Consider the following 1,149,966-nt stretch of genomic DNA (forward strand, 5'->3'; position numbering starts at 1 on the left):
CAGCAATAATTAAAAATTAAAAGCCAACAAGACAGCAGTTTAAAAATGGAAGGAGTGAGTAAAACAATTAGCAGAGATGAGGCAACAGGGCAGGCACCGTACAAATGGAGCTGATCACAAAGCACTAATGACATTGGGAAACCTAATTTTTACGGTGTCAGGCCTGTGTGATGAAGCACTGGGCCGGCTCCCTGGAACCAGCCTCGTGCTGTCTGAGATCGGTGGCACTTGGTCTCCCTCCCCACGCCTCCGAGGAGCCCGACCGGGGAAGCCAGGGGGCAGAGGGCACTGGCTGGTGGGGACGCTAGGAGGCAGGGAGGCCCAGGGACAGTGCTGGGGCCAGGGCCGCGAGTCTGGGAAACCGAGGCACGAACTGGGGGGGTGGACATCGGTGGTGGCAGATATCACCCCCTGGGTGGCGAAGTCACAGTCCTCCCCAGCACGCACCGGTTGCCGCGGAGACCAGGCGACCCTCCTGGCAGAGGGAGGCTGAGTCAGTTTGAGTAATGGCGGAGAACGCTGCCGCTGATGGGGAAAAATACATCTTCATAACAGGGTGAACCTTTTGGAAAATGGAATAAGTAAAATAATTGAGAGAAAGAAAATTGAGTTTTTATTGCTTTTTAAGTGTTTAAGTGGAGGTTTCATTTAGGGAAATTATCGTTGCTTTTATTTTTAGCCACCCGGTGGGGTAGGGCGGGGCCTGGGAGAGCTTTGATTCTGGCGGGGCCTGGGTTTCCTACCCCTCGTCCTACGGGCCCCCAGGGGAAGCTCCTCTCCCCCGGAGAGGAGAAAGCCAAGGCTCCTTCTGGATCCTGCCTTGCCTCCTGGGGTTTCTTGGGTCCTGCCATCAGGCTGCCCACCTCACCCCACCTCTTGTTCATTTCCTGACCGTGTTGGAATATCTCCCTTTACCCCCTCAGCTCTCGCTGCACAGTCTGGGAGGAGCTGCCCCCTCCTCCCCCCGCTGAGTCTCTGGATGCCTCGCTTTTAATTTCTTGGCTCCTCCTGACTGGTCCTGTGTCTCCTGTCCTCAGCCCTTGTTGAGACTCTCATCTGCTCCATCCCTGGTGGAGGAGTGGGGAGGGACTTAGTCTTTGGACCTGATGCCCAGAGGGTGCTTGTCGAACCTCTCTGATGCCCTCTGCTGAGCCTAGGGCTCCGCAGCCTCATCCAACGTCTTCTCATCCACATTTGCTCCCCTGTCGCCCCGTGGAAATGGCTCAGGGCAAGGCCACCAGGCAGATTGCACACAGTGGATGAGGGGGCCTGCCTCTCCAGACCCCACTGCCCAGGGGGTATAGCTCAGCGGCAGAGCATTTGACTGCAGACCCCACTGCCCTCGCCTTGCCCCGTGTCTGTCTGTTACTTGGGGTTCCATCTCTGGGATTGGTCTCTCCAAGGCTCCAGTCTTCCTAGGATCTTCCAGATTCTCTCCTGAGCCCCAAACAGAAGCCTTGCTGGCTGGTCTTCTTCACTCTTCACCAGACCCACCATCCCTTCTTGTTCAGTTCAACTACCCATTGGTTTGGTCCACAGACCCCCGTAGCTCTTGCCAAGATGGCAGCTCCAGCAGCTCCCTGGTCTCCTGTCTCCATCCTTGGGCTCCCTGCCCTGGCAGCTTCTTTCAATTCCTCAATAGTGTCAAGATTTTTTCAACCCCAGAGCCTTTGCTCATGTTATTCTCTCCGCTAAGAAAACGTTCCCCCCTCACTTGGCCTGGCCAAGCACAGGGGGGTACTCTCACCCTTTAGGTCATGAATTCGGAGGCAGAAACTATGACTCGTGTTACTGTAGTAACAAAATGGAATTTATTGGCACAAGTAACTGAAAAGTCCAGATCTATGAGCTTTGGGTGTGGCTAGATATAAGGGCTCAAACATTATTATCAGGACACAGCCTCTCTATCTTGTACTTCTCTGAATATGAACTCCATGTTCCTCCAGGACCTCCCAGTCCTGCCCCCTCAGAATACCTCATTCCTGTACCCCCAGCAGAAGCCTCAGTGTCAAGTTGGTCACCTTCCCATCCCTGAAAGTCACTATGGTCCTGAAGCTGGAGGAAGCTAAATGGCCAGGCCTACGCCAACGCAAGGAGATAGGGGGAGGACATGTGCTTGTCTCCAACCCATGGAGAGAGAATGATGGGGTCAGGGAGTCCCCGGGGATCCCGGGAGTGAGCACCTGATCAGGCTTGGCCTCTGCTGGGCCTATGCCCTGCCGTAACTTCCCTTTCCTTGATTCATTCCTCAGGGGGTGATTCTTTTCCTGTCTGGCCCCCTCTAGGTTGTGAGCTCAGAGGCAGGAACCAGGCTGTCTTGTTCACCACAGGATCCCCAGTGCCTATGATTGAGGGGGAGGCCCCTCATGTTACAGATGGGGAAACTGAGGCAGCAGCCCGGCTAAGATCACACATTGCATGTTCGTGCTAAGGTGCCCTGTGCTCTGTTCCTCATGTCATCTCCGTTACCCTTCTACCAACCCCTCTTCCTGCCCTCCTCCCAGCCCTCCCACAGCCATCTCCCCCCTCCCAAGCCACCCCCATTCCCACACGTGCCCCCAGCTGTCTGCCTGTCTGTCTACTCATCTCTCCTAAACTCCTCCCATGGTGTCCACATTGTGATCTCTACTTCTTCAGTCCCAAGGCTGCCATATGCAGCTCCAAGGCCTTGGCGGTCCCCTGCTGATTCTGACATGCACACAGCAGCCCCTCACCGGCCTGTGGGTTGTTAGCGACTGCTTTCCACTTCACACAACTTCCTCCCCTCCCCACTTGGCTCCACTGCCTCAGCCCCTTCAGAAGTGTCTTCTTCCAGCTGTCCCTGGGTCATGCCCGTCCCAGGGCTCTGTCCCCGTGGTTGGTCTCATACCTTCTCTCCAAACCCATCCTTGCCTGTGGCCTCCCTCATTCTCATCCTTGGGCCCTAACACACATGTTGTTCTTCTGGGTCCTGACCTCTGATTCAAGTTACTCCGTGAGATACCTCCTCTGCTGAGCTCAGGATCGATGCCCAGACATGCTGCTCCCACCCACAACCAGGCCATCCCTCCTCCCAGCCCTGCACCTCCTACAGAGCCTCTGGCTTGGACAATCCAGCCTCCAGATGGGCCTTCCCATCCCACCTCCGTTCAAAACCATTCCCAGCTCCCTATTGCCCTCGTGACCAGCCTAAGCTCCTCCCTCCCACTCCCACCACGCTGAATGTTCCAACCCACCCACATGCCCTGACCCTGGCCCCTGGTCCCCACAGACGCAGTGCCACACGGAGGGTGTGCTCATTGGCCCTCTGCCCATGCCCCTGCTCTCTCCAATGCCTGAGTGCTTCCCCTTCCTGTCTTCTCCCGATACCCACTCCTTTCCCTGGTTAACTGCTCCTATCCTACCTTAGCTCAGAGATCACCCACTTGAAGGAGACTTCTGTGCCCCCTTCCCTGAGCCAGCCTCCTGTCTTGTCTTCTCCACTGCTGTAGGATGTTTACCCGCATTTGCACTGACTCCTCTCGGTGTTTGCCTTTGCCAAACCCCGAGCCTGGTGCTTAGTGGGTGCTCAGTGCACATCATTGAATGAATGAATGAATGAATGAATGAGTGAGTGAATGACTTTCCAGTACTAGGTGCTTTCGCACATGGGGCCAGTTCTCCTGTGTGCAAGATGTGGTCAGTCAAAGGGGCCTCCCAGGGCACCCTTGGCAGAGCCCAAGACCAGCACTGCCAACAGAACAGGTCCTAAAACATCCTGCAAGCTGGGTAATATGTGTGTATTCTTACCGCTGTCCCCTGCCCCACCAGGAGCGGACCCCTGAACAGCTGAGAGGGCACAAGCTCGTCCTCCGCCCACCTTGTGTCTCCTTTCCATCCTTCTTATTCTCTCTGCCACCACCCAGACCCGTTCTGGTCCCTTTGGTCAGTGACCTTGGTCATAGCTCCTTTCCCCTCCCCTTGGCTTCTGCTCTCTTCCCCAGGGTGCATTCCGTAGCTGTCTCTGGCAGCACCACCCCACCCCCCCTTGCCCTGCTGGCCCCCATTCCTTCCCTGTGCTGCCTCTGTCTTCAGCAGCCCTGCCCTCCCTTTGCTGAGTACAGTGGCTTTCCTCTGAGAAGTTAAGTTGAATTGATCTTCTGTTTAATTGCCTGATGTGTTCATTGCCCACGTGGCCTACTGGCAGAGGTGGCTGAGGTGGTGGGCAGGCAGAGATCTGGGACGTCGCGGTGCCTGAGTGGGCACCTGCCTGTCCACCTGGGAGCACTACAGCACAGATGTGCCTCCCAGAGAGGCCAGGGCAGCAGCAGAGGAGTGCACACACCCACCCACCCATGCGTTCATGGACACACACAACACACACGCGCGTGCGCGCGCGCACACACACACACACACACACAGAGGCATATTGTGCTTCCAGCTGCAGCCAACAGCTGTTATCGCTGTCTCTCCTGGGCCTGGCATTCAAGGCCTCCATGATCAAGCCGCAACAGACCACACCAGCCACACCTCCTCAAGGTATCCCGGGACACACTGGGGGCATTTCATCTCTGTCCATCAGTCTGTCTGTGTGTCTGTCACTCTGGGGGCTCCACACTGCAGGCACTTCTCTCTGAGCCTGACAAGTGGGCAGGGCTGGGCCAGGCCTCCCGCTCACACACAATCTCCCCTCCTCTCTCAAATCAGCATTGGGCAGCACCTGGACTCTTCCCAGCCCTGAGCTGAGTCCAAGCTCTGGGGAAGGAGAAGGGGCGACCAGGAAGACATCCTGGAGGAGGCAGAAGTCAGGGGATGAGCCCTCCCTGAGCACCTGCTATGTGAGGAGCTTTCACACCGGTATGGCTATTGTGTTTGGTTCTGGTCACAATCCCAGCCTTCCTGTCCCCTGCCTGCACACCCTCCGTGTCCCCCCCTTCCCCTTCCAACAAGCAGCGAGCTTCCTGGGGAGTGCCCTTCCCAAGTCACACGGCCCTGCTTCTCCCTGTCCAGCATTCCTTGGCTGTTTTTGCAAGGCCAAGGATAAATCCCAGTTGCATCTGCTCTTTGGGCCAAGCAGGAACCCCAGGGTGGGGGTTGGGTGTGGGCTCCATTGTCCCTTCTGCTCACTGCTAACCTAGGTTCATCTTGCCACGTCCCGCCATGATACTCTCTGGTCTTGCCTCCAATGGGCAATGTCCACATGCCAGGCAACCCCTGAGTCCTCACAGGCCCTGTGGCAGAGGTGTGCCTCATGACCCCATTGTATACATGGGGAAAGTGAGTCATGGAGAGTTTAAGTGACTTGCTGGGGAGCTCACAGGTAGGAAGTGGCAGAGGCAGGACCTGACCCTGGGTCAAGTCATCATGGGGCTGGCTGGTATCCAACTCCTTCGACACCTTCTAGACAGGAAGATTAAAGCCCTGCAGCCAAGAGAAAGAAAGATACGGGGGGTCCCATGCACTGCAGCATGCATGGTATTCGATGCATGGTATTCTTTCCAAAGGACAAAGCTTCCTCCTGAGAATTTCCTGAGGATTGGATTCCAGATTTTTTTTTAAAGATTTTATTTATTTATTTGACAGAGAGAGAGAGACAGCGCGAGAGGGAACATGAGCAGGAGGAGTGGGAGAGGGAGAAGCAGGCTTCCCGCGGAGCAGGGAGCCCGATGCGGGGCTCGATCCCAAGACCCCCCCGGGATCAGGACCTGAGCCGAAGGCAGACGCTTAACGACTGAGCCACCCAGGTTTCCAGATCACAGGGAGTATGTCTAGGCTTCTTGGGGGTGGGACGCAAACCCTCCCGGGCCCCAGCTCACAAATGTATCCTGTGCCCTCTTACCTCCTCAGCCCCCAGGGCATCTCCTTTGTGGGGTGCCATTAGCTGTTCCTCCCCTTTGAAGGGAAGTGACCAAAGGGGTCTTTGTCCAGCAGCTGCCCTGGAAGACTGACCTTGGATGAGCAAGTACAGTGACCACAGTCCAACTCCCCCCCCCCCCCCCCCCCCCCCCCCCCCCCCCGTCGGTTGTTCCCTAACTCCTTTCTCTCCCTGAGGGCGGAAGGACGTGGAGGGGAGAGGAGGCGGAGGGGAGGAGGCTGGCAGGGAGGGAGGGGGGAGGGAGGAGGAAGGTGACGAGCGGAGAGGAAGCGGGAAGGGGAGGGAGGGGAGGAGGAGGCACCACCTGACCTGCAGGGAGGCCGAGGGAGGGGAAGGCTGGCCACAGGGGAGCCAGCCGTGGCTGCAGGAGATAGATAAGGTTGGGGAGAAAGACGTGGCTGATGGGAGCGCAGGGATTAGGGGCTCCAAGGGCCTGTCCTGAGCCTGTGGGTGGAAATTCAAGAAGAAGGGAGGCTGCCGTATGAGAAGGGATGAGAGAAAAGAGAGATCTTACTTCAGCGGGCCCTGTGCCCTTGGGGAGCAATGAGAAAAGCCCCCCACCCCATCATCTGTGCTGCCCAGTGAGCTGTCCAAGCAGCTCAGACCTCTGGACCTGGGCCCTCGCCAGAGGCACAGGGCAGGCTGGAAGATCCCCTGAGCTCAGAACCCTCACCTGTAGGGTAGGAAAAGTTATCCCTTCTTCCCCTGGGTTCTTTGGCTTGCCTAATAATTAAATTGACATAAGACCAATTAACAGGAGAAAAACATTTCATTTCATATGTATAGGAGCTCATAAAGTGTGAGACTCAAAGAAGTGACCAAAGCAGGCAGCTTTTATACCTTTTGGACAAAGAAATAATAAATTTGTGAAGAATTGACAAGACAAAGAAGTTTGGGCCAGGGGTAGGAAGTTGGTGAAGAAGTAACAAGTTGTGTTTATGCAGTCTTCTTGGCCCTGAATTCCCCATCTCTGGTGATAAGGATGTCTCTCTACCCCCTGATACAGGGAGGGTACCCTTCACATGGGAGATTTATTTCCTGCTTTCAGGGGGACAGAGGAGGGTCAGAGTGTCCTTCTTGCACCAACTGCTTCTTAAGTAACTTTAATTCAAGAAATTGGTATGCCAAAATGCCATGTTTCAGGGTGGCCTGCCCTGAACCCTATCACAATCAAAGAAGACAACTCATGGCTATGGCCCATCCACCACATGCCAGCCTGGCGTGCTCACACCCTGGCAGGCATGGGTGCCAGCCATGGAGGCAACAGGGACTATCCCTGCCCCAGTGGAGCTTAGCTCCCCTTTACACATGTGTCCTTTGCAACCGTGTCCTTACTGATGGCCACGCACAGTCTCTTGGATTCCCATACTCTGCTTGGAGCCTGTGGCCCCTCATCTGGGGCAGGGGGAGAAAAACCCATACCAGTCGGGCTGGGGCCCAGGACTAGGTGGGGTAAGAGCCCTGGGTGGCACGCTGTCATTCCCAGAGCTAGATTCTGAGGACATTCTTCCTCACCTCCTGAGGCAGGATGAAGCAGGCCCCTTGTGGAGGCCTATGGGCCCCTGGGGTTCCAAGCCAGAGGAGCCCAGCCCTGAGGCTCCCTGAGTTTGCACTGGTCATAAGGCTGGGCCTGGCAACCGGGTCCTTCCTGGCCAGGGGACACAGCTCAGTGTGGGTGAGGCTGGGACCCCTGCCTTGTTCACTGTGCTGTGCCCAGCACCCAACACATGTGGGCATGTGGTGGGCACTCAACAGATGTCTGGAGTGGATGAATCTTGAGCTCTTAGAAACTGGGTTTCCCTGGGGGCTTGGTGGGAAGGGTTTCCTTCTCCAGGCCCCTGCAAAACTGTGCAGGGACCTACCTGTGTGGCCTCCTCCGTGGGGGAGTCCAGCTGATGAGACTGGGAGTTAGGGAAGTGCTGCCCAGTGTCAGCCCCAAGGGGGAGATATAGGACCTGTTGGCTGAGGGCCTGGCTGCTGGGAGCAGCTGATGGAGATAAATGGTTCCTGTCTGGATGGGGGTCAGGGCTGGGTAAGGTGGCCTTGGGCCCGACAGATGACTGAGGGCTGGGCCAGGAAGCTGGGGAGGCCTCCTGCAGGAGATCTGCCCATGCAGCAGGGCCCCGGCTGTCCACAGCCTGCCTAGGCCACCTCCGCTGGGGGCTGAAGGCCTGGGGGAGGGGAGAGGCTGGCTCCACCCTGTCACAGGTGTGGAAGCTGAGGCCTTGCTGGGCCCACAACTGCCCAGTGGGCCAAGCCCCTGTCCAGGCAGGAAGTGGCAGGTTTTCCTGGACATATATGTCAAGTAGACCAAGACCCTCCTCACAAAGACCTCGGGGCGAGGGCTGGGCTGCTAGAGGGCCTGGCCCCAGGCCCCATTTGTTTGTTCATTCATTTACCTATTCATTTCTTCTCATGCCTGCCCCTGGTGTCCTTTCTGGCCTGCTCTAAACCCTTCTCCACCCAGTGAGGCCAGGCCCTGCCCTCCCCTGGCATCTTCTGCCACATGGGCCTCTTGGCTATTTGCTCAAAGAAACCTCTAGACCTTTGCTTTTGCTGTTGTCATTTTCTCCATCTGGAGCCATCCTGCCCCAGGTGCACGCGTGGCCAGCAACTCTTGATATTTAGATGTTAGCCCAGTGCTTCTGGTGCCTTCCCCTCCTGGAGCACCCATCTGAAGCTCCCCCTCCACTTTTTAGTTCCATACAGTCCTGTTTTGTCTCCTTCAGAGCCTAAAAGTACCTTGTTTATTGGTTTGTCTGTTTATTGGTTTGTCTGTTTATCATCTGTCTTTCCCAGGCATTGGGGAACCCAAAGGAGCCATCACCTCACCAGGCCCTTCCTAGGAGCCAAGGCCTCAGCTGCTTTCCCTACTGGTCCATGAGTGGACCTTAAGCTTCTATGTGGGACCCTCAGACCCCTAGACCTTTGCTTTTGTTGTTGTCATTTTCCCCATCTGGAACCCTCTTGCCCCAGGTGTCCTGCCTGGATTAGGCCCCTTGGCTGGGGCGCAGAGACGGTGCATGTGGAGAATGGCACCAAGTCTGAGCGCCTCCTCATCCAACATGATAGAGATAAACGAGAGGCGTCTGGAGCTGGAGTGGATGACAAGGAAGCTGGTGCAGCCTGAGTGATGCAGGGCTTGGGGAGGGGGACAAGGCAGTGGAGGATGAGATGCTGGGAGAATCCATAAACCCTCCAGGACACCATCCCTCATCCTTTAGTGGAGAGAAGGGAGATGTGCTGGGGCTGGGGGAGGGGGCAGGGAGTGGTTCCTGGGCCCAGCTCAGCCTCAGCCCATGGATAAGGCAATACCGGAGCCTTTAATGCCAGCCTGGTGCTGAATTCTGGATGGGAGACCAAGCGGGGGGCAGCGGGACCTTGTCCAACAGTCCTGCTCCTCTCCCCACCCACCCCCACCCTTTTCCTTCTTCCACCTTCCCAGGGTCCTAGGGCTCCGGGAAATATGCTCTCTGGCTACTGGCTGGGAATCAGTGGGCGTGGTCAGGGCATGGCTGTGGGTGTCTCAGGTAGCAAGCTCCTGAGGCCCACCCCAGGAGCCCCCAGTCTCTGTTCCCCACACCCAGCTACTGCTCCACAAGCCCCTACAGGAGTGGTGCTGAGAGAAGATTCAGGGCCACAGGCCCCTCATTCCTCTGAAATGGAAGGAGATCCTGTGCCTTGAAGATGTGACCCCATCTTGCCTCAGCTTATTGGAGGTCCAGGGCCACCAGATAACCTCAGGTTCTCTTTGGAGGTCAAGTCTACAGCTCCAAAGAGAACGGAGGGAACAAGGCACACTGTGGCTTCCACTGCTGCCACCAAGTGGCCGAAAGAGGTAAAACACTTGCTATTCCAATTTCCAGAAGGAGATGGAGGGAGGGACACTCCTCAAGGTTGGGGGCAGAGGCACAGGGGGTAAGATATGCACTCCTTCTCCCACCCCTCACTAGCATCCTGGCTGGAACCCAGGCCTTCACTTGTCTTGGGGCTCAGAGCAACCCCCGGTGCCATCAGACACGTACCACTAGAACTTCCCAGAATGCCTTCCAAGGAGATCTGGCATCAGAGATGGCCCATCCGGCCTCCACTGTGTTAAGGGAGGACAAGGGGCCAGAGTGACATCCAGGATCACAGCTAATGGGTCTTGGTGGCAGAGAAGAGGGGCAGGAATAGGAGCCTAGAGGGAGGAGGGAGAAAGAGGAGCAGAGAGAAGGGGCAGCGGGGAGGTGGGTGCAGCCCAGCCAAGTCCTGCCTGTCTTCCTTGCCCTACTCTCCAAGGCAGCTGGTTCTCTCTTTGCAGGACCTACAGTGAGTCCCATGAGGCTCTCTTCAGCACCCTGCAGTCCCTCACTTGTGTTGTAATAGTCTCCTTCCCTGCTCCAGAACTGGGGGGACTTGCTCAGCACCCTTAGGCCTTGGCCAACTGGCCCCTCGAAGGGTCATCAGGAAGGAACAGATTTCCCTTCCTGCTGTCCCTTAATTTCCCACCACTCTGCCTGCATCAAGGTTATGTCAAGGTCACAAAACTGACTGAAGGAATTAATGGTGTGACAGGCAAAGTTAAAACTGGGTACCTAAAATGACTGTTTCTGGAGTCCGAGCAAAAATCAAATGCAGCCCCTAATGTGGGCTTCCCTCTTTTCTTAAAAGGGCTTCCCCTTTTCTTAACCTCCAAGGGATATATCCCACCTTGCCACCCTGTCCTACTGGGGCTCTTCTCCTGACACTGTTTGCCCCTGTCCACCCACCAGCCCACAGGACATGCTATTTCCCCAGTGGCACATTTCCCAAGTCTCAGTAACTCATTAAGATTAACCTCCAAGAAGAGATGGTGCTGAAATCACTGGGTGACAATTTGAGGGGAAAACTAACTTGGATCCCTACTTCACACCTTAAAACAAACACCAATTCTAGCTGGATCAAAGCTGGAGGAACCAGAAATGAAGAACACATTTCCAGAAGAAAACAAGGAGATTTTTGCATAGTTTTAATTTGATATGACTTTTTCTAAGTACGACCACCACAACAACAAACTCCAGAAAAGTCACAAGAGAAAAAAAAAATGGGTACATTTGACTACATAAAAATCAAACATTTCCACATGAAAAAAATACAAGTTTAAAGACAAACAACAAACTGAGGAAAAAGTCACAAACTTCTATAATATATGAAGAGCTCCTATAATCTCGAAGGAAAGGATCAGCAATCCCACTGAAAAATGGGCAAAGAAGATGAACATACAGTTCACACAAAAGGGAATCCAAAAGACTCAACCACTGAAACCAAGCTCAACTTCATTCCCCTGAGAGAAATGCAAATTAAATAGGCAAAGCTGGGAAAGGTCACTTTGGCAGTTCACATTTTGGGAGAGCATGGGGGAGGCAGAAACTTGTAGGTGCTTCCTAGCGTGGAATTTGTATAACCTCCATGAAAGCAACTTGGCAATATCTATCCAAATTAAAAATGCACAGATCCGCTGACCTAGCACTGCCCACTTCTAGGAATTTGTCCTACAGATGCACTCACACACATGTGAAATTGTACCCCAGGATGTTCACTGTGTGATGTCTCTAAGAGTAATCGGTTGGAAACAGCCCGCCCTAAGGAGCCTGGCTGAGCGGATAGGGAGCATCCTCGTCCTACAGACACCACAACTGTTAGCTGTAGGCGTGGAAGAACAAGGTGTGGTATGTTACAGGATGCTAACCTCAGGCTTTTGTTTTGTTTGTTTTTTTCCAGTGTTCTGGAACACTGCAGTACCCTCCAGACCTCTCAGCCCCTGTCTTTCCTGCCCGGTCCGACGAAGTTGAGGTTTGCTGGGGTCTACTACCTGGCTGCGCCCACTGGTTTAGGGTCTGACCAATGAGAGCCCACCAGGAATTTAGCAGGAGGGAGGGGGAGGTCGTGTTTATTCCCTTGGTCCCTCCCAGGCCACCATCCTCCTTTTGATTTTTCTAAACAGAAATGTGGTCACATCCCTCCCTGTTCACACTCTGTGGCTCCCCGTCGCTCTCTGGATGGGAGCCAATCCCCACCTCTGACCATAAGGCCCCACATGGCCTTTGAGGGTCTGTTCCTGCTGGCTGCCCGTTCTCTGTACCTCCAAAACTCTCCCGGGCTCCTGGTCTCAGCATAGTTCCCTCTGCCTGAAATACTCCTTCCTACCTGAGGGGACAGCCTCAAAGGACCTCCTTGTCTTCTTCTGGCTGCTGTGCTCCTGCCCTCACGGTGTCAGCCCCCACTGTAGTGCCCGCTGCTAGGCTGGGCTCTGCCAGGAGGCTGAAAGCAGGGGCGCGGTTCCCTGAGCCCCACCAGTGCTCCTTGGAGTCTGGCCAAATGGACAGAGGTTCTGCAAGGCTCTTGGCCTCTGAAACCCTTCCAAGTCCGAGTTCTGTTGCGGGCCCAGCTCTGGTCCTTCCAGACTTTGGAAAGAAAGTGCCCTGCTTGACTCACCTATGGGAGGCTGGACCAAAAGAGTCCAGGGAGGACCGAGGGTACTGGAGACCAAGACTCAGGGGAGAGCCCTGGTAGGACAGCCTGTCTTACCAGCCTGTCAGGACAGGGTAAGGAAGAGGGCTGTGTGCAAACCAGAAGCCATGTTTTTAAAAATAACTCTGCTGTCGGGGCGCCTGGGTGGCTCAGTCATTAAGCGTCTGCCTTCGGCTCAGGTCATGATCCCAGGGTCCTGGGATCGAGCCCCGCATCGGGCTCCCTGCTCCGCGGGAAGCCTGCTTCTCCCTCTCCCACTCCCCCTGCTTGTGTTCCCTCTCTCGCTGTCTCTCTCTCCGTCAAATAAATAAAAATCAAATGTTTAAAAAATAAATAAATAACTCTGCTGTCAGCAGTGGTGAAACAATATAATAAATATGAGAAATAATTCTCGTTAACATGTAATGAGCTGCCTTATTAATGTGTTAAACTTGTAAGAAATGCTTAAGTGTTTAATTGGCACCTAATGAGGGTGCCAATTAGGAATCATTATACATTTCTTTAAAAAATTCTAATTGGCAGGGGGCCATTTCAATCAATGCCATGGGGCTGGCTCCAAAGGGACTCCATCCTGGTCCCCATAGGGACCCCACTGGAGCTCACGGCAAGGGCAGGGCCCCCTGTGTTGGACTTGCCCCAGACCCCGCCAAGCACCGCAACTCAGTGGCTCCTGGGCACCGAATCCTACTGCTGATTAAAGCCCACCTGACACGGTGCCTCTGTCAGGAAGCCATCTCGTTCCTCCAGCCAGATGGGGGGAGTTGGTCTGTCTGGAGGCTTCGAGAGGCTGGGAGCTCATTGAGGACCAGGACTGTGGCTCTCCACCAGTGCCCAGCTCACAGGATCTCTGTATCCCTTACTCAGCCCTCCCAGAAGCCCAGAGCAGGAGGCTAAGCGAAGGCTGAGCTGGGGGGAGGGGCTGCCACGGGATAGTGAGCTCTGTGTAACTGGAAACAGTCAGACTGAGAAGCAGTGCTAAAGAGCATCCTGGAGCACCCCCAGGGCATCCCCAGAGGCGGAATCTGGGCCTCTCTCTTTCTCAGCTAAATCCCATCTTGGCCACCTTTACAAGCAGCCCCTCTGTGCCTGGCAGGGTCCAGGGGAGGGCAGGTGATGGATTCAAAGTGGATTCCATCCTCCTGCCTTCAGAGCTCAGCCCCCCTTCCCAGGAAAGTAAAGCCAAGCAGATCTATATTCCAGGCCAGGCCAGCGGAAGAGAATCGTCTTGAGCAGCCAGAGTGTGATTAATTACCAAATTAATTACCAAATTAATCACTCGGGTAATTGCCAGAGAGCTGGGAGGAGGGCAGGGAGGGAGGCTGCTGCCCACCAGGGGCAAGGTCCAGCCAGGGGCAGGGTGGGGCATAACCCCAGCCCAGGCATGGGGCCGGAGGACTGAGGGCTGTCGACGGTCTGAGCAGATGGCTTAGGCAGGGGAGGCAGCAGGCCGAGGGCCTTGGGGGCCAGACTGGAGGGCTCCAGAGTTCAGTGGAAGCCTTGCTGTCCTGTGAATGGAGGATGGAAGGGCCATGGGGGCAGTGTGGCAATAGGCATGGCTGGGAGCCCGGTTGGGGTGGCTGGGAGGCCCAGGGAAGATGACCAGGTGGTCTGAGTGGGCATACTTGTAAGACTTGGGTGGGAGGATGTACCTGGTCTTGGGGGCTACTGGTGTTGAGGGAGGGCCCCAGTTTCTGGCCTGGGGACTGGGAAGGCAGTTGGCATTCCGGAGCTGGAGAGAGAGCATGGTGGAACAGAGGCCAGCCCCTCCCCTGCAGCCTGCAGATGCCCAGGCCTCCTGGGCTCTGAGCACATCTGTGGCTCTTGTATTGGGAGTGACTGGGGAGTGGCCAAGCAGCCTGTGTCATCCTCTGGTTTTCAGGACCTGTCAGGAACTGGAGGGATTGCACCTGTCCCAGTGGAAAAACACTCGAGGTGGCCGCTTGGAGCCAGGTCAGAGGGCTCTCTGGCCCCGGAGCTCAGGCTCTGCCCTACTTGCTTGCCCTAGCTGCTCCCACTTGTTGCTCCCAGGCCAGATCCCAGAGGCTGAGCTGTGTTCCCAGGAGGCCCCAAGTCAGGTCAGGTTCGGAGAAGGGGAGCTAGGTGGGGCCATATGCACTGTGGGCAGAGGCAACGTTAGAACTTGGGCGACTCAGGAGGGTTTGGAGGGCAAGACCTTAGGAGGTGTAACCTGTACCAGTTGGACCTGTGGACCCCAGGGCTGCTGGAAGCCTGAGCCTATATGTGACTCCTCCCTCTCCTGCAAAGGCCCTGTACCCCGTCCCCCGCCCCCAGGGTCACCCTTCAGATCCTCAGTGTGTTATTTATTTACCTAGTGTTTCCTGTGTGTCAGGCACTGTTCGAGGCCCTCTACAAATATGAACTCTGAATTTTATCAAGTAGGGAGGGCCAGCCCCGCTTTACAGATGAGGAAACTGAGGCAAGAGGTTCAGAGACTTGTCTGGAGTTGCATAGTGGTTGAACTGGGATTCAGAGTGGCTTGTTCATGCAGCAAAGGGCATTCAGGTGAGTCTGGTTGTCCCGGGGTCCCTGGGCCGGGGTCTCTGGGACCCCTGGTGGCAATGCCCATGGAGGAAGGCAGAGCAGACTCGCCACGAGTCATCGCTCCTCTTGTCGGCTGGAAGAGGATCCGGGGCCAGTGGTACAACCAGCCCCTCCTCAGAGTCAGTCCGCCTGCTACCCTTGACCGCCAGTAATCACATTGCGGGAGCTGCTTGTTTCCTGCTCTCTGCCTTGTTGGAGATGATGTATGGGGCGGAGATGGCACAGCTCCTGCCCTCCCCAGCCATACAGCTTGGCTGCTGAAGGCAGCAAACGCCCCATCTCATGTGTTCACTCATGGGGATACTGGAGCTAAAAGGAGAGGTCCTCTCAGTGTATACCCAGGCATCTGCCCCAGGCTCGGACCGGAACGGATCCTGCCATGAGGGATGCAGGAATGAACCAGATCCATTCAGAGGTTGGCCACAGAGTTGGGCTCAAACCCTGTGTGACCTAAGACAAGTCACTCAACCTTACTGAAACTCAGTCACAGGCGGGACAGCTGATAGATCTCATGAGTTCAGGGGGAAAAAAGCCTCCATGGTGCGGGGGGGAAGGGAGAGACATTTATCCTCTTTCCTGATGGGCACCGCAAGGAGCTAGGATTTGAGGTCAGGACAGGACCGGCATTTATAGTGAAGGCCGGGATAGGCACAGGTGGCAATGAGAAAGTTCCAGTAGGGAGTGATCTGCTGATCTGTGCACTTGGGCCATGACCACCAGAGGGCATGTCCCCCAGCTTCACCTCTGCCCAGCCTCCAGCCAGTTGAACCTGCCAGCGGGCCAGCCCTGTCAGGGACCCGGGAAGGCTGGCTCTGTTTCCTCCCTATGGAGCACTCCTGGTGAAGGTGGGGGGCCCAGGCTCTCTGCCACCCTCAGTGCTTGGCACAGATCCCTGCTGTCCCCAAATATCCACAGGAATGCAACATGGAATGGTGAGGCCTTGGGGTTCAGTTTTTATTCCCTGCTGGGCAAAGCTGACCAGATCCTGGGGTGGGGCCCACAGCTTAGACCCCTAAGCCCAAGATGGGTGGGGCTTCTGGGGGTCTGCGCTCTGGGAAGAATCATCTTTCATAATAAAAGTGCAAATAACCACATACATTTATTGAAGACTCTCCATGTGCTTTTTATATGTTAACTCAATTTCATTCCTTATGAGGCAAGAACCACTTATCAATCCTCCATTCATTAAATAGCCCTGAGCACCTACTATGCACAGGGCTCATTCTGGAGGCTCAGGCCACAGCCGTGAACCGTTTCCTTGACCCAGCAGCAGTCCAGACCAGTCCCTGGCAGGGAGGAAGTTCACAGCTTCAGTGCACCAGCCATCCAGAGTCCTGAAAAATGCCTCAAGGCCAAATTTCACTCAGAGCACAGCCCCCCCCACCCCCCCACCCCCTCCGACCTCCACCTGCCGCCCCCCCCCCCGCACCCCATAATCTGGGCCTGCACCGCCACCTGGTGGTCACATTGGGGAAGGGCTCCGAACTGAGCGCACTTGTCTCCCGGAAGGAGATGGTGCTGGCCCACGCACTCAGGCCTGGGAAGGTCACCACTTGGGGGTGGGAACAGTCCCTCCGGAGGCAGTGAAGATGGGTGTGGCCGGTCTGGGGGAGGCATTCAGCAGCACCACTGTCTGGGCGGTTCTCGCAGAGCAGTGTCTGATGGAGCTACTCTCGTACCAGCGCCAGCGCGAGGACAAGGGGATTACTCTGTAGAGGGGCAGGCGGTGTGGGCATGACATGTAGGCCTGGCCCGGCACAGTGTGGGCCCTCCATGCGTGCGGGGACACCTGCTGAGCTCCCCATCCCTAGTGCCCTGGCTGTGAGGAAGCCCATTGTGCCTCACACCTTGCCCAGGCTGAAACATCCTCCACTCCTGTGTCCAAGCCCGGGGCGAGGTCCAGCACAGAGAAAGCCTTGCATTGCCATGCCCCCAGTCAGAAGGGATGCTCTTCCGAATTCTCCTGTCACCCGACCTGCATCTTTGTCACTCCCTGGGGAGGGGGTTGTTGTTGCTATCAGGGTCACTGTTCTGGCGTACACATCAGGTGGGACTTTCCCAGGGCCAGCCCCTTCCGGGTGCCTCTCAGCTCCGGAGTCCAGCAGAAGGCCTGGAAGGGGACTTGGGAAGCAGTTGAAGGGAATGAGTGAGGGGCAAGAGGAGGGGCAGCTCTGTCTTCAGAGAACATTCTTTATTTCTTTGGGAGTGTTGGGTGGGAGCTCTGGGGTTGGCCATCTGGGGTCAAATCCAGGCCCTGCATCATGCTGAGCAAGCCTACTGTTCTGTGCCTCAGTTTCCCCATCTGTAATATGAGGGCACACATGGGGCCCGGGCTCTGGGGCTGCTGGGGGATTATATGGGTTCTGATTCTGCCTGTGAGTGTCCCAGGTGGTTCACACACACACAGACTCTGGGTCGGGCCCACCCGCAGGGACTTACAGCGGGAGTCCTGCCCTCCTCCTTTGCCCAAGTCTTCACTTATTGAGTGTCACCTTATTGACCCGTCATCGAGCTGCTGCTAAGTCCCTTAAGTCTCTCATAATCTGGTGTTCTCAGCCTTCTCTGCATGAGGAGCATCTCCGTAAGCTCCGGCTAGGGCACAGGCCCTCACTCTCGCTGCATGGCCTCCTGTGGCCTCCAGGCTGCAGGCAGGGTAGTGGGGGTGCGGTGGGGATCAGTGCCTGCCTGCTGGGCCCTGACCAAGAGGGGCCTCAGCAGCCGGGCCGGGACGAGGATGAGGTGAGTGAGGCACCCGGGGCACAAACTGAGGGAGGCGCTCACACTCAGGTTGTGCCATGTCAGCCCCCGAGAGAGTGGCTGCTTACATTTGCAACCCTAGGCCCCCACTCACCTCAGCCTAGCCCTGGACTGTCCGATGAACCCCTGATGTGGGGCTTGCAGTGTGAGGGCGGCTCTCCACACCAAATGGGGGAGAGGCTGAGTGTAGGAGAGGGATTCAAGGATGGGGCCTGAGGAGAACTGGGGCTGGTGGTGGTGAGCACCAGACACATGACTTGGCTGAGGGGTGTGGGGGTGGGGCGGCAGGAAGGCCCCTTGCAGTGCCTGTGACCACCAGCAGGTTGCAGCACGGGCTGGCTTTGGAGGCTAGGAAGCAGATTGGGGACCCAAGTGGGCAGTGCCTTCAGGGTGCCCTGTCAGGCCCCAACACCCTCCTGTTCTTATGATTTGTCTGAGACTCCTTTCTGGAATGGCATAGGAGAAGAGCCAGGACCCTGGCTCTGAGCCTGATAATCTCAGTCTCTGGGCGCTGATCTCTTCCTCTGTAAGACGAATGACAGTCGGGTCTCGCAATGGACACTTGGAATAAAGTGAGATTGTGTAGGATCATGCCCATCAGGGGTAACTGTTACGAAGACCAGGTTCTGGCCATTGTCGGGCTGTGGATACCTGTGAGCTGAATGGCAGTCCTGCCGGCACGGGGAAGTCTGACCCGGCCCTCCCTCCATGAGTGATCCACTGTGTCGGGCCCGTGGCGTGAGCTCCATAGATCACACGTCGTTATTATTTATTATTACTGTTATTATTAGTGGCATTGTTGTTACCCCGAGCTCTTTTATCTCTTGCTGTACCCCAGGAAGTAGAGCTGACTGCCCCTCCTAACCCAGGCCTCCAGGCCTCCCAAGGAAATGTACTAAGGGCTGGGTGGATTGCTAATGGCCAGGGCGAACACATCCTTCCTCCCCTGTTCAACCAGTAGCTAGAGGACAGGAGGCCCGTCAGCTCCAACGGCTAGGACGTCTGCCATTGTCCCCTCTCTACATGCTCCCAGGCCAGACCCCGGGGTGCAGCTGCGTATAGGAGAAGTTGAGGGGATTGGCTGGGCCTCACCCAGGAGACACTGGGGAAGCCCCAGCAAGTGGGCACATCAATCAGGAAGACAGGAGCGGGAGTAGTGTGAGAGACTGGGAGACCGGGCCTCCTTGACAGTGCCCTGTGAGGCCTGGGCGGCCCCGGGGGGGGGGGGGAGATGCTGGCCCCTGGCGACCATGTATCAGGAGAACAGAGGACTGGTGGACAAGGTCATGGGTCCTCCACCGCAATACTACACATATACATGGACATGGGACCAGGATCCAGGCCGCCACGAAGCCTCAGAAGGGATCCAGTCCTAGCCCTCGCCTAAGAAAGCTGGGCTGAATCTGGGGCCCTGTCCCTGGGATGCCCATTTGTAAGAGGTGTGGGGACATGCCCTGCCTCCTGCCAGGCTGAAGGACCAGGAAGGTGGAGGCTTGGAGGACCTTGCCCACCTCCCCACCCTCCCACCCCGTGGGTGCAGACAATGTTTTGCCCAGGCTGTACCAAGTTCAAACCCAGGCCCTGATGTGCCCTGCACCGACTGTACATGGAGCCCTGGGCTGCTTTCCCCTCATGGCTCAGTTGCAAGGTCCTCACTGATGAAATGGGAGTGAGACAGCCCACTTTCCCCAGCCATGGTGGGCATTAGACATGATGCATGTTGGTCCCTAGCCAGAGCCACTCTGGGCCTCCCTCCTTCCCCTGACCCCCAGCCCACACAGGAATCCCAGGCCTACCACCTTCATGGATCCATCCAGGCACCCAGAGAGTTACCTCTCAAACAGAACCCTGAGACAGAAAGGGACCCTCCAAAGCTGAGGGGACATCCTGCCCAGGGTGGGCGGTCTCTGCCCCAGAGTGCATTTCTCCGGCCAGGGGCTAGGAAAAGGAATCCCCTTCCCAGACAGGTCTCAGCCCCATCTGCCCCTCTGTTCCTCACCCAGACACCCTCCTGGCCTGAGTGAGCCTCTAGCTGCCAGGGTTCCACTGTGGTGGAGGAGACTACCCCTACTCCTTGCCCCTCCCCCTGCACGCTTGCTGACCTTCCTCTGGCTCCCGCGGGTGTGTGGAGGTGGTCTCCCCCAGGGAGAACACACACCTGCCCTGAGCTTCCATGTGCAGAATCCAAGCAACCAGGGTGACGAGTGGGGGTGGGGGCCACTGCCAAGGGGCTTTGAGGTGGGGGCAAGGGAGGAGCTGAGGGCAGCCCCAGGTGCAGGTGGGATGGCATCCCAGCCTCACCCCTCTCGGCCTTACCTGAGGGTCTCCATGCTCTCCCCTTCCCCTTCTCCCTGCACCTTCTGCTTACATACTTCTTGTTCATTTCTCAGCATCGCTGGCCTTTCAAGAGCCATAGATGGCCCTGCACACCCAGAGATAGCCCTGCCCGCAGCTGTCCCCTGTCCCGAGCCCGCAGAGGCCAGCAGGATGGGGACGCCAGACCAGCAGCTCCTGCGGTTCCTTCGGATACCCTCAGCCAAGACCCTCCACACTGAGGACTGCTGAGGGGTGATGCCGGACAGGATGGGCTGGGGTCACCTGCCCTCGGCCTTTGACTGCTCCCCAGGCACACCTGGACCTTGTCCCTGTCTTCTTTTGCATAAAGACGCAGCTATAAAGACACAGACATGCAATGCGTGCATATATACACATCGCACACGCACACATTCATCCTTCGCTCCTGTTTGACACCTGCCTCCTCCCATCTCAAATGGAGATGCAGATACCAACCAATGGAGCTGGTTCACTGACAGGACCAGAGTGCTGGACTCAGTAATATTTCTGGAAGGAATCCACCACAAGGTCAGACTGCTCTACTGGAGTTTCTGGGCTCGCCTCCACGAGAACTTTCCTTTACATTCTGCAGGTGTTCCTGGCGTCTGCCTGCCGCCAGGCAACGGAATTACTGTATCCGCTTTGGCTGGAAGTTGACACTTCACTTCATTAAACTAGATGGCTTCCTCTGAAGGCATCCATCCACGTCCTCCCTCACAGCACCCACTGCAAGCTGCTGTAGCTTCTGCCCCGAAGCCCTGGTTGCTATTCATGAATAGGGGTTTCGCTGATGGATGTGTGTGTGTCCCGAAGGGGCGTTTCCCAAGGGCCTCCATTAGCAGCCGATTTCAGGAGCAGTAAGCATGGGCAGGTGACTGTCTCACTCTACTCTGTCTGCCTGGCTGAGGGCAGTGAGGGGCGTTCTGGTCAGCCTGCCAGGCCCACGGTCACAAGGACATGTCAACTGGATCCTTTCACCCCGATATCTATTGATCCCATGCTCTGTGGAAGACCTGGGAACTGGCGGGGAGTTCAGTTCTTCTCCAGGGCTGGGAAAGAGAGCTAGCAAGCAAGAGGTGGGGAGGAGGGAAGAGGAGGTGTCTGTGAGGGGACAGGGATGAGGCAGTGGCCCCGTCACCCACAGAAAGTTGCCCTGTCCACCACCTAGCCATGCCCACCCGTGGGAAAGGGGCACGAGGCGGGCAGCCCGAGAGAATGGGGATGGGGTCCTTCTGGAGCCTCCACCCTGGCCCTAGTCCCTAGCTGCTAGCCTTACTCTGCAGGTCCCATTTTTTTAGGGTCCCTCAGACATTGGGTCTTCTGTAGCTCCCACATTCTTAGATTGAGGGGTTACCCAATAGGATGGGGGAACAGAGCCCACCCATCCCTTCTCCTCTCACCCCATGGTCCTTAGGAATCCTTCTGTTAGTCTGCTGGGGGAGGGACGCCCCTCTGCAAGACCAAGCAGACTGACAGGCCGGCAGTCTGACCCCAGTGTGGGCCTTTACTGAAGGCCCTGCCCCATAACCCTGGCTTCCAGCCCAGCCCTCCACCCTGGAACTGGGGCGCTCACCCCGTCTTTGTTTCCTATGCTGGCCTGAAGGCTCAGCCCTTTAGGAGAAGATCTGCATGTCACTTAGAGTCCTGGTTTGTGGGATTTCCTGTACTATAAATTGGGCAGCCCTGAGAGAACCAGGACAGTTGTTCACCTCAAATCCTTCTGAACCCCGTAGGTGGTTTCCACACAAATAACCTTAGCGCTTCCCACCCCCACCTATCCCCTGCACCCTTGTGCTCCGGGAAAGACCACATTATTTTGTTCCCTTTTCTTCCACACCCAGTTCCTATGGATCCTGAGGCACCCCACCTCCCCCTGGACCTTGGGGCTCAAGCCCTCTCCCTCCTCAGGCCCCACAAGGTCCTGTCCACTTGGCTTTTCCACCCCGGGTGATGGCAGGCATTGTGATCCCATTCCACAGTTGAGACACGAGGCCCCAGAGCAGCCTGAACTCAGGGCCCGAGGCATTTCATCAGATAGATCGAGGAAAACCAGCCGGGCTGCCCGCTCATTGCTGGGATCCAAGTGACTGTTCCCAGGCCCCCCACAGCCCCTAACCCATCCTGTCCCTCCTGGGGTTTCACACCCCAAGTGTCACAGGCTCACACTCTCTTCGCGTAAACATCTTAATTACATCTTTAATGCTCTCACATGGAGGTGCCAAGTTCCGTTACAGCATCTGTGCGTCCCAAATCACCCGCAGCCCTCCAGTTGGTTCAAGTGCTAATGTATTTAGAGCATCGAGAGGAGGGAATACATCCCAAATCTTCCCCACATGGGTCTCCTAGCCCCTCCCCTCCTGACATGTGGTATTTGCCTGACAGAAGGTATGTGCTGCCACCCCCGTGTCCCCTTCCAACCAGCAGAGGACAGCGACGGCGGGGAGGCTGGGCACGGGGGCGGGGGGCATGCTTCTCTGCATGCTCGTGTGTGCATGCACGTCCAGAGGAGAAGGCTGCCCAGCTCTTGGGGTCTGGCTTGGTCCCATGCCTTGTCCAGATGCCCCAGACTGGTAGAAGAATTCCTGAGGGGTGTCCGGTGGGTGGACAATGGGTGGGTGGGCTGTGCTATCAAAAATTAGGTCTGTTTCCCATGGGGCCATCCCCACCCTCGTTTCAGGCACAGTTGGAATGTCCCCAGATAGCCCACAGCCTGGGACCACTGCCCTCAGACCAGCAGCCTTTCCTACAACCCTATATCCCCCATATACACCAGGACAGGGAACCGTTTGCAGAAGCCGGTTCCCTGGCTTGTAGAGCCCAGTGAGGAGATGTGGTGGGCAGCAGGACCTTCACCTTGGCTTCCCTCTCCTTTTAGTCCTTGAACACTGAAGGCAGAGACAGTGGCCTATCCTGGTGCCCCTGCACACGTCAAGGGGTGGGGTGGACTTGGAGGGTGGAGCCCATGCAGAGGGTCTCCATCCTACCCTGTGCCAGGACAGGGACATATGCCTGCACGTGAACACATTCATGCACCTGCCTGGGGCCCTCTACACTATTCCCCCACCTCCCAGCTAGTGGCTGGCTGCCAGGGAGGGTGGCTGGGTGGCCTCGTGGACCCTCCAAAATACAGATGGGCCCCAGGTAGGAGCAGCCCTCTTCCTGGCATCCTCGCCCACCAGGCAGCTCTAGTCCATCCCTGGGCTTCTCCCAGGTGCCACCACATCCTGTCCCCAAGACCTGGTTGATTGCCCCTTCCTACTCCAGAGGAGGCTGCAGATTCCAAAGACATGTCTCTCCCTGACAAAGGGGAACCCCTCCCTACTCTCCTCCCCTGCCCCCTCCCATCCCATGTCTCCCCCCACTTCCTCCACATTAGAGGAGCAGACCGTGATGTGACAGGTCTGGGCAGGACACAAGGAAGCCAGCAGTGGCTCTCAACTTTCCTGATACGAAGGATGCCCTCTGTGCCAGGGCCCTCAGATCAGGAGACCTCAGTAGCCAGATGTCTAGCCTGGCCAGGGCCCTCTCTTAGAGCCTAGAGAGTCAGCAGGTGGATCCTTGAAACAGCTGGGCCCCAGCAGGGCAGGTCCTGAGAGTGGGTCTTAACAATCAAGCTCAAGGGGCACGATGGCAGATGTCTTCATCAGAGGTCCGGGCCGGTCCTCGGGCCACTCACGCATGGATGGCATTGGCTACATCTGTGAACACCAGCCGGCTGGGCCTCTGCAGTGGGCCCTGAGAAGGGAGCGTGGTCTGCAGAGATACAGTCAAGGGCATTAGGGACCTCGACCAAGGCCACGTACTCTCTGGCCCAGTCACTTCCACCCTTGCTTCCTGGTTTGCCTGTTTGCGCTTGGCACCAGCTATGCCTTCTGCTTGGAATGCCCCCCTTGCAAGCTCAGCCTGGAACTACCATCTGGCTCTGATGACTCCTCCCCGCCCCCCAGCCGTCACCAGCTTGCCAGCACGCGCTTACCCTGTGTGCCTAGAGGCTGGATGAACGATGCAGGCACTCCTCTCTCCCAGCAGAAGGGGGCTCACCTCTGCACCCCCCAGCCCTAGCACTGGGGCTGGACCAAGGGAGGTGCCCAGGAAACAACTGTCGAATTGTCAGTCGTCCCATGGGCTGGGTGGACCAAGGTTTTCAGCCTGATTTCCCAAATACCCCGAGTGGGGATGTATCCTGGTCAGTTGCCACAGAACTGGTGGCAAAACCAGGGGTTCTCTGGACTCCCAGTGTGGACTCTTCCTGAGTCCGGTCTCCTAATTCTGCCTCTGGCAGGGCCAGATGCCCCCAGCAACCTGTGGGGCCAAGGCAAGGAGAAATGCAAAGGGGTTCCATGGGTCAGGGAGAGACCAGGCCTCCTCATGGTGCTCTGGCCCTCGGGGATTTGGGGGGCTGGTGGCAACTGGCCACTGGCTCTGGCCCGGTGACCACACAGGTACCCAACCCTTTGGATGTAAGAGGCAAGTTTGGCTAGGGTCGCCATCCGCCCGGGGTCTGTCAGTTACTAGGACCCATGAACCTACTCAGAGGTGCCACTCTTCCAGAATCTGACCCCCACCACAACCGGCTCAGGAAACATGGGCCCTCAGGGGGGCAAAGGCACCAGGCTCTTAGCCCCCAACAATCTCTCCCATCAGCCCTCTCCTGCTTTCCTAGCCAAGCCATAGGGGCACAAAGGGCAAGAATTAGAATTTTCACTTGCAGACGAGAAAGCAGGGGCTCAGAGAGGCCAAGGGGGCTGCCAAGATCATGAAGCTAGCAGGGGCAAACCAGCTGGATCCCAGGGCTGCCCTGGCCTTGTGCAGTCAGTTTGTGGGTGGCCATGGAGAAATTCTACCAGTTTCTAAACAAACCTGACAAAACCTATGTACCTGAGAGCTGCCACCCAACCACGTGGCGGGAGCTGGAAAGCTGCATGAGAAGGGAGGGAGGGTGGGGGTGGCAAAGTCCTGACCAGGCTGCTGGGGGAGCCCGTTAGTGCCCACCTTGCCCTGCGCGGCCTGCACAGAGGCGGCAGCCTGCATGGAGGCGGCGTCGCGCCCGTGTTCCAGCAGCTCCTGCTCCAGCTCATCTTGCTCCTCTGTAGGGTCGAAGCTGTACATGGGCATGAGCTGGTGGCGGAGCTTCTCCAGCCTGCGGGTGGGGGCAGAGGCTGCTGGGGGCACGGCAGGCCCTTCCCCTCCCGCCAGCCCTCCAGGCCCTGCTCACTAAGCGCCTAAGTCCTAGCACACAGCTATGCTGGGGGAGGCCCCCCTCCCCCCCCCCCCCGGCTCAGATTTCCCCTGGGATTAAATGAAAGACATTTTTTGTACTTGTATACCACCTCCACCCTTCAGATGGATAGTTACCCACTCCCGGGACCAGATGGGGCCATGGCCCACACAGGCATCATCTGTGGGATCCATGGGGACTGCCTAGGCCAGGCCCTTGTGTGATCCACAGCCTCTGGGGGCCAGGCAGGGGCGGGGAGTCAGTGACCTGGAGCTCGGGGCAGTGGAGCAAAAGTGGCTCAGCACTCCCCAAGGGCAAGTCGTCAACCCCAGCCTTCAGTGGGCAGAAGAGGAACTGGCTCTCTGACAACGGAGAGGGGCCCCGACGGTTGTGGGACTCTCTTTTCCCACCCACGGCCCCTGGAGTCCAGCCCAACACTGCCAACAGGCTGCAGTTTTGGGTGGCAACTGGGGAGTTACCTTTTCTTCTTCCTGATGTACAAAACCTGCAAGAGAAGGAGCAGTGTCAGATGGCTGGGCAAGGAGTCCCTGATTAACCAGCAGTTCCTTGGGACAAGGGACAAGCTGAGGCCGATGAACAGGAGAACTGTGGGTCCCCAAGACCTCTGGGATTCCCTCCCAGGGACACACACATCCTGCATTTGTGCTTCCTTTTAATGTGTACCAGATGCTGACGGTGCCTGGGCTATGAAGTGGGGAGCAGGCCTGCGTTCTCTCTGCCAATACAGACTGCAGCTCCAGCCACTCAGCACCCGCCTTGGACTCTTCAAGAGGGAGGGGAAGATTTCAGTGCCCCCCTTCCTCTCAACACCCCCCAGGCTTGGAGCCATGTATGGGAAAAAAGAACAGGGGACAGTAGTGGCCAGACTCTGCAGGGCAGTGCTTGAGGCAAGACTCTGGGCTTCTGGGGTTTCCATGGGAGGCTGATAGCCTTCAGTGGACAGGGGCTGGGGAGGAGAGCCCGAGTCCCTGGACAGCAGCCCAGACTAAATGGCAGAACCCAGATGCTGGAGGAAGGTAGGAAGGCCGCTGGGTCCTAACCTCCACTGTACAGACTTGAAGATAAAGGCCTAGGCAACCTGAGGAAACATACAAGACCCAAGTGCTCTGGGCTGGAGCAGGACATCCCTGTACAAAGCACTGAGAGATGGGGGAAGAAGGGGCTGACCACTAGGGCAGGGACTCCAGGGACCCCTGCCACCATCTGGCTGTTGCCTAAACTGGTAGTTTCTGGCCACCAGGAGCATGACCACTTCTGCCTGGGGGAAAGCCATGTCCCTAGACTCTGTCCCTAACTCTCTGTGGCTCTCTCACACCCTTTGTGCCTCATTCGCAGCTTGAATCTGGTTTGGTTTCCAGCCTGGCCCAGAGTTCCTCCTGCTGCTTGTTTCTTGGGAAACCCCAAAGGCCTGAAAAGAAACTGAGGTGTCCCTTGTTCTCCATCCCCTCCAGGAGGTCACACGTGGATGATACCCTTGCTCTCCTGTGGGCAGGATGCTGGAGGAGCTCCAGGTCTCAGACCCAGCCCCTACCTGCCCTGAACCGGCAGCTCCAGCCCCAGCACCCTGTCTCCCTCTACTCCCTGCCCTGTGGCCCTGTCCTAGAGAGGGATCTTCACAAGAGGCCAGAGCCTTTATCCAATCTCCAGTCTTGCCCCTGCTGTTCTCTCTGCCCCAGCTACCAACAGCACCTTCCCACATACCTTCCTTTCCAAATCTTCCCTACGGCTCACCATCCAGCTGCAGTCCTAACTCCTCCAGGAAGCCCACCCATACAACTCGGTCTCCGTGAGGCACACAGCCTGGCACTGATTTGCTCCTCCGGGTACCCAGCATGGCCCTGTTGTGGCCTGGCACGATGGCCTGGCACGATGGGGAGCCCTCAGGGAGCATCTCTGGACCTGTCCCCGAATGCCCAGGAGCTGTTTCCTGCCCTCCACTGCCTTCATCCCATAATTCTCCTACCTCTCTGGTTTGGGCAAGAAGGCCCTCTACCCTGGCCCTCTGAACGTTCCTCCAGAATGAAGCATCATGGAGTCCTCCTAAGTTCCTGGGACATAATCTCTGGCCTAGAGTTGCAAGGGCAGATTCCAGACCCCACTTTTTCCCTGAGGTAAGGCTGTTTGGGTTTGCTTCACTGCCACATGGGTGGCATGGGGAAACACTGGCGCTCCGCCTCGCCCCCGCCCCAGGAGGCCGCTCGCTCTGTGTGGTGCATCCTGGCCCTGCTTGCTGGCCAGCACTTGTTCGCTGACGGCGATCCGGAGCCTACAGGGCCCATATGGCAACCTTGGCTGGACAGCAGCTCCAGCCGGGTCATGGATGGACCATCCACAGCCCTATTTGCCAGAACAATGTGGTCCTGAACCTAAGGCTGGCCATCAGAGCCTGTGAGGGGCGGTGGCCAGGATGCCACCATTGTCAGGCTCCCTGGGGGACCTCAGGTGCACCTCCCCCCTTCCTTGTCTGAGCCAGCACCATCTCCAGCAGTCCCTCAGTGACATTTTGAGTGTCGTGTAGCAGATTAGGGGGAGGGCCCATATCTGCAGGGACAGACACCAGATCTGGAAACATCATATCCCCTATCAGGGGACACCTTCAGTCTTCACCCCAGCTCACCTCCGTTCAGAGGTCTGCCCAAGTCTGCCCCTTCTTGTGGTACTGGGGCCAGGCCTCCACCTGGGGCCAGGTCTCAGCTCTAATCTTGCCTCCTCAGTTTGTCCCTGACCACCTAGCCTAGAAAGTCTTCCTGCCCAATTCTCCAACTCAGTCCCTCCGGGCTTCCCTTGGCATCGTTGGCTTTATCGATCTCCTGTTCCCCGTAAGAACCGCCAGGCAGGCCTCAGTCTCCTTAGTCCCTGGGGACCTGAAGGTTCGGTCCAGGGCAGGGGCTTGGGAAATACCTGGCAAGTGAATGAAGGCTGCCAGCAGCCTGCCATGCCCGGAGCAGCCCACCCGCACTGTGGCCTGTGATCTATTCCGATCGCCTTCTAGCCTCTACTCTCACTCATCCCTCCCCGCCCTTGCCTCACTGTCCTGCCTGCTGTGCCCAGAAACTCCTGTCTGCCTCCAAACTTTCGCCCGTCAGGACCCTCCACCTGGAACGCCCTCCACCCCAACTCCTCCGTGGCCCTCATGGCCCAGTTCAAGATGCCATGTAGCCTCAGAACCCCCTCTGGTTCTTCCGGTTGGAGGCAGCGCCTCTGGTCTCCAGTGGACACATCCCTGGAGCAGGGGAAGACTGTGCTATCATTAACAGGCATTTGTCTTCTGATGAGAGTGTCCCCCCACCCCTCCAACCGACAGCCACCTGGGTCAGCCCCAGCCTACCAGCTCTTACCATGGCCACAGCCAGGCCAATCACCGTGATGATCCCAAAGGACAGAAGCATTGTGCCCACACCAGCTGTACCACCAGCCACATCAGGGATTCTGGTGTCATTAAAGCTGGTGGCTTCTGTGCTGAGGGTGGTGGTCTCAGAGGCTGGCCCCTCTGTGGCAGGCTCCAGGTCAGGCTCAGAGGTGGGTGGGCGGCTGCTGAGCCAGCCCCTGGCAGGCAGGATCCTGGAGTCCATGCTGATGCTGAGAGGGCCCTGGCTGAGAGACTGCCCGTGGTCAGTCAACCTGCCAACTCGCTCCTGACATGGGTAGTACCCCAGCCTGTGGCCCCTGCTATACTTCCAGGTTGCCACCTCCCAGGAGAAAGGGAGCTCTCCGGTCCCCTGGGTGCTGGAAGAGAAAGAAGGAAAAACACGAGGCTTAGGACAGGACTCAGTGGTGAGATCAAGTACCCCTAAGTTCTGAAGGTACTGGGGAAATAAAAGTTTGAGGGCAAGGGCAAGTTCAGGGGACATTAGGACATGTGCTTTACTTAAGTACAGTTCCCATGTAGATTTAGGAAGGTGAAAATGCCCCTTCTTTGAGAGTATGATAACATAGTGATCATACTTGGAAGATATGAAAGGTAGTCGGGAGGTTAGAAAGAAAAAGTCTCTCCCCTACATAATACCCACCCTTCCGCTCCCCTACTCCCCACATTTCCCACGCCCTCACTCCCTGCTCCCCATATCCCTCAACTCCTGCTTGGGGGAAAAAAAAAACACCGCAGCGTTTTCCTTTCCTGGAGGGAAACACTTGCCCAAGAGTCAGATGACCCTAGGCATGTCACTCCACCTCTCTGGTTCTCAGTTCCTCTGAGTCTAAGACCAAGATTAAAAACAAACAAACAAACAAACAAACAAATACCCCACCTCCCTCACAGCCTCACAGGGTTATAAGGTCACTGAAATGTCAGAATGAACTGGTCCCTAGAAAAGACTTAGCTCAGAGTAACCCCTACCCACAGTAAGCACCCAGTGTATCGACTTCCCCCCCCGCCCCCGGCCAACACACTTGGGAAAGGGGGAGCCACAGGAGCCCCTTGACCTAGCCCGCTGTGTGATCCAGGCTGTGTTTGCAGGGGATGGGGGCCGGGGGGTGGATGACAGGTGTGGAGAGACCAGAAGACGGGAAGGGGAGAGAGCCTAAAGTCAGGTCCCCTGGTAGGGCTTCTCTGCAGGCTCTTAGGGTCACTGGACCCCCATAGGGGAGCTAGGGGCTGCCAGGGACAAGGAAGGTGCGCAGGGAGCATGGAGCTCCCACTCTGAGGTGCTTCTCCTCTCCCCTCCTCCTCTCTTGGGAACAGAGAATAAGAGATGTGGGGAGACCAGGGTGTGGCTTACCTCCTCCCAGGCCAGAGGCTCTGGGTAGGGCAAAGTGGGAAGGGGTCCCAGCCACGCTGCAGAAGGGTGGGCCTAGGGAGAGGGGGGTACACAGCTCATGGCTGCACACATACATCCCTGTGCTAGCTCATGGGTGTATGTGGGGTGCCTTCCTGTGCAGGTGCATGGGTGTGTGTGAGGTGTGTACACACTTATGATGGCTCCTTAGGAAGGGGCAAGGTTGGCAGAGGGATATGGGTGCTCATCCCTCTCTGCCCTCTCTCTCTCCAGGTAGGCTGAACACGTCAGCAATTCCAGGTTCTTTCTTGGCTCTGCCTCTGACCCCAGACATGACCTTGGGCCAGACCCTTAACTCTTGCTCTGGGCTTTGTTTACTCCTCGGTCCAAAGCAGAGAAAAGGCCCTGCTCATCACTCTCTGGTACTGCCTGAGGGTCCAAAGGGCAAGAGAAGGAAACGGCTGAGATGGGTTGGCACCGCGACCTCCGAGAACCCGCATACCATTCTCTACCAGGTTCCTCAGTCCTCCCTGCTCCAATCCCCATCCCCGCCTCTGCGACTCGGTGATTCCTCCATTCTTGCACAGAAGCTGCGACCTCAGCACTTACTTAATCCTCTCTGGGGCGCCGAGCTCAGCCGGAGAGGCTAGGGGTGGTGGCGATCGGCAGAAGGCCAGGGCCGGGGGCAGCGGGTCCGGGCCCAGGTCCGCCCTCCCAGTGCGCCCGGAGCCGCGGGCTGGGCCCGCTACAGCGCACCGCCCGCAGCCGCGAGAGCCGGCTCAGCCAGCCGGGGCTGGGACAGGCCGGGCCTGGACCCACCGCGGGGGTGGGGCCGAGGCGAGTAGCCCCGCCGGTCCCCCACGCTCCAGCGCCTCGCCTCCCTGCCGGCTCCGCGCCCCCGGCTCCCGATTGGCTGTCAGGCCCACAGCCTGCCCGACACTGGCCCGCTCGCCTGTCGCTGGATCTGGCTCCGCCCCCAGCAGGAGCCGGACACAGGGTCTCGGTTCGTGGAGACCACCCCTCACTACCCGTGGTCTACGCCGAAGTCGGGTACAGGGTCGTGGGTGGCCAAGCCCTTCCTGCACCAGAACTCGGGCGGAGCTCCACCTCCGCCGAGATAGATTCGTGCTCCCAAAACGGAGGCGGACGCTGGAGGCTCCGGGAGAGCCCTGGACTGGGAGTCCTTGGACCTGCGTTAACTCTGGCTCGCCGCTTTACTGCTTTGTGACCTAGAGCGAGATGTTTCCCCTCCCTGGAGCTCGGCTTCCTGCTCAGATGGGCTCTACTGAGAGGGTTCTTGGTGAACTACACCCAACCTGGGTTAGAAATGGGGTAGCTCAGTCCAGAGAAGTTGGGAGCTGTTGGTATTATTATTGGAGAGGTATTATTATTGGGCGGTCTGACACAGGCAAGGCTACATATACCCCTCACAATAGCCTCCATCTACGGCGCGATCGTCCCAGGGGAGGGGCCTTCAGATACCTTGTAATCCTTGGGTTCTCAAAGGATCTTACGAAGATCACCCCGAGAAGCTTTTGTTACAAATGCAGATCCCCGAGGCTCCCCTCCCCCCCACCCCCCACCCCCCCGTCTGGGACCGAGTCCGGGGAAACTGCATGTTTATTAGTTAACAGTGATCTAGTTAACAATAGATTCTGGTGGGGGAGGGCGTCGGCAGGCCACACTTTGTGGGACATTGCCATGAATTTTGTAGAAGGAGAAGCTGAGGCCCACAGAGTGAGCTGGCAACACTCAGGATTCGAACACAAGTCTCCTGTGTCCAGTTTCGAGTCCCCTGCTCCAAACCCTAAAACCCGGGAGCAAAAGGGTCAAGAGCGGCCCCGGGTTCCAGTGGCCACCTGGCCCCCAGCGCGACTCGGGCCACTTCCTCGGCCAAGTCCTGGACACCGGATCCCACCCTCAAATTGCTACCCGCCCCCAACACTGGAATCCGTCCACGTGCTGCTTGGCCGGCCTTGAGGCTACGCTCGACCACGCCCCTGGATCTCGCGCCCCAGTTCTCAAACCCGGAGCTGGCTGGCGACACGCCCCCGCTCGGACTGACAACACACCACCGCGGCCGGGTACCCAAAAGCCAGGTCCGCGTAGTCCTCGCGGGCTGGAGCCATGTCCCTTCCGTGACCTTCTGGAAGAATCGAGGGCCCTGGCCCCCAGGGAGCAACCTCCCACACATCTATGCACTCTCCCACCCGTGGGGCTGCAGGCGTAGCCCGCGTGGCTTTCATAGCCTACCCAGCAGTCCGCTGGAACCCAGGAGCCCTAGGAACCCTGGAGCTGGGGGGTTGCTGGATCCGCCCGAGCCCTTTCTCAGACGCACCGACCCCGGAAGCGGGGCGTCCGAGGGAGGGCACCGCGAGTCATGCACATCCGGGAGCCGAGCCCCGGCAGTTTCTGCCGCCAGGAGGGCGGGCGGGGTAACCCTTCAGGCAGGTATGCCTTAGAAATGGGAACCGGGACGGGGGCCCCTGGACTGCAATACCCTTGGGACCCCCCCCCCCCCACCCCGCGTTATGTAGATGAGGAAACAGGCTCGGGGAGAGGCGACCTCGCCTGGGTCATTAACGATGCCTTGCAGAGCTGACAGGGAAGCGGCATCCCTGACTTCGGGCCTCGGCTCCTCCTGGGGCAACGCTCAAGTGGTCAGAGCCGCCTCTGGAGTCCGGAGGACCTGGGGTTGTGTCCTGCCTGGGGCAGTTCTAGCTAGGTGATCTTAGGCAAGTCGCTTTCTCACTTGGAGCCTCCTTTTCCTCCCAGCTTGTTTTTGAAGATGTGACACCTAGCAGGTGCTCAGTACATGCTAGTTTGGACCTTGGTCCGTGCGAAGGGAAAGGGAGCCACTGATTTTAAACCTTCTGGTAAACCTTGTTTGTGACATCTTAAATATAAAGTTAACAAAAATTGTCAATTTTTTTTTAACCTGGGAATTTATGCTGATGTTTAGGCTTATGGGTCAAGTGGGGGTGGGGACGGAGAGTTTTAGCATACATATCAGTCACAATACAAGCAAAATGTCAAAAGCAAGGCCCCCCAAGCAAAGGCAGCCTCCTCTGTCTTGTATATTAGTTAAGAGCATGTAACACTGAGTCCCTTCTGTGTGTTGAGCCGGCTCTCAGGCCCTTGGTATTCATTGTCTAACGTACTGCTTGCAATGGAGTTGGTGTTATTTTCCCCATTTCATGGAGGAGGACACTGGAACTTAGAAATGATGATTTTCCCAAGGTCACACACACTAGGTGGAACAGATCTGTTCAACCCTCAAGCCTGGGTCCGGATGCATCGCCAGGGACTGAGCTCTGGCTTCAGCCCACTTCAGCTAAAAACGTGAAGAAAACATAACTGGTCAGGACAAGAAGAATCAAATAGGTGGGTGAAGGTCTAATGGAGTTAAGGAGGTAGCAGAGCAAGAGCATGCCCTCTCTCAGGCAGCAGGTCAGAGGGGAGTGGGTCACATTAGGCTCAACTGTTCTTCTGGTTCTCCTTCCTCTCCCAGGGTGGCAGTCACATCTGGACCAAAGCCACCTGGAGGAGTCAGAGCCTGTGACCATCTCCACCTGGTTGGAGCCAGTGATCATCTTCAGCAGCTGATATCACAAGGAAGACTTAGGGACCTGGGAGCACTCAGGAGAGTCTTTCCTGGAGACATGGAGCTTGGGGGCCGAATGCTCTGGGCCCTCCTGTCTGGCCCTGGGAGGAGGGGAGGCACCAGGGGCTGGGCCTTCAGCTCATGGCAACCCCATCTGCCTCTGGCTGGGCCACTGAATGCCACAGAGGTGGTCAGCCACTGGACTGCAGTCTTTGAGAAGAGGGGCATCCCTGAGGCCCAGGCATCCAGTGAGTACATCGTGGCTCATGTCCTTGGAGCCAAAACAGTTAAGTGCAGAGTTGTCAAGAGGGCAGAAGAGGGGGGAGGGAGGACCCTGGGGAAGAACATCTGGGCTTTTCTGCCCCACTGAGAGTGCTGAGAGTGATGGGAATTTTCTGAAGGAATGTCTTAGGTAGATACTTATTCATTCATCCAATGAACTATTACAGTGTGTGTCAGACGGTAGGGGTCCAGGGATGACCAAGGTGGCCAATGTTGGGCCCACAGGCATTGTCCACATAAACCTGGGTCAGGCCCCTAGATTGGGGAGCCAGCTGCTCACATTCTCTGTGGGGCAGTTTCAGAGCCTGAGACCAGTACTTTGGACCCAGCCCCTGACCTCTTGGCAGCTACAGTGCATCCAGGAGCTGAGTAGCCGCCGATTGCAAAGGTGAGCACCCATGGGCCAGACGTGAGGGCTCTGTGTGGGGAACAGGTGTCTGGTTTCCCCCAGCCCAACTAATTCATCGTCAGGAAGGAAGAAAGTATCCAACGACTGGGGAGGTACTGGTATGGAGTATTGATGAGAGGGGGATCATGCGAATGGAAAGGAAAAAGGGAGGGGGGAAAGGCCTTGGCTTGGCGCAGAGTCCTGGGGCACAGGAGGCATGACCCGACCTGACATTTTTGGTATCCCACAAGTGGTATCTCTCAACCCAGTCATGGTCCTGTTGGTCCAGGCTCTGGCACTGATCACCCAGCTGCCCCCTCTGCAGGATGCCTTTGCAGTACATCCTCGGGGAGTGGGACTTTCAAGGACTCAGTCTGAAGATGGCCCCCCCAGTGTTCATCCCTCGCCCGGAAACAGAGGTAGGTGTGCCAGTAGGACAGGGCAGGATGGAGTTGAGGGTGGTGTTTAGGGCACCTGTCTTGCCCCGGACTTCCTCCAGGGGGTGCTGGGACCCCATGATTGTGGTTCTCAGAGGCCTTGCTCTTCCATACTGGTGTGTCCTGGTTGGCTGGGTAGGTGGGGCCAAGAGTGCAGGGGTCTCCTGCTGGCCTCCTTGACTGTCCTCATATCTCAGGCCACTGCCCCAGTACGCAGGCCTGGCCTACCCAATCCATGGTGGGAAAATGCCCTCCTCCTCCTCAGGAGGCATGGGTGAAGTGGATAGGGTTCCAGCTGGACACCCTGAGGCCTGGTACAGCTATGTGACCTCAGGTAAGTCACTGTCCTCTCTGGACCCAGATGATAAGAGGGTTGGGCCTTCGGACTAGGGAGGCTGTGGAAGGAATCTGTGACTTGGCAGTCCTCCTAGATCTACTGTCTGGTCAGGTAATCCCCTCCTGTCCCTCAAATTACTAGGACTAGGGATTGTGTGGCCCTAGCATGCTGTCCCTGGGTGAGGCACCCTTATTCTGGGAGAGATGCTTTCTGTGGCCCTTCTTGGGCTTCCCCCTAACCTTATAAGGAGTGACAGAGAGCAGAGCAGGTGAATGGTGAGTGACAGAGAGCAGAGCAGGTGAATGGAGCCGTGTGTGGGCTGATGGGCAAGCTAGAGGGCACCAGGTTCTGAGGAGGGGTGTTTCTCGAAAGGTACCCAGGCATACAACCATTCCTGGGAAAGATCAGCCTTCATTCACCTGCCCAAAAAGGGACCCAGAGCCCCTCCTCACTTTCCTAGCCTGTCTCGCCCAGCCGAGAAACCCTCTGACCACATGCACTTCCACATCATGTGGTTGAGAAGCCAGGTCCTTGCCTTACAGCCCAGCGTTGGGAGGGACAGTAGGGAATCTGAGAACTTCCTGAAGTCACAAGGCTGCCAAGGGGAGGAGAATGGGGGCAGCGTTCAGACTTCCTGACTCTGGGTCAGGGCCCCAAACCTCCCGTGGGGCTACCCCATCTGGGATTGGACGAGCTGGGATGGGGTGCAGAGATCCAGAGCAGGATGTGGCCTGCCACCTGTAGCCTCTTGGGAGGCTACTGTGTGTCTTCCCCAAGCCTGTGACCTCTGGCTGGGAGGTCACTCACTGTCTCCTGAGGCTGCCAAGGGTCAGGGCATGGGAGGGAAGCAACCAGGATGACCTTTGAATCCCCTCAGGGCTGACCCGGCACCAGCCATGCGCTCCAGGGTTCTGAACGTTGGATGTGGACTTCTGGCTCCCATGTGGGGCCTCCCCCGCCATTCTTGTGTGGGTCTGGGCCAGGAGAGCAGCTCTGCTGCAAGGAGGAGGGGGAGGGAAGATGGAGGGGGAGGCTGTGGTTGGGAGGCCAGGTCCTCACCTCACTGTACAGACATTTCTGAGAACTTGCCAGGTTTGCCCCAATGTGAAGCCGCACTGGGGGGTGCTTTACCAAGAACTTGAGAGGACGTGGCCTGTGGCAGGGAGTAGGGAGAATGGGGGCAGGGAAGAGATCATGGTGCCTCTGTTCTTTCCATCCACCGAAGGGCAGTTTCTGATGACAGGGGCAGAAGTCAGAAATGCGAAGCTGTAGGTGGCATGTGGCCCGATGAGTTGGGCTTTCCCTGTGGGCGGGAAGGTGGCTCAGCCCTTAGCCTGGCAGTGTGTACAGTGGGAAACCCAAGGCTGGGAGTGTGAACCATTCTTATCCAGCCTGGCGAGGTGAGGCTCTGTGGGGTGTAGGAGGCTCAATGCCTTGTCTGTGATTGGCTTGAGGGAGGCAATGCCACCCTCCTCGGGCTGCCCATGCAGAGCATCCTAATGGAGGGTGCTCACAGCACTCAGGTCCTGCTGAGGCCTGGGCCGACCTTTTGAGGGGGTATAGGGTCCTTCTGAGACAGTGGCTCCAGCAGAGCCAAAAGCTCCCTGTTCCCCACATTCCCTCCTATCCCTATCCCATCATGGTTTTGGATTTTTCCCTTATTCACCTGGAGGAGGTGCCCTGGGTCTGTGACCACTTGGCTTTCAGCCTTCCCTAAACATTGTTTTGTTTTAAAGATTTTATTTATTTATTTGAGACATAGAGAGCATGAGAGGGAAGAGGGTCAGAGGGAGAAGCAGGCTCCCTGCTGAGCAGGGAGCCCGAGGCGGGACTTGATCCCAGGACTCCAGGATCATGACCTGAGCCGAAGGCAGTCGCTTAACCAACTGAGCCACCCAGGCGCCCTCAGCCTTCCCTAAAGAGCCACCAATTTCAGACTGATGGAGGCTGGAGGATCTTCACTTGGTGAAGAGGAGAGTTTTTGGACTTTTGTGGGTGGTCTCTACCCTTAGACCCCAGGTGGTCCCATAGCCAAGATGATCCTCTGGAGTGTAACAGAGGGCACTGGTGGCAGTGGGCACCCAGTCTCTCAGCTTCACATGCTGCCCGGGGTGGCTGTTCATGTGTGTGGTATGTGTCTCTCAGGTCAAGGGTGTCTTTGTGAGGAGGCTGGCCAAGAGGTCATTCTCCAACCAGAGTAGGTCTATCTGTGGCCAGGAAACCAGGAAATGCTCACACCCCTGACAAGTCTCAGCTCTCCTACCAGCCACTCATACATGGCCTCAGCACTGAGACCACAGTCTCCTCCACAGCCCTAGGCTGCTTGCACTATGTCAGTCCCAACACTGAGGGCCCAGATTGCTGCAAGCACCCTTAAATTCTCCAGTAGTGCCTGGTACAGGCCTGGTGGGAGCAGGTGGGGGGAATAGAAAGCGTCGGACCCACTGGCCAAGTTCTACCTGCCTTGGACTTGCTACCCTGGGGACAGGTGAGCTCTCTGCTCTGGGGATTGGGGGGCCTGGAAGGATGAAATGCCTTTTGGGACTTAGCACTGAGGAGCTTAAGTGAAAAATGGGTCTGAGCGATCTGGAGCCACTGAGCCTGACTGTTGACGTTGGAGATATGGGGGGACCTGGTGGGGGATCTGAGACTCAGGGTGGCTTCCCACAACCACTGAGAGCTTGCCAAGCCCTTGGGAAGTAGCCAAGAGGCCCCCTGAGGGTCAGACCTTGCCTCTGGGACACACTGTGATGGGTTGGATCCCTGGTCTTCCCATCATGGAGCCTTCAGTCTGGTGGGAGAGGCAAACCGCATCCTAGACTTGAGACTCAATGGTGAGGAAAGCCATGAGAGAGAGCCTGGCAGGGAGTGAGGAAGCCTTTCCAGAGGAGGTGGATCTCTTTATAGATGAGGGAAGCACCCACTTGCTGATCCCTCTGCCCATTCCCTGAGCCAGCCCTGCCTGGGATCCCGGAGTCCCAAGTAGAGCGACCTCTCCTAAGGGCTGGCTGCCTTTGAGAATGAAGCACACTGCCCTTCCCCAGCTCCATGCCTGGCTACTTGGGCCCTCACTCCACTGCTCATTAGAAACAGTTGGCTTCTGGGCGGCAGCAGCCCTCCACCCTCACCTCTACCCTCTGTTGGCTTCCATGCACAGTCTCTGCAGGTGGCAGAGGGTGGACAAGACTTGAAAGCCTATTGTTTCCAAAGTGACACTGTCTAGAAGTGTCCCCTGGCCCCTGAGACAGGTGTGGTGCAGTCAGGCATCTCCTGTCACATTGTGCCCACTTAACCTGCGCCCTGTGTATACCATAGTCCCTTTGGATATGGGGCTCAGGCAGGACTGTCTTCTCCCTACTGTGCCCCACCCCCAGGGAATTCCCTGTCCTTTTGGTCTAGAAACCTCCCTGGGGGTGTCCTAAGTCCAGCTCTGTGAAGAAGCTGGGAACAATCCGGCTCCTGGTAATTAGCAATTGTGAGCTGTAAGTTGGGCTCCAGGAGGGGACTTGGCTTCCTCAATGGCTGGTTGTGAGGATCCAACAGATTAATGGAGGGAAAGCTCTGGAAGCAGGGCCAGTCACAGAGGAAGTGGCCAGGGACCATCAGGTATGGTTCTTAGCATTGCCATGAGCACAAGATGGGAGGCTGTCTGTAAAGGGCCTCGCTGGGGTTTATTGAACACTTACCGTATACTGGGAATGGGATCCATGTTTCATGAGTGTGGTTCTGTTTAATCCCCCTGCCACCCGATGAGTTTGGTTATCCTCAGTTGCTCAGTTTTACAGATGGGGAATCTGAGGCATGGAGAGGCAGAGTGATCTACCCACGGCCTGACATGAATATCAGTCTGGCTTTAGCCACCCCTCTACCTTCACACAGGGCCTAACCATGCTTGGGCCTCTGTACCAAGACCCCCAGGGGGGCCAGGTTGGCACTGACTCTGATTCGGACCCCTCTGCCTCACAGGAGCTGGTTGAATGGGTGCTGGAGGAGGTGGCCCAGAGTCCCTGTACAGTGGGAGCCCAAGGTGGCCCCCTCATCCTGGAGGTGGGCTGCGGATCGGGAGCCATTGCCCTCAGCCTGCTGAGTCAGCTTCCCCAGGTGAGCCCCCTCTGCATCCCTGTGACCCCCCCATGTAGGCTGGGACTGCCACTCACTGCCCCTCCCACTGATCCCCCCCCCCCATCTCTGCTAGAAGCACTTGGTGGGAGGTGGCCAGACATGGGAGGACAGGGCTGCCCCCAGCCCGTCATGGTCACAGCCCTCATCCCCTTTTGTCTGGCCAGACCCTGGCTACAAAGAGGGGACAGCTGTTGGGTATTTCCCTCCTCTCTGGTAGGGGGATGGAGGGGAGCTCTGGTATCCAGGCCTGGCTTCTCTGGGCACCCTGCCTCCTATGTGCCCTTCGTTTGTTCTTGGGGCAGAGCCGAGTCATTGCCGTGGATAAAGGAGAAGCTGCCATCTGCCTGACCCAGGAGAATGCTCAAAGGTAGGTGGACAGGGGTAAAAAGGGCCAGGATTGGGGAAGTCCAGCTTTGGGGCCTCTTCTCAATCCCTAGTTACCTTACTCACTGATGTCTGCTTTCCACTCCTAAGAAAGGGGAGGTGGGGTGGGGCGGCCTGGCATGGATCCCACAGGGTTATGAAGGACGGTGGGCACCAGAGACCTGTCAGTCCAAGAAGGGTTTATTCTCGTAGTCCTGGTAGCCATGGGTAGGAGTCTCCGCTGTGCTCACCTCACTTCCCATCTCTCCAGGCTTCGGTTGCTGGACAGAATTCGGATTGTCCCCCTCGATGTGACCTTAGGTATCTTCCCTACTGGCCTTCCCTGGGGGGGTGGATCCTGGGCACTGGTGCTGCTTGGTGGATGGGCACTCTGCAGAAATGGAAGGAGGGCTTTCCCACCATTCACTTATACATGCCCGTGCGCACGTGTACACACACACGTACACATATGGGGGATCTCAGACCAATCCCTGCTCAGGACAGGCAAGTCCCTGTTGCCTTGTGGGCTGACCTGACCCGTGCAGGGACCGGCCACAGGGTCTTTCTTACTTTCTGAACCCCCCCATAACTAATGAGTTTTTAACTAGGTCTTGCTTGTTGTTGAGAGATAAGCAGAAGCTCAAGAGAAAGCCTTTAGGACCGAAATACTTTAATACTTTAGCTCCTGCCTACCCTGCCCCTGTGTCTGGCCCGGACACGGTACAGCTCAGCCACACCTTTGCAGAGTGTCCTTGGGTTCTGGCTCTGGTTCTGGCTGCATTACATATCCACAGGATCTTTGAGCCTCATACGTGCCATCCCTAGAGTGTGGTACACCTGGTGTAGCACACGGCATCTGGACGGAACCAGGAAACAGAGTTGCCAGGGATTGACTGACTGAAACCAGGCACGCCCTCCATACACTCAGTCCATATTGGCTAGGAGGCAGTGTATGGCAGGGCCAGTGGGGCTGCAGAGGACAGAGGCTCTTGCTTTGCCCAAGCAATCAGAGAGGCCTTCCTGAAGGTGGCACTTGTACTGAGTTTTGCTTATTGAGGAGGTTTTTTTTTTTTTTAAAGATTTATTTATTTATTTTGAGAGAGTGAGAATGAGAGAGAGAGAGAGAGTACATAAGAGGGGGGAGGGTTAGAGGGAGAAGCAGGTTCCTCGCCGAGCAGGGAGCCCGATGTGGGACTCGATCCCGGGACTCCAGGATCATGACCTGAGCCGAAGGCAGTCGCTTAACCAACTGAGCCACCCAGGCGCCCTATTGAGGAGGTTTCTGACGGGAAGAAGAGAGGGCAAGGATATTCTAGGGGAAGAGCTGCCATGTCAGAGTGTACATGCTCCTGACCAGTCTGCTGGCTGGGGACCCTGGGCACTAATCTGCAAGCCTGGGTTATCAGGTCCAGAGATAGGCCCAGGGTGTGGCTTGGGGAGAGGGACTACCCAAGGGACATGGTGGCAGGTAGAGCTACCATCCATTCTCTGCTTTGTGTTCCCTTTGACTGTAGAGGGGAGCTGGGCGCACCTCCTGCCCTGGGGCCCCATGGACCTGGTCGTCAGCAACCCTCCCTACATCTTCCACCAAGACATGGAGCAGCTGGCCCCTGAGATCCGCAGGTGCAGGGTGTGGTGGGAGGGAGGCTGGGCCTGAGAGGGCCTGGTAGGATGTGTCTGCCCTGGGGGACTACACCATTGGGAGGTACAGGGAGGGAGAAGGGACTGAAAGGGGCAGCGATGCTGAAAGAAAGGCTCATTCTGGAGCCCACAGACCTACTTGGTACAGCTTCTGCCTTCCCACTGAAGACCACTGGATAATCACAGAACCTCTCTGAGCCTCATTTCTGACCTTTGAAAGGGGAGTGGTAGACCTTTGCAGGGCCATGGGGAGGACCTAGCAATGAATGACTCATGTATCAGATGTGGTCTAGAATACATAGAAGGTGCTCAGATGGGTACATCATTTTATTTTATTTTATTTTATTTTTTTAAAGATTTTATTTATTTATTTGAGAGAGAGAGAATGAGAGATAGCACAAGAGGGAAGAGGGTCAGAGGGAGAAGCAGACTCCTTGCTGAGCAGGGAGCCCGATGTGGGACTCGATCCCAGGACTCCAGGATCATGACCTGGGCCGAAGGCAGTCGGTTAACCAACTGAGCCACCCAGGCGCCCCGGATACATCATTTTACAGGAGATTGAGGCCCGGAGAGGAAAGATGTCTGGTCCAAGGTCATGTGGGGGCTTAGCAGGAAAGCTGGGACTAAGACCCTACTCCAGGCTTTGCACTGAACCGTCCTGTTCTCAAACGGTCTGAGAACCAGGGGTGGCCCAGAAGTCCTTGGACAGGCAGTGGTAATGTGGGTCAGGGTGCTGGCTCCCCTTTTCTAGGTTTTCAGGAGTGTTCTGGGCCAGCTCCAGGCCTCCCCAGACCAAGCATAGGAGCAGCCTTATTGTGGGGAGACCCTCATGCCCTGCTATCAGTCAGTGGGATTCACTGAGCAGCCCAGCACTGCCTGGTGGGGTGCTACCTGTAGGAGGTAAGAGAATCAGAGCTGCTATTTGGGGGCCCTCTCTTCTGGGCCCTCAGATTTTCTGAGGCTGAGAGTGTAAGTTCCACAGGGCCCCTTTGTGGAGGGCCCTGCTCTTCTCTTCCACACTTTTCAGAGGCTCTCACCTTCCTCTGTTTCCCCTTCAGCTACGAAGACCCACTAGCCTTGGATGGTGGGGAGGAGGGCATGGACATCATTACCCACATCTTGGCCCTGGCACCTTGGCTCCTGAAGGACTCTGGGTATGGATAGGGCAGGTCTCCTGGGTCTGTCCCAGTGTGTACTGGGCCTACCCTAATAGTCATTCTTACCCCACCCCTCCCAGTCCAGGCAGCGCAGAAGTGCACGTCCCAACCCTGCCTGGTTGAGCTGACCCATCTCTCCCCCATGTAGGAGCATTTTCTTAGAAGTGGACCCAAGACACCCAGAGCTTGTTGGCAGCTGGCTTCAGAGCCGGCCTAACCTGTCCCTTGGTCTCGTGGCTGTGCGCAGGGACTTCTGTGGGAGGTGAGCTCTGCCCACCCCCACCACCACACTGGTCTTTCTACCCAGGCTGTCCGCAGCTCCGGCTGTGGGGCTGCAGGGAGAGTGCGCCGTTCCCACCCTGCGCATCCCCTGGGACCAGGCAGGAATCAGCCTCTTGCCCCTGTCTCCTTAGGCCCCGGTTCCTGCACATCCGGAGGTCTGGGCGACAGCGTGGCTGCCCCGCGGATGCCTGGCCAGGGCCTCAGGCTGCCAGAGTGCCTGGCTGATCGTTCTTCCTGGAGAGCCACTTGGAGGGAGGTGATGGTACCTTCCACAACCCAGATGCTTATGACATTTCCCACGGTTCTGCCATTCTACATTTCTTTACGTTCTAGGAGCCTTGGGGGTAGAAGCAAGGGTGGGGATATTTTTCCTGGGGTGGCACAGAACAGGGGCATCCATAGTTTGGCCCAGAGCTGAGCAGACCCAGGTTCCCGGTCTGGTTCCATCCCATCAGCATTGCCAAGGGCAGGTTGCTCAATGTCTCTGTGGGTGGAATTGCCTTGGGGATGTTGGGAGATAGGGCCAATAAAGTGTCGAGAGATCAACAAGTAGTGATCTAATGTTTTGTTACTGTGATTTGTGGGCCGCCTGACCCCTTGTCCCCAGGCAGTGCTGGGGGTAAGAGCTTCCTCCTGCCCCAGCAGGGCTGGCCATCAGTCTCCCACCTAATGGGGGTGTGGGAACACGGCGTGGAAAAAGGCACATGGGTGCCCCTCCTGGGCCTTAGATGCCAGGGGCCTTGGCACTGCGCAGCTCACTCCTGGGGGTTGACTTAGCCCTCCACTGCCCTGGGTGTGCTCCCACACACTTCCCTGACTGGGCCTAGGCTCTGAGCACAGGAATGTCGTCTGAGCTTCAGCTCAGAGATGGCTGCCTGCTTGCTGGAGGGCAGTGGGCTGAGGGCCTGCACTGTTCTGGTATCACACATCCACGTTTATTTAACGGAAGGCTTGTGTCAGTGAGGAGTGAGCAGGGTTTATGTTTACTTTTTATTACCGTAGCTTTTGGTTAAAACATTCCTTCCAATTGATCTTGGAGTTTCCAAGACAATCACCCCTCTGTCCCTGGTTGGGGCTAGGGAGAGCGAGAAGCCCAGAAGAGCGGGCACCTGGTTGTGACCTCCACCCCCGCTCTGGTCTGTGCAGATGTGTGGCCTCCTGGAGGCCTAGAAGCCCAGCCCTCCTGCCCACAGCAGCAGGAAACCTCCAAGTTGGCAGGTGCTGATGTGACCCTGCATCAGGTTGGGTCCTGAGGAACATGGCAGACCGAGCTGGCTCACCCCACTGGCACTTTCTTTTTCTTGTTTTTTTGTTTTGTTTTGTTTTTTGCCTTTTTAAAAATTATTAATGTATAACTTATTATTTATTTCAGGGGTACAGGTCTGTGATTCATCAGTCTTACACAATTCACAGCACTCACCATAGCACATACCCTCCCCAGTGCCCATCACCCAGACACCTCATCCCTCCCAGCCCCCTCCACTCCAGCAACCCTCAGTTTGTTTCCCAAGATTCAGAGTCTCTTATGGTTTGTCTCCCTCTCTGGTTTCGTCTTGTTTCATTCTCCCCTCCCTTCCCCTATGATCCTCTGTCTTGTTTCTCAAGTTCCTCATATCACCCCCTGGCACTTTCAAGGGCCTGATCTGGTGGTGCGGTGGCCAGAGGCAGTGTGGTCTAGTGGGCGGCATCCTCTGCTGGGGCCAGGCTGCTGGGTTCCAGGGCTGTGTCTCCACTGGCACCTCAGGCAGCTCCTTTGTCTCCTGGTTCCAAGGGCAGCGCAAGGTAGCAGCTTCCTTTGACTCTCAGTCAGCCAGGCGGCATGGGTAGCTGACATCGGAATGCTCACTCTCCTGGCAGGCACTCCCCAAGAGAAGGGGGGCCTCACACCCCGTGGTGGGAGCTAGCCAAGTGGAGATGGGAAATAAGGTCCCTGCCTTTGGGGGTCTACACTGCTGGGGTCATACCTGGCCTGACTGACCCCCCCACACACACACTGTGGCTGGGGGGGTCACATGTGCCTTAGCAGGGGCCACACAGTGGCTCCCAGGGCTCCAGTATCCTGCCCCTTGCCCAGCCCCAGCTGCATGGACTCCTTTGAGGAGGAGCAGGAACTCCCTGTCATGGCTATCTGGAAGGAACCTGGGAGGGTGCTATAGGGCAGAGTCAGAGTGAGGCTCCTGGCTTTCGGAGCCCCTTGTGCTCTCAGACCTCTGCCTGCGTACGGCCTTACTGGTATTGCCCTTTTCCTCCTGCCCGTGCCCTTTGGCTCTTGCTGTCTTTGGCAGCATCTCCGGGCAACTGCCCTGAGCCAGCAGTCTGTTGCCCCTTGTCCCCCAGCCTGGGCCACACCTCAGCCAGTGCTGGCTTCCCTGATGGTCTCACTCTCCTGGCCTCAGACCCATCACTGAGGAAAGGTCTTGGCAAACATGTGGATATGGCACCTTAAGGTAACATCATGAGGACAGTAACAGTGTAGGGACAGCTGGGGTCACTGAAGTGGGAGCCACTTTTGGGGACAACCCTTCCCAGAAAACCGTGAGGCCCCTCCTGTCCCTCCTCACAGGGCTTGAATGCTCTGAGGTCCAGGCTACAATAGCCAATGGCTCTGCCTGGAGAAAGCCAGGCTCACCTGCCCTGTCTTCCCACCTTCCTGGGGCCAGAGCAAGAGATGAGTTACCCCCTCTAGCATGTGTCACGGAGCTGATGGTAGAGTCCAGGCTCTTCAGGCCCCTGAGGTCTTGAGGGATGTGTCTATTGCCCACCCAGCCTCCTTTAGCCAAGCCCTAAGCCTGGGCAGGGGGCGTAAGAGTTCTTGACTGATGTACTCTGAAAGCAACTCCATCCCCTCTGCTGACAGCTGAGGAAACTGAGGCTTTACCTCACAGCTGGATGCTTGTTCTAGCTGCCCATGGGCTTCTCCATGGGGGGCCCATCTAGCTGCTCTATTGAAATGTGCCCCCCAAACCCTTTTCCAGCACCCGCCTGTAGCTGGACCCTGGGCCATTAACTGCTGCCAATCCATGCCCTAAACCCTTGGCTGTCTCCTCATGACACGAGTGTGGTCGCTGTATCCTACAGAGTTCAGGTCTGAAGAGCTGGGGGAGGATGGCTCTGGGAAAGGCCCTGCAGACCCTTTCAAAGGCCCGTCAATGCGCTGAGTAAGCTTCCCTCAACAGCGGGTTCCACTGCTAACAGGCTTTGAGAACTGCTTTAACCTTTTCAGGCCAGCATGTCCTTCCCTGTCCGCTTTTGGATTCTTTAGTCTGCTGCCCTGGACCGCAGCCTCCCTGCAGAATTCTCCATTCCCTAAACACAACTCCTTCCCTTTACCCAGGCAGTGCCTTTCATCAGGAGTGCCTTGCCCACCCCCGCCAGTCCAAATGATCCCCTCCTTCAGGCTGTAACACAGATGCTGCCTCCTCCAGAACGCCTGCCCTGACCTCTCTATTCTCGCCGCCAGCCCCTAGCCAACACCAGTGACATTCTGCCCCAAACCTCCCTCATCTCTCCGGGGCCCCATGGTCAGTAATATCCACTAATAAACCAGCAACGTATGTGTTTTCTAGAATGAAGCTGGGACTTCCTGTGCGGCTCACGTCTGATCTGACTGCAGCTTTTGCATACTTTGGCCAGTAGGGAGAAGAAGCCATGAGGGCCCGGCCGAGCTAGGCAGCTGTCCCAGTTGAACCATGGCTGCTAATGGGCTCAAGTGCACCTGATCTGTGCGCAGCAGCTGCGCCAGGAGTACAGGCTGTCCTTGGCGGCAGCAGGGGCAGGCGCCAGGTTTCCTGGAGCTCTGGGCTCCAGCCAGCCCCCAGCCAGAGTCTTGGCCGGAATAACGGCCTGATCCCTTGTCACTAATAGAGGCCTGATCCTCAGTCCTGGATCAGCCCTCTGGACGGAGCTGGGGACCGGCAAAGCAACCCTACCCCTCCTGTGGCAGATGGAAAAATGGCCCCAAAGATGCCTGTGTCCTAAATGCCCCAACCCTGTGAATGTGTAACCTTACATGGCAAAAGGAATTTTGTGGGTGTGATTAAGTCAAGGATCTTGAGATGGAAAGATTAGCCTGGATTATTCAAATGGGCTCAGTTGTAATCAACAAGTGTCCTTAGAAGAGGGGGGCCGGACTGTCAGAGGAGATGCGAGGGAAGCAGACGTCACAGGCAGCTGGGGGGAAAGGGCCATGAGCCAAGGAATGCAGACAGCCACTAGACACTGGCAAGGGCGAGGAAATGGATTCTACCCTAGAGCCTCAAGAAAGAACAGAATCCTGCCAATACCTTGATTTTCACCTAGTAAAGCTAATTTGGATTTCTGACCTCCAGAACTGTAAGATAATAAGTTTGTGTTGTTTGAAGCCACCAGATTTGCGGTAATATGTTATAGCAGCGATAGGAAACTACTACAGATGGTAGTACCTGAAGTGAAGTGCTGCTCTAACAGATACCTAAAAGTGGAAGTGGCTTTGGCAATGGGCAGGAGCTGGAGGGATTTTGAGGTGCATGATATTCAAAGCCTTGAATACCTCTGCTTTGAGAGCTGGGGTGGCTGCAGTGCCTGGGGTGGGGGGTGGGGAGCCCTGCTCCATCTGGAGACCTAAGCTGTCCAGGCCCCCCCATCCACAGGTCTCACATGTGGTAGAGAGCTGGCCCTTGCAGCGAAAAGGCTAGAAGAGTGCTCAGGGTGGGCCCTGGAGAGGCTGAACTGGCACCAGGGGCGGCTGGGGAATGGGACTGCGAACAAGGGAGGGAAAGCAAGGCTGGTGTCCACAGCCCATCTGCGGTGGCCTTCGGAGAGGATCGCAGAGACTGGATCTGAGCCTGGTCTTGGCCCCCGGGGAGTCACGTGGCTGGCCCAGCACCTCTTGAGTATGTGAACTCTCTGGGTTGCAGATACCATATCTGTGAAATGGGTACAGCAGTCCTTTACTTCAAGCTGATGGACCTGACCCCTCCATGTAAGCTGTGGAGGGTTCGGCTTCTTCCAGCCACCAGCCAGTGCTTAGCTCCTGCTACAGGCCTGGCCTGGGCTCTGTGGCTCAGTAGAATTAAGTCGTTCCTGGGATTTTCAGCCTGTGGTTCCCAAAGCTGAAGTGACAGAGTCCTTGACCCTGTCCCTGTCCAGGCTAGGACCAAGATTCCACTACAGATGAAGGGGGCTCGGGCTCTGCTGCAGGGAGAGCTACTGGGAGGCCAGACATGGGCTGGTGTGCCTCATGGCAGGTCTGAGAATGTGGATTCTCTGGATATACTTTGGACGAAGCCCAGAGGGGCCTGATCGTAATAGATGGGGTGGATTGTAGCAAGACTCATGTCTACTCCCTGATTCTCCCTCTTTCTATTTTTTTTTAAAGATATTTTTTATTTATTTGATGACAGAGAGCACAGGTAGGCAGAGGGGCAGGCAGAGGGAAAGGGAGAAGCAGGCTTTCTGCTAAGCAGGGAGCCTGATGCGGGGCTTGATCCCAGGACCCTGGGATCATGACCTGAGCCGGAGGCAGTCACTTAACTGACTGAGCCACCCAGGCGCCCCCTCCCTCTTTCTAAACAGAAGGAAGGAGGTTACTCAGGGTCGCATAGCACTTGCCTCCTGACTCCTGGTGCAGTGCTCTCGGCCTCCATTGCTGCCAAGGGCCTGTGGTCATTTGCTTGGGTGGTGTGACTCTTTCATATGACTCTTCAGGTAGCTCCTAAGGTAGCTCCTCATGGTAGCTTAACCATTGTTGAGCGACTGGATGGAGGAGGGGGTGGCCAGGACCACAACGGGCCCGTGACTCTGATTGGAGCCTGGGGTGCCTGGAGCCACCATAAACTGGGGAGTGGGGAAGTGGGGATAGTCAGCTTAAGAGTGTGGGATGCCATCAGGACATCTCAGAGGCAGCGTCGGGCAATGGGCAGGCATCGGGAGATCCAGGTGCGACCAGTGGGGGCAGAGGTCAGAGACAGCCCTTGAAGTGAAATTGGGAAGACCACTCTCCCACGCCTGAACACGGCCAGCAACAGTAACCGGGCATCTCCACGCGCCAGCTCGGGCCAGGTGCTGCACACCCTGGCATAAATCCTGTCTGCATATCAGGAATGGCGGCCTTGGCCGCTAGACAGGTGAAGAGACTAAGGCTTAAGTGGCCCAACGTCACACAACCAGGAAGTGGCCCATGGTGGGGTTTGAACCTAGTCCTCTGATGTCCCAGCTGGGGGCCAGGGGTGGGGGTGGGTGGGGGGAGGCGGTGAGCAGGCCCCGGAGGCTGACTACAGCCCAGGGCCTCAATTCCCAGAGAGGCTTCAATACCTGCAGGTGGGGGAGCGGCAGGGCTCACCGGGGCCTCCAGGCAAAGGGGAAAGTGGTGAATCATCCAGAAGCACCAGGTGTAGAGCAAGCTGCCTTCCCTCCCAGGTGCACAGCTTTCGTGCTAAGCAGGAGAGGAACCAGGCAAGGGGTCCTGCAGGCAGGGCAGGGGAAGGCAGTGAGAGTAGCTGCTACTGAAAGGAGACCGACGTCCTCCAGCTGTGGGGTGGGACTGACAGACCTCGGACTCTGCTTCTCGGCTGATAGGCAGGTGAGGAAAGTGAGTCCCATCTCAGCATGAGGCGGATGAAGCCTGCTGTGGCAGGCAAGGCGTTTTAGATCCCCAGGCCTGGGGGGTTCTGGAAAGAGGCGCCAGGTGGATGTGACTACCACCCTTCTTGAAGGTGTTCCACAGCTCAAGAACTGACTATATGTCCCTCTCTCCGCCTGCACAGAAGTCCGCCTTCTCTTCCTCGTTCTGCCCAGCCACTTAGAGCCATGGGGCTTGTTCTTTCAAACCAAGTTCAGGGGGGAACTCAAAAATGTATTTTTACAAAGATAAAAAGTAGTATCTTAAACATAAATTTATTACTATTATTATTATTAAAAGATTTATTTATTTATTTGACAGCACACAAGCAGGGGGAGCAGCAGAGGGAGAGGGAGAAGCAGACTCCCCACTGAGCAGGGAGCCTGATGCAGGGCTCGATCCCAGGCCCCTGGGATCATGACCTGAGCCAAAGGCAGATGCTTAACGACTGAGCCACCCAGGCGCCCCAAACATAAATTTATTTTTAAAGTTCACATTCTCAACATCTCCTTAGCATTAAGTCCATCAAGAATAGCAGTGGGGGTGCCTGGGTGGCTCAGTCGATCCTGGGATCGAATCCCACGTTGGGCTCCCTGCTCGGTGGGAGGCCTGCTTCTCCCTCTCCCTCTGCCTGCTGCTCCCCTGCTTGCTCTCTCTCTCTCAAATAAATAAAATCTTAAAAAAACAAAAACAAAAACCCAGCAGTGAACACACGTTTGAACTGGGGGCTAGGATAGAAACCACCATCTTATGTCAGCCTCAGAGATTAGTTTCTCTCTGTGTTTGATTTCAGTGACACAGGACCAAGTGACCCCCGACTGTCACAGATAAGTGGTTACAAGTGGTGGCAGTGTTTCTGAAGGCCACCTCTCTGTCTCTTTCATTCACAGGGACAGCAGGAGAAGCCTTATTTCAAGCTCAGCACAAACACAGTTCTCTGGACACGTGTCATAATTTGGTGGTGTGCCCGTTTGAGTCTGTGTGTGGTTTTTTATTTTATTTTTTAAAAAGATTTTATTTGAATTTGTCAGAGAGAGCGAGTACAAGCAGGGGGCGTGGCAGGCAGAGGGAGAAGCAGGCTCCCAGCTGAGCAGGGAGCCCGATGCGGGACTCGATCTCATGACCTGAGCTGAAGGCAGACGCTTAACTGACTGAGCCACCGGGGGATCCTGTGTGTGGTTTTTTAAATTGGGCTCTTTATAATAACTAAAAATATGAAAAGAACAGAGAGGGAAAGCAAGAGGAAGAAGAAGAAAGGAGGAAAGGGAAGGGATGGGGGAGGGAACTCACGGGGCTCTTTTGGGTTCTTGGTGACGGCAGCCTCCGCCTCTGCCTCTCCCGGGAAGCCCGCCCTGGCTGGCCTACCCCTACACATCCTAGAGACTCCCAGAGCCTTCTTTCACCCAGCATCTGTCTCAGCAAGTGAATCTGGGCCACATGCCCCTGAGAAGTCTCAGGAATCCACAATCCCCTCTTGGCTCCAGTGTGGGTCTTCTAGGTACTCAGTCCCTGGTTCTGGGGCCGGGAAGAAGGCTCCAAGCAGGGGACAGGGACTAGGGGCTTCCCTGGGTCCTACAGTGGTGTCTCCAGGGGTGAGAGGACTGGGGAACCCAGTGCCCCTGAAAGCCTGAGGTTTCTGTAGTTCCGGGTACCTTCATTTCTGGGAACATGCTATGCTTTGGAAAGAGAGAAATGAGAAGCAAAACCCTAGGGCCCAGCACCACCCCCCCTTCCTGCCTTCCTTCCGCTGAGTCACAGCCAAGAGCCCAATACCTCAGCCTCCTCTTGGGGCCACTTGGGTGGGGTGGAATTCAGGGTCATGTGAGGATGCAGCATCTGGAACAAGTCCTCTTTTCCTGCCAATATCCTCTGTGAGGTTACTGAGGGCTGAGGCTACCTCCCAAGCTTGGGGAAGGGGTGACTGAGGTCCTTATCTGTCCTGACTCCCCTCCCATTGCCAGGCCCATTGTTCACCTGTAAGCACTGAGCACCAACTGTAAACCAAGCCATGGGGTGGGGTGGTTTAGGTGGGCCCTGTCAATGAGTAACTTGTGGACTTGGACAGGGACTCCTCCTGACAGGCCCCCAGTGCATGGCTGGGTCCTTAGGTTTTCTCTGGTCAGTAATGGGGAACCATGGGAGCCTTTAGGCTTTGGGGGAACCAGGCCACATTACACACATCATAGAGACCTGCACACCCTTAGGCAGGGACCCGTGTGCACATGCATATGCATAGGTGCGGGACTTGAGCGCTTTGCTCCATGTCCATGATCACAGGGGTCCATGCAGGGCCTCCCATGGTTGGGGGAGTTCTAGGCTCTGGGACCCAGGTCAGGACCTTGTGTGTGTGGGGGGGTGGGTGTCACCCTGTCTTGGAGGTCCAACCACTGTCTCTGAGTCATGGGAGCCCATGGGAGCTTGAGTACTGTGCCCCCATTTCACTGGAAAGAAAGCTGAAGTCCAGAGAGGGCCCATGCCTCAGCCAGGATCACATAGCAAGTTAGGGGAGATCTGGGAGGGGAGGGAGCCAGACCTGGGTGCCTTGCCCACATCCCTAACCTCTTTGACCTGGCACTTGGGGCTTGACACCCCCTGACAACCACACTGCATTAAACTCTGGGAGATGAGATCGGTGATTCTCCCAGCAAACGCACCAGAGGACCAATCCCAGGGTATCCCCGCTTTATGGACCATTGCCGGGGGTTTCCCAAACACCATGTCTCTGGTTGGGCTGTCCTAGATTCTTAGAATGCTCTCTCTTTCTGCCTCTCCCTCTCCCTCTCTAGTCCCTGAATGAAATCCAGACTTCCATATTCTAGTTAAATGCTTCCTCCACCTTCTCTGACCCCATGGAAGGTTCCCCTGTCTCTGGATTCCCCTGAGTTCTCTGTCTCTCCCCTTACTTCCACCTCCTGTTCACCCACCTAACTAAACATAAAATTGACTAGAGGCCTAGGCTGGCAGTGGAGGGTGTTTGAGGCAGAGACAGTGGGAGCCACACCCAGGTCAGCCCAGCCCTTCAGACTTTGCCCCTGGCGGGGATGGGCCTGGAGCTAGGACGGGGAAACTGCATCACCTGCCCCCAGCTCCACTCCTTCTCTGAAGGCCCAGCAAGGCCCTGTGTGTCCTCTGAGGGAGGAGAAGACTGTCGGCTGACAGAGCAAGCCTGGGGCACTGCACTCGAGGCAAGATGGGCCCCTCCGAGTTTGCCATTCCGGGTTGTGTTTATTCCTCCGCAGCCAGAGCGCCCCTCCGCACCCGGAGCGCCCCTCCGCGGTGGGCTAGGCCTGTGCCTGTGTTTGGCCAGATGAAGGGTGGGGGCTGACGACGGGTACAGAGCCCTCAGGTATGGTGGGTGCTGTTCTTCCGTTAAATGGCCCCGGACCAAGTTCTCTGCTCCTTCGCAGAGCTCTTCCCTTCCACTTGGTCTCGGGAAGGGGACAGAGGGGCTGCCTTTGCCCCACGAGGCTGCCGGCCCCATCGCCACCAGGCCATGTCCTCGCTCCTCTTCACCCCTAAGAGCTAAGAACTCTGTCCAGGGCGACAGCGGGTGGCTTTGCTGTGTCTCCGGGAATGGACCCAGCTGGCCCAGCCTCTGGAACGGCTAACTTGCGTCCAGCCTCTCGTGCAGAGGGGCCAGTGCAGGGGAGGACATCAGGATCTTGCCTGTGCACCTGGCTCGGGGCCCTGGAGAAAGTTTGGTGGCTCCTGGGGGGCAGGGGGGTAAACCTCACAGTCAAGAGGAAGGTGGTTTTCAGTTTCTCACGCCTCATTTCCTCCCCTGGCTCTCGGAGGCCCATGCCCCTCATGAAAAGTTAGCTTTGCTGCTTATCTATTATACAGTGTTCGTTGTTATTTATTATACAAGGGGATAGCCTAACTGGTTCTTGCTGATGCATGGGAAAGCTGTTAATTTCTGTATATTCTGTATATTTCTTATAACTGGCCACTTCTTGGTTTCTCTTAGATCTGTTGTTTGTTGCTTCTCTTGGATTTTTTTAAATTAAATTTTAGTTAGTTAAACATACAATGAGATATTGGTTTCTGGAGTAGAATTCAGTGATTCATCACTTACATACTACAACCCCCAGTGCTCATCCCAACAAGTGCCCTCCTTAATGCCCATCCCCCATCTAGCCCATCCCCCGCCCACCTCCCCTCCAGCAACCTTCAGTTTGTTCTTGTCGTTAAGAGTCTCTTATGGTTTATTTCCCTCTCTCCCTCTTTTCTTTTCCTCCTTCCCATATGTTCATCTGTTTTCTTTCTTAAATTCCACATGAGTGAGATCATAGGGTAGCATCTCTTTGATTTTCTACATTGATGTTTTACTACTGAAAATAATGACATATTTGCCTTTTCCTTTCTAATATTTATAGCTCTTATTTATTTTCCTTGTCTTTTGGCTTGGCTAACATCTTCAGTATAATATTGAAAAATAATGATGGCTAGAGCACTTGTATCTTGTTTCCCACACATGGAGTGATGCCTCTGGTGCCTCTCTATCAAGTGTACCCGCTTTGATATTGGAGAGAGAGACAGTCTTTCTCTAGTTAAGGATGGCTCCATCTACTCCTGGCTGACTCCGCTTTGCTCATTTATTTTATTTTATTAATTTTTTTAAAAGATTTTATTTATTTATTTGACAGAGAGAGACACAGCGAGAGAGGGAACACAAGCAGGGCGAGTGGGAGAGGGAGAAGCAAGCTTCCCGCGGAGCAAGGAGCCCGATGTGGGACTCGATCCCAGGACCCTGGGATCATGACCTGAGCCGAAGGCAGACGCTGAACGACTGAGCCACCCAGGCGCCCCTATTTTATTATTTTTTTTAAAGATTTTATTTATTTGACACACAGAGAGAGAGTACAAGCAAGGGGAGTGGGAGAGGGAGAAGCAGGCCCCCCGCCAAGCAGGGAGCCCGATGCGGGGCTCGATCCCAGGACCCCGGGATCATGACCTGAGCCGAAGGCAAATGCCTAACCGACTGAGCCACCCGGGTGCCCCTATTTTATTAATTTTTAAAGAAGATTCTATTTATTTATGAGAGAGAGAGAGAGGGAGAATGGGCAGGGAGAGAGGGAGAAGCAGACTCCCTGTTGAGCAAGGAGCCCGATGCGGGGCTCGATCCCAGGACCCTGAGATCATGACCTGAGCCAAAGGCAGACGCTTAACCGACTGAGCCACCCAGGCGCCCCTGCTCACTTATTTTAGAAGCTTCTTTACTTGCATCATTTGTGTAACAAACCTTCAGTGAATGTTTGCTGATGTCAGGCCTACCCTTGGTACCAGAGGATGAAGGAAACATTGACACAGATGCTGTCCATAGGGAGCTCACGGCCTAGTGGAGGATAGAGGCAAGTAAACAGGCCCTTGTCCTTGGGCCACATGACATGGCACTTGACAGCAGTCTGCTCAGCACCATGTGGGGCACTGGGGATGGCCAGTATTCAGATGAGGCCCTGCTCCCTTGGAGCCCCCGGTGGAGTCAGATCCTCTCCCACTGCAGTTCCCACACAGTAGCTGCCATGCTCAGCCCGAGGCCTTCTCTGATGCACAGGGCAGCTTGGTAAGTGGCTGAAAGCCCATCCCCTGGAGCAGCCCTAAGCCAGGGAAGGTGGGCATCGGCTACACACCCCCGCTTCCCCACTCCTTGGGTGGGGCAACAGTGAGGTGTGTTCTACTCCATCTCTCGGCTGAGGACTGTGCCTCAGTGGCCCACAGAGGGAACCCACTCATTAACACACCTGGCTAAGTAAGTATCCTTTCCTTTCCTGGCTCACCTCCCCTCTCCTTTACATCAGGAACTGGGAAGGCTCTGAGATTTTGCCCAACTCGCAGGCTAACAAGTTAGCCCCTTATATTCCTAAGGCTGCTGGCAGAAGGCACTAGACTCGTGGTTCGGAAATAAGGATCAGTTTGTTACAGTAACAGCAGGATCAGCATTTTCTTGCACCACTTCCTTGAACCCCAGTTCCCGCAGGGTGACCCAGGAAGCGCCAGATGGTGCCTGCACGTGCAGTGGGTTTGCATTACAGGAGAGGAGCCCTGGGGTCAGGGGCCTGAATGTTTTATAATAGGCTGCCAGCAAACTTGCCAACCTCGGACTCAGAGGGAGCTACAGCCTTTGCTGTGCTGGACAAGAAAGAAATCTGCCTTTTTCCCTAGAGGGAGATACTATCTCTGTTTTCTAAGGCTGTTTGGTATAATAATCACCCTTGAAAAGATTGTTTGGACAAGGGAGTCATTGCCTCTAAAGGCAAGGATACAGAAATGGGAGAGAACCATGGAGAATTGTCTCCCAACGCTCTACTGGTGAGTCTTTTTAAAGTAGGCTCCATGCGCAGTGTGGTGTCCAATGCAGGGCTTGAACTCATGACCCTGAGATCAAGACCTGAGCTGAGCCGGGGTTGAACGCTGAACCAACTGAGCCACCCAGGCGCCCCCCTACTGGTGATTCTTGGCATCACCTCCCAAATAAGCTACTTGTATTTGGATCCTTGTCTTAGGGCCTATTTCTGGGGGAAACTCTCTCCCCCCCTACCAGCTCTGGCAGGGAGATGACACTAAAAGGGCATTAATGATTTCTGACGTGACTCTCCTTTCCCCAGACTGACCTGCCCTGCAAATAATTCAGGGGAGCACATGAAGGAAGAAGAGGTTGCCTCACCCAGAATCAATACTGTCATGACCCTGAGGGAGGTGTTCTAAAGGGCTCTTAGGGTTTCTTTTTTCATGTTTAAATATTTAACATTTAGGGTGGTTGCCTCTGTGACATAGACATTGGACTTTTCTTTTTTTCCAGAGCATTCCAATACCATGTATTGGGTATTGTGCCCGGTCACTTACCGTTCTTTTCTCATCTGCCTCGGGCCTGTCATTTAGAGTGTATCACAAACACACAAATGATCGATTCACAATAAGTGGACTAAGACACATGGGCATCACCGACCCTGGGGATTTGATACTCAGCACTGACGCAGTGTGAGACAGACCCAAACACCAAACATCCACTCGTGGTGACACCATTTGGGCCCCGGGGAAGCGCAGGAAAGTTGTGACCCTGCCTCAGAGTTCACAGAAGATGTGAATGTGAATTGGGAAGGTTTACTTCTATAAAAATAGTTAACAGTGCATAAAAGTTTCAAAAAGTTAAATAAAGTTTTAGTTTTAAATCTTTTTAATTTACATGTTGACATTAGTTCACTGTAACTTACAATGTATATTTTGCCTTTTAATTTTATTAATTTTGATTATTGTTAAAAGAGCTTTGTGGAGTATATTTTAAATACTTTTCAGTTTTATTTATTTATTTATTTATTTATTTATTTATTTAGAGAGGGGCTGTGGGGAGGGGCAGAGGGAGAGAGAGAGAATCTTAACGGGGAGCCTGATGCAGGGCTCGATCTCACGACCCTGAGATCATGACCCGAGCTGAAATCAAGAGTCAGATGCTTAACTGACTGAGCCACCCAGGTGCGCCAATACTTTTCAATTTTTAAATATATTTAACTTAATTTATATTTTTGTGCTCTTTGAATATAATATTTCACTTTAAATCATTACTGCCAATAGGATAGTAATTATATGAAAAATCTTGATTATGATAACATAGCCAATAGTTTTACTGGAATAAAACAAGAACAGTGAATGTTACAGAACATAACACTTTATGAACTCGGTATGTCTTTATTTTCTTACTCATCTCATACCACAGTACACTTTGGACATGAGCAATAATCACGAACTCAATCATCTTTGATATCTGACTTTCTGATATTTTATGTGACTTCCAGACATAGAAAAACTACAGATTTATAGATTTTGTATTGTTATGAAAGTTTCTTTGCTGAATAGGAGGATAGAACATATTTTATTAGCAGTCCATAACTTGATTTATGACGTAATATTTAGATTCTGGGGGCACCTGAGTGGCTCAGTCGGTTTGCCTTCGGCTGCCTTCGGCTCAGGTCATGATCCCAGGGTCCTGGGATCGAGCCCTGCATCGGGCTCCTGGCTCTCTCTCTCCTTTTTGCCGCTCCCCCTGCTCAGGCTCTCTCTCTCTCTCTGTATCTCTGTGTCTCAAATGAATAAATAAAATCTTAAAAAAATATTTAGATTTGGGGTGCCTGGGTGGCTCAGTCGTTAAGCGTCTGCCTTCGGCTCAGGTCATGGTCCCAGGGTCCTGGGATCAAGCCCCGCATTGGGCTCTCTGCTCAGCAGGAAGCCTGCTTCTCCCTCTCCCACTCCCCCTGCTTGCGTTCCCTCTCTCGTTGTGTCTCTCTCTGTCAAATAAATAAATAAAATCTTAAAAAAAAATATGTAGAGGGCGCCTGGGTGGCTCAGTCAGTTAGGCGACTGCCTTCGGCTCAGGTCATGATCCTGGAGTCCCGGGATCGAGTCCCACATCGGGCTCCCTGCTCAGCAAGGAGCCTGCTTCTCCCTCTAACCCTCCCCCCTCTCATGTACTCTCTCTCTCTCTCTCTCATTCTCACTCTCTCAAAATAAATAAATCTTAAAAAAAAAATGTAGATTCTGTAATGTGGGACTCCATGTGTCCTTTTGCCCAGAGCACTACGAGCGTCAGGCCTGAGCTCCGGTGGGAAAAGCAGACGTGTCTATGGGTACTTCTTGATGCAATGAGGGCCAGCGAAAGTGCGCTGCTGGGGCTCGTGTCTCCGTGGGCTCCTGTTAAGGGGGAGCGGAGGGGTGGGGTAGGACTAGGGAGGAAACCCCAAGGAGAAAGGAAATCACCAGATCTACACGTTTACTCCTTACCATGATAAAGGTGAGTGATAACATCGCCCCCACTTTACAGAGGGTGGCTCAGAGAGGGTTCGTGACTGGCTCAAGTCACGCAGGTTGCCTGGCTCTGAAACCACCTACAGCAGGTGTATCCCCCCTGCACCCGTGTCCCCCTGCAAACCCAGTAGGTGCCAGCCAGCAGCTCTTCCCACTCAGGATGGGTGGGCTCCAGGTCCAGGTCTCTCATGGCAGCTTCTTCCCAGCCAGCTTGACCTGGGTGCAGGTGCCAGGGCCTCTGGCTGGTGGAGCACGCAGCCTTTCCCCCACCGCAGGCTTCCCCCCACTGCAGCCTTCCCCCCCACCGCCAGCTGCGTCAGGTAGCCTGAGAGTCAGGTCGCCTGAGAACCGGCACTCCCAAGCGCAAGCACAGTGATGAACTGGGTCCCTAGGCTGCCCCGCCATCCTCCTGCAGGGGTCAAAGGACCTCTCTGTCACAGCCCTGCCTCACAGCCCCAGGCACTGAACCTCAGGACTTCTCAATTCCACTTACTGGCCCTGGAGGATGGGTTGGGGGCCCCCTTCTCTGTGATGCGTTGGGGGTGGGTGGTAGCAGGCTTGGGGCTGTGCTCAGTGAGAGGCAAAGAGTGACTTGAGGGCATGAGGGGAGAGGCAAGTCCTTGCCCCCTGTCCAGTCTTGGCTAGGGAGGGTTCTCCATTCTTCTGAAGGCAAACATATCTTGAGTGGTCAGAAGGCTGCCCCAAGGCCACACAGCCGGAGAGGGAGGCCCTTACTTGCCTACTGCGCCGATCCTGACCTGCCCTCAATCCCCCCTCAGCCAGACTTCCAGGCTTCTGCTCTGACGGTGCTGACCCTGGGACCCCGTATTGGGAACACTGAGCCACACCCGCAAAGTGTAGCTGGACCCCAACCCTGCCCCAGACCCGGGTCATAGTCCCCAGGGCCTTCCTGGGGGCCCTATAGCATCTCCTCTCCATTACCCAGGCAGGGAAACTGAGGCTCCAACAGGCTGGATGTGTGCTGAAGGCTGCACAACTGGGCATTGGGCTGGGACGACTCTGCGTGGCCTGACGCTAAAAGCTGAGGCCTGTACCCCAACAGTGGGACAGGGATCTGAGGGAAAGGCCTGTACGAACGACAGGAGTGCTGGCCAGAGGCTGTCTGTCCCTCAGGAAGGGGAACTCTGCGAACCAGGCCTGGCCCCGCTGACCCCACCTTGCTCTCCCTCCTACCCCCCTTAGCCCTTCCCAGCCTGGCTGTACATCCCACCCTCCCCTGTGTGCCCACACTGCACGCTGCCCCACTCCCCCCCCGCCCCATGCACCCCCCTCTCCCCCGACTGTTTCTGGTTGTCCACTCTGTACCTATTCCTGGGCTGGACGCTGGGCACCGCAGAAGCTGTGCCAGAACTGGGCCTCTCCTGGGGCCCAGCAGACTTAATGCTGAGATGGCAGAGTCTCAGGAGGCACCTGCAGTCAGGTAGGGCTTCCTGGAGGCAAGGACCAAGCAGAGGCCTCAGCACCCCCTCCCCCTCCCCGAGGTCATTGCCTGTCCTCTGAGCGTCTCTCCCTGGAGTGGCCCTCAGGTTCCAGGAAGTGTCCTCTCACCCTGCAGTGCTGATTCCAAGAACTACAGCTCCTGGCAGTGCTTGCTCAGGATCCTTTCCTAGAACACAGGCCTCGCCCCGCCCAGGCTGCTGGAGTCTCATTGGGCAGCTGGTGGAGGTAGTGGAGGAGGGGGGACCCTGGGAGGAGCCTCGGTAGGAACCAGACGCTGGGAGGGGGCGCCCAGGCTGCCAGCCCGGACGGGATGGAGGCCAGGAGGTCAGTGAGTGTGAAGGCACTTTGACCCCAGTTCACTGTGAGGGGGCAAGTCCAGTGAGTTCAGCTCAGAGCCTCCCCGCACACCCCAGAGCCTCGCTCCTTGGGCCCAGAAATTTGGCTGGCTGCTGCACATCCACACTCCATCTCCCTCTGCCCCCCCCCCCACAAGACCGGCACCCCAAGGTCCCACCCCCTGGACGAAATGCAAGGGCCTTACTCTGGCCTCAGGGCAGGCCTTCATCAGTGACTTCCAGAAGGACAGGCTGGGGACAAGCGTGGCAGGTTCTGAGCAGGGAGAGGGGAATGGGGCGGTCAGGCTTGGGGCCCTTGGAAGGATGTGACATCTATATTATTAATCCTGTTATAATGTCACCTAGCCTGGTTAGGACAGAGGAAGTCACCCCACCCCATACCTCAGCGAGTCAGGTCAGGCTGGTGGAGGTCTGGGGTGACAGGCTCGGATTCATGGGCGAGGACAGGGCCTAACTTCCCTCAAGGTCACTGGGCCTCTCCTCTGGGGCGAGTCCTCCACCCCCACCACCTCTGAGCTGGCAGCGCGCCTGCCTGCCTGCCCGCCTGGGACCTGCCAGATCACGTTGAGCAACCAGTTCCTGAGAAGCGTTGAAGGCTGTTTGGTTTAAAATTAACTCCCCCGCTCCTCCCTCCCCTGCCTGTGGGCCTCCTCTGAGTTCTTGGAAGAGGCGCTCTGCTCTTTCTTCCTGGGAAGAGGCCTCCAGCCACAGCTGCTCCGATTCTGGTGAAAACACCTCACCCTGGGTGGGGGTGGGGGTGCCTGCACCATGCCTTCTCTGCCCTCTGAAAGGCCCAGGGGTCCTCCTGGAGCCCAGCATGCCCTGGTTCACCCACTGAGACCCAGGGGAGAAAGGGGGTGATTGTCAAGGTGCTGATAGGGGTGCTACTGCCCCCAAAGCCCACAGCTACCAATCAGGGACCCGCTGGCCCCGAGTGAAGAGGTAAAGGGCTATAGAGACCCACCTTGGGCATCTCTGGGGTAGGGAGATCACGCACGCTGGCAGCAAACCCAGGACTTTGGGTACGCCTGGGTGGCTCAGTTGTTAAGCGTCTGTCTTCGGCTCAGGTCATGATCCCAGGGTCCTGGGAACGAGCCCCCGCATCGGGCTTCCTGCTCCGCGGGGAGTCTGCTTCTCCCGCTCTCTCTGCCCCTTTCCCCACTCATGCTTGCTAGCTCTCTCTCTCATAAATAAATAAAGTCTTAAAAAAAAAACCAACCCAGGACTTTGGCTACTTTGAGACATAAAGAGAGATAAACCAACATGCGCAGGGTCACCCAGCTTTGCTGGCCAGGCTGACAATAATGATGCCCAGGGGCAGCCCCCACAGGCACTCACATCCGGGCCAGAGTGCTCTCTGTGAGGAGGTCCTTGTCTCTTACCCACACTCCTCTAACTGCCCTGGGAACCCACCTTCTTTTCAATAGACCTTCATCTTCTAGTGTCTCCTTGGGCTCCATGTCTCTGGGGCTTTGGAGAAAAGGTTTCCTGAGAACCTGCTCTCCTAATAGCTCCTCCTGCCATGGCCATCAACGCAAAAGAGCTGAGAAAAACAAAGGAATGTTGGCCAAGTGGAAAGGTCAACACACACACACACACACACACACACACACACACACACACACACACACACACACAAGCTCATAGTGATGTTGCTAGAGGTGGGACTGGTGGGGGTAGGGTAGGGATCAGTGAAGTGCTCTTTGGGAGGAGGCTGAGGGCCTAGAGGCCCTTTCTAGAATAAAGTTTTGGCCCAGCCCAGACTATGAGTAAAAATTCTCACCTCTGATGGAGGAGGAGCCCAGCTCTGCTGAGGAAGAGCCCAATCTGGTTCACTGATGCTGTGTGAAGGGAGAGTCCTTGGAATAGGGTTCTGCCTGGGGAGTGTTTGCTGGGCACCACTCCCCTTCCGGCAATACCGCCCCAGGGTGGGGCTCGCTAGTGCGGACTGTGGTGGAACAGTCCTAGAGGACTGCCCGGAGGAGTCGTGGCAGTCCCAAGTTCCATCGACCCTCAGAGACCACTTCTAGCACTCTGCGCCCTGCCTGCTTCAGCCAGGCCAGGGTCATTGAAGCAACTATCTTTCCATTAAGCATAAAGCTTTGGCCACACCAAAAAGGCTCCCCCTGCTCCGGGCCTACCTCATCTCCTCTGGCTCATAGGTGAGCATCATTCCACTCACTCCACATTACCCCAAAGCCAGACCCAGCCATTCTCCAACCACCCTGGGGCACAGGCACTACCATTATTTCTGTTAGATGGGGACACTAAGGCTCCGGGAAGAAAAGTCCAGGTCTGGACGAGTCTGAGGCGCCATGAACCAGGCTTTTCAAGTTGCCAGCTAGCAGGCAGCTGACTCCAGTTCAAGAGTTCTAGGGGGAAGGGGACAAGTCCTGGCGTGGGACTCAGAACCCTGGGCTCCAAGCCCATACCCTACTGCCTCTCGGTGACTATGGACAAGCAACTTTGCCTCTCTAGGTTTCAGGCTTGCATCTTTGAAATGGGGCAGACCCAGAGGCACCTGCCCAGCTCACCTCTGTCCCCTGTAGCTCACCTCTGAGGGCACAGACCACTGAGGGCCGGGAGAGGAATAGGCTTGAAGGAGACCACCCCCAGGGTCTGGGGCAAGCGTAGCCAATGGCCTAATCTTCACTGTTGCTGTGAGAGAAGTTGCTAGAAGGTAGAGCTGGCCACACCTCCACCCTAGCCCATGCAGAGACCAGATCAAGGGGTCTGTTCACCAAGGACCAGAATCCCAGGTCATTGGCAACTGACGCCTGAGGGTGGAGGGTTGGGCTTAGAGGGCAGAGCTAATGGGGAGAGGGCCCACTTCTAGCTCCAGGCGGTCCCAGCCCAGCTCCCCTGCAGCCCCCATGGGGACCTCAGCAGACATTGACCCCCAGCCCTCCTCTCAAAAAAAGACAAAAACGATGGACAGGGAATAGTTACAATGACAGCTGTAGCAGCTCTCCTCAGCATCACCACATAAATCCTTCAGTGCTCCCCATGTCCTCTCTGAGGGAGGCCCTGTCACTCTCCTCACTTCACAGCCAGGCATCTTCTCAGGGTTAGTGAGGTTGAAGGAGACTCCTCAGAACCAAGTGCACGGCCCACAATCCAAACTGGAGCGCCAGGGGGGCGGTCGGAGTAAGACCGGGGTGGGGTCCTGTCGGCCAGGGCCTCTTCTTCTTGAGTCTCAGGTGTGGGAGACTCAGCCTGCTGGGCAAGGGCAGCTAGGCAGACCTCTCGGGCGGCTGGCTGCCTGGCCTGCCTAAGCTGGGGAGCAAGGCCCACACCGTGCAGTCGGGGTGGTGAGGACTCACTCACCGTGAGAGGTTGTGGAGTTTCTGGCAAAGCTCGAACCTGCTTTATATTAAAACTGGTCTAACAGGTTGGTGTGAAGGGACTGCCCAGGCCTGCACAGGTTCCACATCTCCTGGAGGAAGATGGCCTTTGCGAGGTCCCCAGAATCCTCCTGCTTTCTTGGTCGGGACTTATTTCAAGCGTCTGCCCTTACGCTTCACGGTGGGCCGCTGTGCAGGCTGGGAGCGTTCCTGCCTGAGAGTGCAAGCTGCCCAGCTCTGCCCCCAGCCCGATGCAGACTCGTGTTCGGCCTTGGCCCAGCGAGATTTACTCAGCTGGCAGATTAAAAGCTGAGCCCGGGTATAGGGGCACCGATGATCCTAGGGGTGTCAGGACGCTTGGTGATCGTGGGAGAAACGTCCTAGTAAGACCTCACTAACGAGAGAAATCTGGATGGTCTGGTGGTATCTCTGTACCAAGTTCATTCCAGAAGGCTAGTATGAGTCTGGGGAGGGATACCACGTGGGAGCATTCTCCAAACCCACCTCCCCGTGGCCTGGCGGAATCCTCCAGGGCCCGGCCTCCAGCCCCTGCCCCTGCTGCCTCCTCCAGAAAGTTCTCCTGACCCCACTGGGTGAGCACTCAGGGACATAGGGGGATAAACCCAGCATCTAAGATCAATTTGCCGGAAAGCTGCCAACCCCAGCTGCCTGTTCTTTTTTTTTTTTTTAAGATTTATTTATTTATTTATTTATTTGAGAGAGAGAATGCGATAGAGAGAGAGAACATGAGAGGGGGGAGGGTCAGAGGGAGAAGCAGACTCCCTGCCGAGCAGGGAGCCCGATGCGGGACTGGATCCCGGGACTCCAGGATCATGACCTGAGCCGAAGGCAGTCGCTTAACCAACTGAGCCACCCAGGCGCCCCCCAGCTGCCTGTTCTTGCCAGCTCATGTAGCAGCCCAGGGGCAGGGGGCCGTTGGGACCCCTCAAGGTAAGCTCTGCTCTGTGCCTCACTTCCCCAGCTAGTGCCTTGCCCCCTCTGGGCCTCAGTTTCCTCCTCCGTGGAGTATGGGTCATATTTAGGTCTATTCCCACAGTTGTGGTGAGCACCGCGTGAGGTGCAAAGCCCTCGTCCATTGCCAGCACCTGGCGGGCACCCTGAGTCACCCCCCCCCCAAGACAATGAAGTTTGTGGGCCTCCTGCTACAGCAGCTTTCTGTCCAGGCCGTGGCACGAAGTGGGGAACACCCTGCCTTTGGCCCCTCTGTGTCCACTACTCACCCATTGGGTGACTCCGATCTGGAGGTGGGGCAGACAGAAGAGTCACAAAGGGGCTGAGATCCAGGCTGCAGCAATGAGGAATAGCAGATATCCCTGGCAGGGTCATGGTGACCTGGAGGAGGCATGCTGTCGGGCCCTGCAGCCAGCAACAGAGAGGGTGCCAGGCTGGGCACCTGGGCCTGGGCACTAGTCCCAGTAAAGTCAGCCTTCACTCACCTCTTATTCACTCTCATCCAGTATCAGCTCTATTCTTTGCTAGAACTATCTCCATGCCCACAAATTTCTGTGCCTCCACAGTTCTGGCTTTTTATCCCTTCCTGCTTCCTCCTTGTCATCAGTATACCACTCCTCACACCTTTCTGCTCAGTCTTCCAGCATTTGTCTCTTCTAATCATCTAATGCCCAAGAAAACTGGGAAGGTTAGAACTATTTCTAAAATAAGTGTTAGAAGGCTATAAATGAGTTTCAGAGGCGCTTTCCTGTGAGTTATTCAAGTGAAAGTGCAGAAAACTTCAGGACACAGTGGAATTTCAGGTACAGAAGTGTTACAAAGTCAGACCATCAGATGATGGAGAGTATTTTCATTTTAATCGCTCTTCCATCTACTTCTGGGGTATAGGGCCCTGAGAGGAGAGGGGTCCCCCCAACCCCAACTAGCCTGTGCCAGAACTCTTCCAGGTCCCACCTCAGGCCAGACCCTGCCAGCTTCTTGGCCACCATCCCCAGCTCCACTGTTCTGCCCCACTGCCCAGATGACCCTTCCCCATGCCTCCTTGTGGTCATGCCCTGGTACCTTTGCACTCCCTATACCTTTTTCTGGAATGATTGGCCCCGACTTCTCTGTTGGCCTCATCTCAAAAGACACTGCCTCCAGGAGTGGGTGTCCCCATAGCACCCTTCCCCCAGGATCCTCCACTTTGTCTTTAATTGACATCTCCTGTTTATACATGTCTCAGGTCGGGTGCTCCGTTGCCACCACCCCCAGCTGGCAGAGGCCTGGGCAGTGACCCTGCAGGCAGTCCTGCTGGCCTTCACCTCCTGCCTCCCGTTCCTCCAAGGGGAACAAGAGCTAGCAAGAGAGGAAGCCTGCTCCCTGTTCCCCTCCAACTTTTAGTGGGTCCCCTAGTAGGGCCTGCTCAGCCGTATAAGATCGCTGGGCCCCAGCTGACCCAGGTGTAAAGTGGGGGATAATAATAATATCAAACGGGACAAACTGTATAAGAACTCAAAAGAGGACCCACTGAGGGCTCCTTAAATGAAAAGTACAATTTTATTGTCGATACAGAAAATGTCAGTAGAAGAAAAAAAGACTACCGAACTGGGTTTTGCCTGTTATAATAATAATAATTTTATAAAGTCTTATCAGATACGTATTCCTTCCCCTCTCATGTGCAGGCGCCTTCCTGGGCAGGAAGTGGGCCCAGCAGACCCGGGCCCAGCCAGACCAGCCCTGCGCAGGTAGGGCTCTGCCCTGTGAGGGGGTGAGCGGCGGGCTCTGCTGGGCACTGACACCTTGGCTCCATTTTCTTGTCCATTTACCCACCCTCCCAAAGCAGGGCTGGGGGCAGAAGAGGGGGGACACATTCACAGGTGGGTGGGTCAGCGCCAGGATATCCAGAACTGCCTTGGGTCCAGCAACAGGTCTCAGGATGGGGCTCTCCACAAGGAAGAACCAGAGAAGCTGGGGCAGAGCTGGGGTCTCCAGAGCACTCAGGGCTCAGGGCAGAGAGGTAGGGCTGGCTCACCTTGAGACCAACCCAAGGAGAATAAATAAATAAATACTGTATAACTTTGCCATCCCCCAGCCTGGTCTGTTCCCCCATCGGGGGACGGTCACTGCCAACCTCAGTTCCTCTGGCTGCTATCCCCCTGAGACAGGGTGGCTGGAAGGAGGGGGCCTGCCCCACCCTGTGGACTGAGAAACCAGGGCCGGCAAAGTCTACACAGTTCAGGAGGCCATAGCGGGCAAGTGGGGTCCTGGGCCCAGGCCACAGAGTGAGACAAGGTCCTGCCTGTCTCCCTCTCTTCTGACCCATGGCTCACCACAACGAGCCACAAGGGAGCTGGGGGGGGGGGTTGACTTCCCAGCTGTGGGACACTTTTCCCTGCCCCTCACCCCCCAGCCTTTGCTCCTGCTGGCTCTTCCTGGTCCGGCCGCTCAGGGGCACGTAGTCACCGGGCTGACCGGAGGAGGGACAGCGGGAGCCCAAGTCCAGCTGGGGCCACTGTCCCCTCCGGGGTACGGCTGGGTGAGGCTAGGCAGACGCTCAGGCGCGTCAGAGCTGGAAGGGGTACTGTCGGAGGTAGTCGGCCATGCGCCGGGGCAGCGGCAGGCAGTCCACGTCAGCCGCCAGGCGGTTGATGACCAGGCGGCACAGGTGCTGCAGGCTGCGGGCGCTGCTTCGGCGCACGAACGGCTGCACCAGCTTCAGGTGCACGGCCGTGACTGCCGGCGCGGGTAGCGCCGGGTCTCCGGGCACGTCTTCCTTGGGGGTAGGCGGGGCTGGGGTAGGTGCAGGGTCAGGGCTGTCACTTCGGCTGTCGGCGGTACAGGAGGCCACATAGTGCTGCACCAGGCTGACCACGTCGGGGAAGGCTAGGATGCGCGGCCTGGATAGGCAGTTGGAGTCCAGGCGGAAGCTGGAGTCGGCGTACTCGATGCGCACGTTGGTGGGGCCTCGGGTGGTCTTGACGGACAGTGTGAATAGGTAGCTGGGGTGGGTGCTGTCTCGGACGAGGAATGTGCCCTCTGGCATCTTCTGCAGGTGTTGCCGGGCCTCGCTGGCCGTGATGGAACCCCAATACCAGCCTAGGCAAGTGGAGAGGGAGCCGAGAGACTGGTCACAGGGGAATTCGGCTGGGGGGCGCAACATAGGGCTGGGCAGGGCAGGACTCTGCCTCCCCCTTTACGCTTCCATGAGGGAGCACTGCACCTCCCCCATCAGACTCTCCTGGGCAGGGCCACATCTCTCAGATCAGACTCAACGGACAGAGCTAAGTTTTTCCCACCGGACTTCCCAGAACAAGGCCTGCTTCCCTCCTCAAACTCACCAGATTCCCGGAGGTAAGAGAAGGTCTTGGCTATGCACAGCAGATCCTCCTCAGGGTCCAGCACCTTGGGTTCACTCTCTGGCTGGGCTGGGGTCTCCTCTGCAACCTCCTCCAGAAAGGCCCCGGCAGGCAAAGGCTGCATAGCTGGTTCGGGCAGCTCCAGGGACTGGGCCCACAGGGGCCGCTGCCCGATCCGCTCCACAGCCAACAGAGAACAAGGTCTAGAAGACAGTGGATGGGCAGTGAGTGGAGGCCCTGTGCTCTCCCTATTTCCAGAGACCCCCTGTGCCCTGGACCGGCTACGTGACCTCTGGCCAGTCCATCTCGGTTTCCCTCTCCGCCCACTCGTGGGCTCAATGAGGTCAGCATACCACCTCCCAGCTGTCACCACAAAAGCCTCCTTGATGGCTTCCCCCAGGTGATTCTCTTTTGAAAGAGGCTTCTCCACCCTCCTGCATTTATTGAATAGGAATTAATCTCTCTATTGTGCACCAACCAAAAACACAGGTCATTCTCTATAGGCATTTCTAGCTCAGGATGGGCAACTGGTGTCCCCGCCATTGGTAGGATCCAGTGCAAAGAAGCCTCCCACTGGTGCCCTGTGGGCTGAGGGGGGGCCGATTAGATGGCACTGGTCCCACCTGAGCCATGGCCTGGGCCTTCATGGGGTGCTCCAGAGAGGCCCCCAAATTATGGTAGGATGCCTGAGGTCACATGCTACCTCCCCATGGATAGGAGTATCTGTCGGAGGGACCTAGGTCCACACTGGCCAGGGCTGAGAGGCTGGACCAATCTCCCCAAACAGGTCAGACTCCCATCCTGTTTTCTCCTCCTCCCAGCTGGGAGTCTGGGGTGGACACTGACCTCTAAAGGCCCTGGCAAGTCCCACCTCCCACAAACATAAGCTCCCCCCAAAGGGCAGGGTACTCACTCCACATTCCAGATCCCACCCTGGCAAGCCAGCCCTACTAGGCTTTATGATCTTATGCGAACGTTGTGTTCAGTTTCTCCACCCCCTAATGAGGGATGCTACCAGTCCAGATCCTGCGGGGTTTGGCTATACCATATTCTCAGGTGGCTAGAGTTGGGTTGCTGAGCCAGCCCCAATCTGAGCAGTAGCCTTTCTCTAGGGGAAGGTCACCCAGCATGGTGATCCTGGGGCTTCCCGGGAGTGAGGGGCATGGGCCCTGGATCTCAAGGAAGAGACTGCTGGTCCTTCCTCAATCTCAAGGAAGAGACTGCTGGTCCTTCCTCACTCCTCAGGAAATACATCCTCAGGCCTCAGTTCTGGGTCTGGTCCCCTGCTGGGCCTCAGGACACGAAGATAACAAAACCATGGGCCTTGCCTTCAAGGAGAACTTATAACCCAAAGTCATAAAAGCAAAGGGTGTCATGGGGGGTCAAGGTCTGCCTGTTCCTGAGCTGAGTCTGTGAGGCCAAAGGGAGGAGGAGGGGGAAGGCACTCCCTCCAGGCAGAGCTGACAGCACAGGTTAACAGTGCCAGGGATTTCTTAGGAGGCGGGAAGAGGTGGACAGAAGCCTTGGTGGGACGCAGGCAGACGAGCCAGATCTCACAGTGTAGGTTATAGGTGAGCATTAGAAGATTTTAACAAACCCGGAGAAGGGGTCACAAGACCCTGGTCCACCATAGTCTGTGTACTGCTTCTCCACAGCCACTCTGGGTGCATTACGGGTGCTCTGGAATCCTACTGGGGGAACCAGAGGCCAAGCTCTAAGCAACCAGCTGGTGGCCTGCCTGCTGGGTCCCCGAGTTCAGCTCAGGCTAGCCACCAGGCCAGTGCCTCCAGTGTGGCCACGTCCAGACAGCTTAGCAGGACACTTGTGGGTGTGGGCACCTCTAGGGTCAACATGGTGTCTTGGTGTGTGAAACAGCCGTACTGGTCTCTGCAAGCTCCTGGCCAGTGACCGTGTACCTGAGGAGGGGTGTGTCCACAGCTGTCATCGTCATGGCAGGGGCCATGGCTGGTGTGTTCCAGGTGTGGGTGGCCTGTACGTGTGTGTACCTGTTGTGGAGCCCCGCCTGTGAGTCCTGACTGGGGACACATGCCAGGGGAGCATACTCAGCCCTGAGGGTGGGCCCCTCAAGCAAAGCCGGCAGCTGAAACCTACATTTGGGAATCTCTGCTCCCTACCCCAGGAGGGCACCAGCTGGGTTGTGGCTGTGTATGTGGAGGTCTTAAAAATCTTGCTCCCTGACACCGCACACTGGCCCTGAGGTCCCAAGGGGCCTTCGTCTGGAACAAAGTAAAAGGAGAATGTGGGACCCCAGAATTGGGGGAGGGGTCCTGAGGACAAGGGTGTGGGGGTGTTCGGGAGTCCCAAAATTCAGAGGAGGGAGATGCTGGAGACAATCAGGGAAAAGTATAGTAGCATGGTCTTCCTAGGTTGCCTCCCTGGAAACAGGGCGGCTCAGGGCAAGGGGCACTTCAGCTTTGCCCCACCTTCCACCCTTCTTCACTTGGTACTATGCCAGTTCTGATAACAACAGCCACTGGGCCACCCAGCTCTCCCTGGGTGTGGACACTCACTCATCTCTCCTTTCTCTCTCCCTGGAGCTTTCTGAGTTCCTGTCAGATCAGTCTGGAGAACATCAGACCTATTGGTTGAAGGGGGATGCTGAGGCGGAAGGAATGTACCAAGAATGCTCAGCTGAGGCCAAGACTCTGTCTTATCAGCCCCCACCCCACCCCCGTCTTTGGGGAAAGTTGGAGAAGGGAGGCAGGAGCCAAGTCCTCACAACAGGATCCCAGACTGGGCCGAGAGGAGGGGTGACGCAATTGTGGGGGTACCACACACAAAATCAGGCCAAACTCAGGCTCTTCCAACAGCTGCTGGTCAGCAGGTGACAACCTGGCGGGGGGGGGGGGGTGCCATGGATCTCAGGCTGGCTTCCCAAGAAAAGCCTAATTGTTAGCCTGTGGCAGAACAGCGGATGATGGGACAGAGAGGGGCAGGGGCTAACCCAAGGTCATCAGTAGGCCCTGCGGCCTGCAGGCTACGGTAGAGAGCTCTGGGGCCAGAGGGGGTCTGGGCAGGTGAGCCACGTCTTGGAGTAGGCGCTTCGCGGGCGTTCAACTGCTCCAGCCAGAACCCAGGGTTAGGCTACCCCGTGTTCCTCCCGTCGCCAGCCGACCCCCAGTGTCACTACCCACAGTGAGAACAGAGGTAGTGACGGTGTTGACACCGCTCCCTGTCGTCACCGCGAGGTCCTTCCGCACTCGGTCATCTCCGACCCGTCAAGCCCTCTCACGGGCCCGCAGCGAGCACGAGGCGGTACGCTCCCGGAATGCCGGCCGCAGAGGCCGGGCGGGGGCGGCGAGCCGCGCTTACCCCTGAACGCAGAGGACCATGTCCCGGCAGCGGCAGCAGCAGCTCCGGAGCTGGGGCTCGGCAGGACGGCGGCGGCGGCTGGAGGGAGCCTGTGGGCGCAGGTCTCGTTCGCAGGGGAGGCTCCCTGGGCGCTCGGGCGGCGGGCTGGGACTGAGAGGCGACCGCGCGGGCGGGCCGGGAGGGAGCGGGGGGCGGGCCGGGAGGGCGGGGCGAGCCGCCTAATCTTTTGTCCTCTGTGTCCCAGCCCTTCCCGGAAGCGACGTCTTCCTAGAACCGCCGGCTGTGCTGCCGGGCCTGGGAGGGGCGTGGGCGTGGGCGCCGGCTCCCGAGTGTAGCGCTGAGGGCTGCTAAAGCCAACACCTTTGACAGATTTCCAAGAACTTTCCAGGAAAATGGGGCGGGGTCCCGCTCGCCGACCAATCGCAGCTCAGGAGGCGGAGTCGAGTGGCCGGGGCGGGCCAATTGCAGCTTTGGGATCGTAAGCTGAGGAGCGAGCCGGGTTGAACGTGACCTAGAGACCAGTGGTGGAAGACCCGGTTGGAGGAGGCCAGGGAGGGGCAGGGGTTCTACCCGCCCGAGCCCAGACTACTTTTGGGCATTCTGTTTCGTTGGGGACAGTCCCCTTTGTCTCTCTGCAGAACTCATGGCTGCGCAAGGGCAGGGTCACGGGCCTGTCCGCCCAGCTAGCGACTCCCCCAAAGCGGTCTGTCCGGTGCGCAAGCGCTCCCTGTGGGCCGCGTTTGGATCCCCGGACTCTGTGTGGGGTGGTGGGGAAGTCGGTGGCATCGGGTGGGGTTTGGAGAAGGACGTGGGAGGAGGGGAGGAGTGCAGAGGGGGGCCTCAGATCCGAACAGGTCCGCGGGGGTCAAGGATCCACCACAGCTAAAAGGATCCAGGCGAGAATGTTTTCTCTGAAAGAGTTGAGAGAGAAGGCACATCCCAATCTTGGGATGCGGCAGGTGTGGCGACCTCATTATCCATTTGATGGCTGGGGCAATGGGAGACCCCATCATGGGGCACCTATGTAGGGTGCAGTCTCTTCAGTAGAAACTGTCTACCGCCCCATTACTGTGAAGACAAAGGGGCCTCATAACTGCCAAGCAACAGAATTAAGATTTGAAGCTGGGTCCCTATGGGGCCAAATCCCAAGCTCTCTATCCCAGGACTACCTCTTCCCTTCACTGAACACTTTGGATGTGCCGTGTACTATCAGTGATTTCCAGCCTCATTCGTTGTCTAACCACTATATAATGTGTCCTCTTTACAGGTGAGGAGATGGAGGGACAGAGAAGTGAGAATGTACCCTAGATCTCACAGCTGGCAAATGGTGAGTTGGTGCTTGGACGCCAGCGCCCCCCCCCCCCCCCCGGGTTCCTTGACCTAACAACTCCTAGGTGTCCGTCAAGATCCAGCTTTAAGGTCCACAGTGAAGCTTCCCTGCCGCCAGGCCAGTCAGTGTCAGAGGGTTTTGCCCTCCAACCACCTTTGGTGACTTTGACAGAGTAATGCACCTCACCTGTGTGCATGGTCTATGGTGTGCCCCTGTTTTGCCCCAGGTGTTGTGGGTCCCTCTGGCCATCTCATTATCACCTCTCCTGCTCTGGCTGCTCCCTACCCACCCCTGCTCTGAGTGCTGGGCCCACAGTGCCACCCAGTGGCAATTCCTCTCATGGTTTCACTCGACACATTTCCTTATTCTCTCCAGGATAAGCCCTCCCCACACTCCAGGGATTGGCCTTGCTGCAGGATCTCCCTGCTCCTCCCCACCAGGAATAGTCGCAAGATGGGTCAGTCACAATAATACACAGCGGTGCCTTCCTCAAAGTCTGGTTCATCTGGTCTCTCTGGTCTCATCATTTGCAGCCTTTCCTCTCCCAGAAGAAGAGTCTACATATGTACGTGCGTGTGTGTGCGTGTGTGTGTGTGTGTGTGTGTGTGTGTGTGTAGGGGCTATATTCAGTCCTTTACACTGCCCCCCCCCGCCTCGCCTGATGCGTGCGCGTGCACACACACACTCACTGGACCCCTTCCTCACTGTAAGCTATTCCAAAGGCCTCAGCCCTCAGCCCCTTGGACAAATAGCTATCATGGAGGGCTGTGTGGCAAAGTCTGACACCATGAACCCATCCCTGCCCTGGCCCAGCTATCCCAAACAGTGAATTCTCCCATCAGTGTGCAAGTGGTTGCTGGAAAATGAGCAGCATTCTGAGTCTCTTGGGTTGAATGAACAGTTGCAAAACATCTGTCTATGATGGACCTACGAGGGAAATATGTGTGCTTGTGTAAGCATTGGCATTGGTGGTGGAGACTGCAAAGGGACAGGCGTCGCCATTGCTTACTTCTTACATTTCCCTATGGTTTGAATTTATTATAATAGGCAAGTTTTACTTATGCAATTAAAATTTGAATTAAAAAGAGATCAGTTTAAAAATATAATTTTAGGGGTGCCTGGGTGGCTCAGTCAGTTAAGCATCTGCCTTCGGCTCAGGTCATGATCCCAGGGTCCTGGGATCGAGTCCCACATCAGGCTCCCTGCTCAGCGGGGAGTCTGCTTCTCCCTCTACTTCTCCCCCCTGCTCGTGATCTCTCTCTCTCTCATGCTCTCTTTCTCAAATAAGTAAATAAAATCTTAAAAAAATACAGTTATAAAATGTTTAGAACAATTGTAATTTGATTCTGTTTTTAGAAAATAAGATAACAACTGCAGCATATACTGAGATAATTTGGCTGGGACAAGGAGCCAGGCCCCCCCCCCCCCCCCCCCCGCCAGCTGCCCAGCACTCTGCTTGTGAGTGGGACCCTGCTTGTCCAGAATGAGATCTTGCTCAGTTTTGGTTTCACCTGGCCCAAACCAGTCACCTCCAGAGGCAGGATCCTTCTCCAGTCTCCAAGCTGTGAAAGCTTCCAGATCACAGGGCTTCTTCCAAGTCTCTGAGATCTTGGATCAGATTCTCAGGTGGGGCTCTGGGACTGAGGTTCTGGGTCCTGCTGGGCATAAATGTCTGTATGCGTGTGGTGCACGTGCAAGCCCATGTATCTGGGCACATGTGCAAGTCTGCACTTGTGCATGTGTGTGCATCTGTGAACACGTGTAAGAGCATATTTGTACAAGTGGAGGTAGGAAGGGGGGCTGGGAGGCACAGGAGAGGAGGGTATCGTTCAAGGGTGAGATCGGGGCCCTGGAGTTGTTCTTTGGGGGTTGGGATGGAGACCCTGCCATGAGAGCTACTGATCTCAGGCAGGCTGCTTGATCTCTCAGGGCGTGTCTGTCCTGTAGGCTATGTGGGGTGGGTACAGCCCTGCCTCTTCTGGTCCCAGTGAGGTCATGGAGTGCCCCGGTAGAACACCCACTCAGTATCTGGTCCGAAAGAAGGGTTTAGTCAGTTGAGGCCATCATCAGGGTCTCTGCTTCACCAAACCCTGCTAGCTTTAAGGTTGTCTCAAGGAGACAGGGCAGAGCCCTGGGTCCTTTCCTCTGGCTCTACGCCTGCACACACCGAGTACCAGCTCTCCTGGGAGTGCTGGTCTGAAGAGCCTTGGACCTGCAGCCCAGGAATCCACGTGCATCCACATGCGTGCGTGCGTGTGTGCGTGTGTGTGTGTGTGTGTGTTGGAGTATGGGGAGGTGGGCGGGAGGATATCTGGGCCCGATCCCAAAGCCAGAAGAAGGGCTCAGAGAACCTGGTGGGACTGAGGCCTCAGTGCCTGCAGTCCTACAAGTGGCCTGTAGATGGCAGAAGAGGCCCGCGCAGGGACCCTAACCCAAGCCTCTCCTTCCCAGTCCCAAGTGAACCACCACATTCCAGTCCCTCAGCCTGAGGGTTGAGGAGTGGGCGGGGTGTGCAGGAGTAATGCAGATTTGTCACAGGAGAGAGCAACACCCCCTGCGGCTCTATACAAGTTGTTTCCTCTCCGGGGGCCTCAGTTTCCTCATCTGTGAAATAAGAGTTGTTTAACAGCCTGTGATGGGAAAACTGGTTCAAAATACCTAAGATCGTCTAAGATGGGCTCAGAATAGAGACCTAAAAGTGGAAGGGAACACCACATCGTTAATATAGAGTATATGGAGTGGGAGGAGGAGACTTTTTAAACAGGGCACCAAAAGCCCAAAGTAGAAGATGAAAAGTTAATGGATCTGACAAAATGGGAATTTAGGATATCTGGTCTAAGGACGCTGTATCCCAAGGGAAAAAAGCCACGGATATGAGCAGGAGATGCACAGAAGGTGAGAGACACCCAGAGCCCCCAGGAATTGGAAAGAGGCGAATCACAACGAAATGCCATTTCACTTGGCCTGATGGCAAAAATTAAGACTTTAGGTAGGCTGGCGGTGGGACACCACTAAGGAAGTAGCAAGCCTTACAAGCCTTGCTGGAGGGCCGTCTGCAGAGTGCAGGGAAAACGCCCGACTCAAGTGGCTTCCTGAGGCTCCGAGAGAAGCTAGACTTCCTGCACTGTCACTTCCTAGGTCGCTGGTAAACTCCGGGGCTCACACAGCCCTCGAGGGTGTCCCGAGCGCCTAGGTTTCCGCCCCCTTCGAGAAGCCACGCCCCCTATTCTGTCCCGGCGCCCGGGCGGGGCCACCCAGGGCCTCCCTCCCCGCCCTGTCCTGCCAGGGCTCGCCTGGCCCTTTAAGGCCGACCGAGCCCGGCCCCAAGTCCAGGACTCACGGGGGATGGGGGGTGGGGGGGAAAAGGGGAGCGGTCACGTGGGTCGCCGCCGGCGCGACTCGGCTCTAGGAGCTCCCGCCGCGGGTTCCCGGGGCCCCGGTCCTTGCCCCTCGCCGGCGCCAGCCAGGTACCCTGTTGTCAGGGACGCTCTTGCCAGGTACGCCCTCATAGGGCTCGCTCCACCTCCTGCTCCCAGAACTCGCGGCCTCTCGGCGCCCAGTCCCTTCCGCTCTTGACAGGAGTCGGGCAGGACTCGCTAGTGCCGGGCTTCGCGACCACCGCCCCCCCCCCCCTCCTCGCCTCCCGTCCGTACTCTCAGACCGTTCGCTTCCCACTCCCGGCCCTGTCTGCTGCCGGCCGCCCAACCAGGCTCAGGGGCTCCGGGCTGCGGTGTATTGGAAGAGTCTGAGCGGAACTCATTCTTCCCTTCTCCTCCAGGTGGCCCTGGACGCGCCAGGCTGGGGTCGCCTCTGAGCGCCCCGCGGGGGCCATGGATGGCGAGACAGCAGAGGAGCAGGGGGGCAATATGCCCCCGCAAGGTGCACCCTGCGGACCCGGCTCAGCCGGCGCTCCTGCCCTCGGGGGGCGGCGGGAGCCCAAGAAGTATGCAGTGACCGATGACTACCAGTTGTCCAAGCAGGTGCTGGGCCTGGGTGTGAACGGCAAGGTGCTGGAGTGCTTCCACAGGCGCACTGGGCAGAAATGTGCCCTGAAGGTCAGTGACCCCTCACTGCTCCGTGGGTGACCTGGAGGGCCCAACAGCAGAGGCCTGTGGGTGCACTGTGTACCCAGGACCCCTGCTAAGCTTCTTATGATCAGTATCTCCTTTCCTTCTTCTACTCCCCTGTAAGGTCAGGCTCCTGGTACTCCTCGCTTTACAGATGGGGAAAACAAGGCTTAGCCTAGCTAAGCTCTCTCTCCCGGAGAGCTAGGAGGTGGAGTCAGTATGAGTAGAGTCTGCTGGACCCGGAAACAGGGAAGGAGTGGTTCCTGACTCGGGTTATGGCTGGGCCTATGTGTTCCCTCCAAAGGGGGGGGGTGCTCTCACTCAGTTTGGTTGTTCCTTCCACGAGAAGCTCTTCTTTTTTTCCATGAGAAGCTCTTCTGACTGGAATGGATCTGAGTTTCCCTCTACCTGAGGCTGAGTCCCCACCGAGGCTTGGGGTGGGGCTGCGTTGTCTTGTGGCCCCTGACTGCCTGGGCTGGAGTGCTGGGTGGGAGCCTCCCAGGGCTGGCTGGTGGGCAAGGATGGTGCCCATCACACCTGTGAGCAAGAGGTTGCTGATGGGCTCCAGCTGAGTCACCGGCCCTATGTCGTAAAGGGCAGGTCCTGCTCCAAGCCTGACTCACCCTGGTTCCTGGGCAGAGGGCGGGCCAACCATCTATCTGTGTCACACCATAGGCTCCCTGGAGGCCAAGAACTCACTGATATAGGTGGAATCCAGGGAGTTCTGGGGGTGGCTGATCTAGCCACATAGTTCTGGCTTAAGTCATTTAGTTCTGGGCCCAGGACCCTGCCCCATACCCAGAATGCCTTGAATCTGTTGTCACTGGGAACTTCACTCAACTGCAGTTTGTGCCAGTGGCCACCTGGACGGGTAGATCATGGCAAGGAAAGTTAGAATACAGCATAGGATCTCATTTTACAGACATTGCAATTATGAGCCTGAGTGCAGAGTTCTGTGGACGTGGCTCTAATCTCTGGCCTGCATTTGCCAGCTCCGTGACCTTGGACTAGGTCCTGGACTCTGGAAATCAGGTTTCTGCCTCTGTTCAGGGGGAAAGATAAGGAGTTGATGTGAACTTGGAATGAGATGATGCCTGTAGAGTAATTGGTACAGGGCCTGATGCAGGCCTGGAGAGGTTACAGGAATTATTTAGGGCACAGTGTCTGCAAGTATCTGAACAGGGACCTGGGTCCAACTCCCTGCGTCTTTCCTAGGGGCACGAGGGCTGATATGATGTGTCTGGAGGAGGCTCAGGGCTGGGCTGGTGAGGCTGAATCTCAGGCACAGCTTCTTCACCGACCAACCTAGCAGTGGAATGGGGTTGGGGGGGGGCTTCTCTGAGTCCTTCAGGAGAAAATGGCTCTTCTCAGGAGGGAGTCTCTGCCCCTTCGCTCAGCACCACCTTAGCACTCTCACCTACACTGGGGTAAGGGGCAGTCTGGGTAGATAGACAAGGGGCCAAGTGAAGCCAGAAAACCTCTTCTTGATACCAAGGCTTTGGCCCTGTGGACCAGGGCTGAGCTCTGACCAGCCCTTGTGGTGTTCCAGATGCTGTGAGCAAGGCAGGGATGGAGTGGGAGGCCAGAGATCTTGGGCCCAGGCAGCACCAGCTTTAGGCAGGCCTGGGTCTAGGCCCTTCTCCATAGATGCTATGTCTGACAAATGACTTGGGGGAACTTCTGACTGTAACAGTTTCTAAAACACCTCCTCTTGAATCTGGGGCCTCAGTGCTTTCTTTGTTCCAGACTGGGAACTAAGACAGGCCTAGAACAAATTCCCCTGCTATGCCCCCTTAGGCTTTATGGGTGAGTGTGGCTAGGGCTACTGCCTCGGGACCTTCAGGAGCTGGCCCTAGGAGGACATGGATTAGATGTGGCTCCCACTCCAACACCTTTCTTGTCTTGCCCCCAGTCTCCCTCTGGTCTAGTGGGCGAGTCTGGAAGTTTTCTACCATCCGGCAGGTCTTTACCATCTTCCAAGATGGCGCCAGCACTGCTTCTGAAACATCATTTCTGAACTGTGAGTGGTGGCCCCAGCCTTGATGAGGAGAGTGGCATTTTTCTGCTTACCTTCTGCTCCCTGCCGTCTCTGCCCTTCTTGATAGTACAGGCCTAGGGCCCCGGCCTCTCTCCCGGCTTGTCCTCTCGGCGCAGTTGCTCCAGATGGCAGAGAGTGCTCAGCCTGAAGGCCGCTGTATCAGGCGCTCCTAAAACAGGAAGCGCTGTGGTCAGTGTCCCTGTAGCTGTTACTATTCCCTGGGGGCCCTGGAGGGAGGGCTCCTCCCCGGGGAGCTGAGCCTCTTCCCCTCAGCCCCTGACCACTGTTGTGGTCCATTTTGGCTTCGCTCCCACTCAGTGGCTCCTTCCCAAGGCCACTTCCGCTGCCGGTGCCATCCTTCCGCTCTCCATTCCTAAGCATGTGCTGCAGTCCCCTTGGCAGGACCTAGAGGGGACTGCCTGCCGGGTATGGGGGGCAGGGGGCCGCCTCCTACCGACATCTTGTGCCCCCTCCTAAGCCTCACTGATGAATTGGTACCCCTCAGTTTTACTCCTAGCTGGGCACAGCCTTGCATATCTGCCCCCCCCATCAGTCACCCCACCACATCCGAGACGCAACCCCTCCATCCTTATCACATATATGAAAACTGTGACTTGGAGTCAGTGGTCAGAAATCGTGTAGCTTGATTGGGATGACAGATTGTAGCAGAGGCCAGGGTCTCCTCCCCTCCCAACTTCCCGCCCAGCCCACTTGTGGTCCCCTGCCTGTTGGCAGGCAGGAGTGACCATGACACTTAGATAAATAAGCACGATGAAAGGTTTTGAGAGGACAGAGGGGTTCTGCGTGCGGGGAAAGGGGGGTCTTCTTTCCTGCCCCTGCTGTCCGGGCTCTGGGGCTTGGGGCCCTCCTCTCTGACCACTGGAGTATGTCGGAGGCCCCTGGGGCTCCCCGTGCCCTCCTCTCCTCCTCTTCATCAGACAGAGTGGAGTGGTGGGGTGCTGGAGCCGCAGGCCGGGGAGTTCCCCACATGGCTCCCTGGGTGGGGCCGGCCTGTTGAAGCTGGTGCTGCGGAGCTGGATTTGAGGTTGGGTGCGGCTGCCAGGCAGGCCAGGTACTTTCTCATTTAGCAGCTGCCGCCCCCTCACCTGCCATCTCCGGACCGGTCAGATCAGCCTTGGCAGGGCCATCTGTTACCGAGTCAACCAATCAGGAAGCGGGTGGAGGGGCTGGTAGCCCTGTCCAATGGAGGCCCCCAGTAGGGGTTTCACTGTACCCAGCCTCCTCCCCGGGCTGCCCCTCTCCTCGAAGGAAAGAATCGTTGGAGCTCGTGTGCTTCCAAGCCGGTGGAAGCTTCAGAACTGTCAGGGGTGGGCAACTGGCTGTTTAAACAAAGAGCCTAGGAAGGGCATCAAACCCTAAAGAATGCAAGTAGTGGGGTTTGGGGCAGAGATCAGTTGTTTTGAGCTGCTTCACACCTGCCCAGCTGGCCTTGCTCACAGGTTTAGAAGCTGTGCTCGAAGCCTACACCTCTGCTGGGGATCCCCTCTGCTGGGAGTGCCAGAATCTTCCCATCCTATCCACGAGCTGCTGCTGTCTCTCCAGGCTTCAGGCCTTGGTGCTGTGGATTCTAATATTCTCATAGACGGCTAGCAGTTTTCCAGACTGTTCTGTCTGGCAGGCCCCGTCCCCAGTGCATGATACATGTTCTCTTACCTAATTCCTGTGGTTCCCATTTTATGGGTAATGTCGCTGATATTCAGTAAGGTGAACGACTTGCCCACAATGCACAGCGGAAGAGTGGCAGGGCTGTGATGTGAGCCTATGCAGTTTGATGCCAGAGTCTTCGCATTTAAGTCACCCCACGCCTCATGCTAGTTTCTGGGGACATGGGAGGGTCTCTAAGACTTGGCCCCTGGAAGTGTGCTGGCATCTTTGGCTCCACTGGGAGCCCAGGTGGTGGTGTTCATAGTTGTCTCTCTCTGCTCAGCTCTCCTCACTGTGCAAGACCCTGCTTGTGAGGGGACCAGTGGTCCCACAGGCCAGCACACAAGGGCCACGATGGCTGTGGGGCTGTCTCAGAGAGGTTGTGTGGTTCATCTCAAGCCTGGTGAGTCTCAGACAAGCCCAGCCCAGCAGAGCCCAGACTGCCACAGGCAGGAAGTGAGGTTGGTGAGTGGGCGAGAAGAAACTGTGTCTGGGCTGGGCGCGCCAGGGGAGACTTCCTGAGAGAGACTGCCAGCTTTAATCCAGGCCTCTGGTCTGAGAAGGATGTGGACGACAGAGGAGGGCACAGGATGTGTGGGATGGCCTGCCTGGTTTGCACCACTCAGCACCTGCTGCAGAGTACCATTTCCCCACTCCCAGCCGTGGGTCCTGGCAGGATGCGGCTGATCTCAGCGGGGCAGGCGTCCAGGCCCTGACAGATGCTGGGAGCCATAGAGGGTCTATGAGGACTCTGTGGAAGGAGAGGCTTTTACATAGGGCCCTTGAAAAAAGGTCAGCGACACCCCCCCCTCATTCTCCCACAACTCAGATTCATACTGCGCCCCCAGGGACCTCTGCCTGTCCTTGGTGTCCTCTCTCACTAAGTGGGCAGAAATCCTCCCTCCTTCCCCCAGAGCTTTCTTTCCTAACATCACCAGAACCCGCGTGGAGCACTGTTGCTTAGGGTGCTCTAGAGGCTCCTGGTCACCTGGACTGTCCTTTAGTTCAGGCCCTGTGGGAAGCGCCTGGTCTCTGTGACAACAGAGGTCTGTTATGTCTCTGCTGAGGTTTGCACTTGGGGAAGCTATTTCCCTACTTGGATCCCTCATCTTTTTCTCCAAGGGCCTCCTTGGGATATCATCACGGGACACCCCGGTGAGGGGGCAGCAGGTGGAGCACCTGGCTTTGCAGTCCCCTCACCTCCTTTGGTTCCAACCTGGTGACTGGCTGCTGGGTGTCCAAAGGTGGTGATCACCAGGCAAGAGTTGAAGACAGCGGCAATCCCTAGGTGTGGTAAGAGTGTGCTCCCAGCCCTCCTGTGTGTGTGGGTCTCCTGCTCTCGGGGCAGTAAGAATATGGCTCCCATCAGCCCCTGTGTTTTTCCCGGGAGAATTTTGGTTCTGCTGGCCTTGCTCCTGTCTATTTGAGATCTTACGTGTTCCCACGTGAGAGGCTGCCTGAGTGCATTTTGTTGGTGGCATGTTATTGGCCTTTAGGAGGATTCCCTTGGGCTCATCGTGCCCCTGGGGAAGCCAGCCCCTTGTGGGGTGAGAAGGAATAGTGTGAAAGGAATTTTGGGTCCTGGACTCCTCCCTACCCTCCCACCCTTTTGGAACTAAGTGGATTAGCCCTGTGTAATTGTGAATAAAATCCTGCTGCTGGGAACCTTTGGGGGGGGGTGGTTTGCTTCGAGCAGGAGAACAAGAGGAGACTGCTGTTTGGGGGAACAAGAAGCCTCAGGAGGCCTTTCCAGCGCTGGACAGGCCAGAGATGCTGAGAATATTGATTTTGCGTTTTTTTTTGTTTTGTTTTGTTTTGTTTTGTTTTTGTTGTTTTTTTTTTTGTGGGTTTTGTGTTAGGATTGCCTTTTTCTTTAGACTAGGGCTTTTGTCCTTGCTGCTTTCTCTCTGTGGTACTTTCTGTTCTCCTTAGCTCCTTGTCGCTTTCATTTCTTCTTTCCCCTCTCTGTTTCCCTTGATGTTACTTAGTTCCTCCCCTCTCTGGCCTTGCTACTCTCTGTCTCAGGAATTTCAGGCTTAATGGGCCTCTTCTCTGCAGCCCACAGGCTAAGGGCAGGCAGCGGGCAGATGGGGGCTGGTCAGGTGCTGGGGATTCATGCGAGTCACCCTGAAGGGCTCACCCTGAAGTCTCCCCCCACCAGGGTAGGGTGGGGTTAGGACAGGAAGGAGAAGCATCTGTACCCATGCCACTCACAATGTCCCCTCCTTGCTGCTGGCCTTGACCAGGTGCTGGTGGCCTTGGCAGCCAGAGAAGTGGCGTCAGGAACATTTGGGCCAAGCTTGTAACCCGAGGAGTCCCCTGTGGAGTGTAGGAAGTCAGCGTCGGCAGGGGCCTCCGCTGTTGGTTCTCCTTTTATGGCTCAATGGTCTGGGACTTTTGCTCTGGACAACAGTGTGAGATCAGGAGCACTGTGACTCCCAAGGATTCTCTGGCTGAGGCTGAGGAGAGAAGGGGCTGGGGTCAGAGCCAGAGCCTCAGAGCCAGTGGGAGGAACTTGTGGAGGGACTGGGAAGGCTTGGACATGAGGTGCAACCTCCCTCTACTCTAGGGGACAAAACTGCACGTGAGCTGCCGCGCACTTGCCGGGACGAGCACCCCAGAGCACCTGCCTGTCTAGCCTGCACTCTGCACCTGACCCCGTCACCTGTGACACTTGAGGCTGTTTTCAAGGGTGTGATGGGCCAGGGCCTGGACCTGCCACACTCATCACCCCATTCCTAAGGGTTCAGCCTCCAACAAGGGACTCACAACTTGTTCTGTAGATGTTCCCCCAACATAAACAAGCCCTCTTCTCAGGGTGTGGCAGAGGGACAGGCAGGTAGCCTCCATGCTCTCTGGCAGGCAGTGGCACATGGGGCAGAGGTTGGGGGTGGAGGGCGGGGATAAGAGCACCCATTTATCCCTTGAGTGCTTCCTACGTGCTGCACCCAGACACAGAAACATCTAAGAATGGATGTATCACCCCCGTGTCACGGATGCAGAGGCTGAGATTCAGGAAGGTGAAGTAACTCACTCGAAGTCTCAGAGTAGGGACATGCCCTGGCTGGGCTAGAACCCTTGGCCTTTCTGGCGGCCAAGTTGTGGCTCTCAGCTATCTTTGGGGATCAGGAGCCAGACCTCTCTCCCAGGCCACAGTCTACCCATCTATAAGATGAAGGGCTGGGCGCTCTGCTTGACAAGAGCCCCCCTTCTCGCTGTGCAGACCTTTTTAGTGGGCAGTGATTATGGGCATTGCTAGGGAAGCAGGCAGGTAAATAGTGGTGCAAATAGACGGGCAGTGTGGAGACTGGCTAGAGGGGGCCCCAAGATGCCTCTCCTAAGCTAGCTGGTAAGTGGTGTTGCCAGGGGGACGGTCAGCCGTGTGACTCCACGAGCAAGGTCTGTGTTCAGCTACGGACAGGAGCTCTGGGGTTATGACTTAGGTTGGAAGACCCCTTTCCACTGTACTCCATTGCCCAGTTAAAGCCTGCAGTCAGGCTGAGCCTGTCCCAGGGCGCATCTTTACCCTAGGAAGGCCTGAGAGAGTGGGGATGAGTCACTGTTGCCCATTGCTATGGCAGGAGCATCCCTCAGTGGGGCCAGGCCACTACCCTGGCCTCTCCGAGGACTTCCCTTTCCTCACGGCTATGGCTCCATGGCATGATCAAAGACCGGGACATTTTCCCAGGAGTTGGAACACTCAGAGCCCTCTAGCAGAAGAGGAGCAGGAGAGGGAGAGCGACCAGGGGCCAGTGGAGGTTGGAAGCTCCTCTGGGAGGAGCCTGAGTGGGGCCATGGCGGCCTGTGCTCACCCAAGCCTGTGTGGGGAGCTGCAGGGACATGGATGAAGCCAAGGGAAATGGGAGAGATGCTAGGAGATATGATGTTGGCTGTTGGCTTCAGAAAGAGCAGGTCTGAGGGGTGGGGAGTCAGAAGGTTCCCTAGGGTCTCGGCACTATGCCTCTGGGAGTAGTCCAGTCTGTCTCCCCTCTCCCCCCCCCGCCCCCAGCACACACATTTATTCCTTTGTTATCTTTGTGACACCTCCTCCAGGGGACAGAGACCAGCCATCGCTCTTCTCAGAGCTAGAGGGTGTTGGGTCTCCTGTCTCTACGGCTGGCCGGGGGCACGAGCTGCTGGGTGCCTCAGCAGGGGTCCCCCGGGCATGGCCTCACTTGCCCCGGTCGCCCCCTGCTTAGGGAAGGTAGCCACTGCCCTCTGTAGCCCCACTGGCTATGTGGGCATCCCTGTGGCACAACTGACCACTTGGGAGCACAGACTGTGGCTGGGCTGGGGGTCTCTTCACGAGGAGGGACCATTAAAGGGACCTTGCTTCTGAGATGAGAATAAAACACTTGCGTTTGCTGAAATTTTCCACTCTTAGGATGAAAATGTCCTATTTTTACACTGTCATAGGAGAAATAGAACTAGGGTAATGTCTCACCGATAACATAGCTGATTTTGACAGGAAAAATGCTTTTTTCCCCTAAGAAGTTTAAAGGAGGGTAATAGAACCTAGACCCTCTGCGGAGGCGCTCTGGGGCCTCACAAGGCACCTGAGTGGCCTCTCCTCAAGCCCCTCTCAGAAGTCTCTGGGTGGGGTGCTGGGATCTGGTACCTGCCTCAGGCAAAGGGAGTTCTTGTCCTGCCACTTACTCCGGGTATAATCTCTGAGAGAGAGAGAGAGAGGATGTTGTAGCTCTCTCTGGGCCTCTTTCCCCTCCTGTGAAGTAGATGCTGGTAGTCACAGACCTGCCTGTCCTGTCTCCATTGCCATGTGTGAGGAGACTACACATCCATTTCCACAGACGGGGAGCTGGAGCTCAGAGAGGTTAAGGGATTGGCCCAGAGTCACCACACGCTTTGCAGAAAGAGACATTGCTCCAAAGGATGCACGGTGGCAGTTGCGGCGTCTAAAGGTGGCTGCCGCCTGAGAGAGTGAAGTTGTGCCCCTCCCCTAGTCTGAGAGCCGGGCTGCTTCCCTGGCTGGGGTCCCCAGGTCTCCACCTTGCTGCCTCACCCGACCCCTGGCCCCCTCCCCTGAGGTCAGCCATCTCATCCTCTCCCCACCCTGGAGGGTCTGTCCCTTCCCCACTGGGCCTTTCACAGCAAAGCAGGGTCCATAGACTCTTGATTCTTAGTCCATTTTTGCAAAGCCATGTCCAGTCCTGCCCCTCGCAAGACCATTTCCTGTGACCTGCTGGTTTGCAGGGGGTCTTTTTCCCCTTGATCCCAGAGGCTGCACCTGGATTTCCCCAAGTTCTGCAGGTGAAGAGTATGGGGCCACTTCAGGGCAGACCCAGGGGAATCCTGGAGCCAAGCAAACCTCAAGGCCCATTTCCACTCAGTAGGTACTTGGCACTGTGCTAATCTGAGCTCTCTCTGTGTTCTCATTCCGTCCTCATGGCCACCAGGGACCATGCGTACTGTCACTGTTCCCATTTTCCAGTTGGGACCAGTGAGGCTCAGAGAGGCTACATGGCCTGCTCAAAGCTAGGGGCAAGTGGAAGATGGCAGTCCACGTCTGTCTGCCCTGGAGTCCCGTGCCCACAGCTGGTCCTTCATAGTATATGGTCTCCGGGGGCACGGGGACCCCTGGGCCTGCCCCAGCTAGCACTTACGTTCCTGCTGTCCCTCTCCCTCCCTGCCTTGGAGCCCAGCTCAACTCCCTCTTTCTGGAAGCATTCTTCCCCTCTCCTACCCGTCTCCAGCCATCTCCCTCCCCAGACCTGGCACTTCTGCCTTTGTTTCCAGGTCATCTGTGGCTGGTGGGAAACAGGTAAACTGAGGCTATCAAAATTTAGCAAATGGAAGGAGTCTTGTGATCCTGAGACTTAACCATTTCCAAACGTGCGTTGGATCTCCTACAGGCTCAGAGCCTCAGCCATTCTCTCCTCTCCCGGGACTGTGGTGGGAGGCGCCCAGCCTATCAGCGGTCCTACCCTCCCTCCTGCACTCCACCCCCTGCCATCAGGTGCTCTGGCCTTGGCCTGGAAGGGGGTTGTTGTTTGGGGGCTCCTCTTCTTCCTGGGCTCCCTTGGCTGGGCTTCCCCGTCTTGTCTGCTCTGCCAGGTTCTGGCTCTAGAAAGAAAAGAAGAGGGAGAGAAGGAGCCAGGACCAGTTCCCTAGGGCTTACATCCTCATCAAGCACTCTGATTGGCAGTAAATCATCCATAGACCCCCAAATCCTTGGGGACAGAGTGCCCACAGCTGCATTCCTGGCCCCAGCTCTGGGCCTAGCCCTCAGGCAGAGCCAGTAAACGTTGGCAGAAGTGGGGGAGGGATCTATAAAATGGGCAGGCCTCCCTGGGCATGAGGGATGAATCTTGGTTCCCCAAAGACTCCCGGATGCAGAGGTGGCCATGTGTGAGCCGTGAGACCCCGAGAAGCCACAAAACCTCCCTGAGCCTCAGTCTCCTGGGCCACTGTTATGATAGCCACCAAGTGGCAGAGCCTTGTCTAGATCCCGAGGTGTGGGGCCAAACCCCACATACAAAAGGAGCAAAGCAGCCGTCGGCATGGTCCCCACTGCCTAGAAGCCAACAGATGGGTTCAAGTCCTGACTCTCACTGCCCCACTGTGTGACTTTGGACAAGTCACTTAACCTCTCGGAGTCACAGTTTCCCCACAGTTAAAAGGATGATACTGGTTCTTCTCAGGATCTGGTGAACACTGAATGAGGTGGTGTCTGTGATCAGATGCCATGGCCAACACACCACTGCCTGAGCACCAGGGAGAGATAGCTGTCAGGAAGGGGTGGCTAAAATGGATCTGACGCTCTCAGTCCCTGAGCACCCAGCTGGGGCCTGGGCATTTGGGGTCAGTGGTGTCATGTGAGCTGACCTCCCTGGAACTTAGCCTCTGAGGAGGAGAGGTGAATGGAAAGGGAGAGCCAGAGGCCAGGACACAGCCAGAACGTAATGAAGTGAGGTCTGGTCTGGCATGAGGCCAGCTAATCCATAGCTGCAGAATTGGTTCCATTAGCGCCTTTAATGAGCTACAAAAGCTGAGGAAATGAGTGTATGTGGGAATAGTGGCACATGTCTGAGGCTCTAAATCGAAACTGTGGCGAAAAAGTGAGACTTGACACTGTCAGCAGCTCTCTAAATAGCACCGGCTCCCTCGGGTGGGCTTGGCGGGGGGCACAGCCTTGGCTTTATGAGAAGACACTGAGGCCAGAAGGCCTGAATCCTGAACTTGAGGTCAATCTATACCGTCCCATCCCTGAGGCTGTGGCCTCGGCCCTGAGGGGATGGAGCAGCTCGTGAGGATCAGGGGCTGGCCAGGGCCAGGGTGAAGTGTGCTGGAAGCCCTCACTGGTGCTAGCTGCACAAGGCAGGAGTGGTCTCAACAGCTGGCTATAAAATGAATTTAGCTATTCCAGTGGTGTGTCTCTCATAAAAGCAGAGCTCTGTCTAATGGGAAAAATAATCCTAAATAATCAGAACTGGGAGCCAGAAGGGACCTTAGACATGGCTGAGTTGAATGCTCTTGTCAAGGAGGGAGTGTGGTAGGTTCAAAGTGCTTTTTCTTACCCATGACCTCTCTCTGTGGAGAATAGAGGTTTCCCACAACGAACAAAATGGGAGTTGAAGACCTGTATTTTCCTATACCATTCCATTCAGTTCTGCTGCCCGAGCGTTTGGCGCTGAATGGGTGCACCACGATGCAATCCATAGCCCAGAAATGCCGCTCTTCAGTGTTCTGGTCTGCCCTTGCCTGAGGCTGGGATGAGGCTCCCAAGTGGGAGAAGGGGTGTTGTGGGGGTACAGACCGGTCCTTCTGCCTCTCTCTTCTCTGTACTCTGGCACAGGACAAAGCTGCAATCCCCAGAAAGTAGAGGGTCTGGCGATGTCACCTCAGGCTCCCGGTGGTTGTGCCAGGCTACCATGCCACACGCCGGCCTCAATTTTTAGGAGGGAATTTATATCAGATAAGTTCTTGCGAATCTTTCTGTATCTTGCAAAATTATTATTGAAGGTGTTGTCAGAATGTTATACTTTTCCCCCATGGAAGGTCTGATGTTAAATTCCTTTAAGAATTTGGTCTTAAGGGGCTCCTGGGTGGCTCAGCCGGTTAAGTGGTTAAGCGTCTGTATTCGGCTGAGGTCACGATCCCAGGGTGCGGGGATCGAGTTCTGCATCCAGCTCCTTGCTCAGTGGGGAACCTGCTTCTACCTCTCCCTCTGCCTCCCCGCCCCCGCCCGCCGCTTGTGTTCTCTCTCTCAAATAAATAAATAAATAAATAAATAAAATCTTAAAAAAAAAAAAAGAATTTGGTCTTGGAAAAAGTTCAATGAATGTCTCTGCTTCTCTTCATGGGGTGATAATAGCAGCAGAACCTATCTGGTTTCCTTCTTTGCCAAGACTCTCTGGAAGCTCAGAATTAAAAGATGTCCTCAATTATAGTTACGAGCTTACATGGGTTTCTGGTACATTTTATTTTTCTCTGTATTCTAAAAAGAATCTGACGTTTTTTGTTTTAGTCATGCTTTCAGGGTTATAAAATGCCTGAACTCCTGTTGTCAATGAGTAGAGCAGTGGAAATGATGAGACTTAGAGTGGCTCATTGGGCAGTGAGAGCACCTGGATGCCTGGCCTCCAGGAGGTTCTCTTTGCTGTAAGGATGATGTCTCTCAGGCTGTGGGTTGTCATGAAATCCGGAGTAGATATTTCTTAATTTGTTAGTGCCTCACTGATGGGAGAGATTGCAAGCCAGCTCTCTTCCCCCGGAAGGAGTGGGTGTTCCCACAGCGGCCACAGAGCAGCTTGGCCTGGGCTGTAGGTTAATTGGCTGGGAGTATGGAGGTTGGGTGAGGGGAGGCTTCCTGTCCAGGCTGGTGGCCTGGGGGACTCCTGTGTGTGAGACAGATGGGGAGACTGTGAACACTTTTTACTTGAGAAGAGCCCGGCCCCGGGGTTAGCTGGAGGTGGACACTAGATACATGGGTGAGCATAAGGGCCTGGGTAGGTGGCCCTTCTGGGGCTGGGAGGTGGCTGGAGTAGGGTGTTGGGGGCTTGTCCCAAAGTTGTCTCCTCACAGAGCCGCCACAGACATCCCAGTTCCGTGTGATGCTCTAGGAAAGCAGATGGAGTTCTTTCACACTGGGCAATGTGAGGTGATGCAGCAGACAGGGCCTCAGTGGGAGAGGAGGTCTGGGTGGAGGGGTCAGGGCTTGGGCAAAGCGGTCACAGGGTGAGTAGTGGCAGCAAGACCCCCAGTCTTCCTTGGGCACCTCTCTGTGCCCAGTACTCTGGTAGGCACCGGAGAGAGAGAAAATATTGGATGAATGAATGGACAGATGGATGGGTCCCACTCTCTGGGGGTTCAGAGTCACTGTTGCAGGGGTAGGAGACACGCATGCCCATGGCCCCCACCCCCATGCTCCCTATACCCATGCATCCCCAGGACACACCCCTATACCTGCCTGTATCCATGTTCCCGTGCCCCCCACCCCCTGCACACCCACACCTGTGCACACGTTCATTCCAGAGCAGGTCTCCCGAGGCCTGTAGCGGTAGTTTTGGTTGGTGCCACCCCATCCTCTCATTTCCCCTCAGGGAGGGGTTGTCTGGACACTCTCTTAAAAGTCCCTTCTTCTCCTTGTTCAGTCTTGCCACACTCCGGCTTGGTGGCCCCAGGGCTGTGACTTCATCCTCCTGAACCTCTCTTTCCTCAGTCTGTAGACTGGGGTTGCCGGCCCCACCCGGCTTGCCTCACAGGGCAGCGCCAGCATTCCCATGACATGAGGGGGGAGACTGTTTTGTAAACTGCAGTCCAATGTTGCTCTCGCTTTCCCCGCTCCTGGGCTGGGGAGCTCCTCCGCCCACATGTGAAGCCTGTCCTTGGGTGGGACAGGATGCGGCATGCAGGGAGGGAGGGCGCCCGGCTAGTCCTGGGCCTCCCATTCTGCCTGGTGCTGCTGGGGGCGGAGCACATGGGCCCCTCGGCCTCATCCTTTGTCGGGGTCCACCAGGGGCGTTGGCAGGGGTCTTGGCCATTCGGCTGTAGGCTCTAGGGGCAGCTTGGAGAATTTGTCAAAGGAGAGTGAGGGAGAAGGGAGAGGTTGAACTGGCTTCGTCAAAGCCTGAGGCTAGAGCAGTGTCGTTTGTTCAAGGAAATGTCATCTCAGATTCGATGTTCATCTAACTTCACTGGGGGCCCACACCTCAAGTACAGCCAGGAGCCCCTCCCTTGGGAGAAAGCCAGGGTTCTGCCTCACGGGTGTGTGGGTACCTGCTGGGCGCTTGATGGAGCTGCCCAGGAGCCATCACAGACCCTCAGCTTTGGTGGAGCCCTAGGGGGCCCAGGGGACATGGGGTGGGAGTGAGGTTAGGGTGGGGTCTGCCAAATTGGCAGAAGGCCATGCCATCCTCTTTTCTTCCCAGCCGTGACTGGGAACCAGGTGGCACCCATTGGGTTCGGGCATTTGGATATGGGTCTGTGGAGCCTCAGGGACTGCTCCATGGGGGCGGTGATGTGGGAGGGGGGCTGCAGTAGTTACTTTGCAAGGAGCCCCTGACCAGAGGTTTCTGTTCCTCCAATCTAGCTCAAGCGCTGTAGCTCAACATTAGGGAAACAGAGGCCCAGAGAGGCAAAGGAGCCACCGAAGGTCACACTGAGAGTAAGGGTAGAACCCGAGCCTCCTATCTCCTAGCCCTGTGCTCATTTCCATGCCTGGGAAAATGGAGCTCTTGCTTGGGGACATCTTTTATGAAGTGTTGTGTGGACTCATGTACCCGTGTGAATTGCCATTTATAGCAATGGCCTTGTGGGCTGCAGCAGTCAGGATGGGCTCCTTGGGAGAGGAGGTACAGTCTGGTTCACCAGGGAGGGTGGGTGAGGTGGAGTGGGGAGCCAGTTTGGCCAGGTTGTCACGTCTCTCGTTGTTGAGCCTTCCTAGGTCTTCCTCAATTTAATCTTATTCTGTCCTCATGATGGGTTGTGAGTGTTTCTTCCTCTTAACCCCACTTCATGGATTTGTTCCATAAATCTACAAATATTACATCAGCCAGTGCTCTGTACCAGGCCCAGTACTGGGACCCAGGGATGACCAGGCAGGCTGGCGGTGCCCATTGCCCTTCCTTTACCTCTCTGGGCCTCTGTTTCCCTCCAGCCTGGCTGGGGCACCAGCCATGTAGTCTGGGACCAGTTAGTTCCCCTTGCTGTGCCTCCATTTCTCAGCTAAGGAACGGGGATAATGAAGCCCCTTGCTCCTAATATTTGTAAAGTGCTCAGAACAGAGCCAAGCACGTTGAAAGTGCCATACTTATATGTGTGTGTTTGTTTAAAGAGTTATCAAAGGAACACGCTAATTGTAGGTTGTGAGCCAGCGGGGCACAGGAGGGAGGTAAAAAGGGCGATGACGCGGGAGCTCGCTGGGAAGCTGGAAGTGTTTCTGTCTTGCTGGGAGTGTGGGTCATGGGGGCATGTGCAGCTGGTCAAAACTCATTGAGCTGCGCTCTTGAGACCTGTGCATTTTACTGTATGTGAGGTGTACCTCAACCAACAACACACACACACACATATATATAAAGAAAAGTTGAAGGGAGAATGAGGGATCCTTGAGGTCCTCTTCAGTCAGGGTGGTCAGGGAGGGCTTCTGAGAGGAGGTGATATTGGGGGGACTCCTGGAAGAGGAGAAGGCTCTGGCTATAGGGAAGGCAGATGAGGAAACTGAGGCTTAGGAGGTTTGGGGCCACACTCAGGGCCAAGCTGAGGGATCAAGAATGACAGCCCAGGAGGTTTCTTTGCAGCTGGGCCTGGGCTCTGGCCCCTGTGATCTCCCCTGCAGGGAGGCCAGTAGGGGCATTTACTGTGTTTTCTGGGGGCAGCCCTCTCCCCACTCCTGTGCCTGGTCTTAGGGTCTTGGCGCTCAGAAAAGGACTATTTTAATCCATGTAGGAAATGGGTTCCTAAATATGGACTAAGTCGGGTGGGGGGCATTGGGAGGTTCCAGCTCAGGGCAGCTCCACCTGCTTCTCCACCTCAGCAGAGACAGGGCGCAGGCCCAGGCCATAAGGCCCTTGGGCCCCTCCTTGGTCGTACACTCCCCTCCTCCTCTCCCTCCCACACCTTCCTCCTAGCACCATGCCCACCCTCCCACCCTTTGTTTGTTCAGGAGCCCAGTGTTTTCTGTCCGCCCTAGCCAGGAACCTGCAGGCCAACCTGCCCTGGTTTGCCCTAAAGCTGCTTTCAGCCTGGTGGGAGATATAGAGGCAAAAACCCTAGAGGGGAGGTGCCGGGAGGTCTTTCCAGAGGAGAAGACATCTGAACTGAGCCCAGAAACTTCCTCAAAAGGAGGGAGTTGACCCAATGGAGAAGGAGAATGGCAAGAGTGTCCGTGGCATAGGCAGAGTGTGGGCTGTTCGGGTCAGCAAGTATGTCATTCCGACCAGAACGGGAAGGGCCGGGGGCAAGGGATAGCAGGCAATGAGAGGAAGACAAGCCTGAAGGCCAGGGGAGGAGGTGGCCATTATTTGGAGGAATGGGGGTGGGGATGTAAAAAGTGGGGCCAAGGATAGGTGGGGCTGGGGACCCCACTGGGAGGTTTCCCGCTATGTACTTGGGAGTTTTTGAGAGGAAAGAGAGGACTCGGGGGCAGGGGTGAGATGCCAGAAGCAGGGCAGAGTGAGGAGGGGATCCAGGAGCCAGCCTGGAGACCCCTGCAGGATGCTGTCAAGTCAGGCCAGACTGGGGAGGAGATGGCAGGGGGCAGGGAGAGGTGTAGGGAGGCCATGCAGAAAACGGTGCAGAAGAGACAGAGCAAGGAGGGAGGATGGTGCATCTTGGGTCCTGTGGCTAAAGACCGGGGGACCCCTGGCTAGAGTCACCTCAACACAGTGGGGGTGAGCTGGTGTGGTGAGTGGGGGTGACTGAGCCCCTGCCCCCAGCACTGTGAGCAAGAAGCTGGTGCTCAGGAGCTGTGTGGGCACGGAGCTGAGGACGTTCTGGGAGGCAAGGGCAGCATGAGCAAGGGACTCATGGTTTCCAGGCTGGGAGTCTGTCCACAGCAGCCTCTATGCACACCCCCATCCTGGACTGCTTAATGGAGCAGGGACCCCAAAACTGGTGGAGGGACTTGCCCGGCTTCTTGCACCCCCAGGCTAGGGTCAAGGTGTGCAGCTCCAGAGATGGAGGAACAGCCATGGGGCAGCAGATGCGAGAACCTACTGACTTCCCCCGTGCCTCAGTCTGCCTCTGCCTAGAGAGCTTGGTCCCAGAGTCTGCCCCACCCAGCGTCCTGGCAGAGGGAAAACCATCCTGCAGATGAGGAGACCAAGGCCAGGAATGGCCCCGGGTCCTGTGGGGGCTGAGCAAGACGAAGCTGCTCTTGAGCCCCAGGCTTGAGTTCTGACTCTGGTCCTCAACCCTGATCAACTAGAAAGCAAACGGGGTGGGGTCTCAGGTGAGCAGTCCTGTGGGAGGATGGCTTGTCCTGCTGTTCGCATTCTGGACCACCTCACCCTGCATGCTGACTTCTCCTCCCCTACACCTCCTCCTCTGAGCAGGACCACTCCGGGGCCTTGCTCGTTACTGGTGGTTGGCCTTCTGGTTGGCGGCCATAGCCTAGGGCTGAGTTAACCTGGGCAGGGATCCTGATGCCCGCCCACCCGCTGCGTGCCTTGCTGTGATGCATCCTGTGGGGATGGCTCTGTTATGACTCCATTTTACGGAGTTGTGGGCTGTGGCTTGGAGCTGTGAATGTTCACCCCTGAGGTCATACTGAGTCACTGGAAGAATTCAGCCCCAAACCCAGGCCTCACCTGACCAGGCTGTCACCTCCTTCAGCTAGGGTCCCTCCTGCCCCCAGACTCTACCTCTGGGTCTACAACTCTTGTGCCATCCCATTGGAAAAATGCAGTTCCAGGGATGTGTGGCCCCTGGCCTGGGGTCTCACATCTGATGTGTGATTTGTCTACAAAGCCCACGCAACTGCCACTCGACTTGCAGCCCCCAAGAAGGGAGGCAGGGCTTCTGTAAGCGGCCTCTGAGCCTTTCCAAGCTGTCAGCCACCTCCCAGGGCTTTCTTGTGGTCATTGGACCACAAGTCAGAGAGACCTGGATTTGAATCCTTATTCTGCCCTTCATAAGCTGGGCGAGTTGGGCAGGTCACAGGCCTCTCTGAGCTTACATATTCTTGTCTGTCACGTGAGGGCAGTGACATGAGTGGGGAGCTGCTGGGGAAGTGGGCTGTGTGCCTGACGCTCTCTGTGCCTACCTGCCCTCAGCTCCTGTACGACAGCCCCAAGGCCCGGCAGGAGGTGGACCACCACTGGCAGACCTCAGGGGGCCCTCACATTGTGCGCATCCTGGACGTGTATGAAAACATGCACCACGGCAAGCGCTGTCTCCTCATCGTCATGGAGTGGTATGCTGGCCCACCCCGCGTCAGGGCCTCACCGGTACTCCTGTGGCCCCCAGGCTCCCACCCTTCTTTAGGGGCCCTCTCTGCTCTCAAGATAGCAGCTGCGGGAGACACCCCAGTCCCTGAGGAGTAATGGAGGGGCAGTTGCAGGCCTTGCCCATGGAGCTGTGCAGCTGGCCACAAGGCCATTCCGTCCGTGTGGGAAGGGAACTCCAGGGGCTCCAGTATGGCCTCCGTGGATGTGCTCTCACTCTGTGAGGAGGGGCTGGAAGAGGGGTCGGAGAAGGCAGCCAAGCCCTGAGTGTGTGATGCTGGGCAAGGCCCTGCTCCTCTCTGTGCCTCAGTCTCCCCCGCTGAACAAGAGAGGATGGGACAGTGTCCATACCCCAAGGACTTCTATGAATTCATAACACCTTGTCAGAGATGGACTGTCCCTGACCTTGAGATGGAGGCTTCAAAGCCTCCTACCTTGGGAGGAGCAGGACACACACTGTCACCTCCACCTTCTCCTTCCTACCTGGGTTTGGGCTCCCGTGGTCCCAGGAGACCACAGGGTAATCCAGGAGCCAGCAGCCTCTTCTACCTTGGGCTTCTCCCAACAGCACTGTGGCTCAGCTCTAGCCTTCCTCAGATGCTGGGTCTCGTGTCTGGACCTCGAGCTCCTCCCCATCCACCTTTAAGCAGCCTTCATCCTATAGGTTAGCAGCCCTTGAGTCAGATGTGAGGTTCAGATCCTGGCTCTACCACCCACCAGCTGTGTGATTTTGGGTAGCTCTTAACCTCTCGGAACTTCTGTAACTGCCATGTAAGAAGTGGAGGAAGATGTTAACGTGCTATTCGCTCTGTACCTGACTCCGTTCTTAGGGCTCCATGCGTACCGCTTACTTAATTTGCACAACTCTGTGAGGCTGGTGCTCTAAATCCCGTTTTACAAAGGAGGAAGCTGAGGCGCAGAGAGGTAAAGGGACCAGGCCAGGATCACATAGCGCTGTAGGTGTTCAGAAAACAGGGGTGATGATGATGACAATTGACATCTCCTCCCTTATTTGAGGGAACTGAGACTTGGATGAGGGTTGGGCTGCGCAAGGCTCAGCCAGGTGGGGGTAGCCCCCGTGGGAATACAAAGGCCCCCCCCCTCCCCCCCTCGATGATCTGAGGACCTGAGCCTACCCTAGTTCTAAGAGTCCAGGTCAACCCACCCAAGCTGATGGCCTCCTACGCACCAGGTTCTGCAGGGCACAGGGAGGCTGCCCGTAACCGTTTCCCAGGGGCAGAGTGGCCGGGCCTAAGCTCTGGGCCCATGATTCAGGCCAGGGGCAGGCTGACACCTGATTCAGGGGGCCCTGCTTCTAGTTACTTTCTCTTCTAGCATGGAAGGTGGTGAGCTCTTCAGCCGGATTCAGGAGCGTGGCGACCAGGCTTTCACCGAGAGAGGTAGGTGTGTGCAGCAGGACCAGAGGGGGCATTCAGACTGAGACGGGCCGCACAGAGTTGCTGTGTGATGCTGGGCAAGGCCCTGCTCCTCTCTGTGCCTCAGTCTCCCCCACTGCACAAGAGAGGATGGGACAGAGTGTTCATACCCCAAGGACTTCTATGAGTTCATAACACCTTGTCAGAGATGGACTGTCCATGGCCTTGGGATGGAGGCTTCAAAGCCTCTTGATACCAACCAGCACTTGAGCTGGGAAGAGGTGGTCCAGGCCTGAGGAAAGAGGTCCAGGTGGGCTGGGACATCCCCAGAGGAAATCAGGATGACTGGGGTGGGGGTATAGGATGGGTCCTGGGTAGCAGGACTGCTCTCACCATCTTGTGCTGTTCCAGGGGGGATGATCGGGTGGAAGCCCCAGGCTGCCCGACCTTGGCCTGGCAACACTGGCCCTTCCTCTGTCTCTGTCTGCAGAAGCTGCAGAGATCATGCGGGATATCGGCACTGCCATCCAGTTCCTGCACAGCCAGAACATCGCCCACCGAGATGTCAAGGTGAGGCTCAAGGTTAGGGGACCAGAGAAGGGAGTACACAACCCCCAGTGGCTCCCAGCACCCACTAGATGGAGGCAAGCTTCCTGATTGGCATTCAAGGCCTCTGTCCCCTAGCCCAGACTGCTCTTCTCAGCCACTTTTCCCATGGTTCCAGCATACTTACCCTGCCCTAGCCAGACGGGTCTCCTTGTTTCTTTCAAACACTGTGTAATCCCAATAGGCTTTAGAACAACTGTGGGCCTACCTCAAGTCAGTAGGCCCTGACAAGCATCTTGTTTAATCCTCACATAACCCCGTGGGCCCGGCGCCATTACCCATTCTACAGATGAGGAAAGCAAGTCTCAGAGAGATTGTGTCTTGCCTAAGCCTGCGCAGATGCCACACCGGTATTCATTCATTCATTCTTTCAGCGAGGATTTTTTTTTATTTTAAAGATTTATTTATTTTTTTGAGAGAGAGAGGGTGAGGGGGTGGGCAGAGGGAGACAAACCTTCAAGCAGATGCCCCGCTGAGCACGGAGCCATCCCAGGAGCCTGAGATCATAGCCTGAGCTGCAATCAAGAGTCAAAGGCTCAACCGACTGAGCCACCCAGGCACCCCCAGTGCCAGCATTTTCAGGGAAAGAAGTCGTTAGCTGGGAGACGAGGGGGAACGAGCAGAGGTAGTTCCAGTTCCTGGGCCTGCTGGCCCTTTCAGTGGATGGGCTTCAGACATGTTCTGGAGGCTCAGCTCTCCAAATGTCCTGCCTAGGGAGGGCTGGGTCCTAGAGGTCATCTGGACCAGATGGGGAAAATGTGAACCGTGTGAGGCAGCCCCACATACAGACGCATGTATGTGTCAGCCACCATCAGAGCAGAATCTGCGAGTCCTTAGCCCGCTGCCCCAGGCCTAGAGCGTTACCCTGAGGCCTGTTTCATCCTGAGACTGGGCCGAGAGTTGCTGAGGGCCCAGCTGCGGCATCAGGTTCCTCCTCTGGCTGAGTACCAGCAGCCCGTTTATCCCTTGATTCTGGATGCACGTGGAGCCACGACAGACTCACCTTCTGAACCCTTGCTTTATTTTGGCCCTGCCTTTTTTTCCCCAAGGAGAGAACAGTCTTCTGTAGAGGTGACTCCCTTGTGTAGACTAAATGTGCTTTCCTGTTTTCACCCCAGTCCAAGGTCAGGTCATCTCAAACCGCACCAGAGAAAAGGCTTTCACTGGCCCCAAACTGGAACTCCATCCAACACCCTGTCCTTCTGCCCCAGCTTTGCGTGAGGGTCCCCCCTTTCCTACAGGCCCTAGGTCCTACCCATTCATTAAAAACCAGCTTCAGGGCTGCCTCCTCCTTGCAGACCTCCTTACTGTCCTCTCCCCTTAGGCCTCTCTGTGCTTTGCAACCAGGAAGAACTGCCTCTGTGCAGCTTCTGGGGCCTAAGGGGCAGGGGCCTTCTCCCTGAATGGCCTCAGGCGGGCTGCCCCACTGCCTTGTTCCGGTTTGGGTACCAGACAAGTGCTTGGCAACATGAGCTGCCTACTTTGCCTGGAACCCTCATTTTGGTATTTCATGGCAGCATCACCAACTCAGGCTCCGCAGTTCCTACCCCTGGGTTCTCTGTGGCACTTGGCTCTTCTCAGCTTTGGCTGAACACCTGCCTCTGTTTCCCTTCTGCTAAAGGAGGCATCACCTCCCAGCCACCTTGGTCTTCTCCATATCTGACCCACATTGTTGGTGACCAAGGCCCAGGTCTTTTTAATGAGATGGAGCTGGCTCCTCCTGAATTGATTGGGGTGAAGGAAGTCTGCCTGAAGATCATCTTGGGAACTCTTCCCCCACCTGGTGCCTAGCTTCAGACCAATGCTTTATCTTCCTGGCCCAGCCTGAAAACCTGCTCTACACGTCCAAGGAGAAAGATGCAGTACTCAAGCTCACCGACTTCGGCTTTGCCAAGGAGACCACCCAAAATGCCCTGCAGACACCCTGCTACACTCCCTATTACGTGGGTGAGTCCTTGGGACGTGGTTTGTACGTCCCTACCTCCGCTGGACCCTCTTGCCGTGTGGGGCAGCCCGTGGGTTGCAGAAGCCAAAGGGTTAAAGCCCAGTAAGGAGGGAGGGAGGGATCCTGTCTTCGTGGAGGCGGTGACGTGGGGGGCCGGAGGCTGCAAAAAATATTCTCCCAAACTTCAGCTTCTGCTTTTGAAAATAGATCCAGGAAAATTCTGGCTGTGGCCTGTGAGCTGAATGACATCACAGCAGCTCTAAATATATATGTGATAAAAGGCTGCCACCAGCTTGGGACGGAGCCCAACCGCGGTTGTTTTTCTCCAGTTTTTATCTTTCTGGGATTCATATTCAGAAAGTAGGCAGGCCTTTCCTATTGCATTAGAAGGATACAGGGCACCAGCCCCTTGTCTTCAGGGAGAGGGTCCCTTAGGCCAGGGCAGGGATAGGCCTTGGGGGTGTCACATACCCATCCATGCTTTCTTCCTTGGAGAAGCTCCTTGCTCCCTTGTGAGCAGGTAGCCCAGATCTGGAAAAGCCCCTGCTGAAGGCGCTCCTTATCCAGGAGGGGTGATGACTCGCACTACAGAGGGTCTTTCCCCTCAGGGGAGACCTTCCAGGAGAACTGCTTAAGGAGTGGGGAGCCCCCGAGACAGCCGAAATGGTATCCTGTTTACCAGGACGTGTTTTGCAGTATTTTGGCTTAGAAATCCTCTGGCCTACCCATCTCATTGCACAGGTGGGAAGAGCAAGGCCCCATGGGATGGTCGCCAAGCTGAAAGCAGAAACCAGAGCCCTGCCCTGGCCCCTCCTTGCCCGTGGGCTAGGCTGTGCGTTCAGGGGGACAAGGGACACAGGGCTGCTGCGGGGAGGAGGCCCTCTTGCCTATGGCAGGACCCCACCAAATCCCAGACTGGCCTTTTCTCCCTTTCCTCCCTCAACAAAGGCCGATATCGGCCCAAAGAAGCTAGGAGGCTGTCATTCCTTACAGCCCAGCCTAAAAGTGGGTTTATTTTTTCTGGGAGCTGTTTTTCCTCCCCCAACTTCACACACATGCTGCCTTCCCAGAAGGTGCCAGACACCAGTCTGCTTTGCCCCGCCCCTCAACCCAGGCACCTGCTCCCCACCTTGCTCAGGCTTCAGGCTCCTGTCTGGGCCCCAAGACCCTTGGGGCTGAGAGCCCTCCTGTGCCCTCTGTCCTGGTAGCTCCTGAGGTCTTGGGTCCAGAGAAGTACGACAAATCATGTGACATGTGGTCCCTGGGCGTCATCATGTACATCCTGTGAGTACCACCACCTCTGCCTCCGTCGCCACCGGCCCCTGGTGCCCTCAGTACCACCGTCGCCACCGCCCCCTGGTGCCCTCGGTACCACTTCTGCCTCCTCTCCCCCAACCCTTGGTGAGGGACTTGAGTGGGTCATTCTCCATGCAGGCTGGGGACACCCCTCTTTCAGGGTGCCTGAAGGTCTCTCCTTGCCAAGGGCAGATGGCATTCCCAGGATGAGCCCAGAGTCCAGAGGGCTGGTCTTCTTGCCAAGGTGGCTACCTTGGTGGCTGTCTGTCTTCCCAGTCAGGGATGCGGGGAGGAGAATGGGTCCACCCTGGCACTGTCCTCACTCCTGTGCTGAATGCCCTCCACTCTCTCCCAGCCTGTGTGGCTTCCCGCCCTTCTACTCCAACACGGGCCAGGCCATCTCCCCAGGGATGAAGAGGCGGATCCGCCTAGGCCAGTATGGCTTCCCCAATCCTGAGTGGTCAGAGGTTTCTGAAGATGGTGAGTGAACCTCTCTGCCCCAGCTTGTTCCACCGGACCCCATTAGCCTTCATTCTGGGAGATACCACGTTGGTGTCAAAGCAACCTGTGTTCAAATCCTGGGTGCGTGACATCCCACATCCCATCTCCCTGCTAGGGACCCTAGGCAAGTCACCCAAACTTTCTGAACCTCAGTTTCTATATCTGCTAAATGGGCTCAAAACTTGCCTCCTCAAAACATCCTCTAACTCGTACCCCTTCTTAGTATTTTCCCTTTGGGGACCACAGACAAATTTGCCCTGTACCCATTCTCCATGGCTGCTTAACGAGTTACCCCCAAACACGTGGTGGCTTAAAATAAGAAACAGTTGTTAGCTCACTGTTTCTGTGGGTTAGGAATTTGGGAGCTCATGCAGACCTGGGGCGACTGGCTCTGAGGAACTCTGCAGCCTCCCCACTCCCCTGTCTTCCCCAGCCAAGCAGCTGATCCGCCTCCTACTGAAGACAGACCCCACAGAGAGGCTGACCATCACACAGTTCATGAACCATCCCTGGATCAACGTGAGTGCCTCCTCGTCCTGTGGTGGGCAGTGGCAAGCTGGAGGGGGGGCCGTGGGCAGGAGGGTGGTGGCTCCAGAGGCCCTTGTGCAGGCCACAGATATGCAGCAGGACCTCGCCGAGAGCCTGACTTTGCCCCTGCTCCAGTCAGGCTCCTTCACCTCCCTGAGCCTTGCTTCCCATATCTGAGACCAGGAGAGAGGGTGGGGCTGGGGAGCCAGTGCCATCTCCGGTGCTTGTTCTAATCCAAGGGTTTGGGGCTCCTTCCAGCAATCAACGGTGGTGCCGCAGACCCCACTCCACACAGCCCGCGTGCTGCAGGAGGATAGAGACCGCTGGGATGAGGTCAAGGTGGGTGGACGCTGTTGCTGTCTCAGTCTCCCAGGATTTTGGGAAAAGGGACTCCAGGGTGGTGGCTACCAAGAGCCTGGGTCATCATCCCCTCCCCCGGGGCGAGAGCCCGGGGTGTCACAGACTGCACCAGGGGTCCAGCTGGGGCACCCAGAGCACTGGGCCACGCTACTGCATTCAGGGTGGTGCTCCTGGCTCACTGGGACTTGGGGCCGGGGGCTCAGTGAAGGAAGGGGCTTTGGCATAACCCCCCTTACAATCTACATTGGGGAGGGTGGTCAGTCTGGTTTCAGCATAGGGGACAGCAGCTCAGAGCCCCAGGGCACCCCAGGCACAATCTTCAGGCTTTAGTGCCCTGTGTGCCCCACAGGTTGGTGTCCCCTGCAGGCCTGTGGTCCTTAGCAGGTGACGTTGGTCCAGGTCCCTGTCCTACTTACCCTTGGTGTGGTCACAGGGAGTCACTGCACTTTCTGTGCCTTGGTGGATAAGCTCAGTGTCCACCACAAAGCGCTGCAGTGTGGATTAGGGGACACAAGGGGATGGCCCAGTGCTGGGCATGCAGTGGGTGCTCAGGCAGCAGAAGCTGTTGCCACCCTCGTTGACATTAGTAAGGGGCTGGAGGCAGGAGGGTGATGGCTCTTGAGGCCAGTACATCCTGACCTCCACGGACATCTGTCACCAGGAGGAGATGACCAGTGCCCTGGCAACCATGCGTGTGGACTACGACCAGGTGCAGATCAAGGACCTGAAGACCTCTAACAACCGACTGCTCAACAAGCGGAGAAAGAAGCAGGCAGGCGGCTCCTCAGGCTCACAGGGCTGCAACAACCAGTAGCGCACCGGGCCTTGGATGAGGGCCTTGGATGAGGGCCTTGGATGGGCCCGGCCGCGCAGCCTGGGGACAGACAGGAGCGTGCTGACGCCCCGGGTCATTGTTTTTAACAAAAGGATCATTTTGTTGTGTTTTATTTTGTCACTTAGAACTTCAGGATGGGCGACCATGACTCCAAACCTCCTTAGAGAGGACCCAGGGCCCCGGAGTTAGGGAGCCACCTGCCACAGCTGCAGCGCCTTTGGCCAGAGCGGCCTGAGTGAGATGTAGCTCTGCTGGGCACGCTGGGGCATGGCTTTAGACTTCTAGGCCACCGGCAGTTGTGGCGGGCTTCCCTCCTCCCTTGGAGACACCCCCCCTGTAGGGTGGGCAGATGGGCCTGGCCTTGGGAAAGGCATCTGGCCATTGGTTGCCATGGTGACCAGGGACCGGCTTGCTGTCTGTGAATGCTGAGTGAGAGAGCAAGGGAGGGAGAAGGGGCAATGGGGGTCTGCTTCTGCGTCCTTGGGGAGGCTGGTCTCCTTCACACTGCTCCACCCTCTCAGGCTCCCTCCCTTTGGTCTCCCGAGGCCCATGGTCAGTTTGCCTGCCTCGCTGGGTGGTCCAGCCCTATCTTGCTGCAACCCCGTCCCACAGGGCCCCTGGAGCACCCTCCCTGCAGAGTCCCTGGGCCTAGTGATGCTGTTACTACCCGTTACCCAAAGAGTGGCCTCTCATCTCAGGGGAGGGTGGGAGGTATTTTTAACCCTTTTCTACTTCGGAAAATGTCACTGTGACGAAAGCCAGTACACTTCTCCTGCCCCTACCCACTCACTGGTTCCCAGGCAGGAAAGCTTCTCTGTACCGGTTCGCCCTCCACCTTGTCCTGGTTGATGGCAGGGGCTGCCTCCTCATGTACTTTTGTGAGAGTGGATGGCTGGGGGCAGGACCCAGGGGCTCCCCATTAATCAGGGATCTCTTTCTACGCTCTGGGTCAGACCCAAGGCAGTGGAGGGCTGCTGAGTGATGCTTAGAAGGTCTGGTTCTGGGTCCCAGCTTTGGCCTGAGTTGGAACAGAGAGGATCCCTTCCTTGCCGGTCCAAGCTTACCCAGTCCCACGGCTGCCCAGGGTAGCCTCAGGGTTCTCAGTGCCTGATATGGGCCTGACAAGTGCCTGACACCCAGCCTGGTTCCTGACCTCTCTCTCGCTGGCTGGGAAACCCGAGCCCACGTCAGATAGGAAAACACTGCTGGGTTTTACATGTAGATAGTAATAAACACCATTTTGGCATTTCCTCCTGGTTCCTGGGTTTCTCTGTCTACACGAGTGGACAAAAGTGGCCCAAGGGCAGCTGCTCACACCCACCAGTGATCCCCCTTTAGGCCTAGTAAGCATGCGGGCTGGCTCCAGGGCCACTGTGGCTTCGCCGGGCATGGAAAGGTCAGAGAAGCAGACGCATGGCAGCTTCCTCATGCCACCAGCTATGGGGCGCCCCGCGCACCGTGTGTGTGACACCCACCCCCGGGCCCCGCGTGCGCCAGCGTCTGCCCACAGCGGCCACCCCCAGCTGCATGCCAGCCTGCTGAAGGGCGGGCGGAGAGCCTGCTGCAGCGCTGAGCTATTTTCAGAAGCTGCCAGATTTCATTTGGCAGAGAGAATGTCGGGGAGGGGAGGGGGCGGGACGCTGGAGACTGTCTTTTGACTATTCCGGCAGTAGAGCACCCTCAGCCCTCGGAAGCCCCTGCGGGCAGCCTCGAGGCAGGGCCCTGACTGTGGCATATTCCCTCAGCTCCTATCTTGAAACCTCCCAGTTTCCCAAGAGCTCAACTGGCACCCGCAGCTCTCCCTCCACCTCCTGTCCCCTCAAGGCGTGGGGGAAGGGGTGGAGATGGTAGAAGGCAGGGAGAAGGCCAGCACTCCTGAGATGCGGGCTGCTTCCTAGCTTGGCGACCTTGGACAAGTCCCCCAGGTTTCCCACCTCAATTTCCTCAACTGCGATGGGGCGGTAGTGCCCACCCTGGGGAGTCATCTGGGGGATCCAGGCAGAGGATGCATGTGAAGTGCCTAGCAAGGTGCCTGGTGCATGGCTCGTGCCCAGGACCCATTTGCCACCCCAGCATCCTTAGCCATCAGGAAGGAGAGAGGTACCTGAAGTTGCTAGAGGGAAAAGCAACCCTGCCCAGATCTATCTCTGGGACTTTCCACCCCCCAAAGTCAGGCATTTGCCACCCATGGGGTTTTACTCCCAAGGGCTTGCTCTCCAGAGCAGCATCACCTGGGTTTCCTGAACCTTGGGCAAAGCCTTGGGCTTCAAGGAGGGTGGCCTACCCTTCTGAAGGGGCCCTGGGCTCCCCAGATGAATTCTGGGGACCTCGTGGAGCCTGTGGTTCAGACCAACCCTTGCCATGTACTCTGCCCAGTGCAATACTGGCCAGATGCAAAGGCAGATTGTCTAGCCACAGAGCTGCAGACAGACTCCCTTGCTGGACCCTGAGCAGCCACGGCGCTTGAGTCCCCACGCTGGGTGCAAGGAAAGCATCAGTGAAAGCTGCACGCAGGGCTCTCACCTAAACTCCGGGAGAAGGACAAAACAGCACACAAATGCTACAATCTCAGGCTCGAAATGGTCTGTGGAGGAAGGGCGTGGCTTAAGAAGGAGGTGTCACGGGACTTTTAAGCCAAAGAGGGAACTGATGCAGCCCAGTGGCTGGGGAGGGTGTCTGATAGTTTATAGGACTGAAGACAGAACTGCAGGGACCTGGATCAGGGCCTTGGGGACAGAAGGACTCTACACCCCTCAGCTCTGCCTGTCTGTGCTTCTCCCTGGGGCTGATCTTGATCTTCTGTCCGTACAGCCTTCTCACATCCGGGACCGCAGCTTCCGCAGTTCCATCAGGGAGGCATCTGCCAGGGGCCTACACTCCAGGCCCAGGGAGGGATTCTAATTGGCCATACTTGGCCCATCGCTGTTGTGGGGAAGGGGGAGTGGCTAGGTTGGTGGGGGTGCAGCAGAGGGAGTTAGCAAAGGAGAGGGTTGGAAGGATTGCCCCCATATCTGCCATGTCTGCTCGGCCACTTCCAAGAGCTGAAGAGACGTGGGGTCCCCTGATCTCTGGCATCAGGCATGCTCTCATAGGCCAGGGCAAGGAGGCTGGGTGCCTGGCCAAGTCACACTCTTTGGGCCTCAGTGTGGCTATCTGTGAAATAGGAGCAAACCCCTGACAATCAGCTGGAATTAAGCTGTGTGGCCACTTGTTCTCATCAGCCTGTTCACAGGCATTTACTTGGCCACCATGCTGGCGTCCTGGAAGTTTTCAATAAAGAATCCATGAGAGGTGTATTCACATGTGTGCACGAGTGAGTGCACGTGTGTGTGTGTGTGTTTGTGTGTGACATTGCTTCCCAGTGCTTCCCAGGGATGCTCCCCTGACCCAGCTGACAGCAGAGTTCTCTGTCTTGCAAACCTGGTGCTGGCTGGCTTCCAGCAGCCTAGCTCATTGCTATTCCACACCAGCCCCTCTCTGCCCTCGATTCAGCCCTTCCACCGCAGCGCCAGAATTGAGCCTGGAATGCAGGCTGCCGCAACCTCTGCAGGGGGCTCAGTGCTCCCAGGCCTGCTGGAAACTCTCTCTCTCTCTGGGAGGTGTGGGGAGGGGCCATAGGCCCTGGGATAGCCATCTCTAGACCTGACTTCCTTGGGCTGAGCCTTTGCATCTCTAGTGGGTCCTTGCAGCTGCCTTTAAACCCAGCAGGGTAAAATTATTCCCTTTGTCCTACTGGGCATCCAACATATTAACCCCTTGGAATCAAAGGCAGGAAAGGGTCTGGAAAGTCCACCTCCCTCCCTGCGGGTGGGGTGGGGTGGGATTATTTAGCTTAGAGCCAGGATACCTGAGCTTTGGTTTACATGAGGATTTGGGCAAAACTGTTCCACTTTTTGAGGTTCCCCATCCTCATCAGTAAAATGAGACATTGATCAAGCAGGGCCAGATCCTTCCGGCACCCTGGGCAGACATGCTGCCACCAGTGGAAGGTTTTCTTGCCCCTTAAATGGGAGTAATCCTCACAAGGGTGGGCAAGGCTGTGGAAAAGGGGAGGGGGCAGCCAAGTCCAAAGGCCATGGTCAGCAATGTTGCCCAAGTGTCTGCTAGGCGACATGCCAAGGTGCCAAGACTCTGCCAGTCCTGCCCTTTCTCTGTTTCCCATGACCAGGAGAAAGCAGCCGGAGGCTCAGGGAACCAGTTTCCCAGGGCTCAGAGCATTTGGTCAAGGCAGGTTAATTGGGGTGTGGGGCCACCTGCTGGTCACCCGAGTGAGCATTCAGTAGATGCCTACTGTGTACCAGAGCCTGAGGGAACCATGGTCCCGCCTGGGTGGCGGGGGAGGCCATGACATCGCGATGAACAGCTACTGTTTATTAAGTGCCTACTGTGTGCCAGGACGGTGCTGGGACTTTACATGGACCATCTCAGTCCTCACAGTCCCATCTTACAGATGGAGAAACTGAGGCCCAGGCTCTCAGCCACTGTCCTCTCTGCTGGAGAAGGTCAGAGGAAGAATGGTCAGAATGCTACTTTTGGCTGGGGACGAACATGGAAGGATTACCAGAACGCGGTGACGTGTGAATTTGAAGGGCAAGTCAGATTTGGAAAGACAAAGATTTAGGGCAAAGGCGTTCCAGCTGGCAGGTAGAGGGGGAGGCAAAGCAAGGAGGCAGGAATGGGCTCGACCTGTGTGAGAAACAAGAGAACAAGTAGGTTTAATGGGTGAGAGGCAGCCATGGCAAGGAGATCTCTCAGTTTTTCATGCCGTCTCCTACAGGAAGGCAGAGTGGGGACCCCAGGGGTGAGGCAGTGGGCAGCTGATAGCCTCTCTCTCTTAGCGTTCCCAGGGCACTCTCGTGTCTTCCCCCCTCCCTGCATCCATATGCGCCTCCCCTAGAGATACACCCCATGTTTGATGCTAGTTTGTCAACCTGTCCACCTCCTTTTGCTGCCGTGGCACTTCCAGGTGGCTCCCGTGTTGCTTGTCAGGGGCCAGATCTTTTCACACCTACTCCCCAGGTCTTTAGGATGTGGTAGAAGAGTCCTAGGGCCCTCTACCCCTGCTTCCAACAGAGCTATTTTGTGTATTGGAGTTTCTTCCGAGATTTGAACAAGAGTTTATATGCTTAAAAAATTTTATGGACCATTGAACTAGACACGTAACAAACAATATTTATATCACATCCTGCAGGGAGGCATTATGATCCCATTTTACAGATTGGAAACCAAGGTTCAGAGTGGCTGAATGTCTTGCCGAGGTCCATGACTGGGCTCTGACGTGGCAAACGGACTTCAAGATTGTCCTTTCTCCACTGTCCCTGCCCTCAGAGCGTCCAGACTCCACGGGGACAGGCAGCAAGCCGCTGCCTGCACTGTCTGGTGGGCTGCAACCAGGTGCTGAGGGGAATCAGAGGTGACTGGTGATCATGGCTCTTGGAGACAGGCTTACTTTCCTCTTTCTTGTGGGGAGTTCAGAGAAAATTAGGACAAAGAGGAAGTGATGGGGATGAGGAGGCATTGGGCAGCCTACCTTATCCCCAAATACCTGCTCCTGTGGCAGGGGCATTGTGGATAAATCCACCTCCCCTCCCCGCCCCGCCACCCCAGCCTTCATCTGTGTTCACAGCAAGCCGATCAACTCTCAGACCTGGCCAGGATTCTCTGTGTAGGAACTCGGTGAGTTCTTCAGCTGCCCCATGGAGCAGCCCCATGTGGAGACCCTCCCCAGTACCTTCACTTCCAGCTGATGAGACTTTGACTCATGGGCCGTGTCTCCCCATCTGGGCTGCGGGGGCTGCATGGAAGGTCTCAGGGCCCACCAAGAAGAGGTAAGGTGGGTGAGAGGGCTGGGCTTCCCAGCTCTGGGCTCAGCCTTCCAGTCACATTTTGAGCCCATGTTTTGAGCACCTAGAGTGTGCCAGGAATGTCTCATACAAGATCTCCTTTACATTTCTTTCCTTCCAATAGCCCTCCTAGGCCGAGGTTATGCCCAGCTTGCAGACAAAGTCACTGAGGCTTGAGCAGATTTGGAAAGACAAAGATTTAGGGCAAGGGCGTGCGCTCTACCAGGATAGAGTGCACAGGTTCCTATATGTGGTATGTGGCAGGGCCAGGTCTGAACCTGGAAGTATGGGGCTCTATAGTCCCCTCCCTAAGAGGAACGCTATCTCTGTCCAAAGAGTCCCAACCCCCGCTGACCACTTCCCTGACCTGGCCTGACTGCTGGTGCCACAAACCTACCCCCTCTCTCCCCTGGTCTTCTCTGCCCCCGCTGCCAGAGGAAGGGCTCTTGGGGGTGACCTCCCATGCCTTCTAACCCCTGAACCTGGAAAGGGAACGCCAGTCCCCTCTCAGGATGGTTTAAGGTCAGGGCACCTCCCTGAGGATGAGAGAGAAGTTGGGCCGCGTCACGCAGCCTGGGGTCTCCTCCCAGCTCTGTTCGGTGACCTTGGACAACTCCCTTAATTTCTCTGAACCCATCTCCTCATTACAACATGTGGACAAGTGACACCTGTCCCCTGGACTGTGAGACTGTGAAAGGGGAGGCACAGAGCTCTGTAGAGCTCTCAGCATGTGTCAGGTCCTGAGAAATGTCCTCACACGAGAGACTGTGGGGTCTGATGTTGTCTGGGAAAGTGTTGAGTTTCAAGCTAAAAGCCTTTAGAAAGCAGGCTGTCTTGCTGGGAGAAGCTGCAGTCAGAGTCTGATTGAGCTGCCCACCTGCCCTTGGGGCCTCTCTCTGTCTCTGAAGGTTCCTGTCAGACCAGGGCCTAGTGGATTGTGCAGAGGGACTGGCCCGGGCTGTCAGGGGAGACAGGTGAGGCAGAGGAGGCTCTGAGCAATAGCAACCAGGCAAGTCCAGAGAACTCCTCCTCATGGGGTCATGAAGGGGCCCTGTGGGAAACAACACTGGTCACTACACCAGCCAGATGAGGGGATGAGCTGACTCAGAGTGTCTAATGTGGGCAAGCCTCTCTGGGCTATTGGGAGGGGCATGCTAAGCAGTTGGAACTCCTTCTTTAGTGATACACCTCATAGCCAAAGTGGGGTGACAGACATAGAGAAGAAGGTCAGGGAAGGTCTCTGAGAAGGGGACACTCAGCTGAGGATGAATGACAAGGAGTTGGTTGTAAGAAGAGGAGGAGGAAAGGCATCCCAAAAAGAGAGAATAGCAAGTGCAAAGGCCCTGGGGCTCAAAAGACTTTCAAGTATCTGAGGAGCAAAAATGACCACAATGTGCCGAGAGAGTGCTGGTCTAGTTCAGCCTCCCTTAGACACAAGTGGATGTGTGGGCAGCCTTATGGAGCACCAGGAAATAGAAATTTTGGAGGTGTCTTTCTCCAGGCTCTGCCACTGACCATCCAGAATAGGGTCTGGCACAGGGCTCAGGACAGCTTAGACAGATCTGAATCAGCCCTCCCTGGGCCCTTGACTCTATAAATAGAACATCAGCTCTTGAGACAGCTTTAACATCTAATCGTTGGCAATAAATTGAGTCCGCTAAAGTGTGGATATAGAGCTTGCTGGGGCTGTTAACATCAGCAAAGCCAGTGGCCGTGTCTGTTTCCACACAGAGAAGATGCAGTAAGATATAATTTCTCTCTGGAGGCAGATGCTACAGAGATAGGGTGCAGCTCCTGGGCCCAGGAGACAGGGCTCGATTCCTGTTAATGAGCTCCTGTAACTGGGATTCACTCTTATTGGAGTTATGTGACTGCTCAGGTGGGAGATCCTGGGGTGGGGGGTGTGCAGAGATTCTCAGCAATAGTCGCTCACCATAATCTCAGCCAGGGGAAGAAAATGCCCTCCTCTCTCCAGACCATGAGTGAGTGCAGGCCGCCAGCCTGGGCTGGGAGCAATGCCAAGGGCTGAGGGTACCCCAAGGTATTCTTCCCAGGACAGGCACCCCACCTCCCACGCCTGCCCTTTAGGGCTTGACCCTGGAAGATTTTCTTCTTTCTGTTGCTCTTGAGGTCAGGTGGGTTTTCTCAGTTAATTCTGTGGAATAAATCCTGCCCACCTGAAGCTGGGAGGGCTGCCTGGAGGAGACAAAGGTGGAGTGGGTAGAAGGAGGTTTAGAAGAAGGGCAGGCAGCCAGGTTCTGTCCTCTGGGAAGGAGGAGGTCCAGAGGTCAGCTGGCTCATCCAATGCCACACAGAAGTTAGTAGTGAAGCTGTGAACAAAGGAAGGCTCCCTGGAAATGGCCATAAAGTTGGGGGTGTGGAGGAGAGCATCAGGATGGGAGGGGCCTAGAAGAGCTTGTGGGTTCCAGCTTCAGGGCTTCTCAGAGTCCGGTTATCTGGAGGGCAGGTGGTGCCTCTTCTCCTTGTGCCCTCCTGGATGGGCTAAACCCAGCCCTCCAAGGATGGAAGTGGATCCAGGGCCAGTGAAAGTCAACACAGATGTGGTTCAGACATGGTTTGGAGAGAAGTTTTAGGTTAGATCCAAGAAGGTCAGAGCTGGAAAGTGCCTTACTGTACTTAATTCCCATTTTATAAATGAGAAAGTTGAGGCTCACAGGACAGCCTCTCAGCCTAGACTGCTACCCCCACACTTCTACCCCCGCCTGTCCACTGGTTTGCCCAGGGGCCCTTCCCTGGCCTCAGAGGTCTCTCTCTCTCGGCCCTCTGGGCTCTCACCTCCTGCAGAGCTCTTTTCCCCTTTCACTTGCTCCTAAATAGGACTTTGTCAGCGACTTGCTTGGGGCTTCCATGGCTCTTACTTAGGCTTCCCTTCCAGGGGCCTTCAGGTGAGGGGAGTGTCAGTGCTTGGCACTGGGAGCAGGGGTACGGGGCTGGCTATGCCAGGGGCATGCAGAGAGGGGCAGGTATGCAGGGAGACTGGTCCTGGGGGCACCAGGTTGCTCCGGCCTAGGATCCTGGAGGCCTAAAGGGGTGGGGGGGGGGCTTCTTTGAGTCTGAGACCTCTGGCTCCTGGGCTGGCTGCTGACGTCCCCCTCTCTGCCGCTCCCAGGACTGGGACTGCCTGAAGGCTGGGCATGTAAGCGATAGCCTAGCTGTGCCTTGAGAACGGAGAGAGTTGCAGCTATGGAAATGTTGGAAGCTGTGGCCTATTTGATCTGGAGTCCTGGCTTTGGGGCTGAAGGTGGGACTGCTCCCTGCAGGCTCCTTCAAGGTGGAGGCTCCAGAGAAGAGAACCTGCCTCAGCCTGGATGGCACCTACATTTATGACTAGCTCCTTGAGTGACCCCACTACTCAGCTTGGTTTGGAGACCTTGACCCCAACTGGCCGCCCCTAGTGCTCTCTCACTGGCCAGTTGTTGCCAGCACCAAGGGCCACCATCATGTTCCCCACTGCTCAAGAGGCCCTTGGGATTCTCTCTGCATCTGGGCAAGAGACCCCCGATGTGGACCACATCCTTGAGGTGGATGGGGGTGGGGGTGAGGGGAAAGCCTCCCCTCTTGCCCTCTCCCCCAAAGTATCTTCCAAAGCTTCCAGACTTCTCCCCGTGGATGTCACAGGGCTAGGTCCGCCACTGCCTATTCCAGGTTCTGCAGGAGGTTGAAGGCCAACCCCTCACAGACTGGCCACTGCTCTTTCCTGCTATAGAGAAGGGGTTTGGTGTCAGGAAACACCTGGAGCTTGTGGCTAGCTGCCGTGTGTGATCTTGGGCAAGACTCTTTCCCTCTCTGGAATCTTAGTTTTCTTGCCCATAAAATGGCCACAAGGATGCTCAGGGTTCTTGAGAGGATTCGATGTCAGAACGTAGGAGAAAACACCCTAATCACAGAGTCTGCTGCTCCAAGAGTTGAGATAGTCCAACTCAACTGGACGGACCTGGGCGCTCTGGACTCTTTCTAGTGTGGGGAGGAGAGAAGGGTCTGGAGGGGAGGCGGCAACTGATCTGACAAGAGGGCCAGGGCAGCTAGGAATCCAGAGGCCCCTATGCCTTGTTAAGGGTTCTGCAGTGCAGACACTGAAGGTGATGTGCCATTTACCCAGAAGGGCTTCTAACAGCCAAAGCTTGGGGTCCAGGGAGCCAGGAGAAAACAGTGTTGGGAGCCAGCCTGGAGGAAGGAGAGAGTAGAGGGAGGGAGCAGGAGATGGATTCCTCTTCTCCAAAGACTACATGTGAACCTGAGTTCTCCCTCAGGCATTGGGTGTTGGAGAGTCAGTCTCCCACCTCTGCCCACAGGACCAGTTGACAGGGATGACAAAGTTTCAGATTGGTGAGGGCCAAGGACCACCTCCAAAGCACAAGACAAACCCTAAGAGTACCAGCTGGTTCTAGGCCCAAGGAGGGAAAGACTTCGGCCCCAGGATACAGCCCACTACCTGGCAGTCTTGGTCCATCTCCTAGAGCACAGATCCATACCCACTCCTGCTCTCCAAGGTCAAATTTTCTTTTAAAAGATTTTGTTTATTTATTTGTCAGAGAGAGAGCAAGTGAGAGAGAGCGAGCGAGAGAGCACACAAGCAGGGGGAGATGGTGGGCAGAGGGAGAAGCAGGCTCCCTGCTAAGCAGGGAGCCTGATCCAGGGCTTGATCCCAGCACCCTGGGATCATGAACTGAGCTGAAGGCAGCCGTTTAACCGACTGAGCCACCTAGGTGTCCCCAAGGTCAGATTTCTGAGCCCAGAAGTCAAGACCTGGGTTGGCCTGATGAATGAAGGCAGTCAAATACATGCTCTGTGTTCCCAGGCCTGATGTATCTAACCCTCCAGAGCACATCTGAGGTGGAGCTATGGAAACGTCCACACCTCAGTTCCCATGAGGAGTAGCATTGGGTCTGTGATGGGCTCTAAGAACAGTCCATAGGTTTGTCAGTTGGCCACTGCTATGGTTAAACAAGTCGTTTCCAAAGTTTGTTTCTGCATTATAATTTATATAAAGTAAAATCTTAAGTGTAAAGGTAAATCATTTTATTTTATTTTAAAATATGTATTTATTAAAATATTTATTATATTAATTTTAATAATATTTTTAAGGACATACACATTTTTTCCTATTTTTCCAAGAGGTTTACTTTTTAAAAAATAATTTTCAAAAATCTGAGTATAGTTGGGGATCCTGGGTGGCTCAGTTGGTTAAGTGTCCGACTCTTGATTTCAGCTCAGGTCATGATCTCAGGGTCATGATGTCGGGCTTGTGTTAGGCATGGAGCCTGCTTAAGATTCTTTCTCCCCCACTCCCTCTGCCTCTCACTGCCTTCCCCTTCGCTCTCTAAAAAAAAAAAAAAAAAAAAAAAAAAAAAAAATTGCATATAGTTGACATACAATGTCACATTAGTTTCAGGTGTACAACATAGTGATTCAGCTTCTATGTACATTATGCTGTGCTCGCCACAAGTGTCGTCACGGTCGGTCACCGTACAACGCTGTTACAGTACCATTGACTATACCCCCTATGCTGTGCCTTTTATTCCTGTCACTTACTTATTCCATAAGAGGAAGCCTGTATCTCCCACTCCCCTCCACCAATTTTGCCCATCCTCCCATCCCCCTTGTCTCTGGCAACCGTCAGTTTCTTCTCTGGATTTATAGGTCTGATTTGGCTAAGTTAGATCATTTTAATCTAATGCATATACTCACGTTACCAGGATCCCAGTCAGGATATAGGAGATTTCCATCACCTCAGAAAGTGCCCCCAAACCCCCCATCACAGACGTTGATCTGATTTCTATCACCATATATAAGTGTTGCCTATTCTAGAAGTTTCATATAAGTTATACAAGTAGGTAAGCATGTAGCTTTTTGTGTCTAGTGCCTTTTGCTTCTTTTCAAGATGTATCCATGTTGTTGCAATTAGTAGTTCTTTCCTTTTTCTTATTGAGTAATAATACATTTTATGAATATACCACAATTTGATGGTTATTGGGCTGTTCCAGTTTTTGGCTATTATGAAAAAGGCAGCTATGAACATTCACGCAGAAGTCTTTATGTGGACATATGCTTGCATTTCTTTTGGGTAAGTATTTAGGACTGAAATGGCTCGTCAATACCTGGAGGTGAAATTTCTGGACATACATTAAGGATATATTTAACTTTTTAAGAAACGCCAGATTTCCAAAGTGGTTGTATCCTTTTATGTTCCCACCAGCAACTTATGAGACTTCTGATTGCTCTACATCCTCATTGACATCTGGTGTTATCAGTCCTTTTTACCTTAGCTCTTCTGATGGTGCATAGTATTTCATTGTGGTTTTTCATTGTATTTCACTATAGTTTTAGTTTGCATTTCTCTAATGGTTAACGATGGTGGGGACTTTTTCGTGTGACTATTGGCCATTTGTAAATCTGTTCAAGTCTCTAGACTATTTTCAAACATTGGATTGTTTGCCTTTTTATTATTGAGTTATGGGAGTTCTTTATATACTCTGGATACACATCCATTGTTATAGATATGTGATGGAAGTGTTTGGCTTATCTATTTGTTTTCTTATCCACTTGTTTTCTTAATGGGTGCTTTTGATGAGCAGGAGTTTTTAGTTTTTAGTTTTTTTGAAGTTCAGTATTTATGATTAGTGCTTTTTTTAATCTTTAAATTTTTTATTGTTATGTTAATCACCGTACATTACATCATTAATTTGTGATGTAGTGTTCCATGATTCATTGTTTGTGCATAACACCCAGTGCTCCATGCAGAACGTGCCCTTTTTAATACCCATCACCAGGCTAACCCATCCCCCCGCCCCCCTCCCCTCTAGAAGCCTCAGTTTGTTTTTCAGAGTCCATATGATTAGTGCTTTTTATGTCCTCTCTAAGAAATCTTTACTTACCCCAAGGTCATGAACATCCTTTTATGTTTTTCCCCCCATAATCTGTATAATTTTAGCTTTTACATTTGGGGCCATGATTCACTCGCCATTGACTTTTTGAATGTGGAAGGAGCTTAGGATTGAGGTTTATGTTTTTCTTGAAGAAAAATAAACATTTCTTTCCCTGTTGAATTGCTATGGCACTCTTTCAAAAACCACTTGACTATATACGTGTGGGTCTAGTTCTGGACTCTGTTCTCTTCTGTTGATCACCTGGTTGTCTACATATCTGCCAATACCATATGGTCTCGATTACATTCAATCCATGAACATGGCATATCTTTCTATTAAGTCTTTTTAATTTTTTCTCAGCAGTATTTTATTGTTTGCACATCTTGCATTACATTAACTGCTCATCTTTTTAGTTTTTGGATGTTATTGTAAGTAGAATTTAAAAAATTTTAAATTTCCCAATAGTTTATTACTAGTTTATGAAAATACAATTGATTTTTTTATGTTAATCTTGTATTCGGTGACATTGCTAAATTTATGTATTAGCTCTAGTAGTTTTCTACATTCACAATAATGTTATCTGTGAATAAAGACAGCTTTTCGGGTGCCTGGGTGGCTCAGTTGGTTAAGCGACTGCCTTCAGCTCAGGTCATGATCCTGGAGTCCCGGGATCGAGTCCCGCATCGGGTTCCCTGCTTGGCAGGGAGTCTGCTTTTCCCTCTGACCCTCCCTTCTCTCATGTGCTCTCTCTCTCAAATAAATAAATAAAATATTTAAAAAAAAATAAAGACAGCTTTTCTTGTTCCTTTCCAATCTTTATGCCTTTATATTTCTTGCCTGTACACTGACTGGGACTTCTAATACAATGTAGAATAGCAGTAGTGAGAGCAGAGTAGAGGCTTTGTTTCTTGGGAGGCCATTCTTTTGACGGGAGGAATGACATGCTGTGATTTACACTTAAAAAAAAAAATTCCTCTGGCTGCCTGGGAAGAATTGTAGGGGCAAAAGTGGAAGCAGGGAGACCAACAAAAGGCTGCAGAGTTTTGAGTGAGAAAGGGAGTGGTTTGGCCTGGGATGGTAGGAGATCTGGAATATATTTGGAGTTGGAGTCATAGAACTCACTATAGAATGTATGGGGCTAGGGGAGGGAGGAGAAGGGTGCCAAGGATGATTGCTAGTGTTGCCAGGAGCTGTTGGGGTGATGGAGGTGTTGTCTCTTGAGATGAGGAGACTTTGGGGTATGCAGCTTTGGCCACCTTCATTTCAAGGTACTATTAAGACATGCCAGGTGTCAGGAGAGCAGCCTGAGTGATGGAGGTTGGGGCAAGGTATTGGGAGACAACGTGACTTAGATGGAATCCAAAGCCACAAAACCAGACAAGAAAAGAGAGAATGTGGAGGGGGATGGAAAAGGAGACTTAATCCTGGGGCAGAGGCCCCGGAGACTTGAAGGAGCCAGGAACATAGACTGAGAGGGAACTGTAAGGTAGGAGGAAAACCAAGCGTATAGTTTTTTGGAAGTCTTTTGAAGCCAGTGTTCCAAGAAAGGGATGGTTACTGTATTGGATGCTGCTAAGCAGGAAAGCGGGATAAGGACAGAGAGACAACCAACAGATTGTCCATCACGGACATCCTTGGTAGCCTTAACACAGGCATTTCAGTGGAGTGATAGAGCTTGAAGCCCAGCTGGAGAGGTGGGAGCTATAGGTAGGGCAGTGGAGACGTTGAGCTTAGTGAAGGGGAGTGGCAGCCTTTCTCCAAGCATCCAGTAGGAAGCCTTGCAGAGCTCTAGGTGTCTGCTAAGAGACCAAAGCCCTCACTGGCTGTGGGGAAAAAGAAAAATGGGCCCTGTGCTCTGGAAGTCAGGGGCTGCGCCAGCCAGTGTGGATGTGTAGACAAGACACCCTGGGGAGGGAGGAGAGGTTGAAACAAACTTTGGAATCCATGCCCAGTGCTGTCCCTGGCTCTCTATAATGGAAGTCCAGCTTCAAGAACTCCTCCGTGCTCGGGCGTCTGGGTGGCTCAGTTGGTTAAGCGACTGCCTTCGGTTCAGGTCGTGATCCTGGAGTCCTGGGATCGAGTCCCACATCAGGCTCCCTGCTCAGCGGGGGGTCTGCTTCTCCCTCTGACCCTCCTCCCTCTCATGCTCTCTGTCTCCCATTCTCTCTCTCTCTCTCTCTCAAATAAATAAATAAAATCTTAAAAAAAAAAGAACTCCTCCATGCTCATCACCAAGAGGAAATGAGCTCCAAGGAGGGTGGGAGGTGGACCCTAGGGCGCAGGGTACCAGAGTGCCCTGTGGTCCATTTCCATGTCCTGCCTGTGTGTGTTGTCTCCTGAGAAAGCTGCCAGCTCTGTACAGGTAAGTTTGTCCTAAAAGCAACACATACTCTGAGGAATTGCAGAAAAGAGGGAAAGGTTTACTTTTCGGTATATTTTACTTTGGTTTGTTTCCACATGCAATTGTTCTTGCATAATTCTAACTATGCTGTGAACAGAGTTTTGGGCATGATTATTTTTCACTGAATGTTATATAATAGGCATTCTCCATGTGGATAAATGACTTTCATTGTTGTTATTGGCTGCATAAAATTGCAGGGAGTAATGCCCCATGTTCAGTGAATTCATCCCCTACTAGTTAGTGGTCATTTGGGTTGCTTCCTATATATATATATATAATATATACAGACTATATATATACAATATATGCAGTGAATATCTATGTGGATGGAGCTTTCCCTCGATCCATTTTCTTTGTTTTGGTTTTATTTATTTATTTAAATTATTTTTTAAAAAATATTTTATTTATTTATTTGACAGAGAGAGAGCGAGCGAGCACAAGCAGGGGGAGAAGCATGCAGAGGCAGAGGGAGAAGCAGGCTCCCCGCTGAGTAGGGAGTCTGACATGAGACTCGATCCCAGGACCCTGGGATCATGACCTGAGCTGAAGGCAGATCCTTAACCGACAGAGCCACCCAGGCGCCCCTATTTATTCATTTTTATTTAGATTTAATTATTTAACACCAGTATATTATTAGTTTCAGAGGTAGAGTTCAGTGATTCATCAGTTGCATATAACATGCAGTGTTCATTACATCACATGCCCCCCTTAATGCCCATCACCCAGCCACCCCATCCTCCCACCCACCTCCCCTCCAGCAACCCTCAGTTTGTTTCCTGTAGTTAAGATTCTCTTATGATTTGTCTCCCTCTCTGATTTTGTCTTGTTTTATTTTTCCCTCCCTTCCCCTATGATCCCCTGTTTTCTTTCTTAAATTCCACGTATGAAATCATATGGTATTTGTCTTTCTCTGATTGACTTATTTCGCTTAGCATAATACCCTGTAGTTCCATCCACGTCATTGCAAATGGTAAGATTTCATTTTCTGATGGCTGAGTAATATTCCATTGTGTGTGTGTGTGTGTGTGTGTGTGTGTGTACACACCACATCTTTATTCATTCATCTGTCGATGGACATCTGGGCTTTTTCCGTATTTTGGCTCTTTATTTTGTGGGTTTGTGATATCCACTTGCCTTATTGCTGCTGAGGGGGGTCAACTAGACCCACCCCACTGGGAGGCACCACATGAGGCAGCTTACTCTCATATACCTAACTGCCTGCACACTGTCATTTTTTTTTTTTTTCTTTTTATTCGATGGACCAATGAAGAGGTCTTGTGGTTTCATTCTGTCTTTCTTTGATGGTTAGGGAAGATGCTCATTTTCCCATTTGTTCATTTACTTGTTCTATTTCTCTTCGCTGGGGGAGCAGATCCTATCAAGTGACCCACACTGTACCTTTCCCAGTGTGGCTCTCCCAGGGGCTTGACAGGCCCCGTCAGGGCTTTCCTCACCCATGGCAGTGATCCACGGTCAAACCTTTGTGTCTTCCTGTACTGCCTCCCCCTCACCAGCTAGCCAGTTTTCATGGTCACATTCTTCCTCCTGAAGGCCTCTTGAGGTCTCTGCTGCCTGGTTTTCAGTGCCACTTCCCCAGATTAGGCCCAGATCCCAACATCAGGGACCCATGGGACAGTCACAGTAGCCTTTCAGCCTGCTCTGTACTTTCTCCTCTAAGCCATCCTCAACTCTGCCCCTAGTTACTTTCCCTGGACCTGGCAGAGCCCTTAGGTAACATGCCTTGACCGACTGACCAATCTAGTCTCTACTGACTGCTAGGAATTCTGTCATCTGCCTCCACCCACCTGCCACCTCTCCCAGAGAAATCTCAGGCTCTGGTCACACTGGCCTCATCATTGCTTTCCCCATGTCTTTGCTACTTCGTCTCTCTGTGCCTTCGTTCATGAGAACTCCAGCCAGAGTGCCCCCTTTACTCCTGAGCCATGTTCAGCCAGACTTAGTCCTCAGAGACCTTGCCTCCTCAGCCAAGCCGTCCTGGATTTTTCCTGTCCACTTGGCCTCCCTGCCTCTGAACATCCAAGCATTCATAGTCTACGGGGGCTCCCTGAGAGGGCCCTCAATAAATTGTCCCCTTCTCCCATCCCACTTCTGAATAAGTTGAGAAATAAAATGCAGATGGAGGCTAAAGCATCACCTTCTTCACTGATGAAGGCTGGGGGGAGAAAGCAGCTTAGTGTGAGGCCGGTTGGACTTGTGAACTGAACCCAAGATGAAGCTGACCTCCTCCCTTCCCCTCCCCCTCCCCAGTGTCACTGCTCTGGGTGAGTGAGACCCAGGTATCACAGCCAGTGGAGACCAGCACGTGGAAACGAGCATTAGGAGTGAGAAGTCCACCCCTTCCCCACAGTCCGTGCCCCAGGGAGAAGTGCTAAATCCTGTCTTATTATTTAGTCACTTTCTGTGGGTTTCGTTGCTTCTACTCCACTGTGAGTTCCTTAAGTCTAAGGCCTGTATGGCTTCTGATCCTCACAGTGCCTTCAAGTGGGTGAAGAGAACTGGCTCTTAGCAAGTCCGTCTTTCCTCATGTGAACCCACTCCAGGGAGGTCTGCATTTCTGTTTGGGGGGCTTCATTTCTCCACTGATGCTGGCCTCAGTAGGTGGAGATCCCACGGGCGTAGGCAGCCGTGTAGCCACCACCATTCACTCAGGCTTCGATCAAGAGGGTAACAAGCCCTTTCCTTCCATGGGGGTGTTGGGTGTGGAGACACGATTACTCCTGGTGCTCTTGTACTAGGAATGAGAAGAGAACCAAACGAGCAGTTGGGGTGCTACAGACTTGCTTCGCTTAACTCACAATTGTGCTGAGTCTACTTTGGGCCTTTCTTAGACTGACTGATGAATGATTGGATCATCCAAGGCCTGGGGGATTAATTATTTTTGGCCGGGTAGGGGGTTCCATGGACAGAACCAGGTCACAAACTCCACTACTCCACTGGCTGCTGCTTTCTAGAGGAATCTGAGCCCTCACACAATTCGGAGCCCACCTGGTAATGCCTGGATCCCAGAGCTGTGGGTGCACACACATCATTGCACCATGTAGAGTTAGAAAAAGATTTCTCTAAAAATAACCACCGAGGAATATTTAATTTGATAGCAAGACTGTGACTAATGCATGAAACAGAGAGAGTCTGTGTGACAAGACACAGTACAATAATGGGGAAAAATTCATGTTTGACCTTTAAACCAGTGCAAAACGAAACGGATCTAAGCCTCGGCAGCTGAGGACCCTGGACTCTAGGGAAAGTGGCTATGAGCCGGGAATGTGATGGTCATGGAGGAAAAGAGAGGGGAATAGGTGGCTTTCAAGAGTGTTGCATCCTGGAAATAGATCAGGGAAATCAATACCTTTTGGTGTTAGATAGAGAGAAGGGGCTGGTGCTGAGCTAAGCGCTGGCTGGTGAGAGGCGGACGCGGGAGGCCAGCCCAGCTGGATGGGGGTGACTGAATCATAGGCTGGCTCCAAGGAGAAGCAGATTCCACAAAGACAAGGAGACCCAGCAGTTCCGGGGAGCGATTGGAGCTGGTGGGGTGGGGAGTGGGGTCCCAATGTTGAGCGAACACTTACCCTGTGCGAGGCTCTGTGTTGAGAGCTTCACAGGCATTCTCTTCCTAAACGTTCCTGACACGGAAGCTATTGTTCCCACTTGACAGAGGGCTCAGAGAGGTTAAGCTACTTGCCTGGGATCACCCGGTTGGGAAGTGTCTGGAGCTGGATGTGAACCCAGAGCCTTCAAGCTCTATTTGCTGCTACTAGGTCACTTAAACTTGAAATGGCCCACGAGTGACCGGCTGGGATTGGGGCAGGCTGAGTGTCGGTTGTGGTTTCAGCTGGGCCACATAGTGACGGGTTCTCATGGAAAATTGCCATGGATCCTGGCATGACAGGTTTCTGGACTGTGATCCTTACCCCGATCTTTCCGTAATTCATGACCGCATATGATAGACTCAGCTCCATCAACCTCAGTGCTAACTGGAGGAGAAAATAGTCTCCATTGCTTAGAGTTGCTCTTCTTCAGTGTCAATGGGAGTCCTGTTCCAGCTGTGCCTGGATGGGGGTCCTGCAGGTTCTGAGTACACAGCCAGGGTGTGTTCTCAGAAGAGAGTTCTTTGAGGATTTCTTTTTCTTGCATCCTCTACTATACAAATGTTCCTGATGGAAGAGATCAGCCCTGATTGGATTCAGGGCCAGTTGTTTCTTGGCATGCTTGGTGATGTTCTTTCTCTAGAAACCGTAGCATGGACAGGGCTGGACGTGACAAGCAAGGTGTTGATATTGCAGCTGAGGAAGGGGGCAGAGACCCTTCTAGACTTTGGAGAGTTGGCTTCTCTTCCCCTCTGAGCCTCAGAGATGAGGGCTGAGCCTATGCTCAGGTGTGCCATCAGGAGAATCAAGGAAGGATTGGCTTGAACAGGGGAGGGAATTCTGGCATGGTCCTGGGTGAGAAGTGGTTCTGTGCCACCTTTGTTGGGTGCTCCAAGGATTGGGGGGTGTGCGCTGGTGCCTTTGAGCCCAGCACACAAGGGGATGGGCCTTTGCTTCTGTTGTTCTCCCATTAAGCCCAGGATCTCCTTGAGGATCCTGGTCTTAGGGCCTGGTCTTACTCACATCTCTCATCTCTGCTTCTGACCCAAGGCCTGGCAACGGTTGGTGTCCCAAGATCACGGGACCCAGCAGGGCCCCAGGACCTGGCCTGCTTTCCACACCAGCCACGTCTTTCCCCAATCTCCACTTGCTTGCTCACTTATCACATCCTGGTCACACTGGCCTTTCCATTCCTCAGAAACATCAAGCTCCTTCCTCACCCGATCTACCTCCCCAAATGCTGCTCCCTTTGCCTAGAGCACTTTCCTTCTTTACTTGGCTGATTTGTCTGCATTGTCAGGTTCCAGTATAAACACCATTTCCTCCAGGAAGTCCTCCCTGATTTACCAAACTAGGTCAGGCCCCTTGGCGGATGCTCCCTTTGTATACTGTACTCTTTTGTTCTAGTACTTATGTCTCCAATTAGAGATGTGCTTGTGTGATAATTGGTTCAGTTCCTCTTCCCCCAACTAGGTGGTAAGCTCCATGATGGGAAAAACTGTGAACATCTACTCTGGACCTGGTCCATAACAGGTCCTCAATAAATATTTGCTGAATGAAAGGTCAAAATTTCCCACACTTCAGGGTGAAAAGTGTGAGGAGCTGGTGGGAATGAAGGTTCCCTTTCTAGCCCCAGCCCCATAGCAATTCAGAGATAAGGTAGGTGGTGCTACACCAAACAAACAGGTTTTGGTTTGCACTTAACTCAAGTGAATTAGTGAAGGCATTGCAATTGGTTGCTTTTTATGTGTAGAGAAATTACCTCTGTCCTGATTTGCAATATCCGTGCTATTTTGGGCTGTTTTTCTGTTTTGGGCCTATTTGTATTGGAGCAATAATTTCACCATTTGGCTACCCAGAGGCCCAATTAATATTACAAATATGGTCCCATAAAATTCACTTCTTGACATTAGAACGTTTTCTTGCTAATTACTCTCCAAGGTTTTTAATTTCAATTCCTCCTTGGTGACTGAGTGCAGAAATTCAAGGGCACAGTTATTTCCCCCAAAGGGAGAGGAGAACTGAGTAATGCCAAATTTCTATCTACTTGCCCTTCCTTCCTGGAGGGGGGAGGGGAGCGTAATTTGTTTTTTGTTTTTCATACTTTCTCCTCCCTCTTTCCTGGCCAGAAACAAACAACAAACAAATAAAACCCGTTGTGTAAAAATGATATGCATTTCTGGAAAAATAAATAAAAGCACTCATTTGCTAATGTATTCATTCAAGCAATATTTACTGAGCACCTACTATGTGTCAAATCCTGTGTGCAAGGCACTAAGAACACCAGAAAGAACACAGCATGGTCTTGTCTCCAGGTAGCTCAGGGTCTTGAGTGGGCAGGGAATCTGAGGAGCCTGTGACATATCCAGGGCTGCTTCTTACGGTGGGGCTTGATAGCCACAGCCCATGCAGAAGTGCACATCAGGGAGGTTTTGGTCATTTCTCATTTGAAAGACCTGGGTTAACCGCAAGGAATCTGCATTTTAATAATATTTTGAATGGGTTGATAAAATAGGAACAGATGGTTAAAGTTTGTCATTTTAGGGAAAATAATGAAATATTGCACTGCTTAATCTGTCTCTTTTTCACACTCTTCCCTATCCCCTCCCCACCACGAAGATACTCAGATGCAGCAAAATTTAAAGCAAAATACTAATAATATCTTCTTAGTCACTTAGGTCTCTTACCTGAAAGGACCCTAACTTTGTCAGCCAGCTCTGTGTTAGCCTACTCTGTTAGCCCTTTGCTCCAATGTTGACTCCTGAGAGGAGGTTTCCAAAAAGGTGTTGCTTTGGGGGAACATAAGGGGTGCAGGTGAAGTGAGACTAGCTTCTGCATCTCTCTGCCATGAAGAAAACTAGCTTTGTAGATGCTTTGTTAACCAGAGCAGACTCACTCCTAGAGGATGCCAGCGGGGCAGAGGTGAGTGGGGTAGCAAGTGTTTCTGAGCCTCCTATCCATCTGCCCCTGGGCTGCATATGGGCATAAGCCCTCTAGCTGCAGGCACTGCCTGATGAAGAGAAGGCAGAATGTCACCACCATCACCTGTACTCTTAGATTTGCCTCTCTAGCCACTGCAGTTCTCTGAAATTTTCCCACCATTCTGCTTGGACAGAGTATCAGATGAGATCAACCACTGGGGGAGGGAGGTGGAGTGCTGCTCTGGCGCCGAGCACTGTGCGCCACTTGCCTACCACTCACTGACTTCAGTAGCCAGAGCCTCCAGGATGCTCCTGGATAAACATCATCTTTGTGGCCACACATTGTTTTATGAGCTGAGTCATCAGACTGGCTGACTCCTTAAATGCTGCTATCTGATTCTCCAGGCAGCAGAAAAAACAGGAGAAGATACGAAGTGTAGCTCATTGAGCTTTGTAGAGAGGGCTGGTCTCATTGGCCAAAAGTGATGGGGGGATTTATCATGATGGAGTTTGCTTATGTTAAAAAATTGTTGATTAACTTCCATTTGAGTGAAAAAGACGATGCTGTCTGCATTTCTTGTATGTTATATATAAAATCTGTTTGGTTATGGGTTATTTTTCATAGCCACCAGTCTTAAAGAACATCCTGCTGAAAACTTGATTCCTTCCTCAGTCAGCAAGTTGCAATTTATCATCTGAGGTAATGAGTTCAGTCCAAAAGTAATAGTGACATGTTAAGTCAAACTGTTTGCAGGGGAGACGAACCATGAGAGACGATGGACTCTGAAAAACAAACTGAGGGTTCTAGAGGGGAGGGGGGTGGGGGGATGGGTTAGCCTGGTGATGGGTATTAAAGAGGGCACATTCTGCGTGGAGCACTGGGTGTTATGCACAAACAATGAATCATGGAACACTACATCAAAAACTAATGATGTAATGTATGGTGATTAACATAACAATAAAAAATTTAAAAAAAAGAAAGAAAACTGTTTGCAGCCTTGTTTCTTAGATAAGAAACCATGTTTATCTTTTACATAGCTACTCAGTAAGATATCTCAATGAATTTTTAATTAAAGCCAATGTGCCTGTATCAAGGAAATTTACTCTTATTCATTCAAGTTTCTGAATTTGGAGACTTGTGACTTGCTGAAGTAAATTTCTCAGTTCTCTTTATAATGTATTGCATTATGGTCTCAGGAAACATACAGGTAGTTCATTCACCCAAGAGTATATGTTGACTTCCTGTTAGGTGGTAGGCATTATGTTAGTCTCTGTGTGGGGTAAAAATAAACGAAAAGCAATCTTTGCCACTGAAGAAGGAAACAGATGTTTGTCAACGTGCAAGGCAGACACATTTGATCTCTTGGAGGAAGGTGGGATGAGCCGGTGCTACAGGAAAGGTCCTCATGGGAGAGCAAAATCCCCTTCAGCAAAGGGCAGTTGGGGAAGCTTTCCTGGGGAGAGCGGCCCTTGGAGGGTGAGGAAGGTCCATGAGTTTCGAGAGGGGAGTACATGGGTTCAGGGATACTGTATGCAAAGGCCCAGCCACAGTCAGGGAAGGGCAGCTGCTCCTATCTGGAGTTGGGATGGCCCTGGGGACTTCTGGGAGAACAGTTTCTGGGAGGTGACAGGGTCAGAAACCAGAACTTCTGAGAGTCAAATGAAATTGCTTTGAAATAATCTGGAGTGGATGATTCTCTTTCAAAGACAGAGAGAGAGAGAGGACGGCGGATGAGGGTACCGACAGGGCAGATGTTCCTGGGACCACATAAGGAGCCTGTGGAGCAGAACTGGGTGAAAATGGAGTGCAGGTAGCAACAATGGTGTAGTGAGTTCCTGGGGATCCTGAGAAGGAGCAGATGGTGAAGGTGGGTGGTGGTGAAAATATAAGGAAGTGGATGAAGAAGAGGGGAGGGCAGGGCACTGAGGGGCCTGACTTTCAGAGGCAAGCTGAAGGTTGGCTCACATGCTGGGAGGGGTGTGTATGTGTGGGGTGAGAGTGGTCTGAGAGCATGAGGAAGGACTCAGAGCAGATGCTGTGGCTATAGGAAAGCAGGTGGATATCCCTGCTGAAGGCCGGTTCTCCATGATGTGCTCTATGCTCTTTGCTTCAAGAAAACAATCTAAATTTAGTACAAAGAGAAAGACTGTAGAGTCTGGGACTTATCAGATGTCCTTCTTCTCACCTTGGCCCCTTTTCTTTTCTCTTTTTCAGTTCGGATTAATGCATTCCCGTCTCTGAGCTGCGGTGTGTAGTTGTTGATTGGGACTGTCTTCATCCGGGGAAGCTGTCACCTAAGATGAATTCAGACTGGGAACAAGAGAGTAAACTTTGGGAAAACCAGTCCTTAGGCTCTGAGCCAGTGATCATGTAGATCAGCCAATGGGGAGGAACTAAGAGATGAAATAAGAGCTTTAAGGTTGTTTAGAAGGTCTGTATAACTTAACTTGGCCCACTTACTTGCTAGATAGCTCCCTGGAGAAAGCTATGTGGGAATGTGGCTTCATTCTATCATGACATTCCACAGTGGTACTGGGCAGGGGTCCTCCTGGAACAGTTAGCTACATAAATAAGGATACCTCTTTTATTATGTTCTTGGACTCCTCCAACCCCTCAGTGTATCTAACTGTTGAGAAACTCGATTATTTACAGAATATTTTCCCAGGACAGGAGTGGGCGGCCTTCATTGCTGGGAGTCTGTAGGTCAGGAGTTGGAAGTCTGCGGCAACAATCCAGGTGAGCTTAGTTAGGCCTGGGAGGAGGAAATAATCATAAAGGGCATTATGAAAAAAGAAGCAACAGGATCTGTTTATTACCAAGATATTCTTGTATTAGTCTTGCTTCCTACTCTATAGGTGTGTGTCAGGTGTTAGGCAAGGTGCTGAGGGACCAGAAAGATAACTTTAGCCTGGAGCTTTTCTTTTGGGAGCTGACAGTCTTATGGGAGAAATAAGGCACAAATACACACAACTGGAATACTAGTCAAAAGAGGGAAGGATCCAGTCTGCTAGCTGTAGGATCAGGGAAGCTTTCCTGGAAGTTAGGCACTGATCTGGGCTTTAAGAGCAGGGGTGTTCAAGAGTGATACTGAGGGATGATGACACCAGGGTTTTGGCTTGGAAGTGCTGGTAACAGAGATGGATGGATCTGCTGGGATTAGTGCTGGGAACACAATGTGGTCCAGATGTAGGTGGAAAGGAGAAGTCCTGCAGTTGCCAGGATTATCCCGGTCTTTGGCGAATGGTTGACCTAGAGTCACAAGGTGATATTTGCAGAAGTAAGAGGGAACAGACTTTGTGGGGGAGGAAAGGGGAAAAGTTTTGGGACCGAGCCAGAAACTCTGAATAGCCTGAGCCTGTAAGGCAGAGACTTAGGGGCAGCAGAGGCGGTGCCCAGGGCAGGATTCAGACCCCAAACATTTACCGCATAGGCCAACTCAGCGACACTAGAACCAAGAAGGCGGCAGGATTTCGGCCTAGAAGGCATCCCAGAGATCAAGAGCGAGGGGCCTGAGTATGCTCCACCTTGTTCTTCCGCGGCGACTCCACCTTTCGGGTCTGGCGATAAGCAAGGTGGTTCCAGGGACCTTTCCGGCGAACGGCCGTGAGACCACGCTGTGGGTGACACTGGGATGGGTCCGAAGACAGTAGCCTTCCCTCTCTTTTCGGCCCTCCGCTCTCCGACAGGGGCCCCGCGGCAATCTCGGTGTGCCTGGCAGGAGGCACCGGACGCGCAAGCCTCTAGCGGCCTGGGGCTTCCCACCTGCCCAGCCCGCCTCTTCCAGCGCTTGCGGCCGCCAAGGGCGGGGGTCCGCGGAGGAGCCAGGCCTGGCCCCCGCGGGGCCGTCCAATCACCTCTCGCGGATTTCCCTCCGCTGGCGCGCGGCGGCGGCGCGTGGGCTCGCGCGCGGGCTCGGGCGGCGCGAGCCCGGGCAGCGCGAGCCCCCGCGCGCCGGGGAGTGGCGCATGCGCGGCCGTCCTGCGAGCCCGCTGAGGCGAGCCGAACCGCGGCGGCGCCGGGAGCCGAGCGGCGGAGCTGTGAGGGACTGAGCGGCGGCGCGGGAGCAGCGGCGACGGACAGGTGGAGAGCCCTTGGCTGCGCCGCCCGGGACTGCTGGGCCGCCCGCGGAGCTTCGCGGTCCGGACGTGGCGGCGGCAGCGGCATCCCGGACGGCCTGTGAGGGATGCGCCGCCCACTGCCCCGCGCCGCCTGACCGCCCCCGCTTCGGCTTGCGGTGCGCCACAGCCGGGCCCGCGGCCGTCCCCGCCGCGCTGTCGCCCGGCCGCCGGGCCCGCGGGGCCGCGCCCGGCCCGGCCATGTGGACCCCCACGGAGGAGGAGAAATACGGCGTAGGTAGGTGAGGCTCCGGCCTGGCCGCAGCGGGGGTCCCGGGGACGCGCCCGTGCTCTCGGCCCCGTGGCGGCCCCGCCTCGATTCGTTCCCGCGCGCCTCCGCCCCTGCCCGCAGGCTGCGCGGCCTCGGCGCGGGGCGAGCGCGGGGCGAGCTCGGGGCGAGCGCGGGGCGGGGGCGGCGCGGGCGGGGCGCGGGCGTGGGGGTGGGAGCGGGTCTTGGGGCGTGGGGAGGGCAGCAGGGGGCGCTGGTGGCGCGGCCTCGGCAGGTACGGCCCGCGGGAGGGGCGGGTAGGGTGGGCTGGGCCCCTGTGGCTGCGCGAGGTTTCTGGCGTGGGGCACGGGGCAGTTTTACCCAAGAAGCCAAATCATGAGAGTCTTGTTTTCTCCGCTCCCAAATCTCAATTTTAATGAGTTTCCGCACCTGAGTTGAGGAGCCCGATGACTATTTATTTTTGGTCTGGAACCTTTCAAATAAAAGGACAAAAAAACGTTGACATCATTTTTCTCCAGTTCAAAATTTTGCAGACATTTGACTGCAAATGTTTGATCTGTTTTAATCTGTTTTGCCTTCAGTATTAGAAATAATTACCTTACAATGGGAAGTGTTTTTGAACATGTCTCAGTGTTAAGTTTAGTATGTATTATGGTAACAGTTTTGTTAAAAAAAAACAAAACAAAACACCAACCAAACCTGTTTTCATGAGACCATCATTTCTCTTAGAATCCTCTTTTTATCCGTTATAAGTGTTAAGCTCCTGAAGCTAAATAATTCTTGTAACATTAAACTTCTGTAAAAAGAATATTCGATAATTTAAGGGATTGAATGTTAGTTTTCCTTTTATAATGTTAGTGTTTTGTGGCAATAACGTGATAAAAGAGTTCAGCTACATTGCATTATTGTAAGTCATCTCTCATCTTGTTGGGTTAAAAACAGATTTAAAATGTTGAGTGTATGGGTTCCTCTCCCTCCCAAGCTTGTAATGGAAAACTATAGATGGGGAAACTGTCTAAACATAGACTTTTATTTTCCTTTTTTAACTGCAGTTCAATCAAGATTTAGCTCACAATTTACTACGAAATAACTTTTTAAACTGGCAGTAGTAACAAACATTTAGGAATACCATCAGGCAAGTTATCATGTGAAAATTGAATTTATTTAAATTTAAGGACCTGCAGAGAGATCTTCTGTGCTGGTAGAAAATCCTGTTTTGAAAGGTAACTTTCTGGAGTTTTTTTATTTTATTTATTTTTTATTTATTATTATTTTTTTTATTAGCTGTGCTATAATGGCACGATTCCATACTAGGATGGAAGTGAAAAAAGGATCCCTAGTACTTGAGTCTCTGTTGAGAAGGAGTTAGGAAATGATGCAAAGAGCTGGGATTCACCTCTGGGGACATTTTACCCTTTTTCTTGGAGCGTTCTCTAAATACTAAATAGATTTCATGATATGAAGAGTTGATGGTTTATCTTCTCCATAACTTGCTTTCAGGGCTGCTGAAGTAGAATAACAGATAATTGATGTGAAAGTGGTCAACTGTTCAGTGGCACCTAAGTGATAATTCCTTCTGGGGAAGAGCCCTTGAGTAGGGAATTAGCTGAATTCTGAGTCCTGGCTTCTCTTTTCTGGTGTTGTGGGCAAGTTATTTAACATCATTTTCTTAATGTGTAAATTGGGGGTAATATTTACCTACAGGGTTGTGAAAATCAAAGGAGAGCCTACCAAGTGCTTAAAAAATGTTAATTTCTTCTTTTCCCTCCAGTACTTAAAGTAATAGTAACATTAGGTACTTCCTCTGATGTGTTAGTTCTTAGAAGGAGGCAATGCAAGGTAATCAAGATAGGCATATGTGAATCTCAAAGCACTAGGATTTGGTGTGTGATTTAATCAGGAAGATGGAATGAAGTTCTTGCATTCTTAGGACTGTGAGTTTAGCTTTAGAAAAATGGTTATTTCCCGGGAGGGGCACTGCATTGGGCACAGGGCAGGACCTGAGTGCTTGGTAAATGAGAGAGACAGTTATTCTGATATTAACAGCTGTGATTTAGTGTAATTTAGATGCCTTTTCTGCCAAACAAGGCATCTCTTTTCCTGTTTCTCTTACAGCTCTCTTCTGTCCCTTCCTCAGTTATGATCTGAAAGATTGTTCAGAACTCAGGGTACATCTCTTTCCATAAACATGTTAGGGCTACACCCCTAGGCCTTTTGTTTAATAAAATCCAGTTCAGCCTATAAGTAGCTTAAATGTTGTACTTACAATAAGAAAAACAGTGAATAAAAAATAGTATGCCAGCTGCATTATTTAATTGCTAGCTTGAAAATCTATTATCATTATTCCTATGAGAAAATATTTTGAGTTTCATCTTTGATTTTTATGACCAACTTGGAACACAGGTTTCTCTCTCTGCTTGCTAATCCATAATCCTTATAGCAGGGAGGGAAAACTTGTACCTACTTCCTACCAATTTGGAGAAACTGCTTGGATGTTAGTGAGGGAAGGAGTCCTCTGTTGCAGCTGTGCAAAGGAGTTTTTTTTTTCCTACCTCAGCTGTTCATCTGTATTTGACATTGGTAAGGTGTTTGAGATCCTGTAGAAATACCTTACTAGCTTTTAATTTTTTTAAATATAGGAATTCTGTACAGTGTTTTCAAATTATTTGATTTATCCACTTCGAACTAGGTGATATCTGAGCTTTTGTTTTCCTTTTTATTTATTTTGTTGTTAGTTTTTAAAGATTTTATTTGTTTATTTGAGAGAGAGAGAGAGCAAGCGAGAGAGCAAGAGAGCATGAGCCAGGTGAGGGGTAGAGGGAGAGGGAGAAACAGACTCCCTGCTGAGCAGGGAGCCCAGTGTGGGACTCGATCCCAGGACCCTGAGATCATGATCTGAGCTGAAGGCAGACGCTTAACTGAGCCACCCAGGCGCCCTATTTTTATTATTTTTTAATTAACATATAATGTGTTATTTTTTTCAGGGGTACAGGTCTGTGAGTCATCAGTCTTACACAATTCACAGCACTCACCATAGCATATACCCTCCCCAATGTCCATCACCCAGCCACCCCATCCCTTCCACCCCCCTCCACTCCAGCAACCCTCAGTTTTGTTTCCTGAGATTCAGAGTCTCTTATGGTTTGTCTCCCTCTCTGGTTTCGTCTTGTTTCATTTTTTCCTCCCTTCCCCTATGATCCTGTCTTGTTTCTCAAATTCCTCATATAAGTGAGATCATATGATACTTGTCTTTCTCTGATTGACTTATTTCGCTTTGAGCTTCCATTTTCATTGTAATCTGTGGTTGACTTTAGGTGAAGTGGAGGAAACTGTCCTTTTCTGAGGTTTAGTCATGGGCCAGTCAGTGTGCTGCTAGGGATTCTCACTTAGGTTGCACCATGTAGATTCCTAGAGCAGTTCTAATATAATCGTCATCATACTGATGAAGAAACTGGATCTTAGAAGTTGTTAGTGCTTTTTTGCCCTTCAACAATTGAATATTCCCCTTAATTTTCTTCCTCGCAATGGGCAATATTTTGTGATATAGTTGACTCTCTTGCTGTTCTTCTCTAGTATTAAAGGGACTTTTTTTTTTTTTTTGAGCTGAACTTGTTAGCTCAAGTTCTGATTCCTTATGTCTCTTTCCCTCTGAGGTTCTCTGCTCTCCTTCTGTTGCCATGAATGCTTGCAAAGCCCTGCATCTTTCCATTCTTTATTTTACCTTTCCAAGGTGCATTATGTGAGAACAATCCAACTATTTTTGTGAAACAGTCTTTTCCCATATTGATGGTGCCCAAACTACCAAATATGGAAACCAAAGACCAAGAAAATACTTTTCTCATCCTTTAACCGCAGAAGCAGTAGCAGCAGCAGCAGCAAACACCAATAACAAATAAAACAAGAATGTTTATAATTAATTTCTAAAATAGAATAGCAGCAAAAGTTTGAGTACATATATACTAGTTTGGCATTTTAGAAGTGGAAGCTTGCCTCAGGTCATCATCTTATTTATTCTGCTGTCATAAGGTAAAAATTTTTTAAATTTAAATTTTATTTATTATTATTTTTAAAGATTTTATTTATTTATTTGAGAGAGAGAGAATGAGAGATAGAGAGCACGAGAGGGAAGAGGGTCAGAGGGAGAAGCAGACTCCCTGCCAAGCAGGGAGCCCGATGTGGGACTCTATCCCGGGACTCCAGGATCATGACCTGAGCCGAAGGCAGTTGCTCAACCAACTGAGCCACCCAGGCGCCCTATTATTATTATTTTTTAAAGATTTATTTATTTGACAGAGACACAGGAGAAGAGGGAACACAAGCAGGGGGAGTGGGAGAGGGAGAAGCAGGTTTCCTGCGGAGCAGGGAGCCTGATGTGGGACTTGATCCCAGCACCCTGGGATCATGACCTGAGCTGAAGGCAGACGCTTAACCAACTGAGCCACCCAGGCGCCCCTAAAATTTTTTTTAAAATAACTCAGGGCATTTGTTGCTGATTTTCTAATATACACTTAGTAAACCATGACAATTTTTCCTTATTACTAACCAGAATACCTTATATTTTAGTTTTGTAATGTTTTGTTTATTTATTTGTTTAATTAAAAGGTTTATGTTATATTTATTTTTATCTAATTTAAAGAGTAATTCATATTTTCTGCCTTACTTTTACCAGAATTTCTTTTGCTTGATTTTCCCCAGGTAGGAAATAAAAAGCATTAAAAAAAAAAAAAAAGCCCTGAGTCCTTAAAAGAAATTTACCTTGTAGAGATTCTGTGGTGCAGAGGCAGCTGAAGGTGGGGAGGGAATAGGTTGATGAAACCCAGTTGGAAAGAACCAGTGATCACAAAATTTCAGTAAACCTGTTGGTGAATAGGCTACAACTCACTGAAATAGTGTGAAGGCAGTGGGCTTTTTAGTTACTTGTTCCACGAGGGAATCCCAGTCTTTGAAGCCTCCAAAAGGGCCCCATACCTCTCAGAGGTAAAGACATCCACTAGGGTAGAGAAGATGTCATATACCAAAGACTTTATTTTGTCCTGAAAAGTGAGGATGTGCTTGATGTTTAATGATTGGGTTTTAGTGTTTACAGGGAACGGCCAAATCATGATTCTACTTGAACCTTACACAATAATATTACCTCTCCCCTCATTTTAAAACTGATGAGAAAGAAACTTTAGTTGAGAGAAGTTAGGTGACTGATAGAAGGAACTTAAGCCAGTTAGTGCTGAGTTGAGATTTGAACCTAGGATTTTGGGATTCTAAGCCACAGCTTCTTTTATTATATCATGTTGCTTCTGAAAGGAATTTGTCAGTAGTGTATGTCTTTTAAGACATTCTCTACAGACTTTTTTTTTTTTTTTAAGATTTTATTTATTCATTTGAGACACAGAGATAGAGAGAGCATGGGCAGGGAGAGAAGCAGAGGGAGAGGGAGAAGCAGGCTCCCCACTGAGCCAGGAGCCTGATGTGGGGCTTGATCCCAGGCCCCTGGGATCATGACCTGGGCCAGAGGCAGACGCTTAACCATCTGAGCCACCCAGGCGCCCTCTCTACAGACTTTTCAATTTAAATTGGATAGTTATACTTAAGGAATTTTATTTCTCTATTAAACATTTATATAAGACTACATGGTATTTATTGTTCTGCTTCTAATTGTAATGAGGTACATTGGTAATGAGTACACATTCAGGGCATGATGAGTCAGAAGGCAGGGTTTTTTTTTTTTATGTTCAGTTAGCCAACATATAGTACATCATTAGGTTTTGATGTAGTGTTCAATGATTCATCAGTTGCGTATAACACCCAGTGCTCAGCACAACAGAAGGCAGGTTTTTAAACAGCCCTGTAGAGTCTTTTGGTTGTATTGCCTTTTCTTTAGACACTGTTAGTTGAGAGGAAAGAGTTGAATTTAACAAATATTTATTGAGTGCCTTCTCAAACCAAGAGGTCTTTGTTTTGATCTGTCATTCTGTAAAGCAAACAGGAAATAACCAACAGGAAATTACCAACATTTTTAATAGAAAAGTCATTATGCAACTACACAAGTAGTCTATTCAAATGTTACAGTTCATTTTACCATGCAGTGTTATAAGAGAATGTGCTTTAGAAACATTAAACTAAATTATAAACATGACACCTTTTTCTGTCTAACATTTTTAGACACATTTGAAAGCATAACAGTCTCAAAATAATAGTCATTGAGGTTGAAAGTACTTTATATCATATTTTTACATTGGTGCTAAATTTTAATTTTTTAGTAGTTTGTATTTTAAATCTTTTTTTTGAAATTGTTTTTTTATTCTTGATGATAAGAATGATCTGAAATTGGGCGCCTGGGTGGCTCAGTTTGTTAAGCAACTGCCTTTGGCCCAGGTCATGATCCTGGAGTCCCGGGATCGAGTCCCACGTTCGGCTCCCTGCTCAGCGGGTAGTCTGCTTCTCCCTCTGACCCTCTTCCCTCTCGTGCTGTCTGGCTCTCATTCTCTCTCTTTCAAATAAATAAATAAAATCTTTTTTTAAAAAAAAGAATGATCTGAAATTATTCCCAATGTGTAAGCATTACTGCATATGCCATATTAGGGTTTTAATTCCAATGTTATGCTTTTACTCTAATGAACAAACCTGTTTATGATTATGTTCTCGATTCTTGCATAACCCCTCTTGACAGATTTTGTATGGAAAAGCAAGATTTTTTTCACATAAAGCCTCTAGGAACTTAAAACATTTTTCATAAACACACTGCCAAATGATGTTAGCTGTGGTCCAGGTACTTGCAGTTGATTTGCTATATCACACATTAGGATACTCTAGTAGAGATAATTACCATGTTGGGAAATGTCTTTCAAAGCTTCCTGTTTTCCTACTTTTCTGCAATGGAATAAAATCCCAACCTCCTGCTTCCATCTGTTTCCCCTTCTCTCTTAAAAACTCCTTCATGAGCTCTTACTCATTGGTGAGTGAGAACCAAAATTGATGGAATAATTAGTGTATGATGAATGCAGAATTTTATATTATAGACTTAGTATCATACCTCAGACAGATGTGCATTTGGCCTTTATTCAGATATATCTAGTGACAGTGCCTTCAGTGCCTTGTTTAAACAGTTATGATTTGAACATTCTTCCTTATTTAATAGACTCCCTGTAATTTCTTATAAGTCCATGTTCTGTGCCTACATTTAAATAATTTGCATCATAGCCCTTCAGTAATTCATAGCACTTTAGAACTGTAAAGGATCTTAAAGATACATGGTTTAAGACTCTAAAACTAAGTTAAGTCTAGTTGGAATAGCTAACATTCATTAAGTGTTTACTATGTGCCCAGCACTTACATATTATGGCTCAAATTTGCTTTTTTCAGCCTCATTTGCAGACCTACTTGTACTTTACACTTTAGCCAAACTGAACTTCCCAAAGTCTTTCAGTCTCGAATTAATTATACCAGTGCTGCCATGTGCCAGAACTATTTGTCACCCATTAAACACTTCTTGTTATTTACTGCATCATGTCTTGTTCATGTTATTCCTTTTACATAGGGTCCTTTTTCTTCTCCATGTCTCAGATTTTTTCCTGCCTAGTGAGGCTCCTTTCATATATCTTTGTAAATCTTTTTCTAGACCCTTGACCCTCTCTTTCTTCAACCAGATTTTATTCTTTTAAATTCATGAAACTTTGTACCTTGCAGTGGTATATTTATTATGTCCTCTTCCACTAGACTAATGTCTTTCCAACTTTTGAATGTGCTCTACAATAAGAAATACATTTAAAATTGCTATCTCTTTTGCGTGTGTATCTACACATACACAGATATATGTACATGTATATGAAAAAGTTAAACAAAAGTTTGATGATATAGGACTGTGTACTTTGTACAGTGTACTCAGATATTTTCTATTCATTTCTACTTCATTAAGAAATATTGGTGTAAACTCACTCAGTGGATTTTGTGACCCATTGGATGAAAAAACACTGCTTTAGGCTATAAACTCTTAAAAGTAGGGATTATGCCATATTTATATTTATATTTTTGGCAGACATAACTCAGTGCCAGGCATGTAGAAGGTTTTATATATATTTGTAGCATTGAATTGGATGTTTTAAATTAATGTGGCACAAAGCCTGATCTTTGGCGACTTGGCTACCATTTCACACTAGTTATTCATATTGAAGTTATAGTAATTAAACTCTAGGTTTTATTTTACGTGAACTGAAGTCAAGCTAGAGCTTTTCAATCCTGAACTTCTATGATTGATAATAAACATAAATTTAAAATATTAGTTTCATTTAAAAAAGATTTTATATTTATTTCCACTACATTTCATCAGGGGGGAGCATATTTGATTTGCCCCTGTTGGTTCTAAGTTGGTAGGGGGCTTGATGTATTTGGCTCAGCAGTAGAACCTGTCAAATCTTTTTGAAACTTGAGTTTTTGATCCCACGTACTATCTTTTCTTTGAACCTTTATCTACACAATTGATAAACTTGTCTTCTTTTTCCAAGTGGCTGATAAAAGTGTTGAACAGAATCAGAAAAAATTTTATCATCTAGTGGGAAGTATCTAGTTTACATACAAATAGATTTTGCTATGTTGTGTTTTGAAGACAAATTATCTGGATGACTACTGAACATTTTATGAAATTGACAGCTGTTGCCACCTTTGTGAACCTGATGGCGTTTGGGGTTAGGGTGGTCTTTATAGCCAAGGAAGAAAGATGTTGCTAAGAGGTCTGTGTGGCTGAACGTTTAAGTGTGGGGGACAAGGAAATTTTAGCATTAGAAAGATGTTAAGTCCATTTTCATCTTTTGTATGAAATTTCACGTACATTTCACGTACAGGAGAAAGGGTGGTACTAAACTTTCCTTGAGTTTTGTTTTTGACATTGTCTTCACATTTCCTACTCTAGATAAGGCTGGACAACTCAACTCACCTTTTCCAGACAGGCTTAGAACTTCCCTACCTTTGTCACTTCACTTAGGTTCTTATAATATGATGAATGCAATGATTACCTTTCCTGCCGGGGGAATGCCAACTTACAAAGCTTGAATTTCATCTCTTTGATGCTTTCCCCAGCTCTGCTGGATATAAATAAGTGCTGCTGCTTGCTCCTGCAGCAGTTGGTACCAACCTCTGGTATGGCACTTATCCCTTTAGATGCTTAATTTTATCTCTTTGCCTCAGGGAATTGAGTTTCTCCAGGACAAGGAATTTTATCTTCATGTTTGTAACCCCGGGACCTAGCACATAGTGAGTGATCAATAAATGCTTAATTAGGAGTCCAGTCTAGTGAAGAGTTTTATTTTGCTTTGTTAATCCTGGTAGTATTTTATTTTATTTAATTAATTGATTAATTTATTTAAATAAAGATTTTTTATTTGACAGAGAGAGACACAGTGAGAGAGGGAACACAAGCAGGGGGAGCGGGAGGGGGAGAAGCAGGCCTCCCGCTGAGAGGGAACCCGATGTGGGGCTCGATCCCAGGACCCTGGGATCATGACCTGAGCCGAAGGCAGACACCCAACGACTGAGCCACCCAGGCACCCCTTTATTTATTTATTTTTAAAGATTTTATTTATTTGAGAGAGAGGGAATGAGAGAGAGAGCACATGAGAGTGGGGAGGGTCAGAGAGAGAAGCAGACTCCCTGCCGAGCAGGGAGCCCGATGCGGGACTCGGTCCAGGGACTCCAGGATCATAACCTGAGCCGAAGGCAGTTGCTTAACCAACTGAGCCACCCAGGTGCCCAATCCTGGTAGTATTTTAAACGTCAGGCTGTAAATCTAATAATATTTAGTTGTTAGAAATTTGTGCTTTCGTGAATACACATCTCCCCCCCCCTCCCCGCCCCCAGCCTATTTCTTGAGCCTGTTAGGAAGGTTTACCCTGAGTTCAAATAACTGACTTTGGGTGGCAGCTTTAGAATTCCAGTGTGAATCCATTTCACCTTGAGTTTCACAGTTATCACAACAATGATTCAGAAATCTTGTAGCAGGTAATTGGGATGTAGTTTGAAATTACCCCAACAATTCTTCTTTCGTTTGACACCTTTGGGGAAGCTATGTTTTGGATGAATGACTTTTCCAGAGAACTCAAGGTTAAACCTTTAAAAGCACCAAGAAAAGATTTTGTCTTTTTTTTTGTTGTTGTTGGAATTTTTTCTAAAGTATAATGTATTCTTTCCTGTATTGTGAATTCAGTATGTGGAATACATTCAAGCTTTCTCTTTTTCTGTGTAACATTTTCCTTTTGATTACATAAGATATATATTCATTAGAGAAATGTCAGTAAATATAGAAAAATATACAAAAAAGAACATAAGGGTGATATCTTACTTTTGTAACCCATATATGCCTCCTCTCAACCTATTAGTATATCTTTCTGTTTTTTTTTCTTTGTACACATTCAAATAGGCATTTAGGGGTGTCTGGGTGGCTCAGTCGATTAAGCATCTGACTCTTTTTTTTTTAATTTTATTATGTTAGTCACCATAAAATACGTCATTAGTTTTTGATGTAGTGATCCACGATCCATTGTTTTCGTATAACACCCAGTGCTCCATGCAATACATGCCCTCCTTAATACCCATCACCAGGCTAACCCTTCCCCCCACCCCCCTCCCCTCTAAAACCCTGTTTGTTTCTCAGAGTCCATAGTCTCTCATGGTTCATCTGTCCCTCCGATATCCCTCCCTTCATTTTTCCCTTCCTTCTCCTAATGTCCTCCATACTATTCCACAAATAAGTGAAACCATATGATAATTGACTTTCTCTGCTTGACTTATTTCACTTAGCATAATCTCCTCCAGGCCCATCCATGTTGATGTAAAAGTTGAGTATTCATCCTTTCTGATGGCCGAGTAATATTTCATTGTATATATGGATCACATCTTCTTTATCCATTCATCTGTTGAAGGGCATCTCGGCTCTTTCCACAGTTTGGCTATTGCAGAAATAGCTGCTATGAACATTGGGGTGCATATGGCCCTTCTTTTCATGAGGACAGCAGGGTACTGGCACAAAAACAGACATATAGACCAGTGGAACAAAATAGAGAACCCAGATATGGATCCTCAACTCTATGGTCAAATAATCTTTGACAAAGCAGGAAAAAACATGCAATGGAAAAAAGACAGTCTCTTCAATAAATGGTGCTGGGAAAATTGGACATCCACATGCAGAAGAATGAAACTCGACCATTCTCTAACACCATACCCAAAGATAAACTCAAAATGGATGAAAGACCTCAATGTGAGACAGGAATCCATCAAAATCCTAGAGGAGAACATAGGCAGTAACTTCTTTGACATCGCCCACAGCATCTGACTCTTGATACCAGCTCAGGTCTTGATCTCAGGGTTGTGAGTTTGCATCCTGCATTGGGCTCCGTGCTGGGCATGGAGTGTACTTAAAAAAAATAATATTAAGTAGGCATTTAAAATAAATTTAAGGCCATACTGTATGTATTATCTTGTAATCTTTTATTTTTAAAATCTGTTATGCTATGAACCTTTTTTAAAGTTTAATTTTGTTATGTTAGTCACCATACAGTACATCATTAATTTTTGATGTAGTGATCCATGATTCATTGTTTTCGTATAACACCCAGTGCTCCATGCAATACGTGCCCTCCTTAATACCCATCACTGGGCTGGATTGTTCATTGTTTTGATGACTGCTGTTCCATAATATGGACATACTATAGTTTACCTACTGCTTCTAAACAATTGGTTGTTTGAAATTAACTATTGCCAGGACAGTGAAGGTTATCATTTCTCTGCACCCTTGTCAGCTTAGGACATTATTTCCTTCACAGATTTGCATTTTTCAAAAATTCAAAATTGATATATGCTTGAGAGGAATAAATCTTTAAGCATTACAAAAATAAAGTGTTTCCTACTGCCAGTTCGATTTCTTGGGCATCAATTGTTTAACTGAACTTTCTGACTATTGGATATTATTAATAGAAACAGGTGATTATAATGTTAATACAGTGATACTTGTTTGCTTCCTTGTTGAAATCCCTAATTCTATTTAGTGATTCTCTTGTTTTCTCTTTTTCTCATCCAGCTGTGATGCTGTTAGAGAATTTGGGGTGGAATATGTGGGACTCTGACTCACTATTGATGACCTGAAAAATTCTTTTTTTTATTTCTGTTATTTCTATCTCTGTACATTTCTTTTCTTGGTACCTACTTTGAGTATCCTTTTCTTTCTCCTGTTTGTTAGCCACTCATTGCTGTTTTGCTTCTCTCTCCAGCCATACACTTGCAAGCTAGACCTGAATTGAATTTATTCAAGGGAAATTGAGTAATCAACCATGTGAAGAACTAAAGTGTGTCCTTTCCTCTCCTTTGGAGTGAGATTCAGTGCCTTTTTGATAGATTCAGTTCTTTTAAAAGAACTTTCTGACTCATGGTCAAGGCTGGGTTCTGTATGAAGGCCTGTCTTTGGAACAGAGGCAGTGCTCTGAGTGATAGAACCTGATGCAAATTTAGTCTGTGCAGAGGGCACTTTCCCTTGTGGATGGGTACATGTAGATAGGACATGATCTGGTACTGCTGCAACCTTTTTGTTATGAGGAGAGCTAGGAAGGTGGGGGTTTTGTTTTACTTTTCGGTATGGGAAAGGGAAAGAACCTTTGAGAAGAAAATCTTTTGATACCTTTTATGGTTTATGTAATTTATTTATTTTAGAGAGCGAGAGCACACAGAGGTGTGGGACAGAGGGAGAGACTACTCACTGAGCACAGAGCCTGACCCAGGGCTTGATCTCATGATCCTGAGCTCACGATTCTCAGCTGAAACCAAGATTTGGACACTTAACTGACTGAGCCACCTAGGCACCCCTGATACATTTAAACATATTGAAATATTTAAGTTCTAATGAGACTGTGGTATATGACTATTAAGTAATGATACTGTGTTTGTCCCACAAAGCACTCATTGTTTTTATTGATTTGCTTTCTCAGATGCTGTAGCAGGTTTCTGTGTTAGTAGTGATCTGTTTTAATTGGTCACTTCTTTACTTCAGTATTTAAGAACCATTTTTATTGTGGAAAAATACATAATTTACTCATTTTAATTGTACAACTCAGTGACAGTACATTTAAAAATGTACATTTAAATTGTTGTATAATCATCACTACTATTTACTTCCAGAAATTTTTGATCATTCCAAACAAACTCTATACCTCTCCCTGCAGCTCCTGGAAACCTCTATTGTACTTTTTGTTTCCATAAATATGACTATTCTAGAAACTTAGGTAAATGTAATCATACAGTATTTGGCCTTTTGTTTCTGGCTTATGTTACTTACAGCATAATGTTTTCAAGGTTCATCCATGATGTAGCATGTATCAGACTTTCATTTCTTTTTATGACTGAATAATATTCCATTGTATGTATATATGACATTTGCTTATCTGTTCCTCTTACGGTGTACACTGGGTTGTTTCCACCTTTTGACTCTTGTTAGTAAAGCTGCTATATGCACACTGGTGTGCAAGTATCAGTTTTAGTCCTTATTTTCACTTCTCTTGGGTATATACCTAGGATTGGAATTGCTGGATCGAATAGTAATTCTATATTTAGCTTTTTGAGAAATTGCCAAATCATTTTCCCTACTGGCTGTACCATTCATTTTACATTACTAGCGGCAGTGTGTGAGGGTTCCACATCTTCACGAACATTTCTTATTTTCCTTTTTTGATAATAGCCATCTTAAGTGGATATGAAGTGGTATCTCATTGTGGTTTTGATTTGCATTTCCTTAATGATTAGTGATGTCAAACATCTTTTCACGTGCTCATTGACCATCTGTAGATCTTCTTTGGAGAAATATTCCATTGTATGTATATATTACATTTTGCTTATTCATTGTTTTTGGACACTTGGGTTGTTTCTATCTTTTGGCTATTACGAATAATGCTGCAGTGAACATTTGGCATATGAATATCTGACTCCCTGTTTCCACATCCTTTGGATATATAGCTAGAAGTAGAATTATTTATCATATGGTAATTCTGTTTAGTTTTTTAAGGAACCACTATAGTTTTTTTTAAGATTTTATTTGACAGAGAAAAAGAGAGAGAGAGGGAGCACAAGCAGGGGGAATGGCGGAGGGAGAAGCAGGCTCCCCACTGAGCAGGGAGCCCGATGAGGGACTCAATCCCAGGACCCTGAGATCATGACCTGAGCCAAAGACAGATGCTTAACTGACTGAGCCACCCAGTTGCCCCTATACTTTTTTTTTTTTTTTTAAAGTTTTATTCCAGAGAGAGAGAGAGTGAGTGCTGGGGGTGGGGGCCAGGAGGGGCAGAGGAAGAGAGAGAGAGAGAACCTCAAGCAGACATCTCTGTGAGCACGGAGCCCAATGCAGGGTTCGATCCCCGGACCCTGATACCATGACCTGAGCCGAAATGAAGAGTTGGACGCCCAACTGACTGAGTCACCCAGGCTCCCCCACTATACTGTTTTTCATAGTGCCTTCATTATTTTACATTCCCACCAGCAATGTGCAAGGATTCCAGTTTCTCTAACTCCTTGCCAGTATGTTACTTTCTGTTTTTTAAAAACATGTCTTTATAATAGCTATCCAGATGGGTGTGGAGTGAGATATCATTGTGGTTTTGATTTGCATTTCCCTAATAATTATGTTGAACATCTTTTTATGTGATTATTGGCTTTTTATGTGATTATTGTATTATTACGTACACTCTAGCATTCTGGTGTTTTTATTTTTATGTAATAATTTCTTAAAACCGTTCAAGACAGAGAACTATTTAATTTTTTTGAAGAAAGTTGGAAAGGTCACTCCTCCCCAGGACTGTGGCTGGGAAGAGTCGGGCCCAGCAGCTCAGCATCCAGAAGCAGCACCCCCCCCGCCCCCGGGGCTGGCTAAGCATGTGGCAGCATGTACAAACAGGCAGCTCGGAGTCACCTGCAGTCTCTCCCCCAGGGATGGAGCCCAAACCCCCCTCCCTCTCCTTCACTCACCTCCCTGCTGCTGTTGCGACGAGGCTGTTCCGTACTCTCTATGGTGGTGTATATTGGGGTGGGGGGAACAGAGTGTGGAGGATGCTGATGGCCTTCATTTCTCAGCCAGCCTGACCTTTGAGAAAAAAAAAAGTGCCCTTGTATGTTTTCTTTGGACAAATGTCTATTCAAGTACTTCGTCCATTTTTTTTCTTTTTCAAGTTTTTATTTAAATTCCAGTTAGGTAACATACAGTATAATATTAGTACCAGGCATAGAATTTAATGATTTGTCACTTACATACAACACCCAGTGCTCATCACAACAAGTGCTCTTCTTAATACCCATTACCTATTTAACCCATTCCTCTGTCCACCCTCCCTCCAGTAACCCTCAGTTTGGTCTGTATAGTTAAGAGTCTGTTTCCTGGTTTGCTCTCTTCCACCCCCCCACCCCGCCATGTTCATCTGTTTTGTTTCTTAAATCCCACATATGAGTGAAATCATATGGTATTTGTCTTTCTTTGACTGACTTATTTCACTTAACCATGGGACTCTCTAGCTCTGTCCATGTCATTGCAAATGGGAAGATTTCATTCTTTTTTATTACTTTGCCCATTTTAAAATAGATCTCTTGTTGTTGTTGTAGTTCTTTATATTTTCTGGGTGTTAATCCTTTATCAGATACATGGTTTGCAAATGTTTTCTCCCATTTCATGGTTTACCTTTTCACTCTTTTATAGTGTCCTTTGATACACAAATTTTCTAATTTTGACAGAGTTAATTTATCTGTTTTCTTTTGCTGTCTGTGCTTTTGGTGTCATATCAAAAAAAAAAAACAAAAAACAAAAACATGGCCAAATCCATCATGAGTCTTTCCCCATGTTTTCTTCTAAGAGTTATATAATAGTTTTAGCTTTTACATGTAGATCTTTGATCCATTTTGAGTTAATTTTTATATAGGTTGTAATGTAGGGGTCCAACTTCATTTTTTGGTATGTGGATATCCAGTTTTCCCAGCACTGTTTGTCGAAGAGTCCTTTCCCATCAAAAGATCTTAGCATCTTTGTTTGAAAATCATTTGACTGTATATGTGTTTATTTCTGGGCTCTCTAGTCCATTGGTGTATATGTGTCTTTATGCCACTACCACACTGTCTTGATTATTGTAGCTTTGTTTTTTTTTCTCTCTTTTTTAAAAATTTTATTATGTTTGTAGTAGGTTTTGAAATCAGGAAGTGAGTTCTCCAACTTTGTTTTTTCTCAAGATTGTTTTGGCTATTTGGAATTCCTTGAGATTCTGTGTGAACTTCTAGGATGAATTTTTCTATTTCTGCAAAAAATATTATTGGGATTTTGATAGGGATTGCTTTGAATTTGTAGATTGCTTTGGGTAGTATTGTCATCTTAACAATATTAAGTCTTCCAGTCAATATCTGTGGATGTCTTTATGTTTATTTTGACTCTCTTTAACTTCAACAGTGTCTTGTAATTTTCAGTGTACAACCCTTTCACCTTTTTGATTAAATTTATACTTATTTTATTTTCAGTGATGCTTTTGTAAATGGAATTTTTTCTTAATTTTGTTTTTGTATTGTTCATTGTTAGTGTGTAATAATGCAACTGATTTTTGCATGTTAATTTTATATACTGCAACTTCTTAGTTCATCTGTTAACTCTGATTTTGGTGGCGGGGGTGGGGGGCGGGCGGCGTCTAGATTCTATAAGGTTGTCTACATATAAGAGCTTATCATTTGCAAAGAGAGACAATTTTACTTCTTCTTTTCCAATTTGGATGCTTTTTGTTTGTTTGTTTTTTTGCCTAATTGCTCTGGCTGGAACTTCTAGCCCTGTGTGGAATAGGTGAAAGCAGGAATTTTTGTCCTGTTCCTTATCTGAGGGGAAGAGCTTTCAGTATTTCATCACTGAGTATGATGCTAGCTGTGCATTTTTCTTATTTGTTATTTTTTTTCTTTAGCTGAAAATTAATTTCCATTTCACTTAGTTCGTGCTACTACTTGTTAGGGGCCCTGCCTTGCATGTTGTTTTAATCTGTGAAAGTATGTATCACCTGCATCTGGGCATTTGATTGATCGATTCCTTCCTCTCAGAATTCATGTCTCATTTTGCTGGTAGTTCTGTGCCCTTCCTCAATCCTGATTCTTTCTTACCATATTAGTTAATACGGTAAAGATACTAAAAACTTACTTATATAATTTTAAAGAATAATATATTTTTAAATAATTTATTTTATTTTTTAAACAATAATTTGAAATTACACAAGTTAACATGCAGTTATTGTTGGAAAAATAAAAATAGAAGGATGGGTAAAACACATTTATTTAGCCCAGATCTTACAACCTAGAGATAGTGATATTATGGTTACCTTCAGGCCCTTTTAATCAAATGAAAATGATTTGAAAGTTGAATTTGAAGATAAGTTATTTAAAGTCAGTCTGATCTTCTTGAATCAACACATGAGTGGTTCTTGGGGGCCTGGGTGGTGCAGTTGGTTAAGTGTCAGACTCTTGGTTTCGGCTCAGGTGGTGATTTTGGGGTCGTGGGATTGTACAAAGTAAATAGTGGAATAATAATTTCAAACACTTATGTAGTATTTCCTTTGTAGTAGGTACTATTGTAAGTACTTTACATGCATTAACTCTTTAATCTTCACTGTAATTCCATGAAGTACATATTATTATTATCCCTGTTTTTAAAGATGAGGAAACTGGGACACAGGAAGGTTAAGCACCTTGCCTAAAGTTATACAACCAATAAGTGATAGAGCTAAGATTCAGACCCAGGCATTGGACTTATTTCGCTTAGCATAATACCCTCTAGTTCCATCCACATCGTTGCAAATGGCAAGATTTCGTTTTTTTTTTTTTTTTTTTTTTTTTGATGGCTGCATAATATTCCATTGTAGGTACATACCAGATCTTCTTTACCCATTCATCTGTTGATGGACATGTAGGTTCTTTTCATAGTTTGGCTGTTGTGGACATTGCTGCTATAAACATCGGGGTGCATGTACCCCTTTGGATCACTACATTTGTATCTTTGGGGTAAATACCCAGTAGTGTAATTGCTGGGTTGTAAGGTAGCTCTATTTTCAACTTTTTGGGGAACCTCCTTACTTTTTTACAGAGTGGCTACACCAGCTTGCATTCCCACCAACAGTGTAGGAGGGTTCCCCTTTCTCCGCATCCTCGCCAACATCTGTCGTTTCCTGACTTGTTAATTTTAACCATTTTGACTGGTGTGAGGTGGTATCTCAGTGAGGTTTTGATTTGTATTTCCCTGATGCCGAGTGATCTTGAGCACTTTTTCATGTGTCTTTTGGCCATTTGGATGTCGTCTTTGCAGAAATGTCTATTCCTGTCTTCTGCCCATTTCTTGATTGGATCATTTGTTTTTTGGGTGTTGAGTTTGATAAGTTCTTTATAGATTTTAGATACTAGTCCTTTATCTCATATGTCATTTGCCAATGTCTTCTCCCATTCTGTCAGTTGTCTTTTGGTTTTGTGGACTGTTTCCTTTGCTGTGCAAAAGCTTTTTATCTTGATGAAGTCCCAATAGTTCATTTTTGCCCTTGCTTCCCTTGCCTTTGGCGATGTGTCTAGGAGGAAGTTGCTGCGGCTGAGGTCAAAGAGGTTGCTGCCTATGTTCTCCTCTAGGATTTTGATGGGTTCCTGTCTCACATTTAGGTCTTTCATCCGTTTTGAGTCTATTTTTGTGTGTGGTGTAAGGAAATGGTCCAATTTCATTCTTCTGCATGTGGCTGTCCAATTTTCTCAACACCATGTGTTGAAGAGACTGTCTTTTCTCCATTGGACATTCTTTCCTGCTTTGTTGAAGATTAGTTGACCATAGAGTTTAGTGTCCATTTCTGGGCTCTCTATTCCGTTCCATTGATTGATGTGTCTGTTTTTGTGCCAGTACCATACTCTCTTTATGCTTACAGCTTTGTAAAAGAGCTTGAAGTCTGGAATTGTGATGCCACCATTTTTGTTTTTCTTTTTCAACATTCCTGTGGCTATTCGGGGTCTTTTCTGGTTCCATACAAATTTTAGAATTATTTGTTCCATTAATTTGAAAAAATGTTGATGGTATTTTTATAGTGGTTGCATTAAATGTGTAGATTGCTGTAGGTAGCATAGACATTTTCACAATATTTGTTCTTCCAATCCATGTACATGGAACATTTTTACATTTCTTTGTGTTTTAATATCTTTCATGAGTATTCTGTAGTTTTCTGAGTACAAATTCTTTGCCTCTTTGGTTAGATTTACTCCTAGGTATCTTATGGTTTTGGGTGTCGTTGTAAATGTGATCGACTCCTTAATTTCTCTTTCTTCTGGCTCAGTGGTGGTGTATAGGAATGCCACTGATTTCTGTGCATTGATTTTATATCCTGCCACTTTACTGAATTCCTGTATGTTTTCTGGCAGTTTTGGGGTGGAGTCTTTTGGGTTTTCCATATAAAGTGTCATATCGTCTGCAAAGAGTGAGAGTTTGACTTCTTCTTCACCAATGTGGATGCCTTTTATTTCTTTTTGTTGTCTGCTGAGGCTAGGACTTCTAATACTATGTTGAATAGCAGTGGTGATAGTGGACATCCCTCTGCTGTGTTCCTGACCTGAGGGGAAAAGCTCTCAGTTTTTCCTGAGAATGATAATCTCAGTGGGTTATCTCACTGAGAATGATAATCACTGTGGGTTTTTCATAGATGGCTTTTATGATATTGAGGTATATACCCTCTATGCCTATATTCTGAAGAGTTTTGATCAAGAAAGGATGCTGTACTTTGTCAAATGCTTTTTTCCTGCATCTATTGAGAGGATCATATGATTCTTGTTCTTTCTTTTGTTAATGTATTGTATCACGTTGATTGATTTGCGGATGTTGAACCAACCTTGCAGCCCAGGGATACATCCCAGTTGGTCGTGGTGAATAATTCTTTTAATGTACTGTTGGATCCTATTGGCTAGTATTTTAGTGAGAATTTTTGCATCCATGTTCATCAAGGATATTGGTCTGTCATTCTCCTTTTTAATGGGGTCTTTGGTTTAGGGATCAAGGTAATGGTGGCCTCATAAAACGAGTTTGGAAGTTTTCCTTCCATTTCTATTTTTTGGAACAGTTTCAGAAGAATAGGTATTAATTCTTCTTGAAATGTTTGGTAGAATTCCCCTGGGAAGCCATCTGGCCCTGGGCTTTTGTTTCTTGGGAGATTTTTGATGACTGCTTCAATTTCCTTTTTCTTGTTCTTTCTTTTATTAATGTATTATTAATGCTTTAATTTTCTTGCTGGTTATGGGTTTGTTCAGGTTTTCTATTTCTTCCTGGTTCAGTTTTGATAGTTTACACTTCTCTAGGAATGTATACATTTCTTCCAGATTGTCTAATTTGCTGGCATATAGTTGCTCATAATACGTTCTTATAATTGTTTGTATTTCCTTGGTGTTAGTTATGATCTGTCTTTCATTCATGATTTTATTTATTTGGGGTCATTTCTCTTTTCTTTTTGATAAGTCTGGCCCGGGGTTTATCAATCTTATTAATTCTTTCAAAGAATGAGCTCCTAGTTTCGTTGATCTGTCCAGTAGTTGTTTTGGTTTCTATTTCATTGATTTTTGCTCTGATCTTTATTATTTCTCTTCTCCTGCTGGGTTTAGGCTTTATTTGCTGTTCTTTCTCCAGCTCCTTTAGGTGTAGGGTTAGGTTGTGTATTTGAGACCTATCTTGTCTTGAGAAAGTCTTGTATTGCTAATCACTTTTCTCTTAGGACTGCCTTTGCTGCATCCCAAAGATTTTGAACAGTTGTGTTTTTTTATTTTCATTTGTTTCCATGAATTTTTTTAATTCTTCTTTAATTTCCTGGTCGACCCATTCATTCTGTAGTAGGATGTCCTTTAGTCTCCATGTATTTGAGTTCTTTCTGACTTTCCTCTAGTGATTGAGTTCTAGGTTCAAAGCATTGTGGTCTGAAAATATGCAGAGAATGATCCGTATCTTTTGGTCTCAGTTGAGACCTGATTTGTGACCTAGGATGTGATCTATACTGGAGAATGTTCCATGGACACTAGAGAAGAATGTGTATTCTGTTGCTTTGGGATGGAATGTTCTGAATATATCTGTGAAGTCCATTTGGTCCAGTGTGTCATTTAAAGCCTTTATTTCCTTGTTGATCTTCTGCATAGATGATCTGTCCATTGCACTGAGGGCGGTGTTCAAGTCCCCCACTATTATTGTATTGTTGTCGATGTGTTTCTTTGCTTTTGTTAAGTGGGCTTATATAATTGGCTGCTCCCATGTTTGGGGCATAGATATTTACAAATGTTAGATCTTCTTGTTGGATAGACCCTTTAAATAGGATATAGTGTCTTTCCTTATGTCTTATTATAGTCTTTGGTTTAAAATCTAATTGGTCTGATATAGGGATTGCCACCCCACTTTCTTTTGATGTCCATTAGCATGGTAAATGGTTTTTCCATCCCCTCACTTTCAATCTGGAGGTGTCTTTGGGTCTAAAATGAAACAGCATATCGATGGGTCTTGTTTTTTTTATCCAGTCTGATATCCTGTGTCTTTTGATTGTGGCATTTGGCCCATTTACATTCAGGGTAACTATTGAAAGATATGAATTTAGAGTCATTGTATTGTTGTAAGGTGACTGTTAGTGTCTATTGTCTCTCTTCCTTTCTGATCTGTTACTTTTAGGCTCTCTCTTTGTTAGAGGACCCCTTTCAATATTTCCTGTAGGGCTGGGTTGGTGTTCGCAAATTTTTAGTTTTTGTTTGTCCTGGAAGCTTTTTATCTCTCCTATTTTCAATGACAGCTTAGCTGGATATAGTATTCTTGACTGCATATTTTTTTCCTCTAGTGCTCCGAATATATCATGCCAGTCCTTTGAGGCCTGCTGGGTCTCTGTGGATAGGTCTGCTGCCAGTCTAATGTTTCTACCATTGTAGGTTACAGACCTCTTGTCCCGAGCTGCCTTCACGATTTTCTCTTTATCTGAGACCTGTAAGTTTTACTATTAGATGTTGGGGTGTTGATCTATTTTTTTTATTTTGAGGGGGGTTCTCTGTGCCTTCTGGATTTTGATGCCTGTTTCCTTCCCCAAATTAGGGAAGTTCTCTGCTATAATTTGCTCCAGTATACCTTCTCCCCCCCCTTCTTCTTCTGGGATCCCAATTATTCTAATATTGTTTCATCTTACGGTATCTCTTATCTCTCAGATTCTGTCCCCGTTATCCAGTAGCTGTTTATCTCTCTTTTTCTCAGCTTCTTTATTCTCCATCGTTTGGTCTTCTGTATCACTAATTCTCTCTTCTGCCTCACTTATCGTAGCAGTTAGAGCCTCCATTTTTTATTGCACCTCATCAATAGCCTTTTTGATTTCAATTGGTTAGATTTCAGTTCTTTTATTTCTCCAGAAAGGGATTTTCTAGTATATTCCATGCTTTTTTCAAACCCGGCTAGTATGTTTATAATCATCAGTTTGAACTCTAGTTCTGACATCTTACTAACGTCTGTATTGATTAGGTCCCTGGCAGCCGGTACTGTCTTTTGTTCTTTTTTTTTTCAGGTGAGTTTTTCTATTTTGTCATTTTGTTCTGAGGACAACAGATGAACGAGAGAACAAAATGCTAATAGGGTAACAAGGACCCCCCCCAAAAATACACAATTCCAGAAGGTGGTTGCTTTTCTGTTCATAGAGTTGCTGCTATTCTTTTCTTCAATCTCCTGTTGAGTTTGTAGGTGTTCAGAATGGTTTGATACTTATCTAGCCGAATTCCAGGGACCAGATGAAATTTAGGTCTCCTAGTTCTCCGCCATCTTGCTCCTCCTCCTTTTTCTTTTTTTAAATATCATTATGTACTCATTGTTATTTATTTATTCCATATGACATAATCAGTCATTCTGATTGTAATTCTCAAATTGTTCTAATGCTTTTAAAGTTCTCCTGTGAGGATTTCTTCTAACTGTATAGACACCTGCTTTCATCTTTGTTTTGATTATTGACTGTATTTGGTCTTAGGTTCTAAAGTCTGTGCAGCATTACCTTAATCCCCAAACCAGGCAAAGACCCCATCAAAAAGAAGAATTTCAGACCGATATCCCTGATGAATATGGATTCCAAAATCCTCAACAAAATCCTAGCTAATAGGATCCAACAATACACTAAAAGGATCATCCACCATGACCAAGTGGGATTTATCCCCGGGATGCAAGCGTGGTTCAACATTTGCAAATCAATCAATGTGATAGAACACATTAATAAGAGGAGAGAGAAGAACCATATGGTCCTCTCAATTGATGCAGAAAAAGCATGTGACAAAATACAGCATCCTTTCCTGATTAAAACTCTTCAGAGTATAGGGATAGAGGGAATATTCCTCAAGTTCATAAAATCCATCTACAAAAAACCCACGGCGAATATCATCCTCCGTGGGGAAAGCTGAGAGCCTTTCCCTTAAGATCAGGAACACTCTCGCCACTGTTGTTCAACATAGTACTAGAAGTTCTAGCAACAGCAGTCAGACAACAAAAAGAAATAAAAGGTATTCAAATTGGCAAAGAAGAAGTCAAACTCTCTTTTCGCAGATGACATGATGCTTTATGTGGAAAACCCAAAAGACTCCACCCCCAAATTACTAGAACTCATACAGCAATTCAGTAATGTGGCAGAATACAAATTAATGCACAGAAATCAGTTGCTTTCTTATACACTAACAACGTAACTGTAGAACGAGAAATTAGAGATACGATTCCATTTACAATAGCACCAAAAACCATAAGATACCTCAGAATAAACCTAACCGAAGAGGTAAAGGATCTATACACTAGCAACTAGAGTGGGTGGGGGAGATGGGTTAGCCCAGTGATGGGTATTAAGGCGGGCACGTATTGCATAGAGCACTGGGTGTTAGACACAAACAATGAATCATGGATCACTACATCAAAAATAATGATGTACTGTATGGTGACTAACATAATAAAAAAATTAAAAAAGTCTTATGTATGTCCCAGCTTGTTTCTCAGAGTCCACAGTCCCTCATGGTTCGTCTCCCTCTCCGATTCCCCCCCCTTCATTTTTCCCTTCCTTCTAATGTCCTCCATGCTATTCCTTATGTTCCACAAATAAGTGAAACAATATGCTAATTGACTTCTCTGGTTGACTTATTTCCCTTAGCATAATCTCCTCCAGTCCCATCCATGTTGATGTAAAAGTTGGGTATTCATCCTTTCTGATGGCTGAGTGATATTCCATTGTATATATGGACCACATCTTTATCCATTTATCTGTTGAAGGGCATATCTGATCTTTCCACAGTTTGGCTATTGTGGACATTGCTGCTATGAACATTGGGCTGCATATGGCCCTTCTTTTCACTACATCTGTGTCCTTGGGGTAAATACCCAGGAGTGCAATTGCTGGGTCATAGGGTAGCTCTATTTTTTAATTTTTTCAGGCACCTCCACACTGTTTTCCAAAGTGGCTGTACCAAGTTGCATTCCCAACCACAGTGTAAGAGGGTTCCCCTTTCTCCACAACCTCTCCAACATTTGTTGTTTCTTTCCCTGTCCATTTTTGCCATTCTAACTGGTGTAAGGTGGTATCTTAATGTGGTTTTGATTTGAATTTCCTTGATGGGTAATGATGATGAACATTTTTTCATGTGTCTGTTAGCCATTTGTATGTCTTCTTCAGAGAAGTGTCTTTTCATATCTTCTGCGCATTTTTTGACTTGATTGTTTTTTGGGTGTTGAGTTTGAGAAGTTCTTTTTTTTTTTTTTTTTTTAAAGATTTTATTTATTTATTTGACAGAGAGGACACAGTGAGAGAGGGAACACAAGCAGAGGGAGTGGGAGAGGGAGAAGCAGGCTTCCCGCCAAGCAGGGAGTCCAATCGGGGCTCAATCCCAGGACTCTGGGATCATGACCTGAGCCGAAGGCAGACGCTCAATGACTGAGCCACCCAGGCGCCCCGAGAAGTTCTTTATAGATCTTGCATACCAGCCCTTTATCCGTAGTGTCATTTGCAAATATCTTCTCCCATTCTGTTGGTTGTCTCTCTGTTTTGTTGACTGTTTCCTTTGCTGTGCAGAAGCTTTTTTTTTTTATTTTTAAAGATTTTATTTATTTGAGAGAGAGAACGAGATAGCATGAGAGGGGGAAGGGTCAGAGGGAGAAGCAGACTCCCTGCTGAGCAGGGAGCCCAATGTGGGACTTGATCCCGGGACTCCAGGATCATGACCTGAGCCGAAGGCAGTCGCTTAACCAACTGAGCCACCCAGGTACCCCTGTGCAAAAGCTTTTTATCTTGATAACGTCCCAAAAGTTCATTTTTGCTTTTGTTTCACTAGCTTTTGGAGATGTATCTTTTTTTTTTATGTTATGTTAATCACCATACATTATATCATTAGTTTTTGATGTAGTGTTCCATGATTCATTGTTTGCATATAACACACAGTGCTCCATGCAGAATGTGCCCTCTTTAATACCCATCACCAGGCTAACCCATCCTCCCACCCCCTCCCCTCTAGAACCCTCAGTTTGTTTTTCAGAGTCCATAGTCTCTCATGGTTCGTCTTCGGAGATGTATCTTGAAAGAAGTTGCTGTGGCTGATGTCCAAGAGGTTATGGCCTGTGTTCTCCTCTAGGATTTTGATGGATTCCTGTCTCACATTGAGGTCTTTCATCCATTTTGAGTTTATCTTTGGGTATGGTGTTAGAGAATGGTCGAGTTTCATTCTTCTGCGTGTGGATGTCCGATTTTCCCAGCACCATTTATTGAAGAGACTGTCTTTTTTCCATTGCATGTTTTTTCCTGCTTTGTCAAAGATTATTTGACCATAGAGTTGAAGGTCCACATCTGGGTTCTCTCTTCTGTTCCATTGGTCTATATGTCTGTTTTTGTGCCAGTACCATGCTGTCTTGGTGATCACAGCTTTATAATGCAGCTTGAAATCGGGCAACATGATGCCCTCAGCTTTGTTTTTCTTTTTCAACATTTCCTTGGCGATGCGGGGTCTTTCCTGATTCTGTACAAATTTTAGGATTGTTTGTTCCAGCACTTTGAAAAATGTCATTGGAATTTTGATCGGGATGGCATTGAAGGTATAGATTGCTCTGGATAGCATAGACATTTTAACAATGTTTATTCTTCCGATCAATGAGCGTGGAATATTTTTCCATCTTTTTGTGTCTTCTTCAATTTCTTTCATGAGTATTCTGTAGTTCCTAGAGTATAGATCCTTTACCTCTTTGGTTAGGTTTATTCTGAGGTATCTTACGGTTTTTAGTGCTATTGTAAATGGAATCATATCTCTAATTTCTCTTTCTCCAGTTGCGTTGTTAGTGTATAAGAAAGCAACTGATTTCTGTGCATTAATTTGTATCCTGCCACATTACTGAATTGCTGTATGAGTTCTAGTAATTTGGGGGTGGAGTCTTTTGGGTTTTCCACATAAAGTATCATGTCATCTGTGAAAAGAGAGTTTGACTTCTTTGCCAATTTGAATACCTTTTATTTCTTTTTGTTGTCTGATTGCTGTTACTAGGACTTCTAGTACTATGTTGAACAATAGTGGCGAGAGTGTTCCTGATCTTAAGGGAAAGGCTCTCAGCTTTCCCCACAGAGGATGATATTCGCCGTGGGTTTTTTGTAGATGGATTTTATGAACTTGAGGAATATTCCCTCTATCCCTATACTCTGAAGAGTTTTAATCAGGAAAGGATGCTGTATTTTGTCACATGCTTTTTCTGCATCAATTGAGAGGACCATATGGTTCTTCTCTCTCCTCTTATTAATGTGTTCTATCACATTGATTGATTTGCGAATGTTGAACCACGCTTGCATCCCGGGGATAAATCCCACTTGGTCATGGTGGATGATCCTTTTAGTGTATTGTTGGATCCTATTAGCTAGGATTTTGTTGAGGATTTTGGAATCTATATTCATCAGGGATATCGGTCTGAAATTCTTCTTTTTGATGGGGTCTTTGCCTGGTTTGGGGATTAAGGTAATGCTGGCCTCATAGAATGAGTTTGGAAGTTTTCCTTCTGTTTCCATTTTTTGAAACAGTTTCAGTAGAATAGGTATTATTTCTATTTGAATGTTTGGTAGAATTCCCCAGGGAATCCATCAGGCCCTGGACTCTTGTTTTTTGGGAGGTTTTTGATCACTGCTTCAGTCTTGTTACTGGTTATTGCCCTATTCAGGTTGTCAATTTCTTCCTGTGTCAGTCTTGGCAGCTTATAGGTTTCCAGGACGACCTCCATTTCATCCCGATTGCTCAGTTTATTCGCATATAGTTGTTGATGATAATTTCTAATAATTGTCCTTGGTTTTAGTCATGATCTCTCCCCTTTCATTCATAATTTTATTAATTTGGGTCCTTTCTCTTTTCTTTTGGATAAGTTTCGCCAGTGGTTTATCGATCTTATTAATTCTTTCAAACAACCAACTTCTAGTTTCGTTTATCTGATCTACTGTGTTTCTGGTTTCTAATTCATTGATCTCTGCTCTAATCTTAATTATTTCTCTTCTAATTTGTGGCTTAGGCATCGTTTGTTGCTTTTTCTCTAGTTCTTTAAGGTGTAGAGTTAGTTGGTGAAATCGGAATTTTTCTGTTTTTTTTTTTTTTTTTTTTTTTTTTTTGCGTGAGGCTTGGATGGCCATGTATTTCCCCCTTAGGACCGCCTTTGCAGTATCCCATAGATTTTGGACTGACGTATTTTCGTTCTCATTGATTTCCATGAATTTTTTAAGTTCTTCTTTGATTTCCTGGTTGACCCAAACATTCTTGAGCATGTCTTCTGCCCATTTCTCAACTGGATTATTTGTTTTTTGGGTGTCAAGTTTAATAAGTCCTTTATATATTTTGGATACTAACCGTTTATCAGGTATGTCATTTGTAAATATCTTGTCCCATTCTGTAGGTTGCCTTTTAGTTTTGTTGATTGAATTTCTTTTGCTCTGTAGAAGCTATTTGCGAGAGAGCACGAGAGTGAGCAGGGAGAGAGGGAGAGAGAATCTCAAGCAGACCCTCTGCTGAGCACGGAGCCTGACATAAGGCTCAGTCTCACGACCCTGAGATCATGACCAGAGCTGAAATCAAGAGTCAGACACTCAAGGGACTGAGCCATCCAGGTGCCCTGCAGAGCTGTTTATTTTGATGAAGTTCCAATAGTTTATTTTTGCTTTTGTTTCCCTTCCTGCATGAGACATATCTAGAAAGAAGTTGCTATGACTGATGTCAAAGAGGTTACTGCTTGTGTTCTCTATGATTTTAATGATTTCCTGTCTCCCATTTAGGTTTTTAATCCATTTTTAATTTAGTTTGTGTATGGTGTAAGCAAGTAGTGTGGTTTCATTCTTCTGAATGTTGCTGTCCAGTTTTCTCAACACTATTTGTTGAAGAGACTGTCTTTTTTCCATTGGATATTCTTTTCTGTGTTGTTGAAGGTTAATTGACCGTATCATTGTGGTTTCCTTTTTGGGTTTTCTATTCTGTTCCATTGATTTCTGTGTCTCTTTTTGTGCCAGTACCATACTGTCTTGATGACTACAGCTTTGTAATAGAGCTTGAAGTCTGGAATCATGATGCCTCCAGCTTTGCTTTTCTTTTTGAAGGTTGATTTGGCTATTCAGGGTGGTTTTTTGTGGTTCCATACAAATTTTAGTATTGTTTGTTCTAGCTCTATGAAAAATGTTGATGGTATTTTGATAGGGACTGCATGAAATGTGTAGATTGCTTTGGGTTATAGAGACATTTTAACAATATCTGTTCTAATCCATGAGCCTGGAATGTCTTTCCATTTCTTTCTGTCATCTTCAATTTCTTTCATCAGTGTTTTTGGAGTACAACTCTCTCATCTCTTTAGTTAGGTTTATTTGTATCTTACTGTTTTTGGTGCAATTGTAAATGGGATTGATTCCCTAATTTTTCTTTCTGTTGCTTCATTTTTTGTGTATAGAAATGCAGTGGATTTCCATATATTGATTTTGTATTTTGTGATGTTACTGAATTCATTTATCACTTCTAGTAGTTTTTTTTTGGTAGAGTCTTTAGGGTTCTCTACGTAAAGTATCATGTCATCTGTAAATTGTGAAAGTTTTCCTTCTTCCTTGCTGATTTGGATGCCTTTTGTTCCTTTTTCTTTTCTGATTGCTGTGCCTAGGACTTTCAGTATTGTGTTGAATAAAAGTGGTGAGAGTGGACATCCTTGTGTTGTTTCTGACTTTAGGGGAAAAGCTCTGTTTTCCCCTGTTGACTATAATGCTAGCTATGAGTTTTTTTTTTTTTTTTTAAGTGGCCTTTATTATGTTGAAGTATGTTCCTTCTAAACCTACTTTGTAGAGGGTTTTTTTTTTTTTTTTTAATCATGAATGGATGTTGTACTTTGTCAAATGCTATTTCTGCATCGGTTGAAATGATACTTTTCTTTTATTATAAATGACTTTTATGCTTCCTCTTGTTGATGGGGTATATGATGATTGATTTGCAAATATTGAACCATCCTTACATCCCTGGCATGAATGTGTGTGTGGTGAATGATTTTTTAAATATATTGTTGGGTTCCCCTTGCTAGTATTTTGTTGAGAATTTTTGTATCTGTGCTTATCAGAGATACTGGCCTGTAGTGTTCTTACTTGCTTTTGGTAGCAGGGTAATGTGGCCTAGAATGAATTTGGAAGCTTTCCTTCCTCTTCTATTTCTTTGAATGGTTTGAGAGGAATAGGTATTAACTTTTTTAAATGTTTGATAGAATTCACTTTGTGAAGTGATCTGAAAGGGCACTTGCACCCCAATGTTTACTGCAGCACTGTCCACAATACCCAAACTATGGAAAGAGTCCAGATGTTCATCGACAGATGAATGGATAAAGAAGATAAAATGTATATGTATATATTATATATATATAATGCCATCAAAAAAAAAAAGAAAAAGAAAGAAATCTTGTCATTTGCAATGAGAAATCTTATTGTTTGAAACAATGTGAGTGGAACTACAGGGTATTATGCTAAGTGAAATAAGTCAATCAGAGAGACAGTTATATGATTTCACTCATGTGGAATTTAAGAAACAAAACAGGATCATAGGGGAAGGGAGGGAAAAATAAAATAAGACAAAATCGGGAGAGGGAAACAAGCCACAAGAGGCTCTTAACTATAGGAAACAAACTGAGGGTTGCAGGAGGTGGGGTGGGGGGGATGGGGTAACTGGGTGATGGGCATTAAGGAGGGCACATGATGTAATGAGCACTGGATTTTAAATACAACTGGTAAATCGCTGAACTCTGCCTCTGAAACTAGTAATGCACTATGTGTTAATTAATTGGATTTTTTCAAAATTTAAATTCAGTTAGTTAAGGTATAGTACATCATTAGTTTTTGATATAATGTTCAGTGATGCATTCGTTGAGTATAACACCCAGTGCTTATCGTATCACATGCCCTCTTTAATGCCCATCACCGAGTTACAGCATCTACCCATCCACCTCCCTTTCTGCAACCCTCAGTTTGTTTGAATTTATTTATTTATTTTTAAAGATTTTATTTATTTATTTGACAGAGAGAGACAGCGTGAGAGGGAACACAAGCAGGGGGACTGGAAGAGGGAGAAGCAGACTTCCCGTGGAGCAGGGAGCTCGATGTGGGGCTTGATCCCAGGACCAGGAGGGATCATGACCTGAGCCGAAGGCAGATGCTTAATGACTGAGCCACCCAGACACCCCTGTTTGAATTTAAATAAAATACGGTTTTTTTGAAAAAGAATTCACTTGTGAAGCTATTGGTCCTTGACTTTTGTTTGTTGGAATTTTTTGTTTTGTTTATTTTTAATTTTTTAATTTTTTTTATTATGTTAGTCACCATACAGTACTTCATTAGTTCCCGATGTAGTGCTCCATGATTCATCATTTGTGCACAACACCCAGTGCTCCTTGCAATATGTGCCCTCCTTAATACCCATCACTGGGCTAACCCATCCCTCCACCTCCCTCCCCTCTGAAACTCTGAGTTTGTTTCTCAGAGTCCATAGTCTCTCATGGTTCATCTCCCCCTCTGATTTCCCCCCCTTCATTTTTCCCTTCCTTTTCCTAATGTCCTTCATTCTATTTCTTATGTTCCACATACAAGTGAAACCACATAGTTGTCTTTCTCTGCTTGAGTTATTTCATTTAGCATAATCTCCTTCAGTCCCATCCATGTTGATGTAAAAGTTGGGTATTCATCCTTTCTGATGGCTGAGTAATATTCCATTGTATGTATGGACCACATCTTCTTTATCTTTATGAAGGTCATCTTGGCTCCTTCACAGTTTGGCTATTGTGGACATTGCTGCTATGAACATTGGGGTGCATATGACCATTCTTTTCTTTACATCTGTGTCTTTGAGGTAAATACCCAGTAGTGCAATTGCTGGGTCACAGGGTAGCTCTATTTTTAATTTTTTGAGGCACCTCCACACTGTTTTCCAAAGTGGCTGTACCAACTTGCATTCCTACCAACAGTATGAGAGGGTTCCCCTTTCTCCACAACCTCTCCAACATTTTTTGTTTTTTGCCTTGTCAATTTTTGCCATTCCAACTGGTGTAAGGTGGTATCTCAATGTGGTTTTGATTTGAATTTCCCTGATGGCTAATGTTTGTTGGAATTTTTTGATCACTACTTCAATTTCATTGCTGGTAATAGGTCCGTTCAAATTTTCTATTTCTTCCTCATTCAGTTTTGGGAGGTTATATGTTTCTAGGAATTTATCCATTTCTTCTAGATTGTTCAGTTTGTTGGCATGTAAGTTTTCATAATTGTCTCATAATCCTTTGTATTTCTTTGGTGTTGGTTATTCTCCATTTTCATTTTTGATTTTGTTTGTCTTTTTTTTCTCTCTCTCTTTTGATACATCTAGCTGAAGGTTTATCAATTCTTACAATGATTTGAAAGCCCCTTGGAACTTTGGCTCCTGCTTACCTCTCCAGCTTCATTCTTTGTCACCGATTTATTAATCTGCTGTGTTGAACCTTTAAATTGTTTAAAAATTGCACCGTTTTCTCCAGCCTCTGGATCTTGGAGATTTGACCCTGCTGTATTTCTCTAACTACATAACTGCAAGCCTCACTCTCTTTAATTGTATTTAACCAGTCTACCATGTTAGTTTCTGACACTTTTTCTTTTTTGCTTTTTGTGCATGCTGTTCTAACACTTAATTTTTTCACCCATTTTTGTCTTATTCATATTAATCCTTGAGTTTTCAGCTTAAGTTTCCTCATAGAGGCCTGCCTTGTCCCTAGACCACGTTTGAGTACTCTGCTGTGTGCACCCATTGTACCTTTTATGTACTTAACATAGCACTGGACAGATTTTATAGGGATTGCTGGTTTTTCTTCTCCACTGAAATGTGAGCTCTGAAAGCCTAGCATCCAGGTCTGTCTTTTTCACTACTGTATCCTCTGCACCTGGCGTCTTGCCAGACATATGGGAAATGCTCAGTGTATATTATTGAAAGTTGACCAGTGAATGATATAATTAACTTTGCTTGTGTAGGTCAGGAATGTTTCAAAGAGAAGGAAATGCATGGGTTGAGGTTGCAAAATGAATAGAAGTTTTCAGGAGATTGGCATGAGAATGATGAGAGAAAGGGCATTTTGGAGAACACCATTTACAAAAAACACTATATAAAAAAGCTTGAAGTATAATGGAGCTGATTGCTCATAGTTCCAACCATGTCGGGTACAAATTTGAGGAATTGTTGAAAGATGAAGAGATCAGGTCATTGAAGGCCTGATACACTATATTCATTTATTGGTATTGGGAACCATTCATGTTGAGGGAATTTTACCATTTACTCAACTCTTACTATGTCATAGGATTTTTCTTAAAATATATTATCTCAGTGCTTAAAACAGTTTTCTTTTTGGCAACTGAATTTCATCTGAGCTGAGTAAAAGTTGCTGTCTTATTTATCCCGAAATACTTGGTGTTTATAATTATATCCTAAGCAAGATCATACTCTTTGAAGTCATGTTTTGTGTATTGCGCTTCTCTATATCCCACAGGGAGTTTAGATCAGTGTTGCTATAGTTTTATCTCTTCCTCTGGTTTTCGTATAGTCTTAGTATTTCTTTTAAAATGCCTCCCAGCTAGGCACAGCATACAAGATGTATCATGATCATTTATGTCAGAGTAGAATAGAACTTTTACTGTGTGTGTTCTCTGCCCTGAGTTCTTTGTTAATGAAGTTGACAATGACATTGACGTTTTTTGGGGTAGGCATTTCATGTTGTTTGTTTCTCTTAAATCACCAAATCTAACCAAGCTTTTCACATGAAATACTTTTTTTTTTTTTTTTTTAATTAGGTAAGTTCTATACCCAACATGGGGCTTGAACTCAAGATCCCAAGATCAGGAGTCACATGCTCTATCAACTGAGCCAGCCAGCCGCCCCGAAGTACTTTTAAGATCTTTTGTATTTAAGTGATCTTTTGGAGCCTAAATTACGGATTTCCATCTTTATTCCTACTCAACTTCATTCTGTTGGTTTTAGTCCTGAATTCTAACTTATTTGTCTGTTTGGATATCTTTTAATTCATGTATTTGAATAGCTAATAGTCAGATGGCTTAAAAGTCCCAAGATAAAAAAAGCTACACCACCTAGTTCTTCACCTTTTTCACAGTTGTTCCATACATATTCTCCTGGAGTTTCTGTATGCATAGACAGAACAAGCAAATATTAATGTGTATTCTTATTTTTAATTATTTTTTAGCACTAAAAATTATACTTATTGTACTCCCTGTTCAGCACTCTTCCTCCTCCTACTTAATATTTCTCAGAGATATTTCTATATAGTCCATAGAGAGCTTCCTTATATTAGCATCTGCATAGTATTCTAGTAAATGGTTATGCCACAGTCCAATAACTGGTCCTTTTTTAATGGATGTTTGAACTATTTATATTTTTCACTAATCATTGTTGCAGTGAATTACCTTGAATATACTTGTCAACCTTTATTTACACTTGGCATGTGTATCTCTAGGATAAGATCAGAGATGTTAGAGATGTTGGATATATGGGTATGTGCATTTGCCCTTCGTTGGTGCTTTAAATTTTTTTTCTATATAGATCTTGCATATTTTCTAAGTTTTTTCCTATTTATTTACCCTTTTGTTTGCTGCTGTAAATGAGATCTTTTAGATTGTTATATTTCTATTGATTCCATATGTTGATTTATATTTGTGTGTATATATGCATATGGATACAATCTTACTCTTTTTATTTTTTTAGTTTATTTTGTTGGTCTTCTGAGTATGTAAAACTAGTTACAGGATAGATTATTTTTTCTTTTTTCAAACTTAATTTTAGGGGTGCCTGGGTGGCTCAGTTGGTTAAACAGGTGCTTTCGGCTCAGTCATGATCCCAAAGTCCTGGGGATCGAGCCCTGCGTCAGTCTCCTTGCTCAGCAGGGAGCCTCCTTCTCCCTCTCCCTCTGCCTGTGTGCCATTCCCTCTGCTTGTGCTGTCTCTCTCACTGTCTCTCTGTGTCAAATAAATAAATACAATCTTTAAAAAAATAAACAATGGATCGTGGATCACCACATCAAAAACTAATGACGTATGGTGACTAACATAATAAAATAAAATTAAAAAAATAAACTTAATTTTATTTTATTTAAATTCAATTAATGTATAGTGCGTTATTAGTTTCAGAGGTGGAGTTCAGTGATTCATCTGTTGTATTTAAAATCCGGTGCTCATTATATCATGTGCCCTCCTTAATGCCCATCGCCCAGTTACCCCATCCCCCCCCAGCAACCCTCAGTTTCCTATAGTTAAGAGTATCTTACGGTTTGTCTCCCTCTCTGATTTTGTCTTATTGGATTTTTCCCTTCCTTCCCCTATGATCCTCTGTTTTGTTTATTAAATTCCACATATGAGTGAAATCATGTAATTGTCTTTCTCTGATTGACTTATTTCACTTAGCATAATACCCTGTAGTTCCATCCATGTCGTTGCAAATGATAAGATTTCATTCTTTTTGATGGCTGAGTAATATTCCACTGTATATATATATACCACATCTTCTTTATCTATTTATCTGTCTATGGACATCTGGGCTCTTTCCATTGTTTGGCTTTTGTGGCTATTGCTGCGATAAACATTGGAATGCAGATTCCCCTTCGGATCACTACGTTTGTATCTGTTGGGTAAATACCTAGTAGTGCAATTGCTGGGTAATAGGGTAGCTCTATTTTTAACTTTTTGAGGAACCTTCAATAGTGTTTTCCAGAGTGACTGTACCACCTTGCATTCCCACCAGCAGTGTACGAGGGTTCCCCTTTCTCCGCATCCTTGCCAACATTTGATGTTTCCTGACTTGTTAATTTTAGCCATTCTGACTGCTCTGAGGTGGTATTTCACTGTGGTTTTAATTTTTATTTCCCTGATGCTGAGTGATGTTGAGCATTTTTTCATGTGTTTGTTGGTAAGTTGTGTATCATCTTTGGAGAAATGTCTGTTCATGTTTTCTGCCCATTCCTTGCCTGGATTATTTGTTTTTTTGGGTGTTGAGTTTAATAAGTTCTTTATAGATTTTGGATACTAGCCCTTTGTCTGATAAGACATTTGCAAATATCTTCTCCCATTCTGTAGGTTGCCTTTTAGTTTTGTCACCTGTTTCCTTTGCTGTGCAAAAGCTTTTTATCTTGTTGAAGTCCCAATAGTTCATTTTTGCTTTTGTTTCCCTTGCCTTTGTAGACATGTTTAACAAGAAGTTGCTGTGGTCGAGGTCAAAGAGGTTGCTGCCTGTGTTCTCCTCTAGGATTTTCATGCATTCCTGTCTCACATTTAGGTCTTTCAGTCATTATGAGTGTATTTTTGTGTATGGTGTAAGGAAATGGTCCAGTTTCATTCCTCTGCATGTGGCTGTCCAATTTTTCCAACACCATTTGTTGAAGAGACTGTCTTTTTTCCATTGGATGTTCTTTCCTGCTTTGTTGAAGATTAGTCGACCATGGAGTTGAGGGTCCATTTCTGGATTCTCTGTTGTGTTCCATTGATCTATGTGTCTGTTTTTGTGCCAGTACCATACTGTCTTGATGATTACAGCTTTGTAATAGAGCTTGAAATCTGGAATTGTGATGTCACCAGGTTTGGTTTTCTTTTACAGCATTCTTCTGGCTATTTGGGGTCTTTTCTGGTTCCATACAAATTTTAGGATTATTTTTTCCAGCTCTGTGAAAAATGTTGATGGTATTTTGTTAGGGATTGCATTGACAGTGTAGATTGCTTTGGGTAGCATAGACATTTTAACAGTATTTGTTCTTCCAATCCATGAGCATGGAATGTTTTTCCATTTCTTTGTGTTTTCTTCAATTTCTTTTGTAAGTGTTCTATAGTTTTCAGGGTATGGATCCTTTACCTCTTTGGTTAGGTTTATTCCTAGGTGTCTTACGGTTTTTGGTGCAATGGTAAATGGGATCGATTCCTTGATTTCTCTTACTTCTGTCTCGTTGTTAGTGTATGGGAATGCAGCTGACTTCTGTGCATTGATTTTATATCCTGCCACTTTGCTGAATTCCTGTGTGAGTTCTAGCAATTTTTGGGTGGAGTCTTTTGGGTTCTCAATATAGAGTGTCATGTCATCTGCAAAGAGTGAGACTTTGATTACTTCTTTGCCGACGTGGATGCTTTTTTGTTGTTGTCTGATTGCTGAGGCTAGGACTTCCAGTACTCTGTTGAAAACAGTGGTGAGAGTGGACATCCCTGTCATGTTCCTGACCTTAGGGGAACAGCTCTCAGTTTTTCCCCATTGAGGATGATATTAGCTGTGGGTTTTTCATACGTGGCTTTTAAGATACTGAGGTATGTTCCATCTATCCCTACACCGTGGAGAGTTTTACTCAAGAAATGATGCTGTATTTTGTCAAATGCTTTTTCTGCATCTCTTGAGAGGGTCATATGGTTCTTGTCCTTTCTCTTATTAATTGATTGGTTTGTGGATGTTGAACCACCTTTGCAGCCCAGGAATGAATCCCACTTGATCGTGGTGAATAATCCTTCTAATGTAATGTTGGATCCTACTGGCTAGTATCTTGGTGAGAATTTTGGCATCCAAGTTCATCAGGGATATTGGTCTGTAGTTATCCTTTTTGGTGGCGTCTTTGTCTGGTTATGAGATCAAGGTAATGCCTCACAGAATGAGTTTGGTAGTTTTCCTTCCATTTCTGTTTTTTGGAACAGCTTCAAAAGAATAGGTATTCTTCTTTAAATGTTTGGTAGAATTCTGCTGGGAGGCCATCTGGCCCTGGACTCTAGTTTGTTGGGAGATTTTTGATTACTGCTTCAATTTCTTTTTCTGGTTATGGGTCTGTTCAGGTTTTCTGTCCTTCCTGTTTCAGTTTTGGTCATTTATATGTTTCTAGGAATGCATCCATTTCTTCCAGACTGTTTGATTTTGGGGGCATATATTGCTCATAATATTCTCTTATAATCGTATTTCTTAGGTGTTGGTTGTGATCTGCCCTCTCTCATTCGTGATTTTATTTATTTGGGTCCTTTCTCTTTTCTTTTTGGTAAGCCTGGCAAGGGGTTTATCGATCCTATTAATTCTTTCAGAGAACCAGCTCCTGGTTATGTTTATCTGTTCTACTGTTCTTTTGGTTTCTATTTCATTGATTTCTGCTCTAATCTTAATTATTTCCCTTTTTCTGCTGGTTTTAGATTTTATTTGCTGTTCTTTCTCCAACTCCTTTAGGTGTAGGATTAGGTTGTGTACCTGAGACTTCTTGTTTCTTGTGAAAAGCCTGTGTTGCTATATACTTCCCTCTTAGGACCACCTTTCCTACATCCTAATGATTCTGAACTGTTGTGTTTTCATTTTCATTTGTTTTGAGGAATTCTCAAAAATTTTTCTTTAATTTCCTGGTTGACCCATTCATTCTTTAGTAGGATGCTATTTAACCTCCATGTATTTGTAGTCCTTCCGAATTTTCTCTTGCGATTGAGTTCAAGTTTTAAAGTACTGTGGTCTGAAAATATGCAGGGAATAATCCCAGTCTTTTGGTACCAGCTGAGACCCGATTTGTGACCCAGTATGTGCTCTATTCTGGAGAATGTTCCGTGTGCACTCATGAAGAATGTGTATTCTGTTGCTTCAGGATGAAATGCTCTGAATATATCTGTGAAGTCCATCTGGTCCAGTGTGTCTTTCAGAGCCCTTGTTTTCTTGTTGATCTTCTGCTTAGATGATCTGTCCATTGCTGTGAGTGGGGTGTTAAAGTCCTGCTGTTGTTGTACTGTTATCATTGTGTTTCTTCAGTTTTGTTATTACTTGGTGTATATAATTGGCTGCTCCCATGTTAGGGGCATAAATATTTACAGTTGTTAGATCTTGTTGGATAGAACCTTTTATTATGACATAGCGCCCTTCTTCATCTCTTACTGCAGTCTTTGGTTTAAAATCTAGTTTGTCTAATGTAAGGATTGCTACCCCAGGTTTCTTTTGATGTGCATTAGCATGGTAAATTGTTCTCTACCCCCTCACTTGAAGTCTGGAGGTGTCTTTGGGTCTACAACGAGTCTCTTGTAGAGAGCATATTAATAGGTCTTTTTTTTTTTTTTAATCCAATCTGATGCTCTGTGTCCTCTGATTGGAGCCTTTAGTCCCTTTTACATTCAGAGTAACTACTGAAGGATTTGAATTTAGTGCCATTGTATTACCTGTAAAGTTGCTGTTTCCTTAGATTGTCTCTGTTCCTTTCTGTTCTTTGTTATTTTTGGGCTCTTTCTTTGTTCAGAGGATGCCCTTTAATATTTCTTGCAGGGATGGTTTAGTGATCAGAGATTCCTTTAGTTTCTCTTTTCCTGGAAACTCTTTATTTCTCCTTCTGTTCTGAATAACAGCCTTTCTGTATAAGGTATTCTTACTGCATATTTTTCTCATTTAGTACCTTGACTATATCATGGCAGTCCTGATCTGTGTTCTGCCAGTCTTATGTTTCTGCCTTTTAGGTTAAGGACCACTTGTTCTGCACTGCTTTCAGAATTTTCTCTTTTAAGTCTGAAATTTACAAGCTTCACTATTAAAAGCTGAGGTGTTGACCTATTTTTATTGATATGGGGGTGTGTGTTCTCTGTGCCTCCTGGACTTGAATGCCTCTTTCCTTCCCCAGATTAGGGAAGTTCTCAGCTATAATTTGTTCAGGTAATCTTTCTACCTCCCTTTTTTCTCTCCTCCTCTTTTGGGATGACTGTTCTTTTAATATTATTTTACTTTATGGTATTGCCAATTTCTCATCCTCCCTTCGTGATCCAGTAATTATTATTCTCCATCATTTTGTCTTCTATATCACTGACTCTCTTTGCTGCCTCATTTACCCTAGCAGTTAGAGCCTCGATTTTTTCCTGCATCTCAATAATAACCTTTTTAATTTTGGCCTGATTAGATTTTAGTTTTTTTTTTTTTTTTCTGTAAGGGATTTTTAAAAAATTTTTAAGAAGAAAGTCTCTGAGTACTTACCTTTTCTTTGTTAAATAAATAACCTTATATTTTTTTCTTGATTTGTGTAGTCTAAATGATAAACTTTGGATCCCAGATGGAAGCAATCAGCAGATAACCTATCTCTCACCTTTCCCTTCCAGTTGTTGTTTTGTCATTTTACATTGCCAGGGCACGTAAAATTTATATTCTGTCACTTTCATTTCCACATTTGTTTTATCCTTATTTCTGCTGTTAAATATATTTAATATTTATTGTCAATTCTTTTTGTGAAGTTTCCTCAAATCTTCATCCTTTTATAGTTTCCTCATGAAAGGATCATGGACTATATATGCCTTGAATTTTGGATTGTTTAGAACATATTTGTAACTTTTGTATTTTGACTTCATGCTTTAAGAATACCTTTGTGGGATAGAACATACTTTACTTACACTTTCTTTCCTCCAGTTTCTTTAAAATGTTTCTCTAGTATCTTTCAGTGTTGACTTACTATCGAGAAATATGAGGCTAGTGTGATTTTAACCCCATTTTTTTCCTTTTTAAAGTTTTTAAAACTTCACTAAAATTTCTGGGCTACGTCTTATGTTGAGCATTCTGTATCGCTGTTTTGGCACAAAGTGTGTCCTTTAAATATCTCTCTTAAAATCTTTTTCACCCTCCCACAGGAAAACCTTCCCAAATTATATCTTTATAATTATATTCCTGAATTACATCTTTGTTTTGAGTTTAGGAATATCATTTAGGCACATATTGGATTCCTTTTGCCATTTCTCTAGGTATAATTTTCTGTTTAATTCCGTTTCAAATTTGTGGGTTGATGTTTTTAATCAGTTTTAGAAAAATGTCAGACATTATCTTTGTGAATATTCTTTCCTATTTTTTTCTGTCTTTTAAAGGGTACTAGTCTGTTTTTTAGGTCTTTTGTGTAAGTTCCACATGTCTGTTATATCCTTATTGTTTTTCCCCATTCTTTTCCTACCTGTGTTTCAGTTTAGGTATTTTCTTTTGATCTATTTTCTGTTTTATTTATTTATTAATTTATTTTTTAAAGATTTTATTTATTTATTTGACAGAGAGAGACATAGCGAGAGAGGGAACACAAGCAGGGGGAGTGGGAGAGGGAGAAGCAGGCTTCCTGCGGAGCAGGGAGCCTGATGCGGGGCTTGATCCCAGGACCCTGGGTTCATGACCTGAGCCGAAGGCAGATGCTTAATGACTGAGCCACCCAGGCACCCCTGTTTTATTTTTTAAAAAGTTTTTAATAAGGTTTTTAGTTTGGAGTGATTTTAGGTTTACAGAGAAGTTGCATAGGTGGTGCAGAGGGCTCTTGTACCCGTTACTCAATTTCCCCTGAAGCCAGCTTCTCAGGTTTCCATAGTGCTTTTGTCCAAACCATGTAAGCAGCGTTGGTCCATTGACTGATGCAGGGCTCTTTTCCCTGGGCGTCCCTCTCAGGCCCAGCCTGGCCAGGCCCTACCTCACATGTAGCAGTTCTTCTGAGGCTGCTCTGGGCTGTGAGAGTGTATCTGTGAGCCTCATTCAGGGTCTAATGTAAGGCTAGGTTTTGGGCTTTCAGGGGGAAGACCACAGAGGTAACTGCCCTTATCACATCATAGCAGGGGAAATTTTGTAGTTTTAAATGCTTATATTGGAAGGAAAGAAAGATTTTTTTTCTTTTCAAGTTTTTACTTAAATTCCAGTTAGGTAACAATACAGTGTAATATTAGTTTTAGGTGTAGAATTCAGTGATTCATCACTTATATACAACACCCAGTGCTCATCACAGCAGGTACCCTTAATTCATGTCATCTGTTTAACCACCCCTCCCACCTACCTCCCCTCCAGCAATCGTCAGTTTGTTCCCTATAGTTAAGAATCTGTTTCTTAGGGGCGCCTGGGTGGCTCAGTCAGTTGAGTGTCTGCCTTCGGCTCAGGTCATGATCCAGGGTCCTCGGATCGAGCCCCACGTGGGGAGTCTGCCCCTCCCCCGTGCTCGTGCACACGCTCTCTCTAATAAATAAATAAAATCTTGAAAAGAATCTATTTCTTGGTTTGCCTCTTTTTACCCCATGTTCATTTGTCGTCTTTTTTTTTTAAGATTTATTATTTATTTTAGAGAGAGAGCTCATGTGCAAGCATGTGGAGAGGGGAAGAGGGAGAAGAAGAGAGAGTCTCAAGCCGACTCTGCCCTGAGCACAGAGCCCGATGCAAGTCTTGATCCCACAAACCTGAGATCATGACCTGAGCTGAAACCAAGAGTTGGATGCTTAACTGACTATGCCACCCAGGCACCCCTTTTTGTTTTGTTTCTTAAATTCTACATTTGAGTGAAATCATATGGTATTTATCTTTCTCTGACTAACTTATTTCACTTAGCATAATACTCTGCCTCCATCCATGTCACTGCAAATGGCAAGATTTCATTCTTTTTGATGGTTGAGTAATATTTTATCACACACGTACACACCCCCCACATCTTCTTTATTCCTTTATCAGTTGATGGATGTTTGGGCTCTTTCTATAATTTGGCTATTGTTGATAATGCTGCTATAAACATCAGGGTGCATGTTTCCTTCAAATTAGTATTTTTGTATCTTTTGGGTAAATACCTAATAGTGCAATTGCTAGGTCATAGGGTCGTTCTATTTTTAACTTTTTGAGGAACCTTCAAACTGTTTTCCAGAGTGGCTGGAAGGAAAGAAAGATTTAAAGTGGACGACCCAAGCTACCTACTGGAGAAACTAGAAAAACAATAGGAAATTAAAATAGAATGAAAGAAATAAAAAATATGAGAGCAGAAATCAATTAAGTAGAAAATGGATGGAGACTAGAGAAATCTAGTAAAAGTAAAAGTGATTTTTTGAAAGGATTATTAAAAATGATAAATCTTTAATAAGACTGAATTAAAAAATAGAATATATTCATAGTGAAAGAGGGGGAATTAGGGAATTTTATGAATCATCTTAAATTCCTTAAAAGGCACATTTGAACAAAATTGACATAGGAAATAGAAAATCAGAGTGATAAATACATTAAATAAATTGAATTTCTTTTTTTTAAAGATTTTATTTATTTGAGAGACAGAGCAGAGTGAGAGAGTACAAGCAGGGTGGGGAAGGGCAGAGAGAGAGGGAGAAGCAGACTCCCCCACCGAGCAGGAAGCCCAATGAGGGGCTCAGTCCCCGGACCCTGGGATCATGACCTGAGCTGAAGACAGACGCTTAACTGACTGAGCCACCCAGGTGCCCTGTGAATTTCTAATAAAAGAATTTTCTCACAAAGAATCAAGTCCCAAATGGTTTGACATGTGAATTCCATGAAACATACTTTTAGAAAGCAAAAGAGGATGAAACATTTCCTAACTCATTAGGAAGCCAGTGTAACCTTGATCTAAAAACCTAACAAGGAAATTAAAAGAAAATTGTAGACCAATATTTCCTATGCTTATAGATGTAAAAACTCTTAGTATAAACAAATATTTAATTTATATAAATGTATGTAACCTATAAACTTTACATAATATTGGATTTATCAATCTAATAAAAGGCACATATGAAGAACCCACATCTAATGTTATGCTTAATAATGAATCATAGAATGTTTTTCTTCAAACTTCTGGAACAAAATAAGGACACCTGCCTTTACAGTTCTATTTAACATTGTTTTGGGAGCTTTGTTAGTTCCACAAATCAGGATTAGAAGGACAAGTATGCCTTGGAGATCTTGCAGGTTTGGTTTGAAGACCACTGCAATAAAGTGAATATCACAATAAAGTGAGTCAAATGAAGTTTTGGTTTCCCAGTGCGTGTAAAAGTTATGTTTACACTGTACTGTAGGCTATTAAGTGTGCAGTAGCATTATGTCTATGAAACAGTGTATACACCTTAAGTCAGAGAAAGACAAATAGCATATGATTTTACTTGTATGTGGAATTTAAGAAACAAACTGATAAAAGGGAAAAAAAAGAGAGAAAGGCACACCAAGAAAGAGTCTTAACTTTAGAAAACAAACTGAGGGTTACCAGATGGGAGGTGGGTGGGGGAATGGGTTAAATAGGTGATGGGGATTAAGGAGTACACTTGTTGTGATGATCACCTGGTGTTGTGTTGGAGGTGTTGAACCACTGTATTGTACACCTGAAACTAATTATTACATCGTATGTTAACTAACTGGAATTGTAATAAAAACTTAAAAAGAAGAGTATTTAGAGTCCCCCCTCCCCCATGAAGAGTGTCTGACTCTTCATTTTGGCTCAGATCATGATCTCAGGGTTGTGAGATTGAGCCCTGTGTTGGGCTCCGTGCTCAGCAGGGAGTCTGCTTGAGATTCTCTCTCTTCCTCTCCCCTTCTCCCCCTGCCCCCTGCTCGCTCTCGCTCTCTCTCTCTCTCCCTCAAATAAGTCTTACAAAAATGCTATCATCTGAGCTTTCATCAAATTACAGTATTTTTGCTGGTGGAGGGTTTTGTCTTATTAACAGCTGCTGACTGATTAGCGTGGTGGTTGTTGAAGGTTGAGGTGGCTGTGGCAATTCTTTAAATAACACAACAGTGAAGTTTGCTACATCAATTGACTCTTCCTTTTACAATGATTTACTCTGTAGCATGTGATGCTGTTTTATAGCATTTTAACCACAGTAGAACTTCTTCCAAAATTGGAGTCAGTCCTTTTAAACTCTGCTGCTGCTTTATCAATTAGGTTGATGTAATATTCTAAATCCTTTGTTGTCATTTCAACAGTCTTCACAGCATTGTCACCAGGAGTAGATTCCATCTCAAGAAACCAGTTTCTTTGTTCATCCATAAGAAGAAACTCCTTATCTGTTCAAGTGTTTTTTATTTTTATTTTTTTATTTTTTTTATCTGTTCGAGTTTTATCATGAAATTGCAGCAATTCAATCACATCTTCTGGCACTTAACTAATTCTGGTTCTCTTGCTACTTATACCACATCTATTGTTACTTTCTCCACGAAAGTAGTGAATCCTTCGAAGTCATCCATGAGGGTTGAAATCAGCTGCTTCCAAACTCCTGTTCATATTGATATTTTGACCTCTTCCTATGAATCGTGAAAGTTCTTAACGTCATCTAGAATTGTGAATCCTTTCCAGAAGGTTTTCAATTTACTGTGTCCAGATAAAGGAGTCACTATCTATGGCAGCTATAACCTTACAAATTTGTATTTCTTTTTTGCCTCAAGAAGTGACATTTACTCAAAAAAATGACATGTCCATCCCTTGGCTTGCTTCTCTCCCCCTTCCTTGTCCTCTTCAGCCCCCCATGGACTGAACCCTGGGTAGGGCTAGGTAGCAGGGTAGCCCCTCAGATGAGGTCAGCAACACTGAGGGGCATCTCCTCAGTGGAGGTGTTTTAGATGGTCTCAATGTCTTGAAGAGGCCTCTTGTCTTCTTCTGTCACCATGTTAATAGCCATACCCTTACGGCACAATTGTCCACCATGACTGATTCTGTGGATGTAGTTTTCCCTGTTGGTGGGAAGGTCATAATTGTTGACTAAAGAAACCTGCTGCACATCAGTGCCTCTGGCCAGCAAATCTGTGATCAGTAGAGTGACTCCCTCGTGATAACATCTCATTCCTTTTGGTCCATATCTCGGTGCATGGTGGACGTGGTGAAGTCTTGGGGCTGTATCTTTTCAGTGAGCCAATCAACCTTCCTTTGGGTATTGATGAATATGACTGCCTGCATGATGGTAAGGGTTGCATACAAGTCATACAGTGTGTCCAGCTTCCACTCTTCTTGTTCCACATTCATGTAGAACTGGTGGATACCCTCCAGGGTCAACACTTCCTTCTTGACCAGAATCCAAATGGTATTCCTCATGAACTTCTTGTCACCTCAAGCATGTTGGAAGGCATTGTAGCTCACAGCAAAACTACCTGGGTATTGCTACTGAGCTTTTGGAATATGTCATAGATTTGGTCCTTGAATCTGTGGCTTAACATTTCATCAGCTTGTCTAGTACAAACATCTTGATGTCTTTGGGAGATAGTTATCTCTGGTTAAGCATATCAAACATGTGACCTGGGGTACCCAGAATGATATGGGGAACTTCCATCTGCAGCTTACACACCTCAGCATGTACATTGGTCCCCTGAATGCAGGCATGGCAAGAGGCACCCATGTAATCTCCTAATGCCATGACTACTTTTTGTATTTGCTGAGCCAACTCTCTAGTGGGTGCCAGGACCAAAGCCTATGTAGCCTTTAGATCCGACTTAATCTCTTACAGGATCGATATGGCAAAAGTGGCTGTTTTTCCAGTCCCAGATTGGGCTTGAGCAATCACATCATAACCCTAATACAAGGAAAAATGGCTTGCTGCTGGATAGCAGAAGGCTTCTCAAAACGATACGAATAGAGGCCATGGAAAGGGACTCAGAAAGGTTCACATCATCAAAGCTGTCAATAGTTTCATTCCAGTTACTCTCAGTGACACCTTTGGGCTCCATCTCATTGGGACCGTTGTGTCTGGATGGGGAATCTTGACCTGGCAGATATGATCTTTAGAAACTAGACAAAACATATTTCTTAAACAATAAGACTTGACAGTTGAAATCACTCCACAAACCATGGGCTGAAATGGATGTGTTAGCAGGCATGAAAACAACATTAATCTTATTGTATATCAAAGCTCTTGGGTGACCAGGTGCATTGTCAGTGAGCATTAATATTTTGAGAGGAACTTTTTTCTGAATGGTAGGTCTTAACCGTGGCCTTAAAACATTTAGTAAACCATGTTGTAAACTGAAGTGCTGTCATTTAGGCTTTGTTATTCCATTTATAGACACAGGCAGAGTAGAGTTAGCATAATTTTTAAGGGCCCTAGAATTTTCATAATGGTAAGTGAGCATTGGCTTCACCTTAAAGTCACTAGCTACATTAGCCCTTAACAAGAGAGTTAGTGTGTCCTTTGAAGCCAGGCATTGACTTCTTTCTACCTATGAAAATTTTAGATGCATCTTCCAATATATAAGGCCTTTTTGTTTACATAGAAAATCTGTTGTTTAGTGTAGCCATCTTCATTAACTATCTTAGTTAGATCTTCTGGATAACTTGCCGCAGCTTCTATCAATACTTGCTGCTTCTCCTTGTACTTCTGTATTAGGGAGATCTCTTCTTTCCTTAAACCTCATGAACTCACCTCTGCTAGCTTCAAACTTTTCTTCTGTAGCTTCCTCATCCCTCCCGTCTTTGTAGAATTGAAGAGAGTAAGGGCCTTGCTCTGTATTAGGTTTTGGCTTAAAGGAATGTTGTGGCTGGTTTGATCTTTTATCCGGCATATATCATCCATATCAGCAATAAGACTGTTTTGCTGTCTTATAATTTGTGCATTCACTGGAGTGGTACTTCTGATTTCCTTCAAGAACATTTCCCTTGAGTTCACAACTTGGCTAAGTGTCTGATGCAAGAGGCCTAGCTTTTGGCTAGGCATTTTGCCTTCTTCACTAAGCTTAATCATTTCTAGCTTTTGTTTTTGTTTTTTTAAAAGATTTTATTTATTTATTTGACAGAGAGAGACAGTACAAGCAGGGGGAGCAGCAGAGGGAGAGGGAGAAGCAGGCTCCCCACCAAGCAGGGAACCTGATGTGGGGCTCAGTCCCAGGACCCTGGGATCATGACCTGAGCCGAAAGCAGACACTTAACCGACTGACCCGCCCAGGGGCCCCCATTTCTGGCTTTTGATTTAAAGTGAGAGACATGTATCTTGAAAGAAGTTGCTGTGGTCAATGTCCAAGAGGTTACTGCCTATGTTCTCCTCTAGGATTTTGATGGATTCCTGTCTCACATTGAGGTCTTTCATCCATTTTGAGTTTATCTTTGGGTATGGTGTTAGAGAATGGTCAAGTTTCATTCTTCTGCATGTGGATGTCCAATTTTCCCAGCACCATTTATTGAAGAGACTGTCTTTTTTCCATTGCATGTTTTTTCCTGCTTTGTCAAAGATTATTTGACCACAGAGTTGAGGGTCCATCTCCAAAAGCTAGTGAAACAAAAGCAAAAATGAACTTTTGGGACTTCATTAAGATAAAAAGCTTCTGCACAGCAAAGGAAACAGTCAACAAAACAAAGAGACAACCCACAGAATGGGAGAAGATATTTGCAAATGACATTACAGATAAAGGGCTAGTATCCAAGATCTATAAAGAACTTCTCAAACTCAACACCCAAAAAACAAATAAGTCAAAAAATGGGCAGAAGGTATGAAAAGACACTTCTGTGAAGAAGACATACAAATGACTAACAGACAACATGAAAAAATGTTCATCATCATTAGCCATCAGGGAAATTCAAATCAAAACCACATTGAGATACCATCTTATACCAGTTAGAATGGCAAAAATGGACAGGGAAAGAAACAACAAATGTTGGAGAGGTTGTGGAGAAAGGGGACCCTCTTACACTGTTGGTGGGAATGCAAGTTGGTACAGCCACTTTGGAAAACAGTGTGGAGGTGCCTGAAAAAAATTAAAAATAGAGCTACCCTATGACCCAGCAATTGCACTCCTGGATATTTACCCCAAGGACACAGATGTAGTTAAAAGAAGGGGCATATGCGCCCCAGTGTTCATAGCAGCAATGTCTGCAATAGCCAAACTGTGGAAAGAGATGAGATGCCCTTCAACAGACAAATGGATAAAGATGTGGTCCATATATACAATGGAATATCACTCAGCCATCAGAAAGGATGAATACCCAACTTTTACATCAACATGGATGGGACTGGAGGAGATTATGCTAAGTGAAATAAGTCAAGCAGAGAAAGTCAACTATCATATGGTTTCACTTACTTGTGGAACATAAGGAATAGCGTGGAGGACATTAGGAGAAGGAAGGGAAAAATGAAGGCAGGGGGGAATCGGAGGGAGAGATGAACCATGAGAGACTATGGACTCTGAGAAACAAACAGGGTTTTAGAGGGGAGGAGGGAGGGGGGATTGGTTAGCCTGGTGATGGTATTTAGGAGGGCACGTACTGCATGGAGCACTGGGTGTTATACAAAAACAATGGATTGTGGATCACCACATCACAAACTAATGTATGGTGACTAACATAACATAATAAAATTAAAAAAAATAAAGTGAGAGACCTGAGTTTTCCTTTCAGTTGAATATTTAAAGGCCATTTAGGGCTAGTAATTATCCTAATTTCAATATTTTTGTGTCTCAGGGAATAGGCCTGAGGAGAAGAAAAGAGAGGAATGGCTGGTTGGTAGAGCAGTCAGAACACACACATAACATTTATTGAAGTTTACCTGTCTTTTATAGGCACAGTTCATGGAACCCAAAACAGTTACAATAGTAACATCAAAGATTACTGATTACACTAATAATGATGAAAAAGTTTAAAATATTGCATAAATTACCAAGATGTGACGTAGAGACTTGAATTGAGCTAATGCTGTTGCAGAAATGGTACTGACAGACTTGGCTTGAGGCAGGATTGTCACAAAGCTTCAATTTGTAAAAAATGCAAAATCTGTGAACACAGTAAAGCAAAGTGCAATAAAATGAGGTATGCCTATAGCAAAGGTAAATACCAGAAGTAAAGAAGTAAACCCTCGACTTCTAGATGACCATGATTATGTACATAGAAAATTGTAAATAATCTAAAAAGAGAATTAATTATGGAGTTTAGCAGGGTCTCAGAACAAGGCCAATATAAATAAAATGAGTTGTATATTTTTGTTTTTATAATGAACAGTTTGTGAAATTATAGAACATGCTTACAATAACATCAAAAACATTGACCACCTAGGGATAAATACAACAAAATTTGTAGGATATGTAGGAGCTCTGTTTTGAAAATAAGAAAACATTGCTGAGAAATTAAAGATCTAAATAAGTTGAGACATAGTATGTTCATAGGCTGGAAGACTTCATATTATTATCCCAATCAATATCTAGCAGACTTTTTTTTGCAGAATTTGATAAGCTAAAATTTATATAGATCTAGAACAGTCAAAACCGTTTTTAAAAATAGTGTTGGAGAGTGTATGCAGTCTGATTCCACAACTTCTTTTGAAGCTATAGTAAGCAAGGCATTATGGCATTGTGCAAAGATAGGCATTTAGATCAGTGGAACAAAACAGAGACCATATATACATAAGCCAGTTATTTATTTGTACATGGATTTGTGTGTACATTATTTATGTGTACATGGATTTATGTAATGGGGATTTTTGACAAAGAGACCATGTGATTCAGTGAATAATGAATGAACAATCTTTTAATCAAATGGTGCCAGAAGAACTTGATACTCATATGGAAAAAATTAGTCTTGACTTTTCCTCCACACCATACACAAAAACTAATTTGAAATGATTCATAGACTGAAAAATCCCCTTTTTTGCATTTCTGAGTCACTCTATTTTAGATGTGTTTTCTTTTTATATAAAGCACGTAGTTGGGTCTTGCTGTATGTATCAGACTGAAAATGTTTGTCTTTTAATGGATGAATAAAGCCCATTCACATTTATAGGTATGACTTAATTTTGGTCTCGACCCTGCTGTACTTTTTAAAAAATAATTACTATGTGAATTATATTTGTTATCTTTGTTATAGTGTGATGTTCTCTCCATCTTTTTGTGCCTTTTTTTCAATCTTGTGGATATTTAGCAACACTTATGTTTTTTATCCTAGTAATACTTTTTTTCAAATGCCCTTAATATCCTGTGTTACTATATGGTTTGCTATTTTCCAGTATTATCCTTTGTCCCTCACCTATTATACAATGAACAATAAGCTAATTTCACTTTTCTTCCTTTTCTCCCTTTCTTTAATATTTAGTTGCATTGTCATCAAAACGTATAACTTTTATATATTTACTCTCTCCTCTGACTCTTTTTATTATTAGATCTATAATTAAATATATTAGTTTTACAGTCATTTCCTTTATAGTTTTTTCTCCAGTCATCTTTTGGTTGGATGAGTCTTATTTAGTAGTTTGCTCAAGAAGGAGACATGGGTATAAAGTTCTCTGAATTCTTGAATGCTCAAAATTTCAAAAAATGTCTTGGTACTTGAAGGACAGCTTGATTCATACTTTATTTCTTATGGTTTCTTGAAAATGCTGCTTAATTGTTACCTTATTTTTAAGAATTCTGATGTTAGTGTAGTTTTCTTGTGTTATTAACTGATTTGTTTGTTTTTGATGCGTTGAGGAGTTTTTTCTTTATCTTTAAAAGTCTAGTAGCTTTTTTAGGACATGTGTCAGAGTTTTTCATTGTGGGTCAGTTTCCCAGGTGCCTGATGAACAATGTCAATATGTAGATTCAGTTTTTATTTTATTTTAAGAAATCTTTCTCAAATTATAGTTTTAATTTTTAGACTCTTTCCAGTGTTTTGCTTTTAGTTTTTAGGAATTCCATTTAAACTTCCAAGTTTAAAATCTTGACTTGTTTTCCATTTCCTTTTTTTAAAAAGATTTACTTATTTATTTATTTGAGAGAGAGAGAGAGCGCGCACAGAGGGAGAGTGAGAGGGCGAAGCAGACTCCCTGCTGAGCAGGGAGCCTGATGTGGGGCTCGATCCCAGGACTCTGGGATCCTGACCTGAGCCGAAGGCAGATGCTTAACACCTGAGCCACCCAGGTGCCCCCTGTTTTCCATTTCAAGTGCTCTCTCTTTCACTTCTTAATCTCACTCATATTCTCGTTTCCTTGTTTTTCTTCAGAGTACCTTATGAAGTTTTCATTCAAATCTGGTCTTCATTTCCGATATGATTTTGGCTTTTCTTCTATTCTTCTTGGATTTTTACCAACTCTTGTTTCTTTCCTTCTTGTCTTCTGGTCCATTTTTGTTTTTATTTTTCAAATTTATAATTCAAGTTTTTTTTTTTTTTTTTTTTTTTATCCCCATATATTAGATGCTACAAGTGTGTAGTAGTGAGTTTTCTTTTGCTCCATAGTTGGTTTTTTGGGGCAGGGGGAATGGGAGTTAAGACTTTTTTTAGTTGAAGTGTTTGAGCCTTTTCTTTTTCCTTATAGTAATTTCATATAGATGAAGAATATTTCTGCTTTTGCATTTCACGAGCATGGCTGGTTTTTGGCATAGTTTATAAGATTCCTGGTTCAGAAGTAATGTCTTATGCTGTAGCATAGTATGGTCTCTTTACTGGTTGTCTTTTGAATGGGTGTTGGTGGTGAAGGCTGTATGTCTTTTGACTTTTTTGTCTTTCTTTTTTTAAGTTTCTTTTTTCAGGACCCTAAATTTCCCCCTCTATTTTTTGTCCCTTCACTGTACCATTTAAAAAGATTGCCTCTCCATTATCCCCTGAATAAATCTCTTCCTAAGACTGCTCTTTTGAGTTCCATGTCCACATTTAAGCACTTTCTTTAAGTTTGCACTGATCTACCACAGCTCTTTTTCAGTATTTTCCCCCTTGGGATGGATTTTCTCTTTCTGGAGCTAATTTTTGTTCAATCTTAGTTCATCTGTTTTCCTCCCTTTTTTCCCCTGTGGCTCACCCCCACCACCTCTGTTTGATCTCTACATAGGGCTGGAGTGAGAATTCTAAAAACATCTCTGCTGGGAATTGGTATTTTTTTGTTCTACTTACAGGTAATTTGAAATTTGTAGTATTCTGTGTCTTCTAGTTGTGTTGACAACATGGAATTTTTGTGATTTTACTTCGTTTCCTTTTTGGTTTGTAGAGTTTGGGAGGATGTGTTGTAATTTGGATTTATGTAACTGCCATTACCTTCGCTACCCCAGAACTAAAAAATGGAAGCTAAATGACAGATTTGAAGGTTTTATAAACCTCAAAACAATATAAGAAGCAGTAATTATTATTACAGTTGCTACTGCTGTGTACCAAATGTTTATAATTATAAAAGCATTCAGATTGCAGTGGTGTTCAGTTGGTTATCCTTCTGCATTGTTGTCGTTTGAAAACTGCTTACTGCCCTGAATATACACTCTTGATTTCACAGTATGCCCTAGAACTCTTCTATGTAATGGGATCCTATTCTTGTCTTTCCCAAATAATATTGTAAACTATTTTCAAGTTACACATCTGATAAGAGGGTAATATCTAAAATATGTAGAGAACTCATACAACTCAATAAAAAATAATCTGATTTAAAAATGGCCAGAGGAACTAAATAGACATTTTCCAAAGAACTTCTACAAATGATCAAGAGGTACATGAAAAAGGTACTCAACATCAATAATTATCAGAGAAATGGAAATCAAAACTACAATGAAATATCACCTCACACCTGTTAGAATGGTCATCAGTAGGGGCGCCTGGCTGGCTCAGTCAGTGGAGCGTGTCTCTTGATCTCAGGGTTGTGAGTTCAAGTCCCATGGTAGGTGTAGAGATTACTTAAAATCTTAAAAAAAATGATCATCATCAAAAAGGCAAGAGATGGGGCGCCTGGGTGGCTCAGTCATTAAGCGTCTGCCTTCGGCTCAGGTCATGATCCCAGGGTCCTGGGATCAAGCCCTGCATCAGGCTCTCTGCTCTGCGGGAAGCCTGCTTCTCCCTCTCCCACTCCCCCTGCTTGTGTTCCCTCTCTCGCTGTGTCTCTGTCAAATAAATAAATAAAATCTTTAAAAAAAAAGGCAAGAGATAAGTGTTAATGAGGATGTGGAGAAAAGGAAACTCTGGTACACTGTTAGTGGGAATGTAAGTTGGTGCAAGAACTGTGGAAAATAGTATGGAGGTTCTTAAAAAAATTGAAAATAGAACTACCATATGATCCAGCGATTCCACTTATGGGTATATACGTGGAGGAAATGAAATCACTGTCACGAAGAGGTATCTTCATTCTCAAGTTCATTACAGCATTATTTATGATAGCTGAGACATGGAAACTATTCTAAGTTTCCATCAACAAATGAATGGATAAAAAAATGTGTTATATGTACAATGGAATATTCAGCTATAAAAAAGAAGGAAATCGATGAACCATGAGAGATTATGGACTTTGAGAAACAAACAGGGTTTTAGAGGGGAGGGGGAGGGGGGATTGGTTAGCCCAGTGATGGTATTAAGGAGGGCATGTACTGCATGGAGCACTGGGTGTTATACGAAAACAATGGATCGTGGATCATCACATCAAAAACTAATGATGTATTGTATGGTGACTAACATAACATAATAAAATTAAAAAAAAAAAGAAGGAAATTTTGCCATTTGCAACACGGGTAGGCCTTGAGGGCATTATGCTAAATGAAATAAGTCACACAGATAAAGAAGAATACTGTATGATCTCTAAAAAAAACCAAGTTCATAGAAACAGAACAGATTGGAGGTTGCTAGAGGCAGGGGATGGGGAATGAGGAAAATGGGTGAAGATGGTTAAAAGGTACAAACTTCATGTTATAAGAAAAATAAGTTCTGGAGATATAATGGGCAGCATGGTGACTATAGTAACAGTACTGTGTTGTATATTTAAAAGTTGTTAAGAGAGTAAATCTTAAAAGTTCTTACCACAAGAAAAAAAATTGTAACTGTGTGAGATGATGGATAGTAACTGAACTTACTGTGATAATCATTTATTTTTTATGTATGTAATCATTAATTGTACAGCTTAAATTAGTATAAATTTATAGTCCGTTATATCTCAGTAACATTGGAAAAAAGATTAGAAAAACTAAAATACGGTTCTGTGAAATATTGACATAAACAAGGCAGAAAAGGAGAAACAGAAGAACAAAAAACAGGGGAGGTAAATAGAAAAATAACAAGGGGCGCCTGGGTGGCTCAGTTGGTTAGGCGACTGCCTTCGGCTCAGGTCATGGTCCTGGCGTCCCGGGATCGAGTCCCGCATCGGGCTCCCTGCTCAGTGGGGAGTCTGCTTCTCCCTTTGACCCTCTCCCCTCTCATGTGCTTGCTCTCTCTCATTCTCTCTCTCAAATAAATAAAAATCTTTAAAAAAATAGAAAAATAACAAAGGAACAATCCCAAACTCAGTTATATCAAAAATCGTATTAAATGTTAGTGCACTAAATATTCCAGTTAAAAGGAGGAATGAATTTTAAAAACAAGACCCAACCATCTATGAATGGACTTATATGTCTATAGACTATAGACTTACATGTCTATAAACAAAACTCACTTTAAATATATAAGTGGTGAAAGCAAATGGATGGAAAAAGATATACCTTGATAGCAGGAAGTATAAGGTATGGAGTGACTGTATTAATATCATAGAAATGATTTCAGGATAGAAAGCATTAACAGATAATGAACATTTTGTAATGATTAAGGGCCAATTCATCAGTTTCTCCTTTCAGTTGCAATTGACATAACTAAAAAAGAAATCAGTAAAAACATAGATCTGGACATTATCAACTTACCTTGACATTGATATTTATAGGACACTATACTCAACAACAGAATGCAGATTCAAATGCACATAGTGTGTTTACCAGGACATATCCTATGTTGGAATTTAAAACAATATATAATAAATTCAGAAAGATTGAAGTCACAGAGTATGTTTTCTGACAACAGAATCAAGTTAGGTATCAGTAACAACTGGGAAAATCTCAAACATTTGGAAATTAAAACTCTTTTCAATAATCCATGATCAAAATTGAAATCATAAGTGATATTAGGAAATATTTGGAACTGAATGATAAATACAAAATATCAAAATGTGTGAGTTGCAGCCAAACCCAAAACTAGCAGGTAACGTATAGCTTTAAATGCCTATATTAGCAAACAAGAGATCTAAAATCAGTGATCTACAAAAAAAAAAAAATGATCTGAGTTCCCATCTTAGGTAATTAGAAAAAGGTAGAGTAAATTAAGTCCAGTGTAAGTAAAAGAATAAAGATAGGAGCATAAATCAGTAAAATGAAAACAGAAAAATAATACAGGAAATCAATGGAAATAAAAGCTTATATACTGAAAAGAGAAGGACACTAAGCTGACAGACTGATTTAGAAAAAAGAGTGGAGATACTGATTACCAATATGAAGAAAAAAAGAGAGTGTATCACTACAGATCCCACAGACATTAAAAGGATAATAAGGGAATATTATACATTTTATACCTTGAACTTTGCAACCTAGGTGAAATGGAAGATTCTTGGAACTATACAAATTAATAGAAGTTATTCAAGGAATAATAGGAAACTATGATAGCCCTATATCCACTAAAGAAATGGAATTTGTAATTAAAAACTGTGTCACAAAGAAAACTCAGGCCTTGATGGTTTCACTGACAAATTATATAAAACATTTAGGTAGAAATGATACCAACCCTAACAACCTGTTTCAGAAAATAGAGGAGAGAACAGTTCCCAGTTTATTATTTGAATTGATATTACCCTAACAAAATCAAACATATTACAAAACAAGACAACTACAGAACAAAATTCATCATAAACATTGACATAAAAATCTTTAATAGAGTTTTAGCAAACTGAATGCAAAGGTACATGAAAATGATAATACATCATAAGCATTTAGGGTTTATCCTGACTTATGTTGAGCTACTATAATTAAGACGTGCGGTATTGGCATAACTATTGACATATAGATCAATGAAATTGGATAGAATCCAGAAGTAAACAACTGATGAATCACTAAATTCTACCTCTGAAACTAAAAAGAAAAAAAAAAGTAGACCCATACTTACATGCTCAATTGATTTTGATAAATATGCTAAGGCAGGTCAGTGGGAGAATGGACAGTGTTTTCAACAAAGGGTATGGGAACAGCTGGATTTCTGTATGAAAAATAAGATCCTCAGCCTTTTTCTTAGGGCAAAATTAACTTGAGATGTGTCAGAGACTTAAGAGCTAAAACTATTAAATTTCTAGAAGAAAATGAAGAAGAATATCTTTGTGGCTTTAGGTTGGACAGAGATTTCTTAAATAGGACACAAAAGGCACAAACTATAAAAGGAAAAATTTTGATGAAATGCACTTAATCAAAATTTTAAAAATTTGCTTTGCTGAAGACACAGTGGAGAAAGCTAAAAGGCAGTCATAGTCCTGGATAAATTATTTGCTAACCATTTATATGGCAGATGACTTGTAATCTCAAAACTCAGTAATAGGGTTTGTAGTAGGAAAAACAAAAAACAAAAATCTCAGTAACAACACAACAAAAGAATGGGCAAAAGACTTGAACAGTCTTCACAAAAGAAGACATACGAGTGGTCAATGAACTGAGCTGTTGGCTCATATGTGTCCCACATCTGCATCACCCAGTTGTCAGTTTGGCATTGGGTGAATAAACAAAGTGTGGTGTATCCACAGAATAAAATACTATTTAACAGTTAAGAGGAATGAACTGTTGATACATGCAACAACTTCAGTGAGTTTCAGGGGGGTTATGTTGAATGAAAGAAGTCAAAGTGGTTACATACTATATGACTCGATTTTTATGGCATTCTCTAAAAGGCAAAACTATAGTGATGGAAGACACATCACCAATTGCCATGGGTAGAGATGGGGGGGAAGGAGTGACTTGAAAGAGATAGCATAAGGGAGTTTTTTTGGGGTGATTGAACTGTTCTGAATATAGTTTGTGGTGATAACACAAATCTATGCATGTGCTAAGATTCATAGAACTATATACTGAGAAAGAAAAAGTTTCAAATTGTAATTTAAAAAATAAATAATGTAAGTCTAAGATTCACCAGTGTTGTGCGTAGCTCTAATATATTGGACTTCATTAATCCATCTTTCTGTCAGTTCATATTTATTTATTTTTTTCTCTTTTGTTATTAAGAACAGTGCTGCTTTGAACCTTCTTGTGTTGCCTCCTGGCGTACATGTTTATTTTTCTTAGGGTATGTGATTAGGAGAGGAGTTGCTGAATTAAGACATACGCATAGACCAATCTGAGAAGATAATGCCAAATTGTTTTCCAAAGTGCTTTCGGTTTACATTTTTCTCTATAGCCTTTAAACAATTTACATGTCTGAAGAGGTCTTCATTTTATCCTAACTCTTTATTAATAGTTTAGTTAGGTATAGAATGCTAAGTTAGAAATTATTTTCCTTCAGCATTTTTAAGGCATTGTCCATTGTTTTCTGGTGTGCAGTTTAGTATTAAGAAGTCTATGACTCCTGATCTTTTGGGTATGATCTATTTTTCCTATTTGGAAGCTTATTAATAGAACCATAATTCTGCTCCCAGGGTTCTGGGATTTCACATGTTCACAAATTTCACAGTATGTTTTTTAGGGTGGGTTTATTTTTGTCCAATATGTTGGGTCCTTGGGGGCCCTTTTTATTAACTATAAATGAATAGCATGAGAATGCCCGAAGGGTAAAAAGCCTAGGATACCAGAATTCTGAGCTAAGGTTGGAAGTTTTTTCTGTATATGTTCGTATAATCCTCCTTTTTTTTGTTACGCATCCTCACTCCTCAGATGAGCCAGGTGTCACCCAATCTTGGTAAACATCCATTCACTCTTTTGGAGAATAAACTTTCCAGTGGAGGAAAGGGGATACACTGAGATGTGGATTGGAGGAGGTGAATCTAATGATCTAAATGCTATCTAGAAATTTTAAATCAATCTTTTCTTATTTTAGCATCTCTCTTGAACTCCTTCCTCCTTCCCGCCACTTCCAGAGTTACGCGTTATTGCCAGTTCTTGAGCTTGTTAAGAATTTTGAGGTGTAAATTGGGTTGGTTCTTTTTACTCTTGGTGTGGGTTTGATTTTTCTCAGACTTGCCCATCTGTTTTTCAGCTTTTAAAATTATTTAGGTTTTGTTTCCTTTCCCATTTTCTTCATCCTGTGGGTTACAGGACTAAAAATAATTTTTTTTCTTAACTATGATTTTAGTTAGATTTTAGGAGGGAGTGAAATTGGATGCTTTTATTTGGCTAGCTTCCTTTGCAATTTAAATTTAAAAATTTTATGACCTAAGTATTTGTTGGAGCAGAAGAAAATGATGATTTCTAAACTTTTACATCCTAACAAACCCAGTAATTCATCAAGGAATTACTTCTTAGGTATTGGGATACTAATTATCAGTGGAGTATAGGGTGTGAAGAAGTTTTTCCCATAAAGAACCAGAAGTCCTATTTTCTTGAATGCTTGACCCAGGAATTTATGATCGAGTGCTATATTCTTGCAAGGTTTTTAGAAATCAGTGACTGTTTTCCATGGATGTCAGTGAACTTAGGTGCATGTTTCTCAAGGAATGGCCACAGCTTTCATCAAATTCTCAGGCAAGTTTCTCTGCTTGAGGCATGAAGTTAGGTTTTAAAGTGAAGTGACTTAGGGGTTTTCTTCTGTTTTCTATCATAGGTAAAGATTAGATCCACCCTTTGAATCCCAGCATTTTGTCAGTGTTGGCCTTTTATGCCGTCAATTACAGTGGAGGGACTGTTTCCAAATCACAATGGAAAATTGTAGGGTGTTTTTTTCTGCCTTAAATAAAGTATTACTTTATTTTTATTACTTATTTTCAGTTTATCTCTAATGAGCCTCATTTGTATTAATTTTCTAGGTTTGTGAGTTTGCATCCGTGGCCTTAAACTATCATATTTCAGATCTCAGTGTATGGTTGCAAGGTTTTTTAAAAAAATCATATTTTTTGTACTTCCAGGCAGAAACAATTCCTTATAATTATGCTACTGCATAATGACAGTTTTCCAGCTCAATAAACATCATATTGAGATTGTGTGCTATAATTATTCTACTAGCTTTTGGAGTTATGCTCTTTCACCTAAGTTTCTGGGGTTTTATTTAGATTTAGGTGTAGTGTATTTTTAAATAGTCCAGTTGAGTAATTTTCTCTAATATTCATCTCTTGCAGTTTTTTGTATCATCTTGCTCTCTTGTTTTCTCATTGACCTATAATGGGGAATGGTATAACTGTCCTTTAGACAGAACAGATATATACCAGGGAATTGAACAAAACTAAAATTTTTTTGTTAGGTGGAGACAGTTTACCATGTATCTTTCCCTTCTTAATTGTTTTTATTTTATTTTTAGACCAGCTGTTGTTTCATTGCTCCTCCATTCCCACCTGTCCTTTTCACATTAGTGACTGTGTCTTTGGTATTGTTCCTTTAAACATTTCTACTTTTAAAAAATTGAACCAACCCATTCCTTAACACTTCATTTTATTTTTCATCTTAACATGTACTTGACCATGTGATGTACCATGTAGTTTTGATTTTTTTGTAACCTGTTTATTCCCAGAATGTTTTAGCTCCACAAGTGTAAGGGTTTTTATATCATTTGTTGACTGCTATATCCCCAGAGCCTACAGTGGTGCCTGACATAATAAATACTTGTTGAATGGATCTCTTACCCATTCGTATGCTTCTCTTCTTCAAAAGAAGTATGAAGAAAAAGGTCTTAATTACTACCCAGTCCTGGATTTGAATCCTGGTTTGACTTCTTACTAGTTTTGTGACCTGAGGTTGGCTGATTGAACAATTTGTTACCTTTTCCCTTCTCTATAAGACTTGGCAACTGAAACTTGTTGGATTTAAAGTGAGCCATTCCAGTTCACCTTGACTGCTTAAAAAAAACTACTTAATCAAATTCTAATTGACATACAATAAGTTGCCCCTATTTAAAGTGTACAGTTTGCTAAATTTTGACATATATATTCTTTTGAATCCATTATTATAATTACCCCCAAGAGTTTCTTTAATGCCACTCTTTCATCCCTTCTTTCCCTTCTTGTCCCTTTTCTCATCTTCAAACAACCACTGATCTGCTTTTTGTCACTGTACATTAGTTTGCATTTTGTAAAATTTTATAGAAATCAGTCATACTACATGTACTCTTCTTTTGCCTGCTTCTTTTCATTTAGCCTAGTTATTTTGAGATTAATCTATGCTGTTGCATGTATCAATAGTCATTCCTTGCTTAATAGTATTCCATTGTATGGACATACCACAGTTGTTTATCCATTCATCTGTTGATGGATATGTGGGTTGTTTCCAGTTTTTTGATATTACTATCTGTAAGCTACAGTGAACACCCATGTGTAGGTCTTGGAATGCTTTTTCATTTCCTCTTGGGGAAATACCTAGGAGTGGATGGCTGGATTATGTGGTAAATGTGGTTTAACTTTTTTTTAGAAACTGCCACACTTTTTCCCCCCCCAAAATGATAGTACCATTTTATAATCACGCCAGCAGTACATGAGAATACCAGTTCTTCCACATCCTTGTCAGTATGGTCAGTCTTTTTAATGCTAGCCATCTGTAGATGAGTAACAGTATCTCATTGTGGCTTTAGTTTGCATTTACCTAGTGACTAATGATGTTGAGGATCCTTTTATGTGCCATCTGTTTACCTTCTTTGGAATGAATTTCAAATCTTTTTGCCCATTTAAATTAGGCTATTTTCTTGTTGTTGGGCTCTTTTAGTTGTCATTGTTTTTGAAGTTTTAGAATCACTTATTTAAGCCATGCTTTTTGTGATCTTAAAATTTTATGCCCCATATTTGGTTTTTTTTTTTTTTAAAGATTTTTATTTATTTATTGAGAGAGAGAGAGAGAATGGTAGAGAGCATGAGAGAGAAGAAGGTCAGAGGGAGAGACAGACTCCCTGCTGAGCAGGGAGCCCGATGTGGGACTCGATCCCGGGACTCCAGGATCATGACCTGAGCCGAAGGCAGTCGCTTAACCAACTGAGCCACCCAGGCACCCTGGTTTTTTTTTTTAACAATAGCTTTTAAAAATTATGGTAAAGCTAGCAGGTTGGGCATCGGTTCTGGTGCCTGTACTTGGGGAGGAGTAGGAGTGGATTTCAGATTTCTAGCATCGGCCTTTCTTCCTCCTCTTCTTCATTATTTTGACTGTTGGGAAGTGGGGGTCAGGTCAGGTGTGTTAAATTTTTGTCTATCTTGGACTGGTGGAGCAAGATGGCGGAGGAGTAGGAGACCTGGATTTCGTCTGATCCCAGGAATTCAGCTGGATAGGGATCAAACCATTCTGAACACCTATGAACTCAATAGGAGATCAAAGAAAAGAATAGCAACAACTCTGAACAGAAAAGCGACCACTTTCTGGAAGGTAGGACATGCGGAGAAGTGAATCCGAGGTGATATTCGGGAGGATAGATGGCGGGGGAGAGGGCCTCTGTCGGCAGCTTCTGGCAAGTGATAGAGCCACGGAGCACAAAATTGGAACTTTTAGAAGTCCGCTCTGCTGAGGGACGTCGCTCCAGTGGCTAAGCGGGGGGTGGAACCCTCATGGGACAGTGTGGTCTGAGGACCCTCAGGGTCACAGAAAGACTGGGGGTGCCTGAGTGCAGCAGAGCTCCCAGGTATCAGAGCAGGGAAGCTGGCTGCAGAGTGCCCATGGAACATTCTGCAGAATACATCACATCCTAGGTCACAAATCAGGTCTCAACCGGTACCAAAGGACCGGGATCATTCCCTGCATATTTTCAGACCACAATGCTTTGAAACTAGAACTCAGTCACTAGAGGAAAGTCGGAAAGAACTCAAATACATGGAGGCTAAAGAGCATCCTACTAAAGAATGAATGAGTCAACCAGGAAACTAAAGAAGAATTAAAAAAATTCATGGAAACCAATGAAAATGAAAACACAACTGTTCAAAATCTTTGGGATGCAGCAAAAGCAGTCCTAAGAGGAAAGTATATAGCAATACAAGCCTTTCTCAAGAAACGAGAAAGGTCTCAAATACACAACCTAACCCTACACCTAAAGGAGCTGGATAGAGAACAGCAAATAAAGCCTAAACCCAGCAGGAGAAGAGAAATAATAAAGATCAGAGCAGAAATCAATGAAATAGAAACCAAAAGAACAGTAGAACAGATCAACAAAACAAGGAGCTGGTTCTTTGAAAGAATTAACAAGATTGATAAACCCCTGACCAGACTTATCAAAAAGAAAAGAGAAATGACCCAAATCAACAAAATCATGAATGAAAGAGGAGCGATCACAACCAACACCAAAGAAATACAAACAATTATAAGAATATATTATGAGCAACTATATGTGAGCATATTAGACAATCTGGAAGAAATGGATGCATTTCTAGAGATGTATCAACTACCAAAACTGAACCAGGAAGAAATGGAAAACCTGAACAGACCCATAACCAGCAAGGAGATTGAAGCAGTCATCAAAAATCTCCCAACAAACAAAAGCCCAGGGCCAGATGGCTTCCCAGGGGAATTCTACCAAACATTTCAAGAAGAATTAATACCTATTCTTCTGAAACTGTTCCAAAAAATAGAAATGGAAGGAAAACTTCCAAACTCGTTTTATGAGGCCACCATTACCTTGATCCCTAAACCAGACAAAGACCCCATAAAAAGAATTATAGACCAATATCCTTGATGAACACAGTGGCAAAAATTCTCACCAAAATACTAGCCAGTAGGATCCAACAGTACATTAAAAGGATTATTCACCACGACCAAGTGGGATTTATCCCTGGGATGCAAGGTTGGTTCAACATCCGCCAATCAATCAATGTGATACGATACATTAATAAAAGAAAGAACAAGAACCATAGGATCCTCTCAATAGATGCAGAAAAAGCATTTGACAAAGTACAGCATCCTTTCTTGATCAAAACTCTTCAGAGTATAGGCATAGAGGGTACATACCTTAATATCATAAAAGCCATCTATGAAAAACCAACAGCGAATATCATTCTCAATGGGGAAAAACTGAGAGCTTTCCCCCTAAGGTCAGGAATACAGCAGGGATGTCCACTGTCACCACTGCTCTTCAACATAGTATTAGAAGTCCTAGCCACAGCAATCAGACAACAAAAAGAAATAAAAGGCATCCGAATCGGCAAAGAAGAAGTCAAACTCTCACTGTTTGCAGATGATATGATATTTTATGTGGAAAACCCAAAAGACTCCACCCCAAAACTGCTAGAACTCATACAGGAATTCAGTAAAGTGCCAGGATATAAAATCAATGCACAGAAATCAGTGGCATTGTTATACACCAACAACAAGACAGAAGAAAGAGAAATTAAGAAGTCGATCCCATTTACAATTGTACCCAAAACCATAAGCTACCTAGGAATAAATCTAACCAAAGAGGCAAAGAATCTGTACTCAGAAAACTATAAAATACTCATGAGCGAAATTGAGGAAGACATAAAGAAATGGAAAAACATTCCATGCCCATGGATTGGAAGAACAAACATCGTGAAGATGTCAATGCTACCTAGAGCAATCTACACAGTCAGTGCAATTCCCATCAAAATACCATCACCTTTTTTCAAAGAAATGGAACAAATAATCCTAAAATTTGTATGGAACCAGAGAAGACCTCAAATAGACAGAGGAATGTTGAAAAAGAAAAGCAAAGCTGGTGGCATCACAATTCCAGACTTCCAGCTCTATTACAAAGCTGTCATCATTAAGACAGTATGGTCCTGGCACAAAAACAGACACATAGATCAATGGAACAGAATAGAGAGCCCAGAAATGGACCCTCAACTCTGTGGCCAACTAATCTTCAACAAAGCAGGAAAGAATGTCCAATGGAGAAAAGACAGTCTCTTCAACACATGGTGTTGGGAAAATTGGACAGCCACATGCAGAAGAATGAACCTGGGCCATTTCCTTACACCACACACAAAAAATAGACTCCAGATGGTTGAAAGACCTAAATGTGAGACAGGAGTCCATCAACATCCCAAAGGAGAATACAGGCAGCAACCTCTTTGACCTCAGTCGCAGCAGGTTTTTCCTAGACACATTCCCAAAGGCAAGGGAAGTAAGGGCAAAAATGAACTATTGGGACCTCATCAAGATAAAAAGCTTTTGCACAGCAAAAGAAACAGTCCACAAAACCAAAAGACAGCCGACAGAATGGGAGAAGATATTTGCAAATGACATATCAGATAAAGGGCTAGTATCCAAAATCTGTAAAGAACTGCTTAAACTCAACACCCAAAGAACAGATGATCCAATCAAGAAATGGGCAGAATACATGAACAGACATTTTTACAAAGAAGACATCCAAACAGCCAACAGACACATGAAAAAGTGCTCAACATTGCTTGGCATCAGGGAGATCCAAATCAAAACCTCAATGAGATACCACCTCACACCAGTCAGAATGGCTAAAATTAACAAGTCAGGAAATGACATGTTGGCGGGGTTGTGGAGAAAGGGGAACCCTCCTACACTGTTGGTGGGAATGCAAGCTGGTGCAGCCACTCTGGAAAACAGTATGGAGGTTCTTCGAAAAGTTGAAAATAGAGCTACCATATGATCCAGCAATTGCACTACTGGGTATTTACCCTAAAATAGAGATGTAGGGATCTGAAGTGGTACGTGCACTCCGATGTTTATAGCAGCAATGTCCACAATAGCCAAACTGTGGAAAGAGCCAAGATGTCCATTGACAGATGAATGGATAAAGAAGATGTGGTATATATATACAATGGAATATTATGCAGCCATGAAAAAGAATGAAATCTTGCCATTTGCAACGACTTGGATGGAACTGGAGGGTATTATGCTGAACAAAATAAGTCAATCAGAGAAAGACATGTATCATATGACCTCACTGATGCGAGGAGTTCTTAATCTCAGGAAACAAACTGAGGGTTGCTGGGGTGGTGGGAGGTAGGTGGGATGGGGTGACTGGGTGATAGACACTGGGGAGGGTATGTGCTGTGGTGAGCACTGTGAAGTGTGCAAGACTGTTGAATCATAGATCTGTACCTCTGAAGCAAATAATACATTATATGTTAAAAAAAAGAAGATAGCAGGAGGTGAAGAATGAAGTGGGGGAAATCGGAGGGGGAGACGAACCATGAGAGACTATGGACTCTGAAAAAGAAACTGAGGGTTCTAGAGGGGTGGGGGGTGGGAGGATGGGTTAGCCTGGTAATGGGTATTAAAGAGGGCACGTTCTGCATGGAGCACTGGGTGTTATATGCAAATAATGAATCATGGAACACTACCTCAAAAACTAATGATGTAATGTTTGGTGATTAACATAAACAAAATAAAAATTATGGTAAAATATATATAACATAAAATTTACCATTTTAACTCCATTTTTTCCTTTTTTCTTTTTTAAAATTTCATTTAAATTCAGTTAACATATAGTGTATTCGTTTCAGAGGTAGAGTTCAGTGATTCATCAGTTGCATATAATACCCAGTGTTCATTACATCATATGCCCTCCTTAATGTCCATCCTCAGTTACTCCATCCCCCATCCACCTCCCCTCCAGCAACCCTCAGTTTGTTTCCTATAGTTAAGAAACTATGGTTTGTCTTCCTTTCTGATTTCATCTTATTTTATTTTTCTCTCCCTTACCCTATGATCCTGTTTTCTTTATAAATTCCATATATGAGTGAAATCACATGGTGTTTGTTTTTCTCTGATTGACTTATTTTGCTTAGCATAATACCCTTCATTTCCATCCATGTTGTTGCAAATGGTAAGATTTCTTTTTTGTTGTTGGCTGATTAATATTCCATTATATATATATACATATATATATGTATACACACACACACACACACACACACACACACACACACACACACCCCACATCTTCTTTATCCATTTATTAATCGATGGACATCTGGGCTCTTTCCATTGTTTGGTTGTTGCGGACATTGCTGCTATAAACATTTGGGGTGCAGATCCCCTTGGATCACTATGTTTGTATCTGTTGGGTAAATACCTAGTAGTCCAATTGCTGGGTCATAGGGTAGCTCTATTTTTAATTTTTTGAGGAACATTGATACTGTTTTCCATTTTTTTTAAAGATTTTATTTATTTGAGAGAGAGAATGAGACATAGCACGAGAGGGAAGAGGGTCAGAGGGAGAGGCAGACTCCCCGCTGAGCAGGGAGCCTGATGTGGGACTCGATCCCGGGACTCCAGGATGACGACCTGAGCTGAAGGCAGTCGCCCAACCAACTGAGCCACCCAGGCGCCCTGTTTTCCATTTTTTGAGTATATTCACAATGTTGTATAACCATTACCATTTTCTGTTTCCAGAACTTTTCCTAATCTCAAACAAGAACTGAGCTCTTTAGACAGTAGCTCCTCATTCCACTCTCCCCCTATCTAGATTATTTTATGTAAGTGGAATCGTGTAACACTTGTCCTTTTGTGTTTGGCTTATTCCACTTAGCATAATGTTTTTTTTCAGGGTTCATCCACTTGTATCATGTAGTAGTACTTAATTACTTTTTATGGCCAACAGTATTTCTGTGTGTGTGTGTGTGTGTGTGTGTGTTGTGTATGTGTGACATTTTGTTTATTCACTAATCTGTTGAAGGACACTTAGATTTTTTCCATCTTTTGGCTGTTGTGAATAAGGCTGCTATGAACATTGATTATGACTATCTGAGTCCCTGTTTTCAGTTTTTTTTTTTTTTGTTATATATGTAGGAGTGAAATTCTTGGATCATATGGTAATTCTATGTTTAACTTTTTGAGGAACCACCAAACTATTTCTCATAGCACCTGCATCATTTTACGTTCTCACCAGCAATGCACAATGGTTCCAATTTCTCCACATCCTTGCTAACACTTACTATTTTCTGTTTTTTAAAAGAAAACAGTAGCCATCCTAGTGGGTGTAAAGTGGTATCTTGCAGGTTTCATTTGCATTTTCCTAATGACTAATGACATTGAACATCTTTTCGTGTGTTTATGGCCATTTGTGAAATGTCTGTTAAAGGCCTTTGCCTGTCTTTGAGTTGGGTATATTTTTTATCTTTACTTTTTTGAGTTGTAGGACTTCTTATATATTCTCCATATTAAAGACATGATTTACAGATATTTTCTACCATTCTGTGGACTCTCTTTTCACTCTCTTAACAGTGTCCCTTGGACAAAAGCTTTTAATTCTGATGAAGTCCAGTTTATTTATTTTCTTTTGTTGGATCTTTGGGTGTCATATCTGAGAAATCATTGCCAAATCTGTCACAGATATTTGCCCCCATGTTTTCTTCTATGAGTTTGATAGTTTTAGCTTTTATATTTTGGTCTTTGGTCCATTTTGAGTTAATTTTTGTATATGGTGTAAGGTTAGGCTCCAACTTCATTTTTTTGCATGTGGATATTGTTTTACATCTGGCACCATTTCCTGAAGTCTTTTTTCCCTGTTTGATGATCTTGACACTCTTGTTAAAATCTTTTGACTACACACACACACACTCTCTCTCTCTCTCTATATATATATATATGTTTGCTAATTGAACATAATAAAAAGTAAAAAAATCTATTGACTGTATTTGTCAGCATTCATTTCTGACTTTTAATTATATTCCACTGAATCTATATGTCTGTCCTTATGTGAGGATTATATTGTTTTTTTCTTTTTTTAAGATTTTCCTTTTGATTTTTAAGTAATCTCTGCACCCAACGTGGGGCTCAAACTCTTGACTCTGAGATCAAGAGTCATATGCTCTTCCAAATGAGCCAACCAGGCGCCTCACATATTGTTTTGATTACTGTAGTTTTGTAGTAAGTTTTGAAACTAGAACATGTGAGTCATACAACTTTTTTTTTTAAGATTTATGTATTATATATATATAGAGAGAGCACATGTGAACATTGAGCAGGGGGAGGGGCAGAGGGAGTGGGAAAAGAATCTCAAGCAGACTCCCCAGTGAGCTCAGAGCCTGATTTGGGTCTTGATCCTACAACCCCAAGGTCATGACCTGAGCTGAAATCAAGAGTCAGATGCTTAACTGACTGAGCCACCCAGGCGCCCCAAACCTTGTTCTTAAGATTGTTTTGGGTATATGGGGTCTTGAGATTCCATATGAATTTTAGGGTGGGTTTTGCTATTTCTGCAAATAATACTCTTGGGATTTTCGTAGGGATTGCATTGGATCTGTAGATGCTTTGGGTGGTATTGTCATCTTAGCTGTTCTGTCAGTCATGAACATAGGATATGTTTCCATTTATTTAGATTTTTAATTTCTTTCAGCATTGTTTTGTAGTTTTCAGCATACAAGTCTCATGCCTCTTTAGTTAAATTTATTTCTAAATATTTTATTCTTTTTGATGCTGTTGTAAATGGAATTGGGTCACAACCAAGGCATGTGATTGTGCAGTGTTCCTTTAGGGATCTGTCAGACCATCTATAATGTGTAATACTGAATTTTTGGAGGACAAGATCCACACTGCCTTCTCTGGCAGTGGGGCAGCTGCTCTAGGAAAGTGGGCTGCTATTCTCATTGCTGGACAGGGGCTGAGGAATGGGCTGTGATAGCTGATTTGCATATGTTTTTCTACTACCCAGGATCAGCAACATTTCCCTTCATCCCTTCATAGTGAGCACTCCTCTGGTTGTTGTAAGTGTCCAGTTAGGTTCCAGAGTTCCAAGATAGTTGATTCTAGTAATTTTTTCCAGTATACAGTTCTTATAGTCGAGGGACCAACTCATAGAGCTTCCTACTCTGCCATTGTGTGTGATACCACTCTCGTTGGATTTTAAAGTTTTAGAGTTTTAAAAAAATGTATTTGGGACATAAGTCCTTTATCAGATATATGCTTTGTAAGGGTTTTCTTCCACTCTGAGTCTTGTCTTTTCATTCTCTTAAAAGTGTCTTTCAAGGGGCAAAAGTTTTTAAATTTTGATGATGTCCAGTTTATCAATTTGTGCTTTTATGGAATTATGCTTTCAGTGTCTTATTGAAGAAATTTCTGCCTAACCCAAGGTCACAATGCTTTTCTCTGATGTCTTCTGGAAGTTTTATAGTGTTAGGTTTATATTTAGGTCTATTATCCATTTCAAGTTTTTTTTTTTAAAAGAATTTATTTATTTGACAGAGATAGCGAGAGCAGGAACACAAGCAGGGGCAGTGGGAGAGGGAGAAGCAGGCTTCCTGCTGAGCAGGGAGCCCAGTGCAGGGCTCAATCCCAGGACCCTGGGATCGTGACCTGAGCCGAAGGCAGATGCTTAACAACTGTGCCACCCAGGCGCCCCTCAAGTTGTTGTTTAATTTTTTAAAATACGGTGCAAGGTATGGACCTAAGCTCATTTTTTTTCCCCATATGGATATCCAGTTATTTTGGCACCATTTGTTGAATAGACGATCTTTTTTTTTTATTATGTTCAATTAGCCAACATATAGTATGTCATTAGGTTTTGATACAGTGTTCAATGATTCATTAGTTCAGTATAACACCCAGTGCTCATCATATCATGTGCCCTCTTTGATGCCCATCACCCAGTTACCCCGTTCCCCCACCCACCTCCCTTTCTACAACCCTCAGTTTCCCGGTGTTAAGAGTCTCATGGTTTGTCTCCCTCTCTAATTTCTTCCCATTTAGTATTCCCCCCCCACCCCTGTTGTGCTCTGCACTATCCCTTATGTTCCACATCTGAATGAAACCATATGATAATTGTGTTTCTCTGATTGACTTATTTCACTTAGGATAATACCCTCCAGTTCCACCCATGTCAATGTAAATGGTAGATTTTCATCTTTTCTGATGGCTGAGTAATATTCCATTGTATATATGAACCACATCATCTTTATCCATTCATCTGTTGAAGGACATCTTGGCTCCTTTGCTGTTGTGGACTTTGCTGCTATGAATATTGGGGTGCATGTGCCTCTTCTTTTCACTACAGCTGTATCTTTGGGGTAAATACCTAGTAGTGCAATATAGAAATGGAAGGAAAACTTCCAAACTCATTCTATGAGGCCAGCATTACCGTGATCCCAAAACCAGACAAAGACCCCATCAAAAAGGAGAATTACAGACCAATATCCCTGATGAACATGGATGCCAAAATACTCAACAAGATCTTAGCCAATAGGATCCAACAGTACATTGAAAGCACTCTTCACCAGGACCAGGTGGGATTTTTTTCCTGGTTTGCAAGGAGGTTTCAACATTCGCAAATCAATCAGCGTGATAGAGCTCATTAATAAAAGACACAAGAACCATATAATTCTCTCAACTGATACAGAAAAAGCATTTGATAAAATGCAGCATCCTTTCTTGATTAAAACTCTTCAAAGTATAGGGATAGAGGGAACATACCTCAATATCATAAAAACCATCTCTGAAAAGCCCACAGTGAATATCATTCTCAATGGGGAAAAACTGAGAGCTTTTCCCTTAAGGTCAGGAATATGACAGGGATGCCCACTGTCACCACTACTGTTCAGCATAGTACTAGAAGTCTTAGCTTCAGCAATCAGATAACAAAAAGAAATAAAAAAGCATTCAAACTGGAAAAGAAGTCAAACATTCTCTCTTCCCAGATGACATGATACTTTATGTGGAAAACCCAAAAGGCTTTACCCCCAAATTACTAGAAGTCATACAGCAATTAGGCTTTCCTTTTTACACTGCATTTTGTGTCTTTTTAAGAAAAGCAGCTGCCTTTATATGTGTGGGTTTATTTCTGGACTCTATTCTGTTACACCGATCTGTTAGTCTATCTTTACATTAATACCATACTGTTTGGATTATTGTAGCTTTATAATAATTATTGATATAAGGTAGTGTTATTCTTGTTAACTGCTTTCTTTTTTATTGTTGTTTTGGCTATTCTATGTCCTTTCATTTCTATATAATTTAAAATATTGGTTTGTCAGTTTCTACAAAAAACTGGGATTTTGATTGAGATTGCATTGAATCTCTAGATCAATTGAGAAAATATTGTCATTTTAACAGTATGAAGTCTTTCAGCCAATGAACAGAGCATATCTCTCCATTTATTTAGGTTTTCTTTAATTTCTCTCAGAAATATTTTAGTTTTCACTGTACATATTTTTCCCCACCTATTTTGTCACATTTACTCCTATATGTATTATATATTTTGATGTTATTTTAAATGGTATTATTTTTTCAAAATATCCTTTTCTGTTTTCTGCTAGTATATGGAAATGTGATTGATTTTTGTATAGTGATCTTATAATGTGTAACCATACTAAACTCACTTACTAGTTCTAGTTACTTATTTGGTAGATTCCATTTGATTTTCTAGTAGATTATCCTATCATCTGCAAATAGAGTTTTACTTCTTCCTTTCCAATTTTGATGCGTTTTATTTCTATTTCTTTTTTTTTTATTATGTTCAGTTAGTCAACATATAGTATATCATTAGCTTTTGATGCAGTGTTCAACGATTCGTTAGTTGTGTATAACACCCAGTCCTCATCACCACACATGCCCTTCTTAATACCCATCATCCAGTTACCCCATCCTACCCCTCCCTTCTGTAACCCTCAGTTTGTTTCCTGGAGTCCAGAGTCTCTCATGGTTTGTCTCCCTCTCTGATTTTTATTTTTTTTTCTTGCCTGGCTGTGCTGGCTAGAATCTTAAGTACAATCTTGAAGGTGGTGAGAGTGGGCATCCTTTTTTCCCCCCCGATCTTAGAGAGAAAGGATTCAGTCTTGTAAAGTTGACTTCTGAAAATTAAACTAGTTATCACAGTAAATGTCAGCAGCCATTGTGGGGGAAAGCCAAGAGATTATGTAGAATGCCAAAGAGTTTGGAATGATCTCTGTAGGGAGCAAAGACTGCTGTGTGGTCACAACTGGGAAAGGAATGAATAAAGCCCCTATAGGTATAGCTTTAAATAGTCTTCCCTTACTCCATGGGGTACCTGGGCAGCATAGTCAGTTAAACATCTGACTCTTGGTTTTGGCTCAGGTTGTGATCTTAGGATCATGAAATCGAGCCCTGAGTCGGGCTCCCAGTGTGGTGTCTGCTTGAGAGTATCTCTCCCTTTCCCTCTGCCCCTGTCGTACCCCAATCCCCCTGCACCCTCACCCCCCACGCTTGCTCTCTCTTTCTCTGTCAAATAAATCTTAAATAATCTTCCCTTTCTCCAAATATCTAATTAAATATTACTCTGTTTCCATAGCTTAGGACAATTTAACATTTAATGTTTGCATAGCTGTAGACGATATGCTTTTTGTCACTTACGTTTTGCTGGAAGTACATTTCTAGTATGGTATGGCACAGGGGAATGGGAATAGGGAAGGAAAAATTATATTTAGGGCAAAGGGAAGTTGAAAGAAAAGTAAAATCTATAGTTTTCTTCTCTACCTGGTCTTTTAAATACTTTTAGTTTATTAGTAACTGTGTTTGTTTGGTTTAAGGGTGTAGTGGGTTATTAAGGATAGATAGTTTCATGAATCAATCTATAGTCAATATTCCTTTCCACACTTGTTTTTATACCTATTTTTCTCAGTCCTGTCAGTGGACATCATCTTTGATTACCTTTACCTTTCAGGATTAAGCATGACTTATAGAAAAATTCTATCATAAGTGCTCCGTATCACCCAGTAGCTATTCTAAAAAGAAAGGAAGGGATACCAGCCCTTTGTCTGTAGTGTCATTTGCAAATATCTTCTCCCATTCTGTGGGTTACCTCTTTGTTTTGTTGACTGTTTCCTTTGCTGTGCAGAAGCTTTTTATCTTGATGAAGTCCCAAAGTTCATTTTTGCTTTTGTTTCACTAGACTTTGGAGACTTGGCTTGAGACAATGGTCTCTCTGGAGACCATTTATTGAAGAGGAGACTGTCTTTTTTCCATTATATGTTTTTTCCTGCTTTGTCGAAGATTATTTGACCATAGAGTTGAGGGTCCATATCTGGGCTCTCTTTCTATTCCATTGGTCTGTGTGTCTGTTTTTGTGCCAGTACCATGCTGTCTTGTTGATCACAGCTTTGTAATATAGCTTAAAATCAGGCAATATGATGCCCTCAGCTTTCTTTTTCTTTTTCAACATTTCCTTGGTGATTTGGGGTCTCTTCTGATTCCATACAAATTTTAGGATTGTTTGTTCCAGCACTTTGAAAAATGTCATTGGTATTTTCATCAGGATGGTGTTGAAGATATAGATTGCTCTGGGTAGCATAGACATTTTAACAATGTTTATTCTTCCAATCCATGAGCATGGAATGTTTTTCCATCTTTTTGTGTCTTCTTCAATTTCTTTCATGAGTGTTCTGTAGTTCCTAGATTATAGATCCTTTACCTCTTTGGTTAGGTTTATTCTGAGGTATCTCATGGTTTTTGGTGGTATTGTAAATGGACTCTATTCTCTAATTTCTCTTTCTACAGTTACATTGTTAGTGTATAAAAAAGCAACTGATTTTTGTGCATTGATTTTGTATCCTGCCACATTACTAAATTGCTGTATGAGTTCTAGTAATTTGGGGATGGCGTCTTTTGGGTTTTCCATATAAAGTATCATGTCATCTGTGAAGAGAGTTTGATTTCTTCTTTGCCAATTTGAATACCTTTTATTTCTTTTTGTTGTCTGATTGCTGTTGCTAGAACTTCTAGTACTATGTTGAACGATAGTTTTGCCCAGTTTCCTCCTAGCCCTTAAGGAATATACAGTCTACTTTTTATTTTATTTTGCAGTGCTTCACTTGCTTTGCATGAGGTAGTGCTAAAGTAATAGTTATCATTTGGGAAAAAGGTGTGGATTACTTTGGCATTATTCATGGCCAGTTGTTTTGCCCCTTAAACCAGATTTTCTTTGCTATCCATGTCCTCCCAGGGTGTGTCCCTCCCTCATCCCATTGAAGGAATGCAAATTAACTTCATTATGGACCCAAACAAAACTTAGTTAAGAGGACGGTTTTCTAAGAAATCATGTATTGCCAAGCCAAACAAATTATTTTTGTTTGAACTATTTTTTTCTTCTTCTTATCTTTGGTATAGATAATACAGAAATGACTGTTATTGGGATTGCTTCTCATTTAATGTAATCGTCCTAGGATTAACTAAATAGCAATGCAGTAATGCTTGAAATGCAAACTCTTTTGATATTTTTTTGACCTAGAAGTAAGAAATATAGTATAAAATATGTAAGAGACTGATAATGTTTTTGTGAGTTTCTAAAGTATTACTAAGGTGATAATGTGGTACATAGTCTGTGTTAAAGCTATTTTTAAGGGGAAAAAATACCTTCAGGTGATTTTTTTTCATATGTCTTTCAACCTATAATGTGCTTGTTGCAAGGGCTTAAGAATAGTTGACTTTTTTTTTTAAAGATTTTTATTTATTTACTTGAGAGAGAGAGAGAGCATAAGCAGGGGGATGGGCAGAGAGAGAGGCAGACTCCCTGCTGAGTGTCATCCTCAGCATGATGTGGAGTTCGATCCCAGGACCCTGAGATTGTGACCTGAACTGAAGGCAGATGCCCAGCTGACTGAGCCACCCAGGTGCTACAAGTTGACTTTTTATAATCAGTTTTATTATAATGAATACATAGGTATTACTGTTTATGTAAATAAATGTTAAGTGAAATTGATAGTTTTTCCTCCCTCCTATATTTGGTGTTACTTTTGTCACAAATTTTACTTTTCAGAATACTACAAATACACAACACGTTGGTCCTTTTTTTGTTTCAGACTAGGAGTTGGCAAATTTTTACTCTAAAGGACCAGATAGTAAAATATTTTAAATTTTACAGGCCAAGTGGCAAAATTGAAGTATATTATGTAGGTATACTTATTCAACAAAAAAGGAAATAAATTTCCACGTATTTTTTATTGATGAAATTGAAAATATAAAAATAATTGAGCACAACTTTTTTTGGTAATCTATATCTAATGAGAAGAATAGAGTTATTTTTTGGATTAATTAATTGTCTTTTAATGTTTATGTTCCCTATAATCAAAATCAGTCACAAATCAAATCTTTATTAATACTGATCTGTAATGAGGATTTTATGTTTTTCATCTTTATAAATACTTTTTCAGACAGGTATTGCCAATACTGATGTTTGTATATATTTTAATTTGAGAGTATTCATCACTTGGAAGGCATTTATGGAATTTATTAGCATCTTCTCTTGTTATTTGCCATTTAGCATGTAATCACATTGCAGATTAAAGTACTTCCAACTGATGGTTAGGTGGAAGTTCCTCAGTTGCACCGTTATATGGATTTTGAAATATGGAAATTTCCTCTGCAGTTACGTTGAAGTTTAAAAAATCTACAGGAACTGTATTTTGAACACAAAAATGTGTGGGATCCAAATTTGAGTTAGAATGGAGATACTTTTTCTTTTTTTAACTTTTGAAAGTATGAAAAGTTTATAAAGCAGCTTAACATTAGTTGTGATTTGAATTGGCATCAGAGTATCTTTAATATAGGTGTAAGTTTCACAAGTTTGATTTTCAGTTGAATTAAGAAACATTATCAAGACTGAATCAAAAACTAATTTCCAGAGCCATTTATTGTTTAATTCACTACATCAAATCTAATGATATATTGTATGGTGACTATGTAACATAATAAAATAGAATAAAATAAAAAAAAATAGTGGATGAAGGAAGGGGCACCTGGCTGACTCAGTCAGTGGAGCATGTGACTCTTGATCTTGGGGTTGTGAGTTTGAGCCCCATGTTGGTTGTAGAGATTACTTAAAAATAAGATGTTTAAAAAAATAATGGATGAGGGAAGTTTTCAGTTACAGCTTGAAGTGCAATAAAATTGCAATAAAACTTTACTACTAAGCCCTCTTGCTGCTGTGCACTTGATCCAGTCAGGATACTTGCCTTCTGTTTTTCATAAAAATTCATGGAAGTGAAGATGCTCAAGTCCATGAGAGCAAATGAAGTTCTTTGTCAACTATTGGCAGGCTAACACATGAAAGAGTCATATAATTTTTGCAGAGTACTTGCTGATGAATCATACAATGAATAACCATAGATTTTAAACATCTTACATTTTTACAAGCTTTCTAAATTGGCCCAACTGTGTTATTTTCTGTCCATGTATATTTTCACTGCCTTTAATCATAATACATCTTAGTAGCTTCCACTTTAGATGGTACTGAGTTAGTGTTGTCTCAGCTTGTTCAGTCACTTCAGACCTGGAATTGACTTCTTGACTATAACGGAGCAGTATCAGTAACATTTGTTAAGTCAAGGAAAACCACTTGCATTTCTTTGCCTTTTAAAAAAGGTACTAAAAACTAATGATGTACTATACCCGGGCTAACTGAATTTAAATAAAAAGGTACACAGTTCAGGGTTTTAATGTATTTAGAAGGTTGCATAACCATCAACACTATCTAATTCCAGAATATTTTCATCACTCGATAAAGAATCCCTATACCCAACGACAGTCACTCTATGTTCCTCTCCAAGGATATGGCAGTTACTAATCTACTTTCTGTGTCCATGGATTTACCTATTCTGGACATTTTATATGAGTAGAATCATAAAATATGTGGCCTTTTGTGTCTAACTTCTTTAGCTTAGCATAGGTTTTCAAAGTTCATCCATGTAGTAGTATGTATCAGTACTGAATTCTTTTTATGGATGATAATATTCCATTGTATGGATATACCACGTTATTTATCCAGTCATCCATTTGATGGATATATGGATTGTTTCCACTTCTTGGCTATTACAAATTGTGTTACGAGCCTTTGTAGATAACTTTTTGTGTGAGCATATGTTTTCAGTTCTCTTGGGGTATATATGTAGGAGTGGAAATGTTGTATCATATGATAATTATATGTTTAAATTTTTGAGGAACTGCCAAACGATTTTTTACAGCAGCTGTACCATTTTACATTTCTACCAGCAATATATCCCTACAGTTTTATTGTCAATCTTTTTGATTATAGCCATCTTAATGGGTGTGAAATGGCATCTCATGGTTTTGATTAGCATTTCGCTAGTGACTAATGTTGAGCATTTTCATGTTTTATTGGCCACTTGTATATCTTCTTTAGAGAAATATCCATTCAGATCCTCTTTCCATTTTTAATTTTTTTATTGTTGTAAAAGTTCTTTTATATATTCTGTTTGCAAATCCTTTGTAAGATATATTATTTGCAATTATTTTCTCCTATTCCCTGGATTTTCTTTTTCACTTTCTTGATGGTGTCCTTTGCAGCACAGAAGTTTTTAAGTTTGATGAAGTTCAATTTATTCTTTTTTTTGTTTATGGTTTTGGTGTCATAATATAAGGAAGCACTAATTTAAGGTCATAAAGATTTACTCATATTTTTTTTAAGAATTGCATAGTTTAGCTTTTATATTGTCTTTGATCCAGTTTGAGGTAAAATTCACATATATTGAATTAGTTGTACAGTTTTGCCTAAAGTCTTACACATTGTCAAACACTTTTCTGTCTTTCCAGAATATTCTTTTTGTGCTACCTGATCGGTCCATGTTTCTCTGGAGACAACTGGTGTTTTGATTTTATTTATCTTAATTTAGCCTGTTCTAGATCTTTTAGTAAATAGAACTATGTAGTATGTACACTTTTGCATCTAACTTCTTTTGTTCGGCATAATGATTGTGATATTCATCCAATGTGTTATTTGTATCAGTGGATCTTTATTTTTTACATCTAAGTGATACTGTATTTTTGAATATTGCATATTTTATCTATACTTATTTTGATGAACAGCTGGGTTGTTTCCATTTCTGGCTATTGTGAATAAAGCTGCTGTGAACATTTTTATAGAAGTTATTTGTTTGTTTTGAATCACTCTGATGAGGGATTTATCACTTTTTTTGGCATCTTTTTTCACTAAAGTGTAGTTGACACACAATGTTACATTAGTTTTAGGTGAACAACATGGCTAGTGATCCAACAACTCTGTAGGGTATGCTATACTCATCACAAGGATAGTTACTGTCACCATATAAAATTACTGTAGTACCATTGACTAATATTCCCTATACTGTACCTTTCATTCCTGTAACCTATTCATTCCATAACTAGAAGCCTGTACATTCTACTTCCCTTCACCCATTTTATCCATTTCCTCAACCCTTGGTAATCAGTTGTTCTCTGCATTAATAGGTCTGTTTCTGCCTTTTTTGGTCCGTTTTGTTTTTTAGATTCCACACAGAAGTGAAATAATACGGTATTTGACTTTTTCTTTCTGACTTATCTCACTTAGCATAATACCCTCTAGGTCCATCCGTATTGTCATGAATGGCAAGATTTCATTCTTTTTTATAAGTAAAATTGGATTATACACACACACACACACACACACACACACACACCCCACATCTTCTTTGTCCATTCATCTACTGATAGACACTTAGGTTGCTTCCATACCTTGGCTATTGTAAATAATGCTACAATAAACATAGGGGAGCATATATCTTTTTGAATTAGTGTTCTCATTTTCCTTGCATAAATACTTAGTAGTGGAATCCTGGGTCCTATGGCACTTCTATTTTTAGTTTTATGAAGGGCCTCCATACTATTTTCTATAGTGGTTGCACCAATTTACAGTCCCATCAACAGTGCATGAGAGTCCCTTTTCTCCACATCCTCCCAACACTTGTTATTTCTTGTTGTTTTGATGCCACTCAAAGAACTGATTTTAGATTATAAGACTTGATATATGGTAGTAGAAGTCTTTTAAGATTGACAAGGCTATTCTTGTTTCTTTGTATTCTTACATAAATTTTGAAATCAAATTATCATTTTCCTAAAAAGAGGGGTTAAATTAAAAAATTTTTTTAAATTCCAGTATAATAACTTACAGTGTTACATTATTTTCAGTTGTACAATATACTGATTTAACTATTCTATACATTACTCAGTGCTCATCATGGTAAGCGTACTCTTAAATCGCCTTCTCCTACTTCACCCATCCCCCTACCCAACTCCTCCCCTCTGGCAACTACCAGTTCTCTATTTTTAAGAGTTTGTTCTTTTTTGTCTTTTTGTCTTTTGTTTTGTTTTGTTTTTTAAATTCCACATATGATTGAAATCATACGGTATTTATCTTTCTTGACTTATTTCACTTAGCATTATACCTTTTAGATCAATCCATGTTGTTGCAAATGGCAAGATTTCATTTTTTATGGTCAAGTAGTATTCCATTGTGTGTATGTATATATACAGACATACTATATATAGATATATACACACACACACATACATATATATATATACACACGGATATATATACATACACACTACCTCTTCTTCATCCATCTATGGATTGACAATTGGGTTGCTTCCTTATCTTGGTAATTGTAAATAATGTTGCAATAAATATGGAATTCTGACTGGTATTATAGATTTTCTCTGTTGTACATTTGCTTTTTATTTCATGAATTTCTGTTTACATTTTTATTATGGGGACTTTGTTTTTCAAAGTATAATCATATTTACTTGGTGATTCTTTATAAAACTGTCTGTTTATATTAGATAAGAAGACTCCAGTGTTAATTTCTTCTTAAATAATTGAGACATATTTGCCCAGAAAGGACGGGTGAACACAAGTCATGCTGAGGGAAAGAGACTCTGTTTACAGAAGCATTTTCATACATATACTACTCAGGAATAATTTTGCCAAAATATACTTCAGTATACTGAGCTACTTTATGTTACTACTCAAAATATAGATTAAGTTGAAAGGGGCTTACATATTTGAAAGATGAATTAGTGAAGAAGGGAAAGTATATATTTAAGAAAATTTAGTGTTTGATTTCAATGACACTGACCTTGCTTCAGTATTTAAAAATGCTAATTGATGTGTTTACCTTTGTTTTCCTAGTGATATGCAGCTTTCGAGGATCTGTCCCTCAAGGGTTGGTCTTGGAAATAGGAGAAACAGTCCAGATTCTTGAAAAATGTGAAGGTAAGTATGGACCCATACAGTACACAAACAGTGATAATTTTGGGTAGTATTATATACATTTATTTTGTAGTGATAGATTATAAGCACTCATTTTGAAAGCATAATTAACCACATTATGATATATTGTTATAAAATCCTTCCTGATTTATATTTATCATAAATGTATGTGTTATTTTGGTTCTAATCTAATAGGAACAATTAAAGAACTCATTGTTGGCCCTCAGAATGTAATTTTTACACAAAATATGGTAAATGATTAATTTTGATTTTACAATTAAATAGATAATCTTCCACCCATGCTTAGCTGCATTTGAATAGAATTGAATTGTAATTAGTTCATTTGCATGTTTCTGTTTGATTGGCTGGATGTGATCAGTTATAATTAAAACAAGGCAGTAAATAATGCTCAAGTGAAGTTTGGCTTGACTACTAGCCTCCTCTGTGATGTATATGGGTAGTTCTGTGGTAACATTTATGCATTATTGAAAAATGTAACATTTTTTAAAATCATGCACTTGGGGCTCCTGGGTGGTGCAGTTGGTGAGGCATCTGACTCTTGGTTTCAGTTCAGGTTGTGATCTCAGGGTTGTGGGATTGAGTCCCACATCAGGCTCTAGGCTCAGGACAGAATCTGCTTAAGATTCTCCCCACGGAGTACGGCTGGAGACCAGGGAGACAGGAGTGACTGCTTTTCTCTGAGGGCTCACTGAGGAGTAGGGCCCTGAGTTCTCGGCTCCTCCAGGACCAGAGGTTGGGAGGCTGCCATATTCATTCTTGTCCTCCAAAGCTGTACGGAAAGCTTTCAGGGGACAAAAGCTACTGAGAGCAAACCCAAGCAGATTACTTAGCCTGGCCCCTGGCAAGGGTGGTACAGATCCACGTCAGGCAAAGACATTTGAGAATCACTGCAACAGACCCCTCCCCCAGAAGATCAGCAAGAACATCCAGCCAAGACAAAGTTTACCAATCAATTAGAACGGCAAAACCCCACAGCTAGGGGAATACAGCACATAGAATTCATGGCTTTTTCCCCCATGATTCTGTAGTCTTTCAAAGTTAATTTTTTTTTTTATTTTTTAAAGATTTTATTTGTTTTTTGAGAGAGAGAGACAGCAAGAGAGGGAACACAAGCAGGGGGAGTGGGAGAAGGAGAAGCAGGCTTCCCACCCAGCAGGGAGCCCGATGCAGGGCTCGATCCCAGGACCCTGGGATCATGACCTGAGCCGAAGGCAGACGCTTAACAACTGAGCCACCCAGGCATCCCTCAAAGTTAATTTTTAAAAAATTTTCTTTATTTTTCTTTTTCTATTTTTTAGTTGAATTTTTCTTCTTCCCTTTTTCAAAAAACATCTTATCAATTTCTTTGTTAAAAATCTTTTTTAATTTTCATTTTTAGTCATATTTTATCCCTTCATTGAATTAAACCTTACTTTTTGTGTATATATAAATTTTTCTTTCTTTAAAATTTTGGGATACAGTTTCTTCTAACAGACCAAAATATACCTTAAATCTAGTGTATGATGTTTTCCTAGTCTCCCGCCTGATCACATTCTCTCCTTTTTAAAAATTTTTTTCATTCTTTTTTCAAACAACTTATCAATTCTTTTTTTAAAAGCTTATTTAATTTTCATCTTTATAGTCATATTCCAACCCTTAATTGTATTTACCCTTATTTTTGTATGTATTTAAGCTTTTCATTCTTTAAAATTTTGGGAGACAGTTTCTTCTAACAGACCAAAATATACTCAAATTCTAGTGTGTGGCTCTGTTCTATTCACCAGCCTGATCAAATTCTTTTTTTGTTAATTGACCTTTCTTTTCCCCCCGGTTTCGAATCCCTTCTGATTTGCTTAGTGTATATTGTTCTGGGGTCATTGTTACCCTGTTAGCATTTTGTTGTCTCATTCATCTATTCGCCTCTAGACAAAATGACAAGATGGAAAAACTACCTAAAAAAAAGAACAAGAGGCAGCACCGACTGCCAGGGACCTAATCAATACAGACATTAGTAAGATGTCAGAACTAGAGTTCAGAATGATGATTATAAATATACTAGCTGGGCTTGAAAAAAGCATAGAAGATACTAGAGAATCCCGTTCTGGAGAAATAAAAGAACTGAAATCTAACCGAGTTGAAATCAGAAAGGCTATTAATGAGGTGCAATAAAAAATGGAGGCTCTAACTGCTAGGATAAATGAGGCAGAAGAGAGAATTAGTGATACAGAAGACCAAATGATGGAGAATAAGAAGCTGAGAAAAAGAGAGATAACTACTGGGTCACGAAGGCAGCATTTTAGAGATAAGTGATACCATAGAGCGAAACAATATTAGAATAGTTGGGATCCCAGAAGAAGAAGAAAGAGAGAGGGGGCAGAAGGTATATTGGAGCAAATAACAGCAGAGAACTTCCCTAATTTGGGAAGGAAACAGGTATCAAAATCCAGGAGGCACAGAGAACCCCCTTAAAAATCAATAAAATTAGGTCAACACCCCAACATCTAATAGTAAAACTCACAGGTCTCAGAGACAAAGAGAAAATCCTGAAAACAGCTCGGGAAAAGAGTTCTGTAACCTACCTGATAGAAACATTAGATTGGTAGCAGACCTATCCACAGAGACCTGGCAGGCCAGAAAGGACTGGCATGATATATTCAGAGCACTAAATGAGAAAAATTCAACCAAGAATACTGTATCCAGTTAGGCTGTCACTGAAAATAGAAGGAGAGATAAAAAGCTTCCAGGACAAATAAAAACTAAAAGAATTTGTGAACATCAAACCAGCCCTACAAGAAATATTGAAAGGGGTCCTTTAAGCAAAGAAGGAGCCTAAAAGTAACATAGACCAGAAAGGCACAGAGACAATATACAGTTAACAGTCACCTTACAGGCAGTACAATGGCACTAAATTCATATCTTTCAATAATTACCCTAAATGTAAATGGGCTAAATGCCCCAATCAAAAGACACAGGCTATCAGATTGGATTAAAAAAACAAGACCCATCAATGTGCTGTCTGCAAGAGACTCATTTTAGACCCAAAGACACCTCCAAATTGAAAGTGAGGGGGTGGAAAACATTTACCATGCCAATGGACATCAAAAGAAAGTGGGGTGGCAATCCTTATATCAGACCAATTAGATTTTAAACCAAAGACTGTAATAAGAGATGAGGAAGGACACTACATCCTACTTAAAGGGTCTATCCAACAAGAAGATCTAACAGTTGTAAATATCTATGCTCCTAACATGGGAGCAGCTAATTATATATAAGCCAATTAATAACAAATCAAAGAAACACATCGACAACAATACAAAAATAGTGGGAGACTTTAACACCCCCCTCACTGAAATGGACAGATCATCTAAGCAGAAGATCAACAAAGAAATAAAGACTTTAAATGACACACTGGACCAAATGGACTTCACAGATACATTCAGAACATTCCATCCCAAAGCAACAGAATACAAATTCTTCTCTAGTGTCCATGGAACATTCTCCAAAATAGATCACATCCTGGGTCCCAAATCAGATCTCAACTGGTACCAAAGGATTGGGATCAGTCCCTGCATATTTTCGGTCCACAGTGCTTTGAACCTAGAACTCAATCATAAGAGGAAAGTTGGAAAGAACTCAAATACATGGAGGTTAAAGAGTATCCTACTAAGAATGAATGGGTCAACCAGGAAATTAAAGAAGAATTAAAAAAATTCATGGAAACCAATGAAAATGAAAACACAACTGTTCAAAATTTTGGGATGCAGCAAAGGTGGTCCTAAGAGGAAAGTATATAGTAATACAAACCTTTCTGAAGAAACAAGAAAGGTCTCAAATACACAACCTAACCCTACACCTAAAGGAGCTGGAGAAAGATCAGCAAATAAAGCCTAAATCCAGCAGGAAAAGAGAAATAATAAAGATCAGAGCAGAAATCAATGAAATAGAACCCCCCCCCCAAAAAAAAAAACAGGACAGATCAATGAAACTAGGAGCTCGTTCTCTGGAAGAATTAAGATTGATATGCCCTGGCCAGACTTATCAGAAAGAAAAGAGAAATGACCCAAAATAAATAAAATCGTGATTGAAAGAGGAGATATTATAACCAACACCAAAGAAATACAAACAATTACAAGAACATATTATGAGCAACTACATGCCTGCAAATTAGACAATCTGGAAGAAATGGATGCATTCCTAGAGATGTATCAACTACCAAAACTGAACCAGGAAGAAATAGAAAACCTGAACAGACCCGTAACCAGCAAGGAAATTGAAGAAGTAATCAAAAATATCCCAACAAATGGGAGCCCAGGGCCATATGGCTTCCCAGGGGAATTCTACCAAACATTTAAAGAAGAATTAATACCTATTCTTCTGAAGCTGTTCCAAAAAACAGAAATGGAAGGAAAACTTCCAAACTTGTTTTATGAGGCCACTATTACCTTGATCCCAAAACCCAAGACACCACTAAAAAGGAGAATTATAGACCAGTATCCCTGATGAACATGGATGCAAAAATTCTGACTAAAATACTAGCCAATAGGATCCAATGGTACATTAAAAGGATTATTCACCAGGACCAAGTGGGATGTATTCCTGGGCTGCAAGGTTGGTTCAACATCCGCAAATCAATCAATGTGAAACAATACATTAATAAAAGAAAGAAGAAGAACCATATGATTCTCTCAGTAGATGTAGAAAAAAGCATTTGATAGAGTACAGCATTTGACAAAGTACAGCATCCTTCCTTGATCGAAACTCTTTAGAGTATAGGGATAGAGGGTTCATACCTCAGTATCATAAAAGCCATCTAGGAAAAACCCACAGTGAATATCATTCTCATTCCCGTAAGGTCAGGAACACAGCAGGGATGTCCACTATCACCACTGCTGTTCAACATAGTACTAGAAGTCCTAGTCTCAGCAATCAGACAACAAAAAGAAATAAAAGGCATCTGAATTGGCAAAGAAGAAGTCAAACTCTTACTCTTTGCAGATGATATGACACTTTATGTGGAAAAAGACTCCACCCCAAAACTGCTAGAACTCATACAGGAATTTAGTAAAGTGTCAGGATATAAAATCAGTGCACAGAAATCAGTGGCATTTCTATACACCACCACCAAGACAGAAGAAATAGAAATTAAGGAGTCGATCCCATTTACAATGGCACCCAAAACCATAAGCTACCTAGGAATAAATCTAACCAAAGAGGCAAAGTATCTGTACTCAGAAAACTATAATACTCATGCAAAAAATTGAGGAAGACACAAAGAAATGGAAAAACGTTCCCTGCTCATGGATTGGAAGAACAAATACTGTGAAAATGTCTATGCTACCTAGAGCAATCTACACATTTAATGCAACCCCTATAAAAATATCATCAACATTTTTCAAATTAATGGTACAAATAATCCCAAAATTTGTATGGAACCAGAAGAGACCCCGAATAGCCAGAGGACTGTTGAAAAAGAAAACCAAGCTGGTGCCATCACAATTCCAGACTTCAGGCTCTATTATAAAGCTGTCATCATCAAGACAGTATAGTAGTGGCACAAAAACAGACACATAAATCAATGAAACAGAGTGGGGAGCCCAGAAATGGACCCTCAACTCTATGGCCAATCTTCAACAAAGCAGGAAAGAATGTCCAATGGAGAAAAGACAGTCTCTTCAACAGATGGTGTTGGGAAAATTGGATAGCCACATGCAGAATGAAACTGGGCCATTTTCTTACACCACACACACAAATAGACTCAAAACGGATGAAAGACCTAAATGTGAGACTGGAATCCATCAGAATCCTTGAGGAGAACACAGGCAACAACGTCATCGATCTCAGCCGCAGCAACTTCTTCCTAGACAGATCGCCAAAGGCAAGGGAAGCGAGGGCAAAAATGAACTATAGGGACTTCATCAAGATAAAAAGCTTTTTGCACAGCAAAGGAAATAGTCAACAAAACCAAAAGACAACTGACAGAATGGGAGAAGATATTTGCAAATGACATATCAGATAAAGGGCTAGTATCCAAAATTTATAAAGAACTTATGAAACTGAACACCCACAGAACAGTTAATCCAATCAAGAAATGGGCAGAACACATGAACAAACATTTCTGCAAAGAAGACATTCACATGGCCAACAGACATGTTAAAAAGTGCTCAACATCACTCGGCATCAGGGAAATCCAAATCAAAACCTCAATGAGATACCACCTCACACCACTCAGAATGGCTAAAATTACCAGTCAGGAAATGATAGATTTTGGCGAGGATGCAGAGAAAGGGGAACCATTCCTACACTGTTGGTGGGAATGCAAGGTGATGCAGCCACTCTGGAAAACAGTATAGAGGTTCCTCAAAAAGTTGAAAATAAAGCTACCGTACAACCCAGCAATTGCACTACTGGGTATTTACCCCAAAGATACAAATGTAGTGATCTGAAGGGGCACCTGCATCCCAGTGTTTATAGCAGCAATGTCCAGAATAGCCAAGTATGGAAAGAGCCTAGATGTTCACTAACAGATGAACAGATAACGATGTGGTGTATATATATATACAATGGAATATTATGCTTCCATCAAAAAAAATGAAATCTTGCCATTTGCAATGACGTGGATGGAACTAGAGTGTGTTATGCTAAGCGAAAGAAGTCAATCAGAGAAAGATAAATATCATATGATCTCATAGATATGAGGATTTTGAGAAATAAGACAGGGGATCATAGGGGAAGGGAGGGAAAAATGAAAAAAGACGTAACCAGAGAGGGAGACAAACCATAAGATACTCTTAATCTCAGGAACCAAACTGAGGGTTGCTGGAGTGGAGGGGGGTGGGAGGGATGGGGTGGCTGGGTGATGGTCATTGGGGAGGGTATGTACTATGGTGGGCACTGTTAATTGTTTAAGACTGATGAATCACAGACCTGTACCCCTGAAACAAATAATATATGTTTAAAAAAATAAAAACTCTCTCTCCCTCTCCCTTTTCCCCTCCCCTGTCTCTAAAATAAATAAATAAATCTTTAAAAAAATCATGCACTCAGATCAAGATATATGGAAAAAATAAAGTTGGAGAAATCACATAAAATCAGAGTATTGACAAAAGCAAAATTGATACCATGGGTAAGAACCTGGGCATCCTAGGCTGGCAGTTCAAATTACATAATAGAATGGAAATGTTGCTATGTGGGCATGGAGACAATGCCACGTAAATGGAGCTCTGATCCACTTTCCTACTCTTAAGATGGATATGGAAGTAAGTGTTAACCTACCATGACCCAGGAATTATGTAAGTTTGGGAGTGTACTTTTCTGGAAAGGGAGCTCTAGTGCAGCACTCATTCAGTATTTTCTTAAAACAGAAATGTAAATCAATACCCCTTCAGGATAAAAATTTTTAGCAAAATAATAGAGGGGAATTCTCTTTATCTGGTAAAGGATACCTGCTAAAAAGCCTACAGCAAATATCATTATCCAATTGTAAAATATTGAAAAATTTCCCACTGAGATCTAAAAACGAGACAAGAAGACCTGCTATAATCGTGTGTATTAAACATTATACTGGCAGTACTAGGTAGTGTGGTAAGAAAAATAAAATACATAGGGGTGCCTGGGTGGCTCTGTCATTAAGCGTCTGCCTTCGGCTCAGGTCATGATCCCAGGGTCCTGGGATTGAGCCACGCATTGGGCTCCCTGCTCCACGGGAAGCCTGCTTCTCCTTCTCCCACTCCCCCTGCTAGTGTTCCCTCTCTCACTGTGTCTCTCTCTGTCAAATAAATAAATAAAATCTTAAAAAAAATACGTAAATAATGGAAATATAAGATTGAAACTATCATTTGTACATGATATAATTGTATATGTAGAACATCCAATAGATTCTATAAAAAATAACTGGGAATAAATATGAGAACTTAAAAATATGATGGCTACAATATCAATATTTTAAATATATATTACTTTGTATTTGCAACTAAGAACTAGAAAATGAATTAAAGAAACAATGCTATTTATATAGTATCACAAACAATAAATGCCTAGAAGCAAAACTAATAAAAATGTAAGACACGTACATTAAAATCTATAAAAACATTGTTGATAAAAATTAAGGAAAATCTAAATAAATGGAAAGATATACCATGTTTATAAATTGAAAGACTCGCTGTCTTAAGATGTCCGTTCTTCCCCTATTGATCTTGGTTTAATGCAATCCAATAAAAATCCATCAGGTTTTTTTTCTTTTTTTTGGTATGGATATTGAACAGCCGATTCCAACATTTATATGAAAAAGCAAAAGGTTACAGATAGCCAAGACAATCATGAAGAAGGAAACAAAGTAGAAAATTTATGCTACCAGATATGAAGATTTATTATAAATGAAGACATTGTGGTTTTGGGGCAAAGACGGAATAATGAAACAGAATAGAGAGTCCAGAAACAGACCATCATGTATATCATGTATATCATCCAGTGATATATGAAAAAGGTAAAAATTGCAGTGCACTGGGGAAATGATATCCTTTGCAAGAGGTGATACTGGGCCACCTGGAATAAAAAATGATAGTCTATTCAATAAATGGTATTGTGTCAATATCAAAAGCAACGAATATTGACCTCTACCTCATAGTATTTGCCCCAAACACAGTTCCAGATGGATGCTACCTAAATGTGAAATGTAAAACCATAATGTACCTTGAAGGAAATATAGGAAAATATTTTTCTTGACCTTGGGGTAGACGAAGATTCTTCTTGACCTTGGGGAAGACAAAAGCACTAACCATAAAGGAAAACATTGGTAAGTTGTACTTTATTAAAATGAAGATCTGTTCAGAAGACATTAAGGAGAGAAAAAAGGCAAGTCACAGAGAGAGATACTTGATGAAGGACTTGTATTTAGAGTATATAAAGAACTATTACAAATCAAAAATAAGATATTCCAGTAGAATAATGAGCAGAAGGCTTGATTAGGCTCTTCACAAAACATATATTCCAGTGGCTCATAAACGTTCAGAAGGGTGTTTAATTTCGTTTAGCAGGGAAATACAAATTAAAACTACAGTGTGATAACACAACACAGCCACTGGAATGACTAAAATTCAAAACAGTGGCAATACCAAGTGCTGGTAAGGATGTAGAACAACTGTTACTTTCAAACACTGCTGGTGGGAGAGGAAATGGGATAACCAGTTTAGAAAAGTGTTTGGCACTATTAACTAAAGTTGAATGTACATGTATCTGATGATCCAGCAAATCTACTCATAGGTATGAATCCAACAGTAAAATACATGTATAAGATGTTAGTAAAAGCTTTATTCATAATTGCACAAACCAAACTGGAGAAGAAACACATGTTCATCAACAGTAAATAAATTATGGTATATTCATACAATTGAATGTGACACAGAAAGGAAAATGAATGAATTACTACATACAATAATACAGATGATTATCACAGATCTCTCTTGACAGAAGTCAGATGTAAGAGTTCATGCTGTTATGGTCCTGTGCACATAAAGTACCAAATCAGGTAAAACTAATAACTGGTGATATTTATCAGAATAGTGGTTAAATAACCACTCTTCTATCTGGCTTCTTTTGCTAAGATTGTGTCTGTGATACTGTTGTATGTAGTAACAATCCATTTTCCTTTCTGTAGCACATTCAATTTAAGGGTGTGTGTGTTAGTGACTGAAAGAGACAGAAGTGGCATTTGGGATGCTGTTAATATTTTACTTATTTGAGTGGTGGTTGGGGGAAGGGTTAGCCCAGTGATGGGTATTAAGGAGGGCACGTATTGCTTGAAGCACAGGGTGTTATAAGAAAACAATGAATCTTGGATCACTACATAAAAGACTAACGATGTATGGTGACATAACATAATAGAATAAAACTTAAAAAAAGTTACCTATCAATAAAGAATTTAAAAAATAAAAGGACTTGGTAAAAAATTTTATGAAAAGTGTAGAGATGCTACAACATGGTTGCATCTAAAAAATATGTTGAACAAAAGAGCCAGGTATGAAAGATTACATTGTATATGATTCAACTTATATGAAATTCAAGAATAAGCAATACTACAAATCCTTGATGATAGAAGACGACAGCATGGTGGTTGCCTGGGAGAGTATTGGCTGGAAAGAGGCATGAAGGAGCTTTGAGGATGATTGAAGAGTTCTATGTCTTGATGAAATCCAGGTTACATGGGTGTTACACGTGTCAAAGCTTATAGAATGCTAAATTCACAATCTGTGCATGTCATTGTATGTAAATTATGCATCAGTGAGGTGGATTAATGTTAAAAAAGACAAAAGCCAACTTGGAATTTTTTTTGAAATATAAATTACAAAGATAATAGAGAACTTTTATAAATCAATAAAAATAAACAACAGGTAAATAGAAAAATGAGCAGGGGCTCCTGGGTGGCTCAGTCAGTCAAGCATCTGCCTTCAGCTCAGGTCATGGTCCCAGGGTCCTGGGATGGAGCCCTGCATTGGGCTTCCTGCTCAGTGGGGAGCCTGCTTCTCCCTCTCCCTCTGCCTGCTGCTCTGCCTACTTGTGCTCTCTCTCTCTGTCATATAAATAAATAAAATCTTTAGAAAAAAAGAAAAATGGACAAAAATATGACTATGGACTTCACAGAAATGCTCAATCTTTTCAGCAAAGAATAGCAAGTTAAAATCAGAGTGATGAACAAGTCCACATATATTAGTTTGAGAAGGCTAAAATGTCTGACATATCCAAATGTTGGCCCAGATATGTTTCAGTGGGAATGCTTATACACTGGGAGTATCTTGTGATGTTAGATGTGCATATCCTGTGATTTAGCAGTTTAACTCCTAAATTTATACTTTAGAGAAGTGTTTTTAAAGCTATCCTCATCAATCATTAGTGGGTTACAAATTCCATTTAGTGCTCACTATCAGCATTAATAAAAAATGTCAAGAGTGTGTTGCTGTATCAGTTACAATCCATTTATAGCAATAATTTGAATAGGGAATATTTAATATAAATGTTAACTGATAAAAAGGAATTACTAAAAGGGGTTAAAAACATTCAAAGGGTATAGAAGTAGCGGGTGTAAAAGTCAACAACTATTGAGGAAGAGCCAGCAAGCAAGGAACCAAGAATTTAAAAGAGCACTCTCTGCCTCAAGGCAAATATTCAGATCCTTTTGGAAAAGGGCATGGCTGCCCTAGGAACGTGTAGACTGTAAGTGGTGAAGAAACTTGCCCGAGGGCATGGAGGGCCTCCAACATGCCAGTCACCTGGCTAGGGTGCTGACAGTAACATAGCAGTGCATCAGAACCAAGAAGGGGAAGCTCCTTCTTTCGGCTATGGCCTTGCAGTTGTCCCATTAGTACCCTTTATTGACAAAGCTTAATGCTGGGTGAGTTGTCAAAGAAGAAATGTTGATATGGTCTATATTAGTTTGGGATTACCAGGAAAACAGAACCAGTAAGAGATACATTAAGTCTATGTATATATTTATTACAAGAAATTGATTTACATGATATGGAGTCTAAGAAGTCCCAAGATCTGCAGTTGGCAAGCTAGAGACCTAAGAGAGCCAATGTTCTAGTCAGATTCAGAAGGCCTGAGAACCAGGAGAGCTGATGGTGTAAGTTCCAGTCTGAGTCCAAGCCTGAAGGCAGGAGAAGGCCAGTGTCCTCGCTTGAAAATTGGCAGAGAAAGTGAAATCTCTCTTACTCCACCTATTTGTTGTATTCAAGCATTCAGTAAATTGGATAAGGCCCACTCATGTTGGGGAAGACAATATGCTTTACTCAGTTTACCAATAAAAAATGTCAATATGATCCAGAAAGTCTCACATACACACCCAGAAAAATATTTAACAAATATCTGGGCACTGGGTGACCCAGTCAGGTTGAACCATAAGATTAACCATCATAGGGCTCAATTCCATTATTAAAAAACAGGATAGAGAAGGGTAGATTTGGTGCTGAGGGGTAGTCAATTGGTAACTGGCACAATTGCATGTAGCATCATTAAGTTTTTTACTTCATGAGATTTGCTTCGATTTTATGTATATGGGATTGTGATATAAAATCTATTTCTAAATCTGGGCCATGCTAAAAAAATATTTGTATTGATCTGGAGAAACTTTTGCATATGTACACATGAAGACACCTACAGCATTGTGTATGGTAGCAAAAAATTGATAACATCCTAAATGTCTACCAACAAGAGAATGTTAGCGAAATAAATTATGGGATCTAATGTACAACATGTGATTATAGTTAATAATACTGTATTACATACTTTAAAGTTGCTAGGAGTAGATCTCAAATGTCACTTACAAAAAAGAAATGGTAATTATGTGACCTGATGGAAGTGTTAGCTAGTTGCCCTATGGAGGTAATAATTTTGCAGTATGTAAGTGTATCAAATCAAAGTATCAAAAGTGTAATGTACACCTTAAACTTATACACTGTTATATGTCAATTACAGCTCAATAAAGCTGGAAAAGTGTAAAAAAATAATAAAGAACACATGAAAAATAACATGCTTGTATTTCTATTAATCTTTTCCATTTTTTAAAAAGGTTTTATTTGACAGAGTGTGAGAGAGCACAAGCAGGGGGAGTGGCAGGCAGAGGAAGAGGGAGAAGCAGGCTCCCCACTGAGCAGGGAGCCCGATGCAGGGCTCCATCCCAGGACCCTGGGCTCATGACCTGAGCCGGAGGCAGGCTCTCTCAACTGACTGAGCCATCCACGTGCCCCAGTTTTTTCTTTCTTTAAAGTTATTTGAGAGAGACAGAGCAAGAACACGAGCAGTGGGGAGGATCAGAGGGAGAGTGAGAAGCAGACTTCCCATTGAGCAGGGAGCCTGACTCAAGGACTTCCCATTGAGCAGGGAGCCTGACTCAAGGCTCAATCCCAGGACCTGAGCCAAAGGTAGATGCTTAACCAACTGAGCCACCCAGGTGCCCCTAATTTTTTCCGTTTTATTCTTATGTATTTACTCTGCAACAGAAGATAAGACTTTAGCTCTGTTATCCTTTCCCATCCCAAACAATACACAAACATGCTTCTTACTTCTTCCAATATACTTAGCATCCTTGTTAATTAAATTGGTATTTGTTTTTTATTACTATGATTAATTCATGGCTGATCTATATGGTATATTATTATATCTTGTATTACCATTTGTTTCTCTGGAATTAATATTTGACATATATTTAAAAATATATATAATTTATATATACATATATCACCTATTCTTGGTTCATTCATCCACTGATGGACACCTAGGTTGTTTCTTTGTCTTGGCTATTGTGAATAATGCAGCAGTGAACATGGGAAAAGAGATATCTAGTTTTAAGTTTTTGAGGAACTTCCATACTGTTTTCCTTAGTGGCTGTACCAATTTACATTCCCATTAACAGTGCACCAGGGCTCCCTTTTCTCCACATCCTTGTCAGCATTTGTTATCTCTTGTCTTTTTGATGATAGCCATCCTAACAGGTGTGAGATAATATCTTACTGTGGTTTTGACTTAAAATTTAGATTTAGAATTTTTATTTAGAAATTATTTTGTGAGAGCAGTCAGGCGGCCTCAGACTATTACTTGATTTTGGTTTGTTGGTTAACATCATTTTCCCTGTCATAAATAATGTCAGAATCTAATTGTTTTAAGAGCCTAGGTAGGTACTCTGTTTTCATTACATCCCAAGTCAGGAATTCCACTTAAATTCCTGGGCTCATGCTTATAAATGAAAGTGTGTAAGAAAATTCTCTGGCTTCATTATTGAGACAGTGTTTATTGCTTATGACATATGCTTTGTGCTGGAAGACTCATGTCAGTTATCCACATTGCGTCTGTTTGCTGATTTGTTGTCTGTATAGTTCTCTGAAGCCATCTTATTCATGCCCTGTTTTACTATCTCGATTCATGATCCATAGTCTGCTTTGACTTTGGGTTTTGTAAGTATTTGTGCTGTAGATTTCTCACTCAGTTCCAGCTTCCATTTTACCTTGAACATTTCTGTCTTCTATCCCCTTTCTCATGATCTTAGTCTGATTTGACTTAGTCTGATTTGACTTAGTCTGATTTGCTGCCTATTCCTGTGCTGTCCTTAGCTCTAAAATTGATTCTGGCTTTTCTGTAAGAACATTTCCACAACTCTATGGTCAACTAATCTTTGACAAATCAGGAAAAAATATCCAATGGAAAAAAGCCTCTTCAGTAAGTGGTACTGGGAAAATTAGACAGCTACATATAGAAGAACGAAACTGGACCATTCCCTTACACCATACACAAAGATAAACTCAAAATGGATGAAAGACCTTGATGTGAGACTGGAATCCATCAAAATTGTAGAGAAGAACATAGTAACCTCTTCGACATCAGGCACAGTGACTTCTTTCAAGACACGTCTCCAAAGATAAGTGAAACAAAAGCAAAAATGAACTTTTGGGACTTCATCAAGATAAAAAGCTTCTGCACAGCAAAGGAAACAGTCAACAAAATTAAGAGGCAGTCCACAGAATGGGAGAAGGTATTTGCAAATGACATTACAGATAAAGGGCTGGTATCCAAGATATATAAAGAACTTTTCAAACTCAACACTAAAAAACAACCCAGTCAAATGGGTGGAAGATATGAACAGACACTTCTCCAAAGAAGACATAAAAATGGCTAACAGACACATGAAAATATGCTCAATATCACTAGCCATCAGGGAAATAAAAATCAAAACCACAATGAGATACCACCATAGCCCCCAGTTAGAATAGCTAAAATTAACAAGACAGGGGACAGTAAATGTTGGGGAGGATGTGGAGAAAGGGGAACCCTCTTGCACTGTTGGTGGGAATGCAAGCTGGTACAGCCATTCTGGAAAACAGTATGGAGGTTCCTCACTGCCACTTTCTAATGGCATTTAAAAACTTAAGTTTTTGGATACTAACCCTTTATCAGTATGTCATTTGCAAGTATCTTCTTCCATTCCATAGGTTGCCTTTTAGTTTTGTTGATTGTTTCCTTCGCTGTGCAGAAAATTTTTATCTTGATAAAGTCTCAATAGTTCATTTTTTTGTTTTCCCCTGCCTTAAGAGACATGTCTAGTAAGAAGTTGCTAGGGCTTAGGTCAAAGGGGTTGCTGCCTGTGTTTTCGTTTAGGATTTTGATGGCTTCCTGTCTCACATTTAAGTCTTTCATCCATTTTGAATTTATTTTTGTGTATAGTGTAAGAAAGTCGTCCAGTTTCATTCTGCATGTTGCTGTCCACTTATCAAATCAACACCCAGAAAATAAATAATCCAATTAAGAAATGGACAGAAGACATGAAAGACAACTTTCCAAAGAAGGCATACAGATGACTAAAAGACACATGAAAAGGTGCTCAACATCACTCATCAGGGAAGTACAAATCAAAACTATGATGAGATACCACCTCACACCTGTTCAGAATGGCTGATGCAGAGAAAGGGGAACCCTTTTACATTGTTGGTGGGAATGCCAGCGGTGTAGCCACTCTGGAAAAGTATGGAGTTTCCTCAAAAAGTTAAGAATAGAATTACCTATGACCCAACAATTGCACTATTAGGTATTTACCCAGAGGATAAACAAATATACCCTGATGTTGATAGCAGCATTATCAACAATAGCCAAATTATGGGAAAGAGCCCAAATGTCCATCAACTGATGAATGGATAAAGAAGTGTTATCTATATATGGTCAAATATTACTTAACAAAAAGAATGAAATCTTGCCATTTGTAATGATGTGGATGGAGCTAGAGAGTATAATGCTAAGAGAAATGAATTACAGAAAGACAAATACCATATGATTTCACTCATATGTGGAATTTAAGAAACAAAAGAGATGAACAAAGGGTAAAGAAAGGGAGGTAAACCATAAAAGACTCTTAACTATAGAGAAAAAACTGAGGGTTGCTCGAGGGGAGGTGGGTGGGGGGATGGGTTAAATGGGTGATGGGTATTAAGGAGGGCATTTGTGATGAGCACTGGGTATTATATGTAAGTGATATATCATTAAATTCTACTCCTGAAACCAATATTGCTAAATGTTAACTAACTAGAATTTAAATAAAAACTTGAAAAAAAAATAAAGGCTGATTTTTTAAATTTATTTGACAGCACAAGCAGTGGGAGCAGCAGAGGGAGAGGGAGAAGCAGACTCCCCGCTGAGCAAGGAGCCTGATGCAGGGCTTGATCCCAGGACCCTGGGATCATGACCTGAGCCGAAGGCAGATGCTTAACTGACTGAGCCACTCAGGCGCCCCAAAAGCTTATGTTTTAATGAGACTTTATGGATAGGAAAATTTGCCTCTTATAAGAAGGTTAAAAGTATAAAAAGATTTTATTTCTGTTCACCTTAAGAAATAATTTATGTATGAAAATTGTCATAGAATTTCAAATCACAGTACTTATCGTACATTTATATAATATAGCTCTAAACACTTAACCCTGTTACTTTTAAATGACTTTGGCAGATTTTTCATTATGTTTGCAACTTAAGTTAATGTTTAAAAGTAAATAAGACTTTCATAAGACTCATTTGCTCTCTGCCTACCATGTTCTAGGCAATAGTGGTAGATATTATACATTTATTATTTCAGCTGATGCTCAAAATGACCTTTGAAACATCCCAAGCATGTATAGTAGGAATAGCTGGGAACCAACCTTATTAATACTGCAGATCCTCAAAACACATAGGAATTACAGCACCAGGTACTTTTGGAAATGAGGATGAAATTATATAGATCTTCTCCCTTACTTCATCTCATTTGGTGGCAGCTCCTCCCTCAACCTGGTAGAAGTTTTTTTTTTTTTTTTTAAGATTTATTTATTAGAGCATGCATGCAGTGGGGGAGGGAAAAGGGAGAGGAGGAGAGAGTACGAAGCAGACTCGGTGTTAAGCATAGAGCTGGATGCGGGGCTAGATCTTACGACCCTGAGATCATGACCTGAAATGAAGCCAAAGTCAGTTGCACCATCCTAGTAGAAGTTTTGAGGCTTATTTTTGATGGAGGTTAAATAAAGCATCTGTGGATTGGGAGACTTCATGCACAGTTCCATAGGAGATAGGCTTTGTATTGAAAACTGGGGATTAAGTGACAACATGCCTACTGAATACTGAATATAGAAACTTCTAGTCATCTCCCACTTGGCTCTTGAAATCCTGGCAGCCAGACCTTTACCGTCCAAAACAGATTAGAGGACTCTTTCCGGACAGTCTGAATAGGGCAAGATGAGGGACTTAAAGATGTTGATTGTGCCAGTTATTGACTTACTGTCTCTGGGTTTTGAACCCGCCCTTCTTATCCCTTTATTATGATGCTAGAGCTGGAGATTTTGCATACCACGTTTCTTCTTTGCCAGCTGAATCTTTGTTAGGTTCTGCCAATAAAGAGGCACTGTAGGAAGACTACTTGCCTGGAGGATGAAGAAGGGACTTCGTTCTTCCTGTTTTTATTTTATCCCTGTAGAAAACTGCTCTGCAGGCAGTTGGTCCCTACAGTATTTTCCATGGCAAGCAGCAGTCTTGGTTTTGGTGAGTGGCCTCCAGAAATTCTCACTGTAGCAGTGAATATCATATTTCTGCAGTAGCCCACCATTTCATCAGAGATCAGTATCTTAGGTTTTTGGAATCCCTTTTATAAGTTACTAAGCTTTTTTTCTTGTTTACTTTTCACTTAGCTTTAAAGGTTGCAATATCTTTTCATAGTTGCTACCTTGGTTATATCTTAAGAGTTCCCTTTTACATTTTAGTCATTTATTATCTTTTACCTATTTAATGATTTTTTTAATAATAAATGTTTTCCTGTTTGAAAGATTGGTTTTTGTCTCCTGACTAGACCCCAGTTGATACCCTGCTATCAGGATTTTCACAACAAATGGTAGCCAGATCTCCAAACAGTGAATCATAAGGTCAGCAAGATTCACCCATGCGTTTAGAGATTCCAGTTAACTTTTTTTTTCCTTTCTTTTAAATATGAGCAGACAACCAATGATACCAGGTATTTGAGGATGCTCTAATATGAAAGATGGCTCTTCTTCCCCCCCCCCAAAAAAGAAACTCATGGGAAAGAGACTACATAGGGTGGAGAAAGCTTAGAAAACAATCCTTATGAATAATTTCTTCAGAGATAAAGACATTGCATCCTTGAAACTAGAATAGGACGCTATTAAAAGGGAACATTAGACAACAGAAAGGAGTTCTTGGAAATTAAAAACATGATAGCAGGAATGAAAAATCTCAGTAGAAGGGTTGGAAGATAAAGTTGAGGAAATTTCCCAGAAAGTAGAACAAAAATACAAGTCATGGAAAATTGGAAAATATAAGACAATTCAAGGTCAGCTTCAAGAGGTCCATCATTTGGTGGAGGTTCAGAAACAGAGGAAAGAAACTGGAGAACAGAAATCAGCTATGAAATAACTCAGGAAAATTTTCCAGAATGGAAGGACATGGCTTTCCATATTGAAAGGACCCAGCAAGTACCTAACAAAAATGAATGAAAATAGACCCATACCATTGTGAAATTTCAGAATATTGCGACCAAGAAGAGTCAGCCAACATTCAAAGATAGAAAAGAGTATGGTATATACAAAGGACTAGACTTTAACTATGGAAGACAGTGGAGTGGTGTCTTCAAAATGTTGATGGAAAATGATTTATAACCTAGAATTTATCATTCAGCCAAACTATGAATTGAATATGAGAGTATACTAAATATATTTTCTGACATGAAAATTGTCAGTTGTCCTCCTATATAACTTTACTCATGAAGCTATGAGGGGATGTATTCCTGTAGAATAAAGCAATAAGTTAAAAGAATGGAAAGATATGGGATTCAAGAATCAGGAGAAACCAGCACAGGATAGACTCTTAAAGGTAATCCCCAGGATTGTTACACGAAAAAAAGCATGGATCACTACATCAAAAACTAATGATGTATTGTATGGTGACGAACATAACATTAAACAAAAAGGTAATTCCCAGGATGAATATAAAGGGTGATAGGATGACAAGTGAATACCAGATATAGAAAGTAATCAGGATAAATTAGAGCTGTGTGACTTAAGACAGAGACAGACCTATTGAAGGCTGTTTTACCATCTTCCTTCCTGCCATTATACTGCTTTTTAAAATCTGAGGACAGAATGACCAGTTGAGCTTGCCCAAGAATTTTACATGTACTTGACTTGTTTTTGACAAAGTTCCTACTCTGCTCCATACTCTGCTGCCTGTACAGCTGAGAATACTCATTCTACCACAGTAAGTCTGTGGGTAGAGTGCAAGGAGTAATCTGAAGAGTGTGTGAAAAAGAAGTGGCATCTAGAGGGGAAATACGTAAGTAGGAGGAAGGTACCCTTTGGAGATATGGCAGTGAAGAGCTATCTAGTAGTGGCAGGAGCTTTAGAGTTACTTCTGTTGTAATATAGAATTTTTCACTGCATAAATGTAGTTTGAAGTCCATAGTATTCTCTGACGGTAATGTTGAAGGCATTGATTTTATATGGCTTGATAAAGCTTTATACCCTCTATATGGCTTTATACCCTCTTTTTTGATCTTTTATATGTCTTTTTGGAGGCTATGTAGATTCAATGCCTGCCATTATTCTAGGGCCATGTGGAAATCAACCATTCTTTTAACTTTCATGTATTCTTATGTTTAAGTATGTGTGTGGTATATAAATAGCATGTAGTGGGGGGTTTATTTTTATTTATTCTGACAGTCTGGATTATTTAGTCTTTATGTAGTTGGTTTAATTATTTATTTAGTTAGGTTTAAGGCTATCACCTTGGTCTTTGTGCCTTATTGCATTTCTTGACTTATCCTTTCTTGCATGCCTTATTAACCTATTTTGATTATTCTAGGTATTTTCCTCTATTAGCTTGTTGGCTTTAAAGTATTTTATTTGTAGTGGTCACTCTAGAGTTTATTTTTTATTTAAATTTTGTTAGTTTACATACAGTACAATATTGGTTTCTGGAATATAATTCAGTGATTCATCACTTACTTACAAAATCCAGTGCTCATCACAAGTACCCTCTTTAATACCCATCACCCATCTGGCCCATGCCCCACCCACTTCCCTCCAGCAATCCTCAGTTTGTTCTCTGTTGTTAAGAGTCACTTATGGCTTCTTTTCCTCTCTCCTTTTTTGTTTCCCCATTCCCATATGTTCATCTGTTTTGTTTCTTAAATTCCACATATGAGTGAGATCATATGGTATTTGTCTTTGATTGACTTATTTCACTTAGCATAATACACTCTACCTTCATCCACATCATCGCAAATGGCAAGATTTCATTCTTTTTGATGGTTGAGTAATATTCCATTGTGTATAGATACCACATATTTTCAGTCGATGGACATTTGAGGTCTCTCCATAGTTTGGCTATTGTTGATAATGCTGATATAAACATAGGGGTCATGTACCCTTTGAATCTGGATTTTTGTATCGTCTGGGTAAATACCTAATAATGCAATGGCTGGATCATATGGTAGTTCTATTTTTAACTTTCTGAGGAACTTCCAAAATGTACTCCAGAGTGTCTGCACCAGTTTGCTTCCCATCAACAGTGCAAGGGCATTTCCCTTTCTCTTCATCCTTGCCAACACTTGTTGTTTCTTGTGTTGCTAATTTTAGGCATTGTGACAGGTGGGAGGTGGTATCTCATCATAGTTGTGATTTGTAGTTCCCTGATGATGAGTGATGTTGAGCATCTTTTCTTTTTAAATTTAATTTAATTTTAAATCAATTAATTAACATATATTATTAGTTTCAGAGGTGCAGTTTAGGGACTCATCAGTTGCATATAATCACCTAGTGCTCCTTAATGCCCATCACCCAGTTACCCCATTACCCTTCTCATCTCCCCTCCTGCAACCCTCAGATTGTTTCCTATAGTTAAGTGTCCCTTATGGTTTGCATCCCTCTATGATTCTGTCTTATTTTATTTTTCCCTGCCTTCCCTTACGTTCATCTGTTTCTTTTTTTTTAAGATTTTATTTATTTGAGAAAGAGAGCACAAGCAGGGACAGCGGCAGAGGGAGAGGGAGAAGCAGACTCCCTGCACTGAGCAGGGAGCCATTTATGGGGCTTGATCCCAGGACCCTGGGATCATGACCTGAGCCAAAGGCAGATGCTTAACCAACTGAGCCACCCCACCATCTGTTTTATTTCTTAAATTCCACGTGAAGTAAAATCATATGATAATTGTCTTTCTCTGACTGACTTATTTCTCTTAAAATAATACCCTCTAATTCCATCAATGTCATTGCAAATGGTAAGATTTCATTCATTTTGATGGCTGAATAATATTTCATTGTATATATATATACACCACATCATCTTTATCTTTTCATCTGTTGATGGACATCTGGGATTTTTCCATAGTTTGGCTATTGTGGACATGGCTGCAATAAACATTAGGGTACAGATGCCCCTTTGAATCACTGTTTGTATCCAGTGGGTAAATACCCAGCAGTGCAATTGCTGGGTCATAGGGTAACTCCATTTTTAACTTTTTGAGAAACTTCCCTACTGTTTTCCAGAGTGGCTGTACCAGGTTGCATTCCCACCAGCAGAGTAAGAGGGCTCCCCTGTCTCCACATCCTCTCCAAAATTTGTTGTTTCCTGCCTTGTTAATTTTAGCCATTCTGACTGATGTGAGGTGGTATCTCACTGTGGTTTTGATTTGTATTTCCCTGATGCCCAGTGGTGTTGAGCATTTTTTCATGTGTCTGCAATTTGTGTATCTTTGGAAAAATGTCTGTTCATGTTTTCTGCCCATTCCTTGCCTGGATTATTTGTTTTTAGGGTGTTGAGTTTAGTAAGTTCTTTATAGATTTTGGATACTAGCCCTTTGTCTGATAAGACATTTGCAGATATCTTCTCCCATTCTGTAGGTTGTCTTTTAGTTTTGTCACCTGTTTCCTTTGCTGTGCAAAAGCTTTTTATCTTGATGAAGTCCCAATAGTTCATTTTTGCTTTTGTTTCCCTTGCCTTTGTAGACATGTTTAACAAGAAGTTGCTGTGGTCGAGGTCAAAGAGGTTGCTGCCTGTGTTCTCCTCTAGGATTTTCATGCATTCCTGTCTCACATTTAGGTCTTTCAGTCATTATGAGTGTATTTTTGTGTATGGTGTAAGGAAATGGTCCAGTTTCATTCCTCTGCATGTGGCTGTCCAATTTTTCCAACACCATTTGTTGAAGAGACTGTCTTTTTTCCATTGGATGTTCTTTCCTGCTTTGTTGAAGATTAGTCGACCATGGAGTTGAGGGTCCATTTCTGGATTCTCTGTTGTGTTCCATTGATCTATGTGTCTGTTTTTGTGCCAGTACCATACTGTCTTGATGATTACAGCTTTGTAATAGAGCTTGAAATCTGGAATTGTGATGTCACCAGGTTTGGTTTTCTTTTACAGCATTCTTCTGGCTATTTGGGGTCTTTTCTGGTTCCATACAAATTTTAGGATTATTTTTTCCAGCTCTGTGAAAAATGTTGATGGTATTTTGTTAGGGATTGCATTGACAGTGTAGATTGCTTTGGGTAGCATAGACATTTTAACAGTATTTGTTCTTCCAATCCATGAGCATGGAATGTTTTTCCATTTCTTTGTGTTTTCTTCAATTTCTTTTGTAAGTGTTCTATAGTTTTCAGGGTATGGATCCTTTACCTCTTTGGTTAGGTTTATTCCTAGGTGTCTTACGGTTTTTGGTGCAATGGTAAATGGGATCGATTCCTTGATTTCTCTTACTTCTGTCTCGTTGTTAGTGTATGGGAATGCAGCTGACTTCTGTGCATTGATTTTATATCCTGCCACTTTGCTGAATTCCTGTGTGAGTTCTAGCAATTTTTGGGTGGAGTCTTTTGGGTTCTCAATATAGAGTGTCATGTCATCTGCAAAGAGTGAGACTTTGATTACTTCTTTGCCGACGTGGATGCTTTTTTGTTGTTGTCTGATTGCTGAGGCTAGGACTTCCAGTACTCTGTTGAAAACAGTGGTGAGAGTGGACATCCCTGTCATGTTCCTGACCTTAGGGGAACAGCTCTCAGTTTTTCCCCATTGAGGATGATATTAGCTGTGGGTTTTTCATACGTGGCTTTTAAGATACTGAGGTATGTTCCATCTATCCCTACACCGTGGAGAGTTTTACTCAAGAAATGATGCTGTATTTTGTCAAATGCTTTTTCTGCATCTCTTGAGAGGGTCATATGGTTCTTGTCCTTTCTCTTATTAATTGATTGGTTTGTGGATGTTGAACCACCTTTGCAGCCCAGGAATGAATCCCACTTGATCGTGGTGAATAATCCTTCTAATGTAATGTTGGATCCTACTGGCTAGTATCTTGGTGAGAATTTTGGCATCCAAGTTCATCAGGGATATTGGTCTGTAGTTATCCTTTTTGGTGGCGTCTTTGTCTGGTTATGAGATCAAGGTAATGCCTCACAGAATGAGTTTGGTAGTTTTCCTTCCATTTCTGTTTTTTGGAACAGCTTCAAAAGAATAGGTATTCTTCTTTAAATGTTTGGTAGAATTCTGCTGGGAGGCCATCTGGCCCTGGACTCTAGTTTGTTGGGAGATTTTTGATTACTGCTTCAATTTCTTTTTCTGGTTATGGGTCTGTTCAGGTTTTCTGTCCTTCCTGTTTCAGTTTTGGTCATTTATATGTTTCTAGGAATGCATCCATTTCTTCCAGACTGTTTGATTTTGGGGGCATATATTGCTCATAATATTCTCTTATAATCGTATTTCTTAGGTGTTGGTTGTGATCTGCCCTCTCTCATTCGTGATTTTATTTATTTGGGTCCTTTCTCTTTTCTTTTTGGTAAGCCTGGCAAGGGGTTTATCGATCCTATTAATTCTTTCAGAGAACCAGCTCCTGGTTATGTTTATCTGTTCTACTGTTCTTTTGGTTTCTATTTCATTGATTTCTGCTCTAATCTTAATTATTTCCCTTTTTCTGCTGGTTTTAGATTTTATTTGCTGTTCTTTCTCCAACTCCTTTAGGTGTAGGATTAGGTTGTGTACCTGAGACTTCTTGTTTCTTGTGAAAAGCCTGTGTTGCTATATACTTCCCTCTTAGGACCACCTTTCCTACATCCTAATGATTCTGAACTGTTGTGTTTTCATTTTCATTTGTTTTGAGGAATTCTCAAAAATTCTTCTTTAATTTCCTGGTTGACCCATTCATTCTTTAGTAGGATGCTATTTAACCTCCATGTATTTGTAGTCCTTCCGAATTTTCTCTTGCGATTGAGTTCAAGTTTTAAAGTACTGTGGTCTGAAAATATGCAGGGAATAATCCCAGTCTTTTGGTACCAGCTGAGACCCGATTTGTGACCCAGTATGTGCTCTATTCTGGAGAATGTTCCGTGTGCACTCATGAAGAATGTGTATTCTGTTGCTTCAGGATGAAATGCTCTGAATATATCTGTGAAGTCCATCTGGTCCAGTGTGTCTTTCAGAGCCCTTGTTTTCTTGTTGATCTTCTGCTTAGATGATCTGTCCATTGCTGTGAGTGGGGTGTTAAAGTCCTGCTGTTGTTGTACTGTTATCATTGTGTTTCTTCAGTTTTGTTATTACTTGGTGTATATAATTGGCTGCTCCATGTTAGGGGCATAAATATTTACAGTTGTTAGATCTTGTTGGATAGAACCTTTTATTATGACATAGCGCCCTTCTTCATCTCTTACTGCAGTCTTTGGTTTAAAATCTAGTTTGTCTAATGTAAGGATTGCTACCCCAGGTTTCTTTTGATGTGCATTAGCATGGTAAATTGTTCTCTACCCCCTCACTTGAAGTCTGGAGGTGTCTGGGTCTACAACGAGTCTCTTGTAGAGAGCATATTAATAGGTCTTTTTTTTTTTTTTAATCCAATCTGATGCTCTGTGTCCTTTGATTGGAGCATTTAGTCCCTTTTACATTCAGAGTAACTACTGAAAGATATGAATTTAGTGCCATTATATTACCTGTAAAGTCACTGTTTCTGTAGGCTGTCTGTGTTCCTTTCTGTTCTTTGTTACTTTTGGGCTCTCTCTTTGTTCAATGGATGCCCTATAATATTTCTTGCAGGAGTGGTTTAGTGATCAGAGATCCTTTAGTTTCTCTTTTCCTGGAAACTCTTTATCTCTCCTTCTATTCTGAGTAACAGCCTTACTGGATAAAGTATTCTTAGTGCATAGTTTTCTCATTCAGCACCTTGAATATATCATGACAGTGCTTTCTGGCCTGCCAGGTCTCTGCGGACAGATCTTCTGCCAGCCATGTGTTTCTGCCCTTGTAGGTTAAGGACCTCTTGTCCCGCACTGCTTTCAGGATTTTCTCTTTATCTCTGAAATTTGCAGGCTTCACTCTTATATGTCGATTATTGATTATGGGGGTGTGTGTGCTTCCTGGACTTGAATGCCTGTTTCCTTCCCTAGATTAGGGAAGTTCTCAGTTATAATTTGTTCAGATAAACCTTCTGCCCCTTTTTTCCCTCCTCTTCCTCTGGGACCCCATTATTCTATTATTATTCGCTTTATGGTATTGCTGATCTCTTGAATCCTTCTTTTGTGATCCAGTAGTTGTTTGTCTTTTTGTCAGCTTCCTTATTCTGTCATTTTGTCTTCTATATCACTAAATCTCTCTTCTTCCTCATTTATCATGGCAGAGCCTCCATTTTTATTGCCTCTCAGTAATAGCCTTTTTGATTTTCGCCTGATTAGATTTTTGTTATTTCTCTAGTATGGGATTCTCTAGTGTCTTCTATGCTTTTTCAAGCCCAGCCAGTATCTTTATAATCGTTTTGAATTCTAATTCCAGCATCTTATTTCTTTCCATATTGATTAAATCTCTGGCAGTGAGTACTGCCGCCTGTTCTTTCTTTTCCATCTTGTCATTATGTCCAGAAAAAAATAGATGAAAGAGAGAGAAAATACAAAAATAGCAGGAACAACACATGAAAAATACAAACAAAACAAATCAGCAGAAAAAAGAAACAAAAAGAAGAAAAACTCAAACAAGAAGTAAAACAGACCAAAACAATAAGTTGGATATTGGGTGTATTTTGGTCTGTTTGTTGTTAGAAGAAACTAGATCCCAAAACAGGAATGAAAGAAAAACTTTATGTATATACAAAAATAAAATTGAACACAGTGAAAGGAAAGAAAAAATGAAAAAAAAATGCATATAGCATAATATAAAAACAAAAATGAAAAAACTTAAAAGATTTTATAAAATAAGAAAATAGCTGAAAAGGAAAAAAAATACAACTGAAAGACTAAAGAATAAGAAAAAAAGAATACCAGGATGGTATATATTGTTTTCCCCAAGAGCTGAAGTTTTGTAGTTCTCTATGATAAACTTGGTGTTAGCCTGATGGTCCTGCTGGTCTTCTGGGGGAGGGGCCTGTTGTGCTGATTTTCAGGTGTCTTTTTGCTCAGGTGGCACTGAACCCCCCTTGTCAGGGTCTGGGCTCAGTGTAAGCGGCTCTGGATTGCACTCTGTGGCTCTGTTTTCTCTTGGAAGGTTTTCAGCCCTGATTCGGGGATGAAAATGGTGTGCCTCTATCTCTAGTCTAGCTGAATGTTCACGCCCCCCACTTTTCAGTGTGTGCTCACAGAAAAGCAGTCAATCACTCTTGTCTCCCTGGTTTCCATCCAAATTCTGTGTTCACCCAGCCTGTGACCAGGCTTTTTTATCTCAGGCATATGACCCTGTTTCAAGTCTCCAAACTTTACAGACTCCTGCAGTGGAGACTGGCGCTGTTCCTCCCAGGAGGGGGGGGGGCACACTTCTGCCTTTTGCTGGGCCCCTGCTTGGAGAGTGGTCACCTGGTTGTGCAGAGTTTGGGGGTTTATGACAACACCAAGCTGAAAGCTGGCATCTAGACTTACTGTTTGCAGCTCCGATGCTTGGGAACTCTTCCATACTCAGGCACCCCAATTTTTTTTTGACCCTGGGGATCTTGAGACTATGCTGTCCCACCAGGGATTCCACCCCACTTCACCCCCTGAGCACCTTTCAGGCAGGGGTGTTCCCCACCAGAACAGAGTTCTAAAAGTTACAATTTTGTGCTTGACTGCTTATAACCCTTTCTGGTAGCCGGCTTACAGAGGCTCCCTCCCCCCACAGTTTATCTTCTAGATACATGGCCTGGGATTCACTTCTCTGCATCTCCAATCTTGCAAAAAGTGGTTGATTTTCCATTTGTAGAAGTGCAGCAAATCTTTTCTGAGATCTCTGGTTGACTTGGCAGGTGTTCAGAATGATTTGATAACTATCTAGCTGAATTCCAGAGACCAGATGAAATTAATGCCATCTTAACTCCTCCTTGCAGCTCAAGTCCTGATCTCAGGATTGTGATGGAACCCTGTCTCCATGCTGAGCGTAGAGTCTGCTAACACTTTTCTCTCCCTTTGCCCCTCCCAGCCTTGATCTCTCTCTCTCTTTCTCTCACTTTCTCGTACTGCTCATCTCCAGGCCGTGAGCCCTGGGTGGGGCATTGCTCTCTTGTGGTGGGTGGTTTTCGGTCGTGTTCCCACCGGGTGGTCTCCCCAGCATCTTTTTATGTGTGTGTTAGCCATCTGGATGTATTATTTGGAAAAGTTTCTATTCATGTCTTCTGCCCATATCTTAACTGGATCATTTGTTTTATGGGTGTTGAGTTTGGTAAGTTCTTTATAGATTTTTGATATTAACCCTTTATCTGATATGTCTTTTGCAAATATCTTCTCCCATTCCATAGGTTGCCTTTTAGTTTTGTTTCCTTTGCTGTGCAGAAGCTTTTTATCTTTATGAGGTCCCAGTAGTTCATTTTTGCTTTTGTTTCCCTTGCCTCCCAGTGACGTGTCTAATAAGTTACTACGGCGGAGGTCAAAGAGGTTTCTGTCTATGTTCTCATCTAGGATTTTGATGTTTTCCTGTCTCACATTTAGGTCTTTCATCCATTTTGAATTTATTTTTGTGTATGGTATAAGAAAGTGGTTTGGTTTCATTCTTCTGCATTTTGCTGTGCAGTTTTCCCAACACCATTTGTTGAAGAACCCTTTTTTCCATTGGATATTTCTTGCTTTTCTACCCTAGAGTTTAAAATATGCATTCTTGATTTATTAGGGTCTATGTTAAATGTGTACTTTTTCTACTTCCAGCAACACATGAACTTTGCAGTGATTTAATTGCATTTACCTGTTTCTTACCTTTTGTTACTACTCTTGTCATATATCTTACTTGTATCTATATTCACTTGTTTGTCCACATTTTTGGCTTTTCTAATGCTTTTCCTTACTTTCTTGTTTTTCGTGGTTCAACCTGGGATCATTTTCTTCTTACTGCAAGTACTCCTTTTAGTAGTGTTTCTTTTAGTGCAGGTTTGCTACACATTCATTCAGCTTGTTTATGTGTGTCTGTTTTTAATTTGTCATCATTTTTGAAAGATGTTTTCCCTGGATATAGATTTCAAGGTTGGTGAATATGTTCTTTTAACATTTTAATGATTTTACTCATTAATTTTTGATTTCTGTAGTTTCTGTTGAAAAGTTACTGTGCGTGTTTTATTGTTCCCCTAAAGGTAATGTGGCTCTGCTCAGTTCTTTAGCCTCCTGGATGTTGCTTTCTTCTGGGCTGTTTTGAGCCTTTCCCTGCATCCCTGTTTAGGATTTGGGCAGTCCTAAGAGTGGAGATTGTATTGGTAGCTCTCAATGTTAACCTTTTTCTGCTTATCTCAGTGGGACTATCATTTTTTGCTGGGATCCTCTCATGGAAAGTCAGGTGAATGAGGATCTCATTTTGATGTTCCCTTTTCTATGGGATTATAGTACCTCGAGTCTTATCTATGATAGTTGCTCTCCAGTGCTCTTACACAGTTGTTTCATGTAGTCATTCAGGTTTATATTTGTTCAATGCAAATGGTTTGTCAGGGCTAAAACCAGAAGTTTGTAAATGTATTTTATATATTTTTGAATTCTAAAAGTTTTAAAACTTCTTAATCAATGGCAGTATTATTGAAATTTGTTTGTGGCTCTCCAAAGTGATTAATTTTAAGGGAAAAAGAACTCATTTGGAAGTAAAAGACCTCATTTTTTAATGTGCATTTTAATTGCCAATTGTTATCTTTTATACTTACTGCAGATGAATGAAGATTGAAAATAGCACTAAGTTATGCAAATAAGTGGACTAGATCGTTCTTTAACAGTTTTCAGTGAAAATACTGGCAAAATCATTTTGAATGTTAGACCTTTTGAATAATTTTGTTTCTCTGTTTGGGGGCTGAATTTTCTATATAAGTTTATACAAGTGTTTGGCACTTTCTTTCTTGCCTATTACATAATTGGAAAAGGATGAAAAATTGTGTGAGCTGTGCATATTTTTATTGATGTACAAAACAAAAAAATCAGTATTTTTAGATAATTACAGATTTTGGTTTTGGCCCTTGATTTTATAGTTGGTTACTTAAATGATTTCTAAGGTTGATCTACATGGAAGTCTGCCCTTCATAGTGAACCATGACTTTTCACTAAACTATTTTATTTTATTTTTATTTTTTAAAGATTTTATTTATTTATTTGACAGAGAGAGCCAGCGAGAGAGGGAACACAAGCAGGGGGAGTGGGAGAGGGAGAAGCAGGCTTCCCGCGGAGCAGGGAGCCCGATGCGAGGCTCGATCCCAGGACTCTGGGATCATGACCTGAGCCGAAGGCAGACACTTAATGACTGAGCCACCCAGGCACCCCTAAACTATTTTAAATCATGATATGGAATAGAAGAGAAGTTGTGGTTGTCATCTACCTGTCTCTATTTCCTGTGCTACTGCTCTCCCACGATAGTGGGTGGGTGTAAATAAATTTGCATTTGTTTTCCTTTTGTCAGTGAAGAATATGTTACACCTTTGAAATAAAAAGTTTGGAACTTCTTGTTGAGTGGTACTTTCTGCTGAACTGCATTGGTGCTTTTGATCTGACTTGATTGGTTTGTACCCAGAATCTTTGTAAAGGACTGCTGATTGTTGACTGTCACATGGCCTGATCTATATAGAGGCTTCATTCTTTTGCATTAACACTGCTGACACTGTTCCGCAGCCTCTCTGCCAGTAGCCATTGTAGTGGTACTGTTGGCTCTTTTTGATAGTATAGCCTCACTTACATTGGGTAACTGGTAAGGACAATTCACGACCTAAATAATAATGCATATTTAACAAAGCAGTATTCAGCAGTGTTTGAGATTATAAATGTGAAAATACCTAGCACAGAGCATGATGCAGGGACAGGTGACCACTACTTTTCTTTTTAAAGGGAGTGTTTTCCCCAGCACTTTATTTATTTAAAAGTAAACTCTATCCCCAACATGGGACTTGAACTCATGACTCTGAGATCAAGAGTTGCATGCTCTACCGACTGAGCCAGACAGGTGCCCTGACCATTACTTTTTGCCTGTATGTTTAAGTAATTGTGACTTTCAGATGAATACATAATAAATATATAAATATCCATGTATATATATTTATACTCAAGACCCAGAATGTTTTTCTAAATAGCCTTCCCTATTAATTAATTTGTATTTCCCTTACTTTTTGTTATTCTAACCTAATGGGATTAAATTTTTTTAACAAGTTTCCTTTAAAAAAATCAGAGTGAAGAGGAGCTAAGATGGTGGAGTAGTAAGGGGACCCTGAGCTTGACTTGTCCCTCAAACACAGCTAGATCAACATCAAATTATTTTGAACAACTAGGAAATTGATCTGAGGATTATGAAAACAATCTGCACAATTGGAGGGAGAGAACGTGGCACGTGCGAGGTTTAGAGATGCGAATTGGGGGAGAGAAAAGCCCCAGTGCTGTGAAGGGAGGGAATGCTTCTCCCCAAAAGAAATCAGGGAGAGAGGGAGAGAGCAGGAGAGAGAACAGTGTGTAGGGTCACCCCCCCCCCCCCCCCCCCGCCTTGTACAAATCTACTGATTGTAGAGTGCTCCAAAGCTTCAGCTTCAATTCTGGTGGAAATAGGAATAAGCTTTCTTTTTTTATCTTTTATTTTTTATTTTATTTTATTATTCATTTTTTCTTTGGAGTTAGTAACTGCTTATAGTTTTTTGTTCGTTTGTAGGTTTGTTTCCTTTTTTTTTTTCTTCCTTTTTTCCTTCTTTTTCTTTGGAATCAGGCTTATAGTGTTTGTGTTTTTTTTTGGTTCCTTTTCCTTTCCCTTTTCTTGGATCAGGCTTTCCCCCCATTTTTATCAGGCTTTTATCAAAACACACCTAGTTAAAGTTCCACACACTCCCCACTGCAAGGAAGGAGGAACTCTGTGGAGGACTGATCTGTGGGAAAGAGCAGCCAAAGTACAACAGCAGAGTGCACACAGCATACACTAGAAACACTTCCTGAAGCGCCAGGTCGTAGACAGTGTATGACCCCTTCTTAATATAGTATTACTCTGGAGCAGGAAACATAACAAGCTTTCATAATACACAAAAGACAGAAACCTAGACATAATGACAAAATGGAAGAATTCTCCCTAAAAGAAAGATCAAGAAGAAATCACAGCCAGGGATTTGCTCAAAACGGATATAAGCAATATATCTGAACAAGAATTTAGAACAGCAGTGATAAGAATACTAGCTGGGCTTAAAAGAAGCATAGAAGACAGAAACCCTAGCTGCAGAGATAAAAAGACCTAAAAACTAGGTCAAAATAAAAAATGCTATAACAGATGAAAAATCCACTGGATGTAATCACAGGATAGAAGAAGCAGAGGATTGAATAGGTGATATAGAAGATAAAATTATAGAAAATAATGAAGCTGAAAAGAACAAAGAAAGCTATTAGATCACAAATATAGACTTAGGGAACTCAGCAATTCCACAAAGCACGACTATATCTGTATCATAGGAGTACCAGGAGAAGAGCAGGAAAAAGTTTTATTTGAACAAATTATAGCTGAGAAATTCCCTAATCTGGGGAAGGAAACAGGCATTAAAGTCCAAGAGGCACAGAGAACTCCCCTCAAAATCAACAAAAACAGGTCAACACCAAGACATCATGGTGAAACTTGCAAAATACAAAGAAAAAGAGAATTCTGAAAGCACCTAGGAACAGAATGTCCTTAACCTACAATGGTGGACACACAAGGTTAGCAGAAGATCTGTCCACAGAAATTGGCAGGCCAGAAGAAAGCGGCGTGATACATTCAACATACTGAATAGGAAAATTGTGCAGCCAAGAATACAATATCTAGCAGGACTGTCATTCAGAATAGAAGGAGAGAGAAAGAGTTTCCAAGACAAGCAAAAACTAAAGGAGTTTGTGAACACTAAACTAGCTCTTCAAGAAATATTGAAGGGGACCCACTGAGTGGGAAAGAGACCAAAAGCAACAAGACTAGGAACAGAGACAATCTACAGGAACAACGACTTTATAGGTAATACAATGACACTAAATTCATATCTTTCAGTTAAGTACTCTGAATGTAAATGGGCTAAATGCTCCAATCAGCAGACATAGGGTATCAGAATGGATAAAAAAAATAAGACTCATCAATATGCTCCTTTCAAGAGAGACTCATTTTAGACCCAGAGACACCTCCAGATTGAAAGTGAGGGAGTGGAGAACCATGTATCATGCTAATGGACATCAAAAGTGAGCTGGGGTAGCAATCCTTATATCAGACAAACTAGATTTTAAACCAAAGACTCTAATAAGGGATGAAGAAGGGCACTATGTCATAAGAAAGGGGTCTATCCAACAAGAAGATCTAACAATTATAAATACTTATTTATGCCCCCAATTTGGGAGCAGCCAAATATATAAATCAATAAATAACAAACTTAAACTCATGGATAATAATAAAATGGTAGTAGGAGACTTAACACCCCACTCACAGCAGTGTCAGATCATCTAAGTAGAAGATCAAGAAGGAAACAGTGGGTTTGAATGACACACTGGAACAGATGGGCTTCACAGATATATTCAGAACATTTCATCCTAGAGTAACAGAATACACATTCTTTTCAAGTGCCCATGGAACATTCTCCAAAATAGATCAATACTGGGTCATAAATCAGGCCTCAACCAGTAAAAAAAGATGGAGATCATATCATGCATATTTTCAGAACATAATGCTAGGAAGTCAACCACAAGAAAAAATTTGGAAAGACCACAAATACATGGAGTTTAAAGAATATCCTACAAAAGAATGAATGGGTTAACCGGGAAATTAAGAAATAAAAAAATACATGGAAGGAAATGAAAATGAAAACACGACAGTCCAGGGACACAGCAAAGGGGGTCATAAAGGGAAGTATATATTATTACAAGCCTTCCTCAAAAAGCAAAAAAATTTCAAATACAGAGCCTAGGGTGCCTGGGTGGCTCATTCAGTTAAGCGTCTGCCATAGGCTTAGGTCATGATCCCAGGGTCCTGGGATCGAGCCCCACATCGGCTTCCCTGCTCGTCGTGAAGCCTGCTTCTCCCTCTCCCTCTGCCTGCCACTTCCACTGCTTGTGCTCTCTCTCTCTCAAAGTCTTAAAAAAAAAAAAAAAAACAGCCTAATCTTACATCCAAAGGAGCTGGAGAAAGAACAGCAAATGAAATCTAAAACCAGCAGAAAAAGGGAAATAACTAAGATTAGAGCAGAAATAAATAATATAGAAATTAAAAAAAACCCAGTAGAACAGATCAACGGAATCTGGAGCTGGTTCTTTGAAAGAATTAATAGATTGATAAACCCTTAGCCAAACTTACCAAGAAGAAAAGAGAAAGGACCCAAATAAAATCACGAATGAAAGAGGGGAGATCACAACCAACACCTAAGAAATACAATTATAAGAGAATATTATGAGCAATTATAAGCTACCATACAACCAAGCAACTGCACTACTGGGTATTTACCCCAAAGGTACAGATGTAGTGAAAAGAAGGGGCATGTGCACTACAATGTTCATAGCAGCCATGTCCATGACAGCCAAACTGTGAAAAGAGCTGAGATGTCCTTCAACAGATGAATGGATAAAGATGTGGTTCATATATGCAATGGAATATTACTCAGCCATCAGAAAGGATGACTAACCACCATTTGCATCAACATTAATGGAACTGGAGGGTATTATGCTAAGTGAAATAAGTCAATCAGAGAAAGACAATTATATGGTTTCACTCGTATGTAGAACATAAGGAATAGCTCAGAGGATCATAGGGACAGGGAGGAAAAACTGAATGGGAAGAAATCTGGGAAGGAGACAAACCATGAGAGACTCTTGACTTTGGGAAACAAACAGGGTTGTGGAAAGAGAGATGAGTGGGGGGGTGGGGTAACAGGGTGGTGGGCATTACGGAGGGCATGCGATGTGATGAACATTGGGTGTTATATGCAACTAATGAATCATTGAACATTACATTAAATCTAATGATGTATTATATATTGGCTAATTGGATTTAAATAAAAAAAATACAGAGACTCCACCAAAAAGGAGAATTACAGACCAATATCCTTCAGGAACATGGATGCCAAAATTCCCACCAAGATACTAGCCAGGAGGATCCAACAGTACATTTAAAGCATTATTTACTACGACCAAGTGGGATTCATTCTTGGGTTGCAAAGGTGGTTCAACATCCACAAATCAATCTGAGCTCTAGGGGTGGTTCAGTATCAACATGATACACGAAATCAATCAACATGATATACCACATTAATAAAAGAAAGGATAAGAACTATATGATCCTTTCAATAGATGAAGAAAAAGCATTTGACAAAATACAGTATCTTTTCTTGATAAAATTCCTCCACAATGTAAGGATAGAGGAAATATATTTCAACATCATAAAGGCCATATATGAAAGACCCACAGCTAATATCATCCTCAATGGGGAAAACCTGAGAGCTTTCCCGTAAGGTCAGGCAGGTGGCAGGGATGTCCACTCTCACCACTGTTGTTCAACAGAGTACTGGATGTCCTAGCCTCAGCAATCAGGCAACAAAAAGAAAAAGCATCCAGATTGGTAAAGAAGAAGTCAAATTTTCACTCTTTGCAGATCACCTGACCCTCTATATAGAAAACCTACAACTCTCCACCCCAAAATTGCTAGAACTCATACAGGAATTCAGCAAAGTGGCAGGATATAAAATCAATGCACAGAAGTCAGTTGCATTTCTGTACACTAACAATGAAACAAGAAAGAGAAATCAAGGGAATCAATCCCATTTACAATTGCACCAAAAACCATAAGATACCTAGGAATAAACCTAACCAAAGAGGTAAAGGATCTGTTCTCTGAAAACTATAGAACACTAATGAAAGAAGTTGAAGACACAAAGAAACGGAAAAACATTCCATGCTCACGGAATATAGGAACAGATGTTGTTAAAATGTCTATACTACTCAAAACAATTGACACATTCAGTAAAATCATGTCAAAATAACACCAGCATTTTTCACAGAACTAGAGCAAACAATCCTAAAATTGTGTGGTACCAGAAAAGACCCCGCATAGAGAGGAATGTTGAAAAATAAACCAGGGGTACCTGGGTGGCTCAGATGGGTAAGCGTCTGCCTTCGGCTCCAGTCATGATCTCCCAGTCCTGGGATAGAGCCCCACGTTGGGCTCCCGGCTTGGCGGGGGGTTTGCTTCTCCCTCTCCCTCTGCCTTTCTCTCTGCTTGTGCTCTCTCTGTCTCTCTCTGTCTCTCAAAGTGAGTAAATAAAATCTTTAAAAAAAAAAAAAAAGGAAAGAAAAAAACCAAAGCAGGAGGCATCACAGTGCCAGACTTCAAGCTGTATTACAAAGCTGTAATCATCAAGACAGTATAGTACTGGCACAAAAACAGGTCAATGAAACAGAATAGAAAGACCCTCACCTCTATGTTCAACTAATTTTTGACAAAGCAGGAAAGAACATCCAGTGGAGAAAGACAGTCTCTTCAACAAATGGTGTTGGGAAAATTGGACAGCTACATGCAGAGGGATGAAACTGGACCATTTTCTTACATCATACACAGAAATACATTCAAAATTATATGAGGGCGCCTGGGTGGCTCAGTTGGTTGAGCGACTGCCTTCGGCTCAGGTCATGATCCTGGAGTCCCGGGATCGAGTCCCACATCGGGCTCCCTGCTCAGCGGGGAGTCTGCTTCTCCCTCTGACCCTCTTCCCTCTCGTGCTCTCTGTCTCTCATTCCCTCTCTCTCAAATAAATAAATAAAATTTTTAAAAAAAATTATATGAAAACAATGGATCGTGGATCACCACATCAAAAACTAATGATGTATGGTGACTAAGATAACAATAAAATTTAAAACAACAAAACAAAAAAAATGGATGAAAGACTTAAATGTTAAGACAGGAATCCATCAAAACCTTAGACGCGAACACAAGCAGCAGCCTCTTTGACCTCGACAGCAACAACTGGCCAAACACGTCTTCAGAGGCAAGGGAAACAAAAGCCAAAATGAACTATTGGGACTTCCATCAAGATAAAAAGCTTTTGCAGATCAAAGGAAACAATCAACCAAACTAAAAGGCAACCTATGGAATGGGAGAAGATATTTGCAAATGTCTTAGACAAAGGGTTAGTATCCAAAATCTATAAAGAACTTATCATACTCAACACCCAGAAAACAAATAATCCAGTCAAGAAATGGGCAGAAGACATGAACAGACATTTTTCCAAAGAAGACATCCAAATGGCCAACAGACATGAAAAAATGTTCAGTCAGTATCACTTGGCATCAGGGAAATACAAATGAAAACCACAATGAAATACTCACAGCAGTCAGAATGGGTAAAATTAACAAGTCAGGAAACAGAAGATGTTGGCAATGATGTGGAGAATGGGGAACCCTCTTACCCTGTTGGTGGGAATGCAGGCTGGTGCAGCCACTCTGGAAAACAGTAGGGAGGTTCCTCAAAAAGTTAAATATAGAACTACCCTATGACCCAGGAATTGCACTCCTAGGTATTTACCCAAAGAATACAAAAATAGTGAATCGAAGGGGCACATGAATCCAAATGTTTACAGCAGCACTATCAACAATAGCCACATTCTGGAAAGAGCCCAAATATCCATCGACTGAGGAATGGATAAGAAAGATTTGATACATATATATAATGGAATATTACTCAGCCATTAGAAAGAATGAAATCTTACCATTTGTAACAATGTGGATAGAACTGGAATGTATTATACTCAGCAAAATAAGTCAGAGAAAGACAACTATCATATATTTCACTCATGTGGAATTTTAGAAACAAAACATGAATATAGGGGAAAGGAAGGAAAAATAAGATAAAAACAGGGAGGTAAATCGTAAGAGACTCTTAACTATAGAGAATAAACTGGGGGTTGCTAGAAGGGAGGAGTGTGAATGGATGTCCCAAATGGGTGATGGGCATTAAGGAGAGCACTTGTAATGAGCACTGGGTGTTTCATGTAAGTGATGAGTCACTAAATTCTACTGAAACCAATACTATACTATGTATTAAATAACTTGAATTTAAATTAAAAAATCAGTTTGACTTTTTTTATATACAGAAAGTGTTTGGCATGACCAATCATGGTAGGTATAATCCAGAGTTGAGTTGACGAATGTATGTTCTTACACCTATGCCAGGTCATTCACACAGTAAGTACTTACTGAGCACTTACTTAGTGATAATAAGGACAGATACACACTAGTCTGCTACTCTCTGACTTCTGTAACAATTATCTAGTATTCTCAATTTCTTCTATTTCTTTGTACCTTATTTACCCTTTAAACAGTATAATGCTTTTGAGTTCTGTCATCTTTGAATGTATAGTGAATCCTTAGCTGCCTCTCTTTTTTTAAATTTAAATTAAATTAGCCAACATATAGTACATCATTAGTTTTTGATGGAGTGTTCAATGTGAGGGTGGTCTGGCTGCGACTTCTGTCACCCCATTGATCACGATGGTTGATTTGACTAATCTGGCTGGCTAGTCCCTTTCCTCCCTCACCACTCCATGTGCCTCTGTCCTGAAGCTGCGTGCTCAGTCCTTCTAAGAGGACGATCTTCCCTGATAGAGGAGGACTGTTCTTCGTTCTTAGGTCAAGTATATACGAGTGTCTGTGTTCCCCTCCTAGAACCTCCAAACAAGCTCTCGAGGTCCACTTGCTGTCTTTCTAAAATTTATAATTTGCTTCTTGCTCTTCAATATTATGTGGTTATACTTTTTAAAAACCTATTTTTTTATATATGTTTTCATCTTCTTTGTGGACTAATTGCTTAAGTAGAATACACTTTGAATAACTCTTAAATTCTAAAATCCCTAATGATGTCAGTATGAAATAGGATTTAGCACTACATCTCAGCTAGAAATTTAGTTTTACTTATTACCTTAATTTTTAATCACATATTATAAAATGACATTTTTTTAGAGCTTAGGCTTATATTTTTTAATGTAGAATTTTTAGATATACATTAATAAATTTTCTAATTTCATTAGTGTATACTTCTAAAATTTATTTTAGGTAATATTACCATTTTTAGTAAATGTAATCAATGATGTTTAAGTTGATGAAATGCATATGTGTCATTTTTTCAGTCATCTCCACTAGGATTATGTCTGGGTGAAAGAAGTTTACATAGCATGGGACTGTTTCTATGTTAAATGAGGCCAAGACTTGAGAAATATGAACTCTATAAGCAAACTTTTTTATTAGGTATTTGTGCCACAGTATCACTATATGCTTTCACCAGGTTGCTAAAATCCAGTATAATTTTTCAGGGTTCAGTTAATATCCTAGATCTTTTGGTTTTACTGTTATTTTTGCACGGTACTTTTCTATTTGTCATTTTCTATCTTGTTTTGTGAACCTTTTATAAGGAATTTTTTGAAAGTGAGATTATGATTTGCATTGATTTTTTTAAAGGTTTTTTTATTATATTAATCACCATACATTGCATCATTAGTTTTTGATGTAGTGTTCCATGACTCATTGTTTGTGTATAACACCCAGTGCTCCATGCAGAACATGCCCTCTTTAATACCCATCACCAGGGTAACCCATCCTCCCACCCCTCTCCCCTCTAGAACCCTCAGTTTGTTTTTCAGAGTCCATCGTCTCTCATGGTGTTTTTTTAAGTGAGATTACAATCTGCATTTTATTTTGTTTACTTGGTGCTAGTTCTTTTCCTGACTCTTCAGTAGAGGACGTTTTTCAGTAGCGATTCTTATTTCTTGTATCGATGACTTTGATGTTACAAAGAATTTTTGTAAACCTAGCTTAGAGGAAACTTCGTTTGGCTTTTCATGAAAAACTATACACCTAGTGATAAACTATACAGACTAAGAAAATAAGCTTATTCTCTTAGGTGAGTCTGTTTTAGGATATTAAATCAAAAGACACATTTTGGTTTATTTTAGCTCTCATATTCCTAATTTACTTTCTACATCTGGTTGATTTTGGTAGAAGTCTTTAAGACTGCCAGTAGATGGAAAGCTCTAGATAGTATTTTGTATGAAGGTGAATTATGATTAAAAGTCTGTTGAAAGCTGTAAGCGTGAGAGATGGCTTTTTAATAAGATTGTGGCTAAAATCAAATTTGTCAGGTAAATAGGCTCTATTAATGATCAATTATGGACAGATTATATGGTGAAAAAAATCATTCTTATTTTGTTAGAAGAGTTATTCACTAAAAAAAAAAAAAAAGAATTATTCACTTTCCATGGGTGTGGAGGCTCTTATACTCATTTACTCCAGTTTTATGTTCCATGATTGTAGTTTCTGTTGCAAGTGGTAAATCTTCTTTATAAGAGTGTATCAACATTTTGCTGGTTAGAAAAGAAGATGTGAATGTTAGTTCATGCACTAATTTGAACTTTTTTTAGATGGGTAAGAGTATTTTAAAAAAAATTTACATTCCTAGTTTTCCAAAAATGAGTTAAGAGATCTGTTTAGGAGTTTGTATTTTTGGACCCCTAATGTTTCTTAGAATGAATACCATTCATATTAAGAAAGTTTAGGCTGCAGTTATTTTATTTCATAAATCCAGTCTCCTCTGTAAAGTCTCCACTTGAAGTGTTATTTAGTGTATGAGTTAGTTTAGGGTTAAAGTTTTAGTGTATGTTATTCCTCTGTCACACCCTGCTCACCCCATAACTGAGTTATTACAATGTGTCAGACATTGTGCAAGGCATTTTACATATATCAATGCTAATTTTATCAGTGAACTTGCCAGGTAGGTATTATCACCCCGTATGTTACAGATTCATTCATTCTTTCATTCACCAAATATTTGAGTGCCTAATGGAGGTGAAGTACTCTTTTAGCTCCTGGCACTCAGCTATAAAAGAATAAAGCAAAGTCCTTGTTCTCATTGAGAAGATTAAGGAAGGGTAAAACAGGAAGTAGCAGATAGAGTGTGTGCACTTGGGTGGGGTGGGGGGCTTCTATGTATTTATATAGGATAATCAGGGAAGGTCTTTCTGAGAAGATAACATTTGGGCAGAGAACACATGGAGGTAAGGAAGCGATCCTGTGGTTTTCTGGGAGAAGAGCAGTGCAGGCATATGTGCAAAAAGTATAAAGGCCTGAAGTGGCAGCTTGCTTAGTGAGTTGAAGGAATTGCAGGGAGACTGGTGTGGCTGCAGTAGAAGGCTTGGTTGGGGAGGAGCAGGGAGAGTAGTGGGAGATGAGATCAACAGAGCCTGTAGTAAGGACTTTGGAATTTACTTTGAGATGGGATGACATTAGACAGTTTGAGCAGAGGAATAACTGTGGCTTAAAGAGTTATAGTTTGCTTCTGGAATTTGAAGATAATACCCAAACTTTTCCCAGTATTTCTTGCATTGGAAAGTTTCATCATCAGACATTTGGGTGAAGTGAAGAATTCTATGTTTCTCACAATATTCCTGTGAGTAACGTCCCTAGCTTAGAAGTTAGAGTTGCAACCAGTTATTGAGGAAGGGAAAACCTGGTGTTTCTGGAGGCAACACTTGTTTAGCATTTCTTGGAATTCAATCATGATATTATGACTCAAAGATATACATGATAATTGATTCCCTGAAGGGAACAGTCTTTGTAGTAAATTATAATTTTGAATGTTGTAATAATGCCTTCCTTTCCTCATTCCATTTTCCATAAAAATTGAGATCTGAAAATGTTAGAGGATAAAAATATGTCTGAATCTTAAGTTCCTAATAGTGATCAAACCCCCATCACATGTGGACTTAATATGGGAAAGATTCCAGTATACTCTCCAAATAAGTGCATCTTATGACAGTGAAATTGATGAGGTCTCAGGCAGTATGACCAATAGGGTTTCACTTTGTGCCCCAGCATTGTGAAATCCTAGTAAGTCAAAGATCAATGAGGAAAATGGAAGGAGAGATTTTTAGCTACAAAGGTAGATTGTCCAGGGTTCTTGTAATAGAAAACCAGACATTTAAAAGATGCTTTATTGTGCTAGCTAATTAAAAACATCTCTTTCCTTCTTAATGATTTTGGAAATATTTGAGTGGTTTTTTGATTCTTTATCTGTGAAGTTATGAACTTTTGTTCTGTATGTAAAAGACCTAAAAGGAATGAATTCTCTATCTTCTTCCTTCTCTCTTTTCTTCTTATCCTTTCTTCACTCTCTTCAGTTCTAAATCTTGCATGGAATGAGCACATTTAGTAAAATTTGTAGCAGAAATGTGGTTTTAAGAAATGAAGGGAGGGGGAGCCGGAGGGGGAGATGAACCATGAGAGACTATGCACTCCGAGAAACAAACTGAGGGTTCTAGAGGGGAGGGGCCTGGGGGGAATGGGTTAGCCTGGTGATGGGTATTAAGGAGGGCACGTACTGTATGGAGCCCTGGGTGTTATACACAAACAATGAATCATGGAACACGACATCAAAAACTAATGATGTACTGTATGGTGACTAACATAACATAATAAAATAAAATTAAATTTAAAAAAATAAGAAAATGTGATACTTGAAATTCATTGAGCAAAGTCCTCATGACCCTCACAATGGTGGCATCCCATGGAGGTGATAATGTGTTTTTGAAGCTGCTTAGTACTCTACAAAACTGATCTGTCTTCCTCTTCTCTGTCCCCTGACCTCCCACTGAGAAGCAAGAGTTTATATTGCATTCTTTTCTTTTCTTTTCTTTTTTATATTGTATTCTAATATAAAAAAAGTTAATAAGGAAATAACTTCTGATAAGCAATATTTTGAGAATTCACTGGGTGAGAAATTACCTTCTTAAACATGTTATCTGATTAAGTGTTTACATGAAATCTTGAGGTGGTGCTTCATCCTAATTATTCTCTCATTATCATTTTATAAAAACATAAAAAAATAAGTGACATAGTCATTTGTATCAAAACATGTTATATTGAAACATATGGATTACATGGTGCCTTAATAGTTTTTTGTTGAGTAGTACAGGGGAGATTCAGATGTTAACTAAATGGCATTGCAGTCAGCTCAAAAATGACCTTTCAAAAGATTTAACAAAGATATCTTCAAGGATTTATGAAATATGAGAAAGTATGGAAGGGTGACCAGTACTTTGATATTGTGTATAATATATTTAAGGCAACAGAGCATTCCTGTAAATGTTTCCTAGTGCATATATACAGGAAATTCTCTAAGGACATAATTCTCAAAGTTTTCAGACCCAGTGCTGGCCTGCCTTCTTTCCCTTTAAAATAGGTTTATTGAGATAAAATTCACCCTTTAAGGATGTACAATTCACTGTTTTTCTAGTATAGAGTTGTGCAAGTATCACCATGGACTAATTTTAGAATATTTTTATAACCTGAGAAAGAAACCCCACTCCTATTAGTAAACACTCCCCATAATTTTCTATCCCCAGCCCCTGGCAACCACTAATCTATTTTCTCTATCTGTGGATTTGCCTATTCTGGACATTTCATATAAATGTAATTATTTAATTAATGTCTTGCTTCTTTTACTTAGCACAGTGTTCAAGCTTCATCCATGTTGAAGTATGTATCAGAACTTGATTTCTTTTTGGGCGCCTGGGTGGCTCAGTCGGTTAAGCATCTGCCTTCGGCTCAGGTCATGGTCCTGGGGTCCTTGGATCAAGTCCCATGTCAGTCTCTCTCCTCAGCGGGGAGCCTGCTTCTCCCTCTCCCTCTGCTGCTCCCCTTACTTGTGCTCTCTCTCTGTCAAATAAATAAATAAAATCTTAAAAAAAAAGAACTTGATTTCTTTTTATTTTTAAGTAGTATTCCATTGTAGGCATATACCATATTTTATTTATCCGTTCATCAGTTTACAGACATTTGGGTTGTTTTCACCTTTTGGCTGTTGTGAATAGTGCTGCTGTGAACATTTGTGTGCAGATAGTTGTTTGAATACCTGTTTAAAAATTTTTTTGTTATATACTTAAGGGGAATTGTTGGGTCATATGGTAGTTCTATCTTTAACATTTTTAAAAAATTTATTATGTTATGTTAATCACCATACATTACTTCATTAGTTTTTGATGTAGTGTTCCATGATTCATTGTTTACGTATAACACCCAGTGCTACATTCAATACGAGCCCTCTTTAATACCCATGACCAGGCTAACCCATCCCCCCACCCTTCTCCTCTAGAACCCTCAGTTTGTTTCTCAGAGTCCATAGTCTCTCATGGTTCGTCCCCCCTCCAATTTCCCACCCTTCATTTTTCTCTTCCTACTGTCTTCTTTTTTATTTTTTAACATATAATATTTGTTTCAGAAGTACAGGTCTGTGATTCAACAGTCTTACACAGTTAACAGTGCTCACCATAGCACATACCCTCCCTACTGTCTGTCACCCAGCCACCCCATCCCTCCCACCCCCCACCACTCCAGCAACCCTCAGTTTGTTTCCTGAGATTAAGAATTCCTCATATCAGTGAGGTCATATGATACATGTCTTTCTCTGATTGACTTATTTCGCTCAGCATAATACCCTCCAGTTCCATCCATGTCGTTGCAAATTTCATTCCTTTTGATGGCTGCATAATATTCCATTGTATATATATATATACCACATCTTCTCTGTGTATTCATCTGTCAATGGATATCTTGCTCTTTCCACAGTTTGACTATTGTGACATTGCTGCTATAAACATTGGGGTGCACATACCCCTTCAGATCCCTACATTTGTATCTTTGGGGTAAATACCCAGTAGTGCAATTGCTGGGTCATAGGGCAGCTCTATTCTCAACTTTTTAAGGAACCTCCATACTGTTTTCCAGAGTAGCTGCACCAACTTGCATTCCCACCAACAGTGTAAGAGGGTTCCCCTTTCTCCGCATCCCCACCAACATCTTTCGTTTCCTGACTTATTAATTTTAGCCATTCTTACTGGTGTGAGGTGGTATCTCATTGAGGTTTTGATTTGGATTTCCCTGATGTTGAGTGATGCTGAACACTTTTTCAGTGTCTGTTGGCCATTTGGATGTCTTCTTTGGAAAAATGTCTGTTCATGTCTTCTGCCCATTTCCTGATTGGATCATTTGTTCTTTGGGTGTTGAGTTTGATAAGTTCTTTATAGATTTTGGATACTAGCCCTTTATCTGGTATGTCATTTGCAAATATCTTCTCCCATTGTGTTGGTTGCCTTTTGGTTTTGTTGACTGTTTCTTTTGCTGTGCAAAAGCTTTTTATCTTGATGAGATCCCAATAGTTCATTTTTCCTCTTGCTTCCCTTGCCTTTGGCGACGTTTTCTAGGAAGAAGTTGCTGCGGCTGAGGTCAAAGAGGTTGCTTCCTGTGTTCTCCTTTAGGATTTTGATAGACTTCTGTCTCACATTTAGGTCTTTCAACCATTTGGAGTCTATTTTTGTGTGTGGTGTAAGGAAATGGTCCAGTTTCATTCTTCTGCATGTGGCTGTCCAATTTTCCCAAAACCATTTGTTGAAGAGACTGTCTTTTCCATTGGACATTCTTTCCTGCTTTGTCAAAGATGAGTTGACCATAGAGTTGAGGGTCCATTTCTGGGCTCTCTATTCTGTTCTATTGATCTATGTGTCTGTTTTTGTGCCAGTACCATACTGTCTTGATGATGACAGCTTTGTATAGAGCTTGAAGTCGGGAATTGTGATGCCGCCAGCTTTGCCTTTCTTTTTCAACATTCCTCTGCTTTTAGAGGTCTTTTCTGGTTCCATACAAATTTTAGGATTATTTGTTCCATTTGTTTGAGAAAAGTTGATGGTATTTTGATGGGAATTGCATGAAATATGTAGATTGCTCTAGATAGCCTTGACATCTTCACAATATTTATTCTTCCAATCCATGAACATGGAACGTTTTTTCATTTCCTTGTGTCTTTTACATTTCTTTCACGAGTATTTTATAGTTTTCTGAGTACAGTTTCTTTGCCTCTTTGGTTAGATTTATTCCTAGGTATCTTATGGATTTGGGTGCAACTGTAAATGGGATCGAATCCTTAATTTCTTTCTTCTGTCTTGTTGTTTGTGTATAGGAACGCCACTGATTTCTGTGCATTGATTTTATATCCTGCCACTTTACTGAATTCCTGTATGAGTTCTAGCAGTTTTGGTGTGGAGTCTTTTGGGTTTTCCACATAAAGTATCATATCATCTGCAAAGAGTGAGAGTTTGACTTCTTTGCCAATTTGGATGCCTTTTATTTCTTTTTGATGTTTGATTGCTGTGGGTAAGGACTTCTTTTTTTTTTTTTTTTGAAGACCGAAATATCTTTATTACATCTTTATTATTGGTAAAGGTATATTTTGGGGCAAGCAAACTTTTTTTTTCTACTTTAGATTTTTTTTGTTATGTTAATCACCATACATTACATCATTAGTCTTTGATGTAGTGTTCCATGATTCATTGTTTGTGCATAACACCCAGTGCTCCACACAGAACGTGCCCTCTTTAATACCCATCACCAGGCTAACCCATCCTCCCACCGCCCCTCCCCTCTAGAACCCTGTTTGTTTTTCAGAGTCCATTGTCTCTCATGGTTCATCTCCCCCTCCGATTTACTCCCCTCCATTTTCCCCTCCTGCTATCTTCTTCTTCTGTTTTTTTTTTTCTTAACATATATTGCATTATTTGTTTCAGAGGTACAGATCTGTGATTCAACAGTCTTGCACAATTCACAGCGCTCACCATAGCACATACCCTCCGCAATGTCCTTCACCCAGCCACCCCGTCCCTCTCACCCCCCCACCACTCCAGCAACCCTCAGTTTGTTTCCTGAGATTAAGAATTCCTCATATCAGTGAGGTCATATGATACATGTCTTTCTCTGATTGACTTATTTCGCTCAGCATAACACCCTCCAGTTCCTTCCACGTCGTTGCAAATGGCAAGATCTCATTCCTTTTGATGGCTGCATAATATTCCACTGTGTATATATACCACATCTTCTTTATCCATTCATCTGTCGGTGGACATCTTGGCTCTTTCAACAGTTTGGTTATTGTGGACATTGCTGCTATAAACATTGGGGTGCAAGTACCCCTCCGGATCCCTACATTTGTATCTTTGTGGTAAATACCCAGTAGTGCAATTGCTGGATCGTATGGTAGCTCTATTTTCAACTTTTTGAGGAACTTCATGTTTTCCAGAGTGGTTGCACCAGCTTGCATTCCCACCAACAGTGTAGGAGGGTTCCCCTTTCTCCACATCCCCGGCAACATCTGTCATTTCCTGACTTGTTAATTTTAGCCATTCTGACTGGTGTGAGGTGGTATCTCATTGAAGTTTGGATTTGGATTTCCCTGATGCCGAGCGATGTGGAGCACTTTTTTATGTGTCTTTTGGCTATTTGGATGTCTTCTTTGGAAAAATGTCTGTTCATGTCTTCTGCCCATTTCCTGATTGGATCCTTTGTTCTTTGGGTGTTGAGTTTGGTAAGTTCTTTATAGATTTTGGATACTAGCCCTTTATCTGATATGTCATTTGCAAATATTTTCTCCCATTCTGTCGGTTGTCTTTTGGTTTTGTGGACTGTTTCTTTTGCTGTGCAAAAGCTTTTTATCTTGATGAAATCCCAATAGTTCATTTTTCCTCTTGCTTCCCTTGCTTTTGGCGATGTTTCTAGGAAGAAGTTGCTGCGGCTGAGGTCGAAGAGGTTGCTGCCTGTGTTCTCCTTTAGGATTTTGATGGACTCCTGTCTCACGTTTAGGTCTTTCAACCATTTGGAGTCTATTTTTGTGTGTGGTGTAAGGAAATGGCCCAGTTTCATTCTTCTGCATGTGGCTGTCCAATTTTCCCAGTACCATTTGTTGAAGAGACTGTCTTTTTTCCATTGGACATTCTTTCCTGCTTTGTCAAAGATGAGTTGACCATAGAGTTGAGGGTCCATTTCTGGGCTCTCTATTCTGTTCCATTGATCTATGTGTCTGTTTTTGTGCCAGTACCATACTGTCTTGATGATGACAGCTTTGTAATAGAACTGGAAGTCTGGAATTGTGATGCCGCCAGCTTTGCTTTTCTTTTTCAACATACCTCTGGCTATTCGGGGTCTCTTCTGGTTCCATACAAATTTTAGGATTATTTGCTCCATTTCTTTGGAAAAAGAGGATGGTATTTTGATGGGTATTGCATTGAATGTGTAGATTGCTCTAGGTAGCATTGACATCTTTACAAGGTTTGTTCTTCCAATCCATGAGCGTGGAACGTTTTTCCATTTCTTTGTGTCTTCCTCAATTTCTTTCATGAGTATTCTATAGTTTTCTGAATACAGATTCTTTGCCTCTTTGGTTAGATTTATTCCTAGGTAGCTTATGGTTTTGGTTGCAATTGTAAATGGGATTGACTCCTTGATTTGTCTCTCTTCTGTCTTGTTGTTGGTGTATAGGAATGCCACTGATTTCTGTACATTGATTTTATATCCTGCCACTTTACTGAATTCCTGTATGAGTTCTAGCAGTTTGGGGGTGGAATCTTTTGGGTTTTCCACATAAAGTATCATATCATCTGCAAAGAGTGAGAGTTTGACGTCCTCCTTGCTGATTTGGATGCCTTTGATTTCTTTTTGTTGTCTGATTGCTGTGGCTAGGACTTCAAATACTATGTTGAATAGCAGTGGTGAGAGTGGACATCCCTGCCGCGTTCCTGACCTTAGGGGGAAAGCTCTCAGCTTTTCCCCATTGAGAATGATATTCGCTGTGGGTTTTTCACAGATGCCTTTATGATATTGAGGTATGTAGCCTCTATCCCTATACTCTGAAGAGTTTTGATCAAGAAAGGATGCTGTACTTTGTCAAATACTTTTTCTTCTTCTTTTGAGAGGATCCTATGGTTCTTGTTCTTTCTTTTATTAATGTATTGTATTACATTGATTGATTTGTGGATGTTGAACCAACCTTGTAGCCCAGGGATAAATCCCGCTTTGTCGCGGTGAATAATCCTTTTAATGTACTGTTGGATCCTATTGGCTGCTATTTTGGTGAGAATTTTTGCATCCATGTTCATCAGGGATGTTGGTCTGTAATGCTCCTTTTTGATGAGGTCTTTGTCTGTTTTGGGATCAAGGTAATGTGGCCTCATAAAACGAATTTGGAAGTTTTCCTTCCATTTCTGTTTTTTGGTACAGTTTTGGAAGAATAGGTATTAATTCTTCTTAAATGTTTGGTAGAATTCCCCTGGGAAGCCATCTGGTTCTGGGCTTTTGTTTGTTGGGAGATTTTTGATTTCTGCTTCAATTTCCTTAGTTGTTATAGGTATGTTCAGGTTTTCTATTGTTTGGGTTCAGTGTTGGCAGTTGATACATCTCTAGGAATGCATCCATTTCTTCCAGATTATCTAAATTGCTGGCATATTTTTGCTCATAATATGTTCTTATAATTGTTTGTATTTCTTTGGTGTTAGTTACGATCTCTCTTTTGTTCATGACTTTATTTCTTTGGGTCATTTCTCTTTTTGATAAGTCTGGCCAGGGCTTTATCAAAAAATCTTATTAATTTTTTCAAAGAACCAGCTCCTAGTTTCGTTGATCTGTTCTACTGTTCTTTTGGTTTCTATTTCATTGATTTCTGCTCTGATCTTTATTATTTCTCTCCTCCTGCTGGGTTTAGGCTTTATTTGCTGTTCTTTCTCCAGCTCCTTTAGGTGTAGGGTTAGGTTGTGTATTTGAGACCTCTCTTGTTTCTTGAGAAAGGCTTGTATTGCTATATAGTTTTCTATTAGGACTGCCTTTGGTGCATCGCAAAGATTTTGAACAGTTGTGTTTTCATTTTCATTTCTTTCCATGAATTTTTAAAATTCTTTAATTTCCTGGTTGACCCATTCATTGTTTAGTAGGATGCTCTTTAGCCTCCATGTATTTGAGTTCTTTCCGACTTTCCTCTTGTGATTGAGTTCTAGTTTCAAAGCATTGTGGTCTGAAAATATGCAGGGAATGATCCCAATATTTTGGTACCAGTTGAGACCTGATTTGTGACCTAGGATGTGATGTATTCTGGAGAATGTTCCATGGGCACTAGTGAAGAATGTGTATTTTGTTGCTTTGGGATGGAATGTTCTGAATATATCTGTGAAGTCCATTTGGTCCAGTGTGTCACTTAAAGTCTTTATTTCCTTGTTGATCTTTTGCTTAGATGATATGTCCATTTTAGTGAGGGGGGTGTTAAAGTCCCCTACTGTTACTGTGTTGTTGTCGATGTGCTTCTTTGCTTTTTTTATTAATTGGCTTATATAATTGGCTACTTCCATGTTAGGGTCATAGATATTTACAATTGTTAGATCTTCTTGTTGGGTAGACCCTTTAAGTAGGATATAGTGTCCTTCCTCCTCTCTTATTATAGTCTTTCGTTTAAAATCTAATTTGTCTGATACAAGGATTGCCACCCCTCTTTTCTTTTGATGTCCATTAGCATGGTAAATGGTTTTCCACTCCCTCACTTTTCAATCTGGAGGTGTCTTTGGGACTAAAATAAATCTCTTGCTGCCAGCATATGAATTGGTCTTGTTTTTTATCCATTATGATACCCTGTGTCTTTTGATTGGGGCATTTAGTCCTTGCATTCAGGGTAACTATTGAAAGATAGGAATTTGGTGCCATTGTATTGCGTGTAAGGCGACTGTTAGTGTTTATTGTCTGTGTTCTTTTCTGGTCTCTTTTACTTTTATGCTCTTTCTTTGCTTAGAGGACCTCTCTAATATTTCTTGGAGTGCTGGTTTGTTGTTTGCAAATTCCTTTAGTTTTTGTTTGTCCTGGAATCTTTTTATCTCTCATATTTTCATTGACAACCTAGCTGGATATAGTATTCTTGGCTGCATATTTTTCTCATTTAGTGTTCTGAATGTATCATGCCAGTTCTTTCTGGCCTGCCAGGTCTCTGGGTAGGTCTGTTGCCAGTGTAATGTTTCTACCGTTGTAGGTTACAGATCTCTTGTCCCAAGCTGTTTTCAGGATTTTCTTTTTGTCTTTGAGACTTGTAAGTTTTATTATAAGATGTCAGGGTGTTGATCTATTTTGATTGATTTTGAGGGGGGTTCTCTGTGCCTCCTGGATTTTGATGCCTATTTCCTTCCCCAAATTAGGGAAGTTCTCTGCTGTAATTTTCTCCCATATACCTTCTGCCCCTTTCTCTCTTTCTTCTTCTTCTGGGATACCGATTATTCTAATATTGTTTCATCCTATGGTTTCCCTTCTCTCTCAAATTCTCCCTTCGTGATCCAGTAGTTGTTTATCTCTCTTTTTCTCAGCTTCTTTATTCTCCATCATTTGGTCTTCTATATCACTAATTCTCTCTTCTGCCTTATTTATCCTAGCAGTTAGAGCCTCCATTTTTTATTGCACCTCATCGATAGCCTTTTTGATTTCGATTTGGTTAGATTTCAGTTCTTTTATTTCTCCAGAAAGGGTTTCTCTTATATCTTCCATGCTTTTTTCAAGCCCAGCTAGTACCTTTAAAATTGTCATTCTGAACTCTAGTTCCTACATCTAATGTCCATATTGTTTAGGTTCCTGGCAGTCGGTATTGCCTCTTGTTCTTTTTTTTTGAGGTGATTTTTTCTGTCTTGTCATTTTGTCAAGAGGACAATAGATGAACGATAGAAGAAAATGCTAACAGGGTAACAATGACCCCAGAAAAATATACACTAAACAAATCAGAAGAGACCTGGCACTGGGGGAAAAGTAAGGGAAAGAAAAAAAAGGAGAAAGAAGATAAAAAAACCAAAAATTATGATCAAGTATGAACACGCTGGTGCATTGATCAGTGCCACACAGTAGATTTTGGGCATATTTTGGTCTTGTAGAAGAAAGTGCCTCCCAAAATTTTAAAGAAAGAAAAACTTATATATGTACAAAAATAAGGGTAAGTATGATGAAGGGATGGCTTATGACTGTAAAATGAAATTTAAAAAAGGTTTTATAAAAGGAATTGATAAGTTGCTTGAAAAGAGAAAGAAGAGGATTTTTTAAAAAAGGAGAGAATGTGATCAGGCAGGATAGTAGAACAAAGCCATACATTAGAGATTTAGGTATATTTTGGTCTGTTAGAAGAAACTGTATTCCAAAATTTTAAAGAGGGAACAACTTATTTATATACCAAAAATAAGGTTAAGTACTGTGAAGGTTTAGAATATGAGTGTAAAAATTAAAAATAAAAAAAAATTTTTTTTAAAAAAAGGGATAGATAAGATGTTGGTTGAAAAAGGGAAAAAATTCAAAAGAAAAAAAATTAAAAAAATTAACTTTGAAAGACTAAAGAATCATGGGAAAAAAGCCATGAATTTTATGTGCTGTATTTCCCTAGTGCTGGAGTTCTGCCATTCTCATTGATTGGTAATCTTGGTCTTGGCTGGCTGTTCTTGCTTATCTTTTGGGGTGGGGCCTTTTGTAGTGGTTCTCAAATGTCTTTGCTGGAGGCGGAATTGTTCCGCCCTTGCTGGGGGCTGGGCTAGGTAATCTGCTAGGGGTTGCGTGGGAGCTTTTGTTCCCTGCAAGCTTTCTGTACAGCTTTGGAGGATGGGAAAGAAAATGGCGGCCTCCCAGTCTCCACCCCATAGGAGCTGAGAACTTGGGGTCCCATTCCTCAGTGAGCCCCGAGAGAAAAGCAGTGAATCACTCCTGTCTCCCTGGTCTCCGGTGGCACTCTGTGCTCACCCAGCCTGTGACCGAGCGTTTCTGTCTCTGGCACCTGACCCCGTTTGGGGTGTCCACACCCAGCTGGTTCCTGTGGTGAGTTTCCGCGTCACTCCTTCCAGCGGAGGAAGGGGAGTCTCCCTGGATCTGCAGCTTTTTGGGTCCCTGCTAGAAGAGCAGTGGCCTGACTGTGCTGCGGATCACAGTTTATGTAACCCCAAGCTGAGAGCCCACTCCTCGGCTCCATCTTTGCAGCTGGCTTCCCTGCTCCAATACCTGGTAGCTCTGCTGCACTCAGGCATCCTGGTCTTTCTGTGACCCCGAGGGTCATGAGACCACACTGTCACAGTGAGAGTTCCACCCCCTGCTTAGCCACTGGAGTGACGTCCCTCAGCGGAGCTGACTTCCAAAAGTTCCGATTTTGTGTTCCTCTGCTGTATCACTTGCTGGTAGCGGTTGACAGAGGCTCCCTCCCCCTGCAGTTATCTTCTCGAATATCGCCTTGGATTCACTTTTCTGCACGTCCTACCTTTCAGAAAGTGGTCGCTCTTCTGTTCAGAGTTGCTTGTATTCTTTTCTTTGATCTCCTGTTGAATTAGTAGGTGTTCAGAATGGTTTGATCCCTATCCAGCTGAATTCCTGGGAGCAGATGAAATTTAGGTTTCCTACTCCTCCGGCATCTTGCCTATCTTTAACATTTTGAGGAACTAGCAACATGTTTTCTAAAGTGGCTGCACCATTTAACAAACCTGTCAGAAATGTACAAGCGTTCCGATGTCTCCATATCTTTGTTAATACTTGATACTGTCTGTGTTTGTCATTGCACCCATTTCGTTGGGGGAGAAATGGTATCTCACTAGGTTTTGATTTTCATTTGTGTAATGACTAATGATGTTGAATTTCCTTTCATGTTTTGTATCTTCTCTGGAAAAAATGTTTAAGTAAGTTATCTTTTCATGTAGTTATAAGAGTTCTTTATATATTCTGGATACTGGTCTCTTATCAGGTATATGATTTGTAAATATTTTTGCCCATTCTGTGAGTTGTATTTTAATTTTTTTGATGTCTTTTTAGGAACAAGCTTTTAATTTTGATGAATTCTATTTTTAATTTTTGGAGGCACCTCCACGCTGTTTTCCAAAGTGGCTGTACCAACTTGCATTCTCACCAACAGTTAAGAGGGTTCCCCTTTCTCCACATCCTCTCCAACATTTGTTTCTTGCCTTGTCAATTTTTGCCATTCTAACTGGTGTAAGGTGGTATCTCAGTGTGGTTTTGATTTGAATTTCCCTGATGGCTAATGATGATGAACATTTTTTCATGGGTCTTTTAGCCATTTGTATGTCTTCTTTGGAGTAGTGTCTGTTCATATCTTCTGCCTGTTTTTTGACTTATTTGGTTTTTGGGTGTTGAGTTTGAGAAATTAAAAATAGAGCCACCCTATGACCCAGCAATTGCAGTCGTGGGTATTTATCCCAAAGACACAGATGTAGTGAAAAGAAGGGCCATATGCACCCCAATGTTTATAGCAGTAATGTCTGCAATAGCAAAACTGTGGAAAGAGCCGAGATGCCCTTCAACAGATGAATGGATAGAGAAGATGTTGTCCACATACACAGTGGAATATTACTCAGCCATCAGAAAGGATGAATACCCAACGTTTATATCACCTGTGGTTGCGACTGGAGGAGATTATGCTAAGTGAAATAAGTCAAGCAGAGAAAGTCAGTTATCATATGGTTTCACTTATTTGTGGTACATAAGGAATAGCATAGAGGACATTAGGAGAAAGAAGGGAAAAATGAAGGGGGGAATCGGAGAGATGAACCATGAGAGACTATGGACTCTGAGAAACAAACTGAGCGTTTTAGAGGGGAGGGGTGTGGGGGGAAGTGTTAACCCGGTGATGGGTATTAAGGAGGGCACGTACTGCATGGAGCACTGGGTGTTACACGAAAATAATGAATCGTGGATCACTACATCAAGAACTAATGATGTATTGTATGGTGACTAACATAATAAAATTTAAAAACATTTTTGATGAAGTCAAATTTATTTTTTCTGTTGTTGCTTGTGCATGAAAGCAGTGTTTAACTCAAGGTCATGAAGATCTATAGTTGTGTTTTCTTCTATGAATCTTTGCATTTTGAAAATATAAATATTTTTAATGTCTTTGGCAACTCAGACCCCCCACAGATGTCCAAAAATTTCTCGAAAATGCAGTAATATCCCCAATTCAATGCTACTCTCTAAGGGATAATATACAGAAGTAGAATTTCAGTGTCATTCAATATGCATATAATAAATACTGCATTGTTTTTGAAAGTGCGGACCATTTATTATCACCCTCACTAGCAATACCTGATTGCTCTACATTCTCTTGCCAACAGCTGCTATTTTAGAATTTAAAATAAAAATTCTAACGAATGTGATAGATGTGAAATGTTATCCTGTTGTCTGTGTGTATGTGTGTGTGTTTGTTTTAGTTGGTTATTGGTGTATAACTTATGTGCAGTAAATGTCACCCTTTTTGGAGTACATTTCTATGAATTTTGATAAATGTATAATCTTGTAACTATCACCACTGTTAGGATACAGAACATTTTTGTCACCCCCAAATGTAACATCAGGCTCTTTGTAGTCAACCTTCCTTCTTAATCCCCTTCCCCCAGCCCTGGCAACCACTGATTTATTTTCTGTCCCTCTAGTTTTGTGTTTTCTAGAATGTTAAATGAATTATACATCATATAGCTTGTTGTGTCTGGCTTTTTTTTTTTTGCACTTAGCGTAATGCATTCATATTCATTCATATTGTATGTATCTGTGGCTTGTTTTTTTCTGAGTAGTATTTCCTCATATAGATTTAAGCCACATTTTAGTTATCCATGTAGCAGGTGATAGACATTTGAGTTGCTTTATTTTTGAAATTATGAATAAAGTTGTTATAAACATTGTGTATAGATTTTAGTATGGACTTTTTTCCTTTTGGGTAAATACGTAGAGGTGCAATTGGTGGATTATATAGTAAGTGTATTAAAAAATGGGCTTCATTTTTTTAGAGTAGTTTTAGGCTCCCAGCAAAACTGCCCAGAAAATATAGAGAATTCCCATATATCCCCTACCTCCACACATACACAGCCTCCCCCACTATCAAGATCCACACCAGAGTGGGTACATTTGTTAAAATCAGTGAACCTATGTTGGCATATCATTGTCACCCCAAATCCAAAGTTTACGTCAGGGTTCGCTGTTGGTGTTGTACATTCTGTTGGTTTGGATAAATGTATAATGACATATATCCACCATTATAGTATCATACAGAATAGTTTCACTGTCCTAAAAATTCTCTCCACCTATTTATGCTTCCCTTCCTGCATCCGTTGGCAACCACTGATCTTTTTACTGCCTCCATGGGGGTTTTGCCTTTTATAGGATGTCATATAGCTGGAATCATAAAGTATATGACCTTTTCAGATTGGACTTTCTCATTTAATAATATGCAGTTTAAGTCCCTCCATGTTTTTTTTTTTTTTTTTTTTTTTTTGTGGCTTGCTGGCTTATTTCTTTTTATCGCTAAATAATATACTAGTGTCTGAATGTACCATAGTTTATTTATCCATTTACCTGAAGGATATTTTGGTTGCTTTCACATCTTGGCAGTTATGAATAAAGCTGCTATAAATATGCAGGTGCAGGTTTTGTGTGGACATAAATGTTCAGTTCATTTGAGTAAATACCAAAGAGTCAGACTTGTGAATCATATGGTAAGAGTATTTGTAAGAAACTGCCAAACCACCTTACAAAATGGCTGTACCATTTTGGATTCCCACCAGCAATGAATGAGAGTTTTTGTTGCTCCACATCCTTATCAGCATTTGGTGTTGTCAGTGTTTTGGTTTTTTGCCATTATGGTAGATACGTAGCGGTATCTTATTGTTGTTTAATTTGTAATTCTTTTTTTTTTTTAAATTATGTTAGTCACCAGACAGTACTTCATTAGTTTTTGATGTAATGTTCCATGATTCATTGTTGCATATAATGTGTAGTGCTCATTGCAATACATGCCCTCCTTAATACCCAACACTGGGCTAAGCCATCCTCCCACCCTTCTCCCCTCTGAAACCCTCAGTATGTTTCCTGGAGTCCATATTCTCTCATGGTTCGTCTCCCTCTCCAATTTCCGCCCCTTCATTTTTCCCTTCCTTCTAATGTCCTCCATGCTTTTCCTTATGTTCCACATATAAGTGAAACCATGCTTGACTTATTTCATTTAGCATAATCCCCTTCAGTTCCATCCGTGTCGATGCAAATGATGCATTCATCCTTTCTGATGGTTGAGTAATATTCCATTGTATATAGGAACCACATGTTCTTTATCCATTCCTCTTTTGAAGGGCATCTCAGCTCTTTCCACAGTTTCGCTATTGTAGACATTGCAGCTATGGACATTGGGGTGCATGTACCCCTTCTTTTCACTACATCTGTATCTTTGGGGTAAATACCTAGTAGCACAATTGCTGGGTCATAGGGTAGTTCTCTTTTTAACATCTTGAGGAGCTTTCTATACTGTTTTCCAAAGTGTTTGTATCAACTTGCATTCCCACTAACTGTGTAAGAGGTTTCCCCTTTCTCCACAACCTCTCCAACATTTGTTGTTTACTGCCTTCTTAGAATTTTTGCATTCTAACTGGTGTAAGGTGGTATCTCATTGTGGTTTTGATTTTAATTTCTCTGATGGCTAATGATGTTGAGCATTTTTTCATGTGTCTGTTAGCCATTTGTATGTCTTCTGCGAAGTGTCTGTTCTTGTCTTCTGCCCACTTTTTTGACTGGATTATTTGTTTTTTGAGTATTGAGTTTGAGAAGTTCTTTATAGATCTTGGATACCGGCCTGTTATCTATAGTGTAATTTGCAAATATCTTTTCCCATTTTGTGGGTTGCCTCTTTGTTTTGTTGAGTGTTTCCTTTGCTGTGCAGAAGCTTTTTATCTTGATGATGTCCAAAAAATTCATTTTCGCTTTTGTTTCTCTTGCCTTTGAAGATGTGTCTTTTTTTTTTAAGATTTTATTTATTTATTTGAGAAAGAATGAGAGATAGCACGAGAGGGAAGAGGGTCAGAGGGAGAAGCAGACTCCCTGCTGAGCAGGGAGCCCGATGCGGGACTCGATCCCGGGACTCCAGGACCATGACCTGAGCCGAAGGCAGTCGCCTAACCAACTGAGCCACCAGAAGTTGCTGTGGCTGATGTTGAAGAGGTTACTGCCTATGTTCTCCTGTAGGATTTTGATAATTTGTAATTCTTGAATTACATTTGATGTTGAACGTCTTTTCATATGCTTTTTTGCCATCTGTATGTCTTCTTTAATGGGCTGTCTGTTCAGGTCTTTTGCTCATTTTTTTGATTGAACTATTTTTGAGTTTTAAGAGTTCTTTGTATATTTTAGGTAACAGTCTTATATGAGATATGTATTTTATAAATATTTTCTCCTGGTGTGTGGTTTGTCTTCTAATTCTCTTGACAGTATTTTTTTTTGCAGAGCACTGGTTTTAATTTTAATGAAGTCTAGCTTATTGATTATTTCTGTGTCTAGATTTATTTTTTTTATGTCGATGTCAAGTTGTCCCAGCAGCATTTGTTGCAAAGACTGCCTTTTCTCTATTGTATCATCTTTGCTCCTTTGTTAAAAATTAGTTGACTGTATTTATGTGTGTTTACTTCTGTGCTCTCTATTCTGTTTTGTTGATCTGTTTGTTCTTTCTCTAATACTGCACTGTCTTGATTACTATAGGTTTATAATAGTAAGTTTTGAAGTCAGGTAGTGTGATCTTCCATTTTTGTTATTCTCCTTCAATATTATGTTGCCTATTCTAGGTCTTTTACCTTTCCATATAAACTTTAGACTCAGTCCGTCAATATCCAAAAAACAGCTTGCTGAGATTTTTATTGGCAGTAGGTTGTCTTTTCATGCTGTTGATTGTGTCTCTTGATGCACTGAATTTTTAAATTTTGATGTAGTCCAGTTTATCTATTTTTACTTTACCATCTTTTGGTGTCATGTCCAAGAAATCATTTTCAAGTTTACATCATGAAGATTTTCAGTGTTATCTTCTAAGAGTTTTGTGACTCTTAGAAAAGCAAAATTTTAAAACTTTTATGAAGATTACATTATTAATTCTTTTATAGAGTTTTCCTAAGAAATCCTTGTTTAACCCAAGGTCACAAAAATGTTCTTCTCTTGTTTCTGTACCAGTTTTACACTTTTACATTTTTTAAAAAGATTTTATTTATTTATTTGACAGAGACACAGCGAGAGAGGGAACACAAGGAGGGGTTGGGGAGAGGGAGAACCAGGCTTCCCATTGAGCAGGGAGCCCAATGCGGGGCTTGATCCCAGGATGCCGGGATCATTACCTGAGCCAAAGGCAGATGCTTAACGACTGAGCCACCCAGGTGCCCCTACAATTTTACATTTAACTCTATGACAGTTGTGTTTATAATATAAGGTATGGCTTGAGGTTTTTGTTTGTTTTGGTATATGTATATCCAATTGTTTCAGCACCATTTGTTGAAAAGACTGTTATTTCTGTTTGCATCTTTTTTGAAATCAGTTGTTCATTTACTTGTGGATTTTTTCCTGGATTTTCCAATGTATTGGTAACATTTTTTATTCCTTTTCAAAATTATTTTAACTATTCTAGTAATCAGTTGCTTAAATTTTAGAAAGAACTTAATACCTACCAGAATTTTTGATAGGATTTTCATTGGCATTACACTGAATCTATAGACCAATTAGGGATAATTGACATCTTAATATTACAGAGTTTTGCAATTCATAAACATGGTAAACCTCTTCATTTATCTTGGTCTTTTTGATTTCCCGTATTCTGTCCTCTTCAGGGGATATTAGTTTTCTGGTTTTCATCACTAATACGGGGTTTTTGGTTTTCAAGTCTGACACAAGGCTTGCAGGGAGGGAGATGGGATAGGGCAAGTTAAAAAGCTCTTTTTTCTCACCAAGATTCAGATTTTTTGAATAAATACTGTTTGGATTATTTCAGGTCTTTTGTTTACTTCCAGAGTTCTATAGAATTTGATTTTGACAGTTTTTGCCAGGATTCTTACTGCTTTTATTGAAGAGAGCCTTTTTGGAGATCCTTTTCTGCCATTCCTGCTGATACCATTTTCTATTCTGTTTGTTAAGCTATTATAACATGTCACATTTGATAAATCACTTTTTCTTTTTAATAAATGAAGATATTGAAACTCTCACGGTGTAAATTAAGTTATTCAAATTTATTATCTCAGCTGTTATACTAAACATAAACAGGATATTTCTTCTTTTATTGGTTGTTACGATTTCAGGAAAGTTGATTTTTTTCCTTATAGCTTTGTTGCAAGATTTAAAGGTTAATACATAGAGGCCTCATAAAACGAGTTTGGAAGTTTTCCTTCCATTTCTATTTTTTGGAACAGTTTCAGGAGAATAGGTATTAATTCTTCTTTAAATGTTTGGTAGAATTCCCCTGGGAAGCCATATGGCCCTGGGCTCTTGTTTGTTGGGAGATTTTTGATGACTGCTTCAATTTCCTTAGTGGTTATAGGTCTGTTCAGTTTTTCTATTTCTTCCTGGTTCAGTTTTGGTAGTTGATACATCTCTAGGAATACATCCATTTCTTCTGGATTATATAATTTGCTGGCATAGAGTTGCTCATAATATGTTCTTATAATTGTTTGTATTTCTTTGGTGTTGGTTATGATCTCTCCTCTTTCATTCATGATTTTATTTATTTGGGTCATTTCTCTTTTCTTTTTGATAAGCCTGGCCAGGGATTTATCAATCTTGTCAATTCTTTCAAAGAACCAGCTCCTAGAATATTATGCAGCCATCAAAAGGAATGAAATCTTGCCATTTGCAACAACATGGATGGAACTGGAGGGTATTATGCTGAGTGAAATAAGTCAATCAGAGAAAGACATGTATCATATGATCTCACTGATATGAGGAATTCTTAATCTCAGGAAACAAACTGAGGGTTGCTGGAGTGTTGGGGGGTGAGAGGGATGGGGTGGCTGGGTGATAGACATTAGAGAGGGTATGTGCTATGATGAGCACTGCGAATTGCATAAGACTGTTGAATCACAGACCTGTACCTCTGAAACAAATAATACATTACATGTTAAAAAAAAAAAAAGATAGCAGGAGGGGAGGAATGAAGGGGGGGAAATCAGAGGGGGAGACGAACCACGAGAGATGATGGACTCTGAGAAACAAACTGAGGTTTCTAGAGGGGAGGGAGGTGGGGGGATGGGTTAGTCTGGTGATGGGTATTAAAGAGGGCACGTTCTGCATGGAGCACTGGGTGTTATGCACAAACAATGAATCATGGAACACTACATCAAAAACTAATGATGTATGGTGATTAACATAGCATAATAAAAAAAAAGTTAGTACAAAGAACAACCTCTCAATTCCAGTACATGGAATTAAGAACAGTAAGATCTCAATTATTACTAGCTATTATCAGTCATCTCCTTTTCTTCATCATCCTCCTTTCAATACAGCTCATTGGAACTTTTTCCTCTTAAACCCAAACAGAGAAACTATTATAAAACTCTAAAAATAATAGATTGGAATTGAGAAAAGTTGGTAATGAAATTTCCTTTCTCTGAAAACTGTTTTTATTGTGTAATTGAAACTTAGATTATTATTGCTGTGTATGAATGCTGAGAGGGAATAAGTGAATCACAGAGGTCAATTTTAGCATCTGGAAAGCCAAGAAATGAGAGTAGTTTAGTTTTGTACATGGGACACTGAATGAGACCAGGAAACAGGAGGTCTGGGCTCTAGCCTCTAACTTCAACCAAAAAAGCTGTATGATTTTGGCATTTTTCTGCCCCTAACAATTTCATCTGTGAATTTTCTTAGAGTTGAATTACACGTCCTCTGAGGTCTTTTTTAATTTTTTGGGCTTTATTCAGTTGAAAGTTGTACCTTTTGAAGAAAATTGGAAATGTATTTACTGTAAGACTCTTCCTTTTAGAGTAAACTACTATTAATAAAGGCACAACTAGTGTGCCTTTACTAGAAAGTTTTGCATTAATTTTTTCCCTAAAATACTCACATTATGTTTTTTATAGGAAATAACAACAATATGAATTTAATATCATTTGTTTTGCTTTGTTTTAGGTTGGTACAGAGGAGTTTCAACAAAGAAGCCAAATGTAAAGGTAATGAAAAGTTTATTGTTACCTTTCCTAATGTAGGAAGTTACCTGTATGTTTATTTGATATAAAAATAATTATTACTTGTCTGTCTTTTAATCTTTTACAATAGCCACACTCATTCTTTCTTTACAGAGCTGTGTCAGACCCTGCTCTGTGTCAGCAGGATTAAAATGCTTTAAAAAAAATTTTTTTTGTTAATCACCATACATTACATCATTAGTTCTTGATGTAGTGTTCCATGATTCACTGTTTGTGCATAACACCCAGTGCTCCACGCAGAATGTGCCCTCTTTAATACCCATCACCAGGCTAACCCATCCCCCCACCCCCTCCCCTCTAGAACCCTCAGTTTGTTTTTCAAAGTCCATCATCTCTCATGGTCCGTCTCCCCCTCTGACTTACTCCCCTTCATTCTTCCCCTCTGCTATCTTCTTCTTTTTCTTTTTTCTTAACATATGTTGCATAAAATGCTTTTTTTAAAGGACAGAAAATGCATGTATGATCATAGCTACAAAGCTTATTTTGAAAAAGCCTATTTAGGATATTTAATATTTTTTCCTTCAAATATTTGAGAAAAAGTAAATTAACCTCACAACCAACACCGAAGAAATACAAACAATTGTAAGAGAATATTGTGAACAATTACATGCCAACAAATTGGGCAATTTGGAAGAAATGGCTAAATTCCTAGAAACATATAAAGTACCAAAACTGAAACAGGATGAAATAGAAAACCTGAACAGACCCATAACAAGCAAAGAAATTGAAGCAGTAATCAAAAATCTCCCAACAAATAAGAATCTAGGGCTGGATGGCTTCCCAGGGGAATTCTACCAAACATTTAAAGAAGAATTAATACCTGTTCTGAAGCTTTTCCAAAAAATAGAAATGGCAGAAAAACTTCTAAACTCATTCTGTGAGGCCAGCCTTACCTTGATCCCATAACCAGACAAAGACCCCATTAAAAATGAGAATTACAGACCAGTATCCCTGATGAACATGGATGGAGATATTCTTACCAAGGGGATGCCTGGGTGACTTAGTCCATTAAGCATCTGCCTTGGGTTCAGGTCATGATCCCAGGGTCCTGGGATTGAATCCCACATCGGGCTCCTTGCTCAGCATGGAGTCTGCTTCTCCCCCTGGCTGCTCTGCCTGCTGCTCTCCCTGCTTTTGCACTCACACTCTCCCTCTCTATGACAAATAAATAAAATCTTAAAAAATATTCTTACCAAGATACTAGCTAATAGGATCCAACAGTACATTAAAAGGATTATTCACCTCGACCAAGTGGTATTCATTCCTGGGTGGCAGGAGTGGTTCAATATCCGCATACCAATCAACATCATACATCACATTAATAAAAGAAAGGGTGAGAACTATATGATCCCCTCAACAGATGCAGAAAAGCATTAGATAAAATACAGCATCATTTCTTGATAAAAATCTTCCACAATGTAAGGATAGAGGGAGTATACCTCAACATCATAAAGGCCATATATGAAAGACCCACAGCTAATATCATCCTCAATGGGGAAAAACTGAGAGCTTTTCCCCTAAGGTCAGGTACATGACAGGGATGTTCACTCTCACCACCATTGTTCAGTATAGTGCTGGAAGTCCTAGCCTCAGCAATCAGACAACAAAAAGAACTAAAAAGCCTCTGGATTGGTAAAGAAGTTGAACTTTCACTCTTTTCAGATGACATGATACTCTATGTAGAAAACCCAAACACTGCACTCAAAAATTGCTAGAACTCATACAGGAATTCAGCAAAGTGGCAGGATATAAAATCAATGGACAGAAGTCTGTTGCATTTCTATACACCAATAATGGAGCAACAGAAAGAGAAATCAAGGAATCGATCCTGTTTACAGTTGTACCAAAAACCATGATACCTAAGAATAAACCTAACTAAAGAGGTAAAAGGTCTGTACTCTGGAAACTATAGAACACTTTTGAAAGAAATTGAGGAAGACATAAAAAAATGGAAAAACCTTCCATGCTCATGGATTGGAAGAAAAAATACTGTTAAAATATCTATACTACCCAAAGCAGTCTACACATTCATTGCAATCCCTATCAAAATAGCACCAGCATTTTTCACAGAGCTGGAAGAAACAATTCTAAAATTTGTGTGGAATCAGAAAATACCCTGAAAAGCCAAAGTAATGTTGGAAAAGAAAACCAAAGCTAGAGGCATCACAATTCTGGACTTCAAGCTGTATTACAAAGCTGTAATCATCAAAACAGTATGGTACTGGCACAGAAACAGACACATAGATCAATGGAACAGAATAGAAAACCCAAAAATGGACCCTTACCTCTATGGTTAACTAATTTTCAACAAAGTAGGAAAGAACATCCAATGGAAAAAAGACAATCTCTTTAACAAATGGTTTTGGGAAAGTTGGACAGCCACATGCAGAAGAATGAAACTGGAACACTTTCTTACACCATACACAAAATGAAATAAAAAATGGATGAAAAATATAAATGTGAGACAGGAAAGACTAAATGTGAGACAGGAATCCATCAAAATCCTAGAGGAAAACACAGGCAGCGACCTCTTTGACCTCAGCCTCAGCAATTTCTTGCTAGACACATCTCCAGAGGCAAGGGAAACAAAAGCAAAAATGAACTATTGGGACTTCATCAGGATAAAAAGCTGCTGCACAGCAAAGGAAACAATCAATAAAAGTGAAAGGCAACCTGTGGAATGGGAGAAGATATTTGCAAATGACATATCAGATAAAGGGCTAGTATCCAAAATCTATAAAGAACTTATCAAACTCAACACCCAAAAAACAAAAAATCCCATCAAGAAATGGGCAGAAGACATGACCAGACATTTCTCCAAAGAAGGCATACAGATGGCTGACATATGAAAATATGCTGTATATCACTTGGCATCAGGGAAACACAAATCAAAATCATAAGACCAATGATGTACTATACCTTGGCTAATTGAATTAAAAAAAAAAACAACACAATGAGATACCACCTCACAGCAGTCAGAATAGCTAAAATTAACAAGTCAGGAAACAGAAGATGTTGGTGACAATGCGGAGAATGGAAAACCCTCTTTACACTGTTGGTGCGAATGCAAACTGGTGCAGCCATTCTGGAAGACAGTATGGAGGTTCCTCAAAAAGTTGAAATTAGAGCTACCGTTCGATCCAGCAATTGCACTACTGGGTATTTACCACAAAGATACAAATGTAGGGACCCGAAGGGGTACGTGTACCCCAATGTTTATAGCAGCAATGTCCACCATAGCCAAACTGTGGAAAGAGCCAAGATGCCCATCGACAGATGAATGGATAAAGAAGATGTGGTATGTATACACAATGGAATATTATGCAGCCATCAAAAGGAATGAGATCTTGCCATTTGCAACGACGTGGATGGAACTGGAGGGTGTTATGCTGAGTGAAATAAGTCAATCAGAGAAAGACATGTATCACATGACCTCACTGATATGAGGAATTCTTAATCTCAGGAAAGAAACTGAGTGTTACTGGAGTGGTTGGGGGTGGGAGGGATGGGGTGGCTGGGTGATAGACATTGGGGAGGGTATGTGCTACGGTGAGCGCTGTGAATTGTGCAAGACTGTTGAATCACAGATCTGTACTTCTGAAACAAATAACGCAACATATTTTAAGAAAAAAGAAAAAGAAGAAGATAACAGGAGAGGAAGAAAAGGGGAGTATGTCAGAGGGGGAGACGAACCATGAGAGATGGTGGACCAGATCTGAAAAACAAACTGAGGGTTCTAGAGGGGAGGGGGGTAGGGGGATGGGTTAGCCCGGTGATGGGTATTGAGGAGGGCACGTTCTGCATGGAGCACTGGGTGTTATGAACAAACAATGAATCATGGAACACTGCACCAAAAACTAATGATGTAATATATGGTGATTAACATAACAATAAAAAAATAAAAAAAAAAGTTAAAAATAGAGCTACCCTATGACCCAGCAATTGTACTACTAGGTATTTACCCAGAGGATACAAAAATAGTGACTCAAAGGAACACATGCACCCCAGTGTTTATAGCAACAATGTCCACAGTAGCCAAACTGTGGAAAGAGCCCAGAGTGGATAAAGGAGATGTAGTGTGTATAAATGGAAAAAACTTTTATTATGTACAGTTAGCCACTGTATGTATAGTACATAGTTTTTGATGTAGTGTTCAGTGATTTGTTAGTTAAGTAAAATACAAAAATGGAAAAACTTTCAAATAATTTTCAATTAGATGTCCTTGATGACAATATTCTTGTTAAAATATGAACTTAAACAAGACTTTTTATGAACTAGATTTTATATATTGTTACCAATTAGTATTAATTTGATCAAAAAATGTATTTTAAATGGCAGATATAATACATTTAGGAACATTTTTCTCCAGTTATGCATTTGCAAAAACTTCTTTCTACCTACTCTTTCATATAATTAATATTATCAGCTTTTATTATATTTTTTCTGTAGCTTAATATTAAATATATAATGCTTTTTTCTTATACAGAAAAATATTGAAATTATTATGTACTATTTTCATTAAAAAAGAAAATTTTTCGGAGTTCTAACTAATTTTGCCAGTAGAATCATTCAGTTTGTTAGTTTATAAGGTAATGACTATAAGAAGGCAGCATCTTCAAATTTTAATTCCTTCCAGCCAGGACTTCTCATCCTTGGCATTGTTCACATCTTGGGCCAGATAATTCTTCATTGTGGGGGGTTGTCTTGTGCATTTTAAGATGTTTAGCAGCATATATGACCTCTACTCAGTCAATGTCAGTAACATTTCCCCCCCTCAAATTGTGGCAATGAAAAATGTCTGCAGACATTGCCAAAGTCCCCCCTCCCCTACCGCTCCCAGGGGTGGGGTGGTGGTGGTGGTGGTGGTAAAATTGCCCCTGATTGAAAACCACTGCTCATAGGTAATTTTTTAAAAAGATTATATTTATTTATTTGAGAGAGAGAGAACAAGCTGGGTAGGGGGGGAGAGGGGCAGAGTGAGAGGGAGAAGCAGATTCCTCACTGAGCAACGAGCCCAATGTTGGACTTGATCCCAGGACCCTGAGATCATGACCTGAGCTGAAGGCAGACACTCAACCAACTGAGCCACCCAGGTGCCCCAGTCAGAGTTCTGTCTTAGAGTGAAGAAGAGGTGCTCAGAATCTCATACCTATTTTCTAAATTCCTTTTCCTACAACAAAGGTGTTTAGAGACTATGGGAGAGGCCACTTTGTAATTAATCTTAGCAGTGATTTCATAAGCTAATCAAAATGAAAAAAACCAAATTAAACTAATCTTAAGTGTTTGAGCTCATTTTATCTGATCAGACTCCTTTAATTTCTTTACTTTTGACTAATGTGGTACTTCTGAGATTGTGTATTTTGGTAATACCAACTTCATTTTAGAATCTTAGATTATTGTACATTTATTAATAATATATCTGTATACCTTTTAATAGCTTGCATTTGTATTATTTTTTGTACTGATATTCTTAAACTTTAAAAATTTAGCAGATGGGAATAACAATTTCATTTACTGTGGCAATGATATTTTGTGGAACCATGGTGAAAATTCTTTAGTGTTTGTAAAATATAATCAGTTAGTGATTCCACGCACTTAAAGTGATAAAAAAAAGCATTTCTATGTCTTTTATTTGTCTTAATATTATAGTCACAATAAGTAAAAATTTCAGGAGGTTTTTCATAGCTGTTAGTGGTTAAAGAAAATTAAAAGGTGACTTATTACTATGTCTTGAGTTGTGTATGACTTATACTAAAAATAAAACTTGAAATAGCCCAAATAAAATAATATCTGAAGTAGATAGCAAATATAGTGTTCAGAAATCTTCATAAGTGGTAAAACATTTCTTTCTATAAAACAGTTTTAAAAAGTCTCAAAGCTTAATTGTTTTGTTCTCTATGAATACTCTAATAAGATGTTACATTCTTAAGGGAAAAGTGGGATGATTATAAAATACCCTTTCAGTTATATATTTTTGTGACCACATACTAAAGTTGTACGTTTAAGAGAGGGATATTACGTAGGAAAAATATACTACTCAGTTTTATTCTCAATGATCTTAAGGATGATAGGTTTTTGTATTTTGCATTTTTTGAAGACTTTATTTTTACAGAATACACTATAGTGTAGAACTTATTTTGGCTGTATAATTTTAGAAATCAGAAGTTTTTGAGACAATATTATCTTCTGGTGAAACATCATGTTACATAGTTGTTAGGCTTGCCATAATACTAGCTTTCTTAAGAATATACATAAAGAAGGAATAAGAGAGTAAGGTAAGATTAAGAAAAGGACAACAGATATTTGACAATAATTTTGTGTTTTTTTTTATAAAACATATGCTCAAGAGGAAAAGAATGACATTCAAGAGAGTTTATATTTCCCCTTTTGTAGTTTCAGGATCAGTGTTTATGTAATTACTGTCAACTGGATACCTAGAATTCTGCCAGATAACTACAGGGCCTTATAGAATGTTTTACATTGCAAAAGTAGAGGTATAGAGGCATGAAATTGCAAGAAATGTTCAAAGAATGTTAGATAGTCCAAACTGGCTAGGGTATAGTACAGGAAAGTGATGGACGGTAAGGCAGGAAAGGGAGGTTGGATCCATATTTGAAGACTCTTATATACCAAAGAATATAAGCAATGCTAAAGAATTTGGATTTCGTCTCTCTAGCAACAGGAAAACTGCCATTTAACAGAGGGATGGATCTACTGTTGCCATACAACATAATTATTATTATTTTTTTAATAGATGTACTTATTTATTTGAGAGAGAGGAGAGAGAGAACAAGTGAGCGAGTAGGGAGGGAGGGGCAGAAGTGGGGAGAGAGAGAGAGAGGAGAGAGAGAATCTCAAGCAGAACCCCTCACTGAGCGTGAAGCCCGACGCAGGCCTCAATCTTACGATCCTGAGATCATGATCTGAGCAGAAATTAAGTCAGACTCTTGATGTGCTCTTAATCCACTGAGCCACCCAGGCACCCACATGCAGCATAATTATAAAACAAAGTTTTGCCATCAGGGAAGTGCAAATCAAAACCACAATGAGATACCACCTTACACCTGTTCGAATCATGGAACATTACATCAAAAACTAATGATGAGTACTCTATGGTGACTAAATAACATAATAAAAAAATTATAAAAAAATAAGTGAAAAAGGAATAACAAATGTTGTGGGGGTTGTGGAGAAAGGGGAACCCTCTTACACTGCTGGTGGGAATGCAAGCTGGTACAGCCACTCTGGAAAACAGTATGAAGGTTCCTCCAGATGTTAAAAACAGAGCTACTCTATGACCCAGCAATTGCACTACTGGGTATTTACTCCAAAGGTACAGATGTAGTGAAAAGAAGGGGCACATGCACCCCGATGTTCATAGGAGCATTGTCCACAATAGCCAAACTGTGGAAGGAGCCAAGATGTCCTTCAACAGATGAATGGATAAAGAAGATGTGGTTCATATATACAATGGAAGGATGAATACCTACCATTTGCATCGACATGGAGGAAACTGGAGGGTATTACACTAAGTGAAATAAGTCAAGCAGAGAAAGACAATTATCATATGGTTTCACTCATATGTGGAATATAAGGAATAGTGCAGAGGACCATAGGGGAAGAGAGGGAAAACTGAATGGGAAGAAATCAGAGAGGGAGACAAACATTGAGAGACTCTGGACTCCAGGAAATAAATTGAGGGTTGCAGAAAGGAGGGATTGGGGGGATGGGGTAACTGGGTGATGGGCATTAAGGAGGGCATGTGATCTGATGAGCACTGGGTGTTATACACAACTAATGAATCATTGAACACTACATCAAAAACTAATGATGTACTACTATATGTTGGCTAATAGAACTTAATAAAAAAAGGAAAAAATATAAAATAGAGTTTATTGGAGAAGCAGTAAGCACCTGTTAAAGATATATATTGAAGTGTTTATGGATGAATTCTAAAATTGCTCTGAAATACTGTAGTAGGTAAAAATGTGTATGTGTGGATTAATAAATCAAGACTGGCAAAATGTTAATAATCATTAAAGGTGAATGGTAGGTTCATGTAGGCTCAGCACATTCTAATTCTGTATGTGTTTGAAATGGGGATAACATTATTACTTATTTCATAGAATTGTTACAAGGAATCAATGATCTTACATGAAGCTCTTAACACAGTGCTTAGCACATGATAACTGCACAATAAATATTTGCTTCTGTTGCTATAACAGCTACTGCTATGATAGCATAGGGCTTGCAAATGAGACTTTAAAGACTTGACAACACCTTGGAGGACGGAAAAAGAGGAACTAGTACAAAGAGACTGAGAAATAGGGGTGAGAGTTGGCTAAGGAGAAGAGAGGTGTTTTGTTGTTTTTTTTTTTTTTAAAGGGTAATTAATGATTTCACGTACTGTGGAGTAGTCTAGTAGAAGGGGTACTGAGTAGGGGCTATTATGTTTAGCAATTAGAAGGCCATTGGTGACTTTTAAGGGAATCTGATTTAATAGCATGATAGTGGCAGAAAGCCAGAATCTAGTGAGTAGATTATGGGTGAAAGGAAGAAAGTAGATACAGATTCTAAAGAATGTAAATTTGTTGGTTTGGGGAGTAGAAAACTCTTATGAACGTTTTGAATTTGATTTATGTAAAATTCTAGGAAATGCTAATAATTTATAATGCCTTAAGTTTAGCAGTTCCCTGCCAATAGTGTTGAAGAGATGGATGGATTACAAGAAGATATGAGAAAACTTTTGGGGATGGTGCAAATTTCTTTATTTTAATTGTGCCCATGATTTCACTGTAAATATATGCCAAAAGGCACCAAATTCTACACTGTTAGTATTTGCAGTTTATGGTATATCAGCTATACCTCAGTTAAGTTGTTAAAAAAACAAATGGCTTTTATATCAAACGCTGAAGTTGTGATTTTATATTTATTCTGAAAGTTATTTCACTTTCTCAATTTACTTTCTAGTTTTAGTGGTTAATTTTGATACAGACTTGGTCAAATATCAAGTAATACTGAGACCTTTCTAACAATTTTTTAATTTTTTTTAAAAGATTTTATTTTATTTATTTTTATTTATTTGACAGAGAGAGAGAGACAGCAAGAGAGGGAACACAAGCAGGGCGAGTGGGAGAGGGAGAAGCAGACTTCCCGCTGAGTAGGAAGCCTGATGCGGTGCTCGATCCCAGGACCATGACCTGAGCCAAAGGCAGACACTTAACGACTAAGCCATCCAGGCGCCCCTAACAATTTTTTTTTAAATGAAGGAAAACTGTAGTTGTCATCAATAGTTCTCCTAACTGAAAACTTTTTTAAAGGTGACTTTTATCATTGTTACTCAGCATTGGAATTTTGTGTTTGTGATTTGGAATTTATCTAACAGCCACATGCTAAGTGTCCTTCATTGATGGGCCTTATTATTAGTGTGTTTGTATTATTGTAGGTGGGTAGAAAGTGGTAGATGTTGAAAAGAATGAAGGCTAGGTGATATTTTGTGCCGGGCTTACTCATTGTGTTTGGAAGTCTTCAAGACCACCCCTAGGTTTAAAGATTTGCTATGAGGACCCACAGGATTCATTATATAGTTGCACTCAAAGCTATGAATTACTACAGTGAAGAATACAAATCAAAATCAGCAAAGGGAAAAGATGCATGGGCTAAAGTCTGGAGAAATCAGGCACAAGGTTCCAAGAGTCTTTTCCCAATGGAGTCACACAGGACAAACCTAATTCCCCCACCAACACTTGGACAACACGTGTGAAATGTTGCCAACCAGAGAAGCTTGTTTGAGACCTGGTGCCCAGAGTTTTTATTGGGCACTGGTCACATAAACAGCCTCTACCTAGCATATAATAAAATTCCACACTCCCAGAAGGAAAGCAGGTGTTCATCATAAACTATATGGTTTGTGCAAAATAGTTTAGGCACAGTGAGCAATTCTTCTCAGTTAGTGGTGAGAACCCTCCCCAAATTTAAGTTTAAAATAGGTATACGTGTTTCATTTGGCCCACGTTTTCAGCAACTCTTTCCATTTTTAGTCTTTTAAATTTTAGCCATTCATATGGATGGGGTAGCAGTATCTTGTTATGATCTTAATTTTATTTCCCTGATGACTAAAGAGGTTGAACGCCTTTTCAAATGTTTACTGACCTTTCACCTCATTTTTCTGTGTAGTGTCTTTTCATGTCTCTCACTTATATTTTACTGTTTTTTAAATTGAATTATATGAATTCTTTATTCTGGATATAAGTCTTTGTAAATACACTCTTTTAGTCTGTGGCTTGCCTTTTTATTTTCTTAATATTATGTTCTGAAGAGTAGATTTTAATTTTGAGGAAGTCTAATTTGTCATTTAAGATTTTTTTGTTATGGTAGAGCTAATGTTCTATCGTTAGTATTATTGTCTAATTCATTTTCTGTCAGTTGAGTTAGTTGTGTTTTGCAGGAAATTTGTCTGTTTCATTCGTTTTTTATTTTTGTTATTATTCAAGCTATTTATTATTATTATTATTTTTAAAGATTTTATTTATTTATTTGAGAGAGAGAGAATGAGAGCCAGAGAGCACGAGAGGGAAGAGGGTCAGAGGGAGAAGCAGACTCCGAGCAGGGAGCCCGATGTGGGACTCGATCCTGGGACTCCAGGATCATGACCTGAGCTGAAGGCAGTCCCTTAACCAACTGAGCCACCCAGGCGCCCTATTTATTATTTTTTAATGTCTTTAAGATATTTAGTGGTAATCCCTCCTTCATTCCAAATTTTAGGAATTTATGCCCTTTTTCTTGATCAAATCTATGTAAATTTTTGTTTTGTTGGTCTTTAAAAAAAGTTAACTTTTGACTTTAAACATTTCTCTTTGTCCATTATTTCAAAGCTCTTTTTTAAAAATTTAAATTCAATTAGCCAAGGTGTAGTACATCTTTAGTTTTTGATACAATGTTTAGTGATTCATCTGTTCAGTATAACAAAGCTCTCTGCTTTTTATTATCCTAGTCATTTTATTTATACTGGTTATTCACTTTTATTTTTAAAAGATTTTCATTGGATATACAATTCTAGGTTTACATTTAAATATGTCAGTCCATTGTCTTCTGGCTTTACAGTATTTCTGATGTAAAGTATTCTTCTGTTTCTTGTACTATAGTTACTTAAAATTTTTATTTTGTTTTTTCATTTCTGGATGCTTTTATGATTTTCTGTTTATCATTGTTTTTTGGCAGTTTGCTTATGAGGTGCTTTGGTGTTGTGTGTGTCTGTGTTTTATCCAAATTTATATCATGGTGCTGACAAATCTGTGGGTTTATGTTTTTCATCATTAAGAAATTAAAAAGGGGAGCCCTCTTACACTGTTGGTGGGAATGCAAACTGGTGCAGCCACTCTGGAAAATAGTATGGAGGTTCCTCAAAAAGTTAAAAATAGAACTGCCCTATGACCTAGCAATTGAACTACTAAGTATTTACCCAAAGAGTATGAAAATACTAATTCAAAGGGGCACATGCACCCTGATGTTTATAGCAGCATTATCAACAATAGCCAAGTTATGGAAACAGCGCAGATGTCCATCGACTGATGAATGGATAAAGATGATATGGTATATACATACAATGGACTATTACGCAGTCATCAGAAAGAATGAAATCTTTCCGTTTGTAACGACATGGATGTAGCTAGAGAGTATTATGCTAAGCAAAATAAATCAGTCAGAGAAAGAGAAATACTGTATGATTTCACTCATAGGTGGAATTTAAGAAACAAAACAGATGAACATGGGGGGGAAAAAGAGAGGCAAACCGGAAAACAGACTCTTAACCATAAAGAACAAACTGAGGGTTGCTGGAGAGGAGGTGGGTTAAATGTGTGATGGGTATTAAGGAGGGTGCACTTGTGATGAGCACTAGACGTTGTATGTAAGTGATGAACCACTGAATTCTACACCTGAAACTAATATTACACTGTATGTTAACTAACTGGAATTTAAATAAAAACTTGAAATAATTTAGAAATTAAAAAAATAATGTAGACATTTTTTGCTATGATTTCCTCAAATACTTCTTTGCTACTTTGTTTTTTTGGTATTCCAGTTACACATATGTTATGCTGTCTTATAATACTTCACAGTTTTTTTTTTTTACTGATGTTTTATTTTATTATTCAGCCTTTCCCTCAGCTCTCTTCTTCTTTTTTAAATTTTTTATTGTTATGTTAATCACCATACATCATTAGTTTTTGATGTAGTGTTCCATGATTCATTCTTTGTGCATAACACCCAGTGCTCCACGCAGAACGTGCCCTCTTTAATACCCATCACCAGGCTAACGCATCCTCCCAACCCCCTCCGGAGGCCTCTAGAACCCTCAGTTTGTTTTTCAGAGTCTATCGTCTCTCATGGTTCATCTCCCCCTTCGACTTACTCCCCTTCATTCTTCCCTTCCTGCTATCTTCTTCTTCTTTTTTTTTCTTAACATATATTGCATTATTTGTTTCAGAAGTACTGATCTGTGATTCAACAGTCTTGCACAATTCACAGCGCTGACGATAGCACATACCCTCCCCAATGTCTGTCACCCAGCCACCCCATCCCTCCCACCCCCCACCACTCCAGCAACCCTCAGTTTGTTTCCCGAGGTTAAAAATTCCTCATATCAGCGAGGTCATATGATACACGTCTTTCTCTGATTGACTTATTTCACTCAGCATAACACCCTCCAGTTCCATCCATGTCCTTGCAAATGGCAAGATCTCATTCCTTTTGATGGCTGCATAATATTCCATTGTGTATATATACCAGATCTTCTTTATCCATTCATCTGTTGATGGACATCTTGGCTCTTTCCACAGTTTGGCTGTTGTGGACATTGCTGCTATAAACATCGGGGTGCATGTACCCCTTCAGATCCCTACATTTGTATCTTTGGGGTAAATACCCAGTAGTGCAATTGCTGGGTCGTATGGTAGCTCTCTTTTCAACTGTTTGAGGAACCTCCATACTGTTTTCCAGAGTAGTTGCACCAGCTTGCATTCCCACCAACAGTGTAGGAGGGTTCCCCTTTCTCCACATCCCCGCCAACATCTGTCGTTTCCTGAGTCGTTAATTCTAGCCATTCTGACTGGTGTGAGGTGGTATCTCATTGAGGTTTTGATTTGGGTTTCCCTGATGCCGAGTGATGTTGAGCACTTTTTCATGTGTCTGTTGGCCATTTAGATGTCTTCTTTGGAAAAATGTCTGTTCATGTGTTCTGCCCAATTCTTGATTGGATCCTTTGTTCTTTGGGTGTTGAGTTTGGTAAGTTCTTTATAGATTTTGGATACTAGCCCTTTATCTGATATGTCATTTGCAAATATTTTCTCCCATGCTGTCGGTCGTCTTTTGGTTTTGTGGACTGTTTCTTTTGCTGTGCAAAAGCTTTTTATCTTGATGAAATCCCAATAGTTCATTTTTGCCCTGGCTTCCCTTGCCTTTGGCGATGTTTCTAGGAAGAAGTTGCTGTGGCTGAGGTCGAAGAGGTTGCTGCCTGTGTTCTCCTTTAGGATTTTGATGGACTCCTGTCTCACGTTTAGGTCTTTCAACCATTTAGAGTCTGTTTTTGTGTGTGGTGTAAGGAAATGGTCCAGTTTCATTCTTCTGCATGTGGCTGTCCAATTTTCCCAACACCATTTGTTGAAGAGACTCTCTTTATTCCACTGGACATTCTTTCCTGCTTTGTCAAAGATGAGTTGACCATAGAGTTGAGGGTCCATTTCTGGGCTCTCTATTCTGTTCCATTGATGTATGTGTCTGTTTTTGTGCCAGTACCATACTGTCTTAATGATGACAGCTTTGTATTAGAGCTGGAAGTCAGGAATTGTGATGCCGCCAGCTTTGCTTTTCTTTTTCAATATTCCTCTGGCTATTCGGGGTCTCTTCTGGTTCCAAACATATTTTAGGATTATTTGTTCCATTTCTTTGAAAAAAGTGGATGGTATTTTGATGGGGATGGCATTGAATGTGTAGATTGCTCTAGGTAGCATTGACATCTTCACAAGGTTTGTTCTTCCAATCCATGAGCGTGGAACGTTTTTCCATTTCTTTGTGTCTTCTTCAGTTTCTTTCATGAGTATTTTATAGTTTTCGGAGTACAGGTCCTTTGCCTCTTTGGTTAAATTTATTCCTAGGTATCTTATGGTTTTGTGTGCAATTGTAAATGGGATCGACTCCTTGATTTGTCTCTCTTCTGTCTTGTTGTTGGTGTATAGGAATGCCACTGATTTCTGTGCATTGATTTTATATCCTGCCACTTTACTGAATTCCTGTATGAGTTCTAGCAGTTTTGGGGTGGAGTCTTTTGAGTTTTCCACATACAGTATCATATCATCTGCAAAGAGTGAGAGTTTGACTTCCTCTTTGCCGATTTGGATGCCTTTGATTTCTTTCTGTTGTGTGATTGCTGTGGCTAGGACTTCTAATACTATGTTGAATAGCAGTGGTGAGAGTGGACATCCCTGCCGTGTTCCTGACCTTAGGGGAAAAGCTCTCAGCTTTTCCCCATTGAGAATGATATTCGCTGTAGGTTTTTCATAGATGGCTTTTATGATATTGAGGTATGTAGCCTCTATCCCTATACTCTGAAGAGTTTTGATCAAGAAAGGATGCTGTACTTTGTCAAATGCTTTTTCTGCATCTATTGAGAGGATTATATGACTCTTGTTCTTTCTTTTGTTAATGTATTGTATCACGTTGATTGATTTGCGGATGTTGAACCAGCCTTGCAGCCCAGGGATAAATCCCACTTGATCATGGTGAATAATCCTTTTAATGTGCTGTTGGATCCTATTCGCTAGTATTTTGGTGAGAATTTTTGCATCCATGTTCATCAAGGATATTGGTCTGTCATTCTCCTTTATGATGGGGTCTTTGTCTGGTTTTGGGATCAAGGTAATGGTGGCCTCATAAAATGAGTTTGGAAGTTTTCCTTCCATTGCTATTTTTTGGAACAGTTTCAGGAGAATAAGTATTAATTCTTCTTTAAATGTTTGGTAGAATTCCCCTGGGAAGCCGTCTGGCCCTGGGCTTTTGTTTGTTGGGAGATTTTTGATGACTGCTTCAATTTCCTTAGTGGTTATAGGTCTGTTCAGGTTTTCTATTTCTTCCTGGTTCAGTTTTGGTAGTTGATACATCTCTAGGAATGCACCCATTTCTTCCAGGTTATCTAATTTGCTGGCATAGAGTTGCTCATAATATGTTCCTATAACTGTTGGTATTTCTTTGGTGTTGGTTGTGATCTCTCCTCTTTCATTCATGATTTTGTTGATTTGGGTCATTTCTCTTTTCTTTTTGATAAGTATGGCCAGCGGTTTATCAATCTTGTTAATTCTTTCAAAGAACCAGCTCCGAGTTTCGTTGATGTGTTCTACTGTTCTTTTGGTTTCTATTTCATTGATTTCTGCTCTGATCTTTATTATTTCTCTTCTCCTGCTGGGTTTAGGCTTTATTTGCTGTTCTTTCTCTAGCTCCTTTAGGTGTGGTGTTAGGTTGTGTATTTGAGACCTTTCTTGTTTCTTGAGAAAGGCTTGTATTGCTATATACTTTCCTCTTAGGATGCCTTTGCTGCATCCCAAAGATTTTGAACAGTTGTGTTTTCATTTTCATTGGATTCCATGAATTTTTTAAATTCTTCTTTAATTTCCTGGTTGACCCATTCATTCTTCAGTAGGATGCTCTTTAGCCTCCATGTATTTGAGTGCTTTCCGACTTTCCTCTTGTGATTGAGTTCTAGTTTCAAAGCATTGTGGTCTGAAAATATGCAAGGAATAATCCCAGTCTTTTGGTATGGGTTGAGACCTGATTTGTGACCTAGGATGTGATGTATTCTGGAGAATGTTCCATGGGCACTAGAGAAGAATGTGTATTCCGTTGCTTTGGGATGGAATGTTCTGAATATCTCTGTGAAGGCCATTTGGTCCAGGGTGTCATTTAAAGTTTTTATTTCCTTGTTGATCTTCTGCTTAGATGATCTGTCCATTTCAGTCAGGGGGCTGTTAAAGTCCCCCACTATTATTGTATTGTTGTCAATGTGTTTCTTTGCTTTTGTTATTAATTGCCTTATAAAAGTGGCTCCTCCCATGTTAGGGTCATAGATATTTACAAATGTTAGATCTTCTTGTTGGATAGACCCTTTAAGTAAGATATAGTGTCCTTCTTCATCTCTTATTACAGTCTTTGTTTTAAAATGTAATTTGTCTGATATAAGAATTGCCACCCCAGCTTTCTTTTGGTGTCCATTAGCATGGTAAATGGTTTTCCACCCCCTCACTTTCAATCTGGGGGTGTCTTTGGGTCTAAAATGAGTCTCTTGCAGACAACATATGGATGGGTCTTGTTTTTCAATCCAGTCTGATAGCCTGTGTGTTTTGATTGGGGCACTGAGCCCATTTACATTCAGGGTAACTTTTGAAAGATATGAATTTAGTGCCATTGTATTGCCTGTAAGGTGACTGTTAGTGTGTATTGTCTGTGTTTCTTTCTGATCTATGCTGCTTTTAGGCTGTCTCTTTGCTTAGAGGACCCCTTTCAATATTTCTTGGAGGTCTGGTTTCGTTTTTGCAAATTCCTTTAGTTTTTGTTTGTCCTGGAAGCTTTTTATCTCTCCTTCTATTTTCAATGACAGCCTAGCTGGATATAGTATTCTTGGCTGCATGTTTTTCTCATTTAGTGGTGTAAAGATATCATGCCAGTCCTTTCTGGCCTGCCAGGTCTCTGTGGATAGGTCTGTTGCCAGTGTAATGTTTCTACCATTGTAGGTTACATATCTCTTCTCCCGAGCTGCTTTCAGGATTTTCTCTTTGTCCCTGAGACTCGTAAGTTTTACTAATAGATGTCGGTGTGTTGACCTATTTTTATTGATTTTGAGAGGGGTTCTCTGTGCCTCCTGGATTTTGATGCCTGTTTCCTTCCCCACATTAGGGAAGTTCTCTGCTATAATTTGCTCCAATATGCCTTCTGCCCCTCTCTCTCTTTCTTCTTCTTCTGGGATCCCAATTATTCTAATGTTGTTCCGTGTTATCGTATCGCTTCTCTCTCGAATTCTGCCCTCGTGATCCTGTAGTTGTTTATCTCTCTTTTTCTCAGCCTCTTTATTTTCCATCATTTGGTCTTCTATATCGCTGATTCTCTCTTCCGCCTCATTTATCCTAGCAGTTAGTGCCCCCATTTTTGATTGCACCTCATCAATAGCCTTTTTGATTTCGACTTGGTTAGATTTTAGTTCTTTTATTTCTCCAGAAAGGGTTTCTCTAATAACTTCCATGCTTTTTTCAAGCCCAGCTAGTATCTTTAAAGTTATGATTCTGAACTCTAGGTCCAACATTGTACTAATGTCCGTATTGAGTAGGTCCCTGGCAGACGGTACTACCTCTTGTTCTTTTTCCTGAGGTGATTTTTTTTGTCTTGTCATGTTGTCCAGAGGAGAACAGATAAATGAGAGAACAAAATGCTAACAGATTAACAACGTCCCCAGCAAATATACTCTATACAAATCAGAAAAGACCTGAAACCAGGGGAAAAGAAAGGGAAAGAAAGAAAAAAGAAAGAGAAAAAAAAGAAAAAGAAAAAGATAAAAACAAACAAAAACAGAACAAAACAAAAAAACCCAGAATATGATCAAATATGATCAGGCTAGTGCATAGATCAGTGCCACACACTAGATTTTGGGTGTATTTTGATACGTTTGAAGAAAGTGCCTCCTAAAATTTTAAAGGAAGAAAGACTTACATATGTACAAAATAAGGGTTGATAAATGAAGGGATGGAAGATGACTGTAAAGATGAAATTTATAAAAGGTTTTATAAACGGAATTGATAAGAAGTTGTTTGAAAGAAGAAAGAAGATTTAAAAAAAAAAAGAAAAAAAATGGGAGAGACTGATCAGGCAGGATACTAGAACAAAGCCATACACTAGTGATTTAGGATATTTTTTGATCTGTTAGAATAAAGTGTATATCAAAATTTTTAACAGAGAGGAACTTATATATATATGCCAAAAATAAGGGTAACTACTATGAAGGGATAAAATATGACTCTAAAAATGAAAAATAAAAAATGTTTTTTTTAAAAAAGGGATCGATAAGATGGTTGAAAAAGGGAAAAGGAAAAATTCAAAAAAACAAAAAACAAAAACAGTTAAAAAAATTAACTTTGAAAAACTAATGAATCATGGTAAAAAAAAGCCATGAATTCTATGTGCAGTGTTCCCCTAGCGCTGGAGTTCTCCCGTTCTCCTTGATCGGTAAGCTTGTTCTTGGGTTGCTGGCTGTTCGTGCTGATCTTCTTGGGGAGGGGCCTGTTACCGTGGTTCCCAAACGTCTTTGGCCGGAGGCAGAATTGCCCCGCCCTTGTTGGTCCGGGCTAAGCAAGCTGGTCGGGTTTGCTCTCAGGACCTTTTGTTCCCTGTAAGCTCTCGGCACAGCTTTGGAGGACCAGGGTCAAAATGGTGGCCTCCCACTCTCTGCCTGGAGGAGCTGAGAACTTGGGGCCCTGCTCCTCAGTGCGCCCCCAGAGAAAAGCAGTCAATCACTCCTGTCTCCCCGGTCTCCGGCCGCACTCCGCGCTCCTCCGGCCTGTGACCGAGCGTTTCTATCTCTGGCACCCGACCCTGTGTGGAGTCTCCAAGCCCAGCAGATCCCTGCGGTGCACTCCCGCGTGGCTCCTCCTGGGGGGAGGGAAGGGAGTCTCCTCGGCTCTGTTGCTTGTTGGGTCCCTGCTGGAGGAGCAGTGGCCCGACTGGGCCACGGATCACAGTTTATGGCAACCCTGAGCTGTGAGCCTGCGCCTCGGCTCCGTCTCTGCAGCCGGCTTCCCTGCTCCAATACCTGGGAGCTCTGCTGCACTCAGGCACCCCCGGTCTTTCTGTGACCCCGAGGGTCCTGAGTCCACACTGTTCCGGGAGGTTTCCACCTCCCGCTTAGCCACTGGAGTGACGTCCCTCAGTGGAACCGACTTCTAAAAGTTCCGATTTTGTGCTCCGCGGCTCTATCATTTGCCAGAAGCGGCCAACGGAGGCCCCCTCCCCCGCCGTCTATCCTCTCGAATATCGCCTTGGATTTACTTCTCCGCACGTCCTACCTTCTGGTAAGTGGTCGCTTCTCTGTTCAGAGTTGTTGCTACTCTCTTCTTCGATCTTCTGTTGAGTTCGTAGGTGTTCACAATAGTTTGATCCCTATTCAGCTGAATTCCTGAGACCAGACGAAATCCAGGGCTCCTACTCCTCCCTCAGCTCTCTTCTTTTATTTGGATAGTTTTAATACTAGGTCTTCAAGTGTGCTACTCTTTTTTTTACAAGTATTTAATCTGCCATTAAACACCTTGAATGAGCATTTTCATTTAGATGTGTTTTTCAGTTCTTTTATTTCCATTTTGTTCCATTTTATATATTTATTGCATTTTCATTATGTTCATGTTTTCTTTTAAATTTTTGAGCAGATTTAAATAGCTGTTTTAAACTTCTTTTCTGTGAGTTCCCATTGTGTATCATTTTTGTTCTGTTTTTATTGATGGCTTATATTTTCTCATACCCAATAGTTTTGTTTTGTTTTGTTTTCTAGAATTTTGAAGTTATATTGTTGAATTTTTTTAAAAGATTTTATTTATTTATTTGACAGAGACACAGCGAGAGAGGGAATACAAGCAGAGGGAGTGGGAGAGGGAGAAGGAGGCTTCCCACCAAGCAGGGAGCCCGATGCGGGGCTCGATCCCAGGACCTGGAATCATGACCTGAGCCGAAGGCAGACGCTTAACGACTGAGCCACCCAGGCGCTCCTATTGTTGAATTTCTTGATTTGAATTTTGTCATCTTCCTTTAAAGAAAGCTTAATTCGTGGTTTTTTGTTTTTTTTGTTTTTTTTTTTTTAAGTAAGCCCTGCACCCAATGTGGGGCTCAAACTTGTGACCCTGAGATCAGGAGTTACATGTTCTACCGGCTGAACCAGCCAGGTGCCCCTAAAAGTTTAATTCATTTTTGCAGACAATTAATTTACTTGTAATTCATCTTGAACCTTAAGGTTTGTTAGAGTATGTTTAGAGTAACCTTTACTCTAGGATTCTTTGACCTTACCCTTAACATGCCATCTTACTGAGTCTTTATTGAAAGACACATGTGTTCACTGAGTTGTTTCCACTCTGTTGGATTAGAATTTAAATGTGTACAAATTTTATGTTTGCTCCAGGAATTGTTTACCTTAAAGCTGCCCGTTGCCCGTTAGTTGCTCTTTCCCTGGCCTTGTAGAGTCTTACTCTGTGCAATTACAGCTTAGTTTTCAGGCAAAGCTCAAGGAGATCTCTATGAGGAATCCTTTAATTCTTGGTCTTCATGATTCCCTTCTGTTATGTTGCACAAAATCCAGCCCTCCCACACTTCTTTTACTAATGTTTGACAGTGTTTTGCTCTTTGCTGTCCCTTTCTGATCTATAAAGGCCTCTAGACAAAAAGTGTTGGAAAATTATGACTCACTTCATTTGTTTCCCTTCTCCTAGTGATCACACATTCCTGTGCTGCTGATTGTCCAGTGTCTGAAAATAGTTGCTTCACATATTTTGTTAAGTTTTTTTAGTTGTTTTTGACAGATGACAGATCATGGTTTTCTTTGTTATACTTTATATTTTTGAGATAATTAAGGAGTTATATGCAGTTAGATACCTTAAAGTCCTCCATTGATAATATTTTGTAAAACTGTAGTACAGTATCAAAACCAGAATAGTGACATTAATGTAATCAAGAGGCAGAACATTTCCATCACCACAAGGATCTCTCATGTTGCCCTTTTATAGCCATACCCATGTCCCTCTACCTCTACCTGGTAATCTCTGGCAACCAGTAATCAGTTCTCTGTTTTTTATAATTTTTTCATTTAAAAATGTATGTAGGTGGAACCATACAGTATGCAGCATTTTAGAATTGGAAATTTTCCCTCAGTGTAACTCTGTAGAGATTTACCTATGTTTTTGTATATATTAATAGTTATTCCTTTTTAATTTTGAGTTATATTTAATGGTATGGATGTACCACTATTTAACATTTCACATTTTGAAGGTTATCAGAGTTGTTTCCAGTTTTTTACTATTAAAAGAGAGCTGTTATAAACATATGTATAGGTTTTTATAGTTTTGTGAACAAAAGTTCATATTTTTCTGGGTTAAATACCCAGGCATGCACTTGGTGGCTTACATGGTAGTTGCAGATTTAGTTTTTTAAAAAACTGCCAAACCATTTTCTAGACAGGTGGTGCCATTTTACATTTTCACCTGCAGTGTATGAGAAATCTAGGTTCTTTGCGTTCTTGCCAGCATTTGATTTTGTCACTATTTTCTATTTTAGTCATTCTGATAGGTGTAGTGGTATCTCACTGTAGTTTTTTTTTTTATTGTAGTTAATTTGCATTTCCCTAACGGCTAATGATGTTGAACCACCTATCTTTTCACATGGTTATTTGCCATCTATATCTACTCTTCACGCCTTTTACCCATTTTCTAACTGGACTTTCTGTTTTTAACTGTTGTGTTTTGAAGTTCTTTATTCTGGATACTAGTTTTATATCAGATGTGTAGTTTGAAAAATTTTCCCTCCATCTGTAGCTTTTCCTTTTATGCTCTTGACAGAGTCTTTCATAGAGAACGTTTTAAATTTTGGGCGAAGTCTGACTTATCAGTGTTTTCTTTCATGGATTGTGCATTTGGTATAATGTAAACTTTAAGAGTTCTTCGTTTACCCCTAGTCTCCTGTGTAGAAGATTTCCTTTTATATTTTTTATAAAGTTATGAAGTTTTATGTGATCTATCTGAAGTTAATTTTTAGAGCAGGTTTGATAGGTTGACTTATCTATCTGTGACTGATTTTGGTATCAGGGTTATTGTTTTGCTTTTGGATGTCCAATTGCTCCAGATTCATTTGTTGAAAAGGTTATTTTTCCCCTATGAAATTGCTATTGTAAAATATTTAGGTATGTTTGTGAGGTCTAATTCTGATTTCTGTTCTCTTCCATTGATCTGTTTTTCTGTCCCTCTGCCAGTACTGCTCAGTCTTGATTTCTGTAGTTATATAACAAGTCTTAAAATGAGATAGATTGGTGGAAGGAGCAAGATGGCAGAGGAGTAGGAGAACTAAATTTCATCTGGTCCCAAGAATTCAGCTAGATAGGTATCAAACCATTCTGAACACCTACAAACTCAACAGGAGATTGAAGAAAAGAATAGCAGCAACTCTATGAACAGAAAAGCAACCACTTTCTGGAAGGTAGGACATGCGGAAAAGTGAATCCGAGGTGATATTTGGGAAGATAGACTGCGGGAGGAGGGAGCCTCTGTCACCTGGCTACCAGCAAGTGATAGAGCAACAGAGCACAAAATTCGAACTTATGGAAGCCTGCTCCGCTGAGGGACGTCGCTCCAGTGTCTAAGCAGGGGGTGGAACCCTTGCTGGGACAGTGTGGTCTCAGGACCCTTGGGGTCACAGAAAGACCAAGGGGTGCCTGAGTGTGGCAGAGCTCCCAGGTATCAGAGCACGGAAGCAGGCTGCAAAGATGGAGCAAACGAGTGGGCTGTCAGCTCGTTGTTGCCATAAATTGTGATCCACGACACAGTTGGGCCACTACTCTTCTTTGAGCAGAGACCCAACAAGTGGCATATCCAGGGAGACTCCCCTTCCTCCCTGGGGAGGAGAGGCACGGAAGCCCACCGCAGGAATTCTGCTGGGTTTGGAGGCTCCAGACGGGGTCATGTGCTAGAGATAGAAATGCTTGGTCACAGCCCAGGTGAGCATGGAATGTGGCCGGAGACCAGGGGGACAGGAGTAATTGACTGCTTTTCTCTGGGGGCTCACTGAGGAGTGGGGCCCTGAGTTCTTGGCTCCTCCAGGGCCAGAGATTGGGAGGCCGTCATTTTCATTTAAATACTCCAAAGCTATATGGAAAGCTTTAAGGGAACAAAAGTTACTGAGAACAAATCTGAGCAGATTACTTATCCTGGCCCCTGCAAGGGCGGTGCAGTTCCACCCAGGGCAAAGACATTTGCAAATCACTCAAACAGGCCCCTCCCCCAGAAGATCAGCAAGAACATCCAGCCAAGACCAAGTTTACCTATCAATCAATGAGAACTGCAGAACTCCAGCACTAGGGGAATACAGTACATAGAATTCAAGGCTTTTTCCCCCATGATTCTTTAGTCTTTCAAAGTTAATTTTTTAAATTTTCTTTTTCTGTTTTCTTTTGAATTTTTTTTTCCTGTTTTCAACCAACATCTTATCAATTCCTTTTTTTTTTTAAAGATTTTATTTATTTATTCATGAGAGACAGAGAGAGAGAGAGAGGCAGAGGGAGAAGCAGGCTCTCAAGGAGCAGGGAGCCCGATGCGGGACTCGATCCCAGGACCCTGGGATCATGACCTGAGCCGAAGGAAGATACTTAACCATCTGAGCCACCCAGGCACCCTTATCAATCCCTTTTTTAAAAATCTTTTTTAATTTTCATTTTTAGAGTCACATTCTCTGACTTCATTGTAGTTAACCTTGTTTTTTGTATACATATATGTTTTTCTCTATTTAAAATTTTGGGATACAGTTTCTTCTAACAGACTAAAATATACTCTAAATCTCTAGTGTATGGCTTTGTTCTAGTCTCCCGCCTGATCACATTCTCTCCTTTTCTTCTTTTAAAATTTTCTTCTTTTTTTCTTCAACCAACGTTTATCAATTCCCTTTTTAAAATCTTTTAAAATTTTCATCTTTACAGTCATATTCCATCCCTTTATTGTATTTGTCCTGATTTTTGTATATATATAAGTCTTTCTTTAAAATTTTGGGAGGCAGTTTCTTCTAACAGACCAAAATACACCCAAAATCTAGTGTGTGGCTCTGTTCTCTTCACCAGCCTGATCATATTCTTTTTTTTTTTTTAATTTCCCTTTCTTTTCCCCCCAGTTTCGGGTCTCTTCTGATTTGCTTAGTGTATGTTTTTTGGGGTCGTTACCCTGTTAGCATTTTGTTGTCTCATTCATCTATTCTCCTCTGGACAAAATGACAAGATGGAAAGACTCACCTAAAAAAAAGAACATGAGGCAGCACCGACTGCCAGGGACCTAATCAATACAGACATTAGTAAGATGTCAGAACTAGAGTTCAGAATGATGATTATAAAGATACTAGCTGGGCTTGAAAAAAGCATAGAAGACACTAGAGAATCCCTTTCTGGAGAAATAAAAGAACTGAAATCTAGCCAAGTTGAAATCAAAAAGGCTATTAATGAGGTGCAATAAAAAATGGAGGCTCTAACTGCTAGGATAAATGAGGCAGAAGAGAGAATTAGTGATACAGAAGACCAAATGATGGAGAAAAAAGAAGCTGAGAAAAAGAGATAACTACTGGATCATGAGGGCAGAATTTGAGAGATAAGTGATACCATAAAGCGAAACATTAGAATAGTTGGGATCCCAGGAGAAGAAGAAAGAGAGAGGGGGACAGAAGGTATATGGAGCAAATTATAGCAGAGAACTTCCCCAATTTTGGGAAGGAAACAGGCATCAAAATCCAGGAGGCACAGAGAACCCCCCTCAAAATCAATAAAAATAGGTCAACAGCCTGACATCTAATAGTAAAATTTACAAGTCTCAGAGACAGAGAAAATCCTGAAAGCAGCTTGGGACAAGAGGTCTGTAACCTACAACAGTAGAAACATTAGATTGGCAGCAGACCTGTCCACGGAGACCCGGCAGGCCAGAAAGGACTGGCATGATATATTCAGAGCACTAGAGGACAAAAAATATGCAGCCAAGGATACTATATCCAGCTAGGCTGTCATTGAAAATAGGAGAGAGAAAAAGCTTCCAGGACAAAGAAAAACTAAAAGAATTTGCGAACACCAACCCAGCCCTCCAAGAAATATTGAAAGGGGTCCTCTAACAAAGACAAAGCCTAAAAGTAACAGACCAGAAAGGAACAGAGACAATATACAGTAACAGTCAACTTACAGGAAATACAGTGGCTGTAAATTCATATCTTTCAATAGTTACCCTAAATTTGAATGGGCTAAATGCCCCAATCAAAAGACACAGGGTATCAGATTGGACAAAAAAACAAGACCCATCGACATGCTGTCTGCAAGTGACTCATTTTAAGACCCAAAGACACCTCCAGATTGAAAGTAAGGGAGTGGAAAACCATTTACCATGCCAATGGACATCAAAAGAAAGCTGGGGTGGCAACCCTTATATAAGACAAATTAGGTTATAAACCAAAGACTATAATAAGAGATGAGGAAGGACACTACATCCTATTTAAAGGGTCTATCCAACAAGAAGATCTAACATTTGTAAATATCTTTGCCCCTAACATGGGAGCAGTCAATTATACAAGCCAATTAATAACAAAATCAAAGAAACATATAGACAATACAGTAATAGTGGGGGACTTTAACACCCCCCTCACTGCAATGGACAGATCATCTAAGCAGAAGATCAACAAGGAAATAAAGGCTTTAAATGACACACTGGACCAAGTGGACTTCACAGATATATTCAGAACATTCCATCCCAAAGCAACGGAATACACATTCTTCTCTAGTGTCCATGGAACATTCTCCAGAATAGATCACACCCTAGGCCAAATCAGGTCTCAGCCGGTACCAAAGGATTGGGATCATTCCCTGCATATTTTCGGACCACAATGCTTTGAACCTAGAACTCAATCATAAGAGGAAGGTTGGAAAGAACTCAAATACATGGAGCTAAAGAGTTTCCTACTAAAAAATGAATGGGTCAACCAGGAAATTAAAGAAGAATTAAAAAAATTCATGGAAAGAGATGAAAATGAAAACACAACTGTTCAAAATCTTTGGGATGCAGCAAAGGCAGACCTAAGAGGGAAGTATATAGCAATACAAGCATTTCTCAAGAAACAAGAAAGGTCTCAAATACAAAACCTAACCCCACACCTAAAGGAGCTGGAGAAGGAACAGCAAATAAAGCCTAAACCCAGCAGGAGAAGAGAAATAATAAAGATCAGAGCAGAAATCAATGAAATAGAAACCAAAAGAACAGTAGAACACATCAATGAAACTAGGAGCTGGTTCTTTGAAAGAATTAACAAGATTGATAAACCGCTGGCCATACTTATCAAAAAGAAAAGAGAAATGACCCAGATCAACAAAATCATGAATGAAAGAGGAGAGATCACAACCAACACCAAAGAAATACCAACAGTTATAGGAACATATTATGAGCAACTCTATGCCAGCAAATTAGATAACCTGGAAGAAATGGGTGCATTCCTAGAGATGTATCAACTACCAAAACTGAACCAGGAAGAAATAGAAAACCTGAACAGACCTATAACCACTAAGGAAATTGAAGCAGTCATCAAAAATCTCCCAACAAACAAAAGCCCAGGGCCAGACGGCTTCCCAGGGGAATTCTACCAAACATTTAAAGAAGAATTAATACCTGTTATTCCAAAACTGTTTCAAAAAACAGAAATGGAAGGAAAACTTCCAAACTCATTTTATGAGGCCGGCATTACCTTGATCACAACAACCAAAGACCCCACTAAAAAGGAGAATTAAAGACCAATACCCCTGATGGACATGGATACAAAAATTCTCACCAAAATACTGCCAATAAGATCCAACAGTACATTAAAAGGATTATTCACCACGATCAAGTGGGATTTATCCCTGGGCTGCAGGGTTGGTTCAAAATCCACAAATCAATCAGTGTGATACAATACATTAATAAAAGAAAGAACAGGAACCATAGGATCCTCTCAATAGATGCAGAAAAAGCATTTGACAAAGTACAGCATCCTTTCTTGATCAAAACTCTGAGTGTAGGATAGAGGGTACATACCTCAATATCATAAAAGCCATCTATGAAAAACCTACAGCGAATATCATTCTCAATGGGGAAAAACTGAGAGCTTTCCCCCTAAGGTCAGGAACGCGGCAGGGATGTCCATTATCACCACTGGTATTCAATGTAGTACTAGAAGTCCTAGCCTCAGCAATCAGACATCAAAAAGTAATAAAAGGCATCCACATCGGCAAAGAAGAAGTCATACTCTCACTGTATGCAGATGATATGACACTTTATGTGGAAAACCCAAAGACTCCACCCCCAAACTGCTAGAACTCATACAGGAATTCAGTAAAGTGGCAGGATATAAAATCAATGCACAGAAATTAGTTGCATTCCTATACACCAAAACGAGACAGAAGAAAGAAAAATTAAGGATTCAATCCCTTTTACAATTGCACCCAAAACCATAAGCTACCTAGGAATAAATCTAACCAAAGAGGCAAAGAATCTGTATTCAGAAAACTATAGAATACTCATGAAAGAAATTGTGGAAGACACAAAGAAATGGAAAAATGTTCCATGGTCATGGGTTGGAAGAAAAAATTTTGTGAAAATGTCTATGCTCCCTAGACCAATCTACACTTTTAAAGCAACCCCTATCAAAATACCTTCAACATTTTTCAAATTAATGGAACAAATAATCCTAAAATTTGTATGGAACCAGAAAAGATTCTGAATAGCCAGGGGAATGTTGAAAAAGAAAAGCAAAGCCGGTGGCATCACAATTCTGGACTTCTAGCTGAATTACAAAGCTGTCATCATCAAGACAGTATGGTAGTGGCACAAAAACAGACACATAGATCAGTGGAACAGAATAGAGAGCCCAGAAATGGACCGTCAACTCTATGGTCAGCTAATCTTCAACCTAGCAGGGAAGAATGTCCAGTGGAAAAAAGACAGTCTCTTCAACAGATGGTGTTGGGAAAATTGGACAGCCACATGCAGAAGAATGAAACTGGACCATTTCCTTACACCACACACAAAAATAGACTCAAAATGGATGAAAGACCTAAATGTGAGAAAGGAATCCATCAAAATCCTAGAGGAGAACACAGTAAGCAACCTCTTTGATCTCAGCCGCAGCATGTTCTTCCTAGAAACACTGCCAAAGGCAAGGGAAGGAAGGGTAAAAATGAACTATTGGGACGTCATCAAGATAAAAAGCTCTTGCACAGCAAAGGAAACGGTCAACAAAATCAAAGACAGCCGAGAGAATGGGAGAAGATATTTGCAAATGACATCAGATAAAGGGCTAGTATCCAAAATTTATAAAGAACTTATCAAACTCAACACCCAGAGAACAACTAATCCAATCAAGAAATGGGTAGAAGACATGAACACATATTTCTGCAAAGAAGACATCCAAATGGCCAACAGGCACATGGGAAAGTACTCAACATCACTCAGCATCAGGGAAATACAAATCAAAACCTCAATGAGATACCACCTTACTCCAGTCAGAATGGGTAAAACGAACAAGTCAGGAAACAACAGATACTGGCGAGGATGTGAGAAAGGGGAATCCTCTTATCCTGTTGGTGGGAATGAAAACTGCTACAGCCACTCTGGAACACAGTGTGTAGGTTCCTCAAAAAGTTGAAAATAGAGCTACCTTACAACCCAGCAATTGCATTACTAGGTATTTACCCCAAAGATACAAATGTAGTGATTGGAGGGAGAAGGGGAGTTGCTCCCTGGTGTTTATAGCAGCAGTGTCCACAATAGCCAAACGATGGAAAGAGCCAAGATGTCCATCAACAGATGAATGGATAAAGAAGATGTGGTGTACACACACACACACACACACACACACACACACACACACACACACACACACACACACACACTGGAATACTATACAGCCATTAAAAAAACGAAATCTTGCCATTGGCAGTGATGTGGATGGAACTAGAGGGTATTATGCTAAGTGAAATAAGTCAATCAGAGAAAGACAGTTTCATATGATCGCACGGATATGAAAAATTTGAGAAACAAGACAAGATCATAGGAGAAGTGGGGAAAAATGAAACAAGACGAAACCAGAGAGGGAGTCAAAGTATAGGAGACCCTTAATCTCAGGAAACAAACTGAGGGTTGCTGGAGCCGAGGGGGGTTGGAGGGATGGGGTGGCTGGGTGATGGACATTGGGGAGGGTATGTGCTATGGTGAGTGCTGTGAGTTGTGTAAAACTGATGAATCTCAGACTTGTAACCTGTACCCCTGAAACAAATAATACATTATATGTTAATTTAAAAAAATTAAAGAGGGCACTTTTGATGAGAAAAAAAGATTGTATAAAATTGGTGTTAATGGCTCAATAACTCTTTGGAAGAATTTTTCAATGAAGTCATCTGTGCTTGGTGATCTCTTTATCAAGAGTCTTTTAATTAAAATTTTAATTTCTTTGAAAAAAATCAGATTGATTTTTTCCTCACTTTACTCTTTTTAAAAAGGATTTATTTCTTTTCGAGAGAGAGAGAGAGAGCACAGCTGGAGAGGCAGAGGGAGAGAGAGAGAATCTTAAGCTGACTCCATGCTGATTTCTGAGCCTGACATGGGGATTGATCCCATGACCCTGAAATCACAATCTGAACTGAAACCAAGAGTGAGACACTTAACTGATTGCGCCACGAGGCACACGCCCTCATACTTTATTCTATTTAAAAATTCTTTTAGCTACTCTTGTTTCCCTCTTTTCCATATAAATTTTAGAATAATCTTAAGTATATGTAAAAGATCTTGCTAGGATTTTATAATGATCATATTAATAAACGTGTATCAGTTTGGGGAAAACTGACATGCTGTGAGTCTTCAGGTTTCTATGCACAAAAATCTTTGATTTGTCAGTGTTTTTGACTTTTCCGTATACAAGTTATGTACTTTTTTTGTTAGATTTACACCTAAATATATACTATTTTTGAGAGATTATATATGGTATTGTATTTTTATTTTCAGTGTGCATAGATTCATTGCTAGTATATAGAAATACAATTGATTTGTGTATGTTTATTTGTATCCTGTGACCTTGTTGAACTCTCTTACTGGTTGTAGTCTTTTTTTTTTTTTAAGCTGCCCTTGAGATTTTCTACATTGATAACCATGTCATTTGTAATTAGGGTCATTTTTATTTCTTCATTTCTGAACTGTATGCCTTTTGTTTCCTTTTTTAAATTAGTGCCTTATTGCACTGGCTAGAACTTCCAGCACTATGGTGAATATGAGTGGTGAAAGTGGACTTCTTTGCTTTACTCCTGATCTTAGGGGAAAGTGTTCATTGTTTCACCATTAAGTATAATGCTTCTTTGTAAGTGCTTTTCATCAAATTAGGAAGTTCTCTTCTGTTCCTAGTGTTGATTTTACTGAACTTTTTCATATTGAGGTATAGTTGACAAATAAGTTTTATATGTCTAATGTGTTCAATGTGGTAATTTGATATATGTATACTTTGTGAAATTATTACCACATCCAGGTTAATTCAAACATCTGTTACCTCACATTTTTTTCTGTTAAAAATGCATAAGATGTATTCTCCTAACAAGTTTCTAGTACACAACCCAGTTTTATTAATAATAGTCAATATGCAATACATCAGAACCTCAGAGCTTATTCATTAGCTTATGTAAATTTCTTATTCAGCTTATAACTGAAAGGTTGTACCCTTTGACCACCATGTTTACAACCCCCGCACACTCCCAGGTCCTGGTAGCAACCATTCTACTCTCTGTGTGAGTTTGATGTTCATTTACTTATTGATTTATAGGTTCCATACACAAGTGAAATCATAGAGTATTTGTCTTTCTATGTCTGGCTAATTTCACTTAGCATAATGTTCTCCCATTTTATCTATGTTGCAAATGGCAGGATTTCCTTCTTTCCATTGGCTGAATAATAATCCATTGTGTGTGTATGTGTGTGTATCATATCATCTTTATCTGTTCATACATTGATAGACACTTAGGTTGTTTTCATGTCTTGGCTATTGTGAATAATGCTGTAATGAATGTGGGAGTGCAGCTATCTCTTAGAGACGTGATTGAGTTTATAGTTAAGATTATATCTTGTATACGTGTATATGTGTGTGTGTGTGTGTGTGTGTGTGTGTATCCTGAGTTGGATTCCTTGATCATATGGTAGTTCTATTTTTAATTTTTTGAGGAACCTAAATAGTGTTTTACACAATGGTTTACCAGTTTATATGCCACCAATAGTGTATAGGGTTTCCTTTTTCCACATCTTCACCAAAACTTATTTTTTGTTTTTTGATAATAGCCATTCTAACAAATGTGAGGTGATATGTCATTGTTTTGGTTTGTATTTCCCTGATGATTAGTGATGTTGAACACCTTTTTATCTGTCTTTTGGCCGTTTGTATGTCTTTGGAGAATGTTTATTCAGTTCCTTTGTCCATTTTTAAGTGAGGTGGTTTTTTGCTTCTGAGTTGTAGGAGTTATAGGAGATGTCAGATATATGCTTTGCAGATACTTTTCTTTAATTCCATATGTTGCCTTTTCATTTTGTTGAGTTTCCTTTGTTGTATAGTGGCTTTTTAGTTTGATGTAATCCTAATTATCTATTTTAGGTTTTGTTGTTTATGCTTTTGATGTTATATCCAAAAAATCATTGCCAAGTCCAATGTCAGGTAGAATTTTCCTGTGTTTTCTTCTAGGATTTTTATGGTTTTGGGTCTTATATTTAAATCTTTAATCTGTTTTCAGTTGATTTTTGAGTATGGTGTCAGGGTAAATATTTATTCTTTTCCATGTATATATCTAGTTATCTTAATTCCATTTATTAAAGAAACTATCATTTCCCCATTGTCTGTGCTTGGCACCTTTGTGATAAATTAATTGGCCATATATTTATGGGTTTATTTCTGGGGTCTCTATTCTGTTCCACAGATTTATGTGTCTGTTTTTATGCCAGTGCCTTACTATGTTGATTACCATAGCTTTGTAATATAGTTTGAAGTCAGGAAGTGTGATGCCTCCAGCTTTGTTCTTCTTTCTCAAGATTGCTTTAGCTCTTCAGGGTCTTTTGTGGTTCCAGTGAATTTTAGGATTGTTTCCTTTATTTTTGTGAAAAGTGTCATGGGAATTTTGGTAGGTGCTGCATTGAATCTGTAGATGGTTTTGTGTAGTATGGACATTTTAAGGATAGTAATTCTTCTAATCCATGAACATGGAATATTTTTCCATTTATTTGTGTCTTCAATTTATTTTGTCTGTGTCTTGCAGGTTTTGGTGTACAGATCTTTCACCTACTTGGTTAAATTAATCCTAAGTATTTTTTTCTTTTTGATGGTATTGTAAAAAGATTGTTTTGTTAATTTCTGTATCTAACAGTTCGTTGTTAGTTTAAGAAATGTTTCTCCCTAATGACTTCCACAACCCCTAAAAATCTTCTCTAACCCTAACGCATTTCCCTTTCTGGACTATGAGCCCAATTAAGTAATCCAAACCCTGTAGCATTCCTTCCTCCCTGTTTCTCAATAAAAGATCTTTATCTGTGAAAAAAAAAAAAGAAAACCCATTTTTTGTATATTGATTTTGTATCTTGCAACTTTAAGAGGTTTATCAGTTCTGAAAATCATTTGGTGGAGGCTTTATGGTTTTCTTTTTTTTTAAAGATTCTATTTATTTATTAGAGCGAGAGCATGCACACGAGAGAGAGTGAGAGAGAGAGAGAAAGAGCAGGATCAGGGGGATAGGTAGAAGCAGACTTCCCGCCAAACAGAGAACCTGATGTGGGACTTGATCCCAGGGCCTTGGGATCATGACCTGAGCTGAAGGCAGATGCTTAACTGATTGAGCCACCCAGGCACCCCTGTGGTTTTCTGTATATAAGATCATGTCATATGCAAAACAATTTTAACTTCTTCCTTTCCAATTTGGATGTCTTTATTTCTTTTCTTGCCTAGTTGCTCTGGCTAGGACTTCTATTTGAATAGAAGGGGTGAGAGTTGGCATCCTTATTTTCTTACTGATCTTAGAGGTAAAGCTTTCACTGAGTATGATGGCCTTTATTATGTTTAACTACATTCTATCTATACCTGACTTGTTGAGAGTTTTTATTGTAGGTTGTTGAATTTTGTCAAATATTTTTTCTACATTTATTGCGATGATCATATGATTTTATCCTTCATTCTGCTAATATGTGTATCACACTGATTTTTTTATGTTGAACTATCCGTGCATTTGATAGATAAATCCCGCTTAATAACAGTGTATGATTCTTTTAATGTTCTATTGAATTTGGTTTGCTAGTATTTCACTGAGAACTTTTTTGCATCTGTATTCCTCAGGATACTGGCCTTTTTCTTTATCTTTTTTTTCTTTTCTCTTGTTTTCTTTTCTTTTCTTGTAGTCTCCTTGTCTGGCTTTGGAATCAAGGTAATGCTGACTTTGTAAAATGAGTTTGGAAGTGTTCCTTCTTCTTCAGTTTTTTGGAAGACCCTGAGAATGATTTTTCTTTAAGTCATTGGTAGAATCCATCAGTGAAACCATGTGTTTTTGAGAGGTTTTAAGTTTCTGATTTAATTTTCTTAGTCATAATTAGTTTGTTCAGATTTACTACTTATGATTCTGTCTTGTCAGGTATATGTTTCTAGGAATCTTTCCATTTCTTTTAGGTTAACCAATTTGTTGGTATATAATTCTTCATAGTAGTCTCTTATGATCCTTTGTATTTTTGTGGTATCAGTTGTAGTGCCTCCTCTTTCATTTTTTATTTTATTTATTTGATTCTTTCTCTTATTTTATTAGTCTGGCTAAAGGTTTTTAAATTTTGCTTATCTTTTCAAATAGCTAATTCTTAATTTCATTGATCTTTTTTATTGTTTTCTAGCATCTATTTCATTTATTTCCCTTAATCTTTATATATCCTTCCTTCTGCTAATTTTGGGCTTACCTCATTATTTTTACAGTTCCTTCAGGTATAAAGTTAGGTTCTTCTTTTGCTTTTTTTTCTTATAGGCATTTATCACCATAAATTTCCATCTTAGAGCTGTTTTTTTCTGCATCCTGTAAGTTTTGTGTGTTGTGTTTCCATTTCCATTTGTTTTGAATTATTTTTTTTTAACTTCTCTTTTGATTTCTTCTTTGGCCAATTGGTCGTTCAGGAATGTGTTGTTTAATTTCCACATATTTGTGAATTTTATAGCTTTCTTCCTGTTATTGATTTCTAGCTTCATATCATTTTGGTTAGAAAAGATAATTGGTATGATATCAGTTTCCTTGAGTTTAAGACTTGTTTTGTTGCCTCACATTTTATCTACCCTGAAAATAATCTGTGTGTGTTTGAAAAGAATGTGTATTATGTGGTTATTGGATGGAATATTCTCTATATGTCTGTCAGCTCCATTTTGTCTAAAGTATAATTTAAGTCTAATAATTTTTTAATTAATTTTCTGGATATATCCATTGTTGAAAGGGGGTATTGAAATCCCTTGCTGCTTTTTTTCTTTTTTGTATTGTTGTCTATTTCTCCCTTCAGATGTGTTGTTATTTGTTTAATATATTTAGATGTTCTGGGGTTTGTTTTGTTTTGTTTTGTTTTAGATTTTATTTATTTATTTGACACAGAGAGAGAGAAAGAGCACAAGTAGGTAGAGCAGCAGGCAGAGGGAGAGGGAGAAGCAGGCTCTCCGCCGAGCAGGGAGCCTGATGTGGGGCTCGATCCCAGGACCCTGGGATCATGACCTGAGCCGAAGGCAGTCACTTAACCAACTGAACCACCCCGGCGCCCTAGATGTTCTGTTTTTTTGGGTGTGTATATACTTCCAATTGTTTTATTCTCATGATGAGTTAACCCCTTTGTCATTATATAATCATCTTCCTTGACTCTTTTTTGTGACTTGAAATCTAATTTGTAATGATGTAAGTATAGCTAACTCGGCTCTCTTTTGCTTTACATTTGCAGGGAATGTATATTGTTTCTTTCCTTTGAGCCCAAGTTTATCCTTAAAGTGAAGTGAGTTTCTTGTAGACAGCATGCAGTTGGGTTACATTTTTTAGTTCATTCAGCAACTGTATGCCTTTTGGTTGGAGAATTTAACCTATTTACATTTCATTATTAGTAGGTGAGGACTTACTAATATTATCTTGTTAATTGTTTTCTGGTTCTTTTTTAGTTCCTTTGTCTTTTCCTTTTTCTCTTGTGTTCATTTGTGAATTGATAATTTTCCAAAATGGTATGGTTTGATTTCCTTCTCTTTACCTGTTGAGTATCTGTTGAAGGTTTTTTTTTTTTTTGTGGTTGCTGTGAGGCTTACATAACACTTTTTAACAGTCTGTTTTATGCTGATAATATTTGGATTTCAATCCCATATAAAAATTATACCCTTTCACTCCTACCCACATTTTACATTTTTGATGTTGCAGTTTACATCTTCTTATATTGTATGTTCTTTAAGGAATTATTGTAGCTACAGTTATTTTTAATACTTTTGTTCTTCACTGTTTACTAGAATCAATTGATTAACATGCTGCCATATTACAGTTTTGGAGAAGTCACAATTTAAATATAAACTTACCTTTACAAGTGTGTTTTATATTTTTATTATATGTTTTTTATGTTACTAATTAGTGTCTTTTCATTTTAGCATGAAGAATTTCTTTCAGCATTTCTTATAAGGCACGTTTAGTTGTGATGAGCTCTCTCAGCTTTTGTTTGTCTTGGAAACTTTTTATCTCTTTATTTTTGAAGGACGTCTTTGCCGGGTGAAGTATTCTTAGTTGGCAATTTTTTTCTTTCAGTACTTTGAATGTATCATCCCACTCTCTCCTGGCCTGCAAGGTTTCTGCTGAATTCTGCTGATAGCCTTATGGGGGTTACCTTGTAAGTTACAAACTTTTTTTCTCTTGTTGCTTTTGAAATTCTCTTTGTCTTTGATTTTAGTCAGTTTTATTATAATTTGTCTTTGAAGTAATCTTTTTTTTGATGAATGTTTTTGGGGACCTGGCTTCGTGAACTTGGATATTCACATCTCTTCCCAGATTTGGGAACTTTTCAGCTGTTATTTCTTTAAATCAGATTTTTGTCCTTTTTTTTCCTCCTTCCTCCTTCTGGAACTGCCGTAATACATAGATTGTGTCCCTTGATGGTATCCCATAATTCACATAGAATTTCTCTACTCTTTTTCATCCATTTTTCTTTGTTCTCTTCTGGCTAGATAATTTCAAAGTTCCTGTCTTTAATCTTGCTGATTCTTTCTTCTGCTGATCAAGTCTGCTTTTGGTACTCTATTTAACATTTTTCATTTAATTCATTGTAGTCTTCAGCTCCAGAATTTCTGTTTTCTTTTTATGATTTCTATGTATGTGTGAAACTTCTCATTTTGTTTGTGTATTGTTTTCATGATTTTGTTTAATGGTCTTTCTGGGTTTTCTTATAACTTCTTGAGCTTTTAAAAAACAACTACTTTGAATCATTTATTGGGCAAATCACAGATCTGTTTCTTTGGGCTTGGTTACTAGAAAAAATTGTATTCCTTTGGTGGTATCACAGTTCCTTTATTTTTCATGTTCTTGAAATCTTCTATTGTTTTTTTGCATTTGAGGAAGCAATCACTTCCTCCATTTTTACTTACTGTCTTTGGTAGAGGAATAACTTATGTCAGCCATGCTGGGTATTCTGAGGTTATCTTAGACCTTTCCTTTGGATGCACCTGCTCCACACTTCTTGTTCCTTTTTGGAATGGAATCCTTAAGATTGTATGCTTTCTTTCAATCCCACAAAATCAGTCCAATTGCTAACAGTCTCTTGTTTGCTTTACCTAAAGCAGTGCTGAATGCTCAAGTTTCTGTGCTTTCTCCCAGTCCCAGAGTTGGGTGGCTTTCTGCATGTGCTCAGTAACCATCTGCAAAGGGTATATTTGTCATTGCACAAGGAGCTGGCCATGGAGTTGAGGAGTAGCTGGGGGAGGTGTGCAGTTTTTTGGGGGTGCCTGTGGGCCATTTGAGAAGATTTGCAGGTAAGGTGTCCCCATTGGCTCATGGACAGGCTTCTTGATGGAGTCCATAAAGTGATTATTAGGATCCTTTAATGTCTTTTGAGAGTCCTGGCTGCTCTCCTTCTGTCCCCTTCTTACCCTCCAGTTGTGTAGTACACTTCAGTATTCTGGATGAGGTCAGAAAGAAGTGGGCCTCTTCAGCAGCATCCCACAAAGCTGGGGAAAGCCTGGTGGTCAGATGCTCTCACTTTCCACCATGGAGAAATCACAGGTCAAGGAGGTCTCTCTTGGCACTGAGATGGGCTCCTTTGTGGGAGGGATAATGCAGGTAAAGTGAAATTGTTCTTCTTACCCTCTTCAGGGCATCCAGTCTCAGATTTTTTTTTTTTTTTCTCCAACATTGTGCTGGAATTTTTCAACTGGACTCCTGAACTTCCACAAGGTCATTCTTGTCTGTGGTTGATTATTAAAATCAGTTTTCTTTGGTGGGGAAAATGATACAAAACTCCTACTCTTCCATTTTGCTTATATTACCTCTCTGTGATTTTGTTTATTTTTTTTCCCGAGAATCTTATTTTAGTCATGAATTGGTGTTGAGGTTTGTCATATGCATGAATACGATATGTTTTTTCATCATTAGATTTAATATGGTAGATTACATTGATTGATTTTTGAATTTGAGATGTCTTGCATCCTAAAATAAACCTCGTGGTGCATAAATCTTCTTATATATTGCTGAATTCTACTTGATAACATTTTGTTAAGGATTTTTACATCTATATTCATGAGGGATATTAGTCTGTAGTTTTCTTTTTTTATACTGTCTTTGATTTTGGTATTAGAGTAATACTGGTTTCATAAAGTGAATTGAGAAATTTTTTTTCCTCTTATTTTATGGTAGTGATTGTGTAGTAATAGTGTTCATTCTTCAATCATTTGATAGAATGAAGCAGTGAAGACATCTGGGTCTGAAGATTTTTTTTCCTTAGGAGTTTTAAAATATGAATTCAATTTCCTTAATGGTCACAGGGCTATTCAAGCTATTCAAATTATAGTTGATCCTTGAATAACATGGGTTTGACCTGCGTGGGTCCACTTCTGTGCAGATTTGTGATAGTACTACAAATTTATTTTCTCTTCCTTATGATTTTTTAAATATTTTTTCTCTAGCTTTACTTTATTGTAAGAACAGACTATATAATACATATAACATTCAATATAGGTGTTAATTGACTGTTTATGTTATCAATAAGGTTTCTGGTCAACAGTAGGCTATTAGTAGTTAAGTTTTTGAGAATTCAGAAGTTAATCATGGGTTTTTGACTGTATGGGGGGATTGGTACCCCTAGCCCTGTATTGTTCAAGAATCAACTGTATACATTTTGTATTGGCTGAGTTATGGTAGTTTGTATTTTATTTTATTTATTTTTAAATTTAATTTAATTTTATTATGTTATGTTAGTCACCATACAGTACATCATTACTTTTTGATGTAGTGATCCACGATTCATTGTTTTCGTATAACACCCAGTGCTCCATGCAGTACGTGCCCTCCTTAGTAGCCATCACCAGGCTATGGAACTGGTCAATTTCATGTGTTTCATCTATTTATTTGCATAGAGCTTTTGAAATATTCCTTTAATGTCCTTTTAATGAATGTGTAATATCCTGTTTCATTCCTGATATTGATAAATTGTGTCTTATCTGTTTTTTCCTTTGTTAATCTTGGTAGAAATTAGTTCTGTTTTTTAAAAAAAGATTTTATTTATTTGACAGAGAGAGAACACAAGCAGGGGGAGTGGCAGAGGGAGAGGGAGAAGCAGACTCCCTGCTAAGCAGGGAGCCTGACTTGGGGCTTCATCCCAGGACCCTGGGATCATGACCTGAGCTGAAGGCAGACACTTAACTGACTGAGCCACCCAGGCACCCCTAGTCAGTTATACTGATCTTTCCAAAGACCAGCTTTATATTTCCTCTGTTGTTTTTCTTGTTTTAAATTTTGTTGATTTCTCCTCTTTTTGTTCTTTCTGCTTGCTTTGGTTTTATTTTGCTCTTCTAATTTCTTAAGAGAGAGCTTAGATTACTGATTTGTAATTTCCCTTTTTATTTTATTTTTAAAGTTTAAAAAAAATTTTATTTATTTTTTTTAAGTAGGCTCCATGCCCAACATGGGGCTTGAACTCACAACCCTAAGATCAAGAGTCGCATGCTCTATTGACTGAGCCAGGTGGCCCATGCAGTTTTCCTTTTTAATAACATACGCATCTGTCTTTCTCTGACTGGCTTATTTCACTTAAGCATAATACACTCTAATTCCATCCATGTTGTTGCAAATGGCAAGATTTCATTCTTTTTGATGGCTGAGTAACATACCATTATATATATACATACACCACATCTTTTTTTTTTTTTGAAGATTTTATTAGAGAATGTGCGTGCATGCATATGAGGGGGGGAAGGAAAGGGACATTTGGGAAGGGGAGGGACAAGCAGACTCCATACTGAGTATGGAGGATGATGCAGGGCTTCATCTCACGACCCTGAGATTATGACCTGAGCCAAAACCAAGAGTCGGATGCTTAAGCTTAACCAGCTGAGCTACCCAGGTGCCCTCACATCTTTATCTGTTTCTAGCTGGTGAACATTTGGGCTCTTTCCCTAATTTGGCTATTGTTCATAATGCTGCATAAACATTAGGGTGTATGTATCCCTTTGAATCAGTAGTTTTGTATCCTTTGGGTAATTACCTAGTTAGTGCAACTACTGGATGGTAGGGTAGTTCTATTTTTAACTTTTTGAGGAACTTCCATACTGTTTTGCAGAGTGGCTGCACCAGTTTGCATTCCCAACAACAGTGTAAGAGGATTCCCCTTTCTCTATATCCATGCCAACATCTGTTGTTTTCTGTGTTGTTAATTTTAGCCATTCTGACTCATATGTGGAATTTAAGAAACAAAACTGATGAACATAGGATAAAGGAAAAAAAAAGAGAGGGAGGCAAACCATAAGAGACTTGGAACTATAGAGAACAAACTGAGGGTTGATGAGGGGAGGTAGGCAGGGGATGGGCTAAATGGTTGATGGGTATCAAGGAGGGGTGATGAGCACTGGGTGTTATATGTAAGTGAGGAATCACTAAATTATTCTCCTGAAACCAATATTACACTATATGTTAACTAACTAGAATTTAAATGAAAACTTGAAACAATAAAAAATAATATATGCATTTAATGCCAGTAATTTCCCTTTCAGCATTTCTTTGCCTGTGTCCTCGAGTTTTGATATATTGTATTGTCATTTTAATTCAGTTCAGTGTAATTTTTTTATTTACTCTAAAAAGTCCTCTTTGTTGCATGGATTATTTAGAAATATGTTGTTTTATATCCAAGCATTTGCAGATTTTTCTTATGTTATTTTTGTGTGATTGATTTCCAGTTCGATTTCACTGTGGTTAAGAAAACATTCTGTTTATGATTTTGATTGTTTTAAATTTGACATTTGTGGTTTTGCCCAGGATATGATTTATCTTGGTATATGTCCTGTGGGCCCTTGAAAAGAATGTGTATCTTCTTTTGTTGAGTGCAGTGTTCTGTATTCACAGAACTAGATCACTAGATCCTATTGGTGGATGGTGTGGTTGAGTTCTTTATCATTGCTCTTTTTCTGTTTAGTTGTTCTGTAAGTCTCTAATTGTGAATTTATTTTTATTTGTCTATTTTTATTTCTGTGAGTTTCACTTCAACATATTCTGTTGTTTAGTGCATATACATTTATGATTGCTATGTTTTCTTGGTGGTTGACTTTGTGTCATTATATAATGTCCCTTTTTGTATCTGATAATTTTCTTTGTTCTGGAGTCTACTTTATCTAATACTAACTCTTACTTTCTTTCCATTAATTTTTGCATAACCTGTTTTTTCACGCTTTTATTTCTTATTTGCCTATGTCATTATTTTTGTAATGAGTTTTTTTTTTTTTCCAAAACAAAACAAAACAAAACTTTATTTACAATTGAAAACTTAAACAGAAAATCCTGGGTTCTTAATCTATGACATTTCCAAGGTCTCTAGATCAAAAAGGGCCACAGCAGGCGGGGAAGCAAACACAGGGGTCAGTCCGGATTATCTTACTCAAGAGCGTCACCCAGAGCAAGGGAAGGCCTGATCAGTCTTGCCCTGGACTATATCTCCCCACACTGTGAGATCACCACAGGCAGCTTGGGCTTACTGTTGGGGCCTGTGGGAACATTCTCAATCTTTTGCATCACTAGAAGTCCATCAATGATTTTTCCAAACACTATGTGCTTGGCACTATGTGCCAATCACATTTAGAACAGGTGATGAAGAACTGGCAGCCATTTGTACTGGGACCACTGTTTGCCATGGAAAGCAGGCCTGGAGCTGAGTGTCTAAGTTTAAATTTTTCATCTGCAAATGGTCCCCAGTAAATACTGGCAACTCCAGTACCATCTCCATTAACAAAATCCCCACCCTGGATCATGAAATCCTTTATGACCCTGTGGAAGGTGCTCCCTTTGTATCCTGTCAGAACCCCATCTTTTCTGAATTCTCCAGTGCAGAACTGCCTAAAATTCTCTGCTGTCTTAGGCATAACATACACAAAGAACTCGATCTTCATCTGGCCCACTTCCTGGCCACCAATGCTGACATCAAAGAACACCACGGGATTGACAGGGCTTAGATCTGCCACTGCCATGGCTCCGACCCAGAAGCAGAAGCTGTAACGAGTTTTTTTTTTAAAGATTTATTTATTTGAGAGAGAGTGTGAATGCAGAGGGGAGGTGCAGAGGGAGAGAGAGAGAATTTCAAGCAGACTCCCTGCTAAGCGTGGAGCCTGACACTAAGATCATGACCTGAACCAAATCAAGAATCGGACACTTAACCGACTGAGCCACCCAGGTACCCCTCCGTGTTGACTTTTAGTACATTCATAGTGCTTTACAACCATTACCACTATCCAATTCCAAAATCTTTTCATCACCCCAAACATGAAACCTTACACCTATTCCCCTATCCCCCAGCCCTTGACAACTACTGTCTGTGTGGATTTGCCTATTCTGGATATTTCATATAAGTGAAATCACGTAATATGTGACCTTTTGTGACTGTCTTCTTTTACTCAGTATAATGTTTTCAAGATTCATTTTTGATGTGGCATGTATCAGTACTTAACTGCTTTTCTGGCTGAATTGAATGGACATACCACAGACATACCACATATGTTTGTCCACTTGTCAGTTGATGGAGACGTGAGTTTTTTCCACCTTTGGCCATTGTGAGTAGTGATGCTGGTTCTCTCTGATTTTAGTGAAAAATTCACTGTCATTTAAATATTTTTTTTTCACTAGAGGTAAGGTATTGTTTTCTCTTGTTACACTACTTTTAAGATTTTTTTTTTTTTTTTTGCCTGTAGTATTTAGAAATGTAATTGTGTTGTGTCTTGATATGTGTTTGTTTTGGATTATCCTGTTTGGGGTTTGCTTAGCTTCTTCAGTATGTTGGCTTGTCTTTTGCCAAATTTGGGAAGTTTTCTGTCATTTTTTTAATTTTAAATTTTATTAGACTTTATTTTTTAGAACACTTTTAGGTTTACAGAAAAGTTGTACAAAAAGTACAAGGAGCCTCTCCCAGTTTCTTCTCCTATTCACATTCTACATTAGTGTGGTATGTTTGTTATATTGGTGAACCAATATTTATGTACTATTAATATTATTTATAGTTTACATTAGGGTACACTCTTTGTGTTGTATAGTTTTATGGTTTTGACAAATGCATAATGTTATGTATCTATCATTGCAGTGTCAAGAATAATTTCATTGCCCTAAAAATACCCCATTCTCCACCTATTTATTCCTTTCCTCATTCTCTTAGACTCTTGGCAACCACTGATCTTTTTACTGCCTCTTAAAGAATGCCATTTAGTTGCAATCATATAGATTATAGCCTTTTCAGATTGGCTTCTTTCACTCAGCAACATGCAGTTAAGATTCCTCCATGTCTTTTCGTGGCTTGATGGCTCATTTCTTTTTTTTTTTTAAAGATTTTATTTTTTTTAAAGTAATCTCTGTACCCATGTGGAGCTTGAACCCACAGCCCTGAGATCAAGAGTCACACACTCTACCGAGGGAGCCAGCCAGGCACCCTGGCAGCTCATTTCTTTTTATTCCTGAATAATATTCTATTGTCTGGATGGACTATAGGTTGTTTATTCATTCATCTACTGAGGGACATCTTGGTTGCTTCCAAGTTTTGGCATTTACAGATAAAGCAATTATAAAAACATTTGTGTGCAGGTTTTGTGTGGACATAAGTTTTCAGCTCACTTGGTAATTACCAAGGAGTGCAATTGCTAGGTTGTATGGTAAGAGTATGTTAGTTTTATAAGAAACTGCCAGACTCTCTTCCAATGTGGCTGTACCATTTTGCATTCTCACCAGTAATGGATGAGAGTTCTGTTGCTCCATATTCTCACTAGGATTTATCCTATTAATGTACATTCTAAGCCTTGCCCTTGCGTTTTTCTTCTCCTCCCAGGACTTGATGACAAGAATGTTAGATATTTTGTTGTTGTTGCCATAGTCATATAGGCCCCTGAGTCTCTATTCATTTTTTTTCAGTCTATTTTCTCTTTATTGTTTAGTCTCTCAACACTTCTGACATAAAAAATGTGGAGTTTTCCACACCAACAACCCATTCTACAACTGTCTGGATACCCACTGTTAGACCTCACATGTTAAGGGCTCAGTCCCACAAGACCACCTTCACTTCAGATGCCAGTCTCAAGTCCTGGACTTCTTATACTTCTGATCAACCAGTTATAAATTGAGGGTTCCCATGTCCCCTTCTCATGTTTGATAATTTGCTAGAACAGCTCACAGAACTCAGGAAAACAACTTAATTACTATTATCAGTTTATCATAAAGGATCCAACTTAGGAACAGCCAAATAGAAAAGATGCTTAGGGCAAGGTATATGGACCAGGACATGGAGTTTCTATGGCCTTTTTTGGCATTTCAACCTCACAGCAACTTCGTGTTCATTACCCTGGAAGCTCTCCAAACCCCATTGTTTGTTTTTATGGGAGTTACATTATGAAGGCATGATTTATTAAATCATTGGCCCTTGGTGATTAACTCATTCTCTAGCCCTTCTCCCCTCCCTGGGGTTGGAGAGTGGAGCTGAAAGTTCCAACCCTCTAATCACATGGTTCTCCTGGCATTTCCCATTCTGAAGCTGTCTGGGGGTCCACCAAGGGTCAATTCATTAGCATAAACCCCAGTACAGTTGAAAGTGGCTTATCATGAATAACAAAGTTGATGGTTTTCCTATTCTTCTTATCCAGAAATCCCAAGAGTTTTAGAAACTCCTGTGTCAGGGATTTGGGGATGAAGAAATATATATTACTGTATCACAATATTACAGTCAGTGTGTGTCATTTAAAATTTTTCTGATTTATGGCTTACTGCTTCTTTCCTCTGTCCCCTCCATTCTACTGTTGACCCCATCCAGCATCTTCTGTTTCTTTGTTGAAACATTTTGTTTCTTTGCTGAGACTCTCTTTTCTTTATCTTGTTTCACACACATTTGTAATTACTCACTGAAACATTTTTATGATGGCTCCTTTAAAATATGTCAGATAATTCTAACATCTTTATTTTCTTGGTGTTGGCATGTATTGTTTTTTTTTCCCATTCAATTTAATATCTTCCTGGTTCTTGGTATGACAAGACCTCGACCTTTGGGTATTATGTTACGAGATACTGCTTTTATTTAAACCTTTTGTTTTATCTGGCTTTTGTGACAGTGCTGCTGTAGGGGAAGGACAGGATTTGCCTCATTACTGCCAAGTGGGGAATGAGGCCCATGTTTCCCACTCAGCCTCTGTTGACACTGAATGGTGCAGGCTCCTTGTTCCTGTTGAATAGGTGTAGGAATTCTAGCTTTCTAGTAGTCTTCCACTGATTATTCACTGGCTGGAAAGCATTGTAGAGCCTTCTGCTGTTCCCCATGTGGCCTTTGATACCACCAGGAGGAGGGTGGTGGCCTTGTTACTGCTGAACAATGGTGAAAGCCCCCACTCTCTCCTAGGCCTCTTCAGACACCATAGGGGAGTGATGGAGTTGTCTCATTAATGCTGGTTAGGGGTAGAAGTTTAGGTAGTCTCCACTGCCACTCAGTGGTGGTGGTTTGTTATTGCCCACTTGGGTAGAAAGTCTTGACTCCCAAGTTGGCCTTCTCAGCCACTATACCAGTGCAAGTTTTGAATGTGTTAATTATAGTCCAATGAAGATGAAAATCCAATCTCTCCAGTTAGCCTTGCTTGTGTGGGTGAGAGTTGGACCATAGCTTTTTTTTTTCCTTTCTTTTTTGGTGATGTTTGGAAGCAATATAGTGGTTATTACTAAGGTGTTTTCTTTGTTGACAGGCTGACTCTTTCCTGGTTCTTAAGCTAGAGAGAACAGTCTTTTTTTGTCTGTGCCTTTTGGTGTTTCTTGGTTTCTAGCCTTTTCAGCTTCAAATAGTAGATGTATAAGGTAAAAGAAAATCTAGGGAATTCACCACTGTGTTCTTTCTTGCATCTCAGGGTCCCTAGTTGGTCTGCCTTTTTCTCTCTACCTTTCAGAATCTTCCTATTTTTTAAAAATATATTTATTTCTAGAGTTTTTCTTATATATGATATATATCTATGCTTTATGATGATGTGTGTGTGAAATATATATGTATATATATATATACTTATGTAAATATTACATATATGTCCACAGTTTTTCATTGTACTTAGCAGAAAGAATAGTGAAAAGTATGTCTCATTCATCTTCCTGGAAGCATATGCTAATCGTATGCCTTTTTAACTCTTTACTATTCTTCCTTTATAGATAATGGGTTGTCATCATTTAGTTTTGATTGCATGCAGTTGTGTGTTTTATTCTATTTTAAGTCCATATTTTCCTGTATTAGGATTCCCCATTGGCATAGGTTATCTTTTATTATGGGCCAGTATATAAAATGTATTACTGGTATACTTGATGTCAGCATCATGGTGCCATAAGATGTCCCTAGTTTTTGTTCTCACTCTCAAAAACAAATATTCTGTATCCATCCACAAACAAAAGTGTTTTGGGGGACCTGTAGCATTCTGCATCATACAACAAGGGTCCCAGGAGAAGTCTCATCTACCTGTGCATTGGGTAATAGGCAGACGGATCTCAGTCCCAGCTGTGTACCCTGAAGTGACCCTTTTGTCATTTTGGAGCTTCTGAAGACAACCATACTTGGGTGAGAGAACCTTTGTGGATGTCTAGGTTTCTATAGGTGAAGACCCAGCACTTTGTTGGAGCAGAAAGTAAGAGTTTGGATACATTGGAGTGGGTAATAGGAACAATTTCACTTTACCTGCATCAACTTTACCAGAGGGTAGCATTGATAAAGGCCAGAGGAAATCTTTTTAGGCCCGTAATTTCTCCTGTGAGGGCAAGAGAGAGCATGTGAGTGAGCATCCAGCTTCTCCAGCTCTGCAGATGCTGCCAGAGAGGCTCATTTCTGTCTTGCCCTCTCCAGAGTACTAAATTGGGAGTTCCATGACTGAGAGGTAGAAAGAGTTTGGGAAAATGGCACATAGGATTTTTTGGTGGCAATAAAGAGACACAGAACCTACTGTACAGCAGACTCTATTAAGAAGCCCACCCATTAACTGCTGGGAAAGCCCCACCCATGGATTCCCCCACTGGCCTATTAGCATCCCAGTTTTGTGTGCCTCACACTACTCCCTACCCCCCATGCTGTAGCTGGCTCACTGTGCATACTCATTAAGGTGGTGGCAAGAGCAAGCTTTGGAAGACTGTTCATGAATACACATGGAAAACAGGCAGAATCTGCAGTCCAGAGACCACAAACTTGAGTTATAGTGCTACCTTTGGGAAGACACAAGAGAGGCTGTCAGCACTAGCCTGGTGCATTGTAGAATCAATAGAAGGCATTCATGCTGAAGAATTCTGCCACAAAAGTGAGCAAGAAACATGGAGCAGGTTCATGGAAGGTTGAGAAATTTGCAGAATCTCTAAGAGGAACATGGAAGGTATTTCTACCTTGATGGCAATTAGTAAAGACTGGAGGAGGTGACTGCTACTTCAGATGTGAAGACCATAACACAAGACTCCAAGAAACATGAAAAACCAAGGAAGCTAATTGAATTTAAATAAAAAAAAAAAAGAAAAAGCAAGAAAACATATGACACCAAAGGACCACAATAATCTTCTAGTAACTGAATCCAAAGACATGGAGATCTACAATTTATCTGATAAAGAATTCAAAAAAGCTGTTTTAAGGAAGTTTAATGAGCTGAAAAGAAAATACTGAAAGACAGTTCAGTGAAATCAGGAAAACAGTACATTAACAATATTAAAAAATTTATCAAAGAGTTAGAAATAATGAAAAAGGACCAAACAAATTCTGGAGTTGAAGCATTCAATGAATGAAATGGAAAAAAAAAAAAATGCAGTAGAGCACATCAACAATAGGCTTGATCAAGCAGAAGAAAGAATCAGTGAAATCAAAGACAGGAACTTTGAAATTTTACAGTCAGAGGAAACCTGACTGGAAAAGAAGAAAAAAATGAGGAAGAGTGAAGAAAGCCTTCATGATAGGTGGACCAGTTTGTGAATCATTGGAGTTCTAAAAGGAGAAGATAGGGAAAAAGGGGCAGGAAGCCTATTTAAAGAAATAACGGCTAAGAACTTTCCAAGTCTAGGGAGAAATTTGGACATCCAAGTTCATAGTGTTCGTAGGTCACCAGACAAACTGAACATGAAGAGATCCCTTCAAGACACATTATAATAAAATTATCAAAGTCACAGACAAGGAAAGATTTTAAAAGCAGCAAGAGAATCAAAGTTTGTAACTTACAAGGTAGCCCCCCTCCTCCATTAGACTGTCAGTGTATTTCTCAGCAAAAATATTATAGGCCATAAAAGAGTAGGATAATATATTCCAAGTGGTGAAAGGAAAAAAAAAACCCACCAACCAAAAATACTTTACCTAGCAGAGCTGTTCTTCAGAAATGAAGGAGAGATATAAACTTTCCCAGCTAAATCTGAGGGAATTTACCTCTAGACCTGCCTTACAAAATGCTAAAAGGAGTTCTTCAAGCTGAAATGAAAGGACACTAATTTAGGAACATGAAAATATAAAACACACTGATAAAGGTAATTGTATAGTCAGATTTAGAATACTCTAATACTACAATATGATGGTATATTAACTCTAGTATTAAAAGATGAGAGTATTAAAAATAGCTATAATAACTTTAAAATATAAAATACAAATACGGGTAAATTGTGACATCAAAAACAAAGCAGGGAAGAGTAAAAGGGTAGAGTTTTTGTATGTGATCAAAGTTAAGTTGTTATCAGTATAAAATAAACTGTTATAAGATGTGTTGTGTAAAACCATGGTAACCACAAAGCAAAAATCTACAGCAGAATCATGGAAGATGAAAGATATTGGAATCAAAGCATACCACTGGAAAATCATCAGTTCACAAAGGAAGGCAGCAAGAGATGAAAGGAACAAGGCAAGTATAAAAGAACTGGAAACAGTAAGATAGCATTAGTAAGTCTTTTTTTTTTTTTTAAAGATTTTATTTATTTGAGAGAGAGAACATGAGAAGGGGGGAGGGTCAGAGGGAGAAGCAGACTCCCTGCTGAGCGGGGAGCCTGATGCGGGGCTCGATCCCGGGACTCCAGGATCATGGCCTGAGCCGAAGGCAGTCGCTTAACCAACTGAGCCACCCAGGCACCCCAACATTAGTAAGTCTTTACCTATCAGTCATTACTTTAAATGTGAATGGATTGAATTTTCTAATCAACAGGCCTAATGTGGCTGGATTGGTTAAAAAACAAGGCTCAACTAATTGCATGCCACCCATAAGAGACTTACTCCAGTTTTAAGGGTACATGTAGGTTGAAAGTAAAGGGATAGAAAAAAATATTTCATGCAAGTGGAAACCAAAGGAGAGCACAAGTAGCTATACTTACACTGGGTAAAATAGGCTTTAAGACAAAAACCATAACTAGAGATGAAGAAAGTCATTTATATAATGATAAAGGGATCAACTCATCCAGAAGATCTAACAGTCATTCATAAAGGTGCATCAGAAACTGATATATTAATATATAATAGATATATTAAACACAGGTTTGAAGGGAGAATTAGATAATACACCAGTAGTGGGAGACTTCAGTAGATAATCTGGAGAGAAAACAAAGGAACATTGGACTTGAACTGTACTTTAGACCAATGAACCTCACAGATATAGATAGAACATTTTTATCTGGAGAGAAAATCAACAAAGAAGCATTGGACTTGAACTGTACTTTAGACCAAATGAACCTCACAGACATAGAACATTTTATCCACCAGCAGCAGGATATACATTCTTCTAAACTGAAGGTGGAACCTTCTTCAGAATAGATCCTATGACAGGTCACATAGCAAGGCTTAGCAAATTTAAGAAGATTGAAATTATACCATGTATCTTTTCAGACTACAGTGTATGAAAGTAGAAATCAATAATGGGAAGAAAACTGGAAAATTCACAAATATGTGCAGTAAGTTAACAGTTCTGAACAACCAGTGAGTCTTAAAAAAAATCACAAAGGAAATAAAAAAATACGCCTACAATATGAAAAAAGTAAGATGTCAAATAAACAATCTAACTTTACATCTCAAGGAACTAGAAAAAGAAGAAAAAACTATGCTCAAATTTAGCAGAAGGAAATAATGAAGATCAGAGTGGAAAAAGTGAAATAGAGACCAGAAAACTATGAGAAGATAACGAAACTAAGAACTGGTTTTTTTTCTAAAGATAAACAAAATTGACAAACCCTTAGCTAGATGAAAGGAAAAAAAGAAAAGACTCAAATAAAATGAGACATGAAATAGGAAACATTAAAAATGATATCACAGAAATAGAAAGGATTATAAGATAATGTTATGAACAATTAATGCCAACAAATTGGATAACCTAGGGGAAATGGATGAATTCCTAGAAACACATAACCTACCAAGGATAAATCAGGAAAAAATAAAATGTTAATTATCCAAATAGTGAGTAAGGAGATGGCATGAGCAACCAAAATCTTCTAACAAAGAAGAGTCCAGGACCTGAAGACTTTACTGGTGAATTCTACCAAACTTTAAAAAGTCAGTACCACAGCAGCTCCTTTCAAGATACATCTCCAAAAGCTAGTGAAACAAAATGAACTTTTGGGACTTCATCAAGATAAAAAGCTTCTGCACAGCAAAAGAAACAGTCAACAAAACAAAGAGGCAACCCACAGAATGGGAGAAGATATTTGCAAATGACAGTACAGACAAAGGGCTGGTATCCAAGATCTATAAAGAACTTCTCAAACTCAACACCCAAAAAACAAATAATCATGTCAAAAATGGGCAGAAGACATGAACAGACACTTCTCTGAAGAAGACATACAAATGGCTAACAGGACACATGAAAAAATGTTCATCATCATTAGCCATCAGGGAAATTCAAATCAAAACCACATTGAGATACCACCTTACACCAGTTAGAATGGCAAAAATTGACAAGACAAGAAACAACAAATGTTGGAGAGGTTGTGGAGAAAGGGGAACCCTCTTACACTGTTGGTGGGAATGCAAGTTGGTACAGCCACTTTGGAAAACAGTGTGGAGGTCCTGAAAAAATTAAAAATAGAGCTACCGTATGACCCAGCAATTGCACTCCTGGGTATTTACCCCAAGGACACAGATGTAGTGAAAAGAAGGGCCTTATGCATCCCAATGTTCATAGCAGCAATGTCCACAATAGCCAAACTGTGGAAAGAGCCGAGATGCCCTTCAACCGACGAATGGATAAGATGTGGTCCATATATACAATGGAATATTACTCAGCCATCAGAAAGGATGAATACCCAACTTTTGCATCGACATGGATGGGACTGGAGGAGATTATGCTAAGTGAAATAAGTCAAGCAGAGAAAGTCAATTATCATATGGTTTCGCTTATTTGTGGAACATAAGGAATAGCACGGAGGACATTAGGAGAAGGAAGGGAAAAATGAAGGGGGGGAATCGGAGGGAGAGATGAACCATGAGAGACTATGGACTCTGAGAAACTGAGGGTTTTAGAGGAGAGGGGGATCAGGGGAAGGGTTAGCCCAGTGATGGGTATCAAGGAGGGCACGTACTACATGGAGCACTGGGTATTATACGAAAACAATGAATCGTGGATCACCACATCAAAAACTAATGATGGTGACTAACATAACATAAAATTAAATTAAAAAAAAAAGTCAGTACCAGTTCTCAAACTCTTCCAGAAAATTGAAGAGGAGGGAACACTTCCAGACTCATTTAATGATGCTGGTAATACCCTGATACCCAAGCCAGGTAAGGACACTAAAGGAAAAGAAAACCAAAGGCAATATCTCTGATGAATACAGATGTAAAAATTCTCAACAAAATATTAGCAACCCAAATTTAACAGCACTTTTAAAGGATCATATGCCATGATTAAGTGGAGTTGATCCAAGGGACGAAAGGACGGTTCAACATTATCAAAATAATAAATTTAATACACCTCATTGATAGAGTGAAAGACAAAAATCGTATAATCATTTCAGTAGATGCAGAAAAAGCATTTGACAAAATGTAACATCCTTTCATGAATAAAACTTAGCAAATTGGGTTTAGAAGTAACATACCTCAACATAATAAAGGCCATGATATGACAAGCCCCACAGCTAACATCATACTCAATGGTAAAAGGCCGAAAGCTTTTTCTCTAAGATGAGCAGCAAGACAAGGGTGCTCACTCTCACCACTTCTATTAAACAGAATACTGGAAGTCCTAGCCAGAACAAGCAGGTAAGACAAGGAAACAAAAGGTATCCAAATAAGAAAGGAAGAAGTAAAATTGTATGTGCTTGCAGATGGTATGATATATGTAGAAAATCCTAAAGACTCCACCAAAAAGCTGTTAAAACTAATGAAAAATTCAGTAAAGTTGCAGGATACAAAATTAACACAAAGAATTTGGTTGTGTTTCTGTTCACTAACAGTGAAATATCTGAAAAAAGAAAGGCAACAGTCTATTCAAAATAGCATTGAAAGCAAGCAGAAACTTAGGAATAAACTTAAGCAAGGAGGTAAAAAGATCTACACACTGAAAACTGTAAAATGCATTACTGTAGTCCAGCTGCTGATGGTCTTGTCTGGTATAGATTTATTATTAGCAGTGTAGAGGCCAGAAAGTATAAAAAAATTTAGGCCATTTGTGCTTTATTTGAAGGGAGTTTCAAAACATCAGGAAAATGAATGAAGCACTGATTGGAAAACTTAATTGTTTTTAAAAACAATTCATTTTTTATCCCTTAGGAATCGAAATCAAATTATGACAAATATCAAAATGGAAACTCTAATGAAAGAGTAAAAGAAGAAATGTTTATAGAAACTTCCAAATTGATTCATTCTTGTGAATATAAATGTGAGCCAGAGTCTGAGAATTGTTTCTCCAGCTCAGAACTGGATAACATAGGTGATACTAGCTGGTTAGGTGACGTTGGTTTTATAGATGCATGCCAAGCTCTGTACATAAGTCTATATCCTGAGAGTGATTAGATGGAATATTTCCAATCTGTAACTTAAAAAATCTTTTTGATAGTTGCTTAAGATCACAGTTTTCCCCTGAGGATAGACTCTGAGTGCAAATGACAATGAAATTCCTATCTAATGTATGTAGTTTGTGCAACTTTGCATTCTTAATATGCAAAGTGGTTGCTACATTAAGATATCAACTGTATTGGGTTTTTTTAAAGATTTTATTTATTTGAGAGAGAGAGAGAGAGCATAAGCAGGGGAGCGGCAGGCAGAGGGTGAGGGAGAAACAGGCTTCCTGTTCAGCAGGGAGCCAGATGTGGGGCTCTATCCCAGGACCCGGGGTCATGACCTGAGCCGAAGGCAGACACTTAACTGACTGAGCCACACAGGTGCCCCTATCTACTGTATTGTTGATAGAGTATTTCCATCCTGAAATCTGGCTTCTATTTTAGCATATATGAGATGTTAATCACAAATTTCCTTTTCTAATGGGAAATCTTTTCTCTTTTACAGGGGATCTTTCCTGCAAATTACATTCACTTGAAAAAGGCAATTGTCAGTAATAGGGGGTGAGTAGTTGGTCTTACTATATTTATAATTTTTATAGGTTGCAGAGGAAGGATTTTTTCTTTTTGGCTTGTAGTATAAAATATGCTATTAATATGTTTTCCTGCCAAAAATAAATTTGCTTTATCAATTTATCATATATCATATATAATTCTGAGGATACAACTATTTCTTAAAATACTGACAACTTAAATCAGTTTTCTTGTATACTGGAAAGGTAACCTGGTTTGAATTTTATAAAAACAATTATGCATGCTGCATGGTTTTTACAGTTATTTACATTTTGAGAATAGTTTCTGATAGGATAACAAGTGCAATCTCTGATAGAAAAGAGACAAGACGTAAATATATCAAAATGTTAACATTTGTTATTTTTGCATATTCAGATTATGAGTGATTTTTAGAAATTCTTTACTGTCATGCCCTAATTTTAAAAGTAATACATATATATTATTAGAAAATTGTGATTTTATTTTTCAAAATTTATCATTTTAAAATATAAAATACTATATGATAGCTTTTGGTACTAGAAATAATGTTTTTGAGCAGAGGTTGAGAAAGCATCAGAGTTTAGTTAGGGTTGAGTCAGGAAAAGAGAAACTTATGAGTCACTTTATAAGCTAGAATTTAATGTAGGGAATTGTTTACACACATTTGGAAAAATGACAGAAAAAAAAGAGGATATACCAGTATAACCCAAAATAATAACTGCAGAAAGAAATCTATACTGTAATGGCTGGGGAAACAAAAGATAATGGGTTGGGGGTACCAGAACTCGGGAACTTGGAAGATGGATCTTGAGACACTGGAGATCAAATTCTGAGGAGACGACATCACATGGCTGCTGCTGGTATGTATGAAGAAGGGCAGTGAGGCTGTTTCTGGGAATGCCAAAAGCAACTGGAGGCTGGAACCAATTTTTCTTTGGTGGAACGGTTTACAGGAACAGCAGGAAACACTTTTTATTTCCTTTTCCCCAGTATTTTCTAGTGCCCCCCACCACACAAAGGGGCTTGTGAGGCAAAGTTGGCAAATCTCAGCCTCAGAGTTGGTGCTTAGAAGGGTGGATTTACAGATGAGAGGTATTAGTAAATTACTGGTATGCCTTCTAAGATAAAATTTGTTACTGAGGCATAGTAAGATTATAACTAAGAAGATTCTGATATGAATGCATGACCAGCATATTTTTTATTGTTTCCCTTCTTCTTTTATAAAATACCAGACACAAGGATATAGAGACAGGAAACTTGAAAATCCTTTTAGTGAACCTTTGCAACATATAATCTACTACCTCAAATTCATAGGTAAGGACTAGCCAAAAACATCAAGATTGGCTAGAAGTTGTGTGGAAAAAGGAAAAGGGAGTGTCTAGACCAGGATCAGGAAGGCATATATTTCTGAAAGTACTAATAAAATACATTTTCTGAATGTGAATGGCTTACCTCTAAACATAAAAATAATACCCCTAATTTATAACACTTAGTTTAACAATGGGACTGATGAGAACTGAAATGTGGCAGAAACTACATGGAGGTGAGATGAGAAAAGGAGATAGAATATTTAGGGATCAAGAAATAGAGTGCCTCAGAAAATGCCAGCAAAATCATATATTTCTGATAACAAGGGACTCATCCTAAATCCAGGAACAATGTTCCCATTTATAATAGTTGTAAAGTAAATTGGGGACCACTTTGCTAGCAGAAAAATCCATACCTAGATTCAGTTTGTTTCAGGAAGGCAAAGGAGATACAGCTTAAAGAATTATACAGAGCAGCCATATTTGTTGGAAACACTCTTTCTCCAAGGAAGCAGAGAAACCGTCTTTTGGATGTACATCTTAGAAAGCTACAAGGAATCAATTTAGTATACAAACCTCCAGCAGTTTGATGGTCCAGAATAATATTTCTAAAATCTTAAGAAAGTATTTTAGAAAAACTGTTTTCAAGTGTTGAAGAGCAGTCAATGTAGGAGGATGTTTTTTCCCCAAGTTTTTACTTAAATTCCAGTTAGTTAATGTACAGTGTAATATTAGTTTCAGGTGCACAATTTAGTGACTCAACACTTCCATACAACACCCAGTGCTTACCGCAAGGTGCACTCATTAATCCCCATCATCTATTTCACCCACCTTTCCACCCCTACCCTACCCTCGGCAATCAGTTTGTTCTCTATAGTTAAGAGTCTGTTTCTTGGTTTGCCTCTTTCTCTCTCTCTCTCTCTCTCTCTTTCTCTCTCTGTCTTCAGATGTAGGGAGGATCTTGAGGAACTTTGATTTTTAAAGGAAGGGGGGAATGCATATGGGAACTTTGGCTTTTTTTCCCACAGAGCATTTTTCAGTTTGCTGTGATGTGGTGCAGCAAGCAGATCCCAAACAGAAAGTGGTAGTCTTTCAGGGATGAGGAAACAGACATTGGAGTTTGGAACTCTCGGGAAGACTAATAAGAAGTAAGAGATTAAAACCCAGAGAGTAGAGAACCTCAGAAAATGGACCTTAATCTGCTTACAAATTTCCCCTAAGTAATTGAATGAGTTTTAGCTTCTTTTGGGCTGTGTAAGACTCAAGGAATCTTAGTAGAAGAGTACAACTAGCAAACTGAGTAGACTTTACCAGCCACCTGTTATTGGTGAGAAAAATATTAGAGTTCAAGGACTGGGAAGTTATAGGGGCCTTGGTAAAATATTTGGGCCTTCTGTTAAGATCCTTAAAAGAACATACCCTATATGTAGGGCCATGCCCTTGGATAAAGGACTAAACCAAAGGTATGTGGGCAAAAGTGAAATAGTCCATTCCTAACAAAGTATAAACCTCTGAAAACACAAGGGGTGTTAGAAGAACAAATAAAAACACTGAATACTGTCATCCAGAAATAGCAACTATAGTGGGTCAGTGTATTTCCCTTTTCTTAATGCATGGTATTTTTACTCTGTTCCCTGTTAGAAGTTGATTCTCCTTTATCCTTTTCCCCCCACTCTTATAAATATTACCTTGATGATATATCTCTTTTTAGCATCTTTTTTCCTCCTTAATTTCTATGACAATTCTTGTTTCCATTCTTCCTCTTGGGCCCCACTTTGTTATTCTTCTCAGACTCCTATTCCGAGCCCTTAAATACTATTAATTTATGAGCTTTATCTCTAATCCTTTACATGCAAAGTGTGCCTCTCTTGCTCAGGTATAGTAAGGCAGATGGTTTGACTACAGTGTGTGGAGGTGAGGTCAGTAAAAGCAGAGGAGTCCAGAGTGGCAGCAAGGTGATAAATATTGTATAGGCCTTGTAGGCCATGTCAAGACTGTTACCTTTTATTGAATGAGCCAGGGAGCCATTAAAACTTTCAGAAAGAGAAGGGACATGTTTTATTTAATTTTAAAAGTGTTATTCTAGGCTCTTTGTCGAGACTAGAACTATAGTGGGGCAAGGTCAGAAGCAGGGAGACTTGGTAGAATATGCCATTCACTGAAATGTGGAAGTTTGGGAAGGAATATGTTTTGGGGAGGGAATCAAACGATTCAATTTTGTACATGTTAAATTTGAAATGACTCTTAGATTGTCAAGTGGAGATGTCAAGTAATCAGTTGACTATATGAATGTGGAGTTCTGGGGAGAGTTTGGAGCTTCAGGCATAGATTTGGAAGTCATCAACATCCAAATGATATTTAAAGCTACAGAGCTGGATAAGAACAGAAAAGGAATTACTATAGATAAAGAAGAAGTGAGGTGCAGACAGAATACTGGGGAACTGTAGTGTTTAAAGATAAGATGAAGAGGAGAATCAGTGAAAAGAATCTGAAAAGTTGTGACCAGGGAGGTAGGTAGGTAATGAGAAAGCAGTATCTTGGAGACCAATCAAAGAAAATATTTAGAGGATAGACTAATCAAATATGTCTGGTGTTGTTGAAGTTGAGTAAGATTGAAGATCTTGTAGAGTGGTAAGAGTGAAAGCCTGATAAGAAGAGATTTGAGAGAGAATGAAAAAAGAGGAAGTAGATAACAGTAAAGACTCAAGTTATAGCCCTTAAACCATAACTGAATGGCAGATGGGAACATACTTAGTTTGGGGATAATTTTTCTGTGTAGTCCTTTTAAAAAAATCATCTGGGGCATCTGGGTGGCTCAGTCGGTTAAGTGTCTGACTCTTGATTTCAGCTCAGGTCATGATTTCAGGGTCGTGAGATTGAGCTCCACATTGAGCTCCTCACTCAGTGGGCAGTTTGCTTGAGACTCTCTCTCTCTGCCCCTCCCCCTGCTCACTCTCTCTCTCACATAAATAAATCTTTAAAAAAATCATCTGATTCGAAATAAGTCAGTTAGAGAAAGACAAATACCGTATGATTTCACTCATGTAGAATTTAAGAAACAAAACAGATGAACAAAGGGTAAGGGAAGGAAAAATAAAATAAAAACAGAGAGGGAAGCAAACCATAAGAGACTCAACTTTAGAGAACAAACTGAGAGTTGCTGGAGGGGGTGTATGTGGGTGATGGGCATTAAGGAGGGCACTTTCTGTGATGAGCACTGGTTGTTATATGTAAGTGCTGAATCACTAAATTCTACTCCTGAAACCAGTACTACACTGTATGTTAACTAACTTGAATTTAAATTTAAAAAAATCATCTGATTCTTCTTATCTAATTTTTTATTTTGAAAAATTTTAAATCTATAGACAGGTTACAAGAATAATATAAGTAACACTTATATCCATTCCCCTAGATTTACCAGTTACCAACATTTTACCATATTGAGCTCATTTTCTTCCCCCAGCCCTGCTTTTAACATAAATGAAGCAGAGGAGACGAACCATGAGAGATGATGGACTCTGAAAAACAAACTGAGGGTTCTAGGGGGAGGGGCGTGGGAGGATAGGTTAGCCTGGTGATGGATATTAAAGAGGGCACGTTCTGCATGGAGCACTGGGTGTTATACACTAACAATGAATCATGGAACACTACATCAAAAACTAATGATGTAATGTATGGTAATTAACATAACAATAAAAACCCAATGATTATCAAAAGCAAAAAAAAAATAAGTTTTAGACATTCTGAGACTTCACTGTTAAATATTTGAGTGTCTTCTAAGAAAAAGGACATCCTTTAACATAATCACAATATAATTATTATACTCAAGAAATTTAACATGATACAAATAGTACTTATAAAATAGCTAGTTCATATTCAAATATCCCTAATTTTCCCAAGAATGTCCTTTATAGCTGTTTTTGTCTGTTTGCTTTTTTTGGTGGGGGATCCAATCAAGAATTAAGTATTGTCAGGCTTCCAGTTACAGATTGAATAAATCATGGGAAATAAAGGTACAGTGTAAAGAATGTAGTCAGTGATACTGTAAAAGTGTTGTATGGTGACAGAACTTGTGGTGAACGCAGCATAATATATAGAGATGTTGAATCACTATGTTTTACACCCAAAACTAATGTAACATTCTGTGTCAACTATACTCAAATAAAAATTTTTTTTAAAAAGCTTCATTATTGTTATAGAAATGCAACAGATTTCTGTACATTGATTTTGTATCCTGCAATTTGATTGAATTCGTGTATCAGTTCTAGCAGTTTTTTTGGTGGAGTCTTGGGTTTTCTACATAGAGTATCATGTCATCTGCAAAGAGTGAAAGTTTGACTTCTTCCTTGCCAGTTTGGATGCCATTTATTTCTTTTTGTTGTCTGATTGCTGAGGCTAGAACTTCTAGTACTCTGTTAAACAACAGTAGTGAGACGACATCTCTTTCATGTTCCTGACCTTAGGGGAAAAGCTCTCAGTTTTTCCCCCATTGAAGATGATATTAGCTGTGGGTTTTTCGTCTGTGGCCTTCATTTTGTTGAGGTATGTTCCCTCTAAACCTACTCTCTTGAGGATCTTTATCACGAATGTATGTTGTACTTCGTCAAATGCTTTTTCTGCATTTATTGAGAAGATCATGTGATTCTTATCCTTTCTTTTATTAATGTGGTGTATCACCTTGATTGATTTGCAAATATTGAACCACCCTTGCAACCCAGGAATAAATCCCACTTGATTGTGGTGAATGATTTTTTAATGTACTGTTGAACGCTATTTGCTAGTATTTTGTTGAGAATTTTTACATCCATGTTCATCAGGGATGTTGGCCTCTAGTTGTCTTTTTTAATGGGGTCTTTGTCTGGTTTTGGAATCAGGGTAATGCTGGCCTCATGGAATGAGTTTGGAAGTTTTCCTTCCATTTCTATTTTTTGGAACAGTTTCAGAAGAATAGGTATTAACTCTTCTTAAGGAATAGCACAGAGGATCATAGGGAAAGGGAGGGAGAACTGAATGGGAAGAAATCAGAGAGGGAGACAAACCATGAGAGACTCTTGATTTGGGGAAAAAAACTGAGGGTTGTGGAAAGGGAGGTGGGTGGGGCGACGGAGTAACAGGGTGATGGGTATTAAGGAGGGCACGTGATGTGATGAGCACTGGGTGTTATATGCAACTAATGAATCATTGAACATTACATCAAAAACTAAATGTCTTAGCAGTCTACAGGAACAAAGCATTTCTATCAACCTAGCTTCCAGAAGGAAATGTAGATAAAATAAAATGTCCTTATAACCTGCAGCCCATTGACAGATACTTGAAGTGGGAAGAATGTAATGTTCTTCCAGGAAGCTCCCGACTACATTCATGTTAATGCCTTGCTAGAGGGAAAAACAACCTTTACTTGACAATGGCAAGGCCTCCGGTATCCTGTGAATCTTTAAAATGAAAAGCGTTTTGAAAACCTCCCTTTTCCTTACCTCCTCCACCCCATAGTATATAATCAGCCACCCTTCACAACCCTGATGCAGCAGCTCTTTCTGCCCATGGGTCCTCATGCTTTAATAAACCACCATTTTGCACCAAACAAAAAACTAATGATGTATTATATGTTGGCTAATTGAATTTAAGTTAAAAAAATAAATGATTATAAGCTTTCAGTGTAAATGGGTTCTGTGACTAAGTGGAAATTGATAGTTGTGCTGGTTCCTTGAGAAATTGTCTTCTGGGTATAGGATTCACTTTTGTTATGGGATTGTTTCTTAGACCATTTAGGAGAGGATAGTTAGGGTAAGATTATTAATAAAGCACATGTTTTACACACACACAAAAAAATGGTTGGTTGAATTCCCCTGTGAAGCCATCTGGCCCTGGACTTTTGTTTGTTGGGAGATTTTTGATTACTGATTCGATTTCTTTTCTGGTTATTGGTCTGTTCAAGTTTTGGTAGTTTATATGTTTCTAGGAATTTATCCATTTCTTCCAGAGTGTCTGATTTGTTGGCATGTAATTTTTCATAATATTTTCTTATAATTGTTTGTATTTCTGTGGTGTTGGTTGTGATTTCTCCTCTCTCACATGTGATTTTATTTATTTAGGTCCTTTCTCTTTTTGATAAGTATGTTCTTTTTTCCTTTTATGATATTTATATGGTTGAAGTGCCCATGTACTTGGTTTGCAAAATGTCCCTCAATTTGTATTTGTCTAAATGTTTTCTCCTGGTTAGATTCAAGATTTTGGATTGCAATACTACGTGGATGGTGTTGTGAGTTAAAACATGCATATTTCTCCTGCATGTTGTACCAGTGCTTGATAAGATTAGAAAGACTGGGACTTGGGGCTCTACCTTAGTAAGTACTAGGCAGGAGCAAGGGCCTTTCAATCAGAGAACGTGCATTGTGTTTCTGTCATGTGCCTTCTTCATTGTATCCTGCCATACCTGTGAGAAAGATGACCCTGTGCTCTTGATGCTTCTTAAGGTTATCATCTGCTTCTTGGAAAACTTGTAGCATTTGTGCTGAAGTACTTTTTGTTTTTTATGTGGTTGACAGGGCATGAAATTACTTGACTAGGCTATCTGTGGAAATTTTCTTCTGGGGACTTTTATATTTTTCATGTTTTTCAGTTAGCTTTTAAAATTTTTCTTGGGAAAAAAAAAAAGGGCGCCTGGGTGGCTCAGTTGGTTAAGGAACTGCCTTCGGCTCAGGTCATGATCCTGGAGTCCTGGGATCGAGTCCCGCATTGGGCTCCCTGCTGAGCAGGGAGTCTGCTTCTCCCTCTGACCCTCTTCCCTCTCGTGCTCTCTCTCATTCTCTCTCTCTCAAATAAATAAATAAAATCTTTAAAAAAAATAAAATTTTTCTTGACATCTGGGTTTTCTCATTCTTAAAATGATTCAAGTAGAGTCATCACTTTTTGTAAAGTTTCATTGAAAAAATATACATTTGTAGGGGCGCCTGGGTGGCTCAGTCGTTAAGCATATGCCTTTGGCTCAGGTCATGATCCCAGGGTCTTGGGATCGAGCCCTGCATCGGGCTCCCTGCTGGGCGGGAAAGCCTGCTCCTCCCTCTCACACTCCCCCTGCTTGTGTTCCCTGTCTTGCTGTGTCTCTCTGTCCAATAAATAAATAAAATCTTGGGGTGGCTCAGTTGGTTAAGTGACTGCCTTTGGCTCAGGTTGTGATCCCGGGGTCCTGGAATCGAGCCCTGCATCGGGCTCCCTGCTTGGCGGGAAGCCTGCTTCTCCCTCTCCCACTCCCCCTGCTTGTGTTCCCTCTCTCGCTGTCTCCCTTTCTCTCTCTGTCAAATAAATAAATAAAATCTTTAAAAAAAATTATAAAAAAATCTTTAAAAAAATGTACATTTGTAGTAAATTTGAAGATTTCAGGGCTGATAAGAAAAAGGATATGACTATGAGATGCGAGTAACACATTATGAGCTTTATTTAGGTAGAGCTTTGACAGGTTAAGGTAAGTCCCTCACAGCTGGAGACCTCCCAGAAACAGCAGTGCAGGGCCATGCCTATAACAGGAAGAGGACACAGGAACCCTTGGGAGAGAAGGGATTTTTGTGTCTAGATTATATTATTCATCTGACCTCAATTTTTTTTTTTATATTGTTAGCCAACACATAGTAGTACATCATTAGTTTTTGATGTAGTGTTCAGCGATTCATTAGTTGCATATAACACTCAGTGCTCATCACAACCTGTGCCCTCCTTAATACCCATCACCCGGTTACCCCATCCCCCCGCCTCCCTTTTACAACCCTCAGTTTGTTTCCCAGGGTCCAGAGTCTCTCATGGTTTGTCTACCTCTCTGATTTCTTCCCATTCAGTTTTCCCTCCCTTCCCCTGTGGTCCTCTGCACTATTCCTTGTGTTCCACATATGAGAGAAACCATATGATAATTGTCTTTCTCTGCTTGACTTATGAGATTATGTTCCTCATCTGAAAGATGGGAAATCTCTGGGCCAGAGAGCACCATAGAATAGCAGCAGTTTATGGTCTTCTATAGTACCAGGGTTTGTCTAACCTGTGGGTAGCAGGTATTGAGTGCAGCTTCATTAATGTAAAATGGCAGGCTCTAAATGGCTAAAAATATGCTTATTTGGGTTATATTAAAAGCAGTTGGATGTATAAAATTTTGGCACTGGTGAGCTCTGAGCTAATGGTGCTCCCTGACCGTGAAGAAGTAAATAACATAAGGCCCAATATACAGAAGGTCACTTTTGCACATTTATATAACACCATTACTTTATGAAGCACTTATATTTTTTATTTTTAAATTGAGGAAAATTAGGATCATGATTTAAATTAGGAATAGCCAACTTCTGTAGTTTTAGAAGTTGTCAGTTTTACTGGTCACTAACCAAATTTCAGTTTAATTGAAAAATAATTGGATGATGGGCATTAAGGAGGGCACTTGATGAATGAGCACTGGGTGTTATATGCAACTGATGAATCACTAAATTCTACCTCTGAAACTAATAAAAAAGAGAGAAAGAAAAGAAAGAAAAATATATCTAGGGTCAAATTATAATGGACTAAATGTATTTTAGGAGGGAGGCACCAGGTATTACAGATAGATCAGTGACATACTCCTCTTACGTTCTGACATACTCCTCTTACGTTCTGTTCAAGGAATTATTTGCATTTTATTATTTTTTGGATATTGCCTCTCTACTCTGATTTAATGAACCTGGTTTCAAAGTGGGGTGAGTGTGTGTGGGAGGATACACATAGGAGCATACATGTGCGTTGTAAGGAACACATGGGGCGCCTGGGTGGCTCAGTCGTTAAGCGTCTGCCTTCGGCTCAGGTCATGGTCCCAGGGTCCTGGGATCAAGCCCCACATCGGGCTCCCTGCTCCGCGGGAAGCCTGCTTCTCCCTCTCCCACTCCTCCTGCTTGTGTTCCCTTTCTCGCTTTGTCTCTCTGTCAAATAAATAAACAAAATCTTTAAAAATAAATAAATAAAATAAAAAAATGTTTAAAAAAAAAGAACAGCATCAATTTAAGTACTAGTTAATGTGTAACATTTCTTTTCTCTGGCACTTTTTGTTTGTTTTTGTTTTTCTTTCTTTTTTTCCCAAAGATTTTTATTTACTTGAGAGAGAGAGAGAGCGAGAGAGCACAAGGACAAGCAGGGGGAAGCAGACAGGGTGAGGGAGAAACAGGCTCCTCGCTGAGCAGGGAGCCAGATGTGGGGCTCCATCCCAGGACCTGAGATCATGACCTGAGCCAAAGGCAGATGCTTAACCAACTGAGCCACCCTAGATGTCCCCTCTCTGGCACTTTTATTTTTATTTGTGTATTTGCTGAATTAACTTCTGTCTTCATTAGAAATGAACAGCAAAACTGATTTTTAAAGAAATTCCTTCTTGCAGCAACTTCTAAATGTTCCACTTTCCCTCTTTACTAATTTTCATCAGCTTACAACTTCTTGAACTCATTACTTTGTTTTTTTCACAGCAAAATTTCTCCAGAGTGGCTGTGCAACAACGCTTATTGAATATTATTAAGTAGTATATTTGGTACATTATGTTCATTTTTACTTCTTTATGTTTTTGATTTTTAAAAACACATATATATAATTCTGTAATGAAACTTATTTATACTATTGGAGTAAAACAGGCAAAGCCTACTAACTTGCTGATAGGAAAAACCATAACTTGTAAATGTTTCCTCAATATTTAAGGTAGAGAGAAATGTATGTGTATACACATACTATAGAACTGTATTAAATTCTGAATTAAAATTCATATTTTCTTTGCTCAGATTAAGATAATTATTTAAGTCCCTATTTAAGTATCTCTTTTGTTAGTAGCATTTTGCCTTATAAATATTCAGGAGTATGAAAGTAAATTTAATGTTTGAGAAGTGCTTCAACTGAACAGATGGTTTTTGAATATTTAAGAAAGAATGTGGTGCTTGATAAGAGTCATGCATTTACCATGACTAAGTCAGTCCAGTGCAATGGATATAATGTGTTTTGGTTTCTGCAAAGCATATGACAGTCTCCCATAACATACCTATGGATATATAGGTAAGATGCTAACAAAATTAAATGAATTTTTTAAAAAGATTTTATTTATTTATTTGAGAGAGAGACAGAGATAGAGCACGAGCAGGGAGGAGAGGGAGGAGCCTCAGACTTGCTCTGCTTATAGTTGTATGGATTTCTATTGCATGTGTTCTAGGAACCTTGTCATTATCATCACCACAGCTGGTTGGGGATCTGGGGGCTTGAAATGGATAGATAGATGAGAAGAGGGAATAGGAAGGGAATCCGTAACAATGCTCACGAAAGAAATATTAGAAGAATTATTGACAATCAGCTGCCAAAGAACAATGTGAAGGACTTGAGCATCTCAAGGGCTATGGGGTAGAGTTGTGCCTTGTACAGCATTAGGCGGCTGAGACAGAAGGACAAGCTTATGTCCTATCTTGTCACGGCATGATATGGAATGAAAAGTAGGGACTTTCTATGATTATACTTTCTTGCTTAAATTACCTCAGTGCCTTCTAACTGCTCTCCTCCTTCTACCTGTGTCTCCTTACAGTTTATTCTCAACATAGCTGCCAGAGTAATTTTTAAAAAATGGAAGTTAGATCATGTCACTCCTGTGTTTAAAACTTTCCAATGGCTTCACTCCTTCTACTCTCCTTGTTTCTCATTTGGCTTCAATTACATTGGCTTCCTTGCTTTTATTCAAACATATCAGCTATGCTCCTGCCTTAAGGTGTTTGTTCATGCTCTTTCCTATGCTTGGAGTACTATGCCTGACTAAAACTCTGTCACTTCCTTCAGGTCTTTCCTCAAATCTCAATGAGACATAGCCTGACTACCATATTTAATTCTGCCTCCTCCAGCCCCCTCACCATCTTAAAAACTGAATGCTTCCATAGAACTGCTGCCTCTGGAAACTGACTGTAGCTGCCACCAAGTTGGTTTCTTTGTAGTCTCTGCTGCTTTGGGTAATTGGTTTCCCTTTCTAAGTCTGGTGTAGATGGAGCTCAGGTTATAAGCCTGTGCCATAGTCATAGAGAGGCTGAGAAATCAAGTATCTATTATTTTCTGCTTGTATAGTGGAAGGCAACTCTGTCTCTACATTTGGGGTTTTTATCAAACAAAGAAGGGGTTTACAATGCTGGAGCTAAGGAAAAGAAAATCACAATTTTCTATAACACTGCCATTCTTTTCTCCTGGGAATCCTGTTATGAGTAGGTTGGAATTCTTTCACTTCTCCCTCATGTCTCTTAAGTACTCATTCATACTTTGGGTTACTTTTTTGCTCTGACCTACATTCTAGAGTGATTTTTTCATCACTACCTTGCTACTAATTTTCTCTTGAGTTTTGTCCAGCATGTATCCTTTCTGTTGAGGTTTGTTTTTTCCCACTGCTATTATTTTTTGACATCATAAGAATTGTGGTAAAATATTCATAACATAAAATTTAACATTTTAACCATTTTTAAGAGTATAATCCAGTGGCATTAAGTATATTCATAGTGTTGTGCAACCGTCATGAGTATTCAACTCTGGAATTTTTCATCATCCCAAACTGAGACTTTGTACCTCTTAAACAGGTAACTCCCCATCTCCCCTTCCTTCAGCCCCTGGGAACTTTCTTCTTTCTATCTCTATGAATTTTCCTATTCTACGTACCTCATGTAAATGGAATCATGCAGTATTTGCCCTTTTGTGTCTGGCTTAGTTTACTTAGCATAGTATTTTCAAAGCTCATCCATGTTGTAGCATGTACCAAAATTTCATTTATTTTAGGGCGCCTGGGTGGCACAGTTGGTTGAGTGTCTGCCTCTGGCTCAGGTCATGATCCCAGGGTCCTTGGGATTGAGTCTCGCATCAGGCTCCCTGCTCTGCGGGGAGCCTGCTTCTCCCTCTGCCTCTCTCTCTCTCATGAATAAATAAAATCTTTTTTAAAAATTTCATTTATTTTAAATATTGAATCATATTCCCTTATATATACATATTACATTTCATTATTCAGCCATCAATGGATACTTTGTTCATAATACTTTTCTTTTGGAAAATTTCTAGTTGGTTCTTCTGCATATTTATTGGCTCCTGTTTTATTTGTGTTTGCTTGTGTTTCATACTTTTCCTTTTTTAAATGGAAGTTACTCATTTCTCTAAACATTATAAACATATAAAAATGTTTGTCAGACGTTTATAAAATTCTGAAAAGATTTTTTAATATTATTTTTAAACCTTGACCATTATATTTACATATGTTTTAGAATTTTTGTTTTTTGAAGTGAGAGATTTTGTTTTTCTCTTCCTTCTCTTCCTCTGAGCACATCTGTCTAGTGCTTATGCAGTTACTTCTGCCTGCTCCCAAGGCCCCAGTGTAGAACCAAGTCCTACAGCAGCATTTTAGATTTCCTTAGGCAGAGCTATGCTGGGGCCAAGGCAGATCCTGACCTTAGGCTGAGTGGAGGAGGGGACTGCTTTAGGCCCAATCTGCTTAGCCCTAGAGCTTGCTAAAAGCCATAGTTCCAAGTGAGGTTCAGTAGCAGTTTTTTCTACTTGGCCTGTGGAACAATGTGTTTGTAATAATACTGTATCTGAACTTTAGTAGGAGTTTTTAGGATATGGTGTATTATGATCCAAGAAAAATAAGTCAGTTTTAGTTTCAACTTAGATTAAATTGAGGTGAGTACAAACCTTACAATTTTAAAATAGTAACATTGTAAATTTCCCATAGATCTCCCTATTTGAAATAGCTGAACATGTAATAGATGAAACTTTCTACTTTATTCCACACATCATTTCTGTTAATCTTTTTTTAAAATTTTATTTTATTATGTAAATCACCATACATCACATCATTAGTTTTTGATGTAGTGTTCCATGATTCATTGTTTGCGTATAACACCCAGTGCTACATTCACTACGTGCCCTCTTTAATGGAGGTGATGCCCTCCATCACCAGGCTAACCCATCCCCCCAACTCCCTCCCATTTAGAACTCTCAGTTTGTTTCTCAGAGTCCATAGTCTCTCATGGTTTGTCTCCCCCTCCGATTTCCGTTCCCCTTCATTTTTCCCTTCCTGATACCTTCTTATTCTTTTTTTAAAAAATATATAATGTATTATTTGTTTCAGAGGTACAGGTCTGTGATTCAACAATCTTACACAATTCACAGCACTCACCGTAGCACATACCCTCCCCAATGTCTGTCACCCAGCCGCTCATCCCTCCCACCCCTCACCACTCCAGCAGCCCTCAGTTCGTTTCCTGAGATTAAGAATTCCTCATATCAGTGAGGTCATATGATACATGTCTTTCTCTGTTTGACTTATTTCGCTCAGCATAACACCCTCCAGTTCCATCCATGTCGTTGCAAATGGCAAGATTTCATTCTTATAGATGGCTGCATAATATTCCATTGTATATATATACCACTTCTTCTTTATCCATTCATCTGTTGATGGACATCTTGGCTCTTTCCACAGTTTGGCTATTGTGGACATTGCTGCTATAAATATCGGGGTGCACATACCCCTTTGAGTCAATACATTTATATCTGTGGGGTAAATACCCAGTAGTGCAATTGCTGGATCGTATAGTAGCTCTCTTTTCAACTTTTTGAGGAACCTCCATACAGTTTTCCAGAGTGGCTGCACCAGCTTGCATTCCCACCAACAGTGTAGGAGGGTTCCCCTTTCTCCGCCAACATCTGTCATTTCCTGACTTGCTAATTTTAGCCATTCTGACTGATGTGAGGGTGGTATCTCATTGAGGTTTTGATTGGATTTCCCTGATGCTGAGTGATGCTGATCACTTTTTCATGTGTCTGTTGGCCATTTGGATGTCTTCTTTGGAAAAATGTCTGTTCATGGATCATTTGTTCTTTGGGTGTTCAGTTTAAGAAGTTCTTTATAGATTTTGGATACTAGCCCTTTATCTGATATGTCATTTGCAAATATCTTCTCCCATTCTCTCAGTTGTCTTTTGGTTTTGTTGACTCTTTCTTTTGCTGTGCAAAAGCTTTTTATCTTGATGAAGTCCCAATTGTTCATTTTTGCCCTTGCTTCCCTTGCCTTTGGCAATGTTTCTAGGAAGAAGTTGCTGCAGCTGAGGTCGAAGAGGTTGCTGCCTGTGTTCTCCTTTAGGATTTTGATGGACTCCTGTCTCACATTTAGGTCTTTCAGCCATTTGGAGTCTATTTTTGTGTGTGGTGTAAGGAAATGGCCCAGTTTCATTCTTCTGCATGTGGCTGTCCAATTTTCCCAACACCATTTGTTGAAGAGACTGTCTTTTTTCCATTGGACATTCTTTCCTGCTTTGTCAAAGATTAATCGACCATAGAGTTGAGGGTCCGTTTCTGGGCTGTCTGTTCTGTTCCATTGATCTATGTGTCTGTTTTTGTGCCAGTACCATACTGTCTTGATGACAGCTTTGTAATAGAGCTGGAAGTCCGGAATTGTGATGCCACCAGCTTTGATTTTCTTTTCCAACATTCCTCTGGCTATTCGGGGTCTCTTCTGGTTCCATACAAATTTTAGGATTATTTGCTCCATTTCTTTGAAAAAAGTGGATGGTATTTTGATGGGGATTGCATTGAATGTGTAGATTCCTCTAGGTAGCATTGACATCTTCACAGTATTTGTTCTTCCAATCCATGAGCATGGAACATTTTTCCATTTCTTTGTGTCTTCCTCAATATCTTTCATGAGTATTCTATAGTTTTCTGAGGACATATTCTTTGCCTCTTTGGTTAGATTTATTCCTAGGTATCTTATGGTTTTGGGTGTCATTGTAAATGGGATCGACTTCTTAATTTTTCTTTCTTCTGTCATGTTGGTGTATAGGAAGGCCACTGATTTCTGTGCATTGATTTTATATCCTGCCACTTTACTGAATTCCTGTATGAGTTCTAGCAGTTTTGGGGTGGAGTCTTTTGGGTTTTTCCACATAAAGTATCATATCATCTGCAAACAGTGAGAGTTTGACCTGTTCTTTGCCAATTCGGATGCCTTTTGTTTCTTTTTGATGTCTGATTGCTGTGGCTAGGACTTCTAATACTATGTTGAATAGCAGTGATGATAGTGGACATCCCTGCTGCATTCCTGACCTTAGGGGGAAAGCTCTCAGTTTTTCCCCATTGAGAATGATATTCGTTGTGGGTCTTTCATAGATGGCTTTTATGATATTGAGATGTATACCCTCTATTCCTATACTCTGAAGAGTTTTGATCAAGAAAGGATGCTGTACTTTTTCAGATACTTTTTCTGCATCTATTGAGAGGATCCTATGGTTCTTGTTCTTTCTTTTATTAATGTATTCTATCACGTTGATGTGTGGATGTTGAACCAACCTTGCATCCCAGGGATAAATCCCACTTGGTCGTGGTGAATAATCCTTTTATTTGTTTATTTATTTATTTATTTTTTAAAAAGATTTTATTTATTCATTTGAGACACAGAGATAGAGATAGAGAGAGAGAGAGCAGGAGCAGGGGGAGAGGCAGAGGGAGAAGGAGAAGTCGGCTCCCTGCTGAGCCAGGAGCCTGATGTGGGGCTCGATCCCAGGACCCTGGGACCATGACCTGAGCCGAAGGCAGACGCTTGACCATCTGAGCCACCCGGGCGCCCCGTGAATAATCCTTTTAATGTACTTTTGGATCCTATTGGTTAGTATTTTGGTGAGAATTTTTGCATCCATGTTCATCAAGAATATTGGTCTGTAATTCTCCTTTTTGATGGGGTCTTTGGTTTAGGATCAAGGTAATGGTGGCCTCATAAAACGAGTTTGGAAGTTTTCCTTCCATTTCTGTTTTTTGGAACAATTTCTGAAAAACAGGTATTAATTCTTCTTTAAATGTTTGGTAGAATTCCCCTGGGAAGCCGTCTGGCCCTGGCCTTTTGTTTGTTGGGAGATTTTTGATGACTGCTTCAATTTCCTTAGTGGTTATAGGTCTGTTCAGGTTTTCTATTTCTTCCTGGTTCAGTTTTGGTAGTTGATACATCTCTAGGAATGCATCCTTTTCTTCCAGGTTATCTAATTTGCTGGCATGTAGTTGCTCATAATATGTTCTTATAATTGTTTGTGTTTCTTTGGTGTTTCATTCTCTTTCATTCATGACTTTATTTATTTGGGTCATTTTTCTTTTTGATAAGTCTGGCCAGGGCTTTATCAAAAAATCTTACTAATTCTTCCAAAGAACCAGCTCCTAGTTTTGTTGATCTGTTCTACTGTTCTTTTGGTTTCTATTTCATTGATTTCTGCTCTGATCTTTATTATTTCTCTTCCCCTGCTGAGTTTAGGCTTTATTTGCTGTTTTTTCTCCAGCTCCTTTAGGTGTAGGGTTAGGTTGTGTATTTGAGACCTTTCTCGTTTCTTGAGAAAGGCTTGTATTGCTATATACTTTCCTCTTGGGACTGCCTTTGCTGCATCCCAAAGATTTTGAACAGTGGTGTTTTCATTTTCATTGGTTTCCATGAATATTTTTAATTCTTCTTTAATTTCCTGGTTGACCCATTCATTCTTTAGTAGGATGCTCTTTAGCCTCCATGTATTTGAGTTCTTTCTGACTTTCCTCTTGTGATTGAGTTCTAGTTTCAAAGCATTGTGGTTTCAAAATATGCAGGGAATGATCCCAGTCTTTTGGTACCGGTGAGACCTGATATGTGACCTAGGATGTGATGTATTCTGGAGAATGTTCCATGGGCACTAGAGAAGAATGTGTATTCTGTTGCTTTGGGATGGAATGTTCTTAATATATCTGTGAAGTCCATTTGGTCCAGTGTTTCATTTAAAGTCTTTATTTCCTTGTTGATCTTTTGCTTAGATAATTTGTCCATTTCAGTGAGGGGGGTGTTAAAGTCTCCCGCTCCTATTGTATTGTTGTCGATGTGTTTCTTTGCTTTTGTTATTAATTGGTTTACATAATTGGCTGCTCCCATGTTAGGGGCATAGATATTTACAATTGTTAGATATTCTTGTTGGGTAGACCCTTTAAGTAGGATGTAGTGTCCTTCTTCATCTCTTATTACAGTCTTTGGTTTAAAATCTACCTTGTCTGATATAAGGATTGCCACCCCAGCTTTCTTTTGGTGTCCATTAGCATGGTAAATTGTTTTCTACCCCCTCACTTTCAATCTGGGGGTGTCTTTGTCTATAATGAGTCTCTTGCAGACAGCATATCGATGGGTCCTTTTTTTTAAATCCAATCTGATAGCCTGTGTCATTTGATTGGGCCTTTAGCCCATTTACATTCAGGGTAACTATTGAAAGATATGAATTTAGTGTCATTGTGTTGCCTGTAAAATGACTGTTACTATATATTGTCTGTGTTCCTTACTGGTCTGTGTTGCTTTTAGGCTCTCTTTGTGCTTAGAGGACCTCTTTCAATATTTCTTGTGGGACTGGTTTCATGTTTACAAATTCCTTTAGTTTTTGTTTGTCCTGGAAGCTTTTTCTTTCTCCTTCTATTTTCAATGACAGCCTAGCTGGATATAGTATTCTTGGCTGCATATTTTTCTCATTTTGTGCTCTGAATATATCATGCCAGTCCTTTCTGGCCTGCCAGGTCTCTGTGGATAGGTCTGTTGCCAATCTAATGTTTCTACCATTGTAGGTTACAATCTCTTGTCCCAAGCTGCTTTCAGGATTTTCTCTTTGTCTTGAGACTCGTAAGTTTTACTGTTAGATGTTGGGGTGTTGACCTATTTTTATTGATTTTGAGGGGGGTTCTCTGTGCCTCCTGGATTTTGATGCCTGTTTCCTTCCCCAAATTAGGGAAGTTCTCTGGTATAATTTGCTCCAATATACCTTCTGCCCCCCTCTCTCTTTCTTCTTCTTCTGGGATCCCAATTATTCTAATGTTGTTTCGTCTTATCGTATCGCTTATATCTCGAATTCTGCCCTCGTGATCCTGTAGTTGTTTCTCTCTCCTTTTCTCAGCTTCTTTATTTTCCATCATTTGGTCTTCCATATCACTAATTCTCTCTTCTGCCTCATTTATCCTAGCAGTTAGAGCCTCCATTTTTGATTGCACCTCATTAATAGCCTTTTTGATTTTGACTTGGTTAGATTTTAGTTTTTATTTCTCCAGAAAGCATTTCTCTAATAACTTCCACACTTTTTTCAAGCCCAGCTAGTATCTTTAAAGTCGTCATTCTGAACTCTAGTTCCAACATCTTAGTGATGTCTGTATTGATTAGGCCCCTGGCAGTCGGTACTGCCTCTTTTTCTTGTTTTTTTTTTTAAATTTTTAAAAGATTTTTATTTATTTATTTGAGAGAGAGAGAGAATGAGAGAGAGAGAGCACGAGAGGGAAGAGGGTCAGAGGGAGAAGCAGACTCCCCGCTCAGCAGGGAGCCCAATGCGGGACTTGATCCCAGGACTCCAGGATCATGACCTGAGCCGAAGGCAGTGGCTTAACCCACTGAGCCACCCAGGCGCCCTCTTGTTCTTGTTTTTGAGGTGATTTTTTCCGTCTTGTCATTTTGTCCAGAGGACAACAGATGAATGAGAGAGCAAAATGCTAACAGGGTAACAACCCCAGAAAAATATACACTAAACAATCTGAAGAGACCTATAACCGGGGGGAAAGAAAGAAAAAAGAAAAAGGTAAAAAAAAACAAAAACAAAAAACAAAAGGAAAGCAAAAAAACCCAGAATATGATCAAATATGATCAGGCTGGTGCATAGATCAGTGCCACACCCTAGATTTTGGTCGTATTTTCGTCTGTTAGAAGAAACTGCCCCCCAAAATTTTAAAGAAAGAGAAATGTATATATGTACAGAAATAAGGGTAAATACAATGAAGGGATGGAATATGACTGTAAAGATGAAAATATAAAAGATTTTATAAAAGGAATTGATACGTTAATAAGTTGGTTGAAAAAGAAGAGGATTAAAAAAAAGGGGTGAGGGAGAGAATGTGATCAGGAAGGAGACTAGAACAAAGCCATACACTAGAGAATTAGGGTATATTTTGGTCTGTTAGAAGAAACTGTATCCCAAAATTTTAAATAGAGCAACTTATATACATATACGAAATTACGGTTAGCTAATATGAAGGGATAGAATATGACTCTAAAAATGAAAAATAAAAAAGATTATTTAAGAAAGGAATTGATAAGATGTTCTTTGAAAAAGGGAAATAGAAAAATTTAAAAGAAAATTGAATTAACTTTGAAAGAGTAAATCATGGGAAAAAAGTTATGAATTCTACGTGCATTGTTCCCCTAGTGCTGGAGTTCTGCCATTCTCATTCATCGGTAAACTTGGTCTTGGCTGGCTGTTCTTGCTGATCTTCTGGGGGAGGGGCCTGTCGCAGTGGTTCTCAAATGTGTTTGCCAGAGGCCAATCTCCCCGCCCGTGCTGGGGGGCCTGGTAGGTAATCTGTTCGGGTTTGTTCTTGGGAGCTTTTGTTCCCTGCAAGCTTTCCATACAGCTTGGGGGAGGAGACTAAAAATGGTGGCCTCCCAGTCTCCGACCCGGAGGAGCCGAGAACTCAGGGCCCCACTCCTCAGTGCACCCCCAGAGAAAAGCAATCACTCACTCCCGTCTCCCTGGTGTCCAGCCACACTTCGTGCTCACCCGGCCTGTGACCAAGCGTTTCTATCTCTGGCACCCGACCCTGTGTGGAGGCTTCAAACCCAGCAGATCCCTGCAGTGTGCTCCTGTGCTGTTCCGATCCTGGGAGAAATGGCAGTCTCCCCGGTCTGCTGCTTGTTGGGTCCCCGCTGGAAGAGCAGGGGCCTGACTGTGCTGCGGATCACGGTTTATGGCAACCCCGAGCTGAGAGCCCGCTCCTCGCCTCCGTCTCTGCAGCTGGCTTCCCTGGTCCGATACCTGGGAGCTCTGCTGCACTCAGGCATCCCCAGTGTTTCTGTGACCCCGAGGGTCCTGAGGCCACACTGTCCTGTGAGGGTTCCACCCCCTGCTTAGGCACTGGAGCAATGTCCCTCAGCGGAGCCAACTTCTCAAAGTTCTGATTTTGTGCTTCGCTGCTCTATCACTTGCCAGAAGCGGCTGAGGGAGGCCCCGTCCCCCGCCGTCTATCCTCCCGAATATCACCTCAGTTTCACTTCTCTGCACGTCCTTCCTTCCAGAAGGGTCGCTTTTCTGTTCAGAGTTGTTGCTATTCTTTTCTTTGATCTCCTGTTGAGTTCGTAGGTGTTCAGAATGGTTTGATCCCTATCCAGCTGAATTCTTGGGCCCAGACAAAATCCAGGTCTCCTACTCCTCTGACATCTTGCTTCTCCCGCCTCATTTCTCTGTTAATCTTACTAAAACACAGCACTCTTAAAACATCTCCCATGTCTGTTTTCATAGGGTTGAATTTAAATCTTTTAGCCTTGCCCTGACAACACTTTCTATCTTTTCAGTTTCCCATGTGTCCCCAGCATGAATTCTCTTTAATGTTTTGCTCATTATTTTCTCTGTCCCTTTTTTCATAGCTTATTAGAGCCAACAGGGCCCTCTCTCCACCTCCTTGTCTTTCAAACCTGAACTTTTTTTAGGAACATCACTTCCTTCATGAAGCTTTATCTGATCATCAGTTAAGAGTGAACTTTTTCCCTCAGAGCTACACTAGAACTTAGAGTTGATGTCACACAGCACCTATTTGTGCTTTCCATTTAAGTTTTGTTATTAAGTTTGTGACCTCCCTGATTGTTTTTATAAATCTCCTAATTATCTTTGTGGCACCCTTAATACATGATATATAAAAATAATTTCAGAAATTAATGTTTATACTAGTTCTCCAGTAGTTTGAGGAAATAAAGGATGTCTTTTCATTCAATTCAGTTTTGTCTGGTAGATCATGAAGACTTCTTTTTCAGATCTGGCATTTGCCATTGGCTTACTCTCCATCTGAGAAGTTCAATTATGACTTTTTTTTTAATTAAACCATTCATTTCAAAACCATTATAGTAGTATTTGAAATAGTTGGTAAAGTTCAGTCTAAGAATTACTACCTTGGATGTTCTTGGCACAAGGAAAAAAGTGTATCACATTTTACTCTTAACAAGCCCTTAATGAAAGCTTTTATTTCATTTTATTTATTTTTTTTTAAAGATTTTATTTATTTATTTGAGAGAGAGAGAATGAAAGATTGAGAGCATATGAGGGGGGGAGGGTCAGAGGGAGAAGGCGACTTCCTGCTGAGCAGGGAGCCCGATGCGGGACTCAATCCCGGGATTCCAGGATCATGACCTGAGCTGAAGGCAGTCGCTTAACCAACTGAGCCACCCAGGTGCCCCGAAAGCTTTTATTTTAAACAGTTTATAAATTTGATGAATATGGATAGTGCTCTGACATCAGTCCAAGAAGATTCTTTTCATTTGCTGGAATAAAGCACACAAAATAAAACAATAAAGTCATAAAACACCATCAAGTAACATTTGTTCATTGACAATCAATGCCCTGAGTCATCTTTGAATACAGTGGTGTTTTGTCAGCTATCTTCCTATGTAAAGACATAATGCATAATGCTAATTTTGTGAAACATACTTTCTTTTGCTATTCCCAAGTGGTTGATTGTGGCTAACAAATAAAAATTATGGGTTCCAATCACTTTAGCATATCAGTATATAAAATTTTTAGTCCAGAGAACATTTCATTATCCCTTACAATTGGCATAGACATTGTAAAAATATTATAAAATCATGCCCATACTTTGAACAACTTTTCAATAACTTTTCATTCATTTACTTGAGTTAAGATCTGGAATGTTTAGTATCATTTGAAAAGGCCTGGTGAGAGCTGGCGTCAGCATTACCAACCTTTTTAAAGTTTTTTTTTAAATAAAGATTTTATTTATTTGAGAGACAGAGAATGAGAGAGAGCGAGCACATGAGAGAGGAAAGGGTTAGAGGGCAAAGCGGACTCACTGCCAAGTAGGGAGCCTGATGCGGGACTTGATCCAGTGACTCCAGGATCATGACCTGAGCCGAAGGCAGTTGCTTAACCAACTGAGCCACCCAGGCGCCCTAAAGTTCTTGTTTATGTGAAATTCTTTCCCATTTCAGTGGCTTCCTGTATGCTGTTTCCTCTGCAGGTGGCACCATACCTGTTTCTCTTCCTACACACTTTTCCTGTCATGAAGTTTTTTCATCTTTTGGCCTTAACACTTCTTTAGAGATTTCGCTGATCCTTTTCTTTCAAAATCATGTCCCCCAGCTAAAATCACTGATTGTACACTTTAATTTCCTGCTTAGATTCATCACTGTTCATATCTGTATGTTGTGATTATTTGTCTGTTGATTCTCTATTCAGAGCAAGAGCTCTCTGAAGATAGGGAGCCTGTCCACTTTTGTTCACTGATAAATCCTTGGCAATTTAGCACAGGGAATGGCACCATAGTGGATGCTACTTATGAAGTAAACTGAGGGAATCCCAATACCTTTCTGATCCTTACCAGGATCAGAATTCCTCTACCAGACCCAGAATTCTGCTACTAACACAATTTTCTAAGAAAGCACAATACCAGTATAAGGGATAGTTTATAAAATGTTTCAAAAACCATTGTCTGGGTCCCCTTCCCTCCATTTCCATCAGGTCTTTTATACCAAGAGCATAAGCTAATTTGTATTACTAGTAAATGTTAAAGGACACAAATAATTTAAAAAATTAATTTAAGCAAGACATGGGCAATATATGGTCTTTCTTTAAAGAAAAAAATGCTCAAAAACAGTCTTTAAAAAAGTCTTTTTTAAAGTCAGTATTTCTTTTTTTTTTAAGATTTTATTTATTTGAGAGAGAGAGAATGAGAGATAGCACGAGAGGGAAGAGGGTCAGAGGGAGAAGCAGACTCCCTGCTGAGCAGGCAGCCCGATGTGGGACTCGATCCCTGAGCCGAAGGCAGTCGCTTAACCAACTGAGCCACCCAGGCGCCCAAAAAGTCAGTATTTCTGAAAGTAAAATTGAGGACTTACATAGCAAAACTCAGGTGTTTTTTTCATTAATTTAGGTCATTTACACTATTGCACTATATTATGGCAAAAGAATCTTCAGTCAGTTGGATGTAGCTCTCCTTTGTATTTGCATGAATTTAAAATTTGAGTTACACACATTGAAAAGGTCAGTAGATAGCATTCTGGTATTTTATCAAAGATAATGTGGCTGTTTGTTGTGGCTCTGGTTCTAGGCAGTATGAAACTGTGGTTCCACTTGAAGATTCTATTGTGACTGAGGTTACAGCAACTCTACAAGAATGGGCCAGTCTGTGGAAACAACTCTATGTGGTAAGTATTGATAATTAGCTTACTAGATCTTTAAAGTTCCATTAGAAAAGTGAAAAAAAATTATCTTACATATGCCAATTACAAATTTTTAGATTTCTGAATATTTGCAACTTTGTTCCTAATATTAACTGAAATATGGTATGCTGAGTGTTGTTCAACCTGAAGAGAACACATTATTTGTATGCCTCCAGTTCCATAACATCAGGGGTTTTAGCCGTCTTACTCACTGCTGTAGCCCTAGAAGCTTTCATAAAACAGGTGTGTCCTGAATGAATGAACAAACTTAAGAGTTTAATTGTGAACCTAAAGGTGGGTAAAGGCCAAGAAGTTATATCAAGTTTCTTAAAGCTACTAAGCTTATAGTATATGCCATATATGACATGTTTCACTAAGTCCACAATTAATAAAAAGATTAATAAAAACCCAATCCATATCCTCTGGAAACTTAGAGAGTAGAGAGAGATAGGACACAAAAAAATCTGGCTGAAGTAAGTGACAAGGTTTGGGTTCTGTTATTTCATCAAGATGGAATAAGCACATTCTGTTATACTCCTCTTACTAATTATAACAAAATCCTGGACAAAACCCATAAATAATCTACCAGAAAACTCTGAAAGTAAAGGAAAAGAAGGTGGACTGACTAGGGACATTTGAACTCAAGGATTGAGTGAGTTCCCTGATGGTTGTTTTTTCTTGCCTCCCATACTTGGCCTGGGCTTCTCTCTAGAGAAGCCCACCACCTGGAAATACTAATGGATGCACACAAAACGCACCAAAGAAAACCTTTTCTTTTTAGCCAAGGGATGGCTCAGAAGACAGAAACCTTCTTTTTCCTTCATATCGGACAGGTAATGTGCAGAGGTTGTAACAAGGTTTGAGTGAGATACATGTTATACAATGGTGTGAACACCATATCATCACGCTTATGAACTACAAAAGGATCAAGACAGAAACCTTTTAACCTATCCTTTATGTTTGCTAGAGAACATTGCAATAAAAGCTGCACTCCCTTGTACCCTCCCAAACAGGCATTACAATAGTGGAATTGGTGACCAGAACTCTCATCTTACACACCCACTCTTCCCCACACCTGCAATAACAAGGTGTCCTTCTCCAGTGGAGCCTTAGACCAAACTCTGACTTCTATCCCTCCCCACTACAGTAATGAGGCAATGAGGCAGTGCCTCTCTTCAGTGGGGCCCTGCAGGAGGATTCTGACTGCAACTTCATCAGCACTTGCAAGGTGGCACCTTCCCCAGCAGAGCCTATGGTGGGACTCTGGATTTCACAACTACCCAGTGTTAACAAGGTGATGCCCTTATTTTGCAGAGTTTTGTGGGCAAAACTCTGACTTCCTCCTGTGCTCTGAAGTAAGGAAGAAGCATCCCTCCACAGAGGAGCCTGTGGTTAGAACTCTTGATTTCCACTTCCCTTGTAATAATGAGTGGGTCCGTCTCCAACTGAGCCTGTAGGCAGGACTGACTCTCACCCTCTCCCCATTAATGAGACAGTGCCCCTCTCTAGTACACGATGTGAACAGTACCCTGTTTTTCATCCTTGCCCTGCTGAAATGAGGCAGTGCTTCTCCCCACCCAAATCCATGCTGAGTATAAGTGAAGTGGAGTTCTGCTATCTAGGTAACACACTAATGGGGGAAACCAGAAGAGCACTGGAAAGACTTGATATACTAAATTGACATTTAAATCACAGCCCACAAAAGTAAGCCTAGGTTTGCCTTTTTAACTTAAGCAGATTGATCACCTGCTACAACAGAAGATTTAAATAGGAATCAGAATGTCATAGGATAATACTTAAAATGTCCGGTGTACAGACCAAATTTACTTCACATATGAAAAATCAGGAAAATCTCAAATTTAATAAGGTAAGATAATCAATAGATGCCAACTTTGAAATGATACAGATGTTGGAATCATCAGCAAGGATCTTAAAGCTGTTTTTGTAAAATTGTTCCACCAAATGAAAACATAGGAAACTGCAGCAATAGAAGTAGAAAACATAAAGAATCAAATGAAAATTTTAGAACTGAAAAATATAGTAACCAAAATTTAAAAATAACTGGGTAGGCTCAATAGCAGAACGGAAAGAACAGAGGAAGGAATTAGTGAATTTAAAGATGGATCAATAGAAATTATCCAATCTGAATAACGGAGAGAAACTACATGGAAAAGTAAGCTTTGCCTAGGAGACCCGTGGGACAATAACAAAAGATCTAACATTTAGGCATTAGAGTACTAGATGGAAAGGATAGAATGTGGACCTAAAAAATTTTTGAAGAAATAATGGCTTAAAATTCCCAAATTTGGGGGCACCTGGGTGGCTCGGTTAGATGAGCGGCTGCCTTAGGCTCAGGTCATGATCCTGCAGTCCTGGGATTGAGTCCCACGTTGGGCTCCCAGCTCAGTGGGGAGCCTGCTTCTCCCTCTGACCCTCTCCTCTCTTATGCTGTTTCTCACTTTCTCTATCTCTCTCAAATAAATAAATAAAATCTTTAAAAAAAAATTCCCCAAATTTGCAAAAGACATAAGTCTACAGACTCAAGAAGCTGAGTGAACTCCAAACAGGATAAACCTAAAGAAATCCGTACACAAATTATTGTTAAACTTCTGAAAATTAAAGCAAAAGAAAAAATCTTTATATGCACTGTTGTATTTTTGTATTTAAAATACATATATATGTATATTAAAATTTTTATATATTTTTAAATTCCAAATTAATATACAGTATTAGATTATTTTCAGGTGTATAAGATAGTGATGCAACAATTCTATACATTACTCAGTGCTTATCATGAGTACACTCTTTTTTTCATGTTTTAAAAAAATTTCTTTAAATTTTACTCAACTAACATAGAGTGCAATATTGGTTTCTGGAGTAGAATTCATCACTTACATACAACACCTAGTGCTCATCATGACAAGTGCCCTCTTTAATACCCATCACCCATCTAGCCCATCTCCCACCTCCCTCCCTCCATTAACTCTCATTTTGTTCTCTGTCATTAAGAGTCTCTTATGGCTTGTTTCCCTCTCTCCTTTTTTTCCTTTCCCCCTTCCTATATGTCCATCTGTTTTCTTTCTTAAATTCCACATATGAGTGAGATCATATGGTATTTGTCTTTCTCTGACTAACATACTTCGCTTAACATAATACACTCTAGCTCCATCCATGTCATTGCAAATGGCAATATTTCATTCTTTTTGATGGCTGAGTAATATTCCATTATATATATGTGTGTGTGTGTGTGTGTGTGTGTGTGTGTATGTCTGTGTGTGTCTGGGTTGTGTGTATGTACACACACATATACACCGTATCTCCTTTATCAGTTCATCAGTCGATGGACATGTGGGCTCTCTCCATAGTGTGGCTGTTGTTGATAGTGCTGCTGTAAACATCAGAGTGTATGTACCCCTCTGAATCAGTATTTTTGTATCCTTTGGGTAAATACCTAGTAGTGCAATTGCTGGATCATAGGGTACTTCTATTTTTAACTTTTTAAGGAACCTCCAAACTGTTCTCCAGAGTGGTTGTACCAGTTTGCATTCCCACCAACAGTGCAAGAAGGTTCCCCTTTCTCTGCAGCCTTGCCAACACCTATTGTTTCTTATGTTGTTAATTTTAGCCATTCTGACAGTGTGAGGTGGTATCTTATTGTGGTTTCGATTTGTATTTCCTTGATGATGAGTGATGTTGAGCCTCTTTTCATGTGTCTGTTGGCCATCTGGATGTCTTCTTTGGAAAAGTGTCTAGATAAGTGCACTCTTAATCCCCTTCACCTATTTGACCCATCCCCCTACTCACTAAAGAAAAAATCTTGAAAGGGAAATGGCACATTACCATTAGGGAAATGGCAGTTTGAATGACAGCAAATTTCTCATAAGAAACTATGGAAGACACAAGAAGGTGGCCGAACATTTTTTGACCCCTGAAAGAAAAAACCTGATGATACCTCAGATTTTTATATCCAGGAGAAATATACTTCAGGAATGAAGGAGAAATAAAGATAAAGGAAAGCTAAGAAAATTTGTTGCCAGCAGATTGGTTCTAAAATAGTAATTGTAAAGGAAGTTCATCAGACACAAAGGAAGAGATAATGAAAAAGATACTTGGAACATAGGAGTGAAGAAAGTAAAGGAAGGGATAAATTCTCTTTAGTTTTTAAAATTGTCTTTGAGGATACAAAGCAAAAATTATAACACTGATATAGTTCTCAATGTATATAGAAGTTATATTTAAGAAAGATGTATCTAAAGTGGTAAGGGAAAGGGACATAAATTATAGTAAGGTATCTGCATTCTATTTCAAGTGGTAAGATGTTCATACTAGTAGACTAATAATAATTTATGTATATTATTATAGTAAGGTATCTGCATTCTATTTCAAGTGGTAAGATGTTCATACTAGTAGACTAATAATAATTTATGTATATTATAATCTCTATAGCGATCATTAAAAACATTGCACAAAGCAATATAATAAAAATACTATAAATAAACCAAATTGGAATACTAAAAATGTTCAAGTAACCTTATAAGAAATTAAGAAAGGGAAAACGGAGGAAGGTGAAACAGGGAACAAATACTAAAATGGTGGATGTAAATCCTAACATATGAATAATAAAAAGATAGAAATTGGCAGAGTTGATAAATAAAAAGGACTTAACTGTGTGGTGTCTGTAAGAAACTCACTTCATATATAATAACACAGGAGGTAAAAAGAAAAATATATACCATGCAAATACTAATCAAAAGAAAGCTTGAATAGCTATATTAAAAAGAGATTATTATATTAATTATGGATTATTTCTTCCTTAAATAAATAAAAATAAAAATAATTGTGTTACTATAAGTGGGGTGCCTGGGTGGTTCAGTTGGTTAAATGTTCGACTCTTGATTTCAGCTCAGGTAATGATCTCAGGGTTGTGAGATTGAGCCCTGCATCGAGCTCCATGCAGGGAGTCTGCTTGAGATTCTCTCTCTCCCTCTCCTTCTGCCCCTCTCCCATGCTTGTACATGTTTTGTCTCTCTCTAATAGATAAACAGAATCTTTAAAAAATTATATTAGTATAAGAAAAAAATTGACATCAGAATAAAGAAAACAACCAGAGACAAAGGGACATCACAAAATGGTAAGAAGATCAATTCCCCAGAAGACATAACAATTTTAAATATGCATGCACCAAAAAACAGCTGCAAAATAAGTGGAGTAAAACCCGAAAGGACTGAATAGAGAAAATGGGGAAATCATCTGTTATATTTGGGGATTTATAACCCTTACCCCTAGTAATTGATTACAACCACTTGACAAAAGTCAGCATGGATAGTTAAGAACAGAACAATGCCGTCAACATCAGGATCTAATTGAAAGTTTTAGAATGTTTCATCCAGTTAAATTAGAATACAGATTTTTTTCAAGCATACATGGAACATTCACCAAGACTGACAATATCTTGGGTCATAGAAAAACTGACAAATTTGCAATAACTCATGTCATACAAAGGATATCTTGACAATAACGGAAACAAACTGGAAATCAATAACAGAAAGACAACAGGAAAATATTGAAGCACTTAGAAATTAACACACTGTGAATTGTGCAAGACTGTTGAATCACAGATCTGTACCTATGAAACAAATAATACAATATATGTTAAAAAAAAAAAGATAGCAGGAGGGGAATAATGAAGGGGGGCAAATTGGAGGGGGAGACGAACCATGAGAGATGATGGACTCTACAAAACAAACAGGGTTCTGGAGGGGAGGAGTATGGGAGGATGGGTTAGCCTGGTGATGGGTATTAAAGAGGGCACGTTCTGCATGGAGCACTGGGTGTTATGCACTAACAATGAATCATGGAACACTACACCAAAAACTAATGATGTAATGTATGGTGATTAGCATAACAATAAAAATTTTAAAAAAATTAACACTTAAATAATCCATGGATCAAAGAGGAAGTCTCAAGAAATAAAAAATATGTTGAATGTAAATGAAAACTTAATGTATTAAAATGTGTGGGATGCAGGGGCGCCTGAGTGGCTCAGTTGGTTAAGCGACTGCCTTTGGCTCAGGTCATGATCCTGGAGTCCCAGGATTGAGTCCTGCATCGGGCTCCCTGCTCAGCAGAGAGTCTGCTTCTCCCTCTGACCTTCCCCCCTCCCATGTGCTCTCTCTCTCTCATTCTCTCTCTCTCAAATAAATAAAATCTTCTAAAAAAAAAAAATAAAATGTGTGGGATGCATTTAAAGCAGTGCTGAGGGGACATTTATAACATTAAGTGCATATAATAGAAAAAAAACATGATGTCAAATCAATAATTTCAGCTCCTACTTCAAGAATCTAAAAAAAAGATAAACCCAAGTAAGCAGAATGCAGGAAAAAATAGAGCAGAAATTAATGAGATTAAAAATAGAAAAATGAGAGAAAAAAATCAAACCAAAAGCCGGTTTTTAAAAATATCAATTAAAATTAATGAACATCTACCAAGACTGACAAAGAAAATGAGAGAAAATAATAATTACCGATATACTGGGACTAAAGAAAGAGACTCACTGTAGATGCCACAGACATTAAATGGGTAATAAAAGAATACTATCATATGTAAGTGAGAATATCTACATGAATAAAACAAATCCTTGAAAATCACAAAATCACCAAAATTCACCCAAGATAAAATTGGTAATCTTAATATCCAACAGCTATTAAAGTAAATTTATGAAAGTCCTTTCAAAAAAGAAATGACTAGGCCCAGACGGTTCCACTGGTAAATTCTACCAACAGTCTAAAGAAGAAAAACCAAGAGATCATATCATTGTCAGAAAAAGCATTTGAGAAAATCCAACACTCTTTCATGATAAAAACTCTCAGCAAGGGGCGCCTGGGTGGCTCAGTTGTTAAGCATCTGCCTTCGGCTCAGGTCATGATCCCAGGGTCCTGGGATCGAGCCCTGCACTGGGCTCCCTGCTATGCAGGAAACCTGCTTCTCCCTCTCCCACTCCCCCTGCTTGTGTTCCCTCTCTCACTGTGTCTCTCTCTGTCAAATAAATAAATCTTAAAAAAAAAAACCTCTTAGCAAACTAGGAATAAAGGGGGCTTTTTCACCCTGAGAAAGGGCATTTATGAAAACCTACAGCGAATGTCATACTTAATGGTGACTGTCTGCTTTGGGGAGCAAGGTTGAGGATGTCTGCTTTTAACAGGTTTATTCAGGTTAGTACTGGAAGACTTAACCAGTGCAGTAAGGCAAAAAAAAAGGAAGAAGGGACATACAGAATGAAGAGAAAAAGCTGGTCCTATTTGCAGACCAGACCTATTTGCAGAAAATACAAATCAAAACTACAGTGAAATATCACCTCACACCAGTCAGAATTGGCTACATAGGAAATCCCAAAGAATCTACAACAAAACCCACTAGAGTGTACAAAAGATACTCCTAAAACATTTAAGTTTGCAGTTATAGGATAGCAACTCAAAATACTCTTTCTTTTAGTCAATTAATTAATTATATTGCCATATATTAGCAATGAATAATTGGAAACCAAATTTTTAAAACAATACTATTTGATTAAAGACCTAAATATGAGACATGAAACCATAAAAATCCTAGAGAAGAACACAGGCAATAACCTCTTTGACATTGGCCATAGCAACTTCTTTCTAGATACGTCTCCTGAGACAAGGGAAACAAAAGCAAAAATAAAGTATTGAGATTTCATCAAAATGAAAAGCTTCTGCACAGCAAAGGAAACAATCAACAAAAGGCAACCTATGGATTGGGAGAAGATATTTGCAAATTGCATATCTGGTAAAGGATTAGTATCCAACATATATAAAAACTTAAAAATCAACACCCCAAAAATGAATAACACAATTAAAAGATGAGCAGAAGACATGAATAGACATTTTTCTAAAGAAGACATATAGATGGCCGACAGACACACAAAGAGATGCTCAAAACCCATCACCAGGAAAATACAAGTCAAAACTACAGTGAAATATCACCTCACACCAGTCAGAATGGCTAAAATCAACAACACAAGAAACAAGGATGCAGAGAAAGGGGAAGCCTCGTGCACTCTTGGTAGGAACGCAAGCTAGTGCAGCCACTCTGCAAAATAGTATGGAGGTGCCTCAAAAAGTTAAAAATAGAAGTACCCTATGATCCAGCAATTACAGTACTAGGTATTTACCCAAAGGATACAAAAATACTGATTCAAAGGGGTATATGCACCCTGATGTTTATAGCAGCACTATCAACAATAGCCAAACTATGGAGAGAGCCCAAATGTCCATTGACTGATGAATGGATAAAGAAGATGTGGTATCTACATACAATGGAATATTACTCAGCAATCAGAAAAATGAAATCTTGCCATTTGCAATGACATGGATGGAGCTAGAAAGTATTATACTAAGCAAAATAAGAGAAAGACAAATACCATATGATTTCATTCATATGTGGAATTTAAGAAACAAAGCTATAGAGAACAAACTGATGGTTACTGGATGGGAGGTGGGTTGGGGGAATGAGTTAAATAGGTGATGGGGATTAAGCAGTGCACTTGTGATGAGCACCAGGTGTTGTATGGAAGGGCTGAATCACTAAATTCTACACCTGAAACCAATATTACACTATATGTTAACCTAAATTTAAATAAAAACTTGAAAAAAAATAATGGTGTTTTAAACAAAATACACATTTATTTCTTTTTCAAGTGAGCACAGGCATTCTGGATTTGGTATGGTGGCTCTACAGTCAAAGACTCAGGATCAGTAATGTTCTGAATAAATTAGAGCTGCTATTTGATGCAATATCTTAGAACATTTAAAATTTGAAAAAATCTTTCAGGTGTGCTTTGAGGCCAGTATACTCACTGATTTTCTAGAGACATGGAAAAACTTGAAAGTGGGAGGCTTGTGTTGGAAAGAGGACAACTGCAAACAATATTTTTTAAAATATTTTATACCTAAAGTTTGAAATTGTCATGGTAATTTTTAAATTTACCTTCTGATGAATGGAATGTTGGAATGTTGCCTTTCTTTGCCATTTTAACAAATTGCAGTGTTACTGGTTAATTCTTTTAAAAGTATTGTTGGGACGCCTGGGTGGCTAAGTCGGTTAAATGACTGCCTTCGCCTCAGGTCATGATTGAGTCCCGAGAGGCAGGCTCCCTGCTCAGAGGGGAGTCTGCTTCTCCCTCTGCCTGCTTGTACCCCTGTTTGTGCTTGCTCTCTCTTTGACAAATAAAAAAAATTTTTTAAAAATATAAAAGTATTGTTAATATGATAAGTGTCAAATGATTGTTATTCTATTATGAATGTAGGAGGTCAGTCATGTAGCCAGTGAAATTCAAAACAAATGAATACACATCTTCAAATAACTCTTTCTACTGGGAGAGAATAAAAGTTTGTTATATTACTAAAATCAATAAGAGAGCTAAACATTATCCTTTTGTTTTTCCTACTTAATTTCAAGCCATATAGTTCTTCTTAATCTAACTTTACTAAGAGCAAAGTAACTACCTGGCTGTCCTCTGAGAAAGAGTATACTTAAGAACCAGAATGAATCGAGGTTAACTTTTAAAGTCTAATTTATCTGATGCTGAAAACAAAAGAAAAATAAAAGACGAGTAAGCTGAGAAACAAGTCTCAACATATTTAACATCTTTTTGTATATAGAGTACATAAAAATCAATAGGAAAACCAGTAAGAATACCAGTAGATAATCAGCAAAGATACAGACAAGCCATTCACAAAACAATACATTAAGGAAATACCCAGTCTCACTAGTAAGAGATGTAAATTAAATGAGTGACATAATGAGATAACCCTAACCATTCCCAGATATTCTCCTTCAAATTAACAGGCAAGAAAGTGAAATTTATTTTTATTTTTATTTTTTTAATATATTCAGTTAGTCAACATATAGTACATCATTAGGTTTCAATGTAGCATTCAACTATTCATTAGTTGTGTATAACACCCAGTGCTTATCACAACACGTGCCCTCCTCAATACTCATCACCCAGTTACCCCATCCCCCCATTCCCCTCCCTTCTGTAACTCTCAGTTTGTTTCCTGGGGTCCAGAGTCTTTTATGATTTGTCTCCCTCTCTGATCTTTTCCCATTCTGTTTTCCCTCCCTTCCCCTGTGGTCCTCCGCGGTATTCCTTATGTTCCACATATGAGAGAAACCATATGATTGTCTTTCTCTGCTTGACTTTCTTCACTTAGCATAATCCCCTCCAGTTCCATTAAGAAAAAAAAAAAAAGGAAGTGAAAATACTTGCTGGTGGATATCAAGTTTTAATTAAGCACATCTGAAAAATAATTTAGTAAAAGCCTTAAAATTCTTCAGACTTTTAAGTAATAAAAGTAATTCTAATTCTGGGAATTTGTTTTAAGATAATAATGTTAAATATGAGAATGGAGTGACTATTTCATAAATATTTACATGGAAGTAGTATTTGCAGTAGCAAAAATAAATTTACTTATTCAAATGTGCCAGCTGTTGTCCAGTTAAGATATAGATGTGTTAGTGCTTACATTAAATAGTATATTATATACTATTATTTAATATAATATATATATTAATGCTTACATTACATAGTATATTATATATTATATAATAAAGTGAATTTATGTAGAAATTATAAAGTATAATCTCACCTGCATTATGAAAATATATTTGGAAAACACACAAAGAAAATGCACCATAATTTTAATGAAGATTAATTGAGGGGCCAAGATGTTAGATTCTTTTTCTGGTCAATTTTAAAAATTTTGAATTGTTATTATATATTAGTATTAGGAAAAATAAAACTTTTGTTGAAATAAATAATGATATCGTGAAATACTACTACCAGTGTTAAGTGAAAAAGATAACATATACAAGAGATTAAGGTAGGAGATTATACTAGTTAATTTGCTGTGTTTAGTTTTTATCACAGTATCAGCAAGTATATATTAAATTGTAGAGAAAGGGCTTTGGACATGGTCTTAAATCTGAGCCTTTCATCTTCTATGTTAGGCTTCTTATTAAATCGTAGATTTATATTACCCATTTATACACAAAAATTATTTCAGAGAGTTGTTAGAGATGAAATAAAATTGCATATAAAGCTTCAAGCACTAAATCAGTGTTGATTATATTATCTTGTTTTTGATATGAATTATATGTCTCTCCAGGTATACATAATTGACATATATTTTCTGATATAGGTGATATTTAGAATGATAGGAGTTTCATCACTTAAGAAGCTTCTCTCTGTAGAGAAATAAATAGACTCAATGAAATGGACTTCATTTGTGTAATGAGGTATAATGGAGTGCTTGGATAAGAGTATGTATACCTGAGCCAGGATAGAAAAACCTCCATCCTTCTGAGGCAGTTAAAACCTTAATTTCTCATTCCAGTAACCTTATTTTGATATGAAAACCATCATTTATGGAAAATGGTGACATCATTACTCATTCCTGTCAAAAACATGATTGTGAAATTTTAAATATTTATGCTACAAGTACTTTTTGGGTTTTTTAAACAAAAGCACATTAGAAATCACACATGGGGTCGCCTGGGTGTCAGTTGGTTAGGTGTCTGCTCAGTTGGTTAGGTGTCAGTTGGTCATGATCCCAGGGTCCTGGGATGGAGCCCCACATGGGCTCTCTGCTCAGTGGGGAGTCTGCTTCTTCCTGTCCCTCTGTGCGTGCTTGCTCTCTCTCTCAAAAATAAAAAAAAAATCTTAGAAAGAAATCATACACAGAGGTATCTTTCTCTTTTTGCCAAGATAAAAATTGAAGTCAATTATTAATAAAACTAGAAAATAAATATATTAGAGTTATCTTTATTCTTCATTTTTAGAGTTATCACAGCAATGGAAAAAAGAAAAATTTCCAACAACTAAGAAATCTTCATCAAAAAACTATATATAGTTGTTTCATTTTCTTTATTTAAATTTATTTATTTATTTATTTTACTATGTTATGTTAGTCACCATATAGTACATTATTTATTAGTTTTTGATGTAGTGTTCCATGATTCATTATTTGCATATAACACCCAGTGCTCAATTAGCCAAGGTATAGTACATCATTAGTGTTTGATATAATGTTCAGTGATTCATTAGTTCAGTATAATACCCAGTGCTCATCATATCACGTGCCCTCTTTAATGCCCATCACCCAGTTACCCCATCCCCCCACCCACCTCCCTTTTCACAACCCTCAGTTTGTTTTCCAGAGTCAAAGTCTCATATGGTTTGTCTCCCTCTCTGATTTCTTCCCATTCAGTATTCCCCCCCTACCTTATTGTGCTCTGCGCTATCCCTTATGTCCCACATCTGAGTGAAACCATATGATAATTGTGTTTCTCTGATTGACTTATTTCACTGGCATAATACTCTCCAGTTCCACCCATGTTGATGTCAATGGTAGGTATTCATCCTTTCTGATGGCTGAGTAATATTCCATCGTGTATATGGACCACATCTTTTTTATCCATTTGTCTGTTGACGTGCATCCCAGCTGTTTCCACAGTTTGGCTATTGTGGACCTTGCTGCTATGAACATTGGGGTGCATGTGCTCCTTCTTTTCACTACACCTTTATCTTTGGGGTAAATACCCAGTAATGCAATTGCTGGGTCATAGGGTAGTTCCATTTTTAACATCCTGAGGAACCTCCATACTGTTTTCCGGAGTGGCTGTACCAGTTTGCATTCCCACCAGCAGTGTAAGAAGGTTCCCCTTTCTCCACATCCTCGCCAACATTTGTTGTTCCCTGTCTTGTTCTATGAGTGGGTTTAACAACCAATTATACTTTCTGTTAAGGTGACACTATAGGGGTGCCTGTCTGGCTCAGTATAGCATGTGACTCTTGATCTTAGGGTTGTGAGTTCAAGGCTTATGTTGGGCACAGAGCCTACTTAAAAAAAAAAAGACACTATGAATTAAATATAAAATGATGTGTATTTGCATTAATTTTGGATTATGAATTTTCCCTCAAGTGTATAACTGCAGCATTTTATAATTGTAGCTAAATTGTTTTAGTCATTTATTTGTACTATTTTAGGATGACATGATATTAGAATTTTTGCTTTCACATTAAAAACTCACATTTATTTGAGTATCTGTAATGAAGTTTACCCTGTAGTTTACTTTTCCTTTTTGATAGAATATACCTTAACACAGCAATATTTTCATGTTATAGGAAGATACTAACACACATTTCTAATAGAACATAGAGATTAAAGATATGCTTTATAACAGTTCTACTTTGTATTGAATAAGAGGTTTTTAAATTTTTTTCAGGAATCCCTAAGAAATGAACATTTCCTAGATTCTATTAGAAATAAGGCACAGCTCTCTAAATTCTGCTGTATAATGTCTTTCTAATCTTTGGAAGATTAAATTTGTAAATTGAAGGTGGCATGTCATGTTGGGGTCCATGTAAAGAACAGAAGATATAAAATCCATTTTTATGGTCATCCTAAGAACATTGATTTGCCAGGTTTACAAACATACATTGGTTTGCTTACATCATCATATCTTTTGGGTCCAGTGAGAGGAATTCAGCAGAGAAACATTTTATAGTGACTAAGTACATGGGCTCTGGAGCGATACTCCCTGAGTTCAAATTCTGATGCTACAACTTGGTAGCTGTGTGATTTTGTGCCTCTTAGTTTTTTCCTAGGAGATAATACTGGTGTCTACCTCCTAGGGTTGTCATGTCGCTTAAATGGTATGAAAGTTTAGAATGGTACCTGGCACATTTTTAAATGCTTGATTAAATGCTTACTCATTATTTCATTTTTGTTGTTATTTAATAGGAATGATATTTACTGTTGTAGGAGTCTGTTCCTAAAGCAAGTCTTCTATCTTCTTTAGTCCTACATTTTTACAAAGATATGCTAGCCTCCATCCCACCTTATCCTAAAAATACTAATCTTTAGAAGCGCAAGCTCTTTCTCTTGCTGCCTATTCAAATATATTTTGTACATAACAAAGTGATAGTTTTAAAAGATTTTCTTTCCAAGTATATTCTGTAAATCAGTGCTTTAATGACTTTTAAGGCTGGTATTTTCAATTGAAGATAACTTTTAGTATATTTTATTATAGCTAGGTTTATAATCTAAGATAATATTTTGGCAGGCATCCTTGTGGCTATCCAGTATCTCCATTCCTCTTTTTCCTTATTAAAAGAGCCCCAAACAGTTTAGATTTGCAGTGTGTACAGCTAAAGTACCTACCTTTTTAGACTCCCTTGAAGCTAGGAGAGATGGTGTGATGAATTTCTGGTCATGAGCTATAAGCAGAAGTTTCTACAAAGTGGTTTCTGGAAAAGCCATTGTAAATCTTATAACAAGTGAATTTACTACATCGTTATATGCTGGAGCTGCCATCTTATTACTAGGAGATGGCATTTATGAGGTTAAAAATCACCTTCCAAGGATTGCAGAACACAAAAATAGAAGATATCTAAGATATTGCTGACACTGTACAATCACTGTAAAAGCCGTAGACTACTTTGGAATTTTTTGTTATGTGAAAAACTAATTCTCTATTTGGTTAAATCCTTTTATCAGGTTTATAAAATGCAGACAAACACAAATCTAATTGATTTATGAGGTATCACTGAAGGAAGAGTGAATTGACTCACTATATGACTGATTACCACTACTTTTAATTCACTAGTTTTATTTGTTTTTCTGTAAAACAGTGGACCTGCCTTCATTATTGTCTGTATCTGTTGAAATGGAAAGAAAAATATTTTTAAATTGTTTATATACAAATGCATATTTTAAATTTACTTTTTCTTTTAGATTTAAATTTCACTGACGAGTATTTTAATCTTATAATACATAGCTTTTATAGCAGACATATTCAACTTACATTTGTTTGGAAAAGTTATAGACTCCATGAAGACATGATAACTAAAGGAAAGATAACCTAAGTAGTAGATATTATTTCATTTTATTTTATATTGCCTTTTTTAATTGGCTAAATTTTCTTTGTGAAGTGCATTTTCATTTCAGTGTTCTTTTTGAAAGTATTTGCAAAAGAAAAGATAAATTAGGTTCCTAGATTACTTTTATATCATCATTGGGGAATAATTGTAATAAAATAATATAACATCAGGATAGTTGTATGGAAACAGAATGTTAAAATTGGACTATTTCTGCCTTACATACACTTACATCCTATTTTAAGGCCCAGGACTGCTCCCACTACCACCCACATGCAAGATATGCTAAGAAACTGTGAAACATGTTTGGTTAGCAGTAGGTCAATTTAATGAAATATGTGTAACATTTGTCTACTAAAAACTACAAAATATTACTGAAAGATTAAAGAAGACCTAAATAAATGGAGCAAGATGTCATGCTCGAGGAGTGGGAAACTCAATTTTGTTAAGATGTCCATTCACTCCAAAATTAATACATGCATCAACACAGTAAGTAAGAAGCAGAATTTCAGTGGGCATATTTTGGCAGAAATTGATTATGTTTATTCTACAATATATATATGGAAACATAAATGGCTGGAGTATCCAAAGAAAACTTGAGGGAGAACCAAGTTGGAGGTCTTTGTATATGTGATTTCAAGACTAACTATGAAGTATAGTAATCAAGACAAAAGGTATTGACAAAAGGATAGGCATATACATCAGTGGAATAGAGACAATAACTGACCAGACAGATATAGTCAATTAATTTTTTTCATTATTTATATATTTAAAATGAAGATTGTGTATAATTTAAGGAGTGCAACGTGATGATCCAATACATACATAGTTGGTGAAATAAGTACTAGAGGCAACCTCATTAACATGTCACCTCTTCACATAGTTACCATTCTTTGTGTGTGATGACTGTCCCTGAAATGTATTCTCTCAGTATATTTTTAGTCATCAGTGCAGTGTTATTAAGTATAGTCATCATGCCTGTATATTAGATCTCTGGATTATTCATCCTATGTAACTGCAACTTTGTACCCTTTCAGCAACATCTTCCATTTCGTCAGCCTTTGATACCACTGATCTACTCTCTGCTTCTGTAAATTATTCTTTTTTTAGATTCTGTATATGTTATATAAAAGTATATTTTAAAAATATTTTGGGGAGCCTGGGTGGCTCAGTCGTTGGGCATCTGCCTTTGGCTCATGTCATGATCCCAGGGTCCTGGAATCAAGTACTGCATCGGGCTCTCTGCTCAGCCTGCTTCTCCCTCTCCCACTCCCCTGCTTGTGTTCCTTCTCTCGCTGTCTCTCTCTCTCAAATAAATAAATAAAATCTTAAAAAAATATGTGGGTGTGTATATTATAATATCTATGTAATCCTAAATGATATACGCTTATACAGGTGTTTATATGGTAAAATTACTGTGTACAAACTTTTCTACAACTCCCTTTTATTTTATCTCTTAATGGTATGTTTTCACATTTATTCATGTTGTATTTTTTGTTATATTAGTAGTTATTCATTTCATGATTATATAGTATTCCATATGATTATGCCATATTTATCCATTCCACTGTTGGTTGACATTAAGGTTAATTCCTTTTTTTTTTTTCCCATGTTCAGGAGTGAGACTGGTCTATAATTTTCCTTTCTCCAGTGGACTTGGTCTGGTTTTGGTATCAAGATCATACTGACATCATAAAATGAATTGGAGAGTTTTCTCTCTTTTTAGTTTCTAAAAATTTTTATGTAATATTGTGATTACCTGTTTCTTGAATATTTGATAGAACTACCTTTAGGATAGTGTTTTCTTCATGAGATGATTTTTTAAATTACTGATTCTATTTCTCTAATGATTTCTGAATCATTCAGGATTCTTGGGGTTATTTTTGATAATTTCTTTGTTCTTGGAATTTTTCTATCTCACTTAAGTTTTTAAAAAATTTTTTATTGTTATGTTAATCACCATACATTACATCATTAGTTTTTGATGTAGTGTTCCATGATTCATTGTCTGTGTATAACACCCACTGCTCCATGCAGAATGTGCCCTCTTTAATACCCATCACCAGGCTAACCCATCCTACCACCCCCTCCTCTCTAGAAACCTGTTTGTTTTTCAGAGTCAATCGTCTCTCATGGTTCGTCTCCCCCTGATTTCCCCCCCTTCATTCTTCCCCTGCTGATATCTTCTTCTTTTTCTTTTTTCTTAACATATATTGCATTATTTGTTTCAGAGGTACAGATCTGTGATTCAACAGTCTTGCACAATTCATAGCGCTCACCATAGCACAAACCCTCCCCAATGTCTATCACCCAGCCACCCCATCTCTCTCACCACCCCCACTCCAGCAACCCTCAGTTCCTTTCCTGAGATTAAGAATTCCTCATATCAGTGAGGTCATATGATATATGTCTTTCTCTGATTGAATTCGTTCAGCATAACACCCTCCAGTTCATCCACGTCATTGCAAATGGCAAGATCTCATTCCTTTTGATGGCTGCATAATATTCCATTGTGTATATATACCACATCTTCTTTATCCATTCATCTGTCAATGGACATCTTGCTCTTCCCACAGTTTGGCTATTGTGGACATTACTGCTATAAACATCGGGGTGCAGGTACCCCTTCGGATGCCTACATTTGTATCTTTGGGATAAATACCCAGTAGTGCAATTGCTGGATTGTATGGTAGCTCTATTTTCAACTGTTTGAGGAACCTGCATACTGTTTTCCAGAGTGGTTGCACCAGCTTGCATTCCCACCAACAGAAAAGGAGGATTCCCCTTTCTTCGCATCCCTGCCAACATCCGTCATTTCCTGACTTAATTTTAGCCATTCTGACTGGTGTGAGGTGGTATCTCATTGAGGTTTTGATTTGGATTTCCCTGATGCCGAGCGATGTTGAGCACTTTCTCATATGTCTGTTGTCCATTTGGATGTCTTTTTTGGAAAAATGTCTGTTCATGTCTTCTGCCAATTTCTTGATTGGAACATTTGTTCTTTGGGTGTTGAGTTTGATAAGTTCTTTATAGATTTTGGATACTAGCCCTTTATCTGATATGTCATTTGCAAATATATTCTCCCATTCTGTCGGTTGTCTTTTGGTTTTGTGGACTGTTTCTTTTGCTGTGCAAAAGCTTTTTATCTTGTTGAAGTCCCAGTAATTCATTTTTGCCCTTGCTTCCCTTGCCTTTGGTAATTTTTCGAGGAAGAAGTTGGTGCAGCTGAGGTCGAAGAGGTTGCTGCCTGTGTTCTCCTTTAGGATTTTGATGGACTCCTGTCTCACATTTAGGTCTTTCAACCATTTTGAGTCTATTTCTGTGTGTGGTATAAGGAAATGGTCCAGTTTCATTCTTCTGCATGTGGCTGTCCAATTTTCCCAAGACCATCTGTTGAAAAGACTGCCTTTTTTCCATGGGACATTCTTTCCTGCTTTGTCAAAGATTAGTTGATTGTAGAGATGAGGGTCCATTTCTGGGCTGTCTATTCTGTTCCATTGATCTATGTGTCTGTTTTTGTGCCAGTACCATACTGTCTTGATGATGACAGCTTTGTAATAGAGCTGGAAGTCCGGAATTGTGATGCTGCCAGCTTTGCTTTTCTTTTCCAACATTCCTCTGGCTTTTCGGGGTCTTTTCTGGTTCCATATAAATTTTAGGATTATTTGTTCCATTTCTTTGAAAAAAGTGGATGATATTTTGATGGAGATTGCATTGAATGTGTAGATTGCTCTAGGTAGCATTGACATCTTCACGATGTTTGTTCTTCCAATCCATGAGCATGGAACGTTTTTCCATTTCTTTGTGTCTTCCTCAATTTCGTTCATGAGTATTTTATAGTTTTCTGAGTACAGATTCTTTGCCTCTTTGGCTAGATTTATTCCTAGGTATCTTATGGTTTTGGGTGCCATTGTAAATGGGATCGACTCCTTAACTTCTCTTTCTTCTGTCTTGTTGGTATATAGGAATGCCACTGATTTCTGTGCATTGATTTTATATCCTGCCACTTTACTGAATTCCTGTATGAGTTCTAGCAGTTTTGGGGTGGAGTCTTTTGGGTTTTCCACATAAAGTATCATATCATCTGCAAACAGTGAGAGTTTGACTTCTTTGCCAATTTGGATGCCTTTTATTTCATTTTGTTGTCTGATTGCTATGGCTAGGGCTTCTGGTACTATGTTGAATAGCAGTGATGATAGTGGACATCCCTGCCGCATTCCTGACCTTAGGGGAAAAGCTCTTAGCTTTTCCCCATTGAGAATGATAATCGTTGTAGGTTTTTTATATGTGGCTTTTATGATATTGAGGTATGTATCCTCTATTCCTATACTCTGAAGAGTTTTGTTCAAGAAAGGATGCTGTACTTTGTCAAATGCTTTTTCTGCATCTATTGAGAGGATCCTATGGTTCTTGTTCTTTCTTTTATTAAGGTATTGTATCACGTTGATTGGTTTGCGCATGTTGAACCAACCTTGCGGCCCAGTGATAAATCCCACTTGGTCATGGTGAATAATCCTTTTAATTTACTGTTGGATCCTATTGGCTAGTATTTTGGTGAGAATATTTGCATCCATGTTCATCAAGGATATTGGTCTGTAATTCTCCTTTTTGATGGGGTCTTTGTCTGGTTTTGGGATCAAGGTAATGGTGGCTCCATAAAACGAGTTTGGAAGTTTTCCTTCCATTACTATTTTTTGGATCAGTGTCCTTCCTCATCTCTTATTACCATCTTTGGTTTGAAATCTAATTTGTTGATAGAAGTATTGCCACCCCAGCTTTCTTTTAGTGTCCATTAGCATGGTAAATGGTTTTCTACCCCCTCACTTTCAATCTGTGGGTGTCTTTGGGTCTAAAATGAGTCTCTTGCAGACAGCATATTGATGGATCTTGTTTTCTTATCCAATCTTATAGCCTGTGTCTTTTGATTGGGGCATTTAGCCCATTTACATTGAGGGTAACTATTGAAAGATAGGAATTTAGTACCATTGTATTGCCTGTAAGGTGACTGTTACTGTATATTGTCTCTGTTCCTTTCTGGTCTATGTTGCTTTTCGGTTCTCTCTTTGCTTAGAGGACCCCTTTCAATATTTCTTGGAGGGCTGGTTTTATGTTTGCAAATTCCTTTAGGTTTTGTTTGTCCTGGAAGCTTTTTCTCTCTCCTTCTATTTTCAATGACAGCCTAGCTGGATATAGTATTCTTGGCTGCATATTTTTCTCATTTTGTGCTCTGAATATATCATGCCAATCCTTTCTGGCCTGCCAGGTCTCTGTGGATAGGTCTGTTGCCAATCTAATTTTTCTACCATTGTACATTACAGCTCTCTTCTCCCGAGCTGCTTTCAGGATTTTCTCTTTGTCTTGAGACTCGTAAGTTTTACTATTAGATGTTGGGGTGTTGACCTATTTTTATTGATTTTGAGGGGGGTTCTCTGTGCCTCCTGGATTTTGATGCCTGTTTCCTTCTCCAAATTAGGGAAGTTTTCTGCTATAATTTGCTCCAGTATACCTTATGCCCCCCCCCCCTTCTTCCGGGATCCCAATTATTCTAATGTTGTTTTGTCTTATGGTATCGCTTATCTCTCGAATTCTGCTCTCATGATCCAGTGGTTGTTTATCTCTCTTTTTCTCAGCTTCTTTATTTTCCATCATTTGGTCTTCCATATCACTGATTCTCTCTTCTGCCTCATTTATCTCAGCAGTTAGAGCCTCCATTTTTTATTGTACTTCATTAATAGCCTTTTTGATTTCGACTTGGTCAGATTTTAGTTCTTTTATTTCTTCAGAAAGGGTTTCTCTAATAACTTCCACACTTTTTTCAAGCCCAGCTAGTATCTTTAAAATCATGATTCTGAACTCTAGGTCCGACATTGTACTAATGTCCATATTGAGTAGGTCCCTGGCAGTCGGTACTACCTCTTGTTCTTTTTGTTGCGGTGATTTTTTCCATCTTGTCATTTTGTCCAGAGGAGAATAGATGAATGAGAGAACTAAGTGCTCGGTAACAGCATCCCCAGAAAATATACTCTAAACAAATCAGTAAAGACCTGAAACTGAGGGAAAAGAAAGGGAGAGGAAGAAAAACGAAAAAGAAAAAGATAAAAACAAAATTGAACAAAACAAAAAATAAACAGAATATGATCAAATATGATCAGGCTGGTGCATAGGTCAGTGCCACACACTAGATTTTGGGTGTATTTTTGGTTTGTCAGTAGAAAGTGCCTCCCAAAATTTTAAAGAAAGAAAAATTATATATGTACAAAATAAGCATTGATACCATGAAGGGATGGAATATGACTGTAAAGATGAAAATTATAAAAAATTTTATAAAAGGAATTGATAAGTTCTTTGAAAAAAGAAAGAAGAGGATTTAAAAAAAAGAAAAAAGGGAGAGAATGTGATCATGCTTGAGACCAGAACAAATCCATACACTAGAGACTTAGGGTATATTTTGATCTGTTAGAAGAAACTGTATCTCAAAATTTTAAAGAGAGAACAACTTATATATATATATATGCCAAAAATAAGGGTAACTACTATGAAGGGATAGAATATGACTCTAAAAATGAGAAATAAAAAAAATTTTTTTAAAAGGATTGATAAGACTTTGGTTCATAAAGGGAAAAAATAAAATTAAAAAAAAAGTTTAAAAAAATTAACTTTGAAAAAAGTAAAGAATCATGGTAAAAAAGCCATGAATTCTATGTGCAGTATTCCCCTAGCGCTGGAGTTCAGCTGTTCTCATTGATCAGTAAACTTGGTCTTGGCTGGCTGTTCTTGCTGATCTTCTGGGGGAAGGGCATGTTGCCGAGGTTCCCAAATGTCTTTGCTACAGGCGGAATTGCCCCGCCCTTGCCGGACTGGGCTAAGTAATCTGCTTGGGTTTGCTCTCAGGAGCTTTTGTTCCCGGCAAGCTTTCCATACAGCTTTGGAGTGCAAGAGTGAAGACGGCGGCCTCCCAATCTCCGCCCTGGAGAAACTGAGAACTTGGGGCCCCACTCCTCGGTGAGCCCCCAGAGAAAAGCAGTCAGTCACTCCCGTCTCCCTGGTCTCCAGCCACACTCCGTGCTCACCCAGCCTATGACTGAGCGTTTCTATCTCTGGTAACCCTCCGTGTGGAGCCTCCGAACCCAACAGATCCCTGCGGAGTGCTCCCGCACTGCTCCTCCCCAGGGAGGAAGGGGAGTCTCCCCAGATCTGCCACTTGTTGGGTCCCTGCTGGAGGAGCAGTGGCCCGATTGTGCCGTGGATCACAGTTTATGGCAACCTCGAGCTGAGAGTCTGCGCCTTGGCTCCATCTTTGCTGCCAGCTTCCCCGTTCCAATACCTGGGAGCTCTGCCACACTCACGCACCCCCGGTCTTTCTGTGACCCTGAGGGTCCTGAGACCACACTGTCCCACGAGGGTTCCACCCCCCGCTTAGCCACTGGAACGACGTCCCTCAGCAGAGTCGACTTCTTAAAGTTCCCATCTTGTGCTCCGCTGCTCTATCACTTGCCAGTTGCGGCCGATGGAGGCCCCCTCCCCCAAGGTCTATCCTTCTGAATATTGGCTCGGATTCACTTCTCCGAACATCCTACCTTCCAGAAAGTGGTCGCCTTTCTGTTCAGATAGTTGTTGGTATTCTTTTCTTCGATCTCCTGTTGAGTTTGTAGGTGTTCAGAATGGTTTGATCCCTATTTCCTGAGACCAGACGAAATCCAGGTCTCCTACTCCTCTGCCATCTTGCTCCAACCCTCACTTAAGTTTTTAATGGTAAAGACATAAATTGCCTTTTTCAATAGTTACTTCCTGTTTTCGTTTAATGTTCTTTATTTTTGCCACTTTATTCATCTCACTCAGACTTGCCAGAGGTTTGTCTATTTAATTTTTAAATTTTAATTTAGAAATTTTTTTTAAGATACATTTATTTGAGAGGAAGAGAGAGAGTGTGAGTGTGGGGAGGGGCAGAGGGAGAGGAGAATCCTAAGCAGACTCCCCGCTGAGCTTGGAGCCTGACTGTGTCCTGATCTCATGACCCTCAGATCATGACCTGAACCAAAATCAAGAGTTGGATGCTCAGTTGAGCCACTCAGGAGCCACTCTATTTTAGTAACCTTTTCAGGTAATACCTTTTGGTTTTGCTAACCCTCAATTATAGTCTTATTTTCAATTTATTTAATTTGTGTTCTTGTTTTTATTTCTTTCCAACATCTTTTTATGGGTTTAACCAGTTTTTCTTTTTCCAACTTATAAGTTGGACACATAGGTCATTTTTTAAAAAATTCTTTCCTTCTACTTGTCTAGCCTGCTATTTAACAAACCAAGAGTTCTTTGATTATATTTGTCAGTTCTAGAAATTCTTTGGTTACTTTTTAGAAGTATTTATGTATCTATGTATGTATGTATTTATTTGACAGAGAGAGACACAGCGAGAGAGGGAACACAAGCAGGGGGAATGAGAGAGGGAGAAGCAGGCTTCCCGCGGAGCAAGAAGCCTGATGCGGGGCTTGATCCCTGGACCCTGGGATCATGACCTGAGCCAAAGGCAGACGCTTAACTGACTGAGCCACCCAGGTGCCCCAGTTTTTAGAAGTTTTAATTTTAATTCCAGTTAACATACACTGTTGTATTAGTTTCTGGTGTACAATATAGTAATTCAACATTTCCATAAATCACCCTGTGCTCATCACAAGTGCACTCCTTAATCCCCATCACCTGTTTAACCTATCCACTCCACCTACTTCTCCTCTGGTAACCATTTTGTTCTCTATAGTTGAGTCTGATGGCTAAAATCAGCAACAGCAGAACAACAGATGTTGGTGAGGATGTGGAGAAAAAGGAGCACTTGTGCATTGTTGGTGGGAATGCAAACTAGTATGGCCATTGTGGAAAACAGTATGGAGGTTCCTCAGAAAGTTAAAAATAGAACTATCTGTGATTTAGCAATTCCAATGCTAGGTATTCACCCAAAGAATACAAGAACAGTAATTCAAAAGAGAATACATGCACCCTGATGTTTATAGCAACATTATTTGCAATAGCAAAGATATGGAAGCAGCACAAGCGTCCATTGATTGATGAATGGATAAAGAAGATGTGGTGTGTGTGTGTGTATGTGTAAATATACGTATATATGTATATACATACACATACATATAGTGGAATATTACTCAGACATAAAAAAGAATGAAATCTTGCCATTTATGACATGGATAGAGTAGAGGGTATTGTGCTAAGTGAAATAAGTCAGCAGAGAAAGACAAATACCTATGATTTCACTCATATGTGGAATTTAAGAAATAAAACAAGCAAAAGGAAAATAATGAGAGACAAATCAAGAATTCTTTGGTTATTTTTTAAGTCTGCCTGGTTAATTTTTACAGCCTTTTCTTCTTGGTATTTACTGTACCCATTTATTTCTTTAAACATATTGTAGATGGCCACTTAATATTCTTTGTATGATCATTTCAGTCTGCAGTTTTTGTTGTTCTGATTAAGTTGTCTTTTTATTTGCTGACTCTTGCTCATATTTGCTTGTTTAATCCTGGTTTTGGTGTTTTTTTAATTTTGAGCTAATGTTCTTTGGGGCTGTAACTCTAGGAATTCTTTAAAGCTAGGGTTAAAACATTTGTCAGAAAATTTGCATTTGTTTTTGCCAGGTTCTTGGGGTATTACCTATCTGGAAACATGCTAAAATTTAGATTGAGGTTTCTTGGTAGGAATTGCATTAAATGTGTAGATTGTTTTGGGTAGTATAGACATTTTTACAATATTTTTTTCTTCCAGTTGATGACCATGGAATGTTTTCCATTTCTTTCTGTCCTCTTCCATTTCTTTCATCAGTGTTTTATAGTTTTTAGAATACAAATCTTTTACCTCTTTGGTTAGGTTTATTCCTGGGTGTCTTATGGTTTTTGGTTTGCTGTAGTGATTAAGACAGTATGATACTGGTACAAAAATGGACACATGGATCAATGGAACAGAATAGAAAACCCAGAAAGGAAGCAGACTATATGGTCAATTAATCTTTGGCAAAGCAGGAAAAAGTATCCAGTGGGAAAAAGTCTTTTCAACAAATGTTGTTCAGAAAACTGGGCAGCAACATGCAAAATTAAAGCTGACCATTTTCTTACACCTTACACAAACTAAATTCAAAATGAATAAAAGACCTAAATGTGAGACAGGAAACCATTAAAATTCTAGAGGAGAACACAGGCAGTAACCTCTTTGACATCAGCCATAGCAACTTCTTTCTAGGTGTGTCTCCTTTGGCAAGGGAAACAACAGCAAAAATAAACTATTGAGACTTCATCAAAAGAAAAACTTTTGTACGGAGAAGGAAACAATCAACAAAGCTAAAAGGCAACCCTTGGAATGCAAGAATATATTTGCAAGTGACATACCTGATAAAGGGTTAGTATCCAAAATATATAAAGAACTTATAAAACTGAAGACCTAGAAAACAAATAATCCAGTTAAAAAATGGGCAGAAGACATGAATAGACATTTTTTCCAAAACTGATGGCCAACAGACACATGAAAGATGCTCAACCACCCTGATCACAGGGAAATGCAAATCAAAACTGCAGTGAGATATCATCTCACACCAGTCAGAATGGTTACTATTAACAACACAAGAAACAGCAAGTGTTGGTGAGGATGCAGAGAAAGGGGAACCCTCTTTCACTCTTGGTAGGAATGCAAGCTGGTGTGGCCACTCTGCAAAACAGTATGGAGGTTCCTTAAATAGTTAAAAATAGAACTACCCTATGATCTAGCAATTGCACTACTGTATTTACCCAAAGAATGTAAAAATACTAATTCAAAGAGATACATGCACACTGATGTTGATAACATTATCAACAAGAGTCAAATTATGGAAACAGCCCAAGTGGCCATTGACTGAAGAATGGATAAAGAAGATGTGGTATACACACACACACACACACACACACACACACACACACACACACACACACACACACACTCTGGAATATTAGCCATTAAAAAAAATGAAATCTTGCTATGTGCAATGACATGGATGGAGCTAAAGTGTATTATGCTAAGTGAAATAAGTCAGTCAGAGAAAGGCAAATACCATATGATTTCATTCATATGCAGAATTTAAGAAACAAAACAGATGAACATAGGAGAAAAAAGAGAGGCAAACCGTAAAACAGACTCTTAACTGTAGAGAACACACTGATGTTTACCAAAAGGGAGTTGGGTGGGGGGATGGATGAAGTAGGTGAAGGGGATTAAGGAGTGCACTTGCTGTGATGAGCACTGGTTGTTGTATGGAAGTGTTGAATCACTGTATTGTACACCATAATATTACACTGTATGTTAACTAACTGGAATTTAAATAAAAACTTGAAAAAATTTAGATTGGGCTTTCTTAAACTATAACAGTAGAGTGGATTCCCTCCTCAGACCCATGGGAGTGCTCATTTGCAGTTAGTATTCCTTCTTGTGCCTCATTCCATCCATAGCCAAGGCTGAGACCCATACCTTGTCCTGTGTCTCTCTCTGCATAGTGGGATTTTATTTCCTAATTTATTCACTGAGGGTATCTGCCTTCTAGAATCCTAGCCTTCCAGGGTTTAATCCCACCTCCCACCTAGTTCTGGCCTAAAGATACTTGGCTAAAACCCAGAGATTGGCTGGTGCCCCCAGGGTAAGTGCAGATGCAATGACAAATTCCCTGTATTTTGATGTTATAATAGTTTCTGGCTTTACTTTCTTACCCACTCAGCCATATATTAGATGTTTTGCTTTCATTTTGATGTTATTTATTATAGGTTTTATGTGAAGGGTTATCTCTATCTGATTTGTGATAGTCCTACATTTTAGAGTAAGTGTTCTATGCTTCTGAAAGCTGTTCCTTCTTTAAAACAGCTCTCCCCATGGGTCCTCTTCCCTTAACAAAAACTGACCAACATTTATTGATGGTCTCTATGGATTCAGTGCTGTTTATACATTTATAACCATTTTCTACTCATAGCAGCCTTGTAAGATGGCATTAACATTCTCACTTTATACTCTGGTAAATCGCACAGCTAGGAAGTTACCTAAGGTGACTTGGTAACACACTACCTCCCTTTTTCTTCCTCTCCCAGATTTTACTAGGTAGGATTTGATGGGTGGACAAATCTGAGGTGTTCTTTTTGCCTCAAACCTTGTCTCTAACCAAATCCCAGAAAGATTCACTGTATTTTTACATTGCAAAAGTAATCTTCATTACTTCTCCATATTTGACTTCATGTGAGTTCACAAATAAAAAACCAGTATCTTCTTCCAATATGAATTCTTTATGAACTACATAATGGCTTTTACTTTTTTAAAAAAATTTATTTATTATGTTATGTTAATTACCATACATTACATCATTAGTTTTTGATGTAGTGTTCCATGATTCATTGTTTGCATATAACACCCAGTGCTGCATGCAGAACGTGCCCTCTTTAATACCCATCACCAGGCTAACCCATCCCCCCACCTCCCTCCCCTCTAGAACCCTCAGTTTGATTTTCAGAGTCCCTAGTCTCTCATGGTTTATCTCCCCCTCTGATTTCCCCCCCTTCATTCTTCCCCTCCTGCTATCATCTTCTTCTTCTTCTTCTTTTTTTTTTTTTAACATATAATGTATTATTATTTCAGAGGTACAGGTCTGTGATTCATCAGTCTTACACAATCCACAGCGGTCACCATAGCACATACCCTCCCCAGTGTCTATCACTCAGCCACCCCATCCCTCCCACCCCCACCACTCCAGCAACCCTCAGTTTGTTTCAAAGCACGCTTTCAATAGGAATGCACTTAATATTTCAGGCAAACATTGGTGGATTGGCTGGGAAGCTTGAGTTCTCTCAGAGGCAGCCCCAATGGGGTCGCATGTCCTCTTTGCAGAGCATTGGGTGGGCACGTTACACCCAAGGACATTCTTTCAATGGGGCATAACCACCTCTGAAGCTTGCTTTGTAAATTTGAGTTACAACAGCATCATATTTAAAAAGCTTAAAATATTACAATACTTTCTTAATTCCTGGGAAATGTTTTTACCTGACAGGAGCTGAAAGTGATTATTTCAGGTATGAAATGTTCAGTAAGGATCAAAAACTTGGAGGAACACAGCAGTTTTAGCGCTGGTTCAAAGGGTATAAATCTTTGTTTTTTCTCAAAAGACTAAATTGGGGCTAAGAAATTCTGTTATTATTGTTCATAGAAAAGAGTATTTCCAAGAAAGCAGATGTCTGCTTTTCTCAAAATTCTCTCCTAGAGAAGGACCCATTTAAAAAAAATAACCCTCTTTTAGAAGCTGCATATATTTTCTTGCTGTTATCCTTACTACCAGCTCTAAATGATGACTCTGATGTATGTGTGCTGTTAGCTTCTCCATGCCCTCTGAGGATGATGACACTTGTGCTGCAAATTATCATTTCAAATCAGTATTTACTCATTTGTGGGACTTCACCCAACCCACAGCTGAGCCTGCCTTGACTGTATTCTGACTTTTTTACTGAGGACAGCTGCATATTTCCTATGCACTACTTTTTTTTTTTTTTAAGCTCATCAGTTCATCAGCCACTCTTCTATTTGCATTTTGTTCAGAATTTAAAAAAATATTTTTAAAAAGCAGAACATGATTATATTTCAATATACAACTTCTGTACAACCAAAAGGTAAAACATCACAGTAAAATGTTGGTGCGAAATGTAGTATTTCATTTGCAATGTATGGCAAATGGTTAACATCCTTAGTCATAAAGATCTCTTAGAAACCAGTAACAAAGATGCTAATATTTAAAAATAACAATAACAGATTGCCTTTTATAGAAGATGTTTTAGGGAAATATGTGAAAATAGGAAAAAGTCCATGATTGGAGAGATTCCAATAAAAAATAAGAAATTTTAGTACCCATGCACTAGCTGTAACAAGAGTGTATTGGTGCATACAGATATTTTAAGAATCACAAATTGTCAAAGGCAGATTCCCTGAGTCTTCAGTATAACTTCTTAGATAATTAGATTCTCTCTTTACCTTTATGAGTCAGAATTGGGTTTAATTTATTTTGGCTATTTGTGATATGAAACTGAATAAAAACAACTAGCCTAGTATTGATTTTGTGAAATACAGGTTGAATTTTGATATGATTATGCTGCCATATATTTGGTTGGTATGTTGCAGCTTGAGTGCTTGGCATCCATTTTTCCATTTTATCTTTACTACCTTCCAGAAGTCAGGCAAGGGGGATTGCTTTCCACCCCCCGCCTTTTTTTTTTTTTTTTGATTAAATTTATTTGAGAGAGAGAGAGAATGAGAGAGAAAGCACATGAGATGGGGGGAGGGTCAGAGGGAGAAGCAGACTCCCTGCCGAGCAGGGAGCCTGATGCGGGACTCGATCCAGGGACTCCAGGATCATGACCTGAGCCAAAGGCAGTCGCTTAACCAACTGAGCCACCCAGGTGCCCCCCCGCCTTTGTTTTATAGATAAGGAAACTGAGAATTAGAAAATTAAGAATATCATAAGCAAGCAGAAGGAGATAAATTTTGCCTAGAGAGTAGGCAAAATGGAACTAGAATCTAGGTATCCTGCTTTGACTCCAAGTTTTCCATGCTAAGAGGTTTAGAGTCAATTAAATTGAGCAAATTCACAGTACTTGTTAACCATTAATTGTAAAGATTTTAAAATTAACAAGTTGGTATTTTATATTAATTTTTCATTGTAACATCTGGATAATGCTAATAAATGGACAAATTATAATATTGTACTAAGCCCTTTTCCTTAATATTTATATATTTGTTTCAAATGTTTAAAACTTCAAGAAAATTTTGATCCATAATGTTACAAATAAATAGCTATTGTTTAAATATGGAAAAAGAACCTTTCTGCCAACAGAGAAAAAAATATTTGTAGCTAGATATTGATACTCAGATTAATTTGGATTCAAATTGAAACTTTTTTTTTATTCAGTTAGCCAACATACAGTACATCATTAGTTTTTGATGTAGTGTTCCATTATTCCTTAGTTGCGTATAACACCCAGTGCTCATCACGTCATGTGCCCTCCTTAACACCCAACACCCGGTTACCCCATTCCCCGCCCCCCTCCCTTCTGTAACCCTCATTTTGTTTCCCAGAGTCTAGAGTCTCTCATGGTGAAACTTAATATAAAATAACTTTCTCTTAAAAACTGACATTTAATGAGCATTAGGTTTCATTTCTAATTATTCCTTTAGCCTCTGTAATCTAAAATCACCTAGTTGGTGTTTCAACTCTTGGATGATTTTAGGATTGCCTTATTCTGAAAATAACTCTGCTAATATGTCAGAACCAAATGCTGGGACACTTTTCCATTGGGTGTTACTAAAAACAGAGCGTGGGCTTCTTTTTATCTCCTCATTTTGAGCACTTCCATAGCAACACATTGTTAAAGTAGACCAATGTATTTCAGGAAGGTTTTTTTGTGTGTGTTTGTTTGTTTGTTTTAAGACAGCATTTCTGTTTCCCAAATCTGTGGCACTCAGGTAAATATTTTAAGAAATGCTTCCATTGTTGAACACCAAACAGAATATCAGAATACACCAGATGGATACTTTCAAGTTTACATCCAGAAACCTTCTGATACACGACAGATTGTTTGTATTATTCCCTAAATATCTTTATTAAATTTTAAATATTGTATTAAAACATGCAACTGAGCAATGTGTGAGGATAATTCTGGTTCTTTTCATTTGTTTTTTTACTTCATTAGGTAAATTTAGAAGGAAGGATTTCTAATATACTTACTACTAACATAACCACATTTTCACTCTATAACTTCCTCACTTTGTTCTCTTTTTGTCTCTCCGAAAGCTTATTTGCAACTTAATTTTTTTTTCTTTTGGTTTGTTTTCTGTTTTTATTTTATTGCCTCTTGGGTTTTTTTTTTTTTCTTTTCTGTAGATTGTTCTTTTTCTCTCCTACCCTGCAGCCATCATATATTTTCTCACCTGTAGCAAGTCTTCCTTTGATATTACTTTCGCTTCTCCTCTTTCTATCCAGTCCCACTCCTGTCATCTGAAAATTCATCCTCTCTGGTAAGATTTAGTTTGTTTCTTCCTCTAACTATTCATGTCACTCTTCTTTTATTACGTTATTCCTCTACTCCTAAGCTCTCCTTGACTAGGTTGTCTTCTGTGGGAAGAATAGTGGCACATTAATTTTTTCTATATACACTGCCTCTGCTCATTCAGACTTGTGGTTTCACAAAAATGATGATTCTCAAGGTGTGATGAACCAGATCACTCTACTAAACAGCATCCCTTTATTTCCAGCTGCCTATTGGCTTGCTAGTCATATCTGCCCAGATGTACAATGGGTAGCTCAAGACCAACATGTCCATTCCAGCCTCTGGGCTCTCATCTTTTTTGTGTCGTCAGGCTCTTGTGAGGATCTACTATGATAATACATGTGTAAGTCTCAGATAATCATTGTTCAGGGTACACTTGTAGAAGGGTATGTGATTAATGGTGGGCAGTGCTGAGCGTCATACATGTTTGACATTCTTGTCAGAGGAAAACAGTAATTCATGTATTCAGTCGTTCAATGAATATTGAATGTTCAATACACTTCAATGTATTGTTCATTGTTCGGTACATTACAGTGTGCCCCACCTTGCTGCTAGGGATTCAGCAGTTAATAGAAAAGATAAAGTCCCTGCCCTTTCAGAGCTCACTTTCTAGAGTGGGAAACAGATAATGAACAAACAAGAAATGTATTTAATATGTTCTGAGATACAGGGTGTTTCATATTTCTGATTTATATCAAATTGGCAAGCATCTTTTAAGATAGTTTTGTAATTTACATAACTTAAAGGTCATGCATTTTATGTATACACTTAGATGATTTTTAGTAAATTTACCGACTAGTGCAAACATCACCATATACAGCTTTAGAATATTTCCATTACTCCAAAAAGGTCCCTCATGTCCATTTGCAATCAATCCACACTCCCACAAGGCCCCACCTGACCATTTGTCCGCTTTCATTCTCTGTAGATTTGCCCTTTGTGGGCATTTCATTTAAATGGAGTGATGTAATATATAGTCTTTTGTATCTGGCTTATTTTACTTAGCATAAATGTTTTGGGGGTTTATCCATGTTGTAGCATGTATCAATAGTTCATTCCTTTTTATCCTGGACTGTATCCCATTCTATGTGTATGTATTTGGGGGGGGCTGGGTACAGTATACTTTATTGATGGTACATGACAAGGTAGGGCTTCCCAAGCCCCCCTGCTTCTTCAGGGGGTCTGGGATGGAATCTATGTGTATGGATTTTGTTATCCATTCAGTAGTAGGTAGACATTTGGATTGTTTGTATTTTTTGGTTATTATGAATAATACTGCTATGGACATTTGTTTACAAGTCTCTGTGTGGACATGTTTTCATTTGAGGTGGGGGTAGATACTTAAGAATAGAATCTCTGGGTCACAGGGTAAATTTGTGTTTAACTTTTTAAGAAACTGCCAAACTTTTCCACAGTGTCTGTACCATTTTCCATTATTACCAGCAGTGTGTGAGGGTTTCATCTTCTCTGTATTTCTGGCAACACCTGTTACTCTCTGCCTTTTTTAAATCATAGCCATTCTGGTGGGTGAGAAATAGTATCTTATTGTAGGGTTTTTTGTACTGTTTTTTAAAAATTTGAGTATAGTTGACACAAAATGTTACATTAGTTTCAGTTGTACAATATAGTGATTCAACTTCTGTATACATTTTGCTATGCTCACCACAAGTGTAGCTACCATCTGTCACTATACATATAATGCTATTACACTCCCGTTGACTATATTCCCTATGCTGTACCTTTTATTTCTGTGATTCATTCCATAACTGGAAAACTTTATCTCCCACTCCCCTTCCCCTATTTTGCCCATCCTCCCACCCCCTCCCCGCTGACAACAATCAGTTTGTTCTCTTTACAGATTTGTTCTGCTGTTTATTATTTATATATTTTTTTAGTTTTTTTTTAAGATTTTATTTATTTGAGAGAGAGCATGAGTGAGCTTGAGTGGGGGAAAGGGCAGAGGGAGAGGGAGAAGCAGACTACCTGCTGAGCAGGGAGCCCAACCAGGGCTTGATCCCAGGACCCTGAGATCATGAGCTGAGATGAAGGCAGCCGCATAACAGACTGAGACACACAGGTGCCCCTGTTTTTTAGATTCTATATATAAGTGAAATTATATGTTATTTGTATTTCTCTGTCTGACTTATTTCACTTAACACAACACCCTCTAGGTCCATATATGTTGTTGCAAATGGCATATTTTGTAGTTGTGATGTACATTTCCCTAATGGCTAATACTGTTTGGCATCTTTTCAAATGATATATGAATGGCCACATTCAAATATCTTCTTTGGTAAAATGTCCATTCAGATCTTTAGCTCAGTTTTTATTGGGTTATCTGCCATCTTATTGATTTTTTTTTAATTTTTTATTGTTATGTTAATCACCATATATTACATCATTAGTTTTTGATGTAGTACTCCATGATTCATTGTTTGTGCATAACCCAGTGCTCTATGCAGAATGTGCCCTCCTTAATACCCATCACCAGGCTAACCCATCCCCCCACCCCCCTCCCCTCTAGAACCCTCAGTTTGTTTTTCAGTCCATAGTCTCTCATGGTTTATGTCCCCCTCCGACTTACTCCCCTTCATTCTTCCCCTCCTGCTATCTTCTCCTTCTTTTTTTTCTTAACATATATTGCATTATTTGTTTCAGAAGTACATATCTGTGATTCAACAGTCTAGCACAATTCACAGCGCTCACCATAGCACATACCCTCCCCAGTGTCTATCACCCAGCCACCCCATCCCTCCCACCCCCCACCACTCCAGCAACAACACTCAGTTTGTTTCCTGAGATTAAGAATTCCTCATATCAGTGAGGTCATATGATACATGTCTTTCTCTGATTGACTTATTTCACTCAGCATAACACCCTCAAGTTCCATCCACATCGTTGCAAATGGCAAGATCTGATTCCTTTTGATGGCTGCATAATATTCCATTGTGTGTGTGTGTGTGTGTGTGTGTGTGTGTGTGTGTGTGTGTGTGTGTGTATACCACATCTTCTTTATCCATTCATCTGTCAATGGACATCTTGGCTCTTTCCACAGTTTGGGTATTATGGACATTGATGCTATAAACATTGGGGTGCACGTACCCCTTTGGATCCCTACATTTGTATCTTTGTGGTAAATACCCAGTAGTGCAATTGCTGGATCGTATGGTAGCTCTATTTTCAACTGTTTGAGGAACCTCCATACTGTTTTCCAGAGTGGTTGCACCAGCTTGCATTCCCACAAACAGTGTAGGAGGGTTCCCCTTTCTCCACATCCCCGCCAACATCTGTCGTTTCCTGACTTGTTAATTTTCGCCACTCTTACTGGTGTGAGGTGGTATCTCAGTGAGGTTTTGATTTGGATTTCCCTGATGCCGAGCGATGTTGAGCACTTTTTCATGTGTCTGTTGGCCATTTGGATGTCTTCTTTGGAAAAATGTCTGTTCATGTGTTCTGCCCAATTCTTGATTGGATCCTTTGTTCTTTGGGTGTTGAGTTTGATAAGTTCTTTATAGATTTTGGATACTAGACCTTTATCTGATATGTCATTTGCAAATATTTTCTCCCATTCTGTCGGTTGTCTTTTGGTTTTGTGGACTGTTTCTTTTGCTGTGCAAAAGCTTTTTATCTTGATGAAATCCCAGTAGTTCAGTTTTGCCCTCACTTCCCTTTCCTTTGGTGATGTTTGTAGGAAGAAGTTGCTGCGGCTGAGGTGGAAGAGGTTGCTGCCTGTGTTCTCCTTTAGGATTTTGATGGACTCCTGTCTCACGTTTAGGTCTTTCAACCATTTGGAGTCTATTTTTGTGTGTGGTATAAAGAAATGGTCCAGTTTCATTCTTCTGCATGTGGCTGTCCAATTTTCCCAACACCATTTGTTGAAGAGACTGTCTTTTTTCCATTGGACATTCTTTCCTGCTTTGTCAAAGATGAGTTGACCATAGAGTTGAGGGTCCATTTCTGGGCTGTCTGTTCTGTTCCATTGATCTATGTGTCTGTTTTTGTGCCAGCACCATACTGTCTTGGTGATGACAGCTTTGTAATAGAGCTGGAAGTCTGGAATTGTGATGCCGCCAGCTTTGCTTTTCTTTTTCAACATTCCTCTGGCTATTCGGGGTCTCTTCTGGTTCCATACAAATTTTAGGATTATTTGCTCCATTTCTTTGAAAAAAGTGGATGGTGTTTTGATGGGGATGGCATTGAATGTGTAGATTGCTCTAGGTAGCATTGACATCTTCACAATGTTTGTTCTTACAATCCATGACCATGGAACGTTTTTCTATTTCTTTGTGTCTTCTTCAATTTCTTTCATGAGTATTTTATAGTTTTCTGAGTACAGATCTTTTCGCTCTTTGGTTAAATTTATTCCTAGGTATCTTATGATTTTGTGTGCAGTTGTAAATGGGATTGACTCCTTGATTTGTCTTGTTAGTGTATAGGAATGCCACTGATTTCTGTGCATTGATTTTATATCCTGCCACTTTACTGAACTCCTGTATGAGTTCTAGCAGTTTTGGGGTGGAGTCTTTTGGGTTTTCCACATACAATATAATATCATCTGCAAAGAGTGAGAGTTTCACGTCCTCCTTGCTGATTTGGATGCCTTTGATTTCTTTTTGTTGTCTGATTGCTGTGGCTAGGACTTCTAATACTATGTTGAATAGCAGTGGTGATAGTGGACATCCCTGCTGCATTCCTGACCTTAGGGGGAAAGCTCTCAGCTTTTCCTCATTGAGAATGATATTCGCTGTAGGTTTTTCATAGATGGCTTTTATGATATTGAGGTATGTACCCTCTATCCCTATACTCTGAAGAGTTTTGATCAAGAAAGGATGCTGTACTTTGTCAAATGCTTTTTCTGCATCTATTGAGAGGATCCTATGATTCTTGTTCTTTCTTTTGTTAATGTATTGTATCACATTGATTGATTTGTGGTTGTTGAACCAACCTTGCATCCCAGGGATAAATCCCACTTGGTCATGGTGAATAATCCTTTTAATTTACTGTTGGATCCTATTGGCTAGTATTTTGGTGAGAATTTTTGCATCCATGTTCATCAAGGATATTGGTCTGTCATTCTCCTTTTTGATGGGGTCTTTGTCTGGTTTTGGGATCAAGGTAATGGTGGCCTCATAAAACGAGTTTGGAAGTTTTCCTTCCATTTCTATTTTTTGGAAGAGTTTCAGGAGAATAGGTATTAATTCTTCTTTAAATGTTTGATAGAATTCCTCTGGGAAGCCATCTGGCCCTGGGCTTTGTTTGTTGGGAGATTTTTGATGATTGCTCAATTTCCTTAGTGGTTATAGGTCTGTTCAGGTTTTCTATTTCTTCCTGGTTCAATTTTGGTAGTTGATATATCTCTAGGAATGCACCCATTTCTTCCAGGTTATCTAATTTGCTGGCATAGAGTTGCTCATAACATGTTCTTACAGTTGTTTGTATTTCTTTGGTGTTGGTTGTGATCTCTCCTCTTTCATTCATGATTTTGTTGATTTGGGTCATTTCTCTTTTCTTTTTGATAAGTCTGGCCAGGGGTTTATCAATCTTATTAATTCTTTCAAAGAACCAGCTCCTAGTTTCGTTGATCTGTTCTACTGTTCTTTTGGTTTCTATTTCATTGATTTCTGCTCTGATCTTTATTATTTCTCTTCTCCTGCTGGGTTTAGGCTTTATTTGCTGTTTTTTCTCCAGCTCCTTTAGGTGTAGGGTTAGGTTTTGTATTTGAGACCTTTCTCGTTTCTTGAGAAAGGCTTGTATTGCTATATACTTTCCGCTCAGGACTGCCTTTTCTGCATCCCAAAGATTTTGAACAGTTGTGTTTTCATTTTCATTGGATTCCATGAATTTTTTAAATTCTTCTTTAATTTAAAAGAAGGATTAAATTAAAGGATGCTCTTTAGCCTCCATGTATTTGAGTTCTTTCCGACTTTCCTCTTGTGATTGAGTTCTAGTTTCAAAGCATTGTGGTCTGAAAATATGCAGGAATAATCCCAATTTTTTGGTACCAGTTGAGACCTTTTTTGTGACCTAGGATGTGATCAATTCTGGAGAATGTTCCATGGACACTAGAGAAGAATGTGTTCCGTTGCTTTGGGATGGAATGTTCTGAATATGTCCGTGAAGTCCATTTGGTCCAGTGTTTCATTTAAAGTCTTTATTTCCTTGTTGATATTTGGCTTACATGTTCTGTCCATTTCAGTCGGGGGGGGGTGTTAAAGTCCCCCACTATTAATGTATTGTTGTCAATGTGTTTCTTTGCTTTTGTTATTAATTGCCTTATATAATTGTCTGCTCCCATGTTAGGGGCATAGATATTTATAATTGTTAGATCTTCTTGTTGGATAGACCCTTTAAGTAGGATATAGTGTCCTTCCTCATCTCTTATTACAGTCTTTGTTTTAAAATCTAATTTGTCTGATATAGGATTGCCACCCCAGCTTTCTTTTGGTGTCCATTAGCATGGTAAATGGTTTTCCACCCCCTCACTTTCAATCTGGGGGTGTCTTTGTGTCAAAAATGAGTCTCTTGCAGACAGCATATGGATGGGTCTTGTTTTTTAATCCAATCTGATAGCCTGTGTTTTTTGATTGGGGCATTGAGCCCATTTACATTCAGGTAACTATTGAAAGGTATGAATTTAGTGCCATTGTATTGCCTGTAAGGTGACTGTTACTGTATATTGTCTGTGTTTCTTTCTGATCTATGCTGCTTTTAGGCTCTCTTTTTGCTTAGAGGACCTCTTTCAATATTTCTGGTAGGGCTGGTTTTGTGTTTGCAAATTCCTTTACTTTTTATTTGTCCTGGAAGCTTTTTATCTCTCCTTCTATTTTCAGTGATAGCCTAGCTGGATATAGTATTCTTGGCTGCATATTTTTCTCGTTTAGTGCTCTGAAGATACCATGCCAGTCCTTTCTGGCCTGCCAGGTCTCTGTGGATAGGTCTGTTGCCAATCTAATATTTCTACCATTGTAGGTTACATATCTCTTCTCCCGAGCTGCTTTCAGGATTTTCTCTTTGTCCCCGAGACTCGTAAGTTTTACTATTAGATGTTGGGGTGTTGACCTATTTTTATTGATTTTGGGAGGGGTTCTCTGTGCCTCCTGGATTTTGATGCCTGTTTCCTTCCCCACATTAGGGAAGTTCTCTGCTATAATTTGCTCCAATATGCCTTCTGCCCCTCTCTCTCTTTCTTCTTCTTCTGGGATCCCAATTATTCTAATGTTGTTCCATGTTATCGTATCGCTTCTCTCTCGAATTCTGCCCTCGTGATCCTGTAGTTTTTTATCTCTCTTTTTCTCAGCCTCTTTATTTTCCATCATTTGGTCTTCTCTATCGCTGATTCTGTCTTCTGCCTCCTTTATCCTAGCAGTTAGTGCCCCTATTTTTGAATGCACCTCATCAATAGCCTTTTTGATTTCAACTTGGTTAGATTTTAGTTCTTTTATTTCTCCAGAAAGGGTTTCTCTAATAACTTTCACGCTTTTTTCAAGCCCAGCTAGTATCTTTAAAGTCATGATTCTGAACTCTAGGTCCGACATCGTACTAATGTCAGTATTGAGTAGGTCCCTGGCAGATGGTACCATCTCTTGTTCTTTTTGCTGAGGTAATTTTTTTTCGTCTTGTCATGTTGCCCAGAGGAGAATAGATGAATGAGACAACAGAATGCTAACAGGTTAACAACGTCTCCAGCAAGTATACTCTATACAAATCAGAAAAGACCTGAAACCAGGGGACAAGAAAGGGAAAGAAAAAAGAGGAAAAAAAGGAAAGAAAAAGATAAAAACAAACAAAAACAGAACAAAGCAAAAAAAAACAATATCAAATATGATCAGGCTAGTGCATAGATCAGTGCCACACACTAGCTTTTGGGTATACTTTGGTCTGTTAGAAGAAAGTGCCTGCTAAAATTTTAAAGGAAGAAAGACTTATATATGTACAAAATAAGGGTTGATACAATGAAGGGATGGAAGATGACTGTAAAGATGAAAATTGTAAGAGATTTTATAAAATGAATTGATAAGAAGTTGTTTTTTAAAAAGAAAGAAGATTGAAAAAGAAAAAGAAAAAAGAAATAAAAGAAAAAAAAGGGAGAGAATGTGATCAGGCAGGAGACTAGAACAAAGCCATACACTAGTGATTTAGGGTATATTTTGATCTGTTAGAAGAAATTGTATCTCAAAATTTTAAAGAGAGAACAACTTATATATATATGCAAAAAATAAGGGTAACTACTATGAAGGGATAAAAATATGACTCTAAAAATGAAAAATAAAAAGTTTTTTTTTAAAAAAAGGGATTGATAAGGTGTTGTTTGAAAAAGGGAAAAAGAAAAATTAAAAAAAAAAGTTAAAAAAATTAACTTTGAAAAACTAATGAATTATGGTAAAAAAGCCATGAATTCTATGTGCAGTATTCCCCTAGCACTGGAGTTCTCCCCTTCTCCTTGATCGGTAAACTTGGTCTTGGCTTGCTGGCTGTTCATGCTGATCTTCTGGGGGAGGGGCCTGTTTCTGTGGTTTCCAAATGTCTTTGCCGGCGGCAGAATTGCACCCCCCTTGTCGGTCCGGGCTAAGCAAGCTGCTCGGGTTTGCTCTCAGGAGCTTTTGTTCCCTGCAGGCTCTCGGTACAGCTTTGGAGGACCAGGGTGAAAATGGTGGCCTCCCAGTCTCCGCCTGGAGAAGCTGAGAACTCGGGTCCCCACTCCTCAGTGTGCCCCCAGAGAAAAGCAGTCACTCCCATCTCCCCGGTCTCTGACCGCACTCCGTGCTCACCCGGCCTGTGATCGGGTGTTTCTATGTCTGGCACCCGACCCCATGTGGAGTCTCCAAACCCAGCAGATCCCTGCGGTGCGCTTCCATGCCGCTCCTTTCGGGGGAGGAAGGGGAGTCTCCTCAGCTCTTCCACTTGTTGGGTCCCTGCTGGAGGAGCAGTGGCCCGACTGGGCCACAGATTATGGTTTATGGCAACCCCGAGCTGAGAGCCCGCGCCTCGGCTCTGTCTCTGCAGCCGGCTTCCCCGCTCTGATACCTGGGAGCTCTGCCGCACTCAGGCACCGCCGGTCTTTCTGTGACCCTGAGGGTCCTGAGACCACACTGTCCTGCGAGGGTTCCACTCCCCGCTTAGCCACTGGAGCGACGTCCCTCAGCGGAGCAGGCTTCTAAAAGTTCCGATTTTGTGCTCCGCGGCTCTATCACTTATCAGAAGCAGCCGACGGAGGCCACCTCCCCCGCCGTCTATCCTCCTGAATATTGCCTCGGATTCACTTCTCTGCATGTCCTACCTTCCAGAAAGTGGTCGCTTTTCTGTTCAGAGTGTTGTTACTATTCTTATCTTCGATCTTCTGTTGAGTTCGTAGGTGTTCAGAATGGTTTGATCCCTATTCAGCTGAATTCCTGAGACCAGACGAAATCCACGTCTCCTACTCCTCCACCATCTTGCTCCGCCCCCCTCCAGTACATGCCCTTCTTAATACCCATCACCAGGCTAACCCATCCCTCCACCCCCATCCCCTCTAGAACCCTCAGTTTGTTTCTCAGAGTCCATAGTCTCTCATGGTTCATCTCTCCCTCCAATTTTCCCCCCTTCATTTTTCCCTTCCTTCTCCTAATGTCCTCCATGCTATTCCTTATGTTCCACAAATAAATGAAACCATGTGATTATTGGCTTTCTCTGCTTGACTTATTTCACTTAGCATAATCTCCTCCAGTCCCATCTATGTTGATGTAGAAGTTGGGTATTCATCATTTCTGATGGCTGAGTAATATTCCATTGTATATATGGACCACATCTTCTTTATCCATTGATCTATTGAAGGGCATTTCAGCTCTTTCCACAGTTTGGCTATTGCAGACATTGCTGCTATGAACTTTCGGGTGCATATGGCCCATCTTTTCACTACATCTGTGTCTTTGTGGTAAATACCCAGGAGTACAATTGTTGGGTCATAGGGTAGCTCTATTTTTAATTTTTTGAAGCACCTCCACACTATTTTCCAAAGTGACTGTACCAACTTGCATTCCCACCAACAGTGTAAGAGGGTTCGCCTTTCTCCACAACCTCTCCAACATTTATTGTTCCTTGCCCTGTCAATTTTTGTCATTCTAACTGGTGTAAGGTGGTATCTCAGTGTGGTTTTGATTTGAATTTCCCTGATGGCTAATGATGATGAACATTTTTTCATCTGTCTGTTAGCCATTTGTATGTCTTCTTTGGAGAAGTGTCTGTTCATGTCTTCTGCTCATTTCTTGACTGGATTATTTGTTTTTTGGGTGTTGAATTTGAGAAGTTCTTTATAGATCTTGGAAATCAGCGCTTTGTCTGTAGTGCCATTTGCAAATATCTTCTCCCATGCTGTGGGTTGCCTCTTTGTTTTGTTGACTGTTTCCTTTGCTGTGCAGAAGCTTTTTATCTTGATGAAGTCCCAAAAGTTCATTTTTGCTTTTGTTTCACTAGCTTTTGGAGATGTATCTTGAAAGAAGTTGCTGTGGCCGATGTCAAAGAGGTTACTGCCTTTGTTCTCCTCTAGGATTTTGATGGATTCCTGTCTCACATTGAGGTCTTTCATCCATTTTGAGTTTATCTTTGTGTATGGTGTTAGAGAATGGTCGAGTTTCATTCTTCTGCATGTGGATGTCCAATTTTCCCAGCACCATTTATTGAAGAGGCTGTCTTTTTTCCATTGCATATTGTTTCCTGCTTTGTCGAAGATTATTTGACCATAGAGTTGAGGGTCCATATCTGGGTTCTCTATTGTGTTCCATTGGTCTATATGTCTGTTTTTGTGCCAGTACCATGCTGTTTTCATGATCAGAGCTTTGTAATATAGCTTGAAATTGGGCAATGTGATGCCCCCAGCTTTTTCTTTTTCAACATTTCCTTGGCGATTTGGGGTCTTTTCTGATTCCATACAAATTTTAGGATTGTTTGTTACAGCACTTTGAAAAATGTCATTGGAACTTTGATCGGGATGGCATTGAATGTATAGATTGTTCTGGGTAGCATAGACATTTTAACAATGTTTATTCTTCCGATCCATGTGCACAGAATGTTTTTCCATCTTTTTGTGTCTTCTTCAATTTCTTTCATGAGTGATTCCAAGTATATGATATTTTGAAAAAGGCAAAACTATGGAGACAGTAAAAAAAGATCATTGGTGGTTAGAGGTTTGGGGGAAGGGAGAGATGAATAGGCAGAGCACAGAGGATTTAAGACAGTGAAACTACTCTGACACTATAATGATGGATACATGTCATTATGCATTTATTCAAACCCCATAGAACATACAACACCAAGAGTGAACCCTGATGTAAACTGTGGACTTTGAAAGATAACGATGTATAAATGTAGGTCCATAAGTTGTAATGAATGTAGCACTCCAGTGGGGGCTTGGATACTGGGGGATGCTATGCATGTGGAGGAAGGTAATACATGGGAAATCTCTACCTTCCTCTTAATTTTGCTGTGAAGCTAAAACTGTTATTAAAAAGTCTTTATTTTAAAAACTATGCAAGTGTGGAATTACAATCTAAATCAAAACCCAACTATATTTTGTCCATTCGTTCCTCCGTATCATAAACCCCTTTAATAGTCTTTGATTTTGTCTGTGACATATATCTTCAAGAATGACAAATTCCATATTCAACTGTGAAGATGAGTTTGGCTATTATAAATGCCATGTTCAATATGTAAATGTGACTAATTCACACACACATCCTACTCTGTCCCCACCCAACTGCACAATGATATGATCTTTGTACAGTCTTTCTTAGGCTGGTTCTCATTCTTACTAGAATATCTTTTGGGATTTCAAAATGAACCTATTACAGTTTGCATTGTCTTTCTGAATGTTTTCAATAATTAAGTTCTTTTGGGTTTTCTCTCTTGACATTATGCTAGATCTGTTCTTTCTGCCTTACATTTGGCATGTTTTATATTTTAAAAGAATCGCATTAAAAATCTTTATGAGAGCAGATTAAATTGCATAGCATAAAAACAGTATACATTTACATTGAACTCTGTGTGTCCAATCTAAGCTCAGGCTTATTTCTTACAAGAAAGGGTGTTATAGAAGGATCCTAAAGTTTTTCAAGCATAGTACTTTGATTTGTGGGAAAAATATCATTTATAGAAACAACACATTGTGCAATCCTAAAAGTGCTGGAGCCTGGAAACTCATTGCTTAGCAACCACATACTAACTGTTTTTCTAGGCAACATTCTCCAATTTCCAGTCTTTTTTTTTTTTAAGTATAGTTAATACACAATGTTGCATTAGTTTAAGGTGTACAACATAGTAATTGAACAACTCTATACCTTATGCCCTGCTCACCACAAGTGTCACTACTCTCTGTCACCATGCAACTCTATTAAAATAGCATCTATTCCTTATGCATTGCCTTTTATTTCCATGATTTATCCATTCTATAACTGGAAGCCTATTGTATCTCCTTCACCCTTCACCCATTTTGCCTCTCCCCCCAGCCTTCTTCCCTCTGGCAACCATCAGTTTGCTCTCTGTTTTTATAGTTCTGATTCTGCTTTTTGTTTATTCTCCAGTCCGTTTTGAATGACTTGGTGTTTCATCTTTTTCAGCCATAGACATTTTAATGTTTTAGCAAGGATTGTTTCTTTTTGTGATTACCTCTCATAAAGGTCGTATGTCAAAGGATGTATGCATTCCTAATTGCTTTTGTTTCCTTATAGTCTCTTTATCACAATACTGATTTTCTGCTACTGAACACACATTGGTGGGATTGATATATTGAATCCATAACAAGTGTGTCTTTATTATTTCCTTCCAAGATTTTATTTAAATTTATTTAAAAGTACATTTGATAGATAAGAAGATCACTGGATGGTAGGAACATAGTAGGAAGTGTTTCAACTTAGAGAAAGTGAGCAGAGTCTCAGAATGTCAGGCCTTGTTCTTAGGAATAAGACCAAGATGGTGTGTCAATTTATTTAGCTATTTGTTCTCTCATTAAAGTATTGTCAGTCTCCTGTTTTCAAGAGTGTACGCAGGTTGTTGAGACAACGCCTAATGTCTCTTAACAGTGGTAGTTAGTTTTGGACATCAATTCCAATATAAGTATCTTTAAAAGGAATTTATTTTAATAACGTTGCTAAAGTTACCAGAAATGTAAAGGGCAATCAAAATTTCTTATATACAACTCAAGGAAGGCAGTTTTGTATAGGTGAAGTTTGAGAAGTGGGCATATAAAAATATCAGCCTGAAACTTAGTTTACGTTGCTGACTACATCTATGTTAGCCATCCCAAGTATAAACAGTTAAAAAAAAAAAAAAGCAGGGGAAGGATTATTGTAGCTTTTAATACCTTCTTCACTTGAAGATACAGTTTCTTCTTTTTTACATTCTCAAGAGAGCTCTGTGTTTTCTGTCCTTTGGTGATTGTATCATTATGCCTTTTCTTCTTTAAGAATGAGTAGACTCTAGTAGACACTAGGCTGGTTAGCTAGTAGACCAGGAGCTCAACCTAAAACTTTCACGCAACTAGCTGGCAAACGTATCGTGAAAGAGGTAGACTGTGGCTGGCATCTGTGTAGACCTGGGGGACCTTCAGCCAATTTTTGCCACACTCACATTTGTATATACAGACTCACAGACATTTATGCCCAAAATGTTAGTTTGCTTAACTTTTCCACATTTTGCCATTGTCGTAGTCTATAAATGAAAGTGTTATTTGGCTATTTTTTCTGCATCACAGCAGTTGTCTTTTCTAAAACAAACAAATAAACACAACTCCATGTTTTAAGAAAGATTGTATAACAGAATGATTTTAAAGTTCCTGGAAGAATTTTGGCCAGAATCAAAAGCAGTACTAAATAACAACCATTGATGGTATTTTTCTAAGTTCCAATAGCAAGACGTTTATGTAGGCATTTCACTAAAAAGGAAGTACAAACTGCCAATAAATATATGAAAACATGCCCAACCATACATAGAAGTAAATGCAAATTAAGAGGAGATATGAACGTTACTTATCAGATTGACAAACCTAAAAAGATTGACAATACCCAGTGTTTGATGTTGTTATAGCCATTTTGGAGTGCAATTTGACAATATCTATCAATCTGTAAAATGTGCACACCCTTCTACAAAGCCGTTCCACTTCTAAGACTATGGCATGGATAAGCCTTCCTCAGTCACTAAGATATCAGTAGAAGAAAATCTGTGGCATCATCTTTGTTAATTGTAGAAGACAGGAATAACCAAAAAGTCTTCAGGAGGGACTAGTTAAAAGAATTACAGTGTATTCATTTGTTTGATAAAGTTAAAATAAAATTCTCATATGCCCTCTTAGGAAGTTTTCCTCCCAGTCTTTTTTTTTTTTTTCCCCAAATCTGTAATTCCATTAAGGGTGCCGGGCACGTGATGTGATGAGCACTGAGTGTTATACTGAACTGATGAATCATTGAACATTTTATCAAAAACTGATGATGTACTATAACTTGGCTAATTAAATTTAAATTAAAAAATAAATCTGTAATTCCTTTTTCTTCTTCATTCTTTAAGATGTAGATAATGTTTCAGTAACCCCATTATTTCTGTCTTTGTAATTTATCTTGAGTCTCTCAATTTCTGTCCATCTCTGCTTCTTTTCTTACTGATTTGATTTCGGGGCAGGGGGAGGAATATGTATATAACTCTGGCCTAAGTTTTAAAAGAGAAGAAAAGAGGAAGTGGGATGTGAGTGGCATTTTTATTTTCTTTTCCCTTTGTTCCTGTCTCCACACTACAGGAACCATAATCTCTTTAAAATGCATGTGGGATCATTGTGTCCCTTCACTGGTCAGCCTTTCAATGGTTCCCATTGCATTTAGAATACATGCCAACCCTGGCCATGATCCCTGCCTGCATCTCTGTTTCCCTGTCCCATTTTCCAAAGCGCCAAACGGTTTCCCACCTGAGATCTTTGCTTTTGCTTGTTCTTCTGCATGGAATGTTCATCCCCAGGCTCTTTGCTTTCTGACTCTTCCTTATTCTTTGATTTCTACTTAAATGTCACTTGCTCTGAGAGGCTTTCCCTAGCAGTTGACAGAAGTAGATTCTCTGGTTATTTGTTATCACACTACCATGTGGATTACCTTCAGTGACTTCTTCTGTTTATAATTAAGCTTTCATTGTTTCCCCCACTAATCTGAAAATTCCCTGAAGATAAGCACCTATTTATCTTTGTATATGTCACCTGACAGTGTACCTATGTGTACACATATGTTCGTTCATTTTCCTAATAAATACTCATTAGGCCTAACATAAAAATACACAGTATCTGTTAAATAAATGAATGAATGTATTTCTGTTGAACTTAACAAACATTATGACTTTTTTTACTTAAAAAATTTTTTTCCAAGTTTTTATTTAAATTCCAGCTAGTTAACGTACAGTGCAATATTAGTTTCAGGTATAGAATTTAGTGACTCATCACTTACAAACAGAATAGAAAGCACAGAAATGATCTCATAGCTATGTGGGCAATTAACCTTTGACAAAGCAGGAAAGAATATGCAATGGAAAAGACAATATCTTCAACAAATGATGTTGGGAAAACTGGGCAGTAACATGCAAAAGAATGAAACTAGACCACTTTCTTACACCATATACAAAAATAAACTTTAAATGGACTACAGACCTAAATGTGAGCAGGAAACCATTAAAATCCCAGAGGATTTTTATTTGTCCAATTTCTTCTTTGTTCTCTTTTCCTTCTTTTGTTTTTTGCCTTCTTTTGAATTAATCAAGTATTTTTAGGATTCCATTTCAACTCCGTTATTGGTTTATAAGCTATCATTGTTTATTTTGTTATTTTAGGGTTTGCTTAAGAGTTTATAGTATACATTTTTAACTTATTACAGGCTACATTCATGCAGCATTATACCACTTCACATATAGTGAAATAACTTTACAATAGTATACTTCCATTTCTTCTCTCCTGGGGACAAATAAAAACCAAATAGAAAGATAACAGACTTACACCTAACCTAACCAAGGGTTAAATGTAAATGATCCAAACACTCCAATTAAAGGGCAGAGATTGTCAGGCTGGATTAAAATGTACTGCTAACAAGAAACACACTTTGAATATAAAAACACAAAGAGTTTAAAAATGAAAGGATGGTGGGGCGCTTGGGTGGCTCAGTCGTTGGGCCTCTGCCTTTAGCTCAGGTCGTGATCCCAGGGTCCTGGGACTGAGCCCCACATCCAGCTCTCTGCTTGGCAGGAAGCCTGCTTCTCTCTCTCCCACTCCCCCTGCTTGTGTTCCCTCTCTCGCTGTATCTCTCTCTGTCAAATAAATAAAATCTTAAAAAAAAAAATCACAGAGGAGAACACAGGCAGTAACCTCGTTGACATGGTCCATAGCAACTTCTTACTAGATATTTCTCTTGAGGCAAGGGAAACAAAAGCAGAAATAAAATGTTGGGACTTCATCAAAATACAAAGCTTCTGCACAGCGAGGGGAAACAATCAAAACTAAAAGTCAACCTTTGGAATGGAAGAATATATTTACAAATGACATATCTGATATTTTGGGTACTAACCCTTTAGTTAGTTTAGATATGTAGTTAGATTTTTTAGTTTATTATTATTTAGTTAGATATTAGTAGTTGGATACTAAAGGGTTAGTATCCAAAATATATAAAGAACTTATAAAACTGAACATTATGCCTTCTTTGTAAACAAGGGATTACTGAAATTTAATACACAAAGTAATAAAACAGAAGTTAGTTTAAAAATCTTTATTTTAGGGGCACCTGGGTAGCTCAGTCAGTTAAGCGTCTGCCTTCGGCTCAGGTCATGATCCCAGGGTCCTGGGATCGAGCCCCAAGTCAGGCTCCCTGCTCAGCGGAGAGCCTGCTTCTTCCTCTCCCTCTGCCTGCCTCTCTGCCTACTTGTGCTCTCTATCTCTCTGTCAAATAAATAAATAAAATCTTTTAAAAAATATTTTATAAACAAAAAACTATCATCAGATAAGAAATAGATTTAAATGCTAATCCTGGAGTTTGTTTAAATACATTAGATATATTTTTTCTTTTGGACATTGTTTTGGTTAATTTCAAACCTTGAAACAGTCATTCCAAAATGTTGGCTTGGAATCTTATCAATAATTGTACTTAAGTAATGTTCATCTGATTTTTTTTGAGGTGGGGAAAGGGCAGAGGGAGAGGGTGAGAGAGAGAATGTCAAGCAGGCTCCATGCCCAGAGTGAAACCCCACTTGGGGCCCTATCTCATGACCCTGAGATCATGACCTGAGCCAAAATCAAGTCACACTCAACAGAGTGAGCCATTCAGGGGCCCCTCATTTAATTTTTACTGAATTTTAAGTTCATATAACCAACAGTAAGGTCTCTTTAAGAATTAAAAAATAGAAGATTGCAGCTTTTTGTGGTATAGCATTTATTGCTATCAATTAAGCAAATATTACTAAAAAATTTTTCTGCTGAAAAATCCACAGATATACCAGAAAATGACAACCCAAATTGAAAATCTATGTTCAATATCAGTTACATATAAATACAGATAACAGTTGGTTAACTTGTCACTTTTTCAACTCAGTTGAATTTCTAGAGAGGTGGCAAAGGCCTGTATCCTTTTTAAAAATTATTTAAAAGTTTATTGAGATATAACTCCATATACCCCAAAGTCACCCTGTTATTTTATTTTTTAATTTTTAAATTCTGTTATTATTTTTTTAACATACAATGTTATTTTAGCTTCAGGTATCAACAACTATACTTTACTCAGTGCTCATCACAATAAGTGTACTCTTAATCCCCTTCCCCATTTCACTTATTTCCCTTCCCTACCTCTCCTCTGGTAACCATTAGTTTGTTTTCTGTATTTGATTCTATTTTTTTGTTTGTCTCTTTTTTCTTTGTTCATTTGTTTTGTTTCTTAAGTTCCATATGTGTGTGGAATCATATGGTATTTGTCTTTCTCTGACTGACTTATTGCACTTAGCATTATACCCTCTAAATCTATCCATGTCATTGCAAATGGCAAAATCTCTTTTATCTTTTTTATGGCTGAGTAATACACACCCACCCCATATTTCCTTTATCCATTCATCTATCAATGATGTTTGGATTGCTTCCATAATTTGGCTGTTGTAAATAATGCTGCAATAAACAGAGGTGCATATGTGTTTTTGAATTAGTGTTTTCATTTATTTTTTTTGGTAAATACCCAGTAGTAGAGTTACTAGATCATGTGGTAATTCTATCTAACTTTTTGAGGAACCTCCCTTCTGTTTTCCACAGTGGCTGCACCACTTTGCTTTACCACCATCAGTGCACTAAGGTTCCTTTTTCTCCACATCCTCAAAAACACTTGTTTCTCTGGTTGTTGATTTTAGCCATTCTGACAGGTGTGCGGTGATCTCTCATTGTCATTTTGATTTGCATTTCCCTGGTGATAAGCGAAGTTGAGCATCTCTTCATGTGTCTGTTGGCCATCCATGTGTCTTCTTTGGATAAATATCTGTTCATGTCTTCTGCCCATTTTTAATTGGATTATTTGGGGGTTTTGGTGTGAGTTGTGTTAAGATATTTACATATTTGGATACTAACCCTTTATTGAATCTGTCATTTGTAAATATCTTCTCCTATTCAGTAGGTTGTATTTTAGTTTTGTTGGTTGTTTATTTGCTGTGCAGAAGCTTTTTTTAAAAAATTTTTTATTGTTATGTTAATCACCATATATTACATCATTTGTTTTGGTGTAGTGTTCCATGATTCATTGTTTGTTCATAACACCCAGTGCTCCATGCAGAATGTACCCTCTTTAATACCCATCACCAGGCTAACCCATCCCCCTACCCTCCTCCCCTCTAGAACCCTCAGTTTGTTTTTCAGAGTCCATCATCTCTCCTGGTTCGTCTCCCCCTCTGACTTACTCCCCTTCATTCTTCCTCTCCGTGCAGAAGCTTTTTATTTTGATATTGTTCCAATAGTTTATTTTTGCTTTCCTTGCCTCAGGAGATATATCTAGAAAAATGTAGTTATGGCTGATATCAGAGAAATTACTGCTTGTGTTCTCTTCTAGGATTTTAAGGGTCTCACATTTAGGTCTTCAAATCCATTTTGAGTTTATTTTTGTATATGGTGTGAGAAAGTGGTCCAGTTTCACTTTTTTGCATGTTGCTGTCCAGTTTTCCCAACACAATTTGTTGAAGAGATCCTTACTCCCATTACATATTCTTGCTTCCTTTGTTATAGATTAACTGACCACATAAGCATAAATTTATTTCTGTCCTCTCTATTCTGTTCCATTGACCCATGTGTCTGTTTTTGTGACAGTACCATACTGTTTTGATTACTACAACTTTGCATATCTTGAAATCTGGGTTTGTGATACCTCCAGTTTGTTGTTCTTTTTCAAGATTGCTTTGGCTATTCGGGGTCTTTTGTGGTTCCATACAAATTTTAGGATTATTTGTTCTAGTTCTGTGAAAAATGCTGTTGGTAGTTTGATACGGATTGCATTAAATCTGTTGATTGCTTTGGGTAGTATAGACATTTCAACAATATTTGTTCTTCCAATCCGTGAGTGTGGGTATGTTTCTGTTTGTGTCATCTTCAGTTTCTTTCATCAGTGTTTTTAGTTTTCAGAGTACAGGCTTTTCACTTCCTTGGTTAAGTTTATTCCTAGGTATTTTATTATTTTTGGTGTGGTTATAAATGGGATTGTTTTCTTAATTTCTCTTTATGCTACTCCATCATTGGTGTATAGAAGTGCAGCATATTTCTGTATATTGATTTTGTATCCTGTGACCTTACTGAATTTATCAATTTTAGTAGTTTTTTGATAGAGTCTTTGGAGGTCTCTATTTATAGTATCATGTCATTCATATATAGTGAAGGTTTTACTTCTTCATTACCAACTTGGATGCCTTTCATTTCTTTTTGGTCTAATTGCTGTGGCTAGGACTTCCAGTACTATATTGAATAAAAGTGGTGAGAGTGGACATTTTTGTCTTGTTCCTGATCTTAGGGGAAAAGCTCTCAGTTTTTCCCCATTGAGTATGATGTTAGCTGTGGGTTTTTCATATAAGGTCTTTATTATGTTGAGGTGTGTTCTCTCTAAACCTACTTTGTTGAGGATTTTAATCATGAATTGTACTTTCTCAAATGCTTTTCTGTATCTGTTGAAATGATCCTATTGTTTTTTCCTTACTCTTGTTGATGTGGTGTATGACATTGATGGAGTTGTGAATATTGAACCACTCTTGCATCTTGGGAATAAATCCCATTTGGTTATGGTGAATGATTTTTTTAACATATTGTTGGATTCAGTTTGCTAATATTTTGTTGAAGGTCTTTGTGTCTGTGTTCATTAGAGATATTGGCCTGTAGTTCTCTTTTTTTTTTGTAGTGTCTTTATCTGGCTTTGGTATCAGGGTAGTGCTGGCCTTCTAGAATGAATTTGGAAACTTTCCTTCTTTTTCTGTTTTTTGAATAGTTTGAGAAGAGGTGTTAACTCTTCTTTAAATGTTTGGCACAATTCACCTATGAAGCCATGTGGTCCTGAACTTTTGTTTGTTGGGAGTTTTTTGGTTATTGATTCAGTTTCATTGCTGGTAATTGGTCTGTTCAAATTTTCAATTTCTTCCTGATTAAGTTTTGGGAGGTTATATGTTTCTAGGAGTTTATCCATTTCTTCTAGATTGCTCAATTTGTTGTTATATAATTTTTCATAATATTCTCTTATAATTTCTGTGGTTTCGGTTGTTTCTTCTCTTTCATTCCTGATTTTATTTGAGTTCTGTCTGTTCTTTTTGTTGAGTCTGGATAAAGGTTTATCAATTTTGTTGATCTTTTCAAAGAAACAGCTCCTGGGTTCATTGATCTATTCTATTGGGGGTTTTTTAGTTTCTGTTTTATTTATTTCTTTTTTTTAATTATTTTTTTTTCTTTTCAAGTTTTTATTTAAATTCTAGCTAGTTAACATATATAGTAAAATTGGTTTCAGAATTAGAATTTAGTGATTTATCACTTACATATAACACCTAGTGCTCTTCACAGCAAGTGTCCTCCTTAATACCCATTACCCTTTTAGCCTCCCAGCCACCTTCCTCCATTTACCCTCAGTTTGTTCTCTGTAGTTAAGAGTTTCTTACGGTTTGCTTCCCTTGCTTTTTTTTTTTCTTCTCTTCTCATATGTTCATCTGTTTCTTTTTCTTTCTTTCTTTTTTTTTTTTTTGGTCTCTGATAAGACATTTACTTGTTATGTAGTAGCATTTCTTTTTGTTTGTTTATTTTTGAGGAACAATTTTAAAAAAAATTTTATTATGTTATGTTAATCACCATACATTACATCATTAGTTTTTGATGTAATGTTCCATGATTCATTGTTTGCGTATAACACCCAGTACTCCATTCAATATGTGCCCTCTTTAATTCCCATCACCAGGCTAACCCATCCCCCTACCCCATCTGTTTCTGATAAAGGGTTAGTATCCAAAATCTATAAAAAGTTATCAAATTGAACATCCAAAATATAAATAATCCAGTTAAGAAATGGGCAGAAGACATGAACAGACATTTTTCTGAAGAAGACAAGCAGATGGCTAACAGACACATGAAAAGATGCTCAACATCACTCATCATCAGGGAAATACAAATCAAAACCATGATAAGATACCACCTCACACCTGTCAGAATGGCCAAAATTAACAACTCAGGAAACAACAGGTGTTGATGAGGATGCAGAGGAAGTGGAACCCTCTTACACTGTTGGGAATACAAACTGGTGCAGCCACTCTGGAAAACAATATGGAGGTTCCTCAAAAAGTTAAAAATAGAACTACCCTATGACTCAGCAATTGCACTAGGTATTTACCCAGAGGATAAAAAAATACAGATTCAGAGGGGTACATGCATCCTGATGTTTATAGCCGCACTATCAATAATAGCCAAACTATGGAAAGAACCCATATGTCCATTGACTGATGAATGGATAAAGAAACTGTGGTAATATATATGCAATCAATGGAATATTACTCCACCACCAAAAAGAATGATATCTTGCCATTTTCAACAACATGGATGGAGCCAGAGAGTATTATTTAAGCAAAATAAGTCCATCAGGGAAAGACAAATACCATATGATTTCACTCATATGTGGAATTTCGAAAACAAAACAGATGAACTATTTCATTTATTATTTTTTTATTTCATTTATTTCTGCTCTCATCTATTATTTCCTTCCTTCTACTGGTTTGGGGTTTTGCTTATTCTTTTTCTAGCTCCTTTAGGTGTAAGGTTAGGTTGTTTACTTGAAACTTTTCTTACTTCTTGAGGTAAGCCTGTATTGCTATAAACTTCCCTATCAGAACAGCTTTTGCTGCATCCTCAAGATTTTGAACTGTTGTGTTTTCATTTTCATTTGTCTTCGTGTATTTTTTAATTTCCTCTTTGATTTCTCTATTGACTCATACATTGTTTAGTAGCATATCATTTAACCTCCATGTGTTTGTGGTCTTTCCAGATTTTTTCCTGTGGTTGATTTCTAGTTTTATAGGATAAGAACAGAGGTATGGTGTGACTTCAGTCTTTTTTAATTTATTTAGACTTGTTTTGTGGCCTAACGTGATATGTTCTGGAAAACGTTCCATGTACTTGAAAGAATGTGTATTCCACATTTTTTAGGATGGAATGTTTTGAATATATCTGTTAGATCCATCTCTAATGTGTCATTCAAAGTCACTGTTCCTTGTTGATTTTCTATTTGGATGATCTATCCATTGGTGTAAGTGGGGTATTAAAGTCCCCTACTATTATTGTATTACATTGATTATTTCTTTTATGATTGTTATTGGCTGTATTTGGGTGCTCCCATGTTGGATGCATAAAGATCTACAATCGTTATATGTTCTTGTTGGATTGTTCCCTGTATGATTATTTAGTAACCTTCTCCTTTTCTTGTTACAGTCTTAGTTTTAAAGTCTATTTTGTCTGATATAAATATTGCTACCCTGGCTTTCTTTTTACTTCATTTGCATGATAAACGCTTTCCATCCTTTCACTTTAAATCTGTATGTGTCTTTAAGTCTAAATGAGTCTCTTGTAGGCAGAATATATATAAGTCTTGCTTTTTTTTTATCCATTCTGTCACCCTGTATTTTTTGATTGGAGTGTTTAGACCATTTACATTCAAAGTAATTATTGATAAGTATGTATTTATTACAATTTTGTTCCTTGTTTTATGGTTGTTTTGTAGTTTTTCTCTGTTCCTTTTTTCTTTGTTCTCTCGTGTTTTGCTGGCTCTCTTTAGTGATATACTTAGAGTCCTTTCTATTTTGTGCATATCTCATATCTATTCCTGTTTTTTTCCCCCATTTTTCAAATGAATTTTTAATATAACTTTAAGGTCACATAGATATATTTTAGCATATTAAATAAATAGTTTAGTAATTATTTTTATGTTATTTATTTTTTATTATGTTAATCACCATTTAGTACATCATTAGTTTTTTTTCAGCAATAAAAACACACAATTTATTGATACACGCAACAACAAATAATTCAAAATAATAATGCTGACTGAAAGAAGCTAAATCAAAAAATGCTGCATGATTCTATTTATATGAAATATTCTAGAAAATACAAACTGATTTATACTGATGGAAAGTCGGAATGTAAGACAGGGGAAAAAAACAAACTTGGTAAATGATACATATACATTCATTTCCTTGATTGTGTTAAAGATTTTATGGAAGTACACATATGCCACCCAAATTGTATATTTTCAATATATATGCTTTATTATACCTCGGTGAAAAACACATGTAAATAAATAATTCCAGAACTCTGAGAACTTAAAATATTTTATCTTTTGTGTGTGTGTGTGTGTGTGTGTTTTATTATCTTATGTTAATCACCCTACATTACATCATTAGTTTTTGATGTAGTGTTCCATGATTCATTGCTTGCGTATAACACCCAGTGCTCCATGCAGTATGTGCCCTCTTTAATACCTGTCACCAGGCTAACCCATCCCCCCACGCCCCTCCCCTCTGGAACCCTCAGTTAGTTTCTCAGAGTCCATAGTTCTCATGGTTTGTCTACCCTCTAATTTCCCCCCCTTTATTTTTCCCTACCTGCTATCTCCTTTTTTTTTTTTTGTTTAACGTATAATGTATTATTTGTTTCAGAAGTACAGGTCTGTGATTCAACAGTATTACAGAATTCACAGTGCTCACCATAGCACATGCCCTCTGCAATGTCTGTCACCCAGCCACCCCATCCCTTCCACCCCCCACCACTCCAGCAACCCTCAGTTTGTTTCCTGATTAAGAATTCCTCCTATCAGTGAGGTCATATGATACATGTCTTTCTCTGATTGACTTATTTCACTCAGCCTGACACCCTCCAGTTCCATCCACGTCGTTGTAAATGGCAAGATCTCATTCCTTTTGATGGCTGCATAATATTCCATTGTATATATATATACCACCTCTTCTTTATCCATTCATCTGTCGATGGACATCTTGGCTCTTTCCACAGTTTGGCTATTGTGGACATTGCTGCTATAAACATTGGGGTGCACATTCCCCTTCGGGTCCCTACATTTGTATCTTTGTGGTAAATACCCAGTAGTGCAATTGCTGGATCATATGGTAGCTCTATTTTCAAGTTTTTGAGGAACTTCCATACTGTTTTCCAGAGTGGTTGCACCAGCCTGCATTCCCACCATGTAGGAGGGTTCCCCTTTCTCCGCATCCCCGCCAACATCTGTCGTTTCCTGACTTGTTAATCTTAGCCATTCTGACTGGTGTGAGGTGGTATCTCAGTGAGGTTTTGATTTGGATTTCCCTGATGCCGAGCAATGTTGAGCACTTTTTCATTTGGATGTCTTCTTTGGAAAAATGTCTGTTCATGTCTTCTGCCCATTTCTTGATTAGATCATTTGTTCTTTGGGTGTTGAGTTTGATAAGTTCTTTATAGATTTTGGATACTAGCCCTTTATCTGATATGTCATTTGCAAATATTTTCTCCCATTCTGTCGGTTGTCTTTTGGTTTTGTTGACTTTCTTTTGCTGTGCAAAAGTTTTTTATCTTGATGAAGTCTCAATAGTTCATTTTTGTCCTTGCTTCCGTTGCCTTTGGCGATGTTTCTAGGAAGAAGTTGCTGTGGCTGAGGTCGAAGTGGTTGCTGCCTGTGTTCTCCTTTAGGATTTTGATGGACTCCTGTCTCACATTTAGGTCTTTCAACCATTTTGAGTCTATTTTTTGTGTGTGGTGTAAGGAAAGGGTCCAGTTTCATTCTTCTGCATATGGCTGTCCAATTTTCCCAACACCATTTGTTGAAGAGACTGTCTTTTTTCCATTGGACCTTCTTTCCTGCTTTGTCGAAGATTAGTTAACCATAGAGTTGGGGGTCCATTTCTGGGCTGTCTATTCTGTTCCATTGATCTATGTGTCTGTTTTTGTGCCAGTACCATACTGTCTTGATGATGACAACTTTGTAATAGAGCTGGAAGTCTGGAATTGTGATGCCGCCAGCTTTGCTTTTCTTTTTCAACATTCCTCTGGCTATTCGGGGTCTTTTCTGGCTCCATACAAATTTTAGGATTATTTGCTCCATTTCTTTGAAAAAAGTGGATGGTATTTTGATGGGGTTTGCACTGAATGTGTAGATTGCTCTAGGTAGCGTTGACATCTTCACAATGTTTGTTCTTCCAATCCATGAGCATGGAATGTTTTTCCATTTCTTTGTGTCTTCCTCAATTTCGTTCATGAGTATTTTATAGTTTTCTGAGTACAGATTCTTTGCCTCTTTGGTTAGATTTATTCCTAGGTATATTATGGATTTGGGTACAATTGTAAATGGGATCGACTCCTTAATTTCTCTTTCTTCTGTCTTGGTGGTGGTGTATAGGAAGGCCACTGATTTCTGTGCATTGATTTTATAAACTGCCACTTTACTGAATTCCTGTATGAGTTCTAGCAGTTTTGGGGTGGAGTCTTTTGGGTTTTCCACATAAAGTATCATATCATCTGCAAAGAGTGAGAGTTTGACTTCTTCTTTGCTGATTCAGATGCCATTTATTTCTTTTTGTTGTCTGATTGCTGTGACTAGGACTTCTAGTACTGTGTTGAATAGCAGTGGTGATAGTGGACATCCCTGCTGCGTTCCTGACCTTAGGGGGAAAGTTCTCAGTTTTTCCCCATTGAGAATTATATTCGCTATGGGTTTTTCATAGATGCCTTTATGATATTAAGATATGTACCCTCTATCCCTATACTCTGAAGAGTTTTGATCAAGAAAGGATGCTTTACTTTGTCAAATGTTTTTTTCTGCATCTATTGAGAGGATCCTATGGTTCTTGTTCTTTTTTTTTTTTTTTAAGATTTTATTTATTTATTTGACAGAGAGAGACACAGTGAAAGAAGGAACACAAGCAGGGGGAGTGGGAGAGGGAGAAGCAGGCTCCCTGCTGAGCAGGGATCTCGATGCGGGGCTCAATCCCAGGACACTGGGATCATGACCTGAGCCGAAGGCAGACGCTTAACAACTGAACCACCCAGGCACCCTGTTCTTTCTTTTATTAATGTATTGTATCATGTTGATTGATTTGTGGATGTTGAACCAACCTTTCAGCCCAGGGATAAATCCCACTTGGTCGTGGTGGATAATCCTTTTAATGTACTGTTGGATCCTATTGGCTGGTATCTTGGTGAGAATTTTTGCATCCATGTTCATCAAAGATACTGGTCTGTAATTCTCCTTTTTATGGGGTCTTTGGTTTTGGGATCCAGGTACTGGTGGCCTCATAAAACGAGTTTGGAAGTTTTCCTTCCATTTCTGTTTTTTGGAACAGTTTCAGGAGAATAGTTATTAATTCTTCTTTAAATGTTTGGTAGAATTCCCCTGGGAAGCCATCTGGCCCTGGGCTTTTGTATGTTGGGAGATTTTTGATGACTGCTTCAATTTCCTTGCTGGTTATGGGTCTGTTCAGGTTTTCTATTTCTTCCTGGTTCAGTTTTGGTAGTTGATACATCTCTAGGAATGCATCCATTTCTTCCAGATTGTCTAATTTGCTGGCATGTAGTTACTCATAATATGTTCTTATAATTGTTTGTATTTCTTTGGTGTTGGTTGTGATCTCTCCTCTTTCATTCATGATTTTATTTATTTGGGTCATTTTTGGTTTTGATAAGTCTGGCCAGGGCTTTATCAATCTTGTTAATTCTTTCCAAGAAGCTGCTCCTAGTTTCGTTGATCTGTTCTACTATTCTTTTGGTTTTTATTTCATTGATTTCTGCTCTGACCTTTATTATTTATCTTCTCCTGCTGGGTATAGGCTTTATTTGCTGTTTTTTCTCCAGCTCCTTTAGGTGTAGGGTTAGGTTGTGTATTTGAGACCTTTCTCATTTCTTGAGAAAGGCTTGTATTGCTATATACTTTCTTCTTAGGACCACCTTTGCTGCATAACAAAGATTTTTGAACAGTTGTGTTTTCATTTTCATTTGTTTCCATGAATTTTTTAAATTCTTCTTTAATTTCCTGGTTGACTCATTCTTTAGTAGGATGCTCTTTAGCCTCCATGTATTTGAGTTCTTTCCGACTTTCCTCTTGTGATTGAGTTCTAGTTTCAAAGCACTGTGGTCTGAAAATATGCAGGGAATGTTCCCTATCTTTTGGTACCAGTTGAGACCTGATTTGTGACCTAGGATGTGATGTATTCTGGAAAATGTTCCATGGGCACTAGAGAAGAATGTGTATTCTGTTGCTTTGGGATGGAATGTTCTTAATATATCTGTGAAGTCCATTTGTTCCAGTGTGTCATTTAAGGTCTTTATTTTATTGTTGATCTTTTGCTTAGACAGATCATCATTAGTTTGATGCAGTGTTCCATGATTCATTGTTTGTGTATAACACCCAGTGCTCCATGCAATGCATGTACTCCTTAATACCCATCGCTGGGCTAACCCATCCCCCCACCCCCTACCCTCTAAAATCCTCAGTTTGTTTCTCAGAGTCCATAGGTCTCTCATGTTTCGTCTCCCCCTCTGATTCCCCACCCCCCTTCATTTTTCCCTTCCCTCTGCTTATGTCCTCCATTCTATTCCTTATGTTCCACAAAGAAGTGAAACCATATGATAATTGACTTTCTCTGCTTGACTTATGTCACTTAGCATAATCTCCTCCAGTCCCATCCATATTGATGCAAAAGTTGGGTATGTATCCTTTCTGATGTATATATGAACTATATCTTCTTTATCCATTGTCTGTTGAAGGGCATCTCAGCTCTTTCCTGTTTGGGTATTGTGGACATTGCTGCTATGAATATTGTGGTGCATGTGGCCCTTCTTTTCACTACATCTGTATCTTTGGGGTAAATGCCCTGTAGTGCAATTGCTGGGTCAAAAGGTAGCCCTATTTTAACTTTTTGAGGCACCTCCACACTGTTTTCCAATGTGGCTGTATCAAGTTGCATTCCCACCAACAATGTTAGAGGGTTCTCCTTTCTCCACCACCTCTCCAATATTTGTTGTTTCTTACCTTGTCAGTTTTTTAAGCCGTATCAGTTTTTCAGGCCTATATATTTTTAATGTTTCATATTTCAATTGAGAACAGTGCCTTGTAGAGATGGAGTTAATCTGACTTTATATGTTCTTCATTACTTCATTTAAGAGTGATGACTTTCTTTATAGGTCACTCTGTCTTATCCTTCATGTCTCTGCTGATATTATAGACTCAGCCACAGTCTCCTGGTCACCATATTTAAAATTATAAATGTTCTCTCTCACACTCTTTATTTCCCAATCCTGCTTTTTCTCTGTAGTATCACCTCCACGATACTATATATTCTACTCATGTAATATTTTTTTTCTTTATACTGTAATGGAAGCTTCATGAAAGAAGGGATTTTAAAAAAAATTTTGTTTTGTGCATTGCTGTAACCCCAGTATCTAAAATGGTGCCTGGCACATTGTGGGTCCTTAGTAAATATTTGATTAGGTAGTGAATACCTTTGTTGTCAGAATTTCCCGGAGAAGCATCTATTTTGAATCTGTTAATTAAAAATCCTGTAAAATTGCTGATATTTGAATATTCGGACCTAGTAAAATGGCAGTTTCTTATTCAACCTAGTAAAATAACTGGTAATTTGGCTATCCACATGAAATATGACTAAGTAAGAATTTTTCTAAGACAACTTACACAGTTTATTTATTGTAAATAACAATTGCATGATACTGTTATATAGATGCACTCTTGATATGAGTGATTTTGAGATTTTTAAGATCACTATTAATAGGATTCTTGTTTTTTGTTACTTAAAATTTTTTTCTCATTTCTTCCACACACAATATAAGGAATATATTGAAATTGTAACAGGTGCATTCTACCTTTTCAACTGCCATTGCTTAGGGACACTGTTGCTAACTGAATCTCAGGGGTACTTCTGAGTGATAATTGGTAGACTGGGTCTTAACTCCTTGTCAATACTTGCTGAAGAATGAATGTTCAAGAAGTACACTTGACCCTTGAACAATGTAGGGGCTAGGGATGCTGACTCCCTGCACAGTGGAAAATTCATGTATAACTTTTACTTCCTAAAAACTTTACTACTATCAGTCTATTGTTGACTGGAAGTCTTAACCAGTAACATAAACTGGTGATTAACTTATATTTTATGTGTTGTATGTATTATATACTGCGTTCTTACAATAATGTAAGCTAGAGAAAAGAAAATGTTATTAAGAAAATCATGAGGAAGAGAAAATACATTTACTGTACTGTATCAGAAAAAAAAACAAACCCGTGTATAAGTGGACCTGTGCAGTTCATGCCCATGTTGTTCAAGAGTCAGCTGCAGTCACAGAGTAAATTGAGTCTAACAGAAACCAAAGCTGTCCTCTCCACTCAGTATTGAGGAAGGGGGCCTGCAGGGTGCTCTTTTTGAGAGGCTTCTGTGATGACAGGCCCAGAGCACTCAAAAAGATGGCTCCTTGCACTTCCACTGCCATCATCCAAAAGACAAACCAGCTGTCTCTCTGGAACCCAGTCCAGGACCTGCAGTCTTGCTCTACATTTCAGTTTCTTACTTCCAGTATTTTCAAAAGGAAAAAAAAAAAAAAGCCCATGGTCTGAAGGGGATTTTTCTGCTGCCTTAAATGATGACAGTTTAGGGGAAGAAATACTAGAACTACATGAACATTTTGTTATTCTGTGGCAATAATAGTACTGATTGGGGGATCCTGCAGAAAATCTAGCTTATTTGATAGCCTTATCTATGTCTCACATTCTTCAGTATTCACCTACTCATTGTATGTGCATTTTGCTGACTGAAGTGTAAAAATGTGAGGAATTAAGAGTACTGAGTATTCTATATCTGGATATATAAAATACAATTATGTGAGAGTCTTGCTTCATGGGTTTCTCTTTTTCTGCCTCCCCCCTTAAATGTCTTTAGCCATGTTTTCTTGTCCATATGTATAATATCCTTGGGTGTTCTCATACATACCCACTATAGTCACATACTAAATTTCTATAGCTCCATCCTGGACTTCTGCCATGAATTTCTGACTTGTGTAGCCAACTGTTCACTATACTTCTCTACTAAATTCCATAGATACTTCAACTCAACATGTTTAAAACAGCTCCTCCAGTGCTCCCCAGTACAGTCCCCTCAAACACCTCATGAAGAAACATGGGAATCCTCATTGACTCCTCCCTTTTCTTCGCCGCCTTTGAATGATCATGTTTCATCAATTGTTTCCTAAATACTTCCCAAATATATCACTTCCTCTCTAGCTGTAACTCCACAGACCTTCACCATTTCTTTTTTTTTCTTTTTTTTTTTAAAGATTTTATTTATTTATTTGAGAGGGAGAGAATGAGAGATAGAGAGCATGAGAGGGAAGAGGGTCAGAGGGAGAAGCAGACTCCCCGCCGAGCAGGGAGCCCAATGCAGGACTTGATCCCGGGACTCCAGAATCATGACCTGAGCCAAAGGCAGTCGCTTAACCAACTGAGCCACCCAGGCACCCAGACCTTCACCATTTCTTAACCTAGACTTCCTACCTAGTTTTATTGTCCAAGACTCATTCTCTCTTGCATTCTCCATCTCCCTCATCACTTGTATCCAACATTCTTCACACTACTTCCAGAGTCACTTCCTAAATCATAAGTATGATCATAGTATTTCTGATTAAATGCCTCAGTGGCTTGCTTTCATGTACAGAATGCAGCCCAGGCTCTGTAACGTGGTATACAAGGTGTTTTGAGATTTAGCTCTCCTTAGTATTTTCCTATTTCCCCATAAACAGCCAGTGCTCCAAACCATTCTGGAAGATTCCAGTTCCTGGAGGGTGCTAGTTCTTCCACACCTCTAGTATCTTTTTCTCCATCCAGTTGATCTCTGCTCCAACATACCCACTTCTGAGAAACCTTCCCAGGGTTCAGTGCCCAGCTCCCATAGCTGCCTTTCTTAAATAGCACTCATTTTAGTATATCCTAACTTTCTGTTCATTCGTCAGGCCTTGTCACCAACCCTTCTGGACTTTGAGCTTCTTAAAGTCAAGGACTTTTTTTCATCTCTTTACAGTGTTTACCATGGGGTTTGGCACATAATAGGTGTTTGGTAAATGTGTGACTTAATGGATGGGCATAATGAAAAAGCAATAGATGAAGTCACATGAGCTCTCTGCCGAACAGTTTATTTACCACTACATGGAGATGTTAGTATTATCTCACAGTGCTGCTGTAATGGTTCTGTGTATTAGGGAACTCATTTGAGCTCTGGGTCTTACCCCTGCTGCATCCAAGCAGCGACCCTGGGTGAGTCATTTAGCCCTTCCAAACCTCTCATTCTTCATCTGTCAAGTGGAGGAGAGTACAACAATATCTGCCTTCCAGGTTTGTGGTGAAAATTATAAGAGATGTGTTTTGCAAGAACTTAGCAGTATCTGAAATGTAATTCAGGAACTTTGTATATTTTCCTTACTTCATGTTCCCTATTATTTAATTGCTACTTTCTTTCTCTGTTTTAACATTTGCTCTTGGGAATGCCAAAATCTTTCATTTTCAGTACATGCAAGTACTTTAAGAAATTACAGATTCTTTTCAGGAAAGGTATCATCTCTCCTTCATCTCTACCTTTTATAGACCCTTTTGAAACTTTTTTTTTCTGCAAGGGAATATTTTACTTTATCCCCATAAAGCTTATGATTCTTTTATACCACTTTATACCATAGTTATTTCTCTGGGCTTACAGTATTTGTGTGCTTTTTTAAAAATTTTATTTTATTATATTAATCACCATACATTACATCTTTAGTTTTTGATGTAGTGTTCCATGATTCATTGTTTGCGTATAACACCCAGTGCTCCATTCAATACATGCCCTCTTTAATACCCATTACCAGGCTAACCCATCCCTCTACCCCTCTCCCCTCTAGAACCCTCAGTTTGTTTCTCAGAGTCCATAGTTTCTCGTGGTTCATCTCCCCCTCCAATTTCCTCCCCCTTCATTTTTCCCTTCCTACTATCTTCTTCTTCTTCTTTTTTAACATATATTGTATTATTTGTTTCAGAGGTACATGTCTGTGATTCAGCAGCCTTACACAATTCACAGCGCTCCCCATAGCACATACCCTCCCCAGTGTCTATCACCCAGCCATCCCATCCCTATTTGTGTGCTTTTAAAGGCTGGGCCCATTTCAAGGCTTACATTCTCCAAATTAAAAATGGAAGTGTTTTGAAAATTGGATTGTGATGATGCCTGCCCAACTCTAAAAATTTACTTTTAAAAATCATCGAAATGTATGCTTAAGAAAGAGTTTGCCTTTACTCTTTACAGTCATAAATTTACCTTTACCTAAGCCACACAGAGATACATTCTAGGGGTTAGTTTTTTCAACTTGATCTTCTGCACTTTGTTCTGTCTAAACTGGCACTCTGTCCTCCTTTTGAACAGAGGACATATGGCATATATAATTCAGCAATTGATTCTTTTAGGGCATTTGTTTCCTTAGCAGTCATACCAACTACTTTCTAAACTTTTCCACCAAACTCCTGCTGCTCAGGAGTGAATTCCAAATGGTCTGTTTGGGAAGACTTAAAAGAGACTCTAACTTGCATCATCTATTTGTCAGTCTCCTTCTGTAAAAAGAAATTATTCTAGTAACTTTATTCCTTTGAGGGACTTGATAATTTACAAAACCCAGATAATTTTTGAAGGTGGAGGTATGAATAGGAGAGAGACAGTAGTCCCTTCTCATGAATATCTTAAATATCCCAAGAAATGACAGTACTTTAATTTCCCAAATACCCCTATTATCTAAGACGGTGAAAGAAATATAAATAGAATAGAGCCTTTCCAGAAAGACTGGATAATGATGATTTGGAATTAAATTGGGTGGACTGTGAGTTCATAGGTCAATTCACATCTGTTTCTCAGGATTATGTCGTACATTTCCATGAAAGTATTAAAGGCTTTTGCAAAAATGTTGCAATATAATGATTGCAAGATGGAATGGAATTGCTGGGTTATTACCTATAAAGTAGGCAGTGTCCAACTTTAAAAGACACTGCCAAACAGCTTTCTAAATAGAGCAATTTACTTTCCTAGCAGCAATGTATGACAATTCAGTTGTTTCATGTCTTTTTTTCCATCAAAACTCTTAGCTTTGTCAGTCTTTTTAATTTTAGCCATTCTGTTAATCATGTATCAGTATTTCATTGTGATTTTATTTATTTATTTATTTTTTGTTTGCTTATTCGTTTTCCTACTGAAGTTGAATGTTTCTTCATCAGATAACTAACTGGCCATTTCAATTTTGTAAAGTTCTGTTGTTTTTTTTTAATTTTCTGTTAAATTAAAAATGTTTTTATTGGAGCGCCTGAGTGGTTCAGTTGGTTAAGCATTGGGCTCTTGATTTCAGCTCAGGTCACGATCTTGGGGTTGTGGGATCGAGCCCCCAGTTGGGCTCTGCGCAAGGTGCAGAGCCTTCTTCAGATTCTCTCTCTCCCTCTCCTTGTGCCCCTACCCCCTTCATGCTTGTGCTCTCTCTCTCTCTTACCCTCTCTAAAACAAATTTTTTTATTGATTTATAGACCTTTTTATTTATCCTGCATAGGAATCCTTTGTCGTATATATTGTTAGAAATATATTACCCTACACTGCAGCCTGTATTTTTAATCTCTCTCTTTTTTTAAGATTTTATTTATTTATTTGACAGAGAGAAACACAGTGAGAGAGGGAACACAAGCAGGGGGAATGGGAGAGGGAGAAGCAGGCTTCCCCTGGAGCAGGGAGCCCGATGTGGGGCTCGATCCCAGGTCTCTGGGATCATGACCTGAGCCGAAGGCAGACACTTAACGACTGAGCCACCCAGGCACCTGTATTTTTAATCTCTTAATGTTGTTTTTTAATGAACAGAAATTCTTCGCTTCAGCATAGCTAATTTATCAGTCTTTTCCTTTATACTTAGCACTTTTTGTGTCCTATTTAAGAAATTATTGTCTAACAGAAATTCATGACTATGTTATAATCTTGAAGCTTTACTGTGTACTTTTACTTTCATGTTTAAATCTTTGTATCTGGAATTGAATTTTGGTCATGGAAATATGAGGTCAGTTGATCAGGTGACCCAGCACTGCATATCAAAAAGAAAATTTTCTCATTATATCGCAGTGTTACCTTTGCCACAAATCTCATGACCATATATGTTTGAGTCTGTTTATAGATTCTGTTTTATCCTTTTTTTTTTTTTTAAAGATTTATTTATTTATTTGAGAGAGCGAGAATGAGAGAGAGAGTACATGAGAGGGGAGGAGGGTCAGAGGGAGAAGCAGGCTCCCCGCTGAGCAGGGAGCCCGATGCGGGACTCGATCCCGGGACTCCAGGATCATGACCTGAGCCGAAGGCAGTCGCCCAACCAACTGAGCCACCCTATTGGTTTATTTATTTATTCTTCTACCAATACAGCATGTCTTAATTAATGTGGACTTACAAGTCTTGGTATCTGCTCGTATAAATTCTCCAGAGTCTTTAAGATTTAAGGAATATTTACTTATTTATTTATTCATTCATTTATTTTTATTACGTTCAGTTAGCCAACAAATACTACGTCATTAGTTTTTGATGCAGTGTTTAAGGAATATTTAAAAGATTTTCTTGGCTATTGTTGGCCCTTGACATTTCTGCCTAAATTTTAAAATGAGCATTTCTTAGATTTAAAGAAATGTTAAATTTACTCTTTTCCCCCCTCATTAAATTCCTTCTGTGATTTTGATTGGGATTGTATTTGAACTTGTAGATCGTTTCTGGGAGAACTGACATTTTAACAGTATTAGATTTTCCAATTAATGAACATGGTCTATACCTCTTTCATTTATGTCTTTAATTTTTCTCAGCAATGTTTTGTAGTTTTCACTTTAGAGGTCTACCTACAGTTCATTAGCTTTATCCTTAGAAATATGTGTATTGTTCCTATTATAAGTTAAAAAATTTTTTCTCTTTAAATTTTTATTGTTATGTTAATCACCATATATTACATCATTAGTTTTTGATGTAGTGTTCCATGATTTATTGTTTGTGCATAACACCTAGTGCTCCACGCAGAACGTGTCCTCTTTAATACCCATCACCAAGCTAACCCATCCCCCCACCCCCTCCCCTCTAGAACCCTCAGTTTGTTTTTCAGAGTCCATCGTCTCTCATGGTTCGTCTCCCCCTCCAGTTTCCCCCCCTTCATTCTTCCCCTCCTGCTATCTACTTCTTTTTTTTTTCTTAACATATATTGCATTATTTGTTTCAGAGGTACAGATCTGTGATTCAACAGTCTTGCACACTTCACAGCGCTCACCATAACACATACCCTCCCCAATGTCTATCACCCAGCCACCCCATCCCTCCCATCCCACCCCCATTCCAGCAACCCTCAATTTGTTTCCTGAGATAAAGAATTCCTCATATCAATGAGGTCATATGATACATGTCTTTCTCTGATTGACTTATTTCACTCAGCATAACACCCTCCAGTTCCATCCATGTTGTTGCAAATGGCAAGATCTCTTTCCTTTTGATGGCTGTATAGTATTCCATTATATATATATATATATATATATATATATATATATATACGCACCACATCTTCTTTATCCATTCGTCTGTCGATGGACATCTCGGCTCTTTCCACAGTTTGGCTATTGTGGACATTGCTGCTATAAACATTGGGGTGCACATTCCCCTTCGGATCCCTACATTTGTATCTTTGGGGTAAATACCCAGTAGTGCAATTGCTGGGTCATATGGTAGCTCTATTTTCAACTTTTTGAGGAACTTCCATACTGTTTTCCAGAGAGTTCAGAGAGTTGTTGCTATTCTTTTCTTGAATCTCCTGTTGAGTTCGTAGGTGTTCAGAATGGTTTGATCCCTATCCAGCTGAATTCCTGAGAGCAGACGAAATCCAGGTCTCCTACTCCTCCACCATCTTCTGGGTTACTTTTTTATTTAAATACTTTCTAGAAGACATACAAATGGAGAAAAGATACATAAAAAGATGCTCAATATCATTAATCATCAGGGAAGTGCAAATCCAAATTGCAATGATTACTGGGTGTTATACAAAAACAATGAATCATGGAACACTGCATCAAAAACTAATGATGTACTGTATGATGACTAAGATAACATAATAAAATTAAATTAAATTAAAATTTAAGTAATTGCAATGAGATATCACCTCACACCTGTCAGAATGTCTAAATCAAAATGACAAGAAATAACAAGTGTTGGGGAGGATGTGGAGAAAAAGGAACCCTTGTGCACTGTTAGTGGGAATGTAAATCGGTACAGCCACCATGGAGAACAGTATGTACTTTCCTCAAAAAATTAAAAATAGAAATGCCATATGATCCAATAATTCCACTGCTGGGTAGAAAACAAAACAAACAAAACAGTAATTTTATTTAGAAAACAAAAACACTAATTCAAAAAGATGTACACATCCTGTGTTTATTGCAGCATTATTTACAATAGTCAAGATATGGAAGCAACCTAGTGTCCATGAATAGACAGATGGATAAGGAAGATGTGTACACACACACACACACTCGTGTGTGCACACACACACATACAGGAATATTACAAAGCCCCTGTGACCCCCCTTCCTGCTGAAATCACCATTATCTGACTTTTGTGATAATCATTTCCTTCTTCTTTTTCTCTGTGATTTTCTGTGTGAGGAGTTTGTGAGCTTTTCATTCATTTCTTCATTCTAAAATAATTATCATTTATTACATGTCATACATTGTTATGGGTTCTAGAGATGCACCTGTAAGTGAAATAGACACAATACCTACCTTAATGAACTTTACAGCCTAGTTATAGGACTTCCATTTTGTGTTGAATTTTATTAAAATACTTCTCAATCTGTAAAAAGATTTATTGAGTAGCATCATACCTATAGACCATTAATATTTTCTTTTTGTCTCATTATCTTAGTCATTTATCAAACATTGTGTACTTAAAAGAACTGTTTTATGCCTTAGAAAGTAGCAGTGAGCCAAAAGTGACAAAAGTCCCAGCCCTTATAAACATGTTAGTAAGGGAATCTGATTTTCTTTCTTGAAGACAACTTACAGATAAGGAATGAATCCCCCAGCTCTTTCAACTTATTTTAGCATCATCAGAGGAATCAGTTGTACGAGTGTTAAGCTAAATCATTATCTGCTATGGTCTAAATGTTTATGTCCTCCCCAAATTCATATGTTGAAAATCTTAACATTTGATATGATGGTATTAGGAAGTGGGGCCTGTGGGAGGTGCTTAGGTCATGAGGGTAGAGCCCTATGAATGGACTTAATATTCTTATAAAAGCACGTATAAAAGAGACCCCAGTGAGCTCCCTAGACCCTTCTACCATGTGAAGACGCAGTCTGCAATTCGGAAGAAGGCCTTTACCAAAACCTAACCAAGCTGTCACCCTGACCTTGAATTTCCAGCCTCCAGAACTGTAAGAAATAGATTTCTATTCTATATAAGCCTTCCAATCTATGATATTTTATTATAGCAGCCCAAAAGGCTAAGACATTATCTTATCATGTAAACAAACAAACAAACAAAAAAACCCCACTGCCTTTTTATTATTCTTTCTTCTCCCTAACCATTGATGACCTTGGTAAAAGCAACAGTATTGTACCAACTATATTAAGTCAGTCATTTCTAAGACTGAATATACAGAAAGGAAATTGGTCTAGGTAAAGTGAAAAATTAACTGTAAGAATTCTAAAGAGAAGTAGTGTTGGGTTTTTTTTTTTAGATTTTATTTAAATTTAAGTTTGTTGACATAGAGTGTATTATTAGTTTCAGGGATAGAACCCAGTGATTCATCAGTTGCATATAACACCCAGTGTTCATTATATCATGTGCCCTCCCCAATGCCCATCACCCAGTTACCCCATCCCCCCACCCACCCCCCTTCCAGCAACCCTCAGTTTGTTTTCTTAACTATAGTCTCTAATGGTTTGCCTCCCTCTCTATTTTTTGTTTTATTTTTCCTCCCCTTCCCCTGTGTTCATCTGTTTTGTTTCTTAAATTCCACATATGAGTAAAATCATATGCTATTTGTTTTTCTCTGACTTATTTTGCTTAGCATAATACACTGTAGTTCCATTCATCACATCTTCTTTATCCATTCATCAGTTAATGGACATCTGGCTCTTTACATATTTTGGCTATTGTGGACATTGCTGCTATAAACATTGGGGTGCATGTGCCCCTTCGAATCACTATTTTTGTATCCTTTGGGTAAGTGCAATTGCTGGGTTGTAGGGTAGTTCTATTTTTAGCTTTTTGAGAAACTCCATACTGTTTACCAGAGTGGCTGCACCAGTTTGCATTCCCACCAACAGTGTAAGAGGGTTCCCCTTTCTCCACATCTTTGCCAACATCTTTTGTTTTCTGAGTTATTAATTTAGGCATTCTGACCAGTGTGAGGTGGTATCTTTGTGGTGTAGTGTTCTTTTTAACATGGGAAAGAAGCATAGCTTAGCATAGATCTCTTGAACTTTTGTTTCTCTTAACAAATATCTGAGCAGAGCTAAGAAGTTGGGCACATGTTGATTCATTGTTAATTATAGGGTATGGTGATAACAGGTTTGGGTATTAGTCATGCTCTCCTAGTGTTTGACAATAGCTCTTAATGCAAGAAGAAAAGGATTTTTTTTAAGAGAATTAAGAGGATTTCCAGTACTATTTCGTTGTATATGTTATTTCCTTGGATTTGAGACTTGAAATAGCTTTACCCGGATATAATTCCAAAATAGACTTTTGTTTATTCTCCTTTGTATTTGAAAGTGATACTTGCTGATGAATTAAACTTACTTTTTATAGTCATAACATGACATGGTTTCTTTTTTCTAAGATGCAAGTAGATTGATTCTGTCATTAAAATAAGGACCGATACTGACAGTAATTCAAAGCTTATTTTTATCTGTTGTATTGTTCCTTACCTGATAGCAGTGTTGTTAAGGTGACAACTTCATGCCATTTAATATCATTTCTTCCTACTGAATTCCTGGTCCCAAAGTATTTTAAACTTTCAACTAAAGGGTAACTCTGATTTTCTGCTCATGATCCTTGAACACATAAAGCTGCTATAAATTTAACAAATGCTAATCAGAGTCAAAGGTCCCATAAAAAATATATACCGAGGATTAAGAGAAAAGGCTTGAACTGGGGAGGAATTCATTGCATCAAGTTAGTCCGTGACTCTAGGGAATGTCAGTAAGAGGCAATTTAGAGGCTGGGTCTTACTTCAATGCTGGATCTGGCCTGTAAAGCGGTAAAAGAAGGTAAAAATGAGGTTATCATTCCCAAGAACTTTTGAAATAAGAAAGTAAGTTTTCCCTCTGAGGGTTAATGACAAAACCGATATATAATTCTTCATAGCATACTTGCAATTACCTTAGAAAAATAATGCAGCCTACCAGACTTTTTAGAAACCAGTATGAATTTATCTAAAGAAAAATTGTTCGCCAGAAGAGTGATTTTTAAATGATAGAAACTTAGGGAAAAAAGGAATATCACAGAGTCGAATATTAGTACTCCCCATCCAGATACTTGATAGGGAAAAGGGAATTCTGTTAGGCTGGCCCTACCCCTTCCATTCTTGGGGCACATTTCATCTGGTAAGTTGGGGTGTATATGCTATGGGTTGGCAAGGTTCCAGGATCCGGGCAGGAGAGAACTGATTTTTCAGGAGTCAGCTATAAAATAAAGTAGAATTTAAGATTTGAGCCAGAGATAGGTAAAAAGCCAGGTACTACAGGAGAAACTAATTGTTCAGAATAATCAGAACCAATGGAAATTTCATGAGGCCCAGTCTACTGAAGAAGATAGGCATTTATACAGCAGAGAGAGATCTGGTTTCATTACATTGTGGAGATGTATGCATGAGACCATCAGACTATCCTTTGAATATCCAAATAACACATTTCCCATTGTTAGAGTCCATTCTAGGTATGCAGCCTTCTGATGTTTTGACTGTTTATGTATAGTGTTGCTAAGGCCAATGCTAACATCAGGCTCTCTTAATGTTTCTCATTGTAGAGTGATAATTTGACATATTGTTTTGTTTATTATATTTTCTTTTGAACTTCAGGTGAGGTTTGAGATATTCAAGCTTACTGGTTTATGGCACACTACTGTCATCTGTCACTTAAGGCTCCTCCCTTGTTTGTTTATATATGTTTTCCTATTATTCTCTATCTTTACTCCTCTTCTCCCACCACTACTACTGTGAGCAATTAACATATGTTCTTAAATATGTTATTGTTCCCCCAAAATTTTATGTGTTTTTAATTTTGCATAAGTTATTGAAATTTGTATTTCCCCAAAGAATATAATGTTGCTTTGTGTACATTTAGATTATTATTTCTTTTATTTCACTAATTTTTTTATTTTGAAAAATGCAGTTATTTTTTATAAAAACAGGATGTATGTTAAAATGTGTTTGTATTTATTAATTTTTAGTAATAGGGTTTTTAAATTTCTCCTTTTTTTTTTAAGATTTTATTTATTTTAGAGACAAAGAATGAGCGCATGAGCAGGGAGAGGGGTAGGGATGGGGGGAGAAGGAGAGAGAGAGAATCTGCGGTGTACTCCATGTAAAGCCCTGATCTGAGGCTGCTGACAGGAGCCTGGATCTCACAGCCTGGAGATCATGGCCTCAGCCAAAATCAGGAGTGGGCCACTTAACTGACTGAGCCACCCAGGTGCTCCTTAAATTTCTCCTTTTAATTCTAACATGGTAACTATTGCTTGAAAAAATTATTATTATTATTATTATTATTTGTCTTTGGTTTATTTCACTTAGCATAATATGCTGCAGGTTCATCCATGTTGTCACAATGGCAATATTTCCTTTTCTTAGATTATTATTTCTTGCTTTTGCTCCTAGTTTGCCTCCAACTTCCTGATGCTACAAATAGTTCTGTAATAAACATCCTATAAAAGTTTCCTCAAGGACCTGTGTCAGAGTTTCTCTGGGATATCACTGCGAGTAAGGTTGCTGCATTGTAGTATATATGCCTATTTTTTCCAGATTTATTGAGGTATAATTGGCAAATAAAATTGTATATATTTCAAGTGTACAAGATGATCTGATATAAATATACATTGTGAAATGTTTTGCCACAGTCAAGTTAATTGACACATCCATTCTATCACATAGTTACTTTTTTTCTGTGTGTATGGTAAGAATCCCTAATCTGGCTTAGCAAATTTTAAGTATACAATAAATACAGTATTACCAACTATAGGCATCATGCTGTATATTAGATATCTAGAACTTACTCAGCTTATAAGGAAGTTTGGGCCCTATGACCAACATCTCTTCATGTCCCCAACCCATCCCACCAAGCAATGATTGTTCAATTCTTTGTTTTTGAGACTGACTTTTTAAAATATAATATGTAAGAACTTTTTTTTTCAATTTAAATTCAAGTTAGTTAACATATAGTGTAGTATTGGTTTCAGGAGTAGAATTTAATGATTCATCACTTACATATAACACCCAGTGCTCATCCCAAAAAGTACCCGCTGTAATACCCATCACCCATTTAGCCCATCCTCCCACCCACCTCCCCTCCAGCAACCCTGGTTGTTTTCTTAACTATAGAGTCTCTTATGGTTTGCCTCCCTATTTTTGTCTTATTTTTCCTTCCCTTCCCCTGTGTTCATCTATTTTGTTTCTTAAATTCCACATATGAATGAAATCATATGCTATTTGTCTTTCTCTGACTACTTACTTTGCTTAGCATAATACACTCTGTTCCATTTATGTTGTTGTAAATGGCAAGATTACATTCTTTTTGATGGCTGAGAAATAATTCCAATGTATATATACATCTTCTTTATCCATTTATCAGTCAATGGACATTTGAGCTCTTTCCATAATTTGGCTATTGTGGATAGTACTGCTATAAATATTGGGGTGTATGTGACCCTTCGAATCAGCACTTTTGTACCCTTTGGATAAATACCTAGTAGTGCAATTGCTGGGTCATAGGGTGGTTTTATTTTTAACTTTTTGAGGAACCTCTGTATTGTTTTCCAGGGTGGCTGTACCAGTTTGCATTCCCACCAACAGTGCAAAGGGGTTCCCCTTTCTCCACATCCTTGCCAAGATCTGTTGTTTTCTGAGTTGTTAATTTTAGCCATTCTGACTGGTGTGAGGTGGTATCTTACTGTATTTCCCTGATGCTGAGTGATGTTGAGTATTTTTTCATGTGTCTGTTAGCCATTTGTATGTCTTTGGAGAAATGTCTGTTCATGTCTTTTTCCCATTTCTTAACTGGATTATTTATTTTGGGGGTGTTGATTTTGATGAATATGGATGTAAAAGTTCTCAACAATATACTAGCTAATTGAATCCAACAGTGCATTAAAAGGATTATTCACCATGATCAAGTGGGATTTATTCCTGGGCTTCAGGGGTGGTTCAATATCCATAAAACAATTAACATGGTGCATCACATTAATAAGAGAAAGGATAAGAACCATATGATCCTCTCAATAGATGCAGAAAAAAGCATTTGACAAAATACAGCATCTTTTCTTGATAAAAACCCTTAAGAAAGTAGGGATAGAAGGAACATACCTCAACATCATAAAGGCCATATATGAAAGACCTACAGCTAATATCCTCAGTGGGGAAAAACTGAGAGCTTTTCCCCTAAGTTCAGGAACACGACAGGGATGTCCACTCTCACCACTGTTGTTCAACAGAGTACTGGAAGTCCTAGCCTCAGCAATCAGACAACTAAAGGAATAAAGGCATCCAAATTGGCAAGGAAGAAGTCAAACTTTCACTCTTCACAGGCAACATGATACTCTATGTAGAAAACCTGAAAGACTTCATCAAAAAATTGCTAGAACTGATACATGAATTCAGTAAAGTCATAGGTTATAAAATCAATGTACAGAAATCTGTTGCATTTCTATACACCAATAATGAAGCAGCAGAAAGAGAAATCAATGAATTGATTTCATTTGCAATTACACCAAAAACCATAAGTTACCTAGGAATAAACCTAACCAAAGAGGTAAAAGATCTTTATGCTGAAAACTATAGACCACTTATGAAAGAAATTGAGGAAGACACAAAGAAATGGAAAAACATTCTATGCTCATGGATTGGAAGAACAAATATTGTTAAAATGTCCATACTACCCAAAGCAGTCTACACATTCAGTGCAATCCCTATCAAAATAACACCAGCATTTTTCACAGAGCTAGAAAAAAGAATCCTAAAATTTGTATGGAACCAGAAAAGACCATGAATAACCAAAGAAATGTTGAAAAAGCAAAGCAAAGCAGGAGGCATCACTATCCCAGACTTCAAGAGGTATTACAAATCTGTAATCATTAAGACATTATGGTATTGGCATAAAAACAGACATATAGATTGATGTAACAGTATAGAGAACCTAGAAATAAACCCATAACTATATGGTCAACTAATCTTCAACAAAGCAGGAAAGAATGTCCAATGGAAAAAAGACAGTCTCTTCAACAAATTGTGTTGGGAAAACTGGACAGCCACATAAAGACGAATGAAACTGGACCATTTTCTTACACCATACACAAAAATAAATTCAAAATGGATGAAAGACCTAAATGTAAGACAGGAAACTATCAAAATCCTAGAGGAGAACACAGGGAGCAACCTCTTTGACCTCAACCACAGCAACATCGTACTTAGACACATCTCCGGAGGCAAGGGAAACAAAAGCAAAAATGAACTATTGGGACCTCATCAAAATAAAAAGCTTCTGCACAGCAAAGGAAACAGTCACTAAAACTAAAAGGCAACCTACGGAATGGGAGAAGATATTTGCAAGTGACATACCAGATAAAGGACTAGTATCCAGAATCTATAATATATAAAAACTTTATATATTTATATAAGAACCTTACACTAAAATATACTGCATATAATGATATACAATTTATGTACACTATGTCAGAACCCTATATAAGACCCTTACATCAGAATACATTTAGTATTCCCCTTCTGATTTTTCTATTATTGTTGTACATTTCACTTCTGTTTTTTGTTGTTTTGTTTTAGAGCTTTATTGAGGTATGATTGACAAATAAAACTAAGATATTTAAAGTGATATTTGACATCGTAATAGCAGATCCCCCCTACCTTTCCAAGGAGTGTCTCAGAAAAACATCAGCTTATTATTTTCTTGGTAGATTGAAAAGTTATAACCTCCTCCCCTCCCCTGCAAAGTGGGGCTCTCCCTGGCCTAATTTTCAAAATAAAGAATATAACATCTCAAAAAAAATTACCACAAAGTGACAATTGATAATTTTTAAAAAGTTTATTATAATTGACACCCAGTGTTACATTAGTTTCAGGTGTACAACATAGTAATTTAACTTCTCTATGCATTATGCTCTGCCTGCCACAGGTGTAGGTGACCATCTGTCACCATACAATGCTATTACAATATCATTGACCATATTCCTTATGCTGTGCTTTCTATTCCCACAACTTATTCATTTCCTAACTGGAAGGCTGTATCTCTTAACCCATTTTTCCCATCCTTCTGGCAGCCATCAGTTTGTTCTCTGTATTTATAGCTCTGATTCTACTTTTTGTTTATTCATTTGTTTTATTTTTTAGATTCCACATGGAGTGAAACTGTATGTTATTTGTCTTTCTCAGTCTGACCTATTTCACTTAACATAATACTCTCTAGGTCCATTCATGTTATTACAATGGCAAGATCTCATCCATATTTATGGCTTTATAATAGTCCTGTCTCTGTGTGTGTGTTTGTGTGTATGTATACACTCCATCTTCCTTATCCATTTGTCTATCCTTGGTAATTTAGGTTGTTTCCATCTCTTGGCTATTGTAAATAATGTTGCAATAAACACAGGGTGCATATATCTCTTTGAATTACTGCTTTCACTTTTTGAACTTCTTTTATTTAAATTCAATTAGTTAACATACAGTGTATCATTAGTTTCATATGTAGAGTTCAGTAATTCATCAGTTGCATATAACACCCAGTGCTCATTACATCATGTGCCCTCCTTAATGTCCATCACCTAGTTACCCCACCCCCCCACCCATCTCCCCTCCAGCAACCCTCAGTTTTTTTTCCTATATTAAGACAATCACAAAACAAGACAACCTACTGAGTGGGAGAAGATATTTGCAAATGAGGTTTCTGATAAGGGGTTATTTTCCAAAATATATAAAGAACTTACACAACTCAACACTCAAAAACCAAATAATCCTATTAAAAAATGGACATAAAACATGAACAAACATTTTTCCAAAGAAGACATACAGAATGCCAACAGACACATGAAAAGATGCTCAATATCACTGATCATCAGGGAAATACAAATCAAAATCACAATGAGATATCACCACACATGTCAGAGTGGCTAACATGAAAAAGACAAGAAATAACAAATATTGGCAGGGATATAAAGGGGAAACCTCCTGCACTGTTGGTGAGAATGTAAATTGGTGCAGTCATTGTGGAAAACAGTATGGAGATTCCTTAAAAAATTAAAAATAAAAATATATGAACCAAATTCCACTACTGGGTCTTTACCCAAAGAATATGAAAACACTCATTCAAAAAAGATATGTGCACCCCTATGTTTATAGCAGCATTATTTTTTTTAAGATTTTATTTATTTGAGAAAGAGCACAAGCAGGAGGGAGAGGCAGAGGGAGAAGCAGATTCTCCTGCTGAGCAGAGAGCCCAATGTGGGCTTGATCCCAGGACGCTGGGATCATGACCTGAGCGGAAGACAGTCTTTTAACCGACTGAGCCCGCCCAGGCTTCCCATATAGCAGCATTATTTACAATAGCCAAGATACGGAAGCAACCCAAGTGTTCATTGACTGATGAATGGATAAAGAAGATGTGTGTGTATATGTTTATATATATTTGTATAAGTATATATTCATATTCAAATATATATTTATATTATGTTTATACATACATATAATGGAATATTACTCAGCCATAACAAAGAATGAAATCTTGCCATTTGCAACAACATGGATGGATCTAGAAAGCATTATGCTAAGTGAAATAAGTCAGAGAAAGAGCAAGGTTCGGTAGTAGGAAGGCAGGAGATTGGATAGATTTCAGTGTTTTTAATGGTTATAAACTTGAAAGGTAAATGGTAAAGGGTGGGATGGGATGGGGGGTGGTGAGTAGTTGTGTTTTTTGTTTAAAGTTTCCAGCTATTTTGTTTGTTTCAGTAGGTAAGACAGAGTCATTTAAAAGGGCTAGAGCAGACAAGGGTAAGATTTAGCACAACACAATCCCTTTATGCCCTTGGGATTATGGCCTAATGTGAAAATATTGTTTGTGATGCATCTCTAGATAACTGAATGCAAATGTGCACTTTTTGCCTTTTCCCTTTCTTGCTGCAGCAAAGGTTGAGTCATATCCTGAAAGCTTGGATGGCAGGGTAGCTGCTATCATTCCTGCCCAGTATATACTGTCACTGGAGTGTGAAAGCTGTGAATGAACAGAAACTATGCTGTAGTCAAGAGACAAGGCTTTCTCTAGGGCATTCTTCTGCTGTGGAATGTCTCCTTTCTCAACCACTCTGGGAATGAAATATATAAATGGTCTAGCTTTTTTGTTGATTCTGACAGGGGATCACTGCACTATTTCAGGTTTGATTGGTTTTATTTGTTAATATTTAAAGTAATAAACAGCAATGAAGGCTGGATTGAGACTCAGCTTAATTTTGTGACCCAGAGCAATCCACTTGGGGTAGAGGGTATAGGAGGACCTTTTATGGGAGGGGTTATTTAATTTCATCGTTTAAAAAAAATCAAAGATATATGTATATATGGGTTTTTAAATCATGTATTAAAGACAACTGGGCTTTTAATGAAAAATAGTAGTTCTTGGCTGTCTCTCCACATTCCTGATACCCACTGCACACACATTTTATCCAGTTCTTTTAGCTATTTCTTCTGATAGTTCATATATCTAAATAATATTCTTTTAATGTATATCTTGATTTTTTTTCTATTTTAGGCATCATTTCATGATCTCCTAGTATAGAAGATGAGAAATTAGGCTCTGAAAGTTCTTCTCCATATGTATATACTCTTCCCTCCTCCAATACTTACTAGTTATATTACCATTTTGCTGTTGTTGAATCAAAATGCAATTGCTACTATGCCTGTATAACTACTTTCACATCTGAGCCACACAGTGAACTAAGGTGACATTTCCTTTCTAGTTTGGTTTTTTGTAGTTAATAATTGTCTCTCTTTTCATTTGTTTTGTTTCCTGTTTTCTAAGTCTTAACCTTCTGACAGAAATGAAAATCTCCTTTGAATATGTTCAGACACTTTAGGTATTTTACCAGTTTAATTTTTTCTCAGTGATATCTTATCTGGAACCCTCCAACCTCCTGTGTTAATCTGGCCTTAGAATTTTCTTTGCCCCTTCCCTAGGTCCCTCTGTCTCCTGGATTAAGTCAATGTCATCTTAATTTTTGATTTACTTTTTAATTTGATGAATCACTGTCTGCATAGCTTCCTGAGTAAAGTATATGGAGAATTTTTTTTTGAGATTTTGCATATTTGAAATGCCTTTGCCCTTAGTTTGGTTGATAGTTTGGCTTGATATAAAATTCTTGGTTACAAACAAACTACAGAAGTTTTAAAAGCATTCCTTCATTATTTTTTAGCTTCCAGTGTTGTTGTTGACAGTGTTGTTGTTGACATGTCCAGTGTCATTCTAGTTCCTGACTCTTTCATTGACAAGTTGTTTTCTGTGAAAGATTTTAGGATCATCTCTTTGTTCTCAGTGTTCTTTAATTTTACAATAATGTGTCTGAATTAGATCTTTTTTCCTTGATTATGCTGACTACTCAGTGAGTTCTGTCATCATAGAAATTCATTTCCTTCAGTCCTGGGACATGTATTAGTTCCTTCCCATCTGTTTCCATAGTTCTCTCTTCCTATAATTTTTTTATTAGAATTGGATATCCTGGAATGATTCACGAATTTTCTTGTATTTTCTCCCTTACTTATTTATTGTATTACTTTTTTTGTTCTATTTTCTGGAAGAATTCCTCAACTTTCTGTTCTATCACTTTTATGGAATGTTGCCTTACATTACATCGATCTTATCTTTAATTTCAAAAAGGTCTTTTGGGCTCTAGATCTTTTTCTCCTTTTCTGTTATATCCGCTTCTTATTTCATGGATGTACTGTAATCTCTGTGCTCTCTGAAAATACTAATTATTGCTTTTTTGAAATTTTCTTTTACTTCTGGCATTGTTTCTGTTTCTCCAATTTCCATTTTTCTGATTGTTTTGGTCTCTTTACTTCCTGTTGGAGGTTTACTTCATTATGTGTTATTGTTTTCTATTGATATTTAAGAATGAGGCATTAAAGTGTTGCCAGAAAGCTCTGTGAATGGGGCTAGTATTTACTAACCAGTGGACATTACTATAAAAGTTATTAGAAGAGGAACTGACTTTTTATGGAAGAAGGAGAGCAACTGTTAGTATTTCTGGGTCTTTTTCCCTAGGCTGAATTTTCCCAGTGAGGAATCTTGCCTACTCCTTCCTAGAAAGGTATAAGCCCGGCTGTCAGCATTTTGGGAGCTTATTGTGGGAAGGGCACCAGGGATCCCATTGTTTACTACATAATCTTTGACTTAATTTCCCTATGTTGAACATCATCAGCTCTGTTTGGTGCCCTCCAACATACAGACCTTGTTTTAACCTCTGTGGAGAGTAAACTATCACATGGAAAAATGTATCCAGGGGAGAAAGCCTGGCAGAATAGAGTTAGGGATAATGACCTGAAGGTCTTACAGACTTTTTTTAAATAGAAAAAAATAGACTCTATTTAATTTTTTTACTTTAGAAAACTCTATTTTGTCTTTTTATTGGTTTTTTAAGTTTTTATTAAAATTCCAGATAGTTAACATACAGTGTAATCTTAGTTTCAGTGTACAATTTAGTGATTCAGCACTTTCATACAACACCGGGTGCTTATCACAGCAAGTGCACACCTTAATCCCCATCACCTGTTTCACCCACTGCCCCCCACCTCCTCTATGATAACCATCAGTTTATTCTCTATAGTTAAGAGTCTTACAGACTTTTAAAAGACTTATAACCAGTACTATTTCCATTCCCCAGGTACATACTTCAGACCCACCACACACACACACACACACACACACACACACACACACACACACACACACACACACACACCTTCAGGGTTTCCTTATACCTCCAATCCCTGAGTCTTTCTGTATAGATAATAGACTTGATTCTTATTGATTTCCCTCCAATCCTCCTACCCTCCCCAACTGTATTCCCCCTCCTTGTCCCCAGACCTCAGTTTTCAGTCTTTTATTTTCTGCCAAGTTGCCTGCTTTCCAGCTTTTATCTTTAGCACTTGGAGGAAGGGATAATTATACATGGGGAGGATTGGGGCTGGTTTCTTAGTGGTCTCTGTATGTAAGAAGAAGATACCTCTTCCCCTCCTGCTTTAACATATTTATACATATTTAACATATTAAATGCTGTCTTTAAGTAGAGGTTTGTTCTGTTCTGTCTTGTGTAGAAGGGCTACCTGTGAGCCTGGGAATGGCTGAGCTGTCCACAGCCCACTGTCAGGTAAATTCACCCTGTTCGGCATTGTGAAGAGATGCCCTGGACATCAGCAACTGCCATCTCTATTTTTGGTATCACTAATATTTTCTTTACCTTTCAGTTGACTTTGCTCCCTTCTTATCAAGATTCTTATCTGCTCTGAGGAAAGATTATGATCAGCTTATTTAAACTGAAGTAGAAAGAATTTTTTAAAGTCTTAGCTCTCCTGCAAATACTTGTGTTATGAAAGAAGATTGACACTACAAAGGGTGTTATTTTGGTTATCATCAAGTCTGTGAGGGAGGATATGTTTGGGTTGAGAATGGAATGAGAAAGATACCCTGGCCCCTCAGAGGTGGAGGAATAAACATGTATGCCAGGCAAATAGATTGTATTAGATACATACCCATTGCAGCCACTCTGGAAAACAGTATGGAGGTTCTTCAAAAAGTTGAAAATAGAGCTACCATATGATCCAGCAATTGCACTACTGGGTATTTACCCCAAAGATACAAATGTAGGGATCCGAAGGGGTATGTGCACCCCAATGTTTATAGCAGCAATGTCCACAATAGCCAAACTGTGGAAAGAGCCAAGATGTCCATCGACAGATGAATGGATAAAGAAGATGTGGTATATATACACAATGGAATATTATGCAGCCATCAAAAAGAATGAGATCTTACCATTTGCAACAACGTGGATGGAACTGGAGGGTGTTATGCTGAGTGAAATAAGTCAATCAGAGAAAGACATGTATCATATGACCTCACTGATAGGAGGAATTCTTAATCTCAGGAAACAAACGGAGGGTTGCTGGAGTGGTGGGGGGTGGGAGAGATGAGATGGCTGGGTGATAGACATTGGGAAGGGTATGTGCTATGGTGAGCGCTGTGAATTGTGCTAGACTGTTGAATCACAGACCTGTACCTCTGAAGCAAATAATACATTATATGTTAAAAAAAAAAAAAAAGATAGCAGGAGGGGAAGAATGAAGGGGGGAAATTGGAGGGGAAGATGAACCATGAGAGACTATGGACTCTGAAAAACAAACTGAGGGTTCTAGAGGGGAGGGTGGTGGGAGGATGGGTTAGCTGGGTGGTGGGTATTAAAGAGGGCACGTTCTGCATGGAGCACTGGGTGTTACATGCAAACAATGAATCATGGAACACTACATCAAAAACTAATGATGTAATGAATGGTGATTAACATTACATTAAAAAAAAGAAGAAGCAGGTGGTGGGGAGGGAAGCTTTTGCCAGGCTCTTGTTGGCAAGCAATGGAAATAAAATGGCAGTGACCCCTGGATGACGCCATTTGGGGAAACTAAAAAAAAAAAAAGATACATCCCCATATTTGTGAACAGTTTAAAAAGAATTTCCACATTGCTGCTTTGCATTTTCATTTCTTGCAGATATGTACTTGAAGATCATTATGAAATAGCTTGGATTTAGATACTCTTTTGTTTCACAGAAATTTCTCTTTTGAACTCAGTTTCAAGCTTTGGCCAACTATGTTGTGGAACAACTGAAAATGACAGTCTAAATTCCTGGGCTTAAAGATATTTTTGGCAGAAGTGTCATTGGGGTTGCAAGTACTGTTATTTTAGATATTTTTATATTATACTGGGATGAGTTCTAGAGCTCTGATGTATAATGCAAATAGAATAGGATTAGAGGTTACTTCATGATAAGAGACTTTATTTAACAGCAGTAAAAAAAATACTGGAGTTGTTTTTTTTTTTAGGATTTCTTATTTATTTATTTGAGAGGGAGAATGAGTGAGAGAGAGAGCAGGAGTGGGGAGAGAGGCAGAGGAAGAGGGAGACGCAGACTCCCTGCTGAGCAGGGAGCCCTATGCAGGGTTCGATCCCAGGACCCTGGGATCATGGCCTGAGCCAAAGGCAGACACTTAACGACTGAGCCACCCAGGCAGCCCCAAAATATTGGAGTTTTAAAAATTTATTTTATTCAAGTATAATTCAAATACAATGTTATAATAGTTTCAGAAGTTTGAATAAACTCGTTTTTTTTTTAAAGATTTTATTTGTTTATTTGATGGAGACACAGCGAGAGAGGGAACACAAGCAGGAGGAGTGGGAGAGGGAGAAACAGTCCTCCCGAGGAGCAGGGAGCCCGATGCAGGGTTCGATCCCAGGACCCCGGGATCATGACCCGAGCCAAAGGCAGATGCTTAACCGTCTGAGCCACCCAGGTGTCCCTAAACACAAGTTCTTTTTTTTTTTTTTTAAGATTTTTTATTTTTTATTTGACAGAGAAAGAGTACAAGCAGGGGGAGCGGCAGGCAGAGGGAGAGGGAGAAGCAGGCTCCCTGCTCAGCAGGGAGCCCGATGGATCCCAGGACCCCGGGACCATGACCTGAGCCGAAGGCAGATGCTTAATCATCTGAGCCACCCAGGAGCCCCCCTAAACTCAAGTTCTTAATAATTAGTTTGTTTTCAAGCAATAAAGTGAGAAAATAAGCCATCTCCCTATATATAAATAAAAGGATGTTCAAAATTAAGAAGTACGGTAAAACGGAAAGAAGTAAAACAAAACAGAAAGAGATTGGGAATCTGCTCTTAACAACTTGAGCTTTAGATGTATTGTTTAACTTCCATTAAATTGGTCTGGACTCTGGGAAACAAACTGAGGGTTACAGATGGGAGGGGGGTGGGGGATAGGGTAACAGGGTGATGGGTATTAAGGAGGGCACATGTTGTGATGAGCACTTGGTGTTATACACAATTAATGAATCGTTGAACACTACATCAAAAACTAATGCTGGCTGTATCATATGATCTCACTGATACAAGGAATTCTCTAATCTCAGGAAACAAACTGAGGGTTGCTGGAGTGGTGGGGGGTGGGAGGGATGGGGTGGCTGGGTGATGGACATTGGGGAGGGTGTGTGCTATGGTGAGTGCTGTGAATTGTGTAAGACTGTTGAATCACAGACCTGTACCTCTGAAACAAGTAATTCGTTATATTAAAAAAAAAAAAAAAAAGAAGAAGATAGTATGAAGGGAAAAATGAAGGGGGGGAATTGGAGGGGAAGATGAACCATGAGAGACTATGTACTCTGAGAAACAAACTGAGGGTTCTAGAGGGGAGGGGCGTGGGGGGATGGGTTAGCCTGATGATGGGTATTAAAGAGGGCACATATTGAATGGAGCACTGGTTGTTATGCGCAAACAATGAATCATGGAACACTACATCAAAAACTAATGATGTAATGTATGGTGATTAACATAACATAATAAAATAAAAAAATAATGCTGGCTGAACATAATAAAAAAAATTAAAAATTGGTTTTTACCTAAAGCTTTTAGTACTCATGGCAGGATACTTGTGCTTTTTGAGGATAGTAGTACTTTTGATGTAATTTTTAAATTTGATATTTATAATCTTTCATTAGCATCTATTAACCAGTCGTTGTGCATGTGTAGTTTTTAAAATAAAGCTAGCATCCTTGGTGATGGGCACTCAACAGCTTTGGTCCTTTGCTAACTGAGAAGCATCACTGCAGCACAGCCTTTCTACATTGGGTTACAAGCAGTTTAGTAAAAATAATTCTAAAATCAGGAGTATTAAGGGGAGCCTGGGTTGCTCAGTTGGTTAAGCATCTTGCCTTCGGCTCAGATTATGATCTCCGGGTCCTGGGATTGAGCCCCTTGTTGTGTCGGGCTCCCTGCTCAGTGGGGAGTCTGCTTCTCTCTCTCCCCTCTTACTTGTGCTTTCTCTCTCTCTCTCAAATGAATAAATAAAATCTTTAAAAAAATAAAATAAAATCAGGAGTATTAAAACTCACATTTTTTTTTCTGCCCAGTTCCAGGGATTCTTTCACAGTGGTGAGACAAATTCTGCTTGGCATGTGGTTGCAGAGTAGTTTAATTATTCTAAATTTATAGTTTCTGCTGACTGTTCAATATACTTCCCAAATATTCTGCAACTGTTCTTGACAAATATTAGACTATAGATCTTTTGGAGAGGCTGAGCATGTTGCTAAGATGGCCTATAGATTTCTTTTTCTTTTGATTTTTTTTTTAATTTTCCTGCTTTTATTTTAGCCTTAACAGGAACTAGGGATGATTGGGAAGGAAAGCTAAACCTTACCACCAACCTAATTGTACTGTTATTTTAATCTACCTAGGAGCAGGACTCTCAGTAGAATAGGATTGTTCAGCCTGAGGGGGGCATTCACCTGTCCTGTGGTGTCAAGTGATTCTAGGTCAGTTGTGTGCTCTGCGGCCAGTCACTCCAGATTGCTCACCTTGGGTGGTGAGTGTCTTTTGGTAGCAAATCCAAGAGTGCAGTGTGGTGTCATAGTGGTGCTGGTGGAGCAGCCTCTAGTGCTAGGGCCTCTGCTCAAAGAGGTCGTTAGGTTGGACTGGAGAAAGAAATTAGCACCATAGCACCAAATTGATTGTAATAATAGTTCTACTTTCTAATTATGTGATCCATTTCATTCTTAGTGCAGGAATAGCATTCCCAGCTTCATATAATTAGAAATAATAACTGATTTTTCTATTTGGAAAAAATACTGTACAGTTTTCCCAATTATCTACATAACAAACTACCCCAAACCTTAATGCCTTACAACACCTATTTATTATATTTCATTCTTCTCTGGATAGAGTGAGCACAGTTGGGTAGATTTCACATAGGGTTTCTCATTCTGTTGCAGTCAGATTTGTGTAGGAGCTGTAGTCCCCTGAAGGTTCTACTAGGCTGGGTATAGCAGCTAAGATGGCTCACTCATAAAGCTGGGACTGCTTACTGGAGTGTCTCCTTGTGGGCTCTCCATGCAGCTTGGGCTTTTCACAGCATGACAGCTGGATTCTGAGAGTGAAACTCCTAGAAGGAACATGTATTCCAAGAGGCAGGAGGCTGAAGCTGCCAGACAAGTGAAGGGCTGCTTCTAGAACTAGCTTTAGCTCCCTGCTCTTGTGTTTGATAGGTTAGAGCAGTCTCAGGGTCTCCCCAGATTCGAAAGTGTGAAGAAACAGATTCGATCTCATACTGGAGGAGTGTGAGGGTCACATTTGTGCAAAATAGTACTTGGGAGTTATTGTAGTCATCTTCGGGCAGTACAATCTGTTAGAAACTCTTGATCAATAAATGACTGTTTAATATTTTAAAAGACTATATTAGTATATTCTGGCATCGATACTATATATGTGTGCATGTATATGTTACATAAATATTTTGTATATATGTGCATGTGTGTATATATTTGTGCATAGATATACATGCACACACATACATATATGTACATACATACTTGATATTTCGGTATCAATATACATCATTACACTTTGCTTAAAAAATACACATAACCACACTTAAGTGTATACAAATCTCAAAACCATCTGACAATTGAACTACCTATCTCCTGCTGAGATTGTGTTACCCCTCCCTATGAAACTGTTTTACATCTTCTCTATTCTCAAATCTTGAACACCCTCTCCCACCCTATTCACTCTCAGCAGATGACCTTGCTTCTTATTTCCTTGAGAATAAGGCACCCAGAGGAAGAATTTAGTTCTCCTGTCACCAAATCTCCCAAATGCGTGTGTCATTATCTGAGTTCTTTGTGTTTCCTCTGTGATAATATATAGAATATCCAGCCTAAACGGGGCCTCCCTTTTGACCTGGGACCCATCTCTTCTTGGCTACTGAAGGACTTAACACCTGCATCATCAAATTTTTTTTCTTTACTAAATCATTCCCTTCAGCATAAAAATAGCCTGAAATTTCGTATCATTAAAAAAAAAACAACCCTCCCCTGATTGTACAACACTGTTCTACTACCTCATTTCTCTGCTTCCAATTACTGAAAATTCTAAAAAAGAGCTGTCTGTACTCTGTTCCCATTCTCTTCTCTCCCATTACTGCCCTTAGAGAAGTCAGTGATGGCTACCACAATTCCAGATGCAGTTGCTAACTCTCAGTCTATGTTTTAATTTAACCTCTCAATGCATTTGACAGTCTTCCTTAAAACCTTATATTCAATACACTCCTGCTTTTCCTGTCATCTCACTGCTTTTTCCTTCTTAGTTCCCTGTGCTAGATACTATCCTGGCCTCTAAATGTTGGAACTCAGTGTCAAACCTAGCATGTCCAAATTGAACCTTGTCCTTTCTCCAGACATGTTCCCCAGGCCAGGAAAAAAGAGTAATCCTTGACTCCATTCATATCCCACATCTAATCCATCAGCAGATCCCAACAGCTCTATGGATAAAACATGTCTAATCTCCAAGTCCTAAAAGTTTTACCTTACTATTCTTAGCTTTCTCTTATCAACTGTCATCCTGTGGATTGTTGTAATAAAAAGCCTCCTGACTGGAACCCCTGCTTTCCTCTTTGCTTTTTCATGGTTTACTTTCACTCAGAGTGATGCTTTCAAGCTTTAAGTCCTATCATGTCACTCTTCTGCTCCCTATCTCCAGTGGCTTCCTCTCTTGCTTGGAATAAAAGCCAAACCCTTTCACATGGCTTACACAAGAGCCCTGCCTAATCTGGTCCCTGTTGCCTCTCTGACTGGATCACCACCACTTTCTCCCTTGTTCACTTTGCTGCAGGTGCACTGACATCTCTGTTCTCCATGAACATGCTAAGTCCACTTCCACAGCAGGGCATTTGTTCTTGCTGTTTCTTATGCCTCTAAAACTTCCCCAGTTTTTTTTCAAGTTTTCATTTAAATTCCAGTTAGTTAACAGTGTAATAAACTATCCCTGTTTTCCCAAATGCTGTCACCTTATTTCATTCAGGTTCCTACTTAAAGTTCTGCTTCCAAAGAAGTCTTTCCCTCACCACCCTACCTGAAGCAGTACCTTCCCCTACGCCCCAGCCAACCCACCACTGACCAGCTACTGACCCCACTCTGCTTTAATTTTCTTTTTAGAACTTATCACCACCATTATGTATTTGTCTCTGGTCTATCTCTGCTCTCTAGAATGAAACATGAATGTAGGGACTTTGGATCACAACAGAGTAATAGCACTCATCAGGTGCTCCGTAAGCATTTGTAAATCAAGTGAATGAATAAATGCTTATGTGTGTATGCAATAGATCACTGTGTGTGGTTTGATGGGAAAATAACTTTCTATTTTAAACTTAGACAGGTGGCCCTGTTTTATCAAAAAGAAATGCATGTGCTGGAAGCAAAGACCACATTGCCTTTATTGCTTACCTTAAGATCTCAATTTTCCAGATGATATAATTTGCTTAGGCCTTGTTACTTGAACTGGCAAGAATTTGTGAGTTCTGCCCTTCTGCCAGCATTGTGTGCCATCAAGGTACTTAACTTTTTTTCGTATGATCATCAAGTGAAGAAAGGACCGCATTCTATTTGAAATGTCATTAGAGTGTATGATTCCTAAGGTCTTCTACTTAAAAATAATTTCTCTATGAGATGGACCTTTAAAGGTCTCATGCTCTATTAGATGATTTCTAAGTAGCATGATGTCCTGAACATTTTAATCATAAGATCACTGCCACCTAAGAATATTAGCTGATTCTGCTAGTTTGTAATTTGCTTTATTATTAATTTTATTTATAGTTACTTTAATTAAGCTTATTTTGGCAAGGGTCTTTTTAGGGGAAATTCCAGATAGAGGCTTTCCTAACCCTATGGTACAGGTTGGTCTGACCTTAAAGAGCGTTCTTTATAGATAAGTTACATTCCAAGACTTTTAATTATCATATAAAATCATGCTTTTCTATAACAGAAACAGAAACCTAAATATTTCTAAACCAAGATTGTACTTGTGAGCAAATAAGACTTTAGTTTTTAAATCTATATTCTTAAGTAAATCTTTTTCCTCAAGCATCTATTGTCATGGCATTTATATTTTTTACCTGTAAGGTTGAAACCCCTGTAATGTCCATAATTAAGTTCATTAAGATGTTTCCACTTAACTCTTATAAAGGTGATAACTTTTTATTAAACTGAAAAGAGTAGAAATCTATGACACTAGGGACGCATATTGTTTACAAAAGCTAATTAAAACTAGATGAGGCCTGGAAACCTGGAGTGAATGTTAACTACAGAGACTGGCTTTTTATTGAAACCTTAGTTCCTTCAAAGTAGGGCAAGTGATTCTCTCACTGCCCTCCCCAACTTGAGTATCCCTCCTAGAGAAACCAGGGATGTTACATACGTAGGAACTTCTGACAGAGGAAACAGCTCTCTAGGCTCCTGTTTAACATTCTGTTCTAAGTTTAGTAACTCTGATTTACTGGAAAATGAATTGTCCCAAATGGAGTAGAGATAAATGGTACTTTGCATGATCCACATCAATTATATTACTTGTTAGATGTCATTATATAGAGATTTTTAGACAGTAGAAACTAAGGACTTTAAGATTCTTAAATATGCTCCTCTTTATATTGCCTTTTTTTAGAGGTTTAGAGAAACGAACACTTTTCATAGTTTAACTATTTCTTTTTCTTTTTTCATTCTCTTTCCATATCCCTTTTCCATTTCACCCAACACCAAAAATGCCCTTTCAGAAACACAAAGTAGATCTTTTCTACAAGCTACGCCATGTGATGAATGAACTTATTGACCTTCGAAGGCAGCTACTGTCTGGTCACCTTACTCAGGATCAGGTGCGGGAGGTTAAGCGGCATATCACCGTGCGCCTGGACTGGGGTAATGAGTAAGTATGAATATCATTTGGGCATTTCAGTTACATTTATGTTAACTCAATTCTTACAGAGTTTGTACCTGATCAAAGCTTCTCTTTAGTGATGAAAAGACATTGTTATATTCTCCACTAAATTTTGATCATTTTTACTATGAGTACTTGTTTCTTTTAGTTTAGCAAAGGACATTCACTGGCTCTACACACTGAAACTCTCTCAGTCTTTATTTTCACTTCTGGAAAATTAAATAATTGGACTGCATTATCGTCTGAGGTCTCTTCCAGCTCAAAATCCTTGATTCTAGATCTCAGTAATCAGAGTATACTTCTGTTTCATCTTTTTGTATCTTTATTTTTTCATGTGAATTCTGTGTCTTTTACATTTTATAGCCATACAATTAATCTGAGTAAGCATATACTACAAATGAGACCTGTCTACATCTGTAATTCAGAATATTCTTAACTAATTTGTCATTAAAAAATAGTCCTGCATTTATGCAGTAAGTATGATTATTTGCTGTTTTCATAGTATTCTAACTTTGGCATAGGAAGCTAGAGTAGATAGTATTCAAATTTTATTTCTTCCTAGACATAATAATTGATATAATTCTCAAGTGATTTTGTCTCATTATCTTAAAATCAAGTCCATTGAACTGTGAAGTGACCAGGTTGCTTCCTATTAAAGATACATATCACCTTAAATATATTTTAGTACAAGTCTTTAGCTCCTCTCCCTCTCAAGACATCATTGAAATGATAAAAATAAAAAGAATGCTAGGGGGCTCAGCAATAAATGGGATATACGAAATCATTTCTAGAAGCTGGAAAGTGTATAGAGTACTTAGAGATGGAGGAAGAAACTTTAGCTAATGAAAGAGCTGTTCTGTCCTGCAATTTGCAGAATCATGGAGGATAGGAGTGTGCCTTGGTACTTAAAAAGGAGGGATCGCTTAAAAGTATATAAAAGGACTAACCCACTGCCTGGAGTAGAAAGACTGGCAGCCAGGTGTTTGTTTCCCCTTCAGATAAACAAATACAATGACAGACTGTCTGGGGGGAATTGGGCAACAAGAGTGTGCGCTGGTACCTTACTGCAAAGCTCTCCATATTGTGCCATTTAAGGGTTCCAAAGTGTAATTACCAGATCCCTTCCACTTACTGCAAAGAGAAGCTTGCTAGTCACATGCAAAAACTCCCCGCTCTTCTAGTGCCTTTTAAATTGTGATGGACAATTCAGTATCACCAGGTATTTAAAAAAATCCTTCAACAGAGAAGAGAGATCAGGATAAACAAAAATACTTTGACCCCCAGGAAATAAGCTGGCCCAAGAGACAACTAGAGATTAGTAAAAAACTTCTAAAAAAAAAAAAAAAACCCTCTGTGCATCCTCAAAGAGAATCAAGACCCATTATGTAGAATAAAATACTCTGAAAAAGTAATGGAGAATGAGATTTCTGAAATAAAACATTCAAGATGAGAGCAGTAAGAAATTTTATGTTATCTCTGGGAAAATAAAACAGAAAGATGGGAAAGTTGAAGAAAGAAGAACAATACAGAGGTTCAATCCAGGGGGTCTAACATCAGATATTATAATTTCCAGAAAAAGAACAAAGGCAATGAAGAGGAAATTCTAAAGAAATGATAGAATTTCCCAGAGCCAAAGAGCCAGGAGTCTTAGATTGAAAGAGCCCACAAAATACCTAGTATAATGAATAGGGGGGAAAACCCACAGTAAAGCACTTTAAGATATTTTGGTATTGCAGAGATGAAGAGAAGATCCTAAAAGGTTTTCAGGCTGGAAAACAAGTCTTCTTACAAAAGAATAAGAATCACACCAACCTCAAAAGTTTTATTGGTAACACTGGATGCTAGAATATAGTGAATTAATATCTTCCAAAATTCTGTAGGGAAATGGTTTGCCAGCCAGAATTTTATAAACAGCCAAACTATCTAATCAAGTGGAAGGGCCAGCCAAAGCCATTTTAAAGTATTCATGGATGTGGAAGTTACCTTTGATGGCCTATTTCTTAAGAAGGGGCTTGAGAATGTGTTCTTGCAAAAGTGGAAGAGCAAATCAAGAAAGAGGAAACACAGAACCTGATCTCAATCCAACCCAGAGTGGATCCTGTTCATCCGTAGAAAAGAAAAAAAAAATACAACCCTAAATTAGCTATATGTGACCTTTTGAAGTGAAAGCATCCTATCCTTGTTTGTTTCATTAAATTACACCCTTTCTTGACTGTCAGTAGGGTTGCTTGGCACACACCACAGACTCCTTCTATGATATAATGTGGCTTCAGGTGTACCATAGATCAGATAGTGTTCTCTAAATCTAACTTTGGGCAATAAAAATCTGGCAAAGTACTGGATGTTAGCTCACAGCATAGCTACTGATTCTGTCTCCTCAGCCCCAAACAGTACTATATTATAAAATGGTATTATTCCGTTTATTTAATAAACTAATGATAGCAATAATTGCAAAAATTACATTTCTTATGTGTCAAGCAAATTGTAAACTTGAGCTGATGACACTAAGTTGTATAGAAGTCATTATGTTACAGTTTAGCTGCAGTTGTGCATACCAGTAAATGAAGAAGAGAAATATTCAAGAAATATCAATACCTCTTTGTAATAAAACTTAGGGAACAGACCAATCAGATTTTGCAATCAAATCTGAAAACTTAAAGATGATGGCTTGGAAATGAATTCAAATTATATTTGAAAAAGGGAAAGACCATTACAAATACCTGTCAAGTAAATTGCAGAGTTATCCCACCTTCATTAATAACTTTTTCTCAGCAAAGTGTATATGTGTGTTGAGGGGGAGTATTTATATGTCCATTTTAATAAACATAAAAATCAGGAGTGTAGTTCCATCCCCTTCCCTCTTTCCCTTCTCCCTCCCCTCTACCTCCTCTCCCAGCTTCTCTCATTTTCCCTCTTTTCTCTCCCCCACTCCACTTCTTTCCTCCCCCGCTCTTCCTCTTCTTTCCATTTTTCCCTTTACCCCCAGTGGAAAATATAAAAACTTGAATGAGAACTTTGTACATCTATCATTATTAAAGAAAAAAGGCCTATTTCCCCCAGAATCAATAGGACTGTTCTCTCTGGTTCTCACTTGAACTAACACTTCAAAAAATTTTCCTTCTTACTTTGAAGAAGAGATGGTTTACTGTAGAAGTAAAGCCACTTCGTACATTAGGTTATGTAAAGGAGACTTGTTCCACACGGTAGCTGAGCACTGATTACCGTATCCATTGTTCCTGTTTTATGCCCTGAGCATTCCATGCTGCTTCTCCCACCACACTTTTTTAAGGGCCATAAAATACTGAAGCTTTGCATACGTTGGCATGTGGGAGATGCACAATCAGTGTTTGTGGAATGTATTTTTATGTTTTAATTGATATAAGTAAATATTAATCGAATATAATTTTAAACTTTTATGTTTTCTTTTTTTATTATGTTAATCACCATACATTACATCATTAATTTTTGATGTAGCGTTCCATGATTCATTGTTTGCGTATAACACCCAGTGCTCCATTCAGTATATGCCCTCTTTAATACCCATCACCAGGCTAACCCATCCCCCTACCCCTCTCCCCTCTAGAACCCTCAGTTTGTTTCTCAGAGTCCATAGTCTCTTGGGTTCATCTCCCTCTCTGATTTCCCCCCCTTCAATTTTCCTTCCTACTGTCTTCTTCTTCTTCTTCTTTTTTTTTAACATACGATGTATTATTTGTTTCAGAGGTACAGGTCTGTGATTCAACAGTCTTACACAATTCACAACGCTCACCATAGCACATACCCTCCCCAATCTATCACCCAGCCAACCCATCCCTCCCACCTGCCACCACTCCAGCAACCCTCAGTTTGTTTCCTGAGATTAAGAATTCCTCATATCAGTGAGATCATGTGATACATGTCGTTTTCTGATTGACTTATTTTGCTCAGCATAATACCCTCCAGTTCCATCCACGTTGTTGCAAATTTCATTCCTTTTGATGGCTGCATAATATTCCATTGTATATATGTACAACATCTTCTTTATCCATTCATCTGTCAATGGACATCTTTGCTCTTTCCATGTTTGGCTGTTGTGGACATTGCTGCTATAAACATCAGGGTGCATGTACCACTTTGGATCACTACATTTGTATCTTTGGGGTAAATACCCAGTAGTGCATTTGCTGGGTCATAGGGCAGCTCTATTCTCAACTTTTTGAAGAACCTCCATACTGTTTTCCAGAGTGGCCGCACCAGCTTGCATTCCCACCAACAGTGTAGGAAGGTTCCCTTTTCTCTGCCTCCCCACCAACATCTGTCATTTCCTGACTTGTTAATTTTAGCCATTCTGACTGGTGTGAGGTGGTATCTCACTGAGGTTTTGATTTGGAGTTTCCCTGATGCCAAGTGATGTTGAGCACTTTTTCATGTGTCTGTTGGCCATTTGGATGTCTTCTTTGGAAAAATGTCTGTTCATGTGTTCTGCCCATTTCTTGATTGGATCATTTGTTCTTTGGGTGTTGAGTTTGATAAATTCTTTATAGATTTTGGATACTAGCCCTTTATCTGGTATGTCATTTGCAAATATCTTCTCCCATTCTGTTGGTTGTCTTTTGGTTTTGTTCACTGTTTCTTTTGCTGTGCAAAAGCTTTTTATCTTGATGAAGTCCCAGTAGTTCATTTTTGCCCTTGCTTCCCTTGCCTTTGGCAATGTTTCTAGGAAGAAGTTGCTGCGGCTGAGGTCGAAGAGGTTGCTGCCTGTGTTCTCCTTTAGGATTTTGATGGACTCCTGTCTCACATTTAGGTCTTTCATCCATTTTCAGTCTATTTTTGTGTGTGGTGTTAGGAAATGGTCCAGTTTCATTCTTCTGCATGTGGCTGTCCAATTTTCCCAACACCATTTGTTGAAGAGACTGTCTTTTTTCCATTGGACATTCTTTCCTGCTTTGGTGAAGATTAGTTGACCATAGAGTTGAGGGTCCATTTCTGGGCTCTCTATTCTGTTCTATTGATCTGTGTGTCTGTTTTTGTGCCAGTACCATACTGTCTTGATGATGACAGCTTTGTAATAGAGCTGGAAGTCTGGAATTGTGATGCCACCAGCTTTGCTTTTTTTTTTTTTTTTTTTTTGTCAACATTCCTCTGGCTATTCGGGTTCTTTTCTGCTTTCATACAAATTTTAGGATTATTTGCTCCATTTCTTTGAAAAAAGTGGATGGTATTTTGATAGGGATTGCATTAAATGTGTAGATTGCTCTAGGTAGTATTGACATCTTCACAATATTTGTTCTTCCAATCCATGAGCATGGAACGTTTTTACATTTCTTTGTGTCTTCTTCAATTTCTTTCATGAGTAGTCTATAGTTTTCTGAGTACAGATTCTTTGCCTCTTTGGTTGGATTTATTCCTAGGTATCTTATGGTTTTGGGTGCAATTGTAAGTGGGATTGACTCCTTAATTTCTCTTTCTTCTGTCTTGTTGTTGGTGTATAGGAATGCCATTGATTTCTGTGCATTGATTTTATATCCTGCCACTTTATGAATTCCTGTATGAGTTCTAGCAGTTTTAGGGTAGAGTTTTTTGGGTTTTCCACATAGTGTCATATCATCTGCAAAGAGTGAGAGTTTAACTTCTTTGCTGATTCGGATGCTTTTTCTTTCTTTTTGTTGTCTGATTGCTGTGGCTAGGACTTCTAATACTATGTTGAAAAGCAGTGGTGATAGTGGACATCCCTGCCACGTTCCTGACCTTAGGGGAAAGCTCTCACTTTTTCCCCATTGAGAATGATATTTGCTATGGGTTTTTCATAGGTGGCTTTTATGATATTGAGGTATGTACCCTCTATCCCTATACTCTGAAGAGTTTTGATCAAGAAAGGATGCTGTACTTTGTCAAATGCTTTTTCTGCATCTATTGAGAGGATCCTATGATTCTTGTTCTTTCTTTTGTTAATGTATTGTATCATGTTGATTGATTTGCGGATGTTGAACCAACCTTGCAGCTCAGGGATAAATCCTACTTTGTCGTGGTGAATAATCCTTTTAATGTACTGTTGGATCCTATTGGCTAGTATTTTGGTGAGAATTTTTGCATCCATGTACATCAAGGATATTGGTCTGTAATTCTCCTTTTTGATAGGGTCTTTGTCTGGTTTTGGGATCAAGGTGATGGTGGCCTCGTAAAACGAGTTTGGAAGTTTTCCTTCCATTTCTATTTTTTGGAACAGTTTCAGGAGAATAGGTATTAATTCTTCTTTAAATGGTAGAATTCCCCTGGGAAGCCATCTGGCCCTGGACTGTTGTTTGTTGGGAGATTTTTGATGACTGCTTCAATTTCCTTAGTGGTTATACTCTGTTCAGGTTTTCTTTTTCTTCCTGGTTCAGTTTTGGTAATTTATACATCCCTAGGAATGCATCCATTTCTTCCAGATTACCTAATTTGCTGGCATATAGTTGTTCATAATTTGTTCTTATAATTGTTTGTATTTCTTTGGTGTTGGTTGTGATCTCTCCTCTTTCATTCATGATTTTTTTATTTGGTTCCTTTCTCTGTTCTTTTTGATAAGTCTGGCCAGGGGTTTATCAATCTTATTAATTTTATCAAAGAACAAGCTCCTAGTTTCGTTGATCTGGTCTACTGTTGTTCTGGTTTCTATTTCATTGATTTCTGTTCTGATCTTTATTATTTCTCTTCTCCTGCTGGGTTTAGGCTTTATTTGCTGTTCTTTCTCCAGCTCCTTTAGGTGTAGGGTTAGGTTGTGTATTTGAGACCTTTCTTGTTTCTTGAGAAAGGCTTGTATTGCTATATACTTTCCTCTCGGGACTGCCTTTGCTGCATCCCCAAGATTTTAACAGTTGTGTTTTCATTTTCATTGGTTTCCATGAATTTTTTTAATTCTTCTTTAATTTCCTGGTTGACCTATTCATTCTTTAGTAGGATACTCTTTAGCCTCCATGTATTTGAGTTCTTTCTGACTTTCCTCTTGTGATTGAGTTCTAGTTTCAAAGCATTGTGGTCTGAAAATATTCAGGGAATGATCCCAGTCTTTTGGTACAGGTTGAGACCTGATTTGTGACCTAGAATGTGATGTATTCTGGAGAATGTTCCATGGGCACTAGAGAAGAATGTGTATTCTGTTGCTTTGGGATGGAATGTTCTTAATATATCTGTGAAGTCCATTTGGTCCAGTGTGTCATTTAAGGTCTTTCTTTCCTTGTTGATCTTTTGCTTAGATGATCTGTCCATTTGTGAGAGGGGTGTTAAAGTCCCCCACTATTATTGTATTGTTGTCAATGTGTTTCTTTGCTTTTGTTATTAATTGCCTTATAGAATTGGCTCCTGCCATGTTAGGGGCGTAGATATTTACAATTGTTAGATCTTCTTGTTGGGTAGACCCTTTAAGTAGGATATAGTGTCCTTCCTCATCTCTTATTACACTCTTTGGTTTAAAATCTAATTTGTCTGATAGAAGTATTGCCACCCCAGCTTTCTTTTGGTGTCCATTAGCATGGTAAATGGTTTTCCACACCCTCACTTTCAATCTGGGGGTGTCTTTGTGTCAAAAATGAGTCTCTTGCAGACAGCATATCGATGGGTCTTATTTTTTTTATCCAATCTGACACCCTGTGTCTTTTTATTGGGGCATTTAGCCCATTTACATTCAGGGTAACTACTGAAAGATGAATTTAGTGCCATTGTATTGCCTGTAAGGTGACTGTTACTGTATATTGTCTCTGTTCCTATCTGGTCTATGTTACTTTTAGGCTCTCTCTTTGCGTAGAGGACCCCTTTCAATATTTCCTGTAGGGCTGGTTTCGTTTTTGCGAATTCCTTTAGTTTTGGTTGTCCTGGAAGCTTTTTATCTCTCCTTCTATTTTCAATGACAGCCTAGCTAATTATAGTATTCTTGGCTGCATATTTTTCTCGTTTTGTGCTCTGAATATATCATGCCAGTCCTTTCTGGCCTGCCAGGTCTCTGTGGATAGGTCTGTTGCCAATCTAATGTTTGTGCCATTGTAGGTTATGGATCTCTTGTCCCGAGCTGCTTTCTGGATTTTCTCTTTGTCTCTGAGACTTGTAAGTTTTACTATTAGATGTTGGGGTGTTGACCTATTTTTATTGATTTTGAGGGCAGTAGTCTGTGCTTCCTGGATTTTGATGCCTGTTTCCTTCCCCAAATTAAGGAAGTTCTCCACTATAATTTGCTCCAATATACCTTCTGCCCCTCTCTCTCTTTTTTCTTCTGGGATCCCAATTATTCTAATATTGTTTCATCTTATGGTATCATGTCTCTCTCGAATTCAGCCCTCATGATCCAGTAGTTGTTTATCTCTCTTTTTTCTCAGTGTCCTTATTTTCCAACATTTGGTCTTCTATATCACTAATTCTCTCTTCTGCCTCATTTATCCTAGCAGTTAGCACCCCCATTTTTGATTGCACCTCATTAATAGCCTTTTTGATTTTGACTTGGTTAGATTTTAGTTCTTTTATTTCTCCAGAAAGGGTTTCTCTAATAACTTCCATGCTTTTTTCAAGCCCAGCTAGTATCTTTAAAATCATCATTCTGAACTCTAGTTCTGACATCTCACTAATGTCTGTATTGATTAGGTCCCTGGCAGTCGGTACTGCCTCTTGTTCTTTTTTTTTTTTTGAAGTGATTTTTTCCATCTTGTCATTTTGTCCAGAGGACAAGAGATGAAAGAGAGAACAAAATGCTAACAGGGCAACAATGACCCCAGAAAAATATACACAAACAAAGCCTAAGAGACCTGAAACTGGAAGAAACAAAAGGGAAAGAAAGAAAAAATAAAAAATAAAAAATAAATATTATCAAATATGATCAGGCTGGTGCATAGATCAGTGCCATACACTAGATTTGGGGTGTACTTTGGTCTTTTAGAAGAAAGTGCCTCCCAAAAATTTAAAGAAAGAAAAACTACATATGTACAAAAATAAGGGTAAATACGATGAAGGGATGGAATATGACTGTACAGATGAAAATTATAAAAGATTTTATAAAATGAATTGATAAGAAGGTGGTTGAAAAAAGAAAGAAGAGGAATTTTTTAAAAAAGAGAGAGAATGTGATCAGGCAGGAGACTAGAACGAAGCCATACACTAGAGAATTAGGGTATATTTTGGTCTGTTAGAAGAAACTGTATCCCAAAATTTTAAAGAGAGAACAACATATATATATATATATACACACACACACACATATATATACATATATACCAAAAGTAAGGTTAACTACTATGAAGGTATAGAACATGACTCTAAAATGAAAAATAAAAAAAAGATTTTTTAAAACAGGGATTGATAAGATGTCGGTTGAAAAAAGGGAAAAGAAAAAGAAAAAAAAATTTTTTTAATTTTTAAAATTAACTTTGAAAGACTAAAGAATCAGGGGGAAAAGAGCCATGAATTCTATGTGCTGTATTCCCCTAGTGCTGGCGTTCCGCCGTTCTCATTGATTAGTAAACTTGGTCTTGGCTGGTTGTTCTTGCTGATCTTCTGGGGGAGGGGCCTGTTGCCGTGGTTTGCAAATGTGTTTGCTGGAGGCGGAATCGCCCTGTCCTTGCGGGCCCGGGCTAAGTAATCTGCTCGGGTTTGCTCTCAGGAGCTTTTGTTCTCTGCAAGCTTTCCGCACCCCTTTGGAGGACAGGAAAGAAAATGGTGGCCTTCCAGTCTCCCCCCGGAGGAGCTGAGAACTTGGGGCCCCACTCCTCAGTGAGCCCCCACAGAAAAGCAGTCAGTCATTCCCGTCTCCCCGGTCTCCAGCCACACTCCGTGCTCACCCGGCCTGTGACCGAGCATTTCTATCTCTGGCACACGACCTGGTGTGGAGTCTCCAAACCCAGCAGATCCCTGCAGTGCGCTCCCGCACCTCTCCTCCGGGGGGAGGAAGGGGAGTCTCCCCGGATCTGCCTCTTGTTGGGTCCCTGCTGGAGCAGCAGTGGCCCAACTGGGCCGCGGATCAACGGTTTATGGCAACCCCGCGCTGAGAGCCCGCGCCTCGGCTCCGTCTCTGCAGCCAGCTTCCCTGCTCCGATACCTGGGAGCTCTGCTGCACTCAGGCATCCCCGGTCTTTCTGTGACCCTTAGGGTCCTGAGACCACACTCTCCCGCGAGGGTTCCACCCCCCGCTTAGCCACTGGAGGGACGTCCCTCAGCGGAGTCAACTTCTAACTTTTGTGCTCAGCTGCTCTATCACTTGACAGTAGTGGCTAACGGAGGCTCCCTGCCCCCGCCATCTATCTTCCTGAGTATCACCTCAGATTCACTTCTCCACATGTCCTACCGTCCAAAAAGTTGTCAACTTTCTGTTCAGGGAGTTGCTGGTACTCTTTTCTTCAATCTCCTGTTGAGTTCGTAGGTGTTCAGAATGGTTTGATCCCTATCTAGCTGAATTCCTGGGACCAGACGAAATTTAGGTCTCCTACTCCTCTGCCATCTTGCTCCTCCCCCCACTGTGTAATAAGCCCTTGCACAGACATCATAGCTCTGCCTTGTCAAAACCTGTTTCAGAAGTTATTAATAACAGTTATTATTGAGTACATCTAGTTATATCACTGTGGCAAGTGCATGGTCTAACGTGCATTTTTTAAAGATTTATTTATTATTAGAGAGGGAGTGCATGTGCAAGTTGGGGCAGGGGGAGAGAAGCCTCAAGCCTCTTCCCCATGGAGCGTGATGTGGGGCTCCCAGAACCCATGTGATAATGACCTGAGCTGAAGCCAGAAGTCAGATGCTTCACACACTGAGCCACCCAGGTGCCCCTAACATATGCATTGTTATAATGAAATTCTATTATGCTCTTCCAAGACAAGAGCTCTGTTTTACCTGATGAGGACACTGAGACTCCAAAGTACTTTTTCCAGTGTTGCATAGTGAGTGGTAGTACTGGTTTTTATACCCAGAACTGATCCCAAAGCCCATATACTTTATGCAGGACCTTACCATCTCTCTGAGTATTTTTAAGTATGAGTCTTAAAACCAAGCAAATTATTGCCAGTATTTCTAGTCTATGGGTTATTTGATCTTTGTTCTATTCTCCTAGTGTGAACACTGTATGTCCCATAGTATATATCTGATTTAACATTGACTTAGAACTTTCAAAGATAGAAAGTAAACTGGTATTATATACTCTTTTATTTAGAGTTTAAATTAAGTGCAGCATTCCACATCTACATAACAACAATTTTTATTTTGTTTCCTGAGATTAAGAATTCTTATTTATTTGGCAAAAAGAATTGAAGATCCCAGAATTAAATTTATATGGCTTATACTTGTTGGCCTGTTTGCATATATGTATACTCATTCCATAAGTAAAAATTACTAAAATTATATCGTGTAAAAATTGGCACTTAAAATGTTGTGTTCTTACATTTTTAGAAACTGAAATACAGGAAGGGCATAAAACAAAGTTGTGCTCAACTGAACTAGCCGTTATCTCTGCATAAGTCTCATATTCAAAGAAAAAGTCAGTTAATTACATCCTATCCAATGGAATTTTAAAATAATTTATCTAGCAATATAATTTCAATGTGTTAATATTTTCAACACCCTCCATAAAAATGTTGCTAAAAGTTTCTTCTCATTCTAATCTCATCGCTACTATAGCATACCTAAGTTAAACTCCTGTTAACCCAGGACCCACAGGTTAATTGATCTTTGCCTTAGAAAAATATCTAGGTAAGAAATGCTTTATTCATAGAATAATTTGTAAGATTTTTGTACTTCTTCTTTAGGATGAAAGTACAGATATGAATATGGTGTAAGCATTTTACAAACTTTTGTTGAATTAGAATGATGTTTCTGTAGATTATCAAATGAAATAATGCATATATTTTTATACTGAAGTCTCTACATTTAAGACAAATCACCAATAAATATATAATTTCTAGTTCTTATATTGTCTTTCTCTCCCTCTATCATAGTCTCTCTACTCCTCCTCTGTTTTTTACCCTCTCCCTCAGATTTTCATATATCCTAACCCACCCATGTCCCTTTCTTCACCCAGTTTATATCCTTCACCAAGGGAATTGTTTTTAGAGGAAGCAGCACAAGCAGAAGTTTGGGCTGTAGTATGCAGAAAATACCACCACCCCCTTCTTCACGCCAACGAATTTCCTCTGAGTAGATTTTTAGCTAGGATTCAGAAGGGTTTATGGCTCAGTACTTTCCCTTTAAGGATGTGGTGATATTTTCCAGCTTCAGGACGCCTGAAATTAGCAGAAGTTTCCAAAAACTTCTTAGAGTTACTCTGAAACAGGGTGTTGTGCCCATCAATTAGTACCTTGCTATATCCAAGAAGTCTGAGATAACGATATTTAAAGTGTGCATGTGTCAAAAATCCTTCCATGAAGTTATGTTCAGATGAGTAAATCTCTCTCTTACTCACTCTTTGTGCATCTGTTTTGCTCATCATCATATCTTGCACTTAGCACAATGTCTGCACTTAGTAGGCACTATGTGAATGTGAATCTACCTAATAAAATAGATTTGTTCTTATGACTGGTGGCCCCTCATTCACCAATCTGTATTTGTTTCCTTCTGGATTGATATATTTGCACAAAATCATCCCTCAAACTATTATGACTGAATTGATTACAGTCCCTTATTAGTATTTAACTTTAATGGTTCTTAGTAGAAAGATAGCAGGTATGGTGGAAATACCATCGGCTCAGAGTAAGACAGACATAGTTTGAGACAAGCCCACCTCTGCCCCCTTCATAGTCCACTTCATTAACCTCTCTGGACTTTAGTTTCCTCAATTATAAAATGGATCTAATACATCTACATCTCATATTGCTTAAAGATGATATATATAAAATGCCTATCCCAAGTAAATGTTCAGTAAAGGGTAGCTCTTATTATTTATGTCTTATATTATTATATAAGTATAAACAAACTATGCTTTCATTAGTGTAGTTATTATCTATATGCTCTTTTTACTGTAAGTATTAGAAAAAGCCAGTACATAAGGCAAATCTTTTGTTTGTTTAAATTCAATTAGCCAACATATAGTACATCATTAGTTTTTGGTGTAGTGTTCAATGATTCATTTGGTGCACACAGGAAATCTTAGTATCTCTAGCCTTTCTCAGCCAATTTGGGGGGAAAACTGAGTCCTGATAACTTAAAATATCCATTGTTAATAATTAATTAACTTCGCATTATTTTCTATGTTCTGTGGTTCAGATGAGGAATGACAGAAGAAAAAAATGACAAGACAAAAAAAATGACAGAAGAAAAAATGACAATGGAAAATAGAATAGAATATAGAACATTCTAAAGAAATGTAAAATTCAAAGAATTTGATATAGAGATTCAGGGCCTCTTTTTAAAGAGGTGCCCATGAAAGAACGTAGGACCAGGAGTATCTCTTATTCACTGCTGTGTCCCTAAGTTCGGCATGAACCTAGCACAGAGTAGGTGCTAATAAATATTTATTGAATTATTGGAGTGAATGAGTGAGTGATCAATGGCAGGTGGTGAGACAACACTAAATGTTTTTGTGAAGACTGTTCACCTAAATAATTAGTAAGACCATTTTTGAAAAAGCAGCTCTATACTACATCTGTATATAGATATGCATAGATGTATATCTCCTGCTTGTGTTCATCTGCTCAAGAGTCTCTTTCAGACACTGTATCTCTTTGAACCCAGTCCTTGTACTTTAGGCCGTATTTTGGTTAATGATGTAACACATAATTATGATAATTATAACAGCAGTGGTAGTTTACAATTCCAGACAGTGTGCTAAATGCTTTCACAGCCTGTGATAGTAGAGAGGACAGTGTGCCCTGGAGGAAGAGCCGAAGTGCAAATCAGGCAGTCTGACACTAGAGCCCATGCTCCTCAGTACTCTGCTGTCCTGCCTCCCTGTGCTGGGAAGTCAGAGAAAAGACTAGATTAATCACTCTCTGCACCTGCTGTTCACTGTTCTTAGAGTAAACCACAGGGAGAAATAGCCAGAAACCTCTTTTCCAGAATGAAATTTGTAGTGAATGTGTGTGGCTTCTCACTGTACAGCATCTCTGCCTTTTTCCAGTGAGGCCAGTCCTCCAAGTTAGCTTTTGAAAACTACTCTTCCTCCTTTGAGGACTATCTCAGTAGAAGGAACTCAGTCTTCATTTTATCAGATCACCCATTAATAATTTTATTTCCTAAGATAATGACATCAAGAAACTAAAGGTACTGTGCTCTACTGACTTCTAGGAGACAGAAAACACTGCTCCCAGATGAATATGAACATTTGCTTGACTCAAAACTGCTGTATTCCCTGTATCCAGGACCACTGGTGGGAAATAATAGGTCCTCAGAGAGTACCTGTGGGGTGAGTGGATGGGTGTATGCGTGGGTAGATGAATGGACAAGCAAGCTAAGGGTGTCACAGTGCTAAGACAGAGTTTGCATAAATGCCAGTCTAGACAGCCCATCGCTGTGTGTGGTGCACAACCACAAAGCACATGAGCTCAATCCCAGCCCTATTGACTTAGGTCCACTGGGATTTTTTTCTAATGCTGTTGTTTTGAAAGTATCTGTTTTGATTGGAATATTCACACAGTCCTTTTTGTTACTTGTAATAGTTAAACTATTATATATTTTATGAGAACTAATGGTTAAAGAATATTTATGGAATTTGATTCTTCATTGTTGTATTTTAGAAAGTTTCAGTAGCTGACTCTTGAAAATTGGAAAGTGTTTTTTAGTGATCAAATGTATGATTTAATTTCCCTAATATAAATACTGAAGTCATTTTTTTTTACCTTTCCACTGTTTTTCTACATGCATATAGAAGTATTTTAAATACTTTGAGGTCATACCTGCAAAATTATCTTTATGATGTAAATTGCTTTTTATGACAAGAGAGGTAGAAAGGATGTGCTTCATCTTTCTTTTGCTTTCTGTGATGCTGCTGCCTTTACATGCAGTAAGTGCAGGAAGCCAGAGACCTTACATTATATTAGAGAAATTAAGAATAACTAATATGAAGTGACTAAATGCAGTATTTTTTTGATATAAGAAGACAGGATCCCAGTGGTAGAAAAATTAAATCTCTTATCAACTTAAGTACATTAACTTCAATAATCAGATTCAATAGCATGGTTTTGCCATTAAACAGTAAACTATCATAGTTAAGGCCAACAGTGTATTACTGATTTCATCATGCAAAACTGAGTACCAAAAGTTATTTCTTCTTTAAAAAGTCATGTTTTTCTCTCTCTCTCTCCCGTTTTTTTTTAAAGAAAGAGAGAGCACAAGCATGGGGAGAGGGGCAGAGGGAGAGGGAGAGAGAATCCTAAGTAGGCTCGATGCCCAGCCCAGAGCCCAACATGGGCCTAGATCTCACAACCCTCAGATCATGACCTGAGCCAAAATCAAGGGTTGGATGCTTGACCAATGAGCCACCCAGGCACCCTATAAAAAGTCATGTTTTTGTATTAAAGGATGATGTAAGTTATATAATAGAAGAACTTGAGTTTTTATCTTTTAGTAGAAAAACAGGTTTTTCCTTTTTTCTTGCCTGCTAAAAAGTACCAATTTGAATTTTGATTCTTAATCGTGGTTATCATATTAACCTATGCGATTAGTATGTTTGCTTCTACCTTTTTCATATAAGTTTGATTTTCTATTTTTGTTTTAGCAATCTTATTGCAACTTCTTTAACCTCTTCATATCTGTTCCTATAAATAGGTTATAAATTATAAATAAAACAAATGCATTTTGGATGTACACATGGTTTTTTTAATTTATTTTTTCACATGGTTTTTGGTTTTGGGGTTTTTTTTTTTAGATTTTTATTTATTTATTGACAGACAGCGAGAGAGGGAACACAAGCAGGGGGAGTGGGAGAGGGAGAAGCAGGCCTCCTGCTGAGCAGGGAGCCTGACGCGGGGCCTGATCCCAGGACCCTGGGACCATGACCTGAACTGATGATGGAGCCACCCAGGCGCCTCTCACATGGTTTTATTTTTATTTTTTTTAAAGATTTTATTTATTTATTAGAGAGAGAGAATGATATAGAGAGAGAGAGCATGAGAAGGGGGAGGGTCCGAGGGAGAAGCAGACTCAGGGCTGAGCAGGGAGCCCGATGCGGGACTCGATCCTGGGACTCCAGGATCATGACCTGAGCCGAAGGCAGTCGCTTAACCAACTGAGCCACCCAGGCGCCCCATCACATGGTTTTATTTTAAATGAGTGGCAGTTTTATGCACAGAAAGAGCCTACAGAATTAGTTTTGCTAGTATTTTTTAACAGTGGTTCGTAGTCTAGTTGAAGAGAAAAAAATACATACTTCTCCTTTCATTGTCTATGGAATACTTTTGCCAGATACAGTAATTTATAACCCTTGTGTTGGAGTATAGGGTGGTCATAGAGCAGCTCTGAAACCCTGATGAGAGTTATAGACCCTCTCAGAAAAAATTCATACATGAACACACACACATACTGTTGAAAGCAATTTCGGGGTCCACAACCCCCTAACTCCATTTGACTCCAGATTTAGAGAGTGAGAAAAGACCTAACATTTACTGAACATAAATTATGTGCTGTATTTGAATGCAGGAGTTCTCGCTGTCTGAAGTTATTTACACTGCCTCATACTGCCTGCCGTATTTAATCAATCATTAATCACCATCTCTTATTCTTCCCTCCGAAAGTTATATCAGATCTTCCAAATACCTGGAGTATTTTTAGGAGTAGTACTCCTTGATTAAACTTTCATATAAAGTTTCTTAACATATTGGCTAATCATTGGAGAGTCAAAAATTGACAATTGTAGAACTTTTGATGTTTTACACAAATGAACATTTCCAGTTAGAATAAAGAATGTTATTAGCTTCCTTTTGTCTGTGAATTTAAGGAAGGACAGAGCATCTAAGATTTCTTTTTAGAAGTAAAAGCCTTGATCATCACCTGTGAGAGAAGAAAACAAGGAATTTAAAATGTATGGGGGAATAATAACCTTGTGTGCTGGCAATACAAATAAACACACATGGGTGAACTGAAAAAAAAAGTTTTGAGGTAAAACAAACAAACATTGGCTAATGTGTGGTAAAGTCTTTACTATAACCAATGCCAGTATTAATTAAATTGAAAATGAGATAAAAACTCAATTAAAACATACATTTTTTTTAGTTCACTATCTTTTGGAGGGTGATTTTTTATGTCTTTGAATTACAAATCTACTTGGACCCTGAATAATTTTTTCATCCTAATGAAAGTAATGCATGACTGAGCCTTGAGCATACTTGTAGGATTGGGAGGAAGAGAAAAATAAAACATGACTTATTAATAATCTATAGAAAATACATACTTAATGAACTCAAGCAGTCTCTTATAGACATGATACTGAATGAATTCTTTTTACCATCACAAAGGGGAACTGTTTGGTGATTAAAATTGTCAGTCTTAAAATCCCCAGCCTCATTTATTTACCTTAAGGTGAGCACAATTACGTGTTACTGGATAAAAGCATGTCCCTACTGGGGTAGTGTCTCAATCTCTGTCCGCAAGGTCATGGCAATTATGAGCTTCTGGGTACATAAAGAGAGATGAGTAATCTGAGGACATGGCATGCTGAGTGTGTTCTTTCTGTTTACTAGGCATTTGGGCCTGGACTTGGTGCCCCGAAAGGACTTTGAAGTAGTGGATTCAGACCAGATTAGTGTCTCAGATCTCTATAAAATGGTAAGAAATCTAACACAGGGTAAGTTTGTTCCTGCACACCTCATTTTTTCTCCTCTATTTTCCCTAGTTACATTATGAAACAATATTGCTAAAGTTGTTCTTTTGTCTTTGTCCCATTGTATGTAAGGGGTCTTCCTTATTCTGACACTACATACCACCTTTGCTTTCTAAATGGAATTACTGTGTAAGGCTGTACCATAATATCAGGGGTCATTTATCTATTGGTTTTAGTGGTGAATGGAGCTCCTTCAGCCTGCAGCAGTTACCAAAATTCTCTCTCTCCCCACCTCTTAAAAAGAGAAGGTAGTTGAAGCTGTAAAGAGCCAATTTATTGGTTAATGTAATGATTAAACCTGGAAATAATGTACCAGTATTTCTAAGAGAGACCTGATACATCCTTAGCTGTCTATTGGCTGTTATTTTTTTAAATTTTATTTTATTTTATTATGTTAATCACCATACAGTACATCATTAGTTTCTGATGTAGTGTTCCATGATTCATTGTTTTCATATAACACCCAGTGCTGTTATTAATATGTTTTGAATTAATTAATGACCAAGATTACATTTTACAGGCTGAATGAGAAGTAACTAAAAGAAAGGTAAAAAATTTTGAGGTAAAACAAACAAACATCAGAAACCTCAGGTGACTATTAAGCTTAGACTAAGGGACTGGGTAAAACTTCGAGGAGTTATGTATTTGAGAATTAATTTTTGGTGAGAATTACAGGTTTTAGAAAGAATTATAAGTTTCTCTTTAAGAAAAATGTAATTTTTATAAGGAACTTCAAAGTTACGAAGTATGTTGCCTGGTTGAGGATCTTTGGAAATTTGCCTAAATAATATACAAGTAATATATCAATTGCTTATGTATATTTGCTAGTGTACAAAAGCATTTGTGTATAGTTACCCTAACTATGTGATAAGCATAGGATGTAGAGATTAAAGATGAACAAGACTTATCCCTTCCCTCAAGAATATCACCATCTGGAGTATTGGATCTTAACCCTTTCTGGGTCATGAATATCAGATAGAATTTCTTCCTAGGACAGCGCAAGTATGGTTTTGCATACAAAGTTTTACACTCAATTTTAGGGAATTGACAGTTCCTTCTGATGATTGTCCATGAAGTCTATACATGGCCCCCATGTTTAGAAACTATTCTAGTGGGATCAAATAGACCACAAGCAAACAATTGGAATATATGTGCTGCATATACACTGATGTTGTTAGAGGGAGTGACTGATTACTTGGGGCTGGAAAAATAATCAATGAAAGCTTCCAGTGGCAATAATACTGAAGGTGAGCCTTGAGGGGTGGACAGGGGTTCACCTAGAGGACAAACAAGGAGAGACATTCCAAAATGGCATAACAGCATAGGGAAGTGGTAGTTCCAGGAAACTATAAGATATTTGGTAACTTTGGCATGTAAGTATGCATGAGTGATTGGGATAGTAAGGTGCAGAAGGAGGCAAGGGTCAGATCATGAAGAGTTTTGTAAGCCCCAAATTGCACTCTCTCCAGTACTCTGATGTAACCATGGGAGTATCATGACTGGATATGGATATGGGTGTTTTGTTTTTTTTTTTTAAGAGAGGGAGAGAAAGAGAATCTCAAGCAGGCTCCATGCCCAGCATGGAGCCCAATTCGGGGCTCAGTCTCACAACCCTGAGATCATGACCTGAGCTAAAATCAGAGTCGGACACATAACTGACAGAGCCCCCCAGGCGCCCCCGGATATGGGTTTTAAATGCTGTCTCTGCCTATAGAAAATGTAAAATGCAGAAGACTGGAATCAGGGAGGAAGGAGACCACAGAAGTGATTTGGGCAATAAATAATGGCTAGACAGCAATAAGAATGAAGAAATGCAGTAGAGAATGTAGATGTTAGTAAATAAAAATCAATTTGATGATCAATTAGATGTGGAAAGTGAAGGGTGATTGAGAGGTTGAGGCTAAGAACTTCCCTCACAATGGTGGCTTAGAGGATTCTATTTTTGGTGAGGATTTTGCATTTTATTTAAAGCCTATGAAGGTATTTGAGCAGGGGAATCACATGATCTGTCTTTCATTTTAAAAGGATCCCTCCGGCTGATGTGCACAGAAGGACTGGAGTGGGGCAAAAATGGAAGCAGGGAGCAGTCATTCAAGCAAAAAGATTTTAATTTTCAGTATTTGGGCTAGAGTTGGAGCAAAGGAAGTAGTAAGAAATTGTTGGATTATGAATATGTGTTGGAGATAAATCCATTCGGAGTTGTTGATAGATTGATTTTGCATGTGTGTACAAAAAAGATTGTATGTGTGTACATATGATTTGGTATGTGTGTACAAAGAAGACTGACTCCTGTGTTTTGATCTTCCCAATTTTGACCTTGTAAAAGTAGAATAGGAAACATTTTGGCAGAAGTAGGTTTGGGAATACAGCAGTGGGGATCAATATATTGGTCTGGTTTTTCCTTTCAAGTTTGAGATGCCTTTTAAACTGCCAAATTGAGATGTTAGAAGTCTGGACCTCAGAAGTGAAGTTCAGATATAACAATTTTAAAGTCATCAAAGTATATGTGGTGTTTAAAGCTGTTGGATGAGATGACCACTCCTTTTCCCCGACCTCCATACAGTGAAACCCAGTGTTCAGTAGATCCTACACAGCACTTCCAAACAGCCAAGCATCAATAAACATTGGAGGAAACCTCCCATAAAAGTTAGAGACCAGAACAAACACATGTGAAAGGAACTTGGAAGAAACAGACAAGTCAATGGAAGAAAATGATGGTTGTTGTCCGCAAAGAGAAATGAGGAAATGACAAGGAGGAAGAGTGGAGCAATCTAAGAAGAAATCAAAGGAGTTCTAGAAAATTACAAATGAGATAACAGGTAAACTTGATATAAAGATTAGAAAATAGGGTGACAACAACAAAAAATTATCAATAGGAGAGAAATGTTAGAGGTTTGATGCAAGAGGTCCAATATCCAGATAATGGAGTTTCAGAGGAGAGAACAGAGAAAAAGAAAGAAAATTACTGAAGAAATCTTATTAAAAATTTTCCAGGGTGGTGATATCACCAAGATGGTGGAATAGGAGTTTTCCATCCTCTGTCCCCCATGAAGATCAACAATTATGAAAAATAGCTCTGGGAGAGCTCAGAAGAAAGCTATCACTTAAGAAGCTTCAGTAAGACAGTAGAACAGAACCTCAGAATAACTATACAAAAAGGGTAGGAAGAACAGTTTCATTTTGCTGCGTCATTCCATACCCCAGGCTGGCACTGCTCAGCACCAAGAAAGAACTGGCTTAAAAGAGTTCCCCTCTCAGGAAAAAGGAGAGGAGGATGAGTAACCAGCTTATCCAGCCTTTCAGGCCACTGTATAAGAGGACCCACTTCAGTTTTACCCCACCCAGAGACTGGCAGAGGTGAGACATCTAGAGATATGTAGGAACAAGGAAAAGGGCAGGGGCTACCTGTATCAGCCATGCAGTGAGAGTTACCATGGTTCCCACTGGCCTGCTCTGCATAGGATCCCAGCGGCCTTCACTGCCGAGGACTTCAGCTACCCTTATAGATGCTGCAAACCCCTGCAGCTTTCATCACTGAGGACCTTGTCATGGACCCCAATAAACTGCTCACAGAGGACTCCAGCATCTTCCACCTTTGAAGAAACCAGTGGCCAGCGAATCTGCCACAGAACCCCTGCATATTTTTTCACCAAGTTTTTCACCCCACAGGTATTTGCATTCACAGATTCCAGCCCCCTGAGCACCTCCTGCTCTCTCCCCCCACTTCCTGGGGCATGAAATATGCAGCAGCCAGCCCCTGCCTCTGTGGCTATACACATGTAACATACCAGCCTAGACTCCCATGGCTGACCCCCATGGTTGTGCATATGTTCACGCCTAGCCCCGGTAGCTGTATACCTGCACACTGCTAGCCTGACTTCTGTCACTGGCCTCCACTGCCGTGCATGCTCCCATGGTGAACTCCTGTAAACACAGGTGTGTGTGCCAGCAGCCAAGACCCCCACAGCTGCTTTATGGGTCCATGTTTGCCCTTGACACTTGTCAATGGCCTGCATTGATGGGCTCACCCAAAGCTAGCCCCTGCAGCTATGCACCTGCATATTGCCAGCCCAACTCCTGTCCCAGTCTCTACTGCCTCTACAGCTGCACAAATGCATGCCAATAACCAGGGCCCCTGCAGTTGCTAGTGCATGTGCAGTTGGCATCAGCCTCTTCTCCTGGTCCCAGCCCTTACCATTACCTCTGTGGCTGCAGCTTTCCCCTGACATTTTGCAGGTATCTGCAGCAGGGTGTACATACTACCAGCTCTGGCCACCACTGCTGTCTGCCCACATTCCTAGCTGCTGGACTTGGAAGAGCCACTGAGGACCCCAACAACCATTGCAGACACTGTGGACCCTCTGCAGCTCTTCACAAGGATCACGTGGTGATGTTGTGGACCCATGTGGCCTAAACCAGTGAGATACACACTCTTGGGCCCAGAGCTGCCACATGTACTTAGCACCCTTTACCGCTAGGGCCAGAGTCACAGCATTCTCTGGCATGCCCCCCACCCATTGGTGAAGGTCTTTCCTCTGTCTAAGTCAGTCAGTACAGTCTGGAAGAAGTGACTGCTCTTCACATGCACAGACAACTATTCAAGAGTATAGGAATCATGAAAATCAAGGAAACATGATACCACCAAAGGAACACAGTAAACTTTCAGTGACCCTAAAGAAATGGAAATACACAAATTTCCTGATAAATAATTCAAAATAACTGTTCTAAAGGTGCTCAGAGAGTTTATAGCTCAAACAGAAAAACAATCCAACAAAATCAGGTAAATAATATAAGAACAAAATGAAAAGTTCAACAAAAAGATAGAAAATATAAAAAATAACCAAATAAATTTTGGAGCTGAAGGATACAAATACTGAAGAATTCAATAGAGAGCTTCAATATCAGAAGGACCAAGCAGGAGAATCAGTGAACTCAAAGACAGATAAGTTGAAAAAGAATGAAGAAATCCTGTGGGACTTCTAGGACACCATTAAAAGAATTAATCTACACATTATTAGAGTACCAAAGAAGAGAAGGAGAAAGGGGCAGAAAGTTTATTTAAGGTGATAGTGTCTGAGAACTTTCTAAATCTGGGGAAAGATTTGGATATCCAAGTTCATGATATTCATAGGTCTCCAAACAATTTCAGTCCTTAAAGAGATCTTCTCCAAGGCATTACAATAAAACTGTTTAAAAATCAAAGAATCTTGAAAGCAATGAAAGAAGCTTGTCACTTACAAGGCACCCCCCATGATGCTATGAGCATATTTCTTAGCAGAAACCTTTTAGGCCAGGAGAAAATGGGATGATATATGTTCAAAGTGCTGAAAGGAAAAAAAAAAAAAACACCTGCCAGCCAAGAATGCTTTACCCAGGAAAGTTGTCCTTCAGAAATAAAGGAGATATAAAGATTTTCCCAGACAAAAGCTGAGGGAGTTCAAAATTACTAGACTGACTTACAAGAAATGCTGCAAGTTCTTCAAGCTGAAATGAAAAAATGTTAATTAGTGGCATGAAAACACATGAAAATATAAAACACAATTGTAAAGATAAGTACATAGTCAAATTCAGAATACTCCAATACTGTAATATGGTGTTCTATAACTCTAGCATAAAGGTTAAAGGACAGAAAATTTTAAAATAACTGTAGCTAACACAAAAACAGACATATAGGTCAATGGAACAGAATAGAAAACCCAGAAATGGACCCACAACTATATGGTTAACTAATCTTTGACAAAGCAGGATATCCAATGGAAGAGAGTCTCTTCAACAAATGGTGTTGGGAAAACTGGACTGCAACATGCAGAGGAATGAATCTAGGCCACTTTTTTACACCATACACAAATATAAATTCAAAATGGGTGAAAGACCTAAATGTGAGACAGGAAACCACTAAAATCCTAGAGGAGAACACAGGCAGAAAGAGATCTTTGAGATCAGTCTTGGCAGCTTCTTACTATACACATCTCTGGAGGCATGGGAAACAGAAGCAAAAATGAACTATTGAGGCTTCATAAAAATAAAAAATTTCTGCACAGCGAAGGAAACAATCAACAAAACTAAAAGACAACCTTCAGAATGGGAGAAGACATTTACAAATGACATATCTGATAAAGGGTTAGTATCTAAAATCTGTAAAGAACTTATCAAACTCAACATCCAAAATAATGAATAATCCAGTTAAGAAATGGGCAGAAGACATGAACAGACATTTTTCCAAAAAAAAATCCAGATGGTCAACAGATACATGAAAAGATGCTCAACTTCACTTATCATCAGGGAAATATAAATCAAATCTACAGTGAGATATCATCTCACACCAGTCAGAATGGCTAAAATCAACAACACAAGAAACAACAGGTGTTGGCTAGGATGTATGGAGGGAGGGGAACACTCTTACACTGTTGGTGGGAATGCAAACTGGTGCAGCCACTCCGCAAAACATTATGAAGGTTCCTCAAAAAGTTAAAAATAGAACTACCCTATGACCCAGCAACTGCATTACTATGTATTTACCCAGAGGATACAAAAATACTGATTCAAAGGGGCACATGTGCCCTGAGGTTTATAGCAGTATTATCAACAATAGCCAAATTATGGAAAGAACCTAAATGTCCATTGACTGATGAATGGATAAATATATACAATGGAATATTTCTCAGCCATAAAAAGGAATAAAGTCTTGCCATTTGCAACAACATGGATGGAACTAGAGTGTATTGTGTTAAACAAATTAAGTCAAGGCAAATACCAAATGGTTTCATAGTGGAATTTAAGAAAACAAAACAGATGAACATAGGGGAAGAAAAAATAAAGAGAGAGGGAGGCAAACCATAAGAGACTCTTAACTATAGAGAACAAACTGAGGGTTGCTGGAGGGGGTTGGGTAGGGGATGGGCTAAATGGGTGATGGATATTAAGGAGGGCACTTGTTGTGATGAGCACTGGGTGTTATATGTAAGTAATGAATCACTAAATTCTACTCCTGAAACCAATATTACACTCTCTGTTAACTAACTAGAATTTAAATAAAAACTTGAAACATGAAAAAAATAACTATAGTTAGTATAATTTGCTAATGGATATACAATATAAAAACATAAATTGGAACATCTAAAACATAAAGGGGGAGGTGTTGAGTAAAAGGGTAGAGATTTTGGATGGGATTGAAGTTAAGTTGTAATTATCCTAAAATAGACTGTTACAGCTATAAGATGTTTTATGTTAGCTTCATGTAACCAGAAAGCAAAAACCTACAGTAGATACATGCAAAATAAAGAGAAAGGAATCAAAGCATACCACTATGGAAAATCATCAATTCACAAAGAAAGACAGCAAGTGAGGGGGACAGGAATAAAGGAACTACAAAAAGAGCCAGAAAACAAAACTTTTTTTTCAGAAAACAGTTTATTTAAATGGCAATAATGAATCCTTCCCTATTGAAATTACTTTAAATGTAAATATATGGTGACTAACATAACATAATAAAATTTTTAAAAAATTTATCATGAGATTTCAGCAATTCAAATACAGTAATAATGAAAAAATTTGAAATATTGGGAGAATTACCAAAATGTGACACAGAGACACGAAGTGAGCAAATGCTATTGGAAAAAATGGCACCAACAGACTTGTTCAATTCACGGTTGCCAAAAACCTTCAATTTGTGAAAAACACAGTATATGTGAAGCACAATAAGGCGAAATGCAATAAAAAAATGTAAATGGATTAAATTCTCAATCGAAGATATAGAGTGGCTAAATAGATTAAGAAATGATCCAAGAATATGTTACTTACAACAGACTTACTTTAGCTTTGATGACACACATAGGCTGAAAGGAAAGGGATAGAAAAAAGGTACCCAAAAGATGGCAGTGGTAGCTATTCTTATATCAGACAAAATAGACTTACAGTTAAAAGCTGTAATGAGACAAATAAGTGATTATATAATGATGAAAGAGTCAGTTCATTAAGAGCATATGACAGATGTAAATGTATATGCCCCCAACTTCAGAGCACCTAAATATAGAAAGCAAATATTAACAAAACTAAAGGGAGAAATAGACAACACAATAATAGTAGGGGACGTCAATGCCCCACTTTCAATATTGGATAGATCAGACAGAAAATCAATAAGGACACATTAGACTTGACTTAGGTCCCTATACTTAGGACCTGATGGACCTAACACACATATACAGAATATTCCATCCTAAAGCAGAGTAGGATATACATTCTTCTCAAGTGCACATGGAACAATCTCCAGGATAGATCAGATGTTAAGCCACAAGATAAGTATTAACAAATTCAAGAAGATTAAAATTATATGAAATATCTTTTCTTATGACAGTGATTTGAAACTAGAAATCAATAACAGGAAGAAAGCCAGAAAATTCACAAATATGTGAGAATTAAACAACACACTCCTGAATAACCAGTGGGTCACAGAAGACATCAAAAGAGAACTTAAAAAAAAAAATCTTGAGACAAAAAAATGGAAACACAGCATACTAAAACTTATCAAACATTAAATAAATAAATCAGTTCTAAGAGGAAAGTTTATAGTAGTAAATGCCTAAATTAAGAAAAATCTCAAATAACTGAACTTTATACCTCAAAGAACTAGAAGAATAACTAAGTCCAAATTTAGCAGAAGGAAGGAGATAAAGTGCTGCTAAAAATACAGAAAATGAACGGAAAAAAACAATAGAAAACATCAAGGAAGGAAACTAAAAGTTGGGTTTTTTTTTTTAAAGATAAACAAAATTGACAAACCTTTAGCTAGACTTGCCAAGAAAAGAACTCAATAAGTGAATTTATAGGTGAAAGAGGACATTACAACTGATACAACAGAAATATATCATAAGAGACTAGTGTGAATAATTATATGCCAACAAATTGGACAGTCTAGATAGAAACATACAACCTAACAAGACTAATTCGAGAAGAAATAGAAAGGCTGAACAGACTAGTAACAAGTAAGGAGAGTAAATCAGTAATCAAAAACTTCCCAACAAAGAAAAGCTGAGGACCAAATGGCTTCATGGGTGAATTCTATTGAACATTTAGGAAGAATGAATACCAGTCCTTCTCAAACTCTTCCAAAAAATTGAAGAGGAGGGAGCATTCACAGACTTATTTTACAAGGCCAGCATTACCCTGATACCAAAAGTCAGATAAGGACACTAAACTAAGGGTTACAGAAGAGGGGGGAATGGGGTAACCAGGTGATGAGTATTAGGGAGGGCATGTGTTGTGATGAGCACTGGGTGTTATACACAACTAATGAATCGTTGAACACTACATAAAAAACTGTTGATGTACTGTATGTTGGCTAACTGAACATAATAAAAAAAAAAACAAGAAAAATCTACAGACCAATATCTCTGATGAATAGAGATGCAAAAATTCTCAACAAAATACTAGCAAATCAAATTCAGCAGCTCATTAATAGGATCATACACCATGAACAAGTGGGATTTATTTCTGGAATTCAAGGATTGTTCAGCATAAAGGTGAGACACCACATTAATGGAATGATATTTTGAAATCATATGATAATCTCAGGAGATGCAGAAAAAGCACTTGACAGAATTCAATATCCTTTCATGAAAAAAGCTCTCAACAAAATGGAGCACCTAGGTGGCACAGTCGGTTGAGTGCCCAACTCTTGGTTTCAGCTCAGGTTGTGATCTTGGGGTCATGAGATCAAGCCCCAACTTGGGCTCCATGCTCAGCACAGAGTCTGCTTGGGACTCTCACTCCCTTTTCCTCTGCCCCTCACTACCATATCTCTAAAATAAATAAATCTTTAAAAAAAAAAAGCTCTCAACAAAATGGACATAGAAGCAACACACCTCAACATGATAAAGATCATACATGACAAGCCCACAGCTGACATCATGCTCAACAGTGAAAGGTTGAAAGCTTTTCCTCTAACATCAAAACCAGACTAGGGTGCCTAATTTCACCATTCCTTTTCAAAATAGTATTAGAAGTTTTAGCCAGAGTGATTAGGCAAGAAAAAAAGAAAAGACATCCAAATTGGTAAGGAAGAAGTCAAATTGTTTCTATTTGCATATGATATGTCCTTATATATAGAAAATCCTCAAGCTTCTCCCCCCAAACTGCTAATAAATTCAGTAAAGTTTCAAAATACAAAATCAACACACAAAAGTTAATTGCAAAAGTCAGAATACACTAACAATGAACTATCTGAAAAGAAAGAAAACAGTCTCATGAACAATAGCATCAAAAACAATAAAATACTTAGGAATAATTTAATCAAGGAAGTGAAAGATCTATACACTAAAAATTATAAGACATTAATGAAAGAAATAAGACACAAGTAAATGGAAGGATATCCCATGTTTTTTAATTGGAAGAATTAATATTCTTAAAATGTTCATGCTGCATAAAACCATGTATAGATTCAATACAGTCCTTATTAAAATGCCAGTGGGATTTTCCAGAAATAGAAAAAACAATCCTAAAATTCAAATGGAACTACAATATACCTTGTATAGCCAAGTAATCTTGAGAAAGAACAAAGTTGGAGGTATCACACTTTCTGATTTCAAACTATATTACAAATTTATAGTAATCAAAACAGTGTGGGAAAAAAACAAAAAAACAAAACAGTGTGGTACTGGCATAAAAATAGGTGCACAGACCAATGGAACTGAATTGAGACCCCAGAAGTAAACCCACATATATATGGTGAACTAATATTTGACAAGGGAGCCAATAATATTCAATAGGGAAAGGAGAGTCTCTTCAGTAAATGTTGGGAAAACAGGATATTTACATGCAGAAGAATGAAATTGTACCTCTGTCTTCAACCACTCACAAAAATTGACTCTAAATGGATTAAATATTAGCCCTGAAACTGTTATCTCCCAGAAGAAAACAGAGCAAAGCTGCTTGACATTGGTGTTGGTGATATTTTTTTTAATATGACAACAAAAGCACAACAGCAAAAGTGAAAATCAACAGGTGAGACAACATTAAAACAAAATAGCTTCTGTACAGCAAAAGAAACAACAAAATGAAAAATCAGCTTACAGAATAGAAGAAAATATTCATAAACCATATAGGTGACAAAGAATTCATATCCAAAATATGTAAGGAACTCCTAAAGTTCAAGAGCAAAAAAACCAAATAATTTGATTTTTAAAATGGGCAAAAGATCTGACTTTTTTCCAAAGAAGAGACAAAAATTCATGAAAAGGTATTCAGTATCACCAGTCATTAAAGAAGTGCAAATCAAAACCACAATGAAATATTACCTCACACCTGTTAGAATACCGGTCATCAAAAAGACAAGAGGTACAAACTTCCAGTTATAAAATACATAATTCATGGAGTGGAAAGTACAGCATAGGGAGTATAGTAAATAATATTGTAATAACATTGGATGGTGACAGATGAGGACTACACTTAACTGTGGTGAACATTGAATAATGTATAGTATTGTTGAATCAGTGTTGTACACCTGAAACTAATGTAACATTGTATGTCAATTATATTTCAATAATCAAAAAATAAAAGAGAAATAGAGTTTTTTAAAAGATGAGATAAATAGTGGCAAGGATGTGTAGAAAAGAGAACTCTTGGGGCACCTGGGTGGCTGAGTCGGTTGAGCGGCCCACTCATGATTTCTGCTCAGGTTATGATCTCAGGGTCGTGAGATTGAGCCCTGTGTCTTCAGGCTCCACGCTCAATGGGGAGTCTGCTTGAGAGTCTCTCCCTCTGCCCTTCCCCCCACTTGTGCTCACTTGCTCTCTCTCTAAAATAAATAAATGAATTTAAAAAAAAGAACTCTTGTACACTATTGGAAATATAAATTTGTACAGTCACTATAAAAAACAGAATGGAGATTCCTCAAAATATATATATATATATAGAAAATAGAACTACCATATGATCCAGCAATTCCACTTCTGGGTATATATCCAAAGGAATTGAAATCAGGATCTCAAAGAGATATCTGTACTTCCTTGTTCATTGCAGTATTATTCACAATAGCCAAGACATAGAAACAACCTAAGTGTCCATTGATGAATGAATGGAAAATCAAATACAGTGTATATACAATGGAATATTAATCATCCATAATAAAGACGGAAATCCTGCCATTTGTGAAAACATAGATAAACCTTGAAAGCATTATACTAAGTGAAATAAGTCAGAGAATGACAGATATTTTATGATCTCATATGTGAAATCTAAAAAAGCTGAACTCATTAAAACCAAGAGTAGATTGGTGGTTGCCAGGAGCTGGGGAGTAGGGGAAATGAGATATTAGTCAAAGGGTACAGACTTTCACTTGTACGAGGACTAAGTTCTGGGGATCTAATGTGTGAAGCATGGTGACTGTAGTTAACAGTAGTGTATTTTGTACTTGAAAGTTTGTTAAAAGAGTAGATCTTAAACATTCTCACCATGCCAACAACAGAAAGTAATTATGATAGACGAAGGATGTGTTAACTAACCTTACTGTGGTACTCATTTTGTAATATTATACGTGTATCAAATCATCATGTTGTGCACCTTAGACTTATATAATGTTAAATGTCAATTATATCTCAATAAAGCTGGAAAAAAACTTTTCCCAGAACATAGATATTAGTGTCCAGATTGAAAGGGCCTAACAAGTATTTAGCACTTAATTATGAAACTTTAGCTCACTAAAGCTGAACGCTTCCTGCAAGAAAAATGGGTCACCTCTAAGGATTTGTCATAAGAATAGCATTTGTCTCCTTAATAGCAACATTGAAAACTAGAAAATAATGAAATATTGCCTTTAAAATTCTGAGGGAAGGTAAAATTTGACCTAGAATTCTATTTTTATTCAGCCACATTATCAATCAAATGGGAAAGTAGCCTAAAAAAATTCTGGTCACTCAAATTTTCAAAACAAACAAAAAGTCTTTTCAACCCTTTTTCAGGAAACTACTGAAGGATAAATTATTTCTTTAAAATGAGGGAGTAGGGGCACCTGGGTGGCTCAGTCATTAAGTGTCTGCCTTTGGCTCAGGTCATGGTCCCAGGGTCCTGGGATCGAGCCCTGCATGCATCGGGCTCCCTGCTCCGCGGGAAGCCTGCTGCTCCCTCCCCACTCCCCCTGCTTTGTTCCATCTCTCGCTCTGTGTCTCTCTCTGTCAAATAAATAAAATCTTTAATAAATAAAATGAGGGAGTAAACCAAAAGAGGCTATTATGTGCCATCCAGGAAAGGGATTCTGACTCAAAGGAGAGGTGCAAAGAATTAGGGTTACCGTTGGAGGGAGCTTCCAGGATGACAGTCATGCAATAGGCCTAGAGAGTAATTGGTTCCGGTGAAAGCAGAAGGGCAGCCAGGAAACCTCTCCAGGAGAAAAATTACTTCAGAGGATATTTGGTAGTTTTACCACATGGAGAATGTTTTTAAAAGGTATTTTTTAAAAGGTATTTTATAGAGCTGTAGGAGGGCATAAGAGAAGACCCAATAATTTAAACAAAACTGAGATTCCTAAAACAAAAGCAGAATGTAGTAGAAGAAAGGAAATGTAATTGAAGTACACTATTTGGCCCAACAGTAAACAATATTTAAAAGTTACAGTCTTATAAACAAGTTTTAACCAAAACTTGTGAGATATTAGGAAGATAGATGAAGGGAAATGGATATAAACAGATGTGAAAATCCTCAGCTGCCATTATAAGAAGCCAATAGATAAATCTAAAACTGCATAACAAGAGAGCAATATAAATGTGACGTTTAGAAATATTTGATAAATTTTAGAGAAAAGTTATAAAGAGTTGAAAGTACTAATCTCTAGGAAATAGTACAGCATGAATAGAGGACTGATAATTTTATTGCAAGACTTTTAGGGTTATTTAACTTTTAATACTATGTGCTTATATTACTTTTAATACTTTTAAATGTTAATTTTAAAATGTTGACTTCTCAAAAAGGCCAAAGAAAGTTTCAAGCCCCTTTTTATTTTCTCATTTCATGCTGTCTTTTATCCCATGTATTTGCTTTTAGATAGAAAGAACTAGATAGGGTGAAGAAAAACCATTTGAAACCAACCTTTTGAAAGTCCATAAGTTTATTGAAAACCACTTATTTTTATGTTAAATTGCATATGGTAAATGCACAGTAAGTGTTTGGGTTAAATCTTAAATTTATCAACAAGTTTCAAAGGAATAACCTTTTGGAACCTTTTTGTATTAACACTTAAATCTATTACTGGAGATTATAAAGACTCCATGTGAAACTTTCTGATTTTAATACTCTTTGTCACTCATTTTACAAGAAAACCTTTATGAATAGGATCATACCTTAAGCTTACATTTAGAGCATTTTGTTTTTCCTAAAAAACAACAAACCAAAAAAAAACTCACAAACCAATCCCCTGTGCAAGTGCTGAATGGTAATAATTGATAAAAATCTTCTTTAAATGCACAAATGGATTTTCTCTTCTATATAACAAGAACCAGAGGAAGCCTCTAATGCTCCTCAGTTCTTGCTTCTGCATAACATCTCCAAACCCACTTTCAGCAACAGAGAATTGGTGCTGTCCAAACTAGAAAGCCTTTCAAAGAGCAACAACAAAGTATTTATGTTAATTTTAATGAGCTATGCCTCTTTGGGGAACGTAGACACTTGAAGATTATATAAGAGCTTCTAAATTGTGGGAAGATCTAACAGAGCACTCACATTATAACCTCCTGTTATGTTATTATCTTTCTACATTAGCATGTATTGGGAACAGTGTTAGTCTGTTATCTTCCAGTGCTATTTAATATTTTTATTAGATCAATGTTTGTACTTTCGTTTCTGGACTTAAATCAGTTGAATGGGTTATTTACTAATAATGAAGCATCATTTTATTAGTGATCCTGACTAGATATGTCTTATATTTCCTTGTAAGACCCACAATACTGAACACAATTCTGAACATATATAGTAGGCAATTAAATGTGTTATTCAGTTGAATAGAATGTTTAAAGTTGCAGAGTTTTTTTCCATTTTGGTAGACTTTTGTAGATTAAATGAACCATAGACTTTAAAGGGATGAAAATGCCTTCTGTATGGGGGAAATTTAGCAGTGCAGTAATGTAGTACATACATTTTTTTAATGAGAAAGGAGAATTTATTCCAAACACAAAGGATACAAAAGCAATCGTAACAGAATATTTTGTTTAATTATCTGGTAATAAATGAGAAAACTTGGATAAAATAAAAAAGTTTTCCTAGGAAAATATAAGTTACCAGTATTAACAGAAATACAGATTTAAAACCAAGAAGTGTTAGTATTTGGCTGGCCAGACAGATAGGCAGACAGACATCTGGCCAGCCAAATATTTTATATATATTCACAAAGGTCTTTGAATACTATGAAGTTTATAACCAGGAGACAAATTACTGAATGATTAGGTAATCACATCTTCAGCTTTAATATATTAGGCCATATTTTTTTCCACAATGATTATATATACTCCCACTAGTAAAGTCCGTGCAATTCTTAATTAATTTATATTTGATGTACATTGTACACTGCCTGATGTATTTAGGATATAAAGACGATTAAGATAGGGTTTTTTGCTCCCTGGGAGGGCAGTCTAGAGTTGGGTAGCAAACATGGAGACAATAATATTATAGCTCTAGTACAGGTGGTGATGGATCTGAAGAGGGACATATCAGCTGGCCAGCTGAATGCTGCCTGGTAACAGGGAAGTGGTTTTTCCTTATAATGCCATAAAAGATGTTCCAGAATGCCAGTTTTGATGCCTTTCTTGGGCCACCCATGTGGTTAGACTGGTTTGAAAGTTCTCCTCAAATTTGATGCTTCTGAAATCTAAAATGACATTCGTTATTGTCAACAGGGATGTTTTACACTGAAATAAGCTGTAAACTCCTGCATATAGTTATAACTGAGCATTTATGTTTAAGATTGGTAGTCATTTTTAAGAGTTAATCAGTAAATCCACTTGAGAATGACTTAGTGCAGCCCCTGAAAATAAAATAAAACAATGGAAAACATTTTAGGCCAATAACATTTCCAGTAGGATATGGGTCAGTAAACTGTAGAAAACTTGATTTTTTTTGAAAGCCTGATTTTTTTAAAAGCTTTTTTGTATATGATGGGTCTTTTTGTACATATACATTCTGTGTGATGATTTTCCAAGCTGGTGGAGGCCTATTTTATTATATTTAATATATATCATGGGAACATATAATCCCATGAATGGACATTAGTAGTCAATAATAATTAAGTAATGTAGCTAATAATACACATAAATATTTAATAATTAACAAATACAGCTAGTAAGATACATTTAAATTAATATTTAATTGTATTCAGTTTTCCAAATACACACATTTAACCCTAAATTAAATTAAGGAGGGAATGTGATGTGATGAGCACTGGGTGTTATATGCAACTAATGAATCATTGAACCCTATACCGAAAAGTAATAATGTACTATATGTTGGCTAATTGAATTTAAATTTTAAAAAATTGTTTACCCATTTTTCTATTGATGGACGTTTATGTTATTTTTACTTTGGGGCTTTTACAAATAAAACTATTATGAAAATTCTGTACAAGAAAAAAAAGAGAAAATAAATGAAACCATTCTACTCAGCAACCATGCTTCCTACCAATGTGATGTAGAATGGTTTGCCAAATGAGTGCTGTCTCACACGTCTAGGGCCCAACAGGAGCAGATAGAAACTCTCCTTGTTGAGTTTACCAAGACCAGGGACTGAATTGTTGTGAATCCACAATTCTTCCTGGCCAGGGTTTCCTTCTAAATGTGACTGACTTTTCTATAATAACTACTTATAAAGAAGAATACCAATAATAATAAAATAAGAATGATCGGCCACTTACGATATGATAGATACTGTGGCAGGTTAATCTGCACAAAACCCTATGATGTTAAATTAATACCTGTTCTTCTGAAACTGTTCCAAAAAATAGAAATGGAAAGGAAAACTTCCAAACTCATTTTATAAGGCCAGCATTACCTTGATCCGAAAACCAAAGACTCCATCAAAAAGGAGAACTACAGACCAATATCCTTGATGAAAATGGATGCAAAAATTCTGACCAAAATACTAGCCAATAGGATTCAATGATACAGTAAAAGGATTATTTACCACAACCAAGTGGGATGTATTTCTGGGCTGCAAAATTGGTTCAACATGTGCAAATCAATCAATGTGATATTATACATTAATAAAAGAAAGAACAAGAACCATATGATCCTCTCAATAGATGCAGAAAAAGCATTTGACAAAGTGCAGCATCCTTTCTTTTTTTTTTAATTTAATTTTATTATGTTATGTTAATCACCATACATCACATCATTAGTTTTTGATGTAGTGTTCCATGATTCATTGTTTGCGTATGACACCCAGTGCTCCATTCAATACGTGCAGCATCCTTACTTGATTAAAACTCTTCACATTCTAACTGGTGTAAGGTGGTTTCTCAATGTGGTTTTGATTTGAATTTCCCTGATAGCTAATGATGATGAACATTTTTTCATGTGTCTGTTAGCCATTTGTATGTCTTCTTTGGAGAAGTGTCTGTTCATGTCTTCTGGCCATTTCTTGACTGGATTATTTGATTTTGGGTGTTGAGTTTGAGAAGTTCTTTATAGATCTTGGAAATCAGTGCTTTGTCTGTAGTGTCATTTGAAAATATCTTCTCCCATTCTGTGGGTTGCCTCTTTGTTTTGTTGAGTGTTTCCTTTGCTGTGCAGAAGCTTTTTACCTTGATGAAGTCCCAAAGGTTCATTTTTGCTTTTGTTTCACTAGCCTTTGGAGATGTATCTTGAAAGGAGTTGCTGTGGCCGATGTCAAAGAGATTACTGCCTATGTTCTCCTCTAGGATTCAGTTAGAATGCCAAAAATTGACAAGGCAAGAAACAACAAATGTTGGAGAGGTTGTGGAGAAAGACACTGTTGGTGGGAATGCAAGTTGGTACAGCCACTTTGGAAAACAGTATGGAGGTTCCTAAAAAGATTAAAAATAGAGCTACCCTATGACCAGCAATTGCACTACTGGTTATTTACCCCAAAGACACAGATGTAGTGAAAAGAAGGACCATATGCACCCCAGTGTTCATAGCAGCAATGTCCGTAATAGCCGAACTGTGGAAAGAGCCGACATACCCTTCAACAGATGAATGGATAAAGAAGATGTGGTCCATATATGTACAATAGAATATTAGTCGGCCATCAGAAAGGATGAATACCCAACTTTTACATCAACATTGATGGGACTGGAGGAGATTATGCTGAGTGAAATAAGTCAAGCAGAGAAAGTCAATTATCATATGGTTTCACTTATCTGTGGAACATAAGGAATAATTGCATGGAGGACATTAGGAGAAGGAAGGCAAAAATGAAGGGGGGCGGAATCGGAGAAGGAGAGAGTCTCCATGAGAGACTATGGACTCTGAGAAACAAACGAGGGTTTTAGAAAGGAGAGGGGTGGGGGGATGGGTTACCCTGGTGATGAATATTAAGGAGGGCAGTATTGCATGGAGCACTGGGTGTTATACGAAAACAATGAATCATGGATCACTACATCAAAACTAATGATGTATTGTATGGTGACTAACATAACATAATAAAATAAATTTTAAAAAATGGGCAGAAGACATGAACAGACATTTCTGCAAAGAAGACTTCCAGATGGCCAACGGAGACGTGAAAAAGTGTTCAGCATCACTCAACATCAGGGAAATACAAATCAAAACCTCAATGAGATCCCACCTCACACCAGTCAGAATGGCTAAAATTAACAAGTCAGGAAATGACAGATTTGGTGAGGATGTGGAGAAAGGGGAACCCTCCTACACTGTTGGTGGGAAGGCAAGCTGGTACAGCCACTCTGGAAACAGTATGGATGTTCCTCAGAAAGTTGAAAATAGAACTCCCCTACAACCCAGCAATTGCACTACTGGATATTTACCCCAAAGACACAGATGTAGTGAAAAGAAGGGCCATATGCACCCCAATGTTTGTAGCAGCAATGTCCACAATAGCCAAATTATGGAAAGAGCCAAGATGTCCATCAACAAATGAATGGATAAAGAAGATGTGGTGTGTGTGTGTGTGTGTGTGTGTGTGTATACAATGGAATATTATGCAACCATCAAAAAATGAAATCTTGTCATTTGCAAGATGGCTAGAGGGTATTATGCTAAGTAAAATAAGTCAATTAGAGAAAGACAATTATCATATGATCTCACTTATATGAGGAATTTAAGAAACAAGACAGAGGATCATAGGGGAAGGGAGGAAAAAAATGAAACAAGAAGAAACCAGAGAGGGAGACAAACCATAAGAGACTCTTAATCTCAGGAAACAAACTGAGGGTTGCTGGAGTGGTGGGGGTGGGAGGGATAGGGTGGCTGGGTGATGGACATTGGGGAGGGTATGTGCTATGGTGAGTGCTGTGAATTGTGTAAGACTGATGAGTCACAGACCTGTACCTCTGAAACAAATAATACATTATATGTTAAAAAAAAAGAAGGGGCGCCTGGGTGGCTCAGTCGTTAAGCGTCTGCCTTCGGCTCAGGTCATGATCCCGGGGTCCTGGGATCGAGTCCCACATCAGGCTCCCTGCTCGGAGGGAAGCCTGCTTCTCCCTCTCCTGCTTCCCCCTGCTTGTGTTCCTGCTCTCACTGTCTCTCTCTCTGTCAAATAAATAAATAAAATCTTAAAAAAAAAAAAAGATAGTAGGAAGGGAAAAATGAAGGGTGGGAAATCGGAGGGGAGGATGAGCCATGAAAGACTATGGACTCTGAGAAACAAACTGAGGGTTTTAGAGGGGAGGGGGGTGGGGGGAGAGTAAGCCCAGTGATGGGTATTAAGGAGGGCACGTTTTGCATGGATCACTGGGAGTTATATGCAAACAATGAATCATGGAACAGTACATCAAAAACTAATAATGTAGGGGCACCAGGTGGCTCAGATGGTTAAGCATCTGCCTTCGGCTCAGGTCATGATCCCAGGGTTCTAGGATCAAGCCCCACATCGAGCTTCCTGGCTCATCAGGGAGCCTGCTTCTCCCTCTGCCTCTCTCCCTGCTCATGCTGTGTGTGTGTGTGTGTGTGTGTGTGTGTGTGTGTGTGTGTGTGTGTCTCGAGTGAATAAATAAAATCTTTTTAAAAAATTTAAAAAAAACTAATGGTGTAATGTATGCTGACTAACATAATAAAATAAAATTTAAAAATAAAAAAAAGAAACTGGATCTTACAGCTAGGTATGTGGTAGAGGGCGTGGAGAGGACAGTGTCAAAGCACAAATCCAGTAGCAAGCACCTGTGACTTGGCTAGTACTTTGGGCTGGAGAGGCTTGGGTTTGAATCCAGACTTTGCCACCTTCTTGCTGTATGATATTCAGCACATCACTTTCTTACACCAAGCTTTATTGCCTCCATCAAATACAAATAGCATTGTTCTAAAAAGGTTATCAGAATTAAGTGAGAACATATATGTAAGACTGCAGAACACTTAGCATATGGAGGGTGCTTAATAAAAGTTAGTTTCCTTCCCAGATGAGTGAATTTTTCTTTCTTTCTTTCCACAGCACTTATCCAGCCGGCAGAGTGTCCAGCAAAGCACATCCCAGGTAAGCAGCTTAAGTAGGCCTCCCAGTCTTTTCCTACAGCACTTTAAGAGATCACAGCATGGGGATGCAACAGGCAATGATAGCCACCACAGACATCTTGATCATGTGATGCCTTTCATCTAAATAGCCCTGACCTCCGAGCAGATATGGCCAGTCTCCCCTCACTCCTCTGTACAAATTTACATAAGCACAATTGAAATAATGTAGACTGGGAGGCTAAAATGAATCTGTCTGGGAGAAAGTTAAAGTGTCATTTAGAATGGTATCTATTACCATCTAACATTGTAAATCAAGTGCATCAGGGTGACAGGATCTCCAAGCAGTAACTTTGAATTTAGAAGTTTATGGAGAATTTAGAAGTCTGTGACCTAGTGGAGATATTAAGTTCACTCATAAGTTGGAATTACCGTTCCCATAGTTCCTTCACTCAGTTTACTTCTCCCAGCGGCATATTTGCCTGCCTCAAACCAAGCATATTGACAGAACACTCCCCTACTAGCTAGCAGGGAAGACACCCTTCTGTCTCTTTTACATGATCCCCTTTGGTAGTATGAGGAGAATTAGTCATTTAGTTTTCATTTTATTTATGATCAATGTAGTGAATAATTAAAATAGGAATCACTGTTTTTTGCCTTCCTCATTAGGTAGATACAATGCGCCCACGTCATGGGGATACTTGTCGGATGCCAGTGCCACACCACTTCTTCCTCAGCCTGAAGAGTTTCACCTACAATACCATTGGGGAAGACACCGATGTCTTCTTTTCCTTATATGATATGAGAGAAGGCAAGCAGATCAGGTAAAAGTTACTAGAAGTTGTGGTGAGGTTGAGACTGTGTAAAGATGGTATTGCCTGGGTCATAAGCATCTCTGGCCTTCAGAGAAGATAGATGAACCGAGAAGGAAAAACAAGATAAAGTAACCTCTTACTTAGCTGGGAGTTTTGCCTCAAATCCCAGTGTACCTTGAAGTCACATGTGGCCTCTTTTTTATCCTATGCCTGTTTCCACATGGAAGTTCAAATCCCAGTCTTGGCTGTCAGCACCTCAGGGAGAGAAAAGGATGCATCTATTCAGTGCCAGAGAAAATGCGTAGGAGAAACACAGAACAAAGCAAATTCAGCAGAGAGGCCCAGCTCTAGAATGCAAGAAGCCCTGGGCCCTGACTTGCTGCATGTGGAAGAGAGGGTTCACAGGGAAATAGGAATAGGCTGTCCTTTTGACACCTGATGGTGTCCTCCTGTCTGAGAGCAGCCTCAGCCCTCAATGCCATTCCAGCCCTGCAAAGAGGAGAGCATCTTCTGGACAGAAGGGAAGGTCGGTCTTACTCCATCATTCCTTTTTGTCCTGGATTGGAAGACAGGCCACAGAATGGGGCTGATACGCAGTAGACCATGTATCTTGGTAGAGCAATGAAGCCTTTAAGCATGAGCAACTGCAGCAGTGCTTCCTTCTTGAAAGGTGCTGAGGAATCAAGGAGACACTCTAGGCTTCGCTTTCTCTACAGGCCAGTAAGGCTCTGATGGGGTGAGATGATCATTGTAGCTAATTTAGGGAGGCCAGACATTTCTCTGGTTGTCCTCCAGGTGGGGCAGAGAGAAAATAAATTTGGGGATACTTTTATATTGCTTGGAAACTTCCTGTACTCAGAGTGCTATATGGATTTTTTATTTATTTATTTTTTTTTTACTTAAAATTTGAAAACAACTGTTCCATTTTTTCCAATTGCATGTTATATGTAGGAAAATTTAAAATGGAAGTTATAACAATACAAAAGAAAAGCTGTTAATTCGCATGCTCCACAGTACCTCTGATCTTGACATACCTTGCCCTGAAAATTAAAGCACCTTGCTTCACTTTGGCTTAGAGCTAAAATGATACACTCATTGATGAGGGCATGTGGGTTTTCCTTGTCATGGCTGTCTCCCAGTATGTATGTCTAGAAAGGCTGTGGTAAAAGGCAGTTGTGGCAGGGATGGTAGCTACGCGTACTGGGCTGTGTGGGTGCAGATTCTGACGGCTCCTGTTTTCCTACTAGGCCAGAGGTTTGTGAACTCTATTACTTATTTTTGTATGTGGAAGAATCCTTTCTAAAAGCTAAATTTTTTGAGTAAGTTCAATAAATGAAACAGATAAAATAGAGCTACTTTACTGTTGGAGGGAAAAGGGAAATAATAGGAATCTCACTATTCCCCTTCCTCCACCCGGTACTGAGTATAACCACTGAAAGTCCCTGGGTTGCAATTTGAAAACCAGAGCATACTACTTTATCATCCTTGAGTTCTAGTGACTGTGTCTTCTCTTTCCGTGATCCCAGCACTTCACACAGTGCCTGTGCCCAGCAGAGATACCCCTGCTCTGGTTTGTAATCCATGCAGGATCATCAGTGCATCAGTTGTTTTATCTTTGGGCTTATTATTTATAATTGAGCCTCAAGAAACAATAAAACATTTTTAAAGAAGAAAGGTAAAAAAAAAATTTTTTGTAGAGTTGCTGGAAATGTTTTGGTCATTTAAAAATCCCTAGATATTAGAGAACTATACCAGCTTCCCATTCACATAATAAACTTGTAAGGTCCTTAATTAAAAATACTATTTCTTTAGTTTTAAGAGTGAACTAATACGCAGAATTTTAGATCTAGGTTTAATTGATAAGTGTTCCTTCTTTCCATTAGCATTTGTGTCGTTGTATAAGCCCTCAAAAATTTTAGTTCATTGAGCTGATGATACCAACTAAGTATGCTTTCCTAATGATTAGGTATTAAACTGGTCATATGTTACTGCCTTGAAGCAGTTATCAGAAATCATGAAAGGTTAGGGATGTATTATATTAGGTGCACAGAGTGTTGATACAGAGCAATCAGTTTACCAATCAAACAGTGCTAGTCTAGTGTTCAGTATTGTCAGGACACTCTCACCTCTGTGCCTGAGAAGATGTGTGAGCAGAGGGAGCAGGCTAAAGAGAGGTCCAGATGTTCCTGCACTCTGAGTCTCATTGCTGATCCCACAGGCAAACCTAGATCTAGAGGCTCCAGTGAATGACAAACTGCAAACCCGCATAGCACATCCTGATAGATGTTGACTGATGAGTATTAAACAATCTGCAGGAAAGAAGCAGCAGCAGCTGGTAGGGCCTTACTAGCTGTAACTGTTTTTGTGACATTTTATCATTCTGTACAAAATCATAAATATTTAGCTTTGAAATCTAAATCTCTGAGTGAGACCTCTCCCCTGAGCTTCAGAGTTTCATTTCCTTTTTCCTACCAGACATCTGCCCTTGGATGTCCCTCAGACATTTCTATCTCAGCATATCTAAACTCAATTCAGTTTCTTTCCTTACACATATACTTCCTTGTGTGCTCCTTAAATCAAGTGAAAGGCATTATCATTTGCTCAGAAATCCATGTCAGAAATTTTGGCATCCTCTTAGGTTCCTCTCTCTCTCTCTCCTTCCCTTCTCAATTAATCACTGTATCTTATCAACTTCTGACTCCCAAATACCAATCATATCACTCTCCCTATCCATCCCTGTTGTCACCCCAGATTCTCCACATTTATTCCCAAATGCGGACTCCCTGAATCTACTGCCTTCCTACCCTGAGTTATTGTCCACAGCACCACCATCCTTACCTCTTAAAAATGCAAACCGTTCACGTCAGCCCTCACTTAACCGAAAGCCCTCGTTACTTAGTGTGACATAAAAGGTCCAGCATGATATAATTTTATTTCTCTAACCTTATTTCCTGCATCTTGATGACTTAGTTGTCTTTCCCTAAACATGCCTTGCTCTTTCATGCCTCCCTACCCTTGCTGGCTTGGTAAACTCCTGTCCATTGAAACTCAGCTATATGAAACCTTCCTCACTATTTATGAGTATAATCAGGCCCTGAAACTTCATTGTGCCCCTGATAACAGTCTGTATCTAGCTTTATTCCATTACTAGATATTAAATTGTAATCATACATATGCATGTAGATTTCCCCCACTGCAATGGGAGCTTTCGTGTGTGTCTTTGTACCATCCCCCTCACCCCCCAGTGCTAAGCACAGGACTTTGGATTTGGAGCATTAAATAAATATTTATTGAGTGAATGAATGAAGAAGTGATCAAATAACCATTCAGTCCTCTGTGAATCAAGGAATTTTTATTTAATTGAACAGTTTAGCAAACATTTACTAAGAATTTCTTGTTTGTGAGCCCCTGTAATAACTGCTTGGGATTTAGAGGTTAAAAAGGAATGTCCGGGGGCGCCTGGGTGGCTCAGTCGTTAAGCGTCTGCCTTCGGCTCAGGTCATGATCCTGGGGTCCTAGGATCAAGCCCCACATCGGGCTCCCTGCTCTGCGGGAAGCCTGCTTCTCCCTCTCCCACTCCCCCTGCTTGTGTTCCCTCTCTCGCTGTCTCTCTCTCTGTCAAATAAATAAATTAAAAATCTTAAAAAAAAAAAAAAAAGGAATGTCCGTGACTCTGACAAGGTCTGAACAGAGCATTACAAAATTTCTAGAAGGTATGAAACATGTTTTCCTGATTTTAAGTACCAAAGCTAAGTGGAAAAGTAAGATTAGGGCATATGTCTTACTGACATGCAGCAAGACTTTAAGCACAATAAGCTGTCAGGAAAAAAACAAACAAAAATTACAACCCTTTAGACAAATTTTTACAGAGTTTTTTAAGCTAAAAAAAATGATCAGTCTTCTCTAAATCATTGGTTGTTTTATATTTTTTTTCTAATCAGTTACATTTTAGACCTTGCTTTGTATTTAGGATTAAACTGTATAGTTTGGGAAAGAAATATAGTCAACTTCACCATGTAATATACACTGAGAGAGATGTCTTTTTCTGTCATGGTGAGCTAGATCGGTTGTCACCAAGCTTTTGTTTTCAATATTCAAAGAACTATTTTTTAAAAAGAAAAAAAGTCGGAGAAAAAGAGGATCACTGAAAGACTGAGAAGCCAGGCTCTTGGAGAAAGGGCTTTTGGAGAAAATGAAAGTAATTGAATTAAAGAGTGTTTAGGGTCCAGATAGGGTACTAATTCATTTGTTCAGAGATTTATTAAGCACTTACTAGCTACTGGGCTAGAACCTAGGGATACTGAGGTGAGCAAGAGAAATATCTGCTTGTCTTCCTGGAGCTTATGATCTAGAAGAGAGACCACCTCTCTCTGCTAGAGAGATCACCAAACACATGATCATATGAATAAGTATGTAGTTTAAAAAGTGTGATAGGTGCTATAAAGGAAAATCATGCAGAGTGCCCTGAAACCTCATGCATATTGGAGTGAGGGAGGCTCTTATGGCATCCATGTTGAGGCTTAAAGTATGAGTAAACAGAAAGAGTGGATAATGTGATTTAGGCAGGGAAACCTTGGTATATTCAGAGAACTGAATGGCAGTCAGTGTTGCTGGAATGGTGCAAGTGAGAGAAGGAAAGGATGTCTCAAGAGGGGATTGAAGAGATAGTCAGGGACCACATTATATAGGGCCTTGCAGCCATGAAAGGATTTTGGATTTTATTGGAAATCAGGAAGAGAAGATACTCAAGCACAAAAAGTAGCAAAGGCAAAAGCATGAGTCAGACACAACAAAGGTATCAATGTATTGAGTTAGAAGGAAATTAGAAGAGGTGATGAGAGCTGGGAAATGGTTGGTATTGACAGTGAACTCCAGGTCTTGGAACCTGTTTCTTACCCAGTTACTCACAGCCCCTTGAACAGAGAAAGAACTCAGTAAATGTCCAATCAGAAAATGTGTTAGAGACAGATTAAATAAGTCTAGGATAGCCCTAAAAACCCTGGACACTGACTTAGATTTGTTGCATTAGGTAACCCTTAATGAATCCTTGAGCAGGGGGATGACGTGAATGACATGTTGAAGGTGGTGATTTGAGATTATCACAGGGGTAATATATAGGTTAAACTAGAAAATAGATAAGTTAGAAGCTGTTGCAGACATGAAGTGATAAAGCCCCAGGATAAGGAGGCTAGGAATAAGATTAGAGAAGATAGGGCATCGTGCCCTTTAAGATTTGGACTGAGCCTCATCACCCCTATAACCTAATTTCCTATCCTTCCCCCATTGATCAGTCTAGTTTACAATAGCCTCCTTGCTATTCCCTGAAAATATAACATGTTTCTACTTTAGGGCCTTTCTTTGCGTCTGCTATTTCCCTCAACGTGCTCATGGTTCTTGCATCCCCACCTTCTTCATGTTTTTACTCAAATATCACCCTTTCAGGCTTTTCCTGGCCACCCTATCTACAATTGAAACCACCAGGGGTTCCTGGGTGGCTCAGTCGGTGAAGCGTCTGCCTTCGGCTCAGGTCATGATCTCAGGGTCCTGGGATGGGGCCCCCACATTGGTCTCCCTGCTCAGTGGGGAGTCTGCTTCTCCCTTTCCCTCTGCCCTCCCCAGCTCCTCTCTCTCTCTCTTTCTCTCTCTCTCTCAAAATAAATAAATAAAATCTTTAGAATTGAAAGCATTATTACCACCATCTCCCACATATACATCCATATTCTCAGTGTCTCTTCTTTGCTTTTTATTTTTCCTTAGGACCATATAGCATACTAAATAGTTTACATATTTACCCTTTTTATTTTCTGTGTTCCATCACTGGACTGTAAGCACTACGAAAACAGATTTTTTAAATCGTATTCACCCCCAAATCCTCTGAACCTAATAGAGTATTGGCATATGGTAGGTACTCAATAATTATTTGTTGAAAGGATGAGTAGTCTCCTAAATGTAACAATAAACTTATTTCTCTTATCACTTTTTCTATTTCTAAAACCTATAACTCAATGGGTTTTTGTTTTGTTTTGTTTTTTTACCTTGGAGACAAGGAGAATGGGGCTATAATTATTGAAGCCAGCTGAGTGAAGGAAATGATGAGTTCAATTTGGGCTATGTTGAGTTTGAAGTGATAGCCAAACAACCCACAGGTCATGAAGTGGGGGCATCTAGGATGCAGGTGAAATGTCACAGATGGAGATGAGAATTTTCATGGGAATAGTTTCTGCATGCAGAAACAAAGCTATCTGAAAAAGTGAGAACATGTGAGAAGAGCAAAGTGCAAAACACTTTGCACTTTGTGCAAAGTAGGAATATTTCAGTCATTAAGAAAACATTTTATGTATGCCTAACATGCACAATGTACTACTGCCAAGTAGTTTAGGAATTCATTTAAGGCTGGGAAAATAAATGCCAGTAAAAGAGAAGAAACAGTTGAACACAGCTGGAAGCATCATTGTACTTGAAATAAAAAATACATTACAAAGCTACAGTAATCAAAACAGTATGGTGCTGGCATAAAAACAGACATAATGACCAATGGAACAGAACAGAGAGCCCAGAAATAAGCTTACACATATACCGTCAACTCATCTTTGATTAAAAAAAGAAAAGAAAGACATCCTCCCATTTGCAACAATGTGGATGAACTTGGAGGACATTATGTTTTGTGAGATAAGCCAGACATACAAGGACAAATATTACAGGATACCACTTATATGAGGACTCTAAAATAGTCAAACTCATAGGAGCAGAGAGTAAAATGGTAATTGTCAGAGCCTGAGTGGGGAGAGGAAAATGCAGAAATATTAGGTACAAATTTCCAGTTACATTAAGATAAGTTCTAGAGCTCTACTGTACAGCATAGTGCTTATGGTTAACAATACTGTGTTGTAGTCTTAAAAATTTGCAAGAGGGTAGATCATATGTTGTGTTCTTATCTCACACTATAAGTAAGTAGTAATAATAATTAGAGAGGGAGGAAACTTTTAGAGGTGATGCATATGTTTATGGCACAGATTGTGGTGATGGTTTCATGGGTATATACTTACCTACAAACTCGTTCAGTGTATACATGAGATATATACAGCTTTTCATGTCAATCATACCTCAATAAAGTGATTTAAAAAAAAGAAATATGGGGAGATGTGAATTTTCCTAGCAAGTATTACACCTAATAACAATTTAAGATTTACTAAATAAAATGTATAAGTGTCACATAACCAGTATGACTAATGTTATGCAGATTTGCCTCACTTACACTCTGAAACAGAATTTTCTAAGATAACCAGTGATATCATTACAGGAAAATAAAATTGTCTTTCTTCTGGAGGAAAAAAAAAACAGAGGAGGAATTACCTTATTCCCTCTTTTTTAAATGACATTTATCACTTCCTACATTCTATATAGTTTAGTTACTTATTGTGTTTATCACTTACTGTCTGTTTCCTCATTTTGTCTTTTTAAATAAAAGCTCCTCCTGGGCAGTGATGTTTTTATTTTGTTCACTGAGGTACCCAAGTGCCTGAAACAGTGCTTGCCACCTAGTAAGTGCTCAGTAAATATTTGTTGAATAAATGAGTGTAGCTATCCAGAATGTAGCAAAGAGCTATAAGGAGATGAAAAATATGAAAGAAGTATTATGGAACATGGAGAACAGAATGAGAAAGGATAATAAACACCTAACTAGAATCACAGAAAAACAGAAAAGAATGAAAATATTCATCACTGATGAAAGACATGAAGACATAAATAAAAGATTGCTTATTTAAAAAAAAATGTTGCTTATTTGCTTTGCTGTCGCAAGATTCTTCCATAGGAGCAGTGCACTCTTTGACAGTTGTCAGAGGATGGAGAAGCCAGGGTTGTTAAAAAGATCTTGTTCTCTTCCCCACTACCTCACTCTGTGGTAATGGTGAATTTAGAACACCAAGTTGGGCCAAAATGCTTTGGCATTTAAGATATAGTATAAATTGGGGGAAGACATGAAGCTCACTGATGATTTATGGTGTCTTGATTAAAGAAGGTTTCACCACCGCAACAATCAAAAAAAAAAAAAGACTTTTGAACTATGTGACTTTTAAAGCACTGTTGCACACAGATACAATTAAAATTAAATTTAATAAATAAAATTGCTCACAAAGAAACCCTTAGATTCCCTAATCCAACATAGAGTCAGATGTGACCTTAAATAAGGTCAAAGACTGCCGTTGACAGAGCACATCATATTACCCTCATGGAAGAGCCATGGTACAGCTGTTCCTTTAGCTGCCTCCACGTGCTGGCCCTTGTGGCAGCTGCCCAAACACTGCATGAACATTTGTCAGCATATGGATGCCTTCCTGTGCCCCTGAGTTTTGCTGAGTACCTCCTCCATGTTTACACACCAACTGTTAACAAACCAGGTCATTGGCAAGTAACCCCTCACCCCCAAATAATGAAAAATAAATGATTTACATTTTGAGTTTGGGATGCTAGAAAAAGAAAAACAAAGTAAACCTAAAGACAACAAAAGGAAGAAAATAATATAATAACAGAACTTAAAGAAAGGGTCAGTAAAATAAAAACTGATTATCTGAAAAAAGAAACTTTAAAAAAATAGACATACCTTCTTTGGAAAAATGCCTCTTCAGGTCCTCTGCCCATTTTTAAATTGGATTACTTTTTTTGGTGTTGAGTCCTGTCAGTTCTTCATATATTTTGGATTCTAACTCCTTATCAGATATATCATTTGCAAATATCTTCTCCTATTCTGTAGGTTGTCTTTTTGTTTTGTTGATGCAAAGGTACAAAAGCTTTTTGTTTTGGTGTAGTCCTAGTACCTTAATTTGGTTTGGTTTCTCTTTCTTGAGGAGACATATCTAGAAAAATGTTTCTGTGGCTGATGTCAAAGAAAGTACTGCCTATGTTTTCTTCTAGGAGTTTTATGGTTTGTTGGTACGCTGCTGTTGTTGGGAATGACAATTGGTGTAGCAACTGTGGAAAATAATATGGAGGTTCCCCAAAAAACTAAAAATACAATAACATATAACCCAGTAATTCCACTACTGGATATCTACCCAAAGAAAATGAAAACACTAATTTGAAAAGATACATGCATCCCTATGTTTATTGTAGCATTATTTACAATAGCCCAGGTATGGAAACAACCCAAGCGTTCATCGATAGATGAACGGATAAAAGAAGATGTAGTATATTCAATGGAATATTACTCGGACATTAAAAAGAATGAGATCTTGCCATTTGCAAAAACATGGATGGACCTAGAGGATATAATACTAAGTGAAATAAGTCAGACAGAGAAAGACAGATAACATACAATTTCACTCATATGTGGAATTTAAGAAACAAAGCAAACAGACAAAAAAAAAAAAACAGACTCTTGAATGCAGAGAACAGACTAGTGGTTGCCAGAAGGGAGGTGGGTGGGGGGAGGGGTGAAACAGATAAAGGGGATGAAGAGTACACTTATCTTGATGAGCACTGAGAAATGTGTAGAATAGTTAAATCATCGGATGGTATACCAAAACTAATATAACACTGTATGTTAATTATCTTCAATAAAACAAATTTTAATAGATATACCAATAGCAAGAGTAATCAGAAAGACACAGATAAGCTATAAATATTAAAAATTATATGGAACACATTTATTTAAATTGAGGCAAGGTTGAAATAGCATAAAATTAACCATTTTTAAAATGAACAGTTGAGTGGCATTTACTATGTTCACAATGTTGTACAACAATCACCTCTGTCTAGTTCCAAAACATTTTCATACCCCAGAAGGAAGCCCTGGATCTAATAAGCAGTTGTTCTTCCAACTTACCCCTGCTTATAGCCCATGGCAGCCACCAATCTGCATTCCATCTTTATAGACTTATATATTCTAGATATTTCACATAAATGGAATCATATATATAATATGAGACATTTGCACTTGATTTACTTCACTTACAATGTTTTTAAGGTTCATTCATGTTGTAGCATGTATCATCAGTACTTCATTTCTTTATATGGCTAATTAGTATTCCATTGTATGGATATGCCACAAATTGTTTATTTGTTCATTCATTGTTGGATAGTTGCACTGTTTCTAACTTTTGGCTCTAGTGAATAGTACTACTGTGAACACGTGTATATATGTATTTGATTGCCTGCCTTCTATTCTTTTAGGTATATATCTAGAAGTGGAACTGCTGGGCCATATAGTATTTCTACGTTTAGCTTTTGAGGAACTGCCAAACTATTTTTCACAGAGACCTAACCATTTTACATTCCTACCAGTGATGTGTGAGGGCTCCAATTTCTGCACATCCACATTAATACTTGTTATTTTCTTTTTTTTTTTTTTTAATTCTAGCTATCCTACAGGGTGTGAATGTGAATTAGTACCTCATTGTGGTTTGATTTGCATTTTAATGGTAACTAATGATGTGAGCATCTTTTCATGTGTTTACTCACCATTTGTATATCTTCTTTGGAGAAATGTTATTCAAGTCCTTTGCCTATTTTTAATTAGATTATTTGTCCCTTTTTTAGAAATTTAAAAAAATATATGTATTAACTGAATGTTTTGTTTTGTGTCCAGTTTTTATTTAAATTCCAGTTAGTTAACATACAGTGTTATATTAGTTCAGGAGTAGAATTTATTGATTTGTCGCTTACATACACCACCCAGTGCTCATCACAACAGTGCCCTCCTTAATGCCCATCATCCATTTAGCTCATCCCCCCACCCACCTTTCCTCCAGCAACCCTCAGTTTGTTCTCTATGATAAAGAGTCAGACTGAGGGTTGCTGGAGTCGTGGGGGGTGGGAGGGATGGGGTGGCTGGGTGATGGACATTGGGGAGGGTATGTGCTATGGTGAGCGCTGTGAATTGTGTAAGACTGATGAATCACAGACCTGTACCTCTGAAACAAATAATACATTATATGTTAATTTAAAAGAGTCTGTTTTATGGTTTGCCTGTCTCTTTTTTTCCCCTCTATGTTCATCTGTTTTGTTAAATTCCACACATAAATGAAATCATATGGTATTTTTCTTTCTCTGACTGAATTATTCCCTTAGAATAATACACTCTAGCTCCATCCATGTCATTGCAAATGGCAAGATTTCATTCTTTTTGATGGCTGAGCAATATTCCATTGTATAGATATATCACCACTTTTTTTTTTTCAACTTCTTTATCCATTTATCAGTTGATGGATATTCGGGCTCTTTCCATAATTTGGCTATTGTTGATAATGCTGCTATAAACAACTGAATATTTTTTGAATTTTCATTCCAATGTAGTTAACATACAGAGTTAACATTAGTTTCAGGTGTACAATGTAGTGATTCAACAATATATCCCCTAGTGCTCATCATGACACATGCACTCCTTAATCCCCATCACCTATTTCACCCATCCCCCCCCACCTCCCCTCTGGTAACCATCAGTTTTTCTCTATAGTTAAGAGTGTGTTTTTTGGTTTGCCTCTCTCTCTTTTTTCCTTAGCTCATCTGTTTTGTTTCTTAAATTCCACATATGAGTGAAATCCTATGGGATATTTGTCTTTCTCTGACTAACTTATTTCACTTAGCATTATACTGTCTAGCTCTATCCATGTTGATGCAAATGGCAAGATTTCATTCTTTTTTTATGCCTGAATAATATTCTATTATATATATATATATCACATCTTCTTTATCCATTCATCCATTGATGGACATTGGGCTACTTTCATAATTTGCTGTTGTAAATAATGCTGCAATCAACATAGGGGGCTTATATCCCTTCAAATTAGTGTTTTCTTATTCTTAGGGCAAATACCCAATAGTGCAATTACTGGATCATGGGGTAATTCTATCTTTAACTTTTTGAGGAACCTCCATATTGTCTTCCATAGTGGCTGCACCAGTTTGCATTCCCACCAGCAGTGCACAAGAGTCCCTTTTTCTCCACATCCTCACCAGCATTTGTCATTTCTTGAGTTTTTTTATTTTAGTCATTCTGACAGGTGTGAGGTGATATATCATTGTCATTTTGATTTGCATTTCTCTGATGATGAGTGATGTTGAGCATCTTTTCATGTGTCTGTTGGCCATCTGTATGTCTTATTTGGAGAAATGTCTGTTCATGTCTTCTGCCCACTGTTTAATTGGATTATTTGGGTTTTGGGTGTTGAGTTGTATAAGTTCTTTATATATTTTGAATACTAATCCTTTATCAGATATGTCATTTGCAAATACCTTCTCCCATTCCATAGGTTGCCTTTTAGTTTTCTTGGTAATTTCCTTTGCTGTGCAGCAGCTTTTTATTTTGATGAAGTCCCGATAGTTATTTTTGCTTTCGTTTCCCTTGCCTTAAGAAACATATCTAGAAAGGCTGATGGCTGATGTCAGAGGAGTCACTGCCTTGGCTCTCTTGTAGGATTTTTATGGTTTCAGGTATCATCACATTTAGGTCCTTAATCCATTTAGAGTTTATTTTTGTGTATGGTGTAAGAAAGTGGTCCAGTTTCATTCTTTTACATGTAGCTGTCCAATTTTCCCAAAACCATTTGTTTAAAGAGACTGTCTTTTGGGGCGCCTGGGTGGCTCAGTTGGTTAAGTGACTGCCTTCGGCTCAGGTCATGATCCTGGAGTCTCGGGATCGAGTCCTACATCAGGCTCCCTGCTCAGCGGGGAGTCTGCTTCTCCCTCTGACCCTCTTCCCTCTTGTGCTCTCTATCTCTCATTCTCTCTCTCTCAAATAAATAAATAAAATCTTAAAAAAAAAAAGAATAGCATCATACTATATTCTTAAAAAACAAAAAGAGAGACTGTTTTTTTCCCCATTGCATATTTTTGCCTTCTTTGTTGAAGGTTAATTGACCATATAATTATGGGTTTATTTCTGGATTTTCTATTCAGTTCCATCGATCTATGTGTCTTTTTTTGTGTCAGTACCGTACTGTCTTGATCACTACAGCTTTGTAATATTACTTAAAGTTTGGAATTGTGATACCTCCAATTTTGTTTTTCTTTTTCAAGATTACTGTTTGTCTTTTTGTTGAGTTGTAAGAGTTCTTCATTTTTCCAGGATACTAGACATTTATCAGATATATGATTTGTAAATATGTTCTCCCATTCTGTAGGTTGTCTGCACTTTCTTGATAACATCCTTTTTATTTTTTTAGTTTTTAGTTTCAATGAAATCTACTTTATCTTTTTTTCTCATTTTGCTTATGTTTTTGGAGTCATAGAATACATTTTAAAAATTGTATACATATACTATGAACAACTTGATACCACTAAACTTGTGTTCACATATATGAGTGTTATTTTTGTAGTAACAGATATCTTAAAGCAGTCTAAATATCCATAAGTAGAGAGATAACTAAATAAATAATAGCTTAACCTTTGAAAAGATTGAGGTGAAAAGAAGTGAGAGCAACTGAATTAGTTTTCAATTGTTGCACAACATATTACAGCAAGTTCTATGGATTAAAAAAATACCCATTTTTTAGTTCACAGTTACGTAGGTTAGAAGTCTGCAAAGACATGACTGGGCTCTCTGCTTAGGTTACCACAAAGCCAAAGTCAAGGTGTCAACTGGGCTGTGTTCTAGTCTGAAAGCTCTAGGGGCAATAGTGTTCTAAGCTCTTTGGTTGTTGTTGGTAGGATTGAGTTTCTTACCATTGTAGGGTTGAAGTTCCCATTTCCTTCCTGGCTTTCACCAGGGAGCTGCTCTCAGCAGCTAAAGGTCACCTGCTTTCCTTGCTACGTAGCCTTCTTCATCTTTTTTTTTTTTTAATGTTATGTTAGTCACCATACATTACATCATTAGGTTTTTTTTTAATTTTTTTATTGTTATGTTAATCACCATATATTACATCATTAGTTTTTGGTGCAGTGTTCCATGATTCATTGTTTGTGTATAACACTCAGTGCTCCATGCAGTACATGCCCTCCTTAATACCCATCACCGGGCTAACCCATCCCCTCAGCCCCCTCCCCTCTAAAACCCTCAGTTTGTTTCCCGGAGGCCATAGTCTCTCATGGTTCCTCTCCCCCTCCGATTCCCCCCCTTCATTTTTCCCTTCCTTCTCCTAATGTCCTCCGTGCTATTCCTTATGTTCCACAAATAAGTGAAACCATATGATAATTGACTTTCTCTGCTTGACTTATTTCACTTAGCATAATCTTCTCCAGTCCCATCCATGTTGATGCAAAAGTTGGGTATTCATCCTTTCTGATGGCTGAGTAATATTCCATTGTATATATGGACCACATCTTTATCCATTCATCTGTTGAAGGGCATCTCGGCTCTTTCCACAGTTTGGCTATTGTGGACATTGCTGCTATGAACACTGGGGTGCATATGGCCCTTCTTTTCACTACATCTGTGTCTTTAGGGTAAATACCCAGTAGTGCAATTGCTGGGTCATAGGGTAGCTCTATTTTTAATTTTTTGAGGAACCACCATACTGTTTTCCAAAGTGGCTGTACCAACTTGCCTTCCCACCAACAGTGTAAGAGTGTACCCCTTTCTCCACAACCTCTCTAACCCTTGTTGTTTCTTGCCTTGTCAATTTTTGCCATTCTAACTGGTGTAAGGTGGTATCTCAGGGTGGTTTTGATTTGAACTTCCCTAATGGCTAATAATCATGAACATTTTTTCATGTGTCTCTTAGCCATTTGTATGTTTTCTTTGGAGAAGTGTCTGTTCATGTCTTCTGCCCACTTTTTGACTTGATTATTCGTAGCCCCCTTCATCTTTAGGTTATCAGCAATGCAATGAATCCTTTCCACGCTTTGAAGCTCTGACTTTGTTTTCTGCAAGTAGCAGAAGAAAATTCTGCACTTTTAAAAGATTCATGGCACCAGGTCATACTCACCCAGACACTCTCCCTAGCTTACGTTCAATTGTGCCATATAACATAACCTAATCATTGGAGTAAATGCCACCATATATACAGTCACAAGGATTATGAAACACCAGGACTGGGGAGGAAATTTGGGAAACCATATTAGAATTTCCCAACAGCAGGGATTATCTCTACGTAAGCACATTCTATATATTAAAAAATTAATGAAATATTGTTCGGGGGAAAGAGCAAGTTTACAATTTTATGTTTAGTATGACATATTTGTAGGGATAAACTACATATGTCTGTGTATATAACGTATATTATAATCTTCAGTAATTTTTTAAAAGACTAAAATTTCTAAAAAGAATTCTTGAACTGACAGACATTTAAAGTTTTGGTAGTGATACTTTCTTAAATTGGCTGGCAACTTAAGAGAGACAATTATAGCAAGTTATAACAAATACTGGCTTTGCTATATGAGTAGATAAATAGACTACAATGTTTCATTTATACTTCTCCCCGTCTTCAAATGGCCAGCTTCAGATGTCAGTGTGGAACAAACATCTGCTTTGATGTTGAGTGATAATGAGGTAATAGAAGAACAAAGTCTATAAAAGGCCAGAATTTAAAAGGTCCTTTGTATTTTTTCCTTAATATCATGGATTCCCCTATAAAAGGAATACATTGCCTAAGTTAAATTTTTTTCTGTATACACATCTATTAAGATTGTTAACCATTATCTTAATCTATTTAATAATTACCACATAATTATCTCCTCAAAATAGTACAAATAATTTTCTTTTAGAATAGAATTTGTGTTATGGTTTGTAGTTGGTTCTGTATGGATTCACTTATTCTATTACGTGAATTTCCTTTTTCACACAAGGAGTATTATGGTGTAACTTATTTTCTATGTACCTCTGGTGTGCCTGTTAATATGCCGGGTTCTCTTGCTGGCTCTTTACCAATTTAGCGAAATGCTCTAAAGTCTCAGGGTACCAATGATTGATTTCATCACTCAACTGGCTTTCCCTAAGGAGTCTTCTTTATGCCAGGTTTTTCTGCTAGGCCTTGGGAACACAGAGTTGCCCTCAAAAACTTAATCTTTCTTGATTATCACATGAAAACACTTATGTTAGCTATCTTCTCATGGCTGCTGTGCAAAGCAAGCTAAAATGCTTCATTTCTTATTCTCCTGGAGTTTATTCAGCATTCAAAATACCCTTGCGTAGAATTAACTTTTTCTTGAAAACCAGCTGCTTCTGTAGTTGAAGTACAGAAATCTCCTTGAGAGTCCAGCATTCTACCCAAATGAGGTAATTTGCCTCTGTGAAAATCTCAGGTGCTCTAGAGAAGAATTTTCTTTTAAAATGATGTTTGAGAATTTTATTAACAGTTTTGCTTCCCTCTGCAAAAAAAAGTCATGTCTTAACAATGCAACTGGATCTTATTGGCAGGAGCTCAGGCAGCCAGTGAGGGACCTGCAGTTCAATCTTGGTCCTTCCACTTAGGTCCCTATGGTATGGTCTAGCCTGTCTTAACTTGGTCTGGGACATAGCCTCCAGCTCACTACCCAACATTCCCCCCAAGGATTTTCTGTGAGTCCCAGCAGGAATAAGAGGAGCTAATACCCTGGCTTAGGTGACTGTCAACATCGCTTTCCTTTTCTACTCTGTTCTCCAGTCTGTCATTGTCAATATGCATATCTTCCTTGGAAATTACAGAGATTTATGGAAATTAAAAATTAGCTCACTCTCATAAAAGAAAGCCAGGGATCAGGACGCCTGGGTGACTCAGTCGGTTAAGCATCTGCCTTTGGCTCAGGTCATGATCGCAGGGTCCTAGGATCGAGTCCCGCATTGGGCTCCCTGCTAAGCAGGGAGCTTGCTTCTCCCTCTGCCTCTACCTGCCGTTCCCCAGGCTTGTGCTCTCTCTCTCTGACAAATAAATTAATTAGTTAAAAAAAAAAGAAAAAGCCAGGGACCTGTGCCCTATGGATGGAAAAACCCACACACAAATATTTAAGTGAATCTGTATGTAATCCAATTATCTTGTAAGTTTTTTCATTAATATATTTTATTACATAACACAAAACTGAAAATACAGAATGAATGCAAATATGGTTTAAATCTAAATATATTGCATTCCAGGGGCCAAGCCAACCCAACATGCTTTCATATGTATGTCCAAGGCATCAGGTCTTGCTCAGAAACATTAAAGTTAAAATCTGTTAATGAATAGGCAAAGTGAAGTTTTCACTTTAGATATGTACTTGGTCTATTGTTAAACCTATGTCTTTTTTCATCTGAGAATAAGATCAGAAGTTACCAGTGGTTATTATGCTCTGAGTCTAGATGTCAGACTAGAGAAAATTTTTAATACAGTGTCCTATAGAGTTTAGTTGAAAACAGTAAAAGAAATGGTCACGTTCTTTAAGATCTTTGTTTAGAAGAAATTTGCCTTCTGCTCTGTCTAGACCATAATGCACAGTGCAACGTAGAAGAAAATGACTAATGGCTTCTGACCTAAGTTAAAAAGAAAAAAAATCCTCTGCCTGGAGAGGCTTGTAGAGAATTAAGGGGTATCAGAGGTAGAAGTTATAGTAGATTGGTATAGTCATTTATTTATGAGTCAGACATCTATTTTGCACTTACTATGTACTTCCACTGTTACAGTCTCTAGAGATACGGCAGCGAATAGAACATACAAAAATTCCTGTTCTCATGAAGCTTACATTCTGCTGGTGAGAGTCAGTCAATAAATATAATAAATAAATAAAGTATATGGTATATTTGGAGGGATAAATGTTATCGAATATAAAAAGTAAACTATAAGGGAGAATTTGCTGTCTTGAATAAAGTAGTCAGCATAGGCTTTACTAAGAACGTGAATATACCATGGGGCTATCTTCCAGGGGAAAGACCTCTTGTCTACCATCCTCACATCAGTGGATCTCAAAATGACTTCCAGGGGCACGCGGGTGGCTCAGTTGGTTGAGCATCTGCCTTTGGCTTAGGTCATGATCTCAGGGTCCTGGGATCAAGTCCCACATCAGGCTCTGTGCACAGCAGGGGGTCTGCTTCTCCCTCTCCCTCTGCCTCCTCCCCCCCTCCTGGCTCATGTTCATGCTCTGTCTCTCTCCTTCAAATAAATATATAAAATCTTAAAAGAAAGTTCTCTTATTTAAAAAAAAAAAAAAAAGACTTCCAAACTAATAAGGTGGAGCCAAGGGATGAAATTGTAGTCAGCTTCCTCACCCTTGGCCATTTAAGGATAAATAAGTAAACTGGTTAGATAGATAGATAGATAGATAGATAGATAGATAGATAGATAAGAAATGAGGGCGGGTTGGATTTGGGCTGTCTTTTTTTTTTTAATTTTTTTATTGTTATATTAATCACCATATATTACATAATTTGTTTTGGTGTACTGTTCCATGATTCATTGTTTGTTCATAACACCCAGTGCTCCATGCAGAACGTGCCCTCCTCAATACCCATCACCAGGCTAACCCATCCCCCCACCCTCCTCCCCTCCAGAAACCACAGTTTGTTTTTCAGAGTCCATCATCTCTCCTGGTTCGTCTCCCCCTCTGACTTACTCCCCTTCATTCTTCCTCTCCTGCTATCTTCTTCTGTCTTTTAAAGGTAGAACTGTGCTGGTTTCATTTTTGGTATGGTGAAGTGAGCTCCTAACTGGCTAGCCCTCCCACAGTTACCTATTAACACTGGCTAAAAACCAAAAAACAATCACCCTAAGGTTCTGCAGAATGAACAAAAGCAGGCAGATATTGGAGGGGAGTAAAAACTTAGAGAAAGGAACCAACACATGGTGAATTTCCTGCTTTTATGGCTTTGGTCTGAGAGAATATCCTGGGGTAGCTAAAACTCCCAACAGAAACCCTGCCATATTTTTAGCCTGAGGAACCAAGATATGGAGCCTGGGGCAAGCATGACCACTGCAGGGAGTCTTGGAGAGGCGAGAGTAAGAGATGGACAATCCCAAATTCTATATATGAACTCTGCCCATGTCAGCAGGTGATCCCTGAAACACAAATAGGCAAGGCAAACTCAAGGCAGCTAGCAACTTAAGGCTAAAAGAAAACTGAGATTTGATCTCCATCAATCACAGGAGAAATATTACAGATTAAGTCTAATCAAGTTAATTCCTATTAAAATAAAAATACTAACTAACCCTCTAAAGAAGACTATAAAAGAATCAAGCATCTCCATAGCATAACAATTACAATGTCCAAGGTACAGTCCAAAATTTTGGGACATGCAAAGAACCAGGAAAACGTAACCCGTTCTCAGGTGAAAAGGCAATCAACAGAAGCCAATCCTGAGATAACTCAGATGTTGGAATTATCAGACAGGGCTTTTAAAGCAGCTGTTAGGGCGCCTGGGTGGCTCAGTTGGTTAAGCGACTGCCTTCAGCTCAGGTCATGATCCTGGAGTCCCGGGATCTAGTCCCACATCGCACTCTCTGCTCAGCAGGGAGTCTGCTTCTCCCTCTGACCCTCTTCCCTCTCGTGCTCTCTATCTCTCATTCTCTCTTTCTCAAATAAATAAATAAAATCTTTAAAAAAAATAAAGCAGTTATAACATGTTCAATGAGGGAATAAATAGTAAAAATCTCAACACAAAAATACAAAATACTTTTTTTAAATAACCAAATGGAAATTTTAGAACTGAAAAATATAATATTTATATTAAGAATATCTGGAATAAAAATATCTCTGGATGAGGTTAATTGAACCAAGAGATCATAGAGAGAATCAGTGAATATAAACACCAATATGAATTATCCAGTCTAAAAAAGAGAGAAAAATATTGAAACAAAGCAAAATAAACAACAAAATCTTAAGGTGACAATTTCAAAGCTCACACTGGAATTTCAGAAGAAGAAGAGAAAAAGAATGGGTCAAAAAAAGCATTTGAAGAAATAAGGGCAAATAACTTGACCAAATTTTGTGAAAGACACAAATTTACAGATTTAAGAAGCTTATCAAACACCCAACAGGATAAATGACACATCATTGTCTAACTACGTAAAACCAATGAAAAAGAAAATCTTAAAAGCTGCTAGTAAAAAATGCCACATTGCATACAGGAAAACAATTCAGGTGATCATGGGCTTTTTATCAGAAATATAGAGACCAGAAGACAGTAGAAAAGCATCTTTAAAGTGTTAAATTTTAAAGTGTTGAAGAACAAATACAAAATTATATAGCTAATGGAAAGGGTCTTTCAAGAGTGAAGACAAAATAAAGACATTTTAAGATAAGGGAAAACTAAGAGAATATGTCACTTGCAGAATTGCACTTCAAGATATGCTAACAGAGGTTCTCCAGCCTAAAGGAAAGAATTGGAGGGAAACCCAGATTTTCAGGAATGATTGAAGAGCACTGGAAATGGTAAATATGTGGATAAATATAAAAGTCTATCCTCTTAACTTAAAAAAAATACATGACTATATATGGCAAAAGTTACATTTTTTGAAGGTATGTACATGTGTGTACATGTAGTACATGTGACAACTCTAGCAGAAAGGATGGTGGGGAGTGATAATTTAACCTCTAAAGTTGAAAATTTTCTACCTTTTATGTAAAATGGGAAAATATTAACTCTAAATTTACCATGAATAGTTAAGGATATATAAACTAATGCAAAGAAGTATAGCTAAAAAGCCCATAAATAAATTAAGTGGAATTCTAAAATATTCTCGATAATGGGAAATTCCTAGGACTGTTTTGGTCCTTTGTTTTTTCACATCCTAAGCTACATGTTCATGGTTTCTTAAAAGCCAACTCCACATTAAGGGAGTATGATTTCAGGTATCATTCATAATGGCAAAGATTTGCCTCTGTGGCTAAATTTAATTAGTCTTTCTTAGAAAATTGCTAGATTATAGACGTCAAAATCATCAAGACACTAGAGAATAAAAGAGATAACTTAGAGTAGAAGGAAAATCCTTTGTGAATAAAGTGGCAATAACTTTTGAACAAGTTTTTCAACTTAAATTGAAAACGAGAAAATTGCCATGATACAAACAAATTAATCCCTCCCTTACTTCTTTTTTAGAGTATTATTCGTGCAGACCAAAAATGTTACAGAGCCTGTGGTGAACTGGTAACATTTATCAAAACTAATGACTTGCTATAAACTCTCAAGATGGACTTCCAGCATTAAGGCTACAGTTGCAAAAATGACTTTGTGTAGAATCTAGATGAATTCAGATAAAAGGTACTCTTTCCCTCATTTCTACCCCTCCTTCAAGGCCAAAGCCACAGGTAGAGTGATCAGCCAGGTTAGTCACTCCCACTCCTGTCCCAGCATCTACTTGGCTGCACACCTTGTCCTGCTCATTTCCACCAGTTGCTGGTTAACAGAAGACAGTCCTCAAAGGATCCACTGCTCCATCCTAGTCCAACAGATCATTTAAATAACTGCTGTAGGCTTCTCAAGTACAGCGACCGCAGATCACAATCTGTTAGAGCCAGTAGAAAGCATCTGTCAGAGATGTCAGGGCCCAGGTTGGGATATCCACTGATTGCCACGAAGGGCTTTGTTAAAGAAAGAAATGACTCAGACACTTGTTAAAGACAGTATGGCAGACTTTCAGGACCATTGCAATGGGTGTAAGGACCACTGCAATAGGATTTTGCCTTAGAGGAGAGAGATTAGATTACAACAAGGAAAAATGAGAATTTATAGCCAAAGAGCAGGTTTGGGAGTCAGTGGATGGAAAATTACATTGAGACACAACAACAACCATTGCATTTGGAGATTGTCAGGGGAGGTTTTAAATGATGCGTTTTAACCATTGGATAAGAAGAAACTTAACAGTTGATTGAGGAGTGAATGGGCAGTGCAAAAATGTAGAGGCAGGAATGAGGATACTCTGAAGAAGTTAGGTAGAAAAGAATGGCACGGCTGAAGGGGCTTTTGGAAGGGAGCATGAAGATAGGGAGAAGAGAGAGTGCAACGGAGCATGGTCCCACAGGGACTGGGGAGGAGGGGTGGAAGTGCCTGGAATCACAAATAAGTTGGATTAGGCTATGATAAATTTGGAAGACATCCATATCCAATGATTTTTGTTTTCCAGTGAGGCTTAAGGAAAAATGTAGGAAAGAAATAGAAGGGGGCACGAGTGAACATTCCTTCATTGCATATGATGTATCAAGCCCCATGCCAGGAGCTTTACAATGTCACCTAATTCAGTCCCTGCATCTACTCTGAGTATGAATGAACAGTCTGCTAGTGTCCAGTCCAAGATTCAAGTCCTTATCTTCCCCCTACTTTATTTCCATTACACCATATTGTTACAGGGTTTCATGAGAGAATAGCCAAACAGATTGCAGGATCACCAGAAGATAGAAATCAGGAACTTTTCAGGAGACCTAATCATAGTCATGGATTCCAGCAGCCAAGGGATCTGTACTTGATGACTGCCTACCATACCTTCCAAAAACAATAGGCAGATTTCTCCGTTAGCAATCCCCTGAGAAACAGATTCTTGATGCCTGAATGCTATATCACTGGAAGCACATCAGGAGCCCAGATTTAAGAGAAAAGCTGAGGGAAAAACTTACTGAGATCAAAATTAAACATTTATCTGCTCCAGAAACCCTGAAATATAAGTTGTTTTACTTCTTGGTTTGCTTTGAATTTTTTGCACTGAAACATCTTACTTCCATTAAGAAATTTGTGGGATAGGGGCACCTGGGTGGTGCAGTTGGTTAAGCATCTGACTCTTGGTTTCAGCTCAGGTCATGATCTCAGGGTCTTGGGATCAAGCCCCACATCAGATTCTCCAGTCAGTGTGGAGTCTGCTTAAGACTCTCTTTCCCTCTGCCCTTCCCCTGCACCCTGCAATCTCTCTCTCTCTCTCTCAAATAAATAAATAAATCTTTAGAAAAAGAAAATACATTTGTGGGATATATTAAGGCGTAAACTGATAAGGCTGAGTACCCTATGGATAGCTTCAGAATAACAGTTAACCTAGTTTATCTTAATTGGTTAGTGACATTTGTGTAGGGCTAAAAGTCAAAAAGTATGGCTATAGAGGAAATGGAGGAATCAGCTTGCAGTGAGCTCCCCACTGCCCAGAAGAGTATCTTGGTATCTCACATGGGCTTGCAAGATTTATGGATGAATGAAGACACAGAAGTAAACCAGGGAGAAAGAGTACAGGATCCTTTGGTACTATATTCTTGGAAGAATGTATGTGCACAGAGGCAGTAGACATAACCCCTTTACATCCTGCTTCTGAGGGAACACAGGGCTTCTGAAACCTGTCTGATTCCACGTTGAGAACTCCCCTTTAAGGCACAAACAGCCCACTCTGGGAACAGACCTGTGCTATCTTAGTACTTATGCCTTGGCATCCACCTCATTCCATCTGCCTGTTCTGGCTCCACACTCTGATTCTAACCAGGGTGTGGTCAGCCACGACCATTCTGTGGCTTTATCCCACTGCCCCTGAGGATAATTCAACCTACCCATGGTTCATCCCCAATCCTAGTTCTGCCTGAGATTCTCCTGCCTCACCCCTATAAGTCAGGACTTATCAGGATTCCTGGGCTTGACCTCTAAGGTTTGTCCTTGCCCTTGTCTTAAACTCTCTGAACTCACACTCCTGCCAGAGCGAGCCTACATACCTTACCATGGTTAGTGCTGCCAAATAAGCTGGACTGCTTAACCCCTCTGTGCTTTTATTTCCTCAACTATAAAATAGTAGTATTTGCCTTTTCTCTGCCATCATGGTGTGTGTGGTTGACTGTTCCTTGCCATATCTTTTCACAAGAATTTCAGGATCAGGTGATTCCTGGCCAAGAAACAAAAGCAGAATCATCACATTCCCCAATGGATTTGGATGAAAACTGGTAATAAAATCAAGTGCAACTCCAAGAGGAGACATTGGAGAACCACCAAACTGGGTCTATAAGGAATCACACATGAGATGGCATACGTATTTATGCTGCATGAAGGTCACTTGCTCATATGGTATCACTCTGTAAACATCACTACTACCTGACCAACAGATAAGTTTTGTTGAGAAGATGATCTTTCTCTCTTACTATGCTGCTACACCAGTAGGTTGGTTCAGTAATAAATATGTAAGACCTTTTGTTTGAAAAAAAAAAAGTAGTAGTGTCTCCCTAATTAAAGTGACAATGCAATCCCTAGAACAAGGCCCTGGAAGATAGTAAATCTCAGTAAATATTCACAGTTATCATCTTTATTATACATGTTTAAGTTTTGCTGTTGAATCTAAACATCAGTGTTCTTTATATGCTTTAGCTGGGCTTGTGAAAGACAGGAAGGGCAAATAAAGGTCGGTTGCCGCTGCAAAGATTCTTCCCACCACAGAGACCCTGCTTTTGCTAGACACCTGGCAGGCAGCCTTCCCTGGGACCTAAACCTAAGTAGCAGGATCTCTGCCAGCTTTGCCTGGGTGACAGGACAGCAGAGAGATTTCATGACAGTAAGATGTCATCAGAGCCCTATGGCAGCAGCAGGCACATTCAGAATATTCATTTATTGCTGTGAAGCTCTTGAGACACTTTAAAGCAGGAAAAAGCTGTGTGTGTACAGATAGGAGCCTTCTGTGGGGAAAACTACCCCTTTATTATTTCTCATTTTGCTCTCAGCTACCTTGGTATTTTAATTGTGTTGTTCTTATAAACATAAAGTCATTAGAAGTCAAGAAGATTTTATTAGGTTAAGTTTATTTTTGTTTAGTAAGTCTCTATAAGCTGTAAGCTTCTATGCTTGATTGTTTGAGGGTTGCAGGAGATACTGTCCCTGATACCTTGCAGACAAGGACACTGGACTTAAAGGATATGTTAGAGATCCCCAGGACAACCCCTATTGGCCATTCATTAGAAGGACTTTTGAGATTCAGCATATAGCTGTATTCATAGCTGAGATTTATTACAGTGACATAGGATACAGAGCTGGATCATAAGGGAGAACACAGGCAGAGCCTGGAAGAATCCATGTGCAGGCTTACTTATGCTTTCTCCTTCACATGAGGAGATCACACAGAGCACACTCCTCCAGCAATAAAAATGCAGCAATATCTGTGCAGTGTGTCAGCCCCCAGCAAGCCCATTTAGAGACTCAGCACGCAATGTTTATAGGGGGCTGTCACATGGGCAGCCTTTGCTTACCATATAAAAATTCCCAGAAGGGAAACAAATGTTCAGCATAAGCCATAGTGCCCCACAGAAACAGTCTAGGCACAGTGAGCCACCCTTAACGGTTGGGAACTCTTCAAGAACCAAATTCCCAGATGCCAGCCAAAGGCTGACCTTGCAAGCATACCTTTCTAAGATAGCAGTCTCAGGCATGCTATGTTAACTCTCTTCTGCACAGAGAAGGTGTCACATATGTACACACCAGCTCTAATGCTAGCCTGTCAGAGGCACTGCCATAAATGGTTAGATGTTAGCAGAGGAATAGATCCTTTCTGACTGATGGGGCCATAGAAGCCTCCATGACCCTACATGTTTGAGCTGGGCCTCAAAGGATAGGCAGGGTTTGCACAGAAGAGAGAAGTGGGGAGATAGGATGCAGTGAAAAAAGAATACTTTTAGAGAAATGCAAGCAGACCCATCTGGCCTGAAACAAGGTATGTTGATGGAAATAAAAGAATTTAGGGAGACAGGAAGAAGACAGATGCTAGAAGGTCTGGACTGCCAGGTGGATGCTTTTAGGAGCTTCATCTACAGAGCTGGAGCAGCACTGAAGGTTTCTTTTTTAAGAAAGGAAGTCATATAGTTCAAGCTGTGTTTGCAGAAAATACATATAGGGGTGATAATTCAGGCTGACCTGGAGGTTGGAGTGCCTAGAGATGGAAGGCTACCAAAGATACCTGGACACATTCCCAGAGGGCCTGGGCTTCAGAATCTGCCCATTCATTTTTGGCCTACCTCACTCTATAGTAGATACATACAATACGTGGAAAAGGTAAACTGACTATATACTATAAGAGTGCCCTCTAGTACCTTGGCTGGCAGGCCAGAGATAGCTAAGTATGTCTTAGCATGTGTGGTGAGTTTGTGCTACAACGCTGTAAATGCAGAGAAGAGATTATGTTTACTGAAAAATATTGTATAGCCTACACTGATCAAAGTACTCAGAAACTGGGCGCCTGGGTGGCTCAGTTGGTTAAGCGACTGCCTTCGGCTCAGGTCATGATCCTGGAGTCCCGGGATCGAGTCCCGCATCGGGCTCCCTGCTCAGTGGAGAGTCTGCTTCTCCCTCTGACCCTCTCCCCTCTCATGCTCTCTCTCTATCTCATTCTCTCTCTCAAATAAATAAATAAAATCTTTAAAAAAAAAAAAGTACTCAGAAACTGCCAAATCCCCATTCCAAGCCTGCACAAATATCTGGCTGCCTCGTCCCAGCCACAAGCACAGGTAGAGCAAATCTCTGACCTTAGTACACCTTCTTTCATGAGACTGCAAGTACCCTATGCACATATCTAGCTTTCAAGGCTGCCCCACTCTCAACAAAAAGTTCGAAAAGGGCCAAAGGGCAGACCACATGGGACCTGCTCACTGCCATTTCTTTATAGTCTATCTGACTTCCTGGATTCTTGTCACATATCCCTGGCTATTGACGTCTCAGACTGTCTCACTTGGGCCATGTGCAGACCATAGACTTCCTTATCTATGCCAGGTTTTCAGAGGTCAACTTACCTCTCACATGCCCATTTCTAAGCTTTAGGGACTGAGAACGCCTGCATCCGGGGAGTGCCATTCCTAGATCTGGCCCCTCTGAACACCTTTCCTCCAGCCCTCAAACCCCACCTATGTATACTGACTCTAGTGTTGCTAGCCTTATAATTTTGTTCCTTGGAATAGTGCTGCTATGCAGTAGTACAGAATCTTTTGTCCCAGTGACCCCCCCCCCCCACAGACCATGTAGAACTTTATAGGATGATAGAAATGTTCTGTATATAGCAGAACATTATGGTGTGCCTGGTAGCCACTAGCTTCAGGTGGCTATTTAACACTTAAAATGTGGCTAGTTTGAGAAGTGAATTTCTAATTTTACTTAATTTTAATTAAGCTTAGACACAAATAACTACATGCGGCTAGTGGCACTACCATATTGTATAGCATAGCATAGAACCTGGTAGGCTGAGTGATCTGCTGAACTGGTTGTGCTGGATCATGGCAGAAAGGATAGATTGAGCCTGTGTGCACAGAATACCTAGAGGAGGGAAAGACATGAAGCAAAAGAGGAAAATTAAGAACAAGAGAGTTGTTTGTAGTCTCAGATGTATACATTTGTGTACATTTATAGGTATGTAATATTTAGAGACATGTAGCTACTTTCAAGTGGTTTATTTCCTTTTGAGCAATATTATTATTTTCACCATTTAAGTATATATCAAGAAAGACAATTGGAATGAGTACAGGCTTTGGAGAATCCAGACATGAGTTGAAATCTTGTCTCTATACCTTATTAGCTGTGTTACTACAATATTGGGTTTTAAAAAAGATTTTATTTATTTATTTATTTATTTGAGAGAGAGAGAGGAAGTGAAAGAGGAAACACAAGCAGGGGGAATGGGAGAGGGAAAAGCAAGTTTCCTGCTGAGCAGGGAGCACAGTGTGGGGCTCAATCCCAGGACCCTAGGATGATGACCCGAGCCAAAGGCAGATGCTCAACTGACTGAGCCACCCTGGTGTCCCTATAATATTGTCTTTAAAATAATATCACTAGGGGCTCCTGCATGGCTCATTAAGCATCTGACTCTTGGTTTCAGCTCAGGTCGTGATCTCAGGTTCATGAATCAAGCCCTGTTTCTAGCTCCATGGTCAGCAGGGAGTCTGCTGGATATTCACTTTCTACCTCTCCCTCTGCCCCTACCCCTGCCCACTCTCTACCTCTCTCTCAAATAAATAAATCTTTTAAAAAATAATATTGCTAATTGTCCCATATTAAGGGAGAATAAAAAAGAATTTGACATAGTTACATTGTTCCTATATTTTAAACTTCTTGAAAAAAATTAGAGCTTTTAAATACTGTCAAAGTTTTAGTACTTAGGAAATCTTTATTTGCTGTTGTTCCTTGAGATTATCCCTGGGCTTCTCAGCCTTATTCTTTAAAAGAAAATGTCTAGTAAAATGTTAGATTTATTTTTTTATTATGTTCCGTTAGCCAACATATAGTACATCATTAGTTTTTGATGTAGTGTTCAGTGATCCATTATTTACATATAACACCCAGTGCTCATCAGAGATTTAAATACTCATTTGGCTTTCAAGTTGGCTCAGTCTTCTAGCTTCCACTCAGAAAACAATCAAGATTTTTTCTATTTCTCCTGTGTATATTTATTTTGGTTTCTATAGGCTCTGCTATTCCCATCAGGATTCCCTCTTGACATATAATATGTTAAACAGAAAAATTTTGCCTCATTGAAACACAGAAGCAGCAGCAGAAATAGTAACAAAAGAACAAGTTAATAAGTATAAATAATGTATATTCTGGTATCCGTAAAGGACTTATGTAGTTACAATATAGGCCAAATCTATAGGAGAGAGAGAGAGAGAGAGAGAGAGAGTGTGTGTGTGTGTGTGTGTGTGTGTGTGTTAGAGCAGACCATGAAAAACCTCAGGCAAATGCTATGATTTTTCTTCTATATGTGAATATATATTCTTCTTGCTCTTTCTCATGCCCAGCAGAGAAAAATATGTGTAGTGAGTAAAGGAAGGAAATTTAAAAGACAAAATGTTCACATTCTGAACAAAGAGCTAGAAAGAACAGAACAAAAGATTATCATTGTAAATGTAGGTAATGAGGGAGGAAGGGAGCAGGGTCAGGAAGATAGTCTTTCCAATGACAATTTGAAGTACTCCTGCCAAGTTCCTGCATATCACATGAGGTAATGTATGAGAAAATGCTGACAAACTCTATAAAGTGTGGTACACATGGTGATAACTGCTGTCATCCTGTTCAAAATCTTGGTGTGTGTTTATTCCATTTCCTTTATGCTGTGTAGAAATTCTGAAGCATAACTGCAAAGACTGGAGAGTTTCATGCACTGAATTCCTGGAGAGAGTGATGTTTGCTCAAAGTGTGTTTTACTTGCAGTCAGATCCTACTAGTGAGAGAGTGAATTTTTGAAGTTATCTTTTTCTAGTTAGTAGACTATCCATTAGGAAACACCATGATTGGACTATGTTATGTGTGGTTTTTCATAAAAGATAGTCATTTTTCTGTATTACTTACTGCCAAGACATTGTTTTTCCCTGAAGCCTTAGAGAGCAAGCACACTTTAGCATTTGTTTAAGTCTTTCTAGTTTGCATAGTAAATAAATTGGGAAACATTGTAATAAATAAATAGGAAAACATTGGATCATGTTATCAGTGATTTGCTCTTAAATGCTTTATTTTTCTATGATAATGCTTGGCCATATTTTTTTCTCCCTTTATTTTTTATTTTTTTTATTTTTTTATTACCATATAATGTTTGTTTCAGGGGTACAGGTCTGTGATTCATCAGTCTTACACAATTCACAGCGCTCACCATAGCACATACCCTCCCCAGTGTCCATCACCCAGCCACCCCATCCCTCCCATCCCCCTCCACTCCAGCAACCCTTGTTTCTTGAGATTAAGAGTCTCTATGGTTTGTCTCCCTCTCTGGTTCCGTCTTGTTTCATTTTTCCCTCCCTTCCCCTATGATCCACTGTCTTGTTTGTCAAATTCCACATATCAGTGAGATCATATGATAATTGTCTTTCTCTGATTGTCTTATTTTGCTTAACATAATACACTCTAGTTCCATCCACGTCGTTGCAAATGGCAAGATTTCATTTTTTGATGGCTGCATAATATTCCATTGTGTATATATACCACATCTTCTTTATCCATTCATCTGTTGATGGACATCTAGGCTCTTTCCATAGTTTGGCTATTGTGGACATTGCTGCTATAAACACTGGGGTGCACGTACCTGTTCGGATCACTACATTTGTATCTTTGGGGTAAATACCCAGTAGTGCAGTTGCTGGGTCGTGGGGTAGCTGGATTTTCAACTTTTTGAGGAACCTCCATACTGTTTTTCAGAGTGGCTGCACCAGCTTGCATTCCCACCAACAGTGTAGGAGGGTTCCCCTTTCTCCACATCCCTGCCAACATCTGTCGTTTCCTGACTTGTTCATTTTAGCCATTCTGACTGGTGGGAGGTGGTAGCTCATTGAGGTTTTGATTTGTATTTCCCTGATGCCGAGTGCTGTTGAGCACTTTTTCATGTGTCCGTTGGCTTGGCCATATATTTAAGTATAGTCAGATAAATTACGAAGTAGCATTCTTTCTATACACTTGATGAAAGTGTTCTTAGCTAAATTGTTTTTTCAGCATTCATTTATTAATTTGTTTAGCATTTCTTTTAGAACTACTAGGTCTGGGTTATTCTTGGGAAGTTACAAAGGACCTATCTATGAAGGGTGCATTTGTCTACACCAGACAAAAAAGAGCTGTTCCTGAATACAGAGAAGCAACCACTGTCCTAACATTGCTTATTTGACGTCAAGGGCTAGCATGGTTATTTTCTTATCACACTTCAGACTGCTTGACCTACAGCTGACAAATATAAGTGTGCTACTTCTGTAGACCTTAGAGACGTAAGTAGCAACACATAGAAGGCAGGGTCATTCCCTCCATGCCCCAACTTCCCCACATGGTTGTACAATTTTCTTAGAAGCGTTTTGACTTGAATGTTGGAGACAGCAAAGATGACCTGTTGTGCTGTCCTGTCAGCAGAACCTCATCCTCTTTGCACCCCCATTTATTCATCTACATGTTTTTATTGTTAGAATTGGGAGCCTGATCCTGGGATAAAAGCATAAATCATTAGAGTAAAAAACAACTGTAGCTTTTCACATAACTGATCATTAAGTAACCAGTTATTTTGATTTCATGAGAAGTACATGATTTCTAAAGATCCTTTAGGGGCTGTATAATTAGAAAAATGCTATTATAAACATTCAAGAATATGTGATAACAGGTTTACTCTTGTGTCTCTTTTGCTTTAAAGAACATGAAAAGAATCTATATCCTGGGATTGTTTGTCATTCAAGTCTCTGCTTCCAAATCAGGCAAACCATTGTTCCCATCACCTCTCAGTCTCCCGGGTCAGAGTGCCATAAATGTCAAACAGACTAGGTGTACCAGCAGAACTGGGATGAGGGCTTGGCATGAGTTTTCTAATCAGAGGGGTCAAGTGTTCCATGTAGGTAATAGGGATTATGGGGCTAGCTGGATTTCCTTCAGGCAGCACCTCTGGGAGCCTATGTGACACAGACACTGTGTGTCTCTAGGGCAAGATGTAGTTTGCAGCATTACCCATAGAAACCCCATCCACTCCTGCACCACTTTTTTTCCAATGAGCATTTAATAAGATGAAATACAGATAAAGCATGGGCTTTGAAGTCAAACAGATTCAAATTAGAATTCCAGTGTCACTGTTCTCTCTCTACTTTTTGATCTTAAGCCAGGAACTCTGCCCCTCTGACTCTGTTTCTTCAGAGATGAAATATCTGTTATGAGGATTAAGTACAATTAGGCAGGAAAAGAAATACTTTAAATAATGCCTGGTGCATAAAAGATACTCATTCAGCGGCTGCTTCTGCTGCTATAGTAAGTTGATGACTACCCAGAGCTTCATCTCCCACCCATGTCTTTTCCCTGAACTTCAGACGTGGGCTTTGATCTGCCTGTTTTTTTGTTCACCTACATATCCCACAGAGACTTTAAATTCAGTGTACACGTCTGAACTTTATATCTTTCCTGGCTGACTACCACAGCCAATCAACCGCTCACATCCATTCTCCTCTCTTCTGTTCCCAAACTGCATCATGGCTTGCTGGAGCTACTCCAGTTGCCGTTGGAGTATTTTCTATGTTACCAACTTGCTTTCAACCCTGTGGCCCAAGTGATCATTCTAAAGACTTAGGACGTCAACACTGCTTCTCATAGTTGAACTTTCCGGGCCTTTCTAAGGCCCATGATGGGGTTTTCCAAACTTTCTAATCCTAACAACTAAAACTTTTTTTATCTTTTACATCAACATGGTTGGGACTGGAGGAGATTATGCTAAGTGAAATAAGTCAAGCAGAGAAAGTCAATTATCATATGGTTTCACTTATTTGTGGAACATAAAGAATAGCATGGAGGACATTAGGAGAAGGAAGGGAAAAATGAAGGGGGGGAAGTCAGAGGTAGAGATGAACCATGAGAGACTATGGACTCTGAGAAACAAACAGGGTTTTAGAGGGGAGGGGGTGGGGGGATGGGTTCGCCCAGTGATGGGTATTAAGGAGGGCACGTACTGCATGGAGCACTGGGTGTTATACGAAAACAGTGGATCGTGGAACACTACATCAAAAACTAATGATGTATTGTATGGTGACTAACATAACATAATAGAATGAAATAAAATAAATGCAGATTCTTGCACTCTCCCCAGAAGTCCTCTGAGTCCTTTCCTCTAGAAATTCTGATCCAGAAGACCTGGGATGGAGTCCAGAAATCTGTATTTTAATAAGCTGCCAGTTACTCCTGATAATAGCCAAGTTAGGAAAACCCTCACATATAAGTCCCCTCTGGATTTGTCTGCTCTGTGTTGCATAGTACCTTTGACCACTCCCCAGTTCTCCAGTGCCCTCCTAACTCATGCTTGGAACCTTCCCACCATCAAGCTGCCTCAGACCTCTGAGAGTCTGCACTTGGAGCACTCTCCTAGAATCCCCTTCTCTCCATCTCTAACTACCCCTCACCAAATGCTGAAAGCCTAGCAATATTGCAAGAATCCTTTACAGTATCTCATTTGAGCAGCTTATCTCAGTAGAACTTGTCAGCAGCCCCTTTCTCTGTAATTATAGCATTTTTCACATTATGTTGCAATTTTGAGTTTATGTGTGTCTCTCTTCTAGTAGACTCAAAACCTTGAGGATAGGGAGGGACAATTTCTCTATTCCCAGTTTCTAGCTCAGTTTCTGAAATATGGTAGAGGCTAATGAACACTTGTTGAATGAAAAGGAGGGAAGAAGGCTGGAAAGAATCCTTGAATTGTAATAATAGCTTTAAAAGTGTTCTTTGGAGCCCTGAAGTGTCTCAGGGACAGGTGGTGATTAGGAGAAAGGCCTAAGTAGGGAGGATTCTTTCCCCCCATCCCCCCACCGCCCAATTCAACCAAAGTAGCTGTCTTTATCAATTTTTCATATATTGAACAGTGTGAGGTTTTGTTGAAAAGAAAAGCTGATACTAAAAATAAATTTGAAAACCACAGTACTGATTTGCCTTTATGAAACCCCTTTATGCATTTCTGCTCTTGTGCTTCAGAATGAAGTGGGAAAACTTGAAGAACTTGAGAAATAAAACCAAGTGATCTAAATTGGAAAATGAATCTGTGATGAAATACTAGAGATTTTTTAATCTGTTGATTGTGCTATGTACTATGGCCTTGGGGCTACTTGTCTGTTTTTAAGCACCTGGGAGGTTATCACAAAAGAGATGCTAAGTAGTTGCCATCCATCTCCACAGAGGACCAAATGAGAAACATGAAGATTAAAATGAATGAGTTACGAGAATTCTTCTGAAATTATATGAGGAGCATGCTTGTATTTCCAAAACAGAGTCTTCAGGAAATATTCTCCCTAAGTATCAGAGACTATCTCTGCCTCAACATAGGCTGGCATCTTATTGGTGGTCACCGAACATTTGCTATAGGGGTGCATGAATTGCTATCCATGGAGATGTGTATGAATGTATGAATTAAAAGTTTCATAAGATCAAGTGATCTTAAAATTAAGATACTATAAGACTTGCCACAGATTCAAATTATGGAATTCATTTGTAGCAACTTGCCCAATAATATGAAATTATGAAATTAATTTAACTTCATATACTGTTCATGCGTAGCTCATCATAAAAACAACTAAATATGGAGACGTTCTCTTATAATGTTGCTTATTGAAAAGTAAGAATTTAACACCATCTCTTTTTTCTTTTAAAAGAATTGGAGTTTTCTCGCCCATATTGTTTAAGAGAAAACCTGACCTGTTGCTCTCATATAGAGGATGTTTGTAAAATCTCATGAATAAATTTTACTCTTTTGGCCACAGTTCCTTTCATACCTTTGGGAAATATGAGTGGTTGCTGTAGCTCTCATTGGCAAGAAGATTCGATCAGCATTTATCAAACTTTGCACAGACTCCATTGCCTTACATAAAAGCAGCTTGTGGGGTCAGATGTCTTCGGTCCCATTGGTACCAAACACATAATAACATTTTAAGCCTCTGAGAACTTCCAGAGGGTAAAACCTTGTTTAACTGTGTTTAATGCAGTATTTTCCACTTTTTTTGACCACTTCAGGAAACATTGGATAGGTATTTGCCTTCAAATAGTTTGAATGTTAGCAGAAAGCATTATTTGTTTATCAGACCCATTGGAGAAGCTAGCAAAACAGGTAATAATTAGATGTGTACCCAAAGCCCTATGAAATGAGGAAAAAAAAACAGTTATTTTCAGTTTCACAAATTGTGAAGGCCAGGTGAAACCAGAAGCATGAAAGGCTCTAGGACATGTGAAGGTCTTGTGGGCACAATGAAAACTCAGGGACCTCCTCCCACTCTTGAGGAGAAAGGGAAGTTCTTGGGTTCTGTAGGGCCAGCAACCCTGTCCACTCGGGAATTTGTTTTATGTACCCTTTTATCTTTGGACCAGAGCTTGATGTAGCCCCTCCAAACCATATACCCTTCTGTGGGTCTAGCAGCTCCAGCAGCAGTCTGCTTGGTAGATGTCTGTCCTTGAGAGATTGGTAATGTGATAGTGAGAGCAGTTGCAGGTGTTCCTTCAACAAAGAATGTAGAAGTAATGATAAATTCTCTGGAAAAGACATAAACTTCCTAAAAATGTTTCTCTACTCATATACCAAGTTAAGAGCTAACTGAGTGGTTGTTAAGTGCATATATACATGTTAGTTAGGATAGATAACTACAGTAACAGAAAAATGTTACTTTGATGCTCTTATTTCCTATTTCTCTGATACACCTCAACTTTCTATTACTAAAACTACTAACTTATTTGTATCTATACTTGTTGTTTCCTCCTTGGTTCTTTCCTTGATTCTCTGAGTTTCCCAAGGAGGTGGGAACCTCTTTTTCCTTTGCCAATTATTTTTTCTCTTTCCTCTGTCTTCAGTATCTCACCATCTACGAACATTGTCCTATTAGAAGTAAATGTTGTTGGGTGTACCCCATCCTTTTTTGAAGTCAGGTTGTTGAACTGTAATTTACATGTAGTAAAATTCACTCTTTTTAATACATAGTTTGGTGAGTTTTGACAAATTATAGTTGTGAAATCACCACCATATTCAAGAAGTAGAAGATTTCATCACCCCAGAAAGTTCCTTCATGCACCTTTGCATTCAATCCCTGCCCTCCTTCCTCAGCCGTGACAGCTCCTGATCTGGTTTCCTTCCTTATAGTTTTGCCTATTCTAGATTATAACATAAGTGGAGACATACAGTATATGGTCTTTTGTGATTGATTGGCTTCTTTCACTTAGCATATGTTTTTGAGATTCATCCATATTGTTATACATATCAGTAGTTCTTTTTATTGTGAAGTAATACTCCATTGTATAGATATTCTATTATATGGATTGTCCATTCATCTCCTGATGAACATTTGTGTTCTTTACAGTTCCTGGCTATTATGAATAAAGCTGCTATAAATATTCACATATGGGTCTCTGTGTGGACATAAGTTTTCATTTCTCCTAGGAACAAATACCTAGGAGTAGAGTGATTGGATCATATAATAAGTGTACGTTTAACTTTATAAGAAACTGTCAGACTGTTTTCTAAACTGGTTATACCATTTTGAACTCCCCTCAACAGTTTATGAGAGGTCTAGTTGCTCTACATTCTCACCAACCCTTGGTATATTTAGTCTTTAATTTAGCCATTTTAATAGGTGTGTAGTGGTATCTCACTGTGCTTTTAATTTGTATTTCTTTAATGATTAAGGGTGTTTTCTTGAGCTTATTTGCCATCCCTGTATGTTCTTTGGTGAAGGGTCTATTCAGATCTTTTGTCCATTTTTAAATTGAGTTGTTACTTATAAAGAACTCTCAGAACTCCATAATATGTTCTTAATACAGTCCTTTCTTAGATGAGTGTTTGTAAATATTTTCTCAGTCTATAGCTTGTCTTTTTACTTTAATAGTGTCTTCCCAAGAGAAGATGGTTTTAATTTTGATAAAGTTCAATTTATCATTTTGTTGTGATTCCTGATATTCACTTAATAATCTGAGATCAAAGATTTTTCTCTTTTATGCTAAATATGGAAATACAAATGTGAATAAAATACACAAAGGTACTTGTCTTCATTTTTCTCCTGTATTTTCTTCTTACAGTTGTATAGTTTTAGCTCTTATGTTTAGGTCTATGATCCATCCAAGTTACTCTTTTGTAAGCAAGGATCAAAGTTTAGTCTTTTTCATATGGATTAGTAAGCACCACTTATTGAAATTACTGTGCTCCTTTACTTAATTTTGGTGCATTTATTGACAATTAATTAAGTATAAACATATGTATTATCCCACATGTTAATAAAGACCTCCCTCGGGGCGCCTGGGTGGCTCAGTCAGTTAAGCATCCACCTTCAGCTTGGGTAGTGATCCTAGGGTCCTGGGATCAAGTCCTGCATCAGGCTCCCTGCTCAGTGAGGAACCTGCTTCTCCCTCTGCCCCTCACCCTTGCTTGTGCTCTCTCTCTCTCTCTCAAATAAATAAATAAATGTTTAAAAAAAAATAAAGACCTCCCTCAACCCAACATGCCCATTCAACTATAAGTTTATGACTTCTACCTTTCCATAGCCATTTATTAAAGAGTAGCCTATGGGATGCCTGGGTGACTCAGTTGGTTCAGTATCTGTGTTCTGCTCAGGTCATGATTCCAGGGGCCTGGGATTGAGTCCCATGTCAGGCTCCCTACTCAGCAGGGAGTCTATTTGTCCTTCCCCAGCCACCCACCTGACCCCACCCCCAGCTCCTGCTCTTTCTAGCTCTCTCTCAAATAAATAAATAAAATCTTAAAAAAAAAAAAGTAGTCTAGACTTACTATTTCTGCCTCCTCACTTCTTACTCCTCACACTGGCCTCTTTCTCTACCATTCCACTAAAACAGTTATTGCAAGAATCACAGTAGTCTCTGTTCTGAACAGCCAGGGGACACTCTTGTGCTTGTCTCATGTGTTTCTCACTAGCCTTGGACTTCACTGACCTCTCCCTCCGCTTTCAGACATTTTCTTCCCTTGACTAACATAGCATCCCACCTCCTCCTTATTTTTCTATTTGTCCTCATATGTCTACTTTGCTAGTTCTACCTCTTTTTTGCTAACTATCAACGTCCCTCAGGATTCTGACCAAAGCCGTTTTTCCTGCTCCTTCTATGCACATTCTCTCCTTGTTGCCATCCAACCCCCTGGCTGAAAAAAATCTCGTTTATATCTGGCCTAAATATTTTTTGAGCTTCATTTCTGCATATTTAATTGTCTACCAGGACCACAAGCTCTATGAAAAAAAGTACCTTGTATGTATCTTGTTCACATTTGTAGTCCCACATTTAGCACACAGAACTTAATAACTATTTGTTGACTAAATGAACAAATGAATACATGAACAAAGTAAGCAACCTGTGAAGTTGATATTATATCTTATAATTCTAGGACAATATTTTAATATTGACATATATGTGGTGAGTACGTGACTGTGGGCACAGGAGAAATAAATTACTTTCAGAATCATATACGTGGTCTTTGCCATGGCTCAGTTTTCCTGTTGCAGTTGATGGGGAGCCTTGTGATGAAGAGGTAGGAAACTGAGTCTGGGCAAGAGTGAGGGAGTGAGGAGACACCTCTCCAGATGTCACAAACACTGTATCTCTGGTTTTTTAATTCAGTAACTTACTTCAGGAGCTAACTTGTGTTGTTTGTGGAATAAAATGTTTTAATAGCCCTATTAAATTCTGATCGCAACTTTAGTTATAATACATTATTTCTCTTTGACTTTTTGCTCAAATTTTTCTAAGTCCCTGTAACATTTTTTTTCTTATTCCTGAAATGATTCTTAAGCGTTATATAGGAAGATGTAAATTGGGTAATGTAGATTTTTTTGGCTGGAGTATGGTGGATATTTTTATGATCTGAGTGTTCACATCAGAGAATGTATATGCTTGTTATGGGCCTAGCATTATGACTGGAGCTTTCGGGGTATTTGGAAAATAATAGAAGATAGTCTTAATTGCTCCTCTCAGGGAGCACACACCTTTAGGGAGATAAGAGTCACTACCAGCAAATAAACAGCAACAGCTGTTAGGCAATTTGTAGTGTCCATTGCATGCTGCTTGGCAAGAAAAATAGTGTCCTGCCATTAGACACGTACTTTTGGCCTTTCCTGTCACTATGAGCTGTTCTGAAAGTGTTTAGGGCTTCTCTATAAATGCCCTTTTTATTTGTTCTGGAGCATGTGGTCCCTTACATTTTTCTGTCTCTCTCTCTCCTACATTTCAGTGAGCGGTTTCTGGTGAGACTGAACAAGAATGGTGGGCCAAGGAACCCAGAGAAGATAGAACGAATGTGTGCCCTTTTTACAGTATGTGCAAATTCTCTTTCCCTTCTCTGCTGTTGACTCTACCCAGGGGCCTGCTATGTGGATATTGTCACCCTGGAAACGAGCATTTATTCTTACCTCCCCACACACTGGGGAGATTAGGACTTGATTTATGTTTCTATCAGGTTTTAATGAAATATTTAAAGAAAACTGAAATCAGCTATAGTTTTTAATTGATTTTTTATTAAAGAAATATAATCAAGTACCTTTTACTAATATAGATTTTAGAAGCTATTTAATATAACAGACAAAATCTGAAAGAAGTCTTTCTTACTATTCTTATTCAAGGCCACTGGGAATTTCTCTGATGTATAAGTATAGTTTCTCTAAAGGCATCCACCAAATTTACAGCTTTGTAGTTTTTTAGTGAGTGCGTATAAAGAGAGACAAACTAAGTAGTTCTTCTCTCTCACATACCAAATAGAAGGTCTTTTCCTACTATGATCTATGCTTTCATTTTTTCCGAATAACCATGCTGTCATTCATGGTCTCCAGGATCACAAACGCATCAGCTCAGAGAAGATGTAATAATCTGCTTCTAGAAAGTGCTCAGCCTCACAATACCACATTGCCTTGTGTATTCTTCAAGTTGATTCTGATTTACTAAATGTTTTTTATTTAGTTAAAAAAAAAAGCTAGTGTGCAGCTTTGTTTATTTCAGTTTATTTATTTGCTGAAGGAGAAAACAAGACTGTGTTACAATTTTAAACTAGTTTTGACTCTCATGGAGTCTTTGATCTGCTTCAGTGCTACTGAGATACATTAAGACCCATTAACGCCCGGAGGTGTGATAGTCTCACAGTGCTACTGCCCTGGTGTGGGGTGCATGACTGGTGGGTGACAGGTGTCTTAGAGCTTACAGTGTGCCTCTTAAACACAAATGGGATTTAGCTAGGCATCTTATATGTGACTTTCTCTGGAAGATAAAACTGGATTTTTTACCTGACTTCTTTGTTCATTTACTACAACTTTATCTTTCAAAACTTCAAACAACGTTACTGCAGAATCAGAAGCCACTTTCACAGGGATAGCTTCTATCGAAAGTGCTCCAGATGTACAGAAACATTTGTAAGTTTAGTTAAGCTAAAGTGATTTTTTTTTTTTTACCCATCTTTGAGCTCAGCATTCAAACCTTAGGAGATAATACTGGAAGAAAGAGCAGGTAAAGCAGACCCATGAAGATAGTTAAGGGAATTAAGATGGTTTAGTCTGGGAAAAGCAACACTGTTTCTTCAGCAGGAAAAGAACAAGGGAAAGCACAAGTTGCAGTTAATGGGATTTAGGTTTGAATATTGGGAGAGAGCTTCTGAAGTGAAAGTGTCTAAACATTGAGATGGTTCTCTGGGGCCACCTTTCTGAAAACAGAAATAGAAACAAATGAGACACCCATCTGTCTAGAATGCCTCAGTGATCTTAGAGGTTTTTCTAGATCCTGGTTCTCTGATAAAGCAGCAAAAGAAACCATTGCTTCCTTGTTCTTTGGCATTGTGGAAACAGAGCTGTGTGCATGTGCTATCTTTGAATATGATGAGTACAGTCCTTGTCTCTTGAAAAACGAACTTAATTATGATGATATTTGAATGTAATTACAGTAAATCAAAATTTTCATTTTGTAGCATTTTAATTATCTATATGGGCCCAGAGGCCTACGCTGTAGCTGTGACTTGATAAATCAAAGATGCACATAACATTCCTGTGCTCTTATTCTGCCACAATGGGAAGACACAAGGCTGCTAAAAATACCACTTCTGTAGTTCCCTTTGTGGTACAGCCCTGGATTGTTTTTTAAGATCCTAAAGAGTGATTTGAGAAATTTTTACAAAGCACATGAAATTTTTTCACAAGATTGTCTTAGCCAGGATTTTCATGTCTTACTTTAAGCTATATGAAATAATAATTTTGGTGGAAACTATTTTCTCATCTAAGACTTGAGTGCCTCCTGTGGGCTAAAGGAGTTTTCCAGATTGACATACGTGCTACAGAGTTTGAGAGTAATGCACAAATATGCAGCCACAGCTGTGGTCAGTACCAACCTGATAGCTTACCTTAGCAGCAAGAAGAGGGAAGCCTACAAACTGAGTGGTTTTGCAGGATTACTTAAGCAGACTTCAGAGCCACATTACAGACCAATCACATTATTCATGGCTCAACCTTGTTCTCTAAAATCTGGGTTTTTTCTGACCTTGTTAGATTTCAGAGCTTCCTGTCCAGGAAGAATTTTATCCAGAAGGAGGTGTTTCATATTTATGTGAATGTCTAATACAGTGAATATCTAATACAGTGATTTCCTAATGTTATCATTTCATGATAAACAATGGCTATGTGTATGAGCGTGTGAGAGCATGTCTGTGAATTTACTTATTATTAGACATCCAGTGCTTCACACACAGTGCCTGGCAAATACTAAGACCTCGGTAATGATTTGTTACATAAATAAATGAATATGTTTATTTTTTTATTATATTTGAGTGACCAACTCAGAAAATGAACTTGTGTTGTTTTCCCTGCATTCATTGGCATTATATTTTCTACATTTATTTATATCTTCTGTTTCTTTTATAGCCTAAGTATGAATAAATTGGCTTTGTTGTGTATTTGTAAATCCAATTATCTCTACAGAAAAAGGGCAGTTCAGGCACAGGAAAGTGAGTTGACTTTTCCGTGTTTCAAATGGAACATCAGTAACTGAGTCCCAAGATGTTGAGCCCTGAGTCACTGCCCTATGACTACTGTATAGTTGGGAACCCGCTTTTAATTATGTAGGATTGGAGGGTATGCTCCAGTGAATAAATCTAAATTCAAACTCTGCTCACCAAATGAATGGTGGGAATCCCTCTTCCCATCTTGGTTTTACAGGTCTTGTGAGTATTTTAATGTGGATAGCCACACTTGTTACTTAGTCGTGAGGAGTGTTTAGTAACTCTGTGGTAACTGTGTCTAACCATACACTTATATTTAATAGGATAGCTTTCACATTGAAATTATGTGGGACTCTCAATAATTTCACATAAAAAGTTTTTTTGCACTGATTATTCCCATTTTATATTTATTGACTTCAAATAAATACCACAGAGAGTTCTGGGTACCATGTACAAAATGGTCAAAAGGACCCCTACTCCATCTACTTGCAAAATACCATAAATTATATTTCCGTTTTCTTCCTTTCATTCACTTAGAACCAAGAGAGAGGTCCTGTGCTCATGTGTACAACTGATCTGATTAGTGTTTGATCATCTTTGGTAACTGGCTTGAATTCTTAGATGTAGGAATTAATCATCATACTGGTTATTTGATAGTTTGGATTAACACAGTCCAAGCTATGTAGAAGGAACCATTTCACTTTGAAATGTGTCAAACATTTCTATATCTTTCAGTAAATAGACATGTTTAAATCCCCCCAAAAGCACATAAAAGTGGTAATCTGGGTTTTTTTTTCATTTTATATGTATTTAGTAACCATTTTAATAAGTGTCAAAATACAGAGATATTTTGAGGGTATTATTTTAAATTCCATTTATAAATTAAAGGAAGTGGTGAAATGGAGCCTGAACCATCCTTTTTCAGTTTCAAAAGACAACTTTCATGTAAAAATATTTCTTTGTGATTCCAGAGTTACACATTTATTTTAAATTATTTTGTAACCTATTTCATTATAAGCAGATTTCATTATTCCATCAAGAATTTGATCAAATATCATAACCATCTAGAATCTAAAAGTTTCAATTTCACCATTGCACCTTACTTTTTAATGTCTCCTTTCCTTTCATATGTTTAAGACCATTCTACAGGGCAGAGCTGGGATTACGGTAAGGCAAGCAAAGCTCAGGATCCTGAGAGTAAGACCTCCTTTAACTTTGCACCCTGGGTGCCTTGCTTGCCTTACCCTAGTCCTAACCCTGCAACAAGGTATAAAAATAAAGCAAACATGGGGACTCTGGATCTCAAAGCTCATTTGAAATTATAACTGTCACTTGATTGTCCCTTTCCCTGCTTTTTTAAAAAGAGACAAGCATCTGGAACCAATCAAAAGATGGGAAGGACAGGGAACTAAGTAAGGGAACTTATCCTAGAAGCAAAAGGGAAATCTTGGGAAACTGTCCCATTAAGGACAGAGGTTATTCCATCAATCATCATCAATTCACAACAGTGTCTCTGAGTGAGCAGCGAGTTGACCTGGTGAGAAGTCTGAAACAGAGTATATATTAAAGTTTTATTACTTTAAGTATGACATGTTAAAGTAAAATACATACCCATAAATGAACATTTTATTTCAAAATGTGTTCTAAACATAAATAACTTAATGTATAAAATTATTTTCATAACTTTAGTTTTAAAAATTACTGATTGGATCAGATTGTTTACTTAAAGGAAGCCCTTAGAATTTTCTGGATAAGGTTATTTTCAGCTCTATACTTCAGTACAAATGATGCATATCTAAATTTAGAAATGGAGATCAAATTATTGAGGTTTCAATAAGGCCAAATTAGTCTCTTCTCAAGGGAACATATCTAGTGTATAATAATCAATGTGGACCAAAGAATAAACATAAAATTAGTAAAGAGTAAACTTTTAGAATTTCAGTCATTAATAAGCTTATTGGTGTTTTCCCATTTTTTTCTGCACTGAACATTTCTTTTGTTACAAAATGTTTTTTATGTGATGTTAGAATAAACATGGATAAGGCAATATTATGAAGATTTCTAATGTGAGATTTCTTGTAGATATATGTTGGGTATTCTAAATAAAAGCTGGGAAAATATTATCAATAAAATAAACTTCGAGAGGCATATAAGATATTCACACTTTCACTGCAGGAATCTTACAAACACTAAACCACTATGTGCTTTAGTCCCCCTCCCCACCTATAACATATGCTAAAAGTAACAAAAGCAGATGATTATGAGGTTCAAAATGAAATTTTATTTTCAGTATATTCATTGTCTTAATTTACTTGTGTGTTTTTTTTCTTTTCTTAGGATCTGAGCAGCAAAGATATGAAGAGAGATTTGTATATAGTTGCCCATGTGATACGAATAGGTACTGTCGACCTTATCCGTTCACATGACTAAAGACCAGCCCACCTTGGGATAAGTATCTACTACTATGTTTGAGCTTTATCATCTCCCTAGCTCTTACCTGTGATGTCAGGTCTCAGGATGAGAGTCCAGCTTGTAGCAGAACTCTCCCTTAAGCTCAACTGCTATGGTAGCTGAATTTGACATAAATGAAAGCATTTTTTTTTCACTTGAAATCTTCTGCTCCCTATTTGTTTTTGGACCCAAATTCTTTATTTCAAGTGGTCTGCTCTTTTGACATTCTTTCCATCACAGTGCCTTGCCTTTGTACCAGCTTTTCCCCTTCAGAGATCTTACAACAGGTTGCAGGTTGCCATCTTAACAGGTGGTGAATGGCCTTTGCTGTGTTTTGTATCCAAAAGTATGTATGTGTGCTATTTTCCACAAAATGAGAGTTACTATCCTTACTGCAGTCAATATATGGTATTTCACTTTTACCCCACCCAAGATGAAAAAAGTGAGTTTTGCTCCTGTTCTGTGGTTGATTTACTCAGCCTTATTTCGAGCATATGGCATAATTTGGGGGGCTATGACTAACCAAGTTACTCCATAGGTTTGGGTTCTGGCATATCTTGTACCTTTTTTGTCAAAGAATATTTTTTTAATCCTTTGCCAACAAGACACCTGTTTTGCTGTACTTCCTAAGCACTAGTGAGGTTCCCGTTTTGCTCTTGCAAGTCCTCCACTGTAGGCACAGCCTTGGTAGGCGGAAGAAGCAAACTCCCATTCTTTCTGAGACAACTTTCACTCCAGCAGAGGTTTAGGAGCAGCTTTGACAGCAAAATTTGGTTGGAAGAATAACACATTGTTCTTATTTTTGCATGCATAGTTTTTACCTGGCAACTAAAAATTCTGTATCCTTAATATGCCTAAGAAGTTTAAATCTAACACACTTGTTTTTCAAAGAAATTCATAAAACCACTGGTTCATTCTCATTTGATTAATAAATGGACTATTGGTATTAAGGTAGATAATAAGGATGATTAATTGAACGTGGTGCAGGGGAAGAGCCCTGGCCAAAGGCCTGTTTGGCATTCCTCCACATAAATATTCTGCATCCTTGGATGGCTCCCTTCTGTCCTAAATTAGTCTTCCAATTTAGAGTATCTCTAAGGTGCCTATAGCTTTGACATCCTTGGATGACAACCAGGTGATACTGGAGAGGAGCCTGGAGTTCTCAGTCTGACTGTTATGTTCTGCTGTGCTCCAGGCCGGATGCTCCTGAATGACTCAAAGAAAGGCCCTGCTCACCTGCACTACCGGCGACCATATGGCTGTGCAGTCCTAAGCATCCTGGATGTTCTACAGTCACTCACAGAATTAAAGGAAGAAAAGGATTTTGTTCTTAAGGTTTACACGTGAGTAATAGAGATCAGAAATATTAATAATTTACAACATAAGACATTCCAGCCCTACCCTTGACAGCAGCATGCTCAAGCTTTGTGGGTTACAGAACCACCAGAATATGTAGGATAGAGAGTTTTTTAAAAATGTAGAGATTTTGATCTAAGGTCTATATATATAAGTTTCCCAGGTGATAAGTTTCCCAGGTGATTCTGAAGCAGCTGAATTTGGAAACTTCTATCCTAAACTAGAAGTCTGGTAGTAGAGACTTCTGTACTACCTCTTCTATCTAGGACTAACCAACATTATTATATATTTACAGGAAAACTAATAATGTAATTTCTCATGTGTTTTGGATATAAAAGTATCTTCTTTGTCTAATATTTGCCCTCCAGATATGGTAACTGAGCTAGGTACCGATGCAAATTGCTTCAAAGAATGATCACAAGTCAAATTGAAGAAAAGCAAGTTTTTCTGAGGAGCTGTGGTTTCACTCTTCACTTTTGTGACCACAGATCCATAAGTCACACCCAACTAGTCATGGCATTATTTTTAATGTTCATTAACCAGAGGACCTACCTTATAGAAGCAGTGCATCTCCTCCTGATTCTTATTAAACAATAGAAGAAAGTAAATGAAGAAAAGGACCAGAATTCAGGCATATCCTCTGTCTTTGCTGATGCAGACTTAGGAATAGTAGTGCTGAAAACATGATCTGTGATGAGTTTAGTGAGTTTTTAAAGTGTTTCTAACTATGACAATTTTTTTTAAAAAACACCTGTCCTCTTCTGGTTTTAACCCAGTATTATTTTTCCAGATGAAATCTGATATTGTCCATCACTGTGTTAATGTATCTTCACCATAAATATTGTGTGAATATTTTTCTGTATTATCTGTTCTGATTCAGGCAGGAAATAAACTTAATTCACAATTACACTTAATTCGGGCCCTTGTCTATCAACCACATTTTATTAATTTCAAAATAAAAGTCCAGACCTCCTTATTACCTATTTTGCCTTAAGCACTGTTCTGTTCAGAGTTGTGTACTTATGGGATGAGGATCTTCCTTTGGAATAGTAACCTACAAAGGAAATTTTGGTGGGTTTTCTCTTCCTTTCATGCATCAGTCACAGACTTTCTCCATATCCCAAATCTCTTCATTGATGGCTGATGGGAACTGCTTTTTGATATACTTTCCTCCCTTTGAAAAGGACTAAACAGGAATCCAAAATCATCATCATTATTCTCTTCCTCTTACCCCACTCTGTGCTTCCCAAGGGCAAGGGGTTTATAGGTAGCACTCCCAAATTGCATCTCTTTGCATGTATCAGCTCTTCCTTGCTTCACTGCAAATTCTCATTGTGGATAAGGGCTTGCTCAGCATCCCTCTTGAAATCATGCTGTCAGGCTTAATTGGCCTAATTGCTTCTAAAACAACAGAAGATCATTACCAAAAAAAATTTTTTTGGAAGGACTAACAGAATCAAAATGTAGGATAATTTTTCCACTTGAAAATAGTAAGATTGTCAAATAGACTTCCAACTGTATGTTTGCAAAATTGATTTTGTACACAGTATGGAATTCCTCTAGGATTAGTGTTTTAAATCCACATCAGCACAGTGAATCCAGCCCTTAAGAGAAGCAATATTTTCCAATAAGTTTCATGGCACATGTTTGTTAGATTGAATTAGAAGCTTTAAAGATTTAATAATTGTTATTAATAGTGCTTTAGCCTCTGTTAGGACAGGATTTTGCAAAGATAAAAGACCCCTTGTATAGTTTTAATCAGTGAATTGGCAAAATATCTCATTAGTTGTTGACATTGTCATCATTTCTTTTATTATTCAGTCAGCTTCAACCAGCGAAGATTCAAGCTCCTGGGTGTCTCTTGCCAAAGCCATTCCTCTGGCTTAATAGATGTTGTTTAATATTGTGTGTGTGTAGTGAAGATCCCATATTGTTTTAAGAAAATCTCAACAAGAAGCTAGGGCCTGAAAACTAGGTTGCTTCCTAATGAGCCAAAAGCCTGAAAAATCACAAATAAATCATCACTCTATGCAATTCAGTCTGATATAGATATCATATGTTTCCTCTTGGCGAGAGGGACTAGGGTCACAGGTAAGCACAGGGCACGTCGAACCTGGAGCCTAGGACACAAAAGGAGAGGAGTGCTACAAAGCTAAAGCCAACACTAAGGTGAAGTCAAGGTGCCATAAATAATGCATGTGACCAAACACAAGATGCTTCTGCATATGCAGTGACTACTCTCCAAATTCACAGTGTGACACAGTCTAAAGAAACATTTTTAGGCCAACCTTAATGAAATAGATAATAACTACTTAGAATATTAAATCTATTATGTTAGTTATATTTTAAATCATATTATATAAAATGTATATTACCCATTACATATTCAACCACATGTTATATAAAATTGAGACAAGTATTACATTTTCCCCACTCTCATGTGTTATGAGAAAATTTTTTTCAAATTCGTCATATGCAACCATGTCATCAGGATTCTGTCAACATGAGAGCCACTTTCCGAGTCATCTGACACAGTTTTCCAAGGCATGGTCTTTCACTTCCATCAGGTTGGTTTTGATACATCACTCTTTGAATCCTTGACGATGCTTTCACTAGAAGTTCATGTTGAGGCTCAATTACATTTTTCTGAATATTTGGACACTTGCTGGTTCTGTGTCTTTATTTGTCTTGTAGGCCCATGTATGTGACCTTAATAATACAGCTACTTACTATGCTACTTTTAAGGTGAGCTTTACAATAACATCCAGCTCTTCAATTTGGAAGTCATACCCAAGGGTAATTACTAAATCTGTGAAGTTTTGCTCTTAAAAAAAGAAAAAAAAAGTCTTTAACCAATTCTGTCAGATAAGTTTTATAAACATCTAAAACTTGCATTGATTGAGATCATTTCAGGCTATGTAACTTACCCAAAATACTGCTGTGACATTCAAAATAAAGGGATTCAGAGAATGCCCCATAACATGACAGGATTTGTGAGGGTGGAAATATAAGGTGGCAATCTCTTCTCTTATGTGATAGACTGGAAAGGACCCTATCCTTATATTTGAGGTAGGCACACATTTATTTCCTCTGAACACTGACTTTGGGGTCTTTGTTTCATAGCCACCTTATCCATGAAACTGCCTCAAGTTGAGAGTACTTGTTTAGGAGCCATTCTTGAATGGAGAACTGTTCTTAAATGAGTGAAAGGCCATTCGGCCTTCCTCATTTTAGTAGAGAAAAGAAGGCTCAAGTCTTTATATATATAACAACGTCAAATGAAAATACTGCTTCTCACTTGTGAGTCAGTTAAGGAAGTAGCTCATATTTCTCTCTCTCCTAGCCTAGGCCTTCCCAATTTTCCATGGATCATTTCCTTCCCAATTTTCCATGGATCATCATCCACCCAGGACTGTTACCTGCTGTGTCTGTTGTCAGTGTATGAGCATCTGCACCAAATGTCTGCTCAGGCCATTACAAAGAAGACCTAAATCCAGTAGGTCAATGCCCATGGAACTACTCTGTTTTGACTTGCAGTGCCCGCCACCTCTAGCCTTAGAGCCCAGTTAGATTTGTTCGTGTGTTAGTGCTGCCGCAAAGCAGAATTCATTAAATAATGGGCCAGAGTAAAGAAAGTCAGCCTAGGCGACTCCTGTTCATGTAGAGGTGAAAAGGCTCACAACCCTAACACAGGTATAAGTGTTGGCACATTGAGGTCCTAAGTATTCTCTGCCACAGGCTTGGAAAACACACCTGCATTCTCCCTTCCTTTTCTGTTGTTCTGCTCCTCCAGGAAAGTCACATTGAAAGAATGATGGCTCTAAGAGTAGACAAACACAAAGCTGCCTTCATATAACAACTTTGTTAACTGATTTAAAGTAGTCAGTGGTATGTATGATCCCATCTTGTTTTTTTTTAAGATAATACTTTCATCTCTTAAATAGATGGATAGATTAGATAGATGAGGTGGTTGGTAAACAGAAGCTGTGAGATTTGGAAAAATCACCCTAATTCCCTGAACTTCAATTTCCTCATCTACAAAATTGAAAAAAAAAAAAAAAGGAATAAGGTAATATAAGAAACCACAAAAAATATCTATAGGAACTAGTGAATCAAACAGGAAAAAGGTGGTAAATAAACAAGAGGACCAGTGGTTCAGCAAATGAGGTCTAACCAAATAATGGGCATACTGCCTGCTATCTAAAAAGGAGTTTCCTGTATTTTTTTTTTTTTTTTGCTAGTGACTCTTGGTTACAGGTAAGTTCCACCTTTACATCTAAACTGCAAATCCTATATAATTCCATGCACAATGTCTTTTTTTAAAGATTTTTTAAAATTTATTTGACAGAGAGAGAGACAACGAGAGAGGGAACACAAGCAGGGGGAGTGGGAGAGGGAGAAGCAGGCTTCCCACCGAGCAGGGAGCCTGATGCGGGGCTCGATCCCAGGACCCTGAGATCATGACCTGAGCCAAAGGCAGTTGCTCAGCTAACTGAGCCACCCAGGCACCCCTCCATGCATAATATCTTAATTACCCCATGGTAATCACATAAAATTTCCCGTAGTCCATGTACTTCAGTTTAAAGGAAGTTGACCAAATTCAGCCTTCTTAACTGGTGAGAGAAAGCAACACCAGAGCTCAGGTGTCCTTGCCAACATCTCTGCCTCCAGCTTGCAAGAGTTCAGAAAGCCCCTTTTTTTCCTCCACAGGGATAGAAAGAGCATTTTATACTGATACATGGTGGAATTTATAGTGGAGATCTAATTGCCATGACCCTTATGCATATAATAATGACTCAAAATTACTATAGTCAATTTATTAGAAATACAAAGAGAGCATAAAAGTACAATAAAAGCAAGAGACTTTAACATGCCTCTTGACACACAGAAAGACAAAAATGTATAAGGATGGAAATATTTAAATCAGGTAAATAACTCTGACTTAGAGAATCTGAATAAGGTTGATGCGACAGTTACTAAGTCAGCACCTTTGAATGCTCACCATGGGCTGTGATTACTCCTCTTTTATTGATAAGGAAACAGGCACAGAATGATGAGGCATGTGTGTGAGCAGCCTGATTAAGAGACTATGCTCTTAACCTCTTGCTCTCCTACCTCCGGATAGGGTGAGCATAATTTGTCATCTAAATCAGGACATTCTGATAGTCAAAAGGAGTGCTGTTGATGCCAGGACAGCAGGTGTAAATGGAGAATCCCAGCTCGCCAGGCCATATGGTCCTCCCAGCTCTAGACAAATCTTTCATCCAATAAACAGAATACATCTTTTCCAGTGCCTATGGAATATTTATAAAAATTATTCATAGAAAAAATTTCCATAAATTCCATAAGGCACAAGCCACACTCTCTGATCACAGTGCAATTAGGATATAATGCATCATATTAGTCATCCAAAAGGGAAAAAACATATAATCATCCTGATATCAAAAAAGATACTTGACAAAGGTCAGTCTTCATTCCCAACTTTTTTTCATTCCCAATTATTTAACAATTTTAGCTTAGTAAACTCAGAATAAAATGCTGTTTGTTGCAATTTGAGGGGGTTAATAGATAACAGTAGATTGGTTCTAAGAGCAAAATATTAAGCAGGTATAGATAAAAATGGATAATACAATACAGAGTGGCATAGATGGAAATTTATAATGTGTGTATATATATATATACATATGTATATATACATATGTAAATAGTATATATAAACATGTCACTTTTATTAGCAAGAAAACTTATTTGAGATCACGGTTTGGATCTATCAGCCACGTGGACTTTTGTATTTGTTTCCTGTGACTACTATAACAAATTACCGCAAATGTGGTGATTTATAACACAGAAATTTATTCTCACAATCTGGAGGCCAGAAGTCTGAAGTCAAGATACCAGCAGGACCACACTCATTCTGGAGGCTCCAGGGGAAAATCTGTTCTTTGCATCTTCTGGGAGCTGTCAGCATGCCTTGACTTGGGGCTTCATCACTCTAATCTCTGCTTCTGTGGTCACATTGCCTCCTCCTCTCCTGTCTGCATTTTCTTCTCTTCTGTGTCTTAAATCTTCCTCTGCCTTTCTCTAAGGACATTTGTCATTGAAGTTGGACTCACCCAGATTATCCAGGATTATCTCCTAATCTCAAGATCCTTAACTTAATTACATCTATAAAAATCCTTTTTCCAAATAAGGTAACATTCACAGGTTCCAGGGATTAGGATATGGATATATCTTTTTAGGGGCCACCATTCAACCCACCACAACTTGTGATTAACATGAACCCTGAGTCAGAAAGACTATTGAGTCATCATCAAAGTGGAACCTGGTGGTACAGAGGGATTGTCTCTTCTCTGCAAATAGGTTGGCCCCAAAAGAGGAAAGAGGCATGTTCATGCCCAGGTCCTTCTAGAAGTGCTGGCCAAAGAGGTCACTCTTTCTCCCAGGAAAGTGACTAAATGGGGCAGAAGTGTTACTCATGGAAGCCCTTCTACCACCTGGAAGGAGGACTAAAACTTAGTATTTCTGTTAAAGTGTTATGTGTGCATGCTTGCGTGCTATTTGTCTTTTTTTAATACTCTGTACTAAAGTAAACATATATAGGTTGTAAAATAAATAATTTACATTTCTCATAAATAAAAATGCAGGGGCACCTGGGTGGGTCTGTTGGTTAAGCGTCTGCCTTCGGCTCAGGTCATGATCTCAGGGTCCTGGGATGGAGCCCTACATCAGGCTCCCTGCTCAGTGGGGAGTCTGCTTCTCTCTCTCCCTCTCCGTTTGTGTGCTCTGACTCTCTCTCTCTCTCTCTAGTTCTCACTCTCAAATAAATAAAATCATAAAATCATAAATAAATAAATAAAAATGCAATTTCTCATGGCCATGACAGCACATCCAGAATGCATCAAATTAGTTTGTGTTAGCTTGGTCTTGGAGATTCTGTTCAATTAGACCATTTTTATAGAAATATGTGCTGTTTTTCTTCATCCTTATGGATACTTCTTTTTTTGCACTTTCATCAGGCCTTCATGAAACAGTGGTCAACATCAGTAGTATTTTTAAATCTGTAGGTTGTTGCCTATTTTCCAGCTTTTAGGACTTTAACCAAATAAAAGCCAAAAGAACACCCAAAGAGAAAGAATTTTAACATGGAGTATTTGCACTAAATTAAGTTTTACACCATAACCAAGACTCAGTAGTTATAATTAAGTAGAGACAAAATGGGAATGCTGACTGACATCAGGGACACAAGGACCCTGAAGCCCAGGGCAGGAGTAAGGTTTTCAGGGTTATAGTACTCAGCCTCTTTCTCTCTGCACCCCACCCCAACCCTGCCTGCCTGTCCTACTTTTGGGACCAAGCAGACCTACGTTTAGACTCTAGCTCCACTTCATTCTTCTCAGTAAAATGAACATTAGGAGAATTAAGTGAAATAAAATACGGGAATATACCCCAACCATTGCCTACCTATAGTAGGCCCCCTTCTAAAAATGCAAAGGTTATATGCAACTGATAATTTATTGAACGCAAAACGTTGAACATCTGAAACTAATGATGCGCCATATGTTGGATAATTGAATTTAAACAAAAAATAAAATAAAAAAATAAAATGCAAACTTAAAGGTCTTACAAACAACCCTTTAAAATTTCTTAAGCATTTTAAACATTTTTTGTGTTGTTCGCCTTGGAGAAAGAGGAGAAGAAAGTTAGGTGAATAACCATCAGAAACACAGAAATTAAGTTAAGGAGATTGTAGGAAGAGGCAGATGCTAACGTGTGCTCTGGTACATGAGTGAATGAGAAGAGTATTCTGAACCCTGTTGAGCAGAACCCGAACTCCTGCTTCAGTGCTTCTGAATGCTTGGGAATCCCATGTAGAAAACCAAAACACTCTCACCTCTCTGTCTTCTTCCTTCAGTAAAATCCCTGGACATGTGGTAGTTGAAATGCTGTGCCATTTATCTACCCTCTGAGGAAAGCAGACTGCTACAGAGGCATACAGACCTCTTTTAGATCACAATCCCTCATGTGTCTTATGATTGAGGACAAACTACCAACATCAGTAATCATGCTCTACATATTAATTTGATTGGATAGAACATAATCATGCTTCATTATAATCACAACTCATTTGATTTTTTAATAAATGCTCCCATTTATACTTTGTCCTTATAAAATAGCCTAGTGATTGATTAAAATATGCTGATGACAGCACATCCACGTATTTTCAGATGATTTGAGTAGCTCCTTGGCATTCAGGAAAGGAAGATATTTGAAAGATCAGTTAGGAGGTAATTACACTAGTCCAGAAGAGAGTTGATAGTGGTCATACCGAGGCCGTGAAGAGGAGACGTGAATGAATTAATACATACTGTCACTGTGGATGTGGTTGACAAAGCGCTGTCTCCACTATACTGCAAAAAAAACCCAAAAACCAAAAAAAACCCCACACATTAATGTTTTATTGGAGAAATGCTGAAATTACACCATCTATTGGAAGGAGGGAGTTAATTTTCAAGACTCTTCTTTTGAAGTGAGAGGGGCAGTATGTTATTTATGACAAACTGTAGTCAGATTTCTGTTAAAGAAAGTACTGATCTTGTAAACCTAGAAAGTGACAAAAAAAAAAAAAACCTGACAGCAAGACAAGTCTTTGAATCCTCACCAGCTGGGCACTTCTCTGATGTACTGACTGGTTGGAAGAGATGAGACAGTATGCATGTCAGACAGGAAGGGCTGGATGTGCTGTTGCCAGCACCTCTCACTTTTGATTTCCAACTGGGTTGCTAAATCACAAGTGCTCATCCTGAAGAACATTCTCCCCCTTCCTTTGTTTGGAAGGAATTCTGTAAGTAGAAATTATCCTCCCAGCTCTGGACTACGAGAACTTCATCTTTGGTAATTCTTTGCAGCATCTCTAAGTGAGACTTCTTTATATTGATTAAGGAGTCCAAAGAGGGCACTGGGTGGCTCAGTTGGTTAAGCGACTGCCTTCAGCTCAGGTCATGATCCTGGAGTCCCTGGATCGAGTCCCACATCGGGCTCCCTGCTCGACGGGGAGTCTGCTTCTCCCTCTGACCCACTTCCCTCTTGTGCTCTCTCTCATTCTCTCTCTCAAATAAATAAATAAAATCTTTAAAAAAAAAAAAGGAGTCCAAAGAGCCACTGATTGAGTAACAAAATTAAGCTAATGACTAATTTCCTTTATCTCTTAGTGGCTTCCATACAAACCCTTTTATTTAATTGCTCTTCACATTGCTTGTACTTCACACTGCTGGATGGCACATGATAAAACTTTTTTTCTGTTGTTAAGTCTTTATACTATTTTTTCAGGTCCTTACTCTTTGATTTCTTTTTTATTATTATTTGAATGTAGTTGACACACAACATTACATTAGTTTCAGGTGTGCAACATAGCAATTCATCTTCTCTATACATTATGCTCTGCTCACCACAAAAACAGAAATATGATATGATCCAATAATTCCACTACTGGGTATTTACCCAAGGAAAACAAAAGCACTAATTCAAAAAAGATATATGCACCCTTTTGTTTATTGCAGCATTATTTACAATAGCCAAGATATGGAAGCCACTCAAGTGTCCATCAATAGACAAATAGATAAGGAAGATGTGGTATACACACACACACACACACACACAGACACACATACACAGGAATATTGTGCAGCCTTAAAAAAGAGGACTCAAAGGGGCACCTGCACCCCAATGTTTATAGCAGCGCTGTCCACAATAGCCAAACTATGGAAAGAGCCCAGATGTCTGTCGACAGATGAATGGATATAGAAGATGTGGTGTGTACGTGTGTGTGTGTGTATATATATATATGTATATACACACACACCTACATACCATGGAATATTACTCATCCATCAAAAAGAATGAAATCTTGCCATTTGCTAGGATGTGGATAGAACTAGAGGGTATTATGCTAAGTGAAATAAGTCAGTCAGAGAAAGACAAATACCATATGATTTCATTCATATGTGGAATTTAAGAAACAGAATAGATGAACATAGAGGAAGGGAAGGAAAATAAAATAAGATAAAAACAGACAAACCCTAAGAGACTCTTAACTATAAGAAACAAACTGAGGGTTGCTGGAAGGGAGGTGGGGGGGGATGGGCTAAATGGGTGATGGGCATTAAGGAGGGCACTTGATGTAATGAGCACTGGGTGTTATATGCAACTGATGAATCAATAAATTCTACCCCCAAAAGTAATAATACACTATATGTTAACTAAATTGAATTTATTAAGATTTTATTTATTTATTTGACAGAGAGATAGAGCCATAGAGCACAAACGGGGGCAGGGTGGAGGGGCAGAGGGAGAGGGAGAAGCAGGCTCCCTACTGAGCAGGGAGCCTGATGCGGAGCTCAATTCCAGGACCTCAGGATCATGACCTAAGCCGAAGGCAGACACTTAACCGACTGAGCCACCCAGGCGCCCCAACTAAATTGAATTTAAATAAAAAAATTTAAAAAAATAAATAAATAAATAAATAAATAAATAAATAAAATTTTTTAAAGATGAGATCTTGCTATGGTGATTAACATAATAAAAAATTTAAAAAAAAGAAAAAAGTGAAATTAAAAAAAAAAGATGAGATCTTGCCATTTTTGACAACATAGATGGGCCTAGAGGGCATTATACTAAATGAAACAAGTCACACTGAGAAAGTCCTATACCGTATGATTTCACATGATAAAATTCTTACTGGGGTTTCCTATTTGAAGTGGCTGTGCTGGACTACACACTTCTGAGTAACCATGGAAAGATCCTGTGAGTTTTCCTTTGTGCCTGGGTCTTCCATTTTAGAGTAAGAAGGTATGGACTCATACCTTCGTATGCAACAGGGGAAGGGGTGGGGCCAAGGCTCTGGGGACTCTTGGTGTCACATGGAATTTTCAAGAGATGACCCCAATCTCATTTCAGTTGTTTCATCAAAGTGTTTGCATTAGGATGAGGAATTCCTGGTCTCTGTTTCTAAACTATAGCAAGTACTTGTGTGGTGGCAGCTCTCTTGGTATTGCCCTTTAGAGGGGAAGACTCTGAAATGTCAGAAATTAACAGAGGTGCGATATTGTTCCTCTATTCTCTCTTTTGTCCCAATCCTGAAGCCCCTAGGGAAGGACTTTATATGTTTAGACATCAATCTTCTCTGCTAAGCTCTCCTTTCCCTTCACTACAGAGGTTTTCACAGTGGATCAAACTCACTACTCTCCTAAATTTTTCTTCCTTTCTTGGTCTGGCTGAAACAGCCACAAGCATATATCCATACTGCCCTGAGCTTAGCAGGATTTTCCTCTGGGGCCAGTATAATGACTATTGAATGATGGTACAAAGCCAATGCAAGGCATGGCAGTTCCTAAACAGTAGTTGTTGTTGAGAGGAACTGTTATTTTCCCTCTCAGGAACTTGCCTCTGGAACTAGTGTGTGCGTGTGTGTATGTGTGCATATGTGTGTGTGTAAGGGACTAGAAGAGAAGAACTTATCATGTGGGAGAGTGCTACTTCAGAGAAAAGGATATTTTGCCACTTAATATTTGTTGAGATGCATTTTAGAGTTAGAACACTTCCCTCAAGTGTGAATCTTCTATGGGCCTTAAAAGAAAACAAGCCTTGTCTAACTTAGTAAAACATAGGAAAGTGAGTTTGAAGTTTTCCTTCAAAGTTAGCCTTTCAGTTGGAACATCAGACCAGATGTTGAAAAGCCTTGAGAGCCATAATGCCTGTCCTTCTGTTGCAGGTGCAACAACGAGAGTGAGTGGTCCCAGATCCATGAGAATATCATCCGCAAGTCCAGCGCCAAGTATTCTGCCCCCAGCGCCAGCCACGGTAACATACTTCTCTGGCTAGAAAACTTTGTGTCGTGCTTGCTGTTGCTGATCATACAGACCTTAGTGAATTTCTGCTGATCAGCTGCCATATGTAAAGTTCAATTCCCTACAAACATTTATTCTCCTCCCCAGTCACTTTCTACTATTTTTTTGTGATAATATGAGATCTTTCCTAATTACTTCTAACCAAAATACATTTTCTGTTCTTTCTAAAATGGATTCCATGTGCTTTGATAGGTGACTTGAGTTCCAGTTTAAATCCAAAGTGAACAAAATTGCTGCAAGGTTTGTCACATTGTGAAGTCTGTTTTCCTGAACAAAGAATACACATCCTAGCCAAAAATAAAAGACAAATATTAATAATCACTTTTTCTATTCCTGTTCAGTGTTAGCATCACCAAGAAAGCCTGACACTAATGAGAATCAGTGATTAATCTGCCAATATCATTCAGGAACTAGAATAGACAATCTTTATTTCACAGCAGCTTTTTATCTTAGTTCAACTTCTTTTCCTTTTCCCTCCTTTTCTTTTAAAACTGCTTAATTTCTCTTTAAAGTCTTGGTGCAATTTCACACATTAGAAAGATTGTATTTTCTAATTTGAACATTAATTGCTTGATTATATTAGAAGCACTATTTAAAAGCCTCTGAGCTTTTATGTACACTTGAAGATAGCTTTCAAATTACAAAAAACCATGTTTCTTCTGACAGTTTTAACCTCTCAATTATCTCATAATCTCTTTTACATAACTTTCTTTATTTTTTAACTTCCATATCCTTGTTATAAATAGAAATTGGGCCTTAAATAACAGTGTAAAGCCACTGCAAGGCATGGCAGTCTCCAAAGTTATTAAGAAGAACTAAGTTTTCACTACTAGGTATATATCCAAAAAGTACAAAAATGCTGATTCGAAGGGGCGCCTGTACCCCAATGTTCATAGCAACATTATCAACAATAGCCAAATTATGCAAAGAGCCCAAATGTCCATCGACTGAGGAATGGATGAAGAAGGTGTGGTATATAAATAAATACACACACACACACACACACACACTGGAATATTACTCAGCCATCAGAAAGGATGAATACTTACCATTTACATCAACGTGGATGGGACTGGAGAGTATTATGCTGAGTGAAATAAGTTAGAGAAAGACAAATACTATATAATTTCACTTATATGTGGAATTTAAGAAACAAAACAGATGAACATAGGGGAAAGGAAGGAAAAATAAAATAAAGAGGCAAACCATAAGAGACTCTTAAATGTAGAGAACAACTGAGGGCTGCTGGAGGGGAGGCAGGTGGGGGGAAGGGCTAAATGGAGGATGGGCATTAAGGAGGGCACTTGTTGGGATGAGCACTGGGTGTTGTATGTGGGCAGTGAATCACTGGATTCCACTCCTGAAACCAGGGCTAAACTGTATGTTAACTAACTTGAAATTAAAAAAAAAAAAAAAAACTTAATTTTTTCTTTATCAGGGTTAGCAGATATTCAACTAGGAGGGTCCTCAGAACAGCTCCACACCAGAGGTTGTAAAGTTTGAGACTCTTGGCTAGGAGAACTTGATTTCTCTAAAACTCTGGCATGGGGAGCCTTAGGATCTCTCTCACTATTTTTAAGTGACTGTGTATGTGCCTGGATGCCAAGGAGCTCCATGTAGTGTGCTTGAAGGGGAAGGGAGCCCGTATTTCTCATCTAAAATGAGGCTAAAGCAAGAAGCAAATAAATCTTGTTTTTAAAATATAAAGTTACTGGTAATTTGGAAGACTACCATTCACATCCATACGTAGGGTGTTCTTTGCTTTATTTACTTACTTGATTTGTAAAGAGCTGCCCCTGGCTACAAGTTCTTGGGACATGACATGCTTAAAATATGGAGAACATTATAAAAGTAAGATTGTAGTAATAATAACACTTTTAAAAACAATTGAAAGATTAGTTTCCACCATCACCTCCCCAGGTGAAGATGTTGAATTGTGTCTCACTTCTCAGAGCAGGGGCGGTGCCATCTTCAGTGTCTGTGGTTTTTATCCAGAACTCACAAACACTGGCCATTTCCAATCACACTTGCCCTAGTAAAAAAGGCACCTGCAGAGTGCAGGGGGGCACACAAAAAATTCAAAATAGATGAAAGACCTAAATGTGACACAGGAAACCATTAGAATCCTAGAGGAGAACACAGGCAGCAACCTCTCTGACCTCAGCCACAGCAACTATCTTGCTAGACACGTCTCTGGAGGAAAGGGAAACAAAAGCAAAAATGAACTATCAGGACTTCATCAAGATAAAAAGCTTCTGCACAGTGAAGGAAACAACAAAACTAAAAGGCAGCCTACTGTATGGGAGAAGATATTTGCAAATGACATATCTGACAAAAGGTTAGTATCCAGAATCTACAAAGCACTCATCAAAATCAACACCCAAAAAATAAATAATCCAGTTAAGAAATGGGCAGAAGACATGAATAGACATTTTTCCAAAGAAGACATCCGGCGGCCAACAGACACATGAAAAGATACTCAAAAACATTCATCATCAGGGAAATAAAAATCAAAACCGCAATGAGATATCACCTCACATCTGTCAGAATGACTAAAATTAACAACACAGGAAACGATGGATGTTGGCTAGTATGTGGAAAAAGGAGAACACTCTTACACTGTTGATGGGAATGCAAACTGATGCAGCCACTGTGGAAAACAGTATGGAGTTTCCTCAAAAAGTTGAAAATAGAACTACCCTATGATCCAGCAATTGCACTACTAGGTATTTACCCAAACAATACAAAAATACTGATTTGAAGGGGTACATGTACCCCGATGTTATAGAAGCACTATCAACAATAGCCAAATTATGGAAAGAGCCCAAATGTCCATCGACTGATGAATGGATAAAGAAGATGGCGCACACACACACACACACACACACACACACACACACACACACACACGAATATTACTCAGCCATCAAAAAGAATGAAATCTTGCCATTTGCAATGATGTGGTTGGAGCTAGAGAGTATTATGCTAAGCAAAATAAGTCAGAGAAAGACAAATACCATATGATTTCACTCATAGGTGGAATTTAAGAAACAAAATAGATGATAATAGGGGGAAAATAGAGAGGGAAGCAAACCATAAGAGACACTTTTTTTTTTCTTTAAGTAGGCTCCACACCCAGCATGGAGCCCAACTGGGGACTTGAACTTACAACCCTGAGATCAAGACCTGAGCTGAGATCAAGAGTTGGATGCTTAACCAACTAAGCCACCCAGGCACCCCTTAAAGACTCTTAAATATAGGGAACAAACTAAGGGTTGCTGGAGGGGAGATGGGTGGGGGTGGGCTAAATGGGTGATGGATATTAAGGAGGGCACTTGTGTTGAGCACTGGGAGTTATATGTAAGTGATGAGTCACTAAATTCTACTCCTGAAACCAATATTACAGTGTACGTTACTAGAATTTAAATTAAAATTTGAAACAACAAAAAAAATCCTTTAGCTTTCTAGAACATTGCTCTAGAATAACATATACTTTCTGCATCAAAATTTTTCTCAAGAAAAGTGCTGAACTTTGCATATTTTCTTCCAGAAAAAAAAATATGACTCTTTATATCTTTTCTAGTACTACAGTACAGGGTGGAGATGTGGTTCTGAGTAAGAAAATGCTTTTGTTTTTGCAGGTCTTATCATTTCTCTGCAGCTTCTTCGTGGAGACATGGAACAGATTAGGAGAGAAAACCCCATGATATTTAATAGGGGATTGGCAATTACAAGAAAATTGGGATTTCCTGATGTCATCATGCCAGGTAGGCAGCCCTTCTTGGGCCTGGGTTGGGAGCAGGGTTAGAAGGATGTAATCTGGTGCTCCTCTCATGAGCAGATGGTGAACTATGCTGGGGAGGAGCCCTGCAGCCATTAAAAGCCTCTGAATCCAAGTCAGGTTGCTGACTACAGTCTGTAGTCAGTGGCTCCTTTATTGGCATCTGTTCTTCTCCAGAAGCCCCCACATCATATTCACCCATGCGACATGACAATCCAGCAGATGGGCTTTGTTGTCTCCTGTAGAGATTGGATGGTAGGAACCAACATGAAACTCTTCATGGGGATGCCTTATACCCTCTTTGGCTCACAAGAGCTTCCTCTTTAGGGGAAGAATACACCAAAATATGTGCCTGTAGTATTGATGAATCCAATTCATGTAGGAAAAGCAGATACATTTTAATGTATCAGAAAACAAATCAGGCAAATGGTATGTTAGGCACTAGGAATAGTACTACCTAGCCAGTTTCTTAGGGATTGCCGCACTGTTCTCATCTAATGCCCAGCGGAAAGCCAGAGCAGAAAGTGGGAATGCATCAACCCTCATGTGTGATTCTAGAAGGTCAGTCTCAGGTTCATGTTTCCTAGTCAGGTCGATGCAGGCAAAGCTAGAGAAGTGGATTGAAATAGGCCATCAGAACCAAGGGGACTTTAGGGAATGAGGGAAGGTTAGAGGTGTGGCTCAGATGGAGGGATGGTGGTCTGAAAAGCAGAGGAGATATGAATAAAGAAGGGGAAATCAGAACAAGCAAATAGCTGGTTTTCTGAATGGATTACAGGAGTAGTGGATCTACCCTTCCCATTGAATTTTAATGATCTGGTAAAAGCTTGTTTGCATCTGTTTGAAGAGCCAGGGTAGGCCAGACTGAACTGACTGTGACCACTCTGTATATCACCTATTGGGAGTTCTTCATGGTGCTCTAAATCCCCTTGTTGGAAATATTTGTCAGCACACACCCAAGGGGGAGTATGGCCTGAGCACAGAAGGCCCAGGTGATGGATTCCAGCTGCCTTCCAACTTCTCCCACTGTGCCTGGACTTGTTTTCTCTTGCTGCATCCCCTCCCCATAGACACTGTGAATGCAGAGTGAGCTGCTGGGAACAGACCTCATCTCCTGCTCATGCACACAGAAAGAACTTTTGGGTGGGAAACCTGGGCCACTCAATCAATTCCATGTTTAGCTAAACGCTAGGGAGACTTCATGCTTATAAAGTGCCCCCATCTGACTGTTGGAGAGCAATATCCTTCATAGGACACTTTTTCCATTCTGTCCTGACATCATTCCTTAGCCCTGGTTGTCAGGACAAGAAGAGCCCAGGCATAGTTCTGGCTTCTTGGCAAAATGTCATGGAAGAAAGAAGAGTGGTTACCAAAATTGATCTGGTGATTTTTTATTTTAAGTTAGATATCCAGGCTCATGAGGTAGAGTAATACATTGTAAGAGATATACTTAAAGTCCTTCCTTTCTTTTAAGAACTTGTTTGCCTGACATTTAGACATTTCTTTCCTCTTAACATTCACAGTCAGAGAATTAAAAACCAAATGAACAGAGACTAAAAATGAACAAACTTAAGTCAAAACAATTCTTAAGTAAAGTTTGATTTCAAGAGTTATGTGGTCTAGCCCTCATCTATGGAAAGAAATCTTTTTGTGGAGCACCCCACATCTCTTTGCGTCATTGACAAAACAGTTTAGAAAGGACTTCTGGGTATGCTAGATGAGTCTGGGGAAATCAGTTGTATCAGGCACTGGTGAGACAAGCTAAGGTTAGGAGAGTTTTCCCTCCCCTGGGCAGTGAAGGGACCATCATATAATTTGCAATCCTGAAAGGTCCAGGCCTGGCCTGTGAGTATGCTGCTTCCTGGGTCGTCTGCCTTTGAGTACTGAGTGCTAAAGCTGAAAGTAAGGATTGGTTCACAGGCAGGACACAATCTTTTGTGCGTAATCTGTCTCCTCCTCTCCCTTTCCTCCCCCTGAGGAAAGAGCTTTTTTGCAAATGGCTACCCCCAGGGTTGTGAGCTAACAACTGACTGACAGATCTTTCAGTGCACCCCAAGATACCATCAGAGAGAGTTTGCCTTTCTCAGGCATGGTGATAGAGCTGGCCTGCAGCTTCTGGAGCAACAGGAAAAGTGTACAGGAATGTTTTACATTGCAGTCAACCTGTCTTGGGAAACCATATGCTCAGAAGTCCCTTAGTGAGACTTCTGCAGCTGAACCATGCTTCCCCCATGGGAATGTTGTACCTGGGCTGCAGCCCTGTCTCAGCCCATATAGTGCTGGTATGTCCAAGGTACAAGAAGTTGCAACTTCCTGATACATGGACATACATATGAGAAATGAACAAGGCAATGAATTATGTCAGTAACTGTGAGCATTTCAACACTTAAATTACAGAGTTAAACCAGGCTCCAGCCACACCAGTATCCAACATACCCTTTTGAAAAAGGTCTCTTTGATGGTCTCCCATTGCTCTCCATGGGTGTGTAACACACTGCATGGCCACTGTGAACCAGAGATGTGCTACTCTGTGCCACCACTGAGACTGTACAGCCATCCAGCTCGGCTCGTGACCCGTGGTAGTGAGCAAGAGGCAGGGGTGCTATCGCTCGTGCCCTGGGAGGTCCCAGAGAAGGCACCCCAACCAGGAGATGACATTCTTGATTATAGAAGAAGAACAAATAGATATGGGAATTTAAGCCTAATTTTGAAACTGAACACTCACAGCCTTTTATTGGTTGGTCACCATATTCCTGTGGGTACTTCCTCCTTCTCTCCAAACTCATTTTAGTCCAGTTCAGAAGCTAATAACTCCTCTCCTAGAATTTTCTTTTCAAGAAAATGGGCAGGAAAGACTAGAGCAGGACAAGTGTTCCAGGTGAACAAGTTGGAGTTAACATTGTTCCCAATCAAGTACCCAAAAGAAAACTGCAGGCCAAAACTGTAAACTGAAAGGAATGATTTAAAAGCTTTTGCTCAAGAAGAGGCTGTGCCCTCCTGCAGACCATGCCTGAGCCAGCAGAGCCGTGCCACCATCTTCTACATCCCTCTCGTTCATAGCTTTCCTCTAAAGCCTGTTCCCTGGAGTCAGTAGGAATACAGAGTTCTGTCATGGCTCTGTGGGAATTACATTTTACCTTATTGTATAAGCCTTGAATTTTTAAGGGTTTTCATTTCCTGTGGGCAAAATGGGCCGAGTTTCATATGAGTGACATGGTCTTCCATCGTGTCAGAAGAAACCCGCCCTTTGATTTAATGTGCTCTGACTGAGGACTAGGTTTTTCCCAAAGCAGTAGTTCTCTGACTTGAGTCACCTGCAGGGTTTGGAGAAACAGACTTCTGGGCCCACCCCCAGGAGTTTCTGATACAGTAGGAATGGAATGGGACCCAACGATTTGCATTCCTTACAAGCTCTGAGGTGATGGTAATGCTGCTAGTTTGGGAACCCTTTTGAGAACCATGTCCTAGGAGGGACTCTGCCTTAGGGAGGCTTTGTCCCTTTCTGAGTCAGCCCTAGCACAAGGAGTGCTCCTCTCCGGGTTGCTCCAAACTTGCCCTTAGAAGGCAGCTTTGCAGGCATGGCATCCCTCTAGGGGACCCTCTGACTCTTGCCCTTGTGCTCAGAAATACACTCTGTCCTTTGCTTTGACCCTTGATAAAAAGTGCATGCTTCATCACCGACCTGCTAGTGATGTTTTTTTTTTTTTTTTCTCTTTTCCTGTTTGTCTTAATTGTTCTTGTCTCTCTCTCTGCTGTCCCCTCATTCTCGCCCCTTTCTTTCTGGTGCAGAGATGAAGATAGTTGGGTGTAAGTTCCTGCTTTTGTGTGCCCTGTCTGCTTTTTGCCTGCTTTGTTTCCATCTTCATTTGTTTCATGGAATGTTGCAATACTGGGGTGGGGTGTCATGTACATTATTAATCCTTCATCAGCCTCACCTTTTGGGGTAACTGACAAGACATAAAAAAAAAAAAAAGAAGCTACTAGCCCAGCCTAGAACACAGTATATTACTTTAGGTGTTCCTTAAAATCTGAGGAAACTAAGAACATAAGAACTAGCTGTATAGCTACAGGGGAAGATTTTTAGGAGACACGTCAGCTACTTCCACTGAAAAGAAAATGAAAGGTGCTTATCCCAGGCTACACAGAATCAGAAAGGTAGAAAACTTGTCTTTTCAGCTCTGTTGGACACATCTCACACAAAAGGCAAACACACAGAGACATAACTTTTAAAAGCAAGCTCTCCTCAAAGGGCGTGATGAAAGTATTTACCACAAGTAGATTTACAGGACTGTGGTCAGTCTGAGTGTCAAATGAGGCTTTGGCAATATCTAAGGGATGTTTTAGGAATGATCACTTCTGGTCCCATGACAGAATGGAAGATCATCACATCCTTGACCCAAGAAAGGAATAACCATATATAATGATGTCATACTATGCCCATTCCTGTCTTCCTGGTAAAGCAGAGAATATCACTGGCCTTGTAACAGTAGAAACCAGTAGAAGTGTACACTGAAGACATGGTTTAGAAGTAAAGAACCCATCTCTCCTGGATACTCTAGTCCTCCCAAGAGTCTTTCTTGGGGGGAAGAAGGTCTCTTACTTAAAATAAGAACTACAACAAAATAAAACGTTGGTCTATGCCTGAAACTGTCTAAGTTGAATGGTTGTTAATGTCTCCATATCTCCATGGTGCTGTCAGGAGACTTCACTCCTGTTCTGCCACGAGATAAAATTGGTGTCATCCTGAGCAGGTCGCATCGTCTGCTGAGAGAAGGTTAACTCTAGTTTCACATGGTCTTAAGGGAAAGAAAGCACTATCCTTCCTAATACTATCTAGAAGTAGACAAGATATAAATAATATAATATTAAATACTGGTATCCTTGAACCCAAAGCCTCCCAATATGTGGTGTGACTAATTTATACAGAAGGAACATGAATATAATAAAGAGTCCAAACAAGTCTGAGTACTCAAGCCTGTGTGGGCTGTCCTGGATCATTTCTCCTGGGATGGAATTCCACATAGGCTGGAACCATGTGGCCCCAAAATTCCTAGTAAGGCTGGAGTGTCTGGCAGGAGATTCTCTTGCTAACAGATGCTCTGGTGCCTGAGCCAGACCTCAGAAGTTCTGAAACTGCTAGTCTGCTCTCAGAAGAGAGGTGCAAACACATGGTGAGTTCTGTTTCTCCAGTGCCATACTAGGATGCAGGTCTTCAGAGGGTCACACCTGGCCACCAAGGCATGCAGTTCCCTGTCACTGTTGGCTGCAGCTCTGTCACAGTGCTCCCAGCCCCCTAAGATTTCTGGTAGCTGAAAAACAGTTTCCTTCTAAGACCTCTCGCTTAACATAAAGACCCCAGAATGTTTCAGGCCAATCCCTGACGTAATAAGGTGGCCTCAGGTTCATTACCTTGCTCCTTTCCAGCTGCTGCTTGTGTGGACTTACAAGAATCTAGATTTCTGATGTATAGTTGTGGTATAGTGAAACTGTCCTTGACACATAAACACTCCAAGTCAGGTATCAGGAAACTATAGTCCCTGGGCCAAATCCAGCCAGCAGCCTATTTTTGTACCACCCTGCAGCCAAGAATGTTTTTTCACATTTTAAAAGGGGTGTGAAAACAAAGAACATGTAACAGAGACCTATGTGACCCACAGAGCCTAAAATATATACTCTCTGGCTCCTTACAGAAAAAGTTTGCCCACCTCTGCTTTCTCTTAAGTCTCCTAGTCTCCTGACATGCAGCTGTACCAACAGCTGACATTGGCTACTCTAGCAGACTGTGAAAAGGACAAAGACAATATACTCGGAGGCCCTCCTACAAGAACAACCTCATTCATTCATCTTTGCATTCCAGAAACTTGGTTGCATGTCAACTGAGCGCTAAGCATGCAGAGATATAAGGCATTGCTGATGCTGTTAAATGCTCTGCTAACCTCAGGAAGCAGAGGACATGTAACAAAGGGAGGCAGGGCCGCCCTCAATAATACCCACTCCCCCACCCCACAGAGAAACCTCCCCTTCCCAGAAGCCTCTCAGCATTCCTCGGTGCTGCCTAAGAGCTGCCTAACCCCCCACACGGAGCCAGATTTCATCAGCGTCTTTCCAGCGGACCCCATGGTCTGGTCCCCTGGCATTAAACCCTGGAGAGCATCAGAATCACCTGATGATTTTGTTTGTTTGTTTGATGTATGTACACAAACCCCGCCCAAGACCAACTGGAATCTCACAGGGTAGACGCTAGAAATCTAGTTTTAATAACCTCCCTAGGTGATTAGAATACAGCCAGCCAAATGGTGGTCTGCAAACTAACCTCACAAACCATTGCTCAGGCCTTCTCTTTCCCATCCTCATTGTAGTGTGCTTATCCTCAAACCTCTCCTGGTAATATTTCCTTGCAACTGGTGCTAAAGTTTACAGGAGCCTCCTGGAGACAGTGCCTTAACCCAAACACATGATTCCACTGGTGGGCTTTGTGAGCATATAACATGTAACAGGGACAACTGAAGAGCAGGGAACCTGAGAGGCTATCTGTAAGGCAGGCCTGGGTCATTAGATCCTGGGGGCTTTTCACAATGGCTGCTTCTTAGGTTTTCTCCTAGTTCCGGGAGAATTAGTAGAGAACTCTATTTAAATGATCCCCCAGAGAGCTTTTGATAAGAAGCCTCCAGCAACATTAACTCTCGCAGTTCTCGAAATCGAGGCCATAATTTGCAAAATCGCAACCTATAAAGAAGTCTAATTTCCATTCTGCTGAGAATAGCCCCAGTCTTAGGCAAGTCTGTTCTCCAAATAAAGAGCAGTGAAAGATCTGATGAAATCAAGCTGCTTCAGTCTGTAACTCAGAGGGTATGTTTACTTGTATTGATAAATTTTCTCAGCAAGATATCACTAAAGGCATTCTGTTTAAATAGAAAACTTGAAAAGAATGAAAACTGTAAGAATATCCAGCTCAGTCCTTCCATTTGAAATTGGCATTTTGATTTACAGTGCCCTGGAGTTGCTGCCCAGAAACCATGGGCTCACTCTATAAAATCAACACAGACCAAATTCTGTCATTATCAATCTCCTAGATAATGCCCACTTTTGTATGAGTATTCTATATCATCTGTTGCTAGGAAAAGTTTAAATGTTTCATTTGAAGGACACGTTTACATATGACTAACTTTTTTATAGGGTCACAGAAATTTAAAATGTTTGTAGAAGCTAGAATACTATTGCCAGTAGCCAGTATCTGCTTTTACAAGTCATGTGGATTATCTTAAATAATTTCTAGAGAGTGCTGGTTTAAACCAGAGTAATAGTTTTAAAAAAGTGCCTGTTCTTTAGATTAGACATTAAAATTCTCTATTCACTTTATGCCAAATCAGCCTAGAATTTTAATAATTACTTACATTCCATAGAAAAGCTGATGTTTAACTGAAAGACTTTCATCAAAAGAAGGTCTAAGATGTCGGTTTCAGTTGTTAAAAATTTAAGGTATCACCAACTCTCATTTATCCCAATATAATAGCAATTACCTATAGGAAAGTTCCCATTTAATTTTGAATTTTACTTTCAGGACTGATTTTATTCAGCTCCTGCCCATAGTAGCAAACTGATGGATTTGAGTTTCCCTTCTGCTTTCCTTTCCTAGCCTACCTGCACAACTGAGTGCTATTTTCATGATATGCTAGGAGGCCCAAGCAGAGATGTCCAAAGGAGGCAGATTCAAGCCAGACTCATGAAAATTCAAAGTAGAGGCTCTCCTCACCCAGGAGAGAAGTCTGTGTGAACTGCAGGGATAGACACCCTCTCGGCTGTCCTGCCTATCCAGCAGTTAGTTGCCTTTGTATTTGATTTTCAGAACGAATTTTCCTTTTTCTTCATGGTAGCCTCAGGGCTATTTGGGGAACAGGATTTTTTCACACATTAGAAAAAGTTCTCTGGGCTGTCAGAGAATAAGTAATTGCTTCTTATGGGCTGCTCTTCCCCACTTGAGCGGAAGTATTTTAAGAGCTTCATTATGCAACCAAATAGCCATGGCTGCATTCCTTGTATAGTAAGATGACCTGAAGAATAGAAGGTCTGGTAATGAAGACCTCAAAACCCAGGTATATGCCAGTCCTGGTCTATCATGTTTCATACATAAAAGATGCTAAGACACTTCCACAATCAGAGAGGTCATCTGTGCAGAAAAGGAGTCATCATCATGTATCTCACTTGCTAACCAGAAACAATACCTGGTTATGTCATTGTGATTCCAAGTAAGGAACTTTTAGATGTGCCAGTTTTGCTAAGAACTGAGGTAGAAAGAATATTCTGAATTGGCTTGTTTTGCAAGTTAATCATTCCATCACCTCTCAATTGAATTCTTCAGGCTGCTAACACATCTTCACTTTGGCCTTGTGTGTTTTCCTTTGCCATTTTTTTCCTTTGAAGATTTTTTTCCCAGAGACTTTACTATGTAGGTTTTTTTTTTTTTTTGAAAGTCAAAAGCCCTTCTTTAGAATGTATGAATAAAACTGGTCATGTTACAAAATTAGAAGTTTAGAGCAGCCCAAATGAACTCCCCTTATACATGAACAGACAGTCCCATTCCCCTAAAAAAGGCAGATGTGGTCATTTTTTAGGTCATTTCAGCTTGCAGTTTGAGCTTCTCCTGCCCAGTCTCAAATAGCAGTTATTGGCAAAGTGGGCAGGAGTCAAAGCACAGGGAAGCAACAAGAGCACAGCAGATTGTCACCCCGTGCTTTAGCACCTGTGATTCCGAAGAGTCATCTGCTCCCAGAGCACTTGCCACAAAAAGAAGAAAACATGATAATCCAGTGACCTCCGTCTGGCACTCCAGAAAGGGAAGTGATTTGGAACTAAGCCTTCAGAAGGAAAAAGTAGCGTATCCTCTAGAAAGACTCAGAAGGGTTAAGAGTTGAAAAAAGAAAACCTATAAAAGAAAAAGGAAACTACTTTTTTTTTCTTTTGGAGGGAAAGGAGGAGGGAGTAGTAGTTAAAGCATAGACATGATAATAATAAGTGTTATTCCTGTTGATTCTAAAATCTTTCCCCTTTGGAAGGCTCAGATTTCGGCTATTCTCCTGGAGGGTAGAGAGACTGAGTAGTCACCTATAAGAGGAGAGAAGATTCTCTGCCCCACATTTTCCCACCCTGGACAAGGTGTGGTGAACATCTTTAGAATTCAGACTTAGAGAGCACATGACTAACCAACCTAGTACCACTGCACTGATACTGGTAGATGTCCACCATTATTAACCAAGCTTGCAATGCCCTGAGCACCCACCTGAACCCTGGAGGACCCAAATGCTAGCTAGCTTGGTCCTCCATACAAATGGGGCAGTGTGGATTCTGTGGTCATGAAGACTTGGCATTTCTTTCCCCATAGGCGATATCCGCAATGACCTGTACCTAACCTTGGAGAAGGGGGATTTCGAGAGAGGGGGAAAGAGTGTACAAAAGAATATTGAAGTGACCATGTATGTGCTTTACGCAGATGGAGAAATATTGAAGGTAAGATTTGCCAGTCAGTTTGGAATGGAGGCTAATCCTGTAGTAATTCTAGTGACTCTATGGACCTTATCCAGAGACCCATTCTCATCAAGCAGACCTCACTCAAATCACTGCATATGCATTCCTCTCTGCCTTTTCTTTCTTCAAGGAAACCCTGATGATGACTTCCAGTGTCATACAGCCTGTGTAGAAATTCTTCCTAGGCGCTATGAATTGTGCAAGACTGTTGAATCACAGATCTGCATCTCTGAAACAAATAATACATTATATGTTAAAAAAAAGAAGAAGAAGAAGAAGAAGATAGCAGGAGGGGAAGAATGAAGGGGGGAAAATCAGAGGGGGAGATGAACCATGAGAAACGATGGACTCTGAGAAACAAACTGAGGGTTCTAGAGGGGAGGGGGGGTGGGAGGATGGGTTAGCCTGGTGATGGGTATTAAAGAGGGCACCTACTGCGTGGAGCACTGGGTGTTACACGCAAACAATAAATCATGGAACACTACATTAAAAAAAAAAAAATTCTTCCTAGTGTCTGACCTCAATCCTTCCTGCTCCAATTTAGACCTATTCCCTCTAGTTCTGTCCTACATGTTACTTTTTCTGCCATTCTGTCTCTCATCAAGCTGCTTACTTTTGGTAACTGTTATTAGGTCCCACTCTTTTTGTTCCTTGAGTCAATAAAACTACATTGGCTTTTTGATCAAAGGTGGGACTTAGGCACTCACTTGCTGGTACCAAGTTATGTGTGTGACAAGGAACAGCAGAGTCAGGCAGGCTCTAAAAAGATTATTTCCAGCCAATGCCAGTATAAAGATGCAAGTATATATTCTGTCACTTTTCATTCAAAGTGAGGACCTGGAGTGCTGTTTTTCCACTGTCAGTATTTCAGTTGTTCCCTCAGTCATATCATGGTGAAGTCCCTGGCAAATAACAAGGCATCATTTGCATAGCACTTGATAGAAGGCAAATCATTCTTTTACAGACCTCGCTCCTGTATTTGACAATAGCCTTGTGAGGCAGGCAGAACAGGAATGATCATACACATTTTGTGGAATTAGTGCAAATTAGGTGCAATTAGTCAAAATCATCTCCCAAAGCTAGAAAGAAATAGAGAAGAATCTTTAATTGGTGGTAGAAACAATGATTTGTATTTCATTTTAAAAACCCACCTCCAGAAAATAAATTAACTTTAAAAAGAAGGAGAGGGCACCTGGCTGGCTCAGTTGGAAGAGCATGTGATTCTTGATCTAAGGGTCTTGAGTTCGAGCCCCATGTTGGGTGTAGAGATTTTACTAAAAAAAAATAATAATAATAATTTTAAAAACCTACCTCAAGGACTAAGGCATGTCCATTGTTTGCATGGATAATGTCAAGGTCAGTAGAGTTGTCAGCTGCTCACACCGCCCTTGTGCAGACAGGGAGCTGCTCCTGATTGTATTACGTGCGACTTCCTGTCTTCCAGGAAGATGGGACTACATCTTCATGGCAATATTTGGAAACAGGGTCAAGTTAAATCTGGTTCTGCCTTATCTATATCCAAGGACAGTCAGCCAAGAGCAACCTAAAATGCCAGTGCAATATTGGGGTAAGGAAGATTAGAAAACAAGCTCTCCCTGCTTTATAAATTAATTAATTTTCTGATCGGGTAAAGTGTCATGTACAGTTGAATTCTCCTATGGAGTTCACTGTTTCCTTTCTGAATGCGAATGAGTGGTTCAGATACGCTGTTCAGCTTTCCTCCAGTTTATTGAGCAGTGTGTATGGTTACTTCTGCCCCAAGGAAAAGAAGGAGCATTGTTGACCATGGATTCTTTATGCTATCTACACAGTTGTCTCCAAAAGTATTGAATTTCAAGTCAAATGAATTTTTTCATCTTGTAGATTTGGCCTGATGGGAAAATAGGACCTGCACAAAGGAGAAAATGTCCTAGTGCCAGAGAGAAATCCAGGGGCTTCCTCCAGGAAGATGACACTTTATTTTGCTTCTCTCTTTCAGGATTGCATAAGCTTGGGTTCAGGAGAGCCAAATAGGAGCTCCTACCACTCCTTTGTCCTCTACCACAGTAATAGTCCTCGCTGGGGAGAGATTATCAAATTGCCCATCCCCATCGACCGGTTCCGGGGCTCCCACCTGCGCTTCGAGTTCAGACATTGTTCCAGTGAGTGAGACTTCTCTCCACATTCCTTGGAGGATATGAATATTCTCTTGTCTCAGAACTCTTTCCTCAGAAAGAGAATTCAGAGGGTTCTTATTATTGGGGCAAGAAAATGAGGAGTTCTGAATAAATGGGTACTCAGGCATGGGATGTCATCAGAGGTTGTTCTTTAGACAGTGACTCAAACCGTGGGGTCTGGTACTGGCCCTTCCTAGTGTCTGACCCAGACACTGGATAATTACCAGTGTCATTCTCCTTTGGGTGTTTCCTTTCTACATATTAAACTGTTTCTTAAAGAGCCTCTGGTTTATCAAGACCAGCAATCAGTTTCTATTTCAGTCTAAGTAGCCTGTGTATCTTGGGATATAAATGGAAACTCAGTCCAGTACGTTTCTCATCATTACTGCAGTCAGGTAGATACCTAATTAATGAAAGCAAGGGACGAAGAAGTAAATGCGGGTGATAGCACAAGGGGAATTTCTGTTAAAAAAACAAAGTGAGGGGCAAAAACAACTAACACTTAGCTCTGGTTGCAGCAAAGGACAAAGGGGAAAAGAAACTCTTTGGCTTTGCATTCTCACCCCTGATGCGGGATGATGGCACCACTCTCTCAGATGACATCCATGAGCTCTATGTGTACAAGGTATGGAGCCTGGCTGTCTCACACCTCAACCCTCACACTCCTGAGACCACTCTCACACATGGTTCTCAGTTACATGGTTTTCAGTGGGCAGGCCAAAGGATCCAGGGTTGTGCGCTGGTGGATGACAGCAGGACAGCTGTGGGCAGGCTTTGTCTTCTAACTACAGTGGCCTCCTTCCCACAAGTAATGCCAGCAGGCCCTTTGTGTCCCACCTCCCACTTCACAAGTAATGGAAGTCTGTTACCAACTCTTCTGTGCCGCTGTGGCCTTGGCTAGTACATTCAGAGACCTGCCATTTGAGATCATGGTTCTGTCAGCTGTCACAACACAGCTGCCTTCCAGAGTTGCCCGCACACCAGGTAGAGGCCACCTGCCCCACCATGTTCTCTTTAAGAGGCACATGAGCCATTCTGGGGAGTTTCCAAACAGAAAGCACTCTTCTAAGAGGACCTGAGGCCCAAGATCTAGCCTCAGGAAGATGAGAGCAAACATCAACATAAAAAAAAATCTCCTGCGACCTTTTTACACATGGCATGGTTCAGGAAACATTCTGTGTTCTCTACCTTTGCCTACAGTGTGATGAGAATAGCACGTTTAACAACCATGCTCTGTACCTGGGCTTGCCCTGCTGCAAAGAGGACTACAATGGCTGCCCCAACATCCCCTCCAGCCTCATCTTCCAGCGCAGCACCAAAGAGTCTTTCTTCATCTCCACACAGCTCTCCTCCACCAAACTCACCCAGAATGGTAGGTGATGGGATCTGCAGAGGGGGCTGCCCTCCTTGTCCTCAGTGGCTGATTTCATGTTGCTGATGCATGCTAAGGGAGACAGAAATTTGTTGCTTTTTCATGCCACAATGAGGGAATTCTTTTCACCTGCAGTTGGAGGAACCACTTGGCAATAGCAGCCTGTAAGATTTCCCATGGTTTTAGTAGCTCCGGAGTATACCTCCAGATTTCACCTATGTGTCTTTGGCCTTGACGTTGGCACTAAAGAGACTGTTGTAATGCTTGTGGCTGTTTCTCTTCATCTAGATTCCACCGGGCAGGGAGGGTCTGGGCCTTGCTTGTCCTTGGCATGGCCAGTGTTCACCATCTTTTGCACTTGCTTTTTTAGTGGACCTCCTTGCTCTGCTGAAATGGAAGGCTTTTCCAGACCGGATCATGGACATCCTAGGGCGGTTGCGGCACGTCAGTGGGGAAGAAATTGTTAAGGTGGGTCTTCCTGAAATTCATACATGCTGCCTGAGCAAGAGTCTGGGCAGAAGGCCTTACTTCTCCTTGATTTCTACCAGTATCCCTCTGAGACCATTTCTTGAAATATAACTAGATGAGTAGAAATAAAGTTGTTTTTCTTTTTTTCTTTTCGTTTCTTTCTTTCTTTCTTTTTCTTTTTTCTTTCTTTTTTTCTTTCGTTTTCTTTCGTTTTCTTTCTTTCTTTCTTTCTTTCTTTCTTTCTTTCTTTCTTTCTTTCTTTCTTTCTTTCTTTCTTTCTTTCTTTCTTTCTTTTGTTAGCTTCTCTTTTTAAAGGAGGTATCACATCGGGCTTATTATCTTTCAGAAACTATATTTAAGTTATAAACCCTGTTTTCTGACTTTTCTTCCTAGAAAGCAAAACAATAATTAGAGGGTAGTGGTCAAAGCATCCTCTCAGAAACACACCCGGTGCTTTGTGCTGCCTCCTCTCCTTTCCTTAGATCTCTTTCTCATTTTCCTTATTTGTAACCCTTTTACCACAAACCTAGCCTGAAGTTTTTCTGGCTCTACTGGCTTGATTATCTAGAAGAACTCTAAATACTCTCCATTAACCTATAGCTACTGATTTTGCCCAGTCTCCCCCACTTAGAGTCCATACTAGGGACGCCTCCCCACTCCCTGTCTCAACTGCTTTCTCTAGGTACCTTTGTGACATTTCCCATCTAATGACCTGAGCAGGCTGACAACACTACCAGTCCCCAATTGTCTTCTGTAGGGCTTCTCTGCATTGTGCAGAGTGTTTGCCCACCTGGTTTTAGCTCAAGAAAACTCCCAGATACCTCCTGATGGTGTAAGCCCCACAGGTAGATTCTACACAATGGACTGAACTCTGCTCAGGAAGATGGAGCTGCTTTGGATGATCAGCAAGAGCAGTGGAATGTAGGATAGAGACTAAATTTCAAGAAGGCAGCTTGTCGATCAGTGAGCTTTCTTAGTTCTGTCATTGTAATTACCAAATCAATGAGTACTGATAACCTTTCATTTTACAGGACCATTGACTCCGTAACATACACGGTGTCTCCAAACAAGAAACAGTTTTAAAGTCTGTATACCTCTATGTGTTTTTATGAAGTCTTGTCTGAATTTTGTTTTCATCAATTAATCAGAGTATCATCAATTTTTTAAAAAGAACTCTTAAACAAGCTAATACTAGTTTTGTTTTGTTTTGTTTTGCTTTGCTTTGCTTTATTTTGTTTGGGGGGGTGGCAGAGGGAGAGAGAGAATCTTAGGCAGGCTCCACACCCAGCACAAACCTGACGTGGGCTCGATCCCACGACCCTGAGATCAGGACCCTGAGACCAGGACCCTGAGATCATGACCTGAGCTGAAATTAAGAGTTGGGCACGTAACCAACTGAGCCACCCAGGCGCCCCTACTAATACTAGTTTTTGAAACTGAAGATTGGTTTATTCTCAGGGCATTTTTTTTCTTCTAAACATATTAAAAATATCAATTAGCAAACAGAAGGGTATTTTAAAAAACCTGTAATCTTTTTAAGTCTGAGTTGTTGTATTCCTGATAAGAGAATATCCTATCAGCATATCTGGTTTTAGCATCAATAATTGATCTCAAGCCACCAGAAGAGAGTGTGAAAAGAATCTGCTAGAATTTTAAAATATTTTTTTTCCTTTTTTTTTTAAAGATTTTATTTATTAACCTGACTGAGAGCGTGCACAAGCGGGGGGGCGGGGGGGGCAGGCAGCGGGAGAGGGAAAAGCAGACTCCCCACCAAGCAGGGAGCCTGATGCGGGCCTGGATCCCAGGACCCTGAGATCATGACCTGAACCGAAGGCAGATGCTTAACCGACTGAGCCACCCAGGCGCCTCCTTTTTTTTTTTTACTTTTTATTAGAATATTTCAAACATACACAAAAGTAAAATAGTAGAAAGAACCCTAGGAGTACCTATCACCTAGCACCAGCAATCATCAGCCTGTGGCCACTCTTGCCCATCAACACCCCCATCCACACCTGCCACTTTAGACACTGCTAGGAAATAAATTGTAAACATTGTATCATTCAGTTGCCTTTTGACCAACAAAATGTTAGATTTGATTTTTAAAGACCGCCAGTATCCATGAGTATTTATCATCCTCTGCCTTGGATTTTGCATCTTAGAAACAAAAAACAAGAAAACAAAAACAAAATGGTGCTTCCAGATCTTTTACCCTCATCGATAGCCCTCAGCAGCAGCTTTCTCCCTTCTCCTGGAATACTGATTTCTAGACCAAAACATGGTTTCTGTAGTTAAGGCCTAGCCTGCCACCCCTTCATTCAAGTGTCCTCTATAGAGTTAGGCCACAGCAGAGAGTAAGGGACTACTGCTCTCTTTGGAGTCCTGGGAAAGTGAGCTCTTTTTCTTAAAATGAATTTGGCATCAGAATCACTTACATTGTCTTTATTTCAAAGTTATAATTCTACATGGGTATCCTGTGTTTTTTAGGTAATTGCTCTTTCTTTAGAAGTTTAGCACTCAACCAAGAGAAAGAGCCTCTCCAAATCTCTCTTATGGTCCTTTGGGCTGTACACAAACACCCTGAGTATACCTAGTTATCCCTTAGTTAGGTGGAGGTGGGATACTCAATTTTTTCTAAGTGGTGATTTGAGATCTTAGGAGATTTTTTAGTTTGTTTATTGGGAGATTAAACTCATTGGTGTATGGAAGTTTGACCATGTGTACAAGGTCCTAAGACTTGAGCCCTCTGATTTTTATGTTACAGTTTCTGCAAGACATTTTAGATACACTCTTTGTGATTTTGGATGATAATACAGAGAAATATGGCCTGTTGGTGTTTCAGTCTTTGGTAAGTCTCACCCTTTCTGACTTTCATTTTTGTTAGTTATTTCTGTCACATGTTTTTAAAAATCCAAGGGAAGCAGTTTATTAGAATGAGTCAATACAAGGTACAGATGTTTCCAACACAAAAGGGGCTGAGGAGTGTCACCCAAGGAAGACCAACCAACCAACTTCCCAGGCAGATCCCTACAACATCAAATTTGAAGAATTCAGCCTGGTCAGGTCTGGGCCTCAACTTTGTAGTTCTGATACTCAGTCTCATCACTGTTGCAGAGTTGCCTAGACCCTGAAATAGAGACCTACACCAACAAAATGCTCAGAGATGAATATAGGAAACCAGATGGCCTATTATTTCACCTGCACAGTAGGATATAACCACCAGAAAGAGCAGAGACTCACCCATGCTGGTCTGAGCATCACACTGTCTCCCTGTGTACAGTTGTTTGGGAACCAGAGTCTCCAGAGGTTGCTTAGTGAGAATGGACAGTGGTTTGAATGTTCAGTGCATTTAGCTTAATAGATCCAGTCCCATAGGAGTGCTGTACATTCAAGAGGAACCACATACTATAAGTCTACCTAACAGATGAGGAGCAGAGGTAAGAGTTAAATAGTTTGCATAGTTTGGCCTTTTGGCTTTTCTTCTTCCTTGCTCTCCTGGCCAGCCAGCCCCATTTCTGAAGGGCCCAGCCTTTCATAGGCTGAGCTGGCTCAGAGGATAATCTTTTTTTTCTCTCTTTTCCAAGTTTTTTGAGACACCTTTGTATTTATGCCACCATACACAGGTATCGTTTTGCTTTTTCCTAATCTATATTACACCACCCAGCATTATTGTGAAGAGATTCAGAGTAACACTGGCACAGACAGATGAGCCCCAAGTCCAAATTCAGAGGCTGGGGGCTGTAGGAATAGAACAGACAAGACAGAAATACAGACACAGAATAGAAATCTTACATTCTCTGCCTGTGGGCAACACTAGAGAAAACACTGAGAGTTTGTCATTCCTTAAAGAAGCAAGAATTCTGTTTTCTGCTGGAGATAAGTCTGAGGCCTCCAGTGAACCCTGGTACCCTCTATCTCCTCCAGGTATTCATCATCAACCTGCTCAGAGACATCAAGTATTTCCACTTCCGGCCTGTAATGGACACATACATCCAGAAACACTTTGCTGGAGCCCTGGCATACAAGTAAGTTCCATTTGGCATCATTATTAGGACTTGTGTTTGAATAGAAAGACAGGCTTAAAAAAAGTTCAGTGACAACCAGCATTCATTCAGCTGACCTTTTTTTTTTTTACTTAATTTTTTTCTAATTGTAGTAAAATACATAGAATATAAAATACCTATTTTTAAGTGTATAGCTCAGTGGCATTGAGTATGTTCACATTGTTGTACAACCATCACCACCATCCATCTCCAGAACTTTTTTCAGCTTGCAAAACTGAAATTCTGTACCCATTAAATATTAACTCCCCATCACCCCTTCCCCTTCTGCTGCCTCTGGGCAACCACCATCATACTCTGTCTCTGAATGTGCCTGTTCTACGTACCTCATGTCAATTGAATCATACAATACTTGTCTATTTGTGTCTGGCTTATTTCATTTACCATAATGTCTTCAAGGTTCATCCATGTAGCATGTGTCAGAATTTCCTTCCTTTTAAAAGCTGAATAGTGTTCTATTGTACATATATGCCACATTTTGTTTATCTACTTACCCGTCGATGAATACTCGGGTTGCTCTCCCCTTTTAGTTATTGTGAATAATGCTGCTATGAACATGGATATACAAATATCTCTTCAAGACCCTGCTTTCTGTCCTGTTTGACATATACCCAGAAGTGGCATTACTGGTTCATAAGGTAGTTCTATTTTTAATTTTTTGAGGAATCACCATACTGTTTTCCACAGCAGCTGCACCATTTTACATTCCCACCAACAGTGTACAAGGGTGTTCAATTTCTCCATGTCCTCAAGCTAAGACTTGTTATTTTCTGTTGTGTTTTTTGGAAGGAGTGGGGGGTTTTATAGTAATAATCCTTAATTGGTGTGAAGTGGTATATCATCGTGGTTTTGATTTGCATTTCCCTAATGATTAATGATGCTGAGCATCTCTTCATGTATTTATTGACCATTTGTATATCTTCTTTGGAGAAAAATTTATTCAAGTCCTTTTGGGTGTTGAGTTTGAGAAGTTCTTTATAGATCTTGGATATCAGCCCTTTGTCTGTAGTGTCATTTGCAAATATCTTCCCCGTTCTGTGGGTTGCCTCTTTGTTTTGTTAACTGTTTCCTTTGCTGTGCAGAAGCTTTTTATCTTGATGAAGTCCCAAAAGTTCATTTTCGCTTTTGTTTCCCTTGCCTTTGGAGATGTGTCTTGAAAGAAGTTTCTGTGGCCGATGTTGAAGAGGTTACTGCCTATGTTCTCCTCTAGGATTTTGATGGATTCCTGTCTCACATTGAGGTCTTTCATCCATTTTGAGTTTATCTTTGTGTATGGTGTAAGAGAATGGTTGAGTTTCATTCTTCTGTATATAGCTGTCCAATTTTCCCAGCACCATTTATTGAAGAGGCTGTCTTTTTTCCATTGCATGTTTTTTCCTGCTTTGTCGAAGATTATTTGACCATAGAGTTGAGGGTTCATATCTGGGCTCTCTATTCTGTTCCATTGGTCTATGTGTGTGTTTTTGTGCAGTACCATGCTGTCTTGGTGATCACAGCTTTGTAATATAGCTTGAAATCAGGCAATGTGAAGCCCCCAGGTTTGTTTTTCTTTTTCAACATTTCCTTGGAGATTCAGGGTCTTTTCTGATTCCATACAAAGTCTTTTGCCCATTTTTTAAACATTCTGTTCAGTGTTTTATTGTTGAGCTGTAGGAATTCTTTTTTTTTTTATACTTTTATTTGGCAATCAGCGATTAGTTCTCATCTACATTAACTGTCTGTAGATTTTGAAAGTGGTGACAGGTACATAGGTAACCAGTGTGTAGAGCTTGTTTAGTGAATCTTCATCCTCATTACGTTTTCTGAACAACTGCAGATGGATACAATATGGAACATTCCTTATTCCTTTGGCCCAGACATCTTTGTTGAGCCTGGTGTCAATGCGCACATCTGGAGTTCCCATCTCCTTTATGGCAAATTTCTGGATCTCTTTGAGTGCCCGAGGGGCACGCTTCTTGAAACCCACTCCATGGATGTGCTTGTGAATGTTGATGGTGTATTATCTGGTCACTACCTCGTTGATGGTAGAACTACCCTTCTTCTTCTTGCCACCCTTCTTCTTGGGAGCCATTCTGCCCAGCCCTGGTTGGAAAGGGTCTGTAGGAATTCTTTATATAATCTAGACATTAACCTCTTGTCAGGTACACAATTTGCAAATATTTTCTCCCATTGCCTTTCTTTCTGTCGATTGTGTCTTTTGATATATAGAAGTTCTCAATTTTGATATAGTCCTGCTTATCTATTTTTTCTTTTGTTTCCTGTGCTTTTGATGACATATCCAAGAAGTCATTGCTAAATCCAATGTCATAGAGCTTTTCCCCTATATTTTTGTATACAAGTTTAATTTATAGTTTTAGCTCTTACATTTAGGTCTTTGATACATTTTGAGTTAATTTTTGTTTATTGTGTAACAGAATCCAACTTCATTCTTTTGCACATTGATATCTAGCTTTCCTAATATAATTATTGAAAAGACTATCCTATCCCCATTGAATGGTCTTGGCACCCTTGTTGAAAATCATTTGACCATCTCTGTGAGGATTTATTTCTGGGCTATGTTATTCTGTTGATGTGTATGTCTGTCTTTATGCCAGTACCTTGCTGTTTTGGTTATTGTAACTTTGTAGTAAGTTTTGAAATCAGGAAGTATGAGTCCTCTAAATTTTTCTTCTTTTTCAATATTGTTTTGGCTATTTGGGGATCCTTGAGATTCCATAAGAACTGCAGGATGAATTTTTCTATTTCTGCAAAAAGTGCTGTTGGGATTTTGGTAGAGATTGCATTGAATCTGTAGGTCACTTTAGTTAGTGTTGGCATCTTAATAGTTTTAGTCTTGCAATCAGTGAACATGAGTGTCTTTCCATTTATTAATATCTTCTTTAATTTCTCTCAGCAACATTTTATAGTTTTCAAAGTATGAGTCTACAAGTCTTTCACCTCTTTGGTTAAGTTAGTCCTAAGTATTTTATTCTTTTTTGATGCTACTATAAATGGATTTTTTTCCCTTCATTTCCTTCTTGAAGTACTCACTATAAGTGTATAGAAATGCAAATAATTTTTATATTAATTTTATATCCTGCAATTTTGCTGAATTCATTTATTAATTCTAAAAGTTTTTTGTGGAATCTTCAGTTTTTTTCTACATATAAGACCATATCATCTGCAAACAAAGATAATTTTGTTTCTTCCTTTCCAGTTTGGATGCCTTTTACTACTTTTTCTTGCCTAACTGTTCTTCCAGTACTATGTTGAATAGAAGTGGCAAGAACAGGCATCCTTGCCTTATTTCTAATCTTAGAGGAACAACTTTCTTTCACTATTGATTAGGATATTAGCTGTGGTCTTTGAGCTGACATTTTTTTTTCAATTTCCTCATTTTTTATTATTAACATATAATGTATTATTTGTTCCAGGGGTACAGGTCTGTGATTCATCAGTCTTACACAATTCACAGCACTCACCATAGCACATACCCTCCCCAGGGTCCATCATCCAGCCACCCCATCCCTCCCACCCCCCTCCACTCCAGCAACCCTCAGTTTATTTCCTGAGATTAAGAGTGAGCTGACATTTTAAACCATAGTTTACTACACAGTTGTCATACTTTTCCTTCTAATAAATGGTGGCAAAGCTAATAAAAGTTAATCTTGCTTTTTCCGTGAGAAACATGTGAATAAGTAAATATAGCACCCACAAATAAATGTCAAAGAAATAAAAAGTTGATAAAAGATATAAATAGTTAACATGGGAAACAAAGGCTGTCTAAAACCATTAAAGCAAAAAAAATTAAAATGAAAAAATAAAACCATTAAATAAAAATGTCACCACTTTCTTCTGTAGAATTAGCACAATTTTTTAAAATATAAGTAAAACCCAAGGGTGACGAGGCTGTGGAGTCACTGGAACTCCGGTGCTTTGATGTCACTCTGTAGAGCAGGCACCATGCTGTGCTTTAAGCGTGTCATCATCTCATTAGTATTCACAATAACTTCAAAATGTACTATTGTTTTCTCTATATTTTAAATGAAGAAAATGGCACAGAAGGATCAGATAACTTGCCCAAGGATACATAGCTAGAAATTGATAGGCCCCAGATGTGAACTCTGCTGTCTGACCAAGGCCTGTACTTGACTTCTGTGCCCTGTTGCCACGTAAGGAACAGGCCTTCTGATCCTGTCATCTCCCTTCACTCAGGTTACTTGGTCCTAAGGAAATAAAATATATGAGATAAAGGGGGAGCAAGGCGGGGCACACGGGACTGGATACCTTTATCTGTGTCTACTATTTACTAGTCATTGTTGTATGTTCTGGAGACACAGCAGGTTTCGACAAAACAAAAATACATGCAAAATCCAGGACTTTGGGGAAACTTTCTTATAATCAAAGAAGAAATATGTCAGGGAGAGTGAGAAAGAATGATTATAATTGCTAATTAAAATGTAGCAACTCTATGGATGAGGTATGTTGTCTGAATGAGGTATGTTGTCTGGTCTAAAATGATCTGGAGATTCCACAACTGTAACGGATCCATCACTCCATTCTGGCTCATCAACAGCATATTATTCCTGTGCAGCTAATTCTGGGCTGCAAAAATTTCAAGCTGCATTGCTTCTGAATTAAAGTGGGGTTTCTGGAACTGTTCTCTTTCCCAGGGAGCTCATCCGCTGTTTGAAGTGGTACATGGACTGCTCAGCAGAACTGATTCGACAGGACCACATTCAGGAAGCCATGCGGGTAATGTACTGAGCTCACTATACATAAAGGGCCCACCCTGCAGTTGTTTGTCAGTAATGTCAGTGGTTTATAGTGTGCAGGACAAGTGTAGATATCCTAGTACACTGGCCTGCTTTCAGGAACGCCTTGGACCACATAATTCCCCTTTCTTCACCTTGATTTTGCCCCAGAAGATCTTGTTTGTCTTAAGGTGGGAAGGATGGATGATGTGCATTTAGCTCCTGGCCATCCTTCCTGCCTGGTTTTTGCCAACAGCATCCAAATCTGCTTCCACTGGCTAAAGTATCGTATCTCCTTCTAAACCAGTGTTGGTGGCAACATTGATTAGAATTAAGATCTTTCAGCACTTTTCCCTTGTTCAGTGGTTACTAAACATTGGTTTTAAAACTGTTTTAAGTGAAAAGAGCTGAGTGTGAATGCACTATATATGGATATGTTGAGAAGAAGATAATCTTAAAACCTTGACCTTTGGAGGAATCCAGGGTCCCCCATGACAGCACCCTTGTGTGGACAGGTCCCACAATAAGGCAGCCTTTTGCATTTCTGGGCAGCTCCAGTTTTCAGGGGATCATCCTCATTGTGAGTTAACTTCACTTTCTGGTAACTTCTTTTCATGGTACTGCTTCTACCATAGAGAATCATCTATGAGAATATTGATCCCTCTTTTGCTCGACAGTTCTCCAGATAGCTATTTAAAGAAAGCTGCCATATCCTCTGAGAACTCACAGCAAGTCTATGCTTTCTCCCTTTCTACCCCTACATTTTCTTGTTCTTGAGTTACTTTTTTTTTTAGTTGCTTTTTAAGCATGTCTTTCCCGCCCTTTCCAGTTAGCAATAAAAGAAGAATGGTAACAAAGCTGTTCTGCTTTTTCTCTGTTCCCTTTTAATTTCACATCATGGGCTATAAGTACTACCGGGCCTGTGATTTTGCTGTTCTTGCCACATGGTAACAAGTGAGATGGGGGTTTCCCCAAGCATCGTCAGATTGAAGAGGCAAAATCAAATCATAGGTCCATGTTCCCCTACCTCTTCTGTGTACATCCTGTAAAAATATAAGGCCACAAGTGTTATTTCTGTGCTCCTTCATATAATACATATCTACAAAGCAGTTAGCATCTGCTGTGGGCGTTAGGATGCAGAGATGAGTAAGACAGGCCTCTACCCTTGAAGAAAACGTCCCCAGTGAAGCGTGAGCTCAGGTATAGAGCATGGTTCTGAGTGTGACGTGGAGGCAGGGCCCAGGGTCTGTTCTTCTCTCAACCCAGTACCTGTCAGGTGCCTCATACAGTATTTGAGGGGATAGAAATTGAGTTAAATGTGAAAGATGCTATGTGAGTCCCAAAATTAATTGCTCAGGATACTGGAGAAAGCATCACAGATGAAGTTGTTTTCTCCTAAGAATCATTCAGTCACTTGATGTTGCTTGGTACCTGCCATGTGTCAAACACTGTAGTAGCCCCTGGGGATTCAGCAGGGGCCCAAGCAGAAAAGGCTAGGCCTTCATAGTACTTCCATCCAAGTGGAGGAAAGACAGACAAACATGTAACACTGATAAATACACAAAGTCAGTGAAAAAAGAAAAAACTTGAGGGAGTAAACAGGATCATAGGATAGACTGGCTGGAAGGGAAGGTTTACTTGAGATCAAGGTTTTAAGGAAAGCCCCTCTGAGGAAGTGACCTCTGGGCTGAAATCAGCATGCAGGCCTGGGGGATGAGCATTCCAGACAGAGGAAACAACATGTTTAAAAGCCTCGTTGAGGGGTGCCAGGGTGGCTTAATTGGTTAAGCATCTGACTCTTGATTTCAGCTCAGGTCATGATCTCAGGGTTGTGAGATCAAACCCCACATTAGGCTCTGCACTGGGCGTGGAACCTGCTTAAGATTCTCTCTCTCCCTCTGCCTCTCCCCTCCCTCTCTAAAAAAAAAAAAAGGGCCTAGGAAGCTTGATTTTTTCAAGCAACCAAAAAGTGGCTGTTGTGACCAAAGCAGAAGATTTCAAATGTTAAATTGGATGGGAGGTGACAGAAAGGAAGAACTGAGGCTGGTTCCGAGGAGTCTGGCCAAATCTTGATGTCAGGGTTACTTTGGGAGATGTTTTTCAGGAGAAGATCAGGTTTGGGTGGAGAGAAGCAAGATTTCCCTTTGAGGGAGCACTTCTCTGAGGTACTTTCATACTTATTCTCATTTCAAGCTTGTTTGAATGGCATCTCATACTAATGCATCCAGTACTAAGATTTTATCAGGTCATTTCCCCTTCTTCATCCAATTTTAGTTGATAAGTCCTCTTGACTAAACCAGTAAGTCTCTGTCCAATCCTCTTTCCATCCTTCATGGGATACACAAGGTCCTGGCCTGGCAACTCTCATTGTGGTGTGGACCAGGAAACCTCTTCTTTATTACTCTTGATTCAATACATCTTGCCCCCCACACCCCATCTCTTCCTTTCACTTTCAAAGTCTTGGCTTTCTAAGAAAGTTTGACCACTAAGGAAGATGAAAATAAAGAGTCCTTTGTTTTCTTACTTGGTTCTTTTGTTTGTTCCCTTGTGAATGACCTGTAGGAGGTATCTTTGGTGGGTTCGAAGATGGTATTTGGCAAGGTGTTCTAAAAAGATAGCACATTTTCACTACATCAGGTCCCCCAGGGAACCATGAGGAGGAAAAGCAGGCACAGTGGATCTTCTTTGTGATGGAAAGGTTGTAATAACTCTTAGGATCTCTTTTCCTTTCGAGTTTATTAACTTAAGTAGAACTGGATAGCGCAGATGCTTCACCCACAGTTATGTGTTCCATTGTCTCCACACAGGGTGGGAAGCACCGTTGAATTTTGAATAAATTTCATAGGCTCTACCACTCATGACCAGGAACTGCAAGCAGTTTTGCTCTCTGGTTCTGCCCTTCGCTATGAAATGAGTAGATGTTTCAAGCCATTCAATATATCTCTGTGTTAGCCGTTTCAAACTGGAAAAAAAAAAAAGCTGGTCATGAGGAAAACATTTTCCTTTTTAAAATTAGAGTATGTAGCACAGATTTTCCTGGTTCTTTTCAGACCAGGCATTAACAAGCTACCGGAATGGAGGCTGTAGCATTCATGCTGATGAGGCCACACACCATAATTTTTTCTACTGGTACAAGCCTTGGAAGTTGCATTTTTCTGACCTAGCCATTCTACAATGCCAACTGAATTCTATATGGGCCACAAAACCAAACCAAACCTTGTTTTGTTTTGCCAAACCTTCTGATACATGCATAGGTCATAAAAGGTAGCTTGAGAATTATTTCCTATTATATATTTCAAGTAGCTGAACTCCATTTCTTTCATCCTTGGATAAGTTTCTCCCCAGTGTCTCTGCCTTTCCAGCGTCTGGGGAATCTGTGGCATTTCTTTGATTGGAAAGCATAGTCTTGGATTTTCATTCTGTTCTTTTAAAAGATAATTACTCTGCTCATAAGCATGAGCCAAGCTGCAGGGACTCCCCAGAATTAGATTCTGCTCCTACAACATGTTATGGGAGCTTCATCTTCTGCACTGGTCAAAAATTATGTATGCAAGGTGCTCTGGTTTGGAAGGGGCAAAGGACGTGTCAGGTCCACCTGGGGCTGTGCAACCTGGGACAAGTTTTCTCCAGACTTGATCCTCAGTGAGAAGGCTGGCACCATGTCAGGCCCCAGCTGTATCTCAAAGGTGCAGAAGATTCCTTAAGGACTTTTCCTTCATGGAACAAATTCAACAGAAGTTGCATCATTGCTTTTAAAGCCTCTCATTTCCAGATCTGAAAAAAAAAATGCAAAGAAACTTAATTTTCTTTTGATCCTGTATGTTCTTGAATTCAACTGCTCCCATAACAGTCTGTGGTTCCTAATTTCCAGAACCACAAAAACAGTTGTGAAATAATTTGGTGATTCTCTCAGGAAGAAGACAGCTGTGGCTCAGTGACCATTTGGACTTTTGAGAAAAAAAAAAATGCTTGTCTCCACAGTGGAAATTGTCCATTGCCCAATTTTGGTGTAGAATTTACGGTTTCTTTGCCCTTTATTCCCTGCTGTTACCTGTTGGCCATCTTTAACACTTCTCTATCCCTTTTGCTCCCACACTTCCAGGCCTTGGAGTACCTTTTCAAGTTTATTGTGCAGTCGAGGATCCTGTATTCCCGAGCCACCTGCGGGATGGAAGAGGAAGAGTTCCGGTCCAGCATCCAAGAACTATTCCAGTCCATCCGGTTTGTGCTCAGTCTGGACAGCAGAAACTCAGAAACACTCCTTTTCACTCAGGTCTGTGAGCTACAGGGAAGTTTTGCTGCTGGATTCTTGTCTGCCTTAGCAGGTGGTTTCTTTCTTTGTCCTCTGGCTTCTAGAGTTGAAGTAGCCCTGCCAGACTCCTGTGTGTTGGGTGAGGGTTGATTTGCAAGGAAATACCTAATAGAACAAAATGCTGCTTTTACTTCAAAGCCAGCTATGACCCAGCTTCCAAATATAAAACAGCCCAGTGGCTTTATGGTGGAGAAGAAGCACAACTTTATTCTCAGAAGCCCTCTTTAGGCCAAGTTTATTTAGTTACCACACTATTTGTCATTTATGAACATCTTATTTAAAGGGGATATTCAGAATGTATAGAGAATTTTGTTTCCTAGTCACTGTTTTAATTTTTTTTAAAACTTAATAAACTTTAGATTAGTACTTATCTAGTCCAGAATTAAGAATAAAATAGGCAGAAATAATTAGAAAACTTTGGTTAAAAATTAAGATTAGATTCTATTAGAAATACAGTGTGGGAAGAAAATTTGTTGCCTTATATTAAAAATTCCAGTCAGCAAATCTGTTACCTTTTCCAGGGAACCTCACCCTAGAAAGGATCAAGGATATTGTTTGTTAACCATAATCACAAGGGGGTTATTTTCTCTTATACATAAATGTCAGAATTTTATCCAATAGATGCATTTCTTTGATTTTTTTTTAAACTAATTATTACTCAAAACCTCAAAACCTATCAGCAAAGATCACTTTCCCATCCATTCATTCAGTTGCTGCCAGGACTGTCATGAGTGCATATGTATGTTTAAATATCTCCTTTAAGATTAGAATAGTCTGCTCTTTTGTTTTCCATGTGACCCTATGCTGCCCCTGATGCCAATTGCCTTTAAGCCCCTTGGACCAGAGAACAGGTGAACAACTGCGAGCTAGACTCTATAAAAGAGTGGGACTTCCTCAAGGTTTTTAGGTGTCTCTGTAAGAAAGGGTCATTCCATGGTCTCCCTTCCAAAGTATCCCACGCAACTCATCTTCTTCTCACATCTCTCCTCCTGCCCCTCTGTTCCTGCCAAGAAGGGCCCAGGATACCTACTCTTGCCCTCAGCATACAGAGATATGGGGGTGCTCAGAGGTAGCTAGCAGAGCAAGGCAGATATGCTTTCCAAGAACTTAGCAATGGCTTGTACTCCATGGCATATTCCTAGCACATCAGGAGAGTTCAAATCTAGTCTCAGCTTAGACTCAAGTCAGATCTGCTTCTTAGGTGCCAGGCTCATGTTTGATGAATTTCAGAACTCTCAGCAAGTCTGTGGTTCAGTCAGATTTTATGTCTTTGCTTTTGACCACTAAGAGATATTCAGATGCAAGTGTCCTTCTGTCCTGGTGCATAAGTATAGGAAATTTCACCATTTAAGAGAATATTTACTATTTGTTGTGGATTATGAAAGGCCTGATTTTCCCCCTTGTCTTTTATATCTAACTGCTTTTGATAATATGTTTTTGTGCTGTTCTAATTTCTGCAAAAAAAAACCCAAACAAACAAAAAAAACTCTTTGATATCCCGGGAAGTTAAAAATCTGTAGATAGAATTCATTTAAGTTCTGTCCTTGGGCCTAGCCTGAACACAGACTGCAGTATGATAACAGACCTGTTTCCCCATGGCATAAATTTTCACTCACTCTAGGCCAGTGTATACTGCCTGCCTGATGAAGCAGTCACAGAAAACAGCCCCCTGCCTTCATTACGTGCTATGTGGGAGGAGCGCACTCTCACCTTCTTGTCTCACAGTGACACTCCATTCCCCTGTGGGAATTCTGGGCTAATTGTGTATGAGGGCTGAGAAGTGGGAAAGCCTCTTTCATGTTGCTACCATGTAGACAAGAGAGAAGGAGGACCAGTATTTCTGGAAGGTTAATGATGTGCTGGCCACCGTGTTGGAAACTAACTTCATGCACCTAATATTTTTCATGCCAATACCAGGAGACAAGTGATAACATCATCCTCATTTTATAGATGAGAAAACGGAGGATTAGGCAGTAATTCACCAAAGGTTATGTGACAGACAAGTAGTAAAGCTGAGATTTGAACTCCTATTTGTCTAATTCCAAAACCCGTTCTGTTTCTCCTATACTACTTTGCCTCTGAAAAGCTCTGGAACTATTATCAGATTGTCCTGAAGAGGCCACTTCATGGGTCTACCAGAGCCGAGATCCATGAAGAAAAGTCTCCAAACACACGCACTCCCACCCGTGCCCAGGCTGTCTTAAGTTGCTGAACTCTATGCCAACATAATCACCAGTCCTCGAGAGTTCCTAACTGACTGAATCCACACATTCTCCATCCTTATGGATTTATACTTGGCACTGCCAAGTATCACAGATGAAGGACACGATTTACAAAGTCTTCAGATTTCATCTTTCAAATAAATGTCTCTATCCTGGGAAAATGGTCCCGTTCTCAGAGCCGGATTGCTGGCTACAGGCTGTGAGTGAAGTTCAGCTCATGCTGCTCGGTGGTGCTCAGCTCTCTCTGCTGCACTTTCTTTGAGCAGTTCCTGGCTCGAATTTGAGACCAAAATTAGAAAGCCGAGGGTTTGATCATAGAGACCGACAAAAAATTTAAATCCATTTTGTGAGCAAAACAGCTATGGCTATTAAGCCATATTGAGCAGATTTCTTTTTACATTCCTTTCTCTTGCCAGCAAATGTATTGGCAAGGTATGAAAGCTTCAAGTGGCCTGGGCCCCGGCAAATTTTCTTGTTTTAGTTTCCTTTTTGCTCCTCTGTTCCATGCCCTAAAAGTGCAGCTGGGATGTGTGGAGTCAAAGGCCCGGGAGGAGCCCCCGTGAGGCAGGGATGCTGCTGTGACTTTTCAGCCTCTCACCTCCTCGAATGATTATCTGAGCATGTGAGATAGACACCTAACTCTGTGCTAACCACAGCCTCACTTGCTTCTACAGGCTGCACTCCTTAACTCCTTCCCAACCATCTTTGACGAGCTGCTGCAAATGTTCACCGTGCAGGAGGTGGCAGAGTTTGTAAGAGGGACTCTGGGGAGCATGCCCAGCACTGTGCACATTGGGCAGTCAATGGATGTGGTGAAGCTACAGTCCATCGCCAGGACTGTGGATAGCCGTCTGTTTTCTTTCTCAGGTAAATCAAGTTGGAATGAGAGTCAGACTCACCTTTCCTCCTTTCCAGGGTGTTACCAAGTGGTAATCAAAGGATCCGTTTTATCAGCCATCCTGCAAGCACCCTGTGGCCCTAAAAATGCAGACTGATTGGGAAACTATGTTAGATAATGCAGCCAAGATGGAGGCCTACTGCCTCACTCATGATTTATCCCTAGGGACCTAGTCTGGGCCATGCCCATGGGGTGGCCTGAAGAGCAACTTCCAGGCCCAAAAGTCTAACCAGCTGCCAAGCATAGGGCCTGCTATACTACCTGCAGGAGGAGAAAACAGAGGGAAGGGGGGGTGGGGGACAAGAGAGAAAGGTGTAGCTCAAGGGGATGAAGGTAAGTCAAGGAAATAAGAGAGACCCTGAAGGGGGCCCTGAGGACCCACTGTGTTTACTTTGTTCCTTGTCTCACCAGTCAGATAGATTCCTTGCTTGTCTTTGAAAGAGCCTCTAAGGATCAGATAAAGACATAGACAGTGAGCCCTCCGCTCCCCAAGAGGTCAAGACAGCCTAACAAATAATAAATAGCCCAGACTACTTTCTGAAAGAACCTCTGTATTCATACCTGAAATCACATTCAGCATGATCAGCCTGGCAGTGAGTGGTACCAAATACTCAATGTCCAAATGTTAAGATCAATATGAGCCTTAGCCCTTTAAATGCAATATCATGATCATAGAATAAACTTCTAGGTCACAGAAATGAATCTGAAATGCTAACAAAACAATTATTATTAGAATTTTTATAATTAGAATTTTTGGTAATAAAAATTTTTGTTTGACTTTTAAAGTGTAAGAACAATAATTTCTCAACCAAGTGCTACACATAGCAGTTGCAATACTAAATAAATGTTCCCTTTGACTTAACTCTGCCAGTGTAGGTTATTATTCATGGCAAAGCTGCCACCAAGAAAGTCAGCTTTTCTGTACCAGTAACTCTTCATAGTAAACACTTCTCCCTTCACCAGTTCCTGGGCTGGAGATTTTTATCACTGGTTTGGACGCATTGACCCTGAGGCCACAGCATACGTTCAGGCTTTGTGCACTACTTTAAGAAGATGCTTTCGAATATATGGGAAGGGGGACAGCAGACTGCCCTCACTGAGCTCCTTTATTTCTGATATATATGTATGTACTTGTGCTTCCCATAAACACTTAAGAAAAACTGTTCTTAAACTTTATGTGGCAGTGGAACTATGTAGTTGGATATTGAGATGACAAGCCCCCACCAGATTTTCATGTGCATCTCCGTTTCATTGAATGCTTGAGTTGCAGCAGCTCCCTTGAAGCGAGATTTTTACCACTGGTGTCTTTTAAGCAACACTTACATTCTCAGAGCACATCAGTCTCATCTCTTCTTCAGTAGGTTCGAGTAACAAACTACTTTTTTCTCTGCGGGTAGTTATTGGTTGTTATAAATCCTGCTCTATTGGCATTTTGGTCTGCAGAATGTATTATGAACTTCTCTTTTGTCCGAGCATCCTTTTAAATATAGAACAGCGGTCATTCCATTTTATTTGAATATGTTCTAAGTATTTGACAAGACAGCCCCCAAATCTCTTGTAAGTCATGTAATTTGTCTTTGGCTGAGAAAAAAAAAAAAAAAGAAAGATTTTCTTTCTGAATTTCATCTGAAATACTTAATTATGGTCAAATAAATTCAAAACGCTCTGGCTTGTTTGTTTTACTGGCATTCTGACTACATCATGCTGGCCAGGTTAGAGGGTACCTACAGAGTCACACAGTCACTGACCACACAGGACACAGAACACCAGAAACATGTTCACACTTGTTTTTCACTTTGTCTTCTCATCACACCTGTGAAGGAAATGCAGAAAAGGCCATTAGCACCTCATTGTACAGATGGGAAAAAGCAAGCCCATAAGTGGAACCAACCTGCCTAAGGTCCCTTAGGGTGAGTTAATAAAGGAATTTGAACTAGGATTCAGCCTTCCTGACAAGAGTTCTAAATATAGTCATCTCCTGATGAAAATGTTGTTCAGGTAACATTGGCAATAAGGATTCGCTAATTATCAAAGGCTTGTGACAAGACAAAGTCCTGCTACTGTTCCCTTCATTGCTGTGGACATGCCAAGCCTGTCCCTAAGCCTGAGGGGAAAAGGAGGTAGACCTAATGGCTGCCATCAAATAAATGCTCATGCCAGGCCACCTAGCCAGAGCATCATAAAGAGTGACCACTTATAATCCATATTAAGTCTACGGGTTCAATCAGTATAGTTCATAGACCTAGGTGTGTTGTTTAAATGGAATTTTCACTGTAAGCTATGCTTTTAATTTGGAATCTAGTCATTAAAGAGATTTCGTTTGGAAGTAATCCCCTAATGTTCATCCTGCACAAAATGCCATAGATACCAGGCTTAAAAGGAGAAAGAAGGAGAGAGAGATGGAAGGATAATGCTGTGGGATATCTTAAAATGTCGAGGAAGTGGGCTTTTAGGCCTTCATAAGGGAAGGAGTGACCTCCAGCTTGGCACCAGTTTCAACCCCACTTGCTTTGAGACCAGTTAAGTCCCACAGTGCAGCTGGCTTCCAGAGGTAGCTAGTTCTCCTCTGAAGGGCTTCTTCACCTTTGTGTTTTCTCTCTCAGAATCCCGCCGCATCCTGCTTCCCGTGGTTCTCCATCACATTCACCTTCACCTGAGGCAGCAGAAAGAGCTGCTAATCTGCTCAGGGATTCTTGGCAGCATCTTCTCCATCGTCAAGACCAGCTCTCTGGTAGTGGCCCCACGTCCACTTCTTCCCGCCTCAGCTCTGCCCATCTTGTGTTACTTTAGCCAGAGGCAGACCAACAGAGATCACTTTGTACATTTCCCAGTCAGAGAAGCTTTCGTCAGTGACAGAGAAAGTAAATGGAGGCCTGTGTATGCCCAGCAGGCTTCTCTACACAACACAGTTTTCTATTTGAAAAAGTTGTGCTCCCATAAATCCATCCAGAAATGTAGTTATCTTTAACACCAGAAAGCCCAATGCTGTGCCATGTTCTATTTCTATCAAAAGGTATTAAGCCTGTGTTCCTGGGAGTGTTCTGAGGATACTCGGGCATAAGCACAGGGAGGCAGGCCCAGGCTGAGAGGCAGCTTGCTCATTCAGACTTTTCTGTCAGCTTCCTGGTGGCTTGATTCCACCCATATGGCATTCCTATACCATGCCAGATGAGGTCAGGATGTACGAGAGATCATTGTTGCCCACAAGAGCTCTGAGCCTCATGGGATGGGAGAATTGTACTTTAAAGATGAGGTTTTAACTAATAATGCTTTTGCCTATTTTCTTTCCTCTTTACTTTTTCTTCTAAAAAGAGATCTGTCAGGGGTCGGCGGGGGTGGGGGGGAGGAAAGACATGTAACCGGCATGAATAAGGGTAGGAATTTATTTTGATGATATTTATTTGATATATTTATTATAATAGAAGAAATGCACATTAGAGAAAATGTGTAAACTATAGGAAAGTATAAAGAAAAATTAAGAACAAGAATGAGTTTTTTAATCCAACATCTTACTAAATTGAGATCAAGTTTCTGGAGAATAAAATTTCAACCACATTTAAAATGAAGGCCAGTAGCCAGGTGATAAGAATGTACAAGGTTAGGCTATCCATGTAGAGCAGGAGAGGTCCTGAGAAAAAAGAGTGTGGTTGCTTTGAGCAGGATGTAGGGACCCAATAGGGTGCTCTGGTGTCCAGACGTAAAGTGCCATCTGGTGACAGGGGCCTCAGTTGGCAGAGTGCCTATAGTGGTTGTAGTGGCCCTATTGTTTGCTCTTGGCTCCAGGCAAAGCTTGGCAGCTCTGCTTCCCACCAGGCCTCAGAGAGGTCTATCAGCAATCCAAGTCAGACTTGAGGAGGTGAGAGGCTTATTGCTAAAGGAAGGAGAGAAATTGAAGGGGAAATAGAGGGAAGGAGAGGAATGGAAGAGAAATGGAAACAGGTAAAAACCTGAAGGTCTGGTTGTTTTTGTGGAGCTAGAGTTGGGTGCAATTAGTTGCTTACAACTAGTCAGAGAGACGTCATAGGTTAGAGTGTTACAATCATTTCAGCAGATGAGAAAGAGGACTTTGGCCCCAGGAGCTGCTCAAATTTTTCATGTGGAATGGGGCACATTATAATTACATTGAACGGATGGGTTGGGGATGGAATTAAAGCTCCATGAGAGGAGAAATACTATCTTTCTTGTTCACCTCTGTATACTCAGGTTCACAAACAGTGACTGGCACATGGTAAATGCTTAATGAATAATGGATTGATGGATGGATGGACAGATGGACATTTATACCAGTAATAATATAAAGAGACTAGAGAAGGGGGCAATGGGAATCTCTGTAAGATAAATAAAATCAGGCTACAAGATTTGAGATTCACTGTGAGAGGTCTGTAAAAGGATAGCACAGACTCTTCCTAGATTCAGAGTGTGGTGGCCGAGAAGCAGAGCTTAGTGGGGAGGTGGGCTTTGTTGTTTCTGTGAGGCTGCCCAAGAAAAACACACTGAGACCAGAGTCCTTCAGGTGGACCAGGGAACACGAGCAAGAATGCTGAGGCGCTAGAAGTGAGATGCAGCCATACTGAGCAGCAGTTGGGGCCAGCAAAGCTTGGCCTCATCTAAGGAGAAAGCCCTGAGAAGAAACAGTCCTCTTAGAGACTGAGATACTTCTTTGTGCGTTAGCAGTTGCATTATAGCAGTAGGGAAGGTGCTACCACCACACCCTGTGGCGTGAATACTTTACCATTTTTTCAAAGGGTTAGTCAGCAGTATTGTGCTTTCTCCTGACTTTTCTAGGGAAATCAAAGGAAACATGTAACTCAGGACCCTCGCTTCTGCCCTGTATATTGTAATGAACATATCTACCTGAGGTTCAGAACCGTGGGCGTCAGGTGGTGCTGGGTTAGGCGAAGGCCCCGGCCACCATCCCAGGGCAACAGAGGCGGGTTTACCTCACCTTCTCTCAGAGCCATTGTCTCAGGTGCCCTGGCACGGCGTGCTAGTGAGGCCGGGGCTCAGTGTTAAGAATCCAGGCAGAAGACCACTCCTGACGTCGCTGACTTATAGTGCTGCCAGCCGCATGACAGCCCGGCCTGCTGCTAACGGTGTGCTCTCTCGCTGCTCGCTCCAGGAGGCAGATGTCATGGAGGAGGTAGAAATGATGGTGGAGAGCCTCCTGGACGTGCTCTTGCAGACTCTGCTCACCATCATGAGCAAATCGCACGCTCAGGAGGCGGTAAGAGGGCAGCGGTGCCCGCAGTGCACAGCCGAGATCACTGTTAGTAACTAACAGCAGGTTTTCTTGCTTTCTCTTCTAACCTGGGGCTCCTCCACACCGACCCCCACCTCCTCATCGCACCACCTCCATCACCCCCCTTCCTGCATGGTTGTCAGCATGTTGCCCTCTTCCCCTCTCACACCTGGTTCCCATCTCCACTCTCAAAGCTCGAGGTTCATAGTCCCAGCAGTCTCACTAGAGGGCAGACGCAAGGAGTGCTCCTGTTCTCCTGCACACTGTCTCTGTTGGCCACTGCCTTTCTGCCGACTCGTTTTCTTTTATGTAGAATGACGCAGAGGCATAGTGAGGGACGGAAGGTGAAAAATGGACTTTTCCTTCGAGGAGCAGGCTCTCCTAAATGATGTGCTGCATGGCAGAATAATTTTCTTAGAATTTGGTTATATCTACAAATTAGTTGGTTTTGTCCACAATGTTTGTATCCAAATGTCTAGCATCAGGAAAACTGTGATGAGGTAGAATTGCCCTGGCATTACTGGACAATTAGAAGAGAAGCAGCCCGGAGAAGCCTCTCAGGAGGGGCAGAGAGACAGCCCCCACTCCTATACCCAGAGTGGACTTCTTAACTCCGATGTTAGAGCTCAATAAACAGATTGCATGGGATCTTCCAGTTGGCAGGTGGGAGGCTGCAGTGATTTCTTTGAAGTAAATCCTCTGTGGGAGCAAGCCAAGCTCCAGCAGGCTAGGGAGAGCAGGGAAAGCAGAGAACAGGCATGTGTTCTGAAGCACTGGGCTTAGAAAGAACGTCTGTTCCCTTGGGAGCGCCTGTTGGGGGCACTCTCACTGCGTGTAAAAACATGCGTACCCTGCTATGTCCTGGTAACCCGACCTTCTGTCCCACAACTGCCCAGTGCCTACTGTACGCCAGACCCTGCTCTATGCACATTACAAACCCTGACCCATTTATGCCAAATCACAGAGATGTAACGAAGATGGTAGTAACTGCATAATTTACAGAGCGCATCTTAACGTACTGGACTTTTCCACTGAAAAGCTTCATGTACATTCATTCCTCTGATCCTCATAATGAATCTATGAATTCTGGCTTATTATGCCCATTTTCCAGATAAAACAGGTTCATATACATGTATATGTTCTGCATATGCATAATAATTTCATGTGTCTGGCAATGCTCTGAGAGACAAAAAAAAATACTGTTAGATTTCCATGACTTTAAAAACATTTGGTCAGTTGCCCCATGGCAAAAATTGACAGAAGATGGTGAAAGTCTTGGAGTCTGTAAAACAAGGTTTTCTTCCATGTTTACCACAGTTGGAACTTGAAGAAATTTTAATGATTCATTTTTTATCCTTAAATTTTTACTTATCTTAAAGCCCATAACTTGTCTTCTCATAAAGATCAGTTTTGACTCCTCTGCTTTCCAGAAAGTTATGTTGACCTACTATGTTCCATTCTCTTGGTCCAGTAGCCACATGTAAGTTCTGGGAGGTCCCCAGAGATCCTCGTAGAAGGGCTGCTCCAACCCAGCACAATGGGAAGAATCCCAATTCTGCCCAGAAAAGGCCGAGCACCCTGTTCTGAGGAACCCCTGTAGACTTCAACATGGTGGCCTGGCAACATATAGTGACAGAGGACTGTGTAGCCAGAAATTTCCTAGGAAAAAAAAAACTAGACTATCTGTCTCACTTTGTAGTACTTCTTTGTTACAGGTTAAGGTTTTTCCATTAACCCTATGCTGCCAAGGTCTCATTAAAACTCCCAAGCCCTTCAGGTCTCCCGTAGCAGAAAAGAAAACTCATTCTCAGGGCCAGAGTTCTCACCTTCCCTTTCATGATCATTGGGGCCATCTCAGACCCCTCCTTCTCTCCTTGCCCTCCTGTGGATTGGGGAAACACAGCCCATGTGATTAACTGTGCTGAATGGTTGTTTTTTGTTTTTGTTTTTGTTTTTTTTGGTTGGTTCCAGGGTGAGTACGTGTCCTGCCTTCTCTCGCTGCTCCGCCAGATGTGTGACACCCACTACCAGCACCTCCTAGACAACTTCCAGAGCAAAGATGAACTCAAGGTGGGCAACAAACCTACCTCAAACGAACCATGAGAGACGATGGACTCTGAAAAACAAACTGAGGGTTCTAGAGGGGAGGGGAGTGGGGGATGGGTTAGCCTAGTGATGGGTATTAAAGAGGGCACGTTCTGCATGGAGCACTGGGTGTTAGGCACAAACAATGAATCATGGAACACTACATCAAAAACTAATGATGTAATGTATGGTGATTAACATAACAATTAAAAAATGTAAAGGGAAAAAAAAAACCTACCTCAAAACTGACTTTTCACCCAGGACAGGAAGCATGAAGCTAAGACTGCCCAAGGGCTTTCCCCCTGCCAGGGGGCGAGTACAAATGACCAGTGCTGCCTAGGGTGAAGGATTCACCAGCCCCACATTACATCTGTGAGTGTATGGCTCCCAGAAGCTGAAAGCCAGCAGTGTTCTTATACAGACAGACCCCTGTAACATTGGCAAGTTTTCCCTGACTGATAGCAGCCCTATGACCACGTGCCTCTATGGGAGGCTGCTCTAGGCCATAGTAGTTGTCCCACAAACCAGAGCTCTTCTCTTTCTTATGAACTCAATAATCACCTTATATTTTGCCCCTGCAAACCAGACTTCACTGTTTAATAACTATAATTATAATAATGTTGAAGATTTTTCTTCATTAAAATGTATTTCTGGAAGTGACCTGTAGAAAGCAAAAGTGAGTACTGCCCATTGACGACCAGATTCTGGATCCAGACCACTGGGGCAGATAGTGTAGAGAAATGGGCCCATGATCCACACAACAGAAGAGCATTGCCAAGCTTCATATGGTATCAGCTGCTGACAAACTGCTGGGGCTTGTGTCTTTGCCTTAGAATGTGCTACTCAGTTCATCCCTGGATAAACAAACTATTGCAAATTTTAGTTGTATGCTCTGCCTCCATTCAGAACCAAGTCATTTGGATTTCATAGTAATGCATTGCACTGTTATTCATTTGTATGACCTTTATTAATCATACTGTAGCAGTTAGTATTAGGTGTCACTTTCTACTATCTGATCTTGCCTGCCTTTCCCCAGACATAGATCTCTGCAGATTGTTGTCATCAACTCATTGCAGTAAGGTCAGCCTATCTTCTTGGAGGGGTGAATTGACAGCCCTTGAAGTGAACCAATAGTTAGCCAGAGACCAAAGCAGTGCTTGAGCTGGGGTATAGAGCCTGAAAATCCAGGGTTGGCTCTTCTAGATCATTTTCATCCTTTGTGTGTTCTACGAACTGATTCGCAGTCAGAAGCTTAAGCTGACATCATTCTCTCACTTTTTGATTAAAATTTTTTTATAACAGCAATATGTACGCATTTTTTAATTTTAAATTTATTATTCATTTATTGGGAGCCTGCTATGTGCAAGCACTATACCCAGAACTTTATGGGTTTTTAAGTTTTTAATTCCAGTATAGTTAATATACAGTGTATATGTATACATAATCTTAAAAGCCAAAGCACATTACAAAGCTTGTAACATAAAATGGTGGTTTCCTGGTTCAACCTGACCCGTGTCCAGTTTCTATTCCCCAAAAGCAGTCACTTTGAACTCTTTTGCTGTTCTTTAAGCTTCTACTGCCATTTTAAATTTTAATAGTAGTTATTATCTATTTTCTTGTTCCCACGGAAAACAAGGGTGACTCTCTGTCTCCCACACGTCGTTCCTCTCGTTCTCCCAGTACAGCTTGCATACATGTTTGTTTACATCAGTCACTGACTCTTCTCTATCACAGCTAGTTAAGTACTGTGGGAACCGCTGCTGTGCTGTTACACTTCCTTTCTTATAAAACTTTCTGTTTTTTCCTGGAATTATTTGCCTCTTTTGTTATTCACTTGTTTGTTTGTTTTTTTCTTTTAGTTTTCAAATGTGGCTAGGATTTCCTACTCCCTCTCTGTAATAAACTCCCTCTTCTTCCAGCTTTCCTCAAGGTCAGATCTGCCAGATACTGCCAGATCACTTTTTCTTTTCCTGGAAACTTGCCCTGTTTTTAATTTGTTTCAGTCTTTAACTTTCATGTTAGAGACTTTCCTCCTATATGTTGAGACTTCTGGATGTCAGTCGGTGTCTAAAAGTGAGGTGCTCCGGTGCTAATGAGAAGCTCTGTGTGTGTGCAGGGTTTGTCTCCAGGAGCCTTGCCTGTAGCTGACTGAAGAGGGTCTGGCCATTTGGTCAGAATATCCTCTAATTCCTGTATTTACTGGTCTGCTCTCTTGGACTTACCTATTTCCTGAGACAAGAATCCTTTTCCCTTCCTAGGAATGGAGTAGCCCACCAATATTTTGGGACCCAAATAGCAAAAAGGGACTGGGAACCTTCCAGTTCAGCAGGTGAACTTTCTCTCAGTGCCTGTTTTCATTTTGGCACCTCAGCCCTTAGCTGTTGCTGTATGCTTGAGAACAGATCCTCAGTGAATAACTACTCCAGAGAGCAGCCCTCGGTCTTCTGACAGGATGGGAAAAGCCTGGTCACCTAGGGACATGAGATGGCAGGAGAGATCTTGGGGAGACTGTAAATGAATCTTTCTGTTTTTAGCTTTCATATCCCAGTCACACAGAGGTACCTGGTGATGGCTACAGTTTCTGAGATTCTTGCTTCCTATTGCTGTCACTTCCAAAGGCTCTCGGCTGTCGTCTTTCTCAAGTTATATTAAGTCAGTTAGCACAAAGGCTTTCAAAATGTATTCACCTCTTCTGATTACTGTGTTCTTATTTCCTGTTTCCTTTGTCTCTGTGGGCATATATATTTCTTGACTGTCATTTTAGAGGATTTGAGCTGAAACAGACATGAGGGAACATATGCAGTCCACCACACCAAATATAGAGTTCGGCACATTTATTCTTTTTTTATGACAGCATTATTGAGATATAATTTGCATACCATAAAATTTACACTTTTAAACTGTACAATTCAGTGTCTCTGATTATATCCATCTTGAAAGACTTATCACAAATTAACAAGATCAAGTTAATAATTTATAACTTCCCACCAAGAAAAGCCAAAGACCAGATGGCTTAATTGGTGCATTCTACCAAATTTTTAAAGAAGAATTAATACCAGTCCTTCACAAGCTCTTATAAAAAATGGAAGAAGCAGGAACACTTCCCAACTCATTTTATGAGGTCAGTAGTACCCTGACATGAAAACCAAAGGCAGACATCACAAGAAAAGCAAACTATAGACCAATACCCCTTATAAATATAAGTGCAGAAACCTTTAGCAGCATACTAGCAAACTGAATCCAGGAACATACTAAAAGAAGTATACACCATGATCATGTGGGATTGATTCCAGAAATGCAAGGTTGGCTTAACATATGGTAATCAATTAATGTAATACACCATTAAATAGAATAAAGGACAAAAACAGGATCATCATAATGGATGTAAAAAAAATCATTTTTAAAAGTCCACCAAACTTTCATGATAAAATCATTCAACAAACTAGAAATAGAAGGGAATTTCTTCAGACTGACAAAAGGCATCTATGAAAAACCCACAGCTAACATCATACTTAATAACAAAAGACTGAATGCTTTCCTCTTAAAGTCAGGAACAAGAGAAATACATCTGTTCTAACCACTTATATTCATTATATTGGAGGATCTAGCTGGAGCAATTTGGCACAAGTTTGGAAAGGAAGAACTAGAACTATCTCTATCCTCAGATGGCATGATTTTGTATACAGAAAATCCTAAGACATCCATAAAAACACTATCAGAGAAGTCATAAACAAGTTCAGCAAAGTTTCAGGATACATAATTAACATACAAAAATCAATTCTATTTCTTAGCACTAGCAAGACCATATTAAAAAAATCAACTGGAAAGGGCTCGTAGACCTAAATGTTAGAAAGAAACAGTAGTATATCTTTATGTCATTGTATATATCTCCTATCCTTTTACTTTTGAGGTATTTATGTCTTTGAATCTAAAGTATGTATCTTGTAGACCACGTATAATTAGATCATGTTTATTTTTTATCCATCTTCCCATCTCTGCCTTTTGATTAGAATGTTTAATCCATTTACATTTACTGTAATTATCAAAAAGTTAGGATTTACACCTGTCATTTTGCTATTTGTTTTATATCTGTCTTATATCTTCTTTGTTCCTCTCTTCCTCCATTTCTGCCTTCTTTTATGTTAAATATTTTTAGTGTGCCATTTTAATTCCTTCATTGTTTCTTTTAGCATATTTTTTACATATTTTTTATTTTATATTATTATGTTATATTAATCACCATACATTACATCATTAGTTTTTGATGTAGTGTTCCATCATTCATTGTTTGCATATAACACCCAGTGCTCCATTCAGTGCGTGCCCTCTTTAATACCCATCACCAGGCTAACCCATCCCTCCACCCCCCTCTCCTCTAGAACCCAAGACTATGGACTCTGAGAAACAAACTGAGTGTTCTTTTAGCATATTTTTAAAGTTATTTTCTTAGTGGTTGCCCTGGGAATTACAACTAACATCTCAATCTATCAGGTTCACTTTAATAGTATACAAAAACTTCACTCCAATAAAGCTCCAATTCTTTCTTCTTTTTTGTGCTGTTACTGTCTTATAAATTACATATTTATACATTATAATCTCATCAACATAATTTTATAATTATTGCTTTATGCAGTTGCCTTGTAAATCAAATAGGAAAAGAGTTACAAACTTAACATATATACTATCTTTTATATTTACCTATATAGTCACTTTTCCTGGTGCTTTTTATTTGTTCATATGGATTCAAGTTACTGTGTAGTGTCTTTTTAGTTAAGTCTGAGAGACTCCCTTTAGTATTTCTTTTAGGGCAGCTCTACTAATAACAAATTCTCACAGCTTTTTTTTTTTTTAATCTGAGAATGTTTTAACTTCTTCATTTTTGAATGATAGCTTTGCTAGACTTAAGATTCTTGGTTGACGTACTTTGAATATGTCATTCCACTGCCTCTGGCCTCCATCATATCTGCTCATAAGTTACCTATTATTATTGAGAATCATTTGTACATGATAAAATTTTTTTCTCTTGTTTTAAAGATTCTCTGTTTTTGCATTTGACATTTTGACTATGATATGTCTGCATATAAATTTCTTTGATTTTATCCTGTTTGGAGTTCATTGAGCTGTTTGGATGTGTAGATTAAAGGGTTTTTTCCATCAAATTTGGGAAGTTTTTAAAATATTTCTTCAAATATTTATTCAAAATCTCTTCCTCTTTTTCTCTCATCTCTTCCTGACACTCCTATTATTTGTATGTTTTTACAATTGGTGGTATCCCACATGCTCTGTTTGTTTTTCTTCATTTTCTTTCTGTTCCTCTGGATAATCTCAATTGACATATCTTTTAAATTTGCTGATTCTTTCTTCTGTCAGTTCAAATCTGCTATTGAGCCCTTCTAGCAAAATTTACATTTCAGTTATGGTAATTTTAAATTCTAAAATTTCTATTTGGTGCTTTTAAAATAATTTCTGTCTATTTTATTGATATTCTCTATTTGGTGAGATATTGTTCTTGTACTTTCTTTTAATTCTTTAGGCATGGTTTCCTTTAGTTCTGTGAGCATATTATAACAGCTGATTTAAAGTCTTTTCCTAGTAAGTGCAACATTTGAGCTACTTCAGGTAAAGTTTCTATTGACTTCTCTTTTTCCTGTGTATGGGTCATACTTTCATGTTTAATTTCACATATTATAATTTTTTTGTTAAAAACTAGACAACTTAAATAATGTGGCAACTCTGGAAATCAGATCCCCTACCACATCCCAGTTATTGTTGTTTTTTGTTGTTTTGTTGTTGTTCTTGATATCAGTTTGCTAGCTTATTTAGTGACTTTCTTGGACTAATTCTTTAATGTCTGTATTCTTTGTTGTGTGCAGCCACTGAGGTCTTCATTCAGTTATCTTAGTGGTCAGCTAGTAACTGGACAGAAATTTCCTTAAATGCCTTAAGTCAGTAAGTCTTTGATACTTTGCTAAGTATCTGCATGTGTGTGTTGGGACTCACCTTCAGTGCTCCAGCCGTTTACATTACTGCCTTAGCCTGCACTTCCTGCTTCACATAGAGCCTCAAAGTCAGCCAGAGCGAGAGATAGGCTTCTCAGGTCTTTCCTGGGAAAATGTACAGCCCTGAACATGTGTGTGGACTTCTAGGTTCCCAGGAATATTTCAGAGCTTTTCAAAGTCCCCTATAGATATTTCATTCCCCAGATTTTTCTTTTAAGTCTTTTGGCAATTTTCTTAATGCCCTAATGACATGGCTGCTTCAAGCAACTTGGATGTTAAATTATTATGGCTGATTTTTTTTCCATATATGCCCTAGGTAAAAGGCTCTTCTCACTGAGTGAGCTCTGGGTCAGATCAGGGAAGCCCTCTGCATGGGGATTTCCCAGGTTGCTGCCAGACAGATAGAAAAGTAGCAGTTTGGGGGAGGGTGTGGCACTTTTTCAGGAGCTCACTACCACTGTGGTTCTACCTTGCTTGTTTTCAAGGATATACCTTGGAGGTAGGAAGAGGAATGGGACAGGAATGGGACAAACTAAAGTGCAATAAATTTCACTGTTCTACTGAGATTCAGCCATTTTTCTTGACTAACACTCCTTGGATTGTTGCAAGTCTTTGCTTAACCTGCTTTGCCAGTGTTATCATTACTTTCATAGAGGAGCACATTTTGGAGGTCTTTACTCTGCCATTCCTAAAATGCTTCTCCTGTCAATGTGTTCTTAATATTCAAGAGAGCAGGTTCTTTTTAAGATTTTATTTATTTATTTTAGAGAGAGAGAGAGAGAGAGAATGTAAGTGGGGGGCAGAGAGGGGCAGAGGGAGAGAGAGAGGGAGAGAAGCAGACACCATGCTGAGTGCAGAACTCAATCTCAGGACCCTGAGATCATGACCTGAGCCAAAAATCGAGAGTTGGACACTTAAGCAACTGAGCCACCCAGGCATCCCCCAAAAAGCAGGTTCTTGTAGTCAAGTGCTCAAGAGCCATGGCTCAAATAATGAGACCCACAGACCCAGCTGGATACCAGTTCTGCTGGACTCTAGTCTTCCGAACACTTTGGGCTTTAGGCACCAGGCTCAGGGTGCAGAGCTGCCTCTGTTCTACCCAGTTTGGGTCTGCTCCCACCTGGCCTGAGAGAGTGCCTCGATCTCACTCTCATATAGGCCTCTAAAAGAAAATAACTCACAAAGGGAACTGGAATCTAACCCACTAGTCCTATCCATTCTCATGGTCTAGAAGTCAGGAGAGCCCTGTTAAGGAAATGCATGCTGTAGTGGTAGTGGTCGTGTCTCACATCAGATTTTCCTGCTGGATCAGGAATTCCTGCTGAAGATTTTCTGTGTGTTCCGGAACCTAATGAAGATGAGTGTCTTCCCTCGGGACTGGATGGTGATGAGACTTCTTACAAGCAAGTGAGTGTGGAAGGGCCCTGCACCAGCATCAACAGAGCTATTCTCAGACTAAGGAGAGAGAGAGAGTGTGTGTGTGTGTGTGTGTGTGGCAGAGAGAGAAAGCAAGGCAGAGATCATTGCCAAGGCCATGGGGACGGAAAAACAGGGTAAATTTGAAAAATGTTTGGAGGCACAATCTGTAGGACTTGACCATTTACCATAAGTTCAAGATGAAGAAAGTGTTAAAGATAGTTCAAAATGGAGTCTTAAGTGCCTGGCAGAGAGGTCATGGTAAGGATAGAAAAGGAAGGTAAAGATGTGAAATCATAATACCGAGAGAAGGTTTCTCCTTGAGGGAGCCCTGTTCCATGGACCACTGGCCTCTGTTGCTGTCTAGTTTCAGGCCGTTATCCCAAGCCCTCCTTTTGATTTGATTTCTGTTGTCTGCCAGACACTGCCTGCCTCCCACAGCTAGTGCTAATTATCCACCCAAGACCTGGCTGTAAGGCTCTGACCACTTCTGACTCCAGCAACAGAATTCACTCTTAGACTGCCCCCAGATTGTCTCTTCCATTCATATTTCTAGCCTGTGCTTCTAATTGGCAAACCAGACAAGTAATGCAGGTGGTAAGGTACTGGCTCACCTGGTCTCCCTCCACTCAGAAGAAGGCCGCCTCCACTCTCTAGCCTGCTGCCTTCTCCCACTGATCTGCTTTCTTTTTTTTGAGGGAGAGAGAGTGGGGGAGGAGGGGCAGAGGGAGAGAGAGAGAATCCCAAGCCAACTCCACACCCAGCACAGAACCCAGTGCGGGGCTCGATCTCAAAACCCTGAGATCATGACCTGAGCTGAAATCAAGAGTCTTCTGACGCTTAACTGAGGCACCCAGGCACCCTGATCTGCTTTTTATGTTGGCGTTATGCAGAATGTAGTGATATTATCTATGTTAGATATATTAGCAAGGTATCAGCATGGTTCCACTTTGTACCTTTTATAGGGCACTTTTTTCTTTTTTCAAAACTGCAAACATTTTATACAGAACTGAAAATGGTTATAACCAAAGTTGCACATGTTTTTTCTCAAATAGTGGATTTTCCATTTGACTCCCTCTTGTTTCTTTTTTTTAAAGATTTTATTTATTTATTTGAGAGAGAGAGACAGAGGTAACGACAGAGACAGCGAGAGAGAGCACAAGCGGGGAGGGGAGGGAGAAGCAGGCTCCCCGCCGAGCAGGGAGCGCAATGTGGGGCTCGATCCCAAGACCCTGGGATCATGACCTGAGCCAAAGGCAGATGCTTAACCGACTGAGCCACGCAGGCGTCCTTCCCTCTTGTTTCTATCTCTTAACTCTCGTCTGATTACTTCAGGGTCCTCAGCCCATCCTACAGGAACAGCCTCTTCTTTTAAGGCTTTTACCTTTCAAATTTGTCACCTCCTGTGCCAGTGGACTAGTCTCTCTAATGCACTGTTTTTGCCTTGCCCCTCTTCTGCACCAAAGACAGAGTGCTCAGTATTAGACATAGCTCCTTTGCCAGGCACCCAAGGCCCTCTGTAATCAAACCCTTACCTGCCTGTCCCACTTCCTTTCTTCTTTAACGTATGCCCTCGGCTCCAGCAAGCCAGCCTCCCATTGCTCCTTATATGTACCCAGGTTAAAATTGAGAGTGATATTCTAGACCAAAGGCTGAAAACAAATAACTTATAGATAAAAATAATAGCATGTGACAGCAGTAGGATTTAATCATTATAAACCCTTATAATCAAGTAAGATAATAAAATTATACTGTAAGTCCTCTGGTAGTCATACCTTCATTACCCAGAAGTCCTCAAAATACTAGAATCACTCTTTGAACTAGAAGAAATCTTAAAGAGCCAACTAATTCCCCCCATCCCCTCTTATAGGCAGGGAAACTGGGGCCTAGACAGCAGTTGTGCCAAGGCCAGGTAATGGCAGAGCCAGGCCTAGAACCCACTGATGTTCTATGGTGTACTGCCTACTGTGGGGCATTTCTCCAAGATCAGTTTTCTGTGAGGTTTGTGCCATCTATTCCTTTCCTTTATAGTCAGATCTTACATTAGAGAAAGTTGTACTCAAGACGTTTACTCATAGGTCATAGATGCTAAGCTGTCGGATGCCATTAACCCCTCCAACCAATGCCTTGTTCCCTTACTGCAGTATTATAGTCACTACTGTCCAGTACCTGTCTTCCGCACTGCACAAGAATTTCACAGAGACAGACTTTGACTTTAAGGTAGGAGCTCCTGAAATCCATCACTGTCTTTGTAATACACTAGAAAGCCAAAAAACAAGCTCACTGTTTTGTTTCTGGGGGTTTTTTTGTTTTGTTTTGTTTACTAAAAACAACCATTTTATTTTGCTCACAATTTTCCAGGTCAGGAATTTGAGAAGGACTCAGCTAGGTATCAGATGGGCGGCTGGGAGCTGGGGCAAGCTCACTGGTTTTTGCTTTATTAATATGTTCATTGTATTGAACCACTTCCAAGTTTGATAGTGACTAGGATATAACCTAAGAGCGCCCCTGTTGGAGGTGCTGGGAGCCAGACATCCGGGAGTAGGCTTTCTAGGCCAGAATCAACACTATGGGTTTCAAGGAGTCAAAGGAAAAAAAAAAAAAAAATTCTGTTTGCAAAGATACTTAAAAAGGAAAAAAAAAATCAAGATCTTAAAATTGTGAAAAAATGAATTCTGTGCTACATCTGTATATTTAGAATCTCTCTGCAGGGTTAAGGACTCAGGCTGTCACATGTTTTCTCTTTCTCTGTCTCTCTAGGTGTGGAATTCTTATTTTAGCCTGGCAGTTCTGTTCATAAATCAGCCAAGCCTTCAGCTAGAAATCATCACTTCAGCCAAGAGGAAGAAGATTCTAGATAAGTAAGACATATGTCTCTTCTTCACCTCCCTACCATATGCCCAGATGGGGTTATGTTTCAGTGAGAGGCTCCTCAGAAGTCCACAAGGTTCTCACTGAGTAGCTTCCCAAGGAGCCAAGTGTGAGAATTCAGTTGAGAGCCAAATGGCTTAGTTTTGGAGGAAGCATTAGAGACAGAGCTGAAGGGCTAGCCTTACTGGGTTTGTAGCCCTGCCTTCCTGAACTTTCTCCCACTGAAACCTGACTTCTGTGTTACTATTTCTAGGTATGGGGACATGCGTGTGATGATGGCTTATGAACTGTTCAGCATGTGGCAGAATTTGGGTAGGTCTTTTCTCCCTATCTTTCCCTTCCACATATTGCATAGCCAAATAAAAAGTAACAAGACTAATAACTTCTCCCAGGTTTTATGGATGTTAATTCAGACCCAAGAGACCTTTACATATCTTTAACGTAACACCTCAGCTGGCTGGTACAGCACATGTGCACAGAACTCTTGGCAGGGAGAGTTAGGCTGAGAAGCAAGACCCCAGTAACACATATGCACACTCCCTTTTTTGAGAACTAAAGTCAAAAGGAGAAGAATATAAAGGCTCTAGGAGTTTTTCCCAGCTTAAGAACTCATGCCAGTAAGATCTTCTGTGCTCTTCATGTCCCAGTGCAGATGTTGCAGGTTCAGAAGCATAGATCTTTTTTTAATTTTAATTCCAATATAGTTACCATACAGTGTTATATTAGTTTCAAGTATACAATATAGTGATTCGGCAATTCTATACATTACTCTGTGTTCATCATGGTAAGTATACAGAAGCAGAGAATTTGGAGATATTCAGCACATGAGCAAGGGCAGCTATTCATTTTCATAAATATTGGAACACTTTTTGGGTCTCTGGTATTCAGACCACGCAGATCAGGTTTCTTCCACGAAATGCATGAAGATTGCATGCAAGAAGGGAATTGCAGCCCCTAGGTGAAATTGATTTTAGCTCCCTTTCGTTCAGCAGCTTCTCTAACATCCAGTGCTTTTGATCTGAAATTGTCCGAGTGCTTGGTAGAATCCTTGGATTGCCCTGGTGACTAGGAGAGTCATCCTTTGGTACTATAGGCTTCTAAGTGGCCTCTCAGGATGCTAGAAAAGCCGTTCCTCTTCCTAGGTATTACTCTTTTCAACTGAGCTCATGGCTCTGAGGCCTTAGGAATGATGGTTATAAAATCTTAGAGTCGTCCATTAACCATCTCAATCACTAACCCTGGAAGCAGCAGACGAGTTGTGAGGTATTCCTGCCAGTGAACACTAGGGCTTCTGTCCGTGAGTAGGGATACATTTCACCAAGCAGGCTTTCCAGCTTCAGTACCCCTACACCCTGCAACCAGCATAGTCAGGGTATAGATTTTAACCCTAAACTTGACTCTGAAATTCCCAAGAACACAAGGTACTTACAAACTGTACCAAATACCAAGATTGGAATATGTAGAGTCAGCCTCAGGGCTAACATTTGCTTTCACGATAGAAGAAATCAAAAAGATGCCAAGTTTGCCTGATAAAGCCATTCCCGCCTTTTTTTTTTTTTTTTTTTTTTTGTGGAAATGGCATTTCTAGTCCTCAAGAACTGACTTTACTTGGCTGTAGCAATCATTACACAGGCCCATACTTTGTCTCCTTTATAGTCTCTGAAGGACTGAAAGCAGAGTTCTAAAAGATGGCTCACTCCGTTTCACCACTGCAAGGAAAAGTTCTGTCCCACAGTCCTCAGGACTGGTCCTGCCTTCTGGGAACATGCCCCATATTGCAGGCCACTCACAGGGAGACCTGCACCACCCATTTGTCATGGAAAGGCCTTATAAGAACGTTGGAGGATGTGCTGAGCTGGTTTGAGTAGATGTAGTGCTGCCATCAGAAGTGCAATGTGAAGACAAGGGGCAGGGATGGGGAGGAGTACAGACAGAGTCCCCAAACCATTCTGTCCAAGAAGGGCTGTGCAGGAGGCTCCTGCTAACTCAGGAGGAGGCCTCTTGGGCACACATGAGCACAGGCAGTGAAGAGGCTCATGAACTTCAGGCCTCTAGCGGCTGGACCAGGGGTTGTGAACATCTTACCACTTAAATTCCTCTGGGCTAGAGGTAGAAACCCTAGGGATAGGGCATTGTGTTTAAGCAGAAATATATGGATTTTTCTTGCTAAATCAACACTGAACAGAACAATCTGAACCTATCATAGGTTACTCAGAAATCCTATTCTGTCTAAAGTAGTAAACTCTGTTCCTTGACTTCGGAATGATTTTCAGGTAGTTTGCTGCATCTCCCAAAAATTCTTTGAAAAGGTAGTTTTTGCCTGTTGAACATTTGTTTTAGCTGGGCTGGGCCAGTTTCATCTATAAACTGTAAAAAGCCAAGAAAAGGAGTATCTCAGAAAGCCATAGTGGAGAGCTTGCTTTGTTCTCAGTTGCTTCCAGGGCATTTGAAAGTATGTACTGTGGCCCCACATGGGAAGCTTCCATAGAAGGTGCTAAGAACGCATAAATTAATATCTATTGGGTTTTGTTGTTCAGGTGAACATAAGATCCACTTTATTCCGGGAATGATTGGTCCTTTTCTGGGTGTGACACTGGTCCCACAGCCAGAAGTGCGGAATATCATGATTCCCATCTTTCATGACATGATGGACTGGGAGCAGAGGAAAAATGGCAACTTCAAACAGGTAAGACAACACCTGGCAGTGTTCAGGGTGCTCTCTCTGGATGGACCCCTTCTGCCCAGGCAGCTGATCCAAATGGCCAGACTGTGGTTCCAGTGGGAATGGGCTGTAGCTTGGCCACCTTGAATCCTGTTCAAGGGTTTTCCCTTACTTGCCAGCCAGAATTGATTTGTAGATTTTCTTTATGAAGTTAGAGGTCAGAAAAGAATCAGAGGAAAGGAATGGAACATCTTAGAAAGAACTTTCTGTTCGAGGAGAGAATGCCTTGAGACTGTAACCTCCCAGCTTCATTCAGGAGAGGGCCCTAGGAACATATTGCCCTTCCTCTCTGGTGCATGGCCCAGGCATTTCTAGGACTAGAACCAAGACCAGATGACTTCTCATGGCTCAGGGTAGCCCAGAATTTCGCAGACTCCCGCACAGACGGGTGGGTCCAGGAGGTATAAGCCCTTAGCTTCTCATAGCTTCAAGCTGTGCCTCTGTGCAAACCTTCTGCTACCTCTAAGGTGGAGGAGATGGCCCCTGCCTTTCTGTGTGTAGCTCCAGGGAACAGGACTAGGATCAATAGGGATCAGGTGATTTTAGGTAGTAAAAGAAATAACTTGCTAGCAATACGAACTGTCCAATGTAGGCTGGCCTGCTTTAGGGGATGGGGAGTTCCTCTTTACTGGTGATTCTCAGACACTCCCAGGAGGCCTCTAGGAAATTTCTGTACCGGGTTGGGTTCCCGGTTCCCCACTAAGCTCCCTCCCAACCCTGTGACTCTGGGATGAGCCAGTGATCTTAAAGTGAGTGACCATAACAGTGAGGAGCAGACCGGGCAAACAGTAATTCTTAAATTCTTATTTATTTATTTTTAAACTTATAGAGTAAAATTCATTCTTTGTGATCTACAGTTCTGTAAATTTTGGCAAACACATAATGAAACCACCACTACAATCAAGATTTTCTAAATTCCTAAAAATTCCATGTTGCTACCTTTTTGTAGTCAAACTTTCCCCCATCTTTAACCTATGGCAACCATTGATCTGTTCTCCACCACTGTAGGTGGGCCTTTTCCAGAATGTCATGTGAATGGAATCATGCAGACTGTAGCCTTTTGAGGCTGGCTTCTCTCACTCAGCGTGCCATCGAGAGATTCGTCCATGCTGTTGCACGTGTCAGTTTTTCTATGGCTGAGTAGTATTCCATTGCAGTTTATTCACCATTTGAAAGACATTTGCATTATTTCCACTTTTTGTTGATTATGAATAAAGCTGCTAACAAACATTTCTTTACAGATTTTTGTATGAATAGAAACTTTCATTTTTCTTAGGTAAATATCTAGGAATAGGATTGCTGGATATTGTGGTAAATGTATGTTTAACTTTCTAAGGTGCTGTCAAATTTTATTCCAAAGTGGCAATACCATTTTGAAGTCCCAACAGCATTGTGTGAGAGTTATAGTTGATCCATATGCTCACCAGAATTCGATATCATCTCTTTACATGTTTATTTTAGCCATTCTTTTTTTTTAAGATTTATTTATTTATTTGAGAGAGCAAAAGAGAGAGAGAGGGAGAGCACAAGTGGGAAGAGAGGCAGAGGGAGAGGGGGAGAGAGTGAATCCTCAAGCAGACTCCCTGCTGAGTGCAGAGGCTGATCCAGGGCTCTAACCCAGGAGCCTGAGATCATTACCCGAGCTGAAACCAAGAGTTAATCAACTGAGCCACCCAGGTGCCCCTATTTTAGCCATTCTAATAGGTATATAGTTGTATATCATGGTAATTTTAATTTCCATTTCTTTAATGATTAATGATGTTGAGCATCTTTTAATGTGTTTGTTTACCATCTTTATATCTTCTTTGGTGAAATGATTATGCAAAACTTGTGTTCATTTTTAATTGAGTTATGTTTTCTTATTGTTGAGTTTTGAGGGTTCTTTATATATTCTGGATGTCAGTCCTTTGTTGAATATATGATTTACAAATATTTCCTCCCAGTCCTTAGCTTGTCTTCTCATTTACCACAAGCAGTGTCTTTCACAGAACAAAAATTTTTAATTCTTATGCAGTCCAGTTTCTATAGCTCATGCTTTTGGGATCATATCTGAGAACTCTTTGCCTAACCCAAGACCACAAAGTTTTTTCTCCTGTGTTTCTTCTAGAGGTTTTATAATTTTATATTTAGATTTATTAGCTATTTTGAGGCAACATTTGTATAAGAAGTGAAGTATGGGTCGAGACTCTTTTTTTTTTTTTCCCACATGGTTGTCCAACACCTTTTGTTGAAAAAAATTCTATTTTTTTGTCAAAAATCAGTTCACCGTATGTGTCAGGTTCTATTTTTGGACTCACTAGTCATCTATGTCTTATCTCTTACCATTACCACACTGTCTTGATCATGGTAGTTTTGTAGTTAGTCTTAAAATCAAGTGGTGTGAATCTCCAAATTTGTTCTTTTTTTTCCCCAATATTGTCTTAGCTATTCTAGTTCCTTTTCCTGTTAAGTCTCAGAATTAGCATGTCAATAACTGCAGAAATTCCTGCTGGGATTTTGATTGAGATTGCTTTGTATTTTATAGATCACATTGGAAAGAATTGATATCTTAGTAATGCTTAATACTTCTAGTCCATGAAGGCAGTGTGTCTTTCCATTTTTTTAAGTATCCTTTTATTTCTTTCATTAATGTTTTATAGTTTCCACATATAGATCTTGTACATGTTATTAGATTTATATGTATTTCCTATTTTTTGGTGCTGTTATAAATTATTCTGATTTTAAAATTTTATTTTTCAGTTGTTTGTTGCTAGTACATAGAAGTACAATTGTTTTGTATACTAATACTATTTTCTGCACCCTTGCTAAACTCACTTATTAGTTCCAGAAAGTTTTTGGAGATTCCCTGGGATTATCTATTTAAATAATCCTATCACCTTCAAACAGAGACAGTTTTATTTCTTCCTTTCTAATCTGTATGTCCCTTCTTTCCTTTCCTTTCCTTTCCTTTTCTTTTTTTTAGAGAGAGAGTGTATGTGCAGGTGCAAGTAGTGGGGGCAGAGGGAGAGGGAGAGAGAATCTTAAACAGGCTCCACACCCAGTGCAGAGCCCAATGCAAGGCTCAATCTCACAACTCTGAGATCATGACCTATTGATCATGATCCATTAGATCAGTAGATCGACTGGTTCAGGAGCAACAGGAGATCAACATGGTTCGTCTCCCCCTCTGATTCCCCCCCTTCATTTTTCCCTTCCTTCTCCTAATCTAATGGATCATATTTCGACTCTTGAGCTGAAATCAAGAGTCAGATACTTAACCGAAGGAGCCACCCGGGCACTCCCTTTTTTTTTTTTTTCTTACCTTATTTCACTGTCTAGGACCTCTGGTCTGGTGTTAAATATGAGTGATGAGAGTGGACATCCTTGCTTTCCTCTTAATCTTCAGGGAGAGCATTTGGTGTTTCACAATTAAGTATGATGCTAGCTCTAGGTTTTTTATAGATGCTCTTTATCATGGGTAAATAGAGTTTAACATAAGAATCCTTTTTTGGAGTGTGCAGCTCTAATGCCTTTATTTCTTTGGGAAATAATAACTTTAAACAGAAAAGAACCGTTGCTTTTCTGTGTTGTCACAGCCTTCTAATTGTACAAAATTCACAACTGCCTAATGAGAGAACCTAGTTACCAGGAAGTAGATGGCATTGCAGAACTACACCATGGGTCATCTGAGTCCGTTAAAAGAGGGGCTAGGCCATTACTACTACTGAATAAAGAAGGTTACCTTTGTGGAAGACTAACTTGGAACCCATTTGTCTCACACTTTAAGACTCAGCGGTTAAGCTGTGTTCTTTCCCTCATTAAGACTGCCGTGGGGCACCTGAGTGATTCAGTCAGTTAAAAGTCTGACTCTTGATTTTAGCTCAGGTCATGATCTCAGGGTTGTGAGATTGAGCCCCATGTTGGACTATGTGCTGGGTGCGGAGCCTGCTTGATTCTCTCTCTCCAGGGGCGCCTGGGTGGCTCAGTTGTTAAGCGGCTGCCTTCAGCTCAGGTCACGATCTCAGGGTCCTGGGATCGAGCCCCACATTGGGCTCCCTGCTCAGCAGGGAATCTGCTTCTCCCTCTCCCTCTGCCCCTTCTCCTGCTAGTGCTCTCTCCCACCAAATAAATAAATGAAATCTTTTTTTTAAAAAAAGGATTCAAGGATTCTCTCTCCCTCTCCTTCTGCCCCTCCCCCTCCCCCAAAAAAGACTATTGTGAATAATTGATATTTGGCAAGTCATGTAAACCTTGTTATCCCTGGTTAGAAAAATCTTGCTGCTGCTTCCCTATCAGATATTTTAAAAGAGTGGTCTACTCTTTGCATCCCCCCCTTTCCACTTCCCACCCTCCTATCCCTCCAGTCTAGTGTGTATTGCGTACCCACTTCTGTTGAAGCTGCTCTCTTCAAGATCACCCATAACCTTCTAATCACCAAAATTCAATGACATTTTTGTCTTGATTCCAATTGTGCTTTCCACAGCTTTGGCTCTGTTAACTATTCCCCTACTTCCCACCTACTAACACTATTTCTTCTAATTATAAAAACAGTAGTTATTTAATGTAGAAAAATTAAAATTATGATAGGCTATAATGGAAAAAAGTTTTTTAATTTAATATTATTTTTACTATGTTATGTTAGTCACCATACAATACATCATTAGTTTTTGATGTAGTGTTCCATGATTCATTGTTTTCATATAACACCCAGTGCTCCGTGCAGTACGTGCCCTCCTTAATACCCATCACCGGGCTAACCCATCCCCTCAGCCCCCTCCCCTCTAAAACCCTCAGTTTGTTTCCCGGAGGCCATAGTCTCTCATGGTTCGTCTCCCGCTCTGATTCCCCCCCTTCATTTTTCCCTTCCTTCTCCTAATGTCCTCCGTGCTATTCCTTATGTACCACAAATAAGTGAAACCATATGATAATTGACTTTCTCTGCTTGACTTATTTCACTTAGCATAATCTCCTCCAGGCCCATCCATGTCGATGCAAATGATAGGTATTCATCCTTTCTGATGGCTGAGTAATATTCCATTGTATATATGGACCACATCTTCTTTATCCATTCATCGGTTGAAGGGCATCTCGGCTCTTTCCACAGTTTGGCTATTGTGGACATTGCTGCTATGAACATTAGGGTGCATATGGCCCTTCTTTTCACTACATCTGTGTCTTTGGAGTAAATACCCAGTAGTGCAAGAGCTGGGTCATAGGGTAGCTCTATTTTTAATTTTTTGAGGAACCTCCACACTATTTTCCAAAGTGGCTGTACCAACTTGCATTCCCACCAACAGTGTAAGAGGGTTCCCCTTTCTCCACAACCTCTCCAACATTTGTTGTTTCTTGTCTTGTCAATTTTTGCCATTCTAACTGGTGTAAGGTGGTATCTCAATGTGGTTTTGATTTGAATTTCCCTAATGGCTAATGATGATGAACATTTTTTCATGTGTCTGTTAGCCATTTGTATGTCTTCTTCAGAGAAGTGTCTGTTCATGTCTTCTGCCCATTTTTTTACTTGATTATTTGTTTTTTGGGTGTTGAGTTTGAGAAGTTCTTTATAGATCTTGGATACCAGCCCTTTGTCTGTAGTGTCATTTGCAAATATCTTCTCCCATTCTGTGGGTTGCTTCTTTGTTTTGTTGACTGTTTCCTTTGCTGTGCAGAAGCTTTTTATCTTGATGAAGTCCCAAAGGTTCATTTTTGCTTTTGTTTAACTTGCCTTCGGAGATGTCTCTTGAAAAAGTTCTGTGGCCAGTGTCGAAGAGGTTACTGCCTATGTTCTCCTCTAGGACTTTGATGGATTCCCGTCTCACATTGAGGTCTTTCATCCATTTTGAGTTTATCTTTGTATATGGTGTAAGAGAATGGTCGAGTTTCATTCTTCTGAATATAGCTGTCCAATTTTCCCAGCACCATTTATTGAAGAGACTGTCTTTTTTCCATTGCATATTTTTTCCTGCTTTGTTGAAGATTATTTGACCATAGAGTTGAGGGTCCATATCTGGGTTCTATAATGAAAAAATTTAATCTGTAATCCTACTATACTAGTAACTTGGGTGGGAGGGCAGGGTATGTCGTTTTTAGACTTTTTTTCCATACATCAAGGTTTTTAAGTTTAAAAATTGAGTCATTGTGTATATTGGGGTTTCGGGTACCATTGTGTATATTGACTTTTAATCTCCCTTTTTTAGTAGCAACTTGTCATCGCTGTCTCTTCCTGCCAGTTAATCCTCCTCGGTACCACACTGTCAGTTTAAAGGCCACAGAGTCTTCCACTGCATGGCTTAGATGACTATGGTTTTAGTCAGGCTCCTAGTTTTAGAAAGCTAGGTTCATTCCAGATTTTTGTTGTTAAAATTACAAAAAAACATATCCATTCCTAATTATTTGCTTAGGTAAACTTCTCACCTATAATTGCTAGATCAAAGAGCAAAAAGCCTTCCTTAAGTTTTTACAACACCACTTCTCAAAATGCTGCTGTCCACTGATGTCTCAGACTGCAGGCCACCCTCTCTGTGTGCCCTGTCCCAAGCACTGAGCATGCTGAGCTGAGTCAGCTGTTGTCCCTGCCTCTTCTATCAGATGATGAGCTAGCTGTTGGGAACCCAAAATGGTACCTGAGACATGCTAGATTCATGGAGATTAAAATCAAAACTAACATTCATTGAGCACTTCCAAGAGCTAGGGCACAGGGATACCAGAGAGGACTGTTAACCTCTGTTACTGCTTCATAAGAGAGGAAACACAGACTGAGAGAGGTAAATATCTTGTTCTGAAGTAGGCAACTGGTTGTCACAGGACAGATGTTTGTTGAATGAATGAGTAACAAGGTGTGACTTGTCACTTCAGGAATATTGGTTCCATAATATAAAAGTAACTATGCAAACCTGAAATTGTCAATATTACCAATTATGACACAATATACTTGAAGAACTTAGCATTTCATTTGACTTAAAGACATTGGTTTTGTATACATTGATCTTCAGCATTCCATATTTTGGATTTCTCCGTTTCTCCTAATAACTTCTTCCTTTATCAGCACTGCAGAGGGTGATGAAGTAATGTCCCCATTGTCTTCGATCACCAGCTCCTTTGCCTAACACAGAAGTTCTAACACTTGAATAGATATCAGAACTACCTGGAGGGCTTGTTTGAAACAGATTGCTTCTCTCCTTCCCAAGTTTCTGATCCACTGGGAGCCTGAGAATTTGCATCTATTTTTTTTTTAAGATTTATTTACTTATTTGAGAGAGAGAGTGAGAGAGAGCATGAATGCGTGCAAGTGGGAAGAGGGGCAGAGGGAGAGGGAGGGAGAGAGTCTTAAGCAGGCTCCACACTCAGTGGGGCTTGATCTCACGAGCCTGAGATCATGACTTGAGCCGAAATCAAGAGTTGGACGTGTAACCAACTGAGCCACCCAGGTGCCCCGAGAATTTGCATTTCTAATGACATCCCTGATGACTGATACTGCTGGCCCAGGGACCCATTTTGAAAACTCCAGGGAACTGCTGCACCCATGTGTGCCCTGTTATATTTTCTGCTGCTCCAGGCCCCCTTCCCTCCTTTGCCCTGTTCTGGAAAATACAATCTACCTGTACCTGCATGTGTGAAAAGAGATCCCTTGTTATAACAGACTCTTCTTCCCCTGGGAGGCTTGTGGCCAGCTGATTGCCCCAGTAAGACAAAACAAGATTTGAACTGAGAATGAGAGACCTTGGCCTCTGGGCTTGGCTCTTCCTGATTTTACATGACCCCAGGGAAGTCCCTGCTGAAGCCTCTTCTCCACACAGAGAAAGACGAATGGCATCTATCTCTAAGGACCCCTGGTCTCAGATTTTCTCTTTTCTCTGAAGGGCATATTCAAGCCACTGACTCATCAGGCCAAACATAAATGTATGACAGTCTCCATCCTGGCCACATAGCAGACCCCTATAAACAGGACCATATTTATTCATCCATTCTCATTTTCTGCTGAAGGGATTTCAGAAGCCATAATTGCCTTTGATGAATTTCTTAATTCAATAATTTTTTTTTTTTTACTTCATTGCCTTAGGACTCTTTGGCCCTATGTGAAGTGAGAAAATGCTTCTGTTACAGCTCATTAAAAGCAGCCATGCCATTTTTGTTTATATGAAGTATCTGTATAAATAATACCACAATACCACACTTTTTTTACAGTACCACATTTTAAAGGCTAATTAGGGGTTTAAAGATTTTTTATCTCACATCACTTACAACTATTTTCTCACCTCAGAATAAATCCAGGGAGGCTGATTAGAGAAGTGGCTGAGCCCAGTTGAGTGCCTTGCAGATCCATGGGGTGGGAACGAGTACAGTCTCTCTCCTCACAGTGTAGGAGTCCAGTAAGAAATGCGAGGGCCTCAGTGGTGAGACCGTGGCAGAGGCAGCAGCCCCAGCTCTTTAGGTCCTCTAGGGACAAACTGGAGGATTTTACCCTGACGGAGAATCTCTGAAGGAAATGCTCAACTCAGAGTCATGTCAGCCATTACAGTGAGGACTAGCCCTGCAGCAGGCTTCCTTTGTGACTGGCTGGCTAGAGGGTAAAGTTCTAACCAAATGTATTTTACTCACACAATTTCTTTCGATTGAGCATTTTTTAAGAAAAAAAAATTGACAAAGGCCTTTTTTGGATCCAAAATACTTTTCTTTCCAGGAAATCCTTGCCTTTTGCCCCTCGACTGGGAAAATAGTATCTGAGGTGTATAAGTTCCAACTTTTATTTAAACCACTGGAGTAGAAGGCCTTCTTAATTGGGGGAGGCAGGGTGGTTTCTTGGTGCTGTAGATGAGATCTTGCCTTCTCTAGGATTTATTTGGTACAAGGAAAAAAATCAGGAAGCAGTTCCCCACCATCCTCACTTGTGGCAGGAGTTGGATTTCCCATCCTTCCTCTGAGGTCACCTTGGGTTTACGAAGTCTCTGCTTCCTTCTAGGTGGAGGCTGAGCTGATTGACAAGCTGGACAGCATGGTGTCAGAAGGGAAAGGCGACGAGAGCTACAGGGAACTCTTCGGCCTGCTGTAAGCTGTTTCAGCCCCTGGCACCCCACGCTGGGGGAGGGGGTGAAGTGGGCTGATGAAGGGTAGGGGTGCAACCCACACTGGGCAGGCTTCAGAGGGTGGGTATCAGGAGAGACCTGATTATTCCTAGTCAACATGTGGGTCATTCCTAGTCAACAGGAAGATGGCATTATGGTAGCAAGCTCTCTCAGGGATTGCTATGGTTGAGTAAAGAGGTAGACACAGACGATAACTCTGAGCATGTAGATTTGCTGATAGGAAAAGGATCATCGTATGTCTTCATAGCATGCACTGGATCCAGTTGGGCAAACAGCCCATGGGGACTCAGTGAGGGCTCAGTGTTGGCATTTCTAAGAGGAAAAAAGTTAAATCCCTAGTTTGTAAGATAGTACAATCAGCTTGGAAAAAACACTACCATGGGTATTGTGACTTTAACAAGTTGTACCCACTCACCAGGTCAGTGTCCCTGTTTGTGAAATAGGTGGTTATACTGAATGATGTCAGGGGTTCTCCCAGGTCCACCATTCATAGCTTCTGTCTTGAACTGATGGAGGCCAAGAGACCTTACAGGACTTGCCACGGGGGGCTAAGTCTGAAGGAGAGACTCAGGGGAACCATGGTCCTCCTAGATAAATAGCGATGTTGGACACTTTATCTTCCTAAAGAACAAAATCTTAAGACTCTTATAGCTATAGAGTCCCTTCCCATCTTACTCATTATTTCCAGCTTTAATATTTTTCTTTTAGTGCCATTTTGAAGACAAGCCTGTAATGTATTTTTCCAATAATAATACTGTACATTTACTTAGAACTTTACAGTATACAAAACGTGTTTGACATTTCTTACTTAATCCTCACAACACACCTGTGAAGTGGGCAGGGCAGAAATTATCCTCATGAATAGAGGTGATAAAACTGAGCTCGGGGAAATGTTATCCTGCCCTCAGTTGAATGACCAGTGAGAAGCAAGTCTGTCGGGGGAAGACCCAGATCTTTCCATTTCAAGACGGGGTAATCTTCATGCTATGTCCTGCCCACTGTGTTCCTTGATGAGCCACACAATAAAATATGAATTTATTTGAAATTTAAATAATTATGATTTGTGAAAATGAATCCATACTTTAGTATTGTTCTTTTAGCTGAAGATGTTTCCAATTGTGGAAATAATGCAGAGAAATCTCTTCCTAGGTCACTAACAGATGATTTTACCGCAAAGGAAAAAGCACACAAATAACTTGCATTTACTAATTACCTGACCAAATAATGTTTCATAAATTCTTCTAAATCATGTCTGAGGGCTGAAAGTTGCTGAGAACCATGGAGCAGCATTTCCCAATTTGTGTTTTGGGGAAGATAATGAGTGGATCATGGGCTAATCAGTTCAAAAAAGATTCAATTAAAATTGAACAGGCCTCTGTATTGTAGGACTTCTCAAAGCCTACAATACAAAGAAAGTTGTGAAATCTCTCCAACGGGAGTGTGACCAGCACTTCCCAGGCTTGTTTGCTCACAGACATCTTTCTCAGTCCTCCAAGACAGCAGAGCTCTATAGAACAGTTCGGGAAATACTGACACAGTGGCTTCATCCGCACAGCTCAGAGGCCAGAGCAATGGTGCTACCCTCTCTCTCTAGTAACATGGGTCACGTGGGAAACCCTTACTTTCCCAGAAGCCTCGGCTCAGGCCACACACTGTGTGGAGAAGACCATCACCGTCATGGCAGCATGAACAGCAAGCCAGGCTGGGCCTCTAGCTGGGTCGGCCATTCCAGGTGACTTTCATGACTTTCAGGGAGTGAGGGACCGTGTAGAAAGGAATCAGAGGAGTGACACCTGCACCTGGGCTTATCACTGGAGCAAGCAGAGAGTCCAGGTCATCATCCCCTAGGAGAGATCTGTGAGAAGGCAGAGAAGCCAGAGGCTGCCCTGAGGTACCAGGAGCATGGGCTGGCAAATGAGAAAAGGACCTAGGCATTTAGCTCCTGGCTTCAGTACGTTTCACAGGGAATCATCCCCTGACAGTGGAGATGACTAAGTCTAGCTCCTGGACTCACTCACTGCCCATCCTACTGGACCCTCAAGACTAGTTGGAACCTTTTTCTTGGTTTACGTGGAAAGGTTAGTTTGTATGTTTGCTGAGGATGCCTCTTGAGCAGTGATAGAGGTAGATGGCCAACTGCAAAGCCAGGTCCATCCTCAGGGCTCTCACTCAGCTGCTGTTTCAGAACCAACCTCACAGCATACATCTAAAGGGCTGGGACTTTAAAACCCCTTCCTCAGTCATTGGCATCCTTAGGAACTTAGATAGGAAAATGGAAAATATGCTCAGCTGTTCCTGCCAGTTCAGTAATCACCTTGTCTTTGCTTTCTGCTGCATGGAGTAGAACCCAGCTGTTTGGGCCCTACCCCAGGTAAGACTGCAGTGTGGTAAGTCTGCTGTCTCCAGATCCATCACAGGCCCCACGAGCTCTGGGACCTCAATCTGGTGCCCGGGGAAGGCTCATGAATTATATATTGTGTTTGTTTCCCCTACCCTCCTACCAATAGCCTACTGGAGAAGGTTGAACAAGAAACATGGCGTGAAACCGGCATTTCCTTTGTGACTTCAGTCACCCGCCTCATGGAACGCCTTCTTGACTACAGGTATCTTCTCAGGCACCTACCTACCTGACCTTCTCCGATCAGGATACTTTCCTCAGCAAGGACATCCCCTGACCTTAAAATTGAGACCATGTGGCCTTTAGGGGGAGAACTGTTCTGGTTTTGGGTGCCATCACCAGTCATTAGGAAGCTACCAATGGCCAAGGAAAGAGCCTTCTCCCAAGGGTGTGCCAGGGCTTCCTGGGATCCCTCCTAATATGTGCCCCCAGGGGGCATCCCAGGGACATGTAGCCATCTGACTTTCCATCCAGAAAGGTTAAGGATCAGAGGAATGGGCACAGCAGAGCAATGCAGGAAACAACTGTAGGTCCTTTGTGCAGATGTTCCTGAGGGTCATATGGCAGGTGGGCAGGGAAATGTCACCTGGTGCAGAAGTGGGACTTTGTTGGACTTCCAGTTGGTTTTTCCAGGGACTGGGGACCCTACTTTTCCATGCCTCTATTCTTTGCCTGAAGTCTATTTATTTCTGTCCCTTGGTCCTGGTCATGAATAGATTAGAGGAAGCAGACTGGGAGCTCAGAGATCTTTATGCTGTGTTCAGTCTGAGAGTTCATGTAAAATTAGTTTTTCCATGAAGTCTTGCCTTCTGTCATATCATGGCTTTTTAATTACTCCAGAAGTGGGAGCAAAGCCCCTATTGCAGGCTTATTCTCTCAGCAGAGTTCATGTGGTGGGTAAGGGTACCTTTTAGGAGCCTAGAGGAAGGTGACAGGGAATGAGGAAGAATGACAGAGGGAACCCATGGCCAAGCAATAGTTGTCTCCTCTGTGCTACAAGATGTGCACATGCCAAGAGAGCGCACCTATGTAGCAGGAAATGAGGGAGTTTAGGCCACCTCTGGCTGCTGCTGTATAAAGGGTCCTGCTATGCTAAGACTTGTGCTTTGCAAAGAAGACTCAGGTGTCCTGTGCACTAGCCAGGCATGGGAATGGAATTTCAAGAAATGGGCTGACGTCTCAAGCATCCCCTCTTCCTGTAGCACAGTTGTGCGTGTGTGAGTTTCAACCCATTTTTCCTGAGCCTTATGAGGTTACAAGTGGCCTTTTGGGGACCCCTTTTAGAATAGTGAACTCCTTTGCTCATGCCACATCCCCAGCCTTTTCTGCACCTACCATCAGACAGGGAAGAAGGGTGGACAAAATTTTATAACTTCCCCCTCACTGAAATGTTTACTAAAGGTCAGCTCTATTCACTGTGGCCTACCAGAAAGAGCTGAAATTAATTTCTTCTCCTAGTTCTAGCTGCCTGTTTGATTTTTGTACCTACCTTGTACAAACAACTCAAACTCATGGCCAAAATCAATCTCATTCTCTTCTATTTCTTGTCTCAAGAATGGTTCCTGAAAAACAAAGTTCATACTCTTTCACATGGCATCAAAGCCCCTTCATAAACTGGGCTTTGCCCACTTCTCCAGCCCTGTCCCCTGACAGTCCCCACTAGCCATTGCACACCCTAACCTCCTAGCATTGCTCCTTGTTAACACGAAAGGAAACACCTCAATGCTTATGATGGCTCTTATCTATTAAAAATGTACCACGTGCTCTGTGCTTTACAAACATTGTCTCTAATTCCATATGCAGCCCTGAAGGGTTATCCTTGTTTATATCAGTGAAGAAACACCATTGGTAGGGAATGCCATTGCTAGGATCTGAACCCACATCTGACTCAAGAGCCATGCCCTATCCCCTCATCCATGTTGTTACCACTCACATCCTTCTCTTCAGGCTTCTCTACATGTTGTGTCCTCCCAAGAGGGGCCTTCCTACCAGGCCCCATCAAGGAGGCTTTCCCAAATAGGAGCTTACCTGGATCTTTGCACATACTTCTTTCAAAGCATCGGTCACCTTGGATGATGATCCTTCCTCACCTTTCTGACTCATTCAATTGAAGAGAGTGGCTCCCTGAGGACAGGGACCTTGTCCTTATCTCCCTGGTGCCCTGAAGGAAGTCTTGATGGTCCTCTGGCACGTATATAGTACATACTGATTGATGGGAAGACCATGCAGGAACCAAGAAGTCTCTTCAACCCCAGTGCAGTTTAGTTCATCAAGAACCTACTAAGAAAATAGTTGTTGACAGTTAAATATATACACATTGATTATGCAAATAATTGATAGGTTTACTCCAGAATGAGCTGAACCTAGAGTGTAAGACTCAGTTTTAGACTAGCATGAACCTCCTCTGAGTACCTCTTCAACTAATGTTTTCAGCTTTTGTGTGAATGATACTCTATGTCAGTTATAAAGATGCTCACTGGTGGCTTCTGTATTTCCCGGGTGAGGAAGCAGAGCCCCTGGGGTTCGGGGGTGAGGGGAGTGGTTCTTAGTGTCCTGGAACATGCAGGGACAGAGCTAGAGTTGCCAAGCCCTTGGGGATTTAAGTGGAACCCTCCACCTAGAAGAGGAACTGGAGGTTATGGAGCCTTCCTTTCTCAGGCCTCTCCAGTCTCACTAAGGGCTGCCCTCGCCCTGGTCTAGGTCAGCACCAGCACAATGCTCACAGCCAGTTGCTTCAGAAGCCTCCTTAGGAGATTCTTCCCTATTCATCCTCCAGAGAAGGAGTGCAGAAGAGCAATGGCTGCACCCAAGTTAGAAGCTTTAAAAGGTGTCCTCTCTGTTGAGTAGCCACACAGAAGAGAAGAGTCGGTTGTTAGCAGTACATGGGAGAGGTGGTCATAGTGCACAAAGGTGTGTAGGGAATGCCCCTGGTATCAACAGGTTGAGGCCAGTGCTTTTCTGTTTAATTGACTTGGCAGTAAAGTTCTAGTTATGGCCAAACAGAAGGTGATGCCTGGTAAGTGTTTCAGATGCTTTCTAGGAAAAAACAAACCATTTAATGCCAAAGTAGCTAGTTGAGATCTCACTGCCCTCTCTGGGGCCAACTTATTGGAGAGACAGATGCCTCCTGCCACTTTGTGTGTTGCTTGTAACAAGTTGACCATCTGGCCCTCCGCTTGAAAAGTCACAGCATTTTCCTGTCCCTGCTAGCTCCAAATGACAGACTCTGCAGTGGCATGTGCAGGACCCCCATGTCTGGCTACAAAGGAACCAAATGCCTATGACTGATAGGGAACCCAACAAGGAGGACCTTGGTTCCAAATCCCACATTGCTGCCAACTCTGATAGTAGCCCTCCATAATAGGAAAGCCACTTGACTTTGCAGAATACCATGAGAGTTGTGAGATTTTTCAGTATTCCTTTCTTTCAAAGAAGTCATCCCTCTGGGAGTTGGATTACAGCTGGGGAGGTGGGGATAACTGAGTTTGTCAAATGATCACCCAGAGCTTCAGTGACTTGGACTAGGGCTCCTGACTCCCAGCTGTGATGTTCCTCAGTGAGCCCCATGCCTGTCAACGGAGGAAAGCCAAGACACTCTCTCTCCGCCTGATCTTAGTGCTCCATAAACCCGCTTATGCAGCCTCTCCCTAACCCACGGCTGCACAAGGAACTGTATCTATATACTAGAGCAGTAAGGGGTTCCACAGAAGGAAGCACAACAGGCAGATGGGACTCTGTGCGTACAAGAGGCTTCTTGCCCGATTCACCAATCTGGTTCTCCTTCTCCTCTGTCTCTTTGTGCCAAGCCTCTGTTCCTTCCAGAGGAGCTTAGTTTTGACCTCTCTCTCCCTAGGGAAGGATCCATCCTCAGTGTTTCCATTGTCCTGTGTCTCACAGGCCAGCCCTGATCCCTCCTACACCCAATCCTGCCCTGCTCAGCTTAGCGTGAACACGGCCCCAGCCCTGGCTGAAGCTACCCCTAAGTCAGAAAGAAACTTCAAACGTGTGCTTCCCGCTAGTGCACAGGAAGGACAGCATAGGGAGAAAAGCCAATGAGGCAGTGAACATGACGACCACACCGTGGTTGCTATAGTCACAGGGTCCTGAATCTAGGTCCCTGGAGTGGAGCATCTTGGCTTCTGTTGAACATTATCCTACAAAGGGAAGGATATGTGCCTCCTTCTGAGGACTTGGGGATTCAACATTCTCCTTTACTGAACATTATCCTACAAAGGGAAGGATATGTGCCTCTCCTTCTGAGGACTTGGGGATTCAACATTCTCCTTTACTGATATGCTCTTCTGTGCTGAGGATATTGGTCGGTGCCACTTTATGCCCTAAAGAACGATCTGGGCTCTACACTCTGCCACCAGTTGAACAGAGATCTTTGAACCCTAGAAGTGGTTCCAAAGCTCAGAGGGAGCTCCCTGTACAGTCCCCATCTGTGGAAGCATTTTCTGTTGGAGAGCATCCTAATTTCGGGTTTAGTCATACTAATGCCTCCGTGACCCTGGAGTTCTATGCTTTGTCCCAGAGGCAGCACTTCATGCCATGGGACATTCATTTGTGTTCTCCCATCCAGGGACTGCATGAAAGGAGAGGAAACAGAGAATAAGAAGATCGGCTGCACTGTTAACTTGATGGTGAGAGGACACGGGCCCTTCCTCCTATCTGCCCAGTGGAATGGTTTCTGTCCTACATGGTGCTGGCCTTGGCCCTTCTACAGTGGCTGTTAGCCTAAGGGTTTGAGTCAGGATATCAGCTCTGTCACTGGTATCTTGGAGACCTGCACCTCATCAGTCACATTCCCACTTGGGAAAGGAACGACATGAGCTTCTCTTTGGACAGAACTCCACCCTGGCCTCTTGGCAAGGTCCAGTCAACCCTGACGTACCTAATTCCCAATCTGCCTTGGCACTCTGCCTCTTTCTCACTACTTAGGACACCCACAGATCTGCCACTGGCCCCACCACACCTGGGGAGCAGGTGTGCCTTCTGGCCAGTCCTTTCTCTTTCTGGTGCCGGGTGCCTCCACGCCTGCCCTCCTTCTCCTGCCCAGCGCACCCAGGGCTTCGGCCAGCTGCCTGGAGCTCAGGTATGGCCACTACAGGTGGAAGCCTCTCTCATCTTGATGTGTATTTCCTTCTCTCTTACAGAATTTTTACAAATCTGAGATTAACAAAGAAGAGATGTATATCCGCTACATCCATAAGCTTTGTGATATGCATCTGCAGGCTGAAAACTACACAGGTGAGTGTAAGGGGTACAGCCATGCCTCCCCCTGAGGACAGACTGGACAGGGATGCACAGCTGGCAGAAGAAGGCTCTGAGCTGGTGCCTGCCAGACCTTAGCAGAGTGGTGTGGCCTGTGCGGCGCCCTCACCTCACTCCTTTCCCTCAACTCTTTCTAACATGTGGTGGAGAAAAGGCAGGCAGAAATTCCCCTTGTGCCGTCACACCATGTCCTCTGCTGTCTGAGGCCGTTCTGTTCTCTCCTTGCCTCCTATCCACCAACTCTGAGGCCTCAAGGGTAACCTCCAAATTCTGATGTACTAGGTTCAGAGCATCCTGAGTTCAATGTCGCTCTCCATGAGCAAAGCCTTCCTGAAGACCTCCACAGCCAGAGCTATGGAGGCCACAACACAAAAATATCCACCTAACCCTGGGACTTCCAGAACTCACTGGCAGAACTGCCTTGCCATCGAGGCTCCTCCCCCTGCAACTGCACAGCAGCCCCACTTTGAGCTCCCAGTGGAGAGTACAGAGAATGTTCATCTGGCTTTCTGACAGGCCAGACGGGGATCCTTTCATTGTGTCTACAATTTAATCCATACAAAGCCTGTTCTTTTTTTTTTTTTTTTTTGAGGGGGATGGGCAGAGGGAGAGAGAGAATCTTAAGCAGACTCCCTGCTGAGTGCAGAGCCCAACATGGGGCTCAATCTCACGACCCTGAGATCATGACCTGAGCCAAAATCAAGAGTCAGACACTTAACAACCAACAGCCACCCAGGCGCCCCAAGACCTTTTCTAATAGAACAAATTGAAAAGCATTTCAGCCTGCCTGTCCCACTGTTTACTGAGCACTACTCTGAGTCAGGAGGGTATATGCATGCGTCTCCTGCCTCATCACCTTGCGCAATAGTTCCCCCAAAATAGTCACCTTCTTCACTGTGGTGACCAGCCACTGCAGCCTAGCTCTTGAGCCATAAGACTTGAATTTGTGTGACAAACCAGGAAATTCAAGCTATTCTTGTCCATCAACATGACTAGAATTAGATGGATCTGTAGAAACACAGAATCCTTCTTCCTTATCTCGAGATGTAAGAGATTGTTTGGCAAAGATACCACCTTTCCTGACCACACAGGTTGGCAAGAATGAAAATCTGAAATGACTGGGCTGAATCTGCCATTTTCAGTGTCTACTTCCACCCATGATTCCAGCAACTCTCTGAGAAAGTGGTGAAGTAATAGACTGATAAATTTCATGTACTATAGAGGCTTTTACTAAACTCCTCGAGGACTGGAACATGACTGAGAGGCTGGGTCAGGGATTTGGACAGAGAGAGGGTGCTGAGCCATGTCTCTGGTGGCCTCAGGAATAACATCTGAAAAAGATATAATCAGGAAAGAAGAAGATTTCTTCTGGTTTCCTGAGTTCCAAAGGGAGGCCTTGAGTGCCTCAGGGTCTTGTCCCCAGAAAGAAAGGACTCCTCGTCCAGGTCCAGTAAAGAGGCATGTGCATCCCTGGGCAGGAGGGCCCAGTGGCCGGAGCACAGGTGGAAAGGCAACAATGAGGAGCCTGGAGAGTGGCTGCAGGCAGGTGTATTTGGCTAAAACTGGAAGTGGGTTACGGAATAGTTAGAAATGGGATTCTTCACAGTCACGGGGAGTGGACTTGAGTACGGCCTGGAAGGGCAGGCAGAAGCTAGAGCTAATGACCTTGCCAGTAGGAGATGCCTACTAAGAATGAGCAAATAGGAGAGGAAAGAGCAGTGGTTGTAATTCGGTGTGACACATGCCTTCGAATTTAGAGACCCATAGTATTTAGTTGCTGTTGTTTTATATAACTGTCTCCAACAGTTCCACGTATAGGGTAAGGTGTCACTGGTCCTCTGCCCTGGGTCCAGCATCAACTTTAAGCTCCTCCAGGAACAGAGCTTCTGGGGGCAAGCCCATCACACAGTTACCACCATTTACACTCCTCTCTGGTCCTTTCAGAAATAGTAGAGATGAGGGCCATGCTGAGGTCAGAAAATGGTGCTGGAGGCATGGGGCTGGTTTAGGGTCAGCCTTGGTCAGTGCCTACCCATAAGAGCCATTCTGAGAAGGTTGGAAAGGAAGCTGTAGTCAGTGACCAAAAAGGAACCCAAGAACTCTCTGACATGTCAGTGTCTCCCAAAGCAAGGCAGCCTGTGCACAAACTCAGGTCACTGGGCCATACTTTTTCTGGAGCCCAGGATCAGTGCTCAGGCTATGGGAGGAAGGTGTCTACCAGGATCTTAGGCCCCTTAAGGCTATGGGCAGCCCCTCTATCTTACCTTTGGTATCCAGTGTCCCTGACATGGGCTGTACATGCCCTGCCCTAGCATGGTGCTTTGCCTGGTCCCCTGGCACCAGGCTACTCCTGGATCCCTGAGGAGAAGCCCCTGGACCTCCATATTTCCTGTCCCCACAGAGGCCGCATTCACTCTGCTCCTCTACTGTGAGCTGCTGCAGTGGGAGGAACGGCCGCTGCGGGAATTTCTCCACTACCCATCCCAGACAGAGTGGCAGCGGAAAGAGGGACTGTGCCGCAAGATCATCCACTACTTCAACAAAGGCAAGGTGGGTGTCATTAGGCAGGCCTTTCAGCTCTTCAGTTTCTGCTGTAATGTGTGGCATCTCAACACTGTAGGGACAGGCAGAAGCTAAGAGGGTGGTGTGTGGGGCGGTGAGTGGGTGGATGCCCATGTGTGTGCATTAGCTTTGGAGGCAGCGTGATTTTTCTCTGGGAAAAAAAACATACAGTTTAATTCTGTGGCTTGGAAGCCAATTCCAGATTGAAGGTGTCAGAGACAATCCCACAGAGCAGCTTGGCACATGCTAATGCTCCTACAGCAGGGGCTTCTGGGCCCCCACTTACATTTATTAGATTTACTTCAAGAACTGAGTAGCTTTCTAATCTGCTGTAGAAAATATAAGCTGTAAAAATGAGTGGATTTTAACCTTAGTCAAAGGAGGCCTGTCCTGCCTCTTCCTGGTACATGTTATCTTGGATTTCCCTCCCTCACAGCACAGACTGGACTTGTCTCCTTGGGGTTCTTGTCCATCGAGCTCGACTCTGGGGGATTGGCAGGCACCGTCAGCCTCAGTTTAGACCTCCCGGGGACTTGCCAGCCGTCCTGCTCCCATCTCCCAGAGGGCTCCTTGTGGGACCCTCTGACCACCTACTGTTGGCTGCGGCCATGTACTGGAAAGGCTGGTTGTGTGATCTTTTGATGCTGTTTGCTCATTATTCAGCTTTGAGTGTGCTTTAAAAAGCTGAATTTGGATCACTCAGGGAACTGTTGTGGCTGAACCCCTAACTTGAATGGAAATTGGGGTTTTTTTAATGAATTTTTTCATCATTAAAAAGAAAGCTTTAAACATTAATGGCTTTTGCCCATAAATCAGAAAATATCCATCAGTTTTATATAACATAGGAGAAATCTTTGTCGAAAGCATTCACCCATGCAGGAACCTTTCCAAACCCTTAGGAGCTCTCGGGTAACCTAGCCCAGAAAGGAGGCCCATGCTCAGCGCTTGGGCAGCCACCTGTGACAGAGCCACAGTGCCATCCCGAAGCCTCCTCTCCTTGCCGGTCCAGGGCTAGATTTAGGGCCCCACACCAGTACACTTCCAGGCCTGCCTTTCTGGCATCCAGCCCACCTGGAGCTGCCATCTACCAACATGCCCAGCAAGCCCTGCCAGCTGAGAGGGAGAGGCATGAGCACGGTGTGAGTGTGCCTGCGTGCTTTTAGTATAGTAGTTCTCTTTTCTTTCCGTGGGCATGGAGCACAGAGTGGAGAGTTAACCCAATCTGATGGAGCCTACCAGTAGGACAATGGTTCGGTTCCCCGCTTCACTCCACACTAACTAAACACTAGTGTTTAGAAAAGGACATTTATGGCTTAGTATAGACAAGAGAATCAAAATGCAAACCCTGCCCGAGTATTGTAGATGAGCAGGACAGGGGGAAGGACCAGAGGCTCCAGAGGCCACCTTCTTGAGGCTCTCCCACTTCTTCTAGCCACCCTGTTTTTGCTATGAGTTCCTGGGGGAACAGGTTCTGTGCTGAGTGCAGACCACTCAGTGAGCCCTTTCATAAGCTCATCCTCAAAGAGGTATTTATCAGATTCATCCTCTTGGGTTCATACAGAAGGTCCAGTTTCTGTGTTTCTGTTCCTCAGTACCTAATAGAACCAGTGGATAAGGCTAACCAGTTCTTGAAATCCTTCAAGGTTTTTTTTTTATTGACTCCAAAAATGCAAAACCTGGCTGTTGCAGAAAAAGTGTTCCTGTAGGGTTCTTGGTGCCAGGAGAAAAGCTACCTTGGCAACAGGAGGAGGGCAGAAAAGAAGACTCTGGGGAAGGACAGGTAAAGGGGTTTTAGCCCTCAGACTGCCAGCACACCCTGCCTCACGAGGCAGGCTCTCCGCTTTTCTTACACACACTCCAGCCTCTGTTATCTGCCTAGTACAAACAACCCAGCATCCTGTGGTCCCATGTTTATTTCATGAGCACCCAGAAGGATGGAGTCAGAAGTTCAAATCCTGGTCATAGTCTAGCCCAGGGCCATTCTCTCCGGTGGTAAGGTGGTTAACCTGGGAGTCTGCCCCAAGCTGGACTGGGCTCCAGTCCACAGAGGGTCAGCACTCCCAGGCCAGACAAGGTCTAGCAGAGCGGCAGTTGAAAGAAAGAAGGAGAGGTGTGAAGATGGAAATTGGTCAGCCATCACAGGGCAGAGGGAGCAAACAGGAAGGGAAGCTGGACAAAGGCCTCTGACCCCTGCTTATCTGGCATATAGACCATTGGTACTGCAGCAGCCTTCTCTGTGGAGCTGGGCTTGGGCTCTCCTGACTGAGGGTTACTCTTGCCTATGCTCCTCTGAAGGAATGATGAATCTCTTGCTTCTAATAGGCTGTGTGTAAAAAGAAGTACAAGGACCACCATTCCGGAGTCGCAGGCCTTTGCCTTCCTTTCCAGTTTGATTATAATGAGCCTGTATTGTATTACATATCAATGTAACGTGTGTGCTGTCCCTGTCAGAGGGGCCACAAGGAAGTGTAAAAGCATACATCTGTCAGAGCTGGTGGAAATAACTGGATTTCAGACATTAGTAAGGAGTTTTAGAGTTGGCTTTGCCTCCTGCCGGAAGGAAGGAGACCAAGAGAAAAGCTATAGCGGGGATGCGGTATACATGCAGCACATTTCTTCCCTGTGTTGAGAGGCAGCTCTCAAAGCTGCCAGACCCACCAGACCCACCAGGTTCCAGCCCAGTCCCTTAAGGCTGACAGAGGGTCTTCAAACTCTTGGTCCTAGCTCACTCTAAACATAATTGGGGGGTAGGTGAGAGGAGGGCTTGGAGCAGGAGGGCAAATTGCACAAATTAGGGCAGAAATGCCAGGAAGGCAGATGAGCATTGATCCCAGTAGGGGAGAAGACCTGCTTTACCTGGAGCTACTGTCAGCAGACCGAGTGCCTTTAGCCCCATGTGGGGCCCTCATCACCTAAATGAGCAGTTCCCCACGGGGCGCTCTTGGCAAGTTGGCCAGAAGTCTGTGCACAGCTCAGCTGCTTGGCCAGCCCCTATGGAACTGTCTGCCAGGCCGACCCTGTCGTGGGTACTTGGCTGACACCTGCCCAAGTGGCACTTGGAGCCAGAAAGAGGGCTGACCTGTCCCCCTTGAAAGATGCAGTATTGGGGGTGTAAGAGATTTTCTAGCCCCCTAAGTCAGAGGCACTGTATTAACTCAGGGAGCCAGAGTCTATTTAAAAATTCCCTTTGATTTGTTTTAATATTTTTAATTGGTCCTGCAGTTTGAATCCATATGGCATTAATTCTTTCAAAGGATAAAAATAATATGCTCTTTTTGAGAAACACAATCCCAAATGACAGAGTTGTCCTTCTCCCTGATGCTATTTCAAATATTATTTTTTAAATATAGTTCTTATTATTTAAACATTCATATTGAAGTATGACTGGGTGAAATTATATGATGTCTGAGATTTGCTTCAAAAACTCTGGGGGGCAATAAGTAGTTGGGGTATAAATGATACAAGACTAGCGATGAGCTGGTCATTGTTGAGGCTGGGTAATGAGTACCTAGGGGTTCATTCTTCTATTTTTCTATATGCTTAAAATGTCTTATAATAAAAAATTTTAATTAGCATTTAGAAGTTGGGAGAAGAGCCTAGCTGAAATATCAAGTAAACCAATGATTCCCAATCTAACAAAACAAAGAAAGCACTATATTAAAAAGCAGAGGAAATAGGCAGTCTGGCCCTCAGTGAAGGCCCCTTAAGCCCTCCTCAGGCGCCTGTTATGTGGGCCTGTCACCATAACAGGAGCCACACCACAGAGGCAGCCTGGTACCTGACTAGGCAAGGATCATTTGAAGCCTTCTTTAAGACTGGAATATTTCTAAAAGGAAATTGTCAGGCCTACTACTAAGCGCTTGGATAGCCGCTTCCTGCTTGGCTTCCATACTTGTTTCTGAGCTTCAGTAATCTTAATTTAAAAGTCATTGTTTCCACTGATAGATGATGAATGGATAAAGACAAGGTGGTATATATACCCAGTGGAATATTACTCAGCCATCAAAAAGAATGAAATCTTGCCATATGCAACAACATGGATGGAGCTAGAGGGTATCATGCTAAGCAAAATAAATCATTCAAAGAAAGACAAATACCAAATGATTTCACTTATATGTGGAATTTAAGAAACAAAGCAAATGATTAAAGGGAAGAAAAGAGACAAACCAAGAAACAGACTCTTAATTCTAGAGTACCAGCTGATGGTTACCAGAGGGGAGAGGGGCGGGAGAGCCGTGAGACAGGTGATGGGGATTAAAGAGGGCACGTGCTGTGAGGAGCACTGGGTGTTCTATGAAGTGCTGAATCACTATATCGTACACCAGAATCTAATATTACGTTGTATGTTAACTAACTGGGATTTCAATAAAGACTTAAAACATAATAAAAGTCATTGTTACCTTCATCAACTTACTAAATAAATCTTTATTGAGTACCTGCTCGTGCCTGGCACTGCTCTGGGCTCTGAGGATCAAGTAAATAAACGGGGTTCCTGCCTTCATGTAGTTTATCATCTAATCGAGACTCATACAACAGAAAAGTAAATACTTTTTTAAGATAACTGGAGAGTAATGAAGCAGAGAATGGGTGGAGAAGTTCCTGTCCTTGATGAGGTAATCAGGGAAAGGCCTCTTGGAGGTGGAGAGAAAGCTCCACCGTGAGCTAGAAAGCCACAGCACCGTGTGTTGTGTTCCGCAGATTCATCTTGAGCGGATGTTCTTTGTGACAGATGAGCTGCAGGGGGCCTTTGGTTGTGCCCTCTGATGTGTTCCTTATGAGCTGGGGCTGTTCTGAGGATGCCTGAGGTGCTGAAGCCTTGTCTTTCCTTCTGACACAGAGCTGGGAGTTTGGGATCCCATTGTGCAGGGAGCTGGCGTGTCAGTACGAGAGCCTCTACGATTATCAGAGCCTCAGCTGGATTCGGGTGAGCTTTGCCCCTTCCCCTACCCCCACCCTGACTGGAGGTGCTGACACTTCCCTGGCATCACTTTCTGAGTGAGCTCTGAGTGAGCATTCACTGTGGGCCTAGCCCTGGTTTAAGTGCTGTGGACAGTACCAGAGAAGTGGAGGCCACAGCTCCTGCCCCCAAGACCCTTGTAGTCTCACTGGGGAACTAAAACACACATCTGACCAACAATGGTATGATCCAGCCCCCAAGAGCCACTGGTGCTCAGGGAAGGGAGAAGCAGCATATACAGGATAAGATGGGAGGTTCAAGGAGGAGGTAGCAGCTCAATTTCATGTAGAAGCTTTTCCTAAATGATTTTGTTCAGGGATGCTTCATCTGAAAACTTTATAAAATCTTTCCATGCTTTGGCTTGTGGTCACTTTCAAGCACCTTGTTCTTACTCCCTTCTTTCATGCTAAATATTCAAAAAGTAACTGAAATGTCCCATAGACTTCAGAGGTCTCTACCAAACTTTTCTGGTTGCTGGTGCTGGGTTCTGAGTCATAGTAGCTGCAAACTTCATTAGCAAAGAGAAGTAAGCAGTCTCACTCTCCTCCTTGCCATGTTTCCTGCTCCAGGTGGGGATTTGGGTCTACATAATAGATGTGGTTCTCTAGAAGTAGTTTCTTGACTGGTCTTTGAAGGCCACTGCCTCCCTGCAAGCTGGCTTGATTGAGTGTATTAGAGCTATCTTCCCAGTCAAAATTCAGTGAGTTTTTCTGAATGTGAAGCCAAGCCAACCAGTACTAAGAAACGTACTGACCTTGGTAATACCAGACATCATGGATATTAGTTCAACTTTTAAAGTTTAAAATCTCTTAAAGAGGAACAGTACCAGTGATCCTGGCAACTGAGACTTTCTCGCTGTGATTATTAGCCTCTTTAGTCAGATGATGGATGAACAAGAGCAGTGCAATTGGACTGATGGAAAACGGTGCTGAGAATAGCTATTAGCCACCTATAAGTAACACCAGCCAGAAGTCACTTGGTGTAGTAAGTATCAACCAAAACCAGAAATCCAAAGGGGTGGGAGGAGTCCATGCTCAATGTGTGCCCCTGAAAGACAAAGAAGCCTGGATCTGTGTGGGATTGGGTCCACCCACTGGGTAGGAGAGTTTCCTCTTCCATCAGGCAGCAACCTGGGGAGAGGCTGATCATGGCCAGGGACTCCGTTCTACATGGTCTGTGTTGCCATGTTCTGTTTCCAAAAGATGATGTCTATTGGGCCTGGGAGAACTTGCTTTGGACACCACTTAGCAGTCAGGCCAACCTGAAGGCAACTGCCTTTCTCATTCACAGAAAATGGAGGCCAGCTACTATGACAACATCATGGAGCAGCAACGCCTGGAGCCTGAGTTCTTTCGGGTCGGCTTCTATGGCAGGAAGTTTCCTTTCTTCCTTCGGGTGAGTCCATTCAGGTAGTCACAAGAACTTATATCATATTTTACACATAATTCATTTATAACCGGCTTTTTTTTAACCTTTCTCCCTATTCTACTGAATACTCATTTTGAAGGACTAACTAGTCCACAAAAGGCATTTGGCTTTATTTAACAGGACTGACTGCCAACTTTAGACTTTGTTTTACTCCGCTGTACTATTTTGTAGCTACCTGGGATATATGACGGTGATTTTCTTACCAAATCAAATTCCTGCAGGAAATGACCAGGGTCTGAGAATGTCCCACAGGTATGTTTAGAAACCTTCTAACTTCAAGTTTCAGTGCCTGGAATCCTTCATTGTGATTATTCTCAGGCAGATAGGACACCAGTACAGCCCTGACCTCAACAGTAGGCTGACCTCTTGGGGTTCATCATTTAAGATGATGGCTCTTCCCCCTGGCTGCACTGTAGGCTATGCAACCAAGCTGGAGAAACTGTTGATTTGAGAGAAATTTGTGGGAGCTGCCAAATGGGATCTGGCTGTGGAAAGCCTTTTCTAGGCAGCCAGTTCTCTGGCCCAGGATGGTGACAGCCATTTCTCCCCATCACTCCCTGGAAGGCTGAGCTGGGGTACCAACAGAACGAAGGAAAGACTGAGCATAGATATACAGACACCAGTTGAACGTTGTGATTCTCTTTATTCTGCAAAAGCCAGAGGCTCCAGGAGAAGTCATCCTGGGCTTGTAGGCTGTAGCCCAGAGGGATTCACTGTGCTCAGCTGACCTAAATGAAGCTGTGCTGATGAAAGGGCCTTGGGGCTGCAGTTGAGACCTAAGACTAGCTCTGACTGTCCCCAGTCCCAATATGTCACTAAAGTTCCGTGTCTATAAGTCTCAACGAGCAGCTGGGAATGTTCATAGAATCTCTTTAATATGTTTGGGATCCTGTTTTATCAGAAAGATTGCTTTAGCCAGTGAGCGATGATGAGCTTGATACCACATCACAGGTCAGTTGGCCTTAATGGCTCCTTAAAAAAAAAGAAAAAATAAAAACAGTCTGCTAGCAACAGAGTCCAGGCTAACCACATTTCAGATGTAAAGCAAGTCAACTTGCACATTTCCTAGGCAGTAAACATTCTAGGCTAAAAAGAAAATTGACTTCTGTAGGAACTAGTAATCCTGGCAGGGATAGCAAGCTCACTCTGCCTAATTGTGACCCCCAGGAAGGCTCCAATTCCATTCCACAGTAGCCCATCTCTAGCAGCAGAATGTAAATGGGGAGAGGGTCTCCCCAGGAGCAGGGAACTTGTTCACTCCCTAGGGACCATCTACCTCAGGCATTTCAGAAGTGGCCTCTTTGTTGCCCCCACCAGCATAGATCATGCAAAAGCAGTGGAAGTAGAGGTCAGCAGAAGGGAAAGAAGGAATCACACAAGAATCAGAAACCAAAAGTATCTCTAGGAAGTCCTTAGACAAACTAATGATTCTGGCCTTGTGACTTATTTCTTTCTCATTTTGTCTGCAAATTATGCTTTATTGTCATTTTATTTTCCTTGTTTAGCCCCACAATTTGTATATCAGAAACCAGATTTTACTCTAAAACGTCATTACTTTGGATATTACAAAATCAGGCCCTGGTATCTTCATTTCTGTCCCTGCCAGAGATGAGGTCTCTGTCACGGTTTGCCCTGGCTTCCACCACACATGCTTACGTCACAGGGCATCTCAGTGTCTCAGGGCACTCAGCACTTTCTGACAAGTAGGACCTGGCAGGGGACCTGCCTCTGGCCCATCCAAACAATGCTTGCAAGAGACAGTCTGAATGTGCAAATGGGGTTTCAAAGGTGCCGGTAATGGAGGAAGAATAAGAGTGGGTGTTAGGAAGTATCACCCATCAGTCCAACCCCGTCTCCACACAAGGGGCAGTCCCTAGGAGCTGTGTTTCATGCACACAAATCTGCCTTGCAGAGCCACATGCTGCCTTCTCTTCCCTCAGCTGCTCAGCTCATGTGTGGCAAATGGAATAAGTCCCAGTGGAGGTAGCTATTTGCTTGGTAGATGGCAAGGACCAAGTACAAAGCAGTGGCAGCCAGATCTGTCTCACGTAAGGATGCTGGGGCTTTCACACAAGCAAACTGTAAACCGACAACCAGCCTCAAGGTCAGCGCTGTGTGCCTTCTTCCTGCTGGGTCTCCCCCAGAAAGCTAGGCTATTTCCTCACCTTCCTTGAACACATAGGCCATCTATTACTTTAGCTCTGTCAGCTTGGTTTCTCTGGACCATCTGCCTCCCTTGCTTCACAAATGTGATTATCTACTCATCTGCATGGAGACAGGAAAACATCCAGCCCTCCCTTCTTGGGGGATTTTCTGTTTCTCTTCATTTGACCCATGAACAGATACTGGTGAGGACTGTACATTTGCGAGTTGATATGAAAGACCAATTCTTTACAATTTTCTTTGTCAGTTCTGCTTATCAAGCAAGGGACTTAGAAATGTCTCTTGTCCTTTGACTATCGGTCTGTTCCACTGGAGAGGCCGTCCTGCTCCTCCCGGCCTTGACTTCCCTTCTGGTATTGTTTACTCATTCCGATCCATCCAGACATGGGACCCAGCCTTAGCTGAGTTCTCCCATAGTAAAAGGGGAAGTGGAAAGGGGGCAGAAATCCTATTCCAAAATAATCTAAGGTCCTCCGAAGCCTGGCCTGGGATCATCCATGTACCGGTGAGTGTGCAGCTGGCCCTGTGGACCTGTCTCTCTTCCTCTGAAGACATGCCAGGAGCGGGTGGCAGGAGGGGGCAGCTGCCAGTCCCTGATGCCACTTTGTCAAAGTGGCTCTTAGGCAGCTGGGCACGTAGACACATGTCACCAGAGGTCTGGACATGTGTTCCATTCACTCGGGACCAGCTGTGAAGTCGGTGAGCAGCAGCGTGGAGGGTGCCTGACCTCAGCCCGCTAGCAGAAAACCTGAGACCTAACTCAAACCAAATATGATGTAACACAAGGTTTTAAGAAATGTGTAGTTAGGATGATGTCAGTTTGTTCTGCTGATGCAACTGCAAAGGAGTGTACTGCCAGTGCAGTAAATAATCACTGAATACCTACTGGACACTGGGCAATATGTACACTGTTTCTCCCAGCTAATAAAAGTGTCCTTCAAAAGCACGCACCCAGTCACCCCCTTGTTAGGATTTCTGTGGTGGCACCCCCAGCGATCACTCCTTGGCACACGCCTGCAGGCATCTTCCTCACCCTCCCACTAGCTCTCCACACATACCCTCCTCCCACTGCCCCTTTTCCTGCCCAAGCTGTTGTTGCCCTGGTTGTCACAGTACCCACACAGAGTGCCCTTCGCCGCTCCTCCCTCGTTGCTGACCCACGTGGGCCTTTCAGGACTCTCTTCAGGCATGGCTTCTTCTAAAATCCCACTCTGCACCTTGCACCCCTTCCTGGGTAAGGTGCCCTCCCTCCTCCAAGCTCCCCACAGCCTGTGTCCTGCCTCCAGGCTGCTACATCACAATGCAAGCCTCCCTTTTCCTGTCCCTCTCCCTTCTGGATCATCACTTCCCCTAGGGCAGGGACTGAGTGCTGTGTGCCCCATGACTGTCACAGGGGGCCCTAGGACATGCTTATTACATGCGTAGCTATTGACACCCCTGTGGAGATGGGGGCTGGAGGCAAGGCAGAGAGCAGGCTGTCTTGTTTGTGACAGAACAAAGAATACGTGTGCCGGGGCCATGACTACGAGAGGCTGGAGGCCTTCCAGCAGAGGATGCTCAGCGAGTTCCCACAGGCCGTTGCCATGCAGCATCCCAACCACCCCGACGATGCCATCCTGCAGTGTGACGCCCAGTGTATCTTTTGATGCTTTGTGGGGGAAGGCGGGTTGGGGTCCTAGGAGGTGAGGTCCACCCAGTCAGCTGCCCCCTGCTGTGTTGTTGGCCTTACAGGCTAGGTTACCCATAAGTCCTGAACAGAGTGTGTCCTCATCACTGAACCCACACTTAGCAGAGGCAGCCATGGCATGCCCTTAGCCGTGGAGTGCCTGAAGCAGGGCTTTAGGGGGGATCTTTATCCCTAGGCTAGCTGTTACCATTACCTTAGTCCCCACCTTGCCCTATGAAGGACCTGCCTAGGCATCCAGGAGCAGTCACCCAACAGGCTGATTTGGGGTTCCACCAGGACTCTTGCCCCAGGAGTAACCACCACTCTGTGCCCTGCTCTGCTCCTATTTGTCAAGAAGACTGAGGTACAGCCCTGGGGGTGGGGAAGGATGGGGAGAGCCTGTGGTTTTAGTGGCACTTGGGAGTCTGGTAGCAAACACTAGCCTGCCCCCATCACCCTCACACAGCTTCCTTGGAGACCTCATGACAGTCACCATGATTGTACAAGCTTGTTCCAGAGAGGGGAGGGCAGGTGGACTCCCATGTTATCTCTCCACAAAGACCCCCAAAAGTATTTTTATTAAAAGATTGTTCTGCAGGAAATACAATTTACCTACAGTGGGCAGGCCCCAGCTCTTACAACTTTCTTGCTCTTGCAGGGTGGGCACCTGCATTCTCCTGACACCTCTCCCTTCTTTCTTGGCTGTTGACATCTCACCTTAGCTGAGTGCTCAGGAGATGCTGTGCTAGAGCAGGGAGAGGGTGCAGATAGGGAAATTTGGTCTAACTGTGCTTGGGTCTCGTCTGCACCTCAAGATGCAGCTGGTGCTACCATTCGGGAATAGGGGCTGGGGTGCTCATTTCTCCTTTAGCGGATGACGGGAGTCAGTACTCAGATCCATCTCTCTGGCAAGTCTGGGTTTTCCCTTCACTTCCTGCCCAGACTTGCAGATCTATGCGGTGACGCCCATCCCAGATTATGTGGATGTCCTGCAGATGGATAGGGTCCCGGATCGCGTCAAGAGTTTCTACCGTGTCAACAATGTGAGGAAGTTCCGGTACGACAGGCCTTTTCACAAAGGTCCCAAGGACAAGGAGAATGAATTCAAGGTGAACAACTCTAGGAAAGCCGGGGCGGTACTTGTAATAAGGCAAGGGGCAAGCCCCACTTTCTCAGGATCTCGTCACTGTGTCATCCTTCAGGCAGGCAGGTGTGGCAAAAATTGCTCACTGGCCTGTACCTCCTTCCAGAGCCTGTGGATCGAGCGCACCACATTGACCCTCACCCACAGTTTGCCCGGCATCTCTCGGTGGTTCGAAGTGGAGAGGAGGGAACTGGTGAGACACGTTTCAGATGGGGCTGATCTTCAGCCCTGGCTTTGGGGACCTTTCTCTAAGGACTGAAGACAGAAAGCAAGCGTCAGCCACCTGCCTAGCCTAGGTTGCCACAGGCCAATCCTGTGCCAGGGGCTTTGTACACCTTCTCTCCTTTAACCCTCACAACACCCCTGGGCAGCAGATACTTTTAATCTCCCAGTTTACAAATGTGGAAGCTATTCCCTGAGGTTTGGGAAGCCAGGGCTCTCTGACTTCAGAACAGGTGCTCTTCACTATTTACTGTGCTTCTGAGTGCCTACAGATCAGAAGAGAAAATTCAAAAGAGGTCAGGGAGTCTTAAGTCCACAGGAACAAGGGTGGGAATCAGCATCACTGGTCTTGGATCCCCACTCTCGGGACCGTGCTGAGGGAGGGGTTGTCATTGTGCCTGGGACGACACCGTGTGCTGTATGCCCTCAGGTGGAGGTGAGCCCTTTGGAGAACGCCATCCAAGTGGTTGAGAATAAGAACCAGGAGCTACGGGCCCTGATCAGCCAGTATCAACACAAACAGGTGCACGGCAACATCAACCTGCTCAGCATGTGCCTGAATGGTGTCATCGATGCAGCTGTCAATGGGGGCATTGCACGCTACCAAGAGGTGAGCGGGACCCTGGGCCAGACCCACAACAGGCAGCCTTGCTGGGAAGGCACTTCTCAGGCTCTTCTTGAGACTCCGGCCTCCTAGGGCAGCCTTCCCAACTCGCCCTCTCCTAGCTGTGCCTCCACTGACTGAGTGTGGTCCTGGATGAGGCTTTAAGCTCCCTCCCACTCCCCGTTTCTGCGGCAGGGCTCTCCCATGGGACCTTCTCTTCTTTTTTATTCCCTCAACTCCAACAGATGGGTAATCCCTCTGATTATGGAAGGTGGTAAGTGGCCTCCAGGAGGAGCCCTGGAGCCCAGCCCTGCAGGAGAAGCAAGTTGTGGGTGGCTAAGAGACTGGCCCCACACCCTGGCCACCAGCCCTGCCTGCCCTACCCAGGCCATCCAGGCTCCCTGAGGGACTGGGACCAGCATCCAGGCTTAGATTATTTGGCTACCTTCAGTCCTTCTTCGGCACAAAATCCACACCTGTGATTGCAGGAGGTTGGAGCAGGCCTGGCTAGAGATGGTGTATCTGTGAGGAGGCAGAACCTGCCTTTCAAGTGGCACCTGAGACTCAGGCTTCCTGGGCCCCCTCTAAGCAGTAGTCCTGGGAGGAGTCTTCCTGACGTAGCCTTTCCTTTCACAGGCCTTCTTTGATAAAGATTATATCACCAAGCATCCGGGAGACGCAGAGAAAATCACCCAGCTCAAGGAGCTCATGCAGGAGCAGGTATGTCTTGCAGGGCTTAGAGGCCAGTGAGCGGGAGGGAAAAGCTATGCACCGCAGGACGACTGCAGTTCTCAAGGGCTACCCTCTGGCTTGCAGAGTGGCCCTGTCTGTCACCCTAATAGGTCCATGTCCTTGGAGTCGGGCTGGCAGTTCATGAGAAGTTTGTGCACCCGGAGATGCGGCCTCTGCATAAGAAGCTGATTGATCAGTTCCAGATGATGCGGGCCAGCCTCTACCATGTAAGCCGACCCCTGCCGGGCCCCTGCTGCAGTAGAACCGGCTAGCATTTCCTGCAGAGTGCAGCAAGCCAAAGGAAGGGGGGAGGGGCGGGGAGCGCAAAGGAAAAGCTGCTCCCACCAGAGGGGCAGCAGGCAGAGGTGAGTGCTCTATCGGAGGAAGGATGCCCAGGATCCCCTCATTCACTCCCCTCCCTGAGGAGGAGTCAGATTCAAGGGCAAAGAATGTTTCTCAAGGTACTGCGCTGGTGAAGAGAGGTTTTCATATGAGGAGAAAAAGAGCTAAAGTATATGGCCCACATGTAGACATCCCTTTGGAGATGTTCTCCATCCCGAGAACCTACAGAGGTAAGGCATAACCTGAGTCAGCCCTCTCTCCCCATCTTCCTCTTTCTCTTCTTTCTCTCACCGTCCACTTGCCCTCTCCTCCCCGCTCCCTCCGCCTTCTCTTTACCTTCCCCTCTGTCTCCATTCCATCCTTCCCTCCCTCTTCCTCCAACACATCTGGTGACCCAGACTCCCATCTGACAAAGCCTGGGGTGAGCAGTATTTCTGTACTGGCTGCTCTTAGAGGGCTCAGCCGGGTTCTGAGCCTGCCCCAAGCTCCAGAAGTTCTCCCTGACTCTGACTTGACCCTTTGGCCTCCACGGCAGAGTCTGGCCCAAGGACTGATGCACACAAGCAAAAGGAGACCTGTATTCCAGGACTAGGGTTCAGTGGTCTGGAGCCCCCTGTTTATATACTCTCACACCATTTTCAACCATGAGGCTGATTCCAAGTGTTTTCTAGAGAAACTTACCTGCTAAACAGGTTGGCTGCCAGATCTCAAGGGGCGTGAACCCCGTTACCTGTGGCAAGGGAAGCAGGGCTGTTCGGTGTGGGGCAAGGCCATCAAGGACAAGGGGTTCCTCTTCAGGGATGAGCGCTGGCCCGAGAGAGGCTGGACCACTCAGATTCAGTGACCCTGACCTGTTGGGGTTGACTTGCCTTGGTCTTGATGCCGGAGCTTCTGGTCATCTCGGGCTCCCAGGGCAGGTCTCAGCCGTTCCTGCACAGGTAGAGATATAGCACGAAATGGAAGAAGAGAGAAAGGAGCTCGTCCGTAGTTTGACAAGTGGGCACATCCTCCAGAGGAAAGCCCACAGGGCCTGGAATGCCCCCTTTCTGTGATGATCCTCCCACGGTATTTCAGGGTGAAATATGCAGAGAAGGGGAGAGTCTGGTGGGTACTCCATCACCTCTCGTTCCTGGCTGGTCTCTGCTGCATGCAAACTTCCCCATCACCACAGGCAAACTAAGCAGGCTAGAGTCTGGCCACTGGGGCAAGGGATGTCCTCCACCTTCCGAGGCTGTTGGGCCAGAAATACTCACCCGCGTACATCTAAGTCTCTAGGGCAGTGAGGAGGTGTCGTCTCCAGTTCACCCTTCTTTTTCATTTCAGCATGTTTTGGAAGAAGGGGTTGGAAAACCTGTTGCTTCTTCAGGCCAAGCTCAGAAGCATCCCCAGTAGGACTTAGGGCCCACAGATGGTGAAGGATTGAAGAAACCTTGTGCTTTGTTTCTCCAGAGTCACAGACAGGGACACAGACCAATGTGCTGTCACCCAGGAGGGTTTGGGTTCAAAATTGTCTGCAAAGATATCTATCTACTTAATAAGAATGTAATCATGCTAAAATAGAACTATACTATTTTTCAGCGATTAACATCAGGATTTGGGGTCCTATCTCCCCCATAGACTGTGTCACAGGCAGCTTAACCCAGGTCACTAAGAGCTGGGCCATTTAGCAATCCAAGAAACCCAGTTTATGTAAGAGGTGCCCACTGACTGACAGCTGATGATCACCTCTTCCTCTCTGGCTCTTAGTCCACTAATTCTGTACTGAGAATGCCTGGTAACACACTTCTGTGAACTCAGAGCAACGTCAGCCTCTTCCAGATGTGTCCTCTTAGTGGGGTCAACCCCGGGCCTCTGGGTCTCTGGTCTAGACTCCAGTGCAGTTAGGAGGGTGTTTAGTCGTGAAGGGGCCATTGCCCAAAATGTCAGCAGTTCAGGCTCAGCCAACAGTATCGGATTCTCTCTCTGACATTTTTACCACCAGCCTGCTCTTCCCTCTCACCCGTTAATTACTTAGTCATTCTTTACTCTGATGAAGGGGCATTCATTTCTCAACAGGAGTTTCCCGGTTTGGACAAGCTAAGTCCTGCATGTTCAGGCACCAGCACCCCGCGGGGAAATGTCCTAGCATCCCATAGTCCCATGAGCCCTGAGAGCATCAAGATGACCCACCGGCACAGGTACGGCCTTAGGGCTGGGGAGGGTCCCCTCCACAGAGGTAAGTCTGGATGTCAAAGATCAGAGCCAGGAAGTCTGAAATAGTAGGTGTGTGGACTCACTCACATGCCCTCTCACCCATGCACACAGCAAACACACAGCTCCTGCCACAGGACCCTTGCTCAGAGCCAGTTATCCGGGCTGACAGAGGAGTGTGCATGGTACCGTGAGAACACAGAGGAGGGGGCATTTGGGGTAAGTCTTGAAGGATAAGTAGAAGTCTGTGAGGCAGAAACGAGCTCGGGTTAGGAGGGTGATGGAACAAGATCCGGGCAAAGGGACTGCCATGTGCAGGCGCCCCAGGAGGTGGACAAACCGACCTGGTCAACCCCACCAGCAGAGTCTTGTGGCTGGAGTACAGGGTTCTGGGGCATGGAAGGGGGCCAGTTCTAGCTCGGAATGAGCCGCCTTCCTTCAGGCCTTTGGACCCAGTCCCAAGGGGAATGAGGATCCCCAGTCGGTTTTAAGAGAGAGAACCGCATAGTGAGGGGGAAGCACATCAAGGCGTGGCTCCTCTGAACTCAGGAGTCCTGGTCTGTCTGGGCTCAATGGAAGTTACTCCAAGCAAGCCTCCAGGGCAGGAAGGCCAGGTCAGAGGAGGAGGCAGGGAGAGGAGCCTCTCCCTTGGGTTTGTTTTCCAATGTAAGCAGTAAATCAGCATAGACCGGACCTCCATAAAGGAGAAGGAATGAATGAATGAGGGGCTGTCTACTATTGATAGAGGAGAGTATTGGAAGGATTTAGAAGGAAGCCAACAGATGGTTGCCAACCAGCTATTTTGGTAGCTTGCCCATACCAGGAAGACACCCCTGACCTAGGAGCAGATCCCAGCAGGGGGTGGTTGCTGGTTCAGACTAGTGCTGCATAGCAAGGGGACCTGGAGTCTTCAACCTGATTCAGCATATGATTTTCAGTTGTCCTAACTGAGAAACTGCTGATGTCATGAGACTGATTGGCCATAAACCATTTAACTACAGGTAGAGACTTCGCCAGTCTACCCTTGGCCCTCGCAGACCAGGGGAACCCTGAGCAGCAGGTGAGGGTTCACAACTGCTCCAGGACTCAGATGGGCATAAGAATTAGCTATGAAACCCTCCAAGCCAGTGTTGGCTAAGGCTTCACAGACCCCTTCACACTGTCCTCCACCACCTAGCAAAGTTTCTCAGCTCCTGGCCTGACTCCTCCGTATTTCCCACTCTTGTTCACAGCCCCATGAACTTGATGGGCACAGGCCGCCATTCATCATCCTCTCTCTCCTCACACGCATCTAGTGAAGCAGGAAATGTGGTGATGATGGGGGACAGCTCCATGGGCGAGGCTCCGGAGGACCTATACCACCATATGCAGGTACCAAAGCTGTCCAAGGAGAATGGGCCAGGGCACCGTACCTGGAGGACTCGCCTTTCTGCTGGCTGATCTGGTCTGAGGGCTGGCATCCCTGCCTAATTCTCTAGTTTCTGAATTCAGAACATCCAGAGCCAGTAAAACTGCCTTCTCTCCGCACCACCCATGTCACAGTTCCCAGGCTTTATTTCCCAAGAAGGAAATCTAGCTTCAGGCCTGGTTGTTCTTCAAGATCCCATTGGAGAGATCCTCCTCCAAACTGCCCTCCTTCCTGGCGTTCCTGATGGCTAAGTCCTGCATCCTCTATGGGCAGCATCACTAGAGTCGACCCAACAACCCTGCTCCATGGGTGGTGTGGGTGACCCTTAGTGCCAGCCACCAGCCTGGCCTCCATCAGGACCCAGAGTACCACATCAGATACCGGGTCTGGGCATCTCATGGCATGAAAAAGCCAACTCTGGGCCAGTCCCACAATCCTGGCCATTCAGACCTCTGTCCTGCTGATTTTTCTCCCTTTGCAGCTCGTGTATCCCAACCCCAGGTACCAGGGCTCAGTCACCAACGTCTCTGTTCTGTCCTCGTCCCAGGCAAGCCCTTCTTCCTCCAGCCTGAGTTCCACTCACTCAGCACCATCCCAGATGATTACCTCTGCCCCTTCCAGTGCCCGAGGTAAGGAGGGCAGGGCGCTGCTTGCAGAAGGGCGAGGAAAGGGCCTCATGAGCCCCACTAGTCCTCCTCTCGTTTGTGGCTCTGTCTTTGAAAGTGGCCCTGTGACTTAGAGAATGCTCCCCTTTCAGCACTAAGGACTCGAGGGTTCCTAGCTCCAGCTCTCTCGGGCTGGCTTCAGACCCTGCTCTGAGCAGTGAATGCCATAGAGGTGGATGGATGTCACGTCTCCACCTCAGTAAGAGGACACACAGTCCATGAGAAAGCTCAGTTCTTTTCCATTGAAATATTTGCAAGAATAAAAATCAAAGTTAAGGCAACAGTGAGTCTTGTCTTGAGGAATCGAGCATGACTGTACAGTGTGAAAATTCAATTTGAAGGTTAAACTTAACCCTGGAAAAATATTATTCTAAAAAGTGACGACAACCAAAAAGACCTTGTTCAGTTGAGAAAGGCTTAATCAGGAGAGATGGTTCTGTGAAAAGCTATGTACTTTGCCAGTTATTGCCTGATTTTTTACCAGTTGGCTAAAATATTGTTCTCTGAGAGCCAGCATCTTTTTCACAGTCTGATCCTAGTTCTCACAGTGAAATCTGGTTCTCTGTCCTTTTAGACAGAAGAGTTTGCGGTGGAATGGTAATCAGCTGTAGGAACTAGATCCCAGGGTGGCTGTGTGGGATGGCGACAGAAGGGAGTGGTCTGAGCTCCCCGGCCAGTCGTTGGGTATTGCTGCAAGGCTTGCAGTCCCTCATGAGCCTGCAGTCGGATGTCACCTGGGGCTGGAGTCATCTAAAGTTTCAAGTAGGCTGGCTCACTCACACAGCTGGTAGTAACCGTCACCTGGGAGCTTAGCTGGGGCTATTGACCTGAGTCCTTACATAGGGCTTTCCCCGTGGCTTGGGCTTCTTATTACCTAGCCTTGGAAATCCCAGAATGTCCCTTTTGCCACATTCCGTTGTCTGGTCAAGTCCCTAAGGTCAACCTAGATACCAGGGTGGGGAATGAGGCTCCATCTCATGATGTGAGGAGTGGCATGTGTGTTTTTGGAGGGAAGGCATTGAAGGTTGCCATGACAGGAGCCAAACTCCAGGATATCGTAGAGAGAAAGGCTAACAGAAGCCCCTTCCCTTTCTGGAGTAGACATTAAGTGCCAAAGTAAACAAAAGGGCTAAATGGAACTGGGCCCAAAGCGGAAAATGGTGATGAGGGCAGAGGCAATGAAAAAAGAGCAGGGATTCACTTGGAGGCTACGCCCTCCATGCAAGCTTTGCGCAGGCCTCTCTGGAAAAAAACATGGGCCCTGTTTGGAGCCTACCAGCAGTAGGCCCTGTGAGAGAAGATGGAGAGAAGACCTGGACCCAACATTGCGGAGGAAGACTGATATTTTGAGATAAATGTGGGAGATGCAGTAGGCGATGCCCTGGGGGCACAGAAGGAAGGGAGAAGTCCACTCTGTTTCTGGTGTTCCGGGTGAAGGGAAGGCTTTCATGGAGAAGGTGTTCTGGAGGGTCCTTTGCATTGGAGGCACTTCCCCCACACCCAGGAGTAGTCATGACACCGGTGGCCTTCTTCGCCAAGCCCGTTGACACTCTGACACATGACACTCTGCTGTGGTCCCTGTTGATTTGGAAACCTTCCAGAAGAAAGGCCTTGCAAGGCCTTTCTAAACGCTTGTAAACTCTTTCTAAATTCTTGTAGGTAGGCAGCTCCCCCTAATGGTGAAAACACTGATTGGGGCTAGAGAACAGGCATTCTGATTGATCCTCCTTGAAAAACTGTTGTTCTGGGACTTAGCCTCCCTTGGATTTACCCAGGCTACTCTCAAGTGGTGCAGAAGTCCTACACAGAAGCCCTTGTGGTGTTTAAATATTTTCACGAAAATTAGCTGTCACTCCCTGCTCCCATGAGATTGGCTGCTGAGGGCTGAGGGCAGTGGGAGAGCAGTGGATGGCAGAGTTGAAAATGTCCACAGTAGCACCGCGCACCCCTTGTTACAGCACCAGAGGGCCTCCATCCCGCGGATTCAGATCCTCAGCAGAGTACCTGGGGCCTGCAGGCTGCTGTCCCTCCATCCTAGCCCCCCCGACCCATATCAGGACCTTGAGTGGGCAGATCTGAGGGTGGTCTGGAGAGCCAGTCTGTGAGCCCCGCGAGGTCGGGGACCATGGCCAGCCTGAGTGAGGCAGTATGCCGTGTTCCAGCCACATGCCTGGTGTGGAGTCGGCTATCGGTGCCTCGGTGTAAAGGTGCATGTCTCGTTCTGTGCACACTAGTGGAGGGGAGCTCTGTTCAGAGCTGTGGCTGCCAGCTTCCCTGCCAGCAAGGAACTATAAAAATCGGTGGGATTAGGAGCTCATTTCCATTTGTCTCCAAATAGCCACTACTGATTTTTATTATATTGACTTCTGTAAAGTATTTAAGCCTCATCTTCTGGGTCTAAAGTGAGCACAAGAGGGGTATCTCAAGGACTCCGGGGGCAGGCTGATGCAGAGAACTTTTCAGTTGCGCCTGACGGGGCATGCACCACACACTCTAAGGCCCCAGGGACCCTGGGCTTCAGGAACAGAGCCTCCGGAGCCGCAGGTTCACCTCTCAGATGGAGCCCAAGGGCTCTCGAGTGTCACTAAGAGCACACCACAGAAGGCTTTCCACCACTTGAGCCAGCCGGAGGCTTCCAGGAGGCTAGTTTCTCATGGGCATGCTGGCGTCTGGCACGATGAGCAGTGCACATGTGGAGGGCCTTCCAGATTATCCGTTTCCAAGGAAAGCCAGCAAGTTATTCTCTCTATTTCTGTGGAAGGTCCCCTCAAGGACCATGGGTGACGGTGCCTGGGCCTACAGCTATGGGCTGTATGGATGGGGACTGGGCCACACCGCATCTGGCACTGTCTGGCCTCTGTAACAGCCCCTTGGGCCAGAGATCACTACAGAAGCCTCACAGGAGAAGAGCATGAACCAAGCCAACTCAAGAGCCTGGGTTCAAGGCCCACAGCTCCCAGACTAGCTCCATGACCCCCAAGTTCACCGAAGGGCAAGTCTCAGTGAGACTCCCTGGAGAGCCCCTGTGTGCAGGACCCCGGAGCCCCTGCCAGTCTGGCTCTGGGGCTGCAGCAGGATGGCCAAGAAGGGAGAGGCCAGGCTCTGGGGGCCTGGAATCTGGAAAGGAGAAGCCTCCGGGCAAAAGTGCTAGGGAGCTGACTGAGAACAGGGTCAGTGGTGTCCGGGGACGGTAAGTGTACGGGGACACAGTGTGTCAGTAAGAGCTGTGCCGCTGTGTTACCTGAGTGTCTCTGTCTCTGTGTGATGGTTCCATTGCAAGCTGGCCTGTGCCCATGCCTGGGCCCCTGAGAGAGCCCACATCCCGGCCACGCGCATCTCCCGAGAGTGCCGGGTGCAGGGGGCCCTTTGGGGCCTGGCTCCAGTCCTCAGTTCTCCTCATGACCTGCCTCTGAGCGTGGTGAGGGGGCTCTGTCAGTGAGCCTGCATTGCCCCCGTCTGCAGTTTGCCTGCCTCGGCCGGGACGTCAGGTGCCGCCCCCGCCCCCCCATCTCACCAGCAGGCTCTGCTTCATTCCTCCTGTGCTTGCTGAGCTCATCCTCCCCCCAGCTGCTAGGGGACACCGACCCTGCTTCCCTGGTCCCCAGGATGCTTGCCCGCTGGGCCCTCCATCTGTGGCTCGTCATCTGTGCGTGATTGTTCTCACTTGGTTACAGGCTCTCCCTCTCTGCCAGATAAGTACCGCCACGCCCGGGAAATGATGTTGCTGCTGCCTGCGCACCGGGACCGCCCAAGCAGTGCCATGTACCCAGCAGCCATCCTGGAGAACGGACAGGTAGTAGACCCAGACTCCTGAGTGGCCTCTGCAAAAGTGTGTCGGCCCAGCCTTCTCTCGTTGCGTCTGCTAGGCTTTCTGTAGTGTCCTCCCTGCCCCCTACATTCTGCCATGAGACCCTCAGAAGGCTGCTGGGCCCCCGGACGGGGACGGCGGTGGCTCTGAGGACCGGCGAGCCAGACGGCGTGCAGCTGTGGGGGAGGGGTGGCAGGTTGGCGCCCCCATTGCTTGTGTGGCTGTCCGTCCTTCTTGCCCGCCTCCTGGACTCCGCATCCTGAAAAAGCAGAGGAACCTGGTTCTTTCCTGTCCCGAGAAGGCAGTGGTGGACACGGGTCTGGAGGATGGCCTTTCTCCCTGTGTGTGTGAAGGGCATCCTCACTTGGGCCAGCTCTGCCTCCTTCATCCATCCACCCATCTACCCGGAGCCCCTCGCTGCCTGCTGGGGCTGTTCCACACCGTTTGCTGCACGGCTCTCCAGACACCCTACCTAGGGGCCTTGAACCAGAAGCTGTGGGGAATACCTCCTTCCCCTGCCCGGTCTGCCTGCCCTTCTATTCAGAGTCCATGAGAGTCACCTCCAAGCAACCGTTACCTAGTCCAGAGTGCCAGGAGTTTCTCAGCGGTACCTCCGGGTGCCTGGTCAGCCCTGCCAGGTGGAGGAAGCAGGCCTGCTTGGCAGCCACCCATCACAACAGTGGGTCCTGTCTGAGACTTTCTGGGCTTGAGGGCTGCCTTTACCCTCAGTGTTGACTTGGGCCTGTGTGGGGGCCTCCAGGAGACCGGGCCTGCCAGTGCTGAGGGGTGAAGGGGATCCTCAATCCTTCCTGCCAATGGGTCTCCGTGGCAGGACAGAGGGATGCAGTTAGATACTCTCAAGTGCCTGTGTCCTTTCTCTTGGCCATGCCCGAGACAGCTTGGAGCCCAGCCAGGCATGGTAGGGAGCTGCCTCCAATGTGGACATGGCAGCACTTGGAGCCAGATAGCGAGGACATTCTTCCTGTGGCCGGCCTGAGCTTCTCAACACGTCTCAAGCATGAGCGGTACCACTGCTTTGATTTCCCTGTCTTCTCTTAAAATATCCTGGCTCCTAGGCCCACAGCACTGCCCCCTGAGGTATAACTGGTTGTTTTCACCCTCTTTGATATTTTTCTCCTTCCCTCAGCTGCCAAATTTCCAGCGGGCCCTGTTCCAGCAAGTGGTCGGATCCTGCAAACCCTGCAGTGATCCCAATCTGTCTGTGGCTGAAAAAGGTATTGTTCCCCTTCCCAGGTGGCCTCCCCCCATGTCTGTCCCCATCCTGAGCGTCTGACTCTTGTCCCCGAGCACCAGCTGGCCAAGCCTGTGCCATACTCCAACACCCAGGCCTGTCTGTCTGTCCAAAGTCCTGACCAACTCCTGTGCTCACTGTTAAACCGATGTCTGGCTTGATGCTAAGTTTGGATCCTGTTAGTTTGTATATCTCCCTCCCCAGGGCCCGCCCTCAGAGAGGCCCCAGCTGCCACCTGCCCTGAGCCCACCTTTATGGAAACTCAGGCTGCTGTGTTCAGACTGTGGGCAGTCACTCCCCTGGGCTCCTCCCAACCAGCCCCAGAATTCAGCAGGCCCTGTGGCCCCTTCGGTTACTCTCAACTTGAGCCCTCAGGTACCTCTCCTTGTTGCCCAGAATAGGCGTATGGCCAAACAAGCCCCTAGAAGAATGGGAAGGACAGGCCGTGGCAAAGTGAATTTCCCAGAGACAGTCCTCTCCAAGGGAGCCCCGGGTCCTCTGAGGCCAGTCCTTCTGCAGCCACTCTGGCCGGCGGCTGCTGTGAGTCCATCTTCTATGTTGCGAGCCCATCAGCCCGGGCATGAGACTGGGCAGTTAGAACAGAGGCTGTTTGGATAGTGGACTTTCACCCGTGTTCTGCCACAGCAAGCTGATGGAAGAAGCAGACTCGGGCCCACAGGGCCCTGACCCAAAGCCCCACAGTTGGAGGTCTGAGTTCACTTTAACACAGAGCAATACCTGTCTGAGGACTGTGCTAACCCACCTGCCACCCAGAACCTGGCCCCATACCAGCCCCACTCCCTGTAGTGTCCCCTCCCTCTCCTCCCTCTGTTGAAGTTCAGGGCACACTGAGTCCCCGGGAATACAACCTGCTGTCCCATCAGAACCTGTCCCTCCAAAACTGTCATCATATTGTCATTGCACCTCCTCACCAACTGCTGTCTGCTGTCCCCACTGTCATTGTTCCTCCCTCGCTCACCACAGAGGACAGGCCTCTGTGTCTTCTTTAGGGAGACCAGACATGAGGTCCACAGCCTCAGTGGCTGGTAGGCATCAGCACCAGGTGCTGAACCACAGAGGCCATGGAGATTCTGGCTGAAGATGCCTTCCTGGCCTCAAGGTGGCGCATCTCCGAAACATGCAGCCTCCCTGGCCCCTGCACCTGTTACAGAGTGCTTCAGTGGCCAAAATCCACTGTGCCTTTTCTTCACCTGAGAGGCGGAGCCATCTGACAACTAGCCAAGAGCACAGACGGGCTCAGAGCTCAAACGGGTGCCAGTTGCCAGACCCAGACCCTACACCAGCCGGACACAAGAGCATCGGGCCTCAAGCCAGGCTGCAGCAAGAAGCTGGACACGCCCACCCCTGGGTGTGGGCAGGAAAGAAGTTGAGCCCACCGCATGCATGCCCACGCCACAATGCCAAGGCTTCGAGGGCAGCAAATGAGACACATGCCTAGTGGGAGCACACAGGCCAGAGCAATCGCTCCCTGCGTCTTTACCTGGATCCTCCAGGACAGGAGCTGTACATACCTGTCACCATTCTCTTGTCATCAGGATCCTGAGTCCCACGAAGCCTCCACCTCTCACTTGTGGTCATCTCTCTTTGCCAATGACTCCCAGCCCAGACAAGCCTGCCCTCAGGGCTGTCAGCTGTGCCGCAGGGACCTTGGGCCAGCACTGGACCCCTGTTAATAGAGACAGAGAGATGACCAGGCCCCAGCAGGGGTCGCCCCCTTCTCCGAGACTAAGTCACTCCGTCTTAGCTTTTCCACTAGCCCCAGAGCCCTTGTGCCACGCAGCAGAGGTCCACGGGCCTCGTAGCTCCCGGACATCGGGCTGCAGGGTGAACATGGAGGGGCTCAGGCAGGCGTCCTTTGTAAAGCCCGGCAGCCTTGCCGGCTTTCTTCCCCCAGAGCCTCCCCGCCCGCAGGTTCCTTTGGGCTCTTGTGGGTGAGCTTCTGCGGCCCCACCATTCTTCCAGGGCCTAGATGTGCATGTAAGAGCGTGGGCTGTCAGCACCCCTTTGGGGAAGCTACCCAGACCCCCCTCCAAGCTTCTTAATTTCTGAGATTCGGTGGCTTTTTCCAGTGCTGAGGAGCCAAAAGCTCATGCCCCATCTTGAGGAGAACCTGTGTGAGAACGGGCCTGTCCTTTCTTCGGGTGCCCCTGGTGGCTCCCTGAGGAGGCCCTCTGGTGGAACCCAGCTGGTGGTGCTCATCAGATGCAGAGTTCTTTCCTCCCTTTAGGCCACAGCTGAGGGCCTGCCCACCCGGTCACTGCCACCAGCCATCAACCATCCCGTGGGACTGAGCAGTCCTGAGAACTGAGGCTGTTCAGATAGTGGAGTTCTGCCTTGTTTTCTGCTGCAGGCCCACACCAGTTCCAGACCAGGGGGGAGGAAGAGGAGGGACATCGCCACTTTCGCTAGACCATGTGGGCCCGGCCCCTCCTGACCACATCCTTCTTGAAGGCTAGATTCCAGCTCCTTCCCTTCCAGAGCCTCTTAGGTCCCATCAGGCCCTAGCTTTCCCTAAAGCTCAGTACCTGGAGCAAGGAGGGCCCACAGCCCAGGCTCCTGGGGCACAGTTTAGTTACAGCTGCCTGAGAACAAAGCCAGAGGCCAGGGCGCGGGCTGGGAGCCACTGCCCAGCTGCTGGCAGCCCAACAGGGAGAGTGTGCTTCCCTGCTCCACCAGACAAGAGGCACATTTCCTGGTAGTGGTATCTGGTCTCCAGAACGAGGTGGCCAACAGGATTTACATGTCCTCTACCGCTCTGCTCCTGCAGAGTGGCACCCTTGGAGCCCAAGGTCCAGCTATTCTTCATCTTATCACCTTCCTGCCAAGTCACTCACCCCAGCCATGGCTGGGGCCAGGGTCAGGGGGTGGAGCAAGTATTCTGGCACTGAACTCCTTCCTTAGCATAGGCAGACACTCTTTGTTTCCCTGTGTCCAAGGCCCACTCTACCCTGCATCCATGGCATGTGGGTGCCAGGAACAGGGGCCCTCTGCAGGCCTCAAAGCACCCGTGGTTCCACAGTCCTCCCTCTTCTTGGGAAGCCACTGGTCCAGCCAGACCTGAGCCACAACTCTTGGGCTGTATATTCTTTCCTCCAGCAGGCACAGTGAACACCAGTCCTTGCCTGAAAACCCCTTGTGCTTCCCAAACCCAGTCAGTGGGCAGAGAGGCCGTGGGAGGGGCTCAGCTTGCTTGCTACCACAGGCCCTTTGGGAGCCAGCCCCTGCCTGCCCCCTTGGCCATTCACTAGTTCTAGGAGGAGGCAGTCTCTGCCTCCCACCCACCATGCTCCCTGCTTTTCCCACTGGGCCAGGGCAGTGGGAGAGCCCCGACTCAGTTCTGGGGAGGAGCTCTGTGGCCTGCCCTCTGTCTGCATTCTGTCTCCTCAGCCTGTTCCGCTCTGCTCTGCTCACTTCTGTTCTCTGTCCTCTTCCTGGCAAGTCCCAGAGGCTGCAGAGTTCGCTCCTTGCTGTCCTCTCAGCTTGCCTCCCCCTAACTACTCTTTTTTTTTTGTAAGATTTTATTTATTTATTTGACAGAGAGAGAGACAGCGAGAGAGGGAACACAAGCAGGGGGAGTGGGAGAGGGAGAAGCAGGCTTCCCTCCCACCAAGCAGGGAGCCCGACGCAGGGCTCGATCCCAGGACCCTGGGATCGTGACCTGAGCCTAAGGCAGCTGCATAACAACTGAGCCACCCAGGCGCCGCCCCGCCCCCGCCAAGTACTCTTTAGACGTCCATTCCCTCTGCTGCCATCCCCTTAAGCAGCTCCCGTCCTGCCCCTGTGGGCCACAGCGTCTCACTTGGCCAGAGCTTTGGGGGTTGGCATGCCCCTCGCACACGGGCTGGGCACGAAGCGCACACACCTGGAGAAGCCTGAGGCGGTAGGATGGGCTTCTCCCTGAGGACGGGAGTAACCTCCCTTTGTGCCGTCTGGTCCCACCCTTCCCACAGCCCCCAGCAGCTGGAGCCTGGATAGCAGAGCCCAAGAGGCCCAGCCCTCCCCGTCTGCCCACATGGGGCGCATCCTAGCCGCCCCCCCCCCAGTGCCTCCCTGAAGTCTGCTGTACGGTAAGAAGACCTCCAGCAGGTCCCCCAGATAGTCCCTGGTTTCAGACTCGACTCCGGGACAAGGGCAGCAGCCCTCCAAACTAAGAACTTGGGCCGTTGTCTGGGCTGACTCGGCCAAGGAAAAAACATTCCACCACAGGAAGCACCCTGCTGGGCTTTGGGGTCAGTGAGGTTTCCAAGTACAACAGGTGAGCTCAGGCAGGCCTTCCCCGCCAGGGGGGCCCGAAGACAGTGGAACCGACTGTGCCGAGCCCGTGACCCACCAGCTTGCCGGAGAGCGGCCAGTTGGCGGCGGCGCGCCGTCCCGCGGGCTCTGACATACTCCACCTTCTTGACCTTTTGCGGGGCACAGGTGTCTTTTACTCCAGCAGCCTGTTTTGGAAAACTCCAGTGAAAAAAGAGGTTTTCCTGTGGCCTTCGATGCTCAGGGGTCCTCAGGAGACTCTTCCCCCAGCTGCGCAGTTGGCCCAGCAAGATGTGCTGACACACAGCCCTGGAGGGGCCCCAGCTGAGGCTCTGGTTCTGTTCCCTTTGCAGGTCATTACTCCCTACACTTCGACGCCTTCCACCATCCCCTGGGTGACACCCCCCCGGCCTTGCCTGCCCGGACTCTGCGCAAGGTAATGTACTGAAGCAACAGCCCCATCGGGGCGTGAGAGGAGGCTTCTCATCCGCTCTGGGGTCACCCTCCCTGCTCCTCTGTCCCAGAGCACCCAGCCCAGCGGAAGCTAGGGGTGGCCAGGGCCACACTCGAGATGCAGATGACTGATGCGTCCTGGAACCAATGCGATGGGGCCAGGGAGGTCAGAGGGTCCCGGGGACAGCAACATACAGTACCCAGAGTGCACAGGCAAGGGGCAGTGAGGGGCTGGGGGCTCCCTGCTGATGCCACGAGATATCAGCATGCTACAATTCAAGAAGTAAAGAAATACTCCCATAGTAGATGGTAGAGCATTTTAAACTAGAATCCAGTCAAAAGCAAGAGGCAGGAGGCAGCAAAGCCTTGTGAAAACTCACTCATTTTTCTGCACACTGGAAAAGACGAACTCAGTCACAGATTTTAGCAGCAGAGTCCATTCACCTGGCCATGGTCCCTGGGGTTCTTTCTGCTCTCCCCACTGGCCTGCTGACCCAGCACCCAGAGCCACGGGGTGCAAATGCCTAGTGGCCAGGGCAGGGCCATGTTTTTGCCCACAGAAATGCAGCTGATTCTGGGGCTTCACTGGCTCGCTACGGGGCCCGGGGAGGGCGGGGCGGGGCTGGGAGGCGGCCGCCGAAGACACGGTTGGGTGCCCGGCCCGGTCTTCACACGGAGAGCCGTCCGCCTGTCTGCGGCGGGGGTTCTGACATGCGCTCCCTTTGCCGTGCAGTCTCCTCTCCACCCTATCCCGGCCTCCCCCACGAGCCCCCAGTCGGGTCTGGACGGCAGCAACTCCACACTGTCGGGCAGTGCCAGCAGCGGCGTGTCCTCCCTGAGCGAGAGTAACTTTGGGCACTCCTCGGAGGCCCCACCCCGAACCGACACCATGGACTCCATGCCGAGCCAGGCCTGGAACGCCGATGAAGATCTCGAGCCACCCTACCTCCCTGTCCACTACAGCCTCTCCGAGTCCGCCGTCCTGGACTCCATCAAGGCCCAGCCATGCCGAAGCCACTCAGCCCCGGGGTGCGTCATCCCTCAGGACCCCATGGACCCGCCTGCGCTGCCGCCCAAGCCCTACCACAGCCGCCTGCCGGCCCTGGAGCACGAGGAGGGCGTGCTGCTACGTGAAGATGCCGACAGGCCTCGGGGCCTGCACCGCAAGGCCTCGCTGCCTCCTGGGAGCGCCAAGGAAGAGCAGGCCCGCCTGGCCTGGGAGCACGGCCGAGGGGAGCAGTGAGGGGCAGGGAGGCGGCCGGGACGCCGCCCGCCGTGACAGCTTGCCCAGCCACTCCAGGTCCGAAAAGCAAGTCTCCCCCACCCCAGGGAGCCGGAGAGGCCCGGCACTGAGGAGAGAGCCACCCCGAGTCTACGTTCTACTGCCGTGAACTCGTGTGTTGCCATGTACAGAGGCCACAGCAGCATGAAGGGTTGTGGCTTCTCTTTTTAGTTCATTTTCTACGTTTCCATTTCTATGGGTTTTCCTTTCTTTCCTTTGTGCAGTAGATGCTTTCTTCCTCCTGCAGTTCCAGACCACGTGGAGCTATACGGAGATATTGCACAGACAGAATTGCTTTGCAGCTTTGCAGGGCCCGGGCGTCGGAGCCCAGGCCCTCCCTGCAGGGCAGAGAGGCACAGAAGAATGGAAATTGCACTAGGGACTTCTTCCGCTGCTGCATGGACAGAAGAGCTCATGGTTGTATTCAGGGATTTGCAAGGACCACGTGGACTACACGTCACAGGTGGACAAGGGAGCTACAAGCCGTTTTGCACAAAAGCCTACCCACCCACCCACTCTTCCGTCCAGGAGTGTGCACCTGAGGGGCTGCTTGGGCCAACCTGCCAGCTCAGGCATGCGACCTAGCCTAACGGCACGCCCAGGTCACACTGCCAGGCTTCCGTGGGTCAGCCCTGCCTCCCACTCTACCTTGGATTTTTCCCTCCATCACTTTTATTTCTGACCATTTGCTCCCTTCCACTCTCTCAACACACCTCATGCCCTGCAGGAGCCCCCCTGGCGAATGGATCTGCAAAGGTTATCTCCTGCCCTCTGGGGTTTGAGTGGGGGTGTGGAGCCAGAGGCCATGGCCACCTTCCTCCCCCGGGGCCCAGGAGGCCAAGTGTTGAGAAGAGCTGGCATAGGAGTGAGGCTGGGGTGTGGCAGGGGCCGGAAATCCTCTGAGCTTTCAGAAGTGGCCAGAATGCCTGTCATCCAGCTCCTGAATCAGGGATTTTCAGCACTACCTCTGAGCAGTGGGGCTGGCTGCCCAGCCAGGCTTCCAGCCCTGAGGACTCGTGGTCAAGTTCAGCAAGGTCCTGGGTAAAGAGGGTAGGAGGGAGCTCCTCCTTTTGGAAGCAGAGAGCCATGCAGGTTGAATTATCCTCTCCCAAGTGGCCAAGTGCAGTCGTCGTCCCCCCTTACCCCCCAGTTCCCCCCCCCCGCCCCGCTCCAGGCCCACAGGGACCACCACTCAGGGTTCGGGGCGGGCAGGAGGCCAGTTTCTCCAGCCTCCCCAGTCTGTTGGGCAGAGCGCAGTGGTGTCTTTACAGGAAACTCTTTCAGGTCAGGGCACTGATTTTCCTCTTGGTTTATTATTGGGGGGATAGGGTGGGGTGGTAATAGTATTTTACCAGGGTGCTTCTAAGTTACTTAAAAATAGTCTACAGACAAAATATCTTTCATTTGCCTGAGTTCACAACTTTGAGGGTCACAAGGCGGCCTTCTCCTTGTTGAGCAGGTGTGTGCTCCCGTGGTTCTCTTCTGGCCACACCCCGCGGCCAGGCCCCGGGCCCTGGACCCCATCCTCTCCCCTACAGTCCCTCTCTCCAAACAGACAAGGCCAGTCAGGGTGTTCTCGTGTACACAAACGCCAGCCTACTGAACAGGAATGCCAGCACGTAGCCTACTGGGAGAGATGGAGGGCCGCACTACCCTCAGGGCATCTGGGGGGTGCTTCTCACCAGTGTGGGTCCTGATACTGTAAGGATGGCTCCAGGCAGAGTGGGTCAGTCATGGCAGCCCCAACCTCAGAGGGCAGGCCTGGAGCATCTGGTGTTCACAAGTGTTACGAGGGTCGGGGGCTAGTTCTGGGTGTGAGTCTTAGGTAGGAGGGCATCTTTAGATTTTAGGGCACTTCTGAATTATCAATCCCTGGACCAGGCAGTCATCACATAAGAACATCGACCTTCTCCATCTGGTGGCACAGGATGGTAGGGAGGGGAGTGTGGGTTGGTTTGGCCTTGCCTTTTTATGCAAGGTGAGCTAGGTTTGTTTTTTCCCTTTCCATTTTCCCTAACTGGATGAAAAGGACATAATCCAAATCCCTTTTGTTGGAGAACGCCAGTCTGAGGGGAAGTGGGAGGCCAGAAATGAGAATCCTCTGAAAAGATTGTCAAATACTGATTTTCATTCTTTCAAGCTTATTTGTAAATACTTATTTGAATGCTGTGTATTTGTACAGGAATTTGAGCAAAAAATGTATAGAGTGTGATGTCCAATTGGTATTCAGCCCTATAAATGTGTTTTTAACCTCTGGCATTCTGTGCTTATTTAAAATAAGACTTCTAACCATTTCTTTTGTGTATTTATGTTTAAAAAAGTGATTTAAAAATGATCTTACCTGTACCAGAAAGCAAAGTTAAAAGAAAAATTTGTACTAGTGTCCCAAGAGGTATTTTACTGTATATATTGTGGTAGCATGTTCTAAATCCAACAAGTAATGTGAATTTTAGATGTAAATATCTGCCACTTGATTTTTCCCCCCTTCCCCACTCCCTTGACTGCTGTGATGTGAATTAAAGATGAATACCTGATACTGACCCACTGAATTCACTGAATGGGAGCAGCCCAAGTGCCCCTCTCCAACCCTTGTAGCTGGGCTCCAAGCCCTTTAGCCCCATAGAAATCTCTCTGCCCGGAGCACAGAGCCAGCCTTTCCAACGTCCTGCCTTGACACAGGTAGCACCTGAAAGGAGGGCAGCCAAAGAGGAAACCCCCTCCAGTGCCTGTCTGCAGGATGGCACGCCCCTCCCTACTCAGGAGGCGCCCCCGGCAGCCAGGGGCTCCCGGAGCGTCCCCGCCGGAGGCGGCGGGCCTGCCCTTTAGCTCCCCAACGAGGCGGGCCGGCTCGGATCGCACAGCCACAGCGCCTAACCGGGCCAGGCGCTTCCCTGGGGCCTAGGACGGCAGCTCGGAAGCGGGGGGGGGGGGGGGGGGGGGGGCTTCCCATGGGAAGTCCTCCAGCCCAGCGTCTGTCCACCCCGGCCGGTGTCCAGTCAGCCCGAACAAGGCGGCCTCCGGCCTAATGCGGACCTTCGGACCTGGTCATCAGGCTTCGCGGGCGCTCCCCAAAGCCGAGGTCCCCCACCCACGGGATCGTTTGAAAAAATGAAAAGGAAAGAAACTTCCCCGGAGCCTGCCCTCTGGGCCGCGGCTGACTCCAGGGCCGCTGGCCTGCGCCACGAGTCGGGACCCCGGGAGGGGAAGTCTGCGGGGTTTATCGGGCCGGCGTGGGGCCCACAGCAAGGGGTACTCGGGATAATTCAGCACGCGCGAGACTGCGGCCGAATCCCACTCCTGTGCGAGGCTTCCGGCTTCAGGCACCGCCGCTGCCCCTACTCAAGATGGCGGCCCAGGCCGCTTCCGCCACCCCCGCGGCCGCTTCCTGCCGGACGCCCTGGTTCAATCAGCGGCCGACAACTGTCTAGGACCAAGGGCGGGCGACGCTACCAGCCAATAGGGAAGGGCAGCGTGGAGCTGACCGTCTGGGCTCCGAGGCGCGTGGACCAATACGAGCGCGGCGTGTGGGAGGGCGCGGGGGCAGCCCGCCAATGGGGAACTACGGCGCGCGGCCGGGACCTGGAGGAAGCGCCGCACCGCAGGCGCGGTTCAGTCGGGCGGCGGCGGCGGCGGCGGCGGAGGAGGCGGTGGAGGATGTGGGCCACGCACGGGCTGGCGGTGGCGCTGGCTCTGAGCGTGCTGCCGGGCGGCCGGACCCTGCGGCCGGGCGACTGCGAAGGTGCGGCGGGGCCGGGGTCCGCTCGCCAAGGCCGGCCTGGCGGCGGCGCTGAACACCGATCCGCCGAGAGGCCGAGGCTGGAACAGGAGGGGGCGGCGGCCGGTCCCAGCGGGGTCCGCCCGAGGAGGGGCAGACGCCGGCTAGGAAACTGGTCCGACAAGAAAAAGTTGGGACTAGATCGTACAGAAAACTTGTCTTGACATTGAGATAACGGCGGAGTTTTTGTCCTTTCCCACCTCTGGGCAGAGGCTCTCCCTGGCTCAGGTCGGGAGCCCCTAGGGCCGGCTGTGAGCACCGCGCCGGGTCCAGTGGGCTTGCGAAGCCGCACCTCGGGGTTCGGTGTTGTATTTGGAAATGAGAAGCATTTGGATCGTTTTTGTCTTCTCTCTCCGGTTTGGCCTCTTATGAGGTCACAGTGAGTCCATCTCAAGGACACGTGTTCAGTCTCGGCTTAAACTTTGTGGAAGGAGCAGGGAGGAGCCGTGTGTGGGTCATTGGGTGATGCTCGTTCCCCGCGTGCCCTTGGGTGTACCAGGGGACCCCAGCAACCTGCAGCTGGGTTCGGCCTGTGGGTACCCGAGAAACCCCGGTGATGGAAAAACTCACCTCCGTGTCTCCTATTAAAATTGCTGACGGAGTTCCTTCCTGGTGGACTGGGGTGCAACTTGGTGATTGCTTAGCATCTCCTTTTCCTCTCTTTTCCAGTCTGTATCTCTTATCTGGGAAGATTTTATCAGGACCTCAAAGACAGAGATGTCACATTTTCACCATCCTCTATTGAAAAAGAACTTATAAAATTCTGCCAGGAAGCAAGAGGCAAAGAGAATCGGCTGGTGAGTAGTCTGTTCCCCTCCGTGGCTGGCCCTGCCCACTTGGGTTCAGGAGGTGCACTGTTGTGTCAGTATGCTGGTGTGGGACGCGAGTGCTTTCATGCATCCTGCAGTTAGGATGTTTTTTTCTCATGTTAGTATTGATTAAGCAACTACTGTGTGCTGGGCACTGGGAGGATCAGTGGGGAGAAATAAGTCAGGCAAATGATGCCATGGGATGAGTGTCCTGGAGAAAATGACTATGGTGCTCTGGCAGAGAGGGTGGGCGCTGATTTAGGCAGAATAGTCAAGAATCTCTCTGAGGAAGAGTCATCATTGTTTGGGGGGGGAGGGGGGCGGGGAAGAGCATCCCAGGCAGAGGGACCAGCCATTGTGAGCGCAGAGGAGGCCATGTGCAAGGACATAAGAAGACAACAAAGTGGGCACAGGATGGGCTAGGGCCGAATTGAGGACAAGAGCCCTAATGAAATGAGGACTTTGTAGCTTTAATTTCCCTGGCAGTCGCTGGTTTGTTTGTCTCTGTTTAAAGGTCTGAATCCTGGTAACTCGTAAACTTATTTGGAGGCAGTCAGCTCTGGGACCGAGCATGTAATAAGAGCCCGGGGTTTAGACTGACCGAATCTGACTGCCCGTACAGGCAGGGCGTGGGAACAGGAGGCCCTGCCAGAGGGAGAGGTTTTGAGCTGTCAGTGTGTTGCGGAGGAGAAGGCTCTCAAGTGGAACCGCCTGAAGGCCATTGTCCTCTCTCGCTGCAGTGCTACTACATCGGGGCCACAGAGGACGCTGCCACTAAAATCATCAACGAGGTGTCCAAGCCCCTGGCCCACCACATCCCTGTGGAGAAGGTCTGTGAGAAGCTCAAGAAGAAGGACAGCCAGATCTGTGAGCTGAAGTATGGTGAGTGTGGCCAGGCCTTACTGACCCACCACGGAGCTTCTGCCCTCAGGCATGCTAGCTGGGGGAGGCGGGGGAGAAACGAGAGCCACGGCGAGTGCGTTCGGCAGCAGGGCCGGTGGTGCCGAGTGAGGGGTCGGGGGGGTACGGATCTGGCAGAAGAGGCCTCACGGAGGAGGTGGCATTCAGCAGACTTTGAAGGCGGTAGAAGATGGGCCAAGCGGAGCTAATGGGAGCACTGCAGGCAGAGGGGATAGGCCGGGGATGATGGGTGCACGGGTCACAGAGGGCCCTGCAGGTTGGTGAAGATTTGGCGTCAGGTCTTCAGTCTGAGTGAAGTTGGGAACATGGTTTGGTTTTGGTTTTGGTTTGTGGAGGGACCGCAGAGAGTTTTTTTTTTAAAGATTTATTTATTTTAGAGGAAGAGTGTCGGGGGCAGAGGGAGAATGTCGAGCAGGTGCCCCACTGAGCACAGAGCCCGATGCAGGGCTCAGTCCCACGACCCTGAGATCATGACCTGAGCCAAAATCAAGAGTCAAGACGCTTAACCAACTGAACCACCCAGCCCCTGGGAACATGGGTTTTTGAGCGGAGAAGGGATGTGGCCTGACTTGGGTTTAATAGGCTCGTCCTGCTGAAGGCCCAGCGATCTTTCTTATTTTGAAGGGAAATGCCTTCAGCAGACAGGCAGGCTGGTCCAGGCGCCTGCGGCATCCCTTTTATCGAACAGAGGAGAAAAGCAGGCCAGGTCCTCCATGTCAGGACCAGAAATAGTTGTCCTTGTCTATAAAATTTAAACAACACCGACATATTTTATTGTGACTCGAGTGTCCAAGGGCCCGTGTTTGCCCACTTGTGTCAAGGATGCCTAGTCTCCCGAGAGGGACCTGGGACAGGTGCGGTTGGCTCCTGGTCTCTCTGTGCTCACGAGTGGCCATGGGGAGTAAGCTCCTGACCAGGGTCTGTGTTGGGAAATTGGAGCTAGGAGATCTGTCTGTTCTGTCACCCTGGAGCTGTCACTCTACAGTGAGTGACTAGTTGTCAGGGCACCTGGGGGAGTGGGAACCTCATTTCTCCTGTGAGGTTTGTCCTGTAAGAACCACATGGCCTCCGTCCCGGGCCGGGCAGCACTGCTTGCCTGGGTGGACGCCGCCAGGGTGAGACCGGCCTTCTGGTGAAGGGGCCTGGGCCCAGTTCCCACAGGTCGGGGCGGTGGGCACTGACACGCACCGCAGGTGTCTGGAAATGTCTGTCCCCCTCCGACCAGTAGGACTGCTTGTTTTAAGGGTTGGGGACGCTGTGCAGGGGTGACCCATCCTGGGACTGGGGGCGGGGGAGGGGGTCTGTGGCCACTCCCACCAGCTCTCCCTGCTCTCTCCTCCAGACAAGCAGATCGACCTGAGCACAGTGGACCTGAAGAAGCTCCGAGTGAAAGAGCTCAAGAAGATCCTGGACGACTGGGGGGAGACGTGCAAAGGCTGTGCGGAGAAGTCCGACTACATCCGGAAGATTAATGAACTGATGCCTAAATATGCTCCCAAGGCAGCCAGTTCACGGACTGACTTGTAGTCTGCCGGACCCCTGCTGCACCTGAGGGGAAAGCAGCTCACCTGCCTCCTCCCCACAGCCTTTTTGTAATTTATTTTTTAGGCGGGCTCCTGACAATGTCAGGTGTGAAGCCTGGAGCTTTCCTGATGATGCTGGCTCTCCAGCCCCCCCCTTGGGGGGGATTCACTTTGTTCTGTTGCTGGTTTACTCTAGGACTTTAAAGTGTGTCTGGGAATTTTTTATTAAAGGAAGAAAATTTCTAGCTGTATTTCAACCCTAATGAAGATCCCACCAGTTTATGCTTTCCAGTTCACAAAGAACTGATATCTTCACATCTGTCCCTCGGCGACCAGGGCTGGAGATGCCAGGGCAGGACACGGGCTGAGGCGTGTGGGGAGGAGGGCTGGTGCAGGAGTGGAGGCGAGCCCAGGACGTGGCTGCGCCTGATGCGCCACCCTGAGGAGACTTCAAGTGGAAGTCACAGGAGAGGAGCCGGAGGCTGTGCAGCATCTTGCAGGGCACGGGGTGGGGGGGTTGGATCTGGTGTACGAGGGAGGGGATTTATCGGGGCTGTGCCTGAGCAGGACGGAGGGTTGATTTAGTGTGGCCTTCTGGGAGGATGACCTCAGTAACTGCCAGTGTTCAGTACCATCACATTTCTAAACATGCTCTTGGCCTGGCTACCTCCACCAACCACTGTCCAGATCTGGCCATCTACTTGGTCATCTGAGTTTGTGGCCTGGTGTCAGTCCCAAGCTTCTGATGCCTAATTGGGGTTTTGTAAGATTTGCAGGCGTTGGTTTATACAAAGTCAGTGAGAGGCTGCCTTTTGCCCTGTTTACCCAAGATAAGTCCAACTGATGAAGTCTCTCGTCCCGAGTCTGGTTTTTCAGTTCCTCTCCGGGGTTGGCTTTGGGAAGCCCAGTTGTCAGCATGAGCTGTGACTTGGTGGAGACCCCTCTGCTTCCTGGGCCTGCCGAGACCACCTGAAGGGAAGGACTAAAGCAGTGCTTTCCAAGGAAGACTTCAGATCACATCGTTTATGCTGCTAAATTCAGTTTGCCTCCATAGGCCTTGTTACCACCTGCTGTGGCATCCACTAACAACAGCCAGCACATCTTCAATACCTTGTTTCTAGGAGGGAAGCAAGAAGGTTGAGCTACTTCTCAGGCCAAGACCTCCTTGTTTGGGGGAATTAGGTGGGCTATTAAGATCTGACAAAGTGCAGTGTCCTGAGCCCTGAACAAGTGCTGGGAAAATCCACAGCTGAAGACAGAAGTCTTAGGAGATGAATGGCCGTGGCCTACAGGCCACATTGAACACAGGCACAGGGAAAACCAACCACTACCGCTGCAGGGCTGACCCCTAAGGTGATCTACAAAGGGTTAACTCATTCTGGAAGTGGAGTTCAGATCAGGCAACGTTACCGGTGTTTCTTTGTTACAGGTGTTTCTTATAAGAGCTTTCCCCTTGCACCTGCCTCAGCTGCTCCAGGAGGTGCTTTATTTATTGATTGTGGGAGAAGGAACTGGTAGGCTCTTCCCCACCCCCACGGTTTCCTTGCCGAAGCTGAGTCAGTTTTTGCGATGCGTCCAGCAGCTCTCTGGAGAATGAAACCTTCCCAAGGGGGCTTGGGCACCTGGGCAGGATTCTCCCCGCACCTCACCTGTGGAGAAGTCCTGGCCCCGGAGGTGGATAGAAGGGCACTAGTCAGCAAGAGGTAAGCGTGGCAAGCTGTGGTTAACTACTGGGTTTGCCTTCTCTTCGCCCTTGGCTCCGTGGCCCTGCCCTTGCAGCCCACTATCTGCTCGGGAGGCCGCAGCAGAGGGTGGACCCCGTGGCGCCAGGGAGCCTATACCCACTCAGTAAACGGGCAGGTAGGTTGTTGGCTCGGGTTTCTCTCTGCCTGAACCCAAACGGGCCTCGCCTTTTGCATTCATAGCCCATGGTCGTCGCGGCCTTTCTGGGGACCGCTGCAGGTGCTACCAGAACGCGGAGGATGTCTGCTTTGTGGGGCGTGGGTCCTAGAAGGGGCCTAGGGAGCGGCGTGCTTAGGTTCTCGCGCCTGTCGATCCCGGACCACAGTCGGGAGATGCTGTGGTGGGGATTGGGGAGATGCCACGTAAAGAGACCGCGCTGGGTCAAGACCAGACCAGGGAGCCCGGTGCCCACAGACGCTGCCACTCCCATTCCACGCAACGCGGACCCCCGAGCCGGAAGCGGGTGGCCTAGGGCCTGCAGCCCGCTGGGGTCGGGCACAGTGCTCTCGCGAGGTCCCCGATCTCCGCGTAGCCCGGCCCCTTGGCCGCGCGGTGGCGTCAGAGCTCACTGTCGGGCGGCTCTCGCGTGCCCGCCCCGAGATCACGTGACACGGGGCGGCGCATTCAGATGACGTACGCCCGGCGCGGCTCTCGCCCCGCCCGCTGCGGAGTCACGTGATAGTCCGGCGCAGCCTGATAACGCGATGCCCAGCCCCTGGGCGCCGCTCCCGCCCCGCCCCGCTGCCACCGCCGCGCCGAGTCCTTTTGTCCAAGATGGCGGCGCCGGGGGCGCTGCCTCCTCGGCCGCCGCCGCCGCCGCTGTGAGGGGCCTGCGGGCCGCCCGCCCGCCCGCAGCGCCGGCGCCATGAAGAGGCAGAGCGAGCGAGACTCGAGCCCGAGCGGGCGCGGCTCGTCATCGTCGGCCAAGCGGCCGCGGGAGCGCGAACGGGAGGCGGAGGCGGGCGGGCGGCGGGCGGCGCACAAGGCCTCGGGCGGCGCCAAGCATCCCGTTCCAGCGCGGGCCCGTGACAAACCCCGCGGTAGCGGGGGCGGCGGGGGTGGGCATCGCGACGGCCGCGGCGCCGGGGACGCAAATCACCGTGCGAGCAGCGGCCGCTCCTCGGGCTCGGGCGCCGGCGGCGGGGGACGCGGCGGCAAGGCCTCCGGGGACCCAGGCGCTTCAGGTGCTTCACCCCGCGCGTCTCCGCTGCCACCACCTCCGCCGCCGCCCGGGGCCGAGCCCGCGGGTCCCGGCTCGTCGGCGGCCGCGCCCGAGTACAAGACGCTGCTCATCAGCAGCCTGAGCCCCGCGCTGCCCGCCGAGCACCTCGAGGACCGGCTCTTCCACCAGTTCAAGCGCTTCGGCGAGATCAGCCTGCGCCTGTCGCACACGCCAGAGCTGGGCCGCGTGGCCTACGTGAACTTCCGGCACCCGCAGGACGCACGCGAGGCCCGCCAGCACGCCCTGGCCCGCCAGCTGCTGCTCTACGACCGGCCGCTCAAGGTGGAGCCCGTGTACCTGCGCGGCGGCGGCGGCGGCGGCGGCGGCGGCGGCGGGAGCAGCCGGCGAAGCAGCAGTAGCAGCGCTGCCGCCTCCACGCCGCCCCCGGGGCCGCCCGCGCCCGCGGACCCGCTCGGCTACCTTCCCTTGCATGGCGGCTACCAGTACAAGCAGCGCTCGCTGTCCCCAGTAGCCGCCCCGCCGCTGCGGGAGCCCCGCGCCCGCCACGCTGCGGCAGCCTTTGCCCTGGATGCTGCCGCGGCCGCCGCGGTGGGGCTATCCCGGGAGCGGGCCCTGGACTACTACGGGCTGTACGACGACCGCGGGCGCCCCTACGGCTACCCCGCCGTGTGCGAGGAGGACCTGATGCCTGAGGACGACCAGCGGGCCACGCGCAACCTGTTCATCGGGAACCTGGACCACAGCGTATCTGAGGTGGAGTTGCGGCGGGCCTTTGAGAAGTACGGCATCATTGAGGAGGTGGTCATCAAGAGGCCTGCCCGTGGCCAGGGTGGTGCGTATGCCTTCCTCAAGTTCCAGAACCTAGACATGGCCCACAGGGCTAAGGTGGCCATGTCGGGCCGGGTGATTGGTCGAAACCCCATTAAGATAGGCTACGGCAAGGCCAACCCCACCACTCGCCTCTGGGTGGGCGGCCTGGGACCTAACACCTCACTGGCCGCTCTGGCCCGGGAGTTTGACCGCTTTGGGAGCATTCGGACCATTGATCACGTCAAGGGAGATAGCTTTGCCTACATCCAGTACGAGAGCTTGGATGCAGCTCAGGCCGCCTGTGCAAAAATGAGGGGCTTTCCCTTGGGTGGTCCAGACCGGAGGCTGCGCGTGGATTTTGCCAAAGCAGAGGAGACTCGGTATCCCCAGCAGTACCAGCCCTCACCCCTCCCTGTGCATTATGAGCTGCTCCCCGACGGGTATACTCGGCACCGAAACCTGGATGCAGACCTACGGGTGCGGGATAGGACCCCCCCACACCTCCTGTACTCAGACCGAGACCGGACCTTTTTGGAAGGGGACTGGACCAGCCCTAGTAAAAGCTCTGACCGCCGAAACAGCCTGGAGGGCTACAGCCGGTCCGTGCGCAGCCGGAGTGGGGAGCGCTGGGGAGATGGGGACCGGGGCCTGCCCAAGCCCTGGGAGGAGAGGCGGAAGCGGAGGAGCCTTTCCAGTGAGCGCGGGAGGACAACTCACTCCCCTTACGAGGAACGGAGCAGGACCAAGGGTGGTGGGCAGCAGGTGGACCGGGGCTCTGACCGCACTCCTGAGCGAAGCCGTAAGGAGAACCACTCCAGTGACGGGCCCAAGGAGTCCAGCAGCAACTCCCTCAGCAACAGCAGACATGGGGCTGAGGAGCGGAGCCACCACCACCACCATGAGGCTCCCGACTCTTCCCACGGGAAGAAGACACGAGAGAGCGAGCGCAATCATCGGACCGCTGAGGCTGAGCCCAAGCCTCTGGAAGAGCCAAAACACGAGACCAAAAAGCTCAAGAATCTTTCCGAGTATGCCCAGACGCTGCAGCTGGGTTGGAATGGGCTCCTAGTGTTGAAAAACAGCTGCTTCCCAACATCTATGCACATCCTAGAGGGGGACCAGGGGGTTATCACGGGCCTCCTCAAAGACCACACTTCTGGGAGCAAGCTGACCCAGCTGAAGATCGCCCAGCGTCTGCGACTGGACCAGCCCAAGCTCGACGAGGTCACGCGGCGGATCAAGCAGGGGAGCCCCAATGGCTATGCGGTGCTCCTAGCCACCCAGGCGACCCCCAGCGGGCCTGGCACTGAGGGGATGCCCGCGGTGGAGCCAGGCCTACAGAGGCGGCTTCTCAGGAACCTGGTCTCCTACTTGAAACAGAAGCAGGCGGCGGGGGTGATCAGCCTGCCGGTGGGTGGGTCCAAGGGCAGAGACAGCACAGGCATGCTCTATGCCTTCCCGCCCTGCGACTTTTCACAGCAGTACCTCCAGTCCGCACTGAGGACATTGGGCAAGCTAGAAGAAGAACACATGGTGATAGTTATAGTAAGAGACACTGCCTAGCCCAAGCCTGTTTCCAGCTCCGCATTTGTGTCACAAAAGCAGTTATTTTAAAATCTGACCACCACCTCCTCCCCACATCCTACCCCCTTGGTTTGAATTCTCTGCTGGGTTATTTTGATTCATTTAATGGGGGACCAGAGTCCCGACCCCCCACCAAAACTAAGTTCTTAGATTTTAGGGTTGTGTTTTGTTTTTGTTTTTTGTCTTTTGTTTTAACAGCAATGAGAAAAGGGACTCCTGTCACGTTGATTTCTAGTGTACGAGATACTGTCTGCTGTGTTCTGTATTTTTTTATTTTTTGACTAACTGTATGGAAAGTTGTCAGTAAAGCCTTTGTCAGAGGATGGATTTTTAATCCTGTTCTCCTGGTTTAATCAAATTTTTCCTCAGTAAATGGAAGACTTCCCCACTACACGCATGCAAGTGCTCTGTCAACTTCCCAGCCCGGGTATAGCTCAGAATCCTGCCGTGTTGGTGGCTCTCAGTCTCTCAGCTCTTTGGGCCCAGTCAGGACTACGTTCACATTTGTTTTTAGCCTTGGCTGACAGCAAGTTCAGTTTGCCTCTGGACCCTCCCTTGCCTGCCTGAGCAGAGCCCTGAGCCTAAGCTCCATAGCCAGCAGCTTTGGTGGTTTCGGAGTTTTCGTTTTCCTGCCCTGAACGTGTGTGTTCATCTGCTTGAGCTGTAACTGTTGGACAACACGCCTAATCTTGAGGCCTTTTGCAAGCAGGTAGTCTTTAGCAGTTGTGTGGTCTTGTCATGGGGAAGACAAGTACAGTATGGATGCCACAGGGTCTCGGGGTCCCAGATCGACGCAGGCTCCCGCTCTTATTCAGCCTTAATGTGGCTGTTGTGGCAGCCCGGGAACACCCGGCTGGAGGCAGAGCTGCTGCCTCAGACTCCCAGGGACACCGGAAGCCAAATGCCAGAATGGAGGGTGGTGGGAAGGAGCTTCTTTTGGTTCATTCTTGAAATGTACCCAGCGTTTGTAAATTCTGGTTCTTCCTTGTTTGGGGGCTAATGTATCAGTGGGTGGGGGGCTCTGCCCAGTCACTAGAGCTTTTTGGGGGAAGGACACTGAACCCCTGAAGAATTTTTGCAACACGGCAAGGGAGCACGGTAGAGTAGGAAGATGCTCTTAACTGACGTACCTGTTTCCCAGGTGTGAGGTGAGCGTGTGCCGTGGCCTCCTGCCCTGCTGCTGAGGTGGGGCCACTGGGAGAAAGGTGCTTCTGTGGGGAAATGAAGTCACAGGTGCCAAGGCGCTGGGGCAATGCTAGTCAGAGCCATTCAAGCCCAGCTGGGGAGGGATGTGCAGGCACCCTCCGGCTGGGAGGGAAAGATGGCTTGAAAGAGTAAAATGTTGTCCTCCCTGGTCTCTAATGAGATCAGAGGGCAAATGAAGCCAGCACCATCGGGGACTGGGGAGGGAACCCAGTGACACAGCAGTTGTCACCAGAGAACACAGGCCAGATATACTCTTCAGTGTGTGTGTGGCAGTCTGGATGTCCCAAAAGAGCTGAGGGACAACAGCAGCCTCAGTAAGAGAAATGAGCCAACTGGCCAGGAACTCCAGGTTCTGGTGGCCACGCCACCCTCCTGGCCACAACCCCAGCCCATGCAAGGGAACACAGGTGACAGCTGGGATGCTTTGAGGTAGAGGAGGAAGCTCAGTGTGGACTGCCTGGAGGATACTTGCCTCCGCAGGGAAAGAGGTGGCTTTTTGAGACCTCGGAGATTTAAAATGAACAGGGGAAGGTGCCTGGGGAGATACTGCTCACCGGGCCACAGCGCGTGCTCATGAGAACAAGCACGTTCACAACAGAAAACATGCACAAAGGAAGTGTTAAGTGCGTTTATTTGCCTGTTTGTACTTGAGCTGTGGCCACAACTGCCAGGTGTCTGAGCACGTCTGTGGGGGACTCAGCTGACGACAGCTCCGCCATTCCAGGGTAGCTCGTACTGCCGGAAGCAGGAGTGGGCCTTACTTGTTCAGGTCAAATGAGGTAGGGGTGTCTTGAAGGCACAATGCAGGGCTCCCTGCAGTTCGAGAAATGCCTGGGTCACACACAGGCCAGAGTTGCCTTGCCCCATGAAGTTCAAAATTTCTCTGGGCTGTTCTTCATAGAGTGGGTGCCCAGAACCCAGAATCGTGCACCACCCAGCATCATTCCCAGATGTAAACCTGCTAGGAAATCTGGTTAGAGAAGACATTTCAACCCTTGCTTTGTCTACTCTTCAGGGATAGCCCCAAAAAGAACCAGAGCCCACCCGCTGTGACTCTCCTCCCGCGCCTCTTCTTTGACCCTCTTCTCAAGCACTTCCTTCCTTTGGCTCTAAGACAAAGCAGGTTCTGTGAACTCTCAGACCTAGCAGGTCAGGTGGTCAAGGCACCGATTGATTTCAGACTGTCCCAGAGAGAGAACAACTTAACTGCAGGTGTCCAGAGCCTCCACCTGGGGGTTCGGGTCGTGTCTGAGGTGTCGCTTAAAGGCAAAACAAAAAACAAAACAATCTGAGGCAAATTTTGCCTCACTGTTGGTTTGCTAGTATTGTACGTGTTTCTTCTAAGTGACTCATATCTTAAGCCCTGGTATAGTAAGAAAGAGGGCTGATGTCTCCTTAGCCTCTCAGGGCGTGTTGTCAAGTCAACCACAACTCTGCTTCCCTGTCGGAGGTCCCCATCTCCACCCCCGAGACCTGCAGGCCCTCCCAAGAGCTGCCGGCAGAGTTGAGGGAGATGGCCAGCGGCTCAGCGGAGTTCCTGACGAGAAGGGTGTTTTCGTTGACTTTTAACCTGTTTCCTCTTGATGCATCCAGCACCAGCAGTCAAGGCTACTCCACTGGTTAGGTGTGAGGCATGAAGCAACGTAAGGGCTGAGAGCTCTGCTCTCTAAAGGACCAAGAGGTACGTGTGACACAGGCCCGCCTCAGTGTGTGTGATCAACTGGATGGTGCTCCAGAGCCCAGCAGGGCTTTCCCAGCCCCTGGTGAGTTTTAGCCATCTTGTCTTGTTTACTTCACAACCACATCTGTCCCCTCTTCTCTCGGCAAAGGGAGAAAAGTCTCTAGCTATCTGATACCTACATAATAGAAACCGAGAAGCTGTTATTGGGGCAACTCAAAGGAAGAAACTGTGGTTTCCTATTTATTGTGGGAGGAAAGCAGGGTGAGGTGGGTTAAGTGAAAAGGTCAGAGCATGTGGCACTTTCCCTGGCAGTACCCCAGTTCCACCAACCACAGGCTGATTTTGGAGGCCTGAGCCCTATCTTTACACCTGGCCTGCCCAAGCCCCTGCTGCCCCAAAATGCCAAAAGTGAAGAACAGCTCTGGTGCCCTATTAACTCTCCCTTGAGGAAACAGTAATGACGGTCACCCAACTAACTATAGAGGTGGCCGCTCCTTAACTCTGCCAGCATGTTCCTCTGAAACTTCCCAGCTCCACCAAATCTGTACTGCAGAGCTGCCTTCTTACGTCAGAACCTGGGACAGAGAGATGTGTCCACAGCACACAATGCCCAAACACCGCCTCCACCACCCCAGCGTGGTTCTCGGGCACAGACCAATACTCCCTCGGGGGGAGGGCCACAGACCAAGGTTAGACACTGTGACTAAGCTACTTTTCTCCCCAGAGTGCTTTATTTGGGCAGAATGAGTCTCACCACCATCCTGGACTGCCTCTCTCGGAAGGCGTCTTCTCTACTGGCTGGCTAGAGTTGCAGGGAAAGGGACCACCGCACTTTGGTAAAAGAGAACAGGGAAAGGCCATAAACAAACAAAGACAGACTTGTAGTTTATTTTGTATTTTTTTTTTAAATAAATACACTTTACATTAAAGAAAAAGGCCTTTGATTTGTAATTTCCACATTGGGGAGAAGGAAGAAAAAAAATTTTTTGAAAAACTGAATCACAAAGAAAAATAGAGGGAGTGAACTTATATCCTAAGTTCCCTCAACTCCACAAAACCAATATCCACAATGACCTTGCTGCCCCCAAACCATGAAGGTGGGTGAATCTAGGCATTTACTCAGCAAATAAGCACTGCCTTCCTCCCCACCTCTGGCAAGAAGGAAAACAACTTAACCTGACAGCATATGAGGCAACAGAACAGGTTAAAAAATCATATATTATATTTATAATAAAATATTCTTAATCCTTATCAATTTAAGAAACCACGATTTTCCTTTTCATTTAAATACGTATGTAAAAATGCCTCCATATTGTTCTTTAGACATCATTTTCTTCCATAGAAAATGAGGTGCTGGGACAAGAGACCTGGTGGATATAAGTTCATACCCTCAGTTATAAATGCCTGGTTTTTTTTTTTTTTTCTTTTTAAATTTTATAAAAAACTATTTGTTCTTTAAGTAAAGAACGTTATACAAAGAAAATATATTGTGAAATAACCCCAGAGACATGTTTTTTTCCCCTTGAGGAAAGAGCTGTCCATCCTAGGAGAAGGGGGAAGCAGAATAGGGCCTAACCCCTGTTGTCTTTTTTGTGGTTGTTATTGTTTTAGAAGGACCCTCAGATTCCAGTGAGGCTCTCTAAGCCATAATCCTCTGAATGCAGGGCATGCAGTTCCTTAAAAGATAGCCCTGGGAGAAAGGGAAAGGAAGGTGTTCTCAATTCATCTGACTCAGTTTCTCGCCTGTCAGGAATGTCTTGCACACGGTGATGGCTCCTCACTCATTCAGAGATAAGATGATGTCATCTTCCAAATCAGAGTTGTCAGAGCTATCCGCTGAAAGGGAAGAGGGAGAGACTAGATTACGCACCAGACTTAGAGGAAGCTTTCAGGAAGGAAGCACCTTTATACACATACATTTATACCTAAGCAAAGTTAATTACCAGTTTCCAGAAAGAAGAAAACACATCAATTAACTCCGTGGAGCTGGCTCTGGAGAATATACTTGTTGGCAACAGTGACCACCCCTGGGACCTGTTCCTGCACCTTTCACAGGGCCTGGATGCAATGCTCTCTGCCTTCGAGAGGTTCTTCCTGACTGGGGGGCCCTGCAAACCCTCTGAAACTTCTAAATGGCTGCAAAAGGGGCAGGGCTGAGGGAGAAATGAGTGAGCCTCCGCAGTCCTATGGCCTTATGTCCTTCCAGGACAGGCGCAAAGGCCTGCCTGACCGCCCCCCCCCCCGCCCCCCCCACACACCCAGGGCCACTAAAAAGGCAGGCTGAGCCCAAGCAAGAATGAGATTTCTTTTAAACTCAACAACTCTCTTATCAGAAGACCCCATAAAGGTAGAGACTGTCAACCAAGGAGTCTTTCCTCTGAATATAATCAGCAGGGAACAAGTTCCCAAAAAGGTACAGGCCAGCATGTGGTAATACCAGAGAACGAGTACCTAGAAACTCAAGGCCGTAGGCCAGCAGGGAGCAGCTAGAACATCCTGGAAGGGTAGCACCATGTCTCTGGCACAGGAGGAGACCTCCACTGGACCATCTGCCTTCTCAGGCAGTGAACAGACCACATTAACTAACACCTCTGGAAGGATCCACTGAGGAGTGAAACAAGGCAAAAGACCCTTCAAAATGAGATACATCATGTCCAACTGGAGAGAAACATAGTTACCTAGCTCCTGAGGACTCTAGTATTCGCTCTGAGTGAAGGTAAGGGAAGGGCCTTGGTGCCCCCTTTGACTACAGCTCAGGAAGCTGTGAAACCATTTTAACAAGGTCTCCAGGGAAGTGAGCAGACAGGCTGTGAGCCCCCGGGCTGTGGACTTCCCATGCAGACAGAGACACCAATGGCTCCATAGCATTCCCCATCAGCCTTTCCCAGACACCTGACAATCGACTCTCAGGAAAGCTGAAGCAAGAACAACCCATGTTCCCAAACCTTCTGTCATTCACTACAATTTCCTTTACGAAGAAAACGGGAGTGGATAAAGGAAAATCAACAAACACATGGCTGTGATACAACAAAGTCCTGAACGTAAACAAGAGAGATGTCTGGAAAAAAACTGCTCCTGGGTCTAAGAGGGCACAAGCGTAGCCGGACTACTGGTGAGGAGCGGGGAGAACAAACACCTGACAAGCTGAGCTGAACAGCCTGGTCAGATTCCTTGCTGCAAGACCTCCAGAAGGAACCGCCAACAGGTAGGCCTGCACAACACAGCGTCCTCAGCCGTGGCAGACCTCCAGAGACTCCCCCAGGGCTCCTGCAATCTAGGATTCACAATGCCAGACCACCTGCCTGAGGCCGGGCCACCAGCTGTGCAGCTGCTAAGAGTGTTAACCACTCTGCATCACACGTACAGAGTGTAAGTGCAGCTGGGAGAGGGCGGGGACACGATCTTCTTTACACAAATAACTGTCGGGCGCAGTGTTTGAGAGAACCTTAAGGGCCTGGGCACAGACTCCCTCTTGGTGGTCCCAGGGCTCCTCTGCTCTCCTTTCCTCAGCCTTTTCGTATCTTCAAGTGTTGAAGAGACCCAATCCCAGACCCTGGTCAGGACCTCTCCTGAGCCCTTTGAGGCAAAGGCAGTCTAGATGTAAATAATCAATCCCCACAATGTTTAAGCTCTTGCTCTACAACATACAGGCTTTTGGGGGAGGGAGAACTGACTGGACCAGAGAACACACACAAGACTTCAGAGTCAAGGTGTTTTCTCTTCCTAGGGTTGGGGTTCTGCATCTGAAACCAATCACTGGGTCTCTATGGGATCGGGGCCTCACAAAGTTATGGGGGGGCACAGGGGTGTGGTTTTTCTACAGTCTCAGTGACTCTCATCACATCGTAAAAGGCTCCATAAGCTCAGAAAGGTTAAGAGCGAATGCTCTAGATGATTACTGAAGCAAAATACCAGCAAACCAAGGGTACAGAGAACAGCCCCTCAGCCTGCTCTGCTGTACGCTCCTGGAGGCCTCTCTCAAACAGCGATGCAGGACATGCCACCCATGCCTCCTCCACATCACCACCTCAGTTCTAGAGCCCAAGCTGAAAAGTCCTCAAGTTGTCAACTATTATGGCATTTTCACATCATAAATATTCTTACCAAAATAAAGTGTTATCTCGTTGCTAACAGAATAAAGGTTTTTCCAGTACCTCTAAGGCCTAAAAGAATTTCCTAAACAAGTAAAGGAGGCAGTAATTTTACAGGCCAAATACAAATTTAGTGGCTTTATATTCAAATTAAGAATAAAAAAGTTAGTGCTTAAAAAAAAAAAGTTGGTGCTACTCTCATAGCAGGGTACCAGCACCAGTAGCCCTCCTGGCCTACCTTGTTATTTGGAAGGAAACAGAACTTGTACCCAACATGGCCCTATTCACAGATGACAAAAAGGTCGGTAAAAACTGCCCCTTTACTCTTGATACTGTCATGTGTGCCTCGCCCTTTAATCCCTTTCCTGGCTCTCTGACCATGGCTAGGGACAAGGCCAGTCCTCCTCCAGTGAATCACCTCAACCTCCAAGTATGGAAATTGGTAAGCAGCAGATGACAACATAGAAGGCACGGCCCCTACACAGCTTCCTCTATATACAACTTTGGCAAGAGGACTTATGTAAGAAAATGTCTCCCCTAAGACAATCCTGCCTTTAATTGGAGGGATAGAAGCACATCTAAGATTTATCCCAAAGAAAATGGATTTGGGTCACTGTGAAATAGAATCTTTTATACATAGGCTTAAATACGTACTGTCACCCAAGCTCCGCGACCACACACACACATGTACATGCACATTCCCCCTCCCACCACCAGACACCAATGATTATAAAAACCAAGCAGCTACTATGAAGAGGCTTGGCATAAGTTGGGCCTAGGCCGGCACACAGAATTTCCTGTAAATGAATTTCATGTAAATGTTCTGTATCTGTGCTGTACAATATGGTAACCACACACAGCTACCAAATACTTCAAATGTGGGCAGGAAATGACATGAATTTTTCATTTACATTTTAATGGCCACATGTGGTTAGTGGCTCCCATGTTAGGCATCATACCTGCCATAGTTGTGAGCATACTGGCCTGACTGGCTACATGAAAATGGCTGGGTATCTCAGGGATGACTCCCCATCATTTAGCCAGGGTAGCACAAGAACCAGGACCACAGCAAGCAGACGTCTGTCAACAGTGACATATGTCACAGTGATGCTGCTGGACAGATCCTCTTGAAGTGGGCAGAATATAACTGCAGAGCTAAGAGACTCTTAGAACTAGTAACTGGTTTATTCAGGATTCATTAGCACGGTCAGGAGAAAACCTGACTTCAGAAACCTGTCCAAAAGGGAAATTACTAGAAAAATTGGAGCTTGTACTTCATAACTTAGAGGGGGCGAGGAAGACCAAACAAGCCAAAGAGAAACATTTGTCGCCTGGCCTGTAAGAGGGCTTAGGCAAGAGCACACAGGAAAAGACTCCTCCACAAGAGGGCTTTTACTTTGTAACTGTAGAAAGGAGCAGGCACAGCACCCCAGAAGCAGCTGCCAAGTCTGGCTCCGCCCCTCAGGAAGAACCACCCTTTGGCCTTCCATTCTAAGGCTAATCCTTCAAAGCAGGAGTCAACAAACTACAGCCCATGGGCCAAACCAAGCCCACCACACATTTTTCTAAGTAAAGTTTTACTTCTAAAACACAGCCACGATCATTAATTTACACCTGGTCTCTGGCTGCTTTGACACTGTCACAGCAAAGCTGAGGAGCTGCAAGAGAACCCATATGGCCCACAAAGTGAAAAATATTTAGCTGTCCAACCTTTACAGAGAAAGTTTGCCAACCTCTATTTTAAAGACGAGGTAACAGCCTTTTAGTAACACAGTCTGGTGAAAGAGGACAGGATCAGAGATGTGAAACTGCTTTTCCTCAAGGGGCCAGTGATGAATCTACAGATAACGGGGCACAGAACTGGTGGGGCTCGCTTGCCGGCAGAGTGCGGGGAAGGGGCCTCCCCCGGGTGCCAAGGCTCAGCCTCAGGGTCGGCCCTAGACTTACTGTCCCCCAGGATCAGTTCCACTTCCTCGTCTGCATCAGAGTCTTCATCCTCCCCATCCTCTCCCTCCTCTAGAAGGTTTGCGAGCTCCTCGTCGGAGGGAGAAAAGTCATTGTCCCCATCCTCTCCCGCGTTCTCGTTGTTGTCATCCTCCTCCAACTCCGCCTCCAGCAACTGGTCAGTGTCCAGCTCATCTAGGTCATCAGTGTCGTCGTCATCTTCATCGTCATCTTCTTCCTCCTGTTCTTCCTCTTCCTGGTAAGAGAGCATGAGGCCCGTTAGGAAAAACACAGAGGCCTAACCCATGTGGGCCACATGGGAAGTCTTTCCCTTCTTCCCAAAGGACAGGGGAGGAAACTGTCACTAAAAAGAGTGGTCATCTAGGTAATCTAATGAAGACAAAGACAGCCACACACATGTTCCCCAAGATACTCAAAGCACCTCTCAGACAAGGATGAGTCTTCACTCCACAAAGGCATTACTGGGCACACAGCCCTTATCCAAGAAAATACACAATTCATTCACAGAGGTCTCAGCCATCAACATTCTAGGTTCCTAAATAACTAATAAACCAAGGGAACTCCTCTCTCTCCTGCATCAACCAAACCAAGTGAAGTCAGTTGGGTCACTGGACAAAAGCTCCTACTGGAATCTAAAAAGCAACGCTTTAACAAGACAGAGAAAGAACACGGCTGCTGAGTCAGCTCCGAAGCCGTTCAAGGTCTTACCCTTGATCTTATGACCAAGGAGGTGGGTAAACCTCTAACAGTGCTATCTTAAGAATCCAGTGATCTAACTGTCCACCAAAACTGACTTTGCAATACAGAACATAAAAGATACCTACATCTTCTGTTACAAGCCACACACGAAAACCCACAAAAAGTGCTAGAGAAACTGTCCTTCCCTCCATTCTTAAGAGATCTTTCCAAAGTCAGGAAAACTACCAGAAAACTAATGAAATACTGGTTCTGGGTACCCTGGGCTTTATAAAGGATACATTCTAGCCTCTGCCACAGATTTCAACTTTGTGCTAGAATCCAAGTTGTGTCCTTTCCTGCTTGAAAGGAAACAAAGACACCTCTGTTTTGATAAGGATAACAGGTGTTCCCAAGTAAATGTGACCATCATTCATTTATCCTCCTGCTCAAACATCAACTGTCAATCTTGCCAGCAGCAAAAGGACTCTAACTCCTGCAACAATAATATATAAAATTCATTTATCAGCCTAATGAAAGTCAAGAAAGAATAAGCCCAACATACACAGAAAAAAAAAAATAAACACATTTTTAAAGTGTTGCTTCATGCCAATCACTTAAAATCCAAATTTTGTGTTTTGGCCACTAGTGTTCATCAGCTATAATATAAACTAGGCTACGCAGTAGAGTAGCCATGCTTTATAGACTTTTGATAATTCTGGAACCACCCTAGACTTTTTGATATGCTGTTTGACTTCAGACTTTTCAACAATTTCTGGCAGCTATATGGGAAAGACTAACCCCTTTACCCAGTAAACCTAAGGCATGTACAAATGTGTGTACTGTCTAGACCAGAGCTTGCACGTGCTTGTATACGAAAACACACATGACAGCCTGAGGCCACTGTTCCACAGCTTAGGCCACGTTATCTCCTCCACACAGACGGCTACTATGCATTCACCTACTGGAAAGGCGTTGAGAGTGCTTGGAGGCAATAATGACAAACTGAGACACAGACAAGCTCCTTAGCCCCTGTAAGCATATCAGCTCATACAAATGCTGGCAAAAGGGAGAAGGGTCAAAATTCAGGGAAACAATCCAAAGTGCTTACCAGATTACAATTTTTACCTCTTTTTTCCACGCATATTTTTATGGCCTTGACCAAAATTAGTTCTAATCCATTAATAAAGTACCACAGTTAAAAATGAGTACATTAAAGAAAAAAGTATCCAAAGCTCTGTGTTTCTTAAGCCTCTATGGGACAATATTTAAAATTGAAAATGGCATAACTTTATTTTTAATTCTGAAATTAATGCATAGTTACTGATATGCACATTTGGCATTATTTAAAGAGTGGCACAGGAGAATATGCCCAGGTTTTGGGATCAAACACGCCTGGGTTAGAATCCTAGCTCTGCCAATTACATGGCATGTGAACCTGGGCAATTTACATAAATTTTCAATGTCCCATAACTTTTAAAGGTCCACAGCTGAGTATGTAAACAGTTACATGGTTCAAACAGGCATCTATTAGCCAGCAAATTTAGGAAGACCATTCTTTTCCATTTCTAAAAACATCAAAGCCTAGCTGATCCAGGAGAAATGCAAAAAAGCTCCTGAATCAAAAGCAATCCTAGAAAAATAGGTAAATCAGGGTCTGATATTCATCCCAGAAGGCCATGAGGACTTCTGTGACCATGACAAGACAAGGGAAATGAGTAGGAAGGGGAGGCTCTACCTGAATCTCAAGTAAAATACATCACTCCATCATTTAAACTCTATGGTTAATGACCAACGCCGGTTTAACATGTATTTTGTTACACATGGATATGGCCATAAACTCACTTTCTAAATTTTAAATCTGAAACCTGAATCACGAAACAGGCTCACAAGATCTGTCCAAAATACTGTACAATCTGGGGCGCCTGGGTGGCTCAGTAGGTTAAGCACCCAACTCTTGGTTTCAGCTCAGGTCATGATCTCAGGGTCCTGGGATCAAGCCCTGCATCAGGCTCCAGGCTCAGTGGAGAGGAGTCCGCTTCCCCCTCTCCCTCTGCCCCCCCCTCCACTAGTGATCTCTCCCTCAGATAAATAAAATCTTAAAAAAAAAGGGGGGGGGGAAGAAAGAGAAAGCAAGGAAGGAAGGCAGAAAGACAAGAAAGGAAGCAAGACGAAGGAAGGAAGGAAGGAGAAAGAAAAGGAAGGAAGGAAGGAAGGAAGGAAGGAAGGAAGGAAGGAAGGAAGGAAGGAAAGAAGAAAGAAAGAAAAAGAAGAGAAAGAAGAGAAAGAAAGAAAGAAAGAAAGAAAGAAAGAAAGAAAGAAAGAAAGAAAAGAAAAGAAAGAGAAAACAAAATATTGTAGAATCTAATTCTGTAGCTGAAACCAAAAGAGGGTCCAGGAAGTAATTTTAGGAGCATTCTCGGCTGGTTTAAGTACCTGATTGGTAACATGAGCCCCTCTCTTTCATATCTAAAGATTTAAGGAGTGGTCAAAAGTAGTTTAAAAAAAAAAACACAAAAGAAAAGAAACTAAAAATTATTAATGAAAAAAAATCTTGCTAAAATCCAGAATCATCTTCAACAACATTTGGGTAAGGTTTTAGATCTAGGAATGTGGTGTTTTAAAAATTCTCTACAACTTTAAGGCCTTGGAAACAGAATCAGAGAGACTCAGGGCCAGGATGTTTTGAACTAATAAATTTTCCTACAGGAAGAATACCCAAACTCTTCTCAATTCCACTGTTAATTTCATGGCTGTCCAAAACCCCAAACCCCTGCTGATTATCAACCCACTCCCCTCCTATACAGAGAAGTCAACTGGCATGAGCTCCCTCAGCTGCCCTCTGGTCCCATCTCCACATCTAAACCTGACTTAACCCTGGTCTGACTAGGAAGCCAGCCTTCCACTCATTCTCTGAGTGGCAGTCCTCTCTGGATCTCATTACCACAGTCACCCACCTCACCCCCACATCCACCTTCACACTTCTCTCCACTGGCTTCTCATCTTCTCTGAGGAGGGCCAGGTTGCCCAAACCTAACCACCACTTCCTCCATCCACACAGGCTCCACATTGCTTCCAGATAAACCCTATTCCCAGCTTCCAGGTACCCCGCCACCACTTGCTCACTTATTCCCTCACTCTCTCTTCCTCCAACACTGGACAGTCTGGCTTTTGCCCACACTATTCCACAGGGCAGCGATTAATGGTGTTTGCTCTGGAGCCAGGCTGCTGCCACTGAACTCTACTGATGCAGTAACCGACTTTGGGATGATTTACTTTGCCTCATAGGGTTGTTGTTAGCATTTGAAGGGGAGTGGGGGGAACGTGTATGCATGTATGTATATAATCTCTTTGGAAAGTATCTCGCATATACAAAGTGTTCAACAAAAGTTTGTTGTTCCTGTTACAATGACCACCACCTTCCTAAAGGAACAGGAAGGCCTGGGTGGCCAACCGGGGGCTTCTCTATGGTGACCGACAACAATCCTGGCCTCCACACTGGGCTCATCTGTACCTGGTCTCTTGCAGATCTCCTTAGCACAGAGGTTCCTACAACTTTAATTTCTGCCTTCATATTTCCACAAATTTCTAAATCTTTGAACTCTCAGACGACTCTACCCATTCGTACCACAGAAACTTAAAATCTCTTAATTCTAAAACTGAACTCAAAGCACCTTTAAAGCCAGTACCTTTTCTATACTTCTCCCAGGTGAAAATCTCAAACATCTTTCATTTCCCCACTCCTATGGCCTCATATCCAGTTGACTACTGTTTCCCACAAATGTTGGGTCCCCAGGACTCCCTCCTATCCACTCTCATTACACTCACTGAATGCCTTCTCCCTTCTCTTGCTCATCTCCAGTCTCTCCAGCTCTCTATGGTCTTATCCATTCCCAGATCCAAAACCCCAGGAGCTCCATCAACACTGCCCATGTTCCAGAATTACAACGGAAGTACTATTTGCTGGACATCTCTCTAATGCCAACTTCTGTGAATCTCAATGTCTTGTTAAAGAGGTGATTTAATTCAATCAGTGGCTCCTATTCAGATGTGATCATCAGAAGCACCTGGGAAAAAGTTTTCCAAAATACATATTCCTAAACCACTCCCAGGGTCCAGGCTGAACAGAACCAACCTTTCTAAGTGAAGCTCACACAGGTGGATTTGGTAAGTTTGCCCAGGAACTGTGAAGTACACCCCTAATGAAAAACCTCTGCACAAGATGTCCTCTGAGTACCTTCTGGTTCTAAAGTTCTCCTTTTCTGTAATATACCCTCTATCCACAGACTCCCAGTGACAGAACCAAAAAGGTAATACCAGGTATTCCACTGACCTTCTCTGCTACATCCAACTGTCTTGTTCTCTATGACTTAAACAATTTGATTTTTTAAATTAGTGCAGCATCTGTTTCTAGACCATTCAAAATTCTTCTTGAATACATGTCTCATTTTCAAGAGAAATAGCTTTTAGTCTATATTACCTTCAAAAATACAACCAACCTCTTGGAAAAACAAATCTCTGGTCATACTTTAAGAACAGTTAATCTAAAAACTATGATAGCTTTATAAAAATGTAATCAAAACCTGAACCTAGGGATGCCTCAGTTGAGAGTCTGCCTTCAGCTCAGGTCATGATCCCAGGGTCCTGGGTTCAAGCCCCACAGAGGGCTCCCTGCTCCGCAGGGGCTTGCTTCTCCCTCTCCCTGCTGCCCCCGCCCCCGCTTGTGCTTTCTCTCAAATAAATAAATAAAATCTTAAAAATAAATTAATTAAAAATAAATATAACCTGAGCATACTCTCTTGACAGTTCATTCAACATGTTTATTATAGGTAAACTCCTGCTTCTCCTTCTGACACTTGTTCCTGGTGTTAACAATCATTAAAAGGCTCATTTCAGAGTCATAAACATTTGTATTTTTCTCCTCATGGACAGAATCTAACAGACATTTTAAAAATTTAGGGGGGAGAAAAAGGCCTTTCAGGAATCAATGACCAGGCTTACAGCAGGTGTGTAATCAGTAAAGACTCTTACCATCCGCTTCTAGGCAGTGGAGAACACACAGGAAGCACAGCACACAGTGCGTCCCAGATTCCAAAATGGAGTGGAGAAAAGACAGCATTATTCCCTTGTTTTTGCTTTTTTAATTTAAGGTTAACTATAATTAGTTGAAATGTATTGCCTTTTCAAAATCTAGGAACAATGACAATTACTAATCTTAGGTTTTATAATTTTCCTAAAAGCCAACATCAAAGTTGACTGAATTAATTTGTAAAAAAACAACACAGATACCAAAATTCCAATGGATATAAGCTTTGATAAGTGACTGGTTTATCTCTGCTTTCATCAAATGCCTGAAAGGCTGGTGGACTAGCAACCTTAGGAACCAAATATTTATGGATGTCAAATACATCATCTATGTCTTCATTCAACAATATATTGATTCCATTCATCCCTTATTAATCTCCAAACTTACTGAAACATAAGGGCAAAAGACAACCATTTTTGTGGTATGTAAATTATATCTTAATAAAGCTTTTTAAATAAAAAAATACTTATATAGGCACTTTATGCTGGACCATTTTATCAGGTGGCAGCTGACCATTCATACTCCTAATTTTATTCTGCTAAGGTGAAAAGGCAAATTCAAAGGTGTCAGTCACAGGTGCTGGCATCCCTGAGCCACGTAAGTCACACCTGGGACATCTGAGAAGACCTGAGGGCAGATATATAGACTAGGACAAAACTTTGAAAGGCAAATGACTTGTAAGAAAACTAAATCTCTAATTTTAAAATTAGGTGAAGCACACAAAGGAAAGTGAGTTAAAAATAAAATCAAGCTGGCACAGGGAAGAGAGAAATCTAATGGATAGTAAATGCTGCAAAACACTACTGCAAGATTCCAGGAGGACATGTGAATCAACAGAATTCAGGATACAAAGGAAATGTGCTTAGATAGATATGGCATATCCCCTAAAACACCTCAAAATCAAAATCAGTGGGCGCCTGGGTGGCTCGGTTGGGCGGCTGCCTTTGGCTCAGGTCATGATCCTGGAGTCCCGGGATCGAGTCCCGCATCGGGCTCCCTGCTCGGCGGGGAGTCTGCTTCTCCCTCTGACCCTCCCCTCATGTGCTTTCTCTCTCTCTCATTCTCTCTCTCTCAAATAAAATCTTTAAAAAAAAAAATCAAAATCAAAATGCCAAGGGCTTAAGAATAAAACCAGTTCTCTAAGGAGGTCCTTTAAATATAAAATGCACCAGATAATCCCTAAGGACAGTGCTGTCAGTATGTAATGAAACAAGCCTTGAAATCCAGAAGCAATGCTAACTTACCTACATTGCCTACAAAGACACCTAGTCCCCTCCCAGCTAGAAGCTTTTAGGCTCTTCAATGGACAGGGCCCTAGGGCCACTCGTTAGGGCCCTCCTGAGCCTGCCCCTCTCGACTTTGGCTATCCGTGACAAGAAAGTCTCTCTTTTTCCTTCCTGCACCACAGACTCAGAAGTCCGAACTACTGTACCCAACCCATTTCTAATCTCTTTCTCTCTTAACCTCTCCAAAAGTAAAGTTAAACAGAAGCACAGGAGAAGAATCAAGAAATCCTTTCTCTTAAGTTGTTCCTTTATGGTTGTCTCTTGCTTCCATAGCCAGCCATTAGAAAATTCACCTTTCATCACTTCATGTCTGCAAAAAGAATGAGGCCAACCCCAAAAATAGCAGCCCTAGGGCAATGCTAGCTTCTCTTTTCCTGACCTCCTCCTCAAAGATAATGGTACCACATGGACTGGACCACAGGTGACAGTCCCAAGACTATTATTTCCATTCCCTTGTAAACTGCAAAGATATAGGAGGGTAGGAATAATGGTGTTCATAAATAACTTAAACCCAATTTTTGCTTCAGATTTACAGTACAACATGTAACATCCAAGAAGCCTGAGACAACTGATATGTGGTAATGATCTACAAGTGACAAGGGTAGTGATGAATGAAACCATAGAGGACGAGATGGTCTGTACCACTGTAATATACTGACAAATAGCTCAACAACATCATCTTCTAGATCTATTCAAGGATAAACTACATCACGTTTCATGACAGCTATAGTGGAAAAGAGTGTGCATTAAGGGAGTGGGGGTACTAAGGTAACAAGACGTCACAAGAATAAAAGAACAGACAACAGACACTATTAAGAAACCAAACCAAGGCAACCATATGACGTTTGGAAGATCTAATACCACTTACAAGCTCTGCTACCAAGAAACACTACCAACATGTACAAGTTAAATAAATAGTACAGCACTCAAGAAAATATGAAGATCCATGTCACAAACAAATCAAAGATCTCAAAGGGCGCCTGGGTGGCTCATTCAGTTAAGTGTCGGATCTTGATCTCAGCTCAGGTCTTGAACTCAGGGTTGTGAGTTCAAGTCCCACACTGGGCTCCATGCTAGGCATGGAGCCTATTAAAAAAAAAAAAAAATCTCAAGTATCCTTCTGAAGACCTCTCCCTTTTACCCATATCTCAGAACTCACATGAGCTTTAAACAATACAGGCTCCTCTCACCCATGAAACCAAAGAGATCACTGAGGACTCTCCAAGCCATGCAGCTGGAAAGCATTAATAGAAATCCCCTTCCACACTAGGGAATCCCTAGTAGCATTGGGTGAAGTGGTTTAAATTCCAGAGCCTAATGGTCCTTTTTAATAAATATGGCATTCAAAAAACCAGGATACTGCTTCTGGTTTCCAGTGTGGCATGTGAGCTGAAAGTCACCATCCTTAACAAAACACCGAACAAATTGAAAAATCAACAACTCTTTTTAGATTTGACAGAGAGATGGGGTCACAGGGGCATCACTGCCCCCAAAACTAAAGACACCAACAAGAAAATGCAGAATATTGCAACTTGTCAGAGCATAAACCCAAAAGGATAAACCTCCATAGGAACCAATGCCAAGGTTGGGAAACCTGTACTGTAATTCACAAATTGCTAGACACAATTCTGAGGATAAATCTTAAGAAAAACTCCAGGGGGACCAAGTCATCAGGGCCCCCACACTTTCGTGAGTTTGACCTCACAGTACAGAGGTATAGACTCACTAAAACACTGAGCCCTACTTACAGGATTATAAAACACTTCCCTTCCCCCACACCTTGCCACCACATTACTAAAGGCCAATTTACAGCAGTTCTTTTTACCCAGCACACCATATCCAGCTATCAAGAAAAAAATTACAGGGCACCTGCCTGGCTCGCTCGTTGGAGCATGCGACTCTTGATCTCTGGGTTGTGAGTTTGAGGCCCAGTCATCATATACACACACTGGGTGTAGAGACTGCTTAAAAATAAAATCTTTGAAAAAAAATTACAAGACCTACTAAAAGGGAAAAACACACAGTTTGAAGAGACAGAGCAAGCACTGGAACCAGACTTAGATATGGCAGGGGTTATCAGACCAGGAATTTAAAACAACCATGATCAAGATGCTAAGGGAGCTCTCTAATGGATAAACTGGACAGCATGCAAGAAGAGAAAGGCAATGGGAGCAGAGAGATGGAAATTTGAAGAAAGAACCAAAAAGAAATACTGTTAATTAAAAACACTGTGACAGAAATGAAGAAAGGCTTGTAGACTGTACATAGCTAAGAAAAGAATCTCAGAGCCTGAGGATATCTCAAAAGACACCACCAAAACTGAAAAGCAGAAAGAACAAAGACTGAAAAACAGAAAATATCCAAGAACTTTGCGATCAGTACAAAAGGTATAACATACACATAACAGGAATTCTAGAAGGAAGAGAAAAAAAGAAGAAATATTTGGGGGCAACTGGGTGGCTCAGTCAGTTAAGCGTCTGACTCTTGATTTTTGCCTAGGTCATGATCTCAGGGTTGTGGGATCGAGCCTCATGTCGGGCCCCACGCTGGGCCATGGAGTCTGCTTAAGATTCTCTCTCCTCCATCTCCCTCTCCCACCACCGAAAGAAAGAAAGAAAGAAAAAAAAGAAAAGAAAAGAAAAGAAAAGAAAAAGAAAAGAAAGAAAAAAAGAAAGAAAAGAAAGAAAGAAAAAGAAAGAAAAGAAAGAAAGAAAAAGAAGAAATGAATCAATGATGACTGAAAATGTCAAAATTAATGTTAGACACCACACCACAGATCCAGGAGCTCTAAGAACACTGAGCAAGATAAATGCCCCCCAAAAACCTAAACACAGGCACATCATTTTCAAACTACAGAAAATCAAAGATTAAAAAAAAAAAAATCCTTAAGGAAGCCAGAGGGGGAAAAGACCTTACCTAAAGAGGAAAAAAGATAAAAATTGTACAACCCATCTCCTTAGAAACCATGCAAGCAAGGAGAGAGGGAGTGAAATACTTAAAATGTTGAGAGACAAAAATCACCAACTTAGAATTTCATAACCCTGTCCTGTGAAAGTATCCTTCAAAAGTGGAGAAATAAACTCTTCTTCAGACAAAAATTGAGGGCATTTGCTGCCAGTAGACCTATCTTGCAAGAAATGTTAAAGGAAATTCTTCAGAGGGAAGGATAATGATCAAGGTCAGAAACTCCAATCTATATAAAAGAAGAGCAGTGGAGAAGGAACCAGTAAAGGTAGAATAAACATTTTATTTTTATTTAAGATTTTACTTATTTATTTTGAGAGAAAGAGCGAGCATGCATGTAAGCACGAGCAGGAGGGTGGGGCAAAGGGGAGGGAGAAGCAGACTCTCCACTGAGCAAGGACCCTGACTCGGGGCTCAATCCCAGGACCCTGAGATCACGACCTGAGCAGAAGGCAGATGCTTAACCAACAGGGCCACCCAGGCGCCCCTATTTTTCTTAGTGGATCTTTATACAGTAACAGTTTATCCAAAATAACACCAATAATGTGTGATTATATATGATTACGTATATGTATATATGTACATGTACTTATGTGTGCTTATACGTAAGTAAAATTAAAGACAGCAATAAAACAAGGGGAAGGAGAGAAGAATTGGGATTATTCTATCATAAGGTACTTATACTACTGTAAAGAGGTAGTGTCACTTGAAAATGGACTTGGATTACTTGTAAAGGTATATATATAGCAAACTCTAAGACAACCACCAAAAAAAGTATAATTAATATGCTAACAAAGAAGACAGAATCCTAGAAAAATAATTAAAACCACAAAAAGCATATAAAGAGTAGCAGACAAAAACAGGAACAAAAAACAAGGGAAACAAATAAAAATCAGTAACAAGTACAGAAATGAAGCCAACTATACCAATAATCACTTAGAATGTCAATACTCCAAATACATCAATTAAAAGACATCACCAATATGGATCAAGAAACTAGGCCCAACCACATGTTGTCCACTAGAAAGCCACTTTAAATATAAAGACACATACAGATTAAAAATAAATGCATGGAGGGGCACCTGGGTGGCTCAGTCGTTAAGCGTCTGCCTTCAGCTCAGGTCAGGATCCCAGGGTCCTGGGATCAAGCCCTGCATCAGTGGGGAGCCTGCTTCTACCTCTCCCTCTGCCTGCTGCCCCCCTATTTGTGCTCACTCTCTCCCTGTCAAATAAATAAAATCTTTAAAATAAATGAATGAATGAATGAATGAATGCATGGAGAAAGATACCATGCTAACATGAATTAAAGAAAGCCAGGATAACTATATTACTTTCAGACAAAGCACACTTCAGACCAAGGAAAGCTATCAGGAATAAAGAAGGGCATTATATGATGATAAAGGGGTCAATTTTCCAAGGAAACATAACAATCCTTATCATACATGTGCCTAACAACAGAGCATCAAAATACAGGAGGCAGAAACTGACAGAACAGATGAATCCACTTATTTTAATTAGAGACTTCAATACCCCTCTATCAGAAATGAAAAGATACAGGGGGCGCCTAAGTGGCTCAGTTGCTTAAGCATCCTACTCTTGATTTCAGCTCAGGTCATGATCTCGGGGTCCTGGGATTGAGCCCCACACCGGGCTCCAAGCTTAGGACGGAGTCTGTTTGTCCCTCTCCCTCTGCTCCTCCCCAGCTCATGCTCTCTTTCTCTTTCTCTCAAATAAATAAATAAAATCTTGAAAGAAAGAAAGAAAGAAAGGGAAAGATACAGCAGGCAGAAAATCAGTAACGACATAGTTGAAGTGATCAAACCATCTATCAACTGAGTATAGTGGACATCTATAGACTACTTTGTCCAACAACTCAATACACATTCTTCTCAAAGTCACATGAAACATTCACCAAGATAAACACATTCTAGGCCATAGAAATCATATAATGTTTGTTCTCAGACCACAATGGCATTAAAACTAAAAACCAGTAATAGAAATATAGCTAGAAAACCCCAAATACTTGGAGATTAAACAACACACTTCTGAATAGCATGAGTCAAAGGAATCTCAAAAAATACTTTGAACTAAAGGAAAATGAACACACACTTATAAAATTTGTGGGGTGCAGTGAAAGCAGTGCATAGAGGGAAATTTATAGCACTGAATGCATATCATTAGAAAAGAATAAAGACCTAAATTCAGTTAGCTAAACTTCCACCTTAGAGAACTAGAAATAGAAGAGCAAATCAAATCCAAAGCAAGCAGAAGAAAGTAATAGAAATAGAGATCAATGAAATTGAAAACAGGAAATTAATAGAGAAAATCATGCAGTCAAAAGCTGGTTCTTTAAAAAGACTGATAAAATTAGGGGCACCGGGGTGGCTCAGTCAGTTAAGTGTCTGCCTTCGGCTCAGGTCATGATCCCAGGGTGCTGGGACTGAGCCCTGGGTCAGGCTCCCTGCTCAGTGGGAATCCTGCTTCTCCCTCTCCCTCTGCCCCTCCCCTGCTCGAGCTCTCTCTCGTTATCTTTCTCTCTCTCAAATAAATAAATAAAATCTTAAAAGAAAAAAAAGATTGATAAAATTGATAAGCTTCTAGCCAGGCTAAGGAAAAAAAAAAAAGGGACACAAATTACTAATATCAGAAATGAAAGTGGGGACACATCACTATAGATCCCATGGACATTAAAGAGATAAAAGAATTCTGGGGCACCTGGTGGCTCAGTCACTTGCGCTCAGCTTGGCCTCAGCTCAGGTCATGATCTCAGGGTCGTGGAACCGAGCCCCAAGTCAGGCTCCACACCCCACTGCCCTTCCCCCTGCTCACACATGTGCACTCTCCCTCTCTCTCAAATAAATAAATCAAATCTTTAAAAAAATTTTTTTAAAGGATAAAAGAATTCTATGAACAACTGTATGCCCACAAATTTGATAACCTAGATGAAACAGACCAACTCGTTGAAAGACAGACACCATTTGCCAAAATGCACAGACGATCTGAATAGGCCTTTAGCTATTAAAGAAACTTAATCAATAATTAATAACCTTCCAAAACAGAAAGCACCAGGCCCACATGGATTCACTGATGAATTCTACTAAACATAAAAAAAATATATCAATTCTCTAAAATCTCTTCTAGAAGACAGAAAGCGGATGAAATACTTCCTCCTTCATCATATAAGCCCAGCACTATTCTAATACCAACTCCAAGATATTACAGTAGTACCCCCCTCCTTATCCAACAGGGATATGTTCCAAGACATCCCACCCCCAGCGGATGCCTGAAACTGAGGACAGTACCAAATCCTATATATATTTTTTGCTATACATGCATGCCTATGATAAAGTTTAGTTTGTAAATTAGGCACAGTAAGAGATTAAAATAACATATGTGAATATGGTCTCTCTTTCAAAATCTGATTGTATTGTACTCACCCTTCTTCTTGTGATGATGTGAGATGATAAAATGCCTACATGATAAAATGCAGTGAGGTGAATGAGGCACTGTGATATAGGCTACTACTGACCTTCTGACCATACATTCGAAAGAGGACCATCTGTTCCCAGACTGGAGTTGACTGCAGTTAACTGAAACCATGGAAAGTGAAACCACAGAAAGTGAAACTACAGATGGGGGGCTGGTGGGGGACGGAAGGGGGACTACTGCACAAGAAATGAAAACTATAGTCCAACATCTCTCATGAACACAGATGTAAAAATCCTCAACAAAATATTAGCAAATCATATTGCACACTGTATACAAAGAATTACACACCACAACCAATAGGATGTATTACAGCTATGCAAGGTTGGTTCACATTTTAGAATCAAGTAATGTCATTCATTACTTCAACAGGCTAAAGAAAAAAGATCACATCAACAGATTCAGAAAAAGACTAACAAAACCCAACACCCATAACTAAAAACTCTGAGTAAAATAGGAATGGAGGGGAACTTCTTCAACTAGATAAAGAACATCTATCTATAAAGAAACCACAGCTAACAATATACTTAATGGTGAGAAACTCAAAACTTTCCTAAGCTCAGAATCAAGATCACTGCTTTTCAACATCATACTGGAAGTCCTAGCTAATACAGTAAGACAAGAACAGGAAAAAAAAAGGGTACGGACTGGGAAGGAAGAAATAAAACTGTCTTTGTTTGCAGACGATATGACTGTCTATGCAGAAAATCCCTAAGAATTGATAATGAAAACCGGATTAAGCAATTATAGCAGTGCTGCCGGACACAAAGTTAATTCACAATCTTTCCTATATAACAGCTTTCCTGCACACCAGCAATGAACAAGTGGAAACTAAAATTAAAAACACAGTATCATTTACATTAGCCCCACCTCTCAAAATTAAATACTTAGGTATAAACCTAACAAAAGATCTGTAGGAAGAACACTACATTACTCTGATGAAAGAAACCAAAGAATTAAATAAATGAAGAGAGTCCATGTTCATGGACAGGAAGACTCAATATTGTCAAGATGTCAGATCTTCCTAACCTGATCTATAAATTCAATGCACTCCCATTCAAAATCCCAGCAAGTTATGTTGTAGATATGTTGTAGATATCAACAAACCCATTCAAAAGTTTATATGGAGAAGCAAACAACCCAGAATGGTCAACACAATACTGAAGGAGAACAAAGTTGGAGGACTGACACTACACAACTTCAAAGCTTACTATAAAGTGACAGTAACCAAGCCAGTGAGGTATTGAAGAATATAGACAGATCAATAGAACAGTAGAGAACCTAGAAATAGATCCACATAAAACAGTCAAGTAAGGGTGCCTGGGTGGCTCAGTCAGTTAAGTCTCCAACTCTTGATTTCAGCTCAAATCATGATCTCAGGGTCATGAGATAGAGCCCTGTGTCAGGCTCCACGTGCGACATGGAGCCTGCTTAAGATTCTTTCCCTCTCCTTCTAACCCTTCCTCCCCCCCAAAATAGTCAACTGATCCTTGACAAAGGAGCAGAGGCAATACAATGGGAAAAAAGTCTTCAACAAATGGTATTTAAATTGGACATCTACAAGCAAAAAAAAAAAATGAATCAATAAACCTAGACACAGACCTTACACCCTTCACAAAAATTAACTCAAAAAGAATCACAGACCTAAGTGTGAAATGCAAAACTATAAAACTCCTAAAAAATAACAGGAGAAAATTTGATGACCTTGAGTTTGAAAACTTTTTAGATGCAACCACAATTCATGAAAGAAATAATTGATAAGCTGGACTTCATGAAGACAAAAACTTCTGCTCTGTGAAAGACACTGTCAAGAGAATGAAAAGATAAGCCACAAACTAAGATGAAATATTTGCAAATAACATATCAGATAAAGGACTATTAGCCAAAATATTCAAAGAACTCTTAAAACTCAATAAAAACAAAACAAAAAAAACTCAATAAAAACACAAGCAACCCAACTTAGAAATAAGCCAATGACTTTGACACCTCACCAAAGAAGATCTATAAATGGCAAATACGCATATAGAAAGATGCTCCACAAGATATGTCATCAGGGAGATGCAAATTAAAATAACAATGAGAGCCTTCCACTTAGAAAGAAGCTTCCTGAAGTGGGGGAGGAGCCCAGAGGGATTGTGGAGAAAGTCTCCTTCCTTTTGGTCTGGTACCAGCCATCAGGAAGGGTGTCAACAGGCTCAGTTAAATCATTTTCAGAAAATATTTGTAGCAGGCTCATAAGACTGCAAGACCTTAGTTCCTTTCTACTCCAAAAAATCAAACGACACATTTTGATTATGTGTAGCGGTTGTTCAACTAAAAGAATGTCTATTAATTTTTTAATTTAATTAAATAGTGATATATATATATATATATATATACACTACTACATACCTATTAGAATGTCCAAAATCCAAAACACTGACAACACCAAATGCTGGCAAGGATGTGAAACAACAAGAATTCTCGTGAAAATGCAAAATGGTATACAGCCTCTTTGGCAGTTTGTCATTTTCTTATGAAATTAAATATAACTCTTCCCATATAATCTAGCAACAGCACTCCTTAGTATTTACCCAAAGGAGTTGAAATTTATGTCCACAGAAAAGCCTATACATGGATGTTTATAGGAGCTTTACGCATAGAGAATGTGGTGTGAGCCCAGCTGACAGGAAAGATCTGCTGAAAGTCAGAAGTTTAAGAAACACTTCAGAATGGATAGTGACACACCACATAGGCAAGCACCTAGACTATGACCATAACTTAAAATTCCCTACGAAAAAAAACTAAGATTCTGTGAGACATACTATCTACCCACATTAAATAAATGTTTAATTTCCAAAAGCGTCAAAATCTTCTTTACTTATAAGCTCCAATCCATTACTGTGAAAAGAGACTATGCCATAAAACTGAGAAAATGCAAACCAGACCTTTATAAAGCTTAAGCCATTTCTAAGACCCATCTCAGCAAACTGACTTTTCTGTTTTGTACTGACACTGGGAATATGAGGGCTGCTCTTTCTGAAGCCACACAGGGCACTGGTCCCAAAAGTGAGTTCAAGAAAACCTCCAAAACAATTTCTGAGATTGCTAACATCCAAATTAATCTACAAATGGAACTCACAGTACCATCAGGTACTGGAGTTAAAGTTTTATAATAACAAAAATCTGCTTTCTTCTGAGTTTTAGTTATTTTAGTAATTTTATGAATGATATGCCTGCAGAATATGCCGACAGGTAGCAAAGGCTGATACTAAAAAATCTTTATAGCAAAAAGCAGCAGAGTATAACATATTGTTTTATAAAGCACTGTTCAGCAACAAGAAATCTCAAAGACCACTGACCTGGTCCTCCTCTTCATCCTCATCCTCAGCCAAACGCTGCCTGCCCACTTCATACAGCCTGCACACTGTGTCCATATTCAGAGCATCCATGCTGCCTTGGTTCTGAAAAAGAATACCCAGTCCACAAAGAGCAGTTAGTTTTCAGAAGGCCCACATCTACATCTCAGTTATGACTGGCACCCATGCACTTTGACCCTACAACTGTCAAAGCTTCTGATACCCAAAATTCTTGAACTCACTCTGAAAATGTTATGCCTGGGACACAGAAAGGGAAAGAAAGCAGGATGAGAAGGCTGATCCCAGAGCAAGGGATACAGGCAAAAGAGAGACCACCATCCTTGGAATGAACTGTCTTGCTCTGGCAAGAGGTACAGGCTCCTCTAAGAAAGGGGTGACAGTGAATCCAAGATATTAGAAGATGGGACGGATTGTCCATGTTGTTTTAAATTGGGATTTCCTTATTATTTCTCTTACAATATATATCTCCCCATCAAATGAGTAGGTTATCAATAACCACTTTCGGAAATGCAACAACTTTAAAACATACCTTAGATCACCTTAAAAATGCCTGTAGTATAACTTGAAAATGATCCTAAAGATCAGAACAAAACAGCAGGGTTTCCGCTGGTTCCCTTTACCTCAATGACAGCAAGATAGCAGTCTTTGGTGTCTGTACACAGGTCAAAGATGTTCCGTTTCACATCAATGGTTGCTGGAAAACAGAATGTGACAAGATTCAGGACTGGACTATTGTTATGACCTTAAAACCAGCTCTTCCTCTAAAGGAATTTCAAGGTGATTGTTCATAACTATTTCCATAACTTCTTCACCTTTCAGTGAAAAATTACAGAAAAGGGATGATCTTAAGTAAGGAAAACCAAAACATAACAAAACGAACAATGTCGGCTCCTTCATGCTTACCTATAGGTTTGTAGTCGGTTGCATTAAATGTTCGGAATGATGATCCAAATGGGCTTTTCATCCTCTCTTCCATTAAGTCATCTTCATCATCTGCCTGCAGCATAGCTAATTGGGAGGAAGGGGGAAAGGGAGCCAAGGAGCAAAACACTATTAGAAATCAGAAACATCCCTTATTCACAAGTGCAGAAATATTAATGGACAGTCAAGACTTCAGTTTCCTTGTAGTAGATTCACTCATCTAGTTAGTTCCTCTCGATGCATCCTCCTTGCATACCCCAAACAGTATCCTCAACCTCTCATCTAGCTCTCAACAAGTATTACAGCTAAAGGCTCACAACCTCACAAGACCACAAATGCAAAGATTCTTCAAGTTCATAATGAGATTGAGAGGATGATGATACAGATGGGAAATTAATGCATGAAATTTCTTTCTATGCAAGATTTACTTGTTATCTTCAAAGCCAGTGGCCTTTCACCCTAAATCAACATTATTTTCACCAACAAACTTTGTCACCATCTGTGCTATCATTTTATCTTTTATGTTACAACCTTTAAACGCTTTCCAATTCACATTTGAGAGACGTTTCCAAACAAAAAGTATCAAATTAATGAGAAGAAAGAGAAGGGAGAAAAATAATGTAGAAAAGTAAAAAGTTTATTACCTCCATACATCACTGTCCCCGTGTGGTTAAACACCACACGACACTGATCCAGAGCAGGAACTGTGTGTAAAAGATGGAAAGTGCGAAGATCCCACTAGGAAGAGGGCGGTCAAGGAATAAAACCTATCTTATACAAAATTTCTTATGCAACCTCACTGGAGAAATTCAGAAATGTCACTTTTTTCCCCTCCTGTGAGATATGAATGCTTTAAAGGTAAGCTTTTTTAAAGGTAAAATAAAAATGCTTTCAGAGTAGAACAAAAGCATATAGAATGTATATTACAGAATAATGTCCCTGAAAATCTCCTATGATATCCTCATATACGTGAAAGCGACATGAATTCCCATCCTCTCAATAGTAACACTTCATTTTACTCTTATGTCTAGCAATTGCTTTCTGTAGTGCAAAAGTAAAATCCTTCTGAAGACATAAAAGCCAGTTTAATATATGAAGAAGCACAAGGCACGAATCTGGTCACTCTTCTCAATACAAAGAAAAACATGCTAGTCAAAGTCATTGGTAATTAACAACCATTGGAGATTAACACTTCAAAGGAGAGGCACCTAATTATTACCTGTGTGGATACTTTAATAGGATGTTGGCAGAAAGATTATTTCTGCATCACAAACCAGCTAACAAATGGAAAGTAAGACACAGGTGTAAAGGATACAATCTCAGTATTAATGATGACCTCCAGTCCATTTGGATGGAAAACGCCACTGATGTTCATGTTGAACTTGTCAAACTTGTGGATGGCCTGTGCAGAGCGGACATCCCAGAGGACGCCATCATTTAAGACAAGATCATCTGTAGGATTAAAGGTGGCACAGTTCCTCTTGTAGTTGTTGGCAAGATCTGGGTTAAACAGAGTCAACAGCTTGTTGCCAGTCTGAATATCATAAATCTTTAGAGAAGAAGGGGTGGGAAGAGAAAAATCAGACCAATCCATCCGTTGACAATTCAAAGAGAAGCTGTCTAAATATCTCTCCATGCTTTCCAAATCCCACCAAAATCATGAAAGCCTTAATATTATAGAATACCTGAAAAGTAGGAAGACTACACCAATCCAAGCAAAGTTTAAGTGCTGTGGTTCCCATTCAAGGTTTGAAAAGTCTCTTTCCCACAAGAAAATGAAAAAAGAGGGGCGCCTGGGTGGCTCAGTCATTAAGCGTCTGCCTTCGGCTCAGGTCATGATCCCAGGGTCCTGGGATCAAGCCCCGCATCGGGCTCCCTGCTCTGAGGGAAGCCTGCTTCTCCCTCTCCCTCTCCCCCTGCTTGTGTTCCCTCTCTTGCTGTGTCTCTCTCTGTCAAATAAATAAATAAAATCTTAAAAAAAAAGAAAATGAAAAAAGAGATCCCAATAAAGATAAGAAAACCCTCTTCTACCCCTACCCCTTTCAAGAAACAGAAAATGTTTCTACAATTGAAATGGAGAAATTCATATGGATTGACCAATGATTACCCATGGAAACTAATAAAGGGCCACTTTTTGGAGAAAGGCATCAATCAAATTCCCCTTTCTCCTTAAAAATCTCCCAATATTATAGCCCTACAATACTAAAAGTTCCAAAGTCTACAATGTACAACCCATGCAGAGACCAGATCTTTCCCATCAGCTTACACATATGCTGTAATATTTTCAATCTTTAAAAAAAAAAATCCTCCTTTAATATAGGAACAAATAAGGAGACACCACAAGAAAACAAACAAATTGAGATCATGGGACAAGACAACTAGCCTGGTCTCTTCAAAAGTCAATGTCATGAAAACTGGAGAAATGGTTCTTGGCTTTAAAACATTAGTGAGACATACAACCAAATGCAATATGTGACTCTTGGCTGGATCCTGGTTCAAAAAAAACAAAAAGCATTTGAAACCAAACACATCAGGAACAATGGGGAAAACTGAATATGGAATGGATATCAGATGATATTTGGGAATTACTATAAATTTTCTTACATTTGATAACAGAGTGCGATTATGTAGTAAAATGTCCTTATTGCTAGAATATGCATGCTGTAAGACTCAGAGATAAAATGTCATGATATCTGCAACTTACTTTTTTAAATGATTCAGAAATACATACATAAATATTTAGACAGAAAGAAAATGGCAAAACATTACACCGCTGAATCTAGGTGGTAGGTATATGGACTACTCTTTCAACTTTATGTATTTTAACATTTTCAAATGAACAGTTTGAGAGAAACCCTCCCTTCACAACCCCATGTTTCCCACACACCCCTTCCAGCTACTACACCCCAATTCTCTGCTTTTTCAGCAAAAACACTTCAGAAAATTTGTGTCTACTGTCTCCACTTCCCTGTTCTCTCATGAACCTACTCCAATCAGACTGTCACCCTGGTGCATAGAACTAGCTCTTCATGTGGTTAACAATAAGCTCCACATTGTTCAATCAAAAGTACCTCTCAATTCTCATCTTATATACCCATCAGTAGTTTCTGACTCAGCTGATCAAGTATTCCTCAAAAAGATCTTCCCTTGCCTTCTGTGGCACATCTTTTTCCTAAGGTCTCCTGCTGCCTTACTGGCCATTCTCCTGGGTCTCCCTCCCAAGTCCCTCCTCATATGGCAAATCTGAAATATTGACACATGTCAGGACTGTCCCCACAGTTCTCTTCTCTAGCCTCCTTAATGATTTCATCCAGGTTCATGGCTCAAGACTATCGACATGTAGATAACTCCTGTATTTATATCTCCTATCCCAGACCTCTCTCCCGAACTCCCATTTCATATATTCAACTGTCCATTCCCTACTTGAATGTCTAATAGAATAACAAACTGCATGTGTCCAGAATCCCAGGGCCCAGCTGTTATCACTTCTCATCACCTACGCCATGCCCACCTGGGGCCAGCCCCACTGCAGCCCTCACATGTGGGCTGGCATGACACCCTCCTAACTGGAAAGCCTGCTCTTGCTTCTCTCACAGAAACCAGACTCACACTTTAGGACCTTTACATACAATCATGTGTCCTCTGCTCACCCTCCAGTGTCTACATCTCACTCAGGAAACATCAGAGGTCCTAACAACACCCTATAAGATGCTACTATGATATGTGTCGCCCCCTCCCAACACTGACCTGTTCCCCCCTCCTCTCTCTCTCACCTCCCAAGTAAGGGCTTTTCCCTTGACATTCCCTCCACATAAAACACTTTTCCCCCAGATATCTAGAGGACACCACACCACCTTCAAAACACTCCTTAAACATCACCCAATCAGTGATACTGATTATCCTAGATAAAATACACAAGTCCATCACACCACCACCACCACTTCCTACCTCTTACCCTGCTTCTTTTCCTTGGTAGCACTTACATCTAACATATCATATATCTGCTTCTATATTTATTGTCTCCCCAGTGAGGCTTCATAAAGGCAGGGACTTACATTTCACCTAAAACTAAATAAGTATTTGAAAATAACTGCTGTGCTAATGACATCTTTCTCGAGTTGCCAGATTAGTTCATGTTTGGTCCCACGTAACTTAGAACTACTTTATTACATTTCTAGATTCTATCTAGAAAAAATATCGCTAAGTAATCTGTTATTACCCTTAGGACTGTGCTTCAGTCCAGAAGCTTTGAGTACAAACAAACTGGTATAATTAGCTTGAAAACAGTGGTTTCTAAAGTACTTACGTGGGCAATGTCTCCTTTTGTACCTATGACCCGATCCTGAGAATGCTTACTGAACTCAACATAGTGATCTTCTGTGAAGGAATGCCTACAGACAAACAACGGAAGTACTTAAGCGATGGACCTTCAGAACATACTCACTCAACCGACTGAAAATAAACATGATTCTCAGCCTCCTGCCTGACCATACCCATCTGAGGATTCCCAGCAACCAAAGAGAAAACACTGTACACTTAAGATTAAAAAAAAAAAATATTTCCTCCATGTTTGACCAAGAAGATCCAAAAGAATTAATTATAAGTAATTAACAGGAGTTACTTGGTTTAAAAAAATGGCTAATAGGCCACCCATGTCTTTGAAATATACACCAGCCAAGAGTGCAACTGTCATATGTGAACATGAGAAAATACACAGATGTGCCATTTTGGATTAGTGAAGGGTCAGTTGTGTGATGAGAGTGGTAAGAATACTTGTTAAGAATATCCTGGAATTAAAAAGGATACAATCTTATTAAACATAAGCCACAGATGAGGAAGAGAGAAATTAGCAATAACTCACAACATTTGTCTTTTCCCAAAAGGCTTCAGTTGAAGAATTGGATGAAGGAGAATATAAATTAGCTAAATTGTAGAACAGAAAGATCAGGGTTATAAAAGTAGTTACATACTTCATATCAAATACTGATTTCATTCCCCAAAGTGCAGACAGAGGCTGGCTCCAAGTAGCAGATGTCAGCAGTAAGGACCCATCCTAAAAGAAGAAGGAGGCCCACAGTGGGTAATCATGTGTTTATATAAATGCTCTCTGACATTAGCATTTTAAAATATAAGCTTAAAAAATATTGTCGTATTATAAAGAAAATAGAAAAACTCCAAAGAACCAAGAAATTGTTGAAGCTGCTGGAATTTAAGTATGTATACATGCAATGTCCTAAAAAAAATACTTAAATTTAAGAAAATTCTAAATCCTCCCGACTTTTAACAAAAAATACATTAGTTCCAAGGGTAGAGGAAGAGAAAACTTGGAAAGAAATCAAGGATGGTTCCTCCTTTCTTAATATTTGGCCATATTCCTCAGTCTCCCTCATCTGAAAAATCAGTCAACTGACAATATTTGCTAGACTTTCTTAAAGACTCTTACAATTGTTTCAAAAAAAAAAAAAAAAGCCCAATAAAAACTGAGTTTTCTTTACTCTAAAATCAGGAAAATTATCCTTGTCATCTTAATAGTCCTGACTTTTAGAAATAACAAAGGTATCAATTCCATCCATAGAATACTACTAATAAACCATGACCCACTAGAATCCCATAATGCGTTTCCTAAAAACTCACAGTACCTTGAGATTTTTCTTCCTGACACAAAAGGAAAACTTTTGTGATAATTGATAAGACTGTTTCCATCTGAGGCGAATTAAAAAAAAAAAAAATACACCCACACACACCTCCCCCTCTTAGAAGAGGACTGGTAAACTTTTACTTGAGGGGCCAAACAGTAAATACATCAGGCTTTATAAGCCATACGGTCTGTGTCACAGCTACTCAACTCTGCCATTGGAGTACAGAAGCGGCCACAGACCATACATAGACGGATGAACATGGCTATGTTCCAATAAAAGCTTATACATAATGCCAGCCCACAAGCTCATAGTTCACCAACCCATCTAAGAAGAATGACTGAGAACAACCTAGGCACCCTTACCCTAGAAGGTTCAAGATGTGTGATAGCCGAGTTGTGACAGTTATAGCTGGCCTCCTCCTGTCCACTAAACACATTATAGAGCTTCAACTGCCCAGTGCAGGTGCCAAGCATCAGGAAGCGCTCCCGTGCTGAGAATGCACAACAAGTGAAGCCACTCTCATCCTCATTGGCTTCCCTGAACACTGAAATAGGACGGAACCTAAGCAAAACAGAATCAAAGACAAAGAATGCACAAGGACTCTGAAAATAGAAAACTTTGCTAGAAGGATGAAAGAAGAAAAACAAAGCATTTATATTTCAAATGGGTTCTTCCAAAATATCACAGTAACCTTCAGTGGTTCATTTTTGTTTTAAGCGAGAGAAAAGGACCTCTACTTCACAAATTTAAACAATAACAAAAATCCCCATGTTTAAAACCTGCAACCCCATCATCTTTATGTGAGATTTGTGAAGAATCAGAATAGGAGACAACTTGGACGAGCACAAAAACAAGTTTGGAAGTCTAGTTAGGCACAGCACGGTGCATGGGTTCTAAAAAAAAATACTAGTTCTAACAAGAACACAGAGTATCTTAACAATATACAACAATCACACAAGGAACCCATGCTTGACAAAAGGGGGTAGAGTCACATTACTCATGTATTCACATAAAGTGACAATCATTGGTATTTCAGGCCAACAAATAGTCTGGCTTTCTGGATTCATCACTCTACGCTGGTATCACCCCACATTTTGATTTAAATAGCAGAATCATTCCAATTCCCAGGGAGGTGGCCTCTCCTTACCTGCTAAAGATAAGGTGCCTATCAAAGCATCCGCCATCCACCCCTCCATACTTTGGAAATGATGCCCTGCGGTTTAGCCTTGAGGTAAAGTTTATTGGCGCTTGCCGCCTCTGTTTTGGCTCAGGACATTGATGAGGAGTAAAGAGAGAGAAAGGTGGGCAGGTGGCAACTGGGTTCTTGCAGCGAGCATGCTGCTCTCTAAGATATTCTGTGATGATACTGTCCAGCGTAGGCGGGGAAGGAAGATGTCTGTCCAACTGTTTTTTTATGGCTGGGCTTTGGCTGTAGGCGCCATGGTCCGACTTCTGCCGCAACACTCTGATTTTCCTGCCATTGCAGGGTGATGGCCTCTCTCTGATAAAACTGATCCTACCAATCAAGGGGGAATTGCCTGCATAAGATGGGCCAGGCAAAGCTAGTGAACCCTGGGGGGGCCGTGGCTGAGGATGGGCAGTGGGGGCAGGAGGGGCGGAGGCACCCACAGCAGCATGGCTTCCCAGTCGAGTTGCAATGCCATTGGCGATGCGAGGGGTTCGGGGAAGAGAGACAGGAGAAGCAGCAGCAGTGACTGGGGTGAAGGCAGATGAATGAGAGGCAGCAGTCATGGGCAAGTCAGCCTCTTTCGTCAACACAGTTGCTGTCTCCCCAAGCCCTTTAGAAATGAGATGGTTTCGTATCAACAGAAGCAGCTCTTTCTCAGGGAAGGAAATCCTTGATTGGGCAACAACATCTGCTTTTTGCAGTCGTGCCAGAGACACGTCTGTGCCAATGAGAAGTGGCTTTCCTGACACTCGTTCAATGAGCTCAGCAGCATACTTGCAGAACTTGACATGGTCACTGCGCTTGTCCTGCAGGACAGGCTCCTTCATCAGCTGCTGGATCTGGCAGCTGCTGAAAAGAGGCAGTTTGCTGATGATCTGCCGGACAGTGCTACTGCGTGACAGGCCCACTAGGGCCTTGCAGGCCAGAGCCCTTATCTGGTCTGCATCGGTGATGGGCATCTTGATGGACAGTAAGGACAGGAGCACCTTGATGCCATTGTTGGACTGGACCACATTCCACATCTTGGCCAGGGTGTGCTCGCTGCTTTTGGGAGTCTGAGGCAGCTTTCTCCGAGGAGTTCCAGAGATGAATTTGCCAATACTGGAAATTCGGTTATCTGGGCCACACACACAATTGATGATAATCTGAAGTGCTGACTTCTGAATTTCAGCATCATGGATAAAGAACTCACCCTCAGCCACTCCCAAAATAATGCTGATACCTATGAAGGAGAAATACAAAACATTTTATATTGTTCCTCATAAAACAGACAACTTCAATGATTGCTCCAGAGTGAAAATTTAGACTTCTATTCATTTCGTTCCACTTAAAACTACTATACCTTTTTATTAAAGTACAAGGAATTGTTTGAATAAAATACAATCAGTTCTACTACACTGTATCTTAATGATGCAATACCTCATACGCAGTTGTTAAATAGGGGAATGATGTCAGTATTACGTGGAAGACACCACGGGTCATGTGCAATTTTTCCTGGGTAAGGTGAGCAAAAATAGCAGGAATAAATTAAAACCTTTAGCAGAAAAGGGAAAAGCCCTCAGGTCTGATTGCCACAATGGCATCAGGAACCCTTTCTGCTATATATGAATAAAATTAAAAAAGTGGCTGCACCTCAGGCTTTCTCCCCAAAGTGGTGGTGCACCCCAAGACCCACAACCAGTCACACCACTTTGCATGCTCACCTTAGCAGGAGCCCTTACGAGTGTGCTGCTCTTAATAAAGTATATTTTCAAACAAACCATATTTTCCTTTTGTTCTTGTGTATGATAGCTTTGGTCCATTCTGAGTGGCTTGCCAATTACTGATTTTGTTAGGGCTCAGCTTATAAATTTGCTTTAAGATTTTTACTGTCTGCCCCAACCCATTTTTCCCATAAACTTTATTTTCAGCACAAGACTGCAGAGTACAAGGTTTTCAAGAATGAATACGTCCCATCATAGCACATGTACCACTCAGAAAATCTGAGTTCACTATCACAAATCCCTTAAAGTGTACAGCACAACTTAGATGGGACAAGGCACCCTCCACTACTACTTTCTGTTCTAATATTGCAAATTAAGTAAACAAAATAGACAAATTAAGTAAACAAAAACAGAACAGCAAATAAAAACACATCCAGAGCACGCAATCGCAAAAATGGAAAGGTACAACCTACCTACAGTGGAGACAGTGGAGCCAGCCTCATCCAGCACATCCACTGATTCTGCCAACTGGAGCTGGATTTTTGGCACAACAGTGAGAATAGCCAGGACATCCAAGGCAAAGCGCACAGTGTCATTCCTGGACAGGAAATACAATTACTCATATGGAAATTAGGATACAGCCAAAAGAAACAACAGTTGAGAGAGAGAGAGAGAGATACACAATGGATCAGAACTACTACCTGTGTGGCTCCATCCCTAGCCGTGACATCAAGAGAGGACTTGTAAGTTACCGTGATATTACTTCCAAAACAATGGGGATGGAATTTTCACCAATCCCCAATGCTGGTAAGGATGTATAAAGACAAATGCTCTCAAACTTTTGGTGGGAACAGAAATAGGACCCTCTTTTGAAAAAATAATCTAGAAATAGGAAACAAGATTTTTAAAATGTGTATAAGTTTTAGCCCAGGAATTTCACCTGGACGAATCTGTCCTAATCAAAAGTACAAACAAGCATTTATGTGTTAAGATGTCCATTATCGCATATTTAAAATAACAAAAGAATTAGAAAATCTACAAAGACAATAGGAATACACGTGTGTTAAATTATGGTACACTCATACGATGAACTATTCTGCAGCTACAGACAGGTGTTTTCAAAGAACTATAAAGGACAAAGGGAAAGACTCAAAATGCAACATTAATGAAATAGAAAACATAAGATATAAAATTTTGTCTGACAGTAACAGTTATTGAGAAAAAGGTAGAGAAATGAAAACTCCCATATCCTGCTGAAAATGGTATGCAACATCTACTAAATATGAAATGCAGGCTCCCTACAATCCAGATTATATATGTCATATCCTCAAAGAGACTCCAAAAGGTCTTCTGTGGTACCATTCACTTGATAGCAAAAAAAGAAATAACAAGCACTAATGTCCATCAACAGGATAATAAACTAGTATAGCAATATAAGAGTTCAAATAAATATCACATATAAATCTCAAAAACATAAGGGTGAAAAAAGCAAGCTGCAAAAGATGCATACCAGATAATATTTATATTAAGTTAAAAACATACAAAAAAGTACATCATTGTTTACATACACACACATATGTATAATATAAAAACATGAAGAGAATGCACTTCATAAGACCGGTCACTGTGGGGAGGCAGAAAAGGAACTGAGAAAGAAGTAAGTAATGCCACCACATGCCAACCCTGGGTGCTGAGTAGTTGTTTTATTAGTCTCTGTACCTTTTTGTATTTTGAATTATTTCATAAAAAAGATGAATTTGGTTAAATGCTATGATCTCAATTATGTGTATTTACATATGTTATGGAAAAAAGACTGGGGAAATTATCAGTGGCTAAGAATAATTTTCTTTTCTAAGGTTCTGTATATTCTAAATCGAAACAAGTATTTAATTTTATTTCTAAAAATAAACTTTTAGGGGCTCCTGGGTGGCTCAGTCAGTTAAGCAGCTGCCTTTGGCTCAGGTCATGATCCTGGGGTCCTGGGATCAAGCCTCACGTCTGGCTCCCTGCTCAGTGGAGAGCCTGCTCTCCCCTTCCTTCTGCCTGCCACTCTGCCTACTTGTGCTCTCTATCCCTCTGTCAAATAAATAAAATCTTTAAAAAATAAAAAAACTTTTAGGGATGGCTGGGTGGCTCAGTCAGTCAAGCATCTGCCTTCAGCTCAGGTCATGACCGAGTCCCGCATCAGGCTCCTTGCTTAGCGGGGAGCCTGCTTCTCTCTTTGCCTCCTGCTCCCCCTGGTTGCACTTTCTCTCTCCTTCTCTCTCTCTGACAAATAAATACAATCTTAAAAAAAAAAAACTTTTAAAGGATATATTCCAAACATATATTTTCTTAGTAATACAAATATGGATTTACCACTCAAAAAATGTATTTATAATCTTCCTAGTTCTCTTTAGAGCTTTCATCATCTTTTCAGCAAAGTTCAAGTAAATATAATAACCTACTTTAATACTCTAATAAAACAGTGGTTCACAAAATGTGATTAGGGGACCCCAGGGATCTCTGAGGCCCCTTCAGAAGGTCCTGTGATGTAAAAACTATTTTCATATTAACACCAAGGTGTTATTTTTCTTTCTCATTATCATTCTCTCATGAGTAGATACTGGAGATTTCCAGAGGCTAGGTCATATATGAAGTCACAAAAGAATGAATACAGAAGCAGATATGAGATATTAAGCAGACATTTAAAAACCCTGCTGAAATTATCTGGTTTTATTCTGGAAATTTTTCATTAAAAATGCTAATATGCAATGAGTTCAGATTATTTTTAAGTAAATTCATAAATATTTTTACATTTTCTCAGTTTTATTTTCTAATTGTTAACTATCAATAGATTTATCAAACACACACACACAAAAACTCAGAGGTTCTCAATAATTTTTAATACAGTAAAGCGGTCCTGAGACCAAAAAGTTAGAAAATGGCGGCTCCAAAAGTATCTCCCTAGATTTAATATCCTGACACTTCTCAAACAAGCCATATGCACCCTAAATAAGCCCGTCTTGTCTTTAATGGCAATGGCTGGATAGGGAAAGAAGGTAAAGAACCACTCTTTATAAACTTCGTTGCTGTCTTCTCTCCAGATTCTATTGTTTCCAAAATATAGTTTTCATTCTTTTACATCATCCTCAAATAGAACCCACCCAACCTCCTGATTCTACCACCTGTCCTTTGCTGAGCCTCATCCTGCTCTGCCCAAACAGCTCTTAACTGAATTGTGAAAATCTTAACAAAAGCACAAAATAGTTTTATGTGAGAGGAAGATAAACATTACATGTGGCTGTCAAGCAGTAGAGAGATATTTAAAAGTCTAAGTACCAAAAAATACTGGACTGCAGTCTCAAGACAGGACTTCAACCCCACCTCTGCAGCTTCTCTGAGAGTACAGATGTTGATCCCTGCCTATCGTGCAGTATTCATCATTGTCAGAACCATAAATATAAACAAGTACTCTATAAATTAAAAATATTATCCTCCTGGGGCACCTGGGTAGCTCAGTCGGTTAAGCATCTGCCTTCGGCTCAGGTCATGATCCTGGGGTCCTGGGATCGAGCCCCGCATTGGGCTCCCTGCTTGACAGGGAGCCTGCTACTCCCTCTCCCCGCCCCCTACTTGTGCTCGGCACTCTCTCTTGCTCTAACAAATGAAATCTTTAAAAAATAAAAATATCCTCCTTAATCTAGTTTCTCAGATTCATTCCCCAAATTTCAGTTCAGTTCAACAAATGTTTGCTAAGCATATGCTATATACAAACCAATACCAACTTTACCAAAAAGCAAAATCTAATTTCATTTAAAACCGCTCTCTAATCCCACCTTGCATAATAGGTCTTCCAATTGCAGGCAATAGAAATAAGCTGCAACAAGAGTTGAACACAAGAAAGTTTGAGGAAGACTTCAGCTGGTTCCCAATACAGTTGCGCTGGGCCATACTCTATCAAAAACTCCATCATTTCCACAATCTGTTCGTGAGTATATGAACACGCCTATAAGGAGAGATACATATCATTAAGGAACTCTATCACCTGCCTGCTACCTTCTTCTCCATCACAACTCAAAGGCCAACAGGTTTTAATAAAGCTAAGTAATAATAGCTTTCAAATTCCACAACTGAGTCAGCAGCCCACATGTGAAATAATGAATATATGTTTAACCTTTTATTTATAACCAGACTTACAATACATTTTGCCCAAAAAGGGTAAGAGAACATTCAATTTGTTTGTGCATATGTTTCACAGCTAAAGAAAGATGCACCACATAAAATAATTGGTTTCTTCTCAATTTGTGATTTTTAAAACATGCAAATATTAATCTTCACTCCAAAATACAGCAACTAAGTTCAAAAATGATAGAGAAGTGGAATAACAGATGTATCCTTTCAGAAAAAAAATTCCACACAGAAGGAGGTAAGATATCTAGTACTTTTCATAAAAGAAAGCCCTTTTATACACACTCCAGTTCATCTTTTAGTTCTAATATCCCAGAAAAGTAGCAAGTTACAACTGGGAACAAAACAGATCCCTTGTACACCCATTTTCAAGTATTCTGCCTCCACACAGGGCAATTATAATCCAACAATGGACATCCCACACTGGACATGCCACACTGATCTGAATGAGTTTCAGGCCTAATACACTATGGAGAGCTAACAACTTTCCCTTTTAAGACAAGGTCCTCGGGCGCCTGGGTGGCTCAGTTGATGGGGCAACTGCCTTCGGCTCGGGTTATGATCCTGGAGTCCCAGGATCGAGTCCCACATCGGGCTCCCCGCTCAGCAGGTAGTCTGCTTCTCCCTCTGACCCTCTTCCCTCTCGTGCTCTCTCTCATTCTCTCTCAAATAAAAAAATAAAAAAAAAGACAAGATCCTCTCACCTTGTACGGGGGTTGAGGATGGACGAGAATGCCACCCTCAGTCCTCTGAAGTGACTGCTTCACTTGTTCCAATTTAATGGCCAGGTGGGCCTCAAAGTACTTGCGCAAGGCCATGCAGGTGTGTTTCCCAGTTTGGCGGCTGGCAAATATTTCATCATCGCTCAGAAGTGCACCCTGGTCTTCCAAATTTAGAATCTCCAAAGTACTGATCTATTAAGAAAGAGACAGAATGGGGCAAAAGGGGAGCAAGGGAAAAACAAAAAAAGTAAAAGGAAGAAAAGGATTACAGTAAATGTTTATGCTCAACAACACTGACAAACATCAAAGCTAATCTGTCTACACAACATGCTAAGAGTAGCCATATGAAAGCAAACCAGTTATTGAAGATAAAGTGTTTTTAAAAAAATATATATTTTATTTATTTATTTGAGAGAGACAGTGAGCGAGAGAGAGAGAGAGCAGGGAGACCAGCAGGCAGAGGGAGAAGCAGGCTCCCCGCTGAGCAAGGAGCCTGATGTGGGACTTGATCCCAGGACCCTGGGATCATGACCTGAGCTGAAGGGAGACGCTTAACCGACTGAGCCACCCAGGCGTCCCTGAAAATAAACAGTTATTGAAAAATTACATAGCTTGGGGTGTGTGGGTGGCTCAGTCAGTTAAGCATCCGACTCTTGGTTTCAGCTCATGATCTCATGGGTCGGGATCATTGGTCATGATCTCATGGGTCGGGAGATTGAGGCCCATGTTGGGCTTTGTGCTCAGCACAGAGTCTACTTGGGATTCTCTCTCTCTCCCCCTCTGTCCCTCCCCCTACTCGCACACATGCACTCTCTCTCTAAATTAAATAAATCTTAAAAAAAAAGAAAAGTTACATAGCTTTTTAAACATGTTGAAAGACATTCTGGCGCAAAACCGCTGCTTTTAGGAAGATCAAGATTAACAACACAATTCCCCCTATGAGATTTCTATATTCAAGACAAGTCTACAATGGCACAGAGTCCTCTAACCACTTAAGAGGAAGAGAAACTTGTGAATGCAGGGAGGAAAAAGACTTCATTCACAAAGAATGACAGCAAAATTCCTCCAGTCAAAAGCTTCCTCTCAGGGTACCTGGATGGCTCACTTGGTGGAACATATGATCAAGTCCCACACTGGGTGTAGAGACTACTTATAAATGAAATCTCAAAGAAAAAAAGTTTCCTCCCTCCAACACTACTGAAAGGCAACAAAGAGAAGCAGGACCCCTATTCCTCACAAAGAGAAGCCATTGAGAACCTCACCAAATTCACCAGACGACGAAGACCATCATAGCGGTCAAAGAGCTCCAACACAGCCCGGAAGGAGAAGCAAATTGAGAAAAACATGGTAGCATGGCAGCATCCTGAGGCATGAGAACATTCCATTAACCACAGGGTATAGTTCACCACATCAGACAGAACATTGTGGGGATGCATACAAACCTGCAAAAAATAAATAAAACATAATTTTTTAAAATTTGAGGCAAAGGAACCTTCAAAAGGCATGAAAAATTCACCAGTATAGCTAGGTATTTTTGCAGAATGCAATGTTCATTACTGATCCAGTCATTGTGAGTTTAAAGCTTAAGGTTTAACAGATGAAATTCTGTAACAATCTATTCCAAACCTGAAAACCCAAATTTAGATACATACTTAAGTCTGAGCTATATTTATTGAGTGCCAAATTTTGCAAATATTTACATCCTTTAATGATCTCAGTGCTTGGTTCCATAAGTATTAGGATTCCCCCTTAAAAGATGAGGAAGAGGGGTGCCTGGGTGGCTCAGTTAAGCGGCTGCCTTCGGCTCAGGTCATGATCCCAGTGTCATGGGACCAAGCCCCGTGTCTCAGGCTCCCTGCTCAGTGGGGAGCCTACTTCTCCTTCTCCCTCTGCCCCTGCTTGTTCTCTGTCTCTCTCTCAAATAAATAAAATCTTTTAAAAAAAAATAAAGAGAAAGAAGCTCAGAGAGACTTCCCCAGGGACTCCTGGGGGTGACTCCCCCAGGGTGATAAAAGTAACTGGGTCTTCTGATACTAAAGTCTATCCAACACTCACTGATTCATTTCACACACATTCTGATGTCTCTTAGCAATGAATTCTAAAGCACTGCCCAGGTTCACTTTTTATTTTTACCTTAGCCATAATTAATTCTGTATATACATCCACAGATTAGGTTACTATTCTCAAGACTATATATCTTTGCATAATGTTGATCTCAAGGAAAAAAATTAAAACTAAAACTTACCTTATTAATATGCAAAGATGAACCAAGACATAGCCCAAGAAGAATTTACCAACTTCACTCCACCAGAAAAGCCATACCACATGGAATATTAGAAAAATATTCCAAGCACAGAAATGATAAGAGCTTCCCTAGGTGTGTCTAGGGACCCATTATTTTTCCAAATGTTAACTCATAATTTTTTTTATCACTAAATAAAAAAGTAGCTGGAAAAACAGAAGAACCAAATGGGGAACCTCTGGAGCCCGAAGAACAACTGGAATTATTTTATCATCTCCACCACACGTTATTTGTTAACATACACAAAGCCTCATCTACTGTTTTTAAAACAAAATGACTCAAAATGCAAAATAGAACTTCATGAGGGATGCTTGAAAAGAGCCCCAAAACTAATACTAATTCAACAGAAATGGCAAAAACTAAATAAAGCCCCTAGACCTCAATTTATCTTGCTTGTTTTTATTCACAGAGTAAAAAAACGGGGAAAAATGACCTTTTGTAAACAATTTTACATTTATTTTTTTTAAGATTTTATCTATTTCACAGAGAGAGATACAGTGAGAGAGGGAACACAAGCAGGGGGAGTAGTAAAGGGAGCAGGCTTCCCGCTGAGCAGGAAGGATCCCAGAACCCTGGGATCATGACCCAAGTCAAAGGCAGATGCTTAACAACTAAGCCACCCAGTCGCCCCAACAATTTTACACTTTAGAATGCTTTCTAAAGGTCATATATTCATGCTCTTTGCTTTTTTTTTTTTAAGATTTTATTTATTAGAGAGAGAGAGAGACAGCGAGAGCAGGAACACAAGCAGGGGAAGTAGGGGAGGGAGAAGCAGGCTTCCCGCTGAGCAGGGAGCCCTATATGGGGCTTGATCCCAGCACCCTGGGATCATGACCTGAGCCAAAGGCAGATGCTTAACAACTGAGCCACCCAGGTGCCCCGCTCTTTGCTTCTTTCATTAAAATTTACTCCAAGAGGTGCCTGGGTGGCTAAGTCAGTTAAGCATCCAACTCTTGGTTTCGGCTTAGGTCATGATCTCAGGGTCCTGGAATTTGAGCCCCAGAGCGGCTCCAAGCTCAGGAGGAAGTCTGCTTGAAGATTCTCTTTCCCCTTCCCTCTGCCCCTCCTCCCCCTTGCATGTACTATTATAAATGGATAAATCTTTAAAAAAAATAAAAATAAAATTTACTCCAACTACTCATTTTTTCTTACCCAAAAGTCATTCTGTGAATGTGCTAGAGTGTCTCCCCACCCAATTCCATTTCCATACCCTAAACAGACTGTACTTACTCTTTCCATGGCATCCTGGTTGTAGGACAGGTAATACAAGCACATGGATACACCAGTTGCAGCCATAGAAGGACGAGGAATTTCCAGTAATTTCTGTACTCCACCATGTGCAACAAATTCTGTGGCAAACTTGTTATGGAGCAGGAGAGATGCAAGGTGCTAAGCAAAGAGGACACATGTTACTGTGAAACAATCCAGAATAATCACAAAATCTCTTCACAAAATATTAAATCAAGCTGCTAAATAACAGGAATCCTCTGAGGTAAACAACCGCTCCCTCAAAACAGAAGTAAAACCAGTATTGATGAAAGGAAACCCAAAAATCCAAAAAACTCTTAAGATTTCTTAACACTCCCTTCTAATACCAAAGGTTTTCCCAAAGGTGAAAAACAAGAAATGAAAAATACTTCTATAAATAATAACATATAATTCCATTACCATTTTATTATTACATAGCTTCCCTAAAGGATTTTTAACCTTCATAATCAGCTCTATATTCTAGTTTTGGCTCAGTCACTGACTCATCATCTAATATAATGACAAACTTTGTCTTCTTTTTACTGACCCCAAATATATTCAACTCCAAACGCCATCTTCAGTAAATTACCAAAACTAGTACATTTTTGAAATTTATCAGAAGGCACCTTAAATTGACCTTTAAAAGTTTGTTATCTTTAGGGACGACTGGATGGCTCAGTAGTTTAAGGGTCAACTATTGATTTCAGCTCAGGTCGTGATCTCAGGCTCCCGTGGGATCTGGGATGGAGCCCTGTGTCTTGCTCACTGCTCAGCGGGAAGTCTGCTTCTCTCCCTCTCTATGCCCCTCCGCCTGCTCGCTCTCTCACACACTCACATGCGCTCTCTCTCAAATAAATAAATCTTAAAAAGAAAAAAAGTTTGTTATCTTTAAAGCTTTGTTAACTTCCTGTTCAATTCCCACTAGCATCTCCGGGTGGACCTGATCTTCTGGATGGCCCTGATCTTTTGGGCAATTTTAAAGGCAGGAAGTACAATGCAAGCAGCAGGCTACTTGATGACTCTGAACCCAGGCTAATGTGGACAGGGCCTCAGAAGAACTAAAGCTCCCCCTCCTGTTTCTCCTACCAAGGTGTCTTCTGGGTGGTGACAAAAGCACAAAATATAGACACAGACTGGCAAGTACGGAATTTGATACAAATCTTGACAAGGTCAATGGCAAAAACAACAGGCATGTATCTTCTTCAGAAGTTCTCTCAACACCCATATTCAGACTAATCCTTATATGTAATTCCAATCCCTTCCCTCTTTACTCTTTTTATTGGTTACACAAGTCCATCCCCCAAGAAGTAGCTAAACCACGTTAACGGTTCCCCTCCAACCCTTAGGCCACCTGCATGTAGCTTTTCACATGTCACTACCATAAAGTGGCAGTTCCACTGCCAGGATAGGTAGGTAGGAAAACAGAGTAAGCAGGCTCAACCTTTACCAATACAAAGCCTATAATCTAGATCACTTCATTAGTGTAAGCAGATCCTATTTTCTCTCCTTATGTTGTATCTCCATATAAGGGCAGGTTCTTCTAATTACTATTTTAATCCATTTTGTTTCTACTAACTTCAATACCTGTCCCTCTTCCTATACAGCTGAGTCTTCCTTTTGAATAAAAGAGTACACATCCTTCTACATTACTTTTTTAAAGTTTTATTTATTTACTTATTTGAGAAAAAAAGAGAGCCCAAGCCGGGGGAGAAGCAGAAAGGGGGGGGGATCTGAAACAGACTCCACACCAAGCACAAAACTGACACAAGGCTCTATCTCACAACCCTGAGATCACGACCTGAGCCGAAACCAAGAGTCAGATGCTCAACTGACTGAGCCACCCAGGTGTCCCATCTACAGTATTATTTCCCCATAAGAAAGATCTCTTTTGTGATTTTTCCCTATTCACCCTTATTTCATTTTCTTTAATCCTTTATATGACGCTGCATGGAAACAGTTGAATAATGACACCCATTATAATTCCTCATATATAACCTATAGATATAGCAACTGTCCAAATCCCTTCTCCCACTCTATCCTATTCAGGACAGGATGCTGCATTGGATAGCAAAACCTTTGGACTGGAGAGAATTCTGACCTCCAGCTTCATTGTTCAAAGCATAATGAATTTACACACACACTCGCTGCATCCACACATAGAAATATGTATTACTCCAGTGTATACCTGACCTCCTCCAAATTTAAAATTTCTGGGACCCGAAAGGCAATTTTCCTCATTTCTATTTCATTTCAAAATACTCTGGAACTGTGCTGTCCAATGCAGTAATCATTGGCCACATGTGGCTAATTAAATTAAAATTAAGATAAAAATTCAAACCTCAGTGGCACTGGCTACATTTTAAGTGCTCATACAGCCAGTAGACACTGTATTGAATAGCAGAGACACAGAAAATTTCCATCATTACTAAAACTTTTATTGGACAGCACAGCTCTGGAATATCAAGAATAAAGCTGTAACTTTTTTTTCCTTGAAGTTGTAACTTTAAAGAACCAGAGGGAGCATCATTTCTTTTTCAGAGGTGTTTTCTGGAAACATTTCTCAGGAAGAAGAAGCCACCCCTTCCTTTGTACCCCACACTTTTTTCACAACATCTATAATACCTAAAAGAAATCATAAACGGTACCTTTTTTTTTTAAAGGATTTTACATATTTATTTGACAGAGACCCAGCGAGAGAGGGAACACAAGCAGGGGGAGTGGGAGAGGGAGAGGGAGAAGCAGGCTTCCCACTGAGCAGGAGGCAGCCCTATGCAGGGCTTGATCCCAGACCCTGGGATCATGACCTGAGCCGAAGGCAGACACTTAATGACTGAGCCACCCAGGCACCCCATAAATGGTCTCTCTTAACCAAACCATAGAAACTTGATTTATTCATCTTAATATTATAAACAGCACAGAAAGGTACTTCTGTTCATAAAGTTACCTGCTTGGTGGAACTATATGACAGCCACACTGTTATTCATTCAACTTCTCTCTCTTCATTCAGATTACCTTTATCATCATAGTGGGCTAGACTAACCTGCCCTCCCATATTTAATGCTTCTGCAACCTAAGAAATCATTTACCTCTACTGAATTGGGGTCTGCCTTTATTTCTTTGCTCATTTTCTGATTTATATTTTGTTCACTCTAGATAATCTAGTATCACACAGTGTGTATATATATATATATATATATATATATATATATATATAAAATTAAGAATTCAGAAAAAGTGATGCTGGCTCACAGGGGTAAAATTTAAAAAGTAGTAGGATATAAGGTACTACACACAGTTTTCCATTCCTATTCAACAACAATAACTGAGGCCACTCCCACATTTAGATCCAGGTTCTACATGAATATTCAATCCCCTAGGACTGACCCCTGAATTTTTGTGAAGGCACCTGGTAAGCCTCATCTTTTCTATCTAAATAAGAAATTTTCATTTGTTGCTATTTTGACAAATCTGGCAATAGAAATGCCCTGAGCAATAAAACCCAGAGATGCTACATAGAGAAACACATGGGTACATCCATGTCAATAAAACGGTCAGTACATAATACTTTTAAAGAATTCTGGGGCGCCTGGGTGGTTCAGTTGGTTAAGCATCTGCCTTCGACTCAGGTCATGATCCTGGGGTCCTGGGATGGAGCCCCACCTGGGCGGAGGGGGGGAGTCCTTGCTCAGCGGGGAGCCTGCTTCTCCTTCTACCTCTCCCTGCTGCTCCCCCTGCCTGTGTTCTCTCTGTGAAATGAATAAATTAAATATTTAAAAAAAAAAAAAAAGGGAATTTTTACCCTGAGTGGGGCACCTGGCTGGCTGTCAGTGGAGCATGCGACTCTTGACCTCAGGGCTGTGGGTTCAAGCCCCACACTGAGTTGTAAAGATTATGTAAAAATAAAATCTTAAAAAAAAAAAAGAATTTTACCTTAAGGGCCTCAAATGTAAGCAGGACATCATTAGTCTGTTTCAGGTCAATATAGAACATCATCAATTCCCGTGATCCAAGTTGCATGAATATGGGAAGTAACTAAAATGAAGACAAAAATAAATCTTAACACTGCCTTTATTTTCCCGTATTTCCTATTCCACTATGAGGACAGAAGATTTTTAAAAATGAGGTACCTCTCCCCCACTCCTTTATAAACATACACACTTTTATCAAATAGACCTGCATCAGAAGTGACCTAAGACTTTACCAGTGGCATAAGACTTCACCAGTTTGGGGCAAAGACTTTTCTGTATTACAGTAAAAACATATCAAAGTATAAAATGCTACCATAAAATATCTCAGAAATAAGCACAATAATCCCAAAGTGTGAACACGGTATTCTTTCCAATAAGCTTACCTCCTGATATTCTCCTAGGGGGGTCAAATATTGTAGAATAAGTCGCTGCTCAATAGCAGGAGTCATAGGATAAAGGGTATAATTGGTGCCAATCACCCAAGGTGACATTTCTGACCAGCTGCTATTAGACAGCTCAACAAACATGCGATCTGGATCAGACGTTGAGAAACCTAACTTCTGCTTGGCTTTCCTAAAATTCTCTCTGTCACCCTGTTTTGCTGCCTTGTTTTTCCTCAATCCTCCTTCTTCAGGTTTGGCTGCTGAGTTCACTCTACTACTGGTCTTGTGACCTGAATCAAGATGGAAGGAGATCTCCATGTCCCCGGAGGCTTCCTCTTGTTCACCATCCACTACATCTACAGCCATATCGCCATAGTCCATATCCACAGCTTCTTCATCCAGAGGCAAAAGAGGTTCAGAGGAGAGCTTTCGTGGGCTGGGACGCTTGTTTTCTTGCCGCAAAGCCACTTCCTGAAGCTGCAGCTCCCTCAATCTTCGAAGTACAATTGCCACCTATCAACAGATATTGGAATAAAAGACATCTTAATTTAAGTGATTTAAATGATTCTCAATAAATAAATCTTATTTCCATTTAAGGAGAACTAAATCTTCACAGTTATCTCAATATCTAGAAATGGTAAAGATTTGATCAATATTTTGATCTGATTCCTATAGCTTGATGAAATAATCAAGAGCTAAAAGTCTCATTCCTCATAAAATGTCCCAGAAAACCCAAACCACATTTGCACATCACACATCATTCACAACTGATCTATCTGGATCAAGTTAGGCTGGACCATCACACCTGAAGAGGCAAATACCAGACATATCTATGATTTTTTTTAAAAGTGTCTTTGAAAATAAAACATGAAGTATGTGGAATTTAAGAAACAAAACACATGATCATAGGGGAAGAGAGGAAAAAAATAAAACAAGATGAAGTCAGAGAGGGAGACAACCCATAAGAGACTCTTAATCATAGGAAACAAAATGAGGGTTCCTGGAGGGGAGAGAGATGGGGGAATGGGGTAATTGGGTAATGGACATTAAGAAGGGAAAAAAAAAAAGTGAATTTTACTCTATGTAAATTATACCCCAATAAACCTGACTTAAAAAAAACATGATGAAGACTTCTCAAACTTGTACCTGTTGTAAATTGTATTGTTAGATACTGCCACCTACATAATTACATAATCTATTTTTCAAGTTCACCACTTTTTCATTTTTTAAGTACTTATTTTTTGAAACAACACTAAAATGTAGTATTATGCTTAGTTTTAAAAAAAAGAGAGAGAAATTATCTGCGATTTACTTTGAACTACATAAAAAAAAAAAGGAATGGTGGATGGATGGGTATACAGTTAGTAAAATGTTCACAAACAATTTAAGTAGTATGTATACAGCTGTTCTCTGTAAAATTCTATTTTGCTATATATTTGAAAATTTTCATAATCCAAATGTTGGGAAAAGAAAGGGAATGGTACTATTCTTTACCTAGTATAAACTATCATGATCCTTGACAAGATGAAAAATGTTGTCAAGTTAAAAAAAGTAAAATCAAAACTTGTGAAAAGTAATCTTGAAATGTCAAAACTATAGCTATACTGCAGTACAAGGTAATGAATAAGAGCTACCTATTTGAGTTCAGGTAGCAAGAAAGAACTTGTGAATACTCTCCCATCTTATACAGAAAGTAATTCTAACATAGTCCTTACCAGCTGTGAATTCTCATCCCTATAGTTGGCAGCAATATCTTGATTCTCCATAGCACCTCCTAACAGTCCAGTAGAATACGTCCTCAATGGCTGATCAGCCTCTCGGGCCCATTTGAAAAGATTCTCAACGATTCCCTCCTACAGTAAAGAAATGAAACAGTACAATTCAGCAAAGACCATTTTCATAATTAAAGATATAAACAGATTCCAGTCTTGTGGAAAAAAAAATTTTAAATATTTGTGTTGCTAAGATTAAAAAATGCAAGTAAACTAAGTGTCCAAGTGGCTTAGTTAAAATATCTGTGCATCTGTGAATAAGATTCCTAGTCATTAAAATTCAAGCTAAAGGGGCACCTGGGTGGCTCAGTCCTTAAGTGTCTGCCTTCAGCTCAGGTCATGATCCCAGCGTCCTGGGATCGAGCCCTGCATCAGGCTGCCTGCTCTGCGGGAAGCCTGCTTCTCCCTCTCTCACTCCCCCTGCTTGTGTTCCCTCTCACTATGTCTCTGTCAAATTAATAAAATCTTAAAAATAAATAAATAAATAAATAAATAAAATTCAAGCTAAAGAATAAACACAAAGAATAAACAATGTTCAAGAAAGTTCTTTTTCATACATATATGCAATGGGTTGCATGTAAAAACATAGTATGTTTCACAAAGTTTGCAAAACACTAAAGCAATGAGTCTTAAACCTAGCTTTGTGAAACACCAGTAGACAATCCGTCCAAAAATAATGATTTCCAACTCATTAATTTACCAGCTATAATTACATGTTTTTTAAAGAAGTAAAATATTGATTCACACCAAAAAATTTGCATAGGATACTTCTGAAGGATAAAGATTATCATGTAATCCAACAGTAAGGTCTCACAATGTCAAAGAAGTTTGTAATCTGTATTCTAGGACACTGGATTCAAGGTTATGTTATTTCCTATCTAATTTTCCTATGATTTTCCTTAATAATTCACTTCTCCCAAAAGAAATCAGTTATTAATAAACAAAACTGTTGGGGTGCCTGGGTGGCTCAACTGGTTGGGCATCTGACTCTCAATCTCAGCTCAGGTCATGATCTCAGGATTGTAAGATCCAAGCCCTGCATCATGCTCTATGCCCAGCATGGAGCCTGCTTGGGATTCTCTCTCCCCTCTCTCCCCCTCTCTTAAAAAAAAAAAAAGAACAAGAAACAAAGCTGTTCTTAAACTGCAGAAAACTTTATTGTTCAAAATATCCCTCAGTGTTTCTGACATCCAAAGGGTATTCACTTCATTCTAAATACACAACGATGAAACTATAAAGAACCAGAGATGATTTTCCTATAATGACAACCAGGAAACTTTTACAAAGCAGAGTAAAATCATCTGTTAATCTTCTACAAATCTTGCATATACAAATACACTGCTATAAACGTTTCATTTGCCATCATGGTTTTCAAAAGAATTCATATTAAAATATTTCTGACAAGCATATAGATTTTTTTGGTATCCCACAATGGTAAACTAACTGGAGATTTTTAAATCTAGTCTGTATACAGTACTGCAAATTATAGCATTAATTACACAACGTTATTCTCTAAAAGACTTTCTGTGATACAATTCTGTAATAAAATTTTCTTAAAAGTTAAATGAAAATCTACTTCCAAATCTTTCATTTGATTTATACATTGAACTACACTAAGACTTCCAGACTGTTTCAAAAAATTAAATTTTAATATCTTGGGGGAAAAAAAAGAAAGCCATGTGCAAATTTTTAATGCTGAGAACAAAATACCTATATTACTTCTAAAAATAGAGCAACTAATTTTTGACGTTTAAAGTACACACACACACACACAGTCACTATCAAATTATCATTTTCTGGTCTTCATAGTACTTATTCTTATTTGAAATTATCAGTTTATTTGTGTCTGTCTTCCCAAATACATTATGTGAATGTAAGCTCCCATCTTGATGACAAAATATTACCAACACCTAGCATAAAACACAACACAAAACAAGTCTTCAAATATTAAGCAAATATTAAATACCACCCAAAAGAAAAAGAATTAAAAATTAAAAAATAAATACCACCAAGAGAATGGGCTTCCTCAAGGCAGAAATTCCTTCCTCACTAACGAAGACAACTCATCAAGAATAAGAGTTTGAATAAGATCATAAAACCATTCTAAAAACATATGATCTTAAGATTTTAAGAAATACTATAGCACCTAAGCAGCATGAAAAGTTATCCTTAAATTTTTCTTATTGCTTATCTTGATTTCTTATATTTCTACAACATATTACTATTGTCAAAGAATTCTATAATTATTTTAGCAAAGACAAATCAAACAGATCGACATTCAATTTAAAAATAAAATGACTTTTCTTTTTAGTAAATACCTTTTCTTGAAAGACAACAGCAGTTTCCAGCCCTGGCATGATGTCCAGTAGGAGTCTGCAAGCTGCAGTGTTTAAAGGGGGCTCTCGGCTTGTCATCACATATGCGTTCACCAGCTATAAAAAACGGAGGAATAATTTTCATCTGAAATTCAACACAGTAAAATTAATGAAGTCTAATACACCCTTAATATATTCCCATCACTCGCCTCAGGAGTATTAAGAACTAACGATTACTAATTAAACCTTTATAAACAGGATCCTGCTGAGCCATGATGGGATATATTATTTCTTCTGTAGCTTTAAAATCAAACCCCCCCCAAAAAAACAACAAATCAGCAGCTACAGAATTAAAGCTTAAAGAGTATCAAGAAGAAATCACTCCGTATTTTTTTTACCCCTATTCTTACATACACTTTTTTAGAAGGATAAAGCAGGGCAAGATAACCCCTTCCCATTCTTGACAATGGTTAATGAAAAACTGAATTTTGTAATTATACTATAAATATATTTAATATTATACATAAATTATAAGTACATGTAAACGTATTAATAAAACTTTCATTTTAGCGCTCAAATACTACTGAATCTCCACTACTAACTGACACTGTGTTTTGTGCTGGGTAAACATCAGTGAATAAGACGCAGTCCCACCATCAAAGGGTTCATAATCCAACAGAGGTGACAGTTGGAAAAACAAATATCACTGAGTACAGGATGCTACAGAAGCCTGAAGGAGGCCACACAAACTCCCACAGAAGAATCAGAGAAGACTTTAGAGGGGAAGGGATTCTAAGCCAGAATGTAAAGGACAAGCAGGAGTAGCTAAGGAGTAGTAGGGAGGAGAGAAGAGCCAAAGGGCAAGAACTTAAAATTGAGAGGACAAAGGCCAGAGAGAGATATTGGGTTTGTATTTCAAACTGAGGAATTTAAAATTTATCTTGAGAGCAACAGGAAACCACTAATGGACTGTAAGCAAAAGGGTGCCATCACTTTTTGCATTTTAGAAATATTTCTGGGCTGTAAAGTGACTAGGTTGAAGGAGAACAAGACAAGATGATAAATCAGTTAAGAGGGATAGCCAAGAGAGAGATGGTAGTGGCTAAACTAAGGTCTGGCAACAAGTGCAGAAAGAAGTGGAGGGATTTGTGAAGGTTAATGGAATGGGAATGATAAGACCTGTAAGTTCACTGAATAAGAGAGCTTGGAAAAATAAAGGATAACTTCTAGCTGTCTAGAAAAGGACATCATTACTGAGCTAGAGAACAAGAGAAACAGAGTGTAGAGCAAACAATTAGACATGTGGAATTCAAGGTGCCTGCGGAGGATATCCAGGTGGAAATACCTAGAAGGCAGCTGGAAATGATCTGAGGTACAGAAAAGACACTAGTGACTGAGAAATAAATTTGGGAGTTAATACAATACACACAATAATAATAGCTAATACTTAGCCCTCATGTACCAGGTTCTGTGCTAAGCACTTTTCGTAATTAATTTCAGTCAAAGATTACAAAAACATTTTTAAATGTAAGAACTATCATCCCTATCTTATAGATTAAGAAAATAAAGCTTGGAGAAAATGAAGGTTGTTAGAGGCTTAAGTTGCCTCAGGATCAAACCATCAGTGAACAGTGAAGCTGCATTTAAACCCCAAACGTGGACCCCAAGACCCATGCTTCCAAGCATCATGCACTCCGGCCTCCAAAAAACAAACCTAACAGCTACAACTTACTGAACGATTACTATGTCTCAGGAGCTGTGAACACTAGATGTATTTGCCCTGCTCATTTACTTCTCAACAGCCCAGAGTTAGGGAAGGTATCTTTCTCTCCCTCCACATGCCCAATGCACACACCAGTGTCAGTGCAGAATCATGCCTCATGTATCACTCTTAGTTTTCTATTCAGAAACCCAAGAAAATGTCTATATTCCCAAGCTTAAAATCATCTTGCCAAAGGGATGAGCACAGATGCCTTGTGAGTCCTTACCGATATTCAACTCAACGAAGTACACACCAAAAAGAAAACACCTTGGCTACAACCAGGACTTTAGTAAGAAAGAAATCCAGGATGCTTATCTCATTGAACCAATACCAAAAAAAAAAATCTACCCACTCTATTCTCAGTTCTGTCAAGACCACAGGAGAAAGCAAACTATTTACAAACAATAAAGGTATAGCGTCTGCTGATGATAATCTCTGGAGAAAAATAAGAAGCAAACCTACTGCATTCATGAAATCATCATTCTTGAAGAGTATTCTCAGCAAGTGGCCCAGCATACACTCTGGATCAGCTCGACCTACCAAAAAGAAGAGGGGAGGAACAAATAAGGAATAAGTAAGTCATCCCAGTCAAGCAAGTTAAACCTCTGGAAAGGCACCTGGGTTGTTACAAGAACTATTAAAATGCTGCAAAAATAAAAGGAAACAAAAGATTCTTTTGATGAATTAGATTTCATAAGAAACATGCTCTAAAATTAAAAGTGACAATATAAAAACTTGAGACACTGCTCTCTAACTTTCCCATCTCCCAGCAAATTGCCTACACAGCAATGCTAAATTACATAAATGTGCACTAGACCCACACCAGCATTACAGTACACAAGGTCTAAAAAAGAATCATAAAGGAGACTTAAGAGAAAGAAAAACCCTGATTTCCCTGACAGATTAATGTAGGAAGCAAAACTTCTTTTGACGGGTGGACTGGAGGAGATAAGACTCCAAGTCCAAAATCCCTTTCAACTATAATGCCAACATACCAGAGATGAAGCCTCAAGCCTGTATTGATACCCGAGGTTGTGGGGGCAGGGCTCAGGAGGGGAATCCCACTAAGCAACTGCCAACTCTAAAGATATGGTAACCTTGGCCATCTTAACTTTCCAGGCCAGGAACCTAAGGATCTACTCAATACACAGCCTAAAGGTAAAAGAATTATTTAATGACTGGGAAAATTATTGGTTTTTAAAGCAGATACCATCTATTTTAATTTTCCTTTAAGATCATTAGAGTGGCAAATTTAGTCAAAGGATACAATTCAGGATGAAGAAAAGAGTGAGCTTCTAATTCAAAGTTTCTACCAAGCTGTAATTAGTATTCCAAAGTAAATCACAAAAGGAAAAGTTACAGAATGGTATCATATAAACTAGCTGAGGACCTCGGATTACCTAATTTTGTTTATAAAAGATGAAACTGACACCTTTTTTATGAACAGAAATTATGCCTAATGACAAATATTACTTAACGTAAGAGGTAGGGAGGAAAAGAGTCTTTAAATTTTCTACTGAAAAAAAGTGTATCATTCTGTCTCTCCCTTCTTCTTCATTACCATTTCATCCTTTCCAAGGCCTTTCCAAGGTCACTAAACATGATCTCTCTTTTAATTATTTTCATAACCCCATACATTAACTTCTTATTTCACATTCACATTTGTACTTCTTCATGCTCTGACTGCTTTACTGAAGAATTAAATAGGTGAATAATACTCTAAAGTCACAAGTGGGGATGCTAGGACAAAGGAACAGGTATCACATAAATAACTGGACACTCAATCTGAAATGCCTAGCTTACTTATATTTGAAAACAAAGTCTAAGAGATAGAATTTAACCCTGTACCGATCAGGGTACTTATGTTATTTTTATAAGTCCCACTCATTCTCATATCTCTCCACATACAATATCTATCTCTTTTTTCCACAAAGGACTGCTTTTGACCTTACACAGAGAAAATTTATATGCAGCATGGGCCCATATATGATTTAAGCTTTGCCCACTGGTACTCCACCTTAGAGAAAACATAAAATGGCAAAGTCTCAAGTCTCATATAGCTCTGTATCATACCAAATTCCATGCCAAAGCAGACTGGATTGTCATGATTCTAATTAGCCCAAAATAAGCCAAATTAACATGAAATGGCATACTTTAGCTGATGAAATACTAAAGCAGACATTAAGAAACCTGTTTATTATTCAACGTTCCAAGTATCAATTTCATAACTGAAAACAAGGCACTGAATGCATTTTAAACTACATTTCCTCATTAGTAAAAGGATTTTTCTCCTTGAAAGAATCCAAGTTCATAACTGTTTCAAACTGTTGTTTGAAAGATGAAGACACAAAGGATAACCTCTTTGGGGTTAAAAGTCAGAAAGGGAGAACATTTTTCCCTTTTTAAGTAACATACCAATGGTGTCAGTAAGGTATACCTACATAATTTAGTTCCTTGAAGTTAGTTATCTTCTATTTGATATGTAAACATTACAAATATTTCAATTTTTCCAGGAATTTATATTTCCTCACTACCCCCACCTTGAGCAATATTTTAACAATTAGATGATCTTACAACCTAACAGGAAAAATGTTATTTCAATTGTAAATTTTCCTATTAAGCTATTTTCTTTTGTTAGAAAATTAGAGTCAGGCTTAAGAGAACACAGGTCTCACCAGGATGTCGGTCATCAAATGGGTCTGGATCTCCCTTACGATATTCTTCAGTTTCTTTTTCAATCAATTCAGACATCCTAGCACAAAGGGAAGACAGGGTCAACTCTAGACAAGCATACTAAAAAATGTACCACCACCTACAATATAGTCAATTCAACAAATCAAGCTGTGAAATAAAAACAAAAAGTTAGAAAAAAGATATTTTCCCGATGAACACAGAGATCTAAACAACCATCTCATAAAACAATTTCCACTCCCAAACACATTCTTCTCTCCACTTTCTGGTCTCAAAAAAATAGCACTACCATCCCCTCAGGAGCCTAGGAGTTATCATTAAAACCTTTTCTTCTCATTCCCCACAACAATAATTCCTGTCAGCTCTACCTACAAAGTATTTCCTGACTTCAATCGTTTCTTTCAATCTTGACCACTCCTATCCTTGCCCAGAACACCATCAATTGCCTAAACTACTTGCAATAGCCTTTTCCCTAACTTCTTGCTTCAGTGCTTGACACAAAATTCATTCTCCAACTTCCAATGATTTACCACAATAACTTCAATTATACCCAAATATGTCATGGCTTACACTAACCCAGCTTCTGTCTGCATCTCTGACTTCTATTCTCCATTCTCCCTTCATTAAGCTTCAGTCATATGGCTTTCTCTGCTCTCCAAAGAGCCCAAGTTCATAACTGTTTCAGGACCTAAGTGCTATTACTTCAGTCTGTAACATTCTTTCCCCCCACCTAAGCTCCCACCCCTACCCCAAGCAACCAATTATCTGCTTTCTCTGACCAAAGATTAGTTTTGCCTGTTCTAGAATGTCATACAAATGGAATCATATAGACTCTTTTCATAACTGGCTTCTTTAGTTCAGCATATTTTGTGATCCATGTTGTTTGTTGCGTGTATCAACTCTTTTTTTATTCATGCTTTTTGAAACAAGAAAAATCACATTTTTGAACACCCTAAGCAAGAATGACATTTTAACCTATTATAATGACAATCTAATACAAGGTTATCATACTCTCCAACCTCTACAATGCTCTGTCCTGACTCAAACTCTCCTATATGTTTTACGTCCACAAAACCATACTTCCTATGGTGGTTCAACGGGTTAAGCATCTGCCTTCAGCTCAGGTCATGATCTCAGGGTCTTGGGATCAAGCCCCACATCAGGCTCTCTACTCAGCAGGGAGTCTGTTTCTCCCTCTCACTTTCCCTCTGTGCTCTCCCTCTCTCAAATAAATAAAGTCTTTAAAAAAAACAAAAGAAACAAAAACAAAACGATACTTTTAGTCTTAAAAGCTAAGCTCCCTGCAAAAGCTCTTGCCTACTCTGGCATATTTTTCCCTATTAAGGCTCAAAAATATTTCTACTTTTCTACCCTTCCCTTTAAACTCTGAAAATTCACTTTGCCACAAAGGGCTACCACACAAAATATGTTTACAATTACACATTGTAAGATCTACCAATAACTTCTGTTGAAGTTCTGTTGAAACTAAGCAATATAGCACAGTGGAAGTTAAAAGATTCTGGAGCCAGCTGGCCAGGATTCAAATCACACTTCTTCCACTGTGTGTGACTCTGGTCAAGTTACTTAACCTTTCTATGCCTCATCTGTTAAATAAATCTTATAGAGTTTCCTTGAGGTTTAAAGTAATATATGTTCTCTGCTTAAAATAAAACCTGACATGTGAGAGCTAATTAAGTATTGTTACAATGAAAACTGAGAATCAAAAACAAACAGAAAAACAATTTAAGGTAGATTTGACTGGGACAGGATAGGAAGGAGCCTTCTGGAGGCAGAACTCAAGTTGTTTAACTTGACGAAGGTGATAAATTTTGCAAGTAAAGAATCCATCAAGCAGAGTACTGTACAGTATATATCTAAGTAATATAAAAAAACAAACCATAGAACCTGGGTAATGCTCACACAGCTTGGCCCAATGCCAGTTCCTTTTCACAGAATCAAGTCAAAGGCTTGATTATAATAGATAATATAGGGTGCCTGGGTGGCTCAGTTGGTTAAGCGACTGCCTTCAGCTCAGGTCATGATCCTGGAGTCCCAGGATCGAGTCCCGCATCGGGCTCCCTGCTCAGCAGGGAGTCTGCCTCTCCCTCTGACCTTCTTCCCTCTCATGCTCTCTCTCTACCATTCTCTCTCTCTCTCTCAATAAATAAATAAAAATCTTTATAAAAAATAATTATAATAGATAATATAACAATAAATAAAAAGTCAAAGTTATAAAAAGCCACACACATTTTTCTTAGGAAAACTATCAAAAAATCATGAAATTTATGGCCAATAAAAGAATAGGCAAGCCTGAAATTCATTGCTTTTCAAGGAATATACCAAAACACCTACACCTGCAGCCAGTAGAGGTGGGGGAGGGGTAAGGGAGAGACAATAGACATGTGAAAGGACTTTAGGAAATATTCAGTGAACACACCCACAATCTGGATGATAGAAATTGCACCTTTCTAAAATAAACTATACTTTTAATTCCTTTTACTATCTCTTAACACTTCCTGTCTAACCTTAAAAATCTTTTAAAGATCCTGCTCCATGTAACTTTATTTTCCATTCCCACCGTATATTCATTCTCCACTCTGGTGAGGCCCATTTCCTCACTGCCACAAAAACATATCCCAGTTCCTTCTCCCCTCAATGCTTTTTTCAGTCACATTTTTCACTTTTCCTAGAAAACCTGACTCTCTGCTTTTCAACAAGCTGTATTCTACCATCTTTCAAGTCCCTATTCCAAAAAACCTTTACCACATCCTGTACTGGATGTACCACTCCTAAGTGGAGTTAGAAGTTAAAAGCCAAAATTTCAAGCTTAGCTTTCCACTATCTGGCTATGTTGTTTTTGCAAGTAGCTCCAAGGATGGCTGTCATTTAACAATGTAGCTCTCAGTAATACTTTTAGTGACAAATGAGGAAATTAGGTTCAGGGAAGTATCTGACAGTCCCCACACACAAAAGGTCCTCAAATATTTGTTGAGTGAATAAAAGAAACCGAGTCATTCAAGTTCTTTCCATTTTCATAACCCATGCAATATTTAGGAATCATACTGCCCAATTTAGCACCTCATTATATACTAATTTGTACTACTTTTCATTGTTTCATATCTGTTAGTTGCCTCCCAGACAGTTATCTCCTTGAAGACAGAGCCCCTCTACTTTAGGCTTTACACTACTGAGTATCATAGCACAGTGACAAAGTTGAGGGTCAAATATGATTATGGATGTGAAATAATCTTGGAAATAAAACACTATCTTTAGTATATGTACTCAATAAATATTTTTTCCAATTAAGTGAACCTACCACTAACATTAACATCCCTATTTATGACTCTCTCCTCTCACAGTCACACCAATAATCACATTTTAACTGCACAATACTTAGATTCTTTAAATTCACTGTGGCTGCATTTCAAGTATCTTGTGATTAGTAGTTCTTAATCTCTACTGCCTCTACAAATTAAAACCCACGTTCCACCAGTAAGCAATAATCCTGTTTCTAAAAAAAATGTATTTTTTACATGTTCCCCATGTATCGAGAGCAACAAAGCATTTATCCCCACTTAAACTTTCATAAGATCATAGTTCTCTTTATTCCTCTAGAATACATCATTGCACAAACAAAACGCCTTTCTCTTTGCTATATCAAAGATTAAATGTTAAAGATCCCCATGTTCCAGTAACCGCCTCCTTAGAAAAACCATGGGCATCCCTCTCCGGCCTTTATTTTTCACTCTCCTGTTTCACACATCATTCAGGAAAATTATGTCCCACACAGTTGCTATGTACCAGGCATGCACAAGTCATTGTCTGAGGAGACACCAATAAAAAGGTATAGTACCTGTCTTTAAAAAAACTTATAATTTAAAAAAAAAAAAAACCTTACAATTTAGTGAAATAACACATGCCAAAAAAAAAAAATATAGTACAATTTGGTTAAGAGTTCACACACACACACACACACACGAAAGACTGGAGTATTAAAAAAGAAAAAAAGAAGGAGTGCCCAAACCTACCTGGGGATGTCAAAGTCAGAGAGTTTTACAGACCTGATTCTCAAACTGCTTCTCGAAAGGATGAGAGTTTGCCAGGCAGACAGACATACCAAGGAAAGGCATTTCAGGCCAAAGGAACAGCAAGGGTAAAGGCACACAGACATTAGAAAATATGGTACTATTCCTTACTGAAGAAGACTAACACTATGAGGCAGAAAAAAGAGGTAGAGGCCAAATCATAAATGGCTTCATAGGGGCGCCTGGGAGGCTCAGTCGTTAAGCATCTGCCTTTAGCTCAGGTGATGATCCCAGGGTCCTGCTTCTCCCTCTCCTACTCCCCCTGCTTGTGTTCCCTCTCTAGCTGTCTCTCTGTCAAAAAAAATTAATAAAACCTTTAAAAAAATAAGTAAATAAAATAAATAAATAATTGGCTTTGTAGGCCACTCCAAAATAGAGTATAGGAAAATATTCTGTAAGAAAAATAGAGCCAGAGAAGAGGTATGATCAAAGGTATGACAATCAGATTTGTGTATAAGAGGACTGTTTCAGCAAAGAGGAGGATATATTAGAAGATGGTAAACTGGAGATGGAGAGAAAATTCACACTGCCTAAGAGGCCAGTCAAAACATGATCAGTATCTAACGAAGGAAGTGTAAGGGGGAATGGGGAAGAAGAGAAAGCAGAAATCCTCAGGGCCTGGGGACTAAACTGTGTTAGTATAAGAAGACACTGCACACCAAAGTGGAGAGTACAAAAGCACAAACGGTGAATGAGAAAGGAAGCAGAATGAAGATGATAAGCTCTATTGTAGACATGGTATGTTCAGGTGTCTGCAAATAGCCAGGTAAAGATGTGTACACTAAGCAGCTGAGAAAAAGGTCTGAAATTTTTAAAAAGAGGGATCTGAAGTAGAAATAATGATTTGAAAGTTAACCTAAGAATAATGTTTTAAATCATGGATAGGAATGAAACTATCTAGGTAGAATATTTAGGGTGAAGAGAAAAAAGAACCACCAACAAAACCCTAAGGGTGAAACACAGACAAGAGAAGAAACTACATAGGAGAATAAGGACCAACAGTCTGAGAAGAAAAGTAAGAAAGAGTTTCAAGAAGTAGTGAGATAAAGACTAGTTCTGAAAGAAAAAAATGGATTTAGAATTCAGTCAAGATGAAAATGTTCCCCTACTATCCTCCAATTTTTCCCTTTTTTCAAATTAATTTCTAAAAAAACATAATTGTTCATACCTGGTAAGGATAGGTACCATGTCCTGTCCACTGCCATGTTCCTTTTCCCACTGCTCCAGCAGGGTAGTGAGCTCAGCTTTGGAGTCTACATGCACCGCTACTGTAGTCATGGCTTGGCCTAAGGAATCAAAAATATACATAAATAACATATGAACACAGGCAAATAAACCTGACATGCTTCCTACAGAAAAGTGAGAAGGGGGAGAAGAGGGATGAGTAAGCAACAAAAAACTTAACTCCCAGACCCTTCAGATAATTTTGAAACCCAGCATTGGGAGCCAGGATACTCTTCTTCAAGTCCTTTCACCCCCTCCCAACCTCGGTTTGCTCAACTGTCAACTGAGACAAGGAACTGGATCAAAATCGTGACTCTCACCCTTTCTAGGATCAGGAACCCCTCTAAGAAACAAAAAGCTAGGGTCTCTTTCGCTCCTCAAAAATGCATACACCTGCGGCGCCTGGGTGGCTCAGATGGTTAAGCGTCTGCCTTCGGCTCGGGTCATGATCCCAGGGTCCTGGGATCGAGTCCCGTGTTGGGCTCCCTGCTCCTTGGGAGCCTGCTTCTCCCTCTGCCTCTCTCTCTCTCTCTCTCTCTGTCATGAATAAATCAATAAAATCTTTAAAAAAAAAATGCATACACCTGGGGCACCTGGATGGCTCAGTGGGTTAAGCGTTTGACTCTTGGTTTCGGTTCAGGTCATGATCTCCCAGTCATGGGATCAAGCCCTGCACTGATGAGCGAGGAATTGGCTTCGGATTCTCCCTCCCTCTCCTTCCCCCTCTGCCACTCCCCCACTCTAAAAATTATTATAATCTTTTTTTTAAAAGTGCATACACCTACATACCACACACACACACACACACAAATCCCTACTCTAGATCTCTGAGGTCCAAAACTTTGAAGCTACTTTCTTTAGTAGAATATGTAGCAAAAATTACTCCCCAAAATCTTCTGCTCTTCTAAGTCTTTGGAGGAAAGTTCTATGAAAGATAAATAATATGTCCCTGTCAATTTTTTTTTTAAGTATTTATTTGAGAGAGAGAGCAAGTGTGAGAGAGCACAAGCAGGGGGAGAGGGAGAAGCAGGATCCCCGCTGAGCAGGGAGCCTGATGTGGGGCTCCATCCCAGGACCCCGGGATCATGACCTGAGCCAAAGGCAGACATTTAATCGACTGAGCCACCCAGGTGCCCCGTCCCTGTCAATTCTTAACAAAAGGCCAAGAACTAAAGTGGGTATCATGAAAGTTTAGAAGAAGCATTATAATTATAAACCCATTTGTCCTTCAGGCTTCCTAACCTCTCTCACAGCTGATTTCCTAGAAGGAGCATGAGAGGCTGGAGATAGAGAAGTTGTTGGGTTGAGTGGTCAGCCCAGGGATATAGAAGGACAGGGAGCTGAGACAAGCTTTGCAGGAGCCGCCTGAGAAATCCACATGAGGAAAAGAGGTTTATTTATAAGGGGCTCCAAAAGGGATAAACGAGACCCAAATGTTTAGATGGTTTACAGATCAACTTCTCTGTCAAAGCAGTCTTAGGATCAAAATGTCAGACCTTCCATGCAAAATTTGTATTTTCACAGAAACAGCAACAATTCTATAAAAACAGTCTAACACTAGAAAGAGATTACTGGCGGATCTAGGATTATTACTGACTCTTCTAAAGATACCTACCATAAGACCAAAGGAAATACTTGTGAAAGATACCACCAACTCTCTAAAATGTAAACATTTGTGTTTTAATAAAGTAGAGGCAATTCTAATAGTGAACAGTGATTCATGTCACCCAAGGACAATAAGTGTTTCAAAAAAAAATTTTTTTTTTTTTTTTAATTTTAAGCCTTCTTTTCTACAGAGAAGAATCCACATTTTCAGTCTTTCTAGCTAGAGTCAGAAAAGGAAATGCTGCAGGTGTGACTAATGCGGACCTCTGACTTTAACTTAAAAATCCAGGCTGTACTTTTGACTGCAATCAACTAACTATGCATTTTTTAAAATAAACTTATTTGGAATAATTTTAGATTTACAAGAAAGTTGCAAAGGTATTAGAATTCACATATACCCCTTTCCCAGTTCAGTTTCCCCTAATGCCATCGTATTATTTTATAGTGGAATAATGTCAAAATTAAGAAACCCAACGTTGGTATATTATCATTAACAAAACTCAACTTGATTCAGATTTCACTGGTTTTCCATCCATGTCCTTTTTCTGTTCCAAGAACTCATCCAGGATACTACACTGCATTTAGGTGTCATGTCTCCCTCATGTACTTTGGTCTATGATAGTTTTTGAGTTGTTCCTTGTTTTTCATGACCTTGACAATCTTGAGGAATACTGTGGGGGAAGAGTGGGGGCATTTTATGATAAAGATCTAAAAACTGTGCAAAGAAGTTAACAGCAAAATTAAGCTCTTAAGATACATCCTAAAAGTGTAAGAGAGAGATGGCTTTACTGGTGAACTCTAATAGAATGTTTAAAGAAAATTAACATCAATCCTCAAATTCTTCCACAAAATAGAAGAGGAAGGACACTTCCTAATCTATCCCATGAAGCCAACATTACTCTGATGCCTAAACCAAATAAAGCCAACACAAGAAAACTACAGACAAATATGTTTTATTAATACAGATGCAAAAATCTCAACAAAAAACTAGCAAGCTGAATACAGCAGCACATTAACAGAAATACATATCATGACCAAGTGGGATTTAGCCTAGAAATGCAAAGGTGGTTTGACATACAAAAGTCAACTAATGTAACATATTAATAGGATAACGGGGGAAAAAAAGTACATCTGATTGATACGGAAAAAGCATCTGATAAAATCCATTACCCTTCTGTGGGTAAAAAAAAAAACAAAAAAAAAAACTCAAATTGGGAACAGAAGAGAACTTCCTCAACATGGTAGAGGGCATTAAAAAAAAAAAAAACCCACAGCTAACATTATACTCAATGGTGAGACTGAAAGCTTCTTCCCTAAAATCACAAAAAAAGACAAGGATGCCTGCTTTCACACTTATATTAAACATCATACTAAAGTTCTAGCCAGAGCAATTAGGTAAGAAGAAAGAAAGAAAAGGCATCCAAGTTGGAAAAGAAGAAGTAAAATTATCCTTATTCACAGGTGACATGATTCTATACAGAAAGAATCTGCAAAAAAACTATTAGTGCTAATTAACAAATTTTAGCAGTTACAGAGTACAGATCAACACACAGAAATCAGGAATACTGCTACATGCTAGCAATGAACAATCCAAATATGAAATTAAGAAAACAATTTCACTGGGGCACCTGGCTGGCTCAGTCAGAAGAGCATGCAACTCTTGATCTCAGGGCTGTGAGTTTGAGCACCACATTGAATGTAGAAATTACTAAAAATAAATAAAATAAAATGAACTTTTAAAAAAAAACAGTATCATTTATAATAGCACCAAAAATAATAAAATATTAAGGAATAAGTTTAACCCCAAAAAGCACAAGATTTATACACTCAAATCTATGGGGCGCCTGGGTGGCTCAGTTGGTTAAGCGACTGCCTTCGGCTCAGGTCATGATCCTGGAGTCCCAGGATGGAGTCCCGCATTGGGCTCCCTGCTCGGCGGGGAGTCTGCTTCTCCCTCTGACCCTCCCCCCTCTCATGTGCTCTCTTTCTCTTTCTCTCTCTCAAATAAATAAATTTTTAAAAAAATCTTTAAAAAAAGATTTATACACTCAAATCTATAATACACTGCGGGGATAAATTAGAGAAGAACTAAATAAATAAATGGAAAGACATCCTATGTTCATGGATTAGAAGACTTAATATTGTTAAGACAGCAATACTCTCTAAAGTGGTCAATAGTCAATACAATCCCTATCAAAATCGTAATGACCTTTTTTCGCAAAAATGGAAACACTGAAAACCAAAACTATCTTAAAAAAAACCGAAGTTGGAAAATTCACACTTCTGATTTCAAAACTTAGTACAAGGCTACAGTGATCAAAACACTATCCTACTGGTGTTAGGATAGGCACATACACCAGTGCAAAAGAACTGAGAGTCCAGAAATAAAATCTCACATTTATGGCTAACTAATTTTCAGTTAAGTATGCCAGACCATTCAACAGGGAAAGAATTTATTGCAAGACCAGTAGACTGTTAGTAGAAAGACTAATGGTATTTCTACAAATTGTGCTGAGAAAACTGGATATCCACATGCAAAAGAATAAAGCTGAATCCTTGACTCATACCACATAAAAAAATTAGTTCAAAATGGATAAAGACTTAAATGTAGAAGCTTAAACTATAAAACTCTTAGAGGTAAACATAGGGGTAAATCTTCGTGACCCTGAAACTGGCAAGGGATTTTTATTTGTGACACCAAAAGCATAAGCAACAAAACAACAAACAGATAAATTAGACTTCAACCTTTAAAACTTTTGTGCATCAAATGACATTATCAAGAAAATGAAAAGACAAACCATGAAATGGGAGAAAATATTTGCAAATCATATATCTGATAAGGATCCTGGATAGGATATACAAAGAACTCCTACAATTCAATAACAACAACAACAACAAAAAAAAAAACCCTGATTTTAAAATGGGCTGAAGGGCACCTGGGTGGCTCAGTTGGTTAAGCTTCTGCCTTTGGCTCAGGTCATGATCCCAGGGTCCTGGGATTGAGTCCTGCATCAGGCTCCCTACTCGGGGGAGAGTCTGCTTCTCCCTCTGCCCCTCCCCCCACTCATGCTCACTCATGTGCACGCTCTTTCTCTCTCGCAAAAATTAATTAATTATTTAAAATGGGCAGAGATCCTGAATGGGCACTTCTCCAAAGATCCACAAATGGCTAACAAGTACATGAAAATATGCACAACGTCACAGGCCATCAGAAAAATGAAAATCAAAACCACAATGAGATACCACTAACACCTACTAGAATGACTCTAACCAAAAAATCAGAAAATAAGCATTGGCAGGATGTGGAGAAACTGGAATGCACACTGCTAGTGGGAATGTAAAATGGCACAACTACGGAAAACGGTTTGGCCCCTCCTCAAAAAGTTTTAAGAAAAAGTTAAATATAGAATTACCATATGACCCAGCAATTCCACATCAAGGTACAGACCCAAAAGAATTGAAAACAGATATTCAAATAAATATTTGTACACAAATGTTCAAAGTAGCATATTCTCAATAGCCAAAAGGTGGAAACAGCCAAAAGATGTTCATCAAAGGATGAATGGATAAACAAAACATAGTTACATTCATACAATGCACTATTATTCAGCCATAGAAAGAAATGAAGTACTGATAGATATTAGAGCTACTAATGAGAACTGAAAATATGCTAAGTGAAAGAAGCCAGGCACAAAAGGTTGTATGTTGTAGGATTCTATTTATGTGAAACATCCAGAATAGGTAAATCTATCAGAAAGCTGCCTACTGGTTGCCAGGGGCTTGGGGAAGGGGAAAATATGGAATGATGGAAATTGGGTGATGAAAATGTCTTGGAACTAAAAGAGGTAATGGTTGCACAACATCATTAGTCTACTAAAGGTCACTGAACTGAACAGTCTAAAATGGTTAGTGATCAATTTATGGTATGTGAATTTTACCACAATTTTTTTTAAGTGGAAAAAAAGGGGTGCCTAGGTGGCTCAGTCAGCTAAGCGTCCAACTCTTGATCTCAGCTCTGGTCTCGATCTCAGGGTTGTGAGTTCAAACCCCACACTGGGCTCCATGTGCAGCGTGGAGCCTACTTTAAAAAACTAAAAATAAAAATAAAAAAATAAAGGGGAGCCAGGGTGGCTCAGCCAGATAAGCATCTGCCTTCTGCTCAGGGTCCTGGGATCGAGCCCCCAGACTCCCTTCTCGGTGGGGAGCCTGCTTCTGCTTCTCCCTCTCCCTCTGCCGCTCCCCCTGCTTATGCTTGCTCTTTCTCTGTCAAATAAATAAATAAAATCTTTAAAAAAATAAAAATAAGGGTGCCTGGGTGGCTCAGTCATTAAGCGTCTGCCTTCGGCTCAGGTCATGATCCCAGGGTCCTGGGATGGAGCCCCACATCGGGCTCCCTGCTCCTCAGGAAGCCTGCTTCTCCCTCTCCCACTCCCCTTGCTTGTGTTCCTTCTCTCGCTGTGTCTCTCCCTGTCAAATAAATAAATAAAATCTTAAAAAATAAAGAATAAAAAAATAAAGTGGAAAAAAGATCAGGTGGGAATGCCTACTGGTTAACTTAAGTGATCAACATAGTAGAGCACATAAAGCCAAAGTTTAAGGAAAACATTACATTTAATAAAGGTCAACCCAAGAGCATTAAAATAACAATTTGAGTTCAATTTAGAAACATATTCTTTTGGCATAATCTTCAAAACTTGCAATTAATTATGCTTAAGAATAATTATAACTTTGGAAATGATCACTTGCCCAGGAAAAATATAAACTCAGACTAAAATAATATCAATGATAATTCATTTAATTATGAAAGATGATTAATATAAAATGTTAAAGGTGCAGTCATCTTGTTGTGCATAGACAGTGAAGGTACATTACTCAATTCACCATGTTTTAAAGTGAGCTCTTTAAGTGGTACACAGAATTTATGGCCTATCCAGTAATGACACAATAGTTACCAATTACTAAATATTAATATGAGACAGATACTTGGCTAGTTTCTTATGTTATTCTGAATTTTCACAACAACCCTGCCCTTTTTTTACAGATGATAGAATGGACCAAGAGAAGTCCCAAAGACCAATCAACTGGTACTTGGTAGAAAAGGGTTTCAAGCATTCACATGCCAACTCTGCAAATATACCTGTGAGATCTTGGTCAAGTTATTTAACTTCTCCAAATCTCGACTGCCTTATCTGTAAAATGAGAGTGGTTGTTGTGAGGGTTAAACGGTAATACTGTCCAGGCAATGAAATAAGATAAAGTCCTACAAAAAATATGTGGAACGTCTTCATCCTAAAGGTTGCCTGCCAATATTTAGTGGTCAGATGTGTCTGCAACTAATTTCCAAACGATTCCACAAAATAAGAAATACACACCACACCTATAGAGAAAAGATAACAAAATATCAATAATCATGAATCTGGATGAATAAACAAATGTTCATTTCACTATTCTTTCAACCATTTGAAAATTTCCATAATTAAGAAGTTGAAAAAAATTAAGACGCATTTCCTTTCCTAATTTGAACCAGCTCTCAAATATATGTCAAATGAGAAAAACAAAGTGTATGTATATGCATGCACCTGCCCCTTGAATAAAATATCTGTGGACGAACACACAAGAAACAGATAATACCTATTACTCTTGTGCAGGTAACAGTCTTTCTGAGGAGTAATGGTAGGATAAAGATTTTTCAGGATAGGTTATTAACCCAGCTCTATCATTTTTCCGCTATTTTGTAAACTTTTTAACTGTTTAAATCATAAAATCTGTCCTCCCCAAATACACAATACTTAATGGCCTATTCGGCAGAAACTACACCAAAGCCTAAAATCAAGTCCATGTTAAGGACAGATCTCAAAAGGTTAAAATCGGGAAACAAATGTCTTAAAGCATTCTTCCTTATTAAAAAAAAAAAAAAAGCGGGGGGAAGGGGGGAGAAATCCAAGTTTGGAGCTTCAAGTAAAATTTACCCAATAATTAATATGACATATAAGATCATACATTAACAATTTTCTATTAGCATCCATGACAATGACAAAAAAATAAGGAAACTGATATAAGCCCAATTTCATTCACTTCAAACTCTTGTGGTTCATTCTACCAGATTCGTCCCCTATTAAATTTAATAACTGTACAACAAGTAGAACAGTAAAACACTGTGCTCAACTACTCAAGAGATTTTGAGCAAAAATGACTTCTTCTATGTTCTCCACTTTCTGTACCTATTATCTCCTTAACATCCAAAATATATCACCACTCGAAAATAGATAATACTGGTATACACAAAAATCTTGACAGATCAAGCAAAAAAATACCGAATCAATTCCTAAAGAGTCTACATATACAAGCTTATATAAACCTTAAAGGTAAACTCCAATACACTGGAAAAGAAAATTACAGGACGACACTGCCAATGAACCCCTCACTCTGTACGTTAAAGCGTGTAGTACAGTAAGATGATGCTAATAATTAAACGTGTATACTAATTAAAAGGCTTAACTGAAAAGGCAGAGTAAAGAAAAACTGAGGATAATGTGACGTATGCAAAGACGATTCATTTGGGATTCTAAAAGAACCATTACACACTCCAAAATTATTCATCAACAAATGCGAAACCCAAGCGCTAACACTTGGGTAAGAGGAAGTGAGACGGAAATCGTCTAGGAAGCCAAGAGTTAAGCAAATGCCTGTCACCCCAGTTGAAAACGACTAGAACCCCCGGAAATAGGCTCCCGGGAAGCTTGGCGGGCACTCAAAGGTTGGATTCCACGCTGCAAGACCCACACACCTCTCTCTCCACCCCTCCCCTCCACCAGGGGGTGGGAGGAGTGCCCGGAAAGCTCCGCCCCCCTCGCCCGGTCAGAAAGCCGGACGGGTGCAAAGGGAGGTGGCACGAGGCCGAGGGAGGGGAGAGCCCGCCCAGGTGACTGGAGCTGGAGGCGGAGACACAGCCTGGGAAGGGGGCCGCCGTACGGCAGGGAAGATGGAACCCCCCTGCCCGTACGGAACGGAAAATGGAAAGACTGGAAGGAAAAAGGTTGACGAGGGGAACGAGAGGCACCCCTCCTCCAGGCAGGGGCAAGCACACTCCTGCCCCCCAATCCGGGCGGAAGAGTTACTCTCGGGAAGCTTCTTTTGCGGACTGGGAGAAGAACGCGGAGGCCCCGCCCCCGAGCCAAGAATCTGGAGAAGAAAAAGTCCTGTCAGGCCCCGGACCCAGCCTCCCCGCCGGCCCGGCCCGCCCCCTCCCCGCCGGCGGCCCAGGCAGGTGCCGCCCCTCCCCCAGTCCGGCGCCCACTCTTCCTCCCGCCGGCCACGCGCCCTGTCTTCTCTCGGCCTTCCCAGAGAGCCGTCTCCCTCCTTTCCCCACTCACCTTCCCAGGCGGCTCCGCCGCTGCCCGCTGACCCCGCCAGCGGCCACAATTCACACACACCGCCTCAGGTCCCGCACTCACTCTCCCTCACTCACACACAGCGCGACCACAGATCCAGGGCGGCCCACATATTATGCGTCACTCGCGTGTTACGTGCCTCGCGCGCGCGAGCGCGCGCGCACCCCGACTTGGCGCGAGGCTCGCTGGCAGGGGGCGGGAGGAGAAATCGAAGAGCCGCGGGGCCGCCTGGGAAATGAAGTTCAGCTTGTAGGGGCGGGGCCTACCAGTCTTGATTGGTGCTTGAGCACTTACTCCCCGCGCATTGACTTCTGGGCTTTATAGTTTTTCCGCATTGACGCGAACTGCTGTGTACTCATTGGCAGCTTCGGAAGGCGGAAGCGAATAGAGAGGGATCCGATCCACCCAAGCCAGCGTTACAACCACTTGACACCTTCTCAGTACCTTATTCGGCTCTGTGTGACAGGGGTGAGCCTCTGTTCTATTCTCTCATTTGCCCCATTATACCTAGAGTATACCAGTATTTAGGAAAATATTTCCCACAAGCATATCAGAAATCACAGCACTCATTAAACAGAAGGCACTGGTTTTTCTTTGTCTTTATGTTCAAGACCTAACCTGTAGGATCAATAAGTATTTATCCAGGTCTCGTGTGGGGCAGAGAAAAGGGAAAAAATTAAAAGACCATAGATTAAGTCAGGGCTGACCTGAGAGTTCATCTAATTTAATTCCTTTATTTTGCAGCTGGGAAAATAAAGGCCCAGAAGGAGTGAATGACTTGCCTAACATCCCACAAGCAATTAGCAGTGGAACCAGAACGACTCCTGACTCTGACTCAGGTATCCCTTTTTAGGGACATGAAAAATAAATGTGACTCCACAGCTGACAGAATCTCTCCCTGACAAGATCCTACCCAGCCTTTCTTTCTCTGGGAGTACTGAGCAAGTTTCTATGCCTTTCTGTGGAGTCCTTACAGACAACATTTTAACAGGGGTGGGGACACAGGACACAGCAAGCCTGTTGCTGTGCTCAGGTTCCACAACTAGTAAGAAGCTAGCCAGAGCCTGGATGCAGGTCTCTTGATTCCGTTCCCTGCTTTCCAGAAAAGAGACCTCCCTCCTCATTTGTAATTTGGAGTAGCTGCTCAGGCACAAAATTCTAGAATGTGAGGTGGCAGCACCACAGACCTGTCACCTCTCTGCAACCCCTTCACCTGCCGTGACACACAGCTCACTTCTCTGTGCTTCTGGAACTTTGCCTATATTAGTAACGGGCACTACCATTTCCTTTGACTTTACAGCAGGCCCAGCTCTGAGCCAAGTGTTTAACCCAAGCTTTTTCATACAAACTTCACTACCACCCCCACAGGGTAGATACGGGTAGCCACCTATACACATGAGAAATCTGAGCCCAGAGAAGTGGCCCAAGGAACGGGGCGCCCAGGTTTGTGGGTCCAGAAGCTGTACTCACAACTTTCCTACCCCTATCCTCTAGCACTCCTACAGCTGAATTTCCTGCCATGCCTCCTGAGCCATGAATCCAAAATGCGTGAGGTTGGAACATTTATTATTTTATTTTAGATTTTTTTATTTATTCATTTGAGACACAGAGATACGGAGAGGGAGAGAGCATGAGCAGGGGGGGAGAGAGAGGGAGAGGGAAAAGCAGGCTCCCCGCTGAGCCAGGAGCCCAACGTGGGGCTCGATCCCAGGACCCTGGGATCATGACCTGAGCCGAAGGCAGACGCTCAACCATCTGAACCACCCTGGCGCCCCGAGGTTGGAACATTTAAGCCTTAGATAACCCCCCTCTTTCTATGGTCTAGCTAGCACAGCAGTGACTTCCCTGCTGACTGGGGTCCTGAAAGAGCCTTTGTGGGAACCCGGGGTCCTGCTCACCTGCTCCTGGTGCAGCCTCAGTCTGCCACCAGATGGCACTGCTCCCCTTCAAAAACCCAGGCTAAGGCCCTGGGTCAATGATAGGATTGAAGAGTATCACAGAGGAACTTTAGAGAAGCCAGGACCCAGAAGGCTGGGAAGCAGAGCAGGAGCTATACAAGACCGATAGAGCTGTTCCCTCCAGAATCTTTGCTCCATAATGCCTGCAGCCTCCCTCCCCCTGCCAACACACACACGCACGCACGCACGCACAATTGATGGCACACCCAGCCTCCCACTCTGGGAAGGGGAAGGGACAGCACCCTGGTTTCCAGGCTCCATACACATTCCAGGCATGCTCACTGACACTCACTGATGCATTTCACAGGACAGGAACATGTGCCCGATACACAGGCATGCACACCTATGCATTGGCACCAGTCCTCACAGACAACACTTTCACACTCAGTACCTGCAAGCACAAACCCACACACCAGGCTTGGTCTGACACATTGCTTCTGAATCACTGAAAAGAGATTCCTTGGCCTCTTTGGAACATCTCTGGACTGTCTCCCTCTGCTCTGCCTGTGCCCAACCCCTCCCTGTGGTGTGCCTCAGAAAGCAGCCACCATACAAAAGGGCAATAAGTCATGCTTACAGGGCTGCCCGGTGGCAGAGAAAGAGCGAGAACAGCCCATCCCTAGCCCCAACACCAAGGGCTACAGACTTGGGTGTGCTCCACCTGCCCTCACCCCTAAGCATGCCCATGCACTGGAGTAGGAAAATCAATAGCACCAAGTCTTCTGAGCCTCAGGATGCTCCACCCCTGTCTACCACCCCTTCTCTGCAGTCACCTACTTCCAGGCCCACCAGCCCCAGGTGTTCTCACCAGCCCATCCCCACTCTGGTGCCGTACAGTTCCCGTACCTCCTCCTACAACTCCTTGGGGCCAGAAACCAAAGCCAGCTATTTCCACATCCACCCCTGCTTCACTGTTGACTGAACAAGACTGTTGCTGCAAATGTCCACGGGTCACAGGAGCCACCCTGGAGAGGCTGAGGGCTGCCCAGCTCTGGAGACCCCAGTCCGGACAAAGAGGGAATTCCAAGTCATTCACTTGGTGCCCTCCCCCCGCCTGTGAACCCTGGCAGCCCCTAGAAAAATGTCCCACTGCCCCTCCGCCTATGCAGTGTGCACAACAACCACTCCCGTGTGAAAGCGTCCACATCTATCACTCTCATTTTGCAGAGGGAGAAATTGAGGCTCCACAAAAAACAAGGTTAAGCCCCACCTTGTCCAGTGGCCACAGCAGCTGTGGTCTCCAGAACCCAGTCCCTGCCTCCTGTTCCCAGAGGTACAACTTCACAGAGGGGCCTGAGGCTCAGGTGAGAAATGAAGCGCGATCCTCCCCTGAGGCCCACCCCAGCTCCCACCTACCAGGGTCCCAGCGAGACTGAGGAACCTCCAGAAGAGCACTGTGCAATCTTTAGAACATACTTGTACTTTTTTTTTAAATACAGTTTATCTGGGGTGCCTGGGTGGCTCAGTCATTAAGCGTCTGCCTTCGGTTCAGGTCATGATCCCAGGGTCCTGGGATCGAGCCCCACATCGGGCTCCGTGCTCAGCGGGAAGCCTGCTTCTCCCTCTCCCACTACCCCCTGCTTGTGTTCCCTCTCTCACTGTGTCTCTCTCTGTCAAATAAATAAAATCTTAAAATACATACATACATACATACATACATACATACAGTTTATCTGAAATTAAAAGTTAACTGGTCATCTTTATATTTTATCTGGCAAACCTCTGCAGAATCACTGCTCAGCCACGGACCCCAACGACTCCCCACCAGTGGCCCCCAGAGCTTCTCTTAAATCATCTGTAAAATAGTTAGAAGCAAATCAGAACAGCTGTCTCCCAATGGGTCTCATTAAAGATTAGACAGGCTAAGCAGTCAAAGCTCCTGTAGCCACAAGCTGACAATGTGGGTGATATCAGGCTCAAATTCTTCCCTTCCATGCTTCTCTCTTTAACCCTATCACTTAGGGTCAGGAATGAGAAAATAGTTTTTCCTCTTTACTGGGAAGAGTTTGCAGAAGGAGACGGGTCAGCAGTTGGGTCCAGCTTTGGAAGAAAACAGACCTGCATCCTAATACTGGTGCTGCCCTTTACCAGCTGTGGGGCCCTGGCCTAATCCCTTCACCTCTTGAGTGTCAGTTTCCTTGGCTGGAAAGTGGGAATAAGATCTCCTTTCTAGCATTGAGGAGTAAATGTGATAATGCATGTAAAATGCTTAGCTTGAGGCCTGGCACACAGTAAATGCTAGGGAAGTGATAACTATTCCTATCTTGATTATTCTTGGTCTAATGCTGTCCCTGTTGCAGTTTTTTTTTAAGATTTTTATTTATGTATTGAGAGAGAGAGAGAATGATAGAGAGAGAGCATGAGAGGGAGGAGGGTCAGAAGGAGAAGCAGACTCCCTCCTGAGCAGGGAGGCCATTGCGGGACTCGATCCCGGGACTCCAGGATCATGACCTGAGCTGAAGGCAGTCGCTTAACCAACTGAGCCACCCAGGCGCCCCCCTGTTGCAGTTCTTCAGCTGGTTTCTCTTTGCCCCCTAGGACTGCCTGCTGGAAGAGCTTAGGTTTTCCTCATTTAAATGAGAAAAGAGCTCCTCACCAGGAAAATCCTAGGGCATATTTTCAGAAGCTCTGGGAAGTAGAGGAATAACCAACCTGGGGGAATCACCTGTCCACTCTCTGTCCCAGCCCAGAACGGAAAATTGCACGGATCAGAGGGTGGTTTAAGAAGATCTGCTCCTAGGCCTCCTCATGCCTTCAAAGGCTACCACCGATCAAGGGTGAAGGCAGTCAAGGCCAAGGAGCCCCTTGGATGTGAAGCCAGACATGTCACCCTCCCCAAACCAGCCTATCCACCCAGCCTCCCTGCTGGGATGAAGCCTGCATCTGGAACCCTTGCCCAGAACACTCTCACTTCTTTCCCTGGGTCCTCTGGCAGGATGGTGATGTCACAATCCAAGCAGAGGGCAGAGGGAGTGGCCAGATATGATATACCCTGGGCTACCCTCACAATGAACCCACCCAGCACAAACAAGGGCTATAGCATGAAGAGGGCTGGCCTCTGCCCTCCAGGTACCCCCCAGGATTTGTCAGATGTCCCAGCCTGGCTGCCAGTTAACATCCCTGTTGACTCCTTGGGCCTGCCCTTTCCAGAGGCTATGCTCCAGGTTAGAGGTTGGGGAACAGGTGCAAGGAAGGTAAAGAGAAAACATCCCCAACCTCTTTTGCCTGAGCTTCCTGAAATCATAAATTCCTTCAGGAGAAACAACAGTGGAGTCAGCACTGGAGAAAAAAGGCCTTGGGTTTTTGGCCATACCTGTTTGTGGCCACCAGACCTCTCTCTGGAATTCCAGGATCTCAGTCCTGACCCATTTGAAGGTATGCTGGAGGCTGCTGGGGCAGACGCCGATGAAGACTATGGGTCACATAAAGCTTCTATCAGTTTTTTCACTTTGCAAAGCCTGGAGAAGAATGGCTTTGTCTAATGGGAGGAGGCTGGTCTGATTCCAATTCAGAGGCCAGAGGCCCACCACTACCACTTGAAGTAACCACCACCTCCTGCCCCTCCCTAAACCTCACTGCAATGGGCCTGGACCTCTGAGAAATATTACCAGTGTAGCCAGGAACATACAGTTAGGCCTGGAAGCTGAAGTCATCAGGGAAAGGTGTCTCTAAGTGTAGATGTTTTGGGCTCTTACCATGAGGCAATTCTTCATTCCCTCAGAGGTGGGGGTGTCTCGCCATGAAAAGTCATAGGATGTTTCTGGAGGGAGCCTCTCAGCCCAGCTCCTGCTTCATCTGGTCCAAACTTGTCACAAGATAGCCTTTTGTGAAGTCACAAAGCTGTCTGCCTCCCCACAGGATCAGGGACCAGGACAACCAGGGATTAGCGGGCATGACTTGGGGGGTATGGAGGGCTTCAGAAGTGGCCTTTGGACTCCGGAGGGAGGTGTGGGGTCCGGAGGGGCTCAGGTTGCAAAGCATGAGGGGGTCAGTTAGAGACCTGGGGATGAGGACAGTTTCTCAGATCTTCGTCATGGCCAACAGGTGAGAAGAGCAGGAGCCCGGATCTGTGGTCTTTGGCCATCACCCTGTCCCTGAGACCCAGGAGAAGAGGGGAGGGAAGAGAGGGCCTGCACAAACTTAGTACGTGTAAAAGTTCTGATCACTGATGTTCTGGATGTTCCATGGCAGAGAGAGGTTGAGACCTCTGAGCTGGGGACCCGCTCTTCCCCTCAGTGCAATACATTCATGGTCATTCACTTGTGGTTGAATGCTCTACCTGTTTCCCGGGCAAGCACATGCTCTCCAATTCTGCTGCACTGATAAGCAGCCCTGATGGCCTTGGGATGCCCTCACGCATTGGACTGCTCAGAGGAAGAAGGAGGTTAGGAGAAGACATGGGAGTACCTAAAGCCCACTCTTTTCACCACCAGAGAAACCAACGCAGGAAAGAAGACAGGAGGGAGAAGAGAGTCTCGCTACATCTAGTGTGAAAAGTCACCCACTGTTGTGGAAGGGTCACAGTTTGTATGTGGGGGATGGGGAGAGCCACCTGATTGAAGTCTTGTTTTAAAAACAAATCAACAAAAAAAATATTTTCGGTGAAGTTAAGGATTCCTGAGTTCTGGCTCCATGCCTAGCCTCGTATCCTGTGCCTCTTGGGCTGAGGAGGATGCAGCACAAGGTAGAGATGACATGTCCTGGCCTCAAGGGCCCACAATCTAGGGATTGAGTGACTGTGCCCAGCTGCCTCCCTTAAAGAGAAGGCTAATGTCCCAGGAAGTGGTGGGGCAGCCGGGAACCCCGGAGCCCTGCCTCCGAGGCCAGGTCTCTACGTTTCCCTGAGGGTAAGAACGGACTGGAATCCTGAGGGCTTTTGACATGAGAGCCAGAGCAGCTTCCCCCCCTCTCAGGGCCTACAGTTCTGGGTCTTGGGTCATTCTTTCTGGTGAGAGTGGCCCTCCCCCACGTGGCTCCTCTCTTGGCCATTTTTGTGGCAACATGCAAGCCATGCCTCCACAGAGGGTCTTCTGCTGTCTACTCTGTGGAGCCTGTGAGTGAGAGGTGGAGATAGGCCTGGCCTAAGTAAAAGACTAGAGGGTGACCCAGGGCAAGTTTCCCGTCAGAAGTTTACTAGATCTGTGGTTTTCAAATTTTGTTAGTATCGGGCACCTGGGTGGCTCAGTCGGTTAAGCGACTGCCTTCAGCTCAGGTCACGATCCTGGAGTCCCGGGATCGAGTCCCGCATCGGGCTCCCTGCTCGGCGCGGAGCCTGCTTCTCCCTCTAACCCTCCCCCCTCTCGTGTACTCTCTCTCTCTCTCATTCTCACTCTCTCAACATAAATAAATAAATCTTTTTAAAAAATTTTGTTAGTATTAGTTTACTGTAGAATCTTTTCTTTTCCCCCCAGTGAAATCTTGTACAGCTGTTCATTGAGTAGATAAAAAAAAAGCCATGTTGGGAGTTGCAGGACATGGTGTGGCAGAGCTCCTACCAATTCTGAGGAACTCTCTAGGGTTCTCAGGAACTCAGTTTGAAAACTGTCCTTCATGTGGCTTCCAGACCCTTCCAGGCTTGACCTGCTGTGAATCTGTGACTTCAAAGCACAGGCTTTACAAAGAAAGAGAACAAGCCAAGGAACACCACTTGTAGAGGGTCCCCTCAGAGACCTATCCTGAGTATCTTCCCCCACCACCACTTCTAGTTGCTGGTTCGGGTTCAGCTTCATTACAACTGCCAGTATCCTCAACTCACCTCTCACCTGGCCATCTGCTTCCAATTTTGACTCTCTTCTGTGGGTTCTGAAATCAACATCCAGGGCTCTGTAGCCCAGAGCTCCTGTCCTAGATCAGGAGCACATCAGGTCCCTTTCTGTACCTGAGTTCAGTAGGCAGGAGATAGGAGATTCTCAATCCCCAGGTAGCATTCAGATTTGCCCGACTCTCTTCTGAGATTCTTTTTTTTTTTTAATATTTTATTTATTTATTTATTTTTGACAGAGAGAGAGAGAGAGAGAGAGAGAGAGAGAGAGCACAAGAGAGGGAACACAAGCACAGGCAGAGGGAGAGGGAGAAGCAGGCTTCCCGCTGAGCAGGGAGCCAGACGTGGGGCTCGATCCCAGGACCTGGAGATCATGACTGGAGCCGAAGGCAGACGCTTAACGACTGAGCCACCCAGGCGCCCCTCTATTCTGAGATTCTTGTAGCCTCCAGAATTGTCCTTGTCCTTTTTTGTGAATGCAGGACATATTTGATTTCACGGGGGCTGCAAGCCTTACCTAGGAGCCAGAAGATACCCAGGGCAGCCTGGGTGAAGAGCAAACCCTGCCCTCCCCCTTTCTTTGTCACCCAAGATGCAAAGCAGAGGAGACTCGAATAAGGTGAGCTCCTTGCCCACAAGCCAGGCAAGACTGGATTCCAGGGGCTTTTGTTTGAAAGAATCCATAAAAAAGCATCATGGCCTTGGCTACTCTAAGGGGGATGGCAAATTCTCTGTAATGGTGCTGTGGACCTTGTTACGGGGAAATTTAGTTACATTTTACCTGAGAGCAAAGGCTGCTGTGGCCTTGTGGCTAGGGAGGCAGGGCAAAGAAGAGCAGACATTCCCTAGGGCCAGGCATGATGAAGCGACAAACAAGGCTCTTCAGCAAGCTGACAGGCTAGTACAAGGTTCTCAACCCTGGCTGCACATTAAAATCACCTGTGGAGTTTTGTGACCTCCCAGTGCCAGGACCCAATTCCAGATCAATTAAATCAGTATCTCTACAGATGAGTCACAGGCATCATTGTTTCCCAAAGTTCCACAGGTGATTCATCCACAGCCAAGGCAGAGAACTACTGGTCTGGGAAGAGAGGCTGGCATCAGACAGGATGTGGATGTGATGTTCTTCACCCTGAGCTGGGGCCTAGAGACTTGAAATCCTGGGGGCCAACTAAGCTGGGCCCTGCTGCTACTGGAAGCCATGGGATTCCCTGTTACCCACCTACCAACACACCCACTCACCCGCCACACACACACCAGAGCACACTCACCAATGCCGGACAGAAGGGTTGGTGATCCAGCCCCAGGGAAGGAGAGAATGCACCCTGGTTTAGAATCCTGCCCCTGCCCCTCTCTAGCTATGTGGCCCTGACAACCCTTCTTAGGTCTCAGTTCCTCATCTGTAAAATGGGGCAATAGTGCCTACTTTGAGGGTGGTTACAAGAAAGTACCCAGCTCACAGGAAGAGCACCAGAGATTGGGCTGCTAAGCAGCCAACGCCCAGATCCCCTCTGTCAGCAGAGGCAAGGTCCTACTGATCAGCTGTCCAGCCCCGTGGTTTTTCACATGAAGACCTTAAAGTCCAAGGGGGAAAAATTTTCCCAGGATACACAGCCAGCCAGAACCCAATCTTCCCCTACCCCAGCAGCCTTCCTCTGTTGAGCTCCAGCAAAAGTCTGAACGTGATTGCTAGGGCTTCTAAAGAAGTCAGCCGGGATTTTAGAGTAACTTTTAGAATGTCTTATTGGAAATGCCTGGCTGACTTTGGGGTAGAGGGTGTATTCAGCCAATCTGGCCATTTGGCCCCATTTTGGCCTGAGCCCAGGGTTAGAAAGGAAGAGTGGGCAGGGCAGGGTTGGTTTTTCACACAAGCCTTTTTTGTACTCTAGCTTTGAAGCTACTAACCATGCACTGCTTTGGTAAAAATAAATTGTCTTGAAAACTAAAACTATATCTGTCACCATACATTTTTCCAAACCCATAGGACGTACAAACACCAAGAGTGAACCCTAGTGTAAACTATGGACTTTGGGAGATGGTGATGTGTCAGTCTACACTTCATTGTAGTTCATTGAACTGTGACAAATGTCCCACTCTGGTGGAGGATGTTGATAGTTGAGGAGGCTGGGGGTGGAGGGTGGGGCAGGAGGTTTTGGAGATCTGTGTACTTTCTGCTCAATTTTACTGTGAACCTAAAACTGCTCTAAAAACAGTAAATGGACAGACAGAAATAAAACTGACATATGCAGAAAATAGCACCCTTCCTATGGTGATTGCAAGGATTATATGAGCTAACGGACATAAAGGACTTAGCCTGACCCAGGTAATTGCTCAATATGAGTTGGCTTTTGTGTTTTTTTTTTTTTTTCTAAAGCTGTCTCTGTCCCGTGGTTTCCTCTCAGCTGCCACTCATGGGAGGGAGATGGTGGGAACAGATCTTTCCCACCCTTTATCTCAGGATGCTGAGGCACCAATGGCTTTGTCACTAGCTCAGTCACATGGTTTAACTGGTGATGCTACAGCCAGGCCTCTGGTGGCCTATACTGACCTCTGTGCAGCTTGAGTTCCTTGCTAGGTCCAGGCAGGCACCGAGCACCTCCTTTGAGCAAGGTCCCAGGCTCAGCCCCTCAAAGTGTTCTTTCAACACTCCTACAAGTTAGGGGCACCTGGGTGGCTCAGTCAGTGAAGCGTCTGCCTTCAGCTCAGGTCATGATCCTAGGGTCCTGGGATCAAGCCCCGGCATCAGGCTCCCCGCTGAGCTTCTCCCTGTCTCTACCTGCCACTCCCCCTGCTTGTGCTCTCTCTCTGTCAAATAAATAAATAAAATCTAAAAAAACAAAACAAAAAACAGTCCTACAAGGTAGGCATCATTGCTTTAACAGATGAGAAAGCTGTGGCTCAGCGAAGTTAACTAACTTGGGCAAGCCTGTTCAGCTTTAAGGATGAAATCCAGAGCTCCTGCTCTCTCCTCTATCAGGAAAGGAGGGACAGGAGGTGAGCATTTGGCCAGCACCCCAGAGACTGCTTAGCCTGTGGTACATACTCCCTCCTCCAGCAGCCTATTGAAGATGCCACCTTGGAGGACAACATCTTATTCCCAGAGGGGCTTGAGCAGCCCACTGGCCTCTACCAGGTCTATTGGGACCCCTGCCCTGGGCAAGGATGAGCAAACATCCCAGCCCCTTTCCTTTGGGGTCTGGAGCAGGGAGCCTGATTCCCCGGTCTACCTAAAAAGGCTGCCTAAAAAGGCAGTTCATGGCTCCCTGTGTGAACCATCTTGCCTACCTCCTTCTCCAGGTGAGGGGGAGATAGTGAATATGAGTTAGCCTGTAGGCCCAAACCTTCAACGTGGTAGCTAGGCATAATCTGGGAAGGCTTCCTGCAGTTGGCAGGTGTCAAGGGCAGGCTTCAAAGAGTGGAAAGAAACAGATGGAGAGGACCATGGGAAGAACCCAAACGGCAGTTTCCCTCATCCTGCTTAGAACTGCAGCAGCATCTCCCTCCTGATGGTCACTCATTTGCTCATTCTTTCATTCATTCATGGAATACCATGTCCTGGGCAGGAAATAGGGTCCTGCCTCATGTTCACAGGCTTCCAGGCTTGAGAGCCACACAAACAGCCATACAATGTGACAAAGGCTGTAAAGAGGGTCCCCTTCATTGGGGGGACCCCAAAAGCTGCTTAAGAGGGTCAGAGCATTCAGGACAGTGGACATGCAGCTCTTTCAGGACAAAGTCTGTCTCCTAAACCCCAGATATGCTTACATAGGAAACAAATGCTTTTTATAAAAGCAAGAAATTTACTTTGCTCTCAAACAATATTGAGTGTTCCATTGTGTTTGTAACCCCATATCCAACTGTGGAAACATTTTTCTGGATCCCAGTAGTTCTCAACTCTTCTTCTCTGTTTTTTTTTTTATTATTATTATTACTGTTGTAATAAATTACATATAACATAAAGTTTACCTTCTTAACCCTTTTAAATGTACAGTTCAGGGGCATTAAATATATTGATAATGTGCAACCATGAGCAACATCCACGGTCTCCATAACTCTTCTTATTTTTTAAAATTGAAACTCTACGCCCGTTAACATTAACTTCCCATTCTCTGTCCTCCCCAGCCCCTGGCAACTACCATTCTACTTTCTGTTCTATGAATTTGGCTACTTTAGATACTTCATATAAGTGGAATCATACAATATTAGTCTTTCAAATGACTGACCTCAAGTTACCTCTATGTTGTAGCATCTGACAGGATTTCCTTCCTGAAATATATTTCTGAGTAATATTCCATTGTGTGTATATATCACATTTTATTTATCCATTTATCCATCATTGGACACTTGGGTTCCTTCTACATTTCAGCTGTTGTGAATAATGCTGCTATGAACATGGGTATACAAATATATCTTTGAGGGGGCACCTGGGTGGCGTAGTCGATTAAGCCCCCGACTCTTGGTTTTGGCTCAGGTCATGATCTTGGGGTTGTGACATTGAGCCCGGAGTCAGGCTCTGCACTCAGTGTGGGGTCTGCTTGAGATTCTCTCTCCCTCTCCCTTTTCCCCTTCAGCTCATGCTCTCTCTCAAATAAATAAATCTTTAAAAATAAATAAGTAAATATTTCTTTGAGACCCTGCTTTCAGTTCTTTGGGGTACATACTCAGAAGTGGAATTGCTAGGTTATATGGTAATTCTATTTTTAAATTTTTGAAGAACCACCATACTGTTTCCACAGTAGCTGTACCATTTTACATTCCCACCAACAGTGCAGAAAGTTTCCAATTTCTCCATGTCCTTGTCAACATCTGTTATTTCTGTTTATTTCATTGCTGATGTATAGAAATGCAACTGATTTTTGTATATTGACTTTGTATCCTGCTACTTTGCTGAATTCATTTATTAGTTGTAACAGTTTTTGTGTGTGGAATTTTTAGAGTTTTTCTACGTGTAAGATCCTATTATTTTCAAACAGGGATTATTTTACTTCTTTCCTTTCCAATAAGGATGGCTTTAATTTCTTTTTCTTGCCTAATTGCTCTGTCTAGAAATTCCAGTACTCTGTTAAATAGAAGTGGGAAAAAGGGGCATCGTTAACCTTGTTCCTGATGTTAGAGGAAAAGCTTTTGGATTTTCACCATTGTTATTTTTGCTGCAGGTTTTTTGTTTGTTTGTTTGCTTATTTGTTTGTTTTTTGCTGTGGGCTTTTTATATATGACTTTTATCATGTTGAAGTAGTTCCCTTTTATTACTAGTTTTTTTTTTTAGTGATTTTTATCATGAAAAGGTGTTGCATCTTGTCAATTTTTTTTCTGTATCAATTGAGATTACATAGATTTCCCTCCCTTCAATTTGTTAATGTAGTGTATTACCTTGATTGATTGCAGTATGATGAACCATTCTTGCATTCCAGGAATAAATCACAATTGGATGTAATGTATATTCCTTTAATATACTGCTGAATTTGGTTTGCTAATATTTTGTTGAGGATTTTTGCATCAATGTTCATAAGGAATATTGGTCCAAAGTTTTCTATTCTTGTAGTGTCTTTATCTGACTTTGGTATCACGGTAATGTTCGCCTCATAGGATAAGTTGGTAAGTGTTCCTTCCTTTTCGTTTATTTGGAAAAGTTTGAGAAGAATTGGTATTCTTTAAACGTTGGGTAGAATTCACCAGTGATGCTATTAAGTTCAGGGCTTTTATTTGTTGGGAGATTTTAGATGACTGATTCAATCTCTTTACTAGCTATAGTTCTACTCAAAATTTCTATTTTTTCATGATTTAGGCCCTGTAGGTTTTGCGTTTCCAGGAATTTGCCCGTTTCATGTAGCTTATCCAATTTGTTGGCATGCAATTGTTCACAGTAATCTCTTACAATCCTTTTTGTTTCTGAGGATCATTCGTAGTGTCCCCACTTCCATTTTTTATTTTAGCAATTGAATCAAATTTAACACTCTCTTTTATTCTTGGTCAGTCTAGCTAAAGATTTGTCTACTCTATTGATCTTTTCAAAGACGTAACTTTTGGTTTCATGATTTTTTTTCCAGTTTTCTGTTCTCTATTTTATTTATCTGATAGGTCCTCACCGTGCTATGGATCCTTTCCCCAGAAAATTGCCATACATCTCAAAGTCTACATACATGCAGGTTCTTCACACATCCCTGAAACCCAGGGATCTCCACTTACAAATTTTGATGCCGAAGAGCTTAAAATTCTCAGTGATCCCCAACAGATTAAACTGGGTAGAGAGCAAGACAAGAGAAAAGGAATGGGGCTGACACTGATGACTCATCAGGTGCTGAATCAGTGAGAGCCTCTTGAACTTTATTGTGGTAGTTTGGGTTGGGTCCTTAGCATCTGCATTTCTAACAAGCTCTCAAGTAAGGCCAGAGCTTTTGGTTCTGGCCCCTGTTTTGAGCAACGAGGCTCTAAGCAACTATACCCTCTCTAGCTCTGCTTCTCTGCCTCTCAGGTAAGCTCCCCTCTCCACAAAAGGCATCTCCAGGTAGGCAGGTGTCACCCTGACTCCTCCCTTGCCTTAACCCCACTTTCAGTTACCAAGACCTTAGCCATGCTATTTCCTAAACAGCTCTGACTCTGTTTGTCCATTTGTGCCCTCCCCTCCCCTCCAATTTAGGCCAGCAACATCTCCTGCTTAGACCATCATGGAGTTCTCACTACCCCTGGTATGATCCCCTAGCCTCCACTCCTAGTGCAATTTAAATCGCAAGTTCTCCTAGACTTTCAGTGTGGCTTACAAGGGCCTGGGGTGACCTTGGCCTTGGTCACAGCTCCAGTCTTGTTTCTTTCTATCTTACTCCTGCTGTTCTCACCTCTTGGCCTTTGCCTGTTCTGTTGCCCCTGCTCAGGACCCTCTTCCCCGTCTTTCACTCAACTCTCACTCCTTCCCCTGACCTGGCCTGCCTGTCCTCTCCCCTCCTCTTACTCCAGTCTAGGTTGGGAGCCTGCCTGGCCACTCCTGCCTCCGTTAGGGCCATTGTGATAATGTCCAAAAACCCTGAAACTCCTCTAAGGCAAAAAAAGGTACTGATTGCAAGAACAGAATGGGGCACTTTTTGGACCCCTCAGGCAGGAGACTTCATGAGTCCTTTCCTCCCCTCTTCTGAGACTCTCAGCCCAGTGCCCTCGGACTGGTTGTTCCATAGCTGTCTATATCACTGAAACTTGACTCCAAATTCTTGGAGTATAGAGTCCACTTGGCCCATTTGTGATTAGGTATTCTCCCTGGGCCAATCAGCTACTACTGGAGAACTGAGACACATAACATAAACATAGTCTTCAGGTCTCACTCCTGAGTGGGTGGGGAGTTTTGGAAAGGGAGTATGGGCTAAGTAGTCCTCAAAGGTGTCTCCGGAAACTCCTATGGTATTTAATCTGGGCTTCCCTCTTGGAGTGGTCTAACTGCCTGCTACGGGTCTGCCTCCCCCCAGTGGACATAAACTCTTAGGACAGAGGCCAAGTTGTATAACTCTGTTTTCAAGGCTGAAACAGAATGTGACCCATAAATATTGATGGGTGACAAGAAAGCCCAGAGAAAGGACTGGCCTTCACATTCATGAAGGTCACCCAGATGAGATGACATTTGGGCCAGGCATTAAAGCAGAGTGAGTTTACTAACTGGAAATAGAGGTTTAGCAAGAGGGATGGTGGCTCTGTGGCCTGAATCGGTTCAGCCACACATTACTGAGCATCCAATGATTAACAACACATTGGGTGACTGCTATGGGAGCAGGGTAAGGCCTGGAAAGGGGCAAGGAGTAGCCAAAGGAGAGATTAGATTCCTAGAGTGTCTGAACCAAATATTTCCTCCTCTGAACCCCCACTGAAAGTTTGCTCTCACAGGAGTTAAGGCTGTATTATAATTATGTTTGTGTGCCTGTATCCCCCAGGAGCCTCAGGAGCTGTGTGCTTTTCATCTCTGCATAACAAATCCCCAGGGTCTTTTCAATGTAACTGAATCCCTTATGGCAAATGGGGACTGTGGACACCCCTAATATTCTGTCCAATACATGTTCATGGAACCCAATCCTACGCTAGACTTTGGAGCTACTGAGATGGACCAACCTGGTCCCCACCTGGAGGAGTCAGATACAATTTCCAATAAGAATGAAATAGGTGCCCAAGAGAATTGCAAAAGTACAGCTGAGTCTGGAAATCCCAGCCAATCTCTTGTAGAGGCAAGTATAAGCCTGAAATCTTCTCTAGAAGAAGATAGTGGGATTGACTTGACAGTGAAGATGTTAGCCTAATTTTTTTCTGAACTAAATAAACCTGCACATCCATTTAGCACTTTCAGTAATGTTTGTAGCCATTTTCTCACCATTCACAAGCATGTTATTCCCATTTTACAGATGAAGAACCCATCTCAGGGAGGTTAAGTGATTTACCCAGGGTCACACAACATGTGGGAAGAGTTGGTCCCTCCCCAAACCCCATCCTTGAGGAAGAACAACCCCCCCACACACACACAGCTTGGAGGGAGTTACAGCTCCTTCCAGATAATCTCAAGTTCTCTCCAGACTTGAAGTCTGTAAATGGTGACCATTCTTCCTCCCCAGCTCAGAAAGAGAGCTATTGAACACCCACAGTCCAGAAGGCATCATTCCTTCTCCCTTGTAAATAATAAATCTCTCAGAAAAAGACCAGTGTCAAGTCATTTACCTTGGAAGTAAATAAATTCTCCTACTTTCTCACTGTATAACACATATATAAATATAAATATTTTAAAATATTTATTTATTTATATTTGAATTCTTGGAATTGGGTTCAAATTCTGACTCCATCAGTTACTGACTGTGAGATCTCATACAACTCAACCTCTCTGAGCTTCAGTTTCTTTCTTTTTTAAAAGTGGAGGTAAAATTCACATAACATAAAATTAACCACTTTTTTATTTTATTTTATTTTATTTTTTTAAGATTTTATTTATTTATTTGACAGAGAGAGATAGTGAGAGCAGGAACACAAGCAGGGGGAGTGGGAGAGGGAGAAGTAGGCTTTCCACCGAGCAGGGAGCCTGATGTGGGGCTCGATACCAGGACTCTGGGATCATGACCTGAGCTGAAGGCAGATGCTTAACGACTGAGCCACCCAGGCACCCTATATTATTTTTTTTTAAGTTTTTATTTATTTGACAGAGAGACAGCGAGAGAGGGAACACAAGCAGGGGGAGGGGAGAGGGACAACCAGGCTTCCTGCTGAGCAGAGAGCCCCATATGGGGCTCGATCCCAGGACCCTGGGATCATGACCTGAGCCGAAGGCAGACACTTAATGACTGAGCCACCCAGGCACCCCCAAAATTAACCACTTTAAGGGAACAGTTTGGTAGCATTTAGTACATTCACAATGTTATACAATCACCACTTCTATTTGCTTTTGAAATATTTTCATCACCCCAAAATAAAACCCTGTACCCATTAAGCGGTTACTCTCCATTCTACTCGCTGTCCCCTCCTCCGACCCCACCCTCCCCAGCCCTGGCAACTACCAATATACTTTCTGTCTTTATGGATTTACCTATTCTGGATATTTCATATAAATGAAATCATACAATATGTGAGCTTTGGTGTCTAGATTAGTTTACTTGGCATATTTTCAATATGGTACTATGTGTTATAGCATGTTGCAGAACCTCTTTCCTTTTGTGGCTAAATTATATTCCATTGTACGGATATACTACTTTTGTTTATCCATTCACCTGCTGATAAATTCTTGGGCTGTTTCCACCTTTCGGATATTGTGAATAATGTTGCAATGAACAATGGCATACAAGTATATGTTTAAGTCCTTGTTCTCAATCTTCGGGATATGTACCTAGGAGTGAAATTGTTGGGTTATATCATAATTCTATACTTAACTTTTTGAGGAAATGCCAAACAGTTTTCCACAGTGATTTCACCATTTGACATTCCTATCAGCATCATACAAGTGTTCCAATTTCTCTACATCCTCACTAGCACTTGTTATTTTTCTGGTTTTTTTTTTTTTTTTTACATTACTTTATAATAGGCATCCTAATGGATATGAAGTGGTATCTCATTGTGGTTTTTATTTGCATTTCCCTAATGATTAGTGATTTTAAGCATCTTTTCACATCCTTACTAGTTATTTGTATATCATTTTTAGAGAAATGTCTGTTCAAGTCCTTTGCCATTTTTTAATCTGGTGACTTGTCTTTTGTTGTTGTTGAATTATAGGAGTTCTTTACATATTCTGGATATCAATCCCTTATCAGATATATGATTTGAAATGTTTCTTCCACCCCATGGTTTATGTTTTTCACTCTGTTGATAGTGTCTTTTGATACATACTGGTATTTGATTTTCATGAAGTTGAATTTGTCTATGTTTTTCTTTTGTTGCTTGTGCCTTTGTTGTCATATCCAAGAAATAATTGCCAAGTTCAATGTCATAAAGCTATTGCCCTATATTTTCTTTTAAGAGTTTTATAGCTTTAGGTTTTACATTTAGGTATTTGATCCATTTTGCGTTAATTTTTGTGTGTGGTGTAAGGTAAGGGTCCAATTTTCTCCTTTTGCATGTAGATATCCAGTTTTCCCAGCACCATTTGTTGAAAAAACTCTCCTTTCCCCCACTTAATGGTCTTGGCATCCTTGTAGAAAATCATTTGACCCTATAATGTGAGGGTTTATTTCTGGGTTCTACGCTTGTCTATGGGTCTACATGCCTGTCTTTATGCCAGTACCACCCTGTTTTGATTAGTGTAGCTTTGTAGTAAATTTTCAAATCAGGATGATCTTCAGCTTTGTTCTTTTTCAAGATTGTTTTGGCCCTTTGGGGTCCTGTGAGGCTCCACATGAATTTTAGGATGGATTTTTCTATTTCTGCAAAAAACAAAGAAACAACAACAACAAAAAAACCATTGCAATTTGATAGGGATTGCATCAAATGTGTAGATCGCTTTGGGTAGCATTGACATTTTAACAATATTAAGTTTTCCAGTCCACGAACACAGAATGTCTCTCCATTTCTTTGTATCTTCTTTAATTTCTTATACCCATGTTTTATAGTTTTCAGAGTACAAGTCTTTTGTCTTCAGTTTATTCCTAAGTATTTTATTCTTTTTGATGCTAATGTAAATGGAATTGTTTTCTTAGTTTCCTTTTCAGATTGTTCAGTGTTCATGTAGAAGTGCAACTGATTTTCATATGTTGGTTTTGTATCCTGCAACTTTGCTGAATATTTATTAGCCCTTTTTGGGGGATGCAGAATCTTTAGCATTTTCTACATATAAGATTATGTCATCCGTGAACAGAGAATTTTACTTCTTTTCAAATTTGGATGCATTTTATTTCCTTTTCTTGCCTACTTGCTCTGTTTAGGGCCACCAGTACTATGTTGAATAGAAGTGGTGAGAGTGGACATTCTTGTCTTGTTCCTGATCTTAGAGGGAAAAGTTTCAGTTTTTCACCATTGACTATAGGATGTTAGCTGTGGGCTTTTCATATAAGGCCTTTATTATGTTGAGGTATGTTCCTTCTATTCCTAGTTTGTTGTGGTTTTTGGTTTTTGTGTTTTTTTGTTTTGTGTTTTTTTAATCAGGAAAGGGCCAATTTGGATGCTTTTCATCTTTTTCTCGCCTAATTGCTCTGACTAGAACTTCCAGTGCAATGTTAAATAGCAGTGGGGAAAACAGACATCCTGATCTTGTTCCTGGTCTGGAGGAGAAAGCTTTCAGAGTTTTCAGTACTTCCCCTTTGAGTATGATATTAGCTGTGGATTTGTTATAAATGTCCTATATCATGTTAAGCAAGTTCCTTTCTTTCCTAGTTTTCTGAGTGTTTTTTATTGTGAAAACGAACCCTGCCTCTCGGAGTATCCATGTGTAGTGAGGGTAGGCAAATCCTCATGGCACTGGAGTCCAGAGTCCCTCACATTTCCCACCCAGCCCTAACACAAGGTAGGTTAAATAGAACCTCAGCCACCAAAGCTTTGGCTCTAAAGTGATCTTGGAGTGGCGACTGACTGAGCTATTGGGAGTTATACTGAGAGGCCAGGAATGACCCATCCCAACCTATTGAGCCAAACCCTGAAGTCCAGCTAGGATGACTTCTTTTATTTTTATTTTCTTAAAATAATAATTTATTTATTTTAGAAAGAGAGAGGGAGAGTGTGGGGGGGAGGGGCAGAGGGAGAGGGAGAGAGAGAAACTCAAGCAGACTCTCTGCTGAGCGTGGAGCCCAATGCAGGGTTCAATCCCATGACCCTGAGATCATGACCTGACCCAAAATCAAGAGTTGGATACTCAACTGACTGAGCCACGTAGGCGCCCTTTTTATTTTTATTTTTTTAAGTTTCTGTTTTAATCACCTGGTGCTCCTTGCAATGAGTGCACTCCTTAATCCCCATCACCTATTTCACCTATCCACCCACCCACCTCTCTTCTGGTACCTATCAGTTGGTCCTTTATAGTTAAGAGGCAGGATGACTTCTTTCTTATCTTTCTATATCTCTGATTTTCCCCATGCTATTCTGCTATCCAAGGCCTTATCCTTAAAAGTTCTTCTTCGGCAGATCTTCCATTGCATTACACTCCCTCCTGGTGCAAGGGAGCTCTTTCCTCCCCCTTTATTTTCCCATGGCCCATGATTGGGAGAAATCACCTCATTCTATAGGGTATCACATTTCAGGTAAGCTCTACCCAAAAGGTCCAAGGGACCCTCCGTCCCTCTCCTTTCATCTCCAGCGCCTCACAGACCTGCTTCAAGGATAGGCCCAACACATATTCCTATTTGGTAAGCATATTTATTGAGCTTTCCTATACCTCTTCTAGCTCTTGGGGATCTTGGTGAAATTGACAAAGTTCTTCATTCCATGGACCTCACAGTCTAATTAGGGGAGAGAGATAATAAACCGATGAAGAAAAATATCAGATTGCACTAAATTCTCTGCAGATTGAGAAAATAGGGTGGTAAATGGTGATTGGACAGCTACTTAAACTGAGTAGGTAGTCATGGAGGGCTTCTCTGAGGAAGCTGATGAAGATGATGGAACTGAATGGGATTATTCTTTTTTAAAAGCAACTGTTTCCGTGACAACGAATGTACATGGTCATTTATCAGGTATAGTAATCTGTGCTGCTTTCTTAGGACAGTTGATCAATGGCATCTTTCACACCCTTTCCAGTGCCAGCCCTAAAAGTGATCCTTCGACACCCTGTAATCTGGGAACAGAGTTACAGGCCACTTATCTACTCTCGAGGATAGTCATCTGGAGTTCTCACTACACACCATGCTGCCCCTGAGTCCTGGTCCTTCTGCCTAGAATTCTCCTTCCCTGAGCCTTCACATGCATCTCTCTGGCATTCTTGGCATTCAGGTTTCAACTTACCTCATCACGGTCTTATGCAATTCCTCCCCTCTCCTGACTGCCTCTCCTATACAGGTCTCTGTTTTATGTTCTTTTCAGCACTCATTAGAATATGAAATCGTTTCATACTGCTTGTCTCTCCTGTTTAGAAGGTAAACTACTTCTGGGCAGAGACATGTTTTCTCTTGTTCAGTACTGTGCTCCCCAAGGCCTAGGTCAGCATCTGAAATACAGTTTGGGGACAATAAATGTTTGCTGAATGAACATCCACATGGAACAGGATTTTATTAACACTCTACTGATGAGAACCCTCCAAGCTCATTTTTAAGCATAGTTCTTCATTCACTTTAGCGCGTGGTCATAAGACTGGACTCTGGACCTAGATGTTCTGTACCCCAACCTTCTTCTTACTTTTCAGCTTCAGTTTTTCCAACTTTGAAGGGATGCTAATTGTATATACCTCACAATGTCAATGTAAGGATTAAATGAGTTAGTACCTATAAAATGCTTACAGTTATGCTTAGCGTATCTTATTACTATTCCCTAGCATCCAGCACAGTGCCTGGTACCCAGTAAAGAATTGCCAAACATGGCATTTTATGGTATAGCAATTTTGACAGGTTTTCATTAGACATTGGGGTGGATTTCTTTAAAAAGCCTCCTAGATGGGGTGGCTCAGTCAGTTAAACATCTGCCTACGGCTCAGGTCATGATCCCAGGGGACTGGGATTGAGCCCCTGCTTCTCCCTCTCCCTCTGCTCTCCTGCTCCCCTGTTCCTCCTCTCTCACTATCTCAAATAAATAAATAAAATCTTTAAAAAATAGAAAAAATAAAAAGGCTCCTAGAGATTATAATCTAGTATGAGGGAAGTGGTTTATAAGTAGAAAGTCTAAAAAACATCCTAAGAATAAGATGGCTATTGAAGAAAGAAATACTTTTATCTGCTACTTTGGAACCTGGTTCAGAGTGATCATGGCCTCTGGGATCTTTGGCATCCAGAAGTGGGGATGGGATGGAAGTTTGGCTGGAGGAGGAAGGATTAAGCTGGCTTCTATGGAAAGAGGAGGTGGTGAAACAGGGGAAAGGAAGGGGTGTTTTTTCCAGGTGTGAGTTCACAGTGATGGAGAAGGCCTAATTCTAGCTTCTGGTTGATTAGCAAGTTGCTGGTGAATTTTGTCTAATTCTAGCAGGAAGATCCCAGATCTTTAAACCTCACTTGAATGTAGGGCCATCAATAGGCAGGTATGCATGTAACTCACTCTAGGGACTCCCTCTAATAGAACCCATTTTCCTAGTAGCCACAGGACTGAATTGGGGATGCCAGGATCCCCAAAGGTGGTTTGTGAGGGCATAACATCATTCAAGTAGTCAGGGAAGCTCCTGGAAGGCAAGGAAACAGTGATGTCATAGAAGGGCAATGGCATCTTGGGAGGAAGGAATAGAAGGGGCTTCCATCACCAAGGGAGCAAGCCCTGGCCCTTGTTGCTCCAACCTCATTAACAAAGGAAGAAGGTAAGCGTGGGTGTCTTTGATGGTTGTGCATTTGGTCTTTTAGGGGGGAGATAAACAATAAGATTCCTTTTTCAAGCCTCTGCCCAGTTTCACTGCTCTTTTTCTTCTCCCTTTGGTCATCTGTAGGGTTCTTATCTAAACCTGCTTCAATCCTTGAGACCAAATCTTTTTTTTTAATATTTTATTTATTTACTTGAGAGAGAGTGAGCTAGAGAGACCATGAGCAGGGGGAGAGGCAGATGGAGAAGGAGAGGCAGACTCCCCACTAAGCAGGGAGCCGGATGTGGGGCTTGATCCTAGGACCCTGGGATTGTGACCTGAGCCCAAGGCAGACGCTTAACCGACCAAGCCACTCAGGTGCCCCACCTTGAGACTAAATCTGCTTTATGTGTCACACAGGGAGTCCAAACTAAGAGGCCAATTGGGAAAATTTAAGACCTGGAGCAAGGAGACGTCGGAATATTGACCTGATCTCAGGATGCCGAGAGAAGTGAATGAGCTTTTGAGGGATCCTTTGTCCTTTAAGAATATAGGATGAAGTCATCTTACTTGAGGGAGCAGAGAGCCTCCAGAGGCTTTGAGTGAGCTGCTTTCTAACCCATGAGCCTGCTGTTTCCAAATAGTTATCAAAATTCCTTTAGACAGGCAGAGCCCTTTTCCTTACTCCCGGGGATAATCTAAAAGGAAATATATATGTATATGTGTGTGACACAGTGACAAAATTTCATGCAGGTGCAAGTGACTGATACCAGAGCCTTTCTGGAAAGTCCCTTCAGACAAGAGAGAAGGGTATCAAGGCAAAATTTTCCTAGTCTTAGTAGCCACAGGACTGAGAATGGGACATTTGAGAACATGTGAAAGCTATAATACTTTTTGGAGCACCTCGGCAGATCTAAATTTCCATCAATAGTTTGGAACACACACTTGTATTTTTATAACCTAATTTGTTCCTAAAATAACTATGTCTGATATCGAGAGGTGTGAAGGCCCAGAAGAAAAGGGAAGTAGGGAAGAGGAAAAAAAAAATTTTTTTATCCTCTTGATTTTATGAAGAAAACAAAACAAACCTTCCAAAAAAAAAAAGCTCCGTTTTTAGAATTTTTCATCATCCTGCCAACGTTCCCTTCCTTGGAGGAGGAAGAGGAGGAGGAGGAGGAGAACCTGGGTCTGAGGAGGTGGATGGTGGAGGAGGAGGAGGAGGGGGAGGGGGAGGAGGAGGAAGAGGAGGAGGTGGGGGAGGAGGAGGAGGAAGAAAGTGTGTGTGGGGGAACCTGGCTGTAGTGCAGAAAGCTGGCACAATACACTCTTGAGTCCGCCTGGCAGCAATTCCCAACTCCCACCTCCCCGTGTCAGTGATTAAGAAAGCCCTTTCTTGACCCTGCTTCAGTCAACAGGAAAGGGGACAGGAGGTGGGGGTGGAGGGGGGAAAACCGAGAGTTACATGATGCGCATCAATTTCAAGGGTCCTTGAGCGCTGTGCACAACCTCTGTATGAGATGGTAGTAATAGCAGCAATCATCATTGACAGAATCACCAATGATGGGGCCCCAATGTTGAACCCCATATCTCCGTGCCAGGCACTTGCATCATCTCATTCAATCCTAACAAGCTTCCCCTAAGTGAGGAATGAGGAGGAACCCAGGTTCAAATTGAAGCCCTGAAGTCCTTAGTAGCCAGTATGCCTCTCTGGTGGCTGGCGGGATGCAAACCCATTCTGCCAGACCCACCCCGGAACCGTTCCCAGGTGGATTGAGGCCTGGGATTTTCGTGCCGCATTCACTCCTGAAACCGTCATCTGTAGCATAGATGGCTCTATTCAGGAACGAATCATGGTCCACCCGGCGCTGGGGAAGAAGGGCCTCCGGGCGGCTCTCAGCGGAACTTTACTGTCGGCGGCGCGTGTTCCCGTCCGGGCGGCCGGGCGCGCGGGCCGGGAGGGGGACGCATTCTGGCGCGGACCGCGAGCGGAGCCTGCGAGCGCCGCCGCCGGAGAAGACCGACGCTCGGCCAGAGCCAGCCCGCGGCGCCCGGGCCTGGCCGGCCGCTTCCCGCCTCAGCCGCCACCCCCGCCCCCGCCGCCACAGACGCCGCCGAGGCAGGAGAAGCGGGACGCGCAGCCACTTGTCCCTGTCCGGCCCCGCGCGGCCGGGAGCCGCGGCGCCGGAGGTGAGTGCCGGTGCCGGCCCCCGGCTCCCGGCTCGGGCCGCCGGGACCCGCAACAATGGGGGCCGAGTGGGGACGCGGCCCGGATCCATGGCGCTCAGCGGCCTGGGGCAGCAAGCCGGTCCCAGCGGTCCGGGCCTTGGGGCACTGGATCCCCACTGGGAAACTCCAGTGGCCAGAGCCTTGGAGGGGGTCTTGGCCTCGACCCTGGGCCTTGGTGGCTTATATTTTGTTATCTTGGTAGCCAGGAAAGGGAGTCATAGGGGCACGGAGACTTAACTCCAGTGGTGTGCGCTCTTGACGCTTGATGCGGACGCCCTGAAGGGTGACCATAGTGGGGTGGGTGTGGGGGGGGGGCTTACGTTTGGAATCCTAGGGGCCTCAGTGTGCCTGGTCCCTAAGGCGCATCGCTTATGTGTCTTCTCCCAACCCCCCGCCTCCTGAGATCTGTGAACTTGGCGGATTGGGATCTGGCTGGGGAGAAGAGGCACTAAGAGTTTAGCTTCTCTGGGGTAACCAGTGATTAGTTCCTGGAAAGGCAGAAGCTCAGCTGGGCACAGGGAAATTGAGCAAAGAGCTGGATTCTCCGGAGCCCAGATGCATCCTGGCGTTGAGGGGTTCTGGGGCAGGAAACTGAGTGTCACAAGAGTGCCACGGTGGGTAGTGTTGGCTACCTTGGCGTTAGGGTGAGGCCGGAGTTGTGATTTAGGGAGTGTAGAGGAGTGTTGGTAGGCTGCCGAGTTTGGTAGGCTGCTTTATGTGGGCCATGGTGGTAGCAGCCTGGGGGATGAACAAGAGAACTTTGCAGAGTGGGCTTCCCAATAGAGAATGACCTCTTCCTGCGGGGGAGTGGGTGACTCAGATCTGTTAGAATTCCTGCGCTTGCTAGTGGATGTGGCTGACTATATTAGTGCCTGGGCACCAAGGTGGACGGGGCTGGGAAAGGGCTTTTGGGGGCTGAAGGAGTTTGTTCCTGAGTAGAAGATAGTGTGAAATCATTCCTTCTCACTCCGAATCAGAATGGTAGCTGTCATTGACAATATTTTAAGCAAAGAATTTGTTTGTATTTGGATCCAAAGCTTTCTTCTCTTCATTTTTTTTTCCTCCTGTTTTTGGGTTGTGACTCATAATTTCTTTTCAGCACTGTGGCTATTGTTTGTAATGCTAGACAAATTTAGACACTGTAATATATGTAAATTCTAGGGGGTTTCAGTCCAATTCTTATAAATCTAAATTAAGAACCTGTTTTCACTAACTTGTGTGTCATTCTTGAATGTGTGCAACTCTAGTGGGGGATGTGAAGACCCTAACAGTTTATGTTGTTAAATGTTCTTCATATCCCCAAATCCATGAAACTTCATTTTCTGCTACTGCCATGAAGTCATTATGTTGAATCTGTTAAATCTTAGTGACTGCCATTTGAGCCCTCACAGGACATTATCTTCACTAGAAGTGTTATCCACCTTCAACGAATTTGGTCTGTACACTGTCTCTTGTCTGTTTTATTCAAAGGCAGTGTGCAAACTCCCAACTCTGAGGCCTGCAGCTGTGCACCAGAGCCCTGTATGTAGCACTCAGACAAAAGTTGGTGTGTTGTCTGTGGATGAGGTATCGAACTCTAGATAAAAAAAAAAAAGTATCAATCATTGTACCTTCTGAGTTTATTTAGAGTGTTAAGATGTACTGGAGTCTACTATAAATTTTCAGGTGAAATGTGAGGTAATTCTGACTATAATTGTGCTTTAGTTATGGGGTTTGGTTTTTTTTTTCCCCCCCCTTAATCTATAAAAAATCACATATTTCCCTTCAATTCTTTCTCTTTCTTTTAAATTTTTCTATTTTAAATCATTAATTCTTCCATAAACCAATATCTGTTGAATTATGCCAGATACTGTGTTGGGCATTTCCACAGTGGTGATATTTTTGACTTTTTTTTTTTAAGATTTTTATTTATTTATTGAGAGAGAGAGATAGAGAATGGTAGAGAGAGAGCATGAGAGGGAAGAAGGTCAGAGGGAGAAGCAGACTCCCCGCTGAGCAGGGAGTCCGATGCGGGACTCGATCCCAGGACTCCAGGATCATGACCTGAGCTGAAGGCAGTCGCTTAACCGACTGAGCCACCCAGGTGCCCTATTTTTGACTTTTTAATAGTAGTTCTTAATTCAGAAGTGGCTATAGGTCTGTGAAGGAAGAAGTGATTCAGGTATATCAAGCTTTTAATCAGTAAAGCTGTTGAATAAAGTTTTTATACAGTATTAATTTTGACTAGTGACAATTGATTATCTTCATATATTTCTGTGAAAAAGGTTAACTATACTGTGGTCACATTAGTATGGGATTGTTTTTGCATCATTTCATTTAAATACACCTGTTAACTTTAAGTATTTCTGTAGACAAACCACAGGTAACAGTTTGTTTCTGTGTGTCTGGATGAACAGTGATTTATAAATACTGTATATGTGCTTGGGTTCCCCAGGAAGCCGTCACACTTTCCTTTCCACTGTGGTTTGGGAGCATGAAGGCGTTGCTTACCCCCTTTGTCTGGTTCACTGTATGTAGGCTGGGAGTGTCTGCTGATCACTCGGAGTGCTGTCCCCTAGAACAGGAGGAATAAGATTGAGGTAAGGCTCAGTCTATTTGAAATTGCTTGCCTCTTGATATTCACTGCATAAAATATAATGTAAATTATATTTGAAAAATTTTTTTAATTGTTAATCTCCATTCTGATCTAGTAGAATGAAATTCTGTCTTTTGCTCTCTGTGTTTGTATTTTGGCCAAAAATATATGAAGAAATTTAAAATCAAGGCACTCACACAATAAATTCTTTGAAATACCTCTCATTTTCTATCTAAAATATTCACTTGATCAAAGAAAATAAAAGCTAGTTTACATATGTTGTTTTGAAAACAAAGTGATTGCTGAAAGAAATGTATTTGACTACCTCTTAGTCAAATGGATCGACTTCAGAAACTCTTGAAAAGAAGGCGGCTTAGGGTTTTTGCTTTCTTTAGGAAAATTCTGAGATGCCTAGTACAATAGGAAGGGCATGACTTTCGAGTCACCCCACCTCTCTCTTTTGTTTGCTTTTTGATGTGGGCAAGCTGTTAACCTCTCTGAGCCTTGTTTTTTATTTTATTTTTTTCATCTGTAAAATGGGGTCAATATAACCTTCTCTGCAGATTGTATTGAGGACTGGAGATGAGGCGTAGTGTTTTGTGGGTGGTCAGTGCTTGCTATTAGTAGTAGTATGTTGCTGTTAGTAGTTGTTAGTGTAGTTAGAAGTAGTAATGGGGGCACTACTCAGTAGTAGTAGTAGTAGTAGGAATATAGCTGGGTGCTGTGCATGGATGAGAGGGGCTCGGTTTCTTTGGTGAGGAAGGCAGCCTGCTCTCTCCACCTGTTTGCACTCTGGATAGGTGAGAGAATTGTCGAGGTAGTCTTTATCTAGTACTGGTGGGCAGGAGTCCACACTATAAAGTCCAAGGTCGTTTCTGGCACTGATAGGTTTTTTCCTGGCATTTTCTATGGAGAAGCCAGGAGGTAACTGTTTGGCATGTCCTTGTTTTGAGAACCGTAAGCATTCCCATTGATAGAGTGCTAGAGTATGCCAGGCAGCATGATGTTCTGTGCAGGCCATGGTCAGGATGTTTCTCTAGCTTTAGTCTTATCAGAGACCTGGTTTTGTCTTTTTGCTAGGAAGACTGCAGATGCTGGAGAGATTTGTCATCTTTCTCTAATTTGGGCTATTTTGATAGAATATAGCACTCTGTTCAGAAATGTTTTTGATGAACAGAAGGTTCACAGCCTTTGTTACAGAATTGTTCAGTTTTATTTTTTCCCTGTGAGAGGAAAAAAAGTCAAGAGAAAAATAAGTATGAGCCAGGAAGAAGTGATTAGAAATAACTGGCCCTGGGGTGCCTGGGTGGCTCAGTGGGTTAAGCGACTGCCTTCAGCTCAGGTCATGATTCTGGAGTCCCAGGATCAAGTCCCGCATCAGGCTCCCTGCTCAGCGGGGAGTCTGCTTCTCCCTCTGACCCTCCCCCCTCTCATGCTGTATCTCATTCTCTCTCTCAAATAAATAAAAAATCTTTAAAAAAAAAGTAAATAATATTCTTTTGACCTTAAAATACAGTGAACATCTAGATCCTGGTATATCTCTGTTTCAACATCTCACAAGGACCTTTATGACCCAGCCTCTTCTGTGTCTGCCTTTCTAGTCCCTCCTCTGCCACAATTCCTCTGACACTTGAGGCTCTAGTTATAGTGAACTCCTTGAGGGTCTCAGCATGCTCAGGCTATTCCTCCTGCTAATTTTCCTCCCCATTCTAGTGATTTTCTGTCTCCTAGGCTTGCATTTACCAGGAATTAAGACACCACCATCTCTTAAACGATTCTTTGATTCTTTCTAGATTAAGCTGAATGCCTCTCTTTTGTGTGGCCATTGCAGTCTGTCCAAGCATCTTTTATAATTTCACTGTACTCTTAACTTTTGATATATTTGTGTGTTTTCCATGCTAGGTTGTGACGTACTTGAGAGCAGAACCTTGTCTTGTTTATCCTTATATCCTAATACCTGACCATCTCTGGCACAGAGTAGCTACTTAGTAAATGTTTGTTGAATGAACAAATGAATGATCTCTGATATGAAGGGACAGGAAGTCGTTCCTTGTGGAGTTGGTGGTGTGATGAGAGTTCTGATTTTATGGCTGCATCTGGTGCTCGCTGAAACAGTGCTTCTGCCTTTGTACTTCCAGGTTGCTAAAAGCAGTATTTTGCTTGACAATGTGTTGCTTAATTCCGTATGTTCATGGTTTCAGGCTGGGGGGCTATTACTTGCTTTCTGTGGGTCTTGCAAAAGTTTGCTTTGGAAGAAATATAAGTTTTTCATTGGTATTATCTAGGTCTTCCTTTGGCCATTTACTGCTATGAGCACTTTGTCCTCATGTGTGAAGAAGAATGACTAGTCAGTTTGGGTCACCAGGTCTCCAGACAACCAGTGGCCAGCCTGGGAGTGGGTAATGGATTTAACACCAGGTGTTGTGACTTACTGGTGATGGACCTTTGGGAGTTGAGCTCAATATCACTGTTTTCAGGATACAAGATTATTTGCCCAAATTTTATTCAGGAATTTGAACTCAGTGACTATGGAATTATCTGTACTAGTTCTTTGCTCAGCCCAATACTGTACTAACACTGAAACTGATGAATTAATTCTTTGTTAGGAGGCTGTGTGTTCTGAATTACTAACCTAGAAATTAAGGAATTGTGCCGATCCATTAAGTCACCCTCTTGGTTCTTCGTGGTAAAGTAACCTGAGAGTGTACTATCTAAATTACTTTTATTTAATTCTCATGGTTGATCAGACCACATAGGAATCCCACTGAAGGCCAGGTGTGAGGAACCTTATTAATACCTACATAATGCAGTTCTTTCATGCAGGTGACAAACATAGCAGACTGCAGAAAAGGAAAACATGAAAAGTAACTGTAGTTAGATTAAAGATAAAAATTGATATGAGATAAGGAAAACTGAAACAAAGTATAAGACATTAAATATGGCAAGCAACTGTGAAGTTGAAGATATTTTGTGAGCAATGTTGAGTTTTTGAGAAGGAAATTGTTTTAATGCAGGTTAGAAGCAATACGAACAAGGATCATTTCAGCCAGCATAAATACATTGGCGATACTAGCGCCCACTTATGGTCTTATAACACTATTGATGAAAGTTGTACATAGGCAGACATGAAAACGTTTGCTTTATGGAAGGCAGCTATGCTAACCATTATACCACCAACGCTAAAATGTTTGCTTTAGATTAAGTATACTTTGCACACCTATCATATTATAGTTCATAAAACACTTTCGTATGCATGTCCTTTACTTTACCCTCCCAACAGCCCTGTGATGCAAGTAGCTCCATTTTACAGATGAGGAAGCAAACACAAAGAGGTGAAGTGGCTTGCTTTCAAGTGCACAAAGCCAGTAAGAAGAAAAGCTGGGACTTGATGCCAGGTTTTCTGATCCTAAGTTTAGGACCCCTTTTATGTCCTCATAGGATTCTGTTAGGTCTTCAGTTTGGGGGGATAGTTACTCTTTATTCCAGGCTTCAGGCCAGTAAAAGGTACACACAAAGAAGGCAGTTCCACACAGGGAGTAGAACATCTGCTCTGTTAACAGTAGCCCAGAAATTCTAAAGGGCTGGATGGGGGAGGAACCTAGAGGGAGCCCCACCCTCCTAACAGATCACTTAGTGCTCAGGAGAAAAACCCAGAACCAGGTGGTTTTTGCAATATTTGCAAAAACCCAGAACCTAGGGGCGCCTGGGTGGCTCAGTTGGTTAAGCGACTGCCTTCGGCTCAGGTCATGATCCTGGAGTCCCAGGATCGAGTCCCACATCGGGCTCCCTGCTCGGCAGGGGAGTCTGCTTCTCCCTCTGACCCTCCTCCCTCTCATGCTCTCTATCTGTCATTCTCTCTCTCTCAAATAAATAAATAAAATCTTTAAAAAAAAAAAAAAAAAAAAAAAAAAAAAAAAACCCAGAACCTAGTAGTGATCTTCCTCCTGATGTGATGATGTGTAGAAATTGGACAAAAAAAAGTTTGGGAAAGAATTCTTTAGGGGTGATTCTAACTTGAGCTCAGGTTCTTTGCCTTCATTGTGCTTTCTAGTTCCACTGTCTCCCCTACACCATCTCTCCACCTTTCTCTTCCCCACTGTTTCACCCACCTCCATCTTAGCTTGGATGCCAGTTTGCCATGGCCCACAGTTTCAGTGCTGCCTTCCCTGGGTCTGAGAACCATTTACCTGCCTGACTTTGTCTGCTCTGCCAGTTGCCATCCCTAAACTTTCTCTTCTGGCTTCTTTTGCTAACCCTAGGCTGCTCAGTGTTTCTGGGGAGTCAGGAAAATGGGACGTCTTATTGACAGCAGTTGCCACTGCCTCACTTGAGTTGAGCTCTGTCTGCTCCTCATCGTGCTCCTGTGCTGCCTTCTCAGGGTCCCATTTCTTTCACCAACTGCTTGCATGTTTCCCAAGGCTCATTTTTTCTTTTTTTAATTTTTTTAAAGTAATCCCTGTACCCAACGTTTGACCCAACGTCAAACCCATAACCCCGAGATCAAGAGTTGCAGCTCCAGCAGCTGAGCCGGCCAGGTGCCCCAAAGTTCATTTTTTCTGTAGGCCCTAGACCTGCCCTCTATCTTCCTCATTCTTGACCATGACCTCACTTTAAGGCTCCTGCTCCCTATTTTTTCCCCTTACCTTTCTTTTTTTAAAAGATTTTATTTATTTATTTGACAGAGAGAGACACGGCAAGAGAGGGAACACAAGCAGGGGGAGTAGGAGAGGGAGAAGCAGGCTTCCCGCGGAGCAGGGACTCCGATGTGGGGCTTGATCCCAGGACCCTGGGATCATGACCTGAGCCAAAGGCAGACACTTAATGACTGAGCCACCGAGGTGCCCCTCCCCTTACCTTTCTATCATGACACTTTCTTTTTCTTTTTTTTTTTTTTTTAAGATTTATTTATTTATTTGGGGGAGAGAGAGAGAGAGAATGAGCGGGAGGAGCAGAGGGAGAGGGAGAGAGGATCCCGGGAAGACTGTGCTGATCGCATGACCCCGAGATCACGACCTGAGCTGAATTGAAACCAAGAGTCAGAGGCTTAACTGACTGCGCCGCCCAGGTGCCCCTCTATCATGACACTTTCATAGTTCAGAATCTCTTGCTTTTGGAAAGTCCTTGACTTTTTAACTTTTTTCCCCATGATTTTACCAGTAATATATGAGCACAGTAAAATTCAGGCATTTTTAAATAAGGAAAGGAACCCATAATCCATGTCCCAGTGTTAATCACCATTAAGATTTCAGTCTATTTCGGCTGCGGTGTTGATCTTGGGGTGGTAAGATAGAGCCCTGTGTGGGGCGCAGAGTCTGCTTGAGACCCCCTCTTCCTCTCCCTTTGCCTGTCCCCTGAGCGGGTGTGCAGGTGCACTCTCTTTCTTTCAAATAAATAAATCTTTAAAAAAGAAGAATTCGTTCTATATTTATCCACATTTTTTTCTACTTGGTATGCTAACGTGTGTATGGGTGCATGTGTATGTGTGAGAAAAAGAGATAAAGTAATTCCTTTTTTTTTTTTTAAGACTTTATTTATTCGACAGAGAGAGACACAGCGAGAGAGGGAACACAAGCTCAGAGAGGGAGAGAGGGAGAAGCAGGCCTCCCACCAAGCAGGGAGCCCGATATGGGGCTCGAACCCAGGACCCCGGGATCATGACCCGAGCCGAAGGCAGACGCCCAACGACTGAGCCACCCAGGCGCCCCTAAAGTAATTCCTTTTTACAGAAGTGGGAGTACAATATATCTACTCTTCTGTAACTTTTTCATTTAATGCTTTTATCTTGGGCATTTTCCCATGTTTAATACCCAGATCTATAACGTATTTTAATAGTTACATAGGGGCGCCTGGGTGGCTCAGTTGGTTGAGCGACTGCCTTTGTTTCAGGTCATGATCCTGGAGTCCAGGGATCAAGTCCCACATCGGGCTCCCTACTGAGTGGGGAGTCTGCTTCTCCCTCTGACCCTCTTCCCTCTCGTGCTATCTCTCATTCTCTCTCTCTCAAATAAATAAATAAAATCTTTAAAAAAAAAAATAAAAAAATTAATAGTTACATAGTATTACAGTGTATATTTGTATCAGTTTTTCTAGTCCCCTGGTGACAGACATTAGTTCCTGTCTTTGCAGCTAAGGAGCACCCTCGTGTATGTGTGTCTTTGTAGACTTTGTATACATTGTATACATCTTTCTGTACTTTGTACACTTCTTAGGATAAAACCCTACAAGTGGATTTTCTGTGTCAAAGGATATGCATGTTTAAAATTTTTCTAGATAATACCAAATAACTGAAAAGATTGTGTAGTTCTCCTTTAGCACTGAACATTAGCAAATATTTTTAATCTTTACCAATTTGAAGCCTAATTTTGAACTAATTTTTTTGAAGCCTAGATAACATTTTCTTATTCAGGAGGATGAGCATCTTTTCATGTGTTTATTTTATATGTATTAATTGATTAATTACTTAGTCAGTGTCTCCTTTATAGCATCTTCCTGACCTCCTCCCCCCTTTTGGTTTTTATCTATATGCAAGGTAGAACCATGGTAACTTTACTTAGCTCTGGGCCTCTCATGCCACCCCAGCCTTCTCCTTCCTATCCCTGTTTATCTAAAATGCAATTTTACTGCCATTTCCTTACCACCTGTTTTATCTGTGTCTCTTAATGCTTTGCGGTCTGGCTTCTGGTCTTACATTTCTTCTGCACACTGTCTCTGAGGTGAATTCCTTATTGCCGGGACAGCAGGTTTTTTTTCTTGATGTTTGTTCTCCCTTGGTTTGACCAACTCCCTACTCCCCACCATCTTTGCAGGGAGGGAAGCCACACATGAGTGGACTTTTTATTATGGAAAATTTCAAACATATACAACAACAGGGAGTATAGTATATGAACCCCATGTACCCATCACCCAATTTCGACAATTATCAACATTTCCCCAATTTTTTCTTTTAATTGTCCTCCCCACTTTTTGGGGGTTGTTGGCATATTTCAAAGCTAAATCTCAGACATTGCACTGAGTGTATGTCTCTTACTAATAACATTCTATTTTTTTTAAAGAATTTATTTATTTGATAGAGAGCACACACGCATGAGCAGGGTGGAGGGGCAGAGTGAGAGGGAGAAGCAGACTCCCTGCTGAGCAGGGAGCCTGATGCAGGGCTCCACCCAGGACCCTAAGATCATGACCTGAGCCGAAGGCAGACACTTAATCGACTGAGCCACCCAGGTGCTCCAAGAACATTCTATTTTTTAAATATCATTACCTTGCCATTTTCCACCCTAATAAAAATTAACAGTATTTCCTGAATAGCGAGGACTTGATTTTTAAAAAATTTTTTAAAGATTTTATTTTCTAGAGAGAGAGAGAAAAAGCACAAGTGGGGGGTGGGGCAGAGGAAGAGGGAGAAGCAGACTCCCCACTGAGCCCGACGCGATGAGCCCAACTTAGGGCTCCATCCCTGGGCTCCCGGATCATGACCTGAACCAAACTCAGACGCTTAACCGACGGAGCCACCCAGGTGCCCCAGGACTTGATATTTAATTCTGCCTCTGATAACCTGCTGTTTAACTTGGGCAATTTATAAGCTTGTTTTCTCCTCTTGAACGGTAGTGAGGATAATCATAATTCCGTCTCATAGGATTGTTGTGAGATTATCTCATATACTCCCACATAAAGTGCTTTACCTACGTGGGGCACAAACATTTTTTGTCTCACTCTGTCTTTATTCATCCATTCATTCATTCAGCAGATTATTTTTTGAGCATGTATGTTTTAGCTGAAGAGGAAACACTGACCTTGGCTTCTAGGATTCTACACTGTCTTGATTCGCTGCCTACCTCTCAGATGTGCCTTTGTAAAAGCCCTTTCTTGGCCCTCTGGATATGGGTGTAGCCCAGGTTTGTTGTTTTCCTCTTCTGTTCCCTGTTAGCCTGCCCCTCAGAGACCTAGCTCTTTCACTCCCACCGCTCCAGGGTGTCCAAGTGACTCAGTTCTATGACCGTGGTTTCTTTACAAAGCAACAAACCTACATTGCATCCTGTCTTTTGGACATTTCTGTCTGAACAGGGGGATGAGTGTAAAGTGCACACCAGGGCTACAACTCCATCTCAGCCACTCACTTCATGGCTTGGGCAATTCAGTCATCTCTCTTGGTCTTGGTCAGAAGGACAGAAGGGCTGAATTAGAGTCTGAAGTCCTAGGCAGCTTTAGAGGCCTACCAGCTGTGAGAAAGTGGTTTTAGAAATGTTATCAGCATAGATGGAACCATAGCCACCATTCTGCTCCCCAAACAAGTTTCTGGCTTCCCCCACCTAGCCCCTTCTGGGAAATCCAGGCTTTACTCTGGCTCTTCTCTCTCCTTTGTCCTCAGCATAGGACTGGTTACCTCATGGCTAGATCTTCAGGTGATCTTGATTCCTGGCTCTTCCTGGAACACATTGTTGGCCCCTTTCAGCTTTACATCTGTATTCACATTTTGTCCTTTGGTCGTGTTCATGTTGTTTCCCCTGAACCTGTGTTCTGGCCATTGAAATTAGGACCATCTCTGTAGGCTTAGTTCAGGTGACAGCTTCCTCCACATTGGAAGTGAGTCCTCCCTCTTTTGACTCTCATGACTGGCAGCATATCAGTGACATTTCACAGAATGCCTGTTTTCATATATTTGCATAAGTTTTTTTTTCCTTTTTTTTCTTACCTTCTAGTTTGTAATCCCCTTTAATACAGGTACCACATTTACATTGTGTGTAATTTTGCATCATACAGTGTCTATCACAATTCATTGTGCTGATAGTTTTGCAATAAATACTGATTGAATAAGTGAACTTTTTCAATTTTTTAAGCCTCAGTTTTAATTCTGGCTCTGATACCTGCTGTTTAACTGGGCAATTTATAAGCTTGTTTTCTCCTCTTGAATGGTAGTGAGGATAATCATGATAATTCCGTCTCATAGGATTGTTGTGAGATTATCTCATATACTCCCACATAAAGTGCTTAGCACAGTGCTTTATCTACATGGGGCACACTAAAAGTCCACTAAAGTGGACTTTGCTTCAAGGTAAGAACATTTACAGAAATGTTTTTAGGGTGCCTGAGTGGCTCAGTTGGTTAAGCGACTGCCTTCGGCTCGGGTCATGATCCCAGAGTCCTGGGATTGAGCCCCACATCCGGCTCCCTGCTCAGCGGAGAGCCTGCTTCTCCCTCTCTCCCTCCCTGCTGCTCTGCCTACTTGTGCTCTCTCTCTCAGTGTGTGTCAAATAAATAAGTAAAATCTTAAAAAAAAGTTTTTAAACCCAGGTGTTCAAAGGATGTGATAATTACAGTCAAGAATGAAGAAGGCCTAGCTTGTGAAATGGTATAAATGGTACTAATTTAGGTACTAATTCCTTGATTCCAAAAATTCAAAGAATCCTCTGCTTTCCTGTCCTGTCTCAGAGTTGGGAGATTTTTCTGACTCTTGGATAATATGACTTAGCTTCTCCAAAGTGTCTCTGGTACCACTGTTGTCATTATGGAGTAGCTAAAGGTAATCAACAGTTATTGAAAGCTAACTTACTATGTGCCAGGCAATGTACTAATTATTTTTTCACTTTAAAAAATCTTAGATATGCACTTTATTATTCTCATTTTATAAATAAAACCTAGGTTTAGAGAAATTAAGTAACTTCTTCAGTGTCCTTTAGTTAGAAAGTGGCAATGCTGGGACTCTGACCCAGGCCATCTCATCTCAGAGCCCATATTCTTTTTTTATATTTTATTTATTTTTTTCAGAGACCATATTCTTAATTGATTTACTGCTTTCCTGTCCAAAACACATTTACTGCCAGTTAGCTCTTTGATGTTTATTTTTTACTCATCCCTTATCAGATACCTTGTGTGAATTTATTTTTTCCTTCCCAAACCAGCTATTCTTCTGTTCTTCCTGATTTTTGTGAAGAGATGCCATTGCTCTTGCAGTCATCCAGACTTTAAGCCTCAGAGTCCTATTTAATTCCTCCCTTTCCTTCCCATGCAGAAAATTCTGTTGAGTTTTCCTTGGTAGTGCCTTACCCCTGCTACATTCTTTCTGGTTTCTTTGCCTTTCCCTTAACCCAAGCCCTTCAGGTCTAGTCCTGGATTGTGACAGCTGATTTTCCTTCCTCCATTCTCTCATCTTTGCAGTTCTGAAAGGATTGTCTTTCACCCATCTATCTCCACTTAAAAATCCTTCTGTGGTCCCTGTAGCTGGGATTTCTAAAAGCCAGTTTTCAAATAGTGTCATAAGCACCTGTGGGACTTCTTTAAAGTGTGTAAAGTCTTCAGAATAACACTGTGAGATCAGTGCTATTATTTGCAGTTTAGAGATGAGAAAACAAGAGGCTTAACCAGACTGAGTCACTTATACAAGATCACTATTGGTGGGAACTGGGGAACTATGTATTTTTAATAAGCTCATCAGATTCTGATGCCCTGAAAAATACCAGGTTTAGGAAACAAAAACCGGGCAGCCTTCAACTCCTTTCAGAATTCCTTCTCTAAATGTCTTTGTGGTTCCAGTGACCCCTCCATATGTGAAATTTCTGTAGCATTTGACTCTTGATTATGCCCATCTTACTGATGTCTTTCCTGAATAGCATACTCCCCTGGCTGGTTCTTCCTCTGCCTCTCCCAACTTTCTCTGCAGACTACTATTCTCCACTCCCTGGTGATTTGGCCTGTTCTTGACTACCCTTCCCCCTCTACACATACTCCCTGAGTCTCCTGCATATTTGGGGCTTCAGCTACCTGAGTATGGTAGGAACACCCAAATCTGTATCTCTGATCCCGATTCATTTTCCAGCTGTTTCTGGCATTTTACTATTTAACAACACTATTACCTACACCATTGTTCAAGCTGGAAACCTGGGCTACAGAAGAGGTTGGAGTTAGAAGTCTAAGTTAATATCAAATGCTGCTACTTTCTAGCTGGGTATAATTGGGACAGGTCACTTAACCTCTCTAAACCTTAGATTTCTTCTTCATGAAATGGGGATAACATTACTTTCCTCATGGTATGATTGGGAAGATATTATGAGAGAATGTCAATAAGACATTTAACAATTTCATTAATTATGGAGCCCTTCCTATATACCAAGGACTGTGTTGGATGCTGGGGAGATAGTGGTGAGCAAGGCTGCCCTCCTGGGGCTCCGGTTGGCTACTGAAGCCTTACTGGTTTTGTCTCCTCAGTCTCTAATGTTTCCACTTTTCTCCTTTCTCATTGCCCCTACTATGGTTCAGGGTCTCACCACCTTTTGCCCAGTGTTACAGCAGCTTCCTACCTAATCTCCTTGCCTCCACGCTGCCACCAGAATGTTCTTTTTCTTTTTTACTTATTTATTTTTTTAGGGAGAGAGAGCACACGTGTGCAAGCAGAGGGTGGGGGGATAAGGGCAGAGAGGAGGGAGAATCTTAGGCAGGCTCCACATGGAGCCTGACTCAGGGCTTGATCTCACAACCCTGAGATCATGACCTGAGCTGAAATCAAGAGTCGGATACCTAGCTGACTGAGCCACCCAGGCGTTCCCAGAGCATTCTTTTGGGGAATTTAGATGATGCCACTTATCCTTCGGTGGCTCTCTTTAGGGGGCATATAGACTATGGAGAGGATTGCATGGAGATAGATACTGAGTCCACTTCTGAGCTCGGCAGAGAAGGGCTCAATAGTATAATGGTTATGTCTGCCAGAGATAGAGATAGGAAAGTATTGCCAAGTGCCACATATTTGCCAATCCTTGTATAGGACAAAGTTCGGACTCCTTAGCAAGGTCTTCAGGACACTGTTGGATCAGGATCTGGCCTGTCTACTTCTCATCTCTTGCAGTCTCCCCATTTACTCCCCAACCTGTAGTCCCATGGAACTGAATTTCTGCATGTGTCATTCCCTTTCCATGAATGACTTCATCCTTCTCTTCTTAAAGCTCTGTCCGTTTTTTCTTTTCTTTTCTTTTCTTTTTTTAATATTTTACTTACTTATTTGACAGAGAAAGACATAGCGAGGGAGGGAACACAAGCAGGAGGAGTAGGAGCGGGAGAAGCAGGCTTCCCCGCGGAGCAGGGCGCCTGATGTGAGGCTCGATCCCAGGACTCTGGGATCACAACCTGAGCCGAAGGCAGACGCTTAACGACTGAGCCACCGAGGTGCCCCAGTTTTTTCTTTTTTTAAGATTTATTTTTTTGTGTGTTTGTTTGTTAGAGAGCGCACGTGTACAAGCAGGAGGAGCGGCAGGCAGAGGGAGAAGCAGACTCCCGCAAGGAGCCTGACGTGGGACTCAATCCCAGGGTCCTGAGATCATGACCCAAGCCGAAGGCAGATACTTAACTGACTGAGCCACCCCGGCTCTGTCCTTTAACATTCAATCTGTTGTCAGTTCTGGAAAGCCTTGCCTAGCCTTTCCAGGTAAAATTATTTCCTTCTCTGTCCTGTAGAACCTTAGTTTGTCCATCTGTCCGTCCTTCCTTCCTTTTTCTTTTTTTTTTTTGAGAGAGGGATAGAGTACGTGCACACAGAGTGGGGGGAAGGGGCAGAGGAAGAGAGGGAGAGAGAGGATCTTAAGCAGGCTCCACACCCAGTGCAGAGCCTGATGAGTGACTCGATCTCACAACCATGAGATCATCACCTGAGCTGAACGAAACCAAGAGTTAGATGCTTAACTGACTGAGCCATCCAGGCGCCCCCCTCTTCAGTCTTCTGAAATATAATTCACATATCATAAATTTCACCATTTTTAAGTCTTTAATTCAGAGGCTTTTAGTACATTCACAAGGTTATACAACCATTACCACTATCTAATTCCAGGGCTTTTCGTTGCTACAAAAAGAAACCCATATTTATTAAGTCATCACTCCCTTTCCCCCTATCTCCTGGTAACCACTAATCTACTTTTTGTTTCTATGGATTTACCTATTCTGGGCATATCAGATGAATGGAATCAGACAGTATGTGGCCTTCGGTGACTGGCTTGTTTCGCTTAGCATCATGTTTTCAAGGTTCATCCATGTTGTAGCATGTGTCAGTACTTCATTCCCTCTCAGTGCTGAGTAATATTCCATTCTGTGGATGTGCTACATTTTGTTAATCCATTCATCATTTGAACCTTAGTCATATGTTGTACTTGCCAGATTGCTCACAGTGTATATTACATATCTGTGTCAATTGATGGGATGATCCCTGGAGGGCTCTAGTCATCACTCTGTGACCAGGATGCTTCTTCGGTGCTTATCAGTACTGGTCAATAGTAGATGTTTTTCCTTTTTTCTTTTAAGATTTTGTTTATTTATTTGACACTGAGAGAGACAGAGTGGGAACACAAACAGGAGTGGGAGAGGGAGAAGCAGGCTTCCCGCCAAGCAGGCAGCCCAGCGCGGGGCTCCCTCCCAGGACCCTGTGATCATGACCTGAGCCCAAGGCAGACACTTAACGACTGAGCCACCCAGGCACCCCTATAGTAGACGTTTAATCCGTATTCAGTGATGAATTGTTTTATCTCCCTTTCCAGAAAACCTGACACTTTCTAGCTTTTCAGCATTCCTCAGATCCAAGCTATGATTCCTGCACAGAGAATGTCCTTTCCTTCCTTCCTCACTTGTCTAATTCTGCTGTGCTTAGGGTTGTTTCAAGGTCTTCCTCCTCCAGAAAGCCTTCCAACAGCATTTAAACCTCAGATGCTATTGCTTCCTTCTCTGAACTCTGGTGCATTTGGGGTCTCCCTCATTCATTAGTCACTTAATAAATATAATCTTAACTCTGTCCTTAACTAGATTGACAGTAGGCCCACCAACACTGATTCCTTTTTTGCACTCCCAATAAAAAGCTACTCTAATTATGTAATGGAATTACATCTAACATTTTACCTTAAATTGAGCTCTTCTTTGCAAAAGGAAAGAAAAGAGCAAGAAATAATGACTTAAATAGTGAGGTAATTTCTACTCACCATTTTACTCAGTGAATGAGTACCCACAGGCAGTGTATGCAGGCAGTGTTGTTACAGTTAATACGACAAAATCTATACATTTAAAGAATTCTTGACCATTGGCAGAAGAGAAATTGTTTTGGTGGTGTGGTGATGATTTGGTAAGTATTCTACCAAAAGAGAAAGAGAAGGAAGAGAAGGAGAAGGAAGGAGAAGGAGAAGAGGGAGAATAAGAATAATGGGGAGCCACAGAGAATTGTTGATGTAAAAAGATTTGTTGGAAATGATAAGGAAGAGGCTGAATAAGGAGAGCCTGCAAGCTGGAATTTTCCTAAAATTACTGGACTGGTCCAAGCAGCAAAACACATGAGGGTTTATGGGCGCCTGGGTGGCTCAGTTGGTTAAGCGACTGCCTTCGGCTCAGGTCATGATCCTGGAGTCCCAGGATCGAGTTCTGCATCAGGCTTCCTGCTCAGCAGGGAGTCTGCTTCTCCCTCTGACCCTCTTCCCTCTCATGCTTTCTGTCTCGCATTCTCTCTCTCTCTCAAATAAGTAAATAAAATCTTAAAAAAAAAAACAACACATGAGGGTTTAATTTCTGAATACTGTAACCTTTTGGAATTCAGTGTACATATCTACAGGAGTACATACATGAAACTCTATAGTGTATTTATGTGGGCAGTTGAAAAGGCTTTTCAAGGGTGACTTTATTGATATCTTTCGCTTTAGGCTTTCATGGGAGCCCTAGCTAAGATGAGGCCCCTGTAGTGGGTACCCAGTGAATTTTTGTTGGCAATATGAGAGTGTGGTCACTGGATGTGGACATGAATAGGGGCAGTCACAGCCTGAAAAATACGATGCTCCTAAGGATGGGGATGAGACCAGGGAGGATCTGTTCGCTGATTGCTTGGCTTTACAGAGAGAGAATACACGTATAAAGATGAAATGTTGATTTTACAGTTACATATATTTTGTTTGTTTTGCTTTTTATTTTTATTTATTTTTTATTAACATATAATGTATTATTTGTTTCAGGGGTACAGGTCTGTGACTCATCAGTCCTACACAATTCACAGCACTCACCATAGCCCATACCCTCCCCAGTGTCCTTCACCCAGCCATCCCATCCCTCCCACTCCCCACCACTCCAGCAACCCTCAGTTTGTTTCCTGATTTTACAGTTATAAAGTCATATCTATAAAGTCATATCTATTATAGAACAAAAGAATAAAGAAGAAAACTTTTTTGGTAAAACTACCATCCAAAGATAAAAACGGTTAAACTTCTGGTGCATTTCTTTCGTGTGTGTGTGTGTGTGTGTGTGTTTCCTGTGCACATATAAGTACTTGCATGAGTGTTTTATATAGGGAGGATTTTTCATCTAGTAACTTTTTAAATGGGGATTTAAATATTAATAAGCTTTTTTGGTGCTTTTTATACAAAATTATATTGTAAAAATGGTCCTGAAGCTCTTCCCCTGAAATTTGCTACGTTCTCAGACTTCCTCTAAAGGTTAGAAGCCTCTTTGACAGAGCCATCTGTTTTATGTATTGGTAGATTTATTTGTTCATGAACCTTACCAGGTCTATCTTGCAAGCTCTGGTTAGGGCAAGTTGGAATTTACCCGATTGACCCAACTAGTGCTCTCAGCCCAAATTCCTCCATCAGAGAGACCTGTGACTTGTTCTCATCTGTCAGATGTTCCCTGCTAGACTTGTTTTTCATCTATTGACACTAGAGTGGGTATTTCAGTTTAAATGTTTTTAAAAACATTTTAGAGATGCTTAGAGGAAGTCTTGATTTTTTTTCTTTTTTTTACGATTAAAATTAAATCAAAACCATGTGCTATGGCAGCGTCTTACAATTCCACGTCAAGGGCATTTTGGCTAGTTTTTCTCCCTTGAAGACTCACTTCTCATACTATTATTCCATAAGTGAAAGTAGCAAAGAATGCCTTTGTGAGGTATAAAATCAATGCATGACTTACGAGAAATCATATCTGTGAAACAGTAGCAGCATCAATAAAATAGCCTATTGAAGTTGAAACTGTTACTCTTTCACATTTAATATGTTTAAATTTTGAATCAGCTGATATTCTTCCTTTCCCAGGTTGTCTCTCAAGCTATCTAGCTTCTCATAAAGAATCTTGAATCTTCATGTGGGTAGAACATTTGGTTCTTACTGCTTACATAAATCTTATTTCTAGCTTAAAGGGAGAATATCTCTGTCCTGGATATTTTTCATCTAGTAACTTCAGTATCTTACACTTGGTACCTTTTGCCTCACCTGAGGGCTCCAGATCTGAACTAATGCATTCCAGAGCCCTGTTTGGTTCCCTTCTTCAGTGAGCGGGCCTTTTGGTGCGGGTTATTCTCACTGTTCCGTGTTCTTCTCTCCCCTACTGTTTTATTCACTCATTGTTTGTAGACTTGGTTTATCCAGTTTTGTCTGGATGGAAATGCCTATTTTCTGGGCTTGGGGCCAATTTTTTACTTAACTTTTGGGTAAAACTGTACAGTATCCCAGCTGCTGTCTAAAGAGATGAGCTCTCCAAAAGCAGTTTTATTTGTTTAGAAACCAAATAGCACATATTGTGGTGGAAGATGTTACACACATATTGGAAAGAAAAACAGGCTCTCCCTAAGTGGAACATGGGTTGTCTGTATGAGAACCAACATAGTGCTGTATACTGGGCAGTTTCACCTACTGGGATTTTCAAATGGGCTGGAGCTGCAATAAGACTAGTGTTTTCAGGGGCACCTGAGTGGCCCAGTCAGTTAAGCGGCTGCCGTCAGCTCGGGTCATGGTCTCAGGGTCCTGGGGTCGAGCCCCACATACCGCTCCCTGATCAGCCGGGAATCTGCTTCTCTCCCTCTGTCCTTCCCCCTGCTCATTCTCTCTCAAATAAAATAAAATAAAGACTAGTGTTTTCATAAGAGACAATGTAAAATAAGTTTCACATCTATGTAGGATTTGTTTGTATTGTGCTAGGTTATTAAGTACTTATTATGTTGCTGGGTCATATGCTGTGTGAACCCTTACTGCACCTGATGTGGAGATGTCGTTACCCCAGATGAGAAGGTAAGTAATTTATTCCAGTTAACTGGTGCCTTTAATCTGGGTCTCTCAGACACTGCTCTGTGATATACCTACTGCCTCTTCAACATTGCTGATAGTAAAAGCTGGGATATGCATGACATCTGGTCTCTAGCCTGGACTGATGTCTGAGGAGGAGGTGACAGCAGCACCCTAGGCACTGGTTAGAGAAACCTGGAAGAGAAGCCTCCTGTGTCTTTTACTCTTTCATTAAGACTTGAAGAACAGTACTCCATTAGCTGTTTATTTTACCTCCTGAATGATTCTCAAGTCTGGCCTTTCCTTTGTCTTTTTAACTGGCTCTGTTTCCTGTTTTTTACTCCATCTTCACATTTCTTCAGTAAATTTTTTCCCCAGGCCATGTTTTGAACTTTACAGTATGCTAAATACCGAGCTGAGTGAACCTCTACTGCTACTCAGTATTCTTTGTTGACTAGTACCCCAGGAGGCTGTATCCTTAAGTAATGGCTTTGGTTTCATATGGTGTTTGAGCTTTCCAAGTACTGCTTCTCAGTCATCACTTCTGTTCATTCTTTGAAGCTTCATAGAACAAGCCTGATCCAAGATCTCAGAGCCTCTCTATGTCAGGGTACAGAGAATGTGCATTTTATTTTATTTTATTTTATTTTATTTTTTGTTTTAAAAAAATTTTGAGAGCAAGGGAACACGTGTGTGCATGCATGCACATGTGTGTACACACGTGGGGAGGAGCAGAGGGAGAGGGTGGGACAGTGCAGATCCTGTTCGGGGGGGTTGACCTCATGACCCTGAAATCATGACCTGAGCCAAAATCAAGACTCAGATGTTTAACCTACTGAGCCACCCCGGCGCCCCCAGAGAATGTGCATTTTTGTAAAAGAACCTCTTGGTTTGTAAAGTCATGGCCTCCACGCGCCTCTTCCCCCAGTGTGTTTATCAAAAATCACAAGGGTCAGCAGTTAGAATGTAGTAATAGCATAGTATTTGCTTTACCATTTTGTTTAGAAGGGGTTATTCCTTTTTTTAAAAAAAATTTATTTATTTGACAGAGAGAGAGAGAGATCACAAGTGGGGGGGTGGGGAGAGGGAGACGAAGAAGCAGGCTCCAGGCTGAAAAGGGAGCCTGATGCAGGGCTTGATCCCAGGACCCTGGGATCATGACCTGAGCCGAAGGCAGATGATGTTTAACTGACTGAGCCACCCAGGCGCCCCGGGGTTATTCCCTTTTAACTCTTTTCTATGTCTAAGCATTTGGTAGTACATTTAGTGAGTTTTTTTTTTTCTTTTTTAAGATTTTAGTTATTTATTCATGAGAGACAGAGGAGGAGAGAGAGAGAGAAGCAGAGGGAGAAGCAGGCTCCCAAGGAGCAGGGAGCCCAATGCGGGACTCGATCCCAGGACCCCGGGATCATGACCTGAGCCGAAGGCAGACGCTTAACCATCTGAGCCACCCAGGCGCCCGCATTTAGTGAGTTTTAACTGATTGTTAAGTCTGCAGATAATGAAAGTATTGACTTTCCCTGACACTGGAAAAGGCTCAGGTGTGGGAGGATTAGTTACTAGGTGGTAGAGTATCGGCTTGTCCTCCACAGATCATAATCCCTTTCCTTTCACTAATGTTCCTCTTAATTCCCTAAATATGCTGTGGCTATTTTCAAATCTTCCTTAAAAATCAATTACCTTTACCTGTGGCAGCTATGTTCGAAGAGCCCCAGTGGATGCCTGAAGCTGCAGATAGTACCAAACTCTATATGTACTGTTTTTTTCTTATACATACATACGTATGATAAAGTTTAAATTTATGAATTAGGCACAGTAAGAGACTAACAATAAAAATGATAGAACAATTATCACAATATACTGTAATAAAAATTATGTGAATGTGGTCTCTTTCTCTCAAAATACCTTACTGTATTGTACTCACCCTTTGTGTAATGATGTGAGATGATAAAATGCCTGTGTGATGAGAGGCAGTGAGGTTAATGACGTAGGCACTGTTGACGTAATGTTAGGCTACTACTGACCTGACCATGTGTCAGAAGGAAGACCATCTGCAGATAAGGGGAGGATCACTGTATTTCCTGTCAAGTTAAGAGGCAGCCTAGGGGAGACACCTTTTGGGAAGCAAAATTAAATAATTGATTCAGCTATTGATGTGTTTTTCAGGATTTTGAGTCAGCTGGCTCTAGAGTCTTTACTCTGGTGTTAATGTGTTATATAGATAACAGTCTTCTGAAGTGTTTGAAGCTGCTGCCAGGGCTTGGTAAGGACCCAGGAAGTCTATAGGCAAGGAGTATCTTTTCCAAAGCAAGGAAGGAATTTGTCTCTGCCTTACACAGGAAAACAAATGCCTACTGTGGGCCACAATTAGCAGATTACAGTAAACTTGGAGTCCTCCATATATGTAACTGAAGATGTGAGATTTGTTATCTAGGACGCTTAACCAAATGTAAACAGAGCAAGGAGTTAGAAATGGACTACATATGAGGTATAAGAGGTGCTCTTGGAGTCTTCCTTTCCTGGGTGCCTGATTGGCTCAGTCAGTAGAGCATGAGCATATGTCTCTTGATCTCAGGGTCTTGAGTTCAAGCCCCAGATTGGGCATGGAGCCTACTTAAAATAAAAATAAATAAAGGGGCGCCTGGGTGGCTCAGTTGGTTAAGCGTCTGCCTGACTCAGGTCATGATCCCATAGTGTCCTTTCCCCCTGCTCTTGCACGCACGCTCTCTCTCTCCCTCTCAAATAAATAAAATCTTAAAAATAAACACAGAATCTTCCTTTCTTTAACCCTCTAAAGAAGAGGGTAATTAATATCTTAGGATTCAATACAGCATGTATATACACTTCTTGTCTAAACCAGAGATAGCCTATTGAAGAAACTAGTCCAGATGTGATACTTTAATAGGGGAAAAAGAGTTAAAATGGGGCAGTTACAGCTGTGCAGGAGCTGGTAGTGCCTGTTATTTATATGTTTATAATAAGATGCTGTTAAGAAACCGTTTTTCATTTGAGGATCATGTGTTTGATGCCTTTGTACAAATCCAAATGAGAGAAGCTTTATTTCTTCCCATTTTGTTGATGATAGTGGAAGGTATGGGACCTCTGAAGGCAGTGTCTAGAGGTGAGAACAGAGAGGCCTTTTCACTCCTTGTACACTACTCAGTCTAATTGTCAGTCTCAGATGCTCTGGGAAGCCAACATAAGTTGCCAGGATTGTGCTTCAGGAATGTGTATAAGTATTGAACTCTTTCAGTCCTTCTGATTCTTTTCTAACTGAGATTAGGCCTTTTGTCTGTAGAGTTGCTTAACACCAGTACCCCTGAGCCCCAGTTGTTTTGTTTTTAAGGAAAGGAGGCTTTGAGGTAGTACCTTGGCAGGTGATTGTCCTTCCCCAAGAGTAGTTACCCGCCCCCCCGCCACTCCCAACCTGACACTGTCTAGCACAGGCAGAGCAGGGCCTGCTGTTCTGTTTAATCAGCAAGTATGTTCTTCTTTCACAGCATGTTTATGTCCATCAAATGTTGATCTTATTACTTAAAAAAAATCATTACATATCAATCTAGTTAGAACTAATGTGAGAATTTTAATAAGTGATACAGTTTGTGAAACATAGCATGCCTGTGGAAGCTCAGCAGATCAGATTGCCACAAGCATGTGTCCTAAGTAATTGATAAAGGTCATTTAGGGTTGGGTCACGAGCTGAAATGATGTGATGAACCTACACTTATCCAAGTTTCCATCATAAGAACTGGAACTGATTTTTAAAAATATTTTATGTTTATTATATATTTTAGAAAGCAGGAGAGAGGGGAGGAGCAGAGGGAGAGGGAGAAGCAGACTCCACGCTGAGCATGGAGCCCAACTTGGGGCTCGATCCCATGACTCTGAGATCATGACGAGCCAAAACTAACAGTCAGTTGCTCAACTGACTGAGCCACCCAGGCGCCCCTGGAACTGATTTTTTTTAAACTAATTTTTAATGCCAAAAAATGATTTTTAGGAGTGGCTGCCTGTCAGAACTTTTATTTATTTGGGTGGTGGTTGGTTATTGTTTATTTATTTCAAACATATAGAAAAGTATTCAAAATAATATAACAAATGCTTATGACCCTCCAGCTTTGTCATATCTTAGTATATCATAATCCTGCTTCAGATATTCATACTTAAAAAAAACAAACCAGAGTGAAGATATTTAACTTCTTAGTCCCATTTACTTCCTTACCCCAGCAGTAACACTATTCTGAATTACATATTATTCCCATGCATGTTTTCCTTCTTTTACTGCATGTATGTTTCTTTACAACATTGAGTGTTGTTTTGTATATTTTAAAAACTTTATATAAGTGGTTATTATCATGTATTTATCTTTCTGTAATTTTCTTTTTCACTTAATATTATGTCATTGAAGTTTATCCATATTGATTTATGTTATATTCTAGTTCATTTATTTCAAGTTGTATAATATTCCATTGGATGAGAGGGCTATATATAATTGTGCATTTTTTTTTAAAGATTTTATTTATTTGACACAGAGAGAGAGCACAAGCAGGGGAAACAGGAGAGGGAGAAGCAGGCTCCCCGCTGAGCAGGGAGTCCGATGTGGGGCTCGATCCCAGGACCCTGGGATCATGACCTGAGCCGAAGGCAGATGCTTAACTGACTGAGCCACCCAGGTGCCCCGATTTGTGCATTTTCTTATTAATGAGTACTTAGATTGCTTTTTTTTTCACCAGTCCTTACAATGATACAACGTAGATTCAAAATTCCCTTGTATATCTGTTCTAGAATTTTCCTAGGAGCAAAATTTATAAATCATAGTGCTGGGTATCTTTAACCTTGCTAGATATTTCCAATTATTCAAAGTATCAGTTTGCACTCCCACCAGTTGTCTGTAAAAACCCTTACTTAGTAGCTTCTCCAGCACTTTGTACTGTTGGACTGTGGCAAAAACTTAATCTAATGTGTGTGAAATGTTTTTTTGTCATTTGAGTTTTCTAAGAGTTACCTATTCTTTATCTTCTTACTGGTTTTTAAGAGTTCCTCATATATTGTGGATCCTAATCCTTTTACTCGTTCTATGCTTGCAGATATCCCCCAGAGTATGGATTATCAGGCTTTGTTTATGATATTTTCTTACGCAGACATTTTCATTTTCGATGTAGTGAAATTTATTGATCTTTCCCTTTATAGTTTATACATTTTGTGCCTTGGGATTTTGATTAGAAGTGCATTGAGTTTTTAGGGAGAATTGACATAATAAGTCTTCATCTTGGAACATGTCACATCTTTCTGATTATTTAGGTCTCGTTAAGTGAGGTTATTATACTTTTTACCACAAAAGTTTTAGATATCTTTCCCTAGATTTATTGCCAGATAACAGTTACTGTTGCTATTCTAAATAATATTTTTAAAGTTATACTTTCTTTCTAAATGGGTATTGAATGCATATAGAAATAAGATAGATTTGGGGCGCCTGGGTGGCTCAGTCGGTTAAGGGCATACCTTTGGCTTCAGGTCATAATCCTGGAGCCTGGGATCAAGCCCTGTGTCAGGCTCTGGGCTTAGTATGGAGTCTGCTTGTCCCTCTCCCTCTCCCCCTCCCCCTGCTCACGCACGCCCTCTCTCTTTCTCTCAAATAAAAATAAAATCTTAAAAAAGAAGATAGATTTTTCTATATTGTTCTTCCATCCAACTGCCTTACTAAGCTCTCCTGTATTTCTAATAATAGTTTAACTGTAGATTTTCTATGTTGAATAAATAGGATCCTCTGTTGTTGACAGTTTTCTTTCTCTGTTCTGATCTTTATGCTTTGTGTGTGTGTGTCTTGTTTGTTTGTTAGAATCTCTAACAACTTGGAGGCGCTTAGGTGGCTCAGTTGGTTGAGAGTCCTGATCTCATGGGTGGTGGGATTGAGCCCTGTGTCCGGTGGGATTGAGCTCCGTGCTCAGTGGGAGCCTGCTTTGATATTCTCTCCCTCTGCCCCTTCCCCTGCTTGCGCTCATTCTTTCTCTCTCTAGAGTAAATAAATCTTTAAAAAAAACTCAAACAATTTGATGTTGATAGAAATATTGATAGCATGCAACCATATTTCATTCCTGAATTTATAGCATATGCTCCTAGTGTCTCATACTAAATGTGTTGTGGTGGCTTTAGGTGGATTCCTTTTATCCAGTGAAGTTTTCATTTGGTTTGCAAAGAGTTTGTTTGCTTTTGTCATCATGAATGGGTTTTAAATTTTATGAAAGTTTTTTCTGCCTTTTTTCAGAGAGTATATAGTTTATCTCTTTTAATCTGGTAGTTTTATTATCAAAAGTTTTTAGGAAACTAGTTTAGTCTTACCCTGTTGGCTCTTGCTTTTGTTTGATTGTTGCTCATGTGTTTGTACTTTTGGATTGTGAGCTCATCTTCAATAAGGCTTTATCTGTGACTCTTATGTGGCCTAAGTAGAGGTATGTCCCAGAGATGTTTTATATTTACTTCTAGGTGACTAGTGTGTATCACTTGCCTAGGATCACTTTAGTTTTTTAGTTTTTTTTTTTTTAGATTTATTTATTTATTTATTTGAGGCGGGGAGGGGCTGAGGAAGAGGGAGAGAGAGTCCCAAGCAGGCTCTGCACTCAGCAGAGTGGGGCTCGATCTCATGACCCTGAGATCACCACCTGAGCTGAAACCAAGAGTTGGACGCCTAACTGATTATGCCACCCAGGCACCCCTCCCCCTGCTTTTTTAAAGTAGGCTCTATGCCCAGTGTGGAGCCCAGTGCAGGGCTTGAACTCATGACCCTGAGGTCAAGACCTGAGCTGAGATCAAGAGTTGGACGCTTAACTGAGCCACCCAGGTGCCACTGGACCACTTTAGTTTTTTTTTTTTTTTAAGATTTTATTTATTTATTTGACAGAGAGAGACACAGCAAGAGAGGGAACACAAGCAGGGGGAGTGGGAGAGGGAGAAGCAGGCCTCCCGCCAAGCAGGAAGCCCGATGCGGGGCTCGATCACAGGACCCTGGGATCATGACCTGAGCCAAAGGCAGACGCTTAACGACCGAGCCACCCAGGCGCCCCACTTTAGTTTGATTAATTTCTTGGACCTTGTAGATTGGATACTTTTTTTCCCCTCCTCCAAACTAGGTTGACATAAGCTTTTATGTTGTCTTCTGTATTGGTGGTTAGATTTTTTTTCTACACCACTCTTTCCTGAGAATATAGCTCTTTAAGTTCCTGTCTTTATGTAGAGGTTGTAGTCTTTCCTTTTTTAGCTTCTTTGAATCACAGGGCATTGTTTCTTATCTGACCTCCACCCACCCACAAGTTTGGCACCCTCTTCTGCCTGCCGTAGTGTCAGCTCTCAGGAGTATTTGTCTGTATTTTCAGTTTGCCTTTCATTCTTGGTCCTTGGTCTGTTCTGTTACTTTTTTTGTGAAAATAGCTGTGCATTTAAAATGGATGTGTATTGTATATAATTTTATTCATGTTTCTAGGTGTTTTGCAGTGGGAGAATTTGCAAGATCTCCTGTCTGCCAAGGCGCCAAGCTGGAAGCCATTGTCCAAATTGTTAGATGGACCTTGGTCATCGTGGTGCTACCTTGTTGGTTTCTACTAGAAAGCTCTAGAACTGTTAACCTGGCATCATCTTCTGGTGCTGTCCTACCTTCATGACTCTTGTCTACCTAGTATTCAAGTACTCACTCTCAGTTAATAATTTCTTTTGCAGATAATTTTATAGGCTTTGGGGCAAAGGTGTGATCAATAGGGATGCTATAAAATAGCACACTAAATCTTGGTTTTTACTAATTATAAAGTTTGAAATGGAATGTATTTCATAGTTCTTGATCAAGATAACCACAGCACTAAAGGCATTTGTAAAATGGCACGGGTTCTTTCCATACTTTTATGTTAGTATTTAGAAGTTTTTAGAAGTCTGACCAAGCTCAAAATATGTAATTATTCTTATAATTTCAATACTTTATTATAAAGAGTAAAGTACAGTTTGTGTAATACTAATATCAAGTCCAAAATATACATGGGGCACCTGGGTGGCTCAGTCAGTTAAGTGTTCGACTCTTGACTTCTGCTCAGGTCATGATCTCAGGGTCATGAGATCCAGCCCTGCATTGCTTCCAAGCTCAACCTGGAGTCTGCTTGAGATTCTCTCCCTCTCTCTCTCTGCCCCTCCTACTCGCACATGCACACACACACTCTCTCTCTCTTTACCTCTCTCAAACAAATAGGTCTTTAAAATATATATATATATGTATATACATATGTGTAGAGGCCTGCCTAGTGTGTCATATCCAAATTAGTGCAAAAATAATGATAACTTCATTAAGAGCAGCACTACTTTAAAATGGGACATTTGGAATGTGAAGAGGCCCACTTGTCAGAATTATTTGTTATGGAAGCCACTTTTTTTTTTTTTTTAATCTTTAGTTAATGGGAGAGATGATTAGGAGATTCTGGAACTACCTGTGATGGTAGTAGTTCAGTAGTTTTTCGATTAGCTTGGCTGAGTAGCAGCCTCTAGCCCTGCATTTCTGCCGATGCCGCCGTCGACTTAGCTGGGTCTTTCGTTCAGCTTCACTGTGATGTAAGAGTGAGTTGCACGCATTCTTGCATGCTGTGGTGGGCAGGAAGAAGGATTAACTCCACATCCTGTCCTTTTTCTATCACTTACTTCCTTTCTATTTTTTGTACATTTTTATTTTGGCCATGGTGCTGGGGCAGTGTCTACTTGAGAACAAGCTACAAGAATGAGTAATAACTTCTTGTTGACTAAATGATCAAAAGATTGGAACTTCCTTAATCTTGCCCAAACACAGGCCTGGAGTCTCTGTCCTTGAGATTTGGCAGTTGTCTCTAGGTGTTCCACTTTTATTCTTCACTCTTAGTCAACTAGATTATTCTTGGATGGTGGTTGCCAACAGTTGTAGGTTGGCATAGTAAGTGCTGATGTGGCAGAGGCTTGTGGTTTAATTCCGGGGCAGCCTCACTGGTTAGAGAGAAACCACACAGGCCTAGACTGTACCCTTAACTGCACTAGGGTAAATGAGTATCTTGGGCACCAGGGATCAAGTAAGGAATGTGAATGTATTTAGGGCAAATGTTTAGTGTAATTAGGGGAAATAATGCATTGTAAATTTCTTGGTGGGACAAAAATGTCATTTTTCATTTTTGTATTAGGGATAACATTTTAAATTATGATTAGATTTGACTTGGTATTTGTTATTTACTCAAATTACAGACTTCTTTGGTGTCCCAAAATGACATTGTTCTTGATTCTTTCTGTTTTGGAGTCAGTCAGTCTTATGGCTTCTTGCTCTGCATCATTCTTTGAGACATGTATTTGTATCACTCCCACAATGCCTGGCATAGTGTCTTTATTATATCATACCCACGCTTTGGACTAATTAATTGCTAACCTTTCTGTCTTTTCCTTTGACCATTCTTTCTACAGAATAACCGTCAGCTACTTTTTTCTTTAAATTATTTCCTCAAACTTTTTGTTCATCTCAGTCTGTGACCTTTGTCTCCTCTACCAAGACAGTATCATGGCCCTAAGATTCTTGTGTGAATTATTTTGGTCTCTACCTCCTATATGGTGTAACGGAGTTAATGGCCTTGCCTCCATGGAATAAGCATCTTTATCTGAAGAGTGATGAGAGATAACCGGTTTGTTGTGTGCATCCACACAAGCCATGGTCCATTCTTTGAGAGATGGCTCTTCTTCCCAAGGGTCAACATCCATTATTTTCTGTTTACAGAGATGAGGTTTTCCTTTGCATCCTCTTCTTACTTGCAAAATCAATAGCCTGAGTTTTGTCCAGACTTCATATGCTTTTTCCCCAGAAAAGATATAGGAGTATTAGTTTGAAAGAAGCAGCTTTTTTTCTACTTCACTATATTGGCTTTAGGTCAAGTGCACATTCTTTTTCCCACTTATTTTTGCTAATCTTCAGATGTCACTGTTTTCGTCAATATTCATGTCCAGTGTTAGACCAGAGAGAGACACAGGGCAAGTGTACTTAAGTAAGTGGTTCAGTGGTATGAATCTTAAGCTACTTATTTCTGTAATGCTGAGGTGCTTGTGCACATGCATGTGTGTGCACGTGTGTGTGCGTGTGTGTGTGTGTATGTGTGTGTGTGTGTGTGTAGGAGCCTAAGAACTGGGCACAGGTTGAATAACCTTGGTCATAAATAATAGTGAAACATGTACTCTAGATAGATTACATAAGTCTCCTTAGAAGACTGTTCAGAATTGGGCCACATCTATACAAAGAGGGAGGGTGAGCTGGTGAGTCCAATTTCTACCTGCCTGTAGGGTGCTGTTTGTTTATGACATTGACTAGACCTAGAGCCTTCCAGAGGGAACCCAGGTGAGACTTGCCTCAGAGATGATTCCAGTTCCTGCTGGGCTCAGGGGAAGAGGGAGAGAGGCCTATCCCCTACCAAGAGGACATCCTGTCTGCGCATAGGGATGCTGGGAGGCTTAATTAGCCTTTTTAACCCTACATTTTGTGTTTAAAGGAAAGGAAATTTCATACTAATTTGTTACTAATTAACTATAGAGAATATTCAGCTAGGTAATCTTTCAAATCTGTACTTTGAAATAAGATGTTTTGTACTTGTTAAGTGTTTAAATCTTTGGAGAACTAGGAATGGATGATTTTATTCTTTTGTTAAACTGTCTTTTAGAAAGTTTTTTATTTATTTTTACCTCTAAATACTTCATTGTGTATTTCCTAAAGACATTTTTTTAAAGATTTATTTATTTGAAAGAGAGAGAGTACATGCACACGCACATGAGTGGGGTGAGGGGCAGAGGGAGAGAGAGGGGAAGCACACTTCCCCCCTGCATGGGGAGCCTGATGCCGGGCTTAGTCTCATGACCTGAGCTGAAATCAAGAGTTGGAGGCTCAACGACTGAGTCACCTGGGATGTCCTGAGGCGATCTGGGGGCCCCACCCTAAGTCACTTCATTGGCACAAATTCAGGTGTGATCAAAAGGGGGCTCAATGAAAACAACAAAAGACACTCCTGTCACTCAGAAAATTCCAAGGGTTTTGGGAGCTCTGCCAGGAACCAGGGGAAAAGACCAAATATATTTTTATTTTGTATCATAGGCACCATAGGGGTCTGCACCTGGCTAGCATTACCATTTATTTTAGAACTATGAGAAGTTGAGCCGGAAGAGTTTACCTATGTTGGGGCTCCTGGCTGGCTTCGTTGGTAGAGCATGCAACTCTTGATCTCAGGGTGCTGAGTTCGAGCCCCACGTTGAATGTGAAGCCTACTTAAAAAAAAAAAAGATATGAAGAAGAGTTTACCTGTGTCTTTAAGGAGCTAATCACACAGAGTGCCCAAGTCACTTGGCAAAGCCAAAGTGAAAAACTTGAGTAACCATGTAAATACAATGATGTTAGTATATTAAATTTTTCCTGTAGAATATTTTGAAAATATGAGTATATGTCACAGAATAGTAGTCATCCATTAAAACTTTCATTTGCAGTTGATGCCAATTTAGGAAGAACCATAGTATGCAATCTGTATACCATGTAGTTATAGTTGTTTTAAAATGAATGACAATTGAAAATCTAAAGTGATCAATATCAACTCAGAAAATTGTGGTTATTGTTTGCATTATAGAAGGATTTATGTAGAGTTCTTGTTGTAGTCATTTTTAAAAGCTTTGATTTGTCAAAATGCTACTGGCACAGAGCTTTTCAGGATTGTGTCTAGTGGATAAGTTGACTAGATACAGAGAAGTCTTCACCAAAGTTTGTCAATGTTTGCAGGGCTGTGAAGGACAAACCACCCCCTCTCTGCTCAGCTTGTGTTTGTCTGGGTTTGTAGGCATCCAGTGTGAGCTCTATGGTTCAGTGATAGAACTCCTAGGAGAAGGGAGGAGCATCAGAGGGCTCAGGCTTTGGGAAGAGACTGGTGAGGGGGGAGTGGAGGTGGTTGTAGTGAGAGTTGGAGGGATGGGACGCCAACCATGGTTTGTCTTCTCTCTGAGCCTCTTCAGTCTTACCATCTAGTAGATAAACCTGGCCTATTTTTAGGCTGATCTGGACTCAGGGCTGGTGTGGGGTTCAGGAAACCTAGGGAAAGTAGGCCCTTATCTCTATCATCTCCACTTTAAGAATTGAGAGCTGGGTGGAAAGAGATACAGGGCTCACAAGTTGAAGGGTAACACATTTAGCCAAGATTGCTTTTACTCTTGCCTCATCCTCAGTATTCAGAGATCCTGGGACCTTACTTTCTTTTTCTTTCTTTCTTTTTTAATCACCCTCACATTATACTGATGGTTTAAAATGTTCATGTGGTGTGCGCACGCGAGTATGTGTGTGTGTGTGTGGATTGAGAGCGAGGGAGAGGGGCTCCTGGGTGGTTCAGTCGTTAAGCGTCTTGCTCTTGGCTCAGGTCATGATCCCAGGATCCTGGGATGGAGCCCTGCATCAGACTCCCTGCTCGGCAAGAAGCCTGCTTCTCCCTCTCCCACTCCCCGTGCTTGTGTTCACTCTCTCTCACTCTCTCTGTCAAATAAATAAATAAATAAAATCTTTTAAAAAAAGAGAGAGAGAGAGAAGGAGAGAATTTTTCAGAGCCAAGGTCCCTCTGGGCAGCAGTGGCTATGTCACCTAGCCTTCTCGCAGCCAAAGCTGTCGCCCGTGCTTTAGCTCATATCCACCCCACTCAGTTGTTTGTCACCATCCCTCCCCCTTTTTTTCCAGCTGACTCCATGGAGAATGAAATGAGTCTTTAATTGCTTCCCTCAGCAGTGGCCTTTTAGAGTTTTATTCCTACTTATTCAAGATGCCTGGGACTGACCCTGCAGGGATATGCTGCTCAGTCACCTCTTGGGTGAAGGACCTAAGTCAAGGGAGCTTTGGGGGCAAACACAAGGAACCTCAGCCCTTGGCCATTTTAAAGGGCATGTGGATAGCAAAGATTCAGTAATAAAAGTAAAAATTTCACTTTGCAAATGTAATACTAACTTCAGTCACTGAGAAAGTTTGCCCTTGATGGTTACATTTATAAAAGAATCTGTGTATATCATTAATAGAGTAATCTTGTACTTTTTAATTGAATATAGCATGGAACTGTTTAGATATTTTATGTTTATGTAATGTGGTCCTATCTTACATTTTTAAAAATTATTTTTTCTTTTTTTTAAGATTTTATTTATTTATTTGACAGAGACACAGCGAGAGAGGGAACATAAGCAGGGGGAGTGGAAGAGGGAGAAGCAGGCTTCCTGCCGAGCAGGGAGCCCGATGTGGGGCTCAATTCCAGGACCTGAGCGGAAGGCAGACGCTTAACGACTGAGCCACCCAGGCACCCCTACATTTTTTTTTAAATGCTAGTTTTTCTTTGTGATACCTGAAAATAAGGACTCTAAGACCATAGATCTCAAACTTTTTGGTCTTAAATCCTCTTATACTTTAAAAATTACTGAAGATCCCAAAAAGCTTTTGTTCATATGGGTTATAATGGTCAATATTCACTGTATTAGAAATTTAAAAATATCAATTTCTTTAAAAAATAATAAACTCGTGATTTATTAACATTTTTTAATGAAAAATGACTATATTTTCCAAAACAAAAAAATTAGAAGAGTAGAATTATTTTACACATTTGAAAGTTTGAAAATGTCTGATTGAATAGAGATAGATTCTCAGATCTGCTTCTGCATGTTGTGACTTTATTTTTTTGTTGACTTACTGTATTGTTAAAGTAGAGGAAGAACGTAGTTGGAAAAGGGAAGTTAGTTTTAGCAGCCTTTTCAGATAATTGTGGGTATTCTTTGATACTATACCAAAACTCTGACATGTGGTAGTTTCTTCAAGGTTAATTGTAATATGGAATTTGAAACTATATCAAGGAACTTTTTGTATTCTGTTACATTAAAATCCACTGGTCTGTCTTGCACTTTGAATGGCTCTTTAACCCATGTGTGATTTGACTTTGTGGCTCCCTTGAAAGGGTCTTCAGGATCCCAGGGGTCCCTGGACCACCCTGTGGGAACTGCTGTCACAGAATCTGGAAGGGTTCTTGAAGACAAATTCTGGTCTGTCTCTCTCCTGGCTAGTATAAGAGGGATAATGGAAGCTGAGGGAGAACTGATTTGACCAAGGTCATGCAGCCAGTTTCCCATGGAGCTGTGGCTAGAATTTAGGTTTCTTGACTGATTTCTGTAAACATGGCTCCAGTGCCTCTGTTGTGCTTGGTGCTGAGTCCCTGGACCTGGCTCCACTGCATTGCCTTTTAGAGAGAGTTGTCTCCTGTGGCCCTGCGCCTTGGAGTCCTGAATGTTTTGTTTCCCTCTTCCTTACTTTGTCTTAATGAAGCTCCATATTGCTGAAAGTCTCCTTAGATTTCCAAATAAAATATATTGAGCTGTGTCACTTCCTAGCTTTGTGGCTGCTTTGTATGTATTAAATGCGTTTTTAAGTAACTGAAAGATAATCAAAAGGCATTTGGACTACATGTATGCATCGGGTTTTTGTCTTGCCCAGGAAAGGTGTTTTGAAATAACTTCAGAGATCCATAGTGGATCTTTCAGCAGGCTGGAAGAATCCTGTTGATACCCTTTGAGTACTGGAAATGGACTGAATTCTTTTTTTTCCCTTACGTCTTTGAATTATATAAATTGCTTGACTAATGCACTTCTTTGAAGAAGTGTTGCCTAAAGTTTTTAGACTGAATGTTTTCATGCTCTTAAGCCCCCCTCGTAAATTAGCATAAATGCATGGTTTTGTTTGTACTCTTAATGGAGAATGAAGTGTGCATGGCACTCGCTGTGGAATTGCTTTGAGATAATTTGAGGAAATTTAATACAACTCGAGGTCACCAAAATTAATGAGGACATGGCAGTTTGGAATGGTTTCTTTTATATCAAACACAGCATCAGGATGCTGCCAAGGACCAGAAAGACATCTCTGAAATTGCACGGGCTGCCCTGCAGTGGTGAGGAAGTGTGTGCCACAGTTTTACGATTTCAGTGTGGACTCTCCAAGCATGGTCTGCTTTGTGAACAAAAGCTTTGCTAGTTTGTGTGTGTCTTTGTGTTTTTCTCTTCTGTGTACTCTCCTCCCCAGAGGTGTGTCTTAGGGCTGTGTCTGCGTGTTTAATTTCACTGATTCTTGGCCAGGCACCACTCTGTAGACAGGTATTGATGTTTTTGAACTTAGCAGGGCAGAGGAACCTTTTCCTTCACTCTCAAGATTGCTGTAAAGGACTGGAGTGGGATTGGCTGTTGGTTTCTTCATAATTATAGCCTCTTTTAGCAAACCCAACATATTAAACTGTAGACATTAACATATTACTTAGGGATTGAATATTTACTTTTCAGAGTGGTTCTTTTTAGAGCTTTTTTAAATAGCTCGTTCTCTAGTTTCATTAAAATAGAATTTGATTCCCAGAATTTGCTTTGTAAGAATACAGGTCCTCATTAAGGCACAGCACACCCATAATCTCTGCTAGAGTTCCTCTTCCCTGGAGTTTGAGACAGTTTCACGTGAGTTGGGGAGCAAATGAGGGAGATGCATTTTTTTCCTTATCAGCTTTTTTCCTCATGTCTGCCTAACAGTTCTACTGAGAGCTAATTTCTTGAATCAGGGCTGCCTTCCCTGTGTTTGAAAGGCTGTGCCCACTTGGAAGTGTTTGTATGTGTGGGTGGAGCCCTGTAGAGACAAAATGTAATTGACTGTGCTGCTGCCCGCCAAGATCAGCTTTTCTCCTGCCAGTTTCCCTTTGTTGCTTTTTTGAAGGAGATCCGTAACAGCAAAACCTGCCCCTTAAGTAGTTGGTATGATTCTGAAGAGCAGAGAAAAGAATTCATTGTGTCATCTCTGTAAAGAAATTTAGTGGCTCATGGAAGGTAGGGAAAGAGAATAACCAAATTTGGTAGGACTTAAATCCATCACTTTCCAGTTTATTTTCTGTTTGGGGCATCTGATCACCTGGGTACTATTTTAAAGTGTCCTGTTTTTAAAGTGTTTTGAGTAGGGGCCTGGACCAGTGTCTCATATTATAATAGTATGTGTGATTGTTGATGTTTAATTGCTGTTTGCTTCTATCTGTCAGGAGCTTGGGGCTGAGGTTGTTTTGAAGATGTTCATTAACTGGGGGTTTACAGGAGGCTTCTCCTTGTTACTGTTTACCTCCAAGTGATTGTCATCCTTCCACTACCACACAATTTCTTCTCTAAAATGACAGACATTCAGATTACCTAAAGGTACTTGCTAATTAAAAATTGTCCTCTAAAAGCCACTCCATAATCAGCCAAACACAGTGTAAGCAAAAACACTTACCTCAAGAAGTCTAGGATGAACCAGAGGGTTTATGCTGATTACAAATATTGACTTCCGCACACAGAGTAGCTGCTGTTGAATTATCATACTCATATGCAGAATAAATTTCACTTTCAAAGCTGATGACATCTAATTGATTTATTGCTTCCTTTCTAAAACCTAATGAATTTAAAGACATAGGATGATTATTCCCTCAGAAATTTGGAATCAGCTTTGTCACTCAGTGAATGAAAGTTCAGCATTAGTTATATTAATTTGTATTTGTGGAACACCTTTCTTCCCTGTGTCTTAACACCCTTTGTAGGTGTTTTTGGAAGTGTGTTATTAATGCAAAAATTTAAATTTTATTACTAAATCATTTTTACAGCTGTTTTTTGCTTTCATTGCCTTGAGAGGCTAGTACCTGACCCATCAGGACACACACACTCGTAATTCCTATGGTTGTTAACTAGACAGTCTTAAATTCTAGTTTTCCAGAACTCTAGAGGATTCAGTTTATTTCATTTTGTTTCTGTTTCTTTTTAGGAGAACATAAAAGTTCTGTTTCAAATTGTGTCTGGACCTTAATAAGAGATTTCAGTTCTGGAATAGTTTTTATGTTGAATAATTAGAGACTTGTGTTTTGGTTTTTATTTTGGGAAATGGGAGGAATTTTAGGATAACCTGATTGTGGATGTGGTTGTCTGTAGCAGTTTGCCTTAGAAAAGATTATTTATTTTGTGTTCCTCCCCCACATTTTATTACGAAAAATTTGAAATATATAGAAAAATTGATAGAATTGGTCAGTGAATCTTTATGTTAACATTTTGCTAATGTTTGCTTTATCACAAAGTAGTTTATCTAGCTTTCTAATTATCTTTTTTCCTCCCTCAAGAAGAAATGATCTTTATAGCTAATAGTAAAGTAGAGCAAGCAAGAGAGAAAGAGACAGACAGACAGACATGTGCGCAGTACCTGGCATATTGTAGACATAATAGAGCAAGTTGACAAACAAGGGAGTAAATGTGAATGAATGAATTATCTGAATAGGACATGCTTCCAGCTCCAGGATACAAAGAAACAGTTCCCACCTAATTCCCTGCCCTTAGGGATTTACTGTCTGGTCTGGAAGTGAGAAACCACAGAAGGCAAACCGCTTTGCCAGGTAGTGCATATGGAAGGCTTCAGTGAAGGTCAGCATGGTCAAACATGGCTACTGGAGTTCAGAAGAGGGAATATGACCCCAGAAGACTGGGGCAGTTGACCAAGACTTCTTGGAAGAAATGGAGCTGGAGGGGCGCCTCAGTCGCTCAGTTGTTAAGCGGCTGCCTTCGGCTCAGGTCATGGTCCCAGGGTCCTGGGATCGAGCCCCGCATCAGGCTCCCTGCTCAGCGGGAAGCCTGCTTCTCCCTCTCCCACTCCCCCTGCTTGTGTTCCCTCTCACTGTGTCTCTCTCTGTCAAATAAATAAATAAAATCTTAAAAAAAAAAAAAAGATATGGAGCTGGAACTGGGCTAAGAGGTAGGGCAGAGCCTGAGAGCAGAGATGGTCACGGGCATTCTGAGTTGTGGGGAGTGTGAGGCTCCCCACATACTTGGGAGAAGTGGCAGTGTGGTGCCTGCTGGAAGCCGTCCGTTCAGGTAATTGGAGAGTACGCTATCTTCCAGGTTGTGCTCTAAGGCAGCTCCAGGCAGGACCCACTCCCTATTCCCTGGGCACTCCCATTTACTCTCACTCCAGGACTCTGTCCTTGCTGCTCACTATGCCTGAAACACACTTCCTCCAGATGTCTGTGTGGCTCCCTCTGCCCTCTGGCCTCTGCTCAGTGAGAACTTCTCCCTGATCTCCTTCTGGCATGCACCAACTCCCCAACATGCTTTGTTGTGCTTCCTACTGCGTTCCCAAAGCCTAGTGGTAGTGTCTGTGATTATATATCCTTAATGTGTATATGTATGGATATATAGAGATATAGAGAAGAAAATTGAAGGAATGAACAAGTGGGAATTCTGAGGTATAAGAGTGTGTTTGGTCACTTTAAGATATTTTCTTGTCCAAGCAGCGAAGAGAAGCTTGAGCTGGGCAGTCACCAAAACATATGTCAGGGTCAGTGCACTTGTGAGGAAGGTTGAAATTTGGGTATGGTTAGTTTGCCCCTCCAGGGCATTCATCTGTGGCATTTTCTCTTTGAAAGATTCATGTTCCTAAGTGAAGTGCTTGGTGATTCTGATGCCTCTCGTCCTCCTTCCAGGACCCCTGCAGTGGATCATGAGTCGGTAATGCCCACTGAGGACCTCTGGGAGCCATGTCAGACGAATCCGCCTCAGGGAGCGATCCAGACCTGGACCCGGACGTGGAGCTGGAGGATGCGGAAGAGGAGGAGGAGGAAGTGGCAGTGGAGGAGCACGGCAGGGATGACACGGAAGACCTACTGGATGGTGAGTGGCTCTAGTGAGTGACATAGGTTGCCATATCTTTTCTTCTCCTGGGTTTTTTGATGGGAGAGCATGGTGTTTCCAGTTGGATTTCTTAGATCATCAGTTGTGAGAAGGCAGAGACTGGGAACACAGCAACAATTAACTCATATGCTATTCCTCAAGAAATGGGTTGTTGTCCCTCTACATAGATCTCACTTTAGATAGCATTTAACTCGTCTTTGACAGATGTGCAGATGCAGATCTAAAGATTTGAGAGTGGAGCGTTCTTGCCCAAGTCATGGAGGAGTCAGTGGCAGAGTCCTTGTGGCAAGACTTTGTGGTCTAGGGTCATGAATTCATTAGGTGGCCACAGGCAGGCATGGGGGTAACCGTGAGTTTCCTGAAATTATATTTACAATTCTGCTTGTATGGACATGAGGGGGTTATGTGGGGAGAGATTTTCAGATGATAGGCTCACAACTCCAGAAAGCTTATTGCATTTCCTGTGGTGCTGCTCTGCCTCCCAGCCACTTCCAGTGACTGCAGATTGCTCCTAATGGGAGAGAACTGCACCTCCATAGCTGGTAGACGCCCCTCTGGATTCCTGTTTGGCTCACCCCTTCCCTTGCCCCCAGCTTATTGAAGTGGCATTGATTTTTTTCATCTTCAGTCTAATATCAGGTCATCTGGCCAGCCACAGGGCTTCTCAGTTAATTCCAGCCTTTAATGGCACAGGATTTAGTTGTTTGTAAGCTTCCTATTGACTGAGGAATAAAGATTTGTCTGTTTATAACAAACCACCTTGGTAGGACTGAACATGGCACTAGATTATCACTGCTTGCATCTGAAGGAGCCTAGGAAAATGTGCTACTGCTTTTCTCCAGATTCAAGAAGAATAAACGTGGATTCTCTTTCTTTGCTGTACTGTCTTCAGTTCTCATTCATCCTACCAGATGTCATATGGTTCAGGGATCAGTTTTCCCTCATTTATACTGTCTAGGAGTCTCCGCCCCATTTCCACTTCACCTCTGGCAGGGAAATTACCATTTTCTTTTCTTTTAAAGATTTTATTTATTTGACAGAGAGACAGCGAGAGAGGGACATAAGTAGGGGGAGTGGGAAAGGGAGAAGCAAACTTCCCGCGGAGCAGGGAGCCTGATGCGGGGCTCGATCCCAGGACCCTGGGATCATGACCTGAGCTAAAGGCAGATGCTTAATCGACTGAGCCACCCAGGTGCCCCTATTTTTTTTTTCTTGATATCATTTGCTAGTTTATTCAGTTGGAGTCTCCCCAACTGGTTCTGTAGTTCCTTTCTATAAAGTAGAATAAGTAGAAATAATGGAAGATAGTGCTGGAAGGGTACACCATCAGACTGCCTTGCTTGGCTCTCATGGTTCTTAAGATGGCATTAGAGTCCCCAGATACCTGCATCACTTTTTGCTTTTTATCATTTGGGTTCTCAGAAGTATATTTTCAGGTACCCCCCCTAGAACTCTTGTCAGTTTTAGATTGGATTTTAGATGCTGCTGGTGGGTATAATGGATATATACACATTGTCTTTTCTCTTAGCTTTTTGGAATTCTGTTTTCCTTGTAGGTTCTTAATTATTAAAAAAAAATCATATGCTTCAGCGGACTTTACTATTATTTAGAAGCGGCGAAAATTTTAATTGTGATTTGTCTCAGAATAGTGTAGCTGTGCAACTGGAGTGGGTTTTTTTGTTGTTTTGTTTTTTTAGATTTTATTTATTGAGAGAGAGATAGCAAGGGAAAGCATGAGTAGGGTGGTGGGGAGAGGGAGATGCAGGCTCCCTGCTCATCAGCAGGGAGCCTGACATGGGGCTCAGTCCCAGGACCCTGGGATCATGACCTGTGCCCCTGTAACTGGAGTTTTTTAAAAAAGAATATTGATACAATTCTCAGATGACATAATTTTTAAAAATTTGAGATGAGTTATTGCTTATGAAGTTCAGAGTGTTAAAAAAAATGTTCCATAGGTACTGTCTTCTTCTCTTGCTCTGCTAGGTTCTTGGAATTTGATCAAGGATCCTTTTGATGTTTCACAGTAGTGTTAGAGCTCTACTCACCCAATCATTCCCAAATAGAATTGATACTTCTGTTACTTGTGGCAACTCTGCTGCTGTTTTAGAGCTTTTAGTTTTCCTGGTTTTCTTATTTTGAACACTATGCAATTTTGCTGAACCATCTGAGACCTGCCTATTCAGTCTTGCCCCTCCTGCCTTGGCTTGCTGGTCATCCCACAGTCTTAATGGGTAGAGCAGCCAGCTATTCTAAAATTAGAAATAGCTCTGAATAGTCTTAGCTGGTATAGTGTGATGTGGCCTTTTGTTGTCTTAGAGCAGTGGTTCTCAACCTGGGATGATTTTGCCTCCCAGGGGACAATTTACAGTGTCTGAAAACAGTTTTGACTGTCATGACTTCTGGAAGGTGAGGGAAGAATACTGTACATCTTGTGGGCAGAGACCAGGGATGCTCCTAAACATCTTACATTGCATAGGACGACTCCGTCCTACACACAGTTATTGTCCCCAAATGTCAATAGTGCTGAGGTTGAGAAACCCTTTCAAAAAGGAAACTGTTACTTCAGCTCTTTTTATTTGAAGTTTCATCTCTACTGGATGATAATAACTCACTTTTATAGTGCTTCCTCATCATTTATGCAAACATCTGAACAATCATACTAACCTTTTCAAAGAACTGTCTTTTGGCTTTAGTGATTCCCTCTATTTGTGTTTGTTTTCTTTGTAATTTCTACTTTATAATATTCTTCCTCCTACTTCTTTTTGGTTTATTTATCAGTACTTCCAAACTTCTTGAGAATGTGCTTACCAGGGCACCTGGGTGGCGCAGTTGGTTAAGCAGCCAACTCTTGGTTTTGGCTCAGGTCATGGTCTTAGTGTCATGATGTGGAACCTCAGGCTCTGTGCTCATCAGGGAGTCTCCTTGAGATTCTCTCTGCTTCTCCCTCTGCCCCTCCCACTTGTGCTCTCTCTCTCAAATAAATAAATCTTAAAAAAAAAAAAAGGATGTGCTTACATTTGTTCCCCTAATAAAAACAGTTAAAACTATAAATTTCCCTCTAAGTACTGCTTTGGTTCATCCCCTCACAAGCATTTTGACACACTTTACCCTACTTGATTATCTTGATAATCCTATGTGTTAGGTAGGGCAGGTACATTTTAGAGATAAGGAAATTGAGCTCAGAAAGGCAAATGGCTCACTTTGTATAGCTTTGCAAGAAAGTGGCAAAGCTGGGCCTTTGGTTTCCAAAGTGGTGCTCCTTTTTCAAACCCATGCTGCTTCTGAGACCATAGATTCATATCCTTCCCTTGCCTGTAATGGGTTGCTTTCTCTCTTAGTTGGTGCTGTCAAGAAAGAAGCTGATTAATACTGTTGACCAGAGATGATAGGACAATTAGAAGTAATAGCATGAGTAAAGGCATAGTAGAAGGGCAAGTATGACATATGCTAGAGAATGATGACCTCTCTTACTTGGTATAGCACTGGACACATTAGGGGGATGACCAGAGTGAGACTGGAGTGATAGCCTAGAATTGGGTTGAGGTGGGGAGTTTAGAATTTGTTTTAAAGGCAGCATGAAATTGATGGAAGTTTTTACCAAGGAGCATTCATTAAAATTTGATTTTTAAGAATGTTATTTAGCAGTGTACAGAAGAGATGGCCTGTAGATTGTGAAGACCAGTTAGGTCTGTGGTAAAACTTTATGGGAAGGGTTAATGAGATTTTGAACTGTTAGGGTCAGCTGACCTGTGTAGGAGGAGTAAATGGTCAGGTTTGTTGCAGTGGAATTTATAGGACTTGGTGACTTATTGCATTTGTGGGGCAGGGTGAAGACAGAATAGGTGAAGCCTGGGTGGATGATGAAATCTTTACAAAGGTGGGAAGAATGGGGTAGATAGGAAGTGGATGGAAGAGTTAGGGATATTTTTAGCTTTGCTGCATTAAGATGGGGCATTATCTCCCCCTTGATACTGACCCTTGAATGTTGACTTGTAGGATAGTAGTCTGACAGCACAGAGGCTTTGGCTCTTGGGGAGCAGCACCATGATTTTGTCTTTAAAAAGGTGGGGAGAAGACAGTGCTTTCCATTTCTAACATATTGGGGGGCTCATGGCATGTTGTAAGACATTTTGGATTGTGTTTTCATTGCCCTGTTTTTCTCTTCTCCTAATGTCTGTGTTGGATTTTCTCTATTCTCTTGTAATGGTGGGAGAAGTTAGGTGTCAGCACCTTTGGGGTCTGTCATTATCACAGGCAGAAGTTCAAAACCTGGTGCCTCTGGGGGTGCCTGTGCCTGGGTTGCTCAGTCGGTTAAGCATCTGCCTGCAGCTCGGGTCGTGATCCCGGGGTCCTGGAGTTGAGCCCTGCGTGGTGGGGGCGGGGGGGGGGGTCCCTGCTCTGCAGGGAGTCTGCTTCTCCCTCTCCCTCTGCCCCACGGCCCCCATGCTTGTGTTCTCTCTCTCTCAAATAAATAAATAAATAAAATATTTAAAAACAAAACAAAAAACCTGGTGCCTCTGGAATTGGCTTTCCTTATGCAAAGTGGTTTTTCTGGTTCAGTATTTTCTTCTAGCTCAGCTTCGGGTCCAGTATCTTGCCCCTAATAAGGTACTTTGAAATATTTAGATGAAGGGAACTCCTAGAATAATCTAGCTTTTACCAAAAAAAGTTTGTTTTCAGTTGCCATTTAATGTGAATGTGAAAGTGTGACATGGCTGGTTCATGTCAGAGTCCTATGCTTACTTGGCTTTGAAAAGAGATTTTCCTTTGCCTTGGTGGTTTGTTGGCACATTTGTTTTCCTCAGTGTCACTCCACTCTAAGCCTACAGTAGATTCTTCCTTTCATGGCTTTGGCAACCATAAGTGAGAAAGTTTAGATCAAGAGATATTTCCAAGGGTTTTCCTGTCTACACAAATGGCAAAAATCTTAACATCTGTTTCCCCAAGGTAGCTTCTTGTACCCCTGCAGCAGGAAGACGTGGGAGAAAAGTAGCAAAAAACCTGGGTCTAAATATGTCCTTAAAGGTTGGATGAAAAAAAAAAGGTTGGATGGGCGGAGGAGATGCTTAAAATTTAAAATGTTTGTTTAGGGGTGCCTGGGTGGCTCAGTTGTTAAGTGTCTGCCTTCGGCTCCCGTCATGATCCCAGGGTCCTGGGATCGAGCCCCACATCAGGCTCCCCGCTCTGCGGGAAGCCTGCTTCTCCCCCTCCCACTCTCCCTGCTTGTGTTCCCTCTCTCGCTGTGTCTCTCTCTGTCAAATAAATAAAATCTTTAAAAAAATAAAAAAGTGTTTAACAAGAACTTCATGTGTTTCTTATTAACATTCATCTGGATTAATGGATCCAATTCCTGATTTCGCTTGTTCTGCAGGTGTATGATGAATCTTAGTTAATAATATGATTCCCCCTTTCACTACCACTTGCACTTCTTATAGGCTACCTTTATTCTTGTGAAATATTTGCAAGGAAAATCCAGATGCCCCACTTCTTTCCTGTGGTATTGGTATTTTTATTTCATTACTTGTGCGGGTTTCTCTGGTCTTCACCGGTTTCTCCAGCAGGGTTCTGGGGCCACCACCACCCTTTTCTTCTGAGAGCATTCTACTCATCCAAGCTGTTTGGCCCATGTTGTGAACAGCCTTGTTAAGCTAAGACAAGAGTAGGGCTTTTCTGAAGGAATTTTACTGGAGAAAAAACCAAAGCCCTAGCCAGAAACTGTAGACTTAAAGAACTTACTGGTTATTCTAAGAATGATTGCTTGCCAAAGGATTTTATTTCCAAACTTGGCTCCCTGGGTTGTGGTAGGCATATTGGGAGTTTATGGAGCTTCAGGATGAACACGACAAACCTTGTTGGAGTGCCAGTTTTATCAGGCAATTGGGGGAGTGGTGTTGGGGGTTGAGAGTTTAGTACTTTAACTGGTAAGGAATTAAAAATATTTTTGTAATGAAAATTAGGCATAGAAACCAGAATTCATATGCATTTTTAAGGTAAAATAGGATTTTTTTCAAATAAATGTTAGAGTTTGAGTACTTTTTGTTTTTGTTTGTTTTTTAAAGCTTTTATTTGACAGAGAGCACAAGCAGGGGGAGCAGCAGGCAGAAGGAGAGGGTGAAACAGGCCCCCTGTGGAGCAGGGAGCCCAGTGCAGGGCTCGATCACAGAACTCCGGGATCATGACCTGAGCTGAAGGCAGATGCTTAACCAACTGAGCCACCCAGGTGCCCCAGTTTGAGTGATTTTTGAACAGTACCCTGAGAGTCCCAGAGGGATAAGAACATTTTCTGCAGGCATTTAGGACTCCTCAGTGGAAAAGTTTGAGAAGTCCTGGTTTAGGTTAGTCAAGATCTGGACACAGGCTGCCTTGATGGGTACATATTTTTAGAATGTGAAGACCGCTTTTTTGTTTGTTTTATTTTTGTCTATTTTACATGGTGTATCAGGATACTGAGTTACTGGAATTGCAACTAGATATGTTCCTTCTGGAACCTGCTTCATAGCCATCTTGTTGACAGAAAGCTAACCTCCTGCTTGTCAACTTTGGCCTCAGGCTGACCTCCTTCAGCTTGGACCACTGGGTAGGGAAAGCTGATCTCCTTCTTATCCCTAGATCTCTGACTCTTCTCCAGGGAGTTTGTTTTTTCTTTTTCTCTGACCCCTTTCTATTTGTCTTCTTTGCTTACAATGTAAAGAATCAGGGGTAAGGTGTTCTAGGCAGAGGGCCAGGGCAAAGGCCCTGGTGTGGGAACAAATGTGCTTATTTAAGAATCAGGAACGTAGAGGCCATGGTGGCTGGAGCATAGAGAGTAAAGGCCAGAGTGGTCTGGGATGAGATAGGCAGGGGCCTGAGCACGTAGGGCCAGTGGTGGCAGTTTGAAATATACCTGGAATCCTGGGTTTATTTGTTTGGGTTCTAATAGTTCCTCTTTCAGATTCTCACTGTGAATTCTGGACATATCAGTAAATAGTAGCAGTCTGCAGGAAAAGTCATGCTCTCTGAGCAGCTGGAAGTAGAAATGTGGGGGAATTTTGTACAAATCCAGAAATTTGTACTAAGATCAGAATGGGTGGTTTGTTTCATAAAGAATTGCACCTGGGAGGAGTGATTTCAGCAGTCTAATGGGAATCCTACTCAATGTTCTCTCCCTCATATGGAAGCCCCCAGAGCCCTCACAAGGCAGCATAGGTTATGGGGTTACGGTTCTCACCACTTATTATGGCCTCTCTGTCACATTAGACATCCTTATTTTGAGCCTAGATTTATTTTCTAATAGTTTTAAAGAAACGTTATGAACCCCGTGATTGCCTAATGTCCTAGATCCTTCTTTGGAGAGTGCATCTGGAATTTGGATAATATTTCAAAATCTATAATGCCAAATGGCTTATTGATTTTACTGTTTAATCACTTTGTGATTATGAGTAATATGTGCTTATTAAATAAATTTTAGAAATACAGAGTATTATAAAGAACACAAAAATCACTCATAATTCCATCAGCCAGTGATAGCAAGATATTTTGTTGTAGTTTTCCTAGTCTTTTTGCTATGCAAATGTGTATTTTTACAAAACTAGAATCCTATTGTGTATCCCTTTTTGCATGTGCCATTTAAAGGTCTTCATAATTATAATGGCTTTGTAATTCCATGGCATTTCACTCATTTATACTTTTCTAAGTTTTTATTAAAAAATGAAAAATAGGGATGCCTGGATGGCTCGGTTGGGCGTCTGCCTTCGGCTCAGGTCATGATCCCAGGGTCCTGGGATCGAGCCCTGAGTTGGGCTTCCTGCTTAGTGGGGAGCCTGCTTCTCCCTCTGCTTGTGCTTGCTCTCTCTCTCACTGACAAATTAATAAATAAAATCTTAAAAATTAAAAATAAATAAATAAAAATAAAAAGATCAGTGGTTGCCAGGGGTTTAGAGAGGGGTGGGGGGTGAATTGGTAGAGCACAGAGGATTTTTAGGGCAGTGAAACTACTCTGTATGATACTTTAATGGTGGATACATGTCATTATGTATTATCCAAACCCATAAAATGTACAACACCAAGAGCGAATCCTAATGTAAACTATAGGTTTTGGGTAATAATGATGTGGCTATGTAGGTTCATCCACTGTATACAACAAATGGACCACTCTGCTGGGCAATATTGATATGGGGGAGGCTATGCATGTATTGGGGCAGGGGTATATGGTAAATCTCTGTACCTTCCTCAGTTTTTCTGTGAACCTAAAACTATGGGAATATCCTGTGCCTCCAGTCTTTTACCCAGTGTTTTCAGTTTCCATTTATGATTCCTACTTATATCACTTATTAATATGTTGGCTGCAAAATGGTGATTTTGTGATTCTGTATTCCTTCTACATTTATTTGTATTTTTTGGTAAAGATGAGCTTTCCCTCCCCACTTTATTTTTCCTCTTCTTCATCATTATCATCATTATTATTTTTTTATTTTTTATTTCTTTTTTAAGATTTTATTTATTTGACAGAGAGAGAGAAAGCACAAGTAGGCAGCGCGGCAGGCAGAGGGAGAGGGAGAAGCAGGCTTTCCACTGAGCAGGGAGCCGGATGTGGGGCTCAATCCCAGTCATGACCTGAGCGAAGGCAGCTGCGTAACCGACTGAGCCACCCAGGTGCCCGTTTTTTTTTGTTTTTAATATCAGTAGGGTCTCAGATCCTTTTAAAAAAAAATTCAGTGTGATAGAGGCACCGGGTGGCTGAGTCACCCATGGTTAACCATCTGACTTTGGCTCAGGTCATGATCTCAGGGTCCTGGGATTGAGCCCTACATTGGGCTCCATGCTCAGTGGGGAGTCTCCCTCTCCCTCTGGCTGTCCCCCTGCTCATGCTCTCTCTCTCAAATAAATAAATAAAATCTTTAAAAAGTTCAGTGTGATAGAATCCATTCCTGTTGTTCATTTTGATGCTCAGATTGTCCCAGATTTGGCTAGTGGGAGTACTTTCCAGCCAACTTCAGTGTTCCTTTGACATGTTCCCTACAATTTGTGAGCATTTCCTTTTCTTTCTGGCACAGGAGTGTTCCAGGCCTAGCTTGTATTTTCTCTGTTCCAACCTGGGAATTGGATTTTTCTCCAAAGATTCCTGGTTTCTTTTAGAGGGAAATGGTACTTAGAAACCAAGATCTGAGCTATACATGTGCTCATTATTACTGGGATATCATTGATTATAGGCTCTTTTGGTCTTTAGAGCTAGGAAATACATTTATTTAAAAAATTGTATTCATACACAATGCTCTAAACTTCAATCCTTCTCCCATTCCATATTTGTATCTCCATTCTCCCAGAGTGAGAACCTAGTTCTCAGAATCAGTGTATTTATTCATTTGCTTGGTTTTACAGTAGGTTCAAAATAGTTTCAGATATTTCCACTACAAACAATAAATGTAAAGTTCGAGAGGTTTTTTTGCAGTTTTTTAAAAATATATCCCACTTAAGCTATTTAGTCAGAGTACTATATAATTGGATTTTTGTTTGTTTTTTTTCCAGCCTTATTGAGGTTTAATTGTATGCTAGGTATATATCCCCAGAACTATCATCGAAATTAAGATAATGAGCATATTCATTACCCCTGAAAGTTTCCTTATCCCCTTTTAAAGTCCTTCCCTCCTTTTCCTGCCCTCTAACCCTGTCCCTAGTGAACCACTGATCTGCTTCCTGTCCTTATTGATTATATTTTGGTATAAATGAAACCACATAGGGCATTCATTCTCCTTTGGGGCCTCTGGCTTCTTTCACCCAGCAAAATTATTTTAAGATTCATCCATGTTGTGTATATCAACTATTCATTTCTTTTCATTGCTGAGTAGTATTCCATTGTATGGATATACCCCAATTTATTTATCTATTCCCTGTGGGTTCTTTCTTCTTCCCTCCCTCCGCTTTTCCCCCCTCCCTCCCTCTCCCTTTCTTTCTTTGCTACCGTAAATAAAGCCACTATGAACATTCATGTAAAGGCTTTGTATTCGGTGCTTTCATTTTACTTGGATTAATGGATTTTGTCATCTCTATCAGCTATCCATGTCTTGGGGAATTGCATAGAACTGAGTGAGAATAGAACATAGTGACATTTTGCTAGAGACTTTCCTTTAGATTAAACATTAATGTTCAGTGAATAAGATTATTTATCTGTCTATAGATCCAAGTGACTGTTTTCTAGCCCACAGACCACCATCTATTTACAAGACTCTCAGGGTAGACTGTTAAATGCATTAGTGAAATGAAGTTTTTTTTTTTTTAATGTTTTATTTATTTGGGAGAGAGAGCATGAGCGGGGGGAGGGGCAGAGGGAGAAGCAGGCTCCCTGAGGAGCAAGGAGCCAGACATGGGGCTCTATCCCAGAACCCCGGGATCATGACCTGAGCTGAAGGCAGACACTTAATCGACTGAGCCACCCAGGCACCCGGAATGAAGTTTTTGTGAGAAAGGTACCTAATAGAGTCTTTTAGGAATCAAATTGTGTAAAAAGTTGTGTAGTCCAGTAAGTTTCAGTGCCTAAAAGAATGGCAGGTCCCAAAGAGAGCAGAGGACATCAGGAGAGCAATACAGTGTGCCACAGTGGCAGGGGAAAGGAATGCATTCATTTAGTCATTCAGTAATATTTATTGAGCACTTACTCTTTGCTAGGCATTGTCATGGGTGTTGGGAATATTGCAGGGAATAAAATTGCCTCTACAGATGGGATTTTCATTTATTAGGTATAGACAGATAAGTACATAAACAAGGTGTCAGAAGGTTTTAAGTGCTATGAAGAAAGGGGGACTAGGTAAAGTATAAATGTGGTGTGGTGCTATTTTATGTAGCATGGTCAAGAGAGACCTTACTTGATCAGGTGACTTTTGAATGAGCCATGAAAGAAGTTAGGGCTAGACTGGTGGTTGTCTAGGGAAAGAGCATTCAAGACAGGTAGGATAGCAAGAGCAAAGATCCAAAGGCAAGAGCTTTCTCAATGTGTGGAAGAAACAAGGAGCCATGGTAACTGAAGCAGAGTATCCTGGGATGATGGTGGTAGAAGAGAGGCCATGGGATCAGACTGCATGGGGCCTTATTATGTGAGGTGGGAGCTATTGGAGGGTTTGCGCAGAGGAATGAGATCTGGTCTAGGTTTTAAAAGATCACTCTCACTGGTATGTAGGGAACAGGCTAAGGGAGATAAGGTCAAAAGACTAATTAGAAGGATTCTGCAAAATCCAGGCAAGAGGTGATGGTGGTGGCTTGGTGCTTAGTAGTTGGATTGTGGATATGTTTTGAAGATAGAGCAATAGGACTTGTTGATGAAGTGGATGTAGATTGTGTGAAAGAGCGAAGATAAGGATGGAGTCCGAAGTTTTTGGATTGAACAACTTGAACATGCCATTTTCTGAGCTTGGAAAGATTGGGGGAGAGGCACAGATTGGGGACAGATAAAAGTTTAGTTTTGGAAACATGTTAAATTTGACATGTCTGATGCCTCCAAGTTGAGATGTCTAGAGGGCAGTTAGATTACGGAGTTGAAGTTCAGAGGAAAACTACATTGAAGATAAAAACATGGGCTATATCTGTATACATCATGGGACAGGATGAGATCTTCCCAGAGATAAGAGAAGCGGTCTGAGTGACTAAGTGCTGGGCACTCAAAGGTGGGGAGGGGGATGAAGATTGTCTAGGAAAGAAGATTGAGAAGAAATGGCTACTGAGGTAGTAGAAAAGAGAAAAATGCTATGGTTACCCACCTCCCTCAAAATGTATTTCACAGAGGAAGTGATCAACCATGTTACTTAAAGGTTAGCAGTAGGGCCACCCGGGTGGCTCAGTCGTTAAGGCTCTGCCTTCGGCTCAGGTCATGATCCCAGGGTCCTGGGATCGAGCCCCACATCCGGCTCCCTGCTCCATGGGAAGCCTGCTTCTCCCTCTCCCACTCCCCCTGCTTGTGTTCCCTCTCTCGCTGCTCTCTCTCTGTCAAAAAATAAGTCAAAAATCTTAAAAAAAATAAAAAATAAAGGTTAACAATAGCTAGGATAGTATAAGGAGTAAGAATTGACTGTTGGATATTTGCAATATTTGCAAACCAATCAACGTGATACATCACATCAATTAAGAGTAAGGATAAAAAACCATATCATTTCAATAGATGCAGAAAAAGCATTTGACAAAGTACATCCATTCATGATAGAATCACTCAATAAAGTAGGTTTAGAGGGAACATACCTCAACATAATAAAGGCTTTATATAAAAAAACCCGCAGCTAACATCATCACCAGTGGGGAAGGAACAAGACAAGGATGTGCACTCTCACCATTTTTATTCAACAATGTACTGGAAGTCCTAGCCACAGCAGTCAGACAACAAAAAGAAGTAAAAGACATCCACATCAGCAAGGAAGAAGTAAAACTTCTATTTGCAGATGACATGATGCTATATATAGAAAACCCTAAAGACTCCACCAAAAAACTACTAGAACTGATAAATGAGCTCAGTAAGATCACAGGATATAGAATCAACATACAGAAATCTGTTGCATTTCCATACACTAATAAAGCAGCAGCAGAAAGAGAAATTAAGAAAACAGTCCTGTTTATAGTTGCGCCAAAAATAGTAAAATACCTGGGAATAAACTTAACCAAAGAGGTGAAAGACCTGTACTCTAAAAACTGTAAAATATTGATGAAAGAAATTGAAGATGACACAAAGAAATGGAAAGACATTCTATATACTTATGGATCAAAAGAACAGATATGAATAAAATGTCTATAGTACCCAAAGCTATCTACAGATTTAATGCAATCCCTATCAAAATACCAACAGCATTTTTCACAGGACTAGAACAAATAATTCTAAAATTTGTATGGAACCAAATAGGCAAAGCAATCTTGAAAAAAAATTGGAGGTATCACAATTCCAGACTTCAAGTTATATTACAAAGCTGTCGTAATAAAACCAGTATGGTACTGGCACAAAACATAGACATACAGATCAAGGGAACAGAATAGAAAGCCCAGAATTATAATTATATAGTCAATCTTTGACAAAGGTGGAAAGAATATGCAATAGAAAAGGTCCCTTCAACAAATGGTGTTGAGAAAGTTGGACAGCTACATGCAAAAAAAAAGTGGGCCACTTTCTTACACCATACACAAAAATAAACTCTAAATGGATTAAGGACCTAAATATGAAACCTGAAACCATAAAAATCCTAGAAGAGAGCACAGGCAGTAATTTCTCTGACACTGGTTATAGCAATATCTTTCTAAATATGTCTCTTGAGGGCAATGGAAAGAAAAGCAAAAATAAACTTTTGAGACTGCATCAAAATAAGCTTCTGCACAACAAAAGAAACAACCAACAAAATTGAAAGACAGCCTGCTGAATGGGAGAAGATATTTGCAAATGACATATTTGATAAAGGGTTAGTACCCAAAGTATATAAAGAACTTACACAACTCAACACTTGAACAGAACAAATAAGCCAATTAAAAAATGGGCAGAAGAGAAGAACAGACATTTCTCCAAAGAAGATATCCAGATGGCCAACAGACACATGAAAAGATGCTCAACATCACTCATTATCAGGGAAATGCAAATCAAAATAACAGTGAGCTATCACCTCGTACCTGTCAGAAATGCTAAAATGAAAAACACAAGAAATAAGTTTTGGCGAGGATGTGGAGAAGAAGGAACCCTTGTGTACTGTTGGTGGGAATGCAAACTGGTGCAGCCACTGTGGAAGACAGTATGGAGGTTCCTCAAAAAATTTGAAACAGGACTACCCTATAACCCAGGAATTGCACTATTGGGTATTTACCCCCAAATTACAAAAACACTAATTCAAGACATACATGCACCACTGTGTTTATTGAGGCATTATTTACGATAGCCAAATTATGGCAGCAGCCCAAGTATCCATCAGTAGATGAATGGATAAAGAAGATTTGGTGTACACACACACACACACACACACACATACACGCAATGGAATATTATTCGGCCATAAAAAAAGAATGAAATCTTGCCATTTGCAACAACATGGATGGACCTAGAGAGTATAATGCTAAGTGAAATAAGCCAGAGAAAGACAAATACCATATGATTTCACCCATATGTGAAATTTAAAAAATGAACAAAGGAAAAAAAAAGACACAAACCCAAAACCAGACTCTTAACCATAGAGAACAAACTGATGCTTACTATAGAGAACAAAGGGGAGGTGGGTGGGGGCATGGGTAAAATAGGTGAAGGGGATTAAGAATAGATTTACCTATTTTTTTTTAAGATTTTATTTATTTATTTGACAGAGCAAGAGAGCACAAGCAGGGGGAGCAGCAGAGGGAGAGGGAGAAGCAGGCTCCCCATGAGCAGGGAGCCCGACGCAGGGCTTGATCCCAGGACCCTTTGCGATCATCATGACCTGAGACAAAGGCAGACACTTAACCCACTGAGCCATCCAGGCGCCCCAAGAATAGACTTATCTATTTTTTTTAAATATTTTATTTATTTGAGAGAGAGAGCATGCATGAGCAAGGGAAGGGGCAAAGGGAGGGAGAGAAGCAGACTGCCTACTGAGCATGGAGCCTGATGGTGGGGCTCAGTCCCAGAACCCTGAAATCATGATCTGAACTGAAGTCAGCCGCTTAACCGAATGAGCCACCCGGGTGGCCAAAGACTAGACTTATCGTGATGAGCACTGAGTAACATGGAACTGTTGAATCACTGTAATGTACACCTGAAATTAATATAACATTGTTAACTACACTGGAAATAAAATAAAATTAAAATTAAAAAGAATAATTGGCTGTTGGATTTAGCAGTGTGGGAGTCCTTGGTGCCCTTGATGAGCAGTTTCAGTGCCATGATAGGGGCTTAAACAAGAACAGGTGGAGAGAAATTGGAGACCCCAAAAGTAGACAATGTTTTGAGGAGTTTGGTATACAAGGAAATGAAAAAAGCAGTAAGTGAAGGGGTATCTGAGGTCAAGGAAAGGCTTTTTTAAAAGTTAAAAGATTTTATCCTCTTGACTTTTTGCCAGTGGGGCTTATCAGGTAGGGAGGGAAAAATGGATGATGCAGGAGAGTTGGGGGGCAGTCCATACTGGCTCAAGCCAAGGCCTGGGAAAAAGCCTTTGCCTCAGCCTTAGTGTTTGATAGAGAGGAATGCCCCTCAGGGCGAGGTAATCATCTTCATCTAAACTTCTGTGATCTTGGGCAAGACCTTGCTGAGCCTCTAGGTTCACTTCCACAAGATGAAATTCTGCAACCTGAACTCTAGATCTGTTGTTTTCTTGTTCTGGGTGAAGACAGGGAAGGATGTGCATGTTTTTAGGAACAAAGAAGAATCACCAAAGCAGAGAAAAGGGCTGTGAATCAGGTTGGAAGGCCAGTTTAGCCATGTAACTGAATGCAATACAGTTTAAATAGCTCTCTATTGCATTTCAGCATTTTTTTCTCAACTTAGATGACGAGCATCATTCCTTAAATTACAGATTTAAGACAGGGGCCCTTGGGTGGCTCAGTTAAGTGTCCTACTCTTGGTTTTGGCTCAGGTCATGATATCAGCGTCCTGGGATCCAGCCCTATGTCAGGCTCAGGGCTCAGTGTGGAGTCTGCTTGTCCCTTTCCCTTTGCTCCTCCCCCTGCTCACTCGCGCGCGCTCTCTCTCTCTCTCTAGAATAAATTAATAAAATCTTTTTAAAAAATTACAGATTTAAGACATCTTTTTTTTTTTTTTTGGTAGACTTCATGCCCAGTGTGGAGCCCAATGCAGGGCTTGAACTCACAACCCTGAGATCAAGACCTGAGCTGAGATCAGAAGTTGGATGCTTGGGGCACCTGGGTGGCTCAGGTCATGATCCCAGGGTCCTGGGATCGAGCCCCACATTGGGCTCCCTGCTCAGTGGGAAGCCTGCTTCTCCCTCTCCCACTCCCCCTGCTTGTGTTCCTTCTCTCGCTGTCTCTGTCTCTGTCATATAAATAAATAAAATCTTAAAAAAAAAAAAAGTCAGATGCTTAAGCAACTGAGCTACCCAAGGTGCCCCTAGACAGACCTTTTTATTATGTATTTGTTCTATCCTCCTTCTCTCTTGCCCCAGAAAGTTGTACCACCTTTTCCTGAGACAACTTGAATATTGTTGGACTGATTTTTCAGAATAACCTAAATCAAGAGTTTAAGGTGACTTCTGTTTTTTAATTTAAATTTTATTTAGTTAACAAACAATGCAGTATTGGTTTTTGGAGTAGAATTCAGTGATTCATCACTTACATATGGCACCCAGTGCTCATCACAACATGTGTCCTCCTTAAGAATGCAAACTGGTGCAGCCACTCTAAAGAACAGTATGGAGATTCCTCAGAAAGTTACAAATGGAACTCCCCTAAGATCCACCGATTGCGCTACTAGGTATTTACACAAAGGATACAGAAATACAGATTTGAAGGGGTACATGCACCCTAATGTTTATTAGCAGCATTGTCAACAATAGCCAAACTATGGAGAGAGCCCAGATGTCCATCAGTTGATGAATGGATAAAGAGGGGTGTGTGTGTGTGTGTGTGTGTGTGTGTGTGTGTGTGTGTGTGTGTGTGTGTGTGTGTGTGTGTGTGTGTGTGTAAACAGGAATATTAGCCATCAAAAAGAATGAAAACTTACCATTTGCAATGACGTGGGTGGAGCTAGTGTATTTCAGTCAGAGAAAGGGTGATTTCTTGTTAGAAATGAAGTAGTGCCAATTTTGATACCATTTCCTGTCCTCCTTTTCTGCGTGCCAGGCTTTAAGACACAAAGGGGCAGAGTTTGGGTGTGCTGGGAGCAGAAGATTTTTTTGTAATCTGCATCAGGAAAGCATGTCAGATAATGACCCATTTGTTCAGAGTGACTTTAAAGACCTTTAAACCTCCTTCCCAATAATCCAGGGGGTGGGAGCCTCTGTTTGTGGGTTTAGTTTGCATTTCCTTGATTACTTAAGTTCTTAGCCTTTTTCCATATGCTTATGACCAATTTCACTTTTGAGCGAAATTTTTGGAGCACTTTTCTTTCCTTTCATCTATTTCTTACTGATTTATAGAAATTCTTCATATCTGGATATGAATCTTATTGGGTACATGTAAACACACATCTTTCCCTTCTATGTTGCTTGATTTTTTTACCCCCTTGTGTTTTCTTTTTTTTGCAGTTTTATGTTCCTTTTTAAATTGTATTTTTGATGAATAGATGTGTTAATTATAATGAAATTGAATTTATTTTTTCCCTTTATGTTTAGTGCTTTAGGGCTACCCCAAGGTCATAAAGATATTCTGCTATTTTCTAGAAGCTTTAAATGTTTTACCTTCACATTTAGGTCAATGATCCATCATGAAATGATTTTTGTATGGTATAAGGTAGGGGTCAAGGTTCATCCCTCTCTTCCCCAAATATGGTTATCTAATTGATCCAGCACTCTGCATTGCATTTTCTTGTACCTTTTGTTGTAAAGCGAGGCATAGAACATACATAGTTCTGTCTCTGAACTGTTTTTTTTTCCCACATAACTTTCATGAAGGGAAATGGGAGTAGAGGAGAATTTATGCAGTGTGTTGGCTAAGAGCATATGCTCTGGAGACAGATCAATCATCTGGGTTCACACTCTCTCTATACTACTTACAGCTCTTTGAGCAAGTTTCCTTATCTGTAAAATGGGAATAATTGTGGCATCATCTACTTAATAGGGCTGGTTTGAGGACTGAATGAGTTAGTGTTATGTATGTATGTAGACCCAATGCCAGGCATGGAGCCCAATGTTGGGCTCAAACTTGACTGAGGTCAAGACCTCAGCTGAGACTAAGAGTCTGACACTTAACTGACTGAGCCACCCAGGCGCCCCAGTGTTTATGTGTAACATGAATAAATCTAACTGATAACAAGCATTACTGGTGGGGTGAGCCCCAATGCTAGTGACTGGAGCAGTTACTGTATGCCCTCGGGCATGACTGGGGAGGCAGTGCATTGGGTCCATATCTAGCAGGGCTCACCACAGACCTGGTGCTGGGCCTACAGCCATTCACCAACTGCTTCATCTGTCCTGACTTCAGAGTTCCCAGCAACCTTCCTGAAGGGAAGGTCTTCTGAAGTCTTAGTCTTCGGTCCAGTTTAGAGTACAGAAGCAGGATGTGCCAGTTTTAAGTAAAAGTCCCCAAACAGCATACCAAGAGAGAAAGCAGCAATTAACCTTTTCTCCACAGATATATTGACAGGCACTGTAGCCTAGCAATGTTGGGCACACACTGAAATAAAAATAAAAAGGAAGAAACCTAGAGAAGGCTTTCAAGAGGCTAATCTTTAAGCAGAGACCTGAAAGAAAGTATGGGTTAGAAGTAAATTAGAATCTAACACTTACCTGTTAGATAAGGAGATGAGGAAAGAGGGACACAGCATCCTGCTTTTGAGACTAGAGAGCCTGGAATGGAGGGTGTGCTGGTGGAGGGAGGTAGTTGGTGGTTAGAGAGAAGGCTGGAGGCTAGCAATCAGGAAAGGCCTGATGGATTTCAGATTTTATCCTAAGGGCAAAAGGGACAATTATAAAGTGTTTTTATTTTGATTGATTGATTGATTTTATTTATTTGACAAGAGACACAGCGAGAGAAGGAACACCAGCCAAGGGGAGTGGGAGAGGGAGAAGCCGGCTTCCCGTGGAGCAGGGAGCCTGATGCAGGGCTTGATCCCAGGACCCTGGGATCATGACCTGAGCGGAAGGCAGATGCTTAACGACTGAGCCACCCAGGCGCCCCTTTAAAGTGTTCTTAAAAGATCCTGGGTGGGTAGAGACTGACTGGAGCAGATTCAGAAAACTCACTCTTTCTGCAGTGTGGATTGCAGGGGGAATAGTCAGGAGGCAGGGAGACTGGAGGCCAGAGCGGGAACCAGACCAGGTAGTCCAGTGGTATGGGGAGAAGAGGAGAGGATTATTTAGGTACCTTCTTCAGGCACAGAATTCATGACTAAATTTGAGGAGTGGAGAGAAGGAAGGATGAGGCTTTTTTCCCTTGAACGGTGACCGAGTATGGTGGAGGTCTAAAGAGTTGCTACTCTGTGGGGTGCAAGGTGTTGGGAGATACACTGTGGAATTCTCTTTCACCATAGAGACTTTGTACTTTTGTTCTTAGCCACTCTTTTTTTAATTGCCCCCCTCACCCATCAGGAAGCAAGGCTGCAGTGTGCTTCTGGATAAGTACGTATTTTCTTTGCATTTTCTACAGCCCCACAGAAAAGGTTTGTTGTTTTATTTTTAATATGATCGGTCAGAAAAGGCCTTACCTGTCTTTCTCTGGTCAGAGTTACTCTCTAGCCTTTTGCATTCATAGAGTTAACATTTAAGGTTACAACCAACAAGACTGTTCCGAAGGTCTGTGATGTGCGCTAGTTTATTATTTTGCCAAGGTGTGACTTTCAGTGATGCTCTCTTGAGGCTGGGCTGTGGGGACTGATCATTGGGCCCTGCCCTCGACAGCATCTGCTCCTCAACCTACCCTGTTCTCTGCTCTCAGATCAGAAATTCTGATCATTAAGAGTCTGAAGGGATCATTTAAATGTTTCAGTTATACATGAATTCATTTTGTGGAGGAAATTATGTGCTGTAGCAGGATTCTTTAATTGGGACATTTTACGAAGGTATCTTCTCTTTCCTCCTGTGCTTTCCCACCATGACGTTTGTTGTGAAGTCTGATTGACGCTGTGCTTGTGAAACCCCAGTCTTTGTTCACAGCCTCTTCTCAACTAATGAATCCTTCTGGGAATTTTGTGGTTTTATTTTTTGTGGTTTGTAGCGTCAGTGCTTTAAAGTGTTCATTGGTAGAATGGAATAGTAAAAGGGAGTTCTGTTGATTACCCTGCCCCCCCCCCTACAGGTTACTAGCATGCTTTTGTTTGTCCATTGGACCAGTTTTACTGTCTTCTTCACTCTTAGGTTAACAGATGCAAGAACAGATTTTGGAGAATTATCACCATATTGTGTGTACCCAAGTCCTCTCTCAAAAGAAAGGAAATGAGCTATTGATATTTATTTCTCTTTGCTCATTCCCTCTTAAAAGAGGCAGCACTTATGCTCTCCTAGTTTCCTCTTGCTTGTTGTGGACACCCTTACATGGGGCCCTAGTGGAGTTTGCATGTTATGGAAAGATTAGTATGTTATTCTGTGTTTCTGCCACCATTTAAAATGGATTTCCAGGTGGGGGAATGGGTGTGGGGCTTTACCAGCCTAAGCTCCAAAGGGAGGGGCCACAGGTCCCCAAGGCCACAAACAGGCTTGTTCTCTTCATTCTTCCTTTAAAATCCCCGCTTTGGGATGCAGAGATCCTGTTTGCCCCTCTAAATCTCAGCTCTCAGGCTCAATGGGGATGCCAGGAGATTGCTTTCTAGCATCTTTGAGAGAGGCTTGCCAGTTGTAGTCCCCATGAAGAGCAGGAAGTCCAGCATGGACTGACATGGCCCTTGAACCAGCTCCAGTTCTGACACCTCTTTCTGGTTATATAACATCAGCAGCTGTAGCTTCCAGAACCACTTTATTCCTTGTAGTGCTGAATGGCAGGTGGAGGAAGCACTGACCCTTTAGTGATTCTGAAGTTTCCAGGAATAATTTAAGCTTGAGTATTTAATTCTATTTTTATTTCTCTCATGTTTGAATCACTCATACTTTGGGAAACAAGCATGGAAACATTCCATTGCTTCTGTCTTCCCATTAAGATCCCTAGCCTATTCCTTTTTACTGGAGAGATGAAGAGACCTTTGGGAGTAAAATTGCAAGTGGAAATTTTGAGGAAAGAGTGGCCAGTCTATTATCACTTGAGGCCTTTAGCAGAGTCTGGAAGGAAGAACCACCCCCCCCATCCCCTGCCCCAGGCAGCGGGCCACAGGTCGCTAGGTGCCTCAGTCACAATGTGCCTTGGCTCAGGTAGTGCTCTTGGATGTGCTGCAGCTGGTTTCAGATTGGCTTCAGCTCTTTCTACACCTCCACACCCTGGGCACTGGGGTTTCCTTTCCTTAATGTGTTGTGATGGCTAGGTGCGGGGTTGCTTTCAGAATTTTGGGGGGTGGAAGGATGGTATAAATCAGGCTGAGTGTGTGATTCAGCATTCATGTTTAGCGTGAAGACTTCAGTTAAGGAGAGACAAAATTAGTGGCTGTTTTCTCATGGCTGATGGAATAATAAAGTTGAGTGATTGGAGAAAGTGGGGAAATACTTCAAGAACCAGCTTAAGTTTCTGAAGTAGTGATTTCAGTTTTGACTACTAGAGGTACTGAAGTTTTTCAGATTTATAATTGTTCTTATTATATTCTGGATATACTAATCCTTTGTTATTTATATTGTAAATAGCATCTAGTCTGTGGCTTATCTCTTAACATCATTCATCGTGTTCTTTGTTGTAAAAAAAATCTGTAATTTCATTGTAGTTTAAATAAGCTTTTCCATTGTTTGATAGTCATCTATTTCATGGGTGAAAAAGTGAGAGGATATAGGAGAGGCATATTTTAAATATTGGGATGTGGTTTTCATCAGCATCTTTTGTTTTATTTGGATTTTTAAATTTTGATTTTATGAAATTACTTTAGATATTACCTTGTCTGTAAGACTTTAGTAGAGCCAGACATTTGCTTTACATTTTCTCATAACTCCTTAAATGTTATTCAGAAATTGGGCTAGACTTTTTCAAGGAATCAGCTTTAGTCTGTCTTCTTTTCCACCTTTTGCTCAGAGGTTCCTGCTTTCCTGCTTTGCTGAGAACCCAGTAATTCTTACCTGTGGTTGCAGAGATGGCCAAAACTCATCATGATTCTGAGCAGAATCAAGATTAAATTGGTCTGCAACACAGGGCTAGAATTTCAGATTGGTTGAAAAGATGTGTAGTTGTGTTTACAAATGATTGTTTCTTTATAGTTTTTGCCTTTCTTGTGCTAAAAGCGGTGGTTCTCAACAGGGAGTGGTTTTGTTCCCAAGGGGACATTTGGCAATGTCTGGAGACATTTTTGGTTTGTCACAACTGGGAAGGTGTGACTACAGTCTGGCTGGGGATGCTGCTAAATGTCCCGCAATGGACAGGACAGTCTTGCACAACAAAGCATTATCCAGTCTAAAATGTCAGCAGTGCTGAGGTTGAGAAACCCTGTGCAGGCTTGGTATCTGAAAATGATTTGCATTCCTTCCCCTCCCCTGTGAGAGCCAAGTGGGAAGGCTGGCCATTTCTTTTCTTTGTGTCTTAGGTTATTCATGAGTTAGTCAGAATGGTATTGGTTCCCTTGCTCTCAGATCTCATTTTTAAAACTGTGTTTAATTTAGAATCTACTAATGCTTTTTAGTATTAATACTATGAAGATTTATTCTTCCCAAGGAGCAAGTATGATGAGAATTTTTTTTTCTCTCTCTGGCTTCCATGACTATTTTGAAGGTGAATCACATTTTGGCTTGCATGAGTTTTAAACTTTTTAAGACCTATTGGCAAATATATCATGACATTTATACAGTCAGGGAAAGCTTGGTCCCAGAGAATCATCAATATGTGCCTACATATGATAAATAAACATATTTAATAAGATCTGATATACTTTAGTAGATTTTTTATTCATATATATTTTTCTCTAGTACCAATTTTTTAAAGATTCATTTTTTATTTATTTTAGAGAGAGAGTGTGTGTGCATGTGAGCGGTGGGGGGGAGGGATATAGCGAGAGGAGAGGGTGGAAGCAGACTCCCTGCTGAGGGTGGAGCCCACCATGGGGCTTGATCCTATGACTCTGAGATAATGACCTGAGCCCAAATGAAGAGTTGGTTGCTTAACCGACTGAGCCACCCATGGTCCCCTCTAGTAGCAATTTTTATAAAAACAAGCTCATTAAAAAAAATTCAAGACTTTTTGTTGAGCATCTCTTAATGTGGCAGGCATTTTAAGTTTGGCTTTAGAGATACAGTGGTGAATGAGATGGACAGAATCCCTGCCCTGAAGGATTTACAGACTAGGAGAGACAGATGGTAAGTGTTGAATCAAATTATTAAAATACTTCAGATTTTGATAAGAACCATGTAGACCAAGGAAGGGAAAGAGTCCCAGTGGTAGGTAGAAAGGGTCTACTTTAGCCAGGGTGGTGGTGGAGGGGAGATTAGAGCTCTCTGAGGATGTAGCATTATGCTTGTCTTTTCAAAGAACCAACTTTTGGTTTTGTTTTGCTCTTAAAGTAGTTTTTCTCTATTTCATTCATCTGCTCTTATTGTTTTGTTTTGTTTTGTTTTGTTTTGTTTTGTTTAAAGTCAGCTTCACACCCAGTGTGGAGCCCAATGCAGGGCTTAAACTCAGGACCCTGTAATCAAGACCTGTGCTGAGATCAAGAGTTGGACGCTTAACTGACTGAGCCACCTGGGCGCCCCATCTGCTCTTATCTATATTGTTTTCTTCCTACTGCTTTCTTTAGGTTTAATTTCCTGTTCTGTTTCTAATTTTTGAGAAGAAAATTTACAACATTGGTTTTCCCTATTATTTTTTGACACTGATTTTAGGCTGTGGATTTACCTTTAGGTATAACTTTAGCAATATCACAGTTTTTTTAGAAATCAATTTTAGGGGCACCTGGGTGGCTCAGTCAGTTAAGCGTCTGCCTTCAGTTCAGGTTGATCCTGGGATCCTGGGATTGAGCCCCACATCAGACTCCCTGCTGAGCTCTCCCTCTTCCTCTCCCTCTGCTCTTCCCCCGCTCATGCTCTCTCTCTCTCAAATAGATAAAATCTTTTTTAAAAAAATCAATTTTTCTATATAATTTACATACAGTAAAATTCATATCTTCTACATGTATAGATTGATAACTGTTGACAAATATGATTGCCCTGATCAAGATATAGAAAATACCCATTTTTCCAGAAAGTTCTCTCATGCCCTTTTGTAGTCAGTTTTCTGGGCAACCACTTGAATGGATTTCTGTCATTATAGATTGGCTTTGCCTGTTATAGAATTTCATATAAATGGAATTATACAGTACATATTCTTTCGTGTTTAGCCTCTTGCTCAGCATAATGTCTGTGAGAGTCATCTGTTGTTGCACATGTCCCTAGTTTGTTCGTTTTTATTGTTGAGTAGTATTCCAATTGCAAAAAGTTAAATACAACTTGTCTATCCATTCACCTGCTGATAGACATTTAATCTAATGAGTGAAGCTGAACATTCCTGTGAAGTTGACTAGGTTTTTAATAATTAGAGGAAGTTTTCAATTTCCCTTGGATAAAATGCCAAGATACAAATTGCTGTGGAGGTATACATTTAACTTTATTAGAAAATGCCAGAATGTTTTCCAAAGTGATGCACCACCTTACACTCTTGCCAGTAGTGTGTGAGAATTCCAGGTGCTCCATATGCTTGTGAGCACTTGGTATGGTCATGTAGTCAAGTGCAGGGGTGCAAGAGCACCTGGCTCCAAACAGGGCAGGTTTGGCCACTTACTGCTGACAAAATCTAAAGGCAGAGAGACTAGTGGTGGTGAAACAAGAAAGGAATTTATTTTAGTGAGCCAGCATGGGGTAGATAGTTGAGTAGCGTCCCAAAGCTGTCTCCAAAGTGCTGAAAATACTTCCAGGTTTATATAAGGAAAATGTGGGACAAAGGTCAGTGGGTATGTGCAGGTGGGCAGTGAAGGTCAAATCAATCATTGTCTTGGAGTCAATCACTACTGGAGTTCTTGCTGGCTCAGGAAGGTCCTTATTGCTTGAAGTGTGGTAGTTTTGGTTCCCATCAGGGGATGCTTTTGCCTGCAGGGTCTTTTACCTGAGTTAAGAGATAAGCTGGAAAGAAGAACTTAATCAGTTACAAATATTGAGGTCAGAATGGAAGTAGTTGAAATCCTCTTTCAGCCAGTATTATTATATGTGCTACCGAAGCAAGCACATGAATCAGTATTATTAATTTTAGCCATTCTAGTGATTATCAAGTGGCATTTGATTGTAGTTTAAATGTGCATTTCCCTAATGATATTGAACATCTTTTCATGTGTTCATTGAACATATGTATATCTCTTTTGTGGAATATCTGTTCCTTCTCTTTTGCTTTTCTTACTGGGTTGTTTGTCATCTTCATATTGAGTTGTAGAGGTTTTTTTTTTTAAGATTTTATTTATTTAACAGACAGAGATAGCGAGATAGGGAACACAAGCAGGGGGAGTGGGAGAGGGAGAAGCAGGCTTCCTGCTGAGCAGGGAGCCCGATGAGGGGCTCGATCCCAGGACCCTGGGATCATGACCCAAGCCAAAGGCAGATGCTTAATGACTGAGCCACCCAGGGACCCCGAGTTGTAGAGTTTTTAAGGAATATATTCTAGGGGTGTCTGGGTGGCTCAGTCGGTTAAGCATATGACTCTTGATTTCAGCTTGGGTCATGATCTCAGGCTTGTGGATTGAGCCCCATGTTGGCCTCTGTACTCAGCGCAGTCTGCTTGAGATGTTCTCTCTCCCTCTCCCTCTGCCCACCCCTCCCCCCCACTGCACATGTGCACTCTCCTAATAAGTAACTAAAATCTTTAAAAAGAAAGAATATATTCTGGATACAAGTCTTTTATCAGATATATATAGATACACACACAGTTGATGTTTTCACAAGACTACAAGACTGTGACTTGTCATTTTTCTTTTAAGGATACCTTTTGAAGAGCAGAAGTTTTTAATTTTGATGAAGCACACTTTATCAGGTTTTTCCCTCGTGGTTCAAGCTTTTTGTGTCCTGCTTAAGAAATCTTTACTTACCCTAAAGTTGCAAATATTTTCTACTAGAAGTTTTATAGTTTAAGCTTTTGTTTAGGCCTTGATCCATTTTGAATTGTTGTTTCTGTATGATATGGAATGAGGTTAGGATTGTATCTATTGCAGATGGTGTATTGGAAGGATTATCTTTCTCCATTGAATTACTTCGGTACCTTTGTAAAGAATCAATTGACTATAAATGTGCAGTCTAATTCTAGACTCTATTACATTAATAAGTATATCCTTACTCAAAATCATAATTACTGTAGTTTGAATCGGATAGTATAAAAATTCTAATTTCATTGTTGTCTTAAAAAATTACATTGATTACTCTAGGACCTTTGCATTTTCCTAAAAATTTTAGACTCATCAATCTCAGTTGCAGTCAGATAGTGGCCATGGTTAAATAGCAAACAAGGTGGAAGCTACATTGCCTTTTATGCTAGCCTTGGAAGTTACAGTGTCACTTCTGTGTTATTCTTTTGGTTATAACCAACTCATAAGCCTACCCAGATTCAAAAGAAAAGGATTAGAATTTACTTCCCAATAGGAGATGAATCAAGTTCAGACTGTAGGAAAGCATTGGGATAAAAGATACTGTTGCATTCATCTTTGGAAAAAACTGTCTGCCACATTCTACTCTCTGGCCACAGTAATTCACATCATCCCACATGAAAAATACACTGCCCCTTTCCTCAAGACCCCCAAAGTTTCATCCCAGTACAGCATCAGCTTATAGTCCAAGATCTTGTCCTCTAACTCAGATCCATGTGTGAGTGTGGCTTTCAGTTGTAGTTTCTTGAGTTCACCCCTTAAGTAGTTTTTCTTATTTGAAGACTTTTATGAACTAAAGAGACCAGGACAAGATAGATATCTCATTCAAAAGATAGGGCAGATGAAGTGGGGGAGAGAGAAGGGAATGAGGCACACAGCAGTCATTGATCTATAGCCGTTCTAAAGTTCCTAGCTGTCGGGCACCTGGGTGGCTCAGTCATTAAGCATCTGCCTTCGGCTCAGGTCGTGATCCCAGGGTCCTGGGATCGAGCCCCACACCGGACTCCCTGCTCGGCAGGAAGCCTGCTTCTCCCTCTCCCACTCCCCCCGCTTGTGTTCCTGCTCTCGCTCGCGCTCTCTCTCTCTCTGTCAAATAAATAAATAAATAAATAAATAAATAATCTTAAAAAAAATAAAATAAAATCCCTAGCTGAGCACATTTTGCTAGTTCCTTGATTAGAACTCAGTATTACTCATTGGGAACTCAATATTTCTCCAGTGCTTTTGGTGTTATCCTCTAGGATCTTAGTTCTGCCTTCTGAATAATCCTTCCATTTCACAAAAAGTAACCTGGATTACAGTTGAATCCCAGCTTGCTGACTGCCTCTAGAAGTTTGAGGGTCCAAAGCCTTCTTCATTTTGTAATGTTTATATCCCTTCCAGTTCAGGCTCATACATTTGCTTTATAAACTTGTGTATCAATATAAAATCTACTTCACTAGGTAAAAGCTATACCCACAAATCTCTTCAAGATAATTTCTTTTCTGGTTGGCCTTCTAGGGAGGCTGCTATAGGATAATACTCTAAGATTTTTCTAAGTTTTGTTTTTTAACAGAGAAGATCTGCTAGGCATGCCTGCAGAATCTTTAGGAGGCCTTTTGTCTGAAAAGGCCTATGAGGCACTACTTTAAATATTTCTGAGATCATAACAAAGGATCTTACAGGTCTACCCTGGATTTGATCTCAATTTTCCTTTTTTTTTTTAGGATTTTATTTATTAGAGAGAGAAAGAGTATGTGCACGAGTGAGACAGTGTGCATGAGCAGGGGGAGGTGCAGAGAGAGAGGGACAAGCAGACTCCCTGCTGAGCATGGATCCCAGCGCAGGCCAATCCCAGGACCCTGAGATCATGACCTGAGCTGAAGTCAGACACTTAACGGACTCAGACAGGTGCCCCATTAATTTTGCATGTTACTGCTGCTGACAGAGTTGCTAAACTTTCTGAAACAGTGTTTCTTTTCCTTTAGCTTCCTATAACATTTTCCTTTAAACCTTCCTCTATAATCTCCTTGAAGCCCTTTGGGCTTTTATGACCAGTCTCTTCACTAACTTCCACTTACTTGACCCCAAACACGAGCCCATAGTTTAATTTTTTATTGAATTTTTAATTTTTATATACCCCAAGTACCAAGTTTCTGTTTCAGTTACTAATACTATGTCATAAGTTTCCCCCAAACTTAAGTGATTTAAGACCGTAACATCTATTATTTCTCATAGCTACTGCTTGGCTGACAGTCCTAACATCTAGGCCATCAAGGTTTCCCTCCCTCCGTCCCTCCCTCCCTTCCTAAAGTAAGGTCTATACCCAATGTTGGCTCGAACTCACTACCCTGAAATCAAGAGTTGCAAGCTCTACTGACTGAGCCAACCAGGCACCCCTAGATGTCTCTTGATTGTATTTTTGACTGTAGATATTTTTCCTGTTTCTTTGCACATCTGGTGATTTTTGATTAAATAAAATGGTCTTTGCACATAATATATAGGCTCTGCATTCTGTTATCTTCCTTAAAGAGTGTACCTTTTAGTTTTAGCAGGCAGTTCAGTTACTGATTGATTCCCTTGAACTTGTGAAGCCTTGGTTGTTTGCCATTTGGTAGGATTCAATCTCTAAATTCTCTCTTCTTGCAGACCATGTCAGGGCTTGGTTTTAGGCTTTGTTAGGGAGGATATAGTATAGGTCTTACTCTAGAGTGTGGTTCTTACTCTGAGGGACAGCCTTTCTTTTGTCTCAGCTGGATGGTAGGGGTGTTATATAAGATCTTAATGAGATCTTTCAATTCTGGCAAGTCTAGAACTCCCCAGTTCCCCTGGCACTGCTCTTTTCCTAGCACTGCTAGACTTCTAGTATCTCTATTTTGCTCTCATTGTGGCCAGATACATACTCTGAATGATTTCACATGTTTGAAATTTGTTGAGGTTTGCTTTATGGTGCAGTAAATGGGTAGTTTTGATAAATGGTGCATAAGCTGTTGAAAAGAATGTGTGTTTTGTCATTATCAAGTGAAGTGTTCTAAATATGTTTGTTAATTGTTTCATTCAGTTCTTGTATGGCCTTACTGGTACTTTTGTCTGTTGGCTCTTATTCTTGAAAAAGGCATGTTGGTCTTTTGTAGATTTGTAGATTTCTGTATTCCTTCTTTCAGTTTTGTCAGTTTTGATGTATTTTGAGGCTAAGATATTGTGTGCATACAGATTTGATACTGCTATATCTTCTTTGTACACTGACTTTTTGTCATTATGAAATGTCCCTTTTTATTTCTAGTGTGCTTCTTACCCTAATGTCTCTTTCACGTGATATGAGTATAGATATGTCAGCTTTTGGTTAGCATTTCTTAGTGTCTTTTTTTCAACTTTTTTTTCTATTCTCTTTCAACTTTTTTCCTCTTATTTAAGTTGTTTTTCATGCTAGCACCAGTTAGTTGGGTTTTGTTTTTTTAATCCAGTCTTAGTCTTTTAATTGGACTTTAGTTCATTTATATTTAATGTAATTATTGATATAGTTGTGTTAAAATTTATCATGTTGGTATTTATTTTCTATCTCATCTTCTGTCTTGTTCTTTTTCTTCCTTTGGATTAATCAAGTTGTTTTTTTTGTGTGTGGCTTTTTGTTGTTGTTTTAGATTCAGTTTTCTCCCTACAGGCTTGTTAGTTATACAGTCTTTTACTGTGCTTGTAGTGGTTATCCTAGATTACAGTATCTATCCTTGTCTAATATAAATCATTGCTTTTATTACTTCCCCAACTATATTAGAATCTTAGAACTTTTTTTTATTTTTAATTTTTAAGATAGATTTATTTATTTATTTATTTATTTATTAGAGAGAGAGCTAGCACAAGCAGGAAGGACAGAGGGAGAGGGAGAGGAAATCTCAAGCAGACTGCTGAGTGTGGAGCTTGATATGGGGCTCTATCTCACCACCCTGAGATCACAACCTAAGCCAAAACCAAGAGTCAGACGCTTAACCAACTGTGCCATGCTGGTGCCCCACCTTAGAACATTTTAAATCTGTTTACCTCTTTCCTGCATTTTATGTTATATATCCTTATTTTAATTCTGTATATTTTAAATGCCACAAAATATTGTTTTTCTCTGGTCAGTATTTATATTTTCCACACATAGACCCTTTTTGTTATTCTTTTCAATTTTTAAGAGTTTATTTGAGCAAACATCAAATCAAGCAGTGCCAATTGGAAATGGTTAGGAGCACTTCCCTTTTTGTTATTTTTCATTCCTTCCTTCATTTCTGTTTTTTGACTGAGATCATTTTCTTTCTGTCTAAAGGATTTCCTTTGGTATTTATTTTTGGGTATGTTTCTGGGCAACAAATTTAATCTGTGTTTTTGTTTGTCTGAAAGTTGCTTTATTTTGCCCTCATTTTTGAGTCATGTATTAGCTGGTACAAAATTCTAGGTTGCCAGTTATTTTCTTTAAAAACGTAGAAATTTTCCACTGTCTTCTAGTGCCTTTCATGTCTCAAGAATTCATTGTTATTCTGTTGTTGCTCCTTTGAAGGTATTTTGTTCTCCCCCACTCATGACTGCTTGTGCAATTTTTTTCTTTGTCATTAGTTTTCAGCACTTTTGCTATATAATCTGCCTAGGAATGGTTTTTTGTTGTATTTTTTTTTTTTTCTGTTTATCCTACCTGTCATCTATGGAGCTTCTTGATTCATTACTATATATGTTGTTTCTAGAATATCTCTTTGATTCTTTTTTTTAATTTATTTTTAAAATTTAAATTCAATTAACATATAATGTATTATTGGTTTCCGAGGTAGAGGTCAATGATTCATCAGTCTTATATAATACCCAGTGCTCAGTACATCACGTGCCCTTCTTAATGTCTTCACCCAGTTACCCATTCCCCCTCCCCACCTCCCCTCCAGGAGTCCTCAGTTTGTTTCCTATGATTAAGAGTCTCTTATGGTTTGTCTCCCTCTCTGGTTTCATCTTGTTCTATTTTTTCCTATTTTCCCCTATGATCCTCTGTTTTGTTTCTTAAATTCCACATACCAGTGAGAATTGATTCTCTTCTTTTATATATTCTGATTATCTGGTGACATTATCCATCTTTTCATTTATTTTCTCCATTTCTTTGTTTTTTTTACACATTTTATCCGTTTTATTTTTTATTTTTTAGTATTTAGATCACCAGTGATTTTGGTTCTATTGTCTGTTTGTCCTTCTTAGTTTTTGATCATTTGATCTTGTCTTCTGGCATAGCTGGTAATTTTTCATTGAATGCTGGGCAGTGTATATAGAAAGTTTTAGAGACTATGGATGATATCTTTAGAGAGTGTCCTTTTCCTCTTCTAGGCACATATAGTGGGGCTGGTCACCTTAATCCAGCAAGACAAAGTGCAATAAATGCTGATCATAGTTTAGAAGCATTTGTTTACTTCTGGCACACCCCTGTTTCTAGAGTGTGGTCATCCCATAAGTTCCAACTGAGAGCCAAGATGTTCACTGGGACCATCTGCTCTGATAGTTCCTAATTCTAATCCTTATCTTCTCTGCACCTCAAGATTGCAGAAACATCTGCTCTGCTTTTCAGTGGTATTCTGCTTAGCTTCTTAACCTCCATCTCACTCAGCTTTAGAGTGAAGTAAATGGCTTGAATGGAAATGAACTGGGTTTTTGCCTCAGTTCTGTGTTTCGCCTTTTCACCAGGATCGTGGTCCCTCATGTCTTCAAGTTTTGTCTTTTTAGTCCAGTGAAATTGTCAAAAGTTCTTCTGGTTTGTTTACTTATTAACAGCCCTCTGTTTGGGTGACTCTCAGCTTGCCCCAGCAACCAGACTTGGCGAAAGAGGAGAATAAATGGCAGTAGAATGCTGGCTCATCTCTTCTTAATTTCCCTTCCTCTGGAATCTCGTCCCTTCTACTTCTGGTCCTCTCAGCATCTCTTCAGTGCCTTCAAAAGGCTTTGTTGTTGTTGCTCTTGTTGTTTTTAAATTTGATAACATATTTCTAGCTATTCTTAGGGCAAGCATTGGTTTGCCTCAGGCTATTCCACCTTAGCTGCAAGCAGAAGCAGCAAGCTAACATTTAAAAATATGTATATATTCTTATTGAGGTATAAGTCACCATTTTGAAGTGTACAATTCAATGATTTTTAGTATATCAAGGTTTTTGAACCATCACCACTGTCTAATTTCAGAACATGTTCATCACCCCAAAAAGAAAACCCCCTTATCCATAAGCAGTCACTCCCATTATCCTCTCTCTCAGTCCCTGGCAACCACTATCATACTTCTGTCTGTAGAGATTTACTTGTTCTGGACATTTCTGTAAATGGAATTATACAATATGAGGCCTTTTGTGTTAGACTTCTTTAACTTAGCATAATGACTAAGTCAACTGTGTGTGTTAAAATATATGTAACATACAATTTACCATTTTAGCCATTTTCATTTTTTATTTTTTAAGTAGGCTCCATGCCCAATGTGGAGCCCAATGCAGGGCTTGAACTCATGACCCTGAGATTGAGACCGGAGCTGAGATCAAGAGTCAGATGAACAACCAACTAAGCCACCAGGCATCCTATTTTAGCCATCTTAAAGTGTAGAATTTAGTGGCATTAAGTAAATTTACATTGTTCTGCAACCATCACCACTAACCATCACCAAAACTTTTTCATCATCCCATATTGAAACGCTATAACCATTAAACCATCACTCCATTACTTTTTCTTCCTACCCCTTGGGAACCACCATTCTACTTTTTGTCTTTATGATTTTAACTACCTTAAGTACCTCATATAGATGGAATCGTATAGTATTTGTCCTTTTGTGACTGAATTACTTCACTTAACATAATGTCCTTAAGATTCACTCATGCTGTAGTGTGTGTTAGAATTTCCTTCCTTTTTAAAGGCTGTGTACTATTCCATTGTGTGCATATATCACATTTTGCTTATCCCTTCATCCATCAGTGGATACTTAGGTTGTTTCCACATCTTAGCTATTATAAATAATGATGCTATGAAAACAGCTGTATGTCATGTCAAGACCCTACTGTCAGTTCGAGTATACATCCAGAAGTGGAATGGCTGGATCATATGGCAATCCAGTGTTTTAACTTTGTGAGGGGTTGCCATACTGTTTTCCATAGCAGCTTTGTCATTGTACATTCTTGCCAACAGCACACAAGGGTTCCAATTTCTTCACATTCTTGCTAATGCTGGTTCTTTGGTTTTTTTGGTAGTAGCCATCCTAAATGGCTGCGATGTGATATGTTATTGTAGTGTCAATTTACGTTTCCCTAATGATGAGTGATTTTATGCATCTTTTCAGTTGCTTATTGGTCATTTATAGATCTTCTTTGGAGAAATGTCTGCTTATGTCCTTTGCCATTTTTGAATCAGTTTGGTTTTTGTCACTGAGTCTTAGGAGTTCTTTATATATTTTGGATATTAATCCCTCATCAGATACATGGCTTGCAAATATTTACTCCCATTCCATGGGTTGTCTTTTCACTCTGTTGATAGTGTCTTTTCCTGCCCACAATTTTAAGTTTTCATGAAGTCCAATTTGTCTTTTTTTTCTTTCTTTTGTTGCCTATGCCTTTGGTTTCCTATCCAAGAGCTCATTGCCAAATCCAGTGTCATCAGGTTTTACCGTTATGTTTTCTTCTAAGTTTTATATAATTTTAGGTTTTACATTTAGGTCTTTGATCCATTTTGAGTTAATTTTTGTATATGGTGTAAGGTAAGGGTCCAGTTTCATTCTTCTGCATATGGATATGTGGTTTTCCCAGCACTGCTTGCTGAAGAGACTGTCCTTTTCTTGTGAATGGTATTGGCACTCTTGTTGAAAATCCTTTGACCATATATGTGAGGGTTTATTTCTGTGCTCTCTGCCTTATTTTATTGGTGTATATTGCTGTCTTTATGCTAGTTCCACATTGTTTTGATCATTGTAGCTTCATAGTAAGTTTGGAAATCAGGAAGTGTGTGTCCTCCTTTGTTCTTTTTCAAAATTGTTTTGGCCTGTTTTTGTAAACAGAATTGTGCTGGAACACAGCTGTCCTTGTTCACTTACATGTTTATGTATGGCTGCTTTTGAGCTACTCTGGTAAAGTTGAGTAGTTACAACAGAGACCCATGACCCACAAAACCTGAAGTGTTTACTATCAGGCTTTTTATAGAAAAAGTTTGCCAATATCTGAACATTTAAACTCTTTGCTCATTTCCCCAACTATAGTGGATTGTACCACAAATAAGTAAATCAAAAGGAAAAGTAATTTGTGCAAAGATATTTATGCCACTAAAGATACAAATAAAAACTAAGAGTGAGCCTGAATGACAAAGCATTCTGTGATTTACTGATAGCCTGCCATTAAAATGATGAGTATGTGGACTATGTCAAAGAAATATTTATATGTATGTAACATGTGACCAAAACAGAACACAAAATGATGTGTACTCATTGGTTACCAGTATAAACTATGCAAATGTATATTAACAAATGTGGAAAAGTTGAGATCTAAATAGAGATTAGTGCTTATTATATTTTATCTTCTGTTAAGACTTCTAAAATTAAAATAGTTGTGGAGTTTTATTCTGGAAAATCTCAAATGAAATAGAAAAAGAGACAATAGTAAAATAAACCCTGTATTTCCAGTATTCTCTTCAATAGTTGTGAATACAAGGCTAGTCTTGTTTCATTTGTTCTCTCCAACCTTGGATTATTTGGAAGTAGATCCTTAATGTTGTAACATTTTATCTGTAAACTTCAGAGTGTATTTACTCTATCTTCTAACATTAAAGTCCTAGAAACAAAAACAAAAATAAACACAATACCATTATCACACTTAAATATTTTAAATCAATAATTCCTTATATCATGAACTATCTGGATAATCCCTGATTATCTTTTAAAGATTATTTTTACTGTTATTTCATTAAAATCCCTACAAATTCCACATTTAGTTCATTTGTCTTTTAAATCTGCTTAATCTGAGCTTCCCTTACCTCTTTTTCATTTTCTTTTTTTCCTTGCAACTTATTTGCAGAAGAAAAGGATTCACTTGTTACTGTAGTTTCATACATTTCTAGATTTTGCTGAATGCATCCTTGTGGTCTTGCTTAACAAATTTAACATAATTCTTTTGTTTTCTGAGAATCATGGATATTATCTTTATTACATTGTCAGCTGATTCAAATACATCAATACATTGTCAGCTGGTTTTTTACTTGGAAAGCAGCTACCTGGATGTTCTAATACTGCTTTAACCATGTCTTGGTGTCTCAGCTAAGAATGCCTTAGTTCACCTGGAAATCCACCACAGGTACCGGCTGCTGCTGAAATCACTTCGGGCACAGATGACACTCTTGGTTGTTCAGTGAGGCTGTCCTTCTGTGTTTGACTTGGACTTCTACCTCTGGTACGTGCTGTCCTGTAGTCTATCTCAGGTGTAAGTGGTCCCTGGCCTGCTTCATCACACTGCTGGTTGCTCCTTAGAACAGAGTGCATACAGCTCCAGTGGCCACTCCACTCTGTCTGCATGGTCCTTTTTCCCTGTATTTTTGCAAACTGGTAGTGAGATCTCAAGGTGTGTTGAGATTCAAGTAATGTTTTGGCACACATACATAATAGTTGTGGTGTATACATCCCATTGCATCACATCACCGTAAGGCATATGGTAAGACTTGGAATTCACTGAGCTTTGTTTATACAGATGGGATTGGGAAGGAAGAAGAGAGAGGGTCCTGGAAGTGTGTTTGTACCTTATACTCCCAACAAATGAAACATAAGAGATTTTTCTTTCAATGTTCCTCGTTTAGCTAGTCATATTTGTCATGGTGGTGTTCATAACTCATTCCTGAGAAGCTTATGTAAGTGTTCGTTGGTGTTTATATTAACTCTAGTGATTGCTGCTCACAGCTGGCTCACGTGAAGGAGAAAGTTCAGGGGTATTTGCGACCAGATCTGATTCTATGATCCTGAATTTGGGTGGTAATAATCATTGACTTTTTAAACCACATGTCTCTTTACCTCCTTGTTGACCCTTTTCTCTTTTTCCTTAGTGGCTTTTAGTGGATTATTTTCCAGAAGTTTAGGGAGGGCTATTTTTGAAAGTTAAATTAATGATTTTGATTAGGTTGTAAATTCACATGGTTCATTATTCAGAGGATACAAAAGAACATGCAGTGGAAAGTTGCATTTTGACTTGGGGAAAAATTAATTATAGAAATTTTGAAATAATAGTTTATTATTAAGAATAGTTTAAGATGTGGTATATATTATAGTGTTATGTAAAAACCAGAAACTTCATAATAAGCATCATGAAGCAGCAATGAAGCACTTGTAAACCATTGACTTACATGACAACAAACTTTAAATATTAGTACATCTGTAAACTAAAGCTCTTTAACAAGCAAACAGTGTTGTTGAATCCAGAAGCTGAAGATTCATTCAAAGAATACTGGTTGGTAAGGAGTTGGTTTAGACCTGTATCCTCTGTGTAAAGGGGAAACCTGTGTCTGAACTAAGTATACATGAGAATTGTATATACTTTGATCATTTTAAAATTGCTACTGTACTTGGCCACATTCAACCCTGAGTCAGACAGGAATTCAAAGCTAGACCTTACAAGCTGGAATGTTTGATTGTGAATTTGTCTGTGATATTGAAAGGTTATCAGATTTTGTTCTTCCTTCTCCCAGAAACAGCCCACTCTGCAAGGCAGAAACCAGAAAAAGGAAATACAACAGTTGGCAACAAATTCCCACTGCCCAGTAGATGAAAAGCAGACCCCTTGACCTGACATTCAAGGCCTGCCCTCTATACTCTGACTCTGTCCTATCTGCCTGCTTTCTAACCTTGCTTCCAACTGTTCCTCCAAGTGGTTACTCAATAAATTTGCTTGTGAAATAGAAACAAAAGGCCTTAAGGCCAGGAGAACATCAAATTTCATTATCGGAACCAGGTCAGAGGACCTAGCAAAACACCAAGTTGAGGTGTGCCAACCCAGCCTCAAGTGTAATTGTGTAGGGCAAGCTGCAGTATTGGTCAAGTAGCCATTTAGCAAGAGATATCCCCTCTTAGGGACTCTGCTGTCCAGCAATCTATTCCTTTGGGATGAAGAATATGATAGCCCCCCGCTTTACAAGGGAAGAATTGAGGGCTATAAGTTAGGAGAGAAGTGACAGTAATACTATGTGACAATGCCATGGAAGTGTCAGCTCTTTGGACGGGTGGGGGCCCGAAGCAATGGTAGTTCTTCTTAAGGAAAACAGAATTGCTGACCTTTCTTTCCTCGGGTAGTGCTTCAGGTAGAAATAGGAGAGGACTGTTTGAGGGGAGGGTAGCCAGTCAGATTTGCAGCTCCTTTGGAACTTCTCTTTCAGTTCTCATATCTGGCTGGACACACAGAGCAGGAGCACCTTACTTTCTCAGTGGGTGGAAGATGTCCACAAGCCAAGGCTCGTGTTGTGTTCCCAGTGCTTCTTGTCACCGTGGACTCTGCTGTCTTTGGGAGGCCTTTTGTAAAAGGCCTGCTGTGGATCCTGTGGTAACAGAGAAGGGACTGTGATGTTTTAACCTCTCGCTCCTGTTAATGGAATTGCATTGTCCCCTCACGAACATTTCTTGTCTGATACCTCCCTTAGCCATTTCCCCTTTGCTCTTCAAAAAGCAAGGTATCTACCTAAAACCCTTCAGTGTTCTCTCAGTATGAGAGCCAAGGAAGCTGCTTCCACCGCTGCTGCAGGAGAGTGAATCACCCGGGGTACTTACATGTGAGTGTGTGTGCATTTGTGCACACATGTCCATGCCCACTACCCCCTTCCAGCCCCAGATTTTACATTGGCCACATTAGCTTCCTCTCCCCACCCAAACAGTTGTCAGTGGAATGTAGAAGGCTAGGAAGAAAGGGCCTTGGAACTAGTCCTCCCCTGGACAGGGGTTGATGTCTGTGCCAGGATGTAGGAAGGATCTTGGGTATATACCTTAGTCTGTCTTAGATGAGGGGCTCCTGGGGAAAGATAGGGAAGTGGTTGTTGGGTTGGAAGGCCCTTCCTGCTGCTGTTTTGCTTAATTAATTTTAGCCAGTATTGAACTGCATGTATTTTCTCAACTATTCCACCTTGTTTAAAGTATCTGTTCCTTTTGCTTATGTTCCTGTATCTGCCTAGAATGTTCTTTCTTTCCTTTTACTAGTTGGTGCCTACTTATTATATTAGATTAAACCCAGGTTTCACCTCTCCCAAGGAGGACATGGGAGGACTAGACAAAGTGCTGGAACAATGCTCAGCACATAGTAAACACCATATAAAACAGCCGCTGCTTTTCCGAGGACTACTACCCCCATGCCCAGCCCTAGGCAAGGCTGGATTGGGTGTCCTTTCCCCAAGTGTTGTTGTTGTTAGGTGCTCGCCTCACGGGTTTCCCCATGTGGACCATTCCACTGTGCCTTGGTACAGGGCCTGGTACTCAAATGCTCCCATGTGTGTTAGGCTAGACTAAAAGGCAAGGGGCAGGAGAGGCAACAGTGGCTAGTTTGTGGTAGTCTCATGTGGAGAGGTTTAGAACGAGGATGTGGTCTGCAGTTTCATGTGGCTGGTGTGTGTGTGTGTGTGTGTGTGTGTGTGTGTGTGTGTGTGTGTGTGTGTATACACATGTACCTGTGTATTTGTAAGAAATGCTCATTTTGTAAGAACAATGCAGTTTGTGTCATTTCTGCTTCTCCTTTTGCTTTCTTATTTCTGATTTTTGATTAGAATATATAATTTATATAGAATATATAAAGTTTGAATTTTCCACATGAATAAATACTGCTACTCAGCATGGCTGAGCAAGCCCTGTAGCTTTGTCTGCTCCTAGACTGTTCAGTGTGGTTGGGAGTATGAAGTTTCATGGAGTATGGCAGACCTGGGTTTAAAGAAGGATATTTTCCCTAAGAGAGCTGTTGACACCCCCATTTTACAAATGTGGGGAACTAAGGCTTGGAAAAGTTGAACTCATGAACATAGAGCTAGTAAGTAAGTGACAGCACCAGGATTCAACACTAGCACTGCCTGACCATGAGGCTTGTTCTCTTATCGGTCTGCTCCTGTTTTCCTACTTGGTTCCTATATACCCATAGGCAAGCTATTTCTTTCTTTCTTTCCTTTTTTTTTTTTTTTAACTTTTTAGGGCTTTGGTTTCTCAAATTTAGAATGAGGGGAGCAAAATTCACCTTGCAGTTATCATAAGAAAGAGAGGAGATAAGAAACCAAACTCATTCCTTATAGCTGGAATGATAGTAGTCCTAGGAAAAGCAGCAGCTGTTTTATATGGTGTTTACCATGTGCATTGTTCCAGCACTTCGTCTAGGCTGTCTCACATAACCATCTCCTCAACTGTCAGGCTAAGGAATAGCATGACAGTTGTTATTCCCTTTATATAATTGAACAAATAAGGGACAGCTGGTGTCACACCCCAGAAGTCTGGTTTCAGTGTCCATAGTAAACCCCTATGCTTGGCTATCTCTCAGGAAACATTAGTTCCCAACTCCATGCTGTTCTAGAACCTGACATCCATCTGAAAGAGACCATAAGGAACCCACAGTGATAATAGGGGCTACACCAAACCACAGAAGATAAGCAGTGATAGAGTATCTGGAACACTCATGATTCTGTGACTTGGCCACTGGCTTATGATATAGTCCATTTGTTATTTTTTGGTGATTAAGTGCATATGATGATGACCCATGATACGTCTTTCTTTTGGTTTGGGGACATCAGCTTACTGGTTCACTCACTGAAGTCTATGGCAGCACTGTCTCCCTTTACCAAAGGCTACAGTGTTCAGTGTTTCTTACCCTACTGGCACCTGAGTCCATACTGATATAAACAAATGTTGAATATATAAATGAGGGAGAAGGGACAGATCTTCCTCACAGAAGAATTCCAAATAATGAATGTAGACATAAAGAGGAAAATGAAAAACCACTATTAGAACACCATAGTAATAATTCCTCCTGGTAAGATCCACTGATGAATGTTAAAATGAGTGGGTAAATTTTAAGAAACTGGATATTTGCATTCTCAAAGCCTCACAGTTCTCTACCACCCCAAATATTTGCATGTGATTTTGACATATGTCCAGAAATTCTTTGATGCCCCTCTCTCAGGAAATAGTGTTTAATTCTCTTCCCCTTGAATATGGGCTGGGCTTAGTGATTTGCTTATAAAATATGGAAAGGGGGAAAATAGTAATTTTACAGTGGAGAAATCTGGCAGACACCACTTTAAACAAGTGATGAAGGTTAATATCACCAGTAGTAAGTCATATTGATAGCATGTATCCTGATAAGATGTGATGAGAAGGAAGGACACTTTACTTCTGTGGTATTCTTTCCCTGCAAAGCATAACTCCAGTCTGATCATGAGAAAACATCAGATGCTCAAATTAGGGGACAGTCTACAAAACACCTGACCAGTACTTTTCAAAAAACTGTCGTCATGAAAGACAAGAATAGATTGAGAAACTGCCACAGTTTAGAGAGACTGAGACATGAGAGCTAGATGCAACATGATATCCTGAATGGAATCCTGTAGCAGAAAAAGGACATTAGTGGAAAACTGGTGAAATCCAAATAAAGTTTAAAGTTTAGTTAAAAACATGGGGTGCCTATGTGGTGTGGTTGGTTGAGTGTCCCATTCTTGACTTTGGCTCAGCTTGTGATCTTGGGGTCATGGGATCGAACCCCACATCGGCCTCTGTGCTCAGCATGGAATCTGCTTGAGATTCTCTCTCCCTCTCCCTCTGCCCACCCCCCACTCGTGCTCTCTATCTCTCTTTCTAAAATAAATAAGCAAATCTTTAAAGTTTAGTTAAAAACAAACAAAAATCATCCCACCAAAACCCTAGACTTCCTGAGTCCTTCCTGCCTGAGAGTGAAGTGGCATTGATCAGCCCATCTCAGTTATAGCGTTTATGTTCTAGCTTTACATTGCTCTTACCTTTAGGAAAGACTTTTTGGTTGTGTACTTCTTGTATCTGGGAGGCTCTGGTGGATTTGGAGACAGGCTTATGATCTATGTGACTGTCAAAGCCTGCCCATCGCATAAACAGAATGCTGCTCGGCAGGCTGAGGAAGAGGGTGTGCACTCGGACCCTGCTTTTCCAACCCCAGTCCTTGCTGGCGTTTGATGACACAAATGACATTCCCTCCGCCAGGAATTTCCTCCTTTTTTCCCCTCCTCAAGGCAGTACCTTTAGACATTCTCACCTTTCAAGGCTTCACTTATATTTTACCTCTCATGTAATTCCTTGTGTGATCACACCACAAAGTAGTTGTCTTTCATATTCCTGTGACCCTAAGGCAATTATTCTTGATTTAGCTAATTATCTCTGGCTAGAAAAATGATGTCTTATATTTTTAAGTTCTTTAGGTCAGTTAGACTGCCCTTCCTGTGGTGTTTAGCACACCTTGCTTTATTATGTCTAGAAAACAAACAAGCTCCTTGCAAGGAAGAAGTCTTAAAAACATCCCTTGAAGCATCTTGGACAGTGTTTGGCATGTTGTAGGCCCTCATTGAATGGCCAGTGAATCGAAGGAGTGAATGCTTTAAAACACTGAAAGGAGGGATATTCCCCTTTTTGGCAGATGAGACACAAGTGAGTGTGAGCTGTATTTGGAAACCTGTTGTCCCTTTCAGAACATTCTGAGGCCATGAAGCTTCCTCACTCTCCTCAGAGTGTTAAATTATAGCAAGAGTGATGGCTGTCATTTGTTGTGAGCCTACTCGGAAGCAGGCTTGGTTCTAGACATGCACACTATTCAGTCCTCATAACAATTCTGAAATGTAGGCATCACTATTCTCATTTTATAAATCAGTCCACTGAGATTCAGAGAGCTATAAAGTCACTTGCCTTAGCTTACCAGCTAATAAGTTGCTGAATTGAGATTGGAACCCATGTGTGCCTGGCATCAAAACCCACTTTTCGGGATGCCTGGGTGGCTCAGTCGTTAAGCGTCTGCCTTCGGCTCAGGTCATGATCCCAGGGTCCTGGGATCGAGCCCCGCATTGGGCTCCCTGCTCAGCAGGGAGCCTGCTTCTCCCTCTCCTTCTGCCTGCTGCTCTGCCTACTTGTGCTCTCTATCTGTCAAATAAATAAATAAAATAAAATAAAACCCACTTTTCTCCCTGTAAAGGTCAGTCCCTGGCACCTCTCTCCCCTTGTCTTTTCAGACCCATCCCTGGGAGACATGTGTGGCACTGAGTGTGCCCAGCTGGAGGAAGATGGGCAGCGGCCACCGCGGTGCACTTCAACTACCTCATCTCAGTCTGAGCCTTCAGAGCAGCTTAGGCGCCACCAAGGCAAGAGCCTAGCCTCCGAGGACCCCAAAAAGAAGAGAGCTCAGAAGCCCTCCCACATGAGGAGAAACATACGGTGAGCTGTGCTTAGAGTGAGAGGAGAAGGGAAGGAGTAGAGGTATTACCTTCACTTGAAGGCTGTCAGCAGGACTGGTTTGAGCGGGAGAGTCCCCTTTCCAAAGAAGAAAAATGTAAGCTGTGTGCCCCAATTAATAGTGGAGATGCAGCTCAGGATCACCCCAGGCTGTCAGAGGTTGTGGGGCAAACGTGGTGGGCGCTCAGGCTGTGCTGGGGAGTCTCCTACTCTCTGGAGGCCCTGGGGGCAGCCCAAGGATGTTAGGTCGTTCTGGTTGGACTCTGTTTTTTCCTTTATTTTTCCCTTATGTTCCAAAACAGGAGGAGATAAAAGAAGTTGAATTCTCATTTTCTTAGAGCTCAACTTTGGTTGGCAGGGGACTGTCTGGTCCAAAGCAGGGCTTTTTCCTTGAGCTAAGTGAATGGCAGATGTGAGCTACCTTAACTGTCCAAATCCCCCACAACCCTTCCTTGTGTCACAGCCCTTCTTTTGCTATTGAAAGGAGATCAGTGTGGGGCGCCTGGGTGGCTCAGTCATTAAGTGTCTGCCTTCGGCTCAGGTCATGATCCCAGGGTCCTGCGATCGAGCCCCACATTGGGCTCCCTACTCGGCGGGAAGCCTGCTTCTCCCTCTCCCACTCCCCCTGCTTGTGTTCCCTCTCTCGCTGTGTCTCTCTGTCAAATAAATAAAATCTTTTTAAAAAAAGAAAGAAAGGAGATCAGTGAGATCTTTTTCTCCTCCTACCCTCATCTGTTTTTGTGTTTTTTTTTTTTCAAACATAATGATAGCTTAAAAATTTTACTCCTGGATATTTACCCCAAAGACACAGATGTAGTGAAAAGAAGGGCCACGTGCATCCCAATGTTCATAGCAGCAATGTCCGCAATAGCCAAACCGTGGAAAGAGCTGAGATGCCTTTCAACAGATGAATGGATAAAGGAGATGTGGTCCATATATACAATGGAATATTACTCAGCCATCAGAATACCCAACTTTTACATCAAAATGGATGGGACTGGAGGAGATTATGCTAAGTGAAATAGGTCAAGCAGAGAAAGTCAATTATCACATGGTTTCACTTATTTGTGGAACATAGGAATAGCATGGAGGACATTAAGGAAGGGAAAAATGAAGGGAGGGAATCGGAGGGAGAGATGAACCATGAGAGACTATGACCTCTGAGAAACAAACTGAGGGTTCTAGAGGGGAGGGGGTTGGAGGGATGGGTTAGCCCGGTGATGGGTATTAAAGAGGGCACGTACTGCATGGAGCCCTGGGTGTTACATGAAAACAGTGAATTGTGGATCACCACATCAAAAACTAATGATGTATCATATGGTGACTAACATAACAATAAAATAAAATAAAATAAAGTTGTATGGTGATTAACATAACATAATAAAATTTTAAAAAAATTTTACTCAAAGTTTGGGAAATAAAGATGCAGAATCATCTATATACTTTCCCACATAACAACTCTATTTTTTAATACTGTTTTTCAACTTGATGAATCATGAATTACTCTGTTTTACTCTTGATCTGTTATGTGCAAAGATGAATCTTTAGGGGCATGTCTCAGGAAGTTAAATAATATGAAAAAATATTAGCCCAGAATCACCTGAGCCTTATAGTCTCCCCCATTTTTTTTTTTTTTAACCTTGCCTGTTGCATGGCTGTGTGGGACTGATGGGGCTTCTCTTTCCTCCTGCCTCAGATCTCTGAGCTCAGCAATGAGCTTTTTAGCTTGACATTATTACATTGCCCACATCTCAAGTAAACCAACCCAAGTACTCTTGTAATGTTTAGAAAGCTGCTCCGGGAGGATCAGTTGGAGCCGGTTACCAAAGCAGCACAACAGGAAGAGTTGGAAAGAAGGAAACGCCTGGAGCAGCAGAGGAAGGATTACGCCGCCCCCATTCCTACAGTTCCCCTGGAGTTCCTTCCCGGTAAGCAGTGGAGGTGGCGGGAAAGGCCCTGAAGTGTAGGGAGAAGAGGCCTTGGGCACACACACAGTGGTGAGGGGCAGATCTGAAATAAGACTGTGGCCTCTCAGGAATCTTTTTGAGTCATTCAGTTTCTTAGGAGCAAATGATCAGAGATATCTACAAATTTAAGATGGGTAAAAATGTACCCCTCAGGGGTCCCAGCTGGCTTAGTGGGTAGAGCATGAGACTCTTGATCTCAGGGTTGTGAGATCAATGTGGGCATAGACTTTACTTAAAAAATAATAATAATAATGTGTGTGTGTGTGTGTTTTTTTTTTTTTAATGTAACTCCTCGGATCTTACTTGAATTTTTTCTACCATAACTTTGGATCTTGACATGCCAAGGGATTAGGATCTTTTCTAGTGGTCAGGTGGACACCAGGAGGTAAGAACCAGTAAAGACAAGGGAAGTTAGAAAGGGGACTGAGGTATTTGGGACACCCCTCTGCTTCTCAGGGGATAGTCCCCTTGATAGCAACAAAGGAAGAAGGCTGAAAAGTCATTTGGGGAGGTAGGTTTGAGCTAAATGTGGTTTTGACATTCCCTTCCATCTTTCCTTCCCTAGAGGAAATTGTCTTAAGAGCAAGCGATGGTCCGCAACTGCCTCCTCGGGTCCTGGCCCAGGAAGTCATTTGTTTGGACAGCAGCAGTGGCAGTGAGGACGAAAAAAGCAGTCGAGATGGTAAGGTCGAGCCAGAGGTGCCTCCACGTCCTCCTGACTCAATGTTTACCCTGAGTAATTGGCTGTACCTCTGAATTGAAATCAGTCCTTCCCCATTCGGTTTGGGGTCTGACTGTGACAAATGTCCCAGAGTCTCCTTATAAATGTAGGGTTTTCCCTTGTCTTAACTTGAAGCTAGAAGAGAGAAATAATAAAACTCAAAATTTTACAAGTTCTGACTTTGTTTCCATGCTGTAATGCTTTAATGATGGGCAGTAAATTATCTCCGCTCCCTGGGTTTTTGTTTTGTTGGCTGTCTCAGAGGTGATTGAACTGAGCTCTGGAGAGGAGGACACTCTGCACATTGTGGACAGCAGTGAGTCTGTCAGTGAGGAGGATGAAGAAGAGGAGAAGGGTGGCACCCATGTGAATGACATCTTAAACCAGCGCGATGCTCTGGGGCGGGTCCTCGTCAACCTGAACCACCCTCCAGAGGAGGAGAATGTCTTCCTGGCCCCGCAGTTGGCACAGGCAGTGAAACCTCATCAGGTACAGCAAATCTTGACTCTCTTCTTTGTTTCCTTTTAGCTTCCTTGCTGAGAGCATCACCTGCTGGTTGCTTTTAGCATCACAGCCTGTGAAGTACTTGTTTGGTACCTAGAGCAGCTTATTGGAAAGGCCTGTGTCCTTCCTCTTAGGAGTTGATGCTTCAGGATTCCTGATGAATGGGAAGGGCAAGCTTTAGGTTTGCCCTATTGTGTAGAAGGTACTGGATCTCTCGGCTTAATGATCTTGAGCTTCCTTCTGTGAGATCTGCAAGACTGATTGGGATGCTGTCTGGAGGGCAGTGCTTTGATTAGGAAATTGATTTGATTCTGGAAGTAGTTCCAGAAGAGATTTAAGAGTCAGAAGTCTGAAGGACTTCCTGATAGGAGGGAACAGAGTAGTTTGTGTTGACCCAGAGCCCTGAACCAAGACCAAGTGGTGTTCCATGTGGAACCAAGTGGAAGTTCCATGAAGACAGAGGTTGACTCAACATAATAACTCTTAATAAGAACTGCTCCTCATGGAATGGGCTATCTTGAGGTAAGCAACCAAGGGCTGAGTGAGAGATGCTGTCAAGAATTTGGTACTGCAGGAACTTTCCAGAATGCTCGGTGAGACGCGGAGGAGCGGCGGCTGCCTGAGCTGTGCCCAGCAACGCGCTCCTTCCTGCTCCCCCACACCGGCCTCGGCCCTCTCACCAGCTGTAGAAAATGGTGAAAGAAACCACTTACTATGATGTTTTAGGGGTCAAACCCAATGCCACCCAAGAGGAATTGCAAAAGGCCTACAGGAAACTGGCCTTGAAGTACCACCCTAATAAGAATCCAAATGAAGGAGAGAAGTTTAAACAGATTTCTCAAGCTTACAAAGTACTCTCTGATGCAAAGAAAAGGGAATTATATGACAAAGGAGAACAGGCAATTAAAGAAGGTGGAGCTGGTGGTGGTTTTGGCTCCCCCGTGGACATCTTTGATATGTTTTTTTGGAGGAGGAGGAAGGATGCAGCGAGAAAGGAGAGGTAAAAATGTTGTGCATCAGCTCTCAGTAACCTTCGAAGATTTGTATAATGGTGCAGCAAGAAAACTAGCTCTGCAAAAGAATGTGATTTGCGATAAATGTGAAGGCCGAGGTGGTAAGAAAGGAGCGGTTGAATGTTGTCCCAATTGCCGAGGTACTGGAATGCAAATGAGAACTCATCAGATAGGACCTGGAATGGTTCAGCAAATTCAGTCTGTGTGCATGGAGTGCCAGGGCCATGGGGAACAGATCAGTCCCAAAGACAGATGTAGAAGCTGCAATGGGAGGAAGATAGTGCGAGAGAAGAAGATTCTAGAAGTTCATATTGACAGAGGCATGAAGGATGGCCAGAAGATAACATTCCATGGTGAAAGGAGACCAAGAACCAGGACTGGAACCTGGAGATATTATCATTGTTTTAGATCAGAAGGACCACGCAGTTTTTACCCGGCGAGGAGAAGATCTTTTCATGTGTATGGACATACAGCTGGTTGAAGCACTGTGCGGCCTTCAAAAGCCAATATCTACTCTTGACAACCGAACCATCGTCATCACCTCTCACCTAGGTCAAATTGTCAAGCATGGAGGTATCAAGTGTGTGCTAAATTAAGGCATGCCAGTTTATCGTAGACCATATGAGAAGGGTCACCTAATCATCGAATTTAAGGTAAACTTTCCTGGGAATGGCTTTCTCTCTCCTGATAAACTCTCTTTGCTGGAAAAACTCCTACCTGAGAGGAAGGAAGTGGAAGAGACTGATGAAATGGACCAGGTAGAACTGGTGGACTTTGATCTAAATCAGGAAAGACGGCACCATTACAATGGGGAAGCCTATGAGGATGATGAACATCATCCCGGGGTGGTGTTCAGTGTCAGACCTCTTAATGGGGTCAGTGAGTAACACTGCTGGCATTTTATATGCGGTAGTGAATGAGTGAAGGACTATAATCATAGCTCACTGCTTGCTACTGTTTTTGTTTTAATATTCAACTACAGTAGTGTTTTAAAAGTTAAATGAAGAATAAACTCAAATATAAAAGCTAAAAAAAAAAAAAAGAATTTGGTACTGCAGATTTTTGCCTTAGATGGGCCATTGTACCAGGTGAATGATTTTCTGTGTTTTCTCTAAGAAGACTGTCACCAGCCAATAGACTAGTCAGGGTTCAGGGAAACTTCTGTAGCCATCCACACCAACTGTCTGGTGTGGTATCTGCTCATTTACTTAATTCTGACTAATTCCAAGATGAATAAAACTAAAGCCCTGGTCTTTGCCAGCTCCTTTAACTATGCCCGTGTTTGTCCCTTGTCAGATTGGTGGGATCCGGTTCCTGTATGATAACCTGGTTGAATCTCTGGAGAGGTTTAAGACCAGTAGTGGCTTTGGCTGTATCCTGGCCCACAGCATGGGTCTGGGGAAAACTTTGCAAGTGATATCCTTCATCGATGTCCTCTTCCGCCACACGCCAGCCAAAACTGTCCTTGCCATTGTGCCGGTAAGAGTTGGGGAAGGCATCATTTAGTCAGCCCTCTGAGGAGCTCTGGGTTAATGCCTTGCTGGGTACTGAAAAGCTCAATGAGCTCAACTTTGAGCTTGTTTCTTAAAACTCTCTTCCTGGACTTGGCTTTCTGACAGGTTAATACTCTTCAGAATTGGCTGGCAGAGTTCAACATGTGGCTTCCAGCTCCTGAAGCCCTTCCAGCTGACAATAAGCCTGAAGAAGTCCAGCCTCGCTTCTTTAAAGTTCACATCTTGAATGATGAGCACAAGTAGGTGGCCTACCTTCTCCTCTTTGCTCTTTCCTTTTAGACTTCTTCCCGGGGTCTGGATATCAAGGCAATCTATTTTCATATGAACCCTGTCTTCCCAGATTCTTTTTGGTTTCTCGATGTGCCCCCTATCCTTTATTACTCATTTTTTCCTCTACCTGGCTTTTCAGTAAAGTCAGTTATGTAGCCTGGGAAATTTCTTATGTTCTGCTTGAAGATGCTTTTATATCCTGAAAAATGCATATATCGTCCTATTTTCCCATGTGGATAGTAAAATTCAACATGATGAAATGAAACTGTCTACCTTCTAACTTTTCACCTTTTACATTTCTCTTTCTTAGAAGCCTAATCAACAGTCTCTTTTCAGCACTGATCTACAGTTGACCTTTAATGGTATAACTTTCAAGCTTTGAAAAGTGCAAACTTTTGTTTTAGATGTAAATAAAATTATTTATATTTCCATTTCATAAATTCAACTTTATTTCCCAAATTCTAAAGCTATTTCTTGTTTCAAGCCAGCTATCCATGTTATCCTTTCCCCTCGCTGGCATGGATAATTGAGAAGATAGCCTTTGTTTTCTGCAGAGGCTGCCTTTTGTGATGTTTGGTCACACACATCAAAATGAGGAGACTGTGAGTGGCCTCCTAGGTGGTTGATCACCTGCTCTTATTTCTTGGGTTTCAGGACCATTTGTCCACATGCAGTTAATGAATTAGGGCTCAGTTGTTTAGGAGTGGAGGAACTGTGCTGAGTGTCATCTGGGCTCTGCTGCTCTTTCTCCTTTATTGCTTGTCCTTGGCTCTTTACTCACCAGGGCCCGGGCAGGTAAAATGCAGAATATTGTCCTTGCTTTTACTACCTTGTATTTATTATGGGAATAACTTGAAATTCTCTCTCAAATGTAGAATTGTAGCCATGCATGTATATCCAAGGGAGTTGTCACCTTTTTTTTTTTTTTTAAGAGACAGAGAGGGCGTGGGTGGGAGTGGAGGGAGAGGGAGAGAGAGAATCTTAAGCAGGCTTCACGCCCAGCACGGAGCCCAACACGGGGTTCAATCTCAAAACCCTGAGACCATGACCTGAGCCAAAATCAAGAGTCAGACACTTAACCAACTGAGCCACCCAGGTGTCCCAGGAGTTGTCACTTTTGCTTGCCTTGTGCCATTGCATTTCTGGTTTTCTGCTTATTTAACTGTCATCAGTGACCCAGTCCATCCTCAGTGACATGAGCGTCTCTGGGATGCTGGGAAAGTCCTTGGGCAGCTGACCAGCCACGGTGATGCTGCCACTGAATATACATCAACATGGCCCTGATTGTGAGCAATTCTTCCTGGGGAACAGTGGAAGCAGTAATTTTTTCTCTGTTCACTCTTGCAGGACAATGGCAGCTCGTGCTAAAGTGATGGCTGATTGGGTGTCAGAGGGTGGGGTGCTGCTGATGGGGTACGAAATGTACAGACTCCTCACCCTGAAGAAATCCTTTGCCACAGGTAGATCGAAGAAAACCAAGAAACGTTCTCACCCAGTCATCATTGATCTGGATGAGGAAGATCGACAGCAGGAGTTTCGGAGAGGTGGGCAGCCTATCCCCGGGATACTCTTAGGGGTGGTGTTTTAGGAAAAAGGGAATAGTGTCTGTAATAGCACCAAGTCAAATTTGAAGATTATTGATGTGAGTTGTATTGTCACGAACCAGAAATCTTGGTCCCTAAGATCGGTGGGATGACCTCCACTGGCTCTCAGAAGGTGCTGCTTTCCTTGCCTCTGCGGAATTCTGGGTGGGCCATGCACAGGCTGGCTCAGGGAGACTCCCCTGCCCATTTGGCCCTGTTTCTCTCACAGAGCAGTTGGGAGAGTGACTGTTCCCCTCACCGCGCCCTAGAGGTGTTCTGGGATAGCATTAAGAAAATATTTATAAAGTATTTAAATCACTAGCATACAGTGTGGTAATAATAATATGAATTTATGAAAGAATTTACCTCCGTGTTTTTTTTAGGGAAAGCCATTCTTCTCATAGTTGTAGTTCTGTTTTCTCTTCTAAGGGGTTTTTGCCCATTTGGGGATGAAAATTTTTTTTAGGTTCAGAGACTGTTTCATTTTATAGGTCTCTTCATCTGTAGATTGTTCTAGGTTTGCTTCTGTGGTGGTGCTGGGATGAATTTGCCATTTAGCCATGACTGGCAGGTAACTCCAGGAAGATTCTATCCTTTAGCTAACTCCCTACCAGCCAGCCCACAGATGGTGCCAAGACGCTGACGAGGGTGAGAGCCAACTGCAGTGTCTGGATGATTCCCATCAGTCTCACCCAGACCCATTTTTAATCCTAGTCTGGTACTCTGTAAAGTCACGCTCTCTGCCACCCAGTTGGCATAAGCCCTAGGAATGAAAGGTGTTTCACTTTTAGCCTAAAGGAAAAAAAAAGCAAAAATAAGGAAAGGAAAGAGGGAAAAGAGGTATTTACTGCAAGAGTCAATAGTCCAGGTTAACATGTCACACCAAATGCACAGGAGCCTGGATGTTGGCTCCCTTTCACTAATGGGGGCTGACTCTTGCTTTCCTGCTTCCTTCATTTCTTCTGTCTCCTCCAGGGTGCACCCCTACTTCTCATATTGTTGACTAAGAGCAGGCCCTCTCACCCTCTGACTCCGGATCCTCTTCCCTCCCTAGAGTTTGAGAAGGCCTTATGCCGCCCTGGCCCTGATGTGGTGATTTGTGACGAGGGACACCGCATCAAAAACTGCCAGGCCAGCACCTCGCAGGCCCTGAAGAACATTCGCTCTCGCCGTCGGGTGGTGCTGACCGGGTACCCCCTGCAGAACAACCTCATTGAGTACTGGTGCATGGTGGACTTTGTTCGCCCAGACTTCCTCGGCACCCGGCAGGAGTTCAGCAACATGTTTGAGCGCCCCATCCTGAATGGACAGTGTATTGACAGCACGCCTCAGGATGTCCGCCTAATGCGGTACCGGAGCCATGTCTTGCACAGCCTCCTGGAGGGCTTTGTGCAGAGGTGAGCCATCTTTAGGGCCCTGTCTTTTGAATCTTCAGAGAGACCTTGGTGTAATGGGCATGCAAAGCTGTCCCAAAGGGGAACTGTTAAAACAGGAGGGTCCCTTCCTAGTGGGTGATAGTAAAACTTCCCTTTTAATGAGTAGCTTTAACTGAATAGTGCACAAATGATGAGTAGCTGCTGTTTCAGTCCTCTGAAAGTTTGGCCTAGAAGTGCTTCCCTCAGAAGTTAATCTTTAAAGTTTCTAGAGATACCTGCCACCTGCTTACTTTCTGAGAAGCAAAAGAGAGCTAGCCTTCTGCTGACTTGGTGAAAACACAGAAGTGCTGGTTCTCAGGGCATGGCCTCACCAGTTTTAGCATCTCGGTAGATGTAGATAGGGTAGTCTAAAGCAATCCCCTTGTTTTTCCTTGTTAAGACGGCATGTGTGCAGAAAGCTTAGAGAAACAGCCCTGAATCTGGGTAGGAACCTGAAGTTTCCAATATCTGCCACCCAGTCCTCTTTGCTCTAGTTCTTATCCTTAAAATGAGTTTCCCCTGAGGGTCGCTAAACCAATCCTCATTATCGCAAGGCTGCTGTGAATGTGGAGATCCTCAAGAGGAGGTGTGGCAGAAATGCAGAGTTCTTTTGTTTTCCTGCACTGACCCATCCTGGCCCCACAGGCTTGACAATTCTGATCTCTGCCTTTGTAGGAGAGGCCACACTGTGCTGAAGATTCATCTCCCTGCGAAGGAAGAAAATGTAATCCTGGTGCGGCTCTCGAAGATCCAGCGAGATTTGTACACACAGTTCATGGACCGCTTCCGAGACTGTGGTAGCAGTGGCTGGCTGGGGCTGAACCCCCTTAAGGCTTTCTGCGTGTGCTGCAAGGTATGTTGAGGCCTCAAGGAATACTGACATATGAATGAAGGGTGCACATGGTCCCAAGGGAGTTATTTCTGCTGGGAGTCCTTGATAAAGGAAGAATAAAGTGAGAGGGGCCACCTTTGGTTGGCTGCATCAAAGAACGGGGGTCCCCAAGGAGAGATGTGCCCGTGTGTGCCGCACAGTTCCTGGGGGTGCTAAGTCATAGCCTAAGATATAATTGGGGTGCTCCTTGCAGTTGTGCAGTTCATTTGAACAATTTGTACCAAATTTGAGAAATCACTTCCTTTCTCACCGATTTTTTTCCCTTGCAAAGAAGGGGTAATGGAAGAACATTGTAGGGCAGTTTTTGACTGCTAGTGTAATCAAGATTCAAGAAATATGTAGCTTAGACAAGTTATTGGGGTACCTTCTGTTTGATTCTGTGTTTAATGAGATTGAGATCTCTTTCGTCCTGATAATGATTGAGATGGTTTGAGGACAGAAGGGCCCAGGTATCTTTAGCACTAAGCTTCATGAACAGGTGAGCATTTTAGCACATCTTTAGTACGTGCTCCCTGTTGCATAATGAGGGACCTGTTTCTTTGACAGCTCTCAGCCAACCTGTTGGGTATTACTCCCGACTGACCACTGCTTTAATAAGTCAGCTGAAGGTGTGTGTCAGGGGACAGATGGGATTTCAAAATGGTTTTGTTTTTTTTTTTTGTAGCTATAGTCCTAGACCAGGGCCAGGAAGCTACAGCAGACATGGTCTTTGCGGATGCTACAGTGCCAGCGTGCCCTTCCTGTCCCCCCCTACCCCACCCCTCTGGTCCCCCGCACCCCGGGAATTCTCAACTCCTGCCAGAAATAGCCCCTGAAATGACTTCTGGGTGGTCATCTGTAAGTCAGATACATTTGTCCATAGGGAGAGATTAGTCTTGTTTCATGTAGTAGTCGGCTGTAGCCACGCAAAACGGGAACATTATTATTCTTATTTAAATAAGAAAGCAAGGCTTTTGACACAGACTTTCTGATTATATACCAAACATATGGGCATGCCCACTGGTAGGAACTCTTCCACTCGTGTTATGGCGATCACAGTTGGTTAGTTAAAATGAATGTGTAGGCTCTTTGGCTATGAGGGGGTTGGAGATACTTTGATTTTCGATGTGACGGTGTATGCTGTGGGAGGTGTGTGTTTGAGCAAGTGCATGTTTCCAGACTCCCTGGGATGCCCTTAGACTGTTCTCTGCCCTGTGCCACTTATCCTTTAACTTGAACCTCAGATATGGAATCACCCGGATGTGCTATATGAAGCCCTTCAGAAGGAGAGTCTGGCCAATGAGCAAGACCTAGATGTGGAAGAGCTTGGCTCAGCGGGGACTAGTGCCCGCTGCCCGTCACAGGGAACAAAAGGCAAGGGGGAGGACAGCACCTTGGCCTCCTCAATGGGAGAGGCAACCAACAGCAAATACCTACAGGGGGTTGGCTTTAACCCTTTCCAGGAGCGCGGCAACAACATCGTCACATATGAATGGGTGAGTCAAGCAGATCCTTCTGTGCCCATAAACCACTGCTGAGAAGGGATGGTACAAATCCTATGTGGGGAAAGGGTGGGGGTTGCACAGTGTACTGTACTGCCAAGGTCTCTGCGGGGGATTATAAAGTTGTCCATGAGCTTCTGCTTTGGGAGGAGTGAATTTTATATCTAGTGTTCTGGCATGGACCTGCTCTAAGCTGCCTCATTTCTCTCTTGCAGGCCAAGGACCTTTTGACTAATTACCAGACTGGGGTCTTAGAGAACTCTCCCAAGATGGTACTGCTTTTCCACCTGATTGAGGAAAGTGTGAAGCTTGGGGACAAGATTCTCGTGTTCAGGTAGGAAGAGAAATTCCCCTATGACATTATGTGTCTGTAGTAGAGTGACACAGCCCCTACAGAGTGAGACCGTCTGGGGTCACCACAGCTCCCCCCACTTTTTTTTCTTCATGCCTCTGCAGCCCAGTGGTTCTTGTGAGGACCTTCTTGCATTTCATCTCTTTCTTGGAGTTTCTTATTTTGCCCAGTGTGATTTCTCTATAGAGAACAATTTAAACATTGGGGAATACTGACATCAGAGGTCATAGTCTAATCCTTCAAATTATGGCCCAGGTCAGATCTGGTCTGTGGCCTGCCTGAGAACTAGTTTTTACTTTTTTTTTTTTTTTAAGATTTTATTTATTTATTTTAGATAGATAGAGTGTGCGTGGAAGCAAGCTAGGTGGTGGGGGGGCAGCCAGGGGGTAGGGAAAGGGACAAACAGACTCCCCACTAAGCGTGGAGCCCAACGTGGGGCTCACTCTCACGACCCTGAGAGCCAAAAGAGAGACCTGAGCCAAAATCAAGAGTCAGACTTTCAACCAACTGAGCCACCTAGGCACCTAGTTTTTACATTTTTAAAGGGTTTTTAAAAAAAAGAAGAATACTTGACAGACTGTATGTGGTCTGCAAAACCTAAAAATATTTACTATCTGGCCCTTTACAGAAAACATTTGCTGACTTCTGGTCTAATGTGCTTTGGTCTTTCCCCAGCCTTTATTTTTTTTTTTAATTAAAAGATTTTTGTGGGGGCACCTGGCTGGCTCAGTCCATAGAGCATGCAGTTCTTACTTTCAGGGTTTTAAGTTCAAGCCTCACGTTGGGTGTGTAACTTACTTTTAAAAAAAAATTGTTTGTTTATGTATTTATGTATTTATTTTTATGCTTGTATATAAAGTCAAATAAGTAATATGATTTGTTCCAGAGTCACATTCTCAGTCTGGCCAGAACTGTGATGTCCATCAAGGCCTGACTCCTCAAGGAAACAGACATAAAATTGATTGGGTTTTTTTGTTGTTGTTCTGACTAGATTATGCTCCAATGAGAGCTAAATGGCAGGAGCCTGGCTTGGGAGCCTCGCAGAGTGAGGGTTTCCATGGGTGACACACTTTGAGAGGATACCAGTGATTCTAACTGGGGGAGTCTAGCGTTCCAATGGTTTCAAGTTATCACTTCTGAGGAGACTGCCTCTCTCTATACCTTGAAAGCAGCCAAGTGATTCTGTCTCCTTAGTAAGACCCATAATATTGATTGTGACCTATAATTAGATCTTATGTATATTCATGTAATGTTTTTAAAGCTGATGCTGTTTGTTACTATGCACTGAGCTAAACCCCAGAATTTTTCAATTGAGGAAGTAATAGGGTAGCAGATTTAGTGGGGTGCTGACAATAAGTGTATAGATGACTCTGCTCCCATTATGAGCTAGGGAGAACACCCTTGGTGGTCTTTGTGGGGTTACCTCTCATGGGGTACAGGTTCTGGAAGCTCCCACCGTCAGAAGGCTGCACATGATTGTGAGCCCATTGGGGAACAAGATTCCCTTGGGTCTGCGAGCCTTCTGAACGAAATGTTGTCCCTTCCAGCCAGAGCCTTTCCACCTTGGCTCTCATCGAGGAGTTCCTAGGGAAACGAGAAGTACCCTGTCTACCTGGTGCTGATGGGCAAGGAGTACAGAAGTGGGTTCGAAACGTCAGCTACTTCCGTGAGTTCATTGCTGCTTTGTTGCTGGAGTCTTGGCAGGGTCTCCTTAAGGGTTCTTTCTTTCTCTGCCTTTTTATCTTCTACTCCGTTCTCCATCAAATGTATAGGAGTATCTGGAGTAGCCAAGGAGCAAGGAGATATTGAGAGCAAGCTGCTGTGTGTGAGGCATTATACTAGGGGCTGGGAAGCTCGGGCAAGATAGGGGAGAGCCGAGAAGTAGAAGGCATAAGTTTTGTCTTCATCTGACAGCTCCAGGACAAATACAAAGTAGCACTGGTTGAGTGCCCTAACAGGTTCTAAGGAGAACAGAATCATTGTGGGGAGGATGGTTGGAGAAGGCTTCCTGGAGGAGGTGGAACTTGCAGTAGACTTGCAAAGATGGGGAGAATTTGAATATATAGAGTTAGTGTGGCCCAAAGGTCATTCTAAGAAGAAGGAGCAGAGTGAATATAAATAAGCTCAGATCATGCATTCTCTTTAGTGGAGATAGTGTCCCTAAAGGGGTGAAAATTAGTTCTTGAGGGGACAATTTTTTTTTTAACTTTTCACAAGTATAGAGCACAAATAGGCATGCAGTAAATAAACATATACAGTATATCTGTGGTATTTAAAAATTCTTGAGGGTAATGTTGATTGGGGTGGAAAATGTATAAAAAGGCTCCTTAAGGGGGCAGTAGTGAAAAACAAAAGTTGAGAAGCACTAACTTCAGGTGCTTACTGTCCAGATACTGACATTTGGGCCACATAATTCTTTTTGTAGGGAGGCTGACCTGTGCACTGTAGGATGTTTAGCAGCGTCCCTGGTCTCTACTCATTAGGTGGCAGTAGCATCCACCTAGTGATAATCAAAAATGTCTCCACACATTGCCAGATGTCCCCTGTAGGATGTGGGGGCAAGGAAATCACCCTTGTTGAGAAGCACTGGCCTAAAGGTAGTATTTAGAGAAAGGAGGGACAGGGGCTAGTAGGAAGATCCCCAGCACAGGGTCTAGCCCACAGCCTTGTGTTGACTATCGGCTTGCCCAGTGAGTCAGTGCTAAGCTGTGCTTGGAAATTGTGGGAACTCAGGTTGGAAAGGTAGGTTGGGTGTCAACTGAGAGAGCTGCTAGTACCAGGCAATTAAACTAAAGCTTCCTATAACAGTAGCAATCCAGTTCTCCATGTGGTGTTTCATCTCCTTAGTTTCACCCTTTTCTCTGGGGTGACAAATGTAGCCCCCTCCTCTCTTATTCATGCCTCTTCTTAACTGAAGGTTACTTTTTCTTCTTCCTTTGAACTTCCCACTTTTCAACCATATGCCCCATGCCACTGCTCCAGATCTATTCCTTTTAATGTCTCCTTAGAGCAAGTTCTTAATCATAGGAGCTTGTAACAGTGCAAATTCCTGATGGAGGGACATCATCCATATCAAAACAGAACTCTTGCTCCTTCTGCACTCACCAGGATTTACAGGTCTGAGGCAGAGAGGTCACCCTGAGCCAGTGTTTGCCAGGCTTCCCTATTTAGGGTGATTCTTATGCCCCCTGAAGTCTAGGAACCCTGGCCTTAGAATTGACCTAAAATACTAAAGGGAGAAACATAGTTTATAATTCTTGTTGCACATGGGGGTATTTTTAATTATAGGTGTCTGGTTCTCACTGTAGACCCATGGAATGTCCAAGGGAGTGGAATCTGAGTATTGTAGTGTATTTGTTTCTTTCATTTTTAAAACACATTTGTCCAGTGATTTTCCTGTGTACCCCTGCCCTCATCTGTCCATTTCTTGTGGTTTTTCTTTTCTCCTAGGGCTAGATGGTAGCACCCCTGCCTTTGAGAGGGAGCGGCTCATTAATCAGTTCAATGATCCCAGCAACCTCACCACCTGGCTGTTCCTTCTGTCCACAAGGTGAGTGGATCCTGAGAGGGGAGGTCAGAGGGCTGTGTTCAGGGCAGTTGGTCACATAGGCAGATACCCAAAGGCTCATCAAAGTTCCATCAGAAGAGATCTGCTCAGGTATGTGACTTGTTTTTGAGGTCAGAGAGGAGACCCCAAAAGGAAGTTGTGTTAGGAGGGTAATCATGATAGTGTCATGAAGTTCTTTGAGACCTTCATTAACAACAGGCATAATTAGCTTTTTCTCTCAGGAGTGTTCTGAGCGTTAGATGATGTGATTAATGTGAAAGTGCTTTAAAAAGTGGAAAGTGTAAAAAAAAAAAAAAAGTAGAAAGTGTAATGTAACTGTAAAAGACTGATGGTAGTAATATTTGTCATGCCAAGCAGTTTGAAGGCTGTGCTGCATTCTGCCATCACAGTGCCCTTGATGGGTATGAACTAGTCATTTTCCAAGGCTGGTAGACTAAACACACCAGAAACATCTGCATGCAGACGTCTCCCTTCAAGTGACATTACTCTGTGGCCAGGATGCAGGGGCCCTACCTGTTACAGAGGAGTGGAGAGTGGGTTTTCTTTCTGAGCTGGTAGACACTTCCGTGTTGGATTTTCAGGGCATATTTTTCAGTGCTTGAGGAATGTACTGTTCATCGGCAGGACAGTAGAATCCTCCAATGTGTTGTGCTTAGGACAAAGGAGATAATCCTGGGGCAGGAGTCACAGAGTGAAACCAATTTAAAATCTGTCTTTAATAACTTAAAGTTCTGTGATTGTTGGCTTGTGTTTTAAAGGGCCGGGTGCTTGGGTGTGAATCTGATCGGTGCCAACCGAGTGGTGGTGTTTGATGCTTCCTGGAACCCTTGCCATGATGCCCAGGCAGTATGTCGGGTGTACCGTTATGGCCAGAAAAAGCCCTGTCACATTTATCGCCTTGTGGCTGATTTCACCCTTGAAAAGAAGATCTATGACCGTCAGATTTCCAAGCAGGGCATGTCAGGTGGGGCATCTTTCAGGCTCAGTACTATCCTTATTGTATCAGTGGTGGGAGGAGAGGGGCAGGTTGTGGGAACACAGGTAGGCTTTGAATCACAGAAAGTCAGCAGTTCCTCCCATCTCATTCCAATTCAAATAATTGTTTTAAGGGGTGCCTGGATGGCTCATTTGTTAAGTGTCTGCCCTCGGCTCAGATCATGATCTCAGGATCATGGGATCGAGCCCGACATCGGGCTCCCTGCTCAGCAGGAAGTCTGCTTCTCCCTCTCCCACTCCCCCTGCTTGTGTTCCCTCTCTCGCTGTGTCTCTCTCTCTGTCAAATAAATAAATAAAATCTTTAAAAAAGAAAAATAAATGATTGCTTTAAGACGGGGTTGACCTTAACTTGTCAAGGGCAGGTATAATGAAAAGAGCTGAGCTAGGTGTGCAGGTGTGTCTTTTTCAGTATTCCCATTTCACCAGGGCCCCAGACCCGGGCTCTACTTCCGGTACAGGCGGCTGAGGTGGTCTAGCTGTCAATGACGGTTACACCCCCGCGGCCTCTCTTCTCTGCCAATCTTTGTAGCTGTGCTTTTGTAGTCTTCTCGGCCAGGTGGTGACTTTGTCCATGTCTTCTCCCTTCTAGATCGAGTGGTAGATGATCTTAATCCCATGCTGAACTTTACCCGGAAAGAGGTGGAGAACCTACTGCACTTTGTTGAGAAGGAGCCAGCTCCCCAAGCATCCTTGAACATAAAGGGGATCAAGGAGCCGGTCCTGCAACTTGCCTGTCTGAAGTACCCTCACCTCATCACCAAGGTGAGAACCTGGAGGGAGGCTTATCTGAGGTCTTGTTTCATGCAGAGGACTTGCACTAAGCTGATTCTTCTCCCTGCCCCATGCAGTCCCCCAGTCACCTAATCCCACCCCGGTCTTGTCCTAGGAGCGCTCAGCTCAGCCATGTGCAGTAATTTGGCCAGTGTGAGTTTTGCCTAGCAGAAAGAAGGGGGGATATTGTAGAAATGTAGTCTGTTAATTCTCTGAACGCTCCCATCCTTTTGATAGAGAAGGCAGACTTGGGTTTTGTAAAGGTGTGGCTGGGTTAGAGTTGCGAATTAAGCTTTTGATAAAAAGACAGTAAACCCGCCTGTGTGTCTGTGAGCAGCTCTCTGCAAGTGCTGGAGCTAGCCCTTTTTCGTTTCCAGAGGAAGCCTCATTGTATTTCAGTCATGTTGGCACAAAGAGTGGTAATTAAATCAGCATCCTCCTGTGTCCCCAGGAGCCTTTTGAGCATGAGTCATTGCTCCTTAACCGAAAGGATCACAAGCTGACCAAGGCTGAGAAAAAAGCAGCAAAGAAGAGCTATGAGGAAGACAAGCGCACATCCGTCCCCTACACCCGCCCATCATATGCACAGTATTACCCTGCCAGCGACCAGAGCCTGACCAGCATCCCTGCTTTCAGTCAGAGAAACTGGTGAGTCACTGAAATGGGAGGAAGGTCTGCTGCTGGGCCAGACCCAAACCTTTTGACTGGTTCTGTTTTTAAATAAAGGGAAAGCCTACAACTTGCTCGTTGGCTGTTGTGAACTGACAGGTTCTGATCTCGGATGAGGTGCCGAAGCAGTTCAGCAACCCTGGTGTTTTAAGTAGTGGCTCTGGCTGGAAGAGTGAGCCACTGGCCTTGTGACTCACAAGAGTCTTTCTGAACTCCTGGAGAAGGTGCAGCTTTCTAAGACACAGAGGCCCAACCCTCCCACACAGCTGCCTTCATATCCATAGTGCCTTGGGCCTAGATCTTGCTTAAGCAGTGAAGTTCAAGGGTGAAGGCCAAGTCTTTTGTGAGCCTTGGATTGCAGTCAAGGAATTCTCCTACTCTTAATGGGATTTTATTCCGTGGTTGTGCCATGATCCTGAGGAAAAAAAAATCTTTTTCTTGAGTACAACTTCTAGAACTGTTCAGAGTACGAACACGTTGGAAGCCAGTTGCTGAGTGAAGAGAGAGGCTCTTTGTAAGAAATTACAGAACCTTTATCTATGTTTAATTTTTTTTTTTCATTTCAAGACAAAGTACCTCATAGGCCTTACCAGATTAGCTGCCTGAGTGGTTTGTTTAAAAACTTTTTTGTTATCTTGAATTAAAGATTATTATTTTATTTGAGGGGGATTTAAAACTTTTTTCTTTTTTTGAAAAAGATTATTTATTTTTTTGAGAGAGATTGAGAGAGAGCAGAGTGTGCAAGAACTGGGGCAGAGGGAGAGGGAGAAGCAGGCTCCTGGCTGAGCAGGGAGCCCGGTGCAGTGCTCAATCCCAGGACCCTGGGATCATGACCTGAGCCAAAGGCAGATGCTCAACCAACTGAGCCACCCAGGTGCCCTAAAACTTTTTTCTTATGAAGATTCCATGTTAAAAAAAAAAACAAAAAAACCTGACAAATGAGATTCTAAAGGAGCTGAAACCATGTAAATTTTATGGAAGACTCTAATATTTGGTGAGTAAATTTGCCACTTTTTATGCATAAGATGCTTTCAAGAGAAACGTTATTCTATTTCAAAGCCTTCAGACTTTATTTCTGTGTCATTTTCCAGGATACTGTTGCCTGGGAATGTTCTCCTTTCTTGTCTTCCACCCCTTTTGTTCTCTTTTCTGGCCTTTCCCATGTAACAACAGGAATGGATGAAGCCTGAACCCAGTGGGAGAAAAGCCATGTTGGGGGAAGATGTGACACATGGGCTGGTCTCTGAAGCGATGTCAGCTCCTTTTCTGGTCCAACTCTGGCCCCGTGGGAGGCACTAGCCTCTCACAATACTTGATGAGCCATACTATGATCCTGCTGCTTCCTCATCCCATCTGGGTGTATGTGAGGAGGGTTTCCTACCCAATTTCCTCGCTTCAGCTCTTCCAGAGTAGGGTGCTTGGGGCTGGGTTCCCGTTTTCCTGACTTTTACCATGATTTGACTTTGGATCCTGGGAAGAGTCCCACTGACATCTGACCAGAGCCCCTACCTCCTGAAAAGCCACCCTGGGCAGATTGAGGAAAAGGAACCCAGACGTGGTGAACTTGGGGTGCTATGTGGCCTATCTGGGAATGTGGGAGTCCAGACAGGGCCCAGAGGGCTGCCCAAAGGTGCCTATAGCAACCTCAGAGCAATGTTTTTCAGTCAGGTAAGGAAGAATATACCAGTCCAAGGAGGTTCTCCCCCAAAACTAAAGACCAAAGGCACGAAACTTCAGAGAGCTTATAGAAAAAAATCTTAAATCAGGAGTGGCTTTCTCAGGTACCAACATCCAGTTGAAAAGAAGGTGGAGAATGAGGAGTGCGTCACTGACCATTTGGCATGCTGGCATAAGATGTGCACAGCCAGTGCTCAGGCTGGCGATGGCCATGTGCCATTCAGAAGCCTGGATTCTGTGAACAGCTTTTTGGTGGCCACTGCTTTTGTGGTAGTCATGACTTAGAGGGGCACTTTGGACACTGGCCCCTGGAGGAGCCCAATGAAAGGTAATGTGGAAGAGAGAGAGGTGTCTGCATAACTTAGAGAAACTTGAGGTTCCAGAGAGTAAAGATGGTTGAAGTTGGACAGATGCTCTCTCAAGATCACCTGAATGTGTGGCATCACGTGGCCCTTTTTACTTGGGTGAGGGGGAAAATTCCACCCATTTGTCTTCAACTTGGCATGCACTGTGTTCTGAAGAACTTTTCCTCCCTTTACCTCTTCCTAACTTCCCTCAAGGACTAATTCCTAATGTATGTAAACAGTCCAAATTCTAAAGGAGTAAATGTCACCTCACATCTCCAAAAAGGTATTATTCCACCAACATCTGATTTTTCTTAGAATCTGAGAGGTTTTATCCCTTGTTGCCATTTGATCTTGGTCCTGCCCCTAGTCTCCTTTTGAACTGGCCGTACTCTGCGGGTTCTTTGATCCTTCTCAGCAGCAAGTGAGGCTGTAGAATGGGGGAATCAGGAGAAGATCTGCAGCCTTTGCAGAACGGTAAGTAAGGGCTCTTCTGCCGAACTCTTAGTGTGTTTGTCCTTCCCTCACAGGCAGCCAACACTGAAGAGTGATGAGAAGCCTGTGGCCAGTGTTCGTCCTGTGCAGTCCACTCCCATCCCCATGATGCCCCGGCATGTCCCACTGGGAGGCAGTGTAAGCTCTGCCTCCAGCACAAATCCAGCTATGAACTTCCCGATCAACTACCTGCAGCGTGCGGGGGTCCTTGTGCAGAAGGTGGTCACCACAACAGGTTGGGAACTCCTAGGTCCTCTTCCAGGGCTGCCTGTCCCTTTACTTTGTTCATTCAGGAAGTATTTATTAAACACCTTTTGTATTCTGGGCCTTACTACGTTAGCACTGTGGGTAAAAATAGAGAAGATAGTCCCTGATCTTGAGGAATTTGCATTCTAATGGAATATCTGAAGAATTATAACACTGGGCTATAGGACTGGGTTTTCTTAAATGTGATGTGTGGGATAGACTGTGAGCACTGCAGAGATTGTGGAAGTGTCACTGGCACACAGGGTTGGTCTGCGAGAGGTGTGAATGTGTTGAGTCCTGCCTGACTATAGGGTCAGCTGGGTATAAAGGATGACTGTCAACCTCCCTACTTAATTAGAAGACCTGAAAGTCACTTGCTTCTTTCTTTGTGAGTTTGATACAGGTTGAGCATAGTGGGCCTGTGGTAGGAGTCTGGCAGCCTGTCTGTCTCTGCGATTGGTTCTGTGATTGGTTCTGTGATTCAGGGTAATTGGGAAGGAAGGCATTTCTTAGAGCTGTGTTTCATCGTATTATCTAGAAATATTCATGGTACATAAATTTTAATAAAAATACTTTGTTTTTTTGAGTATGAAAATAATGTGGGTCCATTGCAAAATCATTGTGAAATGGGCAAAAACTAAAAGAGAGCCCCTTGAGATCCTCCTTCTCTGCTGATTCTTGAACATACTTTTTATTCTTTAGTTCGGTGTGGAGTAATGCCAGCAAGGAAGAGGGTGAGGCCATCTGTGGAGCCTAAAGTGGTGTGGGGCGGGTGGATGCAGATAGCCTAGGGAGGAAGAAAATAAACAAACATAAAAATAACCATCTGATCTAGAACTTTCTCCAAATTAAAATTCTATGAATTTTTAATTAGTGAAAGGAAATTGATCAGAAAGATGATTGGATTCCTAAAAAGTTTCTCCTTTTCCTAGTATTCTTTGCTAGACAGCTGCGAGAGGAGGCCCTGCTTGCCCCATCCTCCTTGGTTCAGACCTCCACTCCACTGAGAGGCTTTAGGAAAGCCACTGAGGAACAGGGGTGGATGTGGACTTTGCATCTTCTTTCCCTCTCAGTCAGGTAATCTAAATCTGAGGTCTGTGTCTTCAATAGATATTGTTATTCCTGGACTCAACAGCTCCACAGATGTACAGGCAAGAATTAATGCTGGTGAGAGCATCCACATCATCCGTGGGACAAAAGGTGAGAGCCTGACTAAGATGCCCATCCTCTACCTTTGGTTCAGAGTGTGGGGCTGAGGAGCAGAAGGAATTATATGGCTTGAGCTGGAGGAAGGATAGGAATTATCCTATAGAGTGTCACATGTAGGAGAAGCATGAGAAAAAGACATTTCTAGGAACTTGACAGAGTTGAGGTGGGCCCAAAAGAGATTTGTCAGTGGCTTAAAAGAAGGGAGTTAGGGTCCGTGCATTCCCATATTTGCCATTGTTTTTATGGAGAATCTTGAGGTGGGTTTGGATAGACACTGTGTTTTATGTCAGTCTCAGCCTGTTGATAGTGATGCTCTCAGCTAGAAGTTCCTCACCACTCACCTAGTAATTGTGGCAAGCCCCCACAGACATTTGTCAGAGCCAGTGTCATGGCTGGACTGGCACTTGTGGTTCTTACCATGATTGCAAGATGTTACCTTAGCGAAACCATCAGTGAACTTTGAAAAAACAAGGTTTATTACTCACAGATCCTGGAGGGTACACAGCACCCCAGGGCCACACAGTGAGGTGATGGGTAAAGAGAGAGAGAGGGAGAGAAGACCTGGGGCTCTGTTAGAGTCCAGGAGTTGGGGTGCTTAGAGTTCTGTGGGTTTACTCTTCATTGGTGAATTTAAAACATAAGAGCTGGAATTAGGGCATGGGAAGGGAAAAGCAGGGTCCCTCAAGGTTCAGTTTTCTGGATTACTCTGGGATTTCTAAAAGGGGAACTTCATGGGTGGGGATAGCCTGGTTCCTTATCTAGTTGTTTAGCTAGTAGCTCTGTCATAGAGGTGCAGTTTGTTTATTCGAGATAGATACCTTGACCATCAAAAGCTTAATGCCTGGCACTTAAACTACACACAGGGAGACCAAAAGTGGAGGGAAGGAGCTGTGGAATGGATTATAAACTAACATGTATGTTATTGTGTCATCTTACCTACTTGCTCAGAGTGGGGTGGAGGTCTCCAACTAGGAAGTGTGTTGGGTGGATGAATTAGTATATGTGGGTTGCATGACAGATATTTTGAGTGTGGTAATTTAAGATTTATTTATTTATTTATTTTAGAGAGGGGTGGGGGAGGAGCAGAGGGAGATGGGGAGAGTCCTAAGCAGACTGCCTGCTGAGCGTGGAACCCGGTGCAGGGCTCGATCCCAGGACCCTGAGATTACAACCTGAGCCAAACCAAGAGTTGGATGCTTAACCAACTACACCAGCCAGGCATCCCTTGAGTGTAGTAATTTAAAAAGCCTGCTGCCTGTGGCCTCCTTACAGAGGGAGATGAGATTGCTGGAATGAGAATTCTGGACCAGACATTGTCAGGGTGTAATCTGAACCTATCGTTCATATCAGCCTTTACTGTATGAGGCTCCCTGAGGTTCTTTAGCAAGGAGATTTTACCCTAGCCTCTGTTGGGTCAAAGTACCTTTAGGCTCAGGGAAAAGATGCCATGAAGCACATGACACACAGAGATTATACCCAGCCCCCTTACTAGGCTCTTCCTAGTCCAGAGCATGGATTAGCAAACTATGGCCCATTGTCCAAATCCTGCCTGCTTCCTGTTTCTGTACCTGTGAGCTAAGCATGGGTTATACATTTTCAATAGGTTGGGGGAAAAAAAAATTTTTTGTGGAACCTGAAAATTATATGAAATTCACATTTCAATGTCCATAAATAAAGATCTTTAGAGCTCAGCCAACCCCAGCTGTTTTCATGCTACAGTAGCAGAGTTGAGTGGTTGCAACACTTTGGCCCATAAAGGCAAAAATTTGCTCACTGGCCCTTTAAGAAAATGTTTGCTGACCTCTGACTTAGAGGCAGCCATGACCTTCCAGGAGATTGATCCAAAGACAGAGAAGGTAGGTTAGTGTCCTGTGGGAATAGAATGCTGGTCTTGAATTATTCTTACCAAGGGAGAAAAGGGTGTTGAGGCAATGAGGCTCTTTCCTCCCAGATCAAGAGGAGGACCCTTGCCAGAGTGCTTTGCCCAGAACCAAGGCAGCCAACTTTCTCTCTCTCCCAGCATCCCGTTTATTTCCTCCATTGCATTAACCTTTCCCGGTATTTTCTGGCATCATTGTCTGTCTCCTCCCCATGAGACAGGGCCCTTTTCTGTCTTGTGTTCTTCAGTGTTTAGGACAATGCCTCATATGTGGTAATTGTGCCATGTTTGTGGAATGAATGAATAATACTGGGTCCACAGCTCAGCCACTACCCTTGTCATTTCAGGGGTCTTGAGAGAGGGTGTGAGACCTAATTTTATAGCTGTTTCCCAGCCCATGGTGCCTAAGCCTGGAGTTTCCCAGAGTTGGCTGATTGCATGTTGGCTTCTAGCAGTCTTCCTCCTGTTTTCTTCTTAGGGACGTACATCCGCACCAGTGACGGGCGGATCTTTGCTGTCCGGGCAACTGGCAAACCGAAGGTCCCGGAAGATGGTCGGATGGCTGCCTCAGGTATAGTGGCTTTTACTTTCTGTTGACCTACATGGCACATTTTTGTTTGTTTTGGTTTGGTTTGTAATTAATTTATTTTTTGAATAATGTGTACATGGTTCATAATTCAAAAGGTATAAGAGGGGTAAAGTGAAAAGTAAGTTCTTCCCCCTCCCCCAAGCACACAGTCATCTATTGCTCCTTTCTGGTGGTGCTGCTCTCATTTACTTTTTTTAGAGATACGTTATACATATACCGGTATGTGTGTGTGCACCTGTGTGTGTGGGTGAGTCTCTGTGTTAAATATCTATACATAAGTTTTCTTCGTTCTTTTTTTTAAGATTTCTTTATTTACTTGAGAGAGAGAGAGAGAGTAGGTCAAAGAGTGTGTGTGTGGTACATTAACAGTGTTAAGAGGTCTGGCCAGGTTCCCCTCTACAGGAGTGGCTCTCATCTATCCTCCTGCCATGGAGTATGAGCACTACACTGCTCTTGTTCCCAATTTTTATTATGGCAATTTCCATACCTACAGACAAGTTGAAAGAATAGCACCCATGTACCCCGCATCTAGTCATCCAGTGACTGTTACTGTTCTCGTAAACTTTCTTCTGTCTCTCCCTTCCTCTTACTGGAACTCTCTGGAAGTTGAAGATGTCATGTCACTTCACCTTTAAATACTTCAGCACACGTCTCCTAAGAATAAGGCCATTCTCCTCCTAGCCACAACACCATTATCACACTAAAACAAAAGTTTACAACTCCGTAATATTACCTACTATCCAGGCCATATCCCCACTTGTCCCAGTCATCTTTCACAGCCGTGGATTTGGTTTTGTTTTTAAAGCCGGACGGACCACTTTTTAAACTTCATTTTTTTGGGCGCCTGGGTGGCTCAGTCGTTAGGCGTCTGCCTTTGGCTCAGGTCATGATCCCAGGGTCCTGGGATCGAGTCCCACGTCGGGCTCCCTGCTCAGTGGGGGGGTCTGCTTCTCCCTCTCCCTCTGCCACTCCCCCTGATTGTGCTCTTTCTCTCTCTCTCTCTCTCTCTCAAATAAATAATTTTTAAAAAATCTTTTAAAAAAAATAACCTTCATTTTCCTTTTCTCTCCCATCCTGGTCACTGGCTGTCTCTGCCCCTTCTCAGAAGGGAATCCAGCTAGTTATAAGAATGCTCTCTTAGCATTTCATATTCATTATCTCCTAGGATTCACCTTGGTCAAGTTTCACAGTTTAGGGAACTGGGGTGCAGAGAAGTTACATGTCTTGTTTCCTAGATCAAAGGATTTCTTTTTCTGTGACTGGGAAAAGTTGACCGGAGGATGTTGTTTGGACATCAGACTCTTTGAATTTGGGGGACCACGGGACAAGATTATTTTTATGGAATTTTTCCTATATCCTCCTTCTTTCCGTGGCCATTCTGGTTCTCAGTTACCTACATTTTATTCTTCAGGTTCCCAGGGGCCTTCTCTCGAGTCCACAAGCAACGGCAGACACAGTGCCTCATCACCCAAAGCTCCTGACCCTGAGGGGCTGGCCAGGCCCGTCTCTCCAGACAGCCCGGAGATCATCAGTGAGCTCCAGCAGTATGCAGATGTGGCTGCCGCCAGGGAATCCCAACAGAGCTCCCCAAGCTCCAATGCCCCCCTGCCTGGCCCCCCAGCCCAACTTGTGGACAGCAGTGCTGTTCCTGGGACAGCTCTCGGGACTGAACCTCGACATGGGGGTCATTGCCTCAATAGTTCCCTCTTGGTGACCGGCCAGCCCTGTGGTGGTGACAGGAACCCAGTGTTGGACTTACGGGGCCATAAGCGAAAGTTGGCCACACCACCTGCTGCCCAGGAGTCAGCCCGCCGGCGGTCCAGGAAGGGCCACCTGCCCGCCCCCGTGCAGCCGTATGAACACGGGTATCCAGTTTCTGGCGGGTTTGCCATGCCACCCGTCTCCTTAAATCATAACCTCACCGCTCCCTTCACCTCCCAGGCTGGGGAGAACTCCTTGTTTATGGGCAGTACCCCCTCCTACTACCAGCTGTCCAATTTGCTGGCAGATGCCCGCCTGGTGTTTCCAGTGACTACTGACCCTCTGGTGCCAGCAGGCCCCGTCAGTTCCTCTTCCACGGCTACCTCAGTCACTGCCAGCAACCCCACCTTCATGCTCACCCCCTCTGTTCCAGGGATACTACCCAACTACTCACTCCCATTCTCACAGCCACTCCTGTCCGAGCCGAGGATGTTCGCGCCTTTTCCTTCCCCTGTCTTACCCAGCAACCTGTCTCGGGGCATGTCTGTCTACCCAGGCTACATGTCCCCACATGCAGGCTACCCAGCTGGCGGCCTCCTCCGGTCCCAGGTGCCTCCATTTGACTCTCATGAGGTTGCTGAGGTGGGGTTCAGCTCCAATGACGATGAGGATAAGGATGACGATGTGATAGAGGTCACTGGGAAATAGCCGGGGAGCCCCTCTCCACCTCACTTGGGGCCCCTGGCAGGTTGCCCACCAAGCTGAAAGGCAGCAACCTGGGCTTTCTGAGAGTAGGGCACTTGGCAGGAGGGAAGAGGAAGAGGACAAAGAAAGGTGGTCGACCACAATGGCGGGGCTCTGTTGCTGTTGAACGAAAGAGGCAAAAAAAAAAAAAAAGAAAGAAAAAAAAAGCCAACAGAACAGAGCAGCAATAGCGGGAAATCAGGGACCCAAAACAGGAACGGAGGGGCAGGGCAGCTTGCCTCTCTTCCTGCCTGCCTTGCTTACGCTGTGTGCTTGCTTGCTTGCCATCTGGGTGTAGAGGCTCACATCCCATTTCTGTCTTTGGGAACATTCTCTCCCAAGAGAGCTGCCTTACTGGGTGACTTCGCTTGGCCTAGAGAGGGGAGGGGCGGGAAGAAGGGTAAGTGAAGGAGGGTGGGCAGGGAGAACAGATTGAGATTTCATGTGAAGTGGAGTCCTTCTAGGGGCAGGAAAGAAGCAGACCAGGGTGTGTTGTGTGTGTGTGTGTGTGTGTGTGTTTGTGTGTGTGTGTGTGTGTGTGTGTGTGTGTAACAGAGCAGGGGTGGAGGTGGGAGGGGAGGGTGGGAAAGACCAAGGGGGGAAACTAAAAAATGAATTTATTGTTTTTAAAATGGAAATCAGTGTGTGGTGGTTCATGGCAACTATTAGTATGAACATCGGGATGAGCCCAGGGGAAGAGCCATGGAACCCTTAAGTTTCCTTCTAGTTGGGTGAAGAGAAGGCCCAGCTAATCCAAGTCTCTGGTCTTCATAGCTGCATTTATTTTGGAATGTGGGGGAATTATGAGAGAAAATGGGCATTACCAATCTCTGTGTCTTTCCCCAGTGGTTGTCTCTGAGCAGATCTCCCTTCCCAGGGTGTGAGATTGTGTGTGTGCAGAGGCTGGGATGGGGATACTGCGGTGTGTGAGCAAGAGGTCAGGGAATTGTGACCGGAATAGACCTTCACAAGGATGGAACTGAGCCCCCACCTGCCTGTCCTTGTGGCCTCGCCTTTCCTTTGCTTCCCTGCTAGAAAGCTCCATGTTAATTTATTTTTTATGGGCAATTATTTATTATTTGGATTTTTCCATGTGTCTTGTTTTTTGGGGGGTAGATTTGGGGAGGGTAGGAGATAGGAAGGGAAATGTTAAGATCTCCCAGACCCCATAGGGGTAAATGAATCCCAGGTAGATGGTGAATTGACCAAGGAAAGAGAGTTAGGCTCGACCAAAGTTCACACTAAATGACTATGTTTTCAGGAAATGGCCTCTCAGGAAGATCAGAGAATCTTGTGACTGGATAGTTAGTGGGAGTGAGACCCATTCCACAGAGATTGAAACTTGGGATCATGGAGTTTGCTATTAGGAAGTCAGTGACCCCAGATCTGGAGCTGTGTCCTCCTGGAATGACCTTAGAGTCAGGCCCTCTGTGCTGAATAGTGAAGCTGTGCATACATAGGTGACTGCTGGGTTGAGAGAATAGACTATTGATTTCCTTTTGGGAAGTGTTTTGGCCTCCCCAGCCTATCAGATGATCATTATGGGCCTGGTGTCTGTTATCTTGTCGTCTTTGAAGGAACACAGAGCAGCCCTTCCTCTGTAGGAGTCTTAAGTCTGGCTTTTGTCTGAAAAAAATGCATCAGTCATTCTGGGTCTCCTCTTTCTTGTTGCCAGTGGTGGGGGGCAGGGCATCTAGTCTTTAAGCATAAACACTGGCTGTCTTCCTTTGACTCGTTTTCCCCCTGCCACCGAGACTTTGCTAGGCAGTTCTTTATGGTGAACAAACCTGTCTGGCTTTAGAGTTTTGCCACCTATTCATGGGTCCCTCCTCACTGAGCAGCTACTGCACCTCCTCTTACCAACCTGGGAGGCAGCTTAGCCAGGTCACCCTTCATAGTAGCTGCTTCTGCAACCCTTCTGACCAGCCTGTTTCCATTGTTGGAGGGCAGGAGATGACAAGGAGATGGCTGATGGGGCTGCATGCATGCGTGTGGTGTGTGTGTGTGTGTGTGTGTGTGTGTGTGTGTGTGTGTGTGTGGTGTGTGTGGTGTGTGTGTGTGTGTGTGGTGTGTGTGTGTGTGTGTGTGTGTGTGTGTGGTGTGTGCGTGCGTTTGTGTGCTGCCTGGTTGCACCAAAAGTGGAACTTAAGGAGCTTTCACTCTCTTTTTTCATAGGTACCCTGTCAGACACTTAACTCTCCTACTCATAGAAGCCTTAGATCTACAATTTAGCTATGCAAATTATTTTAATAATTTTAAAATAGCAGTTCCAACCAGTGCTTTCTCTTCCAGATGCATCCCAAGAATGGATGCTGAAGGGACTCAGTTGGAGTGGGGCTCTCAGGTTTGAGACTGGTGCAGTAGGAGTGAGCTAGCCTGGATCTCTGATTTGCAGAGCACACTCACAACCTGGGCTACAATTGATAGCCTCTAAGGCCCCGGGATACTGGGATCCCAGAGACGTGTGTGTGTGTGTGTGTGTGTGTGTGTGTGTGTATGTGTATGTGTGTATGTGTGTGTGTATGTGTGTGTGGTGTTAGGGAAGGAGGAGTATGTCTGTGTTCACCTCTTAAGAAGTCACAGCAGCAGGCTCTGAGAATCTGGAAACTATCAGCAAGGAATTGAAACCAGTCACTGGAAGGATGGGCCTTTGAAGGTACCCGGAAGTGAATGGGTATTCTGAGAGGTAGCACATACCTTTACCCACTGATTCCAGGGGCTTGGGTCTTGCTTCAGGTCAGAAGAGGCAGTAGTTGTGGGAGGCTGACCTGGCTAGGGAAGGCTTTCTTTGATATGTGCAGCTTATATTGTATAGGGGGTATGGGGTGGGATCATGGGAAATTGGAATGCTACCAGTTTCATGCTTTGGGTTTTTTAATCTAAAAAACACTTTTCTGACTTTTCTGCTGTCTCTTTGTGTATGCTGGTAGGCAAGTGTGCGTGCACACCAAACATGAGCATGTGTGTGAGGGAAGCAGGAAATGTCTCCGAGCCTAAGAACCATGTTTTACAGCCTCTTTGATCAGAAACACTTGGTGGTGGCTTCCACCCACCATCCAGGCCTGAGTAAGGGAAGGGTGGTGATATGGGGTGGGAGGGGTAGGGGTAGGCAGTAGATCAGGCCCCTCAGCATTTTCCCTCACCATTGTCTTCCATAGAATGTTTTCAAGGGCCTCTCAAGCCCCATCCATCTGGTTTAGCCTAAATCCTCAGGCTAGGGAATATAGTACTACGTAATGATTCAGGATTACCATTTGTAATGATACTCAATTTCCTTTTCTTAACATTGTTGTGGATAAAAATTGAACCAGAGACAAAGTATCCATTTCAGTAAGAAAGTAAGTGAACCTTGTTGGATCAGATCTTTGGATATCTGCCAAGTCCTCACCCCCTTCAAGTTGTGCTTCTTGAGCATCTTTTTCTAGTCCTTGGAACTCTCTTCCCTAGGAATTAGTGTGTGGTATCTCTCTGTATATTTGTGATTCACAACTAAATATGAAAATCCCCTCTCCAGGGCATGAAGCAAATAGCTGGGGTAAAGTTTTGCTCCAGGCAAGTGGGCTATACACTTGGAAGCATTTCCTATGGGATAGGTTGAAACACTCAACCAAACTTCAGTCTGGGTAGAGACACTGTCACTCCCAAAGCTGTCAGCAGAGCAAGGCCCTCTGTCTCAGTCTGTTTAAGTCTGGCATTGCTCTGAAACTGAGTCCTCATCCCATGGGGAATGACGGGGTGGGGGTGGGGGGGTTTACATTCCTTATTCCTAGTGTTCCTGGCCATGACCCCCTTCCTCCCACTTGCCAGTTTCTTGTGATTCCTCAGAAAACCAGTCTCCCTTCTGAGCCATGGCCTCCTGTGGAGAAGAGCTCTTTCCCTCAACGGACCCCCAGGAGACTTTCTGGCCCTCCTCTGACTTGTTCCCAGGAAATCTGCACCTCAAGGCCTGAGAATGCTGCGCTTTCCACTCTGTCCCCTCCTACTGACTCTTCTGCCCTATGTGTTCCAATGTGACCCCTCATGTCTCTTCTGTGCCACTAGCTTGGCCCTAGGCCTTTTATGAATACCCAAGTCTTAACGATGAACTTTCCAAGCAGGCAGTGTCCAACTTCTTCACTCTTCAGGGACCTGAGTCAGCCCCTTTCCTCTCACAGGTTGGTTGGATGTAGTAATCCAGTGCACTGGGAAGAGGTAGCCAGGTAGGCTGCAGAGTCTAGTGCAGAGGGCTGGAGGAGATTTGGGTACTCTTGTTACCACTACTGGGGTGATATTCAGAAGAGGGGACCTCATACTGTGACCTGACCCAGGACCCTCCTGGAAGAGAGCTCAGCCCAGGTGTGTGTGCGCTTGAGTGTGTGTGCGTACGTGTGTACGTGCGAGATAGAGTGTGCACTTATGCACACGGGTGTAAACTGTTATCTGGTTTTGTTACTCAGGGTGGGCTGGGGACTCACGGGAAAAATCCCCCTCAGCCTGCCCAAGACTGGTTTTTTTCCTGTACCCTCTGCAGAAGGGTCAGGGGAAGGGGGTCCAGGTGGGTTGAGGGGGTCGCAATGGATAACCACTAAGGCCACACTGCTGCCGGGAGGAGTGGGGGGATATGAAATGGCCCCAGGGACCTGGCACCTGGCTTTGGTTTTCCGTCTTCTTTCCTCAGGACGCCCCCTGAGGCCTGGGACCTGCTGCGCCTGGCTTTGAGGAGCATCTGTGGCTGGGTGCTCCAGCTGCTGGTGTGATCATGGGCTTCCCTCCTCTCTCAGCAGGGCAGGTGCTCCTGCCCCAGAGACTGGGCAACTGGCTGTTTCTATGACGTATTTATTTTTACTTGTGTTTCATGTCACTTTTTTAAAAAAGCAAACAGAACAATTGTCAGTATAACTGCCTATCGGTTTTCTTTATTTCTCTTTTTGTAAAATAAAATTTAAACTCAAGAAGGCAGTGTTGTTTGATCAAGGAATTGAACAGCTGTTTGGCTGGGTGGTGGTGAAAGGGATATAACAGTATAGTGGGCACTGGGATGGCACTTGGGGTTGGGGGAGGGAGGGAGGAATAGAGGGCAAGACTGCTGGCAGGCTTCGTTGCAGGTGGGGTTCACTAGGCTTTTTCTGCCTTTGCTCACCTGAAAAGGGCCACATTTCCTGGCTCTAGAGCAAACAGTGAAACTGACTCAGAGTGGCCTGCGGCTAGATGGTCCTCAATCACAGCAAGACCTGCTAGGGCAGCCCTAACCAGACTGGGTGGCTGGGGACTGGGTACAGCATCAGTGCCTTCAGCGGGTGGGAGATGGCTGGTGGCAGGATCTGCAGACCATCTTACACTGCATATGCCTTCTCCATTTGTCCCCTGAGTTAGTGGGTCTAACCACTGCCTCACAGAGAACTAACCAGGCTTTGGAATATGAGGAGGTAAGGGAAGGTGAGGGTTGTCTACATTTTGTCTCTCCAAGTTTGGTCCCTGTAAGGGGAGGAGCCCTAGGGAAACAGTCTGGAAGTTTACTGAGGGAGAATTAAAGAGGCTCTGTGGGGATTTCTTGGACAGAGAAAGGCAGGAGGAGACAAAGGCCAAGTGTGGGCTCATGAGAGAATATATGCTATTGGGGGAGAGGACTGGGAGTGCAGTGTGTGTAGGGCAGTTGGCTAGGTGAACAGGTCGGCTTACTCTTTCTTCAAGAGGGAAGAGGAACGCTTCCTTTGGCGGCTTGTCTTGGCTGCTACCTCCTGGTGGCTAGCAGAGGTCTTGCAGCGATCCCTGCCAAGGGTTGGGCTTGCTCTGTTGGGAGGCGACAGAGATGAAGGTGAGGAGGGGAGCTTATGGCCAGCAGCCTCAGTCACAGGCTGACTCCATTCACAACAGAGGTGGTGAAGCTCCTAAGGCACACCCTGATTTCTGATGTGGGCCTCTGGAATTCCCCAATCAGCCTGAAGGAAGTGAGCAGAGAGGATGAGATGAGGAAAGGGCAGCTCCATACAATGGTTTCCTGGGAGAAACTCATCAGATTCTGAGAAACAGGAAAAATGACCAGGCAAGAGAACTGTGGGCAGAAGCTGTCTTGTCTCTGAACCATGAACTGGCTCTTATCCCATAGGAAGTGCTTCCAAGTGTATAGGCCACTTGCCTGGAGCACCTAAAGGGTTTGATCATGTATTTGATGTTCATAAGCAAAATAGAACTGCCATGACCCTGCCAACCTAGCCCTGAATGCCTGTGAGGGGCCAGCTGGCTCTTTCTGCCAGAGAAAGCTCTCTCCCAGACAGCTGAGGACAGGCTTGGCCCTGTGGATGAGGGTCATCCTTTCCTGCCTGTGGAAGGAACTGTGTGTAGTAGGAAAGGAAGCCAGGAATACGACGAGGGCCTCTGTGTGCCCAGTCTGCCCTTTGCTAGTGCAGTAGTGGAATCCACGCTAAGATGATTCCCCTCCCAAATACCGGTCCTCCCTGTCAGGAGCACCAAGGTAGCAGGGCAAAGTTTCATCTCTGGGGCTCTAGGAGAGAGTACTTTGTAGGTCCGCAGAAATAGCGGAAGATTCAACCTATGTTCAAGGAGCTTACACTTGATCCGGGAGCTACCTAGAATACCTTAAGCTAGAAGGGCAGACCAGCCTCACCCAAGCACATCCTGGGCTCTGAGAGAGAGGAGCCTGGAGGGGGCGGTTCCTGGTTAGCTCCGAGGGGGCGGGGCCTTGGTTCACTCGATATCCCCAGCCCCTAGAACTATCCATCCTAGCCCCTAGAACTATTCAACTATCCTGGGTGGTTGAATGACCACTCCTGTGCTCTGGTTGGGGTGGGGTGGGGTGGAGTGTTGGAGACATGACTGACATTTGCGCTGTTCCAGAGTTTGGATCCATTCGCTTCTTCCCTGCGTCCAAGTTGGGCGTCGGTTTCCTCAGTTGTAAGAAGGGGGCAAGTGGCCCTGCCCTGCTGGGTTCACAGGTCTGTCGGCAAGCTTCAGGAAGAGAAAGTGGCAGGACGAAGGGTGGTACAAATAAATGCCAGAGGCTGATACTGTTGTGCTGAACTTCCCAAGCCTCTTCAAACGCTCCGCTCTGGTGAGGAGCCTCACCAAGCCTCACCAAACGCTCCGGTGAGGGCTTCCTTGGACCCCAGCCTGGCTCTCTACTGTGGGCCACCAGGCTGACTTCCGTCCGCCCCCCACGTCTGGGGCCGGGTAAGTTTGTGGGAGGCAGGAAGGTGCTCAGTGGGCTCCGCCCCTGACGGCAGGGGGGTGGGGGGGTGGGGAGGGAAATGGGCGCCGCTCGTCGCTATGGAGACCGGGCGGGGCAGGCCTCCGCCCTCCGGGTCCCGCGCGCACGCGCCCACGGCCACGGCCGCGTCCCGCCGCGAGAGGGGGCGGAGCGAACGTGCGCGGCAGGCGCGCGTAGGCTCCGCGACCTAGCCTGTAGCCGCCTGCGCGGATCGGCGTCCGCGCCGGGCGGCCGCTGAGGTGAGGGCCGGACCGGAGGAGAGGGGTCCCGCTGGGGCGGCCCTACGCGCGCTGAGGGCCTGAAACCTCCGTCCGCCTGGGAGCGACCTCAGGGGCCCCCGCGTCCCCTCCGTGACCCCCGCGGCCCAGGCGGCACGCCCGCAGCTGGCCCCGACCGGGTCCAAAGGCCCGAACGCGACCTTGGACCAGTCTACCACGCTCGGTCGCCCGTGCTTCGGCCTCCGGTGCAGGGCACGCCCCGAGGCAGTGAAGCCCGAGCCGGGGGTGGGGGTGGGGAACTGAGGCAAGAACCGCACTTTAACTCCGCCCCGGCCCCTGGAGGCCGCGCCTCGCAGCGGTGGCTACAAACTTTAGCGTCTCTTAAGTTTCGGAGGTGTGTGAGGCCCAGTGAGGTTGTGGCTGAAAAGAAAGGGGCTGAGTAAATAGGCGAGGTGCGGGTAAGCAGGGCTGGACGCCCAGAGTGGGAGGCGGAGCACCTTCTTCCCGCGCAGGCCCCTCGGAACCCGGGTCTTTCCGCTCCCCGCTGGCACCGAAGTTTAAGGGCCTGGCCCGCTGCCGCGGCGCAAGTGAGCAGCTCCAGGAAGCCCACGCGGGACAGCCCGCCCAGACCCTCGCCGGCAGCGGGCCAGAGGGGGACAGCCTGCCACATGTCAGCGGCAGGGGCTGTTTCAGAGCGAGGTGCGGTGACTGGAACCCTCCAGGAAGAGGGCTCTCCAAAAACGGGCATGAGCCTGGCCCCGGTAAGAGTTCACATTACGAGGCCGAGTTTGGCTTCTGATTTCCGGAAGGGGTGTGAGGACGAGGTAGAGGTGCAACCTTGTGAAGACAGTTAATGTAGAGGCCCTAGTGGGCTTTCCCTGAAAAGGGGACAGTCAAGGCAGGGTGCCCGCTCAGTGGTGATTTTCTCTCTGCCCCCAGCACTGGAGCACTTGGAGCACTTGGTCCCTGCGGCGCTGGATGCCATGAGTTCCTAAAAGTGAGCCTGTCTTTTCAGGTGAGCTTCCGCAGCCCTTATCCTGCCTTTTCTCTTGCGTATGGGGAAATTCACTTTGCCCTGCCTCCCTTTTGTGCAGACCCAAGCTCTGGGGTGCATTTTCCCTCTATTCTGGGTAGTTTAGGAGGTGAGAGGAAGAGGGAGGTGGGAACTAAGTTGCTTTGAGGAGGATGGGGAGTGTGCAGCTGAGAGGGTAGGTCAAAGTGAGGGATGGTCACTCTCAAGGCAACGTGGAGACCTAGCTGCTGAGTGAGAGCTTCCAGCTGAGAGCCTTGGGTTCAGAGATGTCCAAGCATGGATTAGAAAAAAAACTTGAGCTTTTCTGGAAACCCTGTCACCAGGAAGGAGAACGTGGAAATGGGGCCTGGAGTCAGACTGCTTGAGTTCCCATTGCCTGCATTTTGGTCTAGGGTTCTATTTAGTACCTGTGTGACCTTGAGTAAGTCTCTTAACCTCCTGATTTACACCTACCTTGTCTTGAGGATTAATAAAGTAGCTGTGTTTCAACATTTAGATAGTGCCTGGCATATAGTAAGTACTTGGTAAAAGAGGTATCATCATTATCACCAAAGAAAACAGGAATGAAACTAGAGGCAAGATGAGTAGGACAGCGAATGCATCCCAAAAAAAGCACACCTATGGGGCAGGAACACATATGGGTAAGAAGACCAGTGTGATGCATCTCAATTTTATGATATCAGAGATGTAGGAGTTTAGTTTGCCTCTTTGTGAGGCAAACACTATGTGTTCATTGACTCCAAAGACAATTTTTCAGTAAAAAATTTTGACACCCAGAACCCATAGGGAACAAATTATTCCACAGAGCTAAGTTTTCCATAGGGCTGAAGTATTGACTTTCAGCTCCCAAGTCTTTTAAACTTTAAATATTAATTTTAAATACTTGGGGTGAGACTGTTCCTCCAATGGGTCACATGTTTCCCTTCCTCTTTAAACATTCTTGTCTGTGCTGTGATTTCCACCCCCCCCCCACCCGGGCGACTCAGGTTAAACCTTCTTATTAAAAATATATAATAAACCTTCTTATAAGAGGGTTAGGCTTCTGGCCCCATGCTTCATGGAGGGCTGAACGGTCTGCCTTGAGTGGCTCACACGCCAGCCTCTGCTGTGTGTCTGGGCCTGCTCTTGAATAGCTTCTCTTGCTTTTTTTTTTCTTCATTGAAATGAGTGTCTTTATTGCTTGTACCATACAGAAAGGAGGAATGAGGAAAGGCCAGTGGGGAGGAGGGACAATTGTCAGATAAACGACATAAACACAAAAAGGAAAAAAAAGACTCCTTCATCCCACCCCATGATGCTTTTCTGCGAACTACCTAGTAGAGGAGGTGGGGTGGCAGGATCAAAACCACAAAGAATAATTCTGAACACCTGGAGATGCTGGTGGAGGGGAGGAACAGGGCAGCAAGTAGACCCAGCTGTGACCCCCCTCCCCGCCCCCACCCAGGCCAGCACCCCTTCCCCATGGGATGAACTGCTTGGGCCAGGGAATAATTGTTCTCCCTGGTGTGTTTCCATTTCTAGCAAACTTTTCTTCCTCCTCCTAGTTTCTAACCTATGAGCTGGAAAAGTGGGATGTAGCTTGTTGGCACCAGTGGTTCAAGTCTGGGAAGCACAGTGCTGGACTTTGTTCTGGCTGCTCAGGCTGATTTGGTCTGATCTTCCCTTGGTTCTGGATGGGTGAGCTTGCTGGATACCAAGATTCCGAGGGCCAGGTGTACTTAGAGAAGGAGAATTTCCTGTGAGAGTCTCTTTCTGTGGCACATTTTCCCCGTGGGGTTTTTTTTCCTTATGGTTTCCCTATTTGTTAGTAAGTGATCGGACCCTGGCGCTTGCCCATCCTCCCCGACAGTGGTCCATGAGGCTTGGGGAGGCCAGGCAGGCAGTGTGGCAGTGTGTGGAAAGGAAGAGGTAATGTAGGGAAAAGGCAGCCTGGCTGACGTCTTGCGCATCTTGGGGGAGGTTGGTCAGGGCTGGAAGTATGTCCCTGGCTGACTCACTCCTGTGCGCCTCTATGACTCAGTTTCCCCAGGTGTGACCAAGGGCTGCCAGCCAATAGGCAGAGCTGTTCTGGGAGCCTCAACAATTGTGATTAAGAAATAAAGAGGCTTGTGGCTTCAGTCATCCTTTGTAGCTCTCTTCTAGGTCACTCTGTGTGTAAACACCATGGCCCCTCCCCTTCCTGGGTCAGAGCACCCAAGGCAGGACTGAGGTTGGGCCAGAAGTGGCTGGTGGGCAGGTGGGCACATTGGTCAGAGCAGCCTTCTCTCCCTCCTGTCTCTTTTGCAGCTGCCTGGGGGCACAGTGTCGGGGGCACAGAGCCATGTCTGACCTGCTCCTCCTAGGCCTGATTGGGGGCCTGACCCTGCTGCTGCTGCTGACACTGCTGGCCTTTGCCGGGTACTCAGGGCTACTGGCTGGGGTGGCAGTGAGTGCCGGCTCACCCCCCATCCGCAATGTCACTGTGGCCTACAAGTTCCACATGGGGCCCTACAGCGAGACTGGGCGGCTTTTCACCGAGAGCTGCAGTGTCTCCCCCAAGCTCCGCTCCATCGCCGTCTACTACGACAATCCCCACATGGTAAGGAGCCTCCTGTGCCCTGGCTGGGGTTCTGCCCATGGATGGACATGGGGCAGAGGTGTTGTAGTTTCTGAGAAAGGGGTGGGAAAATCTGTAAGCTGGTCCTACATACCACCTCCTCTCTGAGCTTGAAGCTCCTTCCAGATTTAACCTGGACTCCTGCTCCAGGCATCCTTTCTCCTTGCCCCAGGTCTGGTTCTCGGCTCATGGCTCCCATGGACTTCTGACTGCAGGGGGCCACACCATTGCGTGTCCCTAGTTTCTGCCAGTAATTTGGTCCCCTGCCTCTTCTTGCTGTGCCTCCTTCTTTCATCCCCATTAGAGGCCAGTGCTCTAAGGCCGGGCTGTTCAGATTCCACCCTCTCTCTGGAGTCATATCTTATCGTTTCTATGCCTTCCCTCTTTCAGCTTTCCTGCTATGGCTACAGCTCCTCAAGGGTTGAGAGAGCAGGTCCTGGGCATGGGGCTTAGAATCCTACCTCTTCAGCCATTCTGGTGGCCCCTGCCTCAGTGATATGGCATTTCTTTGGATGTTAAGCTGCCTGGTTTGGAGGGGATGGTCGGGGGGAGATCAAGTGGAGCCAGGTGAGCTGCCCAGAATGTCTAGGATGCTGGGGTCAGAGATGAGCCCAGCATTACTGGCACCCTGTGGGCGTCTGGCTGTACTTACAGCCCGTGGTGAGTCAGGGCTCACCATTGTGGCCTCTTGCCATGCATGGGGTGGTACTGCCCACAGCTGCATGGGCTGGCAGCTCTACCAAGAGTTCTTCAGCCTTCAGCTCTGAGTCTTGGCAAACAGACCATTGGGAATCCCCAGCTCTGGATTCCTTGCCTGTAGAGCTCAAGTAGGCAAGGCCTACAGCCTACCCACTGTCTCCTACCAAGCCTCAGTGGGACACTTAATAGAAACACATGTGTGCTGACTCTCTGTGCCAGGTTCTGCTTGACACCTGCACTCCAGAGATGAACAAACCTGGCCCTGCCCTCAAAAAAGCTTCACATGGTTGGCAAGTCAGCACTATACAAATGAGTCTCTAATAGACACTGTACTTGATGCCTATAGAGCTTTGAGCTGTGGGTTTGGGGAGGGTACCTCAAGTTTGCCTGAGAAGATCACAGAGGAGGTGGACTTTAGCTGGGACTTCTCCCATGAGTAGAACTGCTCTACCAGGAGGGGGTCTTCTGACTGAGGGAAGTACGACAGTAAAGGCTTACAGACATGGAACGATAGGGGAAGTATAGCCAGTGGATATGTGGGGGGTGAAGAAAACAGTAGAAATGTTCGGTGGGCCAGACAGTGTGAGGAACAGCAGGTTGGGAGGCAAGGGGCAGCACAGTTTGCCCCCTGTGAGTTAGGAAGCTAACTAGATGGCAGGTGGAGGAGAGGAAGAGATGAGGCAGGGAGACCATTGAGGAGATTGGGCTAGGCCTAGGTGAGAGGTGACATTGGCCCGGTTGAGGGATGAGTAGACAGGATTTGAGGTCACGTGGTTGGGAGATGGCACTAAGTGGGAGTTGAGAGCGCTGGAGCCTAAATGACCTGGGGCAGGAGCTGGGCTTTGGAAATCTCCTAGACCAGATGCTGGACCCCCACTCCTGCAGGGCTGTGTCCTGTAAACCCCTGCCCCTCCTTCCACACCTGGCCCAGTTGGAGCCCTCTGCAAGGCCTCAGTGGGAAGGAGGAGAGTCCTTGCAGTTGCCTCTTTCCTCATCAGCGTGTCCTGTTCCTAAAGCAGCACATTGCCTCTTGGGTTGGAAATGCTAATTCCAGGATAGGAAAAGGGCCAAGGCAGCAGTGTACCTTGGGGTCAGTGCTGGAGGCTGATCCAGGGAACAGTGAGATAGAAGAATCTTGGCATGGTGTGCTCTCCTCATGGCCGGCCCAGCCACTGCCTCCAGGCAGCCCACCATATAGCTGTCTTTGGGTGGGGGGGTGGCTGTTTGGTTGGGTGCAGCCTGACTTGGGAGCCAGTCTGAGAATACAGCCTCAAGGTTGGCAGTCCTGGGTTCTGATTCTGGTTCATCACTGTCATGCTGTACGATCTTGAGCATATCACATCATCTCTCTAAGCCTCTGTTTCTTCATCTGTAGAGCTATGTTAAGATACCTGCTTCATATGTTGTCTGGCAGGAATTAAATTAGGTGACATAGGTGAGGCATTCATCCTACCACCTGGCTCTCGATAGCTGTTTAACAACAACAAAAAAGGGTGGACAAGACATGCTAATTAGGTGCACTTAGGCATTAGGCTGAGCACTCATGACCCAGGCCTAGACCCTTGGCCTGGTTGTGGACATCTGGCTGTCTCAGAGGATGAATGTATAGGTTAAAGTGGTCCCTCTGATCCTGTCCCTCTCAGTCCTGGGTCACTCCAGAAGACACCTGTGTCCACATTCAGAGCTAGGTCATACCCTGACACCAGGGATAGTGCAGGGATGCTTAGTCTCCACCTACTCTGGGAGCTGGGCAGTATATTCTCTGCCTAGCAGGGATTCTCACAGAGGGTTTAGGGGACCATGGACCCCCCCAGACTTCAGGTGCTCATGGCTATCACAGACTGTCTATAAGGACCTGGGGCCTCAGGGTCACACAGCTGATGTGATAGAGGAGGAGACTGAGGATCAGATAGCAAGAGTTGAGGTATTGATCTTACGTAGTTCACTCATACTTTTTGCTTTTATTTAACAAATGTGCCACACTGCTGGGCACTGGGGCACTGTGAAGACCAAAGGGCCCAGCCCTCAGGACCTCTCAGTGTGGGTGTATCAGGGTAGCCTGGGTGAGAGACCCCATCCAGTCCTGGGGAAGGCTAAGAACCCAAGCCTTCTCCCTAGGCTGCTTCCCTAAGCAGTGTCCAGCATGGGGCCCTGCATATTTTGGTTCACAGATGAGGAGACAGGATGTAGGCTGAGCTGTTGTGTGGCCCATCCCCACACTTTCTCCCTCCCCAGTGAGCACAGTGGGAGCCAGAACCTGCTTCTGTGTGAGAGTAGGGAGGAGTGAGGCTCTTTCAGGTCTGTGAGTGGGCAGGGAGTGGCCAGGTGTGAGGTGGCCACCTACTGTCTATCAGTGCTGCCCTCCCCCTTAAGGTGTGGGCTGACAGCTCTTTAGCCACTTCCCTTCTAGGCCTCAGCTCCTGGCCTCAGCTGGACAGGGGGAGGCTGATTTCTGAGAAGGGCCTGGGGGAGGCCTCACTTGGTCTGGCTGTGGGCGCAGGAGTGACACAGGAAAGGGCACCACCAAGGCAAGGTCATGGTGATCGCTGTGGACTCTTTCATGTCAGATGCTGTTTGAGCATGTTTATAACTCGTCAGCTCTGTGTCTTGGAGGATCAGCATATATATGTCAGTCAACTCCAGATCCTGGAGTTCTGTATGGAAGAAGTTGCAGGGTCTGGGCAGCTGGTTCTTGTTGGGCAAGAGAAAGGATTCCGTTCTCCATCCCTGAGGGCCTTTGGAGAGGTAGGAGGAGGAATGAGGGAACATGTGACAGGAAGTGGACCGACCCTGGTAGTGGCTCATAGGTGTTCTTCTCCTCTCCAGGGCCCAGCATTCTTGGAGTGCGGCCATTTCCTCTTCTAAGTACCAAGGGAAGGGGTGAGTTCCAGAGTCAGTCACTGATTTCTGCCTGCCCCCTCCCCACAGTGTACATGCGAACACACACGCGCGCACACACACATACATGTGCGCGCGTGCGCACACTCACACAGATTCAGTTCTGGTAAAGCTGGAGAAGAGTCAAAATTGCTCTGCCCTCAGCCCTGCTTCTGAGGTGGGGTGTGGGGTCTGCGGCCTGGTGCCTTGGGGAGCCTGGGGTTTTGGAGGGGAGGGAAAGAGCCAGGAGGACCCTGAGTGGCTCACTTGATCCTGGCCAGCTCCGGCCTGCAGATAGGCCCTTCTGGGCCAGCCGCTATCAGCGTGCCCATGGATCTATCCTGTGTGCCATCCTGGCCCTCCACCCCCTGCTCCACCCTCTGCTGCTACCACCTCCACTGCAGCTTGGGCCTTAAGCAACCTGTCTGCCTGCCCTGTGGGGAGCCTGGCTGCGGCAGGTGGGGCGTGGCAGCCAGTTCAGTTTACCTGGCTGAGGCCCAGGTATGGAGCAGATGGGGGAACTGGTGGTGCTTGGGTTCTGCCTTTAGTAAACTAGACTGTGCTGAAGCTCCCTTTTTCTCCCAGTCCACTGAGAGTCAGCCTCGGACCACCAAGTCTGCAGGGGCTAAGGCTGGTACGAGCGTTGATGTAGGCCTGTCCCACACTTCCCCTTTAGTGTGTGTGGGGATGGGGCCTCCCCTGCTGTCCCTGGAGGCACTGAGACCACTTGGAGCCTGGGAGGGCATGAGGGAGTAGGAGGATTGCGCAGGGCTGACCCCTCAACAAGGGCAGTGGGAATGTGGGCCATCTGATGCTTCCAGGGGCCCAGGCCATTCCCTACCCCAATTACATGTGATGGTTTTCATCCAGATGGAGTCCAGGCTTTCGCTCTGAAGCAGGTTAACTGGCGGGGGGGGGGGGGGGGGGGGGGTGGGCAGCCCTGGAAAGCAAAGCTGCCTTTGGTAGGGAGGAGGGCTGGGCTGTGGGAGAAGAGGGCTTTGGACTCTTTCTGGTTTGAATCAAGGCTCCACTGCTTACTAGAGTGTGATTCTGAGGGAGTCACCTGGTCTTTCTGAGAATCCCTAACTCAGGGGTTTTGTTTTTCTGGGGACTAAATAATAAGGATAAGGCCCAATACCTGGCCCCCAGTAGATGCTTAGTACTCTTGGTACCCCCTCCCCTGGGCCTCATGCCACTAGGACTTTGTGCTTTTGGGAATCCTGCTTGCCTGCCTCTGGCCTAGCCTCTTGCAGGATACCTAGGCCATGAGAGGAGGCTCAGCATAGGGATGCTCCATTATGCAGGCCGTTCCTAGCCAGGGCTTATTTCTTAGGCTCCCAGGTGGCGTTGCGTCCTGTGGTGCAGCTCTGGAGCCAGGTGCCTGGGTTCGAATCCAGACTCCAACACTGCCTTGCTGTGTGGCCCTTTCTGAATAGCTTTGCTGTCTGGGCCTCAGAAACAAGTTGATAATGGTACCTATTGCACAGTGTTGTTTGGATTGAATGAGCTTATATGTGGAAGGCAGCAACTGGCGCAGATGGTGAGCACCTTGTCAGGTACCAGCTCTTGTTAGGATTATGCTTGGGGGTGAAAAGAAGACGACCTTGAAAGACTTCTAAGTGAGAGTTCCCAGAAAGTCCCCATTGGAGGGGGCATCCTGCTTACTCCCCTCCCCTCCAGCCTGAAATATGGGTCCTGTCCTCTGGCACTGCTGTCTGTGTCACCCATATCCTGACTAGTGCCAGACCAGCTTTTGCCTTTGGATACCACCTGCTTGGGGAATTTTGTGGGGCTTGGTGTGTTGACCTGCAGCACCCCAAAGGTTAAATGAACCCACTGTTCACACTCCAGTAATGAACAGCTGCAGCTGCTCTGTTCCCCCTCAGGGGTACCAGTGCCAGTGAAGGGCACTGTCCCTACATGTCCCCTTACCTTGGGCAGCTTTGGGCTGGGTATGCTGGCCAGGAGGAGTCGAGGCAGCTCGCTGGGCCTGGGATCGGCAGGCATTGCAGCTGTCTTCATCAGATGTTGCAGGTCCTAGACTGGCCATTTCTACTGAGCCCAACATCTGGGTTTGGTCTGGACCAACTGACACCATTTTTCCTTCCTGGATCCTGGAAGATACCAGTCTTGTCCAGTTTCTAGACTCAGTGAAGTCTTAGCCAGGCAGGGACTCTCTTTTCACCATGGCCTCACCAACAGGGTCAACCTGGCACTATGAGACCTCTCTGGTAGGAGCACTGGGGCGGGGCCAGCTTGTACCCAGAAGCTTTAGGTTCCAAGCAAACTGCCTTCTTCTCACATGCCAGGACTCCAGAGGCCTCACAGCTCTCGTTCTGGGCACAGGTACCTAGAGAAATGACTGATATAGGGAGGAAAGAGAGCAAGCAGATGGAACTGGGAAGCCCAGGTTGACCTCCTATGGTCAGGCCCAAATAGAGGCATTGCATTGAACTAAGGTGGTTGGAGTTTCTAGCTATGAGGACACTCCTTTGTCTTCTAGGCCCTTGACCTCAGTGGGCCATTCTCCTGGAGGTGGGCATGGGCTCACCAGGGAGCCCAGGGAAGCCTTCCCCTGCTCCTGACCAGCCTTGCCCCTCCCCAGCTGGTCTTCAGGCCTATTCCATCTCCTTGCTGGTGCCTGGTTCAGCTGCTGAACTCCAGCAGCTCCTGCTGGTACAGGGCTGCTTAGAATGTAGTGGGCTTGCTGAGTAACTTCCTAGGCTGCCCTTTAGCTACTGGCCAGGGCAGAATGGGGCAGGAGGTATCCTCACTCGTGGAATTGAGGGGTTGCTCAGGCAGAAAGGTGGGGCCGGAGGCTGATACACCTCCAGGATCTCAGGAGTCCTGTCTCCTTATTAGCTTCTTTTTCCCTTCCCTGTGATGGGAGTTCCTCTTTCGAGATAGAGGAAGAAGAGGTTTGCTCATGTGCAGGGCCCATGTGTGCATGTACAGGCATTCATGTGCTGTTGCTTAGCATACCCCAAGAACTTCATGTGTGCACAGGGTCCTGGACCTTTCTGCCTAGAAGCCTGGAGTGGTGGGGAGAGACGGAAGGACCATCAGTTACTGTGCAGCACAAGGCCTGCTCCTTCGGGTCGGCATTTGGGATCAGAGAGGAAGGGCTGCTTGGCAGGGACCATCAGAAGGCTTTGAGGAGGAGGGTTTAGCTGAGTCTTGAAGGATGGGCAGGAGTTTCCCAGGCAGAAGGGACTCTGGAGTAGGGTGAAGAAGGACATTCCAGGCAGAGGAATTAGCTTACGCAAAGGCAGGAAGCATGGGAGGACGTGGCATGTTTGGGGAGCTGCAAATAGTTCCGTGTGGGCGTGTGCAGGGTTGTGGTGGGAGAGGAGGTTGGCAACGTGGGCTGGGCCTGAACCTGGATCTGTCCCTCCCTCTGCCACTCAGATACTCAGTGGACACCTGCCCACCTGGGTTCTGGCCCTTGCTGGGGCCTGGGGATGCAAAAAAAGTGCTAGGCAAGTGTGTGGATAAATCCAGGCAGTATCGTATGGACCACTTAAGACAATGTTGCATGCTGGGCTTGAGAGTTTCATCCTAGAGCAGAATTGGGAGCCACTGAAAAGTTATAAGCAGGGTCATCACGGGTGTTGTGGTGCTTTTTGCGGGTCAGTGAGGATGTTGGGCTTGGGAGCTCCATAAAGGCTGCTGAAGTGATCCCTGAAAAGACCCAATCCCAGGTAGGCCAAAGATGATCAGTCAGGTGGCTTTCCATCCATTTCTCCATCATAAGTTGCTGGGGTCAGGATCATGGTGACTGGCATTGCCTCAGGCACTCTCCCTCTGTCAGCAGGAGGCCCTGGCAGCGCCTCCTGTCCCGAGCCTTGGGCGTGGATGGAGCAGCTGCACCATCTACAGACGAGAGATGGTACTGCACTTGGCTCCAGTGCCTCTGCCTGGGTGGGGTGGGAGGGGTGTCAGGCCAGTGAAGTGACTGCTACCAGGTGGAGTTGATGGAGGCAAGAGTTTACAGCAAAATGTTGGGGGGTGAGGTGACAGACACTGAGCTACCCTGAAAGGCTCCCCAGGAGGGTGCTTGAGCCTGAAGCATGGGCAGGGAGGAGCTACGTGTTCAGAGGTTGGGTGAATGGGCATTGCAGGCCAAGAGCCACTTACTGGGCCGTGTCATAGCTGCTAATAACCGACAACATTTACAGCACTTGCTGAGTTCTGTACCAGGCTGAGCCCTCATATGGAGTATCTCATTCAATACGTCAATTCTGTAAGGAACTTGCGCTCCAAGAAATGAAGGGACTTATCCAGAGTTTACACCCAGTCCTGCCTTTCTCCAGAAGTTGTGGTCCTGACCGCTGCATCATAGTGCCTGCCAGTAAAGCCCTGAGCTAGGCTTAATGACATAGGATGCAAGGGGGCCCTAGCTGCAGAGAGCTGAGAGTGACCCCCAGGGACTGCACAGAAGTGAGAACCTGGAGTCGATGCATGAGTCCCAGGCAAAGTGAGACTCCAAGGACAGAGCTGGGCTGGGCTGAGAAACCCCTAGGGGATTGTTGACAGGGCTTGGAAAGAGAGGACAGAAGCAAGAACAGGTAAAAATGACTTCATGGTGCTGGGAAGGTATGCCAAGAGAAGCAACTGGAGGTAGAGGGAGTTTGAATTTAAGGGTCAGTGGGCCCCAGGTAGTGGGAGAAAGGGACCTTCAAGTTGAGGGAAATCCAGGATTGACGGCACAAGGTCTGTGATGAGTGTCTTAGATTCAGGATCAGATACCCCTGGGGGTATCAGGGGCTGGTGTAGATTCAGGTGGCAGGAGATGAGACAACTTGGGTCCCCTTGATGCCAGAAGGAGAGATGAGTGCTGGGCCTTGCAGGCCTGGGGCCAGGCCTAGGAAGTGTTAGAGACTCACATGGAGCCCCGCCCGCCTTGAGTTTATGGGATCCGGGAGGGTGAGGGCAGCTAGGGAGGGGATCAGAGTGCAGTTACATACAGGTACTGGGGGCCCAGGGAGACTTGGAGGGGAACCAGCAGTCTCCACCTGAGCCAGAAGGGACTTGGCAAGTGTGTCAGGGCTTGGGATGGGGCACGGGTTGGAGAGGAGGTCTAGAGGCTCTGGTGATTGTGGCTGGCCCAGCCTGAGGGACTGGGGAAGAGGATCTCAGTTTCATCAGCAATCCACAGTTCAGTGTGGTCCCGCTTCCCGACCAGTGCTTCCTGCACCCCGTTCACAGCACAGGGCCTGGCATATTTGTTGGAGGCATAAAGGAAGGGATGGATGAGTCCTGCAGCAGGATGCCAGAGGCTGGGGCCACGGATCAGTTCCAGAAAGAAAATACTCTTCTCCATCGTGGTATCTGGGGCTGTGGCCTGTTGGAGCTGGTGGTTCTGCCAGGCCTGAGCTGGCACAGAACCCAGGTGGCAAGAGTTCTGAGAGCCCTCTTCCTTTGCCCAACCCTGACACCCCTGCTCTTCCTCCCTAGGTACCCCCTGAGAAGTGCCGCTGTGCGGTGGGCAGCATTCTGAGTGAGGGTGAGGAGTCACCCTCCCCTGAGCTCATCCAACTCTACCAGAAATTTGGCTTCAAGGTGTTCTCCTTCCCAGCACCCAGCCATGTGGTGACAACCACCTTCCCCTACACCTCCACCCTGTCCATCTGGCTGGCTACCCGCCGTGTCCATCCTGCTCTGGATACCTACATCAAGGTGAGAGACAGGCCTAGTGTATGTGTGTGTTGGAGGATAGCCAGTCCTTTGGGTGGGAGACAGGGAGGACTGCCTAGGCTGGGAGGAAAAGCTGCCTTTGGGAGGGCAATACCCTGGGGCCTTCATGGAGCAGATGCCTATAGAGCTAGGAAGATGGGCAGAGGCTGCTGGCATCTATCCCAAATGCCCAAGACCTTGTGGGTGCCAGAGCATCTACTAGGAGCATAGGGAGCTTGTTCAGAAACCTAGCCTGGTCAGTTCAACTCTGGCTTGGACCAGAGCCATTTTTAGTTCTCCACCTCCACTCCAGGCTCATATGGATGGACAGGTCCACCCTGACCCTTTCCTGCTGGAGGCCCACAAAGCAAGAGCCCTGAGGCTTCCAGTGGCTGGCAGGCCCCAGATGTTGATGTTTTGCCCCGGGCCTGGCGCCTGCATGGGCTTATACAGCAGCCCTTTCTCCTTTAGTTCCTGACCTGGTCATTGGCAATGCTGGCAGACTGGCCTACCTGGAGGAAGGAAGAGAGCCAACCACCAGGAGATCTGATCGGGGGTCTCTGTGTCCACAGAGATTTTTTTTTAATTTTTCCCTGTTGCACATCCCTCCTCCTCCAGAACATTTTGTTGTGATCTGGCCAGCCTTACCCCTTACATTTTGTAAACTTGGGTTCTAGGAAATGACCCAGTTGGGCTTGAAAGCAATTGTATATTCATCCATTCAGCTTGAATTTATTGAATGTCTATGTGCCATGTACTGTGCTGGACACAGTGTGAAATGTTGGTATATGAGATACACATTTACAGCAAATGGTAGAGGCAGGTAATAAATGTCAGACAAGGGGCTCCTGGCTGGCTCAGTCAGTAGAGCATGCAACTCTTGATCTCAGGCATGTGAGTTTGAGCCCCACATTGGGTGTAGAGATAACTTAAAAATAAAATCTTTAAAAAAAATGTCAGACAAAAATGGGATATGTGCTAGAAAAGAATGGTGAGGAAGGTCAGGGGACCAACTTGGATAGAGTGGTCAGGGACAGCCTCTTGGAGGAGATAACCTCTCAGGTGGAATCCTGAAAGAGCCGTTGGAGAAGGGGGTAAGAAGAGCGGAGTGGGAGCATGGGTTTGACCTAAAGATGGTGGAAAGTCAGGTTCCTTGCCAGCCAGGAAAGGAACACGTGATCTGAGTCTCTTAGCCACACGTGTACAAGACAGGTGCTCTCATCCTGCGCAGGGTGGGACCAGACCCCAGATCCCTGGGGCCAGTGGAGGTGCTTAGGAGGCTGTCAGGATTTCTACAGGAATGGTGGTTTTTTGGACTGGGCCAGTGGCTATAGAGATGCAGAAAAGGTGGGAATTTACAGTCTATTTTGGAGGCAGAACTGATGGACTGGTGCATGGATTGGATTGGATTGGATGTTGTGGAGGGACTGGGAGGGCAACCAGCTCTGTAGACTGTGTAGTGGGATGCTGCCTGAGAAACAAACAGGAGAAGAAAGCAGGAATTTGAATTTGGTGGATTCGAAGGAACCTGATGGCTCTCCAGAGCAGCCTGGGGGAAAGGACGAGGCCTCGGTGGTAGAAATGGGAGCTCAGACAGGTGTTGGTTAAGGAGGTGAAAAGAGCTTGGTGTCAGGGCTGGGGAATGAATAACTGGGTCACCAGCTGTGGCCTTGGTGGTCAAGGACAGGAAGGGAAGAAACAGGACAGCTATTGCTGTGGTAGGGCAGGGGCATGGGGCGAATAGAGGTGGAGTTCCTTTGTGAGCTGGACGGTGGCAGCCAGAAGGGTGCTGAGGAGGAGGTGCTTCCCCGGGGGGGGGGGAGTCGGGCAGAGGCTGAGGGTGAGGTGAGGCAGGAGCTGGGGTAGCTGGCTGGCGGTAAGGGCAGGAAGGCGGACATTGGTGCCTGAGGCCCGCTCAGCGTGCGTCCTGAGGGGGGCCTCAACTGTTTCACCCAAGAAAGGCTGCTGGGCAGTGTCTCCAGTCCTGTTGGTGCCATCTTCGACCTCAGGATTGGAGGGGCACCCCCGGGAAGAGACTTTCTGGGTTCCAGACCTCAGAACAGGACATGTGGCATGTGGTGTGGTGGCGAGCAGCTCAGCCACCAAAGCCTTTTCCTGGCTTCAGGGGTTTATTTTTAGACACCTTTGTCCAAATTTCCCGGCCCCTGACAGCTTCACAAGTTGCCTGGTTTTGACGTCACTTCTTTGATGAAAGCCCTTCCTCCTTCCTCCTCCTCCCGTGGGAGCCTGTCAGCTGTGCTCTGGGCTTGATTCTCCTGGGGTGGGGGCTGGAAGGGGGCTACCATTCTCTTTCCTGCCTTCAATGAGAAAGCCAGGGGTACAAGAGAGAGCAAAGGGCTTGGATGTCTGTGAGGCACGCTGCTGTGGACTCAGCCACCAGCTGGGAGAGTGAGGGAGATGCCAGGCTGCCCACAGTAGAGGCATAGCCCAGGGTGCTCTGTTGGTTTCTTTAGGCAGAGGTCATCTCTGCCCCTGTGTTTAGCCTGATCTTATGTTCTGGGGAGCATACCACGTGAAACAAGGAAGGGGCTGAGCCTGCAGTGGACAGGGGGGGTGGCCCTGTGCCTCTCTCAGCCTGGAAAACAGAGAAGAGAACATAAAGCGCTCTCCCACACCTGCCCACTTCCCCCCTGCCCTGGGACCAGAGAAAAGAGGCTGCTAATGAGCCTGTGGGCTCTTCTGACTCTCCCAACTCTGACAGCTGGCTGCCTCTGTGTGTGTGTGTGTGTGTGTGTGTGTGTGTGTGTGTGTGTGTGTGTGTGTGTGTGTGTGTGGTGTGTGTGTGTGTGTATTCGTATGCGCACCCTTCTTTTTCTCCACTTCTCTGCCTTCTCTCTGGATCTGAGTCTGGGTCTGCTGTGGAGGTGTTTCAGATGGAATGACGGCAACCATCGACTTTCTGATTCAGGAGGGGTGAGGGGTAAGGGAGACCAGTAGCCCTGCTGCCAGAAGGATGGGAGGGAGGGCTTGGTAGGCTGGGGCAGGGGGCAGGGGTGAATGGTCTCAGAGCTTTGGGTGAGGGAGGTGGAGAGTAGCTGCTGTCCTGGCAGCTGCAAATGTGCCTGAGACTGGGGCAGAATTGACTTCATGGGACAGAAAGGTCCTCTGGGTCACCATAAGGAACCCAAAGAGAAGCATTTGTCACGTTTCTGTGGGGATTCTAGAATGATGTATAGATCCCAGCTTTGTGATCTGGCCAGCCTTACCCAGCTTGGCAGCCTGGCAAGCTGAGCCATAAGGGCTAGAACTCTGCCGTTCTTCACATAAACCACCAGGGGGCTCCAGGCAGAGCAATCTGGGACAGCTTCTGTGTGAGGGGATGCCTGGGTACCATGTGGCTATCATTTTCTGTGGAAGATGCCCCAGCTTTGTCAGGCTGCTCCACCAGAGTCCAAGGAGGTGGAGTCCTTGGACAGGAGGAGATCACCCCCCTGAGCCCCAGGAAGGAGAGGTCTTCTGGCAGCTGCAGGAGGGAACTGAGCTTCCTTCAAATTGTAGGGCCACAAAGGAGATGGGGCCCAGGCAGGTGTCAGCTCAGAACAATAGGCAAAGGCCCCAGAATTCACTGCAGGATAGAACCAGTCTTAATGAGTGTCCAGGGAAGCCTTGGGGCACCTAGAGCAGACTGGGACTGAGTGAGAGGTCTGGGGATCCTTTGTGTGTGAGAGGCCCCTGAGCTCAATCCCTGGCTCACAGCTATCTATAGCACTTGGCGGGGAGGTCATTGAGAGTGTTAGACTGCCCAGCCAAGCCCCCCGTACGTGACTTCCTCTCAACAGGATCCCTAATCTTCATAAACCCTTTACCCCAGGGTCTCTGCTTTCCATGATTTTTCAGTGGAGGGTCCTTGTGATGGTTGGCTATCTTCTCCTGAATTTAGGGAGACACAGGGCATTGTCCATGTGGAAGCTGGTTGGCTGGGAAGTGCAGGCAGGCCTTGGGGGTCAGATACTGGCTCTTCCTCCATAGAATTGTGGAGAAGCTGGGGGAAATGGGGGCAGGGTGGATATAGTGAGCTGCTTGGTTGGAGGGGGTAGTCTTGGTGGTAAAGGTCTGGGACAGCTGGGTTGATGGGGTTGTCTTACTAGGGGGTTTAAAGTGGGCAAGAACCCCAGATCATAGTTCTCAGACCTCTCTGGGGCAGGAGCCTAAGGCTATGCTGAGGTGCCCCGGTGGCTTGGCTGCCAGGCGTGAGGGGTTGCACTTGGACCCTTACTTGCTTTAACTGGACTAGCTCTGCCTCTGAGTTTTAATAAACCAGATGACCTTGTGAGCTTTTATTTGGAGGAGGACATCTGAGATTTATAGTGGTTTGAGACCTCTGTCCTCAGAGAAGTACCCAGCTGGGCAGATGCCCCCTCCACCCCTGGCCAACTGCATGTCTGTTGCAGATCTTGAGGACACTGTGTGTGGCAGCTGCAGTGTGAGTGGAGCTGGGAGGCACCAGGGCTCATCCCATGTGTAGGCAAGGGGCAGGGCCCCCAGAAGAGGCAGTTGTTTCTGGGGGAGCATGACTGACTGGGAGTTGGACCTGAAGGGAGCCCTGCAGTTCTCCCTGGGGTGGTGGCGACTGAACTCTCGAGTGGTAGATGATCAGATGGTGTTGTCATAGGGCAGCCAGCTGGGGACTCAGCAAGGTGCCTGCGGGAGTGAATCAGCCTCTTGAGCTGTGGGAGTCTGTTGCTTCCTCCCAGCAGCATGGTCAGAGCCTGGGGTCCTGTCCAGTGGCTCAGAATCTTCTGTATGTGTTTCCCCTTAACCTGCCTGGGTAACTTTGAGGGAGTCAGTGGGGGAGGGGATTTGAGCTCACTCTGGGCCTAGAACACCAGTGGGGAGCAATATGGCCCTGGCAGTGGGATTCCAGGTGAGGATGCTCTGGTGGGATGTGAAATCTGGGGTCATCTCTCTCTCTGTGCCCATCATCTTTGCTGAGTAAACATGGGAGGGTTTGGAACTTTATTTTTCATAAGGAAGGCCCCCTGGCAGCACCTCAGCTCAGTTGTTTACTCAGCAGTTATTTACTGAGCCCTCTTTTATGCAGCATTGTTCAGGGGATGGGGGAAGCAGTTAGAAGGCAATCATAGAGTCATAATCAAAGCCCACATTCCCATCATTTTACAAATGGGGAGACGGAGGCCTGCGGAGGGGAGGTTACCCAAGGTCAGTGGATGAAGCTGTGGCTGAGTCCAGACTGGGTGCCCTGGGCTGAGGATCATTCTGATGGCTGTATGCTTTTTGGCAGTTTGCCACCGTCCATGAGTGGGGTTGGGCCCAAGAGGTTCGGGACCTGTCATGAATTTGGGATACACTTGGGATGGTCCCCAGGGTGGGCCTGGGATGACAGCACGGTGGGCCAGCATCTCATTGACCCTGTGTCTATAGGCCTGGTGGGCAGAGTCAGGGCTGAAGCTGCTGGTCTGGGATTCAGCTTGGGGAGCCAGAAGCAAAGGGCAGGAAGAGCCTCGCTGTCCATTTACTCAGCACGTGCCCATTAAGGGAGACATTGGTGGTTGCTCTGGGCACAGGAAGCAGCTGCTGCAGGTGCCTTACTGGGGCTTCACGGCCAGCTCACTTGCCAGTGCTGCCACCTGCTAATTGGCCTGTCCCAGCTCAGGGAGGAGAGCACTCTCAGCAGTGCCGGGACCTGGGGCTGACTGACAGGCCCCCAGAATTCTTTCCTCACCATTTCCCCCAGCCATAGGGTCTAGCCATGCCCAGGCAGAGTGGGGTGGGGGTTGGGTAATGGATTCACCAGGGAAGGCAAAGCAACCTTTGGAAGGTGGTGGCATTTGGGCTCAGCCTTGAAGAAAGGATAGCATGCATTCTCCAGGTGAAAAGGCAGGTCAGGCAGAGTCAGTGATTTGGGTGTGGTTTTTATGTACATTGTGACTGGAGTGCAGGGGAGGAGCAAGAGTTCGGACCTAAGAGATGAAGCCGGGTCCCGTGGCATGCTCTAGGGAGTGAGCCACTGATGGCGCCTGAGCAGATGAATGATTGCTTCAGGTTGGGCTTTGGAATAGGACTTTAGCACAGGGAGATGGGGAGGGAGAGCTGGAGGCCATGGAGCTGAGCTCCGAATGACTTTCTACTCCCAGATACCCTCAAGCCAAGAGAAGGCCCCCACCTTACCAGGGCTTGGCTTCCCTTACTCCCCTTAGGGAGCTGCCCCTGGATGCTGAGGTGTGGGGATACCCAAAGGAGGCTGGGTCTCTCCCCACTGCCAGCCGAGGCCCTGGAACCTGTTCCTCAGTCTCTCTGGCTTCACCTCTCCCCACTCTTATACCTCAGGACTGGAAGCACAAAGCCAGCCTTTGCTGGGGCGGGCGTGGGAGCCACCACTCTGGAAATACCAGCTCACATGTGGTAGCTTGGCAGCCCTGCAGGACCCTGGGGGCTGAGGCTTGTCTGGATGGTACTGTGGGGTTGGGCCATCACCAATCCAGAGGGAGCCTTCTTCCCCAGGCAGATGGGAATTACCGAGGAAGAATTCTGTTGCTCTTCTCCGGAAAGCTTGGGATTCCAGGAACGAGGGAAGGGGGCGGGATTTTGAGGAGGGGGCTTTCCCTCCAGAGCAGAAAACTCTGCCCTTTAGTGGAGCCCTCAGATAAGGAGACTGGTTATACAGACCGGAAACCTAAGGCTCCGGGGGAAGGGCTTTCCTGGGGGGGGGGGTGCCGGGAGTGGCTAGGCAGAGGGCAGAACTCAGAGGTACCAGTTGGAGATGAGAAATTCAGGGCTGCCGCTGCCTCACCTACCTCCTCTCCTTCCCCCTCTCCTCTTCCTCACTTGCCCACCTGTCCTTCCTCTTGGGCACTTCCTGATGCCTCTGGCTCCCAGGTGCTAGGCTTCATGGTTCCATCTGCACTGAGCAGCCTTCCTGCTGCTGGATAATCAATCAGTAGCATTCTCATCAGCCTGTGAATGGGACAGGGCTCAAGGTCCTTGACTGCACAGATGCTGCAGAGAATGGCTGGATCTTGGAGAGAGGTGGGCTGTGGAGCCTACCATGGTAGCAGCAGCATCTGGGAGTCTGGCTCCCCTCCCAGATTTGTAAGGGAGAGTGGGGGATCCCAGGGCCAAGCCCCCAAGTCTCCCATAGGGCACTCACCCTCAGACTCCCCACACCCTGGTCCTGCTCCACAAGGGCCCAAGAAGGCCAGAGTGGGACTGAGCTAGGGTTGGGCCCTAGCGAGGGGAAAGGCTGGGCTTGGCTGCAAGATCAGGGGCTTCCTGGTCCAGATAGGTACCAGGGTGCTTAAGGGTCTGGGTCCCCTGTGCCTGCTTAGAGGGAATCACCCTCCCTTGCTCCTCAGTGCCCCAGCCCACCCTGATCTGATGGCTGCTGAGGCCCCTTCTCGAGCTGCCCAGGAAGCCAGGGCCTGGGTGCACAGGAATATGAGCAGAGGTGTAAATTGCATGGCAAGCTGTCAGCTCTGAGGTGAAAATGAAAAGTCTTGAGGCAGGGGTGCCAGCAGGCACAGCAGGCTGGGGTGTTGGGCACGGCGCCCTGCTTCCCCACCCCCCTCTCCCTCACACCTTCCCCTTTTTGCAGTCTTCCCCAGCCTCCCGCCCAGGCCTGGCTCCAATGCCATCCCCTCCCCTGCCGTTTGAGGAGCTCCCCCATAGACCCGACCCCAAGAGAGCCTTCATCTGTTGCTTCCGTTATATTTTCTAACTGGCTTACTGGTGCACAGAAAACTGGGCTCTGCTTTTTTTGTTAAATTTGCGATCTTAACATTCGTGGTAATTTCTCCAATTGATTCCTTTTAGGTTTTTCAAGTATATAATTATCTTTCAGTGATGGTGTTTTTATTCACCTTTTCCAGTTTCTCACTTCTTTTAGGATCATCTGTTCCAATCTCTTTATTTTACAATTGGGGATATTGAAACTCAAGGAGAAGCTACCTATTTGTCAACGGCGAGGCTCTGGGCTCCTGCCCGAGCTCTCTCTGCCACTTCTGTGCCCTCACTTCCCTCCGAGGCAGCCCCATCTCTCTTCTTGTTTCCTTTGCCCATCATTTTCATAGCTTTGGCCCCTACTGCTACAAGGCGGAGGGTGCTCACCAGCCCTCGCAGGCTCTCCCTGCTGGCATGGCAAGGCCCCCAGAGCTGTCTCTCCTGCTGTCACCTCCCGCCCCACAGACAGGTTTAGGTTCTGGGCCAGAGGCTGTTGGGAGGCCCAGTGGGGATGAGAGGCAGCCAGGGAGAGGGAAGTTGACGGAAGTTCCTGGGCAGAATAATAACAGTGTGCCACATTCTGGCTGCAGCAGTGCCTGCTGCGCCCTCCCCCGTCACTTTGCACGTGCGAAGCAGACCAGTCGCCTAAAGGGCCTCCAGGGTCTGAGCCCCCACTTGCAGGGAGTGCTGTGTGCAGGCGGGTGCATGTTGGTGTCTGTGTAATTAAAAATGAGCACGCCTCACTTCACCCAGTGAGGAGATGCCGCCACCTCGGGTGGGATGCAACAGCTGTTTGCTGGCTGTGTGGCTGCCCAACTGTCCAGCCTGGTGTGGAGGGATGGGCAGGACTGGGTAGCCCAGGGTGAACAGGGAGGCCAGGGCCTCTCACGCCAGTGAGGCAGGAGGTTACAGGGCCGTGATTGGGTAGAGACAACAGAGCAGAACTCATCTTTTTCTGGGGCTCAAGTGGAGGTGGGGGATGTGCGACCCAACCCTTGGCCTGCACCCATTGCCTCATCCTTTTGGGGATTTGAGGCCACCTAGCACCGAGCAGACCCAGCCTCTGAGGAGCCTGGGAGTAGGATCCACCCTCAGTCTCCACCTGGACCTGACCTTTTCTGCCCCACAACCCTTCCCCACCCCTAGCCAAAGCCAGGCTATGGGTTGGTTGGTGCCCAAAGGGGAGTGGTTCAGATCTTCTCTCTCCCCCCTCCTCCCTTCCCCTGATGCAGTATGAACTCCCCGGGGAAGCACTGTGGGTGCTGTGGGGAAACCTTGGCCATCTAAGCCTCTGTAGGAGTCCGGAACTGTGTGGGCCAAATTTGTGCCCCTCACCCAGGAATGAGCTCAGCCTGAGGTGAGAAGAGAATGTGTGGTGTGTTCCCAAGGTAGCTGAGGCAGTGGCCCCATGGCAGCCTGTGTATACCGCCCCTTCCCTGGTGTGCCAGCACTCCTGGTGGGGCAGGGGGGAGCCCATGTCAGCGCAGTAGGGGTATTGGGGGAAGTGCTGCTGACTGAGGTCCCCTGGAAATCCCTGCATTGTGGGTGGTGTTCCAAGTCCCCCTCTTGTTTCTGCGGTGGAAAGCAAGCCTTGGAGATGTCTTTGAGTGACTAGAACTCCTGAATCCAGTTTCTAGCAGTTCCTGGTGGCACCTTAGCAAGGTGACTTCTTCCTATTAGGTGGGGAGGATTTGGGATGTCTGCATTCCTCCTTCCTTGGAGAGAGACCTTGTGGTCCCCTTGATTCTGTGTGGGAGTGAGTTGCTCTGGGTTGTGGCTTCATCAGATGGCCAGTAGCTTCAGTGGCCAGAGCAGGCTCCCCTGTCCTGGTGATGCTTCCTGGAGCCTCTGGCTGTCTGGGCTCTGGGAGGGGGTGTGCCCAGGGCTGGAAGGATGCCAGGCCCATTCAGGCCCCTTTTCCCAGCAGTACCAGCCCAGTGTGGCATTGACTTGGTGTCCTTGGCCCTTGGCAGTCTGTTCTGCCCAGGGCTCCCTGGGGCTAGCTGAGGGAGAGGCAGCTGGTGTTGCCTTCCTCCAATGATTTTCCAATATTTATCAGCTCACCGACATGCAGCCCAGGCCACAGCTCCTGCTGTGTAGCGAGGACCCGAGAGCTGGCCCATGGTTACCCTCTCTTCCCTCAGTGTCTGTACCTGGCTGGGAGGGAAAGGTCTTGTCCTCTCCCTGATCATTTAGGGCCAGGGTTTATGGCTAGTCTTGTCCCTCCTCCCCTGTCCCAGTCCCCATTGGGCTCATTATTGCTCTGGGGGCAGAACAGGGAGGGGGTCTTGAGAGGCCCCGGGGACAACTATAAACCCCTCTCTTGCCTGTCAGCTTGAGTTGGAAGTTTGCACCTTTGCCTTCTTCCTGTTCCTCTCCTTTGCCCCGAGTCTGAATTTTGACAGGATCTGGCATGTGTTAAAATGATTTGAGGCTAAGCCGTCAATGAGATTTTTAATTAGCTCCATGCCTCCCTCCACTGGGGAGAGCCAGGGGCCCGCAGGTGGTAGGGGTAGGACCAGGCTGGGCTTGGGTGGGAGGCTGCTCCTCCAGGGGCCTGGGGGCAGGCTTGGGCGGCTGGCACTCCCTGTGTGGGATGCTGCAAGGAGGGAGAGCTAGGCAGGGAAGGAAGGGCTGTGTAGCCAGGCCAGTTTTCTCTCTCTCCTCTATCTCCCCGTTCCTCTATTCTCCCCGATGGCTTTGAGATGAAGGCGAAGGCAAGGATGGAGGATGCAGTTTCCATGGCAACAGGGCTGTCCACAGCCAGGCAACTTCAGAGCCGGGCTCTCTGGAGGAGGCAGATGCGCAGAGCAGCCGCAGAGCTGCCTCCCGCCTGCCAATGAGGGGGCTGGCAGAGCAGGTGGTAAGGGTAGCTGCCTGGTACTGCCCACCCTGATGCCCAGCCTACAGCAGAGAGTGAAAAGAGGACTACTCCCTCTTATCATCCCTGTTACTTCCAGAAGGGAAGCTTCAGGCAGGTGGCTTGAGTGTTGACAAGGGTTGGGGTAGGGTTCCACTGTCCCTGGAATTTCTTGGTGGTCATAGGTTCTGGTTCCTGGGAGTATCCCCCAAAACCAAATGTCTATAGCCCTTGAGAGTTGGGCCACCAGGTTGATGACCACTTAACAGATTTCCTCTGGACCTTTGGAATGCCCAGAGAGAGCATGGATGTGTTGGTGAAAACCATGCCCTGATTAGGTTTGGGGGCCTTTTTCTTCCCTCTAGCTACCAGGGAAGGACCTGGATCTTCTTCAGGGAGCCCCCTGACCCTGGGCTTGGTGACATGGCTCAGTTCACTGAATGGGGCTCAGGTTTGGCAGATGCTCGCTCCCAAGTGCTGGCCGTAGAGTAGCCCCAGAGCCTGGCAGCTCCTGTTTCCTGACACCGTGTTCTTGTTCCTGAGGACCAGGGCTGGGTGAGTGTGTGGGCAGCTGGAGAAGCAGAGGCAGCCGTCAGTGTGTGCAGAGATGGGAGGGGCTGGGCATGTGGACTCATGAGGTGGCACAAAGAACACCCAGGTTGGCAGAAAAATCCTGGACTCAAGCTATTAAAAATAATGACTTTCCTTCACTGATCCTGGGGTGTCAGGGGTGGGGTGTCCTCTCTGTGTTTGAGCACATGAAGCCTTAGGGTGCAGGGCCTTGCTTGGGTTACCCATGCAGTAAGGCTAGCTGAGCTGCAGCTAGATTTTGGCCAGGCCGTCCACCTCCCCTATGGGCTCCTAGACAAACCCTGTCCCCCAATGGCTGCTGAACACCCTGGCTCATAAAACTTACGGGCTCACCTTTCTTCTTGTCTTTCTGGGGGGGGGTTCATTTTTTACTCCTCTTCACTGCTTTAATTGGAAGGGGTTCCTCAATCCTAATGTTGGCCAGGCAGGCAGACAAGTGGAGTCCTAGAGTGGCTTCTCCCTACCAGGTGATAAGTCTTTCATTACTGCTAAGTGGAAGGCTCATTTCAGAGCTCCTGGTGAGAGCCGGGCGGGTGCTATAAATAGTCGTGTTGTGAAGGTTGGCGGGTGAGCAGTGACAGGGCAGGGGCCTCACAGTCATCTTAGTAGGTAATTGCGCTCCATTGCAGGAAAGGGGGGCAGGCTGGGGAGCAATATGCTCTTGACCCCTGTTCTGATTGTTCTTGCTTGCCTTGATGCAGCTCTGGCATGCATCTGTGCACCATTCCACACACACTGGGGGAGGGGAGCTTTGGGTTCTGGGTCCAGGCAGAGGGGAGTGCTTGTCTCAGAACTCGGGGCCCTATAAACTGGTACTTCGGCCCACTGGGGAGTCAGGATAATGTCCAGGGCTAGTTCTACTTGTCCTGCCTACCCCTCTAGCCTAGGGTCTGCCTCTTCCCCCTTGGCCGAAATAGTGTGCAGGTGCTAAACGAGGTTGGAACCAACCACATCTGATAGTCCTGAAGGCTGGCATAGACCTGAACTAGGAGGGAATGGGAGTGGAAGAGGGGTTTTGCTGGCCTGGAGCCCCTGTCTAGGGTTTGTCAGTAACATGTCTGCAAGGCCAGGGGCTGGAGGCCTAAGGGTCAGGGGCCCTGGCCTTTCCTGAGATCTTGGGGTCAGTCAGTATTGTCCAGGGTGGAAGGAAGTCACAGCCAGGGGATCCTGAGATGGGAAGACTAGCAGGTCAGAATTTGGCTTGGCTTGGCTTGGGTGCCTGGGGCTGTAGTACATGGGGTCCCTGTCCCTGGGGTAGTCGGGTGCTAAGCATCATGGCTCCTTGAGACTAGTGCTTTTTGGAACAGCCTTTTGGTTGCAGACGTATAGATAGGTTGGTTTACTGGTGCCAGGGGCAGTGCCAGTCCCCTGGATTCTTTTTTTTTTTTTTTAAGATTTTATTTATTTATTAGAAACAGCATGAGAGGGGAGAGGGTCAGAGGGAGAAGCAGGCTCCCTGCCGAGCCAGGAGCCCGATGTGGGACTCGATCCCAGGACTCCGGGATCATGACCTGAGCTGAAGGCAGTCACTCAACTGAGCCACCCAGGCGCCCCCCGGATTCTTTTATCACCTGTCCTGGGGTGTTGTCTGAAGGACTGGTGGGTCCTTAAATTACTGCCTCCTGGAGTATGGGGCCCTGCCGTTAGGGTGCTTTGTGTGTGCTTCCCTCAGCAAGGGTTTGGTACTTGGGGGAGATTGAGGCAACAGGTGGAGCCAGTCCTCTGGGAGGGAATGAATAATAGATAATAGTTCCCAGGGCCTCTTAGGGACAAGTGGGTCAGAAGCCCTGTAGGGCTCATTCCACCTTCTGCCACTTTCTGACAAGGAGCGGAAGCTGTGTGCCCACCCTCGGCTGGAGATCTACCAGCAAGACCAGATCTATTTCATGTGCCCACTGGCACGGCAGGGAGACTTCTATGTGCCTGAGGTGAAGGAGACAGAACGGAAAAGCCGGGGGCCTGCGGAGGCCAGTGACACCCAGATGGATGGCACAGGTATGGAGGGTGGGGGCCTGTGTGGAGCCTATCCCTGGACATGGGGGGCATGGTAGAGGAGGCTCCTCTCTGGCTGGGCTGGCACTGTGGGTATCCAGGCTAAGATTGGCAGAGGTGGAGGAAGACCTGCCTACCCCAGGACCCACATGAGAATTGCCTGTTTCTAGATACGTGGATCCATGCAGATTGGGTTCACATATGTTAGCCCTGGCAAAGATAAAGACACGGATACAAAGACCCTGCCTGAATTCCCTCCAGATGCAACGGGGAGTGCCCTTGGAAACAGATGCTCATGGGGGGGGGGGGCTGCTCAAGAGAGGCATCGCTTGGGTGGGGCTCATCAGGAAGTAAGATTGGCACTGGATCTGGAAGGTAAAGAGGAGAACAGGGTGTTCCCAGGACAGAGCCCTACCCAGAGGCAGCTGCTTTCTCCCTGCTGAAGAACAACCAGAGAGCATGCAGGGGGGCGGCCAGGAGGTCAGTGCCCTGCCCCTTCCACCCCAGCCAGCCTTCATCCTCCAGGTCCAGGCCAGCTGGTAATTTGCCTGCTCTCAATCCACCTCCCTGCCATCACCTCTTGTGACCCCGGGCTGTCCCCAGGAGCAAGGGGGCCTGCTGCTGGAGCCTTGTGTGATGGTGGCGGTCTATGACCTGTGGGAGTGATCCACTCCCCCCAGTGGACAGCTGGGAGGAGAGCTGCTGTCCCTCCTTCTTTGGGAGACTTCCTCTGTCCAACCAATCTCCAATAGCCAAGGTCACCCTAGAGAGGCGTATGTTGTGGTGGGGGGTAGGGGTACTGAGAGGCAGTCTCTACTCCCTAGAGGCCGTGTCCAACACAGTTAACTTCATCTGCTGTTTAATTACCTCCATGGGGCACTGTTCCCACCCGCCTGGTAATGCCCGGCAGACATTCCTTCGGTGAGCACAAGACATGGCACAAGGTCAGCAAGCCCAGGCAGTCTCCAGGGCAGGAAGGGAGAGTGTCTTGACCTTCCTTTGACCTCCCTCTGCTGCCTACACCCCAGTCCTTGGCCCACCCACCCAGCTTCTCTCCCAAACACCGCCTGCCAGGGGTGTTGAAGGACTGCTTGGCACCTGCTACAGCTGGCTGCAGCAGGCCTCCCACGCCCCCAGCGCCTTGGCCTGTCTTCCCCACTAGCCTGCCCGCCCACTTCCTGGGGTGCGGCGGGGGTTAGGGGTCTGCCCACCTCTGACAGGGTCTGCCCTGACACCCAGGAAGGACTCTGAGTGTGCCTGCCAGGTGCATGCCATTTGCACGGCAGTGTGTGCTGGGCGCCTGGCTGCCCAGGGCTTGGCCTGCCCCTGACTGCCTCCCCACTAGGTCCCCCACTTGGGCTAGGAGGTGAAAGGGGGTGATTAGCTAGCTGCCTTATGCCTGTTATTACATTGATGTATTATTTAGCTCCAGAGAGGCAATGAATATTTGATCTCCTTGCACTGGCTGTGGGCAGTGGAGGAGGGAGAGACTGGGGTGAAGGTGGCAGCTTCATTCTCTGCCCCAGCAGCCCTGGAGACTTAGGTGCTGCCCTTCCTTGCCTGGCCTTTTCTGCCCTGGGACACATGCCCAAGACTCTGGAACTTCCTCTGGTGCAGACCTTGGTGGGACTGGAGGGATGCCATTTCCCTGCCTTGGACTCATTTGCCAGAAGTGTCCACATGTCCCCACAGGGGCTGGCCTCATATTAGCATACTGGGGGCCAGCCTGAAGGGGCATCCCTGGGCTCCATCCTCTGATCATTCCTAGCCTAGGAACTGGGAGAGGGAGGAGTCAGCCTCCTGGCAAGCAGGCAGGTTCCCATACCCAGGTCCCAAGAGAGCCATTGGGTAGGTGGGCTGGTGGAACATGACAGTTTAATGGGGCCTGGGAGCCCCATTTTATTTGCTCCTTTCAGACCTGCAGCCCCTGGGGCACTGATTATCCCCATTTAAGGAGTGAATAAGGGGCTGGAGTCCTGCCCCAGAGTCAGAAGGAACCACCCATAACTCAGGGTAAAGTTCAGGCTCACTCTTGGCTGCCTCTATTCTGGGAGCCATGACTGGGGCCCCAGCAAGAAGAGGGCCCTGGGCCAGTAGGCTGGCACTTCCAGAGCCTACCTCACCTCTGCCAGTAGACCCAAGGGGCATCTTCTCGGGGCCAAGGGAACTGGAGGAGCAGACCCCAAATCCCCCCCCCCACACTTATTTTAGTCCCCATCTGAGGTGCAGTGAAGTTCCAGGCCAAGTCCAAATGCCAAGCAGTCCCCAGCTGCTCCTGGCTCAGGGCTGCATCACCATGGAGACAGGATCTGGGCAAGTTGGCCCATCCCTCACCTCTGATGTTTGACAGCTGCCCCTCTCCCTCTCACACAGAAGGGAGGCATATCAGCCTTCTCTCAATCTGGATTCCTACACAGTGGGCCTGAGCTCTTTGTCCCTCCCTGTCCCCCTCCCCCAACTGTTGTCAGTGCCTCTGATCTGGGGAGATGAATTGAGGGGTTGCTCCTGAACAGGGCAAATGAAGTGTCTACTTGCCTGGAGGACGTGTTAGGGTGGGAGGAACAGACTGGGAGGGATCTGGACCCTCAGCCCTGTCTCAGGGCTTTCCAGCTGCCAGCAGAGTGCTCTCATGGTCCCCTTCTGCTGCTTTGTGGCTCAGGAACCACCAGTAATGGTTGGGGATAATTAAGGGCTCCTCTGGGGTGACCCAGGCATAGGGGAAGAAAGCCCTTAAAATGCTTTATCCTAGTACCCTCCTTCCTTGCAACTGGTTTCTCCAGACTTCTCCATCCCACTTCTCCCTGCCCTAGCTGCCTCCTCAAATCAGGGCTCAATGGGGGCCAGAGGCTGAGGCCAGCTGCCTTCCTGGATATGGCTGTTCCTTGGGGAGCCCCACACGGGGGAGGGGGACAAGAGAGTAGGCCTCCTGGTCCATTCACCTGTCCTCATGCCTTATGGGCACTGTCTATAGCTGGCCTTGGACAAACCTCTCTCCAAGCCTGAAATGAGGTGTGGAGGAGGGGACATTACTTGAATCTCTTTGTTCTACCCTCAGCTCCTCACCTCAGGGCTGAGTGGTCCTTAATGGACTGTTGGGGGTGGGGAGCATCAGGCTTTGTGGGAGTGCAGGGAGCTGTGAGGCTAACTCGGGGGGAGGGAGAGGAGTGCACAGCAGGCTGCCCTCCCTCCCTCCCCCTCCCTTTGCCCTGTGCACGCAGCTCTGGTCAGGGCAGAGGGCAGCTAGAATGGGCCCCCTGAGCTAGGGCCCACTCTGTTATTCATGAGCACACTGTGCACGCTGGTTCCTGAGCAAGTGGCGGGGTGTCCGCCCTCTCCCTGGAAGGGGGCCTGGGGTCCTGGCTAACATGTGTTCCCTCTTCCTGGCCCAGGAGCTGATACGACGAGTGACACGAGTTCTGTGAGCCTGGACGTGGGTCCTGGCAGCCGGGAGACTTCAGCTGCCACACTGTCCCCTGGGGTGAGCAGCCGTGGCTGGGACGACGGCGACACCCGCAGTGAGCACAGCTATGGCGAGTCAGGCGCCAGCGGCTCATCCTTCGAGGAGCTGGACCTGGAAGGCGAGGGGCCCCTGGGGGAGCCAAGGCTGAGCCCTGAGGCTGAGCCCCTTGGGGCTTCCAAGTGGCCCCGGGAACCTATTACTCCAGAGAAGGGTGAGGAGTAGCCCTAGGCCTGCACCCTCCTGGGATGCATTTGCCAAGGAACTGAGCAGACTCTCCAGTCCTCTTCCTCCTTCACCTCTCAGGCCCAGGCTGGGGCCAAGGGTCTCGGGGGGACCTGATTTCCACTGCCCCGGGCCCTAGCTAAGCCTTCTTACTGCCCTCTCGGCTCCCAGGGCCAAAGGAGCCAGGGACTGTATTCTGCACCCAGACCCCGGGGCTTTCGCCCCTCTGACATGTTTTTTCAGATTCACATTGGAGCTTCCAGGACTCAGAATAAAGCAACTGATTTTCTCGTTTCACCTGGATTTGGGCTGTGCATTTGTGTGTGTTTCACCTCAAGGAGCCCTGTGCAGATAGGCCGGGAGTGGGCAGGAGTACCCCCAGCCTGAGGGGAGGAGGAAGTATGGCAAGGTACTCTGGGGTGAGCGGAGGAAAGCGGTATTGAAAGCCCTCCACTCCCGGCTTTGTGGCCCCAGGTGACGCCTGCTCATCCATTGCAGCAGCCCCAGAGGCTCCCCCAGGCTGCTGGGCAACAGGCAGAGCAGGTCAAGGGGAGAGCGAGCCCAGCATGCGGTGCCCTTCAGGGCTCAGGAGTGGGGAGCTCACAGCCTGCCTTTGCTTCCAAGGGATGCCTTTGTGTCTGCGGTTTGAGTGTGGCTGGGCTTATGCTGGTATCTGCTCAGCAGGTGAGGCGGTCGCTGCTTGCCTGCCCTTGTCTGTGTACCTGGGGGTGTACACGCACATACATGCATACATACCTTTGGCTCCGTGTGTGTAACCATGGATGCATCTGCTCATGGTTGGAAGCTGGGCCCAAGCAGACAGTAGGTTATGGTTGGGGCTGGGTATGGCTGTATTTGTGCAGATGGCTACGTGGTTATGTGCACGTGATGCTGTTAACTGTATGTGGCGGTACTAAAGGGGTGTGAGACTGGCTAGCTAGGAGCATCACTCTGGGGGCTTTGTCCATATACAGCTATATGTGTGTAGCTGTGTGTCTGTGTACAGCTGTATTGTGTGTTCATGTGTAAAGCTGTGTACTTTTCTGTGTGTCCACATGTAAAGCTATAGGGAGTTCAGCTGTGTCTGTGAGTTTAGCTGTGTGTAGACACGTCCATATGTATGGCTGTATGTATGTGACTTTGTGTCCATGAATACAGTTGTGTGTCTGCATGCAAAACTATGTGTTACTGCTGCAGCTGTGTGTGAGGTTGCACGTACGTCTCTGTGTGTGGCCATGTCCATATGTGCAGCTCTGTAAGGCTGGGTGGCTGTCTTTGTGTGCACAGCTAGGAGTGGTGGCTGCATAGCTGGGTGCATAACTGCAGTTCCGCGCGCTACACAGGACTGTGTAGCCCACTTGCTGTGGGCCGGGTAATGGGCCTCTGGGACTGGTGCTGTGTTTAAAGCCCTGGGTGTTTTGTGAGGCTATCTTAGTGAGTGGGCCGGGATTGCTATGCGGCTCCTCTCACCTCAGCACCCTGCTGCTATCAACCCTTCTGCTCCAAGGGCCCAGCTCATCACTCACCTGCCCCAGGCAGCAGTTGCTTTGAACTAGCCAGAGCTGGAAGACGGTGTATCTGTCTCTCCAGCCTTGTCTGACAACTCTGAACCCTCGTCCTGCTGTCACCTCACCTCCCATTAGCAGTGGAGTTTGGGTTTGTTTGGGTTTGATGTGTTTGTCTGTTTCACAGCTGTGCTTTTCCCAGCACAGTGGGGCATTGAGTTTCTGTGTCCAGAGAAAAAGCCTGTCCTTCCTTGGTGACACCCCTCCCCCTTAACTGCAACACGCACATGTAGGTGTATGTGCCAGAGGGACCTGGGCTTGGCATGTGCTCATTAGCATGTGTCTGAGCTAGCTTTGTACTGACACCTGTGGAAGAAAGGGCAGTGCCGGGGGAGCATGTGTAGGGATGCTGTGCGCCTTAGCACCTGGTGTGTGTACAGGCTCTGAGGCTAAACCTGGGTGCAGGCCCCCTCTCCAAACCCTTCAGCACATTTGGATGCTGCAGTTTATCCACCACCTTCTACCCAGGGGCATCCTCCATTCCTCTGCAGGAGAGAAGAAGAGTCAAGAGCATCTTCTCAGAGCTGTCCTCCCTCTGCTTGGGCTCCAGCTCCCATTCCCTCCTACGCAGCAGCCAGTTTCAGGAGACTCTTCTTCACCCCCCCCATGCCAGCCCCAGCATGTGCCTTAGGGTTGACCCTAGTCCCTGGCCCTGCAGCACCCCCCCCCACATACACCCCAGGTTGATATCTCTTTGCCATAAATGCCTTTTGTATGTGAGGGTAGGGATTAGTGAGGTTGGAGGAGGAGGAGGTCAGGGGAGAGTGTGGGGGGGGGAGGTGGGTAGCAGCTTTAAAGGTCGTCTGCAGGAAGAGGAGGCCCCGTCCTCCTCTGACCACCCCCCCCCATCTCTTCCTCCTAGTGACTCAGGCCCCAGCTCTCACATGGGGCCAAAGATACGTGCCCCTACCCCAAGCCTGGCATGTGGACTGAGCTGCAGTCTGTGGATGAAGAGAATGGATGTGAGGACGGGGACAGACTTGGCGCAGCAGGCTAAGCTCTCTACCTATCTCCCACGTGCCCCCTTAACCTATCTCCAAATGGCATCTTGCAACCCTCAAGTTAGCCCCTCCGCTCTCAAAGATGGGACCCGATAACACTGTGCGCACCTCCTGGGGCTCAGTGACCTTCCTGGCCCCGTGTCCCTTGCCCGCTGCTCTGTGGGCTGCAGTCTGACTGTGGGGTGGAGGGGGCCGATAGGCACCTGGTCCTGCGCAGAGCGGGAGCGCCCGAGGATTCAGCACCACGCGGTGGACAGCTCCGGGACGGAAGCCCCGCGAAGAGCGGTGCAGGAGTCGAGGGAGGCGGAGGCCCGGTTGGGAGCGGGGATCCGGAGTGGGGAGGAACGGAGGAGGGGTTGGGGGCGGGCCCGGGCCAGGGGCGGGGCGGGCTGCGATTGAAAGCGGCCGGGCGAGCGGGCGGGCGGAGAGCGCAGAGCTGCTGAGCGAGGGAGCAAGCCAGCGAGCGAGAGCTGGAACCCTGCGCCCCCGGCGCCGCTCCGCTTCTCTCCGCGCCGGAGTCGGGCACGCCAGGTAGGGTAAGCCCGTGGTGCTGCGGCCGCCACCGACCCTATCAATCCTGACCCCATGTCCCGGAGACCCACGGGCCCTCGAGTTCTGGGGCTCCCGGCCGGGGTGTCCAGACAGTGCTGGCCAGGAGCTCCGGGAAGCGGGAAGACAGCCCCAGGCATCCCGCCTTTCTTCCCCAGAGAACGCACGCCCTGCATCACGCTCCTCCGTTTTTCCTCTCCTTCCATCCTTTGGTCTGTCTTTCTGTCTGTGCCTCTTTGTGTCAGCCTCTTGGGCTCAATCACTCCCTGCCCGGATTTCGTGGCCCAGGCCACCGCTGCCCCCCTCTGGGGTTCTGTCTCCCTTCAGGATATTGTCCCTGTGGAAGGATTGGATTTTGGTCCTGGCTGCCCCTGTGGAAGGCTTGTGGTCTTGACCAGTTTGGACCTCAGCCCCCATCTGGGTCCCTTCCCCATCTGTCCTGGTCTTCATGCTTGCCTCTCTCTCCTGGTTGCCTGGTTGAGCTGCTTCTTTCTGAGTACCCACAGGATCCCAGTCCCCCTGCCCTGGCACCAGGGGGAGATTAACCCTGAGGAGCGGAGGGACAAAGTGAAGAATCCCAGTCTCTCTGACCAGGACATGGGGTCCTTGAACTAGTGGCTGTCCTTCAGCCTCAGTTTCCTTCTCCTAGCATTCCCAAGCCTGTGTGAATGTGAGAGCCTGTGTAGGGTGGGCATCTGGGAGGGTAGCTGGGGTACAAATGAAGCGCAGAGTGGAAGAGGGAAGGAGGAGTCCCGAGGGCCAGGGCCAGGGCGGACAGGGTGGGGAGAGGATGAAGATAGGGAGATGAGAGATGATGACTTTCTCGGCTTGGATCTGAGCTGAAGGAAAAACAGGGGCATAAAGTCTCAAACAGCATTCTATGCAGAGCTAAGGTGTCCAAAATCTCACCTTGAGCACTGTTTTGAGATTCTGACCAGATGAACTGCCCCTGACCCTGGACACATGTAGGCTCGCATCTACTTTCCCTCTTGATTTAAGACCTGTGGCCACTTCAGTGTCCTTCCCTGGGGCCAGCCTCTCCACCTTGCTGTCAAACTCCCAGGGCCTAGAATCTCTATTACTTCCTCAGTCAGGGGGCTCTGGGGTGGATTTTTAAGAACTAGGGCCTAGGACCCTCGGGCGCTCACCTGGGCTCCAGTCTCTCTAGATGTTGGAAACTACCCTTTGGAGGCCTTTCCTTCCCTCTTCCCTGGTGGGTTTCAGCCACAATTGCCCATCTCTGGAAATGCAAGGCTCAGGATCGGGACTAGACCCCCAAGTTTATACTCTAACCTGGCCCGTGCTGTAAAGGCATAGACTTCGGGGTCCTGGGAAGTTTGTGCAAGGTCTTGGACACTCTTTGATTTACAGCAGGATTAGTGTTGGCTGGGGTCTCCCGACTTCTCTCTGCCTCCCTCCCTCTCTGCTGAGTATTCAATGGGCACAGAGCCCATTTACAGATCCAGATCAGGGCAAAGCTGAGAAACAGGCCAAGGGGTGTCCGGGAGCTTCTCAGCCTAGTTTGTGATACTACCTCTCCCTGGCTCCTTTGAAAAGTCCCGAGGGAAGGGAATTGGGGAAGGCAGAGTCAGAGGGGTAGCCACTCTTGGGTTCCACTTCTCCCTGTTTGTCTGTCTCTTTCTCTGCAGGAGCTGGGTCCCTTATCTTTCTTCCTGCCTGTCCTTTTCCTGGTTCCTGTTTCCTCCTTTCTTTGCCTTTGCTGCTTCTACCCTCATCCCCTGGAGGCCCGGGTCTGCTGGACCCATCCATCCCCTTTGGGACTATGGGATCACTGCTTGGGCTCCTGGCACTGCTGCTATGGGGCGCTGTGGCTGAGGGCCCCGCCAAGAAGGTGCTGACCCTGGAGGGGGACCTGGTCCTGGGTGGGCTGTTCCCGGTACACCAGAAGGGTGGCCCAGCAGAGGAGTGTGGGCCTGTCAATGAGCATCGAGGCATCCAGCGCCTGGAGGCCATGCTTTTTGCACTGGACCGCATCAACCGTGACCCACGCCTGCTGCCAGGTGTGCGCCTGGGCGCACACATTCTCGACAGCTGCTCCAAGGACACACATGCCCTGGAGCAGGCGCTCGACTTCGTGCGTGCCTCGCTTAGCCGTGGCGCCGATGGCTCACGCCACATCTGCCCCGACGGCTCTTATGCCACCCACGGCGATGCTCCCACCGCCATCACTGGTGTCATTGGCGGCTCCTACAGCGATGTCTCCATCCAGGTATGTGGGGGCTGCCCAACTGCGGGCTGGGGAGGGAGTCTGGAGGCAGAGCCCAGAATTCCCTCTGAGGAAGGGCTCCAGGCTGCCATGCACTGGAAAATGGGCTAGGAGCTTCCTTTAAGTAGCTTTTTGTGGAATACTAAGAAAGTGCCCCTGTCACATAATGGGGGTTGATTTTTAGCAATTGTGTAAGGAAAACATCCCTCTTCCATCACACACACACATGCCTGAGGTTAAACAGCCCTGTGAAGCTTAGTAGCCAGGCCTCTTGAGTCAGAACTCCAGGTTTGAACCCTGGCTCCCCTGTGTACTATGTGACTCTGGGCATTATTTCTCCCTCTGTGCCTCTGTTTCCTCCTTATAGAATAGCAGGACTCAGAACACTTGCCACTCTTAGGGTTGTGGTGGAAATTTAATGGGATAATACATGCAAAGCATGTATTGGAGGCATACTCAATATTAGCTGCTGTTATTAGTACCCCATTTTATAGATGGGAGGTGCTGGCAAAGTGGAGACATTCCCCTAGCGCCCTCGCCCAAGGGCCTCCAGCTCTGTCAGATCATCTCTCCATGGCTGGAAAGAGGTGGAAGATAGAGGCCAGGAGCAGCCCAGAGAAGAGAAACAGGGTTGGGGACCCCAGAAGAAGAGAAGCAGAATGTGTGTGGCAGGGGGAGGGTCCCCTTGGGTCTTCAGGGTGTACGGGATTTGAAGGGATGGCCAGGTGAGGGAACAAGGCCTTCCCTCCTCCTGCTTTCTCACAAGAGGTAAGCAGAGGGTCCTGGCCCAGCTGATATCCCTGGGCATGCCTGGCTGCTTTAGCCCAGGTGGGATGCTCCCCTTCCCAGACTGGGTCCCACCTCTTGCCTGGACCCTTACCTGCCTGGTGTCCAGAATAGGCTCCCAGATGAGGCCAGAACTGGGATCAGAGTCAGGATTTGCAAGGAAGGCCTTGGCTGGGGCTTTGGCTTCTTTTAGGAGGCTGGCTTCTTTTAGGAGGGCACTGGGCTGAGGCCATTGCAATCAGAGGCAGGGCCAGGACCCCTGACCTGGAATGCTTGCTTATTCAGGAGAAATGAAGCAGGAGTCTGAACCATGGAGGAAGCTTCTGGCCTGGTCATCAGGCAGGCCTGCTCATCCCCCTACTGCAGGCAGTGAATTACCAGTTCTGCCAGTCCCAGCTACCGGAGGTGGTCGGTAGCAGCTTAGACAGGTGTGGCTGTGCCCGCACCTACATCTGCCACCTCCCACCTGCTGTTGTCTTCAGGGGCTCTGGGATGCCTTCCTAACATCCACCCTCTCCACAATTCTCTTCAGGGCTCCATGCATTCATCTCCAGGAGCCCGGCTACCTTCCTCCCACCCCAAGCTGTCTGCCTCCTGTAGCAGGGCCCACACTTCAACATCGGTCTGTTTTTTCCTTGTCTGAGTCAAAACAAGGCCCAGCCCTTCATCCTTAGGCTGCACCTGCCTGTTCATCATTCCTCCTTATTCCTGCCCTTTCTCTCCTGCCCATATCCCTCTAGTCTTCCATATGCCAGGCACTGTGGCCTCACAGGGATTCTCATTTTTATCTGCTCAGCAGCCTTGTCAGGCAGGAATGAGAAACTGAGGCTCAGAGAGGTTTGCTAACTTGCCCAGGGACACAGGCAGAAAGTACAAGACGGGAGGGTGTTGAGACTGTCAGAGTAAGAGCCTGTGTCCGAGGTGCAAAGACAGGACCTAGCTCCCTCCTGTGGAAACTGGGCTTTGTCCTGCTCTCACCTAACCATCCCACCAGGTCCTTATCTGGACCCCACTCTTGGGGTCAGGGCCCAGGCAGTCAGGGGTAAGCAGGAAGCCTTGAGCTCAGCCATCCAATGGAGACCAACTCTTGGGCTCTCAGGGCCATAGGGCCCACAGATCTGGGTTTTCTTTCCTGGGGAAGACTTTTCTTTCTTTCTCCATCATTCCATCAGTATGGTTTCTGGGGAAGGGATACCTGCTCCACATAGGTAGAGAGCCTAAGAGCCCTGAGCATCCCAGATGCCAGTTAGCGCCCCCACCCCGCCCTGTGCAGCCAAGTACCAGCCTCTTCCAGTCCCGGATTTGGGCCTTCCCTTGCCTCCCTACTTTTGCAACTGCTATGCATCTGAAGGGGGACAATAGAGGGGTTCTGGTGTGGCTCAGGAGCCTGGTACCTCAGCCCTAGGTCCTCTCTCCCCCAGCCCTTGGGAAAGGGTGGAAAACTCCCTGCCCCCAGAGGCAAGACACATCAAGACAGGATATAGGCCTTTGAGGAGAGGAAGACCTCAAGGCTGACTACACAGACACTTGATCCCAAGGTCGAGTAGCTGTGAGGAACACATCTGTCTTTGGAGTTTGACCTGATCTCTGATCTTTGACGGCTCTACCTCTCCCCCAGGTGGCCAACCTCCTGCGGCTCTTCCAGATCCCACAGATCAGCTATGCCTCCACCAGTGCCAAGCTGAGCGACAAGTCCCGCTATGACTACTTTGCCCGCACAGTGCCCCCTGACTTCTTCCAAGCCAAGGCCATGGCTGAGATCCTCCGCTTCTTCAACTGGACCTATGTGTCCACTGTGGCATCCGAGGGTGACTATGGCGAGACAGGCATCGAAGCCTTTGAGCTAGAGGCCCGCGCCCGCAACATCTGCGTGGCCACCTCGGAGAAGGTGGGCCGTGCCATGAGCCGCGCAGCATTTGAGGGGGTGGTGCGAGCTCTGCTGCAGAAGCCCAGTGCCCGTGTGGCTGTCCTGTTCACCCGTTCTGAGGATGCACGCGAGCTCCTCGCGGCCACCCAGCGCCTCAACGCCAGCTTCACCTGGGTGGCCAGCGATGGCTGGGGGGCCCTGGAGAGCGTGGTGGCAGGCAGCGAGGGGGCTGCTGAGGGCGCCATCACTATCGAGCTGGCCTCCTATCCCATCAGCGACTTCGCCTCCTACTTCCGGAGCCTGGACCCCTGGAACAATAGCCGGAACCCCTGGTTCCGCGAGTTCTGGGAGCAGAGGTTCCGCTGTAGCTTCCGTCGGCGAGATTGCGCAGCCCACTCGCTGCGGGCCGTGCCTTTTGAGCAAGAGTCCAAGATCATGTTTGTGGTCAATGCGGTGTATGCCATGGCCCATGCGCTGCACAACATGCACCGAGCCCTCTGCCCCAACACCACCCAACTCTGCGACGCAATGCGGCCTGTCAATGGGCGCCGGCTCTACAAGGACTTCGTGCTCAATGTCAAGTTTGATGGTAATGGGGCTGGCCAGAGGCCACCAGGTTGTTGGCCTTTGGAGGATGAGAGGGAGTGGTCCCCCACGTTCCACTACTTGGCTAAGAGAATGTAGCCTACAGCAAGTAGGGGGGCCCCCCAAGGGGCTGGCAGAGCCAGGATGAGGTTGGCTAGACAGGGAGCACTCCCACCAGAGCCAGGACTGGGCTTCCTCTTTCTGGCCTGGTGGTCCTACAATTTCAGGGTCTCTAGTTCCTGCTTGGGCCTTGCTCTCTCTCTCTCTCTCCTGCCTCTTTATCATGCAGGGAGTGGGGACTTGCGGCCCTTCAAGCAAAACAGTGAGAGTCAGAATAAGGGTGGGTTGAAAGTGAGCATCAGGGGACACTCTATTTTCTGGGAAAATTCTATTCCTAGACCTGATTTTTCATTCGGGATGGCCACAGTCTCTTCATACCAAAATTTATTTTTATAGACATTTGTTTATTAATATTTTATTTTTTGAGAGAGAGAGCATGCACGTGCATGAGTGGGGGAGGGGCAGAGGGAGAAGCAGTCTCCCCACTGAGCAGGGAGCCTATGATCCGGGGACCCCAGGACCACGACCTAAGCCGAAGGCAGATGCTCCACTGACCTAGCCATCCAGGCGCCCCTATAGACTTTTAAAAAAATATATTTATTTATTTTAGAGAGAGAAAGTGCACATGAGTGGGGGCAGAGGGAGAGAAGCAGACTCCCTACTGAGCATGGAGCCTGATGCAGGGCTGGATCTCATGACCTGAGATCATGACCTGAGCCAAAATCAAGAGTCAGATGCTTAACTGAGCCACACTGACGACCCCATACCAAAATTTATTTTAATCAGTGTTCCAGCTTTACGAACAATGAATGCATCAGAATCATCGCTGTGCTGCAGGAAGCATCACTGTAGGATCCGTGGGAGAGGGCCAGGGCCCCCAAAGCCTAGTGGCCCAGGGTTAAGATGAATAATAATTCCAATGAGATTGACATTCAGAGTTGTGGGAAAACTGGGGGAGAGGTTAGGATTAGATTCAGGTGCATCAGGTTGCTGTTAGAGCAAGGCTCCATTCAGCCCGCTGGGCTGGGTGTGATTTATGGGAGGGCTCGAGTTGGATGCTGAGGACTTTGAGGCTGGCTGGAAGGAGCAGGGGCTGCAGGGGACCTGCAAGGGACTCCAGGCTGCACCATTCACCATGGGGCCTTAAGCACATCATCTGCTAGTGCAAACCCCAGCTTCTCACTGGGACCTGGGATGACAGGGGTCCTGCTTCCTCCTGAGACTGGCTGGGAGATGTAAGGTTCCTGGGCAAGGGGAGACGGGGAGTAGAAGTGTCTTGTGAGCTGCCTGATGAGCACATCCTTGTGAACATCAGTGGTTATAGGTGACCACTGAGGTTGGGGTTCGGCTAGGATTGGGGTCAGTATTAGGACTAGAGGGGCTGGCTTGTCATTGAGAGGCTTAAGTGGGACCAGGACTGGACCTGAGGCCGAGTTTAGCTGTGAGGGAGTCCCTGTTAAGTCTGGAGAGAGGGCTGTGGTGTGTGTTGTGATAAGGTTGGGGTCTGGGGTCTGGACTGGAAGGTATTGGAGACCAAGTGTAAGGTTAGGTTTTAGGGAGTCATGGTTGGGGGTTGGTGTGGGCATTAGGTTTGTGGAGCTGCCTGGGCTTTGAGGTTGGGGTTCTATCTCGGGTTTAGAGTTGAGATTTGTTGTAGCTTCTCATCTAGAAAAATGGCTGGTCGGGGAGGGAGGCCAGCTTTAGTGTTGGGATGAGGCTTGGGAAGAATGGGGAGTGGCCTCAGGTCTGGGGTTTGGGTTCCATGTAGGGTGACGGTTGAGGTCACATCAAGATTACCCACCAATTCCACCCTTTCTTCCCTCCCCAACTCCAGCCCCCTTCCGCCCGGCTGACACACAGAGTGAGGTTCGCTTTGACCGCTTTGGTGATGGCATTGGGCGCTACAACATCTTCACCTATCTGCGGGCGGGCAGTGGGCGCTATCGCTACCAGAAGGTGGGCTACTGGGCAGAAGGCCTGACCCTGGACACCAGCCTCATCCCGTGGGCCTCGCCCTCGGCCGGCCCCCTGCCCGCCTCTCGCTGCAGTGAGCCCTGTCTCCAGAACGAGGTGAAGAGCGTGCAGCCAGGGGAGGTCTGCTGCTGGCTCTGCATCCCCTGCCAGCCCTACGAGTACCGGCTGGATGAGTTCACTTGCGCTGACTGTGGCCTGGGCTACTGGCCCAACGCCAGCCTGACTGGCTGCTTTGAGCTGCCCCAGGAGTACATCCGCTGGGGCGATGCCTGGGCCGTGGGACCTGTCACCATCGCCTGCCTGGGTGCCCTGGCCACCCTCTTTGTGCTGGGTGTCTTTGTGCGGCACAATGCCACTCCGGTGGTCAAGGCCTCGGGCCGAGAGCTCTGCTACATCCTGCTGGGCGGTGTCTTCCTCTGCTACTGCATGACCTTCATCTTTATTGCCAAGCCATCCACGGTGGTGTGCACCTTACGGCGCCTCGGTTTGGGCACCGCCTTCTCTGTCTGCTACTCAGCCCTGCTCACCAAGACCAACCGCATTGCGCGCATCTTCGGCGGGGCCCGGGAGGGAGCCCAGCGACCACGCTTCATCAGTCCTGCCTCGCAGGTGGCCATCTGCCTGGCTCTTATCTCAGGCCAGCTGCTCATTGTGGTCGCCTGGCTGGTGGTGGAGGCACCGGGCACGGGCAAGGAGACAGTCCCGGAGCGGCGGGAGGTGGTGACATTGCGCTGCAACCATCGAGATGCGAGCATGCTGGGCTCACTGGCCTACAACGTGCTCCTCATTGCACTCTGCACGCTCTATGCCTTTAAGACCCGCAAGTGCCCCGAGAATTTCAACGAGGCCAAATTCATAGGCTTTACCATGTACACCACTTGCATCATCTGGCTGGCCTTCCTGCCCATCTTCTACGTCACCTCCAGTGATTACCGGGTGAGCTCCCTGCTACAGAGTGGCAGTGGGGGAGGGGGCGGACACTGGGCCTTCTGTTTCCCGGTATCTTGTTGACTCTTCCGATCACTCTGAGGCTCCAGGAGGCTGGATGCTCACCCAGGGGCGCACAGCTTGCGGTGACCCAGCTGGGACTGGACCCCAGGGGGAGGTGGGAAGGTTGAGTGGGGCCTTAGGCAATGGCCAAGGAGCTGGAGGAGTTAGAGCTAAGATTTCAGGATTCAGATGTCACCCTTGAAGCTCGAGGAGATGCATGTGCTGAAATATGTCCAAATGAGCCGCCCTGCTCCACTGAAGTGTTGGCTGCAGAAGGGGAGACCTGGTCTAGTGGGTGGGCGATCAGGGGATCAACTAAAGAACTAAGTCAGGAAATGTTGCTGACTTGTTTTGGTTGACAAAAGGTCGTGGGAGGAGCACAAAAGAGGGAGGGGTGTGTGTGTGTGTGTGTGTGTGTGTGTGTGTGTGTGTGTGTAGAGAGAGAAAGAGAAATATGGAGGGCTTCTTAGAAGAGGAGTCCTTGAATCGGGCTCTGCAGGATAGGCAGGTTTGAATAGGTTGGGTGGAGAAGATAGTGGGGAGCAGCCAGTACAGAGGCTGACTGGAGCAGAGGGTGGGCACTGGCCTCCCTTGTTGAGGAGGGGAGGCACAAATGGTGGAAAGGAGGCAGAGGTGAGGGTGGACAGTGAGAGCGGGAATGGCGGGGCTATCAGGCCATGCAGGCCCAGAGGGCACAATGCTCTGATGCCCCGCAGAGCCGTGGAGGGTGGCATGGCGGCCCCTGGAGCTGTGCAGCTCTGGGGTTGAGGGAAGGAAGCAGGGACGGCAGAGAAGGTGAAGCACAGAGCAGCAACAGATCAGGGATCTAGGGCTGAGGATGGTAAAAGCAGGAGGAAACTGTGCCCCAGTTTGTGGCTTCCAAGCAAAGTTCCAACTGGCACTGAGTGTCTCACTAGGTCTCCTCAGCTTCAAGGGGGCAATGGCTGCTTCAGATGGGTTGGTCAGGGCAGACCTCTTTGAGGAGGTGAGAGGTGAGCTGAGCTCTGGAAATAAGAGGATCATTTTGGTGAGTCCTCATGACGCTGGAGTAAACTCCATGGCTCTCCCCATTTTACAGACGAAGAAACGGAGACTCAGGGAGGTTCAATCCCTTGCCTAAGGTCACTCAGCTTGGGAGTGTAGAGCAGGGTCTGAACTGACAATCTTAACAATTAAAGGAGCAGGAAAATCGAGACAAGAGCCCCTGCAAAGGCCCTTTCCCCCAGGACAGAGGTATGGTGGGCAGTGCTGGGGGCCAGGGCGGCTGGGCTTGGCTGCTATTGCACCTGCTGGGCCACCTGCCTGGTTGGTGGAGGCCAGCGCTGGGGAGGGAATCTGCTCGGACTCAGCCTGCATTTGCATATGATTTGCATTTGCATGCCAATCCTAGGTGGTTAAGGACTGACCTGGACATGCACACAGTACCCACACGTGCACACGTGCGTACGCACACACGCACACACATATATCTGCCCACATATGCATGCAGATACACACTTATACACACACGAGTACATACACTCCGATGCACACAGACACCCCTGCACCTTGCATGTTCATCCCCTCAGCTGGAATTTTCATCTCCCGGGAAGGTGGTCCACGGGCTGACGCTGGGACTGTGCCCACCTTCCTAGAAAGCCTTTGGGGCTTGGCAAATGGACCAAGGCCCAGCGCTGGATGCTTACCATCTCCCCCCGCCCCCAACCCCACAGCCTGGGCAGGGGTCCTGGGGCCAGACTCATCCTTGACTTCACCCATTCCAGGTACAGACCACCACCATGTGCGTGTCAGTCAGCCTCAGCGGCTCTGTGGTGCTCGGCTGTCTCTTTGCGCCCAAGCTGCACATCATCCTTTTCCAGCCACAGAAGAACGTGGTTAGCCACCGTGCGCCCACCAGCCGCTTCAGCAGCGCCGCCACCAGGGCCAGCTCCAGCCTTGGCCAAGGTCAGCATTCACCCTAAGCAGCTCTGGCTCCGCCTCAGCTCCTCCGCATGGAGGCCACTCCTTGGGTTGCTGGGATTCCTTGGCTGGAGGTGGAGTGCTCCTTAGATGAGGCTGGACAAGAGACGGAGGGGTGAAGTGGGGAGGAAGCCTCCTTCCACACTCCTGCCTCCTCTGCAGCCTGCTCTCTGGGAGGGACCTCAGGCTTGGCCCCAATCTCTGGCTTCCTTTCCTAGGGTCTGGCTCCCAGTTTGTCCCCACCGTTTGCAACGGCCGTGAGGTGGTAGATTCAACAACATCGTCGCTTTGAGGACCCCACATTCCTGCCCCGACTCAGCTGCTCCCTGGGACCTGGGGCAGACCCGCATCCAGGCCAGGAGGAAGTCAGCTGGAGCACTGCAATAATGCCAACCCTACACCCACCCCCAAAGCCACCTACCCACTGACTCCAGCCCTTCAGAGTCAGAAGTCAGGGTCCTTGGCCCAGGCGCCTCTGCAATAACCACCAACTGCCCTTGCAGCGTGTCCCCTCCTTGCTAAGCCCAGGACTCGGAAGGGAGCAAGCCAGGGTCTACTCCGCCCTGGAACGGGAAGGCAGAGGACTGCCGGCTCCAATCCCCAATCAGCAAAGGTGCTTCCAGCCCCACCCCTCCCTCCTTCTAGGGCCTTTTTAATTTTTTACATAAGTTATTCCGGGATGGGGAGGGGGGTTCTTGTGGGGGCTATCCCTCCCCCTGCATAGTAGTTTGTCCTGTGGTTTATTTTGTACTATCTGTAAATAAAGTGTCTTTATTAAAAAAAAAAAAAAAAAAACACTCATTACCTTTGACCCAGGGAGACCCCTCGTGCCCTCCAGAGCCTCCCAATCTTCCTTTCGATAGTATTTGTTGACTCTGCTCTGTGCCAGATGCTAGGATCTGGCAGCCAGCAAGACAGACCCAGCCTTGCATGATGGGGAGACAGAAAATGAAAAGGAGCCCCTGCAGAGCGGCCGAGGAACCAATGGGGTGATGGCAGGGGGCTTCAGTGGACACAGGCTCATCTGTCAGTCCAAGGGAAGACCTGGATGGTGTGGGCGGTGGGGCTGGAGGGACAGCTGGCTGTGACCGGTAACTGCGGGCTTTTCCACACTGGCCCGCCTGGCACTTGGAGGAGCCACCAGTTAGCACGGAGGCAGGCTAAGTGTTGGTATGGAGGGAACCAAGAGGAGACACAGCTGAACATCGCCTGTTCATGTAGCGCGTACAAAGCGGGAAGGAGCTCAGGGGGAGGGAGGAGAGGAAGCAGGAAGAACAGAGACTGGGCAGCTGGAGAGGCCACCTGCTGTCAGACTCTGGGAGAGGTGGGAGAAGGGGACTTTCTCCGTTCTTGGAGGAACTCTCACCCAATAGGGGGGTTGTGGAGCCCAGAGCCCTCGGGCACCCTTCCGTTGCAGTCTGGGGCTCACCAGCAGAGGGCGCAGTGGCACGGCCTCGACCATGGGGCTCAGCCAGGCAACCACTGCCCTCCTGTGGCGTAGGGGCCAGTGGGCGCAGAACCCAAATGGGAGCAGATCCCGGCATCTTTTGGGGACCGCCCCCCCACTGCCGCATCACGGAGGGACAAGGTCCTGTGTTGGGAGATGGGCAGGCCAGGGACATTGGTTATCTTGAAGCTAACTCATTTGCATTTACAGGCCAGCAAGTCTGTGGAAATTGGGGTTAACAGTTTTAAAAATGTAAACAGAAAACCGAAAAAGAAAATTGTAGAAATGGCATTTCCTCTCCAGCAGACTCCTAAAGTGTAGGGGTGCCACATAACATGCAGAATGCCTAGTTAAATTTGAATGGGGTGTAAACAACGAATGATGTTTTAGTATAAGTATGCCTCGTGCTACATTTGGGACATACTTGTACTAAACATTTTTGTTGTTTATCTGACATTCAAATTTAACTGGGCATCCTGTATTTTCATCTGCTGGTTTTGGCAAGCCTACTGGAGTGTCTCGTTTCCAGCTTTCTGGTCTTGCATGACCCAGGCCTGGGGGTAGCCCTCAGTGGCTGAGCACCAGGGCAGTGTCCCATGGGAACTGCGGTGCTGGTCTCTGCCTCCAATGTGGCCTTTTCTGGGTCTTCCTGCCAAACCAGACCCAGGAAACATTTGCCCATCTTCCCAGTCCCTGGACAGGCCAAGATGGGCTCTGATGCTTTTGCAAGGGGAAAGCAACCCTCCGTTCCATGGCTTCGGCTATTTACCTTAAAACGTAATAATAATAATAATAATAGTCTTTAAAAGGTAATAATTAACATGCTTCGTGGCTAAAGAAGTACAAGGGATATTCAGTGAAGAATCTTCTATCTCTGTCACCCATCATCTGCAGCAGGAGGTGGATGAAGGGTTCCTGAGGGCCCGTCCTGACGTCTGTCCACCACACCCCTTTCCTTCCACCACCACCCGTGCCTTGCCTTGCCCCCGCCCCCAGTCGTCCTCCCGGTCCTGACTAGCCTGGCCTTATATATCTGCTCTCCACCACGTCCATGTCCCACGAAGCCCTGGCACCTCTGTCTGGGAACCCAGTGGGGAATCAGTGCTCCCTGCTGGGTTGGCCCAGCTACTGTGAGACTTGGAGTCCTCCAAGGAGAGCCTGGCCCTTTCTGGGGCCTCACAGCAGAGATGCCAAACATTTGGGGTTCTCTCCACCCAGACAGAGCTGCCCATCAGGGTGAATTGACTGTCCTTGAACCAATCAGTCTGCTTTGCTTGGGCGGCCCAGTTTACTGTGGGGCATTGTTGTCTCTCCCGTGGCTTGGCTCACAGCCCCGCCCTGCCCCTCTGCCACCCCTTCACCCGCACCTTGTGGTCCTGGGCAAGCTACAGCAGATTGGGTGGGCCTGGCTCTCTCTCTCAGCCAGGAGTTCCTGTGGCTTGGGTGAGGCCACTCCGTTCCCTGCTCCCCCAGTCCTGGCACAGAGTAGGGGAGAGCGAGCCCTCTCCAGAGGAGACCCTCGAGATAGGATATGGAAATCTAAGAAGTTGGTGGTGTGTTGAGCAAAGGTGTTGGAGACAAAAGAATAGAGCTGAGGGGAGGATGGGGAGCCAGGCGAAAGATTCAAGCTCTTCCCCATCCCCGGGTCCTGTGGAGAAACTTGCTCCAGAGCTACCTTCCTGCCAGGGTTCTCTCCCCATTCCTCCCACCGGACCCGGGCTGCTCTCGCCTCCGCCCCTGGTGTTGGGGGTCATGAGAAGTAGAGGGGAAAGGAGGGGTCACTGAAGGTCTCAAAAAAACCTTCTGAAAATGTCTCCCCCCAACCTCCTGCAGAAAAGGAAAGGAGCCTGGCCTCCCTACACCCAGGGACCAGCAGGCGATTAAGTACTAAAGATGGGGTGTCCTCAGTCTGGGGGAGAGGGGCTAGATCTGGGGAAAGCAGGAGAAGGAGAAAGGTGGGAGTCAAGGGAGGTGAGAAGCTGGGTGGGTGCAAAGGGAGGGGGGGAGAAGTGGGGGGGCAGGGGTGGCCGGAGAAGAAAAGTAAGAGAGAGGCTTTGAACCCCAAGGGGTCTCACCAAGACGTCAGGTTTGTTTAAGAAAAATCACTTTATTCTTTTATCGAAACAATATACACTCCCTATAAACGGTTTAAGCATTGCAGAAAAGTAAAAAAAAAAAAAAAAAAAAAAAGTATTAGCTCCAGTTGCATCATTCAAATATAACCCTCATTAACATTTCTGGTACAGCATCCCAGACATATTTCCACGCATTTTTACAGATAGGAGGAGGGATAGAAATACTTTCATAAAAATGGGATCATGCCATATGTCTATTTTTTTTGGTGAAGATTTAATTTTACTTGATTCTAATTGAAGAAAATGAATCTGAAGTAAAACTGAAGGAATTCTTGAACTTCACAGACATTTCTTCAACACGCAAGAGATTTTCCCTCTGAAAGATCCCCGTGAGTTGAAGAGGGAGAGTGATAGTCAGAGATAAACATTCCGTTCGTCTCAGGGGATCTGAGGAGAGTCTGACCCCGTGGCTGACCTTGCCCCGTGAAGGAGAGGAGGGTGGGCCCTTCCCGATGCACACTGCTCCTGTCCAGAGGGGATTGTTCTCTACGCGGCCACAGTGCACTGTCACACGGAGGCAGACACCCCCAGGGGCCTGGTGGCTCGCGTGTATCTGTAGTTCAGCCATGCCACGCACTCACGTCGGTTCCCACTCCTCAGGTGTGGTGGTGTGAGACACCGTGTCTTGGCATCTGAGGGCCCTGGGGTGCGGAACTCCCTGGGGTGCATCCTTTCTCCAGGCAAAATAAACCAGGCGCTGGGGCAGCCTCTTGGTCACAACATCGGAAACTCTCTCTCGTGGCCTTCCAGCATCATGATGTTTTTATTAACCACAGTTTCATTGCAGACCATATGGACTGATTCCTTGTTGAGAAATTGAGAACATTAGCATTAGCTAGTAGTTTTACATTGTTCAGTGTGATTGCGTCCAAAGTCTGTTTGGTAAGAAGGGGTGACTTAGTTATTCTGCATTCATTCTTTGTCCTATGTGTTCAAAGGTCGCTTTTGACTTACTTTTAATTGTTGGAATTTTATTAAGCAGTTTTTCTTTTTCATGGAAGGCTTGTGGCCCCCATATTCTGAGTTTTTTTATATTTGACAAGGCCCTTTCCCCCCATGTTCCATGAATGTTATTACAAAGATTTTGTCTTATTAGCTTATTTTACCAATTTTTTTTACCAAATTATAATGTAACTCATCTTAGGAAGATCTCCTTGTCTGTAATAATTACTTCCCTTTTTTGCTATGAAAATTTTATTTACAGGGCGCCTGGGTGGCTCAGTTGGTTAAGCGACTGCCTTCGGCTCAGGTCATGATCCTGGAGTCCCGGGATCGAGTCCCGCATCGGGCTCCCTGCTCGGCAGGGGGTCTGCGTCTCCCTCTGACCCTCTTCTCTCTCGTGCTATCTCTCATTCTCTCTCTCTCAAATAAATAAATAAAATCTTAAAAAAAAAAAGGAAATTTTATTTACATATAAAGAAGTAGAATGCTTCCACAAACCCAGTACCTACCTTTTAGAATTATCAATCTCTGGCTAATATTTTTTCACATAGACATCCATTCTTTTCCTCCCACCCCCTCCCGAATTTTTTAAATGTAAAATTCAGGATGTAATCTTATCCTTTTAATTAAAATAATATAGAACATTTATTGAGCATTTACTGTGTTCTGGACACTCTTACTGTATAGATATATGTTATTGCACATATTGTACTTACGTTTTCATTTAATCCAATGTTAGGTGCATTCTTTTAATGTACTCATTTTACAGACATGAAACAAAAGTTTTATTGAAAAATGTACACATTTCACAGAGGTAAATCTCAAAGAATTTTTTTCACAAACTGAACACATCTTTTAACTATCACCCAGATTAATGATGGGGGTATTTTCCTCTTAACTTTTTTACTTGAATAAAAACGGGCTGGTTTTAGTATATTGGGGTGCACGCTCTTTTTAAAAAATTTTCATGTTTTTATTTTGATATACTTTACATTTTAAAACAATTTTTTATTTATAAGAAGATTGTAAGGGTAATACAGATAGTTCCTCCATGCCCCACACCCAGATTTAACACGAGTAAATTAGTAACAAATAGTAACATTTGTTACAATTACTGGGCAAATATTGATACCTTCTTATGAACTAAGACTCCATAGTTGATTCAGATTTCCTGGTCTTCCCCTAACACCCTTCTTCTGCTCCAGGATCCCATCCAGGATACCTTGGAGGCTCTGTTGAGGAGGTCTCGGGGAACACGTGGTCGGCGGCTGACCCGCAAGCTGGATTCCCGCCTCAGAATGTGCAAGAAGCCCACCATCACACCGTCCGAGCCATTTTCAAGCAGGAACCCTTGAGAGAGCGGCGTGGTGCTGAGAGCTCCGGAACGGGGTTTGTGACCGACGGCTAAGTCCTCAGATCCCAGTTTTCCAGGGTCCCAGATAAGCCTGGAGCCTGTAAGTGCGCTTGCTTCTTTTTTTTTTTTTTTTTTTAAGATTTTATTTATTTATTTGACAGAGAGAGATACAGCGAGAGAGGGAACACAAGCAGGGGGAGTGGGAGAGGGAGAAGCAGGCTCCCCACTGAGCAAGGAGCCCGATCGGGGCTCGATCCCAGGACCCTGGGATCATGACCTGAGCCGAAGGCGGACCCTTAACGACTGAGCCACCCAGGCGCCCAGTGTGTGCTTGCTTCTTAAACTTGCCACCTACCGATCTGGAGTGGCCTGCCTCTTCCGTCCCTCTCTCCTTGCCCTTCCCGACCGCCACCAGTTTTCCACCCAACAGGCTCCTCTTTTTTTCAATTTGTGATTTTTATATATATATATATATGTATGTATATCTCTTCCCCCCCCCCCCAGTTTTATTGATATAATGGACACACATCTCTGTGTAAGTCTAAGGTATACAGCAGAGTGGTCTGACTCACGAATATTGTGCAATGATTAGGGCAGTGAGTTTAGATAGCATCCATTACCTCATGACGAGGAAATTAAAAGGTAGGCACCTGGGTGGCATAGTGAGTTAAGCGTGGGGTTCTTGATCTCAGGGTCCTGAGTTCGAGCCCTGCATTGGGCTCCGCGTTGGGCACGGAGTCTACTTAAAAAAAAATGGCAAAACAAGAGAAAGAACTTTTCTCCTTGTAAAAACCTCTTTTCCTTGTGACAAGATCTCTTGGGCTCGACTCTCTAACAGCTTCCCTCTATACCACACAGCAGGCGTAGCGATGGTCACCATGCAGTGCGTGACACCCTGGCACTCCTGTACCTCCTAACTGGAAGCTTGCTCCTTCCACCACCTTCCTCCTGGCCCACACGCTCTCCCTCAGAACTCGGTGGACATTTCTCTGTCGTCTTCTAGCTTTGAGTGTTGCTGTAGGGAAGTTTGATACTTGTCTGATTTTAAAACAAATACTGAGTGGTATTCTGCATGCTTTAAAATGCACAGATTTTAGGGGTATGATTCTGTGGATTTTGACGAACGTGTACACCCTGGCAAACGTCACCCAAATCTAGACGTAGAACTTTCTTGTTACTCCTGAAAGTACCCCACCCCCCACCTCCTGGAGACAACCATTGTTTGATTCTCATCAGCATTGTCTAGTTTTGCCTCTTCTAGAGCTTTCTATCAATGGAATCATATTATATGTACTCTTTTGTGTCTGAGTTTTTTCTCTCGGTCTGTTTATATGATTCATCTGTGTTGCTGTGGGAATCAAATCTTGGTGCCTTTTTTATCACTGAGTAGTATTCCAGTGTACAAATACATTGTAGTTCCATTATCTGCTTTCCTCTTGATATATACTGATCCTTTCTAATTTTTAAATCTCTTATAAATACATCTACAATGAACACTTCTGAGTAGCCCTTTTTGTGGACATAGGTTTTCAGCGTTCTGTAGTAAATGCCAAAAAGTAGAATGGCTGAGTCATAGAGTCAGTGTTATTTTAATCTCGATTGGAAATTTCCAAATGGTTTTCTTATGTGTGCCATTTTACAGCAATATATGAGAATTCCAGATACTCTTTACCACTTGTCAGTCCTTTTAACTGTGGCGGGTATGTAGTGGCATCTTATTTTGGTTTTAATTTGTGTTTCTCTGGTGATTAATTATACTGAGCATTTTCTCATATTCTTTTAGGCTATTCTATATCTTCTTTTTTGAAGTATCTCTTCAAATCTTTTGCCCATTTTTATCGGGTGATTTATTTTTTAATGTTGTTTTGTAGGAATTCTTTATATATTCAGGACGAGTTCTTTATCGGATAAATGTATTGAGAATCTTACTCTGTGGCTTTGCTTTTAATTATCTCACTCCACTAATGAGCAAAGAAATTTTGCCGAAATACAATTTGTCAATTTTTTATTTGAAACTAATGTAACATTGCGTGTCAACTTTATCATGTTGAGGATCTTCCATTCCTTGGTTTCTGAATATTTTTAACATGAAAGGATGTTGGACTTGGTCAAAATTTTCACAGCATCAATTGAGATGATCATATGATCTTTCCCCTTTGCTCTATTAATGTGTTGTATTACATTGAATGGTTTTTATGTGTTGAACCACCCTTACGTTCTGGGGCTCACTTGGTCATTATGTACAGTCTTTTTAATATGCTTTTGGATCTACTTTATTAGTATCTTGTTGAGGATTTTTTTAAAGGTTTTTTTTTTTTATTTATTCATTTGAGAGAGAGAGTGAGCAAGCCAAAGAGCACAAGCAGGGGCAGTGGGAGAGGGAGAAGCAGGCTTCCTGCTGAGCAGGGAGCCAGACGCAGGGCTCGATCCCAGGACCCTGGGATCATGACCTGAGCTGAAGGCAGACGCTTAACCGACTGAGCCACCCAAGGCGCCCCTTGTTGAGGATTTTTTCATCTGTATTCATAAGGGATATTGATCTGCAGTTTTCTTTTCTTGAGGTACTTGCCTGGCTTTGGTATGAGGGTAATATTGGCCTCATAGAATGACTTAGGAAGTGTTCTCTCCTCTTCTATTTTCTGGAAGAGTTTGAAAAAGATTGGTGTTAATTCTTTAAAATGTCTAGTAGAATTCACCAGTAAAGCCACCTGATCCTGAACTTTTCTTGTTGGGAGGTTTTTGATTACTGATTCAATCTTTTATCAGTCTATTCAGACTTTCTATTTTTTTCTGGGTGTCAGTTTTGATGATTTGTGTGTTTCTATGAATTGGTCCATTTCATCTATGTTTAGTCTGTAGATAAGTATACACCCATGAGACTGTCACCAAAATCAAGGCCATAAACTTACCCGTCAGCTCCAAAAGATTCCTTCTATTCTCTTTATTTATTAAATTACATTTTTTTTGTCTTTTGTGGTAAAAGCACTTGACAAAAAAGTCTATCTTCTTCACTAAGAAGATATTAGTAAGTAAGAACTAGTATTGTTAATTACAGGCTCTGTGTTGTATGGTAGATCTCTGGAATTTACACATCTTGCATAACTGAAACTCTGTACCCTTTGGCTGACACCTCTTTGTTTCCCCCTCCTCCCAGCCCTAGTAACCATTATTCTACTCTCTTTCAGTTTGACTATTTTAGATTTCTCATAAAAGTGGGATCATGCAGTGTTTGTCCTACTAGAGAGGGCTTGTTTCACTTAGCATAATGCCCTTCAGGTTTATTCATGTTGTTGCAAATGACAGGATTTCCTTCCTTTTTATGGCTAATAATATTCCAGTGTGAGTGTGTGATATGATATATATCACATTTTCTTTCTTTTTTTTTTAAAGATTTTATTCATTTGCCAGAGGGAGAGAGAGAGAGAGCACAAGCAGGAGGGAGCAGCAGGCAGAGGGAGAAGCAGGCTCCCTGCTGAGCAGGGAGCCCGATGTAGGACTCGACCCCAGGACCCTGGGATCATGACCTGAGCCGAAGGCAGATGCTTAACCAACTGAGCCACCCAAGCATCCCTTTCTTTCTTTTTCTTAATTGAAGTATAGTTAACATACAGTGTTATATTACTTTTAGGTGTACAATATAATGATTCAACAATTCTGTATTTTCTCACCGCCCCCACAGTGATTCAGCAATTCTCTACCTTACTCAGTGCTCATCATGATAAATGTACTCTTAAACCCCTTTACCTAATTCACCCACCACCACCTACCCCATCTCTCCTCCCGCAACCACCAGTTTGTTCTCTGTATTTAAGAGTCAGGTTTTCAGTTGGTTTGTCTCTTTTGTTTTTTTGAATTGTTTCTTAAATTCCACATATGAATGAAATCATATGGTACTTGTCTTTCCTTGACTGACTTGTTTCACTTAGCATAATACCCCCTAGGTCCAATCATGATGTTGCAAATGGCAAAATCTCATTCATTTTTATGGCTGAGCAATATTCCATTGTGTATATATACCACATCTTCTTTATCCATTCATCCTTTGATGAATACTTGGGTTGCTTCCATATGCAGGATTGTAAATAATGCTGCAACAAACATACAAGTGCATATATCTTTTTGAATTAGTATTTTTCTATTCTTTGGATAAACACCCAGTAGTGGAATTACTGGATCATATGTTAATTCTATTTTAAACTTATTTAGGAACCTCCATACTGTTTTCTACAGTGGCTGTACAAATGGGCATTCCCACCAACAGTGCATGAGGGTTCCTTTTTCTCTACATCCTCGCCAGCATTTGTTATTTCTTGTGTTTTTGATTCTAGCCATTCTGACTGGTATGGGGTATGAGGTGATATCTTGTTGTGGTTTTGATTCGCATTTCCCTGATGATGAGTGATGTTAAGCACATTTTCATCTACCTTTTGGCCATTTGTATGTCTTCTTTGGTGAAATGTCTATGCAAGTCCTTTAACTATTTGTTTTTGTTTTTGTTTGTTTGTTGCTATTGAGTTGTAAGAGTTCCTTATATAGTTTGGATATTGACCTCTTATCAGATAGATGGTTTGCAAGTATTTCCTCCCATGCCATAGGTTGCTTTTTCAGTTTGTTGATTGTATCCTTTGCTGTGAAGAAGATTTTTAGTTTGATATAATCCCACTTACCGATTTTTTCTTTTAATGCCTGTGCTTTTCATGTCATATCCAAGAAATCATTGCCAAATCCAGTGTCAAGAAACTTTTCCCGGGTGCCTGGGTGGCTCAGATGGTTAAGCGTCTGCCTTCGGCTCAGGTCATGATCCCAGAGTCCTGGGATCGAGTCCCACATCGGGCTCCCTGCTCCTTGGGAGCCTGCTTCTCCCTCTGCCTCTCTCTCTATCTCTCTCTCTGTCTCTCATGAATAAATAAATAAAATCTTTAAAAAATTAAAAAAAAAAAGAAACTTTTCCCAATTTTTCCTTCTAAAAGTTTTTTTTGTTTCAGCTTTTACATTTTAGCCTTTAATCCATTTTGAGTAGATTTTTATATATAGTGTGTAATAAAGGTCTAATACCATTCTTTTGCATGAGGGTATCCAATTTTTCCATCACCACTTATTGAAGAGACTGTCTTTTCCCCATTGTGTATTCTTGGCACACTTGTCAAAGAAGGGTTTGATCATATATGTGTGGGTTTATTTCTGGGCTGCCTATTCTGTTTCGTTGACTTACATGTCTGTTATTATGCCAGTACCATACTGTTTTGATTACTATAGCTTTCTAATATAACCTATAATCAGAGAGTATGATACCTCCAGTTTTGTCCTTCTTCCTCAAAGTTGCTTTGGCTATTTGGTGTCTTTTGTGATTCCAAATGAATTTTAGGACTGTATTTGCTATTTCTGTAAAAAGAAAATGCCATTAGGATTTTGATAGGGATTAAATTGAATCTGTAGTTCACTTTGGGTCATATGGACATTTTGACAATATTAATTCTTCTAATCCATTAACATGGGATATTCTTCCATTAACTTATGTCTTTAATTTCTCTCATCAATGTTTTATAGTTTTAAGTGTACATGTCTTTCACCTCTTTGGCTAAGTTTATTTCCAGGTATTTTATTCTTTTTGATGCTATTGTAAATGGGATTGTTTTCCTAATTTCCTTTTCAGATAGGCCATTCTTAGTGTATAATATTGTTAGTGTAAAAATATTGGCCTGATTTAAAAAATATATTTATTTATTTATTTACTTACTTACTTGAGAGGGAGAGAGAGCGTGTGAGCAGGGGGAGGGGCAGAGGGAGAGAGAGAATCTCAAGCAGGCTCCCAGCTGAGCATGGAGCCCAATGCGGGGCTCGATCCCACAACCCTGAGATCATGACCTGAGCCCAAATCAAGATCATGACTAAGCCACCCAGGACCCTACCCCCCTTTTAAAAAGATTTATTTAGAAATGCAACTGATTTTTATTTGTTGATTTTATATTCTGCAACTTTACTAAAAGTGTTTATTAGTTCTAACAGGTTGTATGTGTATACATGCCTCTGTGTGTGTGTGTGTGTGTGTGTGTGTAGTCTTCAGGGTTTTTAACATATAACATCATGTCATCTGTAAACAGATAATTTTACTTTTTTCTTTTGGATTTAGAGTCCTTTTATTTATTTATTTTTCTTGCCTAATTGATCTGTCTAGGACTTCTGGTACTATGTTGAATAGAAGAGAGAAGAGTGGATTTCCATTCCTCATTCCAAATCTTAAGAGGAAAAGCTTTCACCTTTTCACCACTGAGTATGATGTTAACTGTGGGCTTTTCATAAATGTCCCTTATTGTGTTGAGGTAAGTTCCTTCTATACCTAATTTGTTGGGTTTTTTTAATGATGAAAGGCTGTTGAATTTTGTCTAATGTTTTTCTGCATCTTGAAATGTAATCATGTGACTTTTATTCTTTCTTCTGTTAATGTGGTATCTCACACTGATTGATTCGTGTATGTAGGGATCTTTGCATTTCAGGGATACAGGGATAAATCCTACTTGGTTATGGTATATGATCCTTTTAATGTGCTACTAAATTTGGCTTGCTAGTATTTTTTTTTAAGGTTTGCATTTTTTAAAGACTTTATTTATTTATTTGAGAGGTAGAGTGCAAGAGCCAGGGGAAGGGCAGAGGGAGAGGGGAAAGCAAACTTCCCACTGAGCATGGAGCCTGGCGTGGGGCCCAAGCCCAAGACCTTGAGATCATGACCAGAGCCAAAGTTAGACGCTTAACCCGACTGAACCACCCAAGCACCCTGGTTTGCTAGTATTTTTTTTTTTTTTGAGGAGTTTTGCATCTGTATTCATCAAGAATATTGGCCTGAAGTTCTCTTTTCTTGTGGTGTTTTTGACCTTTGTATCAGGGTAATGGTGACCTCATAAAATAAATTTGTGAGCGTTTAAGTTTTGTTATTAATTTTTCTTTAAGTGTTTGGCAGAATTCACCCATGAAACTATCTGGTTCTGGACTTTTATTTGTGGGATTGTTTTGATTGCTGCTTTCACCTCCCTATTTGTTATTGGTCTGTCCAGGCTTTCTATTTCTTGGTTCAGTCTTGATAGATTGTATGTTTCTAGGAATTTTTTCATTTCTTCTGCATTGTCCAATCTGTTGGCATATAATTATTCAAATAGTCCCTTATGATTCTTTTTATTTCTATAGCATCAGTTGTAAAATCTCCTCTTTTACTCACAATTTTATTTATTTGAATCTTCTTTTTGTTAATTAGTCCAGCTAAGGGTTTGTTGATTTTGTTTATCTTAAAAAAAAAAAAACCCTTAGTTTCATCAATTTTTAAATTTTTCTATTCTGTTTCATTTATTTCTGCTTTAATCTATTTTCTTCCTTCAACTAATTTTGGGTTAGTTTGTTCCTTTTCTAGTTCCTTGGGGCATAAAATTAGGTTGCTTGAGATCGTTTACTTTAGGTAGACATTGATTGCTATAAATTTCCTTCATATAACTGCTTTTGCTACATCTCGTAAAGTATGTGGTATATGGTCTTTTGACTTCTGTTTGTCTCTCAGTATATTTTCTAATTTCCTTTTTTATTTCATCTTTGGCCCAATGGTTAAGAGTTTGTTGTTTAATTTCTATGTATTAGTGAATTTTCCCCTTTTCTTTCTATTATTGATTTCTATTTTCGTCGCATTGTGATTGGAAAAAATACTTGGAGGGAGTTCACTCTTCTTCAGTTCATTAAGATTTGTTTTGAGACCTAGCATATGATCTATCCTGGAGAATATTCTATGTGCACTTGAGGAGAATGAATGTGCTGCTGCCTTGGGAGGAATGTTTTGCATATGCCTCTTAGATCCATTTGGTCTATAGCGTTGTTCAGTTCTGCTGTTTCCTTATTGATTTTCTGTCTGGATGATTTTCCCATTACTGAGGGTGGGGTATTAACATCTCCTACTACTTTATTGTATTGGCGTGTGCTGGGTCCACTACCAAGGGTGTGAGTAGCGCTCCTGCCAGGTCCACAGGTGGGCTGGACTGCTTTAGGTCTGTGGCAGCAAGCCCACCACTGGGGTATAATTCTTTTATCTTTAGAGTCAGTAGTAATGGACTCATTTTCTTTTTTTGATTTTAGTTATTTATATCTCTCTTTCTCTCTTGGTAAGTCTAGCTAAAGTTTTGTCAATTTTGATCTTCCCAAAGAACCAATTTTTTGTTTTATTGATTCTATCATTTTTGTATTCTCTATTTCATTTATCTCCACTCTAATTTTTATTATTTTCTTCCCTCTGCTATCTTTGGGTTTAGTTTGCTCTTCTGTTTATAGTCCTAGAAGATTTAAAGTTAGGTTATTTAATTTGAGATATTTATTTTTAATATAGACATTTTATAATAGTAATAGTGCAGCTATTACGGCTCTTTTGTTTACTATTTTTTTAAAATCTTATTTATTTATTTGACAGAGAGAAAGAGAGAGCACAAGCAGGGGGAGTGGGAGAGGGAGAAGCAGGCTCCCCACTGAGCAGGGAGCCCGATGTGGGACTCGATCCCAGGACCCTGGGATCATGACCTGAGCCGAAGGCAGACGCTTAACCAACTGAGCCACCCAGGAGCCCAGATGGTTTTGTGTATTTTTAAAAAGATATTTTCTTAGCGTTTATGAGGGGATTAATATTAACATCCTAAATTTATAACAATCTAATTTGAATTGATACCAACTTAGCTTCAGTAGCATATAAAAATTTTGTCCAAAGAGCTCCATTCCCCCAAAGTTGTTATTGCCACAAATTCTATCATTATGCATTGTGGTCATTTACACAGATATATTATTTTTTCATACATTTGTCTTTTAAATAATATAGGAAATAAAAAGAAGAACTACAAATGAAAAAAAAAAAAGGCCCACACAATAATAGTAGCTTTTATTTTTTATGTGTATAGTTACCTTTACTGGAGTTCTTTATATCTTGATAAGGCTTTAAAATACTGTCTAGTGTCCTTTCATTTCAATCTGAAGTACACCCTTTAGTATTTCTTATAGGGCAGTCTATTTGTGGTGCTCACTTTCAGCTTTCTGGGAATGTCTTAATTTCTCCTTCATTTTTGAAAGAGAGTTTTGCTGAATATGGAATTTTTGGTTGACAGATTTTTCTTTTAGCCCTTTAAAACTATCATCCTACTCCCTTCTGGTCTCCCTGGTTTCTGATGAGAAATCTGTTGATTTTACTAAGGTCTTTTATGCATGATGAATTTTTCTTTTGCTAATTTCAAGATTCTCTTTTTGTCATTTGCCTTAGACAATTTAATTATGAAGTGTCTCAGTGTGGGTTTCTTTATGTTTATCCTTCTTGGAGTTTATTGAACTTCTAGGAGATTTAGATTGTTTTATTTTATTAAATTTGGGAAGTTTTTAGCCACTGTGTCTTCAGATATTCTGTCTGCCCCCTTTTCTCTTTCCTCTTAATCTGGGATTCCTGTTATGCATATTTTAGACTTTTGATGGTGTCTCATTCTCTTAAGCTCTATTCATTTTTTTCTGTTCTCCTTTTATTTCTTCTCCTCAGACTGGATAATTCAGTTGGCCTATCTTCAAGTTCATGGATTCTTTCTTCTGCCTGCTTAAGTTTGATATTGAAACCCTCTTGTAGTTTTCATTTTGGTTATTGTACATTTCAACACCAGAATTTCTATTTGGTGCCTTTTTATAATTTCTTTCTCTTTGTCAGTATTCTCTATTTGTTTATACATTGTAGTCCCAGTTTCCGTTAGCTCTTTGTCCATGGTTTCCTATAGCTCTTTGAGAATATTTAAGACAGTTGATTTAGAGTCTTTGTCTGGTTGATTCAATGTCTGTGCTTCCTCAGGGACAATTTATGTTAATTTCTTCTGTGAATGGGTCATACTTTCCTGTTTCTTTGCATGTTTTGTAACTTTTTTGTTGAAAACTGACCGTTTTGATTATAATGTGGTAACTCTGGAAATCAGAATCTTCTCTCTCCCCAAGTTATCTTTTTATGGCTTGCTGTGGGCTCTAGTTGTTTGGTTATTGACTTTTTTAAATTATTATTTTAAGTCTGTGTTCTCCTTAATATGTGGCCTCTGAAGTCTGTCTTCCTTTAGCTGTGTTCAGCTAGTGATTTACTGGAAAATTTCTTGAATGCCAGGAGGGAGAAGAAACAAAGAAAAGAAAAAGGACTCCCCTGGTTTTTGCAAAGTGTTTCTGCACTGGGACACTCCTTCAACACTTAGCCAGGCCATGTAGAACTCTGCCTTAGCCTTCACTTCCTGTTTGCTTTTAGCTTAGAGATCAGAGAGAGGTAAAAGCTTCAGGTCTTTGCAGGTGTTTTCAGGTCTTTGCAGGTGTTTTCTGGGCATAAGTCTTACCCTGGTCATAAACACAGCTTTTTAAATCTCCCAGTATACACAGGCACTTTGAATGCCCTAATTTCTGAAAGAAACTATCCCCAGATTTTCCTGTGAGGCCTTTAGCACTCTATTGTATGCCTCAACTATAATCTTTTTCCCCAAGCAGCTGAGGTTGTTCACCTGCCTTATATTGTTCCAGGAATGCTTACTGCTTTTCCACCCCAAATGAGCTCTGAGATAGGCAAACCAAAAGCAAGTGCCTTGCATTAGTCCTTCAGGTAACACCTGGACAAATTAGACCAGCAAACACAATTCCATGGGAGTATGGTCTGCTCTGCTCTGGAATCAGTAACCAGTTCCTGCACTGAGGATGTGGGCTGCCATCTTCAAGACAGCCCTCATTCTGTAGACGGGGGGTAAGGGAATGGAACAATGGCAGATAAAAATTCCACAAAATCTTCCTACTGTTTTTTTTGTTTGTTTGTTTTTAAGATTTTATTTATTTATTTATTTATTTGAGAGAGAGAATGAGGGAGAGAGAGAGCATGAGAGGGGGGAGGGTCAGAGGGAGAAGCAGACTCCCCGCCGAGCAGGGAGCCCAATGTGGGACTCGATCCTGGGACTCCAGGATCATGACCCGAGCCAAAGGCAGTCGCTTAACCAACTGAGCCACCCAGGCGCCCCTTCCTACTGTTTTTACATTGTATTTTTCTTTGGGGTACCTGAGTGGCTCAGTTGATTAAGTGTCTGACTCTTGATTTCAGGGTCGTGAGTTCAAGCCCTGTGTTGGGCTCCATGCTGGGCGTGGAGCCTACTTCAGAAACAAACAAACAAACAAAAAACACCTTTTTCTTTAATCAACATTCATTTGGTTGCTGTAAACCTTTGACTGTTTTCCAGAGTGCGAACAAAGTTGATTCTGATAGTTTTTGTCAGACTTTTTGATATTTCTATGGAGGAATGGGCCCTTGGAGCTACCTGCTTTGTCATTTTCACTGATACTGCTCCACTCCTGCTTTTTACCTAAAAACTTTTCTTTTAGCTCTTACATTTGGGACTCAGATCTTTGTTGAATTAATTTTTGCTTGTGATGTGAGATGGGGTCAATATTAGCTTAATCCTTATGGATATTCAGTTGTTCCAGCATCTTTGTTAAAAAGACTCTACTTTCCTCACTGAATTATATTGGCACCCTTTTTAAAAATTAGTTGACCATAAATGGGTGGGACTATCTCCGGATTCTATTTTGTCTCATTGATGTATTTTTTTACCTTAATAAACACCACACTGTCTTAATTACTGTAGCTTATGGTAAATCTTGAGGTCAGGTCAGGTAAGCCCTTCAATTTTTTTTATTTTTTTCAAGATTGTCTTGGTTGTTCTAGGTCTTCTACATTTCAATATAGGTTTTTAAAATCAGCCTTTTGAATTTAACAGAAACAATCTTTTAGAATTTTGTTTGGGATTGCATTGAATATATAGATCAATTTGTGGGAAACTGTAATCTTAATAGTATTGTCATTCAGTTCATGAATGTGGCTTATCTTTTTATTTATTTCAGTCTTTAATTTCTCTCGGCAGTGTTGTATAGTTTTCAGTGTAGGAGTCTTCTATTTATGTTGTTTCTTAGGCATTTGATTTTTTAAAGATTTTCTTTATTAGAGAGAGAGAGCATGAGTGGGGGAAAAGGCATAGGGAGAGAGACAAGCAGACTCCACTGGCCAGATCCCAGGACTCTGAGATCATGATCTGAGCCAAAGTCAGATGCTTAACTGACTGAGCCACCCAGGCAGCCCTGCATTTGATTTTTTTGATGCTATTGGAAATGCTTTTTTAAGTTTAATTTCAGTTTGAAGTTTGTTGTTAGATACAACTTACTTTTTTACTGTGGTAAAATATACATGACATAAAATTTGCCATCTTAACTATTTTTAAGAGTACATTTCTATGGGGTTAAATACATTCACATTGTTATGTAACCATCACTACCATCCAAATCCAAATCTGTTTCATCTTCTCCACCTGACTCTGTACCCATTAAACACTAACTTCCCATTCCCTCCTCCCCTTCCCCTGGCAAACACCATTCTACTTTCTGCCTCTATGAATTTGACTACTCTAGAAGTTTCATATAAGAGGAATCATACAGTGTTTGTTCTTTTGTGACTGGCTTTTTTCATTTAGCATTATGTCCTCAGGGTTCATTCATATGGTAAATTATGTCAAAATTTCCTTCTTTTTGAAGGCAAAATAACGTTCCACTTGTGCTACATCTATCAATGGACACTTGGGTTGCTTCCACTTTTTGACTATCGCAAATATGTTGCTATGATCATGTGTGTATGAGTATCTGTTGAATTTCTTCTTTCACTTCTTTTGGGTATATACCCAGAATTGGGCTTACTGTGTCATATGGTAATTTTATTTTTAATATTTTGAGAATTGCCATACCATTTTCTACAACAGCTGTACCATTTTGCATTCCCTCCAGCAGTACACAAATGTTCCAATTTCTCCACATCCTTGCCAACACTTGTTATTTTGGTTTTTTGTTTTTTAATAAAAGTCATCCTAATGGGTATGAAGTGGTCTCTCATTGTGGTTTTGATCTGCATTTCCCTAATGACCAGTGATGTTGCACATCTTTTCATGTGCTTGTTGGCCATTCGTATATCTTCTTTGGACAATTGATTTTTGTATCCTATGACTGTTCTAAACTCATGTATTCAAGTAGCTTTTTGGGTAGATTCTTTATGACTTTCTATATACATAATCAGCGTGTTTAAAAATGCAGACAGCCTTAGCACTTTTGTTCTAATCATTATGCCTTTTATTTTTTATTAACAGATTTTCCTTTTAGAGCAGTTTTAGGTTTATGGAAAAATTGAGCAGAAAATAGAGTTCCCATGGCTCCCTGCTCCCCATCCTGCTGCACACAGTTTAACTTATTATTAACATCTTGCATTAGTGTGGTCCATTTATTATAACTGACAAACTGATATTGATACATTATTATTAACTAAAGTCCATAATTTATATTAGAGTTCATTTTGTGTATGTAGCTCTATGGTTTTTGTCAAATATATAATTTCATGTATCTGCATTTATAATATCATACAGAATAGTTCTAATACCATAAAACTCTCCTGTGCTTCGCCTATTTATCCCTCATTCCCTCCACCAAACACCTGCCAGCCATTTACCCTCTCTATAGTTTGCCTTTTCCAGAATGTCATATAGTTGGAATTATGTAATATGTAGCCTTTCCAGACCACTTTTACTTCACAACATGCATTTAAGTTTCCTCCATGTCTTTTTCGTGGCTTGACAGCTCATTTCTTTTCCTCACTAAATATTCCATTGTGGTGTGGATGTACTGCAGTAAGTTTATCAGTTTACCCTTTGGAAGGACTTCTTGGTTGCTTTCAACTTTTGACTATTATGAATACAACTGCTGTAAACATTCATACGCAGATTTTTTGTGTAGGCATACGTTTTCAACTCACTTGACTAAATTCAAAGAAGCTCAATTGCTGGCTCATATGGGCAGCCTACTTTAGTTTTGTATTAAACTGCCACACTGTCTTCCAGAGTGGCTGTGCCATTTTGCATTCCCACCAGCACTGAATGAGAGTTCCTGTTGCTCCACATCTTAGCCAGAATTTGGTGCTGTCAGTGTTTTGGACTTTAGACTTTCTAATAATAGATGTATAAGGTTATTTCATTTTTAATTTTCAATTCTGTAATAACATATGATGTTGCACATCTTTTAATAGGCCAATTTGCCATCTGTACATCTTTTCAGGTGAAGTATCTGCTCAGGGCTTTTCTTAATTTTTAATGAGTTGTTCATTTTCTTAGTGTTGAGTTTTCAGGGTCCTTTGTCTTTTTTAGATAAATCTTTATCAGATGTGTCTTTTGCAAATATTTTCTTCCAGTTTGTGGCTTGTCTTCTCATTCTCTCAGCAGTGTCTTTTGCAGAACAGAAGTTTTTATTTTAATGAAGTCCAGCTTGTGAGTAATTTCTTTCATTTCTCTAGGAGTACTACACTTCTGTGATCCATTTTGAGTTAACTTTTGCGATGGGTGTAAGCTCTATGTCTAGCTTCACTTTTTTTTTTTTTTTTTTTTTTGCATGTGGATGTCCAGTATTTTCGACATCATTTGTTGTGAAGACTTTCTCCATTGGATTGCCTTTGCTCCATTTTCAAAGTTCAGTTGACTGTATCTGTGTGGGCCTATTTCTGGGCTCTCTCTTCTGTCCCATTGATCTATTTGTCTTTTCTTTCAACAATACTGCACTGTCTTGATTACTGTAGCTTTACTGTAAATCTTGAAATTGCACAGTGCCATCTCATTCTGGGTTTGCCATGTGGGACAGAGAGAAGCAGAAGACAAGGCAGGATGGAGACCCTGAATGGTGGGATCAGAACTGAGGTTGGAGATGTATCGGGTGAGGGGCTTGAGAGCATGGGGTGGGCATCCTGGGAGCAAGGAGATGAAATGCCACCTGGGAATCCTTTCTCAGGGCTGGAAGGGACCACTAGGGGATGGGCCCTCACTTGCTGAACTATCTTCTTAGGGGCCCAGTATGCTGGACCAGTCTGAGGGTCATTTCATTTCTTTGTTGATCAGGCCTAGGGCACATATCTCTTGGGACACAGTGTCATCTCGGGGAGGAGAAAGAATGGGGATACAAAGTCCTCCAGAGTGCCCTTAGGCCCCCTCCTGCCCCAAGGCTGCAAGCATCACCCCCCCCATCCTCACTTCTGTTAGTGTAAGGGAAAGTTCCTTCAGCAGCTGAATTCTCAATGACCGTGAGGAAGAGAAGGGAGGGTCTGTGATGATCTATGAGGTGTCTGCCCCTGAAAGCTCCATCTGCAGCCTCACCTCTGTGGAGGAGGTATCCGTGGCTCTACCCACCCAGGCCAACTCTAGCTGACCTGGCTGCTAAAGGGGATCCTCTCTGTGGACTCCCATCCTATGTCTCATTCACTTCCTCTGCCTGGGGCTGGGAAGGGCTTAACTCAGCGGTTTCCAAATCATGGCTGCACACTGAATTCCAATGCCCAGGCTTCTCCCCAGACTACTTAAAGCAGAATCTCTGGGTGGGCCCAGGCGTTGGTGTGTTTTGTATCCCAGAGGAGTCCAATGTCCACTCTAGGTTGAGAATCAGAGACTTAAAGCCTTGCCAACCTTGACTTTAACTGCTTCTCACTGCAGGGGTGGCGCCTGCAGGCGTAGTTATGCAGAATTCCATCATGTTCATCTGCAGACCCAACTAGTCTCCTACCACTCATTCCTGCAAGGCGGGCAGGTGAGAGCCATGTCCAAAGCTCCTGAAGGGGCTCCTTTGGAAGAGCAAGGTACCTGGCTGCATCATTGCCACCTGCAGCTACTGAAGGCGTTGGGTGTCAGACTGATCCCTGAACCCCCACACCTGCCATAGCTGTTCTGGAGACACCCTCCCCTGAGCCCCAAACACACACACGCTCGCAAGCATGCACGCACGCACGCACACACACAGGCGCCCCTGAAGGGAGGGAAAGCCTAACCCAGCTGCAAAGCCCATGAGGACCTCTGACATCTGTACACCTCCCCAACTGGCCCTCCCACCCCTCGGGCAAGGCCACCCATCACAGACCCCTAGGGAGGGTCAGAAGCCTCAGACTTCCAGGAGGCAGGTTCAGAGACAAAGAGCCGAGGGACCTGCTTTAATGCTAAAGCAGAGGCTGTGAGAGACTGGTACACAGAGGGCTGAGACTAGACGCTGAGTGTTGGCAGGAGACTCAGCCCTCGGAAGCCCATTGGCAGCCCCCTGAGGCGGGCCTTGCAGAGGCTGTGGCAGTCTGTGGGAGGGTTGGGGCCAATACGGGGGATCTTGGGGGGGATGCCAGAACAGCTGCTTCTGAGGATGTGGTAAGATTTAGAGGTTGTATCCCCAAACCAATGACTTCCAGTGCCATTGGGACAGTCCTGCGCACCACCCCCCCGCCCACCCCTACTCTCCCTCCGCTTGTTTGCTCAGCCCCACCTCCTTGTACTTTCTCTCCCCTCCCTTACCATACCTGGTTCTCCCAGGGAGAGGCCAGCAGAGGGAAGGAAAGACTTGTCTCAGCCCCTGGGACCGAAGGGGCAGGCACAGCTTGCCGCTCCTCAGCTCCTGCCCTGGCCTTCCCCAGGGCTGACTCTGGCGGACTATCCCCCAGTGAGGCACAGTGCCTGGCCTGCTGTTACTCAGCTGGGTGCCCTGTCCTCCTGGCTCCCTGCCAAGCCTGCACAGGCCCTGAGGGCCCCACCCCGCACAGGGCTGTGGAATCCTGGCCTTCCCAGCCGGGTCTGGCTGCAGCCTGACTCTCTGGTGTCCTCCCCTGAATGGAGAAGCCCAGGGAGGGGCTGCAGAAAGATTAAGCCCAGTGCATAGCCCCGCTTGTGGAGCTGGGATTAGGCTGGCTAAGGTGTCAGAGCCTATCCTGGGCCCCTGGGGTCTCTTTTGGGTGCAAGATGGCTCAGGTTTGCAGTAGGTGCAAGGGCCTAGGGTGGCATGCCCTGGGATGGGCTCTAGACCATTATTTAGGGGCCGATCCCTCTTTTATGGGTCTGATTTCCAAAGGGCAAGACTGTGGTCAGTAAGTGTCTTTATTGGAAGAGAGATCCAGTCTCCTTGGCTCTGCTAGCTCCCTAGGTCAAGAGGATTTCGATGTCAAGCTCCAGCCGGCTGGCTTTGACCTCATAGCGGCCCCGGATCAGGCCCCGGGTTTGGCTGGTATGCCAGCGCCAGTGAGACTGGATGATGCAGGCTGCGTGGCGTGCCTGGAGAAACCGTCTGCGGGCCTGCCACATTCGAACCTGTGCCTGCACCTTCACCACTGCCCACTCCTGGCAGGTGTAGAGTCTTAGTGCCAGGCGCCGTCTCTGCTCCAGCATCTTGGCCTGCATCGACCTCCACCAGCACTGGATGACCCAGGCCCTGAGTGCCGTGTGCAGTAACGTCCGGCGCACCATGTTGCCACGCCACCATGACTGAATCTTTATGGCTGCCTTCTCTGACTGATCAGGGGAGGGAAGAACATGGACATGCTCAGTGGGGTACCCTCCCCTTGCTGTCCCCATCTGTGGTGCTGGGAACAAAGGGGGCCTGGCACAAGTGGCCCTGCCCCCTCGTTTCCAGGCCCATCCACCTTATTTCCAGTCTCCCACTCATCTGGAGTCACTGCTCATCATCCACCAGACAGACCCCAGCCATGCGGGCCTTACTCACATTTTGTGTGTCCATGGCCCCGGTCTTCAGAGTCCACTCATCTATCAGTTAGGACACCTTAGTCTTTAGCCCCGCCCTCAACTGTTAGTCACCCCCCTTCATTAGACTCCGCCCACCTGCACACAAGGCTCCCCCTCATCAGGTGTTATCCATACACATTTTTGCCACATCTCTCTCCTCTTGTTCGTGTCTCCTTACGGACTGACCAGTCCCCTCATTTGTTGGTTCCCATCATTTGGGGGGCCTGCTGTTATCTCTTGCTTGCAGTATTTTTCTCAGATCCCACCGGCGTCTTAAGTCCTGTTCTTTCTACACCTTCCAGTCACTTCTTTCTGCTCCTGCTGGTGGCAGCAAAGAGAGAGGCACACAGTTCTCCTTCAAGTAAGGGGTTTTACTTTAGGAATACCCATAGGCAGTTTGGATTTCCGGAAGCTTAAGTGGCAGAGCCTGCGGGAGGGCCCTCAAGCACTGTGTTCACAGGCGAGTATGATTTTATGTAAAATTTGTGAAAGCAAAATCCTTTAGCTGCAATTGGAGAGAGGCTCTGTCTCCACCTCTCTGATGCCCTTTGTCGCCCTTCTATCGGGGGTTTGGGACAGGCTGCAGCTTCTTTGGGGACATGACTAAGGAGAAGCAGAGCTAGGATGTGCGTACTTAGTTTGGGTTAAATGAGGCAGATTTATCTGGTTCACAGGCACGCCTGGGAATTAGACATGTCCTTGCTAGCCATTCTGCTAGGACATGGCTCCTACCAGTTACCATGCCACAGGATGAATTTGTGGGGACAAAGGCTGCTACGGTGGCATGAATGATATGAACGTGTCCTCCAGCGCCTGGCACCAGAAGTAGGTGGGCGGGGGAGGAAGAGGGAGGTTTGAAAAGTGTGGAGACAAGAGTCGGTCTGTAGAAGGTTCTTCCTGTTATCCATTTATGTAAAACCACAAATGGAAGATTCTGTTCTCAGCTAATGCCTGATTAAAACTGAAGTTTTGTCTTGTTGGGAATATACTTGATAATGCAGTGAGATAATTATAGATTTTTATTTATTTGAGAGAGCGAGAATGAGAGAGAGAGCACATGACAGGGGGGAGGGTCGGAGGGAGAAGCAGACTCCCCACCGAGCGGGGAGCCCGACGCGGAACTCGATCCCGGGACTCCAGGATCATGACCTGAGCCGAAGGCAGTCGCCCAACCAACTGAGCCACCCAGGCGCCCAGAAGTGAGATAATTACAAAACATACCATTCTTTTTTCTTATTTGGCTTGAATTTTATGAAAGAGAATTGATCAGAATTCCTATGATTTCAGGGCAGCAACTAGTAGAGCTACTATGAACAGTGCATAAGGCAGCGTGAGAAATAACATTTTATGCATCTGGAGCATCCATAATAAACATGTTTTTATCAAAAATGATATTGCAGGGGTGCTGGGTGGCTCACTCTTTAAGCGTCTGCCTTCGGCTCGGGTCATGATCCCAGGGTCCTGGGATCGAGCCCCGCATCGGGCTCCCTGCTCCGCGGGAAGCCTGCTTCTCCCTCTCCCACTCCCCCTGCTTGTGTTCCCTCTCTCGCTGTGTCTCTCTCTGTCAAATAAGTAAATAAAATCTTTAAAAAATGATATTGCAAAATCATACGAAGAAGTAATCACAGATTATGCTGCAAAAAATGTTGGGAAAACGTGATAGAGGTGGGACACTGACTTAATATAAACATTATGTTATGCTTTGGTATTTGCCAAGTTTTGAAAATTTACAATTTGTTGTGGTTTCTTTGTTTGTCCTACATACTCACTTGCCTAATTTTAAGCCTGTAATTTTGCATTCTTTTTCTTAAAGTAGGACTTCCAAATTATATAAGCTTCAGGTCCCACAAAACCTGGCTCTGCCCTGTCTTGTGCAGCCAGGTCTCCTGGGAGCTCAGGGAAAGCTTTGTTTCTAGGATTCAGAGTTAGGACCGGAAGTGCAGACACAGGTGATGCAGAGATGCTGGGAGTCCTTTGGGATTTGGAAGGCCATTCTGGCTCTGGCTTTAGCCTGTGTCCTAGCATTCATTTTTCTGCATGTGAGTTTGCTGGGGGCCCACTACTTGCTGGGCTATGCTCTGTCTGTGGCTTCTGTTTTTGTGTATTTGAGGCACTGGCCATTGGGTGTCTCACAGGTTCTGACCCTGTTGTCAACCACACAACCACTCTTGCATCATGTTAAAAGTCCTAAGCGGCAGACCCTATTGCTTCCTTTAATGACTGTCAGTCACCAGCGCTGGTATCAGTCTCTCAAAGGCCTCCATCGCTGCACTAAGCTGTGCATCAGGGGGCATCAGGGATCTATCCACTCCCAGCCCAGTCCGCCAGACTGTGCAGAAGGGATCCACAGGCGAAGGGTGTGGCCGGTGCTCTGAGGCTTAGTCCATCTGGGCCAGGTTGCCATGGTCAAGATTGCCAGATCCCACTATTCCTTGTGGATCTCTCCCCTGCTCCAACTCTGGCCTGGTTGGGTTGTTGCCAGAATATTCTGGCTTTGTCTCCTTCTTAGAAGTCTCTGGAAAAATCTGCTCGTCCCTTTTATGTTCACGTTTTTGCAGGTATTTACAAAGGGGCAGCAGATGAGGCCGAGGGGTCAGATCACAGTGCACGAGCCTCGGTCTCTGTTTCATCAGTTCTCCCCTCCCCAGCTTCCAGCTCTCTTCTGCTTGATTTCTTGCTCTGATTATAAATATGGTATACCTGTTGCTAAAATTTCAAATAATGCAGAAATATGTAAGGTGGAAAGTGAATTTCCCATGAAATTTGGCCCTGAAGTTCTTCCTCCGGAATTTATACCATGCACAGACTAGCTTAAATTTTCTATTAAAAATAATTTATTTATTTATTTATTTTTAAGATTTTACTTATTTATTTGACAGAGAGAAAACACAAGTGGGGTGGAGGGGCAGAGGGAGAGGGAGAAGCAGACTCCCCACTGAGCAGGGAGCTCAATGTGGGGCTCGATCCAACCAAGACCCTGGGATCATGACTTGAGCCGATGGCAGATGCTTAACCAACTGAGCCACCCAGGTGCCCCCAAAATAATTTATTTTTAATTCATACATCTCATACTGAAATGCATACACTTCAAGCTGAAATTTCCCTTGGCAGTCCTTTACATTATTACTATTCCCCGCTAGGAGGGCATCCTGGACAATGAGTTATGCTTTTATATGTACCTAAAGAAATGTAAAACTGTTTTGAGTGTTGTTATGTATCTTTTTAAGTCCATTGGGGTAAAAATCATAGAACCCAACATTGACCATTTTTAACCATTTTAAAGGATATAATTGAGTGGCTATTTGTACCCACACCGTGTTGTACAACCATTGCCGATATCTACTTCCAGTTTCTGTCTTCAACTTGCTTTAGTTCTAATTTTGTCCCCCCAGACAGAAACCATGTAGCCATTACACAGTCACTTCCCATTACCTTTCTGTCACCCCAGGCCCTGGCAACCACGAATCCGCTTTTAGTCTCTATGGATGTGCCTATTCCAGATGTTGCATATAAATGGAATCAGAGGCCACATGCCTTTTATGACTGGCTTCTTTCACTTAGCTTGTGTTCCAGATTCATCCATGGCATATGTAGCACGTGTCAGTCCTTCTTCAATTCCTTTCTATGGCTAAATACTATTCCACTGCATGGATAGACCGCATTTTGTATGTCCATTCATAACTCGTCCGGTATTTGAGTGATTTTCACTCTTTGGTGATTGTGAATAGTATTGCTCTGAGCATTTGTGTACAAGTATTGGTTTGAACACCTGTTTTCAGTTCTTTTAGTTATATACCCAGGAGTGGAATTGCTGGGCCATGTGGGAATTCTGTGTTTAACCCTTTGAGGAAACATCATACTGTTTTCCAGAGCAGCCAGACCGTTTCACATTCCCACTGGTCTCCACAAGCTTGCCAATGTTCATTATTTCCCATTTTTAAATACTATAGCATCTCATTTGGGGTTAGGATTTGCATTTCCCTACGGTAAATGATGTTGAATATCTTTTCATGTGCTTTTGGGGCATTTGTGTATTTTTCTTTGGAGAAATGTCTGTTCAAGTCCGTTGACCATTTTTTAATTGGCTTCTTTGTCTTTTTGTTGTTGAGCTGTAAGTGTTCTTTATATATTCTGGACACTAGGTCCTTATCAGATATATGATGTGAAAATATTTTCTCCCATTTTGCAGGTTGTCTTTGCACTTTCCTCATAATGTCCTCTGATGCACAACAGTTCCTAATTTTGATGACATCCAGTTTATCTATTTCTTCTGTTGCTTGTGCTTTGGTGTCATAGCTAAGAATCCACTGCCAAATCCAAGGTCGTGAAGTATTACTCCTGTGTTTTCTTCTAAGAGTTTTATATTTTATTTCTTACCTTTAGGACTTCAGTTATGAGTTAATATTTATATATGCTGTGAGATAAGAATCCAATTCCATGCTTTTGCAGGGGGTCACCCAGTTGCCCCGGCACCATTTGCTGAAGAGATTATTCTTTCCCCTTAGTCTTGGTAGCCTTGTTGAAAATTAATTGAACATAGAGCTATAGGTTTGTTTCTAGTCTTTCAATTCTAATCCATTGATCTACATGTCTGTCTTTATACCAGTACCACACCATCTTGATTACTGCATCTTTGCAGTAAGTTTTCAAATTAAGAAGTTTGTGTCCTCCAAATTTATCTTTTTCAAGATTGTTTTGGCTATTCTGAGACCTTTGCAATTCCATATGAACTTGAAGATCAGCTTTCTATTTCTGTAAAAAAAAAAATAAAAGGCAGTGGAAATGAAAGGGATAATGTTGACTCTGTAAATCAATTTGGGGAATATTAAGTCTTCTGACCCATGAACACAGAATGTCTTTCCATGTATTTAGGTCTCCTTTAATTTCTTTAAACAAGGTTTTATAGTTTTAAGTGTACAAGTCCTGCACCTGCTTGGTTAAATTTATTCCTAAGTATTTTTATTCTTTTTGATGCTACTATAAATATAATTGTATCCTTAATTTCATTTCTGAATTTTCCATTACTGGTGTATAGAAATACAGATGATTTTTGTATGTTTATTTTGTATGTTGCAACTTTGCTGAATTAGTTTATTAACTGTAATAATTTTTTGGTGGATTCTTTAGCATTTGCTATATGTAAGATCATGTTATCTGCAAGTAGAGATAGTTTTACCTCTACTTTTCTAGTTTGGATGCATTTTAGTTCTCTTTCTTGCTTAATTGCCTTGGATAAAACTTCCAGTACTTTGTTGAATAGCAGTGATGAAAGCTGATATCTTTGTCTATTCCTCATCTTAGGGAAAAAACTTTCAGTCTTTCACCATTAAGTATGATGTCAGTTGTGGGTTTTTCATAGCTGCCCTTTATTGGGTTGAGAAACTTCCTTCTATTCCTAGTTTATTGAATTTTTTTTTTTACCATGAAGGGCTATTAGATTTTGTCAAATTCTTTTTCTGTATCAATTGAGATGATCATGTGATTTCCCCCCCTTTATTCTATTAACGTAGATTTTCATATGTTGCACCTACCTTGCTTGCATTCCTGCGATAAATCCCGTTAGGTCACAGTGTATAATCCTTTAAATATGCTCTTGGATTTGATTTCCTAGTATTTTGCTGAAGTGTTTGCATTGCACTCATAATTGTTGTTGGTCTTTAAGCTTTTTTTTCTGATGGTATCTTTGTCTGGCGTTGGTATCATGGCAATACTGGCCTCAAAGAATGAATTAGGAAGGGTTCCTTTCTCTTCTGTTTTTGGGAAGCATGTTAGAACGAATGGTATCAGTTCTTTAATGTTTGATAAAATTCACCAATGAAGTCAACTGGTCCAGGACTTCTCTTTATTGGAAATTTTTAAATTACTGCTTCAATCTCTTTCCTTGTTATAGGCCTTTTCAGATTTTCTATTTCTTCTTTAGTCAGTTTCGGTTCTTGGTTTGTGTCCAGGAATTTGCCTATTTCACCTTGGTTATCTAATTTGCTGGCATACAGTTGTTTATAAGACTCTCTTATGATCTTTTTTATTTTATAAGGTCCCCACTTTTTTTAAAAAAGATTTTATTTATTTATTTGTCAGAGAGAGAGAGCACAAGCAAGGGGAGAGGCAGGTAGAGGGAGAAGCAGGCTCCCTGCTGAGCAAGGAACCCGATGTGAGACTCGATCCCAAGACCCTGGAATCACGACCTGAGTCGAAGGCAGATGATCAACTGACCGAGCCACCCAGGCGCCCCAGGTCCCCACTTTCATTCCTGATTTTAGTAATTCAAGTCTTTTCTCTTTTCACTTGTTCTGTCTAGCAAAATGTTTGTAAATTCTCTTAGTCTTTTTAGAGAATCAACTTTTGGTTTTATTGATCTGTTGTTTTTCTTTTTTAAAAAGACTTATTTATTTATTTGAGAGAAAGAGAGAGAACATGAGCGGGAGGGGCAGAAGCTCTCAAGAGGGAGAGAGAATCCCAAGCAGACTCCATGCCCAACATGGAGCCCAACGTGGACTTGATCTCATGACCCTGAGATCACAACCCAAGCCAAAACCAAGAGTCAGATGCTTAACTGGCTGAGCCACCCAGGCATACCTATTGTTTTTCTATTTTCTATTTTGTTCATCTCAGTTCTAATCTTTATTATTTCTGTCCTGCTTCCTTTGCATTTAGTTTACTCTTCTTTTTTCTAGTTTTTTGAAGTGGAAGTTTATTAACTTGAAATTATTCTTTTTTTAAAAGTTTACTTATTTAAGTAGGGGCCCCTGGGTGGCTCGGTCAGTTGAGTGTCTGCCTTCAGCTCGGGTCACGATCTCAGGGTCCTGGGATGGAGCCCCTCATTGGGTTCCCTGCTCAGCGGGGAGCCTTCTTCTCCCTCTCCCTCTGCCACTCCCCCTGCTTGTGCTCTCTCCCTCAAATAAATAAATAAAATCTTTAAAAAAATAAATAAAAAGTTTATTTAAGTAATCTCTACCCTGAACATGGGGCTTGAACTCATTACCCTGAGATCAAGAGTCACATGTTCTTCCATTTGAGCCAGCCAGGTGCCCTGAGATACTTCTTCTTTTTTAATTGAGGCATTTATAGCTATAAATTTCCCTCTGAGCATGACCCTTCATTTGGGGATGTTGTGGGTTTTTTTTTAATCATATAAAGGTATTTTCTAATTTTTCTTGTGACTTCTTTTTGACCCATTAGTCATTTAAAAGTGTGGTTTGTTTTTGTTTTTTTTAAAGATTTTATTTATTTATTTAGAGAGCACATATGTGAGCTGGGAGAGGGGCAGAGGGAGAGAGAAAGAGAACCTCAAGCAGACTCCGAGCTGAGCACTGAGCCTGTTGTGGGGTTCGATCTCATGACCCTGAGATCATGACCTGAGCCAAAATCAAGAGTCGGATGCGTAACTGACTGAGACACCTAGGTGCCCCTAAAAGTGTGGTTTTGATTTCCACAAAGTGGTGAATTTTCCAGATTCCCTTCTATTTTTTTAAAAAAGATTTTATTTATTTCCTTGACAGAGACAAACACAGCAAGAGAGGGAACACAAGCAGGGGGAGTGGGAGAGGGAGAAGCAGGCTTCCCGCCGAGCAGGGAGCCCGATGCGGGGCTCGATCCCAGGACCCTGGGATCATGACCTGAGCCCAAGGTAGACACTTAATGACTGGGCCACCCAGACGCCCCTAGATTTCCTTCTATTATGAATGATTAATTTTTATTAATATTCTGCTATTCATATATATTTCTATTCTCATTCCACTGTGGTCAGAAAAGATACTCTGTATGATTTCAGTCATTTTCAATTTATTGAGACTTGTTCTGTGGTCTAATATATGGTCTGTCCTGAAGAATGTTTAACATGCCCTCCAGGAGAATGGGTGTTCTGCCGTTGTTGAGTGGGGTGTTCTATAGAGGTCCGTCAGGTCTGGTTGCTGTATAATGATGTCCACATTTTCCATTTCCTTGTCCATCTTTTGTCTAATTGATCTATTGGTTAGTCTCCAACTATTATTGTTGAACTTTCTATTTCTCCCAAGATTTCTGTCAGGTTTTGTTTCCTATATTTTGGGACTCTTGTTATGTGCATATGTGTTTATAATTATTACATATTCTTGATAGATTGACCATTGTATCACTATATAATGTCTTTTTTATCTCTTATACAATTTTTGTCTTAAAGTCTACTGTGTCTGAGGTCAGTATATCTACCCAGATCTCTTTTGGTATATGGTTTGCCTGGGATATCTTTTTCCATCCTTCCACTTTCAACTTGTGTTTTTGGATGCAAAGAGAGTGTCTTGTAGACAGAGTATAGTCGGACCATGTGTTTTTGTTTTTAATTTTAGAGAGGGAGAAAGGGGGAGGGACAGAAGGAGAGGGAGAGAATCTTAAGCAGGCTCCATGCCCAGCGCAGAGCCTGACATGGGGTTTGATCTCACAACCCTGAGATCATGACTTGAGCCAAAATCAAGAATTGGATGCTTAACCGAGCCACTCAGGCACACTGTTTTGTTTATAAATCTATTCTGCCATTCTCTGCTTTTTGATTGGAGAGTTTAATCTGTTTAATGTAATCATTGATATGAAAGAACTTCCTTCTGCCATTTTGCTGTTTGTTTTCCAAATGTCATATCTTTGTTTTTTTTTTAATTCCTCCCTTACTGCCTTCTTTTGTGTTAGATTTTTTTAGTTTACCATTTTGATTCCTTTCTTGTTTCCTTTACTGTATATTTTTAAATGTTTTGTTAGTGTCACTCTGAGGATTACAATTAGCATCTTAAATTATAACAACCTAGTCAAATTAATTCAATTTAGTTTCAATAGTAGATAAAAACTTTGGTCCTCTATCGCTCCACCCTATTTTATGTTGTGTTTGTCCTTGCATTTTAATTTATTCTTAAGTATTTAATAGTTTGTTGTGGTGGTGGATGGAATGTTTTATCCAACCCAATTTCAATTTGGTTACTATTAATACAGAGAAACACCACTGATTTCTATATATTTATTTATATCAGGCCACATATCAAATGTTCTGTTATTTCTCATTGATTGTTTTTTCTCATTAGATTCTCTTGGAATTTCTAGGTGTATGATCATATCAGCAGCAGAAAGAAATAATTTTTATTTCCTTTTCGAAATTTATACTGATTTTCCCATTCTATTGCATTTGCTGGAACCAAAACACTGTGTATAATAGGAATGATAGAAGGCATCCCTGTCAGGTTCCTGATTTTATTGGTAATAGTTTTCTTTCCTACCACCATCTAGAATGCTGTTTGCCTCAAACAAAACAAAATAAGTTTTCATCAATTTTAAGTAGTTTCTTCCTATTCCAGTTTTATACAGAGTGTCATTAAGATTAGCTGCCGAACTTTATAAGCATCCTTTTTGGCATATATTGATTTGATCAAGAGGCTGTTCATTTTTCCTTTAAATTGTTTACTAAGGACATATGCTAATACTTCCTGATATCAAGCCATTCCTGGAATAAACTTTAATCTTATTGTATTGTTCTTTTGACATATTGCTGGATTCTATCTGGTAATGTTTTATTTTACATTTTTACATCTATAATGATTAGTGAGACTGGGCTATTACATTGGTCATTGGTCAGCAAACTACTGCTCCCCCCACCCCACCCCCATGGCCAGGCCAAGTTTGGCCCAGTGCCCATTTTGGTACAACCCACGACCTAAGAATGGTTTTCACATTTTTAAATGGCTGAGGAAAAAAAAACAACCAGAAGAAGAAGAATATTTTGTGACACTTGAAAATTATATCAAATTCAAATTTCAGTATCCATAATAAAGATTTATTGGAACATTACCACACTCATCTATTTACGTAATGTCTGTGGCTGTCTTTGTGCTCCCACACAGAGTTGAATAGTTGCAACAGACACCGTATGGCCTGCAAACCTTAAATATAGACCATTTGGCTCTTTACAGGAAAAGTTTGCCAACCCCTGGTCTATCTAGCCTTCTTTTTGGGGCCTATCTTTATCAGATTTGGTGTTAATGTTAAGTTGGCTTCATAAAATGAACTGGAGAGTTTTCCCTCTTTTTTTTCTATTATGTGGAATCATTTAAATAGATTTGGAATTGTCACCTCTGTAAATGTTAAATAAGACTCAGCCATGAAACCATCTGGTTCCCAGGCAATATTTAATACATAATAAATATAATCTTCTGTGGTAATTGATCTATTCAAGTTTTCAAATTTTCTTGAGTTGATTTTGATAATATATGTTTTGCTAAGAAATCATCCATTTCCTCAATAGTTTTGAATTTGATTAGCCATAAAATTGCACAGAATATTCTCTCCAAATAATTTTAATCTTCCCCACATCTGTAGTCATTCCCCAGCTCTCATTTCCTATCTTGTATATTTTTACCCTCTCTCTTTTTTAAAAAAATCTGCCTCATAGAAGTTTATCTATTTTATTAGTCTTTTTCAAATAACAGCTTTTAAGCTCATTTATATTTCCTGTGTGTTTTTTTTGAAGGGGAAGAGTTTCTGTTTCAGTAATTTGAGCTTTTAAAAATTATTGTTATCTCCTTTGTCCTCATTTCTTTTTTTTAAGATTTTATTTATTTATTTGACAGAGAGATAGAGCCAGAGAGCACAAGTGGGGGGAGCAGCAGAGGCAGAGGGAGAAGCAGGCTCTCTGCTGAGCAGGGAGCCGGACGTGGGGCTCGATCCCAAGACCCCAGGATCATGACCGGAGCTGAGGGCAGCCGCTTAACCAACTGAGCCGGCGTCCCTGTCCTCATTTCTTTTGGATTCTTCTGTTGTTTCTGTTTTTGTTTTCATTTGAGGGATGAGTACTGGGTTTCCACATTTTTGGTCTATCTTTCTTGATAATTGGAGGCATTCGAGACTATGACAGCCCTCCAAGCCCAGGCTTTGTTAGGAAGTAGTCTCTTCTCAGAAAAAAAAGTAGCCTTCTTTTTCTTTTTGCTCTTTTGGTAGTTTGCAGTTTTATTTTGGTTTTGCCTTCCATCGAAGGTTTTCCTTAATTTCCAATGAGATGAGACTTTTAAAAAATTTTAACTTACTTATTTCTGACATAATTAGACATGATCACTGATTATACTTGTAAATTAAGCTTTTCTTGCTGGCCAAGTGTGTGCCACTCCTTTGTAAATATTCTGTGGATGTATGAAATAAATGATTACTCTATTTGAAAAATCTAAAGTTCTGCATGTGTCTCATGAATTTTGTTTGTTATTATTTATTCAGTTCCCTTATGTCCTTAGTTTTGGCTACTGATGTTGAAATCTCTTACAATAATGATCCTATTCTCCCTGCATTTCATACATCTAACAGTTTGTTAGTTAATTCTTTTGTCCTGAACACTGACAACTAATACAATTTGAGGAGCGTAGAGGTGAGAGATACGTAAATGATAAATAGATGAGGAAATTATATTTTCAAAGTTTTAAGTGTTCAGCTATAAGTTTTTGTGAGTGAACTTTTTGGCAACAAAATCATGTAAAGGAAATGTTTCAAAACATCCATCTTGCCATTTTCCATGGCATCTTATTTTGGCTGATGAGGAGCTCCCTCCAGAGGCTAGAAAAATTTCATCACCAGGATTTCGTTGGGTGGCTTGTGCTTGTGAGTTAGTAACACTTCTGTGTAGGATTTTTTTGCAGGAATCTTTGTAACACACTTGCCCTTGTTGGTGAGAGTTAGCATTGTCAAAACTAGACAGTGTGATCCATAAACCCTTTTGTCAGTGCACAGCAATCACAAATGGTCATCTGTCCCAATGCATGGAAAGCACATTTATTTGTTGGTTTGTTTTCCTCTCCGGAATGTGACCTCTATACAGGTAAGGACTTTCTCCCTGTCTTACTCTTTGCTTTAACGATTACCTATAATAGTACCTGGCACATAGTAGGGGGTTCAATGATTGTTGCATGGATGAATGAGTGCATCTATGAACAAAAGTTCTTTGCTTAGTGTTGCTTGGAATCCATGACTAGGCCCTGTGGCCCAGGGAAGGCACTTGTCTGTGTCCCAAGGCTGGTTGGATTCATTTTACTGGTTTGGACCAAATATATCCACTCAACACTTGTTTATTGAGCGTCCACTCTGTGCCACAGTGTTGTAGAGGCTGGGGATCCAACAGTAAAAAAAAAGCAGGCGAGATTCCTGTGCTTCTGGAACAGTTATGTAGAGAGTGTTTGGATAGTAATGTTATGAGGAAAAGTCAGGCAGGGGGAGACAGAGCATGCTGGATGGAAAGGAGGACTCACTTTTATATGGTGGTCAGAGAGTGGGTGAAATCACTTTGAGGTGAAGGAGGCGGGGAGGAAGCTCTGCAGGCATCTCGGGGGGTGGAGAGGTGTTAAGACACTGAATCTGGCATGTTTGAGGGACCCTAACGAGGCTGGTGTGGCAGAAGCAGAGGAAGAGAGGGGGAGGGGGAGGAGGTCGAAGTCAGAGAAATTTAGGAGATGTGCTACCACAGAGATGTGAAATGCCTAAAGAGGATGACTGAGATTTTTCCAGCAATGAGGAAGGACCTTGTGAGTCAAGGGCAGAAGCGGGGCTGGGCTCTTCCCACAGACATCTCTACTTCCAAAGGTGGCTTCCAAGCTGCCTTGTCAGAGATCCTTTCCTTGGAAAGAGTCTGATCACAACTATGAGGTGACAACTCCTGAGGTGGTGATGATGTGGCCCACATGTCAGGAGACGGGAGGCATGCTGGGATGGCACAAGGTACGTGAGGATGACCGCAGAACCAGATTCTTGCTGAAAGAAGTTGAATTAAGAAGAGAGCACCTTAGGGGTGCCTGGGTGGCTCAGTCGGTTAAGCATCCAACTCTTGATTTCTGCTCAGGTCATGATCTCAGGGTCGTGAAATCGAGCCCCACGTCCAGCTCTGCGATGGCTGTGGAGTCTGCTTAAGATTCTCCCTCTCCCTCTGCCCTCCCCTGCAAAAGAGAACACCTTAGACCCCAAGGGTCAGGGCTGGAGGGACCATTACTCTCTCTCAGCTCTTGTCTGCAGGGCATCTGGTCAACATCACCCAGACTGCCACCACCACCCTCACTGACCAATGAGAACCTTGAAATGAAAACTCTCAAAAACCACCCCAGCATCTGCTGATTCCAGAAAGGAACAGCCTCCATTTGAGAAAACAGAACAAGATGGACTTTCGGAACACTAGTATGATTCCCTGCAGCTTCATCCTGTTTTTGTTGGACTCTTTTATACCTTTTCACAGACTGCTAATCGTGCTAAGCTTTCTAGTGGGATTGGTGATAGACAATGGCATTACTCTGGGCTCTCAGTTGGCTAGGTGAGGTCGGGTGTGTGCTTTTGCCAACATCTCTGCCGCATCTGGATGAATGACCTACTCAGCTGGCTCGGCTCCAGACTGCAGAGCATGGCTGCAGTCCAGTATTCTCAGTGGGCCTGATCACCCACCTGGGAGTCATGTTACGGTCATTCATCCAATGCTGCCTTAAGACAAATAAGGCTTAGGCCCCAAACTGCACAACAATGAGGTTATGGAGTGGCCTGGGCCCCTGAGACATCTTAGTGGACACATGAGAATCAGGGGATGGAGCTATAGAGGAATGATCTTGCCATGGCAGGCTTGCATATATCCACATAGGTTATGAAGGCAGAAGCTTGAACCACAGGGAATCTGAGTCTTGGCTGGATGCCTTGAGATCCTGCCGGAATAGGAGAAGATGGGGGGCTTATGAGGAGCTGCTGTCTTCCCTGGAAGGCTATCATGAGACAGTTGCCTTCTCCCACTAGGTTCCAATGAGAAGCAGGGCTCTCTGGCCAGCCTCCCCCACAGTAGGGCTGCAGAAGATAAAACCACTAGGCCGCAGCCTAGATCAGGCTCCTCAGCAACAAATTGCACTGCTGTCATCTGGCCCTTTTATTTCATGTCATCCCTGTTGATCTGTGGGACAAGAACCACAGGGACCTGGCATTTTGGCTAATCTTGCTTTCACTGTCTACCTGAGTCATAAACTGTCTGAATCTAAGGTGGCCCACTGTATCCTTACCAGTAAGACCAATCAGGCCTTGGCCTCAGGTTTCCCTTGTCATGTGTCTTGAGTGTGCTTGACAGAAAGCCATGAACCAGGGGCGGGTTATCTGTCTTGGTTACTCTGAAACCTCGGGACTGGGAGAGCCACAAGTTACAAGGCTGACCTTGTGACTGTGGGACTGGAATGATGTAAAAGACCAGCAGGCAACTAAGAGACAGTTCTCTGTGCCAGGATGCTCCTTGTGGGTGGACGGTGGGGAGGAGCAAGCACCTGCATGCGTGGGCTCCTGAGGAGACTGCCGTTGCCATGCGTGCTGATTTCCTGGCCTGCATTTTCTGCAGAGCTAAGTAAACTTCGTGCTAGATTAAAGTCCATTGTGTCTTGAGTTTGATGGCTAAGCTACCCTGCCGGGGGTGGGACAGATCTGAACTTTCAGACGGAGGACAGAAAGAAGTCCAAATATATTAGCAATCACCATAAGTGTAATGCATTCACTCAGCAATTAAAACGCAGGTTCCTAGGGGGGCAGAGCAAGACGGCGGAGGAGTAGGAGACCTAGATTTCGTCTGGTCTCAGGAATTCAGCTGAATAGGGATCAAACCATTCTGAACACCTACGAACTCAACAGGAGATCGAAGAGGAGAGTAGCAACAACTCTCTGAACAGAGAAGCGACCACTTACTGGAAGGTAGGACGTGCGGAGAAGTGATTCTGAGGCGATATTCGGGAGGATAGACGGCGGGGGAGGGGGCCTCTGTTGGCCGCTTCTGGCAAGTGCTAGAGCCGCGGAGCACAAAATCGGAACTTCTAGAAGTCGGCTCCGCAGAGGGACGTCGCTCCAGTGGCTAAGCGGGGGGGTGGAACCCTCGCGGGACAGTGTGGTCTCAGGACCCTCGGGGTCACAGAAAGACCGGGGGTGCCTGAGTGCAGCAGAGCTCCCAGGTGTCAGAGCGGGGAAGCTGGCTGCAGAGACAGAGCCGAGGCGCAGGCTCTCAGCTCGGGGTGGCCATAAACTGTGATCCGCGGCCCAATCGGGCCACTGCTCCTCCAGCAGGGACCCAACAAGCGGCAGAGCCGGGGAGACTCCCCTTCCTCCCCCGGGAGGAGTGGCGCAGGAGCGCACCGCAGGGATCTGCTGGGTTTGGAGACTCCACATGGGGTCGGGTGCCAGAGATAGAAATGCTCGGTCACAGGTGGGGTGAGCACGGAGTGCGGCCAGAGACCGGGGACAAGGGAGTGACTGCTTTTCTCTGGGGGCACACTGAAGAGCGGGGCCCTGAGTTCTCAGCTCCTCCGGGTGGAGATTGGGAGGCCACCATTTTTGCCCTGGTCCTCCAAAGCTGTACCGAGAGCTTGCAGGGAACAAAAGCTCCTGAGAGCAAACCGGAGCAGCTTGCTTAGCCCAGACCAACAAGGGCGGGGCAATTCAGCCTCCGGCAAAGACATCTGGAAACCACAGCAACAGGCCCTCCCCCAGAAGATCAGCACGAACAGCCAGCAAGCCAAGACCAAGTTTACCGATCAAGGAGAACGGGAGAACTCCAGCGCTAGGGGAATACTGCACATAGAATTCATGGCTTTTTTTTACCATGATTCATTAGTTCATCAAAGTTAATTTTTGTTGACTGTTTTTTTTTAATTTTTCTTTTTCCCTTTTCAACCAACATCTTATCAATCCCTTTTTTTTAAAAAAAACATTTTTTATTTTTCATTTTTAGACTCATATTTTATCCCTTCATAGTAGTTACCCTTATTTTTGGCATATATATATAAGTTGTTCTCTCTGTAAAATTTTGAGATACAGTTTCTTCTAACAGATCAAAATATACCCTAAATCACTAGTGTATGGCTTTGTTCTAGTCTCCTGCCTGATCACATTCTCTCCCTTTTTCCTTTTTTTTTTTCTTAAATCTTCTTTCTTTTTTCAAGCAACTTCTTATCAAGTCCTTTTATAAAATCTTTTATAATTTTCATCTTTACAGTCATCTTCCATCCCTTCATTGTATCAACCCTTATTTTCTACATATATGTCCTTCTTCCTTTAAAATTTTAGGAGGCACTTTTTTCTAACAGACCAAAATACACCCCAAATCTAGTGTGTGGCACTGATCTATGCACTAGCCTGATCATATTTGATCATATTCTGCTTTTTTTGTATTGTTCTGTTTTTGTTTTTATCTTTTTTTTTCTCTTTCTTTTTTCTTTCTTTCCCTTTCTTTTCCCCTGGTTTCAGGTCTTTTCTGATTTGTATACAGTATATTTGCTGGGGACGTTGTAAACCAGTTAGCATTTTGTTCTCTCATTCATCTATTCTCCTCTGGACAAAATGACAAGACGAAAGAAATCACCTCAGCAAAAAGAACAAGAGGTAGTACCGTCAGCCAGGGACCTACTCAATAAGGACATTAGTACGATGTCGGACCTAGAGTTCAGAATCATGACTTTAAAGATACTAGCTGGGCTTGAAAACGTGGAAGTTATTAGAGAAACCCTTTCTGGAGAAATAAAAGAACTAAAATCTAACCAAGTCGAAATCAAAAAGGCTATTGATGAGGTGCAATCAAAAATGGGGGCACTAAATGCTAGGATAAATGAGGCAGAAGAGAGAATCAGTGATATAGAAGACCAAATGATGGAAAATAAAGAGGCTGAGAAAAAGAGAGAGAAACAACTACAGGATCACGAGGGCAGAATCCGAGAGATAAGTGATACGATAAGATGAAACAACATTAGAATAATTGGGATCCCAGAAGAAGAAGAAACAGAGAGAGGGGCAGAAGGTATATTGGAGCAAATAATAGCAGAGAACTTCCCTAATGTGGGGAAGGAAACAGGCATCAAAATCCAGGAGGCACAGAGAACCCCTCTCAAAATCAATAATAATAGGTCAACACCCCGACAACTAATAGTAAAACTTACGAGTCTCAGAGACAAAGAGAAAATCCTGAAAGCAGCTCAGGAGAAGAGATATGTAACCTACCATGGTAGAAACATTAGACTGGCAACAGACCTATCCACAGAGACCTGGCAGTCCAGAAAGGACTGGCAAGATATCTTCAGAGCACTAAACGAGAAAAATATGCAGCCAAGAATACTATATCCAGCTAGGCTGTCATTGAAAATAGAAGGAGAGATAAAAAGCTTCCAGGACAAACAAAAACTAAAGGAATTTGCAAACACGAAACCAGCCCTCCAAGAAATATTGAAAGGGGTCCTCTAAGCAAAGAGAGAGCCTAAAAGCAGCAAAGATCAGAAAGGAACACAGACAACAGACAGTTAACAGTCACCTTACAGGCAATACAATGGCACTAAATTCATACCTTTCAATAGTTACCCTGAATGTAAATGGGCTCAATGCCCCAATCAAAAGACACAGGCTATCAGACTGGATTAAAAAACAAGACCCATCCATATGCTGTCTGCAAGAGACTCATTTTAGACCCAAAGACACCCCCAGATTGAAAGTGAGGGGGTGGAAAACCATTTACCATGCTAATGGACACCAAAAGAAAGCTGGAGTGGCAATCCTTATATCAGACAAACTAGACTTTAAAACAAAGACTGTAATAAGAGATGAGGAAGAACACTATATCCTACTTAAAGGGTCTATCCAACAAGAAGATCTAACAATTGTAAATATCTATGCCCCAGACACGGGAGCAGCCAATTATATAAGGCAATTAATAACAAAAGCAAAGAAACACATTGACAACAATACAATAATAGTGGGGGACTTTAACAGCCCCCTGACTGAAATGGACAGATCATCTAAGCAAAAGATCAACAAGGACATAAAGACTTTAAATGACACACTGGACCAAATGGACTTCACAGACATATTCAGAACATTCCATCCCAAAGCAACGGAATACACATTCTTCTCTAGTGCCCATGGAACATTCTCCAGAATTGATCACATCCTAGGTCACAAATCAGGTCTCAACCGGTACCAAAAGATTGGGATCATTCCCTGCATATTTTCAGACCACAATGCTTTGAAACTAGAACTCAATCACAAGAGGAAAGTCGGAAAGAACTCAAATACATGGAGGCTAAAGAGCATCCTACTAAAGAATGAATGGGTCAACCAGGAAATTAAAGAAGAATTTAAAAAATTCATGGAAACCAATGAAAATTAAAACACAACTGTTCAAAATCTTTGGGATACAGCAAAGGCAGTCCTGAGAGGAAAGTATAAAACAATACAAGCCTTTCTCAAGAAACAAGAAAGGTCTCAAATACACAACCTAACCCTACACCTAAAGGAACTGGAGAAAGAACAGCAAATAAAGCCTAAACCCAGCAGGAGAAGAGAAATAATAAAGATCAGAGCAGAAATCAATGAACTAGAAACAAAAAGAACAGTAGAACAGATCAACGAAACTAGGAGCTGGTTCTTTGAAAGAATTAACAAGATTGATAAACCCCTGGCCAGATTTATCAAAAAGAAAAGAGAAATGACCCAAATCAACAAAATCATGAATGAAAGAGGAGAGATCACAACCAACACCAAAGAAATACAAACAATTATAAGAACATATTATGAGCAACTCTATGCCAGCAAATTAGATAACCTGGAAGAAATGGGTGCATTCCTAGAGATGTATCAACTACCAAAATTGAACCAGGAAGAAATAGAAAACCTGAACAGACCTATAACCCCGAAGGAAATTGAAGCAGTCATCAAAAATCTCCCAAGAAACAAAAGCCCAGGGCCAGATGGCTTCCCAGGGGAATTCTATCAGACATTTAAAGAAGAATTAAGACCTATTCTCCTGAAACTGTTCCAAAAAATAGAAATGGAAGGAAAACTTCCGAACTCATTTTATGAGGCCAGCATTACCTTCATCCCAAAACCAGACAAAGACCCCATCAAAAAGGAGAATTACAGACCAATATCCTTGATGAACATGGATGCAAAAATTCTCACCAAAATACTAGCCAATAGGATCCAACAGTACATTAAAAGGATTATTCACCACGACCGAGTGGGATTTATCCCTGGGCTGCAAGGCTGGTTCAACATCCACAAATCAATCAACGTGATACAATACATTAACAAAAGAAAGAACAAGAATCATATGATCCTCTCAGTAGATGCAGAAAAAGCATTTGACAAAGTACAACATCCTTTCTTGATCAAAACTCTTCAGAGGGGCGCCTGGGTGGCTCAGTTGGTTAAGCGATTGCCTTCAGCTCAGGTCATGATCCTGGAGTCCCGGGATCGAGTTCCACATCGGGCTCCCTGCTCAGCGGGGAGTCTGCTTCTCCCTCTGACCCTCTTCCCTCTCGTGCTTTCTATCTCTCATTCTCTCTCTCTCTCAAATAAATAAAAATAAAATCTTTAAAAAAAAAAACTCTTCAGAGTATAGGGTTAGAGGGTACATACCTCAATATCATAAAAGCCATCTATGAAAAACCTACAGCGAATATCATTCTCAATGGGGAAATGCTGAGATCTTTTCCCCTAAGGTCAGGAACGCGGCAGGGATGTCCACTCTCACCACTGCTATTCAACATAGTATTAGAAGTCCTAGCCACAGCAATCAGAGAACAAAAAGAAATCAAAGGCATCCAAATCGGCAAAGAGGAAGTCAAACTCTCACTCTTTGCAGATGATATGATACTGTATGTGGAAAACCCAAAAGACTCCACCCCAAAACTGCTAGAACTCATACAGGAATTCAGTCAAGTAGCAGGATATAAAATCAATGCACAGAAATCAGTGGCATTCCTATACACCAACAACAAGACAGAAGAGAGACAAATCAAGGAGTCGATCCCATTCACAATTGCACCCAAAAGTATAAGATACCTAGGAATAAATTTAACCAAAGAGGCAAAGGATCTGTACTCAGGAAACTATAAAATACTCATGAAAGAAATTGAAGAAGACACAAAGAAATGGAAAAACGTTCCATGCTCATGGATTGGAAGAACAAATATTGTGAAGATGTCAATGCTACCTAGAGCAATCTACACATTCAATGCAATCCCCATCAAAATACCATCCACTTTTTTTCAAAGAAATGGAACAAACAATCCTAAAATTTGTATGGAACCAGAAGAGACCCCGAATAGCCAGAGGAATATTGAAAAAGAAAAGCAAAGCTGGCGGCATCACAATTCCGGACTTCCAGCTCTATTACAAAGCTGTCATCATCAAGACAGTATGGTACTGGCACAAAAACAGACACATACATCAATGGAACAGAATCGAGAGCCCAGAAATGGACCCTCAACTCTATGGTCAACTTATCTTTGACAAAGCAGGAAAGAATGTCCAATGGACAAAAGACAGTCTCTTCAACAAATGGTGTTGGGAAAATTGGACAGCCACATGCAGAAGAATGAAACTGGACCATTTCCTTACACCACACACAAAAATAGACTCCAAATGGTTGAAAGACCTAAACGTGAGACAGGAGTCCATCAAAATCCTAAAGGAGAACACAGGTAGCAACCTCTTCAACCTCAGCCGCAGCAACTTCTTCCTAGAAACATCGCCAAAGGCACGGGAAGCCAGGGCAAAAATGAACTATTGGGATTTCATCAAGATAAAAAGCTTTTGCACAGCAAAAGAAGCAGTCCACAAAACCAAAAGACAACCGACAGAATGGGAGAAAATATTTGCAAATGACATATCAGGTAAAGGGCTAGTATTCAAAATCTATAAAGAACTTATCAAACTCAACACCCAAAGAACAAATAATCCAATCAAGAAATGGGCAGAAGACATGAACAGACATTTTTCCAAAGAAGACATCCAAATGGCCAACAGGCACATGAAAAAGTGCTCAACATCGCTCGGCATCAGGGAAATCCAAATCAAAACCTCAATGAGATACCACCTCACACCAGTCAGAATGGCTAAAATTAACAAGTCAGGGTGTTGGCGGGGATGTGGAGAAAGGGGAACCCTCCTACACTGTTGGTGGGAATGCAAGCTGGTGCAACCACTCTGGAAAACAGTATGGAGGTTCCTCAAACAGTTGAAATTAGAGCTACCATTCGATCCAGCAATTGCACTACTGGGTATTTACCACAAAGATACAAATGTAGGGACCCGAAGGGGTACCTGCACCCCAATGTTTATAGCAGCAATGTCCACAATAGCCAAACTGTGGAAAGAGCCAAGATGTCCATCGACAGGGGCGCCTGGGTGGCTCAGTTGGTTAAGCAACTGCCTTCGGCACGGGTCATGATCTTGGAGTCCCGGGATCGAGTCCCACATCGGGCTCCCTGCTCAGCAGGGAGTCTGCTTCTCCCTCTGACCCTCTTCCCTCTCATGCTCTCTATCTCTCATTCTCTCTCTCTCAAATAAATAAATAAAATCTTTAAAAAAAAAAAGATGTCCATCGACAGATGAATGGATAAAGAAGATGTGGTGTATATACACAATGGAATATTATGCAGCCATCAAAAGGAATGAGATCTTGCCATTTGCAACGACGTGGATGGAAGTGGAGGGTGTTATGCTTAGTGAAATAAGTCAATCAGAGAAAGACATGTATCATATGACCTCACTGATATGAGGAATTCTTAATCTCAGGAAACAAACTGGGTGTTACTGGAGTGGTTGGGGGTGGGAGGGATGGGGTGGCTGGGTGATAGACATTGGGGAGGCTATGTGCTACGGTGAGCACTGTGAATTGTGCAAGACTGTTGAATCACTGATCTGTACTTCTGAAACAAATAACGCAACATATTTTAAGAAAAAAGAAAAAGAAGAAGATAACAAGAGAGGAAGAATGAAGGGGAGTAAGAGCGGGAGACGAACCATGAGAGATGATGGACTCTGAAAAACAAACTGAGGGTTCTAGAGGGGAGGAGGGTAGGGGGATGGGTTAGCCTGGTGATGGGTATTGAGGAGGGCACGTTCTGCATGGAGCACTGGGTGTTATGAACAAACAATGAATCATGGAACACTGCATCAAAAACTAATGATGTAATATATGGTGATTAACATAACAATAAAAAATTTAAAAAAAAACGCAGGTTCCTAGATGGAATTCAATACATTAAATGCATCTACAAAATGTATAGAATAGGGACACCTACAACAAAATAACACAGAAGTTTGAAAACAAAAAGGTAAAGATTTATCAGGCAAATTCTCAACAAAAGAAAGCTATTGTAACATAGAATAAATAGGACATAAGATGGAATTTAATCATTAAAAGGAATAATAGTGTTTTTGTGGTCAGCAAACTGAGGCCCACTGGCCAATCCAACCCACTACCTGTTTTTATAAGAAATGTCTTATTTTGTGTATGGTTGCTTTGGCGCTACAGTGGCAAGGGTGAGTAGTTGCTAGAGAGACTGGATGGCTGGCAGAGCCCAGCGTATTACTATCTGGCTCTTTACAGAAGAATTTTGCAGCTCCTGTTTTAAACCAACAAAAGGAACATTATTCCAAGAAGCCATAATAACTGGGAGTTTGTATGTATTCAACAAATAACTTCAAAACATAAAGTAAAAAACTGATAGAATTACAGAGACAAGTAGAAAATTCTACACTTCAAAAAAAAAAGCCTTGTTTTCAAGCACACACAGAACACTACCAGAAAACATTCGTGGGGCACCTAGTTGGTTCAGTTGATAGAGTGTACGACTCCTGATCTTGGGGTTGTGAGTTTGAGCCCCACATTGGGTGTTGTGATTACTTAAAAATTTTTAAATCTTTAAACAAGAGAGAGAAAACATTCTTGTTCCCTGAAGTTTGAATTGTAAAAAGTAAAAGCTGGAAAGGGAGTAGCAGAGCTGAAGATCTCATGCACAGATGCGTGAGGGTCATGAGTGGTCATGGCCAAGCCCAAATTCTGCAGTAATCAATGTTACAAGGCAGAGAAACCAAAGAAAATAAAGCTCATGAAGAAATGGTAGTAGCAAGAGAAGTTAGAACATAAAAAGTTACCAAACTGGAATGTGATGAGCAGTGAGTGTTATATGCAACCAATGAATTACTAAACTCTACGTCTGAAACTAATGATGTAATATATGTTGGCTAATTGAATTTAAATTTATAAAAAAAGGGACGCCTGGGTGGCTCAGTCAGTTATGCATCTGCCTTCGGCTCAGGTCATGATCCCAGGGTCGTGGGATCGAGCCCCACGTCGGGCTCCCTGCTCAGCGAGGAGCCTGTGTCTCCCTCTGCCTGCCGTTCCCCCTGCTTGTGCTTGCTCTCTCTGACAAGTAAATAAATAAAATCTTTAAAAAATAATAATAAAAATTTTAACAAGTTACCAAACTGGAGAATGTAGCCCAGAATGAATGCCACCAATGTCCTGAGAGTCCTAGAGCTGCCTTGAATTCCATTCACATCTTCAAGATGTTCCATTTTATGACCATTTCTTTACCTGCATCTCCAGAACATCCTCTTCCTTGTATTTGTCCTCCATCACGTGAGCTAGCCCAAGGGAAGCCACGAGGGAAAACAAAGTAAAATCTCCTCCTGACCCAGTGCCATGGCAGACACCTAGATGGGTGGGTAAAAGTCCAGGAGAAGCTGGTCTGCCAGGAAGGAAGTCCTGGGGGAACGTATCCTGGCACTGGCAGTCATGGCAAATCTTGAGGCGGTTGGCTGCCTATGGAAGAAAATGGCCGTACCAGCCCTGAGATAGTAAAACAAACCTATAGGTGCCTGAGTTTCCTGTACCATCTCATGTGTAGTAAGGACCTAGAGTTTTATAAACTTTGCCACAATGCCCACTTGGTTATTTTGTGTTCTTCATGTACAGTACCTAAAAAATAAAAATAAACAGTGTGTTTGTGAGGCACTGAGGAGAGCTTGAGAGATATGTGCTGGGTGGCATCTAAATTTAGCTGAGAGGGACATCTTCAGGTACCCACAGAAGGACATCGTCAAGTACCCAAGGAAAAAGGATCAGGCCATGAAAAGCATGTGCAGGGCTGGTTAGAAAGAAAACTTTGAACCAATATCCCTTATGAACATTGATGCAAAAATTCTTTAAAAAAAATACCAGTCGGGGCACCTGGGTGGCTCAGTCATTAAGCGTCTGCCTTCGGCTCAGGTCATGATCCCAGGGTCCTGGGATGGAGCTCCACATCAGGCACCCTGCTTAGTGGGGAGCCTGTTTCTCCTTCTCCCACTCCCCCTGCTTGTGTTCCCTCTCTCACTGTGTCTCTGTCAAATAAATAAATAAAATCTTAAAAAAACAAAACAAAACAAAACAGTGTCATATCCTTAAAAAAAAAAAAGCCAGCAAACTGAATTCAGCAGCATATTAAAAGAATTATACACATGACCAAGTGGGGTTTATTCCTGAAACGCAAGGATGGTTCAACATACAGAACTCATCAATATAATATGCCACATTAACAGTATGAAGGAAAAACCCACATGATCATTTCAACTGATGCAGAAAAAGCATTTGACAAAATTCAATACCTTCTCATGATAAAAACACTTGACAAACTAGGAACTGAAAGAAACTAAGTCAACATAATAAAAGCCACATATGAAAAACCCACAGTGAACATCATACTCAATGGCGAAAGACTAAAGGTTTTCCTCTAAGGTCAGGAACAAGATGAGGATGTCTATTTTCACCACTTCTACTTCAACATAGTGTTAGCCAGAGCAATTAGGCAAGAAAGAGAAATAAAAGGCATCCAAATTGTAAAGGAAAACATAAAATTATCTCAGTTCATAGATGATAGGATCTTATATGTAGAAAACCTTAAAGATCCCACTAAATAACTGTTATAACTAATAAGTGAATTCTGCAAAGTCAATGATAAAAATCAGTTGTATTCCTATACACTAACAATGAACAACCTGAAAAGGAAATTATAAATAAATTCATTTGCAATAACATAAAAAAGAATAAAATAGGAACAAACGTAACCAAGAAAATGAAAGACAAGTGTTCAATTAAAACTACAAAACATTGCTGAAAATAATTAAGGAAGACAAAAATAGATGGAAACACATGCCACATTCATGGATTAGAAGACTTAATATTGTAAAGTTGTCAGTACTACCCAAGATAATCTACAGATTCAATGCGATCCCGATCAAAATTCCAAAAACTATTTTTTTCCAGAAAAAAAATAGAAAAAAATCCATTCTAAAATCCAAATGGACTCTTCTTCTCTCCATCATTGTGGTGTGTGCAGTTGACTGTTCCTTGCCATGTCTTCTCACAAGACTTTCAGGATCAAGCGATTCTTGGCCAAAAAACAAAAGTAGAATCATTCCATTCCCCTGGGAATTCAGATGAAAACTGGTAATAAAGTCAAGTACAACTCCAAGAGGAGGCATTGGAGAAGAATGAAGCTAGGTCTATAAGGGATCAAACATGAGATGGTACACATATATTCATGCTGAATGAAGGTCATGTGTAAACATCACTACTATCTGAACAATAGATGCGCTTTGTTGAGGAAATGATTTTTCTCTGTTACTATGCTTCTGCACTGGTAAGTTGGTTCAGTAATAAATATGTGAGACTTCTTGTTTGAAAAATAAATAAAAATATAAAATTTATATGGGATCTCAAAGAACTCTGAATAGCCAAGACAGTCTTGAAAAAGAACGAAGCTGAGGGACTCATACATCCTTGATTCCTGATTTCAAAAATTACTACAAAAAAATTTTTAAAGTTACTACAGTGTTACAGTAATCAAGGCACTGTGGTACTGGCATAAAGACAGACCAATGGAATAGAACAGAGAGCCCCCATATATGGCCTTCACATATATGGTCAAGTGATTTTTGACAAGGATGCCAAGACCACTCAATAGGGAAAGGACAGTGCTTTCAAAAAAAATGGTGTTGGGAAAACTTGTTCTCTATATGCAAAAGAAGGAATTCAGACCCTTATTTGACACCATATAAAAAAATTAATTCAAAGTGGATCAAACACTTAAATGTAAGACCTAAAACTCTCTTAAACTCTCAGAAGAAAACATAGGGTAAAGATTGCACATTGGACTTGGCAATGGTTTCTTGGATATGGCACCAAAGGCGCAAGAAACAAAAGAAAAAAGACAAATTAGACTACAATTTTGTTCATTAAAAGACACTATCATCAGAGTAAAAAGGCACCCCACAGAATGGAAGAAAATATTTGAAATCATGTATCTGGTAAGAGACTAATATCAAGAATATATAGAGAACTCCTAAAATTCAACAACAACAAGAAACAACCCAATTTAAAAATGAGCGAAGGACCTGAATAAGCATTTCACCTATGCTGTTGTGGGTGTTAGTAGTTTACTAATTCTTGGGTTAAATTTTCTTCCTTTTTTAAAAGATTTTATTTATTTATTTGAGAGAGAGAGGGAGCACAAGCGAGGGGGAGTGGCAGGCAGAGGGAGAGGGAGAAGCAGGCTCCCATAGAACAGGGGGAGCCCGATGCGGGGCTCGATCCCAGGACCTCTGGATCATGACCTGAGCTGAAGGCAGTCGCTTAACTAACTGAGCCACCCAGGTGCCCCTGTGTTAAATTTTCTATGTCCTACGAATTTGACTCCCTTAAGGACCTCATGTAAGTGGAATCATACAGTATTTTTCTTTTGTGACTGGCTTATTTCACTCAGCATAATGTCTTCCAAAGAAGACATACAGACGGCCAATAAGTCCATGTAAAGATGCTCAACATCACTGATCATGGGGGAAGTGCAAATCAAAACTACTGTGAGACACACCTCACACTCGTTAAGATGGATATTATTTAAAAAAAAAGCAGCAAATAACAAATGTTGGTGAGAATGTGGAGAAACTGGAACCCTCATGCATTGTTGGTGGGAATGTAGAATGGTATAGCCACTGTAGAAAACAGTATGGTGGACCCTCAAAAAATTAAAAATAGAACTACCATATGATCCAGCAATCCCACTTCTGGGTATATACCCCACATAATTGAAAACAGGTCTCAATGAGATGTTTATACACCCGTGTTCATAGCAGCATTGTTCATGATAGCTAAAATATGGAAGCAACCCAAGTGGCCATTGACGAATGTATAGATAAACAGAATGTGGTATATACACGCAATGGAACATTATTCAACCTTTAAAAGGAAAGAAATTCTGGCACACAGTACAGCATGGATAAGTCTTGAGAACATTATGCTGAGTGAAATAAGCCAGTCACAGAAAGAAAAGTACTGTATGATTCCACTTACATGAGGCACTTAGGGGAGTCAAATTCGTAGGACATAGAAAATTTAACACAGGGGCGCCTGGATGGCTCAGATGGTTAAGCGACTGCCTTCAGCTCAGGTCATGATCCAGGGGTCCTGGGATCGAGTCCCACATCGGGATCCCCCTGCTCTATGGGGAGCCTGCTTCTCCCTCTCCTTCTGCCTGCCACTCCCCCTGCTTGTGCTCTCTCTTTCTCTCAAATAAATAAATAAATAAAATCTTTTAAAAAAGAAAGAAAATTTAACCCAAGAATTAGTAAACTACTAACACCCACGACAGCATAGGTGAATCTCAAAAATGTTAAGCTAAATTGAAGAAGCCAGACATGAAAGATACCAGACATGAAATCATACTTACAGGACGATTCCACTTATAAAAACTTAGAAAACAGGCAAAACTAAACTATAGGTAAAATAATTCAGAATAGAGTTTACATCTGGGTGGGTGTGTAAATGGTATTGCCTACAAAGAGACAGAGATCTGCTGTGTCTCTTTTTGGGTGGTGGTTACCAGGGAATACAGAATTGTGAAAACTCATCAAACCCCATTAAGAAACACTTACCAAAACCACAAAGAATGAGTTTGTTCTCTACGGACTGACAGGGAAGGTGTAAGTAAAACAAATTTAATTGTACAATATGATCCCTATCTAGGTACATATTCTATGTATGTGTTATAAAGGCATTATTTTTAAAAGGAGAGGATTAGAGAAATAAACACTATAAAAATTTAGCAATCATCTTTGACAAGGATAGTGGAATTGGGGTGACAGTAAACTCCCTCACTGTGGCTGAATCCCCTGTGTCTGGCCCATCTTCCAGGTACCCAGTTATTAGCCTTCTGGAAGAGCAGGACCCACACAGGCCAAGAAACCCATGAAGCCTCAAGGACCAGCCAGGGCACCCATCTCAGGCTCAAGTGGCCTCAAGTACTCCCCTGTCCTCCTCCTCCCCTGAGGGCCTCAAGGTCACAGTCAGGACATCTACTCTGATAGCTGCCAACTCTCAACTCTCTCCAGCTCAGCTGAGCTTCTGAGAGATATCTTTATTCATGGTTGGACATCCCTCATCAGCTGAGCCTCGACCCCGTGGCAGGATCTCTTTCCATGACTCAACATCCTCATTATGGTTAAATGTTCCCACCCATGGCTAGACATCCCCACCATAGCTAGACATTCTCCCAATGTGTAGACATCTCCCTATGGCTGCATCTGCTACCAGTAGGATGTGTAGACATCCCCCCTCATGGCTGGGCATTCCCCGTGGCTGGATCTGCCCTTGCATGTACCAATAAAGGGCTCCTGCACATTTGGCAATTTCGTGGATTTGAGAAGGGACCACTCCCCCTTCTTTTTCCTTCTCCTTCCTCAGGCAAGTTCTGCTTTTTTTAACACCTGCCCCCTACCTCGAATTACCTTGACTCCTTCTTAATATGTGGCCAAGATTTTTATGTCTTTGCGTAAAACAAACAAGGCCCAGTGTTGCTCTATTAGGTATTGGAATTTGGTTTATTCCTATTTGCCACCTTTCCTCTCAAAAAGCTGGTGCTCCATCATTTAGCTTTTCAGGCAGACTTAGATTGGCAGCTTTTGGGTTGTGTCTCAGATCAGCTTCCTCTCTCTGGCCTCTGTCTCTCTGTGTGTCTCTGTCTCTCTGACACACACACATGCACACACACACAGTTGGAGATAATGGCATGGATGTTCCTATGTCATAACTGATCATTGTAACAGTCCCATCAATGATTATTACCACCGTGGTGGTCTGGAAAAATTCCCATTGCTGCGCTGTCTCCACCTGTCCTTCCCTTCCTGGGGCAGTGCCCGCCTGGCTGCACTGACGGAGCTCGTTACCCCCTCCCCCTACCCTTTAGCTCCCCCTCTTCTCTCCTCCATTGTGCTCAGATAACACTCTATTCCTTTGCCTCTCTCTCTTCTCTTAAACTCCTGTCTGAATTAGGACTCTTTCAGTTGCAGATGATAGAAAACCGACTTGGCTTAAGCAAAAAAGAGACTTCACTGCCCCACTTAAATTTATGGAGTGTATGAGTTTACATGGCTGCTGGGACACATTACCACAAACATGGGAGCTTAAAACAATAGAAATGTGTTCTCCTGACATTCTGTAGGCTGGAGCCTGAAATCGAGGCATCAGGAGAGGCAGACTCCCCCAAGAAGCTCTAGAGAATTCCTTCCTCGCCTCTTCCAGCTTCCACTGTGATCTCTGCCTGCATCTTTTTTTTTAAGATTTTATTTATTTGTTTGACAGAGAGAGACACCGCGAGAGGGAACACAAGCAGGGGGAGTGGCAGAGGGAGAAGCAGTCTTCCCGCTGAGCAGGGAGCCGGATGTGGGACTCAATCCCAGGACCCTGGGATCATGACCTGAGCGGATGGCAGGCGCTTAATGACTGAGCCACCCAGGGGCCCCTCTGCCTGCATCTTTACATCATCTTTCCTTCTGTGTCTCTCTCAAAACTCCCACGGCCTCTCTCTGATAAGGCATGCGTGTGATGGCATGATACCCAGATAATCCGGGGTAAGCCCCTCCTCGCAAGACCCTTCACTTAATCCCATCTTTTACTGTAGGAGGTAACCTTCCCAGGTTCCAGGGATTTGACATGGTTATCTTTTGGAGGCCTGTTTTTCAAGGGGCAAATACGGCTGTAGCTGCACCTAGATTCAGGCCCCCAGACAATGTTACCAGATCCCTCCTTGATTCCTGTTACAACTCTATGGTCCGCAAAGCCAGATGGAGCTTGAAATAAAGAAGGCCATGACGTAGGATACCCTAGCCTACCCAACCTGATGACCACTTATGGAAATCTATTACATAGAAGGGGGGGGGTGCTAGGTCTAGTCCACCCAAGGCAGAGCTGGAAAATCTCCTCTCTAAAATAGACCCTAGATTTCAGGCTCACTGGAATGCAAATAGGGACAGGGAACATGGTCTAATGCTTGTCCCCAGGGAGTATAGGACTTGGGCTTTATTATTCTGCATCCCCGGCCCAGGCATCTCCTCCACTCAGGGTAGGACAACAGAGAGTCTGGCTGTCAGCTGGGAAGGCCAGGCCAGGAGCTGAGGGGCAACACCCTCCCTCCCCAGGGGCTGCGACACAAAGCATTCCTCCCTTCTGTGGCCACTTCCTGGGAAAACCAGGCATGGAAGCCATAAAACAGTATCACAATAACTCCAGTCATATTAGAAATCATGATAAATGTGAATATGCAGCATTCATCTATTAAAAATACAGACTTCCTTGCTGAATCAAGAGACACCTTGATTTATTTTATCGCCCCTGCCGCCCACCTCCCGAGCTGTGCCTTAGGTGTTGCGGGCCCCCACATTCCTCCTGCTCTCCTGACAGCCAGCCCCCACTCCCCTTCTGGGGGTGAGCCACTGCCAGGCTCACACGGTCAAGAAATGAATATGAGTGACCAGAGACCCTGAAAACAGAAACAAAGGGAGACCAAAGAAGTGTTTGCAAAGCTCCTCCCAGAGCAGCTTGTCTTGCTTCTGGAGCATCTCTTGAAGCAGAAGACTCTCAACCCCTGAAAAACTCTACAAAGCCTCGACTCCACATACCACCTCCCCCAGCAGGGTGCAGAGGTTTGCCATCGGGGGTGTGAACTCATTGTTAAGTACAAATACACAAAAGCGTACAGACGTGGAGAGATTCCTCCAGGAGGATCAGGCCATGGGCATATACCTCTCCAGGAAGCTGACGGTGAGCAAGGAGGCCAGGCAGCCACAGGTCACCGGCGGGGGCTCTGAGCTGACCAAGGAGCCGATGGGTAGATCCTCAGCCGAGGTGGTGGTGGCCCAGATGTTATTCTGAAGACGAAAGAGCACAGTGAGTTTCTTTCATGCATCTCTTCTAGCCGTGGTGGGACCAGGGTCGCATTGACCTTGGACATCCAAGGAAAGGCCATCAGTGGGCAGCAGCATCCCTGTCTTGGTGCTGCTCTTTCCAAAGGCTGCTCTCCCTGGAGCTCACTGATTGCTCGGTGCCTTTGTCCCCTGTCCTGACTTTCCACCTCAAGATACTGACTCTCTGTTGGATCTCTTCTATGAGGCAAAGGCAATCTTTCACACAAATGCTGAAAGCTGTCCGAGATACATGGGAAAACCTGCTGAACATTTTGCATCCAATCCCCTCAGCATATGGCTGCATTGGAGATTTCTAGAATTCCAGGAAGTCACAGAGATTCTGTACTCTGGGACCCGGGAACACCATTTCATCTTCTTCTCTGGGTCATTTCAGCAAGATTCTGCAGAATTATTTTGATTGATAGGTCTCTTGTTCAGATGTTTCCAAAAACGTTAATATCCTTGGCAAAAGAGCAAGGTAAGAATCCAAGATGTGTTCATAATAAAACATAATAGATTACTATTTTTGTGGTCCTGTGTGCATCTGAATTTATTACTGTTTATTTTTTTATGTTCAGTTAGCCAGCATATTGAATTTAATACTTTTTTTTTTTTTTAAAGAGAGAGAAATGGTGTTACCCAAAGGGTATTCTCCACAAGCTGGGACCGTCCCTCCGCCACCCACACAAGTCTTGTTGCTTTGCCTGGGAAGGCGCGCTCCCACGATGATGGCATGTCTCGGGAACCTGTGGTGCTGTCACCTTTCCCCACGCACAGACGCAGAAACCAAACTTCCCGGCACCGTCCAGAGGGAGGATGGCGTGAAAGCACGAGAAGCTGGTGTGGTGGGGACAGTCCCAAGACGGCGCCACAGGCTGAGCTGAACAAGAGTGACCTGGCCCCCAGGCTCCGCATCTGGCCTGTGGGAGGAAGGCTGACTTCAACACATTCCTTCATTAGCAACTCTTGGTCTTCAGAATTCTTTCAGGGTGACTGTTAGTCTAGAAGGTTTCCCAGGGGGTTTGCTCTTCACTGTCACATGCGCTCTGTATATGATTGTATGTGCTCTGTGTACCCTAGCAGTACGAGAATCAAACTTTGGTTTTTGAATTTGAATAAATATAAGAATGCTGAGGGAAAAAAAGACACCTCTATTTTGTTAACAAAATGTGATGAAAAGTTGAAAATAAGGTGGCAGATAAAAATATAGCAGGGGTTAAACGTGTCCAGGCACTGTGTTGTACACCTGAAACTAATGTAACCGAGTGTGCTAACTGCTTCAATCGGGAAAAAGCACATATAATCTGGAGAGATTTCCATGTCAGATAATGGTGTGCTGAGTCATTGGGATTAATCCTTTTCTTGAGAAGAACTGGAAAAGCTGATCAAAGTATATATATATTTTTAAATTTCTGCTTGAATGGGCATCCGGGTAGCTTAGTCGGTGAAGCATCTGCCTTTGGCTCGGGTCAAGATCTCAGGGTCCTGGGATCAAGTCCCACATCGGGCTCCCTGCCTCTGCCCCTACCCCCTGCTCGTGCTTTCTCTCAAATAAATAAATAAATAAATAAAATCTTAAGAAAACCCCACAAATTTCTGCTTGAATGAATTGAAAACTAACAATATAGTAAAAAATTTCTGGGCCATGACCTAAACTAAGAAAGAAATCCAGAGATGCAAGCCTGGCATCTGGGGATGGTCTAACACCTACATCTCCAAACAGATGCTTCCCTGCCTTCCCTCTGCCATGTGTCCCAACCTCTTCCTGCCTCTTCCAGCCAACCCTTGTCCTCCCCACCCCTCATCCCTTTTCCTCCACACTAACGCCCTCCAACCTTAAATGGCCTCCTCTCATAAAAAGCCCTCACTGTGGCTTTATCAGGTGCTTCTTAATGGTGTTTGATGAGTTTTTATGATTCTGCATCCCCAGGTAACCACCACACAAAACAAGATATATCAAATTCCTCTTTCTTTGTCCTGTTTTGCTGGCAATACCTCTCATACCTTACCCCAGATGTAAACTCTCTTTAGAATTATCTTACCAATAAAAAAAAAAAAGAATTATCTTACCCATAGTTTCATTTTGCCTATTTTCTAACTTTTTGTAAGTGGAATCATCCTGTAAATGCTCTTTGATGTCTGGCTTCTTTCATTTAGCATAATGTTTTTGAGGTTCACCTACGTTATTGTGGGTGTCAGTCATTTGTCCATTTTTATTACCGTGTATTATTTCATTAAATGAATATGCCACAATTTCTTTGCCTAGCCCCCTGTGGGTAAACATCTGAATTGTTTCCAGTGTTGACCTCTTTGAATAAAGTTGCTATGAACATGCATGCATAACTCTTGCAGACACGTGTTTTCATGTCTCTTGTGTAAAGATCTAGGTGTAGAACCGCTGAGTTATAGGGTGGGTAGATGCTGAACTTCATTAGAAACAGGCAAACCACTTTCCAAAGCGTTTCTGTTTCTTACCTTCCCACCAGCAGTGTTAGAAGAGATTCAGCTGTTGTATGTCTTTGCCAGTATTTGACGTTGTATTTTTTATGTTAGCCATTCTCTAAGGTATTCGGGGGGGATCTTACTGTGGTTCTGATTTTCCTTTCCCTTGTGACTGATGTTGGGGATCTTTTCATGTGCTTCCTAGCCATTCATAAATCCTTAGTGAAGTGCTTGTTTAAGATTTTGCTGAAAACTCCTTCTTTCTAATCATTATTTGGTGCCATTGTTTGAAATGAAATGCATCTAATCGAATGCTCTATTAATGGATGTTTAAATTGTCTCAAATTTATGTTTTTATCGACCAGCCTGAAATGACTGTCTCTATACACTTTTGTGTCCATGGGCAGTATTTTCTGTGTGCTGCCTTTTTTGCCAAATTTTGGGCACTTATGGTAGGAAAGAGTGGGCAAGGACTTCCACATTTTCATCAAAAAGAACTCAACTGTCTGGAACCATCCTGGTGCCTGAGTCATAAGTGCCCTTATGACATCATATCCCTGTCTCTTCCTGCCAGGCTGCGGCTGGGAGAGTACAGACCTGGGAGCAATGGAACCATTACACTCCTAACCATGGGAAATTTAAGGGATTACAGACCTGAGGGGCTTTGAAACATCTATATCCAAGTCATGGGCATTCGGTTTTGTGTAAGAGAGAGCCACCCAGAATTGCAGGCAGGGGAAGGTGGATTTCCAGTTAACTCAGGATGCGAGTTCTACATCTAGGGACTCTGGGCCAGGCAGGAAGTTGAGTATGAGGTGGACGTGGCACAAAGTTGTACAGAGAACACCTACCCATACCTTTCCCCTCTAAACTCTGATTACAGAAGGATGGCCAGTTTTGTGAAATCATAATAGAAGATGCTGATGAAACCACATTGCTGAAAGAGAAAGAAAAACAGAAGAAAAAGAAAAAAGAGCCTCCACCCACACCTCCTCCATCTCCACCCCCACCCTGTCCACCAAAGGTAGGTCACTGAAGGCCCTCAAAGTTGAGGGTGACTCCTATTCTCAAGGACTGATGGGTTGTCTTCTCTCTGCCCCATAGCATGGCTTGATCCTGGAATTTGTCATCTGAACCAGGTTCCATTTGTAAGTGAAAGTGCTACGAATGATTCTTCAGGAATAATAAGCATAAACTGAGAATGTCCCAGGCCAACCAGGATGAATGGTTGCCCTATCCAGAGCTGGAATGAGTAGGTACTCATTCCGCTTCATCCTTGGTTATTCTCTCCTCCGAGTTCCTTCTCAGTCAGAGAGAAGGGGGTGACTGAGGCACAGACACTTGGTCAGAGGGAGAGGAACCCCTGACGAGTGGGAATCGGACCATGCCAAGCTGGGGCATGGGACAGTGAGGCTGTGTTTGGAGAGGACGTTGCCACGTACAGGGAAAGCCGAGTCTAGAACTGTGTGTGTGCGCGTGCAGACACGTGTGCATGCATGCGTGCTAACTGAAGTTTAAGATGTGAGAACACAAAGAAGTGAAAGTGAGAGCTAAATGAGAAGGACTCCACACTGTGTGGAGCAGAGAAACTTCTAATACTGTGACTTGACAGAGGGACACAGCAGGTTGTGGGTTGAGCTGGAGTCAGGCATGAAAGCAAACAAAGGATGCTGCTTCTCCAGCCGTCTCCGTGGTGGGGGGGAGGGAAGGACTGTGCAGCCCAGGTAGGTGGCCAGGCCCCGGTGGAACATGATTCATGGCATGCTTGTTCCAGACAGGCCAACCAGGTCCATGTAATGGCGGGATAGCTAGTGCCAGAATGCTCCATTTTACAGATGAGGAGCCTGAGCCTCAGGGGACAATGTGATGTGTCCAGGTGCATTAAGAGAGAGGGGCAGAGACAGGACACATATCTGGTCTACTGGGTCCCTGCCCAGTGCTCCTGAACTTCTGAGGAAGCCCTTCTTGGCATGCCCTGGAGCTGAGGTGGGTGGGGAATGTTCCCTGAGAATCCCTTCTTTATCTTTGCAACCTCTCCCCCCAAAGAAAAAGAAGCGCCCTGACCAAGAGCAGAAAGCCATAAAGATCCAGGCGTGGTGGCGGGGTACTCTGGTGCGCAGGACCTTGCTACACGCAGCACTCAGAGCATGTATCATTCAGCACTGGTGGAAGGTGACGCTGGCAAAGCTGCTGGAGAAGAGAAAACAAGCAGTCCTCGAGTCCTTCTTGCGGCAAGAATGGGCAGTGGTCAAGCTGCAGTCCTTGGTCCGCATGTGGCGCATCCGCCAGAGATACTGCCGTTTGCTCCACGCTGCCCGCATCATCCAGGTCTATTGGCGCTGGCATAATTGCCATTCCCGTGGCTTTTTCCGTGGCAACTACGACCTCACAGCATCCCAACTGGGTCTGGAACTCGAGATTTTTTTGGGGTCACAGATTTGTCGGATTACAGACAGCATCCCCTTTCCAATAAAGAACTGATCAGGTCTGCTCCCACTCTGTGTCACCGTGTCTCTGTCAGACCAGCCCCAGGAGGTCCCTGTGTCAGCAAAGGGTCAGGGAAAATGATGGCAGAGACTGGGCCTGGCACGCTCAGCTCTGAAGAATTGGCTGAGGTCATCTGGGGTCCCTGGTGGAGAAGGATTCTGAGCATCCAGTGCTGGGTGAGTGGGGCCTGTAATTGATGAGCAATGTCTGCCATGGGTAGGAGAGTTGGGGGTGCAGGGCCGCCCACTCAGCCAACTCCAGGGACACTCCTTCACAATGTGGTCCATGTACATGGCACCCCCTGTGGTTGTGGCACGTGGAGGTTGCGTCACCTGATGCTCTGTGTCTTCCCATTAAATTTAGAACAATTCCAAAAGCCCTCCTGGGTCTCCATAAGCCTGCATGATCTGGCCCTGGCTGTGTCACCCTCTCCATGTCCCTCCTGGCCACCCTGCTCTTCAGATCTCCCCCCACACACGCTCCCATCTCAGAAATTTGCACTTGCTGCCTCCTCTCCTGAGATAGTCTTTCCAGATGGAGCTCCCCTCCACTCACGTGTCTCTGCTCCATGCTCCCTCCTCAGGGAGACTTTCTTTGACCACCTTATTGAAATGGCTTCCCCACCCCCTACTGTATGTTCTACTACCTGACTCTGCTTTCCTGCTTTCAAAGTCCCAGTCACTACCCAAGTTTATCTTACCTCACTTTCTATTTTCTGTTGCCCCCACTAGAGGGCGAGCTCCAGGAAAGCAAGGACTCCGGTTTCAGCGCTGTTCCCAGAACCTAGGTCGGTAGGTTCTCTCTGCTTCTCCCTCTCTCTCCCTTTCCAATAAGTTATTATATATACATATATATTTTAGGTTCTTCATATTAGGCCATTTTGTCATCCTTAAAAAAATCCCTTTCTGGGTTGGGAGAGACTGCCCCTCCCAGGGCCAGCCAGTTCTTAGAGATAGCAAAGGACTCATCCCGGAGCGTGCCTTTCGTCAGCAAACGAACCAGTTCAGGGCCATACTTCCTCTCTCTTTGTCCTGAGCACACCCCCAGAAGGCCATATTCCTCTGCTTTAATCATCCCAAGCCAGGTACGAGCCTTTTTGGCCATTTGCACCCCTTTGGAGGAAAGTCTGTTCAAGTTTTGAAATAAACTTTTCATTAAGTTGTGGCTTCAGTAAATACGTAATGAATGAGTCCACAATCCTACCAGACCTTGGATTTGTGGTTACACCATCGTTCACATCCTACTTTCTAGAAACACCTGTCCCACCATCCCTGAATGAATCTCTCAGATAACCATCCTAGATCCCTCCTACCCAATAGACATGTTATTTTTGGGCTCCTTGAATTATTACTTCTCTGTGGCAATGTTTGCACGTGTGTGTGTGTGTGTGTGTGTGTGTACTGGGTGGTGGAGGGAGGATCTATTGTTGTCTCTCCATTTCAGCTACAGATCCTGCCCTATTGGTCTTCATCTCTCTACGTGTCTCTGTCTACCCCTCATAAGTTTGTCTTTCACTCTATCTATAACTATCTGTTTATGATCCTCCGTATCTTTCTCCCTCAGTCCAGGCCTTCCTCTCCACCCATTTCATAATGTCATGTCTCCTTGCCTCTGTTTTTTCAATTCACTGGATTTTCTGGATCTGTACGTTTTGGCAAAGATCATTAATAGTTAACCTGCCAATCCTCAGATAAAGTTATGCTCTTCTAGGCCCTGCGTACTCCTTATCCCTAAGAGACTCACAAAGACAAGAGGGAGAAGTCTCACGGAGGGCACCAACATGGTTGCTCCTGGATGATGGAGGCACTTACCTAATCCAGACTCAGCCTAGGATGTGCAAGTACTTACAGGAATGTCAGAATATTTTATGCCTGTGGTTCAGGGATGAGCACATGACACAAACCAGGCCACTGAGTCTCCATTCTGGTGCCATTTTGGAACTCCTAGGATTGCCAACTATAAAGATTATGAAACCAGAGCTGCTATAGACACAACATGGCAATAACTGAGAATGGAGCTGACACAGAGGAAAGTAGATCCAACAGGTGCCAGGAGAGAGATGAAGCCCTGAGGATTCCTTTGGGCCTCTGGATCCAGCCATGCCTGAGGCTACCACTACCTATACTATAGGAATTCACTTTGTGAGCCAATAAACCCTCATTTTCACTTAAGTCAGTTTGCTGAGACAGAAAACAAAAGAATAGGAGATCTCAATAGATTAATAAACTGATTGAATAATAAATTGAATTTGATGTGAGCTGATTTCCAGAAAGTGGTTTTCAAAAATTGGTTTTTTAATTGGAAACTTGGCAGAAGGTGTGCCTAGGGAATTCTTGACAGTAAGTGTGGGATTATCTCTCATTTAAAGTGCCCAGAGGACCAGAACATTCTTGTAATGCTGTGTAGTGCAGTGAAAGGGGAAAATGCTGTGGATTAATGGGTAAATCTTCAAATTATCTAGAATCAGAATGGCCCGAATATGAATCTAATCATGGATTGGTGACCTATGAGCCAAATGTGGAGTCTTTAATTAGCCTAGTTCAACAAGTCAGCAGGAAGGAGACATGGGCAACCATCAGCCATTCATGAAACAACTGTATTAGGAATAAATAAAATTGTCACATCTTTCTCTTGCCCTCTACTCAACTCACACAAAGTATACGTGTGGAAGCCTTCACTTCCAGGATAACCTCTGAGCTCTGCCTCCTAAAGAAAGTAAGCAGTCGTCCCATGGACATCCTATTGTGTGTGTTCGACTTAGGAGAGAAATAGAACAATGCTTTTCAAATGGTAGCACACATTACAGTCACATGGAGGGCTCATTAAAGCAGATTGCTGGGCCCTACCCAGCACTTCTGATTCAGTAGAGGGTCCCAAGAATGGGTATTTCTAGTAAGTTCCAGGTGATGCTGTGGCTCTTGTTCTAGGGAACACCACTTTGAGAACCACTGAGGTAGAACATAACTATGTGGTCACTGTGAAGGAACAGAGGTTCAAATAAATTGGAGTTTTATTTCTCTTTCCCAAAGAAGTTCAGAAATAAGTATCTAGGCCCATATGGAACTTCAAGGGGGAGGAATCCTGGCCCCTTCTAACTTGTTACTTGGCTATATATGGTATCTGGCCCAAGGTCACTTCATGATCCCAAATGGCTTCTGAGGTTTCTTTTTGTTGTTATTGTTTTGTTTTTTAAGGAGACTCCACATTGGTGGAGCCCAACCTAGGGCTTGAACTCACGACCCTGAAATCAAGACCTGAGCTGAGATCAAGAGTCAGAGCTTAATCAAATGAGCCACCCAGGTGCCCCAGCTGCTTCAACTTCAATATTCCTATCCACAGTCTAGCCAGCAAGGAGGAAGGAGGAGGAGAAAGGCATGCTCCTTCTCTTTTAGGGCATATCCTTGAAGTTACACATGCCACTTCTGTCCACAGCTCAAAGGATGTACAAGGAAACCAAATAAAAGGAGAAATATACCATATAGTTATTGATAGAATGACTTACCATTGTAAAGTTGTCAGTTATCTCCAAGTTTATCTGTAAGTTAAATTCAATTCCTATAAAAATATCATCAGGAGTTTTTGGGAATTTGACAAACTGATACAAAAAAAAAAAAATCACATTGACTAAGTGTCCACAGTCAAGACAATTTTGAAAAAAGAGACTAGAAGGTAGGAGTATGATAAGTCACGTTAAAATACACCACAAGACTATAATAATAACAACAATATGTAATTGAGGCGCCAACTACTAAGAACTGAGGCACCAACTACAATGAAGAACAAACATTTAAATAAGAATTTGTTGTATTTTCCCTTCACCCCATTCTCCTCCTTCCTATGTAAAGCTGGACAATAGCCCTCCTCCACCCTGACAGAAGAGAGGCTTATTTTCTGCATAAGTTGAACGAGAGAGCATCTAGCCTCAGGGATTTCAGTCATGGTTAAAGGCAGAAGAGAGGTGAAGCACCGTACCAAAATGGAGGGATTAATTGAAAGTGTGTAGGCTGGACAGGGAGGCCTCCAGCCCTCTGTGCCAGTTCACCTCCCTGAAGCTTGCAGTCAGGTTTCATTCTACTCTCTGACTGGATGTTCTGGGATTCCTCTCTGGGGCATCAGTTAATTATTGCTACGCAAATGCTGTCTAGCAAACCGCCACAGCGTCAGTGACCTACAACAGTAAGCATGTTGCCCCAGGCTGTGTTTTGGTGGGAGAGCTTGGCTGAGGAAGCTCTGCTCCACGTGTTTCCCATCCTCCTCTTCATACCAGCAGGCTGCCTGGGCACTTCCTTGTTGGCAATGGCAGAAGTACAAGAGGGCAAATATAAATTGGCGAAGACTTTTGAAGCCAAGGCCAAATTTGCGTATCATCATTCCACCTTATTCTGCTGGCCAAAGCATATGCTGCCAAATGGGAAGAAAGTACAAAGTCCCATAGGAAAAAGTATGCATATAAGACCACTAAAACAATCTACCACAAGCTCCAAAGACTAAAAAAAATTGAATGCTGATATTTAGGGTCCCCCATTGAAACAAAACCCAACTCTGCCTTATTACCCCACACTGAGTGGCGCCAGTTAGTAAGTCCTATGGATGCACATGGAGCTTCCCTTTGGCATTCTAGTGCCAAGCTCATACTCATGAATAGACAAACAAGGATCATCAACATGAGAGACTGAGATAAAAACAGAAATAGAAAAAAAGGGGAATTAAAAGAAATAGAGACAATACGGGGAACAGAAGAAAAAGGTTTAAGAACCCAAACTAACAATCATAACTAATATTCCTAATAAGAGATAACAGATCAATGAAACAAGAATAGTGTGCTATAAAAGGAGAATAGTCTGAGGCCAGGAAAGAGCTCTTGAAAGTTAAGACTCTTAAAAATGGAGAAAATCTTCCAAAAGTAAAATAAAAAAACAGAGTTAGAAAATAGTGTAGGGGTGCCTGGGTGGCTCAGTTGGTTAAATGTCCCACTCTTGATTTCAGCTCAGGTCATGATCTCAGGGTTGTCGGGTCAAACCCCACATTGGGTTCCATGCTAAGCATGGAGTCTGCTTGTCCCTCTCCCTCTGGGCCTCCCCCACTCATGCTCTCTCTCTCAAAAATAATAAATAAATAAATCTTTTAAAAAAAGAAAATAGTGTAGAAAATATTGGAAAATTAGAGGATCAATCAATGATTTGACTAGTAAGATTTCTATACATATTAAATTAAGAAAATTGAAAGGTAGAAATTTTCTTTTATTATTTTTTTAAAGACTTTTATTCATTTATTTGACAGAGAGAAAGAGCAAGATAGCACAAGCAGGGGGAGCAGCAGGTGGAGAGGGAGAAGCAGGCTCCCCACAGGGAGCCTGATGCAGAGCTCAATTCCAGGACCCTGGGATCATGACCTGAGCTGAAGGCAGACACTTAACTGACTGAGCCACCCAGGCGCCCTGGTAGAAATTATTTTTTAAAAAACCCAATAAGGTTTTCCAGAGTTGGATCATACAAATTTTATAAACTAACATGCCCCATACAATGAATGGGGAGGGGGACATCTCAGAGAGGCTGAGAATAACATGTCTATTGGGTACGAGGGATCTGGGATGGTTTGGCTCCGAGATGTTAAGACAGTTGTTTCTAGGGAGTAGGATTTGAACCCTGATGAAGCCACAAATCCAAGACCTATATGGAATCACGTATTCCTTCATTACATAATTACTTATTGAAACAACATTAATTTCAGAACATCCTAAAAACTACAGGGATAAAGAGAAGATCCTAAAAGCTTCCAAAGAGGAAAAAATAAGTCACATCACATGGACAAAGGAATCAGAGTAACATTAGACCTCTAGAAAAAAGTAAAACAAATTCCTCAAAATTCTGAAGGAAAACTATTTGCAATCTGGTATTCCATACTAAGCAAAACTATCAATCATATTTGAGGGTAAAAAAAGTCATTTTCAGGCTTGCAATCTCTACATATTTATATCCATGCATTTTTTCCATCCATTTTTCCATCCATTTATATCCATCCTTTCCTTAGGAAACTATCATAGCATGTGCTCTATCCAAATGAGGGACTGAATCCAAGAAAGAGGGAGACACAGTGCACAGGATCATGTTCCTGTCACTTGCTGAAGACCTCAATGTAAGATGTAAACCAGAATTTAATAGGAAAACATGTGATCCTGGATGGGAAAGCAGCAGTTTAAAAAATTTCAAAAGCACAATTATAAAGGGGGACACGGATAGAATGATATCTGTGCAACGAACAACACCATGAAAAAAGTCAGCCGGCAGGTGGTTGTCTGGGAAAAGATATTTGCAACATTTCTATCCAGCAAAGGAAGTCCAGTCCAAGGAAGTCCTACAAGAGGATGATGGGATTCCAGTAGAAAAATAGGCCAAGGACTAGATCAGGCAATTGCACATAGGTGACAGGAGGCCAAGATGAAATAATCCTGAGAACTGAAAGACACAGAGCCGTCCCAGGACCAGGTGCCATTCCAAGGACTTCACCTGCTTGCTTTTCCACAACAGCTCCTTAAGGGAGGCGCCATGTTGCTCTCTCCACTTTGCCCAGGAAGAAACAGACACCACTGAAAGACTTGCTCCAGTTCACACAGCCAGAAAAGGTCTGTGTCAAGATTGGAGCCCAGTTAGTCACTGTGAAGACTCATGCTCTGCTCAAGTCCCTACTCAGAAATGCAAACTAAAACAGCAAGGTGACACCACTCCACATCTTTCAGTTCAGCAGAAATTAGGAGGTGATTGACAGAGGTTGGACTGGTGCTGCCACTGTGGAGAGCAGTCTGTCAGCATTTAGTAGTGTGGAGGAGTCACCTGTCCCATGATTCAGCAAGTCACACCAGTGTGCATCCCTTGGAGAATGTTTCCCAGGGCTGCACGGAGATGCGCGGGAAGATGCTTCTCCCAGTGCTGTCTGCTGTAGGGAAACGCTGGGGTGACTGAACTCAGCAGTGGAGCAGAGAGGAGGAGAACAGGTTCTGCTGGGTCATGAGGACATAGGGAGTTCATTATCTGTTGTCAAACCTTGTATATATTGAAACATAATAAAAAGCCTTTAGGAAGTTGTTCAGGAAAGGATAGGGAATCAGAGTGGGCTCTGGAGCGCCGTGGTCAGTGGAACTCACAGAGTCATGATGATAATAAACACTAAATTGTGCCTAGGGACCTAAATTGCAAGTGCCCTAATTGGGAAGATGAAAGGAGAAACAGTGGGGTTGTTTGGGATGGGGCAGAAAGCCAAATCCTGTCTTTTTTGGTGGGGAGTTGATGCCTTGAAATGAAGAGACCACGTCAGCATGTTACTGAGGGCTGGAGGGGGGCTATCTAGAATTGGTTAAGAGAAGTGAACGTGGCCGAGAGATGGCATTGGAGATAGCCAGAGGCAGCTGGTCTTGGAAGCAAGCCTGAATAACTAAGCAACCCTTTAAAATAGACCATTGCCACCACCAGAGGAGACTACATTGGGGGACACTCTCTGATATAATGGCTCATGTTTAGAAAATTCCCCCAGCCCACTAAGTTTCAGATACAAAATGAAAGGGCTTGTTTTGTTTTTAGAAACATAATATTGGCTTGCTAGGCACCAAACAGCTGCAGAAGGACAGGGGGTGACGACAGCTGGAAGGTGTAGAAATTGACTGGGCTACCTCCATCCTGACCCTTCCTTGGCCCCTTCTGCTCACCCTCCATACTCACAGTGATCCTCATTAAAAGGACTTTCCCACACACTGAGGAAGGGCACGGTGGCAGAGAAGGCAGGATACAGGGAGAAGCCTGAGCCCATATGCCTTCCTCTGCAATGCATAAGCTTCTCTCCTCAGTGGTTGATGACAGGAGGGTCCTGTGGGTGGGCAGAGTAGAAGTCACCCTTGGGACAGGACAGACTCACAGGGGCTGTGGTTTCATCAAGGACATTAGTCCATCCCTGGCAGAAGGGAAATGGGCAGGTGTTTCCTCTTTATCCAACAACTTTGAGCCTGAAGAAGGCAACCTGGTCCCTGGGTCATAGTTGCCCTTGTGACATCATGGCTATCTCCTCCTCTCCCACCCTTCCTGCCTCTGCCAGGACCAATGGAGCAGCAACCAGAGGGGGTCTGAACACCAGAAACACTGCCCCAAAACCATGGGCAGTAAATGCTGTGTAAGACAGTCATACACCCCCTCCCTGGGGATGGGGAGCTGGCCCACGGCAGAAGGAAGTACCAGATAACTTCAAAGGACTCAGGAAGAATGGGGAGGTAGGGCTGTGAGAACTCTGCACAGAAGCTGGTCCTCACTCATGCTTTCTCCCTATATTCTGATTGCAGAAGTCTGGTCCAGATAAGGATGCACTAGAGAAAGAGAAACTGAAGGTAGGTGGGGCCCAGGAACATGAGAGAACCACAGATCACTGATCGTCTGGCCACAGAGTCCCTAAAAGTGGAGGATCCATCTCTGGTCCCAAGGCTGAGGAGTCAGCTCAGTGTTACTCTTCTGTCCCCATAAATTCCCTCCCTGTTCTGAATGAGCTGTGTTAAGCATGGAGAAACAACAGTGAGGTGAGGAAGCAGGATGTGGGCAGGTCACTGGAAGTTGGGGCACAGCTGTGGGAACTGGAAAGCTGGAGAAGGAGTGGCCTGGGTTTAGAAGGATATGGGGGTGACTGAGAGGTAGTAGTGGAAATCAAAAAAAGTGAGGTAAGGGCGAGACCTCAAGGGGCCATGGCATGGCGTAGAAGCATCAGGAGGCAACATCACAGGTGGGGATCTGGGCTGAGATGCAGGCCATAAATGCAGAGGTTCAACCTCAGAGGACCCTTTGGTTCCTCAAACCCATGCCAGGGCTTCTGGATCAGAAAGTGTTTCCAGTGATTCCACGAACCTGTGAAGACCAGAGAGCAAGCGTATCCCCATTTTGTAGATGAGGACCCTGTGACTCGGAGGATGAGCCCTTGTGTCTATGGCCACAGACAAGACAGTAGAGGCAAAACCCCACCCAGGACTCCTGGGTCCCCAGAACCACCAGGGGGAAGCCTCGTTGTTAAAAGAGAAGATCAGAGCTCCTTCGTGACAGACACCAGACTTGCGGCTGTCTGTGACAAATTCACATGGAGTCCTCTGCTTTGCTTGGTTAGTGGCTTCGTGAAAAACGCCTCAGAGCAAGAGTCAAGGCGGCTGGGAAGATCCAGGCCTGGTGGCGGGGCACCCTGGTGCGTCGCACTCTGCTGGTGGCTGCCCTCATGGCCTGGATGATTCAGATCTGGTGGAGAACACTCCTGTGGAGGCGGGTTCTTAAGCGGCGGCAGGACCTGTTGAAGATCTATGTCATCCAGGAGGAGGCGGCTGTCAAGCTCCAGTCCTGGGTTCGCATGTGGCAGTGCCATCGACGATACTGCCACATGTGCAACGCCCTCTGCATCCTCCAGGTCCCAAAGGGCTGCTTCACCTTCCAGACCTGTGATATTCTACAGGAACAGTATGAAGTCACTCCCAGCCATCCCGAGTTCCACATTGAAATCCTATCAGTCTAAAAGTGATATAGGGTGGAGAACTGGCTCCACTGCCCCAATAAACGTCTGACCAGGTTTTGTGTGTCTCAGTGACTCCCACACTATGAAGACCCAAGAGCCCTGCTGCCCTCTTCTGCGCGGGGAGACAGCTATCTCTCTCCCCCGACTCCCACCCCTCGGTGTCTGTGGCCCCTGCTTTGGACTGACAGTGGCTGAATGCCACTGACTCTGTCCAGATCAGAAGCTGCCACCCGAGGCTGTCGTCACACATCCAGAACCAAGTCTATGGTTCCATAGCCCCGGCACCATCCTTGTCTCCTGAACTTGCAATTGGCTGGGGGTGGGAGGGGGCGGCTTTATATTCCCAAAGACTCTGGGCACCTCCTCTTATGAGAATTGCCTCTGGATCCATGCTCTGGCAGTCTGCCATTGCAGGCCAGCTGGGGCTCGCAGCCATTGGCTCTCTATTTGGCAAGCCCCCAGACCTAAGTCAGACATTTGGTTGGCTCTCTTGGGAGCCGCACAGCCCAGAGAATGCATAGGAGGCTGGCCTTAGTGATGACTGGGCCCGAGGTTCTGCAAGTTTTGCGCTGACCTGGATATTGTTTTCTTTGGGAAATAGCATATATTACGATGCTAAGGAAACTCAGCTCTGCCTCCACCCTCAGGACCAGCTTCTGCGTGGTGCTGAAACACACATAGGGCTCCTACTGATATCATTGCCACCCTATGTGTGCTACCATTCTTAGTGACTTCAACATTGTCTAGATGACAGCTCAAGCCCCTTGCCTCTCACCTCCAGTGATTTTCACTTCCATTCTACCTGAATCACTCACCCCTATAATTGCCTGTAAGGTAGCAGCATTATTTTTAAAATGTCCAATCCATCATAGACCAAATTCTTTTGTAAAACAATAAAAATGAATTATGAAAAAAATAAGTAGAAAAGGTATACAGAGTATAAGGCTTGTTTTTAATGGTTAGACCAAACACACATAAAACTGCTATTTCAATTTGATATACAAATTTCTAAGTGCCTCATCTCAAGCTTTGTACTTAATCTCAGTGGTAACAAATGCTCACCATACTTTGGGTGGCGTTGCCCTGGTTCTTGTCATAACTGACCACAGCGACAATAATACTGATTTCAATCATCTTGGTCTCTGACTTTTGCTTTCTATGCTTTAGGGCAAAGGTCAGAAAACTATGGCCTGCAGTTGAGTGGTTGTGACAGGGACTGTATTGACATCAATCCTAAAATACTATCTGGCCCTTTACAGAAAAAATTTGCCAACCTCTGTGTTAGAATCACTGATTCTTATGCATCGATACAAATGTTTCTTTAGTTCTAATTAGGACTTCCCAAAGACTGACCTTACCAGCGTTGTACTGCCCTTGTGCCCAGCTCGGATTCCATTCTCTGTTGAGGATTCTCCTACAGTTTTACCCCCGTTGGCCCTCTTTCCACCTCTGTATGAACCCAATCCTTCACCTACTTCATCCTGCACCAGAAGAATTGAATTTCCTTAAAGAAAAACAAATCACCATATTGCATGGTTTGGGTTCATATTCAGGACCACAGATGGACAGACTTACTTCTCAAAACACTTCTCTGTAAATTTGCTTTTTGACCTGAAGACTTCACACTCTTTCTTCTCTCCTCAAAGAGGCAGTTCTTCCTCTTTCCTTTTGACCTCAAATGATGAAGTTACTATACACTGAACTGAGAAAATGGCAGTGGACTGGCCCCCTATCTCCCTACCGTCTCATCCCCCATCTCAGTGCCATTCGTACCACACCTGTTGCCTTCCTTGAGTTGAAATGAGTTGTCTTTGCACCATCCAAAGCCACACCCCCAACACATTGCTCTTCTGGTGCTCTTCTTTTTCTTTTGCCCACTATCACCTCTTGCCTTTGCAATGATGTGTTTCTGTAATTTCATTTGTTTCTCTAAATCAGTTCTACCTTTTCACCAGATCATTTCCATCAGCATACAGTGTTCTCCACCATTAAAAACTCCTTGGGTTCGCATGTGGCAGTGCCTATTCTTGACTAGGTCCTGTTCTGGTTCATCTCCTCATAGCAAAACAGGTCACTGTCTCTCCTTTCTCTCCTCCCATTCTCTCCTAAACTCACTTCAATTGGGCTGCCCTTCCCCTCCGCCCCACAGAAACTTCACAGGTCAAAAAGTATTGATTGAGAAAGATTGTTTGCAAAAATGACCAATGTTACTTCCCTCCTTGTATCCATGCCCCTTTGCAATGCGATTTTATAAGTTTATCAATTAAGAAACAGAGGTTACTTAACCTCCTTTTGTATCTAGGCTTCCCTTGTGACTTTCTTTGGCCAACAGTATGCAGTGAAAGTGATATTGTGCCAGTTGCAAGCTTAGACTTTAAGAGGTCTTGAACAATCATCCACTATGTGAGCAAGGAGACTACTGCTGTAGCATTAGACACAACATGGGACAGAGATGAGCCGTCTCTGATGAGGCCATCTTACACCACCAGCCTCCATCACACCTGCCAACTGAACACATATTTTTGAGTGGGCCCAGCTGAGAAAAGAATCACCCAGATGAGGCTAGCCCATTGTTACTCCACAGAACTATGAGCTCTGTAAATGGTTATTGTTTTAAGCCTTTATGTTTTGGGTAGTTGGTTAAACAATAAAAACTACACCATCTAAAATCACCAACTAACTTGTTTACATGACGGTGGTGAATTCTCTGTCCTCTGCCCTCTCTCTGCATCAGACTACAGGTTGACCACTCTATCTTACTTGAAACACTCTCTATTTGGCTTCAGGAGCATCACACGCTCCTTGAGTTAAAATGAATTGTCTTTGATGAATGGATAAAGAACATGTGGTGTATATATATATATACAATGGAATATTATGCAGCCATCAAAAAAAGAAATATTGCCTTTTGCTCTAGAACTAGAACTAGAGGGTATTATGCTAAGCAAAATAAGTCAATCAGAGAAAGGCAATTATCATATGATCTCACTGATATGTGGAATTTGAAAAACAAGGCAGAGGATCATAGGGGAAGAGAGGAAAAATGAAACAAGAAGAAACCAGAGAGGGAGACAAACCATAAGAGACTCTTAATCTCAGGAAACAAAACTGAGGGTTGCTGGAGCAGAGGGGGGTGGGAGGGATGGGGGGCTGGGTGATGGACACTGGGGAGGGTATGTGTTGTGCTGAGCACTGTGTATTGTGTAAGACTGATGAATCACAGACCTGTACCCCTGAAACAAATACATTACATGTTAATAATAAAAAAATAAAGGACAAAAATTTGCAGTAAGATGCACATAACATGAAATTTACCATTGTAACAATGTTTAAGTGTACAGTTCTGTGGTGTAACTAAGTCTATTCAAATTGTTGTTTAATCATCATCACTATCCATCTCAAGCACTTTTTCATCTCCCCAAACTGACACACTGCACCCGCTAAACAGTCTCCCCATACCTCCCCAAATCTCCCCACACCACCCCAGGCAGCCACGCTTCTCCTTTCTGTATCTCTGAATGTGAATACTCTAGGTCTCTCATAAAAGTAGAACCAAAATACAGTATTTTGTAACTGGCTTCTTTACCAGAGCGTAATATTGTCATGGTTCATCCGTGTTGTAGTGTGTGTCAGAATTTCCCTCCTTTTAAAAGCTGACTAATTAGGGCTTTTGAGTGGCTCAGTTGGTTAAGTGTTTGACTCTTGGTTTCGGCTCAGGTCATGATCTCAGGGTCATGATATCAAGCCCCACATTAGGCTCCACACTCAGCATGAACTCTGCTTGAGATTCTCTCTCTCCCTCTCTGCCCCTCCCCCTGCTCGCTCAGGCTCTCTCTCTAAAATAAAATAGGTAAATAAAATCTTTAAAAAAAAAAGAATAAAAGAAATGACTTGTCTTTGCTCCATCCAAAGCCACCCCCTCCACTTTGCTCTTCTGGTGTTCTTCACTGGCTGCTTTTTCTTAATCTTATCAATGGCTTCTTCATTGATGAGCATCTAACCTATGAGAGGCTCAGTCTTAAAACTTCTTTTAGTCTCGGGGTGCCTGGGTGGCTCAGTCATTAAGCATCTGTCTTCGGCTCAGGTCATGACCCCAGGGTCCTGGGATCCAGCCCCGCATCAGGCTCCCTGCTCGGCGGGAAGCCTGCTTCTCCCTCTCCCGCTCCCCCTGCTTGTGTTCCCTCTCTTGCTGTGTCTCTCTCTGACAAATAAATGAATAAAATCTTTAAAAAGAACTTATTTTAGTCTCTTTTAATCTGTATTCCCAGATAACATCATCCAGTCACATGGTCTTAAATATCTGCTATATCCTGATGACACTCAAATCTATATCACTATCCTTGATACCTCCTTTGAATTCCATACCCAAGGTATGGCTTCCTACTTGACATCTTGCTTTGATGTCTAATAGGTTTTTTCTTTCTTTCTTTTTGTTATTTTTTTAATTTAAATTCACTTAGCCAACATATAGTACATCATTAGTTTTTTGATGGAGTGTTCAATGATCCATTAGTTGGGTATAACACCCAGTGTTTTCAAACATAATGTGGCAGAAACAGGATTCTCATTCCCCAATTTCATGATTTTATCCAAAAATTGCTTCTCCTTGTGCCTTGACCATTCACCAAATCTATTTGATTAAAGTTCCTTTCTGAACCCTCCCTTTTACTTATCTTTATCCATCCCCATTCACATCAGCAAATGCAGTTGACTGCCTCTCTGCAATATGCTAATATCTGAAATATAGCAGATAGTAGGATTGGAGAAACTGGATCTTACACACGTTGCTCTTAGGAATGTAAAATGGGATGGCTGATGTGGAAACAGTTTTTGGTCTCTCAAGAGCTAAATATAGAGTTACCATAAGACCCAGCAATTCCACTCTTAAGTATGTATCCAAGAAAACTGAAAACAAAAACAAAAACTTCTACAAAAATTTCATAGTAGAATAATAGCCAAAAAAAAGTGGACATAACCCAAATGGGTGAATGGTTAATCAAACTGTGGTATATCTACTACTCAGCAGTAAAAAGGAACAAACTACTGATATCAGCAAAAAATTGTATGGGTCTCAAGGAAGAGTGCAGGCCCGAAAGTGATGGGACAATTGAGTTCTTAACTATGGGGAATTTAGGGGATTGCAGACCTGAGGGTATTTGAACCATCTATATCCAAGCCATGGGAATTTGATGTTGTATAAGTGAGAGCCACCCAAAGTTGCAGGGAGGGGAAGGTGGATTTCCACAGTTAACTCAGGTTGCAAGTCCTATATCTAGGATCTCCGGGCAAGGCAGGAGTGTGTGGTGGACTTGGCACACACAGTTGTACAGAGAACCCTTACTGATATCTTTCCCTTCTAAACTCTAATTACGTAAGGATGAAATCATTAAGAAGGATCCAGATGAAACCACAGTGCTGAAAGAAAAAGAGAAGAAAGAGAAAGGGAAAGGGAAAGAGAAAGAGAAAAAGAAAGAAGAGCCTCTACTTCCAACTCCACCCCCTCCACCAAAGGTAGGTCAATGGAGACCCTCAAAGTTGAGGGTGACTCCTATTTGCAAAGAGTGATAGGTTGTCTTCTCTGTGCCCCATAGCATAGCATGATCCTGGAATCTGTCATCTGAACCAGGTTCCATTTGTGAGTAAAAGACTGGGCTCTGAGTGATTGCTCAGGGAACAATAAGCATAAACCAGAATGTCCCAGGCCAATCAGGATGAATGGTTGGCCTGGGACATTCTGGTTTATCTTTGGTTATCCTCTCCCCCAAGTTCCTTCTCAGTAAGAGAAAGGTGGGTAACTGAGGCACAGAGACTTGGTTGTAGGGAGGGGAACCCCTGACAAGGGGAGATCAGACCATGCCAAGATGGGGAGTGGGGCAGTGAGGCTGTGTTTGGGGAAGGCATTGCCACATACAGGGAAAGCCGAGTCTAGAACTGTGTGTGTGCGCGTGCAGACACATGTGTGCATGCATGCGTGCTAACTGAAGTTTAAGATGTGAGAACACAAAGAAGTGAAAGTGAGAGCTAAATGAGAAGGACTCCACACTGTGTGGAGCAGAGAAACTTCTAATACTGTGACTTGACAGAGGGACACAGCAGGTTGTGGGTTGAGCTGGAGTCAGGCATGAAAGCAAACAAAGGATGCTGCTTCTCCAGCTGTCTCAGTGCGGGGTGCGGGGCGGTGGTGGAGGGAAAGACTGTGCAGCCCAGGTAGGTGGCCAGGCCCCGGTGGAACATGATTCATGGCATGCTTGTTCCAGACAGGCCAACCAGGTCCATGTAATGGCGGGATAGCTAGTGCCAGAATGCTCCATTTTACAGATGAGGAGCCTGAGCCTCAGGGGACAATGTGATGTGTCCAGGTGCATTAAGAGAGAGGGGCAGAGACAGGACACATATCTGGTCTACTGGGTCCCTGCCCAGTGCTCCTGAACTTCTGAGGAAGCCCTTCTTGGCATGCCCTGGAGCTGAGGTGGGTGGGGAATGTTCCCTGAGAATCCCTTCTTTATCTTTGCAACCTCTCCCCCCAAAGAAAAAGAAGCGCCCTGACCAAGAGCAGAAAGCCATAAAGATCCAGGCATGGTGGCGGGGTACTCTGGTGCGCAGGACCTTGCTACACGCAGCACTCAGAGCATGTATCATTCAGCACTGGTGGAAGGTGACGCTGGCAAAGCTGCTGGAGGACAGACGGCGAGTGACCCTAGAGTTTTATGCACAGCAAGAATGGGCAGTGGTCAAGCTGCAGTCCTTGGTCCGCATGTGGCGCATACGCCTTCGTTACTGGAATTTGCTCCATGCTGTCCGCATCATCCAGATCTATTGGCGCTGGCATAATTGCCATTCCCGTGGCTTTTTCCATGGCAACTATGACCTCACAGCAACCCATCTGGGACTTGAACTTGAGATCTCTCTGGGGTCACAGATGTGTCAGATTACAGACAGCATCCCCTTCCCAATAAAGAACTAACTGATCGGGTCTGCTCCCACTCTGTGTCACTGGGTCTCTGTCAGACCAGCCCCAGAGGTCCCTGCGTCAGCAGAGTCAGGGAAAATGTTGGCAGAGACTGGGCCTGGCACGCTCAGCTCTGAGGAATTGGCTGAGGTCATCTGGGGTCTCTGGTGGAGAAGAATTCTGTGCTGGGTGAGTGGGGCCTGTAATTGATGAGCAATGTCTGCCATGGGTAAGAGAGTTGGGGTTGCAGGGCCGCCCACTCAGCCAACTCCAGGGACACTCCTTCACAATGTGGTCCACGTACATGGCGCCCCCTGTGGTTGTGGCACATGGAGGTTGCGTCACCTGATGCTCTTCATTCTTCAGTGTCTTCCCATTAAATTTAAAACAATTCCAAAAGCCCTCCTGGGTCTCCATAAGACTGCATGATCTGGCCCTGGTCGTGTCACCCTCTCCATGTCCCTCCTGGCCACCCTGCTCTTCAGATCTTCCCCCCACCCCCCGCCCACACTCTCATCTCAGAACTTTGCACTTGCTGCCTCCTCTCCTTAGATAACCTTTCCAGATGGAGCTCCCTTCCACTCACGTGTCTCTGCTCCATGCTCCCTCCTCAGGGAGACCTTCTTTGACCACCTTATTAAAATGGTTTCCCCACCCCCTACTGTATGTTCTACTACCTGACTCTGTTTTCCTGTTTTCAAAGTCCCAGTCACTACCCAAGCTTATCCTCAGTCAAAGTCCCAGTCACTACCCAAGCTTATCTTGTTTTCTATTTTCTGTTGCCCCTGACTACCTGACTCTGTTTTCCTGTTTTCAAAGTCCCAGTCACTACCCAAGCTTATCCTTTTCAAAGTCCCAGTCACTACCCAAGCTTATCTTATTTTCTATTTTCTGTTGCCCCCACTAGAGGGCGAGCTCCAGGAGAGCAAGTACTCTGGGTTCAGCGCTGTTCCCAGAACCTAGGTCGGTAGGTTCTCTCTGCTTCTCCCTCTCTCTCCCTTTCCAATATGTTATTATATATATATGTATATATTTTAAGTTCTGCATATTAGGCCATTTTGTCATCCTTAAAAAAAATCCCTTTCTGGGTTGGGAGAGACTGCCCCTCCCAGGGCCAGCCAGTTCTTAGAGATAGCAAAGGACTCATCCCAGAACATGCCTTTCATCGGCAAACGAACCAGCTCAGGGCCATACTTCCTCTCTCTTTGTCCTGTACACCACCAGAAGGCTATATACCTCTGCCTTAATCACCCCAAGCCAAGTACGAGGCATCTATATAGCTTAGAGACCACAGAAAATACTCAAACCAGCCAGACCTAAACTGTTTACCCTATCCTGGTTTGCCTTTCCCACTCCAGCAAAGGCCATGGGAAAAGCTTTTTTCTTACTCTTGCCTTCTGGCATGGATGCAGAGAAAAAGGAACCCTTATGCATTGGTTATAGGAATGTAAATTGGTCCAACCATTGTGGAAAACAATATGGAGGTTACTCAAAAAATAAATAGAAATACCATATGATCCAGTAATTTCACTACTGGGTATTTACCAAAAGAAAACAAAAACACTAATTCAAAAAGACATAGTAGCTGCTCAAGTGTCCATCGATAGTTGAATGGATAAAAAATATGTTTTAAATATATATATATATATACTTTTTTTCCATACTACCCAAAGCAATCTACAGATTTCAATACAATCCTTATCAAAACTCCAATGGTATTTTTCCAGAAATAGAAAATAACCGTCATAAAATTAGTGTAGAATCACAAAAGACCCTGAAAAACCAAAGTAGTCATGAGAAAGAAGAACAAAACTGGAGACATCACACTCCCTGATTTCAAACTATATTATAAATCTATAGTAATTAAAACAGTATGGTACTGGCATAAAAAGGGACACACAGGTCAAAGTACCATAATAAAAATCTCAGAAATAAACTCATATACACATGGTCAATTAATTTACAACAAAGGAATCAAGGATATACAATGTGGAAAGGACAGTCTCTTTGATAAATGATGTTGGAAAAATTAGACAGCCACATGCAAAAGAATGATACTGGCCCATCATTTATATATCATGCACAAAAATTAACTCAAAGTGGATTAAAGACTTGAAACCTGAAATCATAAAGCTCCTAGAAGGAAACATAGGTGGTAAGCTCCTTAACATAGGTCTTAGTGATGATTCTTTTAATCTGACACCAAAAGTAAAAGCAATAAAAACAAAAATAAACAAGTGAGATTACTTAAAACTAAAGGTCTTCTGCACAGCAAAGGAAACCATCAATAAAATAAAAAGGCAACTTACTGATGGGAGAAAATAATTGCAAATCATATATCTGATAAGGGGTTAATATCCAAAATATATAAAGAACACATACAACTCAATAGAAAAAAAATCAAACAATCCAACTTAAAAATGGGCAGAAGAACTAACAGACATTTTTCCAAAGAACACATACAGATGGCCAACAGGTACATGAAAATATGTTCAATATCATTAGTCATCAGGGAAACACAAATCAAAACCACAACAAGAGGGGGCCCTAGGTGGCTCCGTTGGTTCAGCATCAGACTCTTGCTTTCGGCTCAGGTTATGATCTCAGGGTCCCCTGCAATGTGGAGTCTGCTTGTCCCTCTCCCTCTGCTCATTCCCCATTCACTTGATCACTTTCTCTCTGGAATAAATAAATAAAATCTTTTTAAAAAAATACACACACAATGAGATATAACCTCACACCTAGCCATAGAATGGCTATGATTTAAAAAAAAAAAAAAAGGACAAGAAATGAGTTGGTGAAGATGCAGGGAAAAGGGAACTCTTGTGTACTGTTGGTGGCATATAAATTGGTGCTGCCACTATGGAAAACAGTATGGTGTTTCCCCAAAAAATTAGAAATAGAACTATCATATTATCTAGCAATTCTACTTCTGGGTATTTATCTGAAGAAAAAAAAACACGAATTTGAAAAGATATATGCACCCCCATATTCATTGCAACAATAGCCAAGACATGAAAACAACCTAAGTGTCCATCAATGGATGAATGGATAAAGAAATTGTGGTATGTACAATGGAAAGTTACTTAGCCATAAAAAATAATGAAATCTTGTTATTTGCAACACCATGGATGAACCTCAAGGATTCACTTATACTAAGTGAAATAAGTCAAAGAAAGACAAATATCATATGATTTCTCTTATATAGAATCTAAAAAAAAAAAAAACAAAAACAACAAAAGATAAGCTCATAGATACAGAGAAAAGATTGATGGCTGCAAGAGGCAGGTGGGGGAGTGGAGAAATGCATGTGTTTTGTTTTGTTTTTAGGGAAAAAACAACTTGCCATATGACCTAACAATTCCACTCCTAAGTACATACCCAAGAGAATTGAAAACGTATGCCCATACAAAAACTTGTACATCAATATTTATAACTATATTATTCAAAATAGTCAAAAAGTAGACACAACTCAAATGTCCATTAACTGATGAATGGATTAAAAAAAAGTAGTATATACACTCAATGGAATATTATATGGCCATGGAAAGGAATGAAATACTGACATGCTACAACATGAGTGGACCTTGAAAACACTATACTAAGCAAAAGAAGCCAGACACAGAAAGCCATTTATTGTGTGATTCAAATCATATGAAATATCCAAAATAGTCAAATCTATAAAGACATGAGGTAGATCAGTGGTTTTCAGAGATTGGGTTAAGGAAGAATGGAGATTGACTGCTAATGGGTATGAGGCTTACTTGGGGGTTTATGAAAATGTTCTCAAATCAGATAGTAGTGATAAAGTTGCACAACTTTATGAATATACTAAAAATTATTGGATTGTACAGTTTTAAATAGTGACCTTTATAGAATATAAACTATATATCAAAAAGACCTTTACAGGGGTGCCTGGCTGGCTCAGTTGGTGGAGCATGTGACTCTCAATCTCAAGGTTGTGAGTTCGAGCTCCACATTGGGTGTAGAGATTACTCAAAATTGAAATCTTTTAAAAAAAGACCTTTATAGAGAAAATTTTTAAAACACTATAGAAAGACATAAAAGAATTCTTAAGCAGAGAGGAATAGTCTATGGTCTTAGAAGGAACTTAGTATCAGAAGATAGCCTTTCTTCCCCAAATCATTGTGCTTACAGTGAAAATCCTAGCAGGACTTTTCAGGGAACTAACACTGACACTATGAAATGCTTAATGGAAATCTCTGTCTAATAGGCTTGAATATTTGTCAAATTGGATATATCTGAATTTGTAAAGTATTTTAGAGTTTGGATATGAATCTACCTGGTCTTGGTGCCTTATTTATGGTGGATCTTTAATAGCCTTCTCAATTTATCAAGTTTTACATATTTCTTCAATTAATTTTGGTAATTTACATTTTGTTAGGAAATCATTTCCTCTTAGTTTTCAAATTTATTACCATGATATTCTTATATTTATTTAAATCTCCTTGTGATTGTTTTGCCTGTCTCATTCCATTTTTTTCTCTTTCTCCATCACCCAGGTTCATGGAGCATTTATCTTTAGTACTGGTCTTTTCAAAAATACCACCTTTTAAATTTTCTATTTAATTTACATTTTTATCTCTCTTTTGCTGCTTTCTAGATTCATCTGTTCTCTCTCTTTCTAGTTTCCTATGGTGTATTGAGGTACTGAAACCTGAGTCAGGGGAAGACAGGAAATGCTAAGTCTGAGAAGATACTGGAGAGCTATAAGGAGATACATTGCCATGGTCCCTCCTACTCTCCTGTGTGACTGATAATGAGGAGCGATGTGGATGGGCTTACTGGAGGAGAGCCCTGGTATTTCTTTCTTTTTTTTTAATGATTTTATTTATATATTTGAGAGAGAGAGAATGAAAGATAGAGAGCACGAGAGGGAAGAGGGTCAGAGGGAGAAGCAGACTCCCCGCTGAGCAGGGATCCTGATGCGGGACTCGATCCCGGGACTCCAGGATCATGACCTGAGCCAAAGGCAGTCGCTTAACCAACTGAGCCACCCAGGTGCCCAAGAGCCCTGGTATTTCAAGTGCCCTATCTTTCCACTCTGAGCTCTGGTACATCTCTGACATATCAGGGGGAAGTAGACAGGCAGTAAAAATTCCCATGGAGCTTTTTTCTGAGGCAGACTCAACTCTGTGGTAGATATCCTAATCTTTATGTCATAATGCAGTTGTGAACTCATAGCTGTCCCCCTCATTTTACTCATGCCAGACTTTGGGAAGTAGAGAAATCAAGGCTAATGAACCATCTAGAGACAAGCCATGGGGATCCGATTTTGTGTAAGAGACATGGCCAGATTTACTAGGCAAGATAGGAGTGGGTGGAAATCACCTGGGACTTCACAGGTCTTGGGAAAAGAAGGGATGCTGAAGCAGGGGGTATCTGAGCACAGAGCCTTAAAGAGAAACAACAGTCTTACCTCATCCATTCATTTCCCATTTAATTCTGATGACAGACTCATGGCAATTTAATTGTAATTGTAATTGAAGATGAGGAAGTAATTGAATTGAAGAAGAGGAAGAAGCAGAAACTCAAGGTGGGTAAAATCTCCATGTTGTCAAGAGATATCCAGAACATTTATGTCTGTGTCATGAGGCTGTGGAATTGTGCTTTTTATGGACCCAGAGTCTAAAATAATCAGGTGTCAACTCAATATTGGCTCATTTTTTCCTCCACTCCCTTCTCTACATGGGATCTCTTTGTCTCAGACTGTGGCATGAAAAGTGAATGGAGAGAATGAAAGCCATCAAGAAATGAATAGGGCTGGGAGGTGAGAATGTGAGGACTCTGAATTAGAGAGTACAATGTTCAAAATATGGACTGAGTGGAAAATGGGATGAGGGTGTTGTTCAAAATATGGGCTGGAGCAGAAAATGGGATGAGGGTGCTGGAAACCCACCACAGTATTGAAGTACATTGTGTGGCAGAGAGAAATCAACCAACAATGGTTTGGGACTAGAATTAGCAGAGAATACCAGGCAAAGGCATTATGAGGCCAAACTTCCCAAACCCAATAAGCACTGAAGAGGTAGAGCATGACTAACAAAGTCCTTCACATCCCTAATGCACCCTCCTAGCTACTAAAGGTTTTCCCTTTATCCATACACTTGTGAGATAGTCAGGAGGATGATGCAACTCTGAGAACAGGGTGATCTGCCCATGGTGACAGCGGAGGGCTCACAACCCAGGTCTTCTGGCTCCTAGGCAGTGTCCGAACTCCCCTGAACTCTCCAAAGAAGTGATAATGGTTAGGAGAATCTGGGCCCCTTCCAGGAAGATCTTGGAAGTTGATGGCAGGAAGTTCCCTGAGTGGTCTCTCTTATCTCCACCCAGAAAAGTTTAGAAACAAAAGCAGCCACAGAGATTCAGGCCTGGTGGCGTGGCACCCTGGTACGTCGAACATTGCTGCATGCAGCCCTCAGGGCCTGGATCATTCAGCGCTGGTGGAGGCAGACCTTGGAGAGCCTGCTGCAGAAGAAGCGAAGGGAAGCCCTGGTTACCTACGCAAATACAGTGAGGGCAGTGGTCAAGATCCAGTCTTTGGTCCGTATGTGGCGTATCCACTGGCGATACTGTCAGGTGCTCAACGCCATCCGTGTCATCCAATGCCACTGGGAATGCCACAACTGTTATACCTGTGCTCTCCTCCGGGGCCACTGTGTAGTCACAGCCACTCACCTACAGTTCCACATTGAGATCATCAACTCCTAAGGGCTGTCAAAAACGGGCACTGTGTCTCCTGTCCCCAGTAAAGATCTAATCTGGTGTGGTATGTCTCATGTTCTCCCCTAGCTAATGGAAATGTTGGGTCTTAGGCCATGCTACCTCCTCTTCCTCCTGGGAAGGAACTTCAGTGAGGTTTTCCCCTTGTGCCCATGGACCCCATTCTGAAATCACAATGACCATATGCTATTTACTCAATTGTCAAAACGGAAACTGAGGTCCTAGTCTATCCTGATATATGACAGAGCCAGAAGTCTCAGTTCCCATTCCCAGCCCCATTCCTTTTTTCTTACCTGGGGATCTGAAAATAGGTGGGCTGCATCTTCCTGAAGACTCTGAGCACCTCTGCACATGAGAAGAGATGCTGAGATTGTTCTCTGTCAGCCTGGGGTTGGGAGTTGGTGGGGATACCTCAGACAAGGTATCTTTGACAAGCCCCTAGAGAAAATGCCAACATTTGCCTGACTCTCCTGGAAGCAGTGCAATGCAGCTCCAGGTGAAGGACAAGAGGCTGGTCTTAGTGTTAGGTACATCTGGGCATGCTGATAAGCAGGTGATGACCCTGGGAACTAATGGAAAACAGGAGTTCATGGTACTCCAACTCTGTCTCCACAATATCCTTACCCGAACCCTTCTCCCTAAGGGCTGCAATACAAACAGGGCTCCCTCTGATAGTATCCCATCCTTACTCTTATCTCCATTTTTGGTGATTTTATCATTGGCCGGATAGTCCCATCAATCTCCTTGCCTCTAATAAATTATTTTGCCTCCCATTCTCACTCCCATAGTCATACTAAAGCAATGCGATTCAATAGAACTTTCTGTGATGATAGAAATGTGCTGTATCTGTGCGGTCCAATGTAGTAGTCACTAGCCACATATGGTTGTGAAGCACTTGAAATGTGCCTAGTGCAACTTTAAAGAATTGAATCTTTAATTTAATTTAAGTTTAAATGGGCACACGTGGATAATGGCTATGCCATTAGACAGTGTGGCTGTAGACCTCACCAGTACGAATAACTGTTCTCTTGCCCAGATTGCTTTTCCTACTGTTCCATTTTCTAATTACTTTATTCTCTCCTTCCAGTTCACCTTTTAAATACTCTCAATAGAATGTTTCTTCAGATGAGGTCTTCTAATCTATTGACTCTACCTTTTTAGTTTTTACAGCCATCATCCCTGTCATGTCCTTGCATCTTTCTTTACCCAGCTTAGGTTCTCTGGTTAATCATTGTACTCTCTGCCCACACAACTTGACTTCTCTTAGCCCTCTCTGTGCAAACATGCATGGGGTGAACTCAACCATCTACCTGCTCTGTACCTACAGAAAAGCAAGCATGGCTGGAGCAAAATAAACAACCTTGAGGCATGGTCTCAGTTTATATTCATGACTGCAAATCTCTACTGGACAAATTTCCCAATACATTTCTCTGATATGCTTGCATTTCCATTTTCTGAGTTGAATATCCATATCACCTCTTTTCCAAATGTCCAATTTTATTTTTTCTCCCCTTGAAGTTGGTGATGTCACCACACATTTAACTGAAGAAATGGGAGCAGACTGGACCCCCATCTTCCTACCACCACATTGTCCAACCCAGCTCCATCTGGACCATAATTGCTGCCTTCTCTTCAGTTGAAATAAATGGTCTTTGATTCCATCAAAGCCCAATCCCTCCACTACCCTGCTATCATCTCAAGGTATTTGATCCTGCATTCAAACCCCGCTATCCAAATTATCAGTGTCTACCTCTCCCATCTTTAACAATATATGCCCTTGATCAATTTCTGTTCCAGATTTTTGTTTCTCTTCATAGCAAGACATGTTGTTGCTGTTTCCACTTCTTTTTCTACCATTTTCTCTTCAACCCATTCCAGTCAGGCTCTATCACTCTCACTCCACAGAGACTGCACTGATCAACATTACCAATATCCCAACTGGCCAAATCCAATGACTATTTCTCTGTTTTTACCTTATGCATCCTCTCTACATCAGGCTACAAAGTTAACTACTTCCTCCTTATTGTAATACATAATTTTGTAAAAAGGCAAACTACAAAAATCCCACCATTTAATCCATAAATACTTTAATATATGTTTAATAAATGAGAACTTTGTAAAAAAATATAACCTCAATATTATTACTTCTTTCAACATTCACAATAATTCCTTAATACCATAAACTATGTATATGCACCCAATAACTGAGCTTCAAAATACATAAAGCATAATTCCCCTGTGCCCTTTTGAAGTCAACCACTACTTCACCACCAGACCCTAGCAACCACTGGTCTGTACTCTGTCTCTATTATTTTACTTTTACAAGAATTTCATATAGAATGAATAATAGTTTGTTGCTTTTTGAATCTGGTTTCTTTCACTTAGCATAATGCATTTGAGAATTCTATATGGTGTTGTAGGGATTCATTTTTTTATTGCTTAGTAGCAATCCACTGTATGGGTGTTAAAAGGACATCATTGCTAGGTATAGTATTCTTGGTTGGCAGTTGAAGGATATTGGAGTTGTTTGCAGTTTTTGGTGATTACAAATGAATATGCTATGTATACTTGTGTACTTTTTTGTATGAATCTAAGTTTTGCACTTTATTTTATTTATTTGGTTAAAAACCTAGATGTAGGAGCTTCCCATTCTGGCATAAGATGGTTTCAACTCACTTTTCCCTTCCTCTCCCCTCTACATAGAAACTAAATAGTCTGAAAATAATTCAATAGAAAATCATAAAAGGACTCTGAAATGTGGAAAGAAGAAAGTGTATAAGCTAGGAACTTCAGGATTTTAAAATGTACACCATGATGAATTCCCTCAGTTATCTTTCTGTCTATCATATATCTCAGACTGGACACCAGAAATGTCTGCAATCCAGAACCACTTACTGGTAGAGGGAAAACAAAACAAAAACAAGAAAACCTACTCTCTATAGCCCGGAAGAAACTATGCAGGGAAATGCATACCTAATGGCAACGACAGGCTAAACTGACTGCAGTAATGACACTAGTACCTGGATAGGTCAATCCATCCCATGCTCCATACCCACTGGTAGCAGCAGACACGATCTGCCCATAGCAGTGATAGTGGAACCCAGGCTTATCTACCCTCTCCACAACCCACATTAGCCAGCAGCAGTGCCCAAGTTGTCCTCAGAAGTGGTAGCAGCAGAACCCACCAATTTCTCATTTGTGGGTGGAAGCAGGCCTGATTCACCTTCCTGATGAAAGAAACTGAAGAAGAGACAAATAAATGGAAACATATGCCATGTTCATGATTAAGAAGAGTTAATATTGTTAAAACGTCCACACTACACAAAGTGATCTATAGAGTCAGTGCAATCCCCATGATAATTCCAATGGCATTTTTCACAGAAATCGAAAAAACAATTCTAAAATTTGTATCTAGCCACAAATGATCCTCAATAGCCAATGTAATCTTGAGAGAAAAAAAGAACAAAACTGGAGGTATCACACTTCCTGGTTTCAACTCATATTACAAAGCTATAGTACTCAGAACAATATGGTACTGACATAAAAACAGACACATAGACTGATGGCACTGAATAGAGAGCCCGATAATAAACCCACACACATATGGTCAATGTTTGACAAGGGAGCCAGGAATACACAATGGGTAAAGAATGGTCTCTTCAATAAATGATGGGAAAACTGGATATCTGCATGCAAAAGAATGAAATTGGACTTTTGTCTTCACCATATACAAGAATAAACTCAAAATGGATTAAAGACCTAAACATAAGACCTGAAACTGTAAACTTCAAGAAGAAAGCATAGAAGAAAAACTCCTTGACATTGGTATTGGCAATAATTGGAAACATTTGAGAATTGGCTTTAAATGGTTGGTAGAATTCATCCATCAGGTATATGATTTCATCAAGTATATGGTTTTGGCTTTTCTTTTTTGGGAGATATTTTTAAATTACTGTTTCAATCTCCTTACTCATTATTGATCTGTTCAGATTTTCTATTTCATCATGATTCAGTCTAGTAGGTTGTATGTTTCTAGGAACCTACCCATTTCTTCTAGGTTATCCAATTAGTTTGTGTATAGTTATTCATAGTAATCTCTTACAATCCTCTGATTTTCTGTGGTATCAGTTGTAATATACACTCTTAATAATTTTATTTATTTGAATCCTCTCTTTTTCTTGGTTGGTCTAGCTACAGCTGTGTCAAAAATTGTTTATCTTTAAAAAAATAACTCTAGGTTAATTGATTTTTTTCTATTATCATACTATTCTCTATTTCATTTATTTCTACTCTAATATTTGTTCTCACTTTGGCCTTTGTTCTTCTTTTTCTAGTTCCTTAAGGTATAAAGTTAGGTTGTTTATTTGAGATCTTTCTTTTTTTCTTAATGTAGACATGTCCACTATAAACTTCCCTCTTAGAACAGTTTTTGCTGCATTCCATAAATTTTGGTATGTTGTATTTTCATTTTTATTTGTCTCAAGATACTTTGATTTCCATTTTTATTCCTTTGATCCTTTGATTGTTCAGGAGTGTGTTAATTTCCAATACTTGTGAATTTTTCAATTTCTTCTTTTTATTGATTTCTAGTTTCATGCCATTGTGGTCAGAAAAGATACTTGGTATGATTTCAATCTTCTTAAATTTTCCAAGACTTTTTTTGAGATTAACATGTGATCTATCCTTGAGAATGTCCCATGTGTGCTTGAGAAGAATGTTATTCTGGTGTCATTGGATGGAATGTCGTGGATATATCTCTTAAGTCCATTTAGTCTATAGTACTATTCAAGTCCATTATTTCCTTATTGGTTTTCTGTCTAGATGATCTATCTATTGTTGAAAGTGGGGTTTGAAGTCCACTACTTTTATTGTATTGTTATCTGATTCTCTTTTCACTTCTGTTAAGATTTGCTCTAGGGGCACCTGGGTGGCTCAGGTGGTTGGGCATCTGCCTTCAGCTTGTGTCATGATCTCGGGGTCCTGAGGTCAAGCCCCGTGTCAGGCTCCCTGCTCAGCAGGAGCCTACTTCTCCCTCTCCTCCCCACTTGTGCTCTCTCTCACTATCTCTGTCACAATCTGTCTCTCTCTCTCTCTCAAATAAATAAATAAAATCTTTAAAAAAAAGATTTGCTCTAAATATTTAGGTGCTCTGGCACATATCTATTTACAACTGTTGTATCCTCTTGATGAATTGACTCCTTTACCACTATATAGTGACCTTCTTTACCTTGTGACTGATTTTTTTTGAGTAGTCTCCACAGTGGACATGGAGCCCAACATGGGGCATGGAGCCCCATTTCAGGATCTGGGTCAGACCAAGTTTAACAGGATTTGCTCCAGGGTCTCCCAGACTGTGGTTGAGAGGGGCTAGAGCTGGTTCACAGGTCACTTAGGGTCACAACTAGGGCCAAGGTCTGTGGGCCTGTTGCCTGAGACATAAACACACATGACTCCTCCTAGGTTCCTTGATGTATGGTGCTAGTTGTAAGATCAAGGCCAAACAGGGGGCACAGAGCTGTTTCTAGGTGTGTAGACAGGACCATGTTTGGTGAGTCAGCCACTGGGCATGGGCCAACATTCTCAAAATGGACCTCCTAGGTCTTGACTCCACTGGGGTTTCACAATCTCTTACCTGGATTCCAGAGCTCTCACAAAGTATTTTCATCCCTGAGCGGTTGCCAAGTTATTGCTGCTGAAGGGCAATATGAGCAGGTAACCTCCTTTTCCACCATCTTGCTGATGTCATGTGCTAGAATACATACTTTTTTAATTTCCAAAGCAAAACAGTAAAAAAGAAACAATCCAACTAGAAAATGAGCAAAAAACATTAACAGACATTTCACTGGAGAATATACAGATGGCAAATAAGCCTTTGAAAAGATATTCAACTTAATTAACCACTTGGTAAATGCAAATTAAAACCACAGTGAAGTGTCACTACACACCCATCAGAATGGCTAAAACAAAAAATAATGACAAAACCAAATGCTGGTGAAAAGATGGAGAAATTGGATCTCTCATACATTGTTGGTGGGAATGTTAAATGGTATGGCAACTCTGGAAAACAGTTTTGAAGTTTCCTAAATAACTAAACATGCAATTCTCATACAATTCAGATATTGTGCTCTTGGGTATTATTCCCAGAAAAAAATGGGGAGCAATTTATGTTTACACAAAAGCCTTTATACGAGGTTGAAGCTAGAGAAAACATGGCAGAGGAAGGACCAGGAACCCATCTCCCTCATCTAGACAACTATTGCTCTGGCAGAATCTGTCTGATATAGCTGTTTTGGAGCTCTGGACTCTATTTGAAGTATTATAACTTCCAGAAATTTGGATGGTAAATTGTAGTTAATTTTGGTCAATTTCAGCCCTTAACACAGTACTGACTACCCATCCCTGACCCCCCCCACCCCAATCCACAGCACCATGGTAGGCAACCATACATGAGTTCCATAAAAATTTGTACTCAGCTTTCAAGAGCCAAGGTGAACAATAAAAATTCTGTCCTCTAACTACCAGGGATCTGTGCTCAGATTGCTTATTGCTGCTTGTGATCACAGAAGTGCAGAAACAGAGGCAGGCAGCCATTGTTGCAATCCCCACCACAATTGTTGCAATACCCTTCCGCTCCAGCCGAAACTATTTCCAGGGGATTTAAAGATATGGTTCGTTTTTACCCTTCACTTTTCTCTTTATCCCTTTTTCAAAACCAGACATTTAAGACCTAGAACACATGGACAGGGGAATTTAAGGAGTCACCATGTATGCCCAGGGAAAGGTGTGGGCTCAGAAATGATCAGAGAATATCTTAAGTTTACACCTTAGATTAATCCCAAGCACAGAGATGCCCTACAACAAACCAACAGCAACAACAACAAACCTAGCAAAATCAGAGAAAGGGTGAAAATCTGACCACTAGAATTACCACATTATAAGATTCAAATGTCTAGTATTTGACAACAACAAAAATTACAAGGCATACAAAGAAATGGGAAACTATGGCCTATTCAAAGGGAAAAAATTAGGGGCGCCTGGGTGGCTCAGTCAATTAAGTGTCCAACATTTGGTCTCAGCTCAGGTCTTGATCTCAGGATTGTGAGTTCAAGTCCTGCATTGGGCTCCCCACTGGGCATGGAGCCTACTTAAAACAAACAAAAATCAAACAAACCAAAGGGAAAAAAATTAAATCAACAGAAACTCCCTGAGAAAGGTAAGATGGCAGGCTTGCTAAAATTAGACTTTAAAACAACTGTCTAAAATGTGCTCAGAGAAGGGATGCCTGGGTGACTCAGTCGGTTAAATGCCTGCCTTTGGCTCAGGTCATGATCCCAGGACCCTGGGATCAAATCCCACATCAGGCTCCTTGCTCAGTGGGGAACCTACTTCCCCCTCTGCCTGCTACTCCCCCTGCTTGTGCTCTCTCTCTGACAAATAAATAAAATCTTTTTAAAAATGAAGAGAAAAAAAGGTGCTCAGAGAGCTATAAGAAGACATGGACAAAGTCAAGAAAGATATGTAAAAACAAAATGGAAATATCAAAAGATAAAAAACATTTAAAAAGCAATTCTGGGGGCAGGGGGGAAGCAATCTAGGATTGAAAAGTACAATAACCAAAATGAAAATTTCACTAGAGGGATTAAAGCAGATCTGAGCAGGCAGAAGAATCAGTGAATTTGAAGACAGAACAATTGAAATTATTGAGTCTGGGGAACAGAAAGAAAGACTGAATAAAAGTTAACACAGCCTAAAGACCTGTGGAAGACCACCAAAGCATCCAACATATGCATTGAGGAAGCCCCAGAAGGAAGAGAGAAAGAGAAAAGTACAGAGAGATTATTGAAGAAATAATGACTAATGACCTCCCAAATTTGATGAAATACATGAATATAAACACCCAAAAAGCTCAGTGACCCAAGACAGGATAAACTCAAAGAGATCCATGCCAAGGTACACTATAATCAAACTTCCAAAAGACAAAGACAGAGAGAATCTTGAAAGCATCAAGAGAGAAGCAACCCATTACATATAAGGGATTGCCTATAAGTCATCAGCAGATCTCTCATTGGAAACCTTGAAGGCCAAAAGGCAATTGTTTGGTATATTCAAAGCACAGAAGAAAAAAAACTGTCAACCAAGAATCCAATATCCAAATAAACTGTCCTTTAAAAATAAAGCATAAATTAAGATATTTGCAGATTAAAAAAAAATGCTGAGGGAGTTTGTTACCACTGGACCCACCCTGATAATGCTAAAGGGCAAGTTGAAATGAAAGGATACGAAAAAAAGACAAAAAAATAAACACACACACAAAGAAATGAAAGGACATTAGATGTAACTCAGCCATATAAAGAAATAAAGTACATTGACAATTTTTAAAGCTATTATTTTAAACAATTATTTTTAATAATTCAAATTATTATTTTTCTCAACACCCAAAAACCAAATGCTCCAATTAAAAAATGGACAGAAGACTGGGGCGGAGCAAGATGGCAGAGGAGTAGGAGACCTGGGTTTTGTCTGGTCTCAGGAATTCAGCTGGATAGGGATCAAACCATTCTGAACACCTACGAACTCAACAGGAGATCGAAGAGAATAGCAACAACTCTCTGAATAGAAAAGCGACCACTAACTGGAAGGTATGACGTGCAGAGAAGGGAATCCGAGGCGATATTCGGGAGGAGAGATGGCGGGGGAGGGGGCCTCCGTTGGCTGCTTCTGGCAAATGATAGAGCCACGGAGCACAAAATCGGAACATTTAGAAGTCAGATCCGTTGAGGGATGTCGCTCCAGTGGCTAAGCGGGGGGTGGAACCCTCGCGGGACAGTGTGGTCTCAGGACCCTCGGGGGTCACAGAAAGACCGGGAGTGCCTGAGTGCAGCAGAGCTCCCAGGTGTCAGAGCGGGGAAGCCGGCTGCAGAGACGGAGCCGAGGCGCGGGCTCTCTCAGCTCGGGGTTGCCATAAACTGTGATCCGCGGCCCAGTCGGGCCACTGCTCCTCCAGCAGGGACCCAACAAGCGGCAGAGCTGGGGAGACTCCCCTTCCTTCCCCGGGAGGAGCGGCGCGGGAGCGCACCGCAGGGATCTGCTGGGTTTGGAGACTCCACACGGTGTCGGGTGCCAGGGATAGAAATGCTCGGTCACAGGCCGGGTGAGCACGGAGTGCGACCGGAGACCCGGGACACGGGAGTGACTGCTTTTCTCTGAGGGTGCACTGAGGAGCGGGGCCCTGAGTTCTCGGCTCCTCCAGGCAGAGATTGGGAGGCCACCATTTTCACTCTCGTCCTCCAAAGCTGTACCGAGAGCTTGGAGGGCACAAAAGCACCAGAGAGGAAACCTGAGCAGATTGCTTAGCCCGACCAACAAGGACGGGGCAATTCCGCCTCCAGCAAAGACATTTGGGAACCACGGCAACAGGCCCCTCCCCCAGAAGATCTGCATGAACAGCCAGCAAGCCAAGACCAAGTTTACCGATCAAGGAGAACGGGAGAACTCCAGCTCTAGGGGAATACTGCACATAGAATTCATGGCTTTTTTACCATGATTCATTAGTTTTTCAAAGTTGATTTTTTTAACTGTTTTTTTCTTTGTTTGAATTTTTCTTTTTCCCTTTTTCAACCAACATCTTATCAATCCCTTTTTTAACCAACATCTTATCAATCCCTTTTTTTAAAAAAAAAATTATTTTTCATTTTTTAGAGTCATATTTTATCCCGTCATAGTAGTTACCCTTATTTTAGGCATATATATATAAGTTGTTCTCTCTTTAAAATTTTGAGATACAGTTTCTTCTAACAGATCAAAATATACCCTAAATCACTAGTGTATGGCTTTGTTCTAGTCTCCTGCCTGATCACATTCTCTCCCTTTTCTTTTTCCTTTTCTTCTTTGTTTTTTAATCTTCTTCTTCCTTTTTTCAAACAACTTCTTATCTTATCAATTCCTTTTATAAAATCTTTTATAATTTTCATCTTTACACTCATCTTCCATCCCTTCATTGTATCAACACTTATATTGTACATATATAAGTCTTTCTTCCTTTAAAATATTAGGAGGCACTTTCTTCTAACAGACCAAAATATGCCCAAAATCTAGTATGTGACACTGATCTATACACTAGTCTGATCATATTCTGTTTTTTTGTTTTGTTTTGTTTTGTTCTGTTTTTGTTTGTTTTTATTTTTTTCTTTTTCTTTTCTCTTTCTTTTTTCTTTCTTTCCCTTTCTTTTCCCCTGGTTTCAGGTCTTTTCTGACTTGTATAGAGTATATTTGCTGGGGATGTTGTTAACCTGTTAGCATTTTGTTCTCTCGTTCATCTATTCTCCTCTGGACAAAATGACAAGACAAAAAAAATCACCTCAGCAAAAAGAACAAGAGGTAGTACCGTCTGCCAGGGACCTACTCAATATGGACATTAGTACAATGTCAGACCTAGAGTTCAGAATCATGACTTTAAAGATACTAACTGGGCTTGAAAAAAGCGTGGAAGTTATTAGAGACACCCTTTCTGGAGAAATAAAAGAACTAAAATCTAACCAAGTCGAAATCAAAACGGCTATTAATGAGGTGCAATCAAAAATGGGGGCACTAACTTCTAGGATAAATGAGGCAGAAGAGAGAATCAGCGATATGGAAGACCAAATGATGGAAAATAAAGAGGCTGAGAAAAAGAGAGATAAAAAACTACAAGATCACGAGGGCAGAATTCGAGAGATAAGTGATACGATAAGACAAAACAACATTAGAATAATTGGGATCCCAGAAGAAGAAGAAAGAGAGAGAGGGGCAGAAGGTATATTGGAGCAAATTATAGCAGAGAACTTCCCTAATGTGGGGAAGGAAAAAGGCATCAAAATCCAGGAGGCACAGAGAACCCCTTTCAAAATCAATAATAATAGGTCAACACCCCAACATTTAATAGTAAAACTTACGAGTCTCAGAGACAAAGAGAAAATCCTGAAAGCAGCTCGGGAGAAGAGATATGTAACCTACCATGGTAGAAACATCAGATTGGCAAGAGACCTATCCACAGAGACCTGGCAGTCCAGAAAGGACTGGCAAGATATCTTCAGAGCACTAAACGAGAAAAATGTGCAGCCAAGAATACTATATCCAGCTAGGCTGTCATTGAAAATAGAAGGAGAATAAAAAGCTTCCAGGACAAACAAAAACTAAAGGAATTTGCAAACACGAAACCAGCCCTCCAAGAAATATTGGAAGGGGTCCTCTAAGCAAAGACAGAGCCTAAAAGCAGCATAGATCAGAAAGGAACACAGACAATACACAGTAACAGTCACCTCACAGGCAAGACAATGGCACTAAATTCATATCTTTCAATAGTTACCCTGAATGTAAATGGGCTAAATGCCCCAATCAAAAGACACAGGCTATCAGATTGGATTAAAAAACAAGACCCATCAATATGCTGTCTGCAAGAGATTCATTTTAGACCCAAAGACACCCCCAGATTGAAAGTGAGAGGGTGGAAAACAATTTACCATGCTAATGGACACCAAAAGAAAGCTGGAGTGGCAATCCTTATATCAGACAAACTAGATTTTAAAACAAAGACTGTAATAAGAGATGAAGAAGGACACTATATCCTACTTAAAAGGTCTATCCAACAAGAAGATCTAACAATTGTAAAAATCTATGCCCCGAACATGGGAGCAGCCAATTATATAAGGCAATTAATAACAAAAGCAAAGAAACACATTGACAACAATACAATAATAGTAGGGGACTTTAACACCCCCCTGACTGAAATGGACAGATCATCTAAGCAAAAGATCAACAAGGACATAAAGACTTTAAATGAAACGCTGGACCAAATGGACTTCACGGACATATTCAGAACATTCCATCCCAAAGCAACGGAATACACATTCTTCTCTAGTGCCCATGGAACATTCTCCAGAATAGATCACATCCTAGGTCACAAATCAGGTCTCAACTGGTACCAAAAGATTGGGATTATTCCCTGCATATTTTCAGACCACAATGCTTTGAAACTGGAACTCAATCACAAGAGGAAAGTCGGAAAGAACTCAAATACATGGAGGCTAAAGAGCATCCTACTAAAGAATGAATGGGTCAACCAGGAAATTAAAGAAGAATTACAAAAATTCATGGAAACCAATGAAAATGAAAACACAACTGTTCAAAATCTTTGGGATACAGCAAAGGCAGTCCTGAGAGGAAAGTATACAGCAATACAAGCCTTTCTCAAGAAACAAGAAAGGTCTCAAATACACAACCTAACCCTACACCTAAAGGAGCTGGAGAAAGAACAGCAAATAAAGCCTAAACCCAGCAGGAGAAGAGAAATAATAAAGATCAGAGCAGAAAACAATGAAATAGAAACCAAAAGAACAGTAGAACAGATCAACGAAACTAGGAGCTGGTTCTTTGAAAGAATTAACAAGATTGATAAACCCCTGGCCAGACTGATCAAAAAGAAAAGAGAAATGACCCAAATCAACAAAATCATGAATGAAAGAGGAGAGATCACAACCGACACCAAAGAAATACAAACAATTATAAGAACATATTATGAGCAACTCTATGCCAGCAAATTAGATAACCTGGAAGAAATGGGTGCATTCCTAGAGATGTATCAACTACCAAAATTGAACCAGGAAGAAATAGAAAACCTGAACAGACCTATAACCACTAAGGAAATTGAAGCAGTCATCAAAAATCTCCCAACAAACAAAAGCCCAGGGCCAGATGGCTTCCCAGGGGAATTCTATCAGACATTTAAAGAAGAATTAACACCTATTCTCCTGAAACTGTTCCAAAAAATAGAAATGGAAGGAAAACTTCCAAACTCATTTTATGAGGCCACCATTACCTTGATCCCAAAACCAGACAAAGACCCCATCAAAAAGGAGAATTACAGACCAATATCCTTGATGAACATGGATGCAAAAATTCTCACCAAAATCCTAGCCAATAGGATCCAACAGTACATTAAAAGGATTATTCACCATGACCAAGTGGGATTTATCCCTGGGCTGCAAGGTTGGTTCAACATCCACAAATCAATCAACGTGATACAACACATTAACAAAGGAAAGAACAAGAATCATATGATCCTCTCAATAAATGCAGAAAAAGCATTTGACAAAGTACAGCACCCTTTCTTGATCAAAACTCTTCAGAGTATAGGGATAGAGGGTACATACCTCAATATCATAAAAGCCATCTACGAAAAACCTACAGCGAATATCATTCTCAATGGGGAAAAGCTGAGAGCTTTTCCCCTAAGGTCAGGAACGCGGCAGGGATGTCCACTCTCACCACTGCTATTCAACATAGTATTAGAAGTCCTAGCCACAGCAATCAGACAACAAAAAGAAATCAAAGGCATCCAAATCGGCAAAGAGGAAGTCAAACTCTCCCTCTTTGCAGATGATATGATACTGTATGTGGAAAACCCAAAAGACTCCACCCCAAAACTGCTAGAACTCATACAGGAATTCAGTAAAGTAGCAGGATATAAAATCAACGCACAGAAATCAGTGGCATTCCTATACAACAACAAGACAGAAGAGAGACAAATCAAGGAATCGATCCCATTCACAATTGCACCCAAAACCATAAGATACCTAGGAATAAATTTAACCAAAGAGGCAAAGGATCTGTACTCAGAAAACTATAAAATACTCATGAAAGAAATTGAGAAGACACAAAGAAATGGAAAAACGTTCCATGCTCATGGATTGGAGGAACCAACATTGTGAAGATGTCAATGCTACCTAGAGCAATGTACACATTCAATGCAATCCCCATCAAAATACCATCCACTTTTTTCAAAGAAATGGAACAAATAATCCTAAAATTTGTATGGAACCAGAAGAGACCCTGAATAGCCAGAGGAATATTGAAAAAGAAAAGCAAAGCTGGCGGCATCACAATTCCGGACTTCCAGCTCTATTACAAAGCTGTCATCGTCAAGACAGTATGGTACTGGCACAAAAACAGACACATACATCAATGGAACAGAATCGAGAGCCCAGAAATGGACCCTCAACTCTATGGTCAACTTATCTTTGACAAAGCAGGAAAGAATGTCCAATGGAAAAAAGACAGTCTCTTCAACAAATGGTGTTGGGAAAATTGGACAGCCACATGCAGAAGAATGAAACTGGACCATTTCCTTACACCACACACAAAAATAGACTCCAAATGGTTGAAAGACCTAAACGTGAGACAGGAGTCCATCAAAATCCTAAAGGAGAACACAGGTAGCAACCTCTTCGACCTCAGCCGCAGCAACTTCTTCCTAGAAACATTGCCAAAGGCACGGGAAGCCAGGGCAAAAATGAACTATTGGGATTTCATCAAGATAAAAAGCTTTTGCACAGCAAAAGAAACAGTCCACAAAACCAAAAGACAACCAACAGAATGGGAGAAAATATTTGCAAATGACATATCAGATAAAGGGCTAGTATCCAAAATCTATAAAGAATTTATCAAACTCAACACCCAAAGAACAAATAATCCAATCAAGAAATGGGCAGAAGACATGAACAGACATTTTTCCAAAGAAGACATCCAAATGGCCAACAGGCACATGAAAAAGTGCTCAACATCGCTCGGCATCAGGGAAATCCAAATCAAAACCTCAATGAGATACCACCTCACACCCATCAGAGTGGCTAAAATTAACAAGTCAGGGAACGACAGATGTTGGCGGGGATGTGGAGAAAGGGGAACCCTCCTACACTGTTGGTGGGAATGCAAGCTGGTGCAACCCCTCTGGAAAACAGTATGGAGGTTCCTCAAACAGTTGAAATTAGAGCTACCATTCGATCCAGCAATTGCACTACTGGGTATTTACCCCAAAGATACAAAGGTAGGGATCCGAAGAGGTATGTGCACCCCAATGCTTATAGCAGCAATGTCCAAATAACCAAACTGTGGAAAGAGCCAAGATGTCCATCGACAGATGAATGGATAAAGAAGATGTGGTATATATACACAATGGAATATTATGCAGCCATCAAAAGGAATGAGATCTTGCCATTTGCAACGACGTGGATGGAACTGGAGGGTGTTATGCTGAGTGAAATAAGTCAATCAGAGAAAGACATGTATCATATGACCTCACTGATATGAGGAATTCTTAATCTCAGGAAACAAACTGAGGGTGCTGAAGTGGTGGGGGGTGGGAGGGATGGAGTGGCTGGGTGATAGACATTGGGGAGGCTATGTGCTATGGTGAGCACTGTGAATTGTGCAAGACTGTTCAATCACAGATCTGTACTTCTGAAACAAATAATGCAACATATTTTAAGAAAAAAGAAAAAGAAGAAGATAGCAGGAGAGGAAGAATGAAGGGGAGTAAGTCAGAGGGGGAGACGAACCATGAGAGATGATGGACTCTGAGAAACAAACTGAGGGTTCTAGAGGGGAGGGGGGTGGGGGGATGGGTTAGCCTGGTGATGGGTATTAAAGAGGGCACGTTCTGTGTGGAGCACTGGGTGTTATGCACAAACAATGAATCATGGAACACTACATCAAAAACTAATGATGTAATGTATGGTGATTAACATAATAATAAAAAAATGGACAGAAGAAATGAACAGACATTTCTCCAAAGACATACAGATGGCCAACAGACACATGAAGAGATGCTCAATATCACTCATCATCAGGGAAATACAAATCAAAACCACAATGAGATATCACCTCACACCTGTCAGAATGACTAAAATAAAAAAACACAAGAAACAAAAAGTGTTGGCAAGGATGTGGAGAAAAAGGAACCCTCATGCCCTACTGGTGGGAATGTAAACTGGTGCAGCCACTGTGAAAAACAGTATGGAGGTTCCTCAAAATTTTAAAAATAGAACTGCCTTATGATCCAGCAATTACATTACTGGGTATTTACCCAAAGAATACAAAAACTGGAGGAAAAAAGAATACAAAAACACTGATGCTAAGGGATATATGCACCATTATGTGTATTACAGCATTATTTACAATAGCCAAATTATGGAAGCAGCCCAAGTGTCCATCGACAGATGAAGAGATAAAGAAGATGTGGTATATATACACAATGGAATATTATTTAGCCGTAAAAAGCATGAAATCTTGCCATTTGCAACAACATGGATGGATCTAAAGAGTATAATGCAAAACGAAATGTCAGAGAAAGACAAATACTATATGATTTCGCTCAGGTGGAATTTAAGAAACAAAACAAATGAACAAAGAAAAAAAAGAGACAAACCAAAAAACAGACTCTTAAATATAGAGAATAAACTGGTGGTTACCAGAGGGGGAGTCAAGGGGTGGGGGATGGGTGAAATAGATGAAGGGGATTAAGAGTATATTTACCATGATAAGCATTGAGTAATGTGTAGAGTTGTTGAATCACTGTATTGTACACCTGCAACTAATATAACACTGTATGTTAACTATACCGGAATTTTTAAAATAAATAGATAATATTTTAATTTTAAAAGTTACTGTAACTTTGGTTTGTAGCTCCACTTTTTTGTTTTCTACATGATTTAAGAGACTAATGCATTAAAAAATTATTAGTCTAGGGGTGCCTGGGTGGTGCAGTCGGTTAAGTAGCTGCCTTTGGCTCAGGTCATGATCCCGGGGTCCTGCGATGGAGCCCCACATCAGGCTTCCCTGCTCAGCAGGGAGTGTGCTTCTCCCTCTGCCCCTCCCCCACGTGTGCTCTCTTTCTCTTAAATAAACAAAATCTTTTAAAAAAATTATTAGTCTAGAATTTTAGATACACAATGCACAAAGATGTAATTTGTGACATCAGTAACTGAAAAGGGGAGGACAGAGCAATATAGGAGCAAATTTTGTATGTTCCTGAATTTAACCTGATACAAATTCAGAGTAGAGTATTACAACTTTAGGATGTTAAATGTAATCCCCATGGTAACCACAAATAAAATCACTCTAAAATATACACGAAGGAAACAAGAAAAGTAAAAGTTTCACTACAAAAAATCAAACACAAAAGAAGGCAGTAAAGAAGGAAGTAAAGGACAAAGAAGCTTTAAGGCATATAGAAAACAAATAGCAAAATGACAGAAGTAAGTCCCTCATTATCTGTAATGACTTTCATGGATTAAATTCCCCAATCAAAAGACAGAGTTTGGCAGAATGGATTTTTAAAAATATGACTCAATATATGTCAATTATATCTCAATAAAACACACAAAAAAGATATGACCCAATTATATGCTATTTACAAGAGATTCACTTTAGATCAAAAGACAGAAATAGGTTGAGAGTGAAAGGATGGAAAAGTTATTTCATGCAAAAAGTAGCCAAAAGAGAGTAGGGACAGCTATACTAATATCAGAAAAATAGACTTTAAACCAAAAAGGTTATAAGAAATGTAAATGAACATTGTGTGTTAAAAGGTTCACTACAGCAAGACAGAATAATAATAAACACTTACACACCTAATAACAAACTGTCAAATATATGAAGTGAAAATTGACAGAATGAAGGAAGAAACAGTTCTTTAAAATAATTGGAGAATTCAATTTCAACAATGGATGAACAATAATGGATCAAACAAGATGGAAGATATGTAAGGAAATAGACTTGAACAACACAATAAACTAGCTAGATCTAACAAACATATGCAGAACTCTCTGCCCAAACACAAATAGCATACAGATTCTTCTGAAGTGCACATGGGACATTCTCCAGATTAGACCATATATTAGGCCACAAATCTAGTCTCAATAGATTTATTCTCTTTTTTTAAGATTTTATTTATTTATTTGACAGAGAGAGAGATAGTGACAGCAGGAACACAAGGCAGGGGGAGTGGGAGAGGGAGAAGCAGGCTTCCCGCCGAGCAGGGAGCCCAATGCAGGACTAGATCCCAGGCCCCCGGGATCATGACCTGAGCTGAAGGCAGACGCTTAACGACTGAGCCACCCAGGCGCCCCAGTCTCAATAGATTTAAAAGGATATCATGCAAAGCATCTTCTCTGACCACAATAGGATGAAGTTAGAAATCAATAATATAAGAAAAACTGTAAAATTCAAAAATTAATACATCCTTAAACAACCAGTGAGGCAAGGAAGGAATTACAAGGTAAATTAGAAAATACAACCTACCAAAACATGGGATGCAGTGAAAACACTACTAAGAGGGAAATCTGTAGTTGTAATTGCCCACATTAAAAAAGAAGAATGATCTCAAATCAATGACCTAACTTTACAACTTAAGGAACTAGAAAAAGAACAAAGAAAACCAAAAGCAAACAGTAGGAAATAATAAAATTAGAGCAGAGATAAAATAGAGAATAGTAAAACATTAGAGAAAATCACTGAAATCAAAAGTAAATTCTCTCAAAAGATTGACAAACCTTTAGCTAGATGGACTAAGAAAAAAAAAAACAATACTCAACTTACTAAAATCAGAAATGAAAGTGGAGACATTACTACCAACTCTACAGAAATAAAGGATTATAACAGAGTGCTGTGAATAATTGTGTCAATAAATTGTATAATCTAGATGAAATAGACAAATTCTTAAAAACCCAAAACCTACCAAGATTAAATCATAAGGAAATAGAAAATTTGAGTATATACCTAAATAGTGAGGAGATTGATTCAGTAATCAAAAACCTCTTGACAAAGAAAAGCCCTGGGTCCAATGGCTTCATTGCTAAATTCTACCAAACACTTAAAGAATTAATAGTAATCCTTCTCAAACTCGTCCAAAAAAATGAAAAAGGAAGGTATATTTTCTAACTCGTTTTATAAGTCCAGGATTGCCCTGATACCGAAGCTAGATGAATAAACTACAAGAAAATGAAACTTCAGACCAATATCCTTGAGGAATATTGGTGCAAAAATTCTCAACAAAATACTAGCATATACAGAATTCTATAGCACACAAAAAGGATTATACATCATGACCAAGTGGGAAATATTCCTAGAATACAAAGATTGTACAACATACAAAAACCAAAGAATGTAACATACCACATTAACAGAATGAAGGAGGAGAAAACTACATGAGCATCCCAGTTGACACAGAAAAAGCATTTGACAAAATCAACCCCTTTTTCATGAAAAAAAAAATCTCAACAAATGAAGAATAGAAAGAAATCACCTCAGCATCATAAAGTCCACATATGAAAAGTCCAGAGGTAATACAATACTCAATGGGAAAGACTGAAAACTTTTCCTCTAAGATCGGGAACAAGATGAGGATACTCACTTTCACCATTTCTGTTCAGCATAGTATTCAAAGTCCTAGCCAGAGCAATTAGGCAAGAAAAGGAAATAAAAGGCATTCAAGTTGGAAAGGAAGAAGTAAAATTACCTGTTTTCAGATAAGATGATTTTGTATGTAGAAAACCCTTAAGATTCCATACCAAAAACATACAAAAAAAAAAAAAAAACCTGTTAGAACTAATAAATGAATTCAACAAAGTAGCAGGATACAAAGTCAACACATGAAAATTAGTTGCACTTCTATACACTAACAGAAAAAAGACCAAAAAAAAAAAAAACTAAGAAAATAATTTTGAGGGACGCATGGGTGGCTCAGTCGGTTAAGCGACTGCCTTCAGCTTGGGTCATGATCCTGGAGTCCTGGGATCAAGCCCCACATTAGGCTCCCTGTTCAGTGGGGAGTCTCTTCTCCCTCTCTCTCTGCCCCTCTCTTCCACTCGTGCTCTCTCTCAAATAAATAAATAAAAAATCTAAAGAAAGAAAGAAAACAATTTCAAGGGCATTTATTATCATGAGGACTGGGTATTACATGTAAGTGATGAATTACTAATTCTACTCCTGAAGCCACTATTACACTATATATTCTATATATTAACTAACTAGAATTTAAATTTAAAAAATTGGGAAAAAAGAAAACAATTTCACTTACAATAACATCAAAAAGAATAAAATACTTAGGAATAAACAACCAAGGTGAAAGACTTATACTTTGAAAACTACAAAGAATTACTGAAAGAAGTAAAAACACAAACTGAAAAACATCCTATGCACATGGTTTAGAAGACTATATTGTTAAGATATCAATATTACCCAAAGGAATATACAGATTCAGTGCAATCCCTATCAAAATCCAAATGTTATTTGTTGCAGAAAGAGAAAAATCCATCCTAAAATTCATATGGAACCTCAAGGGACCCTGAATAGCCAAAACAATATTGAAAAAGAACAAAGTTGGAGGTCTCCCACTTCCTGATTTCAAAACTTATTACAAAGCTACAGTATCAAAACAATGCAGTACCAGCATAAAGACTGACATATAGGTCAATGGAATAGAATAGAGAGCCCAGAAATACACCTTCATATATATAGTCAGATGATCTTCAACAAGAGTGCCAAGATCATTCAATAGGGAAAGGACAGTCTCTCAACTAGTGGTACTGGGAAATTTGGATATCCACATACAAGTGTCTAGAAGATGGTCCTTTACCTTACACCATATTAACAAATTGACTAAAAAAGAATCAAAGACCTAAAACTTTAAAACTCTTAGAGGAAAACATAAAGGGAAACCTCCATGACGTTGGATTTGGAATGATTTCTGGTTTAATGACACCAAAAGCACAGACCACAAAAGAAAGATATAAATTGGATTATACCAAAATTAAAAACTCCTGTGCATCAAAAAACAAAACAAAACAAAAAAAAGAGAGAAAAGGTAATTAAAAAATAGGATTGGGGGCCTGGGTGGCTCAGTCAGTTAAGCATCTGCCTTCAGCTCAGGTCATAATCCCAGGGTCCTGGGATCGAGCCCCATGTCAGGCTCCCTGCTCAGTGGGGAGTCTGCTTCTCCCTCTCACTCTCCCTCTGTGCTCTCTCTCTCAAATAAATAAACTCTTTAAAAAAATAGGATCAAATCTTTGCAAATCATATATCTGTTCAGGTATTAAAATCCATAATATATAAAGAACACCTATAAACAACAACAACAAGGGAAAAAACTGATAAAAAATGGGCGAAGGATTTAATAAATATTTCTTCAAAGAAGATATTCAAATGATCAATAAGCATATGAAAAGATATTCAACATCACTAATTAGGGAAATACAAATTAAAACTACTGTGAGCTACCACCCCACATCCATAGGATGGCTACTACCAAAAAAAAAGAAAGAAAGAAAAGAAAAGAAAAAAGAGATTAACAAGTGTTGGCAAGGATGTGGGGAAATTAGAACCCTGTGCACTGCTGATGGGAATGTAAAATTGTCTAGATGCTATAAACAGCTTAGCAATTGCTCAAAAATTTAAAATAAAATTACTGTATGATCCAGCCATTCCACTTTTGAGTATATATCCAAAAGAATCAAAAGCAGAATCTCAAAGAGATCTTTGTACATCCATTTTTCACAGCAGTATTATTCACAATAGCCAAAAGGTGGAAGCAACCAAAATACCTATCCATGGATGAAAGGATAAACAAAATGCGGTATATACATACAGTGGAATATTATTCAGCCTTAGAAAAGAAGGAAATTCTACCACATACTACAACATGGGTGAACCTTGTAGGCATGCTAAATGAAAAAAGCCCATCACTAATAATAATAATAATAATAATAATAATAATACTGTATCATTCCACTCAAATTAGGTTTTTACAATGATCAAATTCATGGAGACAGAAGGTAGAATGGTGGTTGCCTGGGACTGGGGAAAGGGAGAATAGAGAATAATTGTTTAATGGGTACAGAGTTTTAATTTTGCACAATGAATAAAGTTCTGGAGATGGATGGTAGTGATATTTGCACCACAACATGAATATACTTAATGCCACTGAGCTGTTTACTTAAACATTATTAAAATGACTAACTTTATGCTATGTGTATTTTACTACAATTTTTTAAAGATGACAGAGTCCTCCATGTTGCACAACTACAGAGGGCACCATTTACATGGACCACACCGTAAAGGAGTCTCCCTGAAGTTGGTCAACTTGGAGGCCCTGAAGCCCCAACTCTCCTACCCATGGCATACATTGCTAATCAATCTGTTCAAAGGTCCTGTTCATCCTGCACTGGGCTCTCAGAATTCTCCACGCTACACCCCAGACAAACCCTGCCAATTCCTCAGAACTGATTTATGAGATGCCATCATTAGCTCAATGACATCTTTGAAATCTGACGGAGAGAGCTGGGGACACAGATATAGCAGACCTGATCATTCCTTTATTGGAAGGGGTATGCACTGTTGCACTCTACAAGCCTGTGCGCCTAAAGAGATTTCAAGTTGAAGATTCAGATGACTTTCTTTGAAAATGTAGTGGCCCTGAATAAAGCCACGGGTACGGCAATTATGCCAGCGCCAATAGATTTGGATGATGCGGGCAGCGTGGAGCAAACGGCAGTAACGAAGGCGTATGCGCCACATGCGGACCCAGGATTGCAACTTGACGACTGCCCATTCTTGCCGCACATAGAAATCTAGGGCCAGGTGCCTCTTCCTCTCCAGCAGCTTCACCAGCATCTGCTTCCACCAGCGCTGAATGATACATGCTCTGAGTGCTGCGTGCAGCAGTGTACGGCGTACCAGGGTGCCCCGCCACCACGCTTGGATGAACATGGCCGCTTCCTGTTTCCCGGTGATCTTTTTTGGGGGACCTTGCAAGAGAAAATGGGACACTTAAGAAACTCATGCATTGCAGCCCTAAGATCTGCCAGGAAGAAGCCCTGATCTCTATCAACAATCATCCCTTTCTCCCACGTTCAGCAGAGGCATTTTGGGCAAGAGCTGGACCCAGGAGACCAAGTAGGTGTCCTGCATCTGCCACTCTCTGATTAATGGACATGGACACAACATCTTGCCCTCTGAATCTCAGGGTCTCCATCTGAACTTGCAAAGGCACCCAGTTTTGCACGGACCTGGTTGGCCAGTCTAGAGCAAGAACACCATGATCTAGAGGTGAAAGAGATTCAAGTTTCACCTGGACCTGACCATTTACCTAAGATCCATGTCTCTTCCCTCAGACTCCTCCCATCTGCTGGAGAAGTGGCATCTTTTCTCCTCCTGCCCTCTCACCTCTGACTTCAGGTTACACCAACAACCTACTGTCTCCCCTCTGCCTCACCAAAGTATTAAAAGATTCATCTGCCTCATACACTTTAAGAGCTTAAACACCAGTTAACACCTTCATCAGTACAAAGATACACATGCACACACACACTTCCAGACCCAATCTTTCTGTAGCTCTATCTTTGCATTCCCCAAACACAGTCCCCACCTTGTAGCTCCCAAACTTGTGTAGTCTGAGTTCATACTCTTTGCCCACCTCCTTGGCACAATCCACACATTTTGGCCAGACCCACATCTCAGCTTAAGGAGGAAATGAGGGGAAAGGATAGCCAAGGAGGAGTCGATCTGTGTTCATTCTGTGTATGGTGACTATTCAACTCAGTTTGCCTGGTACCCTGGGTTTATGCCTGTTGTCCAGAGTAATGTCGATAAGTACCCCTTTCACTCACTGAAGCATCTCTCTTTAGACAATAAATTACATGGTCACGGACTTTTGGTTTGGGGTACTCCACTAGACCCCAAGGGTCAGAGATGTCACAAGTCAAGGCTCTCCCCAACATAGTAGAGCCTGGAACCATCAACCATGGAGGAGTGGAGAGGGTAGTAGGAGTGGTATGGGATTGTCAGGGGCAGAGTTACTTCCCCTTCTCCCCTTTGCTCCTTCAAGCTCTGTTCTACCAATGTGACTTCATCCTCTTTGACTATAACTTGGAAAATTCGCTGTCCAGTAATCAGAGTTTAGAGAAAAAAAACAATGGAGAAAGTAAGGGTACTCTCCTCATCACTAGGTGTCAAATCAACCACACAGGTTCCTGGCATTTCCCGGGACCTTGGACATGAAAAGGGAATGGGGGAGTCCCATCCAAAGGAATCTATGGGAAATTTACTGGCCTCCCAGAAAGCTTGGGTGGATTTGACTATCTCTTATAAAACATTAAATGCCTGTGACTTGTGCTGGATGGTCAAATCCCCCTCAGGTCTGCACTTTACTAAATTACCCATGGTTAGGGGCAAGATGGTCCCATCACTCTCAGGTCTGGACTCCTCCAGCCACACACGGGCAGCAGAAGTGGAAGAAGGGGAAGAGATATGATGTCATAAGGGCACCTATGACTCAGGCACCAGGATGGCTTCCAGGAGTTGAGCCCCTTTCTAAGAAAAACCTAGAAGACCTGCCCTTTCCTTGCTACCAGAATGGCCAGAGTTCTGGCTACAAAGAACACCACAAATACTAACCCATTGACACAAAAGTGTATAATGATACTTACTAAAACCTGGCTAGTATTTATTAAATGGATTTCTGTTCATTTAAACAATGATATTCCAAAGAACAGAATGAGTGTGCTATGTACTGATATAGAAAGGTGTATCAGATTAGCAATCATCAAGTCAAGATGAATTCAATATAAATATATATTTATACACATGTATTGTAAGAGCATTATTTTTAAAGGGGGTGAAGATAGGAAGATATACATAAAAATTAGCAATAATCATCTCTGATGAAGACAGCAGAATTGGAAGAACAGAATAAACTCCCTCATTGTGGCTAAACCTCCTATGTCTGGCCTAACTCTAGGTCATATAGTTATCAGGCCTCTGGGAGAGCAGGACGCATACAGAACAGAAAATTCATAAAGCCCCCAGGACCAGCCAGGGTCTTCATCTCAGTCTCAAGTGGCCGCAAGTCCTCTCCCACCTTCCTCTTCCCCTGAGAGTCTCAAGGTCACAGCCAGGAGATGGGTGAGGGACAACCACTGCACAAGAAGGGCCCCACTTCTGCCTGCTCCTGGCCTCTGAAGATCCATGTGGTCATTGTGAGCACCTGGTTCCTTCTCAGGGTCATAGCCCCAGAGGTCACTGAGGAGTGCATTTGCAATGTGTAGAGTACATATGTGGAGACAGTGTGGGGATCTAGAGGGATGTAGAGAAGATACACACTCCTTTCCCCCAACCTCTACCACCCTGTCTAGATTCCCCTCACCTTTGACTAGCATTTCTGCTGGTCTAGGAAGTTTGACTATGGGGAGCAGTTATCTAGCCCCTCATCCCTGAGGTATCTGATTCTCTAGTTACCATACTTCTCAGGCCGTGATTGTGTTCATCTACCATCACACCTGGGCAGCAAAGCACCAACAGATCTTCCAATGAATCACCCAAGCAGTATCCATAGTCTTCCCTGCCTACATAGTGTGGCAGCAGCCCCCTCGCCTTCTCCTGATGACCAGGGTTAATTATCCCTGCCAGTATGGTGACTCCTTTCATTACCTGGTTGTCTCTTGGCAAAGGATTCTGAAGTGACTGAGTCTCAGCCATAAGTTTAATGGGACTCTTACTATGACCCTTGATGACTGCCTTCCCCCCTAGAAACTAGAACCTCCAGTCAGATGGAGCCTGCAGGGACACAAAGCCCAAATTCCCACGTGTATAACTGGAAGGGGTGCTCACAGATGCATTACCACTGCCGCATTGATTCTGAGACATTGATTCTGAGATATATACATTCTACCTATTAGGGACCCAGCACCACATAATGGGCATTGATTCAGGGCTTGGGCTAGCAAAGGACGCCAGTAAGTTAAATCCAGCCCACTGCCTGTTTTGTTTTGTTTTTAAGATTTTATTTATATATTTGAGAGAGAGTGAGAGAGCGAGAGCATGAGCGGGGTGAGGGGTAGAGGGAGAAGCAGACTCTCCACTGAGCAGGGAGCCCAGAGTGGGGCTCGATCCCAAGACTCCAGGATCATGACCTGAGCCGAGGGTAGACACTTAACCGACTGAGCCACCCAGGTGCCCCCCCCCACTGCCTGTTTTTACACATCCTGCAAAGAATGGTTTTTACATTGTCAGTGATTGAAAAAACTAAAAAAAAAAAAGCTCATGACACATGAAAATTATATGAATTCAAATTTCAGCATCCATAAATAAAATTATATTGGAACACAGCCACACTTATTTGTTTAAATGTTGTCTATAGCCATGTTTACACTGTAATGACAGATTTGAGTAGTTGTGACAGGAACAGTATGTGGCCTTCCCATCACTTCCCACTGCTGCTCAACACACAACAAATTGCAGAGGTGCTGTTATAACCAAGCAGTGTTTAATGCCACACGTATCACTGCACTTGATTTACTTTTTTTATCACCAATACATACATATCCATCATGTCAAACAAGAAAAGGGAGGGAAAGTAGACTGTAAATGTCACATTTTTAAGACAATAGCAAAGCATTATAGCTGTGCTAAAGCAATACAGTATTATATATCTACATCACCAGACTAAGCAACCCACAGTACTCCTAACTCACAAGAAAGCAATGATCATAAAATTTAGAAATTTTAAATGGAGTATCTAATCACAGCAGAATTTCTTTACAAAAATAAGAAACAAAAATGAGGCTGCAAGCAACATTAGTTTGCAGATTGCTCATTTGTTAGTCAAGCAAGAAAAGTTGTTTATTAGTGGTGAGCTAATTAGATCATGTTTAATTGTAGCAGCTGAAAAAAAAATGTGACAAAAATAAACAACACTATTAGCCTTTCAATGGGAATAGCTGCTCCAAGAGTTTAAGACACTAGGAACAAAACCAATAGTCAATTTAAAACAAAGCAAATGATATCAAGTGGTTTTTCCTTGGCTCTTGATGAGTTGGCAGATGTTACCAATACAGCTCAGCTGTTGTTCACTGAAGGGTTTACTGCCAGGTTTGAAAGGGCCTGAAGAATTCAGCTTTATGAATAGTCTGCATGAAACAAATACAGTTGAGAATATTTGTTGAAGAAGTTGAAAAAACACTAATTCAATACCATGTGAAGTGGAATCTGCTAGGATGTGATAAAACTGACATGGTGAAAATATGAGGAAGAAAGCTAAAAAAAAAGGTTGAGTTGGACAAATTTACAAAGTTTATGAAAATATAAAGGGCTTATAGCCTTTAGTTACTCATTGTATTATTCACCAATAAGTACTTTATGGAAAATATTTATCTATTGTGTTACCAAAGCAGTAATGACAATGGTAAGCTTCACTTGCCATTGTTGACTTAACTATCATCAGTTCTGTGAATTTTCATCAGAAACAGAGGCGGAGTATTCTGACTTGCCAAGCACACAGCAGCTCCATGGATTGAACACAGTGGTAGCAGCAGCTACATAAGCCTTGTTAACTTGGAGCCTGTGCTGTTGGGTCCATATACTGCCGCTGTCTCTGCCTTCATGGCCAGATCCCATTGTTCCAATACTAGAGTGAGTGGCAGGAGCTGGCTGACATCAACCAGCCCATTTTGTCTCCTTCCCTGTTTTTAGTGTCTTTTCTGTGACGGATGTTCCCTGGTGCCATACGAAGATTTTCACTATGTACACACTCCCATATATCCAGCTATCTGCTTCCAGCCCAGACTTCCTTGTCTCCAATGTTCCAGTCTTTGTGTTGCCAGGAAACTGACCAGGAAGCCATTCACCACTGCTGAAAAGTCCATATATATTCTATCTCAGGCCACTTCTCTTGCCACACAAAGTGGATGTACAGCCTGAAACTCTTCCCATTGACAGGACTTTCCCTCACCACTCACTGTCTTTCAAGGCTACCCTTGAATGAGGCTGTAGCTCAGCTGTTATTTTGGGATGACATATACATATTAAGATTAACAAGCTATAAATCAGGCTCAGGCGTTTTCCTTATGTCATCTGGTCCCAAGGGGTTCCTTATAACCCCACATGAGTATGAGCTGAGAGGGGATGGTGGTGGGTTACCCAAGAGTTGAGGCTACCTGCCCATGTAGTTTGCTCCTTCAGTTTCCCATTTCCTGTCATCATTGTTATCTGTGAGGTTAAGGAGGAATGTCACATGTCTTCAGACTCAAGGGTTCAGGGGAATTTGAGAATTCAAGATTTGGGGGGCCATCAACCCAAATGATCCCATACCTTGTGTCAGGGTTTCTCCTGCCCTGTTGGCAGAGCACCCTACCTTGATGGAGAATTTAACCTTCTTAAGAGAGTGGACACTCTAATGATTAAGTCCTGGGCCTGGCCCTCAGCTTTCTCAGCCCTTTATTACAGATGAGAGGGTTCTTTATATGCCATCAAGAAAGCCCTCTGGCTTGTGCACTTACCTTTTAATTGCTTGTTCTCAGCCTTTGTTATCTTTTTTTAGAGCTTCACAAAGCCTAGGAATAGCCATCCAATCCTCTATAGTTAATTCCTCCATACTTTTCTCTTTTTTTCTTTTTTTTATACTTTTTTAAAAGTTTTTTTTAAGTAATCTCTATACTCATCGTGGGGCTCAAACTCACAACACCAAGATCAAGAGTCACATGCTCCACTGACTGAGCCAGACAGCGGCCCCAATTCCTCCATACTTTCCAAACGCCTGCTGTGTCACACCAGCTAGGGCATTTCCTGCCTCCTATAACGATCCCATTCACCTTTGAAAGGGTTACCATTTAAACCACCACCTTGTGCCAGGGGCTATCTGTGCTGCACTTACCGCTAGTATTTGGGATCCTCATTGCCAGCCAGGCAATGATGAAGTGAAAGATCCCACTTCGGAACCCCATCTTATTATCTTCTTTCTCAGGCAACCTCTGGTATCAACTGTTGCAGTTTGGGTTCTCCAGGAAAGGAGATGGAGTTTAGTGTTCAGGATGTTTTTAGGGAATGCCCTTGGGATCAAAACCTATGGGAAGAAAGGGAAGGAAGCAGGATTGGGTAGAGGGAGAAAATCCAGCAATTCAGCTGGCGGCCCCAGAGCAGGCACCACGGGAAGTTCTGTTGCTGAAATGGCCCAGCAAAATTGCCCCACATTGAGTCCAAATGGCCAGGTCTTTATACATCCACTTGGATCAGTCATTGTAGGTGTTATCTGAAGGGCTTGACTTTGGGGCAAGGTAGGCTCTTTGCAGCTGGAGCAGTCCCTGAAGGGGCTGAGAGCTGCTATCAGACTCCCAGGAGCTGAGGTGGTAGGTTCTTCCTTAAAGGGGAGTCTGTGTAGTTCATCTCCATGTCTACCAAAAGCAAGATCTATTTAACTCAGTAGGAGAGCATTTTTTTAGAGATGATTTATTTATTTTAGAGATGGTGGGGGAGGGTAGGGGCAGAGAGAGACAGAGAGAGAGTCTCAAACAGACTCCCCACTGAGCACAGAACCCAACTCAGGGCTGGATCTTACAACCCTGAGATCACGACCTGAGCCAAAACCAAGAGTCAGACACTTAACTGACTGTGCCACCCAGGAACCCAAGGAGAGCATTTTTTATAGGTGGATATCACTAATTCACATTTATTGATTCCTAATATGTATGGACTTATTGCCATCTTATTTTGTGCTTTAAATCTATCATTTTTTTCTCGTGGTCTGTTTTTCATTTCCTATTTTTTGTCAGATTGAGTTTTCAGTGAATTTTGAGGTTGGTGAGTTTTTTCCCTTCTACTGTTTTAGAAATTGTAGCAGAGATTGTGAGTTGCTTACCCATATCCACACCCTACAGAACTGTGATTTCACTGGGGTCAGTAACATGTTCACTTAAGTAAATGACATTTCTCAGGCTCCCTTGCAGCTGGAGTGGTCATGTGATACTCACTGGCCAATGAGATGTCTTTGGGTGGTTCTTTTGGGAAAGCTCTTTAAGAATGCAAATGCGTCCCTTTTGTCATTTTACTTTCACCCTCTTCTTCCCTGAAAAGTAAATATGATAGTCAGCACTCTGGTAACTATTTTGAGAGCGTGAGAACAAGGCTCACATCCCTAAGATAGTGAGGAAGAGCAAATGAGAACATAGTAGCTAATTCCATGAACTGCCACACCAGGCCTGGACTGTCCACACTCAGATTTATGTGATGCAAAAACATACCTCTAGTTTGTTGATCTCATCATATTTTAGATTTGTTTTTTGCTGAACATAATTTCTAATTTTTATGGAAGTTATACACATTATTCCTTTTCTTCTAGTACTTACACTTTGATTCATTTTAACACTTACACTTTAAATTTTACATTGGGGGCACCTGGGTGGCTCAGTCAGTTAAGGGTCTGCTTTCGGCTTAGGTCATGATTTCGGGGTCCTGGGATAGAGCCCCGTGTCAGGCTCTCTGCTCATCAGGGAGTCTGCTTCTCCCTCTCCCTTTCTCTCTGTGATATCTCTCGCTTTCACTCTCTCTCAAATATATAAAAATAAAATCTTTTTTAAAAATTTGTACATTGTGGGCTATTCTGAGCAAATCAGTATCTATCGCTTCTACTCCAAAGCAGGCAAGAACTTCAGCCCAATTTTCTTTACTTCACCCAGTGCCTCCAGCATCCTCTCATGTTGGTATCATCTGAGATAGTACACATATTTTTTATAGAAAAATCTTGTTTGGGGGGCGGAACAAGATGGCGGAGGAGTAGGAGACCTAGATTTCGTCTGGTCTCAGGAATTCAGCTGAATAGGGATCAAACCATTCTGAACACCTACGAACTCAACAGGAGATCAAAGAGGAGAGTAGCAACAACTATCTGAACAGAGAAGCGACCACTTTCTGGAAGGTAGGACGTGCGGAGAAGTGAATCCGAGGCGATATTCGGGAGGATAGACGGCGGGGGAGGGGCCTCCGCCGGCCGCTTCTGGCAAGTGATGGAGCAGCGGAGCACAAAATCGGAACTGTTAGAAGTCGGCTCCGCTGAGGGACGTTGCTGCAGTGGCTAAGCAGGGGGTGGAATCCTCCGGGGACAGTGTGGTCTCAGGACCCTCGGGGTCACAGAAAGACCGGGGGTGCCTGAGTGCGCCAGAGCTCCCAGGTATCGGAGCGGGGAAGCTGGCTGCAGAGACAGAGCCGAGGTGCGGGCTCTCAGCTTGGGGTTGCCATAAACTGTGATCCGCGGCCCAGTCGGGCCACTGCTCCTCCAGCAGGGACCCAACAAGCGGCAGATCCGGGGAGACTCCCCTTCTTTCCTGGGGAGGAGCGGCGCGGGAACGCACTGCAGGTATCTGCTGGGTTTGGAGACTCCACACGGGGTCGGGTGCCAGAGATAGAAACGCTCGGTCACAGGCCGCGTGAGCACGGAGAGCGGCCGGAGACCGGGGACAAGGGAGTGACTGCTTTTCTCTGGGGGCGCACTGAGGAGTGGGGCCCTGAGTTCTCAGCTCCTCCGGGTGGAGATTGGGAGGCCACCATTTTTGCCCTGGTCCTCCAAGGCTGTACGGAGAGCTTGCAGGGAACAAAAGCTCCTGAGATCAAACCCGAGCAGCTTGCTTAGCCCGGACCGACAAGGGCGGGGCAATTCAGCCTCCGGCAAAGACATTTGGAAACCACAGCAACAGGCCCCTCCCCCAGAAGATCAGCACGAACAGCCAGCAAGCCAAGACCAAGTTTACCGATCAAGGAGAACGGGAGAACTCCAGCGCTAGGGGAATACTGCACATAAAATTCATGGCTTTTTTTTTACCATGATTCATTAGTTCATCGAAGTTAATTTTTGTTAACTGTTTTTTTTTTTCTTTTTCCCTTTTTCAACCAACATCTTATCAATCTCTTTTAAAAAAAAAAAACATTTTTTATTTTTCATTTTTAGAGTCATATTTTATCCCTTCATAGTAGTTACCCTTATTTTTGGCATATATATATAAGTTATTGTCTTTAAAATTTTGAGATACAGTTTCTTCTAACAGATCAAAATATACCCTAAATCACTAGTGTATGGCTCTGTTCTAGTCTCCTGCCTGATCACATTCTCTCCCTTTTTTCTTTTCTTTTTTTAAATCTTCTTTCTTTTTTCAAACAACTTCTTATCTTATCAAGTCCTTTTATAAAATCTTTTATAATTTTCATCTTTACAGTCATCTTCTTGTATGTATCATTCATTCACTGTATCAACCCTTATTTTCTACATATATGTCTTTCTTCCTTTAAAATTTTAGGAGGCACTTTTTTCTAATAGACCAAAATACGCCCAAAATCTAGTGTGTGGCACTGATCTAGGCACTAGCCTGATCATATTTGATCACATTCTGCTTTTTTTGTATTGTTCTGTTTTTGTTTTTATCTTTTTTTCTTTTTTTTTTTTTTCTCTTTCTTTTTTCTTTCTTTCCCTTTCTTTTCCCCTGGTTTCAGGTCTTTTCTGATTTGTATACAGTATATTTGCTGGGGACGTTGTAAACCAGTTAGCATTTTGTTCTCTCATTCATCTATTCTCCTCTGGACAAAATGACAAGACGAAAAAAAATCACCTCAGCAAAAAGAACAAGAGGTAGTACCGTCAGCCAGGGACCTACTCAATACGGACATTAGTACGATGTCGGACCTAGAGTTCAGAATCATGACTTTAAAGATACTAGCTGGGCTTGAAAAAAGCGTGGAAGTTATTAGAGAAACGCTTTCTGGAGAAATAAAAGAACTAAAATCTAACCAAGTCAAAATCAAAAAGGCTATTAATGAGGTGCAATCAAAAATGGGGGCACTAACTGCTAGGATCAATGAGGCAGAAGAGAGAATCAGTGATATAGAAGACCAAATGATGGAAAATAAAGAGGCTGAGAAAAAGAGGGAGAAACAACTACAGGATCACGAGGGCAGAATTCGAGAGATAAGTGATACGATAAGACGAAACAACATTAGAATAATTGGGATCCCAGAAGAAGAAGAAACAGAGAGAGGGGCAGAAGGTATATTGGAGCAAATAATAGCAGAGAATTTCCCTAATGTGAGGAAGGAAACAGGCATCAAAATCCAGGAGGCACAGAGAACCCCTCTCAAAATCAATAATAATAGGTCAACACCCCGACATCTAATAGTAAAACTTACGAGTCTCAGAGACAAAGAGAAAATCCTGAAAGCAGCTCGGGAGAAGAGATATGTAACCTACAATGGTAAAAATATTAGATTGGCAACAGACCTATCCACAGAGACCTGGCAGGCCAGACAGGACTGGCAAGATATCTTCGGAGCACTAAACGAGAAAAATATCCAGCCAAGAATACTATATCCAGCTAGGCTGTCATTGAAAATAGAAGGAGAGATAAAAAGCTTCCAGGACAAACAAAAACTAAAGGAATTTGCAAACACGAAACCAGCCCTCCAAGAAATATTGGAAGGGGTCCTCTAAGCAAAGAGAGAGCCTAAAAGCAGCAAAGATCAGAAAGGAACACAGACAACATACAGTAACAGTCACCTTACAGGCAATACAATGGCACTAAATTCATACCTTTCAATAGTTACCCTGAATGTAAATGGGCTAAATGCCCCAATCAAAAGACACAGGCTACCAGATTGGATTAAAAAACAAGACCCATCAATATGCTGTCTGCAAGAGACTCATTTTAGACCCAAAGACACCCCCAGATTGAAAGTGAGGGGGTGGAAAACCATTTACCATGCTAATGGACACCAAAAGAAAGCTGGGGTGGCAATCCTTATGTCAGACAAACTAGATTTTAAAACAAAGACTGTAATAAGAGATGAGGAAGGACACTATATCCTACTTAAAGGGTCTATCCAACAAGAAGATCTAACAATTGTAAATATCTATGCCCCGAACATGGGAGCAGCCAATTATATAAGGCAATTAATAACAAAAGCAAAGAAACACATTGACAACAATACAATAATAGTGGGGGACTTTAACACCCCCCTGACTGAAATGGACAGTCATCTAAGCAAAAGATCAACAAGGACATAAAGACTTTAAATGACACACTGGACCAAATGGACTTCACAGACATATTCAGAAATTCCACCCCAAAGCAACGGAATACACATTCTTCTCTAGTGCCCATGGAACATTCTCCAGAATTGATCACATCCTAGGTCACAAATCAGGTCTCAACCGGTACCAAAAGATTGGGATCATTCCCTGCATATTTTCAGACCACAATGCTTTGAAACTAGAACTCAATCACAAGAGGAAAGTCGGAAAGAACTCAAATCCATGGAGGCTAAAGAGCATCCTACTAAAGAATGAATGGGTCAACCAGGAAATTAAAGAAGAATTAAAAAAATTCATGGACACCAATGAAAATGAAAACACAACTGTCCAAAATCTTTGGGATACAGCAAAGGCAGTCCTGAGAGGAAAGTATAGAGCAATACAAGCCTTTCTCAAGAAACAAGAAAGGTCTCAACTACACAACCTAACCCTACACCTAAAGGAGCTGGAGAAAGAACAGCAAATAAAGCCTAAACCCAGCAGGAGAAAAGAAATAATAAAGATCAGAGCAGAAAACAATGAAATAGAAACCAAAAGAACAGTAGAACAGATCAACGAAACTAGGAGCTGGTTCTTTGAAAGAATTAACAAGATTGATAAAACCCTGGCCAGACTGATCAAAAAGAAAAGAGAAATGACCCAAATCAACAAAATCATGAATGAAAGAGGAGAGATCACAACCGACACCAAAGAAATACAAACAATTATAAGAACATATTATGAGCAACTCTATGCCAGCAAATTAGATAACCTGGAAGAAATGGGTACATTCCTAGAGATGTATCAACTACCAAAACTGAACCAGGAAGAAATAGAAAACCTGAACAGACCTATAACCACTAAGGAAATTGAAGCAATCATCAAAATCTCCCAAGAAACAAAAGCCCAGGGCCAGATGGCTTCCCAGGGGAATTCTATCAGACATTTAAAGAAGAATTAAGACCTATTCTCCTGAAACTGTTCCAAAAAATAGAAATGGAAGGAAAACTTCCAAACTCATTTTATGAGGCCACCATTACCTTGATCCCAAAACCAGACAAAGACCCCATCAAAAAGGAGAATTACAGACCAATATCCTTGATGAACATGGATGCAAAAATTCTCACCAAAATCCTAGCCAATAGGATCCAACAGTACATTAAAAGGATTATTCACCACGACCAAGTGGGATTTATCCCTGGGCTGCAAGGCTGGTTCAACATCCGCAAATCAATCAACGTGATACAATACATTAACAAAAGAAAGAACAAGAATCTTATGATCCTCTCAATAGATGCAGAAAAAGCATTTGACAAAGTACAGCATCCTTCTTGATCAAAACTCTTCAGAGTATAGGGATAGAGGGTACATACCTCAATATCATAAAAGCCATCTACGAAAAACCTACAGCGAATATCATTCTCAATGGGGAAAAGCTGAGAGCTTTTCCCCTAAGGTCAGGAACGCGGCAGGGATGTCCACTCTCACCACTGCTATTCAACATAGTATTAGAAGTCCTAGCCACAGCAATCAGACAACAAAAAGAAATCAAAGGCATCCAAATCGGCAAAGAGGAAGTCAAACTCTCACTCTTTGCAGATGATATGATACTGTATGTGGAAAACCCAAAAGGCTCCACCCCAAAACTGCTAGAACTCATACAGGAATTCAATAAAGTAGCAGGATATAAAATCAATGCACAGAAATCAGTGGCATTCCTATACAACAACAACAAGACAGAAGAGAGACAAATCAAGGAGTCGATCCCATTCACAATTGCACCCAAAACTATAAGATACCTAGGAATAAATTTAACCAAAGAGGCAAAGGATCTGTACTCAGGAAACTATAAAATACTCATGAAAGAAATTGAAGAAGACACAAAGAAATGGAAAAACGTTCCATGCTCATGGATTGGGAGAACCAACATTGTGAAGATGTCAATGCTACCTAGAGCAATGTACACATTCAATGCAATCCCCATCAAAATACCATCCACTTTTTTCAAAGAAATGGAACAAATAATCCTAAAATTTGTATGGAACCAGAAGAGACCCCGAATAGCCAGAGGAATATTGAAAAAGAAAAGCAAAGCTGGCAGCATCACAATTCCGGACTTCCAGCTCTATTACAAAGCTGTCATCGTCAAGACAGTATGGTACTGGCACAAAAACAGACACATACATCAATGGAACAGAATCGAGAGCCCAGAAATGGACCCTCAACTCTATGGTCAACTTATCTTTGACAAAGCAGGAAAGAATGTCCAATGGACAAAAGACAGTCTCTTCAACAAATGGTGTTGGGAAAATTGGACAGCCACATGCAGAAGAATGAAACTGGACCATTTCCTTACACCACACACAAAAATAGACTCCAAATGGTTGAAAGACCTAAACGTGAGACAGGAGTCCATCAAAATCCTAAAGGAGAACACAGGTAGCAACCTCTTCGACCTCAGCCGCAGCAACTTCTTCCTAGAAACATCGCCAAAGGCATGGGAAGCCAGGGCAAAAATGAACTATTGGGATTTCATCAAGATAAAAAGCTTTTGCACAGCAAAAGAAACAGTCCACAAAACCAAAAGACAACCGACAGAATGGGAGAAAATATTTGCAAATGACATATCAGATAAAGGGCTAGTATCCAAAATCTATAAAGAATTTATCAAACTCAACACCCAAAGAACAAATAATCCAATCAAGAAATGGGCAGAAGACATGAACAGACATTTTTCCAAAGAAGACATCCAAATGGCCAACAGGCACATGAAAAAGTGCTCAACATCGCTCGGCATCAGGGAAATCCAAATCAAAACCTCCATGAGATACCACCTCACACCAGTCAGAATGGCTAAAATTAACAAGTCAGGGAACGACAGATGTTGGCGGGGATGTGGAGAAAGGGGAACCCTCCTACACTGTTGGTGGGAATGCAAGCTGGTGCAACCCCTCTGGAAAACAGTATGGAGGTTCCACAAACAGTTGAAATTAGAGCTACCATTCGATCCAGCAATTGCACTACTGGGTATTTACCACAAAGATACAAATGTAGGGACCCGAAGGGGTACGTGCACCCCAATGTTTATAGCAGCAATGTCCACAATAGCCAAACTGTGGAAAGAGCCAAGATGTCCATCAAAAGATGAATGGATAAAGAAGATGTGGTATATATACACAATGGAATATTATGCAGCCATCAAAAGGAATGAGATCTTGCCATTTGCAACGACGTGGATGGAACTGGAGGGTGTTATGCTTAGTGAAATAAGTCAATCAGAGAAAGACATGTATCATATGACCTCACTGATATAAGGAATTCTTAATCTCAGGAACAAACTGAGGGTTACTGGAGTGGTCGGGGGTGGGAGGGATGGGGTGGCTGGGTGATAGACATTGGGGAGGGTATGTGCTACGGTGAGCTCTGTGAATTGTGCAAGACTGTTGAATCACAGATCTGTACTTCTGAAACAAATAACGCAACATATTTTAAGAAAAAAGAAAAAGAAGAAGATAGCAGGAGAGGAAGAATGAAGGGGAGTAAGTCAGAGGGGGAGACGAACCAGGAGAGATGATGGACTCTGAAAAACAAACTGAGGGTTCTAGAGGGGAGGAGGGTAGGGGGATGGGTTAGCCTGGTGATGGGTATTAAAGAGGGCACGTTCTGCATGGAGCACTGGGTGTTATGAACAAACAATGAATCATGGAACACTACACCAAAACAAATGATGTAATATATGGTGATTAACATAACAATTAAAAATTTAAAAAAAAATCTTGTTTGTAATAACAAATTTTACAGGGGCGCCTGGATGGCTCAGTCAGTTAAGCATCTGCCATGGGCTCAGGTCATGATCCCAGAGTCCTGAGATTGAGTCCCACCTCGGGCTCCCTGCTCAGCAGGGAACCTGCTTCTCCCTCTGCCTGCCACTTCCCCACGATTGTGCTCTCTTTCTCTGACAAATAAATAAAATCTTAAAACACATACACACACACACACACAATAAATTTTACTGACATCTGTACTCATCATTACCTCTTACATCATTCTCCTGGATTCATTTTTCTTTGTCATGGAATTCATTTCCCAGAAGTACTTTCAGAGACTTTCAATGTAGACATTTTTTGAACTCATGACCCTGAGATCAAGACCTGAGATCAAGAGTCAGACGCTTAACCAACTGAGCCACCCAGGTGCCCCTGATGTAAACTTGCCCTTATACTTGAATCTTGTTGTCGGTGGTATATCATTCAATGATTATTACATTTCTTTTCTCTCAGAGCATTGAGATGTCACTCCACTTTCTCTTCATACCCAGGGTTTCTGCTGAGAAGGCTGATGTCAATCTGAAACTTATTCCTTAGTGGGTAGTTCGTGGATTTTTTTTTTTCCTCTTCACATGTTTACATATATTATCTTCATCAGTTATGAGATTGTGCTGCGACCTGTTTGGAGCTCCGTCTGTTTTCCTTCACCTTTTTTAGGGCAATTGAGTCTCTTTAATGAGTTCTGGGAAACTGATTAATGCCTTGAAGGTTCCTACTCTTTGTTTTTTAAGATTTTATTTATTTATTTGTCAGAGAGAGTGAATGAGAGAGAGAGAGTGAGCACAAGTAGAGGGAGTCGCAGGCAGGGGGAGAAGCAGGCTTCCAGCCTGATGCGGGGCTTGATCCCAGGACTCCAGGATCATGACCTGAGCTGAAGGCAGATGCTTAACTGACTGAGCCACCCAGACATCCTTCTTTTTTTTTTTTTTTAAGATTTTATTTATTTGAAAGTGAGAGAGCACAAGCCGGGGGAAGGGCAGAGAGAGAGGGAGAAGCAGACGTCCCCACTGAGCAGGGAGACCGATGAGGGGCTCCATCCTAAGACCCTGTGATCATGACCTGAGCCAAAGGCGGACAGTTAACCAACTGAGCCACCCAGGTGCCCCAAAGATTCCTACTCTTCATCTCTGTGCATCCTTTCTTGGGAACACTAATTTAACCATGACTAGAACTTCTGGATGGGTGCTTCATTTTTAAATTTACTTTTCTTTAACATTTTCATTTCTCTGCATCTTTCCCTTTTCTGCTGCCCTTCAAAAGGAGTTATTTTGTCAAAGTTTCCACTCATTAACTTTGGTTATGTCCATTCTGTTATTCATCCCATCTGTCAAGTTAGAATTTTAACACTCTTCCTTTCTAAGATCCAGAAATAGCTCCTTTTAATAACGGTTTGTTCTTTTATGGCTAAGATGTCTCCTCCAGTCCCCTGAGAATATTAATATCACTTCTTTAAGTTGTCTTCTTAGTCTTTCCCTTGGCTATTGTGTTTCTTATTGTTGAGTGTAGGGATGCTTTTTCATGCAGTTGGTTTCCTCCAAAATTTGGTGATTCTTGGTCAGATGCTCATCTTTGTTTTGCGATTTCCTCTTTGTCTGTTGATGATTGCCATGTCCATGGGACATACAGGGAGGTATGGGGTAGGCTTTCACAGTCAATGATCTCCTGGGCACGAGTCTTGCTGTGTAAGGGTGTCACATGGCATCAGGTCCTGCCACACCTCCCCAGACCAATCACAGCTCCTCCCTGGAGATAGGTCCTCTCTTGCCAACCACAGGCTCAGCTAGAGTTGGCTACTCTTCCTATGGTTATAACCCAACTAGCCCCCATGGTAGCCAACAGCCCCTGCTGCCTCCTGAACCAGCTGCTGCCAAGTTTGGAGGGACTGCATGGCCACTCTCTTCTTTTGTAGGAGATCCTTTTTTTAGAGCTTTGATATATTTTCTTTCAGTGTTTTCACATCTACCTTGTGTCCTTTAAGTAGTCCACATAGTTTCTGTCCATTGAAGTTCCTTTCCTAAATTTTTAGGTACTATTAGAAATATTTTAAATAAATATATTCTTTTTCTATTTTTCCTATGAATTTATACCAAGAGAAGAAGATCTGAGCCTGTGTTCAAAAATTTTGATCCACTTTCTCATGGGACATTTTTTTCAGTTTTCTTTACGATCATGTTTCCTTGAGGTTTGAGGTAAAAATGTTGAAGCAGATTTTAGTAAGTGACTGACAATTTTCTTCTGCAGATAGTTTATCTCTATTTTTAAATGGAAATTTAAGTTTCCTCTCATCTTTTCCCTCATTTTCTTCTCTTCCCTTCCTGAACAATTTAGTCTGAAATTCATTAGGCTGAGCAGTGCAACATAGGTATACCAGGGCAAGAGATATTGTGACACAAGTCAGGGTATGGATCTCAAGAGGGTGAAGAAGGTGCTGGCATCAGAGGGCTTCCCAGTTTGGAACTCAGGCAAGGTGGAGGGGGGTCTGTACACGGGGGTTCAAGGTCATGGCAGTAGTGGGTACCATACCATGGGCAGGGTGAGGCATCTTTATGGTGTAGGAAGCCAAAACTTGAGCACAGCAATGAGGATATCTGTGCAGAGGGTATCCTGACATTTCATGTCAGCCCATGTTGGGTGAGAAGGGCATTCACACAGGACAGCAACTAATGTGGGATACATGAAGAGGGTAATGGCCTAGCAGGGTGTCAGAGCTCAAGCAGGGTGAGGACAATGTCTGCAAAGACAGCAGCAGCCATGGAAGATTGGTTACATACAGGGGAAATCAGATAAGAAAATTTACTAAGGGGGCGCCTGGGTGGCTCAGTCGGTTGGGTGTCTACCTTCGATTCAGGTCGTGATCCCAGGGTCCTGGGATCGAGCCCCACATCAGGCTCCTTGCTCGGCAGGGAGTCTGCTTCTCCCTCTCTCTCTGCCTGCTGCTCCCCGTGCTTGTGTGCTCTCTCTGTCAAATAAATAGATGGAATCTTTGAAAAAAAATTTTATTAAGTATGGTACTGGCATAAAAACAGACACATAGATCAATGGAACAGAAGAGAGAACCCAGAAATATACCCTCAACTCTATAGTCAACTAATCTTCGACAAAGCAGGAAAGAATTTCCAATGGAAAAAAGACAGTCTCTTCAACAAATTGTGTTGGGAAAGTTGGACAGCCACATGCAGAAGAATGAAATTGGACCATTTCCTTACACCACACACAAAAATAGACTCAAAATGGATGAAAGACTTACATGTGAGATAAGAATCCATCAACATCCTAGAGGAGAACACAGGCAGCAACCTCTTTGACCTCAGCCACAGCAACTTCTTGCTAGACATGTTCCAGATGCAAGGGAAGCAAAAGCAAAAATGAACTATTGGGACTTCATCAGGAAAAAAAGCTGTTGCACAGCCAAGGAAACAATCAACAAAACTAAAAGGCAGGGGCGCCCGGGTGGCTCAGTCGGTTAAGTGTCTGCCTTCAGCTCAGGTGGTGATCTTGGGATGGAGCCCATGTTGGACTCCCTGCTCAGTGGGGAGTCTACTTCTCCCTCTCCCTCTGCCCTCTGCCCCCCCCCCACTGCTTGTGCTCTCTCCTCTCTCAAATAAATAAACAAAATCTTAAAAGAAAAAAACCTAAAAGGCAACCTATGGAATGGGAGAAGATATTCGCAAATGACATATCAGATAAAGGGCTAGTATCCAAAATCTATAAAGAACTTACAAACTCAACACCCAAAAGCAAAAAATCCAGTCAAGAAATGGGCAGAAGACATGAGCAGACATTTCTCCAATGAAGACATACAAATGGCCAACAGACACATGAACAAAATGCTCAACATCCCTCGGCATCAAGGAAATACAAATCAAAACCACAATGAGATACCACTTCACACAGGTCAGAATGGCTAAAATTAACAAATCAGGAAACAGCAGATGTTGGCGAGGATGCGGTGAGAGGGGAACCCTCTTACACTGTTGGTGGGAATGCAAACTGGTGCAGCCACTCTGGAAAACAGTATGGAGGTTCCTCAAAAAGTTGAAAATAGAGCTACCTTATGACCCAGCAATTGCATTGGTAGGTACTTCCCCAAAGGATACAAACCTAGTGATTTGAAGGGGCACATGCATCCCAATGTTTATAGTAGCAATGTCCACAATAGCCAAACTATGGAAAGAGCCCAGATGTCCATTGACAGAAGAATGGATAAAGAAGATGTGGTATATATATATATATATATATATATATATATATATATATATGGGATATTACTCAGCCATCAAAAAGAATGAAATCTTGCCATTTGCAATGTCGTGGGTGGAACTAGAGGGTATTATGCCAAGTGAAATAAGTCAGAGAAAGACAAATACCATATGATTTCACTCATATGTGTAATTTAAGAAACAAAACATGCACATAAGAGAGGGGAAGGAAAAATAAAATGAAGTGAAAACAGAGAGGGAGGCAAACCATAAGAGATGCCAAACTCTAGGAAACAAACTGAGGGTTGTTGGAGGGGAGGTGGCTGGGGGATGGGGTAATTGGGTGATGGGCATTAAGGAGGGCACTTGATATAATGAGCACTGGGTGTTATATGCAACTGATGAATCACTAAAGTTCACCCCTAAAACTAATAATACACTATATGTTAACTAAATTGAATTTAAATAAAAAATTTAAAAATAAAAAATAAAGTAAAAATAAAAGAAAATTTATTAAAATGGGAGCCAGGTATCTTAATTTTGGAAACAGGAGGTAGAAATATAGAAAGGAGAAAACTAGAAAGAACTCTTTGACTTTAGATTGGGATTAGAGATATCAATGTGAACTCATACGTTTCAATATAGGTAGATGATAAATGATACAGATGATAGCCATGTGTGCGGTGTGTGTGCACAAACATATATTCCCTATCTCTGACCACTGAGAGGCCTGGGACCAGCAGCGCCCCAATAATGATGAGCATACTTTGCTGTGCTCTCCTGGGCCACTCCACTGCATCCCCAAATTTGCTGTTTTTCCCTGGCTGCCAGTTTTTAAGGTGGGTGTGACCCCTTTCCTTCTTTTGTTGCTGATGCTGAATTTTTATGACACTTGACATTTGCACTGAAAGATGATAATCAGTCCCACTTTACAGCTGAGGAAACTGGGGCTCAGAGAGGTAAAATGACCTGTCCTCAGCCACAGAGCAGTGAGTGATGGAACAAGGGATCTGACCTAGGCCAGTTTGACTCCAAAGTCCTTACTCTTTACTCTAAGACACTGAACACAAAAGAGAAAGGTAAGCAAGGAAAAAGGAGACATAAATCCTTCAAAGAGTGAGAGACCAGGACCTGTGTGAAACACGGGAGTAGCACATGGAGGAACAGAGCAAGAAATGCAGAGCTCGTGCTCCAGGGCAAGACAGAGAGCTAGAACCTGAGACCTCCAGGCAACATCTCAGAACCTCTGTGAGCTGAAGGACTAGTTTGTCAGGGCAGAGTAGATGGAGCAGAACCAGACATAGGGCTTCTGAGCTTGCAGTCTTGATGGAGAATAACCCAAGACTCCAGGACCCTCTCTGTCTATGGGAAACCACAGGGTAGCTGTGCCCCAGATGGGCAGAGGGACAGCCTAACCTTGATCTCTTAATGGGCTTTTTATCACCACTAGGCCCCAATTCCACTCCAGGTGGCAACTTTTTGTAGGAAGTGACTGTCAGAAGCACCAGCTCCAGCAGGACCAGCCTCTGCTTAGACTAGGCCTGGAGTCAGGGTGAGGGAGACATGGCCTATCCTTCTCAACTCTGGATCTGTGACCTGACACTCACTAGAGGCTTTGGCTAACAGTGGAGTGCCTTCTTTCCCATCTTCACCCTTGTGGAACCTCCCGCACCCCACCAGATCTGAAGGGGAATGAATCTTAGCCTCCATTTGGGGCTGAAGGGTGAAGGACAGAGGTTGAAGTAGAAATGAAGACTGGGGCTATACACTCTAACAGTGTCCAGTTTGGGTCTCAGATTCTGACATGGAGGCTATGTATGAGGATACAGTCACCAGTTGGGCAGGGAGCTGTTGAAGGAGGCCATTGAGAGGACATGACTGCCCATTGACCCGCAAGCTGGACCCAGGCAACTGAAGGTTCCTCGCCTCCTCCCTTGTCCTTGGAATGTGCATGCCACCCACCAGCCCACAGGGAGAGCCATTTTCAAGGACACAACCTTGAGAGAGCAATGTGGTTTTAAGAACATCTGGACAGTATATGTGACTGAAACCTGTTAAGGCCTCTATATAAATTTTCAAGATTCTGGCAGGCAGTGGGCTCCTGGGTGGCTCCATCTGTTGAATATCTGACTCTTGGTTTCAGCTCAGATCATGATATCATGGGTTGTGGGATCGAGCCCCAAGTTGGGCTCTGTGCTCAGCAGGGAGTCTGCTTGAAGATTCTCTCCCTCTGCCCCTCCCCCACACACTCTCTCTAAAATAAATGAATAAATCTTAAAAAAAAAAAGATTTTGGCAGGTGAGACCTACTCACCTAGCAACCACCCAAGACAAGCCTCATATGCAAGTTCACTTGCTTATTAAGTCTGCCACCTGCCAATCTGGAATGGCCTGCTTCCTTCTTCCATCTCTCCTTGCCCTCTGTGTATAGGGGCCAGTTTATGAACCGATGGGAGCCAGGATCACAGAGCTTGGGGTGAGTGTGTTCCTTCCAATCGTGGGGGTAAGAGAACAAGCCCTGAGCAACTAGACTTGGGTGGGTGAATTCCTGACAAATGTGCTGCCATTGCCATCACTAACCACCACCTTCCAGGACTTCATTATATGCAACCTTGGGGATGGGCACCAATTTACATGAAGGATGCTCTCTGAGTTGGCCAACATGGCAGATCTGTTCCACCAACTTTTCAACTTATGGCAGAACTTGCAAATTAATCAGTCTCTGCTCAGTCTGAGCAAAGCCTCAGAATTCCTCCCAAAATCCTCGGACAACCCCTTCCCATTCTTCAGCGCTAGCATATGAGATGCCAATATCTGCCATCATTTGCCCTGACCTCCTGGAACTTGTCAAACAGAGAGGCTGGGGGAAGACCACTTCACTGCTTTATTGGGAGGGGAATACACTCTGACACAATGCAAGGCCCTGAGCCCAGCAAGATCTCTAGCTCGAGATGCAGCTGGTTGGCCGTGACTCTGTACTGGCCCTTGATGAAACCCTGGGAAGTGCAGGAGTGGCACCTCCAGTAGGCCTGGATAATGCGGGCAGCTTTGAGCAAACGGCAATAGCGCCTACGGATGCGCCACATGCGGACCCAGGACTGCAGCTTGACTGCCGCCCACTCGTTCCGTGTAAAGGTCTCCAGTGCTGCACGGCGCCTCCTCTCCATCAGCTTTGTCAGGATGTTCTTCCACCAGCGCTGAATGACCAATGCTCTGATTACTGCGTGCAGCAGTGTCCGGCGCACCAGGGTGCCCCGCCACCAGGCCTGGATCTTTATGACTTCTGGATTACTGGTAGAGGGCTTATCTTGGTTTCCTGGGATCTTGCAAGAAAAAAGAGGGGGCATTCAGAGAATGTTCCCCACCTGCTTGAGTCTTGGGGCATGCCAGAAAGGACCCCTGGTTCCCTATCAACAAGCAGCCCTTCTCCTGGAGCTCAGGAGCCCTGGACAGGCACTGGCTGGAACCAGAAGACCAGGTAGGTGTCTTGTCTCTGCCACTCTTCGGTTAATGGGCATGGACACATGTTGACCTCTGAATCTCAAAGTCCCCATCTCTAAAATGGGAGTACATCTGCCCTGTCTACCCAGTTTTATATGGATCAAGTTGGCCAGCCTAGGGCAAGATCTATGGGTCAAAGAGTTACGTATTCCACCTGAATGTGCCCAACTGATCAGGACCTGTGCTCCTTCCCTTCAGACCCCACCCCCTTGCTAGAGAAGTAACATCTTTTGCTAATTCTGTCCTTTCCTCCTTGACTCCAGCTCCAAACCACAACCTGTTCTCTTCCTCTGTCATGTTATAGTATTAAGTTTCCCCCACCCCATAAAGTTCTACCTCTTATCTCTTCCCCATCCTTATTTCTCTTGACTTTCACATTTTAAGCCTTAATTAACAAGCAAACATGCACGCACAAGCTCAAATGCACACCACACTATTGATTAAGCCCAGCTTCCCATATGTTGGCCATTCTGTTCCACAAACACAGCCCCTATATTCCCAGCCCCAGCCCTGTGTGGCCTTGGGGAGGGGCTCATACTTGTCTATCTCCATTATTAGCACCATCCACTTTATCTGTCTTGACTGTATCTACATCTTCAGCCTGAAAAAAAAAAAATGGGGAAAGAGAACAAACAAGAATGAGTTTACTCCTGTTCTTAGCTCTGGATCATGCAAAAAACACTAACCACAAGGACCAGAGGCATCCAAGTCAGGGTTCCTCCTACCTCCACCTTCTTCTCTGAGGTCAGTAATTCTGGGGATAACCAAGTCGGCTCCTCTTTCTGCTGAGGTTCATCTCCAATTTGTTCATTAATTTGTTCAGGCTGCTCCTCCTCCTGAAATCAGCAGTTAGGGAAAAGACAAGAGTGAAGTTGCCCTCCCTCCCTGTCTGTTCAGTATCCCACAGATGCCCAGCTTCTGGGGCTTCCCAGAGTATTCATATGCCAGGGGATCCCCACATCCTAAGATATCTATGGGGACATCCCTAAAAAGCCTGGTTTGTCTGTCTCTTGCTTACTCACCATTGGTCCCACATGGATTGGGTGTAGATGGTTCAAATCCCCTCAGGTCTGTGTTCCTCTAGCCATGGATGGGTAGATAGAGTGAATAGAGAGACCTACGATGTCATAAGGGCAGTTATGACTCAGGCACAAGGATGGCTCCCAATAGTGGGGCTCCCTCCAAGGAAAAGACAAAAGTGATGGTCCTTCTTTTCTGCTGGAAATGGTCAAAGCCCTGAATACAAAAGCAAGACACCAGAAATACTGGCCCATTGATGTAAAGGTGTAGAAAGATAACCAGTCATTGATAATATCACCAGTTGGTAAAATTGAGGATTGATTTAATGGTTAACAGTCTATTAATACTCAGAGAATACTAACAAATTACAACTGTTAAAAAAATAATTAATTTAGGCGCACCTGGCTGGCTCTGTCTGTAGAGCATGTGACTTTTCATCTCAGGGTCATGAGTTCAGGCCCCATGTTGGGCATAGAACTTGTTAAGTAAATTTAAAAATAAAAAATTTTTTTAAATAATGAATTTGATCTATAGGTACTGATGAAGCAGTGTATCCAAGATATATTTATAAGTGAAAAAGTTAAAGATCTTTATGATCCCATTAATCTAAATAAAACCATCAAGATACATAATTATACATATATATTGTAAATGCACATAAAGGGGGAGAAAGTTATATACACCAAATTGCTACCAATGATAATATTAGAAGAGTTGAATTGCTGACCCATCTATACAATGCTCGGGGAACTCCATGAGGCTCCCAGGACCAGCTGGGGCCCCCATCTCAGACTACAATGGGCTCAAGTGCTCTCCTGTCTTCTGCCCCTGAGGGACTCAAGGCCACATCATATGGCTGAGGAGTGGCCACTACAGAAGTTCTTAGCGCTGTTCTTATTTCTGAACCATGCAAAAGACACTTGACCCAAGACTGTAGACACTAGGTGGGATCCTCCCTACCTCTCTGCCTGCTCCTGTCTTCTGAAAACCCACCTGGTTAATGTGAGTAGCCAGTTAGAGTCACAGCCGCCCCAGGTGTCACTAAAGTGCATTTGTCACACCTTCCAGAACACTGAGGTAAGCCTCATGACTGAGGAGTGGGGAGGGGCTAAGAGAATAGCAGGTAGGGCTCAAAATGTATCAAAGGAACATGGGTCCTTCTAACCAGACTCCATCAGGAAGCCAGCCACTGAGGATGCCTCACCTGCAGACTTCCCAACTGGCATATGGACATCCCTAGTACTCTGTGCTAATCACCCACATACTCCCTTATCTGTGGCTGGCTCCCTGTGTAGGCCCCTGAGGGTGGCAAGTAGGAGCCTTTGCAGATGGTTAGTGAGTATGCATAGAAAGCCAGCTGATTCTATGGAGCTGAGAAAGAACACAAATTTGAGCATTCAGCATTGCCCTCAGGGGAAGCAAATGGTTGGCTATCAGAATCCAGCCTGGCTTTGGAAGACTGAGAGAAGACATACAATCTTAAGGATCCCCTCAAGAAGGAACAAGAAGTATGGAGCTGGTGTATATATAGAAAAGCTCCAAGAAAGCCTCAGCATCTTTAGCAGGGCTGACAGAGAGAGAAAGGGGCAGAAATCTTATTTAAAGAAATATTAGCTGAATACCTGAAACTAATGTAAACTGTATGCCAACTATACTTCAATAATAAAAAAAAAATGAAGAAAGAATAGCTGAGAATATACAAACATGGGAAAAAATTTGGACATCCAGTTCATGACACTCATAAGCCCCCAGATTCAATCCAAAGAAATCTTATCAAAGACATATTATAGTAAAACTGTCTAAAATCAAAGATAAAGACTTTTAGGGGCACCTGGGTGACTCAGTCAGTTGGCATCTGCCTTTGGTTCAGGTCATGATCCCAGGGTCCTGGGATCGAGCCCCATATTGTGCTCTCTGCTCATCGGGGAGCCTGCTTCTCCCTCTCCTTCCCACTCATGCTCTCTGTCACTATTTCTGTCTCTCTCTCTCTCAAATAAATAAAACCTTAAAAAAAAAAAGATAAAGACTTTTAAAAGCAATAAGTGCAAAATTTTCTCACATACAAGGGAATCCCCATAAGGCTATCAGTAGATTTCTCAGCAGAACAAGCCATGAGAAAGTGATATATTCAAAGGGATGATATATTCAAAGTGCCAAAAGAAAAAGTCAACCAAGAATAAAGCTGTCCTTTAGAAATGAAGAGGAGAAAAAGACTTTCCCAGACAAAAGCTGACAGTTCATCTCTCTTACCACGAGACCTGTCTTACAAGAAATGCCAAAAAGAGTTCTTCAAGCTGAAATGAAAAGAGGCTAATTAATAACAGAAAACATATGAAAATATAAAGCACACTGGTAAAGGTAAGTATATAATCAAATTCAGAATACTCTAATACTGTAATCTGGTGGTGTGTTAATCACTTAACTCTAGTACGAAGATTAAAGGACAAAAGTACTAAAAATCACTATAGTGGGGCACCTGGGTGGCTCAGTCAGTTGAGTGTCGGACTCTTGGTTTCGGCTTAGGTCATGATCTCATGGGTTGTGAGATCAAGCCCCACCTTGGGCTCTGTGCTCAGCAAAGAGTCTGCTTGAAGATTCTCTCCCTCTGCCCCTCTCCCCACTCATGCACGTCCTCTCTCTCTTTCTAAAATAAATAGATAAATCTTTTTTTAAAAATCACTATAACTACAATAACTTGTCAATGAATACACAATATAAAAAGATGTAAATTATGACATCAAAAACAAAACTGGGGTGAAGAGAAAAGGGTAGGTTGTGTATGCAATTGAAGTTATCAACTTAAAATAGACTATAAGATGTTTTATGTAAGCCTCATGATAACCACAAGGCACAAACCTACAGTAAATACACAAAAGAAAAAAAGGAAATCAAAGAATACCACTGTAGGGGCACTTGGCTGGCTCAGTCAGTAGAATGTGGGACTCTTAATCTCGGGGTTGTAAATTTGAGCCCCATATCAGGTATAGAGATTACTTTTTAAAAATCTTTTTTTAAAAAAAGATTTTATTAATTTTTTTATCAGAGAGAGAGAGCACAAGCAGGGCAAGTGGCAGGCAGAGCAGGCAGAGGAAGAAGCAGGCTCTTGCCGAGCAAGGAGCCCGATGCAGGACTTGATCCCAGGACCCTGGGATCATGACCTGAGCCAAAGGCAGACGCTTAACTGACTGAGCCACCCAGGCGTCCCTAAAAAAATTAAAAAAAAAAAAGCATAACCCTATGGAAAAACATCCAAAACATCAAAGAAAGACAGCAAGAGAAGAAAGGAACAAAAGAACTACAAAAGAACCAGAAAATAATTAATAAGATGACATTAGTAAATCCTTACCTGTCAGTAAGTACTTTAAATGTAAATGGATTAAATTCTCCAATCAAAAGACATTGACTAAATGGACCAAAAAAAAAAAAAAAAACAAACACCGACCCAAGTATATGCTGCTTAACAGAGACTCACTTCTACTTTAAGGATACACGTAAGCTAGAAGTGAAGGAATGGAAAAAGATATTCCATACAAATGGAACCAGAAGGGAGCAGAGGTACACACTTAGACAAACTAGGTTTACATTATCTGATTTCAAGACTTACTGTCTTGAAGGACTATAAAGTTACAGTAATCAAGACAATGTGGTTTTAGTGTAAGAAGAGACAAATAGATCAATGAAACAGAATAATAAAGAAGCCAGAAATAGGCACAGGTTTATACAAGGTATTGATTTTTTTAATGTACAAAATAATTCAGTGCAGAAAGGAAATGCATCTTCAATGGGGAAAAAAAGGAATCTTGACCCTTATCTAAAATTATAGACAACACACACCCACACAGGATGGATCACAGACCTAAACAAAAACTAAAGCTAAAACTGTAAAGCTTGTAGAAGAAAACCCATGAGAATTATTTTGTGACCTTGGAGTTGACAAAGATGTCTTAGGACAGAGAAAACACTAAGTATAAAAGTTTGATAGAATGGACTTCATCCAAATTAAAACCGTCTGTTCATCAAAAGACAGCATTTTTAAAAGTCAGCTGGGCTGCTCACTTCGGCAGCACGTATACTAAAATGGAACAATACAGAAAAGATTAGCATGGCCCCTTTACCAACATGACACACAAATACGTGAATTGTTCCATATTTTCCAGCGTGGTGACCATAGTCAACAATACTGTACAGCGTGTTTGAAAGTTGCTAAGAGAGTAAATCTTAAAAGTTCTGTTAACAAGGGGTCCCTAGGTGGCCCAGTTGGTTAAGGGTCTGACCAGCTCAGGTCATGATCTCTGGGTCCTGGGATTGAGCCCTGTGTCAGGCTCCATACTCAGCGGGGAGTCTGTTTGTCCCTCTCCCTCTGTTTTTTCTCTCTCAAATGAATAAATAAAATCTTTAAAAAAAGTTATCTTAACAAGAAAAAAAACCTGTAACTCTGTGGTGATAGATGTTAACTAGACTTATTGTGGTAAGCATTTTGCAGTATATACAAATATCAAATCATTATGCCATACACCTGAAACTAATATAATCTTGTATGTCAATGATACCTCAATTTTTAAAAAAAGCCACAGACTGAGAAAAAGAATATTTACTATATATATGTGTGTGTATATATACATACACGTATGGAGAGAGAGAATGTATATATTGTGTGCATATATATAAACAAATGTGTATATATACATATATATATTGTGTGTATATATATATTTGACAAAGATCTCATATCCAGGATAGAAGAACTTCTGCAACTTGAGAACAAAGATAAGCAACCCAATAAAAATGGGCAAAAGAGTTAATCAATACTTCATAAAAGAAGATATACAGGGGTGCCTGGCTGGCTCAGTCAGTAGAGCATGTGACTCTTGATCTTGGGGTTGTGAGTTTGAGCTTCACATTGGGTGCAGAGATAACTTAGAAATAAAATCTTTAGGGGCACCTGGGTGTCTCAGTCAGTTAAACATCCGACTCTTGATTTCAGCTGAGGTTCTGATCTCAGATCAAGCCCCACATCAAGCTCCACACTGGGCATGAAACCTGCTTAAGATTCTCTCTCCCTCTCTCTCTGCCCCACCCCCCCCACACACACACAAACACACATGAACAATTTCTCAACATCATTACTGATTAGGGAGAGGCAAAACTTTTTTCCCCTCTTTTAAAATCTTTTTTTTTTAATTTAATTTAAGCGCCTGGGTGGCTCAGTTGGTTAAGCAACTGCCTTCGGCTCAGATCATGATCCTGGAGTCCCGGGATCGAGTCCCGCATTGGGCTCCCTGCTCAGCAGGGAGTCTGCTTCTCCCTCTAACCCTCTTCCCTCTCGTGCTCTCTATCTCCCATTCTCTCTCTCTCAAATAAATAAATAAAATCTTTAAAAAAATTAATTTAATTTTATTATGTTATGTTAGTCACCATACAATACATCATTAGTTTTTGATGTAGCGATCCATGATTCATTGTTTTCGTATAACACCCAGTGCTCCATGCAGTACGTGCCCTCCTTAATACCCATCACCGGGCTAACCCATCCCCCCACCCCCCTCGCCTCTAAAACCTTCAGTTTGTTTCTCGAAGTCCATAGTCTCTCATGGTTCGTCTCCCCCTCCGATTTCCCACCTTCATTTTCCCCATCTTTCTCCTAATGCCCTCCATGCTATTCCTTATGATCCACAAATAAGTGAAACCATATGGTAATTGACTTTCTCTGCTTGACTTATTTCACTTAGCATAATCTCCTCTGGTCCCATCCATGTTGATGCAAAAGTTGGGTATTCATCCTTTCTGATGGCTGAGTAATATTCCTTTGTAAAACAGTGTGGAGGGTCCTCAAAAAATTAAAAATAGAGCTACCCTATGACCCAGCAATTGCACTACTGGGTATTTATCCCGAAGACACAGATGTAGTGAAAAGAGGGGCCATATGCACCCCAGTGTTCATAGCAGCAATGTCTGCCAACTGTGGAAAGAGCTGAGATGCCCTTCAACAGCTGAATGGATAAGGGAGAGGCAAAACTTAAACCACAATGGGTTACCACTACTTATCTATTAAAATGGCTAAATTTTTTAAAAATTTTTAGAAACTGAGAACCAAACATTGGCAAAATGGAACAGCCAATTTGGAAATTAGTTTGGCTGCTCCTGATAAAATTAAGCATACACCTACACCTACTCTGTGACTCAGCAATTCCACTCCTAGGTACTTACTCAAGAGAAATGAAAATGTATGTTCACAAAAAGACTTGTACAGGAATGCTTGTAGCATTAAATTCATAACAGTTAAATACTGGACACAAGTCAAATGTCTATAAACAGGAGACTAGATAAATAAATGTTATGAGGATACTCATAAAATACTATTAAACCATAAAAAGCAAAGAACTAATGATACATACAATGACACTGACAAATCTTACAGACATCATGTTGAGGGGGATAAAAGCCAAACACAAAACAGAATACATTGTATAATTCCAAGTATGAATTTTGATACATGCAAAACTAATACATAGTGATAGAAATCAGAACCATGGTTGCCTCTGAGAATTGGGATGGATTAGAAAGAGGCACAAAGGGACTTTCTGGGGTGATAGAGCTGTCCTATATCTTGATGAGGTATAGATTTATGGGATATATGCGTTTGTCAAGACTCATTTAACTGAACATTTAGAATTTCTTCATTTCATTATACATAAATTATACCTTGATTTTTAGATGAAGTTAAAATAAAGCCATCTTCAGAAAAATAAGAGTTTAGAAAACAAAATTGCTAGCAGATTCACGCTACAAGGAATACTAAAGGAAGATCCCAAATGGAAGCCCACATCAGCAGGTAGAAATAACAGTCCAGAAGTAGTAATATTGAATAAATAGAAAAGACCATCTTTTTTAAAAAAGTTTTTTATTTTAATTCCAGTATAGTTAATATACCATGTTATATTAGTTTCAGGTGTACAATATAGTCATTCAATAATTTTATACATTGCTCAGTGTTCATCACAACAAGTACACTCCTTAATCCCTATCATCTATTTCACCCGTCCCTCTACCCACCTGCCCTCTGGTAACCATCAGTTTGTTCTCCAGTTAAAAGTTTGTTTCTTGGTTTCTCTCTCTCTCTCTCTCTCTTTTTTCCCCTTTGTTTGTTTGTTTCTTACATTCCACATGTGAGTAAAATCATGTGGTATTTGTCTTTCTCTGACATTTCACTTAGCATTATACTCTCTAGATCCATCCATGTTGTAAATGGCAAGATTTCATGATTTTATGGCTGAATAATATTCCCTTGTGTGTGTGTGTGTGTATATATATATATATATATATATACATCTTTTTTTAAAAGATAGATTTATTTATTTATTTGAGAGAGAGCATGAGTGGGAGGGGCAGAGGGAGAGGGAGAGAGAATCTCAAGCAAAATGGAGCTGATGCAGGGCTCAATCTCAGGAGCCTGAGATTACAACCTATGCAGAAACCAAGAGTCGGACGTTTAACCAACTGTGCCACCCAGCACCCCACATCTTCTTTATTCATTCATCTATTGGTGGACACTTGGGCTGCTTCTATAATTTGGCTATTGTGAATAATGCTGCAATAAACATAGGGGTGCATATATCCTTTAAAATAAGTGCTTTTGTATTCTTTTTAAAAATTCATTACTTAAATTCAATTTAGTTAACATATAGTGTATTATTAGTTTTAGGGGTGGAATTTCGTAATTCCTCAGTTGCATATAACACCCAGTGCTCATTATATCAAGTGCCCTCCTTAATGCCCATCACCCAATTACCCCATCCCCCCACCTACTTCCCCAACAAACTTCAGTTTCTTTCCTAGAGTTCAGCATCTCTTACGGTTTGTCTCCTTCTCTGTTTTCATCTTATTTTATTTTTCCTTCCCTTTCCCTATGTTCAACTGTTTTTTTCTTAAATTACACATATGAGCGAAATCATATGGTATTTGTCTTTCTCTGACTGACTTATTTCACTTAGTACAATATCCTCTAGTTCCAACCATGTCGTTGCAAATGGCAAGATTTAGTTATTTGTGATGCCTGAGTGATATTCCATTGTGTGCACACATGCATGCGCATGTGTGTGTATCACATCTTTTATTTTATTTTATTTTTTTTAAAGATTTCACCCATTTTTTGAGAGAGAGAAGGAGAACACAAGCAGGGGGAGGGGCAGAGGGAGAGGGAGAAGCAGACTCCCCACTGAACAGGGAGCTCAAAGTGGGGCTCAATCCCAGGACCCCGGGATCATAAGCTGAACTGAAGGCAGATGCCTAACTGACTGAGCCACCCAGGCACCCCTCACATCTTTTTTTTTTTTTTTTTTAAGATTTTATTTATTTACTTGAGACACAGAACTAGAGCACAACCAGGGGCGGGAGCAGAGGGAGCAGACTCCCCGCTGAGCAGGGAGTTCGATGCTGGGCTCAATCCCAGCGTCCTGGGATCATGACCCAAGCCAAAGGCAGATGTTTAACTGACTAAGCCACCCAGGTGCCCCTATACCACATCTTCTTTATCCATTCATCTGTCAATGGACATCTGGGCTCTTTCCATAGTTTGGCTATTGTGGACATTGCTACTATAAACATTGGGATGCATGTGCCCCTTCAAATCACTAGGTTTGTATCCTTTGGGGAAGTACCTACCAATGCAATTGCTGGGTCATAAGGTAGCTCTATTTTCAACTTTTTGAGGAACCTCCATACTGTTTTCCAGAGTGGCTGCACCAGTTTGCATTCCCACCAACAGTGTAAGAGGGTTCCCCTCTCACCGCATCCTCGCCAACATCTGCTGTTTCCTGATTTGTTAATTTTAGCCATTCTGACCTGTGTGAAGTGGTATCTCATTGTGGTTTTGATTTGTATTTCCTTGATGCCGAGGGATGTTGAGCATTTTGTTCATGTGTCTGTTGGCCATTTGTATGTCTTCATTGGAGAAATGTCTGCTCATGTCTTCTGCCCATTTCTTGACTGGATTTTTTGCTTTTGGGTGTTGAGTTTGTAAGTTCTTTATAGATTTTGGATACTAGCCCTTTATCTGATATGTCATTTGCGAATATCTTCTCCCATTCCATAGGTTGCCTTTTAGGTTTTTTTCTTTTAAGATTTTGTTTATTTGAGAGAGGAGAGAGCACAAGCAGTGGGGAGGGGCAGAGGGCAGAGGGAGAGGGAGAAGTAGACTCCCCACTGAGCAGAGAGTCCAACATGGGCTCCATCCCAAGATCACCACCTGAGCTGAAGGCAGACACTTAACCGACTGAGCCACCCGGGCGCCCCTGCCTTTTAGTTTTGTTGATTGTTTCTTTGGCTGTGCAACAGCTTTTTTTCCTGATGAAGTCCCAATAGTTCATTTTTCTTTTGCTTCCCTTGCCTCTGGAACATGTCTAGCAAGAAGTTGCTGTGGCCGAGGTCAAAGAGGTTGCTGCCTGTGTTCTCCTCTAGGATTTCGATGGATTCCTGTCTCACATGTAGGTCTTTCATCCATTTTGAGTTTATTTTTGTGTATGGTGTAAGAAAGTGGTCCAGTTTCATTCTTCTGCATATGGCTGTCCAATTTTCCCAACACCATTTGTTGAAGAGATTTTTCCATCGGATATTCTTTCCTGCTTTGTTGGGGTCCATTTCTGGGCTCTCTATCCTGTTCCATTGATCTTTGTGTCTGTTTTTGTGTCAGTACCATACTGTCTTGATGATGACAACTTTGTAATACAGCTTGAAATCTGGAATTGTGATGCCTCCAGCTTTGGTTTTCTTTTTCAACATTACTTTGGCTAATCGGGGTCTTTTCTGGTTCCATACAAATTTTAGGATTGTTTCAGCTCTGTGAAAAAAATGTTGATGGTATTTTGGTAGGGATTGCATTGAATATGTAGATTGCTTTGCGTAGTATAGACATTTTAACAATATTTGTTCTTTCAATCCATGAGCGTGGACTGTTTTTCCATTTCTTTGCGTCTTCCTCAATTTCTTTCATAAGTGTTCTGTGGTTTTCAGAGTACAGATCTTTTACCTCTAGTATTTTTGTATTCTTCGGGTAAACACCCAGTAGTGGGACTACTGGATCATAAAGTAGTTCTCTTTTTAAATTTTTGAGGAAATCCATACTGTTTTCCAGAGTGGCTGCACCAGTCTGCATTCCCACCAACAGTGCGGGAGGGTTCCTTTTTCTCCACATCGTTGCCAACATTTGTTGTTTCTTGCATTTTTTATTTTAGCCATTCTGACAGGTGTGAAGTGATCATCTCATTGTGGTTTTGATTTGTGTTTCCCTGATGATGGATGATGTTGAGCATCTTTTCATCTGTCTCTTGGCCATCTGGATGTCTAGAAAAGACCATCTCTTAAAATTTCTTTAAAATACCATGGAGTCCAGTGCCAGCAGGGTGGAGCAAGAAGAGTACTACAGCTTATCTTTCCCAATGATGACAACTAAAAAGTCTGGAAAGAATACAGAAAGCACCTGGACTCTGGATAGTGGACAATAGTAGGTGGATTGGGGAAGAAAGTCTTGAACAATCAGTTCCTGTTTGACCCTCCCCCCTCTCATGCTCTCTCTCTCTCTCATTCTCTCTCTCAAATAAATAAAATCTTAAAAATAAATAAATAAATAGTTATTATAACCGTCTTCCATGATGGTAAAGGTGAACCCTTTCTAAATGAATGGAAACCTAGTTCTCAGAAGAGACATCAAAACTAAAACAAAAATGGGACGCCTAGGTGGCTCAGTCAGTTAAGCATCTGCCTTCGGTTCAGGTCATGATCCCAAGGTCCTGGGATTGAGACCCGCATCGGGCTCCTTGCTCAGCGGGGAGCCTGCTTCTCCCTCTCCCCCTGCCTGCCACTCCCCCTGCTTGTGCTCTCTCTCTGACAAATAACATCTTAAAAGAAAAAAAAAAAAACTAAAACAAAAGTGGGGTACCTGGCTGGCTCAGTTGGTAGACCATATGACTCTTGATCTTGGGGTGTGAGTTTGAGCCCCATGTTGGGTGTAGAGATGATGGGTATTAAAGAGGGCACGTATTGAATGGAGCACTGGGTGTTATACACAAAACAATGAATCATGGAACACTACATCAAAAATTAATGATGTAATGTATGGTGATTAACATAATAAAAAAAAAAACCTTGGGTACCATAGTAAATCTACCTTGGAAGTGTGAGTTAAAAATGTTTGTAAAATGTTTTATAAATATGATTAATAATGAAATATAAATAAAAATAAAGAGGAATCATGCAGAAACTTTGTAACTGTAAAATACAGTATCTGAAATAAAGAACTCACTGATAGGCTCATCAGCAGAATGCAGATGACAGAGAAATCAATCAGTAAGCTTGAATACAGAGCAATAAAAATGAGAGAATCCAGAGAGAAAAAATATTGAGAAAAAAATTAAAAGAGGCTCAGCAACCAGTGGAACAATATTAGAAGGTCTAATACTTATGTTATTAGAGTCCCAGAAAGAAGAAATTGAGGTAGAAAGTGGGGCACCTGGGTGGCTCGGGTCATGGTCTCAGGGTCACGGGATCAAGTCCTGTGTTGGGTTCCCTGCTGGCCATGGAGTCTGCTTAAGATTCTTTCCCTCTTTAACCACACTCCTCCTCTTGGCTAGTGAGCAATCGCTCTTAAAAAAAAAAAAAAAAAAGAACCTCTCCCAATTGATAATAAAATTATGGCATCAGCATAAAAAAATGGTGACAATGGTAAATTGTTAGGTGTATTTTAACCACAATAAAAAACAAAGAAAAAGATGTATTCAAGAAAACCATGCCCAGACATATCACAATCACACCGCTGAAAATCAAAGATAAAAAAAAATCATAAAAGCAGCCGGAAGAAAAATGATGCATTACTTATAGAGGAGCAACGATTCAAGACTGTGGATTTCTCCCAGTAGGAAGGTGCCCATAGGAAAGGGGTTCATATATGAAGGTGCACTTCAACGTTGCTTTGCCGTGTCTTTCAGCAAGTATGCTTATGCCATCGTGGGAGCTCAATTTGAGGCAGGACACAGGAAGCAAAGTCTATCACCACCTTCTGATCCAGAACAGAATTTTTGGGGGTTCGATCTGAACCTGACCCCCCCGGTCCCCGAAGGATGCAGGCAGGCAGGAGCAGGTCTGTCTGAGGGGAGGCCTCCTGAGCAGGGGAACAGTCGGGAAGCCCTTGCGGCTTCCTCCCGAGGGGACCACGCTGCCCCTTGGGAACCACAGACTCAGTGGTTGAGCCCTGTGGGTTAAGAAAAGGTTAGAGCAGAATCCATTACATTCTCTTCTCATTTCCCATTAAGAGGAGATTTTACTGCACTTCTAACACCTCCAGTCTGCCTCCTCTGGCTTCGCCGGTGGCAGGAGTGAATTATCCAGTGGGTAAAATCAGCAGAAAGAACATTCCTGTGACCGCCAGGCTGTCATTCAGACCAAGGACAGAGCTATTCCCAAGTCGGACACTTGTCCCCAGGTGGTTGGCAGTGCAGTGTCCCCACCTCACCCACCCCCAGCTTCCTGACCTGGCCTGGGTGGGGCAGGTTGGCCTGACTTGCAGGCCTAGCATGTCTTCATTTCACTTCAGTTCTCAGACTCCACAGCCAGCCCAGACACATAATTGGACAGCCATGGCTTCGTAGCTGAGGGGTCAGCAGCTTCCGACCCCTAGCAGCCCAGAGCTGTGGGCAAGGAACTGGACTAATAAGGTTGCAGAAGATACTCAGGACCCAGGAGCTGGCTGAGGTCTCCATCCCCAAGTTCCATGGATAAGAATAAAAAGCCCTCAGCCAGGACGCCTGGGTGGCTCAGTCGTTAAGCGTCTACCTTCAGCCGAGGTCATGATCCCAGGGTCCTGGGATCGAGCCCCGCATCGAGCTCCCTGCTCTGCAGGAAGCCTGCTTTTCCTTCTGCCTGCCACTCCCCCTGCTTGAGTTCTTGCTCTCTGATAAATAAATAAAATCTTAAAAAAAAAAAAAAAAAGCCCTCAGCAATCGAGACTTGGGGAGCCCTGTCCCTCCCTGGCCTTTTCTAACCCAGAGTTCTGCCATCACCCTCCTTCCCCACCCAAGAAACTGCAAGAGACAAGGCCCAAAAAAGGAGGCTTTTAATACAAAGAGGGCAGGGCCTGGTCTGGGAAGGACTTAAATAAAGGGGAGAAGAGTCAGGAGCCGGCAGCTGCGGGCCTGGAGGTCCTATGGAGCGGGATGATGCAGATGGAGTTCCGAGCCTCTTTGATGCGCCACCAGCGGCCGAGCCTGCAGGGGACAAAACAAAAGGAGCAGCTGAGACCAGGCCCAGCCCCCACCACCCCACCCGGGGGCCCAGCCCGCCACTTTCCACCTCACCCCTCCAAGGGTGCCTCCTACCTGTGCTCCTGGCCCACCCCGGCGACCAGGAAATCCCCGGAGCTGGAGAACTTGAGGCTATTGATAAAGCCCACCTGAGAAGAGGGAGAGACGTGGGAAGACGCGAGAACAGATCCCCCCTCCCCCAACACCACAGCCCCAGCTTCACAGCCACCGGCTTGGCCTCAGCAGGCCAGGCTTAAATCCCTGCTCTGCCTCCTGCCACCTGGGTCAGCCCCTGACCCCTCGGGGCTTCAGCCTCCGTACCTGTGAGATGGAGGGAAATAGAGCCAGCCTCACAGTGAGCTTGTGAGGACTTAAGGAGACAGTGTACACCAGGTACGTCCCGTGTATCGGGGGTGGCCAAGGGCCGAGCTCCCGGCTGTGGGGTCCTGGAGACTCCATTTCTGTCACCAAGCCCTGCACTGTCACCAGACGCCACCGACCATCCTACCACTCTCCCCTAAGGTGCCCCATGTCCACGTGCCCTAGCCTGGGGTCAATCCGGCACCAGCCACGCAGAACCCATCACAGCACCAGGCTGCCCATCACCTCCATGCCTCTGCATATGCTGTTCCCTGCCTTGTCGCAGCCTTGTTCCCCCACACCCAGGACAGGGTGGGGAGGAGAGAAGAGGAAAGCGGAAATGGGGGAAGAAGGGAGGGGAAGGAGGAGGGCTCCAGTCAGGCCCTGTGCTAGGAGCTGGGACTATAAAAAAGAGAAGTCCTCAGATGGCCCTGCCCGGAGGAGCCTCCCTTCTGGCAGGAAAAAAAACAGTAAGGGGCTAAGTCCAGGGGCCACGAGCTCTAGGGCCTCGGGAACGTGGCGAAAACAGGCTGGGTGTTCAAGCCCCACTTACCAGGGGAATGTCACAGAGAGGGTCAAGCCGCCGGAAGCCCTCCCCACACTGCCAGAGCCGCACACAGGAGCTGTGGGAGCCTGGGGCAGGTAGGGAGACAGTGAGCACCCCCGCCCCAGCCCTCCCGCCACCCCCTCCTCTCGGCCTCCAAGGGCGCCCACCTGTGGCCACAAGGTCTGTGTTGAGTAGGGCCGCCACCGACGACACCCAGAAGGGCTGCTCCAGGCCCGGCTCCCCTCGCAGCCCATGGGCCTCACGCTGCAGGGCAAGTGGCCGCTTCTTGGAGAGGCCCCACAAGGCCACGGAGCTGTAGACAGAGAAGATCATCGGCGAGGGGCCGGGTAGGGCAGAAACGCCACTTGGCGGAAAGGAATCACACCGCCACATGGGGAGGTTCCAGGAGGTGAGGCCGGGAGCAGCGACCGTGGTGCGAAGCATCCAAAAGGCAGCTCTTACCCATCATCGGCGCCCGACACCATGTGCTCCTCGTTGATAAGCTGGATGCTGTCGATGGAGCCCCTGGCGAAAGGAGCAGTGAGGGGCATGGCCCCTCCCCCAGCGCCCCTCCCCACACCGGCCCGTTAGATAGCCTTACTGGTGGCCGTAGAAGACAAGCTGGGACTCCTCGGGGATCTTCCACACGCGCACCGTGCCGTCCCGGCCCCCGGCCGTCACGCAGCACTCCCGGCTCAGGGCGTCCAGCGCAGCCACGGCATCCTGGTGCCCAAAGCTGGGGGGCGGGCGGGGGAGGACGGGGTCACATGTGCACTGGCACGCACATCCACACACCCTCTCCCCGCGCACACTCACAGCGTCTCCACGTAGGAGTTCTCCGCCACGTTCCACACCTTCACGGAGCGGTCATGGGACGTGCTGTAGAGTTGGTGGGTGCCTCTGCGGAACGCCAGACCCTAAGGGTACACGGAGAGGGGGCAACAGGGGACCTGGACTACAGCAGGCGAGACAGAAGTCAGGCCCAGGGAGGACTTCCTGACATCAGGTCCCAACACAGCAGCTGCAGACTTCTGAGCTCAGACCCTCCCAGCTCTCCCCGATCCCTTCACCCCTTTATGTCCTTTACAGGGCCACGCACTGCACCGAAGCGCAGGTTCCCCGAGGATGGCGACCCTCTGCCTCATTCACCCCATCGCCCCAGCCTGGCCCACTTCGTTGCTTGATAAGCGTCCACAGCTCCTACCGACACGGCATCCCGGTGTCCCGTGAAAGTGTACAGGTGCCGGCAGCCCTGGGCCTCCCAGATGAGAATGAGCTTGCTGCGGTCACCCGAGGCCTGTGGGCAAGAAGACAATGGCTGCAGGCAGCCAGCGTGTGCCCCGGCCTCTCACCCGCCCCCGGGGCCAACCCTGCCTTACAAGGTACTTGCCGTCGGAGGAGACGGCCATGCAGAGGATGTGGCTGCTGTGGCCGGGGGGCTGCCCCTCGGCACCCTTCTTGGCCCGTGGGATCACATGAAGCTTCCGTCCACTCTCCACACTCCCTGACACCGGGAAAGACAGAGGCTACTGGGATGGAGGCCAGGACCGGCTGGCGACCCCCCAAGGGCAGCACGGCGCTGTGGAAAGAGTGGCGGCCTCAGGGCCAAAGATCGCGTGCAGCCACTGGGAGCCCCTGTACAACCCCCTCAGGCTCCTCGTCTGTTACATGGTGATGGTAACCCCGAAGGGCAGCCGTGAAGCCCCAAGGAGGACAGGAAGGTGCTTTAGGACCAAGGCTACGAGTTCTTCCAGTTTCTCCTAAGGGTGGATGAAGACAGCACTCAGCTTCCTGGGAGGACCCAGGAAGACCAGGAACGCAATCCCGGGGCTGCACAGAGCCTCAGGGAGCTCACAGCCCCACTCCTAGCCAGAAGCTTCCACTGGCACCCAGAAAACACCTCCTTAGGAGCAAACTTACCTCCAGAAGCTTCCCTCATCCGGCCTCCGTCTGCCCTGACGACTCCCTCCTCCACAGACCAGCCCTCCCGAAAGACCCCCAGGGCTGCGGACCCCCACCCAGGCGCTCACTCACACTTGATAATGCTGCAGTCTTTGGCAGCAGAGAAGATGGCCGCGTCATCGGGGGTGATGACCACGCATGTGATGGAGAGCTGGTGCCCCCGTAAGACTCGGATGTCAGCCGGGGCTGGGGCCTGGATCTGGGCAGGCAGGGCTGGGTCACTGCCACAGGGGGCAAGAAGGGCCCTAGAGAGAGAGACACACACACACACACACACACACACACGCACACACACACACACACACGCACACACACAACCATCCTTTCCCACCACCCTGACTAGGGCTGCAAGGATCAGACCCTCACCTGACCCTGTCTGCCCAAGTGCCCACCATGTTCCAGAGCAAATACCCCATAGCCTGAGTCCCCAGTCAGGCCATCTGCTCACCAACCCATGTGGGACCCATGACAAACTCCCATCTCACACCAAAGTGCCCTGCCTGCTTACCTCCTTTGCCACCGACTTCTGCAGCCTGCCCCGCTGCTCCAGCTGCACAGAGAGGACAGGGGTGAGCTCCCAGGAGCAGGGCCAGCCCTACCCTTCTCTCCCACCACCTTCCCTCCACAACTCACCACGTCCTCCTTCAGGCGTCCAGCCACCTGGTCCTCCTCAAACGCCCGAGCCTCAGCCTTCTCCTCCTCTGTGCAAGCACAGACCAGAGCAGGTCAACCCAGGCCAAGCCTCCACCTCTCCCTTCCCATCCCCACGCCACGACCACCTGTGTCCTGGGCCCCAAACGCTCAGGCTGCATCTGCCTCCCTCCCCCAGGAGGCCCGCTAGTCTCCTAGCCACCCTTCCCCAGGGCAGCCAGCACCAGCGGCTCTGGCAGCCCACCAGGCCCCTGCATCAGTCACCCGTCAGGCGGCTGCGGCCGCAGCAGGCACTCGTGGGCACAGGTCTTGCCCCTCTCCTGCCCAGTGCACGGGCTGACCTTGCTGCCTGAGCTGCTCCAGGTAGAGCTTGGCCAAGCGCAGCTTCTTCTCCTGGGCTGTCTCCTCCTGTTCCTCCTCCTCCTCCTCCTCCTCAGTCCTCCTGGGAGGCAGGCTGTGGTGGGGGGAAGGGGCTGGTCTGAGAGGGCTCAGCCCGCTCCCCTGGTCACTGGGACCGTGCCTCCCCGCTGCTTCCCCTGCCACTCACCGCCCGCGTCCCTGCCAGCCTTCAGTGCCAATGATTACCCATGCACACAACCGGAAGACGTGACTTACCAAACTGAAAGGACCCACCCAGTGCCCGACATGAGGGTGAAAAGAGACCCCAAACCCAAAACGATCACTGTGAAATCTCTCAACTCTAGAGGGAAAGAGCAGGTTCTACAGACTGCTGAGAAAAGGTCACATACGCAGGGTCTGGAATCAACAGCAACATTGAAAGCAGGCCGACAAAAGAGCCGCACACACAAAATCCTCAAGGGCAATGTGAACCCCTGGAAGGCCACACCAGTTAAACCATCGACGACCGGTGAAGATACTGTCAAATGTACAAGGCGCCACAGGACTGGTCTTTTCTAAACCTCACTAAAGGATGGCGGGTGTGCTCCCCATACAAGAGGGTGAGCTAAGAATGAGAAAGGGAATAGGAGATCCAACACGGAAAGCTGAAAAGGCAGATCCCAGAACCACCCCCCCGCCCCCAACAGGGGAGCAGCCACCAGCCCAGATCCGAGAGAAGGACCCAAGAGGCATCACTGCCTCACCCTCATTGCCACGGCACTAGCCTCTACCTTGACGACGGGATTCCAGGTGAAACTTTACTGGGTCTTGGCTTGACCTTGTGCTGGTGAAGGTGCTGCTTTCCCTTCCACGCCCCATCCCTGGACCGGCTGGGAGCACTTACTTCACTCAAGACACATCCTACCCGGACTTGCTCTTGGGAGCTAGAGGTAGGTCACAGGAACCGTCCCCTGATCATGTGCCTGAAGATACCTAGTCCCTGTCAAATGCCCCAATTGTTTCCCAAGAGTCATTTATGACTTTGCCCACAATGTCCCCAGAAGGAACCTTGGAAATCCTCAAGGAAGCCAAGGCTAAACCAGGCCCCAGAGACCACTTAGTACCCAGTGCCCAGCCACCCTTCAGCCAACAGGGTTGGTGCCGCCCTTCCTTTAACCAGCTAAGGTTAGAACTTCTCCTCAGTTTACCTAAACTAATCAATTGTTGAGGGGTTCACACATAGGAAATGGAACTCTAAAGAAAAGCAAAGGAAGCATATGCTGTAAGATTCCACTCAGATGATGTTCTGGAAAAGGCAAAACGCTAGGGACAGTAGTTAGCAGGGGCTGGAGGTGGGGAGGCACTGACTACAAAGGAGCAGGGAGAATTCTGGAGCGTGATGAAACCTTTCTACACCTTCATAGTGGTGGCAGTTACACAACTGTATGTGTTTGTCAAAACTCACAAACAGATTATACCTGAATGAGAAAATGAAAAGAAGGAGGACCGGGGAGGGGGGCGCTGCTGAAGGAGAAGGGAAGGAAGGAAGGAAACCAGAGAAATGATTAACTCAAGTCAGAATGCAGAGCTGGGGCTTCTAAGTTTCTGCAGATGGTCTAGTTCCTAACCTAGGTGCTAGGCACACAGAGCTTCATCATTTCACCACTGCTCTTTAGAGTCAAAACACATTTTGTGGACTCCTTCTGTATCTCACACACTCACAACACATTTTTTAAACATTTAAAAGTATTCAGCACAGGACCAGGCACACACCCACCATAGTGACCTTAAAAGTAAGTATATTAAGTCTTTCTGTGAGCAAGTCAAAACCAGCATGTGCTCAGTGTTAGAAGCTGAATTTCTAAAGCCAACTCTTAGGGAAGGCCCCAGGAATCCCTGGTATGACAGCCTCCTTTCCACAGGCTCAGGCCTGACACCCTGTTAGCCTTCTTTGAAGCCCTGCAACATGCCCCACCCCCGGCACCTACAGAATGAAGAAGGTATTCAAAGCCCTCCGCCAAAGCGGCCGACACCTGCCTTTCCATCCTCTCCATTTCCCACTCCCACACATGTAAAGCTCTAGACTTTTCCTGCTCCCTGAATGTCTTCCCTGCCTCTACCTGAGGGATTCCTCCTCATCTCTCCAAGCCCTATTTAAATGTTCCCTCCCCTGTCTCCAGAACACAGACCTGTAGAATACACATCCCATTGCAACACATTTTGTCTTCACCCGACTGCTCATCTCTGTATTCTCAACAGTAAAGCCAGTGCCTGGCATATATTGAGAGCAACAACTGTGAAATTGCGGGAAAACAGATGAAGAACTAGCAAGCACTTCTTGTATTTCTCTACCCTTACCAGCCGGTCCAGCCTGTGCTCAGGTCCCTGCCATGAACCAGGGACATCTCACTGGTCTTCCATTGGGACTGGGGGTTCTCCCCACACAGACACCCTGCAGAGGAGATGAGACTTCTCAATCTCCTCAAGACGAGTCCTACTCATCAGGGTCAGAACTGGAGGAAAGTGCCAAGATCTAAGAGCCAAAAAGGCCAGAGACCTGGGTTCTAGTCCCACTCTGTCCCGACTCACTGAGCCTCACTGTTCCCTTCCCCGAGGTGGAAGAGAACTCACCTCTCACTCTCAGAGTCGCTGGAGATCTCCTCATTCATCTTGCAGCCTCCCTTGGACTTGCCCCGGTCCCCGGCAGAGTCGGCCTGAGAATTAAATAATCCTTTCGTTGGTCAGGGGTCCCAACCATCCCGGCACTGACCAAGCACCCCTTCCGATCTCTCGAGGGTCGCGGGACCAGGAAAGGCGGTGGCCCCCCGGCTCAAATGCAAGGTCTTTCAGGATTGGGCCCACAGAGAGAGGGACGAAGCTGATTCCAGCTGGGGTCCCGAAAAAAGAGCCGCGGAGGGGCCCGGGGCCCTGGTGTCCCGTATGGGATGACGGTGGTCCCAGTAGCGGGACTGACTCTGGCCCGCAGAAGCTCCGGGCTCACCTTTCGCCGCCGCTTGCCGGAGCCTGCACCGGCCCCGGGCTCCGATGCCGACCTTCCACGCTTTCGAGCCGCAGCGGCCGCCGACATGCTGCCCACAGCGAGCGTAGCTACCACCACGGAGAACTCACGTGGCTACTAAACCCCTGAGCTCTGCCAAGACTCCGCGCCCGGATAGGCTCCCACTGCCCCCGCGGGTCCCGCCTCCCACAGCTCCATTGGGTCCTTCTGTAAGCTCTGTCACGCCCCTCAAGCGCCCATAGGATAAACGCTCGTGGCCACGCCTCCAAGAGTTCCTACTGGCTCGGGCGCCAGACTCCAGGAGGAAACAAGCCTCTCCCGGCGCTTCCGGCCCAAGGCTAGGGCGCATGCGCCCTGCTGCGGGCTGACGTCCGGGGGCGGGTCGGACCAAAAGGGCCTTCTCTGTGTTTGCGGTCCTTGGACGCCGGGAGGCGTCAGAGATGCAGGGTTCCGTGTCTCGGAGCGTGACTCCTCCCCGTCGGGGGCTGGAGCCAGGGTGAACCATCCTGGCACGAGATAACCCGGAGGAATCTAGGCAGCCCCGAGGAGGGGAGGCAGTGTCTGCACCTGGGCCCAAGGTCACTGGGCAACCGGCTGACACGTATCGCGTGCCTCAGGCCAGACAAGCGGCGCTAAGGACACGTCAGTTCCCTGGGCTGCACTGGCTGTATCCCGATCAAGTGTCCACCGGTCCATGGGACAGGCTGTTGGCCTCCGCCTGTCCGGCCTCTGACTCACTTGACTGGTGGCGAGATAACTGGAAAACCACACCCCCACCCCGCGCCGCCCCTGCTCCCATCTCTGGCGTTTGTAGGGAAATCACTCCCCAAGTCCCGTCTAAAGTTACAGAGGGTTGCTAGAGAAGGCCCTAGAACTGGAACTGCTGTGGGGGGTCCTGATACTAGACCCGTGACTGCCATCTCTACGTCTCTTAGGTGAGTGCCCTATGGTCCTGCCCACAGCCCTCTGCAGGGCAGGGCAGGACGGGGTGGGACTGGAGCTTGCCCTCTGCAGTTCAAGGCCACGGGTCTCAGACCCTGACTGGCACCCCAGAACTTTTGAACCCCTTGGGAAGGGTTTCTGGGCCAATGGGTCCCAAGTTCTGGAGGGACAGATCTGTCCCAGGAGTGTGGCTCTTGGGAGCTGCTGCCCACTGTCCTCCATAGTTGGGGTGACTCAGCCCAGCAACCATGCCGGGTCCATTTTGAGTCAGCTGAGACGGGGAGGAGCAGGTAGTACCCACAGGGAGGAGGAGCTCAGAAGCAGAAAGAAATTCTCTTTTCACTTTCCCTCCTTCTTCAGGACCCTGGATTGCTAGAGAGGGTAGGGAATCGTTCTTCCTTGACCCAAGGGCAGACTGGACAGGGTCCTGGCCTGGCCCCTGTGAATGGGAAAAGGGAAAGGGGACTGGTGCAGAGGGCTGGTTTTGGTCTGGGTCAGGGAATGGGGAAATGGAGGCAAGGGGAGGCAGTGTGTGTGGGGGGCGGGGGGGTGTCACCAAAGGGCAAACCCAGAGTGGGGCAAGTTGGTGCTGTGCCAGTCAGGTGGGATGCAGAGGCCATGAAGCCTGAGGGCCCCCTCTGTGCCCCAGAAGAGCCATGGCTCCAAAGCGCAAGCCGCAGGTGCAATGTGAGGCCCCTGAAAAAAAGAAGGGGCGGCAGGGGGCAGAGGGGGAGGACAGCTTCCGCTCCACCGCCGAGGCCCTCAGAGCTGCGCCCACAGAGAAGCACGTAGTCCGAGTGGACCCAGCATGCCCACTCAGCCACAACCCTGGGACCCAGGTAAGCCGTAGTCCCAATCCTGACTTGGAGTCTACTCCTTCCCAGGTACAAATACACTCAGACCTGCTCCCTACCTCACTGGGGCTTGGCTCTGGGCAGGTAGCTCAGAGTCCCAAGGAAGCTATGTCCCCCCAAGACCCCAAAGGTCAGGTAGGGTTATATCCCATCAGATCCAGGCAAGTCATGTCTGCTCTTCAGACCCCAGGGCAAGCCCCTGAGGTTCTCAGACCTCCCCCTGCCACACTTAGGGCAGGACTTTGACCCTCTCAGTCTCCCCAGGGCTCACCTATATCCCCTACAGCAGCCCCACAGGGCCATGTCCCCCTGAGATCCCTTGCATGGCAGGGTTGTGTCCCTATGAGATCCCCAGGGCAGAATGAATGTCTCCCTCTGATTCCCTGACACAGGGCACAGCCATGGCCTTCCAGAACTTCCCCCAACTGCCTGAGTTTAGTCATGTCCCCTCAGATTGTGTCCCGCAGCGCAGAACCATGACTTCCTCAAGCCTTCCCTGACAGAGCCTCCTCTGATGCCCCCAGTACAGCCTGACTCCTGTCCGCATCAGACCGCTGTCCGTGTGCGGGCGGGTACTCTGTCCCCTCCAAGGGCAGCCCAAGCAGGCCTGCCCTCCCCACGCCCCCTCTGGCCCTAGGTGCATGGAGACTATGCATGCACCCTGAACCAGACCAACATTGGAAGCAACAACAACAAGTTCTACATCATCCAGCTGCTGGAAGAGGGTGACCGCTTTGCCTGCTGGAACCGCTGGGGCCGTGTGGTAAGTGCCACCGCCTTCCCACCCTGTACCCACCTCCTCCCCACCTCTCCCTGCTCGACACATGCGCCCTGCTCGCCAGGGTCCCCACAGCTTACTTGGCTGGTGACTGCACCCCCTCTCTGCCTCTGACTGCCCAGGGTCTCTTGGCACAGGGCCTGGCAGAGTAGAGGCCCGCAAATGCTCACAGCTGCCCGGTGGCAGGCAGCACACCCCTGAAGGCTGTCGGTTGCAGGGAGAGGTGGGCCAGTCAAAGCTCAGCTACTTCAAGCTACTGGAGGATGCAAAGAAGGACTTCGAGAAGAAATTTCGGGACAAGACTAAGAACAGCTGGGTGGAGCGTGACCACTTTGTGGCCCACCCGGGCAAGTACACGCTTATCGAAGTGCAGGGAGACAACGAGGCCCAGGAAGCCGTGGTGAAGGTGATATGGCCGGGAGGGTGGCAGGGCCTGGGACAAGGGAGGGGCCTGGAAGGAGAGACCCAGCCAGTTGGCTCCTGCCACTACCCAGCTGTGTGACCTCAGGCACGGGCCTCCCCTCTCTGGCCTCAATCTGGCCAATCTTTGTCTAAGGCCAGGCTCTGCTCTGGCTGTGCCCAGCTGCTCCCGCCCATGTGCCCTCTACCCCTAGGTGGACAGAGGTCCCGTGAGGGCCGTGGTACAGCGCATGCAGCCCTGCTCCCTGGACGCTGCCACACAGAAGCTCATCACCAACATCTTCAGCAAGGACATGTTCAAGAATGCCATGACCCTCATGAACCTGGGTGAGGGGAGAGGGGCCAGGCAGGGTGGCGGGGTCCCTGGGGGTAGTGCAGGGCTGTAGGGCTGAGTCTCCCCCACTCTCCCCGCCCCCCCAGATGTGAAGAAGATGCCCCTAGGGAAGCTGAGCAAGCAGCAGATTGCACGGGGCTTCGAGGCTTTGGAGGCCCTGGAGGTGGCGCTGAGAGCCCCCACAGATGGTGGCCCCAGCCTGGAGGCGCTGTCCTCCCACTTCTACACCGTCATTCCCCACAACTTTGGCCGCAACCGGCCCCCGCCCATCAACTCCCCCGAGCTCCTGCAGGCCAAGAAGGACATGCTGCTGGTGAGGTTTGGCAGGGGGGCAGGCAGCGGGGCAGATGGACCGATGGGGCAAGGGAGATGGGGGACAGATGGCCAGGAAGGCCCAGAGAGGTGGACAGAATGAGTAGCCAGAAGGACAGGGGAGGGAAAGGCCAGACCAGTGGATGGGGTGGGAGTGCAGAGGCGGATGGACAGGTGCGGTGGCCATGGTCCCAGTCGTGTGGGAGGGAGGAGGCTGGGAGTCAGGGGGCCACACAAGCCGCCCGTGCCCATCACTCTAGGTGCTGGCCGACATCGAGCTGGCCCAGACCCTGCAGGCATCCCCCGAGGAGGAGGAGGTGGAGGAGGTGCCACACCCGCTGGACCGAGACTACCAGCTCCTTAAGTGTCAGCTCCAGCTGCTGGACCCAGAGGCACCCGAGTACAAGGTGGGCCGGTCCCGCAGAGGAACCAGGCTGACAGGAGGCACTGTCCCTCTGCCCACCTGCCCTCCTGGTGTGCAGAAGAATCGCCTGCCCTTGGCCTTCTCGCCCTGTGTCCGTAGGGCCTGAGCAGAGCTCTGGGACTGGAGGCCGCAGTGGGGTTCTGTCCACACATCTCTCACCCTCGGCACCCAGCTTCTGTTTTTCCTGCAGGTGATACACACCTACCTAGAACAGACTGGCAACAGCTACAGGTGCCCGGCTCTTCAACATGTTTGGAAAGTGAACCGAGAAGGGGAGGTGAGGGAGAGTCTCCCCAACCCATTCCCCTCACCACCTGCCCCTTCCGGAGATGACCTTGGCTTATGTGCCTGTCAGCGAGTTGGTTTAACAACTCCTCAGCCTCCCCCAGGCCCAGGTCTTGGGCACGTGTGCGTGAGTGTGTGTGACTGGCCAGAGGGGCCTTTGGCCTTGGTCGCACCCTCTGAACAGCAGAGAGAAACACCTGAGCTTGGATAGCATGACCCTCCCTGTCGCCACCTCCTTCCCCGCAGGGAGACAGGTTCCGGGCCCACTCCAAGCTGGGTAATCGGAAGCTACTGTGGCATGGCACCAACGTGGCAGTGGTGGCCGCCATCCTCACCAGTGGGCTCCGCATCATGCCACATTCCGGCGGCCGCGTTGGCAAGGGCATCTACTTCGCCTCAGAGAACAGCAAGTCAGCTGGCTATGGTGAGGTAGCCCGTGGGGCCAAGGCCGGGCCCGGCACGGGACACGAGGGAGGACTGGGCCTCGCGCTTGCCCAACTCGCGGTGAATCCAGGAGAGGAATCCTTGAGTGGCTACTGACCAGAGCACTCAGCGGTGCATCCTGGGGCGGGGGGCGGGGCGGGGGGACTCAGAGGAAGCGCAGCTGGTCAGGGACAGGTCAGAAGCCCCAGGCAACTTCCCTTCCAGGAGAAGGTGAAGCAGATAAGAGGAGCGTGCCAGCCAGAGGTGGGGGGGAGGAGGGCTGGTGAAAAAGGAGCCTTGGAGGTCAAGAAGCTAGGAGGTGGCACAAAGCCTGGGAGGCTGCAGCAGGTCAGGCCCCCTGCACACAGCCTGATGATAAAGATCTGAGCAAATGCCTGTTCTGGGCGGGGACTGGGGCCTGGAGCATCAAGGGAGTTTATCCAGAGAGTGATGGGGACCCTAACCAGACTTGTATACAGCAGCATCTCCGGTGGCTGCAACCATGGGGAGGGCAGCTGAGGCCAGAGGCACAGGGAAGCCGTGCTCTCACCCAGGCCAGAGGTGATGGGCACCCGGCCCAGGCAGTGGAGGTGGGGGAAGAGAGAATCCATGAGAGGGATGTATGAGAGGTGGGATGGGCAGCTTGTGTGACAGGGTCAGAGGTATCTCTCATGACCCCCAAGTTTCTGTCCAGAGGTGTCCTCACTGAGGCGACCTCCCCAGACGGGGGCCTCAGCCAGCGCATCACTGAAGACCCCCACCACCCACCAAGCCAAGAGAGGCTAGAAGGGACTGATGTTCTAGGATATCTGAGGTTGCCCAAGGCCAAGGGGTCCACCAGGAGGGAAGAGGGGCCTAAGAAGGAGTAGAGGGGGGCTTCGGGAGAGCGAGTTCCAGGGGGTCCCGGGGTACGGGGTGGAGGATGCTGTTGGCAAAATCAGAACAGGCCAGAGAGAAAAGGTGTCTACCCTGGATTTGGTCATTGGGAGCCCATTGCCGACCTTGGAGTGGGGGCAGGGGCTGCAGAGGCCTGCTCTCTGGGGTCCAAGGAATAGGGGAGGGGTGGGAGGGGGCACAGCCAGGACAAGGGGGTGTTTTTAAGGATGCAGGAAGAGGGGGCACTTTTCTGGGCTGGGTCAACAAAGCCAGAGGAAATAATAGTGCAGCAGAGCAGGGGCCAGGGAGTCAGGTAGGAGGCCAGGCTGCTCATGCTGAGCTTCCCTGGGTCCCCCAGTGACTGGCATGTCCTGTGGAGCCCACCAAATTGGCTATATGTTCCTGGGGGAGGTGGCACTGGGCAGAGAGCACCACATCACCATCGATGAGCCCAGCTTGAAACAGCCACCCCCTGGCTTTGACAGTGTCATTGCCCGAGGCCACACAGAGCCTGGTGAGTCCCAAAAAGCTGGATAGGCCTGAGGATAAAGGCCTGGGGCTGAGCTAGGGGACCAGGATGCTTTCAGGGAGGAGGTGGGCAGGGAAGGGGCTGTGGAGAGGGACAGAAAGAAGCAGCCCTCCTTACTAGTCATTTACTTTGTCGTTGACAAACATTTCCTGGTTCAGCATCACTCCTGGGCATCCAGGAGGGCTTCAAAGAAAAGGTGTCAATGACTGAGCATTAAAAGATAAGTAGGCATTTCCCAGGCGGAGAAATGGGATGGGTATTCCAGGCAGAAGGCCCAGGCTGTGCGGTGGTTTGGAGATTGCGAGCTGGGAATGAGCAGGTGTTCCCCGTGGCAGAAGTGGAGAGTATAGGTGGCAGAACTTACTGGTAAAGCCAAGGATCGGTGACCCTTGATTCACCCATGGCCCTTGCTGTGCCCCGCAGATCCAACCCAGGACACTGAGCTGGAGCTGGATGGCCAGCGAGTGGCGGTGCCCCAGGGCCAGCCTGTGCTCTGTGCAGAGTTCTGCAGCTCCCAATTCTCCCAGAGCGAGTATCTCATCTACCAGGAGAGCCAGTGTCGCCTGCGCTACCTGCTGGAGGTTCACCTCTGAGCTGTCTGCCTACCCCCACCCCTGGGGCTTGCTGGCAGCTAGACCATCAGCCTTAACCTTCCTGCTTATCCGTGGTGCCCCCAAATCTCCCTCTTGTGTCCCAGGCAATGATCCCCCCCTCCAATCTTTGCTAGCCCTGGCATGGCCATGGCCCCAGAGTCTCACCTCCTAAGGTGATGGGCATGAGGGACTGCCATTATTACTGGGGCACAGACAGATAAAGCTGCCTGTTCAAGTTAGAGGAGCACAGGCTGAGAGTGGGTGGGGTCCCACATCCCCCCGGGCTGTCCACCCTGACCCAGACCATCTGTCTGAGAGGTGTGAGTACCAGGTCAGGCTGAACTTCAAGCATATATAGCAAGTTTATTAAATATTGTATCCACTCACTCCCTGGCCTCTGCTTGTCTGTGCTGCAGCTCCTTCCCTCTTGTCAGGGACTCACCAACCACACAGCAGCCCCAGCCCTGCTCTAGGGAGTGAGCACTCACAAGGGTGATGTGGGACACACACACACACACACACACACACACACACACACACACAAGGGTGATGTGGGACACACACACACACACACACACACACACACACACACACCATCGATCTACATCCATGTCTGCAACACCTGCCTCCTGATCATTGAGCCTTCAAAGGGGACTCTCGCCATTTGGGGACCCATGTAGTGATTCTGCCTTTTAGCCCAGACACAGCCCGGCAAATCAAGCATTTCTCATGTCTCGGCATATGTATCTTATATGCGACTATTATTAATAAGTTCAGAATATAGCTAAGCGGTACTGTTCTATAATCATGACAGGCATGCCAGCCACCCCCCCAAGTAACCCTGTCCCCAAATGGGGGTGCGGGTGCTAAAGAGCAGGTTTGGGTCCGGTCCGGGGTCACACATTGCATTTAGTTGTCATGCCTCATGTGTCTCCTTCAGTCTGCAACCATTCCTCGGCCCTTCTTTCCCCTTCATAACTTTGACATTCTTGATACGGGAGGGGACAGGCCAGTTGTACAGAATATCTCGATTTGGGTTTGTCTGATGTTGTGTCATGATCAGCTTCAGGCATTGCAGTTTGGGCAGGAATATGACCTACGTGATGTGTCCTCCGTGCATTATATCCACAGGGATATGTCTCATTCTCGGTGATGTTAATTTCAATCTCTTGTGTCCACCAGGGGTCTCCACCTGAAAGTCACCATTTTTCCTGTTTGTAATTAATCAGTGAACTGTGGGAAAATATCTTGAGGTGTAAGTGTCCCATCCTTCCTGGACTTTTACCCACTAGCTTTAATATCCATTGATGATTTTTACCTGAAATCAACGACTTAAATCAATTTTTGCTAAGATGATTGCAAACGATAGTTACCTAATTCCCTCATTTCTTTTATATTTATTAATCACTAGTCCCCTTTCTTTATTATCCGTATGGACTTGTAGATTCTTATCTTATGTGATGGGTTATAATCCATTACTGTAATTATTTTGATCTTCAAAATGTCCCAGATTTTGCCAGCAAAAGGTCTTTCAAGCCAACTCTCAGATCTACATCATTTTTTGAGCACTTCTTTCCTTTCTGGCATCACAAAATGTTCCAAGCTCATCTCATGCAAACCTGGAATCAGCCATTTCTCCAAGGAGACCTGGTTCCCTAGAGCAGGAAATGGTATTTAACATCCAAGATTTGGGCAGTAGGTATGCTCCTTGGTACTGGGGTATCATTGTTTTTAAGTCCTTGTGGCAAAGAGAGCCAGGAAATACATATATGTAAATAAATGAACACATCTATCCATGTCTATTTCTCCAATTCCAATCCAACACCACAGGGTTCTTCCATTCTCTCCCAAATGTATAGTTTAAATGCCTCCTTTCTCTAACAGGAAGAACCTTGGTTTCCATCAACCTTAATATATTTACTTACTGCTTAATCCCACACACAAAGGAGTTTCAGAGTTGCTACACCCATACCATTGTGAAAACCAAACTTTGTAAGTTGAGCTCAAGATGTACTGAATCTTTTTCAGGACTTATCTTTTAGGCTGAGGGCCAATGGTCAAAGGAGCAGTTTGGGCAAAGGTTCAAATATCACTTGGTTGAGCTATTTATTTCTCTTCAGCATGGTTGTTATACATTTGAAGTATAGGGAAGTTCATTTGTTTCTGTTTATAATTAACTTTTAGGGGGTTTTCTTCATCTTCGTTGGTTGATCTTTTTCAATATGTAGAACACTGACATAGTTCCAAAGAGTCCAGTCTTTTGGACAGAAATGTGTGCTCAGAAGAGCCTGTCACTCCATTCCCACCCACTTGCTGTAGTTTCTGGTTTATTCTTCCTGTATTTCTTTGTGCAAATTAAGACAAAACAAGACACCAAACCAAACAAAAACAAAAACCCAAAAAAGATAAGCTACAAAGTGTTCCATTATCCCTCCATTTTTAATTTAGTTGGACTATTTTGGAGGGAGCATGCACTCTCGGTGATGTTATCATCTCCATCCCTACCTATCGCCTTACCCCAGTCCACTTTTCTCATTTGCTATTCCCACTTGGCCCTGCTGAGCCTTCCTCAGGCCCAGGTGGCTCAGGCACTGACCCTGGCGTGCACGGCCAGCTGGGCAGAAAGAGGAGAAAGGAAGGCATCGGACTTCCTCTTATTCTGAACTAAGACCTCAAAAATCCAGCTTCACCTCCTAGAGGCAAAGGCCCACGTTTAAGCTGTGGCCAAGCACAAGAACTGGTGCCTGTGTAGACCTGGGTTTCAGGCACAATTCAGCTGTGTGATCTGGGACACATTCCTTACTTCTCTGAGCACGAGTTTTCTCACGTGAATAATGGAGAATTGGACCAGGCTCTTCAAATTCCAGCGGGAAATGAGTCAAATCTGGAAGCTCATGCTATTGTGGCTACCACCTAGTTCCGTACAATGCTGATCATGTGCCTGGGGTGGGTTCTAGGGGCCCCGATGAAGACAAAATCCCAGCTCTCGTGGAGCTTACAGGCTAGGACAACAGGCTCTAAACAAGCATGTGCAGAGATCTGAAATTTATCGAGTAGGAAAAGTGCCGGGAAGAAAAAGAAGGCAGGGTAAAGAATTAGTGATGGGGGGGGGGCGGGATTTTAGGAAAAATGGTCACCAAAGGCCTCTCTCAAGCAGTGCCCAGACTCAGGTGAGGGACCAAGTCCTGGACAGATCCGAGGGAAGTGTGTTCTGACAGAGGAAACAGCACACGGGAAGATCTTGAAGTGGAAAACAGTTTGACATGTTGGAGGACCAGCAAGATGACAGCTATGGTTGGAAGTGTGGTCAGCAAGGAGTGTGAGGTCAGAGAGGTGGAGAGAAGGCCACCTGGGCACCAAGGAGCTGAGAGTCTAATCTGATGATGGGAAGCTTTTAGAGGGGTGACAGCAGGGTCATGACATGATGGGATTTGTTTTTAGAAGGATCCACTTCAGCTGCTATGTAGAGAGTGGACTGGAGGGTGTGTCAATCAAGATCCAGTCAGTGGGGAGGTGGGTGGGGTGATGGGGTAACTGGATGATGGGCATGAAGGAGGGCATGTGATGTAATAGCACTGGGTGTTACACGCAAATGATGAATCACTGAATTCTACCTCTGAAATTAATAATACACTAGATGTTAATTAATTGAATTTAAATAAAGTACATTTAAAAAAAAATCCAGTCAGCAAAGCTGAAATCACCCTCGGGATTCCAGACAAGGAGAATTTTATAGAGGAGAGAAACAACTATCAAAGGGGATAGTGAGGCAATCCAAAGATTAGCAACAGTAGGAAGTTGCTACCACCGTTGGGCCAGAGGGATAATGGAAGGAAATGGTATTCCACTGCGTTGAGGCCACGATCTCCCTGCAAGCACCCAACCACAGAGGGAGCTGTCCCCCACAGAGGTAGACCCAGAGCCCCAGGCTGAGCATGAGAGGGAAAACACCTTCTTCGGCTTCCTCCCTCCCTCCACCCTCCAGTGTTCCGCTGCTAACTTCTTTTAGCTGAATATACCCCAAAACCAACTGGCAAAGGAGTCTGGGAAGTACAATTCCCTGGAAGGCGGAGCACTGGGAAAGACTGGGGAATGGATCTGGGGACAAACAGGCAAAGGACCGGCACAAGGTGCAGGAGCAGAGGCTGGGAGACCAATTGGGAGGATGCTGAGGTGTCAGGTGTGAGGTGGTGGCGGCTGGGACCATGGGAGTGGTGGTGGTGAGAAATGGATGGATTCACAGAAATTGATGGGTTGGAGGTGGGGCCTGGGGGAAGGGAGGCATCAGTAAAAACTCCTGAGATGGAGTTTACTGAGCTGGGGAAGACTCAGCCAGGAGCACGTTGGGCAGGGCTACAGAGTCACAGTTCTGTTTTGGACATAGGACATTTAAGGTGTCCAATAGTCAAAGTACTCGGGGAGATGTCGGAGAGGCTGGGGAGAGGAAGGAGTTTCAGATACAAGTCAAGCCATCAGGGTATAGGTGGGGTTTTGACTGGGGACTGGGTGACTTCACCTGGGAGCATATGCCGCATTGGAGTCACATGGCTTTCCCTGAGCCAACCACGTTGGGTGTGGAGGATGCCATACACCGACTGGCCAGGACTGGGTTTTGTGCCTTATCAGGAAAACGGAGGGTAGGGATCTTGCTCATCCAAACCATAAGCCCTGAGAGTTGGGGAGGGGTGGTTTCCTAAAGAAAACTCAGTGTGCTCCTAGGAGAAGGGGACTTGTTTGCTAACAGCAAAAAGAAAACCAAACAAGGGGGCACCTGGGTGGCTCAGTCGGTTAAGCGTCTGCCTTCAGCTCAGGTCATGATCCCAGGGTCCTGGGATGGAGCCCCGCATCAGGCTCCCTGCTCCACAGGAAGCCTGCTTCTCCCTCCCCCACTCCCCCTGCTTGTGTTCCCTCTCTCGCTGTGTCTCTCTCTTGTCAAATAAAGAAATAAAATCTTAAAAAGAAAGAAGGAAAGAAAGAGAGAAAGAAAACCAAACAAATAACAACCTTGAGGGGAACCTGGCTGGTTCAGTAGGTAGAGCATGTGACTCCTGTCCTCGGGGTTATGAGTTCAAGCCCCATGTTGGGTATAGAGCCCACTTTAGATGATAGATAGATAGATAGATAGATAGATAGATAGATAGATAGATAGATAGATAGATGATAGATAATAGATAGATAGATGATAGATAAAAAGTACTCAGCAAGACATTAAAAAAAAGCAGTTGAGATGGCAACTACACATAAGGTGGGGAGAATTTTGTAATGTACAGAATTGTCGAATCACTATGTTGTACACCTGAAGTTCTGTAATATTGTATGTCAACTATACTTCAATTAAAACCAAAACAGTGGCATGTCTGGGTGGCATGTTAAGTCAGTTAAGCATCTGCCTTCAACTCAGGCCATGATCCCATCAAGCATCTGCCATCAACTCCATCCTGGGATGGAGCCCCACGTCGGGCTCCCTGCTCAGTGGGGAGTCTGCTTCTCCCTCTGCCCCTCACCGTCCCCCCACCTCATGTTAAAGCTCTCTCTCAAATAAATCAATAAAATCTTTAACAAAACCAAACAAAAACAGCAGTTTCCCCAAGGCCTCCTCTCATTAATTCTACACACTATCATGAAGCACCTATTCTGTGCCAAGCTAATCCTGGTTCACAGCCTACTAGGCGCCAAGTCCTGTGATTTTCCCCTCACCTTACCTAGCCTCATCTGAGAGAACTAGCCCTCCTGGAGCCCTCACTGCTCCAGCTCTTGTATCACTGGTACCTCAGTTTCCCCTCAGGACAAAGGCTGAATGATCTGATTATGCCCACTAATGGAGATGAGAGGGGAGGGCATGTGGGGGGCTGCTTCTTGCCCCAGGGAAAGGCAGAGCAGGGTCGGGCTGACTCCAAAGCCCACATTCTGATGTCCTCAGTCTAGACTCCAGCCTGTGCCTGCTCTGGGCCTCCCTCCAGAGGCACCCCCAGCACGTCCACAGCACTGCCTCCAGCCAGCAGCCGGCAGCTGCTAGGACCCAGGGGGCTGGTGCCAGGCCCTGCTCCTCCCTTGCCAGCTCTGTGTGTCTCTGAAGGGCAACATCAGAGTGTCAGCCAGTACCATCTCCAGCAGAGGCTGAGTTGCCGGGGCAGAGGAGAGAGCTGAAGTCCCAGCCTTGCACCTCTCCATGCGGCCGGCCAAGCCCCTATGACAGGATGGCAGCCTGGGCAACGGAGCCGGCGCCGGGGCAGCCTCTGAGGCGAAGGGCCAGAGGAGCAAGGGACAGGTGATGGGAAGGGGGGGTGGGGGTTCGCTCTCTGCAGCCCAGCACAGGGTGAGGCCTGAAGCGCTGGAATGGCCAACACCACAGGGCTGAACACCTCAGAAGTCGCGGGCTCGGTGGGGTTGATCCTGGCGGCCATCGTGGAGGCAGCAGCACTGCTGGGCAACGGCGCGCTGCTGGTCGTGGTGCTGCGCACGCCGGGACTGCGCGACGCGCTCTACCTGGTGCACCTGTGCGTCGTGGACCTGCTGGCGGCCGCCTCCATCATGCCGCTGGGCCTGCTGGCCGCGCCGCCGCCGGGCCTGGGCCGCGTGCGCCTGGGCCCCGCCCCGTGCCACGCGGCGCGCTTCCTCTCGGCGGCGCTGCTGCCCGCCTGCACGCTCGGGGTGGCCGCGCTCGGCCTGGCGCGCTACCGCCTCATAGTGCACCCGCTGCGGCCCGGCGCGCGGCCTCCGCCGGGCCTGGTGCTCACGGCCGTGTGGGCCGCCGCGGGGCTGCTGGGCGCGCTCTCCCTGCTCGGGCCGCCGCCCGCGCCGCCCCCTGCGCCGGCGCGCTGCTCCGTCCTGGCCGGCGGCCTCGGGCCCTTCCGGCCGCTCTGGGCGCTGCTGGCCTTCGCGCTGCCCGCCCTCCTGCTGCTCGGCGCCTACAGTGGCATCTTCCTCGTGGCGCGCCGCGCGGCCCTGCGGCCCCCACGGCCCGCGCGCGGCTCCCGGCCGCGCTCCGACTCTCTGGACAGCCGCCTCTCCATCTTGCCGCCCCTCCGGCCTCGCCTGCCTGGGGGCAAAGCAGCCCTGGCCCCAGCGCTGGCCGTCGGCCAGTTTGCTGCCTGCTGGCTGCCTTACGGTTGTGCGTGCCTGGCGCCCGCTGCGCAGGCTGCAGTGGCCGAGGCGCCGGTCACCTGGGTGGCCTACTCGGCCTTCGCGGCTCACCCCTTCCTGTATGGCCTGCTGCAGCGCCCCGTGCGCAGGGCACTGGGTCGCCTCGCCCGCCAGGCGCTGCCCCGGCCCCCGAGGGCCTGGCACCTGCCAGCACTTCTGCAGCACCTCCAGGGTCGTTCAGAGAGCCCTGCCCTAGGCCCTTCTGAGGCACCAGAACAAGCCCCAGATTTGCCAAGAAGGCAGAGCCTGAGTATGCCAGGGGCCACCTGAGAGGAGATCTGTGTCCCATGCTGAGCTGAGACTGGAGAAGGGATGGTGGTATCAGCAGCCCATCCAACCTCCTACACAGTTCCGGGCAGGTACCCTGCCTGGATTTCTGGCTCTGGAACAGGAGAAGGGGGGCCTGCAAGCTAGTGAGAGCAAGAGGATTCTGGGAGCTAAGAATCCTGGGTTCTGGGTCCTACCCTGCATAGTCTTGTATACAGACCCACCCCTCCCTAGGCCCATTTTCCCATCTGTATCCTGGACCATCTCTAAGGGTTCCTCGGACACTCATGGATAGTCCCCAGGCTAAAGAAGGTGAGGAGGTGGGCCGGATCACCAAGAAGAGGGCCCTAAGGGCTTACAGCCAAAGGAATGGACCAAGCAGGGCAAGGCCTAGGGAACAGCCACAGCAGGAGGAACCAGTGGAGAGACACTCAGAAGGACTTCCCTGATATCTGCACCAAGAAGAGGTGGGACAAAGCTACTGGAACTCCTCTGCCAGCTTCTAAAATGCCCAGAAAGCAACTGGATCAGTGTGGTGCCGGAGGCAAGAGGCTCGACAACATGACCCCCAAAGGGCCCTGGAGCCCCAGAACTGGCGGGTGGAAGGGCCCAAGACCCAATGGGGACTGGTAGATTCACAGATGGGGTCCTGCAGGGACTTGGCCACACCCATTCTCTGGAGGTTTTGCCAACACCCACAATGTTTCACAGCTTCCTGGTCTCTGAGAATATTTATTCAAAAACAGGGATTGAAAAAACTGTACAGAGTGTCTGCTGCTGAGAATTCGGCCCCTGCCTCCATGCCACTCCCCCAGCTGCCCAGCAGGGTCCCCTCTTTGGGTTGCCCTCTGCCAAGCCCAGCTAGTCCATTCCAGTCAAAAGGGTATCAGTGGAAGCAGCAGGAATCTGCAGGGAGGTGGGGAGAGAAGCATGGCCCCCAGCCACCCCCCAGCCCTTCTCCCTGATCCCCATGGGGTGGGGGGGGCAGTAGGCTGCAAAGCCCTAAGGGATGAGGAGTACATGAGTGACCCTCTGACGTGGGGGCACTAAGGATGCTCCCTGCATCCAAGCATAGAGCTAGAGGGGGTGGAGCCCCCTACCCTGGGGCAGCTGCGGCTCCCAGTCCCTGGGCCAGAAACTGCTCCCACTGCGAGAGGAGGAACTCTCCCACAGACCCGGGTTGGGTGGTGGTGTGGGGGGGGGGGGGTGGTGCATCCATGCGTCTGGGCATTAGTGGCGTTTGGGAGCCCAGGGTGGAGCCTCCTTGGGCAGGTAGGGTGCAGAGGCAGCCCCCTACCGGCGGTCCTGCCTACCCCTGCGCCTGTGCCTCAGCCAGCCTCAGTAGGGGGAGAATTTCTGCCGCTCAGCTTTCTTGCTCCCATTGGCTGCTGCCATCTTGGCGGTGTAGGCCGCCAAAGCCGGCGGCGGCCCTGGGGAGGCAGGTGGTAGGGCCAAGAAGGGCACAGGCTTGAGGCCGATGAAGTTGGAGAGGGAGATGGCATAGGGTGTACCCAGCAGGCCTGGGGGAGCTGTGGGCAGGGCCGTCAGGGGCGGCGAGAAGGGGGCAGGCAGGTCTGTGGGGGCCGAGCCGGGCGTCCCCCCAGAGGTAGACTTGGCCGTTTCTAGACTGGAGAGAGGGATAAGGGGGGAGATGAAGGGAACGGGGCGGGTAAGAGAGGGGGCAGTGAGGGCAAATATGGGGAGGGGGGATTGGATGAAAGAGAGGGATCGAGAATAATGACATGAGGTGGATATTGGGGGGAGGATGGGAATGGCGGAAGAGTGGGGGTAAACAGGGGAAGGAAAGACAAGCAGGCATGGGACTCGGTGAGGGGGGGTACGGGGAGGCCGAAAGCCAGGGGAAAGAGACAGGGAAGGGGTAAGGGAAAAGAAGACATGAGGGATGGACGTGGAGGGGAAGATGGGGCCCCATGGAGTAAGGCAGGGTTCGGGGAGGCAGAGGACACACCCCAGACAGAGACAGAGAAGGGAGATCAGCTCTCCCCGCCCCCAGTGTGCCTTTCACGGGCACGTAAGCCCCGTGACCTGGGCCACCCCCACCCCACACTCACCAGGCAGTGATGAGGTACTGGGCCAGGGCGATGGAGACAGGGGAGCCAGTGATGGTCACGTGCCTCTCGCCAGCACCTTCTGCTTGGTTCCCGATCTTGATATGTGCCCCTGACATCTGCCGGATCTCACTGATCTTGCTGCCCTGGCGCCCAATCACGCAGCCAATCAGCTGCAGGGAGAGTGGAATTCAACCCTGGGCCAAGCCCAGACCCCAGGAAGCACCCCCCCCCACCCTCAAACCACCCCATCCTCCGCTCACGTCATTGGGAACCAAGAACTCCTGTGAGCTGGTCTGCGCGCCAGGATCCAGTCCTGGGAAGGAGGAGAAGAGGGATTGGACATGGTTCTGGGCCTTTCCTGCCGCCCCATGTACATTCCAGGGGGGTGCTGCCTGGCCCCCCAGGGGTGTCGCCCCTGCCTCCTTCTGCAGGGTCGCTCACCTGGCACCATGCTGGGGGAGGCGAAGGGGACCGCGTGGCCTGAAAGCTGCTGGAGCTTAGTGACCTGTGCCAAAGAAGAGGGGTCAGAAGTCAGAGGAGGCCTGGTTTTCGGAAGGGGTCCCTGGGGCTATGGTCACTCACCTCGGCGGGGGTCACAGCCCCATACTGACCCTGGACAGAAAAACCCTGTGGGGACAAAGTGGGGGGAAAGGGGGCTACTGTGACAAGTCAGAGCAATTTGGCCCGTCACTCCTCCCCACTGCCAGCCCCCGACTCCTTCTTCCATCCCTCCCCCATCTCAATCCCCCTTCTCCAGGAATGCTTCCTACCCCTCCTACTGTTGCACCTCACCTGGTTGGCAGAGAGAAGGACGGTACCTAAGGAGAGGCTCGGATGATATGGGATAGTAGCTCCTTTAGGTGGGGACTGGAAGGCACAAATGGGGGAGGCTCTATCAGACCCCTCTAGGCCCCTCTGACCTCCCCAAGGGCCCTGTGTTCCCAAGGCCCTTGGCGATGACCCCCAGGTAAACGCATCCCAGGATCCAGAGCTCCCAGTCCATCCCTGCGGCCCTGCCCTGCCTCCACCTGGTGCCACATGCATAGGGTTAGGGGACCTGAAAAGGAGACCTGGGGCCCATCCCCATCCCTTCTCCCTGCACCGAGGCAGCACCTCCAGGATAACAGCGCAGATCTGGCGCACACACAGGATGATGGCATCAGGCACCCCGGACACGGTGACAGCACGCTCTGTAGAGTTGGGGAGCAGATCTCCTGCCACCTGCACCTGGGCACCCGTGGTCTGCAAGCAGAGAACAGGGGCCACTTCTGGCTGCCCTCATAACCCAGACTAAGCTGCCCAGACTCCAAGCTCCCCAGGGGGACAGGAAGCCATAAGCCCAGGTCCCCTCTCTAAAGTGAAGGGTAGGACCCCCTGAGGGTGGTATCCCCCTTCTCCTCACCTCTCGAATCTCCTTGATCTTGGTGCCGGCCTTCCCAATCAGTGAGCCACACTGGCTTGCGGGGATGACGAGGCGCAGGGTCACCGGGGGCCTGGAGACATTTCCACCATTTGCAGGAGCGGCGCAAAGGTCCTGGGCAGGAAGACCATGATTTGGCTGTGCATGCCCCTGCTGCTCCCCCACCCCTGGGAGCACCTTCCTGCTGGGGTTTGAAGGAGAGAAGCCCTCCCCAGGTCCCACCCTAATGAAAGAACCCTGCCCCCCCTAGCCTTGGCCTTCCCTGCCACCTGCAGCCGCTGTGTGGAGTCAGAGCCCTGTTTCCCCGGCCCAGGGAACCGGCCCAGGGAACCAGCCCCGGCCTCCCAGCCCAGCCCAGCCAGCCACGGACCTCATCCAGCTTGAAGGCAATCATGGAGACCGCATGGAAGACAGCAGCTGTAGACCCGGTAATGGTGGTGATGCGCTCAGGGCAGGAGCCCTCAGAGATGGTGATCCGGGCACTGCTCTGCGGGGACACACAAGGCCGGGCAGTGGGGCTCCTTCTCCACTTCCTTGCCAGGAGCCTGTCTGCCTACCCACCCACCAGGCCCCAGCCCACTGCCAGAAACCGCTACCTTCCAAGGGCACTCATTGGTCATCCCAAATGGTGGGGTTCAGGGAAAAGGTGGGGCAGGGATCTCCCCTCCCCTCCAAACCAGATGCCCTGGGCAGCTCTCCCAAACTCCATCCTCACCTGCTCCCGGATTCGCTTTACAGTCTCTCCTTTCTGTGGGACAAAAAAACATGGAATGGCTCTTAGCCTGAGCCGTCACTACCTCCTGACCTGGCCTGAGGCCTCAGGCTGAGGTCCACACAGAACAGAACTGGGCACCTACCTTCCCAATTATGCTGCCAACCTCCTGCAAACAAGACAAGAGTTGAGTCAGGGGGGACCAATGCCCCAGGCCCAGCCCGTCCACCAGGACAGGGGATCTAACAGAGACAGGACACAGGAGCTCAAACTCCTGGCCGGCCACACACCGGACCGTGCCCCCCACCCACTCACCTTCCCATGCATCAGCATCCGCAGTGTGAGGGTGATGCTGAGCTCCGGCTCCTCCTCCAGCCCCGCGTCTGAGCCGCTCATCCTGTCAAGCGGGGCTGGGGCCACAGCGGCCTAGGAGTGTGTCCACGGTGCCTGGCGGCTCTGGCGGGGGCAGCAAAAGGGGGATTAGAGGGGAGCTCCCATCTCTTTTGGGTCCCCTGCCCTTACATGGGGACCTCAGAGTCAGACTGACCAAATTCCCACAGAAGAGAGACAGCGTAGACCCCCAGTTTCAAGTGTCACACTGATGGGTATCCTTGTGTGCCCCTCACTTGCTGGGTAACCCTGGACAGCTCATCTTACCCATCGGAGCCTCCGCTTCCCCATCGGTAAAAAGAGACTACCAGGTTCTACCCCCAAAGAGTTATGAGAATTAGAATGAGCTAAGCACACATGTGGTAGGCAGCCAGTCTCCATGGACATCCTTCCCTTTCCTGCGTGCATTAGAAGAATTAACCAGGAGACCTATGGGAGTCCAGAGAGGGGGAGCCTCCTCTCTGACCTCTTAGAAGAGGGGACCCCTGGGGATTGGACCTTGAAAACGTGGTTAAGGTGGAAAAGTTACTTCACATAAGAAGCACTTGCATTCCGGAACCAGAGCCTCCCCATGCCCCGCAGCCCCCACCCTACCCTGCTGACAAGAGCGTGGGGTTGCAGCTGGAGCGGAGGCTGGAGCAGCCATGGGGAGCCGTGGGGAGGCCTCGAAAGGAGGGTAGCCCCCTGCCTGGCAAAGGCTTGTGGGGATGGGGGGGCACATGGGCTGGGAGCCCCAGGTACAGAGGTCACTAAAGCAGAGGCTCCCTGCAGACAGCTCTGAGCAGGGTTCATTCAGCACACGGGGCAAGGGGGTTGGTGTCGGGGGAGACCAGCAGCCTGCTCTCCTGTGTGCTGCGGCGCTAAGAAGTGGCCGCATTCCCAGCCTGGAACGCTTTCTCCTGTACCAGAAACAAAAGTCACTGGGCCCCCGGTCTCAATTTCCTCACCTATAAAATGGAGAGAATGCTTCCCCTAGGGACTGGGTGATGGGTAAGAAAGGGATTTGGGGGCTGGGAAATGTCAAGGCCGTTAACTGACAGAGGAAGGAGGAGCCAGAGATTAGTTTCTGGGATTAGCCCGGCAGCCAGCCAGCCCTCCCTACCCGACCCCTTTTCATGCCCCAACTTAATCCTGAACCTTAATCCTGCTTGGAAATCCCTCTCCTCCAGGGGCTGTCTCCCACCAAGGCTCAGCTTTGATGGGGGGCTAACTGGGGGACCAGAACCCAAGAAGGAGAATGGAGTGGGACCAACTGGTGCCAAAACTAAGCCAAGGCCAAGCCCTAATCCCGCAAATTCCTTCTGCCCAGGAGGGTGTGGGAGCCAAGGATGTGTGTGCCTGCCTAGAGCACTCTGGAGACCTCTGGGCACCTTCTTCCTCAGCCCCCTGCCCTATCCTGAAATGAAGGTCAAGGGCGTGGAGCACTGTCCAGTCCCCTCTTTGGAACCCCCTTGCTAGCCAGAGCTTGGGCATGGAGTAGGAAGGGGATGCTCTCAGGCTCAGGAAGCCCAAGGAAGCCACTGTATGGCATGAAGCTTGTTCCTTCATCTGTACCATTGGGTGACAACGCTGTCCCCTCAAGCCCTCGGTACCTTGTACCCCCAGCACCTGGTCCTCCCTCTGCTTGAATTCTGCCCATGGGCTCTCCAGAGGTCAGAGGTCAACAGTGGACACAGGGACTGTGCCCTCTGAGCATCCTGGCCAGCCTCATGCTGGCTGCCCTTGCTAACATTCCCCAGCTGTGTGCACTTCCTCCAGCAAAGCACTTGTGATGACGTGCTTAGTTCTGTCTCCCTGGACAGCCAAGCCTGGGAGCCCCTTAGAGCAGGAGCCAAGGCTGCCACCTTCTCCTTGCGTCCCCAGAGCTCAGGCCAGAGCCGGACTGGAGAAGGTGTTCAGAACATACTGGTTAGCTGAACAGATGAATTCACCAGACAGAAGGGAACCTGATGCCAACAGACGGTCTATAACCTGCCCAAGGTCATAGAGAGGTGGGAAATGGTGGACCGCATGGTCCTACCTGCTGGCACAGGGCTCTCTATCGCAGGCCCCATCGGCCTCTGCTTTCTGGCTGTCCTGGCTGGGTCTGTCCGTCCTCTTCCTGGAGGGAGGTTCTTCAAAGGTGGGGAGCAGGCTTCAGTAGCTCCGGAGACCCCTGCCTGGCTAGTACATGTGGGTCATGTTTGGAAAGGACTGATACCTTGTCCAAAGCCACGGTCTTAAACTCCACAATATTCTGAGGCTCAGGGATTCCTCCGGAGTGGTAACCAGTGGAGGATCTGACACTGTCCCCAGGCCAATGCCACATCACCTTGGGGGTCATAAGGCTCGAGGAAAAAAGGGCAAAGGGGCTAGAATGTGGCCAGAACTAGAGTTCCTGCCCTGAAAAAGATACCTGGGTCTGCAGCAGAGCCCACTGCCCCAAATTTCATGGGTTGACCTTGGCCAGGCCTTCACCTGATCCAGACCTCAGTTTACCCACCTGTGCTATATGTGTATGTGCGGGACTGGAGGGGGCGGTGCTAGTGCTGGTCTCTCTGCGTGAGGGACCCTCGAGATCTCTCCTGTTTGTAGGAGAGAACAGCAGTTCCTGACACAGGGCTCCCAAAATATTCTCCTAGGGGCCCTAAGAACAAGCAGCCCTGTTTGGCATGCTGGCTCCCCTTCTACCCTCACCAGAGTTCTCAGGGAATCATTTGCTGGTGGGCCCTGGGTCCCTGCTGGGCCACCCACACGGCAGCCACACGTCATGCCACACTGACCTCCAGCTCACCTCTGGGGGTGCCCAGCCCCCTCTGGTCAGCAGGGCTCCCTGGCAGAACATACCAAGCTCAGACCAGGCCTCTGCCTCTGACCTCGGGTGTTCCCTCCTGCTCCCCAAGCCCCCTTCCCAGACCCAGTGCCCGCTCCTTCTGTCCCTGGCTTCCTGCCACTCAGGCTGGAGGGGGCGGGGGGGGGGTGACAGCTGTGTAAGCGATGGCGGCTGCCCCTTCCTGCCCCTCCCCCCCAGCTGTCTCTCTCTCATGACAGCTGCCCAATCAAAGGGCCGGGGGCTTAGCCAGCTCCCCCCCACATGCAGGGATCAAGTGTCCACCCTGGCTTTGTTCTGGAGCAAGAACAATCCGGGGGAGGGGAGGGCTCCTGGGGCCAGGCAACTCAAGTGGACTGGCCCGCCCCTTGGGGGATTCCCTTGGCTCTGTTAGCCAGTGTCTGGACCAACCAGGGCTTATAGACCCACCTGGGCTAGGGAGAAGGTGGGGGGGGGGAGCAGTCTCCAAGTTCATCCCCCACCTCATATCCCCTGACATCCCCCTCAGCACCATCAGGCTCCAACCTAGCAGCCTCCTACTCCTAATCCAAAAGCAGCCATGCTGGCCACACCCAGTGATGCTGGGGAATGGCTCAGGACATCAAACGAAGCAGGGTGTGGCAGGAGGTGGACACTGGACATGGGGAGATCAGCAGTGAGGGATCCTGACTCCCTTGCCTGTTCCCTTCTCTGGGTATGCTCCCCCTTCCTGATTACCCAGGCCTCCACAAGAAATGCCCTAGTATCCTCTGACATGTGCATCCAGCCTCTCAGCCTTACAGCCTCCCAGGATGGCCATTCATACCACCTCTTGGGAGAGTCAGGGGAGGAGAGGCTTTCAGGGGAGCAGCGTGGGGTCCATGAATTCCACCCTCTGGTTTGCTGGCCCAAGGCTGTCCTGTAGACTCAGAGCTAAGCAGCAAAGGGAAGCTCTCACAAGTTGGCGGGTGCCAGAAATGCCACCGCCTCCTTAGAGCATCATTCGGCAACCCCCTCAAGAGTCCTCACAGCCAAAGGAAACTGAGGCAGGCCCAGGCCAGACTGGGCTCCAAGAGAAAGGACACAACTTCTTGGTACAGCCCCACCCACTGACTGGTACCCATCCCCTCACTGCCCTACCCAAATTGAGAAAGGTCTCTAGCTTCCATTTTCCATGCTGGAGACTGGATCATGCTGCTGCTCAACAGCCATCTTTGGCTCCCTAGTACCCAAGGAATAAAGCTTGATCACCACAGACAGGCACTCAAGACCCTGTATGATCTGGCCCCTGTCAGCTTCTCCTGTCTCATCTCCACTCCTTCCCCCCTACACACCAGGCTGCAAAACATGCCTAGTACCTCCAGGCCTCTGGGCCTTTGCCGGGGCTGATCCCAGCTTGAAATGCCCATCCTCACTCTGTCAAAATCCTTCTCAAATGCCACCTCCCCTGTGAAGTGCCCCCCAACCTTCCAAGTCAGATATAATCACTCAGGCCTCTGTGCCCCAACTCAGCTCAAAGGAGCCCTAATGGGCATTTTCAAGGCTATCTTTCTACTACCCAGGACGGTAGGAGTTCCTTCAGGAGGGCAGGAGCCAGGACCAGACTGTGTGTGCAGGGAGAAGGGACTAGAGGCATTAGGGACCAGAGATGGGGCTGAGGATGGGGTCCCAGAGAAGCAGTGAGGAGGGGGTGAGAAGATCCAGGGCACGGGGACCAGCCACATGGGAGGGCCAGGATCTGCCTGGACAGAATTCCGTTTCCATTCCTCAGGACCCTCAGCCTCTCCTCCTGCTGTTTCTTTGGGTCTATGGGCTCCCTGGGCATGTCACTGGGGTAGGGGATTAGCGCTGTGCTTTGAGACTCCTAGGGGCCCGGAATGGGTTTCCCCATGTGGAAGCGAGGCTGGAAGAAGAGCTGGGGAGTGGCATAGGTTTCACAAAGTCGGAACCCAAGGCCCAGAGAGGGAGGCGCTTGTTTATAACGCTACATGAAAGGCAACTGGCAGAGCTGGGAGAACCAGGGGTCCACCTGTGCCGCTCAGAGCTCTTTCCTCAAGAGGTCAATGCCACTGGGCAATGGTGATGGAGGCTGCAGGGGGGCAGGGATGGGAGTAGGGAGGGTGGACAGAGCCTGTCTGGGGACACAGGGCGGGGCAAAGCCAGCCTCCCTGTGGCCTGGGCCTGCCAGGGTGTGTGGGCCGCCTGCTCCCAGCCCCCCACCCTGAGCATGCAAGAAGAACAATCCCCTTGTGTTTGGGCAGCCTGAGCCTGCATGCTGATGAAGGCTGGGGGGTGGGGGCTGGGATGGGGGTGCTTTGGAGGTTGACGGGGTTCCAGGGCCCAGAGAGAGTAGGGGACCTTCAGATGGGAAAAGGATAGGGTCCCAGGTGCTGGCCCTGAAGCAATGAGGGTAACCTCAGGAAAGAGTGAAGGCTGGAGCTAAGATTTAAGCTCCTGGAGAGTCCCTAGGGTCTAAGAGCTCTTTGTAGGAGAAGGAGGGCCCCTAGGGACACATGCCCTGTTGGTCCAGCATGAAGGTAAACATTGTGGGTTTGGTGGGGACCAAGAGCCCACATTCTGGGAGGAGGAAATGCAGCTGGCCCTGGGTGCATCCCCTTGAAGACCACTCCCCAGGGTGCTGGAGCCGGCCGGGGCACTGGGTGCCACAGGTCTCAAGATGGCGGGCCTGGGATAGGGGAGTGAGGAGGTGGGCACCTCCCTCTCCTGGCCAGGCAGGCATGAGGGCCAGGCTAAAGTGAACATCCAGAGACACCCCTTGCCCCCCAGGACTTCAGCTAGAAGCTAGGTCAGAGCTGAGGGGCTTAAGAGCCACAGAGCATGAGGGACCACTCTGAGCCCCCAACTGTCATCTCCACACACCCCTGGTCTGGAGGTCCGTCTGCCTCCCCCCCACCCCTAAGCAAGGACCGCAGAGAATGGGAAGGGGTGTGTGCTGAGCCTGGAACTGCAGGGGAATGGAAGATGGGGATAGAGATGGAGCAGAACCAGAACCCAAGGCAGGAGGTCGAGAGAAGAGCGGGTCCAAAGAACAGGAAGAGCAGGTGGGATGTGGGCCTCAAATCTGGGGTCTCGGGTCCAGGAAGGCCCTCCCTGGTGCTGGGGGCTCCTCTGGCCGAGCAGCGCCCCCCACCTGTGCAGGCCTGGGCCCGTGTGAGACAGGGAAGCGTGTTCCTCTCAGTCTCCCAGTCTCCCAAACCGGGACCCTGGCCTGTAGACTCCGGCGCGGGCTCCCCGCCCCCCGGCCGAACCCCCAAACTTCGCGGCCGGCGGTGCCCCGCCCGGCCCGCGCCCTACCTCGCTGGGGCTGTCCTGCGGCGGCGGCGGCGGCGGCGGCGCGGCGGCTGGGCCGCTCAGTCCCACATTGTCCCCGGGAGAGGCGGCCGCTCACAACTGCGAGTGACATCAGCTGCGAACAATGAGGGGTTTGACAGGCGCGGAGCCCGGCCGGCCCGGAGCCCGGCTCCGCGCCCCCCCCCCCACCCCCCGGCCCGCCCGGCCCGGCCCCTCCCCGCCCCCTCCCCGGATCCGATTACAGCGCGGCGGGCCCGCCCCAGCCGCCCCAGTGCCGCAGCCGCCCGCCCCGCCCCGCGCGCCGCGGTGCGTCCCGAGCGGCGGCCGTTTCCGGGAGGGCTGGGGCGACCCTCCCTCGGCAGCTCGTCCCGGCGCCGGGAGCGGGGGGCCGGAGGGAGGGGGGGGTCGCGCCGCGAGCGCCCGCCCAGCCGCTCTCCCCCCGCGCCTCGCGGGGCCCCTAGCCCCTGCGCTCTCTGCCCGCCAGGGCCGCTCGCCCGGCGCCTCCGCCGAGCCCCGCTCCACCCCAGTCCCCGCGCTGCCCGGCTCCGGCTCGGATCTCTCGGAACCCGGGCTTCGACCCTCCGCCCGGCCCGGTTCCCGGCTCTCCTCGCTTCTTGCGCCATCCATCCCCGCGCTGGGCTTTCGTCCACCAAGACCCGCGCCCCTCAGCCACCCACAGCTTCCGCGAGGCCCGGCCCTTGTCCGCCCCGGACAGGTTACCGGACAGGCTGGAGGAGGGGCCTGAGAGCGGTGTGATTCCCGTGCACCCCGCCCCGCCATTCCCCCCAAAGCTACCCCCAGAATGCCTTTTTGGGGCTAGGGTCGCAAGGGCCGCGGCGCAGTTGTGTACTCTGCTAGAGAATGGGAGGAGTTGGACGGTCCCCAAGCCCTCTCCTTCCCCCACCGTACCCCCCAGGGAGCCGATCTACCTCCCCCCCCCCCCCCCCCCCCCCCCCCCGGTAATCGGCTCAGCCTGGTCCCACTGACCTCCACCTCCCCCCACAGCTGAGTCTCTTGGCACCTGTGTGTGTGTGTGTGTGTGTGTGTGTGTGTGGGTGGGTGGGGAGGGGAATCCAATCTCCCTTCCCCTCCATCTGGCCGGGTGGACAAAGGGCAGGGGGACCATCTGGTCCCGCCAGGGTGGGGGAAGGGCCCACAGTGCCGGTCCCCAGGGGCGGGGGGAGGAGCGGCGCTCCAGAGACAGTGAGAGCCTGCGGGGTCTAATTGCATCACTTTATTTCACCGACCTCCACTCTCCAGTCTCTGTCTCCCCAACCCCCAAACCTCAGAGCAGGAAACAAGCTTGGCTGAGCAGATCCAGGCCTAATAACCTGGGGAGGTGTGGAGCACGCAGAAAGAGGGGGCAAAGCAGGGAGATCAGAGGTTCCAAAGTGTGGCCCTCACCTTTTGGGCAGCAGCTCTGGGCTGGGGCCAGCTGCAACTTGTGGTGAATGGAGTTCAGGGCTGGCCACTCCTAAACCTGGCAGAGGGCCTCCTGCAAGGGCTGGCCCCTAGGGTCCCCACCTTCCTGGACAGTGGGGTTCTGCATGGTTGGGAGGGTGCATGTGCCCATGTGAATGCTTGTGTGAGAGCACAAGAATGCATGTGTGTGAATGCATGCAATGCAAAGCTGTAGGTGACAGTGTGCATGTCAGTCCAGAGTTGCCTGTACCTGTGTGGTTGCTCCCAAGTGAAGGGTCACATCTGGGAACATGGATGGCTCTAAATGTGTAAGCATGTATGTGGGCATGGATGTATCTGTGGTCTAAGAAGCAGGAGTAGGAGGTTTGAGTGCCCTGGAGGGCAGCTGAAGGAAAAGGAGGGAGGCAGGCTGGGGAGGCTGCACAGGGCAGAGTAAGGGGTGTGAGCGAACAGGAAAGCCTATAGGAGAAGCTCATCTAATGGATTACCCTCCACCAGATTACGTCTCTTGCTTCCTGAGGTTTTTCCTCTTGGTTTCACCTCCTTAGTCTGTCACTGCAAGAGAAAGAGGAAGAGGAAAAGACAGACCCTAGAGACAAGAACCCAGATAGACAGAAACACACCTGTTGCATGTACATGATGAGCAGGAACCCATGGAGGAAGAAAGGAGACAGAGAGAGCCCAAGGCAGGCCAGCAGCCAGCCCCATCAGCAGGGCTGGGTCTCATGCTAGCCCCTGCAGGAAATCCAGCAGCCCTGTGTGCCACTCCTCAGGTTTGTCGAGGTAGCAGGGGTGCCCTGCCCCCTCCATGACCAACACCCGGTGGTTGGGCAGCTGCTTCAGGTGCTCAAAGCTGGTCAGACCCATGGGGTCCTGGTCTCCATATACTATAAGAGTTGAGGTCTAGAGAAACGAAAGGGAAACAGTAAACAGGGATCTGCCACACCAGCCCCAACCTCCTAGAGGTCAGGTCTAGTGCTACCACCACTTCAGTCTCTCCCTGGGGCCACCCCAAATGAGGGGGAGAGATAAGCTGGCCCAGTGGGTGATCCAAGAGGCCCCAGTCCTGAGGGACAGAGGCATGGATTTTTGTCTGCCCCAGCACATGGTTTAGCGCAGGCCAAGGCACGGTAATCTGCTGCTAAGTAAACCAACAGGGCAGCGTTTGGTAGTTTAGCTCCCCCCAGAAGCCACCCCTTGGTTACTCTGCCCTGAGTTGAGGAAAGGCCCCAGGATGGACACTTTCTTGCTCATGGCAGGGGCATCTCAGCCTCCCACACAGGGATACCTTCACACTGGCATAGTCCGCAGCACTGATCTTGTCAGTGCAGATGGGGGCCACTGGCACATAGCCCCGGAGCTGGGAGCCAGGGGCCGTGAGGAAGGGCAGGGAGTACATGCCACTCAACGATGGGCTGATCACAGCTGGAGAGCCCAGGTCCAACGCATCCACCACAGCTGCCAGGAAGCTGCTGGGGACCAGCTCCCCGATAGGGGCAGGGGCTACTGCTTCCTTGGAGCGCCCCAGGCCTGCAGGGATTCAGGTGTGAGAAAGACAAGGGCATTGAGTGGGAAAATGGAAGAGACAGTCCCTTCCTCCAGGAAGCCCTCCTAGGTCAATCTCTCTGTGCCAGGTTCCAGCAGCACACAGCGTGCCCAAGTTTATTCCTACAGCAGCCTAGATTTGTCATATCTTTGGCAAGCATGAGGCATTTCCCTCTATGTCTGTGCCCATCTCTCCCAGCCCTAGAGTGTCCTGGAAAGGATCAGGCTCCGAAGTCCAACACAGCTGGGGCCAAGTCTCAATTTTCCACTTAACTATCTATGTGGCCTTAGGAAAGTCTCCTCACCCCTCTCTTGGCTGCTCATTTTCCCCATCTGTTAAAGGAGACAAAAAAGTATCTGCCATTTCAGATTGTGGTGAATTAACTGCTTAAGAGGCACCTGTTCCAGGGCTGGCAAGGTGGACAGTGGCTGAGGAGCTGGCTCTGCACATGTACCTCCCCTCCAGTTAGTCAGGCCCCACCTTCCCCAAAAAGATCAAGACCTTCACCTGGAAGATCAGTCCAACCCACTGTCCGAACCAATCCCATCTGGGCCCGGAGGCCCACACTTGGGCACTGAAACCATGTCAGCCATGGCCTGTGAGGGGTAGCAGGTCAGTTATAGGGTCATACTTGGCTCCATGGGTTGGGGACTACCAGTCTGGGCTGGGGCTGCCCCTCCCCTACTCCAGAACCCAGTTCAGGGCTTTGTAGGCTTTGTACCTGGGATCATGACTGCAGGCTCAGCCACCCACCAGGCCCTGCCCCGCCCCCACATGTGTCAGGAGACTGTCTCACTCCTTAGGGCTTCCAACACAGCCTATGGTCATGGCTCTGTCAAAAGATTTTAATTCCACTTGTCTGAGCACCAATTCTTAGGTGTTGGGTACTGGCCACATATGCACATTATCTCAGTCCATTCTCACTAGAGCTAACCCCCAAAATCTGCATCTCCCTTCACAGATGAGGAAACAGAGGCTCAGAGGCACTGAGACACCGCCCTGGGCAACCTGGTTAGAAGCAGCTGGACAGTGTCCAGACCACATCCAGATCGAGACCAGAGAAACTGGAAGGCCCTTGCCGAGGGTACTGCACCCTGTCAAGCTTGGAGGCGCCTAGCCTGGCTAGGTCCTCCCAGTGCCCCAGCGCCCTGTCCCCCAGTGAGGCCCCCACAACCCCAGTCCAGAAGCCTGCCCCGGAAGTACCTGGCAGGTCCATGGCCACAGCCCGGTAGCCAGCCTGAGCCAGCCTGTGCAGCGTGCCCAGGTTCTGCCAGGTCTCGGAGGAGAAGCGGATGCCATGCAACAGCAGAACTGAGAAGCAGGCAGCCTGCCCACCGCCTGGCCGAGCCTCTCGGAAGAAGAGGCTCTGGCGCTGCACCTGGATGGTGCCCTCATGAAGCTCCACTTCTGCCATCCCTGCTGCTGTACTGGTGCAGCACCTGTGGTTCAAGGCCAGACTGATAAGGAGCCACAGAACCCCCTGCCCAGATGGGACAGAGAGGCTGCCACAGAGAGGGCAGGGGTCCCTCCGGGAGCAGCAAGGAGGCCTCCAGGAGGCTACCGGAACTCTCCACGTGCTTTCAAATGAGGAAGGCAGAGGTGTTACTTATGCCTCTGCCACTCAACTGTATGGCACTGGGCCTCAGTTTCCTCTTCTGAAATAAGGGGCAATAAAACCTACCTCAAGAATTAATGAGTTAAAAAAAAAAGAATTGACAAGTGAGGGTGCCTGCCCTTAGAACTCAATACATGCAGCTCCCATTATGATTATCGTCCTCACTGTTAATTCTTCTTTTCTACAAACGGGGATAATACAATAGTACTCAGCTCCTAGGTGGTGGATGGGATTAAGTGAGCTCACGCATGTACCACGCTGGACACCGCTCCTAGCACATAGCACAGTAAGTGCTCCGTCGACAGTACGTAGCTCTTTTGCTTATCGACCTTTCTCTTCAAGGCACTGTTACAGTTTGTAGGTTGGCCCCGCAGGCCGGAGGGGGTCGGGATTGTAGTTAAAAAACCCATTTCCCGGAGGCGGAAGCCGGAACGCAGAGCTGGGAAAGGCTTTGGAGTTCCGGCCCTCAAGGAATGCGGAGTACCCAGCGCGCTGCCCGCTGGGGCCCAACGCTCTGACGCACGGTCATCGGCGCCGCGGCGGCTCGCTCGGTCCCCTCCGCCGACCTCGGTTCTGGCTCGCTGGGCCCGGTAAGGCGCACGCGGAAAGTGGCGGGGGGGGGGGCAGACCCGAGAAGGGGACCTGGGGAGCCGAGATGGGGAGGGGAGGAACTTGGGCTGGGTGGGGGTGGGATCTCACTGGACAGAAGACGAGAGGGTCGGGGGGTGCAGGGCCGGTACCTGGGGAGCTGCGTAGGCTCGCGCAGATAAGAGGCAGGCGAGTGCTGGCGGCGTCTGGGGTCCGGGGCAGGGAAGCGGGGAAGTGGCCCGGCCGAGGGCGGAGACCAGGCCGTGCTACGGAACGCCCTCTTGTGGCCGCAAGCCGTCGCAGGGCCAGTCGCTGCCGCTAGATCTTTCTTGTCACAGCGGCCTCGGTTTCCCCAAGCCCCTCGGCCCCATGTGCTCCAAGCACCCGACTGCGTGCGGCCGCAGCAGGCCGCCCCAGATGCACATGATGCGGCTTGCGGAGAAGGGTTCGTGGGGTCTCATTCCTGCTGCTCCCTCCTCCTCCCCACCCTGCCCAGGCCCAGGGTTGTGCACAGGCACGCAGTGAAGCCAGACAGCTTTGAGTGCGAGGTTCTGCCAAAGTCCAGCCAGGTGACCTCGACCGTTTTCACAGCGTCTCCGAGCCTATTTCCTGGCCTGTAGAATGGGTGTGATGTTGCCTATTTGGCAGGGTGTCTGTAACAGAGGGAGTCCTGCGTGCCCTGCGCTGCCTTCCTGTACCCAGCCTAGCTGCCACTCCTGGCCTTGGCCACACATCGCCGACCAGGATAGGTGCCAAAAAGAGCAGTGAAGGAGGCACAGGCCACCCTGGGCTGTGACTGAGTGTGTGCGCCTGTGTATTTGTAGGGGTTGGGGAAGCGGTTGGACTGAGACCTGGAGTTGCCAAGTGACAATAATATCTGACATTAAACAGCGACGCCTCCTCTCCAGACACTGTGCTAAGCCTTGACCCATCTTTTGTGGTCCTCAAGACACTCCTTATCCTTAACCCTCTGTACAGACGAGGGACTGACCCACCGTAGAGATGGTCTGGTGGGGAGAAGCCGGTGGCTCTCCCCTGGCCTTCGGGCTGAGAACAATCCGGAAAATCTGGTTAGTGGGCCGGGCCTACGTGCTTTCCGGGCGCCGCCTGGAGCACCCCCTGCGTGGGTTTAGGAGGCGCGGGGCCTGCGACTGCGGACTGCGCAAGCGCGCCTCCTTGGCTGCGCGCCCCGCCGCCTAGTCCCCGCAGCAGCCTGCAGAGCGGCAGAGGCAGCGCAATGGTCGCGGCGCTGTTTGGCTGCTGGTTCCGTGTGGGCGGGGCCCGCCCTGGGGTGTCCGGCCCGGTCATGCCGGTCGGCCCGGTGAGTGTCCCCGGGGAGTGAAGACTGCAGGGTGCGCGGGGGCGGGCCATCCTGGCTCCGCCCCTTGCCCGCGGAGCCCTGGGGCAGAGTCCCGTGGGAATGGCTAGGCGCCAGTGTGCTTGTGTTGGTGTGTTGTGTGTGCGCTCAGGCGTTTGCGTGCGTTCTGCGGGGTCAGGATGTGTGTCGATGTGCTGTCTGTCTGTTTCTACGCGCCTACGTTGGGGGGGGGTGTCGGTCTGTCTGTACGCTTGTCTGTATGCTATGTGTATTTCTGTGTACATGTGATTTTGAGGGTGTGTATCTACCTGTGCGTGTGTATTTCTGAGGCTATTATGTGTGTCTTTTTGCCTGTACATGTGTGTTTTAGGATTGTGTATATGACTGTGTGCTGGAAATTTGAGGGTCAGCATGATTTTGAAAGCGTGTATGTGTCTGTCCGTCTGCCTTCCTGATGGCTGACTGCCTGATTTTGAGGGTATGTATTTCAAGGGATCCGTTGCTCACAGTTCAAGCAGGGCTGCCTGTACCCGCCGTGCCAGGAATAGCTTGTGCAGAAGAAAAGTATGTGGGGACAAGACTCGATGTTTGTGTGCACGTGTGTACACCTGTGTGTCATTGTCCACACGTATGCCAAGGACCTAAGTTGGGTACAGCTTCCCTGACCGCACGCCTTCTCTGGTATCTGTAGCGAATGCTGGGTTGCTGGCTAGCTGCCCACCACCGTGGTCTAGTGCGCCAGCTGCCCAGGTTGCCAAGGCAACGGCCAAAGTCCCGCCTCTCCCTTGCAGCAGGCTCCCCATAAGGAGAAGTCCGCAGGGATTCTCCCACTGTTGGGAGCCTAGGCTCATGCCCAGTGGGAGGTTGCTGTTCGTGGTCAGAAGGAAGAGAAGAGCGGCCTCTTCCTCCATTCAGCTCCTGGCTCTCCATCAGCACCGGAGGGGCTGCCACTGCCCACCCACCCCAGGACTGGGAACCTGGGGGTGGGGGCTCGGGAAACATCCCCAAAGCTCCCAGGAAAGGAGGGTGGTGCCCAGTATGGGTTTCCAGCTGGGCCAGCACCCCAGTTGGCACTCCATAAAGATGTGTTTACTGGAATCTGGGAATAAGGCAGGTGTACTCAGTCTAGGCCCAAGAAATCACAGGAGAGCCCTGGGTCAAGTCCACTGTATTCCTGAAATACCACAGGAAACTTGAGAGGGCTGATGCAAAGTGATCCTTTTCCCCATTTTACTGACAAGCTGAAGACACACAGCCAGGAAGTGGCAAAGCAGAGTCTCAAAGCCAGGGCTAACTGGGTCCTGGGTCCTGATGTCTGTTGTCTGGACAGGCAAAGGACCCAGACTACAGGAGTCCATGAAGCAGGTCATGAAGCTGAGGGGGTGGGGCGAGCATTCATCTCTCCAACCTCCATTTCTAGGTGTACCATGCCCCTCCCTGGCCCCATTCATTCCCCTCAGCCTTTCTCCATCCCAGATACTCTCCACGAACCCTCCTCCCACTTAATATCAGCTGAGATAGAGCATTGAATATTTCCATCAATTGGAAAACACATTCTGATTTGAGCACTCTTACATGCAATGTGATTAAAAAAGAAGAACCATTTCCAAACATGCTGTCAGTGGGATGAGGCTTTACACATAGTCTTTCACTTTTGATGATTCTCACTACTCTGTCCACCAGCAAGGCTCCAGTTCGTCCCTCACCTCCCAGCCCCATGGTTTCTTCCTTGGCAAGCTCAGCGTAGCCTGGTGGTTAGCAGCCCAGCTCTGGGTTCAAATCCCAGTTCCTTTACTTGCTATTCTGCATTTTGGGCAAAAGAATTTACCTCTCTGAGCCTGTTTCCTCATCTGTAAGAGAACTCTAATCATATCTGCTCCCAATTGTTCCTGTGTGGATTCGTGAGCCCTCGTATGTGAAGGGCCAGACACAGGATCTGGCTCTCATAAGCACCTGATGAACGGAAGCGGTTTTAGCTGGCACAATGATGATGGTGGTCATTGAGCATGCTGTGTTTCCAGGGACATCTCAGATGCTCCTTCTCAGGCTGCAGGGTATCTGAGCCCCTGCCCCAGCATGTGTGGAGCAGTTGGATGTGAACCCTGCTCAGAGCAGGAGAAAGAGCAAGGGCTGAGTTGTTCCTCTGCTGGGGGCTTCTGGGGGGGGGGGTTGGGGATGGGGTCCAGGGGACCTGGTGGGGACACAGCCCCAGGCTCTTCTTCCTCTCCTCTCCTCCAGACTGTGGTGCAGACCTCCATGAGCCGGTCCCAGGTAGCCCTGCTGGGCCTGGGCCTGCTGCTCATGCTGCTACTGTACGTGGGGCTGCCAGGCCCCCCTGAGCAGACCTCCTGGCTCTGGGGAGGCCCCAATGTCACAGTCCTGGCTGGTCTCACCCCTGGCAACTCCCCCATCTTTTACCGCGAGGTGCTGCCACTCCACCGGGCACACAGGTGGGTGCTGACCTCAGGGTGCAGTGGAAGGCCTAGGTCCAAGGAGAGTCCCTGTGTGGGACCCCAGCTCAACTCAGGGTGCTCAGGGCCTGGGAGGGCAGTGGGAGAAGCCTGGAAAGAAAGAATGGCGGGCCACTTCCAGACCCCAAGGACACACACTCCCCTGTGTGCCCACAGGGTGGAGGTGGTGCTACTCCACGGAAAGGCCTTTAACTCCCACACGTGGGAGCAGCTGGGCACACTGCAGCTGCTGGCGCAGAGGGGCTACCGGGCCGTGGCCCTTGACCTCCCAGGTGAGAGCCCCCACTCCAGGGTCTAGGGAGGCAACATTCAGCAGGTACAAGGGGCAGCTTCCCAGGGGAGGACGTGGAGGGGAGAAAAGCTTTAAGGTATGGCTGGGTTGGGGGGGCGGATTTGGACCTCAATGTCTGGACAAGCCATGGTAGGTCGCAACACAAGATGGCAATACTAAAAGGTCTGTGTCTTTATTTTCTGCCTTGAAAACTGGAATGTGGACTGTTGCATGTCACATAGCAAATAGAAACGTGACTCACTCCACAAGTGCTTGCACAGAGAGATCTCACTGGTCATTTTATGACAAACTAGGTAGCTTTTCGGTTTTGTAGCTATGCGAATGATTTATGCTATCATTCTTGTCTTTAAAACTCAAGCAAGAATGACGCCCTCAGAGACCCGTGCCGCATTTCTCTCCCAGCAGTTTGGGGGTGCCCAACCCCCTCGGGGCATTTCCATATATAGAAAGACAGACAATACGCAGGATTGTGCGGTGAGGTTAGAAACATGACTGGTGTCCCGTCTGCTTAGCAGATCTCTCTGCAGCTTGGTTTTTCTCCCCCTACACCACCTCTCATAGAGCGGGCCAGTCAATATGAATCTCCCTCTCTCTGCACTGTGTGCCATCAGAAGGATAGACAGGTTTGATCTGCCCGTTCCTCCACTGATGGATATGTAAGTTGAGTTTTCAGCATCTGTGGAAATGCTTGAGGTATGAAGCTGAAGCAACTTTGGACATGTTTCTTTGAGCATGGAGGCAATAATTTCTGTAGGGTAGCTACCAAGGATAATTGATGGGTCAAAGGATGCACATTTTTTAAGTGTTGACAAATATTGCCTTACCCTCCAAAAATCCTACATGGATTTATACTCCCATCAGTCATGGATGAAAGTGCCCATTTCCCCACATCTTCCCCAACACTGCATATTGTCAATCTTTTTAGTTTTGCCACTCTAATGAATGAAAGATGCTTTTCTAGCAGACCTATCCCATTACAAAAAAGAGCTTCTGGGAAGTTTGGGGGTAGCGCTGCCATGTGCCTCTGCTATTTCCCCCACTGTGGTGGGCAGGATGTCCTGGGTTCCTTTCCAGCCTCCCTCAGCTGGTGCCTCCTGCTGTTCCCAGGTTTTGGGAACTCGGCACCTTCCAAGGAGGCAAGCACAGAGGCAGGGCGGGCGGAGCTGCTGGAGCGAGTGCTGCGAGACCTGGAGGTGCACAATGCCGTATTGGTGAGCCCCTCTCTGAGTGGCCGCTACGCCCTGCCCTTCTTGATCCGAGGCCACCACCACCTGCGTGGATTTGTGCCCATTGCACCCGCCTCCACCCAGAACTACACCCAGGAACAATTCTGGGCCGTGAAGGTACTGGAAGGATGGTTTCCAAAGGTCCAGCTTCCTATCCCTGGCTTGAGTCATGGGGGGAAAGGACTCAGGTCTCACTTGGAGGACGCATGGCCTCATCTGGATAGAAAGAGATGGGGTGTTTGGGAAAGATGTCCTAAGGAGGTAGCTAGAGGGTCAGTCCCCGTCAGACCCCAGAGTCACAGCCCCTTGCCTTGCTCTGCAGACCCCGACTCTCATCCTGTATGGGGAGCTGGACCGTATCCTGGCTCGGGAGTCGCTGCGGCAGCTCCGCCACCTGCCCAACCACTCTGTGGTGAAGCTGCGTGATGCAGGCCACGCCTGCTACCTCCACAAGCCGCAAGACTTCCACCTTGTCCTCCTTGCCTTCCTTGACCACCTGCCTTGAGTTCACCCACTGACCAGGCCCCAGGCCTGGCCTGAGCTTGGAGAGTCTGGACCAGTGCCCTACCAGGGAGGCAGCCCCTGGGATTGGAGGGTGGAGGCCAGAGGGCCAGGCCCAGTCGGGACCTCTCATTTCATCTCACAGGCACAATAAAAAAACACATTTTTTTGTCATGCCCGGGGAGTGGCAGGTCCTGTTTCCTGGCGTTGCAGCAGGTGGGGTAGGAGTGAGAGGCAAGTCCGGGGCTGCTTTGGGGCTGGGAGCTGGAGGGAGGCTTCAGCAGCCTGGGATGGTCTACTTCCTAGCTGGCTGCCCTCACCACTCTGTGACTCAGTTTCCTCACCTGTAAAATGTGCATGATGGTAATACCTGGCTCAAAATGTGGTTTTAGAATTGACTCAGTCTGGGTAAATGGAGCACTTGGCCTCACAGGACTTGAGGGGGGTCAGGGCGAGCGGGTGTTACTACTGCTGTGTGACCACTGGAGTTGGTGGGAAGTCCAGGGTCTGGCAGTTGAGCCAGTGAGTCAGGAATGCAGGACCTATGGCCGAAGGGAGCAGGATGTGTAGGGACGGAAGTGGGGAATGTGATTTAGCAATTAACATAGCATTGGTGGTGAACTGCCAAGCCTGCTTGCCCCTGGTATGTATGGGTCAGCAAGCAGACCAGACTTAAACCCCAGGAGGGTGGGACAAACCCCCCCGCCTTACCCTCCCCTCCCAGCCTGCCTCCTCTGGGCACAGAGGTTGAAGTTTTCAGCTCTGCTTCTCCCCACGCCGACTCAGCCCCTGTAGCAGGGGGCAGAACTGGCTGAGAGTACAAAGGGCAACCAGGCACAGAAGTGGGCAGCTACAACCGTGTGCAGCCTGGGGGTGGCCAGGGGGACACCTGTGCCTCTTTATCCCCCCTCCTCCGGTGGCCGCGGGAGAGCCAGGGAGCCTGGCACAGGGTCAGCCAAAAGTATGCCACATGTGTGCTTTTGTGCCATCCCCCCCCCCCCGACACGGTCATACAGCCTCATGGTGACCTTCACCGTGACATCCTCTGTCATACAGACGCTGCCACACCTGGCCACCATCTCACACTTGTCACACGCGCGGTCATACACGCTGAGACACACTGTTGGATTAGCTCCCACAGCGGCACATTTGCACGATCTCACACGAAGTCACCATGTGCCCCTCTGCCCGTTTATCCTCTGCTCCTGGCACATGTCCAGGCGTCCGCTCTGACACCGCTCTGTGCCCCGCCAGCGACAGTATCCTGTGGGTACAGGGACCAGCCAGCCTCCTAGAACTTGCAGTCTGAGGGGACAGATATTGACCAATAACCTCTCCACACGGGGGTCTGAGGCGGTCAGGGAGGACCTCCCTGAGGAGCTGAGACACGGAAAGGGGAGAAGTCAGAGACACGCGGGAGGGGGTGGGGGCGCAGGCAGGGGCCAGCTCTGGCAGGACTTTGCAGCGCTGTACCCCAAGAGTGAAGGGCGCCCGAGGGGGCAGACGCAGCCTCTCGTGTCAAGGGTCTGCTCTCCTCTCTTCCCGCCCAATCTGGAGGTTGCAGGAGGTAGAGCCCTCCGGGGGGCGGGACCACCCGGAGCTCGCAGCCCAGGCCTGCGGGGCGGGGCCTGCGGAGCGGGACCCGGGCTGCGGGGGCGGGGCCCGCCGCCGGGGCCGAGCAGGCGGCGGCGGTGGCTGCGCGGGAGAGGGATCCCGTAACCCGAGAGGAGGCTGGAACCTGGGGCGGGCGGAGACGACCTCGCCGTCGCCGCCCCAGAGACGATGGGTGGCCCTAACTCGCAGTCTTCGGCCCCGCCCCGCGATCCGGTCCGGCCACGTGGTGGGCGGACCGGGGGCGGTTCTGAGCCCTCGACCTCGCAGGACCCCTGAGCCCTGGCCATAGTCCGGGGCGGGCGCTGAGAGGCAAGCGCGGGCCCAAGACCAGCGGAGAGCGAGGTGGGACCCCGGAGAGGGTAAAGGGATCTGGGGTTACATGGCATAAAATCCGGGCAGTTGGGAGAATTTTTTTGAGGAGGGTAGGGAGAGTCAGTGTCAGGGTTCAGACCGGGCTCCCCTACTCTCTAGCTGTCGCTGAACCTCTCAGCCTCAGCTTTCTCCTCTGGAAAGTAGGCATACAGAGGCACGAACTTCCTGGGGCTTTTTGGCCGATTCAATACGGAAATGTGTTGAAAGCGGCCAGCACAGCTCCTAAAACAGAATGGGGGCTCCGAAACGGGGTGTCTTCTCCCTGTGGGACGTACGGGGAACCGCCCTGGGGAAGGGCCGTGGGTAGGTGGAGACCACTGGGCCTCAGCGGCTGGGAGGGGTAGGTAGCCACTCGCTTTGCCCCTAGATCACCACGCGCAGCGCCATGGCCAGCGAGGGTCGCGAGGGCGAGCACCCGTCCGTGACACTCTTCCGCCAGTACCTGCGCATCCGCACCGTCCAGCCCAAGCCCGACTACGGTGAGAACGCGGCCGTTCCAGGGCCTGCGGTGGGGTCCCGGGGCGGGGACTGCTCTACATCAGACTCCAACCACTGCCACCTAGCTGAGCCCCACTCTGCTGCCCCAACTGGCACCTCCACGCCTCTAGCCATTCCCCAGGCCAGCCGACTGCTCAGCAGCCCCTCCAGGCTGTGTTGCACCCAGAGTTACTTCTGGTGGCTGGTTAAGGAACAACTTCACCTCACTGCCCGGGGTTTGAGGAGGGGGAGGGGAGACCAGACAGCCTCAAGGAAGAAGCTCCAGAAGCCTACTGGGGCAGGACAAAGACCACAGCCCTTAGGGACTCAGCCTTGGTGGCTGGGAATGGTGGACATGGGTGCAAACCCCTGCCCTGATTTACCAGGGGGGAGACATCAGGTGAATCTCATGCTGCTGCACCAGTTTTCCCATCCCTAAGGAAGAGAGCCATCACTCCTGTTTCTAACTATGAACTTCCCACCTGACCTTCCACAAAGGGTCACTGACTGGCCAAAGATACATTCTTCCTTGGAGACAGAAATGCAGGGGTCCTCGAGCAATGTGGAATTGCACCGAGGAGGCAGCAGCCCCTTTCAGGGTTGGCTTCCCTCTCTGGATGTACCCCCAGCTCTGCCTGGGCCAGTGGGACAGGTGGGTAGGCAGAAGCAGCCCCAAGACTCTCCGTGTCCCCAGGCGCTGCCGTGGCCTTCCTTGAAGAGAGAGCCCGCCAGCTGGGCCTAGGCTGTCAGAAAGTGGAGGTGAGCCTGGGGCCTGGCATGGGGAGGGGAGGTGGCCCCGGGGCACCTCCTCACCTCCTGGTCCTCTCCAGGTGGCACCTGGCCATGTGGTGACCATTCTGACGTGGCCAGGCACCAACCCCAGACTCTCCTCCATCTTACTCAACTCCCACACTGATGTGGTGCCTGTCTTCAAGGTGTGTGGGGCGCAGGGATCGGTGCAGGCCTTGGGGTACACAAAGATGATGCAGACCCCCCCATGGGACCCCAGGGAGCCTCGGGGGCTTGTCCTGAAACTGACTCCCGATCTCTTAGGACACTACTCCGTTTAAGCAGCCTTTGCCCGGTGGTCCATTCTGTGCCCAGGGTGGGGGTGGAGGTGGGAGCAGAGATGAGGGATTGCAGTCAGCTGCCCTCTTCAGCCCTCTTCACCACCCCACTTGTCACCCCCACCCTAGGGTAGGCTTCTAGAGCAGGGCAGAGTAGATTAATGACTAAATTTGGGGCTTGGGTCCCTCTTCTCATCTCTGCCCCAGGAACACTGGAGTCATGACCCCTTTGAGGCCTTCAAGGATGCTGAGGGCTACATCTATGCCAGGGGTGCCCAGGACATGAAGTGTGTCAGCATCCAGTGAGTGTCCTCCATTTCCTGTCCCCCACAATGTCCCTACTGGCCCATTGAATTGACCCAGGGCCTGGGGTGGGTGTGATTGGAGAACCTCAAGGCCAAGGAACATCCTGACCCCCTTATCTCGGACAGCAATTAGCACCATTACATGGTAGAGTGAAGGACAGAGACTTCCCAGAGTCCCCTGCCAGGCTGTGGCAGAACAGGCCGCAGGGGCCCAGGGCTCCAGCCTGCCCGCCCAAGCATCTGGTGGCTCCCCGAGCCCTGGCTTACACCCTGTCATTGCCCCTCAGGTACCTGGAGGCTGTGAGGAGGCTGAAGGCTGAGGGCCACCATTTCCCCAGAACCATCCACATGACCTTTGTGCCAGGTAGGAGTGGCTTGGGGAGGGACACTTTCAGGGAGCAGGAGGATATGGTGGCAGGGGCAGCTCCTTCATCTCATGTCCCTGCTGCTTTTACAGATGAGGAGGTTGGAGGTCACCAAGGCATGGAGCTGTTTGTGCAGCGGCCCGAGTTCCAGGCCCTGAGGGCTGGCTTCGCCCTGGATGAAGGTGAGCAGGGTGGCAGGCCCCTGAGCGGCCAGTAGGGGATATGGAGGCTGCTAGTGGCTGGGCCACTCTACCCTCTGAATCCCTTTTCCCTCCCCAGGCCTGGCCAACCCCACTGATGCCTTCACTGTCTTTTACAGTGAGCGGAGCCCCTGGTGTGAGTATGGGCTTGGAGGGAGGGTGTCACTGTGTGGTGGGGTGCTAAGCCAGAAGGGGCAGCCTACGAAGAGTCATGCAGCAGGTCGGGGCCCGAGTAGGCCTTGAACCCAGAGCCTCTGCCTCCCAGCCCCTTCCTACCTGGGCTTCTCCTTCCTGAGCTTCTGAGGGTAGCCCCCCATGGGCAGAAACCAGCTCTCCACCGTGCGTTCTAAGGGAGACCACCCTGCTGGAGGAGCTTGGGATGAGGCAAAGACCAGGGCCCACCCCCAGGCTGATCACTTTTCCAGCCCCTCCCATGCTGAAGACGCCCCCTTCTCCCTCTTCTCCCAGGGGTGCGGGTCTCGAGCACCGGGAAGCCAGGCCACAGCTCATGCTTCATCGAGGACACAGCAGCGGAGAAGCTGGTGCGTGGCACACGGGGAGGGAGTTTGGGAATTCCTGAGGCTCTAGCCTGGGGCCACTCTCACATCCGACCTCGCACTCTCCTAGCACAAGGTCGTGAGCTCAATCCTGGCTTTCCGGGAGAAGGAGCGGCAGAGGTGAGGCAGCCTGGGAAAGAGGATGGGGGTCTGGGCGGCCAGCCCTGCAAGAGAGAAGGGAGGCTCTTTATCTGTTGCTCCCCCTGCTGCCCCTGCCCCGTCCCCCCACCGCAGGCTGCAGTCAAACCCCCACCTGAAGGCAGGGGCTGTGACCTCCGTGAACCTGACCAAGTTAGAGGGCGGCGTGGCTTATAACGTGGTACCTGCTACTATGAGCGCCAGCTTTGACTTCCGTGTGGCACCGGATGTGGACCTGAAGGTGCCAGCTCCACCTGGGTTTGGGGCAGGGAGCCGGCTTCTCAGTCCTAGGCTGGAGGCTCAGGGAGAGCCTGAGAGGTCAGCTCATCTCCCTTCTCACAGGCTTTCGAGGAGCAGCTGCAGGGCTGGTGCCGGGCAGCTGGTGAGGGGGTCACCTTTGAGTTTGCTCAGGTATCAGCCGGGACCTACGGTCGGGAGCTGTGGGAGCAGGGGAGACTGGGCTTGCTGGGTGTGTGCCACCGTGGCAGTGGGTGCTCAGTGTGCCTGCATACGTCTGGACATTTCTTTAGCTACAAGGGACACATTTTGTTCACCAACAGGCATTCGTTGTGGAGGCCACTGTTGGGTGCTGGGGATACCGTAGGAGTAAAGTGAGACACAGTTCATGGCCTCATAGTCCTTACGGCATGAAGAGACAAATAGACCTGAATTAAACATTAATATAATATTACTTTTATATAAGTATGAACACACTTGGTTCAGGAAAAGGTGGGACCCTGTACTCTGAGAACCTGTAACAAGTAGTTGGCCAGTCTGAGAGGTCTGGGAGAGCCATTTTGAGGAAGAGGCCTATGATGCGAAAGCTGGACAGGAAGTAAGTAGATGAAGGGCAGGGCGAAGTCCCAGACCTGTGGCCTGTAAGGGACTGAAAGAGGGCCTGTGGCTGGACTGGCCAGCTGGCTCTCTGGGTAGGTGGGTGGAAGCCGGGGTGGCGGGTGGGGGGAATGGGTGTGTGCCTGTGCCAGGCACTGACAGGCCTGTGAAGGATAGGGCAAGCTGTCCAGGCCCTGTCGTGCTCCTGCTACCCCTCCCCTCCTTCCAGAAGTGGACGGAGTCCCGAATGACATCTATTGATGACTCAGACCCCTGGTGGGCAGCATTTAGCGGGGTCTGCAAGGACATGTGAGCACCCTGGCCTGCCTTCTCTTCCCCTTTCCTCTCTCCTCCTGCCTCCCTTCCATCTTCCTTCACCCTTTCCATGCTCCCCTTGCGCTCTCCCCTCCCTGCCTCCTCATTCACCAGGCTTTTGCCTCCGCAGGAACCTCACGCTGGAGCCAGAGATCTTCCCTGCTGCCACGGATAGCCGCTACCTCCGTGTGGTGAGCTGCTTGCAGTGGGTGGGCAGGGGGTGGGCGGTCCTGGTTGCTGGCTTTCCTCCTGATGGCTTCTCCTTGTCCCCTGCAGGTGGGGGTCCCCGCGCTGGGCTTCTCACCCATGAACCGCACACCTGTACTGCTGCACGACCACGATGAGCGGCTGCATGAGGCCGTGTTCCTCCGTGGGATTGACATATACACGCGGCTGCTGCCTGCCCTGGCCAGTGTGCCTGCCCTGCCCAGTGACGGCTGAGTCCCAGGAGCGTCCACCGGACCAGTGTCAAGGACCCCTCCCCCCCCCGCCCAACAATAAAGTCTGCGTGTGGACAGAGGCCAGTTCTGAAGTACTAAGAGCAAGGACGTTCATGGAGCAGGGATTCTGTCATTTCTCTGGGGACATGCAATTCCCACCCCCGTTTCACAGATGAGAAAACTGAGCCTGGCTCTGGGTGCCTCCCACTACCCCATGCTGCTGTGTCTCTCCACACAGCACACTCATCCAGTACCACCCAGCCATGTCTGTGCCCAGCGCCAAGGGACCATAGTTCCTCTTCTCAGTGGCCACTAAGCCTTTATCTGACTTATAAGGTCGGGGACACCACTCTGAGGAGGAAACCAAAGCAAAGATCTCAGGGAAACACTTCTGGCTTTCTGGGAACACACTCAGGATCCTGAGACAGGACTACAGCTAGAGGCCAGCTGGGCCATGCCAGATGTGGGGCAGGTAGGAGAGCTTGCAAGCCATGGCTGCTAGCATGTTCATCTTAGGGTCCCTACACCCTGGGCAGGGATCAGTGTGTGCTGAGTGAGGCTTCAGTCTGTCAGCCCTGCTAGGTAGGGGGCTCCAGGCAGGACCGAGAGTCACTATGGCCTGATTGCTGAGCTTGCTCCTCTAGCTCATCTGATCTAGTCCTGTTTGGACCTCCACAGGCATGGGATGAGAGACAGGGAGGGCTGGGTTTTGAAGTTCTTGTGGCCAGAGGGAAGTCCACAGCCTGGTTCTGTGGCCTGCAGGCTTAGTCCCGATAGTACTAACCCCTGCTCGTGCAATTCTGCCAAGGAGCCAGGACTTTGGCCAGCTCTATCTGCTTTGAGCCCTCCCAGCAGCCCCTGGATGCAGGTTTCACTGAGCCCCTTTAGCAGCTCTGCTAGAATAGCTTGCCCAAAACCACATAGCTTGTAGGTAATGGGAGTCAAGATTTGAGACTCAAAAACTAGGGACACAAGGGAGGCTCTGGGTGGGAGCTGGAGGCTGACAGCAACCTGGTTGTGACCTTAAGTAAGCCTATTTGAAGCCCCTGACCTGGGGTCTGGCCTCCCCCTTCAGATGAAAGGAGTCTTCACGCCCTGTCCTGGCCTAGAACACAAGCCTCACTGGAAGCCACCTGACCTGATGACCTCAGGCTGGGCCAAAGTACCTTCAGGACATAAAACCTGTTCCTGGTCCCTTTCAAGACCCCATCTATCTGACACCCGCTGGTAATGGACAGTTGGCCCCCCAGAGCATGCCAAGATCAGAGTCATGAGCTAGCAGCCCAGCCCTGGTTGGGCAAACTTTCTGGGGTCCTGCATGGGCTGCCTGGGTCCCAATGCTACTTACATCCCAGAGCTCCATGATCTCAAACAAATTTCCTTCCCTGTGAAACAAAGAGAATACCTACTTCAGAGGAAGAGGGACCATTTATCATGGGATGTACCTGTTGCCTCTTTAAGATTTGAGAGCAAGCGTGTGTGCGCATGCCATGTGGAGGGGGTGGCGAGGGGCAGAGGGAGAGAGAGAAGCAAACTCCCTCCGGAGCACGGAGACCAACTCAGGGCTTGATCCCACAACCCTGAGATCATGACCTGAGCCTGAAATCAAGAGTAAAAACCAAGAGTCTGGATGCTTAATCGACTAAGCCACCCAGGTGCTCTAGGAAGTGCAACCCTTTTGGAACCTCCCAAGTGCCAAGGTTGGTCCACAAGTTACACGACAACCATACTCAAGACTAGTTTCAAAGACTGCATGACCAGGAACGGTGACATGCTTGGCAGCTTCTACAGAAAGCCTCCACAATGCCTATGACCACTATACCACTTGCCTCACTAGCTGCTCTAACTTTGCAGAGGAGGAAGCAGCTGATCCAGGAGGCACAGTAAGGTCCGGCCCAGCTTTATCAATAAGGCAGTGCCACCACTGCCCTGCATCCCGGGGCCCCCAGCACAACCCAGAGTGATGGATGCTGGCTGTGTACACTGGACCGCCTCAGGCCGGAGTGCAGAACTCAGCAGGGTCCTTCTCTTTATCCCCGGGATAAACTTCAAGACTTATCAGGATATTTGGGAATTCTCCTTCCTCGCCAGACTAACCAATCCAGCAGGCTATGTGCCCCAGCCCCCCTAAGGCTCTCCACCATGTCTTTCACTAGGTCCCTTTCTTGTACTCCAGGGCCCCATTTCCCCCGACTCCCACCCATACCCCAGTCTGTGGACCACAGACACAGGCCAACTGACAGAGCCTGCCACAGGTTTATTTGTACAAAGAGCAAAGGAGGACACCAGCCCCGTGCAGATAGAAGCCCTGGGGTCACACCAGTCCTGTCCTCACCCTGACAGACACAAGCCTCTACACTGGAGCCTTTGTGGGGGCCTGGGCACCTTTGGGAGCCGGAGCTGCAGCAGGAGCTGGAGCCGGAGCCGGAGCCGGAGCCACAGCCTGGGCCTTGGTTTGAGCCTTGGCCTTGGCCTTTGGCCGGCAGAGCCTGAGACCCTTGGCAATGCGGGCACGAGCACGTTTCCCGAGCTTGGGGTGAGCGATGTAGGCAAGTCGATTGAGCTTGCGGCTGCCGCCCTTTGGGATCTTGGGCTTGACCTCCTTGGGCTTGACGAGGGCCTTGATAGCCTCTGCACGTGCACTCATGGCCTTGGCGTTGTTGGCCTGCATCTTCTTCAGGCCCTTCTTGTTGTGCTTCTTGGCAAAGCGCATGTTCCTCAAGAACTTGGGGTCTACCTGGAAGGCAAGGAAAGGTACAGGCTGTAAGTGCAGCATGTGGGGCCCCAAGCCACCGCTGGTGGCCCTCTCCATAGCTGCACCAGGAGACTATTGGGGGCATAGACAGCATCAAGTCAAACTTAAATGCTCAAATACACACCCCTTACAAACTACCTGCAAAGAAACATGTGCTACAACCCCCAAAGCCACCACTCTACCCTGCTAATGCTACATACAGACCATATTTTCAGGGCTTTATGCCCAGAGCCCAACTGAGCTCAAAGGCCAAGCGCAGAAGGAAAGAACAAATGAAGGCTGTCCCAACAGCCAGGTTTGCAGGGCTGAGGTTTTCCTGAAACCCCTCAGGGCCATCCCCACCTCTTTAAAGGAAGGTGTCAGTTAAGCACCAAGCCTGGTCCAACAGATACACAGCAAATGAGGTTGAAAAAGAGACGAAGATGGGGAAACCGCGGTTCAGAGATTTAATGGTTCATTCCACAGACCAGAGACCAAGGGCACAGGGGACAGACAGGACCCCGTTCTCTTGCTTAGACCCTCCAGCCTCAGCCTTCTCAGCTGAGAACTCCTTGGCACAGCAAGGAAAGCTGCCCCCAAGCCCTGCATGAGGTCAGATCAAGGCCACAGGCTGGTGGAATACAAGGCTCTCACAGGGTACCTGGTACACAAAGGTAAGGCCACTTCTCTCCTTAAGTGTTCTGGATAAGCAAGGGGGACAAACTACCCTCCCGAGGCAGGTTACACCTGACTAGGGAGTTACAATCTGGGCTGGGAAAAGCCAAGCAAAGGTTTATTATGGCTTTGGCAGAACGTGAAGTCCAGGCAAAAGCTGGCTGGAGAGAAAAACTGTGGGCTTTGGTGGTCCGGGCCAAGACGCGGGAGTCGCTGCTCAGGCAGATGCTGAAGCCGGAGAGAGATACAGGAGATGCTCTAGCTGTGCAACGGGGGCCAAACGGACACCCTCCTCACTCACCCCCTTAAGAGATTCGTATCTTTGTGACCGGGGTTTCTTGATGCCATTTCTGTGCCATTTTCGTGCTGCGGGGAAGCAAAGGTGTTAGACCAAACGAGACTTGCTCTAGTAAGACCACACATCACGGCTGGCCAGCCTGGGAAAACCATTATTTCCCAGAGCAGGTCTTCTCGAGAGAGGGAATAGCCCTTATCCCTGAATGCAAAGCACTGTGGGCATCTCAAGAGGACCCCTGGCTTCTTAAAACTATAACCCGGAGGTCATCCTGGCCGAAAACAAAGCCAGCCCCAGGCCCAGAGTGTCCCCAATCCTTGTCAGGGTCTAAAGTGAGACGGAGGCGGGGCCGGGGGAACTTACACTGGTTGTGCGTGGTGTGGTTCTTAGACTTGGCCATGTCTGCACCTGGGGGAGGAGAGTGGAGATCAGGGCTGGGGGCTCGCCAGGCTGGCTGGGCCTCTCACTGCCGCCCTGATCTGGAAGGACGTGGGGCCAGAAGCCAGAATGAAGCTGCAGCACAGGGGCCCCGTATCTGCGGCCTCCATCGGCCTCCACTTACTCAGCACGACCCCACGCCGGTCCCGGCCTCCCGAACTCGGGTAAGAGGGCCCTGGAACCAACCCGCCCTCACCAGACTGCGCTCTACCCCAAATCCGAGTTCTCCCTCTCCCATCCACTCCTTGAGAACCCACAAGCACCACCCGCGCCCTCCGCTCCCCAGAGCCATGCAGCCGGCCTCTCTGTCCTTCCCGGTTTTGCGTCCGGCCGCCGGCTAGGAGGCGCGGATGGTTCCAGATACCGCGCGGCCAATTCTCACCGAAGACCGCGGCTCCCGAAGCACCTCGGACCGGAAGAGAAAGAGAAAGAGGAAAGCCGCGGTGCAGCACGGGAAATAGGGTCGTCGAGGCCGGAAGGTACTTCTGGAAAAGTTTCCCCCAGCGCCGGGAAGAAAGGTTCCGAAGCCCGGGAGGGTATAAGTCGGAAGCGAAGGCGGTGTTATGGGCCTGGCCCTGCTTTCTGCAGGTTTTACGTACGCTTATTCCTCATGGACCAAGCTCTTGGGACCCAGTTTTCGTGAAAGGTCCCGAAGACGAAGGGAGTCTTTGAGGGATGCATGCTAGGCAAGGAATGACAGACTCGTGCTCTTGAAAAGTACCCTTGGGGGCACCTGGGGGCCTCAGTCGTTAAGCGTCTGCCTTGGGCTCAGGGCATGATCCCGAGGTCCTGGGATTGAGCCCCGCATCGGGCTCCCTGCTCCTGCTCAGCAGGGAGCCTGCTTCTCCGTCTACCCCTCCCCCCTGTTCGTGATCTCTCTCTCTCAAATAAATAAAATCTTAAAAACAAAACAAGCATTCATGCTTGGCAGGAAAGAAAAAAAGCCCATGGGTTTGGAGAGAAGTGAATGATAGGGAGGGAGTTGCCAGGGTTAGGGGAGGCAGAGTTTATTTCCAAAGCAAGGGAAGGCCTTTGAAGACTTTCAATGACAAGATCTGCCTTGTGTCTTTGACAACGCCCTCAGCCCCCACTGCTGTGTGGAGACTGAACTGTGTGTGTGGCGGGGGGAGAGTTGTCGGGAGGCAAGGTCTAACTCACTTTGGATGTCCAATAGGCGTATCACATTTAATGCATCTAAACAGAAACATCTGGATCACTGGCCTCCTCAAAACAAAGCAATAAAAGCCCTGTCCCTCCCAACCTTCCCCATTTCTGTGAACAGTACCAGCATTCACCCAGATGTTCAAGCCCAAAACTCAGGGGCTACTCTGGCCTCCATCCTCTCCCTGATCAGCTGCATCCCAAGTCCAGTGTAACTTATACACTCTTCTCCACACCCACTGCCCCGGCTCGGTTCCAGGTTCCCCCAGCCTGCTCACAGCTCCCCCGTCTACCTCTGCCCCCTACAGTCCATTCTCTGCACAGTAGCCAGGGGTACTTTTCTTTTTTCTTTCCTTTTCTTTCTTTCTTTCTTTCTTTCTTTCTTTCTTTCTTTCTTTCTTTCTTTCTTTCTTTCTTTCTTTCTTTCTTTCTTTCTTTCTTTCTTTTTCTTTCTTTCTTTCTCTTTCTTTCTTTTTCTTTCTTTCTTTCTCTCTTTCTCTTTCTTTCTTTCTCTCTTTCTTTCTTAAAGATTTTTGTTTATTTATTTGACACAGAGAGACACAGCGAGAGAAGGAGCACAAGCAGGGGGAGTGGGAGAGGGAAAAGCAGGCTTTCTGCTGAGCAGGGAGCCCAACGCAGGGCTCAGTCCAAGGGAGCCTGATGTGATGTGATGTGGGGCTCCATTCCAGGACCCTGGGATCATGACCTGAGTCGGAGGCAGACGCTTAACAGACTGAGCCACCCAGGCGCCCATGAATGCTTGTTCCGACTTCAGGGCCTTTGCACTTGCTATCCCCTCCCTCTGGACTACCTTCTCCCTGCTCTTTGGATGGCGTGCTTTCTTGGAGAGGCCTCCCTAGGATGCCCTATCTAAAATAGATACACTCCACTCCATCTCCCCAGTTGTTTTCTGTCCTATCATTCTCTTTGCTTCCTTCACAGAACTGTCCAGACTCTAATTCTGTTCTTTACTTACTTGTATATGTGTCCATTGGCACAAGAGCCATGAGTTCAGGACGGTTTGGTCACTTTTCCTTTCCCATTGCTTGACATAGCACTTGATGCAGAACAGGAACCTAGTAGACCCCAGCTGCATGGACAGTTCTTTGGCAAAGTGGATTCATGGAGTGACAGGAGCATATTGCAGAGAGTTGGGGAGTGCAGGGGGGAAAGAAGGATGCGGAGACCAGACGTGGCAGTGACACCTTACCAAAGCATTCCTGAGAAGGGGGAGAGAAATCTGGCAAGTGTGAGTCCGGAGAAGGAAGAACACGTTTAGACGCTGGCAGGGGGACCTAGGGCCAAGAAACGGTTGAGGCCAGAGGGAAGGGGTCCAGAGGAGCAGTCCTGAGGGCTGCTGAGAACAGGACGGGGAGCCAGTGGGCAGAGGTGGGGGCTGTGGGAAGTAGGGATGGCACAGTCTCTGCCGGGGAGTCAGGGCCTCGGCTCAGGGAGTGGGAGAGGTGGGCCTGGAGGGTGGGACAGGGAGAAGAAAGTTTGACTGCTGCACCCTTGAGAAAGAGGAGCAGGCAGGGTAGGGGCCGGCAGAGGGGGCTGGAATGACTTTAAAGGAAGCAGGTGGCTCCACCGCGTGGCCTTCCGGGTGAGCAGAAGCTCCCACAGTGAGCTCCTAAAAAGTGAGCAGTGACACCTGCTCGGAACTCAGTTTTGCCAGGCTCTTATGACAGTGGCAGAGCAAGCAGCGAGCAGAGAGCTGTAGTCTGATGGCGGAGGCAGATTCAGAGAGGTGATGGTCACTCACTGACGTTGGAGCTGCTAGAGGGATTGGCCCAGGGTGAAATCCTGGCTGCCAGGCAAAGGCGGAGCAGTGACAAGAGCCAGGGGCTTTGACGGTGATCTGAGGGGACTTGTTCCGGGGCCAAAGGGGAACATGACCTTGGAGCCACTGGCCTGCCATGCTTTTCAAGGGAGGAAAGATGGTAGGGCTTGCCATATGTATAAGGATAGTTTCCTCTCTCTCTCTTTCTTTCTTTCCTTCCTTCCATAAAAGCTCTTTTGGGGCACCTGGGTGGCTCAGTCAGTTAAGTGTCTGCCTTCAGCTCAGGTCATGATCTTGGGATCCTGGGATCGAGCCCTGCATTGGGCTCCCTGCTCAGCGGGGGTCTGCTGCTCCCTCTGCCCACCACCTCCACCCCTGCCCCATTTTTGCTCTTTCTCCCTTGAGCTCTCTCTCTCAAATAAATAAATAAATAAAATCTTAAAAAAAGAAGCTCTGTTGTAACCTGATTTTATTCATTCAGTCATAATTCGTGGACATCCTTCCTTGTTCATGAAAATCTTGGTAATCCTATTTTATTTTACACATTTAAAAACATTATTCTGGGAGTGCCTAGCTGGCTCAGTTGGAAGAGCATGAGACTCTTGATCTTGGGGTCGTGAGTTCGAGCCCCACGTTGGGTGTAGAGATTACTTTAAATAAACAAACAAACAAACTCCCCCCCCACACACACATTTTTCTGAAAGAGGTCAGTAGAAACATCACCAGATGTCAAAGTAGTCTCTGACACAAAAAACGTGAAAAACTTAACCCTTCCTCCAGGGTTCACACACTTCTACCCTCTGTGAGCGAGCAGCTCTTGCCCCATCTCAGGTCCATGTGGAGGCCTGGGTCCACTTGCCATCCTCTGTGGCCTCGCCATGGGCAGAGCTACTCGCTAGACTATGCAGAGTGTCTATCCTCCAGGCCCCTTGCCAGTGTCTTGGCGCAAGATGGAGAGGTGAGCCTCGGGGGCCAGATGAGCCTTCCGCTGGGCGGGATGTGACCCACTGTGCCATGTGACCTGCAGTGGCAGCGTCTTGCCCAGGCCTTGTCCAGAGCAACAGCCCAACCACAGCCGAAGTAGGATCAGTGGGGCCCACTCAGCAAAGTAACAGGGTCGAAGACATCCGGGGTTGTTTCTGCTGTGCCTAGCACAGCCCCAGGTACATGCAGGGACCTGATAAATATTTGAGGAATTAAATGTACACATTTCACAAATCCAGGCAGATGGCAGAATCAGGAGGCAGGAAGCCAGTCAGCCTGGAGGGATTTCACAGAGATAAGAGTCTGCTCTTCTACCAAGTCAGGTCTCTGCTCTCTAAGCCTCAGTCTGAGCGTAACCTGGGGACAAACACAATAATTGCCTCACGGGGTAAAACTGGATACTTTGAGCAAAGCACTGGACACTGGGCTGAGTACACATTAGGTGCTCAATCATTGTCAGTCCCAACCATGCTTTTTCCCTACAAGGCCTCTGGAGAGGGGGACAAGGCTTAGGGAAATTGTCAGTGGCAGGTGAGTGCTAGAAATGAGGACAGGATCCAAGGGAGGGCCAGGATGGGGGGAAGTGACAGTCCTCAGGGGTCCTGGGTCCCCCCAGTCCTGCAGTTCCAGAGAGACAGGGACCCCCAGTGTGCCCAAATAAGAGGGACTGTGAGTGGATTATCAGAACCGGGATGCTTTCTTGGTAGAAGACTGGGGGACAGAGAAGAAGAGCCCCTAACCATTGGATTAGAAATGCCCAAGTGAGGGGCACCTGGGTGGCTCAGTTGGTTGAGCGACTGCCTTCGGCTCAGGTCATGATCCTGGAGCCCCGGGATCGCGTCCCGCATCGGGCTCCCTGCTCGGCGGGGAGTCTGCCTCTCCCTCTGACCCTCCCCCCTCTCATGTGCTCTCTCTCTCTCATTCTCGCTCTCTCAAATAAATAAATAAAATCTTTAAAAAAAAAAAAGAAAGAAAGAAATGCCCAAGTGAGAGGCCACCTGGCACTGGGTGGTTCCAGAAGGCCGAGTTGTGACTGAGGGAGGCAAATACCAGCTCCATGGATGAGGATCATCTATGCAATCAAAATTTCCCCCAAACCACGAAGCAGTGAGTTTCCAGAAGCAGTGAGTTCCCTGATACAATAGGTGTGTCAGCAGTGGTTTAATTGCTGAGGATGGAGGATGAAGTATGGTTTAGAAGGATGGGGGATACAACTCTTAAGTTCCCTTAACTCTGGGAGTCTGGGATGCAAAGCCCCTGGAGAAGGAAAGGTGGTGGGCAGGGTTTGATGCCAGGCTGGGGCTCAGGACCTGGCAGGAAGAGAGCACAGTTCAGGTAGAGGCTTAGAGGCGCAGCCCATCCCTCAGGTCACTGGGTATGCCTTCAACAGCCCCAGGCCACTGATTTTCCCTCGGGGGGCGGGGGGGGCCCCTCTGGCCCAGGAGGGATGCAGTGTGGGCAGCCGGGAATGTGAGCCTGTTGTCCACACGGCGGCAGCACAGGCCCGTGGATGGAATGATGCAGCTGCTGGCAGGCTGGAGTTCCCCTCTCCTGGGAACCCTCTGAGCCTCCCCAATCTCTCTCTCTCTCTCCCTTTTCACACACACACACACACACACCTGCTTCTCCACGCCCCCCCCCCCCCCCGCCATGGATCAAGCCTCGGTCTGCCCATTCTTGGCAGGTGATCCGGGGTAAGTTGGGTCCCCTGGCTCCAACCAAGCTCCTGGTGGTGATGGGGGTGGGGGTGGGGTGTTTTCCCCAAAGAGAGCTCAGGGCAGAGAAAGCGAAGCCTGTGGGTACCGCCCCTGCTGGCCCACCTCAGAGTGACTGGAGGACATGGTTTTGGCATCAGGGGGGCTTGGGTTCAAAGCTGACTGCCACCCACCCGCAGAGTGACTTCACATCTCTGAGCCTCAGTCTCCCCATCTGTAACAGAGAGGGAGAACTGCACCCAGTGCTGAGCAGGCAGGAAGTATCCCAGAGCCTGGCTGTGCGTTCGCGGACCTCACAACAGCCTTGGAGGGGGGGCGGTGGTGATGGCGTTCTCGTTACTGTAGTTCACAGATGGAGAGACAAGAGTCCTTGGGCATGACTTGCTAGAGGTCCCACAGCCACATGGAGAACTGCTGTGGTCCGGATGCCCACGAGGACCCGGAGAAGCATGGGATGGTGTATGCCCGGTGAGGCCATAGAGGGAGCCCTGTGACACTGACTCCCCTACCCCCAGGTGACCTGGGAGAAGCCTGGGGCCTCTATGGTCAACAGATGTCCCAAGTGGGGGCATCCTCTGGGCTACCCCCTGCCTCGGCTCAGACCCACTCACCCAGGACAGGCCTAGAAAGGACCGGGTGTGGTGGTGGTGGCAGTGACCCTGGGAGGAGGCAGGGGTCAGTTGGCCTCGGGCGGGCAGGGACTGGCAGGATGTGAATGGAGGAGAGGCTCAGGGGCTCAGAGAACTGACTTGCGGGGTGGGGGGTGGTGGTGGAGTAGGTGCATGTGAGGGGGCTGGACAGGGCTGCAGGAGGATCATACCCCCATGGGGTGGGGTGGGGGAGGTCTTGGGAAGGCTCTGGGCTTGCCATTGTCTCCTCCCCATTTAGTGCTTCAGTAAAACCCCCTCCAAGGTCCCAGTACATCATGGATGGAATGAGGGAGAAGGAGGCCCAGCCCTGTTTAGGGAGGCACAAGGGACACCGGAAAGAGCAGAGGGGAGCTGGGGATCTGAGGAGGGGCACATTCAGGAAGGCTGGGGACCCTAAAGGGGAAGAAGGGCTTGTGGCCATAGGCATTGAGCTTTGGCCCAGGCACACGGCCCTATCCCAGCTGTGTCACTGGGTAAATCCTTCAACTTCCCAGGGGCTGCCGCTCACTCCCCTTCCACCCCTCCTCCATGGAATGGGTTCAGCCACTCAGGCTGGGGCAGATGCTTGCCATGCAGCAAAGAGAAAGGATGACCTCGGGATCCACCCAAGAGATCTGTGGATGGACCCCAAGCTTGAAACCCCTTATGTTTGCTGGACCTGAGCTGTGGCCACCATCACCAGGAGCATCTCCTGTGCACAGAGCCTGGAGGGCTGGGAGGAGAGGCAGCTGTAGGCCTAGCACACCAAGACGTGGAACAGAGAGGGGTCCATCCAGGCCAGGAGCCTCTGGAGGTTGGAGGAGGAACCTGGAAGTCTTCCTGGCAGAGGAGGCACACTGTTGGGCTCAAAGGCGGGGAGAACAGGCAGAGGTGGGGCGGGGGCGGGGGACTCTCTGGCACCAGACCCCAGCTGATCAGGGCCTCCCTGAGCTGCACCCTCAAAGCCCTGGGGCCTGGCCCACGGTGGGTGTCCCCACCTTCCCAGCACACAGCCCAAGTCCAGGGCTCCAGCAGCGAAAGGGGCCCTCTGCCGGGGCGTGGAGCCAGGAGCTTTGCCTTGCTCATCCCTGGTCCTCGCTGGTCCTCGCCGTACCCTCAGAGCGGCTTCTCTCGCTACTCCCATGCTGCAGGTGGGGAAGCCGAGGCTGAGAAAGATGAAGTGACTTGCCCAGGGTCACCAGCTTCTCCTCCGTCAAAGCCACTTCTGGAAGCTCTTCTGGGCTTGGACCCCGCCTAAGACTCTCACACGGGTGACAGCTTCGGGAAAGGAGGGCGATGCCTCTCCTGAGGGAATGACCCTGGGGTAGAGTGTGCTCTGGACCCCACAGCAAGTGGCCGAGAGTGGGGGGCCTACCTCTTCCCCGCAGGACAACACTGGTGAGTCCTTCCTCTCTGAGCCGGCCCCACGCTTGTTCATTAGCTGGCCATCACATTCCGGCCCGGCCCATCCACTGGGGAAGGTTGGAGAGTACGACCCAGATCCTGCCTGACACTTAGCAGCTGGGTGAGTTGGAGCAAATACTGAACGCCTGTGGCTCATTGTCCCCTCCTGTAAGACTATAGGATGAGGACACTACCTCCCTGCCAGGTTGTGGTGAGGCTTCAGGGACCCGTTCCAGCCAAGCACTTACCAGGGCCTCTCCCATGGTCTCTGTCTGACTCAGTAGCCCTCCTGGGACCAGCCTTAAAGCAACCAGAAGGCCAGGCAGGCAGCATAGAGGTCCTTCCCCAAACCCCAAATCTTCCCTGGAAACAGGGAGGCTGCCCTCCCCCAAGGTGCCCTGCCCAGGGGGAGAGAGATGGGAGAGCGGGGCTGCCCTGGGGTGCCCTGCTCACTGTAGGCAGGCTGAGGAGCAGCTGCTGAGCAGTGGTGGCCGTGAGGGGCGTGTGGAGACCCCCGCCACTCCTGGCAACGAGGCCGCAGCTCTGGGAGCCAGCAGCGAGAGCCCGGTGGGCCTGAATGGGCCTGTCTCTGCACGGCTGCCTGCCTGGCACGGGCCTGGCAGCTCTGGTTTTAATCGTTTTCCACAAGCAGCTCCTGGAGGTGCGGGGGCGGCTTCCCCTTGACTTGCGGCTCCTGGAGGATGAGGCTTGGCTAAATATAACTTGAATTGCTGTGCTCCCACCCTAGCGGGAGGAGGGACCTGGGGGCTGCGGGGGTGGGAATGTGGCAGCAGCCTGGAGAGGGGGTTCCCTGAGAGGAGATGGAGAAAAGCCGTGCTGGTAGGTGGGCAGGGGTGCAGGATATTGCAGGCAGCGTGGCCCTTTCTCACCTCCTTCCCCGGGAGGCCTGCTCCCGGAGCACGGTGCTTACGGAGCAGAGCTAGGGGCCGAGGCTGGCCTAACCCCTGGACTCGCATCATGGAGGGGGACCAGCCCGGCTGAGGTGGTGGCAGTGGGCTCCTTCCAGCACAGAGTCTGTGTTGGAGGAGATCCCCTCCACATACTTTCAGGGCAGGAGCCCCCTCCACTCATTCCGGCCTGGACAGGGGCTTGGATCGGGGCTCCTGTTCCCTATTTCTCCCTTCCCTGCCATGAGCCTCATTTGAAAACTGGGTGCAAATGCAAGATGAAGCACTTGACTCCTGGGCCTGCTGAGGCCTCTCCCGATCCCACCTCCTCCATCAGTCTGGTGAGACTGGGCTCCCTGTCACCCCCTCGGTGCAGGACTGAGACGGACTCTCCTCAGAGCAGGTGGGGGCTGTGTCAGGGTCCAGGAGGCAAGATTCTTAATACACTCAGGTAGGGAGGAGTCGGGTAGGGGTGGCACACACGGGAAAATTCCACCCACGAACAGCTCACAGGGCACCGGGCACTATTGATACTGGAGGGGATGCGGCCAGAGCGAGACCGACAGGAATCCCAGGCCTCAGGGAGATTAGGTCTCGCAAGGCAGATCTCATTCCTATGCCTGTATTGTGGGGTCGGTCACCGGTGGCCATTATATTATTATACATTGTCACTTCCAGATATTCTTTTACATTAAACAAATATTGTATTTAAACAGATAGATAAGGAATAAACACAAATTGAATTGATTTCTCCCTCAAAAAAAAAAAAAAAGAATCCCAAAGTGGGTGAGCTCGGGAGGCTCTCTCTGCTTCCTCACCCTGATACTCCATCACATTCATCCAGTGGGAGTCCCATCCCCTGCACCCCTATCACCCCTCCAACCTCCCGTCCCAGTGAAAGATCCCACAAAGTCATTCTCTCACTCATTGGCAGGCAAGGGTCAAATTTGGCTTGGGGTACCAGACTGGTAGGTGGGGCAGGATACCCGACCTCTGGGAGAGCCAGAGCCAGTTGGGAAGATAAAATGCAATAGAGAGGAATGCAGAACCTGGGAAAGATCCCTCCCTTGGCCCAGGGCTCTTGCACTACATTAATAGAAGCAGAGGATGCAGAAGACGGGAGGTTAACATGTTTGCTCTGTCTCAAGCTCTTCACGTCCACTTGGAGGGCTGAGTCTGCTGGCTGTTCGTCCATCCATCCATTCATCCATCCGTACATCTATACAACCATCCAAACAAAAATCTACCCTTCTACGGTAGGCAGAATAATGGCCCTCAAAAGATGCCTACATTCTAATCTTCAGACCCTGTGAATATGTTACTTAACATGGCAAAGGGGAATTAAGATTATGGATAGAATTAAGGTGGTTAATCAGCTGACCTTAAAATAGGGAGATTATCCTAGATTATCTGGGGGTCCCAATGAAATTACAAGGGTCCTTAAGAGTGGAAAAGGGAGGGGCGCCTGGGTGGCTCAGTCGTTAAGCGTCTGCCTTTGGCTCAGGTCATGATCCCGGGGTCCTGGGATGGAGCCCCACATCGGGCTCCCTGCTCCACAGGAAGCCTGCTTCTCCCTCTCCCACTCCCCCTGCTTGTGTTCCCTCTCTCACTGTGTCTCTCTCTGTCAAATAAATAAATAAAATCTTAAAAAAAAAAAAAAAGAGTGGAAAAGGGAATCAGAAGAGAGAACATGATGGCAGCATGAGAAAGACTCATCCCAACATAAAATAATAGGCTCATAGGACAAGGAAAGTGAAGCGCCTCTCGAAGCTGGAAAAGCAAAAAGGTGGAGTGAAACTTTAGGAGGAACGCAGCCCTGTCAACGCCTTGATTTCAGCCTAGTGAGAGCCATTTCAGATTTCTAACCTCCAGAGCTGTAAGATAATAGATTTGTGTCGATTTCTCCTGCTAAGTTTGTGGTAATTTGTTAGACAGGCCAGAGGAAACGGATGCATCATCCAATGCTCCAATCCATCAGGCAACCATCTATCCACCCATTTATCCATCCGTCTGTCCATCCAACCAACCATACATTCCTTTAACAAATATTCCCATTAAAGGAGCGTCTTCTTTGTGGCAGCCGCCAGACTGTGAAAAAGAACAGTGGCTACCTCCCGGGAGGTCCCCACCCACTGAGGGAGGCAGACACAGGGTGACGATCCTGGGGCCCTCAGTATACGGCGGTGGAACACAAAGCACCTGGGAGGGATTATGGGAGGACTCACGCGAGCAGGAACAGGACAGGAAGCACAGCAAGACAGCTGTGAGTCGACAGGGCTGGGCGCATATCTGTGTGCACGCATGTGTGTATGTGCGTGTGTCATGGCGCCCTGACTCTTGGCAGGAGCCTGGAGGCCCCACATCCCTACAGCAGTGGCCACGCAGCACATGAATGTTTAGCAGGAAATGCCTGGGTAGCCGTGGCAGTTAGGGTTGTGGAGCACGGAGCAGTCACACCAGAGATTGTCAGCACAGATGGGGAAACTGAGGCTCGGGGGAGGGCAGTCTAGGGCACATGCCTAGAAGGGGGGGGCCGCTGGGCCCCCACCCACGTTTGGCTCCAGGTGTCCTCTGCAGAGTGAGTGCATCCCCATTTTCCTGGCTTGAAAGATGGTTTCCCACAAGACTCAGAAGGGGGCCAGTGAAGGAGCACGGTTCGGGGAGTCAGGAGACCTGGCTTCAAAGCCGAGGTGAAGGTGGCAAGTCCAGGGTAAGCCCACACCTGGAGTCCCCAGGCCAGGGCTTCACCTATGACCAGACCTCTGACCTGGTCCTGGGTGGCTCCTTGAGGGCCATCCTGATGCTCTCTGTCCCCTGGGCCCTGGCACATAGCACAGCGCCTGCTGGATGGACACACTGTTCCTTGAAAGCCCAGCTCTGCTGCTTCCTCGTGTGGGGCCTCAGGGAGGTGACTGGCTGGCTGAGCCTCAGTTACTGTATCTGTGAAGGGGGATGATCACATCAGTTCTCGGGAGGACTCAGCATGTGTGTGAAGCCCCCAGCACATACCACCCCATCTGCACCGCTGTTGTGATTATATGACATATTCTGCTCCTGGGGCCCCTGGCGGGCTCAGTCAGTGGAATGTGCGACTCTTGATCTCAGGTTTGTGAGTTTGAGCCCCACGTTGGGTGTAGAGAGTACTTTAAAAGTGACAGTCTTTTTTTTTTTTTTTAAAGAAGATATATTCTGCTCCTCCACCCTGACACCTTTTCACTCTTTTCTTCCCAAATCTCAGAGCCACCTTCTCCACCAAGACTACCTACATTCCCGCCTTCATGACTCAGCTCACAAAGCTTCCTTCCAGGAATGTCTTTCCTCTGTCCCTCTGCTCGTCCAAAGCCTGTTTTGCCTTCTGCTTTCTGCAAGGGCTCCCTCCCTGCCTTCTTCTTTCCTGGCTGCCACTGACCTCCCATCCCAAGTCAGTCTGTCTCTCTCTCTCTCTCTCTCACACACACACACACACACGCACACGCACGCACGTGCACGCGACCACACCATGTTCCTCCCTACCCTAGTCCACTCTGCTCCCTCGTTACCGCCACAGGTAGGCTCTGCTTGAACCACAGATCCTTGAGGCCCCGTGTCTCTCCGAGCCTTTCCGCTGCATTCTGGATGTCAGGGCGCCTGCGCAGTGCCATTCGGAAGCCCAGCATCTCAAGTTCTGGCACATTTCAATGATGCCCAAGGACAGAAAGACAGAACATGGGGAATGAGGATTGCCTCTGACTTTCTGGGCTGCGGAGCCCGTTTCACAGATGGGGAGACAAAAGGATTCGAGAGCAGGTACGCACGGCTTACCTCCAGGGACTCACATTTTGTCTCATTTTTTTCCCATGGCAACTTGCAAGGGAGGCTCTCTCCATATCCCCCTTTCATAGATGAAGAAAGTCAGGGTCTCAGAGGTGAAGCTCACACAGCTAGTAAGTGAGGGAGTCACTAAAAACACCCAATGAGTCTGTACTTTACAAAAGTAACAACAGCAGGAACTTCTGGATGATTTCTTTTTTTTTTTTTTTTAAGGTTTTATTTATTTATTTGAGAGAGAGAGACACAGTGAGAGAGGGAACACAAGCAGGGCGATGGGAGAGGGAGAAGCAGGCCTCCCGCTGAGCAAGGAGCCCGATGCGGGGCTCGATCCCAGGATCCCGGGACCATGACCCGAGCCGAAGGCAGGCGCCCAACGACTGAGCCACCCGGGCGCCCCTGGTTGATTTCTGCCCACAGAGGAATACTGGGATGTTCTGAGCCTCTCCTGACTGTCTGCCTTCAGGCCTTTCTGAGCGTGTCCCCTTCCCATCTCATAACTGCCACAGGAGGCAGGCCCCTGGGCTGTCCCACTGCCTGGAAACACGCAGGGTCAGGGTCTCTTTAGGATCCTGGTCTCACTACCCTCCCCCCATTTCTTCTCTGGGACGGTTTTGGGGAAAGAAAAAATCTGGAAGTGGAGCTAGGCTGGGAGATGGGTTTGGCATAACTTTTGGCAGCCAGGGAAATGAGCTCCCAAATGCAGGGTCCAGCCTCCCCGTGTGGTCCTGCCTCCTTCCTACCTCTCCCCTACCCTGCTGCCGGGGCTCCACCCCCGGCTGGGCCCAGAGGTCTACCGGAAGACCAGGCTGGACACCTCTGAGGCCCGCTCCAGCCAACTGGCTGGGTGACCTCAGCTTAGCCTCTTGACCTCTCTGGACTGTAACTGGTTCTCTGTGCAGCCGGCATCTTTGGACCTCCAAGGCCCCCAAGGACACAAGGGAGGGGACTTTCAATCCTAGCACAGAAACAAGGAAAAGAAAGATGTCAGGGAGGTAGCCCAGGTACTTCCTGCAAGCTGCCTCAGTGCTACCAAGGAACACTCAGGCTTCCTCCTTCAGGCCCTGGCTGCAGAGATGGTGGCTCCCAGCATGCTCAGGTGGAGGGACAGTGCACCTGCCTTAGCCAACCCCACTGCGTCCATCCTGCTCCCCTGCTCAGGCCCCCGGGGCTGGGCTGCTGTCACTGCCCAGTGCACGCCAGGGCTTTCAGTGGGGAGACATCCACCCCAGGCCCCCACACTTGTTCTCTCTGCTGGGAACAGTGCACCCCTCACCTGGCTCAGCCTAAAGGTCATTGCCTCCGGGAGGATCTCCAGGCCCCAACAGAGCCGGGTCCCCTTTCTCCACACCTCCCCCAACACCACAGGCTTTACTCTGCTTGTGCTTTGTCCAGGTCCATCTTCCCCTCTGAGAAGGGGGGCTCCCCAAGGGCAGTTTTGGGCCCCCAGCCTCTCCCGGCCTGGGCCGGGGCTCCCAGGAGGGCTCTCAGCTTTGTCTTCTTGGCCATTTCTATTCCCGAACACAGTCCAGTATATTTTCCCCAGAGGGACCAGGCAGAAGGGGGAGGTCAGTCATGCCATCACCCCCCTGGCTCTTGGACTCCCCTTTCTGAGTCTTTGCCCTGCCCCAGCAGCCCACCCATCTTCCCTGAGGACCCCCAGGGCTGCATAGGCATCCAACCCTTTTCTTCCAGGACCACCCTTGTTGGGAGGATTGTGTGTGGGAAGGGTCCAGGGCTGGCGAAGGGGGCTACCGGAGGATCCCGGACAGACAACGCCCCTGCCTCCCAACCCCCCTCCCGTGTCCACCGCCTGTGATGGATGAGGGCTGGGGGAGGGGCGACACGGCGATGGCTGCTCCTTGGTCCAAATCCAGGTCACTCCCGGCCCGCTCAGCAGCCGTCGGTAATTAGGGGCCAGCGGGACGTGGGCAGGCGGGTGGCAGGAGGCCTAATTGTCTGATTTTTCAGGTAATTAACGGGAGGCTGTCTGGCCTGTCCCCACAGGGCCCAGCATCCGCCACCCCATCCCCTGGGCAGCCCCAGCCGCCTAATGAGGCCAATTACTGAGTGGTGCCCGGGCCCTCATTAGCCACCTGGAAAGGTCATGCGGAATGGCACCGGGGGCGGGGCTCGGCCAGCCGTGGTGGAGGCTGGGCCACCCCTGGAGATCGGGGTGAGGACGCGCTGGCCGTAGATCCCTGCTGCTGCCCCGTGCAGGGTAGCCCTAGCCGGTCCCACACCTGGGAACTCACTCGTGCCCCTCCTCTTGGGACAGCAGCTTTCGGTCAAATCCTCCCCTGCTGCTTCCCAGCAATGTGGCCTCAGGCGTGTCACCCCCATCTGACTCCGTTTCCCAAATCAGCGTTGAGTGCACAGCAGGGTCCCAGTGCATGGGCGCCCACCTTCTTCCAATGATGCCAACTGCCTTACTTCAGTCTCGAGGAAAGGGAACCTGGAGAGGGTTGGGCCTGAGGTCACGGATGGGTCCAGAGCCCACTCTGCAGGGTTCCTGGAGGCGGCAGGGATGGCCCCCTGGGATTCACCCCAAGGGACTCAGCATCTAGGCAGGCAGTCCTGGGAGGGGTCAAGAGAGGAGGTCAGTTGGAGGAAGGAGGCCTAGGAGGGGCTGGACCTTGCCAGGCACCTGAGCTGAGTAGAAGTGGGGAAGAAAGAAATCCCCCAAATCCTCAGGAAATGGGGGGGCTTTGAAGGGCCCCCCCCAGTCCCTGGATGCTGCAGGACACCCAGGGAAAAGCTGACGGGCGTGTGCCAGTGCCCCAACCTACCATCCAAGACAGGAAGCCATCCTTTCCTGGTTGGTGCCCTCCATTCTTGAACTAGGAGAGCACTGTGCCTTCAGATGTGGAGATTTTGGCTTCTGTGGGTCTTCTGTTTTTAAGAATTCTGTGACCTAATTCCATGCTGACAAATTCCATGCTCTCCCGGCTCCTGTAATCATCAGCTAATGCTACTTTTGGTCCTACTGCCAGCCTAGAATCTAGGTCAAGGGTTTCCGAACTGTGTCCCCCAGGGGCCCTTAGGTGGGAGCAGAGGGAGAAGCTACCCACCCTCCAACTGGAACATGGGCTTTATCTCTGACAGAAAGTTAGTAGCTGCTCCTGCCACGTGCCAGGCATACACAGGGATGGCATTTCCTCTTCATAAAAGCCTGTGAAGAAGGTAGCATCACATTCCCATTTTACAGATGAGGATGCTGAGACTGTTGGAGGCTGAGCAGCATGTCTTAGGTCTCACAGCTTATGGGAAGGAGAGCCAGGACCCAGACCCAGTTTCTAGTGTGAGCCACCCGTGATAAGGGTTCCACAGCTGGAAAGAAAACGGGGTGTAAGGGTTGCAGGGGGTGTCGCATTTATCATAATTAGTTTCTTCCTGGTCAGGGTGTGCAGGCATGCTTGCCTCTCTGCCCACCCCCCGGGGGGGGGCGTGGTCCCAGCCCCAGGTTACCCACGGCCCCTGCACCCCACCATGTGGTGTCTGTGTGCGTGAGGGTCCATCTGCCTGGATGCTCCCCTTCCCTCTGCTGTGGGCTCTGCTTTCCCTGCAGTCCAAACCACCAGGATTCAGCCCCAAAATAGCATATGTTTCCAGCTTCTGCTCATTCGAGTCATAAATCGCAGGGTGTGATGTGCTCCTTGCGTCAGCTTGCTTCAAAACTCAGGGTGGGGGTGGCTGAGTGAGTGTAAGGAGCATGCAGGGCCTCCTCCACGCTGAGAGACAAAGCTGGGAGCCGAGGTGAGCCCAGGACGGAGGCTCAGGGAGGGAAGTGGGGGGCCAGTCCTCTGGCCTGGGGGCTCAGCCTGGGGTGGGAGTCAGGGGCTGGTGGCCCAGATTCAACCTGGGCCTAAGGGTTTGGACGAACTGGAGCTGAGGTCAGAGATCAGAGGGTTGGGCCTCAGTCTTGCCCAGCAGCCAAAGGTCCAGACTTAGCTTGGAGTCGTGGGGTCAGAGGGCAGGAGCCATTGCTCAGAACTTGATGAGGCTGGAGAGCCAAACGTGGTCTGAGGTCAGGGTCAAGACTCAGGCTAATATAAGTTCAGAGGTCAGAGGTCAGGATCAGCCTGGTGCTGAGGGCCACAGCTGGACTGAGGAGGAGGTCCTCAAAGACACAGAGAAGCCTTCCGATTTCCCGGAAATGAGCTGAACAGGACTGGTGACAGAGGGATGCCTATAAGGAGCAAGACTGGTAGGAGGGAGCGGGGGGGCAGGGGGGCTCCAGGAATTGAACGAGACTATGAATAAGACTGGGAGCGGATCTAGGGTCCAAAGCTGCTAGAGCAGGGCCGTCCCTGCTCCCGGGATGGGAGCTTCAGCTGTCCGTCACCACCTGCCCCAGCGGATGGTACTGCCTGTTTCTATCCTCATGACTGTGGCCCCGGCAGGGCGTGGGGCAACTGCCGGTGAGGATGCATTGTCAAGGCATCCAGGTGGCATGCCTGCTGTGGATGTGTGTCCCTTCCCTGCCCCCGTGGCAGGGGGTGCCTCACGGGCAGAAGTGCGCCAAGGGCCATGGCCCAGGGCCCCGTGGCTTCCCCGTCTGCCCCACCCGAGCCGCGTGCAGGCAGTTTTTCCAGGCCTCCATTCCGCCAGCTGGGTTTTCCCGCCTCTTCCCTGTTCTGGGCCCAGCATGGACAGATATTTGGGGACAAGCCCACACAGCAGCCAGCGGGGAATCTGGGGGTGGAGCGGGCAAGCAGGAATGAGAGGCCAGCGGGCAGGGGAGAAGGGTGCCAAGGAGGAAGCCTTATCACAGGCCTTTCTGTTCTCATCTCCCACGGGGCCTGGGCACGGACCCGTCTCAGGCTGTTCACCCGGCACTGGGGCCCTGACCCCAGAGGTCCCCCCCTCCCCAGGGCACCACAGGGAGATTCAAGCAAGGTGGGGGGGGGAGATGAGCATGTGGGAGGGGGAGGGAGCTGGAGGGAGTTGAGAGAAACCCTGCGAGACAGGAGCGGTGGAGCGCCCACAAAGGCCATGTGGACAACTAGAGGGCTGCCCTGCCCACCCAGGACGCGAGGCCTTCAGGGTTTGGCTGTGAAAGGCCTGGTCACCTCCTCCAGCTGAGCTATTAATACCCAACTACGACCCACGCACCCTTGTTGGGAGGACGCCGAGTTCCTCAGGGGCTAAAAACGGTCTGAGATGGGGGTGAGCCAGGCCTTCTCCCTCTCTTCTTGTCGGAGGAGATGGGGCCAAAGGCCAGGCTGTGGAGCCAGGGTGGGGGTGCAGAGGGTGACAGAGCCCTGGGGGTGGCCGGAGGATTCCAGCTCGGAGCAGGAAAGTGCTTGGCCAGGCCCGTCCCCTGAAGGCCTTGCTCGGAGCCCTAGGGCGGGGGCTTGCCGGTGGTCCCACCTACGAGGGGACCGCCACCTAACTCTCCTGGCTCCTTGCCCCCACGCAGGCCTCCTCCTTCCCCCCAAACCTCAGCTTGGTCTGCCCCAGGCTGCAGTGGGGCTGAGGGCTGCCTGTCTGCTCCCGCCAGGAGGGGGGACTCTGTGGGGGAGGGAAATTTGGAGCCTCTGGTGGGAGCCGGGCCCCCTAAAACGTAGCCATTCATGTTTCAATTTCGTGTGTGAAGTCTCAGTTATTCACAGCATTCTCTGAGGCGGGAATTACTGACAGCCCCATTTTATAGATGAAGAAACTGAGGCTCAGTCATTTCCCCAGAGCCTTAGCTGGATAGACCTGGTTTGTCAGACTCCAAAACTTACCCTCTGTTGCCTCCTGTTACATCATTATAAAAGGAGGTTTCTGGTTTGTTTTGGGGATTCATGAAACAGCCGTTTCCTTCAAAACGCCCCAGTTGCCACAGAGTTCCAGGCCCACTGGGGTGGCTGGACCAAGCACAGGAGCCTGCACGGGTGCCTTTCTCCTGCACTGGTGAAACCCCACCTGGGGATCGACAGTCACGCCTTCATTCCTGGGGCTCAAGGGCACATCTTGGGTCCTGTGCTGGTTTTCTGGACTCGAGGCCACCCAAGGCCACCTTCTCCCCATTGTGTCCCCCTACTTTCCCAAGGGAGATGCTCCAGGATCCAGATGCAGACCCCAGCAGAGTACAGACTTGGCCGGGGGGAGAGTCCAGATGAGAAAGTGGCTGAGAGGCGTCAGCCCCAGAGGCCCCCCGCCGGAAATCCCGACAGCTGCCTGGCTCGCAGGACCTGGGCACTGGGCCCTGACCCCAGGCTGGCCGTGGCCGTGTCAGGTGGCCAGAGGAGTTGGGGGAGGTGATGGCTAGAGCCAGGGGCAGTCTGCCTGTGGTTATGGAAGTTGTTGACACCTCCTGGGCTGCCAAGGCAGAGAGGGGCCAGGGGTGGGGGGAAGGGTCCTGCCCTGGCCTGGAGGGTTTGAGGAGGAGAGATGGGCCCTGTCTGAGGGCAGAGGCAGGCCCCGTCTTGAGGGTCTGGGAAAGGAAGCAACAGTCCTATCCTAGGCTGAAAGAGACCTGCCCTTGCCTGAGCAATCTGAGGAGGGGGAGAGACCTCTAGTCTTGGGGTCTAGAGGAGGAGATATATCTCCCAGCGGCTGATGGGGACTGGGGTACAGGGGGTTGCCCCAGTCTCACAACAGGGAAGGCTGTCTGCCATCCGGGCTGACACGGGGAGCTCTGCACCTGCCGTCCCCCCTGTCTCCACTCGGCTGGCAGGCAGGTGGCTCTGCATTTCCCCAGTGTTTCTCCTAAGCAGCTGAAAGGGCATGGCTCTGCAGGACAAGGCAGGGGCCCTCTGGCCTCGGGCTGACCATACCGGCAGCCCCAGGGCCTCCCTTCACCATCCACGAAAGAAAGGAGATGGACTAGCCCTGCCTGGATTTTCCTGTCCTGAGGGAGGGTCTCTGCCTCTGCCCTGAGTGTCAGGCCAGGTTTAGAAAACTGGTTCCGGGAGAGCCTTTCCCAGAATGGGCCTCACCCCTCACTCATCCTCATGCACCCTCGGCTCTCCTAATGCCCACATGCTCACTCGTCTGGAACTGCCTCCCCAGGCAGTCTTCCTGGATTGATAGAGATGACTCCCACACCAGGCCTGGAGTAGCCCTGCCCTGCCCGCCCTGTTTCCTTGGGAGCCCCAGCCAGCAGAGCCTGACCTTATGAAGGCTTTGGGCCTCCATTTCTCCTCTCAGTGCTCCTTCCCTCCTGGCTCTCTCCTGGACCCCAGGCCTCTGGTTCACTGACCACACCAGCTCTGGGGCTTGCTGCCATCTCAGCTGTCCCTGCTGCTCGGCCTGGGCGCCGGCTGCCCCCTCTTTGCTCAGTCTCCTCCCCTGTGTCTCTGTCCCTTCTGTCTGCATTTCTCTTTGTCCTTTGCTGACTCAGATGTGACTCCATCTCAGGGTCCGTCTCCGGCCCTCTCTCCCTGTCTGGCTCTCTCCCATCCAGTCTCAGATAGCTCAGCCTTCCTGTCACTGTTGCTCTGAGACCCAGTCCTGGTAGTGTCTTCTCTCCCCACCTGGCCGGGATGCCTGCTGAGACATCTGCTCTGACATCATCCACTTGCTGGACCCCCGGAAGAGCTCAGGCGACACCTGTAGTCTCAGCTCTGGCCCAGCTCCAGGGGAGTGGCTGTGATTCCCAGAAGGCAGGAGGGAAAGACAGACCAGAGGGCCGTGTGCTTGCCTGTCCCACAGAGGGCCTCCTTCTGTTCAGGCCACCGGCCATGAGCTGTGCCCAGGGTCCCGACTTCCTGCACCATTTAGGGCTGTGTGACCCTGGGTGCGCTCTGAACTTCAGTTTCCTCTTTCCCAGGGCCAACGGGGCCGGCTGCAGCAGGTGCCACACGATGAAATGACAGCACACTTGGCAGATACTTGGCGCTGTGCCCAGCACGTAGTAGTACTTAATAGAGTCCCCGTTACTGTTACTGAGACTGTAATTCCCCAGGGTCCCCAGGGCCATGATGGGTGGAGTGGGGGATGGGCTGAACCTCTGCTGCTTGAAGCATCCCATGTCCATCCCGAGTCCCACACCCGTCCCTTCCTCTCGGGGACAGAAGACATCCCCCCACACCTGGGACCTTCCTGTCCTCAGAGTCGGTCTGAATTGCACACCATGGTGCTTACCAAATTAATTACTGCTGGCTTGGGGATATACTTTTTTAAGAAGACATCTTCCAGGGGGAGAAACACGCAGGAGCTATAATTAGTTGGGAAAAGGAAAGAAGAGCGGCGCGTGTGAATCACCAGCTTCAGTGACAGACTGTTAGAGCCGAGCAGAAGTTTTGGGAGAAGCTGCTGGGGTGTGGGTGAGCTGGGGACGGGGTGCGGGCCGGCTGGGGTCCTCAGGCGCAAGGCGCATTCACCTGTCACCCCAAAGTCTTTCTGCTCTCCCCCCCGCCAGACTTGTCAACCCATTGCCTCGTGCAAGTCCCAGCTTCTCGGCTCCCCTGCAGCTCCTGTCTGCCCATCCCTGGGGCTTCTGCCCCCCTCATCCCAAGGCCACTGCCAGTCCCTGCTGACGCGGACCTGGGCAGAGACCCTGCAGCTCGGGTGAGGAGGGAGACACTGTAGAGGGTCTGAGCTGCCCGGGGTTTGGAAACCATCTAGTCCAACTTCTCATTCATTCATTCATTCATTCATTCACTGGTTCATCAAATGTGCCATAAAGTGGGAAGCCCCGGGCTGCAGGAGCTTGGGGGTGGCTCCTGATTCAGGCTGGTGGTCACAGAGGGCTTCATAGGGGAGGAAGCGAAAATGTTCAAAGGCTGCAAATGGCACTGTGGCCCATCATGCCTGGAGGGACCGTAAGTGACTCTGTGGCTGGGCTCAAGGAGCAGCAGGTGGGGAGGGGCTGCTGGGGAGCGCGGCTTCTGAGCCAGGTCATTATGGTACCCATCCCCCCATGTTTCTTCTGAGCAGCCCAAGAAGGGGCATGACCAGCTGGGTGCCCCTAAGGCGCTGTGTACCACGTGGCCCTGGTCCTTGGAGGCCCTCTGCTAGCTCTTTTTGATATCTGGGACCCATTGACCCAAGGTAAACCGTGTCTGAGCAGTCAGTGGCCAAGGAGACGGGACCCAGTTCTCTCCCTCCATCTCCCCCGCTGAGGGCTGGCTACCCAGTTCTCTAGGGGGCCTCAGACCAGGCCTCGGTGGGGGGGGTGGGGGAGGTACACTAGAGCCATGTGGCCTGTGCCCGAGAGCAGAGGCCCCAGGTCTCTAGCGAGAGGACACTTCCTCCCCTGGGAGAGTATGGCATCATCCAACACACAGCTCCTTCCTAACCCCAGACCAAATTAGCCTTCCAAATTACAGGCTGCATATCCTCCAAATTGAGGATTGGGTGGGAGAACAGAGGCCCAGCCCTCCTTCCCTCTTCCTGCTCACCGAGGACTCTCAGTTGGTCCGTCCACAAATAACAGGACCACATTAGGAAACAATTCTGGGCGCACACACTCTCCCACCCCGGGGTACAGGGATCCCCAGGTTCTAGGCCCCAGACCAACATCCAGGCTCAGGACAAGCCTGTCCTCTCCTGAGGTTTGACAATGAGCTTGGAACCAGGACATCTTGTCAAGGCCAGTTCAGAGTCCTGAGGACAATGTGGGGGTTACTCATTCATTCAACACTTTCTGGACACATTCTCTGTGCTAGGTCTTGTGCTGGGCCCCGAGACGCTGAGTGGCATGGCGCTGACAGACATGTGACCAGGCAGGTATGGGACAGAATGAACAGGCTTGTGGGGGGCGGGGGTACACAGTGGCTATGGGAACTCCTAGTGAGGTCAGCGAGAGCTTCCTAGAGGAAAGGGGTACATAAGCTGAATCTCTCCTTGGCCAGGAGAAAAGGTGGGGTACGGTTTCAGGAGGAAGAACATCAAGTAAGTGCAAAGGCCCAGAGCAGAGTGAGGGGGTGGCCTCAAGAAGTGGGTGGGGGCCCTGGTCTGTTCCGACTCCAGGGTCTTGTCAGACATGTTGGGCGAGTGGATTTCATCAGCAGCATGAAGGGAGAAGGAAGACTGGGAGCAGGGGTTAGGAGCAGGATGCGTGTGTGTGTGTGCAGAAGCAGAGCTGGACCCACAGTCCCAGCCTGAGGGCTCCGGGTAGGTAGAAAGGGAACCAGGGAGGGGGGTCTCTGGGACCTCCCGCCACTGGCCTCCCTCAGACCCCTTCCAGACGGCCTCAGGCCTGTGGAGAAATAGTCCAGTTTGCTGCAAGGAAAACATGGGAGCATGACTGTATTTCTTTGTGTCCTGAAATTAGGGTGACTTTCCATGTTTTTGCTAATTGGTTTGGGATTTTTCATGTTTTTGTTTTAGAAGAAAATTACTGTAGATGCTGAGAATAAATGCAATTATTGTGTGGTGCTGAGTGCACAGAGTAAAAGGAACACCTCCCTGAGCTCGCCCACATTTGTGTGGCAGAAGAGGCAAGTGAGGCGGGGACACGGAGGGACGGCAGGGCCCGGTCACACAGTCACCCCCCCCTCAGCTCCTGTCCCCCGGGAGCAGGAGGGGGGGTGGCTTCCAGGGTTCAGTAGAGCAGAGGATGCTTGGTGGGGGTTTCTCATAGCAGGAGAGGAGGAGAGGACGTGGGATTTCCTCCAGCTTCTGGTCATGCTTGCATACCTCTTGGGACAGAGAGCTCACTGCCTCCCGGCTGCCTGTGGTGAATTTGGCCAGCTGCAGCTCTTTGGCCATTCTTCCTGAGGAGCTTCCAGCTCCCACTCAAGGTTCTATGCATCCTAACCTCTGCCCGGCCCTCGATCTCTTGTCTTCACCCCTGCCTGGGGTGAGGCTGGGGCCAGGGTAGACTCCATGGGCAGGGCCCCGGGCTTCTGTAGGCTGCGTGGCACTGGATCTGTAGTCCGTAGTCTGTAGTCTGTAGTCTGTCCTGAGTGGGTGGTACCTGCAATCCTGGGCCTGGTAGCGGGGAGGGCTTCTGGCCCAGAGCCTCCTTAGCTGCGGTCGGCATGGGAACATGAAGAGAGGCACACGGTCTGCTTCCTGGATGCCTGGCCTGTTGTCCAGCACGTTCTGAATGGCCCCCACTTGGCCTGGCTGAGGACATGGGCCAGTGTGCAGAGGAAGGCCCTGACAGACCATTCCAGGGGCGGCACCAGATCAGTGCACTCCCTCATGAGGCGGGCTTCTGCGTCTGGTCCTGGGATGGCTGCTGGGCCCTCAGAAATGAATTAGTCACAAACCTGAGCCCTGCCCTCAGAAGCCCATGGCCTGGACAGGCGTGGGAGAGACAACAGACCACCAAGAGAAAGCCTGCATCGCCGGCTCTACCAGCAAAATCAGCTCCAGAGTTTTGGGAGCAAAATCCTACATAATCCGGCTTCCACCCAGCAGCTAGAGAGGGACCCCTTAGTCACCTCTGGCCTCCTGCTCCCTGTGCTTGAGGGGCCATGGTTCCCAGTCGCCGGGCCCCCGACGCCCTGTGTGCTCTCTGCTCCCTCCACCCCCCAGCCTCTCCTGGAACTCAACCCCACTCAGGCACTGAGCACTCTCAGGTTTTAATGGTCTCTCTAGTCCTCTGGCCTTTGCCCAGGTTGTTCTGCCTGCCTGGAAAATGTCCTCTCCCTTTCCCTTGCTAACTCCTACTCGCTCTCCAGACTCAGCTTCCCAGCCCTCTCCCTGGGCAGCTTTCCGGCCTCCAGACCATGACGGCCCCCTAGTGCCTGTCCCTGCAACTCCCTGCACTGCCCTTGGAGCACTCATGGAACCTTCCATCAGATATTTAATCCTGTGCTTATTCGATTGGCATCTGCCCCCACCTCGGAGAGCAAGAGGGGCCGGTTTGTCTCATCCCCAGCTGAGCCCGGACCTCATGCTTAATCAATACATGTTGAGTGATGAGTAAATGGATGTAAAAACCAGTGATTCTATTAATAGAAATTCAAGTTCAGGCACAGGGGGCTGGTAAGATTGAAAATGCATGTGTTGGACTTTGCGCAGATGGTTACACTGGCTCCTAAAACATCACCAAGCCCTGGCCCGCCCCAGCGTCGCCCGCGTGGCTGGTTCCAGGCACCCTTGAAGTTAACAGCAACCGCAGTGACACCGGCCATGTGCTGGGAGGTACCTTGGCACCAAGTAAGTACAGAATGTTTTTTCAATGAAACATTATATTTGGATGCAAGAACCCAGGGTATCAAAGATTCATGTGAAGCCAAGATTCATTCATCAGCAGATATTTCTTCGGCACCCACTACGTGCCAAGGGTTGGCTGAGCACTGAGGATTTGGCGGTGGACAGACAGACCTGCCTTTGCATCAGCCTGAAGCCAGGAGCAAAAGCAGGATCAGTGGACCTCACCTTTGGTCCTCTGACCAAGGGAAGGGAAGGGAAGGCATTTCCTCCCACAGGGCGTGCCATCTCTGAGCATAGCTTCTGTCTGCCAAGAGGCACAGACTGACCCTGTCCTGTGGGGCCACAAAAGGTCCAGGCCACCCTGGGACCCTGGAGACTCCAGTCCTTTTGCTGGGAGCCTGGGCCAGGTGCCCTCACGCCCTGGGCCCAGTGTTCAAGCAGCAGTGAGAGCTGGGATGGGCCAGTGGACCCCACAGAGGCAGGCTCACCTCCTTCCCCTTCCCCAGGACACCACTCCAAGGCCTGTGTGCGGGATCCAGCCCCTTGATCAGCTTCTGCCAAGGGTCACATAAGGGGCGTGTGCAGGTCACGGCTCAAAGCAGCCCCTCCCTGCTGCCGGGTCATGGCTCAGTGAGTCCTGCTGTGTATGTGTCTGTCTGGGTAGGGGACCTGCAAGAGACAGACAGGGCTCTGGAAGAACAAGGCCTTGCCTTCCCCTCACGCTCCCCCAGGCAGGGCCTTGTCTTCTGCTTCCGACCAGAGGCCCCAAGGGCCTTAACCAGGGAGATGACTGAAAACGGGACCAGAGCCCCCATCCCTGCCTGGCAAAAATCTTGGGTCAGTGGCCTGGACTTGTCAGCCGCCATGCTGACGTGCTGAGGCTCCAGTCCTCACCCAGCTGTGCCCTGCCCAAGCAGGGAGGGCTCCGGAGGACACAGAGGGCTCTTCCTGTCAGGACAGTGGGGCCATTTATCAGGGAGATAAGCAGTAGCCAGAGGGCAGAGTTGGCGGAAGGAGCTGTCTGCAGGAGATAACCTGCGGTCACTCAGAGGGCACGGGAGGGCTTCTTTCCCCAACCTCAGGCCAGCCAGGCCCTGCCCCAGACCCTGCTCAACACCTGCCCCTAAACCTGCTGACCTCGGGCTTCTGACTGTCTTGCCTCATGGAAAAAGCTTGCTGGCCTCCAAGAACAAGGAGCTCGTGCTTCTGTCAGGCATGGAGTACGACTCCTCTTCATATTCTGAACCACCGCAGGGCCCCTGTGATTCTGCCTCACCTAATTTACAGATGGGGCAACAGGCCCTGGGGGGCGGGCTTTGGGCTGCTCTCGGCCGGCCCTGGCCCTCAGCCGTCCTGCACAGGGCGGGAGGGGAAATCTGCGCGGCGCTGTGTTAGTGAGCCCTTCCTATGTCCCAGGTGCCTTTGTGCGTGGCCTCTGTCCTGTCCCCTCCCCCCTGTGGACCAGGCATTGCCTCGTCTGCCTTTTCCAGATGTCACCAACCTAAGGCTGAGTCACTGGGAAGTGGCTCGACTGGGGTTGAAACCTGGGGCTCTCAGAGCTGCATTCGGAGCCGAGCTGTTGCCAATGAACAGCACTGTCTGCCCGGAGGGGCCCTGGGTGCCTGGCAGAGGCCAGAACCAACCCACTGGGTGGAGAACCGCTCTGGGAATCCCTCTGCCCAGCTAAAATCTGATACCCCCCAACTGTCAGAATTTTCCGAGGCTGCTCTGCTCACCCCAGCTCCCTGCCCTGGCACTCAGTAGGGCTCAGGAAATATTTCTGAAGTCAACAAGTCAAAAATGAGCTGCAGCAGGAGCATCAATAACGACGTTTCCCCCCTTCGTGAGCTCCTGGAGTTGGTCAGGCCCATACTGGGGGCCGTCCTCACTGGTCTCGATAGCTCCCTGCTTGGGACATGCCTGTCCGTTACCTGCTGGATCAGAAAACATGGGGTCACCCTTGGGAACCAAGACAAGCCCAGGCCTTGGATTGCAGAGTTGGGGAGGAGGAGGGGGGCAGAGGAGGAAGAAGGAAGAGAAGGCCTTTCTCCTGGGCTGGGGGGTCAGACTCATCATCATGCCCCATGTGGGCAGCTCTGCAGCCCTCGCCAGCGGGGGCTCTACGGGCCGATGTTTTCAGCGTGGTGGGGGGACCAGGGCTGGTCTGGGGATGAACGCTGGCTCTCCTTTCTCGGCCCCAGTGTCCCGGGCAGTGATCTGATCCAGACCTGCGGAGGCTTTTCTGGAAAGTATTTTCTACATGAAGAGTTGAAGGGGGCATGCTAGGGAGCCTTGGAATTCATCTGGCAGGCCCTGGGGTGGAGTATAGCTTTGAGAAGACTGAGGCCCTGTGGCCCATGACCACCTTTCAAGGCGGGGGGAGGTTCTGGGTACCCTTTAGCCTGGGCTGCTTATGGTGCAGGGGAGGGCCCTGGGGGCTGGGGAGGAAAGCTGTGAACATGACAGTTGCTCAAAAAGGAGGCCATAGGGGACTATGTTGGGGGAGGGGAGGACAACAGACAGGTGCAGCATTGCAGCTTCATCCCCCAGCCCTTCAGGGGTCCCCCACATCCAGGTCCTCCCCTTCCTTCAGTCTGGCTGGGGGCATTGGAACTTCAAGTGTGGAAGGGCTTTTTCCCCTCTGACACTGATTGGGTGACCTCATGTCCACCCAAGGGGAGATAGAGGCCTCCAGTCCTCGGGAGATAAGCACCAGGCTGCCCCCTGAACCAGCAGAGACCAGCCCCGGGAGGCCTTCTCCAGAAAATTTCCCATCATCGGAAGTAGCCCCAGTGGTGGTGTGTGGGAAGAGGGGCAGGGGTTGGCCAACCCCACGCTGAGCTGGGCCAGACCCTCGGGGCACAGGACAGGCATAGACACTAATATTGACCATAACAAAAACCCTGGGGAGCAGCACTGCTGCGCTCTCCGTGTGCCCCCGTCTCAGCTCACCTGAGCTCCCGTGCCACTCGCATTTAAATCTCAAGACCTGCGCTCCCCAGTGAGGTTTGCCCAATGACTCATCCCTGTTTTACAGGTGAAGAGCCAAGGTCTAGAGGGGTTAAAATCCTGGCCCAGAGTCACAGAGCATCAGTAATCCTAAAGGCACATGTGTATACACTCAAAGGGGCCGTGACACTTTTCCAGGGTATGTCCCATTGCTCATAAGCACACTCCTGACAAGGGTGTCTGTGATCGCAGAATCCTTAATGGGTGGGGGAGGGGGCGATCCCTGGGTAACTTGAAATGTCCACCGATCAGGCTCATGCACAGGACAGGACCTCGATGAGGGGGACGTGGAAGCCGGTGCGGAAAGCAGTCTGAGCCTATCGTCGGGGGAAGGTAGTTGCAGGTGGCCCAGACGGACCCCATTCATGTATGTATGTGTTATAAGCCCCAGGCTGGCCCTGGGACACCTTCCTACATGCATGCCGGGGGGGCACCCAGACAGGGCCCAAGGCCCACACCTCCCGGCGCCTCGGCATGCCTGTGCACACAAGGACCACTCACAAGGATCCCGCCAGGGTGCTCTTGCATGCTCTCTCTCTCCCGCTCTCCTCCCCCGCGCCTCCCCCCCCAACTCTGGGTCCAGGTCCAGGGTGTGGAGTCCAGGCTGGGGCTGGAGGGCTGGCCCAGACAGTGGAGGTCTGGCCGTGGCTTTGCCCTGCCCGGCAGCTTCCTTCTCCCTCTCCTCCTCTGCTTCTCTCTTGCCTGCTCCCACCACCCTCTCTCCTCTGAGAGGTTCTGAGCTCTCCTCAGTGGCACCAGCCCCACAGGTGACACGTCACGCTGCCTCAGGCACTCACAGTTCTACCTCCCATCCTGGAGTCCCACACTGCCTCCGGGCATCCGTCTGGGGTCAGGCTGACCTGTGGTGACTGCAGCCTCACTCAAGCTACGCTTTCGGCCTAGCTGGCCTTGATGTCCCCATCCCCCTGTGGCAGCCCTGGGCTCAGGGGAGTTGTCAGAGGATGGAAGCTTCCCGGGGGGGTGGCAGTGTCCAGGGTGGGCATGGAGGATGGAGAGGGTGTGAGGGTGGAGGGGTGAAATGGAGGATGGGGTGAGGCAGGGGCAGGGCTGCGCCCTTGCAAATAGGCCTCCTGGGGGGCAGGTCATGGCCCCCCTCTGCTCCTCCATCTCTGCCCCCAGCCCAATGCCTGTCCGGCCGTTCCCTGTGGCCCTAGGACACAGATGGGCAGGAAGCTAGGCAGCTTCTGGTGCAGACTTCCTGTGGTCTTGGGCCAGTCAGGGCACCACGGTAGGCTCAGTGTCCCCATCTGTTAAGCGGAGCAAGGTGATGATGGACTGAGGAGAACGCACAGGTCCTGGAGACCTGGGGGGGACAACAACCACCAACCGCAGGCTTATCCAGAGCCAGGTCCTTTCCCTCCCTGTCTCCAGCTGCTTCGCTTCAGTGCTCTCACTCTCCTCTGCTGACAGACATGGAAACCGACTCGCCCAAGGCCACCCAGCTAGAACGTGCTGGTGCCAGGGTTGGAACTATTTACCTCTCTCAGGCAACCTGTAGTCTGAGCGGAGCCAGGGGCTGCCAGACACCGGTCCCGGATCAGGGCTGCCCGAACCTGTGCTGGCCAGAGGAGGCCCCACGTGTCCGGCCTGCATGTCCACCCACCCACCCCTCTCAGAGCAGTGCTGATTTCGACAAGGTGCCAGGAAATCCTGCACCTCCCTGGAGCCTGCTGAGAACTGGCTAGGAACCCAGCCACCCCTCTGTCCTAGCAGCAGCCCCCGCGGCCCAGGGCCCCAACCCCCAGGCATGTCCCTTCCGTGCCTTTTCCCAGTGTGGTGCCCTCCTGCCCCCCTTCTCTAGTGGAAGCGTGTCACCTCCTTCCAGGCCCTCCCCCTAGAAGCTCCCCCGGCCGCTTCAGTGGGTCTACACACCTTTTCTCATGCCCCAGATTCCACCAGCGGGTGTACGGGGAGGCCTCTTGGGTGCCTGGTGCCAGGCCTGGTGGGGCTCCGGACCATGACTGCCCAAAGGACCAGAGAGGATGCCACACCATGGGGGGAGCAGAAGGGCTGGAGGCAGGTGCTTCTGTGGGCCTGCTCTAAGCCTAACTCAGAACACTCACTCGGCAGGGTTTTGGGACGAGAGGGCAAGGCTGGCCCTTCGCTTGGGGTCTCCAGGCTGGAGTTGGTGCCTGTTCACGGCAGTTGACCAGGTCCCCAGTGTTGGATGTTTCTCCCCTTGCTGGGGGCTGGCATGAGGGGTCCCTTCTCTCTCCATGACTTCCCTGGGAGCTTGGCCAGCTCCCACGGGCAGGCTGGAGAGTTGTTGGTCCTCCTGGGCTGAAACTTGGGGGTGAGGCAGGGGCTGCAATGATGCCCCAGGGGTAGCCTCGGTCTGGACTAGGCCCCATCCCTGGCCTCCTGGGGTCTGCTTGCCTCCTCCCTTGCCATGATCATGTGCCTGTCTGTGCTTGGTCAGGCTGAGCTGCACTAATGAGCAGTGAGGATGGGGATCTCCTGGGGGCCTGGGGGCTCAGGGGGGCGGACCTGAGGGGCTGGAGGCTCAGGGGGGATGTCCCCTAAGCCTAGACCCAGGACCCCGGCCCCTGCCTGCACCACCTCCCTCCTCAGCAGTGTGGCAGGTTGTCTGGGACCAGTCCCATCCCGGACTCTCAACAAGCTAGTCTAATACTGGCCCTTGCTTGGTCTGCCTCCTTGCTGTTCACGTAACCTGAACAGACCCCATGCCCCTACCCCCACCCCATCCCTGCCCTCAGCCTGGGGCCGCCACAGCCTGCCCCCTCAAGACAACACTGCCTCACATCCCTACTCCCATCACTCCCCGAGAACAGAGTGTGTCCCAGCCTTGCTGAGCCTTGGTTTCCGCATCTGTAAGATGGGAGGATGACGCCCATCTCGTGGGGTTTTGTGATGCTGCAGTGAGATGGAGCATACCTCATGCTTGGTGCAGGGCCTGTATAAAGCAAAGCCACGCTGCAGGGGAGCGCTGTCATGATCACACCAGAACCTGCACGGCCCATGGAAACCTCAGAGGTATTGGTCTAACAGTCCCCATTTTCCCAATGAGGAATCTGGGACTGTGCCAGGTTAGCAACGGGCCCGAGGTCACCTGCAGCCACAGCTCCATTCCCATGACCTGCTCAACCCACACGGGGAGGCCACCCATGGTCCTCAGCAGAGGGTGGCCTATTTTGCCCTGGGCTTTCAGGGCTGCATCTCAGCGTGTCTGAACCCACGGGACGCGAAGCTGTGTGGCTCTGTGTGGCCCTCCAGAGAGGGCTCTGCTGGAACCCCGTTTGCCCCCGCACCCTTCTCCCAGGTGGGGAGAAGGGGCGGGATGCAGCTGAATTCATTCCCCTTCTCTCCATGCAGGGATCCCTGAGGTCGGGGCGGGGGCTGCCGCAGCCGGGACCTGGCCTGGAGCCGCGGAGGCGCCGGGCAAGTGGACTCTGCAGCTCCGCTTTGGAATTCCAGGCACATCCAGAGGCTGCAGCAGAGGCTACTGCGGGGGGAAGCCAGGACCCGGGCTGCATGGTGGAGAGAGGCCAGAGCAGACAACCGCCGCCCCCAGCACCTGCAGCAACACCGCCAGCAGGGTGGGTGCGGTGGGTGCCTACGGGACCCCTACCCAGCCTTTACGCCTGCTCTCATGCCTCCTAGGGCCCCCTCCCGACTGCCTGCCGGATCACAGCTCAGTTCCGTGGCTCAGTGCCTCAGCCTCCCTTCTGTTGCTCAAAAGATGGGGGAAAAGAATCCCTCACCGTGAGGATGAAATGAGGTGATGTGTGCCTGGAACAGAGCCTGGCACACAGGGAGGCGAATCCATGTAGTTTCCTCCTCCCTGACTCGGGTGGCCTGTGAGGCCTGGGAGCGGGTGTCATGGCTTAACCATTCCAGGGGAACCTATGGTGCCGGGGGGTTAATCACCTAATCGCTGGGTTGTCCTCCTCGTCCAGCAGCTTGTATTTCTGTCCCACAGACCCACCAGAGCACATAGGCCAGAAGCTCCACTCCCCTCCTGTTGGGAAAACAAAGGGTTTGCAGGCAGCAGGGCCTGGAGGCAAGGGAAGGACAAATGTCCTTGGGAGGGCCTGTCCAGACCTAAACTTCTCAGGACCTAGACAGGCAGGGCGAGCCGTGGGCTAATGCCACGTGGAGCCTGGGGAATGGCCAAAGACAGGGAACGTGAGGGAAGGTCCTGGTGACCACGAAATGGGTCCCTGTGGGGGGTGCTGTCAAAGTGGCCACCGGGCCCTCCTGTAAAAGGACATCAGTCTCACCCCTTTCCAGAAATTCTCGGAAATAAGCAGGGAAGTGGCACAACAGCTCTGTGGAGAGCAGAGCCCATGCCCCCACCACCCCCGCAGCCCTCATGAAGACCCACAGGCCCATCGCGGTCCCCCAAAGGCCTCCACTGGGTGGGGGGGGTGGGCAACAGGGTAGAGGACTCAGGGTGAAGTGTGAGCTGGCTCCATAGAGGAGGGGAGCTCCGAAAGCCCCACGACTGGGAAGATAGGAGGCTTGAGTCCCAGGGAGGAGAGAGGGAGGACCGGGAAGGACATGGATGTGGGACATAGGCCCAAGCAGTGGGGAGCTGGTGGGTGTGACTAGAGCACCGCTTCCCGCGGGAGGGAACGACCCACTCGGGGGACTCTGGACACCATCCTCTGGGGCTGATGTGAGCAAGGGTGGGTGGCTTCAAGGGTCATGAGACCCAGGTCCTGCTTCTAGACATGGTGCCCTGACACCCCCCCCATCATGAGAGGGGTGCTTCTGGAAGGACAGTTTTCTTCCCCACAGCTTGCAGAACTGCCATGCCCCACCCACCTGTAGCCCCAGAGAGGGCCTGGTCTGCTGAGTCCCCCAGAGGCTTCTAGACCCCACAGAGCACCCCAGCTGGAGGGCACTGGAAGGACCGTCCTGTGGATAAAGTGGGGGGGGAATTCTGCTTCATTGGTCAAGGGCATCTGGAGCCCATTAGAAGACAGAAGTCAGGTCCCTGAAGGAGTCTGTGACTGACTAGCCATGTCTGCCAAAGGTGGCCCATGGACCAGATGACAGCTCTATGTTTGCAGCCCTTCTTTTTTTTTTTTCAGCCCTTCTTCATACAGACGGGAAACTGAGGTCCAAAGAGGAACTCTCCAAAGACCACAGAGCAAGTTAGAGGCTAACTGCTTCTACTTTCTTTCAAGTGGGGATTTTCTTAGGACAGATTCCCAGGAACGGGACTGCTAGGTTAAAGGTTATGTGTATTTTTAGGCCTTTGGACTCAAGTTGCCAAATAGCCTCCAGAACGTATCTCCAGGTCCCCAGCCCCTGGTGAGCCGTGAGGCAGTTCCGAAGGGGAGGAGCTACCCCACCCCACTCTGGCAGCTCAGTTTTACCTGTGGTCTGGGATAGAGTCACCTGAGCTCCCCACCCTGTGGTAGAAGGACTTACAGACTTCCAGACCCACAGCCTCACCCGGCCCCTTCCCTGGACCAAACTTCCCTGGACCTCAGTTTCCACCCATATAGTAAAACAGGGACCTGATGGAGGAGTTTGGAGAACTCATGTGAAGTCTCCAGCTCCGAGCAAGAGTCACTACTGGCCTCAGACACCCGGGAAGAAGAATGCTCCTGGGAACGGGAGGGTGGCTGAGCCCACTGGCCACTGGCTGAGGCCCCAAGACTACCCCAACCCAGAGTTCAGGCTCAGACCTGAAGGTATCTTGAGGCAGCCTCAAGCTCTCTGTTCCCTGAAGGGACACAGCTCAGGGGCTGCCTTGGAATCGAAGACTGTCAAGCTGTGCTCAGAGTCCAGGTCTTGGCCTTTTACGGCTGGAGTTATAGCAGGGGCTCAGCCCTTGAGTCTTCCTGGGGTCCTGGGCCTGAGGAGGCTGGGGGAGGCCTTAGGCACAAGGGATTCTGAGGCTGGAGATCCGTAAGATGGGAAGCTGGGACAGAATGTGCCCTTGGCCGGGCTTGGGTGGGAGAGCACCCACCTCTATCCCCGGCTGCCTGACATGGCCCAGGCTGAACCCAGCACCCTCGAGCTGAGGCAGCAGCCCCACCCCCACCACATGCTCCTGGGAGCGCAGAAGAAGGGGTGCCAAGGCAGGCAGGCTCCAGGGAGGGCTGGGCCGGGCATTTCCTGCCGACGGGTGCCAGGCTCCAGTCCCCTGAAGGCGTGATTCTTTAGTCTTAGTCAGAGGAAGTGAGGCAGGGCAAATGGGCGATGTGTGTGCAGTGCCGCCGGGCCTGGCGGGCAGGGCTGGGAGGACAGCAGCGGTAGGAGCCGGGGGCAGCCCGGGCCCGGCACCTCCCCTACAGCCGTGCACACCAGGTCTGCCCTCAACGGCCAGCCGACTGCCCCACACCCAGGCAGGTCCCCAGAGACCAGGCCCCAGCTGTGACCGGCCCCTGACTCCAGCTCCCTCTTACCCAGTTGCTGAGTCTCTGCTCTGTTGCTCATCTGCCGTGTGGCTTAGACATGTCACTTCAACCCTCTGAGCCTTGGGGTTCTCATCTGTGAAGTGGGAAAATTGGGGAACCCATATGCCCCCGGCTTTCCCCTGCCCCAACCTCAGGAGCCCACCCTCCCGGTTTGGCCCATCCCCAGGTCCTGGGGAAAGAGTCGAGCAGGGTAGAGTCTATGCGCACCTTGAGCAGAAGGGCGGTCCAGGCCCAGAGGGCAGGGCCCTCTCAAGAACTGGCTGCTCCCACAGTGTATGTCGTGTAGATGTGCCCAGCGGTGATCCCCCAGCCCTCGGCTTTGGCCGAGCTATGTGCATCCCCACCCTTGGCTGGGGCCCAGGCCAATGAGCCTCCGGGCCCTCCACAGGCTGGTGATTTATCAAAAACATGGCTGCCTGCAGGCTCAGGCGGTGGGCACCTGCCGCAGGACCACTCCCCATCCCACAGCCCCTGCTTCTGACTGTGCCTTGGGCCCCTGATGTCTGGATTCTCAGGCTTTTCTATGCCCCAGCTCTGAGCACAGTGGATAGGAGAAGCAGTTTCTGTCTTGGCCCTGGGTCAGGGACCTCTTCCCCAAGGCCCCACCCCTCTCCCGCTGGAGAAGCCTAGCAAACCCTGGCCAAATAGAAAAGAGAGGAAGCCTGGGGGCTCAGGGCTCCAACCTCCAGCCCCTAGCAAAGGGAGGCAGGAGGTGAGGCTGTGTGTGCCGAGAGAGAGCCCTAATCCTCACGGCCTCTGTATCGACAGGTGCTCTTGAGGGTCTGAGACTAGCTCAAGGACAAGCAAAGGTGGCCTTGAGCTAGCTCACGCCATGGAAGGTCCCTTGGAGCAGAGGCTGGGCAGGCGCCTGGTGAAGACTGAACTGGGGAGACCTCCTCTGTTTTCCCCTTGGGCCGGGGGCCCCTCCCTCCCTCTGTTCTCACTGGGGCCAGCACTGGCTGGAGCAGGGGTACAGGTGGGAAGTCTCACCCCCTCAGGCTCCCTGACACCCAGCACCCTTCCCGTGAGGCTCCAGGAGGGAAAGAACCAGGGACACAGCCTGGTGCCCTCATAGTGCCTGGCTCTGCGCCAGCTCCGACTGAGCGGAAAGGGAAAGGTAAGGAAGGCCAGGAGGGTCTCTGGGACAGACGGGACTGAGCCAGATGGAGCGAAGGTGTCGGGCTCTGGCCAGGCTGGGTAGTCGGCCTCCCTGCCCGGGCCTAGGCTAGGCGGGGGCAGCAGGGCTCGGGCTGGTGGGCTGTTGATCCAGCCCAACAATGATGAAATGGCCCCTTTGTCCTGCGGCGCCAAAGTTACTGTGACTGGAGGAGGCGTGACGTGAAAGGGTCATTGTTCCCACTTGGGCGGCCACTCAGGGAGCTGGAGGACCGACCCAGAGCGGGCTCCGTGCCAAGGTTGCAGCCCCGCCTGTGGCCTGCGGCTGTCGGAGTGTCCTGGGCTCTCCAACTCCCACCCGCGGCCACCAGGTGACCCCGCAGGGCCAGCCCGAGCACAGGGGTCCGCCCACCACAGTGTCCCCCTCCCTCAGCTGCATTCTCCACGCTCTCCAGCCGGAATGATATTGCGGGTCATGAATGCGATGCACCCACAGTGTTGGGGGCTAGGCTCTGCTCTTTGCATACATGTCAAACGTGTGAGGCCGGACGCCTGCGGGCTTGGGGGTAAAGATGGTACTTGGTCCTGGGGCAGGAAACCTGCCAGTGACATTCACATCCGAAGGCTGTGGCTTCGGGGAACCCCTGTCCCAACCTTCAAGGTGAGGGCAAAGAGGCCCAGAGAAGGGAACTGGGTGGCCCCGGGCCACAAAGCATGAGGCGGTTGGCTGATGGACTTCCGTTCCCTCTGGACCCTTGAAGCCCCCTCCCCGCCAGTCCTCTTCTCCCGCCCCCTCCAATCCATTCTCCCCTGAGCAGCTGGCCCTGAGATCTTTCCAAAACCCAAACCTGATCGGGTCCCTCCTTGGCTTCCACCCTGTCATGGCCTCCCACATCCAGAGAAAGTTCAAGCTTCGGTGCTGGCCTTCAAGGCCTTCACCGTGCCGGAGCAGTGAGCGGGGAGAGGCCCTGCCTACAGTGCCGAGTGTCCCTCAGCCCCTGTGTGGGAGCACTGACCACAGCAAAGACTACTTTCTCTCTCCAGATCCAGCCTTCACTCCTTGCTCCCACAGGTCCTGCCCCCTTGAGGGACCCTCTTCTCCTCCGCTGCTCCCCCAGGTCCTGCTGCCTCCAGCCTCCGGGGTTCAGGTGAAGAGCCAGGACGCTAGGCAGCGGTGGTCAGGAGGGGCTGGTCCAGGCCCAAGCTGGAGCCCCTTCTCCTCCGCCCAGGTGGCCCAGCTGGTTCCACCGCCTAGAACTCTTCTCCTCCCCGACTCGCCACTGCCCCCAGCAGCTAGCATCAGGCTCAGCCTGACCCAGGCTAATTAAACCCTGCCTCAGCCCAGGCGAAGCTCTGGCTCCAGCTCTAGACTTTTTTCCCTGGAGGGATGGAGCTAATGAACCGAGAGGGTTTAATTAATCAATTAGCGTGGCCTCCAGACCCCTCCACTTAGCTGTGGTAGTGACGGATATTTATAAACAGGAGCTGCCAGACCCTTCTCTGGCTGGCTGGAACTGAAGGGGAAAGCAGGCGATCAGGGTGGGCGCCGAGGCAGCAAGAACAGGGGCTGCAGAAGCAGGAGACCCAGCCGGTGGCGCAGAGGGGCCCAGTGCCACCTCCTGGGCGCCACCAAAGCCCTGAGCAGGTGCAGAATCACAACACCTGGGCACGCGAGGCTCCACAGTGAGGCGTGTACTCCAGATCCACCTCCATGGGCACAGGTCACGCAGGCCTGACATCCGGAGCTAGGCAAGTTTCCAAAAGTGCCCCCAGACAATGGCCAGAGGGCTGATGATGCCCAGCTGGACCCAGCACCGTGGCTAGCGAGGCCTCCAGGGGATGGGGCTGCACAGAAGGCCATGGGAGCTAGAGGAGGCCCCAGAACCCTGGGCAGGGGGAAGAGGTTGGGAAGGCTTTCGGGAGGAGGAGGTATTTGAGCTTGGCTCGGGGAAAGAGTAGGGAGAGGTAGCCAACTGAAGGGGCTGTAGGTGACGCAGAGTATTCCAGGAGGAGGAAATAGCATACGCAAATGCCCAGAGACAGGAACCCAGGAGGTTCTCCACCACAAGACGTCCCCTTCTCTGGGAAGCCTCCCAGATGGCCTCACCTGGTAGAATTGGTGTCCCCGAGTCTCTGCCCCTCCAGCCTGCATACTCCAGGACAGCCCGGACTCAACACTCCTCCCCAGGCCTCCTGACCCCATTACCAGCTCTCCTCCTCTACCTCCCCTGCCCCGTCCTGGGGAACCCACAGATGGGTTAGTTGAGAGGAGGGACTCCCGATCCAGCCAGACCTGCACCCCGACCCCAGCGGGGCACCTTCCAGGCTTTGCTGCTCTGTCCTGGTTTCTTCCTCTGTTCATCAGGGATAATCCAGCACCTCCCTCCGAGGGCTGCTGGGAGGATCAGTTGAGTTTATCATGTAAAGCCGGCAGGGCACCCTGGCCCAGAGCAAGGGCCATGTACCTGGGTTGTTATTAGTACTCTTACTGCCTGAGGGCCAGATACAAAGCACAACTCCCAGGCAGGGCAGCCGCGAGGAACAGCTGGGGCTGCTGACCTGGGCAGGGGCTCCAGCTGAGGAATGGTCCAGTCCCCAGCGCTTTGCTAGGCCCCTGCTGGGTGCCTGGCGCCACCGACACTCGGCTTCTCCAAATCAGCTACAATAATAGCCAAACATAAGAGATAAATGATCCTGCTTTCCTTTCGGAAACCAATTGGAAAAATGGAGCACAGGTGTTTGCCCCGGAAACGCCACTTCTGGGCACGAGGCCCAGAGAAAGAGCCTGAAATGCAGAAAACACTACACCCAGAGTCCTGGCCCAGAGGTCCTGATGTGACAATGAAGACCAGAGGCCACCTGAGTGCCCAGTGACCAGGGAGGGGCAGTGGTGTCCAGCCTCTCTCTTTCTCAGGGGCAGGGGAGAGGGCCGCAGGCGCCTGGCTCCAGGGATCTAGGGAAAGTGTGAGCCAGGCCTCTGCTCTCGCTTGTGCCCCGACCTGGAGCACCATCCCAAGCCCCCCACACTATGCTCTGTGGAGGAGGGAAGAGAAGCAGCTCCAGCCAGCCAGGCGCCCAGGTGAGGTGCTGAGGATGGGCAGGACTTGGGAATTTGGGGGGCTGGTGAGGAGGGGCTTTGAACAAGCAATATAGGGTAACGGGCTGAGCAAAGAAGTGAGAGGGACGGACTGAGCTCAAGGCCCTTTCTGACAACCCCAGGAAGACACCTAGAATCCTTGATCAAACCAACCTCGGGCAGGCTGGGAGCAGGGAGGCGCAGGCCATAGAGCTAGGACCAGGGACCAGGGCTCACCTGGGAGCAACACCCTAAATTTCTCAGGCCCTCAGGACCAGGGGACACTGTGAGAGAGTCCTCTAGGTAGGCAGATGGAAGGAGCAAGTATCCTCAAGGGGCTGCAGCAAAGGAGTCCACTGGAGCAGACAAGCACCCAGCCTGGCCCACCCCTCCCCAGCCAGGCCCCCTGCCCAAGGCCCCCCAGCCCTGAACTCCAGCCTTCTCCTTTTAGGCTGGGTGCTGGTTCCTAGGCTACTCCTGATGCCAGGCTGTCCAGCCCTTGGGAGAGAAGGCAAGGTCTGGGCCGTAATCCCTAAGTCGCAGGTCTGAAGGCCGGGTCCCTCAGAGTCATTCTCATTTCTCACCTGTGCAAACAGGGAACCTGAGGACTGGGTAAGGAGGAGGGCTGTCTGAGATCACACACATCCCGATCAGTGACGGCTGGCCCTGGGAGGTGGCCCTCGGGGGTGGTCACAGGTAAACTGGCATCATCATGACTCACATTCCCAAGGCCTCATTGGGAGGAAGGCCCTTCATCCTGCTTTCTCCTCCTAGATCCACAGTTCTTTTTTTTTTAAAGATTTTATTTTTAAGTAATCTATCTACACTCAACATGGGACTTGAACCCACAACCCTGAGATCAAGAGTTGCCTGCTCCATCAACCGAGCGAGCCAGGTGCCCTAGGACCCACGATTCATATCTCTGCTGTACAGAAGAGCAAGGCTCTGAGAGGAGCCACCAGGGCTGTGCTGTCCCAGAAAAGTCTTCAGTAGGAAGCGGGACCTTGGTGACCCCTGCCTTTCTCTGGGTGTTCAATGTGTGGGTACACGTTGAGGGGTGGGGGCAGGTGAGTGGGAACTCAGACCCCCGTGGCCAGGGTTCCACCGTGGACCCACGCTTGTCCTGGCTAAGACCCATCCTTTGACGTGACATGGCGGCTGCCATTCAGGCTATGGACGTGGAGTCAGACAGGCTGGGACTCTGTCCACACAGCGGGTCCTGCCTTCCGCGAACTGCCTCCCACACTGCTCGTTCTGCAGGTGTGGCTCACCCTCTCCTTGTCCACAGTGGTCCAGCGCCCCCCCACCCCGAGTGGCCAGCTCAGCCTCCTCACTGTCCCCTGTCCTGCACATTCCCCTTCAGGCTGGTCTCCACTTAGTAGCTAGGGGATCTTTCTAGTGACAGCCAGACCCTATCAGGCTTAGGCTTAAAGCTCGTTAGGGGCTCCCCGGTTCTCTGGACCACACCTGGTCCTCCCTGGCCCATCCAGCCCTGGAGAAGGGGCTGCAGCTTCTCCTTTGCCTGTAGCAGGGGTGGAAGGATCCTGGGGCCAGAGGAGGTGCGGGTATGGAAGGGCTGATGGAGATCCTACAGATGCACAGAAGCCACAAGGTAGCTGACGCCCCTGGAGGTGTGTGATGGGGCAGGGGTTGGCTGCCTGAGCCAAGGGTGTTCCAGCAGACGCTGGTGTCCCACGTCGCCTGTGGAGGCTAATCCGACCCGGCCAGAGACGGTGGGGCTGAGGCCTCACCTTACTTCTTGAGAGTTGCTAATGACAGTCTTTAATGGCCGTGCCTGGGAAGGGATGACCTCACCCCGCCCGCGCCCTAATGAGAGGAGGCTGGAGTGAGAGGCAGACAGCTCCTCCATCGCTATGGGACCTGCTTGGGCTTGTCCTGTCTGAGAAATGAGGGGGCCGTGTGTGTGTGTGTGTGTGTGTCTGTGTGTGTGTGTGCGCGCGCGTGCGCGCGCACGCACGTGCACACATGCATATGTCCCCGGTCCTCCACAGGGCCAGATAGAGAAGGCTCCCCGCCCGACTGCGGAGGCCGGACCTGGGTGAAAAGACTCAGGGCAGCAGCGTGGGGAGGCCTAGCTTCTTCCCTGACTCACTCTATGACCCCATCTGAGCCTCGCTTTCCCTATCTGCATGGGGTTGGGGACGATTCTGAACCGTCTCCAGGCTCTCAGGTCTGCTGGGTATCAGGACTCAGATGGGACCAATCCCAGAAGAACTCTGGGAGGAGGTGAGAGGGCTGTGCTCAGGTGGGGTCCAGAACAAGCAGGGGGAATAGATCAAAGATCAGGACCCAGGCTCCTGGGGCGCCCAGGCTCCAGGGACACCTGGCTCCCACATCAGGCTTTCCAGCTCCTGGTAAGAGTTTGGTGTGGGTGCTGGTGTCCCGGCCACATCCAGACTGACACGGAAGACAGCCCAATGTAGACCTGGTGTTTGGAGGCAGGCCTGAGTATGCCAGGCAGCGGTGGTGGTAGGGGAGGGGCAGGTCCCAGCACGGGTTCGCTGCACACCTCCACCCTGCCCCATTCAAGAGGGATGACTGTGTTTGCACCCTGGGGAGAGGCCCCGGGTAGGGGGGTGGGGCGGGCGGCCCCTCTCCTGAGTGCTGCCTGCCCCTCCCCCAAGCTCAGAGCCGGACTACCCTAGGAAAATGTTCATCTCTTTTGCGGTCAACTTGTCAGACGCCCTGCAGGGGCACTGCTCCATAGTGCTGCAAGTTCTTTCTCGTGTCCAGCCTTAGTCACTCCTGCTGTTGCGCCTGATTAATTTATCAGAGGACAAGCTGAGGGCCCCATTATCCCGCCACCCAGCCTGACATCACCAAACTTCCCTCAGGCATGTTCCCACTCCTGGGGCAGCCCAGCCGACACAGGAAATGGCTGCTGGATGAATGTGCCCGTGAGTGAGTGGCTCAGATCTTCCTCCCATGAGAAGGCTGGGAAGTGGCTAAGACAGGGAGGGAGGGGGGCGCTCCTGGGGCCTGGGCTGAGACAGAGACAGAAACAGGAATCCAAAGGGAGGCAAAGAGGGGGTCAGGAGGAGAGACGGGACTGAGAGCACATGGACTAAACAGATCTGCCTCAGAGAGCCAGTGTCCTGGAGCTCAGGGGACACCGGCATCAAGGGCTTCAGCCAGAGATGGCCTGGGACAGCCAGAGCCCACGGCGGAAGAACACAGCAGAAACAGGGTGGAGTAACAGGAGCTCAGAGTGGGCCATGAGGTGGGAACCTGGGAGCCGGGGTAGAGATGGCGACCCAGAGTAAGCATGGCCCAGCCCAAAGTCACAGAGTGAGGACCCAGAGTCCCAGCCGCCCGGCCATGACCTGGTCCTCCATCCCCACCAGAGAGAACCTGAAGGGAACCCGCAGCCAGGCATGGTGCTGAGGTGTGAACTTCCTCAGATGAGGACACGGAGGGTCAGCGAGGCCGCCTGGCCTGAGGTTGCACAGGAGGTCAAGCCCCCTCGTCCTCCATTCGAGGAGCTGGCTCAGGAGGCAATGTTGCTCCCACGCCCCAGCCTGTGCTTGGGCATGCTGGCACTGCCAGGCGCTCATTCGGCCTGTCGAGGGCCCAGCCCCCAGCCCGGCCCCTGCGGGCTTCCCCAGCCCCGGCCAAGGGCAGCAAGAGGGAACAAAGGCCCAGTCTCTGCCTGCGCAGGCCCCCACCCCCTTGCCCGCCCCTGGCACAGAAGGACCAGGGCCCAGAGGGAGCCCAAGTGCAAAAGCAGCACCCGCCCCTTCGCCGAGGCTGTGGGAAGCCCCCTTCCCCCTTCCACAGGCCTGCCAGCTGCACAGCATTCTCCCATTCTAAAGATGGGCAAGCTGAGGGGGCGAGGACCTGGTAGCCACACGTCTGGGATTAGAACCGAGGTCCCTCTGCTTGAAGGACCTGCCCTCTACCCCTCATCATTATGCCTGAAGGCATCACTGTGCTCCGGTTGAACGGAACTCCTGGGCAGAGATGGGGCAGGGACCAAAAAGTAGAGTCTGGACAGCCCAGCTAGGAGTCTTTGGAAAGGGGCCGGGTTGCCCTTACCCACCACAGCTACCTACTGGCGGCCAGCGCAGTGTGGTCACAGCGCAAGGGGTAAAGCTAGATGAAAGGCAGAGATGAGAAAACAGAGTCAGCACCTGGTCCCTGACTGGGGCTCACTCAATCCAGCCGGCGGCAAAGGAAACATAAGCCCCTCCGGAGCCTCCGTTCCCCGCTCTGGAGCCCCGTTCCACCCGGGGGGGGGGGGGGGGCTCCGCATGGTGGGTGGGCACTCACTTGCTCTGGAGAAGACAGGCATGGACCCCAGGGTCCCCCTGTAGGCCCAGAACAGGAAACAAGTAGAACATGCTCATTGTGCCCCAAACACAAAAAGCACTGGGTATCTGGGTGTCATTGGTTCCACTTTAGAGATGGAAACGGAGGCTTAGGGAGGCCGCCCAGCTCCTAAGGAGCAAAGCAGGGCTGACCCATCACCAGCCAGGTTTCACATCCCGCTAACTTCCCAGGGACTGTGGGGGTTGGCGAGGGTGGGAGTTGGGAGGATGAGGTGATAAGTGCACACCCCCTATTCCACCCACAAGAGCAGCAAGAGGAAAGGTCAGGGCCCCAGGGGCAAATCTGGCCAACGCCCGGGTGGACAGCCCTGAGCCATTCAGCGTGAGCAGGGGCTCAGCTGTGTGACCTTGGTCCTCGAAACCTCTCCAAGCTCCCATCTCCTGCCAACCAACCAGCAAAAACCCCCAGAGAAAGTCCTGAGATCCCTGCCTGCAGTGCCCAAAGGCTGGGGAAATGCCACACCTCAGCTCCCTTCCCGCCAGGCCCCGCCTCTCCTCCTCCTGGCTTAGCTGCCTTCACACAGGACAGGTGCTGGGACGCCTCCCACCCCCAACTCCCCCCTGGCTGGCCCAGGCCCTTACTGGACACCACAACTTGTTTTAAAGAAAAAATAATATTTATTTGCAATATAAACAAAGTCCCGTTGCTGGTTCGGGATATATATATGTATGTGTGTGTGTATATATATGTAGGGTCACAAATTTTCCTTCATAAGATCATAAAGCAAAACTGGCCACCCTCTTGGCATACTCTCATTTACACAAATCTGATGCATCTTTCTGGGTTTTTCTTTTTAAAAGTAAAAAAGAGAAAGAACCATGTACGGCATGGAAGCTTTTTGTCAATTACTCGACTGTGGCAAGATTTTAACCTGCTGCCTTTAAGAATCCCTGAAAACCGCCCCGTGAGGTAAGACGCGGTGGGGCAGAGTTTCCACGGCCTCGCTCGCATGCCAAGTGCGGACTCGCGCAGGGGCCCCGGCCTGACCACTCACCTCTCCCTGGGCCCCTGCGCAGTCGGGACACCTGGTGGGACTGAGGCTGGAGAAGGAACTGGAGGAGGGTAACGGAATCCGTGGCTTTGTTCTGTGGATCCTGGGAGGGGGGTGGACAGAGCCCCACACCCCTTTCTCTTGTCCATCCTCGCCCCTTCTGCCCCTGCCCTGGGATTGAGACGGGTGCGAGTGTCCTGGTAGGAGAAGGCATGGGCAAGATGAGCGCAGGGCCAGCTTCCACGGGACACGGGGTGGCAGCTGGACCGAAGCAACAGCCAGGGTGAGGGACAGAAACTAGGAGGCGGGGCTGGGCCTCCACCACCTAGGCTTCCCCCAGCCGCTGGGCCTCCACTCTCAGTCACAAACGAACGGCGGGGGGGGCGGGGCGAACGAGAGAGAGAGAGAGAGAGAGAGAGAGAGAGAGAGAGAGAGAGAGAGAGAGAGAGAGACAGAAGTAGTGGGTACTACAGAGAGGGCCCGGGCTCAGACCCTCCCACAGGCTGAGCCCAGAGGGCTAATGCTACTGCTTGACAGTCCCCTGCAGCCCCAGCTCCAGCCGGCCTGCCGCATGGCCTCCCATCTCCTGCCTCCGGGAGTCTGCAGGGGCTGCCGGAGGGCCGAGAATGCAGAGGCCACCCGGCAGCCCACCCATCACGACTTGCAGAGGTCGTCACGGGCGAGTGCAGTGCCATGGGGGCTGGGCCAAGAGACGTGGGCACGACTGGGGGGGGGGTCTGACACCAAGGGAGCAGCAAGCCACCCCTTCGAGAAGGGCCTACTGCTGCAGAAACGGGAGGCTTCACACATGTGCAAAACGCATTTGGTCAAGATCAACACGGGGTTTGTCTTTTCCATTAAAAACAAAAACCAAAAAACCAATAATTGCTTTTTGAAATAGGAAGAAAAATAAAACCGAGAACACTTCTCTTTCTCTCTCAAAGGATCAAGGAAGGGATGAAATACTGGTTTATACAATCCACTGTTGCATGTAGCCTGATAATAACACTTTTCATTAAAAAAGAAAAATCAAGAAGAGCTTGAACACTTGCCGTGCTCCAGGGAGCTTGGATTCACCTGCCAAAAGTAAAAAGTAAACTCAGGTCCGTGGATGTGTCTTTAAAAAACAGCCAAACTGGCTGGCCCATCTGCTGATGGAGTGTCCTGGGACAAGGATGAGAGCCTGCTGGCCTCCCGAGGCCATGTGTCCCAGAGCTCAGGGCCTCTCCAGAAAGTCCTGCAGAGGGAGGCCCTGCTGTGGGGTCCGCCCACCCCGGGGCGGTGAGGGCAGCGAGGGCAGCTCGGCCGCCTGCCCACCCGGGGCCTCGAGGCACCGGCCACGTCCGAGGCTGTCTGGGTTCCGGCTGGACATAGCAGGAGTGGGCCGCCCACCTGGCCCGGGGCAGGGGGTGGGGGGGGTGGGGGGGTCGGGAGGGGCCGGCCCCCGCCACCTGTGCCCCAGCCTCACGTGGACTCAAGGGTGTTGAGCGGGAACAGGTTGTGGTTGGCGGGCGTGGAGAAGTAGAGCTGCTCACTGGGGGCGTGGTTGTCACACGGGCTGCTCAGCCCCAGCGTCCGCTCGAAATCCAGCAGCTGCCCCATAAAGTTGAAGTTGGGCGAGATGTTGGACTTTTTCCTCTTGACGAAGTCGTAGGCGTCATTGAGCGACAGGTTCATCTTCTGCATCAGGTAGGCCACGGTGACCGTCACCGAGCGGCTGATCCCTGCCAGGCAGTGCACCAGGACACCACACTTCTTGGAGCGGGCCTCGTCTGAAACACACAGGCATGGGTCAGGAGGGCGCCTCCTCCACGGAGCTGGAGGTGGGGCTGGGGCACACAGGGCGGCAGGGTCACTGGCTGGTGCTGCCCGACTCCTGGGGGACCTGGTGAAGGCCCACACAGGTGGCATGGCCACTGGGGGTGGAGGGCAAGAGCCTGACTGTGGAGAGGGCTCTGCCACGTGTTAGCTTCAGGTCACGGGGCGTCCCTGTGCCTCGGTCTCCTCATCCATAAAATGGGCCCCCATGTTCACAGCACTCTTATAAGGACCTGAGCCAAGAGAGGGCTCTCCAAACCTTGGCACCAGTGATGGCTAACAGTCACTGCTCGGCCCGCTGCCGCGACAGCCGAACGCCCAGCCTGTGCTGAGGGTGTCACCCGTGTCCTCAGGCCATCTGCACCATGGTCAGCAAGTTCATTTTATAAATGAGGTCACAGGCGCAAAGACAGAGTGACAAGCCCAAGGCCACAGAGAGGCTCCTCCAAACTCCTAGCACACACCACTGTCAGCCCACGACCTGGCCGGGGGGACTGAGCTCGTTCTCCTGGTGCGGCTCCCGTGGGGACCCCCTGAGGGCCTCCTGGGAAACAGGCCTGAGGGGAGCCCTTAAAAGGAAATGGGGGGCCTGGCCCTACAGCCAGCTCTGCCCCATCCCCCGCCCCTTAGCTTTACTCAACAGCCAGGGTCTGGCAGGAAGGCCACACCTGAGATTTCACAAGGGAGGCTTGCTTAGGTGCACCCCCCCCGCCCCGCTTACTAGACTTCCCCCGGCAGGCCCATGCACCAGTGACATCTCCCACCGCCGCCAACCAGGTTCTGCCAACCGTCCCACCTTCCCCCAGTGCCACTCTCAGGCTCCCTGGCCTGCACACAGTAGGAGCTCAATAAACATGGCTGAGCCACTGAACAATCGGCCCCGTAAGCGCTCCTCCCCTGGGTGCGGGGCCACCGCCTCTCTGTGCCACAGCTGTGCCCAGGACGGACGTTAACAAGAGGCAGCTCTCTGGGGCCCTCAAGGTGCCCACCTCTCTGATTCTGAGCCCACTGGGAGCCAGGCACACAGCTGGCGCTCAATCAGTGTACTCCCACAAGATGACGCACAGGTTCACAAGTTGTTCCGTCTCCGGTGCTCATTCCCTCGGGCCTGGCAGAGCTTCCCTACTCACCCCCATGAGGGTGCCCAGGGCTAAGCATGGAGTAGGTACTTAATCCAGATCCAGGGACTGCCTGGAGGCCAGACTAGCAGGGGAAGAGAGAGTAGCCGCAGCTTGGTGCAGAGTCGTGCGGTCTGACCTTGAGACTTGGGGCTAACGGGGTGGTGGTGATGAGCCTCCGGTGGTGACACATCAGGGTATGGGGAACGCCTGGCCCCCAAACCCACTCCCGGGTGATCCAAAGTGAAACTGCTTCCGCTGGCTTTATTTTTAGCTTTCTCAGGGTGTGGCTGAGCGCGCAGGGGCCGGGGCTTGATCCTGTCCCACGGAGTCCTAGGGGATGCTTGGGCCTCTATTCCTTCACTTGTCTCCCCCCAGCCCCTACACCCTGTTCTGTCCCCCTCCCCAGAGGCAGAGGGGCCTTCAAAAAGGATAAAGGCACCCATGAGCCAGACTCAGCCCCTGGGAGCCTGGGATCCCCCTCTCGGCTCCCCTGTCTTGTTGGGGGGAGAGAGTGAATGCTCAGGCAGGACCCAGAGACCTCCTGGCCTTGTCCTCCGGGGCAGAGCTGGGAAGCTCCCGACAGCCCTGGTCACAGCCCCTCCCCCAGGCCTCAGCTTCCTTCCTTCCTCCCAGCCAGGCACCTAGTTTTGGTTCCCAGTAAGCGGATGAGGCGGGGAAGCCTCCCACTTCCTGTTATTAAAGCTAGCCCGGCCCAGCTGACACCAAAACGCCCTCCACTGGACACGGCCTGCCAGCAGGAGAGGACTGCCCAGGCCACCTCCTCTCTGCCACTGGAGGCTGGGCAGAAACACAGGGTCACCAGGCTCAGAGAGCCAAGGGTTCACCCTGATCTTGTACCCCTTCCCTGCACCCTGGGGTAAGAGCTGGGTCCAGGAAGATGACCTACAGTCTAACAGCTTCCAGCTGACCACAGAGGAAGCAGGATGGGGAGGTCAAAGATAAGGCAACTCGTGGAGCTTGAGTCAGCTGGGGATGTCGGGGGCTGAGGGCTCTAAGCCGAACACCAGAACATACTGCTCTGGGGGAGGCCTCCTATACTCCAAGCAAGCCCCACAGGCTGCCGGGAGCATCTAGGGCCCTACCAAGTCACTCTGGCTCACCACATTCCAACAGCTGCCCATTCGGGGTCGGCCTTTGGCTCCAGGGCCACCCTTCAGCCCCCTCAGATACAAAATAAAGCCCAAAGAGGCACGGTGGCAGCCCCCTCCTGGAAAACATGTGTGCCGAGGCATGATGCAGAGCAAGCAAGACCTGTGGGAGGTCTAAGAGCTGTGATGTTTCAGCTTGCTGAGCCCAAAACAGCAGAGCCAGAAAAACACAAGCTGGACAGTAGAGTCCGTGCGGTGCCAACAGTTGGGGAGTCCAGGGCTCAGGGGACCGCTCGGGTCCTGAGGGCCTTGGTGACTCACAGCAGGCATGGGTTTGGCCACGGGCACATGCTGGTACACGCAGGGCACACACAGGCTTCGACAGGCCCAGAGGTACCCAGTCAGGCGCCAGTGACACCCAAGTCCCATACACGCCTCGACGCACCTGCCCACCCGCCCCGCCCAGAGCACAGCAGCACCTACCAATGAAGCTGATGGCCTCGGGGAAGAACTGGGAGAGGTTCTGGCTCCAGTGGTCAGAGATGGGGATCTGCTTATAGGTGAACTCGCCACCGTGCTCAAAGGCGTTGGGCAGGTTAGGCGTGACATTGAGGATATACTTGATGCCGTACTTGCCGAGCACGTCCAGGTTAGTGGAGTCCTTGGCGCAGCCGAGGTAGAGGTAGGGCAGGATCTGGACGGGGAAGGCTGGTTGGCTGGATGGCACAGGGCTGCCGTCCGACTCAGTGGCACTGCTGGGCAGCTCTCGGTCTGACTCCCCATCTGAGCAGTCAGAGCTGATCCGCAGGCCCCCCAGGCCCAGCACTGAGGTGGGTGGTGAGCCACTTGGTGAGGACGAGCTGTCCACGTTGGTCTCGCAATGCTCTGAATACTCTGTCTGGAACTTGTTGAAACCACCTGTGGCCAGGGTAAGAGGGCCTGGGTGAGAGACTGACCATGCTGCTGGCCAATGTCCCCAGACCAATGGGCTGCACGAGACCAGTGAGATAGCCGGCGCTGCCCACATCAAGCACTATATACCAACAACAGCCAACGTGGGCCCTGCCGAGTACGTTACACGTGTACCTGCTCCTGTGTTCTCTACATCTCTCCCATGACCCACCTGACAGAATGGGAAACTGAGGCCCCGGGAGGTGAAGTAACATGCCTGAGCTCCATACCCTGACCCATAAGGCTTCAGGGCCCCAGCCACACCAGCAGCTTTTGGCACTTAAGGACAGGCCCCAGCTCACTTCTCTTCCACAGCCCCCATGCACACCTGGCACCCATGGGTGCTCAATAACTGCTGAGTGGTGGAGGAAAGCAGACAACCCCACCTCAGGCCAGTACCTGTGGGTGTGCAAACCCCTCTTACAGATGAGACCGCAGGGGCCAGAGCTGCGTCTAGGTCAGAGGCCCAGAGGGCCTGGGCCTCCTGACTGGGAGTCCAGTCCTTGCCCCCCACCCCCAACCACAGTCAGGGAGGGCAGTGAGAAAGTACTGGTTGGCTCTTTCCTCCCACAGTGGCAAGTTCATAAAAGGGGTCCCAACTCCACCTCTTCCCCTTACAACTCAAGACCCCAGCCTAGGAAACACAGACGGGGAGGGCTGCTGGGGCTTCAGAGAGACAAGAAATGGGGAGCGCCCTGCAGCTAGGCATGGGCCCTGCGCCCGAGGGTGCCGCAGGCCTCCCCTCCCCTCCCTGCCCGCCCGCCGGCTGCCAGCGAGAGGCCATTTTGGAATGTTAATTGGAAACACCGGCTGCAACCACTCGCCCCCCAGCTGCCTCCCCCTTCCACAAGCTTTAGGTCAGTAGGCTGGGACTTGGGGGTCCCGGAAAGCCAGGGCAGGGGACACTGCTTATAGTCCTGCCCCAAGTGCCTCCAAGAGGCTGTGATCCCTCAAGTAGTGAGGCCAAGGCTGAGATGCCCCGAGTCCCCCAACCCAAACGGTCCCTGTACCTTGGGGGCGGGGATAACGCTGCCAAAGCTCCTATATCCTGACCCTAGTCCCCCAGGGACACGCATTCTAGGCTGGAGCAGCTGGACCTGGGTGCCCTGTCGTCTTTGGGGTCCCAGGAGGCGGCCCCTTCCTCCTCTGAGGGGCTCAGCAGGAGCCTAGGCGCTGCTATGACCCCAACAAGAGAAAAAAAAAAAAAAGCCCAGGCCGGGAAAAGTTTGTTCGGCCCACTCGAATCGTGCCGAGAACGGGGTGCAGAGGGGACCCCCGCGCCTGCCTAAACCCGCATCTCGGGGGCCGAGCTCCCGGTAGAGGCGGATGCGAGCCGGGGGCGACGTGGCGCCGGCCGGGCCCGCGGAGCGCACGGAGAGAAAGCAGCCTCCGGCGGGGGCGTCAGGGAGCCGCGGGCGAGCCGCAGTCCCGGACGGGGGTCTCAGTGCTGCCCTCACCTTGGAGGTAGTAGGCCTGGCAGCCGTCGTCGCGTAGCTTTTGCAGGAGCAGGCCAAGCACCGAGGCGGGAGCGCCGGGCTCGGGCTGCCACTCGGCCGTGGCCTCGTCGTAGAGCAGCACGGTGGCCGCCTTGCAGCGCGTGGCGAAGCGCTCCTTGTCGGCGTGGTTGGGGATGATGGAGCGGATGGGCAGGTTGCCCTTGCGCAGGCGGCGCAGCATGAGGCCCGGGATGGCCAGGTTGATGGCCGTCTCGATGTGCGACGACTCGAAGAGCTCGTGCGGCCGGCAGTCGAGCAGCAGCAGGGACGCGCCGCCGCGCGCCTCCAGCTCCTCCTGCAGCCACTCGGCGCTCTTGCAGGGCATGGCCCCCGCACCCGTCGCCGCTCCCGCGCCGGTGCTAGCGCCGCACCCGGACCCCGCACCGGGCTCCGACCCCGCCCCGGTGTCCCCAGCAGCCGACGCCCCCGAGGCCGACATGTGCGCCCGCGCTGGGGGGCCGCGGAGCTGGTTTTTCATGGGGAGCGCGGGCGGCCCGGGGCAGGGGCCGGGCAGCCCTGCCCTGGGACGGCGCCCCGGCCGCGCGGGCCCCAGCCGCGTCTCCGGGCGCCCGCCTCCCGCCGAGCTGCGCGCCCGCCGTCCCGGCCTCCCGGCCTCCGTCCCGCCCGGCCCTCCGCGCGCGCCGCGGCCTGACAGCCCCAATTAAACAGCGGCTCCGGCGGCCGCGCGCCGAGGCGTCCTCCGGGGGGCGGGGCCGCGGGGGCCGGCGCCCGGGCTTAAAGGCGCCGCGCCTCCGCCGCCCCTCCCCACGGAGGACGAGAGCGCGCTCGCGGCCCCGTGCGCCCCGAGGCGTGCGCCCGCCCGGGCCCTCGCCCCACCTCAACCCGGACCTGGCTAAGACCCGCCTGGGGTGCCCAGCCAGGACCTTTCCCCTATGCCCGCGCTCCCAGCTCTACTGAGTCCTACCGTGAAGGGCTGCCCTAGGGGCGTCCAGCGCCTGGCATCGCCTCCCCACTTGCACTGAATAGCAGTGTCCCCAGGGATAGGGCGGTGGGTGGGGGCGGTCACGCTGAGCCAACATGCCCTCCTCCTGTCTGTCAACCTCGTTCATTCATTTTCTCAGAGAGTTCATTCAACAAATGGAAACTGAACGCCTACTACGTGCCAGGCACTGTGCTTAGGATAAGGTCACCGTTTCAGGCGACTGCCTAGTCCCTATGATGGCCACAAGGCTCCGAGACCTGAAAGGGGGTCCCACCCTAGCAGGCCTAGTGGGGAATCAGCAAACAGGGGACTGGAGAAATAGGAGGACCCAGGGCCGCGCCACACTCCGCAGGCAGGAGTGGAGAAATCCTGGAAAGGACCAGCCCTAAGAAGAGAGAGCGAGCCCTTTAAGAAAGCTTTACAGGCGGGGAGGTGACAGGCTCCGAGTGAAGCGCCACGTGACTTTCTCTCGGGGGCGGGTGGGCGGGGAGCTCTCCTTTACCATCAGCTCTCCCTCTCCAACCTCCTTCCCAATGCACCAACCAACTTTCGCGGTAGGCGGGAGAGCGTCGCGCAGATGGCCAATCGTGACTGAAGGAGACGGTTGGGGGAGGGAGGCGGGGGCTCGTCACCGGTTCCACCCAGCGCGGGGAAGTGGGCGGGGTCTCCGCGAGCGCCGTGTATCGGCTCGCAGGCGGGCGGGGCGGAGGAGGTGAATGGAGCTGCAGGTAGCGCTGGAACAAAGCGGCTCCACTCCAGCGCTGCGCGTGCGCACGGGCTGCCGCGCTTTCCCTACGGAGCTAGTGTCATCTGCCCTAGGAGGGAGCTAACCGCTGGGCCCTGCAGTCCGCCGCGTCCGTTCCCCGCGGGCGGAGTGCCTCTGCTTCCTTGGGGTTTCAATCTCCCACTCTGCCCGAGGCTGGGCGGCACACAGCCACCTTGCCTGGACAGAGCCCAGCAAGCCCATCACAGATCTATTCCAGCTATGAGAGTACTCCTCGGAGGTCAGGCCCTTGGCTGGCAGTCCGGGTGCTGGTTGTCAGGGACGGAGGCAGCACTCGAAAAGGAAGCCTGAGCAGACCACACTGGAGGGGACCTGCTGGCTGATGAATCATTCCTCAGCGGGCTTGTTGAGGGCTGGCTGGAGCTTTGGGGACAGCAGTGCCTGATGAGGAATTGGTCGCTGTTCTCACTAGTGGGAAATGGGAGCCTCCACTGTGTCCCCACAGTCCCTGTCCCCGCCGTAGGAGAAAGCACCTTCCTGGACAGAGAAGGGAGGCCCTGCCACCCCTTCCATCAGTTCGTAGTGTCTCCCTTGTCTCCCCTTCAGGACTCCTCCAGGGGGTCCGTACAGGCTAGAGGAGAAACCTGTGAGGATGTGGGGAAATGGAGAAACTCCGCAGGAGGTGGGGGCATCCTCCGGCTGGGGTGTTAAGAAGGGACAGAGTTCAGACGAGTCCAGGAGGAAGGCACACGAGGAGAAGGTGACAGTGGGAGCAAAGGAATGGAAGAGAATTAGCATGGCTGTAGGAGCTGCTGGCGGGGCCCTGGCCCCCATCACTCAGCTTGGAGGAGTGCCCCAAAGCCTTGGATTTTGCATGGAAGCCCTGCCTCCAGTCTTGAACAGCTAGACACAAGGCATAAAATGGATCATAGCAGGGATGCCCCGGGTGCCTGTGCATGTGTGTGCACATGCGTGCGGGGGGTGGGGGGGGGGCACAGAACACTCTGACTTACAGAGCGCAGCAGGAACTAGGCCTTGGTCAGACAGCAGGAGGCCAGGACCGCCTCTTCCCGGGACCTTGCCCTGTAACTCTGAGTCTCCCTCAAGAATGCTGGGAAAGATACCTGGAAGAGGGAGCCTGGTGCCCTGAGCAAGGTCTTGGGATCAAAGACATTCCTCCTCTTCAGGAATGTGGCCTTTCCTGCCCTTCAGGGTTCAGGCCCTCCCCCACCTGCAGCCCCCAGGAAAGGTGCCCCACCTCCCCTCTGCCCCCTTACCAGGGTCTCCCTGAGGGGCAGGGTGGGGGACCCCAGAACAGGTCTGGGTCCCTGGGGGTAAGCTGGAGGTGGAGTATGTGTGGGCTCTCTGAGGGCTGTCCCCTTCTCCCACACACCTTCAGGCCTTTGCACCATGGCCTGGACATTTTTTGGCTTCACCCTTGCTGGCCTTCTAGAAGATCCCAGTTCAAGTGTCACCCTCAGGGAGGCCTCCTCTGATCCTCAGGCTAGAATTAGCCCCCTGGGACCCCTGCCCCCATCTTTGCTCTGGAATCTATCACTGTCACTGTTCAACACCCGCCCACCAGACTTTCTCCCTTTGGATACCTATTGGCATGTCTACCGCCCCTCAAGCCCTTTTGTCCTCCTGCCATCTGTCTCATCCCTTTTCCCCCAAGTGCTAGGCCTGAACCCATGAGGCGTGTTTGGAGCTACCTTCCCTGCCTGCACATATCCAGCCCCAGAATCAAGCAGTGAAGGGGTCTTACCAGGAGGGCAAGGCTTGGCTATGATAGTGGGATGTCTGATGTGAACTGAGCAGATGTGAACTGGTGTGCACACACCCTGCAACAGCCCCCCCCCCCGCCATCCACATGGCTTGATGACCCAGGAACTATGTCACTAAGAATAATTTAAGCATCGGGGCACCTGGGTGGCTCAGTTGGTTAAGGGTCTGCCTTCGGCTCTGATCATGATCCCAGGGCCCTGCTCAGCAGGGAGCCTGCTTCTCCCTTTCCCTCTGCCCCTCCCCTCTACTTGTGCATATGCTCGCTCTCTCTCTCTCTACCTATCTCGCTCTCTCTCTCAAATAAAATCTTTAAAAAAAGAGAATAATTTAAGCATCTTGGAGGCAGACTTTCCTTTTCCCACTGGTGTCCATGGATCTCTTAGAGATGGGCCAACATGTTTTGAACAGCACATGCCGGGGGGGGGGGGGGGGAGGGTTTGTTCCTTGTCCTCCTATCCTAAGGAGGCTAACACAAATTCAGGGTGGGCTCCTGCTGCTTGCAGGAGGGCAGTTTGCAATGGTGATCAATTACACACCCCACCATGAGAGCTGAGCAGGGGCTGGGGAGAGTCCTGGGGACTCCAGCCCATCTGTGCCTGAGACCCAGACTGGGGGTCATTCTGTTGGTCCCAGAACCTTGGGACAGCTTCTTCCCCATCCCCTGGTGAGGTCCCTGCCCGGGGTTGCAGTCAGAACAGGTCATGTCTGAACCAGGCCAGGAGTGAACCATGAAAGGCCTGGCAACTCTCCTGCCCTGGACAGAGCTCTGGCTGGCTGTGCACGCCTGAGCTTGTGCGTGTATACACACTCATATAAGGACACATGCAGTACAGGCCCAAGCACACATAGACCTACCCTGTATCCACATATGCTCACAGGCAGAAC

The 1,149,966-nt window shown here is 44.6% G+C and overlaps 25 protein-coding genes, 1 long non-coding RNA gene, 2 other non-coding genes and 4 pseudogenes across 64 annotated transcripts; 17 read left to right on the forward strand and 15 right to left on the reverse strand.

Annotated features, from left to right (window-relative positions):
• Positions 1-23,594: 23,594 nt before the first annotated feature.
• C1H3orf18 (chromosome 1 C3orf18 homolog) lies at positions 23,595-30,699 on the reverse strand. Its single transcript, XM_027584908.2, has 5 exons — positions 30,542-30,699; positions 28,556-28,943; positions 25,676-25,701; positions 24,971-25,118; positions 23,595-23,731 (listed from the first exon to the last, which is right to left on the reverse strand). Exons 2-5 carry the CDS (start codon positions 28,787-28,789, stop codon positions 23,651-23,653), a joined length of 489 nt encoding a protein of 162 aa, XP_027440709.1. The 5' UTR covers positions 28,790-28,943; positions 30,542-30,699; the 3' UTR covers positions 23,595-23,650.
• Positions 30,700-32,294: 1,595 nt separating this feature from the next.
• On the forward strand, positions 32,295-43,089 carry HEMK1 (HemK methyltransferase family member 1). Of its 6 annotated transcripts, none has more exons than XM_027587306.1 (12): positions 32,295-32,383; positions 33,173-33,316; positions 33,444-33,822; positions 34,115-34,206; positions 34,532-34,625; positions 38,947-39,081; positions 39,405-39,469; positions 39,737-39,786; positions 40,980-41,088; positions 42,165-42,260; positions 42,412-42,525; positions 42,677-43,089. In XM_027587306.1, exons 3-12 carry the CDS (start codon positions 33,595-33,597, stop codon positions 42,768-42,770), a joined length of 1,077 nt encoding a protein of 358 aa, XP_027443107.1. In that variant the 5' UTR covers positions 32,295-32,383; positions 33,173-33,316; positions 33,444-33,594; the 3' UTR covers positions 42,771-43,089. The 6 variants fall into 6 exon arrangements, with proteins under 6 accessions (XP_027443107.1, XP_035580033.1, XP_027443103.1 ...); XM_035724140.1 differs by having other exon boundaries at positions 33,444-33,784; XM_027587302.1 differs by lacking the exon at positions 33,173-33,316 and having other exon boundaries at positions 32,298-32,383.
• Positions 43,090-65,559: 22,470 nt separating this feature from the next.
• On the reverse strand, positions 65,560-70,904 carry CISH (cytokine inducible SH2 containing protein). Of its 2 annotated transcripts, none has more exons than XM_027587409.2 (3): positions 70,744-70,904; positions 67,393-67,613; positions 65,560-67,150 (listed from the first exon to the last, which is right to left on the reverse strand). In XM_027587409.2, exons 1-3 carry the CDS (start codon positions 70,761-70,763, stop codon positions 66,618-66,620), a joined length of 774 nt encoding a protein of 257 aa, XP_027443210.2. In that variant the 5' UTR covers positions 70,764-70,904; the 3' UTR covers positions 65,560-66,617. The 2 variants fall into 2 exon arrangements, with proteins under 2 accessions (XP_027443210.2, XP_027443211.2); XM_027587410.2 differs by lacking the exon at positions 70,744-70,904 and adding an exon at positions 69,329-70,233 and having other exon boundaries at positions 67,393-67,617.
• A 341-nt stretch (positions 70,905-71,245) lies between these two features.
• LOC113918703 lies at positions 71,246-73,246 on the forward strand. Its single transcript, XR_003518659.2, has 3 exons — positions 71,246-71,455; positions 72,011-72,070; positions 72,449-73,246. It is a non-coding gene; the product is annotated as an uncharacterized LOC113918703 (long non-coding RNA).
• Positions 73,247-75,426: 2,180 nt separating this feature from the next.
• On the forward strand, positions 75,427-104,980 carry MAPKAPK3 (MAPK activated protein kinase 3). The gene is made up of 11 exons (XM_027586938.2): positions 75,427-75,570; positions 75,852-76,128; positions 94,075-94,214; positions 95,581-95,645; positions 96,112-96,191; positions 98,051-98,174; positions 99,381-99,456; positions 99,824-99,948; positions 100,403-100,488; positions 100,756-100,836; positions 101,519-104,980. The coding sequence occupies exons 2-11, from the start codon at positions 75,904-75,906 to the stop codon at positions 101,669-101,671; spliced, it is 1,155 nt and encodes a 384-aa protein (XP_027442739.1). The 5' UTR covers positions 75,427-75,570; positions 75,852-75,903; the 3' UTR covers positions 101,672-104,980.
• Positions 104,981-127,344: 22,364 nt separating this feature from the next.
• Positions 127,345-636,702, forward strand: DOCK3 (dedicator of cytokinesis 3). 7 transcript variants are annotated; one of them, XM_027585591.2, is made up of 53 exons: positions 127,345-127,703; positions 207,589-207,672; positions 268,844-268,884; positions 321,906-321,961; positions 346,378-346,474; positions 436,225-436,373; positions 453,977-454,061; positions 474,718-474,759; positions 475,404-475,558; positions 513,985-514,066; positions 519,061-519,121; positions 520,370-520,517; positions 532,298-532,386; positions 536,075-536,200; positions 545,594-545,718; positions 547,715-547,877; positions 548,411-548,517; positions 549,093-549,264; positions 549,635-549,732; positions 552,494-552,577; positions 553,654-553,754; positions 558,443-558,524; positions 562,626-562,796; positions 565,732-565,924; positions 568,559-568,686; positions 571,075-571,179; positions 573,166-573,264; positions 580,591-580,685; positions 582,839-582,914; positions 583,455-583,555; positions 583,819-583,877; positions 586,103-586,251; positions 595,223-595,308; positions 597,691-597,717; positions 597,854-597,949; positions 602,327-602,387; positions 602,901-602,994; positions 605,420-605,568; positions 610,418-610,504; positions 611,828-611,932; positions 615,622-615,763; positions 616,737-616,903; positions 617,045-617,131; positions 617,591-617,770; positions 618,401-618,484; positions 618,607-618,723; positions 620,894-621,015; positions 622,261-622,399; positions 622,918-623,065; positions 626,776-626,894; positions 628,057-628,144; positions 632,787-632,869; positions 633,620-636,702. In XM_027585591.2, exons 1-53 carry the CDS (start codon positions 127,667-127,669, stop codon positions 634,127-634,129), a joined length of 6,051 nt encoding a protein of 2,016 aa, XP_027441392.1. In that variant the 5' UTR covers positions 127,345-127,666; the 3' UTR covers positions 634,130-636,702. The 7 variants fall into 7 exon arrangements, with proteins under 7 accessions (XP_027441392.1, XP_027441391.1, XP_027441389.1 ...); XM_027585588.2 differs by having other exon boundaries at positions 127,651-127,703; positions 571,075-571,221; XM_027585589.2 differs by having other exon boundaries at positions 127,651-127,703; positions 571,075-571,221; positions 626,794-626,894.
• Positions 172,484-174,475, reverse strand: LOC113917634 (annotated as a pseudogene).
• Positions 309,892-310,467, reverse strand: LOC113917681 (annotated as a pseudogene).
• LOC113919126 lies at positions 347,313-347,416 on the reverse strand. The gene has a single exon (XR_003518853.1). It is a non-coding gene; the product is annotated as a small nucleolar RNA U13 (small nucleolar RNA).
• Positions 636,703-637,750: 1,048 nt separating the features above from the next.
• On the forward strand, positions 637,751-641,459 carry MANF (mesencephalic astrocyte derived neurotrophic factor). The gene is made up of 4 exons (XM_027587848.2): positions 637,751-637,907; positions 638,613-638,740; positions 639,493-639,634; positions 641,016-641,459. Exons 1-4 carry the CDS (start codon positions 637,823-637,825, stop codon positions 641,198-641,200), a joined length of 540 nt encoding a protein of 179 aa, XP_027443649.1. The 5' UTR covers positions 637,751-637,822; the 3' UTR covers positions 641,201-641,459.
• A 2,245-nt stretch (positions 641,460-643,704) lies between these two features.
• RBM15B (RNA binding motif protein 15B) lies at positions 643,705-646,850 on the forward strand. Its single transcript, XM_027581686.1, has one exon. The coding sequence runs from the start codon at positions 643,805-643,807 to the stop codon at positions 646,493-646,495; it is 2,691 nt and encodes an 896-aa protein (XP_027437487.1). The 5' UTR covers positions 643,705-643,804; the 3' UTR covers positions 646,496-646,850.
• A 3,415-nt stretch (positions 646,851-650,265) lies between these two features.
• DCAF1 (DDB1 and CUL4 associated factor 1) lies at positions 650,266-723,159 on the reverse strand. 4 transcript variants are annotated; one of them, XM_027581684.1, is made up of 25 exons: positions 723,059-723,159; positions 708,354-708,471; positions 703,085-703,161; positions 700,872-700,945; positions 698,651-698,764; positions 696,276-696,413; positions 694,561-695,073; positions 694,140-694,241; positions 690,192-690,350; positions 687,922-688,101; positions 686,642-686,851; positions 685,586-685,755; positions 682,241-682,365; positions 680,023-681,286; positions 679,238-679,436; positions 678,207-678,289; positions 677,543-677,627; positions 674,552-674,785; positions 673,881-673,974; positions 673,219-673,323; positions 672,936-673,009; positions 672,298-672,399; positions 661,166-661,174; positions 655,442-655,694; positions 650,266-651,239 (listed from the first exon to the last, which is right to left on the reverse strand). In XM_027581684.1, the coding sequence occupies exons 2-25, from the start codon at positions 708,461-708,463 to the stop codon at positions 651,181-651,183; spliced, it is 4,533 nt and encodes a 1,510-aa protein (XP_027437485.1). In that variant the 5' UTR covers positions 708,464-708,471; positions 723,059-723,159; the 3' UTR covers positions 650,266-651,180. The 4 variants fall into 4 exon arrangements, 3 of the variants coding, with proteins under 3 accessions (XP_027437485.1, XP_027437484.1, XP_027437486.1); XM_027581683.1 differs by lacking the exon at positions 723,059-723,159 and adding an exon at positions 717,388-717,512; XM_027581685.1 differs by lacking the exons at positions 661,166-661,174; positions 723,059-723,159 and adding an exon at positions 717,388-717,512.
• A 16,807-nt stretch (positions 723,160-739,966) lies between these two features.
• Positions 739,967-854,218, forward strand: RAD54L2 (RAD54 like 2). Of its 7 annotated transcripts, none has more exons than XM_027584090.1 (23): positions 740,461-740,477; positions 744,710-744,771; positions 780,301-780,487; positions 822,468-822,669; positions 824,476-824,615; positions 825,220-825,336; positions 825,638-825,864; positions 828,189-828,371; positions 828,512-828,645; positions 830,024-830,220; positions 831,314-831,656; positions 832,350-832,527; positions 833,790-834,041; positions 834,263-834,381; positions 835,947-836,065; positions 837,850-837,949; positions 838,726-838,931; positions 839,553-839,725; positions 840,186-840,382; positions 842,955-843,154; positions 844,276-844,365; positions 846,732-846,824; positions 848,254-849,828. In XM_027584090.1, the coding sequence occupies exons 3-23, from the start codon at positions 780,355-780,357 to the stop codon at positions 849,249-849,251; spliced, it is 4,401 nt and encodes a 1,466-aa protein (XP_027439891.1). In that variant the 5' UTR covers positions 740,461-740,477; positions 744,710-744,771; positions 780,301-780,354; the 3' UTR covers positions 849,252-849,828. The 7 variants fall into 7 exon arrangements, with proteins under 7 accessions (XP_027439893.1, XP_027439891.1, XP_027439889.1 ...); XM_027584088.2 differs by lacking the exon at positions 740,461-740,477 and adding an exon at positions 741,971-742,153 and having other exon boundaries at positions 744,627-744,771; positions 848,254-854,218; XM_027584089.1 differs by lacking the exon at positions 740,461-740,477 and adding an exon at positions 741,971-742,153.
• LOC113916904 lies at positions 815,516-815,726 on the reverse strand (annotated as a pseudogene).
• LOC113916903 lies at positions 826,572-827,763 on the forward strand (annotated as a pseudogene).
• Positions 854,219-856,607: 2,389 nt separating the features above from the next.
• TEX264 (testis expressed 264, ER-phagy receptor) lies at positions 856,608-886,710 on the forward strand. Of its 4 annotated transcripts, none has more exons than XM_027586932.1 (6): positions 856,608-856,730; positions 857,649-857,724; positions 860,029-860,320; positions 869,372-869,593; positions 882,566-882,734; positions 886,121-886,710. In XM_027586932.1, exons 3-6 carry the CDS (start codon positions 860,063-860,065, stop codon positions 886,411-886,413), a joined length of 942 nt encoding a protein of 313 aa, XP_027442733.1. In that variant the 5' UTR covers positions 856,608-856,730; positions 857,649-857,724; positions 860,029-860,062; the 3' UTR covers positions 886,414-886,710. The 4 variants fall into 4 exon arrangements, with proteins under 4 accessions (XP_027442733.1, XP_027442732.1, XP_027442734.1 ...); XM_027586931.2 differs by lacking the exon at positions 856,608-856,730 and adding an exon at positions 856,976-857,470; XM_027586933.2 differs by lacking the exon at positions 856,608-856,730 and adding an exon at positions 856,976-857,167.
• A 3,994-nt stretch (positions 886,711-890,704) lies between these two features.
• Positions 890,705-900,726, forward strand: GRM2 (glutamate metabotropic receptor 2). The gene is made up of 5 exons (XM_027585575.1): positions 890,705-891,758; positions 894,160-894,997; positions 896,888-897,963; positions 899,781-899,961; positions 900,195-900,726. Exons 1-5 carry the CDS (start codon positions 891,312-891,314, stop codon positions 900,266-900,268), a joined length of 2,616 nt encoding a protein of 871 aa, XP_027441376.1. The 5' UTR covers positions 890,705-891,311; the 3' UTR covers positions 900,269-900,726.
• A 22,099-nt stretch (positions 900,727-922,825) lies between these two features.
• IQCF6 (IQ motif containing F6) lies at positions 922,826-923,679 on the reverse strand. 2 transcript variants are annotated; one of them, XM_027587387.1, is made up of 2 exons: positions 923,572-923,679; positions 922,826-923,244 (listed from the first exon to the last, which is right to left on the reverse strand). In XM_027587387.1, exons 1-2 carry the CDS (start codon positions 923,623-923,625, stop codon positions 922,876-922,878), a joined length of 423 nt encoding a protein of 140 aa, XP_027443188.1. In that variant the 5' UTR covers positions 923,626-923,679; the 3' UTR covers positions 922,826-922,875. The 2 variants fall into 2 exon arrangements, with proteins under 2 accessions (XP_027443188.1, XP_027443189.1); XM_027587388.1 differs by lacking the exon at positions 923,572-923,679 and adding an exon at positions 923,456-923,491.
• A 33,842-nt stretch (positions 923,680-957,521) lies between these two features.
• On the forward strand, positions 957,522-959,448 carry LOC113917906 (IQ domain-containing protein F5-like). The gene is made up of 3 exons (XM_027585982.2): positions 957,522-957,662; positions 957,842-957,982; positions 959,005-959,448. Exons 1-3 carry the CDS (start codon positions 957,645-957,647, stop codon positions 959,437-959,439), a joined length of 594 nt encoding a protein of 197 aa, XP_027441783.1. The 5' UTR covers positions 957,522-957,644; the 3' UTR covers positions 959,440-959,448.
• An 8,068-nt stretch (positions 959,449-967,516) lies between these two features.
• Positions 967,517-975,945, forward strand: LOC113917600 (IQ domain-containing protein F3). Of its 2 annotated transcripts, XM_027585483.2 has the most exons (4): positions 967,520-967,602; positions 967,769-967,813; positions 974,347-974,481; positions 975,500-975,945. In XM_027585483.2, exons 1-4 carry the CDS (start codon positions 967,585-967,587, stop codon positions 975,932-975,934), a joined length of 633 nt encoding a protein of 210 aa, XP_027441284.1. In that variant the 5' UTR covers positions 967,520-967,584; the 3' UTR covers positions 975,935-975,945. The 2 variants fall into 2 exon arrangements, with proteins under 2 accessions (XP_027441285.1, XP_027441284.1); XM_027585484.2 differs by lacking the exons at positions 974,347-974,481; positions 975,500-975,945 and adding an exon at positions 968,575-969,018 and having other exon boundaries at positions 967,517-967,602.
• Positions 975,946-981,156: 5,211 nt separating this feature from the next.
• On the forward strand, positions 981,157-982,722 carry LOC113917601 (IQ domain-containing protein F2). Its single transcript, XM_027585485.1, has 3 exons — positions 981,157-981,219; positions 981,396-981,476; positions 982,274-982,722. The coding sequence occupies exons 1-3, from the start codon at positions 981,202-981,204 to the stop codon at positions 982,649-982,651; spliced, it is 477 nt and encodes a 158-aa protein (XP_027441286.1). The 5' UTR covers positions 981,157-981,201; the 3' UTR covers positions 982,652-982,722.
• A 22,111-nt stretch (positions 982,723-1,004,833) lies between these two features.
• LOC113918117 (IQ domain-containing protein F5-like) lies at positions 1,004,834-1,006,755 on the reverse strand. The gene is made up of 2 exons (XM_027586305.1): positions 1,006,690-1,006,755; positions 1,004,834-1,005,279 (listed from the first exon to the last, which is right to left on the reverse strand). The coding sequence occupies exons 1-2, from the start codon at positions 1,006,691-1,006,693 to the stop codon at positions 1,004,840-1,004,842; spliced, it is 444 nt and encodes a 147-aa protein (XP_027442106.1). The 5' UTR covers positions 1,006,694-1,006,755; the 3' UTR covers positions 1,004,834-1,004,839.
• Positions 1,006,756-1,027,245: 20,490 nt separating this feature from the next.
• Positions 1,027,246-1,029,908, reverse strand: LOC113918091 (IQ domain-containing protein F1-like). 2 transcript variants are annotated; one of them, XM_027586280.1, is made up of 5 exons: positions 1,029,891-1,029,908; positions 1,028,900-1,028,994; positions 1,028,603-1,028,713; positions 1,028,416-1,028,478; positions 1,027,246-1,027,699 (listed from the first exon to the last, which is right to left on the reverse strand). In XM_027586280.1, exons 2-5 carry the CDS (start codon positions 1,028,900-1,028,902, stop codon positions 1,027,253-1,027,255), a joined length of 624 nt encoding a protein of 207 aa, XP_027442081.1. In that variant the 5' UTR covers positions 1,028,903-1,028,994; positions 1,029,891-1,029,908; the 3' UTR covers positions 1,027,246-1,027,252. The 2 variants fall into 2 exon arrangements, with proteins under 2 accessions (XP_027442081.1, XP_027442080.1); XM_027586279.1 differs by lacking the exon at positions 1,029,891-1,029,908 and having other exon boundaries at positions 1,028,900-1,029,058.
• A 3,036-nt stretch (positions 1,029,909-1,032,944) lies between these two features.
• LOC113919056 lies at positions 1,032,945-1,033,051 on the forward strand. Its single transcript, XR_003518795.1, has one exon. It is a non-coding gene; the product is annotated as a U6 spliceosomal RNA (small nuclear RNA).
• An 8,937-nt stretch (positions 1,033,052-1,041,988) lies between these two features.
• Positions 1,041,989-1,049,272, reverse strand: RRP9 (ribosomal RNA processing 9, U3 small nucleolar RNA binding protein). Its single transcript, XM_027585034.1, has 15 exons — positions 1,049,047-1,049,272; positions 1,048,677-1,048,759; positions 1,046,048-1,046,160; positions 1,045,689-1,045,756; positions 1,045,564-1,045,605; positions 1,045,128-1,045,254; positions 1,044,473-1,044,597; positions 1,044,298-1,044,390; positions 1,043,910-1,044,010; positions 1,043,695-1,043,829; positions 1,043,556-1,043,618; positions 1,043,261-1,043,406; positions 1,043,100-1,043,179; positions 1,042,262-1,042,335; positions 1,041,989-1,042,150 (listed from the first exon to the last, which is right to left on the reverse strand). Exons 1-15 carry the CDS (start codon positions 1,049,131-1,049,133, stop codon positions 1,042,057-1,042,059), a joined length of 1,431 nt encoding a protein of 476 aa, XP_027440835.1. The 5' UTR covers positions 1,049,134-1,049,272; the 3' UTR covers positions 1,041,989-1,042,056.
• A 456-nt stretch (positions 1,049,273-1,049,728) lies between these two features.
• Positions 1,049,729-1,056,220, forward strand: PARP3 (poly(ADP-ribose) polymerase family member 3). 4 transcript variants are annotated; one of them, XM_027587236.1, is made up of 11 exons: positions 1,049,729-1,049,999; positions 1,050,656-1,050,845; positions 1,051,498-1,051,623; positions 1,051,856-1,052,044; positions 1,052,253-1,052,385; positions 1,052,479-1,052,705; positions 1,052,965-1,053,111; positions 1,053,319-1,053,405; positions 1,053,660-1,053,837; positions 1,055,071-1,055,226; positions 1,055,665-1,056,220. In XM_027587236.1, exons 2-11 carry the CDS (start codon positions 1,050,663-1,050,665, stop codon positions 1,055,832-1,055,834), a joined length of 1,596 nt encoding a protein of 531 aa, XP_027443037.1. In that variant the 5' UTR covers positions 1,049,729-1,049,999; positions 1,050,656-1,050,662; the 3' UTR covers positions 1,055,835-1,056,220. The 4 variants fall into 4 exon arrangements, with proteins under 4 accessions (XP_027443037.1, XP_027443035.1, XP_027443036.1 ...); XM_027587233.2 differs by lacking the exon at positions 1,049,729-1,049,999 and adding an exon at positions 1,050,065-1,050,387; XM_027587234.2 differs by lacking the exon at positions 1,049,729-1,049,999 and having other exon boundaries at positions 1,050,063-1,050,845; positions 1,051,573-1,051,623.
• Positions 1,056,221-1,061,948: 5,728 nt separating this feature from the next.
• On the forward strand, positions 1,061,949-1,063,843 carry GPR62 (G protein-coupled receptor 62). Its single transcript, XM_027587033.1, has one exon. The coding sequence runs from the start codon at positions 1,062,171-1,062,173 to the stop codon at positions 1,063,245-1,063,247; it is 1,077 nt and encodes a 358-aa protein (XP_027442834.1). The 5' UTR covers positions 1,061,949-1,062,170; the 3' UTR covers positions 1,063,248-1,063,843.
• Positions 1,063,844-1,063,963: 120 nt separating this feature from the next.
• Positions 1,063,964-1,074,142, reverse strand: PCBP4 (poly(rC) binding protein 4). Of its 3 annotated transcripts, none has more exons than XM_027587030.2 (13): positions 1,073,942-1,074,142; positions 1,067,764-1,067,904; positions 1,067,594-1,067,617; positions 1,067,452-1,067,484; positions 1,067,107-1,067,223; positions 1,066,719-1,066,850; positions 1,066,430-1,066,558; positions 1,066,109-1,066,183; positions 1,065,899-1,065,943; positions 1,065,758-1,065,821; positions 1,065,577-1,065,629; positions 1,065,317-1,065,486; positions 1,063,964-1,064,871 (listed from the first exon to the last, which is right to left on the reverse strand). In XM_027587030.2, the coding sequence occupies exons 2-13, from the start codon at positions 1,067,842-1,067,844 to the stop codon at positions 1,064,583-1,064,585; spliced, it is 1,212 nt and encodes a 403-aa protein (XP_027442831.1). In that variant the 5' UTR covers positions 1,067,845-1,067,904; positions 1,073,942-1,074,142; the 3' UTR covers positions 1,063,964-1,064,582. The 3 variants fall into 3 exon arrangements, with proteins under 3 accessions (XP_027442831.1, XP_027442832.1, XP_027442833.1); XM_027587031.2 differs by lacking the exon at positions 1,073,942-1,074,142 and adding an exon at positions 1,069,859-1,069,994; XM_027587032.2 differs by lacking the exon at positions 1,073,942-1,074,142 and having other exon boundaries at positions 1,067,107-1,067,218; positions 1,067,764-1,067,828.
• Positions 1,074,143-1,075,157: 1,015 nt separating this feature from the next.
• Positions 1,075,158-1,079,444, reverse strand: ABHD14B (abhydrolase domain containing 14B). Its single transcript, XM_027584996.2, has 4 exons — positions 1,079,262-1,079,444; positions 1,078,110-1,078,345; positions 1,076,649-1,076,890; positions 1,075,158-1,076,263 (listed from the first exon to the last, which is right to left on the reverse strand). Exons 2-4 carry the CDS (start codon positions 1,078,318-1,078,320, stop codon positions 1,076,084-1,076,086), a joined length of 633 nt encoding a protein of 210 aa, XP_027440797.1. The 5' UTR covers positions 1,078,321-1,078,345; positions 1,079,262-1,079,444; the 3' UTR covers positions 1,075,158-1,076,083.
• Positions 1,078,975-1,092,951, forward strand: LOC113917280 (aminoacylase-1). Of its 5 annotated transcripts, none has more exons than XM_027584993.1 (15): positions 1,078,975-1,079,111; positions 1,087,271-1,087,382; positions 1,088,075-1,088,139; positions 1,088,211-1,088,315; positions 1,088,655-1,088,749; positions 1,089,040-1,089,116; positions 1,089,210-1,089,299; positions 1,089,397-1,089,453; positions 1,089,786-1,089,859; positions 1,089,945-1,089,994; positions 1,090,109-1,090,253; positions 1,090,355-1,090,423; positions 1,091,076-1,091,155; positions 1,091,292-1,091,352; positions 1,091,438-1,092,950. In XM_027584993.1, the coding sequence occupies exons 2-15, from the start codon at positions 1,087,289-1,087,291 to the stop codon at positions 1,091,600-1,091,602; spliced, it is 1,227 nt and encodes a 408-aa protein (XP_027440794.1). In that variant the 5' UTR covers positions 1,078,975-1,079,111; positions 1,087,271-1,087,288; the 3' UTR covers positions 1,091,603-1,092,950. The 5 variants fall into 5 exon arrangements, with proteins under 5 accessions (XP_027440794.1, XP_027440796.1, XP_027440792.1 ...); XM_027584991.1 differs by lacking the exon at positions 1,078,975-1,079,111 and adding an exon at positions 1,080,314-1,080,430 and having other exon boundaries at positions 1,091,438-1,092,951; XM_027584992.1 differs by lacking the exon at positions 1,078,975-1,079,111 and adding an exon at positions 1,086,615-1,086,873.
• Positions 1,092,952-1,093,838: 887 nt separating this feature from the next.
• Positions 1,093,839-1,096,186, reverse strand: RPL29 (ribosomal protein L29). The gene is made up of 4 exons (XM_027586788.1): positions 1,096,126-1,096,186; positions 1,095,669-1,095,713; positions 1,095,312-1,095,376; positions 1,093,839-1,094,338 (listed from the first exon to the last, which is right to left on the reverse strand). The coding sequence occupies exons 2-4, from the start codon at positions 1,095,703-1,095,705 to the stop codon at positions 1,093,955-1,093,957; spliced, it is 486 nt and encodes a 161-aa protein (XP_027442589.1). The 5' UTR covers positions 1,095,706-1,095,713; positions 1,096,126-1,096,186; the 3' UTR covers positions 1,093,839-1,093,954.
• A 42,554-nt stretch (positions 1,096,187-1,138,740) lies between these two features.
• Positions 1,138,741-1,146,260, reverse strand: DUSP7 (dual specificity phosphatase 7). Its single transcript, XM_027585766.2, has 3 exons — positions 1,145,591-1,146,260; positions 1,143,666-1,144,100; positions 1,138,741-1,140,906 (listed from the first exon to the last, which is right to left on the reverse strand). The coding sequence occupies exons 1-3, from the start codon at positions 1,146,105-1,146,107 to the stop codon at positions 1,140,599-1,140,601; spliced, it is 1,260 nt and encodes a 419-aa protein (XP_027441567.1). The 5' UTR covers positions 1,146,108-1,146,260; the 3' UTR covers positions 1,138,741-1,140,598.
• Between the last annotated feature and the right edge of the window lie 3,706 nt (positions 1,146,261-1,149,966).

The sequence above is a fragment of the Zalophus californianus genome, chromosome 1 (assembly GCF_009762305.2).
Source record: "Zalophus californianus isolate mZalCal1 chromosome 1, mZalCal1.pri.v2, whole genome shotgun sequence".
Lineage (NCBI taxonomy): Eukaryota > Metazoa > Chordata > Mammalia > Carnivora > Otariidae > Zalophus > Zalophus californianus.

What these genes read in the sequence shown, in the direction of transcription:
- LOC113918091 (XM_027586280.1), bottom strand. An exon ending in CCTCAGAGAAGAAGGTGGAG is followed by an intron (nt 1,028,479 to 1,028,602) that starts GTAGGAGGAACC and finishes TTTTTTTTTCAG; the next exon opens with GCTGAAGATGTAGATACAGT. An exon ending in CTAATAATGGAGATAGACAA is followed by an intron (nt 1,027,700 to 1,028,415) that starts GTATGAGCCCCT and finishes TTTTCTTGCAAG; the next exon opens with ATCCCAGGAAACCAAGATAA.
- ABHD14B (XM_027584996.2), bottom strand. Translation starts at nt 1,078,320, where the DNA reads ATGGCAGAAGTGGAGCTTCATGAGGGCACCATCCAGGTGCAGCGCCAG. An exon ending in TGTGGCCATGGACCTGCCAG is followed by an intron (nt 1,076,891 to 1,078,109) that starts GTACTTCCGGGG and finishes GAATCCCTGCAG; the next exon opens with GCCTGGGGCGCTCCAAGGAA. An exon ending in CGGACTATGCCAGTGTGAAG is followed by an intron (nt 1,076,264 to 1,076,648) that starts GTATCCCTGTGT and finishes TCGTTTCTCTAG; the next exon opens with ACCTCAACTCTTATAGTATA.
- MANF (XM_027587848.2), top strand. Translation starts at nt 637,823, where the DNA reads ATGTGGGCCACGCACGGGCTGGCGGTGGCGCTGGCTCTGAGCGTGCTG. An exon ending in GCGGCCGGGCGACTGCGAAG is followed by an intron (nt 637,908 to 638,612) that starts GTGCGGCGGGGC and finishes TCTCTTTTCCAG; the next exon opens with TCTGTATCTCTTATCTGGGA. An exon ending in GATCTGTGAGCTGAAGTATG is followed by an intron (nt 639,635 to 641,015) that starts GTGAGTGTGGCC and finishes TCTCTCCTCCAG; the next exon opens with ACAAGCAGATCGACCTGAGC.
- RRP9 (XM_027585034.1), bottom strand. Translation starts at nt 1,049,133, where the DNA reads ATGTCGGCGGCCGCTGCGGCTCGAAAGCGTGGAAGGTCGGCATCGGAG. An exon ending in GGAGCAGCTCAGGCAGCAAG is followed by an intron (nt 1,045,757 to 1,046,047) that starts GTCAGCCCGTGC and finishes GTGCTTGCACAG; the next exon opens with AGGAGGAGAAGGCTGAGGCT. An exon ending in AGAAGTCGGTGGCAAAGGAG is followed by an intron (nt 1,045,255 to 1,045,563) that starts GTAAGCAGGCAG and finishes CTGCCTGCCCAG; the next exon opens with ATCCAGGCCCCAGCCCCGGC.
- HEMK1 (XM_027587302.1), top strand. Translation starts at nt 32,313, where the DNA reads ATGCACATCCGGGAGCCGAGCCCCGGCAGTTTCTGCCGCCAGGAGGGC. An exon ending in TGCTGAGTCAGCTTCCCCAG is followed by an intron (nt 39,082 to 39,404) that starts GTGAGCCCCCTC and finishes TTCTTGGGGCAG; the next exon opens with AGCCGAGTCATTGCCGTGGA. An exon ending in CGCAGGGACTTCTGTGGGAG is followed by an intron (nt 42,526 to 42,676) that starts GTGAGCTCTGCC and finishes CTGTCTCCTTAG; the next exon opens with GCCCCGGTTCCTGCACATCC.
- PARP3 (XM_027587236.1), top strand. Translation starts at nt 1,050,663, where the DNA reads ATGGCTCCAAAGCGCAAGCCGCAGGTGCAATGTGAGGCCCCTGAAAAA. An exon ending in GCCACAACCCTGGGACCCAG is followed by an intron (nt 1,050,846 to 1,051,497) that starts GTAAGCCGTAGT and finishes CTCTGGCCCTAG; the next exon opens with GTGCATGGAGACTATGCATG. An exon ending in AAGTGAACCGAGAAGGGGAG is followed by an intron (nt 1,053,406 to 1,053,659) that starts GTGAGGGAGAGT and finishes CCTTCCCCGCAG; the next exon opens with GGAGACAGGTTCCGGGCCCA.
- LOC113917601 (XM_027585485.1), top strand. An exon ending in GGAAGAAGCAGAAACTCAAG is followed by an intron (nt 981,477 to 982,273) that starts GTGGGTAAAATC and finishes ATCTCCACCCAG; the next exon opens with AAAAGTTTAGAAACAAAAGC.
- GPR62 (XM_027587033.1), top strand. Translation starts at nt 1,062,171, where the DNA reads ATGGCCAACACCACAGGGCTGAACACCTCAGAAGTCGCGGGCTCGGTG.
- TEX264 (XM_027586932.1), top strand. Translation starts at nt 860,063, where the DNA reads ATGTCTGACCTGCTCCTCCTAGGCCTGATTGGGGGCCTGACCCTGCTG. An exon ending in ACTACGACAATCCCCACATG is followed by an intron (nt 860,321 to 869,371) that starts GTAAGGAGCCTC and finishes CTTCCTCCCTAG; the next exon opens with GTACCCCCTGAGAAGTGCCG. An exon ending in CTCTGGATACCTACATCAAG is followed by an intron (nt 869,594 to 882,565) that starts GTGAGAGACAGG and finishes CTTTCTGACAAG; the next exon opens with GAGCGGAAGCTGTGTGCCCA.
- RAD54L2 (XM_027584092.1), top strand. Translation starts at nt 780,355, where the DNA reads ATGTCAGACGAATCCGCCTCAGGGAGCGATCCAGACCTGGACCCGGAC. An exon ending in CTGGAGGGCTTTGTGCAGAG is followed by an intron (nt 831,657 to 832,349) that starts GTGAGCCATCTT and finishes CTGCCTTTGTAG; the next exon opens with GAGAGGCCACACTGTGCTGA. An exon ending in GAAGGTGGTCACCACAACAG is followed by an intron (nt 843,155 to 844,275) that starts GTTGGGAACTCC and finishes TGTCTTCAATAG; the next exon opens with ATATTGTTATTCCTGGACTC.
- LOC113917906 (XM_027585982.2), top strand. An exon ending in CCCCACCCTGTCCACCAAAG is followed by an intron (nt 957,983 to 959,004) that starts GTAGGTCACTGA and finishes CTCCCCCCAAAG; the next exon opens with AAAAAGAAGCGCCCTGACCA.
- DCAF1 (XM_027581684.1), bottom strand. Translation starts at nt 708,463, where the DNA reads ATGACTACAGTAGCGGTGCATGTAGACTCCAAAGCTGAGCTCACTACC. An exon ending in CTGTTGTCTTTCAAGAAAAG is followed by an intron (nt 696,414 to 698,650) that starts GTATTTACTAAA and finishes TCTTTACTGTAG; the next exon opens with GAGGGAATCGTTGAGAATCT. An exon ending in TTACATTTGAGGCCCTTAAG is followed by an intron (nt 690,351 to 694,139) that starts GTAAAATTCTTT and finishes CTCTTTGCTTAG; the next exon opens with CACCTTGCATCTCTCCTGCT.
- RPL29 (XM_027586788.1), bottom strand. Translation starts at nt 1,095,705, where the DNA reads ATGGCCAAGTCTAAGAACCACACCACGCACAACCAGT. An exon ending in CCACACCACGCACAACCAGT is followed by an intron (nt 1,095,377 to 1,095,668) that starts GTAAGTTCCCCC and finishes GCTTCCCCGCAG; the next exon opens with CACGAAAATGGCACAGAAAT. An exon ending in GATACGAATCTCTTAAGGGG is followed by an intron (nt 1,094,339 to 1,095,311) that starts GTGAGTGAGGAG and finishes CTTGCCTTCCAG; the next exon opens with GTAGACCCCAAGTTCTTGAG.
- CISH (XM_027587410.2), bottom strand. Translation starts at nt 69,458, where the DNA reads ATGTGTCCCCAGTCAGGACTCACAGGCGGGGCTCCACAACAGGTACAC. An exon ending in CTGTGGACACACCCCTCCTC is followed by an intron (nt 67,618 to 69,328) that starts AGGTACACGGTC and finishes ATCCACTGTCTT; the next exon opens with CTAGACCTTGTTCTCTGTTG. An exon ending in CTCTTACCTCCGGGAATCTG is followed by an intron (nt 67,151 to 67,392) that starts GTGAGTTTGAGG and finishes CCACTTGCCTAG; the next exon opens with GCTGGTATTGGGGTTCCATC.
- DOCK3 (XM_027585588.2), top strand. Translation starts at nt 127,667, where the DNA reads ATGTGGACCCCCACGGAGGAGGAGAAATACGGCGTAG. An exon ending in TGTGGAAACAACTCTATGTG is followed by an intron (nt 346,475 to 436,224) that starts GTAAGTATTGAT and finishes ATGCCCTTTCAG; the next exon opens with AAACACAAAGTAGATCTTTT. An exon ending in TCTGTCTGTGGCTGAAAAAG is followed by an intron (nt 628,145 to 632,786) that starts GTATTGTTCCCC and finishes TTCCCTTTGCAG; the next exon opens with GTCATTACTCCCTACACTTC.
- LOC113917600 (XM_027585483.2), top strand. An exon ending in TAGAGAAAGAGAAACTGAAG is followed by an intron (nt 967,814 to 974,346) that starts GTAGGTGGGGCC and finishes TAATTACGTAAG; the next exon opens with GATGAAATCATTAAGAAGGA. An exon ending in CTCCACCCCCTCCACCAAAG is followed by an intron (nt 974,482 to 975,499) that starts GTAGGTCAATGG and finishes CTCCCCCCAAAG; the next exon opens with AAAAAGAAGCGCCCTGACCA.
- GRM2 (XM_027585575.1), top strand. Translation starts at nt 891,312, where the DNA reads ATGGGATCACTGCTTGGGCTCCTGGCACTGCTGCTATGGGGCGCTGTG. An exon ending in ACAGCGATGTCTCCATCCAG is followed by an intron (nt 891,759 to 894,159) that starts GTATGTGGGGGC and finishes CCTCTCCCCCAG; the next exon opens with GTGGCCAACCTCCTGCGGCT. An exon ending in TCACCTCCAGTGATTACCGG is followed by an intron (nt 897,964 to 899,780) that starts GTGAGCTCCCTG and finishes CACCCATTCCAG; the next exon opens with GTACAGACCACCACCATGTG.
- MAPKAPK3 (XM_027586938.2), top strand. Translation starts at nt 75,904, where the DNA reads ATGGATGGCGAGACAGCAGAGGAGCAGGGGGGCAATATGCCCCCGCAA. An exon ending in CTACACTCCCTATTACGTGG is followed by an intron (nt 98,175 to 99,380) that starts GTGAGTCCTTGG and finishes CTGTCCTGGTAG; the next exon opens with CTCCTGAGGTCTTGGGTCCA. An exon ending in GGCGTCATCATGTACATCCT is followed by an intron (nt 99,457 to 99,823) that starts GTGAGTACCACC and finishes ACTCTCTCCCAG; the next exon opens with CCTGTGTGGCTTCCCGCCCT.
- C1H3orf18 (XM_027584908.2), bottom strand. Translation starts at nt 28,789, where the DNA reads ATGGACTCCAGGATCCTGCCTGCCAGGGGCTGGCTCAGCAGCCGCCCA. An exon ending in TACATCAGGAAGAAGAAAAG is followed by an intron (nt 25,119 to 25,675) that starts GTAACTCCCCAG and finishes CCCCACCCGCAG; the next exon opens with GCTGGAGAAGCTCCGCCACC. An exon ending in TGCAGGCCGCGCAGGGCAAG is followed by an intron (nt 23,732 to 24,970) that starts GTGGGCACTAAC and finishes GTATCTCTGCAG; the next exon opens with ACCACGCTCCCTTCTCAGGG.
- DUSP7 (XM_027585766.2), bottom strand. Translation starts at nt 1,146,107, where the DNA reads ATGAAAAACCAGCTCCGCGGCCCCCCAGCGCGGGCGCACATGTCGGCC. An exon ending in CCAGGCCTACTACCTCCAAG is followed by an intron (nt 1,144,101 to 1,145,590) that starts GTGAGGGCAGCA and finishes CCCTGGCCACAG; the next exon opens with GTGGTTTCAACAAGTTCCAG. An exon ending in CGAGGCCATCAGCTTCATTG is followed by an intron (nt 1,140,907 to 1,143,665) that starts GTAGGTGCTGCT and finishes TGTGTGTTTCAG; the next exon opens with ACGAGGCCCGCTCCAAGAAG.
- IQCF6 (XM_027587387.1), bottom strand. Translation starts at nt 923,625, where the DNA reads ATGTGGCAAAAATGTGTATGGATAACACCTGATGAGGGGGAGCCTTGT. An exon ending in AGGGGGAGCCTTGTGTGCAG is followed by an intron (nt 923,245 to 923,571) that starts GTGGGCGGAGTC and finishes TCCCCTGATCAG; the next exon opens with TCAGAGAAGGCAGCCATAAA.
- LOC113917280 (XM_027584991.1), top strand. Translation starts at nt 1,080,347, where the DNA reads ATGGTCGCGGCGCTGTTTGGCTGCTGGTTCCGTGTGGGCGGGGCCCGC. An exon ending in CGGTCATGCCGGTCGGCCCG is followed by an intron (nt 1,080,431 to 1,087,270) that starts GTGAGTGTCCCC and finishes CTTTGCCCCTAG; the next exon opens with ATCACCACGCGCAGCGCCAT. An exon ending in ACACAGCAGCGGAGAAGCTG is followed by an intron (nt 1,089,860 to 1,089,944) that starts GTGCGTGGCACA and finishes GCACTCTCCTAG; the next exon opens with CACAAGGTCGTGAGCTCAAT.
- PCBP4 (XM_027587030.2), bottom strand. Translation starts at nt 1,067,844, where the DNA reads ATGAGCGGCTCAGACGCGGGGCTGGAGGAGGAGCCGGAGCTCAGCATC. An exon ending in TCTGCGCTGTTATCCTGGAG is followed by an intron (nt 1,066,184 to 1,066,429) that starts GTGCTGCCTCGG and finishes TGTGCCTTCCAG; the next exon opens with TCCCCACCTAAAGGAGCTAC. An exon ending in TCCTTCTCTCTGCCAACCAG is followed by an intron (nt 1,065,944 to 1,066,108) that starts GTGAGGTGCAAC and finishes TTGTCCCCACAG; the next exon opens with GGTTTTTCTGTCCAGGGTCA.
- RBM15B (XM_027581686.1), top strand. Translation starts at nt 643,805, where the DNA reads ATGAAGAGGCAGAGCGAGCGAGACTCGAGCCCGAGCGGGCGCGGCTCG.